At 40.7% G+C, this 1,103,360-nt stretch overlaps 11 protein-coding genes and 1 long non-coding RNA gene across 21 annotated transcripts in view; 5 read left to right on the top strand and 7 right to left on the bottom strand.

Moving 5' to 3' along the window:
- LOC140486280 (vang-like protein 1) overlaps positions 1–19,791 on the top strand; it is a 57,052-nt gene extending 37,261 nt beyond the window's left edge. For both annotated transcript variants that reach the window (XM_072585200.1, XM_072585202.1), the window contains exons 5-8: positions 1,250–1,383; positions 10,257–10,389; positions 11,848–12,082; positions 15,718–19,791. In XM_072585200.1, coding sequence (XP_072441301.1) covers positions 1,250–1,383; positions 10,257–10,389; positions 11,848–12,082; positions 15,718–15,978 — 763 coding nt within the window. In that variant the 3' untranslated portion in view covers positions 15,979–19,791. The remainder of the gene's footprint in view (positions 1–1,249; positions 1,384–10,256; positions 10,390–11,847; positions 12,083–15,717) is intronic.
- Positions 19,792–42,879: 23,088 nt separating this feature from the next.
- casq2 (calsequestrin 2) lies at positions 42,880–98,386 on the bottom strand. Its single transcript, XM_072585199.1, has 11 exons — positions 97,628–98,386; positions 97,333–97,417; positions 78,419–78,519; positions 72,334–72,445; positions 64,699–64,772; positions 54,944–55,074; positions 52,649–52,694; positions 51,855–51,909; positions 48,072–48,172; positions 47,912–47,986; positions 42,880–43,327 (listed from the first exon to the last, which is right to left on the bottom strand). Exons 1-11 carry the CDS (start codon positions 97,865–97,867, stop codon positions 43,076–43,078), a joined length of 1,272 nt encoding a protein of 423 aa, XP_072441300.1. The 5' UTR covers positions 97,868–98,386; the 3' UTR covers positions 42,880–43,075.
- A 24,933-nt stretch (positions 98,387–123,319) lies between these two features.
- On the top strand, positions 123,320–161,487 carry ccdc181 (coiled-coil domain containing 181). Its single transcript, XM_072585198.1, has 6 exons — positions 123,320–123,528; positions 146,282–146,410; positions 147,870–148,805; positions 150,574–150,720; positions 157,290–157,444; positions 158,623–161,487. The coding sequence occupies exons 1-6, from the start codon at positions 123,502–123,504 to the stop codon at positions 158,789–158,791; spliced, it is 1,563 nt and encodes a 520-aa protein (XP_072441299.1). The 5' UTR covers positions 123,320–123,501; the 3' UTR covers positions 158,792–161,487.
- A 21,004-nt stretch (positions 161,488–182,491) lies between these two features.
- blzf1 (basic leucine zipper nuclear factor 1) lies at positions 182,492–197,010 on the bottom strand. Its single transcript, XM_072585192.1, has 7 exons — positions 196,932–197,010; positions 192,121–192,196; positions 190,712–191,157; positions 189,190–189,389; positions 187,014–187,142; positions 185,202–185,421; positions 182,492–183,216 (listed from the first exon to the last, which is right to left on the bottom strand). The coding sequence occupies exons 2-7, from the start codon at positions 192,131–192,133 to the stop codon at positions 183,031–183,033; spliced, it is 1,194 nt and encodes a 397-aa protein (XP_072441293.1). The 5' UTR covers positions 192,134–192,196; positions 196,932–197,010; the 3' UTR covers positions 182,492–183,030.
- Positions 197,011–197,013: 3 nt separating this feature from the next.
- Positions 197,014–342,982, top strand: nme7 (NME/NM23 family member 7). Of its 2 annotated transcripts, XM_072585193.1 has the most exons (11): positions 197,017–197,241; positions 211,607–211,714; positions 215,578–215,744; positions 218,286–218,396; positions 224,378–224,573; positions 230,526–230,628; positions 277,320–277,384; positions 286,299–286,367; positions 297,175–297,276; positions 342,229–342,336; positions 342,749–342,982. In XM_072585193.1, exons 1-11 carry the CDS (start codon positions 197,239–197,241, stop codon positions 342,779–342,781), a joined length of 1,065 nt encoding a protein of 354 aa, XP_072441294.1. In that variant the 5' UTR covers positions 197,017–197,238; the 3' UTR covers positions 342,782–342,982. The 2 variants fall into 2 exon arrangements, with proteins under 2 accessions (XP_072441296.1, XP_072441294.1); XM_072585195.1 differs by lacking the exons at positions 342,229–342,336; positions 342,749–342,982 and adding an exon at positions 307,845–308,424 and having other exon boundaries at positions 197,014–197,241.
- On the bottom strand, positions 342,837–362,384 carry LOC140486275 (sodium/potassium-transporting ATPase subunit beta-1-like). The gene is made up of 6 exons (XM_072585196.1): positions 361,826–362,384; positions 360,166–360,294; positions 359,043–359,198; positions 350,372–350,556; positions 349,167–349,250; positions 342,837–343,956 (listed from the first exon to the last, which is right to left on the bottom strand). The coding sequence occupies exons 1-6, from the start codon at positions 361,923–361,925 to the stop codon at positions 343,693–343,695; spliced, it is 918 nt and encodes a 305-aa protein (XP_072441297.1). The 5' UTR covers positions 361,926–362,384; the 3' UTR covers positions 342,837–343,692.
- Positions 362,385–362,455: 71 nt separating this feature from the next.
- LOC140486277 (uncharacterized) lies at positions 362,456–724,101 on the top strand. The gene is made up of 7 exons (XR_011962544.1): positions 362,456–363,714; positions 384,564–384,809; positions 421,546–421,681; positions 495,617–495,669; positions 671,928–672,021; positions 712,625–714,058; positions 723,993–724,101. It is a non-coding gene; the product is annotated as an uncharacterized lncRNA (long non-coding RNA).
- On the bottom strand, positions 502,514–535,200 carry dpt (dermatopontin). The gene is made up of 4 exons (XM_072585197.1): positions 534,876–535,200; positions 522,327–522,452; positions 509,046–509,153; positions 502,514–504,706 (listed from the first exon to the last, which is right to left on the bottom strand). Exons 1-4 carry the CDS (start codon positions 535,187–535,189, stop codon positions 504,640–504,642), a joined length of 615 nt encoding a protein of 204 aa, XP_072441298.1. The 5' UTR covers positions 535,190–535,200; the 3' UTR covers positions 502,514–504,639.
- Positions 724,102–776,821: 52,720 nt separating the features above from the next.
- Positions 776,822–796,207, bottom strand: mpc2b (mitochondrial pyruvate carrier 2b). The gene is made up of 5 exons (XM_072585191.1): positions 795,916–796,207; positions 787,509–787,549; positions 783,171–783,255; positions 781,188–781,299; positions 776,822–777,038 (listed from the first exon to the last, which is right to left on the bottom strand). Exons 1-5 carry the CDS (start codon positions 796,013–796,015, stop codon positions 776,996–776,998), a joined length of 381 nt encoding a protein of 126 aa, XP_072441292.1. The 5' UTR covers positions 796,016–796,207; the 3' UTR covers positions 776,822–776,995.
- A 158-nt stretch (positions 796,208–796,365) lies between these two features.
- dcaf6 (ddb1 and cul4 associated factor 6) lies at positions 796,366–1,021,572 on the top strand. 7 transcript variants are annotated; one of them, XM_072585182.1, is made up of 21 exons: positions 796,369–796,682; positions 825,553–825,614; positions 838,850–838,942; positions 847,223–847,408; positions 851,882–851,995; positions 852,584–852,719; positions 855,864–856,081; positions 876,564–876,657; positions 901,298–901,420; positions 907,752–908,000; positions 916,484–916,666; positions 936,696–936,755; positions 941,011–941,128; positions 944,158–944,270; positions 958,651–959,026; positions 993,255–993,293; positions 999,316–999,454; positions 999,550–999,706; positions 1,015,714–1,015,802; positions 1,018,477–1,018,582; positions 1,021,101–1,021,572. In XM_072585182.1, exons 1-21 carry the CDS (start codon positions 796,595–796,597, stop codon positions 1,021,157–1,021,159), a joined length of 2,802 nt encoding a protein of 933 aa, XP_072441283.1. In that variant the 5' UTR covers positions 796,369–796,594; the 3' UTR covers positions 1,021,160–1,021,572. The 7 variants fall into 7 exon arrangements, with proteins under 7 accessions (XP_072441288.1, XP_072441286.1, XP_072441283.1 ...); XM_072585183.1 differs by lacking the exon at positions 993,255–993,293; XM_072585184.1 differs by lacking the exon at positions 916,484–916,666 and having other exon boundaries at positions 796,370–796,682.
- A 3,731-nt stretch (positions 1,021,573–1,025,303) lies between these two features.
- On the bottom strand, positions 1,025,304–1,063,925 carry gpr161b (G protein-coupled receptor 161b). 2 transcript variants are annotated; one of them, XM_072585189.1, is made up of 6 exons: positions 1,063,403–1,063,925; positions 1,048,346–1,048,748; positions 1,034,286–1,035,010; positions 1,031,579–1,031,683; positions 1,029,372–1,029,491; positions 1,025,304–1,026,487 (listed from the first exon to the last, which is right to left on the bottom strand). In XM_072585189.1, the coding sequence occupies exons 2-6, from the start codon at positions 1,048,705–1,048,707 to the stop codon at positions 1,026,216–1,026,218; spliced, it is 1,584 nt and encodes a 527-aa protein (XP_072441290.1). In that variant the 5' UTR covers positions 1,048,708–1,048,748; positions 1,063,403–1,063,925; the 3' UTR covers positions 1,025,304–1,026,215. The 2 variants fall into 2 exon arrangements, with proteins under 2 accessions (XP_072441290.1, XP_072441291.1); XM_072585190.1 differs by lacking the exon at positions 1,063,403–1,063,925 and adding an exon at positions 1,057,007–1,057,358.
- A 12,972-nt stretch (positions 1,063,926–1,076,897) lies between these two features.
- LOC140486268 (thiamine transporter 1-like) lies at positions 1,076,898–1,099,301 on the bottom strand. Its single transcript, XM_072585181.1, has 6 exons — positions 1,099,073–1,099,301; positions 1,089,621–1,090,247; positions 1,088,167–1,088,395; positions 1,085,676–1,085,865; positions 1,085,432–1,085,573; positions 1,076,898–1,079,057 (listed from the first exon to the last, which is right to left on the bottom strand). The coding sequence occupies exons 1-6, from the start codon at positions 1,099,208–1,099,210 to the stop codon at positions 1,078,899–1,078,901; spliced, it is 1,485 nt and encodes a 494-aa protein (XP_072441282.1). The 5' UTR covers positions 1,099,211–1,099,301; the 3' UTR covers positions 1,076,898–1,078,898.
- Between the last annotated feature and the right edge of the window lie 4,059 nt (positions 1,099,302–1,103,360).

Here is a 1,103,360-nt window from a genome sequence, read left to right as displayed (position 1 = left end):
TTATTTCTTTTCATGTCCCTCTTCTCAAAAAGAATGCAATGTGCTGGAACTTTACTGTCTATCAGAGCATCAGCCTATAGAACTGTGTCTGTACCTAGCACAAATTGAAAGGAACCATGATGAATTTTGGCTTTGATCTGTAGTTGAGTGAAGAGGACATCACAGTATTTCTAACTTGTTAATCCCAACTCTGCCTTTAGTACAATTAGTCATTACCATGCTTATGACCATGGGGGTGGATGATTGGTGAAACACTGGCTTTTATGGAAGTGCTTAGAAGAAACAGAATCCATCAATAGTAGTAATTGGGTTAGAAATTGAGGTAAAACTCTTGTTTGTCATCAGGACTGATAGAAAATATTGTTTAACCAAGTTGAACTCTACTACTCAAAGATTTTACTCAGACTTGCACAAAGCAGTGTGTAGTTGAAGGGTTGATTCCTAAAATGTGAATGTAAGTTGAAGTCCATTCCAGAAATTTTTATTCAGGCCTCTTAGATACAGTATGGACAGAAGAGTCAGCTTAATAGTTCCTGTTGTAATAAGTATTAAGTTACTACGTAATGCCTCAACTCTGCTTGTTCCTGAGAACTTTGAAAGTTTGTTTCAAAATATGAAGTTTACTCACTGTGTCACAAGGAACCACAGAAGTCTTTTTTTTAATTCTAAGATTTCTTCAGATGTTGCTTTTTAGCAGTCTTGCAAAAACTTTATACTATGCATTGAGCAAGTTAAATTGCTCAAGATGCTCAATCGAGTTGCCATATATTGGGTGGCACAGTGGTTAGCACTGCTGCCTCACTGCACCAGAGACCCGGGTTCAATTCCTGCCTTCACAATCCCTCCACACTCCTGTGTGGAGTTTACACATTCTCCCCGTGTCTGCGTGGGTTTCCTCCCACAAACACAATAATGTGCAAGGTTAGGTGAATTGGCCATGCTAAATTGCCCGTAGTGTTAGTAGAAGGGGTAAATGTAGGGGAATGGGTCTGGGTGGGTTGCTCTTTGGAGGGTCGGTGTGGATTTGTTGGGCCGAAGAGCCTGTTTCCACACTGTAAGTAATCTAATATAGCTCTGACACAAACAATATAAGTAAGGACAGACTACTTTAAAAAGTAAAGTTGAATATCCATTTTAGTCATGGTCCTTAATCACCGAACTGAGAGGATTGAGGTCTGAGGAAGAATTAATTGAGCTATTTCACTGTTTCATTTCTTTTATATTCAGAAATGTTATCCTGTATTTTCAGTATCCAACGAGCTGCCCTTGTCATTCTGGAGAATTACTACAAGGATTTCACTGTCCACAATCCAGCACTCTTGACTGCCGCAAAATCTCGTGCAGCCAAACATATGGCTGGACTGAAAGTCTACAATGTAGATGGTAAGTTCATACAGACACAATCCAGCAAGAATGTGACCCTCAAAAAATATATATTTTCTATCTGTCCTGTGCTCTTTTAAGTGACTTGCTAAGGGACCATAACTAAGGTTTTTAAATCTATGAAAATACATAAAACAGAATTGTGCCTATTCGATGGAATGTAGGTATCTTTGGGTAGGCCAACATTTATTGACCATCCCTGAATCAGAGCTTCAGATGAGCGAGGGTCATATTGGATATGATCATGCATAGATTAAATTTCCTCCTTTTCTCTGGAAGGAAACGACAAGATTGCATACAAACCCATAAAACTTTGTAAATGCCAAAACAATAATGCACAACTACCTAAACTGATCAAAGCCAATAAATTCAAGTCCTTAACTAGTGCAAAGTGTAGTTTCAGAAGCATGTGGTCCACCTCCGTGACACTTTTGAAAAAGATTTGATGCCATCTTTTCTCCTTTACACTAATGTTGGAATTCCAACCAGGATGGAGCCTGTAAAATCTGTCTTCCCAGCTGGAATCCCAACTCCTGTGGAACTCTTGCATATTGCCAAAAGGTCCACTACTATGGCTTTCTGGATTCATTGCAGCAAATTCCCTTCATTAAGTGAATGACAGAGAGTATTTGGTGATGGTTAAACTGTGTTGCATTTTATTCAGTGCAATGTCTAGTTATTCACTGGAATCTTGTGCTGGCAACTGGAGGGGCAGGAATTTAGATATTCTTTAGACTATTCAGCTAGAGACTCAAGTAATGTTCTGGGGAGAAAAAAAGAACTGCAGCTTCTGGAAATCAGAAACAAAATCAGAAATTGCTGGAAAATCTCAACAGGTCAAATAGAATCTGTGGAGAGAAAGCAGAGTGAACATTTCAGGTTCAGTGACTTCTTCAGAACGGGTTTGTTGCTAGGAAAAGCTTGGTAAAGGAAAAGGTGCAACCCTTCAATCTTTTGGACTCAAGATCAAGATCAGTAAATGTAGGGCCTGAGCACCTCCTTCCATGTTCTTACCCCAACCCCCATACACCATGCCTTGTCATCATATGGACTGCTGCCACTAACAATTCCATTAGCATGATTTGGAGATGCCGGTGTTGGACTGGGGTTACAATTACAAAGTTAAAAATCATACAACACCAGGTTATGGTCCAACAGGTTTAATTGGAAGCACTAGCTTTCGGAGCACTGCTCCTTCTTTAGGTGGTTGTGAAGTACACAATTGTAAGATACAGAATTTATAACAAAAGTTTGCAGGTGTGATGTAATTGAAATTATAGATTTAAAAATACCTTGATTGTTTGTTGAGTCTTTCATCTGTTTGAATACCACTTTTTTCATGAGTAAATCACAGAACTTTTTTACAGTTAACCTGAGAATGCAACTTTAAACAATTGGTGTTAGCTAGACAATATGTTGAAGGTGTTCTCTGTCTGTGCCATAATGTTTAGACTGATTCTAATCTAAAAAGTGAGATAACAGAGTCTTACATGAATCCATGCAGTTTTTGAGCAAAGTACAACCTACAACACAGACTACACAGAGAAACTTTGCCACCGCACACCTCTCGAACTCCTCAATCATCTCGTGCACCAACTCTACAGCAGGCGCCACAACCTTGAAATTCAGATGGAGTCCACACTGTCATCCTGCGCTCAGGATACAGCAGTACAATTACGCGACATTGCCAAACAGACAAGATGACAAAACTACACCATGTACATGCGCACCAAGAACAAAAAACTGGAGAAACTTGGCATTCTCACCAGTAATACCAAAGACCACCCTGGCACCACAGTTGGTAACATTATCACTGCGGGGAAGTCTATTATCAACTTATCGACCACCCCCTTCAACCGGAAGAGATTGAAGTCCTGAGCAGAGGTCTCAACTTCTGCCCCACCACCAAAATGGACCCATTGGTTCTTGCAACAGACACTGAGGAGTTCATCGACAAATGAGTCTCCGGGAATTCTTTCAAGGTGCCAGCAGTGATCCCACTGAGCCCACTGATGAACTGGAACAGTCATCACATGGATCTGTAGCGGAGTGACCAAAGAAGGTGTCAACTTGGATTCCACCAGAGGGCTGCTGCCCTGGGCTTGACATGTATGCTCAAACCATCTGGAAATATATAAATGCCAGATTCATCAGCCTTACCCACAAGGTACAGCAAAATATCACCCGTTCACAACGCAATGCTATTCAGGCTCTCAGAACCAATCACAACATTGTCATCAAACCAGCAGATAAAGGAGGAGCTATTGTCATTCAGAATAGAACAGATTACTGCAACTAAGTGTACCGACAACTGAACAACCAGGAACACTACAGGTGACTATCAGCTGATCCGACCAAAGAACACACCTGTGAATTAAACGCATTGATCAGGACTTTGGATCCATACCTTCAGAGTTCCCCCTACGTGCCCTCATCCCATGTACTTCTCGTGTAGGTGAGTTTTGCCTTCCAAAGGTACACAAGGCCAACACAACAGGAATGTGTGTTGGACCCTGTGTGAGAATCACTCCAGCTATATTGAAGGCATCTTGAAACCCATTGTACAGGGGATCCCCAGCTTCTGTCACGGCACTACGGATTTATTACAGAAACTCAGCACCCATGGACAGTCAAACCGGGAACATTCCTCATCACAATGGACGTTTCGGCACCCTACACCAGCATCCTCCACAATGATGGCATCGGGGCAACAGCCTCAGTACTCAACACCAACAACCGCCAATCTCCAAATACCGTCCTATAACTCATCCACTTTATCCTCGATCACAACGTCTTCACCTTTGACAACCAGTTCTTCATCCAGACACAGAACAGCCATGGGGACCAAATTTGCATCCCAATATACAAATTTTTTTTTAAGATTACTTAGTGTGGAAACAGGCCCTTCAGCCCAACAAGTCCACACCGACCTGCCGAAGCGCAACCCACCCATACCCCTACATTTACCCCTTCATCTAATACTACGGGCAATTTAGTATGGTCAATTCACCTGACCTGCACATCTTTGGACTGTGGGAGGAAACCAGAGCACCCAGAGGAAACCCATGCAGACACTGGGAGAATGTGCAAACTCCACACAGTCGGTCACCTTCATGCACAGGTTCGAACAAGACTTCTTCTCTACGCAGGACCTTCAACCAACATTATACACCAGGTACATTGACGACATTTTCTTCCTCTGGACCCACGGCGAGGAGTAACTGATAAAACTACATCGTGATATCAACAAGTTTCATCCCACCTTCAAACTCACCATGGACTACTCTCGACTATCTGTCTCATTCTTGGACACATGCATCTCCATCAAGGATGGACACCTCAGCACCACACACTACCGCAAACCCACAGACAACCTCACAATGCTACACTTCTCCAGCTTCCACCCAAAACATATTAAAACAACCATCCCCTTTGGACAAGGCCTCCGCATGCACCAGATCTGTTCAGATGAGGAGGAACGTGACGGGCACCTGGAAGTACTCAGGGATGCCCTCATAAGAATGGGGTACAATGCTCAACTCCTCAACCGCCAGTTCCAACTTGCCACAGCAAGAAACCGAAATGACCTCCTCAGGAGACAGACACGTGCTGCAACTGACAGGGTACCCTTCGTTGTCCAGAATTCCCAGGAGCTGAAAAACTACACCATGTTCTTCGTGACCTGCAACGCATTATCAATGAGGATGAGCACCTTGCCAAGACCTTCCCCACACCTCCACTGCTTGCCTTTAAATAACTGCCGAACTTCAAACAGATCATTGTTCGTAGCAAGCTGCCTGGCTTTCAGGACAACTCCATACAACCCTGTCATGGTAGGCGCTGCAAGATGTGTCAGAGTGTGGACATGGATACCACCATTACATGTAGGGACACCTCCCACCATGTACATGGCAGGTACTCATGTGACTCAGCCAACGTTGTCTACCTTATACGTTGCAGGCAAGGATGCCTTGAGGCACGGTACATTGGGGAAACCGAGCAAAGGCTACGGCAACAGGTGAATGAGCACCGCACAACAGTCAAAAGACAGGAGTGTTCCCTCCCAGTTGGGGAACACTTCAGCGGTTCAGGGCATTCGACCTCTGACCTTCGGGTGACCATTCTCCGAACTACGGGACAGGCAGCAGCGAAAAGTGGCCGAGCAGAGGCTGATAGCTAAGTTCCATACCCATAGGGAGGGCCTCAACTGGGACCTTGGGTTCATGTCACACTACAGGTGACCACCATTGCACTACACACACACGTGCGTGTGCATGCACTCCTATACACTGACATGGACACACGTATACACAGGCGCACACAAGACACTCGCACACACCCTTGCTGACACGCACATTTCCACATACTCACATGCACCCTGTCACAGACCTAAGAGACACTACACTGACATACACACAGATATACACTCTCTCACAGATACACTCAACCCCTCCCCAACCCAGACAGACAGAGACACACGCACACACGCACACACGCGCACACACACACACACACACACACACACACACACATACACGAGCGCGTGCACACACTAAGACCCACATGCACACATATACGTTTGTGGGGTTAATTTGTACTTGTAGACTTACATTGTACTTTGCTTAAAAACTGCATGAATTCATGTAAGACTCTTTTATCTCACTTTTTAGATTAGAATCAATCTAAACATTATACGCAAACAGAGAAAACAGGGGGCTAATATCTTCAACATATTGTCTAGCTGACACCAATTGTTACAGTTAACCTGAGAATGCAACTTTTTATATAAAAAAATGTTTTGTGATTTACACATGAAAGAAGTGAAGCTATCATGGTATTCGAACAAATAATCAAGGTATTTTTCGATGTCTAATTTCAATTACATCACACTGTAAACTTTTGCTATAAATTCTGTGTCTCACAATTGTGTACTCCACAACCACCTGATGAAGGAGTTGCGTTCGGAAAGCTAGTGCTTCCAGTTAAACTTGTTGGACTATAACCTGGTCTTGTCTGATTTTTAACTTTGTAATCCCATTAGCAGTTGTTCTTTGCCCCAGGATGACCTTTACCCACTCCTTTGTCCACCAAACTGTTTACCTATCATTTACTCCTCCCCCATCCCCTCCCCCCTTCTTTTGCATATCCACCAACCTTTTCAACCCCCAATCAGTTCTGAAGAAGAGTCCATGGACCTCAAATGTTACCACTTAATGTTACCACTGGAGACTCTCGTTTGAATTTTTACCATGGTGAAATTATAATTCAATTAAAAACCTGGAATTAAGGATTTAATCGTGACCTTACAAATCCTTATGAATTGTCACAAAAACCTATCTGTTTAACAATGTATTTTAGGGGAGGAAACTGTTGTTCTTACCTGGCCAGGGCTTTGTGACTTCAGACAAGCAACAACGTGGTTGATTCTTAATTGCCTCCTGGGCAGTCAGGGATGGGCAGTAAATGCTGGCCTATCCAGCAATGTCCATATCTCGCAAATAAATAAAGAAACATCTTCTACAAACTTAGAACCCAACCTGTGGAACCAATCTGAAGTCCATCTATGCTATTCCATTTTCATCCATATGCCAATCTAATGGCTATTGAAATGCAGTTAAATATGACAATTCTACTACTGTTGCCGACAATGCATTCCACGTCCCTACTACTTTGAGTAAAGGAACTACCTCTAACGTCTGTCCTAAATCTATAATCGCTCAAATTAAAGCTATGTCCCCTCGTGCTAGTCGTCACCATCCAAGGAAAAAGGCTTTCACTGTCCACCCTATCTACCCCTCTGATTATCTTATGTCTCAATTAAGTCACCTCTCAACCACCTTCTCTCTAATGAAAACAGCCTCCAGTCCCTCAGCCTTTCCTCATAAAACCTTCTCTCCATACCGGGCAATATCCTAGTAAATCTCCTCTGAACCCGTTTTCAAAGCTTCCACATCCTTCCTATAATGCTGCGACCAGACCTGTGTGCAATTCTCCCAAGTGTGGCCACAGCACAGCTTTGTACAGCTACAGCATGACCTCATGGCTCTGAAACACAATCCCTCTATCAATAAAAGCTAATGCACCAGATGCCTTCTGAACAACCCTATCAACGTGGGTGGCAACTTTCAAGAATCTATGTACATGGACACCGCGATCTTTCTTCTCATCTAACTACCAAGAATCTTACCATTAGCCCAGTACTGTTTATTCCGGTTGCTCCTTCCAAAGTGAATCACCTCATGCTTTTCTGCGTTAAACTCCATTTGCCACCTCTCAGCCCAGCTCTGCAGCATATGTATATGCCTCTGTAACTTGCAACATCCTTCAGCACTATCAACAACTCTACCAACCTTATTGTCATCCGCAAATTTACTAGCCCATCCTTCTATACCCTCATCCAGGTCATTTATAAAAATGACAAAATAGCAGTGGCCCCAAAATCGATCCTTGCAATACACCACTAGTAACTGAATTCCAGGATGAACATTTCCCATCAACTGAGAAAATAAGGAAATCTAATCTTCGGATTATCAATTCCAGTATGACCCTCACTCACTTGAAGCTCTGAATCAGCAATGGTCAATAAATGCTGCCCTATCCAATGAATAATTTTTTTAAAAATTTCATTTATAGAAGAAATGTTTGGACTTCCAATTTTTTTGAAAATGATTTGCTATCCTTGATCTGCTTTTGAATGTTGCTTGCCAGTCAGTTCAGTGCAACAAAATTTCTTACCAAGGGTGGAAATTCTGAAAGGCGTGAAAATACCCTCTGTCTTCTTTCAACTAGCCAATTTCTGATCCAAACCATTAAACCACTCTCAATCCTATGCCTCTCTATTTTGTGCAATAGCCTACCATGGGGAATCTTATCAAATGCCTTACTGAAATCCATATAGACCATATCTAACACTTCACCTGTTTGGTCACCTTCTCAAAGAACTCAATAAGGTTTGTGAGGCACCGCATATCCTTCACAAAACCATTTGACTATCCCTAATCAACTTATTCCTCTCTAGATGATTATAAATCCTATCTCGTATAACCTTTTCTAACACTCTATCCACAACTGAAGTAAGGCTCACTGGTCTGGAATTACCAGGGTTGTCTCTACTCCCCTTCTTGAATAAGGGGACAATAAATGCTATCCTTCAGTTTTCTGGCACTATTCCTGTAGACAATGATGACATAAAGATCAGACCAAAAGCTCTGCAGTCTCCTCCCTGGCTTCCCAGAGAAACCTACAATAAATCCCATCCGGCCCAGGGGACTTGCCTATTTTCACACCTTTCAGAATTTCCACCCTTGGTAAGAAATTTTGTTGCACTGAACTGACTGGCAAGCAACATTCAAAAGCAGATCAAGGATAGCAAATTATTTTCAAAAAAATTGGAAGTCCAAAAATTTCTTCTTTAATTGAAATTTTTAAAAAAATTATTCATTGGATAGGGCAGCATTTATTGACCATCGCTAATTCAGAGCTTCAAGTGAGTGACGGTCATACTGGAATTGATAATCCGAAGATTAGATTTCCTTATTTTCTCAGTTTCCAGTTTTGGATGCATTTTTGTGGTGAGCTGAGGTTTGACTCCTCACATGAAATAAGAAAACAAATGGGCTATCTTTCCATGAATTTATTGTTACACATTTTTCAATGATAGTCTTTCATTTTCCTCATTTAAATATTCTTTATGCATAAGAGCAGTGATTGTGATACAATTGTCAGAAACTGTGAAGAGATTTATAACAGTTTTCACAAGTGGAGCATTAAAAAAACATTAATCTGTGATTAAATATGGCCAGCATTTATTCCCCCTTCTAGTTGCACATGCAAAGGTGGTGGTGAGCTGCCTTCTTGAACCGCTGCCGTCCATGTCCTATAGACAGACCCATAACGCTGTTAGGGAGGGAATGCCAGTATTTTGAACAGCAATATTGTCCTTTATTACATTGTCCGTGGTTATATCGACTCATGGAAATTTTCTATACATGTATGAGGGAACATGATGTTTTTTTAAGAAAAAACCTATTTGTTTTGCAAGCAGAAAAGACAATTAAAATGCGAATAAACTGATGCAGGTATGCTTCATGGGTAAAATTAATTTGGCATTTACTAACTTCATTTATATATCCTGTTTACCAGCACAAAGTCTATTTTGGGAAAATGGTGCTATACTGTTCTCCCATGATATGTTGCCCTGTTTAATTTTCCATACACCATTACTCTTCAAATGCAGAAGTCATCTCACAGCAACTCATGAGGCACTCAACACTGTGTCTCCATAATACTGCTGGAGCCAGGCGTGACAGATCATTTGCTTTTTAAACTGAAACCAGTAGCAAAAGAATCCGTGTGTTGATTTACAACTGCAAAGTTACAATCTTAACTGTTTTCTAAGATATAATGTTAAAGATGACAAGTTATGTATCATGAATTATCTATAGTTGTGCAATTTATTGAAGTTTGCAACCTATTTGGTTGTTTTGACATTCTGCCAACGGCCTCAGACTACTTAGAGAAAGATATGGCAAGCAGGTTGCCTCAATCAGTGGTTGATCGCTCGTTGATGGTCTGAACAAACCATGTTTATTTTATTGGATGTCCTTCCCGTAGCTGTTAATTTTTACACCAGGTCCTGCTTGCATGCTGACATGTCTGTCTGTCCCTAGACCCCTGATATCACTACTGCCCCCACACAATAGCATAATTGCTGTCCCCTCCACGCTTTACTTCAGCTCTAAAGAATCATCTAGACTCGAAACGTTAACTTACTCTCTCTCTCTCTCTCCATAGATGCTGTCTAATCCACCGTGATCTCCAGCATTTGTTGTTTTCAGTATTTATTTTATCCTTTGCCATGTAATTACATCCAGGTCCTGGAAACAATGCAGCTGGACAGTCTCGTGCAATGATTGCTGCAGCAGCGAGAAGGCGTGATTCAAGTCACAATGAGCTGTACTACGAGGAAGCAGAGCATGATCGGAGGGTGAGGAAGCGACGTGCAAGGTAATGGTAGTATCTAAATATGTCATAAACAGGCTTGTTCAACATGGAAACACTTGGAAATGCACTTCTTTAAATTTCTGTTCTGTGTAACTTAAGAGTAGAGCTTTCCTGTTAGAGAATCAGTGGATTGAACAGATTGAATTTTGATTCAGTTTAAAGGGAATGTTAATTTTAATTTGGTCTGAATGAGTAGTATTGTGATAATGGTGTGGACAGTAAGACCTTCTGACCCAATGCAGACAAATTTGCATTAAATCTGAGGTGGGCAGGATTGGAAAGGTGTTTGGGCACATCCTTTACTGGGTACTCATCAGATCTCTTATTTTCTGCAAGGCAGGCCCAGTGACCTAAAGTATGTAATGAGTTGAATATTGATTAAATTAAAAAGGGAGAAGCATGACAATCTATATTCAGTCTACAGAAGGGACCTGGAAGATAAGATTGTGCGCAAGAGTACAGCTATGCTTAGACCATGGTAGAAATGCACAACTTGTGGCAAAATTCTTCAGGCAACTATTGCCTTCAAATTACAGAAGTTCATCAATAGAAAATTTTGGTGCTGGTCTGGAGTGAAAATGCAGGCATAATATCTTTTTGGGGCAAGATCAATCATGCCCTTTTGCAACTCTCTGGCTCAACTGAAATTGTAGTGCAGGGTAGCTTCAGCCTAATATGGTACCTGCATTCAGAATTACGGTTGTCAAAAGAAAGAGAACTGACTTGACAATTTATCTCAGCTGAATTGTGCTGTTGTTTCATGCAGTTTCACAAATTTAGCTGCCATTTGGAGTCATGTTTCTTAACATTCAACAGAGAGACTCCTGACATTGCTCAACTCAATTTGTGTTTAAAGAAGATAAAATCATCTTCTCTGGGTGTCGAAACTAAAGGTAGTAGATTTTACCCTGCCTCCATTAAACATAACTGATTTCTGCATTGGGTGGAAAGGATCGCGAGTGTGCTTTCACTCAAGTTCTTTTTGAGATTCATGAAATGGAAATTTCACCCTCCACATATTTCGTACCATTCACCTTGAGAATATGGATCATTTTGGTCATTTTATCATTACTTCTGGTTACGTTGTAACCAAGATGACCTTTTTTCAAAAATAATTGCCGGTTGTGGAAGGATTTAGAGCAGATTAATATTCAAATTAACCTGATTAAATGGCCTAAAATGTTCCAAAGCATTCTACTTCCACTGCAGTGCGTTTAGCTAAAACTATTTTGTACGTAACCTAATTATTTCATACCGTATTTGCTATTAAACAGTTCATAACTGTTTTAACCACCTGATGATTGAACCTGACATTTGGATTGTAATTTCTAATGTGACATAGTCAATTTTCATTCTGTTACTTTTCACTCCAAGGAATAAAGCATGGACGCATGCAATATTTTCACCGGAAAGTTCAGAAAATTGATCATTACTGCTTTCTGTTTGTTTTATGATTTTCAGGTTAGTGGTAGCAGTTGAAGAGGCTTTTACTCACATTAGGCGGCTTCAGGATGATGAGCAACAGAAAGCTCCTGGAGAGGTGATGGATCCTTTAAATGCAGCACAGTCCATCTTCCCTTCAATGGCGAGAGCATTACAAAAGTATCTCCGTACCACCAGACAGCAACACTACCATACCATGGAGAGCATCCTGCAACACCTGGCATTCTGTGTTACTAACAACATGACTCCAAAGGTATTTCACACTCTGTTATCTAAGGTACCACTGAAAATAATAGCTGATCCAAACAAGTCTGCAAACCCGAAAAATGTGCTTGTAATGCAAATCCCTCATCGGACTTGATAATTTTGCCAAAATGTAAATTGCTAAGACTGTATAATTTTAAATGGAGAAGCTTGCAAGCTAGACATTCATTGTTGAAACTACCCAATGGAACCTGTTAACTACCTATCAAAAATGGCTTTCCAGCTGTAACTCGACTGTATGGTGGAAGTTAATACTCAAGGTGGAAAGTCTGGTTCTTGTCTGCGACTTAGCGCAGTAAAAGGAATGAAGGAGGAAAAAAATGAAAATATGTAGAAGTAGACCTTTTGTGGATGCCCTGCTATTCATGATGATCATGGCTGAACATCTAAATCAGTCCCTCTTCCTGCTTTCTCCCCATAACCTTTTCTCCCTTTAGCTCTAAGAACTACATCAGATTCCTCTTGAAAAGAATCAATGTTTTGGTTTCAAGCACATTTTGTGGCAGAGCATTCCACAGACTCATCACTCACTGGGTGAAGAAATTTCTCCTTATTTCAGCCCTAAATGGCCTACCTTCTTAGACTGTGACCCCTGGTTACAAACTCCCCAGTCAATGGAACATCCTTTCTGCATTTATCCTGTCTAGTCCTGTTAGAATTTTATGTTTCCATGAGATTCCCCCTCATGTTTATGAACTTCAACAAATACAATCCTAATTGATCGAATCTTTTTTCATGCATCAGTCCTGCAACCCAGGAATCAGTTTGGCAAAGATTTGTTGAGCTCCTTCTATAGCTAGAACATTCTTCCTCTGAAAAGGAGATAAAAACTGCACACAATACTCCAAGTGTGGTCTTGTGAAAGTCTTGTTTAATTGCAACAAGATATCCCTGCTCCTATACTGATATCTTCTTGCTATGAAGGCTAATTATTTGTTGTCTTCACTGCATTTTGCACCTGTATGCTTACTTTCAGCGATCGGTGTACAAAGACACCCAGGTTTCATTCCATCTTCCCCTTTCCAATATATTCCCATTCAGATGATAATCTGCCTTTCTATTTTTGCCACCAACGGACACTGCCTTGGTTCAGTGATTAGCACTTCACAGCACCAGGGACCAGGTTCAGTTCCAACCTTGGGAGACTATCTGTTTGCGCAGTCTCCCTGTGTCTGCATGGATTTTCTCTAGATGCTCCGGTTTCCTTCCACAGTCCAAAAATGTACAGGTTGGATGGTTGACTGTGTTAATTGGCCCGTAGTTTCCAGAGTTATGTAGGTTAGGTGGGTTTGAGTTATGGTAAATAGAGTTATTGGGATAGGGTGGGGCTGGGTTGGTGCAGGCTTAGTGGTTCAAATGACCTCTTTTATGCACTGTAAGGATTCTATGTCAGTACACCACCCCCAATCCCACGTCTCTTAAGGTTTCACAGAGGAGATTAATATATAAAATTATCAAAAGCTTTCTGAGAGTCCAAGTGAACCACATCCCTGGCTCCCTCAGATCAACCTAATAGTTACATCCTGAGAAAGTTCCAATGGATTTGTCAGGCATAGTTTCCCTTTCAAAAATTCATGCTGACTCTGTCCGATCCTGCCTCTGTTTTCCAAGTACTGTTATTAAATCTTTTGCTATTAACTGTAGCATTTTTCATACTACCAGTGTCAGGCTAGCTATTCTATAATTCCCTGTTTTCTCTCCTACCTCCTTTTATTTAAATACTGGATTTTCAGTAGCTAAACTCCAGTCCATGGGAGCTATTCCAGAGTCTATAGCATCTTGCAAAATGATCACCAATGCATCTGGTATTTGTAGGGCCACTTAAAGTCCTAGAGATATACAGCACGGAAACAAACCCTTTAGTCCAACTCTTCCATGCCAACCTGATATCCTAAATTAACCTAGTCCCATTTGCCAGCATTTAGCCCATACCCCTCTAAACCCGTCCTATTCAAATTCCCATCCAGATGCCTTTTAAATGTTCTAATTGTACCAGCTTCCACCAGTTCCTGTGGCAGCTCATTTCATACAAACACAATCCTCTGCGTGAAAAAGTTGCCCTCGTTAAATGTCCTGCAATGTAGCATATTGGGTCCTAGGGATTAACCAGCCTTTAATCCCATCAATTTCCTGTAACATCTTTTCCCTACTTATACTGATTTACTTCAGTTATTCCCTCTCGCTGGACCCTGTGTTCCCTAACATTGTTGGTTTATTTAGGTCTCCTTTGTGAAGACAGAACCCAAAAAACATATTTAATTTGGTCTGCATCTCTTTGTTTCCATTATAACTTACCGTGCAAGCTTATCCTACTCTCTTTTCTCCCTCTTAATCAATCTCTTTATCCTCCTTTGCTGAAATCTAAACTGCTCCAAATCCTCAGGTCTGCTAGTTTTCTTTGGCCAATTTGTATGGCACTTCCTTAGATCTAATATTATCTCTAATTTCCCTACTTAGCCACAGCTAGGCCACCTTTGCTGTTTTATTTTTGTGCCAGACAGAAGTGGACAATTGTCATAGTTCCTCCAAGCGTTCTTGAACTGTTTGCTGTTACCTTTCCACTGTGGTCCCTTAAGTAATGTTCCCCAATTTAGCACAGCAAGCTTGCCCCTCATACAATCATAGTTTCTTTTATCTAGATTCAAGACCCTGGTGTCAGAATTAAAAGTGTCATCTTGATGTTACTGAAGAATTCTGTTACGTTATGGTCATTGTTCCCCAATGTCCCTTGTGCGATTAGCTTGCCAATTATTCCTTTTACAATGCCGGAAAGTCTATGATGGCCTCTTCATTGGTTGGTTCCTCAGCATATTGATACAGAAAACGATTTTGTACACATGTCAAGAACACTTTCTCTATTCGATCGCTGCTGATTTTGATTTGCCCAATCTGTATACAGATTAAAGTCATCCATAATTACAGCTGTACCATTATTGCTTGCCCCTCTAATTTCCTGTTTAGTATGTTCTTAACATTACATGGGCAGTTTGGGTGTATATACAACCTCCACTATCATTTTCTGCCCAGTAGTATTTCTACCCATACAGGTTTCACTTCACTGGAGCTAATGTCCTTCCTCACTTTTGCGGTATTTACTCATACCAGCAATGTTACACCACCTCATTTTTCTTTTGGTCTGCTCATCCCTGGTCATGCTGCAGTCATGTCTGTGTAATCCCAGCTATATGTTTATATCTGTTTGCTCATCTGAATTGTCCATTTTTATTGAAATATCTGTATATAGGGGAATTTCTCATTGAAGGTCACAATACGCAGCAATGCTCAAATATTATGTATTTAAATATATGAAACAGTTTACTTTAAAGTATTACTGGAATTAACATGCATCCACAAATTAAATTCCTAACCAAAAGCTTTAAATTAAGATTGTTTTTTATTTTTGAACCTCTATTTTAATGTTTGAATTAGATTTTTAAAGCCTAGAAAGTTACCAAAACTAAATAATTAATTGGAATTTACTTTGTGAACTATGTAAAAGTCTTTTTCAGATGTTCTACATATTGCTAATCATTCCACTTCTCCTGTGATTTATTACTTTTGTAATGAAGTTTTATTTTAGTCTGTTTTAAACTATCTCCTTCCCTCTGTGATATTCTTTTATAGGCCTTTTTGGAGCGTTATCTGAACCCAGGACCTACTCTTCAGTATGATAAGAACAGATGGTTGGCCAGTCAGTGGACATTGAGTAGCGAAGAGGCTGTGACCAATGGCTTGAAGGACGGCTTGGTTTTCACTCTGAAATGTCTTGACTTCAGCCTGATAGTGGTCGTGAAAAAAATCCCTTTCATCAAACTCTCTGAGGAGTTCATTGATCCAAAATCTCACAAGTTTGTGCTGCGTCTTCAGTCTGAGACATCAGTATAAACTCTTCATGCCAAGGACAAACATGGCAGATCAGTCAGATAATCCAACTGCACTTTGGATGGGGAAGGGTTTTATATTTTGACCATGTTTAGATTTCTTTTCCTAAATACTGGAGACCTAAACTTGTATAAATTTTCAAGAAAAGGTACTCCATCTATCATGTGCTTGCCTCTTTTACCCTAATTGGGAACTGTATCAGCCTACTTCCAGATACCAGCATTATAGCAATGGACCTCTAGAAACTGAACATTTTCTGTTTTGAGAGAAATGCACTGTCTTTCTATTTGTTTCTAGAGACTCAGTTCTTTGTATGTAGATCATCTTGCCCTCTGGAGAAAATTCTTTGGAAGCTCTGTGTGTGCGTGTGTTTCTCAAGATTTGGGCTTTCATTTGAAGAGACTGGTGACACTGGCTATCGATGGTGATTTCTAGAAAACTTTCTGCAAATGAAGATGTAGATAAATCCCATCTTTCCAGTACTAGTGTTCTAGAAAACCAGCTTTTCCCAGGCTATATGCTTGGAAGATGTGGTTCACAAATGTAGACTTGCACAGTGTAAGCATTGTTACAATATAGATAGTGTTTATCCAGTATGTGGAGTTTATGTAGATGTATTACCTTAGGCAGGTAATGTAAAGATAGGGAAGAAATTCCCCCTCACCATTCCCCCCCACCCGCCAAAAAAAACTAACACTAAATTGGAAATGGTCTTGATTATATCACCTTGAGGGCTTGGGAAGTGCTTGAATAAAGAAACACTTAAGATGTGTTTAGGACATTAGAGCACATTTGTACAGCAAAGAATGACCATTAGGTTGATTTTTTTTTTGTTTTTTTTTACTCATGCACACTAAAATCAGTAACATGTATTTCTGAAAGGTTCAGGCATGTAAAATACTCCATATTTCCATCTTGTTTAATATCCTGGGGTCTGCCCAGTAGAAACTGCATTCTTTAACTGAGGACTGTGTATCCGTTTCTTTCACATTTTTACCTCTTGTAGTGCAATGCAAAATGTGCCTTGCTGGCTCATCTATTGCCCGCAATGCACTGCACTCCCACTTAAGGAATTTTTATACAAAAATATTTGCTGTCAGAATTCTGAAAAATAATTTACTTTTTTTTACTTTTTTTAACGGTTGTGGCCTTTGAATCTTCTATTTTATTTTTTAACAGAACTTGTTTTAAGCAATTTTTTAATTGACATCTTGTAAAGAATGTTTTATCCAATCAGGAGCAGAGTACAGTATTTGTCCAATGTACATATCAGACCATGCCGAGCTATCTTCTAAATACAAACTTGGTTGCATCAGAAATATGTTTGGCTTGTTTTTACCCAAAGCTAAATCCTCTATGGCAATGAATTTACAAATTGATCTTACAGCATCATTTGATTTCTGTTGTTTAATTTCAGTGTCTTTTAATTTACATACAGGTTAATTGGTCCAGAAAAAGGTTTTTCTTCTTGATTGATGTGCCATGTCAGGACATCTTTCTCTGTCTCCTTGTTCAGTTTGCTTTAATAATTTTTAATTGCTGACTCATTGATACACCAGTGCAATGCCAAGCACACAAGACTGGTAACCTAGTAGCTTGAGGTATAAAGTTGCCTCCTTGAAAATGTTGAGGCTGCCTGTCATTTGATTGATCTAGGCCATGAATGATGCAACATGTAAAAGCTAAATACGGTCTTTTAGCTTTTAGTTTGATGTTAATTCATGCTTCTACTACCTACACAGTTGCTAAGTAGTATTGAGGTGACCATAAAGAAGTTCAAGGCAGCTTAAGTACATTTCACAATCCTAACTTGCACATAAGGAGTGAAAATGTAGGACAAAGTAAGTAGGGGGAGGGGTGTGGTGGTGCTGTGGACGGAGGAGTAGAAGTGAAGTAGAAGCTTACAAAGTTCACATAATGTCTTTTTACACGATTTGACTAGAATGTAATTACATTGAATGTGCACAGGACCAGAAGATCTCTGGAGGAGCGAGGCACAGTGACATTGAAATAGGTACAGATTGAACTTGGAGCAGAAAAATACAACTTGCCTGTCAGGTATAGCCTTAAAGGATTCTTGCATCATCTTCGGGAACAATATGACTGGAACAATATTTGCACACACAGGCTCATCAATTTTAATACATAAGTTAATTGCTAAGTCAAGAGAGTCTGTTCTGTTACAAGACAGGTGGTAAATGCATTTCCTTACGCATCATCTCTGTGATAGGATTAACTACCTCAAATTTCATGTAGCATTCCTCTAAACATACTGTTGATTAAATCAGTCTTGTACTTATCACTTGAAATGTAACCACAAAAAACAAATGCACACTTGCTAAACATTTCCTGGAAAAACACTGCGGGTCCAAAAGCTTAATTTAATAGGTTTTTTTTAAATTGTGTGCATTTCAAGTAAATAAACTTCTACTAGGGTCAGATATGTGTGATATGAGATAAAAATGCTCTAGTTCTGCTGGAAAATTGCAGGAACCACATTAACTATCTTGAGACTCTCAGGTATGTCTTAGAGCACTGAGAAATCCAGAAGAGTACAGAACAACCTTGATTATCCAAACGAGGCGAGGAGTATTTTGTTCGGATAACTGATTGTTTGGATAATGGATAACATTTTTTACAGGATGTTGAGATCTTCTTCGGATAATCCAAAATTCAGATAATTGGCATGCGGATAACTGAGGTTGTTCTGTATTTCACTCTGAAGAAACACAATCTGCTTTGGACAGTCTCTGATACCTGTGTCGCTGTTCGTTCTTTAATTTCCTGTTGCCATTCAATAAGGTTATACCTGATCTGATTTCCCATTCCGACATATCCCCAATAATCTTTCAGTCCCTGAGAATTCAAGAGTGTTACTTACTCAAACCACTGTACCATTGCCAAAGATATTCCTATGACATTCCATCTTGGGAATTAATGGGGGAAGAGGTCATAATTAAATCTTTATCGCTTTCCTGTGAAAAGAAATAAACAGAATACTTAATGGAAACACCAGCTTTAATTTGTTAAACCATAATCTCAATCTTGGTATTTCCTTGAGAATAATGCTCTTATTTTCAGTAGGTTTTTACCAGCTGTAGAAGAGGTTGACAGATTACAGAGCAAAACCATTTAAGTGTTGCATTCTGTAGCATCAAAGCAACTAGAATCTGCTGTATATACAGTTCTGTATTCTGTTTATCTGCATGGATTAGAATGTTTGTGCACTAAGAAGCTGGCCTCCTTGATTAACAGAAATATCACTGCAAATGTTTATTTGTGTTATGCAACATTGAATTTAAAATGCAACATATAAACATTATCATCATTGTAAAGCAAAAAAAATTGGAAGCAAGATCCTACAGGATTTTGACAGCCAAATTCATTGCTGTAAGATTGATTGGTAAACTCACGTGAGATTTCTAGTCTTGTGAAAGTGTTATTGAAGTGTCACTATGTAACTACTGTACACACCTAATTTTATACAGGAATTGATTTATAAATGATTTCTATTGATTATCCTTGTAACAGAGCCAAGGACTAACCACCAGCTTCTGCACCTTGTATGGAAAAGAATTTGTGAATTTTAGGGTCATTATTTGGAGTTACTGAGTTTTTAAATCTACTTCAATTGAATAGGTGCATGATAGACACTAACAATTGCGTGTGTGTATGTAGCCTTAGTAATTTATTTCTTTTTGAAATCATTCTCTAAATTTTACATTTTTGTAACAAACTGCAAAATGTTATTTCCACATCAGGTTTTGTACATGGAGTCTCCTGAGAAAATAAAGAGGAAAACTAGAGTTGACCTGATTCTGTTTGTCAGTAATGTTCTTTTATTAATTTTCTGGATATTGGCTACTTTGAGTATCACCTCACGGATACCAGCTGCAGCTTATGCCACTGGCCTTGTGATCATGTAAGGTAGTAAAAAGTTGGGCATCTGATTCAATCTGTTCATTTCATGTTAACATCAAATTTGTTAGCATATTTTAAACATACCTTTTGTTTCCTGGAATATCACCAGCTCTGCCCTTGACTTATCTGTAACCAGTACAATCTTTATTCATGTTTTTGCCACCTCCATATCTGTCTGCTGTACAATGAATATGTGTACATCAAAAGTGGAATTAATACGGTGGAGCATTAGAGTTCCAAATCATTGTGATAGAATGCTGCATTGGAGGTCTTCTCTGATACCTAAATGATCAAGTCTAAAAACACATGTTTTGGGGTATTGTCAAGGCCAGAGTAATAGGGCAAGTAAAGAAATAAAAAGTGACTAGAACACAGAAGTGTTGACATTGAAGGTTGTGATCTTTCATCATTTGGTTGTTTCAGATTTACGGCATCTATAGTAATTTGCTTTTATATATGCTCAGGTGTGCTGTGAATGGCAGAATACTGTATACCTGCCACCTGAAATCAAAGGGAATAAGAGAAGGAAAAGGAGCACAGTTTACAATTCTTATTTTTGTCTCGTGGGATGTGAATACTTGGTCAGTATTTTTTGCTCATCCCCAATTGACCAGAGGGTAGTTAATAGTCAACCACAACACTGTGGGTCTGGAGTTGCGAGAAGTTAAAATAGCAGGTTTCTTTCTCTAAAGATTTCATCAATTTGAGGAATGATGTTCGAGTGCAGAAACTACGATGGGCCTAGTATAAAGATAAGGTGCTGTTTCTCAAGGTTGCATTGACCTTTGATTGGATTAGATTACTTAGTGTGGAAACAGGCCCTTTGGCCCAACAAGTCCACACTGACCCTCCGAAGAGCAACCCACCCAGACCCATTCCACTACATTTACCCCTTCACCTAACACTATGGGCAATTTTATATGGCCAGTTCACCTGAACTGCACATCTTTGGACTGTGGGAGGAAACCGGAGCACACCTACGCAGACATGGGGAGAATGTGCAAACTCCACAAGAGTTGCCTGAAGTGGGAACTGAACCCAGCTCTTTGGCACTGTGAGGCAGCAGTGCTAACCACTCTGCCACCGTGCCGCCCTGTGACTGTAGCAGAAGAGGATTGAAAGGTTGGAGTTAGATAGAGAATTAAACTGACAAATAACTGGAAGCTCAGGGTCACGCTGACAGACTGAACAGAGATTCCACACCAAGGAAAGGAAATATTTTCTAGACATCAGCCCTACCCAGTCTCCTCAAGATCTCTAAAGTTTTAATAAGATCACCTCTCAACCTTATAAACTCCAACTGGTATGCACCTAAACTGTTAAACTTTTCTTTGTACAATTATTTCAATTAAAAAACGTCTCTCTCTCTCCCCAGGAATGAGTCTAGGATCCAAATCTATAGTGTGCAAAGTCCCTTTTCCAATTTTCAGTCAATTTCCTTTCATTTATGGCCTGGTGTCAATATGAATATTATTCATAATTAGATACCTTGTGCTATTTATTCCATAGAAGACCATGACATTCTCTTCCTGCGTCTTCTCTTTGATATTAACAATTATTGGGCCTCTCCACCTTTTTAATATTCCGATGCCTTAAGGTGGGTACCAGCTCAATTGGGCTTTTCTGTATTTCTCCTATGCTTTGATATACTTGCTCAACTTGTAATAATATAGGAAATAAAAGCTGGAGTGGACCATTTAGCCTGTTGAGCCTGATCTATGATTCAACAAGATTATGGCTCACCTGCCTAAATGCCACCACCCCACACTGTATCCACATCCCTTCATATACAATACAGGTGAAAGGTGTTTAGATATGCTCAACAACTGAGCAATTAAGACTGTTTCAAGTAGAGAACTCTAAAGATTCACAGAAATTGTCATTGCAGTCTTAAATGGACAACCATTTATTCAAAGACAGACTCCCAAGTTCTAGATTCTCCAAACAAGAAATAATTATTATCTATTCTGTATTTCACTCTGAAGAAACAAAATTTGCAATGGATAGTCTCTGATACCTGTGCTGCTCTTTGTTCTTTCTTTTCCTGTTGCCATTTAATAAGGTTACACGTGATCTGATTTCCCATTCCTACGTATCCCCAATAATATTTCAGCCGCTGAGAATTCAAGAGTGCTACTTAAACCACTGTACCATTGCCAAAGATAGTTCTAAGACATTCCACTTTGTGAATCAATGGGGAAAGAGCATCCAAGAATTTTAAAAAGCATCACCTTTCATCATTCCAAAGTCCAAGAAATAAAAGCCTAACCCTAAATCTGTCTAGCTTTCCTTTGGGACATATTAGGAACCAGCCTAGTAAAATTTTGTTGCAATCCCTCCAAAGTATTCTAATAGTCAAACATGTCAAGATTTGGTGATCCTTCCTTACTGCTGTTTCACTTCATTGTTAAGTTTCAGTATGGTTTCCACTATTACTCCCATTACTCTCTGCAGTGTCATGATCTGTAGCCCACAGCCAGTTAGTTGTATATCAGTATTTTCCTCCCTAGACTGAATAAATAATGTTTATTCACAACGAAAATATCTCCTACTTATCTCTGATCCTGGTCTACTTTGCACCCAGCCAGTGACTCTTTGCCATGCTTACGGTTTCAAAACTACCATTTGAATATTTGTTAAACTGGACAAATCGGTCTATCTTTCCTCATGTTCAAAAACCCACCATCTTGAGTAATTAATCAATTGACATGGTGGCAGAAGTTCTCAAACCTTTGACCTGTTTCAGCTTTAGAAATCATAAATTAGGCCTTTAAATCAAATCTAGAAATCAAAAGGATGATGGGTGAATTGTGGTAAATTAAAACAAAGCTGAATCCAGAGGAACGGTACTTGAGAAATATTTTGACCCTGACGTCAGATGGACAATCCAAGAGGAGCTAGATCTCTTTCATTGGACCCCTTTGTCAAGCATTTATGATGTTAAAGATCAATGGTTGAACTCTGAAGTCCAATAAAATCTTGGTCCGTTTCCTCCTGCTGTTTAAAATATAAATGGGGCATTTGACATAAATAGGAGCCAGTCAAAACACAACCACTTCACATCAGGTAAGACGTCATAATCAAAATGATTTTAAGATGCTAATAAGAGAATTACTCTAAAATTCAATCAATTCATGTTCATAGGTATCTGTTGGTACTTTTATATATGCTGTGTAAAATTGTAAAAACAAATTCTTAAACTGCAGGTGAAATTTGTAAAGTACTAAAATACATATCTGAATGGAATAAATTCTTTAAAACCTACTTTTCTCTCATATACCATGAATGATCATCAGGAAGTAATAATGAATGATCATTGACCTGAACTATTAATCCTGTATCTGTGAAGAGAGAAATAGCATTGCAGAATTTCTGACTTTATTTTTAATGAGAGAAAATGAACATCCCATTGTTGCTTTAAGATTGAGTGGTTTACAATCATCTGACACAAGGTGAAATGCTGGCTGTACAATTATTCTGATACAATAGTTGAAAGTGCCCTTTTCTATGTGGATTTTCAAGTCTGTTTTATCAATACCTTGTGCCATGAGCACTACAGCATATTTAATATCCCTGACATTCACAGAAGGGAATTCTACAATATGACTACTGTAGCCCCAATGGAAACATAAGCACTGATGACTATGAAGAAATCCAAGATATGCCAAATAATAGATTAACAAAGCAGTTACCCCATGCTAGATTCAAATAACATCAAACTATGGGAATGAAGCAAGATGATTAAAGCAATGATTGAACCTGAAATTTTATCTTTTCTAAATGCATTGATACTTTAGAGTTGTAAGGTTTCTTTGTGAAATATGCAGCTGAACAGTGTATCAAGCATCAATAATCTATCACCTGCAAACCATGTAGCCAAGGAATGGCACTCGCATTAAAAGATAAATAACATCATGCAACTTTAAGATTATTAGAGGAAAATACAAAATTATCTGGAAATAATGTTCATTTATGGCATATAAAAATTAATAAGGAAATAATGCAAGCATTCATCATTTTACAATATACACCTCACCAGCTCACATTCACAAATTATTAGCATCATTGCAATTTTGTTAATGAGAGACTAGGAGTGAACTGTGAGTTATGAAAAATGCTTTCATTTCCCAACAGATGTTAGTGGAACATATTTAAATAAAAAGACAAAAGGAAGTCCAAGCAATAAAATAATTGAATAGACTTTAATTAAACTATGACAGTACAATCGATAACAGAAACCAAATCACAAAATCAAGATTTTACCAGATATGACTGGGAGGTTGGGCATTCCACTGGAATTATGCCAAAAATTTACCCTGTGAAATTAAACCTACCACCACACAGCACCATGTCATTTACTTAGCTAAATGAATATACAATTTCAAACAAAAATTAATGCTTTTGGAAAAGTTTTAAAACAGCAAGTTGATTTCATTTTGTTAATCAAAATACTGTGCAAATTGCAACACTACACTAAGGGAAATTTATGTTCAGGTGACTGGAAAACTTAACAGAGGCAGTAAAAACTGGAAATTTATTAGATGACATTAGCAGGGTTTTCTTTTCCTCTGGGGAAGCACCTAGCCCGGAGTTTGGTGAGTCCACACAGTGAGAGGTGATAAATAAATTCAGCATAAAGAATGAAAAAAAAAACAAGGCAGTGTGTTGTTGAATTGAAGTACATTCTAGCTCAACTTCAAGATAAATTCCAGTTTATGGATTAATTCATTGTTTCAGACATGAGATACATAAAGTCTGATACATCCTAAGAAATATATAACATTAAAAAAATTAACATATATCAATGACTTTTATTCAAAACTGAACCCACATTTGTGACAAAGATGGTACTCAGAGTAGAATTTTTTTTATGAATGCACAGTTATGATTGTGGGTGGCACAGTGGTTAGCACTGCTGCCTCACAGCGCCAGAGTCCCGGGTTCAATTCCCGCCTCAGGCGACTGACTGTGTGGAGTTTGCACGTTCTCCCCGTGTCTGCGTGGGTTTCCTCCGGGTGCTCCGGTTTCCTCCCACACTCCAAAGATGTGCAGGTCAGGTGAATTGGCCATGCTAAATTGCCCGTAGTGTTAGGTAAGGGGTAGATGTAGATGTAGATGTAGGGGTATGGGTGGGTTACGCTTCGGCGGGGCGGTGTGGACTTGTTGGGCCGAATGGCCTGTTTCCACACTGTAAGTAATCTAATCTAATCTAATCTAATGATGCTCTAGAATTTGATATTGTCACAGATGCATTTTAAGTAAATCCTGAAAGTACTGCGGTTTCTGGATTGAAAATAGTATATTTTAAAATACTGGTCAGCAGTGAATATTAGGCAATGATTAATTGCAGTGAAAATGCATGTTAAATAAGTAGGAAAAAAAGTGTTTTATTATTCATTAAGGGATGTGAATATTGCTGATAATACCAACATTTGTTGTGCATTCCTAATTGCTGTCAAGAAGATGTGCTATTTTCCTTGAACCTTTACAGTCCATTTGGTGTAGGTACACATACAGAGGGAGTTTCAAGATTATGATCCAGTAATAATGAAATGTTGATTGATATGTCTCCAAATCTGAATAGTGAGAGACTTGGATGAGATCATGAGGTTGATGGTGATGTCTTCTTCTTGGTGATAGAGTACATATGTTTGGAAAGTTTTATTTATAAATGGTATACACTGGTGCTGCTGTACATTAGTATTTGAGAGAGTGGAATTTCAGGTATAAGACAGGTTGTCAATCATGCATACTGCTTTGTCTTGAATGGTGTTGAGCCTAAGTGTTGTTGTAACTCCACTCATCCAGGAAAATACAGAGTTTTCAATTAATACCTGACTTGTGCCATCTAGATGGTGTAGAATCATTAAGAAATCTGGAGATTCGACACCCACCTCACTTATGACCTGCTGTCATGGACACTGTATCTACATGACTGCTCCAGTGAAGAAACACACAAATCTTCCTTTCGGATTTAAAATGACTCCAATTATTGGAGAGTTTTTTTGCCACAGATTGCCTTGACTTCAATTTTACTCAGGTTTCCCAATTCTACATTTTGACAAATTCTTCCCTGATAGCTGGACCAGTTATTCTCATTTCACTTCTGGAATTCAATCTATTTCTATGTTTGGATAAAGGCTGTCGTGGTGGAAACAAAACTGAACATCAGTAAGCACTACTGGTGAATAAGTGCTGAAGACTGAGAGCAGACTGATCAGTCTGCAATTAGTTAAGATTTAATTTGTTTTGTATTTTGTGGACAAGACATCCCTGGGCAATTGTTCACTTTGCCAGTGATGTAAACTGCACTGGAACAGCTTGACTGGGGGCACACCTGCTTCTGGAGCATGCTTTTAGTACTACAGCTGGAATGTTATCATAGGCCATCATCAAAGCCACGTCCAGTGCCTTTAGCCATTCTCGATATTGTGTGATGTGAATCGAATATGCTGAGAACTGGCATCCGGGAAAGTGGACACCTCTCAGATAGTCAAGCACTCTACACTTCTGGGTGAGAATGATTGCAATTATTGCAGCCTTGACCTGCACTCTAATGTGCTACATTAGAGTAACAGCCTTCATTCCTGATGAAGGGCTTTTGCCTGAAACATCGATTTTCCTGCTCTTCAGATGCTGCCTGACCTGTGCTTTTCCAGCAACACTCTAGTCTAGATTTTAATGTGCTACACTCTGTTATCATTGAAGTTGGGGCTATTCGTATAGCCTCTTTTACCAGTTAGTTGTTTGATAGTCCAATGCAATTTGGAAGTGGATGTGGAAGGACATGCTCCAGGTGGTTTTACAGGGCGGATGCCCAGGGTCAACTCCCAGGTTTTGGGAGAATCCTCAAACCTGGGTATGGGGAGGCTGGCAGATTGCTGCACCCACTCCATCCATGGCTGCCTTTGGGCAAGACATAGAGGGCACCACAATGAAAGCACCAACAGTGAAGAATCTACTAGAATGGAGTCAGTGGGGAGACACAATCGAGTGGGAAGGTTGGTATGGAATATTCAAGCTAAGAAAGTATTAGATGCAGGAATCGAATGAAACAATATATCTACCCGGACATTCCTGTGACCAAGGTGACTGAGAAAATGAGACTGCAAGGAGATGTAAGGGGGCTTGAAATGGTGGAGGCTGGAAAGAGGGGGATGTGGCAAATTGAGGACAGTAGAAACTGAGAAGGCTCACAAACGAGGAAACTGTAAGAGTGTGGGATGAAGAATGAGGCTTCTCACGAGAGAGAACAGTTTTAATTCGGTTAACAAAAACAACACAACTAACTGGGATTCAAGAAAATTTGGAATAACTGGGGTAATGGATTCTTGGTAAATGAATGGAGATAGTGGATGCATTGATGGTCATCTTCCAGGATTCTACAGACTCTGGAAGAATCCCTGCAGATTGGTGGGTAGTTAATACTACTCCAATATTCAAAAAGGGAGGTAGAGAGGAACCAAACAATAACAGACCAGTAAGCCTAACATCAGTAGTGGGGAAAATTCTAGAATCCATTATCGAGGACTTTATAACTGACCATTTAGAATGCAGTGGCAGAATCAGACAGAGTCAGCATGGATTTATGAAGGGGAAATCATGCTTGACAAATCTATTGAAATTCTATGATTATGTACCTGGTAGAGTTGACAAGGAGGTGCCAGTTGATGTGGTATATTTGGACATTCAGAAAGTGTTTGACAAAGTCTCGCATGAGCAAGTTTAAAGTGCATGGAAATGGGGGAAGGTGTACTGAGATTGTGACAAAGCTGCTCCTTTAACAAGGTTATGCAGTCCATGTGTTTTTCTTCAGAAAGATTGTAAACAACATAGACTCTAAAACGTCTGGAGGTTGAAGGGTTTTGGGCCAATTTTATAATAGCTAACCGATACTGCCTCAGGCAGAGGCTTTCAAGTTTATAAACAAACACTTGTACAATGAAAAGGATGTGGCCAGTTCTCCCAGCTCAGCTTTTCTCTGGTTTGGTTTTTATTTGCAGTCATGTGGAAAAACTGCTGGACCCAGAAGCAGGTCCAGGCTTTTACTCTCTCTGACTTCTATCCTGGAAGAACTTGTGTTTGATTTTACCTTTTGTGCCAAGGGGTGTTTATGGGGATTGTTGCAAGTATTTGGAACAGCATCATTAACTTGGGATGATCTGTTGGGTTTTCAGATAGGATAAGTTATTCAGTATTCTGTTTTCTGTTGTTGTGTCATTCAGTAATTTTGTAAATAAATTCTGTTTTGTTTAAAACAAAGTGGTTTGACCAGCTGATTCTCTTCTGGCATAATCACTTTACATTTGCTTCAAACAACTAGCAAAGTTAGGGTCTGAGCTCACTTCTTGAAGTGTTTTTGAGGGGTCTGGTCTGGTCCACAACAAGATGGATAGAACGCTGGTTGACAGAGAGGAAACAAAGGGTAGGAATTAATGGGTTCTTTTCAAATTGGCAGTGGGGTGCCACAGGGCTCGGTGCTAGGACCCCAGCTATTCACAATATATATTAATGATTTAGAGGAGGAAACAAAATGTAACATCTCAAAGTTGCAGATGGCACACAGTTGGGTAGAAGGATGAATTGTGACAAGGATGGAGAGATCCTTCATCATGATTTGGATAGGTTGGGTGTGTAGACAAATCATTGGATAAATGCGAGGTTATTCACTTTGCAAGCAAAAACAAGAAGGTAGATTACTATCTGAATAGCTATGAATTGGGAGAGGGGAGTATGGAGTGGGACCTAAGTGTCCTTGTGCACCAGTCCCTGAAGGTAAGCATGCGGGTGCAACAGGCGGTAAAGAAGGCAAATAGTGTCTTGACCTTCACTGAGAGAGGTTTCGAGTCCAGGAGAAGGGATATGTTATGGCAGTTATTCAGGGCCTTGGTGAAGCCACACCTAGAATATTGTATAAAGTTTTAGTCTCCTTTTCTGAGGAAGGATGCTCATTGCTCTCGAGGGAGTGCAGCGAAGGTTTACCAGGCTAATTCCGGGGGACAGGACTGACGTATGAGGAGAGACTTGCTATGTTAGGATTGTTTTTGCTGGATTTCAGACGAGTGAGGGGGGTCGCACAGAGGCTTATAAAATTCTAATGGGTCTAGACAGGATACATGCAGAGAGGACGGAGATGAGGAGACATTTCTTCACCCACAGGTGAGCCTGTGGAATTCATTACCACAGAAACTAGTTGATGCCAAAACATTGAGCGTATTCAAGAGGCAGCCAGACATAGTACATGGGGCGAATAAGGTCAAAAGTTATGGGAAGAAAGCAGGATTAGGTTATTGACTTAGATGACCAATCATGATCATGATGAATGGCAGAGCATGCTTGAAGGGCAAAAATGGCCTCCTCCTGCTCCCAGCTTCTATGTTCCTACGTTTCTATGAATGTGGAATATCTAGCTTAAGTCTGCATATTCTCAGTAGCTGCTACATACAGAAAATGCAGTGGATGCTATTATAATGAATAATGCACAAATTGTTCAATTTAACTCTGATATTGAGATCGGAGATACTTTTTTTATTGTAACTGCCTGGTTAGAATGTCCCATCTTTCTGCTTATGCAATGGAAATGTATCACCGATCTGTGGAAAGTGTGTGCAGTTACCTGACAGAGGAATGGCTGTTGTCACATTGAAATCTGCATTTTCCATGTTTTTTGTAAATAGAAGTATAGAATACAAAAGCAAGTAATTTTAGGTAAACAGTTTGAATCCACTGTGATAATAGTTTCTAATCTGGGGGCAGAAGGATCTGAGTGCTGCGAAAAGGGTTCTGAAAAAAATTACTGTAATGGCTCCAGGGATAAAGGGCTACAGAGACATTAAGGTAAAAACAATGACTGCAGATGCTGGAAACCAGAATTTAGATTAGAGTGGTGCTGGAAAAGCACAGCAGTTCAGGCAGCACCCAAGGAGCAGTAAAATTGACGTTCTGGGCAAAAGCTGAAGGGCGGAATGGTGAGTGGTTTGGAGGAAAACTTGCAGATGGTGTCATTTCCATGCATCTGCTTCCCTAGATGGAAGTGATTGTGGGTTTGGAAGATGCTGTCTCAGGATATTTAGTGAATCTTTGGAAAGCAGTTGTCATCCAATCTTCTGAACTGTTAGAAAACAGGGTCACCTGACAGTCGTAGGAAGAGTCAGGATTATGAATGGTACTTTGTTTATAAATTGATATGTTGGCCCGAAAGTAAACTTTAATTTAGTCACAAGCTAATTTAAATATGTATGAATAATCAAATGCTTACGTGTATAGTTTTGGAGGTTGGGGTTGAATGTATTGTATGCGAGCTTAATAAGTGCTTTCTGTTCATAATGAAATGTGAAATATGAGGTGAGCTTTGATTGAGCTAATATAGTAATGACTGTTAGAATATAGGGGTGTAGGCTTGGATTAAATCCATCTAACTGTCACTTGTTAAAGTAAGTTTTAATATGCACCAGAAATACAATTAATATTATCTAATTCATTATTTCTTTTGTAAACTGAACATTTGCCATTTAAGTAAGATAACTTGGCTGGGACTTCATGCTTACTACATCATTATTCTGTGACAGCCCAAAGCCTCACTCCTGCTCTGGATGTGAATGCAGATAGAAAACTGTGACCCCAAGGATTGGTTAAAAAATGATCTGGGCTTCAATCTGGGAACTTTTCCACTGCTTGAGAATTTAAAAGTTTCATACAAGCCTCTTGACAGAGATTGGTTCTTACTCTTGGAAAAATTAAATCTGTTTAATTGATACTATTAATATTCTACTTTCCCTTATAAGGTTATGGAGCAAAGGCTATGACAGCACGGGATGAGCTCCAGTAAATTTTGAAACTCAATACAATCAAATGCTAAATCTAATCTGTGCCTTACAGGCATATGATCACCAAATAATTTATTGTGATGTTTTCTCTTCAAAGAAATATTTTCTAAATTAGGCATCTCAATACCTGTGGGAGAGGGGCAGGACAATTCACTTGCCAGCTCAGAAATGTCAAGTGGAACACTTGAGTCTGTTTGGGGGAGTTTATCTATGGTTGAAATTACATTATACAACTTTGGAGTCTCTGTCAAGTGCTCAGTTTTATTTTTAAAATTTGCACGTTTTTATTTTAGAAAACTTCATTAATCATCACTGCTAAAGAATAAAAGCAAAAAAACCTAGTTCAATAATATCAACACTCCTAACTTTCATGAGTTATCATGTGGTTTATAAGGTAACCACGCAACAATGCACATTTTAATCTTGATCCCAAGCATTTTTTGATAACTGAGTCCAAAAGCAGTGATGTAGTATTATCAGTAAAAATACATCTAACTAGGGAATAAAACAACAATTTTCTCAGAATGGATGATGGAGGTGGTAAACTGGGTATTGAGATGGTATCAGTAGGAATGACAACTGCACAGTCTCAACTTTACATTGAGGGCATCCCCGTTTATCACTACAACAACCATGCTAAATGGAATAAACTTTAAATAGATTGGGTAACTCAAGACTGGGAATCCATGAGGTACTTTGTGCTATCACGTGCAGCAGAATTGTGTTCAAGCACAATCCGAAATCTCAGGGCCTGACATATCCCTCACTCCAGCATTACCATCAAGCCAGGGGATCAGACCAGGAGCAGCATCAGGCTGGACATAAAAGTGAGATGTCAGCTTGACGAAGTTACAATTGAGGACTACGTGAGTGCAAAATGACAGACGCAGCAAGTGATGGTGCTAAGTCCTGTCACATCCAATCATGAATAGTGGTGGTCAACTAAACAACTCACTGAAAGGGGCTTCATAAATCTTCCTTTCCTTGATGATGGGGGAGAGGGGCAGCAGTCAGTGCACACGATAAGGCTGAAGCAATTGCAGCAATTTTTAGCCTAAAGTGCTGAGTGATCCATCACGCCCTCCTCCAGAAGTCCTCTGCATCACACATGCCCATCTTCAGCCAATTCCACATGATATCAATAAATGGTTGGAGACTCTGGATACACCCTGCAAAAGCTATAGGGCATGACAACATTCTGGAACAGCTGGTTTGCAATGCAGAGTAATACCAACAGCAAGAGGTTCAATTCCCATACCAGCTCATGTTACCATGAATGCTTAATTTTCTATCTTTTTTTCCCTAAGAGCTTGTAATGAAGAATCTGTATCTAGCTACCTTGTACTTAGACGATGTTATAAGTGGCAACTTGTATGCGTCTCGCTGTAGTCTTTTGAGTACATGTGACAATAAAGCTAATTCAAAATTCAGTGGACAGTAGCAGTGCTGTGTACTATCCATAAGATGCACAAGTTCAGCAAGGTTCCTCAGATAGCACCTTCTAAACCCAGAATCATTTCCATCTAGAAGGACAAGAGCAGCAGATATATAGGATGCACTACTTGCAATCCCCGCTCCAAACAGCATACCATCTAGACTTGAAAATATATCACTGCTTCTTCACTGTTGTTAAGTCTGAAATTATGGAACAAACATGTGGAATTAAAGAGTCTATTGATGACCATGAACCATTGTCGATTGTCTGAAAATGCCATATGATTCACTAATGTGCTTTAGGGAAGGAAGCTGCCATCCTTACCTGATCTGGCCTACATTGTGACTCCAGACCCACAGCAATGTGGGTGACTCTTAACTGCCTCTGGATAATTAGTCGGGGCAATAAATTCTGGCCTAGCCAGCGTTGCCCTCATCCTGTGAATGAATTTTTGAAAATGTCAAAATCCCAGAACTCCCTCTTTAAACATACTGTGGATATACCTATAGCAAATGGATTGTGGCAGTTCAAGTCAGTAGCTTGATGCTACCATTTTGGACAACAATCAGGGATGGTCAATAAATGCCTGTGACATCCACATGCCATGAATGAATAAAACATTCCCCTAAAAGAATCTGTCAATGTGAATTGTCTTGATTGATGGTGAAGAAGCTGTTGCCCTCATTGTGAGCAGCTTTAAACCAGCAGGATATTTTCAATGAAGGGAAAGTATTCACAATGAAATCTGTTTCTTTTCAACCTCAGTTAAAAGGCATCTATTCACAAATGTCCTTTGTTTCCTGTTCCAATGTTTAGCGACTTTAAAATACAACTTGCATTCCTTTGTCCCAAATTCCTTAGAATCCTTTAAAAATACCTCACTGTTATATTAGTTGACAGGTTACAAAGCAGTGTGTTAGCAACATAGTTTACATTTGTAATATTATCAATGCTTTTACTCAGAATCCGAAAACAAATCCCTGAAAGTCACCAGTAGCCATTGTCCCAAATTAAAAACAAAGTTTATTATCCTATGCATTTCATTGCAAGTTGTTAATTAGCTAATTTGTCATTAAACGCATGAGTTTGGATCACGTTTAAAATACTATCCAGGTGGAACATTATCAAATGCCTTTTGAAATTCATGTAAATTACAAACATTCAGTCAAACCTAGATAAAAATAGGTTTTCTTAGCTATTAAGTAAATGTCATGAGGCCTGGCATCATTAGTACAAACTGATTAAAAAGATTGGAATGTTTTTCCAATTAAAAATGGTCACCATGTATACCAATTAGGATTGTTTGAAAGAATAGCTGAAGTAGTTCCAGCCTCTTTACTTAATCTAATGCAGAAATTACATGGGTAAGTTAAGACTCTGGTTTCTTGAAAATAAACCAAAGACCTTTTTGACCATCTAATGTAACTAAAAAGCCTTAGGTGGCCATTTTATTTCAAGTTTAATCATGAGTGGCTGAAACAGATATAGTAATTAGGGTTGAACAATAAACACTGACTTTGCTAATGATGTTCACGTCCTATGAACAAACAAAGGAAGAAAAATAGAAAGTTAATACCTAACCTATAAGAAGTGATAACCTTTATAATCCAATATTTTCTGTATAATACAGATAAAAGAAATTAGCTGATACAGCATTGATTTTCTCCATCTGAAAAGGCATAAATAATTCTAAATAGGCAGTTGACAAGAGAACATAAAAAGAATGTCACAACGCCTGCATTCCCAGCACTGATTTAACTACATTGCTGAACTGACAGCAGGAAATCACCTGGTATCCTATGCTTATTTCTGCAAGTGTTTAGAAAGAACCAAGAATGACCTCAAACTGGGAGGTGGGCAGAGAGGGAGGTGAATGTTCTGACATTTTGGGTATCTGTCATTTGATAGAAGGGTTCAAACAGGTAATTGATACAAGGTAAACTACCAGCCCCTAGAAGTAAATTATACTAACAAGTGCTCAGGACAAGCTGCCCTTGTCAGTTGGCCATTCTCATTAGGCTTCTTCAGATAGATGATTGGCAAGGAAATATGCAGGAAGACCAAAGGAAGAGCTCTTTCGCACTTTAACTAGAGAGCAGGATGTTGTCATCACAAGCTCCTGAGATCAATTTATTCCCTGGTATAAGTAACGAAACCCTAGCTGTCAGAGGTTAAATATTTCGCCTGCCTATTTAGCTGATATATCATATCTATACTGTTACCTCTGTTACTGTTAACCTTAAATAAACTACCTTAAAATATTCAACTTTAAGATTTGTGCTGTCTGAATCCAAAATCATGCAAGTGACTACAGGCATATAGGATGGCAAATAAAATGTGGCTTTAATTGCAAAGGTGTTGGTGTACAACAGTAAGGAAAGCTTTAAGACATTTGAAAATGATGTTAAAATCGTGTAAATTTAAATATAGTTTAAAAAGTGCAATTGTTTCAGATGACAGCAGCTTAAAACCTAGGAGGCACTGATCTCTGGGACTGGGAAAGATCCATAGGTAACAATTCCTTTTTAATGCAATGAACATTTAGGATGTGGAATGCACTAGGTGGATGCAGGGTTAATAGTAGCCATTGACCAGCAACTGGAAAAATATTTGAAATAGAGAACAGGTAAGGAGATGGGAAAAAAGCAACCAGTGGCACTGACTGAATCACTCCATGAAAACATTATTCAGACATTGGTAAATGTCCTCTTTCTGAGCTATACAACTCTTTGTCCCTATTTACAAATCCAAGTATCCACGTTCTTATTTAAACACTTATCAACTCAATCTGTAACCTTCATACAATTTTGAAATGCATTTCCAGGATTGTCTGTTCTTACACCTCTGCAAATTTATACCAGTTAGATCACAGTCTCTCCATGGTGCGTCTCCCAAAATGTATCACTTCACACCTGTCAACATTGAATTGTATTTTCCATCTGTCAGCATATTTCATCATTCTGTCATCCTGAATACTGCTACTGTCATGCCACTATTTACAATGTTGCCAGGTCTTGTATCCCACTAACTTCAAATTATAATCCCTACAGATCTATTGTATATCAAAGGAAAATCTCTCAAGAACACCTTCTGGGGAATACCTACTTCTCAGAAAAGATCTGTTTGTTACTCGTCTCTGCCTCCTGTCCTTCAGGCAATTTCGTACCAATGTTATCGATGCCCCTTTCATATGAGATTGTAATGAGATACTTTATCAAATGCATTTTGAAAGTCTATATATAAACATATAAAACTATTTCACTACCTACAATCCTCTCTGTTACATCACCAAATCATTTTTAGCATTTGAGGTTAATGATGTAAGGTCAGAAAGTGAAAGGTCATCAACCCGTTAACTCTGTTTCTCTCTCCACAGGTGCTGCAAGATTTTCTGGGTTTTTCAAAATTCTCTTAACTTTTATTATTGTCAGATATGATTTGTCTTAAACAAATCCTTGTGAATGTCCTTTATCTACCTGTGTTTCTATGAGTGAGAATTTCTTTTGTCTTTGACAATTGTTTCCAGCAATTTTCCATCCTCTGATATTAGACTGATTGACCAGTAGTGACCAGATTAATCGCTGTCCTTTTTTTGAACAGCCTATAAATCTAAATTTACACAAAATACCTAGAAGAGGGTCATACAATATGATGGATGTGATTAGTTCAATTACAACAATTAAAATTAGTGTGAAATTAAAACTTCTGACTTATTTTCTTTTGTAACCTTTAAGTTCAACCACATGCTATTAGATTAGATTACTTACAGTGTGGAAACAGGCCCTTCGGCCCAACAAGTCCATACCAACCCACACCCATTCCCCTACATCTAACACTACAGGCAATTTCACATGGCCAATTCACCTAACCTGCATATTTTTGGACTGTGGGAGGAAACCCACGCAGACACAGGGAGAATGTGCAAACTCCACACAGTCTGTCACCTGAGGTGGGAATTGAACCTGGGTCTCTGGCGCTGTGAGGCAGCAGTGCGAACCACTGTGCCACTGTGCTGCTGTGCAATATGTATAATATGCCACACATCTCACAAACAACCAACTTCTTGACTGGAAATAGCTTCAAATATCAGGGATTCTTGAACTATGAGGTTGGTGTGTGCAGAATGAGGGCAACACAAAGGTCGAATGCCAAATGCAGGGAATATGCTAGGGTTGCTACACATCATTCCATGCTTACACTCACTTTAGGAGTGAACTTATGGAATCAGTATTAGAATAAAATGGTGGAATAAGTTAAAGGTTTAAGAAATGCTAAGAAGATCATGACTGGGGGCACATTTTTAAGGTGAGAGATTTTAAAAAGACATAACTGGCAATTTTTTTACACAGAGGGTGGTTCACATGTGGAATGAACTTCCTGAGGAAGTGGTGGATATAGGTGCAATTACAATGTTTAAAAGACATTTGCTTGGATACATGAATAAGAAAGGTTTGGAGAGATATGGGCCAGGAGAAGGCAGGTAGGACTAGTTTAGTTTGAGATTATGTTCGGCGTGGACTGGTTGGACCAAAGAGTCTGTTTCCACGCTGTATGACTGTATATGTTTATCTAACTTCCTTTTAGATGCATGAAGTTATACCATCCATTCCTTGTGGTAACAAATTGCACAATCTAAACTTGTAAATACGCTTTCCCTAAATCCTGTTTTATATTTATTAGTAACTGTTTTATATTTGGCTGAGTTTATTGCCACCTGAACTGCAGGGAGGACACTCACTGCCCATGTAATTGTGCTGCCCATATAGCACTGCCAAATGAAGTAGGAAGGTCTAACAAGGCACAGGGAGATCAGATGGAAGGGATGTGGCTGAGATGGGTGCTAGGATACCCTGCTGGGAGTGGGAACACTGGTGCTTTCTTTGTCATGACACTATCTAAAGTGCATTTACAGATAAAATGACTTTTAACATACCTGTATCTGGTGCCTGTTATTACATTCCAATGTTATAGGCACACTCTTGATTACTTACTTTAAAATCTGTTAAAAGTCCTGCAAATGGCCTTTTTTTTCCTGATGTGTTTCTCTACAATTATTATTCATATGGTGATAAATGTCTGAAAAGTTAAACAATTCTCAAACTAATATCTGTGCTTAGAATGTGCTGTTTAATATTTGGAGTGATTACCATTAATATTTGGATATGCTCAGTATTAATAGAAATTCATTCATTATTCATAACAGAACTATGCATAATGCAGGTAATTTATCTTGTCCAACAGTTGACTGACAAAGCAAACATCCCAGAGATTTTACAGATGCATGAGGATGAATGCCCCCTGAAATGGCCTTACAAGTTTCCAGGCTGTATACTAAAAGGCAGCTCAACACTTTCATTTCAAGGGCAATTAGGAATGATAATAAATGTTGGCCCCATGAGAAACACCCCAAGAATGATTAAAAGAAACAAACCAAGGAGAAAAAGATGGGGTGATCAAAAGGTTAGTCAAAAAATTGTCCTGTTTTAGAACGATATTAAAAGAAGTGGAGAGGCAATGCATTATAGGAAGGGAATTCCTATAATCCATTAGGCGGCATGGTGGCTCAGTGGTTAGCACTGCTGCCTCACCAGGGATCTAGGTTTGATTCTAGCCTCAGGCGACTGTCTGTATGAAGTTTGCACATTCTCTCTGTGTCAGCTTGGGTATCCTCTGGGTGTTTAAGTTTCCTCCCACAGTCTAAAGATGTGCAAATTAGGTGAATTGTCTGTGGAAAATTGCCCATAAGGTTCAGGATTGTGTAGGTTGGGTGCATTAGTTATGGGAAATATAGGGTAAGGGAATGGCCCATTTCCACACTGTAGGGATTCTATGGTAATTCCAGAGACTGGAACTTACATTACAGAGGTCAAAGCTAACAACCATAGACCAAAGAGTGGGTGTGATTAGGGAATCTCGAAGACACTATTCTGGGAATGGAGCGCTAGGGTGAGGCAGTAGTGATGTGAATGGGACAGGGGATTGGGGGTCAGGGAATTCACAAAGAAATTTAAAATATGAGATCCGTGAGGCTAGGCATAATAGCAATAGGCAATGCTGCGTGATAAGTTTTGGGCAGCAGAGCTTTGTATAAGATTTACAGATGGTAGGAGATCAGGCAGAAAGCATTGGAGCCAATGGGGAATATTTAATGGAGGCAACAGAGCTCACCCATGGCTGAGAGCCAGCAAGGCACAGTGGCACAGTGGTTAGCACTGCTGCCTCACAGCACCAGAGATCTGGGTTCAATTCCCATCTCAGGCAACTGTGTGTGTGGAGTTTGCATATTCTCCCTGTGTCTGAGTGGGTTTCCTCCCACAGTCCGAAGATGTGCAGGTTAGGTGAATTGGCCATGCTAAATTGCCTGTGGTGTTAAGTGAAGAGGGGGGTGGGTTGCTCTTTGGTGGGTCGGTGTGGACTTGTTTGGCCGAAGGGCCTGTTTCCACACTGTAAGTAGTCTAATCTAAGCATCCTGTGCCATCCCCTTTTGGAGAGGCCTGCAGTGGGCCTTCCCTGAGATCAAGAACTGGAGTTTGAAATCTTGCCAGCCAAGAGATGTCAGCTAGAGGTGTTCAGCTTTTCATTGATTGATAGAGCGACCAGAAAAAGTTGTAACTGCTGCCAACACTACACCCACCCAAGGTTGACAGGATTGCCATGGATCCAGACACAAGTGAGTGATGGCAAAATGGAATGATGACAACAAGACAGGGAATTACCAGCACCCCCCGATCCCCTCATCTCTCTTTCCCAAAGCCAGGTCCCTTCATCATTCATGCAGTGCCTTTGGATAAAGAGAATTCACCTTGCCTCCAGGAGCCCACAAGTAAACACCAAATGTTTGTTTTTTAATGATAACTGGTAATAATTTCATGGTTACTGTTACTGAGACTAGCTTTTCATTCCAGACTTATTTATTAATTGAAATAAAGTTCCACCAGCTGTCATGGTGGAATCTGAAACCATGGCCCCAGATCATTAGCTCAGTGACAATATCACAATCCTTGGCACAAATACCAGTAGTAATGTATTTGCCCACTGAGGGTCTCAATTGGTAATGGGGGAGGAAAGCCAACCACAAATTCCATGACAGTGATACAAATTCATCCACAGAGTTGACTTACCTTATGCATATTTATTTCCCTTTCTCTTTATATGTACTGATTACGCAGATACCAAAAGTATTTGAATCCATGCTGTATTTATGGGCAGACTCTTAAAGGGACATGAACAATGTTGACTGTGGCAAGGTTTGTAGCAGAATCACGTAAGAAGCTTGCCAAGATCTATCTTAATATCTGGCATAACTTGCTGCATTTTTTATGCATCTGTACAGCAGTGAGCCATGTTTCTCACTGGGTAGTGGTGAGTTGCAACTCACCTCATTAATATTCAGCTTCCTACTTTAACAAGCGAGACATCAAGAATTTTCAACATGGAAGTCAGAGCAGGTACCTGGCAACTTCAAAACAGCAACTGCTCATGGCACCTCTTTAATCCACTTGCATAATACTTAGGATGCACCCACCTGCAGAGCACACCAGCAATGTAAGTTGAAAGGCTGCAGCAGGAATTCTGTGTGTAGGGACAGGGACTCAGCTCACAGATCGGATCAGGACTGCTTGCTTGCTCTTTTAGCACTTGCTTGTTTAACGCTTACTAACATGTTCACAGCATCTGTGCCTTACCATGCGTATTGGTGCTTCAAAGGCTGTCAGTACTGCAGCCTTTAATACAGACAGGCTGCTTTCCATGGCTGTCAATAATGGCCTGTTCCACAGAGGGATAGTTTGATGGTCAGCATACTAAGGCATCAATCTACACAGCATGCGCCAGCTGCCAATGTGGCAAACATACCCAACACTTATTCAAGAAGTGAACATGTCAGAAAGTAGGTGGAGGCTCATCCTCAGTCCAGTCTTGGTAGAAGGGAATGCCATTGATGGTCAAGAGGCTTCAGCACCATCAGTCCCTGGTATGGTCTGCACACTGTCTAGGGGCTTGTCCACAACTGGTCTGGAGACAGGTCCAGCTGCAGTTTCTGGACTGGTCAACACTCAATCCTGAAGGAGAAAGTGAGGACTGCAGATGCTGGAGATCAGAGTCGAAAAGTGTAGCAGTAAAAAAGCACAGCAGGTGAGGCAGCATCCGAGGAGCAGGAGAGTCGGCATTTCGGAAACAAGCTCTTCAACAGGAATGTTGGACGGGGGAAAGGTGCTGAGAGCTCCTCGGATGCTGCCTGACCTGCTGTGTTTTTCCAGTGCCAACTTTTCGACTCAGTCCTGAAGAGCCATCATAAACATACAGGAGAATCATGTATCCATCAGGGAGCTGTAAAGTCAGGCGGGTTCGTCATCATATCTAGGGGATGTTCATTGAAGTCGGTAGGAAATCTCATGTAAACACAGTCCTGGGGATCCGTGCATTGATTGTTGAGGAACATCCAAGGACAGCCTGTAGGGGCAGTGGGAAGATCACTACCAAAAGTGATGAGGGAGTCAAAGCTGATGGGGGAAGCTGAGACTTATGCAAAGATGAAAACAGGAATGGTGATGGGGAAACTCAAGGTGTGTGAGGAGTGGTGGAACAACATTGGAGGGCATGGAAAGCTACAGAAGTGGAGTTATTGGCAGTGAGCACCATTGTGACTGGGTCAACAGCCAGGGTGGTTGGAATCAGGGTCACTTTGATGGGTGCAAGCACGTAATCCAGGTCTATTGGGCACAAGGACATTGTAAAGGCATGAATACATGAAGAATTGTTACTGATTAATAATTACTTAGCCAATACAACACCTTCACCAAAACTGTGTGCAAGCTGTGATCAGGACAGTGGTAAAGTGGAAGATAAGGTTCTTGAAGATGCAGTTCTGCTGCTTAGACCAGTCTAGAGTGGAGTCACATCCTCATGTGCTGTACAATGCATAATTGGAGAAGTCAAAGAGGCGATGTGATAGATGCTTAGGAACCGGGGGAATAGGAGCAGTCTTTCGAGGAGGAGGAGGAGGGGAGAAGGGGGCACTCATTTTGTGTGACAGAGCTCAACTGTAACAGGCTGGTTCCTGTAGATGAGATCAGGATGCAGCAGAACATCATAAACTGTAGAACAGTCATTGATCGTGATGTTAACATCTCTTTTACATTATGGGGTCGAATGGCAGCTTTTATTAATTTTGTCTGTGTTTACCTTTGGTTTCTGGAAAAAAAACATGTTTGGAATTGCCTGATTGCTTTCCTGCATGTGATGTTCCCCCACTGGGTACTGGAGGCAGGGTAGTGGTGATGTAGAGTGGTATTTAGGTGGATGTAGCTGAGGGCATGTAAGCTATCTGGTTTGGTGGGTTAAATGGTAACTAATTTGAGAGAAAGGGGCTGTATGTGTGAGGGATTGTCAGCCATGTGCTGTGAGCAATGTGGCCTTTTAAATATGACATGGCCACATGGGATGCTGGTCTTTTGCTGGAACTCTGCTGAATGGAGATTGTTCACAGAATGGCATGTAGTAAGATAGGAATAGAATCAGGTGAGTGAGATGCCACTGGGATGGGTAGGTAATTAAAAAGGGAGGTTTGGTAAGATAAAGCATATAACCTCACAAGGCCTTGCAGCAAGAAATTTTCCCAAACAAAAACTCAACAAAACTGGCACTTAACCAAAAAAATGTGACATTCCGCCAATCATGATCCAGCTGTAGTCCAACTCAATTTGCAACAATGCTTTCATTTTCGACTCTAATGATTCAAATTGTGCTTCATATTGTGCTTCACAGCTGATATTTCTGCTTGAACTTTAATCCATAATTAATCAAGAGGGAATAGCAATGCTGTCCAACATGTCTGTGTCTGATCCTAGCTGACATTTGTGGTCAGATTATTTAATATATTGCCAATGGGTTCCTGCTAAGATTCCTGCCCTCACATTTTATGGACATTGGTTTCAAGGATTAATCCCAAAATTTTTACTTTATTTACAAATATTGTCATTGCAATTGATTGCCAGGCTTTAAATATTTAATATTTCAGGTGATCATAACAATCCTGAACACTGTGTTGAATGCCTTCCTGTAACCTTTAACAGAGAAGCTCTATGGTTCATAATAAAAAAAAGATCAGTTTGTGTAAATTAAAATTTATTACAAGTATTTTTAATGAATATTAAAATGACTTAATTTAACCTTGCTTTTATTATAATGCCAACAGTATTCACTTTTGTAGAGACAGTATTTGCCAAAACAATGCTTGTGAGCTTTCCCTTATTTAGATGAAGAAGATTATCTGAAGTATAATTTAAGGTATTAGCCGTAGCTCATTAATAGCACCCTTGGCTGTGAGACTGAAGGTTCAAATTCCGCTTCAGACATTTGAGCATATAATACAGGCTGTCATTTCAATGCAGTACTGAGGGAATACTGCATTGTTGGAAGAGATGTTAAATTCAAATCCCACCTTGCTGTCTTTGGTGAATGGAACATATTATCAAGAAATAGATTATCTGAGCGTTTTGTCATTGCTGTTTTTGGAACTTTTCTGTGTTAAAATCATTGCAACATTTTCTCACATTAAAACAGGGACCACACTTAAAAGGTACTTCATTCACTGTAAGGTGCTTTCAGTTGTTCAGGGGTAATGAAGGGCTCTATATAAATGCAAGCTTGTTTCTCATAAATACAAAGATGTGGTAAGGAGAATGAGGAAAATACAGATTAAAGAAATAAACAGAGAGCAAGTTGTATAAACCAGGTACTTTTCATTTCAAATATCTGAGATTTTATCCCGGGGCTTATTTTTGCACCATGGGAATTAGCATTCATTTTCAAATACTCATCTTAAATTACAAATATATCAATTTAAGAATACCTTTAAACATGTAGAATTAGAAGATTTGTTGTTCACAGTATAGATAATTAATCTTAAACTGAAGAGTTAATCGTCATCATCATCGTCATCATTATCATCATCGTCATCATCATCGTCGTTATCATCGTCGTCGTCGTCATCGTCATCATCGTCGTCGTCATCATCATTATCATCGTCATCATCATCATTGTTATTGTTATCATCATCATCATCTTCTGTATTGACTTTTCCTGACAGAACATCATGAAGCCATTCTTCTAGTTCATCAGTTGATGGTAGATCATCATCATCTTTAATATCCATCCAGACACTGTCAGCCTATAAGATAATAGATGTGAAAAGCAGTGCTAAATCACAATCAATCAGGAAAATTATAAATTATTAACTTTCAGAAACATGCATATAAATACAGATATTATCATATATACACCTACAAACGCTACATGAAGTCCTACATTCATAGGAATGGACATGACTATGAATAAATTCATCAAGAAATCTCATTAGCAGGAAATAGAATAGTCTTCGACTAAATCAGCAAAAGTTATTCATCAGAAAGAGACTGGTTCCAATTAGGAAAAAGCAAACTCTAAAACACTTCGGAATTTTTAAGTCTACGGTCAAATTTTCCAGTGAGTGGTAATTTCGCACAGCTTGGCCCTCCAGCCATTTTTTTTTACAAAAGAAGGGAGCTCTGCATTTCTGAGAGGAGATTCAGCACAGGGTTCTTAATTCCATTTTGGTAGTTCTTTTATAATGCAAAACTATCAGTGGAAGGCAAACCATGTCAATTTTTCACAGCAGTCAGATGCTGTAATCTGAAACTTAAAGGTCTTGACAGACACTTTGACAGCAGCTGTCAAACCATAGATACATTAGATAAATAAGATGTTATGGTGCTAGGAGGGCTGGATGCCAAATGGATAGCGAGTATGGTGCCAGGCAAGTGGCGTACCCAGTGGGTAAGGTGCCAAGAAAGTAGGATGTCTGCTAAAAACGCGTAGAGAACCGGGTGAAAGGATGCCACTTGGAGTGCGGATAAGGTGTCTGGGTGCATGGTGACAAGGGTATTAGTAAATGTTTAGGATAGGTCAGGATGAGCTGGTCCTGTGGGGCATGGGCAGGGTAGGCATTGTCTCTGGGGTGTGAGTGGTTATAAATGATGTAAATATTGAGTCAGTTTACTATTTACTTAGGAGTTAGACTATGTATTTAATAATACATATTGTCCCGAGTAACTATTTCACTTAATTTCATCTGAAACATCCAAAGTCTCCAATTTTAATAAAGACCTTTTGTAGAGGTCCAAATGTAGTGGAATTGCCCAAGGAAAATACAATTTCCTTGGCGATTCCTTAAGTGAGTGCTCCAATGACATTTCACAGGGTCCCCATCCTCAACTCCATCTACGTCCACACAATGACTGACTGGCCTACAGAAAATGTACCCCAATATTCTGTTGCTGTATGAGATGCAAGTCCTTTTCTGACTTGCAGGGTACTGGATGGAGTTTTGGATGACTGATGTTATGCAGTGTGGTAGAACATCCGACAACAATTCAATCTATTTCACTTTTGGCACCCAATCATTTTGCTTCCTTTCATTGCATTGGACTTTCTTGCAGAGATTACAGAAGTTGGGACTGTTTTAAAGCACCTTCACCTTGAGAGAGATTAGTTCTTTTTTCAATTATTCATGGAACATGGGCCTTGCTGGCAAGACCAACATTTACTGCCAACACTAAGTGGTCTTGAAAAGGTGGTCATGTAACACTTTCTTAAGGCTCTTAGTCCACAGGGTGAAAGTACTCCTATATGACAGTTAGATAGGGTGGCCCAGGAATTTAATGTAACAATGAAAAAGAAACAGCGATATATTCCCACATCAAGATTCCATGTGTCTTGGAGGGGAACTTCAAAGTTCCCCTTTCGCTGTTGCCTTTGTTTCTCCAGCCAGTAGGGATGTGGCCTCAGGCAATGTTTTTTATGATCTGTGGTGAGTTTTCAGATATACATTACAGCTACATTGCAGCAATGGAGTGTTTATAAGTTAATGAAGGGGTGCCAATCAAGTGGCTTTCTTTGTTCTAATTGGGATTGAGATTTTTGAGTGCTATAGCAGCTGCACTCATCCAGCCAAGTGAAGACTATTGCATCATGCTCTTAACTTGTGCTTGATAGATGATGAAACAGCTTTGGGGAGTCAGGAGGTGAGTCAATTCCCACAGAATACCCAACTGTAGTTGTAGTATTGATGTGGCTGATCCAGTTAAGTTTATGGTCAATGGTGAACTCAGGGCATTGATGGTGGGGATTAGGCAATGGTATTGCCATTCAATGTCATGGGGAAGTGGTTAGCCTTTTAGAAGTAGTCATTGCCTGACACTTGTGTGACAGGATTTTTCATTTGTCATTTATCAGACCAAAATTGAAACCTATCTAGACCTTGACATCTACAGACATGGACTGTTCCTTTATATGAGGAATTATGAATAGAACTGAACAATGCGCAAGCACCAGCAAACATCCCCACTTTATGAAGGAGTTGAAAGTCATAAATGAAGCAGTTGAACATGTTGATCCCGGGACACTGTCCTAAGGAACTCCCGCAGTAATGTCTTAAGAGCTGAGAGGATTGGGCTCCAATAGCCATAACCATTTTCCTTTGTGTTAGGTATGAGTCAAGCTAGTGCAGAGGTCTTATCTTCACTCTGAATGACTTCAACTCTACCAGGGTTCCGTGATGCCACACTTGGTCAAATACAACATTAACGTCAAGGGCAGTCACTCTTACCTTACCTACAGAGATCACCTCTTCTGTTCATGTTTGGTTGTAATGAGATCTGGTGCTGAAAAGTCTTAGTGGAACCCAACTTCATGCATCAGGGTTTTGGAGAATAGGAGAAGGGTGATATGACAATCCGTGGACTAATAATCTAGGACCCCTGGACACAAGGTTCACATCCCACCATGGCAGATGATGAAATTTAAATTCAATAAAAATATTTTTAAAACACAGAATTAAAACAGATTCTAGCCTAAGAGTGAGCATGTAATTGCAACTGATTGTCATAACAACACATCTGGATCACTGATGTCCTTTAGGAAAGGATATCTGCTGTCCTTACCAGATCTGACCGACAAGTGAATCCAAACCCATAGCAATGTGTTTGACTCTAGACAATTAGGGATGGCAATAAATGCTAACCAAGCAATACTCACATACTATAAATTAATTAAAAAAGGAGCCATTTGATAGCATTGTCAACAGCCCTCACATCATTTTTCTGATAATTGGGATAACTCCTGTAATTAATCAGAATGGATTTGTCCTAATTCTATGGGCAAGTTTTCGGTTTCATGGCTAGATGTTAGTTTGCTGTTTGGCTGGAGGTATAGCTAGTTATAATGCTAGTTACAAATTTTCAGCACAGTATCTGGAATGTGATTCTCTTCATTATATCCAGTGTGTTTGACTGTTTCTTCACATCACCTGAAGTGAGTTGAATTGGCTGAAGACTGGTTTCTGTGCTGAAGACCTCAGGAGCAGGATCCACTGTTGATTATCCATGCAACATTCTGGCTAGTTGAAAATGCTTCAGCCTTGTCTTTGCCTACAAATGCTAGTCTCATCCATCTATCAGCATGGAACCTTCTCTTTCCATTGTTTAACTATACATCACTATTAATGATGAGGTAGCACAGAATTGCAGACTTTAGATCTGATTTGTTGGTTGTAAGTGTAGTCTATAGAAAGCTACTTTGTGGTTTATTGTGCAAGTGCTGTACCTTATTGTGGTTGCCACTTTTTTCAATTATTTTCAATTTTTAAGGTACATCTAAGGTACATCTGATAGTTTTTCATATGTTTTATAATGCTCCTCACTGAACCAGGTAATGGTTGAGTAAGGAATGATTCTGGGTCAAGAGATTACAGATTGTGGTGGGATACAGCTTTATTGTTGAGGTTGACCAACAGCACCTTATGGATGCCCAGATTTGAGATTTCTTCTAAACTGAACCTTTTTATGTTGATGGCACTGCCACACAAACTGTGTTCATTGCAAAGATGATCTTGCCTTCATAACTGCTGTGTAGTGGCCAATACCACCAGTACAGTCATGGTTAGATGCAACTGTGAAAGGCAAACTGATGAGGATCAGGTCAAGAAGATATTTCCCTTGTCTTGCCTCTCAGCACCTATCACAGGCCCAATCTAGAAGGTAAGTCCTTCAAGACCCAGCCAACCTGATCAGTCCCGATTCAGTATACATAATGGGATGAATGGTTAATCTCCTTTTGTGTTGTATTTTTTCATTAGTAGTTTTAGGAGGTGATCAATAATTAAAAATGAATCCTGGTCATTTCTTTTGCACTCACAGTCAACATCACCGATGCCTTTACTCCAAACTTTCTTGCACCCCAAAAAAAACATAGCTCTTCTTTCATTCTGGATACTTGACTTGCATTCGTCTGAAGCTTTAAGTATGCACACACATTTCCTTGCCAATCCATCCATAGTATCTAATCCTATACGTTTATGTGAATAATGAAATTGAAAAACACCATCACATAGTTACGCAATGTTTTAAAGAAATAGATATTGAGTGAATATGTAGTGATCTTTTGACAAAGGGTCAGTTAGACTCAAAACATCAGTTCTTTTCTCTCCTTACAGATGCTGCCAGATCTGCTGAGATTTTCCAGCATTTTCTCTTTTGGTATGTAGTGATATCCATCTGCAGTCACAAATGGTATGTAAAATCACAATTAAAACAAAACGTGCAGACATAAAACATGAACATGCATTCCGACAGTTCTCTAGATCATGGTAAAATATAGTTATATGAAAAAGATTACAAGAACACCAGACCAATGACTGGATTTTGCTGATACTACTTACATCAGTGACATTAACTATACCAATCTGAGGCTTGTGAAGGTCAATCTTGAAAGTTTTCTCCCAATAGGTAAACAGCTGAAATAGTCACAGAAGGAAAGTAAGATTAAATTACTACAATATAATTCCTACTTATTTGTTACTCTGTGACATGCATACTCACCAGTGGGAAGTCATCAGGGTCAATCCACACAATGCTTAGGTCTGGATTATTAGTGTTTTCTCTTGCTACCTCTTTTAAAATTGACAGAAATTCATAACCATCTGTAAAGGAATAGAAATTCCTTAGTTACCCCTAAGCATGTGACCAAGAATTACTTAGATGAACAAATATACCAGAGATATCAATTCACTTCTAGCTGCCTATGAAATACATTTTTGGTGGATTGAGGCATCAACTTTGTAAGATAGATACAATACTTGAAATAATCATCACCAATATTGGTGAATAGACATTTAATACACTCAAAAAGCACAGCAGGTCAGGCACCATCCAAGGAGCAGGAAAATCGATGTTTTGGGCTGGAGCCCTTCACCAGAAATGCCCCATTGTCTCCTATTTAATACACTTGCATGATCTCCTGCAATTTGAATCTAAAGTACTTGAATGAACACTCGAAATGTCATAACGTTCAAGGCTAATGGCCAAGTGTGAAAAGTGGAATTAATTTAGATAAATTGGTGCAGACTTAATGAGCTGAATGCTTTCTTCTATGCTGAATGACTCTTTGAATTAACACAGGAAAAGCAGAAGGCTATTCAACCTCTCAAGCCTGTTGAGTCGTTCAATTCAATCAAAGCTGATCTATTTTGCTGCATTTCACCTATTTTCCTTGATAATCTTTAATAAATATCTGACTTTTTTTTGTCTTAAGAGTTTCAAATTCCCAGCATCCTTTTTGAAGTAGATGATTGGGTACTTTATCAATATTATTCCATTGTTGAATATATTCAAAGCTGGAATAGATATACTTTTGATTTCTCTGAGAATCAAAGGACATGGGGAGTTAGCAGGAAAGAGGAGTTCAGGCATAGATCAGCCATGATCACACTGAATGATGGAGGAGACTCAAGGGACCATATGATACCTAATGCTGCTTCTGTTTCGGAGGATCTTTTATCCTCTTCATTCTTTCCTAATGTTCCTGTCCTTTCCGAATATTTTGTCGAGTGGTGTTGCTCAGTGTTTGGCACTGTTGCCTCACAGTACCAGAGATCCGATTTCGAGTCTTGCCTCGGGTAACTGTCTGTGTGGAGTTTGCACACTCTCCCAGTGTCTGCATGGGTTTCCTCCCACAACCCAAAGATGCGCAGATCAGGTGAATTCGTCATGCTAAATTGCCCATTGTATTAGGTGCATTAGTCAGGGGTAAATGTAGGGGAATGGGTCTGGGTGGGTTACTCTTTGGAGGGTTGGTGTGGACTTGTTGGGCTAAATGGCCTGTTTCCACACTATAGGGAATCTAATCTAATCTATTACTGCAACAACTACAGCTTCAATTCATTTAGTGTTTTTAACATAGCAAACATTTTATACAATACTTGCGTTAAGCCTACTATCTACATTTTATTTTTACAGATAGCAATTTCCAGTCTAATTTGAATATAAGGCCCAGATTTCCTGGAGAGACACAGCATATCCGGGTGAAAATCTGGCAATCCCTACCTGATATGGATTTACTGCAGGGCAGGTATTTAGTTGTGCCTTTTCTCATCTCATGTTATTATTTGTGCAATTTAAGCTTCCATTTTTTTGTTGAAGCACTTACTTGTTTGTTCACATATGTGAATGTGTTTTTCCTAATTCATTTTAAATGTTGTATGTGTGAAAAAATGATCATTTTTTTGATGCGAGATTCACTGGTTAATTCTTTTGTACTTGTCCACAGATGCTGTCTGACTCAATGAGTGGTCCAATACATTTTCTTACAGTTTCAGACTTCCAGAATCAACATTCTCATTTTATGTCTACAGTAGTGTGAGCTGTCCCACAAAAAAACATTTTAATAATAACTTAAAGTTTATTCAATAACACGAGGACTTCCTTTGAGCAGTGAGGGTAGGAAAATTTTAAGGTGATCCTTTGCAAAGAGGTTTATAGTTTGAAGTTTCAAATGTAAGATATCTTCCAGATATTGCCATATAAGGTTTCACCCACATTCCTCAATAATGAAACATAACTTAGTGATATGAATAGAAAAATAAATTTTTCTAAAAGAATCACTCAGTGCAAGGCAACATTCTCACAAAGGGTATATAACAATACATACAAAAAATTGGAAAATGATCCTCAACTGGTAAACTAAAAGAAAAAGAAATACTTAAGTATCACATTTCAAGATTTGTTTTCAGGAATCTCATAGGCAGACTTTTTTTTCTTGTGAGAACTCTTGCCACAACATTTGCAGGGTGTGACCTCTGCCAGCCCCTGTAGCTCATCATTTTTCAGTCGTGGATTTCAGATATTCACAGTTAGGGCAGGGCACAGCAGCTGAAGTCAAGAATACATTTTATTTTTAAATTTATTACGCAAAGGGAAATTAATTGATTACCTTCCTTCAAGGGGTGAGGTAGTTACAATTCCAAACTTCCCACAAAGCTGTATGTCATGAACACATTTGTGTTACTTGTGTCCGGTGTTGCTATGGTATTGATGGGATTACATAATGTCATCATTAGTACATCATTTGAATGTACATTCTCTCTTTGGCTTTCATGTCTGGCAGAAAGTCCCACAAGTAGCAGGAGGCTCAGGAAGACAGCTGAAGAGCTCCAAGCCAGAAATCCTGCTTCCTGCCTATCCTACATCTTCTCAAAATCAGGCAAATGTGTCAATTAATTTAAACAGATGGAATTATTTTGAAATTGGATCAACTATTGTCCACTTGAACATAATTCTCATAACATTTAAACTGTATTTAGATATTCACTTGCATTACCACAGCCTCCAGGGCTACGGGCCAAACTTTGGAAAACTGGTTAGTGTTGTCACATTTTTGTTGACTGGTGTGGACACGCAATGGGCCTCCTTCGAGCTGTAAGCAACTATGTGTCTCAGTCAGCATGATAATGTCAAATAACTACAGTTAACATGACAAGTCATTGGACTTCAAAGTGATTCACTGGGCTGAATTTTACCAGAAATTGGCTAAGTATCAATTCTGGGCAGTTTCATGGAGAGTCTTATGACAAAGTCTAGCAAATTTCTCACATTACCTTCCCAACTTCACCTCCCTAGCCATCTACCATAGCCTTATGGTACTTTGCCTTTCATATTCTCTCATTTGCCGTAAATGAAAGTGCTTGGCACTACTAGACTATCCCAGGATTCCTGGCATCAGTATCAGTGCACTAGTTGTGCGCCAGGTGAATTGTTGGCAGACTGGAGTTGCTCTGGACAGTTTGTGTTGTTTGCCCTGGACATGTTAGACAAAAGAAAATCAGTGCCCTGCTTTGAGGACAGGAACCTGAAAGGCCCTGGTGGATGAGGTGGTACACAGGAGGGCCATTTTCTTACCCCAGGACCAGCCAAGAAGACCACACCACAGGACCTTGGCCTGCCTAGTCGAAGACTACCACTCAAGTCAGTGCAGTGTCGACAATTTAGAGAAACATCAAGCAGTGCAGGATGATTAATATTAAAAAATCTAAATCTAAAGAAGGTCAATGACCTTCTCTACTCCACAAGGATAAGTGCCATCATCATCTATCTTCCACCTCACACTCACTCTGTCTCTGTTAAAGTACCTGCCTCACATATACTCTACCATTCTTCCCCAGCCCATTCTCATCCCTACCATTTACGAATCCTGCACCCCCTCTGTGCTGTACTCACCCACCCAGGGTGTGAAGTTAAACTACGGGTTTAGACAAGTGAGAAAAATAAGTGATATGTCACATGGCTTTTTTTTTGTATTATAGCTGATTCAGCCTTAATAGAATTTACCAGGGTCTTCTTCTTCAGCAAAAGCAACAATCTGGATCCCATCCATATCATCCTCCTATACAAAAGAATTACAAGTTTATGTTACTTTGTGAGAAATTTGAGGATGTTCCTGAATATCGAAAAAAAATCTTGTACATAATATGGTTGCTTTTACATCTTTAGTACATCTCAGAGTAATTTACATGCAACATATATTTGTCTAAAGTGGAGTCATTGTTGCTAGATTCACAACTGCAACAGCCAATTTGCATTCAAAATCCCACAAACAACATGGAGATAAAATCTGTTTTGGTGGAGGAATAAGTATTTGATTTTCTCTTTGCATTGTGTAGTACAGTGGGATCTTTTGTATCAGTGTAGGGTGTCCGGACTTTATGTTAAATTCCAGATTAAAGATGGTATCTGCAATAATGCATTACTCCCTCAATACTGCAATGGTGTCAGCATGGATTAAACACACAAGTTCTACAGAATGGCACGAACACTCCTTACATTATTCAGAGATAGCACTGAGTCATGTTGAAATTATAATATCATACAGTATGATACTTTTTGAGTACATTTTGTGCCTGAATTTTGCTGAGAAAGGAACCACACTCTTCAGTATCTGATTCTCCTAATCTGTGGCTTCTAATTTGTTCAGCCTAGTCATCCTCCTCCTTGGCTGTTTTATTTATTAATGATGCCTCTTGACCTACCATCTTTCTCATTGAGAAAATAAACCAAATTTATTTAAATTTAACAGTTTCCCATTCTTGCTAATAACTGAAAATGTCATTTCAGGTTTGTCTTACCCATGTCTCAAACACATCCTCTGGACGCAGTTTCCTGAGGGTTGATCTAAAAAGAGAACAAACACAGCTTAAAAATAGTTACTATGCTCCACTGTTCAAGATTTTCCAACCTACCTCTCCTTGTGTGTATTCGTAAAGGATTGACCTTATTTTGGATCATGTTTGTATGTCTTCTTGATACTGACTTGACTATTGTCTCTATCAGAAAATCTGAAATTGACCCTGATGTCCACCCAGAACTTCCCTATAAAGTCCTAGCAAGGAAGGGATAAAGTGGATGACCATCTGCATGACCACGACTATATGACAGAAATATAAACAGAAGGTAGAAGACATAGGATAGTGGTGGAGGGCTGTCTTTCAGACTGGAGGCCTGTGACCAGTGGAGTGCTACAAGGATTGAACCTGGGTCCACTGCTTGTCATCATTTATATAAATGATTAAGATGTGAACATAGGAGGGACGGTTAGTAAGTTTGCAAATGACATCAAAATTGGAGGCGCAGTGGACAGTGAAGAAGGTTACCTCAGAGTACAGCAGGATCTTGATCAGATGGACCAATGGGATCCTACCACTGCTTATGATTTTACAGTGGCACGGAGGCCCAGTGGTTAGCAGCACCAGGGACCTGGGTTCGATTTCAGCCTCAGGCGACTGTCTGTGTGGAGTTTGCATACTCTCTCCATGTCTGCGTGGGTTTCCTCCTGGTCTCCAGTTTCCTTCCACAGTTCAAGATGTAAATGTTATGTGAATTGGCCATAATAAATTGCCCATAGTGTTATGGGATGTGTAGATTAGATGTATCAGTCAGAGGAAATGTAAAGTAATAGGGTAGGGGAATGGGTCTAGGTGAGATACTCTCCGGAGGGTTGGTATGGACTTGTTGGGCCAAATGGCCTATTTCCACACTGTAGGAATTCTATTATAGTTGGAGTTTAATTTAGATAAATGTGAGGTGCTGCATTTTGGAAAGGTAAATCAGGGCTGGACTTACACTCTTAATGGTAAGGACCTGGGGAATATTGCTGAACAAAGAGACCTTGAAAGTAGAGTTACAGTTAGATAGGATAGTGAAGAAGGCAATTGGTATGCTTGCCTTTGTTGTTCAGTGCTTTGTGTATTGGAGTTGGGAGGTAATGTTGTGGCTGTACATGGCATTGGTTTGGCCACTTTTGGAATACTGCATGCAATTCTGGTCTCCCTGCTATAGGAAAGATGTTTTGAAATTTGAAAGAGTTCAGAAAAGTTTGATGTTGCCAAGGTTGGAGAGTTTGAGCTATAGGGAGAGGCTGAATAGGTGGGAGCTGTTTTCCCTGGAGGGCGGAGGCTGAGGGGTGACCTCAGAGTAAATAGACAAGGTCTTTTCCCTGGAGTGGGGGAGTCCAAAACTAGAGGGCATAGGTTTAAGGTGAGAGGGGAGAGATTTATAAGGGACCTAAGGAGCAACTTTTTCACATAGAGGGTGGTGTATACATGGAATGAGTTGCCAGAGGAAGTGGTGGAATCTGGTACAATTACAACATTTAAGAGGCATCTGCTTGGGTATATGAATAACAAGGGTTTAGAGGGATAATGGCTAAATGCTGGCAAATGGGACTAGATTTATTTAGGATATCTGATTGGCATGGATGAGTTGGACACAAGGGTCTGGTTCTATGCTGTATAACTCTATGACTCAAACTGGCCATTCAACTTCTCTGGCAGCATCCGAGGAACAGGAAAATTAACATTTCCTGGGGTCCTGCCCGAAAAGTTGAATTTCCTGATCCTCGGATGCTACCAGACCTGCTGTGCTTTTCCAGTACCAATCTAATCTCCAGCATCTGCAGTCCTCACTTTCGCCCATTCATCTTCTCTGCCATTCCAGAAGATCCTGACTGAGCCATTTGTTTTACAAATACCACATTCCTATCAACCTAATCTTAATCTTTGACTCACTGCCTAATAAGAATCTATAAACTTCTTGCTTTAAAGTATTTAATGACTCTGCCTCCCTCTCTTCTGAGGGAGAAATTTCGTAAGTCATATAATCCTCTGACAGAAAAAGCTGTCCTTACATCTGCACTAAAAGGTGGCCTCCTCTTCTAAAACAGATCCCCTCGCACTCAGTTCACAAGAAGATACATTTTTTCCATGTCCACCTTAGGACCTTATCACTTCAATCAAATCACCTCTCACTCTATTTAAAGTCCAGTGGAAACAAGGCCAACCCATCTAACCTTTCCTCCTAAGACAACCCACTTATTCCAGGTACGTACCTAATGAAATCAAATCAAAACAGCCATTGTTATCTACCTTTTATGTTCTTGAATAAATTCTACGATTTCTTCCTCTGAGTGAGGTTTATCCGGAATCGTGACTGAATCATCCATGAAAGGCTCATAAAAATCCACCTCATTCATCTTCAGTGAGAGTTTCTTTGCGACCTACCCAGAGAGTGCATCAATGAAGAAAATGATAAACATAAAAGGATAAACTTAAACAAACCCACATAATACTGTAAAGTGTATCCTGCCACAACTTTAGCATTGAAGAGTGTGGTGCTGGAAAAGCACAGCCGGTCAGGCAGCATCTGAGGAGCAAGAAAGTCAATGTTTCGTGCATAAGCCCTTCATCAAGAATGAGGCTTGTGGGCCAATGGGGCTGAGAGATAAATGGTAGGGGGGTGGGTTTGGGGGGGAACGTAGCTGGGAATGCGATAGGTAGATGAAGGAGCGGCAGAAGTGATAGGTCGGAGAGGGGGGTGGAGCAGACAGGTGGAAAGGAAGATGGACTGGTAGGACCATTCAACAGGGTGGTGCCAAGTTGGGAGGTTGGAACTGGGATAAGATGGGGAAAGGGAAATGGGGAAATCCACATTGATCCCATGAGGGACTCAAGACGGAAGATGAGGCATTCTTCCTCCAGGTGTCAGATGGTTAGGGTTTGGCGATGGAGGAGGCCCAAGACCTGCATGCCCATGGAGTGGGAGGGGGAGTTAAAGTGTTAAAGAGGTGTTGGGGTTGGTTGGTGTGGGTGTCCCAGAAATGTTCTCTGAAATGATTCGCAAGTTGCCGTCCTGTCTCTCCAATGTAGAGGAGACCACATCGGGTGCAACAGACACAGTAGATGATGTGTGTGGAAGTACAGGTGAATTTCTGTTGGATGGGGAAGGATCCTTTGGGGCCTTGAACGGAAGTGAGGTGGGGGGGGAGGTGGGGGGGGAGGTGTGGCTGCAGGTTTTGCAGTGGTGGCAGGGTAAGATGCTGGGAGGGGAGGGTGGGTTGGTGGGGGGGGACCTGACAAGGGAGTTGCGGAGGGAATGGTCTCTCTGAAACGCAGATAGTGGTGGGGAGGGAAATAGCCCCACTCCCCTCCCATTTTTCTGTCAGCCTCCTTGGCCTAAAAGCCTCATTCCTGATGAAGGGCTTATGCCCGTAACACCGACTCTCCTGCTCCTCGGTTGCTGCCTGACCGGCTGTGCATTTCCAGCACCACATTCTTTGACTCTGATCTCCAGCATCCTCCGTCCTCACTTGCTCACAATTTTAGCATGTCAATCGTAAGGATAGAAAATGACAAAATATATATTTCACAACAAACTAATATAATGCCCCAAAAAGCAATGTATTTCAAAAACAACACTAAATAAAACAAGCTTATACATGTAAGTGGAGGCAGGAATTCCTGACATAGCTACACGATACAAATTAAGCACATTGAGAAAGCAATTATAATTAAATGGTTTTCACTTATAACCACAGCTGCATTTCTGTTTTAAATGTTTCCATTTGGAAGCATGTAACGTTATTAAATTAATTAACATTCATTATGAAATGCTGAATAGATAGACATTGTTAAACAACATTATTACTACCGGCAGTACCCAGGTTGCGAAAGGGTTCTTGAGTCCGTTCACAAGTCAATTTTCACACAAGTTAAACACAATGCAGGAGAATGCAAAGCAAACATTTGTAAGTACAGGAAATGATCATTTCTAAATTGGGGACTTCTGTTACTGATTGCATCACTGTAATGGAGGGGCCATACTCTTCATGAAAGTTATTTTTAAAAATCTGACAAAACATCAAATGGCATATCTAACTGAAGTCTAATAAAGACATTAAATACTATAGATTCCAGGAATCTGACATTATCAGATCTGCTGAGGTTTCTTATTTTTGCTTTTGGACAGCAACAGTTCATGATTCTGTTATTCTCACTTTCTCTGGCCCTGTCTTTTGTCTTATGAACGTTTATCATACCCTTTGGCTATTCCCATCGATTTGTAATTGTCACATAAGGTTTCCCATCCTCTGCTCAATCACAGGCTTGATTATTTTTTCATTGTTCCAATCTTCCCATCTCATCTCCTTAAAAATGATTGTATTTCAAACTTTTTCCAGTTCAGTTGAAAAGTCATGACCTGAAGTATTAATTTTGTTTTTCTCTCCACAAGTATTGCCAATTGAATATTTTACAAATTTCACAAATCAATGTGGTTTTACTAAAGGGAATTTGTATTTGACAAATCTATTGGAATGTTCTGAGAATATAACTAATGAAGAAGATAAAGATGAAAGCTGTAATAGATGCATTTTCAAAAATAAGCATTTGATAAAGCGCCACAAAAAAGGTTAATAGGCAAGATAAAAGACCATGGATTTGATTTAATATGTTCGCAGAAACGGACGATTGGATAACAGGCAGGAAGCAGCTACAAGACATAAATAGGGCATTTTTAAAATGCCAAGTAAGAATGGTAACATACCACAAGGATTAGTGCTGGGACCTCTGCTATTTCCAATCTATGTTCATAACTTAAATGAAGAGACAGGGACTGCTGTGTCTAAATTTGCTGAAGATATAGAGCTCGTGCAAATGGAAACTATGGTGAGGACACACAAAAAGCCTAATCAATAAAGAGATGACCTGAGTAGAAACAAGATGGCAGATGGACTGTATTAAACTGATCTATGCAGTTATTCCTTTTGGTTATTTGACTAGACAGGCAGTTTTTTTAAAAAGTGTGAAACTTGTAAGTAAAAGCAAATACTGGATAAGTTGGAAATCTGAAGTAAAAACAGCAAGTGCTAGAGAAACTCAGTAGATCTGTCTAATTCTGAACAGTCATAATGAACTTGAAATGTTAACTCTGTTTCTCTTTCCATAGATGTTGCCAGACCTGCTGAGTTTCTCCAATAGTTTCTTCTTTTATTTGAAACTTTTAGGTATTTGTTAAAGATTGGTGTCTTTGTAAAGGAATGCAGAAAGTTGGCGTTCAGATACAGCAAGCAAATAGGAAAGTACATCATATATATATATGCTTTTGTTGCCAGTGAATTGAACTACTAAGATAAAGAAGGTTTGTTAAATTTGACCAGGTTTTGGTGAGACCACATCTGGAGGACCATGCCTAATTTCCATCTCCATATTTAATAAAAAACATATTTTGTTAGGACTGTGTAAGGAAGGCCAATTGATCTTCCTCTGTTTCACACCCTCTCCATCAGCTGCAACAAACAATTTTTTAAAGACACTGCTATCACATTCCAAGTGTACTACAGCAAATTATCAAGATTTGCTTCGGTAAAAGAAAGAGGGATCCCCTATGAAAACATAATAAAACATGTCATCAAACATAGTGAAGGTAATAAGTGTAAAACAGTGAGTAACTGGTATAGCATGGAGAAAAATGCAGTTCAGAATCCTACAGTCATTGAGCTGTTATAACTGAACCCACAATTATTTGTTGTCTGTTATTTTCAAGAATTGTGAGGTTTGAGGGATCTTTGAGCTTTTGATGAAGATTGTTTCCCCAGAATGCTTTTTCACCAGGTACCATTTCCTGGGGTGATGAGAGAAATTGGAAGTGAGAGAAAGAGGGAGAGAGATAGATTTTTCCAGTTCTTGCTTCAAATCCATGTTTCTTTCTCTCTGCTATGTTGCACAAAAGCAGCTATTTAAATGATAATTCAGGGCATTTACCTGAGTCTGGCTCCATTTTCTTTACAAGCCAGATAACTGGCAAGTAAACTTTTCATCTCCCAAATCATGGAAATTATCATAAAAATATGATATGTAAATTTCTTGACACTGACTCAATTGCCTGGTTACATTGTCTTTCAATAAAATGGTAATTTCAGTGCCAATGGATTAATTAATTGCACAAGGTGCTGATGAGATCACATCTGGAGTACTGTAAGCAGTTTTGCTCCCTTTATTTACAGAATAATGTGATTTCATTGGAGGCAGTTCAGAGGAGGTTCACTAGGAAGATGATCTCTGGTATGGAGGGATTGTCTTATCAGCAAAGATAAACCAGGTTGGGACTCTATTCATTGAAATTTGGAAGAATGAGGAGTGATCTCATTGAAGCATATCAGATTCTTAATGGGCTTGACAGGGTAAATGTTGAGAGGATCATTCCCCTTCATAGCATAATTGTAGAACAACTAAAGACTGAGATGATGACAAATTTCTTCTCTCAGAAGGTCGTGAGACTTTGGACCTCCTTGCCATAGAGACTTGTGAGGGCAGAGTGCTTGTTCATATTTAAAACTGAGATGGTAGGTTCTTGATCAGCAAGGGAATCAAGGGTTACTGGGAGAAGGCAAAAAAGTGGACGTGAGGATTGTTGGAGAACCATAAGCCTATTTAATAGTGGACAGGCTCAAAGGGCCAAATGGCTCACACCTGTTCCTATCTCTTATGGTCTTAAGAACTTGCATTATCTTCACTAAATTAGCCCCTGGGAAGACGGGATTGATTTATGATGAGAGGGAGAGCAAACTGGTTTGATTTTCTCTAGAATTTAGAAGTATGAGAGACAATCTCATTAAAATATACAAGATTTCAAAGAGGTTTGATAGGGTGGATGCTGGAAAATTGATCAGAGAATCTAAAATGCATGGGCACAGTCTCGTTACTCTGTTCCTAATACAATTAGTGGCAATGGTTTGCACATTACTCTTCCATCAGACTTAAGTTTGTATTTTATAACTGGATCTAATCAGAGTGATAAGTCAAAGCGTTGATTGTTTCTGGTTTAGATGAGGAGAAATTAGTTCAATCAAGGGTCATGAATCTTTGAAATGCTCCGTACCAGAAGGTCATGGATGTTGCATTGTCTGATACATTTAGGACTGGAATAGACTGGTTTTAGATCTCTCAAGGAACTAAGGGATATGAGAATTTGGCAGAAACATGAACCCTCACCCCATAAAATTCAATGCATGCTTTTCATAAAACCTTTAGAACAAGGCAACGCATGAACTTTGGATTTTTTTTCAAGTAGCTTTTATCGTAAATAATTTTCCAGGTAGTCCTTATTTACTGACAGAAATATGCAGGTAGACATTGACATTGAATGATAGAAATTGATGGACAGATTTAAAAAAACTACAGAAACACAGGGAACCAAGTTTTGATGATGAGTCATCTAGACTCACAAGGTTAGCTTGCTGTCTCTCCCCAGATGTTGCCTGACCCATTGAGATTCCCAGCAATATTTGCTTTCAGTGCAGCAACACAGTTAGTAAGAGGTTTACACAACAGCAAGATTGAGTGAATTGAACAGTAACAATGAAGCCAAACAATATTACACAACATTAAGCTTCTGTAAATGGAATATTGATTGTATTTTTCAATGTACAATCTCAGTTACATCACACTGTAAACTTTTGCTATAAATTCTGTGTCTTACAATTGTGTACTCCACAACCACCTGATGAAGGAGCAGCGCTCCGAAAGCTAGTATTTCCAATTAAACCTGTTGGACTATAACCTGGTGCTGAGTGATTTTTAACTTTATACACCCCAATCCAACACTGGCATCTCCAAATCATAACTGTTCCTAATATAATTCGTGGCAATGATCTGCATATTAGACTTAAATTTGTATTTTTTGACTAGATTTGATTAGAGTAATAAGTCAAAAGAATATGTAGATCAGTATTTAGCTACAAACTGTTTTGCCATTTGGCTTTGCTTTTTGCTGAAACAATGGTTGGCACAGTAAATTGCAATGGCATTACATCGTTTTGTTAATTATTTTTGAAAAGCACATTAAACCAAGACAAGGCATCCTAACAGCCTGTAGAGCAGCTACATAATTAGAGGCAGTAGAATTAGGAATGTAAGCACAGAAATAGGTCATTCAGCCTCATGAGCCCGGTCTATCATTCAATCAATTCATGGATAAAATGTATCTTATCGTCATCCACCCACCTTGACTCCATATCCCTTTATACCCTTGGATAGCAAAAATCTATAATTGTACTATCGTTTAAGTTTTATTTATGGGAGATTGCCAAATTTCTACAATGTTTTCTTTAAAAAAATGTTTAGTAACATCTCTCCCAAATGGCTTGATTCTGATTTTACCTCCTTGTCTATGAGTCCTGAACCAGCAGGAAAAGTCTGTCTCCATCTACCATACCAACTGCTTTCAAAATCTGAAAAATCTCAATCAAATCAGTCTCAATTATCTCTATTCCAGAAAATACAAGTCTAGTTTATGTATTGTGAAATCTCTCATTAGTATTTAATCTTTAGTGCCTTTGTAAAATTCTGAGGAATCTGTGCCCTTCCAAGGCTGATATATCCTCATAAAGGTGAGCAGGACATTTCGTACTACTCCAGATGATGTAACCATGATTTTGAATAAGTAGAAAAAGCTAAAAATCACACAACACCAAGTTATAGTCCAACAGGTTTTTGTGGAAGCACTAGCTTTCAGAGTGCTGTTCCTTCATCAGGTGGTTGTCCTTTGGAAAGCCACGCTCACCTGGGTGCATAGTGGCCTTTTTAAAATGGTACACGTGCCAGAGATGCTAGGTCTTTAGGTGGATATGCAGTAAGTGGTGAATTCTTCCGGGAGCAGCAGGGTGATAGAGTGGGGTTACAATTGGGAAAGGTGGCCACTACATAGTTGGGGTTGGTAACTAATGAAATATTAATAATAATAATTAATAATTGGTAAGACACAGTGACAGATCATGCTAGACCTCATGTAGAGAAATCCCCATGAAACTCGCCGAAATTGACATGCAGCCAGAAATAATGGAAGATTTAGCTCCATGAGTTTTTCCTTGCCATTCCACGGCATGCACAGAATCTGCATACATACATGAAGTGTTGTGGCAGAAATAACTGCATCTATTTATTTTAATCAAACTGTTCAGATATCTTATGGCTAGCCTCAACAGCATGTAGGACTTTAGTCAGAACCGCTAGACAGAGATAGGGATGTTGTCATTGTGCCACAAGACCTTTGAGTTTTTAAATTTCACAAATTGCTCATGTGATTTGAATCCACGTTCATTGGTACTTAGGTGAACCTCACAATTACAAGCCCAGTGACATTACCACAACACCAGACCTCCCCTCTTAACTAAGAAAGGGATGATAACCTTATTGGGATTGTATTATAGACCCCTGTAATAGTCAGAGGGAAATTGAGAAACAAACGTAAGGAGATCTCAGCTATCTGTAAGAATAATAGGGTGGTTATAGTAGGGGATTTTAACTTTCCAAACATAGACTAGGACTGCCATAGTGTTAAGGGTTTAAATGGAGAGGAATTTGTTAAGTGTGTATAAGAAAATTTTCTGATTCAGTATGTGGATGTACCTACTAGAGAAGGTGCAAAACTTGACTTACATTGGGGAAATAAGGCAGGGCAGGTGACTGAGGTGTCAGTGGGGGAGCACTTTGGGCCAGCGACCATAATTCTATTCATTTTCCAATAGTGATGGAAAAGGATAGAGCAGATCTAAGTTGAAGTTCTAAATTGGAGAAAGGCCAATTTTGACAGTATTAGGAAAGAACTTTCAAAAGCTGATTGGGGCAAATGTTCGCAGGTAAAGGGACGGCTGGGAAATGGGAAGCCTTCAGAAATGAAATAACAAGAATCCAGGGAAAGCATATTTCTGTTAGGGTGGAAGGAAAGGCTGGTAGGTATAGGGAATGCTGGATGACTAAAGAAATTGAGGGTTTGGTTAAGAAAAGGAAGGAAGCATATCTAAGGTATAGACAGGATAGATCGAGTGAATCCTTAGAAGAGTATAAAGGAAGTAGGAGTATACTTAAGAGGGAAATCAGGAGGGCAAAAAGGGGACATGAAGTAACTTTGGCAAATAGAATTAAGGAGAATATAAAGGGTTTTTACAAATATATTAAGGACAAAAGACTAACTAGGGAGAGAATAGGGCCCCTCAAAGATCAGCAAGGCGGCCTTTGTGTGGAGCTACAGAAAGTGGGGAGATACTAAATGAATATTTTGCATCAGTATTTACTGTGGAAAAGGATATGGAAGATATAAACTGGAGGAAATCGATGGTGACATCTTGCAAAATGTCCAGATTACAGAGGAGGAAGTGCTGGATGTCTTGAAACACATAAAGGTGGATAAATCCCCAGGACCTGATCAAGTGTACCCTAGAATTCTGTGGGAAGCTAGAGAAGTGATTGCTGGGCCTCTTGCTGAGATAGTTGTACCATTGATAGTCACAGGTGAGGTACCAGAAGACTGGAGGTTGGCTAACGTGGTGCCACTGTTTAAGAAGGGCAGTAAAGACTAGCCAGGGAACTATCAACCAGTGAGCCTGATATTGGTGGTGGCCAAGTTGTTGGAGGGAATCCTGAGGGACAGGATGTACATGTATTTGGAAAGGCAAGGACTGATTCAGGATAGTCAACATGGCTTTGTGCGTGGGAAATCATGTCTCACAAACTTGATTGAGTTTTTTGAAGAAGTAACAAAGAGGATTGATGAGGGCAGAGTGGTAGATGTGATCTGTATGGACTTCAAATAAGACGTTTGACAAGGTTCCCTGTGGGAGATTGGTTAGCAAGGTTAGGTCTTAAGGAATACGGGGAGGAGAACTAGCAATTTGGATACAGAACTGGCTCAAAGGTAGAAGACAGAGGGTGGTGGTGGAGGGTTTCTTTTCAGATTGGAGGCCTGTGACCAGTGGAGTGCTACAAGAATCAGTGCTGGGTCCTCTAATTTTTGTCATTTGCATAAATGATTTGGATGTGAGCATAAGAGGTACAGTCAGTACATTTGAGATGACACCAAAATTGGAGGTGTAGTGGACAGCGAAGAAGGTTACCTTAGATTACAACAGGATCTTGACCAGATGGGCCAATGGGCTGAGAAGTGGCAGATGGAGTTTAATTCAGATAAATGCGAGGTGCTCCATTTTGGGAAAGCAAATCTTAGCAGGACTTACACACTTAATGATAAGGTCAGAGGGAGTGTTGCTGAACAAAGAGACCTTGGAGTGCAGGTTCATAGCTGCTTGAAAGTGGAGTCACAGGTAGATAGGATAGTGAAGAAGGCATTTGGTATGCTTTCTTTTATTGGTCAGAGTATTGAGTACAGGAGTTGGGAGGTCATGTTGCGGCTATACAGGACATTGGTTAGGCCACTGTTGGAATATAGTGTGCAATTCTGGTCTCCTTCCTATCGGAAAGATGTTGTGAAACGGTTCAGAAAAGATTTACAAGGATGTTGCCAGGGTTGGAGGATTTGAGCTATAGGGAGAGGCTGAACAGGTTGGAGCTGTTTTCCCTGGAGCGTTGGAGGCTGAGGGGTGGCCTTACAGAGGTCTACAAAATTATGAGGGTCATGGATAGGATAAGTAGACATGGGGTTGGGGAGTCGAGAACTAGAGGGCATAGGTTTAAGGTGAGAGGGGAAAGATATAAAAGAGACCTAAGGGACAACTTTTTCATACAGGGGGTGGTACGTGTATGGAATAAGCTGCCAGAGGAAGTGGTGGAGGCTGGTACAATTGCAACATTTAAGAGGCATTTGGCTGGGTATATGAATAGGAAGGGTTTGGAGGGGTATGGGCTGGGTGCTGACAGGTGGGACTAGATTGGGTTGGAATATCTGGTTGGCATGGACGTGTTAGACTGAAGGGTCGGTTTCCATGCTGTACATCTCTATGACTCTATGCAGTTTACCCAGTACTCTTCCTCCCACTGACAAACCAATCTCCTAGCTAGGATGATGCTTCGCTTTCAATTTCATGAATTTTAATTCGACTTTAATTACTTACCCCTTTATTAAACGTTGCAAAGAACTTGATATAAGGGTGGAAGTGCTCTGCTGCATCTTCAAAAGCTTTGTAATCTGCATTAGAAAGAGAAGACAAAATAGAAACAAGGGTAGAAATGTAAAATAGAATACTCAGTGCATTTTAAATATGTGATTTTGTAAGAACATTTTGCAGCATCTTCAAATTTCCATGTTTGTGTTCCGAATCCCACAAGAGCAAAGGTGTAGAATAACAAAGTTTGTAAGATCCTGAACAGTTATGACTGAGACGGATATGGAAAGGATGTTTCCCTTTGTGGGTCAGTCAAGAACTTGGGTATATGGTTTTAAAATTAGGGGTTGCTGTTTTGGATACAGAGGAATGGAAATCTTTTCTTTCAGAGGTTTGCGTGACTTTTGATCTCTCTGCATAAGATAATTTTTAAGACAGATGCAAAGATAATTATTTGGTGAGAGAATCAGAGGCTATCGGGGAAATGAGAATGTGGAATTTCAGCACATGAACAGATCAACCATGATATTGTTGAAGATATGGTGGAGCTGGCTTACATGGGGCAAATCACCAAATTCATATGCTTGCATGCTTGGTGCATAAAATGGAACAGTATTTTAGCCAATTAAAAGTTATTTTTGATATCACTAAAAATGTTATGAAATGTTGTTATTTTTCCACTGGCATCACTAGAGCATCATATAAACCATCACTGTTAAAATTCCTCTCTTAGTCAGTATGGTCTTGTCCATACAATCCAGACTTAATAGATGAAATGTGTGCAATAAAAAGATGTGCTATCGTATAACCTGCAGCTGCTTGACATGTCACCAGTGAATATTTCTTTCATTTCAAGTATCTACACATTTGGATTTGGCTTCTGACTATTTCAAACTCAGACAGCCAGTCACACCAGAATCCAACATTTGTCACCCATCTCTAATTGCCCTTGAGAAGTTAATAGTTATCTGTTTCTTTGAAATTTTGCAGTCCATGAGATATCAATATTCATGTGGTACTGTTGAAAAGGGAGTTTTTGGATTTTTGACTCATCAACATTGAAGTACGAGCAATACAGTTTGAAGTCAGGATGGTTTATGGCTTGGAGGAGAACTTGCAGGTTGTGATATTTGTATTCCTCAGCTGCCCTCGTCATTCCAGGCAGTTAAACATGCAGGATTGGAAGGTGCTATCAAAGCAGGTTTGGGAGTTGCAGTTGTGCATCTTGTAAAGGGTACATGCAATGACCGCAGTGTACCAGTAATGGACTTAATAAATGCATAAAGTGGTGGATTTCAGGCTGCCTTCTCCTGAATGGTATCGTATTTTTCAAGTATTGTTGCAGCTATTCTCATCCAGACAAATGGAGAGCATGCACCATGCTCCGCACTGTGCATTTTAGGTGGTGGATATCATCAAGAGTCAGGAGATTAAGTTACAAGCTGCAGATTGTAGCTTCTGGTCATATAAGTATAATGCTGGTCAATGGAAACCCTAAGGATGTCAATAGCAGGAATTCAGCGATGGTAATGTCATTGAACTTCAAAGGGAGGTAATTAGATTCCCTCTGGTTATAGGCAGTCTTTGTCTGATAGTTGCGTGGCATGAATGTTATTTGCTACTTAGCAGCCCAGTCTGAATGTGGTCCAGATGTTGCTGCATGTGAGTACTGCTCAGTTCTGAGGTATCATGAACAATACTGAACACTTTCAAATAGCAGCAAACATCCCCACTCCTGGCCTAATGATGGAGGGAAGGTCACTGATGAGGCAACTAAAGATGCTTGAATCTGGGACCACCCTGAGAAACCCATGCAGTAATATCCTAATGCTACCAAAAACCACACCAACTTCCTTTATGCTAGGTACACATTCAACCAGTGGAGAGTTCTTTTCCCCAAATCCCACTGACGTTAACTTTTCTTAATTTCTTTGACATCAGTCTTGGTCAAAAGGCACCTTGGACAGTCACTCTCATCTCATGTATTGAATCTGACTCCTTTGCCCATATTTAGAACAAGTCTGTCATGAGATCTGGACTTGACCTAATGCCTAAACCAAAGAAATATACAGGTATAAATTATTGGTGTAACAAATTGATTAATTCTTGATTAAACGTTGCACTGAATGCAACATTTAAGATATCTGAGCTTTCTGCAGAACAGAAAATAATGATCAGGTTAATTATTCTAATTTTTATATCTGACAATTGTTTCCAACCACAAATTCTCTTATTAAATTGTCACTGTAAACCACTCCAAGTTTAAAGATATTTTAAATGCTACAATTTAACAGGCAGAGTAAGTTTATACAGCATATGTGAGGCCATTCTGAGTTTTCTTCTGTTTAGATACATTCATGATACCTTATCAATAGGCACAACATAGGCACAATTCAATTTTTAAAAATCTATTTTTTTTAACACATCAATACTTCTGTTTTTTAAAAACATAGAAATACGTAAACTGAATAATTATAGGCCAGTCGATCTGGGCATTGTGGGCAAATTACTGGAAAAAAATCAACACGTTTTAATTGATATTTAGAAAGTCATAGATGATTCAAGTACAGTCAGAATGATGCATTGTGACAAGGTCATAGAGTCATAGAGATGTATAGCATGGAAACAGATCCTTCGGTCCAATCTGTCCATGCTGACCAGATATCCTAACTCAATCTAGTCCCACCTGCCAGCACCTGGCCCATATCCCTCCAAACCCTTCCTATTCATATACCCATCCAAATGCCTCTTAAATGTTGCAATTGTACCAGCCTCCACCACATCCTCTGGCAGCTCATTCCATACACGTACCACCCTCTGCGTGAAAAAGTTGCCTCTGAGGTCTCTTTTATATCTTTCCCCTCTCACCCTAAACCTATGCCCTCTAGTTCTGGACTCCCCAACCCCAGGGAAAGACTTTGTCTATTTATCCTATCCATGCCCCTCATGATTTTATAAACCTCTATAAGGTCACCCCTCAGCCTCCGACGCTCCAGGGAAAACAGCCCCAGCCTGTTCAGTCTCTCCCTATAGCTCAAATCCTCCAACCCTGGCAACATCCTTGTAAATCTTTTCTGAATCCTTTCAAGTTTCACACCATCTTTCTGATAGGAAGGAGACCAGAATTGCACGCAATATTCCAACAGTGGCCTAACCAATGTCCTGTACAGCTGCAACATGACCTCCCAACTCCTGTACTCAATACTCTGACCAATAAAGGAAAGCATACCAAATGCCTTCTTCACTATCCTATCTACCTGCGACTCCACTTTCAAGGAGTTATGAACCTGCACTCAAAGGTCTCTTTGTTCAGCAACACTCCCTCTGACCTTATCATTAAGTGTGTAAGTCCTGCTAAGATTTGCTTTCCCAAAATGCAGCACCTCGCATTTATCTGAATTAAACTCCATCTGCCACTTCTCAGCCCACTGACCCATCTGGTCCAGATCCTGTTGTAATCGGAGGTAACCCTCTTCGCTGTCCACTACACCTCCAATTTTGGTATCATCTGCAAACTTACTAACTGTACCTCTTATGCTCACATCCAAATCATTTATGTAAATGACAAAAATTAGAGGGCCCAGTACCGATCCTTGTGGCACTCCACAGGTCACAGGCCTCCAGTCTGAAAAACAATCCTCCACCACCACCCTCTGTCTTCTACCTTTGAGTCAGTTCTGTATCCAAATGGCTAGTTCTCCCTGTATTCCATGAGATTTAACCTTGATAATCAGTCTCCCATGGGGAACCTTGTCGAACGCCTTACTGATGTCCATATAGATCAAATCTACTGCTCTGCCCTCTTCAATCTTGTTTGTTACTTCTTCAAAAAACTCAATCAAGTTTGTGAGACATGATTTCCCACGCACAAAGCCATGTTGACTATCCTGAATCAGTCCTTGCCTTTCCAAATACATGTACAACCTGTCCCTCAGGATTCCCTCCAACAACTTGCCCACCACTGAGGTCAGGCTCACCAGTCTACAGTTCCCTGGCTTGTCTTTACTGCCCTTCTTAAACAGTGGCACCACGTTAGCCACCTCCAGTCTTCTGGTACCTCACCTGTGACTATCAATGGTACAACTATACAAGAGGTACAATGCAAGAGGCCCAGCAATCACTTCTCTAGCTTCCCACAGAATTCTAGGGTACACTTGATCAGGTCCTGGGGATTTATCCACCTTTATGTGTTTCAAGACATCCAGCACTTCCTCCTCTGTAATCTGGACATTTTGCAAGATGTCACCATCGATTTCCCTCCAGTTTATATCTTCCATATCCTTTTGCACAGTAAATACTGATGCAAAATATTCATTTATTATCTCCCCCACTTTCTGTAGCTCCACACAAAGGCCGCCTTGCTGATTTTTGAGGGGCCCTATTCTCTCCCTAGTTACCCTTTTGTCCTTAATATATTTGTAAAACCCCTTTGGATTCTCCTTAATTCTATTTGCCAACACTATCTCATGTCCCCGTTTTGCCCTCCTGATTTCCCTCTTAAGTATACACCTACTTCCTTTATACTCTTCTAAGGATTCACTTGATCTATCCTGTCTATACCTTAGATATGCTTCCTTCTTTTTCTTAACCAAACCCTCAATCTCTTTAGTCATCCAGCATTCCCCATACCTACCAGGCTTCCCTTTCACCCTGACAGGAACATACTTTCCCTGGTTTCTTGTTATCTCTTTTCTGAAGGCATCCCATTTTCCAGCCGTCCCTTTACCTGCGAACATCTGCCTCCAATCAGCTTTTGAAAGTTCTTGCCCAATACCGTCAAAATTGGCCTTTCTCCAATTTAGAACTTCAACTTTTAGATCTGCTCTATCATTTTCCATCACTATTTTAAAACGAATAGAATTATGATTGCTGGCCCCAAAGTGCTCCCCCACTGACACCTCAGTCACCTGCCCTGCCTTATTTCCCAAGAGTAGATCAAGTTTTGCACCTTCTCTAATAGGTACATCCATATACTGAATCAGAAAATTGTCTCGTACGCACTTAAAAATTCCTCTCCATCTAAACCTTTAACACTATGGCAGTCCTAGTCTATGTTTGGAAAGTTAAAATCCCCTACCATAATTACCTTATTATTCTTACAGATAGCTTAGATCTCCTTACAAGTTTGTTTCTCAATTTCCCTCTGACTCTTAGGGGGTCTATAATACAATCCCAATAAGGTTATCATCCCTTTTTTATTTCTCAGTTCCACCCAAATAACTTCCCTGGATGTATTTCCGGGAATATCCTCCCTCGGCACAGCTGTGATGCTATCCCTTATCAAAAATGCTACTCCCCCTCCTCTCTTGCCTCCTTTTCCTGTAGCATTTGTATCCTGGAACATTAAGCTGCCAGTCCTGCCCATCCCTGAGCCATGTTTCCATAATTACTATGACATCCCAGTCCCATGTTCCTGACCACGCCCGGAGTTCATCTGCCTTCCCTGTTAGGCTCCTTGCATTTAAATAAATGCAATTTAATTTATTAGTCCTAACTTGTCTCTGCTTGCCCTGACTGTTTGACTCACTTCTGTTCTCAACTGTACCAGTCTCAGATTGATTTCTTTCCTCACTATCTCAATGGGTCCCACCTCCACCTCCCCCCCACTCAACCTTACTAGTTTACATCCTCCCAAGCAGTTCTAGCAAATTTCCCTGCCAGTATATTAGTCCCCTTCCAATTTAGGTGCAATCCGTCACTTCTACCCCAAAAGAGATTCCAATGATCCAAAATTGTGAATCCTTCTCCCGTACACCAGCTCCTCAGCCATGCATTCATCTGCTCTATCCTCTTATTCCTGCCCTCACTAGCTCGTAGCACTGGGAGTAATCCAGATATTACTACCCTTGAGGACCTCCTTTTTAAAATTCTGCCTAACTCTCTGTAATCTCCCTTCAGAATCTCAATCTTCTCCCTTCCTATATCGTTGGTTCCAATGTGGACAATGACCTCTTGCTCGCCCCTCTCCCCCGTGAGAACATTCTGCATCCTCTCCAAGACATCCTTGATCTTGGCACCAGGGAAACAACACATCATTCTGCTTTTTCTCTGCTGGCCACAGAAACATCTGTCTGTACCTCTGACTACAGAATTCCCTAATACAATTGATCTCTTGGAAGCCGACGTACCCCTCGTTGCATTACAGCCAGTCTCAATACCAGAAACTTGGCGGTTCATGCTATGTCCCTCTGAGAATCCATCACCCCCTACATTTTCCAAAACATATCTGTTTGAAGAGGTGATATCAGGCTAATGCAATTTAATTTTTGGAAAAGGTAACAAGCAGGTGATAGTGTACATAATGTGATCTTAAAAGGCGTTTTTACCAAGGAGTCACATGCAGACCACTCAGAAGAATAAAAGCCCATGTGATCTTAGAAAAAGTACCAAATTGGATCTGAAATGTGCCCAGGGCAAAAAGAAAGTAACCAATGTGTCTTTTCAAGATTAGAAGGTTATTTCCTGTGGTGCTCCATGGTGCTCAGTACTATGTCCTTGCTTTTTGTTTGGTATCTATTATTTGGATGTTAAATCAAGAAGTTCTCAAGGGATTAAAAAATTGGACTAGTGGTTTATAATAAAGAAGAAAATGATAGACTGCAGGAAGTATTGATGGACTGATCAGGTAGGTTAATAAATGTCAAAGTGAATTCAATCCAGAGAAGTGTAAAGTACTGTATTATGGAAGGGCAAGCAAGAAAACAAAATACACAATAAATGGGAAGACACTGAGAAGTGCAGATGAACAGTGAGACCTTGAGTGGAAGCCTACATAGGCAGAAGGCAGTAGACAAGGTTATAAAGAAGCATAGGGTATACTTTCCTTTATCAGATATGGTTATGGTGGGATGGTCGAAAACAATAGTTACACTAAAACTATGATACTACATAAAATACTTGTCATAGTAGGATCCCAGAAAGGGTGTATTTGCATCAGGGAGAGCAAGAAGAGACTTGTGATCCAAAAATGTTAACCAAGAGAAAAGTTTCAGTAGGTAGGGGTTGTCTTCTTTGGAACAGAGGATGCTGATGAAAAACTTAATTGAGATGCTTAAAATATTGAGGAGTTCATTTGAAGTGAATTCATGTTTCTGTTAAGAGAAAGCCATAGATTTAAAGTAATTAGTTGGAGAATTTGACAGGAATTGAGCAGGAGATTTTCACCCAGAGTGTGGTGACCTGGACCACTTTTAAAAATGTGTCGGCATGTAGTTGAAATGTTTTAACTCACAAACGTATGGACTGAGATGTGGAATGTGGGATTAGGTTGCATGGCTTGATTTTCTGTCAAAATGGGTAAAATATCCTGCTTTTGTGCTGTATGCCTCTCACATTCTTTCTACTGTTTTATATTATCATTTGAAGGTTTCCTGTGTTTATAAAATCTTTCACACTTACAGTTAAGTTTCCAAGCTGATGTCTTTCCATCTAAACCATTACACAACAGTTACCTTTGGCACTAATCAATGAATCTGCTACAGTTCCTTTGCTGTTTATTTGTCTCAATGTGCAGTATCTTTATATTTATTTCTATGGTCAGGCATGCATGGCATCTTAAAAGTGACTGCGTGTGAACCTTGTGCAGTCTCCTTGATGTTCAAATTACACCTGCACAGTTTAAAGGGAACACTGGAGGTGACTCACGTTCAGAAACTTCACTTTTAAAGTACCCAATCAATTTGATCACTTCATCAGTTCTTTCAAAAGAGCGAACCTCTGCCCGAGATTCAATTATTTCCACTGGATCTTCCATCACCTGTTAATGAAAGGAAAGTTCCAACATCAGTCTCATTCTTAAACATTGTCATATTTTCAGCGTAAAAAGATGTCCTTCAATACTTTTTTTCTGAACTAAATACAGCAGTGTTGGATATCACACATTCATAATACTGGCTTCTTTAACTTTAATGCTGCAACAGGTTGTCTTCTGAGAAATAGTTATTGTCATTTTGTATCTTCATAGCCTTCCCTTTGGTAGATGTTGTGAAGTAATGTAAGGATTTTCAGTCTAACTATCAATTGAACAGTCTGCAACATGAATGATGCCTTCATGTCTGTAGCCATCAGTCAACAGGATAATTAGTCCTGAAGAAAAGGCATCATCACAGGTGGAGGGAGGTCATCTGTTGGACTGCACATCCAACTTGATAGTCCTGGCTGCCTCAAGGCATACCAACCTCGCTATAGAGGCTTCAAATGTGCCTGGAGACCCATACTTCTACCATAACATAATTAAGGCTTCAGTGTGTCTATGTAACTATTATTGTAAAGAGTAGTCTTGACCATTTTCATGTGCAATAATATCATGTTCCACATCTTTCAGTCATTTTAAATCTTCGATGTGCTTTGAAACCCTACACGTGTCAAGCTTATACTGAAGGTGTTCACTTCACAGAATTAACTACTTTTTCCAGAGGAGAAAGTGAGGACTGCAGATTCTGGAGATCAGAACTGAAAATGTGTTGCTGGAAAAGCGCAGCAGGTCAGGCAGCATCCAAGGAGCGGGAGAATTGACGTTTCGGGCATCAGCCCTTCTTCAGGATTGAGGAAAGTGTGCCAAGCAGGCTAAGATAAAAGGTAGGGAGGAGGGACTTGGGGGAGGGGCGTTGGGAATGTGATAGGTGGAAGGAGGTTAAGGTGAGGGTGATAGGCCGGAGTGGGGATGGGGGTGGGGGCGGAGAGGTCAGGAAGAAGATTGCAGGTTAGGAAGGTGGTGCTGAGTTCGAGGGTTAGGACTGAGACAAGGTGGGGGGAGGGGAAATGAGGAAATTGGAGAAATCTGAGTTCATCCCTTGTGGTTGGAGGGTTCCTAGACGGAAGATGAGGCGCTCTTCCTCCAGTCGTCGTGTTGCTATGGTCTGGTGATGGAGGAGTCCAAGGATCTGCATGTCCTTGGTGGAGTGGGAGGGGGAGTTGAAGTGTTGAGCCACGGGCTGGTTGGGTTGGTTGGTGCAGGTGTCCCAGGGGTGTTCTCTGAAACGTTCCACAAGTATGCAGCCTGTCTCCCCAATATAGAGGAGGCCACATCGGGTGCCGCGGATGCAGTAAATGATGTGTGGAGGTGCAGGTGAATTTGTGGTGGATATGGAAGGATCCCTAGGGGCCTTGGAGGGAAGTAAGGGGGTAGGTGTGGGCGCAAGTTTTGCATTTCTTGCGGTTGCAGGGGAAGGTGCCAGGAGTGGAGGTTGGGTTGGTGGGGGGTGTGGACCTGACAAGGGAGTCACGGAGGGAGTGGTCTTTTCGGAACGCTGATAGGGGAAGGGAGGGAACAAAATCCCTAGTGGTGGGGTCTGTTTGGAGGTGGCAGAAATGACGATGGATGATACGATGTATATAGAGGTTGGTGGGGTGGTAGGTGAGGACCAGTGGGGTTCTGTCCTGGTGGCGATTGGAGGGGCGGGAAGTGGAGGAGATGCAGTGGAGAGCATCGTCAATCACGTCTGGGGGGAAATTGCGGTCTTTGAAGAAGGAGGCCATCTGGGTTGTTCGGTATTGGAACTGGTCCCCCTGGGAGCAGATGCAGCGGAGACGAAGGAATTGGGAATATGGGATGGCGTTTTTACAGGAGGCAGGATGGAAGGAGGTGTAGTCTAGGTAGCTGTGGGAGTCGGTCGGTTTATAGTAAATGTCCTTGTTAATTCGGTCGCCCGAGATAGAAATGGAGAGGTCTAGGAAGGGGAGGGAGGAGTCTGAGACGGTCCAGGTAAATTTGAGGTTGGGGTGGAAGGTGTTAGTAAAGTGGATGAACTGTTCAACCTCCTCGTGGGAGCATGAGGCAGCGCCGATACAGTCATCGATGTAGTGGAGGAAAAGGTGGGGGGTGGTGCCAGTGAAGCTGCGGAAGATGGACTGTTCCACATATCCTACGAAGAGGCAGGCATAGCTGGGGCCCATGCGGGTGCCCATGGCAACTCCTTTGGTTTGGAGGAGGTGGGAGGATTGGAAAGAGAAGTTGTTCAGAGTGAGGACCAATTCAGTCAGTCGAAGGAGGGTGTCAGTGGAAGGGTACTGGTTGGTACGGCGGGAAAGGAAGAAGTGGAGGGCTTTGAGTCCTTCGAGATGGGGGGATGGAGGTGTACAGGGACTGGATGTCCATGGTGAAGATAAGGCGTTGGGGACCGGGGAAGCGAAAATCATGAAGGAGGTGGAGGGCGTGGGTGGTGCCCCGAACGTAGGTGGGGTGTTCTTGGACTAAGGGGGGCAGGACAGTGTCGAGGTATGCAGAGATGAGTTCGGTGGGGCAGGAGCAGGCCGAGACAATGGGTCGGCCGGGGCAGTCAGGTTTGTGGATTTTGGGCAGGAGGTAGAAACGGGTGGTGCAGGGTTGTGGGACTATGAGGTTGGAGGCAGTGGATGGGAGATCCCCTGAGGAGATGAGGTTATGGATGGTCTGGGAGATGATGGTTTGGTGGTGGGAGGTAGGGCCATGGTCAAGGGGGCAGTAGGAGGAGGTGTCCACGAGCTGGTGTTTAGCTGGTGTAAAGATCAGTGCGCCAAACTACCACCGCACCTCCCTTGTCTGCCGGTTTGATAGTGAGGTTGGGGTTGGAACGGAGGGAGTGGAGGGCTGCACGTTCTGAGGGTGAGAGGTTGGAGTGGGTGAGAGGGGTGGAGAGGTTAAGGCGGTTAATGTCACGGCGGCAGTTGCCTATGAAGAGATCGAGGGCGGGGAAGAGGCCAGCACGGGGTGTCCACAGGGACTTTTTCCAGAGTCTACTTCATTTAACAACATTTTCTTCATTTGAATACAGAGAATTTTTTGGGTGTGCACAGTTCAGTACCCTGGTTGAGACTCCTGAGATTTATAAAAACTATAAATTCATTTAAAATGCTTAAGACTAATCTCACAACTGCATCCTCTCCTATTGTTACAAGACAAAGCAGAACAGAAAGGATAACCATTTTATACGCCATTGATCTTGTTGAAGGATTTGGAGCATAAGAGCAATAGTAGGCTATTCAGCCACTCAAGCCTGTTCCACCATTCTAAGTCATGACTGATCATCTATCTCAATCCCAGATCTCTTGATGTCAACAGTATCCAGAAATCTATCGAAGTCTGACTGAGTTCCACAGCTCTCTGAGATACAGAAATCCTAAGATTCACTACCCACTGAGTGACGAAATTCCTCATCACCTCAGTCTTAACTGGCTTGTTCATAATTCTGAGACTGTGTCCCCTATTTGTGGAACCCTGCCTCAAACTAGTGTGACATTCTTTTTGCATCTACCATCTCAAGCCCTGTAAGAATGTTACAAATGTCAATGAGATCATCTCCCATTCTTCTGAACTTCACAGAATACAATCCTAGAGAATACAGAATAAATGCACTGATTAGAGACAATAATAAATACATTTATGAGTATCATGTATGATACACCAGACATTAGAGTTCTTTTGGTAATGCTGGCCTAGCAGTTGGCTGTAAAAATTTCCCCAAAGTGTCACAGTTCCAAATTCAAGATTTTTCCTCAGCTCAATTTAAAATTTAGAGCGTTAGGATATAAGGTCATTTAGTTAACATTTGAAAGGAAAACTCTCATCTTCAGAGATGGCCGCTTTGTTATACGTTAGGCACAGGGCTATTTGCTGATCAAATGCATATTATTTAGCTGCATTCATAATTCCTCTGAGGATGAAGAGGCCCAGGTCAGCCCACATCAGGACTTGAGCTTAAAAATGTGTTGCTGGAAAAGCGCAGCAGGTCAGGCAGCATCAAAGGAGAAGGAGAATCGACGTTTCGGGCATAAGCCCTTCTTCAGGATTCCTGATGGGTGAGGGGTTATGGTGGCAGCTTGGTTAGGGAATAGAAGGGTAGAGTGCCTGGAATGCAAGGGGGGAGGAGTTTGGGGGAAGGTAATAGGACGTCTGGTAGTTTCGGGAGTACTGTGGCAGATAAGTGATGTAATATTTAGAGTTGATCAAAGGTCAGGTTGGGAAGGTGATTGGCAATGTTCATACCAGGAGGAGGTTTGTATCGGGCTGGAAAGGGTGGCAGGGTAAGTAAGGAGGAGCACATCAGGACTTGGTCAACATCTAAAATTGAGCTATTGTGTTTCAGTGAATGTTCGTGGCATTAAGTGCTAATGTTAGCTAAATTGAATGGGGAGGCCCAGTTTTCTCCAATTAACCTGTAATTCTTCATCCATACCAAGCACTTCATGATCAATGCGTTCGTGGCCACTAACCAGAAGGTGAACTGAATCAGCACTAAGTCTATAAGAGCAAGGCAAAGTTGAATATTCTATGCTGAGTTGCTCATTTCCTTAACCCTCAACTCCTCTCTTCCATAGAAGCTCAAATCAAGGGATTGATAGAATACTCACCCCTCCCTTGGATGGCTGCATATATAACAAAATTGACTAAGCTCAACTTCAATTAGAATTGAGCAGCTTATTCAATCATTGCCCCTGTCACTGGACTCAATGACTCAGAAATTCCAATTAGCATCAGAAACCCAATTTCTGACCCTGATTAGACAAATGTACATGCCTTTAGATTACTTCTACACTGGTAATTCCTGGACAGGAATTCCCTGTTCCAAAACAGGGGAGATCTGTCAAAGAATCTGTGTAACCAGCAGGGAGAAATTGTCATTGAAAGAACACCCTCCTTTGTAGCAGTCAGTATGTATGTTCTGTAATTTTAGAGTCCAACAGCGAAGTCAGCCACTCTGGCAAATACTGTGATAGGTAGATACATAAACTAGGTGTAGGGGTAGGGTGGCAGATGGTGAGAGTAGGTTGAGTTTGTCAGATAGGTGAGCAGGGTAGGGTGGCAAATGGGTGAGGGCTTATGGTGGCAGCTTGGTTAGGGAATAGAAGGGTAGAGTGCCTGGAATGCAGGGGGGAGGAGTTTGGGGGAAGGTAATAGGACGTCTGGTAGTTTCGGGAGTACTGTGGCAGATAAGCGATGTAATATTTAGAGTTGATCAAAGGTCAGGTTGGGAGGGTGATTGGCAATGTTCATACCAGGAGGAGGTTTGTATCGGGCTGGAAAGGGTGGCAGGGTAGATAAGGAGGAGCAAATCCAGTCGGGAGAGTGTCAGATGCTTTGAGTGGGGTGGGTATGGGTGCTCGATGGTGGGGTTGGGGTCAGTCCAGCAGGGGCCTAGTGCTAGGCTGGGCTGGGTTGAGGTGATATCATCGTTGGTCAGTGGTGAGCTAGGGATTCAGTTTAACAATTACTCAGGACTTGGGGTAGGCTTTTAAGCCTCTAATGTTTCCTGGGTAACTATCAAACTTACCTGAGATGGAACCCTCTGAAATCCCTGATTTTGAAGAGCTTTTTTGGAAGGTTCCAAACCCAAATAGTTTATCCATTGGAATTTTCAATTTCCTAGGCACCACCTTTGGAGTCACCAGGGATTTCAGCTGACTCAAGTCCAGTTAATACTCCTCTAATGGGTAACTGACTATCAGAATATCTGAAACAATCCTGACTCCACTCCACTACGATATAATGTGGTTATATGTACAATGCACTGATAACACTGCAATCTGAGATTCTGGACTTGTTAGCCAGCCTATGTCTTCCCTTAGTAAGTGTGTGGATGGATGTCAGGGAAAGAAAATTTGGACTCAGCTGTAGTGTTGAGTAGCTGCTAACACATGAAACATGACTAAGTGTGACCCTGCCACATATGGCACTGAAAAATAGACAAAAAAAAAACTATATCTAATTACTTGAGAAGAAGGTCCTGGTAATAACAGAGTTGGTTTTACTCACATCCAGAAGGAATGCAACAAGGACTTCAGATGATAGTTCACCATCATATTCAATCAGATGATCATCTTTAAAAATATATACGCTTCCAATTTCGATCAAACCTGTGAAAAATGGAGACATTAAGTGAAACAGAACATATTCTGGAAGCTGGATGTTATTCTGAAAGCTTTAAAATCTCACACAACATAGGGAAGAAAATCACATTTCCATGAATATTTACTGCTCAGCTTTGAGTGACTGATGCTTCAACAAGTAGTTCTACTATTGATGCAAATTGCTGTTTGACTTCAGTCCTAGTTATGATAAGCTTGCAGCTCATACAACAAAATTTGATCGTGAAACTGGGCTTCACAGTCTGAAATCTGTAAAAAGTGGTCATCATTCTTTGCAGACACTTCTAGTGGCGTCCATACATTGGCCACACACTGGAAAGAATGCTGGGATAGGCATGGCATGCATATGCTGGAAGAATCTGAAGTGTTTGGAATGTGAAGATTCCTCTCCAAGGCAGTCTTTGGTTGCTCCCCAACCCAAACAGGAGAGATGACTTGCAGATCTGCTGGGTGTGCCAATCCCACAACCTGCCACTGGCCAGTTGGCCTTCTTATTTCCTACTAACAAGGCATAGGAATCTTCACAGGCGTCAAACCACACAACTCTACAATATTCATTCTCCTCCATTTCAAGATCGGATGCTGGTATACAAGTAGAAGCATTGTCATTATATTTCCTTGTTTAGACAGTAGCAGGATGATAGGTCATGTGGACTTACCACACAAACAGAGCTTGCACTGAGTTAGGGAACCATTTTCTACACACATGTGACTGTTGGTATTCTGTGCTGGGCAGTTACTGGCTCCAGTCAGAACTAATAAAGTACAAACTCATTGTTTGCTGCAACCTAACAGAGAAGTTTTTTTTCATTCTGAAGCGGTGCACTTTGTAAAAGATCAAGTAACTCTGAACAAACTCATGAGCATAGGCTGAACACTCACCAGTGTCACTTGACTCACCTCTTCAAGAGACACTGTACCATTATAACATACAGCAACTCTAACACAGAATACCCTTCCCCATTTATTTTCAAACTTCCTCTTAAATAAAACTCCTGGTATTTGCATTGTTCCAAATACTTTATATTTAAGCAGCAAAACACTCACAGAGGCATGATACACTAAACACAACAAACAGGGATGTGGGGTTGGGGGGTTGGCGGTGCTTATAATAATAATCTGTTCAGTGTGTGTTTATTTTTCACTAGCTGTCTTTTTACTTTTAGCGTTGGATTCATTTAGTGATATGTGGAACTCTTGCATAAAGAGTGCTTAACTCTAGAGGACACACAGACAGTATCTTTCCACAGGGGCAGTATCCACACTGGCTCTGGTGAGTTGCTCTGGAGACAGTGTGCTGTCTTCAGGAAATGATGATGTGGAAGTGCTGGTGTTGGACTGGGGCGGGCAAAGTTAAAAATCACACAACACTAGGTTATAGTCCAACAGGTGTATTTGGAAGTATTAGCTTTCAGAGTGCTGCTCCTTCATCAGGTAACTCTATAGTTGTATTTTTAACTTCAAGAAGTAAGGCAGTGGTCCTGTCTTGAGGTTATGTGGTGGTTGGAAGTTCCAAAACTTGGGATGTGCTGCTAACAGCTGGTCAGGATGCCTTCACCACACAATCTTGTCAAGGATCTGGACCATGTAGGATGAGAGACCCATCTTGAACAGGACTGTGACAGGTACCCACACTGAAATAACTCCACAGAGGCTGGTATCCTGTTACCAAGTCACCCTTTATTTACATGCGGACTGTCTTTGACACTGACATAGCTCCCTCACAGCCCACTCTGAGTGAACAGAATCTCTGACACTCCTGTTTATATCTGTTAGCCAGGGCTCCTCGACTGGACCAGATTAACAGCACCCCAAATCAGGGAACTCATATTCTATGACGTCCATCAGGCTGACTTTGTTACTATCATTCCACACCTCAGTCATGGTGTAGCTTTGTGCCAGTACCTGGTCACCTTACAAAAGGAATACTTCCTGGAGTCTGTTTCCCATCTGGACAGCTGGGCTAAATTACTCTTCTTGACAATGCATTTCTTCAAGTAGCAATAAATTGAACATAGCTCATAACTTCTAATTCAACTGCATGTATGCCAACAAGTTCTGGTCATGGCGTGAAGGTATTTTGGTACATGGTCAGGAAGCTGTTGGTCTGAAAATCAAGTGACCACTCCCCTTTTATGCTTTCAATTAGCGCTTTAATGGCTGTACAAATCCTTTCACAAGACCATTGGTCGAAGGATGATAGGGTATTGTGCTGAATGTCATTCCATTTCATGTGGTCAGTAAATTCCTGCATGAGAAACTGAGGACCATTGTTGCTGACAACATGCTGAGGGCTATTGAACCTTGCAAACATTTTGTCCTGTTTCTCATAGGTAAAGTCTGCAGAAGTGAATTTCATTACTGTCACTGCTGGCTATTTAGAATGAGCATCAGCTATCAGCAGCAGCATTTAACCCTCAAAGGAGCCAGCAAAATCAATGTGGGCATGGTGCCATGGTAGTTTGTGCTATTCCCAGGGGTGTCCCCAGTGACAATGGTGGTGTGTTTCTGATTTTGACACAAGCCTGGCACAAGCTGTTTTTGTTCTTCAATTTATGCATCCAAACTTGGCCACCGAAAATAGCTCTTGGTGAGTTCTCGATGGCGCTAGGTGTACCATTGGATTGGAGGGATGATCAGTCTCATCCTCCAAAATAGACTGTCATTCTGAACCAACAACTCCCACCTACAGGATATGGATGGCATGACCTCTGGGTGGCTCCTTCTATCACCTGTCACCGTCATTGGCACAGTTTCTGACTGGGAGAAGTAGAGAATAGAAAATCATCAATCTACTATGGATTTCATTTCATTCAAGGTTGGGAGCAGTTTGGACTTGTGTTTGTGTGTCCCTCTGACTATTCATATTTTATACCATTTGAGTTTGCCAAGAGGAATAGGGCACACTCTGGCTGCCATTGAGGAAATCCCAGTATGTGGGCTGAAGATTAACTTAAGGAGATGATTGTTAGCAGAACAAAGTGGTGGCTGTATAAGTGACAATGGGCTGAGGAGAGGCAGATGGAGTTCAATTTAGATAAATGTGATGCTGCATTTTGGAAAGGCAAAGCAGGGCAGGACTTAAACATTTAATGGTAAGGTCCTGGGGAGTGTTACTGAACAAAGAGACCTTGGAGTGCAGGTTCATAGTTCCTTGAAAATGAGTCAAAGGTAGATAGGATAGTGAAGAAGGTGTTTGGTACGCTTGCCTTTATTGGTCAGTGCTCTGAATGTAGGAGTTGGGAGGTCACGTTACAACTGTACAGGACATTCGTTTGGCCAGTTTTGGAATACTGCATGTAATTCTGGTCTCCTTCTTGTAGGAAGGATGTTGTGAAACGAACAGTTTCAGGAAAGATTTGCAAGGATGTTGCCATGGTTGGAGGATTTGAGCTATAGGGAGAGGTTGAATAGTTTGTGACTACTTGCCCTGGAGTGTCGGAGGCTGAGGGTTAATCTTATTGAGGTTTATAAAATCATGAGGGCTATGGTTAGAGTAAATAAGCAAGGTCTCTTCCCTGAGGTGGGGGAGTCCAAAACTAGAAGGCATAGGTTTAAGGTGAAAGGGGAAAGATATAAAAGGGACCTAAGGGGCAACTTTTTCACACAGAGAGTGGTGCATGTAGGAATGAGCTGCCACAGGAAGTGGCGGAAGCTGGTACAATTATAGCATTTAAAAGGCAGCTGGATGGGCATAGGAATAGGAAGGGTTTAGAGGCATGCAAGCCAAATGCTCTATGACTTTATGACTAAATAGTGGTAAAGTTTCCTCACACCAAAAATGATGCCGAGGGCCTCCTTCTCCAATTGGCCAATCACATCTCTGCATTCATAAGCATATGCAAAGTGAAGACAATCGATTTCCCCTCTCCATTGGGTAGGCTGTGTACCAATTCCGTATGGCGAGGTAACTGCAATTGCAAGGGCGACCTAGGGTCAAATGAACCAAAATATCTGACTTCGGTGCCTATTAAACAGCAAGATCCATTTGCTCACAGTACAGGTTCCATTTCCAAGACCTTTGCACAGAAGATTGTGTAATAGCTTCAAAAGCGACACCAAATTTGGAATAAATTTTCCATAATAATTCAAGACCCAAGAAGGATCTTAAATGGGACCCTCCAGGACTGCCTCCATTGTCTTTGGTGCCTTGTGAAGCCCCTTACAGTCGATGATGTGCCCTAAGTATTCAGTCAAGTTCTGGAAGCAATCACACTATCCTTTTTTTTAACTTGCAACCTATGTGCTTGCAGGCATTTTAGGGTCTCCTCCAAAATCCTCAGGTTCTCTTCCTTTGTGAAGCAATGATCAAGAAATCATTAAGGTAGCATTGTAGCACTTTTAGTCCACTTCGAATTTGGTCCATAAATCTCTGAAATAAATCATGTGCTGACATGATCACAAAGGAGAGCCCTGTACAGGTAGCCTCCATTATCAAATGTAGAGCGTTCCCAGAAAAACCTTTTGTAAGTTTAAAATGATTTATATGGGAAGAAGTATCATCGCTTTTTGAAAAAGCGAAAATCCTCTTCAGGTTAGCGAAAACAGATACTAAGATAGATCTTTGGTAAAAGCGAAATTGCATAAAGTGAACGTTTGAAAAGCAGGGGGTACCTGTACCTGTATAGCAAAACAAGTCCCAATGAGTCCCAGCAGGTGTTAGTATTCATCAGCCACTGCCACCTGCTAGTGAAAGCTTCATCTTTGAGACTTTTGACACCCCACCCCTGCCAGCCCACTGAACAGATCTTCAATCAAAGGCAATGGGCATTAATCCTTGCCACAGGTTTGGACTGATCCTTAATGTTTTAAAACTGTTGCAATTGGAGTTGTCCAATCACTGGTCATTACTGGCTCAAGTACACTGGTGTCCACTACCCTCATTAGTACTGACTCTACGTTCAGATGATGATGTATGTAACAGTGCATTCTCTCAGACTTTCGAGTTGAGTATTTGAGATTAACCTGAACTTCCTTCATTTCTCAAAGTGTGGCTTTAAAAACAATGTGGTGTTTATCTACAATGTCTTGTCTCCTGGTCTCAGTCGACCAGCTTGTTCATAGTCTCCCTCAATTCAATTTTAGTTTCTGTAGCTATGAATACCCAACTCAGGCAAGGTAATTTCCTTCCACAACCATCGTGAACAAGGATGTCTAGGTCTCTCTCAGTGGAAATACTTCCAATTTCTGGCGATTCAAAAAAATGTCCTGCATTTATATATATTTTATACCAAAGTGGGTGACCTCATATTTTACCACATTATATGCCAACTTTCATATTCTTCCACATTCACCCAGCCAATCAGTGTCTCTCTGGAAACTTTTGGTGGTCTTTTTACACTTACTTTTCGACCTAATTTTGTATTGTTAGTTAACTTGCACATGTCACACTTAGTCACCTCTTCTAAGTTATATACCGTACGACTGATTGTAAATAACTGAGGCCCAAGTACTGATCCCTGCAGCAGCCTGCTAAAGTCTGTAAACCCAAAATTGACCTGCTTATTCTCACACTCTGTTTTCTGTTCAATACCTAATCTCACGATCCCTTGCATCTTCATTTTATGTTTTGTGTGGGACCTCATGGGTTTTTAAAAAATTGAAATGTATTACATCTACTGGCCCCCAACCTTTCTATTTTATTCTAATAAATTTGTCAAAACATCATTTCCATTTTATAAAGCTATGCTGATTCTGCTTAAACATATGAGGATTTTCTACATGCCCTTTTACCATATCCCTAATAAGAAAATAGATGAGGGAAGAAGGGAGGAGGCTCGAGTAAATATCACATGCACTGGTTGGATCAAATAGTCTGGCTCTGTGCAATATATCCTTTGTAATCCAATGTCAGTCTGGCTTGTATTAGCTCACTTGCACATAAATCAAAAGGTCTTAGGTCCAATCGCTCTCTCAGACTTGACATTTCGGTCTGAGGCTGAGGGAATGTCATTAGATCAAAGGTGCTGTCTCTCAGAACAGAGGTCAAGCCAAGGCTCTGTCAATGTAATCAGATGGATGTAAAGATCCCAGGGTATTATGTGAAGACAAGCTGATTGTCTGGCCAACATTTACCTCTCAAATAACACCACTAGATTCATTACATATCACATTATTGTGTTTGGCTCTTTGCTTTACTACTACATTTGCTTACATAGCAACAATTACTTAATTTCAGAAGTAATTGTTTGCTTGTGAGTATTGAAATATTATGAGAGTGGCCAAGGTGCTATAAAATGTGAATTTTTCTGTTTGTATTTTTCATCACCTGTTTTCCAGTTCTGCAGGTAGTGTATGCTGTCATGTGTATCATAAGTACCAAAATGTGCCCTGGTGTTCACTTGGTAGAGTGCCCTGCAGTGCCAAATTGGGCAACCTTGTACCTATCCTCTTGCATCGAGGTGTTTCTCAAGCCATCCCAAAAACAGGGAAATAACAGTTGTGAGCATATGAAAAGAACAGGAAATAAAAACATTTTGGTCCACCCAACATGCACTATCTAGATGTAAACCAGCCCACATGAACCATCAACTAACATAAATTTCTAGGACAGAGAAAAAGGGAAAAAGAATTCAGCCAATTTAAGAAAAGCTTTAGAAGCACCTTTCTAAGCCTGAAAAGAAATAAAGTAAATTTCAGGACATTTAAATGAACATTTAAGCAAAGTAATCTCTTCTCTTTCTATATAACCTGAAAGATACTTGACTTTCAAAAACAAATCTAGCTTTCATTTGAAAGACAAACTGTACATTCCCTGCAAACTCAATTTTATATGTTATTCCCATCACCTTACCCCCTTCTTCAGTTTGGCTATAGCTCTCAGACATTAATGTTGGAGCTTTACAATGCCTGATATAGAAGTATATTTTTTCCCATTCCTTCAATTTTATTTAATATGCATTTGATGGTAAAAAATTTGACTTCCACCATTGAGCTTGGTTGATGCACAATAGCCAAGTTGCATTTGCTACTATGGTTAATGACTCGAATGAGATTAAGAAAAAAAAAACTATGGACAATGCATAAGTAGACTTTCTGTTTTCCCAATATGGATTTCTCACATAAATCCAGAAGCAGAGCTACAGATTAGCAACAGCAAAGTCAACTTATGATACAAGAACTATACTTAATATAAGACCAAAAGACATAGGAGCAGAAATTAGGCCATTCAGTCCATCCGGTCTGCTCCACTATTCAATCATGGCTGATTTTGTTTTAACTCCATTCTCCCACTTTTGCCCTATAACCCTTGATTCCCTTGATACTCAAGAATTCATCTAACTCAGTCTTAAATGTGCTCAATGACCTGGCCTCCACAGCCTTCTGTGGCAATGATTTCCATACATTCACCACTCTCTGGTGGAAGAAGTTTCTCCTTATCTCTGTTCTAAAAGCCTTTACTCTAAGGCTGTGCCCTCAGGTTCTAGTCTCTCCTACCAAAGGAAACATCTTCTTGACATCTACTCTGTCCAGGCCATTCAGTATTCTGCTTGTTTCAATTAGATTCCCCCCCACCCCATCCTTCTAAACTCAATTGAGTATAAACCGAGAGTCCTCAAATGTTCCTCATATATTAAACTTTTCATTCTCGGGGACCATTCCCGTGAAGCTCCTCTGAGCATGCTCCAGGGCCGGTATATCCTTCCAGAGACATGTGCCCATAACTGTGCACAATATTCCACATGTAGTCTGACCAGAGCCTTATAGAACCTCAGAAGTAAATCCCTGTTTTATAATGAAGTCCTCTCAAAATCAATGCTATAATTGCATTTGATTTCCTAACTATTGACTCAATCTGCAAGTTTACCTTGAGAGAATCCTGGACTAGAACTCCCAAGTCTCTTTGCACTTCAGATTTCTGAACTTTCTCCCCATTTAGAAAATTCTTCCTACTAAAGTGCATGATCTCACACTTTCTCACATTATACTCCATCTGCCATTTCTTTTCCCACTCTCCTAACATGTCCTCCTGCAGCCTCCCTCCTACCTCAATGATACTTGTCCCTTTACCTATCTTTGTATTGTCTGCAAACTTAGCCAGAATGCCCTCAGTTCCTTCATCTAGATCGTTAATGTATAAAGTGAAAATTTGTGATCCCAACACTGAGCCTTGCAGAACACCACTTGTCACTGGCTGCCATCCTGAGAAGGACCCTTTTATCTCCATTCTCTGCTTTCTGCCAGACAGCCAAGCTTCTATCCAAGCCTCTGACAATATGTGCCCTTACTTTACTCAGTAGCCTCCTGTGCGGCACCTTGTCAAAGGCCTCCTTGAAGTCCAGGTAGATAAAATCCATTGGTTCTCCTTGGTGTAACCTGCTTGTTACTTCCTCAAAGAATTCTAGCAGATTTGTCAGGCATGCCATACTTCCCTTTTAAAACAGAGAAGTCATGTTAGCAATTTTCCAGTCCTCTGGCATCCTCCCAAATTCTAGTGATTCCTGAAAGATCACCACCTATGCCTCCACTATCTTTTCAGCTATCTCCCTTAGAACTCTGGGATGTAGTCCATCTGGTCCAGGTGGTTTATCCACCTTCAGGCCACTCCGTTTTTCTAGCATCATCTTGTTGGTGATGGCCACCATACTCAGCTCTGCCCCCACATTCTCCTGAATTTTTGGGATATTATCCATGTCTTCCACTGTGAAGACTGACACAAAGTAATTATTCAGTTCTTTAGCCATTTTCTTGTTTCCCACTACTATCTCTCCAGCATCATTTTCCAGCAGTCCAATGTCCACTTTTGCCTCTCTTTTGCCCTCTGTTAATCTAAAGAAACTCTTACAGTCTTCCTTTATATTATTTAGATACAAAAAAAACCTGCAGGTCCTGAAGTAGGGTTACACGTGTTAGGTTGTCTTCTCCACCTCCTGATTCTGCCTGGTTTGCTGCGTTCTTCCAGCTTCCTGCTTGTCTTCCTTTATATTACTGGCTAGCTTACTCTCATATTTAATCTTCTCCCTCCTTATTTCTTTTTTGTTGCCCTCTGTTGGTCTTTGTAGGCTTCCTAATCCTCTCGTTTCCCACTGCCCTTTGTCACTTTTTTGCTTTTATGCTATCCCTGAATTCCCTAGGAGCAACAGATATTGTTCTGTTAAAGCAAGATAACAATGTGTTACTACCAGTTAACCCATGTTGAAGGATATTTTCCATGTCACGTGAAAACTACTGTTATTGTTATCGCTTTTTCACACTTCTATTCTAGTTGTGCTATTTGGAAGTACATTCTGACAGCAATCTGATCACACTTCCAGTTGGAATTTTACTTAATAACAGCTATGACTTCTTAGCTTGGATCCCTGAGAGATCCATTCTTTTTACTTCTTAAAATCTTAATTTTCTATTGTGTTAAAGCCATCAGCAAATCTAGTCTTATGCAATTTTTTTAAAGGGGTAATAATGAAGAAGCAGCCTTGTGAAGCAAAGCACAAACCTACTTCAAAAATATCTGAATTTTAAAAGTGGACATAATTAGGTACAACACTCCAAGTGAATTATTATAAAGGGTAATGTCATATAAATCCATAGTTTATCCAGTAACCTTTGTTTCTAAAACAAATACAGAATGCTGGAGAAACTCAGCTCTGACAGCATCTATGGAGATTTCTGTTTATTTAACAACTGTTTCTGTTTATATTATCAGACAGAACTATTTTCTGTTAAAGTTTAATTGCATCAGAGTACTGCAGCATTGGTTGCAATAACTGTCAACTTTTGACTCTTTCAGGATTCTTCATATATGGAATTTATTGAGATTGTAAGGAGTATTAGTAGCACAAATGCAAACATCACCATCTCACAACTTTTGAAATTAAACGAATATTCCTTCAGAGAAGACAAATTGAAACAGTGAACATAATATCCTGTAGCAGATACTAGACCTTTCCTGTGCAATTTCATTGATACTTTAGGATGGAAATTATTGAAAGTATAAGCCGCTATAGCTGCAGCAAGGAAACTGATCTGAGTGAACAGGGCCAGCAATAGTACATAGCCTCAAACAATCAGACTGAAAGAATTAAAAGTGCAGGAGAGGAAAGTGTAAATTACTGTAAATTATGGTAAGCATGTTAAATCAGATATATATATTAGGGTTTGTGTGAGAAGAAAAATAAGTGGCAGAAAGTAAGATCAAGATTAAAAGGAACAGAAGGAGAAAATAACAAGAAAGGAAAAGAAAAATTGGATTAAAGGATTCTGATGAAAGTTACTGATCTGAAATATTAGTTCTGCTTGTTTCTACAACCTTTGCCTAACCAGTATTTTGTGTTCTTGTTTTTATATTGGATTTCTGAGAATTACTGAGACGAAGGTCTGTTTCCATGCTGTACATCTCTATGACTCTAAGATGTAGTCATAAGACTTTCACCTATTATTAAGCAAAATAAAATTGAATTTTAAATAAAATAAAAAATAAGTTTAAAAGGGACAAGAAAGAACAGGTTGAAAAATGTTACCTTTTTAAAAACATCTCTTATAGTGACATAAATTTTAAGGAATGATACTCCACACCTGTAGTAGCTCTTTTTCAGTGGCAGAGAGATCAATCAACTTTAGTCAGCATTTACAACGCTATTAATGGGTACTTAGACTGAAATGGACAGGATTTAATTTTTGTTGGTCAGATTAGCTCACATCTGCTGTACAAGTTGGGGACTTTCAGTCATAGAACAGTATGGCACAGAAAGGAACCATTTGACTCATTGAATCTGCACCATTTCTTTTAACAACCAATCAAGTTTGTCCCATTCTCTGAATTTTACCCATTATCTCTGCTTTTTTTTCTTCTTTTTCCTCCAAATATTCATTAAATTCCCTTTCTGAAGTCAGAATCTGTATACTTCAAATCCCAACAACTTGCTGCATTGACATGATCATCCCAATGTCACATTTGTTCGTCAGTCAATTACCCCAAACCTGTGCCCTGTTTCTTGACCTTCCAATGTGACATCTCTTCTAGGAGATACTATACAGAATTATTGTAATAAAGAATCTCAAGACTTCATATTGACAGGAAAGGAATCTGTTTAGGAGTGCATTTTGTGTACCATACAGTGAAAATGCTGCTAACTGAAAAAATACCTAATTCATCAGCATGATACTATGCATACTGTACCTGTGCTACATTTAACCAGAACATGACTGTAGCAAAAATAAACAGTATCTGACTAATTTGGGAACATTGTAAATTCAGAGGAGCATATTGGTAAACTTAAGAGGACACAGGCAAGCTGGTGGAAAAATGAACTAACCAGTGGCAGATGAAATTTAATGTACGGGAAATGTACAGTGATACATTTTGCTACGAAGCTTGAGGAAAGGTGATACAAAATGAAGATTAAAATTTCAAAGACAGTTCTGAAAAATATAGACCTGAAGCTTTATGTACATAAAATGCTGAAAGAGGGAGGGTAGCATAAGAAAGTGGTTAAAGAAAAGTACATGATTCCTTGTTTTATAAAGCATGGAATAGAAAAACAAGGAATTTATGATAAACATTTATAAAACATTGATTTGGCCTCATTACAGTACTGTGCAGTATTTTGTCTAATTCTGGGCATCACATCTCAGAAAGGCTTTAAAGAAGATGCAGGAAAGATGTGAAGAGGAACTTCGGCACAGTTGATAGATTGAAGCAGTTCTTCTCCTTAAACAAAGTTGAAAGGCTTAACAGCAATCTAGGTTTATTCAATATATCATTTCAGTTGGATGACACACTGATCTCTTGCTATAAATTTTGCAACCTATGATCCTGCTCCACTAACTACCTGAAGAAGGAGCAATGCTCCAAAAGCTTGTACTTTCAAATAAACCTGTTGGACTATAACCTGGTGTTGTGTGAATTTTAACTTTAAAGCTGAAAGGAAATTTGATGTATTTTATGAAATGATGAAGGGTCTGGAGTGAACAGAGTGAGAAAAACTATTTCCATTGTCAAAATGGTCAAGAATCAGAGATTAAAAACTCAACACATTTTGTAAAAAATGCAAAGATGATATTAGGAAATCCTTTGCACACCATTAAGTGGTCACAATTTGAAATGTCCTGCCTGAGTTTGTGCCAGGGGCAGATTCAAATTCATATTGTTCAATGTATTTGAGGCATATAGCAAGATGGTGTTTTTGAGAAGCTAACAGTGAGGTGAGCTTGAATAGCAACCTTTGCATTTCTAAACTCAGTTACTCATCTGTCTTTGTCTGAAATTGCTATTGTATTTGCATAATGCCAACAGTAAGCATTCTTAGCATCAGTGTTATTTTGATAGATAATTATGGCCCTATATAAAATCACATAATTTCTTGCAATTTCTCCTTCAAACTGGCAACAATCATGCCTAAAAGAATATCTCTGAGGCATGGACAGGATTGATACAACATACTGTTTTATAACTGATGAAATTTCTTTCATTTGGTCAACAAAGATGGTTAACTCAATAATTTTGTTGTGCATATTCTGACATCTTGAACAAGTATTGCATGGAACAATAGTAATTACTCCAATGTTGGAGTTGGCTGTTAATGTTAAAAAATGGAGCGGCGCCCAAATACTGTACTCTTATCTCAAGGTTGGCTGCCCAGAATAATTAATATATCGCATTCCGTGTCAGTGATCACCTACTTTGTCAACATCTTTTCCAAGATGCTGTACGTCAACCCTGAAGAAGATACAGTTACATTGATAATACCACAGTAACAACTCACTTTTCCTCAACTTCGGTTCATAAACACTTTCATACGTTTAAGATCAAAGTCAACATTGTTGGTTGGCTGCAATGTAAATCTCACATCAGCTAAACATATTTAACCAGGTACCTTCATCAGGTGCCTCATTAGCGGCAGCACCTAGAAAAATAATGCTTCCAAATAAACTTGTTGGACTATAACCTGGTGTTGTGTGATTTTTAACTTTGTTCACCCCAGTCCAACACTGGCACCTTCAAATCATGAGCAAACATGAAAGTTTGACTGGGTTGGTTTACAGAACATGCTAGTTTTATTTTACATATTTCAGAATTGTGCTTAAGATGGGTAGTTGTTGTCAGTTGATACAGGTTTTTTTCAAAATTGATCAGTGGAAGTAAACATTGTTATCAAATGGTTATCATGGTGAGTAATAACCTGCTGACTGATGCCCAATTTGGTTAAATTTGAACAAAAGAACTGAACTCCTGAGAATGACTATCCTTGACATCAAGGCAGCATTGGACTAAGTATAGCATTAGGGAGACCTAGCAAAACTGAAGTCAGGAAACACTGCTTATTGGTTGGAATCATGCCCAACACCAAGGAAGCTGGTTTTGGTTGCTTGAGATCAATCAGCTCAATCCCAGGACATCTCTGCAGGGTAGTTTCCTAGGTCCAGTCATCTGCTTCATCAATGCTTCTTTTTAAAATTAGGTCAGAAATGGAAATATTCACTGATGATTCACTGACTCAGTGCCATTTGCAACCCCTTGGATATTGAAGTGGCCTTGTCTAGATGCAGCAAGACCGAGATAATATTCAGGGTTGGATTGATAAATGGCAAGTTAATTTTATGCCACACAAGTGCCACACAGTGAGCATTTCCAACAACTTGACCACCTCACTATGACATTAAAGGCATTACCATCACTGAATTTCCCAGTATCAACATCTTGGGTGTTATTATTGACCAGAAACTGAACTAGACAAGCACTACGGTGGTTAAAACAGAAATTCAAGGCTAGGAACTCTTCATAAGTGATTCACCTCCTCACTCTCTAATGACTTTGCATCAAATGCAGGGCATAAGTCAAGAGTGTGATGGAATACTTTCTACTTGCTTGGCTAAGAGGAGCTCCAACAACATTCAAAAAGCTCAGAGGATCCAGAACAAAAGCAGCATGCTGGATTTGCACCCCATGAACCTTCAACATTCTCTCTCTATACCACTGACACACAGTGGCAGCAATAAACACTGAAGTAATTCACCAAAGCTTCTGTTACAGCAGCTCCCAAACATATGAACCCTCCATTTAGAAGGATAAGAGCAGCAAATGCATAGGAACACCACCTCCTGCAAGTTTCTCTCTAAGCCACAAACTAACCTGACTTGGAAATCTATAATGGTTCTTTCAGTGTTGCTGGTCAAAATCCTGAAGCTTCCTTCCTAAAAGCATGATGGATATCCCCACACCCCAAGGACTGAAGCATTTCAAAAAGGTAGCTCACTAACGCTTTCTAGAAGGTAATTAGAGCTGGGCAATAAGTGCTAGCCCACATCTCATCATTGAATTAAAAAAAAGAGGCTGAAGATGTGGAATAAAATTATCATGTTCATTTATGAGTCTAAAATGATTATCCATTATAAATTTCTGAAGTGGTAAATATAGAACTTGTTGTCAGTGCTAAGAGATTCCCAAATTGGAAAATGATTAATAGAAAGTGGCAACAGTGGTTACTACTCCAGTATTAAAGACATGGTAGAGCTGGCCATTAATAAAGTCTGAACACTGCCAAGCATTGTAGTGCTGCTCATCTGCATGCTGGTTGCCCAGAAGAATTAGATTACATTCAGGATTTGATTGCATCACATTCCTAAGGCTGCTGAAACCCATCCCATGCTGTCACAATAAATGTTTGCAGCCCTGATCCATAACCTTATAAGGGAAAGTAAACCACTGGTTCACAATTAAATATTTTTCCAAATCTTTAAATTTTCCAAAAGGCACCAATGACATAATAATGTAATAGGCCCCATTTTCCACTTCAATTACACTGCTTCTTTTTATTTCATTTGCAAGCACATTTTGCTGTCTCTGCATTTCTAAACTATTTATGGCTCTCTCCTTCTTATCTCTTGGTTCCTCTCATCAGCTCATGTTCTGGACTTAATATTGAGTTCAACATCTTCAGATTGTGAACTCAACACATTTGTTCCCTTTCTTTTACCTTTACTTGTTTCATTCTCTATCACCATCTCTTCTCTTCCCTCCCCCGACTCCAGAGGGACCACCTGTTCTTTCCAGTTTGGCAGTTTGATACACCATTTTTCGGCCATTCTCACATTCTGATCACGTAATGCTGCCCCCTCCATACCTCACGTCAGCTCGAGATGAAGAGTCATCTAGACTCGAAAAGTTAATCTGCTGTCTCTCCATGGATGATGCCTGACCCGCTGCGATTTCCAACATTTTTTGTTTTCAGTACCTCTTGTCATCTCTCTTGCCTGTCTCAGTATTAATATTCTTTCAAACCTTTCTTCTTTACATTTTGATTGTGGATGATGACAATCACCTTATTTGCCTCAACAAAATATACCACATCCCCAACTTTAACTATTGTAATGGACGTGTGACCTTTAGCACCCAGTTATGCCTTGGTCTGTACTTTGTTTTCTTCGAGGAACTTACCCTATTCTCTCTTTCTCATTTCACTTTTAAAATTGTCTTGTCCATGGTTTGCTCAGTCCCCACCCATGCTTCTCTCCAAAATATGTTCCCTCTTCTACACTTGGTATTGAACAACTAGTCATCCTCAAAGATTTCACTCCCCATTTCTATTGCCTTTGCCCTCACTCCTTTAAATTTAATGTCCTCCTTTACCTTTTACACAACTGCTCTGGTCCAGATGGTGAAAACATTTCTTCAGCTTACCATTGTTAGTTCAACAACACTTGCTTTAGTGGCACAGCTTTCATTGCAGGCCTCCATTAGAGTTACGGCTAGTTTCTTTATGGTGGTCAGAAGCCATGAATGAAAGGGCTAGCCTTGCTGCACTGAAAATTAGTGGCCTTGCTTTAATGAAGATAGTACAGAGGAGGTAATACACATGTATGATTTACGTTTATGGTCACAAAGCAGTTGCATTTTGAGGGAGTCAAATCTCTTTAAATAAAGGTGCTGAATTGACGTGGGTAGGTGTATGAAAGATTATGGGGGAAGTGGTCAGTGGCATCAGTCTCATCAAGCATTAGTGACTATTTACATGCTCTTCAATACTTTAAATAGCTGTAATTTCAACCACCAGCAGAGAAACCTCATGCTAATATGGAAATCAGCACATTCTGGCATGAAATGAGAAAATGCCATGTTGGAAGCTTATACCCATTTTAACTCCTTGAATTTCTAAAACAAAATAACTGATGATATCATAAACCTCCAAACCAAGTGGTCATATGAAAAATAAATGCTGTTTCATATAAAGTAAATTAGATAGGATTGAGGATAGTCAGGCAAATGTAAAGAGGCTTCAAGGCAATTTAGGTTAGTCAAGTGAGTGAGCAAATGTGTGGCGAATGCAATATAACATGGGTAATTCAGTAAGAGAAAAATAACAGCAGAGTATTCATTAGATGGTGATAGGTTGGGAAACATTGTTGACCATTAGGATTTGGGTGCTGTTGTACGCTGTTCACTGACAGCAAGCATGTTATTGCAGCAAACAGTTACGAAGATAAATGGTATGTTGGCCTTCACAGCAAGCTGGCTTGAGTAAAAGAGCAAAGAATTTGTATCGCTGTTATACAAGGCCTTGATGAGATCAGATGTGGTATAATGTGCAGTTCTGGTCTCCTTACCTAAAAAAAGATATATTTGCCATGGAAGGACTACAATAAAGGTTCTCCAAACTAATTCCTGGGCTGGCAGGTTTGTTCTATAAGGGGAGTTTTTGTTCACTGGGTCTGTATTGACTGGAGTTTAAAAGATTGAGAGGGGATCTTACTGAAACATACAAAATTCTGATAAGGCTGGAAAGAAAGTATGCAGGATGGCATTTCCTCTGTCCATTGGGCTTCAGAACAATGACCAAACAGCCTCAGAATATCGCACAGGCTATTTCAGACTGAGATGAAGAGAAATTTCTTCACTCAGATTTCAGTGAACTGTGGAATTCTCTGCCATAGAAGGCCATGGAGGCGAAGTCACTGAACATGTTTATGAAAGAACTAGATTTCAAGAGGCTAAAGATGTCATGGGGTATGGGGAGAGGGTGTGATAACGGCATTAAGGTAGATGATCGATTCAATTTAAGCAGACATGATGGGCCATTTAGCCTATTCTTATTTCTATTTTCTATCCTTCTATGTTTTTACTTTAATGTTAGATAATGCACCTGTGCATTAAAAATATTAAAACTTCTTTATGCAACATTAAGCATTTCGCTTAAAATACGTCCAGAATCATCGTCATGCTGTATGCTAGGGAATTAGATTAGATTTCCCACAGTGTGGAAACAGGCCTTTCGGCCCAACAAATCCACACCGACCCTCCGAAGAGAAACCCACCCAGACCCATTCCCCTACATTTACCCCTGACTAATGCACCTAACACTACAGGCAATTTAGCATGGCCAATTCACCCAACCTGCACATCTTTGGGCTGTGAGAGGAAACCGGAGCACCCGGGGGAAACCCACGCAGACACGGGGAGAATGTGCAAACTCCACACACAGTTGCCCGAGGCAGAAATTGAACCCGAGTCCCTGGCGCTGTGAGGCAGCAGTGCTAACTGCTGAGCCACCGTGCCACCCTGAATTGGTTAGTTCAGTCAGCTGAATGACTGGTTTGCAATGTGGAGTAACACCAACAAGGCAGGTTCAAATCCTGTATCTGAGGTCACCATGAAGGTCTGACCTTAACTTCACTCCTTGCCTAAGGCATGGAAACCCTCAAGTTAAACTCACTAACAGTCATCTCTCTAATGAGTGAGTGGGACTATGGTGATTTTACTTTCCAAGATAAACATAATGTTACATTGTATAATTAAAATTGTAAAGAGCAAATCCAAGGAAGTCATGCTGGCAATGCACAAAACAAAGTCAATTAATTCCAAGCATAAGGCTGGGATTGAATTTTCAGTTTATTTGCTATAAGCAGTATTTAAAGCATAATACTTTTGCTTTTGCTGGGCAGAGAAAAAGGCAAGTAAATGATCTCAATATTTAAAAAACATTTAAAAAAAAGTGGGAGTGATGATGAAAAAGTTCTCTGCCAGGAGCAAAGTGAAGGGGCTTTTGGAAAGGTTACAAATTGAGATCACAACATGCCTTCTACTCAGGAAGCATCTTGTAAATAAATACATTTGATTTGATTCAGTGTATAAGATCCTGTGCGGGTTGGTTTAGCTCAATTGGCTGGACAGTTGGCTTGTGAAGCAGTGTGATGCCAACAGTGTGGGTCCAATCTCTACACTTGGCTGAGATTACCACAAAGGACTCTCCTTCTTAAACTTACCCTTTGCCTGTGGTATGGTAGCCCTCAGGTCAAAATCACCATCAATCGTCTCTCTCTGAGAGACCAGCCTATGGTCTGGTAAGACTATGGTGACTTGATAAGATCCTGAATAGTCTTTACAAGGTAGACATAGAAAGGATGTTCACACTTGTGGGTGAGTACAGAACTAGTGGACACTGGAAATCAGGGATCACCCTTTCAGGACAGAGATGCAGAGAATTTTCTTTTCTTTCAGGGACTTGTACAAATTTGGAACGCTCTCCCTCAGAATGCAGTGGTCATAAAATACTTCTAAGACTTTTTAAAATTTTACTTTTTAATACACCTGATGGGGGTTGTGAGGGGACGAATGTGAAGTTGGGACTCCAAACAAATGAATCAGTCACGATCTTATTGAATGATGGAACTGTCTCAAAGTGGACTGGAAGTATGATAGGACTTGTCTTTTTGCATAAATATTTCATTAAACGATGCCCCCATCTTCTCTGGTTGTTATTATATTCAGCAATGTCAGCAACAGTAGTTAGTAGTCTGAGGGGTTCTCAGCTTAGGAATTGTTTTCAGGAGTTAACATGTGTCAATTAGTTTCAACAATTTACTTCTCACCCAGTTTCTTAGCCAGCTTTGCATCCTTCTTCTCATCTACAAGCCCAAATCCAATGTTCTTGTCTTGCAAGACCTGAGCTGCCAGCTGTCTCGAAAAGAGAAGGGAAACAAACATAAACTATTAGCTTTGATCTCTTGCAATTTTCAAATAAAGTTCGCATGTGCCTTTACTATGCAAAAGTGCGGAGTTGATCAAAGTCAGTCCTCGGCTGTAAACATACTGCTGGGAGTGTTTTAAGTACTTTGTCCAAGTTTAAAGAGTCCCCAACAGGATCAACCCTGAATCATGCCTTACCTCGAGAACCAATTCCGCGCGGTCAAACCGTTTCTGAGCAACTTTGTCTCCCGCAGGGACCGACGCGTGGTACAACAGGCACAGGATATCATACTTTTCCAAAATCTTTTGGTAGTTTTTCATGTCGACGTCGGCAACTCTGTCTTTTCCATCATACCGGGGGAATTCAAGTCCATCTTCTGCTCTACAGCTGATGCAAGCGACAAAGACAGCCGCCAAACAGAGCCAGACTGCATTCATTGTAAAAGTTATATTATTCACACAATACCAGACACAAAAACAAAAACAGGGGTAATAAAATTGGTTCGCTGGAAAGATTTTGCCTTCCTTCTTTAGTACTTGTTATACCTCCTGATCAGAGAAACAGGGAGAGAGAGGGAGAGGTAACAAAGTTAGAACAGTCCCTGGAGAAAGAATCGATGGAGGCAGAGCCCAGATACCTCACATACCAACCTCCTGCACCCTTACCATTACAAACTCCATTTTAAGAAGCCAGTTGTTTCCAGCTAAAAATACTCTGCACTGAAACAGCAAAGGCACGAGGCAAAGGGAGATTCGCCATCCTCATTTTGAAGGGCTTATCTGAGGAGGGGAGGGAGAGATTGACCTTTCAGATAGACACTGCAAACAGTAAAAAAAAACACCTATCCGCCTGATATTAACGTTACCTTCCATCTCTCAAAGCAACTAAAGCTGAATGCAGATTATGTTTCCATCTTGGCACGCTGACGCTGTTTGGAAAGGTTACGGGGATGAAGAGAGAATACTTCACACGCAGGCGGAGTGAATGATTGTACCATTCTGCTTTATATAGACCATTAGAACCCATACCCAGGAGGCCAGCCAGATAGTTTATTGTAGGATCTGTAACACTAGCAACCCGATCTGATTGTGTCATAGTGCACTTTTCAATGTATTCAAAAATACATTAAAGAATAATCGAACTTCTTTCTCAATTGTAAAATCAAAGTGTAATAATGTAAAATAGTTTAATCTAAATCCAGCACTCGAGCTGTAATGTTATTCAATGCGTTATGTTCCGAAGAAAACATATTTCGTGGATATATTTTAAAACGCACTGCTCGAAAAATTCCGTGGCGACAAAATAAATGCAAAGATGAATCCTAGTTTATCATTTACAAGAAGTCTGGTTTCAATTATTTCAGTGATTATTAACGGTTCATTGGCTGTACCTTATCACAATACTAACTGGTTCACAGCGCGCATCATTCTCAGGGTTTCAGCGTTATAAAGGTTGTGCAATGAGTGTTAATGATTGACAAGTCGATAAAAGAAGTCACCTCCTACCTCCCTCTGACAATCCGCAAGCATCAGTTTGATCCCTCCAATACAACTGAAGAACAGCGCCCTCCACTGAACTATAAAGCAGTAAACCCACTTTCGGAGTCAAAATGCCACATGGATGAATTGTGTATACATATACATTTTTATTCAGATTCAGAAATGCACTGTACATATGTTTCGTATCTGTGCATGTTATGCCAACAGTTTGTAAACGATTCCTCTGATTCTGTTAATAACACTGACCAAAATACTTGTGTTCTCTAAAGGATTATAATCTACATTTCATATCCACTGGTTATACATTAAGTTTTTCTCATCAGAATAGTGATGATTTTTCCTCACTGTGGGAATCTGAGGAAGTGAAAAACTACTTCTCTGTGCCACTGAACCTGATTATGTCATAACTTGTTGCTTTTCCTTAGAAAACCTGTTCATGGCTTCTTTTCCAGTCTAAAGGCTGGGGGTGCACGAGATTTGATTAATTGAGTGCACTAAAATAATTTCCTTATTTTTCTTCTTTTCAGAGTGCTAGAACTACAGCCTAGAAGAAAGTAGCTGCATTTCTGCCATCAAGACATGGCCTGGTGCACCATGTTTACACCTCTTCGTACTATCTTGAAAAATGTGATGCTGGAAAAACACAGCAGGCCAGGCAGCATCCGAAGAGCAGGAGAATCGACATTTCGGGCATAGGCCCTTCTTCAGGAACCAGCATCTGCAGTCCTCACTTTCTCCACCTCTTTGTACTATGTCGAGAGTGTGGTGCTGGAAAAGCACAGCAGGTCAGGTAGCATCCGAGGAACAGGAGAATAAGCTCTTCATCAGGAATCATAGATGTCTTTGTACTATGTGTGGTATTTTTCAAGATGACCACTACTAGCACCTTGTAGCATTTGTCACCTCTACCAGTGTGTGGTACTGGATAAGGGATGCTTGAGTCAGTTCGCAACCACCAGTTCTCCTCTGTTTTTGCTTTGTACTGGGTATATCTAGTGATTAGTGGCAAAGGGTACACCACTCTAGAAGAGGCACTATTCTTAGATAACAATAAGGTTTATTGCATTAACCAGAAGACCATAACACATAGGAGCAGAAATAGGCCATTCAGCCCATCAATTCTGCTCTGCCATTTGATGAGATCATGGCTAATCTGATAATCCTCAACACCACATTCCTGCTTTATCCTCATAACCCTGATTCCCTTATTGATTTACAGCATCTGCAGTTCTTTCGGTTTTTATTTCCCCTACTGATAATCTGACAATCTCAGTCTTGAACATACTTAACAACTTAACATCTCCAGCCCTTTGCAGTGAAGGTGTTCACAGATTGAATACCCTTGGAGAGAAGAAATTCTTTCTCATTGCTGTCTTAAGTGGGTGACTCATTATTTGATATTATGCTCTCTCACAGGGGAAACAACTTTTCCACATCTATCCTGTCAAGAATTCTATATGTTTTAATAAGTTCACCTCTCATTCTTCTAAACACCAATGAGAATGTACAAACCCAATCTAATCAAGCTCTCTTCATAACACAGTCGCTTCATGGCCAGGATGAACCTGGTGAACATTCGCTAGACTTTCTCCATGCCAATATACCTTTCCTTAGATAAGGGGTAAAAACTGTTCACAGTATCCCAGCTGTAGTGTAACAAGTGCCTTGTATAGTTTTCCCAAGACTTATTATCTTATTCAAATAGCCAAACATGCAGCATCGCTGGCCACTACAATGCTAAATTACCTGTACCTTGCAAAACCTTTACTTCAGTCAAATCATTACCTAGGAGCAAGTCAACTCCATCTATGGGAAATTTCCTAACAACTACTACCACCACTGCTCTGGACAACAATCTATAGTTTAATTGCACTTTGGACAACCAATATACTCTTCACTTATCCTGTTTACTAAAGTTCTTGCTTTCATTTCACTCTCAAGTGAAAACTAGGTCTGTCTACAGAGAAAATTGTTTGAAAAGTGATTGTGTTCCTTAATACAGTTATGAATTTAGCTGCATCATTTGAAGGAAAAGGAGTTATCTTCCATCTTCACAAAACACTTTAGATCTCTCAACTACCTTATTCACCTCTCCTGCACTCACAGCAGTGTTTACCTCCAGTCTCATAATTAGAGTCATAGAGATGTAAAGCACGGAAACAGACTCTTCGGTCCAACTCGTTCCATGCCGACCAGATATCCTAATCTAATCTAGTCCTATGTGCTAGCACTTGGCCCATTTCCCTCTAAACCCTTCCTATTCATATACCCATCCAGATGCCTTTTAAATGTTGTAATTGTACCAGTCTCCACCACTTCCTCTGGCAGCTCATTCCATATATGCACCACCCTCTGCGTGAAAAAGTTGCCCCTGAGGTCCCTTTTAAATCTTTCCCTTCACACCCTAAACTTATGCCCTCTGGTTCTGGACTCACCCATCCCAGGGAAATTATCTTTTCTATTAACCCTATACATGCCTGTCATGATTTTATAAAACTCCATAAGGCCACCCCTCAGCCTTTGACACTCCAGGGAAAACAGCCCAGCCTATTCAGTCTCTCCTTGTAGCTAAAATCCTCCAACTCCAACAAGGCAACATCCTTGTAAATCTTTTCTGAACCCTTTCAAGTTTCACCATATCCTTCCAATAGGAAGGAGACCAGAATTACATGCAATATTCCAAACTGGCCTAACCAACATCCTGTGCAGCCGAAACATGGCCTCCCAACTCCTGTACTCAATACGCTGACCAATAAAGGAAATCATTCTTCACTATCCTATCTACCTGTGATTCCACTTTCAAGGAAATATGAACCTGTACTCCAAGGTCTCTTTGTTCAGCAACACTCCCCATGACCTTACTATTTAGTGTATAAAGCTACAATTTTATCCCTAACATGTTCCTTTAGAGCTCCTTTTACAGACTCATTCTTCTGAGCCCCAGTAAATTCTATGGGTTTCCTTCACAACTTCCATATTCTGAATGAAGGTGTCCCACTTTATCACAATGGAGACACTTTCGTTTTGTTTTTCACTTCCAACCTTAGCACCTTCCTTTCTGATCAGAGATGATGATCTTGGACAGTCCCAACTGTCCTTTCTTTATCCTGTCTACGTGCCTTCATTTAACTTTTCCAACCTTCAGCCTTCTGGTGGTGATGGAAAAGAGGTCTAATATGATGAATCAGATCATAATCATCAGCTGCTTGTCTAGCAGTTGCAAATTTCTTGTCTTCAACATGGGTAACTTATTAGAAAAGATTGAGGTTTTAAACTCTTAAAATAATTTATATTTGTTCAGAGCTTTATATGTAGTTTCAACTCCTAATTCTTGTATCCAAATGTTAAAATTACTTAGCTGAATCCTTTCAGATTTAACATAGGATTGTCCAGGCTGTTTTCCTAACTAATGAAACATTTTCCCAAATGAGAGTAAATCATATGCACACAAAATAGTCTGTTTTACAGCATCATAATCCTAACAACCTCTTCCGATACCGATACATAAATTTGAAATACTCTTCCTGTTAAATGGGCAAACGTCCTGGATTTCCTTTGGCCATTTCATCTGCCCTTGATATTTTCTCAAATGACAAAGAATAACTCTACATCCTTTTCTTCAAATTTTGGCAGGCCTTTACAAACCTAAACATTTCCTACTAGATTTTAGATATAACTAGGATTAGCCCATTAATTCCCAAATCAGCATCTCACATTTTTTTAAAATCTGTATTACTTAAGCTTATTTCTGTGTTCTCTCTCTTTCTCTGACTTGTCCCTCTTTCCTTCCTCTTTCCAATTCTAATTGCAGTGTCCTAATTTCTCTTTTTTGTTTTTTCTTTCCTCTCTGGAGTTCAATTTCAAGTATTTTTAAGCTTTAGTTCCTTCTTTTTATCTCAAACTGCTTTAACTGTAACTCAATATGAACTGATTCTGATGTCTCACTATTTGGAGAACGTGGTCTCTGTTAAGCTCAAACGCTGTGCCAGTCCTTCAATTATTTCTGTCTTCTGAGTCCAGCACACCAATTAACTCAACCTCACCTTTGTAATCTCTTTTTCACGTTTGTCAGTGACAACTCTGACTGCTGAAGGCATTATCAAGAAGCATAAAACCCAAACATTATAAGAACTAGGAACAGAAGTAGACTCTGAAGTCTGCACCATCTTTCATTAAGGTCGTGTCTGATCCAACATGCCTCATATCCACCCTCCTCCCTATCCCCATGACCCTTGATTCCCCTACTGATCCAGAATTTACCTATCTCAGCCTTCAATATCCAAAAGGACCCTGCACCCACATTCTCTTCCAAAGACTCACAACTCTCAGAGAGGCAAAACCTGGTGTCATTTATCACTTACTCTAATTCCGCACTTAATTTTATGGGTTTTTTTGTTCCAATATTTTGAAACGTCCCTAAACATTACAATATCTCACTGGGGCACTGTGCTGGAACTGAAGCCCAACTCGTCCTGAAATTGTCACGTATGTAAAAATTTGTTTAAGTCACCAAACTGCCAATTTTATCAAACTGTCTAATTCTGGTTAAATAAATATGCAGACCAAATTTTTATTAGTAACAAGGCAATCATTGCTTGTTGTGATCAAATTGTTTTTAACCGACAGCAAAAAAACAAAATGAACTGTTAATTTATAATTCTGTAACATAATCACTATTCCCTTTTAAAATCCCCACACACATATAAACAGATACACAAAGAGACAAGACAAGACACAATATTATGGGTGGTGAAGGAAAAAAAAGTCAAAATTGCAGTTCTTGTACCAGTTTGGATTAAAGATGTCAATTAATTGCTTTCTTTTGGCTGCCTTCCAACTGCTTCCAATTCTTTGCTAATAATGCAAGCTTGTGGATACACCAATTCTCAACCTTTCATTCACTGAAGACTCTCTCATCCAGTGTCTTTTAAAGTGGTTTTCTCCTTTCCCTGCCAACAAGGGAATTTGTGGAGAGAACAGTTTATTGGGAAATAATGAGTGAGAATATCTACCAATACTTCTCCACACAGGAGGAATAGAGAGATTGAAACAAAAACAAATGTAATGTTTTGAATCCAGTGACTCCTCATCAGAACTTCATCAGACCAGGTCGCACTGTTTTGTGGTGTCCCAGGACAACTTCATTCAGAGATGGCTCTGCACCTCATTACTGTGGAAGAAATGATATTGAGGATGGATGAAATACCGAGGGCCTCTTTAGCAATTTCTTCATGTAGAGGCTATCTGATGGCCATTAAATATTGCTGCTGTTCCTGGGCTTGCTGGTATATGTGGTCCTCCTCAATATTTGTGGACCTTCATTGTGCATTGGTTATAGTGATGTTAATGCCCATTGTGGCTGGATTCATTGGTGATGCTTCCAATTAATCTGTGTGGGGAATATCAGAATCAAAGCAGCTCCTTAGCAATGAGAAAACTCAGGAGTTACAGCACATATAAATGGTAGCCCTTAATACAGTTAGACATGGAGGTCTCTGACAAGGTGGGCCTTACAGTGGTTTTACATGGATCTTTTAAATAACAAATCTTGTTCAGTTGCGATTTGTACATACCATGTTACCTAAATCCACTAGGAGATTATAATGCAGGTAGGATCACAGCCCACACATCACTATGAAAAAATTGCACTGCATATAAGAGTAGGTTTTGACATAATTACAGTTCAATGTGAAAGGAAAGTAATTCTGTGTTTTTGTGCAGCCTATGAGACTTTGGAATTTGTTTTGTAATTGTGGCCAGTAGGTGAGATTTTAGAGTTTCTTGTGGACACTTCTGCTTCACCAAGATTACTAAGAGTAATTTGTAATGATCAATGACATGGTCAGGTTTGCTTCTGGCCAGGATTTGTAATCTTATGCAATCTACATGGTTGGTTTACATACAGTTCACCTATATACAAATGAACTTTACATACACAATTTTGTGATTGTAGATGTTCTTGATCTGGAATCTATGGGAGCCTGATTAATGTAATTGCCCTTTGAAGGGCCCCACAAGTGGAGTGCACTTCCACAGATATAGAAAGACAAATTTACTCTACCCACTCTGGGTGCTTTGGCAGTCATTTTTCATTTTCATTGCACAGTTGAAAATCAGAAGAAAATGGAAGGTTACACAGTGCTCCAGAGAGCTACCTGTTACTTTATGTGCTCTGCTCCTTATCTTCATGTTTCTTTCTGCATTGCACTCCCTGTCAGCCCCACCAAGTTTGAGAATCTTCATGTTTCCACTCCACTCTTTTTGACTGTTCATCACCCCACTTTACTTCCTGAGCATGAAGCCTATGCCTCAGTAATGCTCAACATTTTAATGCATTCTCCCCATTAAAGCTAGAGTGTAGGGTGGTGGTGACCATTGATTGACACCCCGCAGCACCCCTGGCCCTCCCACGCTCTATTTTCTCTCACCCTTATCTGTTAAGTTGTCTTCATAGTAAGTGTTCCCTCTACATCCTTGCTGCCTCCAAATCCCAGAACAGACTTTCTCAAATTCCTCGGTACAGTATTCATCCCTCAGACTATGGTCTGAGAGTCATAGACTGAAACAGACCCTTCATTCCAAACAGTTGACCTTTAACATACAAACTCCCAGAAGTGACCATGGCCCTGTGACTAACTTGGAATGACATGTTGGCTCATGGTGGACCGGACTCCTCCTAACCTCTGCACAGCTCCGTTGCTGCCATACTGTTAATCCCTGGACTAGGTGGACTCAACCTACAAGATTGGCCATGTAACTGGAACCCTGTAATCATGATCCAGACTATAAATACACAGAACTCTTGGCCCTGATTGTACCAAGCAACCAAATAACTGCTGATGTGAGATATACATTGTATGGACTTCAACTAAATGGCCATAGCTGGATGTCTAAGGGGAGTAGTCTTTTGTCCAATCAAGGGTGACAATGGTCAGGTGGGGTATCCCATCTCACACACAATAAAGGGCAGTATCATTGGACTGAGATTAGAGATTAGATTGACGATAACCAACAATCCATCCGGGACTTCCCATATAGATGCCACGGTCCAGAAATCACAACAATGCTCCTGTTTCCTCAGGCGGCTTAGGGAATTCGACATGTCCATAAGGACCCTCTCCAACTTTTACAGATGTACCATAGAAAACATTCTATCCAGGTGCATAATGGCCTGCTCTGCCCAGGACGTAAGAAACTACAGTAAGTTGTGTGCACAGTCTAGACAATCACAGAAACCAACCTCCTATCCATGGACTCCATTTACACTTCTTGCTGCCAACATCATCAAAGAGTCCCCTCACTCTGGTAATGCTCTCTTCCAAGGGAGAAGGTATAGAAACTTGAACACATGCACCAACAGGATCAAGAACAGTTTCTTCCCTGCTGCTATCAGACTGATGAATGGACTCTCTAACTTCAAATGATGTTGTTCGAATTAGAAATGCAGTGTGGAAACAGGCCCTTCGGCCCAACAGGTCCACACCAACCCTCTGAAGAGTAACACACCCAGACCCATTCACCTGTCCTCTCTTTACCCCCGACTAATGCACCTAGCCTATACATCCCTGGACACTATGGGCAATTTGATCTTGCCTCACCCTGTCTAAGCACCCTATGATCTGTATGTCCTTGCACTTTATGATCTGCCTGTACTACTCACACACAAAGCTGTTCATTGTACTTAGGTACATATGACTACAATAAATCAAATTAAATTAAATCAACATGCACTCAGTGAAAGGTTTACAGTGCCCTCTTAGGTACAAAGGTACCTAGGTACTGATTCTCAACTACAAGTTCTTTGAAAAAAATTAGAAAAATAAAGAAATAAGAAGTATAGCATTACAGACCTTTGTCATCTTAGGCACAAAAAGTAGAAAATCATAGGAATAAATTAGAAATATAAAGAAATAAAAAGTTCAGAATATCAGTCCTTCCAACCCAGTCCATGTCAATATGTAGCCTCCAGACTGCACTGGGCTACACCTCGAGGTCCTCGAAGCCAGGATGCTGGAAGTCCACTCCAGATTCACCTCGAGGGCAGAGTCTGCATTAAGGCTGGGAGCCCTTAATGGCTTCACTCAGAGGCTCCAGAGGCCAGGAATCCACACCACCATTCCTTTAGTGTCACTGGGTCAAAATCCTGGAACTCCCTCCCTAAGGGCAACGTGGGTCAACATAGAACATGTGGATGGCTGCAGTTCAAGAAAGTAGCTCACCACAACCTTCTGAAGGGCAACAATAGACTGATAATAAATGTTGCCCCAGCCAGTAATACCCATGTCCAATGATGCTGCCCTGTACTGTCTGTGATGGGATATTCCACTTGACCATTGTCACCCTTGATTGGACAAAAGACTACTCTGCTTGGACATTCAGATATGGCCATTTGATTGAAGCCCATGCAATATATATGTCACATAACCAGATGGCACATGTTTTAGGTGTGTCATTGACATACCCTAGTGCCACTCCTCGATTGATCATTACTGGCAAACATGACTAGCTACCTACGTCTGCCTGCTAAAAGAAAAAACAAGATGAAACTACTATGAGCCGGTAAGTTCTCAATGAAGTGGCAATACTCAAAAATACAAAGCAAAGCAGAGATGGCTCTGAATCTCCAAGTAAGTGCAATGTGAGTGAGGGCTAAAAGCAAGCTATGCTCCTTGTTTTGATATAGGAGATTGGTATCTGTCTCTATGTATTAAGTGGCCTGGCAGCAGTATTGCAATTAAGATGTCAGTGAGCCCCAAAGTACAGGATTAAAGTACTGAATGCGAATATAAATTAGTCAGTGATGTGCCATCCAAGTACTAAAGGTGTAGACAGTCACTGACCATGGAGGGTACCCTGGAATGTTGGGGAGTTCTGGCTAAGATGGATGTCCAAAGAAGGGCTGCAGCCACCAGGTAACCATTCTGACTTTTAAGTTCGGAATTGGCATGAACTAGTTTCTCTCCATTATCTGGAAAAATAGCAATCTGCATATAAATGAAGCAAGATTAGGTAATATGAGATGTAAACACATCGAAATAGGCCCCTCACTGCATTTTAGCAAGATTCTTACCTAACCGTTAAAACCTTTTGCAGAAAATCGTACTTTTCCTTGTGAAGTTGATTATTTTTTAAAAATTTCTTGCTTTACATTCCTAAATGTCTCATAGACTACGTCATTTAGAGGCTGACAAAATTCAGCCCACTAAATTGGCTGCTCTTTCCACACATTTGCCTGATCAAATTAACCATCAACATCTCCTGGGTAATTGCATGTATATAACAATGCATTGAAGTTAAATATAGAAATTAGTAGGTTGAGTTTGACTACCCAATGTGCTCACAACTTTATGCACTCGTATCAAAATTCTCCCGTATACACTGCACCTGACAGTTATTTCTCTAACAAAATCATACTCTAATGTGAAAACTTATATAGATGTTAGTACAGTAAAAGATATTAGTTCTAAAGATGATGTTGTAACTGTGATCTCAAAAAATAGTACTTTTTGTTGGAACTAGATATTTCGATATTCTGACCAAAACCCTTAAGCAATTTTTTCAACTTCTGTAGATAATACAGGTCTGTAAGAAGGAGCAATTGTTTTGAAATGCCTCTAGATGGTGGTAAATGAATATCTTTTTGCACCTTACCCTGCCATTCTGTTACTGGTGAAGTAGACTGCTAATATTTAAACATTTATCTTTTAATAGTGTTCTGAAGATATTTCATTATTATTTTTGAGGATCTGCATTTAAAGGATTGTGGAAAGTCATTGATTTGAAAAGACGGAGGGGACACAAAGGGAGCACAAAAAGAACACATTGGGAGTTTTTTTAAAAGATAATTTTTTGGAAATCGCATGGGTTTGGAGTTATTTACTGGAAATCAAAAGCCTTGAATACTTCAGGAGTTATTTCTTGATTTGGTTATTGTTGGAATTGAGTAAGAGTACAGCAAAGAGATTTAAGGATTAAGATTTGTGTGAAGTCTAGTTTTTTTTCAAATTGAGTAATTGACTAAAATTAATCTTTAAACTAAGAGAAATTAAGTTTTATTTAAGCCTTAAAGCAAGACCATTCAAGATCCTTGAGAACAGCTACAGCTAGTGAAACAGCTGACTGGGTAAAGCTGTTTTTCAGCGCTTGAAATCAATTGTTTGTCAAGGAGGACATAGAGAGGACTTGTCAAGGGATTTTCAAGTGCAGAAGTAGTGCTTGGGCCCAAGCCCACCTGACGCAGGCAGTGTGAGATAAAATTAAAAAAACAAGTTGAGTATTGTATAAGATTGAAAGAAAGGCCTATAAAATTGACAGATATAGTTATAAACTTGAGGATTAGGACAATTTTCGGTGACAGCAAAAGGAGGACAAAGAAACTGATGACTGTGAAAGAGAATCAAATATGTATGCGAATTCACAAAAAACATTTAAAATGTTCCTATACACATTTCAAAAGGAAACATTCAGCTAAAACATATGTTCCATTTGCAGAGTCAGAAGAAAATATCTTGGAGAATAGAGATATGGCAGAAAAGTCAAATGATTATTTTCTGCCAGCAAATATATTACAAACAAAAGCTTTCACACATATGTACAGGCAAGAAAGCAGCTGGGAGAGTTTGGGCCCAGATTTGCTATTGGATATCACTGACACTTTGCATGCAATTATATGATCAAAGTTAAAATCACACAACACCAAGTTATAGTCCAACAGGTTTAATTGGAAGCACTAGCTTTCGGAGCAGCGTTCTGAAAGCTAGTGCTTCCAATTAAACCTGTTGGACTATAACCTGGTGTTGTGTAATTTTTAACTTTGTACACCCCAGTCCAACACCGGCATCTCCAAATCAATTATATGATTATAAAGCTTGAGTATCACCACCCTGAAATGTTAACTAACATTTCAAATGCCAACTGATCTGATGCTGAAATTTGACATCTATACTAATAATTTCTGAAAGAGTACTATTAAACCTGAACATTAGCATTGTAAGAAGATCAGTAGAAACTGCAGGGAAACTTCATAAGTAACTTCTGAAAAAGGGTCACTGGATCCAAAACATTAACTCTGCTTTCTCTCCACAGATGCTGATAGATCTGCTGCATTTCTTCAGCCATTTCTGCTGCTGTTTCATAATTAACTACTCATCCTGTTCTTCTTGGGTTTCCATGAATTCTGCTGAGGCCAGTAATTAGGAGAACATTTGGCCTTTAGCACTTATAATGGATGAAGCTGTATAAGAGAACAAAAGTTACTTTCACCTGAGCATTCAGATGATGCAATTTAATTCCTACTTTAAAATTGTCCTTATTTCTACAGACTTTTTATAGATGCTGTATTGAGAGGAGAATAGAACTACAATGGGGCAAGTTTAACTATGTAGTTCTATTATAAATGCAATCAAGGGAGATTCAAGATGGTGGTGACCCAACAAGTCTGAGTCTGTAGGGCTCTGTCTAAGACTCGGCCAAAGTGGGGCACCCGCTTCACCATACCCTTCAAATCATTTAAGATAGCTTTTGCCCAGCATAGTTAGTCATTTTACATCAAACGTGGACAGTTTGGTGCTGTTTTTAAAGTGACTAAGGGCAAAAAATTCCCACAGTTCGCTACAGACAGGGACCCCGCCCCCATCCCCTCCCGCAACAGCAGAGACGTCTGCGGCCGCTTCCGCAGGACTTACCTGCAGAGGCAAGCCTGATCTCTGGGATCAACAAACTTCAAGAGAAGATCGATGCCTATATTGAGGAGTTCAGGTCTAGGTGGGAGTTGTTCTTGGTCATGCTGCAGAAGCATGACCAAGAAGTCAAAAAACTTGAACAATGCGTTGGAGGGGCGGAGCAATGGGCTATGGCCTCAGAGACTGCTGCCGAGTTGTCAGTGGGTTGGGTCCGGGCTCTCGACCAGTGAACCTTGGAGGAGCACGTCGGCAACCTCAACAATCAGCGCCATCGAAAAAATATTCAGTTGCTGGGCCTTCCCGAATGGGAAGAGGAAGGCCAGCTTGTAGACTTTCTAGAATGATGGCTCCCACAAATATTAAAGTTGGAGTTGGGATCAGGCAAGGTGTGGGTGGAGTGGGCCCACTGGGTTGCTATACGCAGGCCCGGTTGGACCAGCGCTTCTGCCCGGTTCTATTCTGACTCCAATGTTATACAGATAAACAAATGTTCCTGGAAGCCTCCAGAGTCATGGGAAAGGATCCCCAGGCCATGATGCACAAGGGTTCCAGGATAATGTTATTTCAGGACTTCTCTCCAGCAGTGGTCAGCAAGAGGAGGGCATTCGATGAGGCGAATAGGCGTCTAAGAGACCTAAATATTCAATACTCCATGCATTACTCGGCAACACTGTGCTTCAGCCACGAAGGATCGTATATAACTTTGGATCACTGGAAAAAGCTAAAGAATTCTTGGACTCTCTTAAATAGCCTGCGGGATTTAAACTGTATGAATAATGATTTTATTTTGCTCCCCCTCACTCCCGTTTACTCTTTTTCCCTTCTTCATCTCTTTTCTACTATCTTTCCCTGGGGGTGGGAGGGGGGTCTTATTCTTTATTCTCTCTTTGGTTTCTTTTTTACAGGTCGTGTGGCTTATTCAATTTGTGTGTGTGGGGGAAAATTTGTTTTGTTCTACCTCTCTTTAGAGCGGAGTTTTCTTCTTTTGTCATTTTACTAAGTCACCTAATACTTGCTGGGATTGTAACTTTGTAGTTTTATATATTTATATTTTGTATTATGCTTCTTAAACGGACCTAGGTGTTGGTGTGGGGTTTAGTGGTGGTGGGGGAGGGGTTACTCACTTTTAACTTTGGTTTTATAGAATACTTGAATTTGTCTACTTCACTCTATAACACCTGGGCCGAGGGCAGGGTCCTAGTTAGGAGAGGTTATGGTGGGGTTATTGACAGGTAGCCATGCCCCCTGGGAGCAAGAGGGAAAGTCTCCTTTCAAATATGTTTTGCATTTTTTTTTACTTTGGAATAGATTTAAATTTTGTTGGTGTAAATGTTTTAAAGAATTTTTGCATTTGTGAATTTTCTATGGTCTTTATTCAAGGTATTTTGGGTGGGGTTCTTCCTCCGGAGGGGTCTCAGGCTTGCCTGGACGATCATGGCTAGCCATTCACTTAGGTGGTGCACCTGGAATGTCAAGGGGAGTAATTCACCAATCAAAAGGAAAACAATATTATCAAGTCTCAAACAAGAAAGGGTTGACATAGCTCTCTTACAGAAGACACATCTACTTGACAAAGAACACTTAAAGCTACAACAGGGTGGATTTGATCAAGCTTTATTCTCATCTTTTAGTTCAAAAAGTAGGGGAGCAGTCATTCTCATTTGGATAGGAATATGGAATTTTGAACCTTTATTGCCCCCCCAGTGCACCCTTTTAAATTCATAATGGAAGTGTTCTCTAAGTTGATGGCTTTTGGAGTCTGCCATACAATTATAGGAGGAGATTTTAACTGTATTATGGACCCTGAGACAGAAAGGATACCTAAGAGCACTATGGATATATCTCTTAGATCTAGACAATTGACAGATATGAATAAGGAGCTAGGGCTTGTAGGTGTGTGGAGGTGCCTTCACCCCCAGGGTAGAGTCTTTACTTTCTACTCTAACCCACACAAGTGCCATACCAGAATTGATGTGTTCTTTACTCCCTTGACCCTTTTGAATTCCATATTGTCTTGTAAAATAGGTAATATAGCTATTTCTAATCATGCTGCAGTATACATGGAAGTCAAGACTAGGGATGATGGGATAGGCCCCGACATTGGTGTATGGATTCTTTCTTATTGAAGGATAGCAAATTAATAAAATATTTTTCTCAGGAATTCAAAGCCTTTTTGGAAATTAATTCAGGTACGGCCAGTAACCCGTCAATGATGTAGGAGACCATTAAGGCTTATGCGTGAGGTTTGGTCATCTCATATTCTGCGACCCAGAAAAGACAAAAGGGAGAACAAAAGTGCCTGCTCGAGGCTCACTTAAAGGCAGCTGAGACAGCGTATGTTGATAGGCCCTCAGTACTAAGCTACAAAGGATCGCAGCCCTTAGGGCAGCCTTGAATACCACACTTACCCAAACAGCAAAGAGGGAAATATTATTCGCAAAGCAGAGATTATATGAATATGGCAACAAGCCTGGCAGGTACCTAGCATACCTTACTGTGGAAAAAAAAGGTTCCTCAAGCTATTACGTCCATTAGAGAAAGTGCTGGTACTCTGACTTGTGATCGTAAAAAGATCAATACAGCCTTTAGAAAGTTGTATTTTGAACTGTATAAATTGCAGGACTGTGAGGATAGAACTGAGAAAATGGAGACCTTCTTTAAAAACTTGGCCTTTCCGGGCTTAACCTCGGAGCAGGTGTCGATCTTGAATGCCCCCCCCGACAACCCAGGAAGTACTCAATGCAATTAGACAGCTTCAGAGCAGCAAAGCACCTGGACCAGACAGATTCCAGGTTGGGTTTTATAAAGCATTTATAGGGGTAATGGCTGGGCCACTTATAAATATGTGTAATTATTCACATAGTCAGGGCTGTCTCCCGCCTTCGTTAAGAGAAGCAAATATCTCGCTCATTCTTAAAAAGGGAAAGGCCCCAGAAGATTGCTCATCGTATAGATCAATATCCTTGCTAAATGTGGATTTAAAAATTATTTCTAAAATGTTAGCATTAAAATTGGAGAGGGTCTTACCATACATCATAATAGAGGACCAGACGTGGTTTATTAAGGGCCACAGATCAACTAATAACATTAGAAGGGTCATAAACATGATACAAGCCTGTCAACAGGGAAGAATACTGGGGTTAGTTGTCTCCTTGGATGCAGAGAAGGCATTTGATCGGGTAGAATGGTCATATCTCTTTTATATACTGGAAAGGTTCGGTGTCGGAGAGATATCTTCTAAATGGTTCTCAGTATTATACAATGACCCCAAAGCAGCTGTGATCACCAATGGTTTAGGTTCCAATAGTTTCAGTGTTGCTAGGGGCTGTCATCAGGAATGTCCTGTCTCACCATTATTATTCACACTAGTAATCGAACCCCTAGCGGAAGCTATATGAACTGACTCTAACATAGTGGCTCCGAGGGTTGGTTCAGGTCAACATAAAATTACTCTATGTGCAGATGATGTTCTCCTTTTTCTTAAGTGATCCTTTGATATCTGTGCCTTGCCTAATTCAATTAGTATGTTCTCAGGCTATAAAATCAATTTTATGAAATCGGAGGCCATGCCGTTGGGTGGTCTCGCCAGTATAACCAACTTACTAGATGGATCTTGCTTTCTTTTTCGGTGGTCACTGGAAGCTTTTCTATACTTAGGTATTTTTATCACCCCAGTATCTGGTCAGCTATATAAAGCCAATTTTGTGCACCTATTAGAGAAAATAAGGCAGGACCTTCAACACAGGGGAGATCTCCCAATATCTTGGTTAGGCAGAGTAGCCCTAGTTAAAATGAATATTCTCCCTCGTCTTCTATATCCTATGAGAATGCTCCCTCTGATGTTGCCGAGACTGGTGTTGCATAAGCTCCACAGCTGGCTTGGTTCCTTTTTCTGCAATCATAGACGGCCCCTTATCAAATTAGAAAGGTTGCAGCTTCCACAGGCAAGGGGAGGACTGGACTTTCCAGACTTTAGGAGGTATCAGTTGAGCTCTTTATTATCTTATGTAGATAATTGGGTCTCTTGTGACCCACAATCAATTTGGTTAGACATTGAGACCTCCCAAGCAAAGTGTCCCCTCGTCAATCTTTTATTTATGGATAAGATGAGAGCTATTATGGACTATTGCAAAACCCTGTTGTATTAAATACAATTAAAGTCTGGAGGATAATGCGACAAGATGAGGGTAACCTGCATAAAACCTCCCCTTATACTCCTATAGTGGGAGCATCAGGATTTCAGCCAGGGCTGACAGACGTTACATTTAAAACTTGGAAGTCCAGAAGCATCTCTTGCTAGGGGGAGCTGTTCAATGGGGAGGTTATGATGTCTTTTGAGCAGTTGCACCAGAAGTTTGGACTGCCTAACAGGGACCTTTAATGGTATTTCCAAATACAAGACTATACACAGAAGAAGACCACACTGATAGGCAATTCCTACAAATCGAATAGGGAAAGAAGAGTGCTATGGCCAATGGGGCCGCCCTCATTCAGTACTCTTTATTACTCATTATTCAATGAGATATCAAAAGACATGGAACGATTATTTAAAACATGGAACCAAGAATTGGGGTTAGAAATCTCTTTAAAAATATGGGAGGACATGTGGGAAAATGCCAGAAAGATCTCTATTTGCAATTGAACTCAAGCTATTCAATTAAAGATACTCCACAGGGCTCAAATAGTACCTGAACAACTCACAAAACTTAAGGTAGGAGCATCCCCAATGCAAAATAGAAGTTGGCACTCTCACGCATTGTCTATGGACATGCCATAAGATCCACAGGTATTGGGACAGAATATCGAATACCTTGACATAGATCTTGGGTACGGAGATCAGATTGGATCCAGTGTCTCTACTCTTGGGCTTTTCAGATTTTCCCTCCCTGGACGTGCATGGGAGGAAACTATTTTCCATTCTCTCCTTTTGTGCAAGGAAAAATATTTTAGTGAATTGGGGAGCTGAAGGCCCTCCAGGACTTTCGAACTGGCAGAGATTAATCATGGAATATATCCCCCTTATCTGGCTGTAGTAATGGTTCTGGCTGGTCCAGGGGGCCCCAGGGAGGAGGAATCCCGTATAAATACAGGTTTTATTATGACTTGATGCAAATCTATTTTGAGCAGGTACTTAGCTATTTAATTATTCTGTTGTTTATCGCTAGTAATGTATAATATCCTATTTTATGTTTTGGTTGTTTGTAGGATAGATCAGTAGTTAGTTGGGTTTTTCTCTTTTTTTTGTTACGGTTATTATTTATTTCTTTTGTTTTTTCTTATTTATTAAATTTTATGTTGGTGTTTATGCTTGTTTGTATTACTTTTGTAACTTTGTAAAAGAACTTTAAAAATTTCCTTTTTTCAATAAAAATACCTATATAAAAAAATGCAATCAATGTCCTTTGGTGACTTGATTTTGTAATTGAGGATAGAAAATAATCAAAAGTTGCTCTTCAAATGTACTTTTACTGGAAGCCCTCCAATCTGCCTGCTTCTTTCTCGCAAAACTTTCCCATGATGTTCTGTGATAATTATGCCTGGGAAACAAAAACAAAGCAAGTTCTCCATGCTTGTGTTTGAACAGCATGCTTTCAAATGTTGCCAGTATAATAAAAACTGAATAAACAAACCACACTACCATGAAGAAATGAGGATTTTAAAAGTCTTCAAGCTCATGTCACTTCCAGTTTCACCATTCCATTGAATTCATATCCTGGAGGAATCTGAGACTTGTGCAATTGCTTATTTCTCTGAATAAATTGATAACTATTATGCTTTCAGACAAGCAATTTATAACCTATTTTCATGAAAAAAACAGACGTTTTTGACTTTTTTTTATAGTACTGCTTTCGAATCAACTTAAATGTGGCACTGTCACATAGGAATCATGTTGACAATATGATTTCCATGAAAGCTAAAGACATGATGAGGCGGTGAGATATTACTTATGGTTGTTGCCTCTGAAATATCCGCAATCTATGGCAATCTAAATTTAAAATATTCCTAGGCAGGCGCATGGGCACCAGCAACACTTTTAAATGTAACAATAAAAAGAAAAGAGGAGAGAGTTTCCATTTTGTTAGCTCTTTCCTCATATTAAAATCAAAGAATCCTGGAAATGTACAGCACAGAACACTTCAGCATACAAATGAAAATATGAATTAGAAGCAGAGTAGGCCACTCTGCCTGCCCCGATCACCTTTCACCCCCTTGCTTATCATGAATCTATTGACCTCTGCCTTAAATATATTCAAGGACGCTGCTGCCACCTCATTTTGGGGAAGAGAGTTAAAAACATAAACAGCTTGTGAGAATTGTTTCCCTTTACCCCGACTTAAAGGTTAGCTCCATGTTTGAAACAGTGTTCTCTAATTTTAGTTTTGTCCACAACATCCCTTCCACACACATTCTGTCAAGACCTATTCTAAACTCCAGCGGATACAAGCCCAAACTGTTGAACTTTTCCTCATAAGACAAAAAACCTTTTCCAAGTACAAGTCTAATAAAACTTCTCTGAACTACTTATAATCATCTTAATCAATGCCTTAAATATGACCAAGAATGTAAACTACACTTCAGATGTGAACTCACCAACACACTGTATAACAGAAGCATAACCTCCCTAAGTTTGGATTCAACTCCCCTCACAAGAAATGAATGCCTAATTACTTGCTGCACTTGCATTCATGCATTAGGATCTGAAATCTTTCATGATTCAGATAATATACTTTTGTTCACTCATTTAACCTATCCATATACCACTTTGTAGCTTACTTATGTCCTCTTCATAGCATAATTTCTTGCCTATCATTGCATCATCAACAAATTTAGCAACCCAACCCTAGGTCCTTTGAAGGATGCCATTTAACCACCACACCTATGCTGCCACACAAAAGATTAATAATCGAGATAAGAAGATTTGGGCTTGGATGTATGCAGAAGTGATCAGTGGATGGGAAGCAGAGTGTATACATAAACATGAAATTATCAAATTAGCTTGAATGTATCAATTCAGGTCCAAGCCAGTCAGTGAGACAGAAATTAAGACTTTGTGGATAGAGTTTATTAACTTCTCACTCCTACATCATTTAGATCAATTACTTACAGTTCTTTGCTGGGCTGACAGTGAGCCATGAGGGTAAATGCTATAGTGAAAGCTACTTATCTATAATACTATTACTCATCTTTAATAAAATTGAAAATGAAGAGACTGAGAGTAATGTATTTAAGTTTGCTTCCATTATAAAGCTTCATAAGAAAGTAGGTTAGAAAGTAAAATTATGTTACCTTGATTTCAGAGGCAAGGACTTGTAGGGGAATGTTGTTCAAAAGGATTGGTTACCTCATTCTTCTTCTCATTTATAGAGTCATTGAATCACACCGAGTTGTACAGCACAGAAATAGAGCCTTCGGTCCAACTCATCTATGCTGATCCTAAATTAATCAGTTCCATTTGTCAGCATTTGGCCCATATCCCACTAAACCTTTTCTATTCATGCACCCATCCATGCATCTTTTAAATATTGTAATTGTACCAGTCTCCGCCACTTCCTCTGTCAGCTCATTCCATACATGAACCACCCTTTGGGTGAATGAGTTGCCCTTTAGGTCCCTTCCATGCCATTCTCTTGTCAATTTAAACCTATGCCCTCTAGTTTTGGTCTCCCCTATTCTGGAAAAAAGACCTTAGCTAAATACCCTATCTATGCCCCTCGTGATTTTATAAACACTCTAAGGTCACCCCTAAGCCTCTAATACTCTGGGAAAATAGCTCCAGCCTATTTAGCCTGTCCATACAGCTCAAATGCTCCAACCCTGGCGACATCCTTATAAATCTTTTCTGAACCCTTTCAAGTTTAACAATATCTATCCAATAGTAGAGAGACCAGAATTGAACTACATATTCCAAAAGGGGCTTAATCAATGTCCGTACATCCCAACTCCTATAGTAAATGTATTCATCAATAAAGGCAAGTACACCAAATGTCTTCTTCATTCCTTTGTCAACCTGTGACTCCATCTTCAAGCAACTGTGAATCTGCAACCCAAGGTCTGTATGTTCCGCAACACTTCCCAGGACCCTACCATTAAGTGAATAAATCTTACCCTGATTTGCCATAATAAAATGCAGTTCCTTATATTCATCTAAATTAAACTCCATCTGCCACTCTCTGGCCCACCTGCCCACCTAATCATGGTCCCAACGTACTCCGAGATAACCTTTTTCACTTTCCACTACACCACCTATTGTGGTGTGATCTGCAACTTCCGAACCATTATTTTATCAAAATAGGGGTTAGTAGCCTGCAACTCCAGAACCACATGCCGCTCTTTAACATCACTGTTGTGGTTCTCATTCTTTTGAATCATATCATGAAAAATAATCTAAATATGTTCTGTCAAGAAAATGACAAATCAAAGAACAAGCCAGAGAACTATAGACCGATAAGCCTGACCTTGGTGGTGGGCAAGTTGTTGGAGGGAATCCTGAGGGACAGGATGTACATGTATTTGGAAACGCAAGGACTGATTCAGGATAGTCAACATAGCTTTGTGCATGGGAAATCATGTCTCACAAACTTGATTGAGTTTTTTTGAAGAAGTAACAAAGATGATTGATGAGGGCAGAGCAGTAGATGTGATCAATATGGACCAGTAAGGCATTCGACAAGGTTCCCCATGGGAGACTGATTAGCAAGGTTAAATCTCATGGTATACAGGAAGAACTAGCCGTTTGGATACAGAACTGGCTCAAAGGTAGAAGACAGAGGGTGTTGGAGGGCTGTTTTTCAGACTGGAGGGCTGTTTTTCGGACTAGAGGCCTGTGACCAGTGGAGTGCCACAAGGATCGGTGCTGGGCCCTCTACTTTTTGTCATTTACATAAATGATTTGGATGCGAGCATAAGAGGTACAGTTAGTAAGTTTGCAGATGACACCAAAATTGGAGGCGTAGTGGACAGCGAAGAGGGTTACCTCCGATTACAACAGGATCTGGACCAGATGGGCCAATGGGCTGAGAAGTGGCAGATAGAGTTTAATTCAGATAAATGCGAGGTGCTGCATTTTGGGAAAGCAAATCTTAGCAGGACTTATACACTTAATGGTAAGGTCCTAGGGAGTGCTACTGAATAAAGAGACCTTGGAGTGCAGGTTCATAGCTCCTTGAAAGTGGAATCGCAGGTAGATAGGATAGTGAAGGCGGCGTTTGGTATGCTTTCCTTTATTGGTCAGAGTATTGAGTACAGGAATTGGGAGGTCATGTTGCAGCTGTACAGGACATTGGTTAGGCCACTGTTGGAATATTTCATGCAATTCTGGTCTCCTTCCTAGCGGAAAGATGTTGTGAAACTTGAAAACGTTCAGAAAAGATTTACAAGGATGTTGCCAGGGTTGGAGGATCTGAGCTATAGGGAGAGGCTGAACAGGCTGGGGTTGTTTTCCCTGGAGCGTCGGAGGTTGAGGGGTGACCTTACCGGATATGAGCCGGGTGCTGGCAGGTAGGACTAGATTGGGTTGGGATATCTGGTTGGCATGGACAGATTGGACCGAAGGATCTGTTTCCATGCTGTACATCTCTACAACTCTATGACATAAGAAATCCAATAAAATTGAGCAAGGAAAACGTTTCGAGATAGAAAGACAAATCTTCTATGTTTAATTATGTGGCTGTACCCCTGTAGAGGTTCATGAGAGCCTGCAGAGCAGCATGGAAACATTTAAAAACTTCACAAAGATGAAGGAATAAGCAGATAATCATGCTGGAAACCAAATATTTAAACAGAGATGAAGTGTTGGTATTGTTACCTTTACAGGGTTAAAGCAAGATTCATTGGGCTCTACAAGATAAGAATAGTAAAGTGAATTACCTGTTATACACTCTGGTTTGCAGGAAGAAAACTCAGCTGCATGTTGAAACAATATCGTCATTGTGAGGAAGATATGAAGGAATTAAAGATACGTCAGGTCATAAGAACAGTGAAGAATCACCAAAACAATGACAGTGAGGGAGAGGATGTGCAGGCAATTCACAAATTGAACCTCCTGCAGTTTGGTTAATCAATAGTGAAATAATAGGACGATAAGAATGTGTATTCTTATATTTAACTGAAAGACAATGAGAGGATCTAGTGGTAAGTCTGGCCAAGAATGAAATTGTGAAGTATGGGTAACTTAACACATTGTAGGGCAAGGGTAACTGTTGTCAAGGACAGAAAAAAACCTAACAAAGATACAATTCCCTATTCCTAGAACTAAACAAACAACGTGAGATTTTTCGAAATGTTTGTGCCAATCTTCGGCACAATAGTTGTCCCCCAATAGACATATTGCAAAAGCAAATAAAGATATTGTGGTCAAAAGCGTGCTGAACAGCTTTAGAGAAGCAGAGAGCAATCCTAACAAATGAATCAGTGTTTGATATCCCTGATATCACTAAATCTGTTAAAATGGTAATTGATGCTTGTGGTTTGGGTTGGATTGGGTACAGCTTTATGACAAGATGATGTATCAGTCATGGAGAAACCAGTAAAGTACTTTTTTAAGAAACTAAATCAACATTAAACGAAATATTGTACAGTAGAAAAGGAAACCCTGAGATTATTACTGATTGTTAAACATTTTAATGTTTATGTCCATCATAACCACAAATAAACATTATATACAAGGCGACATCTATATCGGCACAATTGTTTTCCGTGGTTTCAGTTACCCGTGGTTTGCTGCAGCCCAAACAAATTATAGGGAACCTACCGGAACCAGGCACCACAGGCTGCCAGAAATATAAATTTCCCATTGCAATGAATGGGTTCGCTCCTATCTGATAGAAACAGGGGAGTATATTACGGGGAACAAAGAAATGGCAGAAGAGTTGAATTGGTGGTGTCCTTCCTCATCTGTAAGGATACCAGTGAGAGAGGGTCATGTCGTTTTGTGGCTAGTTGATGTTAATGTATCCTGGTGGCTAGTTTTTTGCTTGTTTGTCCAATGTTGTGTTTGTTACAGTTCTTGCAAAGTATTTTGCAGATGACATTAGTTATGCTTCTTGTCTGTATAGGGTCTTTCAAGTTCATTAGCTGCTGTTTTAGTGTGTTGGTGGGTTTGTGGGCTAACATGATGCTAAGGAGTCTGAGTAGTCTGGCAGTCATTTCCAAGATGTCTTTGATGTAGGGGAGAGTGGCTAGGATTTCTAGATGCGAGGCACACTGAATATTTGACTTAGTATGGTGACGAAACATCTGAAAATGAATCTTCCAGCTCAGCAAGCAAACCTATATCCCGAACCTCAACCTGAGCTACGTAAATTGTCAAAACTCTCCAATGTCTTCATTTATCATCCAACAGGAAACCCTCAGCAACTCAGGTAGCAAATGTACAATGAGAAACATTGTGCCACTGAAGTCCAGTTATGCTTTATTTCTCCTGCCATTCTGTTACCTGAAGAAAGTAAAGCTATTCCATTTTCCTTTTTTATCCTTTCTGAATAGGTTAGAATTTACAATGTTTCCTTCATAGTCTTGAATTTCCTGCATTCATGTTTCAACAATCTCCACTGTGTCTGGTTTCACCTAACACATGGTTATTCTGTTTCACTATGAACATTGTGTGCATTGTTTATACAAACATTAACTATCTTCTGAAAATCCAGTTCGATAACACTAATTGAGGTATTATAAAGAAAAGTGATAGTGTGGAAATAGAGGATTTCTGAACAAGAAAACATAATCTTAAAATTAGAGTTTGTCCATCTGGGATGTGCAATATTTTTCACATAAAAATGGTATTGGAAATCTGGAATGATCTCCCAATAAATTGCGGATGCTGGATCACTTGAATTGTTCAAACTGATGTTAATAGATATTTTGGTTAGGTAAGGAAATATGAGACGACAACAACAACTTGCTAGTGTAATAAAATGGTCCAATGGTCATCAGAAGAATGGTCATCAGGCAAACTCTAACACTGGAGAAAAAGATCTGTGATAGGATGAAGGCTGGGCAGGAATGTACCATAGATCCTCTCTGTTCTTCTTACCTGTGTCCACCAACATAAAAATGCATAAATCTCTATTTCTTTTCAGGTCTGATGAAAGGTCATTAGCTGAAATTTCAGATTTATTTCTCTCCACAGATGCTGCCTGAACTCCTGAGTTTCCCAGCCTTTTTTTTGTTTTTATTTCAGATTACCAGCATCTGCAGTGTTTTGCTTTTGTAAATTTAGCAAAAAATCCAGTTAAGAAAATATTAGCATGGTTGACCTCAAACTGGCCAGAGATGGGTTTTAAGGAGCACCGTAAAGAAATAAAGGGAAATAAGTATAGGAAGGGAAGTCGGACAAAAGGCTAGGTGATATTCTGACGAGACGCTGGGTCTCCCAGTGTGTTACAATTTCAGATGGGATACCAAATGTAGTTAAAGCGTCATGATCTCATGCATTCCCCGAACAGACTGGGAAGGCTGAATGGACTCACTTCTAGTTTTTTTTTCCCGTTCCTCCCCAATCTATTCCACCCCGCTTCTTCTCAATTCACCTTATTTCACTGACAATTCATTCAGCTTTCAACTTACGTTGTTCCTGTTTTGTAAACACCATTCACGGCATCCAATAAATCAAGCAGGCGGGCAAGTGAAATCTTCCACCGCCCCGCAAACACCCTCAACCATCATACACAACTGCGCAAGCGCGCCGCGGGCCGCTACATAAAACTTGGCAACCAGTGCGTCATGAGCTGACAGTTGTCTGCGTTGCCAAGGGACTGTTGCTATGCTAACTGATGGCTCGTGCCCGGCAGCTGTTGGGGAGAGAACGGGATTTTGAACGCAGCAGTCGAGCGGCAGCCAGAGCGGGAGGCGGGCGGAGGGGTGGGTGGTCGCTGAGCGAGTAAGGGGCAGCGGATGGTGCAGCGAGGTCGCCATGCACAGGTAGGTGATCGCAACACTCCCGCCCCATACTGAAGGGTGTTCAATGCCGCTCACTGCTGACAGATCGAAATTCCAGACTCGCCATTTTCCCTGTTCTCTTTTTGATACCTTCGAATAGCCCTATTCTCAGGTGTTAGTACACAACTCCGAAGCAAGTAGGACCTGAATCTGGGCCTCCTGTTTCAAAGATAGGGATGCTACCACTGTACCTCAAGAACCCGACTCTTCTCTTTTTGGGTCTTGCACACTAAATACGCAGCAACTTCATTCAATTAACGAATAATCCAAATTATGGATTTTTTTTTAAAAAATGTACGCAAAACAAATTGGCAAACGATTGTTGGCATCTTGTGGGATTTGCATCCATTTTATGTTTATTAATTATGGGTTTATATATATTAATGGCTGCATCTGAATTCTCAAATGAGTTGACTGATTTAAAAAGAATTGAAAGTCTTCGAAGACAAATACTTGTCAACACGTTTGACGAATAAGAACCAATAACTGCGGATGCTGGAAAACAAAAACAGAAATTATTGGAAAAACTCCGCAGGTTTGGCAGCATCTATTAACGTGAAGCAGAGTTAACGTTTCGGGTGCAGTGTCTCTTTAGTCCTAAAGAAGGGTCATTGGATCTGATACATTAACTCTGCTTTCTCTCCATAGATACTGCTAGACCTGCTCAGTTTGTTCAGCAGTTTCAGTTTATCAACATATTTGATCGGACATTGCTGTGGGTTGTCATATCAAATTGTGTTATTGAGTTATAAATATCTGTTAAGTTTTAAAAAAATAATTATTTGCAAATGATAATTACATAAAACAATTCTTTTCTTTTAAGATAATCCTAAATGGTAATATTCAAATATTGTGTTTAAAACACTAATGCATGACAATGGACACACCATTTGAAAGTTAGGACATATACAGTATCCCCAATAGGGTTTTCTGACTTAGTTATCACTTTAGTATTGAGGAAATGTAGATGAAGTGTAAATCTAGCTAGATACCGCACTTCTGTTTGTAACTGTAGTTGTATGATTTTGTCTCTTTGCCTTCCCAGGTCAACATTTCTTCCTGCACAATCATTCTAGTGGGGCTGAAATTTTATTTTTAGGTTATAACATTGTTCCAACCAAGTAGAAGAACAGCATCTGAGTATCATCCCTTTTCAGCATAGTTCAGTCTTCTGATTTAAACATTAGTCACAATAATTGGTTTCCATTCCTTTTTACATATTTAATGTTCAGATTTTCTGGCCTTCAGATGTTCATGTACATAACTTAAGTGATACAACCTTTGTTCAGCACAAATTATTAATTCTTCTAAAGCTATTGTTGACAGAATCCCCTCCATGTGAAACTTGAACTGTCGACCTTTACATGTTCTCTCTTCCTTTCTTAAATTGGAGTACATTTTTAAAAGCTGAAAATGTGTTGCTGGAAAGGCGCAGCAGGTCAGGCAGCATCCAAGGAACAGGAAAATCGATGTTTCGGGCATCAGCCCTTCTTCCTGAAGAAGGGCTGATGCCCGAAACGTTGATTCTCCTGTTCCTTGGATGCTGCCTGACCTGCTGCGCTTTTCCAGCAACACATTTTCAGCTCTGATCTCCAGCATCTGCAGTCCTCACTTTCTCCTCGTACATTTTTAAAAGCAAATTACTGCGGATGCTGGAATCTGAAACCAAAAGAGAAAGCTTTGACAAAGGGTCAGTTAGACTCGAAATGTCAGCTCTTTTCTCTCCTTACAGACGCTGCCAAACCTGCTGAGATTTTCCAGCATTTTCTCTTTTGGTTACATTTTTAAAAATTGCATACACAACTGAACTTGGCATTTTTTGTGAGATGATGACTAAGTTAAGTTTTTGTTTAATTTCATATCCTTTATGGCAACCATTGTTAATAAAGAAGATTTACAAGGATGCTGCCAGGGTTGGAGGGCTTGAGCTATAAGGAGAAGCTGAATAGACTATTTTCCCTGAAGCGTTGGAAGCTGAGGGACGACCTTATAGAGGTTTATAAAATCATGAGGGGCATAGATAGGGTAAATAAACAAGGTTTTAACTCTGGGGTAGGGGAGTCCAAAACTAGATGGCATAGGTTTAAGATGAAAAGGGAAAACAACAATTTCAGACAGAGGGTGGTGCATGTATGCAATAAACTGTTATTCAAATATTTTATCAGCTTCATCTTTGAGCCGAAGTTGTGGGTTCAGAATATTGAAGAAATAATTTGGACTGATGCGTGAGTACAGTACTGAGGGAATTCTGTATTATCAGCATTGCTGTGTTTCAGTTAGATTTGAACACAGTTCCCTGTGTGTCATTCGCAATGGACAGTAAAAGTTCCAAGGTACTATTCAATGAACAGCAGGTTGATCTCCCAGTCTGGTCAATATTTGACCATCCATCAAGATCGCTAAAACATATGACCTAGATTTCCGATGGCCAGAAAGTTGTGGGAGCAACCTAGACTGGACTGTACAGAATCCCTGACACATCTGACTTTGTGGTCAATTCCCTGGAATTTGAATTTACTGATGGCAATTCCCTTGCAATTAGACCCCCAAAAAGTCCATAAAGTCAGAGAATTCAAAGATTTTTGATGTAGTTCAGCTTAATAGATACCCAGGAAAAATTAAAGGATTTAAAACATACCCTAACAATTTGGTGAGTATTAACCTGAAGTCCCCACTCACCACTGAGCCCCACAAGCACACTTCCCCAACCCTTGACACTCCCTTTGGACCCCCTAGCAGGTACCCTCTAACCAGTCTACCTCTCCCTCAACTCATAACCTAACTTCTCCATCCACTAGATCAAACCTGACCCCTTAAGAAATGACACCTTCTCCCACCTGTTCAATTCAGCACTCCACTCCTTCCTGGATCCCAGTCTCACATTTCCACCCCAATGGACCCAACAATTCCCAACCCGAACCTACCATCCTCTGCCACCACACCACCTGCTTTCCCCCTTCCTCTCAATCAACCCCTGGGCTGGTGCAAGCCTTTCTTTCCTAAACCCTGAACTGACCTGCACCCACCTGACAACTCCTTGATGGAATCAACAACTTCTCCACACCCCCATACCAATCTGTTTGCCTCCGGACATGATGACACCTACTTCCCTGCTACCTGGCCCCCTCCCTAGACCCAACACTCCTAATCTACCTGAAGCACTGATTCACTTACCTGGCACCATTGCATTCTAATCACCTGGCACTCTACCTACATCATCCATCTGGTACCTTACCTCTTACACCTGGCCACCATAGTTACATAGTTAGCCTTTGACAGAGGCCACCAACGTGGCTGGCTGTGCTGCTGGACCCTTGAATTAAGAAACATAGCAACTGTTTGCTGCAAACACGAATGTTGGTTCTAAGATTTTCTTTGCTGAATCGTAAATCCTGAAAAGTTTCATAATAGGAGGCCCCTGTCCAATAGTCTCCAGAAATAGAGTTACTGACCCTGATCGGAATATCTGGGCAATGGTTTTGTTTTATTTTTGTTTTGGAATCTTTTTACGTGAACATTTGCTCATGCATTTGCATACATTGATTATACTTTAATAATAACATATTTGTTGTGAAGCACTTTGTAAGGTCCAGGGGTTATGAAATGTGTTGTATAAATGTAGGTTCCTTCTGTCTTATTATCCCACTTAATTGGATAAAATAGGAGTGTAAATGAATGCAGATTTTTAAAACTGCAATATAGTCTCTTACATTAGTGAATGTGACAGAACTCTGGTATTGATACACTATATTAGGTACTGTAATTTATGGTTTTGAATGGACAAATAGAAGTTAAAGCTAAGTCCCCACTCAGAAACTTTTGCTGAGTACATTTTAAAATACCTGATATCCCTTCCCTGTTAACTAAACCAATTCCTCTGCTATTGTAGGAGTGAACAAATGTTAATGTTACTGTATTTTATGAAGCTTTCACTTTGTGTACACTTTGGTATAAGCATTCTGTTCGAGGTGATAGAAAATACTGACAACGTACAGTTTGACATTTTACATTGTGTACCGACTAACTTCATGCCTCTGCAACTGTAGCTATAAGAACAACTGCTACAAGACTGCATCCATGTAAAAGATATTTCAATGTTGTATTAGTTATAACAAACACAAGTGTAGACATGCAACATAATAAATTATTGTGTTTACTTCACTATAGCAACCCCAGTGTGCTTTTATTAATTACTCCAACTTTGTGCTGAATTTTGGTTTTCAAACGTAGCAAAATGTGTAAGCTGGCCATTTTCTGTGCACAATCTTTCTGTGATGTACAATCCTTTATTAAATCTTTCAATCAAAATTTCCTATTTGCATCAGTGACTAACTTGATTGAAATTAGCTGCCAGGTATGTACATAAGCAAGATGCCTGTGTAGGAAGTCAAAATGCTCCATGTCAAGATGGTTGTGTCTTGTGTATACCTTCAACCTTTCTCAGAATTATGATGATGCAATTGGTAACCACAGGAACTAGGGCATGCGATCAGGCATGAGTGTGAGGAACTATGTGACAAGATAGTTGTGGTCTGGAAATAGGTCAAAAATCGGAAGTACTTTAGAAAATAACCATATAGTTGTCAAGTCCCAGTCCCAACTCTTGTGATGAATTATCTGGCATATGGAATGGCTCTGATATTTTCCAAAGAAGGGAAATTGGTCAGATGCTCAATCATGTTTGTTGTCCTTGTTTTAAAGCACATTTATTCTAATTAGAAAATTGGGTTAGACGCTGTTATGATGCTCTCCAGCTTTATCACCCAACTTTTTCACATCCTGGGTATAAATATGAAGTTGTTTGATTGAAGACAAAATGGAACTGTACTTCTATGATAATGATAACCTATAGAAAAGGTGAAGAGGGAATAAATATTTGGGTAGGGGCAATATTTTCTGTTCATGGATAAGGCCAGCATTTATTGCCTATTCCTGTATTTTCTTAAGAAGGTGCTGGTGAGCTCCTTCTTGAACCATTGCAGTCCATGAAGAGTAGGTACATCCATAGTGCAGTTGGGAAGAGAATTGGAGAATTTTGACCTAACAGTAGGAAGAAACAGTGAAATAATTCCAAGTCAGGATGGCATGTGACTTAGGAGATGATTTGAAGGTGAGGGTGCTCCCATATATCTATTTAATATCTGGATGTTATCACTTGCAGGTATTGAAGAAGCTGTAGTGAGTAGCTGTGTAATTTGTATATGGGTATATACTGCTTCTTTGTGTTGGTTGTGAAGGATTAACTGTTGGAACTCATGTTGGGGTGCCAATTAAGTTGGCTGCTTTGTCCTAGATTATGTCAAGCTTCTTGCGTGTTGTTGAAGTTTCTTGTCATCCAGACATGTAGGGAGGATTCCATCGTACTCCTGACATGTGCCTTGCAGGTGGTGAAATGGGTTTGGGGAAGTTAGGAGGTGAGTTACTAGCTGCAGGAGTTCTAGCCTTTGATTCACTTATGGAGCCACAGTATTTATATGACTGATCCAGCTCATTTTCTGGTCTTTGAATGTCCAGGGGAAATAGATTCTCTGTGTTGGAGATGATCATGGCATGAGATGCAAATGTTACTTCTGTAGGTCTTGTTGCATATATACATGGTCTGCTGTATTCTTGCCTCTGCAAATATTTGTGCTGGACATGGTGCAAGCATCCACGAACATCCCTTCTTCTGACCTTATAATGGAAGAAATCCAATGATAAAGCAGCTCAAGATTGTTGGATCTGTGTAGTGGGAATGGTTCATCAACCAAAGAGTGGCTCTAATTTGACTATGGGAAGTTTCTGCAAAAATCCTTATGTTTACATTGTGAAACATACTTTACTGTGAGGTATTCCTTCTATCTCTCTCTTAGACTGTTCCCTACATTTCCTCAGACTGTAAGGAAACTGCATATAACGATGTTAGATCATCAATCACAGTGTGGTGGTTGTGCCACCACATCATCATGGAAGCTATTTTCAGTGTGAAGGCAATGCCTCATCTCCACAAGAACTGTGCAATTGTTACTATCATGAAGAGATACATTTGCAACAGGTAGATATATAAGAAAGAAGTCAAGTTGTTTCCTCTCTTGTTTGTTCCCTCACTACCTAATGCAGCACCAGTCTAGCAGATATGTTCTTTAAGACACAGCCAGTTCAGTTACACTGGTGCTATTAACTCATCTTCGGTGTTGTCAGCAACATCAGATTTTGTCACAAGCCTCCAGATAGTAACAAAGAAATCTTTGTCACATAAACAGGGTTAGGTTTGCCCTTGTTGCTTCTGATGCTTTTGTTGATTCTGGATAATCTATACAATTTCATCCCTTTCTTTAGCCTTTGTAGTGATTTTGATGCTGCCTGGGCCATTTCATAGGATAATTAGAGTAAACCACATTGCTGTGGATCTAGAATTACATGTGGACCACCCAGGTAAGGATAGCAGATTTCCTTCTCTAAAGGATATCTGTGAACCCAGATGGGATGGCCTCTCCCTGAATTGATCTGGTACCAGTATTCTAGTGAAAAGGATAAATAGGGTGGTCACTAGGACTTTAAACTAGTGAATCATCAGGAAGTATTATGGTAAATAAAAAGGGAAGCAGCAGGTTAACGTGTGCAAAAGGATTTAATTACATGGCAGACGATGAAAGAAGTAAAAAGGAAGGATGACTGAGGAGATGTTATTAGAGATGTTGGAATTGATAAAGAGGGTATAAAACCAACATAAGGGCACTTCACCCGAATGTTCGTAGCATTCGAAACAAGATAGATGAGTTAATGGCAAAAATTACCACAAATGAATATGATTTAGTAGCCATTACAGAGACAGTTACAGGATGGTCATGACTGGGAGTTAAATGTCCAAGGGTATCAGACTATTCGAAAGGACAGACAGGGAGGTAAGGAAGGTGGTGTATCTTTGATATTTAAGGGTGACATCAGGACAGTGATGAGAGATGAAAGTTCTATGGAGAATAAGGTTGAATTCATTTGGGTGAAAATTGGAAATTCTAAGAAGAAGAAGAAGTCACTGATAAGTGTAATCTATACGCCACCAAATAATAATGTCACATTGGGGCAGGCAATAAACAAAGAAATAGCTAAGGCCTGTAAAATTGGTACGGCAATTATCACAGGGATTTTAATCTACATGTCTAATGGTCGAACTAGGTCGGTCAGGGTAGTCAGAGGAGGAGTTTGTTGCATGCGTCCACGATAGTTTTCTTGAACAGTATGTAATGGAACCAACGAGGAAGCAAGCTATCCTAGATCTGGTCCTGTGTAATGAGACAGGAATAAGTTAGTGATCTCATAGTTAGAGATACTCTTGGAAGGAGTGATCACAGTATTGTTGAATTTAGAATACAGATGGAAAATGAAAAGATAAAATCCAACACCAAGGTCCTGTGCTAAAATGAAGGAGACTACAATAGGATGAGAGAGGAGTTGGCTAAAGTAGTCTGGAAAGCAAAGACTTTATGGTGGGACAGTTGACAAACAGTGGAGGACTTTCAAAGCAATTTTTCAAAGTGCTCAGCACAAATATATACCAGTGAAAAGGAAGGACTGTAGGAAAAGGGGTAATCTGCCGTGGATACCTAAGGAAATAAGGAAGGCATACAAAGTAGCAAAGATTAGCGGGAAACTAGAAGTTTGGGAAAACTTTAAATGTCTACAGAAAGCCATAAAAAAACTTAAAAAGAAAAATAAGATAGATTATGAGAGTAAACTAGCTCAGAATATAAAGACAGAAAGCAAAAGTTTCTATAAATATATAAAATGAAAAAGAGTGGCTAAAAGTAAACATTGGTCCTTTTGAGAATGAGAAGAGGGATTTAGTAATGGGCTATGAGGAAATGGCTGAGGCATTTAACAGGTATTTTTTGTCAAGTCTTCACAGTGGAGGACATGAATAATGTGCCAGTATTTGACAAGGAGACAAAGATGAAGACCTGAAAACAATCATTATCACAGAAAAGGTAGTGTTGGGCAGGTTAATGGAGCTAAAGGTAGACAAGTCTCCTTGCCCTGATGTAATGCATCCCAGATTACCATAAGTGATTACAGGAGAAATAGCAAATTCCCTTACAATAATGTTCCAAAATTCGCTGGACTTTGGGGCAGTTCCAGCAGATTGGAAAACAACAAATGTGACGCCACTGTTTAAAAAACTGAGCTTGACAAAAGATGGGGAATTATAGACCTTTTGCTTAACTTCTGTAGTGGGGAAAATGCTTGAATCTATTATCAAGGAAGAAATAGCAAGATATACTGATAGAAATTGTCCTGTTGGGCAGACTCAGCATGGGTTCATGAAGGTGCTTAACTAATCTATTGGAATTTCAAGAAGACATTATGAGTAGATGTGGTATATCTAGATTTACAAAAGGCATTCGACAAGATGCCACACAAAATGCTGCTGCATAAGATAAAGATGTAAGGCATTACAGGCAATGTATTAGCAAGAATAGAGGATTGATTAGCTAACAGGAATCAAAGAGTAAGGATGAATGAGTGCTTTTCTGGTTGGCGATCAATGACCAGTGGTGTGCCTCAGGGATCAGTGTTGGGATCACAATTATTCACAATTTATGTAGATGATTTGGAGTTGGGGACCACATCTAGTGTGTCAAAGTTTGCAGAAGATGAGTGGTAGAGTGAAATGTGCTGAGGACTGTGAAGGGACATAAGTAGTTTAAGTGAGTCTGGCAGATGGAATACAATGTTAATAAATGTGAACTCATCCATTTTGATAGGAATAACAGTAAAAGGGACTGTTACTTGAATGGTAAAAAATTGCAGCATGCTGCTGTGCAGAGGGACCTCGGTGTCCTTGTGCATAAAACACAGAAGGTTGACCTGCAGATGCAACATGTAATAAAGGCGGCAAATGGAGTTTTGTCCTCCGTTGCTAAAGGGATTGAGTTCAAAAGCAGGGAGGTTATGTTGCAGCTGTATAGGGTGCTGGTGAGGCCACACTTGGAGTACTGCATGCAGTTTTGGTCTCCTTGCTTGAAAATGAATGCAGTGGCACTTGAGGGGTTGTAGAGGAGGTTCACTAGGTTGATTCCGGAGTTGAGGGGGTTGGCTTATGAGGAGAGACTGAGTAGACTGGGATTATATTCATTGGAATTTAGAAGAATGAGGGTGGATCTTACAGCAACATATAAAATAATGAAGAGAATTGATAAGGTAGAAGTAAAGAGGTGGCAGGTGAAACTAGGACAAGAGAGTATTGCCTCAAAATTAGGGGGAATCAGATTTAGGACTGAATTGAGAAGGAACTTCTTCACTCAGAGGGTTGGGTACCTATGGAATTCACTGCCCAGTGAAGTAGTTGAGGCTTCCTCATTAAATGTTTTTAAAGCTAAGATAGATAATTTTTTTGAACAGTAAAGGAATTAAGGGTTATAGTGAGAGATTACAAAAAGATCAGCCATGATCGTATTGAATGGCAGAGCAGGCCTACTCCTGCTCCGAGTTCTTATGTTATTATTTACCGTCAAGAAGTATGGTGTTGGAAAAGCACAGCTGGTCAGGCAGCATCCGAGGAGAAGGAGATGCGGTGTTTCAAGCAGAAGTTCATCATCAGGAATGATTCCTGATGAAGAGCAGATGCTCAAAACATTGACTGTCCTCCTCGGCTGCTGCCTGTTCAGCTGTGCTTTTCCAGCACCACACCTTTTGACTCTGATCTCCAGCATCTGCTGCCCTCACTTTCCCCCTCTTCTTATTTACCAACAATTACTTATGGTTTCATGGTCACTATTATTCTAATTTTTGGTTTGAATTCTACAAGCCCGGTTAGCTCGACAGTTGGTTTGCAATACAGAGTAATGCCAACCGCATGTGTCCAATTCCCACACCAGTTAAGTGTACCGTAATGAACTTCCTTTCTCTGTCTGTCCCTTCGTCTGAGGTATGGTGACTCACTGGCTAAATCACCCCAGTTGATTGTCTGTCTGTATCACTCTATCTGTCGCTCTCTCTCACTCCCTCCCCCCCCAATGAGCTAGCAGCCCCATAGTTCATTAAGCAACATTTCAAAAAAATCAGTGAAGCACAATCACAGAGACCTCAAATTCAGACCCATTATAATGTAATTAAAGCTTCAAAAATCAAAACCATCATTTCAGTATCACTATCCAAATGAAATTTGTTACTACAGGTACACAATCCTTTATCCGAAATCCTTGGGATCAGTTGTTTTTCAGAATTTGGAATTTTCAGATTACAGAATAAGTTACATTTTCACAGTGAAATTTAAAAAGATTACCTACCAGCAGATGCACATATGAATAGTACAAGTGCTGAGATTGAGTGACATGGTTTAAGTGGGTGTGGAATTGGGTGACCTGTTTGCACGCCAAAATGACGTTCCACACTCCACGAAAAACATTTTGGAATTTGGAGCTTTTCGGATTTTGGAATTTTGGATTAAAGGTTGTGTACCTGTACACAACCCACTAAAGGATCATTCATGCAAATCACAATAACAACTTGAATTTATGTGACTACTTTGATTTGGAAAAAGAAAACACCACAGAAGTAGAACATTGTGCTATCTTCTTTGATGGATCCCGTGATGCAGAGCATGGGGAGGCCAGTGCTGCCACATCTTGTCAACTTCACTGTGGACCTTAATATCTATACTGGTGGATCTTTCCAGGCTGAATAGTTCTCAATTTAATATGCATCATTGCATTCAGGATGTCACTAAGGTCCTTTAAGAAAGAATGTCCTTTTCGCTCAGCAGGAGGAATGAGCACTTGACTTTTCCCAGGTAGAGAACTTTCCAATGGCACAAGGGGCTATCAAGCATGCACATAACTCTGCAGTTGCCACAAGTCCAATGAGTAGATATACTGCAAGCGCAAAGGGTTCCATTCCTTAAACATACAAACATACGTGATATGTGATCATGGATAGATTGCCATAAATCATGCTGCTCTTTCAGTAGTTCAGTAGTTATTTCAACTTATCGAAAAGACAGAGAGGTGGGCAGAGGGGGTGGGGTTGCCTTGTTAGTTAAGAACAAAATTAAATCTATGGTATTGAATGACATAGCATCGGATGATGTGGAGTCTGTGTGGGTGGAATTGAGGAACCACAAAGGCAAAAAAACCATAATTGGAGTTGTGTACAGACCTCCTAACAGTGGTCAGGACCAGGGACGCAACATGTACCGGGAAATAGAGAAGGCATGTCATAAAGGCAAGGTTACATTGATCATGGGAGACTTCAATATGCAGGTGGACTGGGTAAATAATGTTGCTAGTGGATCTAAAGAAAGGGAATTCATGAAATGCTTACAGGATGGCTTTTTGGAGCAGCTTGTCATGGAGCCCACAAGAGAGCAGGCTATTCTGGACCTAGTGCTTTGCAATGAACCAGACTCTATAAAAGATCTTAAAGTAAGGGAACCCTTAGGAAGTAGCGACCATAATATGGTAGAGTTCAGTCTGGAGTTTGAAAGGGAGAAGGCAAAATCTGATGTAATGGTGTTACAGTTGAATAAAGGTAATTATGAAGGCATGAGAGAGGAACTGACTAAAATAGACTGGAAGCAGAGGCTAACCGGGAAGACAGTAGAGCAAAAATGGCAGGAATTTGTAGGTATAATTGAGGACACTGTACAGAGGTTCATTCCCAAGAAAAGAAAGATTAACCGGGGAGGGATGAGACAACCTTGGCTGACAAAGGAAGTCAGGAAATGTATTAAAGAAAAAGAGAGATCCTATAAAGTGGCTAAGAACAGTGGGAAATCAGAAGATTGGGAAGGATATAAAAGCAAACAGAGGATAACAAAGAGTGTAATAAGAAATGAGAGGATCAAATATGAAGGTAGGCTAGCCAGTAATATTAGAAATAATAGTAAAAGTTTCTTTCAGTACATAAGAAACAAATGACAGGCAAAAGTAGACATTGGGCCACTTCAACCTGATGCAGGGAGCCTAGTGATGGGAGATAAGGAAATAGCAGGAGAACTTAACAAGTACTTTGCGTCAGTTTTCACAGTGGAAGACATGAGTAATATCCCAAAAATTAAAGGGTGTCACGGGGCTGAGTTGAGTATGGTTGCCATTACGAAAGAGATAGTGCTAGAAAAGTTAAAAAGTCTTAAAATTGATAAATCTCCTGAGGAAATAGCAGAGGCATTGGTTGAGATCTTTCAAGAGTCACTGGAGTCAGGAAAGGTCCCGGATGATTGGAAGATGGCTGTAGTAACCCCCTTGTTCAAGAAGGGATCAAGGCAAAAGATGGAAAATTATAGGCCAATCAGCTTAACCTCGGTTGTTGGTAAAATTCTAGAATCCATCATTAAGGATGAGGTTTCTAAATTCTTGGAAGAGCAGAGTCTGATTAGAACAAGTCAACATGGATTTAGTAAAGGGAGGTCATGCCTGACAAACCTGTTGGAATTTTTTGAAGAGGTAACAAGTAGGTTAGACCAGGGAAACCCAGTGGATGTGGTCTATCTAGACTTTCAAAAGGCCTTTGATAAGGTGCCACACGGGAGGCTGCTGAGCAAGGTGAGGGCCCATGGTGTTCGAGGTGAGCTGCTGGGATGGATTGAGGATTGGCTGTCTAACAGAAGGCAGAGAGTTGGGATAAAAGGTTCTTTTTCAGAATGGCAGCCGGTGACGAGCGGTGTCCCGCAGGGTTCAGTGCTGGGGCCACAGCTGTTCGCATTATATATTAATGATTTGGATGAGGGAACCGGGGGCATTCTAGCGAAGTTTGCCGATGATACGAAGTTAGGTGGACAGGCAGGTAGTACTGAGGAAGTGGGGAGGCTACAGAAGGATCTAGACAGGTTGGGAGAGTGGTCCAGGAAATGGCTGATGGAATTTAACGTGAGCAAGTGCGAGGTCTTGCACTTTGGCAAAAAGAATAAAAGCATGGACTACTTTCTAAATGGTGAGAAAATTAATAAAGCCAAAGCACAAAGGGATCTGGGAGTGCTAGTCGAGGATTCTCTAAAGGTAAACATGCAGGTTGAGTCTGTGATTAAGAAAGCGAATGCAATGTTGTCTCTTATCTCAAGAGGGTTGGAATATAAAAGCAGAGATGTACTACTAAGACTTTATAAAGCTCTGGTTAGGCCCCATTTGGAGTACTGTGTCCAGTTTTGGTCCCCACACCTCAGGAAGGACATACTGGCACTGGAACGTGTCCAGCGGAGATTCACACGGATGATCCCTGGAATGACAGGTCTAGCATATGAGGAACGGCTGAGGATACTGGGATTGTATTCGTTGGAGTTTAGAAGATTAAGGGGAGATCTAATAGAGACGTACAAAATAATACATGGCTTGGAAAAGGTGGATGCTAGGAAATTGTTTCTGTTAGGCGAGGAGACTAGGACCCGTGGACACAGCCTTAGAATTAGAGGGGGTCATTTCAGAACAGAAATGCGGAGACATTTCTTCAGCCAGAGAGTGATGGGCCTGTGGAATTCATTGCCACGGAGTGCAGTGGAAGCCGGGACGCTAAATGTCTTCAAGGCCGAGATTGATAGGTTCTTGTTGTCTAGAGGAATTAAGGGCTACGGGGAGAATGCTGGTAAGTGGAGCTGAAATGCGCATCAGCCATGATTGAATGGCGGAGTGGACTCGATGGCCTTACTTCCACTCCTATGTCTTATGGTCTTATGGTCTTATAGTTGCCATGCTATGTCAGTCAACCATTTCTGCCTCAAACCATCACATTAAACCAAAAGGTAATTGCTCAAAAATCAGGACTACTGCTGTACATCTGTATAATGACCAAACTTGGATAGCACATCTCCTAATAAGAACCATATTGCTAAAAAAAAATTAAGAAGCAATCCATTTCTAACAGAATAATTTTTGCTTAGGGATGTGTGACAAAATGAAATTTACACCGCTACAAATACTCTGGAGATGAAATTCCCTGAGGCCGTATTCATCATAGCTAGCAACTTCAACCTGGCCAACCTCAATAGGGTGCTGCCAAAATACCAACTTGTCTCCTGCCCCGCTAGAGGACCGAACATCCTTAACCACTGCTACGCAACCATCAAAGACACCTATTGCTCCATACTCTGTACCCACATTTTGGAAAATCATATCACAACACTGTTCTGCTTCTCAGCTTACAAGCAGAAGCTGAAACGTCTGAAGCAACAAAACAGCTTCTTCAAGACTTGGAATCAGTGGACTGGACTATATTCAAGAAGACTGGACAACCTAGACGGGTAGCAAGTGCAGAGGACTGAGTGCCAAAGAAATCAATCAGTGTGTTACCCAACCATAAACCTTGGATGAACCAGAAAATCCATTGCCTACTAAAGACCAGGCATGCAGCATTCAAGTTGCACGATCAGACTTATACAGAAAATCCAGATATGACCTTCGCAAATCCATCAGAGATGCCAAGAAGCAGTACCAGACCAAGTTAGAGGCCCAAACCAACGATACCGATACCTGCTGCCTGTTTTAAGGCCTACACAACATAACAGGATATTAAATGAAGCAGAGCAAGATAGTGGACAAAAACACATACTTCCCTGATGTGCTTAATACTTTCTATGCTCAGTTCACCTGCCCCAGCAGCCTGGATGCACCTGTTCCCTCTCTAACTGCTGCAGATGACAGATCAATCTTCCTGAGAGATGTCCTGAGGAAAGCAATTGGCTCAGACAGCGTCCCTGGCTGGGCACTTAGATCCTGTGAGAACCAGCTGGTGGAGGTATTTGCTGACACCCTCAACCTCTCCTTGCTACAAGCCAAAGTCCCCACCTGCTTTAAGAAGGCAACCATCATCCCAGTGCCAAAGAAAACACATGCAAAGTGCCTTAATGACTACTGCCCAGTGGCTCTTAACGTCCATAATCATGAAGTGCTTTAAGAGCCTGGTCGTGGCCCACATCAACTCTAGGCGCCCAGCCTGACTTGATCCCCTTCAATTTGCCTACCAGCAAAAAAGTACACAGCGGGCGCCATTACCCTAGCCCTACACTCATCACTGAAACATCTGGATAACAAAGAGCATCTACATCAGGCTCCTACTCATCGACCACTGCTCCGCCTTTGACACCATGATCCCATTTGGACCTAGGTCTTTGCTCTGCCCTCTGTAATTGGATTCTCAACTTCTTGACCCAAGACCACAATCAGTGAAGATAGACAACAGCACTTCTTACATAATAATCCTCAACACTGGCACTCTACAAGGATGTGATCTCAGCCCTCTCCTGTACTCTCTGTACACCCCTGAGCATGTAGCCAAATTCCAAACAAATGCCATCTGCAAGTTTGCTGACAACACCACCATGCTAGGACCGATATCAAACAACGGTTTGTCAGAATACGGAGAGGAGATAAAGGGCTTGGCGTTTATGGTACAGTGATAACAAACCCTCAATGTCAATAAAACAAAAGAACTGATCATCAACTTCAGGAACAAAGGAGGAAATGACCCTATCTACGTCAATGGAGCTGAGATGGAAAGGGTCGAGACCGTCAAGTTTTCAGGAGTGACGATAACTAGCAATCTGTCCTGGACCTCTCACATAGATTTTACAGTCAAGGAGGCACAACACGCCTCTTCTTCCTCAGGTTGTATAGGATATTCTGCATGTCCACAAGTACCCTTACCAATGTTTACAGATGCACCTTAGAAAGCATTCTATCTGGGTGCATAACGGCCTCGTATTGCAACTGCTCAGCCCAAGACTGTAAGAAACTACAGAAAGTTGTGTGCAGAGCCCAGACCTTCAGGGAAGTCAACCTCCCATTTATGGACTCCATTTACACTTCTCCTGCCGCAGAAAGACTGCCAAGATCCCAGTAATACTCTCTTTTAATGTCTTCCATCAAGCAGAAAATACAGAAGCTTGAACACACATTAACAGGTTTAATAACAGCTTCCCTGCCATTATTAGACTACTGAATAGACTCTCTATTCAAATAATATTGATATTGCTAACATTGATCTTGCTTTGCGCACTACCTCTGCAGCTATAACTATGTATGCCTTGCTCTGTCTAAGCACACAATGATTGCCTTGTTTGCTATGATTTGCCTGTTTTGTTCGCAAAACAAAACTTTCACTGTACTTACATATATGTGACTACAAATCAAACAAGGTGGTGGTGGGTAAGAGATATTGTGGGGAAGCCCTCCGTTACCTGTTGGATTATGTTTTGCAGTTCCGAATGGCCTGCTGCATCCTATACAGTACAAGTTGACAATCATGGCAAAATAGGCTTCAGTGACTACCTCAGGAAGAGAAGGAAGGGGGGAGGCTCCCAAAGTGTCATTGAGGCAGATGGGTTGTCTGTGACATTCTAATAATATTTTTTTAAAAAACCCATAGGTTACAGTTGCTCCACATTCTACCTCGTCTTAATGGATTGTCATTGTATACGTTGGTCAAAAACCTGAATTAAAATACATTTTAGTTGCAAAGCAATTATTGCCAACCAACTTCATCCGAACGTCACTTCCAATAATACATGCAGTACTAAGTGTTCACTCTTGTGGTTTCTCTTAGTACTTGCCCTCAGGATATAACTTTGACTGCCTTTGTGCTTCTGCAAGTGCTTTCTTTTAGCTATATGTGGCTAATAGAAGCCCTTTAGATCTAGTTTTGAACTGCACCACCTTGGTAGTATCCTGGGCTGACTGGCTGGTGGTCAACAGCAAAGGTACTAATGGAGTGACTTTGGAAGCAGGAATCCTGTCACCCTGACAAGGGACTGGAGGTTTTTGCACCACTGAGTTACAACTGCTGTCTGAGCATCGAGGTTTCAGCAGCAGATGAACTGAGGTTGACCAAGGTAGAAAAAATTACACAGATGGAAATATGAAGTCTGACTGATTCTGCAATTTTGTGGTTGGGAGCTCATCTCTGGGTCAAATGGTCTAAGTTTCGAGAGTTTGGAGCTGGAAAAGCATAGCAGGTCAGGCAGTATCTGAGGAGCAGGAGAATTGACTTTTCAGGCGTAAGCCCTTCATCAACACTAAGATTGCAATTTGTTTGGTTTAGCCTCTGGTTGAGCAAGGGATAGACTCAGTATCAGGGATAAATGTTTGTGCTGGCAATCAAAGTTGATAGCATCTGTCTTCCCAGTATTAGTTGGAGGAAATTTCTCTTTGTCCAGTACTAGGTGTTAAACAATCTGATAGTTTAGAGACTATGGAGGGTTAGAGTAGTGTAGCTGAGGGGAAATCAAGGTGGGTGTCATCAGCATGCATAGAAACTGCCACTTTGCTTCTGTTGAGAAATAGTAAAGTGACCAAAGATAGCTCTTTGGGGCACACCAGATATAATGGTTTAGTAAATACTTTCAAAAAAATACAAATTGTTTCCTACAACCTTTACAGTCTCTGATCATGATGCACCTTTATCTTGGAATTGTATATTAAATTAGAGCTAAATTATTTGTCCATCAATGCAGCCGTCACATTTTCTTCATTTGAACAATTAGGTCTCATTTTATTTACTCGACAAAGTCCTCACAATCAATCACTTTATATTTATTTTTCTAAGAAAACATCATCTTATTATCTACAATTTCTTGTGTGAGACTGACTTGAACAGAATGTTTTGCTCGATGTGGAAATGCGTATATTATCTGTCATTACATAAAAAACAGGGCATGCATATTGTGGCAATGCAAAATGTACATAACTATTATGTACAAAAATTTACATTATTGGGCACATAGGCATCTGGTTTCCCAGGAGCATGCTTCCAATGGAATGCCATGCTTAAAGTGATCAGAGTATCTCAATGGCGTATGAGATCTTTGTACCCTCAGGTTACTTAATATAATGTACTGATAATATAATAAGCATGCCTCTTAAAGGCACATACTGACCATGAGATATATAACAATTTTCTAATTCTAATAAATTTGATCAGTAAATAAGGTCGTTTAGACACCCCTTCTCACATCTCGAAAACTTCTGTTTATCTTGCCTTATCAGCTCAAATACCTTGCTCAGAGGTGGCTAATGCACGAAATACGCTATTGGAAGAACAGCTAGAGTATGAAAACCTGAGAGCATTAGGGATGAATGATGTAAAGGTAGCTATAATATTTGGACCTAACCAAAGTGCAGAAAATAATCTAGTCCCTGACTCTTATGTGTTCAAATGCATCTGCAAGAAACTACTTATTTCTGATTTCAAAGATAGCTGATACTTAGTTTCTAATTTAGGTTTTTTGGGTTTCTTTAGAAACATAGAAAATAAGAGCAGGAATAGGTTATTTGACCCTTTGAGTCTAATCCACATTCATTATGATAATGGCTGATGATCCAACTCAATAGCCTGTTCCTGCTTTTCTCTTTGAATTGTTTAGCCCCAGTGTTATAGGCAACTCCTTCTTGAAATCATACAATGCTTTGGCCTTGAGTGCTTTCTTTGGTAATGAATTCCATAGGCTCATCACTCAGTGAAGAAATTTTCTCCTCTTCTCAGTCCTAAAAGGTTTATCTTGTATCCTTAGACTGTGACCCCTGGTTCTGGATTTTTCTGCCATCAGGAACATACTTCCTGCATCTACCCACTTACCCATTACTCAACTTGTCCCAATCACACTGGAGCATTTCTGCATCATCCTCACAGCTCACCGTCCCACCCCAGCTTTGTGTAATCTGCAAATTTGGAGATGTTACATTTAATGCCCTCTTCTAAATCATTAATATAAATTATGACTAGCTGGTGTGAATTGTAGTGATCACCCCGATACTCCTCTAATAATTACCTGCTGTTTGAAAGAGTCCCTCTTGTTCCTATGTTTTATTTCCTACCTTCCAAACAGTTTTCTATCCATTTCAATACACTACTTCCAATCCCATTAACCTTATTTGCTAATGTATTCTGTGGGACTTTGTCAAAAGTCTTCTGATACTTCAAATAAACCAATCGACTGGGTCCCCTTTTACTAGTTACATCTTTGAGGAATTCCAGTAAAATTGTTGAGTTTGATTTCCCTTTTGTAAATCTATGCTCACTCTGTCTGATCCTGCCACTGTTTTCCAAGTTCTATGCTCTTAAAACTTCGGTAATGGACTCAAGCATTTTCCCTACTACTACTGTCAGGCTGACTAGTCTATAATTCCCAATTTTCTCTCTACCTTCCTTTTCTTAAATAGAAGGATTACATAGCCACTTTCCAATCTGTTGGAACTGTTCCAGAGTCTATAAAAACTTGGAAGATCACTGCAAATGCATTCACTACTTCTAGCGTCACTTCCTTTTGTACTCTGGGGTGTAGGTTATGAGGCCCTGGGGACTTATTGGTCTTCAATATCCTGTGACATGGGCATATTCTGCTCTTATTTCTTCTGTGCTTCTTCTGAACTTCTGTTTCGCTCAGTATCTGAATGATTTTCTTCAGAGTCGGGTCTTCCTTGAATTGTAATAAATCTGACCTAGACTGTTCAGAATTTCTTACTATAATTCCATCCGTATGAACCCTGAGTTGAAGTTACCATTTGTAGAGATCATTCATTAAGTTGACTATGGATTGCCCTGGAATTTCGTCGACCATTGTCAAAGACTTTCAGTATCTCTTCAAAAAATATCTGTTGCTTCTTCTACCTTTTAGTGAACCATAACGTCATCAACTACGTACCCAATGTGTTTAGAAGCATTTACTTTGATTCTAACTTAGTATTTAATTTGGAAGCTATTCTACACCCCAGAAATTGTTTTATTCAGGATGTCCAATTTTGTATTCTGTTTGGCCCAACATGTAAGGTGTTGAGAATGCAAGCTTCACCAACCAGCATCTTAACCCTGGCAGTGATTAGGTAACAAAAACTTCATAGTCACTGTAGAAAATTGTATATATCCCTGTAATTATCCCACGCCTTCTCTAACTACATTCTTTTTAACTTCCCCCACTTGGATGCATCTCTGACCCATAGTGCTGTGGTCAATTTTATCATCCCTACAATCCCTGTTCCTGTCCATACAAATTGCAGGACCACAGATTTATTGGAGAATTGCAAGATTTGAAACTTGTCCAATGGTACCTTTTTAGATCTCCATACCAGCTACACTCACTAAAGAACACCTCCTGTTCCTGACTATGGATTAATTTCAAAGTATCTAGACTGAACAGTATGCCTGCCCCCAGAGCAAAGTGTACAGGTAACATTTGCCTTCTCTGATGCATTGCAGCATCTAAAGTTTAACAAAGAATAATTTTGACTGTGGGATTGTATTATTTCTTAACACCTAATCTGGAGAGGAAATCTACAGTGACCTCAGCTATTGTTTGGCTTTTTAAAGTAGTCAGAAGCACAAGATTTTATCATTCTAACTCCTTGTAAACTGATGGAAAATACCTTCACAGTAGTTAACTTTCTCAGTGCAGTGATGTGTTCAGAATATCACAGTGGTGAGCTGAAATATTTGGTATTTGCCTGACCACAACAGAAAAACGAGTAAATTTTGGAAGCATATCTTCTGTTAAAATCTAGACAAAGGCTCTGTCCTCTACCTGTGTGCCAAGAATTAGATTGAAATACTGAGCTTATAAAAGATATAAGCTGCAGAAGACTTTGACGTTCAGCTCAAACTTCACTTCCTCTCTCCTATCCTCCTCATTTCAATTTCTTCCAATCATACATTGTACTTGTTTTTTTTCTTAAGCTTAGCTAAAAGACCACCACATCATAATGACTTTTAGTTTTAAATTAGGTGTTATTCATCCTCCACCACTGGAGGATTTAAGGACATAAAGTAAATCACCTTATCTATTTATAACTATAGAAACAAAGATGTAACTTTGAGAAGATTGGAATTGTCCAAGGCTATCTTATGTGACGAGTTACAGCTTTACAATTTGTTGACATTCTAGGGATTTGCCTGTCTGTAATATGTGAGTGTTTTAGTTTTATGTTTTCATTATGGAGCTAATGTAAACTAGTATCTGATATAAATTGACTATTTTGCCAGATCTTGATCACTAACAGGAAAAATGTGAAGATATAAGAGAGGGTATAGAAAAGATTGACAATAATAGTTTCAGGATGAGGGATTTATGTAGTTTTGGTAGATTAGAGAAACTCAGCTGTTCTTCTTAGGAAAAAGAATAGTGCGAGCAAATTTGATAGATGTTCAAAATGATAAATCTGACCAGAGTAGATGGGGGGAAGCGGTGGGGGGGTGAAGATTGATCCCATGGGCAAAATGGTTGAGAAACACAGTACTAATTTTAAGCTGAATGGTAAAAGAACTAAGGACATTATGAGAAACATTGACACACAGGGTCTAGGCAATGACATTAGTGCCACTGACTTTGTGTATCATTGTAGTAACAAAACATACCATTGTGAGATTCAGCCATTTCGCAGCCAACTCTCAATCTCTATCAAAGAAATCTCAAATGTTGAACTGTTTTTAAGTTCTAATTATAAATCAATTTTGCATATCTGGCATTAATATGACAAGCCATCTGTACATTTGGTGTGATGACAACTGTTTTCTAACATTTTAGAGCTTTGGTACACAATACTCTTTGTACAAATATGCTGTGCATTCATAAGATTCTTCTATTATCAAATAAATCATTTGATCGAGTGGTTACAGCACAGAAGGCAACCATTCAGCCTGTTATGTCCATGCCAACTCTCTGCAAGGTAAAGTCAGCTAGTCCCACTTCCCTGCCTTTTCCAAATAGCCTGTTATTTTTTAGTTTTAGATAACTATCTAATTCCCTTTTCAAAGCCATGATTGAACCTACCTCTACTGAAAATGTGTTGCTGGAAAAGCACAGCAGGTCAGGCAGCATCCAAGGAACAGGAGAATCGACGTTTCGGGCATAAGCCCTTCTTCTAGGAAGCCCTTTCTGAAGAAGGGCTTATGCCCGAAACGTCTATTCTCCTGTTCCTTGGATGCTGCCTGACCTGCTGTGCTTTTCCAGCAATACATTTTCAGCTCTGATCTCCAGCATCTGCAGTCCTCACTTTCTCCTTGAACCTACCTCTATCAGAGTGCATCCCTATTCTAATTATTCGCTGCGTCAAAAGAAGTTTCTGATATTGTCCTTACTTCTTTTGCCATTTGCCTTAAAATTAGTACCGTGTTTCTCAATTATTTTGCCCATGGGATCAATTCCATACCTCCCTGCCCCCCCAATCTACTCTGCTCACACTTTTCATATGGGAAATTTGCCTTTATCAGATGAGGCATAAAATTTGAGAGCAGGAAGGCTATATTGGAACGATATAAAACGTTTGTTAGGCCACAGGTAGAATATTGTGTGCAGTTCTAAACTCCACAATCACAGAAGGATGTGATTGAAATGGAGAGGATACAAAGGAGGTTTACCAGAATCTTTTCTGAACTGGAGATTTTTAATTATGGAGTTCAAAAAGACTGCTGTTTTTTTCCCTGCAGCAGAAGAGACAGAGTCATGATTGAGATGTACAAAATCATGAAGGGGACATAGATAGGGCAGGTGGAAAGGAACTTTCCCTTTTTGGTGGAGGGATCAATGACCAGTGACTTAGATTTAAGTCTTTAAATGTGCACCCAGAGGAACCGCTTCTGCAGATAATTAGCTATACATAATGTAATATGTTTTGTTGAGACTAAGGGTATGATATGCAATTTGCTGTCATGTGTACTGTACATAACTTTAGCAAGTTGGCCTATATTGGTAGACACACACCTCTCGAAACCCTCTAACTCTTAGAATAAAAATTGCGATGTTTAAGTAGTAAATCTTATTCTTACTATACTTATTTTTAAATCTTAGGAATTCCTAACAAAAATGAGTGAAGAGAACAGTGTTACTTCACAATTTGAAGAATATGAAGATGATTTTGAGAAAGATCTTGATTGGCTAATCAATGAAGAAACAAAAAATAGTGATGAAGAGCCAGAGGTAATAAATGAAAGCAGTTGTGTATACCATGCCAAATGCTTGTCTTGATACTTATGTGGCATAACCACTTTCCCAGAGGTGTAGACTTAACCTTGGTGTCAAGACATTTAATATATAAAAGTTTTTTTTTGTTAATCCAGCATAATGGAATTGACAGATGTGTTGTTGAATAAAATGAGAAATATATGATCAATTATTCTGGTTTTTCAATAAAAAAGCATTTGCAAGAATGCAAAACACAAAAGGAAATGAATGTAGTCAGACATTCCAAACCTATTTAATTGTGATCAGTTTAAAGTATTGTTTGAAGTAACATTTGTAATCATTTTTCCCATGATTAACTTTGTGTATTTCCTTAAATTTGGTAATCTCCTTTCAATTTAAAATTAGCCTAACTTTCATTTCAAGTAATAGATCTAAATACTTTGTGCATGTATAATTATAACTTTAAATGAACATTATTGTCTTGATATTCTGAGATATCATGTTTCGCCCAAAATCCAAATATGCAAACCTACATGGTGAATCCTATTTGTTGAAATTAACAAGCATCACTACTGTAATTCAGTCTTTATCAGAACCTTACGATCATGGAAATCTAACTTTTTTTAACCTATTTTTGCCATTTACTCTTTATTCCTTTCTTTCCTGCTACTTCCACCCTCTCAAACCTCACCTCCACTGCCCCTCCCAACTTCCACACTTCTACTTTATGCCTCTCCCATTGAATCTCCCTTTTCCTCTAGATCTACCTGCCCCCAGGATCTGTCTTCCCTTTCAATCTGCCGTACTGATCCAGACAGCTGATCAATCCTCTTCTGATCCCTCTCTGTTGCTCCCTCTGTCTCTATCCACTATCTTGAGTCCTATTGCCCTACCTGATTGTATGTTATCTATATTTATCCTCTCTTTCCCTAGTCCCTTTCCACTAATCCACTCCATCCTCCCTCCCTTGGCACTAATTCCCTTCTTTCTATTCTCTCTTTATCTTCTGTTTTCTTCCTCCCCCTGTCGTTCCCTCCTTTCTCTCCTTTGCTTCCCTATCTTACCTCCTTTATCCTCTTTCCTTCAGTTATAATTTACTTATGTGTCTTAATAAACTGAACATTTAAGTTATTCAGTATGCCATATTTTATTCCTTTTTTTTCTACTGTTCTTTCCCAGAATGCTTGCTTTCTCTCCTAGCCTTCTTATTACTTTGGCCATTTGGGAGATATAATGCAGGCTAGATTTCTTTTTGCCAGTGGTTATGAATAAGGGGAAAAAAATCCAAGCTACTTGCGGTAAATGTTGTTTTCTCAAGGATAGTTTATACAGCTAGCAAAGAATCTCCCATCAACACTAAAGCATAATGTCTTTTTTCTAGATAGATGGTAAATTTTAAAGCTTTCCACACTGTCATGATCCTTCTATAAAAAATATTAAGGTTTATTGAGATTAATGCTCTGATTTTCCACAGGTTTATGAAGAAAGTGAAAACATTGATGCCAAAATTAATAAAGAGCTGGATGATGAAGAAAGAGAAGAAAATAAAAATTCCATAGATGAGAAACAATCTGCAAGCTTTGTAGAAAAACCGTGTGAACGGAACAAAGATTTAATAAACCATGCAGAGATCGCTAGGGGAGAAGAAAATGTTATTGTCAATCAACCTGATCCTGTATCAGGATCAGATAGTGAGGGTTCATTTCATGAATTAAAGCAGGATGATCAGCAAGCAGAAGAGCAAACAGAGGAAGTAAAACGCTATATAGTGGAAAAGATTGAGCAAGCCAACAAGAAGTTGCAGGATGAAGATCCTATAGATCAAAATCGAGAACGCAGATTGAAGTTCAAAGACCATTTGGTTGACTTGGAGGTCCCCCCTATCCATTTACCTGAGACAGAAAAGGATAATGGAGAGGTCACAGGTCAAATGTCTGAAATGTGCATTTCAAGTGATGCTCAAAAGGTCAATGTTAATATAGGAAATAAAGGCGATGAATACAAAATCAAAGACAAAAAAGTGTTGATGGAAAAAGATGGAAAATTTGAACTAGTGAGTTTACAGGATTTTGGGAGTCAAGGTTTATTACCTCAGATTGCTGTAGCATTCAGTGAAAATGAAAGTAAACAATCTCACTGCTTCAATTCAGATAATCCTAAAGGAAACAACTTTTCAAGTAGTCAGACCAGTTTATCTCCAAATGAAATTCTTCATATTCCCAAACCACCAGATGAACCAAAGGATCGAGCAACTTCTGCAGCTAATATACAGAAGAATGGAGCTCAAAAGATACTACCTAGAAGGGTCCAATCTGCAATAATGTCTCCCAAACCATCTCCCCAATCAAACGTCTCAAAGGAAAAGGAGTTTAATTGGCGAACCCAAAAGAAAGGTCAACTTAAGACTGAGGTAAGCTTGGAATACTTAAGTTATGTAAACCAAGCTCTTTTGGAACAATTTGTTTTATTTATGTTTGTGAGGATGTGTACCATGGTCAATGAAAATATTATTTGAGGAAATAGAATATTTTGCTTTCTATGTGGTGACACAGGATTACTAATTATCCAAAAAACACAAAAGTTTACTGTACAGACTAGAACCTTTGCTGTATCTGTATCGTTCTTTACGCATGATCAATCCCAAACTACCTTATTACTTTGTTTTCAGTGTCTTGTATCTTTGTATGTCTTGCTGATGATGATAAATGTTGATTCCATTTTAACTTTAAAGAAAATGTCTATTTAATCTCTGCAGCAAAGTATTTCATGCTCCAAGAACCATCTGAAAAAGTAGAAAAAATATATAATGAAAACCAGAATGAACATGAAGGCATCTGACAGACAATCTATTTAATATACCATGAATATTAGTGTATTAGACTTTTATAAGTGACAAACAAGTTAGATCTTTGTCCTTATTTTGTAAAAAGCAAAGATTATCAAATACATATCAAGAATATGCCAACATTTATTAAAGTAAGGTGTAGAATACTAGTATACTCAAATTCAATATTGAAGGTGGTTTACACTAGAAGATTTGCAAATCACATTTATCATTAATTGACTCTTGTACTCAAAAAATCACAAATTAGATAAACATGACAAAGCTCATTCAATCAATCTTACATCATCCATCGAACATGAACCTACATTTTTCTTAAATAATTTCAGATTGTTGCCTTCATGTCCAAGAGGCCACTTGACATATGAATTACTCATTTCAGTGCACCGTTTTTTTGCAGACAGGACTAAGCTGGAAATGTCTTGTTTGATTTTTCTCCGCGTCTAGACTCGACTTCTACAGTATTGCCCAATATTTTTATCTCTGTTTTCATTTCCTGTTCTTCTAAAATCCACACAGCTATTTTCCTGATATTTCTGTTCTTTACACCAATTTCAGCTCTATTGTTATGAGATCATTGTTGTGGTTTCAAATGAGCATCAACATGACATTAGACTTTCCAAGTCATATTGATGTTATGTGCACTGAAACCAAGGTTTCTGACATCACTTCACACTGAGAATTCCAAACTTAGTATTTTGCTAAACAATTGCTAAGCAGATTTTCAACTAACTAGGATGTTATCAGTAAAATATAAAATTAACTGTTGCATTTAAAATTTAACCACTCACTGAATAGAACTCTGTGCATGAATATTCAAATGCTCCCATGTCTCTTGGCAGGGTGAAATGCAAATCCCTCTGATTCAAATCCATAGTTTAATGCAACACTATTTTATTCAAACTTACTCTTTCACCAGACTTCTGAAACTATGGAACCAATCTTCCTTACCTTCCTCTGACTTAATTTTGTTCTCACAATATAAGTTCTATAATCAACAGTCTGGTTTCAACACTATCTCTTAATTTATCCTTCTTGTTGATTGTGGTATCGGCTTCCATTATATGGCTTGGCCTTTCATATGAGGTTTCAAACTTAAAGAAGTCACTGAGCTAATGCATTTAATGTATTTTAATACAGTCTGAAAATATTATAATTTGATTAAAGTGTATTTTAGGATAGCTGTGAATATTTAAATATCTCTAAGAAATTGTCCCATGCTTTGGAATCACTATATCGGTGAGAGGAAAAATGAGAGTGGAGTTGGTCAGGTGGTTTTGTCAGTGCAGATGATGATTAACTCCTGTGCATTGGTTAAGTTTGATCTGTTGTGTAGGTGGGGGTAAGAAAAGTTGAAGAAGAGATGCGGCAGAAAGAGGAAAATAAGATGGCTTTTGGGATCTGGCTTCAAAAGAAGAAGCAGCAGCGCCAAGAAGAAAGAAGAATTCAATGTGCGAAGGAACTAGAAAGAAAGAATTGTAAGGTACTGTAGTTAGACATGCTGAACCTATTCTGAAACTTGAACTCCTAGCTCTGCATAACATATCAATTTACACTGTAACACCATCTCACTTTGATTACAATAGTTACTGTAAGCACCTTTGCATGTGAAGGGGATGGTATCCATTTTGTTTTGTCTACTTTTCTCAGTAATATTATTACATTGTTTTAATTTATTTTTAAAACTTTTATGTCTATCGTTTCTCAAAATAATTTTCATTAAGTTTTCTATTTTGTTGCAGTCTATTATAAAGCTTTGCATTATATTAAAGTAAAATCACACTGATAGCTCATACATTTTAATAAATAGCATTTATATGCGGGGTATAGCATTTTGAATGTATTATACCTTCCCCGGAGGGCTGCAGCATCAGACCTTTTAGTCTTTGGATTTTAGTCTTTAAACCATTCGATTTGCTTCACTTGACATCAAGAAACTTAATACTGCAAAGGCTATGGGCCCTGACAATGTTCTGGCAATAGTACTGAAGATTTCTGCTCCAGAACTTGCCACCCCCTAGCCAGTTATAAATTATATAGCTATAAACCAGCAACTACTTGATAATATGACAACTTGCATAGCTATGTCCATAAAGATAAAGATAATAACATGGTCAATTAGCACCCTAAGTTGTCTACTCTCTACCATCAGCAAAGCGATGGAGATGTTGTGGACAAAACTATCCAGTGGCACTTGCAATGGAATAACCTGCTCACTGATGCTCAGTTTAGATTCCACCAGGGCCACTTAATTCCTAACATCAATGACCATGTTCAATTATGGAGCTAAGAGTTGAACTCCAGAGGTGAGGTGACTCCCTTTGACAACAAGGCAGTATTTGAACAGGATCATATAGCCCTCACAAAACGTGTCAATAGGAAGGCAGCATTTGCTAATGCTGCTTTAAACTACGTGTGCACAGACAAATCATTTTTGGAGGTGGGGAGGGGCAAGGGTGAGGGGAAAGGGGTTCAGGACTGGAGACAGAAGGGGAAAATCAGGACTCAGGAATACTCCACCCTCTTCCTGGGTCATAGTCTCCCTCTGCCTCACTGTTCCCACCCGTCTGCACCTCTCCACCACTACCCCTCTGCCCCCCAACAGGCTCTCCCGCTGGCCTGCCAAGGGGTGGGGAGGAACAGGACCCAGGGGTACCAGGGACAGAACTGGAGATGGGAGCCCCAAGATACATCTGCAGGAGTTTCTCAGGGCAGTGTACAAGGCCTAACCATCTTCAATTTCTTCACTAATGGCCTTCCCTCCATTATCAGTCAGAAGTGGGGTTTTTCATTGATGACTGCACAATGCTCAGCACCATTTACAATCTCTCCAACACTGAAGGAGTCCATATGCATGTACAGCAACAGCATTCAGGCTTGGGCTGAAAAGTGGTAAGTAACATTCACCTCACACAATTGCTAAGCAATAACCATCTCCAACAAGAGATAATAAAACTATCGTCCATTGACTTTCAATTACATTACCATTACTAAATTTTCCATTGTCAAATCCTGGGGATTACCATTGCCTAGAAATTGAACTGGACAAGCCATATGGATACTGTGGTTACAAGACCAGGCCAGACCTGTTTCCTATCCATTATCTACATGAGACCAGTCAGGAGCATTTGCCTGGATGAATGAAGCTTCAACAGCACTGAAGCCTGATGCCATCCATGTGATTAATCCCCTCGTTCCCCCATTCATTACCTTGAAGATTCACTTCCTTCACAAGATTCACATTGACAGCAGTATACACCACCTACAAAGTGCACTGCAATAACACACTATAGCTACTCTGACAGCACCTTGCAAACTCACAATTTCTACCATCTACATGGGCATGTGCAGCAGATGAATGGGAATACTGTCAGCTGCAAGCTCCCCTCCCAGCCTTACACAATTCTTATTTGGAACTACATCACTATTCCTTCAGTATTGCTGGGTTAAAATCTTGAAATTCACTTCCAAACAGCACTGTTGGTGCTCCAACAACTTCAGCTGTTCCATAGGCAGATTATCATCGCTATGACATCACCGTAGGAATTGAAATCACCACAGGAAATGATATCACCAACCCAAAGAAACCCAAACATATAAATAGAAAGCAGGAATCATCAGCAGTGCTTCATCCGGAGGCTCACTGAAGATGTTACCTAGTATGGTGATGAAACGTCTGAAAATGAACCTTCCAGCTCAGCGAGCAAACATACATCCAGAACCTCAACCTGAGCTACAAATCTTCTGAAAACTCCAAACACCTATGGGCACAATACCCTAAAACTGGCCCGGAAATGGGAAACGAATGCCACTCGCGAACAGCTGTACTTCCTGCACGAATGCCTAAGATAACAGGTACTACCTAAGTGTCTTAAATACAAAGCTCCCCTTAACACCCCACTAGCCAAAAGAATAGCAGAGCAAAACAGCTGCAGAATGGGGCGGTGTATGGGACTATGTATGGGCTTAGAGAAATGATTAATGATGCCCACAACAGACTCTGTAAATACAACCAGGAAATCTTGCACCAAAAATCATTACTTACTCATGCAACAGACCATGAATGGACTGACACAGTTCAACAAGCCGTAGATATTAGACAGCGACAAACACAGAAAATGAAAAAAAACTAGACCTGCAGAGAAAAACTAGACAAACTTACACAAAGTAACAACACTGATAATACAGAAGCATGGATGAAAAACTTATCTGACCGACCCTTAACAGGCACTGAAAAAGCCATCTTAGTAACAGGATTAAATTACAACTTCCAGGATACAGGCAAGAAAGATTTCTTAGCAGCATTCGAAACAACACTGAAAGACAACCAACTCTCAGAAGTAACCCAGAAAACCATCAGACAGACAGTTGCACCAGCAGAAAAAAGGAAGGCAACACACTCAATACACAAGAAAGGAAAGAACTAGAAAAACTAAAAAAAGATTTAAAAAATTGTTATCCTACCTGTAGACAAAGGATGCTTGACAGTCATTTTAAGTCAAAGAGACTACATTGAAAAAGTGAATGCATGACTTGCAGATACCAATGCTTACCAAGACATGGCGATAGACCTGACCCCACAACTAGAGAACCGAATCACAGCCCTACTCAAAAACCTTCAGAAATCTGGAGAAATAAATAAGATCGACTTCCAAAAAAATGAAACCAGATGGATCCAACACACCACGCTTCTACAGATTACCCAAAATCCACAAACCAGGAGACCCCTTTAACCCATAGTCTCGCTACCTAGAATATCAACTTACAAATTGGCCAAGGAGCTACACTAAAGACTAAAACCCTTATTAGGAGATTCACGCCACTGCATCCACTCCACCCAAGAATTCCTGAAGACCATCAAAGACACCAAGAAAGAAGAAGATGAAATAATGGTCTCCTTTGATGTAACAGCCCTGTTCACATCAATCAACATCAACCTGGCAAAGAAAACACTGATTACACTATTAGAAGGCCCAAAGACACATACACCAAATACCAGCAACATCATCAGCAAGGACAGTCAAGTTAGTAGACCTATGCCTTACCACCCACTTCACCTTCAACAACAAAACCTACAGTCAAACCAATGGAACACCCATGGGATCTCCAATATCAGGGTTCTTAGCAGCGACAGTAATGCAGAGACTCAAAAAAATAGCTCTGCCAACCATCCAACCCAAACTTTAGGTCCACTATGTGCATGACACCTTTGTCATCACTAAACAAAACGAATTAGAGGAAACCTTCAAGACTATTAATAATACCCTTACTGGCATAAAATTCACTAAAGAAGTAGAAAACAACAACAAACTGCCATTCCTAGATGTCACACTAGAGCGAACAGCCAATGGGGAATTTCAAACCAGCGTCTACAGGAAAACAACACATACGGACCAAATATTGAACTAACAGAAGAAATCATCCCATCATCCACAAACGAAGTTGCATCAGAACATTATTCTAAGGAGCCACTGCACACTGCAGCACAGAGGAACTGCACAGAGCAGAGGAAAATTCAGTGTATTCAAAAAGAACGGGTACTCAATGAGCACAGTCCACAGATTTCTCAGCAACTAACCCAAACAAGTAGACAAAATGCATCCAGAAACCCTAGCCACTCTCCCCTACATCAAAGACATCTTGGAAATGACTGCCAGACTACTCAGACCCTTTGGCATCGTGGTCGCCCACAAACCCACCAACACACTAAAACAGCAGCTAATGAACTTGAAAGACCCTATACAGACAACAAGCAAAACTAATGTCATTTACAAAATACCGTGCAAGGACTGTAACAAACACTACATTGGACAAACAGGCAGAATACTAGCCACAAGGATACATGAACATCAACTAGCCACAAAACGACATGACCCTCTCTCACTCATGTCCTTATAAATGGATGAGAAAGGACACCACTTTGACTGGGACAATACATCCTTCCCAGGACAAGCCAAACAGAGACACACACGAAAATTCCTAGAGGCATGGCATTCCAACCGGAACTCTATCAACAAACACATTGACTTGGAACCAATTTACCATCCCTGAGAAAAAGAACAGGATAGGAAATGACATCACCACAGGAAGCAACATCACCAACCCAAAGAAATCCAAACGTATAAATAGAAAGCAAGAATCATCAGCAGTGCTTCTTCCCGAGGCTTACTGAAGTTGTTACCTAGTATGGTGATGAAATGTCAGAATGAACCTTCCGGCTCAGTGAGCAAACCTACGTCCAGAACCTCAACCTGAGCTACAAATCTTCTCAAAACTCGCTAACTTTACTCACAATGGGTGCAATGGTCAATAACTCAGCTGAGAGATAAAGGGGCAATTCTCTTCAGCAACTCACTATGACACAAAAAATAATCAATGTCATCACAACATTGTATCTCATCAATACCAATCTAATGCGCTGGAAAAAAACATTGAGAGCACAAACCAGGAGTAATAAGAAGCAAAGTGACTATTTTGGGGGTTGTTGCAGAATGGGTCCACAAGGAGAAGCATATCAAGGGGTTCAGAGGGAAAGACAAGGAGGTAGCTTTCAATGATCACCTCCGACCCTCTTCAGCCCCCCATAACTCCAGATTGGACAGATCAGGCCCATCTCCAACTCAGCAGGCAAGCCCCTCCATTTCACTAGTCAGGAAGATTGACATTTTTCTCACCTGCTGGGACCACAGTTGATCAGGTGAATGATAGGATGAGGCCCTTAATTTATCGTTTAAGTAATTAAAGGATCATTTAAAGCTCTCCTACCCAGAACAGTTTCTGAAGTCACAGGAAGGGGGTGGCTATCTCCCTGGTGCCAACATGCCCAAGCATTTGCCAGAGAGAAAAAACTGGTCACTGTGCCCAAATTAGGTCAAGTGAAATTGGGGCAATATTCATAACATTCTGGAGTATTAATTACAAGTTGATAAATAAGGTTATTTTTTAAAGGTTAACTTAATATTCACAAACTCAACATTTGCCTGTATCTGTGGTTTAGTTTTTGCCGCTGTTTACCTATTATTTACTTATCTATGCTACATAACTTTGTGATCTGCCTGTATTGCTCGCAAGACAAAGCTTTTCACTGTGCCTCGGTATACGTCACAATAAATTCAATTCAGTTCAATTCAATTATACAAACTACCTTTAAAGTTTTGTAGCTATTTATGTTTTCAATATAATGAATTAAACAAATACACTTTCTTACTATATTTTTGGACTACTGCAAAATGCATCTTCTCATCAAAATATTTCATGAATTGCCACACAAAAACTGTATTTGTGTATTTTACTTGCAATTGTTCAGACAGTTGTTGCAGTTGAGGATCCACATTAGCTAATGTTGGGCTGGATCATTACTACCTATGCCCCAGTTTATAGTATTAACTAAATTTGAATATCACAGGTATTTCCAAGTGATGGGCTATAAAATGGATTAATGTAGCTACTACACCACAACAATTACTTCTTAAATAAAACACTTCAGTTCGAGAAGAAATTTTAAAAAGATAAAAGGAGGACATTTCTTTAGTCATTTTCTGTGAAGCAGAATGCAAATCTTCTTTACTGCCAATATTACAAAAAAGTGCTGTTGAACTGTATTTTATATCTGATTCTTGCTTTGTTCTAAATGCAATGCCTTCAGCAGCTTACTGTGATGCACTAATAACTTGTAATAAAGAATGGTGGACTAAAACTTCTACTCCATAATATCCTGCTTGACAATCTTTCAAACTTGTCTGTTACTACTGGGAAAATATCAGATGGAATAGAAACACTATCATGGAAAGGAAAATCAATTTCCTGTCAGTCATGGTTAATTTTAACTCTTTCCCTTAGCTATTTGCTGAACCACCAAAACAAGATTCAGAAAAAGTATCTTAATGAGAAGGTATAGCTAAAACGGGAAGAGACAGTTTAAAACAACATATTTATATAATTATTGTACTTCTACAATTAAACTCAAACTCTCACAAAAGAAAATCTAGTGTTTTCTATATCTGCTGGGATAATTATGCCACTTTGTGAAACTGTTTATTTTTGTTTTCATAGGAACACCGAGATCCAAATGAAGCCTTCAATCTCTGGCTAAAGAAAAAACGGGAACAGCAAATTAAAGAGCAGCAAATAGAAGCCATGAGAAAAAGGGAACAGGATTACAACTCAAAAGTTCACACAAGGGAAGATTCTGAAAAAGCTTTTAAGCAGTAAGGAAATTTTAATACTAAATTCCATTTTGAGAGAAAGGATTGGTGACTAAAAGTGCGAACAAGTAAAAAGATTGGATGCCACATTCCAGCAACAGTTGTGGGTAGTACTTGAATTGACTGTATCAATTGATGGCCTTTGCAAATACCTAAAGGTTTTGGAAATAGAGTTATGGAGATGTAAAGCATGGAAACTTATCCTTTGGTCCAACTCGCCCATACTGGCCACGTGTTCTAAATTAATCTTGTCCCATTTGCCAGCACTTCCCTCCCAGTCCTTCCAATTTATATACCCATCCAGATGCCTTTTAAATATAGTAGTTGTACCAGCCTGCCCTTTTAAATCTTTCCCCTCTTACCCCAAACTTATGCCCTCTTGGTTTTGACTTCCCTACACAGGGGAAAAGACCTTGACTATTCACCCTATCCATGCTCCTCATAATTTTATAAACTACCATGAGGTCACCTCTCAACCTTTGATGCTCCAGGGAAAATAGCCCCAGCCTATTCAGCCCTTCCTCCAGCTCAAACCCCCCAACCCTGGCAACACCCTTGTAAATCTTTTTCTGAAACCTTTTCATGTTTAACAACATCTTTCCTATAGCAGGGAAACCAGAATTGAATGCAGTATTCCAAAAGTGGCAACATGGAATCCCCACCCCAGGAAAGAGATCTTGCCTATTTACCCTATCCATGCCCCTCCTGATTTTATAAGCCTCTATAAAGTCACCCTTTAGCCTCTGACACTCTAGGGAAAATAGCCCTAACCTATCAGCCTTTCCCTATAGCTCCACCCCTCCAACCCTGGCAAGACCCTTGTAAATCTTTCCTGAACCATTTCAGGTTTCACAACATCCTTCCGATAGGAAGGAGACCTGGATTACACGCCAAACTCCAAAAGTGACTGAACCAATGTCCTGTACAGCTGCAACATGCTCTCCTAACTCCTATACTCAGTGTAGTGACCAACAAAGGCAAATGTACCAAACACCTTCTTCACTACTCTACCTGCAACTTCACTTTTGAGGAGCTTATCTTTGTAATTAATTAAATCATAAAATATGAGAGGCAATACGAGGGGTGTTCGGTTTACAGGTGTAATTGTTTACTTTTAGTTTGCTTAATTCAGCAAGAATTTGATTCCGTCATTTTTCTTTCTTTCTTCTGAATCATTGCAGGTGGCTAAAAAGAAAGAAAGCTGAGAAACGGGCAGAACAATTGGCTGCAAAGGAGCGATGCAGGAAGTTTCTGATGGAAGCTAGAAAAGTTAAAAGAATGCAGACTTTACTATGCACCCTTAGTGAATCTAAATCATTTCAGTTTGACAATTATGGTTACAGGTTCTAGAAAATCATGGTTATGACATCTTCTTTTCATGTTTTAATGCCTCATTGCAGAGTTCAAATGAGCAGAAATCTTTCAATGGTTTGCAAACCAGACTTTCAGTACTATGAATACATCTGAGGAAATTTCCACAATACTATTCTAATGTGTAATTTTAACATGCTCATACATCAGTGTTAACATTTGAAAAACGTCTGAGCATTCCACAACACATGATTAGGTTGGAATAAATTATCTGCACAATCTCTAAGTTGTTAATGTTTTCTTATATGCCAGTTAAAAGATTTTTTAAAGTATTTATGTTCTTTTTGTTTTAATAGACTGAAGTATACCAGTGTTAACATTGATACTTTCCACAACAAATCACTGACAGTTGTTAAAAATAAACAAATAATTAGTGTTTGTGCGTGAAATGGTGTAGTTCTGTATATGCAAGCAATGAGTTAACTTTCACCTACTCATGTGAGTTAAACCTTTTAAACTTGGGGATATATTGTTTGACTATCAATCAGATAGCATTATTATACCTACAGCTCATTTTACAGTTAAGTTTATAAGTTTCTCTCCCCTTTGAATTTTTGCATCCTTTTTAAGTTAATATAGGTGGATGCCCAACTCTGTTTTCTGGAATTGTTAGTCAACAGTGTTTAGAAGTATCCTGCTGATTTGCTGCTTTCCATTTCGAAATTTCCCAACCTTATATACAGTTCTTCCATGATTGTCTGACTGAAATCGGGAGTTTGTGTCATCATATCCAGTCCAGGGATGCATACTAACGTGTTTCCCCTTCTTCAATTGTATGTAGTTTCTCTGGGGCTTCTGCTCTTCTGGTATAATTTTGAATGAAACTTTATTTCTGCCAAAGTTATACTAGTAAGGTGTAGCAGCTTTGAGGAAGTTCCGAGAAATACTATTTTTTTTCTTAAGTTCCTGTCTTCAGAGCTATTTACCAATAAACCTGCCTTCTTGAATGTCATAGGATTCTTTGGATTTCTTTGAATAGTGCATAATTGTTTCAGTTGTACCATGTTTAATTCAGATTCTAAATAGACAAAATTTTAATAGCAGAAGACTAATCATAATGAGAACAATACCCAATATAATTTTGTTATACAGCTTTGCGTTATCACTGAAAACTGTACAGAAAAAATTATAACAAGCATGGAATTTGACGGTTCACTTAGAAAGTTTCTTTCAAAGAGGAATTAATGATGCTTGGTCAAGGCTAATGATGTGTCAGTGTTATTGCATTGCTACTGTATCTGCATAAAATTATATGTAGGTGTTGGAGGTAAATGTCATGACTTAGAGGAAAATGTGTAGCTTGTGGACATAAAAATGTTTTCCAAGAATTCAACCAATATTTATGAATATGAAACAATGCACAAAGCTTTGTTATAAAAGAGTTTGGTTGGATGACATTATATGTCACAAGCAAATGTGTTTTTGAATTTTATGTGATATTAAAAATATTCTTAATTTTACCTATAGGCTTTCTTTTTGGTTCCAACAGTAGCTTTCTGACAAACAAACCTGAACTCATTAAAGACATCTTTGATATTTTTAGGATTGTGACTAGTAATACAAAAGTAAGCTTGTTGGGCAGGTCTTTTTGATCCCTGCCTCTCATTGGTGGAAATGAAAAGTATAGTGGAGAACCAAGATCCGTAGTCCAGTTGAGGTCAAAGGGTTGCCTTATTAAATCACAAAAAAACAAACCATTAAATGCCTGATCATGATTGACCAATCTGTGAGGAATATGAAAGGCAATTGGCCAGCTGCTTGCTCACCATACCAATTCTTATTCAGCATGGTAGCTTACTTTCTCATTTTTCTCATTATTATATTTGAGATTGGGATGGGGAGAAAGGTACCTTGAAGAAGGAATATCATTAATCATTGAGCTTTATACATAGTTAAAGCATAGAGATGCCAATATGTTCATTACCCTTACCCTTTATCTGGATGCTGTTCAGGCTGAACTGCACTCGTATGCATAAGGTAATGGTTCTGAAGTGTAAATGTTGGAGACTGTATTAAGTTCCACGTGATCTGATAATGCCATATATACTTGAGAGGAGAACGACAACATCATAGCATCTAGTGGGATAGGTGAAGGTCTATTTCCCTCCCAGTGGTCCTAGGAGCAATGTTTAACTTACTAATCTAATGTACTTAATTGCTACCATGTATTAAATTACATCTTGCTTAAAACAAGAGCCTTGCCTCTTTAAGACTTATTAGCGGATTTCCTCTACCACTGTAAACTAATTAGGCTGTCAAACGTAGTCAAGAAAAAAGGATGTTGGCAGCAAATTAGGCCAACCACAAACTGGTAATGTTGGCACATAGCAGCAGTGGGCATTATTACTCAATACCACAGGGTAACAATGAGAATTCCAATAGAACCAAGAACTAAGAATTATAGTGGACCTAGTAGCAGTTCTGGATACTCATGGCCTTTATGTTTTTAAAAACAACTTATGTAGATATTTGGCATCTTTGAAACAATAACCAGGTTAATCTTCCAATAATTGATAAGTATGACTTGAGTATTTTGGAGTTTAAGTTAAATAATTTTAGAAGGACATTCATATTTAAAAGCTTGCTTTACAGCATAAGTAATTGTCCTTTGCAATTTTTAATGTTTTTAATGTGACTAAGAATGTAGTTATTAATATTTTTGTTCATTGATTATGCTGCAGTAAAAATATTTTGTTTTAAACCATGAACCTTGTAACTTCGTTCTTTGAATAAGTACCTGGGTTTTCAGATTCCAGAGAAAATTCTAAAAACTGGTATTGACTGAGATCATAACAAAATAGAGACCAGACCTTTGTATTGTACTTTTATCGTATGGACTAATTAAGGTTTGATACGAGTTTAACAAACTTTTGCTTCTATTTTGGTTGTATCAACATTGCAAGCTAACATTTATAATCTATCACCATTTAGATTATATTAGATTACTTACAGTGTGGAAACAGGCCCTTCGGCCCAACAAGTCCACACCGACCTTCTGAAGAGCAACCCACCCAGACCCATTCCTCTACGTTTACCCCTTCACCTAACACTATAGGCAATTCAGAATGGCTGATTCACCTAACCTGTACATTTTTGGACTGTGGGAGGAAACTGGAGCACCCGGAGGAAACCCATGCAGACACGGGGAGAATGTGCAAACTTCACATAGACAGTTGCCTGAGGCGGGAATTGAACCTGGGTTTCTGGTGCTGTGAGGCAACAGTGCTAACCACTCTGCCATAAGGTGAGTCCTAGCTGAACCAGACATGACCTACTGACAGGGTGGTCCTGATATATAAAAAAAAAATTATGGTTTTTGTCCTTAGGAAGAATGATTGTTGATAAACTGTCTTTAAAGATTGTGTGAATGGCTAGCTGTTTTTATTATTGTAGGAGACCCACAGGTATTTGTTTCTGTCAATTCTCACTTATGCATTCCATATTTTAAGGAAAGTGTGATCAGTTTACTTTCTCTCTCCTTTGCTACAATGATTCCGTTTCCAAATCTCTTACTACAAATGTCATTGTTCGGTGGTGTTTGGGTTGGGGTGGGAGGGGTGCGGGGGAGGTTTCCAGGTTAAGCTACTCACAAAGGAGTACTTCATTAACTGGGAGTCAGGAAAACTTGAAATTGCTAAGGTAAAACATTCCTTGAAGATACTCGCCTCTGTGGAGTTTTTTCAGTAGCGATGAGAGAAAAGCGCACTACTGAAGAAATGTACTCGCAGCAGTTGTCTGTGAATTGTGGTATGCATTACTGGCATCATGCCATATTTGATAAGCTTGACTTGTTCAATCTCACTGTTAAAGACTGAGGCCAATGTGTGGAAAGAACCTTTTATTTTCCAGGCAAATTACATTGGGGCAGATGAAAAACAATGAGTTTATGGACCTGCAGCTTTATTGGTTAACTTTCCCTGAGGCAGTAGATACTAAAACATTTCAAAAGTTGATGTATTTAGTTAAGAAATATTACAACACCAAGTCTCCTCTAATTCTGAGATGCCATTCATTTTACTTGGCAAATTGAGATCCAGGATTTTTGGCAAGGTTAGGATGACTGGCAGAGGTATGTGACTTTTATTTAACCCTTAATGAGATGCTAAGAGACTGTTTGTTTGGTATGTGGGATCAATGATGTAACCATGCAAACCAGCTGACTAACTGAAGCCCAACAGGACTTCAACAGGCACTACAACTATCATTGGAGAATATGACAAGTGGAGCATATGATTTACAGGGTATTCCAATGGTAGTAGACTTCCACGCCAGTCCGACTGAGCTTGGGAACACCACTTGAGTGAAGGCACTTGCATAACCTCACTCAGGCCATATCCTGAATAGAGGAACTCTTGGTCATTCCACAACAAAATCCTAAAACAAAGCTAGGATTCTGTGTAATCCAAGATGGAAGATGAGAAAGATTTCTGGGTGTAACAGGCTGCTCCTTTTTTGAGGTATTGTAAGTGTTGGAAACTGAGTCCTTGAATTCCACGAGCAGCAATTACTGTTTTATATGCTGTTGCATTGTTTTGGAACTTGAGAGGAAAAGTCAAAACAACGACACTTTTAAAACAGAGGAACAGATAAAGGTAGCACATGGGCTGTGCAAAAGGGGGGGGGGAAGAGAGAGAGAGACCCACACTGCTAACTGACTTAGCAGTGAACCTGCACAGTTACTGCCTTTGCTGTTGCATTCATATATTGCTGGACATTGGAATGCATCTGGGGAAATGAACAAACAGTGAAATTCACAACTGATCTTGGGGGAACCTGCTTGGGAGAGGTCACAGCACAGGAACAGATAAGTGAATAGTTTTAAGTGTGGCCTTGTGGCCTTGCTGTAAGTCTGAACTAGTGAATAGAGTGGGTTCTTTCTTGATTATATGTTTTATTGAGATGTCTCTTGACTGAACTTAAAAATATAAGCCATAAGTATTACATTAGCCTGGAGCAGTGTTCTGTAGAGGAATAAGATGGTGCGATTTTCTGGGTCTGCAGATTGGAAGAAGCAAAAACGGCCCTTAGAAGAGTGATATTCTCTTCTTGTCGGATGTGGAAGTTTAGGGGGAGTTTACGTTTTACTGAAGATTATATCTGCAATAAATGCAGTCGGTTGCGAATCCAATCAGATCAAATGGAACAGTTGGAGTGACAGTTCGAGGCAATGAAGAATTTACAAGAGCAAGGGGGTGTGATTGATTGCAGTTACGAGAAGGGGGAAGTTGCAGATACGAGAAGGGGGAAAGTTGCAGATACGAGAAGGGGGAAAGTTGCAGATAATGTCACAGGGTTACCTCTAGGAAAGGTAAGAGAGCTAGGCAGGTAGTGCAGGAGTCTTCTGTGGCTATTCACATTTCAAACAAATATGCTATTTTGGAAAACACTGGAACCAATGACAGGAAGGGAAAAGTTTGTGATTCTGAAGGAAGAGTACAGAGAGTTAGGCAGGAATTTAAAAAGGAAGTCCTCAAGAGTAGTAATATCAAGATTACTCCCCCGTGCTATGAGCTAGTGAGGGTAGGAATGGGAGGATAGAGCAGATAAATGCATGACTGAGGAGCTGGTGTATAGCAGAAAGGTTCACATTTTTGGATCATTGGAACCTCTGCTGGGGTAGAAGTGATCTGTACAAGAAGGATAGATTGTACCTAAATTGGAAGAAAACTAATATACTGGCAGGAAGATTTGCAAGAGCCGCTTGGAAGGATTTAAACTAGTAAGGTGGGGGGTGGGGGGAGGGGGGCGGTGGAGGTGGTGGTGGTGTGGGACCCCGGGAGATAGTGAGGATAGAGACCAATCTGAGACTGGTACAGTTGAGAAAAGAAGCGACTCAAACAGTCAGGGCAGGCAGGGACAAAGCAAAGAATAAGGTAGGACTGATAAATTAAACTGCATTTATTTCAATGCAAGAGGCCAAAGAGGGAAGGCAGATGAACTCAGGATATGGTTAGGAACATGGGACTGGGATATCATAGCAGTGACAAAAACATGGCTCAGGGATGGACAGGACTGGCAGCTTAATGTTCCAGGATACAAATGCTACAGGAAGGACAGAAAGGGAGGCGAGAGAGGAGAGGGAGTGGCGTTTTTAATAAGGGACAGTATTACAGCTGTACTGAGGGAGGTTATTCCCGGAAATACATGCAAGGAAGCTATTTGGGTTGAACTGAGAAATAAGCAATGGATGATCACCTTATTGGGATTGTATTATAGACCCCTAATAGCCAGCAGGAAATTGAGAAACAAATTTGTAAAGAGATCTCAGTTATCTGTAAGAATAATAGGGTGGTTATATTAGGGGATTTTAACTTTCCAAACATAGACCGGAACTGCCATAGTGTTCAGGGTTTAGATGGAGAGGAATTTGTTAAGCATGAAGTAGAAATTTTCTGATTCAGTATGTGGATGTAGCTACTAGAGAAGGTGCAAAACTTGACCTACTCTTGGGAAATAAGGCAGGGCAGGTGACTGAAGTGTCAGTGGGGGAGCACTTTGGGGCCAGCGATCATAATTCTATTCATTTTAAAATAGTGATGGAAAAAAATAGACCAGATCTAAAAGTTGAAGTTCTAAATTGGAGAAAGGCCAATTTTGATGGTATTAGGCAAGAACTTCCAAAAGCTGATTGGGGGCAGATGTTTGCAGGTAAAGGGATGGCTGAAAAATGGGAAGCTTTCAGGAATGAGTTAATAGAGTCCAGAGACAGAATATTCCTGTTAGGGTGAAAGGAAAGGCTGGTAGGTATAGGGAATGCTGGATGACTAAAGAAATTGAGGGTTTGGTTAAGAAAAAGAAGGAAGCATAAGTTAGGTATAGACAGGATAGATTGAGAGAATCATTAGAAGAGTATAAAGGCAGTAGGAGTAAATTAAGAGAAATCGGGAAGCAAAAGGGGACATGAGATAGCTTTGGCAAATAGAGTTAAGGAGAATATAAAAGGTTTTTACAAATACGTTAAGGACAAAATGGTAACTAGGGGGAGAATAGGGCCCCTCAAAGATCAGCAAGGCGGCCTTTGTGTGGAGCAGTGGGTGATGGGGGGAGATATTAAACGAATATTTTGCATCAGTGTTTACTGTAGAAAAGGACATGGAAGATATAGAATGTAGGGAAATAGATGGTGACATCTTGAAAAATGTCCATATTAGAGAGGTCGAAGTGCTGGATGTCTTGAAATGCATAAGTGGATAAATCCCCAGGACCTGATCAGGTGTACCCTAGAACTCTGTGGGAAGCTAGGGATGTGATTGCTGGGCTTCTTGCTGAGATATTTGTGTCATCAAAAGTCATAGGTAAGGTGCTGGAAGACTGGAGATTGGCTAACATTGTGCCACTATTTAAGAAAGGTGGTAAGGACAAGCCAGGGAACTATCAACTAGTGAGCCTGACATCAAGTTGTTGGAGGGAATTCTGAGGGACAGGAAGTATATTTATTTGGAAAGGCAAGGACTGATCAGGCATAGTCAGCATGGCTTTGTGCAGGGAAATCATGCCTCACAAACTTGGTTGAATTTTTTGAAGTAACAAAGCGAATTGATGAGGGCAGAGTGGTGGATGTGATCTGTCTGGACTTCAGTAAGGCACTCAACAAGGTTTCCCATGGGAGGCTAGTTAGCAAGGTTATATCGCATGGAATTAAGGGAGAACAACCATTTGCATACAGAACTGGCTCAAAGGTAGAAGACAGAGGGTGGTGGTGGAGGGTTTTTCAGGTTGGAGGCCTGTGACCAGTGGAGTGCCACAAGGATCAGTGCTGGGTCCACTACTTTTCATCATTTATATAAATGATTTGGATGTGAACTTGAGGTATAGCTAGTAAGCTTGCAGGTGACACCAAAATTGGAGGTGTAATGGACAGCGAGGAAGGTTACCTCAGATTACAACAGGATCTTGATCAAATGAGCCAATGGGCTGAGAAGTGGCAGATGGAGTTTAATTTAAATAAATGCAAGATGTTGCATTTTGTGAAAACAAATCTTAGCAGGACTTATATACTTAATGGTAAGGTCCGAGTGAGTGTTGCGGAACAAAGAGACCTTGCAGTGCAGGTTCACAGCTCCTTTAGAGTCACATGGAGATAGGATAGCGAAAATGGTGTTTAGTCTTCTTTCCTTTATTGGTCAGAATATTGAGTAGAGTTGGGAGGTCATGTTCGGCTGTACAGGACATTGGTTTGGCCACTTTTGGAATATTGCGTGCAATTCTGGTCTCCTTCTTATTGGAAAGATGTTGTGAAACTTGAAAGGGTTCAGAAAAGATTTGCAAAGATGTTGCCAGGGTTGGAGGATTTGAAGTATAGGGAGAGGCTGAATAGGCTAGGGCTGGTTTCCCTGGAGTGTTGGAGGCTGAGGGGTGACCTTATAGTGGCCTTCTGATTTCTGGCCACAGAGGGTGGTGCATGTGTGGAATGGGCTGCCAGAGGAAGTGGTGGAGGCTAGTACAATTGCAACATTTAAAAGGCATTTAATATGTATATGAATATGGTTTAGAGAAATATGGGCCAGGTGCAGGCAGGTGGAACTAGATTGGATCGGGATATCTGGTCAGCATGGACAGGTTGGACTGAAGGGTCTTGTTTCTGTGCTGTACTTCTCGATGACTTTATGATTCAGCCAAATGGTTAAATTTTTCTTCAGGATCCAGGCAAGCAAGTCATTATAGTTGTTGCCGATATGCTGACTTGAGAGAGTCAATCTAGACCTAAACTGAGTAAGACAACTGACAGGTTGGTATCCAGGAGAGTGCATACCCTGAAAAGTCCACCTACATCTGGATTGGAACAGTTCAATTGCTTAGTAATATTGAAATCAAAACCAAAGTAAACCTTTGTTTAAATGGTCACCTGTTTCTAATGGAGATCGATAGTGGTGCAGCCGTTTTAGTGATTGTAGAACCAGTCTTTTACAGAACTCGCTCTAGACTCCAGCCCTTAAGTTTGTGCAAGGCCTCAGCTTGACTGAGAACCTGTACTGAGGTGCTTGTTAGAGATTAAGGGTATATAACTTTGGTTCTGGTCACTTAACGAGAAGCAGCAGGTGCAGTAATCACTGACTGTTGTAAAAGGCTCAGGCCCAAGCTTGATGAGCGAAATTGGTTGAGAAAGATTCACCTAAATTGGCTCATAATTTTTCATTTAAAAATGGCTGCTTGATTGAAGTCTGAATTAAATACCTGGAAGGTTTTCAGGAAGTCTTAAGGGCTATCGAAGCCACCTTGCATGTTGACCAGGAAGCAATTCCATGATTCTACAAGCTCACCCAGTGGCATTTGTCTTAAAGGACAAAAATAGAGGCAGAAATCAGAAGGCCAGTAAGTGAAGGAATCATAAAATCAGTCCAGGTTGTGGCATGGACAGCACTGGTCGTATTGATTGTGAAGCCTGTTGGGTTGGTTCACCCTTGTGGGGATTTTAAACAAATGGTAAACTGCTTTTTGTAGCTTGATTCCTAATAGAGGATTTGTACACAAAGCTGGCAGGGGCTTCTCCTTCACAAAGCTGGACGAGAGCTGGGCGTACCTTGCAATTGTGGTTATATGAGGATTCCTGGAAGCATGCTACAATTAATACCCACAAGGGTTCATGCCAATATACAAGGCTGCCATTTGGGGTATGAACAACCGGTGCAAATTTTCAGGGAACGATGGAGAACATTTTTGCTGGTCCATCCTGGTTGCAGTTTATGTGGATGATGCGCTAATAGCAGGGAAGTCAATTAAGGAATACTGAGAGAACTTGGATGTAGTCCTTAAGACATTTCTTCCAGGCAGGCATATGCCTTAGAAGGAAACAAAAAATGTATTCCATGAACCTCAAGTGACCTTGGGTTAGAGAATTGACAAGACCGGGTTACACCTGTTGGAAGATAAAGTGAGGGCGATCAAAGGCGCTCTAGCTCCCATGTCTGTACTGGAGCTTAGGTCTTGGGTTGGTGAACTATTATGGAAAGTCCATACATAACTGGACATCCGTCCTGGCATCTTTGCATCAACTTTTAAAAAGGGTCAGCCTTGGAAATGGTCACATAGCCAAGCTGTAGCTTTCAGTGATGAAGCAGCGATCATCCTCTCTCAGGTGTTGGCATACTGTGATGCCAAGTGAGATTTGGTATTGACATACAATGTGTCCCTGTATAGCATGAGTATTAGTTCATAGGTAAGTAGAAGTGGGTACTGCAGATGCTGGAGATTAGAGTCAAGATTAGAGTGGTGCTGGAAAAGCACAGCAGGTCAGGTAGCATCCAAGAAGCAGGGGAAAAAAAATTCAAAATTTCGGGAAAAGCCCTTCATCAGGAATGGTCATCATCCATCCAACAGTCTGGTAGAAGGAATGGTCCAAACTTTGAAGGCAGACTTAAAGAGGTGGGTTAGCACTGCTGCCTCAGCACCAGGGTCCCAGGTTCGACTCCAGCCTTGGGCGACTGTGCAAACTCCACACAGACATTCCCTCGATGTCTGCGTGGGTTTCCTCCCACAGTCCAAAAATGCGCAGGTCAGGTGAATTGGCTATGCTAAATTGCCCATAGTGTTAGGTGCATTAGTTAGAGGCAAAATGGATCGGTGTGGACTGCTTGGGTCGAAGGGCCTGTTTCCACGCTGTAGGGAATCTAATCTAAACAGTCTACAGCTTCACCGGACACCAAACTGTCCCAGTTTCTATTTAATTATCAGACCACCTCCCATGCAACTACAGGTATAGCTCCAGCAGAGTTACTGATTCGGAGATGACTATACACCAAGTTAAATCTGATCTTCCCAGACTTGGAGTGAGGGTGCAGGAGTGGGCAAAACAGCATCAGGAATGCCAGACACAAGACTCCACTAAGTGAGTGAGACAGCTTATTTCAGGGAACAAAGTTTGATGTAGGAACCCCATGAATGGCCCTGCATGGATAAGAGGCATAGTTGAGGTCAGGTCAAGTGATGGTTAAAGTTTGAGTAGGTGCGACAGTCGTAAACAAGCACAATGATGTGATAGCAAAATGTGCTCAGCTCCTTGACAGCCTTTCTGACTGTTCCAGAATCCATAGGTTCTCCCTCCCCATTGAAGATACTCAGAATGAGAGATCAATATGGTGGGTTTCACCACCTCAATGCTTTTGCTGCCTTAAGAAGAGAATGAAATTATTCTGCGATACAGCAGTTACAAGAGGCAATCTACTGTGCTTTACACACCACGTGAATCAGCGGCAAAGTTGAAATAACTTGACCCAGTGCTAAAACAGCCCAAGAGGAGATATGAGAAAAAGAACCTGCCTATGACCTCAAACTCTGAAAGGAAGAGATGTAGTGATTGTAATGAGGTCAGCCAAGTGGACAACAGAATAAGAGTTCCTTGATTAGGGCTGTCTGGTCCAATCAGGAAGCCTCAGCTGACAAAAAAGAACAAGCCTGCGTTACGTTAGAGCCCGGGTGTCCTTGGAGAAGGAGCACGCGGTGTCCACCAACACCCTGGAGTTGTGACTGGCCACTCGAGTGTTTCCTTCCCTTCTGTAGAAATTGGACCATTTTGTGATTGTGACTCTGTGTATGTGCAAGGACTCTCCCTGGTGCTGCTTGGGGCCTGCCTCACTGCTGCTGCCTGGGACTTGCCTTGGGGCCCCTCCCCAGGACCTCCACCACTACTGTTGCTGCTGTTGCCTCCCGAGGCCTGCCTCCGCCTTCGCTGCCTGGGACTCGCCTCGGGGCCCCTCCCCAGGACCTCCACCACCACTGCTGCTGCTGTTGCCTGAGGCCCACCTCCACCACTGCTGCCTTGGGCTCGGTTTTGGGGCTGCCTGGGACTTTCCTTGGGGACCCTCCCCAACAGGCCTGCCCCCCACTGCCGTGACTGGAGGAACTGCCTGGGACTTGCCGGAGGCCTGCCTTCCACCACTGCTGTTGCCTGAGGCCTGCCTCTACATCTGCTGCCTGGGACTCAATTTTGGGGCTGCCTGGGACTTGCCTTGGGGACCCTCCCCAACAGGTCTGCCCCACACCGCTGCGACCGAGGGCCTACCTGGGACTCGCCTGAGGCCTGCCTCCACCACCGTTGTCACCTGAGGCCAGTCTCTACCGTCACTGCCTGGGACTCGCCTTGGGTGACTGGCCTTGGGCACATCCGCAGGATTCCACCACTGCTGCTGCCAGAGGCCCACCTCCACCACTGCTGCCTGGGGCCTAACGTCCAGCAGCAGAACATGGCGAGCCCGAAGGTCGCGGGGCCCAGCCGCACCTACGCCGGGGTAGCCGCTGCCTTAGGCTCGGCTGGCCCAGCCCCGGCTGCAAACCACACCCCCTTCAGGCACCTAACTAAACGCCTGGGGGTCAAGGCCTATCCCCACCCGAACATGACCATCGAGGCCTGCAGCAAGGCCATGGCTAGTGTGGTCGGCCCACTGGCCATAGTCGCTGCGGCCCGGATGTACGGGAAGGCCGTATTTTTCCTGAGGACCGAGCAGGCGGTCCACCTGGCCGTGGAGAGGGGGCTCACTGTGGGCGGGACATATTTGCCCGTCGACCCTCTGGAGGTTACGGCCCAGAGGGTCGTGATCTCCAACGTCCCGCCCTTTATTGCCAGAGAGCTCCTTCTCCCCCACCTCACCACCTTGGGGGAGATCCGGTCGGGGATCCAACCGCTCCTGCTCGGTCTGAAGGACCGGGGAGCCCGAGCCCCGCCCCACCCCACCCCACCCAGCCACTAACCTCGGGGGGACCACCGCTGCCCGACCTCCCGCAGCCACCGTGTCTCCGGGCCCCGGAGAGGGAACTGGGCCCCTGCCCCGCCCGCCGTCACCTGATAAACCAGGGGCGGGGCAGGAAGTGACACGGCTGACCCTCCCCACCCTGGCCACGCCCCCTGCCTTCCCCCAGCCAATCGTATTCCGGGAAAGGCTGGGGGGGAGGGGCCTCAGGCCCCATGACCACCAAGGCGGGCGGGGAGGAAAAGGCCCATAAATCCCCCCCTGCCCCTCTGGGGAAGAGGGGCTGGCCCTTGGAGGGGAGAGACAGTCCTGCAGCGCGCCGGCGGCGCTGCCCCTCTCCGGGGGACGGGCCCACGGTACCCCCCGATGATCCCGCACTGCGGCCCGACCTGCCAAAACCCCCAGGAGCTACAGCAGGGCTTCCTGCTGCCTCGACTCCACTGGCCCCTGGGGTGGCCTTCAACAACCACGAGGGCCGCGGTGCGGGTGACAACAAAGGACCCTTTACTGGGTCGCCGAGCGGCGGAGGGGAGGTAGGTGTTATCCCCGCTTCTCCCTCCCCGACTGTTTTTCCGGGAGCCTTGGCCCTGGGGGATGACCTTTTCCTGGGGGATGATCTTTTCCCCGAGGAGCCAGGCGTCCCGGTGTCGGGAGAGGAGCGGGGCCCTGAGCCTCCGCCGCCCGCCGACCCGAACTCGGGGCGTTTCGGGACGGGGTGTGCCGAGGAAGGTACCGCCGGTGACCCTGGGGGTGGGGTCGCCGGGGGTTCGAGGCCAGTTGGCGGCGCCGGACCAGCCCCCATCCTCTCGGTGGGGGAGGGGTCGGCGACCGAGGGCGACCTCCCGGAGGAGGGTTCGGGATCGGTGGCGGACACCGGGGACGATGCGGACTCCGTCTGCAGTGACGTTTTTGAGTCCCAGGTGCCCCCCGCCGATCTCCCCCTCATCCCCCTCGGGGAACTCCGGGAATTTGTCGAGGAAACTCGAGGTCGCCGGGATAGAGCCCAACTGGCGCTCGACCGCTGGAGCTCTTTTGAAAAAGTGTATTGGTCGGCCCACGTTGCTCGCCAGGCGCCTGGGCTCGACGTCAACGAGCGAAAGCGAGTCAGGAACTTCCTGGGGGCACTCCTGGTGAGGGCGAGGGACTCCTGTGCTCCTCCCAGTAATTGTATTTGTTTTTACCTGTACTGGTGGTGGTTGCACAACGCTTCCGACATGGAGACGACTATAGCCAGCCTCAACATCAACGGCAGCAGGGAGTCACAGCGCAGATTCCAGACCTTCTCGGTCCTTCGGGACGGGAGGTATGCGGTGTGCTTCCTGCAAGAAACCCACACTATCCCGGGAGACGAAGCCACCTGGCTCCTGGAGTGGCGAGGGGGGGTCTACATGAGTCACCTCACCCGCAGATCTGGCGGGGTGGCTATCCTGTTGGCCCCGCATTTTCAGCCCGAGATCTTGGGGGTCAGGGAGCCAGTGCCAGGCCGTTTGCTTCACCTGACGGTTCGGCTGGGGGGCGCGGTGCTTCACTTGCTGAACGTATACGCTCCCCTGGCCGGGCCGAGGCAAGCGAGCTTCTTTCAAGAACTGTCCGCTCATCTGGCTTCCATCGACGAGAACCAATGCGTCGTCCTCGGGGGAGATTTTAACTGCGTCCTCGAGGGCAGGGACCACGGCGGTGCCCGCACTGGCTGTGCGTCGGGGAAGAGGTTGGGGGACTTGGTCAAGTCCTTCGACCTGGTGGACGTCTGGCGGAATCTCCATCCCGACTCCATCGCCTTCACCTTCGTGAGGCCTGGGGTCGGAGCGTCCAGAATCGACCGCCTGTACATTTCGCGGGCGTACGCCTCCTGTTTTCCGAAGGCCTCCACGCGGCAGGTGTCGTGCACGGACCATCACCTGGTGTGGGCGGAACTCCTTCCGTTCGGTGCCAGGCTCGGCTCCGCGTACTGGCACTTTAACAACCTGCTGCTGGAGGACGAGCGGTTCCGGGACTTGTTTCGTCGTTTCTGGGCCGGCTGGAGAAGGAAGCGGGGAAGCTTCCCCTCCCTGAGGCTATGGTGGGACGTGGGCAAGGCTCACGTCCGCGTCTTCTGTCAGGAGTACGCGAGGGGGTCGACCAAGAGGCGGAAATCCAGGATCGTGGAGTTGGAGAGGGAGATGCTCGACCTGGAGTCACGCCTCGGTCAGCCCGACGTGGACCCGGCCCTGCGCGGGGTGTACGAAGAGAAGAAGGCCGCGCTCCGGGACCTGCAGCTCGTCGGGGCTCGGGGCGCGTACGTGAGGTCGCGGATCCAGCTCCTGCAGGACCTGGACCGCGGCTCCCCCTTCTTCTACTCGCTGGAAAAAAGGCGCGGCACCCGTCAGCAGCTCCTTGTGCTGCTGGCCGACGACGGGTCCCTTGTCTCGGATCCGGAGGGCGTCAGGGCCCACGTCCGAAATTATTACACGGCTCTGTTCTCTCCGGATCCGTCCAGCGAGGACGCTCGCAGAGTTCTGTGGGAGGACCTGCCGCAGCTCAGCCCGGAGGACGCCGGAAGGCTCAACGCTCCCGTCACTTTAGAGGAGCTGACCGGCGCTCTCGAGGGGCAAAACCCAGGGGCTGGACGGGCTGACTGTGGAGTTCTTCAGGGCGTTCTGGGACGTCCTGGGGAACGACTACGCACAGGTCCTGGGGGAGTGTCTAAATGCCGGACAGCTGCCCCTTTCTTGGCACAGGGCGGTCATCGTCCTGCTGCCAAAGAAGGGGGACCTTCGTTCCTTAAAGAACTGGCGTCCGGTCTCCCTCCTCAGCACGGACTACAAAATCTTCGCCAGGGTGTTGTCTTCTCGCCTGGCTTCCGTGCTGGCCCACATGATTCACCCGGACCAGTCCTACACGGTCCCGGGCCGGAGGATACACGACAACGTCCACCTGGTCCGGGACCTGATCCATTTCTGTCGACTGGCTGGTCTGCCGAGCGCCTTCCTGTCTCTCGACCAGGAGAAGGCGTTCGACAGGGTCGATCACGAGTACCTGCTCGGGACTCTGCGGGCGTTCGGGTTCGGGACGCGTTTCGTCGCCCGGATCCGACTTTTGTACGCCGCCGCAGAGTGTCTGGTTAAAGTTAACGGGTCCCTGACGGCGCCCCTTCGCTTCGGGAGAGGAGTGCGTCAAGGCTGCCCCCTGTCCGGCCAGCTGTATTCCCTGTGCGTGGAGCCTTTCCTGCGCCTCTTGCGGAGGAGGTTGTCGGGGCTGGTTCTGCGCGGCGTGGGCACGGGGGTGGTCCTCTCGGCCTATGCCGACGACGTGCTCCTCACTTTCACTGACCCGGCTGACCTGGGGAGGATGCGCGAGTGCCAGGCCGTGTACTCGGCGGCGTCTTCCGCCAGGATCAACTGGGCCAAGTGTTCCGGACTACTGGTCGGTCCGTGGCGGGTGGACTCTCTGCCAGAGGAGTTACGGGGGTTCAGCTGGAGTACCACCCATCTCCTCTACCTGGGGGTCTACCTCAGCCCGGCTGAGGAATCCTGGCCGGCCAACTGGCAGGAGCTGGAGTCCAAAGTCTCGGCTCGCCTAGGCCGCTGGACAGGACTGCTCCGAGTGCTATCTTACAGGAGTTGAGTGCTGGTCATAAACCAGCTGGTGGCCGCCATGCTGTGGTACCGGCTGGTCACTTTGGTCCCTCCTCCTGGCTTTGTCGCTGACATCCAGAGAACGTTGGTCGACTTCTTCTGGGACAAAAAGATGCACTGGGTCGCCGCGCAGGTTCTGAGCCTCCCTATTGAGGAGGGCAGTCAGTCGCTGGTGTGCGTCCGCACCCAGGTCGCGACGTTCCGCCTTCAGACCTTGCGGCGATACCTTTACGTCGAGCCTCCTCCTAGGTGGTGCGCCCTGGCGACGTATTTTTTCCGCCAGGTGCGTAACCTCAACTACGACACGCAGCTCCTGTTCGTCGACCGTGACGGTTTGGAGGTCGCCCTCAAGGTACTGCCTGTCTTTTACCAGGACCTGATCACTGTCTGGAACATGGTCGAGTCGCGTCGCGCCTACCCTCCGGCTGGAGTAGCGGCTGTCGTCAGGGAGCCGTTGCTCAGGAATCCGCACCTCCGTACTCGCGGGTTCGAGTGGCTGTCGGAGGGGAGGGCTGTGGCGGCGAGGGCGACCAGGGTCGGGGACGTGCTGGGTGCCGGGGGCCTGGGCTGGACGCTGCCGCAGGACATAGCTAGCAGGGCAGCGGTAGACGTCCGGTACGTGGCCACCGCCATCCGACGCCTTAAAACGGCGGTGCTCGGACCCGACGTAGTGCACCGGTTGGAGGACGCTCAGGTGTGCGGTGGGATCCCGTCCGCGCTCACCCCGGCCCAGACGGAATTTCACATTGGCCCCAAGGTCCCGTACTTCCCGCGGGAGCCTGTGCCCCACAACCTGAGCCGCCTCCGGAATTTTAATTTTGTCTCTTTTTAAGGATATAAAAAGGAAGGCCCTGTATCGACTGCTGCTGCACACCGTCCACCTCTTCTCCCTCATTCACCGTCCGGACACGCCTTGGTGTGCCCATTTGCCACCGGGCGGCGGGGATCCCCAGTGGAGGGCTCTCTACGCGGGAGTCCTCCCCCTTTCTCTCAGGGATCTGGGGTGGAGGGTGCTGCACGCAGCAGTCCCCTGCAACCGCAGATTGCGGTGGTTCACGGACTCCCAGCCCAACTGCTTGTTCTGTGGCGCTGTGGAGTCCGTGGACCATGTATACATTGGGTGTGGCCGTTTGCACTCCCTTTTTGATTTTCTCAGAAACCTTCTCTGTTTCTGGCTGCACTTCAGTCCCACGCTCCTGATCTTCGGGCACCCGGTACGGAGGAGGGAGAGCAGGTCTGAGGACCTCCTCGTGGGTCTGCTCCTGGGCCTGGCCAAACTGGCCATCAACAGGTCCAGGCAGCGGGCTGTGGAGGGGGTCGTTAGGGCCGACTGCCTGCCCCTCTTCCGGGGTTACGTTAGAGCCCGGGTGTCCTTGGAGAAGGAGCACGCGGTGTCCACCGACACCCTGGAGTCGTTCAGGGAGAGGTGGGCGCCGCAGGGAGTGGAGTGGATTATTTCCCCGTCCAACTCTATTTTGATTTAGTCCCTACCCTCCCCTTCACTGTTTTGATCACACAGCATTGCCCTTTGATGTGAAGGGCACTGCTTGTCACTGGCCACTCGGGTGTTTTTTTTCATATCTTGCTGGTGGTGGAAATTGAATAAAGATTTGTGCACTTTGTGTCTTTTCACTGTGTCTCACATCTACACACACACACACACACACACACCATGGGTGCTGGGGGAAAAAATAAGCACTACCGCACTTAGGCGGTAGTGTGGGGAAGGAAAAAAAAGGAACAGGAGGTTGGAGAAGGAGCACGCGGTGTCCACCAACACCCTGGAGTTGTGACTGGCCACTCGAGTGTTTCCTTCCCTTTGGAGATATTGGCTCGGTTTGTGACTGTGACTCTGTGTATGTGCAAGGACTCTCCCTGTTGCTGCTTGGGGCCTGTCTCCCTGCTGCTGCCTGGGACTCGCCTTGGGGCCCCTCCCCAGGACCTCCTCATAAAAAAAAGAACAAGCCTGCGTTACGTTAGAGCCCGGGTGTCCTTGGAGAAGGAGCACGCGGTGTCCACCAACACCCTGGAGTTGTGACTGGCCACTCGGGTGTTTTGCCTGTCTGGAGAATTGGATCAGTGTGTGCACACGTGCAAGGACTCTCCCTATTGCTGCTTGGGGCCTGCCTCACTGTTGCTGCCTGGGACTTGCCTTGGGGCCCCTCCCCAGGACCTCCACCACTGCTGCTGTTGCCTGAGGCCCACCTCCACTGCTGCTGCCTGGAACTCAATTTTGGGGCTGCCTGGGACTTGCCTTGGGGACCCTTCCCAACAGGCCTGCCCCCACCACTGCTGCAATCAAGGAACTGCCCAGGACTTGCCAGAGGCCTGCCTCCACTGCTGCTGCTGCTGCCTGAGGCCTGCCTCCACCACCGCTGCCTGGTACTCTCCTTGGGCCCCTCCACCACCACTACTGCTACTTCTGCTGCTGCCTGGGACTCAATTTTGGGGCTGCCTGGAACTTGCCTTGGGGACCCTCCCCAACAGGTCTGCCCCCCACCGCTGCAACCGAGGGTCTACGTGGGACTCGCCTGAGGCGTGCTTCCATTGCTGCTGTTGCCTGACGCCAGTCTCCACCATCGCTGCCTGAGGCCTAACGTTTAGCAGCAGAATATGGCAAGCCCGACGGTCGCGGGTCCCAGCCACTCCTACGCCGGGGTAGCCACTGCCTTAGGCTCGGCTGTCCCAACCCCGGCTGCGACATCAACACCCTTCAGGCACCTAACTAAACGCCTGGGGGTAAAGGCCTATCCCCACCCCATATATGACCATCGAGGCCTGCAGCAAGGCCATGGCCAGTGTGGTCGGCCCACTGGCCATCGTCGCTGCGGCCCGAATGTACGGGAAGGCCGTCTTTTTCCTCAAGACCGAGCAGGCGGTCCACCTGGCTGTGGAGAGGGGGCTCACTGTGGGCGGGACCCATCTGCCATCGACCCTTTTGGAGGTTATGGCCCAGATAGTCGTGATCTCCAACGTCCCACCCTTCATTGCCAGCGAGCTCCTTCTTCCCCACCACACCACCTTGGGGGAGATCCAGTCGGGTGTCCAACCGCTCCTGCTTGGTCTTAAGGACCCTGCCCTGTACACTCCTTCCGACGCCAGGTGTTTATTTGCCTGGCCCAGGAGGAGGTCACCGAGGGCGCGTTAACTCTCCTCCACGAGGGCACAGTCTACCGCGTCTTCTGGACGGCAGAGGGCATGCAGTGCCACGAGGTGGGGCACATAAGAAAAAACTGCCCCACCCAGCCCCTACCAATAGCTGAGGGTGGCGCCACCACACCCACTCCCCCAAAGTTAACACCGCAAGCCCCGGCAGCGAGGGCTAAGCCAGAGGCTTCCAATGCCTCAGCCTCTGGCGGGGAGAGGGGTGAGAGGGCCAGATGGAAGGCACCCAAGAAGACCCAATGCACCAGGCTCGCTCATGGGAAGACCACCCTACCACCTTCCCCTACAACTAGCCCACGACCTGCCCCACCCTGGCATGACAATGCCCCTGCAACCGTGTCAGTGTCGCCCCAGCACAGGAACCCTGACCCCAAACTCATACCTGATCCTGCCCCTACTAACCCCCTACCCAATCCCCGCCCCATTGCAGAGACCCCTGGGGCTTCTACACCTGCTTCTGGCCCGGGGGCCCCTGAGCCCCTGCCACTAACCTGGGGGGAACCACCGCTGCCTCACCTCCTGCAGCAACTGTATCACTGGGCCCCAGCCCACCATCACCTGATAAACCAGGGGTGGGACAGGAAGTGACACAGCTGACCTGTCCCACCCTGGCCAAACCCACTGTCTTCCCCCAGCCAATAGTATTCCAGGAAAGGCTGGGGGCGGGACCTCAGGCCCTATGACCACCAAGGTGGGTGAGGAGGGGAAGGCCCATAAATTTTCACCCCTCCTGCTCTGGGAAAGAGGTGGTGGCCTTGGAGAGGAGTGATATCCTAGTAGCATGCTGTCCCTCTCTGGGGGCTGAGCCTATGGCATCTCTTGCCTATCCTGCACTGTGGCCTGACCTGCCCAAACCCCCAGGGGCCACAGCAGGACCTTCTGCTGCCATAACTCCTCCAGCCCCTGGGGAGGACTTTAATAACCACACAGGCTGTAGTGTGGGTGACAATGATGAACTGTCTGTTGGGTGGTGGAGGGGAGGAAGGTGTTATCCTCACTCCTCCCTCCCAGACTGTTTTTCTGGGGGCCTTGGCCCTGTGGGAGGACCTTTTCCCAAAGAAGCTGGGCATCCTGGTGTCGGGAGAGGAGTGGGGCCCTGAGCCTCTGCTGCCTGATGACCTGAACTTGGGGCATTCTGGGAAGGGGTGTGCTGAGGAAGGTACTGCTGTTGACCCTGGGAATGGGGTCACTGGGGATTGAGGCCAGTTGGTGGTGCCAGACCAGCCCCCATTCTCTCGGTGGGGAGGGGTTGGTGACTGGGACGACCTCCCGGAGGAGGGTTCGGGATCGGTGGTGGACACTGGGGACGATGCGGAATCTGTCTCCAGCGACATTTTTGAGTCCCAGGTGCCCCCCCACCCCATTCCCCCCCCCCCCCCCTTGAGGAACTCCGGGAGTTTGTTGAGGAAACTCTGAGTCGCTGGGATAGAGCCCAACTGGCGCTCGACTGCTGGAGCTCCTTTGAGAGAGTCTACTGGTCGGCCCACGCTGCTCGCCAGGTGCCTGACGTGAATGAGCGAAAGTGAGTCAGGAACTTCCTGGGGGCACTCCTGGTGAGGGCGAGGAACTCCCTCGTCCTCCCAGTAAATGTATATAGGTTTTTAACTGTACCAGTGGTGGTTGCACAATGCTTCCGACATGAAGACTACTATAGCCAGCCTCAACATCAACGGCAGCAGGGAGTCACAGCACAGATTCCAGACCCCCTCGGTCCTTCAGGACGGGAGGTATGCGGTGTGGTTGCTGCAAAAAAACCCACACTACCCCGGGAGACGGGGGGTGGTGTCTACATGAGTCCCCTCACCCCAGATCTGGCGGGGTGGCTATCTTGTTGGCCCCACATTTTCAGCCGGAGATCTTGGGGGTCAGGGAGCCTGTGCCAGGCTGTTTGCTTCACCTGATGGTTCGGCTGGGGGGGCGTGGTGCTTCACCTGGCCGGGCTGCTTCACCTGGCCGGGCTGAGGCAAGCGAGCTTCTTCGGAGAAGTGTCCGCTCATCTTGCCTCCATCGACGAGAGCCAGTGTGTCGTCCTCAGGGGAGATTTTAACTGTTTCCTCGGACAGGGACCATGGCAGTGCCTGCACCGGTTGGGGGACTTGGTCAAGTCCTTCGACCTGGTGGACGTCTGGCGGAATCTCCATCCCGACTCACCGGTAGACGTCCGGTACGTGGCCACCGCCATCAGATGCCTTAAGACGGCGGTGCTCGGACCTGACCTAGTGCACCAGTTGGAAGATGCTCAGGTGTGCGGTGGGATCCCATCCACGCTCACCCCAGCCCGGACGGAATTTCACATTGGCCCCAGGGTCCCGTACTTCCTGTGGGAGCCTGTGCCCTACAACCTGAACTGCCTCCAGAATTTTCATTTTGTCCCTTTTTAAAGGATGTAAAAAGGCGGGCCCTGTATCGACTGCTGCTGCACACCGTCCACTTCTTCTCCCTCTTTCCCCATTTGCCACCGGGCGGTGTGGATCATCAATGGAGGGCTCTCTGCGTGGGAGTCCTCCCCCTTTCTCTCAGGGAGCTGGGTTGGAGGGTGTCGCACACAGTGGTCCCCTGCAACTGCAGGTTGTGCTGGTTCACTGAATCCCAGCCCAACTGCTTGTTCTGTGGACCACGTGTATATTGGGTGTAGGCATTTGCACTCTCTTTGATTTTTTTTTCTTAAAAGCCTCCTCCTCTGCTTTTGGTTGCACTTCAGTCCCACGCTACTGATCTTTGGGCACCTGGTACAGAGGAGGGAGGGCAGGTCTGAAGACCTCGTGGGTCTGCTCCTGGGCCTGGCCAAACTGGCCATCAACAGGTCCAGTCAGCGGGCTGTGGAGGGGGTCGTTAGGGCTGACTGTCTGCCCCTCTTCCGGGGTTACGTTAGAGCCCGGGTGTCCTTGGAGAAGGAGCACGCGGTCTCCACCAACAGCCTGGAGTCGTTCAGGGAGTGGAGTGCATTATTTCCACCTCCAACTCTAGTTTGATTTAATCCCTACCCTCCCCTTCACGGTTTGATCACACAGCATTGCCCTTTGATGTGAAGGGCTGTGCTTGTCACTGGCCACTCAGGTGTTTCCTTTTTTTCCTGGTGGTGGAAATTTGAATAAAGATTTGTGCACCTAGTGTCTTTCACTGTCTCACACCTGCACACATGGGTGATGGGGAAAAAATAAACACTACTGCAGTTAGGTGGTAGTGTTGGGGGGGGGGGGGGTGGATAAAAGAGGGGAAAAAAAAACAAGGGTTTTAGACATCCTGTTCAAGAAAGGAAAAAAATAAACAAGAATGTCAGAGGTTTTGTTCGCTCTGAGGGAGCTGGACCAGTGTGTGTGCAAGGACTCTCCTTTAAAAAAAAATCCTGCATTGCCCTTTGTGAAAGACACTGCTTGTCACATGCCACTCGTGTGTTTCCATTCTTCCTCAAGGTGTAAATTTGAATAAAGATTCATGCACTGTCTTTCACTGCAGTTGGGCAGTAGTGTGGGGGGAAAAAAAAATCAAAAGAACAAGCCCACATTGCCCTTTGATGTGAACTGTTTGTCACAGGCCACTCAAGTGTTTCTTCCTGGTGGTGGAAATTTGAATAATGATTCATGAACCTTGTGTCTTTCACAGTGTCTCACACCTGCACACACAGGATGGATGCTGGGGGAAAAAATAAGCACTACTGCAGTTAGGCAGTAGTGTGGGGGTAGAAAAAAAAGACAGGAGTGTCAGACATCTGATACTGACAGCTGTCTCTGAGGAAGCTGGATCAGTGTCAAGGACTTTCCACATGTAAAAAAAAGAAAAAAAACAAACCTCAAGACATCCTGTTCACTCACAGCTGGCTCTGAGGTAGCGGGGATCAATATCAAGGACTCTCCAGGTTAAATAAAGGGTGACTTGGTTACGGGATACCGGCACTTATTGAGCTGTTTCAATTAAGATTCTGAGATTGAATGGTGTTACTTGGAATGGTTTTTTTAAAAAAAACTTTAAAGCAAATACTTTGAATAAACACCAGATTAGCCGGCCTAAGCAATCTTTCTAGACTGTAAAAGACTACTCTCTCTCATTTCCTCTTTCTTTCACTACATTCTTTTATAATTTTCCTTTGCAAGTACATGTGAAAATACTTTTTAAGATTGTGACAGTCTCTGCTACAATGGCTACCTGCATGCTTTAATAACCTGTGTGAAAAGAATTTGATTTTTCTCAATATACCTGTTAATCATTAGTCTGAGAACTTCAAGTCTTTGTTCTTTTAGTGTGTAATTCAACATTCTATTCAATTAAACTAAAGAATGGATGGACAAATTCTACAGTTGTATCAAATACAGAATGGTATATTGCTTTAAAAATTGAACACACCGACTTGTACAATACTTCATGGGTGACATAATATGGTTAATGCTGATCTAATTTGATATTTCAACTCTGCACTACATCAAGAAATAGAAAATTCTGCTTATACACTCATAAATACACATTAAAACACAAACAAGTGGCAGTACAAATACAATCATTATCATAATTGAATGAAACTTGAGGTAAAGATTCAGGCAGTTTACACAATGAGAGAATATAGTGATGAATACATCACTGTGCTTCTTAGACCAATATATAACATGCACATCTTTCTCAAAAATATATGCAATATGAAAATAAAATCTTTGAATATATAATGACTGCTTCAAATTATTGCCAGTTTTAAATAGTCAACAAGAAACAGTAGTAATTGTGTATAATCTGTTCATGCCAATGTAACCTTTTCATTAAAACTAGGTCACAACACTATTAACTCTCCCGTGCATTGGTTGCAACAATTAAAGGTGATGTTTTCATATCTAGTATATGGATGGAATCGTCCTATGCTGTCTTTTTTAGAAAGAAGCAATGATGGTGAAGTATCACAAAATGGTACATCTGTCATTCCTTTGCTGCACAGTGTAGGATCCAATATGTTTAAAACCTGCAAATACAAGGAAAAGAATTATTTAACATGCTAAGTCAACTGCTGGCAGTTGTTACTGAAGCAGTAATGACTGCAAAGTAACATTTAGTTTATTCCAATAGTCAAAGCACAAGGTAACACAAACTTGCAGTCTGCCACAGTAAATAAACAAATTGTTGTAATTTATTTCCACATTAAAAATGTCTTTGGTTAAAAAACTAAATACTTGGTTTAATTAACACTTGGATAGTTCACTGTATCTAGCTTGATATCTGCACTAAACGTAACTGATTTATGTTTTTATTATGAATCCATTGTACATTTTGCAAGAAAATTTTGGTTTCACGCTTGTCAACCAATTTTGAACTAGGTCTTCCATGAGCAGCCTAATAGGTCTCACAGTGAGAATTGATTCTAAAGAAAGGGCACTAGACTCGAAATGTCAACTGTTTTGTCTGCAAAGATGCTGCCAGACCTGCTGAGTTTTTCCAGCAATTTTTTAAAAAAAAAAGAGAATCAGGATAAATGTGTCATGTTGAAGTTGGCAAACTAACTAGTTTAACTAACAGGGAACAGTGCTGGGACATGGAACATTTACAATCTATATTAAGGACTGAGGTGAAGGGACTAATTGTATTGTATCATTAGCATATTTGGCTCCATAGAAGGTAAAAAGCACGTGGTGAGGAGTACAGATGAGTCTGCAACAGGATGTATAAATAGTTTGAGTTGGTAAAAAGCTGGCAGATGGGAATATAATGTGGGAAGATGTGAGCTTCTTCCTGGTCTTTAGCAGAAAGGACAGAGGAGCAGAATGGTATTTAAGTTGAAAGACACAGAAGGCTGCAGTACAGCAGGATCTGGGTCTCATGAATTAAAAAAAAAGGACAGCCTGCAGGGAAAGGAGATAATTAGAAAGACAAACCAAAAGAGAGTCTTTATTGAAAGTGTGAAGTGGAGTATAAGAGTAGGAAAGAGTCTTGCTAATATCATACAGGGCACTGATGAGACTGCACCTGGAGTACTATTTTTGTCCCTCTATTTAAGGGAACATTGGAGGCTGATTCCTGGAATGAAGTGGTTGTATTAAAAATTATGGATCTCCCAGTTAAGACCAAGATAAATAGAATACTTTTCTCTTAACAGGCTTATTCCGGTTTTGAATTATCTGTTATAAAAAGCAGTGGAAGCTGGATGATTATCAAACTCAGCTTTGAATATATTTAGAGCTTTGATTGACAAGTTGGTAAGGTGGGGTTTTGAATGACACACAGGAAAGTGAAGTTAGGATTTCTGTCAGATCTTCCGAAATGGCACAATAGGCTTAAATCTAATGCTCTTATTTCTCAATCTTACATGTTATGTTCCCTTTGGTGTTAAATCCAGGAAGCAGTGAAGTCAGTCTTAATCAGATAATTAAGTACTCCAAAAAAAAAGGTACTGAATAGATTGTATTAGATAACAATAAAATTAGAACATTATTAATATAGTGGGAGGAGACTCAAATGTGATAGTCAAACAACTGATTTTAATAATGACTTCTGAAGGGGTAAAATTTTCATGACTGTCAATTTGTTAATTTACATGACCACTGCAATATCCATTTCAAAGCTTATGTTAGCACATAGGAGTAAGCAATGTTACTCCTCTTGGCACTGTTTAACTTTTAATGTCGCTAATTTTTAGGACCCTAAATGTCAATGGACATCATGACATTCGTATTAACTTGAACAGTACTGCATTACCTCCTCCCAACCCCAGTATTTCTCCCCTTTCCTCATCCTCTTGTCCAGCCATTAACTGTTCTTTCCCCTCAATCCTCCTCCCTATCTCTGACCCTGGCCCCCTTCAGCCCACTCTCTCTTGTCCATCCCATCCTCCTCTAGCATCCCCTGGCCTTCTTCTCCCTCCCTATCATCCACTACCTCCACCCCTCCACCCACCCACCTCCCTCCCCCCCCCCCCCCCCCTTCCCCCCGCTCGCTTCCTGAATCATACAATACCTGTTCAGCCATCTTTTCAGCTGGTGTTTTGCAGAATTCAACCTGTTGGTTGGTCTTTTGGGCATTACTTGTGCTTAGTTTCCCAAGAAGTTGAGCATTAATAGCCTCTGCTAACTTAAGGTTGACAGAAGCAAGTTCCACAGTGGTACGTGGTTGTGCACTGGGATAATATGTTTGTTGTCGGCCCCATTGCAGAGATACCAAGAGCTCCTTGAGGAATCTGTGAAGTATAACGAAAATGAATAATTTCATACCCAGTCCTGTGTAGGACTAAGAAAAAAAGCATACAGCTTGTATAGATAAGTAATAATACTTCCCACCCTGTATCGAGAGAAAGACAGCGAAAGAATGTCCAGGATGGCCTTTCTGATCTCCCACCCCGGTGCCCGATATCCTCCCCCTGCCAATTCCCTCGTCCCAGATTCTAGTCTCCCCTACTCCACATGATTTAAAGTGGTGCGCAGCATGCATGCATTGGTGTTAGCAAATGTAGTCTGTAGAAAACGTAACTTTGTATCTTGAATGTTTTATGCAACTAAGTACTCTATAATTTATTTTGATAGAAATCACAAGCTATTGGCCTAGTGGTATTATTGCTAGTCTATTAATCCAGAAACCCAGATAATGTTTTAGGGAATTTTGGGTTCCAATCCCACTACAGCAGATGGTGGAATTTGAATGAAATTAAAAATCTGGAATTAAGAGTCTAATGGTGATCATGAAACCGTTGTCAATTATCAGAAAAACCCATCTGGTTCACCAATGTCTTTTATAGAAGGGAACTCTAATCCTGCTCTAGCCCACGTGTGATTCCAGACCCACAGCAATTTGGGTGATTCTTAATTGACCTTGCGGGAATTAGGGATGGGCAATAAATATTGGCCTAGTCAGCCTTCCAGTGTTCAAGTTTAAACATCTCTCTTTCTTTTGACTGCTGAATCAATAAATACCAATGCAGAGTGTAGAATCTACCTAACTTTAGGATTTTTCATTTAAAACCACTGTAGCAGCTTTCCAAATCTAGAGGGGAGAAAAAAAACTGCTGCATTAGGCTTATGAACTATCACCCCTGAGGAGATGTGTTATCATCACTATCTTTGCTGCTTGGATGCAATGGTAGCCAAGAGAAGGAAGAGGAGGTCATTTTAATAAGAGTGGGCCTCCTTGTCATTTCTTATTTTGGTATAACTCTTGACCCAGATTTTGCAGGAAGAACGATGGTGAGACAGTCAGTGTTCATCACTAAGGGTAAATCAGACAGCAACATCTGGGTATTGCACATGCACAATTAAAGTTCAGAAGGTAAGAAATTTGTGTCAAGTTGCCCTGTTTTCCCACAAGCTTTGCTGCACTGGTACCTTGCTGACAGATAGACATACACGAAAGGCGAGGTACTTACCCAGTAGATGCCCCCTTATACATTAGGAAACATTAGGGTCTGTCCAGCTCTCTGCACTGACCTATCACAATTACCTCTCACCTGCATCCACCTATCACCAACCCACCTACCATCCCCACATTTATGTCTCAGCCCCATGTCCCCTTCACATTCCTGATGAAAGGCTTTATGCTTGAAACGTTGATTCTCCTGCTCCTTGGCTGCTGCCTGATCTGCTGTGCTTTTCCAACACCACACGTTTTGATTCTCATCCAAGTGTAAATGCAAGTGTAAACTGTATGACTTAAGCTTCATTGTGACAAATAGTTTAGGAGTGGTTTTAATGACAGTTTGGAGCCAATATCAGTTTAAAGGTTGACAGTGTATTGCATATTAGATAAAATTTGATCTTACTGAACCAGATGGAAACATACCCATAGGATTCAACCATATCCTGACGAAATTGCTCACGCTCACTGAGAAGATCCTGTATTGCACTTTGGGTTTCCCTGACATGACGCTGCATTGATGTTCTAACATGGGCTAGTTCCTCTGTCATCACTCTGCATGGAAGGAAGGTTAAAATAAATGAATTTTGGCAATTACTTAAGAATGTATAATTTTTATGCATGACAGAAATGCCTACAATTATAAAATGAGAAAGCATAAGAAAGCCTTAACAAGGGCCAAGAATCACATTTTATATTATCTATAAAATACATGTTAAAAGAATTTAAACTGCACTTTACATTTTTTGGTAAAATTAAATTGAAACACTTAACCAACACCAAAATACTGGTTAAAATCTATTAAAAACTAGTAAGTGCACAATTTCAAATTAGCATTCAAAAATTCCTAAATTTCAGTGAAGTAAATTTTTTTTTAAGTTTTTGCACCGATGATATTCTAGTGATTTAAATTTGTCTTAGCAACTAAAACCAATGTATATAAAAGTCTAGGTTGTAGACATTTATCTGGTTTCTTTTCTATATTAGACAGAACATGCAGCACAGAATGAGCAAATCAGTCCACGCCAATATTTTTGATTTAATAAAGCCTTCTACTATCCTTCAACTAGAGTAATGCATCTAGTTCTGGGCACCACACTTTAGGGAGGATGTGCAGATATTAGAAAGATGACAGAACAGATTCACAAGTATTGTCCAAGGATGAGGAACTTCAATAATACAGAAAGATTACTGCAGGTTATTTTCCTTGAAAGTTGAAAGATTTGATGAGGCATCACATGCAGACTGAAGTAAAGTTATTGTGGGGAAGCCAGCGGAGAAAAAAAAACTGAATGAGGAGTTGAGGCCACAGCCACATCAATGGTGGCACAGTCTTGAAAAGTCAAATGGCTTACTTGTGTTCCTAAATTCTATATTCCTTTGACAGAGGCTTGTGGCAGTAAAATGAATCTTTTACTGAAAAGGAAAGATTTACATGGCTACATAGAAAAGGGAAGGGACTGGCACTAGGTGAACAATTGCACCAACGTTGATGTAACAAGCCAAACGGCTTCCTCTTGTAACCATTCTTTGTTCCCATTCTTTACCTAACTTTATAATTATAACCTGAGCTGTGTTCTCTCTAGTAATAGTTATTTCTTAAACGTATCTATACAATTCATCTTAGCTGCTCCTTGTGGTAGCATGTTTCACACAGAGAAATTGAGTTTCTTTTGAATCCCATTTTAACTTCTTGAATCTCAGGCTGCACATCTTTGTGGCAACCAGAATCCAAACGTGGTCAAGGTTACCATATTCTTTGTCTTTCAATTCTGTCTTTTTAGAAATAAATTGAGTGTTTGATTTAAATTTGCTATGGCCTTACTGTCTCAACGTTTAGATGGCAAGTGCATTTATAGTTCCAAATCAATTTGACTCTCCCTCCACATCAATTGGATTCTTATTTCCAAGTTGTATATGACCTAATTTCCTCACTGTAATGTTAAAGTCCTGGGGGTTTTCTGTACTGAAACTCATGTGCCAAATAAAAACACAGTCCCTGAGTTTGTTAATGCCTTCTTAAAGTTTATTACAATCTTCTTTACTCTAGTCTGCAACCCCACCACACTATTAGGTGAAATGTTAAAAAGTCTGAATCCCATACATAAACCGTTAATGTAAATTTTGACAAATAGTGGCCAATGTCCCAATTCTCATGGTACCCCACTTAAAACAGTCTAAATAATTAACAATCAACTCTTTCTGAAATAATTAACTGGGAATTATTTATCTGGATACCCAGGATTCCTTTGGAACTAAGAGACAGAGTCTTGTGATCTTAGAAAATATATTATTTCATTTTTTAATATGTAAACTTTGTTGCATACATTTAGAAAAAGTAATGAAACATTTAAGCAAATACAAGGGTTCAGATACAAGAATTTGCCACATACATGAAAAGGGCCTGTAGTGCAGAATGACGCTAGCATTATCTGTTATCACCACTTCACATCTGTATACAATACTAACAATAACAGTCTTCGCTATTGTTATATGTGGAAATAAGCACATAGAATTAGAAAGTGTTAGTAAATTTGTAAGCAGAAAGACATTGTCTAAAATGAACAGTCTTTTCATACAAATAGCTGTAAAAGTAGACAACCTGCTTGCAAGGAACTTGCTGCGCCATACATCACATTGTATAGTCATCCGCTCCAGCTGCTCAGAGAGTTGAGCTAGATTTTGATTCAAAGTCTCATTTTCCAGGATTAATTGATTTTTTTCACGTGCCAAGCGTTCAAAGTGATACTGAAGGTCATTGCCAACAGAAGCTACAAGTAACTTTTTGAGTTCACGATTTATCTGAAATAGATTTAAGAAGTGTGGTTATATTTAAGTTTTTTATACACATAAAATCTACCAATTACTATTAATGCTTCAGAGTTCAGCTGGATTCTACCCACTATTTGGGTATCATGCTTGAAGACTGTGAAAGGTTGGCAAGATGGCATAGAAAGGTGCAAATAATGTTTGCATTACCTTCCAGACACCATGCTATCAGCAAGAATGATGGCAGATGGCCCTCTCACCCAGAGTCGAGTTTAGTCAGTCTCTGCTGACATTTAACCAACAGTGGGAGTGAAGCATGGTTCTCAGCCAGGTAGAAAGATTACCAGATTAACTCTAGTGACTTCCTGCATGCAGACCTGACAGACAGCCTGATGCCACTTGACCTCAACAACTCCTTACTTTCCTAACTGGTCCTTCACTCCATTACCTGGTTGAAAGCATGCAGATCCATTAAAGTGACTGTCTCCTCCAGCTGTAGCCCTAGTAATGGCCACACTCCTAATAGCAATGCTGAGTTGCTAAGCTTCTGATTGGATTCCATTAACCATCATCTCCTATTTCCATTCCTGGTGCTGGGACCGCTGCTCCCATCAATAAATCCAGTCCTTTTTTTGTTACAGATTTCAATATAAATACTCATTTCATAAGAGAAAAGCAACCCTGCTGAAATGATTTGTTGATTTTCTCACTAATATTTGATGAATGCCACTTCGGTCCTCAAGTTTACTCAGTCAAAAGCACGATGTGAGAAAGTAGTGTGAAGACTTAAAATTTAAATTGAGTGCAGAAAGTTGAGAGAGTGCATAATTGTTCTTTCAGTCCATCTATAGTTTCCTTTTGCTGGAGTGTGACTGATTTTAGTGGTTATATTCAAACCACTTGAGATGATGGTTTGCATTATATTGTTTTTCTGTTAAGTAATCTGCAAGTTATTCAATCCATAACATGATGCAAATATGATATACAAACTAAAAATACTGGGAACACTCAGCAGACCGCATCTGTGCAGTGAAACAAACGTACAATAGGTCAATGATACGGATACTATCGGAATTGCTGAGTGTTTTCAGCAACTTACTTTTGTAAACATCCCATTTGTGATCACAATGTATATTTTTCCCTTCTCGACACAGCCCAAGCTCACCACACCAATTGCTTCTCTCTCATTTTGCAATTCAAATGTTTAGCTTGTTTTTTTCTGCTCACAGGTGGATACTGACGTTTAGTTTATTTCCAGCAACTTTAACTTATAGTTAACAGCCAGATGTGAACACAAGACGAGAACATGGTTTTCAAGTTACTATAAAACAACAATAACTTTTAAGTGGTCTCACCTCAGTCTGTACCCGGATTTGGTTAGCCAACCCTTCTTTATCCTGTAGGAGTTTTCTTTCTGAACTTTGAGATTTTTCAATGGAGACTTTTAGTTCTGTCAGTTCTCTCTTGAGTTCAGTAGTGTTTTCTGGCTGACTTGACAACTCACATTTATGAGAACCTGCAGAGTCATTTAACTTTGTATTCTTTGTGGGAACTTCATGAATTAAAGCAGCTTTGGGTACTAAGATTTTTATCGCTTCTACCTCAACTGCTTGGTCAGGCTGAACTGTCCCAAGCTGAAGAACACCAGGCTTAGTGACAATTTGAGAAGAACTGGATACTACATTAGCTCGTGGAATGGGATGACATTTTTTATTTACTACTGTGGTATTCTCGATAGGCTTGGCTGGTTCTTCTGTTTCCATTCCATCTCCAGGTCCACGGACAGGTTGTACTATTTGAACTAAAATGTGAGAAAGAAGAGGCTATGAATACAAAATTAACAAATTTAGCTTTGGTGGCTCATGATATTACTCTAGATAATATTGTGGTATTGGTCTATGCAAGCTACAGTGGTAATAGTCTATGCAAGGTGAAACTTTATAGATTTGAAATGCTATGGATAAGAAATCATTAGGGCCTAATATCTTCTGAGTTAGTAAGAATGCGATTAAAGATTAAAATTGTTATTTGAATCACAGTACTCTATTTCCTAAATTATACTATTTGTTTTTGAGTATCACACAGGTTAACATAGAATGCTAAGAAATATTTGAAGCAAGCAGTTTGAGTCTACAATGGAAAGACACAAGTCACCCATAAAGTGAACAGTAAAAGAATTGTTACTGACGAACTGTCCCGACCATTAAGTAACAGAATTGTAACATACTTAATACAACCATGTTGAACAGATGTTGCCCAACTCACTTTTTCCTCCTGTCACAGACTTCCTACCACTGATCTTCCAAATGCTCGGAACATTCATTCTTTCCTGCCAATTTCTTTTAGTCCACCTTCTCTCCCATTCCTCATCCTCCCTAAACCCTACTACTATTTTGAAGATAACTCTGAGCCTCAAATTAATAATGAAAGTATATTATTCAAGAAACCATGTTTGCAGCTCAATGGCTGCATCTTATGGGATTGAATTCAGGCAAACTTCTGAGTTGACTTGATTGCTCCCTGGAGTAACCAGCTCCAAAATTGGATAAACTTCAGAAAATCGTTTATGCACATAGGTTAATTTTTGTACTTTCTTGTTTGAAAGTGTTCACGCTTTGTGACCAAAAGAGCACAGTCAATGACAGGGACCATCCGCATCAATTGCAGCTGATGCGCCTACATTCTTGTGATCTCGGCAACTCGTGACTTGTATAAAAATAAATCTGATTTGGAAAGATTTAAAATTAATTATTAAATAAAATACCTTTAGTCTCCATCCTGATGACTGATGTCAACGTCCCAACAAAGTTTTGAATTTTAGTTCAGTCACTAATTTTCATCTAGAAAGAAAATAATTAGAATTACTTTGCTGAACCTGTTGCCAGGTTAGTACATATAATGGCTTATTAAATCATTCTAAGTAGTCTGAAGTGACTGCAACTATGGGACAAATAAAAAAAAACTGTATATTACATGATTCATAACTAGTCCTTGTTCATTTATAATTAAAGACATTAAATTACAGTTTTAGTTTCTAGCATTTTAGAACATAGAAAAATACAGCACAGAACAGGCCCTTTGGTCCACGATGTTGTGCAGAGGCTTAATCCTAATGTGAAATATCGTAACTTAACCTACGCACCCCTTAACTCATTGCTATCCATGTGCATGTGCTCTTTTATATCAAAATTATGCTTTGTTCTTTTATTATTTGAATAGATTAGATTATCACAATTTGTGTAAATCAGTTATATTACATTGACTTAAATCACCTCTAATTCATTGTGTACACATAACATGTCAAATGTTTGGATTGGAGAAAAGGATGAGAAACATTTGTTACATCTTTAAAAAGGATTAGTAGGATTGGATCAAATACATAAATTTTTTAAGATTGGGAGGTGATTATAAAGTTTAAAAATGTGAATGAGATCATTTGCCTATAATTAGAATAGCCTTTATTGTCACATATACTCATGTATGGAAGTACTGGAGTGCAGTGAAAAGTTTACAATATCACCCCATATGGCGCCACCCTAGATACAAAATACCCAGGTACAGATCTAAGATACAATTTACAGAAATAACAGGGAAAAGTTTCATTACTTACAATTTTTCATAATATAAATTGATGTACAGAGAGCAAAAAGCAACAACTGACTGCCTTACTCAAACATTAGTTTAGCCATAATTAGAACATTGTGCCCTCATTTGAAAAATCCTAAATTAGGGAGAATGTCAAAGCAATTAGGAGGGTACAGAAATTATGATGATACCAGAGTGTTATGAGAATTATGATTAAAGATCACAATCTGAAATGCTGATTTCTCTCTTCTCAGATGTTGCCAGATTTGATGGGAATTCCCAACATATTCTGCTTTTATTTCAGTTTTTCAACCATAAGATATAGAAACAGAAGTAGGCCAACCAGCCCATTAAGTTCTCTCTGCCATCCGATCATGGCCGATATATATCTTGATCCCATTCAACTTCTGCTTTATCATGGTATCAGAATTAAGACGCTTACATTTAAGATGACATCAGAGGAATTGTGGTGATCTTAAAATATAGGTTGAAGATCTAATGTTGTTTTTCAAAATTATGAGGTATCTTGACCAAGCAATTGGGGAGAATCTTTTCAGCTGTATAATTTGGTACTTAAGAAACATGAGTTTATCACAAACAAAATAAGTTTTTTGATTAAAAATATTGCTTAGAAATTAAATGCTTTGGTAGAAGTAGCTGTGGATATAGAATCCACCAGTTTCTTTTAAGAGGAATCAAATAAAGATGTGAAAGATGAGACTGGATAGATAGCTTTTTCAGAGAACTGGGAGAACATAATGGAATTTTAAAAAAGCTTTAATATATAGTTCCAAAATACTCAGGACTGAAAATTGTTTTATAAAAAGCAGCACAACAGAACTAGAGTCATAGAGATGTACAGTATGGAAACAGACCCTTCGGTCCAATTCGTCCATGCCGACCAGATATCCCAACCCAATCTAGTCCCACATACCATCATCTGGGCCATATCCCTTCAAACCCTTCCTATTCATATACCCATTCAAATGCCTTTTAAATGCTGTAATTGTACCAGCCTCCACCACTTCCTCTGGCAGCTCATTCCATACACATACCACCCTCTGCGTGAAAAAGTTGCCCTTAGGTCTCTTTTATATCTTTCCCCTCTCAACCTAAACCTATGCCCTCTAGTTCTCGACTCACCCACCCCAAGGAAAAGACTGTCTCTTTATGTTATCCATGCCCTTCATAACTTTGTAAACATCTATAAGGGCACCCCATAGCCTCTGATGCTCCAGGGAAAACAGCCCCAGCCTGCTCAGCCTCTCCTGATAGCTCAAATCTTCCAACCCTGGCAACAGCCTTGTAAATCTTTTCTGAACCCTTTCAAGTTTCACAACATTTTTCCGATAGGAAGGAGACCAGAATTGCATGCAATATTCCAACAGTGGCCTAACCAATGCCCTGTACAGCTGCAACATGCCCTCCCAACTCCTGTACTCAACATGCTGACCAATAAAGGAAAGCATACCAAACGCTTTCTCCACTATCCTATCTACCTGCAACTCCACTTTCAAGGAGCTATGAACCTGCACTCCAAGGTCTCTTTGTTCAGCAATATTCCCTAGCCCCTTACCATTAAATAAGTGTATAAGTCCTGCTAAGATTTGCTTTCCCAAAATGCAGCACCTTGCATTTATCTGAATTAAACTCCATCTGCCAATTGCCAGCCCATTGGCTCATTTGATCAAGATCCTGTTTATATCTGAGGTAACCTTCTTCGCTGCCCACTACATCTCCAATTTTGATGTCATCTGCAAACTTACTAACTATATCTCTTATACTCGCATCCAAATCATTTATATAAAAATGACAAAAAGCAGAGGATCCAGCACCAATCCTTGTGGCACTCCACTGGTCACAGGCCCCAGTCTGAAAAACAACCCTCCACCCTCTGTATTCTACCTTGGAGCCAGTTCTGTATCCAAATGGCTAGTTCTCCCTGTATTGCGTGAAATCTAACCTTACTAACCAGTCTCCCATGGGGAACCTTGTCGAATGCCTTACTGAAGTTCATGTAGATCACATCTACCACTCTACACTCATCAATCTTCTTTGTCATTTCTTCAAAAAGCTCAATCAAGTTTGTGAGACATGATTTCCCATTCACAAAGCCATATTGACTAACCCTAATCAGTCCTTGCCTTTCCAAATACCTGTAAATCCTGTCCCTCAGGATTCCCTCCAACAATTTGCTTGCCACTGATTTAAGGCTCACAAGTCTATAGTTCCGGGCTTGTCCTTACCACCCTTCTTGAACAGTGGCACCACATTAGCCAATCTCCAGTCTTCTGGAATCTCACCTGTGACTATCGATGATACACATATCTCAGCAAGAGGCCCAGCAATCACTTGCCTAGCTTCCCACAGAGTTCTAGGGTACACCTGATCAGGTCCAGGAATTTATGTGCTACATTGTAAAATTTAAAAAGCAGCCTAATTATTAAAGAAGAGTGGTTTTCAGCAACTTGGAGATTGTGAGGACTGCAGATGCTGGAAAGTCAGAGTCGATAAAGCTGGAAAAGTACAAAAGGTCAAGCAGCAGAAGAATCAATGTTTCGGGCAGGACCCTTAAAGACTCAAGTAAAGAGTATCTTTCAAACAATAAGTCCAGCCATCTACCCCCTAGCTTCAACTGTGTAATAGAGATATTGCGAGGACTGCTGTGGCTCAAGGAAAGGTCTGCCACCACAACTTTTTGAGGACAATTAATGTAGCTTTGCTACTCTGCCACAATTCTAAAATTAACAAAAATAAAATCATTAAAAAGTACTGTTACATCTCTCAACTGGTATAAATTATTGCAGAAGGTTACTTGAACTATTCAATCATGCTATAGGGCTGAAACATTTAGAAGAAAATATCATTTGATCTTTATAACCACATCTGATAGGAGGAGGAAATCAACCCAGCCAAAACAACTGCAATCAAGAATTTTTATTTAAATATAAAAGACTGAAGTGTTCCACAAAATGACCAATTCACATCTGCTCTTTTAAACATAGCAGCAACTATATAACAAGCTTGAAGAGTAGTGTTTTACCTTTTTAGACTATTGCATTTTTTCAGAGAACAGCTGTTGACAATGATTGTGATTATCATTTATACCTATCATTTGCTTGTCCTTGATTTACCATTTCATTTTTGCTTTTTTGTTACTTAATATTTCCTGCCTTCCACCCCCCAAAAAACTTTTTCCCTCCATTTCCACCCCTCAAACATCCTCTACTTGTTTAAAACCTGCTTCATTTCTATCTTTCCTAGTTCTAATGAAAAGTTAAAACATCAGAGATGAGCTTGCTTCTTTCACAAACGCTGTCAGAGTTAAGAATCTCTTATGTCTTAGGGGACTTGACAGGGTAGATAAGGCGTTGTTTCCTTTGTAGAAGAGTCTAGGACAAGATAGCGTAGTCTCAGCGAAAGAAGTTGCCCATTTAAGTTAGAGTTGGGGAGGAACTTGTTTTTTCTAAGGGTGAAATTATTTATCTAGAGGGTTGTCAACACTGGATCATTAAGAATATCCAAGGCTAATAAGACGGATTTCTAATTATAACGGGATTGAAGGCTGTGGGTATAAGGTAGGAAAGTGAAACTGAGGACGACTAGATCAGCCATGATCTCACTGAACGACGGAGCAGACTTCATGGGCCGAAAGAACTACTAATGTGCCTACTTTTTACGGTTTTATGGAACTTGAGTGCATCCATCATTGTCCATTTTCAATGTAAACTTCCAACATTTTATTTGCCATTGTCTGAATTTATTTTGCCAGTTGTGGACAACCCAAAAGAACAAAAAAAACTTCAAATAAGAAAGCGGATGCACCGGGGCCGAGAGACCGACACTACTCTGCAAGTGCTAACACGGCGGCGTCAGTGAAATTTCCCACCAGCTTAATTTGGATTTTACTCGAACACTGGAGCGATTGACACAACTGGACTCAAACAGGAAAAACTTTTAATAGTAGTACAAGTGCCAGACATCACTCACCCACAGTCACCATTATCTTCCTGCGTGGCTGTTTCAGCCCACCTGACAACACCGGGACGCAACTTCCGGTGACCTTTGACCCGCTCCCCAAATAACCACTTCGATATAAAAATAGAGAAATTATTGTACTTTGTCAGTCCTGTACAAACGTAGACATGAGAAATAAAATGTGTTGATCTGCTTTAAATTAAAAAAGCAAGAAGGTGGATTGACATCCTGTGCTCGAGGGCCGTTGCTATGGGCCGTTCAGCTCAACAGAACCAGCGCGAGAGGCGGACGTGGTGGCGTTGACTGAGGGTTTGTCAAGATGGTGAGAGCTGGCTCCTTGTGGACATCCTCAGATAGGGGATGTTTTCCTTAAATGTAGATGTAAACTATCCTCCAGGTGACCCCTCAGAAATCTGGCGGGTCCTCTGAGCGTTGCGCGTTTACCCTGGGCTCATTTTAATTCATTTCCTATTTGCTCGTCAAAAACAAAAGAAACTATGCGAATACAACGTTACGGCTCTTTTTCTTTTGAAGACAAAAAGGGGATTGGGAGGGAGAACAGCCATCGATTTACAGCAGCACCGTGGGAATTTACAAAAGGGTATCGACATTATATCTCCTGTTTTGGAAATGGGATGGCTTAGGTCCTTGGGAATGTTCGTTTATTTTTGCGGTTAATTTTGCTTAACCGTGTCAAGGGAAAATCATTTGTGAACTTCACGTTAATTGACACTTTGGGAGCAATCGACTTCGGTCGTTAAATGTGCATCAATTTTAAACACTTGGCAAACAGCAAAGATTCCACAACCCCTATTAAAATACCGTATTTTGAATTCTATAACAGCAGAGGTCATTTCTGCTTCATCTTCGCCTTTTTCTCCTCCAACTTACTGTGAAATGTGATATTTCATCAAAACTATAACATAGAAACAAACAATTTTGTCTTATGGACTCTGCAAGTGTGTGTTCTCAACCCATTTATCCAGTCTGTTTCCCTATCCATTTAGTTTAAAATATTTTGCTGTTTGAAATTTTTGAGAAGATTTGTAGCCCAGGTTGATGAAGTATGTAAGTTAGCTTGCTAAGCTGGAAGGTTTGTTTTCAGACATTTCGTCACCATGACTATGAGGGTCTCCGGTGAAGCGCTGGTGGTATGTCCCACCTCTCTATTTATTGGTCTTGGTTTCTTAAGGGGGGAGGGAAGGTGATGTCATTTCTGGTTCTTTTGTTCAGGGAAGGTAGATGGGATCTAAGTGGATATGTTTATTGATGGAGTTCTGATTAGAATGCCATGCCTCTATGAATTCTCATGCGTGTTTTTGTTTTGCCTGTCCTAGTATGTGCGTGTTGACCAAAGTGGTGTCCTTCTTTGTCAGTCTGTATGTATGGAAGCACAAAAGAGGAGAAGGAGAATGACAACAGACTCCCATTCCTAGCCGTGACAGTTGAACATACTGTAAACGGAGAGCTTTAAACCAGCATCTACAGAAAAACAACAAACACAGATCAAGTACTTAACTTCAGAAGCAATCATCCCAACACTCTCAAACAGAGCTGCATCAAGGCATTATTTCAATGAGCAACATCACATTGCAACATGCAAGAACTACAAACAGCAGAAGAAAAATATCCATACAACGTTTTCAAGAAAAAAGGGTACCCAATGAGCACAATCCGCCAACTCCGCAGAAACAAACCCAAACAAGTAGACACAACGCAACCAAAACCCATAGCCTTACTACTTACATCAAAGATATATCAGAAATGACTTCCAGACTACTCACAGACTCCTTGGCATCATGTTAGCCCAGAAACCTACCAACACACTTAAACAGCGACTAATAAACCAAAAGGATCCATTCAGTGCTACCAGCAAAGTGAATGTCATTTACAAAGAACTGTAAAAAAACACGACTTAGGACAAACAAGCAGAAAACCTGCCACCAGGATACATGAACACCAACTAGCCACCAAAAGACCCAGCCCACTATCACTAGTTTCCATACATACAGACAAAGAAGGACACCACTTCAACTGGGACAACTCACACATCCTAGGACAGGTGAAACAAAGACACTCACGAAAATTCTTAGAGACATTGATTCTAACCAGAACTCCATCAATAAACACATCCACTTAGATCTCATCTACCTTCCCTTGAAAAAAACAACTGGAAATGACATCACCCACCTTGAGAAACTAAGACCAATAAATAGAGAGGTGGGACATAACACTAGTGCTTCACCGGAGACTCTCATTAATGATGTCACCTAGTCATGGTGATGAAATGTCTGAAAACAAACCTTCCTGCTCAGCGAACTGACTTGCGCAAATTTTGCTGTTATTCAGAAAAGTTCTTTCCAGCAATTCAGATTTTTTCCAATAATTTTGTTCAAATTTCAAATCTTCTCACTTTCCATTCCACGCTAATCTCCTTCCTTTCTGTAATAGCCCAGTTAATGTGAGAAATGCCATGTGAACTGTGCTAGCTAAGATATAACTGTGCATGTAGATTTCAGTTGTTTATCTCTTACTTTGGATGTTTGCTATTATTTAGAGTTAACTTTGAAATCAAATATATTTGGGGATTGGCATTATCTTATCTGGATTTCCTATCAATATGACACTTTGCTTGCTTAGCAAGACTTTACAGCCTCTATGTCTCAATACTGAATTTGAGAACTTCAGAACCTGACCACAGCGTGCCCTCCATTTTTTTCTTCCACTATCCCACTCCCCCAGCCTTTCTTGTTGCCTTTGCTCTTAATAGAGAACCCATTTGCTCCTTTTCGTACATTTTTCTCTTTCATGACCATTTAACAACTGTTTGACTCTTGCACTGAGCCTCGATCCCATCTGTTCTCTTTGCCCTCTGCCTCTGTCAAAAGTATTTTAAAAAAAGACATTTGCTAACCCCTGTCAATTCTGAAGGAGAGCCATATTTGACTCAATGATAATTCTGTTGTTCTCTATCCATAGATACTGCCAGACCTGCTGGTTCACCAGCAGTGTTTGTTATAGTACACTAGATTTTGTCTCACCACTTCCTTGTATAATTGAAACATAACCTCTACTTTTGTATTCAATTCCCTTTTGCAGTAAATTGTAACATTCTGTTAGCTTGCCTAGTTATTTGTTGTACCAACATATTAGTATTTTGTGACTCACACACCATGATATCCACATCCTTCTGCAACTCTGAACTCTGTACTTTCTCACCATTTTAGGTTTTATTAGTTCTTCCTGCTAAGATGGACAATTTTACATTTTCCTACATTACACTCCATTTGTCAGATCTTTGTCCATTCACTTAATTTATCTTTTTGTACCCTCCTTATGTCCTTTTGCAAGTTACTTGTCTACTTGTTACACATAAAGCCGCATAGTATATTATTGCATCCTCACAGGAGTGACAGAAAAGTTGATTACTTGTCACAACAGTCTGCAACAGATGTGGGAGAATAATGTCCCTGGTTATGGGAGGTAGAGCAGATGTTTTGCATGATTTCATTGTCAGCTTAAAGTTGGGCTCCTCCATGCTCCTTGACACAGATAGAAGGCTGTTTGGCATGCCAATTAATGCTGCCACTATCTTGGTGTGTATGCCCATTCAACATCCTTCTGAGTGCTGTCCCATTTGAAGTTTTCATCTGACTCTGATGCAGCAATACTGTCTACAATCTTGCTTCTGAGTTGAACCCATCCTTTATCTCTGGCTTACTTGCAGCCCACACCAGTGACTCATTATGTGCTAATCCTGACTCAATATTAACTTCTAGGGTAAATTCAGTGAGTGTCAGGTGAAGCAATATGGTTTTTCATCACTTTGTGCTGTTGCTCTTTTGCTTACTCTTTGAACTGCTGTGGCACGAGTTTTTGTTTGCCTGAAAGAAAAAAAACAGAAAAGGAAGGTACTTGTGAAAGAATGGATAAGTGGGTGAACGGAGGGGTGCATGTTTACACCATCAGCATCTTTTTCCAGCCTGCCAGATATCAGAAAGAGTTGAGAAGAGGTGTAAAAGGCAGAAAGATGCTGTCATACTCGATGTTTTCGAGGACTTGCCATGACCCACAGTGTCTTCTAAATCCACAACCCGACCATCTAGAAGAATATATGCAACAGAGGCATGAGAGCACCACTGCCTGCAAGTTTCCTTCCAAGTCACACACCATTTTGTAACTATATCGCTGTTCCTTTTTTTTTGAAGCTGGGTAAAAATCTTGGACTCCCTAATAGCATTGTGGGTGTACCTAACCATCATGAACTAAGAAGGTGATTCATCATCACCTTCTGTAGGACATTTCGGGATGGACCGCAAATGCTAGCCTAGCCAGTGACACTCCCCTTCTGTGAAAAAATAAAACAATTAGGTGCAGTACTGACTGGATTTAGTGGACAGTTACTGGAACATGGAATAGGCTTTGGTTGGGAGAAAGTTACATTTCGTGCAAAGAGAAGGCTGAGTAGATTTAAGGCTGATAGTTGTGGGTGGATGCTTTGCAACAGGGGATAATGATATGAAGGGACCAATGCCTGAGAAGAGTGAACTAGTTGTAATGTCAAAAAGAATACAATAGGGAGAGTTGAATAATCAACTTTTTTTTTGTAAAAAGAGCAAGCATTAGGTCATAGATGAGTTGAGCTTGAAGGCAGGAGACAAACTAAATTAAAATGTGAGAGAATAAAGTCTGGAATAAGTAGTAAAAGTGCTAAAATTTTACATAGTTATTGGGAAAGGAGAACTGTTCCAGAGGCAACTGAGCCATTCGCCTTTGTTTTGATGACAGTGGAGGTTTGGATTAAGACGGCAGATGATGATGGGAAAGGCATTAAGGCTGTTGCTAGCAGTCAAGAAAAGTCTAAGGATATTTTTACTGCCTTGCATGGTTGTAGATTAGTAGTTATTTTTTAAAGAGGACTGTGGCAAGTAACATTTGTGCCACACGTGACAGGCATTGACCACCTCCATTAAGAGACAATTGAGCCACCACCTCTTGATGTTAGTGGCATTATCATCACTGGATCCCCTACTATCAACATCAAACTCAACTGGACTCACTATATAAATGCATTGGCTACAAGAGCAGATCAGAGGTTAGGAATAATGTGGTGAGTAACTCACCTCCTAACTCCCTAAGGCCTGCCTGCCATCTACAAGGTACGGGTTAGCACTGTGATGGACTAATTCCCATTTGCTGGGATGAGTGCTGCTCCGACAATGCTAAAGCAGCTTGACACTAGCCAGGAGAAAGCAGCTCATTTGATTGGCACTAGATCTACAAGCATCCATTCAAGCGTGAGACCCCCTCGTGCATACAGGTCCAGTGCTGGTCAGAGGAGGCAGAGGATCAACTACGGTGCTGTCTGGAATCAGCTGATTGGGCCATGTTCAAACAGTCTGCAGGTACCTTGGACGTGTATGCCACCACATACAGACTTGATCAGCAAGTGTGTGTGGAGGACTGCATACCAAGGAAGTCAATCCAGGTGTTCCCCAGCAGGAAACCCTGGATGAATCAGGATATACAGAACCTGCTAAAAACCACGCATGAGGCCTTCAGGTCAGGAGACCCACTCAAGTATAAGGAATCCAAGTATGACCTTTGCAAAGCCATTATGATAGCCAAGGACCAATACCAATCCAAACTCGAGACCCAGACAGACACCCAGCGACAATGGCAAGGACTGAATGATATCACAGGTTCTAAAATGTATTTGGTTTTGTTCCTGCTATTTCTGGTTGTTCGTTGTAGTGGCCATATATTGAATCTAGGTCTTTATGTTTGTTGATGGAGTCCGTGGATGAGTGCTATGCTTCTAGAAATTTTCTGGCTGTCCTCTGTTTGTCTTGTCCAATGATCTTTATGTTGTCTCAGTCGCATTTGTGGTCCTTGACATATGTGTGTATGGCTACTAGGGACAGCTGGTCGTGGCGTTTAGTGGCTAGTTGGTGTTTGTGGATGCAGATTGCTAGTTGTCTGCAAGTTTGTCCTATATCATATTTCTTGCAGTCTTTGCATGGAATGTTGTAAACTATATTTGTCTTGTACATGATTGATATAGGGTCTTTTATCAGGGTGAGTCTTTGAGTGTGGCTGTCAGATTATGGGCTGTCATGAATCCCAGTGGTTGGAGAGGTTTGGCTGTCAGTTCAGGTACTTTTTTTTTAATGTAAGGTAGCATTGCTAGTGAGTTAGGTTGTGGCATGTCCTCGTTGTGTTGTTTGTCTGTTAGGCATCTATGAATGAAGTTGCGGGAATAACTTGGTGAATACTCTGTAGAGGTGTTGTTCTTCCTTCCTTAGGTCAGGAGTGCTGCAGTGTATTGTAGTTCTTTTGATCAGGATCCTAATGCAGTTTCTCTTGTGTGTTCAAGTTGCTGTAGGACCTGATTGGTGTATATGTGTGGCTTTCCTGTACACTTTTTGTGGTGCATTCACCGTTCTGTGTTCTTTCTATTATCACATCCAGGAATTGAAGCTGATTGTTGGTTTCCTCCTCTCTCGTAAATCTGATCTCTGTGAGCATAGTATTGATCGTCAGGTGTGTGTTCTCGATTTTTGTTCTCTTAATGATAACAAAAGTGTCGTCCACATATCTGATCCAGAGTTTGGATTGGATTTGTGGGAGAAATGTTTGTTCCAGTCTTTGTATCACTCCTTCTGCTCTGAACCCCGAGATGGGTGAGCCCATAGGTGTTCTATTGATCTGTTCATATATTTGATTGTGAATGTGAAGTGTGTCATCAAGCATAGGTCTAGTAGGTTGAGTATGCAATTCTTGTTGATAGGTTTCCTGTTGTGTTGTCTGTTTTGCTTGCCCAGGAGGTTGGCTTTGTCTCTCTGGCTAGAGTTTTGTCAATTGAAGTGAACAGTGCCGTCACATCAAATGAGACCATTGCTTCGTCCTTGACTGTGTTTATGTTCTTGATGTTGTCTAGGAATTCCTGTGACGATTATATAGAGTGTTTGGATCCGCTGATAAGATATTTTAGTTTTTGTTGAAGTTCTTTTGCCAGTTTATTCATTGGAGTTCCAGGGAGTGCCACTATGGTTCTAAGTGGTATGTCTAGTTTATGTACTTTGGGTAGTCTGTAAAATCTAGGAGTATTGTTGCTTTCTGGTTTCATTGTTTGTAGGTCAGTCCTGGTTATTAGTTCACTTCTTTTGTAGGTTCTGTGGTTAGCTGTGATGTGGGGTCACACTCCCTCCGTAGGTGGGTGTTGATATGTGCAAGTAGTTTCTCTGCTTTCTGAATATATTCGGTCTTGTTCATGATAACATTATTCTGCCCTTGTCCACTGGTACTATGATTATGTTCTTCTCATTTTTGAGTGTTTTAGGGCTTCTCTCCCTTTGGTGTTAAGGTTGTTCATTTGTATTTTCTTTATTAGTAAAGGTACAATTTTTTTTAAATTTCAAAAATATACTTTATTCATAAAATATTTTGATGATCTGTACAATTGGTCATGCCATACATATGTAACCATTCCATTTCTTGGCATACAGAGACAGAGTAATCATTCATATATACAGGTCTGTACAATTACTATCCACATATTTAGCAGGGGGGTCAGCGGAGCCCCCTTCCTGCGTCGGACCTCTGTGCTTCGGCAGGCAGACATTACACGGTAGTCTTTCCCCACCAAGCCTTGGCGGCAGCTGTCCCAAGCTTCAACGCGTCCCTCAACATGTAGTCCTGGACCTTGAAATGTGCCAGTCTGCAACACTCAATCGAGGTCACCTCCTTCAGCTGGAAAATCAACAGGTTTCAGACCACCCAGAGAGCGTCCTTCACTGAGTTGATGATCCTCCAGGCACAGTTGATGTTCGTCTTGGTGTGTGTCCCGGGGAACAGACCGTAGAGCACAGAGTCCCGCGTCACAGCGCTGCTCTGGACGAATCTCGACAAACACCACTGCATTCCTATCCAGACTTCTTCTGCATAGGCACATTCCAGAAGGAGGTGTGTGACAGTCTCATCCCCCCGCAGCCGCTTCGAGGGCAGTGTGCATAAAGGATCTCACAGGCAGAGCCCTTCTCACCACCAGCCAAGCCATGTCTTGGTGCTTGTTGGAAAGTTCTGGTGATGAGGCATTCTGCCAAATGACTTTGACAGTCTGCTCAGGGAACCGCTCGATCAGATCTGCCCTCTCCTTTTCCTGAAGGGTCTCAAGGACACTACGTGCTGACCACTTCCTGATGGACTTGTGGTCAAAGGTGTTTTTCTTCACAAACTTCTCCACGAAGGATAGATGATAAGAACAGTCCAACTACTCGGAGCTTTCCGCAGCAGCGAGGCCAGGCCCATCCTTTGTAACACTGGGGACAGGTAGAACCTCAGTATGTAGTGACACTTGGTGTTTGCGTACCCGGGGATCCACACACATCTTGATGCAGCCACACACAAAGGTGGCCATCAGGGTAAGGGTGGCATTGGATGTATTGTTTCCCCCGTTGCCCAGATCTTTATTAGTAGAGGTACAATGGTTTGTCTGACTGCTTATTGTGCCTCTTCAGTTAGTCTGTTAGTTCTGAACGTACATTCTAGCTCAGCTAGGATGTCTGTTATTTTTGCGTCCTTGTGATTGTAGTTGAGTCACTTGGCTAGTACGACTTTTTCAATGTCTGTAAGCTGTCTGTTTTTTATCCAGATGTCTGTGATGTTGACTTTTCTGCTGTTGGTTACCTTAGTCATTTTGTCTTATAGTGGCTGTTCTCTTTCTGTATGTGGTTTTGTTCTGTCCTATAGTGATGACCTGTTTGATTGGTTATTTTTGAAACTAACGATTTTTGGTGCGCAATTTCTTGTCTGTACCTGTGTAGACTGCTCTGTGTGTCTGTAATCATAACCTGGATAATCCTGAGACCATTTTGCCTGACTATTTCCCTGGCTTGTAGGTTGTTGATTGGTGGTCTGTATCTGACACAGAGTGGTAGTATTTGATTCATTTGACATCCATGTAGGAATCGGAGTTGTTCATAGGTAGCGCTTAGGTAGTTGGCACGGGATTCCCATTTCCTTTCTTAAATGTCTGCAAATCAACTTCCCAGCTCGGTGACCATACCCACAACTATGACAGCTGGCAACCGAGCTACAAATCACCCCTCTAATCTTAAATCTGTGCCCACCCAAGGAAAAAGACCTTGGCTATTCACTCTATCTATGCCCTCCATTTTATAAACCTCTCTGAGGTCACCCTTCAGCCTCTGACGCTCCAGGAAAAAAGCCCCAGCCTATTCCGCCTCTCCTTATAACTCAAAGTCTACAGTCCTGACAATATCCTTGTAAATCTTTTCTGCACCCTCTCAAATTTAACAACATCTTTCCTGTAGAAGGGCAACCAGAATTCATTGATTGCTGTAGCAGGCTCCAGGGGCAAAATGCTTTTGCTGTTGTTTTGTATGTTCATATGTAGACACAGATTCAGATTGTAAACATTTTGAGGAGTATGACAAAGGAGAATTTGTCATTATACATATCTCAAAACTTCAACTTGTTTGTGGTTTGCTAATGCGTGAACTACTGTGTAGATTCTGTGCAATTTTCATTTAATAAAACTCTCCAGTGCCCTGGGATTTCATGTCCTTCCTGTGACCACAATCGTGTGGAATCTCCTGTCAAAAAATAAATTACTATGGATCTTTTCGTTGCTCTTACTTGTGATTTCTTGCCCAAACCATTCATGTTCTTCTCACTTTTCCCAATCTCTGCCTTTATCTTGATTTTCTCAACTATCAAAAGCTACATTTATTTTTAACTTTGAACTTATTATCACCATTGCAATATTTGTCCCTGGTTGTTGTTTCATAGAAGACCAGAAAGGACAGCATATTAAGTATTTGAATGTGGGATTTGATGAGACTTGAACTGCTTCTCATATTGGTAAATTTTACAGCTGTTTTGGTTTTGATGGTGCAGTAGTTTGTCGTGCTATGTAGCTGTTAAATTATTGAAATGTTTTTAAGTTCACATAACAAGTATGTCGCAACAATTTTGAAATTCTGTTTTAATTTATTTATAAGTTGAATAATTCAGCAAACTTTATGGTTGAAAAATTCATTGGGTGTTAGGGGAAGGATAGTGTAAGAGAGAAACATTTGAATTCAAGGCTTGAAATTCCAATATGATAGCTTTTGTACTTGTTTAGGTATAGAATCTGGCAATTGTGTTTTCAAAATTTAAATCACAGTTTAACTATATTGTCAGTCTAAATTGATACAGAATTGATACAAGCAGGTGCTTGTAAGCTCTCAGTGCAGAACAGCATTCAATCTCTCTTAAAGGTCGAGTATTCACCTTCAACTTAATAACAAGGGCGGCACGGTGGCACAGTGGTTAGCACTGCTGCCTCACAGCGCCAGAGACCCAGGTTCAATTCCCGCCTCAGGCGACTGACTGTGTGGAGTTTGCACGTTCTCCCCGTGTCTGCGTGGGTTTCCTCCGGGTGCTCCGGTTTCCTCCCACACTCCAAAGATGTGCAGGTCAGGTGAATTGGCCATGCTAAATTGCCCGTAGGTAAGGGGTAGATGTAGATGTAGGGGTATGGGTGGGTTACGCTTCGGCGGGGCGGTGTGGACTTGTTGGGCCGAAGGGCCTGTTTCCACACTGTAAGTAATCTAATCTAATCTAATCTAATCTAATCATGCCTGATGCTAACATTAAAAAGTGGCCACACTCATTGAAGATATCCCAGACAGTGTCATCACCATCCCTGCATATGGTGCCCTACTGTCAGGACAGACCGGCCAAGAGGGAGTTACTGTGGGATATTACACCATTGACTTTGGACTCCATCTAATAATCAAATGTGGGATGATTGTTGCCTACTGCTGTATGTTGGACAATGTTGAAAGAAGCCCTGAAGGTTGTAAGGGCACAGAATGTAGTCCAGGTGGGTGACTTTAATGCCCATCACTAAGTGGCTTGGCAGTACCACTACTAATCAATGGACATAATTGCTAGGCTGAGCCAAACAGAACCAGTGAGAGAACATTGATGGAAAAACCTACTTGATCTCATCCTGTCCAATCTATGTGTCATAGGTGCATCAATCCATGGTAGTATCGGTAGGAGTGACAACCACACAGTGGTTGAGGGGACACAAAGGTCCTGTTTTCATAATGAGGATATCCTCCATCATGTTTTGCACTTTGCTATGTAGGTCAGATTTTGAACAGATCTAGCAGCACAAAATTAGGCATCTACATGGACATTATTCGCAAAATAATTGTCTTCATATTCAATCTGTGATCTCACAATCTAGCATATTCTACTATTGCCATCATGTTTAGTCTTGGATACATGAAGATAGAGAAGGGCATGCTAAATGTAGCACCAGGCATAGATGAAAATGAAGTGTCAACTTGATGAAGGTGGAACACAGGGCTACTTGCAGGCCAAACAACAGAGTTGTAGAGTCATACAGCATGGAAACCAATCCTTTGGCAAAATGGTCAGCGTGGACTAGTTGGACCAAACTAAACTAGTTCCACTTGCTAGCGTTTGGCCTACGTCCCTCCAAACCTATTCATCTATCTATCCAAATGTATTTAAAAGTTGTAACTGTACCTGCATTCATCATTTACTCTGGCAGTTCATTCCATACATGAACCACTGTCTGTGTATAAAGAAAAGTCGCCCCCGTGTCCTTTTTCAAAACTTTCTTCTCTCACCTTAAAAATATACCCCCTAGGCTTGAACTCCCCCCAAACTAGGGAAAAGACCCTCACTGTTCACCTTGTTTAAGCCCCTCATGATTTTATAAACCTCTAAGGTCACCCCTCAGCCTCCTATGCTCTAAACAATAAGTTCCTAGCTGATCCAGCCTATTTTTATAACTCCATTCCTGGCACCGTCCTGGTAAATCTTTTCTGAATCCTCTCCAGTTTAATGATCTCTTTTCCTATAACAGGGTAACCAGAACTGCATACAGTACTCCAGAAGATGTCTGAACTCCAAACTCCAAGGTGTGAGCAATGAAGGCAACCATAACCACCCCATCTCCTATCACGCAAATTTCAAAGAATTATGTACCTGAACACCTAGGTTTGTCTGTCGACAGCATTACGCAGGGCTATACCATTAATTGTATAACTCTTGCCCTTGTTTGTATTACCAAAATGAAATAACTCACATTTATCCAAATTAAACTCCATCTGTTATCTCTCAGCCCATTGACCCAATTGATTAGGATCTCTTTGTAATCTGAGATAACCTTCTTCACTGTCCACTATACCACCAATTTTGGTGTCATCTGCAAACTTACTAACCGTGCTTTCTGTTTTATCATCCAAATAATTTATATAAGTGATATTTTTACGGGTGGTACGGTGGCACAGTGGTTAGCACTGCTGCCTCATAGCATCAGAGACCCGGGTTCAATTCCCGCCTCAGGTGACTGTCTGTGTGGACTTTGCACATTCTCCCCGTGTCTGCGTGGGTTTCCTCCGGGTACTCCGGTTTCCTCCCACAATCCAAAAATGTGCAGGTTAGGTGAATTGGCCATGCTAAATTGCCCGTAGTGTTAGGTGAAAGTGTAAATGTAGGGGAATGAGTCTGTGTGGGTTGCGTTTCAGAGGGTTTGTGTGGACTTGTTGGGCCGAAGGGCCTGTTTCCACACTGTAAGTAATCTAATCTAATCTAAACAAAGGATATAGCATGCTGTAGATGGGATCAACTGAAATGACAATGAATGGATCAGATCTAAGCTCTGCAGTCCTGCCAAATCCAGTCTTACATTGTGATGAAAATTAAACAACAGTTTAACAGCGGGGAGGAAGGCTTATCTATGATAAGGAACCCAGCACATCATTCAAAAAGTAAAGCTGAAGCATTTGTCTCTAGCTTCAGCCAGAGATTCTAAGTAGATAATTCATTTTAACTTTCCCTTAAGGTCCCCAGCATCGCAGAAGCCTGATTTTATCCAATTTGATTCAACCTGTGATGATGAAAGGTGTATAAAAACTATTCTCATTTTTAGAACTTGGATTATTTTAAAAGTGAGATTGATGTGTGTCTGTTCAGTGATGATTTTGTTTGCTATTTCAGCATGTTTTTATGGAACCGTGACCTAGATCCGGTGTAGGTCAGAAAGTGTGTAACTACAGACTACTGTTTGTTAATGGAATGATTTTTAAATACTTTTGGCTTTATGACAACCAATGTAAATACATTAAGTTTTTTTGAGTTCAGAAACAAGTTTTAGTAATGTGTAGAATTTAGTTTGTTTCCTTTCGTGTTGTAACCATTCCTTTTATTATAAAGAACATCTTCAGCCTTGTGTGTTTCAATGACTAACCACACATTAATCAACTGAAAATTAAATATATGATAATATAAGCCAGGTTTAATTGCGATATTACTTGTCCAGTTCTACTCTCAGCTGGGATCATAGCAGTAACAAGAGATGAATGAAAGTGCTGAATATTCCAGTGCTCTCAGAAGTGGCACATGCAAAGGAATAACCTATTCCCTCATGATCAGTTTGGGTGACTCTGCTCCTAACTTCATTACAGAGTTTGTAAAACCATGAAAAAAAAGCTGAACTCCACAGAGATAAAGTGAGAGTGACAGCCATTAACATCAAGACAGCATTTTACCAAGTGTGGGATAAAGGGGTCCATGCAAAATTAGTCAATATGAATCAGATAGAAAACTTTTCAGTGCTTCGAATCATAGGGGGTCAATCATTACAGCCTATGACATACTGCAGGAGTTCCTCCAGTTAGTGACCTGGCCCAAGCTATCTTCAGCTTTTCTTTCACTTGTGTTCATGAGCATTGCTAGCTGGTTAGCATATATTTCCTATCCCTAGTTACATTTCAGAAGGTGGCGGTGAGCTGTCTTCTTGAACCGCTGCAGTTCATGTGCTTTGGGTAGACCCATGATGCTGGTAAGTAGGGAATTCCAGGATTTTGGTTCAGCAACAGTGAAGGAATGGTGATATATTTCCAAGTCAGCATGCTGAGTGGCTTGGAGGAGAATTTTCAGGTTGTGATGTTCCCTTGTATCTGCTGCCCTTATGCTTGATCAATGACCCTCCCTCAATTATGAGGTCAGAAGTAGGTATTCTCACTGGTGGCACAATATTCAGCATGATTTGCAAGTTCTTTGATACTGAAAAAGCTCACATTCATAGACAGCAAGACCCAAACAAAATCTAGTCTATGACAGGGATCGTTGCTGAGGAGTCACATGAATACTTTGCATCTGTCTTGACAAGAGAGGATGCTGTTACCAAGGCCATAGTGACAGAGCAGAAACCTCTGTCACTAGAAGGGTTGAAAATTAATAAGGAAGAAGTCGTGGGCTCATTGAAGGAAGAGTGAGCCAGGTGTCATGAAGAGAATGGTCTGTTTGAAATGCCAAAAGAGGAAGGGAGGATATGTTTGGTTGTGGAATGGAGAATACTGATATGTTAATTGTAGAGACTGGTGGGTTGGAAGCTGAAGGGAATGGGACAATGATATTCCATCCAGCACAGTAATTCTTATAGGATCATATTTCTGATGTTAAGAGACTTTTTTTATTCAAGTTTTCTTGAGGTAAACGTTTGCTTAAAAAGTATACTGATTCACTTATATGTTCTGTTCTTGCTGTCACTTGTGGTGTTAATATTTTCTGTTTTATTATCTTCCTCTTTACCACCATTCCTGCCCCTTGCCTTTGCCCATTTTCTCTTTTAGGATCATGAAGAACAGTTTTCCTTTATAGCAGAATGGTACGATGCAAGTGCTAGCCTAATTCGGCGCTACTTGTTTTTCTTTTATCCAAAAGATGGATCTATTGAAATGGTAAGAGTTTTGTTTTGCTTTTCAACTTTTATGTTGTATAAATCTTAAATTGCATTAGGTTGAAAACAAGCCTCTGCTTTTGTTCGGTTTAGCTGGAGATAGCAGAACATTAATTAGTATCAATATGCAAGCGAATGAAATGTAGAAACAATATATCCACATAGACATAGAATTCAATATTCCATGTATTGTGGAAACCTCATTTTTAGTACCCCTATTATTTATAATTCTGATTATCTGCCAACTAGAACATTGTCTGGTCAAAATCTTATGCAAAAGATCATTTAATTTATAGATTCTCTGTATTTCATTTTTTTCTTTTATTCTATCTCAATTTCTTATTCAAATATAACAGCATTTAAATGTTTTACTTATTCATTATATTAATTCCCAAGTTTAGGAACCTGTGATTATTTGTCAATTTAATTTTCCTTTTGGGGGTCTTTAGTATGTAATGATTGAATGAGGTTCTAGCATATGTACAGAAGTCTGAAATTGAATTTTTAATAAATACTCGTTTCCTGATCACTAAACTATTGCAATGTTCCAAAGGAGTTAGTTTGTTCGAAATCAACAGTTGACTGCCTCCTGTAACTGATTTGAAAATCTGAATGTATGCTTTTTTTTTGCATTATTCTGTCTGACTGTGAGGATCACTATTGACTTAAACCATTACAGCTTACACTCTAAGTAGATACAAGGGATCTCATCAACATAAGATGAGAAACAATACATGATTTTGTTTTTAAAAAATGAAAAGCACTTGCTTTAAATAGTTTTGAGCTTCGTCGACCTGAGAATTAACAAGATTACTATGCACTTAGAATTGATACCAAACTTTTAGACCTTCATTACACTAAGGATGGAACAGATGTTCTGTGACTCTAGGGATTATAATCGCCACCTTACTCCACTAAAAATTAAGTTATCTAGCATTTTAGAACTGGAATCAATTTCTATCTTATAAATTACTTGTACATGGATGCCTAAGGTTTGAAATTACCTAGTTTCTAACCTTCTGCCTTGATTAATTTTATAGTTTAATCAAAATTTGTGTTACTTTAGTAAAACGTTTAAAAAATACTTACTACTTAAACAAAGGGTTTACTAATTTTATACAAAGATGGTCCTCTACTCAGTGAGATGAAAATGGAACAGTTTAGTACATCAGTTGAAGCTATGTTAAATTTTGCAAGGTAAAATTATCCAAAATATTGCTGCCTTAAATGTAAATGAAACCTGAGATGAGACTTCCGAGTTCTACTGTTTGATGTCACTTTAAAGTTATCCCATGAGCAATGTCTGACTATATGATCAATTAAGTATGAATTTTTCACTCACCCATTTTCTTCATAACTACAAATTTGATCTTTGATCAACTTGGTGAAATGTTGCCTTTATGTACAGATGGTGTCAGGAGCTTAATTTAGTCTGTTAAAAGGATGAATCAGATAATCCTCCATTAATCCCTAAAAATGGGATGATGCAAATAGACTTTGAAATTGGATTTTCAATACAAGTCATTGCCATTGTGTCATTAACAACTGCAAAAGATACAGTTAACTAAATCAGCATTATTGAGTTATAAAGTCATTACTGCATGAAGGCCATTTCCCATTGAAATCATGCTGGCTGTCTGGGTATCAATTCAGATTAGAGTGGTGCTGGAAAAGCACAGCAGGTCAGGCAGCGACCGAGGAGCAGGAAAATCAACGTTTCGGGCAAAAGCCCTTTGATGAAGGGCTTTTGCCCGAAACATCAATTTTCCTGCTCATCAGATGCTGCCTGACCTGCTGTGCTTTTCCAGCATCACTCTAATCTAAACTTTGGTTTCCAACATCTGCAGTCCTCAGTTCTGTCTGGGTATCAATTCAGTAAGTTCAGTTTTCCCGCTAATTGCTATAGCCCTGCAAGTATATTTCCCTGCAGTGCCTATTCAATTTTCATCTCAAATCAATTATTATCTCCCTCTACCATCCTTCTAGCAAACAAGTTCAAAATTATTATTATTTGTGTGTTTTTATTTTCAAAAGGTTTAGCATTCCCTCCCCACTTTCTTGTTTTTCTTACCCAAAACCTATATTTATGTCCCTTACTTCGTGTCCCATCATTAGTTGCAATATCAACTTTGAGCACAGAATGTCTTTTAGTTTCCTTTAATGTTGACAGATGCAACAAATAACGATTTTCACTATACATCCAAAGTACTGAGACCATTGCTATGTTGTTTAGTACTGTTATACATTTGGTGTTGGTAGACTGTCATTGCCACAATAAAAATTATCCTCAACAAAAACAGATGTTGCCAGAAAAGCTCTGCAGGTCTGGTAGCATGTGTGAACTTATCTGAGGAAGGGTCACTGGACCAGAAACATTAACTTTGATTTCTCTTCACAGATGCTGCCTGCCCTGCTGAGCTACTCCAGCAACGTCTGTTTTTGTTACTGATTTACAGCATCTGAAGTTCTTTCCGTTTTTACTAAGAAATCATCCTGTTGTGCATTATACATATAAATGTACAAATTATGAGCAGGAGTAGGTCATTTGGCCCTTGAAACTGCTCCACTGATCTGATTGTGGTCTCCACTCTGCTTTACTGCCTTCTCTTGATACCCTTTCACTCCATTGTTAATCAAGAATTTATCTACTTCTACCCTGCCTCCACTACTTTCTTGGCTAGTATCCCACAAACTCACGACCATTGGCAACAAGTCTCTGACTCTTCAGTTAATATACCTTTCCTCCAATCCTCTTGATGTTCATGACTCATTAGGAGCCTGAAACTTAATTTAAAAATAAATCTTTTATTGCTGATAAAGCTAGCATATGTTGTCCATTCTCCTTAAGGAGATGGTTTGGAGTATAATTCTTGAACTACTGAAATCCATCTGGTGCAGATATCTCTACAGTGATGTTATTAATTGCTTCAGGTTGGTCAACTTGGTCATCTCTGTGTTTGTCTATTTCTGAACCCTGTTATTTATGGTGTTGTCAGTATCACATGGACACAGTAGGCACTAGTTTTGCTTAATCATATCCATCAGAATTGCCCTCCATTCCTTGCACTAATCGATTGCTCACTTTATCTTTGGGTTCTTAGACTTGTGTGCTATGCTGAGCCAATACCTCTGAAAATTGAATGGCTATAATGTGGCAGTTGAGACCATTTCTGGAATACTGCAGTTAGCATTTTGCTACTTTTAACCTCCAAGCCAATTCATTCCCATGGGGCTGGCTGTGTTGAAACTTGGAATTGGAAGTCAGTCAAAACAGCAGAAAGATTGTGAGGAAGTAATAACATCTGTATTGTAAAAATGACAGGTGGCAGAACAAGTCTGTCTTTCAGTGTTGAGCCTGTCCAAGTTGGCTAGTGAATCTATTTTTTTTCATTGGAATGCAAATTCAACTGATTATACCAAGGTTAATTTCATCATACTCAGCATTCTGCATGTTTTGTCTACTGTGGACTTCAGCTGTTTCCAAACCAACGAAACAATACCTGGTCTGCTTTCCAAAATATTAAAACAATTCATGCATTTTGGTAACAGAGAGCCAGTCCAGATCACAAGGGAGTGTTATTGTTGCATTCCGGATCCCGCTACTGCACAAGTAGGCGTCAACTTCAATTTATTGAAAGAAAGCAGACAACTATATTCTTAAGGGAATGACTGTCGCCAGTGAATTAATGTAGGAGCTGTGGCAGGCTGGCAGCTTGTGGGAATTTTTTTTCGTAATGTGAACACTTTGTGCTCTTTTGTGGAAAGTGTTTGTAATTTTGTGTGTGATGTTATTTTAACCTTCTTTTAGGGAGTTGTTTTATTTTGTGAATAAATATGTTGATATCCAATTTTGACATTTTACAGTATGATATAAAGAACCGCCGTACCTTTCTGAAACGGACAAAATATGAACAATTGCGGCAAGAAGACTTGTTCGTTGACAGTGTAATTACTGTGTATGCTCGTCAGCTCCATTTAGTAGGCTATGGAGACCAATACACAGCTCTCAAACTGGGAAATAAGAAACAAAAGTAAGAATTTAGTTTCAAGTTATATTCAGAGTTCACACTAATGACTGAAGGTGTAATTGGATTAAATTAGTATTAAAATGCCATTCAGACACATAAGATTCACTAATTGTGAAAATCCTATCCCACAGTAATATGATGGTAGAGCTTATCAAATTTTGACTGGAGCAGTTCGTCTATAAAATGGTCACGTATTTGAATGAATCCATCATTTTGTTTTGTTTTTGTTTCCTGTGCTTGAATTGGATCAGTGTTTGCATATAGTTCAGCTGATTTTTATTGCTTTAGTCAAATTAATGTATTAGTAATTTCCTGTAAATTCAAAGAAACTCTCCCTAGCTTAGTGTTGTGAACTTTGAGTTATAAATATAAATGGCGCATTGTTTATGTACTTGAGAGAGAGAGAGACTTGGTGAAAATCTAATCCTGTTAAAGTTGAGGCATAAAGGCTGTCTTAGAATGAGCATTCAAGTTTATATAGTGAGGAAGCAGGGAGGGAAGGTGGATGTCCATAAGTTTACTTTTGTAGTTAATAGTGAACTGGTTTATTACAATCCTTCAAAGAGGCAGTAAGTTGGATATGTGCTGAAAAATGGTCATGCAATAGTCTTGGAAGTTGTAGAATCATAGAATCCCAACAGTGTGGAAACAGGCCATTCGGCTCAACAAGGCCACATGGACCCTCCGAAAAGTAACCCACCAGACCAATTCCCCATACCCAATTACTCTACCCCTCACTAATGCACCTAACCTACACATCCCTGAACACTGAGCAATTTAGCATGGTCAGTTCACCTAACCTGCACATCTTTGGACTGTGGGAGGAAACCGTAGCACCCGAACGAAACCCACGCAGACACAGGGAGAATGTGCAAACTCCATACAAGATGGTCGCCTGACGTTGAAATCAAACCCTGGTCCCTGATGCTTTGAGGCAGCAGTGCTGACCACTGAGCCACCATGCACCTTATGGAGTGAGAAATAGTTTTGCCAGCTGTCTCTGGAATTGACTATAGGTCTGTTTATGCCCATACCTTTAGGAACAGGATGAAATTTAGTGCATAGACATCTAATCTGCCCATCCCTGGGTGAGAAGATATGACCCAATGGGTTTTTCCCTATTCTCTATGGAAAAACATAACTAAACTTTTACACATATTTAAAACCCCTCTCATCTATAACGAACGGCTACGTTCACTGCCTTACAAAAGTAGAGCATTTCCTCTTCCCGCTTCCTCTTCTTCCTTTATTCACCTCCTTTTCTCTTACTGCCGTCCCATTATCTTTCTTCCTCTCGTGCTCTTGCTCTCACTCTCCTAAGGTATCCAGCACCCCGTCAAGATAGACAGCCTTTGTAAATGCACAGATGGGAGCAGGATGTAATTTGAGGAAATTTGCAGCCTAATAAGTTAGCAACAGTGAAAGAATCGAAAGGGATGCTGATGAGGTAGAGTTGGGTGCCATCAGTAACATGAAAATTAATGCTATCATTTTCATTTTATTAAATCATCGATTTTGGAGTCTTGAAGCAATGAGAATGTAATTACATGATTTGTTCGCAGAGACATTTTCCTGCTCTCCTCTTCCCAGTTCTTTTCTATTATCAATTGGTTCCTGTTTCAGATATTTTCTAATCAAGTTGTTTAGAGGTGTTCTTTCTCATTGTGGAGCAGGTGTGACTTGAACCCTGGATCTCCTGGTTCAGTGGTCGGAGCACTATCATCGTAACAGTAAAGCCCCTTGGTCCCTGTTTCTTTTCTTTTCTATCCTTTTCTTTTGCCTTTCTTTCTATTAAAACCCACCACCAAGCTTTCTAATCACCAAATCAAAGAGCTCACCTCTTAATGTTTTTAATCAGACAAGTTATGATATACCTCCGGTGGGGGTAAAAATTGAACCCGGGCCTTCTGACTCAGGGCTAGGGACTGTACCACTGTGCTGCAAGACCCTTTTGAGAAGTAAAGCATCATCCTTGTCACTAACTAAATTTACAAGCACTAGTCAACAGTTTAAAAAAATAAGGGAGCATACAAAAATAAGAACAGAATAAAATTGAAATGATGTTGGAGGGGGAATATAATGTGCCACACGCAAACATCAAATGCAAATAAAGGTATATTCTCTGCAACATGTGACCAAGCTTCCATTTCTCTCAGTTTATATTATAAAACAAAGGGTCATTACATTTTTATATTTCCAGCAATACAAATAGATTATAATACATTTTGGGTCTGTAGGCTTTGAAGAAAGAAAAGATGGATTAACTCTTCACTTTCAGCATTTATTTCTCTAAACCAGATATCATCTACCTTCTGCACATAGATCCATTTTTATTTGATTTCTTCCCTTGCGCCTGTCAGAATTGAAACGTAAAACCTAAATTTGTGGAAAACATTTTGTTACTGGCACTAGCAAAATGGCAAATTACATTTTTCCCCAATAATCTAGAATTGGGATTTCTTCTATGTTACTCACTTTAATTAAAATTCACAATGTTATAGCCTAGATATTGAACAACCTTTTTGCTCTTTATTTCTCTTCCAGGACACTAGGTATAATAAAGCCAGGTTCTGATCTTAAATTCGGAAAATTGGTTGACCGGCTGTACAGCTCAGGACTTGTAATATCCAAGGCAAAAATGATAGACCTGACAAGGTAAATAATTCACTAGTTTTTAAAATTCATGCTGTTAAGCTTTCTTGATCTGTTGAATTTCAAAACCTCCTTTGTAAAGCAACGTCTCTACATTGAGAACTGCAGCCTTATCTGGGATGGAAAAAAACATCAACAGTTTAAGTGCCACTGTTTAGCAGTCAAGGAATAGGCTGTGCTTCCTCACATCTATGGACTTGTGCTTATGACATAGCATGTCCTGCTAGTCACAAGGATGCATTCCTGGTGAACATTACAGTGATTTTTGCAACCAGTGAATGTAGCAGACTGCACATGCAAAGTTTGCAATGTTTGTGCTGTACAGTATATGATGCATGTGCAGTACATCTTTGCTCCAGAAAATATTTGTTTTTTTTTAAATCATACAAGACACCCATTACTTTCAGGGTGAAAATCAGTTCTTCTCATGTCCTATCAAATAATAACCACCTTAAGTCTGTGGCACCTGGTAATTGACCTCTCCACAAGTAGAAACAGGTCTTTCCTTTCCACTTATCAAAGCCCCTTATTAATTGCGGGGATATAAGAAAAAGCCTTTTCACCCACAGGTTGTTAGGTGTCTGCATTTCAATGCCCAGTTTAGTTGTTGAGTCAGAAACTCTGTTCATTTAAAAGGAACATAGATCTACAGCTGTTGCACTTAATTTATGAAGCTATGGATGAGATGCTGGTAACTTGGATTAGATTGGGCAACTTTGACCTCTTTCAATGAGTTTTCAATGGTTCTTTGATTTCTCTGTCATAAATCTATAAAGCTATTCCTGATGAAGGGCTTTTGCCCGAAACATCGATTTTCCTGCTCCTCGGATGCTGCCTGACCTGCTGTGCTTTTCCAGCACCACTCTAATCTAGACTCTGGTTTCCAGCATCTGCAGTCCTTGTTTTAACCATAAATCAATACTGTCTATTCCTAATTATAGTCTGGGCACTTGGAAATATGCTTAATGTCCTTAATGATTTAATTCTAGTACCTTCCCCATGACACACATCAAGCTAACTAGCATGTAGTTAACCCCCCCCCACACACACACACACACACACACACACACACACACACACAGAAGCTATTATGTATCTTCTATTAACACTTATATTCTGTCTAATAACAAACCTGCCACTTATCCCTGCTGACCTTACTTAAGTTTAAAATACTAGTCTTAGACTCATTCTTCTCCCATTTCAAACTGGATGTAAAAATCACTCATTGTGTTTGCTGTTGTCTAGAATACTTTTGATTTTGAGATCATTAATGAATCAAAGTTAAAAATCAGACAACACCAGGTTATAGTCCAACAGGGTTAATTGGAAGCACTAGCTTTCGGAGCGCTGCTCCTTCATCAGGTGGTTGTGGAGTATACAATTATAAGACACAGAATTTATAGCAAAAGTTTACAGTGTGATGTAACTGATATTATACATTGAAAAATACCTTGATTGTTTGTTAAATCTCTCATCTGTTAGAATGACCATGTTAGTTTCACTTATTATGAGAGAGAGAAAATAGAAACAACTGCTGAGGTATGTGTTAGGAAACACAGAAGCAGGGAATTCTGGCCATGATCTTGACATTTATATCCTCAAACCAGCTAGCCAATCCTGGTGTCAGGAGGAGAATGGAAGAATGTGCTGGAGTAGCAGCAGTTGCAGTGGCAAATGAGTGCCAGATTAGTGAGGGTTACATTCAGCCTGAAACATACAATCTTTCAGCACAGCAGGAAAGTTACCTGTTTTTTTGTCTCTGACCTTGGTCCTTCCATTCTGGATTAAAGAATGTTTATTACATTTACAACATCAAAGAATTAACGGACCTGCTAGTTAACATGCAAATAGTTTAATTTTACCAGTCAGGAGCAACAGTCATTTCAACTTCAGAATACCAAAGAAGATTTCAACAAAGATACGGCTCTGATTTGTCCATTCCCCAACATTGTCATGTAACTAACAATGTGGGTGAGGAAAAAAGATCCAACCTAGTCAATTACTGCACTCGTCAGTTTACTTTCAACGATGTGCAAAGTAATTCAAGGGCCATTAACAGTACTATCAAGCACCGCTTGCTCAATGTTAACCTGCTCACTGACTGTGAGTTGGGTTCTGGCATGGCAACACAGCTCGAAACCTTTTTATGTCTCTGTCTAAGCATGGACAAAAGAACTGAACTCCAAATGTGAGGTAGGAGTGACTGCCCTTGATGTCAAGGCCGCATTTGACTCAGCACGGAATCTTAGTTAAACTGGAGTTATTTGTAAATTGGGGAAATTGTTTCAATGGTTGGAGTCATACCTGGCACAAAAAGGAAGATGGTTATGGTTGTTGATGGTCAATTATCTTGGTCTCAGGGTGCCTCTGCAAGGGTTGACTTTTTTTCATCAATCATGGAACGTAGGCATCGCTGGCTGGGAGAAATTGAGGACTACAGATGCTGGAGAGTCAGAATTGATAAAGTGTGGTGCTGGAAAAAGCACAGCAGGCCAGGCAGCTTTTAAGAAGCAAGAGAGTGAATGTTTTATGCATAACCCTCCTTCAGGACTGGGAAGGGGGTTGAGAAATAAATAGGGGGAGGAGGGTGAGGCTAGGGGAAAGGTAGGTGGCATGGTGATAGGTGTGCAAAGGTGGGAGGTGATGGTGATAGGTTAGTAGGAAGTGTAGAACGGGTAGATGGGAAAGAACATGGACAGTTAAGTCAGGTCAAGAGGGTGGATTAGAGTTGAAGGGTTGGATCTGGGGTGGTGTGGTGGGGAGGGGATTTTGTGATTTCAGAGTTTTACTTGGCCAGTGTACCCAGCATCCCTTGCTATTTGGTCAAGTTAGCAATCTATCTGCCCTCCACCATATTGACAATTTCCAGTTCCTTGACCCTGACTGCCTCCTGTTCACCATGGATGTCCAATTCCTCTATACCTCCATTTCCCACCAGGATGGTCTGAGAGCTCTGGGCTTCTGCCTTGACCAGGGGCCTAAACAAACCCCATCCACCACTGCTCTCCTCTGCCTGGCCGAACTTGTTCACTCTTGATTAGATTAGATTAGATTCCTTACAGTGTGGAAACAGGCCCTTCGGCCCAACAAGTTCACACCGACCCTCCAAAGAGTAACCCATCCACACCCATTTCCCTCTGACTAATGAAGACTATGGGCAATTTGGCATAGCCAGTTCACCTGACCTGCACATCTTTGGATTGTGGGAGGAAGTTAGATCGCCAGGAGGTATGTGTACTGACAGTTGCCCGAGGCAGGAATCGAACCCAGGTCCCTGGTGCTGTGAGGCAACAGTGCTAACCACTGAGCCGCTGTGTTGTCCCACCACTGAACAATTTCTCCTTCTAATTTCAAACTTGCCACATCTACCAAGTCAAAATGGGCACCCGCTTTATGGGGTATTTGGAATGATCCTTGTTCCAGTCTTACACTGCCCCCCTTGCACTACTCTTTTCTTGATACATCGAGAACTGCTTTGGTGCTGCTTCATGCTCCCACCAGGACCTTTGAAAACTTCATTCAATTTCTACCCCTCTATAAACTTCACATCCTCCATTTCCGACACTTCACTTCCTTTCCTTGACCTCTCTTTTTTTTCTGGGAATGAAGTGTCCACTGCCATTAACTACAAAGCCACTGACTCCCATAGATACCTTCAGTACAGCTTGTCACACTCCACGTCCTGTAAGGACTCCATCTCATTCTCCCAGTTCCTTCGCTTACTTTGCATCTGTTCAAATGATGGCACCTTTCAAAACAGCACTGTTTACATGGCTTGCTTCTTCAGTGACCGTGGTTTGCCACCCACTGTGGTTGACAAGTCAAATGTGGTTGAGGGCCCTATCACCCGTGCTTCTGCCCTTGCCCCTTCCCATCACTCACACCAGTGTGATTGGGTTTCCGCTGACCTCACTTTTCATCCCACCAGCTTCTGCTATCAAATGATCATTCTCCGCCATTTCACACAACTCGGAGAATGCTGCCACCACCAAATGCATTTTGCCCTCACTCTTCCTGTCTGCATTTCATCAGGATTATTCCCTCCAAACATCCTAGTCCATTCCACAACCACCAAAATCCCCCACCACCCCAACCCTACATGGCACCTTGCTACGTAACCATAGAAAGTGCAAAATTTGCATCTTGACCTCCTCCCTGCTCTCCATTCAAGGGCCTAAACAGTTTTTAACCTGTATTTGCTGCACCCAATGTGGCCTACACTATATTGGAGAAATCAAATGCAGACTGGGTCATTGCTTTGTGGAACACCTCAGGTCTGTGTACAAGCAGGACTCTGAGCTTCCTGTAGCCAGTCATTTTATCATGAATCCTGCTTGCATGCCAACATGTCAGTTACAGCAGGCTGCAGTGATCTAATGAATCACAGCACAAACTGGAGGAACAACATTTCATTTCCAAACTTGCCACTTTGCAGCCTTCGGACTTTATTGATTCCAACACCTTTCCAATTGTGAACCATTTCTTCCCTTTCTTTTTCACTTGTTATCATGTCCTCTCTCCTGTCTCCCTTTCCCCATCCCAGTGTCTGTCCTTTCAAGTCTGGTAGGAGAGACACCATTTTTCTGTCAACCTCACATTCTAGTCACTTTATCTGAACTATTACTATCTTTTCTGCACCAGCACCCTAAATCCACTAACCGCGCCCCCCCTCCATTCCCCCAAATTATAGCATAAATTCTGTCCCCTCCACACTTTACTTCATTATCTAGATCCAAAATGTTAGCTTACTGTCTCTTCATGGATCCTGTCTGACCCACTGTGATCTCCAGAATTTGTTGTTTTCAGTACAGATTCCAGCATCTGCAGTAATTTGCTCCTAGCAATCTATCTGTAGCAGGCTGTCTTTAATTCCTTGTGAAGTGTGATGTCATGGTCCTGTGAAGTGTCATTAAATATTTTACTGTGCTAAAGGCCTGATATAAATGCAAGTTTTTGTGAGTGACATGATTCCTTTGATTTTATTTACTGATGTTGAGCAGTCTTGCCTAACGATATTCAATGTTAATTTTTTAATCAATAGCAGTCTTCAAAAAGTAAAGACAATAGACTTCACCAAAGAAATTTTTTTTTATAAGGTATTGTTCCCGTATTGCTGGAAAAGCACAGCAAGTCAGGCAGCATCTGAGGAGCAGAAGAATTGACCTTTCGGGCATAAGCGATCTTCATCAGGAATGGTCCTGTGTCCGAAACATCAATTCTTCTGTTCCTCAGATGCTGCCTGACCTGCTGTGCTTTTCCAGCAACACACTCTCGACTCTGACCTCCAGCATCTGCAGTCCTCACTTTCTCTCAGTTGTTCCTGTATTGTTGTCATTGCTGGAAAATGGGAGTTTTCAAGAAAGAAAACTGGGTGCTTAATCTAGGATAGAAGTGCGGCACAACATCGTGGGCCGAAGGGCCTGTTCTGTGCTGTATTGTTCTATGTTCTATGTTCTATGTTCTAAAGAAAGAAATGATTCATTGTGCATCATCAAAACTTCGTTCGTAATGTTGCTGCACTATTGCATAATTGCAGTTTACTAAAATGTGATAAATATGTAGTGTAAATTCAATGTGTTTGAATCCATAACATACAAAAAAGTTTCCAGTAAAACAATTTACTAGATCTTAATATTTTACTGGTAGCCATGATGTGGAGGTGCTGCTGTTGGACTGGGGTGGACAATTACAAATAACACAGAGATGAAGGAGCGTGCTCCGAAAACTTGTAGGTCCACGTAAACCTGTTTGACTGTAACCTGGTGTTGTGTGCTTTTTAACTTAGTATTTTAAGTCACGTGTCTACATTTAGTCAAACAAATTGAGATAAAATGAGCAAACAATTCACATGAGATTGTAGATTTTATCTTTGTAATGACTGGTTGAAGTTATTTAATAACTTTTCTGCTGAAACTAAATTGAATGTATCAAATTATTCAGTAGAATTGTTAAAAGGTGATAATGGGATTTTCTTTCTCTTTCAGCGATCTTCTTAGGTATTTAACTTGTGGTCCTGCTATTGCACTGGAAATTATGGGAGATGAGGCGGTTTTTTCATGGAGGAAACTAATTGGATCTCCAGATTCTGGGAGAGCAGAAAGTGAAGCCAGAATTCGGGCTCTTTATGGAATTGACAATGCCAATACTCATGGTTCTGAATGTGCTGCAACTGCAGCTCGAGTAAGCATTCTTTATATGGAATTGTGAGGTTGAGAGATAATTGTGTTCTGAGGCCAATTTATTTAGTTAATAGTCTTTAAGGGCTTAAAACCTGAATGCTTCAGTTAAAATGCTTGAAGAAATACTGATCTAGTTACTTAATGATTGAACTTGAAGAACATAGAACAAGAAAACCTATCTTGTAGTTGATCTTAATCCAAAACTTTATTTAGAAAATATTTGCTTATTGATTTGATATTTCCAATTTGAACCATTTATTCCTCCTGAAAATTGATAGGAAACTACTTAATTATATCCTTCAGTACTTAACTTTTAGACTGGAAGATGTAAAATTAATTTTTTTTAAATTGAGTCCCATCGTTACAAATCCCACTTGAGCTTACTGTTGACCATTGCAAAAAAATTTTGATAATCTGAAGGAAAGGCTGGGCCCACACTTGTATGGACTGTAGGGGTCAGGAGTTAGTAGAGTACATAACAGGTGGATTTAGCATAAGTGGGAAAATAATAAAGACTAAATTAGGGTTGCAGAGCTCACACATGAATGTGTGGAGTGTGGGAAATTAGATTGGTGAACTGCAGGAGCAGCTAGCTTTGTGGAAATAATATGGATGATAAAAGTGACCTGGCTCAGGACAGGAGTGAATGCTAAATATTCCTGGATACAATATTTTTTAGAAAAGATGGGAAAGGAAGAATGGTAACAGTATTAATGAAAGAGGAATTTGCAAAGCTGGAGAGAGAGGATGACCTAGAGAGTCCAGGACAAAATCCATTTACTAGATCTAAGAAACAAAAATAAGTACAATCAAATTGCTCCGTGTAGTTTCTAGGTTACCAAATAGTGAGAAAGATGTCGATGAACAAATTTTCAAGGAATTTTATAGAATTATAGAGTAGTTATAAAGTTGGACTTTAATTTTCTGAATATAGTCAGGAATAGTAGTAGTATAAAAGGTCTAGAGGGGGGAGAATTCTTAGAATGAGTTCAGAAAAATGTTCTACAACAGTATGTTTTCAATGAGAAAGGAGACATTTTTGGCCTAGGTATTTTAGGAATGAGGTAGGCAAAGTGAATCAAGTGCCAGTTGACCAACATTCTCAAAGCCATTAATTATTGTATTATAGATTTTGGGTTGGATATGGCAAAAGTACAATCTAAAGTAAGAATAATTAACGGGGAGAAAGCCAGTGGGGTAAGAATGGTTCTAGCACAAAAAGGTTTGAATCTAAGATTATCTCAAGAATTTGGCTCATTTTAAAGAAGAGGGAGTTCAAGCACAGCAAAGGAAAGGTAGGGCAAACAGATCCAGAGCTATCTTGGTGATAAAACAGAAAATGCATGCCTATTTATGACAGGTGTCAGTTTGTAGTACAATTGAGAAGGTTCAGAGGGAAGCTGACAAAGAAAATAAGAGAAGGAAAGAAAGAATGCAGGAGGTTTGGAAATATCCTGTGAAGATAAAACTGCTGATATTGATCATCTGCATGAGTTAATTAACTCTCTCTGGCACTATTGTCTGTCCTTCATTCCAGACTTTGGGAGTTTACCTTCCTGGAGATTTGCTCCTGCTCCCTTCTGAGAATAACTCTTGAGGGTCTTCTGGTCTCTTGCTGCCCATCTCGAACATCAATGCCACTTTTATTAATTTTGGTTCCTTCTGTCTGCTTAGTTTGTTCACTTTTCAAAGATTTATAGCTGCTCCTTTTTTTGAGGTATTAATGCTAACATCCAAATCACTTCTACAAATGATGAAAAGTAATGGACCCAGCACCGATCCTTGTGGCACTCCACTGGTCACAGGCCTCCAGTCTGAAAAACAACCCTCCACCACCACCCTCTGTCTTCAACCTTTGAGCTATTTGTGTATCCAAATGGCTAGTTCTCCCTGTATTCCATGAGATCTAACCTTGCTAACCAGTCTCCCATGGGGAACCATGTCGTACGCTTTGCTGAAGTCCATATAGATCACATCTATTGCTCTGCCCTCATCAATCTTCTTTGTTACTTCCTCAAAAAACTCAATCAAGTTTGTGAACATGATTTCCCATACACAAAGCTATGCTGACTATCCCTAATAAGCCCTTGCCTTTCCAAATACATGTACATCCTGTCCCTCAGGATTCCCTCCAACAACTTGCCCACCACTGACGTCAGGCTCACTGGTATATAGTTCCCTGGCTTGTCCTTACCACCTTTGTTAAACAGTGGCACCACATCAGTCATACATTAACTTGTGTTTTTAGCACCTTGTTGTCTCGCTAAGAGTTAGCTTGCTGGTGTAATATTAATTGACCAAGGTTATTCACTGTGTAAAAAACACTATGGAATGTTTCTAAGGGACATGGTGTGAGCCTGCATAAATAGTGTAGATTTTCATTTTCAAGCTGTTGATCCATTGGCTCTGTATTCATCAACAAAGCCTTCTGATTTTAATTCTACAGTTTAGTACTATCTATTTTTGAGGTACTAACTAGCCTTCTAAGCTTTTAGACTGGCAGAGATAAGGTGTTGCTTACAAAATGGAGGTGTGAGCCTATTGTATTTATTAAAATAAGAAAAAAAACAGATATATTAAAATGTTTAACACAGATAATGGACTTTTGCTTATGCAATCTATAAGGTCACCCCTCAGCCTCTGACGCTCAAAGGAAAATAGCCCCAGCCTATTCAGCCCCTCCCTAAAGCTCAAACCCTCCAATTCTGGCAAATTCCTTGTAAATCTTTTCTGAACCGTTTCAAGTTTCACATCCTTCCCATAGGAGGGAGACCAGAATTGCACACAATATTCCAAAAGTGGCCGAGCCAAGGTCCTGTGCAGCTGCAACATGCCCTCCTAACTCTTGTACTCAATGCTCTGACCAATAAAGGAAATCACACCAAACACCACCTTCACTATCCTGTCTACCTGCGACTCCACTTTCAGGGAACTATGAATCTGCACTCCAAGGTCTCTTTGTTCATCAACTCTCCCCAGGACCTTATCATTAACTGTGTAAGTCCTTCCCTGATTTGCCTTTTCCAAATGCAGCACCTCACATTTATCTAAATTAAACTGCATTTGCCTAATGGTCCATCTAATCAAGATCCAGTTGTGCTCTGATGTTACCTTATGTACTGTCCACTACACCTCCAATTTTGGTCTTATCTGCAAGCTTACTAGCTACACCTTCTGTGTTCACATCCAAATCATTTTACATAAATTACCTTACACAGGTTTATAAAATCATGAGGAGCATGAATAGGGTAAATAGGCAAGGTTTTTTCCCTGAGGGAGTTCATAACTTAGGGGGCATAAGTTTAGGGTGAGAGGGGAAAGATTTAAAAGGGACTTAAGGGGCAACTTTTTCACAAAGAGGGTGGTGTGTGTATGGAATGAACTGCCAGAGGAAGTGGTGGATGCTGGTACAATTACAACATTTAACAGGCATCTGGTTAGGTATATGAATATGGAGGGGTTAGAGGGACATGGGCCAATTGCTGGCAAATGGGACTAGACTAATTTGGGATATCTGGATGGCATAGACAAGTTGGACTGAGTTGTATATGTCTATGACTATAAATGCAGAACTGACAGGAATCTTTGAAAATGGTAATAAAGCAGTTAATCAAGAAGATGGGATGCTGAGATTCATAAATAGTAACATAGTTAAAAAAGCGAAAATGTTACTCCAAACCTACATAAAACACTAATTCAATACTGTGCAAATGTACGTGAAAGCTATGGAGGCAATACAAAGAGACGTGCTGGAAATTGTTTCAGGGATGTGAAATTATTATTATGTGGATGGACAGAGAAGATTGGATAGTTTTCCATGGAGCTTACAAGGCAAAATAGAGATTTTATAGAAGTGTTTAAAATCATAAAGTGTTTAGGTGAAGGAACAAAAGAGCAACTGCTTTCAATAGATGAAGGCTTTATGATTGGTACACACAATTTTAATGTGAGTGGCAAGGGAGATAACAGGATTGTTATTGGTCCATGCTAATATTATGGGGACGTGGGTTCAAATCCTACCATGGCAGCTGGTAGAATTTGAATTCAATTCAATCTCTTTTTACTCACTTATGAGATGTGGGCATCTCTGGCTGGTTAGCATTTAGTTGCCCTTGAGAAGGTGACAGTGAGCTTCCTTCTTGAACTGCTGCAGTCTTACGCTCTAAGTAGATTGGGAATTCCAGGATTTTGACCAACGATACTGAAGGAGCAGTGAAATATTACAAGTCAGGATGAAGAGTGGCTTGGTGGCGAACTTGCAAGTCGTGGTGTTCCCATGTTTGGCTGACCTTGTCCTTGTCCTTGTAGATGGTAGTGGCCGTGGGTTTGGAAGGTGCTGAATAAGGAGCTTTAGTGTATTTATGCAGAACAAATTTCTGCTACTGAGTGTTGATGGTGGAGGGAATTGATGCTTGCAGATGTGGTGCCAGTCAAGCAAGCTGGATGGTGTTGAGATTCTTGAGTGTTGTTGGAGCTGCACCCATCATACTCCTGACTTGTGCCTTGTAGATGAAGAGAAGGCTTTGGGAAGTCAGGAGGTGGGTTACTTGCTGCAGTATTCCTCGCCTCTGACCTGCTGTTGTAGCCACTGTATTTATATGGCGAGACCAGTTGAGTTTCTGATCATTGGTAACCCCCAGGATGTTGATAGTGAGGAATTGAATGATGGTAACACCATTGAATGTGAGAAGGCAGTGGTTAGATTGTGGCACTTGTGTGGCACAAATGTTACTTGCCACTTTTCAGTCCAAGCCTAGATGCTGTTCTGGTTATGGATTTATAGGCTAATCTCAATATAGTGACCACAAAACTATTGTTGGTTTGTTGTAAAAACCCATCTGGTTTATTTAATGTCCATTGGTAAAGGAAATCTTTTGGCTACATTTGACTCCAAATCCGCAACATTATGGTGGACTCTTAAGTGGCTTCTGAAATGGTCTAGAAGCCAATGAGTCCAAGGGCAATTAGGGATAGGCAGCAAATACAGGCATTACTGCCAATGCTCATTCCATGAAAGAATAAAATAAAACAAAAACGTGAAGAAAACTTGTAATCGTGACAAATGACTAGAACTTCTTATACACTGAGGGGGATGATGGATTCAGATTTTAATAGCCTTTAAAAAGGGATTTGGTAAATATTTGAGGGGAAAGAGTTGTATGGATACGTTTGAGAAAATGGGGGTTTATGGTTAACCATATTCTTTTCAAACAAATTGGCAGGGCTTTAATGGGCTGAATGGCTTTTTTCTGTTCTGCACTGGTTCTTTGCATATGAGGTTGAGATTCCCCCACATGTCCCCACCCAGTCCAGAAATATTTACCTTGAGATAGCTCTCGCTATTTATTTTCTGGAAAATCAGGTCAACAAACAGATTAACAAGGATATCCTTTTTGTGAACAACATAAGATCTTAAAATATACATTTTTGACCGGCTGTTCCATCCTTTTTTCACCAGCAAACCTTTGGCTTTATCTTTCAGAGATTGTTCCCTCCATGTGAATAAAACTAGTCATACTTGAATTTTAATCTTTCCAATTTTTATAGCTGTTTTACAGCTAATGAGTTATTAGGTCCAAAATAATAATTAATTTTTGCTTATAAGGAAACATACTATTGCCTTGATACTGACATGTACAGACCTGCAAGATTGAAAGTTCAACGCTTAGTTTGTGCTAAACGATGTCATTTCAGCTGGTATAAGGTTGAAGCTAGTACAATTACCTTCTGGAGGCAGAAGAGGCGAGTCAGGAGTTTAGAAAATAGAGCAAATTAACCACTCAGCTGTTCTTGAAGCATTTCTGAGGAGAGAAACAGATTTAGTGTTTCAGATTGATTATCTTTTGTCAGAACTTGGTTTTATTTAAAATTTCTGGAATTGACTGCACTTTGTTTCTGTATTAGAAATACAGAATGGATCTGTTCAGTTCATTTTGTATTCTTGTTTTTATAGGAACTAGAGATTTTTTTCCCATCGCTTGGTAAAGGGCTATCAAATACAGCAAAATGTATTGATTGCACCTTATGCATTATCAAACCTCATGCTATTGCTGAAGGTAAGCTTCAGATTTGTCATTGTAAAGGAAAGCATTCTTTTTTATCAGAAGTAAATTAAAATGTAGTTCATTTCTTAGAATTAACATACAAACTCTCAACCTTTAGTTTTCTTTGATCATCTTTCCATAGATTTACTTCCAATAGCTCTTTGAATATAATCATTACAGTTTCCTTAGACATTGTATGTTTGATCATTTTATGTGCATGATTTCATCAGTTTTCATTTTAGAAAACAAAGTGCTTGCATGGTATACTGTTTGCAATAAAAGTTTGTTGCTCCATTCAAATTCATTCATAATTGAATATGAAGAACAGAAGGCAAACAGGGAAGGGCAATAAATGGTAACCTAGCCAACAACACCCTCATTGCAAAACACATTTAAAAATGAAAGCTGAAATATGCTGAAAATGTGAATTAGGATAATTTAAATTAACTAAATTTAAAATAAATTTTAAATAAGACTGAAGTTACTTGTTACAAGTGAAGGATTGGAAAGAATACATATTAAGGGATAATTTTATATTATTTGTCGCAATTTTAATTTTGTACTTTAGATGAACAGATTGTTTTAAGTGGAGGGATATGTCCCTTTTTTTTTGTACATAAAAAGCATGTCTGCTTTGTGAAACTTCTACTTATGTAAGTGCCACAAAAACTGATTTAAAAAAAATATTTTTGTTTCGTGCCCTTACTGCAGAATAAAGGGCCAAGCTGTTTCACAGGGATATGATAAAACTAAATTAACATTAAGCCACACATAGATATCAAGGAACAAAATTTCTGTATCAAATTTGTGTTCCTTTTGAAATTCTAAGAGCAAATTCCTTTAATCAGATGACATCTTTTCTGTTTGTTTATATTTGCTAGATTGCTTTTCTAGTCCAAGAAATATTGCTAACGGCTATCATTTTTTAAATAGTGAGAAACAAGTTAAGAAAGAATAGAGGTTTGTGGGTCAGAAATCATCAAACTCTAGTACACAGATAAAACATGAGCTAAGTGACTAACTGAACATTAATATTACCTCAAGGGAAATAGCCTGCAAAGGAGTAATTTATTCTATGATTAGGTAAAGCTGTGGTAGAGTGTATTGAAGTATACAATTTTCTGTGCATGCATCATGGGACTGGTGCAATGACTTTGGAACATGTGCAGCACAAACTCTTTAGAATGATACTGAGTTTAAAGGTATTTTGTTTTGCGGACAGTTTGCATCGATTAGTCTTGTGAAGTATCCCAAATTATTAAAATAATTTGATTAGATTAGATTACTTACAGTGTGGAAACAGGCCCTTCGGCCCAACAAGTCCACACCGCCCCGCCGAAGTGCAACCCACCCATACCCCTACCCTTACATCTACCCCTTACCTAACACTATGGGCAATTTAGCATGGCAAATTCACCTGACCTGCACATCTTTGGACTGTGGGAGGAAACCGGAGCACCCGGAGGAAACCCACGCAGACACGGGGAGAATGTGCAAACTCCACACAGTCAGTCACCTGAGGCAGGAATTGAACCCATGTCTCTGGCGCTGTGAGGCAGCAGTGCTAACCACTGTGCCACCGTGCCGCCCTCAAGTTGTGTGATAGATAGGGGGAAAACTACTTTCTGTAGTGGGAAAGGTCTAGAATATCCCTCTTCTGTTCATCAAGAAGCACTGTGAGATAATCTTCACAGCAAGACAAGCCCACAAAAAATACAGAGAACAGCAGCTACCTTCTTTGGTCTCACAGAAACCTTCAATTCTGTTAACTGAGAGGGACATGAAAAATCCTCTGAAAATTTGGTTACCCACAGAAATTCAACAGCATCTTCTGCCTGCTGAATTGTAACATACAAATCATGATCCTCGTGAACCGAACCAACACAGACTCAATTTGAGTATAAGCAGGAATTGTGTAAGACTGTTGTCTCTCCTGTGCTCATTTCTGTATGCCGCACCATAACACTCCACTCCTCCATACAGCTGACTGCTGGAGTATTGCCTCCTCTCTGCAAAAGCAGACAACAACAATAAAATTCATCATCCTATCCACTGAGCCAGCACAGCATGTAGGCAGCTGAGGAGCATGCTGTATTGATGTCAAAGATCTCAAACCTGGCACCAAGCTTAAGAACTACAGGGCCACAATGTTACCTGCCCTCTTGTGTCTATTGTGGATATGTCAGTGTACAACTGAAATTTCAAAACTTTGAAGAAATACCACCAACAGTACAGTTGCAGAATCCTGTGAATTCAGTGGCAGGATAGGTGCTCCTAGACTTTCTCAGGCTGACACTCCCAGCATCAAGGCGCAGCATCAACGACATTGGACAGGCCCGATCATGTACATATCTGACACAAGATTCCTGAAATAAACTTTCTATTTTGAGATTTATTACAGCAAGTTATTACCAGGAGGCAGAGGAAGTGTTTCGAGTCCTCCAAAGCTTCTCTCAGAAAACACATCTTCACTGACTCAAGTGAAACTCTTGCTCAAGACTGTCCAAATTGGAGAAGAAACATCCATGAAGGTGCCATATATTTCAAGCGTCTCTGATAAATCTAACCCAGTGCAAACAGTGGAAGTAGCATGCAAAAACACCTACCAACCTGCCTCTTCAAACACCATCTGCCCAACAGTGACAGAGTATATGGATTTAGTCACTTCCACAACTTGAGAGTATGAAGAGATGAAATAGGAGCAGAAGTAGATCATTTGACCACTCATGCTCTGCAATTCTCTAAGATCATGGCTGATCATAGAGTCATAGAGATGTATAGCATGGAAACAGACCCTTCGATCCAACTCGTCCATGCCGACCAGATATCCTAACCTAATCTAGTTCCATGTACCAGTACTTGGCCCTTATCCCTCTAAACCCTTCCTATTTCTATACCCATCTAGATGCCTTTTAAATGTTGTAATTGTGCCAGTCTTCACTACTTACTCTGACAGTTCATTCCGTACACACACCATCTTCCTCATGAGAAAGTTGCCCTTTAGGTCCCTTTTTGACTTTATTCCTCCTCACCCTAAACCTATGCCTTCTAGTTCTGGACTCGCCCATCCCAGGAAAAACGTTTGAATTCCATTTTCCCATTTAATGTTTTTTGATTTCATTGCCTAAAAGATTCATCTATCTTTGACTAAAAATATTCAGTGATCTCCTTGTTCACCATCTTCAGAGGCAGAAATTTCCAAAGTCGTACAACCCTGTGAAAGAAAAAAAACCTTCTTATCTCTCGCCTAAAAAGATGTTCCTTAATTTTAAAACAATAACCCCTAGTTATCTAGGCATCTACCTTCGCTGAAGTTACCCATTACTCTTCTAAACTCCATTTGAAACAATCCAGGCCTGTCCATGCTATCCTCCAAATACAATACACTCATTCCAATCTAGTAAATGTTCTCTTAACTGTCCCCAACATATTTACACCTTCCAAGGAAATAGATGAAAAGTGCACATAGTAATTGAGATGTGGTTTCACTGCTTTCCCTAAATGACTGAAGCATAACATCCTTTTAATGTGTGATTCCTCCAATAACAAGTGTTAGTATCCCATTGGCCTTCTTGATTATGTGCTCTACCTTGCACACCAACTTTGTGACTCATGTACAGGAATACCTAAATCTGCCTGTACTTTTGGATTTCTGTAGTCATTCTACTTTGGAGTAATGTTCTGGTTTTTCATTCTTACTGCCAAAGTGAATAACTTCACCTTTTCTCACATTGTACTTCATCAGTCAGATTTTTGCCCACTTGCTCTCACCTATTTATATCTTGCTACAATCTCATGTTGTCATCAACACATTCTTTCCTATCTACCTTTTAGATCTTCTAAAAAAATTAGCTTCCATCTGATGTTACCCTTATTTAAGTAATTGACCTAAATTGTAAAATGTTGGAGCCTAAGCACAGACCCCTGTGGACTTCATGCATTCTGGCGATCAAGTAATGACTCAATGATATAAATATATTTTCTGTTTTCTACCTGGCAGCCAGGCAATTTTCCAATTTGATGCCCCTTAGAGCTTTTTTTTTGCAATAACCATTAAAGTGACACCTTGTCAAATATCTGGAAATTGATGTACAGTCAGTCTACCAGCTCCCCCTTATCTACAGTGTGTTATTTCTTCAAAGGAACCTAATAAATTAACATGGCTCCCTTTGACAAGATAATGCTGGCTGTTTACCTTGAGGTTTTCTAAATGAGCACTTAAAACATCTAATTGTTTTTAATACTTTACCCATGCAGGCATCAAGCTACCTGGCCCTATTGTTTCCTTTTTTTATGCTTCCCTCCCTTCTTGAATATTTTCTAATTTCCAGTCCAATGAAACCTTTTCCCGATTCTAGAGAATTTTGGAAAACTAACACCAAGTCTGCTCCCTCACTGGTCACCTCTTTTAAGACCCTAGTATAGAGTTCATCTGGTCCTGCAGACTTGTCAACATATGATTTTGCTTAGTACTGTTTCCCTGGTAATTATGATTTCGCTAAGTTCCTCTCTCCCTTCTACCTCTTGATTTACATGAAATAGAGGAATATCTTACATCCTCAATTATAAAGACAATACAGAAGAGGGCAATCCTCAGTCCCAAGAGACTGTCATAGAGGAAGATTGCTAAGTTACCGCATTCCACTCCATTACAGTATAATCCATCATAATCAGAGTTAGTGATGTGCAGAATGCTAAAGATTCAGCTTTCTATCCTACCAAAGAAGTTGACTCCACGTTTATACCCATTGAGCTATAAAATGTGTGTAGGAGGGAAGAGTCCAACTATGCACAGCAGGTCACACAGGCACTGACAAGCAATTTTGGTAATGCATTGGGCCAAGGAAAGCATGTGGATACAGGACCTTAACAGGAAGGATATGGTCATTCAAATGATCCTCTATTGTTTGTACAGCAGGGGTGTTCACAAAGGAAATTTGTTTGATTGAAGACCAGTCTTCCATCACTGCTTAATTGGAACCAATCCAATGAGAAATGTCTTAACAAAGGGAACTTTTGTACATCACATTGTCAAACGGCATCAGTAAGTCAAAAGAGAAAATGCTGGACAATCTCAGCAGGTCTCGCAGCATCTGTAAGGAGAGAAAAGAGCTGACATTTCGAGTCTAACTGACCCTTTGTCAAAGCTAAAAAGGCATCAATAAGTCATCGTCTTCCAAGAACTCTACCAATCATCATCCAACTTTCAACAGAATAAGATCTCCAATCAGCCTGAACTTAAGAAGTCAGAGACTTATGGGAAGATGGAGTAATGGTAAATTTAATTATCTGGAGAAATGCATATTATAAATAATATTTTAAATGCTTGAGGGTATTGGGGATACAGGGAAGTTGAATAAGTGTGTTGTAAGGGTCTGAAATTGTCAATATTGAGCACTTTGATGATGTCATATGGATCTGGTAGTAGAGCAGCTTAGGATCTACCGTCCAAGTCCTCCTACCCATCTCTGTAACAATATCAGTACTGGAAATTGTAATTAATTGATAACATGTATTTAAAAAGACAGTTTCTTGCAAGAGACTCTTGTCACTTGACTATCAAGTGATTTTTCCTCCCCACACTTGACCATATAGGCCCTGTAGCTCCTTACCATAAAAGAGGGTGGTGGCAGCAAACCTACCGTATGATGAACAATAGTGCAGACAGCCTCATATGACAATGTGGCCAACGGGGAGGACAACTGTGTGGTTCTTAACAGTTCTGTTTGACTTAACACAAATTCCCACCTAACGTTTATTTCAATTCTTTAACAATTGGTCTGATTTTCTTGGTTGTTTTGGGTGTTTGGATCCATTCTTAAAATCCATTATTTGTTCAGATATTTAACTTTTTGCTTGTGATTTATTTAAATTCTGCTTTATCCTGACTACTTTGAAGCTATTTATGAAATCTAAGTCTGAAAAATTTTCAGAGTGGTGGCTAGGCCAATTTTGTTTGCAAATAGTGTTAAAAGGTTAAAAATAAACACAGCTGTGTAAGCATTTTGCCTGTGTTATAGTTTAGGTGTAAACTTAATTTTCTGTTACATGGGCTAACTAAGTTTAATTATGAAAAAAAAAACTGCTCTTTGTGTGGTTAAAGATGAAGTGAAAATCTACCTTTGCTTTTATTTTGCCTCTTAAAGATCAGAAAGATTATGGGTGCACATTTAATAAAATCATTGGCTGGATTAAGCAGGTTTCTGTTCTTTTTCTGAGCACACAACCAACTTATCCAAATAGCTGCAGAAGTGAAACTATTGTGTGTTGGAGGAAGATAGTTTACTTGTGTGATCTGAAAAATGGAAGCTGGAAAGTTTTTAGAATAAAAAGGATGATGGAAACCTCATACGTAATGTAGGCCTTCTTAGTCAACCCTCATAATAACTTTAGTATAGTTCACCTCATGTTATAGCAACTGACCCAACAGCTTGCTTCAGTTTAAATCCTTCTCTAATTGCCCAGTGACATTGGTAGGTCTCCTGACTGAAACATTAATCCTTGCTGCTTAACTGTTCATTTAACTTGTACTATGGAGGATCACGAGATTCAAAGTGGGAGTTTCACATTGTAAGTTGAGTATTACTGAAATGCATTTACCACTTCAGATTATTTTCTCCTTGCTGATCAGCTATCCCACAATATTTTTGCTCAGTTGCATTTTGATGTTCCATGAACTTGTGGCAGTCAGCTCACCATATATGCCTCCTGATATGAACTGATAAAATGGGAGATTGTTACAAATTCACTCCATTTTAAGGTGAATTGGACTTAAGGCACATGACTAAAGTTGAGCGATAATATGCTGCATTATGGCAATAACTCTGTGAAGAATGTTTTTAGTAGTAGCTAAATAATCACTATATAATATCCAGTTGTGAGTTAGCAACTATATCATTCCAACAAACTTTCACTTCCTTGAATGGGAGCCTTTTCTATCTTTAATGGGGCTAGGCTCCAGTTTTCTTCAACAATGTTTTTCTTGCAGGATTCTAATGTCCACCTGATTAAAATCTCCCAGCTGTTGAAGAGCATTAATTTAACATGCATCTGTGGCCTAGTTGCCATTTGGTGAGTGACAAGTTTGTTGGACAATATTCTACTAGGCTACAAGGCATGATAATGCTTGAGTGACAAAACATGCTTCTGGCTCTTTTATCAAGAGTAGAAATGGTTGTCCTGAGCAATTCTTTCCACTGAGAAGAGAATATGAGTAAAATAAAATCTCCCTCCCACTTGTATTTCTTACCCTGACAACTGGAATACACGAAATTGGGCAAGGCCTTGTGACTAGTCAATTACCACTCCTCCCAAATCTCAACACAACTGCAATGCAAACCTCAATGACATCTGAAGAAGAATAGGGCTTTGGCCCATCCTCTTCCTCTGAAAAGACTGAATGAATAAGTTAGACTTTTCTCCATTTATCAGTTTGATTTTGAGCTTACTGGGATATCTAATGAAGAAAATTGGAAGTTAATGGCCACAACATTGTACAGTTACTGTAATCTTCATTTTTATGTGGTCTTTTAGTCTTGGCCTTCTACTTCTGCAAAGATTGCTGTGCTTACATTAGTGGCTAACTGAGTTGGTCAGCTGGTTTTTTTTATTCTGGATGTATGTTTGCTCGCTGAGCTGGAAGGTTCATTTTCAGACGTTTTGTCACCATATTAGGTAACATCTTCAGTGAGCCTCTGGATGAAGCCTTCTTTATTATAAACCCTTTTTTTATTCATTAACAGAAGTGGCCTCACTGGCTAAGCCAACATTTATTTTACATCCCTAATTGCTCTTGAGAAGATGGTGGTGAACCATTTGTAGTTTATGTGATAGGTAGTCCCATATTGATATTTGGTTGGAATTTCTAGGAATGTGACAAAGGCTTGAAAAAGTATTCCTTTCATGAAAAGAAACAGAATATGTTGGAAAATTGAGCAGGTCAAGCAGCATCTTTTGAAGAAAGAAACCAAGTTCACATTTTAAGCCAGTTTCTTCCATGACCTTTGAGGCTCTCCACTTTTAAATTTGTCATTTGAAGAAGTTCCAGTCTCAGAGTGCACTGATGGCATTGGTAACTGATCAGTTTTTTTTTGTAAATCTATTTATTAGCAAATTTTTTTAACTTTACAAACATATAAAATTATTGAAAAATACAATCAATAACAAATATCAGTATAATAAAAAGAAATAAAACACAAATTACCGTATAATACAAAACAAACCCTAACACTGTGCAAAGCAGCACCAGATAACTAAGATCAAAAAAAGAAAGAAAAGCAAAAAAAACATAAAGTACAGAGATTGGTGGTTTTTTAAACTGCTAAAGAAGTGCCAGATCATGTAATTCACAATAAGATTAAGACATTTTAGTGGTCAGGAGGAAGCAAATGATCTAATTGTTCAAATTAGACAGATTAGACATAATTGTCCACCACCACTCAAAATTTTGTCTGTGGATTCATTTGGCCCTGGCAATTGCATGCTGCTTCCCTGTTTGCCACATATGTAGTCCTCTATTGTAGCTGCATTAGATTGAAACCTAATTTAGGTATGTTGGTGCTGCTTCTGCAATCTTTGTGAACTAAGGTTGGTTTCCCAGCTTAATAGTAATGATGGAAAGGTGGATCTGCTGGCACATGACAGTAAAGATTGTGATTAAATTCAGTTGTGTTTTTGCTGATTTTGCGAGTTTTGAGAAGATTTGTAGCTCAGGTTGAGGTTCTGGATATAGGTTTGCTCGCTGAGCTGGAAGGTTTGTTTTCAGATGTTTCATCACCATACTAGGTAACATCTTCAGTGAGCCTCTGAATGAAGCACCAGCAGTGTAGCCCACTTTCTATTTATATGTTTGAGTTGCCTTGGGTTGGTAATGCTGTGGTGATGTCATTTCCTATGGTGATGTCATTTCCTGTTTTTTTTCTCAAAGGGCAGTAAGTGGGATCCTGTGGCTCAATATTTCAATTCCCCCTCCCACTCTGCCAAGGACATGGAGGTCCTGGGCCTCCTTCACCGCTCCTCCCTCACCACCCGATGCCTGGAGGAAGAAAGGCTCATCTTCCGCCTTGGAATACTTCAACCCCAGAGCATCAATTTGGACTTCAGCAGTTTCCTCATTTCCCCTTCCCCCACCTCACCCCAGTTCCAAACTTCCAGCTCAGCACTATCCCCGTGACTTGTCCTACCTGCCTGTCTTCTTTTCCACCTATCCACTCCACCCTCCTCTCTGACCTATGACCTTCATCCCAGCCCCATCCACCCATTGTACTCTTTGCTACCTTCCCCCACCTTCCTCCCTGACCTATCAACTTCATCCCCATCCCCACCCCCACTCACCTATTGTACTCTGTGCTACTTTTCTCTCCACCCCCACCCTCCTCTCATTTATCTCTCCACCCTTCAGGCACTCTGCCTGTATTCCTGATGAAGGGCTTTTTCCCAAAACGTCAATCTTACTGCTCCTCGGATGCTGCCTGAACTGCTGTGCTTTTCCAGCACCATCAATCTAGAATCACTCCAATAATGCAAAAATGGACCAATGCATATGTGACAGGTATATTAATAAAGTAGGTTTCTCCTCTTGGTTCACTCACCACCTGCCACACACCATGTGACAGCTATGTCTGTTAGTAGTCTGTTGATAATAGTGAGCGCCTCTTTGTGGTGAACATTGAAATATCCCACCCAGAGTATTTTTGTATTCTTACCAGTCAGATGATGGTCATCATGGAATACTGATTCAACAGCTGAGGCGTACAGGAAATTTCCTTGCCCATGTTTAACCTGATACCAGTGTTGAGAACTCTCAAGGCCAAAGTCTTTCCTGACAACATAGTGATGATCGTATGTGGAACATAGTCATACTCATGGAATCATACCTTGCAGCCCATTTCAGACTGTTGGTTAATTAGTCTGTAGGACAGCTCTCCCAATTTTGGTACAGACCTCCACTTGATAGTCAGGAAATGCATGCAGGATCAATAAGTTGAGTTTTAAAAGGTGGTACAGTTTTAAAAGGTGGTACACTGGTTTCATTCTTTTGCAACAATTGAGTGGCTTGCTAGGCTACTTCAGGCTATTAAAAAATCACCTACATTTTGATGGGTTTGGAATCACATGTAAGCGCAAGCAAATAAGGGGAACAGATTTCCTTCACTCTAGTGCTTAGTGAACCAAATTAGCTTTTATAACAATGGTTGTGGAAGGCCCATCATGAAGTAAGTGTGCAAGTTGTGATGGGGAACTACTTTCAGATGTGGCAAGGTTGGCAGCCTCGTGTGAAAGATTTGAGGATGTATCTGATAACTGATCCTTCAAGCGAACATATGGATCCAGGAAAAAGGTTTAAATGCATCCACCTTCTGAATCTGCCAGGCCCTCACTGGCAGCTTTCTAGAACATTCCCCCAGACTCATTCACTTGAGGGCAGGCACAGGTCACTTCTTTACATTTCCTAATACAGAGAGTGAAAGCATTGCCATCCTGAAGGATTCCTTCCCTGTTCCTTGAAGACAAATGGAGTTTGGAAATGGATGTAGGTTTTCTCGCTGACCTGGAAGGTTCGTTTTCAGACTAGGTAAGATCATCAGTGAGCCTCTGGATGAAGCATTGGTGGTTTTGCCCGCTTTCTATTTGTGTTTGGGTTTCCCTAAGTTGGTGATGTCATTCCCTGATCTTTTTCTCAGGGGTGGTAAATGGGATTCAAGTCAATGTGTTTGTTGATAGCGTTCCACTTGGAATGCCATGCTTCTAGGAATTCTCATTCATGTCTCTATTTGGCTTGTCCTAGGATGGATGTGTTGTCCCAGTCAAAGTGGTGTCCTTCCTCATCTGTATGTCTTTTTTTGGCACATCAATGTTCATGTATCCTGGTGGCTAGTTTTCTGCCTGTTGGTCCAATGTAGTGTTTGTTACAGTTCTTGCAAGGTATTTCGTAAATGACATTAGTTTTGCTTGTTGTCTGTAGAAGGTCTTTCAAGTTCACCAGCTGTCCAATACGTTTGATGAGGTCCACTCAGCCACATGGTGGGAATCTCTCCTGAAACTTGACTCAACCAGCACTTTGCATAACAAAAACAATAAGATTAAGACAATACCGTGATCGTTTGATGTATGTACCTCTTCCAATCATGTCATTCCTGATTCACAGATCTCCCCCACCTCCTTTTCATTTTTGTATAACACTCCTAAATACAAAATGTCATGGATATTTAGTTCCCAATTTTGGTCACCCTGCAGCCATATCTTTCTAATGCTAATACATCATATCCATTTCCCTCAATGTATACATTGAATTCCTCAATCTTGAGAATAAAACACCCATTCTGATAGAGTGCTTTTCATTCAGCTTTGTAAGCCATTATTCCCTGCCCAAATACCAGCTCATCCAGTCAGCTCCCAGCCCTGTCTACCTAGAGCATTTCAAGAGGCATCTTTGTGAGATTATAACAGGGTGGGAAGAGGTGTGAGAGGAAGCAATTGCTTAATTTCTTCAGATAAACACCAAACCTAATGGTGGCATTCAAAAAGTTTGAGACTGCAACCTCACTGATCTATGTAAAGTATCAGTCCACCTCTTTCCCTGTCTCATTTATATATGGGCTGATTTTGTTATGAGAATCAGACTTTTAAGACCTGAATCCTTCCACCTGATCCAAATCTGTCCTTTTAAACTTTCAAAATTCAGTAAATTTCAGCTACATTGGAAATAATAAAGCCTTTTAGCTGACCCTTCTAGTAAATAAATAATAGATTATTATTTTTCTTACAACATGCTACAAAATTTATTTAGCTTGTGTTATCTTTGGATATAATAATTAAAGGATAGATTTAATTCCATGCATCAGGATTGACCCATTTTAGCAGAGTTTCTTTCCTGTAATTTTCTAGTTTATCATTATAATTATGTACTTGCAGGGTCAATGGTAGTCATGGTATAGCTAATTGGACAGAAACAAGACATACCGTGCATTTGTGAAAGCAACACTATTCTCAGCTAATAGACTAATCATCACAGCATTGATCAACTAAATGTCAGGAAGATACAAATAGCTGTGCTTGATATTAAAACAATATTCAACTGAGCATGACATTAAGGAGCCATACAACACTGAGATTTAAAAAAAGTCGGTAGGTACCCTCAGTTGTTGGAATCATAACTGGCACACAGAAAATGGTCAGGTTACTGGAAGACAATTGTTGCATTCGTAGGACAGTGCCTGAAGATAGTTTGGCCCAGGCACTGCCCTGAAGAAATCCTGCTGCAATGTTTTGTGGCTAAGATGACTGGTCTCCATGGACAGTTCTCACCCTGATTCCCACTGACCTCACTTTTACTAGCACCGCTTAGTGCCACACTTGGTCAAATGTTGCTTTGATCTCATGTCTGGTTGGAACTTCAGCTTTTTATTTTCCTACGTTTGAACCAAAGTTCTGAAGAGGTCTGGAACCAAGTAGTCAGGTGGAACCCCAATTGTGCATCATTGAAATGGTTTTTGGATGATTAATGATGCTTAATAATGTTTCTGATGATATCAGCCATCACTTTGTCAATAATGGAGACTAATGGAGCAGACTTGGTTGAAGCAGCAGTTTATGAACAGGACATATCTGGGCATTTTACCACTTTGTTAGATAGATACCAGCATTCTGGCTATACTACTATAGCTTGGGTAGGAGTGTGTCGAGCTTTAGCCGAATGTTAATAGCTCTTGGACTTTGCTTTTCACTGCTCTCAGTTGTCACTTGCCTGGAGTGAGGTGAGTCGAATTGGTTGAAAGCTAGCTTCTATGATGGTGTGGACATTGGGATGAGGTTGAGATGTAACATCCTCATGGCTGAAAATGATGGTGGTACTTCAGCCTTATATTTGCACGGATGTTCTTTATTACAGGAGTACTTAATTGATGTAAACCATTCTAGACTGCCCAGTGGTAGTGAAAGGAACTATAAAAATGCATGTCTGTCTTTTTTAATTGTTAGGCAGACAAGCAGAACGCTGGAAGAACACAGCAAGCCAGGCATCATCAGAAGGTGGAGAAGTCAATGTTTTGGGTGTAACCCTTCTTCACGACTGGGGGTGGATGTAAGGGGAGCAGCAGATAAAGTTGGGGGGGGGGATGAGGGTTGGATTTGGGTGGTGAGTTAGGGATAGGTGTTTGTCCTCACCTACCACCCTACCAGATTGAGGGTAGAGGGTACAACCTGGTTGGTTGATGGGAGTAGCAAATCCAGTTGGTAGCTGGAAGGACGGGTTGATGAGCAGAATGGAAGGAAGGGAAAGGGGTTGGGAAGGGAGGTTATTTGAAATTGGAGAACTCGATGTTCGGTCCTCCAGGCGGTAGGCTGCTCAGGTGGAAGATGACGTATTATTCCTTCAATTTGCTCTCTGACCGACTGTGGCAATGGAGGAGGCCAAGGAGGGTCATGTAAGAAGGGGAATTAAAATGGGCAGTGACTGAGAGCTCAGGTCATCCCCTGCAGGCTTGGCTGAGATGCTCAGCAAAATGTGCCGAGTTTACGTTTGGTTTCCCCGATGTAGAGAAGACCACATCGGGACCACCAGATACAGTATACTAGATTGGAAGAGAGGGATGAAGGGCTTTTGCCTGAAATGTCGATTTTCCTGCTCCTCGGATGCTGCCTGACATGCTGTGCTTTTCCAGCACCACTCTAATCTGGATGCGAGGGAGGTGAACCGTTGCTTGGGGCCCTGGATAGAAGTAAGAGGGGTGGTTTGCTGACCGGTTTTACATCTTTTGCATTTGCAGGGGAAGTTACCTAGGGGTTTGCTTGGGGGGTGCAGGGAGTGGCACGAACCAAGGATTGGTGAAGGGGATAGTCCTTGCGGAAGGCAGAGAGGGATGGGGAGGGGAAGATGCTCTTGGTAGAGTCTAAATGGATTTGGCAGAACTGTTTAAGGATCGTATGCTGTATGCGGAATCTGGTAGGGTGGTAGGTGAGGACAAAGGGGACCCTGTCTTCATTGCATTTGGGGGGGCATGAGGGGGTGTAGAGCAGTGGAGCGGGGAATGGAGGAAGTATGGTGGAGGGCAGTGTCGACACACGTGTAGAATGTGATTTCACCAAAGCCAACTTAGCTCAAAGCTTTATAGAGCTAGTCATATTCATAACACCTATTAAATATAAAAGGTTTTCTAGACAAACAAGAAGAATATACCATTGACACCATGGTGAAAGAAAGATGCAAGTTTGAAACAAATGTAGTTGGCCAGTAATATTTTCAAGGTAAAAACAATGACTGCAGATGCTGAAAACCAAATACTGGATTAGTGGTGCTGGAAGAGCACAGCAGTTCAGGCAGCATCCAACGAGCAGCGAAATTGACGTTTCGGGCAAAAGCCCTTCATCAGGAATAAAGGCAGTGAGCCTGAAGCGTGGAGAGATAAGCTAGAGGAGGGTCACCCCCACCCTCCTCTAGCTTATCTCTCCACGCTTCAGGCTCACTGCCTTTATTCCTGATGAAGGGCTTTTGCCCGAAACGTCGATTTCGCTGCTCGTTGGATGCTGCCTGAACTGCTGTGCTCTTCCAGCACCACTAATCCAGTAATATTTTCAGTTGATTGAATCAGAATAGCTAATGGCAGTATGTCCAGATCTTGTAAAGTTGTGGCTTGAATCACCCATCAAAACAGTGCCCAGCATTATTTTGAAATATGCAAACTGTTCTGCCAGAAGACATTGATTTTTGTAATCAATTAGTTTCTTGCAAATTTTAGTCCACGAAGCAAAATCTTGCTCAACAGGAAACTGGCACAATGTGGTACAATCCACACATGATAAACTAATTGCTTACAATGGGTCTGACATCCTCTGCAGCAGCATTATGTATCTTTAATGTCAATAGAGTTCGTCAGAAAGTGTTTGATGTCAATGACCATCATAGTTACAGCACCACCATCAATCCCTCCCTGCGCTCTCTAAATCCTGTCACCTCCCTACCTCCACTCAACAATGTTTTGTGTTGTGATTGTAAATAGCTGTCTGATGTTGAAGAATTGTATTGCCCTTCCTATTAACCTTAGCACAGCCAAAGGCACTTTGCTAAACTGTACAGTTCAGTTACTCATTGGATGAGCGTGGTGATTCATTAAGGAGTTCTGCAACAGGTTTCTATAATTTTTTTAAAATTCTCGTAATTTTTGGTGCCTTAATTTTGCCACACCTTAATGATGTAGTACATTGTAAATCAAGCACCACTATTCTCAAAGTTGTCACAAAAGTTAAAATACTTTTTAAAAGTACACAGAAATCTCCAATTTACCTGCCTTCTAGACCCAGTTAAAAGAAAGCTTAAAACAGGTTGCTGCATTTAACAAGAACTACTATTATTACCAATAAACAGATTGTAGCTACAGGAAAGAAATAATTATGAGCTGTCAGTGTATAACTCTACTAGTTAAAAGTCTAATCCCATTATGAGCTTCCCTTATGAACGCATGCAGACAGGAAAAAAAGTCCGCAATTTAAAAAAAACAGAGGAAAAATAAATATACGTGGTCTTTATAATTTAAAATTTGAGGACCAAATTTCTGTATATATTACCTTAAAGTCAATTATCTATTTAAAATGGACAGATTAGCAACATTATTGAAATATCATACATAGGTATTCAGTATATTAACCAGTGCAGTGAAATTACTGCTCAGAGGAAATATAGCCCTGACTTTAGTGGAAAATAAATTAAGTGAGTAAAAGATATTCTAAATGAGTACATTTCGTTCTGCTAAAATGCGTATTTCGTTAATGTGAACTTGCTGTAACACGATTGATGAATTGGGGACACAGTTGCTAAAGCATGCGCATTTAAAACGTGTGTTGGCTGTAATACGATGACATCGCCAACAGTTTAAGCTCTGTTTCTAAAGCATGATTTTTTTGCAATGTGGGGTTGCACAATAATGCAACCATTGTGTTACAGAAGTTGCATGTAGTATTAAAAAGGTATGACACAGCGAAGAATGAACTAAGTTTGTGGAAATAAAAGCCTTTTAACTGGATTAGTCAAGAGGGGCTTCAGTGCAAAAAGGTCCCATCATCTATCTCATATGCAACATGTTTAAGGAGTTCTGGTACTTAACTGTTTGTGAAAATGAAAGATCATAAGATATATACGCAGAATTAGGTCAATTGACGCATTGAGTCTGCTCTACGATTTGATCATAGATGATATGTTTTTCAAACTTATTCTCTGCCTTCTCCCTGAACCCTTTATATCCTTACCAATCATAGAGAAGTACAGCATGGGTATAGACCCTTTGATCCAACTTGTCTATGCCAACCAGATATTCTAAATTAACTAGCCCTGTTTGTCAGCACTTGTCTCTAAACTCTTCCTGTTCACATACCCATCCAGATGCCTGTTAAGTGCTGTAATTGTACCAGCCTCCACCACTTCCTCTGGCAGCTCATTCCATACACGCACAACCCTCTGCATGGAAAAGTTGCCCCTTAGGTCCTTTTAGAACTTTCCTCTCTCACCCTAAACCTATGCCCTCTAGTTCTGTACTCTCCCACTCCCACCTTGTCTGTTTATTCTATCCATGCCCGTATTGATTTTATAAACCTCTACAAAATCACCCCTCAGCCTCTGACGCTCCAGGGAAAACAGCTTCAGCCTTTTCAGCCTCTTCTTAAAGCACAAACCTTCCAACCCTGGCAAATCCTTGTAAATCTTTTCTGAAAAGGAGAAAGTGAGGATTACAGATGCTGGAGATCAGAGCTGGAAAAACGCAGCAGGTCAGGCAGCATCCAAAGAGCAGGAGAATTGACGTTTCGGGCATAAGCCCTTCTTCAGGAATGAGGGAGGTGTGCCAAGCAAGCTAAGATAAAAGATAGGGAGGAAGGACTTAGGGGAGGGGCGTTGGGAATGCGATAGGTGGAAGGAGGTTAAGGTGAGGGTGATAGGCCAGAGAGGGGGTGGGGGCGGAGAGGTCGGGAAGAAGATTGCAGGTCAAGAAGGCGGTGCTGAGTCTGAGGGTTGTGACTGAGATAAGGTGGGGGCAGGGGAAATGAGGAAGCTGGAGAAATCTGCATTCATCCCTTGTGTTTGGAGGGTTACTAGACGGAATATGAGGCGCTCTTCCTCCAGACGTCGTGTTGCCATGGTCTGGCAATGGAGGAGGCCAAGGACCTGCATGACCCTGGCAGAGTGGGAGGGGGAGTTAAAGTGTTCAGCCATGGGGCGGTTGGGTTGGTTGGTATGGGTGTCCCAGAGGTGTTCTCTGAAATGTTTCACAAGTAGGTGCCCTGTCTCCCCAATGTAGAGGAGGCCACATCGGGTGCAGCGGATGCAGTAACTGATGTGTGTGGAGGTGCAGGTGAATTTGTGACAGATATGGAAGGATCCCTTGGGGCCTTGGAGGGAAGTGAAGGGGGAGGTGTGGGCGCAAGTTTTGCATTTCTTGTGGTTGCAGGGGAAGGTGCCGGGAATGGAAGTTGGGTTGGTGGGGGGTGTGGACTTGACGAGGGAGTCGCGGAGGGAGTGGTCTTTCCGGAATGCTGATAGGGGAGGGGAGGAAAATATATCCTTGGTAGTGGGGTCTATTTGGAGATGGCAGAAATGACGAAGGATGATACGATGTATCTGGAGGTTGGTGGGGTGGTAGGTGAGGTTCTGTCCTGGTGGCGTTTGGAGGGCGGGATTCAATGGCGGAGGAGCGGGAAATGGAGGAGATGCGGTGGAGAGCATCGTCAACCACGTCTGAGGGGAAATTGAGGTCTTTGAAGAAGGAAGCCATCTGGGTTGTTCGATATTGGAATTGGTCCTCCTGGGAGCAGATGCGGCGGAGGCGAAGGAATTGGGAATATGGGATGGCGTTTTTACAAGGGGCAGGGTGGGAGGAGGTGTAGTCTAGGTAGCTGTGGGAGTCGGTCTGTTTATAGTAAATGTCCGTGTTGAGTCGGTCGCCCGAGATAGAAATGGAGAGGTCTAGAAAGGGAAGGGAGGAGTCTGAGACGGTCCAGGTAAATTTGAGGTCAGGGTGGAAGGTGTTAGTAAAGTAGATGAACTGTTCAACCTCCTCGTGGGAGCACCAGGTAGCGCCGATACAGTCATCGATGTAGCGGAGGAAAAGGTGGGGGGTGGTGCGGAAGATGGACTGTTCCACATATCCGACGAAGAGGCAGTCATAGATGGGGCCCATGCGGGTGCCCATGGCTACTCCTTTGGTTTGGAGGAAGTGGGAGGATTGGAAAGAGAAGTTGTTCAGAGTGAGGACCAGTTCAGTCAGTCGAAGGAGGGTGTCAGTGGAAGGGTACTGGTTGGTACGGCGGGAAAGGAAGAAGCGGAGGACTTTGAGGCCTTCTTGATGGGTGATGGAAGTGTATAGGGACTGGATGTCCATGGTGAAGATAAGGCGTTGGGGGCTGGGGAAGCGAAAATCATGGAGGAGGTGGAGGGCGTGGGTGGAGCCCCGAACGTAGGTGGGGAGTTCTTGGAATAAGGGGGACAGGACCATGTCGAGGTATGTAGAGATGAGCTCGGTGGGGCAAGAGCAGGCTGAGACAATGGGTCGGCCGGGGCAGTCAGGTTTGTGGATTTTGGGCAGGAGGTAGAAACGGGCGGTGCGGGGTTGTGGGACTGTGAGGTTGGAGGCAGTGGATGGGAGGTCCCTTGAGGTGATGAGGTTATGGATGGTCTGGGAGATGATGGTTTGGTGGTGGGAGGTGGGGTCATGGTCAAGGGGGCAGTAGGAGGAGGTGTCTGCGAGCTGGCGTTTAGCCTCAGTAATGTGAAGATTGGTGCGCCAAGCTACCACCGCGCCTCCGTTGACTGCCGGTTTGATAGTGAGGTTGGGGTTGAAGCGGAGGGAGTGGAGGGCTGCACGTTGTGAGGATAAGAGGGGTGGAGAGGTTGAGGCAGTTAATGTCGCGGCGGCAGTTGGCTATGAAGAGATCGAGGGTGGGTAAGAGGCCAGCACGGGATGTCCAGGTGGATGGGGTGTGTTGGAGGTGGGAGAAAGGGTCGTCAGAGGGTGGGTGAGAATCCTGGTTGAAGAAGTAGGCACGGAAGCGAAGGTGGCGGAAGAATTGTTTGATGTCTCGCCGTGTGTTGAACTCGTTAATCCGGGAATGTAGGGGATGAAGGTGAGGCCTCTGCTGAGGACTGATCTTTCATCCTCAGAGAGGGGGAAGTCTGGAGGGATGGTGAAAATACGGCAGGGCTGGGAGCTAGGACCTGGGACCTGGTGTGGGGTTGGAGCCGGAAGTGGGGGTGGGGTTAGGCATGGGGGTGGAGTTAGGTGTGTGGGTGGAGTTGGTCGGAGTTGGGCGTGGGGGCGGAGATCGGCGTGGGGCAGGGATCGGCGCGGGGGCGGGGATCGGCACGGGGGCGGAGACGCATGCAGCGTGGTCATTGTGCAGGTGAGTGACGTTACTAGGGCCGAAAGTAGATATGGCGATGGCAACTCCAGGGGTGGAAGTGGTTGCGGTGATGGCAGAAACGGTGTTGTTTCCGGTGGCTGTGGACCCCGTGGAGGCCGTGAATCTGTCAGCGATGGTCTTCCAGGCGATCGTGGAGGTGGTTGTCTGGGCGGCATTTGCAGAGGCTGCATGGTCGGTGGGGGCGGAAGTGATGTCATGGTTCGCAGTGGCGGTTGCTGCAGCGGCCGTGTGGGTAATGGCGTCCGAGCGGTTCTGGAGGCCGATGGAAGATACTGGAACGGTTGAGGAACCGGAGTGTGTGGGAAAGTACATGAAGGTTTTTGGTACTTCTTCAAAGACCGCAATTTCCCCTCAGACGCGGTTAATGATGCTCTCTACCGCATCTCCTCCACTTCCCGCTCCTCCGCCCTTGAACCCCGCCCTCCAATTGCCACCAGGACAGAACCCCACTGGTCCTCACCTACCACCCCACCAACCTCCAGATACATCGTATTATCCTTCGTCATTTCCGCCACCTCCAAACAGACCCCACCACTAAGGATATATTTCCCTCCCCTCTCCTATCAGCGTTCCGGAAAGACCACTCCCTCCGCGACTCCCTCATCAGGTCCACACCCCCCACCAACCCAACTTCCACTCCCAGCACCTTCCCCTGCAACCGCAAGAAATACAAAACGTGCGCCCACATCTCCCCCTTCATTTCCCTCCAAGGCCCTCCAAGGGATCCTTCCATATCCATCACAAATTCACCTGCACCTCCACACACATCATTTACTGCATTCGCTGCACCCGGTGTGGCCTCCTCTAGATTGGGGAGACAGGCCGCCTACTTGCGGAACGTTTCAGAGAACACCTCTGGGACACCCACACCAACCAACCCAATCGCCCCGTGGCTGAACACTTTAACTCCCCTTCCCACTCCGCCAGGGACATGCAGGTTCTTGGCCTCCTCCATTGCCAGACCATGGCAACACGACGCCTGGAGGAAGAGCGCCTCATCTTCTGCCTAGGAACCCTCCAACCACAAGGGATGAATGCAGATTTCTCCAGCTTCCTCATTTCCTCTCCCCCCACCTTATCTCAGTCCCAACCCTCGGACTCAGCACCGCCCTCTTGACCTGCAATCTTCTTCCCGACCTCTCTGCCCCCACCCCCACTCCAGCCTATCACCCTCACCTTAACCTCCTTCCACCTATCGCATTCCTAACGCCCCTCCCCTAAGTCCCTCCTCCCTATCTTTTATCTTAGCCTGCTTGGCACACCTCCTCATTCCTGAAGAAGGGCTTATGCCCGAGATGTCGATTCTCCTGCTCCTTGAATGCAGCAACACATTTTTCAAATCTTTTCTGAACCCTTTCCAGTTTCACAACATCCTTCCAATAGGAGCGAGACCAAAATTGCACACACTATTCCAAAAATGGCCTAACCAACGTCCTGTAGAGCCGCAGTATGACCTCCCGACCTCTACACTCAATGCCCAATAAAGAAAAGCATACTAAACACCTTCTTTGCTATCATATCTACCTGTGACTCCAATTTCAAGGAACTATGAATCTGCACTCCAAGGTTCAGTAACAGTCCCCAGGAGCTTACCATTAAGTCCTGCCCTGACTTACCCTTCCAAAATTCAGCATCTCTCATATTAAATTAAACTCTATCTGCCTATTGGTCCATCTGATCAAGGTCCCATTACACTCCGAGGTGACCTTCTTCGCTGTCCACTACACCTCAAATTTTGGTGTCTTCTGCAAACTTACCAGCAATACCTCCTGTGGTCACATCAAAATCATTTAAACAAATGATGAAAAGCAGTGAGTCTAGCATCAATCCTTGTGGCACACCACTGGTTACATGCTACTAGTCTGAAAAGCAATCCTCCACCAACACTCTTTTGTCTTCTACCTTTGAGGCAGTTCTGTATCCAATTGGCTAGTTCTCTGTATTCCATGTGATCTAACGGGTCTACTGTGAGGAACCTTATTGAACGCTTTACTGAAGTTCACGTAGATCATGTCCACCGCTCTGCCCTTATCAATCCTCTTCAGTACTTCTTCAAAAAACTCAATCAAGTAAGTGAGACATGATTTCCCTTGCACAAAGCCATGTTGACTATCCCTAATTGGCCCTTACCTTTCCAAATACATTTAAATCCTGTCCGTCAGGATTCCCTCCAACAATTTGCCCACCACCAATGTCAGGTTCACCGGTCTATAGTTTCCTGGCTTGTCCTAGATTAGAGTAGTGCTGGAAAAGCATCTGCAGTCCTTGTTTTTACCTGGCTTGTCCTTACCATCCTTCTTAAACAGTGACACCACGTTAGCCAACATCCAGTCTTCAAGCACCTCACTTGTGACAATTGATGATCCAAGAACCTTGTATTTTAAATACACTCAATAACTTGACTTTCACAGTCCTCACCGGCAATGAGATCCACTGATTAACCACCTTCTGGCTGAAGAAGTTTCTCCTCGTCTCTGTTCTAAATGGTTATCACTTCAGTCTGAGGCTGTGCCCTCGGTTCCAAATCTTTTCTATTAGTGGAAACATCATCTTCATGTTCACTCAGATCCCCCTCATCCTTCTGAACTCCATCAAGTACAAACCCAGAGTCCTCAACCGCTCCTCAAATGACAAGCCCTTCATCTTTGCAATCATTTTTGTTAACCTTCTTTGGGTGCCCACCCCTCCCCAGTGCCAGCACGTCCATGCTTAGATATGGAGATCAAATAATGTCTGACCAGAGCCTTGTACAGCCTCAGCAGTATATGTACTCTTGTATTCTAGCCCTCTTGAAATGCATATTAACATTGCACTTGCCGTCCTAACTGCCAACCCAGCCTGCATGTTAATCTTAAAAGAATCCAGAACTTGGATATCCAATTCCCTTTGTGCTTTAGATTTCTGAAGCCTTTCCCTGTAGTCTAAGCCTCTATTCTTCCTACCAAAGTGCATAACTACATACCTTCTCACATTGTAATGCATCTGCCATTTCTTTGCCCACTCTCCTAGCCTGGCCCAAGTCCTCCTTCCCTGCTTCCTCAATACTACCTGTCCCTCTATCTATCTTTGTGTCATCTGCAAACTTAGCAACAATGCCTTCAGTTCCTCCAAATTGTTAATGTATAACCTGAATAGTGGTGGTCCCAACACAATCCCTTGTGGAACTCGAGTAGTCACTGGCTGCCATTCTCTTTATCCCTTCTCCATGCCTTTTGCGAGTCAGCCAACCCTCTATCCATTCCCTGGCCTTGGAAACGCCATTAGCCATGCGGCTGACGCAGCTACCACCCCCACGCTGAGTGATGATGTCACTTCCGCCCCCATCATGCCACAGCCACTTCCGGCCCTCACATCATCGCTGATGCCACGCTCAGTGACTTCCGCCACCCCTACTGCCATGATCACCACCACTTCCGCCTCCACCAGCGCCACTCACCTGCATTCTGCTGACACGCCCCCCACAGACCCCAGTGTCACTATCCCCACACCCCAGAACCCCGAGGGCAACATTACCCCAGCTCATGCCTCCACCCCCATTCCCCCCACCATCACCCCCATTCCCCCCACCATCACACCCATTCCAGGTACTGGCTCCGACCCCACTCCCAGCTCCACACCCACACCAGATCCCAGCTCCCGGCCCTGCCGAGTTTTCACCATCCCTCCAGACCTCCCACTCACTGAGGACGAACGATCAGTCCTCAGCAAAGGACTCACCTTCATCCCTCTCCGTCCACGCATCAATGAATTTAATACACGACGTGACATCGAACAACTCTTCCGTCGCCTCTGCCTCCGAGCTTACTTTCACAATCAGGTCTCCCGCCCACGTTCCGAGGACCCCTTCGCCCACCTCCAACACACTGCATCCACTTGGACACCCCGCGCTGGCCTATTACCTGCCCTTGACCTCTTCATTTCCAACTGCCGCCGGGACATTAACCGCCTCAACCTGTCGTCCCCCCTCCCCCACTCCAACCTCTCACCCTCACAACGCGCAGCCCTCCAATCCCTCTGCTCCAATCCCAACCTCACCATCAAGCCAGCAGATAAAGGGGGCACAGTGGTAGTCTGGCGCACTGACCTCTACACCGCGGAAGCCGAACGCCAATTCGAGGACACCTCTTCCTACTGCTCCCTCGACCATGACCCCACCCCCCATCACCAAACCATCATCTCCCAGACCATACAGAACCTCATCACCTCAGGAGATCTCCCACCCACAGCTTCCAACCTCATAGTCCGGGAACCCCGCACTGCCCGGTTCTACCTCCTTCCCAAGATCCACAAGCCTGACCACCCTGGCCGACTCATTGTCTCAGCATGCTCCTGCCCCACTGAACTCATCTCTACCTACCTTGACACTGTCCTATCCCCCCTAGTCCAGGAACTCCCCACATACGTTCGAGACACCACCCACGCCCTCCACCTCCTCCAAGACTTCCGTTTCCCCGGCCCCCAACGCCTTATCTTCACCATGGATATCCAATCCCTCTACACCTCCATTCGCTATGACCAGGGCCTCCAAGCCCTCCGTTTTTTCCTCTCCAGACGTCCCCAACAGTACCCTTCCACTGACACACTCGTTCGTTTGGCCGAACTGGTCCTCACCCTTAACAATTTCTCCTTTGAATCCTCCCACTTCCTCCAGACCAAAGGCGTAACCATGGGCACACGTATGGGCCCCAGCTATGCCTGTCTCTTTGTTGGCTATGTAGAACAGTTGATCTTCCGTAATTACACCGGCACCACTCCCCACCTCTTCCTCCGCTACATTGATGACTGCATTGGCGCCACCTCGTGCTCCCGTGAGGAGGTTGAGCAATTCATCAACTTCACCAACACATTCCACCCTGACCTTAAATTTACCTGGACTATCTCTGACCCCTCGCTCCCCTTCCTGGACCTCTCCATCTCCATTAGTGACGACCGACTTGACACTGACATTTTTTACAAACCCACTGACTCCCATAGCTACCTGGATTACACCTCTTCCCACCCTATCTCTTGCAAAAATGCCATCCCGTATTCCCAATTTCTCCGCCTCCGCCGTATCTGCTCCCAGGAGGACAAGTTCCACCATAGGACACACCAGATGGCCTCCTTCTTTAGAGACCGCAATTTCCCTTCCCACGTGGTTAAAGATGCCCTCCAACGCATCTCGTCCACAGCCCGCACCTCCCCCTCAGACCCCACCCCTCCAACTGTAACAAGGACAGAAAGCCTGGTGCTCACCTTCCACCCTACAAACCTTCGCATTAACCAAATCATCCACCGACATTTCCGCCACCTCCAAAAAGACCCCACCACCAGGGATATATTTCCCTCCCCACCCCTTTCCGCCTTCCGCAAAGACCGTTCCCTCCGTGACTACCTGGTCAGGTCCACACCCCCCTACGACCCACCCTCCCATTCTGGCACTTGCCCCTGCCACCGCAGGAACTGTAAAACCTGTGCCCACACCTCCTCCCTCACCTCTATCCAAGGCCCTAAAGGAGCCTTCCACATCCATCAAAGTTTCACCTGCACATCCACTAATATCATTTATTGTATCCGTTGCTCCCGATGTGGTCTCCTCTACATTGGGGAGACTGGGCGCCTCCTAGCAGAGCGCTTTAGGGAACATCTCCGAGACACCCGCACCAATCAACCAAACCGCCCCGTGGCCCAACATTTCAACTCCCCCTCCCACTCTGCCGAGGACATGGAGGTCCTGGGCCTCCTTCACCGCCGCTCCCTCACCACCAGACGCCTGGAGGAAGAACGCCTCATCTTCCGCCTCGGAACACTTCAACCCCAGGGCATCAATGTGGACTTCAACAGCTTCCTCATTTCCCCTTCCTCCAACTCATCCTAGTTTCAAACTTCCAGCTCAGTTACTGTCTCCTTGACTTGTCCGGACTTGTCCGACCTGCCTATCTTCTTTTCCACCTATCCACTCCACCCTCTCCTCCTTGACCTATCACCTTCATCTCCTCCCCCACTCACCCATTGTACTCTATGCTACTTTCTCCCCACCCCCACCCTCCTCTAGCTTATCTCTCCACACTTCAGGCTCACTGCCTTTATTCCTGATGAAGGGCTTTTGCCTGAAACGTCGATTTCGCTGCTCGTTGGATGCTGCCTGAACTGCTGTGCTCTTCCAGCACCACTAATCCAGTATTTGATTTTCAGCATCTGCAGTCATTGTTTTTACCCTCTATCCATGTCAGTACCTTGGCCTAAGCATTATGTCCTGTGTGGTACCTTGTCAAAGACCTTCTGGAAATCCAAATGTATCATGTGCACTGGCTCTCTTTTGTCTAACTTACTCGTTATCTGCTGAAAGAATCCTAACAGATTTGTCAAGCATGACCTCCACTTGATGAAGCTGCATAGACTCAGCTTTGTTTTACCATGCATTTCTCAGTACTCCACAATCTCATTCTTAGTAATGTATTCTTAAATTCTTACCAACAACTGAGGTCAGGCTAACCAACCTATCGTTTCATGTCTTCTGGTTCAAAGAACATAGAATGTTACAGCGCAGTACAGGCCCTTCGGCCCTCGATGTTGCGCCAATCTGTGAAATTAATCTGATGCCCATTTAACCTACACCATTCCATTATTATCCATATGTATGGCCAATGCCTATTTAAATGTCCTAACTGTCGGTGAATCTACTACTGTTGCAGGCAGGCTGTTCCACTCCCCAGCTACTCTGAGTAAAGAAACTTTCCCTGATATCTATCCTAAATCTATCACCCCTCAATTTAAAGCTATGTCCCCTTGTGTTAGCCTTCACCATTAGAGGGAAAAAGCTCTCACTCTCCACTCTATCTAACCCTCTGATTATCGTATACGTCTCAAATAAGTCACCTCTCAACATCCTTCTCTCCGATGAAAACAGCCTCTCTTCCCTCAGCTTTTCCTCATAGGACTTTCCTCCCATACCAGGCAACGTGCTAGTGAATCTCCTCTGAACCCTTTCTAAAGCTTCCACATTCTTCCTATAGAAGTGTGCCAGAACTGTACGCAAGACTCCAGGTGCGGCCTTACCAGTGTCTTGTACAGCTGAAGCGTGACCTCATGACTCTGAAACTCAATCCCTCTACCAATAAACACCAACACACCATATGCTTTCTTAACAACTCTATCAACTTGGGTGGCAATTTTCAGGGATTTATGCACCTGGACATCGAGATTTCTCTGTTCATCTACACTGCCAGGTATTTTACCATTAGCCCAGTACTCTGCATTCCTGTTACTTCTTCTGAAGTGAACTACTTCACACTTTTCCACATTAAACTCCATTTGCCACTTCTCAGCCCAGCTCTGTATCTTATCTATGCCCCTTTGTAACCCACAACATCCTTCAGCACTATCCACAACTCTGCCTACCTTAGTGTCATTTGCAAATTCACTAACCCATCCTTCTACGCCCACATCCTGATCATTTATAAAAATGACAAACAGCAGTGGCCCCAAAATAGATCGTTGTGGCACACCATTGGAAACTGAGCTCCTGGATGAATATTTCCCATCAAACACCACCCTCTGTCTTCTTTCAGCTAGCTAATTTCTGATCCAAACCCTAAGTCACCTTCAATCCCGAAACTCCATATTTTGTGCAATAGCCTACTGTGTGGAACCTTATCAAACGCCTTGCTAAAATCCTTTTACACCGCACCAACTGCTTTGCCTTCATTCACTTGTTTTGTCACCTTCTCGAAGAACTCAAGGTTAGTTAGGCACGAACTACCCTTCGCAAAACTGAGTTGACTATCCCTAATCAAATTATTCCTTTCCAAATGATTTCAATCCTGTCTACCTTTTCCAACACCTTACCCACAACCGAAGTAAGGCTCACTGGCCTATAATTACAGGAATTGTCCCGACTCACCTTCTTAAATAAGGGAACAACATTTGCTATCCTCCAGTCTTCTGCCATACTTCTGTCGACAATGATGACATAAAGATCAAAGCCAAAGGCTCTGCAGTCTCCTCCCTGGCTTCCCAGAGAATCTGAGGATAAATCTTAACTAACCCAGTGGTCTTATCTATTTTCAGATTTTCCAAAATTGCTAAAACCTCTTGTTTGTCAACCGCAATGCCAGCTAATCTAGTACCTGTATTCTCACTAACATTGCCCTTTTCTAATGTGAATACTGATGAAAAGTATTCATTAAGCACTTCCCCTTTGTCCTCAGATACCACACACATTTTGCCACTATAGTCTTTGTTGGTCCTAATCTTACTCTAGTCATTCGTTATTCCTGGTATACCTATAGAAGGCCTTAGGGTTTTCCTTGATCCTATTTGAAAACTTCTCATATCCCTTCCTGGCTCTTCTTAGTCCTCTCTTTAGATCTTTTCTGGCTAATTTATAACTCAAGCCCCCGAACTGAGCCTTCACGCCTCATCCTCACATAAGTCGTCTTCTTTCTGTTGACAAGAGCTTCAAATTCTTTAGTAAACTATGGCTCCCTCTCTCGACAACTACTTCCCTGCCTATAGGTAGATATTTATCAAGGACCTGCAGTAGCTGTTCCTTGAGTAATCTCCACAGTTCAAGTGTGTCCATCCCCCGCAGTTTCCTTCCCCATCTTATGCATCCTAAATCTTGCCTAATCACATCACTATTGCCTTTCCCCCAGTTATATCCCTTTCCCTGTAGTACATACCTATCCCGGTCCATTGCTTTTGTAAACATAACCGAATTGTGATCACTATCACCAAAGTGCTCAACTACCTCCAAATCTAACACCTGGCTGTGTTCATTCTACTAAATCCAATATGGCTTCGCCCCTTGTTGGCCTGTCTACGTACAATGTCAGAAAACCCTCCTGCACACATTGGACAAAAACTCACCCATTGAAACTACTTGAACTATAGTATTCTCAGTCAATATTGGGGAAGTTAAAGTTGCCCATATCAACTACCCTGTTGCTCACGCTCCAATCGTGATTCATCTTTGCTATCTTTTCCTCTACATCCCGGGAACAAGTCGGAAGCCTACAGAAAGCTCTCAAGAGGGTAACCTCTCCTTTCCTGTTTCTAACCTCAGCCCAAACTACCTCAGTGAATGAGCCCTCAAACATCATCTCAGCTGCTGTAATACAACCCTTGATTAATAATACCAAATCCCCATCCCCCATCATTTACCATCTTCTCTGTCCTTACTGAAACAGCTAAATCTCAGAATCTGCAACAACCATTCCTGTCCCTCCCCAGGCCATGCCTCTGAAATGGCCACAACATTGAAATCCCAGGTACCAACCCATGCTGCAAGTTCACCCACCTTATTCCAGATGCTCCTGGCATTGAAGTACACACATTTCAAACCAACATTCTGATTGTTGGTGCCCTCTTGCGACCTTGTAAACCTATCCCTGACCTCACTACCTTCAACCTTCTTTACATTGGAACTACAATTCAGGTTCCCATCCCCCTGCTACATTAGCTTTGAACCCTTCCCCTACCCTGAACAGCATTAGCAAATTTCCCCCTCTCTGGTTCAGAAGACCATCCTGTTTGTCGAAGTCCCACCTTTTCCAGAAAGAGCTCCAACTATCCAAGAATCCAAAACCCTCCCTTCTGCAACATTCCTGATGCCATGTGTTCAGCTGCACTCTCTCCCTATTCCTCACTTTACTAGCACATGGCACGGGCAACAAACCAGAGATAACAACTCTGTTTGTTCTAGCTGTAAGCTTCCACCCTAGCTCCTTGAATTTCTACCTTAGATCCCCATCTTTCTTCCTACCAATGTTGTGGTGCCTATGTGTTCCCCCTCCCCCTCAAGGATCCCAAAAATACAATCAGAAACATCACGAACCCTGGCACCTGGGAAACAACACACCAATCATGAGTCTCTCTTGTTCCCACAAAACCTTCTATCTGTCCCCCTAACTATGGAGTCCCCAATGACTAAAGCTCTGCTCCTCTTCTCCTTTCCCCTCTGAGCAACAGGGACAGACTTTGCACCAGAGACCGAACCCAGGTTCGATTCCAGCCTTGGGCAACTGTCTGTGAGGAGTTTACACATTCTCCCCGTGTCTGCGTGGGTTTCCTCCAGATGCTCCGGTTTCCTCCATCCAAAAAAGTGCAGGTTAGGTGAATTGGCCATGCCAAATTGCCTATAGTGTTCAGGGATGTGAGGTAAGTTGCATTACTCGGGTAAATATAGAGTAGGGGAATAGGTCTGGGTCGATTACTCTTCGGAGGGTCAGTGTGCACCTTTTGGATTGAAGGGCCTGTTTCCATACTGTAGGGATTCTATGTATGTATAATTCTATATATGTATATCTTTGGACTGTGGGAGGAAACTGGAGCTCCACATGAAAATCGTACAGACACTGAGAGTGTGCAAACTCCACACAGAAAGTCATCTGAGGCTAGAATTGAACCCGGAACCCTGGCAAAGTGATGCAGCAGAGCAAATCACCGAGCCATCATGCAGCCCCTTGTTGACACTAAATGGATCGCATGCTTGTTTTATGTAGTGTAACTACACAAGTTTGAGGGAGCCTAAGATCTCATTGCATACCTTCCAAAAATAATTTTGGAGCAGAAGCTACACTGCAAAAGAGCAGAAGTTTGAAGATCATGCCAACTGATCCCATATCTCCAGAAAGTTACACCAAAGTATCAAATGATCATACATATTTAATTTGCATTTACTGGGACAACCTTTCAGTTACAGTAGGCATATTAGGTTATATCAAAAGCAAGACAGTGTCAGGATTAGCTTGTGTAATATTTGAATATTTTCCCGTGTCATCGGTATAAGTCCCAATTTCTGAACAACTCACAGCAATTAAGTACTAAAAATGTGTCACCATTTCTTTATTTCAACACCACAGAATCTATTTCTGATCATCCACTTCACTTTTTCCTTTTTAGCCTATTTCCTCATTGTATTTTGCTCAGATTTCGATACTTCACTTAGCTAACAATTAATGAAAAGTTATATATATTTTAAATAGTTCTCACTAGTGTGATGTGAACTCTAAAATCCTAATTTAAATTTTTGTTTATGCCATGTGAATTAGCTGTATCTTTAGAGTCTTATTTTCTGCATTGCAGCAGATAACTTACAGATTCCCTAAACAGTAGCACAGCAATGGAAAATCACAGCACTCTTTATCTCTGGCAGCTTGGCATGCTGATCAACCAGTGACTGGAATAAGGGAACAGCTGTTGCTAGGCAATGGGAATGATGTATCCTAGCAACCGGCATACTTACAAAGGAAACATAAGGAACAGTAGCGATCTTAGACATGTGGCTGGTTCCTGAGAGACAGTTTAGTGCTTAACTGATATGAAATGAGAGATCTAAAACACTAACAAGTGGAAAATAGTGAAATAAACTATTCGTAGCTTACACCTACATAGAAGCAGCCTTGAAATGCAGTAATTTCTATGAGAAGATTGAGTTCTTTTATTTTCTGAATGTTTTGTTGCAGAAAACAATGGTGTTACTATTTAATTGTTGTTTTTCACTTTATATTAATATGGCCATAAAGAGATAGATTAAAAAATTTAGTGTTGGAAATTTGAATTAACGATAGAAAATGATGGAAGTCAGTCAATATCTGAAAGAGAAACACACAGGTGAATATTTTCAGTGGAACTATCCTACTTGAAACATTAGCCCATCTTTCAGATGGATATTGATGCACATCTCTAAGATGTTTTGATATAGTTGAAACTAGCATTGTGTTGAGGAATGGTTATGTCCTGTTGGATTCAAGAACTGTAGCAAAATCTGCAGCAGAACCACTTATACAAAGCATTACTTTACCATGTAGTCATTGAGTTATAGAAGAAGACTTTGTGACGAGGACTTTTATGTTCTGCTGTAATAGATAAAGAGATACTGAGGTCATGTCGTGTCAACACTGCCATATATGGTCTCTGTTTGAGTATCTGAGGCACGAAATTCGAGAACAGGGCGCAGTGGCTAGTTCAGGAAGAAACAGCAAGTAAATGAAAGTAATTATAAAGTAGATATAGAATGGAGCAGAAAAGTATTGCAATTTACAGAAACAAAAAGGAACAATTTTGGAAAGAGAAAGGTTGCAAACTGATTAGGTTAGACTTACACTAAAGCCGTGCAGAACTACATTACAATAATCACATTATTTTTTGGTGTGTCTGATGTAATTCCACCTGTCATTTTAATTTAGGTCAGTGTTCACACAGTTCATTCATTTTTAAATGCTTTGTAGCCAGTCATTTTCTGCTTTCAGTTTGATAGTGGTCAGGAATCAGTTAGCACAGTTTGCTGGATAGCTGGTTTGTAATGTAGAGTGACACCAGTAACATGCATTCAAAACCTGCACTGACTGAGATCACCATGAAGGACTATCCTGCTCAACCTATCCCTTTGCCTGAGGGGTGACCCTCAGTTTAAATCACCACCAGTAATCTCTGTCTAATGAGGGAACACCCTTTAAGAAGGCAAATGGAATATTGTCCTTCATTGCTAGAGGGATGGATTTTAAAAATAGTGAGGTTATGCTGCAGCTGTATAGGGTACAGGTGAGGCTACATCAGAGGATGAAAGGATTGGCTTATGAGGGGAGATGGAGTAGACTGGGAATATACTCATTGAAATTCAGAAGAATGAGGCGGGATCTTATAAAAACATACAAAATTATGAAGGGAATAGATAAGATAGAAGCAGGGAGGTTGTTTCTACTAGCGGGTGAAACTCGAAGTAGGGGGCATAGTTTCAAAATAAGGGAGTAGATCTAGGACTGAGTTGAGGAGGAGCTTTTTCACCCAAAGGGTTGCGAATCTGTATAATTCTCTGCCCAGTTGAGGCTACCTTGTTGAATATTTTAAGGCAAAGAGAGATTTTTGACCAGTAAAGGAATAAGGGTTATGGTGAGCAGCGGGTAAGTGGAGCTGAGTCTATGAAAAGATCTTATTGAATGGCAGAGTAGGCTCAATGGGTCAGATGGTAAAAACAATGACTGCAGATGCTGAAAACCAAATACTGGATTAGTGGTGCTGGAAGAGCACAGCAGTTCAGGCAGCATCCAACGAGCAGCGAAATCGATTTCGCTGCTCGTTGGATGCTGCCTGAACTGCTGTGCTCTTCCAGCACCACTAATCCAGTATTTGGTTTTCAGCATCTGCAGTCATTGTTTTTACCTTGTTGATTTTAACCCTACTGCGAATCCTCTTGCAAGGATGCCTGCCTTGAAGAAGTTTTCCTCCTCTCTCTACAACAATCTCAGGGAGTCCCTCTCCCACTGCAACTCCCAGGTCATTTCCTCTGCTCTGAAGCTCTTCACCATTGTACTCTATGCTACTCTCTCCCCACCCCCACCCTCCTCTAGCTTATCTCTCCATGCTTCAGGCTCACTGCCTTTATTCCTGATGAAGGGCTTTTGCCCGAAACGTCGATTTCGCTGCTCGTTGGATGCTGCCTGAACTGCTGTGCTCTTCCAGCACCACTAATCCAGTCAATGGGTCAGATGGCCCACTCCTGCTCATATTTCTTATGTTCTTTACTCAGAGGACTTTAATGTTCTTTAGTAATAGATAAAGAGATACTCAGGTCATGTTGCGTCCACACTGCCATATATAGTCTATTTGAATATCTGAGGAAAGGAATTCTGCTCCTATTTCTTATATTTTTTGCTCAGATGAACAGAATCAAGTCTCTGGCAACAACAAGTTATATTAATGAATTGAAATCATACAAGTTGGGCCTTATCGTAACTATGCTTTTGATTGAATTTGCTGCTTTCCATGCTGTCATGTGTATATTCCCTATTACATCACCTGATGCATGGGCTGTGATAATTCATGAGGAGCTGGAATGGTGCAAAGCATCCTGTTATGAGTGAGTAACCTGAGTCCAGAGACTTGGAAGTTCTGTCAACCTTGAAGACAGTGCCAAATTGGAGTATTGTCGGGCTGTCTTTTGCTCAGTAACTGACCAAATTGAGAGGCATGTGAAAGAAAAATGGTCATTAAGTGGTAGTGTTGGGAGACTAGTTGAAAGCCTAGTAGATATGAAAAGGGTGCAATGGATTGGGAAGAGTTTTGCAATGTAGAAATATCGAGATCAGAGTCCACATTAGGAGGGAAAATGTCACATGAAGTATTTTGAGTTGAAAATGTGATACCTTTCCATAGTAATCTTCTTGCAATGAAATTAGATTATATCTTGTACTTATGAAGAAGATATTTCATCCAAACTAATGTCAAGTTAAAAATCACACAACGCCAGGTTATAGTCCAACAGGTTTAATTGGAAGCACTAGCTTTTGGAGCGCCGCTCCAAAAGCTAGTGCTTCCAATTAAACCTGTTGGACTATAACCTGGTGGTGTGTGATTTTTAACTTTGTGCACCCCAATCCAACACCGGCATCTCCAAATCATGACTAGTGTCAAGTTACAACTGCTCTTCCTGCTGTAGGTTATCAGGTCTCATCATGATGTGTAGTATCGGAGTTAATTTGAAGAGAGAGGATTACTGTCTCTCTTGGAAGTAATTATTTGAGATTTCATGTACAATTGGATACACTTCAAATTTTCCATGCTGTGTCCCATTGCCTTGATAAGCTCACACTTGTAAAAGAAAAATGTGTACAATGCACAATTCTGGGTTTTACTTCTTGTTGACATGTTTAAAAATCAATTCAGGACCCCCTGTTCTGATCCTTGAGGATTGTTTTCAGTATATCTGTTTCACTTTTGTTTCTGAAGTATAGGTTTCTCTGGTTACCTCCCTTTGCTGATAGAATTGTTGTTGATTCAAACCAAGAGTTAAATATATAATCTAAGCTGTGATCTCAGCACATTATTAAAAGAGCACAGTCTTAAAATCTGTCTTTGCTGATTCTCAGGATTCCACTTCCTCTAAAGCTTATTTACTTTTTTATTTGAAGGTAATTGTAAGAAAACATATTTCTTACAATTAATATTACAATAATATATATAAAAATATATATTATCTGCAAGGTTTCTTTTGACTTTACTGTTCTTAGTTTAGGTAATGTCAAGGCAGCATCACAAAGGAAAGTTCCACATTCATTGTAAATTCAGTACATTGGATATGAAGACATAAATTATACCATACTCCTTTTTAAATTATGTGTGTTACCTGATTTGGTACAAGTAGTGCAATCTGCTTTGATGACTTATGAAATGAACAGCATCTATATAGTGCTCCCTTCTTAAATCCGCTCGGTTATTGCACTGTCTGCTGCCTCTAACCACCCACATCCCATTAGTCCAAAACATAACTGATTGATTAGTCCCCTGCACAGCAGCACTGCTCCTTTGTTCCCAGTTGTCCTCTGTCCTAGTATTTCCATACTATCAGGCCATCCTTTCCCACTGCGAACCCCCAATATATCTCATGCATTTTCAACTCAAAATACTTCATGTGACATTTTCCCTCCTAATGTGGACTCTGATCTCGATATTTCTACACTACAACATTCTTTCCAATCCATTGCACCCTTTTCATTTCTTGTAAGCTTTCAACTAGTCTCCCAACACTACCAAACTAAATAATGCATAAAGCATTTAATTAGTACCTTTTAAAATGTCAAATGACAATGAAACTATTTGGCCCGGTCTGGGACCCAGTCCTTAAATGAGTCGCAATCTGGCATATAGCACCAATAACTTGCAATTTATAGAACATCCTCAATCTCTTTGTGCTTCCCAGACATTTAAAAAAAAGTTACATTCAGAAAGGTGGCCAAATGCATGGTCAATGAGATGGAGAATTAAGAGTAGACAGGGGGATGGGAAATTTCAGAATGTGGTCCCTGGATGGCTGAAGGTATATAAACAGTGTTGAAATGAAGGAAATCGGAAAGTGTACAAGAGGCTGGAATCTGGAGTACTGTGAATGAAATGGTGTTGTGACAAATGGGGGCACAAGTTGAAGAACTGATAAATATTGCAGAAATAGGAAGGAGCAAGACAGCAAAAAGACTTAAAAGTGTTTTTTTTAAATTGAATTCCTACAAAATTAGAGTATGAGGAGCAGAATTTTGAGATGAGGTGGCATTTACAGAACAAGATAAATTATCTCTCCTTCCATGCTCCTGAATGATACTCACTTCTTTGTTCCACCTCAAAGTCTCTGGGTTGGTACTTCCTTTCTTCTGTTCAAACACTTCCTTGACATCCATCCTTCTTGACTTTGCTATTACTGTATCTTTGCAAACCAGTTTGCGACTTCATCTAGACTCAAAAAACACCTTTTTAAAAATTGATCATAATGAGCATTAAAAAAAATTATTTTAATTACACATTCAGTGCTTAATGTGGGTACATCAAATTCAATGTCCTTATCATATAGTTGGTCAACTTCTCAGATGACTTGCTTTACTGTATTGTAAACTTATAATTTTGGAATATATGCATTCACACAGAAAATAAATATAGGTGCATGAACAAAGTAAATATATGAGAAAGCAACTAAAACTTAGGAAGGGTCACTGGAGCCGAATGTTAACTCTGATTTCTCTCCACAGATGCTGCCAGACCTGCTGAGCGTTTCCAGCAACTTTTGTTTTGTTTCTGATTTTCAGCATCTGCAGTTATTTTGGTTTTTAAAATCTACAAATGTTTGCGATATAAAAACGTGTTTTATGTAACTGAGTGATTAAGGGAGACTGATCAGTTAGTGTTTACACCTTAGTCACTTCAATTTCACTTTATTCTAGATCGAGTTGTTCCTTAACAAATTAATATTTTTGGTTCTGATACCAGTTCAGAGAATTTGGGATAAATCAAAACTGCTTTTTGCCATTATAGTCAAACTAAAAAAGTGAGAGTCCATGTCCATCTTCAGCTGAAGTGAAGTGCAAAGGTCAGACAGCTATGAGAATGAGACAGTATGCACAGTAGAACAGTAAAATTCTGTAATTGTACTCTGTATGATGCACTTGTTTTGAGCCTCACATTCATCAAATCAGTCTCATTGGCTGTGTTTATTACTCAGCAAACTCCAAAATAATGGTGCTCATTGTTTTATTTTCTGATAATGGATATTAACACATCTAACACATGATTTTCTAATTTATACAGACAATGCATGTGAGTTATGCATTCATATCTAACCTTGGCAACAGTTCCAGGGTTTAAAAGGGAAAAAAAACCAGAAAACTGTTGTTGGTCTATTGTTAAATTGAAAACTTGTTCATGGTTTCATAAATCTGTGTAATAACTGAAAACTTGAACAAGATCTGATGTGCTGTTTCTTCACTGATGTAGAGATATGAGAATAATTCAAGTTGTTTCAAATTAATGCCAGGTCAGGGATTTTTTGACGTATTGGGCTTATTTGTGAATATTTCAACAACAAAGCAAGGAATGAGAGAATCTGGACTGACCTAAGACATAACAGCTGAAAAATCTAGAACAAAAAGGTTATTAAAACATATACTGAAAACGCTGTTCATTCAAAGCTGCATTATCAATGGGTGTAGCATGTTTCCTGAATTTCCTTCTTATAGATTTGAGATTTTGGGTCTTTATGCAAACTCATCAATTTTATTTTCTGTCTTAATGTCCTGTATATTTCTAGCATTTTCTCTTTTGGTTAAAGATTGTAAGACTTTGATTATGAAGAATTGATCCTGTGTTACAATTGGTGTACAATCGATTATGTAACCAATTGGAAAGTGAGTTTTAGGATTGTAATAGTCAGCACATAGAATATACATGATTTTGGTTAGAGTCATGGAGTCATAGAGATGTATAGCATGGAAACAGCCCCTACGGGTCCAACCCGTCCATGCCAATCAGATATCCCAACCCAATCTAGTCCCACCTGCCAGCACCCGGCCCATATCCCTCCAAACCCTTCCTATTCATATACCCATCCAAAAGCCTTTTAAATGTTGCAATTGTACCAGCCTCCACCACTTCTGGCAGCTCATTCCATACATGTACATCTTCTCTGTGAAAAAGTTGCCCCTTAGGTCTCTTTTATATCTTTCCCCTCTCACCCTAAACCTATGCCCTCTAGTTCTGCACTTCCCTACCCCAGGGACAACACTTTGTCTATTTATCCTCTCCATGCCCCTCATAATTTCATAAACCTCTATAAGGTCACTCCTCAGCTTCTGACGCTCCAGGGAAAACAGCCCCAAACTGTAGAGCCTCTCCCTATAGCTCAAATCCTCCAACTCTGACAACACCCTTGTAAATCTTTTCTGAACCCTTTCAAGTTTCACAACATCTTTCCGATAGAAAGGAGTCCAGAATTGCACACAATATTCCAACAGTGGCCTAACCAATGTCCTGTACAGCCGCAACATGACCTCCCAACTCCTGTACTCAATACTCTGACCAATAAAAGAAAGCATACCAAACGTCTTCTCCACTATCCTATCTATTTTCAAGCAGCTATGAACCTGCACTCCAAGGTCTCTTTTTTTCTCAGCAACACTCCCTGGGACCTTACTATTAAGTGTATAAGTCCTGCTAAGATTTGCTTTCCCAAAATGCAGCACCTCGCCTTTATCTGAATTAAACTCCATCTGCTACTTCTCAGTCCATTGGCCCATCTGGTCAAGATCCTGTTATAATCTGAAGTAACCTTCTTTGCTGTCCACTACACCTCCAATTTTGGTGTCATTTGCAAATTTGCTAACTATACCTCTTATGCTCACATCCAAATCATTTATGTAAATGAAGAACATTTGAAGTCATAGATTCATAGAGATGTACAGCATGGAAACAGACCCATTGGTCCAACTCGTCCATGCTGACCAGATATCTAAACTAATATAGTCCCATTTGCCAGCACTCTTTGGCTCATATCCCTCTAAACCCTTCCTAATCATATACTCATCCAGATGCATTTTAAATGCTGCAATTGTAGCAGCCTCTACCACTTCCTAAGGCAGCTCATTCCATAAACGCATCGCCCTCTGCGTGAAAAACGTTGCCCCTTCAGTCCCTTATTGTCTTGTCCCTCTGACTCTAAATCTATGCCCTGTAGTTCTGGATTCCCTCACCCCAGGGAAAAGACTTTGTCTATTTATCCTATTCATGCTCCTCATGATTTATATCACCTCTCAGCCTCCAACACTCCAGGGGAAACAGCCCTAGCATATTCAGCCTCTCCTTATAGCTCAAACCCTCCAACCCTGGCAATATCCCTGCAAATCTTTTCTGAACCGTCAAGTTTCACCACATCGAACAGGAAGGAGAACAGAATTGCACACAATATTCCAAAAGTAGCCTAACCAATGTCCTGTAAGCCGCCACATGACCTCCCAACTCCTATACTCAATGCTGTGACCAATACAGGAAAGTATGCCAAACACCTTTCTGGTAATATTCCAATTTTGTTTCCATCTATAATATTAATTTCTTCTTATACATAATGTCCCTGCAACTAGAAGATTGGTTACACAATATGTATATGTAAGTCATTGCAGTATGTTATATAGCTGACTTCCCAGAGAAGTTAGAAATGAGGAATTAATCTTTCTTCTCAGTATGTAGTGCCATCACATACAGGTTCTATTAATACTTGGTGCACTTAAAATCTGGCAGTTGAATGGCAACACATAAAGCTGCGCCTGTACATATAAAAAACTATTCAGACTTGCATTTAAAAGAATTTAGCATATTTTAGAAACTGGTTTAACAACGGAAGGATTTGAAGTGCTTCATTAAATATAAGCCTATAATAAGTTAAATCTGTCAATCCAAAAGGTGGTTTTGAGATTTAGATCATAGAATCCCTGCAGTGTGGAAACATGCCATTTGACCCAACAAGTCCACATCAACCCGCCAAAGATTATCTCACCCAGACCAATTCACCTACACTATTACTCTGTTTCCCTAACTAATGCACCTAACCTACACATCCCTGAACGCTATGGGTAATTTAGCTGGCCAATTCAGCTAACCTGCACATCTTTGGACAATGGGAGGAAACCCAGGCAGGGACAGGGAGAATGTGCAAACTACACACAGAAAGTCACCCAAGGCTGAAATAGAACCTGGGTCCCTGGCGCTGTGAAGCAGCAGCGCTAACCACTGAGCCACTGTGCCATCCAAATGGATTGTAGGGAGCTAAGCCGCATCTTGTGGGCATACATTTAATCAGGTGATTGGGAATTCCGTCAACTTTCCACCTCCTATCTAATTAAGTCCCTAGCAGGAAGGTTCATGGATGGCCTTCCCACCTGATTGAAACCCTTAAATGGGAAATGAGTGCCCACTTGAGGGTCTCATATGACAGCCAATGGGTTTACATGGATATATTTTTACAACCGTACAAATTAGGAGCAAGAGTGGATTGCTTGGTCCCTTGACCCTAGTCTGTCATGCAATAAGATCATGTCTGATCTGGTTTTAACCTCCACTGTATATTCCTGGATATCCCCATTAATCTTTCATCGCATTCCGTCCCCTTTCATCAACCTATCTCTGCCTTAAAGCTGTTTAAAGATTCTGCATCTACTGGTTTTGAGGAAGAGTGATCCAAACAATCAGAACACACGCGTACCTACACTGGATCCCCTAATGATCCCTCCACAAGTGGAAATGCCCATTTGACATCCACACCATCATGCTGGATGTTTCTAAAGTCAACATGTTACTATGACCTATCCATGTGGGAGTAAAGATTGATTCTTGTGTCCTGCGCACTTTTTGTTGAATATGCTTAAATGTTATATATAAGCCGATGTAAAATCATTTTGAATTCTTGCACTAGGCTCATTAATTTGCATAATGTTAATTACCATTCTCTTTGATACTTTCTTACTGCTCTTTTTAGTTATCTTCTACACCTTTTGTATTTCTAAGAGTATATTATTCTCACTTTTATGCCTGATTTGTCAATCTTGTTTATCCTGTAAACTCTCAATCCAGAGCAGCTCTGCCTTTGATGGATATATTAAGACCATAAGAAATAGGAGTGGAAGTAAGGCCATTCAGCCCATCAAGTCCATGGCCGATAGGCATTTCCATGCCACTTACCAGCACTTTCCCCGTATCCCTTAATTCCTTCGAGATTAAGAATTTATCAGTTTCTGCCTTGAAGACTTTTAATGTCCTGGTCTCAACTGCGCTCCGTGGCAGTGAATTCCACAGGCCCACCACTCTCTGGCTGAAGAAGTGTCTCCTCATTTCCGTTCTAAATTGACCCCCTCTAAATCTAAGGCTGTGTCCAAGAGTACTGGTATCCCCACCCTACAGAAACAATTTCCCAGCATCCACCCTTTCTAAGCCATGCATTATCTTGTAAGTTTCTATTAGATCTCTCCTCAACCTTCTGAACTCTAACGAATACAATACCAGGATCCTCAGCCGTTCATCGTATGTTAGGCCTACCATTCCAGGGATCATCCTTGTGAATCTACGCTGGACACACTCCAGTGCCAGTATGTCCTTCCTGAGGTGAGGGGCCCAAAACTGGATATGGTATTTCAAATGGGGCCTAACCAGAGCTTTATAAAGTGTCAGTAGCACATCACTGCTTTTGCATTCCAACCCTCTTAAAAATAAATGACAACACATTTGCTTTCTTAACCGCGGACTCAACCTGCAAGTCAACCTTTAGAGAATCCTATACTAGCACTCCCAGATCCCTTTGTACTTTGGTTTATGAATTTTCTCACTGTTTAAAAATAGTCCATACCTGTATTCTTTTTTTCAAAGTGCAAGACCTCGCATTTGCTTACATTGAATTTCTTGGACCATTCTCCTAAACTGTCTAAATCTTTCTGTAGCCTCCCCATCTCCTCAGAACTACCTGCCTGTCCACCTAACTTCATATCATCGGTGAACTTTGCCAGAATGCCCCCAGTCTCTTCATCCAAATCGTTTATATATAAAGTGAACAGCTGGGGCCCTAACACTGAACCCTGCAGGACACTAGTTGTCACCAGGTGCCATTCCGAAAAAGAATCTTTTATCCCAACTCTCTACCTTCTATCAGACAGCCAATCCTCAATCCATGTCAGTAGCTCACCTCAAACACCGTGGGCCCTCACCTTGCTCAGCAGCTTCCCGTGAGGCACCTTATCAAAGGCCTTTTGGAAGTTTAGGTAGATAACATCCACTGGGTTTCCCTGGTCTAACCTACTTGTTACCTCTTCAAAAAATTCTAGCAAGTTTGTCAGGCACAAGCTCCCCCTTACTAAATCCATGCTGACTTGTCCTAATCCGACCCTGCACTTCCAAGAATTTAGAAATCTCATCCTTAACGATGGATTCTAGAATTTTACCTATAACAGAGTTTAGGCTAATTTTCCATCTTTTGTCTTAATCCTTTCTTGAACAAAGGGGTTACAAGAATGATTTTCCAATCAATGGGACTTTCCCTGACTCCAGTGATTTTTGAAAGATTACAACCAGCGCCTCCGCTATTTCTTTAGTCACCTCCCTCAGAACTCTAGGATGTAGCCCATCTGGGCCAGGAGATTTATCAGTTTTAGACCTTTTAGCTTATCAAATACTTTCTCCTCTGTAATGGCCACCAATGTCAACTCTGCCCCTTGACTCTCCTTAATTGTTGGGATAATACTCATGTCTTCCACTGTGAAGACTGACACAAAGTATTGATTAAGTTCTTCAGCTATTTCCTTATCTCACATCACTAGCCTTCTTGCATCAATTTTGCCTCGTGTTTGTTTCTTATATTGAAAGAAACCTTTTATTATCATTTCTAATACTACTGACTAACTTTCCTTCATATTTGATCCTCTCCTTCCTTATTTCTCTCTTTGTTATCCTCTTTTGTTTTTCTAGTCTTCTGAATTTTCTGAATTCCCAGGGCTCTTAGCCACTTTATAGGCTCTCTCTTTTCATGTGATACATTTCCTGAGTTCCTTCATCAGCCATGGATGTCTAATTTCCCCCCCTCCACCGATAATCTTTTTTTTTCTTTGGGATAACCCTCTGTACTGTGTCCTCAATTACACCAGAAACTCCTGCCATTGTTGCTCTACTGTCTTCCAGTCTCTGTTTCCAGTCAATCTTCGTCAGTTCCTCTCTTTTGCCCCTGTAATTACCTTTATTTAACTGGAACACCATTGCATCCGATTTTTGCCTTCTCTCTTTCAAACTGCAGACTGAACTCTACCATATTCTGATCGCTGCCTCCTAATTGTTCCCAGACTTTATAAAGGATCTTAAAGTCAGGCTCGTTACATAGCACTAAGTCCAGAATAGCCTGCTCCCTTGTGGGCTCCATCACAAGCTGTTCCATAAAGCCATCCTGTAAGTGTTCCATGAATTCCCTTTTTTTTTGGATCCATCAGCAACATAATTCACCCAGCCCATTTGCATATTGAAGCCCCCATGATCACCGTGACCTTACCTTTCTGACATGCCGTATCTATTTCCTGGTTCACCTTGCGCCCCTGGTCCTGACCACTGCTGGGAGGTCTGTACATTACTCCATTTATGTTTTTTTTGCCTTTGTCATTCCTCAACTCCACCCACACAGATTCCACTTCATCTGACCCTATTCATTTAATGCTATAGATTTAATTTCGTTCTTAACTAACAGGGCCCACCTCCATGTCTTTTCGATAGGCTGTAAATCCTTGGATGTTTAATTGCCAGTCCTGAACCCCCTGCAGCCACATCTCCGTGATGCCTACCACATCATAATTATTTATGATGATTTGTGCTGTCAATTCATCTACTTTGTTTCGAATGCTTCGAGCATTCAGGTAAAGCACTTTAATGTTAATTTTCTTATCCTCATGATTTTCATCACCTCTACCTTCCTTTTTGCTTCATTCCTAGTCTGTCTTGAACTTAAATCCTGTACGCATGCTAACCTGCTGCTTATCTTTCTACTTAACTCCATACTCCCTGTTGCTTTCCCTTTCCCTTTCCCTTCTTCCTCGACTCACAAGTTTAAAGTCTAGTGACCACCCTATTTATCCTTTTTGCCATCGGTACAGATCGCCCCAGTTCCAAAACTGATGCCAATGTCTCATGAAATGGAAATCCTCTTTCCCACACCAATCTCTTAGCCATGGGTTTACTTCCCTAATTTACTTATCCCTATGCCAAATAGCTCGTGGCTCGGGCAGTAATTCAGAGATTAAGACCCTCGAGGACCTGTCCTTCAATTTCTTTCCTAGTGTTTGATATTCCCCAAACAGATCCTCCTTCCTAGCCTTGCCTATGTTGTTGTGCCAGCGTAGACCACAACAACTGGTTCCTCCCCCTCCTGCTCCAATATCCTTTCAAGCCATTCGGAGATGTCCTGCACCCTGGCACTGGGCAGGCAACATACCATGCGGGACTCCCAATCCGGCTTGCAAAGGTGACTATCTGTCCCCCTAATTATAGAATCCCCTATAACAACTACTTGTCTTTTTGCTCCCCACTCTTGAATGGCCTTCTGCACTGTAGTGCCGAGGTCAGCTGGCTCACTCTGTCCACAGCCCTTTTCCTCATCCATACAGGGAGCAAAAATCTCATACCTGTTTGACAAGGTCGAGGGCTTAAGGCTCCTCCACTCTTGAGCTCAGAATCCCCCTACCTACCTCACTTACAGTCACTTCCTGATCACTGACTGAATTTGAATTACCTAATCTGCCAGATGTGACTGCCTCCTGAAACAAAGTAACTCTTCCCCCTCCCGGATGTGCCGCAGTGTTTGAAGCTTAGATTCCAGATCAACAATTCTGATTCGGAGTTCTTCCAGTAACCAACACTTGTTGCGGATGTGGTCACTGCCGTTCACAATGGGATCAGCCAGCTCCCACATCATACAGCTACAGCACATCACCTGTCCATCCATCTCTACTTATTTAATTAATTTATACAAATTTATGAGTTAAACAATTGTTAGTACTTCTCTATGGTCTTATTCAACTAACCAATAGTAAACTTTTAAACAATCACACAAAACACAAGAAATATCAATTGAAATGCCTTACCTTTGCAACACACGAGAGTCTTTTTTTTGATTAGAAGAGGAGGGCGGGTGGGAGACACTACATGTGTCTTGGGATATATTGCTTTTACTGAGTTGAAATGTGTTTAATTTGAGCCCCTTATAAGTACAAAAAAATTCACATGGGTTAACTATTTTGACTGGCGTTTTTTTCCAAGCACTTAATGGTAGGATGATTCTTCAATCCTGTCAGCAAGTTATACCCCCAGCGTTTAGTGTGTGTTTGGAGGTTATTTCGCTTTGGGGTGGTTCTTTGCTAGTTTAAAATCACCAGTGCCCATGGTTTACAATGTAAATAATCTGAAGCATTCTTTGCAACTGAAGAATGGATGATGTGAATAATGCAGTAAGAAGAGCGTTGTTGTGAGATTGGTGCTGTAATAAGTCAGGGAGGAGAAAGTGAGGACTGCAGATGCTGGAGATCAGAGCTGAAAATGTGTTGCTGGAAAAGCACAGCAGGTCAGGCAGCATCCAAGGAACAGGAGAATCGATGTTTCGGGCATCAGCCCTTCTTCAGGAATGAGGAAAGTGTGTCCAGCAGGCTAAGATAAAAGGTAGGGAGGAGGGACTTGGGGGAGGGGCGTTGGGAATGCAATAGGTGGAGGGAGGTCAAGGTGAGGGTAATAGGCTGGAGTGGGGTAGGGGCGGAGAGGTCAGGAAGAAGATTGCAAGTTAGGAAGGCAGTGCTGAGTTCGAGGGATTTGACTGAGACAAGGTAGGGGGAGATGAAATGAGGAAACTGGAGAAATCTGAGTTCATCCCTTGTGGTTGGAGGGTTCCCAGGCGGAAGATGAGGCGCTCTTCTTCCAACCGTCGTGTCGCCATGGTCTGGCGATGGAGAAGTCCAAGGACCTGCATGTCCTTGGTGGAGTGGGAGGGGGAGTTGAAGTGTTGGGCTACGGGATGGTTGGGTTGGTTGGTCCGGGTGTCCCAGAGGTGTTCTCTGAAACGTTCCACAAGTAGGCGGCCTGTCTCCCCAATATAGAAGAGGCCACATCGGGTGCAGCGGATGCAATAGCTGATGTGTGTGGAGGTGCAGGTGAATTTGTGGCGGATATGGAAGTGTCCCTTGGGGCCTTGGAGGGAAGTAAGGGGGAGGTGTGGGCGCAAGTTTTGCATTTCTTGCGGTTGCAGGGGAAGGTGCCGGGAGTGGAGGTTGGGCTGTTTGAGAACGTGGCTGAAGAGCTTCTGTGCAGAGGAGATGACCTGGGGTGTGCAGTGAGAGAGGGACTCACTGAAATCCTTGTAGAGGGAGGAAGAGAGCTTCTTCAAGGAAGGCATCCTTGTAAGAGGATCACATCATCTATTGCATCCGCTCAAATAACAAACTTGACTTCTCACCTATCTTACACCCTACTGAGTGACGGGCAACTGGGCATGTTCTAGTGTTAACGAATGCAGTCAAATTGAAAATAATTTTCATTTCTGACCAATGACCATGTTCATACATAACCAGCTTCATAAATAATTTGTAAAATTCAGATGCTGAATCAAAGAAATAAGGCATGTCAAAAATGGTTGCTATTTAATTCAAAGAATAACTGAGGCAAGAAGACTTCAAATTTGATTCTTAGTCTGAGTTCGTTAATCTCTACTGCTTTGGCATTGGGGATATTTCAACAGTCTTGCTCATTATAGGTAGTGATGTGAAAATAAGCTGATCTGGCAAGGATTCTTGACAGTGAAGTCTACGTATGTCAACATGAGAGAGGAAAGATAAAAGAGAGAAGAGAAAAATGAACTCTCAAGATAAATGAAACTTTATTATGTAACCTTGATAACCTTCAATTGTGTTAAAGATTATATTTATACCTTCAGTACTCATGGCCGAGAAAGTATCTCCTTTGGTTCTTTGTTATCCAGCGATGACTGTGTATTAACATTAGGATAGGATGGCTTTAGGCTCAGCTGTGATGCTTTTTAACATGAAATTGCTTCTGAAGTTCTGTGTTCACGCATGAGCAATGAGCATTTGGTTGATGAACCTGTTGACTATTGTGTCCTATGAAGCAATGTGAGTCAACAATTTGAGGAGGAGATGAGAACATCACTAGATGTTGTCATTTTAAGAGCTCAATTTGCAAATGAGCCAAGTACCTAGATATTATCACATGCCTGCAGGTTCTCTGGAGATTATTCTGTATTATATATATATTGTTTTAATTGTAAATAAATTCACCAGAGGTAGTCAAGTAAGAGAAGTCCTTGTATCTTATTTGTGTCATATTTGGCTAACAAACAATGTTATTATGTTTGCAGTGTCAAAAGATTTTCTGATTAAGTAATTGTCAAATGTGCTCCTTATATGTTAATTAAATAAAATTAATTAGTAATATTTCCGTGGAATATTCTGCGAAGTTTGTCATTTATAATTTTGCAATTTTTCTAGGTCTGGCTGGAAAGATTTTAGATGCCATTGAAGAACGCGGATTTAAATTTACCGCATTTCAATTGGTAAGATGATGAATAATTTTTGTACAAAAACTGTATGTAACAGTAATTTTGTGTGCAAAATTGTACAAGCTACTCTTTAGTTGGGAGATTTTTCTGGAAATTAATGCCAGGAACTTCTGGACCTAAAGTGGTACTGAAACATTGCTTTACAAACTCAATTGTGATTTGGTGATCCTCCATATTCCTTGCTAGATTTCATCTGTTTGGATGCAGTAGGCTGTGAATGGCTATATTGAGCCAGGAGGTGCTAGCCCATATCCCCATACCATCATCCTCTGAATTTTTTTTGGTAAAGGAACGATAGAAACATAAAAGGTAGGAGCAGGAGTAGGTCATTGGTCCTTTGAGCCTACTGTGCCAGTTAGTACAATCACAGCAGAACATCCAACTATGTAGCCTCTTCCTGCTTTTCCCCCCATACCCTTTTATCCCTTTAGCCCAAAAAGTGTGAGGTGCTGCATTTTGGGAAGGCAATTCAGGACAGGACTTATACACTTAATGGTAAGGTCCTGGAGAGTGTTGCTGAACAAAGAGACCTTGAAGGGCAGGTTCATGGTTCCTTGAAAGTGGAGTCCCAGATCAAGAAGGCATATGGTATGCTTGCGTTTATTGATTGCATTGAGCATAGGAGTTGAGAGGTCATGTTGCATCTGTACAGGACATTGGTTAGGCCACTTTTGGAATACTGTATGCAATTCTGGTCTCCTTGCAATTTGTGGAACTTGAAAGGCTTCAGGAAAGATTTACAAGGATATTGCCAGGGTTGGAGGATTTGAATTACGGAGAGAGACTGAATAGGGTGGGGTTATTTTCCCTGGAGTGTCGGAGGCTGAGGGGTGACCTTATAGAGGTTTATAAAATTATGAGGGACATAGTTGGGATGAATAGCCAAGGTCTTTTCCTGGGATAGGGGAGTCCAAAACTAGAAGGCATAGGTTTAGGGTGAGAGAGGAAAGATATAAAAGGGACCTAAGGAGCAACGTTTTTAGACTGAGGGTTGTGCGTTTATGGAATGAGTTACCAGAGGAAGTGATGGAGGCTGGTACAATCACAACATTTAAAAGGCGTCTGGATGGGTATGTGAATAGGAAGGGTTTAGAGGGACATGGGCCAAATGCTGGCAAATAGGACTGGATTAATTTAGGATATTTGGTCAGCATGGACAGTTGGACCAAAGGGTCTGTTTCCATGCTGTACAGCTCTATGACAATATTGAACTCCTTATTAAAAACAATTCAATGTTTTTGACTCAGCTGCTTTCTGTCACAGAGAATGCTACAGGCTCCCCATTCTTTGGGTGAAAATGTTTCTCCTCACTTCAATCCCAAAAGGCCTACCCCATATGCCTTTCCTAAAAAAGGATTATACCCAAAATATCATCTTCTCCACCTCCACCTCCTGTTCTTCCAGCCTCCTGCTTGTCTACTTTGGATTCCAGCATTTGCAATTTTTCTGTCTCTACCCCATATCCTTGGCCTGTGACTATATTTAAATGCCATGTGATGGAAGTATCGTGGCAGCTACCTAGGAATCCAGGTTGATCGGTTTTTGTGACCATATACATATTGATAAGGTTGTGATTGTCAGAGTCATGAAAATAGAGTGTGGAGGATAGGACCTGTATTTGGGCGAAACTGGCCTTTGAAGAGAATCCCACTACACACTAATTTTGACCGTTATCCAATTTCTCATCTACATATTGCTCCTCAGTGTTGTCATTCAGAAACAGTTTCCACTTGTACATTGATGATGCCCAACTCCTACCTCATTTACCAGCTCTCATCCTGTCTCCAATGATGGTGATCTGTTGTGCTATTTGTCCAACATCCATTGTTTAAAAAGATTCCTCCAATTTAACGTTTGCAAAATTAAAGCTACTATTTCTGTAACAATCTCCATTTCCTACCCACTGATTCCATCCTCCCTCAGCTGTTTTCTGAAGATGAATGACATAATTCACAGCTTTGATGTTTTATTTGGTCCTGAGATGAACTTCCGACTATATATCTGCTTCATTGTCAAGACCAACTGTTTCTACCTTTGTACTTTCACCTGTCTTTGACCTGCCTTGGCTCTTCTGCTGAAACCCACACATATATCTTTGCTGCCTGTGGACTTGATTATTAGAATGCTCTCTTACTGACCTTCCATTTTCAACCCTTCATAAACGTAAACTCATCAAAACATTGGATGTGTTCTAATTCGCACAAAGTCTAATTTGTCTATCACACATGTCCATGCTGACGTACATTGAATTCCAGTCACACAATGTCTCAGTTTTAAAGTTTTGATCCTTGCTTTAAAATTACCTCAGAATCTCAACCTTCTAATTCCCCCGGTCTACAACCCTCTGAGATTTTTGCAATCATCCACTACTGGTTTCTTGTTCAAACCCAGTTTCAGTCAGCTGTACCATCAGCTACCTATTCAAAATTTCTAGAATTCTTTCCATAATTTCTTTACCTCTCTCTTCTCTTTTTAAGAGGTTCCCTAAAAGCTAGATCTTTCACCACCTGTCTTCTCAATATTGCTTTCTGTGGTAGATTGTCAAACTATTTGTTAATGTCTGTGTGAAAGAGATTGGGATGTTAATGACATTTCATAAATATGTATTTACTGCAATTTGGAACTGCGTTTCAGAAGTAGTTGTGGTTTACAATTGTAAATGAACAACTTGTTTTGAATAAAAACTGAAAGAACTGCAGATGCTGCTGTGAAGAAGTGTCACCAGACCTGAAACATTAACTTTGATTTCTCTTCACAGAAGCTGCCAGACCCACTGAGCTTTTCCAGCAACTTCTGGAGTTGTTTTTAATATTTGTCTCCATAACTCAGGAGCAATAGCAAAATACAGATGAGATGTTTGAAGCTCCAAATAACGTATAGGTGTCTTGACGATGGAGTAGATAAGTGGTTAAAAGCTCATTTCAGCATCGCCTAAAATGTCAAAGTTATGAACAATCTAATTGAGCTCTACTCAGTAGCCAGGGAAGAGAAATTGTGTCAGTAATTTTGGAATAGAATTTATTGAAGGAAAGACTGTTTATTAGGATTGAGTTGCAAAAAGAGAGACGAGTGTGGAGACCACGAACCTTCCTGTATTTTCCCATTTTGCTGACCCAGTGATGGATAAATGTATAACTAGTTTCCAAGCTTTGGACTCATAATTGGCATTCTTTTGCCTAAAATGCTTGTGTATATTTAGTTTATTTGTGAATGCACAGTTAATAGATACTCAAGTTCTGAAATTTTGATCTCATAAAGTCATACACCATTTAGTTGTTTTCGGCCTTTTATGGCAAAAGTACAGTTTGGATGGTAGATGGCTACTACTGAAGCACTACTAATGTAGTGTTAATGAGATCTCATAGCAAAACTAAAAGTGTGGTAAGCTCACTGATATTTTGTCCTGAAAGGTGCATGAATTTTCCTGCTGTAGTTCAATTTTTAAAGTTCTGTGTCTTTTCTCATACTGCAGTGAAAAGTTCTGCTTATTTTGTTGAAAAAATATTTTGTGTACTTGGTTTCCATATCAAAGTAACATAATTATGTTTACACATCGTTTTATTTACCGCTGCCTGAGATCTCAGAATCCGATTTTATTTATCTGATGCGTAGAGCAGAAGGAAACTAATTTAGTTTGGGAGTATGAGAGGCAGAATGCTTGATAGAGTCAGGAACAGGAGGAGAATCCAAAGTCAAATGTAGGGGCAACAGTCAATTGACATGCACAAGCAAGGATCTGGAAATTCATTAAAGGGTGAAAAGAAGTGAAAGCTATTAAGTAGTTTATGATCAATAACATGATTAATGTTTGAAATTAATAAATGTCAAGCAAGAGCTGCAGCAGGCTGGTCGTTGGAATGTTCACTTATTAATTGGAACTGGAAAATCCTTTGGGAATGAGTCACATGATCAGAATCAGGCCATTTTAGGAATAAATATATCATATTTACATAAGAATATAAGAACTAGGAGCAGGAGTAGGCCGTCTAGTCCTTCAAGCCTGCACCATCATTCAATAAGATTCATGGCTGATCTTTTCATGGCCTCAGCTCCATTACCCACTCTCCCACCATAACCCTCCATACCTTTACTGGTCAAAAAATTGTCTGTCTTAGCTTTATAACATTTACTAAGGAAGTCTCAACCACTTCATTAGGCAGAGAATTCCATAGAATCACAACCCTCTGGGTGAAGAAGTTCCTTCTCAATTCAGACCTAAATTTTCTCACCCTAAATTTGAGGATATGCCTCTTGTCCTAGTTTCACTCGCCAGTAGAAACATCCTCTCTACTTCTATCTGATCTATTCCCTTCATAATTTTCTGTCTCTATAAAATAGCCCCATTCTTCTAAATTCCCATGAATATAATCCCAGTTTACTTAGTCTCTCTCATAAGCCAACACTCTCAACTCCAGAATCAACCTTGTGAACCTAATCTGCACCCCTTCTAGTGCCAATATATCCTTTCTCAATTAAGAAGACCAAAACTGCACACAGTACTCCAGGTGTGCCTCACCAACACCCTATACAGCTACAACATAATCCAGGCAGCGAAGAAGGTTACCTCAGAGTACAACAGGATCTTGATCAGATGGGCCAATGGGCTAAAGAGTGGCAGGTGGAGTTTAATTTGGATAAATGTTAGGTACTGCATTTTGGAAAAGCAAATCAGGGCAGGAGGATTCATGAGTTTTGAGAAGATTTGTAGATCAGGTTGAGGTTTTGGATGTAGGTTTGCTTGCTGACCTGGATGGCTCATCTCCAGATGTTTCATTACCCTACTAGGTGACATCTTCAGTGGGCCTCAGGCTTCCTGCTTTCTATTTATATGTTTGGGTTTCTTTGGGTTGGTTATGACATTTCCTGTGGTGAAGTCACTCCCTGTTCCTTTTCTCAGAGGTTGGTAGATGGAGTCTAACTCGCTGTGTTTGTTGATAGAGTTCCGGTTGGAATGCCATGCTTCTAGGAATTCTCGTGTGTGTCTTTGTTGGGCTTGTCCTAGGATGGATGTGTTGTCCCAGTCGAAGTGGTGTCCTTCCTCATCCATATGTGAGGATACTAGTGAGAGATGGTCATGTCTTTTTGTGACTAGTTGGTGTTCATGTATCCTGGTGGCTAGTTTTCTGCCTGTTTGTCCAATGTAGTGTTTGTTACAGTCCTTGCATGGTATTTTGTAAGTGACATTAGTTTTGCTTGTTGTCTGTATAGGGACTTTCAAGTTCGTTAGCTGCTGTTTTAGTGTGTTGGTGGGTTTGTGGGCTACCGTGATGCTAACAGGTCCGAATAGTCTGGCATTCTTTTTGAATACATGGTAAAGGTGGTATTCCTCTGGTAAAGGTGGTATTCCTCTGCTCTGTGTAGTTCCTCTGTGCTGCAGTGTGTGTTGGCTCGTTGAAATAATGTTTTGATGCAGCTTCATTTGTGGGTGTTGGGATGACTGTATTCAAAAAGAATACTTGTCCTTACCACCTTTCTTAAATAATGGTACCAGGTTAGCCAAACTTCAGTTGTCTGGCACCTGACCTGTGACTATCGATGATACAAATATCTCACCAAGGGTACATCAATCACTTCCCTAGCTTCCCACAGAGTTCTAGGGTACACCTGATCAGATCCTGGGGATTTATCTACCTTTATGCATTTTAAGACATTCAGCACTGCCTCCTCTGTAATACGGACATTTTTCAAGATGTCATCATCTATTTCCCCAATTTTTATATTTTCCATATCCTTCTCCACAGTAATCATTGATGCAAAATACTCGGTTAGTATCTCCCCCATGTCCTGCGGCTCCACACGAAGGCTGCCTTGCTGATCTTTGAGAGGCCCTATTCTCTCCCTAGTTACCCTTTTGTTCTTAATGTATTTGTAAAAACCCCTTGGATTCTCTTTAACCCTATTTGCCAAAGCTATCTCATGTCTCCTTTTTGCCCTCCTGATTTCCTTCTTAAGTATACTCCTACTGCCTTTATACTCTTCTAAGGATTCTCTCGATCTCTCCTGTGTATACCTGACATATGCTTCCTTCTTTTTCTGAACCAAGCCCTCAATTTTTCTAGTCATCCAGCATTCCCTACACCTACCAGCCTTTCCTGTCACCCTAACAGGAATATACTGTCTCTGGATTCTCGTTATCTCATTTCTGAAGTCTTCCCATTTTCCAGTCGTCCCTTTACTTGCGAACATCTGCCCCCAGTCAGCTTTTGAGTTCTTGCCTAATACTGTCAAAATTGGCCTTTCTCCAATTTAGAACTTCAATTTTTAGATCTGGTCTATCCTTTTCCATCACTATTTTAAAAGTAATAGAATTATGGTCACTGGCCCCAAAGTGGTCCCCCACTGACACCTCAGTCACCTCCCCTGCCTTACTTCCCAAGAGTAGGTCAAGTTTTGCACCTTCTCTAGTAGGTACATTCACATACTGACTCAGAAAATTTTCTTGTACATTCTTAAATTCCTCTCCACCTAAACCCTTAACACTTTGGCAGTCCCAGTTTGGAAAGTTAAAAGCCCCTACCATAACCATCCTATTGTTCTTACAGATAACTAAGATCTCCTTACAAATTTGTTTCTAAATTTTCCTCTGACTATTAGGGGATCTATAATACAATCCCAATTAGGTGATCATCCCTTTCTTATTTCTCAGTTCCACCCAAATAATTTCCCTGGATGTATTTCCTGGAATATCCTCCCCCAGTACAGCTATAATGCTATCCCTTATCAAAAATGCCAAGCACCCTCCTCTCTTGCCTCATTTCTATCCTTTCTGTCGCATTTGTATCCAGAAACATTAAGCTGCCAATCTTGTCCATCCCTGAGGCATGTTTCTGTAATTGCTATGGTATCCTAGTTCTGTGTTCCTCACCATGCCCTGAATTCATCTGCCTTCCCTGTTTGGCCTTTTGCATTGAAATACATGCAGTTTAATTATCAGTCCTACCTTGTTCTGAACTTTGTTCCTGCCTGCCCTGACTATTTGACTTGCTTCTTTTCTCAACTGTACCAGTATGATCTCTTTCTGTAGTGTCTCCCTGCCACACACACACACCCCGCCCCGTTATGAGTTTAAACCCTCCAGAGCAGCTAGAGCAAATCTCCCTGCCAGTATATTAGTCCCCTTACAATTCAAGTACAATCCATCCTTCTTGTACAGGTCAGTTTGACCCCAGATGAGATTCCAGTGATCCGAAAATGTGAATCCTTCTCCCATATGTCAGTTCCTCAGCCACGCATTCATCTGCTCTATCCTCCTGTTCCTACCCTCTCTAGCTTGTAGCACTGGGAGTGCTCCAGATATTACTACCCTTGAGGACCTCCTTTTTAAGTTCCTGCCTAACTTTCTATATTCTCCCTTCAGAATCTCATCCTTCTCCCTTCCTATGTAATTGGTAACAATGTATACAATGACCTCATGCTGGTCCCTCTCCCCTTTGAGAACATTCTGCACTCTCTTTGAGGCATCCTGGATCCTGGCATCAGGGAGGCATGACACCATCCTGATTTTTCACATCTGGCTGCAGAAACGTCCATCTGTGTCTCTGACTCGAGAGTCCGTTAATACAATCAATCACTTGGAACATAACACACCCCTCATTACATTAGGGCCTGTCTTGATACCAGAAACTTGGCTGTTTGTACTTCATTCCCCTGAAAATCCATCATCCCCACATTTTCCAAAACAGCATACTTGTTTGAAATGAGGATAGTCACAGAAGACTCCTGTACTACCTGCTTACCTCCTCTACCTGACTGTATCTGCAGCTTTTCTCCCTTTCTATTACTGCAATCCATTGCATCCCCAAGCTCTTGTAAATTCTTCATTGCCTCTAACTATCGCTCCAACTGATCCATTCGATCTGATAAGATTTGCAACCAACAACATTTATTGCAGATATGTTCCTCAGTAACCCATAAACACTCTCAAAACTCCCACATCTGACAAGAAGAGGATATCACACTCCTTCCAATCTACAGACCCCGAAAATAGTGCTGTCTTATTGCTCTATAAAACACTGCTCCAGGCTAACTTAATACTTATGACTTGTTTTTTAAAAATTTAATCGAGACAGATCCCAATAAAAACATATAATCAAGAAAGAACCCACTCTTCTCGCTATTGCCGATTTTTGGCAAGGCTATACTTAAAGCTATTCACTTATATGTTTCTGTGCTGTGACCTCTCCCAAATAGGTTCCTCCAAGATCAGTTGTGAATTTCGCTGTTTTTGAATTTTTCCGAGACACACTCCGATGTCCAGCGATACATCAATTTAAACAGCAAAGGCAGTAACTGTGCAGAATCACTGCTCGGTCAGTTAGCAGTGTAGGCTTTTTTCTCTCTCTAAAATGAACACATAATTTATACAATTAGTATCAACTTAGACACATTCAACAAAGGAGGATAGGAAAAGGAATATCCAGCCTCTTCCAACAATATGTGCCACAATATATGTGCCACTCCTCAGCATATCCAACAGCCAGGAAATATGCTGGAAGAGATGGAAAATTGAATTTAAAAACACAGACCAGGTAGAGTACAAACTCTGGAAAAACTTCTCTTTGACCTCTTTAGATGATCAAAAGTCCAGGAGACTACTCAGGCCTTAATTAATATAATTTAATCATTTTGTCTGAGGTGATTTCCACTCCAGCCAGAAGCAAATGCAGTTCTTACTTGCATAAATTCATGGAATCTGTATTCACTGAGTAGATCTGTCATCTGTTCCTGAATCCACTATTCTACTATCTAACTTAGTCTGGCTTTATGTAATTTAAAATTATAATCTATGGTCTCTGATCAATTTTGTTCAATAAAAGTCTGTTGGAGTTCTGCACTTTTGGAAATAATGTTTTTCAAATAGATACAAAACGAACTTGGGTGATAAACATTTTTTCTCTTATTTCCACAGTTCAATCTAGACCAAGCCAATGCAGAAGAGTTCCTTGAAGTGTATAAAGGAGTTGTTTCTGAATACAATGTAAGTAGAAGTTGGTGAATGTGGTGAAAGAATATTAAAAGTACTTAAACAGGCAAAGAAAGAGGAGTGTTTCAGCAAAAACAATACAAAATGCATGAGCTTTTATTTTTGACTGAACCACAAAATGATGTTTGTACATTTCTCCAGCTTTTTTTTTCATTTCTTTTCTAAAAGACTGCATTTATGTCATTTATTTCTCAGTGATATATTATTTTAAGCCTCTGCTGAAATGGTGGAGAAAGAAATTTCAGACACTTGCACCAAGTTTTTGTGTTCTAATAATTTGGAATTGTATGGAGTGAATTGATATTATTACAAATTAACTTAGGAAAATTCCATTCTCCTACTTGGACAAACTTTACACAGGTGCCATCTTCAGCTGCAAGGTTTTGACTTGGCAGCATATAAAATAACTATTTCTTAGGTAACTTGTGAGTAGTCTTTGGCAATCATTTTACTCAGCCAGTCCCAATTTATTGGGAAATGATTGGATTCCAGTTATTTTGTAATCATGAATATTTGGATGTTTATTGCCTTATTTTATTCTTATCTATTTCTTTACCGCTATCTGCTGGCAAACAATCAAGAACATTCATAAATAGAGCATTTTCTTATATTTTCTTATATTCAAGTTAATATTAAATTGATTTAATCTACTTGATACACGATAGATTTTTTGTCATCAGTTATAATTTATTATAATTATGGATTAAAATACATGAAAAGAGGTAAAGCCACATCTTTCTTTAGAATCATTGCTTACTGCGAAAAAAAAAAACTCATTAAACTTAGCTTTCTTCAATGTGAAGAAAAAGTTGTCCTTTTTCATTATGTGGCATATTGTCTGTTATCTGTTTAAGCTAGGGCAGGTAAATGTATGGCACATTTTTTGGGAATATAATCTGATTCAGTCATCCATTCTTTTGTAACTTGAGAGTGTTGTTGTTACTGTGATTCTTTTAAACTCATGGAAGAGTATAAATATTCAGGGCAGCACTTTTCATTCGGTGCCTTATGGAAGCTTTTCATCTTGAACACATCAGGACAATTCACAAGAATACTAAGTTAAGAGGAAAACAACGGTGTGAAAGGATATTGCTGAATTTATTTGGAAATTGTACTCTGACTGGTAAAAGCATTCTAGTGAGAATGCACCTGTTCATGCTGATGGACAGTTAACTGTCATGCTTTGTTTATATTTTAAACCAGACAGGTTAACAGGTCACAGCATTACTCTGAGAACTGAACCAGCTGTCACTTATTTTGTTAAGCTGAAACAGGTGCAGTGTGTATACATGTCCGTTCTGTCTGCAAAGCACAGGGAGCTCTGTGTATTAATACTTATAGCTTGCAGTACATGCAAGTATGCCAAACTGAGACTGACTGATGACTCTAAACTGATAGTCAACGTAATTCTTCACACACTCAAGATTACACAGCAAAGTAGTTCTGATTGTGCAAATGGACACATTGGATGTGGTGTGTGTTCTGCAAGTGCTGGCTGGGGATGGTCAGTACTTTGTTTATTGTGAACAGCTGAAAGGATATGTTGTTTCGTATGATCAGCCAATCTTTGGGACATACTCAATATTGAACTAGCACTAAAATTCATATACCCCATTATTAATTTGTATGATAGACAAAATATATTTTTGGTTTGATGGCATTGTCCTGTTAGCATAGAATTCATGTTTCTACTGCACAGTAGCAGAATGAAACAGATAGCTTCACATGTTGCTCAAACCTTTGAAAGACTTTGCCTTTCTATGTTGGCTTCGGACCAATCATGAGTTTGTTTCTCACTATATTGCACAATCTGTTCAGGGTAGCCATTATCCTGCAGAATATCTTTGATACACTCTACTTTAATATCAAGCTTGCACAATTATCAAGTGGCTTGTGTCCTATTTACAAGGTTGCTGATGAAGCTAACCTTGCAGGAATTGTAGGAATCTTATTGTGTAAATTAACCAGTGAATATAGGTTCGTAGTAGACAAGAGTAGAGAACCCTGGCCAGTTTCCTAACGAGGGCATCAAGGAAATGGATCTTATTTGACTTCCATTTCAAACATGAATTTGAGTTCTGTATGGACATGTTGTGAAATTCTTAAATGTTGAACTGAATTCAGACATTGTAAATTATAATAAATATTTTACTTACATAATTAGAAACCTGCAAGGGTTAGCTATTGTTTGTTATTTCAGCAAAGGCATATTTCTCACCTCATAGAATCTAACAAAGATGCTTGAGAGAGTGAGGTCTAGTGGAGAAACCATGGCAATACCATCTATTTGGACATGCATGATGTTGTTAAAACTGCACTCAACTGCACAATTTGTTGAATTCATCCGTTAAAGAAATACTGATTCATACAATACACACAATAGTTGCAGATCAAGGTCACCATGAGTTTGAGCTTCAATGCAGATGTCGATGGCTTCTTTTAAATGGTACTTTGCTGAATAGGCCAGCAATGTCACATGAGCACATGGATTGCTATTGATACGCATGTCCTGCATGTGCTTTATAAATTTAAAGGAATCCTTAATTGTAACTGGAATCCCAGCTTAAAATTTTTTATAGCAATTCACCCAGCATTTGGCCAGCTCATGTTGTGCAAGATCAGTTATAAATAAGGAAGGACATAAAGGGACATTACTTTTGTGTGTCTCAAGCAACACATACATATGCAGATGCTGTAAAACCATGAGGATGAACCAGTGCTATATATAAGCTGCTGTTATACAAGTCTAACAAATGCTTTTTTTAAAGTTTGCGTTTGAATAAGGTTGTCCAATGAATATAAATTTAGACTCATCGTTAAGAATGGCATGCATTTTGTTGATACAGTCACACTCGTTAAGGATGACTGTACTAGTCCCTTCGTCAGGTTTACTGATATGTATGCCTGCGCATTAACTCCGTACAGACCTATTATATAGAGATGATTTGGAGTTGGGGACCACATGTAGTGTGTCAAAGTTGGCAGATGACATTAAGATGAGTGACAGCGCAAAGTGTGCAGAGGACTGTGAAACTTTGCAGAGGAACATAGGTACATTGAGTGAGTGGGCATAGGTCTAGCAGATGGAATACAATGTTAATAAATGTGAAGTCATCCATTTTGATAAAAGTAGCAGTAAAAAGGATTATTACTTGAATGGTAAAAAGGTGCAGCATGCTGCTTTGGAGAGGGACCTGGGTGTCTTTGTGCATGATTCACAGAAGGTTGATCTGTAGGTACAACAAGTAATTAGGAAAACAAATGGAATTTTGTTCTTCATTGCTAAAGGGATTGACTTTATAAGCAGGGAGGTTATGTTGCAGATGTACAAGGTGCTGGTGAGGCCACACCTGGCGTACTGTGTGCAGTTTTGGTCTCCTTACTTGAGAAAGGATGTACTGGCACTGGAGGGTGTGTAGAGGAGGTTCACTAAGTTGATTCCAGAGTTGAGGGGTTTGGCTTATGATGAGAGATCGAGTAGACTGGGATTATATTCATTGGAATTCAGAAGAATGGTGGTGGGGGGAGGAATCTTATAGAAACATAAAATATGAAGGGAATAAATAAGATAGAAGTAGAGAGGATGTTTCCTCTGGCTGGTGAAACTAGGACAAGAGGACATAGATTCAAGATTAGAGGGAGTAGATTTAGGACTGAATTGAGAAGGAATTTATTCACCCAGAGGGTTGTAAAGCTATGGAATTCCTTGCCCAGTGAAGTAGTTGACCCTACTTCAGTAAACATTTTAAAGCTAAGATAGATTTTTTTTTTGAACAATAAAGGAATTAAGGGATACGGTTAGAGCATGGGTAAGTGGACCTAAGTCCACAAAAAGATCAGCCATGATCTTACTGAATGGTGGAGCAGGCTTGAAGGGCCAGACAGCCTACTCCTGCTTCTAGTTCTTATGTATATTACCATGTACTACACAAATGTACCTCCCAGATCAGCAGTAGGTGGCAGGATCTGTGGAGCAATTTCACAAGTGGAAACGGAATGCTAAAATTTGAATACTGTAAATTCAAACTGAGAAAGTGGTTTATTCAATTCTAAACCTCTGGAATCAATCCATGCTGGTGGTCTTGCGTCACTGGTGCTGTGATGCCTGGATTTATTACATTAAATATACATCATAATACTAAAATTCACATTAGAACTATTCTGTACTACTTTTTGTCTTTGCTTCATTAGACAGCGAACCAACAGATCTATAATAAAAATGTGTACATTAGGTATGAATGTAACTTCCAGAGTAAAGATGTTTATGGATAAACACATATCAAGATGCCTTGATCCAAACCATTCTGTTATTGCGCAAACTGCAAATTAATTACTTTGCCTACATTTTCAATATTGAAATTCATATAAGAATATGAAGTTGCTGTAACAGGATATTAGTCACCTTTTGAAAATCATCAGAAAAACATTAGGGATGGTGCAATCAGGTTGAAGTCAATTTTTGATGGTATGAAAGTCATAATTACTGTCAAAAAACTTGATGTGCTGAAAACTATCTTACAAGAGAGGTGTCTCATTTCTCAAGAACTTAAGTTATGGAGATGTGATTTTTCTTAAACCACTGTCACTGATCTCTCTTCACTAGCATCACCCATCAGTATAGGACCAATATCATAGTTGGCTGCCACCACTGAGCTAACTTGCTCTTAAAGAGAAGATGCATTGTGGTAAAGGCAGAATGCTGGTACCACAATCCTCTCTTCGTCAATTGCAACAAATGCTTTCTTTTTACTTTATTAGCATGTAGCTATCACACTTCAATTAAACTGTAATTTAAGGAGTTCAAATGAGGGAGACAAAATACAATACTGAATACAAGAATTACAGATGCTGGAGATCAGAAACAGAAAACAGAAGTTGATGGTGAAATTCAGCAACATATGTAGGAAGAAAGCATTCTTCACCAGACTCAAATGTTAACTCTGCATTCCTCACATAGATGCTGCCAGACTTGCTGCGTTTCACCAGCAATTTTTGTTTTTGGGTTAAAATGCAAGGTTTTCTTGAGTGAAAGGAAGAGGAATTTTATTACCTACTGCTCTGAAACAAAATGCAATATTAAGTAGACACAAACACAAGTAATTGTAATTTAAAATTACTTTGTGTTTGTGTCTATTTAATGTTGCATTTTGTTTGAGAGCAGTAGGTAATAAAATTCCTCTCCCTTTCCCTCAAGGTAAACACTTCAGGTGATACCAAGAAATGGTTGGAGATACTGGATACTGCAAAGGCTGCAGGCCCTGACAACATCCTGGCAATAGTACTGAAGACTTGTGCTCCAGAACTTCCCACTCCCCTAGCCAAGCTGATGCAGTATAATTACAACACTGGAATCTACCCTAGAATGTGGAAAATTGCCCAAGTATGTCCTGTATATAAAAAGCAGGGCAAATCCAACCTGGTCAATTACCAACTCATCAGTTTACACTTGATCATCAGTAAAGTGACAGAAGATGTCATCAACAGTGCTATCAAACAGCACCTGCTCAGCAATAACCTACTCAGTCACACCTAGTTTGGGTTCTGCCAGGGCCGCTCAACTCCTGACCTCATTATATCCTTGGTTCACACATGGACAAAAGAGAGAAATTCCAGAGGCGAGGTGAGAGTGACAGCCTTGATATCAAGGTGACATTCGACTAAGTATGGCATCAAGTAGCACTGGCAAAAATAGAATTATTAGGAATCTGGGGGCAAATTCTCCGGTGGTTAGAGTCGTACCTGACACAGAGGAAAATGGTCATGGTTGTTGGACGTCAGTCAACTCAACTGCAGCACATCTCTGCAGAAGTTCCTCACAGTCATGTCCTAGCCCAACCATCTTCAGTTGCTTCATCAATGACCTTTCTTCCATCATAAGGTCAGAAGTGGGAATGTTTGGCGATGATTGCACTCAATGTACCATTAGCGACTCCTCAGATATTGAAGCAGTCCATGTCCAAATGCAACAAGATCTGGACAATATCCAGGCTTGAGCTGACAAGTAGCAAATAACATTCGCGTGACACAAATGCCAGGCTATGACCATCATCAACAAGAGACGATCTAACCACTGCCCCTTAACATTCAACAGTGTTACCATCACTGAATTCCCTACTACCAACATCCTGGAGGTTATCATTGACCAGAAATTCAAATGGATTCGGCACATGAACACAGTAGCTGCAAGAGCAGGTCAGAGGCTAGGAATGCTATGGCGAGTAACACACCTCCTGATGTATAAACATAATGAGTGAGCGCCTGATTTCATCCTGTAAAATTCTATGGGTGGAATCTTTAAAGGGGCCTGAGTGACATGGGCTACAGCCAGATATGTGGTAGCATCAGGTGAGATGTGTAATGAGGCTCATCCAAACTGACATGACAAGGTTTATGCTTGGCAGGAGGTGAGATGCCAATTGGCAACCATTAGTGATTTTAAACAACTTGCTAATGTCACAGTCCATTTTGTACATATCTTTTTAAACACCTTTCAAATCTATTGCAATCTGTTCTTCTTTTAGCTAGCTTTAAGTCATTGTTTATATTCTCTCTCTTTTTCTGGTTTGCCCCTCACCTTTTGCAGCATGATACACTTTTTTTCAATTCGATTTTATCTTTTACTACCTTAGTTAGCCACGAATGGTGCATCCTTCCTTTGGATTCTTTCCTACTCACTGAAGTGAACCTTTTCTGAACCTTCAATGTGCGCCACTATATTTCAACCGACCTATCCTATAACTTAATTTCACAGTTCCCTTTAGCCAGCTCTGTTTTTATACCCTCCTAATTGTATTTAAATGCTAATATCAGCTTCACCCTTCTTTCCCTCAAACTGAATAATATATTCAAACATATCATGATCTCTGCTCCTCGTGGCATCTTCACAATAAGGTAGTTAACTCATCTCATCTCACTTAACATTACCAGATCTAATAAAATCTAGTGGACACTAGAAAATGCTGATGTAAGAAACTGTCCCAAAAACACCAGGTGAAGTCATCATCTAGGCTATCATTGTTAATCTGATTAGTTCAATCTATATGTAATTAAAATCCACCATGATTAATGCCATATCCTTCTTACAAGCCCACTTTTTTTCAGTATACTCTTCGTACAATGTGATAATTACATAGCTCTTCCACAAGAAACTTCTTACATTTACTGTTTTTCATCTCCAGCAAAACTGATTCTATATACTGATTTACAGAATTAAGATCTAATGTCCTCATTAATTAGCAGAGCTACCCTTCCACTTTTGTAGTTCCCTATCCTTCCTAAATGTAATGTATCCTTGGATGTTCAGGCTATAGTCATTCTGCACTTCTGTCTGTCTAATGGCTCGCAGAACACAAATTAATTCAAATTGCACTGTAAATTAATCTTTTTTATTACAAATGTTGCAGACATTCATATATAGAGAGTCTAGTTTTGTCTTTTTACAACTTTTGTAATCTTTAGCCCAGTGCACTTTTAGATTTGTGTACTTTGTCCCTGCCTGTCACAGTCTGATAACCCTTTAACTTTTTGCAGCCTGCCTTCTGTTTGGTTCTCTGCTCAACTTATCACATCTTCCCAAACTTAATTTCTCACCCCACACTATGTAACTTAAGGCTCTCTCTGAAACCAGGGTTTTATGACTCACCAGAATATTGGTTCCAGCACAGTTCAGATGAATATTATCCAAATGGTAGAGTTCTCAGTCTCCCAAGTACAGATACCTGTCCCTCATAAACCATTTAAATGCTAATATCAGCTTCACCCATCTTTCCCTCAAACTGAATAATATATTCAAACATATCATGATCTCTGCTCCTGGTGGCATCTTCACAATAAGGTAGTTAACTCATCTCATCTCACTTAACATTACCAGATCTAATAAAATCTAGTGGGCACTAGAAAATGCTGATGTAAGAAACTGTCCCAAAAACACCAGTTGAAGTCATCATCTAGGCTATCATTGTTAATCTGATTAGTTCAATCTATATGTAATTGTTCCCACAGAGATCTTTGAGCCATGCATTTAACAATCTGTTCTTACCTACACTAATTTGCTTGTGATTCAGGTAGTAATCCTAAGATTCTTGGCTTTGAAGTTTTGCTTTTAAATTTAGCCCGAAGCCATCATGCTTCCTTAGCCATCATGCTTCCTACAACACAGGATTTGTAGAACGAGGCCAGATCTTCACTACAGAGGCTTGATACACTATGACTGGAGCAAAATGAGAACCTATTACTACTAGTAGTAAGCCACTATGAATCCATCAACAGAAACTTCCAAGCTCCCATCTTCCTTTTTATAAACTTGAGAGAAAACCTGTCTGGGGTGGCACGGTGCCTCAGTGGTTAGCACTGCTGCCTCACAGCGCTAGGGACCCAGGTTCAAATCCAGCCTCTGGTGACTATCTGTATGGAGTTTGCATATTCTACCTGTGTGGGTTTCCTCGGGGTCCTCCAGTTTCCTCCCACTCCGAAGACCTACAGGTCAGGTGAATTGGCCATGCTAAATTATCCATAGTGTTAGGTACATTAATTAGAGGGAAATGGTTCTGGGTGGGTTACTCTTCGGAGGGTCGGTGTGGACGTGTTGGGCCAAAGGGCCTGTTTCCAAACTGTAGGGAATCCAATCTAATCTTATTTGTTTTTAGGAGTCTTAGCACTTGATGCCTGTTCTCTTTAAACATATCCACTTGTGGACTGCTAGAGGTGGAAAACAGGGGAAACATCCTACAGTCTCTCTCCAATTAATTATACAGTAGTGTAGGATCTGCTTTAAAAATAAAGGCTAGGTATTTTAATATGTTCTGCTTGGATGTACTGGGGATGTGGTGGTATTGGCGTGGGATGGGGGTGGGCTGTGATGTTGGTTCAGGTTACATAAGTTGACTACATAACTGGAGTGTATTGGAGAATCAATCCCATGGCATGTGTTCACTCCCCATATGGCTGTGGTTGTTCATATAGGCCATGTCTCCTCACCATACCTCCGTGTTTATGGAGTGAACCCAAGCTATACATAACCATAACTCTAATCAAGAGCGATGCTGGTGTTCCTTTGTGGATCGTGACTCCTCCCCCATGTGAGTGCTCAAAACTCATCAGTTTATTGCTTTGCAGTGATTCTCAATTTTGTATGTGTTTTCACAACTGATTAATAGTATTTTGTAAATGTCATTATTTCATTGAACATTTTGTCCCAAATGTATGTAAATTTATTTTTCAAGGTCACCAGTATATAGGTACAGAAAAAACGAAGTTGGGGGGTTGAACAAAACAGAAGATTTTAGAAATGTTTATCAGTTTTTGCACTGATTCTTCAGTTTAGTTTTTTTTGTTGCTTATTTTCTCTAAGTAGTTAATACTACAATATCACTAACTTCATCTGTGTGAACTGAAATCACCCTGTTCTTGCCTGGGGTTTCAGGTACTCTCAATTTGGAAATAGTTATTACTAGTTACTATTGCAGATGATACGAAGATTGGTGGAGTTGTGGATAGTGAGGAGGGCTGTTGTCGGCTGCAAAGAGACTTAGATATGATGCAGAGCTGGGCTGAGGAGTGGCAGATGGAGTTCAACCCTGTCAAGTGTGAGGTTGTCCATTTTGGAAGGACAAATAAAAATGCGAAATACAGGGTTAACGGTAGGGTTTTTAGTAAGGTGGAGGAGCAGAGGGATCTTGGGGTCTATGTTCATAGATCTTTGAAAGTTGCCACTCAGGTGGATAGAGCTTATAAGAAGGCCTATGGTGTATTAGCGTTCATTATCAGAGGGATTGAATTCATGAGTCGTGAAGTGATGTTGCAGCTGTACTGGACCTTGGTTAGGCCACAGTTGGAGTACTGTGTGCAGTTCTGGTCACCTCACTTTGGAAAGATGTGGAAGTTTTGGAGAGGGTGCAGAGAAGATTTACCAGGATGTTGCCTGGAATGGAAAATAGGTCGTATGAGGATAGGTTGAGAGTGCTAGGCCTTTTCTCATTGGAAAATGGCGAAGGATGAGGGATGACTTGATAGAGGTTTTTAAGATGATCAGAGGAATAGATAGAGTAGACAGTCAGAAACTGTTTCCCCGAGTACAACAGAGTGTTACAAGGGGACATAAATTTAAGGTGAAGGGTGGAAGGTATAGGGGGGATGATAGGGGTAGGTTCTTTACCCAGAGAGTGGTGGGGGCATGGAATGCGCTGCCTGTGGGAGTGGCAGAGTCAGAATCATTGGTGACCTTTAAGCGGCAATTGGATAGGTACATGGATGGGTGCTTAAGCTAGGACAAATGTTCGGCACAACATCGTGGGCCGAAGGGCCTGTTCTCTGCTGTATTGTTCTATGTTCTATGTTCTAGTCTGATTTTAAGCCTAAAAATGACTGATCTTCAATTGGAAATTGTTTAAATTGACAATTGTTCAATTTTCCATCTAACATTTGCAACTATCTGTGAAGTAATTTGGCTGTAATATGGACGGGATTGTCACAATCTTTTCATTCATTCACTCCCGAGTTTGTTTGTTTGTTTGTTCTTTCATGAGATTTTTTTCCAAAAGACAGATTATTGGCTCATTGTCTTCCGATGTTTCGTATGATCTGTTTTCTGTGCCGTTTGTAATTATAGTGACTTGCTATTGGTTTGCATTCAGAGGGACAGGATAAAGAAGTAATTTCTAAGTTTGACTCAGCTGGAACAGGAATTAAACCCGCACTGCTGGTGTTACTTCAAACCACCTGCATCTGTCTAACTGTGTTAATCAACCCTGTAATCTCTGTTTACCTAATCCCAATACCTGTACTTTTTGTGTTTCTTTTACAGGGTATGGTAAATGAACTAATTTCAGGCCCTTGTCTTGCACTTGAATTCCAAGGAAATGACATTCAGAAAGTGTTTAGAGAATGCTGTGGACCATCAGATCCTGTAAGTCAAAAGTTATTGAATAGATTGCTGAACTTTACTATACCATAGCAAGTTTATAATATATTTTTGCCATATCATTCAATGTCATGTTTTTTAGCCTCACTATCTTGTATTTTGCATTTTTGAGGTTTACATTTCAAATGTCTGATCTTAAACAGTCATCCAGTGAGTATTCGTTTCCATATTGAAAAGCATTCATTTTATAATCATGATTGATGGTACGATCATATTCACTTTAAAATGAAAGGTAAGGCCTTGCATTTAAATTGGTATTCTTCAATCAAGCTTCAGTCCACTACAAACCCATCTGCCATGATTTTCCTTTTGCAACTGAAGAGGTCAGATTTATAAAAGTACCATACCAGTAAAGGTCAGGAGATAATAGAGTTACTTGCTGAATTGTGCCTAAAGATCATTTTAATTGGATTGTGTTTTGTATAATCTGCTTGGAGCAAGCAGATAGCGAAGGCAATTTTATGGCTTAAAAGGCTTTGATACAATGAGACTGCTATAATTTACCAATCTCACCTTTCTGAATAAGCTGTACAAAAAAAACTTACTCAGGGAACAGGGAGAGGTTAAATTGGCAGTGAGGTCACCTGTGACACTTATGTATCTCCTGGTGGCTCAGTCATTCATCAGGAAGAATGTGTAAATGTAAACTGTGAATTTAAAAGGAGCAAAGATGAACTGTTTGCCTTCTTTAAATGCAAGATAAGCAGTGTGGTAACTCAACATGTTGGAACATCTTTGTAAGACTGATTCCGCATATACAATGTTATTTAATGCAGGCATGGAGGGTCTTGACCATCAAAGAGACCTCCGCACCACCTCCTTTTGGTAAGCACATAAGCTAAAATGTAACAGGGCTTTAGATGCATCAAGTAATGCAGCAATGGAAATCCTGTACCCCAAAAGCAACCAGCCTATCAGTGGCTGGCAGTTATATATTGCAGGCAGGATCAGTAGGAACAATAACTGCTACCTGCCAGAGGCCCAACATCATCAATGAATTCCAGGGCAAAGATAAGTGAGGACAGGATATAAGGCCAGGAGTTGTTAGCAGCAGGCCCCCCTCCTTTCCCTAATTCCTCCTATCTTCCTGTTGCTGGGTCTTCGATCAGAGCATGAGTGCCTTTGTGCAAGGGACAACTACTCTGCACCGAGTCTGTTTTTAGATTTCTATAAGACCCCCACCTGCCATTAGTTGAATATCAGCAGTGATGGGTGAAGGCCTAAATACAATTGACAAAGGTCAGGAGAATATCCTTGAGCTGTCCTGCTTTATACTCATTTGGAGAAAAGTTGGAACAGTGGTGTGGTTCTGCTTTTTAATCTCCTACCTGCTGAAATCTTACCTTCAAGTGGAAAATTGTTTTGGAGCATGGAATTAAATTTGCCCATAATGTGGTGATTGGAGCTGTGCCACCTTGACACAGTGCAGAAAAAAGGTACGTTGCACCAGCTAAATATGGAGTGACACATGTTCTCAGAGATGAAAGTGAGATGTAACAGTGGGAATTGGGGCTTTGTAAAAGTTCATCGCTAGCACCTAAGCCTATGATCTCCACTGAAAAGATTGGAGGATGTCCTTCTTTTCCCTTCACGGGATTATGTGTAGTCTGTAGCCATACTATACCATCTTCAATGGTGCCACAGTTTTAATTCCATTGTTATTTCTTCCTTCTCCTATTCTGCCTGAAATATAAAGCCTTGCATGTGAATACCCCTATAAACCCTGATGTAATGGCTCCATAATACAGTGTGAGAAGCAAAAAACTTTCCCTGTTTGAAATCCTTGATAGGCATATAACAGAATCCTTTGTTAAGTATACAGTGCTTAAAGATATATTATTTTTACCAAAAATTGTATTTCAGTATTTGTGGATATTCAAAGTTTGTCAACCACTTCCTGATTTCCAAATTATGCAGGTAACATACTATTTCCTATGGCTTAATTTCTGACTGATGCAATTCTAGGGTAAATGGCAGAATTTCTGAAACAGTATCTTTGTGTCTCACTTTCAATCCATGTCATGCATGCATAATTAGGCAGCACATTTTAGAATGGTATTAAAACTCAAATAGGATGGGTACACTGGAAATCAAGTTGTACTACTCCACAAGCTGCACCAAAAATGTAAATATTTTATTTGATCAAAATTTTGGAGATTTTTTTTTATATTATTATCCAGGATAAAAGAAATATTCTCTAGAATTCTATAATAAATTTAAAAATAACTTGTTTATTGGAAACAAACATACTCTTACAGTATCTGATAAATCTGTCTAGCAACTAATCCACAATGTGGAATTAAACTACATCCCTTAAACCCAAACACTCATGCTTACATGACAGACAAGACAATTCAGCCCTGCAGAAATTAGACATCTTGCACTTCAACCTCTGAGATTAAAATATTGACAGCCATAGAATTAATGAGGTTATCAAATCTGACTTTAGATGAGAGTCAGGAAGTAATCCTGATATTTGACCTAATTGAGTTTCAACAATATTTCAATAAAGAAAGAGATATCCTGGTAGCTGGTTCTGCTTTAGTATTTTCTTCTCATTTTGGTTAGGAGAGACAGAGAGAAATTGAGGACTGCAGATGCTGGAGATCAGAGTCAAGAGTGTGTTGTTGGGAAAGCAGGTCAGGCAGCATCTGAGGAGCAGGCGAATCAATGCTTTGAGCATAAGCCCTTCATTAGGATTTTCATCAGGTTTCCTGATGAAGGGCTTATGCCCAAAATGTTGATTAGCCTGCTCCTTGTATGCTGCCTGACCTGCTGTGCTTTCCCAGCAACACACTCAATAGGAGAGACAGAGTCTGGCTTTCTCCTGCAAGCTTCTTGAGGTCTTTTCTTACACTAACACACATAGTTATACTTGAAAATTAACACGTTCAGTCCAGTGGCGTTTAGGCAAACTTCAGGACAGATGCTCTTTCAAACTAGTTTGTCCAGATATTAAAGTCATATAACCTCTTATCGCTCTGAAAGGCTTTGCTTGCCTTCTCTGCATAAAAGGTCATTTGACCTTTTTTTTAAACTAAGTGAAGCACAGCGCACTTTAATATTTTTGACTTTTCAGTTTCAAGAAGACCCTCCTCAGTCTGGAAACTATATCTTAGGTATGTGGTATGCTATCACTACTATCAATATATTACTTGTGCTGCTTTCAAATAGGAATTTACTTTAAAAGGATTAATTGTTGAACAGCAAACTTGAAGAAATAGAAATCAAGGAAGGCAGTCAGAAAAAAATAGTGGTTGCTATATATTCATTCTTTCTTGTGACCCAATTGCCTATATGTTTGTGATATTTGACGCATTTTCCTCTGGTTAGGAAATCACATGTAGCTGTGACTCCTGTTGCAACCTGCTGACCACAGATGTAATGAGTTTCTTGAGTTGAGAAATGGACAACTTCATTGTTGAGGAAAATCCAACACTTTGTCTCATTTCATTTGTTATTTGAGTCACATAGCAATTTTGCCATGAGGGTTAGCATAAAGCTTTACTTATTTGCTCCATTTCCAAAGGAAATAATGGCCATCAAGCAAATATGAATAGGAAAATCAGGTGAATGGGTCACAATTCATATTCCTTTTATCGTTGTTTTCTAAACCACCAGTACTTTTTATAGTAATATATTTGGATGAGCAGTAATCCAAATATCCAAATATGATGAGTACTTGCTTACAATATAGTTTCGTAGTATTTTAATGAAAATGTGTGTAATAGATAATGAACAAGCAATTATTTAAATTAAACCAGCACTATTCCTTGAAAAACTTTGTTTTTGATATTTATTACCCATTATTCACACATAGTATGATGTTATTATCTAGCATGTTTGCCGCATAATATTTTGTGTTTTAAGTATTCAATTGCATTTGACCTGTGTACACGGAAATACTTGAAATGAATAAGAATGACAAAAAATTGATGCTTTTTTGCACTAAACACACTGTGTTAATATTGAGAACTGTGGCTTAAGCTATGTGAAGAGAAAAAGACTGGTGAAGATTAATATAGGCGCCTTGCAGTTACATTCAGGTGAATTCATAATGGACAGCAAAGAAGTGGCAGGTCAGTTGAACAAACACTTTGGATCTGTCTTCATTAAGGAGGACACAAACAACTTTGTGGAAATGCTAGGGGACAGAGGATCAAACATGAAGGAGGAAATAAAGGAACTCCTTATTATTGGGGAAATTGGTGGGATTAAAACCTAATAAACGTTCCCGGGACCTGATGCTTCGTGTTCCAGAGTACTTAAGGAAGTGGCACTAGAAATAGTGGCTGCATTTTGGTGATCATTTTTCAGGATTCTCTAGATTCTGGAGGGGTTCCAATGGACTGGAGGGTAGCTAATCTGACCCCACTTGGTGAAAAAGGAGGGAGAGAGAAAATGGGGAGTTTAGGCCAATTAGCCTGACATCGGTTGTGGGGAAAATGCGGGAGTCAAGATTAGAGTGGTGCTGGAAAAGCACAGCAGGTCAGCATCCGAGGAGCAGGAAAATCGCAATTCTTGATGAAGGGTTCCTGCCTGAAATGTTGATTTTCCTGCTCCTCGGATGTTGCCTGACCTGCTGTGCTTTTCCAGCACCACTCTGATCTTGACTCTAATCTCCAGCATCTGCAGTCCTTACTTTCACCTGGGAAAATGCAGGAGTCAGTTATTAAGGATGTAATAACTGAGCATTTGGAAAGCAGTGACAGAATCAGGCCTAGTCAGCATGGATTCACTAAAAGGAAATCATGATTGACAAATCTTCTGGAATGTTTTGAGGATGGGACCAGTGGAGTGGTTCAGGGTGAATCAGTAGGTGTTGTGTATCTGGACTTCCAAAAGGTTCCATACAAGAGATTAGCAAGGGATATAGTATTGGAGTAATCTTTTGACATGACTGGAGAACTGTTTGGTAGACAGGAAGCAGAAAGTTGGAATAAACAGGTCCTTTTCACAGTGGCAGGCAGTGATGAGTGTGGTGCCGCAGGGTTCAGTGTTGGGACCCCAGCTGACTGCAATATCTCCAAATTTGCAGATGTCACTAAGATGAGTGGCAGCTTTGAGGAGGATGTTAAGAAGCTGCAGGATTAAATGGTCAGGCTGGCTGAGTGGGCAGGACTTGACAAATGCAATACAATGTGGGTAAATGTGAGGTTATCCGTTATGGTTGCAAAAACAGGAAGGCAGATTCTTATCTGTATAGTGGCAATTTAGCAAAAGGGTGAGGTGCAACGAGACCAAGGTGTCATGGTGGAACAGTCACTGAAAGTTGGCATGCAGGTGCAGCAGGTGATGAGGAAACCTAATGGCATGCTGGCCTTCATTGCCAGAGAATTTGAATTTTGTGGTAAGGAAATGCTGCTGCATTTATGCTGGGCCTTGGTGAGGCCACACCTTGAGTTTTGTGTGCAGTTTTTGGTCTCCTAGTCTGAGGAAAGCCATTCCTGCTGTTGAGAGAGTGCAGCAAAGTTTCACCAACTGGCTTGTACTTGCTGGAAATTAGAAGAATGGGGAGGAGTGGGAAATGTATAAACCCCTGATGGAACTGGACAGGCCACATGCAGGAAAAATATTCCTGATGCTGGGGAAGTCCAGAACTAGGAGTTACAATCTAAGAATAACAGGTAAGCCATTCAGGACTAAGATGATGAAGAATCTCTTCATTCAGAGAATTATGAACCTGTGGAACTCCCTCCCATAGGAAGCTGTTGGGAGCTAGTTCATAAGATATACTCAAGAGAGAGTTGGATGTGGCTCTTGCATCTAAAGGGGTCAAAGAATATGGAGAGAAAGCAGAATTAGGATACTGAAATTGCACGATCAGGCCTGATCGTATGGAATGGTAGTGCAGGCTCAAAGGGCCGAATGATCAATCCACCTATTTTCTATGTTTCTACGTTTTTAAACCTTGCCCAGACCTCTGCCTCGTTGCCTGCCAAAACAACTTAAATGTTTTGACAATTGTCTCATTAAAAGGCACAAGCCAGCACTTGGAGTCTATACATGCCTGTAGGCATTCAATGAATGTTGGTTGTAAAAGTCAAATATTAACTCAAATGCTTTCTTGTAACATTAAATAATTCTTGTCCTATTTTTTTTAAAAAAGAAAGCTATTATTCTAATTGATCATTTAATCTTCCTTTATTCTAAGGTGTATGTTTCACCTTCAAAAAAGATTAACAGTATGAGGCCATCTACTATGGATAGGTGGGCTTCTCTTGGCTGTAATGAAATGAAAGCCAATTGATTAACCTGGTTTCCAGTTTACACTGGTACCTTTTCATATTTTAGACCAGAAGTAAGTTTGCATTAACGAGCAAATGCTGGTACACTGGCATTGTTGTACTGTCAATTTCAGTAATGATTAAGCCTTATGCTAACCAACTCCTCAGAAGATTCTGACAGTGAAAACTGAAACAATTTTCACAGTCATAACTAAGCTCATCTGAATATACATTCCTGAGCTTTCAACCATTGGTCATGAAAGCTCAAGTGCTGACTTTATGCAAAATTTGTGGTTATTTCCAGGCAGTTTTGATACAGAACCATCCGTCAGATTGGTGTGGCTGATGCCATCAGCTGAAGCCCAAATCTTACTGTTTAAAAAACTGTCATGTTGCTTAATGAATGTGCACCTATTTCACCATGTATTTTAATATTTCTTTTTAATTCATTCAATCCTGCATTAAGTTTATACTTCACAAAAACATTGCCAGTAACTAATGCAGGTCAGAAAGTTTGCAAGTACAAAAAGGCAACGGGAAGGAAATCTAAAACTATGACAAATTTGCACCTATTGTATATTTATTTGAATGACCTCTGAATTTAACAACTGTATTGGCACATTGTTCCAACTGGAACAATTAGCCCTTGTTCTAAATGGACGTTCTATTATCTTAGATTGACAGGATTTGTATTTTCACTGGGATTCTCAAATTGTTCACTTGAACTTTCAGCATCTACAGAATCCAAGGGAAATAAAGTAAACTGTGTTACATAGTTTCTGCAGAATTTCCAGGAATTCTCTGCTGCAGTTAAAATAGACAATTGGGAGAACCCTTGTGGACATTTAAAACACAATAATGTATTTTCGTAATCATCAGATGCTAAAATCTATTCCTCTTTCTTGAAGATTTCAAACCCGCTAAACATCATTGAGGCGCTTAACAATTGCTCTTAAAGTTTTAACATCTATTTCCAGATGGCATAACCTACATTTTCATAATGGTTTCACTCCACAAATGAAGGTTAACTGAGCAAAACCCAACATGATTTTGTAGAGAACTTGACATGCGTGATTAAGTTTTTCGTTGGTGGCTACTCCTGATTTGATTATTTGCATAGATAAATGAGGCCTTAATGGGGATGCATATATAAGTAGGGACCTTAATGAAAGTTTGCTGTTTTTCCTCTATCTACGTGGCTAATTATGAGGTCATCAATGTCAAATCTATAGGGAAATGGGTGTAATCCTGCAACGTGGCCCCAAGTCTTGAGTGACTTTAAAGAATGCAAATTAAGAATTATTTGTTAATGATTTTATTTTTCATTTATTCTTTGTGACAACTGTTGGGCCACTGGCATTTTTGTCTAAACATCATTCCCCTGTACTAGTTTATTGATAGGCAAAGAAAGGTCCACCAAAAGGATGCAAGCCAAATCAACCTTCTTCTAAATCAACCATGTTCATGGAATGAGGTCATTACTAGCAATGCCAGCATTTAGAGTCATAGAGTCATAGAGGTGTACAGCAAGGAAACAGACACTTTGGCCCAACCCGTCCATGCTGATCAGATATCCCAACCAAAGCTAGTCCCATTTGCTAGCACTTGGCCCATCTCCCCCTAAACCCTTCCTATTCATATACCCATTCAGATGCCTTTTAAATGCTGTAATTGCACCAGCCTCCACCACTTCCTCTGGCAGCTCATTCCACAAACGCACCACTCTCTTTGTGAAAAAGTTGCACTTTAGATCTCTTTTATATATTTCCCCTTTCACCCTAAACTTATGTCCTCTAGTTCTAGACTTCCCTACCCCAGGGAAAAGACGTTGTCTATTCATCTTATCCATGCCCCTCATGATTTTATAAAGCTCTATATGGTCACCCCTCAGCCTCCGATGCTCCAGGGAGAACAGCTCCAGCCTATTCAGCCTCTCCCTATAGCTCAAATCCTCCAACCCTGGCAATATCCTGTAAATCTTTTCTGAACCCTTTCAAGTTTCACAACATCCTTCCGATTCTTCCTTACACCAGAATTTCACACAATGTTCCAAACGTGGCCTAACCAATGTCCTGTACAGCCACAACATGACCTCCCACCTCCTATACTCAATGCTCTGACCAATAAAAGAAAGCATACCAATCACCTTTTTCACTATATTTTTCCATCCCTACTTTCTTTGACAAGATGATGTTGTCATTTTTTGAAGTGCTGCCAACCATGAATATACTCCCATAATATTGCTAATGAAGGAATTATTAGGTTTTGACCCAATGATAGTGAAGGAATGGTAATATATTTCCAAGTCAGGATCTTGTATGACTTGGGGGGGGGGGAAACTTGCAAGTTATGGTGTTCTCACCTGCCAGCTACCTTTGTTTATCTAGGCAGTAGAGGTTGCAGGTTTGGAAAACAATATTGAAGGAGGTTGTTGCAGTTTTGCACAATGCTGTTACTGTCCACCTGGATTTAAGGTGGCTGACTTGGTTCTGATCAAGCTTTGTCTGATCAAGCAAGAATCCAGGCAAGTGGGGAGTATTACATTTCATTGATTTATGGCAAAATGATGGAAGGATTTGAAAGAATCAGATAGTCCATTACAAATAGCAGAACATTTAACCTCTGCCTCACTTCTGTAGTCAGAGTATTTATATGGTTGGTCTGGTTAAGTTTGTGGTAAATAGTGATACTAAAGGGACCAAAAACTGGCAAAATCCCAGGACTTGTGGACCTTCATCCAACATTTCTTTAAAAAGTAACTACAGAGATGGTAGGAAGAACCAGTAGGTGGGCTGGTAAGAAATTTTTTTATTTAAAGACATTTAAGTTGAACATCAACATTTATAAGCAGACTTTGGGTGGTGTGTGAGGCACAAAGGAAGTTAACTTGCAGATATAAACAGTTTAAAAGTTAAATGGCATGTTGGTCTTTATGACAAGAGATTGAATGATTAAGGAAGTTTTGCTGAAAAACACACATTTTGTCAAAGTTTTTCATCATGCACTCATCAGAACATTCAGTGCTGGTTTGATGCCAAATGTCTAGGCCATATGTCCAAAAATGGTGGATCATATAAGGCAGCATATCCCATTGGCAGTTTGCAGCAAGCAAGGTACTGACTAATTTATGCTTGCAAACTTACAGTATAATGGCCAATATTTGATGTGATTCTGTAATGGCACAACATTTTCTGAATAATCCTGAGTATGCAATGAATTATGCTGGCAACCAATTTAGTACTGTTGGTTGAGTTTACATATTTGCATGTACTAGAAGCTACATATATTAATGCACAGCGCCCTGTTCTTACCTGTCAGAAAGAGTGTATGCATACATGGTATCTGTTTCAGATTAACAAACTAGGTGATAGCCATTTGATTCATAATCCTGAATGTGTGAAGAATTGGTTCATTACTCAGAGTCAGCCCTGTCTTCTGCACTTGCATGATGGCCATTATTCAGGGTGGCATCATCCTTTTCTTTTCGTTTAATCAATTGTCACTATTCTTAAATAGCAGGAGCAAGATGTCACAGCTTTCAACTGATCTATTGGATATGGGAATGCTTAGGAATCCAGGGAGTTGAGAAGGGGATCTTGTGGGAATTGCTTTGGGACGTGGTGCTTGTTGTGTGAGTAGAATGCTTCTTCTACTGTTTAACATGTGTAACGTTGACATAGGTATAGTTGCAGGTTAATTGCAATACTAAAATGTTTTACCCACTCCAGAGAGCATCACAGTGCTGAATGAAAAATGAAAGCCAGTGTCTGCCTCTTCTAAAACATCACCATCCTCCTCCAAAAAATCCTTTTCAATCATAGAGTTAGAGATGTACAGAATGGAAACAGACCCTCTGGGTCCAAATTGTCAATGCCAACTAGATGTCCTAAATTAATCTCGTTCCATTTGCCAGTATTTAGCCTATATCTCTCTTAAACCCATCCAGATCCACTACATCCTCTGGCAGCTCATTCCATACATGCACCACCCTGTGTGAAAAAATTGCACCTTAGGTCCCTTTTAAATCTTTCCCCCCTCATCTTAAACTTAAGCCCTCTAGTTTTGGACTGCTCCATCCTCAGGAAAAGACCTTGGTTATTCACCCTAACCATGCCTCTCATGATTTTATAAACTGCTATGTAGTCACCCCTCCAACACTCCAGGGAAAATAACCCCAGCCTAATCAGCCTAATCAGCCTCACCCTGTAAAACTTGTAAATCTTTTCTGAACCATTTCAACTCTGGTGCTCAGTACTCAGCATCAACAACTGCCAATTTCCAGACACCATCTGCTTCATCCTTACCTACAGCATTTGTCATCCACAGACTTCTGCTCCCAAGAACGCTGAGCTGCTTAATGCCGTGATAATGTTTGAAGCGCTGTAACCAGCCCAATGATACACTGTGATACACCCAACACCACTTCAAGGTTACAGCCACTTGATCAGCGAATCATTGCAATTATGAAAAAATATTACCGCCGTGACAAGTTGCATGCCGTCCTGGGTGAAGACAATGCTGACAACGGACTACAGGAAATCATTAAGGCAATCACAGTCAAGGATGCTCTATTCATGGTTGCTGAATCTTGGGACCGCATCAAGCCATCAACAGTTGCAGACCGTTGGTACAATAGTTTGTGTATTGGGAGCTGTGCCAGTGAAACGGACACCCATCCAGAACAAAGCATAACCACTGACATCACCGACAATTGCAGACAGCTGGGGTTAGGAGATTTTGCAGAGACGAGACTGATGCTTGGGTGAACTGTGACACCGAAATTGGAACAGAGACACTCACCGATGATCAAATAGTCAACGTAGTCACAGACTACGTAGGGCAGCACGGTGGCACAGTGGTTAGCATTACTGCCTCACAGCGCCAGAGACCTGGGTTCAATTCCCGCCTCAGGCGACTGACTGTGTGGAGTTTGCACATTCTCCGTGTGTCTGCGTGGGTTTCCTCCGGGTGCTCCGGTTTCCTCCCGCAGTCACAAAGATGTGCAGGCCAGGTGAATTGGCCATGCTAAGTTGCCCGTAGTGTTAGGTAAGGGGTAAATGTAGGGTCGGCGGGTCGGTGTGGACTTGTTGGGCCGAAGGTTTCCACACTGTAATCTAATCTAATCTAGAGGAACAGCAGGAATGTACGAATGGTGTGGATAGCAAGGAAAATCTGATACCGGCACCACCTCCAGTCCTCGTTAATGAAGCTATTGACAGTTTGCGAATTTTCATGGAATGGTACGAAGCACAAAATGAGGTTGATGCTGTTAAATTGATGCATCCTCGTCACATGTTACTGTTCATGAAAAAAAGGAGATAGCACTTCCTCAAGCAACAGCAACGGGATAATTTATTTGGAAATAATAACCAGCCTCCATTGAATGAATTCTTTTTATTGTACAGGTACAGAAAAAGTGATCTGAGTTGTAAAATGTCATGAATTTTTAAGCAATATGCAGTGTTTGTTCAGGTTTTAGTGATCAAATGAAATAAAAATGCTGTAAGCATGCTTTTTAATGCAATTATGGGCAGTGCAGTTTCCTTTGTTTAATGTCAAATCAATTTACCGAATAATCAATTATCCGAATGAAAACCTGCCCGCCTAAGGACTTCGGATAATCGAGGTTCCCTGTAATAATATACTGTTCCAATAAAACACATTAAAATTATATGAACTTAGTTTCAAAACCATACAGCAGCTGATATTTTCGGTGCCTGTCTTCTTTTGGGGTCATTGTCTTTCTTTTTACTGTGAAGATGTTTCATATGACAAAAATACCTTTGATAGAGAGTGTTTAAATCTTTTGGGTCTCTCTCTCCCTCCCTCTCTCTCTCGATGGCAGTTACTCTCTGATTTTCAAAATGCCTGCCTTTTTTTATATCCCCAAAATTGGATTGTCTCATTGGTTCAATGTTGGCAAAACAATAAATTCAAACTCAATTGGGTTTTAGTATCCTGGGGCATAATTTAAACTGGTTAAATTCAAATTGTTGTCAAAATAGCAACCAACTCAGGTATCCATTTCATAGCCAAATGTTATATATTTTCAATTTTCCAGTATGCTCTGGGACTGTTATCTAGTCATATGACACTGGTGCTGGTAAGGTCTCAGTGCAGAACAGCATTCACTCTCTTTTAAAGGTACAGTGCACCTCTTCAAATTCATAACAATGCCTCTAGCCTACCATCACTCCACTCACAGTATTTGTATGATCTTTTAATCTCTCTGCCTACAAATTCTGTGCCTGTGTGATTCTTTTCACTTCACCTGATGAAGGAGCAGCATTCTGAAAGCTTGTGATTTCAAATAAACCTGTTGAACTATAACCTGGTATCGTGTGAGTTCTGACTTTGTCCACCCCAGTCCAACACCGGCAACTTCACCTCATTTTTGAAGGCCTCTCACTTTGCAACCTTACCTATACCTGTGAATAGCCACCCACAATCAACATTTGAAAGTTCTTGCCTAATACTGTCAAGATTTGGCCTTCCTCCTAAATAGAAATTTAACTTTTAGATCAGGTCTATCCTTTTCCATAACTGTAACTTTTCCATAATTTCTATAAGAGACTTGCTTTACATGTTGGTCCTCCACAATCCTGGGTGTCCTTTGAGCAGCAACCATGGAATCCTCTGTGGAACTGTTGAGTATAAGAAGTGGAATTTCAGCCTGGGATCTTAATTGAAACATAAACCTTGCTGCTGGTGACCTTGTCAATGCCTAAAAGGCATTAGGTTCAGCAGGCTTTACCAAAAGTATATTTTGCTGGCTCTCCAGCCAGTACGCAAGAAATCCACCTCTCCCTGCCTCAACAGAATTTTGCACCCTGTGTGGATAAAATAGATTTATGGTTGTTTGCTGTATAATTCACAATTCTGTCATCATTTATACTGCTAGTATCTGATGGGCAACAGGAAATGCACCAAAGGAAAATAGCAAAGAAGAAAAGATGTCACCTTTTGTTTCATAGTTACCAGACTCTGAGATCAGTTCATTGAAGTTCACTTCACCAAACATCCACACTTTGTCCAATTCATTGACAGTCTCCCAATCCTTTTCATAGTCTTTACTGTCACTATATTTTGGTTTATCCTTCCGTGTTTTAAGATGCAGTGGTGATGCTATAGAATACATTTCACTGTATTTTGTAACAAAATACACGTGACAATAAATAAAGCAAATATTCAAGCCTTCTTTCTGTTCAATCTTATAGGTCTTGCCTTCACTTTGTTCTCTTTCTTTAGGTACAATGCCCTGAAAAGGTGTTGATCCATGGTGGTGCTGTCTTTTGCAGATGGCTGACCAAAAATCTTTCCTCTTCATATTGCCTGTGTATCAGAAGAATTTACAGGTTGTTAATCAAGTTATTTGGCCATGCTATGAGGGCATCTATGGTGGCCACAGGTCCTGGAATAGGGCTATAATTTAGAGATTTTGGCTTAGATCAATGGGCACTACCCATTGCACCACAAAATGTCCTTCCTCACTTCAATATGAATATAGTATCATGAAATTCAAACCGAAAGTAAATTTATCTAATATTGCAATTCTACCTCTGCAATTAAAGAAAAAAAAGATAAACAATAATTCACTCTTTTACAAGTTCTTACTGTTTGTTTTGTTTGTTCCTCACATTCTTAGGTTTTCCTAGTGGCTATCCATTGAGAAATTGAATGTTGCAGAGCTTCCATGAATTGCATTTCAGATGGCATTTGTAGGTGACCTTGAGTAGCTGTGAGATTTGGGGTCTCGGTCTGCAGCATGTCAACATGAACCTTGGCTGTGAAGAATAAGCTCTGTGACACTAACAGGGCCACTGGTGGAATAAGTGGTAAAGGATTAGTCATCTTAAAATAAACAGCAGGTGCATCTCCGATGATATCTTAGCCAGATATCTTAGATATCATTGAGGTTGTGCCTCAGCATCCTAGAACCCTGATAATGCAGGAAAAAGCTGATAGTATAACAGTACAAATGATCAGTGGCCCTAAAACAGACAACCTTATGAGCTGCCATGACATCTGAGAACTGTCAGGTGAGACTCCATGACAGTAACATAATTATGTTGATTGAATTGACCACATTGTCTCTGTAGGGTGGAATAGTTGATGAGCACTGTGTGAAGCTTTGGCACCACTTGGGACTGAGCTCCTACTTGTTATGCAACATATATTTGAATTTTCAGAAGGTGTTTGATAAGGTACCACTTGTTAAGCTACTTAACAAGTTGAGCCCATGGTGTTGGAGATAATGTATTACCATGAATAGAAGATTGGCTAATTAATAGAAGATGAGTTATGATAAGGGAGCATTTTCAGGATGGCCACCTTTAGTTGGTGAACTACAGGATTTAGGGCTGGGGCCATAATTATTTGCAATATATATTAATGGCTGGGATGAGGAAAGTGAACCTACTGTAGAAAAGTTTGTGCATGACCCAATACTAGGTGGAATGCAAGTGCTGAGGGTGGCAGAGACTGGAGAGAGATATAGACAGGTTAAGCAAGTGGGCGAAATCTTGGCAGATGGAATTTAATGTGGGGAAAATGTGAAGTTTTATACTTAGCAGGAAGAACAGAAAAGCTGCAAGTTATTTAAAGGAAAAAGACTGCAGAGAGCTATTGCACAGAGGTATTGGGAGTCCTTGTGAATAAATCATAAGAAGGTAGCATACAAGTTTAGCAGGTAATAAGGATAGCAAATGAAATGTTAGCTTTTATTTCAAATGGAATAAAGTATGCAAATAGGGAGGTTTTACTAAAATTATGTAAAGGATTAGTTAGACCACAGTTGAAATACTGTGAACAGTTTTGGACTACTTATATAAGGAAAGACAGACTGGCATTGGAGGCAATACAGAGAAGGTTCACTGGGGTGACTCTAAATTTGGAAGTACTGTCTTTTGAGCAGGTTGGGCCTGTTATTTATTTGAGTTTAGAAGAATAAGAAGTGACCTGATTGAAACATACAAGATGCTTTGTGGACGTGATTGATTATTACCAGTAAGTTAATTTCCTGTTGTGGGAAAGTCTAGGACCAAGGTTATAATCTCAGAATAAGAGGCCTCCCATTTAAGACAAAGCGAAGGAAGAATTTCTTCTCTCAGAGGGTAGTGAATCTGTGGGTGATAAAGAATATTCAAGACTGAGGTCGAAAGTTTTTTTAATAAGGAAATTGAAAGTTATGAGGAAGGCAGGAAACTGGGGTTGGGGATGATCACATCAACCATGAATGGCATTGAATGGCAGAATGGACTTGATGACCTGAATAGCCTACTTCTGCTCTTATATCTTACAGCCTTACGCTCTTAAGGATACTGTCCAGGCAATAATGCCTGTACTGATCATTTTAGCTTAGTTGAGTTGAAAATTATTGGTCAGATCAAGTGATGCTGCAAAATTGGAATGCAGGCTTTCTGTCCTGCCACTGACCAAGATATCTCCACATCAATGGCCTGGACAGAGTGGCTGTTGGGAAGATGTTTCCATTGGTAGGAGAGACTAGGGGACCCTAGGGCTCAGTCTTAGAGTAAAGAGATGACGTGTTAGAATAGAGACAAGAATAAACTTTAGAAGCTGGAGAGTGTTGAATCTATGGAATACATTTCCACAGAAGGCTGTGGAGGCCATGTCATTGAATATATTTAAGATGGAGATAGATAGGTTCTTGATTGTCAAGGGGATCAAGGGTTATGGGGAGAAAGTGGAATAATGGGATTAAGAAACTTAGCCATGATTCAATGGCAGTACAGACTCGATGGGCTGAATGGCCTAATTTCTGCTCCTCTGTCTTATGGTCTATCACCCTGCCTCAATATGTAAGCCTTCATGTGAGACCAGATTTGCTTTAAGTACAAACACACAATTTAACAGTTGTTTTCTGGCATTATTTATTCAAGAACATTAATGGTTTTCATTTATAGACTTCAGAAGAAATCTTATTTGATACTAAGAAAATATGCTGGACAAATATTGGGTTTAAAAATTTATTCTTACAGAAAGAATATTCAAGGATTGACTGTTCAATGCAACAATTGTTAGTTAAAAAAAGGTGGGTGTGAAATGCGCAGTTGTCATTATAATTAACAATGTTTTATGTCATGTGAAAACAGGCATCACATGTTTGGGTGACTAAATTGTCATTTTCTAAATAATCTCCTTTAAAGTTACAAAGGCCAATTGTCTGAGAAAGTCAGTTTGTTATTCACAGTACTGCACTTGCAGCATTGTGATATTGTACTCTTCATTTCCAGTAGAGCAGCTTAATGTAATGTAAATATGTTTGAGTTGCATAGTTTCCATTTTTCCAGCTATTCTTATTAAATGTGAAGCACATTGTATCAACTGGCATTAAGTTTTTCTTAAAAATGAATTCCTAAATTCTTCAGAACAAAGTTGATTCAACAATTGTGTGCTCTGTCCTGGCTCAAAATCTTTGCATAGATACTTTGATTTTTGTTTAGAAAGTTATGTCATGATATCACCCCATTAACTGGTATTTCTGAGAAACTGTCACCAATCAAACCTGAAGCATGCCAGATAACACTAGTTTTGCTGGACAGATTGTTTGCTATAACACATGTTTAGTTAATGCGAATTCACTATAACATGATTGACAAATTGAGGACACTGTTACTAAAGTGCGAACTTTTAATGCATGTATTGGTTATAATGTGATACTGGCTCCATTAGTTTAAATGGCACTGCTATTACATGATCTTCTTATAACATGGGATTGCATAAGGACAGAATTTTCAATTTATAGCAGAACCAACTGTAGTTTAAATGCTTTGATTGATTATCTTCCGTGGTTGGAGAGCCATTTCATTTTTTAAACTTTTGGCATTGTTGACATAATCTGTTGAGTAAAATGAAGTTAATATAGTCAATGAAGGTATAAGTTCGTGCTGTGTGTTGGTTGGAATGAAGTTGACATTTTGGCCCTTTAGCATGTTTATTGCTCTAAGTAATGAGCCACAGATGATCTACAGCAATATAGTCTTCCTGTTCTGTTTTACATAATTTCTCTCCTCAAATTTATTATTTTTCTAATTATTTAATTCTTTCAAAGGTTGAAGACAGATGTAAGAAGGCTATTTAATTTGCAGCATGCAACTGTATGAGGTTTAAAATTAACAACATTTGAATGACACTAGATAGTAGCTTCCACACGCTGCATCGTATGGAGTAATTGCTAGGTACAAAATATACCGTGTGAAAGGCAGTTAACTTTATGATAGTTAGATTGTTTTTAAAAAATGTCATTATGGACCGAGATAATAAAATAGATTGAACTTTCCACGGAGTACCTCGTTCTGGATTGCCAAAGAGAAATGTTATCTGTGAAGAGCTTCCAAGCAGGATTATTAAGATATAAGCAGGTTTTGGTATTGGAACCCTGAGAGGTATACTGGTCGTATATCCATAACATTAATCTTTCATCAGACTGCTGCTCAGCCAAAACCAACAAAAAGATGCAGATGGCTAGTTACCATCCCACAGAAATTGAACGGCTCAGAGACAGCCTGCAGGTACTCACTTAGTAGTATTTGACATTTCCATGCCTCTCATAATTTTATGTACTTCTATCAAGTTGCTCATCATCCTCCAACGCTGTAGCAAAAATAATCCATGTTTGTCGAACCTTTTCGTATAGCTAATGCAATCCAATCCAGGCAATATTTAGTAAACCGCTTCTGCACCCTCACCAGAGCTTCCCCATCCTTCCTACAGTGCGGCAACCAGAACTGCACACAATACTCGAAACGTGATCTGACCGAGGTCTTGTATAATTGCAACTGACTTGTCAACTTTTAATTGAATCGAATTGAACGTATACCGAGGCACAGTGAAAAGCTTTGTCTTGCGAGCAATACAGACAGATCACATAGTTAACTAGCATAGATAGTAAATAATAGGTAAACAGCAGCAAAAACAAAAACACCGCTCTCTGTAACCGTCTCCGATCTTGAATGGTACAGTTGCCATACCAGGCAGTGATACATCTAGACAGAATGCTCTCAATGGTGCACCTATAAAAATTGGCAAGGGTATTCGCCATCGTGCCAAATTTGCTCAGCTGCCTGAGGAAGAAGAAATGTTGTTAGGCCTTTGTAACCAGTGCGTCCACATGAAGAGCCCAAGAAAGCTTGTTGTGGATGACCACTCCCAGGAGCTTGACACTCTCCACTCATTCCACCTCTGTGCTGTTAATGTGTAGGGGGGCATGAGTAACATCCTGCCGAAAGTCAATAATGAGTTCGTTGGTTTTGCTGGTATTGAGAGCTAGGTTGTTCTCAGTGCACCATTTTTCCAGGTCTTCCACCTTCCATCTGTGTCTGTTTTGTCGCCATCTGATGTTCAACCGATTATAGTGTCATCAGCGAACTTGTAAATGGCATTAGTATTTGGCGACGCAGTCATGGGTATAGAGTGAGTATTGTAGGAGGCTAGGGAGTTCCCCAGTGTGAGTGTTAGTGAGGATGAAATACTGTCCCCAGTTTTCAGTGATTGTAGCCTGTGGGTCAGGAAACTGAGGATCCAGTTGCAGAGAGGGGGGCTTAGTCCGAGATCACTAAGTTTAGTAATCAGTCTCGAGGGGATAATAGTGTTGAAGGCTGAACTGAGTTCTTGGGAGGAGAGAAGGACAGTAATATGGCATCTGACGTGGATCTATTGGTCCGATAAGCAAATTGAATTGGTCAAGAGTAGTGGGGAGGCTGGCATTGATTAATGCCATGACCAGCCTTTCAAAGCACTTCATGACCACTGAAGTTATTAGGACCACTTAGTGGTAGACATTGAGACATGCTGTATGAGCCTTCTTAGGCAGAGGGATGATGTCGGCCCTCTTGAAACAGGCAGGGACAGTGGCCTGCTGCAGAGAGAGGTTGATGATGTCCAAGAAGACCTCTGCCAGTTGATCTGTGCTTGTTCTGGGTGCATGGTCTGGTATTCCATCTGGTCCCATCACTTTCCTTGGATTCACACAAAGAAAAACTGATCTGAACTCTGATGCAGTGACCGTTGGGATAGGTTCATCAGGACTTGGCGGAATAGGTTTACCTCTCTGTCAAAATTATGCTCAAAGCGAGTATAGAAAATGTTAAGGTGATCTGGGAGGGATCTGTGCTATCTTGCACAGTCCCTTTTTAGAACTTGTGATGTCATTCAGTCCCTGCCATAGTCGCGAGGTATCTGTCTGGGTCTCTAGTTTGGATCGGTGTTGGTCTTTGGCTGTCTTAAAGGCTGTGTGAAGGTCATACTTGGATTCCTTATATTTGAGTGGGTCTCCTGATCTGAAGGCCTCACGCCTGGTGTTTAGCAGGTTCTGTATGTCCTGGTTCATGCAGGGTTTCCTATTGGGGAACACCCGGATTGACTTCCTTGGTATGCAGTCCTCCACACACTTGCTGATAAAGTCTGTGATGGTGGTGGCGTACTCGTCCAAGATACCTGTGGACTGCTTGAACATGGCCCAATCAGCCAATTCCAGATTGCACTGGAGTTGATCCTCCACCTCCTCTGACCAGCACTGGACCTGTATCCCGAGGGGGTCTCCTGCTTGAGCTTTTGTCTGTAAGCCGGGAGAAGAAACAGCATTGTGGTCAGAGTTCCCAAAACGAGGGCGGGGGATGGAGCATCCTTCACAGTGGTTCCTTCACGGTTTTATACTTAACACCCTGACCAATTAAGGCAAGTGCTCCATATGCTTTCTTTATCATGTTACCCATATGTGTTGCTACATTCAGGCAACTGTAGACTTGCACCCCAATTCCCTCTGAATATCAATGCTGCTAATGATCTGGCCATTTATAGTATATTTTGCTCTTGCATTTCACCTCCCAAATACGTCACTTAACATTTGTCCAGATTAAACTACATTAGCCATTGCTCCGCCTAACTTTGCAGTTGATCTTCATACTGCTGCATCTTTTGAAATCCTTTCTCACTATTTGCAGACTTACTAATAAGATCACCACCTTGTGATCTGTCTTTGCATCCTTTTTGGCCTCAGGTGAGGTTCCAGAGGACTGGAGAATGGCCAATATTGTTCTTTTGTTTAAGAAGGGAATTACAGGCCAATAAGCCTGATATCAGTGATGGGGAAGCTGTAGGAGAAGATTCTGAGAGATAGCATTTATTCACATTCGAAAGTGAATGGATTTATTCGTGATAGGCAGCATGGCTTTGTGTGGGGAAGGTCATGTCTCACCAACTTGATTGAGTTTTTTGAGGCGGTGACAAGAATAATTGATGAGGGAAGGCAGTGGATGTCGTCTACATGGACTTCAGTAAGGCATTTGATAAGGTACCTCATGGCAGGCTAGTACAAAAGGTAGAATCTCATGGGATCTAGAGTGTGCTGGCTAGATGGATACAGAACTGGCTTGGTCATAGAAGACAGAGAGTAGAGGTGGAAGGGTGCTGTTTGGAATGGAGATCAGTAACTAATGGTGTTCTGCAGGGATTAATGCTGGGACTTGTTATTTGTAATATATAAAAATGATCTGGAGGAAAATGTAGATAGTGTGATTAGTAAGTTTGCAGCTGACACCAAAACTGGTGGAGTTGCAGATAGCGAGGACGATTGTCAAAGGATACAGATGGATATAGATAGTTTGCAAACCTGCCCAGAGAAATGGCAGATGAAATTTAATTCATTTTGAAAGATCAAATTCGGGTGTAAATTATACCATAAATGGCAGAACTCTTCGGACCATGGAGATGCAGGGGGGTCTGGGCGTACAGGTCAACACTCCCTGAAAGTATTAACGCAGGCAAAAAAGGCAGTCAAGAAGGCATACAGCATACTTTCCTTCATCAGCCAGGGCATCGAATACAAAAGTTGGCAAGTTATGTTACAGTTGTACAAAACTTTAGTTCAGCCATATTTGGAATATTGCATGCAGTTCTGGTTGCCACACTACCAGAAGGATGTGGATGCTTTGGAGAGCGTGCAGAGAAGGTTTACCAGAATGTTGCCTGGTCTGGTTTAGTTATTAGAAACAGGCCCTTCGGCCCAACAGGTCCACACCGACCTGCCGAAGCGCAACCCACCCAGACCCATTCCCCTACAAGTAACACTATGGGCAATTTAGCATGGCTAATTCACCTAACCTGCACATTTTTGGATTGTGGGAGGAAACCGGAGCACCCGGAGGAAACCTACGCAGACAGAGGGAGAATGTGCAAACTCCACACAGAGAGTCGCCTGAGGCGGGAATTGAACCCGGGTCTCTGGCGCTGTGAGGTAGCAGTGCTAACCACTGTGCCACCATGCCATCCTTAAAGGAGAGATTCAATAAATTCAGATGATTTTCACTGGAAACACAGAGGCTGATGGACAACCTGATAGAGGTCTACAAAATTATGAGAGGCATAGATAGGATGAAATAATCAGAGGCTTTTCCCAGAGTGGAAAAGTCGGCAAGAAGACAGCACAGGTTTAAGGTGAGAGGGGGAAAGTTTTCATACAGAGGATGGTGAGGGCCTGGAATGCACTGCCAGTGGAGATGGTGGAAGCAGACACATTAGCAGCGTTAAAGGCTTATCTTGGTAGACACATGAATGTTAGGCGAACAGAGGAATAGAAGCTGTGTATTGCCAATGGGTAGCAGGTCTAAATAATGATTTAGGAATTAACACAAGCTTGGTGGGCCAACTGTTCCTGTGCTGTATTGTATTGTATTTTCATCCAAATAATTTATATAAATTATAAACAGCATAGATCCTGACACTAATCATTGCAGAACACTATTGTATGTCTCCAAGACATCAGAGGAGTAGCAGCACAGCATGCGGGCTTCTACCCAGAGTCAATCTGCTCTGTTCACTTTTACTTTTCTTTCTTCCTTCACATCCATTATTTTTCTTTTTTTATCTACGAGAAGAGTATAAAGGAAGTAGGAGTATACTTTAAAGGGAGATCAGGAGGGCAAAACGGGGACATGAGATAGCTTTGGCAAATAGAATTAAGGAGAGTCCAAAGGGTTTTTACAAATATATTAAGGACAAAAGGGTAACTAGGAAGAGAATAGGGCCCCTCAAAGATAAGCAAGGCGGCCTTTGTGTGGAGCCACAGAAAATGGGGGAGATACTAAATGAATATTTTGCATCAGTATTTACTGTGGAAAAGGATATGGAAGATATAGACTGTAGGGAAATAGATGTTGCAAAATGTCCAGATTACAGAGGATGAAGTGCTGGATGTCTTGAAACCGTTAAAGATGGAGAAATCCCCAGGACCTGATCAGATGTACCCAAGAACTCTGTGGGAAGCTAGAGAAGTGATTGCTGGGCCTCTTGCTGAGATATTTGTAACATCGATAGTCGCAGGTGAGATGCCAGAAGACTGGAGGTTGGCAAACGTGGTGCCATTGTTTAAGAAGGGCGGTAAAGACAAGTCAGGAAACTATAGACCAGTGAGCCTGACCTCGGTGGTGGGCAAGTTGTTGAAGGGAATCCTGAGGGACAGGATGTACATGTATTTGGAAAGGAGAAAGTGAGTATTGCAGATGCTGGAGATCAGAGCTGAAAAATGTGTTGCTGGAAAAGCGCAGCAGGTCAGGCAGCGTCCAAGGAGGAGGAGAATCGATGTTTCGGGCATAACCCCTTCTTCAGGAATCCTGAAGAAGGGCTTATGCCCGAAACATTGATTCTCCTGCTCCTTGGATATATTTGGAAAGGCAAGGACTGATTAGGGATAGTCAACATGGCTTTGTGCATGGAAAATCATGTCTCACAAACTTGATTGAATTTTTTGAAGAAGTAATAAAGAAGATTGATGAGGGCAGAGCAGTAGATGTGATCTATATGGACTTCAGTAAGGCGTTCAACAAGGTTCCCCATGGGAGACTGATTAGCAAGGTTAGATCTCATGGAATACAGGGAGAACTAGCCATTTGGATAGAGAACTGGCTCAAAGGTAGAAGACAGAGGGTGGTGGTGGAGGATTGTTTTTCAGACCGGAGGCCTGTGACCAATGGAGTGCCACAAGGATCGGTGCTGGGCCCTCTACTTTTTGTCATTTACATAAATGATTTGGTGGTGACCATAAGAGGTACAGTTAGTAAGTTTGCAGATGACACCAAAATTGGAGGTGTAGTGGACAGCGAAGAGGGTTACCTCAGATTACAACAGGATCTGGACCAGATGGGCCAATGGGCTGAGAAGTAGCAGTTGGAGTTTAATTCAGATAAGTGCGAGGTGCTGCATTTTGGGAAAACAAATCTTAGCAGGACTTATACACTTAATGGTAAGTCCTAGGGAGTGTTGCTAATCAAAGAGACCTTGGAGTGCAGGTTCATAGCTCCTTGAAAGTGGAGTCACAGGTAGATAGGATAGTGAAGAAGGCGTTTTTTATGTTTCCTTTATTGGTCAGAGTATTGAGTACAGGAGTTGGGAGGTCATGTTGAGGCCACTGTTGGACTTTTGCGTGCAATTCTGGTCTCCTTCCTATCAGAAAGATGTTGTGAAACTTGAAAGGGTTCAGAAAAGATTTACAAGGATGTTACCAGGGTTGGAGGATTTGAGCTACAGGGAGAGGCTGAACAGGCTGGGACTGTTTTCCCTGGAGAGTCAGAGGCTGAGGGGTGACCTTATAGAGGTTTACAAAATTATGAGGGGCATGGATAGGATAAATAGGAGTCCAGAACTAGAGGGCATAGGTTTAGGGTGAGAGGGGAAAGATATAAAAGAGACCTAAGGGGCAACTTTTTCACGCAGAGGGTGGTACGTGTATGGAATGAGCTGCCAGATGAAGTGGTGGAGGCTGGTACAATTGCAACATTTGAGAGGCATTTGGATGGGTATATGAATAGGAAAGGTTTGGAGGGATATGGGCCGGGTGCTGGCAGGTGGGACTAGATTGGGTTGGGATATCTAATCAGCATGGACAGGTTGGACCGAATGGTCTGTTTCCATGCTGTACATCTCTATGGCTCTATGACTCTACTTACCTCCTGTGGCGAGATCGAGCCAGCATGTGCTAAAGTGAGAGAATATGGAGTAACTCGAGCCAGCATGGAAGAACGAGAGAGTGAGACCAACATGGAGGAGAGGGAGCCTAGCGAAGCAGTGAAAAAGGTCGCCTGGCATCTGCAATGGTGGCGAGAGCAGGGAGCCCAAAGTTTCCCGGCATCTTGGGGAGATCGATCCAGCACGGAGAAGATCGAACCCTGCGTGGCTAAGCTCTTAAGAAGGACTGCAATGTTGAACTTTTAACTTTATTTCTTTAATTTTATGCTTTATACCAAGAAGCGCTTTATCATTGAACTTTTAACTATATTTCCGTATTTTTCTACTTTGGCCCTAAGATTTTGTACCAAGGTACCTTGATACCTAGATATCTAGGCACCTAAGGTGGCACCAGGAATGGTGACATTGCGCATTTGTAGAACAAAGAACAATACAGCACAAGAACAGGCCCTTGGGCCTTCCAAGTCTGTGCCAACACATTTCCATACTAAAACAGTCCTCATTTACAGTATCCATATCCCTCTATTCCCTTCCTATACATGTATTTGTCTAGGTGCTTCTTGAATACTGCTATTGTATCTGCTTCCACCAGTACCTCTGGCAACACATTCTATGTGCACACCACCGCTTGTGTGAAAAACTTGCGTCACACATCTCCTTTAAAGCCCACAACCCTCCCTGTACCTTGAACTTGTGTTCCCTAGTAATTGACTACTCTACCCGAAGAAAAAGCCTCATACTTTCAATTCTATTCATGCCATTTGATTTATAAACTTCTATTGGGTCACCCCTCAATCTCCTGCATTCCAATGGAAACAAACACAGTCTATCAACCTTTCTTCATAGCTAAAATCCCCCATACCGGGCAACATCCTGACAAGTCTTTTCTGTAACTTCTCCTTCTGGTAGTGTGGTAACCAGACCTGTACAGAGTATTCTAAGTGTGACCTAAATAAAGTTTTATAAGGCAGCAGCATAACTTGCCTATCCTTATACTGAATGCCCCCTGCAATGAAGGCAAGCATGTTATTGGCCTTTTTTTAAAGCTATCTTATCTACCTGGACTTCCACCTTCAGTGATTTGTGGACCTGCACACCCACATCTCTCCGCATACCTATACTCCTAAGGTTCCTGCCATTCACTGTATAATTTCCATCTGTACTTGACCTCCCAAAATGCATAACCTCATATTTGTCCCAATTAAACTCCATCTGCCATTTTTCTGCCTGTGCATTCCAACTGATCTATATCCTGCTGTATCCTCTGACAATCCTCCTCACTATCTACAACTGCACAAATCTTTGTATCATCCTCAAATTTACTAATTAGACCAGCCACATTTTCCTCCAAATCATTCATGTGGGCCACTAACAGCAGAGGTCCCACCTCTTGGGGAATAAGGCAGGGTAGTTAACTGAGTTGTCAGTGGGGAAGCACTTTGGAGCAAGTGACCTTAATCTTATGTGTTTTTAAAATAGTGGTGGAAAAGGATAGATCAGATCTAAGAGTTAAAGTTCTAAATTTTGACGGTATTAGGCAAAATTTCAGAAATTGATTGGGGGCAGATATTCACAGGTAAAGGGACAACTGGAAAGTGGGAAGCCTTCAAAGATGAGATAATAAGAGTCCAGAGACTGATTTTGCTGTGACGGGCAAGGCTGGTAGGTGTAGGGAATGCCTGATGACTGGAGAAATTGAGGTTTTGATTTTTTTTAAAAGTATATATCAAATATACACAGCCGGAATTGAGTGAATCTCTCGAACAAAGACAGTGGGAGTATACTTCAGAGGAGAATCAGGAAGACAAAAAGGGGACATGAGATAGCTTTGGCAAATAGCATTAAGGAGAATCCAAAGAGCTTCAACAAGTATATCAAGGATAAAAGAGTAATCTAGGGAGAGTATATGGTCCTTTAACGATCGGCAAGGCTACCTACTTGTGGAGCTGCAGGAGATGGGAGAAAATGCTAATGAAATATTCTGCATCAGTGTTTACTATGGAGAAGGATATGGAAGATAGAGAACTTGGAGAAATAAATAGCAACATCTTGAAAAATGTCCATGTTACAGAAGAGGAGGTACTGAATGTCTTAAAACGCATAAAGGTGGATAAGTCCCTGGGACCTGATCAACTTTACCTTAGAACTCTGTGGGAAGCTAGGGAAGTGATTGCTGGGCCTCTTGCTGAGATATTTATGTCACTGATAGCCACAGGTGAGGTGCCAGAAGACTGGAGGTTGGCTAACATGGTGCCACTATTTAAGAAAGGTGGTAAGGAAAAGCCAGTGAACTATAGACCAATGAGCCTGACATTGATGGTGGGCAAATTGTTGGAGGGAATCCTGAGGGACAGGATTAACACGTATTTGGAAAGGCAAGGACTAATTAGGGATAGGAGAAAGTGAAGACTGCAGATGCTGGAGATCAGAGTCAAAGAATGTGGTGCTGGAAAGGCACAACCAGTCAGGCAGCAACCGAGGAGCAGGAGACTTGATGTTTCGAGCATAAGCTCTTAATCAGGAGTCCACAATACTGATGAAGAGCTTATGCTCAAAATGTCAACTCTCCTGCTCCTCAGTTGCTGCCTGACTGGCTGAGCTTTTCCAGCAGGACACTTTTTGACACTAGTTATGGATAGTTAGCATGGCAATGTGCCTGGCAAATCGTGATCACTAACTTGATTGAGTTTTTTTGAAGAAGTAACGAAGAGGATTGAGGAGGGCGTGATCCATATGGACTTCAGTAAGGTGTTTGAAAAGATTTCTCATGGTAGACTACTTAACAAGGTTAGACTATATGGAATACAGGGAGAACTAGCTATTTGGATACAGAACTGGTTCTAGGTTAAAAGACAGAGAGTGATGATGGAGGGTTGCTTTTCAGATTGCAGGACTGTGACCAGCGGTATGCTAGAAGGATCAGTGCTAGCTCAACTGTTTTGTCATTTTATTAAATGATTTGAATGTGAATGTAGGAGTATGGTTAATAAGTTTTCAGATGACACTAAAATTGGAGATGTAGTGGACGGTGAGAAGTTACTTCAGAGTACAACGGGACCTTGATCAGATGGGCCAATGGGCTGAGGAGTGGCAGATGGAGTTTAATTTAAGAAATGTGAGGTGCTGCATTTTGGAAAAGCAAGTCAGGGCAGGACTTATACGCTTAATGGTAAGGTCCTGGGGAGTGTTGCTGAACAAAGAGACCTTTGAGTGCAGGTTCATAGCTCCTTGAAAGTGGAGTTGCAGCAGACGAGATAGTGAAAAAGGTCTTTGGTATGTGTGCTTTTATTGGTCAGTGCATTGAGTATGACTTGGGAGGTCATGTTGTGGCTGTACATGACATCGATTAGGTGACTTTTGGAATCCTGCGTGCACTTCTGGTCTCCCTGTCATAGGAAGGGTGTTGTGAAACTTGAAAGGGTTCACAAAAGGTTTAAGGATGTTGCCAGGGTTGAGCTAAAGGGAGGGGCTGTATAGGCTGGAGCTATTTTTCCTGGACCGTCGAAAGCTGAGGGGTAACTTCAGAAGTTTAGAAAATCATGATGGACATAGATAGGATGATTAGCCATGGTCTTTTCCCCAGGGTTCGGAAGTCAAAACTTTGAGGGCATAGGTTTAAGGTGAAAAAAGAAAGATTTAAAAGGACCTAAGGGGCAATGTTTTCATGCAGAGGATGGTGCGTGTATGGAATGAGCTGCCAGAGGAAGTGGTGGAGGCTGGTACAATTGCAACATTTAAAAGACATCTGGATGGGTATATGTATAGGAAGGGTTTAGAGGGATATAGGCCAAGTGCTGGAAATGGGACTAGATTTAGAATATCTGGTTGGCATGGACTAAAGGGTCTGTTTCCATGCTATAGGCTCTATGACTCACTGATTCCTGTAGAATAACACTAGTCACAACCCTCCATTCCAAAAAGCATCTTTCCATTGCTGCCCTCTGTCTGTTAAGATTAAGCCAGTTCTATATCCATGTTGCCAGCTTACCCCTGATACCATGTGACTTCACCTTTTGTACCAGTCTGCCATGAAGGACCTTGTCAAAGGCTATAATGAAATTTGTGTTGACAACATCAACCACTTTTCCCTCAGTCATCTTCGGTGCCTCCTCAAGAAACCCGAACAAGCTAGTGAGGCACGATCTTTCCCTTTATTAACAGTATTCTTGTATCCCTGTACTTGTGTATAAGTGACAACAAAATTGAATTCTAATTCTAATTGGTCACAGACCTCTATTCAGAAAACCACCCCACCACTCCTACCCTGTGTCTTCTTTGACCGGGCCAATTTTGAATCCAACTTGCCAACTCACCATTAAGAAATCAATTAGGCAAAAGTGAGGACTGCAGATGCTGGAAACCAGAGTTTAGATTAGAGTGGTACTGGAAAGTAAGCAAGTCAGGCAGCATCCAAGTAGCAGGAAAATTGATTTTCCTGCTCCTCGGATGCTGCCTGACCTGCTGTACTTTTCCAGCACCACTCTAATCTAAACTCACCATGGATCCATTGCAGTTTGATCTTCTGGACCAGCCTACCATGAGAGACCATGTCAAATGCTTTAGTAAAGCCAATGTAAGCAGCATCCACCACCTTACCCTCATTAATCATATTCTTCACTTCCTCAAAAAAATTCAATCATGTTTGAGAGTCAAGACTTCCCCTGCATAAAGCCAGAAGTCAATTTTTCTCCAAATGCAAGTAAACCCCTATTCCGAAAAATCTTTGTCAATCATTTCCTGATTTATTTCTGTTGCATTTAGAGTCATTGAGATGTACAGCATGGAAACAGACCCTTTGGTCCAACTAATCCATGCCGAACAGATATCCTAACCTAATCTAGTCCCATTTGCCAGCACTTGGTCCATATCCCTCTAAACCCTTCCTATTCGTATATCCATCCCAATGCCTTTTCTTGAATAATGAAACAATGTTGAGTACTCTCCAGTCTTCTAGGACCTTCCCTGTGGCTAAAGATGTTACAAAGATTTCTGTCAAGGCCCTAGCCTTGCTTTGTTACTTGAAACCAACTAGCAATCCATTCTCATATTTAAACTTATTCATTAATCTTGAGAAGATTTGTAGCTCAGGTTATAGATTAATTTGCTGAACTGGTGTGTATTTCTGCAAATGTTTTGTCGCCTTGCTAGGCAACAGTGCATCTTTGAGAAGATGTTTGTGGTCTGTCCCGTCTGGTATTTATAGTCTCTGTTTGTTGGTACGGGGTCCAGAGTTGAGAGTGTGGTGCTGGAAAAGCACAGTAGGTCAGGCAGCATCCGAGGAGCAGGAGAATCAATGCTTCAGGCATAATCCCTTCATTAGGAATTCCTGATTACGACTCTGTTCTCCAGCATCTGCAGTCCCTGCTTTCTCCTAGTATACGGGGTCCAGTTCAATGTGTCTATTGATAAGAGTGGTTGGAGTGCCAGGCTTCAAGGAGTTCTTTGGCGTGTCTCTGTTTTGCCTGAGCTAGGATGGTTACATTGTCCTAGTTGAATTTGACCTTTGTTGTCTGTGTGGTTGAAAATGAGAGAGTGCTGGTCGTGTATCGTAGTGGCAAGCTGATGTTCATGCACTTGTGTGGTCAGTTTTATTCCTGTTTATCATATGTAGTATTTTTCACTGTCTTTGCATGGTATCTTGTAGATAAGTAACCCTTATCAAAGATGCGCTGCTGATGTCACCTAGAGAGGTGACGAAACATTTGCAGAAGAACACACCTGCTCAGCGAACAAATCCTTGACTTTATTCATTAGTATATAAGGACATCTCATTGCCAGTCTTCTTGAAAGTTGCAGTGTATTACATCTATTGCATTTCTATTATCTATTCTCTGTTAGCTTCTTGACGATCCAATAAGATCAGTCAAGTAAGATTTCCCCTTTGAAATTAGTGATTATATTTTTATTTTATTGATATTCTTCTATTCCATTACTTTTCCTACTACCATGTTGGTCTACTGATCTATAATTTCTTGACATTTTCTGCCTGCTTTTTTAAATATAGGAATTACATTACCTATCTGTTTTCCTTCTTCCCTTTTCAAATATTAGAGTAATGTCTCTGCTATTTCTTCCCTAAATTCTTTTGAAATGCTTAGAAGCAGAAGCAGTAGTTTTAACTCTTTGTAAGTTGTGTTAAATAAAATTTTTATATAATTGCTAAGTCTATTCCTTCCCATACTGGTTACCAAAGGTTAATATTTGTTATTTGAGATTCAGTTTCAATAGCTTGCTGATAAAATACTTTGGACAAAGAACATGTTTAATCTGTTCATAAAAGCAGTGTTCTGTTCCTTGTCTAAAGGCTATTCCATAAATGGGTGCCTACATATACTATAAATTTGGGAGAAATTAAAATTGTGCCTAAAACTGATGTTAAATGGCAGAGTGGTTGCTATGCATTTCTCGTCTTTGCTGGTCTGAAGCCTCATTCAAATTTGATTTCTCACATCACCCCTGCTCCTCTTATTTTAGTACCTGTGTACTTTTCGTATCCCACACCTAAAGGCACCTGAAAGATAACTAGACTAGAACAGATAAACCTTCTAACCTGTGAGGAAAAAAAAGAATCAACACACAGCTGGTATGTATTTATTTGGATAACAATGCAACCAAATGTTTTATCAATATTTAGGTGAGTGCATATTCATCTGCACAGCATGTACACCTTGCTTTAATGACTATTGATTTTTTCAAAGCAATTGTAATGCAGCCGAATGTTTGTGATCTAGTGAGGCAAAATATCAAAATCAGTGTTCTTTTTCTAGTTGAAAATTCAGCTGAAAAATTATAATCCAATGCTGATGACAGCAAATATATAACTTATAAATACACAACATAAAAACAAAATGTTGTGAAACATTGAAAACTGAAACTGGATTGAGAAAAAATAATTAGCATTTCATTAGAACCTTGATTAAAGGGCATGGACCTGAAACTTTAACTCTTTCTCCCTCTCAGAGATGCAGCCTGACCTGCTGAGTATTTCCAGCATAATGTTTTATATGCTAGAAATATCCAAACTGTTTTGGAAAAAAATGAGTTTGAATAATCAGGGTAGCAAAGGTTGATAGGGCTGTAGGATTGCTTAGGAACTATTACCTGAGAGACTTGTCATTTTGAATGAATAGAAGTTAGATTATAGTCAGGTATCAACAATGTTAACAAATGTCAATTTTGGCACAGTGCATTACAAATCTTTGTTCAGAAAGATAACTTTATTTATTAATAAACAAGCTTACCTCAGCAGATATGGTACAATTTTACAATATTTTGATCTCTGCTTTATTACTGAAGCTCACCACTTTGCCCAATAGTTCAACATTGTATTGTTCTCTAAATCGGCTGTCCAAGTAATCTTTAGATGACGTATCAAATCTATAAAAGTTGGCAGTCTTCTCCACCTTTAGGAAGTATGTAATTCAATTAATATTGTTACGACATGGTGGTGAACCCTTCTGTTAATTAAACCAAACACCCAGAAAAGCTTACCTCACCTCATAATCTGTTAAAGTATGAGAGACAGAGAACTCCCAAATTCTATTATTTAAAGAAAATAATATCAATTTATTCTTTAAGTCCATAAGTGAACATTAAACAATAACTATAAACCCGCCTTTCTCTTAACTGCTAATTACCTGCCTCCAACTCTATAAACAGTACACTGTTACAATAAAACACTTATTAATATTACATCAACTTAATTTCAAAACGGTTGTCTTCGGTGTCTTTCTTTTTCCGGTTGAAGATTTCACTGGGTCGTCTTCTTTTACTGCGAATATGTTTCATGTGAAAAGGTACTTCTGATCGAGAATGTTTCCTAATTCCTTGGGTCTCTCTGGCAGTTGCTCAGTCTCCAATTTTCAAAATGTCCGCATTTTTATACCCCAACATTGAATCGTCTCATTGGTTCGATGTTGGCAAAACCATAAATTCAAACTTGATTGGGTTTTAGTATCCTGGGGCATAATTTAAACTGGTTAAATTCATTGTTATCAAAACAGCAACTAACTGAGGTATCCATTTCACTGTCAAATGTTACATATTTCCAATTTTCCAGTACACTTAGACTGCCATCTAGTCAAATCGCAGGTGCTTGTAAGCTCTCAGTGCAGAACAGCATTCAATCTCTCTTAAAGGTCGAGTATTCACCTTCAACTTAATAACAAGGGCGGCACGGTGGCACAGTGGTTAGCACTGCTGCCTCACAGTGCCAGGGACCCGGGTTCAATTCCCGACTCAGGCGACTGACTGTGTAGAGTTTGCACGTTCTCCCTGTGTCTGCGTGGGTTTCCTCCGGGTGCTCCGGCTTCCTCCCACAGTCCAAAGACGTGCAGGTCAGGTGAATTGGCCATGCTAAATTGCCCGTAGTGTTAGGTAAAGGGGTAAATGTAGGGTAATAAGTGGGTTGCGCTTCGGCGGGTCGGTGTGGACTTGTTGGGCCGAAGGGTCTGTTTCCACACTGTAAGTAATCTAAACAACATAAGGAACCAAATTTGACAACGCAGTGCAAAACTAATTACAGAATTCACAAGCTAAATGACAAGTATGAAAAAGATTCATTTTAGAATATTATTTCCAGCATGACACCTTAGTTTCCCTGTCACAATGTGCAATGCCATTTGACTAATTCCAAAATTAACATCTCTACTGCTTTAACAACGCCCTGACAACATCCTGGCAATAATCCTGAAGACTGATCCAGACCATGCTGCACCTCTAACCAATATAGTTCCAGTGCAGCTACAATACCACTACATAGAAATTTGCTGGCTATGTCCTGTACGTAAAAAGCAGAACAAATCCAGCTCAATTGCCATCCTATCAGTCTACTCTCAGCCTTTAGTAAAGTGATGGAAGAGGTCATCAAAAGTGCTATCAAGCAGCGTGAGCAATAACCTGCTCACTAATCCTCTGATTAAGAGCTTATGCTCGAACTATCTACTCTCCTGTTCCTCAGATGCTACCTGACCAGCTGTGCTTTTCCAGCACCACACTCTTCGACTGAGATCGAGGACAACAGAGCACTGAATCCTCATCTGAGACTTGATCTGTGCAGACAATGCAGCACCAGCAGAGAAAAATAGAAATAGTTGCGGGAGAACACTATTTGGCCCTTCGAGCCTGTGCCACCATTCAATATGATCATGGGCTGATAGGCAATCTCAGTATCCCATTCCTTGTTCTCCCCATACCACTTGATTCCCTTTAGCCGCAAGGGCCATGTTCAGTTCCCTCTTGAATATATCTAACAACTAGCCCGAACAGCTTTCTGTGGGAAAGAATTCCACAAGTTCACAATTCTCTAACTGAAGAAATTCTTCCTTATCTCAATCCTGAATGGCTTATCCCTTATTTTCAGACTGTGACCCCTGCACTTTTCCAGCATCAGAAACATTCTCCCTGCATCTAACATGTCCACTCAGGATTTTATATGTTTCTATGAGATTCCCTCTTCTGAATTCCTGTGAGTATAAGCCAGGTTGATCCAGTCTTTCCTAATATGTCAGTCCTGCCTTGCCAGGAATCAGTCTGGTGAACCTTTGCTGTCCCTCAAAAAGAACAATGACCTTCCTCAACCATGCACTGTGGCTTTCTCTTAACAAGCAATGCCAAAATAAATTTCTCCTTTCCGTCTTATGCTATTATTAACATATTGATGACCTCTTATCACATTTTGCATCCAGAGAAAGTCATCTTTCACAATGCTTACGATGTGGCCTCACTGAGGCCCTGTATAACTGCAGCAAAACAAACCTACTCCTAAACTTGAATCCTCTTGCTATGAAGGCTAGCATGCCATTAGCTTTCCTCATCACCTGCTGCACCTGCATGCCACCCTTCAGTGACTGTTCCACCATGACACCCAGGGTCTCAGTGCACTTCACCCTTTTCCTTAACTACCACCATTCAGATAATAATCTGCCTTCGTGTTTTTGCAACCTCATATTTATCAACATTATATTGCGTTTGTCGAGTATTTGCTCACTCAGCAAGCCTACCCAAGTCACCCCTCTGCCTCTTAACATCCTCAGAGCACACACTGCCACCCAGCTTAGTGTCATCTGCAAATTTGGAGATATTGCATTCCTTTGTCCAAATGGTAAATGTATGCTGTGAACAGCTGGGGTCCCAGCAGTGAACCCTGCAGCATTTCACTTGTCACTGCCTGCCACTGTGAAAAGGCCCTGTCCATTCCAACTCTCTGCTTCCTGCCTGCCGTCCAGTTCTGTAACCATATCAATACATTACTCCAGTACCATGAGCTTTAATTTTCCTAACTAATCTTTTGTGTGGAACCTTGTCAAAAGCAATTAGTATTAATGGATATCTTTAGTAACAAACACTCTCTTGTGCCTATAAAGGATTTAATTTGACTATCAGCATTAGGAAGACACATTTTATGGTGCAAGATGTTATCGTACTGCTATCAAGTGATACTGGTGGTTTTAATAGTTCTACATACTTGGTTCCACAATCACCAAAAGTCTGTCATTTGTCACTGAAATCAGTACCTGTAATGCAAAAAACTGCAGCTGTCACGCCTATGTTAAGTAAATATGTGTGTAACAACAGCAATCTGATTTATAATTTGAATTCAGAGTGTATCAAGCCTTTGTCCTTGGCATATCCTCCACAGTGGTGGGACCCAAATAATATATGTTAGACAGGACGAAAGGCTAAACAGTTTCCACCTTCACTGACATGGACATATTTTCAATATCTCATGACAGAACATGGTCATCTCAGAAAAGAGATGGATTAGACTAGTCTAGTTAGAATATGCTATATGCTAAGCCAACAAAGTTTAAGCTGCCACAGACATGTTCAAAATATGGATGATAGCTGTTTACCCAAAGATCTTCTGAACAGTGAAATACCCACTAAATTAGAACCTCCTGGGCTGTCACACTTGTACTACATGCATCATTGTCTACATTGGAACCAACGACATTGGAAGAGAAAAGGTTGAGACTCTGAAGGGAGATTACAGAGAGTTAGGCAGAAATTTAAAAAGGAGGTCCTCAAGGATAGTAATATCTGGATTACTCCCAGTGCTACGAGCTAATGAGGGTAGGAATAGGAGGATAGAGCAGATGAATACATAACTGAGGAGCTGGTGTATGGGAGAAGGATTCACATTTTTGGATCATCGGAATCTCTTTTGGGGTAGAAGTGACCTGTACAAGAAGTACGGATTGCACCTAAATTGGAAGGGGACTAATGTACTGGCAGGGAAATTTGCTAGAACAGCTTAAGAGGGTTTAAACTAGCAAGATGGGGGGGGTGGGACCCAGGGAGATAGTGAGGAAAGAGATTGATCTGAGACGGGTACAGCTGAGAACAGAAGAGAGTCAAACAGTCAGGGTAGGCAGGGACAAGGTAGGACTAATAAATTGAACTGCATTTATTTCAATGCAAGAGGCCTAATAGGGAAGGCAGATGAACTCGGGGCATGGTCAGGAACATGGGACTGGGATATCATAGCAATTACGGAAACATGGCTCAGAGATGGGCAGGACTGGCAGCTTAATGTTCCAGGATACAAATGCTACAGGAAGGATAGAAAGGGAGGCAAGAGAGAAGGGGTGTGGCATTTTTGATAAGGGATAGCATTACAGCTGTGCTGAGGGAGGATATTTTTGGAACTGAGAAATAAGAAAGGGATGATCACCTTATTGGGATTGTATTATAGACCCCCCAATAGTCAGAGGGAAATTGAGAAACAAACTTGTAAGGAGATCTCAGCTATCTGTAAGAATAATAGGGTAGTTATGGTAGGGGATTTTAACTTTGTAAACATCGACTGGGACTGCCATAGTGTTAAAGGTTTAGATGGAGAGGAATTTCTTAAGTGTGTACAAGACAATTTTCTGATCCAGTATGTGGATGTAGCTACTAGAAAAGGTGCAAAACCTGACCTACTCTTGGGAAATAAGGCAGGGCAGGTAACTGAGGTGTCAGTGGGGGAGCACTTTGGGGCCAGCGATCATAATTCTATTCGTTTTAAAATAGTGATGGAAAAGGATAGACCAGATCTAAAAGTTGAAGTTCTAAATTGGAGAAAGGCCAATTTTGACAGTATTAGGCAAGAACTTTCGAAAGCTGATTAGAGGCAGATGTTCGCAGGTAAAGGGATGGCTAGAAAATGGGAAGCCTTCAGAAATGAGATAACAAGAATCCAGAGAAAGTCAGGGTGAAAGGGAAGCTTGGTAGGTATAGGAATGCTGGATGACTAAAGAAATTGAGGGTTTGGTTAAGAAAAAGAAGGAAGCATATGTCAGGTATAGACAGGATAGATCGAGTGAATACTTAGAAGAGTATAAAGAAAGTAGAAGTATACTTAAGAGGGAAATCAGGAGGGCAAAACGGGGACATGAGATAGCTTTGGCAAATAGAATTAAGGAGAATCCAAAGGGTTTTTACAAATATATTAAGGACAAAAGGGTAACTAGGAAGAGAATAGGGCCCCTCAAAGACAAGCAAGGCGGCCTTTGTGTGGAGCCACAGAAAGTGGGGGAGATACTAAATGAATATTTTGCATCAGTATTTACTGTGGAAAAGGATATGAAAGATATAGACTGTAGAGAAATAGATGGTGACATCTTGAAAAATGTCCACATTACAGAGGAGGAAGTGCTGGATGTCTTGAAATGGTCAAAGGTGGATGAATCCCCAGGACCTGATCAGGTGTACCCGAGAACTCTGTGGGAAGCTAGAGAAGTGATTGCTGGGCCTCTTGCTGAGATATTTGTATCATCGATAGTCACAGGTGAGGTGCCGGAAGACTGGAGGTTGGCAAACGTGGTACCACTGTTTAAGAAGGAGACCAGAATTGCACACAATATTCCAACCGTGGCCGAACCAATGTCCTGTACAGTCGCAACATCCCAGACAAGCCAGGGAACTATAGACCAGTGAGCCTGACCTCGGTGGTGGGCAAGTTGTTGGAGGGAATCCTGAGGGACAGGATGTACATGTATTTGGAAAGGCAAGGACTGATTCGGGATAGTCAAAATGGCTTTGTGCATGGGATATCATATCTCACAAACTTGATTGAGTTTTTTGAAGAAGTAACAAAGAAGATTGATGAGGGCAGAGCAGTAGATGTGATCTATATGGACTTCAGTAAGGTGTTCGACAGGGTTCCCCTTGGGAGACTGATTAGCAAGGTTAGATCTCATGGAATACAGGAAGAACTAGCCATTTGGATACAGAACTGGCTCAAAGGTAGAAGATAGAGGGTGGTGGTGGACGGTTGTTTTTCAGACTGGAGGCCTGTGACCAGTGGAGTGCCATAAGAATCGGTGCTGGGCCCTCTACTTTTTGTTATTTACATAAATGATTTGGTGGCGAGCATAAGAGGTACAGTTAGTAAGTTTGCAGATGACACCAAAATTGGAGGTGTTGTGGACAGTGAAGAGGGTTACCTCAGATTACAACAGGATCTGGACCAGATGGACCAATGGGCTGAGAAGCGGCAGATGGAGTTTAATTCAGATAAGTGCGAGGTGTTGCATTTTGGGAAAACAAATCTTAGCAGGACTTATACACTTAAAGGTAAGGTCCTAGGGAGTGTTGCTGAACAAAGAGACCTTGGAGTGCAGGTTCATAGCTCAAGTGGAGTCACAGGTAGATAGGATAGTGAAGAACATGTTTGGTATGCTTTCCTTTATTGGTCAGAGTATTGAGTACAGGAATTGGGAGGTCATGTTGCGACTGTACAGGACATTGGTTCGGCCACGGTTGGAATATTGCGTGCAATTCTGGTCTCCTTCCTATTGGAAAGATGTTGTGAAACTTGAAAGGGTTCAGAAAAGATTTACAAGGATGTTACCAGGGTTGGAGGATCTGATCTACAGGGAGAGGCTGAACAGGCTTGGGCTGTTTTCCCTAGAGCGTCGGAGGCTGAGGGGTGACCTTATAGAGGTTTATAAAATTATGAGGGGCATAGATAGGATAAATAGACAAAGTCTTTTCCCTGGGGTTGGGGAGTCCAGAACTAGAGGGCATAGGTTTAGGGTGAGAGGGGAAAGATATAAAAGAGACCTAAGGGGCAACTTTTTCACGCAGAGGGTGGTACATGTATGGAATGAGCTGCCAGAGGATGTGGTGGAGGCTGGTACCATTGCAACATTTAAGAGGCAATTGGATGGGTATACGAATAGGAAGGGTTTTGAGGGATATGGGCCGTGTGCTGGCAGGTGAGACTAGATTGGGTTGAGATAACTGGTTGGCATGGACGGGTTGGACCGAAGGGTCTGTTTCCATGCTGTACATCTCTATGACTATATGGCCCATCGAGTCTGCTCCAATATTCAATGAGATCCTGGATGATCTGGTAATCTTCAAATCCATTTTCGTGCCTTTTCCCAATAACCCTTGATTCGCTTATGTATCTATTGCAGCGTTGAATATACTGAACCCATCCCTGCTGCAAAGAATTCAACAGATTAATTACCTCCAAGTGAAGAAATGTTTGTTGTAAATAGGAGATCCCTTATTCAACATTATGTCCTCTGGTAGCAGATTCTTCCATGACAGGAAGCAGATTCTCCAAATCTAAATTCTCAAGTCTCCTAGAAATCTTGTATGTTTCAATAAAGATAGCTCTGAGTCTTCTTAACTGCAATGTGTATAGTCGCAACCTGCTTGGTCTCTCCTCATAAGGCAATCCCTCCTTACCCAGAATCAAACTAGAGAACCTTTCCTGGGACTGCCTTCAATACCAGCATATCTTCCTTTAGATAAGGGGATCAAAAATATATTCTAGCTATGATTTGACTCGTGGCTTGTATAGTTTTGCAAGACCTCCCTGTTTTTATGCTCTATTTTCCATGAAATAAACGCCAACATTCCATTTGCCTTCCATATTACCTGCTGAACTTAGTATGCTCACTTTTTGTGATGGAGGCCTACAAGCAAGATACAAAAAGAGCAGAGATTGACAACTGGAAGCAGTCATCAACAGCTGTTACCTCTAGAAGATGTTTGGAATGGTTTTCGAAGAGGTGATGAGAAACAAAAGGCTCAACTTGCCATGAGAAAGGACCAAAGAAGAGAGAGATCAGAAATGTTTGCATTATTTCTGCCTATGTCTTTCTCTGCAACAAAGACTTCCATGTCAGAATAGGGCATTTAAGTCACACTAAGTGATGTTTAAGTATTAACCATCAGTATAAGCCATTGCTATCTTACTCAGTAGGCTTCCAGTCTGCAAATGTTATTGACTTGTCTTGTTCCTAACCTCCATGTTGTTCACTTACTGAGTATATTTAATCAATGACTCCCTCCATGAATTGACCGTTTCTACTCTTTCCTACAGGGATGGTATGTATGATTAAAATAGACCTATATGAAACAAAACTGAAAAATGTTGACTTTTTTAATTGGCATGAAAATCATATTATCAGGCATATTAACAATATATAAACAAGATAAATGTAAACATTGTTTATTTTAAAATATTGAGTACTTAAGCTTAATGCTAAATGTTTAAATTATGTAAATGAGTAGACCCCATTTTGTGTAACATGCAATTGCGCTTGTTTACTTGATGGGAGACATTGTGATAATCAAAGCTGAATCTTAATTAGGATTCAGATTAACCATGTGAATGATTTAACTTTTCACTTGTTTTATCTGATGAGTAAAAACTTCTTGTTAGTGACGATCATAGTATAGGTCATTCATTAATCACTTTTCCTCTCTCTCTCTCTCTCTCTCTCTCTTTGCATGAAAACCTGATCAGAATTTTTAGTCACCTGTTATACATTTTCCATTTAGGTATTCTCAATAACACACTTCTATTTTAAATATGTTTTTATCAAGTATAAAGGTGCATATACCTGAATCTCAGTAAGATACTCTTCCCAATAAATTCTTCAATGCTCATGTTTTATAATGTTTTTTCTCTAGTATCTTATCCCATACAGTCATTTATTGTTGATCTTGTAATACTTAATTAAACTAGTAGGTCTAAAGTAAATCAACACAATTTTGTAATATTGAATTGCACTTACAGCTTGTTTTGAAGTTGGCGTGTAGTTACTCTGCTAGCCATTTTTTGTAACGCACCTACAACTATTGTTATAGAAAATACATGTATTGATTGTAGACGACATTCAGTAGGTCTGTGGAAGAATTGGGTTTAGTGGACGAAATCCTGCAACTAATTCTTGTAGATATTTTCTAACCAACCTGTTCAGAGACTATATAAGACACCTCTGGAAAAGATGGTACTTGAACAGGAAGCTGGAGGAACACAGCAAGCCAAGCAGCATCAGGAGGTGGAGAAGTCAGTGTTTCGGGTATAACTTAAGATCTATTAGCCATCAAGTCTGCTGGGAATTTATACAGGATGGTTAAGTAAAAATTCACTTTAAAGCCAATCTTTGCGTGTTCCACTTGATAATTTGCTAAGGATAATCCATTTTTCTACTTTTTCTCTCCATGGGCTCTAAATCTATCTATCCACTCACTCCTTCTTCCTGTCCCCCACCACCCATCACCAGCATAATACCACCTTATCCTAGCTGCTGTCAGGACTTTCACTCTGTTTTCTCTGCACAGATGCTGCCAGACCTGCTCAGTCTCTGTTTTTGTGTGGTTGAAATATAAGATTAATTCATCCACCCAAATCAGCAATGAATTACCCTCCCATATGTTTCAGGGTAATACTGGAAAGCCATCCAACATGGTACAATATTAGCTGCCAGTTCATTTGTCAATCTGTTCTGCCATACAAAATGATACAGCTCCAAATGCCTGAAAGTATTTACTATATGCATATCTTATAAAAGTAGGGGCCATGAGGTATCCTTGTGCTATGCAGTAAAGGCTAAGTGTCTCTAAACCTTTCAGTCAGCAATGTTTTGCTCCTCATGTTTTCTTATCCTACATACAAAATGTTTTATAATAAATAAGAGGAAATACAGTAGATGCTGGAGGTCTTGAAACAAACAGAGGAAATACTGGAGAAACTCAGCATTCTGGCAGCATCTATGGAGAAAGAGAAACAGAGTTGATGTTTCGAGTCCAGTATGACTCTTCTTCAGAACAAAATGGATTACTATGGCTTGTAGTCTCTAATTCCATATAAATGCAATTTTGCACAAGGGTTATGCTCCGTAAGACCAGAAGGAAGCCATTGAGGTTTTTTTTTTGTGCCCTCACTTCGGTAAGGCAATTCAAAATTGCTGGCATGGTGGCTCAGTGGTTAGCACTGCTGCCTCACAGCGCCACGGACCCGGGGTCAGTTCCAGTTCCGGGTGACTGATTGTGTGTAGTTTGCACATTCTCCCTGTGTCTGCATAGGCTTTCTCTGGGTGCTCTGATTTCCTCCCATCACTCAAGATGTGCAGATTAGGTGAATTGGCTGTGCTAAATTGTCTGTAGTGATCAGGGATGCATCAGTTCGATGCATTAGGGATAAATGTAGGGGAATAGATCTGGGTGGGTTACTCTTCGGAGGGTCGATGTGGACTTGTTGGGCCGAAGGGCCTGTTTCTACACTGTAGGGATTCTAATTCTAAAGTGCTCTGGCTTCCCCGCCCTCTTCCTGCAGCCCTGAAACTTCATCTACTTCCAATATTTATATAATATCCCTGCAAAAATGCAATAATCTTTTCATGCAGTTATGATGGCAAAGCATTACATGAATCAAATAGCCACATCATGGTTTAAACTGAGTTTAATTCATTGCAAAAAGGACAGTTTGATCTGTGAATAAATAAGATGGATATGTAGGCATAGGGATGTTCTTTTAATGGGTAAGTTTAATCAACTAAATATATTTTACAACCTGTGTTGGAAAACATAATCATGGCATCAAGAAGATCGTGAGAGGTCGTGCTTATCTTGACCTGTTATTTGTTTACAGCCTAAGTGTTGTGCAGGAAATGGAAATTATTGCAATTAAGCCAAAACATGTTAACCTGTGATTAACATGTTTTTAGAATGAAGTATTTAATTGTTAACATTCCCAATGATAGACCTAGTTGATTTTGATTTTCATTCTTGATGTTTTAAAGTCAATGTCAGGCTGGCATTTGTTCCCATTCCAATTGTCCTGAGAAGGCTTTACCTTAAACCACTGCTGATGCTTAACCCAACTGAATGGCCATACTTAAGATTCAGCCACCTTGTGTGGGATTTGAATCTTGCATAGACTGTAAAAGGTCGGATGATTTCCTTTCCTAAACAATTATTTTGTATCCTTGGATTTTACAGTAATCTAATTGTTTCCAGGTCATTTTTATTGATACTTGCTTTTCCTGTAAACAGAATCATAAAATACTAAAGAGAAGAACATTCAGCCTATCATGAAAATAGTAATGATTTTCACTTTCAATTCTAACAGTAATTTTCCAGAATGATTACTTCAAGATTCCAAATATTCACAATGAAAAACATGAACAACTTGTCCACCTGAAATCAAGATACAATAAATAAAATCAATGGCTTTGATGTTATTTAGATGGTAATTCTAGAAAAAAAAACTGAAATGAAGCAAAGTAAATCATTGTGCAGGGATGGATTGTATGGTGGAGAGCTGAGAGAGACAAAGATAGCAGAGGTCTGTTTCCATGCTGTACATCTCTAACAACTCAGTGCTCCTTACTCATAGTCATATAGTACTGGACACTGGAGGGACATTAGCAAATTGGGATCAAGCAAGCATGTGCCCAATTTTCCAACTATGATAAAACAAATACAGGCAATATAAATTTACTTGATCCTGCTCATGTAGAAGTGGAGAGATGGGGAAAATGGTGCACTCCAGGTTCTTTCTGAATAAATGCATTAAGATGGGAGTAATAAGATTCTTCAGTAATTATCTTACAATCTTATAGAATTTGTAATATATGTTCAATATAGTATAGAAAAGTAAGGTGAAAGTCTCCGAGCTGGTGGAGGGTGCAATTGAAAGTCTTGCTAGTGTATTTTCTGAGGGTTGGGTGAGTTCCTCCTTAGATATAGAGGTTGTGTCAGCAATGTTGCTGTTTGAAGCCACTGGGTCTCACTCATATCTGCACAATAGAAATAATCAATTGTGAAAATGGGAAATATTGTTCAGAATAACAGTGAATTTGTACTATTGTTAATGGGAGAGCAACACTGCACTCAGTTGGCTGGATCCGAAGCTGGTGGCTTTTTCACAAGTTTGGTCACCCTCTTCCCCAGCATCTTATCCTCATAAGAAGTGGGGAGCTTAATGTCCACCATACCATAACTAATCTTTAGCCTCTTTTCCCAATTAGGAAAGATTTTTTCCAGGAATGCCAGAAAGGGTGAAGTTGAATATCATGTTAGTAGACTGAGGAGCATTTGGAGTGATGTAGGTGGTGAGGTGTCCCCTGAGTGAAGACACAAGTCAGAAAGGCTTTGTAATTTGGGAGGATGAGGTAGGTGAAAGGCATTGATAGTGTGCAATAATAAGAGTTGCAATCCATGAGAGGTGTGTGCAGAGGCAATTAGTGGTGGTAGATATGTCATTAATCTTCTGGCACTATTGGGCAATTCTTTTATCCCAAGACACTTCAGGTGATCTGGCTGACTGGTGACATTAGCTTGTTTATCAACCACACTGTCAACCAGTACTTCCAGGTAACAAAGAAACAGGCTGACAACAATGGCACTGCAGAATATGAAGGGCATTCCTGGCTTGTATAGTGCTATATGCTTTGGCTTAATTGTGGTAGTAGCAGCATAAATGTTGCAAAAAATTAGCAGCAGCAAGGACTGCAGTTGATCCTGCCATGCAGTTGCAAGAACTAGGTGTGTGAAGCCTGTTTGCACCATTTAGTGAACTTACAATCATCTACTTTTACTCAAAAGTGACATGTCATGGCAGATCACCTTCCATGAATCACACTGAAGATGGGTAAAGTTCACCGAAGATGACTCTGGCTCAGGAACTGTTGCTGCAGTAGAGAAACTACTATAATTATGCTAAAAGATGTGGTAACTGATAACTGGACTTCGATAAAATATTGGACAGTCAACATGGATTCAGTAATTAGTGTTTGACAGCCTTTTAGTCTGTTTTGAGATATAACTAGTAGAACAGCATTGGGATTTTCAGAAACCTTTTGATAAAAGGTCCCAGAGGTCAGTAAACAAATTTGTTTTTTTTGATTAAAAAGTGTAAACCCAATGGAATAGGGAGAGTAGAAATAAAAATCTATTAGTCTATGCAGACTTTTAAGTATTAAATTCAGGATATGGGAAGAGTGAGAAAATGGCATTGAGGTGAACTCAGTCTCCAGTGCCATTCAAAAGAAATGGCCTGCTCCTATATGCCATCCTTCAAGGTATAAATTGGCTTAGTTATTTGTGGGGAAACAACAGCAAGAAATACACTTTTTCAAACTAAGTCATTCCAAATGTAAAAATTGATCCATAATATGTTCATTAAGATAAAAGGTGCAATGAAGAATGAAATAATTTAGTCTTTTTCTGGGGCACCATTAATAGATTCTCAATTCAAATTTATTTAGCCTGCACACGGTGTCACCATGACTGGATTTATACTCAAAATGCAAGAATGTTTATTAGTTCAGTTCTTTAATTCAAACTTTAAAACGTTGTCACCAGTTCCTTCCTACTGGCATTATTTTTTAAATAATTGAAAAATTTCTCCCTTTTTCCTATTAATTATGCTGTGGTTTAAATTCAATGCTAATGAGTTAAAGTAGTAAATATGGCTTTTGGATCTTCATACTAGGAAATTGCTCGCCATCTACGACCTTGCAGTTTGCGTGCCCTTTTTGGCAAGAACAAAGTTCAGAATGCAGTACATTGCACTGACCTCCCCGAAGATGGAGTTCTGGAGGTGAGTAAAAAATTTTAGTTATCAAATTAGCTCTTTGAGCAAACAGTACAAGATCTACAGGGCTAGATGTAAGTGTGGCCCAGTGGTGGTTTCCCTTCCCCTAGAAGCAGCAGCAGCCTAGGATCAAGACAACCTGTAATATGTAACAACATCTAAGTGGATTAGAAAATATTTACCTATAAGTATTCCAGATGCTGTCGTGTCAGGAAGAAGATTTCTAGTTTTAGCTCATATACATGCATGGAAGTTGAGTCTGCAATGACAGCCAGTTGCTGGTTCCTTTGGGTTCAGGTGTACAGCTGACATTTAGGTCTTAATGCAAACTGACTGAGCTGTAGTTCTCAATCAAGTCACAATGATAATGACTTCAAGTATACATTATGCATATTAAAACTCAAGCTATTTATTTTAGGTGCAGTACTTTTTCAAGATCTTGGACAGTTGAAACATGGCTTGAACATCAATGGATTTCTTCATTTCAAGAAATAAATTCAAGAATATAGGTTCATGAGTTTTATTTTTTTGTTGCTTTGAATCATGTGGAGTACTGTTCTCCCAACAAGTTTACAGATGTTACATTGCATTTGCATTTTACACCATGAACACCATCCTACTGCATTGGTTTAAAATAAAGATTATGATTTTACCAGTGACTTTGGTATCTTTTATACATTAAACTTTGCAGAAAAATTTTACAACTGCATAAATATAAAATCTTCCATGAAAAATGGTTAAAACATTCACAGACACCACCGTGTGATGGCTCCAGCAAACAACTTTAATCACAATAGCTTGACAGCCCGACCCAGATCTCAACATAGATTGAAGATTAAACAGAACTAAAAGGAAGTGTAATAAAACCCATCACCCTACACTTAACATTGCCAAAAGAAAATGCAATTTCTCCTCCCTCCCCCTACACAATTCAGAGTGCAGTATATTCATACACATGGGCATAACAAGTCAAATAGAGTACCATGGCAATTTTCAGAGTATTTACAACTTGGAAAGCAAAGCTTGCTTTGAAACTGCAACATGGTTTGAAGGACCAGTGAATGCACTACAGTACTGTACACTCAAACTCACACAAGGCACAAGGCAGCAATATCTAAAGGGACAGAAACAATGACTGCTACACATTAGTGGAATTATAATTTACAATAATGGACATACCCATGGCTCAAGTAGTATCATTTACAGTAGAATAAATATGTACTACTATTGCTTTTATGTTACATACCTAAGTAAATGCAGAAAGCTAGTGTAAAGCATATAGATTAAGTGTAGGTCCCATATGTATGACAGTTTGTTCAAGACTAAATTTGAAATAAAGGGGCAAGTTCTATTTTGCAATTATCAGCTTTTGACCTCAATTTTTACTTCAAAACGTCCCTGAGAGCGGTCCTTGTCACTATATTTAATATTTTCACCATACACTTTACACTCAATGCGCACTTCCACATTCTGCGAGATATTGTGGAACTGAATAGCAACTAAAGGCTGGAGGTATTTTGGCTGTAGACGCTTGCCATAGTATGGGTAGTACTGCAAAGGAAAGCCAGCATATCCTGCCATACCAAAGTATTCCACAGATCCAATTTTATCTCTGTCTTCTTCTTTCTAAAAGAAGAAAAAAAAAGTTAATCACATTTCATACTGGAGGTGGTGCCGGTGTTGGACTGGGGTGGACTAAGTTAAAAATCAATAATCAGGTTATAGTCCAACAGGTTTATTTGGAAGTACAGTATAGCTTTCAGAGCACTGTTCCTTTATCAAGTAGCAACACTCCAAAAGCTAGTACTTCCAACTAAACCTTTTGGACTATAACCTGGTGTTGAGATTTTTAACATTTCATATAACCCAACTAAAAAGTTGAACATGGTAAGATAGGATACAAGCAAGAACTTGAGTTAATTTGTGGGAATATGGTTGCATTGAAAGTCTGGAAGTAACAAAAACACAAGTTAAGCCGAGTTAAGAGTGCAGATAGTTATTCTCTTTGTCCCCTCTTCTTGTTAGGAAATTCAGAAAAAAGCCATTTATTCCCATTCATTTGCCAGTAGTGAAATGTAGTGCAGTGCTAAATCTTCAGTCACCAGATTAAGATCCTTGACAGTCATTTTTTAAAAATAAAATGGTACTACCCTAGTTAAAGTTGTAAGATAGCCATTGCCAAAATGATTTGTTGAAATCTACAGACTGCACTTCATTTCATAAGAGTTCAATATGCTGTATTGCTACCCACAAAATTTCAGTTGTTCCCAACAGACTAATTACAGCTTTCAAAAACAAAAAGCTCCTTGCTTTGGTTCAAATTAGCTTAATAGTAGCTAAATTCAACAACCATGATAGGGTTCATGAACAGATCCCTTGAGTTCACACCACTACAAAGTATCCAGATTTGGAATTTAGTTTGTGGAATTTGTCACACAAGTGACTGTTCCAAGGTACTCACTGCAGTATCACCTCGCATAATTTTAAAACCTGCAATTTTTAAAAGCAGTAGTAACAATGCCAAGCACCACAAATGCAAAGCAAAGAACAGGCCCTTGTGAAACTGTTAGAAAACTAGTTAGTAACACAATAATCCATTTATTTAAATTCAAGAACACGACATAAGAGCTCTTATTTGATCTAAAGACCAAGCAATTCAAAAGCAAAGAAACATAGCAAAATGAGAGATTAGGACAGTTAGACTACTTTTGTCCAAACTGCCTTAGAATTCTATGGCACTTATGTATGCTTTTACTAGAGATTAACAATAAGACTGTCATTACTACAAGAGAACCTCAAAAAGCAGTATTGCTGGCTTACATAAAATGACATCTAACAAAATGGAAGACTTTGTGCACCTGTACTGTGGAGGACAAAGCATATCAAAAGGAGATGTAATCCACTTAAATCAAAGAACTGGCTCAAAGGGTAGTGGTGGAGGGTTCTTTTTCAGACTGGAGGCCTGTGACCAGTGGAGTGCCACAAGGATCAGTGCTGGTTCCTCTACTTTTTGTCACTTACATAAATGATTTGGATGCAAGCATAAGAGGTACAGTTAGTAAGTTTGCAGATGACACCAAAATTGGAGGTGTAGTGAACAGCAAAGAGGGTTACCTCAGATTACAACAGGATCTTGACCAGATGGGCCAAAGGGTCAACAAGTGGCAGATGGAGTTTAATTCAGATAAATGTGAGGTGCTGCATTTTGGGAAAACAAATCTTAGCAGGACTTATACACTTAAATGGTAAGGTCCTGGGGAGTGTTGCTGAACAAAGAGACCTTGGAGTGCAGGTTCATAACTCCTTGAAAGTGGAGTCGCAGGTAGATAGGATAGTGAAGGCAGCATTTGGTATGCTTTCCTTTTATTGGTCAGAGTATGGAGTGTCAGAGTTTGGAAGTCATGTTGCAGCTGTACAGGACATTGGTTAGGCCACGGTTGGAATATTGCGTGCAATTCTGGTCTCCTTCCTATCGGAAGGATGTTGTGAAACTTGAAAGGTTCGGAAAAGATTTACAAGGATGTTGTCAGGGTTGGAGGATTTGAGCTATAGGGAGAGGCTTAACAGGCTGGGGCTGTTTTCCCTGGAATGTCAGAGGCTGAGGTTTACAAAATCATGAGGGGCATGGAAAGGATAAACAGACAGTCTTTTCCCTGGGGTTGGGGAGTCCAGACCTAGAGGGCCTAGGTTTAGGGTCAGAGGGGAAGATATAAAAGAGACCTAAGGGGGCAACCTTTTCACGCAGAGGTTGGTACGTGATGGAAGGAGCTGCCAGAGGAAGTGGTGGAAGCTGGTACAATGGCAACATTTAGAAGGCATTTGGATGGGTACATGAATAGGAAGGGTTTGGAGGGATATGGGCCAGGTGCTCATAGATGGGACTAGACTGGGTTAGGATATCTGGTCGGCATGGACGGGTTAGACCGCAGGGTCTGTTTCTGTGCTGTACATCATTATGACACTATAAAACTTACAAATGCACATTTAAGTCAATGTTCTGAACCAGACTAGCCACACTAATAGAGCAGTTCAAAATGCAGCTCAGAGGCTAGTAGTTCTGCAACAAATAACTCACCACCTGTCTCTCAAGCATCTGTCCATCTGCAAGGCAGAAGTCAGGAGTGTGTTGGAATACTCCCCACTTGCCTGGATGAATGAAGGTCCAACAAATCAATATTTAGGATAATGAAACCTACTAAATCATTTTTCACTACTTTAAACATTCACTTCCTTCAGAGAGCAACAGGGTGTTCCATTTCACAGGATGCACTGCAATAATTCAACAAAGCTCGTTCAGTTAAAACCTTCCAAAAACTTACATAGTTTAAGAGGTCATGGCCAGATGAATGGGAACACCACCAGCTGTAGTTTCCTCTCCAAATCCCACACACCACCCTAACAAACTAGATTACTGCTTCATTGTGCATAGTTCAAAATGCTGGTCAAAACCTTAGACCATCATGGGTGCCCCTAAACCAAGGGCTGCTGAGGTTCATCACTTTTGCTAGGCAATTAGGGATGGGCAATAAAAATGCTGGCTTGGTCAGTAATGCCCTAATTCCTTGAATGAATAAAACAATTAAATATCTGGTGTTTGTAAAAAGTTCTAAGTGCTTTACAGCCAATAAAGTAACTTTGAGTTTACTACGTTACAAGAGTAACTACAATGTGATTTTGGAAATATACAATATGATTTTGAACATACGAGAGATGTTAGTAAATACAGACCATGACAAAGATGATAATTCTCCTGCTGTTCTTTGAAATACTATGGGAGCTTTCAAATCAAAACAAGCAGCAACAGATGCATACCAGAACTTCAAGAGCGTCAAGGGGCAGAAGAGTCGGTGTAGTAGTCATCACTAAGAAAAGGGGCTGGGGAAGCTGAAGGAAGGGTTTGAAGGTGGATAAGTTGCCTGAACCGGATGGACTTCGCCAGGGTTTGAAAGAGATAGAGGAGATTGTGATTGGTGATCTTTCAGTTATCACAAGTCAGAGGGTCCTAGAGTACTAGAAAGTGGTTAATGTAACACACCTGTTTAAGAAGGAGGGAAGCAGAAGACAGTTAGCCTGGTCTCAGTCATTGGTAAGATTTTAGAGACCACTGAGAATTAGATTTCAGAGTTCAGAGAAGTGCATGGTTAAAATAGGGACATGTCAACTCAGCTTCATCAAGAGGAGGTCATGCCTAACAAATTCGTTAGAATTCTTGAGGTTAGACAAAGGAAAGACAGTGGATACGATCTGTTTGAATTTCCAGAAGGTTTTGGCAGAACTGTTAAAGAACCCATGGTGTTAGGGACAAGACGCTGGCATAGAGGACTGGTTGACTGGCAGGAAGTAGAGTGGGAAAAAAGGGGTCTTTTTTCAAGATAGCAGCAAGTGACTGGTACAGTCCCACAAGGGTCAGTGTTGGGACTACAACTATTCACATTATGCATTAAAGAATTGGACTAATGGTGTTGTGTTGTCTGCAAACTTAGCAACAAAGATAGGTGGAGGGACAGGTAGTGTTGAGGAACAGGGAGGCTGCAAAATTGTTGGACAGGTCAGGAGGGAGGCTAGAAGGAATAGAATAGGGGAAAAGCAAGAAGTTATGCACTTTTGAAGGAAGCAGAGATGCCTACACTACATCATGAAAACCTTTGGAAATCTGAAACAAAGACAACTTGGGAGTGCTAGTTCTGGATTCTCTTAAGGTTAACATGCAACATGAACATTAATTTTAGGAAGGCTAGAATACAAAAGGCAGTGCTGAGGTTGTATAAGGTTGTATTTGGAATATTGTGCACAATTTTGGGACCTGTACCTAAGGACGGGATACAGAGGAGCTTGAAGAGAATGATAATGGGTTCAAAGGGCTTGTTATTGAAGTGTGATTGAGGACTCTATCTGTACACTATGGAGTTTAGATGGATGAGGAGAGATCTCATCGAAACCTTCAGAATGCAGACCAGCATAGGAGTGAATGTGGAGATGTTTCCACTAGGAGAGGCTAGGATCCAATGTCAGAGTGAAGGCACAACCCTTTAGAATGGAGGAGGAATTTCTTTAGCCAGGTGGTGAATCTTGAAACTCATACCACAGAAGGCTGTGGAGGCCAAGTCATTGTGACCATTTAAGACAGACAGATATGGGGTCAAGAGTTATTGGGTAAAGGGAGTAGAATGATGTTTTTCCAACCGTAGTCAAGTGGCAGAACAGACTCGATGAGCTGAATGGTTTAACTGATCCTTTCGCTCAAGGTTTTATAATTTCAGTTTAATGTCTGTAATCTGACAGTTCTGTCTGTAATGCACTAGCATACCAGTTTGTGTTCAAGTCTGAAAGTTGGACTTGAACCATGGCCTTGTTATTTAGAAAGGTATAGCAAACTTTTTTTTAAGATAATAAATATTTTGCTTCTCTTGCTATTTCAAGGCATCTTTTTAAAAAAGGTGATCTAATTACCAAATTTAGTAGCAAAAACCTCCAAATGCAAGATAGGTTAAAGTCCCTCATCAGGAACCTGATTAAACCAATACACCATTCAATGCTAAAACTGTTGACATGTGTTTTTTTAGACCAGACACTGGTCCAAAGCAGAAACTTCAACAGTTCAAGGAGTTAAAAAAAAATTATTCTTTCATTCAAAACAGCAACTGGTGATCCAAAGCACATTATGATATCAGAATGACCTTAAATCAATAAAACTATTTCAAAAGGAATGTCAGCTAAAGTACAGAATGATGAAATGGAATGAATGATCATAACAGTTACCAAAAGATATCCACAGATGTTCACTAATAAAATGGGAAGCTATTAGCCTCATCCTGCTTCAAAACAAAAACTCTTACCTTTGCTGTGCAATGAATTGGAAGAACAAATGGATTATAATTTGCCTGCAACTCTTCAGGAAGATCACTGTTATTCTTTGGAGGCTAAAAGGAAAGAATTCAACAACCAGTGAAACTCAATTATTTAGAAAATTAAATTTTGTGTTCCTCCAAAAACAGAGCACAAATTAGTGTTTGGGTGCTATGACACCTCTGAAGCAGGTGGGATTTCAATCAAGGCCTTCTGGCTCAGAAGTAGTACCGTAAAAGTCCCAAAAAAAAACTCTATACTTCTATAAATTGAAAGGATGAACTTTGCTATAAAAAGTAATGGTGCTGCATTGATGCATGAAATTGTTACTGAATAAATTGCCCAACTACTTCAGGAGGCTGAGATAGACAAATACAAATCTCCAAAACTTTACTGACTTACTCTGTACATTGCAACATTATTCTTTAGAACTAGCTGAAAGTGCACATTAATTGCCTATCGCCAGAGAAAATGAGGATAAGTAACAATTGCTAACCTGATCATAGACATTCACCTCAAAAATATCAAAATAAAGCACCTTTAATGATAGTTAACACCACCAAACATCATCCCTGGCTAAAAAAGATAAACGATTCAATTGCAATCCTGCATGTATCTAAATTGAGATTTATTCTGAGAGACTTATTAAAAGTCTCAACTGTAGTTGCCCTCAATCCAGATCTTTTGTTCCCTCGATTTCTTTCTGTATGCAAATCACCTGCTTTTCCATAGTCTTTAAATCTCATTTGAGGAGGTTGACCATCAGTTGAATTATTCACCTAGGGCTCATTTGGCCTTCTTACATTACAAGGCAAACGTCCAGAAATTAAGCTGGGGTGCAGGGAGTCATTGAACATTTGTCATCAGATGCTCCATTCTAGCAAGGTCTGCATTGACATAGCAGCAATAAAAATAAACCTCTTCAATAACAAGGGGCTAGAATAAAAGTGGTTAGTAATATCTTTTACAACATTGAACTGCATCATAAAATTTAATTTCTTGTATCACCAAACCAGACTGACTTTACTTTTAAAAACTTGGCACCATTGACAAGTCCAACTGATTTGCTGGCTACCACAAATATGGAACTGTATCCTAACTGACCGTTGCAGTGCTTGGTTCTTGGAATGCTGAAAATCAAGCCAAATTTGTATCTTACCCAAACATTACTAAACTAACTTTGAAGTAGTCTCACCTTGGGATAGAAGTTAATAATCCTGTTGAGCTTGGTTATAATGCAGGGTCTGCCTTCTGAATAGCCATAATTAGGATCATCCAGTCCAGAACAATTCTTAAGCCATTTGCGGTAAAATGGGCACACTTTCTTCTGTCCACTTGATCCGTCTAATGAACCTCTCTCAATATAGTCTGCTGGAGATTCTAAAGTACAGGTTATTAGATTTTAATAACAGTACTTAATTTCAAAGTCAATTCAAACAACCCAAGTATTTTACTGAAGTAAACAAAACATTTCACGAGGATATGCTATAAAAAGCGTCACTAAAGTGGAGGATAAAAATACAGATATTAGCTTTATGGACTTCCAAAGGTCATTTCATAAAATACTGTCCTAAAAGGCTCATTGAGTTGAAATCATATTATTGAACTGGTTAGAAACTTGGTTGAGTGGCAGTACCCAATGAACAGTATTGGGAAGGCATCATGTACTCAAGTATTAGTGAGACAGATTATGGAACAGAAAACCAAATTCAAATTTTCTCCTGACATACAGTTGGCCATGTTAGCAATAACATTAGAAAGAAAAAAATGATTAAGTGAATTTCAATGTAACCAATGCAAGATCATCCACTTTGGCATAAAAAGCATTGAACTTACCTAGGACAAAGAAGATCGAAAGTGACTTGGTTGTCTAGATACATTGATCAAGATTTCATGGAAATGTACAATGTGAATAGAGTATTTAAAGAACCAGAATCCAATAGTAAAACTCATTTCAATTACGCAAAACACTGGTTAGACAATAGTTGGAGTACTGAGCTGTCAGACACTCCTTTTAAAAAATGAACATCCTGGTCTTGGATTGAGTGCAATACAGGTTTACTGGAATACTCTCTAGCCTTCAATGTTTAAACGACAAGATATTACAAACTAGGGTTTTATTCCTTGGAATTTAAAATATGGCATTAAATTTGTATTAAATCAAAGTAGAATAGACAGGATAAGTACAGAAGCTCATCCCACTGGTTCACATTTAGGACTAGGAAGTACAACAGCCACTCTCAGACAACAACTCACCAGGACAAGGACCCGATACCCAGCATGGCTGGATGCAAGTGAAATACCTTGCTTTTTTTAAAGAACCAAAACTGCAGATTCTATCCAGGCCATGATGACACGTATTAAAAAAGGAGGAAACTAGAGTTTTAAATCGAAAATGATGACATATTGTAAAATAGTCTATCCATAAATTTAACGTCACCACAGCTGGATGAAATGCATGCATTATTTAAGGAAGCAAAACGCAGAAATACAGTGGCACTGGCCGATAATTTTTCAGTGTGCCTTAAGATTCCGGTGATGCCAGAGGACTGAAAATTGTTTAAAAAGGCTATAAAAATGAGCCCAACAATTAAGACTAGTCAGTTCAACTTCAGTTTGGGGACAGTTCCAGTGATAATAATTTTGGTTGGAATTAAGAGCCATGCGGACAATTATGAATTCAAGGACAGCCACAGGTTTCTTAAGGGAAAATCATGTTTAACTTGGGGCTTTCTGAAAAGATAATATTGTTGTTAAGATCATTAGAAACAGGCACAATAGGAGTAGGCCATTTGAGTCTCAATCCTGCTCCACCATTCAATAAGATAGTGGCTAATCCAATATTCCTTATGTTCACTTTACAGCCCTTTCCTCAAACTCTGGATTCTCCTACTAATCAAGGATCTATCTCAGTCTTAAATACATACAAGGACTCTGCTCCTACAGCTTTGTGGCAAGCACCACCAAATAAACCCTGAAGAAATTCCTCATCTCAGTCTGGTTTATCCTGGACAACACCCTCTGATCCTAGACTCTCCCAATGAGGAGAAACAGCCTCGGTATTTACCCTGTCAAATCGTAAGAATCCTATGTACTTCAATGAGATCACCTCTCGTTCTTCTAAATTCCAATGAGTCCTAACTGGTTTAGCTTTTGCTCAGAGGATAATCCCTCCATACTAGGGACTATAGCAGTGAATCTTCTCTGAACTGCCTCCAATGATAGATCATCTTTCCTTAAATAAATGTGGTATGTGTAAACGTCCATAAGGTGCTTCACAACAAAATTAGAATTAGAGCTCAGAATTTTTAAAAAGGCCATTAGCAACATGGATACACAACTAGCCAAGGTGACACAGAAAACAGTAACAACAAATGGGTATCTTTCAGATTGGGGGACGGCAGGGGGGCGATTGTATGGTACTCCCAGGTTTCAGTACTGTATATTATCTTTTCCACATTTGTCATAGTTATAGTTACACAGCACGGAAACAGACTGCTTGGTATCTTAAACCGATCTAGATCTAGTCCCAGTCAAAACCCTCTAAACCCTTGCTATTCATGTATCAAAGCAGATGTTTTTTAAATGCTGAAATGGTACCCACCCCACCACTTACCTTGGCAGCTCGTTCCATGCATGCACTACCCAGCAAGAAAAAAGTTGTTCAAAACCTTTTCTATTTTAATATCTTTTCTAAAGCAGGAAGACCAGAATTGAATGAAGTATTCTAAAAGTGTTCTCACTAATGTCCTGTAGGAACATAGAGTGCCATGTGACATCCCAACTCCTATACTCAATGCAATGACCAATTAAGGCAAATATGCAAAATGCCTTCTTCACCACTGTCTATCCACAACTCCTTTCAAGGAACTATGCACCTGCACCCCTAGGTTTTCATTCAGCAAGATTTTTTGTTTTAAAAAGTATTTAGGTTCCAGTATGCAAGTACAATTTCAAAGTTTGCTAAAAGAAAACTTGGAAGAATCGCAAACCAAGCTGAAGTGTGCAGATGAAGCTCATTGCCGAGTAGTGCACAGTAATGCATTTTTGGTAGGAAGAATATGGAGGAACTACAAAATAAAGTGTATACTCTAAGGGGGTGCAGGAAGAGAGATTTGGGTGTGCGCGTGCATGCATAAGTCATTAAAGGTGGCAGGTCAGTTAGAAACCATTAAAAGCATACAGTATCAAGGCTTTAATAAGGATAGTGCAAGGGGATTATTCTGAATTATTATAGTGTTCCGGGTATTGCACATTGGAGAGTGCAAAGATGTTCATAAGAATGGCTACAAGGATGAGAAGCTTCAATTATGTGCATGTATTGAAGAAGTCATTTTTACTTGAGAGAAAGCAAAGATGAAGTTTGATATAAATTTTCAAAATCATGAGTACTCCAAACAAACAAACAGTTTGTTCCTACAAAAAAGAATCAAAAACAAACAAAAGGCAGAAGAAGCAAATGTGACATTATGAAAACCTTGAGTATTTAGGGTCTGGAATGCACTGCCTTGAAGTTTGGCTAGAGACATGTTCAATTCAAGAGTTCAGAGGATGTGCTTTCTATTGAACTAATCACTTATGTGCAGAAACGCAAGAAAGAATAGAAGAATAGCACAAAGTGATGAAGCTCATCCAGACAAATGTACATAACAGGCCAAATGACATCGTTCTGCATCGTAACAACTGAAACTGAATAAGCTACCTATAGTGAATAGGAGTTTAAAAATCAAGAGTGGTTCATGAAACTGGACTACATTTAGCATTCACTTTGTGGCACCCAACCCCTTTTCAATTCAGGATATCAAAAGATATAACTAACACATTATTTTAATGAAAGACATAGTGAACATTTACTATAAAGTAAACTTCACAAATCTTTAGTCCCAGTAATAAAAGTTTACAAAGACAAGCTTCTATATTGAATCAATTTTAGTTGCTAATTCTTGATGATTGGCATAGGCAAACTATCAAACAAGCTGGACTTAACACATCAATACCTGACAGTGTACTAAACCACCAAGAAGCATGTTCAAAAAAGTTCAAATTCTTCTGCTTTTTGGTTGTAATAAATTAGTGTACAAATCATTCCACAGTATTTGATGAAAAAAAGATACTCTACGAATTGAGAATCATCATTGGTTGCTAACAGTTTCCAGTACTCCACTGTTGAGTTCAAAATAAAGAACTTGCAGATTTTACATCACAAAGATTGAACATCAATTAAATGGACTGTTAAACAGGACTACTTAATAGCACAAGGTAGATTTTAATGGCACTTTCACATTCCTGAAATGCCAATCAAATTCCTAAACTACATTCCCTTGCCCCTCAGCTAATTAGATATTAATAGATTTTTCAAATGCAAAGGTACTCAGTTTGTTTTCTTACTATTTCTTCAGTTCTATGTTCCTCTTTTTATACTTAAATAGGAAATGGATAATTCATTCACACTAAATCATTTCTTAATTTATTGAGGAATATTTTGCTCAAAGTACATATACACAGGACAGAGAAGACGAAGTACTCTAATTAACAATCACAAGTGGAGATGAAAGACGTGGCAAACACTTTGCAAAACACCTACATTCTTCTGCAAAAATAATTGAGCTTCAGGTTACCTGCCACTCCAACACCATATTCCCTGGCCATCTGTTTTAGGCTTACAGCAGTGCTCCAGCAAAGCTCAATGCAAGCTGAAAAAACAGTATCTCATTTTGCATTTGGGGCACTCTACAGCCTTCAGGACTCAATAGTGAGTTCAATACTTCAGGACCTGAGCACCTTCTCCACTGTCCTTAGCCCAACTCGTACATCTTGTCATCACTTGGGCTGCTTTCACAACCAACCCATTGTCAGCTACTAAAGATCCCCTTTAGCAACTGGACCCAAACATTCACTGCTTTCTCTCCAGATGCTGTCAGACTTGGAGTTTCTCCAGCAATTTGTTTTTCTTTGATTTCCAGCATCTGCAAGTTTTTTATTGTTTACTTGAAGCTTTTATTTGAATGCTTCAACAATCACAGAGACACACTACAGCCATTGTCTTCAAAAGAGGTCCATAAATACCAGGTACATAAACAACTCAATGTTTTAGTAGAAAGGAGCACAGCCAAACTGCAAAGTGGCCCAAGAGCCACAGACCTCAACAACTGTTGAGGAAAATTGCATAACAGAGCACTTGCTTTGTTTACTACGAAGTTGAAAGTTGGTTTAAATTAGGCCAGGAGACTAATGATTGTATTCATGATGTTTTCTGGCCACCTAATTGCTGCTCCGTAAATTACTGATACAGTTAGGATTTTAGCCTCCAACATTGCCAGGATAGGCTAATTTCCAAAAGTATACAGACTTCAACAAACATTAAAAAATACTATGCAGATGTTGTTTAAAGGAACAGACCATAGCACATCTGAAACAGATTTCAAAACCATTAGTTTTTGTTTGTGCACAAGTCACAATTTCAAAATATGCAGCTGATAAAACTTAAACACTGAGCATATGAAAATTATGATATATTTCATTAGAACATGGGCTAGGGGAATAGGCATATATGGGATACATAATGTAATACATTTTGGTAGAAACCTTGATAAACCAGTATGAGGTCAGCTGCAGTATTGTACCCAATTCAGAGTACTAAACTTTAGGAGTGATGTGATTTTTGTTTGAAAGGAATACTCAAGACCTTTTCAAGAATGTAAGCAAGGATTGAGCGATTTAAATTACATGGATAACTTCACAAAGCTGCAGTTATTTTTCTAAGAGGTCAGAGGCTAGGAATTGTGCAACAACTATCTTCTAATTCCCAAAGCTTGTCCATGATCCACACTTCCAAGTCAGGACTGTGGCTGAATACTCCACACTTGCCTGAATGAGTGCAGATCCAACAGCACTTAAGAAGCTTGACAACATCTAGCACAAAATAGTCCACTTGACTGGCCACAGATTCACTCCCTTCCCCACAAACTCAGTACAGGTTGCTATTGTCTGGAAGATGCACTGCAGAAATTCACTAAGGATCCTTAAACAAATCCATAACCACTTCCACCCAGTGTGATAAGGGCAGCAGATAAAGGAAACACCACCTGCAAGCTCCCCTCCAAGCCACTCACCATCCAGACCTGGAAATTTATCACCATTCCTTCAGTGTCATCAGGTCAAAGTCCTGGAATTCCTTACCCAATTACATTGTGAACCTAAATATGCCAAATAGACTGCAAATGTCCAAGGCAGCTGCTCACCACCATCTTCAAGATCAACTAGGATGGACAATAAATGTTGGCCCAGCCAACACTACTGAGCCAATACCACCCATATCCCAAAAAGAAATTTATAAAAGAGTTCAACAGACCAAAAAGAGACAACTGGACAGTTCTTCATAAAGTACCTAGACAGAAGGGAGAAATTGTTCTCATGATCAAAGGCTTAAGAGCAAGAGGATATGAATTTATGGTGACTGCTTAAGATGTGAAAGAACTCCTCCCTTCACCAACCTACCCCAAAGTGAGTAAAAACAGTTATTTCAAAGGTTTGGCCATTTAGGCTGTGGTAAGACACCAGTACGCTGCCAGAGATTAATCTATGGCTTTTGCAATGCAAAAGCACATTATTTGGTTGACAAAGGCTGAACAAAACTCAACAGTGACACCATGTGGGTGATTGTCAAACTACATGCTTAAGTTCATCTGGTGTGTAAATGAAGGAATAGATTAGTTAGAGATTTGTACTTCAAATTGAGGGATTTAAAAACCAACCTGTTTGGACACTAGCTGAAGTTTGAACTTGGATATTCTGCCCAAAAAGGTTTATTTGAATTGCAGACATGAAATGCCACGAGAATCCCTTCAGGTGTAAATTGAGTGCCACCTCCTCCTTCCACCAAGTAATTAACTGTTCTACTGAATTTAGTTAACAATTTTTGAATTAGTGATCATTTCAACAGTTTGAATGTATTCTGGTACATTGCATTGAGGGAGTACTACATTGTTGGCATCACTGTTCTTGCATATATGAAAGGTTAAAGCCCAACTATGATTCAGCTAAACATTCATGCACCCATTACAAAATCTAAAGGGGACATCCTTTGGCTCCATCTTAATCAAACTCTTAACACTACAACTAACTAGATATACCAGTCACTACCATTCATAAAATTTCATGTCTGCATTTCAAATAAAAATAATTTTAATTGCTTGGCTATAGAGTTCTGTTGCTATTGGGACTTAATATTTCAATTTGTTGTGGAAAATATAACATTGCTCCTCAAAAAAGGTATGAAAGGTGCAGTTTATGATGAGGTGTAGGCTGAACAACAATCTGCGTGTGTCTGCAGACTTACAAAATGTTAACAGGACCATACAGAGTAATGCAGGGAGTTCATGATGGGTGCATCCAGAACCACTGAGGATTTGGGGTCACAGTCGGAGGATTTGGGATAGACCAATTAGTATTGAGATGGGACATTTCTTCACCCAAAGAAAGGTGAGCCTGTGTAATTCATTACCAAGAAACTTGTTGATGCCAAAACATTGAATGTATTCAAGAGGCAGCTAGACATAGCACTTGGGGCAAATAGGATCAAAAAGGTACTGGTGATAAAGCAGAATTGGCTGTTGAGTTGGATAACCAGTCATGATCATGATAAATGGCGGAGCAGGCCAGAAGGGCCAAATGGTTTCCACCTGCTTTATGTTTACAAGAGGATTTCCTCTTTTCCCTTCCATTATACATTATATTGTATCCACTCATTTAATTATGCAAACTTTGCATCCTCCCAGAACTTTCATTCCTACCCAACTTTATTCCTTCAATGTTTGCCACAGTACATGCAATCCCTTAATCTAAGATATTAATATAAATCACGAATAGTTGCTACCCCAGTGATTCCTGTGATATTCCACTCATCTCCACCCTAAAATGACCTATTCATCCCAACTGTTGCCTGTTAATTAGCCAGTCCTCTATCCATGTTAGCTTATCATTGCATTTTCTTATACATTAGTTTATCGCCTTATTAAAACACCTTTTGAAAAGTATGTTATATCTACTAAGCACTGCTTTTTATCTTACACTAAAATAGAGATAATTCACAAGAAATAGCAAAAGGGAAACGCTCATTTATACTGAGAAAGGATAGACTGATTAGTTGGCACATGGTTGGTGGGAGACATTGCCACTGGGAATGCAACAGCTAAATGTCAATTGAGTTAACTGCCAAGTTTTGTTTAAATTTTAAACCAGGCAAGTTGACCGAGATTGGTCAAGACAATATCCTGAAAAAGAAAAGGAACCCGTGAAAATCACTTATTTAATTCAGTCAAAACAATCTGAGCATACCCATGTTCCTTCTGTCTACAAAGGACAGGGCCTCACGTTTTAACATATACAGGTTCCGATGCACCATAACTGATTCTGACAATCCTAAATTGGTTTTCACCATAATCATGCACTCATTTAGCAAGTCACATTTATTTGACCAATTTTCAGATTTGCAAGTGGAAAGTTTTGAGATAGCTTGATTTCTGTCCGTCTCCTGTTAAAATTACAGTTGTTACAATTGAGAATCTACAATCTGATGGGACTTTCCAGCATGTAGGGAACTTCAGAAGACTACATAACACATCCACAATTTCTGTAGCCAGTAGCCAATCTTTTTAGCAGTCTTATTAGCCTTAAGTTCCATTAGCATTCTTTTAACTTCTTTCTGTAGTGTACACTTCAAGTTCCTCCCTTCATTTTGTCTCAATTTTTAACAATTCTTAGGATGCACTGTGTCTCTTCTGCGAAGACACATATACTATATACTTATCCAAAGCTTGTGCTGTGAGCACAAGTCATGCTTACCAGAGCAATTTACCTAAACTTACCATCACAGTGCTTAAAAATAGAGTTGTCTTGCTGACTGGATTCATTGTAAAGTTCCACGAAACTCCTTAAACTGGTCACAAAGCCTTCATAAGACTCTGGGTTTGACATACTAAAGGAGATTTCGGTTTTTGCTGAATATGGTGTATGAGATAGTCCTAAGAAAATGAAATGTAAAAGTTTGAAAATATAATAAGTTATACATGTATGTTTGGTGATTAATTAGTAACATGCAAGATTACTGTATTTAGTAAATCATTATCTTTGTATCTTAATGAAATTGTAATGCAAACACTGAACTGATGAAATGATTTAACATGCCCCCTCAAACAAAAAGCATCCACCAATATTAGGAACATCCGAGCCCACAATCAGCGGATTTCCAGACCAAACGGTAATAACTGTTGCAAACAAAAGTAAACCATTTGCAATGAACTACTCAACCAGTTTGCTCCAATTCACCATGCAGTAACCCATCCATGGAAACAAATACATGGAGAGGTATTACATGATATTAAGTGACTCCCTACCCAAAATTTGTACAAAAATAATTGTTATTTGCATGCTAGAGTACAACTCTGCTTATGTACATCAAGAAAAAAGATACTTTACAAAAGCAGGTTAATGCACTAAAGCTTAACTAGCATAAGCATAATCTATCCTGCATCACATTTACTATTAAATCTAAAAAGTACAAACAGTTTACAAGTAAAACTGTACGTGGTATTTGATAATAACCAGAATATACATTTAACATGATTAAGCGAAACTACTTTGTATCAACGTCTGAATCGGAATTAATTCCTTCTAAAATAAAGATTCATTATTCAATTTACCCTTACGTATTTTTTTTAAACGTAAAATAAATATCAAAATTAAACTTCGTGGAAGAGTACGTGGGAGGTTACCGTGTATGCATACTGAAACGACCTTCAGTTGCCTGCAGCTCAGTGGCACTATGACACGCAGGCTTTTCCATTGCGCCTCATTCGGGCGAGTGGATAACAACAAATCGGGAAGCACTGAGTACGAAGTAATTTATGCTATAAAAGTCAAATTACACTTCCCCGAACAGTTACCAAACACAGCCCTGTCCGTAATGCTCAAAATTGCAAAACGTTATACCTGGAGGTGCAATTCTGTCCTGATATTTCGGTTCGAAATCACTAATAGTGAGCAGCAACACTTGAATTGTTCCGATGAAGATCCCAGCAAGGCACCCATAAAAGATCAAGTAGAACAAGAATATCTTGACTACAGGAAAAAAACAACACACAATTAGACATTACTGGTTTTATTCAAGTTGAATACCAGTAACCGTTCGGATTTTGTATTTCAAATATCTTAATCATGATATTGTTTGCCCCATATTATTAATATAATAATAATAACAGTAATAATAACAACATAATAATGTGATGCAATTTCAAAGCTTTGGGCAAAAAAGGCTGTTCTTGGGAAGGGATATGACTCAGAATGGGAGGGGTGCTTTTCCAGCAACGGGCCATGCTGATAAAATGTCCTCCAGAGTTTCAAACAGCGAGGCTCAGTTGACACTTTAGGCAAGGTCCTTCGGAAAATTTCCACCCGATGACGAAGAGGGAGTGTTCAGTCAGGGGAGGAGGAGGAGACTTTGGGCCAATAATTCATTGGTAATGAACTTACATACTCGTGATAAGATTGTGTAATGTTTATTGGTGCGGAGAAGGTTGAAAATCGATGTAAAAGCCCGACGAAATCAAACGGATTTTGTGAAACAGACGACCGCTCAAATTGGTGACTCCGCAACCATAAGCAGGAATTTTTTGTTTGCCAGTAACAAAAGCTCCTGAGATCCTGCCTGGTGGCTAAGTTTAAAAGCTAAAACTAACCAAATTGATCACGATCATGAACCTAAATGATCAGTATTTCGGAGGGACGACACCACACAGGTGAAGTTGAAATGTACACAGGGCTGTCTGGGTACATAAGATAACCACCGGTTGCTAAGAGACGCAAGAACTCGGACCATTTTCCTCGCCATTTATTTCCCTTTTCAACTCCCAACCTCCACTTCGGCCTTATTTATTCGCTCATCGCAAGGGAATTCCCCTGGATCCGATCATTTAGCAGTATTTGTTTTAAGTTTTCAGACGTAGCCAAGCGATATCAACGGGGTACACACAGTGTCGATCAAGCTCGGCGGCGTGCTGCAAAGCGCACCACCTTGAATAACCTTGGACTGCGGAAATTGTGCCTTCAAACTTCTGGTTTCCCCACACCCATGCTCTCCTTCGACACCAACACATGTCAACCCCAAAAACTGAAGCAAAGATCTCCAAACATTATAATGTAAAATATTCAGAAAACTTCTGTACCGCTCTCACAGTAGAAAACGAATGCCCCAGTCACGCACGAAGGCAACGTCCTTCACTGACATTTTTTTTTAAAAACACACACACACACCGAATCACGCACATCACATGAAGGCGGAAGCTGGTGCCATTTACCCGCTCGCTTTCTGGCACTCAGGCGCGCACCATTTTATAACCAATCTTTTGTCTCAAGATATTTCCTTTGAAAAATAAAATCGATCCGAGTCGTCCTCGCGTTTAAAAAAAAACAAACAAACGGCGAATAAAATTTCCAGATTATCCTCTCAGAACAATTCCGCAGTGTTCAATGGCGAATCGAGATGAAAAGTGGAAGGGAGTTGGGGGGGGGGAGAAGAGAGAAAGAGAGCTGATCACTTTTCTCTTACAAATAAAGAGGGAAGGGGGGGGGGTGAAAGACAACGATCACTTACACCAACTGCTACCGGTCCGGCCTAGAAATTGTTTTTTCTCGGAATCCCAGAGGAATTTCTTCCAGTCTCCATCGGCCTCCTTGGTCTTTGCCCGTGCCATGTTGTCTCGAGGAGCGGAGGGTGGTCGAAGAGTTGCTGAAACTTGGCCTCCCTTAAAGCAGGTCCTCACTCGCGGAAGCGGCGCGCGCCCTCCCGGCCGTTACTCTTCAAAAACCAAAGGACGGTTGGAAGCTGCTCACCCTCGAGGCGTCCCTCCCACAGGAGGAGGAATGGAAAGCGTGGAGGTGGTGTGCGATGGAGAGCGAGAGAGCAAGAGGCGGGGGGTGGGGGGAAGAAGGAGACTGTTGAGAGGTAGAGTGAAGCCTAAAACCTCGGTAAGATTTTTGATTGAATTTTTTTTTCCGTTTGCGGTTTTTCCCTTAAAATATATTTTTTTTATATCCCGGGCTTCTTTTAATCTCGGGTGAACAATAGCCGAGGAGGAAGGGAGAGGAGTGGGGGGAGGGGGGTGGGAAAAGAAAAAGGGTGAAGGGAAGCGGTAGTAAGGAGCTCCAGATATAAGGAGTTCCACCGAAGGTAAAGGACTCACTGACTGTGGATTTTATCGGTAGCCGCTCCGCCTTGCCCAGTTAATAAGTTATTGCAAGGCACTAGCCAATAGACCACGGGCCTCTGTTGTGACATCATACTGACACCGCCCACCCGTCGGTGTTGGGGGTGGGGAAGCCGAGAGCGCGGCTTCGGACTGCAGTACCGAGTGACACTTGAGCAAAATGCTGACTTACTGCATTCTTCACACACCAAACGTTGTGGAGAATATTTGATTTGGTGGTGGGGTGAAGAGGCATGTTCCGCATCTAGACCTGTCAGACCGTACCGCGTCGATAGGAACACAGCACCAGAACCATTCCTGTCAATTACAGTGTTTTATGGGCCAAAGAAACTGTAAATCAGTGATCCTGTCAACGCAATTCCATGCTGCTCTTCAGTGGACGAATGGAAAACAAAGACGTGATTTAAATGTCTCTTCAACACCGTCACTGACAATAGTCGGAGGGGCTTCACATAATTGTGTTACACTACACTGTGCCTCGAAAGGTTTTAAAATTTTGTTTCGGTGTCCCCTGCCCGCTTCACCTTTATACCCCTAACGAGGATAATGTAATTTCACGGCCACTTTGCTTTGATGAGCTGCTTTATAATATTCTATTTCAGCCTGAGGACAATTAATAAAGTGAATACATATCTTGCAGATCCGTGCACTGACAAACTGAAATTAAATGCTGACTTTAGTTTCCGATAATTTTAATTATCAGCGATTTCAGTGTAACTTAAAATAACCTGAAAGGGGAATATGAACCTCTCAAAACTAAAATATGAGACTTCATCGACCTCTAATTCTGTTGGACCAGCAAGCGGAACTCAGTTGAACATCAAGGATATGTTATAAAATCTCCTGTTGAGAAAGCAGGGTTTTTTAAAAAATCGTTTTGGTCTGCGGATCTCCTGCCCTTTAGTGTTTGTCCTTCAAGAACTTGCAGCCTGGAGCACGTGATTGGTGCTGCTTCCGGAAATGAGAGGGAACAAAACCCTGCCAAAAAAATAGATTCATGTTCACGTTCGACACCCGGTTCCATTGAAAGGCTGTGTAAAAAAAAACATTTATTGGACTGATAGGTCCGATTCAGTGCAGATCATTTTAATCAATCCGTTCATGAAATGTTATGACATTTTTTGGGGCAGGTGGGAACTGAACCTAGACCTTCTGGCCCAAAGATACGGATTCCGACAAGTATGTCCTTAAAGTAATATTGAAGACATCAGATTTTGCCTTCCGCGTTGCCCTTCAAGTTGTAGCTACCATAAAATATCCAATGGCGAGAAGAACGGTAAGTTACGCAGAAAGAATAGTACAGTAAAATCGTTTGAAATAGACTTCCAACTGGGGCTGCATCAGAAGAAATTGTACAGTTCTCACAGATATGCTAAACCCAAAGTTATACAGAGTTCTGTTTCCATTAAAACTGAAACAATTTGAGTTGAGCTACAAGTAATTACCAGAAGGCCTCCATATCGCAAATCAAATATAAATTTATCTCAGGGGCGAGATGCAGTGGCATTATTCTGATCTCTGGACAAAAAGATCTGGGTTCAAGTCCCATCTGCTCATGTGCTTTGTGCAAACATGTCTGAATGTATTGATTAAAAGTGAAATGTCTATAAATGCGTTCCAGGTGCTCTTGTGAGACAATATTAGTGCCTCTACCTCTGAGCTACGAAGCCCCACCTGCTACAGAGGTGTCTAATAACAGGTTGATTAGAAAATACCTACAAATGGTCAGGAGATTTTAAATCATGTAGCATCGTGATCCTATAACGTTTGTATATATTTACAAAAAGTAACAACATATGGACACATACCTCAGATGGCACAGTTATATTGCCTGAGTTTCAAAATTCCAATGGTGATGATAAAAGGAATAAAAGAACAATTACAGTGAAAACAAAAGCTTAGTTCTAATTGAATTACAAAGTTTAAGATATGGTCCATTTCGTATAGACTGTATGATTGAAAATTTCAGCATGAATTCCACTTAGTTATGTCAACACAGGTTCAGTCCTTCACCCGTTTCATATTTATTATTAACACACTGCTAATAAGATTATTAGCACACTGTTGGTACAGCATGTATTGATGGGAGTGGGTGATAAAGTGGTAAAACCAGGGCATAGCTTTCATCATTTACAAGCAACTGGAGATGGCAGTGTCTGATGTCATTGTGATTGCATTCTTGCTTTATGTCTATCCAGCTAAGTCTGATACCTGTCGTGACACGTGAAAGTAAGTCCTGTAGATTGACCTAATAATTTAAGAGGTCAAAATAAGTGAAATCTGGGTGCAAGAACATAGAGATTTGTAGAAATCAGGTTTATCTATATTGTTTGGTTAGATCTGCCAGACATGCATTGACTATTCCATACAAAAACAGACAGCATTTAATATTATAGCATTATCCTTAAATATCATGTTAAATTATACAAATGATGTGCACAATTTTCCATATGTTGTGATTGATATGCTAGAGATGCTGTGCAATTGGAAAAAAATGCAGCGTTTTTCATCAGTTGCACAAACACATCGAATAATTATAACTACAAGGGCACTGGAAGGTGAATTTTAAGTATAAAACCCATCAATTCACTGTTTTGCTCTACATTTTGCAACTACATGAGGGTATTTGCTAAATTACAAGAGTACCTCTTCTAATGGGTCTTCCTGTAGCCCTACAGTTGTCATGTTATTTTTTTAAATGATATGGATTAGGAAGAAATCAACTTAACGCTCCATTAATTTTAGCGGACAGAAGGCTATATGAGTCATGAATTAGGCTCACTGCTGCACCCAATTCTCAATATGACCTCTAGCTGTACGAAGGTTTGTGCCAGAAATGCTAAGTCAACCCTTTAACACGGTACAATATGTTATGATTAGGATTGCTTACAACACCATCTAAGAGAGTGGGCAGTTAATTATCAGGCAAATTAAACAGTTTGTATGCTATGCTTTGCAGTTTTTATTCTCCTCAAAGGTGAGTACCTTCAAAGTCCATCATTCTAACACAGCACCAAATGCTTAGATTATTTATAGGGTTCAACAGGACAGTTTGAAACGTTAACCAAACAGCAACCTGTATTTATATAGCACCTTCAATAGAGTAAAGGCACTCCAAGGCACTCCAGAGGAGCTGATAAGAAAATTTGACTTCGAGACAGCCATGTTAGGCAATGATCGAACAAATAATCAAATGTTTAAATCAAAAAGGTAGACCCTATGGAGTTGATAAGAGAAGTACAAAGCTCATGTTTAGAATTTCAGAGTATAAGACTTTGACAGCTGAAAGAACAACCTCTAGTGATGGAAAAAATAAAATTAGGAATGCAAGGAGGCCAGAATTGTAGGTTATATAATGTAGAGCGGTTTGAAGGAAGTTATAGAGTTAGGGAAGACTAAGGTCATGGAGAAATTCAAGAATAAGAAAAATAATTTTAAGATATTTAAAATAATTTTTAAATTAGGTGCCAATGTCAATCATCAAGGCCCAAAGGTTGAATGATGCTTGGTACAACTTAAGAGAGGCAGGCATCAGAGTTGAGAATACCCTCAAGTTTACAGAGGGTGGCAGATGGGAGGCCAGCCAGGCGTATGTTGTAATAATCATTTCTAAATGTAACAAAATCATGGATAAGGATTCCAGCAGCAGCCAGACTGAGGCATGGCAGAGTTGCAATGATGGAAATTGGTCATCTGAGTCATGGTGTGGCTATGTGACCAGAAGGTTGGGAACCATTTGGGTCAGCCTCACACAATGGAGTCAGTGGATAGGGAACAGAATTTGTGTAATGTGGAGAAAATTGTATTACATTTTGAACACTTGTGAAAATATTGACATCTAAGTTGGACAATCTGTTCACATATAGAGACTGTATCAGTGTTGATATTTCATATCCATTCAATATTTCCTGATTATTTTCAACAGCTTGTCTGTTCTACTTTGTCATTTAATTTTTGTGGGTTTCCCAACTAATCATCTCTTATTCTGTCATGTTCTTCCAATCCCACAAATTTAATAGCTGTCATTAAAAAATATATCCTTTTCAATGGAGTTCTTGATCTAACATTTATGATTAGAGGTACAATCAAGATGGCTTTCAACTTCATGCTTGAGAAAAATGATCAATTCTCAACACAGCCACTAGATGGCGGAACTTGCTGTAATGGGATTCTTTGTAACAATCTAGTGGGGGGTGGGGGGGTGGGGGGGTGGTGTGGAATTGCTGCAACATTTTTTTAAGATTAGAATCCCTACAGTGTGGAGATAGGCCCTTTGGCCCAACAAGTCCACACTGACCCTCCGAAGGGTAGCCCATCCAGACCCATTTCCCTACCCTGTATTTACCCTGACTAATGAACCTAACCTAGATGTCCCCGAACACGATGAGCAATTTAGCACAGCACATCTTCGGATTGTGGGAAGAAACCGGAGCAGCCAGACAAAACCCCTGCAGACACGGAGAGAATGTGCAAACTCCACACAGACAGTTGCGCAAGGTTGGAATTGAACCCGGATCACTGAGGCAGTAATGCTAACCGCTGAGCCACTGTGCTGGCCCAATTATGTCCCACAAAGAACATTTTCTTCACATAGTCATGTAGCAGTTTTTAAATACAATTATTGATTTTAGAATTATCTACAATTAAAGTAGTCTTCTCCAGAGGAAGATCATTGAAAGAAAATATTGGTGGGGAATCGAAAATTAAGTAAAATCAAATTTGCTTATTACAACACAGAGTTTGGTTGTCTCTGTTAAAATAAGAACTAATTGCCCAACCCTAGTTGCCCTAAATGAGACCTTGAGTCATAGAGATGTACAGCATGGAAACAGACCCTTTGGTCTAACCCGTCCATGCCGACCAGATATCCGACCCAATCTAGTCCCACCTGTCAGCACCTAGCCTATATCCCTCCAAACCCTTCCTATTCATATACCCATCCAAATGCCTCTTAAATGTTACAATTATACCCATCGCCAGACCATGGCAACACAACACCTCATCTTCCGCTTAGGAACCCTCCAACCACAAGGGATGAATGCGGATTTCTCCACCTTCCTCACTTCCCCTCCCCCCACATTTTCTCAGTCCTAACCCTCGGACTCAGCACCGCCTTCTTGACCTGCAATGTTCTTCCTGACCTCTCTGCCCACAACCCCTCTCCAGCCTATCACCATCACCTGAACCTCCTTTCACCTATCGCATTCCCAATGCCCCTCCCCCAAGTCCCTCCTTCCTACCTTTTATCTTAGCCTGCTTGGCACACCCTCCTCATTCCTGAAGAAGGGCTTATGCCTGAAATGTCGATTCTCCTGCTCCTTTGATGCTGCCTGACCTGCTGCGCTTTTCCAGCAACACATTTTTCAGCTCTGATCTCCAGCATCTGCAGTCCTCACTTTCTCCATGGGCAGATGACTGACATTCACAATACATTGGTGCCAAGCAGTGACCATCTTCAATATGAGTCCATAAGAAATTGTTGAGATTACATTCTAATGGAGGGAGGGAATTGCTGAGTACTGTTTACACGAGTGCTGAGGTAATGCTCATGCATTGGGAGCTGAAGAGCTGCTCGTGAGCTTGATGAAACTCTTTATATTTAACAAGTCCTTTGAGTACTGCTATTGGCACTATACCTTTGAATTACCTCCAGCCAGATGTACTTTATGCAGGCCTTATTACTCCCTACTTGGCTTCATTGCTTCCTCTCTGTCATATAGGGTCTGAAAAATAGAGGGAGGATAATCTGGGTTGTCCTCACTTACCAATGTATCTCCACAATTTTTTCCATCATTCTACTGGACAAAACATCAAAGTAGAATTGGAAGCTCATTTCAAGAGGCCTCAGGGGCTGCTCTGAAAATTGTGTATACCCTGTGAGCAATTGTCCAATCCCTGAAGCAATAACAAAAACAGCCCACCAGTCAAAAAAAAAAGAAACTTTGAGTTAAAATTGTCTAGTCTCGTCAAGAATAATGTCATAAAAGCTTGCCATCTGCCCATTTCTCACCTGGGTGATTTGCAACCTGAGTTAAAATTGGATCAATTTTGGTAATTGTCATTATAAGCTCTACCTCCACACCAAACTCTTAAAAAATCATTTGATTGGTGCATTCAGCTGTTGAGTGTTTTCCATAGAGCCAAAAGTTTTGAGGGTCCTAATTCTGCTGTCATCACTCCAATTTCTTTGGTCAACTGTCTGCAATTATGAATCATTTAAAAAAAAAGCTTTGTTTCCATTTTGAAATGCCTACCTTACCAGGTAACATTTAAAATTGTAAAGACTTTCTGTAACTTTATCTTAGTAAACCTTTGATTAAAACCATTTCTAAACTTTCATTACAGCTACAAAACAGTATTTCTTAAAATACATCTTTAAATTCAAGATGGTAACAGACATCAGTTAAAATATCAAGAATAGTTATAGTGTCATACAGCATGGAAACAGACCCTTTGGTCCAACTAGTCCAAGCTGACCATGTTCCTAAACTAAAATAGTCCACTTGCCTCTGTTTGGCCCATATCCCTCCAAACCATGCCTATTCACATCACATGTCTTTTAAACATTGTAACTATACCTGCATCCACCACTTCCTTTGACAATTCAATCTCTAAACTAACCACTTTTTGGGTAAAAACGTTGCCCCACACATCCTTTTGAAATATTTCTCCTCTCACCTTACAAATATGCCTCCGAGTTTTGAACTCCCTCACCACAGGGAAAGGACCTTTTCTATCCTTATTATCTATGCTTCCCATGATTTTATAAACTTCTACAGGTCATCCCTCAACCCCCCTATGCTCCAAGGAAAAAAGTCCCAGCCTCTCCTTATAACTCAAACCCTCCATTCCTGGCAACATCCTAGTAAATCTCTTCTGAATCCATTCTGCTTAAAAATATCCTCCTATAACAGGATAACCAGAACTGTACTCCAGAAGACGCCTCACCAACATCCTGTAGAACATCAATATGATGTCCCAACTCCTATACTCAAAGGTATGAGCAATGAAGGCAAGCACACTAAACACCTTCTTAACCACCCTGTCTTCATGTGACACAAATTTAAAAGAATTATCTACCTGAATCCCTAGGCCTCTGTTTTCTACCAGAGCCCCATTCAGGGACCTACTTTTAATTGTTTAAGTGCCGTCCTCGTTTGTTTTACCAAAATGCAATACCTTGTATTTATCCATATGAAACTCCACCTGCCATCCTTAGCCCATTGACCCAATTGGTCAAGATCCCTTTGTAATTTTAGATAATCTTCTTCAATGTCCACTATACCACAAATTTTGGTGTCATCTGCAAACTTACTAACCATGCCGTCTGTATTCTGATCCAAATCATTTATATAAATGACTAAGAAAAGGGGACCCTGTGGAATACTGCTGGTCACAGTCCTCCAGTCCAAAAACCAACTTTTCACCACACTTCTCTGTCTCTCACCATAAAGCTAATTTTGTATCCAATTTGCAAGCTCACCCTGAATCCCCTGTGATTTAACTTTACTACTTCAAATCAAATAGTGTGGTGCTGGAAAAGCACAGCCGATCAGACAGCATCCGAGAAGCAGGAGAGTCAATGTTCCGAGCATAAGCTCGTCGTCAGGAATGTGCTCCTCGGATGCTGCCTGACCACCGGTGCTTTTCCAGCACCACACTATTTGACTCTGATCTCCAGCATCTGCAATCCCTACTTTCTCCTACTTCACTAATTAGTCTACCATGCAGAACCTTATCAAAGGCTTTACAAAGTCCAAGTAAACAATGGCTATTGCTCTTTCCTCATCAATCTTTTTGGTTAATGGTATGAAGTCAGTGATTTATATTTCTAATGTATGTACTTGTTTAGGATTGACTTTGTGGATGGTTGGTTGTTAATTGTAGATATGTAAACATTTGAGGCAGCTGCTTCTCCTCCTCTGTTTGCTTCCTGGCAATCCATATCAGATTCCATATTTGCTTCTAATATTGTTTTTATGATGTTTTTGTAATACATAGTTTGTGATATAATAATGGGTAAGTGGATTTGAGGTGCAGGTTAGTTGTGAACAGGCTTAAGAGGCCAAATGGTTTACTCCCATTTCTGCACTTTTGTGATTGAATATGTTTTGTTTAAAGAACAAATGACGCACAATATCTGTGAGAAAGAATCCATTGTAAGGAACAACCCAAACTCCTCTCTTGTGAAAACCACAGATATCTTGCAGAGAGATAAAGCAAAATTCATACCATTAGTGACTGAATTCGTACAGTGACAAACATATAAAGAACCAGGCAGTCACAAGCTTTCACCCCCTTTATTTCTCTAATCCAATGTGTGTAATGAAAATTGGATAGGATAGAAAGGGAAGTAAAAGAGGAGGGGAAAGTGGCATTTTTGATGAAGGGAAAACTACTGTTGTAAGTAGAGAAAGTATTTCTGAAAAATCATCCAGTGAAAATTAATGGGTTGAAATTAGAAATAGGAATTGAATGATCACCTTGATGGGATCATTCCCCGCCAATAGTCAGAGGGAAATTGAGGAACAAATACGTAGAGAGATCTCAGATATATGTAAGAATAATAAGGTTGTGATAGTAGGTGATTTTAATTTTCCAAACATCGACTGGGACTGCCATAGTGTTAAGTGTTTGCATGGTGAAAAATTTTGTTAAATGTGTTACAGAAAAGTTTCAGTGTGTAAATCGTCCTACAGGAGAGGGAGCAAAACTTGGCCTTCTCTTGGGTAATAAGGCAAGACAAGTGAATGAAGTGATAGTAGGGAAACAGTTGGGTTTAGTGATCATAATTCTATTTGTTTTAAAATAGTTATGCAAGAGGATAAGCCTTCATTAAAGTTAAAGATTTTAACTGGAGTTTCAAAGGTATGAGACAAGAACAAGATTGGAGTCAACTGTTTGCAGGTGAAGGGACATCTGATAGGTAGGAGGTTTTCAAAATTGTGATAACAAGAGTTCAGAATCATTATGCTCCTTTTAGAGGCAGAATTAGAGAACAATGGATGAATAAAGATATGATGTGAAGCTGCTGGTGTTGGACTGGGGTGGACAAGGTTAAAAATCACACAACCCCAGGTTATAGTCCAACAGGTTTATTTGGAATCAATTGCTTTTGAAGCACTGCTTCTTCATCAGGTGGTTGTGGAGCAGAATCAGAAGACACATACTTTATAGCAACAGGACTGCAAAGTCATGTTAATGTAATATTCAACAAATTTAGCTTATGTCTTTCATCTTTTAGAATGACCATGTTAGTTTCAGTTCCTTCATATGTAAATCCCAGAACTTTTTTAAAGTTACATTTTTTTATTTCAAAAATATACTTTATTCATAAAATAATTTGGTCTATACAGTTGGTCATGCCATACATACGTAAACATTTGCATACAAAGATCAGAATTTATCATTTGTATATACAGGTCTGTATGTTTATCAATCATATATCCATATATTTAGCTGAGGCGTCAGCAGAGCCCAAAAGGCTGCTTGGGCCCCCTGTTCTTCTTAGGCAGGCAGATGTTACACGGTGGTCTTGGCGGCAGCTGCCCCAAGCTTCAGCGCGTCCCTCAACACGTAGTCCTGGACCTTGGAATGTGCCAGTCTGCAACACTTAGTCGGGGTCAGCTCCTTCAGCTGGAAGATCAACAGGTTTCGGGCCACCCAGAGAGCGTCTTTCACCGAGTTGATGATCCTCCAGGCACAGTTGATGTTCGTCTCGATGTGCATCCCGGGGAACAGACCGTAGAGCACGGAGTCCTGCGTAATGGCGCTGCTTGGGATGAACCTCGACAAACACCACTGCATTCCTCTCCAGACTTCTTTTGCATAGGCACATTCCAGAAGGAGGTGTGTGACAGTCTCATCCCCCCCACAGCCGCTTCGAGGGCAGCGTGCAGTGCAGCTGAGAGCCCGGGTGTGCATAAAGGATCTCATAGGCAGAGCCCTTCTCACCACCAGCCAAGCCATGTCTTGGTGCTTGTTGGAAAGTTCTGGCGATGAGGCATTCTGCCAAATGACTTTGACAGTCTGCTCAGGGGACCGCTCGATAGGATCCGCCCTCTCCTTTTCCAGAAGGGTCTCAAGGACACTACGTGCTGACCACTTCCTGATGGATTTGTGGTCAAAGGTGTTTTTCTTCATAAATTTCCCCACGAAGGACAGGTGATACGGAACGGTCCAACTACTCGGAGTGTTCCGTGGCAGCGAGGCCAGGCCCATCCTTCGCAACACCGGGGACAGGTAGAACTTCAGTACGTAGACTTGGTGTTTGCGTACCATGGATCCACACACAGCTTTTTGCAGCCACACACAAAGGTGGCCATCATGGGTGAGGGTGGCATTGGGTGTGTTTTTTTTCCCCCGTTTCCCAGATCTTTATACATCGAATCCCTTCGGTCCCGGTCCATCTTTGACCTCCATATAAGTTGGAAGATGGCCCGGGTGACTGCAGTGGCACAGGTTCTGGGAATAGGCCACACTTGTGCCATGTATAACAGCAATGACAGTGCCTCACACCTGATGACCAGGTTTTTTTCCCGCGATGGAGAGCGACCGTAGCTTCCATCTGCCCAGTTTCTGCCTCACTTTGCTGATACGCTCCTCCCAAGACTTGGCGCATGCCCCAGCCCCCCCGAACCAAATACCCAGCACCTTCAGGTGGTCGGTTCTGATGGTGAAGGGGATCGAGGATTGGTCGGCCCAGTTCCCGAAGAACATGGCCTCGCTCTTGCCTTGGTTTACCTTGGTCCCCAAGGCCCGTTCAAACTGGTCACATATGCACATGAGTCTGTGCACTGACAGTGGATCCGAGCAGAAAACGGCGACGTCATCCATGTACAGGGAGGCCTTAACCTGCAGGCCCCCACTGCCAGGAATATCAGGCTCGCATCCTTCCTGATGGACTCAGCAAATGGCTCTGTGCAGCACACAAACAAGGCAGGAGAGAGTGGGCAGCCCTGCCTGACTCCAGATCTGACTGGGAAGCTATCTGATTCCCACCCATTGATTGAGACTGCACTGAAAATGTTGGTGTAGAGCAGTCTGATCCAATTGCAGATTCCCTCCCTAAAGCCCATTTTGGAGAGAACATCTCTCATATACGTGTGTGATATCCTGTTAAAGGCTTTCTCCTGATCCAGGCTGATGAGGCAGGTGTCCAACCCTCTGTCCTGCACGTAGGCGATCGTATCCCTGAGTAGTGCGAGACTCTCAGCGATCTTCCTGCCCGGTACAGCACAGGTTTGGTCAGGGTGAACCACTGACCCCAGCGCAGACCTGACCTGTTTGGCGATAACCTTTGACAAAACTTTGTAATCCGCATTCAATAGTGAGATTGGTCTCCAATTTCTGAGTTCCTCCCTCTCCCCGTTCCGCTTGTAGATGAGGGTGACGATACATTTTCTCATGGATTCACTCATGGTACCTGCCCGAAGCATACTGACATACACCTCCAGCAGGTCCTGGCCAATCAAGTCCCACAGAGCAGAATAAAGCTTGACTGGTAAGCCATCGCTTCCGGGAGTTTTATTCTTTTTGAAGGACTCCAAGGCCTTGGTCAGCTCGTCCAGAGATAGCGGCTGGTCCAGCCACTCCCGTGTTCTTTCGTCTAAGATCTCCGTGATAGAGGACAGGAACGACTGGGAGGACGAGCTGTCGGTCGGCTTCGCGCCATATAGACTGGCATAGAAGGATTAGCTGATCCTCATGACGTCAGCCTGAGATGACGTTATTGAGCCATCTTCTTCCTTCAGGCTGCTGAGCACGGAGCTCTCTTTGTGCACCTTCTGGAAGAAGAAACGTGAGCACGTCTCGTCCTGCTCCATCGAGCGGACCCTGGACCGGAAGATTATCTTGGAGGCCTCCAAGGCAAAGAGCGAGGCTTGCTGGCCCCTCACCTCCTTGAGGTCCTCCGTGACATTGATCCCCATCGTCTGCAGCAGGAGCAGGTTCTGCATACTTTCCTGGAGCTGGGACAGTTTTGCCCACCTCTGTCTCGCCTCCTGAACACCTTTGAGGATGAAGAACCTCTTGATATTCCCTTTTACTGTTTCCCACCAGTGTGCTGGAGACTCAAAGAGGGGCTCCACGGTTCTCCAACCTGCGTAATCCCTCTTGAGCTCCTCAATGTTTCCCGGGGTCAACAGCTTTGTGTTCAGCTTCCACATTCCCTTACCAGTCCACTGCTCGTCCTGTAGGTAACAGTCGGCCAGCAGGAGGCAGTGGTCAGAGAAGAACATCGGCTTGACATCGGTGGATCTGACCGAGAGAGTTCGGGACACAAACAGGTAATCTATCCTTGAGCAGATAGACCCATCTGCCCGTGACCAGGTGTATCTACGCTGCGCTCCATCTGCAGGGGTGCTGAAGACGTCGTGCAGCTTGGCATCTTTTACTGTTTCCATCAGGGCTTTGGATGTGGCATCCAGTTTACTGTCCCCCCCCACCGGATCATTCATCTACATCAATGATACAGTTGAAGTCTCCAGCCAGAATGACCGGCCTGGAGGTAGCCAGCAACAGTGGAAGCTGCTGCAGGGGACAGCCAACCATTCACTCTTACCCACTGGGGCGTACATATTAATCAGTCTCAGGGGAGCATTCCTGTACATGACGTCGGTGACAAAGAGGCTCCCGCCCACCACCTCCTTAACCTCGGAGATGGTGAAGTTGCCTCCTCGCCAAAGGATACCCAGGCCAGAGGCATGGCTATCGTTGACCCCGACCAAACTGACGGCCCATGGGCCCACAAGCTCAACCATCTCCTGTAGCTGCTGAGGTGCGGTATCCCCACACTCCTGCAGAAACAGGACGTCGGCTTTAATGTTGGCCAGGAAGGCCATCGTAGAAACACATCACGTAGCCGATTTGATGCTACGCACACACACATTGATGCTGGCAATTGTTATCCCCATTTTAACAGTTTACGAGGTTACCAGTGTCCATTTGCTGCTGATCTTGCCTGTCTGGGGTAGCTGTATGCATCCCCGTGGTGACGGCAAACTGCTGGATCTTCCCAGGGCTGAGGTAGCTGTCCAGCTCCACGCTGGGGCCATTTCCCCGCTCTGGTGTCTTCGGCTCGGGTCCAGGGCCTGCACAGTCCAGTTCACTGTCCAACAGTGGGGGCTGTCACAGGACCGCTGCTCCCAGTTACCTGGAGCTCTGGGCCAGTGGGTACCTCTTGGTTCTCACCAGGTGGGGGGTGGTCTTTACCCATCCCCTCAGAGGGACCTCCTTTTCCTGTTTGGGCAATGCTGCCCTCCTTTCTCCCTGTGGCGCTCTGTCTCTTCCTCTGGTGACCACCATCCTTCCGCCCATCCTCACCGTTGGAAGAGCTGCCTGTGTCCTCATCCTGTCGGTGTCGTTTCCCCCTTTGTTGGATGGCTTTGGGGGCCTGGCGAGGTTTCCTTTTCCTGCTTTTGACAGTAATCCAATCCTCTGCCTCCTTTGTTCCCTCCTCTTCCATTTCCTCCGTCTGTCTTGAAGGAGCTTGGATCGGCTGCTACACCTCCCCACTGTCTGCCGTCTGCTCCACTACAGCCTGCCCTTCCTTCTGGGTGCCTCCAGACACTGTACCCATGCTGTTTTTGGGTACCTTGCTGGTCTTAGGCGGTCCACGGCTCGTGTTGTCTCCTCTGGCCATCTGTGCATAGGTGGCAGCCCCTCGTCTTGGGCAGGCCTTGTACATGTGGCCCACCTCTCCACACAGATTACAGTTCTTGGCCTCTTTACATTCCTTGGTTAGGTGGCCTTCCTGCTTGCAGTTTCGACAGACGGTCACCTTACAGTCTGCCGCCATGTGGCCTGACCTCCTGCAGGTTCGGCTGCTCTGCGATTGTCAGGTACCCTCTGCTTCCTCTGATGGCAAAACTGGAGGGTGGGTGGAGGATGTTCCCACTGGCATCGACCCTCAGGGTTACCTTGACCTGTTGTTTGCTGGCCCAGATCCCAAAAGGATCGACCACATCGGTGCTTTTTCCTTCGACCTGGACGTATCTTCTCAGGAAGGTCAGGACATCCGCTGCTGGGACATGGGGGTTTTATATATATGGATTGTGACAACCCGACTCATCTGCGCAGGAAGCACACACAACGGAACCGCCGACAAGATGGAGAACAGAGGTTCCCCTTCCTTCTCCTTGAAGACTTTCAGGAGCTGCTCGCAATTCTTCACGCTCCTGAAGGTCACGTCAAAATAGCCTGTCGCAGGGAAATCCTGCAGGCAGTACACGTCCGCTGCTTCAAACCCGCCACTCCAGCAAAATCTTCTTGTCAAACACCGATCGACCGGTGTACGCTCCTCCACCTTCTTCACAGTCACCCTGACTGTGTTGCGAATGCCCTGGCCTGGGCTGCGAGTGGCTGCTGAAGCCATAGCTCTGAGGTTGGCTGGTACCTGAATTGGCGTTAGGCCGAAGCCAGCATAGAGATCCACCAATGCCCCTATTTCATTAATTGTCCAAATTAATTCCTTACATTATATCCCATAAACTGGCACAAACTGACAAACAATATTTGCAATTATCCAACTCTTTGTTCATGGTAACTGTTCTTCGAACATTTGTGTCTCAGCAGATATGGAAAGAATCCTATTGCAGGGCTTTTCCTGGAAAAAACACTAGAAAGTTCACCTACCCTCAATTTCACGCTCTGACAAGCATCATTATTGAACTGTCCATTATGAGGGGTATGATTTGTGAGATTAAGGGCAGCGCACCGGGGATACATCAAGTATATGTAAGCAGGAACAAATTAAGGCTGTGGAAGAAGAAAGCACAGCATCAGAACAGAGATGAAATTAGCTTCACTTACAGCTACAAAGACTAGACATCCTAATCTTCGGAGTCTAGTTTAGAAAAGATACATAGATTATTAACGGCTGTTAGACTCAGTGAAGCATGTTTCAAGGAGTCACAGGCACATGCAATCTCTGCATTCACGTAAGTAAGAGGAAGGCCACACCCCATCATTCAGTTGTGGAAGACATGGACATGAAAAAATAAGGATGCTGTGTAATCAAAGAAACATCTTTGCATCTTCTGACACACCACCATCAGCACAGATACTGGCACTGTGGATGCTGTAATGGATCATTTGGAGGTGGACTCTGCATGTTGTGAGACATTTGGCCGTAACCAAGGACAGGACAAGGATGGCATAGGTACCAGCTTGCCATAGTGTAAGGCTGCACATGTGTTTTGCAACAGATGATGCAGATGAGGATAGGGTGCTTACAAAAGAAGGGAATAATACTTGTAATGCTTGAGCATTGCCAGATATTCACGCAAGGTCACCTTGTTGCTGTGAAGGTTCAGGCTGCTGCTATCATTACTGCAGGTCTTCAAAGCGTTTCATAGAGTGCCACAGCAGCTGTGACCTGTTCTCTCAGAGATTGCTAAGATTGGTAATGCACCACTTGTGGAGCACAAACCTGGGATTGAATCTAGGTGAAACAGCATATATACTCCCACCCTGCCACTCCAACTGTGACTTTGCCTTAGCCACAAACTCCAACTGCTAAAATGGAAGCCAAAAACCAGCCTTCTAACAGCAGAACTGCTCAGATCATCCTGCAAAGGCACCAATACTCTTCACCACTGACAGTTAACAGCTTCCAGCCTTCTTATACCCATTAAAGTGGCAGTGTATAGGAGCTCCGAGACAGGAAGGAATGCACAGAATGATCTGTTGGCATTTGTATATGATATGACAAAGCTTATTTTATGGTGGTTTTGATTTTAACATGTTCTTGTGAGAAAGCAGAGGGAGGCTAAGCTAAATGGAAGATTTGGAATGAAAGCTTGAGATACTGGAAATACTCAGCAAGTCTGGCAGCTTCTGTGGAGAGAGAAAAACAGAGTTAATATTTCAGGTCAATGACCCATTTTTAGAACTGAGGACTTTTAAAAGTATTCACTAGTACCAGGTTCACTTGAGACGGATTAGTCAGACCAGAAAAGCATTGTGTACAACAAACACAAAATAGCATATAGGTGCTGGAAATCTAAGGTATGAACAAAAAATTATTCAGCATGTCAGGCACATCTGTAGCTTGCAGGGCTTTTCCTGGAAAAAAACACCAGAAAGTTTACCTCGCCTCACCTTCACACTCTAACAAGCATCATTATTGAATTGTCCATTCTGAGGAGTGTAGTTTGTGAGATTGAGGGCAGCGCACTGGGGATATATTAAATATATGTAAGCATGTTTTAGGATGAAGAAGAATGTTTCAAGTTAATGATTTGGCATCAGAACAAGAGCAAGTAGAGATTTAAGAGCTTTTAGACAAATGTAGGAGGGAGAAGGAGGATCAAAGGTCAGGTGATAGTTGGAGGCAATAGAAAATTAACCATGTCACAGTGGCTCAATGGTTAGCCCTAATGCCACAAAGTACCAGGGACCTGGGTTCGATTCCAGCTCCAGGTGACTGTCTTTGTGGAGTTGGCACATTCACCCTGTGACTACATGGGTTTCCTCTAAGTGCTCCCATAGAGCAAGTTAGGTGGATTGGTCATGCAAAATTGCCCATAATGTTCAGGGATTAGCCATGGAAAATGCTGGGTTACAGTGGGAAGATGGTGGGGAGGGGGGCTGGGGTGGAGGCGATGCTCTTCAGAAGGTTGGTGTGGACCTGATGGGCCGAATGGCTTGCTTCCACACTGTAGGGATTCTATAGAAGCAATCCAGGATGCAACAGCTAAAAGAGTGGTAATTGGTATAGTAAATAAAAACAAAATTTGTTATTAAATGAAGCCTGAATTAATGCATAAAACAATCTGAAAGCAACATAATGGGATAATAAAAGAAACAAGCCAAAGATCAACCTAGCAAAGCAGATGAAATAAAGGAAGAAGGACAGGTGCAAAGACCAAGATGGAAGCAGAAATTATGATCTAATGTTGTTGGAACTCAGTGTTTTGTTCAGAAAGCTGAGTCAAGAGGTAATGTGCTAGTCCTTGAGCTGTATTGGAACACTGGATAGAAAGGTCAGCATCAACATTGCTTCTAAGCTGCATTGTTGTGCTCATGTTCTGCGCAATGCAATTAGCATTTGCATTCTGATTGTGGCATTCTCTTCCACTTCTAGAAGTCTCAGCCACATACAGGCCTCAGAGACCTGCACAGCCAGTAAGAAAATTAAAGGGAGGACTATATTGCCAAACAAGAGGAAGCTTGGGGTCATGCTTGCAGACAAAATGGAAGTGTTCAGCAATGCAGTCACTTGGTCTGTGTTTTAGTCTCCCCAGTATAGTAGTGAAGCGCAAGTAAATCACCATTTCACGTGCAAGGAGTGTTTTCAGTGATGTAGGCTTCTTCCACTTCTCTACCATTGTTTGTGCAGCTGGTGGTAAAGGCAAATCCCTCATGTGGCAAGGCTTACAGATATAGCACTATACAATAAATTTTGATAAGCTTTATGTCCTCTACTCCTCAGGGAAGTCCAGCATTGGTTATAAGCACATCAGTGGTCTCTTCTCACATATCTTTTTGTTGCAATATAGTTTTCATTAGACTAATGCAGCATGGTGGCTCAGTGGCTAGCACTGCTGCCTCGCAGCACCAGGAACCCAGGTTTGATTCCAGCCTTAGGTGCCTGTCTGTGTGGAGATTGCATATACTCCCCATGTCTGCGTGGGTTTCCTCCCACAGTCCAAAGGTGTGCAGGTCAGGTGAATTTGTCATGCTAAAATTGCCCATAGTGTTAGGTGTGTTAATCAGGAGTAAATATTGGATAGGGAAATGGGTCTGGGTGGGTTTCTCTTTGGAGGGTCGGTGTGGACTTTTTGGGCTGAAGGGCCTGTTTCCATACTGTAGGGAATCTAATGTGCCCAAATATAAATACGCTGTACATCTTTGTCATGATCGTCATTGGATATCTTGTTTTAATTTATTAATTGTGTGTAAAACCCAGTGTTCATTGCCCATGGCTAATTGCCTTTTAAGGTATAGCCTTACCTTCTTAAACTGCTCAGTCTATATAGTGAAGTTACTCTCAGTTTACCTCTCTTGTAGTGGTTTGGTGCAAATGGTAGACTTTCTAAACTGTTTCGGAAGGGAATGAAAAGTCAATGACATAGCTACGAGTCTGGATTTTATATAGGTTAGACCAGGTAGGGACATCAGATTTCCTTCCCTAAAAGTAATTAAGGTACCACATAATCATTACATAGTTGCATGGTCATCACTACTGCCACGCTTTTTACTCCAGATTTTATTTTATTTACTGAATTTTTAAAATTTCCCAGCTGCCAAGATGTCAGTTGATCACTTGGCTCCAGATCATGGCTATACTTAACCACAGTGCTACCACACTCCCTTGCCAACCAGCTATCACTCTCTGCTTTGACATGGTCACTAAACTACAGATGGTACTGTAGCAAACTGCCACAACACAAAGCCATCATGCCTGCTGTAAGATGGCAGAGCTAATTGAACAGCAAAGAGCCACGTGTGGTCATTACCAGCTAGTAATTCAGACAATCAAATCCTTCCGAGTTGAGGTAAATCATCAACATGTCGCATTCACACAACAATAGCAAATACTGTCAGTACAATCCTCACTATATTTTTTAGATTAGATTAGATTACTTACAGTGTGGAAACAGGCCCTTCGGCCCAACAAGTCCACACCGCCCCGCCGAAGCGCAACCCACCCATACCCCTACATCTACCCCTTACCTAACACTACAGGCAATTTAGCATGGCCAATTCACCTGACCTGCACATCTTTGGACTGTGGGAGGAAACCGGAGCACCCGGAGGAAACCCACGCAGACACGGGGAGAATGTGCAAACTCCACACAGTCAGTCGCCTGAGGCAGGAATTGAACCCAGGTCTCTGGCGCTGTGAGGCAGCAGTGCTAACCACTGTGCCACCATTTTCTTGTATCTGACAACAGAGAATTAATTGTATACAACTTTATTATAAAACACAGCATCGTTGACTTCCTTAACTCAACACTGGTCAGTGAGATGTCGATATTATAGGTATCCTACATTCTGACCAGGCAAGAACCAGGCATGATGCATAAATATTTTGGGCTAGAGTAACCTTCACAGCCACTGGGAATAAACTGCTGCAATATCGAAGAGAACCAGTTGGCGGTCCGTTTCTCTCTGAATTTCAGATTGGCTAATTGTTTCCCGATCACCCTGGATGGATATGGTCTTGTGCTGAGAACCTTACTTACCTGTTTTCCCCCACCCCCAACATCTCCCTTTTTTAACAGCTTATTTGGTCTGTACTGCCTTTGCTCATTATCATTGTCATACTAAAGGCCAAGGTGAAATGCAAACTACAGTACCAATGTCCGGGAGATCATGGCCTATGCAAAAGGACACAATCATTTAGAATGTCCCATACTACTTCTTGTGAACTTCAACCATAATGAAAAGCAACAAAAACAAGAGCCAGTAGAACTCAAACAGCAACTAACAGGAAAATAGTTTATAATGATATTTAAATATCACTGATGAGGACATTCTTCAAGCTTCTGAGCAAAGGTGAGATTAAGAGAACACATTAGCTGGACCATTGATTTCCAAAATTACAATGCTGCTCAAATCAGTATTATATGCTGGTTGTTGTCATTACCTGCCTATTTTGCTTACTTCTGATGGACACTCCCCATCCTCATTAATAAGGAGGCAAAGTGATATTAATGTGGGGCAAAGTGGCACTTACTACACTAAACAAAAGGTGCTGTGCGTCTGGATTTTGTGGTCTCTCCTTTGCAATCAGATTAGTAATAAAAAATTATATTAAAAGTCTCCTATACAGCAGCAATAGCATCTACCAATCCAGCACTAATTTCTTATTCTAGACAGGTATCAGTGCAGTGGTGACATGTTATTATATATTCGAGGTGAGAGCTAACTCTCCACAAGTTAAGATCTGCAAATTAAGGCTTTCCCTAACACATTTCTTCATGGTGTCACGCTTTGCTTTGGCTCATCAATGTGCCAGTTGTTGCATAAACTGTGTTGTATTACCTGGCATCTGCAGCTGACTGAATCTCAAAGACAAAGAGTTCTTCTGGGGAAGTCAATGAGAACAAGATCGCCATCTCTCTGCAGTATGACTTGTGTTGAGAGGGGTGTTGCTAATTCCATTGTAGATTACATCATGTAGCATTACTGGAAGAGCCTTTAGTGACGCAGTTCTACTTTAGAAGGTATGAAGGTATCTGTATGAATTTAAAAAAGCATATTAGTTCTCAGAATTCATTTTTCCAATGCAATGCTCTGCTTCTATCAATTTAATTAAAAAATTGAGTTTTCTTTGGATATGCAAGATTAATTCAAAAGTATTTCTGTTAATTGTTTACATTGTTTTCAATGCTGCCATATTTAAAGTACCTACAATTCTTTGCGTAAAACCCTTTACAGTCCAAAATGTTCCTTGTACATTGATTACATTTTAGCACAGGCAGACCACCCCTAGTGTCCACGTTTATGCTTTCTCATGTTTTACTTCAATTTCCTATCTTTTAATATGTACGCAATGGAATTTTCTGAACATTAAATGTGAATTCTCAAATGCAATTCTGTTCATCTTCACAATAAAGTAATCTAAGAAAGGGCAAATTCATGAGATGAATGACAGTTTAGAAACAATTTTTAAAAACTAGGGCAGCAATTTTACAGAAGCAGCAAAAGCCCCACTGCCAGTGTCAAAAGTTGACTCTGCTTGGGATATGGGATCCAGGACCACACTTTGCATGTAACACCAAATTATTGGCTGCTAACACAACTGCCCATCCTATTAAGGACAATGGCCTGTCCCCAGCAGCTATCTGCCCATTCACAGGGCTGGCCACTTGGCAACTTCAGCAGCGCCATCTCTCAATGTGTCTGTTACTAGAGCCACACCTGAAGAATGAGTGCCCTGCGCCCCTTGAAGTCAACTAAGTAAGGTTAGGGGCCTGCTAGAGCCAGGGAGGTAGACCGTGTCAAAGGTTGGTGTTTGCTGAGGTGAGGCTGCATTGTTGCCATTGGGTGGTTATTGCTATCTAGACCCCCACACTGCTTGCTCAATTGAGTGTTAGCAAAGAAGAATACACCCCTCTCAGAGTCCACTGGGAGAATGTCAGAATATAGCTGGCTATTCTCCCAAGAAATAGACCCAAATTATGTGAGCTAAATGACCATGAAGGCGAAATGGCCTTTAATTAGACAATTAAGTAGCTCAAATGGGATACCAGTGGGCAGCGATTCTGATTCTTTTCTTGCCGGTGGCAGAATTGCATGGTGGAAGGAGGATTTCACCACTCCCAGATGTGTTGTAGCACTATTTTGCCAAATTATCCTGCCTCCCAACCTATTATCTAGGATACATAAAATTCTGGCCAAGCATTAAAACTCTATGGGGATTTCAACAATCTCTTTTCAGAACTCTAGCAGAAGAGTCATATTCTCATCCTGCAGGTTCTAATGAGGTCTCCAATATGAATTATGGCAGGAAACTGAGGCCGCATGGTGGCTCAGTGGTTAGCTTCACAGCACCAGGGTCCCAGGTTTGATTCCAGCCTCGGGTATCTGTCTGTGTGGAGTTTGCACATTCTCCCTGTGTCTGTGTGGGTTTCCTCTGGGTGCTCTGGTTTCCTCCCACAGTCCAAAGATGTGCAGGTCAGGTGAATTGGCCATGTTAAATTGCCCATAGTGTAAGATGCATTAGTCAGAGGGAAATGGGTCTGGGAGGGGTTACTCTTCCAAGGGTCGGTGTGGTCTTGTTGGGCCGAAGGACCTGTTTCCACACTGTAGGGATCTAATTTAAAATCTAATCGAACTACTGCAGTATTTCTGAGTTCAGATATTTGTTTGTTAGGTTAATGCTTCATCTGATAAACTTTGATCTTTGCTGTTGGTGTTGAGTAGTTGATCTCATTCAGAGTAGCAGTAGGGACGTGAAAGGTCTCCTCATTGTCCTCAGTTTAGATATTCAGCAAGTATTTCCAGTTACGTCTACTATCCATTGGTGCACAGATATGAAGTAAGAACATACTCTGACAAAGTTGTGATACTTATCTTTCTTATAGCCTGCTTTTAAAAGTTACTTCTCCACAGGAAGCGGACATTGTTGGCTCAGCTATCTTTTGTTGCTCATCTCTAATTGCCCTTTCATAGGTAGTGGCAATCTGCCTCCTTCAACTGCTGCAGTCCTTGGAGTGAATGGATATCCATGATGCTGTCGGGTGACAAAGAGAGAGTGAGAGAAGACGTCCTAGAATATTTAAGGAAGTAGCTACAGGGATTTTGAATACACTGGAATAAATCTTTCAGGAATCCTTATTCTGGAAGAGTCCCAGAGAACTGGAAAATTGCCAATTTAACACCTCTATTTCGTGAGATGAAGAAGACAAAATAAAGCAGGTATAAAATAACTATAGCTCAGTCAGTTCAACATATGCAGTACTTGTAATGTATTTGGGTTTTCAAAAGGATCGGTGCTAGGTCCATTGTTGTTTATCATTTATATAAATAATTTGGATGAGAATATAGAAACCATGTAGAGTAAATTTACAGATGACAGCAAAATTGATGGTTTAGTAGACAGTGAGGAAGATTCTCAAAGATTACAAACAGATCTTGATCAATTAGATCAATGGGCCGAGGATGCTACTACTAGAGAAGGTGCAAAACTTGACCTACTCTTGGGAAATAAGGCAGGATAGGTGACTGAGGTGTCAGTGGGCGACCATAATTCTATTCGTTTTAAAATACTAATGGAAAAGGATAGACCAGATTTCAAAGTTGAAGTTCAAAAGTGGAGAAAGGCCAATTTTGACAGTATTAGGCAAGAAATTTCGAAAGATGATTGGAGGCAGGTGTTCACAGGTAAAGGGACGGCTGGAAAATGGGAAGCCTACAGAAATGTGATAACGAGAATCCAGAGAAAGTATATTCCTGTCAGGTTGAAAGGGAAGGCTGGTAGGTATAGGGAATGCTGGATGACTAAAGAAATTGAGGGTTTGGTTAAGAAAAAGAAGGAAACATATGTCCGGTATAGACAGGATAGATCGAGTGAATCCTTAGAAGAGTATAAAGAAAGTAGGAGTATACTTAAGAGGGAAATCAGGAGGGCAAAACGGGGACACGAGATAGCTTTGGCAATTAGAATTAAGGAGAATCCAAAGGATTTTTACAAATATATTAAGGACAAAGGGGTAACTAGGGAGAGAATAGGGCCCCTCAAAGATCAGCAAGGCCGGCCTTTGTGTGGAGCCACAGAAAATGGGGGAGATACTAAATGAATATTTTGCATCAGTATTTACGGTGGAAAAGGATATGGGAGATATAGACTGTAGGGAAATAGATGGCAACATCTTGCAAAATGTCCAGATTACAAAGGAGGAAGTGCTGGATGTCTTGAAATGGTTAAAGGTGGATAAATCCCCAGGACCTGATCAGGTGTACCCGAGAACTCTGTGGGAAGCTAGAGAAGTGATTGCTGGGCCTCTTGCTGAGATATTTGTATCATCGATAGTCACAGGTGAGGTGCCGGAAGACCGGAGGTTGGCAAATGTGGTGCCACTGTTTAAGAAGGGTGGTAAAGACAAGCCAGGGAACTATAGACCGGTGAGCCTGACCTCGGTGGTGGGCAAGTTGTTGGAGGGAATCCTGAGGGACAGGATGTACATGTATTTGGAAAGGCAAGGACTGACTCGGGATAGTCAACATGGCTTTGTGCGTGGGAAATCATGTCTCACAAACTTGATTGAGTTTTTTGAAGAAATAACAAAGAAGATTGTTAAGGGCAGAGCAGTAGATGTGATCTATATGGACTTCAGTAAGGTATTCGACAAGGTTCCCCACGGGAGACTGATTAGCAAGGTTAGATCTCATGGACACAGGAAGAACTAGCCATTTGGATACAGAACTGGATCAAAGGTAGAAGACAGAGGGTGGTGGTGGAAGGTTGTTTTTCAGACTGGAGGCTTGTGACCAGTGGAGTGCCACAAGGATCAGAGTTGGGCCCTTTACTTTTTTTCATTTACATAAATGATTTGGTGGCGAGCATAAGAGTTACAGTTAGTAAGTTTGCAGATGACACCAAAATTGGAGGTGTAGTGGACAATGAAGAGGGTTACCTCAGATTACAACAGGATCTGGACCAGATGGGCCAATAGGCTGAGAAGTGGCAGATGGAGTTTAATTCATATAAGTGTGAGGTGCTGCATTTTGGGTAAGCAAATCCTAGCAGGACTTATATACTTAATGGTAAGGCCCTAGAGAGTGTTGCTGAACAAAGAGACCTTGGAGTGCAGGTTCATAGCTCCTTGAAAGTGGAGTCGCAGGTAGATAGGACAGTGAAGAAGGCATTTGGTATGCTTTCCTTTATTGGTCAGAGTATTGAGTACAGGAGTTAGGAGGTCATGTAGCAACTGTACAGGACATTGGTTAGGCCACTGTTGGAATATTGCATGCAATTCTGGTCTCTTTCCTATCGGAAAGATGTTGTGAAACTTGAAAGGATTCAGAAAAGATTTACAAGGATGTTGCCAGGGTTGGAGGATCTGAGCTACGGGGAGAGGCTGAACAGGCTGAGGCTGTTTTCCCTGGAGTGTCAGAGACTGAGTGGTGACCTTATAGAGGTTTACAAAATTGTGAGGGGCATGGATAGGGTAAATAGACAAAGTCTTTTCCCAGGGGTCGGACAGTCCAGAACAAGAGGGCATAGGTTTAGGGTGAGAGGGGAAAGATATAAAAGAGACCTAAGGGGCAACTTTTTCACGCAGAGGGTTGTACGTGTATGGAATGAGTTGCCAGAGGAAGTGGTGGAGGCTGGTACAATTGCAACATTTAAGAGGCATTTGCATGGGTATATGAATAGGAAGGGTTTTTAGGAATATGGGCCGTGTGCTGGCAGGTGGGACTAGATTGGGTTGGGATATCTGGTCGGCATGGATAGGTTGGACCGAAGGGTCTGTTTCCATGCTGTACATCTCTATGACTGTATGAGTGGCAAGTGGAGTTTAATTTAGATAAATACAAGATGTTGCATTTTGGTAAAACGGACAAGGGTAGGACCTATACAGTTAATGGTCGGGCCTTGGAGAGTGTTGTAGAATAGAGACCTAGGGGTTCAGGTACATTGTTTGTTGAAAGTTGTGTCACCGTAAAGAAAGTGGTTGTTGTTCTACAGGTCATTGGTGATGTCACTTTTGGAGGACATGTACAGTTCTGGTGACCCTGCGATAGGAAGGATATTATTAAACTGAAGAAGGTGCAGAAAAGATTTACAAGGATGTTGCCAGGACTGGAGTGTTTGAGTTATAAGGAGAGAGACTTTTTGTACTGGAGTGTAGGAAGTTGAGGGGTGACCTTATAGAGGTTTATAACATCATGAGGAGCATAGATAAGGTGAATGGCAAGGTCTTTTGCCTCAGGTTGAGGAATTCAAAACTAAAGGGAATAATTTTAAGGTGAGAAGAGGAAGATTTAAGAAGGACCTGAGGAGCAGCACTTTCACAAAGGGTGATTTGTATATGAAATGAGCTGCCAGAGAAAGTGATAGATGCAGATACAGTTAGAACATAGAACAGTACAGCACAGGAACAATCCCTTCACCCATGACATTGTGCCAAACATGACCCCAAAATAAACTAATCCAAGATGGAGGACGAGAAAGATTTCTGGCTATAACAGCTGCTCCTTTTTTGAGGTAATTTAGGTGCTGGAGGTGATTTCCTCAAATTCCAGGAGCAGAAATTACATTTCATACGCTGTTGCATTGTTTTGGAACTTTGGGAAAAAAATGTCAAAACAACAGCAGGTTTAAAAGGGAGAAGAACAGCCAAAGGAAGCACATGCTGAGATCATTGCGGGAAAGAGAGAGAGAGAGAGAGAGAGAGAAAGAGAGAGAAAACCTGCACAGTTACTGCCTTTGCTGTTTGAATTCATGATTCGTTGGACATCGGAGTGCATCTGGGAAAATTAACAAACAGTTAAATTCGCAACTAATCTTGGGCGAACTGTTGGGCGAAGTTCACAGCACAGAATCAGATAAGTTAATCGTTGTTTTAAGTGTGGCCTACAGAGAATCTGCAGTAGTGAGTAGAGCGGGTTCTTTCTTGATTTAATGTTTTTGGAGATATGTCTCTTGATTAAACTTAAAATATAAGCCATACCTATTAATTTAACCTGGGGCAGTGTTTGTAGAGGAATAAGACGGCGTTAATTTCTGGGTCTGTAGATTGTGATGGATCAAAAATGGTCTTTAATAGAGTGGTATGTACTTCTTGTCAGATGTGGGAGTTTAAAGAGAGTTTAAGGGTTACTGCGGAATATATCTGCCATAAATTCTGTTGGCTGCGAACCTTATCAGCAGCATAGGTTCACGAGGTCAATTCCCAGAATGGCAGGACTATCTTACACAGAAAGATTGGAGTGACTGGGCTTGTGTACGCTTGTGTTTGGAAGGCTGACAGGGGATCTGATTGAGACGTATAAGATTATTAAAGGATTGGACACTCTGGAATCAGGAAGCATGTTTCGCTGATGGGTGAATCCCGAACCAGAGGACACAATTTAAAAATAAGGGGTAGGCCACTTCGAACAGAGTTGAGAAGAAACTTCTTCACCCAGAGAGTGGTGGGAATATGGAATGCTCTGCCCCAGAAGGCTGTGGAGGCAAAGTTTCTGAATACTTTCAAGAAAGAGTTGGATAGAGCTCTTAAGGATAGCGGAATCAAGGTTTATGGGATAAGCTACTTTTTGTCATTTACAAAATGATTTGGATGCGAGCATAAGAAGTACAGTTAGTAAGTTTGCAGATGACACCAAAATTGCAGGTGTAGTGGACAGCGAAGAAGGTTACCTCAGATTACAACAGGATCTGGACCAGATGGACCAATAGGCTGAGAAGTGGCAGATGGAGATTAATTCAGATAAATGCGAGGTGCTGCATTTTGGGAAAGCAAATCTTAGCAGCACGTATATACTTAATGGTAAGGTCCTCGGGAGTGTTGCTGAACAAAGAGACCTTGGAGTGCAGGTTCATAGCTCCTTGAAAGTGGAGTTGCAGGTAGATAGGACAGTGAAGAAGGCGTTTGGTATGCTTTCCTTTATTGGTCAGAGTATTGAGTACAGGAGTTGGGAGGTCATGTTGCGGCTGTACAGGACATTGGTTAGGTCACTGTTGGAATATTGTGTGCATTCTGGTCTCCTTCCTATCGGAAAGATGTTTTGAAACATGAAAGGATTAGAAAAGATTTACAAGGATGTTGCCAGGGTTGGAGGATCTGAGCTACAGGGAGAGGCTGAACAGGCTGGGTCTGTTTTCCCTGGAGTGTCAGAGACTGAGGGGTGACCTTATAGAGGTTTACAAAATTATGTGGGGCATGGATAGGAAAATAGACAAAGTCTTTTCCCGGGGGTCGGACAGTCCAGAACAAGAGGGCATAGGTTTAGGGTGAGAGGGGAAAGATATAAAAGAGACCTAAGGGGCAACTTTTTCACGCAGAGGGTGGTACGTGTATGGAATGAGCTGCCAGAGGATGAGGTGGAGGCTGGTATAATTGCAGTATTTAAGAGGCATTTGGATGGGTATATGAACAGGAAGGGTTTGGAGGGATATGGGCCGTGTGCTGGCAGGTGAGACTAGATTGGGTTAGGATATCTGGTCGGCATGGACGTGTTGGACCGAAGGGTCTGGTTCCATGCTCTACATCTCTATGACTCTAATCTTTTCTGCCTCATGTCCTTCTGAACGTGCATATTCATGTGCATATCTAAATGTCTATTAAACACCCCTATCCTATCTGCTTCTACCACCACCCCGTCAGCGTGTTTCAGATGTCTACTACACCGTGTAAAAAGACTTGCCCCTTACATCTCCTTTGAACTTTTCCTCCTCACCTTAAATGCATGTCCCCTAGTTTTTAAAAGACATTTTGACAGGTACATAAATAGGAAAGATTTAGAGGGATGTGGGCCAAATGCAGGCAGATGTGACTAGTTTTAGTTTGGGAAAATTGGTCAGCATGGAAAGGTCATTGTATGACTCTATGTCTCCATGTCTGCAAAATAAGATGGATAGGCTAAGTGAGTGGGGAAAATCATAGATGATAAAGTATGGGAAAATGTGAAATTATTTACTTTGGTCTGAAGAATAAAAAGACAAAATATAATGTAAAGAGTCAGACACTGCTTAATGCTGCAGTATGGTGACATCTCGGTGTTTTCATGCATGAACCATAAAACATTAGTATTAAGGTATAGCAAGAAATTAGGAAGGCAATATTCGGCTTTACATGATGGGATGAAATGTAAAAGTAGAGAAGATGATGAGACTGCCGCTGGATTATTTTGTATGGTTTCCGTTTCCTTATTTTAAGGAAGGATCTATTTGATTTGGAGGCAGTTCAATGAATGTTCACTGATTTCTGGATGAAGGAGTTTCTTTATGAGAAAGTCTGAGCTGTTTGGGCTCATGTCCATTCGAATTTAGAAGAATGAAAGGTGATCATATTGAAACATAATGTTCTGAGTAGAAAATTGTAATTAGAAGGTGGTTGATGACCGATCTTTGGATAAAGAAACCTCTCTTTCTTTGTGCTGAGAATTGTTGGTAGACAGATGCCCTTCTGTATTATTTGTTCATTTGACTCATGCAACTTTCAGAGCAGTGATTTACCTAGATCAGAGGCAGAAATCTCTGTAGAATTATGAATATACATGGCTTCTATCCAAACAATTCTAAAACTGGCAGAACACTAATAATATGACTCAGGTAGCTTTCAGAGTAGTGCTTTATCTAGATCAGAGGCAGAAATCCCAATAGAGTTGCGAATATAATGGGCCTCTAAACAAGTAATTCTCTGTGTGTTATCTAAGATATTAGAACATTAACAATAAAAGGAATTCTACCCCATATTGGTATAAGGGTTGCACTGGAGATTTCATAGGGTAGTGTTACATTTTACTTAACATTATGTAAATGAAGATGTGTCATGTATAATCTGATCTCAGTTTTAATTGGGATTACTTAATTTTCTGTTAAAATATATGTATACATTGTTTTATTGATTTATGTCTTCTGTAGAGATACAGCTCTGTTAGTAGGGAAAGTCACAAAGCACAGATGAATTCAAAAGGTTTCTCAGCTCATTGTTTCGGGTTGAAATGGCAGGGCTGAATTAGTTCCTGGTGGCTATTGACGATCCTGACTTTCACACCGAGTCATAGAACCATAGAGTAATGGAGGTTTAACAGCACGGAAATAATTATATAAAGCATTGTGTCTACACTGGTTATCAAATATCCATCTATTCTATTCTAATCCCATTTACAGCACTTGTCCCATAGTTTGAAAAATATGGCATTTCAAGTGTTCATCCAAATACTTCTTAAATGCCTTGAGGGTTCTCACCTTTATCAGCCTTTCCAGCATGTAGGTTGCCCACACCGTCTGCATGAAAAACGTTTTCCTCAAATCTCCTCTAATCTCGTGCTCCTTACCTTAAAACTGTGCTAACTGGTTCTTGAAATGTCTACTAAAGGGAAAGTTTCTTCCTCTCTACCCTGCCTATGCCTCTCAGAACTTTGTACACCTCAGTTAGATAACCCTCAGCCTTTTCTACTCTAAGGAAAATAATGTGAGCTCTTTTCATAATTGAATTGCTCCAGCACAGGCAACATCACGGTGAATCTCTTGTGCACCCTCCCTCGCACAATCATATCCTTTATATAGTGAGCAACCATCTTTAAAATGTTGTCATGATAATTATTTCAAGCAGGTCTCATTCAAAGGATAGCTTGAATAGAGAAAACATTTTGATTAGAAGCATGAGAGAATTATTGATCCTTGATGTTGTGGGTTATTTTGTCCAAATCCATATGGAGGATTAAATTAGTGACCCGAACACAACTATCATATGTAATTGAGTTTGGTGCTATATCTTTTGAATTTATATGCTGGCTTTTCATTTTATGATTTTTGAAACTTTCTAAGGGATCAATATATCTGCTTTACAACATGATCCTGAAGTGCTTAAACCTTTTTGTCGACTATATGCTATGGTCATTAAGTCCCCAATTTTATATTAATTGAAGAATATCCCTGTAATGTATTTGGAATATGTATAAAGTTCAAATGTTGAGTGCCAATGTAAAATATTGTCGTACCCAGCAGATATTATTACTGAACAAGTCAAATCCCAAACTGAATCTGGCTTGGTAGATCATATTTTGGCTTTTGTTGTGATTTAACAGAAAGTTTATTACACAAGAGAAATGAAGAAAAAATGGAATAAATCAAGCTATTTACATATAACACAAATTTACAGATTTTGGAACACACAATTATAACATAATCCCGGAAGCACCCCTTTACAGTACTCATGCCAGAGCAAATTCCTTCTCTATCATCCCTATAGGACTTAATCAAACTGTAGCTGCAACTTACATTCTTGAGAATCTGATAGCCTCTATCTGGAGTCTTTCTACAAATTACCTTAAACTTTCTCAGCTTTACAGAAACACTTCAGGGTTTAAACCAAACAATTATGGTTTTGAATTTTTACTATTTTTTAGGTAATCTGTTATTAATAATTCTAAATCAACTTCTTCCTTTCTCAGGAGCAACTGCTTTACACATCCCAGCTTCAGCTAAAATCCCTACAGAACTTCCCAAATTGAAACTTAAAGACAGCCCCTCTTCTTTCCAAGCAACAGTTGTTTCTCCTGATCAAAAGAAATCAATCCTTGACCTTTCAAACTGAAACCTAATACAGAATTATTTACCTTGTTCCAAATAAAATTCTCTGAATGTAAAAAAAAGTACACTCCGGTAAATCAGTCACACTGTTTTTTAAAAGAAATCACCAAGACTAAAGATATACTTACAAGTTAAGCATTAAGCCCCTTTAGAAACAGAGAAAATTAGTTCAAATTTAAAAATCTAAGCTTAAAAATAAATGGCATGATGGCTCAGTGGTTAGCAATGCTGCCTCACAATGCCAGAGACCAAGATTCAGTTCCATCCTCATGCAACTATCTGTGTGGACTTTCTCCCACAATGCAAAGATAGGCAGGTTAATTGGATTGCTGCTGAAAATGTGTTGCTGGAAAAGCGCAGCAGGTCAGACAGCATCCAAGGAGCAGGAGAATTGACGTTTTGGGCATGAGCCCTTCTTCAGGAATGAGGAAAGTGTGCAAGCAAGCTAAGATAAAAGGTAGGGAGGAGGGACTTGGGGGAGGGGCATTGGAAATGTGATAGGTGGAAGGAGGTTAAGGTGAGGGTGATAGGACGGAGTGGGGGTGGGGGCGGAGAGGTCAGGAAGAAGATTGCAGGTTAGGAAGGTGGTGCTAATTCGAGGGTTGGGACTGAGACAAAGTGGGGGGGAGGGGAAATGAGGAAACTGAAGAAATCTGGGTTCATCCCTTGTGGTTGGAGGGTTCCTAGGCAGAAAATGAGGTGCTCTTCCTCCAGCCGTCGTGTTGCTATGGTCTGGCGATGGAGGAGTCCAAGGACCTGCATGTCCTTGGTGGAGTGGGAGGAGGAGTTGAAGTGTTGAGCCATGGCCTGGTTGGGTTGGTTGGTGAGGGTGTCCCAGGGGTGTTCTCTGAAACGTTCCGCAAGTAGGTAGCCTGTCTCCCCAATATAGAGGAGGCCACATCGGGTGCAGCGGATGCAGTAGACTGTGCAATACTTGCCACATTTCCATCTCTAAGGGAATTTTGCAGTCAGAGCCAAGGAAATGGTAAACCGTATTATATTTGTTTTCCCTCATTGATTTATCATGTTTTTTTTTTATTTTTCATTATTTTAACAAATGCTTCCTGTGTCTATTCCGTATTTCATTAATACAATTTATAATTTACAAGCATAGTCTCAACTGTAATTTAAATTGCATAATTATGAATTTTTCACAAATTTTCGTTGTTTATACAGAGTTGGTTGTCTAAGTCAGGCTTAAAGCCTTTGATTTCAAAAGCTTTTTCTTGTTTAAGTACCCTCATAATATACAACGCTAGTTGTGTGATTGTGTCTAGGTTTGTAACTATAGTTTTCCATTATTTGAGCTTTTGATTTCAATTGATCAAACAAGGAATTCTTAAATGAGCACAAGGCATTTTCTTACATGAATGATCTTCTGTAGAATCTTTTCCCCTGAAATCAGTTCTAGAATTATATTTACAGAAGGTTGTTAAAACTTTGCCTTTTTGTCTTCCTCGCTAAATAGAGATTGTTGATGCAAGAGGATAGAAAAATTAAAAACATTTGGATCAGCAAGTGGCAAATTTTATTCAACAGTGACAGCAACTGGTGTACACTAATTGGTTTAGCAAGGGAATAAGATAACTTGGTTGACAGCTTCATTCCAGGCAGTTGGAATCTGTGTTTGTAGCAAAGGATGCTCACCTTCCCGAAAAAAACCCTTGCATGCCAAAGAGATAAATATTGCCTACATTGGCTGAATCTTACATTTTTTGATGGCTAAGTCCAAGTTGCATTGAATCTTTTGGAGTGTTATCGCTGCAAGGCATAGCAAATTCTCTCATCCTATCCTATAAAATTGGTTTATTAATTAACTACCACCAACCTATGGCACATACTATGCATACTTTCCTTCCTGTTTTACTGTGTGCCTTACCGGAAACATCTCACCACCCAGCAGATATCCCAGAATTCACTCTCCATCTTCTGCCGCAACATCTTTAAAAGCTCAATGCATTCAGGTAAACACTGTCAGTCCAGAGTTGTCCTGCATGGTTCCTGACATTTGCACCAGTTACCAGGTAGATGGGGTGTGAAATCAGTAAATCATCATGCGGGCAGTTACCTGGAGGTCTTGCTGTGTAGTGCACATTTGGGACCTATTCCAGCAGGACCAGGAGTAGAGAGGCCAAGGTACCATACCAGGTCAGACTGGTCCAAGTTTGCCACCTGGGTTAAAACCGTCGCAGCTGTCTGGAGCAATGCACAACACTCTAGGAAGAAAGGCAATGTCCTCTCCACTCCACTAGGGTAAGATCTGCTATCTTCTCTCAGATGCCTCACATTACTCTACCTCTGCTACAATCCTCACCTCCCACCAAGGCTCATGTTCAAACATTCTTAGTAATGCCTACAACATCATCCCTACTTGTTCCCTTCAACCCAAACCTCAGTACTATTAACCCTATATGTTTTTTATGCTAATCACTCAATTCCACACATGCACAGTCACAGCTATGCCACTTACTTTCACCTCCCTTAATACCTGACTCTCATTTTTGACAATGCTGTCACTTTAAAAAGGTTATTGTGTCCTGGGTTTTTTTTAAAAAGAGTTTGAAAAGGCAGAAATGCCAAACTGTCTCCTGGATGGTGCCTAAGTAAACAACTTAGGAGGGTTGTAGATATTTTTTAAAGAATTTGCAAAAATGGAAGCAGCTTGAATGGGAGTGACCAGTTCTCACAGACCAGGCTTTCTAGTTTTTGTTTTTAGCTTTAGCAGTCAGAAGCTGTTTTGTGTCCCAGAAGAGTTAGGAGCTTCAGTGAATGATTCCCAGCTGCTCCTTTCTCTGAAATCTCTCTTGATGTTGTTTCTTTCTGGATTGGAGAAGTGCACGCAAGAATTTGTGTCTGAATTTACCTTTTTGCCAAGGGGTGTGTTTATGGGATGCTACTAGATAGGAAGAGTTAATTAGTAATAGGTATTGTATCTATTATTTCATTAAGTTTTCCAAAAGCTACGTTAGTGCAAATTTCTCTTTCTTCTGTTTGTATTTTAACTACAGTGTTTAAATAAATTGTGTTTTGCTTAACGTTGAGTAGCTTGACCAATTGCATCACATCCGGAACATGCTAGATTACTTACAGTCTGGGAACAGGCCCTTCAGCCTAACAAGTCCACACTGACCTGCAACCCACCCAGACCCATTACCCTACATTACAGGCAATTTAGCATGGCCAATTCACTTAACCTGCACAATTTTGGATTGTAGGAGGAAACCAGAGCACCAAGAGGAAACCCATGCAGACATGGGGAGAATGTGCAAACTCCACACAGGGAGTCGCCTGAGGTGGGAATTGAACCCGGGCCTCTGGCGTTGTGAGGCAACAGTACTGTGCCACCGTGCCGCACATACATGCATTTCACATCTACCTTTAAAATAAGAAAAGGTAGAGTCTAGTATATTTTCTTAAAATATTTTGAAGGGGTCTGGTCTGATCCATAACACATTGCAGGAGAAAGAGAGCCCTCACATGAAGGCAGAAAGAATTGGGATGGCTGCTGTCAGCTCGTCACCGCTTATGTAGAGAGAGTTCTGACCACCCTGAGCAGGATCAGGAGTTGTATCATAGACTGCCCTTAACTTGCTGTTTAGAGATTCACTAAGTGAAGGCTATCTCCCTTGACAACTATAAAAACTTTCCTGGTGTTGTATCAGTGCTAGATAGTGAGGCAAGACAGCAGTAATAGGAGCTTCATAATCTCTGATTGAGGGCTGAAAGTGCAAAAAATGCAAGGTATGATGGTGCTGGCAGGATGCTGTGAGCAAACAGGTAGCAAACAAGCCCAGAGGTGCATCCTGATCAAGTCTATGAGCTAGATGCATGTCCATAAATGTACAATGTCCTTGCTGCAGCATAACAATGATAATTGGTGGTAGCAAAGTGAGAGTTATAGCCATTGACACGAAGTAACATCAAGGAGCCACTGCAAAACTGGAATCAATGGGTATCAGGAGGCAAACTCTCCACTAATTGGAGACATGGAGCCCAGAGTGGAGCAGCAGGCAGACTGGGGCCCAGTGCGGTTAGCCTATCACAGATGGCAGTCAGTGGCTTGCAAGCCTGATTGTGGTTAGCCCAGCATGGTGGAAAGCCAGCATGGACCGACTGAAAGCTATAGAAAGATTGTAATGTTTGTTTCTCTTTACTTCTTTTTATTTAATTTCTTTATTTTCCTTAATCATACTATAAGGAACTGTAATGTAGAACTTATGGCTTTTTCCTTTATTTCTCTATTTTTGTACCTTTAGTTCCTGAGATTTGTACCTAGCGACACTATCCTGAGGAACTCCTGCATCTCAGGAGCTCCTAAGATGGCACCATGTACACTATTCACTGTACTCCTGTATATTTGTACTTTTGAGTACGTGACAACAAAACCTAATGGTAATTCTGCTTGGCACATAGGAAAGTGGTTGCATGTGTTGGAGGTTAGTCATCTCAACTGAAGGACATCCCCTGCAGGGGTTCCTCAGGGTAGTATCCTAGGCCCAACCATCTTCACCTGCTTCATAAATGACGTTTCCTCTTCATAAAGTCAGTAGTGAGGTTTGCTAATGATTGCACAATGTTTAGCACCATTTACAACTCCACAGATACCAAAGCAGTTCATGTTCAAATACAACAAGATCTGAACAATATCCAAGCTTGGGCTGTCAGGTGCCAAGTAAACTTTTGTGTCACACAAGTACCAAGCAATGACTATCTCATCACAGCCCTTCGACATTCAATGGTATTACCATCATTGAATCCCCCCATTATCAAATCCTGGGATTTACCATTCACCAGAAACTCAACTGGACTCACCATATAAATACAGTGGTTACAAGAGCACATCAGAGGCTAAGGGTACTGCAGTGAGTAACTCACCTCCAGATTCCCAAAGCCTGTCCGCTATCTAGAAAACATTAGTCATGACTATGATGGAATACTTCCCATTTGCCTTAATGGGTGCAACTCCAACACTGAAGAAGCTTGACACCATCAGAACAAAGCAGCCCAGTTGTTTGGTACCATATCCACAAGTACCCTCCACCACTGACATTCAGTAGCAGCAGTGAGTACAATCTACAGGATGCACTGCAGAAACTTACCAAAGATCCTCAGCACCTTCCAAATGCATGACCACTCTCATTTTGAAGGAGAAGGCAGCAGATATATGGGAACACCATTATCTGCAAGTTCCCCTCCCAGCCACTCACTATCCTCACTTGGAAATACATTGTCGTCCCTTCAGTGTCGCTGAGTCAAAATCCTGGAATTCCCTACCTTACAGCATTAGGGTCTATCTACATCACTTGTAGCAGTTCAAGAAGGCTGCTTACTATCACCTTCTGAAGGGCAACTAAGGACAGACAATAAAAATGCCGGCCAACCAATGATCTGTCCCATGAGTGAATAAACAGAACAGCTTCCGGTGCAGCGACCTGTGAGTTAATCGAAAATCTGCATGATGGTTATTAGAGGTTGGCACATGTCAGATGCCAATGTCCATCGATGTGGGTGCATGTGACCGGTACACATGGAGTTTGCCCTGAGATGATTGCACCTAGTTCACAAATTGGAAGTCTTTCAGAGTGAGCGGCAAGTGGAATCTGGCAGAAGCCTGCTCTGCTTTCATGGACGAGTTTTCCTAACTTCCAGCTTATTTGGCTGAAAATGAGACAAATTGAGGTGCTACAATGCATTCTTGAGCAACAATGACTGTCAATTGGCAACTTGCCTCTACCTAGAGATAATTTCACTGTGTGCTTTTGAAAAGCTCAAAAAATGGAGTGAAACGGTCTTAACTTCAAGATGGATCTTGCTACATTTGTCACCAAATTCCACCACACATCTTGCCACATTCGACCTCACTCAAATCCCAGTAAGATTCAGCCTCAAGTCTCTTTTCTGCCATTATGAACAATTTGTCCGCATTCTTATCACTAAAATGTTTCCTTTTATAGTGAAGTGTTCTTTAACAGTGTATTCTAGTTCAGTTAATATGTTATTGGACTAGTCACCAACAGATGATGAGGTTAGAATTGAATCATAGCAATTCGTATAAACATCATTACTTTTGTGCTGACACAGGGGTAAAAGAAATCACAGAATCATAGAATTGTTACAGCATAGAAGAAGAATATTCATCCCATTGTATCAGGACTGGATCTCCAAATGAGAATTTCACCCATATTGTTCCCCCATCTTCTTCCTATAGCCCTGCACAGTCTTTATTTTCAGATAATAGTCTAATTGGCTTTCAAGTGTCTTGATTGAACCTGCCTGTACCAATTCTCAGGCAATGCATTCTAGACATTAAATCACTTGTTGTGTGAAAATAGTTTTCCTCATGTCACTTTTTTTGCTCGTTAATTTACGTCAGTGCCCTCTCATTCTTGATCCTTTCATGAGTGATAGCAGTTTTTTCCTATCTATTCTGGCATCATATCTCGTGATTTTGAAACCCTCTATCTAAGCTTTCTCTTCTGCAAGAAAAGCTGTCCTTAGAAATGATCATAACAGTTGCTATCATTTTGGTTTTGTGAAAACTCAATTGGTCAACGGATATCCTTCAAATTAGGAAACCTATCGGGAGGATATTGTGAAACTTGAAAAGGTTCAGATAAGATTTACAAAGACGTTGCCAGGATTTGAAGGTTTCAGCTATAGGGAGAGGCTGAATAGGTTGGGGTTATTTTCCACGGAGCATTAGAGACTGAGGGGTGAGTTATAGAGGTTTATAAAATCATGAGGAGCATGGATACAGTAAATAGACAAAGTCTTGTGGGGGAGTCCAGGACTAGAGGGTATAGGTTTAGGGTGATGGGGGAAAAATTTAAAAGGGACCTAAGGTCAACCTTTTCATGCAAAGGGTGGTGTGCGTATGGAATGAGATGCCAGAGGAACTGCTGGAGACTGGAACAATTATAATATTTAAAAGGCTTTGGTGTTCTGCCCTTCTTACTATTTATCTGTCTCGGCTTATTGTGGTAGGTGATATAATTTCCGCTTCTATTTCTGAGAGGTTGGTAAATGGGGTCCAAATCTATATATTTGTTAATGGAATTCCAGTTTGAATGTCACACTTCTAGGAATTCCCTTGCTTGTCTTTGTTTAACCTGTCCCAGGATGGATGTATTGTCCCAGTCGAACAGGTGTCTGTATGTATGGATACTGGTGATAGTTGATCATGTCTTTTGGTGGCTAGCTGGTGCTCATGTATCCTGGTGGCTAGCTTCCTACCCGCTAAGGCAGGTAAATAGCAAGCGGGGCAGAACAACATTGCTTCACGGAGGCTCACTGATGATGTTGACTAGCATGGTGACAAAATGTTTGAGGACAAATCTACCAGCTCAGCATGCAAATTTACAACCTGACTGCCCATAATCTCAGAATGAAATGAAGAGACACAGAGAAATCTGGATGTCCTGGCACAATAATCGCAAATTGTTCATATGCAAATACAGCAAGTAATTTAGAAAGCTAATCTTATTGTTTTTTTGTGCAAAAAAGTGAATAAAGAAGTAGAGAGGTTATGCTTCACTTAATAGTATCTTTGTCAGACCACATCTCAGGTACCATGTACAGTAATAGTCTTTCATAAAGAAGAATAGAAATGTGATATAAGCCATTCAGAGCTTTTACTTGACTAGTGCCTAGAAGACCAAGTTATCTTATGAGAGAAGGTTAGACAAATCAAGCTTGCATTCAATGGTGTTTACAAGGCAGGAGAAAACTTGATTGAAACATTCCAAGATCTTTAAGGGTTCACCAGGCTGGATGTGGAAAGGCTCTTTCTTTTTTTGGGAAACTAGGGGTCACTTTAAAAGTAAGGGGGAGATGCTTATTTAATTCAGAGCTAAGGAGAATCTGTTTCTCATAGAAGGTGATGACACTTTGGACATCTTGTCCTCAAAAGACTGTGAAATCAGTCTGAATTTTTTTAGGCAGAGATAGATTCTTGATAAACAACAGGGGAAACATTATCGGGATTAGGCAGAAACATGGAGTAGTCAGACAGCCTTGATCTTACTGAATAGTGAAGCAGGCTTGTAATAGAAAGGTAAGCACAGGCTTTGTCTTTTTTTTTCCTATCCCCCAGCCAATTTACTGCAGGCTTAAAACCTGGACAAGTTCATTCTTTGCCAACAGCTTTAAAATTAGGTGTTACAGTTACATTATAAACCTTTTTACCCTTTTGTACATAAAGTCATACAGCATGGAAGCAGACCTTTTGGTCCAACCTGTCCATGCTGAACATAATCCCAAACTAAACTACCCCCACCTACCTACTCCTGGCCTATATTCATCCAAACCTTTCATATTTATGTACCTATCCAAGTGTCTTTTAAATGTTGTAATTGTACCCTCATCCACCACTTCCGCAGGAAGTTCATTCCACAAACAAATCATCCTCCCTGTCACCTTAAAAATGTGCCCCCTCTTCTTAAAATCCCCCATCTCACATTATTTTATTGACTTCTATCAGGTCACCTCTCAATCTTCTGTGCTTCTGTGAAAAAAGTGCCTGCTTTTCTTGGCTTTATTTATAACGTAAACATTCCATACCTGGTTAATCTCTTCTGAACTGTTTCCAGCTTAATAATATCCTTCCTATAACTGGACAACCAGAACTGGGCACAGTATTCCAGAATAGGTCTCACCAAGGTCCTGTACAACTTCAACATGACTTCCCAACTCCTAAACTCAAAGGACTGAGCAATGAAGGCAAGTGTGCCAAATGCCTTTTAACCATGTTGTCTATATGTGAAGCAAACCTCAAAGAATTATGTACCTGCACCCTTAGGTCTCTCCGTTCTACAAACCCAAGGCTCTACCATTAATTGTATAAGCCCTATCCTTGTTTTTGTACAAAAATGCAATACCTCGCATTTACCCAGATTGAACACCATCTGCCATTTTTCAGCCCATTGACCCATTTAATCAAGATTCCTTTGTAATTCTAGAAAACCTCCTTCACTGTCAACAATGCCAGGAGTTTTGGTGTCATTCCGCAAGCTTACTAACCATGCCTTCTATATTCTCAATCAAGTCATTTATATGACAAACAAACAAAGAGGTTGCAGAACACTGCTGATAACAGGCCTCCAGTCTGAAAAGCAACCCTCCATCACGACTCGCTGTCTTCTGCTGTTAAGCCAATTATGTCTTCATGAATCCCATGTGACCTAACTTTACTAGTTAGTCTATCATGTGGGACCTTGTTGAAGGTTTTACTGAAATCCATATAAACAACATCTACTGCTCTGCAATCATCAATCCTTTGCCAACTTCCTCAAAAACTCAATTAAGTTTGTGAGACACTGTTTTCCTCACACAAAATTATGCCTCTCTTAATGAGCATAAATCCTATCTTTGATAATCACCTCCAACAATTTACCCCCAACCGAAGTCAGATTCACAGTTTATAGTTGTCCGGTTCCTCCTTACAAACTTTCTTAAATGAAGGTACAACATTAGCCACCCTCCAATCATCTGGCACCTCACCTGTAATTATAGATGATGCAACTATTTCTGCAAGCGGTCTCACAATTTCCTCCCTTCCCACAGTATTCTGGGATACATTAGGTCAGGTCCCGGAGACTTATCCACCTTTATATTCCCTAAGACCTCCCAAACATCCTCTTCTGTAATGTGAACGGTTTTTAAAACATCAAAATTTATTTACGATGAATTGTGGGCAAGCACAAGCAATAGATTTTTAGCTGTTTAGCAAATCAAAATTAACAATGTTAGATAATATAAGCATTTTTTTGAATTCACTAGTATTTACCTCATAATTTGTTTAAAATGCACTGTACAAAAGCTAGGAATGATCAAATAGCATTCACTTATTACTTAACTCATAGGGTTGAACTTTATCAAAAATTTGTTAAGTACCATTTTTGGAGTTTCATGGAGAGTTTCTCATGGAAAGCCCTGCTGCTCACCTCATTATGTATGCACGTCATCCCAGAAGCAACATGCTTATGCTGTCTTGCCCTCACAAACAATGGAAGTACTCACCATTACTGGATTCTTCTGGGATTTGTGCCAGTGGCATCATACTTAAATCTGAGTGGTGCACCAGGTCAAACACTGCTAACTCCAAACTATCATTCACACTGCGTTGTTTCATAATTCTAAACGATTTGGCTGAGAAAGGAAAATTGGCATCCTGTTTCACCTACAAGTATCTAAAGATCCTAGTGGGCAAAAGAGTGGAAAGGAAGGCTGTCCTCTTCCTTCAAGACTGTCAGAGGAGACCACAGCCTGGTGTGATATTGTCACCTGGGTCAAAACCACCTGGTGCAGAGGAACATCAATCAATGATTAATGACTTTTTGCACTTTGCAAGGGTAAATGCCACCATCTTCTCTCTACTACACTAACACTGCCATTCAAGAGTCTCGCAACAAGGCTTTCTGTCTACTGTTTTGACTATTGTACCTTCCCTGAAACTCATTCAAGCCACTCCACCTCCCCAAGATTATTAATCATGTCTTCCTTCTTTGCTTCCAACTCCCTCACTTACACAGAATAGATCACCAAGTTTCACCTCAAGTTTACCAATATAACCAGCTCTACCAATCACTTTAATTTCACTCAATCCCTTCCATTTTCTCATTTTCGGGAGAAAACAGACCACAATAAGACTGAGGCCCAAGACAGTTGGTGGGGTGCCTGTAATTAATCTTCTCATCCACTACAAGGAGAGAATTCAAGGATTATGATTGCTCTTGGATCATGTCTCTATGTCCTGGCACTCCTCTCCCATTACCCCACGTGAATGTATTCTTAACCTGCTCAAACATTGACTCTTATTTCACAACTCGTTCCCTGTCTTGTCTCCTGCGGGTATAAGCAGCATCCACACAGTCTCCCCCCTGAACAAATCAGTCCCTCTGGTCAACACCTTCTCCATCTCTGAAGAGGAGCAGACTCTTCAGATGCTGCACTGGCAAAGCTGTGTTCTACACGCTTGACCAGCAGACCCCTCATTGGATAAGTTAGTTAGATTAGATTGTGAGCACATTTTGCTGAACATATCGTTGATGTTTCCACAGTTGGTTGAGGAAAAAAAGACTGAAAATGTGTTGCTGGAAAGGCACAGCAGGTCAGGCAGCATCCAAGGAGCAGGAGATTCGACGTTTCGGGCATGAGCCCTTCTTCAGGAATAAGGAAAGTGTGTCCAGCAGGCTAAGATAAAAGGTAGGGAGGAGGAACTTGGGGGAGGGACTTTGGAAATGTGATAGGTGGAAGGAGGTCAAGGTGAGGGTAATAGGCCGGAGTGGGGCTGGGGGCGGAGAGGTCAGGAAGAAGATTGCAGGTTAGGAAGGCGGTGCTGAGTTCGAGGGATTTGACTGGGACAAGGTGGAGGGCTGGGGAAATGAGGAAACTGGAGAAATCTGAGTTCATCCCTTGTGGTTGGAGGGTTCCTAGGCGGAAGATGAGGCACTCTTCCTCCTGCACCTCCACACACATCATTTACTGCATCCGCTGCACCCTATGTGGCCTCCTCTATATTGGGGAGACAGACCGCCTACTTGCGGAACGTTTCAGAGAACACCTCTGGGACACCCGGACCAACCAACCCAACCACCCCGTGGCTCAACACTTCAACTTCCCCTCCCACTCCACCAAGGACATGCAGGTCCTTGGACTCCTCCATCGCCAGACCATAGCAACACGCGTCATCTTCTGCCTAGGAACCCTCCAACCACAAGGGATGAACTCAGATTTCTCCAGTTTCCTCATTTCCCCTCCACCCACCTTGTCTCAGTCAAATCCCTCGAACTCAGCACCACCTTCCTAACCTGCAGTCTTCTTCCTGACCTCTCCGCCCCCACCCCCACTCCGGCCTATCACCCTCACCTTGACCTCCTTCCACCTATCGCATTTCCAACGCCCCTCCCTCAAGTCCCTCCTCCCTACCTTTTATCTTAGCCTACTGGACACACTTTCGTCATTCCTGAAGAAGGGCTCATGCCCGAAACGTCGATTCTCCTGCTCCTTGGATGCTGCCTGACCTGCTGCGCCTTTCCAGCAACACATTTTCAGCTCTGATCTCCAGCATCTGCAGTCCTCACTTTCCCCTTGAGGAAACAAAGACCCCAAGTTGCTGGGGCTCAAAGGACTGCTGACAATCAAGGACCTGCTCAACCTCAGACAGAAAAGAATCCAATGGTCTTCACCATTAATAATTTAATTACAATGCACAAACAAATAAAAGGAGCAGCCAGCAGTTTTGTTGCAGATACGTGGGAAAGGTGATTAAAGTTTGGAGGACTCTACTAATGATATCTGCATCATTCTTCCTTTGGCATGAGATTGTCTGGCTGTCTCCAAGGACAGGCTGGCAGCTGCCATGGTGACTCAGGTCTGGCTCACTCAATCTCTGCTGGATCTGCACGCAAACCTGCACTGGGATGTTGAGGGGTTTGGGTGATGAGGGACTTCAGCCTCACTCCAAGTGTCCCTTCCTCATGGAAGGACAGAGCAGTACCTGTAGACACCCAGCTGGAGGAGGGGCCACACGCAGGACCTCAGAACTCTCCTCTCCGAACACTCCTGTGGTGCTGGGTGCCTCTCCATATTCGCCCTACCTGCCACCCTGCCGATGTTCAAGCTGAGAATAGTGAACCTGTATCTGGCCAGGACACTAGCAGCATGTCTAGGTCATCCAGCCATAAATGCCTTTCGGCGTTGCCTACCGAAAGTTTCAAGCCCAGCAAGGTTCACTATAAGACAGGCTCCCTCTAGCCTAGTTGCAAACCTGGGGACAGCACCGAGATATAATGGGAAAGAACAGGAAAATAAACATTGAGGGCACAGTGACAGCACAGGTGAGACTTGATTATAAATCAAGACTCTAAGCAGAGAGTCGAGCCATCCTTAGCATCACACACTATTCTAATTCCATCTGAACAATAGCTGTCCTTTTCATAGCACCCATACTATCCTGAGATGGTCATGATTGAATGATGGAGCATCAGATATTGTGAAGGATTCCATCAGTTTATATGCTTAACTTTTATTAAACATCAGGAAACATACAAAAAGATAAAAGCAGGTGATTCTATTTATAGTTCGGATTACACAGAGGATGCTACATTGAAGAAGCATTCAACCAACTTGAATCCATCGAACAAGGTTCACACAGAAGTCCTGTCAGTATTGCTTTGATTAACCCTGTTGCTCTGAATGTGCAGTTCATTTTGGAAGAACATCCTAATTTTCCTACTCTGTACAATGCTGTAGCGCTCACAGATCCATCACATAACTATCCTTCTGTTGTCCAGAGCATCTAAGGATTAAACAGTGTCATCTGTGCTGTACTGCAATGCATCCCTTACTGGACTGCATAAGAACCTGATGATGAGGACATAACTAATGGCCCTCATTTGTCCCAATGGAAGGTGTCACATTGCAGATACACTGGCCATAATGACATGGATATGTTATTCTGAACATCACTTCTGAACAAGTATAGTGCCACTGCCCTTCTTTCATCTGCATTTCATTTCGTGGATGATAAGTGATTGTAGGTGTCCTGCATTTTTGCTGCATCATATGGGTACCTATGGCTGGAAATATGCATTAAGAGGCAGCTGGCCTAGTCTTTCAGGCACATTTATTCTTCATCCATTCCTATGGACACTTCTAATGCAGAAGCCATAGAGATGATAGGAAATTATGTGCTAAGATCCATTAGAAATGGTTCCAAAAGCTTATGTTGACAATATCAGGGACAAAGCAATTCCTCAATAATGTGATCATTCAGCAGTCACAATCAGCACAAATGATATTTAAATAGCATCTTCAGAACATTGGGACAGGGAAGCATTCAATAGGCAGTGTAAAGTGAGTCCTCTACATGCACCTTGCGCATTGTTGAACTGATTTAGATGTGTGCTGCACAAGCCATTTGGCACATACACAAAAGATATTGTAGGTATGCTAGAAAGAATGAGAACTTATCCTCCATCCCAAACCTACATTAACCAAGAAAGGCAACATTGCGTATAGGATAATGTGATGGACATTTTATAATCTGTGGTGTGAGATAAGCAGCCTCTATACTTGTGCAGGCTCTGGAAACTATGGAAGGTGATTATGAATTGTGAAACTAAAGTGAAACTTCACAGCTCACCTGACATTACAGCCATTAGAGGGACTAATTTGTAATTTTGAATGATAAAGTCAAGATTTCTTGTGGCCAGAATTTTTGCTCATCACAGCTGGTTAATATATGATCCACATACAGAATTATGTGATAATAGATGTCTTTAATGATGTGTGAGTGCTTGGTTAATACAATTGCCCTTGAGGGGTCTCATATTGCTCAGAAGTAGATCCTACCCCTTCAGAAAACAAAAATACTTATTCTGTCCAGATGTGATGGCCATTTTCCATTTTGTCAGATCTCATTGAAGTAGTGCACTGGAAATTAAACTATTCCCAGAGTTGGCACAAACATTAAAACATTTTATCAAAGTATGCAAAGTCTGCAATTTACCTGTCTGATAGACTTGGATTAACAGAAAACACAGACCAGGTTTCGGTATTTAACAAAAAAACCACCATTTATTAAAATAAATAGATTCTAACCACAGGGAAACAAGGATGGACTGTTGACATATAACTTTACTAGTTAAATTCAAACCCATATCTAAATTCCCCTTACACACACATACACAAAGACACAGACAGACAAGAATAAAATGGTGTTATTGATGGAGAGCGAAAATTACTGGAGAACCAGTTCAATGGCACCTGTCCCCTAAAGATTTAATGGAGGAGTTCCTTTTGTTTCTTGAGTCCTATAGTTCTCTGAGTTTTTCCTCCAGGTTCTTTCATTTCTGCATAAGAGGCACAGAACAACTGATTCAGAAATTATCAAGTCTCTGATTAAGTGTTTGAAATCAATGGTTTACTGCAATTGGTGGGAAAAATCAACTAGATTTCTTTAGCTTCATGTGTTTATGGGAGAAGGAGAGAGGTACACCACCTCCCCTTCTAGATGTCTGAAATTCTCTCTGTATTATTCTTGCCCACAAGCTGTTCAGCTACCTCAGATACTACTTGAAGAGTAATCACCAGGCTTATGATTTTTGGCATTCAAAACTTGCGCCAAACACTAATCAGCTATTTTTTGCTTGCCAGATCTCACTTTGTACACACACCTCAGCTCTCAGTCTATTCACACCTTCCCTCAATGTTTACATAACAATGTAAATAAGACTTTACAATGAGTTTCAAAAACTTGCTTTTCCTCAGTTCTTTGTTATAATTCAGTCAGCAACCAAAAATAGAGTAAAATAAAATTTGTGGTCTTTACAATTTTGATTGAATGTTTATACTCTAGATGAGGATTGATGGCAACACAGGTGTGAGTTGGAGGCTCACCCTGTCAATCTAGGTAACACCCCACTACCTCCAACCTTCTTGTTTCTTGATGCCTTGCCCACCCTGTCAACATAATTGGGTTTGTTCTTCCCCACATTCCAACACAATTCATTTATTTAACTGATCATCTCCCCACTTTATCCCTGGAATCCTAGACTTGCAGATTAGTTATGCCAAACGTAGTCACACACTATCCTGCTCTCTAAGCAAGGTGACCATTAATGAACCCTTACATGTAAGTTGCTCCTTCAAGTTATTGATCCCTCAGCATCCTGGCATTCTGCCTGCAATTCCCACAATTGACTTCCCTAAAATACAGTAATGGCTCCTGACAACTCCCATAACTTTCAGTAACAGTCCCCTGGACTGACATAGCCCACCTCCCTAAACAACTTTGAAAAACATCCCTGACTAATGAATCACCAGACCCTTGACTGACCTCTTTGTAGCTCGCTCCCTGACAGACCATTACATGTTTGCATTGGACCTGCTGGAATAACTGTGGCTCACTCACTGAACTGTAATGTTATGGACCCCCCCCACCACCACCACCACAAACAAGACAGAAGTATGATGAGGCTGTAAGTTCTGTATGAGGAAATGCAGAGATGGTGTAAGCATACAAGTCAGCAAGGTGAGAAAGAATCTTGAGATGCACCCTGGTCTGATGCATGAGGTGGGTGCCTGCCCCTGCGCGCAAATTGGCATCTTAGCATAATGCAATGAAGGGTGTCAGTGCGCTCCAAAGTGCAGTAATAGTGGTGAACTGTATTCTAGGTAAGTCAGGGCTGTGCCATAACGATACGTGAGGCTGATATGTGTTTATGGATGGAGGACACTGGAAGTTGCTGCTCATCAAATGTGATCTGAGATCTTGGCAATTCCTGGCCATGATTGAGACCTAGAGGAGCAAGTGATGAGCTGGAGGATCTAATTACCTGCTTAGGCTTTCATTTTGGGATTTTTCTCCATCAGATAGGAGAATAACAAACTGCACGTAAAAGAGGCAATGTTTGATAATGATGAGTTGGTACTGTTTGCAAGTAGGTTCCTTGAGAGATTCTTATCCCACCATTAAAACCATGTGTGGAAAATTAGCATTTAGTTTCTCAAGGTTGAGAATTTCATGCTTCTGATATAGTTTACCAACTTACTTGTCCTTGTCCATGTCATTCATGGCCTGGGAAGCTTCTGCTCATTATCATAAATGAGTTCTATTTCAATATTCCTTGTTTTCAGGTACAAAAGGTTTAAGTGCAAGATAAAAATTAGAATGATTTCTGACTTCTGCCCAGCTCATAGTTGAGTGAACTTTGATGTAAGCTGTCATCATTCCCATTAAAAATAGGCAAGCAACCTCAACGAGGCATCCAATTACACAGCCAGGATCCAAATATAATACTATTGGTACTACTACCTCTGCAACACATGGCCCAGTTTTTGGTGTAAATAGAGAAAGAATACGCTTCATATTCACCTCATCTACAGTGGCCTTCAGGCTTTAAGTGAGTTTTATCAGTGGATACTTTAATTATCTGGCCTTTGCTTGAATTCAGATTTGTTTGGAAGAAACTATAACATTTGTAGACAGGACTAGCTCATCGGAGACCTCAAACAAATGGAGAACAGTAGAGAGGTGACACCATTAAAATAAGGCATTCAACTCATCATATCTGTGCTGGATCTCTGATGAAGCAATTCACCTAGAACCAATTCCCTATCTTTTTCCCATAGTCCTGAGAATTATTCCATTTCAGTTAATATTCCTTTGGAGGCCTCAGTTGATCCTGCCTCCATCAGAGTCTGATATTCCAGATGCTAATCATTTGCAATGTGAAAGGTTTTTCCTCATATCACACTTGCTTCTTTCTCCAGTTACCTTAAATTACCGCTGGTGCTCAATCCTTCCACCAATGAAAACAATTTCTCCCTATTTACTCTGTACAAGCCCCTCATGATTTTGAATACCTCAATGAAATCTGCTCCTATCTTTTCATCAATCCCATCTTCCCTATTTAACTCTATGTAACTAAACTCCTCATCCTTGGATCCATTCTTGTGAATTATTTTTTATAACCTCTTTAATGCCTTCACATTCTTCATAAAGTGTGGCATCCAGAACCGGACACAATACCACATAAACAGAACTAGTATTTTAAGAAGGTTTAACAAATATGGTTCTTCTTGATCTTGCTAGACTTCTGAAAATCACAAAAGTTACAGTCATAGCACACCACCTAACTTGCTTTATTTATTTGATGAGTTAAATTAACTATTCATTCAAATCACTTTAGTTAATTAATTTGTTTATCTAGTTTAAGTTATAAATTTAGTATAGCTTCTCATTCTGAGGTTAACTCATTTCCCAAGTTTATAAAACAAAGTTGTTGCCAACCAATCACTTACCTGTTGTCATGTGGCACTGCTCTTTTGATTTATTTTTGGTGATTCTGAATACACAACTGTTCTTGCTTTATCCCTAGTGTCCCAGCTCCTGCTCTTGGTTGCATTGAACATTTCCACAGAGCTTGTTTTTCATTGACAGGTGTGATGAGTCATAACAGCAGTGCATCTTCTTAATCTCCCAATAATCAAATAAGACTGGCACCAATGACTGTTATAGGATGAAAGAATCTTGGTTGTTGCCAAGCTAGCTTAATTTGATTGGCATAATTCATGGAGTGGTTGCTCTTTCAACTCATGAAGGGAGTAGTGCTCACAGAAAGGACCAGATTAGTGTTTGGCAGAATTATACAACAGGAAGAAGGGGCATGCATTTTCCTGCTGCTGATTATTTTCCAAAAGAAAATTACTGACAACAACAGACAATACATGAGTCATCACAGTATAATCCTTGGTGTCTCTGGAAATGTTTTAGTTATAAACGTTACTAAACTTATTAAAGTTTCTTTTGAAAAAATGGCGCATTTCAAAAACATAATGGATCTTGGGTGTTCAGATAATATTGATAAACCATTTAGCTTGTGGTTTTGACGTAATTTGAATCTCTCTGTTACTGTCTTTAAACATACTCTAGCCTACGTTTTCACTATATTTAGTGCTGGCACTTGTTGCATAAATAGAACAAATGACAATACTCAAGTGAATTATAAGTCATAAACTACTTTGATGTTGACTGACATAGCAGGATTCCCAACATTAATAGGTTGTGTGGACCAACATCACTGATTAGAATTTTGTAAGAAATAATTGACTGCTGAAAGTAGTCTTTTTCACTAATTATCAAAACATTTAGCTGACACAACACAAAGTTTAAAAAATAGACGTCACTTTTAAAACAGCTTGTTTCGTTATGGGCAGTGATGTTCAACTAAACTTTGTTGCAGATGGATGCAATTGTACAACAAATAATATGTCTATTCACTGATCCCACAAACAAGCAATGGATGTCTCAGTTGGTGCATATTAACACTTATGCTTAAATGCATTGTCCTGCAGCATTTTTTGGGTTAATATATTTAACTTCTGAAGAAGCAGCTTTCTGACTGTTTTAAATATCTCTATCTATCTTCCTTTCCTTTCCCTTTTAAGAGTCCTCTACACAATATGCAATACATTTCTTGAGCTGGACACCTAATAATTCACCGTCAGTTTGAGTCTAGGTAAAAAGTTGAACAAAATTTACATAGAATAGCACTTCTTCTAATTACTTTTCTTGCTCTCCCTGTATGTACAAGATAAAACGACCATTGTCCCATTCTCTTATCAGAGAGACCCAACTGGTGATGAATTTAACATAAGGGTTACCATACTTCAGGCAAGGGCAAAGTTGAGAAGGAAAGAACATCATGGTAATCTCAGTTCATGCAGGAATTGAATACACACTATTGCTATCACACCATATTGCAAACTAACCAGCATCTGACTGAGCTAACAATAATCACTTAAAATAGAACATCAATTCATGATGGACACCCAGCAATTTCATCAAATTTCACACATAACAGATTTGTCTCTTGCTTCACTTTACAAAATCTAATATAGCAGAAGAGGCTTTATGCATCTCAGTTAACACTCGCATCAAGCAGGCGAAAGTGAGGACTGTGGATGCTGGAGATTAAAGTCGAGAGTGTGGTGCTGGAAAAGCACAGCAGGTCAAGAAGCATCCGAGGAGCAGGAGAGTTGACATTTCAGGCAAAAGCCCTTCATCAGGTGGATCAGTTAGCTCAGTTGGCTGGAAGGCTGGCTTGTAATACAGAGTGACACCAACAATGCCGGTTCACTTCCAAGAGGGCAATGGATGTTCAAAACTTCCAAGATTGAGATCCACAGAATCCAGTTGGAAAAGGGTTTTGAAGTGGAAGTTTAGCCACAGTCCAACTGAATGACAGAGCAGGCACAAGATTCTACACCTACCCTTATGACTCCCGAGGCCTGAAGTGTCAACCCTCCTGCTCCTCAGATGCTGCCTGACCTGCTGTGCTTTTCCAGCACCACACTCGTGACTAGCATTAAGCAACCTGCAGATGTGCGTCAAAAATCACCAATTCTAATATCTAGCAAAAATTCTTCCAGGCAAACTTTGGACATGTGACATTGATCCTTGAAATTGGCCCTTTTTAAGCTCATTTTACCCCATAGTACATTCGATTGAGTCATCAAGAAGAGAGAGAAAAAGGACATAACTGATGATGACATTGAAATGGTTCAAAGTGAAAATATCTTTTAGTTGAGAACAGGAATTGCATTTTGAAACCCAGCTCTTCTGTCGATGTTTCATGCAACAATTTTTTTTACCAGCAAGAATGTACAATGTATAAACTTTATCTGTGACCTGTGTGCAAGAATACTTGAAAGTAGTTTGCCATTCACACTTCTGTTGTGCTTGAATTTCTTGCAGAACACCACTACTTATAGACTTCTAGTCAGAAAACTACCCCTCCACAATTACCCTCTGTCCTCCATGATCAAGCTAATTTTGCATCCAACTTGACATGGATCCCATGTAACATAATCTTTAGGATCAGCTTACCATGACAGACTTTGTCAAATGCTGAAGATCTTAGTGACGATCAAACTCACAATTCCTGGTTTAACAGAACCAGTGTTCTAACCAGTAAGCTACAGAGATCCTGGCAGAGGCATAAGAGATTCAGATAACAAATCCTTCTTTGCTCCAAACTTTCATGAAAACTGTTAAAAGTTCATTTGAGAATGTAACTTATGGGCGGCATGGTGGCACAGTGGTTAGCACTGCTGCCTCACAGCGCCAGAGACCCGGGTTCAATTCCCGCCTCAGGCGACTGACTGTGTGGAGTTTGCACATTCTCCCCGTGTCTGTGTGGGTTTCCTCCGGGTGCTCCGGTTTCCTCCCACAGTCCAAAAACGTGCAGGTCAGGTGAATTCGCCATCCTAAATTGTCCGTAGTGTAGGTAAGGGGTAGACGTAGGGGTATGGGTGGGTTGCGCTTCGGCGGGGCGGTGTGGACTTGTTGGGCCGAAGGGCCTGTTTCCACACTGTAGGTAATCTAATCTAAAAATAAAGTTTTGCGATTTACTTATGAAAGAAGTGAAACTAACACATTCTAACAGATGAGTGACTTAACAAACAATCAAGCTATTTTTTAATGTATAATTTCAGTTACATCACACTGTAAACTTTTGCTATAAAGTCTGTGTCTTATAATCGTGTATTCCACAACCACCTAATGAAGAAGCAGCGCTCCAAAAGCTAGTGCCTCCAATTAAATCCGTTGGACTATACCTGGTGTTGTGTGATTTTTAACTTCATGAAAACCGACGTGGATTTTAAAAAATTCTTGACCTGCATTGTTGCTCTGTAGGTAACCTCTCTTTTAGTATTTAGTAGGACACTATTTTCTGTTATGTCATTTTAAGCAAATATATGTTGGCCAGAAATGTGTTGAGAATGTAGACATTTGATCAAACTATATCACAGCAAATAATGTGGAATGACAAACCAACTCTGAATACACAAGGTAGTGTCTCTACAGCTTCTAATCTCAAATTTGTGTAGTGTTTTCACTTAACATTCAAAATGGGATATATTATGCAAGGGACTTCAATTTCCTTTTCACACCAAGGATATATATAATTCCTAATCTGGGTCTGCTGTAATTAAGAAATAATCTGAATTTTTCATGGCATGATGATTTCAGATCCGGTGATTAAGAACAGGGATATGTTTTATGTATACATTGGCTTTAAGAGAGTTTACTTTTAAGAACATTATGCTGTATGTGTGCAATGTTGTGACACTGCCTGGTAGTTCACTTGCTATGGGTCTGCAAGCTGCATACAAAGAAATCAGTTGGCTTGCTATAATATCTGCTTCATAGCTTGCAATGTGTTTGAATGTTTGAAATAAACTAACCCACAGAGATTATCAATCTCTAATGAATGATTGATTATTAGACCATTATCTTTAACATTACAGAATAAATTTTGCTTATTTATTTTGGAGTCGTGGGCCCCAAAGAGGATCTTAGAAGTAAAATAAACATTTCCACTTTCTATTACCTCAATCGCTAAGCAAACACAAATGAGGAAATAGCAAAATTCACAAACACAGGTCTGAGTCTAACAGCACCCATGAGTGATGACTAAGAATCTTACTTACCATGGCTATGAGATATTCAGTCTAGCGCGTAGATGTATTTAAACTGAGGTCAAAAATAATAGTATTTTAGAAAGAAAATGCTCATTTGTGAAAATTGTAAACAAATGTGTCACAGGTGTGTCACGAATGAACTCAACTAAGATTTTCTGATCGAATAGGTGGGGCTAAAGTCTGGCCCCTCCTTGATTGTGCTGAGCCTGCCAACACTGGTTTGCACTGGTGCACAGTATTTTTCCTTTATTTGCCTTTGGTCTTGTGTGGGAATTGAAAAAATATACTGGTAAAAATGGAAAGTTTTCCTGTACATTGCAAACTACTATATTGCGGAGACACATGGTACTTACACAGACATGTTATTGCTTTTCTTGGTTTATTTTTAGAATCAGGCTTTTTGAGTAGCCCCATTACATGGGGATATGAGTGAGAAGGAATGGCTTTGAAGGGTGGAACTAACTTTTCTGGTCATGGAAACTTGAAATGGACTGTTGGCAATAAAGATTTCCTTGACATGCTTGGTCAATGAGTCAATGAATGTGGTGCAATGTGTTTGGTTGATAAGGCTGTGACAGTTAAGTAGCCAATGTGTACTAGTTGTGAGTATGAAACTTGTAGGAATTCTTAGAATGCAAGAGTAAGGTGAAGCTATTGATGCTAGGTAAGAATCCTTAATCTTAAGCAAAGTTGCTAGAAATGTGATGTGGATGAGTTGCTTTTAAACAGCGTGAGGCTATTGGTATCATTGGTAATATGCATTTCCTGATCTTGACCACATAAGTAAAGTCATGGAATTTTAGAGTCATAATGTCATATAGATTGATAGCACAGAAAAATACCCTTCAGCCCATCAAATCTGTGCTGGTCTAAAACAACCACCTAACTATTCCAACCCCATTTTCCAACATTTGGCCCATAGTCCTGTATGCCTTGGCATTTCAAGAGCTCATGTAACCTTTCTAAAATATTATGAAGGTTTCCACCTGTACCACATTTTCAGGCAATGAGTTCCAGACTCCTTCCACCCTCTGGATGAAACACCTTTTCCTTACATGCCCTCTAAACCACCTGCCTCTTAAATTAAGTCTATATCTCTGGTCATTAATCCCTCCTCCAAGGAAAAATGTCTCTTCCTATCTACCCAATGTCCCTTATAATTTTATTCATCTCAATCATGTCTCCCCTCCATCTCCTTTGCTCCAAGGAAAACAATCACAGCCTATACAATTTATTTTCATAACTAAAATTCTACAGCCCAGGAAACATCAAGGTAAATCTCCTTTACATCCTGTCCAGAGCAAACACAACCCTTCTATAATGTAGATTCCAGAACTGCACACAATATTCTAGATGTGGCCTAAACAATGTATTATACAGTTCCTGTTCTTAAACCCTTCCTCAGTGACTGAAAGCAAGTATCCCATATCCCTTCTTCACCACATTATCTACCTGTCTGGCTGCCTTAATGAACCATGCACACCAAGGTCCCTCTGAACTTCAATGCTCCCAAGGTCCAACCATTTAGCATCTTTTCCCTTGCTTTGTTTGTCCTGCCCAAGTGCATCACTTCACAGTTACCTGGATTGAATCCCATTTGCCACTGATCAGCCCATTTATGCCCTCTTAGAATCTAAGGGTATCCTCCTCACTGTTGACCATCTGACCAATTTTCATATCATCCACGATCTTATTGATCAATTCTCCTACAATCAAGTCGAAATCATTTATATTCACTGCAAACAGTAAGGGCCCCACCACTGATGATGTTCTTGCACTGCATTCCCTGCATCTGTGGGCTTGACTCCTGGCATTGCCTACCATGGGTATCTTATTCTAATGCCTCTGCACATTTGGTCTGGAGGTCTTCCTGATCTCTGGTGAATAGATTATATTTCTACTCTGCTTCACTTTCTTAATGCTGTGTTGGCAACCCACAGTTTCTGCTATATTGAGCCATTAATGAGTGTCCCTTAGCTCCGAATTACTATTTGAATGTTCTCCAGCACCATTCTAACCGCTACGTGCCTTGCCTTTAACTCCTGCTCATGAGTACAACCACTCAACACCTAGTGCTGACTACTTATTTAAATAAACAGGCAGCATTAAATTTGTGTACTAAATATCTAGATTGAAAGCAATGGGTGGGGAGTAATATTTCCCTATCCAATTATGTCCCAATAGAATCTAAAGACACAGAAGGAATCCTTTCAGCTACTCATACACATATTGCCTCTTTAAAAGTGCTAATTATTCACTCAATAAAGTCTGGTGAATTTCGAACTAAAATTTACAACTGCAATAATGTCAGTATATAACAACTGTATCTTATGCCTTTTCTGTTTTGTCCATTTTGTCCATTCTGAGTCAAACTCCAGTTCAGTTGTTAGCTTGAGCTTGGTTTCTCCAGCTTTATGCATGTATGTGGCTGAATGTTCAGTCGCAAGTTTGAATGCAGGCGAGCAAAGAAAATTGTACGATTGGAAGATGTCACTGGTCCCTGATGGTTAAGTTTTCAAAGGAATGATGGGAGAGGGAGCCAGCAACATCACAAATCCAATGAATTGCTTATTGAGCTCCTAATAGAACTCATTAGGATGGAGGTCTTGTGCCACAATGGTAATGTCCTTATCTCTGAGCCAAGAGATTTGAATTTAATTCCCAACTGCTCAAAAGGTGTATATAATCGGTTGATTTATAAATAAATGGGCTATTGTGGTGCACTTGTAATGGCCCTACCACTGAGGCAAAGGCCCCAGGTTCAAGTCCTTCTTGCTCCAGAGGTATGCTCTGAGCCATCTGAAAAGGTTGATATAAAAAATATCTGGAACTTACGATGACCACAGTGAACATAGAATATAGAAAATACAATACAGCGCAGAACAGGCCCTTCAGCCCTCGATGTTGCGCCGACCTGTGAACTAATCTAAGCCCATACCCCAACGCTATCCCATCATCATCCATATGCTTATCCAAGGACTGTTTAAATGCCCCTAATGTGGCTGAGTTAACTACACTGGCAGGCAGGACATTCCATGCCCTTACCACTCTCTAAGTAAAGAACCTGTCTCTGACATCTGTCTTAAATCTATTACCCCTCAATTTGCAGCTGTGACCCTCCTACCAGCTGACATCATCATCCTAGGAAAAAGACTCTCACTGTCCACCCTATCTAATCCTCTGATCATGTATGTCTCTATTAAACCCCCTGTTAGCCTTCTTCTCTCCAATAAAAACAGACCCAAGTCCCTCAGCCTTTCCTCATAAGACTTTTCCTTCAGACCAGGCAACATCTTGGTAAATCTTCTCTGCACCTTTTCCAATGCTTCCACATCCTTCCTGTAATGGGGCAACCAGAACTGTACACAATATTCCAAGTGAGGCCACACTAGCGTTTTGTTGCAGCATGACATCACAGCTTCAGAACTCAATCCCTCTACCAATAAAACCTAACTCACAGTATATGCCTTCTTAACAGCACTACCGAACTGTGTAAAAACAAGGGCTGCAGATGCTGGAAACCAGATTCTAGATTAGAGTGGTGCTGGAAAAGCACAGAAGTTCAGGTAGCATCCGAGGAGCAGGAAAATCGATGTTTCGGGCAAAAACCCTTCATCAGGAATAGAGGCAGAGTGCCTGCAGGGTGGAGAGATAAATGAGAGGAGGGTGTGGGTGGGGAAAAGGTAGCATAGAGTACATAGTGAATGGGGTGGGGATGGAGGTGATAGGTCAGGGAGGAGGGTGGGGGAAGGTAGCAAAGAGTACAATGGATGAATGGGGGTGGGGATGAAGGTGATAGGTCAGAGAGGAAGGTGGAATGGATAGGTGGAAAGGAAGATAGGCAGGTAGGACAAGTCATGGGGACAATGCTGAGCTGGAAGCTTGGAGCTGGGGTGAGGTGGGGGCAGGGGAAATGAGGAAACTGGCAAAGTCCACATTGATGCCCTGGGGTTGAAGTGTTCCGTGGCGGAAGATGAAGTGTTCTTCCTTCAGGTGTTGGGTGGTGAGGAAGCAGCAGTGAAGGAGGCTCAGGACCTCCATGTCCTTGGCTGAGTGGGAGAGGGAGTTGAAATGTTGGGCCACTAGGCGATGTGGCTGATTGGTGCGGGTGGCCCAGAGATGTTCCCTAAAGCGCTGTGCTAGGAGGCATCCAGTCTCCCCAGTGTAGAAGAGACCACATCAGGAGCAACGGATACAATAAATTATAATGGTGGATGTGCAGGTAAAACGCATGAATGTGGAAGGTTCCTTTGGGGCCTTGGACGGAAGTGAGGGGGGAGGTGTGGGTGCAGGTTTTGCAATTCCTGTGGTGGCAGGGAAAGGTATCAGGAAGGGACAGTGGGTTGTTGGGGGGTATGGACCTGAACAGGTTGTCACAAAGGCAATTGTCTTTGTGGAAGGTGGATAGGGGTGGGGATGGAAATATATCTCTGGTAGTGGGGTCCGTTTGAAGGTGGCTGAAATGTTGGCAGATGATGCGATTTATGTGGAGGTTTATGAGAAAGAATGCCTCATCTTCTGCCTCAGGACCCTTCAACCCCATGGCATCAATGTGGACTTCCTCATTTACCCTACTCCCACCTTATCCCAGTTCCAACCTTCCAGCTCAGCACCATCCTCGTGACCTGTCTACCTGTCAATCTTCCTTCCCATGTATCTGCTCCAACCTCCCCTCCGACTTATCACCATTAGCCCCACTTCCATCCACCTATTTCACTCTTAACTACCTTCTCCCCAGCCCCACCACCCTCCCATTTATCTCTCCACCCCCAAGGCTCCCACCCTCAAACTTGATGAAGGGCTTTTGTCCGAAAGGTCGATTTTCCTGCTCCACGGATGCTGCCTGACCTGCTGTGCTTTTCCAGCTCCATTCTAATCTTGACTCTAATCTCCAGCATCTGCAGTACCCACCTCCGTCTGGTCTGTGAGCAGTCATGATAATCTGATGAGACTGGTTGTTTGTCGATACAGAGTTGTGGGATGATGGTTTAGGAAGATAGTAGCCACGTAACATGCAGAGACATTCTTCAGAAGAAACATTTGATGATGGCTGGGATGCACATTCGCTGAGCAAGTACTCATTCTGTTTTATGTCAGAAATTTGAGCTATCTAGTTTCCTGGTAGAGGAGAGGATAATTGGAAGTTGGATGGAAAGTAAGTGATTTAAGGCTTTAATGGGATGAAAATGTATGGAATTAAGGTAGTCATCACTCAAGGGCAAGGGTCCGAAGTTACCATTTTAGACTTGAGTATGAAATCTAAGAAATCTGAGTCTTCTTTCATTCTCACCACATTTTGTGACCAGATTTGCCATTTCTCTCACCACACCAGGGAGACAAAAATTCCACCCATAGAAAGTATACAGTGCAGCAAGACACCATCTGGCTCAAATATACATAACATGCTTTAAGCTTTACAGAAAGCAATCCTGAGCACAAGTTACATTTAAATTGTACAGTTACACATTTGTGTAATTGTTATTTATAAGTTTTGTAACATAATGCAACCAGTGTGTTTAAACATTGAAGCCTATATCTCATCTTTACATTAACATGGATGAATGATAATGTGATTAATAAGCTATGGAAGTTGATACTTTTTGACTTGGGCAAGAGCCAGTATAAACAAAGTTTACAAGAAAATGTAATGGCTATTTAAAAGTTAAAAATTAATAACTTTATTCTTTCTGCTTTCATTATAACTGTTGTACAGATCGTGTTATAAAGTAGGCTGTAAGGGTGTGCTTGGGTGGTGAGGTAGGAATAGATGAACACAGGTAGAGGGTGCAACCTGGTTGGTTGATGGGAGGAATGAATCCAGTTGGTAGCTGCAAGGAAGGGTCGGTCAGAGGAATGGAAGGCAGGGGGAGAGGAAGGGGCTGGGAAGGGAGTCAGGGGATGGGAAAGGAGGTTATTTGAAATTGGAGAACTCAATGTTGAGTGCTCTGCCCTGTAGGCTGCCAAGTGGAAGATGAGGTATTGTTCCTCCAACATGCGGTCTGAATCACTGTAGCAACGGAGGAGGCCGAGGACATCATGTCAGAAAGGGAGTGGGAAGGGGAATTAAAATAGTCGGTGACTGAGATGCTCGGCAAAATGTGCCCTGAGTTTACATTTGGTCTCCCCGATACACATCGGGAGTACCAGATACAGTAAACCAGGTTGGAGGAGAGGCAGGTGAATTTCTGTCTCACCTGAATGGAGGTGAAGGGGGTGGTGGGCTGACATGTTTTGCAAATTTTACAGTTGCAGGGAAGGCCAAATAAAAACTCAGGGCATGTTTTGCCGAGCATCTCAGCTGGGATCACAGGGGCTAACCTGATCTCCCAGCCACCGACCATGTTACCTTTTCCATTTCCTTTTCAACTTGACTATCCTTGTCCTCCTCCATTGCCACAGTGAATCAGACCGCAAATTGGAGGGACAAGTCTCATCTTCCACCTGGCAGCCTACAGCACAGAGGACTTTTTGCAGCAGAGAGCGGCGGGAACTGGACGGAAGTGAAGTCGGAACGCAGAGGCTGTTGGGAAGATGGGTGAGTGTTATTTAAGTAGGTGTGTTCTAGGCCCCAGGTCCTACACAGTAGGGCCTCCTCTAACCTAAAAAGTCCACCAACACAGGGGTCGAGGGAAGTTTCTGTTGAGAAAAGAGCAAGTCTTTGGCTCAGGAGTTTTCGACAAAGAAGTTGAGAGAAGTGATTACGCCACAGTTGAAGAGGGTGAAGACATGACTGCCAAGCTGATTCAGTGTACTGCGTGTATGATGGGGGAGGTCAGGGACTCTGGTGTAGCTGGCTCATATAACTTTGGAAAGTGTGTACACTTTCAGCTTCTGACAGGGCATATTGCAGCACTGAAGAAAGAACTAGATGACCTCAGGCTCATCCGAGAGAACGAGATCTTTCTGGACAGGACCTTCAGCGAGGTTATTACACCGAGCATACCAGAAGTGAGTAGAAGGGAGAAGATGATAAGAAAGGCAGAGATGAAACAAGCGCAACAGAGGGTTGGGATACCTGGTTGGCATGGACGGGTTGGACCGAAGGATCTGTTTCCATGACTCTATGACTCTGTGACTCTATGACCCCGGGGGAAGTACCTGTCAGGAACAGGTTGAATCTCTTGGAAACCGTAGAGACAGATGTCACTGCCAGTCTGAGAGGCGGTCAGGTCTGCCAATCAGAAATTGGCATGGAGGCAGAGCCGAGGAGTCAGACATCACATAGATCCGTGGTAATAGGGGACTCCATAGTGAGAGGGACTGAAAGGGGTTTCTGCAGCAACAGGCGGGATTTGAGGATGGTGTATTGCCTTCCTGGTGCCAGGATTAAGGACATCGCAGACAGAGTGCAGGAAATCCTCAAGGGTGAAGGTGAAGAGCCAGACGTGGTGGTTCATGTTGGCACAAATGACGTCTGGAAGAAGAGGAGGGATATTGTACAGTGGGACTTCGGAGAACTCGGAAAAGGCTGAAAAACAGGACAGAACTGAAAATGTGTTGCTGAAAAAGCGCAGCAGGTCAGGCAGCATCCAAGGAGCAGGAGAATCAATGTTTCGGGCATGAGCCCTTCTTCAGGAATGAAGAAAGTGTGAAAAACAGGACATCCAGGGTGGTTATCTCCAGTTTGCTTCCTGTTCCTTGGGCTGGAGAGGACAAGAACATGGAGATAATGGATTTGAATGTGTGGCTGGGAAGCTGGTGCAGGAAGCAAAGATTTAAATTCTTGGATCACTGGGGTATGTTTAGCGGTAAGGATAAATTATATAAGAGGGACGGGTTGCACCTTAATAGGTGGGGGACCAGCATTCTGGCAGGTAGGTTTGCCACTGCAACACAGCTGTGTTTAAACTAAATAGCGGGGGGAGGGGACAAGCTGGAAGTTTAAGAAGGAAGTTAAAGGGAAAGTTAGAACAAGAGAAGTCAAGAAAGACAATGGAATCAATGGAGCAGAAAACTCAAAAAGGGATCATGCCGTAAGTTCAAGTGAAATAGGGATTGATAGGAAGGGTGAGGGGAGTAACAAATTAAAAATATTAGATATGAATGCACGAAGCATTAGAAATAAGATGGATGAGCTTGAGGCTTATTTGGAAATTGGCAGCTACGATGTTGTGGGGATAACTGAGATGTGGCTTCAAGTGGACAGGGTCTGGGAAATGAATATTCAAGGCTATACGTGCTGTCGTAAGGACAGACTGACTGGCAGAGGGGGTGGGGTGGCCCTGTTGGTAAGGAATAATATTCAGTCCCTTGCGCGGGGGGACCTAGAATCAGGGGATGTAGAGTCAGTATGGATAGAGCTGAGAAATTCTAAGGATAGACAGACCCTAATGGGAGTTATCTACAGGACCCCAAACAGTAGCCTGGATATAGTGTGTAAGTTGAATAAAGAGTTGAAATTGGCCTGTTGCAAAGATATTACTACAGTTGTTATGGGGGATTTCAACATGCAGGTAGACTGGGAGAATCAGGATGGTACTGGACCCCAAGAAAGGGAATTTGTGGAGTGCCTCTGAGATGGATTCTTAGAACAGCTTGTGCTGGAGCCTACCAGGGAGAAAGCAACTCTGGATCTGGTGTTGTGCAACGAACTGGATTTGATCAGGGACCTCGAAGTAAAGGAGCCATTAAGAGGTAGTGACCATAATACAATAAGCTTTAATCTGCAGTTTGAAAAGGAGAGGGTAGAATCAGAAGTGACAATATTTCAGTTGAATAAAGGGAACTATGGAGCTATGAGGGAGGAGCTGGCCAAAATTCAATGGTGCAATCCTAGCAGGGATGGCAGTAGAACAACAATGGCAGGTATTTCTGGGGAAATGCAGAAGGTGCAGGATCAGTTCATTCCAAAAAGGAAGAAAGATCCTAAGGGGAGACAGGGCTGGCCCTGTCTGACGAGGGAAGTTAAGGACCAAAGGGAAAAAGTATAACATAGCAAAGATGAGTGGGAAATTGGACGACTGGGAAGCTTTTAAAGAACAACAAAGGATAACGATAAAGGAAATACGCAAAGCAAAAAATAAGGTACGAAGGTAAACTGGCCAAAAATATAAAGGAGGATAGTAAAAGTTTTTTTAGGTATGTGAAAAGAAAAAAAATGGTTAAGACTAAAATTGGGCCCTTGAAGACAGAAACGGTGAATTTATTACAGGGAACAAAGAAATGGCAGAAGAGTTGAATTGGTACTTTAGATCTGTCTTCACTGGGGAAGACATGAGCAATCTCCCAGATGTAATAGTGGCTGAAGGGAATTTATATTAGGCAGGAAATGGTGTTGGAGAGACTGTTAGGTCTGAAGGCTGATAAGTCCCTGGGGCCTGATAGTCTGCATCCCAGGGTACTGAAGGAGGTGGCTCTAGAAATTGTGGATGCATTGGTGATCATTTTCCAATGTTCTAAAGATTCATGATCAGTTCCTGTGGATTGGAGAGTGGCTAATGCTGTCCTGCTTTTTAAGAAAGGAAGGAGAGAGAAAGCACAGAATCATAGACCAGTTAGTCTGACCTCAGTGGTGGGAAAGATGCTGGAGTCAATTATAAAGAATGAAATTACGACACATCTGGATAGCGGTAACAGGATAGGTCAGAGTCAGCATGGATTTATGAAGGGGAAATCATGCTTGACTAATCTGGAATTTTTTGAGGATGTAACTCCGAAGATGGACAAGGGAGATCCAGTGGATGTAGTATACCTGGACTTTCAGAAAGCCTTTGATAAAGTCCCACATAGGAGGTTAGTGAGCAAAATTAGGGCACATGGTATTGGGGCAAAAGACTGACATGGATTGAAAATTGGTTGGCTGACAGGAAACAAAGAGTAGTGATAAACGGCTCCTTTTCGGAATGGCAGGCGGTGACCAGTGGTGTGCCGCAGGGATCAGTGCTGGGACCGCAGCTTTTTACAATGTACATTAATGATATAGATGAAGATATTAAATGTAATATTAGCAAATTTGATGACACAAAGCTGGGTGGCAGGATGAAATGTGAGGAGGATATTAGGAGAATACAGAGTGACCTGGACAGGCTAGGTGAGTAGACGGATGCATGTCAGATGTATTTTAATGTGAATAAATGTGTGGTTATCCACTTTGGTGGCAAGAACAGAAAGGCAGATTACTACGTAAATGGGGGCAAGTTAGGTAAAGGGGCAGTACAACGAGATCTAGGTGTTCTTGTACATCAGTCAATGAAAGCAAGCATGCAGGTACAGCAGGCAGTGGAGAAAGCTAATAGCATGCTGGCCTTCATAATCAGAGGAATTGAGCATAGAAGTAAAGAGGTCCTTCTGCAGTTTTACAGGGCCCTGGTGAGATCGCACCTGGAATATCGTGTGCAGTTTGGTCTCCAAATTTGAGGAAAGACATTCTGGCTATTGAGGGAATGCAGCATAGGTTCATGACGTCAATTCCCGGAATGGCGGGACTATCTTACGCTGAAAGATTGTAGCGACTCGGCTTGTATCCGCTTGAGTTTCGAAGGCTCGGTGGGGATCTAATTGAGATGTATAGATTATTAAAGGATTGGACACTCTGGAGGCAGGAAGCATGTTTCTGCTGATAGGTAAGTCCAGAACCAGAGGACACAGTTTAAAAATAAGGGGTAAGCCACATAGAATAGAGTTGAGGAGAAACTTCTTCACCCAGAGAGTGGTGGGTGTATGGAATGGTCTCCCCCAGAATGCTGTGGAGGCCAAGTCTCTGGATACTTTCAAGAAAGAGTTGGATAAAGTTCTTAAGGATAGTGGAATCAAGGGTTATGGGGATAAGGCAGGAACAGGATACTGATTGAGGATGATCAGCCATGATCATAATGAATGGTGGTGCTGGCTTGAAGGGCAGAATGGCCTACTCCTGCTTATTTGGAATTATTATTATCTATTGTCTATTGACTTAAAATTGAGTTCTCCAATTTCAAATAACCTCCTTTCCCATCCCCTGACTCCCTTCCCAGCCCCTCCCTTCCATTCCTGTGTTTGACCTTTCCTTCCAGCTACCAACTGGATTAATTCCTCACATCGACCAACCAGGTTATACCATCTATCTATGTTCACCTATCCAACCTCACCACCCAGCCATCCCCCCCTTTATCTGCAGCTCCCCTTATACCCACCCCCAGTCCTGAAGAAGGGTTATACCCGAAACGTTGACTTCTCCACCTCCTGATGCTGCCTGGTTTGCTGTGTTCTTTCAGCCTCCTGCTTGTCTACCTTGGATTCCAGAATCTGCAGTTTTTTTTTGTCTTCGATACTATAATCGCAACCAAAGAAGTCTTAAAACTCCAAGACCTAGGTCTTGGCTCCACATTCTGCAACTGCATCCTCAGCTTCCTGACCCATAGGCTGCAATCAGTGAAGATAGACAACTGCTCCTTCACAATAATCCTCAACACTGGACCCCTCCAGAAGGATGCATCCTCAGCCCCTTACTGTACTCCCTGTACACCCACAACTGTGTACCCCAATTCCAAATAAATTCCAACTACAGGTTTACTGAAGTCACCGCTGTAGTAGGACATATATCAAATAACGATGAGTTAGAATACAGGGAGGAGATAGAGGGCTTGGTGTTGCGGTGCAATGATAACAACCTCTCTCCCAATGTTGGAAATAGAAAAGAACTGATCATTGACCTCAGGAAGAAAGAAGGAGGACACAGCACTATCCAAATCAATGGAGTTGAGGTGGAGAGGGTCAAGAGTGTCAAGTTCCTAGGAGTGACAATAGTTGATAATCTGTCCTGGGCCTCCTGCATAGATGCGACGATCAAGAAGGCACAACATGGCAGCTTAGGAAATTCAGCATGTCCGTAAGGATCCTCATCAACTTTGACAGATGCACCATAGAAAGCATTCTATCCAGGTGCATAACAGCCTGGTATGGCAACAGCTCTGTCCAGGACCATAAGAAACTACAGAACGTTGTGCACACAGCCCAGACGATCATGGAAGCCAACCTGCCATCCATGGACTACACTTACACTTCTCGTTGCCACGGAAAGGCTATCAACATCAATAAAACCCATTCCACTCTGGTAATGCACTTTTCCAACCTCTTCTGTCAGACAGAAGATGTGCACCAACCGGTTCAAGAACAGCTTCTTCCCTGCTGTCATTAGACTGCTGAACAGACCTCTTCAACTTCAAATAATGTTGATCTTGTAAATGTTGATCTTACTTGGCACAAGTCCTGTGCAGCCGTAACCTTGTATGCCTCGGTCTGTCTAAGCAACCAATGATATTTATTCCTGATGAAGGGATTATGCTGAAAACGTCAATTCTCCTACTCCTTGGATGCTGCCTGACCTGCTGTACTTTTCCAGCACCACACTCTTGACTGATACTTATGTCCTTGTTTGCTATGATCGGCCAGCACTGTTCACAAAACAAAGCTTTCACTGTATTTAGGTACATGTGATTACAATAAGTCAAATTAAAGTAATACTTTATTTTGTATCAAAGGCATAAAAGAATATGGAAAGGCTCTTTGAGCTTCTACACAATTTGCATGACCATGAACACCTTTCAACTAATTCACTGTGCTGATAGATACAATAGTCATGGTAAAAACGTCAAAGAAAATAAACAATTTAACCTATCAAACAAAATTTAAAAATCCGGAAATGCTTAGCAGGCTAGACATCTTCTTTGGAGAGAAATAGGATTGACATTTCAGGTCAAGGTGGCCTTCTTCAGAACTGAAGAAGAGAAATGCAATAGCTTTTGAGCCAAGGGCAAGAGGAGGTATGAAGAAAATCAAAGGGGAAGGTTTGTGATAGGGTGGATACAGCTGAGATTAAGTAACAAAAAATGTCATAATGCAAAAGCTAGAGAGTGGTAATAGTATAATGTCCAACATTCCTTTATTTATTCACACATGGGTTAGGGACATCACTGGCTGGGTCAGCATTTATTGCCCATCGCTAGTTGCCCTTGATAAGGTGCTGTGAGCTGCATTCTTAAATTCCTGCAATCCCTATGCTGTTGGTACTATCACAATGCTGTTAGGGAGGGCATTCCAGGATTTTGATCAGCAACAGTGAAGGAACAGCTACTGAGTGGCTTGGAGTGGATGTTGCAGGTGGTGGTGGTATTCCCATGTCTCTGCTGGCCATGTCCTTCTAAATGGACATGATAGTCGGTTTGGAAGGTACAGTAGGAGCAATGTGTACTGAGTATCAGTGGTGGCTAAATGTTTGTGGATGTGGTGGCAATTAAGTGGGCCAAATGAGATGGAGTCATGCGTCTTCATTATTGATGAAGTTGCACCTATCCAGGAAATGGCAAGTGTTCCCTCAGACTCTTGATTTGTGCCTTGTAGATTGTGGAAATGCTTTGGGGAATGTGGAGGTGAGTTACTTGCTGCATGTCCTAACCTCTAACTTGGCCTTGTAGCCACTCTAGCTATGTGGCTGCTCTGGTTCAGTTTCTAGTGAGTAGTAACCCCTGGGATTCAGTGATGGTAATGACATTGAATATCAAGGAATGATGGTTAGATTCTATCTGTTGGGGATGGTTATTGCTTAGCGTTTGTGTGGTGTGAATGTTACTTGTTACTTTGCAGCCCTGGATATTGCCCAGGTCTTGCTGCATTTGGATATGGACTGTTCCAGTACCTGAGGAGTCATAAGTGATACTGAACATTGTGCAATTATTGGTGACCATCTCTACTTCTGACCTTATAATGGAGGGAATGTGATTGATGAAACAGCTAAGGATTGTTGAGTGTAGGACATTACCCGGAGCAACAGTGTGAAGTGGTTCATAGCTAATTAGTTGCTTATAATTGATCCATTAAGTTAATAGAAAACTATTGGAAGCCACATCATTATTGTCAGTCTAATTGCATTGCAGGAAAGATGTTAAGGCATGAGAAAGGGTACATAGGAGGTTTACCAGGATGTTCGCAGAAATAAGGGAGTTCAGTTGATGCAAAGTCAGAAACATTCAGAGTGTCTACTTTGATAGAGACAAACTCATGGAGGCTTTCAAGAAGATGGGAGGTTTCAACAGATTATACAGAAAAATAAGATCCCCCTTTGCCTTGGTCAATTATATATTGTATTAAATAATACCACCCCATTCTTTGCCATGATTCAGCATGAAACAGGGGAATGTAGGAGCAGTAGCAGGCCATTCAGCAATCATCTCGGTAAAAACAATGACTGCAGATGCTGGAAACCAGATCCTGGATTAGTGGTGCTGGAAGAGTAGCTTCTTGGATGCTGCCTGAACTGCTGTGCTCTTCCAGCACCCACTAATCCATTCAGCAATCATGTTTGCTCCACCATTCAAACAGATGATCAGCTAACCAGTTTCGACACATTCCCCTTACTGCTTGATGTTATTAGTATCAATTCTGTCTTCAACATGCTAAATCATTGATCTTCCCTCTTGATTAAAGTATTCCAAAGATTCTCCATCTTCTGAGTGAAGAAATTCTTTTCATCTCAGTTTAAATGAGACCTTATTCTGAGACCATGCCAGCTATTCCTAGGCTCACTAGCCAAGGAAAACATTCTACCTACATCTATCATGTCAGATTCTTTAAGAACTTTGTAAATTGCAATAAAATCGCCTGATTCTTTGGAACCATAGAGAACATAGGCTCAGTTTCTTCAATCACACCTCGAATGACAATCTACCCTACCCAGGGATTAATCTTGTGAATCTCCAGTGCACCTTCTTTAATGCAAGTACAGAAGTCTGGATTAGAGTGGTGCTGGAAAAGTACAGCAGGTCAGGCAGCATCCAAGGGGCAGGAAAATCGACATTTCGGGCAAAAGCCCTTCATCAGGAATAGAAGCAGGAAGCCTGCAGGGTGGAGAGATAAAAGTAGCATAGAGTACAATAGGTGAATGGGGGTGGGGATGGAGGTGATAGGTCAGAGAGGAGGGTGTAGTAGATAGGTGGAAAGGAAGATAGGCAGGCAGGACAGGTCATGGGGACAATGCTGAGCTGGAAGGTTGGAACTGGGGTAAGGTGGGGGGAGGGGAAATGAGGAAACTGGTGAAGTCCACATTGATGCCATGGGGTTGAAGTGTTCCGAGGCGGAAGATGAGGCTTTTAATGTTAGTACATCCTGCTTTAGATAAGAAGACCAAAACCACACAAAGATATGGTCCCACCAAAACTCCCACCAAGCCATCATAATTCCCTTGTGATAAGGAATGTACCATTTTCCTGCCAATTGCTTGCTGCAGCTGCATGTAAGCTTTTAGTGCCTCAAGCTGGTTCCTTTGGACATCAAGACTTCCATATTTCTCACCATTTAAGAATTACCCTGTCTTTCTATTTTTTCCCACCAAAATGGATATCACATTTTTTTATTCATTTGTAAAATGTGGATGTTTCTGGCATTTATTGCTCATCCTTAATAATCCTGATAAAGTTCGTGGTGAGTTGCCTTCCTGAACCACTAAAGTTCTTCTGATTATAGAACACCTACAGGGCTACTAGGAAGGAAGTTTCAGGGTTTTAACTCAGTGACAGTGAGGGAACAGTGATTTACTTTCCTGTCAGGGTGTTGAGTGGCTTGGAGGGGAACTTTCAGGAAAGTGCTGCCCTTGTCCTTCTAGGTGGTAGAATTCACAAGTTTAAAAGATACTGCAGTTCATCTTGTACGTGGTACACTGCTACCCTGTGCATTGTTGGTGGAGTGAATGAAAGTTGAACATGGCACATTGCTTTGTCTTGTCACTTAAGCTTCTTGAGTGTTGTCAGTATTACAGTGAAAAAGGCGAGTGGGAAATATTCTACCAAACTCTTGACTACTGCCTTATAGGTGTGGACATGCTTTGGAGTGAAAGGAAGTTAGTTACTCACTGCAGAATTGTGCTTGTAGCAACAGTATGATTGGTCCTGTTCAGTTTGTGGGTGTTGACAGATAACATACAAACAAAGAATAAAACATCCTTTGAGCCTGCTCCACCATTCAATAAATTCATGGCTAATCTGGTTTTAATCTCAACTCTACATCCCTGCATATCCCCAGTAATTTTTCCTCCTCTCAGTAATCAGGAATCTATCTACCTCTGCCTTAAAAATATTTAAAGGTTTTTCACACCCCTCCCTTTTGATGAAGATAATTCCAAAGACAGTTAGAATACTTAAAAGACATTTGGATAGGTACGTGAATAGGAAGCATTTAGAGGAATATAGGGCAAATGCAGGCAAATCGGAGTAACTTAATTTGGGAAACGTAGTTGGCATGGATGAGTTGGACCAAAGGATCTGTTTCCATTCTGTATGTATCTATGACTCTCAAGCCTCTTGAGAAAAAATGTTTCCTCATCTCTGTTTTAAGTGGGTGCCACCTTATTTTTAAACTATGACCCCTAGTTCATGATTCCCCCACAAGAGGAAAAGTGGTGTTGTTCGGGTATTCCACAACACACCCCTATCAATGCTCTTCTTATCTCCAAGCTCACCATTAGAAACAGCAGAAGATTCCATACAATATCAATACTAAACATTAGAATGGACGAAATAAAAGTTGAAAGAATCTGGGAATAAAATAGGTAGATGTGATTAGAATAATTTGTTCTTGTGGAAGATATACAGCAACAAAACTCTGAGTAGCTTATTTGCACAATGTCACTTCTTGTACCTTGTTTGTGTTATGTGCCTAGAAGCTGAGTGGCAGGACTTGTAGGATTGTAATGGGCTATGGAGAATGTCCTTCAGAATGATGCAGCACCATCCACAGCCAGCCACATTGTAGCTATGTAGATATATTGTGCAGTATGCAGGATTAGGTAGCCAACTAGCCATGATATTGGAATTATAGGGTTTCTTGGAGATCTACCTCTTATACAGGTATACAGTGAGAGTCAACTGCCATCTACAGTACTTGAGATTCTATTCTCCCTGGAGCCTCACTTGAAATTATTTACACTTGCACACAAAGAAGAAATACCGAGAAGACCCTGAAACATAGTTATTGTTAATAAAATCTGATGTAGGTGGGACTTCAATGTTTGTTTAAGGTTCTTTTAATATTATACTTAATAAGGTTAACACACAGAAATATATCTACATTCATGAAAGTTTATGGAGAGCTGTAATTAGAGGTCCAAGTGTTTTAATGACACAATTCTATACTGCTGGTCACAGATCAGTTGGTCACTGATGGAGTGAAAATCAGTCTCCTCATCAAATTTAGATTTCATATCCTCTAATAGTGACATGTACTTTAAAGCATCCATATAAACTGAAAGGGCATGGGTCTCTGCCATTGCTGTGTTTTCCATGGGGATACACAGATTAAGCAGCATGCACAAATAAGGCACCTGTGTCTTGAATGGTACAAGTATGCATTGCAAGCTGGGAAGTTTTGTAGACATATCTAGCAGTTGTTTATGAGGTCCCAGTGGTGTAGAAATTCATAACAGCTGCAAGTTTGACTGTCATTCTCTTCCATCAGTCATAAGGTCAGAAGTGGTGGTGTTCACTGCTGATTACACAATGTTGAACACTATGCATGACTCCTCAGGTACTGAAGCAGTCTGTGCTCATATGCAGCAAGACCTGAACAATATTTAAGTTTCAACTGATGAGTGGCATGCAACATTTATACCACCTAAGTGCCAAGCAATGACCATCTCCAATAAGAGAGAAACTAGTCACCATTACTTGACATTCAATGGGGTTGTCATCATTGAACTTGCCCCTGTCAACATTCTGGGTGTTGCTATTGACCAGAAACTGAACTTGACACGCCACTAACTGATATGGTTTTAGGAGCAAGTGGTTAATAATTCAGGGATAGGAATCCTGCAGTAAACAACTCACTTCCGTAAAATCAGTTCACCATCTACAAGGCAAGGCAACAATGTAATGGAACACATCAAACTTGCCTGAATGAGTGCAGCTTCAACAATTCAAGAAGCATGACACCATCCTGGACAAAGCAAACCACTTTATTGACACCACATTCCCTCCCTCTACCAGTGAGAACCAGTAGCAGCAGAGTGTACAAACCTCAAGATGCATTGCAGAACTTCACCAAAGTTCCTTAGATAGCAACTTCTAAACTCACATTCATGATCATATCTAAAATGACAAGGGCAGCAGATACATGAAAACATCACCACCTGCAAGTTCTCCTCAAAGCCACTCACTATCCTGACCTGGAAATATACCCCTGTTCCTTCATTTGCTGGGTCAAAATCCTGGAAATGCACCCTGCACCCCAAGGGCATTGTGGGTCTACATACAGCATTGGGACTATAGTGGTTCAAGAAGGCAGCTTACTACCACCTTCTGAAGGGCAACTAGGGATGGACAATAAATGCTGGCCCAGCTGGCGATGACTACATTCTGTGAGTGAATTGGTAAAAAGGACCTCATACAGTAACCAACCGTCTCAACTGAAAATCCTGGTCACAAACATTCTTGACCATCTCATTCAATAATATTAATTAATCCTAGAAACAGCTGTGAAGTATAATTAATGACAAACGAGCTGTAAAGGTGTAACTTAGTTCAAAAATTCACAATCATCTTCCAAAATTCTGTAGCAAGAGCTGCTCACTTCACTAAATCCTATATGCAATGCTGCCTTTCTTGGGTACTGTGGGGATTGAGGGTGATATTCTCATGCTTGCTACCACTTACAATTTCTTACTCTGTGCCAAATGGCTTGTGCAACAGATATGTGAATCATGTCAATTATGTGAAAAATCCACACAGAAGCAGCCCTCCTTGTTGGAGGCCTCCAGGTCCCAATGTTCTCAGGGCACCATAGAAATTTTATTTGTGTGGGCTGCAACTGCTGAATGATCATATTACTAATGAGCTGCTGTGTTTCTGATATAGCACACATAAGCTCATTGAAACCCTCTCCAATGGATCCATAAGCTATCATCATCCTTGTGACCACCGTACTGAGTGGCAGGAACACATAAGGAAAACAAATATTTGGAAACTCAGGAGAAGCATCAACCTCCAGCAGATGTAAAGCAACCTCTAACGTGGAGCTTCTAGATGTAGGTGCCTTCCTGATGTGGTGAAGATGCAGGAAAGCCACAGTGGCTCATCTTACATGAAATGCTGTGCAAAGAGAGGGACAGTGGTGCTATACTCTGATTAGGAGTGACAATCAGAACACCATGACATGATATCCTGGCCATCTCCAGTATGATGTCTCCAACACATCAGATTCTCGTGCAGGTTATGTCTTGGTTATGTTGTATTATAGTACAGACAGAGGATGCCGTTTAATCCTTGCATCCTTGACAACTGGAGGATGCAATAAGTGTACAGGTGATAAGGATCTTTGATTTAATTTATTGTGGTCACATGTACCTAAGTACAGTGAAAAGTTTTGTTTTACAAGCTATACAGGCACATCATAGCAACAAGGACATACAGATCATAGGGTGCTTAGACAGAGCAAGGCACACAAGTTTATAATGCACAGGAGGTGCACAAAGGCAAATTTAACATAGATTTGGAATTTGAGAGGTCTATTCAGTAGTCTTATGATAGCAGGGAAGAAGCTGTACTTGAAGTGTGTGTGTGTGTGTGTGTGTGCACATGTTCAAACTTCTGTGTCTTCTGCCTGATGGAAGAGGTTGGAAGAGAGTATTACCAAGGTCAGAGGGGTGTCGGCAGCCTTTCCGCAGCAATGAGAAGTGTAGATGGAGCCCATGGATGGTAGGATGGCTTCCATGATGGTTTGCACTGTGCACACAACAATGAGAGTCATGGCATTGCACTGAGTAGGAAAATGAGAATGTTCTTGAAAAGCAGCAGCATATTCACCATCCTACAGCACAGCAGCATTGGCCAATGCAATGCACAGGAGTTCTTTGTGAATTCTATTCAATGGAACTCAGTTATGTGAAATAATCTTTTTTTGACTGTAAAAGATTAGGCCTAATGGCATGTTTCCACACTGTAGGTTTCTATGATTTCTATGAAATGTATTCTTGCTGCAGATGCCAGCATGCACCATGTAATTCCAATTGCAAGTCCAACTTACTAGTTGATCTATTTATACTTTCCTGTAGTTAATAAATGTGAATGTTATAAATTGATGGAAACAACATCTGATGCTCCCTTTTCAGTCATGCTATGGCTTCATTTTACTGTGGGTTCTATAGAAAGAATAGCTTTTGTTCAGACAGAGTTAGAACATTAAGTGGTGCTAATGATGGCTAGTTTTTGAATCTTCATTCTTGACTTGAACCTTGTAGATGGTGCAGAGACTTTGGGTGCCATGAAGGACTTCACATCGCTCACAAGTAGAACACACTCCCTTGGAGAAAAACAAAACACTTACTATGACAATTCCAGATGTGGTAGTAGCTATTTTTCATTTTGATTGCAAAATTGGGATTTGGGATAAGGACAAAAGGCAACATAGGTAGTCCTTCATGAAGTAAGTCTTAGGCTCAGCCTGTCAATCTAGTTGATTCATCAAATCTTTATGTTCCTTTTGGCCTTCCACCCTCATCAGTCCTATTTGCTTTCATCTTCCCCATGTCCCTACCCAACTCATGTATGTAATTGCTCACTTCACCTCTGTACCCCCACAGCCCCTGGGACACACTGTAGCTATGTAAGTGATACATTGTCCTCCCATCAAAGCCAGTATGATGGTCATCATTGGTGACACCAACCACTTTGTGCCCCCCTCCCCCATACCATTTCCCACCATGTTACAGCTTGCTCTCCCATGCAGTACCATCTCCCACACTTATATGTTGAGTTGCCCTTTCACAATTATTATGATCACCAGAATGATGCCGCCAATCCCTACATTTGACTTCCCCATCCCCTATATCATCATTCTGTCCCTGAAAACCCATTTTGGCTTACAGTGAAATGATGTCCTGGACTAACCATAGCCCAGTCCCATGACAAGCTTTGAACAAAACCTCACCTCATGAATGATCAGGCCTAGGATCTCAGAATCACAATGTTGTTATGGCGCAGAGAAAGGCCATTCATCCCATTCACCCCTGACTGATTTCTGATCAGTTCCATGACTGACTCACCATTACTGCCTAGACAGGTTGTATTGGACCTACAGGACTGATTGTAATGCTCTTTAATGCCTGATCCTGACTACCCCTAGTAGCCGACTGATCATATCCAGGTCTCTAAACTGAGATCAGATGATACCCTCCACTTACTGTGCTGGTACCCTCCCCCCCAACCCCTCCCCTGAATGATGACAGTCCCTTTTGATTTGACTTTACTAAGGACTACTCCCCTTAGACTTTGAGATATGGCAATTTAGTTGAACCCTATTCAATGTATGTAGTATGTAAGCTGCTGGCACATGCTCCAATTGTGATATTGCATTAGTTACTATACCTTACACCAACATGTCTGGCTTCTTAACTGATAAATGCTGTCTGCTTTAAAAAGCAAGGCAAGGCAGGAGTACCATGAGCCTGTAGATGCTGAATGAGGCAGCAACTTTCAAAAAGGAAGGACAAGGCAGAAATGCTATTAGCATTCAAGGTGCAAAGTGAGTGAGCACTAAGGAAGCAAGCTAAAAGCCTAGAGATGGGCTCTTGCCCACTGCACTAAATGGGTACCTAGTTCAGTGCACAAATTGGCCTAGCAACAGTCTTGAAATGTAATGTGTCAGTGCACTCCAAATTGCAGTATTGAAGTGATAAACTGTCTTCTATCTGTTGAAGATGTGCCATGGTGAATATGATGAGGCTGGAGCATGTCTAATGCCAAACTCTGTGACAAAGAATGTAAGCAGTTATGCCCATGAAACATGTCCTGAACTGTCTTTGAGGAACAAGAGGCAAGCTTGAATTGTCTGGTACCAGCTTAGACTTGCATGTTGAGAATTGTGACCATTTAGTTTCTCACTATCATGTGGGGAAATAGCAAATTACATAAAACTGAGATGAGAATAGGCAATAATGAAATGTAAATGTATACAAATAGGCATCTTGCTGTTTGCTAGCGAGATTCTTGTCATCCTGTTAAAACCTTGTATAAAAATTGGACATTATTTTAGTAATGATGAAAATCTCATTTTTCTATTTTGACATTGCTGTCAGAAACTGGAAAGATTTCACCTATTATTTCTGGCAGCCATCTTAACAACTCGTTTATGTCCAATTATAAACATGTTGGCTGATAGCATGACATGTCTATACCAGGCATGAAGCGTGAAGCAATTCATTGTATTAGCATTGATGACTCAGGACGTTAGGTCAATAATCAAGGATATGCCTAGCACAGACGTAGCAAATGGCTCCAGGAGGATGGAGGAAAAGATTAGCAGTAATCTGTGAGACTACAAGAACTTTGATAGAGCAGACTAGAAATATTTTGGATTTTTATTTCAGATAGCTGGGTGCATACATTTTTCAAGACTCAATTTCATTCAACACTCAGTGAGTTGATTTTTATGTACTCAATTATATTGGTCAGGAAATGGGCAGTACAGGCCTGCCACTTGCCCAATGGTATGGAATCTTAGACTTGTCCAATTTTATTGAGTTTGATTTCAATTTCATTAGCAAGTTACTTGCTCAATTCAAGCAATCTGTTGATTGAAGACACCTAAAATTCAGACTGCTGCAGCAAAGAGATTTTACATTCCATAAAATAGAAAGTGGAAGCGACAGCAGTGAGTTTAGATAGAGACAGGTATCAGATTGATTTTTGGAGGGCAAGGAGGATAACTAATAATTCCAAAAGTCAAAAAAAATTCATGTTTAACTTCACGTTGACTACTCAATGCAAGTGCCAATGGACAACGCATGCAAAACAACTTCACACACTGATGGCTGTACTTTGTAAAGGGTTATTTCAATGTCAAAAGATGCATATTTTTATGCATAAATGAGGTATTTTGGAAACAGAACTTCAAACAACTACACCAACTACATCATATATTCAAGAGCTTAATACTCGAGACAGTTTTTAAAATGTTCCTCAAAAATGGATTGTGTTGCTCAAAAAAGCTTTGGATAAACATTCTTTGTTTAAAAGGGTAATTCACAGTCTTATGACCAATAGCTTTAAAGGGGAGGGATGTCCTGGTATAAACAGTCACTGGATGCTCAGCTGTTTGGCTGTCATGCATAAAAATTGCAGGTGTTAATTCTTTAATACTGGTCTGACATTTACATTCGTTGTTATATTTCTTCTGATATATCAAACAAATTACTTTAAAATCAAATTCAAAATCTGCATCCAAGATGTAATTTAACTTTGCATCTTTAAAATAAATTCCTGTTTAATGAGAGGAAAGAACAAATTAATTTTGTTTGAGAACTGAGAGAGCATAAAAGGTTATTCGAGTAAGAAATTGATATTCAGAGATTGAAGGTCACTCTAATTTCATGTCATTGAACTCTGCTATTTCTGGCTCCAGCGTGGGATTAAAATGCAGTTTGGATTTTTTTATTGCCTTCTCTACTTCATTTACTTATGCATTATCTGATGAGATGATAAGCAAGCAGAATGGAAGAAAAACACTTGATGGTTTTGAACATTGATCTCATCAAGCTCTCATAACTGATGGAAAGTGGAAATTGCTGGATAAAGTAACAACTATTTCCACATTCATGGCTGGATCTCACTGATCCAGATATGTTACAATGTATGGAGAATTTACTTAATATAGGCTTGCATAAGGCAAACTGAATGTAGTTCCTTGTGGTTTACAATGAGATTAATTTTATGGTTGATGCACTAAATTAACTGTAAAAGAAATAAATAGCTTGCATTTGTTAGTACCTTTCTTGACCTGCAGTGTTTAAAGCCAATGAAAAGCTTTTGAAAAATTGCTACAGTCATGTTGCATGAAAACATGGTGGCCAATTTGCACACAGCAAAATCTCCCAAACATAATGTGATAAAGACCAGAAATCTGTACAAAAAAATTATTGAAATATTTATTGGCTAAAGATAGTCAACTTGTTGAAAAATGTTTATTATTCTTCCCTGTCATTCCATGGTCTTCAGGCCCCTAGACATTTGCCATTGTCATGAAACCTATCTTGAAAGAAAATAAATTGCATTTGTCATATTCCTTGTTTCAACATCAAGACATCCCTATGTGCTTTAAAGTCAATGATATACTTTTCAAGTGTTGCCTCTTAAAATTGAAAAGTTTAACACTTTAGTTTTATATTCAAATGTGTTTTACAATTGGGTGGCTTGGTTTCCAATTTTCCATTGAGTTCCTTTGAACATTTTTGGGTAGAAATTCATTTTAGCTCAGTTTCAGACCTGAAATACACAATATTGCGTGAGTATGCATGTCAGAAATCAGTAGCTGAGGCTCACCTGAAATTTGATCTTGGTTCTGATTTCATAGTGACAGAAATTGAATGTCTAGACATAGCTCTGATGGTGAGGTGTCGGTGTTAGCCTGGGGTGGACAAAGTTAAAAATCACACAACACCACGTTATAGTCCAACTGGTTCATTTGGAAGTACAAGCTTTCAGAGTGCTGCTCCTTCGTCACATAGCTAGTGGGGCAGAATTATAGGACACAGAATTTGTGGGTGGAGAAGTGGCAGATGGAGTTCAATCCAAGCAAATGTGAGGTGATGCATTTTGGGACATCTAATTCTAGAGCGAACAATATTGTAAATGGAAGAGCCTTGGGAAAAGTTGATGAGCAGAGACATCTGGGAGTTCACGTCCATTGTGCCCTGAAGGTGGCTGCAAAGGTGGATAGAGTGGTCAAGAAGGCATATAGTATGCTTGCCTTCATCGGGTGAAGTATTGAATATAAGAACTGGCAGGCCATGTTAAAATTGTACAAGACTTTGGTTTGACCACATTTAGAAAACTGTGTACAGTTCTGGTCGCCATATTACCAAAAGGATGTGGACGCTTTGGAAAGGGTGCAGAGAAGGTTTACGAGGATGTTGCCTGGTAAGGAAGGTACTAGCTATGAAGAGAGGTTGAATAGGTTAGGATTGTTTTCATTAGGAAAAAGGAGGTTGAGGGGGGACCTGTTTGAGGTCTACAAAATCATGAAGAGTATAGATAGAGTAAATAGGGATAAGCTTTTTCCCAGGGTGAGGGAAAAGACGTCACGCATTCAAGGTGAGAAGTGAAAAGTTAAGGGGGGGTATATGTGGCAAGTACTTTCTTTACACAGAGGGTGGTTGTTGCCTGGAACGTATTGCCAGCAGAGGTAGTCGAGGCAGGCACAGTAGATTCATTTAAGGTGCACCTGGACAGATGCATGAGTAGGTGGGGAGCAGAGGGATGCAGATGCTTAGGAATTGGACGATAGGTTGAGCAAGTGGATTTGGATTGGCTCAGGCTTGGAGGGCCGAAGGGCCTGTACCTGGGCTGTAAATTGTCTTTATTCTTTGTTCTTTGTACTCATTTTCCCTGCCACAAAAAGAAAATTAAAAATAATATATACCTTTGCTCATCTTCTATCTCAAAGACACTTCCTATCGGAGAAAAAAAAGGGCAGATTCAGGTAAATTTCCTACCTGATTGTAACTGCCCACTTGTTTGGCTATTGCCAACTTAAAGGGGTCCAAATCACCCATTCTGTGTCACTAGCTGACAGTGGATCATTGCAGGAAGTATGTATTATAATGATTTTATGTTTGCAACCCATTGAAAGTTTGAGCATCCAAAGAATGTCAGTTTTTTTTAACTGTAAATATTGAGGAATACACAATGAAATAATGATAAGGTTGTTGAGTAAGTACTTACAACGGCCAGCAGTAAATGCAGAACAAATTATGTAGCTGCACTCTGTGTCATATTTACTTAGGTCATATACCTGGTAAATGATACTGTCATAGATACCTTCTCACGTCAATTGCTCTTGTAAGCAGACTGAGTTTATCCTTTCAAGGACACTAAAATGAAACAAAATACTTCAATTGCTGGAACCTGAAAAAAAAACAGGAAGCAGCAACTTACACAATTTCCATCTCCTCTAGGTGCATCTTTTACTTTTATATCATTCCATTACCACTGTACTTTTACCTTAAACCATACCGAAGGAGATGGGTGAGGGTTTCTAAGTGGAAGTCCAAATGTCTTGCAGATATTAAACGCAGGACAACGCTTACATTTCTGCTGCAGATTTTCAACCCGACAACAAGTATGATTGAAGGACTGGTTGTCAGGGAAAAAACCTTGCAACACAAAGCTGTAATTGAAAAGTACTTAGATTAAGGGAGGGTAGAAGAAATTGTGATCTAGTGTGGAGGTTATGAGTCCTCTCTGATGTGGAGGAAGAGAGGATAGTGGGAGTGTCCAAATCATAGTCCGGAAAAATGTGGGAAAAGGAGAAGGAAGAAATTGCACTTATTTGGTGCTATCAAGGAACTCAGGAATCCCAACTTGCTTTGCAAACAATGAAGTCCTTTAGAAGTGTAATCACTATTGTAGTACAAGAAATGCTGCATACAACTGAATACAGCAAGTTTACTCAAACAGCAATGTGATAAGTCAGTTAATCAGTTTTGCTTTTACTTATGTTGATTGAGGGATCAATGAGATCCTGAACATTGGTAATAACATCCTGACTCTCCTTTGAATTGGCAAAATGAAATCTTTTGCATTGCCTGAAAGGATATATCATCACTCCTGAAAGGCTACACTTCTGACAGTGCAGAACTCCTGCAGCACTGCACTGGAGTATTTGCCTTGGTTTTTTTGTGCTTGAATGCTGAAGAATTTAATGTCCCCCTCAGCATCCTGAGTGTGGTGCTGGGAGGACAAGTAATTAGGAATCCACTGCCTCTTACCTCGGTCCTGATTAAGTCTGGGGTTCGAAGGAACTGACACTGTAGAGGGTGTAAGCTTGTCATATGGGAAGTGTGACAAGCAAACATTTGCAAAGGAGTTTTCTTTTAAAGTTACAATGAGTCTCTGGACATATTTCTTCAGCCACAGGAAGTAGGCCATTAAAGAAATTCCCATGTTATGGATTAGTCGTAAACACCTCAAAAGTTTCCACAAAATGATTTACCTGTGTTTTCTCCATGAATCATTACCTTATTAGATGGAAAAGCTTTGTGCACCAAAGATTAGATAAAACTGTAGATTAGAGGTTCTTGCTCCTTATAATATGACCCAGGATGGCAAGATCAGGTTAAGTGACAAAGTACAGTGCAAAATTTCTTCAGTGGCTGATCAGGCAAAGGAAAACTATATAAATGAAAATGGAAGAAGGCTGCAACAGCTGGTTGTAATGGTTCCATGAGATGAGAAATTAGCAAATGTGACTCTTCTATTCAAGCAAGGAGAGAGACAGAGAATAGAAAACAAAGGGCTAATTAGCATAACATCTGTCATGGGGAAAATGCTAGAATCTGTTATTGAGGATAAATCAGGGCATTTAGAAACCCTTAATACAGTCAGGCAGATTTGCACATTCTCCCTGTGTCTGCATGGGTTTCCTCCCACAGTCCAAAGATGTGCAGGTTAGGTGCATTGGCCATACTAACTTGCCCATAGTGCTCAGGGATGTGCAGGCTAGATGGATTAGCCATGGGAAATGTGGGGATATTGGGTCTGGGTGGGATGTTGTTCAGAGGGTTAATGTGGACTTGATTAACTGAATGCTGGATTAGTGGTGCTGGAAGAGCACAGCAGTTCAGGCAGCATCCAACAAGCAGCGAAATCGACGTTTCGGGCAAGAGCCCTGATGAAGGGCTCTTGCCCGAACGTCGATTTCGCTGCTCGTTGGATGCTGCCTGAACTGCTGTGCTCTTCCAGCACCACTAATCCAGAATTTGGTTTCCAGCATCTGCAGTTATTGTTTTTACCTTGTTGATTAACTGAATGGCCTGTTTCCATACTATAGGGATTCTGATTCTGAATGTAAATTTATTAGCTGTTTACAGAAGGTTCTTGGGATACCTGGAATGGAGCAGTTATCTGAAGAGGAAAGATGGACAGATGGAGCCTATTACCATTGTCATTTACATGAATGAGAGGTGATCTTATTGAAATGTATAAGATCTTGAGGGGACTTGACTGGATGGATGCTGATGTTTCTCCTTTTGGGAGATACTAAAACAGTGGGTTGATGTTTAAAAACAAGTGCTCTCTCATTTAAACTTCTGTCTCAAAGTGTCATGAATCTTTACAACTCTCTACCTCAGTGAACAGTGGATAGTGTTATTGAGTTAGTTAATATTTTTAAGGAAAAGGTGGATAGATTCTTGATTCACAAGGAAGTTGAAGGTTGTTGGAGATAGGCGTGAATATGGAGTTGAAGTTACAGTCAGTTCATCCATGATCTTACTGAATAATAGAGCACACTTAAAAGGCCAAATGCCCTACTCCTGATTCTAGTTCATATGTTTGACATGTCATTAAAATCTAACCCAAACTTATAAAGCTCACATAGACAATAATGACCCTCCCAACGTCCCCACATGAAACAAATTCATACACAGGCTTCTAACAAGTCAATTTGTCAAGTCCTGTGGCAATGGAGAGTTGGCAATGGGTCAGAACAGTGAACTTGAGAGCCCCCACATGGGTGACAGGTGTATAAAAGGATTCCTGTCTTCAGACTGAGGTCTCTTTATGTAGCAATAACTGTGACAGAGCAGTTATTTCATGATACCATCTGATCAACTTGAATGGAGAAGCTCTGGAAAAGGTGCCCTAAAAATAGACTGTCCTACTTTCACCATTTTTATGGTCACAAAAAGTGAACTTAAAATTTTGCAACATAGATTGATAAAATTCTCATGGATAATTTCAAGAGTGACTGTCCACAAATAATAACTGCAATTGGATCAAGTGAGCTGTCAAGATTCCAAACAACATTGCTGTCCTTAATGATTCCTGTCTTTCTGGATAGGGGAAGCTGAAGTGGGGTGGGGGGAGGGGGAAGCTGGTGGGATGGGGTCTTGTAATGGAAACCCTGTATTGAAAAGGATGACTTGCAGTGACTTTTGTGTCCATGGAGTCGCTTTCACCATCAGGTATAGAATCTAGCATGCAGTACCAGAATTCCTCAATTATGTAACTTAAACACTAATGAACATTTACTTACAACTTAGTTGTAACCAATATGCTACCATCAATAGTGCATATCAGTGGCTCAGTGGTTAGCACTGCTGCCTCACAGCACCAGGGTCCCAGGTTCGATTCCAGCCTCGGGCAACTGTCTGTGTGGAGTTTGCACATTCTCCCCGTATCTGTGTGGGTTTCCTCTGGGTGCTCCAGTTTCCTCCCACAGTCCAAATATGTGCAGGTCAGGTGAATTGGCCATGCTAAATTGCCCATAATGTTAGGTGCATTAGGGAAATGGGTCTGGGTGGGTTACTCTTCAGAGGGTCGGTATGGACTGGTTGGGCCAAAGGGCCTGTAGGGAATCTAATAATCTAAAATCAGTGAATCTGATGAAGATATTAAGGAAAAGGTCTATTCTGACCTTCATGAAGTCCTCACTGCCATCACAAAAGAAAAAAAGACCATCATCCTAGGAACTGTAAAATCCCAATTGGCTGTTACTCTGATGTCTGAGGAGGAGCCTTTAAGGAAACTGGGTAAGAAAAGTCAATGCAAATGGTGTGCTCTAGTTAACAACATATACTCAGTATGGCCTCAGTACAACAAATGCTGTCTTCCGACCAGAAGGATAATTACAAACCAAGGTTCAAAGCATTGGTACCTCTTGCATTATATCAGAGATCTAAGTAATGATTGTTTCACTTGATCCATATGGAGAAATGATAGCTGCTGGAAAGATCATTGACTTGGGTGATTGATGAGAAACATCCACCTAGCACCAAGACAATGCAAGGCCCAAAACTCCAAGAGGAAGACAGTCCTAAAACAGCCATTTGAAGAGAAGTCTTCCAGAATAAGACAGTGCTATATTCTGGTTCTGTAGATTGAAAGAAGCAAAAATGGCCTTTCATAGAGTGGTAAGCTCTTCTTGTCGGATGTGGGTGTTTAGGGAGATTTTACGGGTTACTGAGGATTATGTCTGCAGTAAATGCCATTGGTTGTGAATCCTATCATATCGAATGGATTAGTTGGAGAGACAGTTGAGGCAATGAGGAATTTACAAGAGCAAGAGGATGTGATTGATGGATGGCAGTTATAGGAAGGGAGATAAGTCACAGATACAGTCACATAAATGGGTTAACTCCAAGAAAGGGACAAGAGGTAGGCAGTTAGTGCAGGAATCTTTTGTGGCTATCCCCATTTCAAACAAGAATGCTGTTTTGGAAAATGTAGGGGGTGATGCAATCTCAGGGGAATGTAGCACGAACAGCCAAGTTTCTGGTATTGAGACTGGCTCTAATGCATTGAGGGGTATGTCGGGTTCCAAGAGATCAATTTGTTAAGGAATTCTCTAGTCCGAGGTACAGACAGCTGTTTCTGTGGCCAGCAGTAGAGAATCAGAATGTTGTGCTGCTTCCCTAGTGCCAGGATCAAGGATATCTCAGAGAAGGTGCAGAATGTTCTCAAGGGTGAGAGGGGCCAGCAAGAGGTCATTGTCCACAATGGAACCAATGACATTGGAAGGGAAAAGGCTGAGATTCTGAAGGGAGATTACAGAGTTAGACAGGAATTTTAAAAGGAGGTCCTCAAGAGTAGTAATATCTGGATTACCCCCAGTGCTACAAGCTAGTGAGGGCAGGAATAGGAGGATAGAACAGATAAATGCATGGCTGAGGAGCTGGTATATGGGAGAAGGATTCAAATTTTTGGATCATTGGGGTAGAGTGTGTGTGTGTGTGTGTGTGTGTGTGTGTGACCCAGGGAGGTAGTGAGGAAAGAGACTGGTACAATTGAGACCAAAGGCAGTCAAACAGTCAGGGCAGGCAGGGAAATAGCAGAGAATAAGGTAGGACTGATAAATTAAACTACATTTATTTCAATGCAAGAGGCCTAACAGGGAAGGCAGATGAACTCAGGGCATGGTTCTGAACATGTTCCTGGGATATCATAGCAATTACAGAAACATGGCTCAGGGATGGACAGGACTGGCAGCTTAATGTTCCAGGATACAAATGCTACAGGAAAGACAGAAAGGGAGGCAAGAGAGGAGGGAGAGTGGCGTTTTTGATAAGGGACAGCATTACATTTGAACTGAGGGCGGATATTCTCAGAAATACATCCAGGGAAGTTATTTGGGTGGAACTGAGAAATAAGAAAGGGATGATCACCTAATTGGGATTGTATTATAGACCCACTAATAGTCAAAGGGAAATTAAGAAACAAATTTGTAAGGAGATCTCAATTATCTGTAAGACTAATAGGGAGGTTAGATCTCATGGAATACAGGGAGAACTAGTCATTTGGATGAAGAACTGGTTGAAAGGTAGAAGACAGAGGGTGGTGGTGGAGGGTTGTTTTTCAGACTGGAGGCCTGTGACTAGTGGAGTACCACAAGGATCAATGCTGGGTCCATTACTTTTCATCATTTATATAAATGTTTTGGATGTGAACATAACAGGTATAGTTAGTAAGTTTGCAGATGACACCAAAATTAAGGTGTAGTGGACAGCGAAGAAGGTTATCTCACATTACAATGGGATCTTGATCAGATGGGCCAATGGGCTGAGAAGTGGCAGATGGAGTTCAATTTACATAAATGTGAGATTTTGGGAAAGCAAATCTTAGCAGGACCTATACACTTATTTAATGGTAAGGTCCTAGGGAATGTTGCTGAACAAAGAGACCTTGGAGTGCAAGTTCATAGCTCCTTGAAAGTGGAGTCGCAGGTAGATATGATAGTGAAGGAGGTGTTTGGTATGCTTTCCTTTATTGGTCAGAGTACTGAGTACAGGAGTTGGGAGGTCATGTTGCAGCTGTACAGGACATTGGTTAAACCACTGTTGGAATATTGCGTGTAATTCTGGTCTCCTTCCTATTGTAAAGATGTTGTGAAACTTGAAAGGGTTCAGAAAAGTTGCCAGGGTTGGAGAATTTGAGTTATTGGGAGAAGTTGAATAAGCTAGGGCTGTTTTCCCTGGACCGTTGGAGGCTGAGGGGTGACCTCATAGAGGTTTATAAAATCATGAGGGGCATGGATAGGATAAATAGACAAAGTCTTTTCCCAGGGGTGGGTGAGTCTAGAACTAGAGGGCATAGGTTTAGGGTGAGAGGGGAAAGATATAAAAGAGACCTTTGGGGCAACGTTTTCATGCAGTGGGTAGTACATGTATGGAATGAGCTGCCAGAGGATGTAGTGGAGGCTAGTACAATTGCAACATTTAAAAGTCATTTGGATGGGTATATGAATAGGAAGAGTTTGGACGGATATGGGCCAGGTGCTGGCAGGTGGGACTAGATTGGGTTGGGATATCTGGTCGGCATGGACAAGTTGGACCAAAGGGCCTGTTCCATGCTGTACTTCTCTATGACTCTATGAGTCTATGCAGCTCACAACGAACTTGGAAAATTTTCACCCATCCAGCTCAATGCCAAAATAGTGTACTACACTCCATGTATATACTCTATTGCATTCAAATACTATCACCAGCAGGTCTGGTTCATTGAAACAATGTTGAAACATGAAAACTTTTAGAACAAAAACAAGCAACTTTTATTGCCTGACTAACCATCTTAAGTATCATTAGTCAAAAAGGTAATGTTCTCACAACTGACACCAATACATATCCAGAAGACTTGCGTTGGGAAGAGAAAGCCTGAGAGAGCCAAAACATGCTGACCATCATGCCACGCAAGACTTTTTTGAATCCACCAGAGACGTCTTAACAGCAAAGTCAAATAGATAAAATCCTCTTCTCTCAAAAGACGCTTTTTCTCTTCTTAAGGATGCCAATGCTATCCATCAATGTTGGAAAGAACATATTCAACAATTCCTCAAGCTGACAGTCTCCAGGCTATCTTCTCGCTGTGTGAACCATTAGTGATGGGTGAACGGCAACAAGCAAATGGATGAGAAACAAAAAAAAACTCTGCTGTCCCAGTTATATTCCAGCTGAGGAATTCAAAGTACTTTCGCTCACACCAAGATTCCACCTTGTGGATTTTGGGGACCCCACATTCGTTCCTTCCCCCCAATGAATTCTTAAGAAATGTAACAACAAGGGCCAAATGCACCACTAATGTAACAAACAGTCTGGTTCACTCTCAGTCATGACAAATGAGCAAGTGGAAATATAAGCCCAACAGAAAAATGACCTGTGTTTCAAAAGTTCAGTTTATAAGCTGCATGAAGTCCTGAGGCTGCTGTTTAAAATAACTGCACTGGATTATCATTTAACACTGGAAACATTGGCTTGGATTTACTTATGATCAGATTGTCATTTCTGCAAGGCAGACTGGAGTACATCAGAATTGCCAATGTAGCAGAGTCCATGGAAGTGGCCTGGGAAGATGAAGATTATGATGGACATTTCACCTGCTCCTGGAACCCTCCAAAAGTATCCATTTAAATGGGAGAAACTGGAGGGTTCTGCTAGAGTTAAATTACTCAGGAACAGTTAAACAATTAAAAACCTAGCTTAACTTCTGGATAACTATTAAAATGAGCCCTCCTCCACCTTACCACACACCCCATAATTACCAGATCATTTACACCTTCCAGACTCTAGCTCAACATCTCAACCCATGATCAACCTTAAACTCCATTTCCCTACAACCTCAGAAAAAGAAACAACACTTTCTGCCATGACTCGACCTGACACCCCATTGTTACCTCAGGATCCAGCATCTCCATCCACTCTGGGCTTAACATCCCATTGACAATCGACCTGACACACCCCCTTCCTCTCCACCAAGACTCCCACTCTTTCTCCCCCCTCCCCACTGGACCTAACATCTTCCCCTTTCCTCAGGACCCCAACCCCTCCCCACCCTCTCCCAACTCAAGTTTTGTTACCCTTTGCCTCCCTTGAACACAACAACATGCCTCTCCTCACTTGGTCCAATATCCCTGCCCATACTGGCCTACCCATCACAACCTACACAAACAATTAATGATTTACCTGGCACTTTATCATCCTGGCAACTTACCAAATCTGCACTCTAACTTCATACATACTGTACATACTTACCGTTTCACAGGACTATAAAATGGCTGTCTGCTGCTGAATATTTAATCATAGAATATGGCAACTACTGCCTTGAAGAAAAGGGTGTGGTTAACCTTCCCCTGACTATCCTGCACCTCAAGGACACTTGTGCATTTTTCTTTTGCTCATTCATGGAATGAGGGCATTGCTGGCTAGGTCAGCATTTATGGCCCATTCCTAATTATCCAGAGAGTAGTTAGGGGTCAACTACATTGCCATGGGGCTGGAGTCACATGTAGGCCAGACCAGGTAGGATTTTCTGCCCTAAAAGAACCAGATAGGTTTTTCTGACAGTCGACATTGGTGTCATGACATTCATCAGACCCTTAATTGTGCAATGTCATCTTTTAAAGTACATTTTGCATTTCTGGAGGACTGCAACTAGAATGCCCTGCTAGAAACGCAGAACACTTTCTCAATGTTTAAAGGTAGGTATGGAGTGACAAACTGACTATAATTGCCACTCCGCAAAAAATCCAGATCAATGTTTTTCTCATTCTAGCTCTTTTATTTTGCTACCTGTACATAGAGAGGATTTTATGTTATCAATGGGGTCCTCAAAGTTGGGATTCATTGCGCATCATAACCTCGTACTGTGTAGGGCATAATCACCTGGATTAATGTTTCCTGAATGGTACAGTTAGTGACTGTTAAGCAGGATTGAAGTAAGGATGGAGTGGTTTTATGCTTTAGTGGTAGTGTCCCTACCTCCGGGCCAGAAGATCTGAATTCAATTCCCACTTGCCTCAGAGTGGTGTCGCTGTATGTCCAAACAGGTTGATTGAACGTCATTGTTGATGGTCCTTGTGATTCACTGGTAGGATCCTGACTTCTGGGCCAGGTTCAAGTCCCATTTGCCTCGGAGGTGTGTCACCACAGAGCCAAACAGGTTGATTGAAAATCGTCCCAAGAACAGGCAGCCTCTTGAAGCTGGAAGCCGTTAGAAGGCCCTACAGTACAGAATAAACTGTGGCTGTCTTTAAAGGGTGCAGGAGCAACAGTTTCTTAGATACACCATTCTCCAACTTGTTAAACTTCAAGCAAAAAAAAATCGGTAGCCAAACCAATTTTGTGAAAAAACTGAAACAAAAACAGAAATTGGTAGAAATACTCAAATGGTCTGGCAACATCTGTCAAGAGAAACCAGAGCTAATGTTTCAGGTCTTGTGATCCTTTTTCAGAACAGATGTGGGTCATTTCTTGACTCTGCTTTGTCTCCATGGATGCTGCCAGATCTGATAAATTTTTCTGGCAATTTATGTTTTAATTTCCAGCATCCACAGGTCTTTGTTTTTTAGTTTGTATTATGGAAAACCTCCCCTTCAAATGGTAGCTGTGGCCTCAACTGTGATCAGTCTTGCAGGTAATATCTTCAAGGTCTGTCTGAAGGGTTGGCTCTTCAAATCTGCTACCGGGACGCCTCCTCCAGGCAGCTGGCCTATTACTGGACATATGGGGCCTCCGATTGACCTTTAATTCCCATCAATTAGCTACATGTGACTTGCAGGGAGGTAGCTCTGTTACTCCCATCCTCTCTCCATGAAAACGTCCTGGAAGCAGTTAGTGCTCACAAATTATCAAGCCTACCCTCTCTGTGCTTACCATCATCAAGGGCTAAAACTCCTGCCTGTTGTTTGCGTCAATGAAATAGTATTCAGTAAAATATCTTGTGCCCTTAAAGTGGAGATTTATCAAAATTGAACATTATTATTGAATGTGGATTCTTCCTTAATATTTTGTTAGTCAAAAGTTAAACCATATTTGTTACCTATCTTGCATTATTTTCCTAAATACAAGAATAAATTAAATAATTTTCAATTACCAATCTTTAAAAGGAGAAGTTCTAACTTTATGATAAAAATTATAGAAAGATTTGATTGGAAAATTGTAAATACTGCTTTGTCAGAAGTTCACAGTAAATAAATTATTCAGCAGTTACATCAATGACAGTGACTCATATATTATTAAAAAGAGTTGTATTTCAGGCAATTGAAACAAAAACGCTTTATCGCTCCTGTGCTGCAAACAATAGATAAGGAGTGGTGTCAGAAGTTATTTTCTTCTAACAGACTGTGCTGTATGTTATCTGTAAGCTTGTGGAAGTCACCACCTACATAGTATCAACAATGTGATCCAATTTTGGAAGGCATGCACTATAAATATAAAACTCATTCACGGCTCACATTTTGTCCCCTGGAATTATATCAATAAGTTAATGACAGTTGGGACCTTTTAGGTTTCTGACAACGCATGAAAAAAGCCAACCATTACCTCTTTGAAACAAAATCTAAGACAGTATCTACTAGATGATGTCAGATTGCGTTGCTTCAATGGTAACATTGTTTATATAAGATCTGAAATTGTGCCAAGTATAAGGCTTTACTTTGATTTCACTAAAGAGGCAAAGATTGGTTCTGACAGGAATAATAGTGACATTTGTAAAGGGAAATTTCAGTTGCACAATGGCTGAATTCTGGCCTTTATTTGACGCTGTGAAGTAACTTTGACTATCATACGATAGTTTAAAATGAGTGATAGTGGATCAGAAGCTCATTTTACACCTGTCCTGCTTTTTATTTCCATTGACTTCAGTGTCCCCAGTTGGCTATCCCATGACATACTTTGTCGCCAGTAGCTTTCTCCTGAAACTATCACGTAGCATCAATATTTAACCTATCTCATGGGTCAACTTCATTTCCCACTTTAAATGCTGATCACTTGGTCAGTGGCATTAAAATCAGGACTGGCGAGTAAAATTTACCAGGCCTCCGATGCCCCAAACCAATCTGCTCTTATTACTTTCCTTCTATACAAAGTATCAGTTCACTAACATATAAATTCCATTTGATTTACCTTTAGATGTCTTGCTATATACACCTCATGTAATTTTTTTTAATGCAAAGGCCGACACAAATAAAGAAGGGAGGGAGAATTATAATAGTGTAGGGCCTGGTGCCAAGCAATGCCAACTTCAGTTTGCCACATTTTTGACTGAACCTTAAATCAGTCTGAGTGACATGAAGCTATTCAGAGTGATGTCTGCTATGAAGCCTAATGCGACCTCTTGCTGTATGGCACCAAATTCACCTCAGTAACCAACTATCCCACCTGTGTGGCATCTGTCACATCCAATTCTGGCTCCAACTTACATTGTGCCTTTCCCAGAACAATTTCATACTCAGTGGATATCCCAGAATTCACCAGCATGCCGTGTGCCAGGACCATCTTTGAAAGCCAGTTGTGCACTCAGGCAAGCACTGTCAGTTGGGAGCTGCCTTACACAGTTCCTGACATTTGCCTCAGATATAGCAGACAGGAAGAAACCAGTGCCCCCTTTTATGAACAGGATCCTGAAGAGAGACATCCTCTTTACCAAGTGCCATCCTGGTCTGGATATGGAACCCGGGTTAAAGCAAACTCTCCTGTTTGGAGGAATGCACAACAGTGTAGGAAGAAGGTCAATGACCTTCTCACCTCAACCAGTTTGGCAAAGCAGAAATTAAAGTCAACCTGATATCTAGGATTGAGGGGGCAAAGCTTAAAAAGGCGTTGTAAGGTAGGGGTGCTGTGAATGTCCAGATATGGTTAGAGAGAGTGAATGCTGTGACAGCCAGCAAATAGACTAGAGATGCTTTCTATTCCAGACCTTGAGTTGGCTGTGTGTCCCTGAATGTACACTGTCCTTGCTGCAACATTACAATGATAGCTGCTGGTGCAGCCTGAAGTGCAGCTTTGATGTGCAGAAGCATCCTGTAAGTGAATCAGAGATATAGCATGAGAGGTTTTAGAGGCTGGCACATTTTGAATTAAAATGTCCCAAGACTTGGTGTCTACATGTGCCAATTTCCCTGAATCATGCCCTGAGAAGTTGGTATCCAACATGAAGGTTCTTTTGAGCAAGGCGTGAACTGAGGTGCCTGCCCTGATTTCCATGACAAGTTTACGTGACACCTAGCTTATTGGGTAAAATGGAAATCTGTATGTTAAGATGAATTGGATGATCAATAAGGTGTTTAACAAGCAATAATCTCCCCTATTTTGCAACTCACTACACCCCAGTGAGAAACTCATCATGTCACTGGTCAGAGGTATAGAAGATGAAGTGCAGTGCTCCCATGTCATGATCAGCCTCACTGAACATCTTGTCTGATTCTGCCACAAAATGTGCCATAGCCCAGATTGATTAGACCTTTCTTAGAATCTGTCCCAAGATGAGAACAGATTCAGGAAAACATTTAAAGAAAGACCAATCATTTATCTATAGAAAGCTAGTTGAAAAATGATGCTAGTGTCTTAAAAAATTCATAAATTTGATGATAATCCAGAGGTAGAGTGGAAGGATGATAGGGAGGGAAGAAATTGAGCTGACAACAGCTGCAAAGTGCAGAAGAAGTTTAGACTTGATACAATTTCTGATTTCAAAAGAATAAATTTAATTAGAATTTTACTTCCAGGTTTTGTGTCTCCTATGTGTAACAATGGGTATGGTAGGCCGTGATCAACCTGACTCTTTAAAGAGTTCATTCAAAGATGATACTGGAGGATATAAGTGGTTATGTAAAGAAATAGTGAAATTGAAAGATGGACTATGGACGGTTGAAAGTCGTGGCCTATTTCAACAGGGCATTGTTTAGTGTTTTGTTAGCTGCAGTGAGAAGCTGCGAAAAGCTTGTCATCCTCCACAAGAGGAGCATATTGAGGTGGTAGATGAGATCAACAGCAGGGACATGCTGACCCAATCATGAATTCAATGCAGGAAATGTTTTAAAGACTTAACCACATCAGGTGAGGTGAGTACAGCCACAAATTTACCTACATCCTCTAATACACACTATCTTTCCTTTCACTCTCACCCTGTCAAATAAACGCTCCAAATACCGATTTAGGTTTCAGAGCATTTTCTATGCATTTTTAAAAATTTCATTCAAAGTTGGTTGTTGCTCATTGAGCCAGCATTCATTGCCCAACATTATTTGTCCTTGAGAAGACAGTGGTGATGTATCTTCTTTAACCGCTATAGTCCATTTGGTGATGTGCGGTCATAATGCTGTTAGGGTGCAATACCAATATTTTGACCCAGCAACCAGCAAAGGAATATGACATTGTTCCAAGTCAGAATGGCCAGTGGCCTGGAGTGGAACTTGTAGCTGGTGTTATTTCCATCTTTCTGCTGCTCTTGACCTTCTAGATGGTGTCTAAGCAGCCTTGATAAATTTCTGTAGTGTATCTTGTAGATGGTTCACATTGTTGCTACTGTGCATTGGTGGCTAAGGGAATGACTGTTCAAGGTGGTGGATGTGGTGCCAATCAAGTGGGTTGGTCTGTTCTGGATGGTGTCAAATGTTTTGACTGTTGATGGACCTGTACTTATTCAGGCAAATGGGGAGTATTCCATCACACTCCTGACTTGTTGGTGGATAGACTTTGTGGAGACAGGGGATGTGCTACCTGATGCTGAATTTCTAGCCTCTAAGTTGCTCTTGTGGCCACAATATTGATATTATTAGCCTGATTTAGTTTCTAATCAATGGTAAGCACCAGTATGTTGATAGTCTGGCAATGCTGTTAATTGTCAATGGGCAATAATTAAATTTTCTCTTGTTGGAGAAGGATATTCCTTGGCACTTGGGATACAGTCCTGTGTTCGTGTATGAGGGCCCATGTGATTTAATAAAGGCCATATTCTTGACTTCTTAAATTGTCTCAGAGCTAGCAGATAACAAAATTGCTCTTTCTTCTACTTGATAAAAGCTTGTAATTGCTACTACATTAGAAATTGGGTAGCTTCATTTTAATTGGAAAGAAATACAACTCTTGCTAAAAATAACACAATTTTTGCAACTGGGAAGGTTCAAAAAGAGGAGATAATTCATTCTCACTCACCTGGTTGTAGCATGAGACAAAGACTCCAGTGGCAGCATCAAACTCATCTGAGTCCTGTTTAAGCTCTGCTGACAAGGAAGTAGCAGGAGATCATGAAAAAAACAATAACTTTTAATTAAGAACAGAAAGTGCTGGAGAAACATAGCAGGTCTAGCAATATCTGTGAAGAGAGAGACAGAATTAACATTTCGAGACTCATGACTTTTCTTCAGAACTCAAGTGTTGGGACTGGAAACATTAATTCTTTTTCTCTGGTCACAAATGATGGCAGACCTGTTGAGTTTCTCTAGCACATTTTGTTTTTATTTGAGATTGCCAGCATCCACAATGTTTTGCTTTTCATAACAATGGATTGCTGGGTGAAAAGTAGTGAACTATGTAGCAATTTTTAAATCCAACAGTAGAAAATTAACAATTTAATCTTTAAAGAAGCTCAAAATTAAAGTAAAAATTTGAATCTCTCCCCGCTTTTCATGTAATAGAAAATTAGTAAGCTTCCCCTTCTTTCTAATCTTCTTTTACTGTAGAAATATCTCTCTTTAAAGGTATTTTTGTTGTTAGAAAATATTTATAATAAACTCGGGGAAAAATTGATCTCAGTTAATTACACAATATGTGATGTATTGGTTTGGCTATCAATTGTATGATAGGCCAAGTTTTATTCCACGGCAATCAATGGGATTAAGTATTGAGCACAAAGTAAATTAGGCAGATAATCTATTACCATACATTTTGAGACATAACCTATGACAAATTTCTAGATTTCTAACTCTGATCTCATTGATTTGATGTTAATTATTGTCATGATAGTTTATATAGTCATTTTGCAATCTCTCAAACTTTGACTTGAAATCACTCATTTCTTTTGATTATTAGTTTAAATTGATCTGATTGCATAATTTTCTTTATAATGTTCACAATTTTCTGAAGCAGGCCTGTTCTCAATCACCATAAAAATGAAAACAAAAGCATCAACAGAGAGGGGGCAGTATTTGGAAAGAGTGTGCGTTAATTTTATTTTTCTGTCTACAGTCCTGCATTTATTTGCAATGTTACTATACATTACACAAGAGAAAGCTATTTCCAATGATAAGCTGGTGAAGGAATAGTAAATGAGAACTTAATTCAAGTATTATTTCCATGATAGCAAATTCTATTTAAGATGATGCATTGTTACCATTATTCAGAAGGAAAAAATAAATCAAAATATTCTGCATTGTAACTTGTTTGCAGAGGTGTACAATTGTGAGTAAATTTTGAAATTTACTGGTAGGTGAAAAAGAAGGATAGGAAAACAGTAGAATGCTTAAATTAAAATAACACCGTGATTGAGAAGAATAAATGAGAGTTTTCCTGTTTACATGCTATACATGTCAAAAGCTTGGCTGTTTTTAAAAACATTCGTATTGTATTTAATGACAAATCAATTTGTACACTCAATGAGTTAAATAACATTCCTGAATCAACTGGCTGATAATCAGATCACTGACCTCCTGATTAGTTTATAATTAAGGCTTTTCACATGAAAAAGTAAGCAAGTTGATAATTACTTTTTAGCCGTCTCAATTAAAAACTAATCCCAATTAATTAGGAGAAAGTGACGACTGCAGATGCTGGAGTACCAGAGTTGAAAAATGTGGTGCTGGAAAAATACAGCAGGCCAGGCAGCATCTGAGGAGCGGGAGAATCGATGTTTCGGGCATAAGCCCTTCTTCAGGAATGAGGCTGGTGTGCCAAGCGGGCTGAGATAAAAGGTTGGGGGGATGGAATTTGGGGGAGGGGCGCTGGGAATACGATAGGTGGAAGGAAGTGAGGGTGATAGACCGGAGAGGGGGCGGGGTCAGAGAGGTCGAGAAGAAGATTGCAGGTCAAGAGGGTGGTGCTGAATCCGAGGGTTGGGACTGAGATAAGGTGGGGGGAGGTGAAATAAGGAAGCTAGAGAAACCTACATTCATCCCATGTGGTTGGAGGGTTCCTAGGCAGAAGATGAGGCGCTCTTCCTCCAGGTGTTGTGTGGCCAGGGTCTGGCGATGGAGGAGGCCAAGGACCTGCCTGTCATTGGCGGAGTGGGAGGGGGAGCTAAAGTGTTCAGCCACAGAGCGGTTGGGTTGGTTGGTGCGGGTGTCCCAGAGGTGTTCCCCGAAATGTTCCACAAGTAGGTGTCCTGTCTCCCCAGTGTAGAGGAGACCACATTGGGTGCAGCCCTCACAATAAATGATGTGTGTGGAGGTGCAGGTGGATTTGTGTTGGATATAGAAGGATCCATTGGGGCCTTGGAGGGAGGTGAGGGGGGAGATGTGGGCGCAAGTTTTGCATTTCTTGCGGTTGCAGGGGAAGGTGCCGGGAGTGGAGGTTGGGTTGGTGGGGGGTGTGGACCTGACGAGGGAGTCGCGGAGGGAGTGGTCTCTCCTGAATGCAGATAGGGGTGGAGAGGGAAATATATCCCTGGTGGTGGGGTCTGTCTGGAGGAGGCAGAAATGACGGAGGATGATATGATGTATCTGGAGGTTGGTGGGGGTGGAAGGTGAGGACCAGTGGGGTTCTGTCCTGGTGGCGATTGGAGGGTGGGGGTTCAAGGGCTGAGGTGCAGGAAGTGGAGGAGATGTGGTGGAGAGCGTCATCGACCACGTTGGAGGGGAAATTGCAGTCTTTGAAGAAGGAGGCCATTTGAGTTGTTCGGTAGTGGAATTGGTCCTTCTGGGAGCAGATGTGGCAGAGGCGGAGGAATTGGGAATATGGGATGGCGTTTTTACAGGGGACAGGGTGGGAGGAGGTGTAATCTAGTTTTTCGGTAGTGGAATTGGTCCTCTTGGGAACTTTCCAACCACATGGAATGAATGTAGATTTCTCCAGCTTCCTCATTTCCCCTCCCCCCACCTTAGCTCAGTCCCAACCCTCGGATTCAACACCGCCATCTTGACCTGCAATCTTCTTCTCGACCTCTCTGCCCCCACCCCCTCTCCAGCCTATCACCCTCACCCTCACCTCCTTCCATCTATCGTATTCCCAGCGCCCCACCCCCAAATTCCCTCCCCCCTACCTTTTATCTCAGCCCGCTTGGCACACCAGCCTCATTCCTGAAGAAGGGCTTATGCCCGAAATGTCGATTCTCCTGCTCCTCGGATGCAGCCTGGTCTGCTGTGTTTTTCCAGCACCACCATTTTCAACTCTAATCCCAATTAATGCCAGTTTCATGTGATAAGTTGTTTTCGCTCAACATCAGTTTCTGAGTTTTAGTTATCTTTACTTTTCAGTGAAGTCTACCATCCTAGTCAAGGAAATGCTCTTTGACTTGAGACTTTAACTCGCTGAATTCAGAAAAATAGTGTGAACATAACAGATGAGTGAAAGAATGCTGTTTGCTAAAATATCTATCTGTAGTCCCAAATTTGCCAGAGAAATGCCTGAGAAAAATAAGTTTGAGCATTAATCTGATTTGAAAAATGTGTTGCTGGAAAAGCGCAGCAGGTCAGGCAGCATCCAAGGAGCAGGAGAATCTATGTTTCGGGCATAAGCCCTTCTTCAGGAATGAGGAGGGTGTTCCAAGCAGGCTAAGATAAAAGGTAGGGAGGAGGGACTTGGGGGAGGGGTGTTGGGAATGTGATAGGTGGAAGGAGGTGAGGATGAGGGTGATAGGCCGGAGAGGGGGTTGGGGCGGAGAGGTCAGGAAGAAGATTGCAGGCATGAAGGCGGTGCTGAGTCTGAGGGTTGGGACTGAGATAAGGTTGGGGGAGGGGAAATGAGGAAGCTGGAGAAATCTGCATTCATCCCTTGTGGTTGGAGGGTTCCTAGGCGGAAGATGAGGCGCTCTTCCTCCAGGCGTCATGTTGCCATGGTCTAGCGATGGAGGAGGCCAAGGACCTGCATGTCCTTGGTGGAGTGGGAGGGGGAGTTGAAGTGTTGAGCTACGGGGTGGTTGGGTTGGTTGGTGCGGGTGTCCCAGAGGTGTTCTCTGAAACGTTCCGCAAGTAGGCGGCCTGTCTCCCCAATGTAGAGGCGACCACATCGGGTGCAGCGGATGCAGTAAATGATGTGTGTGGAGGTGCAGGTGAATTTGTGATGGATATGGAAGGATCCCTTGGGGTTTTGGAGGGAAGTGAGGGGGGATGTGTGGGTGCAAGTTTTGCATTTTTTGCGGTTGCAGGGGAAGGTGTCGGGAGTGGAGATTAGGTTGGTGGGGGGTTGTGGACCTGACGAGGGAGTGGTGGAGGGAGTGGTCTTTCCGGAATGCTGATAGGGGAGGGGAGGGAAATATATCCTTGGTGGTGGGGTCTGTTTGGAGGTGGTGGAAATGACGAAGGATGATATGATGTATCTGGAGGTTGGTGGGGTGATTGGTGAGGACCAGTGGGGTTCTGTCCTGGTGGCAATTGGAGGGGTGGGGTTCAAGAGCGGAGGAGTGGGAAGTGGAGGAGATGCAGTGGAGAGCATCGTCAACCACGTCTGAGGGGAAATTGCGGTCTTTAAAGAAGGAGGCCATCTGGGTTGTTTGGTGTTGGAATTGGTCCTCCTGGGAGCAGATGCGGCGGAGACGAAGGAATTGGGAATATGAGGTGGCGTTTTTACAGGATTTGTCAAACATTAAGGTTATAAATTGAACTTGATCTAAAGAAAAGTCATCAAAAATATGTTTTGAAAAGATAGAAAAATGAAATTAAGTAAATTATGTAATGAGAAGAGATTAAAAGATTAATAGAAAGATTAGTATAATTTGATTCTTAATATTCGCTTGAGTTAGTCACTTAGTAAAGGGGATGCGCAGTATAAATTCCAAATCAGAATGGGATAGTGGAGTGACCTAAGGTGTTCTTAACACAGAATTGTAAAAAGAGATGTTAAGTGAAATGACATAAAGTGTTCTTAAAACAGAACTGTAAAAAGAGAAGTGTTAAGATAATGTGAACTAAAAGTCATGCTGAAGTCATTAATTTAAAATATGGAAGTTTAGCATAATGCAAACAACAGCCATTTCCCACTTAATTATTAAAGTATTAAATCTAATTAATTGATCACAGTGATTGCAAGCTTCAAAGAATTCAGGAAAGTAATAGAAAACAAAACTAAGTATTGCAAACACTGGAAATATGGAATAAAAACAAAGTTGGAAAATGCTCAGAACATTGACTACATAAACAGAAATAATGCACAAAATGTTGAAAGGTCAGACATGGGGTTAATACATTAGATGGCTGTTTGTCAAGCTAAATCCTTCTCCAACCTGTCCATTTCTGTCTTTAGCTGAAGCTGGAAAGTGGGCGAGAACCAAGACACTTGAAGTTGGCTGCAGATTTAAATATGAAATTAAGATTGCTACCATCATTATCGTGTAGCTTTTAACAATTTAATGCTGCCAAGCTGGGTTTTCTGAGTTGTGGGAAACAACAGTTTTCTGAAGATGAGAATTGTGGGTTCAATGTCTTCACACTTATCCCCTGAATGATCAAGGGCCTGCCTGGGGAGTCTCCATGATTGATATTCAGAGGCATGGAGAGGAAAGCCGGGAAGTGGCCTCTAAAGGCCTTTGCCTCCCTTTGCCCCTAGTTCTTTGAAACCTCTCTGCCCATGACCCACAATCTGTGACAGAAAGGTAAAAATCACTTACATTCTCACCACTGGATCCCTTGAGGAGTAGGCCTCAACTGATAGTCTTTAGGTTCCAGAGATTACCAGCCTCTGTTTGCACAGCAGTTCCTGGCAACTGAGGATAGTAGTGTGAAGGCCTGTGGTAGCCCAAGAAACTTGCTCATACTCACTCGATATCTTAATGAGCCAATTGGTGAATGATTTGTCATGCTATCTCAGCAGTGAAGGTGATATGTCAGTTGCCATCAAACATGCTTGCCCCTTTTTCTAGTGTGGAATTTTCACTTCCCTGCTGTGGTGAAGGTAATTAGGAAAAAGGTGAGAATGAAAACTATCAGATTCTTGACATCAAGAAAGTATTTCCCAATTTTTTGTTTAAGCCTTAAATAGCAACTTTAGAATCTCACCCTTGCGCAGTGACTACTTTATTTCCATGTGTTTGCGCCAAGAATCTAGATAACATAAATTACCATCAAGTAACCCAGAGTAGGTACTTGGTAATTGTGGTTATTGAATATTGGTCCCTCTCAGGATCCAACTGTTTCTTAACAACAATGTCACTGCAAGCTCCATAGACACCATCCTCCTCAACCTTTTGCCTTCGTTAAGCTGCCAACCACACCACGTTGTCATGCCTACTAACAGAGCGACTCAGACACCACTTCAGAGCTTTGATAATTTACTTTGTACCTCAGAGCTGCCTAGAACTTGCATAGTTCTGCTAAATTGCTTTGAAAGGTCAAACATTCATCTCATATATCTGCACAGATTGTTTTCACACTCCTGTCAACCCACTACCTTATGGCTCTTAGTTTGCTTTCTTAGTACACACTGACTGACTTTAGCAGTGAATTATGGACTGCCAGCCTCTGTGTGGGTCACATTGTTTTTGTAGTGCACAGAGTCTTTAGTGCTCAGTTACAGACTGCCAGTCTTTGTGACTTGCATTGCTTTTGAGCAAAGAGAGAGAGGCATACATCTGTGATGTTGTGAGCACCTGAAAAATCAAGGGAATGGACATATATGTGGCATTGTGCCATGTCAACCATCAAATCAGAATCATGTGCCAGCAGCTTATGTAGAAAACCCATCAATTGTGTTTCCAGCAAATGGCCATGTGCAAAAGTCAAAAGGGAGCAGTCCTCAGTGGAAGGAAGAGGGACTACAGTCAGTCAAGAGGCTCATCCAAGTCCAGTCCAGTGAGGTGGCCATACTCAGTCAGCTGCTTAGGGTTCTACCAGACTCCAGGCATCCATGTCCTTGCAGTCTATGAATTGGGCCAAGGTCAATTGCAACCAGCCCCACTACCATAGGTAAGTCAAATCCCACTGCTATGGGACACCACTGTGACACATGGGCCAGGGTTAGTTCGAGCTGTGCTGCCAAGTCAATCTGGGGTTTGGCAATATTAGTCAGGAACTTATCAGGAGGTACTCTGTAGAGTCCTGGAAGAAACAGCCAACTCCAGTATAGGTGTTATGAGTCATTGAATTGCATTTCTGGGTGAATGGTAATAGTGACAGGACTCAATTGTGGAAAGCAGGATTGGACCTCAATGTGAATATTTAGGGAGATTGAGAATCTCAGAGAGGGGTCTTTAAACAGGTCAAATTAACTCTGACTTTACATGAAGAAGCCAAAAAAAGCATGAGAATGTCCAAAGTCATGGGCACCATGTGTAAAATGGTCACACCAATAGTGATGGGCAAAAGTGAGGACTGCAGATGCTGGAGATTAGAATCAAGAGTGTAGCGCTGGAAAAGCACTGCAGGTCAGACAGCATCTGAGGAGCAGGAGAATCGACGTTTTGGGCTAAAGCCCTTCATCAGGAATGTGATGAAGGGCTTTTGCCTGAAACATTGATTCTCCTGCTCCTCAGATGTTGCCTGACCTGCTGTGTCTTTCCAGCATCACTCTCTCGACACCAATAGTGATGTGAAGTGACTCACAGAAAAGGCAGGGGAGTTGTTGGGCCACAAGGACAGCAACAGAAAAGGGAACATAAATGATGGAGCTTGCAATTCATTCTTCTGAAACAAGGGTGGAATATTGCCAAATTAGATTGACAGTCAACTGAGCAAGATCTACAAAGTGGGTGAAATAAGCTCATGTTCCTTTCTCCAGGACTGGAGTAAAGCTCTTGGAATTGAAAGCCCTACTAAGAGCAGTTGCAGTCATCATACCTCTGCTGATTCACCTATCCTGGTTTTGATTTGTACTTCATCTGCAGGTCAATCATTGTCTAGGGATACATATTAAAAATTACGGCCTCAAGCAATCATGATTATTAAATTATGCAAGTAATTGCCTCATTGGCCCATTAACTAAGTAACTGTAATGAGAACAAGACATTTAAAAGCAGAACCAGAAGTTCCCATTTTACAAATACATTCCATAGAAAGCACTGGAAGCCAACACTTTGCAGCTGCTAGATTCACACATTAAGATGTAAATATGCAAGGACATTGTCTGTGATGTGGAAGGGAGCATTTTCTTTTGGGGGAATCTTATCAACTTGGCTTACTCGCCAAATTTCCCTTCCAAAATAGCACAAAAGCTTTGGTTGTGAAACATGCAATTTGGTAAGGTCACATACATTAGAGCTTCTTACAATGAACTCTTTGGGAAGTCTCCATGCCACATTGTGTGGGGACATAATGTTGTGATGGATGGGAGGGTTCTGCAGTTTCTTCAATATAATTGTGTTATCCTTCCAACATTCTCTAAAGGATTATCGACACACAGATCATGGAGAATGCCATAGCTGGAATCACGAGCCCAATAGCAACAGTAACCTGCTGCACAGTCTCCAGAAGAGATACATTGAAGATACACTAGGAAGACAGGGAGAATGGACAACACCCTGGATCTACAAAACTCACTGTCATTTCCTTCAACAGTATTATCCCCAAACTGTGTCATTTGCTACAGTAGAACTTGTGTTCGGAAGGATAGTGTGGTAATCATACCTTGATAACAGCAGCCTGAATTCTTTTCAAGGAAAAACCATGGACATGTGCGGCATCTCCTAATTATTGGCTTTTAAATGCATCCAGGAAGTTTGAGAAGCCAATTTATCCAGAGCACAGCCTTTCATAACCTTCCCTCATGACATGACGAGTCAATCAGAGGGATACCTGACCATCTCTGGCTTTCCTCAGTTGTAGGGCACTATCAATTGCACCCATATTGCTTTGAGATAGCCTTCTCATTAACCTGGAGAGTTTGTCAACTGGAGAAGTTTCCACTCCATAAATACTCAAAGTATATGTGATCATCAATGGCAAATTCTGCAGTGCTGGGTCAGAAATCCCAGGAGACCAGAGAGGGTGTCCTACATCATTGTAGCATACTGTGCTTTCCACAACTGAAGCAACATAAAGCTGGGTGATATCCTGGATCGCACAGGGAATGTGAGATCAACAACAATCTTCTGAGGATGAAGATGGGAGTGAGGATGTTGACCAGGAAGGGTCTTCACGAAAACATGACAGAGCAATGCATCATTGAGCTTAAGAGACCACAGATAATCTCAGTGAAACCTGTTTCCAGGGTGAATTAGCTTGGTTTGGACATGGTTTAATTGTTTAGCATTCTAGTAGAGATCTGACAAGTAGCTCCTGTTTACTGCAAAGATCATGTAGTTCTTGTTATTTTTACAGTCCTTAAATGTTTGAGTTGTTGTGATTGTATCTATGTGATTGTATACTTGATATTTTCAGGTGATCCCACATTAAAGTATCTACTCATAACATGTCTTAAAGGATCTTGTGACACATTGGTACTGTCCCTATCTCTGAGCCAGGAGACCTGGAATCAAGTTGCACCTGTCCCGTAGATGTGTCATAATGTTTTTGAACAGAGTGGTTCACTAATACATATCAGTGTGTCCTCAAAGGCTCAGTGGTAGTATTCTTGTTCGAGATTCAAATCCGACCTGATCCAGAGGTATACAATAAAATCTCTGAAAAAATGGGTTTAAAAAATATTCCTGTATGTTTTACTGGTGGTTAGAGGAAAAAGCAACAATCAGTATTAATATCAATTGGTCTAAGGTTAAGTAGCAAATAAGAAATCCGTCAGCATGTCATATCTTTGTTTTGTGTAAGGGCATCTCTCATGATAGCCAGAAAGTTGAGAGGAATTATGAGAAATCTCTTTTCATGCTTACAACTTTGTTTGAAATACATGTAGACTACTAAGTTGCCCTGAAATGCTGGAGCATCCTCTAAGACAGTTTTGAACCTGCGACAGACAGCACTTTGTGCAGCTTTCCCTAGCAGACCAGTACAAAGTGGAGTGGAGATGTGTGTTGTCTATTGTATGTCTCCCAGCCCTGAACAGCAGTGCACTCTCTTGATAAACAAAGCACAATTTATTTTTTCTTTATTGGGATGTGGGTAGCCGTAGCAAAGTTGGCATTTATTGCCCATCCCTAATTGCCCTTGAACTGGATGGCTAGGAGCATTTCAGAAGGCAATTAAGTGTCAACCACATTGCTATTAGTCTCAAGTCACATGTAAGCCAGACCAGCTAAAGATGGCAGATTTCCCTTCCCTAAAGGACATTAATGAACCAAAATATTTTCAACAACAATTGATTATTGTTGTCATGGTTAAATTAACAAGACCAGCTTCAGATATTTCAGAGTTTTAACAAAATGATTTTGATTCTACAATAGCCATTGTGGAATTTGAATCCACAATCTTAATTAATAAGAAATAGTCCTGGGCCTCTGGACTACTGGTCCAATTACATTATCAGTATGCCATCATTTCTCCAAAATGAATCTTTCCCAGTACAACTGTGTGGAATTATCTCTGACTCTGCACTGTCATTCACAGAATGGGTGTGCGGAATGATGTGTGCAGACCAGGCCCGAACACATTCCCTACACATTTTGTCCACCCTTATTGTTGTCCACATTAAAATGCAACATCATAACTGTGATCTTCAATGTCATAGTTTAAGGATCCCTGATGTTTGATGCTACCTGCAGTCAAGGAAATGGTTGCTTGTAGAGATGTTCAATGCGTGATCATTGAAACTTCTTTCATCCATGTCCAAAGAGGCTTCTCATCTCTCGCATGCATATGACCTAAGCAGGTCCAGCAGTGATAATTATACTACTTCAGACAATTGAACACTGCAAGTAAACATATATCTACAAAAATGAAAGCTTATTTGCAATGATATGTGACCAATGCAACCTTTGTGCCTTCAGTAATTTTTTTCTTCCTCTGCCTTCTGTTATGTGCGATTTCGATGTCTGCACTGGCATGAAGGGAGGCTGTACTCTTGTTGTCCCTGTTGACTTGGAAAGCCTGGGTGCTTGTTCCCTTGTGCCTTTGGGCCTAGACGTTTCAGGCCTGCTGAGAGTCTCCTGCCCAAATTTAGGGCCATCCTCTTTTCCTTGAAATGCTGCAGGCTTTGGGATTACTGGAGTGAAGGAGGGGCTGAGCATCTTTGGGGTATTCAGAGAAGGAGTTTCTGAGGATCCTGTTGTCACTCCTCCCTCCTAACACCATATAGTTTCTCTGGGAGAATAAGGCACCCAGAATGAGGTCAAGACCCCTCATTCTTCTCTTGTCTTACTGTTGATGCTGAGCACCTATAGCTGGAGCAATGGAATGGAGATCCATGCACACATCCAGCAGACGTTGAGTAGTTCTCTATGGCGGTTGTAAACTTGTCCATAGCTACAGCCAGACATACTCATGTCAGAGTCTGCATGGCACTCTTAATGTTGAAGAACTCCTCCAATCATCGACCCAGGTCACAAAATGCATCTGACAAAACTGCCCGTAGTTCCCATGCCTGTCCGTACATTTTGATGAAGTCATTAGTGATTGAGAACAGGGCTCAGCTTCTTTCTGGGGAAGAGCAAGTGCCTGGTCTCTGGCAATCCTGAGTTTCAAAGACCTAGGATATTCCTTCCTTGACCTGCTGTTGATGGGACACTGATATACTCACTAGGTTGTGTTCAAAATCTAATCTTGAAGGAGTATCCAAAGAGGTGTAAACTTTTGAGCTGGAGAAAGGTGTTGCTGAAGGCCTTGCTAGCAACTATTCTGAGGTTACAGTGGTTTTCAGCAGTAAAGTGGAGCTGGAGGTCTCTGGTTCTGGTCTTTTTACAGAGATTAATTGAGTGCAGTTCGTGCCTCCATCAGAGAACCGGAGCAATTAATTTTTCAGGTGTAAAAGCTTACTTAGATTAATAATGAGTTAGAACAATCAGGATGTGGAACAGACACAGCCAGTGGGAGACTTGATAGGCCTGGTGTTTCTTCTCTTTCTGGGCCACTTATCTGTCCAGTTACTCTCTCCCAATCTGCCTCTTGCCATATAGCCCTCAAAGCTTCCACTGAGTTACAGTTTTGATCTAATACAATAATGCAGCTCAGAAGGGGAGTTCAGTCTGTGCTAGTTCTGTCAAACAGAAATTCCATCAATTCTACCACAACTGCAATGCCACCTATTTTTCCTTATTTCATTCCACAGCAGCTGCACGGTGGCACAGTGGTTAGCACTGCTGTCTCACAGCACTGAAGTCCCAGGTTTGATTCCAGCCTCTGGTGACTGTCTGTGTGGAGTTTGCACATTCTCCTTGTGTCTGCATGGGTTTCCTCCGGGTGCTCTGGTTTCCTCCCACAATCCAAAGATGTGCAGGTTAGGTGAATTGGCCATGTTAAATTTACTGTAGTGTTAGATGCATTAATCAGAGAGAGATTGGTCTGCAGAGGGTCGATGTGAACTGGTTGGGCCGAAGAGCCTGTTTCCACACTGTAGGGAATCTACTCTAAAAACTATTTATCCAGTCTCCTTTTGAAGACTAAATTGGATCTGTATCCACTTCGCTATCAGCGAGGAAGTGAATTCAAGTTCTTTTTCCAATGAATTTAAATAAAGTAAAGTGTGGACCCATCTGACTATTGATCCTTCAGTCATGGTTAACAGTTTCTATTTATTCTATATAATCTCTTCTGAATTTTATAAATATCCATCAAATTGAATTAGACTTCTTGGCTGTAAGGAGAATAAACTCAGTTTCTTTGTGATCTCTCACCCTTGGAGCCATTCTTTTAAATTTCTTCTGACCCTGCTACGTCCGTCTGGTGCCCAAAGTTGGAAAGCACAGTCACAGTGGAGACAAACTCTTGTTTTATATAGTTTTCGCAAAGCCTCTTTGCTTTCGTACCAGATGCCTCTATTTATCAAGCCCATTGATAGCTTAGTTTTCAATATATGATACACTTTACAATCATAACTTTGTCATGCGATTGTACACAACTTGAAACTAACAACATGGGTTCAATTTCTGCACCAGCTGAGGTTACCATAAAGGGCTCTCCTTCTCAATCCGTCCTGTGAGACATGGGAACCCTCAGGTTAACCATCACCAGTCATCTTCCTCTAATGAGAGAGCAGCCCAATGATCTAGTAAAGCTTTACCTTTACCTTACACAACTTAGTTGTTTATAATACGCAATCAAAACTGCTTCATTGAACCAATTACATATGAACACGTTTTTTTATCAGGCACCCTTCTTGAGATTTTTTTGAGAACTACCTAATATTCTTCAGTGCTACTCTTCCATTCTCAATAACTCATTTATTAGGTGATGAAATCTTAATACCTTCTGCATCTGAGTTAACATTTGGAGTACTTGGACTCTCATAGAAGCAGAATTAGAAGAATTCATTGATATCCATTTAACACAAGGAAATCTTTGAGAATGCTAGAGAAACTTAGCAGGTCTGGCAGCATCTGTGGAGAGAACAAGGGTTAAAGATTAGATTAGATTAGATTACTTACAGTGTGGAAACAGGCCCTTCGGCCCAACAAGTCCACACCGTCCCGCCGAAGCGCAACCCACCCATACCCCTACATCTACCCCTTACCTAACACTACGGGCAATTTAGCATGGCCAATTCACCTGACCTGCACATCTTTGGAGTGTGGGAGGAAACCGGAGCACCCGGAGGAAACCCACGCAGACACGGGGAGAATGTGCAAACTCCACACAGAGAGTCGCCAGAGGCGGGAATTGAACCCAGGTCTCTGGCGCTGTGAGGCAGCAGTGCTAACCACTGTGCTACCGTGCCGCCCAAAAGTTAAAGTTTTGAATTAGATATGAATCTTCTTCAGTTTCTCTTCTTCGAGTCATAGAGTCATAGAGATGTACAGCATAGGAACAGACCCTTCGGTCCAACCTATTCATGCCAACCAGATATCCCAACCCAATCTAGTCCCACCTGCTAGCGCCCAGCTCATATCCCTCCAAACCCTTTGTATTCACATACCCATCCAAATGCCGTTTAAATGTTGCAATTGCACCAGCCACCACCACTTCTTCTGGCAGCTCATTCCATACACGTTCCACCCTCTTCGTGAAAAAGTTTCCGCTCTCACCCTAAACCTATGCCCTCCAGTTCTGGACTCCCCCACCCCAGGGAAAGAACTTTGTCTATTTATTCTATCCATGCCCCTCATAATTTTGTAAACATCTACAAGGTCACCCCCTCAACCTCCGACGTTCTCGGGAAAACAGCCCCAGCCTGTTCAGCCTCTCCCTTTAGCTCAAATCCTCTAACCCTGGCAACATCCTTGTAAATCTTTTCTGAACCTTTCAAGTTTCACAACATCTTTCCGATAGGAAGGAGACCAGAATTGCACGCAGTGTTCCAACAGTGGCCTAACCAATGTCCTGTACAGTCGCAACATGACCTCCCAACTCCTGTACTCAATACTCTGACCAGTAAAGGAAAGCTTACCAAATGCCTTCTTCACTATCCTATCTACCTGCGACTCCACTTTCAAGGAGCTATGAACCTGCACTCCAAGGTCTCTTTGTTCAGCAACACTCCCTAGGACCTTACCATTAAGTGTATAAGTCCTGCTAAGATTTGCTTTACCAAAATGCAGCATCTTGCATTTATCTGAATTAAACTCCACCTGCCACTTCTCAGCCCATTGGCCAATCTGATCAAGATCCTGTTGTAATCTGAGGTAACCTTCTTCACTGTCCACTACCCCTCCAATTTTGGTATCATCTGCAAACTTACTAACTATACCTCTTATGCTCGCATTCAAATCATTTATATAAATGACGAAAAGTAGTGGACCCAGCACCAATCCTTGTGGCACTCCACTGGTCACAGGCCTCCAGTCTGAAAAACAATCCTCCACCACCACCCTCTGTCTTCTACCTTTGAGCCAGTTCTGTATCCAAATGGCTAGTTTTCCCTGTATTCCATGAGATCTAACTTTGCTAACCAGTCTCCCATGAAGAACCTTGTCGAACGCCTTACTGAAGTCCATATAGATCACGTCCACTGCTCTGCCCTCATCAATCCTCTTTGTTACTTCTTCAAAAAACTCAATCAAGTTTGTGAGATATGATTTCCCACACACAAAGCCATGTTTACTATCCCTAATCAGTCCTTGCCTTTCCAAATACGTGTACATCCTGTCCCACAGGATTCCCTTCAGCACTTGCCCACCACTGACATCAGGTTCACTGGTCTATATTCCCTGGCTTGTCCTGACCACCCTTCTTAAACAGTGCCACCATGTTGGCCAACCTCCAGTCTTCTGGCTCCTGACCTGTGACTATCGATGATACAAATATCTCGCTAAGATGCCCAGCAATCACTTCCCTAGCTTCCTGCAGAGTTCTAGGTATACCTGATCTGGTCCTGGGGATTTATCCACTTTTATGCATTTCAAGGCATCTAGCACTTCCTCCTCTGTAATATGGACAATTTTCAAGAAGTCACCATCTATTTCCCTACATTCTACATCTTCCATATCCTTTTCCACAGTAAATACTGATGCAAAATACTTGTTTTGTATCTCCCCCATTTTCTGCGGCTCCACACAAAGGCCACCTTGTTGATCTTTGAGGGGCCCTATTCTCTCCGTAGTTACCCTTTTGTCTTTAATGTATTTGTACAAACCCTTTGGATTCTTCTTAATTCTATTTGCCAAAGCTATCTCATGTCCTCTTTTTGTTCTCCTAATTTCCCTCTTAAGTATACTCCTACAGCCTTTATACTCTTCTAAGGATTCATTCGATCTATCCTGTCTTTACCTGACATATGCCTCCTTTTTCTTAACTAAACCCTCAATTTCTTTAGTCATCCAGCATTCCCTATACCTACCGTCCTTTCCTTTCACCCTAACAGGAATATACTTTCTCTGGATTCTCGTTATCTCATTTCTGAAGGCTTGCCATTTTCCAGCCATCCCTTTATCTGTGAACATCTGCCCCAATCAGCTTCTGAAAGTTCTTGCCTATTGCCATCAAAATTGGCTTTTCTCCAATTTACTTCTTCATCATTCTCTAAGTTTGTTTCAGATTTCTAGCAGTTGCAAGCCTTTGACTTTATACATGGAAAATATTAATTCCTTTGGCATCACATTATTTAAGTTGACACAGGACAATAGGTGTAACTTAATAACTAAATTTATTTTTAAAATAACTATTAGACACTTAAGCTATCAATTTAAACATACTTCTGCAAGTTGGTTAGGCTGCAGACAATATGTTTCCTTCATCATGCACATCTTAACCTAGCAGTACTGTACATGGGCTACATACATGCATTTGTTGGGGAAGAACATCTCTAAATTTTTCACTGATGCAAACCTAATTTTGCTACATGCAGCACAGTGGGTAGCACTGCTGTCTCACAGTGCCAGGGATCCGGATTCAATTCCAGCCTTGGGTGACTGTTTGTGTGGAGTGTTCATGTTCTCCCCATGTTTGCATGGGTTTCTGCTGGGTGCTCCAGTTTCCTCCCACAGCCCAAAGATATGCAGGTTAGGTGGATTGGCCATGCTAAATTGCCCATAGTGGCCAGGGATGTGCAGGTTAGGTGGGCTAGCCATGGAAAATGTAGTATTAAAGGGATAAGAGGGTGGGTCTGGGTGGGATGCTCTTCACTGAATCAGTGCAGACTTAATGGGCTTAATGGCTTCTTTCTGGACTGTAGTGATTCTAATTTAACCTAATTAGTTTGGAGCTCGTGGTGTCTCGGCCCGATCTCTCAGCAGTATACAGCAGTGTCTCAGCCTGATCTCTCGGCAGATCATGGTGGTATCTTGGCCCAATCTCTCAATGGTTTGTGGCAGCCTTTTGTTATGAATAGGTGCTCCTACGCATGCTCTGGACACACTGAGGGAAGATCAGGGAGGTGACAGCTTCAGCAGGAGCAGTAATGATGGAATTACAGTCCAACATGGGAAAAGCAAGTAGTAAGGGAGGTCCCCTGATAACTGCAGCAATGGCATCAAGAAGAGGCAGCTGAGGTGTTGCAGAAAGCAAGATAAGCAGATGACCCATCAAAGACTGCTGGACATTTAACTTAATTCCTTTATTTTTCTAGTTTAACTTCAGAAGGACTTTAGTGTGAACTATATCCTTATTTATTTATTTTTCTATTTATTCTATGAAGTTAATGCTCAACTTTTTAACTCAGTTCTCTTACCACTTTGTACTTAAGTCTTTGTACCTCGGTACTTTGTACCTAAGATGGCGCTGTGTGTGGCAACATTATATACTTTTCATTGTCCTTCTTTACTTCAGTACATGTGATAATAAAATTTAAATCTGAATCTAAATCTCAAGTGAAATCTGCATTTTATACGGTGTTGTTGCTAGCTTTGAACAAGTTTTTTCAATCTTTACATTGAAAGGGCCAACTAATACTGGATCCTCATTAACTGCATAAGCTGGGCCATTTGTATTGGGAGAACATAAATTTAGTTTGCAAATTCAATTAATCCTAAATATTCAGGAGTATAAGTTTTTCAGAAGGACAAGAAGAAAGGGAAGGATGGTAATGTAGCTTTGTTAGCAAAGCTTATAATAAGATCAATAGATTAAATGATCTTGATTCTCATAAGTGGAAATAAGGAATAATAATTGGAAAAAAAACTATTCTGAGTAATCTGTAGTGTCCATTACAGCAACTGTACAATAACATACAGAATTAATCATAAACATAACATAAGCAGTACTGTACATTAATCATGGGTGACTTAAATCTTCATGTGGATTGGGACAAGCAAATTGAGAGAGTTAGCTACAAGAAACAATTCATAGAATGTATTTTGGATAGTTTACTGGAACAAAATGTTGTGGAACCTACCAGGGATCAGGTTAATTTGGGTCTGGTAATGTGCACCAAGGCAGATTTAATAAATGATCTCAGAGTAAAAATTCCTCTCGAGAACAGTGACCATAATATGCTAGAATTTATCATTCAGTTCATTAGGGAGAAACCTGAGCCAAGAAACAACTGTGCTAACCTTAAATAAGGCTAATTACATAGGGCTGAAAGCAATGTCCACTCTCAGCTTAGCAGCTCCAAGGATCCACACACACTGATTGGTGTGCCAATGCTGTTCACAATGTTGACGTACGGTTTCAGAAGTTGCTGCCACACATGAACCTCGGAGGTCTGTGCAGAAGAAAAAACATTTAGTGGAACCCTGGACAAGGGCAGTATTGTCTGGAGTGAACTGGGAAGGCAATTCAACAAATAAGATGGTTGAGGAAAAATGGTAAATATTTTAAAAAACAATTCATGACTTATAGGAAAGATATATCCAAGTGAAAAAGAAGGATTTTAAGTAGGGGATAAACTGACCATGGTCATTCAGGGAATTTAAGGACAGTATCAAATTAAAGGACCATGTGTGGCAAACAGATTAGAAAAGTTTCAAAAGCCAATTTAAAAAACTACAAAAACAAAGAGGGAGAAAATAAACTATTTGGTTAAACTAGCAAATAATATAGAAACAGTAAGAGCTTCTCTCAATACATTAAAAGGAAGAGAGGAACCAAAGTGAACATTGACTCCTTGGAGCATGGGACTGGGCAAATAATAATGGGGAACCAAGAAAAAGCAGAGGAATTGTATAAGTACAGTCTTCACAATTGAAGACACTAATAACATTCCAAAAGTACTAATTCATCAAGGGCAACATGAGGGAGAGAATAAATGCAACAACCATTGCTACAGATAAAGTGCTAGAGAAACTAAAGGCTGATAAACCCCCTAGAACTGATATGTTTCTTCCTAAGAAATTATTTGCAGATAGAACATAATGTGAGAAATTGTAAGATTATGCAGTTTGGCAGGAAGAATATTTTTTTAAATGGTGAAAGACTGCAAAAAGCTGTGGCACAGAGGAATTTGGGTATCCTTGTGGATGAATCACAGAAATATAGCATCCAAGTTCAGCAGATAATAAGAAAGCCAAATAGAATACTGACCTTTATTTCAAATGGAATCTAAAAGAGAGGTGTATTTGTAAAAGGAACTAGTCAGACCACACCTAAAATGCTGTGAACAGTTTTAGTCACCTTTGCTAAGGGAAAATACGCTGGATTTTGGAAGCAGATCAGAGAAGGTTCGCAAGATTTATTCCAGGTTTGGAGGGATTTTCTTATGAGGAGAGGTTGAGTAGATTGGGGTTGTATGCATTGCTCAGATACTGTGAAGTTGCTTCCCTTTGTTGGAAAGGCTAAGACCAGAGGGTATAGTGTCAGAATAAGGGGTCACCCATTTAATACAGAGCTGGGACATTAAGAGCATTCAAGGCTAAGATAGACAAGATTTTAATCAGTAAGGGAATCACAGATTATGAGGAAAATATAGGAAAGTATGATTTATTAAATCAGCCTTGATTTCATGGAATGAGAGCAGAATCAATGGGTACAATGGCCTACTTCTATTCCTATATTTTATGGTCCATTTACTGCAACCCTGATGTCATTCACAGATATAAATTTAAGAATTGACAATGTGGGTTACAGTCTTAAGATAGAGATTGTACGTTTATTGTCAAGGAATGCGTCATCTTGTTGATTTCAAGTTTTGTTGGCTACCAGTTAGTTGAGTATTCCATTCCAGGCAGGTTTAAAACTATTTTCTCTCTTTTGTGGCTTCCTTTTCTGCGCAACTCTTTTCAGTCACTTCCTTCCCCCTTCTTGCGGTCTCTATAAGAGCATAAAAACCATAAGACATAGGAGTGGAAGTAAGGCCATTCAGCCCATTGTGTCCACTCCACCATTTAATCATGGCATTTCAACTCCACTTCCCCGCACTCTCCCTGTAGCCCTTAATTCCTTGCGAGATCAAAAATTTATCCATCTCTACCTTGAATACATTTAACGTCCTGGCCGCCACTGCGCTCCATGGCAATGAATTCCACAGGCCTACCATTTTCTGGCTGAAGAAGTGTCTCCTCATTTCAGTTCTAAATTGACCCCCTCTAATTCAAAGGCTGTGCCCACAGGTCTGAGTCCCTTGCCTAACAGAAACAACTTCATAGCGTATACCCTTTCGAAGCCATGCATTATCTTGTAAGTTTTTATTAGATCCCCCTCAACCTTCTAAACTCTAATGAATGCAATCCTAAGATCCTCAACCATTCATCATATGTTAGGCCTACCATTCTAGGGATAATTTGTGTGAATCTCCGATGCACACACTCCAGTGCTATTATGTCCTTCCTGAGGTGTGAGGCCCAAAATTGGTCACAGTATTCTAAATGGGGCCTATAGAGAGTCTCAGAAGCACATTACCACTTTTAAATTCCAACGCTGTTGAGATAAATGACAACATTACATTCACTTTCTTAATCACGGACTCAACCTGCAAGTTAACCTTTAGAGACAGGGAGGTGGGCAGGTGAGGTGGGTTTGCCTTGTTAGTTAAGAATGAAATTAAATCTATGGCACTGAATGTCATGGGTGAGATAATAGAACATAGAACATAGAACATAGAACAATACAGCACAGAACAGGCCCTTCGGCCCACGATGTTGTGCCGAACTTCTATCCTAGATTAAGCACCCATCCATGTACCTATCCAAATGCCGCTTAAAGGTCGCCAATGAATCTGACTCTACCACTCCCACGGGCAGCGCATTCCATGCCCCCACCACTCTCTGGGTGAAGAACCCACCCCTGACATCTCCCCTATACCTTCCACCCTTCACCTTAAATTTATGTCCCCTTGTAACACTCTGTTGTACCCGGGGAAAAAGTTTCTGACTGTCTACTCTATCTATTCCTCTGATCATCTTATAAACCTCTATCAAGTCACCCCTCATCCTTCGCCGTTCCAACGAGAAAAGGCCGAGAACTCTCAACCTATCCTCGTATGACCTACTCTCCATTCCAGGCAACATCCTGGTAAATCTTCTCTGCACCCTCTCCAAAGCTTCCACATCTTTCCTAAAGTGAGGCGACCAGAACTGCACACAGTACTCCAAATGTGGCCTAACCAAAGTCCTGTACAGCTGCAACATCACCTCACGACTCTTGAATTCAATCCCTCTGCTAATGAACGATAATACTCCATAGGCCTTCTTACAAACTCTATCCACCTGAGTGGCAACCTTCAAAGATCTATGTACATAGACCCCAAGATCCCTCTGTTCCTCCACCTGACCAAGAACCCTACCATTAACCCTGTATTCCGCATTCTTATTTGTTCTTCCAAAATGGACAACTTCACACTTGGCAGGGTTGAACTCCATCTGCCACTCCTCAGCCCAGCTCTGCATCATATCTAAGTCCCTCTGCAGCCGACAACAGCCCTCCTCACTGTCCACAACTCCACCTATCTTTGTATCATCTGCAAATTTACTGACCCACCCTTCGACTCCCTCATCTAAGTCATTAATAAAAATTACAAACAGCAGAGGACCCAGAACTGATCCCTGCGGAACTCCACTTGTAACTGGACTCCATGCTGAATATTTACCATCTACCACCACTCTCTGACTTCGACCGGTTAGCCAGTTTTCTATCCAATTGGCCAAATTTCCCTCTATCCCATGCCTCCTGACTTTCCGCATAAGCCTACCATGGGGAACCTTATCAAATGCCTTACTAAAATCCATGTACACTACATCCACTGCTCTACCCTCATCCACATGCTTGGTCACCTCCTCGAAGAATTCAATAAGACTTGTAAGGCAAGACCTACCCTTCACAAATCCGTGCTGGCTGTCCCTAATCAAGCAGTGCCGTTCCAGATACTCGTAAATCCTATCCCTCAGTACCCTTTCCATTACTTTGCCTACCACAGAAGTAAGACTAACTGGCCTGTAATTCCCGGGGTTATCCCTATTCCCTTTTTTGAACAGGGGCACAACATTCGCTACTCTCCAGTCCCCTGGTACCACCCCCGTTGCCAGTGAAGACGAGAAGATCATTGCCAACGGTACTGCAATTTCCTCTCTTGCTTCCCACATAATCCTAGGATATATCCCGTCAGGCCCGGGGGACTTGTCTATCCTCAAGTTGTTCAAAATGTCCAACACATCTTCCTTCCTAACAGATATCTCTTCTAGCTTATCAGTCCGTTTCACACTCTCCTCTTCAACAATACAGTCCCTCTCGTTCGTAAATACTGAAGAGAAGTACTTGTTCAAGACCTCTCCTATCTCTTCCGACTCAATACACAGTCTCCCACCACTGTCCTTGATCGGACCTACCCTCGTTCTCGTCATTCTCAGGTTTCTCACATACGCATAGAATGCCTTGGGGTTATCCTTGATCCTATCCGCCAGGGATTTTTCATGCCCTCTCTTAGCTCTCCTAATCCCTTTCTTCAGGTCCCTTCTGGCTATCCTGTATCCCTCCACTGCTCTGTCTGAACCTTGTTTCCTCAACCTTATGTAAGCCTCCTTCTTCCTCTTTACTAGACATTCAACCTCCCTCGTCAACCAAGGCTCCCTCACACGACCATTTCTTTCCTGCCTGATCGGTACATACATATCAAGGACACGTCGTATCTGCTCCTTGAAAAAGTCCCACATTTCCACCACATCCTTCCCTGACAGCCTATGCTCCCAACGTATGCTCCTCAAATCCTGTCTTACAGCATCGTAATTTCCCTTCCCCCAATTGTAAAAACTTCCTTGTTGTGTGCACCTATCCCTCTCCATAACCAAGGTGAAAGTGACAGAATTGTGGTCGCCATCACCAAAATGTTCACCCACTAACAAGCCCACCACTTGTCCCGGTTCGTTACCGAGTACCAAATCCAATATGGCCTCCCCTCTGGTTGGACAATCTACATACTGCGTTAGAAAAGCTTCCTGGACACACTGCACAAACACCGCCCCATCCAATCTACTTGATCTAAAGAGCTTCCAATCAATATTTGGGAAGTTGAAGTCGCCCATGACTACGACCCTGTGGCTTCTGCACCTTTCCAAAATCTGTTTCCCAATCTGTTTCTCCACATCTTTGCTGCTATTGGGGGGCCTATAATAAACACCCAACAAGGTGACTGCACCTTTCCTATTTCTGACTTCAGCCCATACTACCTCCAGAGGCAGATCTCCCTCAAACTTCCTTTCTGCAGCCGTTATACCATTTCTAATTAGCAATGCCACCCCCCCTCCTTTTTTACCACCCTCCCTAATCTTACTGAAACATCTGTAACCAGGAACCTCCAACAGCCATTCCTGTCCCTCATCTATCCATGTTTCCGTGATGGCTACAACATCGTAGTCCCAGGTACCGATCCATGCCTTAAGTTCACCCACCTTATTTCTGATACTCCTTGCATTGAAGTATACGCACTTGAGCCCATCTCTGTGTCCGTAAGTAGTCCCTGTCAGTGCTACCTTCTCCACAGCCTCCCTACAGTCTTGGACATCCTGACACACAGCTAGCTTACTTGCTGGACTACAAGTCCGGATCCCATCCCCCTGCCAAATTAGTTTAAACCCCCCCGAAGAGTGCTAGCAAACCTACCCCCCAGGATATTGGTGCCCTTCTGGTTCAGGTGCAACCCGTCCTGTTTATACAGGTCCCACCTTCCCCAGAATGCAGTCCAATTGTCCAAATATCTGAAGCCCTCCCTCCTACACCATCCTTGCAGCCACGTGTTCAACTGCACTCTCTCCCTATTCTTTGCCTCTCTGTCACGTGGCACCGGCAACAACCCAGAGATGACGACTCTGTCTGTCCTAGCTTTTAGCTTCCAGCCTAACTCCTTGAGCTCTTGAATGACCTCCCCGCCCCTCTTCCTACCTATGTCGTTGGTGCCAATGTGTACCACGACTTCTGGCTGCACACCCTCCCCCTTAAGGATTCTGAAGACACGGTCCGAGACATCTCGGACCCTAGCACCCGGGAGGCAACAAACCATCCGAGAGTCTCGCCCATGTCCACAGAACCGCCTGTCCGTCCCTCTAACTAGAGAGTCCCCTATAACTAGCGCTCTCTTCTTCTCCCCCTTTCCCTTCTGAATCTCAGAGCCACAGACCCCTTCACTGCAGCTTACACCTGCAAGGCTGTCCCCCCCAACAGTTTCCAAATGTGGAGTCTGTGTGGTGGATTTGAGGAATGACAAAGGCAAAAAAGCCATAATGGAAGTTATGTACAGACCTCCTAACAGTGATCAGAACCAGCAGCACAAGATGTACCGGGAAATAGATAGGGCATGTCAGAAAACAAGGTTACGGTGATCGCAGGTAGGGGGAACATCAATATGCAGGTGGACTGGATGAATAATGTTGCCGGTGGAACCAAAGAAAGGGAATTTCTTTCAGATCCCTTTGTACTTTGGCTTTATGAATTTTCTCACCGTTTAGACAATAGTCCATGCCTGTATTATTTTCTTCAAAATGCAAGACCTTGCATTTGCTCATGTTGAATTTCATCAGCCATTTCCTGGACCACTCTCCTAAACTGTCTAAACTTTTCTCAGCTTCCCCACCTACTCAGTACTACCTGATGTCTGCCTAATTTTTTCCCCAGTCAAACTTCGCCAAAATGTCCCCAGTCCCTTCATCCAGATCATTAATATATAATGTGAACAGTTGTGGCCCCAACACTGAATCCTGCAGGACACCACTTGTCACTGGCTGCCATTCTGAAAAGGAACCTTTTATCCCAAATCTCTGCACTCTGACAAACAGCCAATCCTCAATCCATGCCAGTAGCTCACCTCGAACAGCTCGGGCCCTCACCTTACTCAGCAGCCTCCTGTGAAGCACCTTATCAAATGTCTTTTGGAAGTCTAGATAGATAACATCCACTGGGTTTCCCTGGTCTAACCTACTTGTTACCTCTTCAAAGAAATCTAACAGGTTTGTCAGACATGACCATCCCCTCCCCCCCCCCCCCGAGTAAACCAATGCTGACTTGTTCTAATCTGACTGCACTTTCAAGAATTTAGAAATTTCATCCTTAACGATGGATTCTAGAATTTTACCAACAACTGAGGTTAGGCTAATCGGCCTATAATTTTCCATCTCTTGGCTTGCTCCTTTCTTGAACAAGGGGATTTCAATCATCTGGGACTTTCCCTGACTCCAGTGACTTTTGAAAGATTATAACCAATGCCTCCACTATTTCCTCAGCCAGCTCCCTCAGAACTCTAGGATGTAGCTGTCAGAGCCTGGAGATTTATCAATTTTTAGACCTTTTAGCTTTTCTAACGCTTTTTCTTTTCTAATAGCTACCATACTTAACTCTGCCCCCTGACTCTCCTTAATTGTTAGGATATTAATCCTGTCTTCCATTATGAAGACTGACACAAAATAGTTTATCAGCTATTTCCTTATCTCCCAGCACTAGCCTTCCTGCATCAGTTTGGAGCGGCCCAGTTTCTACTTTTGCCTCTTGTTTGTTTCTCATGTATTGAAAGAAACCTTTACTGTCATTTCTAATATTATTGGTTAGCTTACCTTCATATTTGATCCTCTGCTTTCTTATTTCTCTCTTTGTTATCCTCTGTTTGTTTTTGTAGTATTCCCAATCTTCTGATTTCCCAGTGCTCTTGGCCACTTTATAGGCTGCCTCTTTTTCTGACTTCCTTTGTCAGCCTTGACTGTCTAATTCCAACACCACCCCCCCACCCCCACCAGATAATCTTTATTTTCTTTGGGATGAACCTCTGTACTGTGTCCTCAATTACACTCAGAAACTCCTGCCATTGTTGCTCTACTGGCTTCCCCACTAAACTCTGCTTCCAGTCGATTTTCATCAGTTCCCCTTTCATGCCCCTGTTATTACCTTTCTTTAACTGTAATCCCATTACATCGAATTTTGCTTTCTCTCTTTCAAACTGCTAACTGAACTCTACCATGATCACTCCTCCTAAGTGTTCCCTCACCTTAGGATCTTTTATAAAGTCTGGCTCATTACATAGCACTAAGCCCAGAATAGCCTGCTCCCTTGTGGGCTCCAACACAAGCTATTCCAAAAAGCTATCCTGTAAGGATTCCATGAATTCTCTTTCTTTGGATCCACTGGCAACATTATTCACTTAGTCTTCCTGCATATTGAAGTCCCTCCCCCGTCAATCACCATAACCTTGGCTTTCTGACCTGCCCTATCTAGATCTTGTGCCTCTGGTCCTGACCATGGTTAGGAGGTCTGTACATAACTTCCATTATGGATTTTTTGCCTTTGTCATTCCTTAACTCCACCCACACAGACTCCACATCATCTGACCCTATGTCATTCAGTGCCATAGATTTAATTTCACTCTTAACTAACAAGGCAACCCTGCCTCCTCTGTCCACCTCCCTGTCTTTTCGATAAGTTGTAAATCCTTGAATGTTTAACTGCCAGTCCTGACCCCCTGCAATCACGTCTCTGTGATGCCTACCACATCATAATCTTTCATGAAGCCTCCTCTTTCTCCACCTCTTTGCAGTCTCCTCCTTTCACAATCACTACTCACAGCCTCTTCCATTTTGCAATCACTACTCACAGCCTCTTCCATTTCACAATATCACTTGCAGCTGCCTCTGTGTTGATTCTCTTCAAACACTTCCTCTTTCCACCAGCTATTGCAGCCTCCACCACCCACCCGCCATTGAAGCCTCCTGCTTTCCTATTCACCTAACTAACCCTTTGAAGCCTCTTTCTTCAAGCTCCTTCCCCAGTCCTTGCAGTCTTTTCCTACAATTCCTGCACAACTTTCTGCTTCCTTCCTCCACTGCCAACCCCATATCATAGTCAGTGGCACCACCTAGATTTGGCTGACAGCGATCCCAAGGCTCTGATACCAACTTGAAAGCACTGAGATTCAGATCCATGCTTAGCAACACTCAAGGCCTGCAGCCACACTTAGAAATCTCCCTTGAGGCTGGAGCCACAGTGGCAATCCTGATGCACTGGAGCCATTCTTGACAAACCCTGAGACTTGGTACCACATCCAGCAACCTTCACAGCCTGGTCCTGTGTCTGAAATCTCCATGATATGGCCCCGTGCTCAGTAACCTCTGTGGCCTGGTGCCACATTTGTTAAGTGTGAGGCCTAGTCCTGCTCATGAGTGAATTTGCTCGCAGTCATTGTGGGAAAGAAACAGTATGTTTGGTGGATTGGTGGAACAGCTCCTCACAGATGCTGTCTGTCTCATGGACAGAAATGACTTTATTCTGATTGGTCACTGAGGGAGGCAATGCTTGCTGAATCCAAACCCCCTGAAGGCATTGGGCCCTATAATTATCACCATATTGGCCCCTTCTTCTGAAGCCAGTGAGCAAGTGGCCATACACATGACAAACATTTACACATTGTGTGTATTTCTTAAAAAACTTAGGAAGTAATTTGCAATTTGCACACACTTACTAAAATATAGTTACTACATCATCCAGGATAATTTGCAGGCCTTTCATGAATACTGGAGGAAGAATGCAAGCAGCCTACTCAGACTGAAACTAGCAATTTTTATTGGTCATGAAACTTAACTGAAAGCCTTTGCTAGTGAGTACTATTTTGTAATTTTATCAAGTATTCACTTGTCAACAGTATTCTCTGAAATAAATGCAGTGTCACAAGGTACACATTTTCTTCTAATTTTAATCAATTTAGATTAAGCAGCGTCAAGATACCAGCTTGGTATTTTTCTGTGCAGCAAGAGATGCAATTTCTAGTGGCCTGTTTTCATTACTTGAAATGAGTCACCTGATTTATAGCTTTTCTTTTCCCAATCAATATAATTATTTAGAAAACAATATACAACCTGAATGTAAGTATTGCTTTTCTATATATTTTCTGGAAATGTAATGAAGCTAAAAATCATAAGTGTTTTGCATGGAAGATCTTTCACAATAATATTTTTATGACAAGGTATTATTGTGTAATCATTTTTAGTGGTTAATGAACATGCAATTTTTTTTTCAAAACATTAAACTTCTATGATTCATCAAGAGGCAGCAAATTAGCTTACATTCTTTCAATCAAATTATTTCTGCAAATAATTAATGCTGAGAGTTGATGTATATCAATAAGCTGGAAAGGTTTGTGTACTGTATTCAATTATAAAATCAAATCAGAAGTTCGATTCAGTGATTAGATATTTGGATTTGAAACTGAATGTGGGAATGTTTACTGTTAATGTGGCCGTGGAGTCTGGGTTGGTGCCTCAACTTTTCACATTTGTTTATTAATGGCACAGAGGATGGGATAGAGACATATCCAAGTTTTCTGAAGGCACAAAGATTTACAAACTTTGTAAAAGCATAGTTAGAACTATAAGATTACAAAGACATATTTGCCAATTTAGTGATTGGGAACATTATAGCAATCTGCCAAATATGATTGGAGAACTGGTATGGGAGGGAAGACATCAGATTTCTGAGGGATTGGGAACAGTTCTAGGTAAGTGGAATCTATACAAGCTGGATAGGTCATAACTTAACAGGACTGGCACTGATATCCTTGCAGGGAGATTTTCTAGTGCTGTTGGGGTGGGTTTAAATTAGCTTGTCGTGGGGATGGTCAGCTGAGGGGTAACCCAAATTGAAAGGAAGTAAAGTCAGGAACAGGAAGTTGAAAACTTGCTAGGGAGATTAGGAGACAGGAGAAACAAAGCCAATAATTGAATATGCTTCATAAGAAGAATAATGTTGAAAAGATAAAGCTTAGGGGAGCCTAATGGAATATATGCAGGATTTGTAACAAGGTAGACAAGCCCCAGAACCGCGCATAGGCTACAAGTACCCAGAAAGTGAATGGGAAGAAGCCCTGGAACAGCAGCAGGCAGCAAGTCCCAGGTAGAGACTGGCGTGGGAGAGGCAGTCCTTGAACTTACCTTCAAGCAGCTGAGTGTTTGTATGGAGTGGGTGGGTGGAACAGAGCAGGGTCTGGAGTCTGGCGTGAGTGGTCAAACCACGTGCGGAGGCCCTATGCTGAGCTGCTACAATGTAATGTTTATTTAACATTTTTTGCCTGATTGAAATGTCAATCCTTTTAACGATGCCTTATTTCTAACTTAGTTTTTAAACTCTGTAAAGTAATGCAATTACTTTTTGTTCCTCTTTTGTATCCATATTTGTAACTTGGTACTTATACCTAAGATAGCACCATAAGAGGCAGACATTGTAAAGGCTTTTCACTGTATGTCTACAATGGAGTACACATGACAATAAAGAATATTCTATTCTATTCCATTCTGTTCTATTCTAAAGGCACAAGTAGGATACTACTGATATGATCTATTTGCCATTCTAGGAACATGGCAGCATAATGATCAGGACTGGGAACTGAATATTCAAGGATCTTCAACATTTAGGAAGGACAGATAAGCAGCTAAATAATAAGGGAGGATCTCAGATCAGAAGAATAATGTATTGAATTTTTATGGGTGGAACTAAAAAAAAGCAAGGGCAGCAAACATTGATTAGAGCTATTTATAGGCCACCAAATAGTATGGTAGTGTGGGTATAGTATTAATCAGGAGATGAGAGAAGTATGTGGCATGGGCAACACAGTGATTGTGGGTGATTTCAATCTGCATAAGGACCATTTGAGCACTGAAGCTGTGGAGGATAACTTTATGAAATTGAGGATAGCTTTCCAGAGCAGTTTGTTAAAGAACCAATCAGAGAGAATGCTATTTAGGTCTAGTAATATGTACTGAATAAAGGCTAATTAACACCCTGTGTTACTGATTATGTCTAGTGATGTTAATCCAGTTCTCTCACGCTGTCAGTCAATAATCCCTCTTCCCCACAGTGGCCTGGGTTACTGTCTGTATTTCTATTGATGTTAACAATTAACAATCTTGTTATGATTTGGAGATGCCGGTGTTGGACTGGGGTGTACAAAGTTAAAAATCACACAACACCAGGTTATAGTCCAACAGGTTTAATTGGAAGCACACTAGCTTTTGGAGCGACACTCCTTCATCAGGTGATAGTGGAGGCTCGATCGTAACACAGAATTTATAGCAAAAATTTACGGTGTAATGTAACTGAAATTATACATTGAAAAATTGATTGTCTGTTCAGCCTTTCATCTGTTAGAATACAGTGATAGTTTCACTTCTTTCATGTGTAAATCACAAAACCTTTTTTTTAAAGTTGCATTCTCGGGTTAGCTGTTAACGGTGATTAGCTAGACAATATGTTGAAGGTGTTGGCCCCCTGTGTTCTCTGTCTATGCCTTGATGTTTAGATTGATGCTAATCTAAAAAGTGAGATAACAGAGTTTTACATAAATTCATGCAGATTTTGAGCTCAGAGCTACATGAATGCATGCAGTTTTTGAGCAAAGTACAATGTAACTCTGCAAGTACAAATTCACCCCACAAAATATATGTGTGCATGTGGGTCTTTGTCTGTCTGTGTATGTGTGTCTGCCTGGGGTGGGGGTTGTGAGTGTGAGAAAGTGTGTGTGTGTAGTGAGTGCAGAGTGTCTTAAGTCTGTGAGGGAGTGCATGTGTGAGTGTGGGAGTGTGTGTGTCTATAAGGGTGTGTGTGGGTGTCTGTGTGCCCGTATGTGTGTACCTGTGTCCGTGTGTATGTGAGGTTCAGTACCCATAGGGAGGGCCTCAACCGGGACCTTGGGTTCATGTCACATTACAATGATCACCATTGCACTACACACACTAACAGATATTCCTACACACACATGTGGACAACAGGTACACACAGACACGCACACAGACACCCACACACACCCTTATAGACACACACACTCCCACACTCACACATGCACCCCCTCACAGACTTAAGACACTCTGCACTCACTACACACACACACTTTCTCACACTCACAACCCCCACCCCAGGCAGACACACACACAGACAAAGACCCACTTGCACACATATATTTCGTGGGGTGAATTTGTACTTGCAGAGTTACATTGTACTTTGCTCAAAAACTGCATGCATTCATGTAGAGCTCTGAGGTCAAAACCTGCATGAATTTATGTAAAACTCTGTTATCTCACTTTTTAGATTAGCATCAATCTAAACATCATGGCATACTCAGAGAACACAGGGGGCCAACACCTTCAACATATTGTCTAGCTATCACCATTAACAGCTAACCCAAGAATGCAGCTTTAAAAAAAGGTTTTGTGATTTACACATGAAAGAAGTGAAACTATCACTGTATTCTAACAGATGAAAGGCTGAACAGACAATCAATTTTCAATATATAATTTCAGTTACATCACACCGTAAATTTTTGCTATAAATTCTGTATTACGATCGAGCCTCCACTATCACCTGATGAAGGAGCGTTGCTCTGAAAGCTAGTGTGCTTCCAATTAAACCTGTTGGACTATAACCTGGTATTGTGTGATTTTCAATCTTGTTATAAAAGTCACGATTTGGAGACGCCGGTGTTGGACTGGAGTGTACAAAGTTAAAAATCACACAACACCAGGTTATAGTCCAACAGGTTTAACTGGAAGCACAAGCTTTTGGAGCACCGCTCCTTCATCAGGTGGTTTTGGAGTACACAATTGTAAGACGCAGAATTTATAGTAAAAGTTTACAGTGTGATGTAACTGATATTATTCATTGAAAAATACCGTGATTGTTTTTTAAGTCTCTCATCCGTTAGAATGACCTTGTTAGTTTGAGTTCTTTCATGTGTAAATCGCAAAACTTTTTTTTTAAAGTTACATTCTCAGGTGAACTTTAACAATTGGTGTCAGCCCAGATAATGTGTTGAAGGTATTAGCCTTCTGTGTGCTGCTGTCTGTGCCATGATGTTTAGACTGATGCTAATCTAAAAAGTGAATTAACAGAATCTTACATAAGTTTTTGAGCAAAGTACATATGTAGCTCTGCAAATACAAATTCACCCCACAAACATATATGTGCATGCATGTTTGTGTGTGTGTGGTGGGGGGTTGTGAGTGTCTGTGAGACAGACTGTGTATGTATGTGTGTGAGTGTAAAGGGGTCTAAGTCTGTGACAGGGTGCACATGTGAGTGTGGGAGTGTGTGTGTGTGTCTGTGGGTGTGTGAGTGTGCGTGTGCGTGTGTGTGTTAGTGCAATGGGGTCACCTGTAATGTGACATGAACCCAAGGTCTCGGTTAAGGCCATCCCTGTGGGTACCGTACTTGGCTATCAGCCTATGCCTGGCCACTTTTCACTGCTGCCTATCCCGAAGTCCACCTTGGAGGATGGTCACCCGAAGGTCCGAGGTCGAATGTCCTGGACTGCTGAAGTGTTCTCCAACTGGGAGCGTACACTCCTGTCTGTTGATTGTTGTCCAAATTACCAAGATAGTGGCCAAGAGTATTGTTAGGAGTGTTTGATTTAGTAATAGTGGAGATGCGACAATAATCTTTATTGTTCACAGGCCACTGCAGAGGATTCTTTCTTGTAGCAAGGTCACTACAAAAATGACTCCTCCACTTTAAAAACTAAAAGCGTACAGAGGTGAAGGAATTAAGTGGCTTGGCAATGTTTCAAACATTTTCTCAGAAACTAGTAGCTTCAATAATTTTCTTAACGTCTCAAGGCCTTAATGAAACTCAATATTTTTCCATGAATTAAAAAGACACACATAGTAAACTGTGGTTTGTGCAGTGACAACAATAGCATATCACATGTTTGCTAACTTGTTTGTATTTGATTTATTGAAATTAAATATAGTCATTTTGGTGGAGCGGGGGGAAGGGGGAGGTGGAGGAGGGGGATTGTGTTGGAGGAATGGGGGGAGTCTGACACATCAAATGCAAAAGGTGACTTACCCACTATCCTGTCCTCACCTCCATTACAATTTTCTGGTATTCACGGACGCAGAGTCAGGTACTTTCTGAGTCTAACCGAGTGTACTTTCAAAAGTAAAAGGTCAATCCCAGAGGCTTCCGTATGAACACAGAGCATGTATGATGTTGTGGATAGCATATTTTGTCACTGGGCATACCAGCAGTATTTAGACTTTTCATTATGACAGTTACAACAATCATGTAGGAAAGTGATTTTATGAATGTTGCTATTCCTGCATCGTGAACACTGCAGAGATATGTATAATTGAGTCAATAAGAATGTACCATCTTCTGGACCACATGTTAGCAGCTAATGATGTACTCAGTCAGAAATCTTATAATCTCTGGTAATGGAGCTTGGTTGTGCACATGCTATTGATGCTTGTTGTGCTTTTGTGTGAGAGGAATTTTAAAGCACCAGCTGATATGAATATGAAGTCAGTGGAACAGCAGCACCATCCACTTGCAGTCGGCATGATGGATCCAAAGCCATCCAGAGTTGCAGAAAACATTTTGGACCACCATTGTTCCTTAGTTTTCATTTTAAAATATATATTTTTTTAGGCCCAAAGATTTGAATATCATTTGTACAATTGAGGTCTCAGCACATATCGCCATGAGGCGCCATATTTATCCAATTAGAATACTGAACATTATATTTACTCTCTATCTCCTGCCTTGCAGCCAAATTCCAAATCTGATCAATAACTTGCATCTAATTCCATAGGCAATTGGATTTCTAAAATTGATTTGGAGCCCAAATTGCATATTTTAGCAGCCTCTCGCCAAAGCAGGTGGGTTTGTTGCTGGCTTGCTTCAAGTTTGAACCAGCTAGGAATTGAGTTTCTAACTCATGTTACCATTCTGGTTCTTAATACACATTTTCAACTTAGAGCTGGGTAACCAATAATTGGATGCTGTTTCTGATTTATCCTCAAGGTTTTGCGTGCCCTCAGTCCTGTGTGGCAGACTTTCTGTTTTGTATAAATAAAATTGCAGTTTTTACTAAAATGATTATTTCTGTGAAAGATTCTTGCTGTGATTTCATACCAGCTCACAGAGACATAACCCACTGACTCCTGAAACAGGTGAGTAATTACTGTAAACTGTGAAAAAGCAAAACAGGAACCATGTGGTGCAAGTGAAGGATTTTGCACTGTTAAGCAGAAAACATACAATTATTACATTTTGGAGATTAGGGCATCTTAAAAGCTAAGGTGCATATTAGGAAGTTTCTTACTTATTTCTACTGTAAGTAATAAAGTGACTTGAGCTTAGCATGCTCTATAGAAGCAATAATTCAAATGTGAGTTACTTTCTGATATCTAATACTGTCATGATAAAATAGCACATCATGGAGAATATTGATATATTTTCTGCTTACAATCCAGCAATGGAAGCTTCAGTTCATTGTTCTTGACTGGTCTTTCACAAAACTGTCCTTTTGTATCCATAACTAACTGGTATATAGGAATTGGCACAAAGTAAGGGATATTTTTATTCAAGTCTTCTAATTTCATATTTCTGCATGAATAAGTAAATTCTTTACTACATGGGGGACAATATCACATTTGATATTTGTGTATGACATCTTACAACACCAATACATTTCAGTAGAGTCCAAATAGTGGTCAGCTTGTCTATTAATATTATTAAAACTAATTTCTTGATTGTGGCAATTTCATTCTAAGTTTGAGAAGAATAATATGACAAAATTCTAAACATTGCTGATTGAGAAAATGAGAATATGATATATTTTCCATTATTTTTAATTGTTATGCAGACAGTTTAGATGGTAAGGAATGGAAATCTTCTTCAGCTTTGGCAGACGGCCATCAGATTATTTCATTATATATTATAGTCAGAGTTTAATTTTCTGGTAACAAAGGTTTGATGAGGAGCAAGAGAGAGTAAAGATGAATGGCTGGTGAGCGATGCTAGGAGTGTTCAGAGTTGATTTTACCTGTGACAGAAGTCATTACAATGAAAGTCACATGAGATGGTCATCTTGAGAGGTTAGTCATAAATAGGGGTAGGTGAGGTCATGAACAGATTGAAGATAAAGATGAGCATAGATCAATGACATCACAGGTGGGAAGACGGAGATTGAAAATAGCAGGATGACAGGTATTTAGTACAAAAGTTGGAATAGGAACAGATGAAAGATAACTTGGAGATAAATTAGGAGACTGTAGTTGCTGTCGTTCAAAGTTTTTTAAAGTAGAAGTAATAGTGTAAAGACAATGAGTTCCCAGAGGAGTTGGAGACACTTGGATCTGAGGGCTATATTGACATCAAAGCAATTTCTTGTGGATATTAGAAGGTATAAAAGGATAGTGAGGCTTCAGTAGGAGCAGTAAAACAGAGACAGCATGTACACTGCCTATTTTTGTGATATTGGCAAACTGGATATATAGCATCAAAATCACTACATAGCAATAAATTCATTCTAGATCAGGGCTTAGTCAATGGGTGAATGGATATTTTGTGAGGAAATAAGGATTGGGGAAATTATTATTAACCTATTGGCAGAGTTCAAAGGTTCTGAACTGAATGACAGAAAGTTGGTAGGATTAGTCCCCAGTAACTCCACAGGGTGGGAAACTTGTCAATAGAAGAAGCAGTCAGCTGGGTTACTGCTCACAAGGAAGGACTAGATGGATTCTTGAAGAACGTTTTGACAAATAGTGAGAGGTGGAGAGAGCAGCTTGGTTTAGTAAGTTCAGGCTTGACCTGAGTGCAAAGTAGAAAAATAGAAGGAGGGAGGGTAGAAAGAAGGTAGAAAGGAAGCAGTAGACCATTAAATTTGATGTATTAGGGAAAATGTTAGTATCTATTATAAAGAATGTGATAACAGATCATTTAGAAAAAGATTAAAAATGGGCAAAATCAATATGCGTTTATGAAAATGCAATTACGTTTGACAAATGTTTTGGAGATTTTTGAGGATGTTACTTGTACAATAGGTAAAGGAGAACCAATGCATGTGATACATTTAGATTTTCAGAAGGCTTTTGATAAGGCCCACACAGGAAATCAGCAAAATAGAGCACACGGGATTGAGGGAAGGTACCACTATGGATTGAGAATTTGTTAATCCCAGACTTGTTACAGTACAGAAAGATTGTTCTGCTCATTCTTCAAATAAGCATCATTACCTAGTGGCAATCTTCTGTTTCTTCCCTTTTATCCCTATACACTATATCTATCCAAATAACCTTCCCTCTTGAATGCCTCCAATAAATCTACCTCCACCACATTTCCAGGCAGCATATTTCATATCCTATTTATTTACTGTGTGATAAATGTTTCCTCACTTCACCCTTGATACTTTTGCAAATCACATTAAATCAATGCTGTCTCATTGTGACTGGAACAGCTTCTCCCTATTCACTTTACTCATACGTGAGGAATAAGACACTGATCAGGGAGAAGGTAGGGCCGATCATGGATAGCGGAGGGAACTTCTGTGTGCAGTCTGAGCAGATACGGGCAGCCCTAAATGAGTTTTTTGCTTTGGTTCCAATGAAAGGGACCTTGTTGTGAATGAAAACTTTGAGGAACTGGGATACAGGCTTAACCAGATCAAGATTGATGAAGTTGATGCGCTGGAAATTTTGGAAAACATTAAGATTGATAAGTCCCCAGGGCCAGATTTATCCAAGGCTGCTCCAGGAAGAGAGAAAGGAGGTTGCTGAGCCACTGACGAGGATCTTTGCCTCCTCACTCTCCACGGGAGTTGTACCGGAGGATTGGAAGGAGACAAGTGTTGTTCCTCTTTTCAAGAAGGGCAACAGGGAAATCCCTGGCAATTACAGATCAGTCAGTCTTACGGCTGTGGTCAGCAAAGTTTTGGAAAGAATTCTGAGGGATAGGATTTATGACTATTTGGCAAAGCATAGTGTGATTAAAGACAGTCAGCATGGCTTTGTGAAGAGCAGGTCATGCCTCACAAATCCTATTGAGTTCTTTGAGGAGGTGACAAGACAGGTTGCCGAAGGTCGAGCAGTGCATAGGGCGTATATGGACTTCAGTAAGTCATTTGATAAGGTTCCCCATGGTAGGCTCATTCATAAAGTCAGGAAGTATGGGATACAGGGGGATTTGGCTATCTGGATTCAGAACTGGCTGGCTGACAGAAGACAGAGAGTGGTTGTAGATGGAAAGTATTCTGCCTGGAGGTCAGTGATGAGTGGGGTCCTGCAGAGCTCTGTTCTTGGGCCTCTGCTCTTTGTAGTTTTTATAAATGACTTGGATGAGGAGGTTGAGGGGTAGGTTAGTAAATTTGCAGATGACACAAAGGTTGGAGGTGCCGCTGATAGCATCAGGCTGCAGCGTGACATAGACAGGATGCAGAGCTGGGCTGAGAAATGGCAGATGGAGTTCAACCTGGATAAATGCGAAGTGATGCATTTTGGAAGGTCGAACTCAAATGCTGAATATAGGATTAAAGACAGGATTCTTGGCAGTGTGGAGGAATCTAGGTGTGCGAGTACGTAGATCCCTCAAAGTTGTCACCCAAGTGGATAGGGTTGTTAAGAAAGCATATGGTGTTTTGTCTTTCATTAACAGGGGGATCGAGTTTAAGAGTTGCAAAGTTTTGCTACAGCTCTACAAGTTCCACACTTGGAATATTGTGTCCAGTTCTGGTCACCCTATGATAGGAAAGATACAGAGACTTTGGAGAGGGTGCAAAGAAGGTTTACCAGGATATTGCCTGGACTGGAGGGCTTGCCTTATGAAAAAAGGTTGAATAAGCTCAGACTTTTCTGTCTGGAGAGAAGGAGGAAGAGAGGAGACCTGATTGAGGTGTACAAGATAATGAGAGGAGTAGATAGAGTCAATAGCTAGAGACATTTTCCTAGGGTAGGATTGACTGATAGGAGGGGTCATAGTTTTAAGATATTAGGAGAAAGGTACAGAGGAGACGTCAGAGGTTGTGAATGCATGGAATGCATTGCCAGCGGTGGTGGTGGAAGCAAAGTCATTAGGGACATTTAAGTGACTGCTGGACATACACATGAATAGCAGTGAGTTGAGGGGTGTGCAGGTTAAATTATTATATTTTACATTAGGATTAAACTTCGGCACAATATTGTGGGCCTAAGGGCCTGTTCTGTGCTGTACTTTTCTATGTTCTATGTTTATCCAGCCTACTCATGATTTTGTAAATCTCTATCAAATCTCCTTTCAGCCTTCTTCTCTCCAAGTAGAACAGTCACAATTTCTTTAAACTATCCTCATAAACAGAGTCTCATTCCTAGAACCATTCATGTAAGTTGCATCTGCACTGTCTCCAATGCATCTCATTCCTATAATGTGGCACCCACAACTGCACCCAATGCTTCAGTTCAGGTTTAAATAGTGTCTTGCTCTTGTACTCTATGCCCTATTAATAAAGCCAAAGTCGTGCATGATTTATTAACTGTTCTCTCTATCTCTTTTGCTACCTTCAATGATTTATGCATAAATCTCTACATCTGCACTCCCTTTAGAATTGTAGACCCTGCTTTATATTATCTTCCAAGGTTCATCCTACTAAAGAGCATCATCTTATACTTCTTTGGATTGAAATTCATTCGCCACTAATCTGTCTATTCCACCAATTTGTCAATGTCCTTTAGAAGTTTCACATTGTCCTCCTCACAGTTTATAATCCATACAAATTTAGTGTCATCTGCCATCTTTGAAATTGTCCCCTGAACACCAAGATCCAGATCGTCCAAATGGGTGGCATGGTGTTTTGTGTGGCATAGTGGCTCAGTAGTTAGCACTGCTGCCTCGTGCCAGGGACCTGGGTTCAATTCCATCCTCACGCAACTTCCTGTGGGGAGTTTGCATATTCTCCCTGTGTCTGTGTGGGTTACCTCTGGATGCTCTGCTTTCCTTCCACATTGCAAACATGTGCAGGTCAAGTGGATTATGCATGGGAAGTGTGGGGCTACAAGTCTAGGGTGGGTCTGGGCGGGATTCTATTCAGAAGGTCAGTGTGGACTCAATGGGCCACATGACCTGTTTCCACACTGTGGAGATTCTATGATTATTAATATAAATCAGGAAAAGCAAAAGACCCAATACTGACTCCTGGAAAACTCCACTACAAACCTTCCCCCAGCTCAAAAGATATCCATTGACTAGTACTCTATGTTTCCTATCACTCAGCTAATTTTATATCCATGTTGTTACTGCCTTTTTTATACCATGACTTCTAGCTTTGCTCATAAGTCTGTTGTGTGGCACCACATCAAATACCATCCAGAAATCCATGATTACTATATCAACAGACTTACCTTTATCAAGCCTTTCTATTACCTTTCCAAAAAAACTCCAGTGAGTTAGATAAACATGGGTTTCCCTTTGGAGGTTCAGGCCAACACTTCCTAATCAATCCACCTTATTCCATGTGACTAATAATTATATTCCAAGTAATTGTTTCTAGAAGTTTCCCTCTCACCAAAAGCTAAACTGACTGGTCTGTAATTGCTGGGGTTATAAGACGGACATAGATAGAAAGTAGAGAGTTGGGACAAAATCAATCTCAAACCGACAGGCTCTTATTATTGGTGTACCATATGGATCAGTGCTAGGTTCACATCTGTTCACAAATTACATAAATGATTTAGATGTGGGAATAATTTGTAATATTTCCAAATGTACTGATGACACCAAACTGTGTGGGCAGATAAGCTATGAGGAGAATATACAAGGCTTCAAGAGGACTTGAGCAGTCTAAGTGAAGTGATCAGTCATGGTCTAAAATGGGGGGCAGGCTCAATAGGTTGAATGGTTTATGCTCCTAAGACTGAGCAGTAGAGATGTGCTGGGGTGGGAAATGGAGGCGAAATAGCTAAGAGCAGAAAAATAACAGTGGCATAACTGGTGACAAGATTTTTCTGAATAATATGAGCAGTGTTTTTATCATTTCAATGAAAATTTGACATTTAAATGAATTTGAAGTCATCACTTGCTGTACCAGAACTTCAGCATTGCCAAGCTACCAGCTGCCTTGGTCTCAGAAGTGGATGCTATCCATGACTGCTGGCATCTGATTGGCTGGTAGTCTCCACACAACAGGATATCACTATTCCGAGAAGTGAGAAGCATGGTGGCTAATTACTGAGTGACAAGATCCTGAGGGGTTTCTCTTTTGGACAGTGGGGGTGTCTCCTGCTGTATGCTACCTGCCACCATGTTTTAAAAAGCAAATAGGAAAGCCTTGGCCTAGATATCACTTGATTTCACATTTGTTGGTCCCTTTCATCAGTTTTTGATGATTTGGAAGTAACTGATATATGGATATTTGCCCTTTCATTTTGGATTTGGCGTACCTGAGAAATTGTTCATCTTATTGTGTGGATACCAATGACATAGCTGCATTTGGATAACATGGTTGGAGAGAGGGACAGGATACCTAGTTCTGCACAAGTTGTGCCTCATCACTTACTTCCCAACTTTCACTTATTAACCAGAATAAGAAGGGATAATCTAGAGCACAGTCAGTGCTGCTGTGAACATGGGGTTGTACAAGCTTTGCTTAGCATTAAAGGATGTCAGTCATATTGTAGTTAAGAGACAAATTAATGTCATGTGTCAGCTCAGAGGTCCATGCCTGCATTTCTAAAGACATTTTGTCACATATTTTGTTGGCATAAAGGTAACATTATTGGAAATTGAGAAATATATTAAATTGCTGCAGAGCTGATTAGAACTTAATACAAGTTGACTTTTTTCTCTTTAAAATTTATCATTAGGTAGCTGACAGCTTCAAGTATAACACTGTAGTTGGTTCCAACTAATTTACAGTCCAAAATGCCTTCAGCAATGTAACATCCTCAAAAATTAATAACTGCTATGTTCTAGGGTGGAATTTAGATTATAATGAGGCAGGATATTTAACAACATAAGATTTTCTCTGAAAATTCAGTGTATGTATGTGAAAAATGGACTCATATTCTGGTTTTATACAAATTAAACAAGTGTTGTGTTTTCTTCTTAGGCAGTTTTCCAGAACTAAGCATGAAGTTCTCCACTCTCTTTCTGAAATGGCCGGTAAGTCTAAATCATGATCTGCAGAATCTTCCGTTTTGTGGGGAGGGTGCTACTTGAAGAACCATACAGTTTAGAGTATTGTGTGGTCTCGTGGAGGACTCTGCCTCACCACTATGTGTTAATGACAAAATTCTTCAATGTCATTTGAATGAAACTTCTCTATTTTGGTTGGCCAGAAGCTGTGACCTTCCATGAATTGACAGGTATGTTTGAACTGTTCACAGGTACTTGAGGACAACCCTAAAGCATTTCTGTTGCCCCTGTGTGCTTCCTGACACAACAGAGCTTAGTTTGGAACAGTTGCTTTGGGCGTTTAGTGTCAGATAGGAATGACATATCTTGCCAGGGGTAGGTGATTTTTTGGTGATGAGTATATCCACACTGGGACTGTTGGCTTGGGAGAGGACACTGCTGTTGGATGACGACTGGATTTGGAGAATCTTATGAAAGCACTGTCGATAGTATTTCTCCAATGCATTAAGGTGCCTCCTGCAGGTTGTCCAAGTTTCCAAAGCATATAGAATTGTGAAGGGCACTAACATCCAACATTCCAGTAAGCAATTTGATCCCTGGGACTACACCATACAGGTCTGGTTGAAGCAAATTTTGGACCCTGGCTTGTGTTTGGTTACTTTTGGTTATCATGCTGCTAAAGATCCTAAAATTGGCTTAATAGTTTTGGCCAGAAAGAAAAAATCAACTAAAATTGCTCATTATCAGTTGATTTGATGGAAAGCTCAAATAAGATCAAGCTTGGCTGTAATGTTACATTGATTGATGAGGTTCACATAGTAAAATGGAGTAACAAAAAACTGCTAGTGCTCATGATTTCAGTTTGGTTATTCCTGTAATCACCAGGCCACAGAATGATTGCCATATGTTGACTTTTTTTTATCTTACTAAATGAAAATGATTTATTAAAATTGAAAATGCTAAAAACATTCAGTGCGTCAGGCAACACGTATAAAACTGAATAGACAGGTTAATAGTTTCAGCTATGGCATTTGTTTTCTTTTATCCTTCTAAGCTATTAAAACCTTTGCCAAATTTTCTTCCTTTACATCTCCCTGCAGCCTTTTCTCCACCCTTTCAACTCTTCACATAATGGCATATGAACTTCATTTTTGATTTCTCTCATTAACAATCTTCTGTTTTCCACTTAAGCAACTTGTGAGTCATTCTAGCAATCCACCTTGGGCGGCACAGTGGTATAGTGGTTAACACTGCTGCCTCACAGCGCCAGAGACCTGGGTTCAGTTCCCTGCCTCAGGTGACTGACTGTATGGAGTTTGCACATTCTCCCTGTGTCTGCGTGGGTTTCCTCCCACAGTCCAAAAATGTGCAGGTTACGTGAATTGGCTATGCTAAATTGCCTGTAGCGTTAGGCAAAGGGGTAAATGTAGGAAAATGGGTCTGGGTGGGTTGTGCTTCAGCGGGTCCGTGTGGACTTGTTGGGCCAAAGGGCCTTTTCCCACACTTAAGTAATCTATTCTAATCTAAGATTGTACTGTTTCATTACCCTAAACAAGGCAAATGGTTAAACTTGGTCTTTGAAGTGCCTGTTGTTAGGGGCTGTATGTCCACTTGAAAATGAGCCTTGGTATTCTTGGGAATGTGTACAGGACACCATTGGATAAAGATGACAATGCAAGCAGGAATGTAATGGTATGAGTGAGTTTGTAAGGCTGATTTGGAACCATACTGCTATTTTTCAACAACAATTCCAGCCAATGTTCTGTTTTAACCTTGTACAACGAGAGTCCAGAGAAAGTATATTCCTATTAGGGTGAAAGGAAAGGCTGGTAGGTATAGGGAATGCTGGATGACTAAAGAAATTGAGAATTTGGTTAATAAAAAGAAGGAAGCATATGTCAGGTAAAGACAGGATAGAACGAGTGAATCCTTCGAGTATAAAGTCAGTAGGAGTATACTTAAGAGAGAAATTAGGAGAGCAAAAGGGGACACGAGATAACTTTGGCAAATAGAGTTAAGGAGAATCCAAAGAGATTTTACAAATACATTAAGGACAAAAGGGTAACTAAGGAGAGAATAACGCCCCTCAAAGATCAGCAAGGCGAGCTTTGAGTGGAGCCGCAGAAAATGGGGAGATACTAAATGAGTATTTTGCATCAGTATTTACTGTGGAAAAGGACATGGGAGATATAGAATGTAGGAAAATAGATGGTGACATCTTGAAAAATATCCATATTACAGAGGAGGAAGTGCTGGATGTCTTGAAACGCATAAAACTGGATAAATACCCAGAACCTGATCAGGTGTACCCTAGAACTCTGTGGGAAGCTAGGGAAGTGATTGCTGGGCCTCTTACTGAGGTACTTGTATCATCAATATTTACAGTTGAGGTCATTTACAGTCATCAATCACAGTTGAGGTGCTGGAAGATTGGAAGTTGGCTAACGTGGCGCCACTGTTTAAGAAGGGTGGTAAGAACAAGCCAGGGAACTATAGATCAGTGAGCCTGACATCGGTGGTGGGCAAGTTGTTGGCGGGAATCCTAAGTGACAGAATGTACATGTATTTGGAAAGGCAAGGACTGATTAGGGATAGTCAACATGGCTTTGTGCACGGGAAATCATGTCTCACAAACTTGATTGAGATTTTTTAAGTAATAAAGAGGATTGATGAGTGCAGAGCACTGGACATGATCTATATGGACTTCAGTAAGGTGTTCAACAAGGTTCCCCATGGAAACTGGTTAGCAAGATTAGATCTCATGGAATACAGGGAGAACTAGCCATTTGGACACAGAACCGGTTCAAAGATAGTAGACAGAGTGTGGTTGTGGAGGGTTGTTTTTCAGACTAGAGCCCTGTGACCAGTGGAGTGCCACAAGGATCGTTGCTGGGTCCACTACTTTTCATCATTTATATAAATGATTTGGATGTGAGCTTAAGAGGTATAGTTAGTAAGTTTGCTGATTACACCAAAATTGGAGGTGAAGTGGACAGCGAAGAAGGTTACCTCAGATAACAATGAGATCTTGACCAGATGGGCCAATGGGCTGAGAAGTGGGAGACGGAGTTTAATTTAGATAAATGTAACGTGCTGCATTTTGGGAAAGCAAATCTTAGCAGGATTTATACACTTAATGATTAGATCCTAGGGAGTGTTGCTGAACAAAGAGACCTTGGATTGCAGGTTCATAGCTCCTTGAAAGTGGAATCGCAGGTAGATAGAATAGTGAAGAAAGTGTTTGGTATGCTTTCCTTTATTGGTCAAAGTATGAGGCCATGTTGTGGCTGTACAAGACATTGGTTAGGCCACTTTTGGAATATTGCGTGTAATTCTGGTTTCCTTCCTATCGGAAAGGTGTTGTAAAACTTGAAAGTGTTCAGAAAAGATTTACAAGGATGTTGTCAGGGTTGGCGGATTTGAGCTATAGGGAGAGTTTGAACATGCTGGGGCTGTTTTCCCTGGACCGTCAGAGGCTGAAGGGTGACCTTATAGAGGTTTATAAAATTATGAGGGGCATGGATAGGATAAATAGACAAAGTCTTTTCCTTGGGGTGGGTGAGTCCAGAACCAGAATGCATAAGTTTAGGGTGAGAGGGGAAAGATATAAAAGAGATCTAAGAGGCAACTTTTTCACGCACAGGGTGGTATGTGTATGAAATGAGCTGCCAGAGGGAGTGATGGAGTCTAGTACAATTGCAACATTTAAAAGGCATCTGGATGGGTATATGAATAGGAAGGGTTTGGAGGGATATGGGCCAGGTACTGGCAAGTTGGACTAGATTGGGTTGGGATATCTGGTCGGCATGGATGAGTTGGACCGAAGGGTCTGTTTCCATGTTGTACATCTCTATGACTCTATAACTGAAAATAATGTTTAACACCATGAAGGATTCTCGTACCACTCTATTTAAAAGGATAATGTAATGCTTGCAGGTTAATTGCTGAGTTATGTCTTTGTTTGGCCCTTGGTGCAATTTTAAATATCTTAGAACATATTCTACACTTACTAAATTTAAGCAGGATTTTCTAGGTACAAGTTTGGCTGGATGTGCAGTACATTAATGCCTTTTAAAATATTGTGCTCAAAACATGACTTCAAGATATGCATGACAGGGTACACTTGCCTCTTACATGAACATGACTGCAAAATGAAAGCAAACCGATACAAAATAGAATCAACTGCCTGAAGAAAGAGTAGGAGGAGGAGGAGCAAAGTACTTAGCGGGCGGCCATATCCAAAGAGGATCTTCAGGGAGCAATTTGCAGAGTTTAACTTCAGCAACAATGAGTGCATAAGATGTGTTCAGTTTACAAAAGATGTTATAACAGAAATCAATGTACTTCTGCAGCCATGACTGTATCCTTAAAATAGATGAACTGCATAATTGTCTGCAGCTGTGAAACTGATGGTAGTTCTAATTTTCATGCCTCTTGTTCAGACTGCTATTGGAGATATAAACAACACCATGTAGTTTTCAGTGCACTGTGCTATAGGGTAATGAATCAATGAAAAACACATTCATCAGCTTTCCTCTTGCACAGACTAGCGGGAGGAGCATGCACAATATTTTTGGCAAATTACATGTTCAGATTGTTCACAAATGATATCAGTAACCCCACTGCCACTAACAATCCTTAATCAGCTCCCTGTAAAACTGACTGCCACAAAACTTGAAATAAACAGAACTAAGCCAGAGCTCTCAAAACCAATGGACCAGACCTAGGCGCTGCAGTCCTGCCAAATCCATTCATGGGTGATGGTGAATGATTGAATAACTAAAAGGAAGGTGAGACTTCACAAATATCAGAATCCTTAAAAATGGCAGAACATAACCAATCAGTGAAAATGACAAGGCATTCAATGACATTTCCAATGCTTAATCACCCATCATCAACATCTTAGGTGTTTCCATTGACCAGAAACTGAACTGAGCCAGCTATTAAGCATTGTGGACACAATAGCAAATCAGAGTTTAGGAATTCTATAGTGAGTAGTTCATCTAATTGCTCAATGACTATCAACTATACACAAGGTATAAATCAAGAGTGTGATGAAATACTTTCCATGTGCCTGGAAGGTTGGAGCTGCAACAACACTCAAGGAGATTGACACCATCTAGGACAATGCTGCTCTCGTAATTAGTATTCCTGTGTAGTATCTTCACTGTTCACTCCCTTCACCAGAAATGCACAGCACCAGTAACTCCCAAGGCTCCTTTAGTAACATATTCCATGCATGCGAGCTCTGACATCTCGAAGAACAAGTGCAGGAGATGCATGGGAATATCATCACCTACAACTTCCAGATCAAAATACACCACATCATCCTGCTTTGGAGCAATACTGCTGTACCCTCAAAATCATGGAAATCCACTCCCCAAACGCATTCCACCCCCAGCCCCCACCCCACCTCACACCCACCCAAATGGACTGCAGCAGTTCAGAAAGGTAGCTCACAATCACTTTCTTGAGAACAGTTAGGAATGGGCAATGAATGCTGGCCTAGCTAGTGACACCCACATCCTGAAAATAATTTTAAAAATTACATTATCCTGTTTCCTGATGAAGAGCTTATGTCCAAAATGTCAATTCTCCTGCTCCTCGGATGCTGCCTGACCTGCTGTGCTTTTCCAGCATCACATTCTCGACCATGTTTCTGATAACATAATTGGTTCTATCACAAAAATATAGCCTGTCACCAAAAGCAAATCTAAAGATTGCTATTAACTTTTTAAATTGGGTAACGCATACAGAATTAATAACCATTGTGCTCATCCTTGGTGCCTGTCTTCTGCGTGACTTCAGTTTCCTCATGGTTCAGTGATCACAGCAGACTGTGAAAGGCTGCAGACTTTCACTGGGGAAGATTGCTTGTCGTATTATTGCATAGATTTCAGACCAGGTAGATAGTGTACCTTTCAGACAGATGACATTGCGACATGTGATGTTCCTATCTAAAGGTAGGTACAAAGGAAGCATCACCTTGAATAAAGGTTATTGTAGTTAGAGTAGCAGTAATAAGCCCAAACCCCAGACTATGTGTACGTCTGAGATCTTATAATGGTGGAGATAATTAATGTTAATAAATTTTAAGGCATTTGGCTCAAGAAGAACCCAGCCTTCATGGTACATGTTACAAGGACTAACATAAAGGGAAGAGTCAGACTATATCATACTGGTTGAAGTGTTTTATCCAGAAACTACATCACTGCTAACTTTGGAGGATGACTTTGAGCAGCTCTAGGTCTAGAGAGCCTGGTGTCCGTGCATCCTCTGGGCTGCAGACTACTTTGCAACTTTTTCAATGTTTTTCCTCACACTTGTTTTTGATTTTTTAAAAGGCATGATTGCTGTTCCAATACATTTGAAAAGTGTCTTATGGTTTACTTTCTAGACCAAAGGAATTTTTATCCATACCATCAGTTTGGGAGAAATATAGACAGTTAAACAATTTTGCCTGTTTTTGTGTTGTTTTCTGTTATTGTCTCCTGTAGATAATGCTGACTGCATGCTGTCATTGTGGTGCTTCAGTTTGGGAGCATAGTAATTTTGGGACCTTAGTTAATGACTTCAGACTTGAGCTGAAATGAGTGTGGTATCATTTGGTGGTAATGCTTTGCGTAATTCTAATGCTCATAAGAAGATATTTAATTTGATCAAATAACTGTTTCCAATGGTTGGCGACTTGTTGTCTATTCAAGCAGATGAGTGTAATTACTTAGCAAAAAATTTATTTCAGAACCCACCCAAGTAATGAATGCATAGTTAACAGACTAATGTAATAATGAATGGGTCATCATGAGACGTTGAATAACCTATCATAATTAATGTTCTTTTACTGAGAAAAGAATGAATATACACTAAGACACAAATACCTTTAATTTTATTTAATTAAGCAAAATCAAGCCAACTTCAGGAACTATAGGATATATATGAACTACAGCCAAGAATAGGCTTTAACATAGTTGTAATCTTCTCATTCATTCAAACATTCACTTAAATGGAAATACTAGATGAGTAACTACTATATATATTTGCTTTAGCTGGACGCTGCATATAATTGAGGGAATGCATGTGGCATAATTGTTTGCATCTTGTTGGGAATTCTAAAATGTCAGAATTAGAAATCTATCGGAGTTGAATTTCTCAACAACCTCCTCTGCAGACTAAAGGGCAGCAGGACTCATGTATCCATGCTTAAAGCCCTAGATCCCATTCTAGAATGCTTGATTGAAAGACAGACAGGATAGAATTCTCACAGACAATTTACTTGGCTTACGGGATGGGGAAAAGCTCCACTCAGTCATCAGAAAATGTCTCTCAGTGGTGTGGAAACCCCCCCCAAAAAAAATCCACTCCATTTTCTGTCTCTGCTGTGATGTCCAGTTGAAATTCTGGCTTTACCTCCAATTGTGATTTAAGACCACTGAGTTTATTAAGCAAGGCTTAAACCAACTATGCAAAACCTTTGATTAAAAATATGCTTGTGTGAAACAAGTTACTAAATAAAGTATCCATATAGACAATACCAATATTACTGTAATTTTTCCCATTTTAAAAGCTGGATATTTTTCATTCCTATTATAATCTTGTATGATATTGTAAAACAATGAAGTTAGGATAAAAAATTTGTAGACATTTATTTTGCCTATTATGTTGTTCCAGAGATTAATTTAATTTTTCGGATTAACTGTCCTTAAAATCATTGAAGTAAAATTCTATGCAAATGTGTCATTGTGTTCATTGCTAACAACATACATTGCTCATATAGAGATTTGGATTCTGTGCCATCATCTAGGGTTTACTTGTGGTATTTGGACCAGGCTTCCTGCATCAAATAGTTGGATCGTTCAATTGAAAGGGAAGATTTTTGTTTCACGGAGGAAGTAGACTCTCACGGTCCAATCTAAACCCTGGCTATAAGCAATAGCAGTTTTCCATTAGATTATTTTTGGACAATGCAGTTTTCATGCATCATTATCAAGGCTGCGTATTGAAGGCCAAGGTTATGTATTGTAGATGTGTATTTGAGTTTGTTTTGATTTAACTTTGTGGTACTGAGGAGGAATGACCAAGCTTCCATAAACTTTTTTCTCAGAAGATATGCAATCTTTAAATGTACATAACATTGCTTAAAATCTAGAATTATAACATATTGAACAGATTACACTTAGTTTGCAGTTGAACACCATTAATTGAATGTTTTCATGCAGACAGTTTATTAACGTAATAAATTTCTGGTTTCAACTAGAAACTGATAATCATAATGGCCTATTAAGCAAAGCAAACTTTGATTCTTGAGTCATTAAAATGGCAGATCTTAGTAAGAGGAGAGAGCTTCCTGCATTCACCTAGCTGCACTTTATGGTCTTGCTGCAATGAATATCAAAAACTTGGGTGGTTTAGACTGCATGGTTATACAATGCTAAAATCACACAACACCAGGTTATAGTCCAACAGGTTTAATTGGAAGCACTAGCTTTCGGAGCGCTGCACTTTCATCAGATGCTCCTTCATCAGGAGCAGCGCTCTAAAAGCTTGTGCTTCCAATTAAATCTGTTGGACTATAACCTGGTGCTGTGTGATTTTTAACTTTGTACACCCCAGTCCAACGCCGACATCTCAAATCATGTTTGTACAATAACCTTCCCAATTTGTTTCCAATTATACTATAGGGGAGAATTATGTGGATTCCTTTTCAGATATGTCTTCTAAACTCCTGTATTCTCCAATATTCATTGTGCCTTCAACCCAGTATTGACAAAAATAATCTCCTGTGCATTTTCCAGTTAAAGATTGTCATGTTCTAACAAGAATCACATCTCAACCTTGTTCATACCAGAAATTATTACGATGGTTCTTCTCATACATGCTGCACCTTATATTTTAAATAAACTATATATAGTTTACAGAGCAGTTTTTTTTTTAACAGAGACATCACAGCTAAAAAGATATTTGTTCTGGAGTTGGTTTTAAGCATTCAACTTATGATTCCTACAGGTTATCAAAATCACAGTCAAAATTTGTCATCCTGCAGATTACATATTTCCACTGACGGTCCCTGAAATTAAATGTAAATAGTAAATAAACAGAATTTATTAAAGTAAAAGAATATTTATGTATAACAGACGAGAATCATATACACTAAATATTGACTAACATCAGTATTTAGGCAATTAATAGTTCAGAATTAATTCATTCACTCTGCTTTTCCCACACTCTGAATGCCAGAAATATTATGAATTTGCCTCCAACCACATGGAACGTTGATAACTGAAGATGAACCTGTTCAGTGTAGAACTGAAAATTCCGTAACTAATGGAATGGTGCTGGGGAGATACAACACCTATATGATGTGCATACTAATATCAAGCTTATCACCTATGTTGGTATGTTCAAAGAAATCATTTACAAGAAACTCTGAGACTATTGCAGTCTCAGCGTGAACGTTGCAATTTTAACACTTTTTCAGGAGGTTATATAATGGGTCCAGTATCTTAAATGATTTGGGACGGTAAACAGCAATGCAGTACAAGTGTATCCAAAATGGGAGGCCGAGTTCTGAGTTTATTTTTGGTTAACTTGTGAAGAAAGTGAGGTGTATTATTTTACTATATATCCCTTATTCGAGAGGAGCAAATAAGCCAAAGATCCTGAGCACATGTTTATCCTCTCTGGTAAAAGAGGTGACAAGTGTTACGGACCAGACCAAACCCCTCAAAATATGTTAAGAAGATAGCCTAGACCATATCTTTATCTTATTTTAAAGGTAAGTGTAAGACATTGCATTCCAGGTGCAAATCGTTTGGTCAAACTACTCGACTATAAGCAAAACACACTTTATTTTTACACTACTGTTAAAATACAGACAAAAGAAGAATTGGCTTAACTGTAACTCTATCAAAATGTGTAACAAAATAATATATATATTAACTGCTGCTAATTAACTGTTCCAGTATTGTGATATCCAATAAACATCCTTGGCAAAGGCAAAGCCAGTAAAATAAATAGTCTCACATGCAATTCTAGTAGCAGATGGAGACGCTATAACAGAGAGAGCTTCCATATCCAGCTTCATGACCCCAGCAACTACAAAAAGGTAGAACTAAACATCCTGGTTCTGTGGGATCTTGACCACACCCATTCAGGCTGTTTCTACTGTTCTAATTTATAAAAAAACTCTAAGGCCTCACAAGATATTTATTTTATTGGCTTTCAGCAAGCCACTCATTGCCTCTGTCTCAACCTCTCTTCATTAAAAAAAACCTCTTAAAGTTATATTATCATCACACAAGGAGCAGAAATAATTGGGCAATTCTGCCTTGCAGAGATGCTCACTGCCTCTTGCCATCTTGTCAATTAAGTGCTGTGTGTAAAGATTTATTGCAGACTTTCTTGACTCACTAGCAATTAAAAGCTGTAAGCGGTCATTTAGGGGTCTTAACTTGCCATCTTTCCAATTAACTGCCTACATGGCAGACAAGAAAAGTGGCTTGTTCCTGCCTAGTTTACCAGGATGAGTGCCTGTCAGGTTGAGGAGTAAGAGGTGACTGTGATCAAAAGGCAAAAATTGCAGAGAATTTGCATTTTTGTGGGTACATTAGCTAAGATTGATATGTAAATCTCCAGAGCTCTGAATATCTGTTTTTGCATTTCAGTTAAGAAGACTGTGGTATGTGGATCTGATCAGTTAAAGGTTCTGAATGAATGATACTTTTGTTTCATCAAACAGTTAAGAGTACTTGGAGGGCAATGAAGCACTTTATGATGTGCATGACTAAAATATCTCTGCAGTGTTCAGACAGAAATTATGTTTTGTGGTTGAATCCTTGTCCCATGCAATTCTTTACTGAAAACAAAGGTGTCTATTCTCCAAGTTGAAAAGTAACATCAATGACCTGTTGGTGTATGAGCTGCTGTGTTGTAGCTCCAATTATGTCGTACAGTGAAGCCTGACAGATGTGGTGGCATGGTGGCTTAGTGGTTAGCACTGCTACCTTACAGTGCCAATGACCTGGGTTCGATTCTGGCCTTGGGCAACTGTCTGGGTGAACTTTGCACATTCTCCCTGTGTCTATGTGGGTTTGCTCTGGTTTCCTTCCACAATCCAAAGATATGCAGATCATGTGAATTGACTGTGCTAAATTGTTCATAGTGTTCAGGTATGTATTAGTTAGGGATGAATGTAGAGTAATAGCGTAAGGGAATGGGTATGGGAAGGATACTCTTTGGAGGGTCAGTGTTGACATTTTGGGCCAAATGGCCTCTTCCCACTCTGTGGGGATTCTATGACATGCAAGATGCAGTCGCACTGTGGTGAAAGAATGCAACATTGCTAGCTCTGATTCACTATAACAAATTTATTGCTCAAGCAACATCTGATGGAGATGCATGGTATCCAATATGTGTGTGGCAAAATTCCTCTCAGTGACAGAATTCCAATTTTTCATGTAGTTATTAGTGAGAGTTGGCATTTAGTAAACACTAACACTTAGTTGAGCAGAGTGCAGCAGATAATTAATGCTCTTGCAGCATCACGTCTGCAAGAGTCTCAGTCCAGGCTGCCATTGTTAGTTCAAATGGCTTCTTTTTCCATTCCTAAGAAGTAGTACATCCCTTCTGTCCTGAACATCTTCTAGGGGGGTCATCATTTCTGGAGTGTCTTTTTCACTCTGTGTATGTCTCTACCTCTCATGCTCGCTTTATGTCTGTGTCTCTTATCCTGTCATGCTCACTATAATGTGTGTATTTGTGTGTGTCTCACTCTCTCTTTCTCTCTCACTTGCTTGCTCACTCTGTCACCCACTCTGAATGTGTGTTTGTGTTGGGAGGAGCACGGGTGTGCGCACCATTCTTCCTTGATTGCTTTGTACTTGTCTTTTTTGTGCTGTCATTGTTCCTGAGTGTATTATTCTGTCATGCTCTCACACTCGCTTGCCTCTATGTCTGCGTGTCTCTCACTCTCTTTTGCTCACTGTGTATGTCTGAGTGTGTCTCTCTCACATGCTCTTTCTTGCTTGTTTGCTCACCCTTTGTGTTTGAGTTTGTTCTCATGTTTCATTGCTGTGTATGTACATCTCCCTCACTTTGTCACTCAATTCTGTGGTCACTTCCATTGCAAATCTCAGGTGCCTCAAGCTGAGGTGGGGGTGTGGACTGGGAAAGCCCATAATGGTCAGGGATTCTGTAGAAGGACCTCCCTCCTCTCTTTGAGTAATGATTCCTGACTCTATAGCCTCTGCTCCAGATATCTGTCATGACAGACTCATAGGTAATGCAAGCATAGCCGACATACTTTTTGCAGCCTTCATGTGGGCAAGACATCAAACCTTCCTCTGTCCTCACTCTATGCAACAACACACCCTGCCATATCTAATAATTGATCACACTTCCAAAAACATTCCACAGTGCTTCTACTCATTTCATAATTGCAGAAGCTAAGTCAAAAACACCTCACCTAAAAGATTGATGATTGTCTGTTTAAATTGACACAGTGAGAAAGATAGGGTATCTCATGCACATTGAATTGTAAGTGATTAGTGAAGCCATTCATTGAAGCTGTGTGGTACACATTTCAAACACATTCATCAAATCAGCCAGAACAACTATGCTACATCAAAAATCTCCAATGCAGACACAGCATCATACCTGACATGAGGTGTCAAACAAAGACACTTGAAGTAGCCAGCAGCATGTCATGGCCAATTTTTGGCATCAGAGGTTCTGCAACTCCGACACCAATGGTATTGTCAAGTGTACTTTCGTGTCCTAATGATTTTACTCCCTTGTCCTTCAGAAGGTGAGGGGAAAGACATTTATCTTGCCAGTTACATAGACTGAGCGATACTGAATTAGCTGTTGTACATAGTGCTGGATTTTCAGTTTCATACAGGCCAATGGGATGAAACATCAGGGGAGCTGATGTAATACTATCCATTTTGCTCCATTGCCTGAAAGTAGCATCTACTCCAAGGATTCATCCTGGGCTATGGTTCCACAGTATACAAAATTCATTACTTTGGCAAGGTTACTGTCAACTGCGTGATGCATGAACCCAAATCATGAATACCAATTGCTTATTTTGTTATGGGAAATATAAGAGAGCATAATCAGACTCTCTCCTAACCTTCACTCATGCTTATTTTCTTGATGTTAGATATTGACCAAGGTCATGGAGCTCGACTGATTTCTCCCTTTAATAGCTGACAAAATATTGAACTTTTGTGGCACTTCTGGTGCCATGAGTCAAATCAGCTGATTCAGCATTGACTAGAAAATGAATGTGTGAGAGTAGAAACTCGACAGGTAAAAGATCTACAAAGTAATTTCTCCTGTTTCTCCAGAGCTTTTGTCAATCAATCAATTAGGAGTACATTATGGAAATATCTTGTAATACCAACCTATGGAAAGCACTAAAGGTAGTGCCAGCTCCTCTGATGAAATACCCATAATTCTGAATCACCAAATGTCCCTCTTCTTCATAGTGTTCAGGAAAATCAGTAGTCAGCCTTCAAAGCATACAAAGAAATTGGTTAATCCAACAACAGCATCAACAACTTATTTGACAGAATGAAACATCCAAAGGCACTCTGCAGGAGTATTACAATCAAAATGTGACATTGAGCCACACAAAGCAATAGTAGGTCCGATGACAAAACATTCAGTCAAAGAAGTAGATTTTTAAGCTATGTCTTAAAGGAGGCAAACAAGCAGAGAGGTATAGGATGCAAAACTCAGAGCATAGGGTTTAGGCAATTTAAGGCACAGCCTTAAGGCACAGTAATGAAGAAATTATGATTTGGAATGCACACAAGGCCAGAATTAGAATATAACAAATATCTTGGAGATTTGTGGGTATTTGTAGAAATTTCAGAGATATGGAGATTGAGATAGTTCATAGTTGGAAAAAGTAGACAAGCAAATGAATACTGTTCAGGAGAATCAAATAAAGCAAAACAAAAGCCTCAGATGAGCAGCAACACCTGATCCAAGCTGCCAAGATTATCAAATGCAGTCATGTTCTCAGTGAGGAAGTTAGCTTTGTGGCTAAAAAATAAGTTTTAGCACAGTTTCTGGTTTCATCTCACTACTATGAAATTTTTAAAAATCTGGTCAATATGATACCAATCAAAATGGGGGACAGGTTTATTCAGCCTTCTGTTTTCTTGAGATGTTTTACATAAATATGATGATCTTAATTTTGTCCATTTGATCTGAAGGCACTTGCAAACTTCAGTATCTGAAAAAAATCTTTGATTTTAATGGAGAAAATATCTATATAATGGTAGTCAGTTGTGCTTTTTTTAATGCATTATTTTAAAGATATAATTTTTCTCCATATATGGAGAGTAATCATAAGTTGAATTTGAAGGCATTCAGGGAGGCAGTGGAGTTGTGGATCTATCAATAGGCTCATAATCCAAAGGCCCATGCTAATGTTCTAGGACATAGGTTTGAGAACTATCATGGCAGATGATGAAACTTGAATTCAGTAAAAAATCTAGAATTAAAAATTATTCTAATGGTGACCATGTAACCATTGTCAACCTTTGTAAAAATATCTGGCTCATGAATAACCTAATGATGTCCATAGGACTCCCAACCCACAATAACTTCCCTCTGAAATGGCATCAAGCCATTCAATTTATCAAAACTGTTACAAGGTCAAAAAATGGAATGAAACTGGAAAGATCACCTGGCATTGACCTAGGCAACAGAAATTATAACAGCAATACACAGCTCATTCAACCCTGCAAAGTCTTCCTTACCCCAAAATCTAGAGGCTACTGCCAAAATTGGGAGAGCTGCTCAGCCCCACCTCCCCAAACAAGTCATGCAGCAGCATACCTTACAATGCCACAGTCACCACAATCACACAAGAGCAGAACAAACAAACCAGGGGTGGCAGCACAGTGACAGTTAGGAAGGTGTTGACCAGGGAGTCCTCAACATTGACTCCTGACCCCATGAAATCTCAGACGACAGGTCAAGCATAGAGTCATAGAGTCATAGAAATATACAACATGGAATCAGACCCTTCAGTTCAACCCGTCCATGCTGACCAGATATCCCAACCCAATCTAGCCCCACCTGCCAGCACCCGGCCCATTTCCCTCCAAATCCTTCTTTTTCATATACCCATCCAAATGTCTTTTAAGTGTTGCAATTGTACCAGCCTCTACCACTTCGTCTGGCAGCTCATTCCATACAAGTACCACCCTCTGCATGAAAACGTTGCCCCTTAGGTCTATTTAATATCTTTCCCCTCTCACCTTAAATCTATGCCATCTCGTTCTGGACTCCCCGACCCAGGGAAAAGACTTTGTCTATTTATCCTATCCCCTCATGATTTTGTAAACCTCTATAAGGTCACCCCTTAGCCTCTGATGCTCCAGGGAAAGCAACGCCAGCCTGTTCAGCCACTCCCTATAACTCAAATCCTCCAACCCTAGAAACATCCTTGTAAATCTTTTCTGAACCTTTTCAAGTTTCGCAACATCTTTCCAATAGGAAGGAAATCAGAATTGCAGGCAGTATTCCAACAGTGGCCTAACCAATGTCCTGTACAGCCGCAACATGACCTCCCAACCCCTGTACTCAATACTCTGACTGATAAAGGAAAGCATACCAAACACCTTCTTCACTATCCGAGCTACCTGTGACTCCACTTTCAAGGAACTATGAACCTGCACTCCAAGGTCTCTTTGTTCAGCAAAACTCCTTCAGACCTTACCATTAAGTATATAAGTCCTGCTATAATTTGCTTTACCAAAATGCAGCACCTCACATTTATCTGAATTAAACTCCATCTGCCACTTCTCAGCCCATTGGCCCATCTGGTCAAGATCTCATTGTAATCTGAGGTAACCTTCTTAGCTGTCCACAACACCTCCAATTTTGGTGTCATCTACAAACTTAGTAACGATGCCTCTTATGCTCACATCCAAATAATTTATATAAATGACGAAAAGTAGTGGACCCAGCACCGATCCTTGTGGCACTCCACTGGTCACAGGCTTCCAGTCTGAAAAACAACCTTCCACCACCACCCTCTGTCGTCTACCTTTGAGCCAGTTCTGTATCCAAATGGCCAGTTCTCCCTGTATTCTCTAAGATGTAACCTTGCTAACTCGACTCCCATGGGGAACCTTGTCAAATGTCTTACTGAAGTCCATATAGATCACATCTACTGCTCTGTCCTCACCAATCCTCTTTGTTACTTCTTCAAAAAACTCAATCAAGTTTGTGAGACATGACTTCCCATGCATAAAACCATGTTGACTATCCCTAATCAGTCCTTGCCTTTCCAAATATATATACATCCTATCCCTTAGGATTCCCTCCAACAACTTGCCCACCACCGTCATCAGGCTCACTGGTCTATAATTCCCTGGCTTGTCCTTACCACCCTTCTTAAACAGTGGCACCACGTTACCCAACCTCCAGTCTTCCGGCACCTCACCTGTGACTATTGATTATACAAATATTTCAGTAAGCGGTCCAGCAATCACTTCCCTAGCTTCCCACAGAGTTCTAGGGTACACCTGATCAGGTCCTGGGGATTTGTCCACCTTTATGCGTTTCAAGACATCCAGCACCTCCTCCTCTGCAAGATGGACATTTTTCAAGACGTCACCATCTATTTCCCTACATTCTATCTTCCATGTCCTTTTCCACAGTAAATACTGATGCAAAATACTCATTTAATATCTCCCCATTTTCTGCAGCTCCACATAAAGGCCACCTTGCTGATCTTTGAGGGGCCCTATTCTCTCCCCAGTTACTCTTTTGTCCTTAATGTATTTGTAAAAACCTTTTGGATTCTCCTCAATTCCATTTGCCAAAGCTATCTCATGTCCACTTTTTGCCCTCCTGATTTCTCTCTTAAGTATACTCCTACTGTCTTTATACTCTTCTAAGGATTAACTTGATCTATCCTGTCTATACCTGACATACGCCTCCTTCTTTTTCTTAACCAGGCCCTCAATTTCTTTAGTCATCCAGCATTCCCTATACCTACCAGCCTTTCCTTTCACCCTAACAAGAATATACTTTCACTGGATTCTTGTTACCACATTTCTGAAGTCTTCCCATTTTCCAGCCATCTCTTAAAACTGCAAACACCAGCCCCCAATCAGCTTTTGAATGTTCTTGCCTAGTACAGTCAAAATTGGCCTTTCTCCAATTTAGAACTTCAACTTTTAGATCTGGTCTATCCTTTTCCATCACTATTTTAAAATGAATGGAATTATGGTCACTGGCCCCAAAGTGCTCTCCCACTGACAACTCAGTCACCTGCCCTGCTTTATTTCCCAATAGTAGGTCGAGTTTTGCACCTTCTCTAGTCCGTACATCCACATACTAAATCAGAAAGTTTTCTTGTACACACTTAACAGATTTCTCTCCATCTAAACGCTTAACACTATGGCAGTCCCAGTCTATGTTTGGAAAGTTAAAATCGCCTACCATAACTACCCTATTATTCTTACAGGTAGCTGAGATCTCCTTACAAATTGGTTTCTCAATTTCCCTTTGACTATTAGGGGGTCTATAATACAATCCCAATAAGGCGATCATCCCTTTCTTATTTCTCAGTTCCACCCAAATAACTTCCCTGAATGTATTTCTGGGAATATCCTCCCTCAGTACAACTGTAATGCTATCCCTCATAAAAAATGCCACTCCCCCTCCTCTCTTACCTCCCTTACTATCCTTCTTGTAGCATTTGTATCCTGGAACATTAAGCTGCCAGTCCTGTCCAATCCTGAGCCATGTTTCTATAATTGCTATGATATCCCAGCTCCATGTTCCTAACCATGCTCTGAGCTCGTCTGCCTTCCCATTTAGGCCTCTTGCATTGAAATAAATGCAGTTTAATTTATTAGTCCTACCTTATCCTTGCTTGCCCTGACTGTTTGACTCGCTTCTGTTCTCAACTGTACCAGTCTCAGATTGATCTCTTTCCTCACTATCTCCCTGGGTCCCTTACTAGTTTAAATCCTCCTGAGCAGCTCAGCAAATCTCCTTGCCAGTATATTAATCCCCTTCCAATTTAGGTGCATTCTGTCCTTCTTGTACATGTCACTTCTAGCCCAAAAGAGATTCCAATGATCCAAAATGTGAATCCTTCTCCCATACACCAGCTCCTCAGCCATGCATTCATCTGCTCTATCCTTCTATTCTTGCCCTCACTAGCTTGTAGCACCGAGAGTAATCCAAATAATTCTACTCTTGAGGACGTCCTTTTTAAATTCCTGCCTAACTCTCTGTATTCTCCTTTCAGAATCTCAACTTTTTCCCTTCCTATGTTATTGGTCAAGTGTGGACAATGACCTCTTGCTGGCCCCTCTCCCCCTTGAGAACATTCTGCACCCTGTCTGAGACATCCTTGATCCTGGCATGAGGGAAGCAGCACACCATTCTAATTTTTCACTGCTAGCCACAGAAGCGTCTGTCTGTACCTCAGACTGGAGAATTCCCGAACACAATTGAACTCTTGGAACCCGGCGTACCCCTCATTGCATTAGAGCCAGTCTCAATACCAGAAACTTGGCTGTTCTTGCTACATTCCTCTGTGAATCGATCACCCACTACATGTTCCACAATAGCATACATGTTTGAAATGGGGATAGCCACAGAAGACCCCTGCACTAACTGCCTACCTCTCTTACCTTTCCTGGAGTTAACCCATCTATGTGACTGTATCTTTGACTTTTCCCACTTACTATAACTGCCATCCATCACATACTGTTGTTGTTGCAAATTCCTCATTGCCTCTAATTGTCTCTCCAACCGATCCATTCAATATGATAGGATTCACAACCAACAGCATTTATTGCAGATATAATCTTCAGTAACCGGTAAACTCTCCTTAAACTTCCACATCTGACAAGAAGCACATATCACTCTCCTAAAGGCCATTTTTGCTCCTTCACAATCTACAGATCCAGAAAATAACACCGTCTTATTCCTCTATAAAACACTGCTCCAGGTTAGATTAATAGTTATGGTTTATGTTTTAAGTTTAATCAAGGGACATGTCTCAAAAAACACTACTGTAGACTTTCTGTAGGTCACACTTAAAACTTATCTGTTTCTGTGCTGTGACTTCACCCAAACAGTTCCTCCAAGATCAGTTGTGAATTTCACTGTTTGTTAACTTTCCCAGATGCTGTCCAATGTCCAGCGATACATGAATTCAAACAGCAAAGGCAGTAACTGTGCAGGTTCACTGTAGTGTCAGTTTCTTTCTCTCTCTCCTGCACTGACCTCACCATGTGCTTCCTTTGTCTGTACCTCTTCCTTTTTAAAACTGCTGTTGTTTTGACTTCTTTTTCCCAAAGTTCCAAAACAATGCAACAGCGTATGAAACAGTAATTGCTGCTCCTGGAATTCAAGGAAATCACCTCCAACACCTAAAATACCACAAAAAAGGAGCAGCTGTTACAGCTAGAAGATTTTCCCGTCCTCCATCTTGGATTACCCTGACTTTTGGTCAAAGAAACCTGCAAGACTACCATCTACTGCCTTGCCTTGACTGATAAATACCACTTTATGGAAGCATTCGGGTTGGCATAGGCATGGAATGTCCTCTTGGTACTGTTCTTTAATGTTCATCACCAAGACTGGTTCCACTACTGAGTGAGCTGGATGAGTCCTAAAGGACATTGCTGGTAGACTGTCTGTGGGAAGTAATGAGAGAGATAATGCTGGACCAGGTCCTAATTTTGTCAGTCTATCAGATGTAGATGCACCTGTCTATGACAGTATTATTAGGAGTGGGCCTCTGCAGAGCCCTTGTCGAAACAAGTCCCATCCTCACTTTGAGGATATCCTTCATCATAGTGTGTAGAGCTAAATGCAACAAACTGTCAGTATGTCTAACAGCTCAGAAAAAAATCTAAAAGGGACAGGATCCATCAGCAGCAGTAGGATTATACTCAAAGCACAATCTGCAACGACATGATCCAGCATAGCCTTTACTCTACAATTACCATCAAGCAGAAGATCAGACCTGGTTCAGTGTAGAGTGTAGGAGGCCATGCCAGACGCTGCACCAGGTATACCTAAAAATGAAGTGTCAACCTGGTGAAGCCACAAATCAGGACTACTTGCATGCCAAATCAAAAGTACTATGCAATTTACAATGATTCCACAATCAGTGAATCAGATCTAAGTTTGCAGTCCTGCCATATCCAGTTGCAAATGATATTGGATAATTAAACAACTCATTCAAGGAAAAAGATCTATAAATATTCTCATCCTCAACAATGGAAAAGCTCAGCAAAAGGCAAAACTGAAGCATTTGTATCCATCTTTATTCAGAAGTGCTCAATGATTGTCTGCCACCAGAAGTCCCCAGTGACAGTGAAGGAACAGCAATATATTTCCAAGTCAGGATAGTGAATTGCTTGGAGAGAAACTTGCAGGTGTTGGTGTTCCCAGGTATCTGCTGCCCTTGTCCTTCTAGATGAAAATGGTCATGGGTTTGGAAGGTGCTGTCTTTGGTGAGTTTCTGCAGTGCAGCTTGTAAATAGTCCACACTGCTGATACTGAATGTCAGAGGTGGAGGGAATGGATGCTTATGGATGTGGTGTTAATCAAGAGAGCTGCTTTGTCTTGGATTCTGTCAAGTTTCTTAAGTGTTGTTGAACCTGCACCCATCCAGGCAAGTGGGGAATATTCCATAGTGCTTCTGACTTGTGTCTGTAGATGTGGGACAGGCTTTGGGGAATCAGGAGGTGTGTTACTTGCCAGAGTATTCCCAACCTTTAACCTGCTCTTGTAGCCACTGTGTTATGTTGTGAGGGGTGGGGTTAGCAACATTTAGACCATAAGAGATAGGAACAGAAATTAGGCTATTTGGCCCATCAAATCTGCCCTGCCATTCAATCATGGCTGATAGGTTGAGAATACAATCAAAATGATTCGTAAACTGCCAACTGGCATATTACTACCATAATGTCACTCATTGATATTTTTCTTTTTTATAATGCATATACACATCGAGATTTTGACTATGGCTTTGATACGATTTGCTTGTACTTTACATAAGTGACAGCTTACGGTGCAAATGTTGATAATTGGTCCAGATGTATGGATACCTCCCACTACAAGGGCTGGGATGCATTATTTCACCTCACAATGAATTTTAAATCAATTATTTAAGGTTCCTTTGACTATTTGATTTTATTACAGCACCCCCTTTAAAGGGGCGTCACTAGTAATTTTGTACATTATGTCAATTTTTTTTGGTCATTCAAGTATCAATGGCTGTATCATTTGACTGAAGGCTAGCTTTTTAATCAGCATGTTCAGATAAGTTATACTTTTTATGTCAACCATGTTCAGGCACACACCTGGAGTAGATGGGTCTTGAACTCATGTTCCCTGGCCCAGAATGATTTGTCATTCAGTTGGAGAAGTGGCATGGATCCCTGTGAACTCAAAAGATTGAAAAGAAAGCTCCCCCACTCACCTGTTTCACATAGAGCTGCAAAGTATTGCTTCAGCTAGCAAGTAACATTTCATAGTATGGTCAGGTGGCAGATTGATTCACAACTCCTCCAGGTGCATTGAGGTGACAGATCCTGAGCAGGTGAACACCCATAAATTGACTCTGAAAGGTTCCTGTGTAGTCAGTACTGGAGGGTTCAACTGGGTTGACTCATGGAATTTCCACTGGCACTACAATTCACAGATTTCTGCAAAGACAGCAGCTTGTTTGGCATATCACATGGCAGTTCATCAATTACAAATTTTCTTCATTGTACTAAGCTCGACCAAAGGCTGTCACGTTGGTACAATTTGAAGAATCAAGCATTCCTTTTTGTGGTGACTCCTGTGAGGCCTCCAATAATATATAAGTTCTCATTTTCTTTAGGTTAAGTCCTCAGCTAATTTCCAGAATAAAACTTGACAGAGTGTTAATGATGCCTTGATAAAGTATCCCAGAAAGTGACCTGATATGCATCAAAAGGTCTCTTCAACTTCTATGTAGACAGAGTAACTTCACTGTCAACCAAAGCTCAGTTGGTATCACTTTTGCATACAATAAAATGACTTTAGCTTCTAGGCTTGAAACAATTTAATTAATTTGATACCTCAACTCAATTCTGAAGATTGAACAATCACTTATTTGAAGTACTCCATAAGTAATGCACAGATTCTCAGCCTTAATTCTTGTGCTCAAGTCCTAGGGTGACAGTGAAAGCCACAGTCGTCTTCTCGCATGCAAAAGTGACACCAACTGAGCTTTGGTTGACAGTGAAGTTACTCTGTCTACCTAGAGCTTGACGAGACCTTTTAATGCATATCAGGTCACTTTCTGGGATACTTTATCAAGGCATCATTAATACTCTGTCAAGTTTTATTCTGGAAATTAGCTGAGGACTTTACCTAAAGAAAATGGGAACTTATTATACATTATTGGAGGCCTCATAGGAGTCACCAAGAAAAGGAATGCTTGATTCTTCAAATTGTACCAATGTGATAGCCTTTGGTGGAGCTTAGTACAGTGAAGAAAATTTGTAATTTCTTTAAAATGTCAGTGAAATCTATACATGTTTTTATGATAGTTTGAAACTGATTTTAAGAGCTTACATTAATTGTAAAGTGATAAAATGCTATTCTTTTGGATAATAAGTACTGGTCATGTAACATGGCAACACTTGACCTGAAAGCAGTACCAACCAGAAGGAATTTAAGATCAACTGATATGCAACTGAAGGACACAAAGGAGAGCTGCAGACACAAAGGGTGGTGGGGAAAGATGAATGTAGTCAGTACACAAATATAGACAAATAGAGAAAGCAGGCAGAGATAGAAAGATGTACAAACTGGATCTTTCTAAGCAAGATAAACAAATCTCTCTTGGGAAGATAATTTTTTTTCTGTTTGGAAGTAAAAGAGATGCCAGCAATGCAAGAACTGTCTCGCAAACTCCCAAACCTGGGAAGCTGAGTAAATTGCCTAGAGAACAGTACTCAAAATATGCAGGTGGTGGAGACTGGGTAGGGAGAGTGACCTTCTCTGGCTGGGTGCTTCCATGATTTCAGGTATTTGAGGTGCTTTCAAGGGATGAATTTAGAGTGCAGTACAAATACAAATTTGTTTCATCAATTATTAAATTGAAATTTCCCTTTTTAATTTAAATATCATTTGCCTCTGAATTAATGTTTAATTTGTATTAGTTCTGATTCATATGAAAATCAAAGCTACAAAAAGCATCTTATGGGCACTCAGTAAATATTGGTTTATGATTTCCTTTTGGGAATTCTGATAAAATGGATTGAATCATAGGCATCAGCAACTAGCCTCAAAATTGCTCAACAGGCATCATGTTATTGCATCGACTGAGCAGCTTTCATCATTTCCACAAGTGCTTACTAATCCATTGTAAGATAGTTTTTGCTCCAACAGACTGTTTTTAAAATTGGAATGTTAAAACAAAGATCAGGCTGTCTGACCTTGAATACTGGAGCACAGACTGTACAGCTAACTAATATAGAGTAATGATTGCAACTAATGTGTAAACTTATAATACTGAAGGACATGTCAAAATTCTTTGCTGTTCAGTTTAGATTAACCTTTCTGATGGTAACAATGGATGGTATTTTCTCATTTTTAATTAAAATGATTTGTCAAGTGAGATTCATAGTGCCCAGTCTACCATAGCTTGGAGCAACTTTTCTCATGCAAACTTCTGCTCTTTGATTAAATCTAATTGATTAATTAATTAGTTTTTATTTTAATTTAATATTGTCATTAATTATAGAACTGGACTGTTAGGTACCTTTCTCAGAGAATTGTGCAGCCTGAGAAGTGAAAGTGCTCACCTGTACCAGGACCTTCCAGATTTCACATCTCTGGCACTATATTTAACATCCAGCTGCACAACACATCAACTGCTGCAAGCCAGGAACAACACTGCACTGCTCATGCCTCTACATTCAGGCATGCCCCCAGACAAGAGGAACTTCACAGACAGGGACCTGCACATCTTGATGGACACAGTCGTGAAGAGAAGGGTAGCATTTACGTCAGTGGATTGAAGTGGCCTGTGAGTTGATGAGAGAGTGGGAATGATGATGTGGCGAGGTTGGTGGAGGCATGGTACATTGGTGAGACCAAGCAGATGCTACGACAACAGATGAATGGACACCGTGCAACAGACAGGGCTGTTCCCTCCCAGGTGAGGACCACTTCAGCAGTCAGAGACATTGGGTGACCATCCTCCAAGGCAGACTTCAGGATACGTAACAACGCAAAGTGGCCAAGCAGAGGCTATTAGCCAAGTTCGGTACCCATGAGGATGGCCTCAACTGGGATCTTGTGTTCATGTCACAATACAGGTGACCCCCCGACACTACACACATACACACACACACACAACACACAGTTACATACACATTCACACAGACCCTCTCTCATACACATGATCTCTCTCTCTCATGCACATGCACATACACCCCCCACACTTACACCCCCACACACACCCTCTCACAGGCTTATACTTCATCACACTCACACACACTCTACCAAGCCCACATGCACGCAAACACACACTCTCTCACATGCACACATTCACATGCACGCACTCATACTCTCTCCAAAACAAACACACACAGTCTCTCTCTCTCTCTCTCCCTCACATGCGCGCGCACGCACACACACACACACACACACACATATAAGTCTATAGGGTGAATTGCATTAGCAGAAACATTCCATTTTGTTCAAAAAGCACACAATCTGCAGGCAGTCAATGCAAGCAGTCAATCTATATAACATTTTATAAATTCCTACTTTGGAAATAGAACCTGTCTGATGCAAGATTATCAAACAGACATACTTTAACCTCACACCTTTAATGCATTGTATGAGCTGAGATGTCACCATTTTTTATACAATCTTAGGTTATCTCAAGAATGTGACTTAAAAGAAGTTCTTTGTTTTACATATTAATGAACCACAATCTGCAAACCATTCTAATGAAAGACTTAACAGCAATCCTGTTTGTTTAATATCTTTTGCTCTAAATTCTGTGTCTTATGATCCTGTTTTCACAGCTACCTGGTGAAGGAGCAGCACTCCAAAAGTTGGTGCTTCCAAATAAACCTACAACCTAGCATTGTGTGAGTTTTAAGTTTGTCCACTCCAGTCCATCACTGGCACCTCTACATCAGAACAAACAGTTAATTCCTTCTTAAGCACAGAAACCTGACAAGTGTTGCATTTTAATCTGAGTTTGTCAGTCAGGTTAACTGGGGACTTTGGATATTTTAATAAACCTTCCCACATTCTGGGAAGACGACTCTGGGAATAGTGAGATTTAATTTACAGTGGACTGCCCCAGTGAGTCATGACAATGAAAGTATGAAACATAGGCTTTAAAACATCAAACAATGAGAATACCATTTGGTTGGTGCTTATTAACTGGAAAGAAAACGAGCCAGCTATTTTGATTTTAATTAAAAGAGGAATTTCAATCAAAGCTACACCATTCGTTATTCTGACAAATTATAGCACTTTGATTATTCTTGGTTTCTATTGGGTCACAAAGACAACAATTAGATAGGATTATGTTTTTTGCTTCTGTACCAGTAAATCCCAGTAACAGGAGGCGTGGCTGGTTTTTGCCTTATATATTCTTAAGGTGTTAAATCACTGGTCTGGCTAAGAGAGAATCAAGCCTAAGTATTTCAGAATGCTTATTTCATAAAATGTGTTTATCAGGGGAACTAAATCAGTTCATCAATCATGGAAATTGGGTTGCTAACCAACAATATTCGAGAAATTGTATAGATGCTAATATGAGGAAAGTATTATGCTCTAGTTCATGTCTACATAGGTAATGTAGCCTCATCACATCTAGCCTTCAGATTCAAATAAAACGTTTAATCAATTGGAGGAATGTTGCCACCATCCAAAGAATCTCACAGTAAAAATTGATCCTTGTTGCAAGATAAAATAAAACCTAAATTTAAGGATCCACATTCTGCAGTTAAAGACACCCGAAATACCCCAACCTGCAATTAATTCCATCCATTTTCTGGTGTTGCTGGTGATAGCTGATAAATAAAAAAGGTGATAAATCCCTTATATATGTTGAATCTTGGTTTTAGGCATCCTTATTGCCTAAATAGCATGCCAATTCATAGTCATACTTATTAAAAATACATTTTAACATGGTTCTATCCAGCCAGGAGGAGTTGGAATGTTTTTCTAAGTTGTAGGGTGCTCATCAGTCTCCACTCTCTCCTCCCTCTCTTCCCCCTTTAAAAAATAATTGCGTTTGTGTAACAACTTATCAACTCTCCTAGAATGCTCAAGAGCCTTTCACAATCAATTAGTTTCCAAGTGCAGTCCTTTGCTGTGCAGGAAAATACAAATGATATTTTGAAACACAATGAGATTAATGACCTGTTAGTCTGTTTTTCTTTGTGTTCATTGAGGCAGAAAGGCTGGCCAGAACAACAGGAGAATTCCCTGCTGTTCACCAAAGAGTATTACGAAATCCTTAACATCCTTAACAGTGATGACAACAACAGGATTAATATCTTATGGAGGACATGTAGAAACATGAAATCATATACATAGCTAAAGTCACCAGTGTATTAAAACAAATGCAAAAAATGATTTGTTTGGAAACTTTAATTAAATAAAGACTCCTAACTAACCAGCAGCCATATGGACATCTTCTGCTGTATCTGCAGCAGTAGAACTGCCATTCTCGATCCAGAACAGCCTCAAAGTATCGGCTTTGTATTCCAGCTACGATACCATTGTTTGAGCAAGTGTGATACCTAAAAATAAATGAATAAAGAATGCTTATCATTTTTATAGCATTACTTAGAGTAAGTAGTTAAGTAGGCAGATTATTTCGCCCTCAGTTTAAGAGCACTTTTGTTACCATCATATTCAGTTTATAATTGCATCACATTCACATAAGGTGAATAAAATTTCACAAGTTGTCTGAATCATCTGCATTATAGTATCGAATGAAAATGAATCAACTTGACAACTATCACATAGGATAATTCAGGTTTAAACTGTAATTTTCTTAATCTAATTAATAGATTAAGAGTGCGTACAGGAGAGTTTTCTAGTTTTTCCCAAGTACACAGGATTGCCTTAGTGCAGTGAATGTCAGAAAATCTGTATGAGTAATGTGCACACCTGGATATGCCTGATTGTTTTTACTTATTTGAACTTAAAGAGGAAAACTTGGATTTTTCTTCATGTTTGGTAAAAAGAATTACATTTTTTTAAAAACTTATAGCTCAGAAAAAATTGATAGAAATTTTATACATATGGATTTTCAGGAGCATTTGATAACATGCAATGTAAGTGACTTGTCAAAAAGTAAGGATTTATGATGCTAATAAGATTATAGGAAAGTTGTTAAAGGCATGGCTATTATGCAGAAGCATTCACTAGATTTGTACAAAAATCACATTATAAGAAAATCTACAAAAAATTAAGCAAAAGCACAGGACTAAATGGATTCTCAGTCTGTGAAAGATTTTGAGAGGGTAAATAAAGAGTGAAACTTTGGGTTTTTTGATGATTGATGACTGATTTCACAGGGGTCTATTATCACAGGGGGTGGCTTCCATTTTATACATGATTGACAACTATAATTGGATTTGGACCCTTGTTGTGGAATTTTGATTTCCAATGTTTATCACACTTGAACGAAGCAGTGGATTTTGTAAAGATTTAGTGGAGAGAAAGAATATAAATATGGTAAATGTGTTTTTAAGAATGAGAGTCTTTTTTTGAAATGGTGAAGATTGCAATATACTTATTTTATTTCATAAAAGTTTATTTTTATCTCAGTTATTCACAGATCCCGATGTGCCCCTGGTAGATTGTAGGTGTGTTAGCATGTTGAGGTGGGCAAATTATTGGAGAGGATTCTGAGAGACAGAATTTATGATTATTTGGAAAACCATAGTTTGATTAAGGATAATAGCATGGCTTTGTGATGGGAAAGGCCATGCCTCACAAAGCTTATTGAATTATTTGAGGATGTGACAAAATACATTGATGAAGATGGAGCAGTGGATGTGGTGTACATGGATTTTAGCATAGTAGGCTCATTCAGAAGGTAAGAAGCCATGGGATACAGAGAAACCTGGCTGTCTGGATACAGAATTGGCTGGCCCATAGAAGATAGAGGGTGGTGGTAGATGGAAGGTATTCAGCCTGGAGATTGGTGGTTTTCCACAGGGGTCGGTTCTGGGACCATTGCTCTTTGTGATTTTTATAAATGACTTGGATAAGAAAGTGGAAGGGTGGGTTAGTAAGTTTGCTGGTGACATGAAGGTTTCATGGAGTTGTGGATAGCGGGGAGGGCTATTGTAGGTTGCAACAGGACATTTATTGGATGCAAAACTAGACTGATAAGTGGCAGATGGATTTCAACCTGGAAAAATGCAAACGTCGAATTTGTACGCAGAATACATGCAAGATTCTTGGCAGTCTGGCGGAACAGAGGGATCTTGGGTCCATATCCATAAATCCCTCAAAGTTGTCTCCCAAGTTGATACGGTTGTTAAGAAGGTGTACGGTGTGTTGGCTTTCATTAGCAGAGGGATTGAGGTTAACGGTAGTGAGGTTATGCAGCAGCTCTACAGAGCCCTGATTAGACCACAGTTGGAATATTGTGTTCAGTTCTGGTCAGCTCATTATAGGAAAGATGTGGAAGCTTTAGAGAGGGTGCACAGGAGATTTACCAGAATTTGACTGGAGGGCATGTCTTATGAAGAAAGGTTAAGGGACTGTGGGTTTTCCTCATTGGAGTGAAGAAAGATGAGAGGTGGCTTGATAGATGTGTACAAGATGATGAGAGGCATAGATCGAGTGAATAGCCAGAGACTTTTTCCCAGGGTGGAAATATCTATCATGAGTGGCCATAATTTTAAGGTGATTGGATGAAAGTTTAGGGGAGATGTCAGAGGTAGGCTCTTTACACAGAGAGTGGTGGATGCATGGAATACACTGCCAGTAGTGTTACTAGAGTCAGATACATTAGGGACATTTAAGTGACTTTTGGATAGGCACATGGAAGATAGTACAATGTTGGGTATATAGGTTAGTCTGATCTTAGAATAAGATAAAAAAATCAGCACAACTTTGAGGGCTGAAGGGCTTTTACTGTGCTGTACTGTCCAATGTTCTATGTTTATAGGACAGATGGTAGCTGGTTGGTGGCATTTGTTGGCATGTAGGATTTGAGTAGCTGTGAAATGGGAGTTTGGGGAGGGGGTATAGAGTGGCATGGATTGTATGAGGGGCTATGGGTAACATTAGGGATCATAGGATGGGATTTGGCATATGAGCCAGAATAGAGTAGTTAGAGGGACATGAGGTGACATAAGAGGTGTGAGATGTCATTTGTTAACATGCTTTGCAATGGGAACTGTGTGTCAGAAAGAGGGCTGTGAGGTATGGGGCTGGAGGATTATTTTTTGTTCCACTAGATTTTAAAAAAAAATCATCCACACAGTGTTGCTGTCCAGATTGTGGCCAATAGGCCAGATGACATCAGAAGCTAACAGCCTCTCCCCTGGTCTGGGGTCACCCAGCCCATGCTTCAGAATGAAAATCCAACCTCCCAGGATAGGATTTCTTGGGGGGTGCACTTAGAGCTGGGACAATCTCCATTCCTGCTCTCTTGACCTGGGTGTGAAAATCAAGGCTGCTATGTTTCTTTTGATTATTATCTTCTGCTCTTCTATGACTATATGGCCAGGTTTCTGTTCTTGAATATCTGAAACAAGGAAGTCAGAATGGTAGCATTGTGATGAAAGTTGGGGGGTACACTGGGAATGAGCTAGGAAGAAGTATATTATTACATCATCTTTAGCTTGTAATTGTGAGATGAGGAGGAAGTGGGATATGAGAAGATCATCATAGAATCCCTATAGTGTAGAAACAGACCCTTCGGCCTGACAAGTCCACACCAACTCTCCAAAGAGAATCTCACCCAAACCCATTCCTCTATGATTGTCCCTGACTAACACACCTAACCTATACATCCCTAAACACTATGGGAAATTTACCATGGCCAGTTCACCTAAACATCTTTGGATGGGAGGAAACCGGACTCGGAGGAAACCCACACAGACACGGGGAGAATGTGCAAACTCCAAACAGACAGTCACCCGAGGCTGGAATTGAACCCGGGTCCGTGGCACAGCGAGGCAGCAGTGTTAACCACTGAGCCACCGTGCCGCCCCTCAAGATGAATTATGTATGAGAGAAATTATCAACTTAAATACTTTCAGCCACTACCGTTGGTCTTGTCCTCAGCAATGACCCCTTCAGGCAACAACTGCCTCCTCCATCAGCGTGAGGACATACTGCCATGCCTGTTCATCACCAGGTAGGTCCTGCTGCCACCTTCTCCTGCAAGAGAGTCAGAACTGGATGATATGCCTTTCATGAATGTATAGTTTGCAGGGTGGAAGGTATGAGATATGAGTGTGAGGCTTGGGTGAATCTATTAATGCTATGTATGAGTTGTGATTAGGGATTGTGGTAGGTGAATGATGGGGTTGTAGTGCAGTGAGCAGTTCGAGAGATTAGCGCTACAGTTGGTAGAATTTGAAGATGCATTCAATATGTGTGACTGTTCATAATTCTTGAACTGTTTATCACATTGCATCCAGGGCTTCTGGCATTGACCAAAGGTCAACTGTTTGCACTGCTTTCTTTTAGGTTGTCTGCAGGAATCCTAGTCACCTGTGGACAGATGGCACCTCTCCTTCTCTTCACTTTCAGAGTCAATGCCTCCAGTGCAGCACTAAAAATCTTGGAGCATGCTTTCTGGCAAGTTGCTTCAGTTTTACCCACTGCTTTCTGCCAGAGTACTTTTCCCTTTAATAGAGCAAGCTACCTTTTATTCATGTAAGCCTCTTTTTCTGTTTGAGCTTGGAGTCACCCAACCATGCACTTGGCACTAGAGACGTGCTACAATCGTTTATATTAGCAAGCAGCACAAGGTTTGTGTGCTCTCTACGTCAGAAGAGACAGGCACAAGATAATGATGCATCAAAATCTTTGTACCCGCTTGTGGGATTATTGAATTTTGCAACGTTTATGTGTTGCAATGTTGAAGTGGACTTGTTCAAACTCTGGTGCACTTACCACTGCCAGCAGCCTGATTTACACCACTCTATTTGACAGTTAGCAGTTTTCAGCCCTCTTGCAAAGACAAGAGGAAAGGTATGTTTGGTTTCTTGTTGCAAGTCCATTAATGGTGTGTTTATATTGCAGAATATTTCCACTGGCTGTGGGCTCTGTGTCAATTTTAGAGGTCACAGATTACAGTACTTTATGATGATGCCTTGATATATTGTTTTTCATGCCATTCTATTTTCACATTCCCAGGTATTTGCTTTAAGCAAACCCTGAAAACATTTCAGTCATGTAAAGCTTAGAACACCATGCTTGAATAAGGTCCCTCAATTATTATATGTTGGATATTTAAATAATTGAAATGTCACTGTTCTGCACTCATCTGTTGTTAATTGATTAAAAACAAATGATTTGATCTTATTATCTTTCCTGCTCACATTGGTGCAACAACTGAAAATATTCCAAGGTAAAGGATTGTCACATATTTAGACAGCTCATATATCTTAGCATCTTAGCCATTGCTGGAGAAACTTAGCAGGTCTGGCAGCTCTTGCGGAGAGAAAATAGAGTCAATGTTTCAGGTCCAGTGGCCCTTCTTCAGTTACCCTACTTAGGATGTAGCTTGTTTAACTCTGTTCTTATTGGCAATGAATTTGAAAAATATATCTGATTCTGTGATTGTCTAGCTCTTCGATCTTTAAAAAATTCTCTCAGTTTCTCGCATGCATCCAGCTAAAGATACTCATGTTTGCACATCTCAAACCGTATCTCCAACCTTTTTGTTTTCCTCTGTGCTTTAATTATAATACTTTCTTCTCTTTCTTTCTTGTCTCTCAGTCTTTTCTTCTACTTCTGTTTCTCCCTTACCTCCACATTATGAATGTTATAATTTGAGTTAGGGCTATTTGGTGTTGTGAAAGGGGTGAAAATCTGATGAGAGGAATGTAAACAATGAGTTACACAGATTGCAACATGCTAAGAAGCCATCCCTAATTGCTGAGGGAGCAGTTGAGTCAACCACCTTTCTGTTGGTCAGGAGTCACATATAAGCCAGTCCAGATGAGGATGGCAGTTCCTTCCCTAAAAGGCGTTGTGATCCAATGGGATTTTTGGACAATTGCCAATGACTTCATGGTCATCGGCAGACTCTTAATTCTAGATTCTTACTGAATTCAAATTCCACCAAACACCATGGCAGGATTTGAACCCAGATCCCCCTGATATTAACTGGGTTTCTAGATTAATCATTTAGCCATGATACATTGGGCCATCAACTCCCCAGTTTTAAAAGGTCACAGGCTTTGGTTATGACTCTGGAGGGGCAGGCACCCCAGAGAATAACCAATAGCCACAACTGTGAGCGAGTAATAGGTTCAGAGGGCTGTCCATGAGCTCAGGCACTCACTCTCACATTGAGGCCACCTCTGTGGCCTGCTTATGAACATGGTCAATGTGGATTGCCTGTAATGTTGATTGAAAATTCTAGTCAGGCACAAAGGTTCTTGAATGGATATTGTGTATAACAATAATGAGCAGATCTGACCCTGACTGCTCTCATTCAAAATAGCTCAGGGTCAGAATTCTGGTAGTACATCAGTTCAGAGGTTGAGTGCTGTCAAATTACACACCACTCCCCTCCTATATTGACCCTGAAATGGTTTAAAATTTAAGCCCTAGTGTGGAAAGTGGTATTGAAAGAGAGCAAGCAAAGAAAACCAAGGAAAGGTGGTGAGATGGAAGCTGAGACTACAAATGTGGATACAAGGGTTCGTATGGGAGAACAAATTTAGAAAAGAAAATCCATTTCTCTTTGCTTCTCTCTTTAGTTTGATTTTACTCTCAATATTAATGTCATTTTATTATTGTAATAGTACCTCCAGACAACTAAAATAAATATTTAAACCAAGTGGCAAGGAATGATTAGGAATACTCAGCATGGTTTTGTGTGAGAGAAATTGTGTCTCTCAAGCCTGATTGATAAGGGTAGAATGGTAGACTTTGTTTACTTGGACTTTAGTAAAGCCTTTTCCAAGGTTCTGCATGGTAGACTAATTAACAAAGTTAGATCACATGAGATTCAGAGTGAGCTTGCCAGTTGGTAGAGGGTTGTTTTTCAGACTGGAGGCCTGTTAGCAGCAGTGTTCTGCAGGAATCGGTGCTGGGTCCACTTCCATTTGTCATTTATATAAATGTATTAGGTAAGAATATAGAAGGCATTGTTAGTAAGTTTGTGGAAGACAGCAAAATTGGTGAATGGTTAAAAAAAGGTTACCTAAGATTGCAGAGAGTTTTTGATCATCTGGGCCAATGGACTGAGGAGTGGCTGATGGAGTTTAATTTGGATAAATGCGAGGTATTGCACTTTGGTAAAACAAACAAGGGCAGGAATATACAATTAAAAGTAGGGCCTTAGTGTTGTAGAAGAGAGAGAGCTAGGGGTTCAGGTACATAATTCTTTGAAGTTTGCATCACATACAGAGAGGGCCGTGTAGAAGATGTTTCGTATGCTTGCCTTTATTGCTCAAACCTCTGAGTATAGGAGCCAAGATTAGAGTGGTGCTGGAAAAGTACAACAGGTCAGGCAGCATCTGAGGAGCAGGAAAATCGACATTTCGAGCAGGAGCCCTTCATCAGGATTCACCATTCCTGATGAAGGGGTCCTGCCCGAAACGTCAATTTTCCTGATTCTCGGATGCTGCCTGACCTGCTGTGCTTTTCCAGCACCACTCTAATCTTAACGCTAATCTCCAGCATCTGCAGTCCTCACTTTCACCTTTGAGTATAGGAGTTAGGACATCATGTTGTGGTTGTACAAGACTTTGGTGAGGCTTCTTCTGGAATCCAGTTCTGGTTATAAGAAGTGTATTATTAAGCTGGAGAGGGTTTAGAAAAGATTGAGGGGTGACCTTATAGAGGTTTACAAAATCACAAAGGGTATAAATGAGGTAAATGGCAGGTGTCTTTTCCCTATAGTGGGAGATTTCAAGACAAGGGGACATATTTTTAAGGTGAGAGGAGAAAGATTTTAAAAAGACATGAGGCAACCTTTTTTGCACAGAGAGGGATTTGTATTGGAATAAACTTCCAGAGGAAGTGGTGGATACGGGTACAGTTACAATGTTTAAACAGCATTTGGGTAAGTACATGAATAGAATTGTTTGGGAGAGACATGGGCCAAGTGCAGGTAGGTGAGTGTAGTTTAGTTTGGGATTATTGTTAGCATGGACTGGTTGGAACGAAGAGTCTGTTTCCATGCTGTATGACTCTCTGACTCTATTTTCAAATAAATATCATTCAAAAACTGTTTAATTTATTTTGCTCACTAATCTGTTTACTTTTAATTTTAATATCCCAACTTAATTTTATGCGATCTTTATCCAATTAACTGTTTTCTGCGGAGTATTTTCTTTTGTGTGTGCCTCATGGTCTCCACAAGCCATTCTGGAGGTGAAAATATTATCTAAATAGCTTTGACTTCAATTGGCAAAAATCCATCTCAAAAGGGCTGTTTTATTAAACAAATAAAATTATCTAAACATTAGTGTGATTTTCAACATAACCACAGTGACTGACGCCATTGTCAATCCAGGAAAGACAGAAACTTAGTCAATCTAATCTGTGACTAGCAATTTGGTGGTAAGTAGAACAGAACATAATGTGAAACAGATTTATCTTTTTCTTTTAGCCTTGCTGCTGGTTTCTCATTTTCCACTAGTTTGCATTCCTAGGCTTTTGCATTCCAATTTGTAATATTTTTACGAGAAATACATGAGAAACAATCACGAAATGTGGGGGTTTTAAATAAGTGATTTGTTAACTGATTACAAAGGTACTGAAAATTCTGAGAGAAGTTTTGTACAGATTTCAATTACAGGGATGTTTACAATTTATGGTTTTGTGGGAAGTGGCATTTGTCCAAGTAAAAATAACATAAGCATGGGTGTTTCATGTAGTCATTGTTGGCAATTACATTATATGCTAATACCAACTGGCATTCATCAACTGTTGAAGTCTGTTGTTCTTAAGGTGGTTTCTTAGTATCCAGTTCTGTGCTGTGAACACTTTCTATATCAGCAAAAAAACTGGTAACATTGTATTTTCCTGCCATGGAATAAATAACCAAAATGGGAAGCACGTCTTTTGCCAAGCAAGTAAAATTATTGGACATGAGACAAAATACTATACAGTGTGGATTTTAAGACTGATTTTGTCTACAATACCAAGCTGGCAAAGCTATTGATTTATAGGTAGACAACAATGAATATTCTGAATTGACTCTCTGGAACAATGGAACCAATGGAGCCAGAAGAGGAGACTCTGGTGAGAATGTGCCATTTATTGTATATGAAAACATAGGCTTGAATGAAGTTTCAATAAATGGAAAGCCCATGGGATTTGTGAGTGGAAGTGAGTTATCACAGTGCCAATGAAGATGTGAAATGGAGTTTCAGCCACAGAATGGGAGGAGTAATGACAGAGCTGGGCAATATTTCAGCACTGGAATGAAGTAGATTTTGTAAGAAACTGAGTTAGATTAGGAAACTGATTTCATATCAAGCAGGAGATTACATTACATTTCTTAGGTCATGATTCGGAGGTGCCGGTGTTGGACTGCGTGTACAAAATTAAAAATCACACAAAACCAGGTTATAGTCCAGTAGGTTAATTTGGAAGCACTAGCTTTGAGAGTGCTGCTCCTTCATCAGGTGATTGTCAACCACCTGATGAAGGAGCAGGCTCCAAAAGCTTGTATTTCCAGATAAACCTGATGAGCCATAACCTGGTGTTGTGTGATTTTTAACTTTCTTAGGTCAGTTTGAGATGGCCGACGTAGAGGTGGATGGAATTGAAGCTAAAAACATGAAAATAAATGGGCCTCAACTAGAATAGCTTTTTACTTATTCACAAATTGAGACAGTGACAACAATGATTGAATCAATGAATGAGGCAGAGATATAGATCTGGACACAGTTGAAGGCTGACCAAGCTTCCAGATGTCATTTGAGTGATAGAATGTAGTTGATAAATATTGGCCTGGAATTTGATTTGAGTTTCTGAGATGGATTCCTCAAAAACAATACGAATTTCTTCAACTTGTTTTTCCAAATGATATGCAAAAGATTGAATACTACTAGAACAATTAATGAGGTCAAAAGCAGAATCACAACACCTAAACTGTTTACATCTGTACAAATTTTAGACATCAAAAATCACCCATTCTTTTAAGATGTACAGTATACCATATTGCATTTCTGGGGAGAGGTTGCAAACATTGGTGTATCAATGCATGGCATAAGGATGCTACTATTATCTCTGTGACCTTCCAGACATTAGGGTGAATGTTATGGTCTCTTGGCAGTACATTTGAAAGGCCCGGTCTAGGGGTACATGTACAATAGAGAGGGATGTCAGCCAGTCCACAGCATTCCCCTACATTCAAACCTGTGTAACAAACAAAGGTGGAGGGTAAAGGCCTGTTCAGTGAAAGGAAAACTTCTTTGTCATTAGGACAACACCCCCAAGTTAGTTAACCCCATTTATCTTACCCACACTCCCCCCAACCCCACCAAACTCTCTAACCCACTCTCCCAGCTCCCTGTCTTTTCTGAGGTCTCCTGGTCGTACTACATCAGGATTCCTAGGAACTATCCATTGTCCCAACAATGAATTCTGCTGTCTTCTATTGTTACTAATACTGTAGACCCACGAGCCAATCAGATTGGTTGGCAGTATCGTAGGGTGGGACTTCCTGTCCCTGAGGGACAGAAGTCCCATCTTTACCCTATTAAAGTCACCCTGGTGTGTTATCACTCTATGCCAATCAGATTTCTGGTCAGTGAACTATTGATGGGTAATTAGCTGGTTGTGGGAGGAGGGGGGAATCCATTTCCCCCTTTGAATCTATCCTAGTGAGTTTATTTGTTCAGGCTGTGAAGATTGCCATATACACTTCACAACAGGGACCTGGAGTGCTCTCATCTATCTCCTAAACTTGTGGTTTAGACACAAGTCACCTACACTCGTGTGTAATGGGGTTGGAGGAACCTTGGGGGTAGAGTGGGAATTGATGGAATGAAAGAGAACAGTAAGAAAATATGAAGATAGAGAAGAAAACTGAACATTGTAACATGAATAATCTGGATTTTGCTTTTATTAAAGGTTATTACTATCCTACTTAGATTGAGAACTAATGAAACTTCAACTCACTTTTCCAGACCATTTCATCCAAGCACTGATTGTGCCACAGTTTTGTGCATGCTTCACAAATTAACATCATAAAATGGAGGCAAATGATCAAAAACAAGCAGTGCTTTGAAATAAATATTCAAATATATAAAGTTAATTTGGCTTCTGAATTTGTTCATTAATTGATTAAATCGGTCTCATTAAGGTGGTAGTCATAATCAGGGTTAGATCTGGATCATCATGCAGAATGTAGGATTTTCAAAGATAGGAATTCTGCTGGTCTGCATCAGGTAGGATCACAGTGGTGTTGGGGTAAAGTTGGTGGAAGCCAAATTCCCAGCTCTCTCAGAATGTTCCCAAGGAATTTTATCAACAGTGGGACCAACTTTGGACCGCCACAATCACTTTATTGAGGCCATTCGACCGTCTGTCAGCATTTTACTTCCAGAATTTCATCATCTTTTCATAAGCTGTAGGCATTACAGGCAAGGTCCGCAATTGTTGCTCATCAACCTCGTTGCTGTGGTTTTTGAGACTGATGTCGGCTAGACTGGGCAAGGACAACAGATTTCCTTCCCTAAAGGACATTAGAATGAAAGTGGCCCTCCATTGGCCTTATAGAACCTACTGCTGCACAAACCAGGTACTTAAAGGAAATCTTTAATGCAATACAATGAATTAACAGTAAGATGAGACAATCATACCTCATCAAAACCTCCAAGTGAAAAAAGGACTGTAATAGCACAAGATTGCAAAATACATATAAAATTTATACAATGCAGCAGAGTACCAATCTCCATCTTCCTTCTGTAGACTTTACGTTTTTAGATAAAATAGTTATGTATTTGTGACTTTAAATGTAGAAATGTAGCACAAAAATGTGAATAATAAAACATGGACTGACTTTTCAGGTTCATCTCTTTCTCACTGAGTTTCTTAGTGGCTTTCTGAATTGCTTTCTGCAACTGTAATTCTGTCTGTTACTTAATATTTCTTTAGAATCTTCCTCATTCTTTCTATTATTTTCCTCACGTTTGTGAGTATAAAATCTTTTCTTTCTTCTTGCCCGCTTTGGCTTTCATCGTTATTCAGCCAAATAAATGTATACAAAGAATGATGGTCCAATATTCAAAAAGGCATTCCCAAGATACAGAATCACAATATCCATCTTTGCCCCTTCAGTGTACAAGCCAGTCATCAAACAGTATTCAAGGCTGAATGCATCTAAGAAAATCAATTTGGCTCCACTCATGATTATCAACCAGGCTAGCTTTTGAAGAGTCCATGGCAGAGTAAGTTGTGGTCAGGGTAGGAACAGTACAAGGTGAAAATGAATGAGAAAGAAAAGGAAAAACACATAAGGACTGATCATATATACCACATTTTAGCCTAGTTAATATTTAAACCATTGAAAGTGTCCATAAATGTGAAATCACTCATTAAAAAAGGAAAATTCCTTAAATGTTGAGGTTGGAAAGGACGAATATACTTCAAAATTTCTAGTATTGCAGACACTGATATGTTATGTAAGTTGTACTTAATCTACTTGCATAGCAATAAAGGATATTATATTCTAACATTGGATCGCAGGGTAGGAAGAAATCTGTTAGTACATGCAAGCGTAGGACACACAACTCTAGCAATAAGATTGGATTTACATTGTATTTTGAAAGAATATTTAGTCACAGGAAATTCAAAGCTGACGTGTTATCTGTTTCTCATTTGAAGTTTATCAGTTATATTCAGTAGAATAACTGGCCTGCATTCCTATTCATACACAACAGTCTGAGAACTATTTGATCATTTTAAAGCATAGCTTAATAAACACAACAGCAAAAATTAACAGAGGTTTTGTAGAAGAAAGCAATATATTAACAATACACCTTGTGACCTACCATTCAAGTCCAGCTCGTTGAATGTCATCCCACCAGCATTCTGTCACCTCTCCCATTTCCTGAGGCGTTGGCATGCATTCGAAACTCCAGACTCTGTCAGAACCTTCTGATTTGTCATAGTAACTTTGTATTGAGACCAAAGCTTCCCCTGGATAACACTGGAAGTTAAAACCTTGCCTATAACGATTGACCCATTGCACATCAGACGGCGGATAATTCTGACCATGAACAACAATGATCAGGACTATAAGCAAGTGAGCATATTTGGGACGCATTTCTGCAGTCAGGATGCACTGGCTCAGACTTTGCTGCATCCACCATTTTATATGGGATGTAACATTTGGCTAACAGATGTTTCCAAGCTTGAATCCAGAAACATTTATGATCTGACATTAAAATATGCAGCATGTTTTAAATCTAATATCCAGACTGTGGAACTGTTGATATTATTTTTAAGGTGGACTAAGCATTTTCATATTCTGTAATGAAGACAAAAATATTCTTATACATATTCCTAAAGAGAACTTTAAAACAACTTAATCACCAGAAACATTTAACCTCTTCATGTAAGTACTATGAGCGGTATGGAAAATATTACCATTTCACAGGAATTACCCTGTTATCCTACAGTCATGAATAACCATTTGACAGTTTAGAAAAGGATCACAGATCCAATCTAAAAGACTTACAATTATTTACTGAATGTCCCTGCATCTACCAACCTCTGGGATAGTGAATTGCATGGATTCATGACTGTTTCACAGACTTAATTTCTCCTCATTGCTGATTAAGTTTGCTAACCCTTATACTAAAACTATGACCTCTCATTCAAAATTGCCCCACAAAATGAAACATCATCCCTACATCTACTTTAGCATGTTTAGCATTTTTCATTATTAATATAAATAATTTGGATATGAATATAGGAAGTATGGCAAGTTATGTTTGCAGATGTCACAAAAATAGGTAGTGTAGTGAATGGTGAAGAAGATTATCTCAGAGTACAATGGAACCTTGACCCCTCAAGGGTCATAATCTCCGGATTACTGCCCGAGCCACGTGCCAATTGGCATTGGGACAAGAAAATTAGGCAAGTAAACACGTGGCTAAGGGATTGGTGTGGGAAAAAGGGATTCCACTTCATGGGGCATTGGCATCAGTTTTGGAACAGGGGGGATCTGTACCGTTGAGACGGTCTCCACCTGAACCGATCAGGTACCAATGTTCTAGCGAAGAGGATAAATAGGGTGGTCAGTAGGACTTTAAACTTCTGAGTTGGGGGGGGAAGGGAAAGTGAAAGTGACAGGGAGTATGGCGTTAAATGGAAAGATAAGCAGCAGGATAGCACGTGTCCAGGCGGATTTAAAATTGAGACAGAATGGGAATGCAGAAAAAAGCAAGGATAACTTAGGACATCATATGACTTCCAATATCTCTAATAATAAGAAAGTTAGCATTAAGGCACTTTATCTGAATGCTCGTAGCATTCATAACAAAGCAGATGAACTAATGGCACAGATCATAGTGAATGATTATGATGTGGTAGGCATCACAGAGACTTGGTTACAGGGGCGTCAGGACTGGCAGTTAAACCTCCAAGGATTTTTAACTTATCGAAAAGACAGGGAGGTCGGCAGAGGGGGTGGGGTTGCCTTGTTAGTTAAGAACAAAATTAAATCTATGGCACTGAATGACATAGCGTCAGATGATGTAGAGTCTGTGTGGGTGGAATTGAGGAACCACAAAGGCAATAAAACCATAACTGAAGTTGTGTACAGACCTCCTAACAGTGGTCAGGACCAGGGATGCAACATGTACCGGGAAATAGAGAAGGCATGTCAGAAAGGCAAGGTCACAGTGATCATGGGAGACTTCAATATGCAGATGGACTGGGTAAATAATGTTGCCAGTGGATCCAAAGAAAGGGAATTCATGGAATGCTTACAGGATAGCTTTTTGGAACAGCTTGTCATGGAGCCCACAAGGGAGCAGGCTATTCTGGACCTAGTGCTTTGCAATGAACCAGACTTTATAAAAGATCTTAAAGTAAGGGAACCCTTAGGAAGCAGCGATCATAATATGGTAGAGTTCAGTCTGGAGTTTGAAAGAGAGAAGGCAAAATCGGATGTAATGGTGTTACAGTTAAATAAAGGTAATTATGAGGGCATGAGAGAGGAACTGACAAAAATAGACTGGAAGCAGAGGCTCACGGGGAAGACAGTAGAGCAAAAATGGCAGGAGTTTGTGGGTATAATTGAGGACACTGTACAGAGGTTCATTCCCAAGAAAAGAAAGATTATCCAGGGAGGGATTGGACAGCCATGGCTGACAAAGGAAGTCAGGAAATGTATTAAAGAAAAAGAGAGATCCTATAAAGTGGTCAAGAGCAGTGGGAAATCAGAAGATTGCGAAGGCTACAAAAACAAACAGAGGATAACAAAGAGAGTAATAAGAAAGGAGAGGATCAAATATGAAGGTAGACTAGCCAGTAATATTAGAAATGACAGTAAAAGTTTATTTCAATACATAATAAACAAACAACAGGCAAAAGTAGACATTGGGCCACTTCAAACTGATGCTGGAAGCCTAGTGATGGGAGATAAGGAAATAGCAGGAGAACTTAACAAATACTTTGCGTCGGTTTTCACAGTGGAAGACATGAGTAATATCCCAACAATTAAAGGGAGTCAGGGGGCTCAGTTAAGTATTACAAAAGAGATAGTGCTAGAAAAGCTAAAAAGTCTTAAAATTGATAAATCTCCTGGCCCCGATGGGATACATCCTAGAGTTCTGAGAGAGGTGGCTGAGGAAATAGCGGAGGCATTGGTTGAGATCTTTCAAGAGTCACTGGAGTCAGGGAAAGTCCCAGATGATTGGAAGATCGCTGTTGTAACCCCATTGTTCAAGAAAGGATAAAGACAAAAGATGGAAAATTATAGGCCAATAAGCCTAACCTCGGTTGTTGGTAAAATTCTAGAATCCATCATTAAGGATGAGGTTCCTAAATTCTTAGAAGAGCAGAGTCTGATTAGAACAAGTCAACATGGATTTAGTAAGGGGAGGTCATGCCTGACAAACTTGTTGGTATTCTTTGAAGAGGTGACAAGTAGGTTAGACCAGGGAAACCCAGTGGATGTGGTCTATCTAGACTTCCAAAAGGCCTTTGATAAGGTGCCACACGGGAGGCTGCTGAGCAAGGTGAGGGCCCATGGTGTTCGAGGTGAGCGACTGGGATGGATTGAGGATTGGCTGTCTGACAGAAGGCAGAGAGTTGGGATAAAAGGTTCTTTTTCAGAATGGCAGCCGGTAACGAGCGGTGTCCCGCAGGGTTCAGTGTTGGGGCCACAGCTGTTCGAATTATATATTAATGATCTGGGTGAAGGGACTAGGGGCATTCTAGCGAAGTTTGCAGATGATACGAAGTTAGGTGGACAGGCAGGTAGTACTGAGGAAGTGGGGAGGCTGCAGAAGGATCTAGACAGTTTGGTAGAGTGGTCCAGGAAATGGCTGATGGAATTCAACGTGAACAAATGCGAGGTCTTGCACTTTGGCAAAAAGAATAAAAGCACAGACTACTTTCTAAACGGTGAGAAAATTTGTAAAGCCAAAGTACAAAGGGATCTGGGAGTGCTAGTCGAGGATTCTGTAAAGGTCAATATGCAGTTTGAGTCCGTGATTAAGAAAGCGAATGCAATGTTGTCACTTATCTCAAGAGGGTTGGAATATAAAAGCAACATTGTGCTACTGAGACTTTATAAAGCTCTGGTTAGGCCCCATTTGGAGTACTGTGTCCAGTTTTGGTCCCCACACCTCAGGAAGGACATATTGGCATTGGAACGTGTCCAGCGGAGATTCACACAGATGATCCCTGGAATGGTAGGTCTAACATATGAGGAACGGCTGAGGATCCTGGGATTGTATTCATTGGAGTTTAGAAGATTAAGGGGAGACTTAATAGAGACGTACAAGATAATACATGGCTTGGAAAGCGTGGACGCTAGGAAATTGTTTCCGTTAGGTGAGGAGACTAGGACCCGTGGACACAGCCTTAGAATTAGAGGGGGGGTAAATTCAGTACAGAAATGCGGAGACATTTTTTCAGCCAGAGAGTGGTGGGCCTGTGGAATTCATTGCCGCAGAGTGCAGTGGAGGCCAGGACGCTAAATATCTTCAAGGCAGAAATTGATAGATTCTTGTTGTCTCGAGGAATTAAGGGCTACGGGGAGAATGCGGGTAAGTGGAGTTGAAATGCCCATCAGCCATGATTGAATGGCGGACTGGACCCGATGGGCCCAATGGCCTTACTTCCACTCCTATGTCTTGTGGTCTTATGGTCTTAGATGGGCCAATGGGCCAAGGAGTGGCAGATGGAGTTTAATCTAGATAAATGTGAAGTGTTGCATTTTGGTAAGGCAAATCAAGGCAGGACTTATATATCTAATGGTGGCGCCTTGGGAGTTTTGCTGAACAAAAAGACCTAGGGGTGCAGGTTCGTAGTTCCTTGGAAGTGCAGTCATACATAGACAGGAAGGCAAAGAAGGTGCTTGGCACACTTGCCTTCATTGGTCAGTGCATTGAGTATAGGAGTTGGTACGTCATATTGCAGTTGTACAGGACATTCACTAGGTCACTTTTAGAATACTGCGTACAATTCTAGTCACCCTGCGATAGGAAGAATGTTGTTAAATTTGAGAGGATACAGAAAAGATTTACAAAGACATTGCCAGGACAGAGGGGTTTGAGGTATAGGGAGAGGCTGAATAGGCTGAGACTATTTTTCCTGGATTGCTGGAGGCTGAGGGGTAACCTTACAGAGATTTATTTCTTAGGGCAAGGAAGTCCAAAACTAGACAGTATAGGTTTAAAGTGAGAGGAGAAAGTTTTAAAAAGGACCTGATGGCTAACTTTTTCATGTAGTGGGTGGTGCATGTATGTCGAACTGCCAGAGGAATTGGTGGAGGCAAGTACAGTGACAACATTTAAAAGGCATCTGGATGGGTAAATGAATAAGAAGGGTTCAGAGGGATATGGACCAAATGCTGACAAATGGTACTAGGTCAGATTGGGATATCCAGACAATGTGGATGAGTTGGATTGAAGGGTCTGTTTTCATGCTGTATGACTCTATCTTATATACTACAATTAAATCTTCTCTCATTCTTCTAAACTCCAGAGAGTATATGCCTAAACTGCTCAATCTGTCCTAATTAGACAAATCTCACATGTCTGGAGAAAGTGAGGACTGCAGCTAATGGCGAGTCAGAGTCAAAAGTTGTTGTGCTGGAAAAGCACCGCAGGTCAGACAGCATCTGAAGAGCAGAAGAGTCGACGTTTCAGACACAAGCCCTTCACCAGGAATAAAAAAATCTAGTGAATCACACCTGAACTGTCTCCAATGCAATTATATCCCTCCTCAATTATATCCCCAAAACTGTATGCAATACTCCAAATGTGGCCTCACTTATGACTTATACAGCTGCAACAATAAGTCCCCACTTTTATACTCCTTTCCTTTTGCAATGCCAAAATTCCATTGCCTTCATTATTATTTATTGTACCAAAGTACCAAGGACACCAGATCACTCTGCACCAAAGAAATCTGAAATTTCTTTCCACATTGATAATACATTGCCTTGTATTCTTCTGACTAAACTGGATAACTTCACACTTAACCACCTTAAACCTCATTTACCAAATAATGGTCCATTCACGTAACCTACCATATCCACTAATACATTCCTTATTTCTATATTGGAACCGATTGTCCCACCTATTTTAGCACCATCTACAAATTTAGCTACAGTACCCTCTTTGCTTGCATCCAAGTCAGAAATGTCATAGAGTCATAGAGATTTACAGCACAGAAACAGACCCTTCGGTCCAACCCGTCCATGCTGACCAGATATCCCAACCCAATCTAGTCCCATCTGCCAGCACCTGGCCCATGTCCCTCCAAACCCTTCCTATTCATACATTCATCTAAATGCCTCTACAAGGTCAACCCAATGCCTCTGACTCTCCAGGGAAAACAGCCCCAGCCTGTTCAGCCTCTCCCTATAACTCAAATCCTCCAATGCCGGCAACATCCTTGTAACTCTTTTCTGAACCCTTTCAAGTTTCACAACATCTTTCCGATAGGAAGGCGACCAGAATTGCACGCAATATTCCAACAGTGGCCTAACCAATGTCCTGTACAGCCGCAACATGACCTGCCAACTCCTGTACTCAATACTCTGACCGATAAAGAAAAGCATACCAAATGCCTTCCTCACTATCCTATCGACTAGCGACTCCACTTTCAAGGAGCTATGAACCTGCACTCTAAAGTTTCTTTGTTCAGTAACACTCCCTAGGACCTTACCATTAAGTGTATACGTGCTGCTAAGATTTTCTTTCCCAAAATGCAGCATCTTGCAATTATCTGAATTAAACTCCTTCTGCCACTTCTCAGCCCATTGGCCCATCTGGTCCAGATCCTGTTGTAATCTGAGGTAACCTTCTTTGCTGTCCACTACACATCCAACTTTAGTTCATCTGCAAACTTACTAACTATATCACTCATGCTCTCATCCAAATCATTCGGATAAATGACGAAAAGTAGTAGGCCCAGTACCGATCTTTACCTCCAGTCTGAAAAACAAACCTCCACCACCACCCTCTGTCTTCTACCTTTGAGCCAGTTCTGTATCCAGATGGCTAGTTCTCCCTGTATTCCATGAGATCTACCCTTGCTCTCCAGTCTCCTATGGATAACCTTGTCAAACACCTCACTGAAGTCCATATCGATCACATCTACTGCTCTGCCCTCATCAATCCTCTTTGTTACTTCTTCAAAAAACTCAATCAAGTTTGTGAGACATGATTTTTCAAGCACAAAGCCATGTTGACTATCCCTAATCAGTCCTTGCCTTTCCAAATACATGTACATTCTGTCCCTCAGGATTCCCTCCAACAACCTGCCCACCACCGACGTCGAGCTCACTGGTCTATAGTTCACTGGCTTGTCCTTACCACCCTTCTTAAACAGTGGCACCACTTTGGCTAACCTCCAGTCTTACGACACCTCACCTGTGACTATCGATGATGCAAACATCTCAGTAAGAGGCCCAGCAGTCACTTCCCTAGCTTCCCACAGAGTTCTAGGGTACACCAGATCAGGTCTTGGTGAGTTATCCACCTTGGTGCATTTCAAGACATCCAGCACTTCCTCCTCTGTAATCTGGACATTTTGCAAGATGTCACCATCTATTTCCCTACATTCTATATCTTCCATGTCCTTTTCCACAGTAAATACTGATGCAAAATATTCGTTTAGTATCTTCCCCATTTTCTGCGGCTCCAAACAAAGGCCGCCTTGCTGATCTTTGAGGGGCCCTATTCTCTTCCTAGTTACCCTTTTGTCCTTAATGTATTCGTGAAACCCCTTTGGATTCTCCCTAATTCTATTTGCCAGAGCTATCCCATGTCCCCTTTTTGACCTCCTGATTGCCCTCTTAAGTATATTCCTACTGCCTTTATACTCTTCTGAGGATTCACTCGATCTATCCTGTCTTTACCTGGCATATGCTTCCTTCTTTTTCTTAATCAAACCCTCAATTTCTTGAGTCATCCATCATTCCCTGTACCTACCGGCCTTTCCTTTCACCCTAACAGGAACATACTTTCACTGGATTCTCGTTGTCTCATTTCTGAAAGCTTCCCATTTTCCAGCCATCAGTTTACCTGCGAACATTTGCCCCCAATCAGCTTTTGAAAGTTCTTGCCTAATACTGTCAAAATTGGCTTTTCTCCAATTTAGAACTTCAACTTTTAGATCTGGTCTATCCTTTTCCATCACTATTTTAAAATGAATAGAATTATGGTCACTGGCCCCAAAGTGCTACCCCACTGACACCTCAGTCACCTGCCCTGCCTTATTTCCCAAGAGTAGGTCACGTTTTGCACCTTCTCCAGTAGGTACATCCACATACTGAATCAGAAAGTTTTCTTGTACACATTTAACAAATTCTTCTCCATCTAAACCCTTAAGACTACGGCTGTCCCAGTCAATGTTTGGAAAGTTAAAATCCCCGACCATAACCACCCTATTATTCTTACAGATAGCTGAGATCTCCTTACAAATTTGTTTCTCAATTTCCCCCTGACTATTTGGGGGTCTATAATACAATCCCAGTAAAGTGATCATCCCTTTCTTATTTCTCAGTTCTACCCAAATAACTTCCCTGAATGTATTTCCAGGAATATCCTCCCTCAGTACAGTTGTAATGCTATCCCTTATCAAAAATACCACTCCCCCTCCTTTCTTGTCTCCCTTTCTATCCTTGCTGTAGCATTTGTATCCTGGAACATTAAGTTGCCAGTCCTGCCCATCCCTGAGCCATGTTTCCGTAATTGCTATGATATCCCAGCCCCATGTTCCTAACCATGCCCTGAGTTCATCTGCCTTTCCTGTTAGGCCTCTTGCATTGAAATAAATGCAGTTTAATTTATTAGTCCTACCTTGTCCTTGTCAGCCCTGACTCTTTGACTCACTTCTGTTCTCAACTGTACCAGTCTCAGATTGATCTCTTTCCTCACTATTTCCCTGGGTCCCACCCCACCTCCTTACTAGTTTAAATCCTCCTGAGCAGCTCTAGCAAATTTCTCTGCCAGTACATTAGTCCCGTTCCAATTTAGGTGCAATCCATTCTTCTTGTACAGGTCACTTCTAGCCCAAAAGAGATTCCAATGATCCAAAAATGTAAATCCTTCTCCCGTACAGCAGCTCCTCAGCCATGTATTCATCTGCTCTATCCTCTTATTCCTGCCCTCACTAGCTCGTATCACAGAGAGTAATCCAGAGGATCTCCTTTTAAAATTCCTACCTAACTCTCTGTAATCTTTTCCCTTCCCAAGTCGTTGGTTCCAGTGTGGACAATGACCTCTTGCAGGCTCCTCTCTCCCTTGAGAACATTCTACACCCTGTCTGAGACATCCTTGATCCTGGCACCAGGGAAGCAACACACCATTTTGATTTTTCACTGCTGGCCACAGAAACATCTGTCTGTACCTCGGACTAGGTAGTCCCCTAACACAGCTGATCTCTTGGAACTAATGTACGCCTCATTGCATTAGAGACAGTCTCAATACCAGAAATTTGGCTGTTCATGCTACGTTCCCCTGAGAATCCATCACCCCCTACATTTTCCAAAACTGCATACTTGTTTGAAATGGGGATAGCCACAGAAGACTCCGGCACTAACTGCCTACCTCTCTTACCTTTCCTGAATTTAACTCATCTGCGACTTTTCCCCCTTCCTGTAACTGGCATCCATCGCATACCATTGCTGTTGCAAATTCCTCATTGCCTCTAACTGTGTCTCCAACTGATCCATTCGATCTGACAGGATTCGCAACCAGCAACATTTATTGCAGACATAATCCACGGTAACCCGTAAGCTCTCCTTAAACATCCACATCTGACAAGAAGTGAATATCACTCCACCAAAGGCCACTTTTGCTCCTTCACAATCTGCAGATCCAGAAAATAACACTGTCTTATTCCTCTACAAAACACTGCTCCAGGTTAAAACTATTCACTTATTTGTTTCTGTGCTGTGACTTCACCTAAACAGTTCCTCCAAGATCAGTTGTGAATTTCACTGCTTGTTGATTTTCCCAGATGCACTCCAATGTCCAGTGATACATGAATTCAAACAGCAAAGGCAGTAACTGTGCAGGTTCACTGTGGTGTTAGTTTCTTTCTCTTTCTCTGTCCTGAACTGACCTCACCATGTGCTTCTTTTGTCTGTACATCTCCCTTTTTAAAACTGCTGTTGTTTTTTACTTTCTTTTTCCAAAGTTCCAAAACGATGCAACAGTGAATGAAACAGTAATTGCTGCTCCTGGAATTCGAGGAAGTCACCTCCAACACCTAAAATACCTCAAAAAAGGAGCAGCTGTTACAGCCAGAAATTTTTCCTGTCCTCCATCTTGGATTACCCAGAATCCTCTTAATTAAATGGATTGCAAATAGTTGGGGCCCAAGGACTGAACCCTGCGTCAACCCACTATCTACAACTTGCCAACTAGAAAAGCCCCATTTATTTTAATTATCTGCTTTCTGTTGGTTAGCCAATCCTCCATCCAAGCTAATAAATTTCCCTTAATCTCATCCCAACTTGTCTATTAAACTTTTGTTCAGCATTTTATAAAATGCCTTCTGTAAGTCCAGATATGTTAAATCTACAGGAACCCCATTATTCATTTCGCTTGATACATTTTCAAACAACTCGAGCAAATTCAGAAAATCAGGATAAATCTGATCAATTGTGCTTTGACATTTCAAATGTCCTATTGCAACTTCCTTAATAATGGATTTGAATAATTTCCCAATGATACATATTAAACTAATTGGTCTGTAATTTCCTACACTCTGCCTCTCTCCCTTTTGAATAAGTGCATTATATTAGCATTTTTCTAAATCAGTGGAAACTTCTTTTCTCTTGTGGGATGTCAGAATTACTGTGGACTAGGCCAGTCCACTCAAAACATTCTAAAGCAGGCAACCAGACCATAACTTTGCAATTTGTTTAGGTAAGTGTACAGTGAAAATTACCCAGACTACGTTAGCTAGGTTGTCTACCAGGTTTTATAACAGACAAAACGTATTTACAAAATTACACAATGAAACACAAAGAACAGAATAAAGAACACTTACACAACTCAATCTATCCAAGCTAGACTTAATGAATACACACAACAGTCCCAATAAAACAGTAAAAATGGAACAAATGCCAACAGGTTGAAGTTAGAAGGGCAGAAGGAGAGAGAGTTTAGCAGCCTATTTCCACACAGCTGAACTCCTAACTAGTTCTGGACTGAACTACTCAGCTAGAGAGCTGACCACTCCCCTTTCATTATACAGATCACAGAATATGACCACATTGGCCTGAGGTCTCATCTGTTTACATATATACAAGAGGCCTCTCAACATCCTTTTCCATCTCTGTACCAAACTAGTCACCTCAGAGCCGGGAGGTTTTTATAACCCCTCTGACAAAAACCAAGGACACAGTATCCTTGAGAAAAGGAACAGTTTTTAGAAAAAAGGGTCCAGCTTTGTGACAGAATTTATTGCCCATCCCTACTTACCCTGGAGAGGATATTGGTGAGCTGCCTTCTTGAATCATTGCAGTCCAACAATGGTTGACTTTCAATGCTCTTATGGAGGGAATTCCAGGATTTTGACCCAGGGATGGTGAAGGAATGGCTATATATTTTCCGAGTTAGGATGGTGAATGGTTTGGAGTGAACTTGCAAGTACTGGTGTTCTCATATCTGCTGCCCTGTCCTTCTAGATGGAAATAGTCATGGGTTTGGAAACTGTTTTCTGAGAATCTTTAGTGAATTTGTACAGTACATCTTGTAGATAGTACACACTGCTGCTACTGACTATTAGTTGTGGAGGGAGTGGATACTTGTGGATGTGCTGCCAATCACATAGCCTTCTTTGTCCTAGATAGTGTCAAGCTTCTTGAGTGTTGTTCTTGAAACTGCACTCATCCAGACAAGTGGGGAGCATTCCATCACACTCTTGGCTTGTGCCTTGTAGACAGTGGATAGGCTTTGGTGAATCAGGTGGTGAGTTATTTGCTGCATCATTCCTTTCTGTAGCCACTGCATTTATATGGTGGTTCAGTTAAGTTTCTGGTCAATGATAACCCCCAGGATGTTGATGGTGGTGATGGTAAGACCATTGAATGTCAAGAGATAGTGATAGGATTGTCTCTTATTGAAGATGGTCATTTGCTGGCATTTGTGTGGTACAAATGTTACTATTTGTCAGCCCAAGCCGATATTATCCAGGATTTGTTGAATTTGAACATGGACAATTTCAGTATCTAAGGAGTTGTGAATGGTGCGGATCATTGTGCAAGCATCAGCAAACATCCTCTCTACTGACCTTATGATTATCGGGAAGTCTTGATGAAGGAGCTGAAGATGATTTGACCTAGGACACTAACATGAGGAGCTCCTGCAGAGATGTTCTGGAGCTGAGATGACTGACCTTTAACAACCCCCACAATCTTCCTATGGGCCAGGTATGACTTCAACTAGCAGAGAGTTTTTCCCTGATTCCCATTGATTCCAGATTTGTTAGGGTTCCTTGATGCCACACTCAGTCAAATGTGGCCTTGATGTTAAAGCCTGTCACTCTCACCTCACCTCTGTCATGAGGTCAGGAGATGAGTGACCCTGGCAGAACTCAAACTGGGCATCACTGAGCTGGTTATTGCTGAGTAGGTGATGCTTGATAGTACTGTTGATGCCACCTTCCATCACTTTACTAATGATCAAGGGTTAACTGATAGGGTGGTAATTGGTCAGGTTGGATTTGACCTGCTTTATATGTATTGGATAATTTTCCACATTGTCGGGTGGATGCCAATGTTGAAATTGTACCAAAAGGATTCGCAATAGCTGGAGGACAAGTCTTCAATACTATTGCCAGAATGTTGTCTGGGCCCATAGCCTTTGCAGTATCCAATGTCTCTAACCATTTCTTGATATCACATGGAGTGAATCAAATTGACTGAAGCCTAGTATCTTTAATGCTGGGGACCACTGGAGAAGGCTGAGATGGATCATCCATTTGGCATTTTGGCTGAAGATTGCTGCAAATACATTAGCCTTGTCTTTTGCACTAATGTGCTGGGTTCTTCCATCATTACAGGTAGGGATATTTGTGAAGCCTCCTTCTCCAGTGAGTTGTTAAATTGTTCACCCCTCTTCATTACTACATTGCAGAGCTTAGAACTAATCTGTTGGTTAGAGGATCACTTAGCTCTATCACTTGCTGCTTATACTATTTGTCACACAGTAGTCCTGTTTGGTAACTTCACCACGTTGACATCTCATTTTTAGGTTAGCCTGGTATTGCTCCTGCATGCCCTTCTACACTCTCCATTGCACCAGGTTTGACTTCTTGGCTTGATGTCATTGATTGGATGGGGGATATGCTGGGCCATGATGTTGCATATTGTGTTGTAATATGATTCTGTTGCTGTTGATGGCCCACAATCCCTCATGGATGCCCGGTCATTAGTTGCTAGATCTGCTTGAAGACTTCCATTTTGCACAGTGTTAGTGCCACATAACATGATGGATGGTATTCTCAATGTGATGGCAAGACTTCATCTCCACAAGGACCATGCGGTGGTTGCTCTTGCTGATACTGTCAAGGGCAGATGCAACTGTAGCTGGCAGATTGGTGAGGATGAGGTCAAGCATGTTTTCCTTCTTGTTGATTTATTTGTTAATTTGATTAATCAATTATACATATATTGAAATCACCCATGCTTATTGTTTTACCTTTCTTACAAACCCACTGTATTTCCAGGTTTACACAGCACCCCACTTCGGTACTATTGTTTTTTTGGGATGTATTGATCACTGCCACGGGAGATTCTTTCCCTTGCTTTTTCTTATTTCTATTCAGGCTTATTTTACATCTTGAAGTCTAGTGCCTATAGTATTTCTTGTCACATCACTTATTTATTCCCTTACTAATAAAGCTATAACATTTTGTCTTCCTTTTAGCCTATCCTTCCAAACATTCAGTATTCTTATACCTTCAATTATCAAACCTGATCTCCCTGCAATCACATCTCAGTATTTGCCACCAAATCATACCCATTCATCTCAATTTGACCTGTTACTTCATTAATTTTATTCTAAATGCTTCGTACATTCCGATACAAGTTTGTTCTATTACCAGTTTCCAAACTCTTATACGATTCCCTTGGTGCTATATGACATTCTGTTTTTTCCTTTTATTATCTGGTAAAATTATCTAAAATTCAATCTGTATCACATGTAATTAGAGTGGGAAAGTATAAAATTCCTTGGTCCAGTAATTAATGGACACATCAACCCAAAACAAGCAATTTCGATTCATCAAAGTTCAGAGATATATGTTAGTGTCCTATTGCTCTCCTTTCAAATGCTGAAACATTGCATACTGGAATAATTTTTATTTAAAATGTAAGCACTTCAGATATAGTATTACCAAACCCAAAGTGTATTAAGGGATTGTCTACATCTTTGTCAGTTTTGTATTACTTCAATCAATTCAATATTCAGGGTTAGCATGACTAAATTTTGCTAAATGCAATTTTAAAAGCTCCAAAATTTCTGAGTCCCGAAGCACAGGCTTATGTTTGTGACGGAATAACAATTATCTCTGCCATATCCTAGGTGAATTCACAGTATGCATAATGTAATGGGAGGACATGAATTAATTGCCCTTCTACTGTTGAATTGCTCAGCCAAATGCTGTGAAAGCAACAGTGACTGCAGCTGAAGCATTTTTCATGATTGTGGAGTTCAGAACTAGGGGGACTTTGTCTCAGAATAAGGGCTCTGATTACTAAGCAAAATTGGTCCTGGGAAATAAGGAGATATTAATGACTTAGATTTTGCCATCAGTGGCAAAAGAATGATGCCCATTCTGGCCTCAGTAGAAGCTTCCACAAAAATCCAGCAGATGTCAGAGACTGGAATTTCTCCTCTGACATTCATTTCAACTTGGCATTTTGGAAAGATGATTTGTGATGTTCAACTACAGGGAAGACAGCAGAAAAGTTGATAAATCAGTGGAAAATTGTTTACATACAGCAAAGCAAGGAGTAAATCATATTTTCATGTAGGACACAGACTGCAGTACAACTAATTCTTGGCGATCCTAATGTATTGGCTTCCTGTTTGCTATAGGGAGAAAATGAGCACTGCAGATGCTGGAAATCAGAGTCGAGAGTGTGGTGCTGAAAAAGCACAGCCAGTCAGGCAGCATCGAGAATCAGAAGAATTGACATTTCGAGTATAAGCTGTTCATCCTGATGAAGATCTTATGCTCAAAACATCGATTCTCCTGCTCCTCAGATGCTGACCAGCTGTGCTTTTCCAGTACCACACTCTCTATTCTTCCTGTTTGCTATACACCACCTTGCCCCAAACATTTGTGACGACTTCATTCATACCAGCACTTTTGGACCCAGAGGCCAGTGAAACAATAAGGATGTTTGACCATGGTGGTCAATAGAATTGTAGCATCCCTACAGTACAGATGGAGACCACCCAGCCCATCGAGTCTGTACTAACTTTCCAAAGTTTGCTCAAAAGCTTTATTTTTTCTTTTACTCCCACTTCATCTTAATGTTGTCAAAGGTCCTGCAGCTGTGGTGGAGGAAGCCTGCTCAGCAGTGGAGCCCAGCAACACTGAGCGTTTGGTCAGGCTACCTCAGGAGCACTTTCCTTTGATTTGATTTGAATTGAATCATTGTTGTCACATGTATCTAAGTACAGTGAAAAGCTTTGTTTTGCAAGCAGTACAGTCAGATCGCAGCAAACAAGGACATACAGGTCACAGAGTGCTTAGACAGAGACATACAAGGTTTACGAATTTTCTGATTCAATATGTGGATGTACCTACCAGAGAAGGTGCAATACTTCTTGGGAAATAAGGCAGTGCAGGTGACTGAAGTGTCAGTGGAGGACACTTTAGGGCCAGTGACCATAATTCTATTAGTTTTAAAGTGGCAATGGAAAAGGACAGACCAGATCTAAAAGTTGAAGTTCTAAATTGGAGGAAGGCTAATTTTGACGGTATTAGCAAGAACTTTCAAAAGCAGATTTGGGGCAGATGTTCGTAGGTAAAGGGGCAGCTGGAAAATGGGAAGCCTTCTAAAATGAGATAACGAGAGTCAAGAGACAGTATATTCCTGTTAGGGTGAAAGGAAAGGCCGGTAGGTATAGGGAATGCTGGATGACTCAAGAAATTGAGGGTTTAGTTAAGAAAAAGAAGGAAGCACATGTCAGGTATAGACAGGATAGATTGAGAGAATCATTAGAAGAGTATAAAGGTAGTAGGAGTATATTTAAGATGGAAATCAGAAGGGCAAAAAGGGGACGAGATAGCTTTGGCAAATAGAATTAAGGAGAATCCAAAGGGTTTTTACATTAGGGACAAAAGGGTAACTAGGGAGAGAATAGGGCCCCTCAAAGGTCAACAAGACAGCCTTTGTGTGGAGGTGCAGGAGATGGGGGTGATACTAAATGAGAATTTTGCATCGGTGTTTACTGTGGAAAAGGACACAGAAGGTATAGAATGTAGGGAAAAAGATGATGACATCTTGAAAAATGTCCAGATTACAGAGGAGGAAGTGCTGGATGTCTTGAAATGCAAAGAAATGGATAAATCCCCAGGACCTGATCAGGTGTACCCTAAACTTCTGTGGGAAGCTAGGGAAGTGAATGCTGGTGCTCTCACTGAGATATTTGTATCATCGATAGTCACAGGTGCCGGAAGACTGGAGGTTGTCTAATGTGGTGCCACTGTTAGGTGACTGAAGTGTCAGTGGAGGACACTTTGGGGCCAGTGACCTTAATTCTAGAACTTTAGAACTTTAGAAAGCTGATTGGAGGCAGATGTTCGCAGGTAAAGGGACGGCTGGAAAATGGAAAGCCTTCAGAAATGAGATAACAAGAATCCAGAGAAAGTATATTCTGTCAGGGTGAAAGGGAAGGCTGGTAGGTATAGGGAATGCTGGATAACTAAAGAAATTGAGGGTTTGGTTAAGAAAAAGAAGGAAGCTTATGTCAGGTATAGACAGGATAGATCGAGTGAATCCTTAGAAGAGTATAAAGGAAGTAGGAGTATTCTTAAGAGGGCAATCAGGAGGGCAAACGGGGACATGAGATAGCTTTGGCAAATAGAATTAAGGAGAATCCAAAGGGTTTTTACAAATATATTAAGGACAAAAGAGTAACTAGGGAGAGAATAGGGCCCCTCAAAGATCAGCAAGGCGGCCTTTGTGTGGAGCCACAGAAAATGGGGGAGATACTAAATGAATATTTTGCATCAGTATTTACTGTGAAAAAGGATATGGAAGATATAGACTGTAGGGAAATAGATAGTGACATCTTGCAAAATGTCCAGATTACAGAGGAGGAAGTGCTGGATGTCTTGAAACGGTTAAAAGTGGATAAATCCCCAGGACCTGATCAGGTGTACCCAAGAACTCTGTGGGAAGCTAGAGAAATGATTGCTGGGCCTCTTGCTGAGATATGTGTATCTTTGATAGTCACAGGTGAGGTGCCGGAAGACTGGAGGTTGGCAAACGTGGTGCCACTGCTTAAGAAGGGATAAAGACAAGCCAGGGAACTATAGGCCGGTGTGTCTGACCTCGGTGCTGGGCAAGTTGTTGGAGGGAATCCTGAGGGACAGGATGTACATGTATTTGGAAAGGCAAGGACTGATTAGGGATAGTCAATATAGCTTTGTGCGTGGGAAGTCATGTCACATAAACTTGATTGAGTTTTTTGAAGAAGTAACAAAGAAGATTGATGAGGGCAGAGCAGTAGATGTGATCTATATGGACTTCAGTAAGGCATTCGACAAGGTTCCCCATGGGAGACTGGTTAGCAAGGTTAGATCTTAGAGAATACAGGGAGAACTGGCCATTTGGATACAGAACTGGTTCAAAGGTAGAAGACAGAGGGTGATGGCAGAGAATTGTTTTTCAGACCAGAGGCTTGTGACCAATGCCACAAGGATCGGTGCTGGGTCCACTACTTTTCATCATTTACGTAAATGATTTGGATGTGAGCATAAGAGGTATAGTTAGTAAGTTTGCAGATGACACCAAAATTGGAGGTGTAGTGGAGAGCAAAGAACGTTACCTCAGATTACAATGGGATCTTGATCAAATGGGTCAATGGGCTGAGAAGTGGCAGATGGAGTTTAATTTTGATAAATGTGAGGTGCTGCATTTTGGGAAAGCAAATCTTAAAGCACTTATACACCTAATGTAAGGTCCTCAGGAGTGTTGCTGAACAACGAGACCTTGGAGTGCAGATTTATAGCTCCTTGAATGTGGAGTCGCAAGGAGATAGGATAGTGAAGAAGGCGTTTGGTATGTTTTCCTTTATTGGTCAGAATACTGAATATAGGAGTTGGGAGGTCATGTTGAGGCTGTACAGTATATGGGTTAGGCCACTTTTGGAATATTTCTTGCAATTCTGGTCTCCTTACTATAAGAAGGATATTGTGAAACTTGAAAGGGTTCAGAAACGATTTACAAGGATGTTGCCACGGTTGAGGATTTGAGCTATAGGGTGAGGATGAATAGCCTGGGGCTGTTTTCCCTGGAGCATCGGAGGTTGAGGAGTGACGTTATAGAGGTTTATAAAATCATAAGGGCATGGATAGGATAAATAGACAGTCTATTCTCTGGGGTGGGGAGTCCAGAACTAGAGGGCATAGGTTTAGGGTGAGGGGGGAAAGATATAAAAGAAACATAAGAGACAACTTTTTCACACAGAGGGTGGTACGTCTATGGAATGAGCTGCCAGAGGAAGTGATGAAGGCTAGTATGATTGCAACATTTAAAAGGCATCTATGAATAGGAAGAGTTTGGAGGGATATGGGCCGGGTCCTGGCAGGTGGGACTAGATTGGGTTGGAATATCTGGTCGGTATGCATAAGTTGGACTGAAAAGTCTGTTTCCATGCTGTACATCTCTATGACTCTATGACTCTGTGACTGCACAGAGGGTATACGAAGTAAGGTCAATATTAACAAAATCAACATTATTTGAAGTTAGAGAGGTCTATGCAGCAGGGAAGAAGCAGTTCTTGAACCTGTTGGTGCTTGTGGTCAAGGTTCTGTATCTTCTACCTGACAGAAGTGTTGGAAGATAACATTATCGGGTTGGGAGGGGTCTTTGGTGATGTTGGCAGCCTTTCCACAGTGTGGGACAGTGTATGTGGAGTCCATGGATGGGAGGTTGGCTTCCATGATGGTCTGTGCTGTGCACACAAGTTTCTGTAGTTTCCTATGGTCCTGGGCAGAACAGTTGACATACCAGGCCATTATGTACCTGGATAGAATGATTTCCATGGTGCATCTGTAAAAGTTGGTGAGGATCCTTATGGTGAAAAAGGGATTGCTTCTGAGGGCCCTAATGACTGATGGCTGGGGCAATGCAATGCAGGCACGTACATGTATCCAACAGAGCCTGATGGTGCTGGATCTGGTTCCCCATTGCAACTGCCCATTCCATGAAGGTAGCCAGACATTTGCATTCTTAAGGCAGCTGAGTCCCAGTGATATAGCTGCACTCCTGCACCTTCTAGAGTATGAGGGTCATTGCCTCTCACATAGCTCTCTGTCACTCCTGTTCCTCCCTGTGCATGTCAATGAAGCCCCTGATTACTAACACCACAGGCTCCTATTTTGCCTGGGGCTGACCAGGAGGTTGTTATCTGACAGTCCTCCAAGTACCAACTGCCTGGGTGTTTCTTCCTCATCTAACTGTGAAGCTGTTGCACCGAGGTACTCACCAGTGCATGCTCCCAAACTGCGGAGTCAGTACCTTGGCTGGTGGGAGATGAAAAAGTAGCCTTGCTAATGCTTCTTTTGATGCTTCAGTACCCTCATCCTCAGAAAGCTGGCAGAGCAGGCTATGAATAGCCCAGCAGTACCTGAAAGACACAATAGAGAGAGGTCATCAGGCTAGTGGTTGGAAGTGAAATGCAATGAATGAAACTGACAGTAGGGTGAGAGCTGCAGTGGAATGAAGAGCATTGCTTACTCATTGGTGGAACATGCATGTCTTAGTTCTGATCTACTCCTGCAAGGGCCAGGATTTTCTCCTCCTGGGAGAAATTGTCAAAAGGAGTAAATTACAGGCTCCTCCAAAGATGTGCATTTTAGATGAATTGGCCATGCTAAATGCAGGATTACAGAAATAGGGTAGAGGCTGGATCTGGTTGGGATATTGTTTGGACGGTCAGTGAAGACTTGATGGACCAAATGGCCTCTTTACGCACAGGTAGGGATTCTATGATTCTTCTATAATTCTAGGTGGGTGAGGAGCCTAATGTTGGGCACACCTCCACTCATCTGGGCCTTTTCTGCTCTATTGTGGGCTATCTTCTCCTGGATTGAGAGACACGTAGGAATTGAATGAAATGGAAATGAGCTGGCACAACTGTTAGTGTTTAGATTAGATTAGATTACTTACAGTGTGGAAACAGGCCCTTCGGCCCAACATGTCCACACCGCCCCACCGAAGCGTACCCACCCATACCCCTACATCTACATCGACCCCTTACCTAACACTACGGGCAATTTAGCATGGCCAATTCACCTGACCTGCACATCTTTGGACTGTGGGAGGAAACCGGAGCACCCGGAGGAAACCCACGCAGACACAGGGAGAACGTGCAACCTCCACACAGTCAGTCACCTGAGGCGGGAATTGAACCCGGGTCTCCGGTGCTGTGAGGCAGCAGTGCTAACCACTGTGCCACCGTGTTAGTGCAAGTGGTACAAATGTGGACAGAGGGCTCCAGGTGAATGAGTAACAGTATGGAGGCTGTGCAGTGTTTGGTAAAAACCATGTGGGAGGTTGGAGTGTAATGTGAATGAGTGAGGGAAGATGCTGCATGCAATAGTGAGATTGGTAGAACATGAGCGTTGTTGTGAGGTAGGTGCAGTAGCAAGTTTGGTGAGAGTGAGGTAGCAGAGATAAGAGTGTGGTACTGGCAGAGCACACAGCATCATTGATATCACGTGGCTGTTCATTGGCTGTTCCTCCATGCCATGGAAACTGACCCAGGTGGCAACCTCAGACCAAGCTGTCAGGATCTGGTGGCATGACCTTCCCTGCTGGAGACCCTCCTTAGTACCACCCTGTGTCACTATTGGAGAACCAAACACAACACCTTCTAACTGAACATCTGTCAACAAGCAGGCCAGCTTCAGAATGCCAGTGCTCATCTGAGTGAACAGTGGTCTTTTAAAGGTGATGCAGATTCAGCGATGCTAGTCTTTTAGTGAATATTGACTGAGTGCCAAGATGTTTCAAGATTGGCACATGATAAGATGGAACTAGAATTTGACAAGAGTGACAACATAGGGCACGTTGGGTAATTATTGAAATTAGTTTGGTAAGATACAGTGACAATGTTTGCTAGGTCTCACAATGAAAATCCCACCAAAAACCTCAACCACTTTTCACAGATAAAGAAACATACAATTCAGCCCACAGCCTCTGCGTTAACTTACAACTTTCACCTGACTTCTCACTTTGTCAATATGTCTCCATCATCTTGAAGCTTTTTGTGATTCTGTTCACCGTGTGATTATCCTTACTTTGCAATCAGCGAATCTTAATATTGTACTACCATGCATAAATCTAAATAATCTTCATACTTACAGAATAAAAAATGGATCTAGTACTGACCCTTCAAGTGCACCTCTTACAACCCCATTCCCAACTAAATAAAACACTTAGTGTGCTTTGCTGTCAATAGTTTTACATTTCCTTATATATCCATAATCAAATTTGCATGGGTTGCATAATTTTTAGACACTTTATCGAATGCCTCCTGAAAATTAACAGCATTTCCTTATTCCATAAATCAGTCAATTGGTCAAAAACTGTCTTAAATTTGTCAAGGTCATTTGTTGTAACAAATCCAACCTGGCCATATCTAAGTACAGTACTCACAAATTTGATCTAGTTTTTCCAGTTCTCATTTACTTTGCATGCAAACAAATGTTTATGTAGCTTTTTCAGTTGAGGTATGACCTTGCTAGCTCCATAGGTGAGTTTCCATGAGTAAACTGGCTGGAAATGTTTTCTCCCACAATGCAAAAAAAAATTGATTAGAAAATTTAAGGAAGGAAAAAAATGTCTCGTAATGTTATAACTGTCTTGTGCATGTATCTGTTTCTGTGTGTGAGGAAAACATACAAGGTCACATAATAGATTCAAATGCCTATTTGATCACATTTTTCTATAATGCTAATTAAAAAACCAAACTCTGAGGCATTACATGCATGGATTTGTTTTCCTTCTTTACGCTTTTCTTCTTCTGAGAGGATTGATTATGATGCTACTGTAAGGGCACTATTTGCCTTCCAATGGCTTACGTAAACAACAATATTGTATATGTAAACGCAAAAATTGAGTGTTAGCTTATTGAAGGAGATCGTCACAGTTGAGCCCAATCTGACTCTTCTCCGAGTCTGCATGTGTACATTTTCTAGAAAGGTTACTGAATAAGCAATATCTTTAAGTTGCACCTGAACATCAGGTAATAATAAAAAAAGAATATGTCATAATACTATTTTTTCAATAAAGGTATAGCAATTGTATGGGTCTAGATCAGAGTGGTGCTGGAAAAGCACAGCGGGTCAGGCAGCATCTGAGGAGCAGGAAAATCGATGTTTCGGGCAAAAGCAGGATGTTTCATTCCTGATGAAGGGCTTTTGCCCAAAACGTCGATTTTCCTGTTCCTCAAATGCTGCCTGACCTGCTGTGCTTTTCCAGCACCACTCTAATCTAAACTCTGATTTCCAGCATCTGCAGTCCTCACTTTTGCATAGCAATTGTATGAGTCCAGCTGTAGCTCTTTTTGCCTATTTTTAATAATTTGCATATAACAATAAGAAGAGGACTGTTCTCAAAAAGAGCTGAAAAATGTTAAAAAGAAATTGTGTTTAATTATCATACATTCAATTGTTGGACAATCCACTGTAGATTAAACTAATAATTGCTGCAATCTGATTTAAACATTGCAGTATTAAAAAATGCATTTCTAACATTCCCTTTTCAAATCACCTCAGTCCAGTTTCACTGTTTATAGCACTGAGGCTGCTCTAATCACTTATGGCACTTTATATGACAGCTGTGAGTCAAGATCACTTACTGACTTCTCTGCATCCTTTCTAATGTTCAATCTCTTCTATATTCTTTATCTTCTATAATTCTTCTATTATCTCCTGGGTAAAGTTGTTACTTGTTCCTGTCATACTCAAGACATTGGGATCAATACATATGCAGCAATGTAGATTTTCCACTTCTGCACAATTGCCTCCAGCATCTATCTTTGCACTATTCTTTTGTCTTGATACCTTCTGCTTCTAGAAAAATTTATTGGGTTGGATATTCCTTGTTGCATTTGAATTGTTCTTAGCACCCACTGGTATTATATTACCAAGATATGATCTCGTTGTTTTTAGTGAGCTTTCTTTATTTTCCTGATGAGCTCAAGGCAGAAATTTAGCAGGCCACCACTGAGGGATGTGGGGAGAGGGAAAGCGAAGAGAGTTTGCAAGGTAGTGTGCAGAGGAAAGAATCTCTAACCAAGATACAGTTGACAGAAAGATCAAAACAGCCATTCTGTGCAAGTATACATGTAAATCAATATAGTTCCAGTCCATGTAAATCTGAGAGCGATGCATCTACAGAGGACAGAGGCCCTTATTTTAAGGACGCTTCAGTTAAAGTGATACTGTTTATACGCAGCAACAAAAGACTCCTAAAGGGGCAGAATGGTGGCTCAGTGGTTAGCACTGCTGCCCCCATAGTGCCAGGGACCCAGGTTCAATTCCAGCCTTGGACGACTGTCTGTGTGGAATTTGCACATCCTCCCCGTGTCTGCGTGCATTTCCTCCACGTGCTCCAGTTTCCTCCCACAGTTCAAAGATATGCAGGTTAAGTGGATTGGCCATGCAAAATTGCCTACATGATCCAGAAATGTGCAGGCTAGCTAGATTGGTTATGGGAAATGCAGGGTTACAGGGATAGGGTAGGGAGGTGGTTCTGGGTGGGATGCTGTTCAGACAGTCAGTATGAAAATGATGGGCCAAATGTCCTGCTTCCACAGTGTAGAGATTCTGTGATTCTATGACTAATCCCTGCAGGTCATGGAAATGAGTAGCCACATCACCTCACTTTAGAAGTGTATTTTGAAAATTGGGTTGTCATGCCTGTGATGTGACACAGCTTGCATTCATTCTCTCTACTTTTATTTTAAAGAGGAAAATGCCCAACAGTAACTACTCAATCACCCATGTTTTTTGTGGTGCAGTCATTAGCCAAGTTTCCTCCATAGCGAGAAAAGTATTTGGCCAGGATCAAAAGGCAACATGAGTCAGAGTCAAGAGGAGCTACGGAGTTCTTAAACAGCGGGAATGTTTTGAAATTTGCTATGAATGATACATTTCTACTTCTAACAGGATAATGTGGAATGATTTAGAGCAAAATGGTGGCTACTTATGTAAAGTAATGTCTCCAAAAGCAGCCTTGGAAAAAGCCTGTGGAGAACTGCTCAAAGGCAGCAACTGATTGATTTGCTTCCTTGGTACTTGGAGGTACTTACTTGTTGATCATTTCCAACTCAAGTAAAACTATGAAATATTGTCAAAAAGGGACCAGGATGACAGGGCTCATTAGATATTGGGCTCAGAATTAAGCCAACTGAAGTTTTCCATTTTGTGCCATGCTAAGAGCTAGCACAATTCAGTCATTGTTTTGTGATGGAAGTAAAGCCTTCTCAAATATTATCAAGGGAACAAAACAAAGTGCCCTACTCTGAGCTACAGATAGGGTGCCTTGGGTAGCAGTGAGCAGCAATTAGAGGCCATATATATTGATGGTTTATTCAGGTAATTTCAATTCTCCTCCTCAAAAATTCACAACAGGAGGTAATTTAATAGAAACTACTTGGACCCTCAAACCCTTAATACAATGTGAAAAAAGCCACATTGTAAAATGCTTAGATCTACGCTAAAGATGCTTGAATTGTATTTAAGTACAGTCAAAAAAGACTAAGGAAGTTTTAAGTAAACTAACATGTTTGAACAAAATAATATTTTTATGCATTATTAAAACTTTACCTTTTTTTCTTATTAGGCTCACTATCTATATAATTCTTAGGTGTCCCATTGCCAAGGTATTACCTATTGTTTGTGGCTACAGAAGAATAACAAGAAAAACGTCCTTGCAACAAACCACACCAGCTGCATGGATAATTTCCCAGAAGTTTTCCTCAGTCGTGAACAGGACTGGTCATGAGTAATATGTAAACTGGATTGAAAAATGATCCTTTTCTTCATTCACATAGTGTCAAATATTAACTGTGCAAAAATATGCTAATTGGAATGCAAAATAATATCCCCTAAGTTATCAGATTCTGTAAACAAACACAATTAGTTAATTTATCTGTGCTATGGTGCATTTTTGTTATGAATCAGATCAAGACTGCTTAAGCTCATTTCACAACCAGCAGCCAGAGACAAGTAAAATTAGACTGGATTGAAACTAAATTCCCAAGGTGAAAGGAAAGTTACAGAACAACCATACTATTCACTTCCCACATAACTGCTTTTTTAAAAAAAAATTCATCTCGTCTTCAGTCTGATTGAAGTAGTTAGTGTATATAGTGTCTTCAATTCTATGTTCATAAGGGCTTTTGTCCGAAATGTCAATTTCGCTGCTCGTTGGATGCTGCCTGAACTGCTGTGCTCTTCCAGCACCACTAATCCAGTCTATGTTCATAGTCTAGTGAAATAAATTGCAATATCAATTTCAGTATTGTCAAAACAGGACTATAGAAATGGAGTATTCTTTTGGGAAAAAAAATCAGGAGTAGAACTCTGTGGACTTCAGTTAGTTTCACTGTAAACCCTGGAGAAACATAAATGCCATTCACATCATACATCCAGAGTTTCCAATGAATTTCTTTCAAAGTTACAACAGGAGACCAGGAACATCCTACAGAAATCCTCTCCATAAAAATTTCAAATCCCCCCATGCTCTCACCTCCTCTTAATTTCAGTAATGTCTTTCATCTCTACCACTGAGAACTCTGACTCTTGTGCCCCCCCCCTTCCCCCCACCAAGTTTCTTCACACCACTTTCAGCTGTCTGGACCTTAAGCATGGAAATAATACTGATTACTAACCAAATAAAAATGTCAATGCAAAAATACAGCTGCCTCTGCTGAGCAGTCTTGTGAATCATCTTACTCCTGCTAAATAAATTTAAGCTTAACATTGTCCAACAGCAAATTCCACTAGCTTTAAACAAGATTGTGTTAACAACACAGGGAAGGAATATAACTCTTAAGTCTTACCTTAAATCTAGTTTCTGAAGTATTAAAATGTTAGCACAATAATGCGAACAAAAGAATACTTTCATTCCCCAAGTAATCTCTCTTCCTCATCTGAGTATAAGCTAGTTTACCATGAATGGAGATGAGTACAATTAGTCAGCATCCCTCTTGGCATCCAGCATGACAGAGAATGAGTAGAGCTGACAGAGAACACAACAAGGTGGTCAAAGACCAAGTAGCAGGAGGGTGATAAAGTCTCTGAAGAAGGCCATAAATCAGGTTGTTCGGCCAGCAACTCTCTGAGCTGAGCTTTAGTGAGTGATAGAATTTGTTGATCGGCACACAATGATGGAAAGTGCATTGAACACTGTGTGAGGCTGGTGGTGCAATGGGTGGAAATCAACATTTAAAGATGTATTTACTGACCTTGACCATTTATGTGAGGTCATTGGACTTTTTGCAGCCCTGAATTAAGGTCCTCATGGCTAGACTCCAGGCATTGACCATCACTGCTATCTGCTCTCACTGCCTATGCTTAATTTGTCCTCTGTGGCCTTGATCCCTGTGGGCAGACAATCTCTCTCCTCCTGACCATCAAAGCATGCAAAGCAACATAAGAAAACCTTTGAAGCATGCTTTCTGTCTTGTCTGTATGCTACCTGCATGGGAATAAAAGGGCACAGTTTTATTATGCACTACAATACCTACATCAGTTTTTGGGACCTGCCTAATTTTGTGGCCTTTATATTTAGGAAGAATAGGAATTATAGATGCTTATTAGAGGCAAGAATACTGCTAAATATATCAGTTAAAGGACATATGGAAATAATTTCCTACTGGTATATTATCAAAAGAGAACTCTTCTATGTGCAGTACAAATGGACATCTGAGTGTACTTGATGGAATGCAGAAATCTAGCATTAATATATATCAATTCAATCCTCTTTAACCATAGGGGATCAGGGACATGTGATTTGTTGAAAACATGATGCAATACCAATTTTGCATCAGATTCAATTTTTATGGGAACTTGGACACAAAACAAATTTACCTTGCCAGCGCTAAGATGTTCTTGTTTCCCAAAGTCAGTTTTGTAGAAGCTAACTTGATTCAATGCCAATGTTCATTTAAAGTATTCACAGTTAACTAAAGAACCAAACTGCAGCTAGTTCAATTCAATAAAAAATAGTAGACTCCACAGACACTGGAATCAAGCTGGATGTATCCAACCAGTATCACTCAGGACACTGAACATTCTTTGAAAACCGCATGAAAATGTCTATGGCAGGAGAAATCATGATTGTTCCATCCTTCCATGATCATTTTAAAAATAATGGACCAGACTTTACATAGTTTAGCTCAGTGGAAGACAGCAAATAGCATTAAATACAGGAAACTAGACATTTAAAGAAACAGAAAAACTTTGAAAATACAGAAAATTGCAGCTCATTCACCTCAACAGGAACTGAGATTCACACACATAGATCAGTGGTAGCCTAATGATGGAAATATGTTGTTGACAAAGGAGAAGAACAGATTGTTAGGGTACCCAAAGCAAAAGACAATGGGAGTACGACTGGTGCTAGATAGATAGAGTGCTAATGTTAGATAGTGTGCTAATGGTAGATTTTTTTAAATTTCAAAAATATACTTTATTCATAAAATATTTTGATGATCTGTACAATTGGTCATGCCATACATACATAAACATTCCATTTCTTGGCATACAGAGACAGAGTAATCATTCATATATACAGGTCTCCTAATGGTAGATAGTGTGCTCGTGGTAGATAGTATGCTAATGGTAGAGCAGGGAGCTGGTTTGGAGGTAGTGGTCAGGTTGCCTTTCTCCTCTTTAAAGTTGTATTAAGGAAAGGAAAGATTTCTAGCTGTTTTGAAAAAATAAACATGAGTAATTTCCTACTTGGTTTAAATTTAGAATAAGAATACTTTTACTAGGATTTACAAGGATTTTGCCAGAATTGGGAGAGGCTGAATAGGCCGGGTCTGTTTTCCCTGGAGTGACAGAGGCTGAGGGGTGACCTTATAGGGCATGGACAGCGTAAATAGACAAGGTCTTTTCGCTGGAGTGGGGAAGTCCAGAACTAGAGGGCATAGGTTTAGGGTGAGAGGGGCAAGATTTAATAGGGACCTAAGGGGCAACTTTTTCATGCAGAGAGTGGTGCATGTATGGAATGAGCTGCCAGAGGAAATGGTGGAGGCTGGTACAATTGCAACATTTAAAAGGCATCTGGATGAATAAGAAGTGTTTAGAAGGGCAAATGAGACTAGATTTATTTAGGATATCTGGTCGGCATGGACAAGTTAGACCGAAGGGTCTGTTTTCAAATTGTACATCTCTATGACTCTATAATGGCCTGGCAGGAGAGCTCAGTCCCATGTGTATGTGGGAAGACTGAGATGCTCCTGGCAGTCTGGATGACCACATCTGCATGAAGTGCCAATGGTTTCAGTTAGAGCGCCAGTTAGAGGCACAACACACCAAGAGTTACATGGGTAGCGTGTTTCTAAATGTGGTCACCCCACAACTTGAGGAAAGACAATCAGAGAAGTAGTGTGTGACCACCATTCGAAAGAAGGGAGGCAGGCAGTCCAGAGCTCAGTAATAGAGAGTGGGGGAATAAAGAGAGGAAGACTGTTATAGAAGGAGACTCAGAAGTGAGGAGTATAGACAAGCATTCCTATAGCCACTGATGTAACTCCAGAAAGATGTGTTGCCTCCCTTGGGCCAAGTCAAAAATGCCACTGAATGCTGCAGGGCATTGTGAAGGGGAGGTGAACAGTTAGGGATCATGGCTTACATCAGGGCCAATGACATAGTTAGAAAAAGGAATAAGGTTCTGCAACAAGAATGTAGAGAGGGGTGGGTAACAGATTGGAAAGCAAGGCCTCAAATGTTGTACTCCTTGGATTACTCCAGGTGCCACATGCTAGTAAGTGAATATTCAGATATAACAGATTAATGCTTGGCTGGAGAATTGGTTTGAAAGGGAGGGCTTTAAATTTCTAGATCACTGTATCCATTTCACAAGGAAGATAGAACCTTCCATATCCAAGTGGTTGTACCTCTACCAGAATGGAGGAATATCCCTTACAAGGGTGGGGTAGGGGTGGTGGGGAGGATTATGAGTGCTGTTAGCAGGAGGTTTAAATTAACTTGGCGTGGGGACAGCTGATGGAGTGGAGGTGCAGTCGGAGATGATGCACAGGTAAGTGTAGAGGGAAAACCAAATCAATCTGAAAGGCAGAGAATATATAGTCAGGTAAAGGCACAAAGCTGGTTGTTTTAATGCAAGGAGTCTTGCAAGTAAGGCAGATGAGTTGAGGTTGTTGATTAACATAGTGGAATTTAATATCATTGCAATTAAGGAGACATAATGAGGGAGGAGCAGAATATTCTGGGGTACAGAATCTTCAGGGAAGAAAGGGGGGGCTGTAAAAAAGGAGTTGGTGTCTCACTATTGATCAAGGAGTAAATACTGCAGTAAGAATTAATGGTATCTTAGAAGGTCTCAAAACTTAGGTCATATGAGTCAAACTTAAAAACGAAAAGGGGGCAATCAATTTGCTGGGGTGTAGTATAACCACCCCCCCCCCCCCAACAGTCAGAGAGAGTTAGAAGGTCAGATATGTGAGCAAATCCCAGAGAAATGCAAAAATAATATAATAGTAGTACAGGATTTCAACTTCCCTAATGTTACCTGGGATAGACAAAGTGAGAAAAGCTTAGAAAGAACAAAAATCTTAAAATGTATCCAATGTAAGCAAGCATGTAGAAAATCTCACAATTCACAAGGCAGTTTTGGACATAAATTTAGCTGAGTCCTTTCATCAGAACATAAGAAACAGGAGCAGGAGTAGGCTGTTCAGCCCCTCAGACATGCTATACATTGAACAAGATCATGACTAATCTGCCCTGGACAAGCCATTTTCAAATAGGAATCCACAGCAGTTTCTTTGAGGACTGAGAATTGAAAATTGATCCATTGACACTAACATTGAATAAATGAGCTCATTATCTAAAATGGTTTTGCTTTAAATTCTCAATGTTATCCTGACAACCTTAAGTTTAAAATGGAAAGTCCACCTGAATGACTTGGTGAAGATTATTTAAATTAAACTTAAATGTAGAACAGCAAAGCTTGGATTGTAAATCTCTTTTGAACATAACAGGGTGGGAGTGGTTTCTTTATAGTTTATCATTTTTCTTTTATAATCACTCATTGTAATTTGAGGAAAATAATTAAATGCTCCATTTTAAAAGAACATGTTCTTTTCCTATCTCTGCCCAAAAAAAGCCCACACAGGAGTGTTAGACAGACTCAACAGATCATGTTCTACATTTGTCACATAGGAAAACGAGGAGAGTGAGTTGGAAACAATTCTTTTGATATTGGCTCCCTGTGTGGAATTGTTTGTCTTTTGCTTGGTACCTCCATAAATAGCATCACTCTAATTATAACTTAATGTGTGGAAGATTGAAGTAGCTCATTTGACCACTGTGTAGCGCAGGATGTTGACAGTTCACAATCTGTAATAGTCTATTTTTCAACTCAATTTTTCATTCCTTTTTCCTTGAGGAACTGAGTCATGCTACAATATGAAGATGTAGAAACAGATGTCCTGCAGAACCTTGCTCAAGAACCTTGCTTCATCGCATATTGAGCATCTGCTGACACCTGTCCATCACAAATAAATGTAACTTTTTCCATTAACTTACATATTTCACTCAGCTGTGATAAGGAAAGAAACTTTGGCTGCTTCTTCTTATCTCTTGCCAAGTCAGAGATCAATTGTAGGAAGTGTGTTCTTGCCTGGTTGAGGGAAGCTAATTCACATCTAGGACTTTGTGATCAGTTTAGCCATCAAACAATGCATTAATTGTTATACCATGAATCTTCACAGTGACTCAATACAATGTAAAGATCTTCTTGTTACCTTGCTGTCACCATCCTCTTTCCTGGCTAAGAACTCCAGGACCTGCTTGGTGCTTGATAGAGGAAAATCACATGCTGGTATAACAAGAAGAGTTTCTTGGCCTGAACAATATGTAGCTTGTTGTACAGTAGCAACTAGATTCAAGTTACATTTGTATGATCAACATTGTTGCTGAGAAATGAAGGATACCTCAATGTTAGGTCTGACACTTTGAGATCCTCCAATGAGTCCATGTAATGTCATTACATTGTATGGTTCTTAATGCACCCCTCAGTATTAAACTTTGCACTTTATACTACATGAACCATCAAGGGAGCTAAAGGTTTGTGGCAATTGGAGAAAATCCAAAACTATCTTCTCACATGAGAACAATAAAACTTTTTTTTTGGGAGAGAATTATTCCAACCAAGTGGAGGCAGATTTATGTGTATGTATCATGTTGGATCCCTTCAAATTTACATTTCTTCGGATCTTGATATTATCCTGTCCTCTTCTTAGTTTCTGAGAGGTGATCAGTGAATCTCCTCAGATCTATTTGGTAACAAAAATATTCAAGAGGCCAAACAGACAAGTTTTAACATTCAGTTCTGGATTTCCCTGCCAGGACATCTGTTCCCAACTTTTTTGTAACATGTCAGGTCACCAAGGCAAGTGCACAATGGCAAGAGCCTTTTCAGTAAAGCTAACAGATAGTAAGATTGAAGAACTTCAGCCGTGGCCAGGTAAAAGATTGGCCTTCAACCACTTCTTTCTGTCAGCAATATCACTGCTTGACAGGTGACTGTCAGCATTCTTGGAAGGCATTCCACTCTACTAGCACATCTCTCACCTTTAGCTGCCCTTCCTTTCTGCTGGCCTCCCTGTGAGACATGGAAGTGATTCATGCGACCTCTGCTGAGAGTCAAGAACAGTCCTGACCATCATCAACAACTCCAGTAGCAACAGTGCCAGCTGCCTTCTTCTCAGCCATATGCCCATTCACAGGGCAGATGGATGGGCAACAAGATCCAGTGGGAAACATAGAAACATAGAAAATAGGTGCAGGAGTAGGCCATTTGGTCCATTGAGCCTGCACCAACATTCGATATGATAACGGGCTGATCATGCAATCTCAGTATCCCATTCTTGCCCTCTCCCCATACCCATTGATCCCTTTAGCCGCAAGGGCTACTTCCAGCTTCCTCTTGAAAATATCTAATGAACTGACCCCAAAAACTTCCTGTGAGAGACAATTCCACAGATTCACAACTCTCTGAGTGAAGAAATTCTTCCTCATCTCAGTCCTGAATGGTTTGTCCCATGTTTTTAGATTTAGGGAGCTTAAACTCCTGAACATGGATGACAGGCAGAGGGAGCAGCTCCCTTTACATGTCCGAGTGCCTCAGGAGATTCAGGCTCTCACGGCATGAGCTTCTGGAGGAAGACAGTTAAACAGATGAGAATGTGTCACCAATAATTTTTAGAGTCATAGAGTCATAGAGATGTACAGCATGAAACAGACCCTTCGGTCCAACCCGTCCATGTCGACCAGATATCCTAACCCAATCTAGTCCCAACTGCCAGCACCTGGCCCATATCCCCCCAAACCCTTCCTATTCATATACCCATCCAAATGCCTCTTAAATGTTGCAATTGTACCAGCTCCACCACATCCTCTGGCAGCTCATTCCATACACGTACCACCCTCTGCATGAAAATGTTGCTCCTTAGGTCTCTTTTATATCTTTCCCCTCTCACCTTCCACCTATGCCCTCTAGTTCTGGACTCCCCAACCCCAGGGAAAATACTTTGTCTATTTATCCTATCCATGCCCCTCATAATTTTGTAAACCTCTATAAGGTCACCCCTCAGCCTCCAACGCTCCAGGGAAAACAGCCCCAGCCTGTTCAGCCTCTCCCTGTAGATCAGATCCTCCAACCTTGGCAACATCCTTGTAAATCTTTTCTGAACCCTTTCAAGTTTCACAACATCTTTCTGATAGGAAGGGAACCAGAATTGCACGCAATATTCCAACAGTGGCCTAACCAATGTCCTGTACAGCTGCAACATGACCTCCCAACTCCTGTACTCAATACTCTGACCAATAAAGGAAAGCGTACCAAACGCCTTCTTCACTGTCCTATCTACCTGCGACTCCACTTTCAAGGAGCTATGAACCTGCACTCCATGGTGTCTTTGTTCAGCAACACTCCCTAGGACCTTACCATTTAAGTGTATAAGTCCTGCTAAGATTTGCTTTCCCAAAATGCAGCACCTCGCATTTATCGGAATTAAACTCCATCTGCCACTTCTCAGCCCATTGGCCCATCTGGTCCAGATCCTTTTGTAATCTGAGGTAACCCTCTTCGCTGTCCACTACACCTCCAATTTTGGTGTCATCTGCAAACTTACTAACTGTACCTCTTATGCTCGCCACCAAATCATTTATGTAAATGACAAAAGATAGAGGGCCCAGCACCGATCCTTGTGGCACTCCACTGGTCACAGGCCTCCAGTCTGAAAAACAACCCTCCACCACCACCCTCTATCCTCTACCTTTGATGCAGTTCTCTATCCAAATGGCTAGTTCTCCCTGTATTCCATGAGATCCAACCTTGCTAATCAGTCTCCCATGGGGAACCTTGTCGAACGCCTTACTGAAGTCCATATAGATCACATCTACTGCTCTGCCCTCATCAATCTTCTTTGTTACTTCTTCAAAAAACTCAATCAAGTTTGTGAGACATGATTTCCCATGCACAAAGCCATGTTGACTATCCTGAATCAGTCCTTGCCTTTCCAAATACATGTACATCCTGTCCCTCAGGATTCCCTCCAACAACTTGCCCACCACCAAGATCAGGCTCTCCCGTCTATAGTTCCCTGGCTTGCCCTTACCACCCTTCTTAAACAATGGCACCACGTTTGCCAATCTCCAGTCTTCCGGCACATCACTTGTGACTATCGATGATACAAATATCTCAGCAAGAGGCCCAGCAATCACTTCTCTAGCTTCCCACAAAGTTCTCGGGTACACCTGATCAGGTCCTGGGGATTTATCCACTTTTAACCGTTTCAAGACATCCAGCTCTTCCTCCTCTGTAATCTGGACATTTTGCAAGATGTCACCATCTGTTTCCCTACAGGTTATATCTTCCATATCCTTTTCCACAGAAAATACTGATGCAAAATATTCATTTAGTATCTCCCCCATTTTCTGTGGCTCCACACAAAGGCCGCCTTGCTGATCTTTGATGGGTCCTATTCTCCCCCTGGTTACCCTTTTGTCCTTAATACATTTGTAAAAACCCTTTGGATTTTCCTTAATTCTATTTGCCAAAGCTATCTCATGTCCCCATTTTGCCCTCCACATTTTCCTCTTAAGTATACTCCTACTTTCTTTATACTCTTCTAAGGATTCACTCGATCTATCCTGTCTATACCTAACATATGCCTCCTTCTTTTTCTTAACCAAACCCCCAATTTCTTTAGTCATCCAGCATTCACTATTCCTACCAGCCTTCCCTTTCACCCTGACAGGAATATACTTTCTCTGGATTCTTGTTATCTCATTTCTGAAGGCTTCCCATTTTCCAGCAGTCCCTTTACCTGCGAACATCTGCCTCCAATCAGCTTTCGAATGTTCTTGCCTAATACCGTCAAAATTGGCCTTTCTCCAATTTAGAACTTCAACTTTTAGATCTGGTCATGAGAAGAGGGGAGGGTACCATTTTTGGAGGGTCACCATTAGGTATGATGCAAGACAGTTACAAGAGGAGGGTGAGTGTGAGTGTTGACTATTCAGATGTGTATGTGAAGTGCCTGGAGAGAGAGAAATGTGGGCAGCTGCAAGGTGTATTGAACTGAGGATGTCTATATAAGACAAGTCTGGGAAGTCAGATTGTTGGGATTGGTGTTTGGAATGTCACTTATCCTAACCATCTTCCTGCTGTGCTATATCATTTTGGTGAAACATCTTCAGGAGGAAATCACAGTGCTGCTGATGCCATATTTACTTGGTTGGAAAGGTGATCCTCTTCCTCACATTCTTGGGACATTTATAACACTTCAGTTCTTTTAATAACAGTAAAGAGTGAAAGGCCTGGGGAGGTCTTCTCTCCAAACATACGGTTGTTGTAACCCCAAAACTTCAAATGATGTGAGTCCCAGTATTCCATGCTGGGGTTCCTTTAATTAGAAAGTGTTGGTTTGTTAAATGCAGTGTATTACCATGCCTGCTGTCTGGTTGGCAAATTCAGAGGCAGTATGCTAATGTTGTGCTTTTGGGAAAAAGCCTTGGCAAAGCTCATCAATTGAGGAATTGGATTCCCAAGCTGCCAATGATCCCACTGTTTCAGCAGCATGTAAGTGCAAAAGGTTCTGCTTTTATGTTTAGGTTGACTGAACATGGTCATTTAAAAGAAATGCAAGCTTTTCAAGAGAGATTGCAAAACATCTTTGATTAATCAACATGAATTTGCAATTACTGTCACTTCTTGGCTTGTGTAAACTTCTGACTATCAGATTTTCCATTACACCCTGGAGCACGAAACATGTTTTCCATCACCCTGCAGCTGCTGGATGATAACTAGCAAAATTCTACCAATTAATAATAACACGTGACTTCACATAAAAGCATACCTTTTGCAACCATGAAATTCCACTAGATTTAATAACTTACCATTCCTCTCTGTTGTGCAAAACTTCGCATCCAAGTATAATACTTACATGTAAAATCCTGAGCACAACATAGTCCAAATTCCAAATGTGTCAACAAAAATCATTTCATTGAATTCTTTGTTTGTGTGGAGCTTTTTCTGACATTGGCTAGATTGAATTATAAAGCCATGGGTCCTAAAACTTCATGGATAAAACATTGGAGTCAGAATTGAAGCCTCTGAGATTGGCATCTCTGAACAGGAGGGAAAAAAGCTCCATTCTCAAATCAGAGACGTATTTTGGAGCAAGTGCCTTAAAATTGGCAATCTGGAAAATGTCCATGAAACAACAACTTTTATTATGTCATGTGTCTGTTAGGGAAATGATCATTCCCCTTCAGTAATTCTTCATTTTTTTTGGCTGTGTAGCAGTCAATCTAACAATAACAAGGGATAATTTCCCTTGCTAATCATTTATGGTAGAAGTGATTGCTAATTAAAAGCTATATAATGTCAGGAGAAAACGTATTTATTCTGACAAAAGATCATTGACCTGCAATGTTAACTGTTTTTCTCTCTCCACAGATGCTGCCAGGTCTGCTGAGTATTTTCAGCAATTTTTGTTTTCATTTCATATTCCAAGCTCTAATAGGATTTGACTCTGACTGATAGAGATGCTGCCATGAAAAATGCACCAGGGATCAGTTCCTCTAAAGCTATTGTTTAAATTGTAAAATAAACGAGAATACTCTGAATATAGTCATTCATGGGGCATCAATCAGTGTCCATTTACCAACTGACCAGTACCTTGTTATTGTGCAGTGTAAATTGTCAACCCACTTAAAATTTGATGTTCTTGTGTCTGACATGGTGAGTGCATGGTGAAAGCTTCAAAAGCATATCTGTTTCTCAGCAATACTCAATCTCTATATTGACAACTGATGTCTTGAAAATGCCAATCATTTAACTTAGAGCAGAACCACACAGGATGGGAGAAAATTGTTTGGAATATTTATCTTTACGTCAGTTCTGATGTTTGTAGGATAAACAAAGAAAACAGCATGCTGGATGTGTGCTGCTCCTTTAGAGGAAAGATACCATGACTTTTCTGGCTGGGAACAATTCCCCTACAGCCGAACTCTCCTCATCGAATCTTCTGCTATGTATATAGGTCGACAGAAACAGAAACAGAGCCATATACGGGGTACTTGAGAAGCCTGCCACTTGGCTATGAGCAATGTGGCTTTTCAGCTGTGACTGGAAACTGACAGGTAGAGATCCCAAGACCAAATCACACCATTCAGGCAGAGAGGAATGGGTAACCTACAATCACTGTAAGAACTTGCTCTTTGGATATTTGTGATGTTGAACTAAGGCAAAAAATATGAGGATCACTTAGTTGTAATTCCTGTGCAAATATGTTCAGGAATTTGCAGCACTATTAATTCTGTTGTATCTCTTCAAAAGAAAGAGGAGTGGATATCCAGCCTTGCTGAGGTGTATGCTGTAACCTTAACTGATCACTTGAGCATGACCTGCAGTTCTTAGTATGGCACAGCAAATGTGAGCTACATGGGTAAACCAGGAACATCAGTGAGAAAATGCTTAGGGTATTAAAGCATTGTTTTAGAACCATGAATCAATCTGGGTGAACCATAAATATGATCTAGATGAATATTGCTCATGACTGTGTTAAGCTGCTGATATTTTCTTATTGAACAGCTCAGCGATGTTATGGCACACCTCTGGAGCAGGTGGGACTTGAACCCAGGACTCCTGGTCAGAAGGAGGAGCTTGTAGAACAGAACTGCTTTAGGTAGAAGGCTCACTGAAATTGAATCATTGAATGAGAGTAAGGATGATGGAGTGCAGGTTTAGGACTTTTATGGCTTTGTGGTAGTGTCCCTACCTTTGAGCCTGGGTTTAAGTCCCACCTGCACCAGAGGTATGCAATAACATCCCCGATTAGGTTGATATGGAAAAAACAATGGTGTGCAGCAGCAAACAGATCATTGCACATATTGGCTTGGATACTATTGCTTTCTTTCAGATAGATTTGAATTCTCAGAACTGACTATTTATTTTTCTGAGACAAATCCAGTGGAGTAAAGCCAGTGGATCCACTTTCATTTATCTGTCGAGGTAGAAATCTCCCTGTTACAGATCCATCTGATTTAACAGTATCTGAGGCAATCACCCTGATTACCCCTCATCCTCTCTCTGAATTTCAAGTTTTGGTTAATATTATTGAGGAAAACTTTATTGTCAATACTAATCATAATTTTGTTCTTTTCTATTTATAATCTATATTCCTTCATTTTACCATCATGTTTCAAACAGAAGTGATGCTCCAGATTTATCTAAGTTAAATTGTTTTATACAATCTGTAGGCTCTTCCCCTCAATCACCTTCATTCAAGATGACAATAGCACATTAATTCCACCAGTCTCTGCAACGGCCTTAGTGCTTTTTTAATTCTGCAACATCTCCAGGACACCAATGTTTCCTTTGTGCTGTATGATTTAAAAAGTAAGAGACTGTCCAGTCCCAGGCACTTGATTTGAAATAACGTACAACTTACTATCAAGAAAATGTCTCCTGTAAAGCTGGCTAATACAGCTGAGAATCTTCTGGAATGACCAGAAACTAAGACAGAACCCAGACTGAGTCCCAGATTTATCCCTATCAGAATTCAAAATCTCTAACAAGGTTCTTGGTGTAGTGGAGGAGGTGAGATTCCAGAGAGGTACAGACAGACATTTCTGTGGCTAGCAGAGAAAAAGCAGAATGGTGTGTTGTTTCCCTGGTGCCAGGATCAAGGCTGTCTCAGAGAGGGTGCAGAATGTTCTCACGGGGGAGAGGGGCCAGCAGGAGGTCATTATCCACATTGGAACCAACCACATTGGAAGGGAAAAGGTTGAGACTCTGAAGGGAGATTACAGAAAGTTTTGTAGAAATTTAAAAAGGAGGTCCTCAAGGGTAGTAATATCTCGATTACTCCCAGTGCTACGAGCTAGTGAGGGAAGGAATAGGAGGATAGAGCAGATGAATGCATGGCACAAGAGCTGGTGTATGGGAGCAGGATTCACATTTTTGGATCATTGGAATCTCTTTTGGGGTAGAAGTGACCTGTACAAGAAGGACGGATTGCACCTAAATTGGAACGGGACTAATATACCGGCAGGGAAATTTGCTAGAACTGCTTGGGAGGATTTAAACTAGTAAGATGGGGAGTGGGTCCCAGGGAGATAGTGAGGAAAGAGATCAATCTGAGACGGCTACAGCTGAGATCAGAAGTGAGTCAAACAGTCAGGGCAGGCAAGGACAAGGTAGGACTAATAAATTAAACTGCATTTATTTCAATGCAAGGGGCCTAACAGGGAAGACAGATGAACTCTGGGCATGGTTAGGAACATGGGACTGGGATATCTTAGCAATTACGGAAACATGGTTCAAGGATGGGCAGGACAGGCAGCTTAATGTTCCAGGATACAAATGCTACAGGAAGGATCCATCTGATTTAACAGCATCTGAGGCAATCACCCTGATTACCCCTCTTCCTCTCTCCGAATTGGGAGTCCATTTCAAGTTTTGGTTAATATTATTGAGGAAAACTTTATTGTCAATACTAATCATAATTTTGTCCTTTTCTATTTATAATCACTATTCCTTCATTTTACCATCATGTTTCAAACAGAAGTGATGCTCCAGATTTATCTAAGTTAAATTGTTTTATACAATCTGTAGGCTCTTCCCCTCAATCACCTTCATTCAAGATGACAATAGCACATTAATTCCACCAGGGAGGCAAAAGAGGAGGGGGAGTGGCATTTTTGATAAGGGATAGAATTACAGCTGTGCTAAGGGAGGATATTACCAGAAATACATCCAGGGAAGTTATTTGGGTGGAACTGAGAAACAAGAAAGGAATGATCACCCTATTGGGATTGTATTATAGACTCCAATAGTCAGAAGGAAATTGAGCAACAAACTTGTAAGGAGATCTCAGCTATCTGTAAGAATTACAGGGTAGTTATGGTAGGAGATTTTAACTTTCCAAACATCAACTGGGGCTGCCATAGTGTTAAAGGTTTAGATGGAGAGGAATTTTCTGATTCAGTATGTGGATGTAGCTACTAGAGAAGGTGCAAAACTTGACCTACTCTTGGGAAATAAGGCAGGGCAGGTGACTGAGGTGTCAGAGGGGGAGCACTTTGGGGCCAGCAATCATAATTCTATTCGTTTTAAAATAGTGATGGAAAAGGATAGACCAGATCTAAAAGTTGAAGTTCTAAATTGGAGAAAGGCCAATTTTGACGGTATTAGGCAAGAACATTCGAAAGCTGATTGGAGGCAGATGTTCGCAGGTAAAGGGACTGCTGGAAAATGGGAAGCCTTCAGAAATGAGATAACAAGAATCCAGAGAAAGTATATTCCTGTCAGGGTGAAAGGGAAGGCTGGTAGGAATAGTGAATGCTGGATGACTAAAGAAATTGGGGGTTTGGTTAAGAAAAAGAAGGAAGCATATGTCAGGTGTAGACAAGATTGATCGAGTGAATACTTAGAAGAGTATAAAGAAAGTAGGAGTATACTTAAGAGGGAAATGTGGAGGGCAAAATGGGGACATGAGATAGCTTTGGCAAATAGAATTAAGGAAAATCCAAAGGGTTTTTACAAATATATTAAGGACAAAAGGATAACTAGGGAGAGAATAGGGCCCCTCAAAGATCAGCGGCCTTTGTGTGGAGCTACAGAAAATGGGGGAGATACTAAATGAATATTTTGCATCAATATTTACCTTGGAAAAGGATATGGAAGATATAGACTGTCAGGAAATAGATGGTGACATCTTGCAAAATGTCCAGATTACAGAGGAGGAAGAGCTGGATGTCTTGAAACAGTTAAAGGTGGATACATCCCCCAGGACCTGATCAGGTGTACCCGAGAACTTTGTGGGAAGCTAGAGAAGTGATTTCTGGGCCTCTTGCTGAGATATTTGTATCATCGATAGTCACAGGTGATGTGCCAGAAGACTGGAGATTGGCAAACGTGGTGCCATTGTTTAAGAAGGGTGGTAAGGGCAAGCCAGGGAACTATAGACGGGAGAGCCTGACCTTGGTGGTGAGCAAGTTGTTGGAGGGAATCCTGAGGGACAGGATGTACATGTATTTGGAAAGGCAAGGACTGATTCAGGATAGTCAACATGGCTTTGTGCATGGGAAATCATGTCTCACAAACTTGATTGAGTTTTTTGAAGATGTAACAAAGAAGATTGATGAGGGCAGAGCAGTAGATGTGATCTATATGGACTTCAGTAAGGCGTTCGACAAGGTTCCCCATGGGAGACTGATTAGCAAGGTTGGATCTCATGGAATACAGGGAGAACTAGCCATTTGGATAGAGAACTGCATCAAAGGTAGAGGATAGAGGGTGGTGGTGGAGGGTTGTTTTTCAGACTGGAGGCCTGTGACCAGTGGAGTGCCACAAGGATCGGTGCTGGGCCCTCTACTTTTTGTCATTTACATAAATGATTTGGTGGCGAGCATAAGAGGTACAGTTAGTAAGTTTGCAGATGACACCAAAATTGGAGGTGTAGTGGACAGCGAAGAGGGTTACCTCAGATTACAAAAGGATCTGGACCAGATGGGCCAATGGGCTGAGAAGTGGCAGATGGAGTTTAATTCCGATAAATGCGAGGTGCTGCATTTTGGGAAAGCAAATCTTAGCAGGACTTATACACTTAATGGTAAGGTCCTAGGGAGTGTTGCTGAACAAAGACACCATGGAGTGCAGGTTCATAGCTCCTTGAAAGTGGAGTCGCAGGTAGATAGGACAGTGAAGAAGGCGTTTGGTACGCTTTCCTTTATTGGTCAGAGTATTGAGTACAGGAGTTGGGAGGTCATGTTGCAGCTGTACAGGACATTGGTTAGGCCACTGTTGGAATATTGCGTGCAATTCTGGTTCCCTTCCTATCAGAAAGATGTTGTGAAACTTGAAAGGGTTCAGAAAAGATTTACAAGGATGTTGCCAGGGTTGAAGGATCTGAGCTACAGGGATTGGCTGAACAGGCTGGGGCAGTTTTTGCTGGAGCGTCAGAGGCTGAGGGGTGGCCTTATAGAGGTTTACAAAATTATGAGGGGCATAGATAGGATAAGTAGACAAAGTATTTTCCCTGGGGTTGGGGAGTCCAGAACTAGAGGGCATAGGTGGAAGGTGAGAGGGGAAAGATATAAAAGAGACCTAAGGGGCAACATTTTCATGCAGAGGGTGGTATGTATATGGAATGAGCTGCCAGAGGATGTGGTGGAGCTGGTACAATTGCAACATTTAAGAGCCATTTGGATGGGTATATGAATAGAAAGGGTTTGGAGGGATATGGTCCGGGCGCTGGCAGGTGGGACTAGATTGGGTTAGGATATCTGGTCGGCATGGACGGATTGAACCGAAGGGTCTGTTTCCATGCTGTATATCTCTATGACTCTATGACTCTAAATCACTATTCCAACGGCCAGGTCTTTCTTTAAAATGCAACATGACGGTCTGCACAGATGTACCTGGAAATCAGCTGACCTGACAAGTGATGGACAGTTTGGGGCTAGTGCTGAGATCATGGTCTGATGCCTGAAAATTTGGTCTGTCCGCTACCCTTTTAAAATGGAGCTTTTGTTTTTTTTTGTGGTGATATGTGGGGCCTAATACCTTTCTGAAGTATCAGGCTTTATGCTGACCCTGCAAACTTTATATAAATCAGATGTTTTAACTAGTCATGTATGAGAAATACATCGATATATTGCACTCTGTCAATCTCCAGGATCCATGTTCAATACTCATACACCACACCTTTCAGCTCAAAAATATCTTACCCTTTCAGGAATGCTTCCTTTTCTATTTTTAAATGAGCAATAGAATAGGTAAGTCCACAATTTGTGCACTGAGGAGAATTTCCTGCATCTTTTCCAAATACACTGAGACATCACAAAGGGCCATCTCATTCAAAAAAGAGCACTCTCTTAACACCGCACTGAAAAGCCACTTTATATTCTGGCCACATCTCTGGGAGACTTCTGTATGCATTCTTAATCAAAGTCAAGTTTACACTTCAGCCTTAGCTAACTTTTGTTTCAGTACATTTGATCCTATGGTTTTACTGATAAGATTTTGTTCCCCTCATGTACCACGAATAATCTATCCCTCTAAATTCAACAACTGCTATGAAGTGTGAATGCATACTCAAATAGGACTGCTGAAATGAATATGTATATCAATGGCTAACTCTGACATAGCTCCATCAGTGCCAAGATGGAGTCTCCATTGCTGAACTTGATGTGAGTTTATTGTTATCAGACACAGTACCTATTGTAGGAGCAGCATTTTACGATGCCACATATCATTGTGTAGGATTTCTCTTCAAAATTATTTGTTGATTTACATAAATATTTTGTGATACCTATGTATTCCTTACTTATTGTACCTGCACCTGACAATTGAAACTGGCTGTTAGGTAGCAATTCATCAGCTGAACAGCTCAACTTTCAAGGCATCTAACCACTTCTAGTACTGGGCACCCTTAGGCCCACTGTTTTGAAGTCCGTAGTGTTTGTAATGCCACTGCTTAGCTTGAGGAAATGTTTGTTCCTTCACAGGTGAGATGGAGATGGTTTAAAATAATCGATATGAAAATCTACCAATTTAAACTTGGTTGAAATGGCACCTGACTCCCCTCATTCGTTAAACGTGGGTCATAAAATCATTTTCAGATGAGAAAATGCAAGCATTACAAGATTCTATGTGTCCAGTATCCTTTTCTAGCAAAAGTCACAGTCAGTCGATTATTCCCAATGTGGTGCAGGGATTTAACATTGACATCAGGGGTTGTAAAGTTCTGTCCAGATTGTCTGAATGTACCAATTGTGTCCTGGTACATTGCCAACAAAGGTCCTTACCATGTCCATCTATATTAAAAACATAAGGGGAATTTTGTAACTCATCTGAATGGCTCTGCTCCTGCTGTACAGTATTTGTAATCTGTTGGTTTTGACAGTTTCTTACAAAAACACCAGAAATAGGAGTGAGAAGTCCACGTGGCCTGTTCCCTCTCACCATACAATAATGCCTGCTGTCAGGTTTCAACTCCACCTTCCTGCCCCATTTCCAATGTAAATACTAAATGTAAATCAGGGTCACATGGGTTACATGAAAAAATAACAGCATTTTAATTACTACCTGAATGGAATGTCCCGTTCAGCAGGGACAACAGGTTTTAAATACATTTTAAACCATTTGAAGAAAACAGTTTTAAATCCCATCAATGGCCTCTCGGCCCTGAGCTTAGCTGGCCTGCATCAGCACCCACTCCACCATATCTTGATTTATAAAATGTCTACTCTCGTTTTCCAATCTCTCAACAGCCTGCTTTTCTCTACATCTTTAAATTCCTCCAACCTTCTTGAATGTCTGTACATTTCTGAATGTGGCCTCGCCTAGCACTAATTTTCATTACCCTATTGTTCCAGTCCACACCTTTCAATGCTTAGGTATTAACCTCTGAAATTCTGTCAGAGATTTGTCTGCCTTTCTCTCCACCTTTGAGAATCTTAAAACCTTTACCAAACTTTTAGTTATCTGTTCTATTATTTCCTTTGGTTGGACATGAAACATTGTTTCTTGCATAGCACTCTTGTGAGGTGCCTTGAACATTTTAGTATGTTAAAGGTGCTCTCTAAGTTCAAGTTGTCGTTACTGAGGGAAGGAAAAGCAGGAAAGCTCTCTCAGGCCTTACAATCTCTGTCATCCCAAGCATAACATCATTATATATTCAAAAGTAAAAAGTAGGACACATGAAAGTGTGGGAATGCAGTGTTTCTGGATAACTGATTTGTTGAGCAACCAGTGGCATAAGCCTGGGGAGGGGTGGTGAATGTAAGTAATCATGTGATTACATCCTCTGGAATATGTCCAGCTAGAGTTAACAACCCTTTAATTGTTGAAAGCAGCAGTTATGCACCACATACTTTGTTTCAAAGACATTTTTGCCTCATTTCCTTTTCTAAAAAATCTGAACCAAGAGTTTATCTCCCTCAAAATACTAAGCAGATTCCTTTATTCCATTATAATCTTGCTGTGCAATCCATAATTGTGAGCCCTTTCTCTAGTTAAAAGGATTGTTTGTTTTCATTTGTGCACTGAGTTCTGACAACAGACATTCTCAGCTAGAAGCTGGACTTTAAAGTAACAAAATATGTATGATTAGAACCACAAGCAAGAAGACACACAGAGAAAGGAGGGAAGCCTAAACAAAGCAGCTGATTAATGAGTATTTCCAATCTTTAAATTCTAAGTAAGATCTTTAGTTTGTGTTTAGGTCTCCAATCTTTTTTCTCTGTCTTCCTTAAAAATAGCTTCTTATTGTTTAAGAATGATATTGGTGCATAAAATTAATTACACTACTATGTAAGAAGTCGGAAATCTTCAAGTTTAAAGAGCAAGGATACAAGAGTGATTAATTAATAACGTAAATACATGTGATAGAGATGGCAAGTCAGGTGATATGTTGCAGCTGCAGCATGTGGCAGCTGTTTGACACCAAGACCATAGAGACTGAACACATCTAAAGCAAATGTTTACAGCGCAAGCAAATTTGGTTGAGGAGCTGGAATCTGGGCTGAAGACATTGCACCACATCAGGGAGTGAGAAAGTTATCTGATCACTTTTTGCTTTAGAAGGCAGTCACAGGTAATTCAAACCTGGTCTGTGATTGAGGACAGGAGGGTATGATTACAGAAGAGGTAGTGTAACGACCCAAGGTGTACCTCTTCAGTACCCTCACTCCCTGCAAGTGTCAAACAGTTGTTGCCAAGAGCAGGAACTGCAGGAACGGTGGGTGAACTGACCATGATACTATGGTGCAAGAAATCATTGAAGAGGGAGCGGGGACTAAGGAACATAGTGTAGTGTCCTCCACTATACTATGTTCCTTAGGGGAATAGATACTATTCTCTGCAGCAGTGGACATGAAGGCTGCATTATCTGCCCACTGCCAGGGTTAAAGACTTAATCTCTGAGCTGAGGAGGAACTTGAATGGGACAGAAGGAATCCCACTGTCATTGTCCACATTCATACCAACAAAAATGGAAAGAAGTTTCTGCTGGAAGGTTCTGAAAGTTAGAAGCTAAACTAAAAAGCAGAAGCTGAAAGGTAAGCTCAGGATAATTAACTAAGCTGTAGGAAAACTGGCACAGAGTAAACAAAGTCGAGGAGTTAACTGCATGGCTCAATGCTTGATTTGGTGGAATTGGTTTCAGTTCATTCGGAACTGGCACTAGTACTTGGGTAGGAAGGAGCTGTTCTGGTCAGACAGACTTCATTTGAATTGTGCTAACACCAACACCTGGTGAATTGAATAAGCAGGGCTGTAGAGAGGGATTTAAGACAAATATAAAAGGAGAGTGATTACGAAAAAGGAATAAAGGTCTTACAAGGCAAAAAGATATGAAAGCATTGCAAAGCAGCTACTTAGACAATGAAATCCAGAGTGGGACAGGAAGGAACAGGGTGTATGAACATAAAAAACAAAAGTAGGGTTAAAGAGGAAAAAATGGCAAAATTAATGGTATTGACTTAAATTCATGTATTATCCAGAACAAATTAAATGAATTAATGGAATAAATAGAGATTCATGGCATGATCTTACAGCTACTACAGAGAAATGATTGTAAGGATCATATTCAGGCATATGTGAAATTTTCAAATGACAGACAGGAAAGTAAGGTGGAGTAGCTTTGTTAGTATGAGATGGAGTAAGTACGATAGTAAAAATGATGTTGGATCAAATGATTTTGAATCCATATGAGTGGAAATAACAAATAACAAGGGTACTCCCACATTGATAGATGTAATCAATAGGCTCCCTTATAGTGGCTATGCAGTAGGACAGAAAATCAATCAGAAAATACTGAGAGCATGTGAAATAGACAGTACATTAATCATCAGGACTTCAATCTTCATGTAAGTACAGATTAGATGGGTTGTGTGATTAGCCATTCAGTAGAGTTTAAATAGAAAAGCAGGGGCAGAAAGAGAAAATTAACCAGTTGAGGTTAGGGGAGGAATGATAAGGCATTAGAAAGATTAACTGTTTGGACATGGGGAATTATCCAATTAGAACAGATAGTTAATTGATAAAGCAGTAGAAGGGAGTGAGATTAACTTGTTAGAATAGGCATTGATTAATTAGAGAAAGAGCTAACTGGTTAAAGTAGCTGTAGGGTAGAAAGAATAACTGAGTCGAACAGACAGTTAACTGATTGAGAGTGGGGTTAGAATAACAGAGACTAAGTCAGTCTGTGGTGGAAAATTCCAAGGTTCAATACATTTTTGGGTCATTCCCTGCATCTAGTCTGCCAAGCCCTGTTAGAATTTTATAAGTTTCAATCAGATCCCCATCATCTTTCTAAACTCTAGTCAATGCAGGCCCATTTGAACCAATCTCTTCTCATAAAACAGCACTGTCACCCCTAATATCAGTCTAATGAACATTTGCTGGAGTCCCTTTATGGCAAGTTCTTGGGTAGGGAAATCAAAACTGCATACAATACTCCAGGTGCAGTCTCATCAAAGCCATGTATAACTACAGTAATTCATCCCTTCTCCTGAACTCTTACAATGAAGGCTAATCTACCATTTGCCTTAATTGCTTACTGGACCTACCTGTCTCTATTCATTGATGAGTGGCTCAGTGGCTAGCACTGCTCAAAGTGCATGGACCCTGGTTCAATTACAGCCTAGGGTGCCTGTCTGTGTGGAGTTTGCACATTCTCCCTGAGTCTGCTTGGGATTTACTCTGGGTGCTCTAGATTTCTCCCACAGCCCAAAGAAGGTTTGAGTTATAAAGAAAAGCTGAATAGGCTGGGACCTTTTTCATTGGAGCGTAGGTGGTTGAGAGGCGACCTTACAGATGTTTATAAAATAATGAGGACTTATAAATAGTGTTAATGGTAGTTGGCTTTTCTCTAAGATTGAGGCTTTCAAGAATGCGGTGTTCATTTTTAAGATGAGAGGAGAAGGATTTAAAAAAGACACAAGGGGAAATTGTTTTACACAGAGGTGGTTCACTTGAGGAAGTGGTGAATATGGATACAATTACCATGTTTAAAAGACATTTGGGTAAGTACAGGAATGGGAAAGGTTTGACGGATATGGGCCAGGAGGAGGCAGGTGTGACATGTTTAGTTTGGGATTATGTTCAGCATGGACTGAGGGGTCTGTTTCCATGCTGTCTGACTCTAGATTGTGAAAATAAAATTTCAGAGGTAGCCACAAGGAAGAACACAAAGTGTATTCAAAGCAGTCTCCTAGAATAATATACTGTGAATCATGCCAAGGAGCAGGCTATTTTGGATCTGGTCATCAAAAATTAAGTGAGTTTAACAAATGATCTCAAGGTAAAAGATCCCCTAGGGAACAACCATATCATTCACTTTGAGAGTGAGAAATTTGGGTTGGAAACAAATGTGCTTTACCTAAATAAGGATAATTACATAGGAATGAGGGCAGAGTTAGCTGGAGCGGACAGAGGAATGAGTTAAGCAGGAAAGACAGTATACAAATAGCACACTTTTGAGAAAACGGTTCATGACTCACACGAAATATATATCCCAGTGAGGAATGATTCTGGGCAGGGATAAACCAACCATGGATAACCAAGGAAGTTAAGGAGAGTGTCAAATTGTAAGAAAAAGTAAATAATATAACAAAGATTTCTGTAAACCAGTGAATTAGGCATGTTTTTTATAAAGGAATGAATGTCAGTAATGAGGGTAAACTAGAAGGTAATATAGGAGAAAGTGAGAACTGCAGATGATGGAGATTCAGAGTCGAAAAATGTGAAACTGGAAAAGTATAACAGGTTAGGCAGATCTGATGAGCAGGACCTCGAATGCTGCCTGACCTACTGTGCTTTTCCCACTCCACACTTTTTGACTTAGAAAGTAATATAGAAGTGTAAAGAAATCTGTTATTTAAATATTTAAAAGGAAGAGAGCAGCCAACCTGAACCTAAGTCCCTTAGAGAATGAGGCTGGGGAAATAATAATGGGGAATCAGGAAATGGCAGAGAAATTGAAAAAATGCTTTGCATCAGCCTTCATTACAGAGGACAATAAGAGTTTTCCAAATATTAAATAATCAAGGGGCAAAAGGAGAGGAAATAAATATGCTGCTCCTGAAGAAAATATAGTAGGGGCACTAATGGGGCTAAAGGCCATAAGGTCCCCTGGATCTGATGGGTTATCCTATGATGTTCAAGGAAGTAACTACACAGATAGAGTATGCACTGGTAGTAATCTTCCAAGAATCTTTGATTCTTGGAGAGTCCCAGAAGACTGGAAATCTGCCAATGTAACACCCTTGCTCAAAAAGAGTGGGAGACATAGGTAACTATATGACAGTTAGCTTAAAATCTACCACTGGGAAAATGTTGGACTCTATTACAAAGAATGTAATAGGGTTAGAAATACAGTTTGGGCTATGTCACGCAGATGGCCACTTCGTCACTATTTTTATGAAAGGAGAGAACTCCTTATTTGTGACTGGAGGTTCTGTTTGGGACTCCTTCAGAAATGAGGAGCCATTTTTCCAATTTGACAGTTCTCCCGTAATACAGAACTGTCAGGGAAAGGCAAACCACGTCCATTTTTATAGCAGTTAGCTGCCGTATTCTGAAATTTAAAGGTGTGGAATCACTGACAAGACACTTTGATACCTGCTGTTAAGTGACTAGAACATGAGGTTAGGGTGCTGGGGTTAGCAGACTGCCAGATGGATGAGGTAGTATGGAGCCAAGTAAGTAAGCTACCAGCTGCATATGGTGCCAGGTAAGAAGTGTATCAGTTCAGTGAGGGGAAGGGTGCAAGGTGGGTAAGGTGAAAGATGAAAGGTAATTGATGCTGTGTTTATGGTAGGTCAGTGTAGGTGAGAGGAATTGGGCCAGGTCATATGGGAGAGTGGCTGTCAGGTTGGGTGTGGGGTAAGGCTGTAGGGCAAGTGGGAGGGGTTTCACTCCTTGGGGGTAGAGGAGGTACAAGGCAGAGCAGAGCCAGAGTCAGGGAGGAGAGGAGATATTTCTGGAGATGGGGGTGTGAGTTGGTGGGCATATTATTGGGTCAGGTGCTGGGGTTATGGGTAGCAGGTCTGGAGTGGAGATAAAGGAATGTCAGCTCCTGGGATGGGAGTGAATTAGGGGGGAGAGTTGATCTTGAGTAAGGACAGGAGGGTCCCATCTGGAACAGGTGAAGATGGTTTGACTCCAGGAGAGTGAAGTCAGGAGTGGTTCGATCCAAAGCAGTTAAAGAGAAGTTGTGGCCAGAGTTTATAAATTAAGAAAACCAAAGTTGTTCATCTCCTTTTAGTGAGGCCAGAAGGAAAAAGAATTCCTTTTCAAAGTCACATAAGGGAAGTCCAGGCCCTTTTTGCCTGGGCTCCACCTTATCGCCTGCTGTTATTGATTTTTGCATTTTAACAGAATGTTACTTTGCCAGTCAGAAAAGTTCAGGGGATAATAAAGTGTGCTTTATTTTCAGTGAGATTTTGGATGCTGTAAGGATTTCTACTTCACTCTGGATGATGTTTATATAGTTACTGCAGTTGAATTCTAATCAGGCATCCTTTTGTTGAAAAATCAATCAAGAATCTGCTCACAAAACCATTCCTATTTCAGCCTAGATTGTATCTTCTTTCTTCTCCATTTATTGAAAGTGAAGTGCCATGTCAATCATCAGAATATCAATACCATTGTCATTTTTCATTCATCTTGTCACAAAAAAGAAATCAAGCATACCGTGCACCTGATATTTACACCGTCACTGTGACAAATGGAAAGAAATGAATACAATAAATTTCTGGAAAGTATTATTTTGATATTTCGACAGAAACACTGCTGCTTTTGTTTATAGAAAGCTGATGGCAGTTTCCAAAATCAACATAATAAAGATTTAATTGGCCTCAAATTTTTTGTCTGTGTGATACTTTAGATTATTTATAGTGTTTCTTTCAGCCAATATATCATCTCAGTGGCAGTAGATGACATTACCATTCTCCAAAATCACTGTACTGATCTGTAGAATCAAAACTGTTGACTTATATACAAATACAAAACAATAGTCTGGCATGTTAATTACAGCTGAAGCTGAGAATCCTAAAAGGAATGTGTACTAAAGAGGTATTGCTGTCCCCTTGAATGAGGGGAAAGGAGCATAAGAGTAATATAGATGAGGAACTAAAATCACAGTTTATCAAACTTTATTTCTAAACTGCCCTGCCTCATGTTCTCATTGCAACTATTTGATTTCAGAGCAACAACCTTATTCTCATATTTTCTTGATTTCCATCTTGTAGCAGTGTGTACTATCTACAAGATGCACTGCAGAAATTCACCAAAGATCTTTAGGCAGCACCTTCCAAACCCACGTCCACTGCCTTCTAGAAAGACAAGGGCAGCATGTACTTGGGAACACTACCACCTACCAGACCCCTCCAAGCCACTCACTACCCTGACTTATAAATATACCGGCATTCCTTCACAGTCGTTGTGTCAAAATCCTGGAATTCCCTCCCTACAGGCATTGTGGGTCAACCTACAGCAAGTGGACTGCAGCGATTCAAGAAGGTAGCTCACCACCACCTTCTCAAGGGCAAATAGAGATGGGCTTCTATGCTGCCCAGCCAGCGACTCCCAAGTCCCACAAATGAATAAAAAAAAAACTTTCTTGCCACCTGGCATTTATCTCTACTCAATCTTTTCTGTCTTGAAATTGTGCAACTTCCTCTATTTTATTTCACTTTTTTTGTTCACTTATGGGATATGGGTGTCATTGGCTTGATCAATATTTATTCCCTGCTCCTTGTTCCCATTGAGAAGGTGGTGATGAGCTGCCTTCTTGAACTGCTGCTGTCTATGTGCAGTATGTAGCCCCACAGTGTCATTAAGGAGGGAATTCCAGGATGCAGACTCAACAGCACTAAAGGAACAGCAATATATTTCCAAATCAGAATGGTGATTGGCTCGGAAAGAAACATACAGATGATGGTGTTCCTGTGTAACTGCTGATCTTGTCCTTTGAGATGAAAGCAGTTATGAGTTCAGAAGGTGCTGTCTAAGGGGCTTTGGTGAATTTCTGCAATGCATCTTGTAGGTAGAACAAACTACAGCTGCTGAGTGTTGGTAGTGGAGGGAGTGGATGCTTGTGGATGTAGTACGAATCAATTGGGCTGTTTCGTCCTGGATGGTATCAAACTCATTGAGTGTTGTTGGAGCTGCACTTATTTAGACAACTAGGGAGTATTCCATCATACTCCTGATGGTGGACAAGCTCTGGGGAGTCAGGAAGTGAGTTACTTGCTGCAGAATTCCTAGCCTCTGACCTGCTCTCCTATATATACAAAAATAATAATAGTAATTTATTGTTACATATAATTATGAAAACACATGTGTAAGTCATAAGCTGGTGCCATTTCAACTGCATAAATTATAAAAAGAAATAAGTTATACAAAGTTAGAATAAATTTCACCACCAAACTCCACAGCCATTGAAGCTGTCCCTGAGGCTGCACCACCAAGGAGGCAGCACACTGATGCAGCCCCCGCCACCGCTGTCCGGACCCAGGACATCACCTCTGCCAAAGCTGCCTCATTGTTGCTGATACTCCAGCTGCCACCATCATAGCCAGGTGACTGTGCCAACTCCCAAGAACCAAGCCATTTCAACTTCCAAGAACCAATTGATTGTCCAACTTAACTCCCAAGAACCAAGGGGTCATTCTCTCCACTGCTATTGCAGACACCACCAAAACATCAGAGGAAAAGAACCAACACCAACTCATCGATTGCTGGAACAGTTACTCAAGCTGTGACCATCATGGCCATGAGAATTGGACCAGATCTGCCGCTGAAGCAATCCCTGCAACCTGTCTCCACCACTGCAGCCACAGAAAGAAGTTAAATTTGATTCAAAAATTAAATGAAGAAAATAAAATTTGAAAAATAAGAATGTGGTCGGTTTTGCAAGAAGGAGTAGATGGACTGGGAGGCCAACACCTTCTACCCTGCCATCTTCACCATCTTGACACCATATGTATTGGTGAGTCTGTTTCAGTTTCTGGTTCATGGTAATTTCCCGGATGTTGATAGTGGGGAATTCAATGATGGTAATGCCATTGATGGTAATGTCAAAGTTTGATGATTAAATTGTATCTTTTTGAAAATAGTCATTCACCGACATTTATATGACATAAAAGCTCCTGGCTACTTTTCAGCCCAAGTCTGGATTTTGTCCAGTTCTTGGACATGGACTACATCAGTATTTGAGGAACTACGAATGGTGCTAAACATTGTGCAATCACCCATGAACATCTCACTTCTGACGTTATGATTGAGAGATCACTTTGAAACAGCTGATGATGGTTCTACATAGTCACTCCCATTGTGATGTCCTGGAGCTGGGATGACTAACCTCCTATAAACACAACCATTTACTTTGTGCCAGGTATGATGCCAATCAGCAAAGAGGTTTCCTGCTGATACCCATTGACTTAATTTTTCTCAGATACCTTGATGCCACATTTGGTTTAATGCAAGGACAATCACCCTCACCTCACCTCTAGAATTCAGCTCTTTTGAACCAAGGCTGTAATGAGTTCAGGAGCCGAGTGGCCCTGATGGAACCCAAACTAGGCATCACTGAGCAGGTGCTGCTTGATAGCACTGTTGATAACACATTCATCACTTTACTGATGATCAAAGTAGACTGGCAGTCTGACAATTAGCCACATTTTTGTGTAGAAAACGCACCCAAACAATTTCCCACATTCTCAGGTAGATGCCAGTGTTGTAACTATACTGGAAGAGCTTTGCTAGGGGAACTGCAAATTCTGGAGCACAAGTCTTCAGTGTTATTGCAGAATGTTATCAGGGTCCATAGTCTTTGCAACAGCCAATGTCTTCAACCATTTCATAATATAACGTGGAGTGAAACAGATTGGCTGAAGACTGGCAACTGGAATGCTGGGGATCACTAGAGGAGACTGAGATGAATCATTCTACTAGGCACTTCAGGCTGCAAATTGCTGTGAATATTTCAGCCTCATCTTTTGCTCTGGGTGCTGGACTCTCTGATCATTGAGGATAGGAATATTGTGGAGCCTCTTCCTTCAATGAGTTGTTCAATTGTTCACCATCATTCATGAATGGATGTCACAGAACTGCAAATCTGATCTGATCTGATCTGACAGTTCTGCCTGTCACTTGCTGTTTGACATGCAAGTAGTCTTATTTGGGAGCTTCACCACTTGACACCCCAGGTGTGTTCAATGTTGATCCTGGCCTGCCCTCCTGCACTTTCCATTGAACCAGAGTTGATCCCCTGGCTTGATGGTAATGGTTGACTGGAGGATATGCCTGGCTGTGAGGTTTCAGGTTATGTGGGCATATGATTTTTTTTGTTTGCAGATGGCACACAATGTCTCATGGATGCCTATCCTTGAATTGCTAGATCTGTTGGAAGGGAACTTGAGGGATTGGAAGCCCTGCCTCTAGCTATTAATACTCCTTGGAACATTAAATAGCTGCAGGCAGCTGGTATCAGTGAAGACATGTTCATTGAATTTTCAGGCATTAGGGTGGAAATCACCATTTGAAAATTCATATCATACACAAGATTTTGGGTCTCGTGTTAGTCCTGTCTTAAAGTTTTAAATTTTATTCAGATATTAATTTATGTCAATGATATGCAAGGCATGCTGCTGAGAGGATATTAATCCTAACTTTTTTCCTGTTAAATAGGAGCAATAAAGGCTTACAGCAGCCATTATAAATCCTGGCGTCAGACAATTAAATTTCTTACTTTTCACATCAATGTTTATAATTTTAATTATATTGTTTATACAGATAAAAATACCATTTCTTTCTCATTCATATCTACTCAGTGATCTTCAGTATGGATTAAATCCGGTTATTATTTGTGAATCACATATGACATAGAGATTATTCTTCAACTTTTGTTCTCATCACAAATCCTGTTTTCATGAATTATAGCCCTTTGGGACCTAAATAGACATCAAAACTACAGGAAACTATCATTTTCATCAGGCTTGTGTGACAGCTTTAGCCACATGTAAATACATCAACACAGAAGTCAACCAAAAATGTCAGCTAAGTTGGTCCCAAGTCAACTATTTATAGGGTCACTACACGGAACCACAAAAACATTCCAACTGCAACCAAAATGAAAGACGTGAATTGGCAATCCTAAGGTTGGATTTCTAAATATACTGGAGTGATTACAATGAAGGAACTCAGTTCAAATCATGGCAAAGATAATCATTGGTACATTTCATGTTTGTGTTCCTGAACAAACTGAAAAAGAGTGTAATTACGTTTGAGGGTTGAGCTCCTGGTAGATTTAGGGAGGCCAGGATTTTAGGTAGAAGAGACAAAGTGCACTAAAATGCTCCTTGCAACTTTCATTGCCTATCTAAGTTGCTTTTCAGAGAGGCTTAATGGTCGAACTTCATGACCTGATCAGCAAGTCCATCTCAAGCATAAGTACTGAAGGCAAAGTACTCAGCAAAAGTGTGGCCATTGCAGCTCAGTAGGCCATGAATTGCCCAGATAATATTGGTCATCTGTCCCCACCACATTAGCTTCATTTCCGTTCTAGGCGTCACAGAATGAAGTTTGTGTAGTTTACAGGAAGCCTGGAATTTTCTCTGTGATACCCAGTTCATAAAAACAAGCTTTGGCTGACATGGAAGTTGTGAAAGTTCATTCAGAGAATTGCTGAGACACAGTGTGGGTTCAACATACTCAAAATGCCATATCTACATGTAAAATACAACATGTGTGTAGAGAGGGTTTTAGGTCTAAAATCATGTCACTCTCAGCATTGTAGGTATGATTTGTTCATCAACAAATTGGCTAAATGGCTACTTAGTTTACGAGCAATGGAATTCATGTGAGCTATTAAAAATGTAGAAGAGGAAGAAAAAATCGCAAGTAGAATCAAAACTGGCTGGGAAAGTGAACTATATGGAGGAGGCAGAGATGCTTCCATGTGATTTAGGCAGGTTAACTGAGTGAACAAATGCATGGCAGATGAAGTATAATTTGGATAAATCCGCATTGGTGGCAAAGCAGGCAGGCAGATTATTATCTGAATGGTGATAGATTGGGAAAAGGAGACGTGCAACAAAACCTAGGTGTCCTTGTACACCAATCACTGAAAATAATCATGCAGGTGCAGGAGGTGGTAAAGAAAGCAAATGGTATGTTGGGCTGCATAGCGAGAGGATTAAGTACTGGAACAGGGATGTTGTGCTGCAAGTAATGCAAGGCCTTCGTGAGACTACACCTGGATAATTGAGTACAGTTTTGGTTTCCTTATCTGAGGAGAGATTTTCTGGCTATGGAGTGAGTAAAAAAAGTTTAACCAGACAGACCTTGGGATGGCAGGATTGACGTATGAAGACATTGGATCAGTTAGTGCTATATTCACTGGAGTTCAGAAGAATGAGGGTATATCTTATAGAAACTTGTAAAATTCTAAGGACCAGACAGAGTAAGTGAAGGAAGAATGTTACCAATGACAGATAGTCTAGAAACAGAGGTCACAGTTGAAAGGTGTTGGGTAGGCCATTTAGGACTGAGATGAGGAGAAATATCTTTGCCCAGAGAGTGGCGAACCTTGGAATTCTCTGCCATGGAAAGTGGTTGAGGCCAAAATATTTGAATGTTTTCAAGAAAGAGTGAGGTATAGTTCTTCGGGCTAAAGGATCATAACCTTTCATGTGGTACTTTATCAAATGCCTTCTGGAAATCTAAAATCACTCCATTTTCACTTTTCCTCTATCAACTCTGCTTGTTATGTTCTCAAAGATAACTAGCAAATTTGTCAAACAAAGTTTCCATTTCACAAAGCTACGTTGACCCTGTTTGATTCTGTAAAACCTTTCAAAATGTACTGTTATTTCTTCCTTAATAATGGTCTCTAGCATTTTCCCAACAACAGATGTTAGACTGACTAGTTTATGGTATCCTACTTCCTGTCTCCCTGAACAGGAGTGACACATCAACAATTTTCCATTTGGTTGGAATCTAGAATCCAATGAGTTCTGAAATATTTTAACAAATGACTCCACCATCTGTGTATCCACTTCCTTTAAAAACATTGGGTGCAGGCCATCAAGTCCTGCCAACTTGTTTGCCTTCAGTCCCATTATTTTGCCAAAAGTTTGTCCTTTAAAATAGAGACTGTGAGAAGATATTTCCTCCCATTAGCACCTTGCTTATTTATTATCTTTGCGATGTTTATAGTATCTTCTACTGTGAATATTGGGTCAAAAGATCTAGCATTCCCCCGTTCCCTGTCAGTAATTCTACTGTTGCATTCTTCAATGGTCCCAGTCTTACTTTAGCTACTCTCTTTCTTTTTATATACTCATGAAAGCTTTTTGCTGTTTATTGATATGGGGATGAAATATCTCTGTGAAGACCAGTGTCCTGTCACCAAGCTACCTTTTATTTAAACATGCACAGTACATGATACTGATCCAGCTAGCTCAGAGTTGGCTGCTAGAGTGAACAGAACCCCTGACACTCCTGTTTATTTCTGTCAGTCAGGACTCCCTGGCAGGTTAACAGCGCCAATCAGGAAACTCATATTCTGTTAGATCCACCTGGCTGACCTCATTCCATTCAGTACAGGGGAGAGAGTGGAAGTATGGCATTGAGTTAAGGGATCTCCCATGATCGTATTGAATAGCAGAGCAGGCTGAAAGGGCCAAATGGCTTAGACCTGCTCCCTTATTTTATGTATCTATGATTTTAATGTTTCTTGCCAATTTATTTTCATAGTCAATTTTATCCTTCTTTGTTAGCCCTTTAGTTATCTCCCAGTTAGCTATCTGCCCTATATTACAATAGAGACTAAACATCAAAGCTACTTCATTCACTTTTAAGCACCTTATAGGATCCTGAGCTTATGAATATTGTTGGATAACCAAATATCTATTTCTTGAAATGATGTGAACTGTAGTCTTTAGCACTTCAATGGTTGCACTAGAAAGATGCCATCACTCTGTGGAAATGTAAGGATACTTTATTTATCTTGTTTTGGTGGTTTGATGTCCATGATGTGAGAGAGAATAGGAATTACAAAATAAAAATCTTTGTAGCAAATTAAAATCCAGAACATGCAACATACTAAATCCACAACAGTAGTTCTAGTAATCTCCAAAGGCAACGTTTAACGCAACAAGGCTTACACACAGAACCTGAAGAAGTGCGTACAAGGGGTAGATTTTAATGAGTGAAGTGACACACAGTATGTGGAAAAAAATATACCCAGAACATATCCTGCTGTTGAAGAGGATGTTTGTAAAGGTAAGCAATATATGCGTTGTTGAGGCTATGGATTCAGCTAGCCTAGTCAGAGTAGAGACCACGTCAATGGGAGTTTTATTTCCATCAGGCATTGACTCTCTCCTGAGATCTATAAAATTGATCCATACCTCAGGGACTTTGTGCATTGTGAATAGAACATGTCAGTACCCATCATGGTTACAAGATGTCAGCAATGTTCTTTTGGCTAAAGAGTCCCAGCCGTGGTGCTGTAGCCTTCTAACCTGTGTGTGTCAAGTTGCGCAGTGCTAGCTCGTGCATTTGTATGAAGTCACGAATTGCTAACACCATGGGGTCCTTTGGTGCCTGAAGCTGGACAGGTGCCTGGTCTCTGGTAGTCCTCCAAGTGCCAGAGACTTTGGGCGTTTTTTTCCTCAACCAGCTGCAGAGGGTTTGCTCACCAGGAGGTGCTCCTGACTCTAATCTAGCTAACCGTCCTGCCGATGTGTCAGTATCTGAGCTGATGGGCAGTGCAAGATGTAGACTTGCTGGTACTTCCTCAGAAGCCCGTGCTGTCTTCCTCAGATATTCTTGTGTTGAGGTACCATCTGCTTGATCATGGATGTCAACATCTAATTGGTACCTGCAGGAGACAAAAGAGAAAATGCATCATGGCCAATGGGGTAAAAGTTACAGAGTTCTAATAATATATTGACAGTGGAGGTAATAGGAGAGTAGTACAACAATGAATAATGCTTCTTACCTGTTTGCTAGATCGTGGACATTTCAGCATTTCCACAGAACCAGATTATCCCCTCCTGGTAAGGATCAAGATCCTCTCCTCGTAGGGGATGAGAGGTTGAATGTCAGACACCCTACTACCTATCCCAGCTTGTTATTTTCTCCTGTAATGCGAAAAAAGGGAGAAACTGAGTAAGTGCCAGAGTCCTTTGTCATGTCCTCACCATGAAAGTGGATGAGACAGCTGTTGGTGCTCGTACTGATGGGTAAAAGTGAGGTTTAGTGAGAGACTTAATGAGTACACAGCACAGAAGCCATGAAAGGTTGGCAAGTTAGGGTGGTTAAGGTGGGAGACAGCGACTGAGGGTATATGTTGCCGGCAATAGTGAAGGTGGTAGACCACAAGTCTTGGTGGGAAGGTGTGTGCAGGAAGAAACTGTGTGAATGAGAGGTAACAGAGAAAAGATGGTGGCACTCACCCTGGTGAACTGGAGAAGGTCTGGGAACTTTCTTGGCACTACAAGGCATTTCAACAAACCATGGAAACTGCATTGACCTGGGTGACAATCGTGGCCCAGGCTGACAGGGTCTAGTAGGAGCAAATTATTGCAGATGCTGGAATCTGTACTGAAACAAAAAGTTCTGGAGATCACAGCAGGTCAGGCAGCATTCGTAGTAAGAGAGCAAGCTAATGTTTCAAGTCTGGATAACTCTTCATCAGAGCTGATGTGGTGTGGAGGGGGCAGCAGTTATGCTATATGTGGGGGAGTGGGTGAGGTGGTGTAGTGCTGGGGGAGAAAGGGTGCTGCTAGTGCAGATTAAATTATTGGAATGTGAGAATGGCAGAACAATGGTGTGTCTAACTGCCAGACTGGAAAGAACAGACGGTCCCATTGGGATTGTGGGGGGAGTGGGAAGAGGACCCAGAATGTAAAGCTAAAAGAAAGGGAAGAAAACAGGAGTGAGTTCATAATCTGATGATGTTGAACTCAGGCAGAGAAGATTGTAAAGTATCTGGTCTGGTTCCTCCAGTTTGCATTGTGTATTGCTGGAGTCTTGTAGCATGCCAAGGACAGGCAAGTGAGCAATCAAGCAGGATGCTGTCTTAAAATGACTGGCTACAGGGAGGTCGGAGTCATGCTTGCACACAGCCTGGAGGTGTTCCACAAAGTGGACCTTCTGATTGGTGTTGGATAAAAACGGATTCAATTTGCAATTGGAGAAAAACAGCTTTATTTCTTCATTAAGCTTCCAATTTCTGAGCAAAATATTTCCTTTAAGAAATATTGTGTAAATAAAGTGCTTCTTTATTACTGGACAAGCAGTTCACTCCCACAACTTCAACCAATTCTGTAAAGTAAAACAGATAGATTTCTAATGTATGCAGCTCATTCATTAACTTACACACAATGAAGGACTGATCTCTATTGCACAGTGTCATCACAAAGAGCAAAGTGAATAACTTATCTATTTATTGCCAAATGTTAACTTGTTGTGCCTTTAAAGTTAGCTTTCTAAGTTGTTCTGGTTTTTAACATTGGTTTGATCTGCTTTTTATGAGGGGCATGAATAGAATAAATAGACAAAGTCTTTTTCCTGGGTGGGGGAGTCCAGAACTAGAGGGCATACGTTTAGGGTGAGAGGTGAAAGATATAAAAGGGACCTAAGGGGCAACCTTTTCACGCAGAGGGTGATACGTGTATGGAATGAGCTGCCAGAGGAAGTGGTGGAGGCTGGTACAATTGCAACATTTTAAAGGCATTTGGATGGGTATATGAATAGGAAGGGTTTGGAGGGATATGGGCCAGGTGCTGGCAGGTGGGACTAGGTTGGGTTGGGCTATCTGGTCGGCATGGACGGGTTGGACCGAGGGTCTGTTTCCATGCTGTACATCTCTATGACTCTAAGAGGCACATTGGATTTGAAATGTTAACTCTCACAAAAATGTTGCCAGATCTGAGTTTCTCCAGCACTTTCTGTTTTGTATTTTATATTCATCCTTGTGTTTGCCAATAAAACACAGATCCAGGTGATGTCACATAACTCCTTTAAGCAAATTTTGAACTGAAGTTTTCTTAAAGCAAAAGGTCAAAAAATAGGGCATAATCTTCTGCATGAAAGGTAACATTGAGTTTTCATTGGTGAAAAATAGAACAAAATGTAAGTAAACTTGATTTATTACCTACCAGCTTCAGGATTACCAACAGAATTATTTAAACCTTCAGGTTGCCTGATGGCTCAGTGGAGTACATAATGCAGATCCAAACAGAGTCTGAGATCCGCAGATCCAAACCTTGCAGTTACCTGATTGAAACAAAACTTGGCTAAATAAGATATAATGAGTTATATGACAACGAGTTACCTTAAAATCACATCATGCTTCATACTATAAGTGAGATTTTTTTCCCAGTGGGCGATAACTTGTGTTCTTTTCATTCAAACAACTCTTTAAAAAGTGCTTAATGTTGTTTCGCAGACAACAATGTAGAAGTATAAAATACTAATAATACAATTATATTCTACAATGGAAATAAATGGAAAAAATTGATTCAGGACAGCAACCTTATATAAATAACCTTGATCAATTTACTTTCCCATCCCTGTGTTGTGCATTTGCAAATCATCTGGGATTAAACCTTGTCATCCTCCAAAATATGCATGATTTCAGCATTCCAGAACAATCTGAAGAATTATTGACTGTTTAGAGTACATTAACCAGAGGTTATATCGGCTGTTATATAGTACACTGGTGAAATGTCTTTAAATATTAATAGACTAAATGAGCTACAGTTACTATGGAACTGTTCACTTTCCATCTCAAACTTACACATGAGAAATGGATTTTCCAATTTCCCCATTTAAACCAGCATTAGCTTTCAAAAGAAATCTAGCACTCCATTAACTCTTTAATTGCCCTTTTAGAGAAAGAGAAATTATGAACTTGTGCATCTGTACTTGATCGCAAATGTATCACAGCCAGTGAAATACTTTTGAAAGTGTAATCACTTAAAATGTAGGGTAAGCAAGGACAGCATGAGTTAAATAGCCAGATGATTTGGTTTTGTTGCCAAGGGTGGGTGATTATATTAGTCATGACTCTGGAAAAACCCCTCTGCACAATATCAGTGATTTCAGATCTTTAATGTTCACCTGAAGGGTAGAGTTTTGGGCTAGCATACCATCTGAAAAATGAAACCCACCTGCTAAAGGAAGGATATTGTGAAACTTGAAAGGGTTCAGAAAAGGTTTACAAGGACATTGCCAGGGTTGGAGGTTTTGAGCTATAGAGAGAAGCTGAATAGGCAGGGGCTATTTAGAGTCGGAGGCTGAGGGGTTGACTTAAAGGTTATAAAATCATGAAGGGCAGAGATAGGGTGAATAGCCAGGGTAGGGGAGTCCAAAATTATAGGACAAAGGTTTAGGGTGAGAGGGAAAGATGAAAAAAGGATCTAAGGGGCAACTTTTTCATGCAGAGGTGGTGCATATTTGGAATGAGCTGCCAGAGGAAGTGGCAGAGGCTGATACAATTACAACATTTAAAAGGCGTCTGGATGAGTATAAGGGTTTAGAGGAATATAGGCCAAATGCTGGAAAATGGGACTAGATTAATTTAGGGTATCTGGTTGGCATGCAGAAGTTGGACTGAAAGGTCTGTTTCCATGCCGTTTTACTCTATGAATGTATGATCTCCTCACCCTGTTGTGTAGCACTCAATCAATACTGTGGTTAAGGGTCTCAATGCATTATATGTTCAATTTCCAGATAAGATCTTCAGACTCAGAAAAGGAAGTATCACTATTGAGTCAAGCCTACCTGCTCCCTCTCAGTTTGAACTGATCCCAAATTTGATGAAATGAATGTAATGATTACTCTAGTCACTGTACTGTGTTCTGCCTGTAAATCATAGTGAAGTTCCAAAATGATGGAAGCATGTAGGGCTGATTTTTAACTCTTAAAAAACAGGTTGAATCCAGTGAATGTGAAACAGGAGCTCAAACCATCTCCATCACTGTGTAATGGAGATGAGAAGAGAACTGAGCAATTATTCTGTTTGTAGGAGGGGTGTGGTCACTTAAATATTATCATGGGACCACCTGACTTCATTTTAACAGTCATTGCCAGTTGGATTTCCCAAGTTTGGAAATAAAGCATGTGAAAAGAGACAAGAACGGCTAACTCCATGTTGGGTAGCACAGTGACTCAGCGGTTAGCACTGCGCCTCACAGCGCCAGGGACTCAAGTTCAATTCCAACCTCAGGCGACTATCTGCATGGAGTTTGCACATTCTCTCCTGTCTGCATGAGTTTCCTCTGGGTGCTCTAGTTTCCTCCCACAGTCCAAAGTTGTGCAGGTTAGGTGAGTTGGCCATGCTAAATTGCCCATAGTATTCAGGGGTGTGAAGGTTAGGTGCATAAGTCATGAGTAAATATAGGATAATAGGGTCTGGGTGGGTTAGTCTTCAGAGGGTTCGTTTGGACTTGTTGGGCTGAAGGGCCTTTTTCCACACTGTAGGGATCCTATAAAAATAATTCTATAAGAGACCTTACAGCATGCTTGTGGGCCAAGAGAAACAGGAATGTGTCCTCCAAAGCTGTCCACTTCAGCATTTTGTTTGCTGTTCCCCTTTCACACTCAACTAATATTGCCATACTACCCTGGATCACAATTAGAATACCCATGCCACTGACTAAACAATGGAATAACAACCCCAACCCGATGATGGGAATATCCTGATCCCTAACCAAAACAACAGAGCCACACACATTATCTTAACCCTATACTCCCAATGATATCCACCTATTCTCCCCAATCACAGCCTAGTGCTGTAACTTTCCCACACAACAGGCCCCTCTCCTGCTAATTAAGTTGCCTGTGAGATAAACAAAATAACAATCATAGAAGCCCTGCAGCTCAATTGCATGTAACTATTTTTCTCAATCACGACCCAAAACCAATATGGAATGTGCCAAGACTGAATTCCAGACCATGGACGCAGTCGCCCATGTCAGAGTAATCTAAACTTGTTTCAAAAGTTGAAGGAATGTAAATAAATGAACATTTTACATTCGAGGTATAAGGGAACCAAGGGAAAGTATAAATCAGCACAAATAATGTGTTGGTTAGGCAGAACTTGATATATGCAGTAATTGTCCAGGAACTGAAGTCTACAGAGAGTGAGAGATGGTAGGTTGGCCTTGAAGCAAGTCAATCTTAAAGGGCTGGGAGTGAATCATGTCAGGATGGATTTGAGAAATGAAGGTATTGTTAAAGTTCTTGTGGCTATGACTGTGTAGGTTGGAGTGGTACAAAATGAGGGTAGTCCATCCATGCTAGACAATGGAACTGAAGTACTGGAGGAGGAACAATGTGGTCATACTTACCAAAGGTTGGGAAAGGAGAGAGGATAGGAAACACCATTATCATCACTTTTAACTGGTGTGCATTCAGGTATTTTCCTGTTGTGCTTCAAATCCTTTCAACAGCACTGCTACTTCACAGCACCAGGGTTCCAGGTTTGATTCCAGCCTCAGGTGACTGTCTGTGTGGAGTTTGCATATTCTCCCTGTGTCTGCGTGGGTTTCTTCTGGGTGCCCCGGTTTTCTCCCACAGTCCAAAGATATACAGGTCAGGTGAATTGGCCATGCTAAATTGCCCCATAGTGTTAGGTCAGTTGGTCAGAGGGGAATGGGTCTGAGTGGGTTACTCTTTGGAGGGTCGGTGTGGACTGGTTGGGCCGAAGGGCCTGTTTCCACACTGTAGGGAATCTAGTCTAATCAGGATCAATTTGGGATCTCCGAGTGATGCATCTGATTGGTAGTTTTAAATATGGAACATCATCTGATTGACATGCTGCTCAACAAATGGTGTCTGGAAACAGCTGCTGCCCACTTTCATGATGGCATTTCTGCTGGGCCTTCCATGACTTATTTAAAATATGGACTATTGTACATTTTCTGAAAGATTACTATCTAAAACCATTGCAACATGCTGGTGATTGCAATTGAATCACACACCATCCTATAACATTCTATGACACCTTCATAGAAATGCTTGTAGAAAAGACACATTCTCTACCCGAATGCTGGCAACAAAATGCTGGCTCACTTCATGAGGAGTGCAAGAAACAGGCTAACTGAAGTGTTGTGATGTTAAGTCACCTCAAACTGAAAGACATGTATTGGCACTCTCTCTCCTTCTTACTGGTTCATATCTACAAGCTTGCCATATCAGATGATGCATGCCTCTACCTTTTCCAAAAGCAGTCCTCAATGGATTGCCAGGTCGTGTAAAGTGCAGCATGTTGCTTCGATGATGGAGACTGTGCCCCATCCTTGCCAGGCTGCTGAGTTTTTGTTTCCAGAGCCTTAAGCAAGCTCGTTGATCATCCTGGAGGATTTGATTATACCTTTACTGCTCAGGCTTGTTGGGGTTGCAGGTGGATGTCATCAGGCATGTCTGCATTTCTCTCCATACAGCTCGGCATTTGTGTTTCTGCAGGAGTTAAACAGAGAAAATGGTTAGCTGTCACAGGATGCCATGACAACTGTTTGTAAACTTGGTGCTGATTTGTACAATATTGTTCTGGGGTTCTATTGACAAACCTCCCAGATGCTCTTCCCTGTTTTAATGGTTATACTCAATAAACCACAATCTCAGAGTGCGAACATTTTTACTGAAGGCAATAAAAGAGGAGGCAATGTGTTGTTTAGCACCAGAAAAATAGGATCCTGGTAATCTGTTTTCTGCAATTATATGCTGTGTATTAGCTCATGAAAGAGATGTCCTCTGTAGCACCTCGGAACATGACAATGGCAGAGAAGGCAATGATGTCTTAGACTGCAATTGGCAAGGCAATTGCCATTTGGGTGATCAAATAACAGATTTTATTGTAGGAGACCACCCAAATATATGACAATTTGCTTTGAGAAGTGTAGCCTGTTCCTTGGATCCAGGAATGTGTCAGTTGGTTAATGCCTTCCACAAGCAAATACCTTCAACTATCTTCCAAAGGACCAACTGTTCCTACTTCAGGCAGCTCAGCTGCTGCCACTCCTCTGCCTTCATCCAAATAAAATAGCAAGAATGTCACCTATCATGAGTGCTGAATACTTTGTTGGAAATACATGCAGCAAAATAAAACGAAAAAGAGAATCAAGTTCAAATATACTTTGGAAATCTTAAAGGCACAAGAGAACAGATACTTGTGATCTGAGGGCCCATGTAAATATTGTTTCTAGTAACTCTCAGAAACCAGTTCTGCTGGTTTTTACTTAGTTTGTGATACTGGGCAGCACTTCCCATGTTTGAGTGTTAATATTGCATTGGAGTCCTAAGTACATCACAGGACCTAGATTTGCATATTTGTAAAGAGGGAACTGCCTCCTTCTTGTGAGTGTCCAATATAAAAGTAAAACTAATATAGCAGGAAGCATAAACTAAGTAACAACATTCAATAATTTCTTCCAGCTTCTCTTAACTGTGGTCTACCCTGTGTCAACCAAGAGTGTATTGGGAGAGTTAAAATCCAATCATTGTTTACTATCTTCTTTTCAACTCTAAGCCAACTGTCTACTCTTCACTAATGATATGACTCAGCATTAATGGTCCATATTTCAAGCTGCAACCAAAATCCTGTCAGTGCTTCATCGGGAATGCTGCTGATACGAACTATCATCACAATTATAGCATGCAATGGGAGTTGTTGCCTAGTGACTAAATACGTCACAGCCTGTTTGTGCCTGCATCCTTCATAAGTTGTGAGTCTGCCACACAAGTGATAGCATCAACAGTCATCATCAAGCATGAGAGAGACCATACAATTCTTTATGAGTGCAGTTGCAAAGATCAATTATATGAGGTGTGCCTCTCAAAGAGAACAGTCCCTTTTAAGGAGATGTTAAATATGCCCAATGACTGCAGGTCATCTCGCTCCTGCACTCCTCATCTTATTTATCATAATCCATGTGACTTCTCCCAAATGGTCAATTTACATGCCTGAAATTAATTAGTAACTATCAGGGTGTGATCGCAGAGAGCATCACAACTGAAGACAATCAGACTGTTGTACAGTTGCACTTTCCAACCAGAACCACGTGACCTGCTTTACTGATGGTTAGTTGAGTTGGGATAACATGGAATCTCAAATTTCATTTCCAGTTTGTACTGAAGTAAATGTTTTCACAGCACAATAATAATATAATCTTGAAAACTCAACAAAATAAGCAAATGTAGATAAACAACCAATATTTGCACACTGGTGTAAATCTGCATTTAGTCTTTTTAAAATCAGAAAGGAAAAGAATGCTATACAATTTGCACTGCCAACATGCATGGTCTAATGATACTGGTGACCAGTCTTTTATATTAAATATCAATTGGGGATATGCTTGGTTTTTACTTGAGCTTGGTAAACCCAGTGGCTGTGCTATTATACTACCATCCCAAAAGTTATGAATTTATATTTGGCCATAACAATTTATGAAATATTGCATGGTAATTTTCCTTATTTGTGGATTTGCACAAATGTTTCCAGGTTATTTTAGAAACACAAACAAAACCAATTACTCAGCAAGATACACAACTTCTGTAGAGAAAAACAGCTAAGATTTCAGGTTGAAATGAAGAAAACGTATCAAGTTTTTTAGACATGTAAATGATGCACTCCTGTTGCCATTAGATCCTGAAATGAGTCTTGAAACCAAACCATGTGATCCCAAGGTAGAGACACTACCAGTGTGCCATAAGACCCTTACATTCAAGGTTGCTGGTGACTCTTAATCAGATTATCAGAAAAAATGACATTTCGGGCAAAAGCCCTTCATTAGGAATAGAGGCAGAGTGCCTGAAGAGTGGAGAGATGAGGGTGGGGGTGGGGACAAAGTAGCATAGAGTACAATAGGTGAGTGGGGGGTGGGGATGAAGGTGATAGGTCAGGGAGGAGGATGGGGGAAGGTAGCAAAGAGTACAATGGGTGAATGGGGGTGGAATGAAAGTTTTAGGTCAGAGAGGAGGGTGGAGTGGATAGGTGAAAAGGAAGATAGGCAGGTAGGACAAGTCATGGGGACAGTGCTGAGCTGGAAGTTTGGAACTGGGGTGAGGTGGGGGAAGGGGAAATGAGGAAACTGGTGAAGTCCACATTGATGCCCTGGAGTTGAAGTGTTCCGAGGTGGAAGATGAGGCGTTCTTCCTCCAGGCGTCGGGTGGTGAGGGAGCGGCGGTGAAGGAGGCCCAGGATCTCTATGTCCTCGGCTGAGTGGGAGGGGGAGTTGAAATGTTGGGCCATAGGGCGGTGTGGTTGATTGGTGCGGGTGTCCCAGAGATGTTCCCTAAAGTGCTCTGCTAGGAGGCGTCCAGTCTCCCCAATGTAGAGGAGACCGCATTGGGAGCAACAGATACAATAAATGATACTGGTGGATGTGCAGGTAAAACTTTGATGGATGTGGAAGGCTCCTTTGGGGCCTTGGATGGAGGTGAGGGAGGCGGTGTGGGCACAGGTTTTGCAATTACTGCGGTGGCAGGGGAAGGTGCCAGGACGGGAGGGTGGGTTGTTGGGGGGGCCTGGACCTGACCAGGTAGTCACGGAGGGAATAGTCTTTGCGGAAGGCGGAAAGGGGTGGGGAGTTAAAAAATCCCAGGTGGTGGGGTCCGTTTGGAGGTGGCGGAAATGTCGAAGGATGATTTGGTTTATGCGAAGGTTGGTAGGGTGGAAGGTGAGCACCGGGACGGTCTGTCTTTGTTACGGTTGGAGGGGTGGAGTCTGAGGGCAGTGGTGCGGGATGTGGACGAGATGCGTTGGAGGGCATCTTTAACCACGTGGGAAGGGAAATTGCGGTCTCTAAAGAAGGAGGCCATCTGGTGTGTTCTGTGGTGGAACTGGTCCTCCTGGGAGCAGATACGGCGGAGGCGGAGGAATTGGGAATACGGGATTTTTGCAGGAGGTAGGGTGGGAAGAGATGTAATCCAGGTAGCTGTGGGAGACAGTGGGTTTGTAAAAAATGTCGGTGTCAAGTTGGTTGTCATTAATGGAGATGGAGAGGTCCAGGAAGGGGAGGGAGGTGTCAGAGATGGTCCAGCTAAATTTAAGGTCAGGGTGGAATGTGTTGGTGAAGTTGATGAATTGCTCAACCTCCTCACGGGAGCACGAGGTGGCACCGATGCAGTCATCAATGTAGCGGAGGAAAAGGTGGGGAGTGGTGCCAACAGCCAACAATCCAGACTCATTCATGCTCAGTGCAAGGTGTGTCCTGCCTTACTTGCAGATGTAGGCCATAGTGGTAAATGATTTAGTGTTGGTAACTCTAGGAGTCCTCAACTTTGAGTCTGGAAGATGAAAAATATAAAAAAGATCAAGAAAGTCTCCAATTAAACAGATTAAGCCAGATATTTAACAACATAAATTTGCATTTAAATAGCACCTGGTGCATAATAAAAATCCCCCAAATATTTCATAGAAGTATCATAAATACAGTTTAACACTGAACAACATAAGGGTTTAATAGGATACATGGCCAAAATCTGATCCAAGAGATAGGTTCTAAAGACACCATTGAAGGAGGAGACAGAGGTGGTGAAATAGAGTCATAGAGTCATAGAGATGTACAGCACAAAATCAGACACTTCAGTCCAACCCGTCCATGCCAACCAGATATCCCAACCCAATCTAGTCCCACCTGCCAGCACCCGGCCCATATCCCTCCAAACCCTTCCTATACATATACCCATCCAAATGCCTTTTAAATTTTGCAATTGTACTAGCCTCCACTACTTCCTCTAGCAGCTCATTCCATACATGTACCACCCTCTAAGTGAAAATGTTGCCCCTTAGGTCTCTTTTATATCTTTCCCCTCTCACCCTCTAGTTCTGGACTCCCCCATACCAGGGAAAAGACTTTGTCTATTTATCCTATCCATGCCTCTCATGATTTTGTAAACACTATAAGGTCACCCCTCAGCCTCTGACGCTCCAGGGAAAACAGCCCTAGCCTGTTCAGCCCCTCCCTATAGCTCAAATCCTCCAACCCTGGCAACATCCTTGTAAGTCTTTTCTGAACCCTTTCAAGTTACACAACTACCTTCCAATAGGAAGAAGACCAGAATTGCATGCAATATTCCAACAATGGCCTAGTCAATGTCCTGTACAGCCGCAACATGACCTCCCAACTCCTGTACTCAATACTCTGACCAATAAAGGAAAGCATACCAAACGCCTTCTTCACTATCCTATCTACCTGCGACTCCACTTTGAAGGAGCTATCAACCTGCACTCCAAGGTCTCTTTGTTTAGCAACATTCCCTAGAACCTTACCATCAAGTGTATACGTCCTGCTAAGATTTGCTTTCCCAAAATGCAGCACCATGCATTTATCTGAATTAAACTCCATCTGCCACTTCTCAGTCCATTGGCCCATCTGGTCAAGATCCCATTGTAATCTGAGGTAACATTCTTCGCTGTCCACTACACCTCCAATTTTGGTGTCATCTGCAAACTTACTAACTATACCTGTTACGTTCATGTCCAAATCATTTATATAAATGATGAAAAGTAGTGGACCCAGCACTGATTCTTGTGGCACTCCACTGGTCACAGGGCCTCTCCAGTCTGAAATACAACTCCCCACCATTACCCTCTGTCTTCTACTTTTGAGCCAGTTCTGTATCCAAATGGCTAGTTCTCCCTGTATTCCATGAGATCTAACCTTGCTAACCAGTCTCCCATGGGGAACCTTGTCAAATGCCTTACTGAAGTCCATATAGATCACATCTACTGCTCTGCCCTCATCAATCCTCTTTATTTTTTTTCTTCAAAAAACTCAATCAACCTTATGAGACATGATTTCGCTTGCACAAAGCCATGTTGACTATCCCTAATCAATCCTTGCCTTTTCAAATACATGTTCATCCTGTCCCTCAAGACTCCCTCCAATAACTTGCCTACCACTGACATCAGGCTCACTGGTCTGTAGTTCCCTGGCTTGTCCTTACTACCTCTCTTAAACAGTGGCACCACATTAGCCAACCTCCAGTCTTCCGGCACCTCACCTGTGACCATTGATGATACAAATATCTCAGTAAGTGGCTCAGCAATCACTTCCCTAGCTTCCCACAGAGTTTTAGGGTACACCTAATTAAGTCCTGGGGATTTATCCACTTCTTTGCATTTCAAGACATCCAGCACTTCCTCCTCTGTAATATGAACATTTTTCAAGATGTCACCACCTATTTCCCTACATTCTATATCTTCCATGTCCTTTTCCACAGTAAATAATGATGCAAAATATTCGTTTAGTATCTCCCCCATTTTCTGCGGCTCCAAACAAAGGCCACCTTGCTGATCTTTGACGGGCCCTATTCTCTTCCTAGTTACCCTTTTGTCCTTAATGTATTTGTAAAAACCCTTTGGATTCTCCTTAACTCTATTTGCCAAAGCTATCCCGTGTCCCCTTTTTGGCCTCCTGATTTCCCTTTTAAGTATACTCCTACTGCCTTTGTACTTTTCTGAGGATTCACTTGATCTATCCTGTCTATACCTTATGTATGCTCCCTTCCTTTTTTTAACCAAACCCTCAATTTCTTTAGTCATCCAGCATTCTCTGTACCTACCAGCCTTTCCTTTCACCCTAACAGAAATATACTTTCTCTGGACTCTCGTTCTCTCTTTTTTTTAGATTAGATTCCCTACAGTATGGAAACAGGGCCTTTGGTCGAACAAGTCCACACCGACCCTCCGAAGAGTAACCCACCCAGACCCATTCCCCTATATTTGCCCCTAACTAATGCACCTAACACTATGGGCAATTTAGCATGGCCAATTCACCTGACCTGCACATCTTTGGATTGTGGGAGGAAACTGGAGTACCCGGAGGAAACCCACGCAGACATGGGGAGAATGTGCAAACTCCACACAGACAGTCGCACGAGGCTGGAATCGAACCCGGGTCCCTGGTGCTGTGATGCAGCAGTGCTAACCACTGAGCTACCATATCACCCTTTTTTCTGAAGGCTGCCCATTTTCCAGCCGTTCCTTTACCTGCGAACATTAGGGAAAACGTTCTAGAGTTTAAGGTCTAGAAACTGAAGACGCATCCACTATTGGTGGAGCAATTAAAGTCAAAATTGGAGGTGTGCTGATATCCTGAATAGTTCTTGACTTGGATAAACCTCTGGAAATAACTAATGAGAGCTGCTGAAGGAATATGAAATTTTGGGAAAGAAAGCAAACTAATATTAAAACAACTAGAAGAAAAAAAGGAGTAGGAATTGTGGCAATTTTTCAGATTGGTGGGAAATGGGATAAAGGTGATATTCTGCAATTCGGGGACAATTTGTTTGGAAATAATTTAGATTTAGGTCCAAGAGAAATAGTATCAAAATTTGCAGATGGTATGAAGATAGGAAGTCTAGTCAATTATTTAGAAGATCAAACATATAGATCAGCAAACAGGCTAAGAAATAACATATGGAATTCAATGCCAATGAGGAGAGATGAAAATTTCAGTTTGAAGGAAATAAATGACAATGTAGGTTTGTGCTGCGAGATAGCAGAAGGATTTGGGCTCAAAAGAAAACATGAAAAAACACTGAATAAATGTAAGCTTTTATAAATTCACTAGCCTTAAAATGCTTCAAGCTCAATGAACATACTTTAAATGGATTCACTGTTGTACTGTACAAGATGCAACAGCCAAATTACACACAGTAAATTCCAAAAATATCCATGGGACATTGAGCAGACAATCTGTTTTAATCGTTGGTTGAAATTAATGTTGTTCAAGACATCATTCCTTTTCTTCAAATAAAACCACAGGAACATTTATATCACCCTGAGAATGCAGATACAGTGTCATCTATAAGATAGCACCTCCAACAGTACAGTGCTGCATCCAGAGTGCCATCCTGGTTTGTATGTTCCAACTTGTACCTCCTGACTCAAAGATAAGCATTCTATCTACTAACAAATGTACAAGAATTAAAGAAGACACACCTTTGTTGTGAGTCTGTGGATTTCATTTATGTAGGTTTTGGTTAAAGCAAAACCTGAGTCACAATCAAGTTTAGACTTGATCGGCAAATGATAGAAAAGAGGATGAAAAGTCTTGGGAACAGAGCAGATAAAGGTGATTAAAGCTCTTTGTTGAAGTGAAGGGTAAATGTTGACATGGGATGATTGGAGTGAATTCCCTGTTGCCATTTTATGTGTTTCTCTGTTGATTTCAGAATGATATCCACATTCTTAGCTGGGTTCTCAGTTATCAGTGTTATTTAAGATTGGTTTACGTCGCTGGTACTATTTAAACAATAGAAACACTGATATTTAAAATTCCTTGATAAAATGCCTTGATCTAACAAGATAGCAAGAGAAAGCTACTGAAACCTCACAATTCAATACTGGTCTTTTCTTCACATAAAAACTCTTGTATCCTATTAAGTATCTGAATGTATAAATAAGATGAAATACTAGCTAATGAGGGAACGCTAAGGTTATTTCACTTGATTGGGGAAGACTAATAAAACTTAAGAATCTTCTTAACACTACATCAAGTTCTGATAAGTTGAATAAGACGATTTCCTCTGATTTGTGGAGCTATTTGTAGTAATCAATTAATTATAAATTGTCCCTAATAGAGTGGGATAATAGGTAAGGACAAAGTTTTTGTGCAGAGTTGCTTGAACTGTCAAAATAAAACATCTGACGAAAGAGAAGATATCATATTACAAGGAAAGATCTCTAAATGAAATTAATATGCAATTACTCCAGCAGAGAGTCAAAAGAGCTGCAGTGTGCTGAATGGTCTCTACTTAGAATGAATATTTCTGTTTTTTAAATGTATAATTTAAAAAGTAACCAATTAAATGTTTACCCTGCATTTTCTTGAACAAGTTAAATACCTCAGTCTCAGTTCCTTCAATTGGGAGTTTCTAAGTTTGCCAGGAAATAAGTAACAACATAGATGGCTGTATTTTGGTATATGGTAAGGACTGACAGGTAATATATTCTCAGCCAGCCTCACAGAGGGGAAGCATAAATATATTTCAATATTCATGGCGTGGTACCTTGTTTCCTTAGATTGTTAATTGTCATAAGGTCATATCTTTCAGCTGTTGCAATTTAAATTACTAAAAATATCTGAATGTAAACAGAAATACTCAAAGGTAAAAATTTTTAATAAAATCAGCTCAAATATCTTGGTTTCTATGAGTGAGAAATGTGAAATGGTTACACCCAAGAAATAAAAATTCAATTAATAAATTCATTTGTGGATAACAAATTATTACCACTAAATCTGTGAATCAATTCCAAGGATAACAAGCCAAGTGCAACAGTTAGGCACTGTGTTGGCATATTGTTTATAATTGTTACTGCTGTGATAACTGTCAGTCACAAGTAGTTAATTTATATGAAGTTCAAGAACATACAGTTCAGAATCAATTTAGTTCCATACGGTTTACCCAAAGTGATTTTTACTGCAAATTTAGATTGATTTAATTCTGAATTGAATAATATGCAAACTATGTGAAATGTATAACTGGCAACTATTAAAATAAAATTGTCACCAAGAAATCCAGTAAAGGATTGAGAAGAAACATGTTTGCCAAAATTGTGAAACTCACTACCATAGGGAATGGTTAATGTGAATTGTATAGATGTATTCAAGAGGAAGCTGAACAAGCATTTGAGAGAGAAGTGGTGGAGGGTCATGATGATAGATTTAAATGGGAGGAGGCTCAAATAAACACTGGTATAGACTGGTTGGGCCAAATGCCTTGTCTTTATGTTGTAAATGTAGTCCATGTTCACATTTTTTGCTACATTCTATATCGTAAAATCCACAAAACAACTGTTCCAGTGGCATCACAAAATACTATGTGATTTGTAAATTCAATTAACTGCTTCCATAGTCTGCCCAAAGGACAGACTGTCCTCCTGGTGTTTACTGGCACACCAGCATTAAGTGAATGAAAGCCAAACTTCATCACATTCCACAAGATCAGTTAAATGGAATAATTTGAACATTCTCTCTATGTGAAAGTGCTTAGACTCTTGATCCCACAAAACGATGTAGTTTTGCATTTAAAATAATGAAAAAAAACTTGTGACTAGTAGTATAGACAGAATTTTAACAGACTTTAATTACTTGTATAATGATTAACAAACAGCTTCAACTTATTAATGCCAGAAAATCTGTACTATTAAACACAAGATATCTTATTATGCTTTCAACTTAGTAAGAATTTAAGTAGTGCACATATTGTAAATATTTCTCAGTAAAATTAATTTAAGTGAAAGTACTACCTATGAAAGATGTACTAACTATTCTTTGCGCTAATAATTTTGGATTTACAACATGTTTGATCTGATCCTGAACACTTATGTCCACTTGAAATTTGCATAATCTTTCAACTTTGATTCTGCAAATTACCAGCCTAACTTAAATGCTGTTCATGACAGTATACTTGTATACAGAAGAGACAATAGAATTTTTTAAAATATAAAGAAACTTACCTCTGTTTTGTAAAGGTTTAGAAAGAAACAGTTAAACACTATTGCAAAAATGTAAAGTACAGTAGTTGTTAAGTACAATGACAGCCAATGATAAGTAAGGGATTTCTAATGTTACTATGCCTCTCCATTTCAATAAGTCAAGCAAACATTTTATTTTAAAACATGTTCACAGTTTCACTCGAAACCTGAATGTACACAAACACATCTTCAATATCACTGTAAATGTCACAGGAAGTCTCTTCTCCCCAAGGTAAGTTTTTAGAACAGAGTATTCCAAGTATTCGTATCACATTTACATTACAGCATTGCACCAGAGGCAGTCCTGACTGATGGTTGCATAACAGAGATTCTACTGAAGATGAGGGTTTCCACTCACATAACTAGAGGTGCAGTACTGTAGAAGGTGAATGTACGTCTCTGATCATGTTAGCTATTACAGGCTGCTCAATTTTCTATCTGTGAGGGGACTTATCTTTCTGTCTAACTGTACTGGTCATCTGCAGGTTGTTTGTATTGTAAATGTAGGCAGCATCTGAGGAGCAAGAGAATTGATGTTTCTGGTATAAGTCGTTCATCAGGAATGAGGCTTGTGGGCCAGTGGAGGGGGGGGGAGCGCTGAGAGGCAAATGGGAAGGGGGGGTGTGGCTAGGGGGAGGTAGCTGAGAATGCAATAGGTAGATGAAGGTGGGGGAGAAGGTGATATGTCCAAGAGGAGGATGAAGTGGATAGATGAGAAAGATGATGAACAGGTCAAGAGGGCGGTACCGAGTTGAAGGCTTGGAACTGGGATATGGTAGGGGAGGGGAAATGAGGAAACTGGTGAAATCCACATTAATCCCATGTGATTGCAGGGTCCCAAGGCAGAAGATGAAGTGTTCTTCCTCCAGGCATCAGGTGGTTAGGATTAGTTGATGAAGGAGGCCCAGGACCTGCATGTCTTTGGTGGAGTGGAAGAGGGAGTTGAAGTGTCCAACCCACAGGGCAGTGGTGATGTGTCAGTCTGTCTATGGCACCATGCTCATTATTTACACTCTAAAGTGAATCATAGAATCCTAACAGTGAAGATAGATGTCATTTGGCCAAGTGAACCTGCACCTACCTTCCAAAGAGCATCCCGCCCTATCCTTGTAACCTCACATTTTACTGTAGGAGACTGAAGTCTGCAGATGCTGGAGCTCAGAGTCGAGAGTGTGTTGCTGGAAAAGCACAACAGGTCAGGCACCATCCTTCATTCCTGATGAAGGGCTCTGGCCTGAAACATCAATTTTCCTGCTCCCTGGATGCTGCCTGACCTGCTACGCTTTTCCAGCAACACACTCTCAACTCACATTTTACTGTAGTTAACCCACATAGCCTGCAAACTACAGGTCAATTTTAGCTGGCCAATGCATCTAACCTGCACCTTCCCTCACATGGGGAGAATGTGCAGACTCCACACAGTCTGATTCCACAAACATGAACAGGGTCAGTAATGGAAGACAACAATGGACACGAGTAGTAGAATCAATCAGCTAATTTCATCTATTGCACAAACTCTTCCTATTCCAGGGTACTCTGAGGTAGACTGGGAACTTTTCAGAACCAACAGTGATGGGCTTAAAGCCATTAATGAATTTGCATAATAAACAGTGAGAAATAAGCTTTCTAGAATGGCTTTGATACAATTTCAGCATCAACCTTGCATAGGTAGTAAATTGCTCAGCTCTATTTACAAGGTTGCCAAAAGGGCCAGTCTAATAGTGCAAGGAAGTAGAAAAAGGGGCATTTGAAGAGTTTGAAACTCCTCTACTCCCAGCAACTTTTTTTTCCTCTCTCTCGTTGCTACATGGGCCCACTCAGTAAGTGGGCTCCACTGATGGCTCAGCTAAATATCTGCATAGTAAAGGTACAGACCTGTATATACAAATGATTAAGTCCTATCTCTGTGTAAAGAAATGGAATGTTTATGTATGTATGGCACCGCCAATTGTACAGATCATCAAAATATTTTATGAATAAAGTATATTTTTGAAATAAAAAAAAACATGGACCTCTCAGGTCTGTATATTGCAGCAACTTCCAGAGGAGATGGTAATGTGTCACCATGTCAGTCGGTGTAAGTGGCACTTCCCAGTGGCTGCACGGCTGAGAGGGAACGCTGATTCCCAGCTATCCCACCACCAATCAGTATCCACCAAAGACACTAAATCATGTGTGGCAGCATGTTGTGCTTCTTATAGTTTTCTATTTGTTAGCCTATGCAACATATTCTAAAATGATTCAGGTTCATATTGAGTTAATTAGCATGAAATTTATTGACAACTAACTATATACATTAATATGACATCTCAGATTTACATGTACAGCCTAGGTTATATGCTTACTTAGATTATTCATACCACACAGTTGACTGTGGACTGACTCACAGTCTGTTAGCAAGCAGACAAACTGCTGATTGATTGAATGAACAGAGATTATGATGGAGATCTTTATTACAAGAGCATTATGTAATCTGATATCGTCTAGCTGTCTAAAATGATTTCTGAAGAAGGGTCAGTGGACCCAAAATGTTAATTCTGATTTCTCTCCACAGATGCTGCCAGACCTGCTGAGATTTTCCAGCATTTTCTTTTTTGTTTGTGTTTGTCTTAAAGGTATGGTGGTTTTCTGAGATTTGTACACTAATGTAACACTCATGAAACAAAACACCACTTATTTCCATCTAAGCTAAGTAGCCATCCTCCTTTTTAAGTCTGACAAAAAGGTTGAATCATTTAATTCCCACTTCTGTTGGTCCAAGTAAATGACTATTTCATTTTTTAACAGGTAATTTGTGTTTATACCAGCTACAAAGGGAAATATGAGGAAGAATGTGTCTAGTGTAATGAATCCAAATTTCCAAACTGCTTTCTACCTCTACTTGCCACATTTGTCCCCCAATCCTCCAACAAAACGTCACCGATGTTTTTTAGAGAGACTTGTATTTATTTTCCTTGCTTTAATTTTCTCACATTTCTGATTCACAAAAGAAGGCTTGTGTTTCCAAATGGCCACAGGGCTGGGACTGTGTGAATCTCATTGAAAATTGTGGTCCTGGTGATTGTCTCAGGATATTAGCATCTCTGGAACAAAGCACTGGCGGAGGACGTAATAGGGAATGCGCTCACCACCAATTAATGATCCATTAAGAACATTTATGAGCTTGTTAAGGGACCAAGACCTTTGCAGACGCAATTTTTAAAGCTTGTTTTGGCAAACCTACCAGTCTGATACACATTAGTGGAGCTAAAGAAAAACTCCTCTTGTGACAGTGAAAGTTATCAGGCCAGCTGGTGATTTGCACAGTACTTTAGTTTGGCCCAGACCAATCCTTTCCACCATTTATCCTCCATGGCTTTCTAATGCAAACAATGTAAAGTGACCAACATAAACAGTCCCACATTTTGGCAGCAGTGCCATGAATGTAGTACCTGCTACTAGCAAACGCCTTGAGCATCAAAATATCGCCTGAAGTGGTGTGTTTTTCAACTTCACTGAAGGTACTGCATCACTGCTGTCAAAAGCTATCGAAAGTAGCATGATGAGTAAATTAAGTTTATTGTCCCATCTAGAAGTCACCAATGCTTTCTGCATACTTTGCAAAAACAGCCTCCATTTCCCATTCAGACCAGGTACAGCAGCAAAAAAATGAAAAATGGACATTTTCAAACTATTTCACATTTGCAAACCAGTGAGTGTGCAAATATATTTGTGTTTAAAATCAGTGTGGGGTGGGGTTTGGATAAAGTAGATGGGGAAGACCTGTTCCTGTTTGTATATGTATCAAGAATGAGAGGGCACAGTTTAAAGTGATTTATAAAACCAGCAAATATTATGTGAGAGCAAACTTTATCACATGATGAGTGATTCAGCTCCAAAATGCATTGTCTGGAAGTGTGGTGGAGGCAGGTTTAGTTGAGGCATTCAAGAGGGCAATTGATGTTTATTTGGATAGAAACAATGTGCAATGGTAAAGGAAAAGAACAGCAGAATGGTCTTAAGTGATGACGCTTATTTAGAACCTGGTGCAGACATGATGGGCCAAATGGCCTCCTTCTGCACTGCAACAATTCTGTGATTCTGTGAAGTCAGTGTTTCAATTATGTCCATCAACATAAATGTTGGATTACAGAGTTTTGGCAGCTGCCACAATCAGAACTAATCTGTTCCTATTCAATACAAACTGCAGTTCTACTAATATGAAACTAAAACCTTTTGTTTGCACTGTTTAGTCTGCTTAAAATATGAAACCATAAACATCCCTATAATAAAAGAGACATTTAGCAAATGCAAACTAAATCCATTTTCTGAACAAACAGATATTGTGATACTTACCATGACACTAAGAATAGATGAGATTTTATATGGTTATAGTCTGTTTGGTATCAACTTTAATAAGATTAAACCTTGAATGAATCTAATGATATCCCTTTATAAATCATCTTCTTTGGTTGTCAGATAAACTGACAGATGCTGTAGTTTAATATTAGCTCCATTGGATCAAATCCTTTGTAAAATCAGAAGCATAGACTTCCATTTAAGTTCAGGGTTTTTTAATATAAGATATTTGGCTCATCCTCAATTAGTCCAAGCATCTACCTGTGATAGGTGCATGTTTTCTATCATCTCATTCCTATTGCTTCACCAGTATTCAGTTACAAATGTAAAAGTTAGAACTTAATTTGCAAAATTGCCTTCTGAAATTAGATATAAGTAGGGATTCATATTGTTTTCTGATATTTAATTGATACATGCACTGCCTAATACTGAATTGAAAAGGAATCTGAAAGGTTTGAAACAGCTTTGAAACACAGCCCACATAGATACAAAGAAAATAGGAACTGAAGTAGGCTATTCGGCCCTTTAAGCCTAACATTCCACCATTCAATATGATCATGATTGATCATCCAACTCAATACCTTGTTCCCACTTTCTTTCCATACCCTTTGATCCCTTTTTCCCTAAGAACTATGTCTAACTGCTTCTTGAAAAAGTGTTTGGCCCCAAACACTTTCTGTGGCAAGAATTACACAAGCTCACCACTATCTCAGGGATGATAATTATGACCTAAGGACCATAACTTCAACTGTGCAGCACATATGTGCACTTAGGTGTCTAAAGCTTCAGCATGATTGGCCAGAAATGGAATGTTCATGATACTAGTAATGGTCCTTCCATAGGTATACAGGCCACTTGCCTGAAAAGGGGGTTGGGACCTTTGCACACGTAAGTTTGGAGCATGATATCTATTTAAGATTCACTTTGTAAAATTGATTATGAATCACCATGTGATGAGCTCCAATCAACATCTGCTGAATTTGGCCGCCAAGCTAAGACTAAACGATATCTGATATATGGAAAGAAATGATTAGACTTATACTTTTCAGCCTGGAAAGGAGGTTCCTGAAAGCTGATCTTATAGAGATTTGTATAGCATTTTAAATGTTTGGAGAAAGCTAATCTACAATTTAACTTTAAATTATATTGTGCAAATTGAATCAGGATTCAATCTATTAATCAATAACTTGGAACTGAGATCAGGAATGTCTCATAAAATGATCAAGATGTGAAATAATTTTAAGAGTACTACAGACAAACAAAAACCCTACAATCAGTGAAGAAGAAATTGGATATTATTATGACCTTTCAGGCAGATGAAATAAGAATCTCCAAATAATTTGACTTACCATATTAATTTGATTAATAGTCAATCTTATGTATAAATTGTCCCCGGTCTTTTGCCAAAATATCCAAGCTCTTTGCATTTATTACCCATCTGCAGACACTGTCAGACCTGTCCTTTTTAAATCTACTCATTCAAAAGCAGCTAATCATCTCCTTGAGTATATGAACACTAAACACATACTATCAGAGTTGGTCTCACTGGTGTGTGCCGCTTTCTCTCCAACTCTACCCTCCAATATGACAACAGTCATCAAGAAGAAATAGCAGATAAACAATCCAGTTCAAACTTGATATGATTAATTTTCAAAGCAGGCAAATGATTAGAGTCATAGAGTCATAACCATGGAAACAGGGCCTGCGGCCCAACTCATCCGTGTTGACCAGGTATTACCAGGCTCATATTATTTCTGACTTGCCTTGCTGTTTAACACAAACACAAAACCAGGAAGCTTGTCATGGTTGTCAGCTGGCCTCAGTCAAGTCAAGGAGGGTAGCCTTCTGTTAATGGGCCCTTGCACAGTAAGTCAATGGCAACATGTGGTGTTGGAAAAGCACAGTAGGTCAGGCAGCATCCAAGAAACAGGAGAATCGACATTTTGGGCATAAGCCCTTCATCAGGAATGATCTCTAGCATCTGCAGTCCTTGCATTCTCCAAGTCAATGACAGCCTCTGATACAAATACAAAGGCTTGGACATGGTCAGTCAAGCACTCAGACAGACAGAGTCAGGATGTTCTCACAAATTCATACAATTGAGGAGGTGGTAGTAATGCCATTAGATTAAAATCCAGGCTATTGTTCTGAAGACATGAGTTTGAATCTCACTATAGCCAATAATTTGAATTAAATAAAAAGCTAGTCTAATGGCAACCATGTAACCACTGTCAATTGTAAAACCCAACTGGTTCATTAATGTCCTTCAGGGAAGAAAATCTATCTTCCTTGCGTAATGTAGTCTAATGTGCCACCAGACACACAGTAGTGTGATTGAATCTGGGCAATTGGAGGGGCCTAGCCAGTGATGGCAATATCCCATAAATGAATCAAAACATTAGTGTAAGTGTGAGGTGTTGAATGTTGGGCAGCCTGACCAGGTGACTCATCCATCCTCAGCATGTCTAGCATTTCCATCACATTCTGGCTTTCAATTTTCACCCCATATTTTACCTGCATTATCTCCACTTTTACCAATATTTTGTCAGATTCCTTTCCCTTAATAAACACTGGTATAAAGAACTACATCCTAACCTTAACTTGGGCATCTAAACACATATCACAATCTCTGTTCATAATATAATCTATTCTACCACTTCTTATTTATGTCAGTAAACATGGCTTTAGAATGGTATGTTGCCTTTCTGATGCCAGGGTTAGTGATGCATCCTTTTGGGGGATGGTGAACAGCCAGAGATCATGTCCATAATGGTACCAACGACTTGTAGGTGTTAAGAGGACTGAGCTCTTGAAAGTAGATTTTAGGGAGTTAGGGAGTTAGGAAGGAATTTTAAAATTGTACAGCAGCTGGAGAATTCAAGATATCAGATTAGCGAATGCTCTCTACACAGCTTAGGCAAAAGAATCAAACATTGCACATTTCAAAGTCAGCTCTGACGTTGGATCAGGTTTATGAAGAAAGTGTCTTCCTCCATCAAGATCATTGTTTTTATGAGTAAAATTTCAATAATAAAAACATCCTTTGGCTCCTTTTCCTGGATGCATGGTTAGCAGAAACAGTCCCCAGACAGACAACTCTGTGGCCAGCCGATGGACTGTTATAAAAAATTAGATAATGAGATGACAGGAGAAAGTGGATTCCAACCAACTGAAACTTTTACTCATGTATAAGTCAGCCCTTTTCTTTTTGGCTAAACAAACTTGACTTTTGCATGAAAATATATGAGTCTGACTTGAAGGTGGACTTGATAAAATGTCTAGTTGTAAGATGGTGAGGTATCTATATTGTGGGCGATAGACTAATAGATTCCTGTACTGTTAATACTTTCTTGCCTTTGTTGCAGTACTTTTAAAAGGAACAAATAAAGCAATGATCCGTTTGTAAAAAAGTCTGTTTTACAGATACATACGTCATTAAAAATGAAGACATTGATTAATCATTTATGCCTTTTGGATAAGTTACATTATATTTGACAAACAAAATGAACCAGCAATCTAAAAAATTTCTGAATTTGAGATGATACATTAGTAAAGAGCCTGTTTATTACCATGGGTCTGTAGCTCAGCATTGCAAATAATTACCTCTTTTGTCCTTGCTGGAAAGGCAGGATCTAATATCTTTGTGGTACAAATTATTCTGTTGGGAAGTTCACCATTCATTATTTAAAGCTTGTTAACTTCTTTTAATATTGTTGCCATAAAGAGGTGGCATTGTGATCAGCCAGTGAATATTTATTCCACATGCAGACCCAATACCCTGTATTTAATTGCCATATAGTTAGAGAAGTACATTTTTATGCAGCAATCTGTTATGATTTGAATACAGGAAGTGAAAGGAAAATGGTACCATATTCAATAATACATTTCAAAAGGAAACTGAATACTCAAAAAGTGAAAATTTGTTGTCATACAAAGTAAAAGCAGAGGAGTGAAACCAACTGGATGATTCTGGCATAAGCATGCTGGGCTAACTGGTCCACTTCATTGTTATATCAATTTACATTTGGTACATTTTATTAGCATCAGCATTGGCGGTCACTCAGAGACAAAAATAACTCTCTTCCACTCTCAGGGTGAGTCCGCAGACAGCTGTACAGTCCAATGCAGCTTCCGGAGATTCTGCCATACTTGGGCAAAAGGTGGTCGTGGGAAAGGGTGAGTGGGGCATTGGTGTGGCAGCACACTTCTTTCGAAGTTTTCGCCTGGCTTCCGCCTTTTCCTGATGGCAAGGCTCAAGATGCTCAATGTCTTCCCAGATGCTCCTCATCCACTTTGGGCGGTTCTCAGGTGCCTGTGGGAATGCTGTACTTCACTAGTGAGGCCTTGAAGGTATCCCTGAAGTTCTTTTTCTGTCCACCTGCAGCTCATTTCCTGTTTTGGAGCTGGGAGTAGAGTACCTGTTTGGGGAGTCTCATGTTGGTCATGCAGACGGTGTACCCAGCCCATCATAGCTGATCAAGGGTGGTCAGTACCCCAACGCTGGGGATGTTGATCCATTGTTATATTTTATATCCAACAGCTGTCTGATCTGTATTTTTTAAGTAATAGGAATCTGATCTTGTTGTCTTTTAAGCTAAAATGTGTAATAAGAAAAATTGACTGAAATGCTCAGCAGGTCAAGCAGCATCTATTGAGAGATTCGGAGTTAACACTTTAATGGATGGCCTTTCATCAGAACGGAAGAAATATAAAATGTAAACTTTTTTAAGCAGGTGGAAGGAGGAAGGGCAGAAAGAGCAAAAGGAAAGTGCGCTGTAACAATTCTGTGATTCTGTTTGGAATCTGAGAATGTTAAACAATATTGCAGGGTGCAAATGTCAAAGAGAATGCAAATTGATATAGTAAAGAAACAAAGGCTGTGTCCAAATGAATTGCAATGTTAAAATCATCTGAATGCAAAATGATGGGATAATGAAAGAAACAAGACCAAAATCAATCTACCAAAACAAAGGGGAAGATAAAAGGGAAGAAGCAAAAGTGTAAAGGACAAGATGGAAGCAGACTTTATGGTCTAAAGTTGGTGAATTCAACGTTCAGTCCAAGAAGCTGTAGAGTGCAGAGAGAAAAGGCAGAGTGTTTGGGCTTCACTGGAGCACTGTAGCAGGCCATAGTAGGAAAGATTAGCATGAAAGAAAATTCAAGTCAAGAGAGAACAGGATAACAATGCTGCAATCAAGAAGCACTTCTAGCTCATAGTTTGTTCTGTTTGGATTGCGTCAGATTGAAATTAAAAGGAATAGGAAGAAAATTCTCCACTGGCTAAAGTCATACCCGAGCACAAAAGGAAGATGTTTGCTGCTGTAAGGAGTCAATTATCTAAGCCAGAGGACATTGCTGAGGTTTCTTTAGATAGGTCAGACCCAACTGTCTTCACTGCTTCATCTCTCACCTTTCATAAGATCAGAAATGCACCTGAGTACAGACGATGTGCAATGTTTCACAATGTTCAGTTCTATTTGCAATTCATTAAATATTGAAGCAGCCTGTGCCTGCAAGAATGGAATAACATAGGGATAGGCTGACAGGTGGAAAGCAACCTAAGTGGAAGACAAAGACCATCTCCAACAAAACAGAGTATATTCAGCTCCTTTAGCATTCAATGGCATTAATCGTCTTGAATTACTTGTCATCAAAATCCTGAGAGTCACCATTGGTACAAAAACACAGTGTCTACAATAGCAGGTCAGAGACAAACAACTTTGTGATGAGTAACTCATCCATTCATAGAATCCCTACAGAAAGAGGCCAGTTAGCCCATTGAGTCTATACCAACCCCCTGAAAAGCATCCCACCCAGACACACCCCAAAACTCCCACAGGGAAGTTTCAAACCATGGTTAATCCACCTAATCTGCACATCTTTGGACTGTGGGAAGAAACAAAGCACCCAGAGGAAACCTACACAGACACAGGGAGAAAATGCAAACTCTACAGTCTCCAAAGGCTGGAAATGAACCCGAGGTTTTGGTGCTGTGAGGCAGCAGTGCTAACTATTGTGCCACTGTGCAACCCTTAATAACTGTCCAACATCTGCAAAGCACAAGTCAGGAGCATGATGGAATATTGTCTATTTGCCTGAATTAGTGTTGCTCCAACAACATTAAAGAAATATTACACTATCTTAAACAAAGCAGTCCATTTTATTGGCACTTCACAAGCTATCTTAAGTAGAGTGCACAGTGGCAGTAGTGTATATCATCTACAAAGTATACTGCAGCAGCTCACCAAGACTCGTTTGATCATATTTTCCAATGCATGATCTCTATCATGTAGACAAACAAGAGCTGCAGGATAGTAAAACAGCAGCATCTACAAGATTTCTCTCAAATTACAATCCATACTGATTAGATATTTACTATCACTTGATCAAAATCCTGGAACTCAATCCTTAACATGTGTGTGCGTTTACACCAGAAAGATTGCCATGGATCAAGAAGGCACCACCTTCTTATTGGCAGTTAAGGATATATGTTAAATTCTGGCTTGTCTGAATTGCCCTAACCTATGTACAAGTGAAACATGAAAGAAACAGACAGCTACCAATTTAGTTACAGCTTTGGTTCAAGCTTGGAAACCTGCTCTGGATTCCAGAAATGAGGTGAGGGTGACTACCTTTGCTTTCAAGGCAGAATTTAGCAGAGTATGGCATCAAGAGGCCGTGGAAAAACTGAAATCAGTGGGAATCAAAGGAAAGTTTTCCACTGGTTGGAGTCATGTCTAGCACAAAGGAATGTGGATGTGGTTATAGGAAATTAATCATCTCAGTTCCAGGATAGCATTCTCTGCAGGAATCCCTCAGGGTAGCATCCTAGGCCTTCAACTACTACATCAATGACCTTCCTTCCCTCTAAGGTCAGAATTAAGTTGATCGCTGATGCTTATATAATGTTTTGTTCCATTTTCAAGTTTTTAGATAATTAACTCCATATCTGTGTGCAGCATGACCCAAACAACAATCAGGCTTAGGCTGAAAGGTGGCATATTAAATTCACAACATGAAAATGCCAGACAATGACCATCTTCAATATGACAAAGCCTGCAGAGTCCTGATTTATAATAAAGAGCATGACAATTGGTGAATTCACTAGCAAAATGCTAGGTATCACCATTAAGAAGAAGTCCATTGGATCAGATACATAAATTCCATAGTTAATAGTGAGGTCAAAGGCTGAGTATACTACAACAAGTGGCTCACTTCTGGAATCCCAAAGCCTACTTATACGATACAGGGTGAGTGCAATGTTCTGCACTTGCTTCAATGACTACCGCAGCATCAACACTCAAGAGACTAGATATCATCTATTACAAAGCAATTCACCTGATCATTGCTCTATTTATGAGATTGAACATCTATATCCTTCACCACCAACGTACTATCTATAAATTAACTTGACCTTTTATTAAGGGAATGAAAATCTAAGTGCAAAATAATTTGAAGGTTTGAAATTACATACTTGCAAAACCAAAAAACAAAACAAAAACCAAAGTAATCTCTGAAGTACGCATTGTTATAATCATGAACTTGACCATATTTACAACCCTGGCTAGGGAACAGTAACTTTTATTTTTAAAGTCATCAAAGTACGTGATCCAAGGATTCATTAAGAGCATAAAAGCACAAGATTTCATGGTTTAAACAAACAACAATAAACTTTACTATTCAAGGCTGGAACACTAAAACGATCTGCAATGCAAAGAAGGCAGCTCACCACCAGCTTTTCAAGGACACTGGGAATGGGCAATAAATGCTGGTCCATCACTGATTAGAGTGCATTTGAATTTTTTTTATTATTCATAGGAGGAGAGCATCATTCTCTGGGCCAGCATTTATTGCCCATTTGTGAGTCTGGAATCGCAGGTAAGAATAGCAGTTACATTCCCTAAAGGACATTAATGAACCAGATGAGTTCTGTTTTCCTGACAATCAGTTCATGGTCATCTTTAGACTCAGATTTCCAGATTTTTATTGAATTCAAATTCCACCATGGCAGGATTTGAACCAGGGTCCCCAGAACATTACCTAAGTTTCTGGGTTAACAATCCAGGGATATACCACAAGGCCGTCACCTTCCTAATTACTGATGTTCCTCTTATTATTTTTGCCTGTCATGTGTCCTGGGCAGTTCTGTCAGAGATACTGGATCCCGATCTACCCAATGAGTGGCTGTAAATGGCACTTCTCCCCGAGGAGAAAGTGAGGACTGCAGATGCTGGACATTCCTGATGAAGGGTTTATGCCTGAAACGTCAATTGTCCTGCTCCTCAGATGCTGCCTGATCTGCTGTGCTTTTCCAGCATCACACTTCTCCCCTGAGCAAAGACTTTTGAAGCCTGCCGCCAACCAAGACAAAAACAGAAGAAATGTGAGCCTGGTACTTTGGCTGATGGGACAAAGAGCAAAAATAAGCAACACAATAAGTGGCTGCATTGTGCACAGTGGCTTAGTGGTTAGCATAGCTGCCTCACAACGCCAGGGACCCGGCTTCGATTCCACCCTCAGATGACTGAGTGGAGTTAGCACATTCTCCCTGTGTCTGCATGCATTTCCTCCAGGTGCTCTGATTTTCTCCCACAGTCCAAAGATATGTAGGTTAGGTGGATTAGCCATGGGAAATGCAGGGTTGCATGGATAGGGTATGGAGTGGGTGGGAGTGGGTCTGGGTGAGATACTCTTCAGAGGGTCAGTGTGGACTCAATTGGCTAATTGCCTGCTTCCACACTTTAGGGATTCTCTGATTCTATGAAGGAATGAAAAGCAGGGATGCTGTCAGCATCCAGGTAGTCTCATGGTGAATGTGCACTATGACAGCGAGCAAAGGGCCTGGAAATGTGGTTTGACCCAGTACATGAGCTGGGTATGTATCTCTAAGCACACACTGTCCTTGCTGCAGCATTACAATGATAGTTGCTGCATCCTGATGTGCAGCACTGAAGTCCATAAGCATCCTGTAAGTGGACTGGAAATAAACTATGAAAGTGCTTAGATGCTGACATATATTGGATGCCAATGTCCATGGATCTGGGGTATATGTGGCCAGTGCCTGCTAAGTATGCCCTGAAGTGTTTGTGCCCCGTGTCCAACATGGAGATCCTTTGGAACTAGCAGTGAGCTGATGTTGAGATTGTTTGGCATGTTTGGTAAGATAGGAAGCTGAATATTAATAAGGTGAGTTGGCCATTAACAAGATGTTTAATAAGCAGTAATTCCCTTAATTAGCAACTCACCATTGCCTCATGAGAATCTCAGCTTGCCACTTGTGAAAAGCATAAAAGATGGAACAAGATGTTCCCAATGTTATAATAGACCTCGCCAGATTTCTCACGCCATTCTGTCACATATTTCAACATAGCCCACATCACTCAAACCCTACAAGATTCCACCAGAGTCAGTATGCATGAAAGAGTGGGAAAGCAAGGGTAACATGCATTTGGACAGGCAAGGACTGATTAGGGATAGTCAGCATGGCTTTGTGCATGAGAAATGTCTCACAAACTCGATTAAGTTTTTTGAAGAAGTAACAAAAAGAATTGATGAGGGCAGAGCAGTAGACATGATCTATATGGACTTCAGTAAGGCGTTCGTCAAAGTTCCTCATGGGAGACTGGTTAACAAGGTTAGATCTCATGGAATACAGAGAGAACTAGCCATTTGGATACAAAACTAGTTCGAAGGTAGGAGACAGAGGGTGGTGGTGGAGGATTACTTTTCAGACAGGATGCCTGTAACCAGTGGAGTGCCACAAGGATCGGTGTTGGGTCCAATTCTTTCCATCATTTATATAAATGATTTGGCTGTGAACATAGGAGGTACTGTTAGTAGGTTTGCAAATGACACCAAAATTGGACGTGTAGTGGACAGTGAAGAAGGTTACCTCAGAGTACAATGGGATATTGATCAGATGGGCAATGGGCTGAGGAGTGGCAGATGGAATTTAATTTAGATAAATGCAATGTGCTGCATTTTGAAAAAGCAAATCAGAGCAGGGTCTATACACTTAATGGTAAGATCCCAGGGGGTGCTGCTGAACAAAGAGATCTTGGAGTGCAGGTTCATAGTTCCTTGAAGGTAGAGTCGCAGGTAGATAGAATAGTAAAGAAGGCGTTTGGTATGCTTTCTCTTATTGGTCAGAGTATTGGGAGGTCATGTTGCGGCTGTACAGGACATTGGTTAGGCCAGTTTTGAAATATTGCGTGCAATTCTGGTCTCCTGCCTATTGGAAGGATGTTGTGAAACTTGAAAGGGTTCAGAAAAGATTTACATGGATGTTGCCAGGGTTGGAGGATTTGACCTATAGGGAGAGGTTGAATAGGCTGGGGCTGTTTTCCCTGGAGCTGAAGGGTGACCTTAGCTTATACAGTCATGAGGGGCATGGATAAGATAAATAGACAAAGTCTTTTCCCTGGCATGGGAGAGTCCAGACCTAGACAGCATAGGTTGAGAGTGAGAGGGGCAAGATATAAAAGGGATCTAAGGGGCAACTTTTTCACGCAGCGGGTGGTGGATGTATGGAATGAACTGCCAGACGAAATGGTGGAGGCTGGTACAGTTACAGCATTTAAAAGGCATTTGGATGGGTATATGAATAGGAAGGGTTTGGAGAGATATGGACCAAATGCTGGCAAATGAGACTAGATTAGGTTAGGATATCTGGTCGGCATGGTCGAGTTGGACTAATAATCTGTCTGGCCCTGTTAGAATTTTGTACAATGAAAATAGATCAATGAAAATAAATCAAGATGCTGTACATCTCTATAACTCTAATTAACTGAGTGAGAGGGAGATGGGCAGTATGAGGCAATGTGGCAGTGTGTGATAAAGTGGGTATGTGTGACAGGGTAAGTGAGAATGTAAATGAGTGACTGAATATGAGGAAGCATGGATGTCAGCAAGAGAATCTGTGTGTAACATACTGAGAGATGAGAGTGAGAGTATGGGTGAGTGTGAAAGAAAGACAAGAATTTGAGTAGGTGACCGAGTGTCATATGACTGCAATATCTGTGCACAAACTGTCCCCACTACTCAGCCCTATATCATCACCCCACACACAAACAGACTCATGCACACAATCTCTCACATAAACACATACAATCTCTCATACAAACACACACATAAAATCCTTTAGGGAGAGGCTGAATACGCTGAGGCTATTTTCCATGTAATGTCGGAGGCTGAGGGTGACCTTATAAAGGTTTACAAAATCTTGAGGGGCATGGATAAGGTCAATAGCCAAATCTTTTCCCAGGGTGGGGGAGTCCTAAACTAGAGGGCATAGGTTTAAGATGATAGAGAAAGATTTAAAAGGGACCAGAGGGGCAACTTTTTCACACAGAGGGTGGTGCATGTACGGAATGAGTTGCCAGAGGAGGTGGTGGAGGCTGGTACATTGACAACATTTAAAAAGAGTCTAAATGGGTACGTTAATAGGAAGGGTTTAGATATGCGCCAAATGCTGGCAAATGGGACTAGATTAATTTCGGATCTGGTCGGCATGGACAGGTTGGATGGAACAGTTTGTTTCCATGATATACAATTCTATGACAAGAACTCTCTCAAACACAGACACACACACTCCTCTGACTTGTGTTTCTAACAACTTTCAATCCTCCAAACAGGATCACAGGAGGAAAACGTTGGGGGAGTTGGAGGCAGAAATAATGTTTTGTAAATAAAGCATCCTGCAGTGATTTGTTTGTCTTAGATTATTGACAGAAGATGAGATCTAGACTGATACCAAGGATGGTAGGACTGTGCCATGGAAAATGATTGGTTGGACTGGGCCTGTATTCATGAGAGTTTAGAAGGATGAAAGGGGATCTATTTTCATTGTACAAAATTCTAACAGGGCCAGACAGATTATATACAGGGAGGATGTTTACTCTAGTTGGAGAGTCTAAAACCAGGGAACATATTCTCAGGATATGGAATAGGCCATTTCAGACTGAGATAGGGAAACAAATCTTCACAAAAGGTAGTGAACCTGTGGAATTTTCCACACAGAAGAGGTATGGGGAGTAAACAGGAATATGACATTGCGATAGAGGATAGGTGGTTAGCACTGCTGCCTCACAGCGCCAGAGACCCGAGTTCAATTCCCGGCTCAGGCGACTGTGTGGAGTTTGCATGTTCTCCCCATGTCTGTGTGGGTTTCCTCTGGGTGCTCCGGTTTCCTCCCACAGTCCAAAAATGTGCAGGTTAGGTGAATTGACCATGCTAAATTGCCATTAGTGTTAGGTGAAGGGGTAAATGTAGGGGAATGGGTCTGGGTGGGTTGCGCTTCAGTAGGTCGGTGTGGACTTGTTGGGCCGAAGGGCCTGTTTCCACACTGTAAGTAATCTAAATCTAAATCTAAATCATATTGAAAGGTAGAGCTGGTTTGAAGAGCCAAATGGCCTGTTCCTGCTTTGAGTTTCTATAACAGGACAAAACAACTTTTCCTGGAGAAGTTCTGAAACCTGAAAGTCAAATAACATTGAAGGACTTTTTTCTAGTTTTCATGTTTCTTTAAATATTGTGCTGCATAATTTAATAATGTTTTCATTAAACTATGTACAAAGTATTTATTGACAATACTGATATATATGTATAATGCAGTAATTTTTAGGATTTAATTGTTAATGGACAGTCATATCAAATCCACAATGACCAATGTAAACGGAGCAACATCAGAATGTACCACTTGCAAATGTATTTCTACGTTTAAAAGTTTCTTCAGCGTCAAAGCTGAAGGCAGATTTTTTCGTACAAAGAGACTAGAAATACGAAGCAAGACAGCCCGCATGGAAAATATCATTTGGCAAGGCAAGCAATCAGCTGAATAAATGTTGCTGACATGACCTTCAGGAGAGCAACAGGGAAGTTGTTCAGAAGTTAATGCTGTCAGCTGCATTTTCAGAGCCGAATACGTACAAACGGCAGGTATGTCCTGCCTCAGTGTGTGGACAATACCCCTGACTAAATTCTAAGCACGTTGTAAGCATCCTACAATTCATGCCCGAACATACGTTGAAAATAAGCCTGAAGCCTGTAATTCTGCCGTTTGTATTTACGGAGTAACATATTATACTAGGCCTTAAGATTGTAAATCAGTCATGGAAGTGTCCACATTTTTAAATCTGATTAGAGTAACAGTTTTGACTTTCAGAAAGAGCGAATAATATCTTTAGGGGGATAAATAATGAAGGTAGTATAGTTCATAATGTCACAGCACTGCCGTGGGAATGACTGGTACTGGGGTTTGTGCGGAGTAATTCTGACCTCCGAGACAATTGCTAAACAATTTTTGAGACACTGCTTTGATTCGAAACCAAATCTTGAAGTTGCTCTCGTTCACCGTTTCCCCCTCCCTTGCGCATGTGCCTGCTTTTCCTATTTAGTTTCAAAATCCACTGATTACATCTTATTCCGTGGACAGTCGGCATTTCCCAATCAGCAGGTTCATGGCCTGAAGCCCAGCTTCTATGAGAAATTGATACAGATTTAAACAGTTTGCAAATAACCATAACCATACATTGAAGGCGGTAGAATGGGTTATCGAATAAAAACATATATCGGGGTAATGATTCCCAGAAATTCCCCACGGCCCCTATCAATCCCCGGGTTTTTCGGGAAGCAGGCCTGCATGATCTGGCCTCAAGTAGGAATATTTCAAAATCCAGACTGCTGCAGTTAAGCAGGAGTGGGCTGTTTAAGAAAAAGTTCTTCACATTTTTTTCCTACGACCTGGGTATATCTGCATAATACGGGCTGTTAGAGTAAAAAAAAAGCACAAGCTGCAAATTCATCCCCCTCCCTCCAGCCTAGAAAAGGAATCCCTCTGGCAAGAGCAGAACAGCAACATCTCACTTTTGACTAGTAACAAGAACTTTATTCAACCTTGGCTCCGCCGAGGCTCAAATAAAATAAAACGCTCTGGGGCATAATAAACTGCGTTTAAGCCTCCGTGATCTCTAAGGCAACAATATCGCAAATGAAGTGAGCGTCGTAAAGTCATTTATTTATCAAATAAATATGTCTATTGATATTTAAAAACTGATATTTCATTCCTGAATGCACGGAATCGTTTCAAAAGCGGAAGGCAAAAGCCAGTGGATTTTCTGGACCGAATTCAGTGAGACTTGGCGAATACATGATGTGGCTGCCCCGACAGCACCGTGCCGGATTAGTAGAGGTCATGCATACCTTAGGCAAACACTTCCCCCACAGCCTGCCCTCAATTCCATGCACAACCTTTCCCGTGAATGCTGTAACCACATTGGCAGCTCCAGACTGTACTGGAGAGTACGTGGGTTTCTACAGAATCCGGTCTTGTGACGGAAAACAGCAAATCGGAAAAAAAGGCAAATGAGCTCTTAGTTGCACTGGAATAGATAAGACTTTTTTTTCTGATCACGACTTCTAGGCTTTTACTTTAACTGCTATTACCATTGAGAAAGATTTTTCCATTACATTTTTCATGTGTTTTTTTTCCGAAATAAATCACTACCTTTTAGGACATTTGACGATCGACAATAAATGCTGACTTGTATCAACCACGCTCCTATCTCGAAAAATGCCTTCCCACTTCTTAAATCCCAAGTTTTCATGTTTGAACAACTACTTTATTCTCTCTCGTTAGGCTAGACTGAACCACAAACGTTTTTTTTATCTGAACAAACAGGTAAATGATTTTCTCCCAGGGAATATTATTAAAATGGCCTTTTAACAGACACTAGAAAGCTGCACTTGTCATACTAGTTTCTATCCTTCAGATGACCTTCAGTCACAGCTTCTTCCAGGTACTTTGAACTGGGTTTGAATCTTATGTGTAGCAAAACGATTGCATAAAACAACCTCTGACCACTTTAGTATTTAACACAATACTGGCTTGGAAGCATAACAAAAAACAGCTCAACTGTCCATGCCAGAAATCTGAAACAAAATCAACAGAAAATGGTGGAATATGGTGTGACCACTTTTGAAAAATTCCTTCTTCTGCCCAGAGATGGAATCTGACATACTGCGAGTTTTCAGAACATTTTTGTTTTACTCTCTGGCACCTATTTAGTGCATTTAAACTACGAAACATTAACCAACTGAGGAAGGTGAATTGGCTCTCTTACTGATTTTTTTAGTGTGCAGTTTTAACATTTCTCTTAAAAAATATAGTTAACTGGATCAATATGAAGGAGCCCAATACCAAGGTTTCCTCAAGTGAATGAAAGAGAATTTTATTACCAACTAACCCTGGGGGAAAAAAATTAAAATGACATCAAACATGCAAACACAAGTACTTAGAAACTTTAATAGAGAGAGATTCTCTGGTATGGGCAAGAAGAATAAAGGCTACATAATTTAAAGTCCAGAAGATGTTACATTTATAACTTGAGGCCGCAGTGTTCAATGTTGTCTGTATCATCAGAGGCAATGTTTGTAGATATCTTGAGTTCTCAGTTACTTCCCCAATTTACTTTTTCACTAGTCGCTGTCTTTGAGATGATGAGAAATAAACAAGGGAAGACTCTTTCAGCTCTTGTCGTAACAAATTTGTTTTTCCTTTTTTCTTCTGCTGCTCAGAAACAGTTGCTAAAATAGAATAATAGAATCCCAACAGTGCACATAGTGGCCAATCAGCCCAACAAAGTCAACACTAACCCTCCAAAGAGCATCACCCTCACCTTATCCCCAAAACCCCACATATCCCATTGCTAATCCACCTAGCCTGCATAACACTGTCAATACGGAGCAATTTAGCTCAGCCAGTCCACCTAACACACACATTTTTTGACTGGGGTTCATTTATGTATTCCCTCGACTGGTATATTGCCTTTTCAAGAATCGGTAGACAGCCTATCATGTTTATTCTATGCCATGTAGCAGGCAAACTGAAATACATAAATTGAAACAAGTGATGCCAATTTCTTGATGCTTGACTTATTTGACTTGTTTCAGTGACTTTAGAGAAAATGGTCATTTCTGTTCAAATGGTTTTGTTTATTTCACATTGGTATCCTGAACTTGCCTCGATCTGTAGTCAGGTGATTGCTGCAGCCATTTTATGTCAAAACTTGTCACTTTTAAACCATTTTTAGTACATGAAATTCTCAGGTATTAAGTTTTGATAATGCAAGTTCAATCTTTATAGTCTACTTTTTGCCAATATCATCACACCCAATGGCAGGCATCCATTGATAAATTCCCAAATGGAAGACAAGTATTCATTTAGATTCATTTACCATCCCTTTTCAGAACATTTGCTGAAGTGAAGAAGGAAGCAGTTTGTGCCCAGGGTAGCTTTTCTAGGGGAGCAGTGTTCAAAGTGCTGTAGCTCTGCTTTCTCCTCGGAACACGTATATTCTGTCTTTTCACAAAATGATCCAATTCTCTTTTGAATGATTTAACTTACCAAGGCTTATTCTAGATTCTATATATTGGCACATTTATGTATTTCATATTTCCTCTCTTCTCAAAGCCTCTGCACAACCTCACATTGACTAAGCAGTATGAGATACATTGTGGTCCCCAGATTCTAACATTATTGATTAGCCACCAGTTCAGCATTGTTTTAACATTTAGTTGGTGCTTAACAGATGATTAACAAAATTTGTTTGGTAAGGAATGGGTTGTCATTTCTAACGCCCTGTGGTATTGGAGGTTGTGAGTAAATAAATAAATGCATAACTAATCTGAAATTTGGTGGCAAACATCAGCATTAATAATGCAAAATTTGCATAATTGTATTGTTTTATTAATTTCTGTGTTCTTCTAGATCCCAAAATGCTGATTGCACTGTGCAAAAGGTGAAAATTGGAAGAGGCAATTTTAGGTGAATGGACTTTCCTCTTTGAAGGCAAATATTTAACCTCTACTTACCACTCAACACCTGACAAAAAAATCTTAAAACTTGGTGGGTAAGGAATTGTAGCCATTAAGCCACATTTTGCTGTGTTGCCACACTCTGGAAAACTACCTTTCAACAGCGTCATAATTACATATTCTACAAGCAAAAAAAAGTGCCATGTTTTCAGAACAATGACACTTCTATTCCTTTGTGTTTGCTTCATTTGCTGACTTGCGTGTGAAAGATTTCTGGAAATCAGCATTTTTAAAAATGCCAACATTACAAAAAGCATGCTCCAGCTAGATTGGATATACTGAAAAGATTGAGCTTTACTTTATTATATACATCGAGAGCAGTGGTTCTCATATTTTTGGTCAATGATCCTCTTAAATCAATAATTAATCATGAACACCTCAATCTAGATTATACTGTGTCAATGTCATGCAACGAGTTTCTTGTATGGAATCAGGTATTTACTAACAGATATCTGAAATGGATGTGCCTGCTTTTCACTGTCTATTCTTGATGTGTTTTTTGACAATGACAGTAATGAATCATTCTCAATTCTAGAAGGCAAACTTAGATTCTACTTGTCTCTCTTTCAGCTTAATTACTACCTCTCTCAAATGAAGATGAATTCATCTTGGTACCTGTAAGTTTAGCCAGTGATCTTCATGATACTCGCAGCAGTTTTCTATATGTGCTTCTCTTTGCTTTGGACATGGGAGGCACTTCACTCCCATTTGGCTTCAAGTCCATTTCTTGCCAGTGTCTATTTGCATACTTTCGAACACAACAACCCTTTAAACATAGGACCTTGAATGGTGATCCATGTTGCTCATATATAAGCCTTTTTCAATTCCATATGCATTTTCACATTAATTCTTAGACTCCCAGAACGTATTTATGTATTCTTTATGAATGCAGATTAAGAACCACTATTTCAGGTCAGAAAAGAGACAATAAATAAAATGTCAACCTCTTTCTCCCTAGGCAGTGATGATGAGGTCTAAAGCAGAGACCAAATGTCTCTCCTCAGAGGAAATACAAAATTCAAGCACATGGAATACTGTAAATTGAGGATGGCAAGTACAGCCTGTATTATGTTTATTAGCTAGGAATATAAATTGTCAAAATGAAGATGAAAAGGAGACCTTTAGGGTGACCCTCTCTCCTGCTGAGGGAAATGCTTAGTTCTTACACAGTGCTTAGAAATTGCAGTTTTTCTCTCCCTGAACTTCTCCTCTTGGTTAACTATAATATTATATGCATTAATATTCCTGTGATATATTTCCCAATGGTGTTTGCTTTACTTAATTTGTTCAGCCATGGGACCTGCTCATTGCCAAACCTGATGCAAAAGGGCATTGGGTTCTTAAGAGAAATAAGGCCTTTGCTATCACACTTATGTGTTATAAAGTTGCTTCATATTTAACTTTTCTTGGAGGACTTACATTTTGAAGGATTGTGGAAAATGGATTGTTTTCAAGTTCTATGGAAATACCTGGAGTGAATTCATTGAAAGAGATCATTGGTTGGTCACTGTGGGCTTGGGAATTTGTTTAGACAAGGCTTCCAGGAAATTCATAAAACCGGTGATAATTTTTGCTTTGCTGTAGACCCTTGGAGAATGTGTTCGAACAATGACTAGGTGGACACTGCCTTGGTGTTTGGGATTAGTTGAAGAAGGGGCCTGTGTGGAGGGGTTATTTAGATCTGAAAAACTCTCTTGTTGAGTTCAGAGTGAAACCTATTTTGCATTTTTGAAAGAGCGATTGAAAGCATTCATCAACATTATACATCCTGAGCAAGCTGTGTCTACCTAGACTCCTGAGATTATAATGCACGATTAGTAACTTGACCACACATGTCAGAACATCAGAATAACAGATCTTGGAACATTTTCTTTTTTTTGTCTTCAAGAATAATTCTAATCGCCAGTTTTTGAGTAGACCTCCACAGAGAGATATCTGTGTTTTTTTTTAACTCTTTTCCTGAAGTGTGTGTGTGTGTGTGAGAGAGAGAGAGGGAGAGAGGTCTAGGCTATTTAGAGGGATAATTATCTGTATTTCCATATCACAACCTGTGTACATTAACCAGTTGTTGATCTTCCTTTGAACCTTATTTTGAATGAACGTAATAATGTAGTGAACAATTACATTATTAAAGAAACCTGGTTTATAGATCATTTTATTTGAAACTTGACTTAAATGAGGTATTTAATGGGCCACCTTGGTAACTGGGAGAAGTATTTTTCCTTCATGTTGTGATCTGTGAAACTAGAGCAACAGTGCACTCCTTCAGCCTGTTGTAGTAAATTAATCTGTTCAATTGAATGTGGGATTTTTGCCGTTTATGTGGTTCATGCAGGAACATGTCCTTACCCACCAATGGATTTAACCAAGTTTCAAATCTCAATCTTCCACTAGTCTTTTATACTTCAATTTTATCTTAGTCCTGCTTAAATCATTTTCAAATGACCACCTTACTCTACAGGCAGGACAGGCAGATTAACCAATGCTTTTACCACACCACCAGGAGACTTGGGAGATTGATTTGATCTTTGAATTATGTTCTGTCATTTTTCTTGGCTGTCTCGGATCATCTGTCTACTATAGGAATATATATGGTACTGATACCCCAAAGCCTTTTTCTATCACTAAAGCAGCAGCATATTAGGATTCTTCGCCATTGATATCCACCACTGTAAACCGCATCCCAAATTTACAGAAAGTCTGAGGATCACTCACGGTTAGCAGTCCATAAATGCACAAGTGCAAAAGAGGTGCACCAAATTGAAGAGAAATTATGGCAGCGTCCACACTGTGGGATGGTGAAGTCTGAAGCCCTGCAAAATATTTAGGAAAATTTGAATTGTTGTGGGATTGATTACATCTGCCAACCTCCCAAAAGGCATAGATCCTCTGAGCTTTGAACGGAATTGTCATCATAAGTCTTCCAAAATTGCCAGCAAATCTGAGGCGGGTGGGTGGAAGTGACAATGCCTCCTCCTCCTCAAAGATCTCCTCTCCATGAGATATTTTACCTTTATTTATTGTTGCCTGTCGAACTTGGAAGTTGACTGGACGGTTCTAATACAAAGATGTATATCCTGATAGTCATATAGACACTTTGATGAAATGAGGTGTGGGACGATTAAAAGGAAGGTTTAAGAAATTAATGAAAATGCAGTAATATGGAAATGTCAATGCAGAAGATAGTTTTACATAACCTTAATACAAAATGCAAGTCATGGAGAATTTTTTGTTTTAAAAATTGCTTTCCATATATAACCTTATGTCTCCTGAGGCACTGAGTCATGCTGGATTACTGCACCACAGAAATCTTCCATTCTGTCTTATCTCATCAAAGCAGTTATTTTTCACAATGTGAGCTCAGACAGAGTATTGATAAACTGCATGAACTGGGGGAAATGTTTCTGCTTTTCTTTCTGAAACAAAACATATAAATGCTTCAAGGAAGTTAATGTACTCTGTTCAAAAGTCAGTATTTATTTACATGAAGAAATATCTCATACTTTACCTACTCTCAGATCCATAAAATAATTGCAGGCATAAATTTACACTTGCTCATAGTGGTTAGTGGTTCCTGATAGTGAGCACCAGACATGAATGTAATTTGTTCCAGATTCACTTGTTCCAGCCTAGCCAACTAGGAATATTGGGTGAGAATCAACAATGCTCTGTCTTCTGGCTTTGAAAATGATTCTTTGACAACTTTTGTGCACCAAGCATTCATAATATTTCTGAGGAAGGAAACAACTGGAAAGCAGATGAGGTTTTTGTCCCGTTTGTGAAGTGTTATGAACAGATGGCAAATGCACTAGATATTTGCATTTGAACAAACATTCTAATCAGTTGGTAAAATTGCTATATGTGTAGACTGAAGGTTTGTGTGAAGATGTAATCTGCAAATATTTCTGTTTATTCAAATATCATTGTTAGTACCTTGTTTACTAAACTTAAGTTACATGATATTCTGTTTTATGCTATGTAAGCATAAGTCCTTGCAGCAATGGTAAATTATATGTATAATTGTTGTTGATAAAACAAGTTTTCTCAGTATTTTATAACTTTATAATATCCCAATCCAGGTAAACTTCTTTAACTGATGGGGCATATGTACACTATCAAACATCCATATTTATACGTATGCACATCGGCAAACATATCTTATCAATTTTTGCTATTCTAAATTCTAAATGATCCAAATGATTTTATTAAAATTGAAATAGCCTGATTCAATTTATCGCACTGTAATTAATTACTCTGCCCTCATTAGAAGCACTGCAGTATCAGCACTGGGTGTAATTACAACATGACAAGATCAGGTAGGAAGTTACCACTATAAATGTTGACAGATGAATTTATAAAAGAAGCACATAAAATAGGACAGAAGGTATGACTTTTAACTGATGAAATATACCTAATTATTTCCACATCTAATTCCAACGCCTCAAATCTACACTTGATTTTAGACTACATGTTCAGCTTATATGAGAAGCCTATTAAAATCCTACATTTGCGTACACTCCATGTCAACAGTTCAGTTATAAGTTGTGATGTCCTAAATTATGATGGGAAGTGTCATCGTAAGCCCATCATTCCATCATTATACAGTACTTGGGAAAAGGTGTGATTTATGCAATGAGATATTCATTCAGATAATTTTTATCACAGATATGGGAAAAAAATTATCACAAAAACATTAAAATAAGGCCATTATGTGCAGCTTTAAAACTTGTGTTAATGTCTGCGCATGTTTGACCAAATATCTCTGCCTTCCAAATTCAGGACTTCATTTGGCCTTGAAACCCATTTGCAGTGCCACGGGAGATTGATATGTCCATGGGCACGAATACATATTTACACATGTATGTATATAATATGCTTATAATATATGAACACACACATATACATACTATAAATTGTCAACAGAAATCAATGTTCACTCTATAATAAAGAACCTAATAAATAAACTAACGTTTGTAAGATGCTTGATTTTGTTGCAATACAGAGACACGAAAGAAGTTGTCAATTGTCAAACAAATAGGGCTGAAACTTATAAGACCTGAATGATGTGGACTTTGGGAAGAAATCTTAGAGAATTGTGTAAGAAGTCCAGTGAGGCCTTTCTTGATGTTGGGAACAACTAATTGCATTTTCCAACAGAATTCCAGATGTCGAAACAAGATACTCACTAGTGAGAGGCCTATTAATGGGGATTATTACTTATTACGATCATCATTAATTTCAAATTCAGCTCTTTAATACACAGCTTCCTATTCTACCACAGAACAAATAAAAAACTAGACACCAATGATTCCCAACATGAAAATCTCAGCAGGAACCTAGCAATTTCAATTAGCGGCTTATCCTCTGGACTACTATCTTGGAGACCCGGCACCAACATCTTTTGGCATATTCCTGGTCAATGACCACCTTGTGCTTATCTGGATGCTTGCAGCTTTGCTGTTTGGCCTTTCTGTATTTTTCCCCCGAATCCAAATGTTCGTAGGACTGCTGTATTGCTTTGCTATTTAACACTGAGACAAAGCCATGGTTAAGACTGCACTGACCCGGGTAGCAGCCTCAGTCCAGGCTGGCAGGATTTGGAGTTGCAGCCTTCTCTTTCAGTTCTCAGGGAAGGGACTAGTCCACCTCTGCACTACCGTGGTCCACGAGGACATTGAAATTGAAATTGCCAGTCTCCCTTATTTGCCATGCTATCTGGGAGTGTGTACTGCAAGACAGCTTCAAGAGTGTCAGTGTTTGTCCAAGGCTTGGCCTCCTCCATTGCCAAAACAAACCACAGCGCCTATTGGAGGAACAAAACCTTATCTTCCACCTGGGCACCCTACAGCCCGGAGGACTCAACATTGAGTTCTCCAATTTCAAATAACCTCTTTCCCCATCCCAACTCCCTTCACTGCCCCTCTCCCTCATTGCCACTGCTCCCTGCTACCAACCAGACTCATTCTTCCCATTGACCAACTAGGTCATACCCTCTACCTGTCTTCACCTATCCCCACTTCATTACCCAGCCTCTGCCTCCCCCTTTATGTGCAGCTCCTCCCACCCCCACCCCCAGATAACACCTGAAACAGGACATCTACACCTCCTGATGCTGCCTGGCTTGCTGTGTTCTCCAGCCTCTTGCCTATCTACAGTGTTTGTCCAAGGGCATAGCAGCATTTGAAGTTTGGCGCCAACATCAGGGGATATAGGTTCAGGATATTTGGCCAGTGGTGAGTCTTCAGGCTGTGGTGAGTGGGAGAATCCAACTAACACCAGACAAAAGGAACGCCATCGGAGTGGGGTTGATGGTTAATGACGCAAGTTTAGATGATAGCGCAAGAAAACTCACCATGCCTTATGGAGAGAAATCCTCTTTGGTACACAATGAATATGACACTTTGCCAAAATATTGTAACATTCAGCCCATAAATGAAAAAAGAACAATAACATTCAGATAAAAAATGCAAATAGTTGTAAAAACAAAGTTGCATTTTTGACTTCACTTCAGCTTTGATGAAGAGTCATCTAAACGCAAAATGTTAGTTTGCTTTCTCTGCATGGATGCTCTCTGACCCACTGTGATCTCCAGGATTTGTTGTTTTCAGTACAGATTCCATCATCTGCAGTAATTTGTTCCTATGTTCTTGCATTCGTGAGTGCCTTTCTCATCCTCAGGATGCCCCTAATTGCATCATAGTCAAGTCAGTACGTTTGAGGCATATTCACTTTTATAATATAGCACATATATGTAATAATGGAAAACAGAATATGTCACAGAGAAATAAAACCTTCAACAAACCCAGAGAATGCTGGAGAAATTCAGCAGGTCTGGCAGCATCTGTGGGGAGTGAAACAGTTAACATTTCTTGATCAATCTGACTTCTTCAGAACTTAAAATCTTTGTGTAAATATTGCCCTTATGATGAAAGGCTACATTAATGAATAAGTACTGATTGTTATATATACAAACTAGTGAGCTGCGAGTGAAAAACAGCTTACTTCTAAGGAGAGTATTTTTAAATGGTTTGAAGAGGAACCTAGAAAGCATGGAACATTTGAAGATTAGGAGAGAGTATGGAACTCCTGAAATGTACTGAATTATTTTATGTTTTACATGGTGTATTGCAACAGTTCTTTTCATGCACAATTGTGAACAATCTCATTACAGTGCATTCATTAGCAATACCAAAAAGGATAAGTGTGATCATGTGCCTATAACCAGCTATCTCCAATTGGCAAGGAAATCCCAATGCTTATGACTGAATTCCAATGTGTACCATTCACCACAGAAGCAACTATCATCACCCAGTCTTGAATGAGGTTGCTCAGCACAAACATCATGCTCATGAAGCCTTGCAGCCATTATCCACTTCTGAGACACACAAATATGTCACAAACCAAAATTGCTGGAGTTGGAGTGCTGTTGTTTGGGTTTCTCACCACTACATCAGCAATCCATCAGCCAATCCTGTTGCTCAAAGTGGTTTCTTAGAGGGTTACCTACTCAAACTACCAATGTAGAGTTAGCAGAATTGGTCAGGCTCTATAACCCTAACCCTTTTTAGTTTTGATGGGGAAGTATGTGAACACTCTCCATTTACCAACGTAAGGAAATAAGATTTAAGATGGCTTCCACACTGCATGAAGGAATTGGCAAAAACGCAACAATCCATGCCTTGTGGCATGGTGTAATTTATCAGAATAATCAACTGGCATCTCTACAGCAGCTATCTCTATAGATTTGCTTTGCTTTTCTCTAGCTAACCATTTGGAATAGAATATCCTTTATTGTCATGTGTACTCCCATGCAGAAGTACAGGAGGACAGTGAAAAGCTTCTTTATAATGGCTGCCTCTAATGGCACCATCTTAGGTACAAGTACTTAGGTACAAACCTTGGATACAGAAGAGGAATAAAAGGAAAAGTAGTAACATTACTTAGTGTCTAAAAAGAAGTCAGAAATAAGATCGTTATAATATAGTTAAAGAATTGACATTACAGTCTGGTAAAGAATTTCAGATCATTTGCGTGCTAAGTGATTCAATTTCTTGCAGTTCGAGAACTGTGTGATAAGTAGCGAAACAGTGGTCACAACTCCTTAAGTTTTAAGATAGCTACGAATAAGGATAAATCAGGACCTTGTGGCAAGGTACTAAACTGGGGGAAGGCAAATTATGTCAGTTTTAGGCAGGAGCTAGGGAGTATTAATTGGGAGGAGCTATTATCAGGAAATTCCAAGTTTGACATCTGGGAATTGTTTATAGACCAGCTGACAAGAGTTCAAAACTGACATGTTTCAATAAGGAGGAAGGACAAGGAAGGCAAGGTAAGGGGTCGTTGGATAACAAGGAAGGTTGTGAATTTATTCAAAAGGAAAACAGAAGCATATGTTAGGTATAGGAAGCTAAAATCAGACGGGGCTTTTCAGGACTACAAAGAAAGCAGGAAAGAATTCAAGAAGAAATTCGGAGAGCAAGAAGGGGCCATGAAATGATCTTGACAAGTAGGGTTGAAGAGAATCCCAAGGCATTCAATACAAACATTAAAAATAAGAGGATAATTAGGGAGAAGGTAGGGCCACTCCAGATAAAGGAGGGAACTTGGCAGTAGATGTGGGTGAGATCCTAAATGAGTATTTTGCATCATTCACTTCGGAGAAGGGCATGGAAATAGTGAGATTAGTGTGGAATGTGCTAATATGCTATGGTATTTTGAGATCAAGAAAGAAGTGGCGTTTGGTATCTTGAAGAATATTAAGGTGGATAAGTCCCCAGGGCCCAATGGTATCTACCCTACATTGTTGAGAGAGGCAAGAAGAGAGACTGCTGGGGCCTTGACCAAGATCTTCATATCCTAGTTGGCTACTGGAGACGTCTTGGAGGACTGACAAGAGCTAATGTTGTTCTTCTGTTCAAGAAGGGATATAGGGATAATCCAAGAAACTAGACCAGTGAGTCTCCCATTGGTGATTGGGTAGCTATTGGAGAGAATTCTTACGATTTATGTGCATTAGCATGGTCTAATTCAAGACAATTAGCATGGCTTTGTGCAGGTAGGTCATATCTTACTAAATTGAATGAATTTTTCAAAGAGATGATAACGCGATCGATGGGTTTGGAGCAGTGAATGTTGTCTATATGAATTTTAGTAAGGCTTTCAACAACTTGCCTTATGGTAGGCTCATCCAGACAATTAAGATGCAAGGGATCCATGGTGACTTGGCCGCATGGATTCTGAATTGATTTGCCCATAGAAAACAGAGGGCAGTGGAGGATGGGTGTTTTTTAAGCTGAAGGTCTGTGCTTAGTAGTGTTCTGCAGGCATCCATAGTGGGACCTCTGCTGTTTGTGATATATATAAATGACTTGGATGAAAATGGAGATGGTGTGTTAGTAAGTTTGCAGATGATACAAAGATCAGTGGAGTTGTGGATAGTGTAGAAGGTTGTCAAAGGATACAGCGGGCTATATATCATTTGCAGATGTGGATGAAGAAATGGCAGATGGAGTTTAATTCAGGTAAATATGAGATGCTGCACTTTGGAGGATTATATATTCAGGAAAAGTATACAGTTTATGGCAGGACCCTGAACAGCATTGATTTACAGAGGGATCATGTGGTTCAAGTCCATAGCTCCCTGAAAGTGGCCATGCAAGTAAATAGGGTGGTAAAGAAGGTCTATGGCATGCTTGCCTTTATTGGTTGGGGAATTGAGTACAAGAGTCAGAATGTCATGTTGCAGTTTTATATGATTTTGGTCAGGCCACACTTAGAGTATTGTGATTAATTCTGGTTGCCACATTACAGGAAGGATATGGAGGCTTTGGAGAGGGTGCAGAAGAGGTTTACCAGGATGCTGCCTGGCTTAGAGGGTATAAGCTGTAAGGAGAGGCTAGAAAAACTCAGGTAGTTTTCTCTGGAGTGGCGGAGGCTGAGGGGAGACCTGTTAGAAGTTCAAAAGGTTATGAGATGCATAGGTAAGGTTGATGGTCAGAATCTTTTACCCAGAACTGGAATGTCTAACACTCGGCAACATGCATTTAGGGTGAGAGGGGGAAAGTTCAAAGGAGGCGTAAGGGGTAAGTTTTTTACACAGAGAGTGGTAGAAGACTGGAACATGCTGCCAGTGGTGGTGGTGGAGGCAGGTACGATAGGGACATTTACAAGACTTTTAGATAAGCACGTGAATATGCAAGTAATGGAGGGATATGGACCAAGGGCAAGTAGAAGGGATTAGTTTAAATTGGTGTCATGTTCGGCACAAACTGTGGGCTGAAGGGCCCATTCCTATGCTGAATTGTTCTATGGTCTTTGTTCTAAATGAAAGGTAACTTGTGTGATTTACCCACAACAGTTGCTTGACATACTTCCTTTTCTCCTACAATATTTATGTCCTGTCTTCTCAACTGGATTTTGTAGTGGTGCAGTGATAATGTCCCTACCATCTGAGCTAGGAGGCCTGAGTTCAAGTCCCACCTTTTGCAGAGGTGTCATAACATCTCTAAATACATTGATTAGAAAATGCCTATTAAGCTGTATATGGTGATAATGTGGCTGAGGAGTCAAAGGATGAGGGGTACAGTCTCTCAGGGAGTATATACCAACTAGTTCAGGTTTTAACCCCTCTTAGACTTCAGCAGCTTCCTCTTTGAAGGTCTTGTGCCATCCCACCACTGGTTTCAAATCCCATCTGCTCTGGATGTTAAAATTCAACCGTAAAATTGATTGAAAATAATTACTAAGATGAATGAATAAGAAATACAGAAATGTCTTAAAAGTATTTTGATCTCAGCATGATTCACAAAAAGGTTTGGAAACTCGAAGAATCTGCAGTCCTTTTGAACAACAAGCTTGTCGATTACATTGCAGTAATTCAGTGTGATGAAGGCGAAACCTCTTTAGTTCATGCTCTGTCCATCTGTCGTCACCTCAGCCATTGTGATCTTGTTAATCTTTTCAAACTAAACACAGAGTCATGGAGATGTGCAGCATGGAAACAGACCCTTCAATCCAACTTGTCCATGCCAGCCAGAGATCCTAAATTAATCTAGTCCTATTTGGCACATTCCTATTCATGTACCAATCCAGATGCTTTTAAATATTGTAATCGTACCAGCCTCCACCACTTCCTCTGGCAGCTCATTCCATACACGCATCATTCTCTCTGTGAAAAAGTTGACCTTTAATTCCCTTTTAAATGCTTTCCCTCTTACTTTAAATCTATGTCCCCTAGTTTTGGACTCCCCTACCTGGGGAAAAGACCTTGACTATTTACCCTACTCATACTCCATTTGATTTTATAAACCTCTACGAGGTCACCCCTTAGTCTCTGATACTCCAGAGAAAATAGCCCCAGTTTATTCAACCTCTCCCTGTAGCTCAAACCCTTCAACCCTGGCAATATCCGTGTCAACCTTCTCTGACCCCTTTCAAGTTTCACAAGATCTTCCCTATAGCAAAGAGACCAGAATTGAACACAGTATTCCAAAAGTGGCCTAAACAACCACAACATGACCTTCCAACGCCTGCACTCAATGCACTGACCAATAAAGGCAAGCATACCAAACAACTTCTTCATCATCCTGTCTACCTGTAACTCCACTTTCAAGGAGCTATGAACTTGCACTCCAATGTCCCTTTGTTTGGCAACACTCCCCAGGACCTTACCATTAATGCCCTGTTATGCCTTTCCAAAGTGTAGCATCTCACATTTATCAAGAATAAACTCTATGTGCCACTCCTTGGCCCATTGACCCATCTGATATCTTTGTACTCTGAGGTAACCTTCTTTGCTGTCCACAATGCTATCAATTTTGGTATCATCTGCAAATTTATTAACCGTATCTCCTATATTCATATCTAAATCATTGATATGAATGATGAAACGCAGTGGGCCCAGCACCAATCCTTGCAGCACACTGTTGGTCACAGGTCTACACTCCACACTGGTTATTCCTTATCACCTTTCTTAAATAATGGCACCACATTAGCCAGCCTCCGGTCTTACGGCACCTCACGCAAGGCTGTTGATGATAACAAATATCTCAGCAAGGGGCCCAACAATTTCTTCTCCAACTTCCCATAAAGTTCTGGGTACATTTAATTAGGTCCTTGGGATTTATCTACCTTTATGCATCTTTAAAGACCTCCAGCACCTTTTCTTCTGTAAATGAATATCTTCAGGACATTATTATTTATTTCCCCAGGTTCGCTAACTTCCATGCCCTTCTCCACAGTAAGTACTGATGTGAAGTATTTGTTTAGTATCTCACCCATCTTTAGTGGTTCTACACGTAAATGCCTTTGTTGATCTTTCAGGGGCCCTACCTCCTTAATTACTCTTTTGCTCTTAATGTAATTGTGGAATTTCTTTGGATTCACCTTAAGCTTATTCATCAAAATTATCTCATGTCCTTTTTTTTGCCCTCCCGATTTCCCACTTATGGATGCTCCTACTGACCTTATACTCCTCTAAGGATTCACTTGATTGCAGCTGTTTATATCTGACATATGCCTCCCTTTTATTCATCAGAGCCTCAATTTCTCTAGTCATTCAGCATTCCCTACACCTCCCAGCCTCACCCTTCTTACCAATGGGAACATACTCTCTCTGAACTCTCAGTACCTCACTTTTGAATGCTTTACACTTTCCAACCATCCTTTTAGCTACAAACAGCCTTCCTGAATCCACTTTTTAAAGTTGCTGCCTAATACCATCAAAATTGGTCTTATTCCAACTTAGAACTTTAACTTTTAGAGCAGGTCTATCCTTTTTCATAACTATTTTAAAACTAATAGAATTATGATCACTTGCCCCAAAGAGCTCCCCCACTGATCCCTCAGTCACTTGCCATTGTTATTTCCCAATAGAAGGTTAAGTATTGCTCCTTGTTCAGTAGGCATATTTACTTTGTGAATAAGAAAATTTTCTTGTGTGCATTTAACCTCTCCATCTAAGCCCTTAACACAATGGCAGCCCCAGTCTATGTTTGGAAAGTTAAAATCCTCTATTATTACAACCTTATTTTTCTTACAGATATCTGAGATATCCTTACCAAAACGTTTCTGAATTTCCTTTTGACTATTCAGGGCCTACATTACAATCCAAATAAGGTGATCATCTCTGTCTTATTTCTCAGTTCTACCATGTAACGTCATTGGACATTCTCCCAGAACTTCCTTCCTAAGTTCAACCATAATGTTAGCCCTAACCAAAAATGTCACACCCAATCCTCTCTTGCCTCCCTTTCTTTCCTTCTTACAGCATCTATACCCTGGAACATTAAGATGCCAGTCCTGCTCCGCCTTGAGCCACATTTCTGTAATAACTATGACAAACTATGTTTCCATACCCTAAGTTCATCTGCCTTATCTGTCAGGCCTCTTGCATTGAAATAAATGCAGTTTAATTTATCAGTCTTACCTCATTAATGCCTGTCTTGACTATTTTACTTGCTCCCCTTATCTACTGAACTAGCCTCAGACATCTCTTTTCTGAATATATTTTTGCCCCCTCACCTACTGCATTAGATTAAGGCGTCCTGGGTGGCACAAGCAAATTTCCCTGACAGGATATTGGTCCTCTTCCAATTCAAGTGCAACCCATCCTTCTTATAGATGTCACTTCTACCCAAGATGAGATCCTAAAGGTCCAAAAATGTGAATTCTTGCACCTTTAGCCATGCATTCATCTGCCCTCTCATTCTGTTCCCACTCTCACTAGCACATGGTACCAGGAGTAATCCAGATATGACTACCCTCAAGGATCTATTTTTCCAAGTGAATCAGTCACTCTGTACTTCTTAAACATCATTGGGAACTTCCAAACACAGCTGAACACCAAGGCTAGCCAATGTAGGATATCTCAACATTGGAACTGGGTAGCAAAGATCACTGAACTGATTTTCCAGTTTTTTTTCTCTACCTCTGCAAATAACATGTTTTCAATTTTTTTTGTTGATGTGTATTTATAAGGGGGAATTTGTAAGAGGAGTAGAGTTTTGTTAATAGTTTTATAGGCTTACATCTGTTTGTCTATAGCTATAGTCTAATTACTTATGCAATAAGTATTTTTATTATAAAAACCTTGTCCATGCTTTCTATCAGCTGTGGTTTGAGGGTCAGGGACATTGGGTACTGTGTGTGGAGTGTCACAATACCCTGAATGTCAACCCTCTGTAATTCATATACATACACACCCCAGTCTGCCTGGATACCAACATTTCTCAGTCTCTTATCACTAAAGAAACTTATACCATTTCTGGAATATATTTTTGTGACTGATTATTTTTGCTGTCTGTTGCTGTCTATCAACCAAGCGAAAATCCATGCTACTATACTATCCTCAATCTCATAAGCCCTAGTTTTGTGGAAAAATAGATAAAAGGAGACAGAAGAACATCAGGGTTTATGTGTGCATAGATCTTTGAAAGTGACAGCACATTTTGAGAAAGCATTTTGCAAAGCATTTGTGATCATAGAGGGATTTGGTACAATACTACTTACCATGCAGTAAAAATATGACATCCACTGGTTCACCTTTATGTATCCTGATAGTTACAGCTTCAGATAACAGATTCGTCAAACATAATTTGCCTTCTTATGTTGACTTGCAGAATCAATTAAGTTATAGTGTTGCCTTTATCACTGTTTAGTTCCATTCTGCCCTGGTTCTAATCCTTCCCATGGAATTGAAGTTAAGCTCACTTCTAATTCATTGGGTTCTTCAAAGTTTAGAACATAGAACATAGAACATTACAGCGCAGTACAGGCCCTTCGGCCTCGATGTTGCACCGACCTTTTGTTGCATCATTTATATGATTATGGCTTTTTTAATTCATTCACGGGATGTGGGTGTCACTGGCTAGGGTAGTATTTATTGCCAATCCCTAGTTGCGCAGAAGGCAGTGAAGAATCAACCACATTGCTGTCAAATTGGAGTCACATGTAAGCCAGATTGGGTAAGAATGGCAGTTTCCTTCCCTAAAGAACATTAGTGAACCAGATAGTTTTTCTAACAATGGTTTCATGGTCATCATTTGATTCTTAATTCCAGACTTTTTTTGTTGAATTCAATTTCCATCATAATTCCTGGGTCTCTTGGTCTCATAGAACCTTAATAGAAATTGAATGCATTGTCCTGCTTTCTCCCTAAATCCATAAATACTTTATTTAACTCCTTCATGAAAATATAAATTCTTTTAGCCGCAATCGCTTTTTAAGACAGAATTAGTGAGGACACTTTTGGATATACTGTACAGTTCTGGTCGCTCTGCTATAAGAAGGACATTGTTAAATTGCAGAGAGTTCAGAAAAGATTTACCAGGTTGTTGTTGAGACTGGTGGATTTGAGTTATAGGGAGAGGTTGGATAGGGTAGGACATTTTTCATTGGAACATAGAGGTTTGAGGGGTGACCTTATAGAGATTTATAAAATCATGAGGGGCATAGATAAGGTGAATAGCAAAGGTTTTTTCCCTAGGGTGGGGGGAGTTCAAAACAAGGGGGCATATTTTTAATGTGAGAGGAGAAAGATTTGAAAGGGACATGAGGGGCAACTTTTTCACACAAAGGGTGGTCCCTATGTTAGATGAACTGCCAGGGGAATGATTGATGCAGATAGGGTTACAACATTTAACAGACATTTGAACAATACATGAATAGGAAATGTTAGGAGAAAGTGAGGACTGCAGATGCTGGAGATCAGAGTCGAGAGTGTGGTGCTGAAAAGCATAGCGGGTCAGGCAGCATCCGAGGAGCAGGAGAGTCGATGTTTCGGGCATAAGTCCTTCATTATATCTGAAACACCAATTCTTCTGGTCCTTGGATGCTGCCTGACCTGCTGTGCTTTTCCAGCACCACAATCTCAAATAGAAAAGGTTGCCAAACGCAGGCAAGTGGGACTAGTTTAGTTTAAACTTTGTTGGCATGGACAAGTTGGACCAAAGGGTCCACTTCCATGCTGTATGACTCTATGATTCTAATTCAATAGGCTCACCACTCTCGGGGTGAAGAAAATTCTCTTAATCACATCCAAAATGGTCTACCTAGTTTCCTTGGACTGTAATCTCTGGTGCTGGATTCCCTGGTTACTGGAAACATCCTTTCTGCCTTTACCCTAGCAAGTCCTGTTAAAATTTTATAAGTTTCTATGAGATAACCTCTTCCCCCACAATTCTTCTAAGCTTCAGTGAATATAGTCCAACAGAGCCAGTCTGTCTTCATTTAAGTCAATCCTACCATCCCAGGCATCAGCCCGGTAAACCTTTTGTTGCACTCTTTCATAGCCACAAGATCCTTCCTGCGATAGGAGACCAGAACTGCATACAAGACCATGTACAACTGCAGAAAGACATCCCTACTCCTGTACATGAATTTTCTTGCTATAATGGACAACATACCATTTGCCTTCTTCACAGCCTGCTGCGCTGCCATGCTTTCAGTGACTGATGTACAAGGATACCCAGGCGGTGTTGCAACTTCCCCTTTACTAATTAATTGCCATTCCAGTGATAATCTGCAGTCCTGCTTTTTCTCCCAAATTGGGTAATCTCACATTTATTTACATAAAACTTCATTGAGCATACATTTGCTCTGCAAACCTCCTCCTCTATTTTTCTCATAAGCCTATTTACACAAATAGTGTAATCACAACCTTTTTACTTCCCAAAGCCAACCAAATGGATTTTCTCCTTACTCCAGTAAAAAAGTTATTTCCCAACATTCAATTGTTCTCTAATCTGTTCTGCAAACACATCTTCCTATGTTTTCTTGGCTATCTTTTCGGTATTCTAGAACTGGATTTTACTGGATACCATATTCTCCTGGCCAGTATGTTAGTCAGGAGGCTGCTGACAAGGTGTTCTCAGCCCTGCAGTCATTTAGGCCTGAGGGTTAGTTCAGGCCAAGACATTCACACTCATCTGAGGAGGACGGTTCACTTTATAAAGCTGCCATTCCTGAAGAAGGGCTCATGCCCGAAATGTCGATTCTCCTGCTCCTTGGATGCTGCCTGACCTGCTGCGCTTTTCCAGCAACACATTTTCAGCTGCCAACCAATCAAATTGACTGGTAACTCTGTAGTCCCAGAAACACCAGTTTTAAAAGTGGCCACTGACTGGTAGACCCCATTGAGGGATGTGACAGTGCAGTGCCAGATATGAGACGCCAGTGAGCAAGTTCAATGGGGCATGATCTTGAGTCAGGCACAGGGGATTTTCAAAAGAATTTCACCATTAATTTGCCTTCCAACAGCTTACTTAAGTTTTTTTTTAGAAAACAACTGGGCTGCCTAATTCATTTTGTTCAGTCATAGGATGTGGGTATCACTGCCTTAGGCCAACATTTATTTCCCATGCCTAATTGCTCTTGAGTGGCTTGCTTGACTATTTCAGAAGACAGTTAAAAATCAACAATAATACTGTGGGTCTGGAGTTACCTATAGACCAGACCAGGTAAGGACAGCAGACTTCCATCCCAAAAGGTGGATTTTAATGACAATCAACAGTGGTTATATGTTCGTCATTATGTTTACTTTTAATTCCAGATACAAATTTCAATATCTGGCATGGAGGGGGGATTTCAAACCCACATCCCCAGAGTATTTTCCAGGGCTCTAAATGACTAGCCCAATGGCATAATTACTATGCCACCACCTTACTTCCTCAGCTGCCCTCTCTGGCGAATAAAATGATGACAGGGTTGGAATGAAGCTCTGGCCATGTAAAGGCCTCAATATGCCACAAGGGTGAATGGACTGCCTGATGTTTTCCAGGACTGCAATAAATGGGAGACAGATTGAAGGTGGATGGAAAGACCACACACTGCATTTATGACTTTTCTTCTGCCTTCATGCACACATGAAGGGAACTGTAAAATCCCAGCCCTTGAATATTAGTAGCCAGTTTTGAACATTTTTAAGCCACATTTCTGTTCTTGCCATTACATTGCATCCCACACAGCTAATTGTGCTTGTGGCTCATCAGTGTTAATCACCAAATCATGTGTGTTCACAAACGTACATTGTAAATCTGTATTAGCATATGGTCCTTTCTATTTTGCTGTTAAATATGGCACTGTTCATTTGTTTAGTATGATCTAATACTCTCACTCCTTTCTGCACCTTAATACTTCTTTCTACTTCTATATTCTGCGTTCTCATTCCCCTTGCAACATTCCAAAGTATACTGTAAAATTTTGGGAATTATGAATGATCAAAACCAATGCATTCACTACCCATATAGCTATCTATTTTAAATCAATGTCAGGATGCAGACCTTTGGATTTGGGAATTTGTTGCTTTTAAGACTTCATTGGGTGTTTGAGGCAATTTGAAATGCTAACAATAAGGTTCCACTGACATCAAATTAGATGAAACTTGTTAACTGTTTGAGGTATTGCTTGAGATAGAAATGTTGGAAGGAACATTGAGAACTCACAGCTGTTCTTCACAAGCTGTTATGTGAACATTTGTCCATCTAAACAGGCAAATGTTTAAAAATAGTTAACAGCTAACAACTCATCAGGATAATTGAATGATGATGACAATTTGTATTTGTACAGCACTTTTTACCTAGAGAAAAGTCCCAGAGTATTGAACGGATACCAAAATGAAATGCATGTACTAAGCAAAACAAATAAATAGTTTTACATTTGTTCACAGGATATGGCATTCCAGTTACATCAACATTTATTGCTCATTCCCAATTGCCTTTAAGAAGGTGGTGCTGAATGCAGAGTTCTGAAGATGGGAGTGGGGTGGCCGGGGGGCGCAAAGTCAGGGTTTAAACAGAAGGATAAGTATCTTAAATGCCAGTTCCTGATATTTGCCCCAGACATGGCAGAGAAAGAAAAAATTGGTATCCCACTTTGTGGGCTGGGAGCTGGGATTCCTAGTGGATGGGTGATGCAGAGATGTGACCTCCATTGACCTCAAGAAAGCCAATGGAGGATTGACTCTAGACCACACCAGCCAGGCCTGGGTTTGCTATCTGAATCAGTGCAGTCTCAGTGGCTGGAGGAATGCATAGCAACATAGCTAGCCAAAGTGCCACCATCTTCTCTCCAATGGCTCACAGTCTCTTTGTCTCTGCTATTGCACCCACACCACAGCTTGGTTCTACTGTTCTATATTCCCTTACTCGCTATAACCCTACCCAGTCCCTGACACCACTAAATCTCCATGTCCACTGCCCTGCCTATTCACTCACTCAGGACACCTCCCCACCTACACTAACAATAACAGCTGTGTCAAGCACCTTCATCTCCCTGAATAGAAGTGTAGAAAATAGGAACAGGATAGGTCATTTGGCCCTTTTAATATGCTCCACCGTTCAATATGATCATGGCTGATCATCCAAATCAGTACTTTGTTCCTGTTTTCTCCCCATACCCTTCAATCCCTTTATCCCTAAGAATAATATCCATCTTGGAACTCCATCTTGGAAACATTCAATATTTTGTTCTTGGCCACTTTCTACGGCAGAGAATTCCACAGACTCACCACTCTCTGGATGAAGAAGTAGCTCTATTACCTACCTCTCTCTGATTCCTTGAAGGAATCAGCCCACAGCGGGGCAGAAAGTATCAAGACAAGCGGTGAGCCATCTGATATCCTCTTCTGAGAAGAGGATCCTGACTCTGAATGCCCCAAGTAGCTGAATGACCAGTTCCAAGCCACTGAACAGGAATCAGAGGCTGCTCTGGATTGATTGTGAGTATAAGGCTAGAGTTAATGGTGTCATGGGTTAGAATGTGTGACAGCGAGTGAGGGAAAGTAGTGCAACCAATACTGAAAGTGATAAAGCAAGAGCCTTGGTGGAAGATGGTTACAGTAGCTGTGATAGTGTGAGGTACGAGAGAGATGTTGATACTTATGCTTGAGAAGTGGAGGTCATTGACCCTTTTCCTACATTGCTGGGCATCCAGATAGCTGAGACAGCCTTAACCCAGATGGCAACTCAGACCAGGCTGTCATGCTTTGCTTTCATGGCCTTCTGTGCAAGTCCTATGGGAACAGAACATCCCACATATACACCACCCCACTCAGTAGGATCCCCGACTGGAAAGTGGAGTGCCAACTTTCCCCTACCTGCCATGATCAGGGCAAATGTCAGAAATCATGCAGGGCGGCTCTGGACTAAATTGCCAGTTTATTTGCAGTATATCCTTTAAGTGACAAGTTGTTCCAGAAAGAGTGGGTTGGACAATGAAACTGGAATCAGTTGTGAGGGAACAATGAGGTGAGATTAGTAAGATACAGCAAAAAAACTTCTGATCTTGCAGCAGGAATTCCAATCCCTCCAAAAAGCTTCACCCAAGTTGCACTTAGTCAAAAAAAGTATAAGATTCAATGCAATGTGTTTAAAATTTGACATTGGGCTTAGGTCCAGCGCCTTTCAACTCAAATACGTTCCCAAAATGCCAGACTGCTGCAATGTATTCATACCTGGGTTATATGAAACTACACACTAATACATTCTGCTTCTCATTTCTGTGCAACAATCAATGACTTAAAAGCTGCTTTATTGGTTCTAGTATTGTCTTCCAACTAATTTGATTGGTTCTTGCAGTCTTTCAACCTGAGCTGCTTGGTTAGCATTGACAACTTTAACCCCAGTGACAACAGCGAGGCTGGGACTTCCCAGAGTCTCAGCAATGGATTGAAAGATGCTGCAGAAGAAAGAGGAAGTGTTGGGCGGAATCTAAAAGCATCAATGGGGCTGTTGTGCCTGTTGTCCACCCACTTCCGGTGGCATTTTACCAGTGACAGAAAAGGTGCTAGACACTTCCCCCATCCAGATGCCAATTAAGCTAACGTGGTGCCTCTATTTAAATAAGATTTTAAGGAAAAGCCAGGGAACTATTGACTGGTGAGCCTGATGTCAGTGGTGGGCAAGTTGTTGGAGGGAATCCTGAGAGACAGGATTTACGTGTATTTGGAAAGGCAAGTATCAATTAGGGATAGTCAGGATGGCTTTGTGTATGGGAAATTATGTCTCACTAACTTGATTGAGCTTTTTTGAAGAAGCAACAAAGAGGATTGATGAGGGCAGAGCAGTGGACGTGACCTATATGGGCTTCAATAAGGCATTTAACAAGGTTCCTCATGGTAAACAGCTTAGCAAGGTTAGATCACATGGAATACAGGGTGAAATACTCATTTGGATACAGAACTGGCTCAAAGGTGGAAGACAGAGGGTGGTGGTGGAGGGTTGGTTTTCAGACTGGTTGCCTGTGACCAGTGGTGTGCCACAAGGATCGCTGCTGGGTCCATTGCTTTTTGTCATTTATATAAATGATTTGGATGTGAACATAGGAGGTATAGTTAGTAAGTTTGCAGATGACACCAAAATTAGAGGTATAGTGGACAGAGATGAAGGTTACCTCAGAGTGCAATGGGATCTTGATCAGATGGGCCAATGGGCGAGGAGTGGCAGTTGGGGTTCCATTTAGATAAATATGAGGTGCTGCATTTTGGAAAGGCAAATCAGGGCAGGACTTATACACTTAATGGTGAGGTCCTGGGGAGTGTCGCTGAAAAAAGTGACCTTGGAGTTCAGGTTCATAGTTCCCTGAAAGTGAAGTCACAGGTAGATAGGATAGTGAAGATGTTTTGAATGCTTTTCTTTATGGTCAGAGCATTGAGTATAGTAGCTAAAAAGTCATGTTACAGCTGTCCAGGACATTGGTTAAGGCCACTTTTAGAATATTGTGTGCAATTCTCATCTCCCTCAAATGAAACTTGAAAGAGTTCAGAAAAGATTTACAAGCATGTTGCCATAGTTGGAGGTTTTTTTTGTACAGACCCTTCAGGCCTCGATGTTGCACCAACTTGTCATACTAATCTGAAGCCCATCTAACCTACATATTCCATGTACATCCATATGCTTGTCCAATGATGACTTAAATGTACTTAAAGTTGGAGAATCTACTACCATTGCAGGCAAAGCATTCCATTCCCTTACTACTCTCTGAGTAAAGAAACTACCTCTGACATCTGTCCTATATCTATCACCCCTCAATTTAAAGCTAGGCCCCCTCGTGCTCACCGTCACCATTCTTAGAAAAAGGCTCTCCCTGTCCACCCTATCTAACCCTCTGATTATCTTATATGTCTCTATTAAGTCACCTCTCAACCTTCTTCTCTCTAACGAAAAAAGCCTCAAGTCCCTCAGCCTTTCCTCGTAAGACCTTCCCTCCATACCAATCAACATCCTAGTAAGTCTCCTCTGCACCCTTTCCAAAGCTTCCACATCCTTCTTATAATGCGGTGACCAGAACTGTACACAATACTCCAAGTGCGGCTGCACTAGAGTTTTGTACAGCTGTTTTGTACAACCTCATGGTTCCAGAACTCGATCCCTCTATTAATAAAAGCTAAAACACTGTATGCCTTCTTAACAACCCTGTCAAACTGGGTGGCAACTTTCAAGGATCTGTGTACCTGGACACCGAGATCTCTCTGCTCATCTACACTACCAAGAATCTTACCGTTAGCCCAGTACTTTGCATTCCGGTTACTCCAACCAAAGTGAATCACCTCACACTTGTCCGCATTAAATTCCATTTGCCACCCCTCAGCCCAGCTCTGCAGCTTATCTATGTCTCTCTGTAACGTATAACATCCTTCATCACTATCCACAACTCCACCTACCTTAGTGTCGTCTGCAAATTTACTAACCCACCCTTCTACGCCTTCATCCAGGTCGTTTATAAAAATGATGAACAGCAGTGGATTCAACACCGACGCTTGCGGTACACCACTGGTAACTGGACTCCAGGATGAACATTTCCCATCAACCACCACCCTCTGTCTTCTTTCAGCAAGCCAATTACTGATCCAAACTGCTGTATCTCCCACAATTCCATTCCTCCGCATTTTGTACAATAGCCTACTGTGGGGAACCTTATCGAATGCCTTGCTGAAATCCATATACACATCAACCAGTTTACTCTCATCTACCTGTTTGGTCACCTTCTCAAAGAACTCAATAAGGTTTGTGAGGCACGATCTGCCCTTCACAAAACCATGCTGACTATCCCTAACCAAATTATTCTTTTCTAGATGATTATAAATCCTATCTCATATAACCTAGTGTTTGAGCTAGAGGGAGTGGCTGAATAAGCTGGGGTTGTTTTCCCTGGAGTGTCAGAGGCTGAGGTCTATAGAGGTTTATATTATCATGAGGAGCACGGAGAGAGTAAATAGACAAGGTCTTTTTGCAGGGATGCAGGAGTCCATAACTAGAGGGCATAGGTTCGGGGTGAGAGGGGAAAGATTTGAAAGGGACCTAAGGGGCAATTTTCTCACGCAAAGGGGTGGTGCGTGTATGAAATGAGCTGTCAGAGGAAGTGTGGAGGCTAGTACAATTACAACATTTAAAAGGCATCTGGATGTGTTTATGCATAGGAAGAGTTTAGAGGGATATGGGGCAAGTCTGGCAAATGGGACTAGATTAATGTAGGATATCTGGTTGGCATGTGAAGGGTCAGTTTCAATGCTGTACATTTCTGTTTGACTCTAATACCCTTGGGTGGCCAACTGACTCATTTTTTTCTCACTACTGCTGGCATCTTAGTAAATCTGCTTCCACCTGAATGGAAATCTAACCTGAATTGCTGGCACTATTCTGAATCAGATGTTAGCCATCTAACCAAATAAGCTAGCTGGCTGCCTACAAATCTGGGAAGAAATTGAAACAATTGACAAGCTCTCAGAAGCAGTATACACTAAGGAAGTGGGAGCTCTCTTGGAACAATGGCAATTGTTGAGCCAGGAGGCCTAGGTTCAAGTCCAACCTGCTCTGGAAGTGTGCAATAACTTCTCTAAACAGGGAATTTAGAAAGTATCTACATTCAGGATATCTTGAACACATGTATGTGATCTGAAAGAAATCATAAAGGCAAAGGAGGAAAATCAACCAAAATAAACATTTGTAGAGTGTAAGTGTGAGTGTAGAATGGAATTTGTCAATGTAGATTAGAGTGAAGTGATAAGGAGAACTCAAAATTACAAAGCTGACCTGTGGTTTTCGTTTGGGCAACTTAAGAAGTAGCAATGTTGTCTTACAATAGTATAACTTGGAAGGGCATCATAATGTTCATTTGCCTTCACTGTGCATGGCATCATGCTGTTTCTAACTGCATTTGTGCAAAATATGTAACATTCTTCCTTCTAGTAATGCTGTCACTCAAGTCTTTGTCAGGATAGCCAGACAAGCAGAAGGGCAAGCCAAGGTACAAGAATGCATTGGCTACAATTGATTTATTGGCCTCGAGATCTTGAAGAATAGAAAATAGCAAAGTAAAAGATGTTCCGATTCAAGGTTAATATGTTGTACATTGTACAACATTACCAATAATTGAAACATTATGCAGGACACTGACACTCATTCAAGAGTACAACATGTCCCGTGAGTACATTTGCAACTGCTGAGCCCACATACTCAATTGCCACATATTTCTTTTTTAGGTTTGAGCCAGTTTTTCCCAGCTAGCTCCCGCAGCACAATACTACTTCAAGAAATGTGAATTGAGAGATATATGCACACCACAAGATACAGAGAAAACACAAGATGAGTCTCAGCACATAAGATAAAATGGTCAGTAGTATTGGCTGCAAGGCATCAAGTGATTGTGGGGCCAAGTTCCAATCTGGTAATTGACTGCTGCATTGCCTCATAATTCTGAATACCTCTGGCCTCCAGAAAAGAATGCTGTATGGCAGCAAATTTTTACAAGGGCTGGTCTCCACATAAAAACTCTTTTTTTGAAAATGTTCAACTGAGTCTACGACACTGATTTGAAGAATCATAAAGGACCTGTTGTCCCATAGCAGTCGACCATGGAGCAAGGCTCAAATATAAATGTTATCTCCAGAAAAGGTTCCAATAACCATGTCATTAATTGAGTGTAGGCAAGAGTGACACAAATGATTACACAATTGTTATGTGAAGACTCTGGGTCCAAATTCCAGGAATAACAACAGCTTGTGTTTATACAGTATAGTAATGTAATAAAATGTGCCCAGGAGTGTTGTAAAACTATTTTTGATGCCAAGATGAAGAAATAAGCTTTATGTGGATTAAAGAAGGCAAGTAAGAGGACATTTCAAACTTAGTTCTGAAACAAACAAAACCAGAAATTGCTGGAAAAACTCAGCAGGTCTGACAACATCTGTGAAGAAAAAGCAGAGCTAACATTTTGAGTACAGTGACCTTCAGAACCATTCTGAAGACAGGTCACTGGACTTGAAACATACACTCTGATTTATCTTCCCAGATGCTGCCAGACCTGCTGAGTTGCTCCAGCAATTTCTATTTTTGTTTGTCTCGGGTCTCCTGCATTTGCAATTCTTTGTTCTATTTTAACGAAGCATAAGTCCTTGAGAGCTGAAAATGTGTTGCTGGAAAAGCGCAGCAGGTCAGGCAGCATCCAAGGAACAGGAGAATGGACGTTTCGGGCATAAGCCCTTCTTCAGGAATGAGGAAAGTGTGTCCAACAAGGCTAAGATAAAAGGTAGGGAAGAGGGACTTGGGGGAGGGGCGTTGGAAATGCGATAGGTGGAAGGAGGTCAAGGTGAGGGTGATAGGCTGGAGTGGGGTGGGGGCGGAGAGGTCAGGAAGAAGATTGCAGGTTAGGAAGGCGGTGCTGAGTTCAAGGGATTTGACTGAGACAAGGTGGGGGGAGGGGAAATGAGGAAACTGGAGAAATCTGAGTTCATCCCTTGTGGTTGGAGGGTTCCTAGGCGGAAGATGAGGCACTCTTCCTCCAACCGTCGTGTTGCTATGGTCTGGCGATGGAGGAGTCCAAGGACCTGCATATCCTTGGTCGAGTGGGAGGGGGAGTTGAAGTGTTGAGCTAAGGGGTGGTTGGGTTGGTTGGTCCGGGTGTCCCAGAGGTGTTCTCTGAAACGTTCCGCAAGTAGGCGGCCTGTCTCCCCAATATAGAGGAGGCCACATCGGGTGCAGCGGGTGCAATAGATGATGTGTGTGGAGGTGCAGGTGAATTTGTGGCGGATATAGAAGTATCCCTTGGGGCCTTGGAGGGAAGTAAGGGGGGAGGTGTGGGTGCAAGTTTTGCATTTCTTGTGGTTGCAGGGGAAGGTGCCGGGAGTGGAGGTTGGGTTGGTGGGGGGTATGGACCTGATGAGGGAGTCACAGAGGGAGTGGTCTTTTTGGAACGCTGATAGGGGAGGGAAGGGAAATATATCCCTGGTGGTGGGGTCCGTTTGGAGGTGGTGGAAATGACGGCGGATGATACGCTGTACATGGAGGTTGGTGGGGTGGTAGGTGAGGACCAGTGGGGTTCTGTCCTGGTGGCGGTTGGAGGGGCGGGGCTCAAGGGCGGAGGAGCGGCAAGTGGAAGAGATGCGGTGGAGGGCATCGTCGACCACATCTGGGGGGATATTGCGGTCCTTGAAGAAGGAGGCCATCTGGGTTGTACGGTTTTGGAATTGGTCCTCCTGGGAGCAGATGCGGCGGAGACGAAGGAATTGGGAATATGGGATGGCATTTTTACAGGGGGCAGGGTGGGAGGAGCTGTAGTCTAGGTAGCTGTGGGAGTCGGTCGGTTTATAATAAATGTCCGTGTTGATTCGGTCGCCAGAGATAAAAATGGAAAGGTCTAGGAAGGGGAGGGAGGAGTCTGAGACGGTCCAGGTGAATTTGAGGTCGGGGTGGAAGGTGTTGGTAAAGTGGATGAACTATTCAACCTCCTCGTGGCACAGTGGCTCAGTGTTTAGCACTGCTGCCTCACAGCACCAGGGACCCAAGTGCGATTCCGGCCTCGGGCAGACTGTGTGTGGCATTTGCACATTCTCCCTGTGTCTGTGTGGGTTTTCTCTGGGTGTTCTGGTTTCCTCCCGCAATCCAAAGATTTGCAGGTTAGGTGAATTCGCCATAGTGTTCAGTGATGTATAGGTTAGGTGCATTGGTCAGGGATAAATATAAAGTAATAAGGTAGGGGAATACGTCTGGGTGGGTTACTCTTCAAAGGGTCAGTGTGGACTTGTTGAGCCAAATAGCCTGTTTCCACACTGTAGGGATTCTATGACTGTTGCAAACAGCCTTGTTCAACCTCAGAAAGTTGTTAGAAATAATGATGGAGTAAGTCTTTATGGAAAAGTGTTTACAGCAGGAACTGAAAACAGTGTCTTCAATCATCCCAATGCTTATTTGAATGAAATTTCTGCACATTTGTGACTGAATTTTGCATAAAATATCTGATAATTTAGAGGCAGTGGAGGAATGGAACAAGATGCTACAGCAAAGAGACATTAGCATGGATGTGGAAATGAAAAATTTCCACATGACATCACTGAGAGAAAACATGTAGGTGAGAAATAAGGACAGAGGATAAGTCCTTGACACCAGAGATAATGGTGCAGAGGAGGGAAGAAAAATCATTGTAGATAATTGTGTTTGCGTGGGTTTCCTCCCACAGTCCAAAGATGTGCAGGTTAGGTGAATTGGCCATGCTAAATTGCCCGTAGTGTTAGGTGAAAGGGTAAATGTAGGGGAATGGGTCTGGGTGGGTTGCTCTTCGGCGGGTCGGTGTGGACTTGTTGGCCTGAAAGGCCTGTTTCCACACTGTAGGGAATCTAATCTAATCTAATAATTCTTTGACTCAGCTATTTTCCATGCTCTGCAGTGTTAAATACCAAATGCTAAAAGTTGGTTAGTCATAGTCCAGGCATATACTTTTCTAGTCAGAGTTTTATTTTCACTCACACTCAAAAACTTCAATTACTTATTCACTGTATTTATACATCCAGTCAAGTGCTCATCCAATTACATGTTAATTAACATATAACCATCATCTATTCCCAAGTTCTACTGATGTCAGGCATCCTTACCAGACTTTATCAGATGATAGCAGCTTCTTCTCTTAACTTTTATCAATTAATAAATTAATATATAACAAATAATGATGAAAATGATACAAAATGAAAATAAATAAAATGACCACATATTATATATCCATACATTTTCTTCGTGTCTGTTGGATTTCCAAATATCCTTTGTCAGGGATTTCTAATAGTTTCTTAGAACTTGCTTCCTTCTTCCTAAAGCAATCAGATAGCTGACTACTGCTTTCCATCAACTTTAAATTGTAGATTTCTTTATTTTTCAGTTCTTGTTTTAAATCTGCAATATTGATCCTTTTTTTAATCATTCATGCATTTTGTAGGTACGTATTGTGAATGTAACACTCATTGGATATTGCTGCTGAATCTGTTTTTACAGTTTTTCCCTACATTTCTGCTCAGAAAAATGCCAAATCTACCACCTCAACAAGAACAAGAATTTCTGCTGCTAATGTTTTTTTTACTACTGTTCTGATATTTCTAGCTTCCTAGATTAAAGGACATTTAAATCCCTCTCCAAAAAAAGAATCCCTCCTACACTTAAGAATTCAACACAGGAATTTATACAAAAAGGATTGCTAAAAACAATAAATTTCACATTTCTTGCATTTCCCAATGATGGAAATTTCAAAATTCAATGCTCTATTTTTAATTTTTTAAATATTTTATTCACCCAAATAATATCTTTCACCTTCAGATTTTTCTTGGTCCTCCCCAATTCTATGACCTCAAAGCTGGTGCCTGGACGTGGTTGGATCCCAGCTAATCAGCTGTCCAATGACTAAAAGCTGTACAAAAGTACAAAGGTATGGGGAAAAGCAGAGTGGTGCTCATTTAATGTGCAAGTGCAGGCATGATGGGCTGAATGATCTCCTTCTGCACCTTAACACTTGTGTGAATCTGTGAATTGGCCTTCCTAATTCCTCCATTTCAGTTTTGGAAGTTATTTCATCTTTTTGTGAGGACCTGCTTGGACTAACTGCAATGGAAATAATATTCCTACATTGGATTGCTAAAGTAAAGTGATGCTTGATTCATTGTGATTCCAATCCAATGTACTCAAAAGCAACCTTAAAGATTGTACCCAAACAGTCTGATGGACCATTATTATTTTTCTATATTTGCCAACAACCTTCCCAGGCCTCTAAAATCTGTAAGTGTCTGCCTTTTATAATAAATCATACATCCAGGATTGAAACTGGTCTTCAATCTTTCAAGGCTCACCAACCTCTCTCTGAGTCTCTGGCTTTCTGTCTGCATGCAATGCAGTCACATATTCTGAAAAAGAAAAGCTAATTGTAGTGCCTTCACAAGCTGGGTGCTCATCACATTTTACTGATGGAACGTTAGGATTTCTAGAAAACTGGTATGAAATGTATCTTTTGACCACCCCAGCAAAGCCCATGCTCAAGAAAATGATAATTTACAGTTTGGTGGATTTGCTAAACCTTTATTAATCATTTTGCTGTCACTGATTACTTGTTCCTACTTTATATTTACCCAGTCATTGCTCATCCTTTAACTAATACAAAACCATTATATGTTCCCAAATTCCATTTGGTCTCAGGCATCCCTGCCAGACTGTATTAGATGATACAAGTGTGACATTAGATTTAGTCTTCTTAATTCAGAAAGTTGGCTGCCAAACCAATACTACACTTAGGCCTCTGCATAAGTGACAGCAGATGTCCCTACATCTCAGAAACTCCCCAGGACCCAAACCACTGGAACTGATGAAGACACTACTGCCATACATAAAGGTGTTCTTGATCATGGCAAACCCAGTTCCATGAGGAATTATGTTAAGACTGGTCTACAAGATAGATCATTCACTACTATTACTTGAAATATGAGGAACTAGCATATATTGCATAAGGAACATTGCTTGCATGCTTTGAAACTTGATTTTAAAATGTCTCAGTTAATTATTTAGTTACTCTATTGTACTTATCATGAAAGCAGGCAATAGTGCTCTGAATGGAAGGGCTGAATGGACAGGTGAAGGGGCAAAAGGAATAAGATGAAGATTGTTCTGTATGTTATTTATAGGGTATGTTGTATATTGTTCTGATGGGGTTAATGTCCATATTCCATTGGCTCCACCCATTGCTGCCACATACAGACTGTGGGTGAAGACAAGGGATCTTATTCTAGCTTTCAGAGTAGTTCTCATATGTATTGGCTCCAGAAGGACCTGGTAATTGTGCATGAACAAATGTAGTTGTACTTATTGCTGTAATGCAATAACATACTTGTTATCGAAGTATAGTGTCATTTCTGTAAATATTTTACCATGGTCTACCATCTTCACTAATCAAGTGATAAGCTCAAGGCAAAATAGAGACAATGGAGGATCATAAGCAACAAACTTACAGGAACAACCCTTATCCAGTACTATTTTGCAGCAGAGATTGCAAACAATGCAAGGTACTAGGAGCGGTCACCTGGAAAACAATCACAGAGGTATTTGAAGTGGTGTGAATCTTAAACTTGCTCATTTAGTTTGTATTGTGGTGGGAATATTTTTCAGTTGAAGGTAACACTGCAATCTTCATTCTTTCATTGATTGTATTACTGTTATTGTTGCCAAATACATTTTTATTTCAGTTTCATGCGGATTCTGAACTGCTTTGGTGAGTTAAATGTATCAAGCATTTAACAGCTATACTGGCTTTGCCTGTATTGTCTGCTGTGAAAAATCCAAACATTTGCAGTATTATGTTAGCATTCCAAGTATTCAAGCTTTGCAAATCAAATAATGTGCCACTTAAGGCATAGCATCTGAGGGCTACAGCCATGTCAAGCTGTACCCCAGGGAGGAATTAACATCTTCAGGGAAGGAGAGTTACAATCAGGTAATAAGGGAACATCAGCTCACTTTAACTCTCTCTTGGTCGGGGAAGACAAATACTTTTATTTCTTTAAGCACACTGCTAAATATATCACGTCAATTAAGATATGGTCAGTTAGACCAAATGAAGCTTTCAATTACAAGGGACGGATTTTATTACCTACTAGCTCCAAGAAAGAAAACTTGCATTCAACATTGGTAATACATTTTAAAAGGGAAGAGCATCTGGGACAGGCAGAGAAAATAAATGTTCTGCAGTTTAAAAGCCCTTAGAGTCCTCACAATGTTACATTTTTCAACTGAGACCACGTTATAGAGTCACTTAGCCCTTGTTGTACTAAACCCTTTCTATTTATATAGCCTTCTAGATGCCTTTTCAATGTTGTAATTGTACCAACCTCCACCATTCCCTCTGGCATCTTGTTCCATCCTCTTTTAATGGTTGATGTGTATCCTCAGCATCAGTAGAATCCATATGATTCTTTGAGTTTCCTGTGAATGGTCATTTTCCCAATTTACTGTTTCCACTGAGTGTTGTCTTCTGCGATGACGAGATAATTAGAGAGAAAAAGAGTACCAGTTGTTCTTGTCACAAGAGCATTTTTCCAACTCTTTGCCCTCCAGCTAGAAAACAGCTGGTGAAACATAGCTCAGTGTGTATTCCTGTATCTTTCTCCATTGTCTTTCCAAACTGTGTAGCTGGCAGGCGAGCCTTTCCTCTCTCAATATGTGAAATTATCGTACAAATGTGAATTAAAACAGGAAATGCAAATTTCTTGATGATGATTCAATTCCTTGATTTTGATCAATTGAGATGAAAAGGATAATTTCAGTGCAAACAGTTTTGTTTATAGCTCATGGGTCACACACAGCTTGCTGCAATTTCCGATCAGGTGATCAATTCAGCCATTTTTGCAACATGCTTCTGTTTGAAAAACCATTTTAGTCCATGAAAAATCTCAGGAATAATAATCACAAGATAAAAGCTTACATTATGTCGTGGTAAATAAAGACTGTTAAAAAAATAGATTCGGAAAAGGAGAGGATGAAAGGTAAGCAAATTGGAAGGAATATATAACATTACGTCTTTAGGCTGCTTGAGAATTACAATGTTTCAGAGTGTCAAAAAGTGTGGAGGAATGAGGAAGCACAGAAACAAAAACAGAAATTGCTGAAAAATCTCAGCAGGTCTGGCAGCATCTATGGAGAGAAATCAGAGTTAAGGTCTCAGAGCTAGTGACCATTCTTCAGAAATTATGGCAGCTAGGAAAAGGGTTTTTTCTTATGCAGAAGATGGGGAGGGGGAAGGAGTAATCAATAGGTGGAGATAGAGAGAGAAGAACAGTTGGACAGACAAAGTAATGGAGGAAGCACAGAATATTGGTATCAGGAGGATTTGGACAGGCTTAATGAATGGGCAAAAATATAATGCAGCTGCAATATAATGTGGAAAAAAATGAGGTTATCCACTTTGGTGGGAGAAACAGATGTGCAGAGTATTGTTAAAATAAAAGAGATTGGAAAGTATAAATGTATAAATTACTGAAGGCTGACATGCAGGTGCAGCAAGCAATTAGGAAGGCTCATGACATTTTCAAGTTTACTGCAAGAGGATTTGAATACAGGAACAGTAAGGTCTTGCTGCAACTGTAAAGTAGCTTCCTGAAGAAGGGCTTATGCCCAAAACGTCGATTCTCCTGCTCCTTGGATGCTGCCCGGCCTGCTGTGTTTTTCCAGCACCACATTTTTCAATTCTGGTGCTCCAGCATCTGCAGTCCTCCCTTTCTCCTGTAAAGGAGCTTGCACTTGGTTAGCTTGCAACTGGAATATTGTGTACAGTTTTGGTCTCTTAATCTCGGGATAGATATTATTGCCGAGAGCAATAAATGGAGAGCAAAGAAGGTTCAGAGTGTGTTGCTGGAAAAGCAAAGCAGGTCAGGCAGCATCCGAGGAGCAAGAGAATCAACGTTTCGGGCCAGAGCCCTTCATCAGGAATGAGCTCTGGCCCAAAACATCAATTCTCCTGCTTCTCGGATGCTGCCTGACCTGCTGTGCTTTTCTAGCAACATACCCTCGACTCTGATCTTCAGCATCTGCAGACCTCACTTTCTCCTAGCAAAGAAGGTTCATCAGACTTGCTACTATGCTGGCAGTAATGCCCTTTAAGAGACCTTGGGTTAAAAAAAGTCTAAATTCTTATAATTTTTAAGAATGGGAGGTAATCACATTAAAAGTTAAAAACTACATAAAAAGATAGGAAGCGTAGGTGCAGGTAAGATGTCTCCACAGCTGGGGAGTAACTTAAAAATAAAGGAATGCTCCAAGAAGAGGAGAATCTTTCTTACTCAGAGGGTTGTGAAACTTTGGAATTCTCTACCACAGAGGTATTTAAGCATGTTTAAGGTTGTGTTTGATATATTTTAGATTACCAATGGCATACAGGGTTATGGAGATGGCGTAGGTAAAAGGCATTGCAGTGTTCATTAGGCCATGATTGTATTGAATGGCAGAGCGTGCTTGATGGTTTAATGGCCTACTCCTGTTCCTAAGAGTATCCCTTTGATGTAGTTTCACATCCAAAGCTAAATCATAAATTCAAATCGTATTGAATAAAATGATAATCCTGAAATCACTTTGAAGTGACACAATAATCACAAATTTGCTCCACACCAGAAAGAAATAAAATAAATTCTGGATAGGAATCCTGCTATTATGACTTTACAGAAGTCATGCAGGAATTAAACCTTTTGTTCCACTCCATTTTGGTAAAAAAAAGGAGAGAATATCAGCGAAAATGTTAAATGGATGGTAGAAAATAGTGACATGGGATGGTAGTACATAAAATGGAAGTGTCAAATTAATAAAGCAGTTAATAAAGTAAGTGGGATCCTGAGCTTTTTAAAATGGAAACATTGAGCACAAAAGACAGGAGATTATGCCAGATAGTATTTTTGAGTATTGTGGCCAAGTCTGGGCAACATACTTTAGGAAGGAAATTAATGCTTTATGTACCGAACATATTTACCAGATTTTCAAAATTCATTCACAGGATGTGGGTATCACTGGCTGAGCCAGTATTTATTGCCAGTCTCTAGTTGCCCAGAGGACAGTGCAGTGGGTCTGGAATCACATGTTATCCAGACCAGGCAAATTGCCCTCCCTAAAGGATATTATTGAACCAGATGGGTTTCATCATTAAACCCTTAATACCCAACTTTTTAATTAAATCAAAATTCCACTATCTGTCATGGTAGAATTTGAACCCAGATCATTATCAGAGTCTCTGGATTAAAAGTCTAGCAATGACACCACTAGGTTATTCATCCTGTATTGGTTCTAATGATGAGGGATTACAGATACAGGATTACAAAACAGACTAAAGAAACTGTGTTGTTCTCCTTAGAGAGAGAAGTTTGAAAGAAGATTTGATAGACTGCTTAAAATCATGAGGGATTTAGATGCAGTTAATAAAGAAAATTGTTCCACTGACTGAAGGGTTTATAACCTGAATGCAAAGATTTAATGTGATTGGCAATAGAACCGGGGACAACATAAGGAAAAATGTATTCAAATAATGAGTGTTTAGGATTTGGAATGCACTGCCTAATGGCTTGGCATATATACATTCAATGGCACCCTTAAGGATTTGGATAAATATTTGAATAAGAAAACATTCGGGGAAATGACAAAGAGTGGAGGCGATGACCACCTGGATTGCTGTTCAAAAGAAACAGTGCAGATTTAATGGATTGAATGGTTACCTCTGTGCTGTATCATTATAAGGACCCCTATTTGTAAATATAGTATTTTAAATATTTTCAACTGCCACATTGATAGGGAGGGCAGCCAGGGAGTTTATTGAGCAGGTCTGTGTGTGTGTGTTTGATTGTAAAGAGCCAACATTGCTGAAGAGCTGTCAGATATTGCAATGGAGTGGGACATCTTGAAGAATGTTTGAGTATTTCAGGGCAGTAAATCGGATATTACTGGATAGGTTGGCTGGTTGCTGCTCTACTTAGCTGTGCAATAAAAAAAAATAGCTCATGGATATCACCCTCTGACCTTTTACCTGTCTAAAATCCAGAGTCTCATGGATTCCTGCTTCCAGGAGTGACAAGTGGAAATACAGAAAAAGTGAACCCCCTGCCTAAAAAGATTACTGCGACCAATCCACCTCCTGAGACTCACTTGTGTGAAAATAATGTGAACAACATTAAGGGTAGATTGAGATTCAATTTGAGAGTTTAAAAGAAAATTACCTCCCTCCTTACCCATACTTGGGGATTAAAATTCCTTCCAATAAATTTTGTGAACGGTTGTATTGATTTAATATTAGACATTATGAATCATAGCCAACTTTACTATGATTTTTACAGCAGTTTTGAAGGTTAAGACTTTTTATTTATAATAGCTTGATTTAGTGACTGCTCTGTAAAGCATATACTGATTGTACTAGAACAAGAAGGAGATAGGAAATTTGCAACATTCTTCAACACCAGCAATCTCTCAAATAAACTGATTGGAATTATATTTTCTGAAGGAAGCTTCTGTTATTCAGTGATGCCTTGTTGTGTGAAATGGAGTGGGAAACTAAGGGATATCTGCAGATATTAAATTCTGCTGTCAGGTAAGCAATTTGATATGGTCCTACAGTACATTTAAATGAAAATGTCAGAGTTATTAATTGTCAATAACTATATAAATGTTAAGTTTAATCTTGAAGATGTGGTGGCTGGATCTAGAAATTGTTTATTTATAAATGGCACCACTGTTAACTCTTATCTGTTCTGCATCCCAGTGATGTAGTGCACTTGAAGTGATGGGCTTTTACCTTCAGCAGGTTATTAAGACCTGATGAGATTATACTTAAGAACTAAAAATGATCCATGTAGTCCTGAAAGATTGAATAGACATCAATTACTAATCCAAGAACCGATATATATGTTATAATCGCAGGCACTGCTGTGTCCAGGCTATTCTTGAACAGTTTGGTTACAAAGTAAGACATGCTGCAAGTGGCCCCAATAAAATGGAGACAGATCTTTATACCATCATATCACATGTAATGAGATGCTAATGATATCATGAGCATGTCACTTGGAAGTAAATTACATACTAGCTGTGTGATAACAGAACATTTCATGTAGTTAATCATTTTATATTGATGATATATATGTCTTTCCTTCATAATATGATGTGTTCCAAATGTTTTAAGTTTTATCAATGTACTTGTATTGCAAACACACTGTTTGGAGTGCAGTGTGCAAATATTGGTATTCCGATAACCAATATCTAGGAATCCAGGCACACCCAAGAAGGATTTTCTTTTGTAAAACTATGACAGAACAGTAAAACAATGGTACATTGGGTGATCACAGCTTTACATTAATATCTAATTACCATTCACCACAGCTAGCCTCTAGCTTTATGAATAATATATGCTTCATGCCAAGTTGTATTATGAACTTTGTAAAAATCAAAATATTGCACTTGGATGGAACCTGAAACAAAAATAGAAGAAGCTAAAACCACTGAAGGTGAAATGGTATTTGCAGAATGTTATGGACCAGACCAAAGCCCCTCTTAAGAAGATAGCCTAGACCCTAGGGTTTTCTTATTTTAAAGGTAAATGTAAGGCATTGTGTGCCGGATACAATTTGATTGGGCAAACTACTCGACTTCAAGCAAAATACACTATTATTACACCATAATTAAAATACAGACAAAATAAAACTAAAAGAAATGGCTTAACTGCAACTCTATCAAAATGCTTAACAAAATAATAGATATATTAACTACTACTAATTAGCTATTTCAATATAACAACATTCCATAGACACACCCTTAGTAAAGGCAAATTCAGTAAAATAGATTGTCTCACATGCAATTCCAGCAGCAGAAAGAGAACCCCAGCTTTTAGCTGTAACAGAGACAGGTATAAGAGCTTCCACATCCAGCTTCAAGATCCCAGCAACTACAGAAAGCTAAAACTAAATTTCTTGGAACTTAGCTCCACCCATTCAGGCGGCTTCTATTGTTCCAACCCATTAAAAAAAATCCATGGCCTCTCAAGCTGCTTCCATTATTGGCTTTGAGTAGACTGCCCGCCTAAAAACCCAAGATAAAATACACCTCTCACAGCTACAGTATCGTCACAGGGGAGAGTAGGTTATTTATGTGTGTTATATACTCATCTTCAGAACTGACAGATAAGAAACAGGCTGGCATATTATAAAATACAGAAAAAGGAGATAAATGTATTGAAAAACATATATGACATAATCTTCCAAGCACTAAAGGATGTGGGCATTGGTGAGCAAGTTAAGAGAATTGCATAACATTAGCAGTGAGTGGTCTCCTGACATCAAGAGCAAATGTTCCATTTTTCAACCAAGTGTTGAACAGAAAGATGAAATTCTCATTAGTAAGTGGCCAGAGACCTATTTACAGACATTAACATGCACTTGCAATAACATGCTCATTATTATTTCATTTTACCCATGGATATGCAAGTTCCCATTCTCCCACCTGCCATACATTGAGGAGATTACTGAGATACAGGCTACTCGACTAGGTGTGATTGAGGTTCACAAGGAAGAGGTATTAGAAATCCTGCAGAGTGTGAAAATAGATAAGTCCCCAGGGCTGGATGGGATTTGTCGTAGGATCCTCTGGGAAGCCAGGGAGGAGATTGCCGAGCCTTTGGCATTGATCTTTAAATCATCATTGTCTACAGGAATAGTGCAGAAGACTGGAGGATAGCAAATGTGGTTCCCCTGTTCAAGAAGGGGAGTAGAGACAATCCTGGTAATTATTGACCAGTGAGCCTTACTTCAGTTGTTGGTAAAGTGTTGGAAAAGGTTATAAGAGATAGGATTTATAATCATCTAGAAAAGAATAATTTGATTAGGGATACTCAGCACGGTTTTGTGAAGGGTAGGTCGTACCTCACAACCTTATTGTATTCTTTGAGAAGGTGACCAAACAGGTAGATGAGAGTAAACCAGTTGATGTGGTATATATGGATTTCAGCAAGGCATTCGATAAGGTTCCCCACAGTAGGCTATTGTACAAAATGTGGAGGAACGGGATTGTGGGAGATATAGCAGTTTGGATCAGTAATTGGCTTGCTGAAAGAAGACAGACGGTGGTGGTTGATGGGAAATGTTCATCCTGGAGTCCAGTTACCAGTGGTGTACCGCAAGGGTCGGTGTTGGGTCCATTGCTGTTCATCATTTTTATAAACGACCTGGATGAAGGCGTAGAAGGGTGGATTAGTAAATTTGTAGACGACACTAAGGTCGGTGGAGTTGTGGATAGTGATGAAGGATGTTATACGTTACAGAGAGACATAGATAAGCTGCAGAGCTGGGCTGAGAGGTGGCAAATGGAGTTTAATGCGGACAAGTGTGAGGTGATTCACTTTGGTTGGAGTAACCGGAATGTAAAGTACTGGGCTAACGGTAAGATTCTTGGTAGTGTAGATGAGCAGAGAGATCTCGGTGTCCAGGTACACAGATCCTTGAAAGTTGCCACCCAGTTTGATAGGGTTGTTAAGAAGGCATACAGTGTTTTAGCTTTTATTAATAGAGGGATCGAGTTCTGGAACCATGAGCTTGTACAAAACAGCTGCACAAAACTCTAGTGCGGCCGCACTTGGAATATTGTGTACAGTTCTGGTCACCGCATTATAAGAAGGATGTGGAAGCTTTGGAAAGGGTGCAGAGGAGACTTACTAGGATGTTGCCTGGTATGGAGGGAAGGTCTTACGAGGAAAGGCTGAGGGACTTGAGGCTGTTTTCGTTAGAGAGAAGAAGGTTGAGAGGTGACTTAATAGAGACATATAAGATAATCAGAGGGTTAGATAGGGTGGACAGGGAGAGCCTTTTTCTAAGAATGGTGACGGTGAGCACGAGGGGGCATAGCTTTAAATTGAGGGGTGATAGATATAGGATAGATGTCAGAGGTAGTTTCTTTACTCAGAGAGTAGTAAGGGTATGGAATGCTTTGCCTGCAACGGTGGTAGATTCTCCAACTTTAAGTACATTTAAGTCGTCATTGGACAAGCATATGGATGTGCATGGAATAGTGTAGGTTAGATGGGCTTCAGATTGGTATGACAGGTTGGCGCAACATCGAGGGCCAAAGGACCTGTACTGCGCTGTAATGTTCTATGTTCTATGTTCTATGACAATTCCTGATGTAAAAGTCAGAATGGTTGTTGGAGACTGTAACTCATGTCTTTGTCTTCCAGCACTCCATCTTGGACACTATGCACCATGCTCCCAGGGAACATCTATGAGCAGTAATTGTTAATGCCTCCTATTCACCAGGGCCTCCAGCTCCCCATCACCAAAGTGGGGAGTCAGTATTCCTCTCCTGGATGTGTGGGGTAATTGACAGGTACTATGCAGAACAGCATGGGCTGCGAGCATGCTAACCCGGATGTAATGCTGATCTTTAAACATGGCACCAGTGCCAGGAATTCCAAAAGATCCTGCCTATGCCCAATACATTCTCCTATGGCAAGTGGGAGAAAACCACAAACAGGTCACCATTAACCAATCAGTGCATCAGTGATGAGGCAATCCTGTGAGGACAGTGTAAGAAAACTAGCTCACAGAGAGAAATCCTCTGTGAGACTTGCCAAAATTGACATAACCAGTTTCTGACAAAATTCAGCCCATAATCACAGAGAACTAGCATGTACTGTGCTCAGTGTGATCTACACCACAAAGACATGTATAATGTATGAGAACATGCTGTATCAGAAGAACAGTTACCACAGAATTACAAAATAATGTACTGGAACAAAAATGTCATTGAAACAAAAGCATATTTCTCTGCAAGAAAGCATTTTTGTATATATGTGTAACCTATTTTTTCTTCAGTCTAGCAGTCAGGATAAAGTATTCATGAATCATCGCTGCTGTTAATAACATAGATGTGAAATAAATAATCTAAAATAACAGTTTTTTTTAAAAAGCAACTTCCAGTTTTCGCAGCAATTTTAATAAAGTTCTTCCTTCATTTGTAGAATCATTCATTGTAAATAAAAATGGGCTAACTCCCACCAGTGAATTGTCTTTGTAGATTCATAGGTGCCAAACGTATTGTGACTCAGCACAGCTCAACATCAAGTAACTAAAGACTTTGAAAGCATTTAATTGAATTAGAAGAATAGAAGGGCTCAAGTAAAGCTCAACCTTCTTGCAAAATTGCTCTCAAAAGATCAAAGACTTGGGTTTCACAAGAAAGGAAAATAAATACTGTAGTGCCATTGGAAAACACAGACAGGAGAAAAATAATTCTCAATGTAATCTATAGCTTCTCTCCTGAAGAAAACATATTTCACTTTACATTTTGATTACTTTGTTCATAGTTTGTATTTTATAACATTTATTTCTTTCATTAATCATGTAAATGATTTAAGACCAACTTAAATTTAAGACCTTCTGACCTATATAAAACCCACAAAAGTACCAATAAAATTAAAACCGTTCCAAAAATTTGTAGGCAAAAAATTCTAATCACAGAATACACATTCTCATTCTCTATAGAATTGTTCATCTGATCATAGTATACTCCTAATCGTTTTTCTTTTGACCATATGTCAGTGTTTTTCTTAATGCATGCACTATTTTGTTCACTGATTTTTTTTCAAAGTCTAAAATACAACAGGTTTTACAACAACCAGTTTTCCATGACTGTAGCACCAACTTATAGGCCTCACATTTAAACTCAGCAATGCCCATAATTTCAGAGCTGTTTTTGGTATCAAAATGCAACCCAGAGACCTCGAAAATACCTCTTGCTGAGCATCATAATGATGCTATTGTATATTACATGAGCATATATCTGAAATCTGCAGAATAGTCAGATTTTTATTGCCATTTTTTGACCACTTGCTTTTTTTTCCCTGCAGCTAACACTGTCTTAAACTTGCACCACTGAGCGTACTTTCAAAAGCTAGGAGGGACCTCAATGGGATTTTTAAAGAGATTGCCAACAAACTGCAGGTGGGTGACTATTTGATTTGTGATGGCTCCATTTGAATTTGCAAAAGTGCATGGTCTTTTGAGAAGTTGTTTACATTTACTGCAGGGAGTGGTGCTGCATGTGGTTATGACTTCAGAGGTACACAATTTGCATTCGGTCTTAGTTGCTGTAGTTACAATTCCCCTTGGGCTGCAAAATGAGGGCGAGAGCAGCAAGGCAGCAAAGAAAAAGAAAATCTGTTCACTGGTGGAGGATAAGGAGGGGAAATAAACTTTTGTGATTGCTGACATGATTACTTCATGGCTGCATTTGCTGACACCAGTACATGCAGGCTATACGCTGCTTTAGGTCATGTATGTGTGCACGAACAGTTACAGGGGAGACCGCCCACGAGAGATCAGGACTTGGTTTGTGGGAGTATAGGGTTGAGATCAGAAAGGGGCTGGGGTGGTGTGCTAGGGGGAGGGAGAGATCAACACATGGAAAGAAAATGATCAGGACCCAGGGTGAAGAATGGGACTGGGGGTGGGAGATGGAGTAAGACCTGGGAAAAAGAAAGATCATGACCTGGGAAGGGGTAAAAGTACAAAAACAAAAGGGTACAACAGAAACTTTGGAAAAAAAGAATACAAGCATGGACTACTTTCTAAACGGTGAGAAAATTCATAAAGCCAAAGTACAAAGGGATCTGGGAGTGCTAGTCGAGGATTCTCTAAAGGTAAACATGCAGGTTGAATCCGTGATTAAGAATGCGAATGCAATGTTGTCACTTATCTCAAGAGGGTTGGAATATAAAAGCAGCGATGTGCTACTGAGACTTTATAAAGCTCTGGTTAGGCCCCATTTGGAGTACTGTGTCCAGTTTTGGGCCCCACACCTCAGGAGGGACATACTGGCACTGGAGCATGTCCAGCGGAGATTCACAGGGATGATCCCTGGAATGGTAGGTCTAACATACAAGGAACAGCTGAAGATCCTGGGATTGTACTCATTGGAGTTTAGAAGGTTAAGGGGAGATCTAATAGAAAATTACAAGATAATAAATGGCTTGGAAAGGGTGGACGCTAAGAAATTGTTTCCGTTAGGTGAGGAGACTAGGACCCGTGGGCACAGCCTTAGAATTAGAGGGGGTCAATTCAGAACAGAAATGCGGAGACATTTCTTCAGCCAGAGAGTGGTGGGTCTGTGGAATTCATTGCCGCGGAGTGCAATGGAGGCTGGGACGCTAAATGTCTTCAAGCCAGAGATTGATAAATTCTTGATGTCACAAGGAATTAAGGGCTACGGGGAGAATGCGGATAAGTGGAGTTGAAATGCCCATCAGCCATGATTAAATGGCGGAGTGGACTCGATGGGCCAAATGGCCTTGTTTCCACTCCTGTGTCCTATGGTCTTATGGTCTTATATTACATCTTCTGTGGTCTGAGCTCTGCCATTGGCTACAAGCTGCTCTAATTATAATGATCACCATCTTCTCCAACAACAAAAAGACACACGTTCATGACTGATCCCTTTAAGAGCTGTGTTGCTTTAAGAACTGCACATACTCATGAGTCAAGGACCAGGAGGAAACTACATGACCAAAAACTATGCTCTGTGCAGTTGAAGCATTTAAGGAAGGTAGTGTACTAGTATGGGGTAGTATAAGAGGTAATTTTGTTGGACAAGTAAACCAGAGCCACAGGTTAATGTTTTGAGGATACGGGTTCAAATCCCACCATGGCCTGATGGTGAAATTTGAATTCAATAAAAATCTGGAATTAAAAGTTGATCTGATGGGGACTATGCAACCACTCTTAATGGTTAAACCCTTCAAGTTCACTGCTGTCCTTCAGAAAGGTAAGATATCATCCCCACCTGGTCTGCTTACAGACACACAGCAATGTGGTTGACTCTTAATTGCCCTCTGAGCAATAAATGCTGATCTAGCCAGCAATTCCAGTCTCCACTGAACAAATATCTAATAAGTAAACTGTAACTGTAGTAAGTTCAATAAACCTGTATGCAATTTTCAAGTAAACTGAATCCTCTGTGTGACGTACCAATGACCAAAGAAATGCAACAGGTCGTCACTTTTAAATGTTGCTGCCGATGGTCATTCATTAATGCATTATTCAATATTCATTATTCTTGTCCTGCACACAATAGATTTGGTTATTATGATTGAATTACTGACTTGTGAGTGTAAGGCTTGCAGCAGTGACATGAAAATATGAATCATCAAGATTGGCCAGAGGTAAGAGTTGACAATTTGGTGTTTCAAGCAGTGAATAAATATAAGGTTTAGTTTTAAGGATATGACATTTTAGGCTGAGTTCACTGACCTGGTCCACTTCTGTGAGATCTTTAAACTACTTCAGCATTACATCAAGTTCTCACAGCAACACTGTTCACATTGACCTCCTTGTTTATCTATTCCTATTGAATCAAAAGCACTTGTCTGTGCAAAAGCAACCTTTCTCCTCCTGTCAACCTCCTGCGTCAGGGCCTCAAGTGCTGCATCAGTGCTGCCCAATCTCTGTAATTTTCACTCTCATGACTAACAGTATCACCAGCAGCCAGAATGCACCTTTCCTGTAGAAGATGGAGTCTAGCCCTAATGGCTGCTAGTTTTGCACAAACTCAGGCTCCCTTCTGAGTTGTTCAGTGATTCAACAGCACATAGACTCACATAGTCATAGAAATGGACAACTCGGAAATAGACCCTTTAGTCCAACCCATCCATACCGACCAGATATCCCAACTCAATCTAGTCAAACTTGCCAGCACCCGCCCCATATCCCTCCAAAAACTTCCTATTCATATACCCATCCAGATGCCTTTTAAATGTTGCAATTGTAATAGCCTCCACCATTTCCTCTGGCAGCTCATTCCATACACGTACCACCCTTTGTGTGAAAAGGTTGCCCCTTAGGTCTCTTTTATATCTTTCCCCAGTCACCCTAAACCTATGCCCTCTAGTTCTGGACTCCCCCACCCCAGGAAAGAAACTGTGTCTATTTATCCTATCCATGCCCATCATGATTTTATAAACCTGTATAAGGTCACCCCTCAGTCTCCAATGCTCCAGAGAAAACAGACCCAGCCTATTCAACCTCTCCCTATAGCTCAAATCCTCCAACCCTGGCAACATCCTTGTAAATCTTTTCTGAACCCTTTCAAGTTTCATAACATCCTTCCAATAGGAAGGAGACCAGAATTACACGCAATATTCCAAAAGTGGTCTAACCAATGTCCGCAACATGACCTCCCAACTCCTTTACTCAATACTCTGACCAATAAAGGAAATCATACCAAACGCCTTCTTCACTATCCTATCTACCCGCGACTCCACTTTCAAGGAGCTATGAGCCTGCACTCCAAGGTCTCTTTGTTCAGCGACACTCCCTAGGACCTTACCATTAAGTGTTTAAGTCCTGCTAAGATTTGCTTTCCCAAAATGCAGCACCTCGCATTTATCTAAATTAAACTCCATCTGTCACTTCTCAGCCCATTTGCTCATCTGATCAAGATCCCATTGTAATCTGAGGTAACCCTCTTCGCTGTCCACTACACCTCCAATTTTGGTGTAATCTGCAAACTCATTAACTATATCTCTTATGCTCACATCCAAATCATTTATATAAATGACGAAGTGTAGTGGACCCAGTACCAATCCTTGTGGCACTCCACTGGTCACAGACCTCCAGTCTGAAAACAACCCTCCACCATCACCCTTCTACTTTTGAGCCAGTTCTCTATCCAAATGGCTAGTTCTCCCTATATTCCATGAGATCTAACCTTGCTAACCAGCCTCCCATGGGGAACCTTGTCGAACACCTTACTAAAGTCCATATAGATCACGTCCACTACTCTGCCCTCATCAATCCTCTTTTTTACTTCTTCAAAAAACTCAATCAAGTTTGTGAGACATGATTTCCCACTCACAAAGCCATGTTGACTATCCCTAATCAGTCCGTGCCTTTCCAAATACATGTTCATCCTGTCCCTCAGGATTCCCTCCAATAATTTGCCCATCACTGACATCAGGCTCACTGGTCTATAGTTCCCTGGCTTGTCTTTACCGCCCTTCTTAAACAGTGGCACCACGTTTACCAACCCCCAGACTTCCGGCACCTCACCTGTGACTATCGATGCAAGAGGCCCAGCAATCACTTCCCTAGCTTCCCACAGAGTTGTAGGGTACACCTGATCAGATCATGGGGACTTATCTACTTTTATGTGTTTCAAGACATCCAGCACTTCCTCCTCTGTAGTGTGGACATTTTTCAAGATGTCACCATCTATTTCCCTACATTCTATATCGTCCATGATCTTTTCCACAGTAAACACTGATGCAAAATACTCGTTTAGTATCTCCCCCATCTCCTGTGGCTCCTGCACAAAGGCCGCCTTGTTGATTGTTGAGGGGCCCTGTTCTCTCCCTGGTTACCCTTTTGTCCTTAATGTATTTGTAAAAACCCTTTGGGTTTTGCACCTTCTTCAGTAGGTACATCCACATATTGAATCAGAAAATTTTCCTTTACACACTTAACAAATTCCTCTCCATCTAAACCCTTAACATTATGGCAGTCCCAGTCTATGTTTGGACAGTTAAAATCCCCGACCATAACCACCCTATTATTCTTACAGATAACTGAGATCCCCTTACAAATTTGTTTCTCAACTTCCCTCTGACTATTAGGGGGGGTCTATAATACAATCCCAATAAAGTGATCATCCCTTTCTTTTTTGTCAGTTCAACCCAAACAACGTCTCTGAATGTATTTTCAGGAATATCCTCCCTCAGCACAGCTGAAATGTTATCCCTTATCAAAAACGCCACTCCCCCTCCTCTCTTGCCTCCCAATCTATCCTTCCTATAGCATTTGTATCCTGGAACATTAAGCTGCCAGTCCTGCCCATCCCTGAGCCATGTTTCTGTAATTGCTATGATATTCCAGTCCCATGTTCCTAACCATGCCTTGAGTTCATCTGCCTTCCCTGTTAAGTCTCTTGCATTGAAATAAATACAGTTTAATTTATCAGTCCTACCTTGTTCTCTGCTTTGTCCCTGCCTGGCCTAACTGTTTGACTTGCTTCTTTTCTCAACTGTACCAGTCTCAGTTTAATCTCTTTCCTCACGCTCTTCCTGGGTGTGTCCACCTCCCCCCCCCCCCCACCCACCCCCCCCGCACTTTACTAACCCTTTCAAGCAGCTCTAGCAAATCTGCCTGCCATCTTGTACAGGTCACTTCTACCCCAGAAGAAATTCCAATGATCCAAAAATGTGAATCCTTCTCCCATACACCAGCTCCTCAGCCATGTATTCATCAGCTCTATCCTCCTATTCCTGCCCTCACTAGCTGTCAGCACTAGGACTAAACCAGATATCACTACTCTCGAGGACATCCTTTTTAAATTCCTGCCTAACTCTCTATACTCTCCCTTCAAAATCTGCTGGTCCCACTCCCCCTTGAGAACATTCTGCACCTTCTCTAAGACATCCTTGATCCTGGCACCAGGGAAGCAACACACCATTCTAATTTGTCGCTGCTGGCCACAAAAACATCTATCAGTGCCTCGGACTACAGAATGCCTTCACACAATTGATCTCTTGGAACTCGACATACCCCTCATTGCATTAGAGCTAGTCTCAATACCAGAAAGTTGGCTGTTCATGCTACATTCCCCTGAGAATGCATCACCCCCTACATTTTCCAAAACAGCAAGAAATGGGGATAGCCACAGAAGACTCCTGCAGTACCTGCTGACCTCTCTTACCTTTCCAGGAGTTAACCCATCTATGTGACGGTACCTGGAACTTTTCTCCCTTCCTGTAACTGCCATCCATCACACCCCCTTGCTCCCCATTCCTCATTGCCTCTAACTGTCTCTCCAACTGATCCATTCAATCTGATATGATTCGCAACCAACTACATGTATTGAAGATATAATCCTCAGTAACATGTAAGCTCTCCTTAAACTTCCACATCTGACAAGAAGAGCATGTCACTCTACTAAAGGCCATTTTTGCTTCTTTCAATGTACAGACCCAGAAAATTCACTGTCTTATTTCTCTACAAAACACTGCTCCAGGCTAACTTAATACTTATGGCTTATATTTTAAAGTTTAATCAAGAGCACATGTTGATGCTGGGCTGCATACTACTTGTCATGTAAATTAGCAAGCAGCATGAAGTTTACCTTCTGCCTCCATACTTTGAACAGTCACAATTAATTATTCATTGTTATACTCATGGCTGTTTTGAGGGACTATCAATTTTCTTTGCACAATATATTTATAGACCACTAAAAGGCCCAACAGAATCAACATGTTATTGCCCAGCTGTCAATAAATGCTCACTAATCAAATGAAAACAGAACCTTCTGAATTTTAAGAGAATGCTGAAGAAACTTAACAGGTCTGACAGCATCTGTGGAGAGAGAAATAGAGTCCGGTATAACTGATCTTCAGAATTGAAGAAGTTTGATTCACTTCAAAGTTGTAGTACGTGCGGTACTTTGCTTTTATTCTGAATTTTAGTATAAATTACCTTTCTCAATATATTTGCAAAATTCCACATAATACAGCAGAATGTAAGAAGATATAACATAATATGTCACATTCCAACACCTTGAGAACTTCAAAATAGTCACTTTTCTCAATATGTTTGGAAAAGTACCTCAGTTTATATGTTGTCATACATTGGCTACATTGACTACAACATTCTGGCCAAGATCTGGCCACTAGTCTGGATGCACTTGTCTCAAATTGGTCTATACTACTTAAGTGGGCTTCATGCGAAGTCACCAATCAGAGAACAGTAACAGATGTATATTAATCATTGAATAGCACTGCAAAATTACCAACATCCCTATCCTAATGGTGTGTTTAGGAGCAGAAAAGTTCCATAATCAAGGTTTCCTCATGTCTTATACAGGTACATTATCTTTGGGACTTTTATGAAGTGGATTAGACTCCTACTCTTCAGCGCACATTCACCACGTGAATAACGAACCTCACATCCTCTGTGTTCTGTTTTCAGAGTTTGCTCAGATAACTGTGCTGTTCACTTGTAATCCTCCTTGTGTTAATTGTACAATCCCTTACCCCAGGAGTCAAAAAGAGTTCACAACAATGAAGTGGCAATTCAATCCAAAACAACCATAAAGGTGTGATGTCCAGTTTTAGCTGAGATAATTTGTTCATTGTGGGTGTTGCTGGCTGGCCAGCATTTATTGCATCTCTAATTTCCCTGGACCTGAATGACTTGGTAGGGCTCTTCAGAGGCAGATAAGCATCAACAACATAGCTGTGGGTCTGGAGTCACATATATGCCAGACTTCCTTCCCTAAAGGACATTAGTGAACCAGATGGTATTTTATAATAATCTATAATGGTTTCAGCTTTTTATTTCCCAGTTGCATTCAGATTTCACCATCTGCCATGATGGAATTAAAACCAATCTCCCCAGAGGATTACGTAAGAGTCCTGGGTTACTAGCCCGGTAATGGTACCACTACGTCACCATATCTCATAAATTTGAAATAAATTGAAGTTGAACATATAAAGGAACTTGCATAATAAGATTTTCAGGATATTCCAACCTCACATTTTCTTTTTGTCCCATTATTATAAGCATTTAAAAGAATATCCATAAGGAAAGAAACACATTAATATAAGAGTCCATACACTTTATGAAACTGTTGTGACATCTTGGCATCTGAATGGAATGTTAATCAAATCACTAGAAAGATAAAAGAATATTGCCCAGATGATTTCTCAGAAGGCAGTTTGCCAGCCATGTGCTGCTCCCAAGTCACTAAGCCAATGGCTTTACAATACTACTTTAGCCAATCATAGGATCAAGATCTTTCTACATATACCTTAACAAGGTATGTTCTGTCACCTTGAGTATGAAAGGACTCTGTTAAATAGTTACAAAAGTAAGTATATAATGATGATTGTGATTACGACTGGTCAAAGTACTTTAGTTCTATGCAGTTAAATTAAAAAGTCTGAATCTAAAAGCTATACGTTAAAATATTTCTTATCTATTAGATTAGCATAAGACAAAGTATGATTGAATAATTTGTGTATTAGGTATAGAGGAGACTGTTCACCTAATAGAAAATATCCAAGCTCTAATAACTAAAATCTCTGAACATATTATGAATTGGTTGTCATTGCAGACAGTCCATGTACAAAAACTGTTCCTTCTTGTCTAACCTCATGTGGAACTTCTATAGTTGAAGTTTCTGCATAAAATTCTGAAAGTTAATGTTCGCCAAGTAGGCTGTTAAAATCTGTCTTCAATTCCACTGCTTCACAGAGTTGCGTCTTTAGGTTGTTTTTCTTAGCAGGTGAGCAGTACATCTGCTGGAAGGAAACAGGTTCCTATTCTAAATCCTTTGGTACAGATTCCAATGGTGTAAGAACAAATTACTGTTCTTAAAAATAACAAGTAAGTCCAATTGCAATATCAACCTCAGTCCTGTATGGGAAGTCATAATACTCCCAAGCAGGTCATAATTATTTTTAAGAATAGCTTGTTGATATGATGCACAGACAGTTGGATTTCAGATACTTTTGGTTCTTTGTTTTGAAAAGAATTCCTGGGCCCCACAAAGAAGCTCTCAACATCCCTTGTTTCACAGTTCTTAACCCCTTCACACTTACATCATTCATGGTATGTGAAATAACTCCATAGTGGCCAGTATCTTATCACCAAGTCATCCTTTATTTACATGTGGAGGGTCCTTGACACTGTTCCAGTTCCCTCAGAGTCTGTTCTCAGAGTGAACAGAACCCCAGACACTCCTGTTTATATCTGTCAGCCAGGGCTCCCTGGTTGGACCAGATTAACAGCCCCAATCAGGGAATTCAGATTCTGTGAGCTCCACCTGGCTGACCTCATTACTATCACTACAGCAAGCACGCTTAAGAAGGTGATGATGGTCAGCCTCCTTATTTAACTGCTATAATCCATGTGATAAAGGTATTGAAACAGTGCTATTAAAAAAGGGTTCTACAATTTTAATTGATGACAGTGAAGGTGCGGTGACATAGTTCCAAATCAAGATAGTGTGTGTTTTGGAAGAGAGTGTGCATAAGATGGTGTTGTTGTGGACCAGGCCAGACCTCCTCAATATATCTTAAGAAGGTAGCCCAGACACAGCTTTTCTACTTGATTTAGATTAGATTACCTACAGTGTGGAAACAGGCCCTTTGGCCTAACAAGTCCACACCAACCCTCCGAAGAGTAACCCACCCAGACCCATTTCCCTCTGACTAATTCACCTAACACTATGGGCAATTTAGCTTGGCCAATTCACCTGACCTGCACATTGAGTCTGCAAACCCACGCAGACACGGAGAGAATGTACAAACTCCACACAGTCGCTCAAGGCTGGAATCGAACCTGAGACCCTGTGAGACAGCAGTGTTAACCACTGAGCCTCTGTACCACCCTAGATGTAAGGTAGATACCCCAGAAATGATGCAGTTGGTTTAAAGTAGTGATGGAAAAGGCTAGACCAGATCTAAAAGTTGAAATTCTAACTTGGAGAAAGGCCAATTTTGACGGTATTAGGCAAGAACTTTCAAAAGCTGATTGGAGGCAGATGTTCGCAGGTAAAGGGACAGCTGAAAAATGGGAAGCCTTCAGAAATGAGATAACAAGAATCCAGAGAAAGTATATTCCTGTCAGGGTGAAAGGGAAGACTGGTAGGTATACGCAATGCTGAATGACTAACGAAATTGAGGGTTTGGTTAAGAAAAAGATGGAAGCATATGACAGGTATAGACAGGAGAGATTGAGTGAATCCTTAGAAGAGTATAAAGAAAGTAGCAGTGTACTTAAGAGGGAAATCAGGAGAGCAAAACGGGGACATGAAATAGCTTTGGCAAATAGAATTAAGGAGATTCCAAAGGGTTTTTACAAATATATTAAGGACAAAAGGGTAACCAGGGAGAGAAAAGGGTCCCTCAAAGATCAGCAAGGCAGCCTTTGTGTGGATCCTCAGAATGTGGGGGAGATACTAAATGAATATTTTGCATCAGTATTTACTGTGGAAAAGGATATGGAAGATATAGACTAGGGAAATAGATGGTGACATCTTGAAAAATGTCCAGATTACAGAGGAGGAAGTGCTGGATGTCTTGAAACAGTTAAAAGTGAATTAATCCCCAGGACCTGGGGTGTACCCGAGAACTCTGTGGGAAGCTAGAGAAGTGATTGCTGGGCCTCTTGCTGAGATATTTGTATCATTGATAATCACAGGTGAGGTGCTGGAAGACTGGAGGTTGGCAAATGTGGTGCCACTGTTTAAGAAGGGCGGTAAAGACAAGCCAGGGAACTATAGACCGGTGAGCCTGACCTCAGTGGTGGCCAAGTTGTTGGAGGGAATCCAAAAGGACAGGATGTACATGTATTTGGAAAGGCAAGGACTGATTCGGGATAATCTAAGTGGCTTTGTGCATGGGAAATCATGTCTCACAAACTTGATTTAGTTTTTTGAAGAAGTAACAAAGAAGATTGATGAGGGCAGAGCAGTAGATGTGATCTATATGGACTTCAGTAAGGTGTTCGACAAGGTTCCCCACGGGAGACTGATTAGCAAGGTTAGATCTCATGGAATACAGGGAGAACTAGCCATTTAGATAGAGAACTGGCTCAAAGGTAGAAGACATGGGGTGGTGGTGGAGGGTTGTTTTTCAGACTGGAGGCCTGTGACCAGTGGAGTGCCACAAGGATCAGTGTTGGGCCCTCTACTTTTTGTCATTTACATAAATGATTTGGATGCGAGCATAAGAGGTACAGTTAGTAAGTTTGCAGATGACACCAAAATTGGAGGTGTAGTGGACAGCGAAGAGGGTTACCTCAGATTACAACAGGATCTGGACCAGATGGGCCAATGGGCTGAGAAGTGGCAGATGGAGATAAATTAAGATAAATGCGAGGTGCTGCATTTTGGGAAAGCAAATATTAGCAGGACTTAAATACTTAATGGTAAGGACCTAGGGAGTGTTGCTGAACAAAGAGACCTTGGAGTGCAAGTTCATAGCTCCTTGCAAGTAGAGTCGCAGGTAGATAGGATAGCGAAGAAGGCGTTTGGTATGCTTTCCTTTATTGGTCAGAGTATTGAGTACAGGAGTTGGGAGGTCATGTTGCGGCTGTACAGGACATTGGTTAGGCCATTGTTGGAATTTTGCGTGCAATTCTGGTCTCCTTCCCGTCGGAAAGATGTTGTGAAACTTGAAAGGGTTCAGAAAAGATTTACAAGGATGTTGCCAGGGTTGGAGGATCTGAGCTACAGGGAGAGGCTGAACAGGCTGGGGATGTTTTCCCTGGAGTGTCAGAGGCTGAAGGGTGACCTTATAGAGGCTTACAAAATTATGAGGGATAGGATAAATCGACAAAGTCTTTTCCATGGATTCGGGGAGTCCAGAACGAGAGGGCATAGGTTTAGGGTGAGAGGGGAAAGATATAAAAGAGACCTCGGGGCAATTTTTTCACACAGAGGGTGGTACGTATATGGAATGAGCTGCCAGAGGATGTGGTGGAGGCTGGTACAATTGCAACATTTAAGAGGCATTTGGATGGGTATATGAATAGGAAGGGTTTGGAGGGATATGGGCCGGTTGCTGGCAGGTGGGACTAGATTGGGTTGGGATATCTGGTCGGCATGGACGGGTTGGACCTCAGGGTCTGTTTCCATGCTGTACACCTCTATGACTCTGTGATTCTATGGTCAAACCACTTGACTTCAATTAAAACTGAATTTATTTACACACCACCAAATGAAACACAAACTAAAGAAAACAGAATTTAGAATAACAACAATTTAAAAACCCAACTGACATGATATCCTCCACAACTTAACAACTGTTCCAATTTCCTGCAACAATCCCATAAACACACTGCTTGTCAAAAAAATATTCAAACACAGGTTCTTATATGAGATGTCAGAGAGGCAGGATCAGCCAGGGATCATTTGCTGAAGCACTGAACCTCTTTCCACTGCAGCTGTTTCTGTCGGTCCCCAGCTAAAAACTAAACCAAAACTAGAAAAAGCCATGATCTGGGAGAACTGGCTGCTCTCCTTTCGTTGTACAACTGTTTAAAAAAAAACCTTGAAAGCCTTTTCCCTGATTGTTGCCTTAGGCAGTATCTGTTAGGTCCCTAATCCCAGACAAATCAGAACCTCTGCCTTTTACAACCCCTCTTGAAAAAAAACAAGGACAATATAATCTTGTTAAAGGAGCAGCATTGTCACAATGTTCCCGTGTATCTGTTGCCTTTTTGGCATAGAGATTCCACTTCTGGAAAATGCTGTTAAAGGGATTTTGGTGAGGTTTTTCACACATTCTGCATTTGGTATACATTGCTGCCACTGTGTGCCAGTGGTGAAGATAGTGAATGCATAACAAAGTGGATGTGGTGCCAGTCAAGCATGCCGCTTTATCCTGGATGGCGCTAGCCTCTTCATGGTTGTTGGAGGTGGGCTCATCCAGGAGTGAAGATTTTTCCATCGTACTCCCAAATTGCGCATTTGGAAACAGAATATAAGTTATTTGCTACAGAATTCCCAACTTCTGAGCTGCTCTTAAACTACAGTGTATGTGTAGCTGATCCAGTTCAGCCTCTGGTCAGCAAAAACTGCAAAACACTGCTGCAGATTAAAAATGTCTGCATTCCATGCCAGTGCATTCCCAGTAGAATTAGGGAAAGTTACAGTTGAGGATTTAAGTACTCTGTCCTCAAACAGTTGAAAGAGTGTGTGAGGCACCCTTCAAATTAGAATTTACCCAAAAACCAGAAAACCCGAAATTCTATAAGGGGTGGTCACCAGCTTTCAGCTGAAAACTAAGCACAATGAAATGGATAGAGTGATGGCAGATAGATTAAAATTGGAGCAGTGGAAATTAGAATTTCAAGTAAAAGGAAATAAGCAAGAAAGCGAGAGAGAAATGGGAAAGAGAGGGAAGAACAAATCGGGAAGAGAGTGAATTTTTGCAAGAATGGCAGGAACATTAGATCAAACTAAGACAACTTGGCCTGAGGAGCAGGAATTGTGTCCATGAAGGCATCACTGGTTTCGGCTTGAGGGAAGAAATACCTTGGTTTGCACACATAACTCCTAAAGTTGACAGAGTAGAAGCTTTAATTATTTCTTTGGAGTGAGTGGCACAACAGTTAAAATGGGCAGTCCAGCATTTATCCTTATTTCTGCTTCTTACTACTTTCAGGAAAAGCTTACTAGGCTTATTTCGTTTTGCCTGAGGTAAGTGTCATTAATACAAGGCAGTAAAAAAGGCTATTCTTATGTGCATACTTGTTCATGCCAGAGGCATACCACAAAAATTCTACACCCTCAGGAAACAAACCAGTCACCTGAAATTTGAAAGCATTAAACAGCCTGCGTATAGCCAGTGGTACTTAAGTCAGAAGTAACTTATAAAAATCTCCATGAACTAATTCTCCTTGAGAAATTTAAAAATTCCATCTCTCTCTCAATAAGTAATAGTAAATGACTGGGTCCAGGCAGGCAGCCAAATTGGCTGATGATTATAAACTGATCCACAAACTCCAGTTCCTGAAGAAATCCTTCCCTAGTCACCCCCACATAAAGGGGTAGTAGTGACGAGAGTGATAGGAAGGTGTGTATCCATTAGAGAAAAGGAAATGCTGGGAACCCTTCTTCTTGGAAGGATGATTCCTCACTCAGATGAAAGGTGAGGCCAAGAAGCCTGTCTGTTTTAATTGCTGAAGGTAGGTGTGCCAGGGCCAGCTACTGGAAACCATGGGGATTTACTGGGACATACACACACCCCGTGCTCAGACTGTCAGACACCAAAGGCTGTGGTTCTGGCTGCAGATGCAAATCACTGTAAATGCACTCGTAAGAGTGCAAAGAACAAAGAACAGGAGAACACAGGAAAAGACTCTTCGGCCTGCCAAGTCTGTGTCAAACATGATACCTTTCAAAACTAAAAAATCTTTTGCTTGTATGCAGTCTGTATCCCTTTATACCCTGCCTACTCATATATCTGTCAAGATGCATCTTAAATGTTGTTATTATCTCCACCTCCACCATCAGATCTGGCAGCACATTTCAGGCACTTATCACTCGTGATGTAAAAACACTTGCCTCCCACACCTCCTTTAAACTTACCCCCTTTTACCTTAAACCAATATCCCCTAGTAACTAACATTTCTATCCTGGGAAAAAGGTTCCAACAATCCTTTCCATACACGCATCTCATAATTTTGTAACCTTCCCTCAGGTTCTTCCTAATCCTTCAAAATTCATGTGAAAATAAACTAAATCTGTCCAATCTCTCCTCATAGCTAATACCCTCCAAACCAGGCAACATAATAGTAAACCATTTCAGTATCCTCTCCAAAGCCTCAACATCCTTCTGGTAGTATGCCGACAAGATCTGCACACAGTATTCCAAATGTGGCCTAACTAAATACTATACAGATGCAACATGACTTGCCAATTTTTATACTTCATGCCAGATTCATGAAGATAAGCATGCCATATATCTTCATGACCACCTTATCCACTTGTGTGCCACTTTCAGGAAACTATGGACATGTATACCTAGATCCCTCTGTATGTTGATGGGGTTCTGCCATTTACTACATGCTTTCCTCCTACATTATATGTTCCAAAATGCATAATCTCATGGTTGATGTTAAATAAATCCCAGAGAGTTACAGGGATTTTGTTTCTAAAGGAACAGTGGCCACATTTCCACAGGGACAAGGTGAGCAAGGCTGTAGTGATGCTGAGGGATTCTAGGAATTAATGCAATGACCATAGCCAACTCCTACACGATACCCTGGCCGAAAGATCTATTCCTTTATTCCTTTTTTTTATCCATTTAAGGGATGATGTTGTTGCTATCTCTGCATCATTTTTTACCCATCCCTAATTATCCAGAGGGAAGTTAAGAGTCAAATACATTTCGTGGGTCTGAAGTCACATATAGGCCTGACCAGGTAAGGATGGTGGTTACCTTCTCTAAAGGACATTAGTGAACAAGATGGGACAATGGATTCATGGTTATCATTAGACTCTTAATTCCAGATTTTTAAATTGAATTTGAATTCCACCAAATGCCGTAGTAAGATTCAAACCCAGATCCCCAGAACATTTCCTGGATGTCTGTATTAACAGTCCAGCGATAATACCATTAGGCCATTGCCTCCCCCAATTTCTGTTCGTATTTCCTGTTCCTATTTCTTTTCATCTTAAGTAGCAATACAATTCTTCAATCACATAGCAAAATGGGAAATCATGAGATTCTTGGGGATATGTGGATCACAGGTCAGAATCATGAAGCACTGTGGACATTTTGTGTCTTTTGAAAGTGAACTGATTAAAAACAAAAATGGCTGTAGATATAAAATAAGTAGCTGTTCGGAGAGAAAAGGAGAGAGAGACCCTAAGAATGTGCAGGCCTTCAAAAAGGGGAAAGAGGCAAGTCAAAACAAAAGTGGCTTGTGACTACTAACAAGTAGTTGATGACTGCTGCTCAACAGTAAGCCAACCCTTTGAACTATGTCCCAAACTGCAGACACATTTTGTGTCTTTTCGTTTGAAGAGTACACAAAGACAGGCATTAAAAAAAAGTTTTAACTCAACTAGAAGAGGCCAGTTGGACCACAAATACTTGTTCATACCAGCCTTGATTCAAGAATTATGAAGGTCACTGTCAAAGAGCTATGCTCTTAGCCACCCCTGTATTGCAGGTAAAAATCTATTACTCTGAGGGTGGCCAACCACTTTAAAAGGGAAACAAGGCAACAAAACACTCTCTTTCCTACTCTGAATACTGGAATTCAATCATGGTCGAAAGGAATCAGAAAGATAGAATCTCAACTAATCTTCAGAACAAAGGGTCATTATATTACCAATGTGAACTCTAAAAGTAACCTGAGCTGGAAAAGTCACCATACTCGACTATTTGCTCTTTGTTAATAATTAGAAGACTAATCAATATTTTATATGAAAATCTTTTATCCTTTTTGTCTCATCTCTGATGTTTGATCTGCTTGAGTTACTGATCATTCTGACATTTAGTAAATTAATAAATTCATACTTTGTTAACTCAGTAAAACCTGAAGTTAAATTAGTTCCTTTTAAAACACAAATTCATTTGTTCTGAGGGAAAGGTATCCACAAGGTATGGATCTTTTTTAATCTTGTCGCATCCAGAGGATGGGTGAATAAAGAAAGGGAGCCAGTTCATTGCTCCTCTTCCAGGATCTTAGCAGTTTGAATTATACCACCTGGAATCATAACGAATTAGGGAACCTCAACTGGGATCTGGTCACCATCCTTAAGCATTGTCACTTCTTAACTTATGATGGGGGGAAGGCAAATGATGAAGCAGCTAAAGATGTTTCAGACTCGGATAGTTTGTTGAGGAATTCCTGCAGTGATCACTAATTTCCTCCTTCAGCCATTTAGTACTGCAGGAAGCCACTCCTTCAAACCTCAGGCAGCATCCTGCTTCCACCTTAATTCCTGGTCTCACCTTCTAACTACCGAGTGCTTCCTTCAGGTACAGGCAGAAACTAACAGGATTCATTCAGATGAAACATAGGATTTAAGATCCCTCTTTCCATTACAATCATGTTTACACATTTCACAAAGATCATGAAATTTAATAACTTTAAATACATTCCCAACCTCTGCAAAAGTAGTACTCAAAAGTACAGCATTGCAGCAGTCACTGTGCACCGGCTGTGCTTATTACAAGGAACATTTAAGAAACAGAAAGGGATCAGTGAATTTAAGCAGTAACTAAAGCTGACCTCGAGTATGTCCCATAATTAAATTTACCATCCAGGAAGGAGCAAAGATCACAAACAATTTGCAGAGTTTACTACTGTTTTATAATACTTTGTCCTTTGAATGTTCTTGATTTGACCTTGTTGATTTTGTTTCCTTTATTGTGTACAAGGGCATTAGTTTAATAGTTTTGAAAACTCTCTTTCTTCAATTACAAGTGAGTTCCTTTGGTGTGAAGAAAATAAAGAATTGAAACTAGTGATAATAACGCTTCTGGGAATTTTGATTGCACCATAAGAGGTCAAATCCAATAAACTTATTCATCTGTCCCCAGGGACAGAGTTTGGGAGGATAGTTTTACTGAGTATAAATAATCTCCATTGCTTAAAATTTCAATTTGTAATACTTATGGTCAAATACTTTACAGCTCAAGTAGAATCTGAATGGGTTGAGCTTGATACCTATCTGTCTAAACCTGACAGTATTGACACTGCATTTAGAAATACAGGCATTTGGCCAAACATGTTCATTCCAGTGCTTATGCTTTACTGGAACCTCCTCTCAACCTACTTACTCTAACCCCATTTACAAATATCAGTTCTTAAATAGCTCTATGATTGTTACCTCAGCTACTCCCATGGAAGTATATCCACATTCTAATCACTCTATGAATAAAAAGCTTTCCTCTGAACTTCCTATTTATTTATTCATGACAATCTTAGCTTTATGGTCTGCAATACAAATCTTGCCTACAAGTAGAAATGTCTTCCCAATATTTACTTCTTCAAACTCTTTAAGAGGTTGGTTCCTGTTGTATATTTTAGATGGGTACCTGAACAAATTTAAAATCTGAGTTTGAAAAAATGGCCATGTGGGGCAGCAGCCTTTGAGGCTACCTGTACTTTATAAAAGTTTTATATTGCCCTAGGCTGTTTGCAGATCAATTTAATACGCTCATCTCAGAATTTAACTCGTAAATGTAACACCCTACATCACCATAGCAACCCTGAATATTGGAGTACACATGGCCAGGTTTTTTTAGAACGTAAATTACTAAAGATTATGTTGGAATTATGAATCCAGGTCTTTTAGGAACATAGGAATAGGGGCAGGCCTTTCATCCCCTTGAATCTGTTCTACCATTCAATGAGATCATGTCTGATCTGTGGCCTAACTCCATGTAAAGCAAGCTTTGTTTTAACCAGCATCTTATGAACCAGCACTCTAGATAAACTGGCAAAAATTATATACCTCAGGTACTGCAATGTTTACTATATTATTCTGTTCAATTGATAGAGTTTTTAATAATGTATTCACCTCAATGTAAATATACTTCTTGTTCAATTGAATGGCCACACAAAATATCAACAGTTGATTTAATTTTGAGTCAATTTCTCCTCAAAAATCATGATCTGCCATGATGTCCAAGTAGTCAGTTGAGTGTGAGTGATAAGGCTTTGTGACAGTAAGTTCTATTTAAGGCTAAGTTACATTATTATTTAAGTGATTTATGCTGCAAGTAATGTATAACAATTATGTGAGTATTATATTTCTATTAAATTGCGTGCATCCTTACGTGGATTATGTTGACGTCTTGATTATTTAGAATAACTAATCAATTGGCACATTCCTGTCCCATGGGTGCCAGATAATAAAAAGTTTATTGTACCTGCCTTTGGCCTGTATTCCTTAATCCTGTTTCTTAACAAAGATTAATCTATCTTGGATCTAAAATTAACAACTGATCCAATACCCACTGCTGTTCTAAACATCTGGAAAGTCATTAGAATGTCCTCATCTAACATTGATAAAATGGTGGAGGGTGTATCTTATACCCATGTTACCTTCAATAGGAAACCCAGAAATAATGAGCCAAATGGAAACTCACTGCAGCAGTTCCAGTATAATTTACCTCTCATGTCTGCTAGTATTGTATAGCTGTTATTAACTCAGCAAGTCGACCTTAAACCTATTTATATAATATTTCTTTCTCTGCTATTTTAACTGAGAATTAACCCAGTTAAAATAAATGGATCAACATGTACATTAAAGTTGCAGATAGAGGAATATCATAAAAACACACTAAATGTTTCTCCCTTGATATCAGTAACAATAATTTCTGCATTTCAAAATGAAGGTCTCAGATGTGGTCGGTGGAAATAGAACCTTGTATTGAGCCATACAGAACAAGATAATTTCTTTTTCTATCTCCTCTCTGTATGCCCTGTCAGTGGGATACCATGCTAATTAATTATTAGGATCCTCTGGCTGGTATTGCAACATTGGCAGAAGTCGTGTCTAGCCTGAAATGCCTTCACTTTGTGTCTCCTTGCATATTTGAATAGGTAGCAGCAGTATCAGTACAAGTTTTAATTTCAAATTAGCTCATTCTTTATTTAATCTGAATTATTAGGGGGCTCCTTTTATATCCTACATCAAGAATACCCATTTCAATTGGGTAACTAAAGTTGTCATGCACTAGGAAGTATTTTGTAGGTCATTGAAAGGACACAGTACTATTAATGTAAATATACTTGAGTAATTTCTTAACTTATTTCTCAGCTATTTTCTATGCTGACACAGCCATATATCACTTGATCTAAATCACGTTTTGACTACCTACTTTTATTGAGGAACAAAGATCACAATATTTTCCCAAAATGAACCTCCTTATCTATATGTTGGAAAGAAAAGGAGGACTATTGGCAGGATGCCAGGGACGTTGAACTTCAAGAGTGATGTTTTGTATCCACCTGCTGGCACAAGCAGGTGCAAAGTGCATACTTCACCCAATGGGTCTCCTTTTCCCAAAATGCAGCATATTTTTAACTGATAGATTTACTAGTCAAAAACTGTTCTTTTAGTGGGTTTTGAGAAGATTTGTAGCTCAGATTGAGGTTCTTGATATAGGTTTGCTCACTGTGGATCCTATTTACCATTCCCTGAGAAAAAGAACAGAAAATGACATCACCACAGGAAATGATGTCACCAACCCAAGGAATCCTAAACACATAAATAAAAAGTGGGCTATATCACCAGTGCTTCATCCGGAGGCTCACTGATGATATTACCTAGTATGGTGATGAAATGTCTGAAACCGAACCTTCCAGCACAGAATGCAAACCTACATCCAGCCATGTTCTTTGCCTGTGCACTTTTTAATTTCTCATTAATATGAAAGCAAACTTCAAACCTGAAACTCATCGCACACAGGGGTCTACAATGTGCCAGGGATGGTCAGTGCACACCTGTGAGTACAAGGAGATTAGGGTCATTGCACTAAGTTAAACATTAGGGTCATTAGGACCTAGACATTTACAAGAGAGCAGGGGACTGTCCAACATTACATCCTTGAGCCCAATAACAGGCAATCCACCTGACATGGTCAGACAGATAGAATTAGTGAAATAAATCTTTCTAGACTCCTGTTGGACACTTGACCAATTTGACTACCTAGCTACCATACAGGAAGGGGAACCTAGTGTCTGGAGTGTGCAGCCTGTGCAAACAGTGGGTTAGGAAGGGGTCATGAGCGGGGAGGGAGTGGTAACAATTACAATTGGGTAAAGGGGAGAGTGCAGGAAGTTGAGAAGGAAAACTGCCAGTGACCAGGTGAGGGATAGCCTGCACAAGGAAGGCTCAAGGCCTGTCCCTTTGAGTCACACAAAACCTAAAATACAGTTATTGCTCATCTCTTCTGACCAGTGTCTTTTCATAATGGGGAAATTGTCACTGTTCTGTGACCTGGCACATAAATTAATATTTTTGATCAGGTCTTAAGTATATCATTGAACATGATCTCCCTGTCTTCTTGCAGTTGGGCCATTTCCTTGTTTAAAAAGCTGAAGCAGATTATAATTGCTCTATTTTGGAAAAGCAGCAAAATAAGAGGGGATGTAATTAATTGGCCCTAATTTCTCCTCCCCAATGCCCAGATCCTGTCAGGCAGAAACAGTTAAAATTGAGGCCTCTAGCTTTCACTTTATTTGAAGTTGAACCAAATAAAGAATTTTGCTCTTTCTGTTTATATTTGCCTGGAAGAATTCTAGCCCAGATGATCTTCACAAAAGATAGCTTTAACAGTTCATTGTCAATCCAGACCAATTGGACAGCCATAACTCCTTTGCGAACTAATTTTCAGTGAGATTATTTCAATTCATTCCACATTATATCCAAAAGCTTGAGATGTTCCCTATTTACAGAATTTATCTGTTCTGCAATTGTTGAATTATTTGATTAAATTATTTAATTAAAATCGAAAAATTTATTCTGATTTAAGGCAGAATCAGATTGCACATCTCACCATTCAAACATTGCAGAATATGTAGAGTTAACAGAAATGATGAGTAATTATTTATATTTCATAAGACTGAGGGAACCATTCTAAAAATGCACGACACATCAGTAATTTTTGCTCAGTTTGTTGAAAGGTGTGTTGTTCATGTTGCACACCACCATGACTTTCGTATAGACTGCAAACAGAGTCCTGACGTGAAAGTAAAGCCCTTCTTTGATATGTATTATCTCCAAGCAACAGAGGTCTCCTGTGTTGCAACTTGACGTCACCTCGTACCATCTGTCCTTACACCTGAGTGGCTAGATTCTGATTAAATTTCAAGGTCTGCAGTGAGTTGCACATTCCATCATTACTCCATGGATACGTGTGAGGGAGGCTGTCATAGCTGTAATCTATCCCTGGCCTACAACAGACTGCTAATTATTGATAGCTCAACGGACTTTTATTGTCTGTGTAATTATTTTAAAATGTAATTTTGTGTTTGATTGGCTTATTGTTACATTCAGTGCAGTACTTTCTGATTTTTTAAAAAGTATTGCACTCAATATTTTGACTGTTATAATTTAAATTAAAAGACACAAAATGCCATTGTAGTAGACATAGCTAAATAGTATTACATTATCCTGAAATTTGAAACCATTTTTTACATGTCCCCCAATTTTTTCCTTTTTCTCTCATTGAGCTCCTGGCTCATCCTGGATTATAATTATGTAGATATGGAGGGAAACACTGCAGTATTTCTCCCAAAGGGATCATTCCTCTTGCATGAGTCGAAACAGTGAGAGTTGACATTGCAAGAACAAATTTAGATGACCTTTCTGAGGCAATGCTAAAAACCTAGTGCAGTTAAACCAGAAATGAAAATCTCCTGGAACTACAGACTAAGATGACGCACATACATTGACAGTCAATCAACAAGAGCAATCGATTTGAATAAAGCTCTGGATCTATTTCTGAACATTCCACTCTATTTTTGATATTTCTTACTACAGTTTATTAATCCTTGGTGTACCTTAAAAATGCTTAGCTTGCTTTGCCTCACATCTCAGGCCCCATACGCACACACAAGAACAGTGAGTCATACATCATGCTGTGTTGCAGAGAATGATGAGCCATAATGTCAGGAGCAGAAACAGATCCACACGTTAACTGTTTCCAGTTCTGCAGTGATTGTATTACTGAAAAAAATGTACAACATAGGGTGAATATACTGAGAGTTTCAACATTTTAATCTGCTATAGTTTTTGACACAAATTGATCAGATAATTGGAGGTTTAGATACGTGCTGACTGGTGCACAGTGTCCGTGATATTTTTATCAGCTCTGTTATGTCAGAGACAATAATCATCATTTACAATCAACTTGGAAAAGTATTTGAGAAGAAAAAAAAACTTAGCAGAATGCAGAGAAGAGTGGAAATAAGTAATTATCTCCAATTGAAGATTTGACCAGTGTGATATGATGGACTAAGTAAATTATTTCAATGCTACAGATTATTTGGGGGAGGTTTAATCATTGTTTGGCTGGATGAACTATTTGCAGATAGATAGATGAACATACTAAATAAAAACAAAACGGATTCCCCCACCACCAACCTGCAACATCTCCATTTCTCATTTTATTAGACACAGATATGTGCAACTGAGTATCCCCATTTCAAAAGGCAATTTCTCCATCATAATACATTATGATCAACATAAAAATGCAACATCAGTTTCAACTTCCTTCATCTGACTTAACACCTGGCTTCTTTCATAGACTTAAACAATGTTAAAAAGGAAAAAAAATTGGAAGCCCAAACAGTATATTCCAAAGAATTAAATGAAGAATTGGAGTGAGGAGAAATAAATTGTTCTTTCAAAGGCAGTTTTAAAAGCAAAAACTGCAAGTAGGTTTACTTGTGTCTTCAACATTAAAATGTTCACATTTGACATCAATGCTTTTGTAGATCAGGGTGAGATAACATTTGAAAAATTAAAGATCCTATCCTTGATAAAATTAAGAAGGGTTACTGGGCAGTTAGGTGTGGAGGTCTATGTGAAAACCAGAAAAATAAAATTGCAGAACAGCTGACAAAACATCACAAGTAGAAATTGAGGTCTATCGAAACAGAAAAATTAAAATTGAACAACGAAGACAAGCTAATTCATAACTTTGATGAGGAAGAGATGGATTTTTTTCACCTCTTTCAAGTAGTTAATACAGCAATTAAAGAAGCAGGTTTAACTATGGACACTTGTTGTAGAAAAGGCTGGCAGGGAAAGCTCATGGGGTTTATCACTCTTCCTGAAGATTATGAGGCAGCAAAGATTATGAGGCAGCAAAAAGAATTATTTTCAATGTTTACCAGCTAGTGCCAGAGAAAAATACTATCGAAGTTTCCATACCTTCAAGAAACAAGTTGATCAGACAGATCATAAATTTGAAGCAACTCATCAGTGAGTATGAGAGCTTAAATGGAGGCCACTTATGAAAGCCTTTATGAGGCGATTCTTCTAGTGCAGTTCTAAAACGTAATACCTTTTACAATCAGACATGTCTAAGTGCAGTGGGGTTGCAAGGCCCAGAAAACCAGCAATTCTGGCTGACAACTATGAGTTAACACAGAATCATAAATGTAGGCAGGCTGGGGTCTGGAAACTTTCACACACCAGAGAGAGATAAAGGTGAGATAAATACTTCTGGGATAAGCTGGAAATCAAATAAAAGGCAGGCAGAGAAACAGAACTGCCCCTGACTATTAAGAGAAGGATACTGGACAAGAGAAAGAACAGACTAAGTAAAACAAATAAAATGGGGATGTTAAAAGAACAGATCGCCAGGTGGAAATGTAATGTTGTGGCAATAACAGAGAATTGGATGGAGGAAGGGAATAATATTAATTATTATTAACATTACAAAGGTACAAGGTGTTCAGAAGAGATAGAAAAAGAAAGAAAGGAGGGAAAGTAGCAGTATTGGTTGAGAGCATTGAATTGTTTGAGAAAGAGGATATCTTAGAAAGCTCAAGGACAGAGTCATTATGGTGACAGGTACAGTAAAAGAGTGGTATAAAAGCTCCATATAGTCCATAGACCACAAACCAATTGGTTGGATCTAGAGGAACAAATCTGCAGGAAAGTTACAGAGAAAACCAGCATTATAGAGTAGTTATAATTAAGGACTTCAATTATGCAGATATAAACTGAAATGCTGGTATTATAACAAGCAGTGAAGAGCAAGTATTCAGGTTGTGTTCAGGTGTAATTCTGGCACCAGTAATTGTGAAATTCAACAAGAAGGGATGCAGTATTGGTTCTTGGACATGACATGGATCATGATCGAGAATGACAATGGTCAATCCCAGAGTAAGAAAACTTAGTTGGTAGAGAGTCAACTACATTGTGCAAGAAGGGAACTGGACAGGGTACATTGGAATGAGGCGTTGGCAGAAACAAATGTAACTGAGCACAGTTACCTTCAGGAAGGAGATGGTTCAGGTACAGTGAAGGTATATTCCCACAAAAGGGAAAAGCAAACAAATCCAGAGTTTCCTAGATGACAATGGAGATAGAAATTAAGAGAAAGAAGTATGCTTATGGCATATGTCAGTAGGAAATAAAAGAGATAACCAAGAGGAATACACAAGGTTAAGAGGGGACGCGTAAAAGCATGTTAGAGAAGCAACAGAAAATTTAAAGATAAGTCTGGCAGCCAACAGAAAGGAGAATCCCAAAGTCTTCTAAATAGTAAATGAGGGTAAAAGGAGGAATGGGGCTGAATAAGGACAGAAAAAGGTGATTTATAAATGGAGACGGGGGTTGGTGGGGGGGTGGGGGGGTTGGCGGGGAGGTGCAGGGAAAGGTGTTAAACAGTACTTTGCATCTCTCTTTAGTAGGTGCTATCCAGACCTTGATGGTAGCAAAAGAAAGTCAGTCTATAAAATGGTTCAAAGTTGATAAGGAAATGTGTTGGAAAAATGTTTGGTATTTAAAGTTGACAAGGTACCAGGACCAAATGAAATGCATGATATTGAAGAAATGTGAATGCAAATTGTAGGGACACTGGTCATAGTGTCCTCCCTTAGATTCAGTGGAGGTACCAGAAGACAAAACAATTGCAAATATCATGCTTTTATTCAAAAAAGGTATTAAGAATAAGCCCAACAATTACATAGCACACAGTTTAATTTCAGTAGTAAGGAAGTTACTGGAAACAATTAATTGGTTAAAATTAGTAGTCACATAGAAAAGGGTAGGTTGGTTAGGAAGAGCCATCATGGATTTCTAAAGGCGGAATGATGTTTGACTAACTTGCTGAATTTTGTGAAGAATTAATAAAAAGAATCGATGAAGGTAATGCTATTGATGAAGTGCACATAAATTCTCAAAAGGTGCTTAAAAGTTATAGCTCATGGAGTAAAAGGGACAACAGAAACATGGATACAAAATTAAGTGAGTAATAAGAAACAGAAAACAATTGTCAATGGAGGAAGATTGGTGCTGGACGTCCACTCGATCTTTGCTTTCTCTGATACATGTTAATGATCTAGAGCAATATTTCCCAACCTTTTCAGTATCAAGGTACACTTCATTGAAACATATAAATCCAAGTCACTCCTATGTTTTTCAGTTGAATTGACTGCTCATAAAAATCACATTTCCTTACATTTAGCTGTGCCATAGTAGGAATGGAGACAACAAGTGAGCAGTGATGCCCCCTGCAGCCTTTTCATTTCCTGCCTGCCATCATCCAATCGCCTTTCACAATACATACCCATCTCACAGAGGTCACTGTATAGCCCAGTCACACAGAGACGAACATTGGTTACCAGCAGCAGCAACTGACCTCCACCCTATAGGGCTCAGGTGAGGCAATGAGCCAACCCATCTTCCCGGAATCAGTTCCAACAAAGCTGCAGCTCCCACACTCACCAGGCTAGGAGAAAGAAAGTATGAAACCTCACCTGGTGGAGGACCTGCATGAGAGCGTAACAGAAAGTAGAAAACCACCTGGTGGCTGTAATGATCTAGAAAAAGTGGTACTGCTACAGGTAGGGGGAAAATGCACTCCTAAAACAAAAGAAATAGGGAAGACAATATTCCCCACAGCAGACACTTGTGGTAGAGACCACCAAGGGCATACCAGTAAGGTTTGAAACAGAATTACTCATTGGGAGATCAAGGAAACAAAACCTCAATTAGTCTAATCGGGGTTGATGAAAAGTTCCATAAAAGTGAAGTGCACGATACAGGACCACACAGCTTGCAGAAGGCAAAATTCAGATTACCACCTACTAACATCTTAGAAATCAAATTTAGGAAAATATCTGAATCCTGTAAGGGAACATAAACACAGAAGAATAGTACAGCCCAGGGAACAAGTCTAGCTGTTGTTCCCAAAGCAGGTTTTTAACCCAGTTTAGAATGAAGAAAGTACAAAATGTAAGTCTTCTTCCCAATTTTCTGAACTGTTATTTCATACTGACCTGTAATGGAATTTTCACCACAAACAGGAAGAAAGAATGTTGAAGTGTGATATAGCTACACCCAAAAAGTAATTTAAAATCTTTATGACAGCCAATCAAGAGTGTTGGATAAAGGGAATCAGTTCACCCCTCCTCACCTGGTTGCAACAAATTTGTTCGTGAAAGAATTTTCCTCAAATTCTCGCTATAATTCACAATGAATTCTTCATCATGGATTTGTCTAATTGGAGGCAAGAATGAGCACCACTTCAGGCAGATGATTATAGAGCATGCGCCCCACTTTAAACAAAGGCTCCTTGCTTACAGCTAATTTCTCATTTCTCTCTGCTAAAAATGTTTGCTGAGAGTTTTTGACTTAATGTACACATGGTAAAGTCAGACAGAGAACATCTTGATTTTTGCAGCAGGAGACACTACCATCTAACATGGTGTGCAAATGGAGGCACAGCTTCCTTGACATCATTGAAAAGCGGTGATTTAATTACAGACATAGACGGACATATTAGGTAGTGGCAGATATTTGGAATCTGTAAGAAGAGTTGATCCCTGTTGGAGCTGTTGCTGTGAAAGTTTTAGACTTTAACACCTTCTAGGGTGACAGTGGATAAAAACCAAGGTTATTCACTTGGCTGCATGTATATGCCTAAGGCAGGTGCTAGATGTGATGTTTGCCAGTGCTGCTGGTTATGTCTATTTCCCTGTTACTGTAGCCATAGTCAGTAGGCATTTGGATTTGCATCTCCAGCTGTCTTCACATAGATATAGCTAACATCACTGCATGCTAGTTAATGTTTCAGTTTTCCACCAGTCCATGGTCCCCAACCTTTCCCTAATTGCCAGCAGACTCAAGAGATGGATGTTAGCAGAACAAAACAATATGCTCTTCAACTTTGGCTGGTGTCCCTCATGTCAAACCCAAAGAACTACATGGCAACAGTCATGTAACCACCAGATGTGTCACTGAGCAAGCTATTAGCATGGCTAAGCTGCACTTCAGGTTCCTGACAGATTTGGAAGTATCCCATGGTATTCATCAGTAAGGCCCTCTGCAATGATCATGATATGTTGTATTGTAAACACTGTTGCACAGGAACAGACTTTAGCACTGGAGAAGAAATGAGATCTCATCATATATTAGCTGATGATCATTTCAATGAAGAGAAGAAAGGAAATGAAGTTGAGGATTCGGATGAGAATGAAGATGGTATGCATTTATTACTCAGATGAAATGTTTAGTTACTTACTCATACTGGGCAATAGAAAATATAAATTTCCTCTTTGCGACCATACCCCCATGCCCATACTCTCCTAAAGCATTCGTGTAAGCAAATATACAGAATGAATCTCAGTAGTTCATATCTTTCCATATATTCATCAACTGAAAAGAGCCAGTCTATCCACCTCTGAATATCAGACACACAGAAGTACCATTCATGCCACTTCCAATAAGATAGTGGACCAGGTCTCCTGAGCCTGTGGCTTGCCTGCTCTGTCTGCTTTTCTTTTAATTTCCTTCTCTCGTTTGTCTTTATCTATTCTTGTACTTATCTCATGGAAAGAACTCAGTCACGGCAGCGGCATCAGCGACAGTGACTGAACTGAGTGAACTCGAGCGGGCCTAACGTGATATCATGGCGGCAGTGTCGAAGGTGAGTCTGGGTTCCTGTCCAGTGCAGATTCATGGAGAGGGCAGTGGATGTGAGTTTGGACTGAAGAGTCTATTTCCGTACTGTATGATTCTTTGACTCTATCAGCAGGAAACTGTATCCATTGATGGTGTTCAGGGAACAATTTCAGAAAAGAACAATGTGTGAATCTGTTGAGGTTTAATAACGATGGCCTCACTGAAATCTCACTTGCTTCAGACACAAATGCACTCTCAAAGCATGGTGAGGACTAACTTGTCTATAACTTTGAAGATGAATTTGATTATGAATGTTTATCTGTCTGGCTCCTTTAAAGCTGGTGCTAGAGATATTTACAGCATCTCACAATTTGCCATCCATTATTGCTTTTGGGAGGTCACTGACAATCTCTGCTGAATTGAGTTAATTACATGTCTCTTGCCAGAGAGAATCAGGCAGAGCAAATGTGTGACTTTGCAAGAGTTGCCGGCTTCTCTGGGAGGCGGAGTGCCATTTACTGCATGCCTCCTGCTTTGCAGACACCACACGTCAACATGCGGTTGTACAGCAACTGACAGGGATTTCACATCAAGATCCAGCTGGTGTGCAACCTAGATCCAATGTATTGTGCAAATTAATGCCTCAAATCCTGGCAATGGCCATGTGCCTTTCTTCCACAGCAATCTGTGAACTGAAGCCACTGCAACAAACGTAGTCCAAGTTCCATTTACTTTCTCCATGCATTTTGCATTTTCATTGAAAATATTCATTGACCTTTTTTCTCAAAGCTTATCATGAATTATGCTTGGAGTCATGTCTGTAAACAATAGTACATTTTGGAAAAAGTAACAAGACAAGGGATTACTCAATGAATGGCAGGTTACCAGGAAGCTCAAAGGAACAGAACAATCTTGGGATCCTAGTCCACAAATCCCTGAAAGCAACAGGACAGGCTAAAAGGTTAATGACTAAGGCACACAGGACACATGTCTTTATGTTGTTAAAAATCACACAACACCAGGTTATAATCCAACAGATTCATTTGTAAGCACCAGCTTTCAAAGCGCTGCCCCTTCATCAGGTGCTTGTGGGGCAGGACCATAATAAATTTTGGGTCTTATAGTCTTGCTCCTCAATCACCTGAAGAAGAAGAGCACTTCAAAAGCTAATGCCCCCAAATAAACCTGTTGGACTATAACCTGGTGTTGTGTGAATTTTAACTTTGTCCATCCCAGTCTAACACCAGCACCTCCAAGTCACCTTTATCAGTTGTGGCATAGATTTTAAGACCAGGGAGGTTATGTTGCAGCTGTACAGATGTAGATGGGAGTAATGTGTGCAGTTCTGATTACCACACTATAGGAAGGATGTTACCAATGGACACAGAAGAGATTCACCAAGATGTGGAGCATTTTAGTTATGAAGAGAGGCTGGATTGGCTTTTTTTCATTAAAGTGGAGAAGGCTGAGAGGGGACCTGATTGAGAATTATGAGGGGCATTGACAGGGTGGATAGGAAGCAACTGTTGCCTTTGGTTGAAGGGTCAATAATGAGGGGCTAGAATTTTAAGATGAAGGGCAGGAGGTTTAGAGGATTTGAGGAAATCTAGGCTTTTACCCAGATGGTGATGGGAATCTGGAATGCACTGCTTGGAAGGGCAGTAGAGGCAGGAAACCTCACAACCTTTAAAAAGTATAAGGAAGAGCTCTTGAAATGTCATTATATTCAAGGCTATGGGCCCAGTGCTGGAAAGTAGGATTAGTGTGGATAGGTTGGTACAGACTCAATGGGCTGTGCTGTATGACTGTTATGAATCTGCAATTCCTGCTCTACTAAGGCATGATTTATAAAAACACAAATACAAACCTCTCCTTGTTTTTGTGATGATCTTAAATTTATGCTCTCTATTTAAGATCATAACATTAAGGAAAAGTGGACCATTAAGCCCATTGAGTCTGCTCAGCCATTTGATCAGGTAAAAGCTGACCTGACAACTCTTAAGGAGGAGAAAGTGAGGACTGCAGATGCTGGAGATCAGATCGATTCTGATAATTCTCAACTCCAATTTCTTGCATATTCCCCATAACCTTTTATTCCCTTATTGATTTGTCCATGCGCAGGTGTTAGAAACAATTTTTCCCTCTTTGTTTATCAAATAACACATCATTTTGAATCCTTTATCAGAATACATCTTAAATTCTTTGTTCCAATGAAAATGGTTTTGATTTATTTCATTTTTCATGTAACTATAAACTACTACCTGTGATATTAGCTTTGTAAATCCCTTCTCTATGGTCTTAACATTAGTCCAAACTAAAGGTCGCTAATTGGATATAGTAATAGAACTGGAACCTATCTAATATTTTTATAGGCTTAAACTGCCTGTTTAATTTCATGCTATTTCTAAAACTCAGAATTCCAGATTATTTTGTTTAAATATTTTTCTAAATAGTCATGTCTGTTTTCTTATTTACCTCTTTTAAAGTTTTGCTATTTGGTATGTACTCAAACTATATTATTGCATTTTTTTCTGGATTAGCTTTCACCTTCTATGTCCCAATAAGAATTCTCTTCACAGTTAACCAATCTATACATAAATCCTGCTGTACACAAACATTGTGATTCTCTCCTCTACACCTAATTTCAGAACATCTTTACCATCCTGAAGGGCAATGCTCCTTGGAAATATTTATTTATATCCCCTCAGGTCTGAAAAACATCCATTAACCATGAGTATCTGTTTTCCACACTTTAATCAACATTCTATCTACGCTGCCACAGTTCCATTAATGTTGTGTGAGTCAATTTTATCAACAACAGCTCTTGAAAATCCAGATCCGAAGGATCTATAGAATTTCCTTTATCTGAACCCTTTATTATTTCCTGAAAGTAATTTGTCAACTATGACTAGTTTTATACAAATCCATTCTGTCTATCCTTAATTAGTTAATGTATTTCTTGGTGTGAATTTATTTGATTTCTTTTTATGCCCTCTACAAGTTTATCCGTTACTGATATTAGGCTGAAAACAACAAATGCTGGAGATGACAGTGGGTCAGGTATCCATGGAGAGACAGCAAGCTAACATTTCGAGTCTAGATGACTCTTCACCAGAGCTGAAGTGAAGTGTAGAGGGAACAATGTGTATGCAATAGTATTGGGGGGAAATGGTGTGGGGATAGTGGGTGTAGAGTGCTGGTGGATAAAAGGTGTTGATAGTTCAGATTAATTAGTTAGCTCTTCTATAATCTGTTTTCTCTCTTTTTGAAGAGAGTTGTTGCGTTGATATACTTGAATTCTCCAGTGCATAACTTAAATCCAAAGTTGTTTACAAAATTGTGTGTCAGAACCTCCGTTATGTCATCTCTACCTCTTGGAGCATTCAAGGATGAATGGTCATCAGAGCTCAGTGACTTTCCTGCTTCCTTATCTCATGTTATACTAGCTAATTGCCTGACCTAATTCTCACATGGAGTCACAATGGAGCTATAGTTTGTTATCTCATGGAGTAGTTACAATGTGTGTTATGTGTTTAAGAGTGAAATCAGAATCCCCGCCTTCAACAAATGCTGAGTAGAGGATGTTGCTTTCTACAGAGAGGTTAGCGAGTCATTGAAGGTTCCTCCTATATTTCTCCTACAAGCTGAGTGAAATGTAACTTCAGTTAGGGACTTTTATTTACTCACATCCTCACAGTCGGGTGGTCTATGTGAGATGGGGGTAGAATGAGGAAGCAAACAAGCATCTTTATGATATGCAATGGAAGTAAAGCCATTGAAGTGGGTAAAGGACACATTATCCATGAAATGTATTTGGCAAATCCTTTTTTTGTTTCGACAACAAAAAAGCTGGAAGTGCTGTACATCATTTCATTACCATGACACCATGCACACGCAAATGACAATGCCTTTCAGGTTATGTCATTGCACAATATGTTTGCAATCAAACAAATAAGGTTTGCCAGTTTTCCTGGGGAGCATGGATTTGATTTTCCTTCCCTTGACAGTTGGAAATGCCGTCTGATCATTTGTTTATGGCACTAGTCTGCTGAGGTTTCCTCTTGGGTTCACCATTTGCTGTCCAGTGTGTGTTTGAATTAGTTTCAGCATTCTGATGGCTTTGCTGCAAGTAGACAGGAAAAGATTCTATCAGTATACAGGTCATGATTGGGGTGAAAGAAAAAGAAAGCGGTTAGAGAGATTAACCATGCCTACTTCTCTCCATTTTAATTCAGCATGGTGCAGCTCCAGGTGGGCCATTGAGGATAAATACAAAACACTGCAGATGTTGGAAACTTTCTATCCAAACAGAAACTGCTGGATATATCCAACAGGTCTGTCAATAATGTGCAGAGAGTTAATATTTAAGAGTGATGACCCAAAATGTTTTTTTCCCTCCATTACAAATGCTTCCAGAACATCTGGGTATGTCTAACCTTTTATGTTTTAATTATCGTAAAGAGGAATTTTTTTAATGGGAAGATAAGTCTGATCATGTTCAATGGTTTTGAGATGGTAGATGTTACCCCTTCTTTCCCCAAACAATTCCCTGGCGCTGTGAGGCAGCAGTGCTAACCACTGAGCCACCGTGTCGCCCATTCTGTCTTTGCAGAAAGACAGAATAGTGCAGCACTGAAGGAGCCTATTTTGTTTGTATCACTTCTTCAACAAGCATCAAAACCTAGTGCCATTAGCTTACTTTCTCCCATTCCTAGCACATTGGTCCTATTCAAGTAACTAGTCAATGCCCTCTTGAATGTCTCAATTGACCCTGCCTCCAACATATATTCAGGCAGTGCATTTCACGACTTAAACCACTCATTGTTTGAAAACATATTATTGTCACATCATATTTGCAAATCATTTTAATTCTGTAGCTTCTTGTTTTTAATCTCTTTACAAATGGGAACAGTTTCTCCCTGTCTACTCTATCCATAATCTTACTCTGTTACCATCTTGAGTCCACTGGAAGAGTGGCAGATTGAATTACAGTACCTGGTGCAGTTTGAACCAGTTTCTAACACAATTGACTTAATAATGCAGTCTGTTTTTTTGTTGATAGGAATTGAACCTTGAACCTTTTTGTGAAATGCCTGAAGGATACAACAGCTCCCTCCCATCTTTGAAATCATGTTGGCAAAACAAAGTCCATTGACTTCCTGGTTAGATTTGGATCATATATTTTATACAATAACATGATTGTTATATGCGATGAATGAATGCTCAATCAAACATTTTTGTAGTCATATTTTGTCCAACTAATATTTACAGCTCTTGAAAATGCTAGTTCATAGCCATTGTCACAGTTTTGTCTGCTAGAGAAGCTAAATGCCTTGCTTAAGATTTTTTTATAGCTCTACTCTACCCCTGACAGGCTTGATGCCAGCTGGGCTATAGTGTGACTGCGCCTGCAGATTTATGTCTCTAGAGAGACAGCCTTGAATTTTTTGTTAAAAGGGTGCCAGGAAATCACAGAGGTGGGCATCACTCGAGGCTTATCCTGTCACAATAAAAAACACTTGGTTTGACGCAAATTATGTTGTACACGACCCCACAATCTGTGACGGTGCTATGACTTTAAAAGGCATATTTTGACCTTTTTTTCATGAATAAAGATTGAGACAGAGGTAATGAACAGTCTACTCAAAAACAATGAAGTAAACAGATTGTGGCCTTGGGGTTTTTTTACATTGAAGCAACAGAAGCAACCTGAATGATTAGAGTCAAGCTCTCAAAGAATCAGGATTTTGAGGAGAAGCAAATTACTGCAGTTTCTGGAACCTGTACTGAAAACAATAAATGCTGGAAATCACAGCAGGTCACACAGCATCCATAGAGAGAGATCTAGCTAATGTTTCAAGTCTTCATCAGTGTTAGCTTTCAACAGTTGCTGGGTTCCTAAAGCTGGATGTGGAAGTTTGTTTTCCTCTTTCTTTACAGCTAAAAGCTGGGGTTTTACTTCTATTGCTAGAATTGCATATGAAGCAATGTATTTTACTGACTTTGCATTTGCCAAGTGTGTGCTTTGGTGATATTACCGTATTGGAACAATTAATAAGGAGGTTTATTATTTTGTTAAGCATTTCGATAGAGTTACAGTTAAGCCAATTGTTTTCTTTTCTTTTTATTTTGTCTGCTTTTTAATCACAGTGTATGGATAAAGTTTGTTTTGCTTCAGGCCTGTTTGTTTTACCAATCAAATTGCATCCGGAACACAACGTCTGGCACTTACCTTTAAAATAAGAAAAAGTTAGGGTTTAGGCTATCTCCTAGACAAGTTTTGTGGGGGTTTGGTCTGGTCCATAATAAGTCCAGCTGATAACAAAAATGTGGGGAATTATCTTGTTGTCAGCAATTATTATAGACACATGCTGCAATTGGGGTGGCGGGGTGGCATGGTGGCTCAGTGGTGCCTCACAGTGCCAGGGACCGGGGTTTGAATTCACCCTCAGGTGACTGCCTGTATATAGTTTGCACATTCTCCTCGTGTCTGCATGGGTTTCCTTCATGTGGTGTAGTGGAGGTGTAGTGGACAGTGAAGAGGGTTACCTCAGATTATAACAGGATCTGGTCCATTGGGCCAATGGGCTGAGAAGTGGCAGATTGAGTTTAATTCAGATAAATGCGAGGTGCTGCATTTTGGGAAAGCAAATCTTAGCAGGACTTAAACACTTAATAGTAAGGTCCTAGGGAGTGTTGCTGAACAAAGAGACCTTGGAGTGCAGGTTCATAAGTGCTCCTTGAAAGTGGAGTCGCAGGTAGATAGGATAGTGAAGAAGGCGTTTGGTATGCTTTCCTTTATTGGTCAGAGTATTGAATACAGGAGTAGGGAGGTCATGTTGCGGCTGTACAGGACATTGGTTAGGCCACTGTTGGAATATTGCGTGCCATTCTGGTCTCCTTCCTATCGAAAGGATGTTGTGAAACTTGAAAGGATTCAGAAAAGATTTACAAGGATGTTGCCAGGGTTGGAGGATTTGAGCTACAGGGAGAGGCTGAACAGGCTGGGGCTGTTTTCCTTGGAGTATCGGAGGCTGAGGGGTGACCTTATAGAGGTTTACAAAATTATGAGGAGCATAGATAGGATAAATAGCCAAAGTCTTTTCCCTGGTATGGGGGAGTCCAGAACTAGAGGGTATAGGTTTAGGGTGAGAGGGGAAAGATATAAAAGAGACCTAAGGGGCAACCTTTTCACGCAGAGGGTGGTACGTGCATGGAATGAGCTGCCAGAGGATGTGGTGGAGGCTGGTACGATTGCAACATTTAAGAGGCATTTGGATGGATATATGAATAGGAAGGGTTTGGAGGGATATGGGCTGGGTGCTGGCAGATGGGACTAGATTGGGTTAGGATATCCGGTTGGCATGGCCGGGTTGGACCGAAAGGTCTGTTTCCATGCTGTATATCTCTGTGACTCTATGTGCTCAAGTTTCCTCCCACAGTCCAAAGATGTGCAGAGTAGGCGGATTGGTTGTGCTAAGTCTTCCATAGTGACCCGGGATGTGCAGGCTTGGTGGATTAGGTGTGGGAATTGCAGGGGTAGAGAGGGTAGGCCTGAGTGGAATGCTGTTCAAAATGCTGGTGTGGACTCGATGGGCTGAATGGCCTGCTTTCACATTGTAGTGAATCTATAATCTGATCAACGATCTCAATAATTTTATTTTAGAATACATATCAGTGAGCAACTAATTTACCAAAGTTAATTATTCTTTATTTGGGCCAAGGAATCACACCATTCTTTGCTTTATTGCAAAACAAAGTTCTCTGCAAGTATTCTCCATGCTATTTAAAATTACTATAGCAGGCTAATGACACTAGCAGTTTATTATATGTTGTAAAGTAAAGTCTAATAATTTGTACTAGTAGATAGTGTTCTGCATGTTTAATTAAGACAATTAAGATTGTATTTCCCTTCTTGAGTCTGCCCAGCATAGCCACAAAGAATGAAGTCAGTTCAGACAGTAAAATTACCTTGATACCTAGTCTAGATTTCTCTTTCTCTACTCTTGATTTGATTGCCATAATTGAGGTAACTTTACAGACATGGCTTTGCAGCAGGCAATACATTACCAGAATACTTACATTTCCACTGGTGCATACCAGGAAACTCCAGGCCTGCCTAAGCGCCACAATAATTACTTCATCATGTGAATGGTACTTGCTCAACTTTGTTCTGGTCAAGCCTGATGCTCAGTAAAATTGTAAAACAGAATATGATAGATTAGAGTGGTGCTGGAAAAGCACAGCAGATCAGGCAGCATCCGAGGAGTAGGAAAATCGACGTCTCAGGCAAAAGGGCTTTTGCCTGAAACGTCGATTTTCCAGCTCTTCGGATGCTGCCTGAACTGCTGTGCTTTTCTAGCACCACTCTAATCTAGAATCTGGTTTCCAGCATCTGCAGTCCTTGTTTTCTGGGATATTTGAAGGCATCACTCCACATCAAGCAGAGGGTGTAATGAACAGCCAGGCCTCCCTGAACAACCATTGCCTATGCCATTGGGGTCACCCTGCACCACATTCTAGTCATTTCAACAAACCAACCCCCACTGAAGACGCATCAACTCAAAAGAACCACAAGTAAACTTTATGCCACTTATCCTCATAGTTTAACCCTTTAAGCTCCAAGATAATTCTGGTTAATCCCTGTAAGCTTTAGTTTAATTCTCATTCACCTTCCAAGGCAAATGTATCTTTCCTGAGGTTTGATGCCTGAAATTGAACATAGTTCTCCAAATGGAAGTCTTAAGATACAAATCCAGAATTACCTTTGTATTTCAACACTGTTAAAATACAACCTGTCATTCCATTAGAACTTCTAATTGTTTTTGTATAATTCATAAAACTTTCATAAGCTTTTTAATAATTTCTATACATAGAGTCATAGTGATGTGCAGCACGGAAACAGACTCTTCGGTCCAATTCATCCATGCTGACCAGATATCCTAAATAAATTTCATTACATTTGCCAGCATTTGGCCCATATCCCTCTAAATCTTTCCTATTGTGTACCGATTCAAGTGTTTTTTAAATGTTGTAACTATGCCAGCCTCCACCACTTCCTCAGGCAGCTCATTCCATACATGTACCACTTTTGCATGAAAAAGTTGACCTTAAGTCCCTTTTAAATCTTTCACCTCTTACCTTAAACCTGTGTCCTCTAGTTTTGGATTCCCCCACCCTGAGGAAAAGACCTTGTCGAGGTTAGCTTCACATATTTCTCCTCTCCAGCTCCCAGTCTTCCACCGTTAAGAGAATATTACAATTTTTCTTTCTCAGATTCAAAATGGGTTAACCTCACATTTCCCCACAATGAACTCTATCTGCTATAAGTCTATTTACTTACGTAATCTGTATGGGTTCCTTTGACTTCTTATCTCATTCCTGCAACTTTCTCCTCCAAACCTAAAAGTTATCTAAATGTACGTTTTTGGATTCCTTCATTCAAATCATTCATATAACTGGAGAAAATCCAAAGACCTAATACAGATCTTTGGAAAATACCACTTGCCACACCTTGCCAAACAGAGATTTCTTTATTTGATCACGAGAGTGGGAACAAGATTGGACTGTGATGCAACTCTCTCCATGATCACACCATCTGCCAGTGTACATTGTTAAAGATACGGGACTTTGTTAAGATTGTGGGAGTCTAGGCAGCCAGCTGGAGAGTCCTCAAGAGACCTGTGCAGAGTCTTGCAGGATGGGCTCACTAAATCGAACATTATTCAAACATTGATTTGAAATTAAGACTCCCAGAACAGGGTTTGTGCCCAGTGATACCTGCTGGCCAATAGAGGCCAGCAGCTCGTGCGTTCAGCAATGTCACAGAGATGGCCATGGTTGCTGTTGAAATAACACCCAGGATCATAAAAACCACTAAAGTAAGGCAAATGGTTTGTGGGAAGCAGCAGGTCACAGTTAGACTCATTTCAGAATAAAGGTATACAGAAGGTTATCAGTGGAAAACCAGTTTGATGTGTCCAATCCCTTGATCAGGAATTATTGCCTTCCTTGAGGGACTCACACTTCTCCAAGAGAACAAACTACTCACACGGCTGACCTGATTGGCAGACCACATGTTGACTGCCTGCTTGCATTTGGGTTAATCCTAATGGCAGCACACTGGGTCCATAGGTTGACAGTAAAGAGTCTCAACTGGCAATGGGGCAGGGAAATTGACAATGGGCCTTTCTGTCCATAACTTAAGTCAGGTGGAGACATGTGGAAAGTACAGTTTGAATAAATCACCACCACCCCACCCTCCCCCACCCATTCAGTGCACTTCCCATTTCCAAGCTTGCCATCTCTGGGAACAGAAGATTCCTCTATATAAACATATGTGTAGGAAATGGGCACTTGAGTGAGGCACCAGAGAAATTACAGCATACATAGAACAATACCCCAACATGAGTTACACCTGCTGTAGAAAGGGGAGAAACAAATTTTAAGAAGCTCTTGTATGTTTTATCCCTTTTGTTTCTGGGCTATTCAATTTTGATGTTTTTATTGCAGTTAAAAAGAAGTTTTTGTCATCTACCATGATATTTGCTTGTTTTTTACATTAACATTGTAAAGAGTGATTCAGCACTTTCTAGGTTGCAATAGGAGGCAGCACAGAAACATAATTAAGGTATGAGTTGAGGTGATTTAGCTCAAGGTCATATATTCCATATATAGAACAATGCTGTCTACAATATTTACTTTTATACTTTGGTTTTATCCCTGACCTCGTTCAAATATGATTCATTTTTCATTTGTTCCAATATATCTCAGTAACTTCAGTTAAATGATACTAAAAGTGACAGAATCAAATTCTCACCTTCTTTGGCCTATATATGGTGACTTTGCAGAATCTGATTCTTTTACCTCAGTAAAGACACTAGTATGCTGAAACAACATCTGTTTCAAGTTTTGCTAAACTTTAAATAAATTTCAAAGCTCCAGCCAAAACTACAGAAGCAAGCATATCATGGGGACACTGTTTGAAACATCATTTGTGACTCAATTTGGGAATCTAGTGACGCCGTCCCTTTGACATTTATTTTACCGGGGAGCAATGCATGTTAGAATATCAACTTGGTAGAATAAATTTAAAAGAAATACTTTTATTTTCAAAAGGACGTTTTGAAACTTCAGAGATGAACAGCTTATATAACAAGGTACAACACTGTCGCTTAGAAACAAATGATGTTTTATTAATAGAAGCTACGGTTGGTCACAAGATACACAGCTGCATTGCAGATGACATCAGTCAGGTGTGGAATGCTTGCAGGATTCAAACCACACACATGAAGGAGATGAGGGCAATGTGCTCAGGTCCACCAAATGTTGCATACGACTCAGCAATAACTTGAATAGTTTAAGAGAAAGCTTTATTTATTAAATGTTGCATTTTATTTAAATATTTCAATGAATTTATACCAATATGAGGAATTCAGTAATATACGCATTGGTCAATCTGGAAAAAAATATGAAAATTTAGCTCCTTGTTCAGCATTTCAGACCATGTAATAACCCCCATGATTGAAACTGACAATATGCTCTATACTTGTATTTCATCCATCTTTACTTCAGAATTTATTTTTAAAAAATTCATTCGTGGGATGTGGGTATCAGTTGCTGGGCCAGAATTTATTTCCCATTCCTAAATGTATTGCTAAGATGAGTTAAGAATCAATCACCTTGGTATGGGTCTGTAGATTAGATATCATATTTGGGGCAGCAGGGTCCCAGGTTGACTGTACATTCTCCCAGTGTCTGTGTGGTTTCCTCCGGGTGCTCCGGTTTCCTCCCACAGTCCAAACATGTGCAGGTCAGGTGAATTGGCCATGCTAAATTGCCCATAGTGTTAGGTGCCTTAGTCAAAGGGAAATGGGTCTGGGTGGGTTACTCTTTGGAGGGTTGGTGTCGACTGGTTGGGCCAAAGGGCCTGTTTCCACACTGTAGGGAATCTAATCTTTTCTTCCCTAAAATACGTTAGTGAACCAGATTGGTTTTTTTCAACAATGGTTTTATGGTCATCATTAATCTATTAATTCTAGATTTTTAAAAATTGAATTCACATTCCATCATCTGTAATGATGGAATATAAACCCAGGTCCCCAGAAATTACCCGGTTCTCTGGATTGAGAGTCTACAATAATATGACTAGGTCATCATCTCTCCCCAACTTTAACCCCACAACAAAGGTACTCATCTTGGTAAATATTTTCATGCATCATGTCACTGAAACATTAGCCTAAACAGACTCAACACAAATGATCTTTTGTTAATTCATTACCAATTGTTAAGTAAAACCAATACTTAATTAACTGAATGTGTTTCTTTTCATTTGCTTTACCTTAGCTTAATCACTAAATTATGCTTTTTGTTGTTTGGTGAACTGAGGGCTTTAAATATTGGAATTCATAATAAGGGTGGTGCTTTCTTTCCTCTCCACAGACGGCTGGCAAGTAGTGCATTATCAACTAGATATTGAGCCCTTTTGGATTTGGAAGTTATAACCTATTGATGTGATTGTGAAGAGGATACTCAATTTTATGTACAGGTCGGTGATTGGGCATAATGATGTTGAATCGAGGAGAGGGCTCTAACAATTGAACCATTCAAGAATCTTCAGGCCTACACATTTTATGCTTAGTCTAACCAGGGCAGTATGGTGGCTCAGTGGTTAACATTGCTACCTAACAGCACCTGGGACCCTGGTTTGATTCCATCCTTGAGTGACTCACTTGCACGTCATCCCAATGTCTGTGTGGATTTGCTCCAGTTTACTCCCACAATCCAAAGATGTACAGGTAAGGTGCATTGGCCATGGGAAATGCAGGGTTACAGGGATAGAATAGAAGGTTAGTTCTAGGTGGGCTGCTCTTTGGAGGGTTGGTGTTGACTTGATGGGCTGAATGGCCTGCTTCCACTCTATATGGGAAGATACATCCATTGTCTGCATCTTAATACCATTAAATCTGATCTCTCAAACTGCTGATGTTTCAAAAAATGCGATGGTTAAGTTCATCCAGTGCCACCAATAAACCATCACCATTTACCAGGTTACAGAAGTTGACAGCCTCTGCAGTTCGTCTCACAGGAAGGGCTTCTCCTGTTTTAAGAATTCTGTTGCCATTGGAAACCATGGAGCAGCTCACCTCATTTAAACCATAATGTGTAGATTGGATTGAGGTTGCAATAAAACCAGGAAATGGTTTCATAAAATAAACTGGAGTGGCAGATTAGGGACTCTCCTTTAGAAAAATAGCCTCATTGCTATGAAGCTGGCTTTAAGCACAATTGTTTTCTCAGTAATTCTCTCTGAAGCATTGTCTAATTCATTTTGTAAGCAATTTGCTGATTGTTACATTTCAATGACACATGTTTAGATTTTAATACCTTGCCATCAAAACCCCAGAAATTTAAATTTGATTTTTGATTACTACAAAGTATTTAATTTAGGTGACAGTTTTCTGGTAGATCCATATGCTAACCAGGGACATTGCAAAAACATCAGTTCAGCCCAAGACGCATTAGACTAGAAATTATTCAGGGGTTGAGTAACTGTTTGTTATCATATTATTCAAACTTTGGACTCAGATCATTATTTGAACATTAATTGCCCGTGATTTTTATCTGTACGTATCTTTCTCTACAAGTAGGTTTTCCATGGAAGTCAAGAAATCAGTTATGATGCAAAATTATTAATCAGAAGAATTGGTTTTACTACCTATGGGGAGACAGGGAACGAGGCGGTGCTGTGGCAGCATCAACATAATGAAACTAGAAAACCTGGACAAGACCTAATTATCAACTCTATTCTGTTTGACCCTGACAGATTGGCAGGTTGACCAGCTATTGAGCAAGAAGACCTATAGCTGGGGACAGGTGAGGATGGCCCCTGGAAATCAGCTGAGATTGCAGGGTCTTGAGAAATTCAGCCTGTCAGCATTGAATGCAAATCAAGCTCCCCACCACACTGTGAGAACTTGATTCAAATATCAAAATTAGTTCAGACGAAGGATTACTGGAACTGAAATGTTACCTGTGCTTTCTCTCCACAGATGTTGCCAGACCTGATGAGTTTCTCCAGCAATATCTGTTTTTGTTTCAAAGTTATTTGTTCTGCCTCTTGAGAGTAGAATATGAGCAAGTCTCACAACCAACCACTATAAAAACTGGAGTATAAGTGACACGTTACCTTTGTGTCATGCAGTTTTTAATTTTTAACCTATTCCTCACAATCCTCACCTGCTTCTCATTCATGGAGTGCTTAAACTTTGCAACACCATTTTACTCACATGCACTTTGACTCCAATTCTCTCACTTAGATGCTGCCTGACCTGATTCATATTCTAGCATTTTCTCCATTTAAATCAGAGTATACACTGAATTATCCTATGTACCTTTTACAGACCAATAATATCCACGTCTTCCTCTCCTGACTAGGCTAGTTATTTCCATGCTATGCAGCATCATTCTATATTTCTGCTCTTCCCTTTCTCCAGTCAACTCAGTTCCTTCCACTTTCTCTCCTTTCCACAGCTACAGGATTATCTTTCTCCTCTTCCCATGCAAATGTACTTTTTCAAATTATTTTCCCAGTCCATTCCTCATAAAAGTATATTTTATTCTCTCTTTTCGCATCCATCCCTCACGCAACTTCTGTTATCTTTATTAAGTTTCTCCTCTTTTGTAGCAGCCATCAATCTTAAATTTCTTTCTCTAAAATCACTCCCAAGAGTGATGGAAATAGTAAGGACTGCAGATGATGGAAATCAGAGTCAATAAAATGTGAAGCTGGAAAAACACAGCAGGTCAGACAGCATCGGAGGAGCAGGAAAGTCAATGCTTCGCGTCAGGTCTTTTCATCAGTCCTGACCCAAAACATTGACTTTCTTGTTCCTTTCTTGCTCCTGTCTGACCTGCTTTATTTTTCCAACTTCACATTTTATCGAGGATAATTCTATCCCTCATCTTATTTTGCTCTCAACAGAATCCCACACCATCTCTATTTAATTAGCTTGAAGAGAGCCTTGTTCCCTGTTTCTCCCCTCCTCAACAATACTTAACTGTTTAGTTTTCTTTCTCCCTGTTCTCTATTGCTGAAATAAAAATGTGTATTTGTTTATTAAAGGTGATTTTCATTAAATATATAATGTATATCGAAGACTGCTTAAAGGCATAAAAACCCCAATTTCTTCATGCAAAGGCTGGAAGAAAAATGCCCTAGCAATTGTTATATACTTTGGAGGTTGACATCAACACAAGGTCTTAAATTTCAGTGGGCCATTTCCCCTGGCTTCCAAATATATTAGTGTTAAAGATGTTCAGAGACGAGTGGGATATTATACTTTATGTGGAAGGGAGGAGGTGATTACTGGAACTGGGTTTATCGACTTATTATGAACTTTTGTATTACCTTATGCATTTTACTTTTATAATGAGTACACTAACTTGCAGAAGAAAGTTATTTTATCCAGAATGAGCTTGGATAGAATTTTGTTGATGGAAAATAAACAATTAAAAACTGAAATGGAGAGAATTTTTTGTGCCAAATGGTTGATAACTAACAATAAAATATCAATAAAAGGAAAACGGTAATAAAAATAACCAAGATGCCCATTAGAAAGTGGAAAAGCATAACCGGCGAGAAGGGGAGGCAGGTGGGGAAGGACAAACTGAATCACGTATTATAATATAGACAGCAATCATGTCAGACATAAGATGTCTTGTTCTTAGTTTTAAGGTTTTTCTATTGCTTGGAACACAATCTCTTCATCCTTTACTTGTATAGACAAAATACATTTGAGGGTTTGCTAATAGTTACATCAAAGACTGTTGGCAAGTAAACTTATGAAATTGGAACCATGCCAGCAAGCCAACAGCAAAGACCTTAACCAGATAAAGGAGATAAGGCTGTGACTGATATGTGGTTAGAGTGGACACCTGCCAAATGGAACAAACCATGTTCTCCAAAACCTGTCAATAAAGAAGGAAAAATTCTTTTTGCCAATTCTTGAGCTCTAAACACAAGGTTGCCAACATTGGTTGGACTGATTCTAGGAGGACTTTTTCATATGACCACAAGCCTCCAAACATCTCACCATTCAAAAAGCTTTTCACTTCATCTCCAAACTTTTTACAATCAAAAATGTAAGATCCATAAAGAGAATTAAATGAATGCAATTTCATTAATGCTGCTATGATTTGCCTCTTAGGATTGCTCACATCAGTATCAAAGAGCTTAATCCAGAAGACTCCAGGGCAATCCTGATGGGTTGTAAACATATGAGCTCAGTTTTCCCCTCCCTGAAGGTGGCAAGAAGAGCAAATAGAGTCATAGAGATGTACAGCATGGAAACAAACCTTTCAGTTCAACCTGTCCAAGCCGACCAGATATCCCAACCTAATCTAGTCCCACCTTCCAGCACCCGGCCCATATCCCTCCAAACCCTTCCTATTCATATACCCATCCAAATGCCTCTTAACTGTTGCAATTGTACCAGCCTCCACCACATCCTCTGGCAGCTCATTCCATGCACGTACCACCCTCTGCGTGAAAAAGTTGCCCCTTCGGTCTCTTTTATATCTTTCCCCTCTCACCCTAAACCTATGCCCTCTAGTTCTGGACTCCCTGACCCCACGGAAAAGACTTTGGCTATTTATCCTATCTATGTCCCTCATAATTTTGTAAACCTCTATAAGGTCACCCCTCAGCCTCCAATGCTCCAGAGAAAACAGCCCCAGCCTGTTCAGCCTCTCCATGTAGCTCAGATCCTCCAACCCTGGCAACATCCTTGTAAATCTTTTCTGAACCCTTTCAAGTTTCACAACATCCTTCTGATAGGAAGGAGACCAGAATTGCATGCAATATTCCAACAATGGCCTAACCAATGTCCTGTACAGCCACAACATGACCTCCCAACTCCTGTACTCAATACTCTGACCAACAAAGGAAAGCATACCAAACACCTTCTTCACTATCCTATCTACCTGCGACTCTACTTTCAAAGAGCTATGAACCTGCACTCCAAAGTCTCTTTGTTCAGCAACACTCCCTAGGACCTTACCATTAAGTGTATAAGTCCTGCTAAGATTTGCTTTCCCAAAATGCAGCATCTTGCATTTATCTGAATTAAACTCCATGGCCCTGATGAGACACTTGCCCTACCTTGCCATCTCAGTAATTAAGTGCTCGACTTGAAGGTTCATTGGATACATTTCCTCGTGATTCCCCTGAAAAATAAAGGATTACCTATCATCACTGGATCCTCTGTTGTCTAGGCTACAACATGAATCTCTAGGATCTAGAAACTGCTGCTGTCAGATTGGCCAGCAGCTTCTGGAGAGGTTGAGCTTTGATGTTGAGGCCTGTGGTTGGCTGAGAGGCCTGAAGGCTTGCTGTCAACAAGCTAATTGGAGCTCAATCTGGCTAGTTCTCTTGTTGGTGAAGGCAATGACTTAGTCACCACTGAACATGCCAGGCCCAGATAATGGCTGCAAAAAGTAAAACCTTGGTCTAAGTTACAAATAGGCAGATTATCCCTCTAACCCTGTGATCAAATCTTATTTACTTATTTTTTTGCTGAGCATTCTTTGCAGCTATTGGCAGAACTAATAGAAGGGAGTCTCTTTTCAACACTGGATACTTTTCATTTCCAAATAGGACTAAAAGATACGCGGTAACAATTTTCAAGAGGCAATACTCTTTATGCAAAGATATTTATTGAACTTTTTATTATGTGAAAGAGCAAGAAAAGTGGAAATTGTGCTCAAGTGATACATGATTATAGTTCAATAGAATTAATATTGCTAGGTCATGTGCTTGTAAAGAGGGGAAGTATGTTTTCCTTTACATTTATGAGATTGAGAAATGACCTTAAATATCCTATAGTGCAGAAGTTCGAAGGTCACCTAAACTTTATGCTCGTTGCTACCAACCATCTTTGGTAGAAACTGCATAAGTATCGCCATCAGCTGGGGAGGATAGGAACTGGGAGAGTGATAGAGAAGTATAGCATAGAAACAGACCCTTCAGTCAAACTGGTCCATGCCGATCAGATATCCTCAATTAATCCCATTCAGTAGCCCAGTCAGGTAGGTGAGGGAGTCACTCAAATATAGAGATTGGCATCTGATTTTACTTGATGTTATTTCAACTCTAGTCGGACAAATTGAGTCTAATGCAGATCAGGCCTAGAGAAGCCAGTAGAAGCCAACATAAATAAATGATTTTCATTGTCTGGAGATGTTGGTGGAACAGAAGAGCTCTGTAGGTTTTGCAAGGAGTTTTTGAGCCACAGGCTTCTTTTCTCATTTCCAGAGCCTCAATCACCAGCCCAACGCTAAATTTATAATGAGGACTACTGTCATGCAATATACTGTTCTTATCTTCCAGTCTCTTTAATTTCTGTATTGTTGAGGTGGTATAGCAATGAGGACTGAGGTTACATGTTGATAAGTCACGGCAACCACATCATCTACCCTGTCACTTGCATGGTGAATCCACACACAAGTTAAATCAGGACTATGTTCTCTGAACTGGCTCAGCAACTATGGATGGCAACAAATATAAATAGCTATTATTGCTCCAACAGTTTAATGGCTGCAGAAAAGATTAAAACTTATGGAAAGCAGGTCAGCACAAAGAATCTGAGTTAACATTTCAGGTTGAGATGATCTTTTGGGCCCTTATCTTGACCTGAAACATCAATTGATAACTGTTTCCTCTCTCCAGTTGCTGTCACCCTGCAAAGTAATTCCAGCATTTTGTATTCTATTTTAGCTTCCCCAGTAACCTCTTTCCTGATTAATAAACTGCCAGAGTACTGGACAATGTGAAAAATTGCACAGATATGCCCTATTCACACAAATTAGGACAATTCTAACCCAGCCAATTACCAACTTATCAATCTATTCCCGTCATCAGAAAATTGATGAAAAAATTGTCAACACTGCTATCAAGTGGCTGTCACCTGTTTACCAAAGTCAAGCTGGGGGGGTTTCCACTCCAGACCTTACTGAACCAGAGTTCCATTCATGGAAATGGGCTGAATTTCTGAAGCAACTCTAGAATGACTGTCCTTGACATCAAGGCAGCATTTGAACAAATGTAATAGCAAGGAACTTAGCTGACTGGAGAAAATCTGACTACAGCAGATGGAATCATATCTAGCAACAATGATATTTTGAATTTTCCTTCTCTCTGAAACACAAGCAGTATCTCCCACTTGCAATTGGCTTCATATTTCTGAGGAACTTAAATATGTATCTATTCATAGATAAATAGACAGGCAATCACATCTCCTATTGAGATAATTACTTCATCCTGTTCAATCCATATTGGGAGCTCTTTATGATGCTCTGTCCATGCTTCTATATGAAGGGATTACTATATAATTACTTTTCTGCCATTTTTCTAAGTGGTTAAATCTTCGTTCCATGTCAATGACACATTGTATCCTGCATGTTTATTTTAACATTTAATAATAAAACTATTCCTTCAGATATTATAATCCAAATATTTATTGGACAATCAGAATTGGCTAGGAACGTGACACATATGCCTTGCCAAATGTAAGTGCAGGAATTTAGTATAGACATTTTCTTACATTTCTTGCCAGTTAACTGCTTAAAATGAAATTTATTAAAACAATCAATTTGAAAGGGTTCAGAAAAGATTTACAAGGATGTTGCAGGATTGGAGGATCTGAGCTACAGGGAGAGGCTGAACAGGCTGGGGATGTTTTCCCTGGAGCATTGGAGGCTGAGAGGTGACCCTATAGAGGTTTAGAAAATCATGAGGGGCATAGATAGGACAAATAGACAAAGTCTTTTCCCTGGGGTGGGGAGGTCCAGAACTAGAGGGCATAGGTTTAGGGTGACAGGGGAATAATTTAAAAGGGACGTAAGGGGCAACGTTTTCACGTAGAGGGTGGTGCGTGTATGGAATGAGCTGCCAGAGAAAGTGATGGAGGCTGATACAATTACAACATTTAAAAGGCATCTGGATGGGTATATGAATAGAGTCATAGAGTGATAGAGATGTACAGCATGGAAACAGACCCTTCGGTCCAACTCATCCATGCCGACCAGATATCCCAACCCAATCTACTCCCACCTGCCAGCACCCGGCCCATATCCCTCCAAACCCTTCCTATTCATATACCCATCCAGATGCCTCTTAAATGTTGCAATTGTACCAGCCTCCACCATATCCTCTGGCAGCTCATTCCATACACGTATCACCCTCTGCATGAGAAAGTTGCCCCTTAGGTCTTTTTTATACCTTTCCCCCCTCATCCTAAACCTATGCCCTCGAGGTCTGGACTCTCCAACTCCAGGGAAAAGACTTTGTCGATTTATCCTATCCATGCCCCTCATACTTTTGTAGACCTCTATAAGGTCACCCCTCCGCCTCTGATGCTCCAGAGAAAACAGCCCCAGCCTGTTCATCCTCTCCCTATAGCTCAAATCCTCCAACCCTGGCAACATCCTTGTAAATCTTTTCTGAACCCTTTCAAGTTTCACAACATCTTTCCAACAGGAAGGAGACCAGAATTGCATGCAATATTCTAACAGTGGCCTAACCAATGTCCTGTACAGCTACAACATGACCTCCCAACTCCAGTACTCAATACTCTGACCAATAAAGGAAAGCATACCAAATGCCTTCTTCACTATCCTATCTACCTGCGACTCTACTTGCAAGGAGCTATGAACCTGCACTCCAAGGTCTCTTTGTTCAGCAACACTCCCTAGGACCTTGCCATTAAGTGTATAAGTCCTGCTAAGATTTGCTTTCCCAAAATGCAGCGCCTTGCATTTATCTGAATTAAACTCCATCTGCCACTTCTCAGCCCATTGGCCCATTTGGTCCAGATCCTGTTGTAATCTGAGGTAATCCTCTCGGTGAAAATGTGTTGCTGGAAAAGCACTTTTCCAGCAACACATTTTCGGCTCTGATCTCCATCATCTGCAGTCTTCACTTAATCCTCTTCACTGTCCACTACACCTCCAATTTTGGTGTCATCTGCAAACTTACTAACTGTACGTCTTATGCTCACATCCAAATCATTTTTGTAAATGACAAAAGGTAGTGGACCCAGCACTGATCCTTGTGGCACTCCACTGGTCACAGGCCTCCAGTCTGAAAAACAACCCTCCACCACCACCCTCTGTCTTCTACCTTTGAGCCAGTTCTGTATCCAAATGGCTAGTTCACTCTGCATTCCATGAGATCTAACCATCAGTCTCCCATGGGGAACCTTGTTGAACGCCTTACTGAAGTCCTATAGATCACATCTACTGCTCTGCCCTCATCAATCTTCTTTGATACTTCTTCAAAAAACTCAATCAAGTTTGTGAGACATGATTTCCCAAGCACAAAGCCATGTTGACTATCCCTAATCAGTCCTTGCCTTTCCAAATACATGTACATCCTGTCCCTCAGGATTCCCTCCAACAACTTGGCCACCACTAAGGTCAGGCTCACCGGTCTATAGTTCCCTGGCTTGTCTTTACCACCCTTCTTAAACAGTGGCACCACGTTTGCCAACCTCCAGTCTTCCAGCACCTCACCTGTGACGATCGATGATACAAATATCTCAGTAAGAGGTCCAGCAATCACTTCTCTAGCTTTCCACAGAGTTCTAGGGTACACCTGATCAGATCATGGGGATTTATCCACCTTTCAGGGGGATATGGGCCAAGGGCTGGCAAATGGGACTAGATTAGGTTAGGATATTTGTTTGACATGGACGAGTTGGACCGAAGAGTCTGTTTCTGTGCTGTACATCTCTATGATTAAGATTTGGTGACTGGTAAATCTTGCCTAATCCATTTCTTGGAAATTATTTTTATGGAATAGATAGGACAGATTCCCCTAGACTTTCCCCTGGAGTCTGGATTTGTGCAGATTTCATGAAGTAAAATGATTTCTTAGCGATTACTACTTCAAATCTTGCACAAACATTTCAAAGTGAAAATGTTAATCCGTTTCAGATGCTCAGAAGAGATACTGTTGGCAATCTGCATAAATAAATGAGTATTAGCATAATATTGGAAATGAGCAGTGCAAAACTTAAACCTGAAGAGGAGACAAAAATAATAACCTCATATATCATTTTTTCAAAAATCAAGAACAATATATACCATTACTTTTTATAGGTTTGTGAGGTTAATTGCCAGAATTCCAACATAAAAGTTGACAAATCTTTGACATGGTATGAATGGTGGGTTGTTGAGTAAGGTTAAATCTCTTCGGATCCAGAGAGAGCTAGCCAATTGGATACAAAATTAATTGAAGATGGAAGACAGAGGGTGGTGGTAGATAGTTATTTTTCAGACTGGAAGCCTGTGACCAGTGATGTGCCACAGGGGTCAGTGCTGGGTCCTCTATTATTCATCATTTATATAAATGATTTGAATGAGAATTTAGGATGTATGGTTGGTAAGTTTGTGGATTACACCAAGATTGGTGGTATAGTGGACAATCAAGAACATTATCTGGGAATACAGCAAGATCTTGATCTACTAGGCCAGTGAGCTGAGAAGTGGCAGATGGGATTTAATTTAGGTAAATGCAAGGTGTTGCATTTTGGTAGGTCAAACCAGGGCAGGATTTACACAGTCAATGGTAGGGTCCTGGGTAATGTTATAGAATAAAGCAATCTAAGGGTACAGGTTCATAGCTCTTTGAAAGTAAAGTCAGAGGTAGACAGGGTGGATGAAGGATGCTTCTGGCATGCTTGCTTTCATCAGTCAGAGCATTGAGTATAGGAGTTAGGACCTCTTGTTGCAGCTATACAAGATGTTGGTGAGACCACATTTGGAGTACTGCTTTCAGTTCTGCTTGTCCTGCTATACAAAGATTTTCATTAAACTAGAAAGAGTGCAGAAAGCATTTACTAGGATTCTACTTAGACTGGAAGGTTTAACTTATAAGGAGAGGCTGGACATGCTATGACTTTTCTCCCTTGTAGCTTCGGAGACTGAGGGGTGACCATATAGAGGTTTATAAAATCATGAGATGCATAGATAAGATTGATAGTCAACAGCTTTTCCCTATGGGAGGGAAGTCTAAAACTAGAAGGCATAGGATTTAAGGTGAGAGGGGAAAGATACAGAAAGATCCAGAGGGTCAGTTTTTTCACAATTGGCAGTGAGTGTCTCAATTAGGCTGCCAGAGGTAGTGGTGGAGGCAAGTTCAATTTTGCCATTTAAGGATTATTTGGACAAGAACATGGGTGGGATAGATATGGAGGAATATGGACCAAACACAGGCAAATGGGCCTAGATTAATTGTGAAAACTGGACAGTGTGGACAAATTGATTTGAAGGGTCTGTTTCTGTGCTGTAAATCTCTCTGACTCTATAAAATCCTGCACCCCAACTTTGTGAAAAACATTCAGCCCCAAGCCTGCCTAAAGCCCAATCTGCTACATGCAAATGGAATCAAGGTGTCAAAGCTTATCCCAATTCAAGATATTTTCTCACTCCAAGCAATTTCTACCACTATATAAGAGACAATAAAAATGACAGGGAGATACCTCTTGGGAGGATACTGTGAGGAAGATGTGTGTACTATTACTCTAGTTGATCTAATTTTTCAACTTATTGACATCTTGAGTTCTGAATATTCAATCATGACTTTTGCTATTACTTTTACTCAGTTCTACAAGGAGAAGTGCCTTTTTCTAAAATTAACTCAGTGCTTGGGATTTTTCAGCTGGGCCAGCATTTATTGGCCATTCTTAGTTTCCCTTGAGAAGTTGATGGTGAGCGGCCTTTTTGAACTGCTGTCATCCATTTGGTTTAGGTAGACTATGAGGAAGTGAATCCCAGGATTGTGACCCAAAGACACTGGAGATATCTTCCATTGCAATCCCTTTACTTACATGCCATCGAGGAAGATGATGAGGATGAGGACATGGAAAAAGTTAAGTTGGAAATTCTTTGAATCACAAGAATAATTTTCTTTCCTATGTGCTATGATACCAATCATCAGGAAGTAGACCAAGAAGGTGTTACTTGTACTTGTCTGACAGTAGATGCATTGCTGGCTGCTGGGGAAATATGTCCACAACTGAATAACCACCATTCATTCCTAAAAGCAGAGTGGAAATGCTGAAGGTCGGTGGCAGAGATTAATCTCCTGGATATTACCATGTGTCTCATTGGAGAAAATCATCGAGCCATGAAAAAAAAAGTTTTTTGTTTCATTTTCTCTGAACATTTCTCTTTACCAGACATAAAAGTATTAATAATTGGAGAAAAAAAGATTGGTTTGGCTATCAGTAAAGCATCATCCAATATTTTTATGTCTGGCAAAGGCAAATGTTCAAAGAAACTTATTTTAAAAATACAATTTTTTATATGTCCCCAGTGGATTACTGGTAATTGATCTTCAATTCCTGAAGGCTGCAGGCCAATTCTGGAGGGTTGGCAACTCTGCAATTGGCATAGGAAGGCAGTGCTACTCAAAGATCAGTGCGATAGCCAATTAATTGCTGAGGCATGATGCAGCCTCCAAAATTACATGTACTGTAATTCATAGTTGGCCACCCTTGTCAATGGAGGTCACTACATAATTTATTTTTATCTCCATATTTCAGAGGTAGCATCAAATTGATCTTGCCACTTAAGTTCAATATCACCATGGTCAGTTGCTCTCCAGTGTATCAAGTAAGATCAATGATGCTATACAGAACAATTCATATCTTTCCTAATGAAACTAGACCAACAAAGAGCAGAACAGTGAGATTTCTGGGTGGCATGGTGGCTCAGTGGTTATCATTGTTGCCTTACAGTGCCAGGGTCCTGGATTCGATTTCACTTTTGGGTGACTGTCTGTGTGGAGTTTGCACGTTCTCCCTCTGTCTGCATTGGCTTCCTTCCTATATCATCCCACATTCAAAAGATATGCAGGTTAGGTAGATTGGCCATGCTAAGTTGTTCATTGTGTCCAGGGATGTATAGGCTAGGTGGATTAGCCATGGAAAATGTAGGAATAGGATAGGGAATTAGGTCTGGGAGACATGCTCTTTTGAGTGTGGACTTGATGGGACAAATGGCCTGTAGGGATTCTATGATCTACCCAGTCCTGCAGACTGACAGTTCTGACAGACCCAATAAACATAAGTGGTACTTAAAACTCCATATAACCTTCATCTTTAGGAAAATAATAATAATGTTCAGATAGTGTATGAGGCTAATTATCTTAACCTTGATATTCAGGAAGCTATTATGAGGTTGTTCTTCCCTTATCAGTTCCAGGTAAAAATATCAGCATCTATTATCCAAGAAGTGGCAATCACAGTCCAATTGCCATTCCATTCCAATGATTTTTTTTTTGTTGAGAGAGCTCCACATTTCTGATGCAAGATTCCAATCATGGTTCCTTCAGCAATGAGAAATGACTCTTAACTCCAACTGTGTCTTCATGGTGCAAGATAATAAGAGCAAAACAAACCATGTTCCCTTCTTCTCTTTGCCACCTTCTGTGATTTAAATGTCCCACAGCACAAAGAGCCACGTTATGGCTCCTGTAAAAGGGTAGGAAAGAAAAGTAAGTTTGGGGTTAGAATGCCAGGGTGCCAGGTAAGTTATGGAGTTTTGTGGGTAGGTCAGGAATGGCGGGGAATATTGGATCAGGTGGGGAGTGCTGGGGCAGAAAGTAGGAAGTCATGAACAGCAGCTGAGTGCTGTTAGCTTCAGGAAGAGAGTTGGATGTTTGGAGGGGCTGGGGGGAAGAGAGTACTGGTATCATCTCCAACAGCAGAGATGCATTGGTCCCAAGTGATGGAAGAAGAATGTAGAGTCAGAGTGCCTAGACGTGGGGTGGGAGAACACAACTGTCGATGCAGAGTCCAGGGCTATAAGTGGTCAGGGAGTTGTAATTAGGGATGTGTGTGGTCAATTAGGGGTCAATTTACTGGTTATCCAGAGGTTAGACCAGCTTTTCATTCTCTGACATTTCTGGGCTATCTATTAACTTCACTACAGTAGAACTCTCTGAATTCTCTGACTTAACTGGATACTTTCAGAGAGTTTCAAGCACAGGGGAGTTTCATTGGAATTTTCAATTTAGTAGGCAATCCCTCAGAATCTGTTACGTCAGGGATTCCATGGGGTTTTGAGGAGCAATTCCTATCTACACTGCAGAAACATCGATCTGGCTATCAGAAAATCCAGGAGCAAAACTGCTATTCTGAGGCTGACCTCCATAGTTAACATATTCTGGATTAGTGGTGCTGGAAGAGCACAGCAGTTCAGGCAGCATCCAAGTAGCTTCGAAATCGACGTTTCGGGCAAAAGCCCTTCATCAGGATTCCTGATTAAGGGCTTTTGCCCGAAACATCGATTTCGAAGCTACTTGGATGCTGCCTGAACTGCTGTGCTCTTCCAGCACCACTAATCCAGAATCTGGTTTCCAGCATCTGCAGTCATTGTTTTTACTCCATAGTTAACATATCCCAGTCATCTGGGATACATGGGTTAAAGTGTGGGTAGGTAGGTGATATTCCTACTCCATCATGAACGTGTCAACGGGAAAGAAACACAGCTAAAACTGGTTCCCATGTCTCAAAATCTAAACTCCCCAATTTGTTCGGGCCTCTTGTAAACTTAAGTCATTCAGTACAGATTTGTACTCACTATTAATAGTAAATGCCAAAAGTCATGCAACTACTTTAAGTAATTTATTAACTGGTCACAAATTTAAAATGAGAAGTTAGTTTAGTTACAGATTAGGCTAAGCCTCTGCATATTCTTATTTAGTTTATATTTTAAGTTTGGTTTTCAGAATTTAAAAGAATTGACTGCCTCTTCCTGAGGCTGAAGTAATATTTTGCGGCTGAATTGTTAAGGGACAGCTTATTTTGTTTGCTGCTGGTTTCTTCTCAGATACAGAAGGTGACACTGCAACCTTAGCTCACAAATCAGCGAGTTAATATTTCAATACTCTCTCTTGTGTCAAGAAACTGAAACCTGATCACTTAAGTTTCCTGTAGATATCATCCTCGATGAAGGATTACAAGGTGACTGACATGGTTCAATTGGCTGGTGTCACTGCTGCATAACAAGTAACGTATGCGCTGTCACAAACAACAAGGCCTCAACTGTGAACTGAAGGTCTATTGCTGCATGAACAGAATGTCGTTTTCAATGCAGCTACTTTACACATTAATCTCGTGGAGCAAATGGTTTATTTAATAGGTAACTGCAATAAAGTAGGACACTTTCTATTGCTGCCCAAAATAAATGTTGGCAGTAAAAGGTTAAAGTTCATGAAGTTTGTGCTCTTGAATCTCTGGAGACTATTATTCCCAAATAATAAATGTCTGTCTTAAAGGCCTAGCTGATTGTCAGCTTTAATCTACTTGCTTCTCTATCAATAACATGTCTTGTTCAGAATGTCTGATTTTAGAACTTTATTTTGTAGAACATCAGAATGTAATGTTAGACCATTAATTCCTCTTACAAATACAAGACATCTCTCATATCATCAGAGGTGAAAGTGTTGATTCACAAACTGAAACAAATAGTTTGATTGGTTAGTTTTAAAGTTAATATTTCAGGGAAAATTCAGGAACAGCTTTCAGTTAATGCACTATATAGTGAAATAGACTGAAACAAACATGATGCCATCGTGTTTATTTGTTTTGAATGGATACCACATTTTGACGTGATGTCTGATGATCTATTTCAGCTCAATGAGGAAGGATTGGAAGTAACAGACAATGGCTGGATTATATTGCCACTGATGTTAACTATGGAAGCACCATGTACTGAACAGCATGTAACATATAGATGTAATCTATGCATAATATATGTGAATTAATTACATGATAACAAAGTTCAGTTATTTTGTTACCAATGCCACCTTCAACACCATTTGTCACAGTCCGCATAGGAAAATCTTTAAGGAATTAGCACCACCTAATGCTTAAATTATACATGACAACTTGAGTAATAGAATGTACTCACTGTAGAACATGATGTGTGCAACAACCCATTTCCACTCCCAAAACATATCATGCTTTTGCACATACTCAATTTGCAAGTCAACCTCACTTTTCAACAACTGTACATTATACTCCTATAAGCAGGCAGCCTCAATTTCTTGCCTCACAAGTTCATGTTTTGCTTGCCTTATAAGTGAGCAGAAGGTTAAACAGGCTGTGTTGTCAAGATGTGTAGGGGTTTAAAACATGCCGACATAAAGCAAGACTCACATGAGAAACAAAGAAGAGGAACTATTCATCCAACAGAGAGAATGGGGAAAAAAGGGAATCTGCCCTGAAGGTGGATTAAGACAAAATGTGTATAGTACAGGGACAAGCCACATGCCCAATGTTGGCTTTCTGCCCACGCATTCATCATTAGACAGAGGCAAAAACATGACTGGTCATTATATCAAATTGGTAACATGGATGAAATACCCATTAGGTTTGACATGCCTTGCAACCAAACTGTGGTTTGAACACTTGAATTAAAATGACAGGACAGGAGAGACAAGATCCATGGTGATGCCAGCCAATGCTGTTTTACAACAAGTTCCTGGGGGAGATTCCCCAAATTATTATGGTTTCAGGTGGGCTACCCTGAATTGTCATGCTCTTGGGTGAGGAGAGCGAACTGAGCTGCCTCCTTTAGACACACATCCTCTCAGTTGTTCATAACAATCTTACTTTGAAAAGGATACTTTCTCTTGTGGATGCTTTTCTCCCATACCAATTTTTTTTAAAAAACAGAAGCCAATTTATCCAGGCTTTTTTGAGCTACTGAAAGGGTGAGATTATTACTTACTAGGAGAAAGTGAGGACTGCAGGTGTAGGAGAAGCAGAGTCGACTTTTTGACTCTTGAGTTTATTAGTTACTAAGTGTGGGAAGAAATGTTAATAAAACACACATGCACATAGATTAGAAATGAGAGGAGAGCCCAAGAAAGGTAAAAGTTAAAAAAGATATATGATCAGTTTCTAAATTGCACGAAGGGTAGACAATATGATGTTACAGCTAGCACTGACATTGGTTAAAACCTGTAACACTGACATTGGTAGATGAGCAGTTACTTTTAAGATATTTGTCTTTGCACAGCAATTGAAAGGTTTTTATCCTTTTGACTATTTCCTTTTGATTGTTGACTTGCTTGTGTTCTGGCTTCCAGTAAAAATAGAATTTCCTTCCTTTTCACAAAATATGGGTATGACTGGTATTTTCTCAGTGGCGATCCTCATAGCATACACTTTGCCCACTAGCATACACAGACCAGTATTGAAACTGGCTGTTAACTCCTGTTCTTGTTGTCTGTATGGATTGCATTCTTTTCTCCCATGACAAGAGCTGACAAAAGATTACAGTTCAGTGTACAGTGCATTTCTCTGTATGATGTATTTCTCTTTGAAGCTTCCTTGACGCCAATTCCAGGGTCTCCCTTGACACTGAAGATAATCCACATAGATCTTCCAGACAGTTACTGAATTACATTGTTCAGAATTTGCATTCTCAGTCAATATTTTGCTATATCTAATCTTTGGAAAAGAAAACACAGGCAATTGAAAGTTCAATAAGTGTTTAAGTTATTCATGGTTATGATCTGTCATCATGACATTTCCCCTGCACCAACAACGGAAATGAGAGTGAGATGGCCTAAGGAGAAAACCTGCGATGCTGTGGTTTATAGGAGCTGGTGGATGTGGGTACAATCAAAGTGACCACATTTGCAGCAAATGTCAACTGCTCAAGGAGCTTATGCTCAAGAGTTAATTAACTAGATTCTGAGCTGAGGACCATTGTGACACATCATGAAAATGTAGAGCTACCCAGACACTGTTTCAAGTGACAGTCACATCTTTTAGATTAATTATATCAAATTTAGTCAGTGGCCAAGAACAGGAGGGTGTGATGTGAGTGAGGCAGATATTGAGATCCAGAATTTAGTTTTGACAGAGCCTGAGCAGAGCCCTTGTTTGTAGTACAGGGTTGTAAGTACAGGGTTTCCTGCTCCCAGTGTGCGTAAAGGGACAGAGTGCAGGAAGGATAAGCCACAGCACCATGATCCAGAGTGGTGTTCAAGTGGGGGTTTGAAGAAAAGCAAAGTAATAATAGGAGTTAGCATAGATAGGGAATGAGCATTGTTTTCTGCAATAAAGGCAGAGAGGCCGGAAGGCTGTGTTACTCACCTGGTGCCAAGGTTCAGCGCACGTCTTCTGGCATGGAGAGGAGCTTGGACTGGGATTAGAAGGATCCAGTTGTTTTGGTCCACACAGGTACCAGTGCCATGGGTAAGATTCAGATAGAGGTCTGCTGAACAATTATTGACAGCTCAGGGCTAAAGTTTGAAAAAGAAACAGAACTACAAAATTAATAATCTCAGGATTACTTCCTGACCCATGTGCAGACTAGTTGAGGTTAGAGAGGTAAATGTGTGGTTCGAAGATTGGTGTGGGAACATTGGGTTCTGATTCATGGGACAATAGAACCAATACTGGGGAAAGAAGAGATCTGAACCATTGGAATTGATTTCCTTTGAATCATGCTGGGATCAACATCCTGATGATTCATATAACTAAGTGTTGTAGTTAGGGCTTTAAATTAATTAGGTGGTTCAGGATTGGGGAAATTTTCAACTGAAGGGAAATTTAAACAGTTAAAAAGAAACAGGGTGGTGAAGAGGTGAATGATAATCAAAGTATGACAGGAAGGGGCAGAAAATACATCAAGGAGAATGCAGGAGAAGGTAGAACCTGAATAAATAAAAATGGTTAAAAAGTCAAAACTTAAAGATCTTTATTTAAATGCATGTAGCATTTGTTACAAGATAGCTACATTAATGGCCCAAATAGAAAGAAATCAACTGGAAACAAAAAATGCTGGAAATCACAACAGTATAGACAAAAAAATCTGCAAATGCTGGAATCCAAAGTAGAGAGGCAGGAGGCTGGAAGAACAAGCCAGGCAGCATCAGGAGGTGGAGAAGTTGTCATTTCGGGTGTATCCCTTCTATAGGACTGGAGGTGGGTGTGGGGGCAGCTGCAGGTAAAGGGGGTGGCAGAGGCAGAATGGTGAAGTGGGGATAGGTGAAAACAGATAGAGAGTATGACCTGGTTGGTCAATGCGAGGAATGAATCTGGTAGGTGGAAGGGAGGGGGAAGGGCTGGAAAGGGAGCCAAGGGAAGGGAAGGGAGGTTATTTGAAATTGGAGAACTCAATGCTGAGTCCTCCGGAAATCATAGCAGGTCAGGCAGCATCCGTAGAGAGAGAGAGCAACTTAATGTTTCGAGTCTAGATGACTCTTCATCAGAATTGATATGGAACGAATGTGACTTCACAGCTTTTACTGACATTTGTCTCTAGAGTGACAACTACTATGAATTCAGTTTTCAAGGATATTTGATGTTCAAGAAGAATAGACAAAATAAAAAGGGGATAGGGTAGTTTTGTTAATAAAGAAAGATGTCAGAGCAGTCATGAGCACCAATACAGATGATAATAGATCATAACTATGAATAAATTTGCACGGAAATAAGGAATAGCAAAGTCAAGAAGAAATGGGTATTAGTTGCCCATAGGCCCACAGAGTTATGTCATTATTTGAAATATAATTGAGGAATGTAAAAAGAGCACTACAATTGTCGTGGATAATTTTAATCTGGATATTATCTGGACAAATGGGCAAGGGTAACACAGAAGACAAATCTGTAGAGTATCAGAGATTGCTTCTTAGAGCAGCATGTTGCACAACCTACAGTCTTTTTTTTGATCTAGTAATGCATATTGAGCATAAGAGATTGCATAATTAAGAATCCTCCAAGATTGTGATCAAAATATGGTCAAATTTCAAATTTAGTTTGAGAGCGAGCAAGCTGGGTCACAAACCAATGTCCTCAATTTAGACAATAGAGAGTTGTCTAAAGCTGTCTGGAAAAATAGATTAAGGGAAAGATCAGTGATCAGCTGTGGCAGACATTCAAGCAGTTATTTCATAATGCTCAGCAAAATTTATTCAACCATGAACCACCTTATGATTAACAAAGGCAGTCGAGGAGAGTATCTAATCAAAAACCAAGGCCTTCAAATGGATGAAATCTAATTTTATACCATAGGATTGGGATTTGATTAGGAACCTGCAGCAGCTGACTAAAAACCTAATGAAGAAAGAGTATCTTGATTATGAACATAAATTGGCTATAAATATACTGCTACAGGTATCAAGAAAAGAGTAGCTAGAGTAAGTGTGAGCCCTTAGAGGATAAAGCTGATCATTTAAACCAATATTTTGCATATGTCTTCACAGTAGAGGACACTATAAGTGTCTCAAAAGTGACAGATAAGCTCGGTGCTAATGGGAGGCAAGATCTTGAAACAGTTTCAAGAGGGGCAATGTATTTGACAAACAAAGGGATTAAAAATAGACAAGTTGCCAGGTGCTGATGGCCTCCCTCCATGGGGTTTTAAAGCATGTGCCTGCAGAGATAGGGGATGTTTTCGTTGGAATATTCCAGAACTCATTGAATACAAGTGAGTTTCAGCAGATGAGAAAGCTGTTATTGTACGCACCTAAAGGTGGAGATTTCCTTTGTGTAAGCAAAGGAATTTGCCAAAATTCCTTCAATAAATACATGTCTATAAAGTAGGCTCGATCTGAGAGTGAGGCACCAGTCACTCAATTTTCTTTTCTCTAGTCAATGCAGAGCTTTGTGGGGCAATCTGGCTTGGTCGTGAGCACAACTAGAGAACTTTAGTTACTGCTGCCAGGCTCTGTCAGTAGGTGCTTCAACATGTGTTTCCTTTCCCCTAAACCTGAGACATCTTTTCTGGGCTGAGCCAATAGGACTGTTGGCTTATGAGACTGGTCTCTCTCACAACCGCATCACATAAAACTAGTGTGGTGTAGCCTGGAATGTCTCTGTAGATGGCCATGAATGCAGTTCTGCACTTAGTTGGGCGGCTGTAAAGTTGAAATTTGCTAGTGTTTCAGTTTTGGTCAGCCAGGTGGAAGGAGGTTAATATGGGCCTCACACACACCTCCTTCCAATTCATCACTACTACAAGCTTTGTTCTGTAATAGGACAGACCATTTCCTACTTGTCCTATTCTGATGATGGTATTGCCTTATTGTGGCGGTATGATAGAACCTTTGCTTTAATCCCCAACTGAGGTCTCGATCAGATGATTCACTTCCCAAACTTCTTGGCTACTCTGTACAGGGACCTGCACCAGAACTTTACGAGTTTGTTTTGCGATTCTCTCACTCTGCTATGCAGTCGAGCATGGCAAATGGAACAAGATTAATCTAGACATGGATGAGTTGAACTGAAAGGTCTGTTTCTGTGCTGCATAACTTATAACTCCCACAATTTTTGTCATGATACTCTCCAGATGCACACAGCACAGGGGAATAGGCATGAATGCTCCTTCAGACCCTCTCACCACACCTTGTACTCTCTAGTAAGAAGGCCATGCTTTTTCCCAGCAGGAAATCTTGGCTGACTCCAATATTCTACACTGCAGTATAGGCTTGTTGAGCTCACTCAGTGGAAATGTGGCCACCCTGACTTTGGATACAAAATCCCAGTAATTCCCAGGGATTTGTTTAACCTCTCCACATTCTCAGGAGTGCCTTTAAAGAGATATGTAGCTGCAGTCAGAGTCATAGCCTGGCCTTTTGTGCTGTCTGATTGACTCCCACTGAACACATAAGTCACATGTATCCCAATAAATCCCACTTGTATCTTCCCATTGCCTTCAGATATCAAAACGTGAACTGTTGGTTGACTGACCCTGTCCAAGCCCCTGGCCTGGTATTGCAGGATGCCCTTGATTTACTGTGCTGGGATTAAAGCTATCTCCTTTTACCTGATTGAGGCCTGCTGGCAATCATGACTAGCTTTGTGTCTGCACTAAAAGGTACAACAATACAGCACCATAAGCTTGGTACCTCTGGCTGAGGTGGAAAAACGCAAAAGGCAAGAAGAGGCAATGCAAGGCAGGAATGCTGCCATAATCCAGTTAGGCTTAGAGTTAGTGAATGCTATAGCACAGACTGGAGATATGATCTGGTCCAGTCCATAAGTTAGGCGTATGTTCCTCAGGATACAGTTGTTTCTGCAGCCTGAGGTGCAGCATTGAATCACTGAGGTGTCCTGTACATGGGCTAGAGATGTGTCATGGATTCTTAGAGCTGGATGTAGATGCCTGTGGACATGGGGTACATGTGATCAGTGCCTGTGGAGTGTGCCGTTAGATACAGCAGGCAGCAAGCTGAATCCACCAGGTACCCGCTCTCATGTCTATATCAAGATTTCTCAGCATCTAGTTTGTTCAGAGCATTTGGTAAGAGAGAAAGCTGCATATTAATGAAGTGAGATCTGCCGTTAATAGGGTGTTTAACAAATAATAATCTCTGTAATAGGCAACTTACCTTTGCCTAACTAGAAACTTACCTCCATTCCCAGCAAATGCATAAAAGATGTAACATATTGCTCCCAATGTTGAGATAGATCTTAGCTGAGCTGGCATCTGGCCTAGCACCCATGGAGATAAATCAGGGTTAACATTTCAGGCCCAGTGACCCTTCTGACCTGCTGAGTTTTTTCCAGCAATTTCTGTTTTAGTTCGATTTCCAGCATCCACAGTTCTTACAGTTTTTTGAGATGGTTCTTGATGGACCTCTTGTGCAATTCTGCCACAAATCTCACCATAGCCCACATCATTCAGATCTCTATAGGATTCCACCCTAACCCTTTATGAATACTATAATACAAAAATTTAACCTGGGGCTAAAAATGCAGATAGGACCTTGGAAAACAGACTCTAATCTGCCAACTTCTGCACTTAACTGCAAAGCATTAAGGTGCATGTGAACAACCCTCTCGGGAAAAGGAAGGTATCAATTTTAATATGCTAATCAATGAATTACTGTAAATTAACAGTTGTTCCTGCTGTTTTGCTATTGGAGCACAGATTTCTTGGGTTCCAGGAATTCATCTATGAAAGTGAAATGTGGAAACTCAATGACAATTGAAGTGTTTGAAGAATTGACAGAAAAAAACATCAATAGGTGTTGCGAATGCGTAATTGCTTTCTGGTCTAATTGTGTGAAAAGCTTTGTTGCAGTATTTCTGCTTCACAGTTTTGGGGGTTTATACATCTGATCCATAGCTGGGATCTCCGATCTATTAGATGAACACATGTGACTTATGTTGGACCTCAGATGAAGCCAAGATGAGAATCAACAGCAGAAATCTGCAGCAGTTGACTAAAAATCAAATGAAGAAAGAGAATCTTGATTATGAACATAAATTGGCAACAAATATAAAAACAAGTAGCAAGAGCTTCTACAGGTGTAGAGAGAGAAAAAAGAGTAGCTCGAGTAAGTGTGAGCCCTTGGGGGGGGGATAAAGCTGATAATTTAAACCAATATTTTGCGTATCTCTTCACAATGGAGGACACTATAAGTTTCTCAAAAGTGATAGATAAGCTCGGTGCTAATGGAAGGAAAGATCTTGAAACAGTTTCTATCTTGAGGGACAAAGCAGGAGCAACAACAGCCATTCCCTTTACAAATAGGCAGCTCCATAAGAGAGTAGCAGGAGGTGGAGCTTAAAGAAGGCTGTAAACACAACATGGGTTCTGCTGGTGGTGGATAACCTTCCTTGCAATGTTAGTTCATTACAGAGGAGGCACATGATGTCATATCTGGTGGTGCCAGTCATTTGTAGTTTACTGGAGCAGCTGCCAACTGAACCTGGTGGTCATACTTTAGCACTGGTTGTCAACATCTTTGCCTGTAGCTCCTTCCAGAGCTCTGGCCAAAAAATCGTGACTGATTTTGCAAACAGGCAGCATGTTTTCCAGGGCAGGCAATTATGTCAGATTAACACCAATGATACTAGTCATAGTAAGTGGAAAATCGAGTTTGTTGTTCTGACTAGCTTTCCACAGGTGCAAGATGTCATTAACTCCTCACAAATGGCAATTAGAACCATAGACACCCAGGAGTATTCATCGACTGGAGCGACTTCCACATCTTCAATGTGCAGTCAGTGTGTAACTACAAGATGTTTATTCAGCTGTATGCAGGATCCCCAGGGAGCTGCCAAGATGCTTTATGGGTTGTGGGCATTTCTTACCCTTGAACAAGTGGCTTGCTAGGCTATTTAAGTGGCCTTTAAGAGTAAACCACACTACTGTAGGTCTGGAGTCACATGAAGGCCAGACAGGCTATAGATAATAGATTTATTTCCGAAAGGGCATTAGTGAACTAAATGTTTCTTTTGACTATTAACAATGGTTTCAATAATTATTGGGGCAAGCTTTTAATTCCAATTTAAACTCCACCAGCTGCAGCAGTCAGAATTGAACCAGTGTCCTTAGAGCATTAACCAGGGTCTGTGGATTACTTGTCCAATGACATTACCACTACACCAGCTTCTTTCCAATCATGACAATGCATTGAGGATGGGAGAGAATGTCAGTGTTAAATGAATGATTGGGAATGTGAGCAAATGCTTAGACAGAGAGGAGTGATTGTGAAGACCGATGTCTTGAATCATACTTGAGAAGGCAGACTGAGGATGCTAAGGTGATACACGACCCAGGATGTGAGTGAATGTGCCACTGTACTCAAGTTGCCTGCCCTGCGTTAGGTCATTAAACTGCTTTCAGCATTGAATCCAAGAGCATGCAATCATGGCCTAGCTGCTGACTAATGCAATGGAATACAATACTAATGCAAGAATTGTATTAGTAATATGTTAGCGTGATCAAATGTGATGATGTGTGATTTCAATTCCAGCATTGAAAAGGACACTCTGCACTGGGAAGTTGATGGAGTTTGTAGTCAGCAGCATAACAAGGAATTGGCAGAATGGAGTCCAGACATTCAAATGCAGTACCTCATTGGAATAATGCCTCCCTGTTGTGTTACTGAGGTATGTGTGATTGCACAGGGAAATATTCTATCTGTCAGTTAACACAAGTGTGACTGGAAGTAGGAGAGGAAGTCAGCAGCTAGGCCATGGTGGCATGCTCTTGGATTCAATGCTGCACTTACTTCTAGGTTTCCTACCTCCCAACTCTGATTCCTAGGCTCTCGACTGTTTAAAATCCAGCTTTTTGATGTTCACTCAATTATTGAAGAAACCTCAATAGTATTAAGAAGCAATTCTTTTCAGCTGTGTTTTGGTCGTGGTAAAAGTCAATGCTAATCACATACTTCTGCGAGACAGCCATTCTATTCTCTAACGTCCCTGAAACAGAGGGCAGCACAGAGAGAGGAAGTCACAGATGGAGAGAATGGTAAACAGATAACATCGTTGCCTCATTCTAGGATAAGTTAACACAAGGATTCATTGTGGTAATTTTGTCAAAAACACTATTTATACAATTCGATTCTTTTCCTGCCAAATGTCCATGTAAGTCAGGAGAAGCCACAAGGAAAGTCATCCCCTTTGTTTGATTTTGTTTTAAGGAAAGCAAGTTGAATTTTGAAAACAAACAAAGCCTCTTCAGGAGAGTAAAGTAGGATGGTGGGTAGAGGCAAGTGGTGAGGGAGCAATCTGGTTGAGGATAAAGGATACCTTTTCAGTAGTGGGGGCAGTTGGGGGATTAAAGGGCAAAGTGACTGACAATGGAGCAATACAGATGAAATGATACAGGAAGTTTTCCCAAAGCAAAATACTGCAGATGCTGTAAATCTGAAGTTAATGAAAGAGAAAATGCTAGAAATATTCAAGGTTATACAGCAACTGTAGGAGAGAGAGGCAGAGCTAAACAATGGAATTTGAGGATATATTGTGTGCCCACAGCTGCCCCAAATGGCCTACTTTTGGGAAGGCTAACTATTTTACATGCTAAATAGTCACTTAATGTGCAGTGGCACATATTCCCTGGGGTTTCATACCAGAGAGCCATAGAGCATGGAAACAGATCCTTCTGCCTAGCCACTCCATGCCAATCATGTTCCCAAACGAAACAAGTCCCACTTGCCTGCGTTTGGCCCATATCCTTCTGAACCTTTCCTATTCATGTACTTTTACATAGAGTCATACAGCATGGAAACTGATTCTTGGGGTGGAAATCCCATTCTTGTGAGCTGCCTACCAAAGTGAGGGTGGTTTTTGTGCTCAGCAGCTGAGGTGGTGGTTGCTGCTGGTAGTGAGTCCAGCAGAGGATACAAGGATGTATTTATTTAAACACATTAATTTAGACTCTATCTACCTTCCCTTGAAAAAAAGAACCAGGAATGACATCACCCACCTTAAGAAATCAAAACAGAGAGGTGGGATATACCACCAACACTTCAGCAGAGACTCTCACTGATGATGTTACCTAATATGATGATGAAATGTCTGAAAACAAACCTTCAAGCTCAGCAAGCTAACTTACAGATTTATAAACAACCTGAGCTACAAACCTTCTCAAAATTTGCTTAGAGAGATCATATTCCACACTTTACTGTGTGCATTACCTGAGATCTCAGTGCTTCTTCTGAAAATATGCAGATTTATCTAATTCTTAGAATGTTAATAAGTGCAGGTTTTCAAAGTTGAATTGTTAACAAGTAATTCAACTTTGTGTACAGGCAAAATAAAACAGAGTTTATATCATCGGTTAATTGATGACAATTCAACTCTCCTAGGAATATCCTCAGTGCCTATCCTAGATGAGATATACCGAATTTAACTAAATGATGTGCTGCTCATACATATTGTGTGCTGTGGGAATGAAGTTCCTTTTAATTGACACGGAGCATACAGGCCAGTAGATGACAGCCTGGGGAAGCTGCCATGATGTAAACACCAATGCTCTCTCAACCTTCTTTGCTTTAGGAAATGTCACGTAAGTGTTTGTGTTACACAGAGAGCTTTGGCAACCTTCCTAATGCTTTAGTATACAGTGAATGTGAGATGATACCTGCTGTATCTTAAAAGGAGCCTGCAGCATAAAAGTTAAAGACCACAATGACCTTCCAGTGTGAGAGTTAATGATATGCCTCAGATCAAAGTTTGTGTTTTTGCTGCATCAGGTGACATAGCTTAATGTCAATCACTGTAGTGAAGCAAAGTCACCTTGCTCCTGAGTAGGAATAATGTAAGAGGGGCACTCCCTGGATACATTCTTTGGCTAGGCTTTATGTGTAGTGCCCTTCTTTTCCTTACCCTTTTTCTCTACTTCTACTTCTCTACATTGTCTTCCTCATTGCTCTCCTTCATCCTCCCACTCCAAAGGCAAGCCTAATTGAAGCTACTCAAGTCTGCAGCCAGACTATTTCTTCCACAACAAACAATACTACTGCATGTCAAGCCAAGCCTGTATCCAGATTAAGTAAGCTGCATAGAATGATGCTGCATACTAAAATATAAACAACCAGAAATTAAGGCGCAGCCTGAAATGATAAGCCAACAATTTAACTAAATACTCCTTGACCCATTGATTAGCAAAGTCGATCAAGGATTCATAGTGGTGAGGGTGTTGGAGGGTGGTCACTTTCGTTCTTTTGAAGGCGGAGCAACGAAGGGGACTCGTGCCTGACCACCAATCCCATGGCCCATGGCGCAGCACTTCAGAAGAACTGTAAGGTTGAACACTATTTCTTTGTTTCTTCATTTCTCAGAGTTTATATTCTATGTTTTGGTTTATTTTTCTGTGTTTAAAGATGGCACTGGAGAGTGGTGAGACTATCCAAAACTTTTCACTGTATTTTGTAAAACAAAACAATAAATAAATCAAGCAAATCAAATATTAGAGAGGGGATAACATAGAGTCACACAGTCACATAGCATGGAAACAGACTTCAGTCCAACCAATCCATGGCGACCATAATCCCAAACTAAACTAGTTCCACCTGCCTGCATTGCCCCCATCCCTCCAAGCATTTCTTATTCATGTACTTATCTAAATGTATTTTAAACACTGTTAAGAAAGTTCATTCCACACATGAACCACACTGTGTAAAAAAATTGACCCTCATGTCTTTTTTAAACCTTTCTCCTCTCACCTTAAAAAGTGCCCCAAAGTCTTGAAATCCCCTGTTCTAGGGAAAAGACAACTGCCATTCATCTTCTCAATACCCCTCGTGATTTTATAAACATCTATAAGGTCACCCCTCAACCTCCTGCACTTCAGTGAAAAAAGTACCAGTCTCTCCTTATAACTCAAAACCTCATTCCCAGCAACATCCTGGTAAATCTCTTCTGAACCCTCTGTGGTCTAAGAATGATATCTTCCCTCTAACAAGAAGATCAGAGCAAGACATAGTACTCCAGAAGAGGCCTCACCAAACTCCTAGCAGTTAGTACTATATCTCAGCACATAGCAAATGGTGATTGAAAATCTAGAAGGAGCCCCTCCAAAGTCCTAACCTACCAAACATATTCTTGACTATTAAAGTTGCTGACTTGTTTTCTTGCCACTAGCACTTTGCCGATTCAGTGGGTGACCCATTTCTGGTCTAATGGATTCCTTCCTCCTGCCTATCAAGTAGGAGTTTAGTGCATAGGTTAATATCCCTTTGCTAAACTAAATAAGCTCATAAATTTGCTGCATAGAAACTGTATTTAAAATCAAACAGTATGGAATCAAGGGATACATTCGAATAGTGCACAGCTATACGTTAATAAAAAACTGACATAGTGTTGCATACAGTATTTAGAATAGGACATTCATGTAACTGCTGCTCATCCTCAATCACGTTGTCAAACATATATTTATATAGAACCTTCCACAACCTTAAGTCCTGAGAAAGTGTTTTAGAGCTGATAATGTACTTTATGAATTATGGTCACTAAATCAAATAAATCAAATATTAGTGAAATGCAACTACCGATTTGTGCACTGCAAATGCCTAGAAACAGCACTGATCAGATAATTTAGCTTTATATCTTGAAAGATAAGTATTAACCAGATACCAGGGGATAACTTGTCTTCTACAAAGTATTCTTACTCCAATTCAGTAAAGTGCTAGAAAAACCCAGTAGATCTGGCAGTATCAGAGGAGAGAGAAACAGAGTTAATTCATTTTAACTCAAATAATTTATAGACACAGAAAATAGGAGCAGATGTAGGGCATTTGCCCTTTGAGCTGCTCCTCCATTCAATATGATCATAGCTGATCATCCAACTCAGTTTTTTGTTCCTGCTTTCTCCCCAGACTCTCAGATCCCTGTAGACCTAAGAACTGTATCTAACTTCACCTTGAAAACACAATGTTCTTTTCTCAACCACTCTCTGTGGCAGAGAGTTCCACAGACTCATGACTCTCTGGATGAGGAAATTTCTCATCAGACCTGTATTGTCCTTAAACTCTGACTTGTGGTTCTGGACTACTTGGTCATTAGGAAGATCTTTCCTGTAATTACCTTGTTTAGTCCTGTTAGAATCTTACAAGGTTGTATGAGACCTACTGTTTTACTTCTAAACTCCAGTGAATACAGTCCTAACTAATCATGTGTCAATCCTGCTATGTCAGGAATCAGTCTGATAGACCTAAGTTGCACTTCATCCATAGCCAGAACATCCAGGTAAGGAGAGCAAAATAGTGCACAATACTCCAGCTGTGATTGCACTAAGACCTTGTGCAAGTGCAGCTAGGCATCCTTGTTCCTGTACTTCAATCCTCTCACTCTTCACTGCTTGTTGCACCCGCATGCTTCCTTTCATCAGTTAGTGTAAAAGGACACACAAGTCCCATAGCACCTCCTAATCTATCACAATCAGCTAATAATCCACCTTTCTGTATTTGCTACCAAAGCAGATGGCCTCACATGTATCCACATCATTACTCACCTGTCATGCACTTACACACTCACTCAACTTGCCCAAATCACACTGAAGCATCTCTATATCCTCCTCAAAGTTGACCCTATACCTAGATTGGTGTTGTCTGCAAACTTGCAGATATTAGATTTAGTTCCCTCATTTAAATCATTCATACATATTATGCATAGATGGGATCCAAGCACTACCCCAAGCCCATGTGCTTTAACTTTACGTGCTAACCTTAGATGTGGGACATTATCGAAATCCTTCTAAACGTCCACGTAAATTATATCCCCTGGCTCTCTCTTATCATGTCTACAGTTACATCCTTGAAAATTACCAGGGGATTTGTCAAGCATGATTTGCCTTTCATAAAGCCATGCTGACTCTGTCTAATGCTATCCTTTATGAAGTGTTAGGAGAGGCACCGCAAGTGCCATAGGTGAAAGTGAGTACTGCAGATGTTGAAGATCAGAGTCAAGATTAGAGTGGTGCTGGAAAAGCACAGCAGGTCAGGCAGCATCCAAGAAGCAGAAAAATCGACGTTTCAGTTCCTGATGAAGGGCTTTTCCAATACCACACTAATCTTGAACTCAAGTGCCATAACCTGCAAGGCAACAGACCAAATGCTGGGAAGTGGGATTAGGCTGGGTGACACATTTTCTGGATTAGTGGTGCTGGAAGAGCACAGCAGTTCAGGCAGCATCCAATGAGCAGCGAAATCGACGTTTCGGGCAAAAGCCCTTCATCAGGATTCCTGATGAAGGGCTTTTGCCCGAAACGTCGATTTCGCTGCTCGTTGGATGCTGCCTGAACTGCTGTGCTCTTCCAGCATCACTAATCCAGAATTTGGTTTCCAGCATCTGCAGTTATTGTTTTTACCTGGGTGACACATTTGGCCAGTGTAGACATGATGGGCCAAGTAACCTTCTGTATTGCAAACCTCCTATGAGTAATCTTTCAAGTCCAATATGACTCTTTTTCAGAATTGAAGAGACATAGAAATGTGGTGGATTTTCACTGTTCAAACAAAATGAGGAGGCTCAGATGGAATGGAAGAGGGAGGGATAGTATAGAGAGCAGGGGAGCTAAGTATCAAAGGGTCGGTAATTATAGTAGTAAGGCAATGAAACATTGGTTCAGAATAGGTGTTAATAGCAAAATAAAGGTTAGCTCTGTCTCAAAATTTTAAAACATGATACAGAATGGTACTTGGAGCAAGAAAATCAAAATGGAGGTCAAATGGTTGGAAGTTTTTCAAACTCCAGAGGGCTGTAAAATATCTAAACAAAAGGTGAGGTGGAGTTCCTTCAGCTTTTGTTGGTCTTTCCTGGAACTTTGCAAAAGGGTAAGGAAATAAACTTCAGTATGAGAGCAAGGTAGTGAAATGAAATTGCAAATAGCTGGAAATGAGTGAAGGTGCTCTGCAAAGGATCACTTGGTCTGTGTTTGCATCCTCATTGTCAAGGAGATTGCAACCTTCTCATTCAGAGATGCCTGAACTCCCAGCTGAGCCACACCCAGTGCTAGTGCCAAGATTGTCTTTGACTATACTTTCCAATGCCCTTTCTGACAACACATTTACAACAGTTTTCTGTTTTTCTCACATAATATTAATTTGCTGATATATATTATATTCATTACTTTTCCAATCATTTGAATTGTACAGTGACAGCCAAAGGGCTGAAATCATTTCTTCCATTTGACATTTAATTTGTAGGAAATTCATGTAAACTCTAAATGTTGATTATTAGGCATTTACAGTAAAATTACAGAACAAATATTTCTCATCTGTACTGCAGATTGTCTTTATAATACGATGGTTAAAACTCTGTTTGAGAAACTTGGGAGGTGTTACACCAAGGTCTGCGTTATAAACTCTGTAACTTTGTGTTAATGCTGTATAATTGTTTCACTGGAACACATTTTTAAACTATTACTGTGAAAAATTCACTGAAGATACAATATGTGACGTAAACACAATTGTTACTCTTCTTCTTTCACTCAATTCTTTTGAAATTTTGATACTGCAAATATTAATATTTAAACTAAAACAGACCTCCTATGCACAAGCCAACACAATCTACCAGAAATGAACTTTAAACTCAATTGTATATTGTATAGGTGAGCACAATAAGAAAGTAGGGTGGGACATTTTCTTGTAAACAACTTGCAAATATTTTGTTCTATTTCTTAAAGGCACTTTGGAATCCTAAATTGTAATCAAACTATGAATTACTGATCAAAACATTTTATTCAGAGTGAAATGGTGTAAGGAATTGGATTAGCCTTTGGATTATCATCCTGTGATCACAAAACCCAAGGTGCTCGACCACATGCAACTAATGTGTCCGATGTGTTTCATTACTCAAAGCTACATCTTGCAGTGTGTAGAATATATCAGCGAAAGTAACACGCAGAGATTCCCAGCACAGGGCTGACACTTACATAGGATCAAAAATTGTCAGTGCCTGTTCTTTATCGTTACATATGGACCAAAATCCTGTTGACCCAAGTACTGCCTGCAGTTCAGTATAAATTCATAGTGATAACTTGCTTGCAGCCCTTGATCAACATTAACTTTCACTGCTGCTCAGAAAACCAGGACTGGGATTTCTCTCATTTTAATTCCTTTGTACTTGTCACCTCTTGAAGCAATGTGCCTGACGCAAGTGATTCCTGGGAAAACAAACCTCTTTCCCCCCGCCAGCTCCTTCACACTGTTGTGTTATTGCTCACGTTAATGCTCAAATCATTAGGTTTTACTGTTAAAAATGGGATCATAGTTTGCTCTTACTAATGTCCATAATTTGAGAGTCTTACTTGATAATACAATTTGGTTACAAGAATGGTTTCGCAATACTTTAAAATATAATTTCAGAATGCAATTGTTATAAAGCAATGATTGAAGACTGATAGGTTGAATTCTCATAGCTGTGGGGCAAGTACAAGAAGAAAAATTACAGAATTAATAAATGCAAAGCTCTTTGTGTTTTGTCTATGTCTGTCTTGGCTGTCTCCTGAATGTGTCTTGTTTTGTCCCAGTTTGTTAATCTCTTTCTTGGCTGCATTTCACACTTTTGCATCTTACACCGCCATCGTCTGTATCCTGGATGCTTTTCCTTTTGTCTCAGTTCATGGATTCTATATGTCACTCCTTCAGTTCGCATTGTATCCCAATCCAATCTCTTCAGAACTGTCTGCTGGCTTCATTCCTACCCTGTCCAGTTTGTCTTACTGTTCTGTTCTCAATATGTCAAAAGCATTGATAATGTGCTGCCTGCTTATTGAAAAATGTCATCCTGACAGCAGACTGGAATAAACAAGAAATCAAGTCTTATTCAAGAAAGCAATAACTTCAGAACAGTGAAAGGGAAGAACTGGAAAAGGAAAGAAAAACGACTTTGGTATTTTATCAATTTGAAACTGAATAACACAGTCATATATTTTCTGGACTTGTGGAATAGAATCTAATTTTCCTTCATTTTAAATTAGAGTTCATTAATTGTGTCATTAAAATAAATATTAACATTAATGTTGTTACTAAAATCAAAAAGCCCTCAGTGATATAAACCATTGCCATTTTAGAGGAGGCCTGAAAGACTGATGGAACAAAAGTAACTGGAAAATATTTTTGTGACATGCAGCTATACCTGTTTTTGCCAGCTGAAGCAAGAAACAACCTTTAATACTTTGACAGAGACAACAATACTGCCAGATGTGTTCAAATTGCTGAGAATGCAGTTTTCTTGTATTGCTATCCTTATGCTCTGATGCCTTCAAGTTATGATTTAATCTGATGACTGCACCATAGACACCCTTATATTTAGCAGAAGATTAAGTGGGATTAGAGTTTTGGCAAAGTCTAATGCATTTTATGCATTTTTATTTTGGAAAGAGTATTTCAGTCCTGTTTGTCTCACTTCCTTTCCTTAAGGCATTGGGCCAACTTTCATTTATACCATCAATGGTTAAGATCTGGTGCTGACATGCCACCAGAGCAGATAGAAAAGAATCATAGAATCTCTACACTGTAGAAACAGGTCATTCTACCAAATCTGCACATCCATGGACTCTGGGAGGAAACCCGTGCAGACATGGGGAGAATGTGCAAACTCTATATAGACAATTTCCCGAGGATGGAATCAAACTCAGGTCCCTGGTGCCATGAGGCTGTTGTACTAACCATGGACCACCATGCTGCTCCAAGATGGGGCAGGTTTTTGAGATCTGTAATTAGGAAATTCCTGATGTTGAGAGAAAGAAGTTCAATTTTTTAATTAAGTCGTGAATGGTGAGACAAGATTCTCACTAGTGATGAGAGGGCTATTTGGAGGCATTTGCATGCATTAACATCCTCAATAATGTTATCTCACCTTACTTAGATGCAGTTTCTCATTGTCCCATTGCTGCATAGAAACTGAGCAATTACCAATGTGGAAGTCAGAGTGGTCACCTAAAATTTCCTGCTCCCTGCTTGCTCCATCAGCCCTCTGTCTTGGATGCCAGTCCACCAGCATCTCAGGACACATTCCTGATTTTCCCCTCAAGCTTTAAATGGTGATTTCAGAGTCTTGCAATTGAGTGGTATCTACTTTATTTCCATACATTATCATTTCATTAAACCTCCCCTCCCCACCACCACCACACCCCCCCCCCCCAACCATCTCACCTTATTTATAGGCCACTGACAATTCTCCACATCGCCATTGAGAACCTAAATGGTGCAAATTTCTGATGTAAATCAAAGCAGGGAACGGATGGCTGCGCCTCACCAAATGCTTGTCCCCGCCATCATCCAACTACTTCCTTACAACAAGGACACTGCCTGCTCCATGGATACTGTAATTCCTCATCCAAGCAAGTAGGAATCAGCAAACTACCAATCACTTTACATTATCAAGCCTGCTCTTGGACAAACTCAAACAACACTTCAGCCCTTCAACACTATATAACGGAGCTCAGGTACACCTATGACTTGCATGTTTCGTCGAGGTTTCCCTTGTATGCTGGGATAAGCATACATCTACACAGGATGCCTTTACGCTCACATGAACACATGTATTTTAGCTTGTTTTCTTGGTGCACAATCACTGATATCAGCACCAACTCAGCTTGTATTGCTCTCTTAGCGCAAAGGCAAAGGCAGGCCACTTGTGATAGTAGAGTGGACGTGTCCCTATGTGACACTGTGTTATGTAAATGTTACACCTGCAGCATGTGCCAGCAGTTTACATGGCAAGCACATAGCCATTTACTTGAAGTACATGTAATGTGTGAAAGTCAAAGCATAGCAGACTATTATGGATCAAAGGGGAACTTCAGTCAGTCAATGGGTATCCTAATATTGGCCTGACTTAGGGTTTTACAGTAGGTGCTAGTAACCTGGACCTTAATCTCTGGGGTTCCACAGTACTCATGTCGGGGGTAGGGGGGTGCCACTGTGCACAGGTTGGAGGTGGGAAGCCTGGGCCAAGAGCGGCACTGGGGCCTGTGATATCTATCTTTGCCCTGACCATCACAGTTAGTCAAGGGACTTGTCAAATTTCACTGCAGGGGTTTGGCCACAGTCTATCAGTCTCTTAGTCCTACTGGAGCCCAGGGGTCTATGTCTTTGCAGTCCAGGATTTGGGTCAAAGTCAGTCCTGCAGCTCAAGTGCAAGCAAGCGCAAGGTTATAGATAGGTCTGTCAGGGTGTTATTAAGACATTAATCTGGCAGCAGTGAGCCAGATTTTCCTGCAAAAAGGCAAAAGCTGAATTGTGTTTGTTGAAAGTGGTTGTTAGTGGACTTGCATGAGCAGAGGGTGTGGTGAAGTTTTCCTATTGAGTGATGAGGAAATGCAGAGGTCAGGAAGGGTTAGTGATTTGTGAGGATGAGGTGAGTTTGTGCTCGTTGACTTGGGCATACAATTCTGAAAGTTGCAGTCCATGACCATGGTGAGAGGCATGTGCAATGAGTGCTGGTCCTGTGAGTGTGAGATAGCAGAGAGAAGATGGTGGCAATTACCCTGGCAGAGTTCAGAATATTATTGACCCTCTTACTACATTAGATATACTTTTCCCATGGGCCACTATAGTTTCCCCGGCTGCACTTTGTGTCCAGGCTCACTGGATCTGGTTGTATGGTCTCCTGTGATTGTCATCTGGTGAAAAGACTGCCTGATTCTCCACCAACACCTTGACGTAAAAATGTTAAAATTGATAAATTATATTTGGCAAATGAAATCAAGGAGCAGATGAACTATGAACTCATCAAACCAAGGCAACTTTGAGGAATTCAGTCGTCTTTTCCTGTTTCGATGTTCATTGGAAACAAAGCCATTCTAGAAACTGATCCCGTTCTCACTGTGTTTTTTAAATTCACTTACAGGATGAGGGCATCACTGGCTAGGCAAGCATTTATTGCCCATCCCTAATTGCCCAGAGGGCAGTTTAAGAGTCAACCACATTGTTATGGCTCTGGAGTCACATGTATTTTCTGAATTTTATTTGAGAAAATCAGGCACTGAATAATTTTATGTTCATAATTTGAATAGTAAAGTACAGTAATAAAGTACATTATTTTATGCATATTAACTTCAATTTTGTTTTAAGTGGTTTTACATCAGAGCTCTGACTTCTGACAAGATTTTTGAATTAATTTGTACTGAACGCTCATTGGGTCAAACATACTTTCATTGAGCAGCTGTTGCTGACATCTCTTCAAACAGTGCCAAGGTTTTTGTGTTTATTCGGGCAAACTACAATCTTTCTCCAGAAGGATATTTCCAGAACGTTCTTGACAGGAAACTGCACAGGAGGCTGCAAAATAAGATGAAAGCTCATGGTATTTGGGGCAAGGTACTTGCATGGAGAGAGGATTGGCTGATTGACAGAAGGCAAAGAATGGTTGATAAAGGGGTCTTTTCAGAATGGCAGCCAGTAATTAGTGGACTTCCACAGGCATCAGTGTTGGGACCACAACTATTCACTTTACGTATATACAATCTGACAAAGGAACTGAGGGCATTGTTGCTAAGTTTGCAGATGACATAAAGATAGATGGAGGGGTAAGTAAGGTTGACGAAGTCGGGATGCTGCAGAAAAGCCTTGGATAGGCTAAGAGAGTTGGCAAAGAAATGGCAGATGGAATATAATATGGGTAAGTATGAGGTTATGCACTTAGGAAGAATGGAGGCATAGACTATTTTCTAAATGGGGCAAGGCTTTGAAAATCTGAAGCACAAAGGGGCTCGGGAGTCCTAGGTCAGGATTATTTTAAAGTTAACATGCAGATTCTGCTGGCAGTTAGAAAGGCAAATACTATGTTTCAAGAGGACAAGGCTACAAGAGCAGAGATATACCACTGAGGTTGTGTAAAGTCCTGGTCAGACCACACTTGGAATACTATGAGCAGTTTTGGGTCCCATATCTAAAGAAGGCTGCGTTGGCATTGAAGGGGGTCCAGAAAAGGTTTACAAGAATGATCCTAGGCATTAAAGGCTTGTCATATGAGGAGCAACTGAAGATTCTGGGTCTGTAGTTGATGGAGTTTAGAAGGATAACAGGAGCTCTGATTAAAACTGAGATGTCTGGATAGAGTGGGCATGGAGAAAATGTTTCTATTAGTAGGAGAGACTTTGACCTGAGGGCACAGCCTCAGAGTGAAGGGATAATCCTTTACAACTGAAATGAGGAGGAATTTCTTCAGTCAGAGAGTAATAAATCTATGGAACTCATTACCACAGAGTGCTGTGAACTCCAAGGCATTGAGTGCATTTAAGATAGATATGGATAGGTTCTTGATTGGTAAGGAGATCAAGCATTACAGAGAGAAAGAAGGAGAATGGGTTTGAGAAACATATCAGCCACAGTCAAATGGTGGAACTGATCCGATGGGCCGAATGGGCAAATCTGCTCCTATGTCTTATGGCTTTATGCTCTTCAGCTGAAGTTACAGCAATTGATGGAGAGCCTTTGACAAAATTCCTGGCTTGCAGCATTTTAATTCTTTCTTCCTTTATTTGTTTTAAAGAACAATAAATATTTGAGTTCTCTGTTACCAATTTAAACAGGATGTGCAACATACGTTTGGCAAAGTTATAGTGTACAATGGCAGAAAGTTGATACCTAACTACCTCATGACCTAACTATTCACCAATCACCCATTTGTTTGATGATAAGTAAGTCCATGTATTAGATTTAACATTTAACAATGAGAGGTGCAACTCACAAAAATAAAAAGCATTTCATAAAGTGACGGAAGAAATAATCAACAAGAAAACCAAGTCAGGGAACTGTGTGAAATATGGCAGATCTTTTTTGTAGTGTAATTTTGGGATCCATCCAAGCAACATATTGAAACAAAAGAACATTATAAATTAATTTCAGCATTGTACCAAATGCTGCTGACTAAACTGTTCACCAGTCGCTCATTTCAGTAATCTTTAGAGAAACTGAATTAGAGTTTTAATTCTCGTCATGAAAATCAAGGAGCCGTTCATTAATATGCTTTCACAATGAGAATACTTCAGTTGCATATATAGGTATATACATATACACACTTAATCAGACTGCAGAAGTTTTATTACAGATATAAAAAGATTATAAGAGGAAAATGCCAGGCATTGATATGGAATGTAAAACTTGGAAGATCTGAATAACCTTGCTCTCAGCATGTTGTAAATAGTTACAAATATCTAGGTTTGCCTATTTGAAAGAGGAACTTTAATTGAATGTGCTGCAGTGGGAATGGACATCATAAATAATCTTGTGACCCAGACAACTTCATTCGTAAGCCTACAGAAAAACTTTATTATTTAAAACTAAATTAAACCTCACTATTGATCCATAGTGCATTGCAATACATCCAACAACATTGACCTTACCACCAGTTCCAGATACAATAAATTCTCACACTCAAGTTGGCATCAACGGATGTGTGGAACCATCAGCCAAGTACTTCTCCAAAGGTAGAAACAGGGATATTAGGAAGACATGTTTTTTTCCTCTTGAGGATTTAAGCTTTGAGGATTATAGAAAGATTGAGTTATTTCAAGATCTATGGATATTGAATTTGTTTCTTTAAAAGCCACTTTGGGCATCAGAATACCTTTTTACAGGGCACTTCTTGGAAACCATATTGTTTCAGACAGTTACTGGTCTTGTTTGTTGGAGGTCACCTGCCTAAAATTTATGATTGCATGCCCTATCGAAGCAGTTCTGTGACTTCTTAGTGGTGCGTCAGGCATTACTTCTGGCTAAGGTGAATGTGGGAAGGCTTTTAGCGTGCTTGCCTTCATTACTGAGAACTTTGAGTATAGGCTCTGAGATGTCATGTTGAGGTTGTACAGAATGTTGGTGAGGCCTCTTCTCGAGTATTGTGTACAGTTCTGGACTCATTGCTATAGGAAAGATATTATTAAAGGGTTCAGAAAAGGTTTACCAGGATGTTGCTGGGACTGAAGGATTTGAGTTCTAAGGAGAAGCTGGATAGTCTAGAACTTCTTTCACTGGAGCATAGGAGGTTGGGGGTGACCTTATTGAAGTTTTTAAAATCATGAGGGGCATAGATTAGGTGAATAGCAAAGGTTTTGTTTTCCCGAGGACGGGTGAGTTCAAAACTAGGGGGCATATTTTTAAGGTGCAAGGAGAAAGATTTAAAAGGGACCTGAGGGACAATGTTTTCACACAGAGGGTGTTCGTGTATGGAATGAACTAGCATTGGAAGTAGATGCAAGTGCATTTACAACATTTAAAAGGCATTTGGACAGGTACATGAATAGGAAAAGTTCTGAAGGTTATGAGCCAAATGCAGGCAAGTGGGACTAGTTTAATTTGGGAAACTTGTTTGGATGGATGGATTGGACCGAAGGGTCTATTTCCGTGCTGTATGATTCTTTCAGAGAGATGCTTTAGGAAATTTCTTGCTGGATAGGACTTTCTGAGAAAAGTGACCTCCTCCCTCCTTGTCGAACATCCCAAATCCACACTCACTGCTCGCTTGTCTCTCATAGGTGCTGCGCCTCTGGGTTTGCAACAAAAGCTCCCGTACCTTTGGCAGTCCTTACTTGGACAGTTCATTAATTCATAATTCTTCTGTGTGGATGCAAGAAAATACCCTGTAAAGTACAGCAACTCACCTATGAATAGCAGCAATTTGCAATAGCAGAAAAATGTTGAAAGCATGTCCCACCAACTTCACCCTTTTACATAGCACTAGATGGACAGACATAGCCTCATACAGTGGAACACACGTTGAACTCAGTGATTAGCATACCTGTTCACTGGGCCCATGCATCGAAAATGTGCATCAAATCAGCCTGAGTGACCATTTAATCTCACAATCATAACCACATTGAAACCTCCCAGTGTGCACATAGCACACCCATGCTAGTGCCCTTCCCAGCATGGAGTGCCATGCAGTCTGCACTGCAAGTTATAGTGAAACTTCCCAAATCCCCACTGACACGAGGAGACAGCAATGGAGCAGAAATAACAAGTCCAATAGTCAATTAAGATGCAGAAAGAGATAAAGGAAGAGAGACAAAGAGAACCACTCAAAAAGAGGAAACAAGAAAATTGTAATATCATTTGAATGTCCACGCAGTCAGATATATACACAGACATACACACACCCTTACAGACACACACACTCCCACACTCTCACATGCATCCTCTCAGAGACTTAGACCACTCCCACACTCATGCACACACATATATACTCTCTCTCACAGACACTCACAACCCCCCACCCCTGACACGCACACACACTCCCACACTCACACATGCACCCCCTCACAGACTTAAGACACTCTTCACTCACATATACACACATAAACACTCTCTCTCAAACTCACAACCCCCCAACCCAGACAGACATACACACAGACATAAAGACCCACATGCACACATATACATACACGTTTGTGGTGTGAATATGTATTTGCAGAGTTACTTTGTACTTTGCTCAAAAACTGCATGAATTCATGTAAAACTCTCTTATCTCACATATTAGATTAGAATCAATCTAAATATCATGGCACAGACAGAGAACACAGGGGGCTAACACCAACATATTGTCTAGCTAACACCAATTGTTACAGTTAACCTGAGAATGCAACTTTTAAAAAGAATGTTTTGTGATTTACACATGAAAAAAGTGAAACTATCATGACATTCGAACAAATGAAAGATTCAACAAACAATCAAGGTATATTTCAATGTATAATTTCAGTTACATCACACTGTAAACTTTTGCTATAAATTCTATGCCTTACAACTATGTATTCCACAACCACCTGATGAAGGAGCGGCGCTCCGAAAGCTAGTGCTTTCAATTATAACGTGGTGTTGTGTGATTTTTAGCTTTGTACACCCCAGTTCCAACACCGGCATCTCCAAATCATGCAGTCAACACTGCTGTACACTTGATTATTTTTTTACCCATTTCACCATTTAATCTTTTTGGTTACTGGATAGATAGTCTGACCCTTAACTTCATACCTAAGGTGCTGCAGTATTAATTGTACCTTCCTTGTGATTATATTTTCTCATTAAAGGAAGATAAGTTTGAGCATGTTAAACTATTTGTTGAATTTTATGTTCACATTGGTTATTGTTGAGATCGACTGCAGTTGACTGCATATTCAAGGTAAATAAATGGTGCCCTCTAGTGGTTAACAGGCAACATTGGTGTATCAAGTCTTGCAATTACGTTGTGCTTTTACTGCTCATCGGATGCTGCCTGAACTGCTGTGCTCTTCCAGCACCACTCTAATCCAGAATCTGGTTTCCAGCATCTGCAGTCATTGTTTTTACCCAGCTCAAAGCATTGACATTTGAAGCATAGAGAAATTTGAAAAATTACTATTTGAAACTGACTGCAGTTCAAATAGCAAATTATTTATATTGGTGTCAATGTAACAAAATTTTGAACAAAGTGTTTAAATAACATCTTTAAATGCCCAAGGAATACATTGTAGTCAGATGAAGGGTATACACCTGAAATATTTACCAGTCTTTTCTCATTAGAATTGTTGATGGGTCTGTTGCATTAATGCCAGTAAGTTATGTTAGCCAATCATTTCAGTACTTGCAACTTTTCTTCTACAGTTTTGATCACTGCTGCTTCTCTTTCACTAATGCCAGTCTTGAAGACAGTTCCCCTTTCTGTTCTTTTCTTTGTCGTGACTATTAACAGTTTTCAGAACATAATCTTTCTTTGCAGCAGCTTCTTCTACCACTGATTCATTCACAAGGATTCCAGCTGGAATTTCACCCTCTATCCATTGTATATACTTATGAATAACAATACATTGTGATATATAATTCTCTTCCATCTACTGCTCTTTGCTTTTCATTCTATTTGCCCTGTTCACCATGCATCATTGCACATAAATATTCTATCCAGCATTTTTTTATTCAGTCAGAGATGGACGGGTTGGTCCGAAGGGTCTGTTTCCATGCTATATCACTTAAGTGGGAGTTACCAGATGGACCAGCAATTACTGCCGATCGACACTTAGCCTTGAGAAGGCAATGAGCTATCATTTTGAACTGTTGTCTATTTGTGTAGGTGCACCCACAATGCCATATGGGAGAAATTCTGGGATTTTGACACCGGCAACACTGAAGGAATACCAATATATTTCTAAGTCAAGATGATGAATGCCTTGGAGGGGTGTTGAATGCCTTGGAGGGGTGTTATTCCCAAATATTTGGTGCCCTTGTCCTTTGAGGCATTGTAAGTTGTGGGTTTAGATAACACCATTTCAGGAACCTTGATGAATTTCTACACCGCAATAGTTGATGGTACACACTGTTGCTAATGTGTATTTGTGATGGAAGGAATGGATGCTTGTGGATGTGGTACAAATCAAGTGAGTGCTTTGACCTGGATGGTGTCAAGTTACTGAAGTATTGTTGGAGCAGCACTCATCCAGGCAAGTGGAGAATACTCAAACACACTCTTGTTTTGTGCCTTGTTGATGGTGGACAGGTTTTGGGAAGTTGGGAGATGAGTTTCTCATTGCAGGATTCCTAGCATCTGACTTGCTTGTGTAGCCCCAGTATTTATATAGCTGGGCTAGTTCAGTTTCTGGTCAATGGTAACCCACAGGATGTTGATAGTGGGGGAATTCAGTAATAGTTATGCCATTGAATGTCAAGAGACATTAGTTAAATTCTCTCTTGTTGGAGATGGCCATTGTTTAGTACTTGTGAATGTTATTTGCCCCTCGTTAGCTCAAACCTGGATATTGGCCTAATCTTTATGCATTTGAACATGAATTGTTTCAATCTCTGAGATGTCATGCATGTTGCTGATCATTGTGTAACATATAACCTTATGATGGAGGCAAGGTTATTGAAGCAGCTGAAGATGGTTGGACCAAGGGCATCACCGTGAGGAACTCCTGCAGATTCTGGAGCATAAATCAGTCAAACTATATCAAAGCTGTCCCTGTTGTCAGTTCCATTCAATCCTTTATTTTGTCTGATAATTGAATGAATCAGCTAAACAAGCAAGATCACATTCCAGCTAATCTACCAGTCATCACTTCCTCCTCATCACTTCCTCCTCATCACTTCCTCCTCATCACTTCCCTTTGACCATAAGTTTCCTAACTTCATTCCAATCAAACTCTCTGTTTGCAGGATTTTCGCTTTGTCAAAACAACTTCAATAAGAGTACCAACTTTGTCCCTCCTAGTTCTCTTCTCCAATTAATTCCAACATGAATGAATTCCAGGCCTGACATTGCTGACCAGTTCTCCAGCTGCCATACTGGTGTTACTGTCTGAGGAGAGATAGTTTAGATATCTGCACATAGCTATGACAGAGGGTTTCTATTTTGGCCTGTTTCTGGGTATAGGTTGATCTACTTCACATTTCAATAATTTACTTTTCAGTTAAAATTGCTTTGTTTTTATTTCATTGTTCCTATTTCTTTTATTTTGTTTCTTTTTACCTTTGGTGGATAATTTTCATTGTCCCAATACATTCGATATGGCTTTACTCTTATCCTGCTTGTTCAACGCCTCTCTGGGATGGCTTTTTTATATTATCTGCCAGTTTCTACTTTTTCAGTAAGCAATTTGAAAGCCAATGTGCTCAATTAACATGCTTTCCCTGATGTTTTAAATTACCAATTTTTTCCTGTTGGTGTAATCTATGTTTCTTTGTTTGTCTTTCAGTGTCTGTAATGGTCACAAGTGTACAATCTGAGCAGAAAAATGGAGGATTTTTTCAGTAGCATATCAGTAGAAGTGTTTAATTATTCAATTTTGTGCAATGAAATTAAAAATAACATTTAAGTAAAAATTATAAATGCTCACAAAAAGCAATGAGCATATAAACACAGCATTTACTTTTCAATTGTTTGCTTGTGGCTCCACGGTTTGAATTTTCTGGCACCCTCAGATATCCCAATCCATTCAAAGATGGGATTGGTGGGCTGTACAGATTGAAATTACAAATTTCACAGGTAGTGATCGATAGCAATGTTTATTATATAACTCAAAATGTAATATCAAAATGTAATCTCCAAGCAGAGGCAAAGTCAGATAAGCTTAAATGCATACATCTAATTACACATTGTTGATTTCCTGGGATAGCAGAAATGGGTGCCAATGCCCACTCCATTTGTAAGTGACACTCACTACCCTAACGGAAAACATAATCTTAAATACACTTAATATGCAGAGAACCCTGCTTCATCTTTTGAGCAAAGTGACTAAGTATGAAGATTTCAAGTCTTTAGGATAAATCATTTTGCACAGAAGTGGAGCTTTTGATAATCTCTCTAAGTCAATGAAAGTCTCCTCACCTCCATCCAAGGCACCAAAGGATCCTTCCACATCCGGCAGCGATTTTCCTGCACATCCAAATACCTCATCTCCTGTGTCCATTGCTTTTGATGTGGTCTCCTCTAATTTGGGGAGTCAGGACACCAATTCATGGAACATTTCAGAGAACATCTCTAGGGCACACTCTCAAAACAACACCACCGCCCTGTGACCAACCACTTCAATGTCCTCCTCCCACTGTGCCAAGGACATGCAAGTCCTCTTCCACTGCCAATTCCTAGCTACCTGATGCCTGGAGGAAGAATGCCTCATCTTCCACCTTGGGACCCTCCAACCACATAGTATCAATGTCAATTTCACCAGTTTCCTCATCTCTTCTCCACCCACCTCATTCCAGCTCCAACCCTTCAACTTTGTGCTGTCCTCTTTAACTGTCCTTCATGTCCATCTTCCATCCCACTTATCCGCTCCACTCTTGGCTTTGACCTATCACCATCACTCCCCACTTACGTCTACATATCACCTTCCAAGCTACACCCCCCCCAAATGTTTTGTTTGAATGAGCCTTCATAGGTTAATTAACTCTGACCTTTTTATTCGGTCTATTTTGAAGACACATAGTAAGCGATACTTAAGCCATTTTCCCTGCCATTAGCAGGTGAAATGTTTGCAATAGTGTGCAAAATCTGGTTCAGCTTTTAAATGTATTTCATCCTTGTCACACACACCACGGTAGATAAATGCCCTGCAAAGCAGGATCTTGATTCTGGCCTGGGGTGAGGAGGGAGGGGGTCCACTGGAGGGGGAAGTGGAGTCAAGATGTTTCCTTCTATACTGAAAGCAGATTAGAGAAAGTGTATGAATCTTGACTGAGATCCAAGAAATAATTCTGAGGGAGTCCTGTATACACAACTGGAGGAAACCATTGACTTTGCTTGGTTGACATCTTTATGACATAATAACAAGTTATTTTTGTGTGGTCTCTTTTGTTAATGTCTCCATGTTTACTGACCCATGAATCACAGATGTGAAATTCTTGTAGCTCATGTTATTGACAAGTTAATGGTTTGATTAGTTGACTCTTTTGTAGGATTATAACAACAACATTTTTGTCTTCAAAAGTTATGAATTAATGTTTTTTTTCTAAGCAGGTTTATGCATATTTCCAATCCTATATGGTTCATTCGTTCTGGATATAGTGTATACTCTAACTCTATACACCATAACATATACCCTCATAGCACTCTAGACCTACAGACTGCAGCAGTTCAAAAAGGCAGCTAACATCTACCTTCTCAAAGGCAGTTAGCGATGGGCAATATATTCTCCTTTGCCAGTGACATCCACAGTGCATGAGTAAAGAAAGTATTGTGTGAATCGATAGGGAAGGGCCATGGAGATTATGAGGGGCCATTGCGGTGCATGGGGCATGTATTGACGTACAGTGGGGTTCATTGGGTCATGACGGGACATGATTAAGATGTTTAGAATCTATCTTTAAAAGGTTCCTGAATCAAAATGATGTGCCCAAGACTTATTTAGGAATTGTATGTGTGTTCAATCCTGTTCATGACTTCTCTGAGATTTGTCAATCACATGCCATGGAGAAGCTGGCCCAATTTAACGAAAGTTGTGGTGTTTAGGAGATTCTCCCTCATACTGGCTAATAGAATTGGCTAGATTAGGAGTGCAGGGTGTGGGCATGCAACCTGAATCTTTACCTTTAGTGTGAATTGGGGACGCAGGTCATCATGGCAGGGATCTCAGAATCAGGCCCAACCTGCCATTTTTAAATGGCTTCAGATTCTGTGAAAATCCAAGCCAAAATCTAAAAGTCCCACAGCTGTACAGCCTGTGCTCTAAAAGAGTATTCTGCAAATCTCACCAGATCGATCAGAGTCTGTTCATTTAAGCCCTGTATTGATTAGACTTCTTGTTTTCGACTTTTAATAGGTAAGAGATTTAGCAACGTAGAATGCCCATATGTACCAGCAAATATTAAAGACCAACTGGCTCAATACCCTACAGACAATCCAGTAGACTATAAAATTAAGAGGAAAGTTATATTGCATAGTTATTATTATTATCTTTGACATTGTGCTTGCAAGTGGGTGGCACAGTGGTTAGCACTGCTGCATCACAGCGCCAGGGACCCAGGTTCAATTCCCGCCTCAAGCAACTGTCTGTGTGGAGTTTGCACATTCTCCCCATGTCTGCGTGGGTTTCCTCTGGCTGCTCTGGTTTCCTTCCACAATCCAAGGATGTGCAGGTTAATTGGCCATGCTAAATTGCCGGTATTAGGTGCATTAGTCAGGAGTAAATGTCGGGGAATGGGTCTGGGTGGGTTGCTCTTCAGAGGGTCAGTGTGGACTTGTTGGGCCGAAGGGCCTGTTTCCACATTGTAGGAAATCTAATCTAGTTCCATATGTTGCAAATTAGAATACAAAAAGTAATCAGTTTTCCTGTGGTGTCGGAGTTGATGATGTTACAGTCTTCATTTGTCTTAATACATTATTTCACATGATTCAGTGTTATGGAGACAATATAAGAAACTCAGTTGGACTAGAAACTATGCAGTTTCTCTTCTTAGGGTAAGGCATTTACTTTTTACAACCCAGAGTCGTATCTAACACAAAGGTAGATGGGATCATTAATCTCAGATCCTGGACATTGCTGCAGGAGTTTATCATGGCAGTGTCCCAGTCCCAACCACTCTCAACTGCTTCATCATTGACATGCTCTGCGTTGTCTGGTCAGAAATGAGTATGTTTGTGTTGTAATTGTTTGTGCTACCTAGGTGCAACATAAATGAGGTACTATATGTGGATTCCATTTACTTGAAGATCTCTTGTTGGTTTATTTACAGCTCAAACTAATATATGCAGTACAGTGTATGTTCTACACACATCATTCGCCTGGCAGGTTGTAATGAAGAGTGGCTGTGGCCTCTTGTCACATGATATCTTGCATCTTGGCCCATTTGCAAGTAAAGTTCTTAAAGCAACAAAATAACATCCCATTTTTTCCCCAAAGATAAATGCAGTCTCATGCATTGAACATGAAAGCCTATCAGCATTGAATAATGACAAAATTAGTTTTACATGATAAGGGTTGTAAAATTCACAAGTGTAATTATGAGGTTTGCAAAATTTACGAATACTGAAGTCTATAAATCAACGTATTGTTTTAGTGGTTTTACAACTCTTCCTGATCTCATTATGGTGTAACTTTCCGAAGATGTGAACTTTGCTCTTTTCCATTCCTGATTTGCAGATAACACATTATCAGTGTGTTAATTGTTGTATTGACATTTTATCAAACCATCATCATCTGATTATGCTTTCTCTTTAAAAAAGTTTATTGAACTGGTGGAGCTGTCTCATGTTTCTCTACAAGGTTGCACTATTAGATATAATGACTTTTTAAATCTAGGCTCATTGCTCACTTTGGAAATCTCTTCAGATAATCAAATTCATATCGTGTATCGTATGACTCTGGCCTTCTCACCATGTGTAGTTAAGGTAGTTTTGTACTTGCAGAGTTAATCTTTGATAAATATCACTCCTATCATAGCTTTTCAAATCCTGACTGAACTGACTTTCCCAGTTTCTTGAACTGTGGAGTCAATTTTCCAACTTATTTATGAGTTACTGGAATGAGCTTTTCACAAATAGATAAGATGCTTCCTTTGGTGGGAGAATCTAAAACTCATGATCACCTTTTAAAAATTAGGAGTCACCCATTTAAGATAGAGATAAGGAGCATTTTTACTCTCAGAGAATTGTGAATCTTTGGGATTCTCTTTCTTGAATGGTGGTGGAGCCACAATGTTTAAATATTTATAAGTCAGACAGAAAAAAAGATTCTACATAGACAACAAGGTGAAAGGTATGCCCTGTACACAAAAAGCTGGTCAAATGCAACCCAGCCAATAACTGCATCATGAATCCATTCTCAATAATCAGTGAAGTGATGGAATGTTTCATTAACTTTGCAATCAAGCAGCAACTACTCAGCATTACCTGCACACTGACACCTAGTTTGGATTGCACCAGGGTCACTCGGTTCCTGACCTCATTACAGCCTTAGTTCAAACATGGATATTAGAGCTGAATTCCAGAGGTAAACTGAGAGTGACTGGCCTTGAAAATTAGGCCCCATTTGACCAAGTGTGGCATCAAGAAATCCAAGCAAAAGCAGCATATTTAATCGGCACTAAATTGAGGAATATTGTCTGCTGCCACTACCAGTGTTCAGTAGGAGCAGTGCATACTATCAGATGCACTACAGAAATTTCCCCATGATCCTGAGAAACCATCTTCCAAACTCAGTCCACTAATGTCTAGAGAAGCAAGGGCAAATAATAAATAGGAACAGCACAACCTGCAAGATCCCCAAAAAGCCTCTTGTCATTGTTACTTTGAAGTATATCGGCATTCCTTCAGGGTCGCTGGGTCAAAATCCTGGCGCCACCACCCCCCCCCCCCCCCCCCCCCCCCTCACCCCCCATAGCAGCATTGTAGGTCTACCTAAAACAAATGGACAGCAGCTGTTCAAAGAAGCCATCATCTCAAGGGTAACTGGCAATGGACAAAAATGTATGAATAAAAGTAGTATCTAAATATCAGGCTATAACCTTCTTTGAGCATGTTCCCTTTTACAGATGTTCGTTTAACTTGCATTTTGTTTCCTGCTTTCTGTGTCCCTCTTTTCTTTAATGGAAATATTACATTGGATATTTTTTAGTGTGCTTGTATCTTTGCAGAACCAGCACATTTTGAAAGATTGAAATCATCTTTGCAGCCATTTCTTTTGAGATTACATGTTGGCCATCTCCAGCAAAATGAATTTCCTTTGATATTTAATGGAGTTACCACCGTTGAATCATCTCCTCGCCATCTCCAGCATCAACATTACAGGGGCCACTGGTGATTGAAATCTGACCAGGCATATAACTAATATGGCTTAAAAGAGGACTAGAGTCAGCAGGTGACTCACTTCCTCAAACACTTTCCTCCATATTTAAAATGTCTCAGGAGCCTGATGGAGTACACTCTTGCTTGATGGGCAAAGCTGCAAAAATGTTCACAAAACTCAACCCATCAGGTCAATGTAAGCTACTTGATCAGCATCCCAGCCATTATCTTAATTATTTAACCCCTCCAACACAAATGTGGCAGCATTATATCCCATTTAAAAGATACCCTGAAGTGTATCTTCTGAATCCAAATCACCACCATTTACCATTAGAAGGATAGCAGGTGTAATGACCTATAGGTTCAATTCTATATAATACGCCATCCTGATTTAGAATTGTATCACTGGGTCAAAGTCCTGAAACTCTTTTCCTTGCAGCACTGAGGGTGTATGTTTACTAAAAGTACTGGAGCAGTTTGAGAAGGTTACTCACTGTCATCTCAAGGTTGATTAGGAAATGGGCAGTAAGTGCTGGCCTTGCCAGTGATAGCCACATTTTGTGATTGTATAACAACAAAATCTTTGCTGGGTGCTTTGATTGGTTTCACTGAGAGAATTCTATTTATTACATGTGGAAAAAACCAACTCTACCAATCAGACCTCAACACAGTCAAGGACTTCCTACAAAGTTAAAAGCATGTTTGTTATTTCTGTCCAGTACCACAAAGAACTCAACCTACATCAGTGTGACGTTAGACTAATTCAAACTGGTTTAGACATTTAACTTAATGCTACGTTGCAACTTGCTTTAACTCAGCAACTAGTTAACAAGATATAATTATTCTCAGTGCCTCTCTGTCTGCTATTTTGATCAATATTGCTATATTGCAATAATCTTTAAGTGTAGCTGTCAAACTTTAACTAGATCACTTGTAAATTACCCATGTTACGGTCCGTTATGAAAATCTCTCAGACCTCCTAAAATGCTTTTTTTTCTGGTGAACAATATTTACAACAATTTTCAGTGTTTGTGCCATAATCTAAATTTAAAATCAAATTGCTTCCCTTTTTAATTAAATGCTTAAAAAATGTTTCAATTACCCTTATATTCAGTCTGAAGTAACGTTTTGTCAAATAATTACAACTTTCACTAAACAGATACATTATACCTGCCCTAGCTTAAATGGCAGCTGTTTCCAAGAGGGAGAGGCAGTTCTGGGAAATTACATCAGATGATTGACATCTTTAAAGCTGTTATTGTCAACTCTCTCCACTCTGATTAATCACAAAACAGTCTCTGTCTAAATGAGCTCATATTGATACATATGCTTCTTTAATAATATGAAATGCCTTTTAATTGAAACATTTCAAAATGATTCAGAGAGAATTATGTTCAGGGACCCTATTTAGGTTAGCAAACTGACTCGTATAAATATAGAAATTTCTTCTGGGTTGTAATTATTTTAAGGAAGTACTGCAGCTAATGTGCTTTGAGAGCACTCTGTGGTTACCATGCTTTGGTCTGTTTCTCATGATTCTTCAGGTCATGAGGTGTCTACATTTGTTTCCTTAACAAACTGCTGTGTCTAGTCAATTGCTTCTGATTAGAGTCTCTAGCATCTCTAGTTTGTCGTTATCCTTGAGCAAGACTCTCTCACTCTGTTTCATTAACTGTAAATTCTTTAGTTACACTTAGATATATGTGTCACTGAATACTTCTCACAGTGATCCCAAAACTTAGTTCCCTCTTCCTTCTGAAATGCTTGCCTTGTGGAACAATAGACTGTCTCACAGTCCCTGGAGTAATGTTCTTTTTTTGGATTCCTTGTGCACACGCACAAGATACTCCTGTTGTGTTGTTTATTTAATTGCATGGTCCTTTAATTGTTTTATGAACCATGCAGAAGTGGTAACTTTAAGGGGCCAACTGATAGGCAGTCTAAGTGAGAACATTTCAGACTGCTGCACAACTTGATGAGATGATTGCTGCTAATCCTGAGACCCTTCCCCAATACTGTCAAATCCAAGCCTTACACCCAGTTTGGTACATCAGTGTCTTGAAAATATGACTTTCCATAACTCTTGTTCTTTTAAAAATCCCAACTCACCATGAGCAACAGGCTTTGGTGCTTCACTCCTGTTCCATTACCTGCACAGCTCTCTCTCTGCTGCTTTCAGAAAAGCATCATCATATACTAAGCAGTAATTTCATGGAGATGAGTATGTCTTCTATTCATTTTTGGTAAACCCTTGAAACCATTTTATAAACACACTTGAGACTTTGAGGATTGTGAGTACTGAGAGCTATTTCTGAGATGTTAAGTTGGCTGAAGAAGTTTAAAGAAGCTTCAGCAGAAATCAGAAGTTTCATGGGGATTTGGTCATATTTATGAGCAGAATAAATAAAACCACCCATAAACCTCTTTTTAAACATCAAGCCTGGACTTACAACACATTTCAATGTGTAAGCTACCACTGTCTCCAGTTTACCCATTATCAGCCATTTGTTACCTGGGCATGCTTGCCTTAAATGGTCTAAGTGTTAAAATTAATCAGTAAATAAATTATGGGACAACGCTGTGAAATTTATTGATATTATAGAAGTATAGAAAGGCTACAGCACAGAAAAATACCATTTGATCCATTCAATATGTGCTGGATCTTTGCAAGAACAATTTAGTTATTACCCCCACCATGTCTCTGCAGTCCTGCAAATTCTTTCTCTTCTTGCCAAATTCCTTTTCTTTCATAAGAACACTTTCCTAACTTTTTCAGGTTTTGTGATTCACAAGTTATTTGCTAGGAAATTCTACAAAATACACAAACTCAAAATTCACAAATGTCCCCCTCAAATATTGTGAGGCAAAATATCAAGTCAAAATTCACGTAGTTTGGGATAGTCTAAGGCTCTAAAATGAAAAAGCATCAGAATGAGTGACAGACAGTTCAATTAACATATCTAGTTATCTTATGTGAAATATGTTTCAACTTTATGACATAAATTTCAGCTGAGGGAAATTGTCGATCAGTAATATTTTAGGAAATGTAGACAGCAACAGCCACTTTGTGCAAACATTGAATGATATTCTCTTGGTATAATCTATTGGCTAAACTATGTCATAGAGCCATGGAGATGTGCAACACAGAAGGTGACCCTTCGGTCCAAATCATCCATGCCAACCAGATATCCTAAGTTAATCTATTCCCATTTGCCAGACTTTGGCTCCTTCCCTCTAAACTCTTCCTATTCATGTACCCATCCAGATGTCTTTTAAATGTTTTAAATGTACTAGCCTCCACCACCTTCTCTGTCAGTTCCTCTCTTCTGATGTTTAATTTTCATAATAACACCTTTAACACTGCAAAAAGATTATTGTGGCATCTACAGGAGTAACAGTTGCAGTGATGCTGTAGCTGAGTTTCACTGAAATAGTACATGGTAAATTCACAGATTTCTTATTGGGGTGGCTCAAAGGTTAGCACTGTTGCCTCACAGCACCAGGGACCCAGGTTTGATCCCTGCCTTGGGTGACTGTCTGTGTGTGGAGATTGCACATTCCCCCGGTGCCTGTCTGGGTTTCCTCCAGGTGCTCGGGTTTCCTCCCACAACTCAAACATGTGCAGGTCAGGTGAATCAGCTATGCTAAATTGCCCATAGATTTAGGTGCACGAGTCAGGGGTAAATATATAGTAGGGGAATAGGTCGGTGTGGTTTACTCTTCTGAGGGACAGTGTGGACTTGTTGGGTCCAAAATCCTGTTTCCATACTGTAGGGAGACTAATCTAATCTTATGGTGCACAAAGAGGCCATTTAGCTCATCATTGTCTGCACCATTTTGCAAATGAACGTTGTGACTTCATGATACATGTAACACCAGAACAATTAAAACATTTGCGATCCTCAGCAGTAAGCCAAATAAAGTTAAATTATATCTAGCATATTTGCAAAAAGTGGTTTCTTCTTGAACAAGCCGGGGCGTGAAGGAGGCATTTGGTACGCTTGCCTTCATTGGTCAGTGCATTGAATATAGGAGCTGAGAGGTTATATTGTGGCTGTACAGGGCATTGGTTAGGCCACTTTTGGAATGCAGCGTCCAATTCTGGTCCTCTAGTATAGGAAAGATGTTGTGAAACTTGGAAGGATTCAGGAAAGATTTACAAGGATGTTTCCAGGGTTGGAGGGTTTCAGCTATCGAGAGAAGCTGAATTGGCCGGGGCCATTTTCCCTGAAGTGTCGGAGGTTAAGGAGTAACCTTACAGAAGTTTATAAAGTCATGAAGGGCATAGGATGAATAGTCAAGTTCTTTTCCCTGGGGTAGGGGAGTCCACAACTAGAGGTCATAGGTTAAATGTGAGAGGGGAAAGGTAGAAAAGGGCCCTAAGGGGCAAGTTTTTTATGCAGAAGGTGATACATGTATGGAATGAGCTGCCAGAGGATGTAGTGGAGGCTGGTACAATGACAACTTTGAAAAGAGATCTGGCTGGGTATATGAATGAGAAGGATTTAAAGGGATATGGGCTAAATGCTCGCAAATGGAACCAGATTAATTTAGAATGTCTGATCAGCATGTACAAGTTGGACTGAAGCATGTACAAGGTGGGTCTGTTTCCATGCTGTACATCTCTATGACTCTACCTTCATTCATTTATTTTGTCAAATAGAAATCCTATCCTTAATACTATCACAGAAAACACATATTGCTGTGTTCCACAACTTACAGAAAATCTTTTAATATGAAGGTTCACTTATGGTCTATTTAACTGCAACTTGTTGCATGATCAGACATGTTTTGGGAGGTAGTGTGGGTCATAAACAAAATATACATCAATGCAAAAGCAAAATAATGCAGATGTTGGAAATATGAAATAGATCGAAGAAATCCTGGAAATGCTCAACAGTTTCTGAAACAAGGTCATTGACCTGAACATTCACATTGTTTTTTTCCTCCATGAAAATGTTTTCATTGTTTTAGTTTTATGTCTGTACCTGTACTTGTTATTTACTATGGAGAGTGCATTTGAGAAATTAAGTACCTGTAATAACCAATACTCCTGTAGATGGCACATGTGACCTATCTTCAATTCCTTACCCAACTGCAAAGTAGTACCAGCATTTTCTGTTAATATTGAGTGTATACAGAATCATAACAGTGGCAGAAGTGGGTACGGCAGATGCTGGAGATTAGAGTCAAGATTAGAGTGATGCTGCAAAAGCACAGCAGGTCAGGCAGCATCCAAGGAGCAGGAAAATTGACGTTTTGGGCAAAAGCCCTTCATAAGGAATGAGGCAGGGAGCCTCAAGGGTGGAGAGATAAATGGGAGGGGGGGGGGAGCTGGGGAGAAGGTAGCTGAGAGTGCAATAGGTGGATGGAGGTGAGGTGAGGGTGACAGGTTGGAGAGGAGGGTGGAGCAGATAGTTAGGAAGGAAGATTGACAGGTGGGACAGGTCATGAGGTTAGTGCTGAGCTGGAGGGTTGGAACTGGGGTAAGGTGGGGAGGGGAATTGAGGAAACTGGTGAAGCCCATGTTGATGCCATGGAGTTGGAGAGTCATGAGGCATAAGACGAGGCATTCTACCTCCAGGCGTTGGAGGTGAGGGGGTCGTAGTGGAAGAGGCCCAGGTTCTGCATGTCCTCGGCAGAGTGGGAGACTCTCTACATTGGAGAGACTAGATGCCTTCTTGCAAAGTGCTTTAGGGAACATCTCCAGGATACCCAGACCAATCAACACCCACTGCCTTGTGGCTGAACATTGCAACCCCCCTCCCACTCTGCTGAGGACATGCACGTCTTGGGCCTCCTTCACTGGCTTCACCAGTTTCCTCATTTCCCCTCCCCCCACCTTACCCCAGTTCCAACGTTCCAGCTCAGCACCACTCTCATGAGCTGTCCAACCTGTCAATCCTTCTTCCCACCTATCCGCTCCACCCTCCTCTCGGACCTATCACCCTCACCCCCACCTCCATCCCCCTATTGCACTCTCAGCTACCTTCTCCCCCACCCCACCCCTCTCCCATTTATTTCTCCACCCCCAAGGCTCCCAGCATCATTCCTGATGAAGGGCTTTGCCCAAAATGTCGATTTTCTTGCTCCTTGGATACTGCCTGACCTGCTGTGCTTTTCCAGCACCACTTTAATCTTGAGTACCATAATAGTGTTGATTTAACTAATCTGTTCATAATTAAAGGAGATAAGTCAATAATGCACTAGAGATATGAGCAACCAGAACAATTAAAGCCTAACCAACTGCAAATCTCTAATTAGGTGTGAAGAAATCGATTGAGTTTCTTGAAATAATGAGCTAGAATGCATTGAGCAATCATCAAGAACAGCGTAAAGATACTGTGCATGTGCAGAATAAAGCTTAAAACTGAGACTTAATTCAACAGCTCTGGGCTTTCATTCTGTGAAACACACCACAAAACTATTTGAGATTGAAGTGCTTGTTGAAAACTCAAGGCACTATTTCATTTGATGTAGCCTAGTGTTAGTCTTACTTTGGCTATAATTAACCAGGGAATGGAAATTGGTTGACTTGGATTTGTTGTGGGTCTTGGGAACAGGTCATACAAACAGGCAATTTTCCATATTGTTGGATTGATGCCAATGTTATACCTGGCTCAGCTAGCTGGGGGAGTAGCTAATTCTGAAACACTTCTTTAGTATTATTGTGAGGGCAGTAGCTGTTTCTTGATATTACATGGAGTGAACTGAATTGACTGAAGAATAGTTGGAAACCTCCAGAGCAGGCAAAATGGATTATCCAGTCCACACTACTGGCTGAGAATGCCAGCAAATGCTTCAGCCTTGTCTTTTGCACTGATGTGTTAGGCTCCTATTGAGAGTAGTTATATTCTATGGGGTCTCCTCTTCCTGCTGGTTGTTTAATTGTCCACCACCATTCATGATTTTATGTTAAAAAACTGCAAAACTTTTCTTTGATGCATTGAGAGATTGTTTAGCTCTAACAATTGCATGCTACTTTTGCTTTCTTGCGTGCTAATGGTCCTATGCTGTTGACACATTCTAACCCTAATGTTGCTGATCCTAATATGCCAAGTTAGGTATAGTGCTTTGGACTAAAGTGATGAAAATGTATGGAGAGAGAATGGGAACAAGTATAGTTAGTTGTGCTATAACATGTCTTTCTTCCATGCCAGTTGGCTTTAACATGATTGAAGAATTTGGACCATTATTTGTAGAATGCACACTTTCTTTACCTGTACCAGCTGTAACACGATTCCGGCCCTATTAGTTTAAATGGTATGGCTATTGTTCGATTTTCTTATAATACAAAATCACATGAGAATGGAATTATGGCATTATATCAGAACCAATTGTACTAAGTTGGGTGATCAGCCATAATTGTATTGAATGGCAGAGCAGGATGGAAGGGCTGAATGGCATATTCTCACTCCTATTTCCTACATTTCTATGGTTTCAGCACAGTTCATTGATCCCTTGGGTAATAAAGTGAAGGTTATGCTGCGCCATGAACCTACAGATTGTAGTTGAATACAATTCTGCTGCTCATGACCCACAGCACCTCTTGGATATCTAGTTATTAAGTTCCGAGACCTGTTCTGAATCTACCCCACTCAGCATGATGCTGGTGTCATACATGACAATGAACAGTATCTTCATTATGAATATGAGACTTTATCTTCAGAAGGATTGTCCAAAGTTACTTCTATCAATATTGCCATGGATAGATGCATTGTGAAAGATAGATTAGCAAGAACAAGGCTTTATAGGTTTTCTTCTCACTATCTGTCCCTGTCTTGCAGAAACACTCTCTGAACCTGACCAGCTTGGTCAATAATGGTGCTATGAAGTCGAAGAGTGTGGTGCTGGAAAAGCACAGCTGGTCAGGCATCATCCGAAGAGCAGGAGAATTGACATTTCGAGCGTAAAGTCTTCATCAGAAATGAGGCTTGTGGCCCAAGATGGCTGAGAGATAAATGAGGGGGTGGGGGAAGGTAGATGGGAATGTAAATAGATCGATGAAGGTTGGTGTGAAGATGATCGGTCAGAAAGGAGGATGGAGTGAATATGTGGGAAGGAAGATGGACAGGTAGGACAAATCATGAGGGTGGTACCAAGTTGGAAGGTTGGATCTGGAATAAGGTGGGGAGAGGGAAAATGAGGAAACTAGTGAAATCCACATTGATCCCGTGTGGTTGGCGTTCTTCCTCCAGGTGTCGGTTGGTTAGGATTTGGCGGTGGAGGATGCGCAGGACTTGCATGTCCTTGGCAGTGTGGGAGGGGGAGTTAAAGTGTTTGGCCTCTAGATGGTGGGGTTGTTTAGTGAGTGTGACCAAGAGATGTTCTCTGAAATGTTCCAAGTGATCTACAGAGCCACCTTTGGTGATGAACATTAATATGCTCCACTCAGAGCACATTCTGTGCCTTAACCATCCTCAGTATTTTGTTCAGTAGGTCTTCAATGTGCAGGAGTAGTGATCAATTAGCTGAGGGAGGCCAGGAGGATGTAACCAGCAAGAGGATTCCTTGAGAATGTTTGACCTGATGCCATTTGTCTACATTGGATCTATCTTGAGGACTCCCAAGGCACTCTCTGCATATTGGATGTTGTCAATCTGCCACCTCAGCTGACTCTGTCCTGCCAATGTATGGTGATGTTTGATACAACGTCATGACTCTTGGAATTATACCTTACAATGTCAGACTGTTGCTTCATTAGTTTATGGCACAGCTCTCACAATGTTGGCACAGGCCCCAAGGTGTTGTGTGGGTGTTGTTTCTGGTGCTTAGATTGATGCCACATGTTCTGCCACATTTTCAAGATTTCCTTGGTGGTTTGGTAGATACAATGAATAGTTTGTTGGGACATGTCAAAGGGTAGTTAAAGAGTTAATCAGCTTGCTGTAGGTCTAGAGTCACAAATAGGCCAGACCAGATAAAGATTTTCCTTTCCTCATGGACAAATGTGAACTTTGAAAGTGGATTGATAGGGTGATATTGGCCAGAATACATTGCCCCGCTTTTTGTGGATAGGACTTCTCCGGGCAACTTTCCACATTGTCAGGTAGATGGCAATGTTATTGCTGAAGTGGAACAACATAGTTAAGAGCACAACTAGGGCACATGGACAAGTTTTCAGTTCTTTAGTTAAATTGTTAATGCCCACAGTTTTTGCTATATCTAACACTTTCAGCTATTTCTAGATATCAACTGGAGGTTATTATAATTAATTTAGGATTATGGGCTTCACTGGCTGGGCCAATATTTATTGCCAATCTCAACTTGCCCTTGATGGTAGTGGGCAGCCTTCTTACACTGTTGCAGTGTGTTTAATGTACATATACCCACAATGTTGTGGTGAAGGGTGTTCCAGAATTTCAACTCAGAGACAGTGAATGAATGATGATATATTTTGAACTGAGGTGGGGAAGAGACTTGAAGGGGAACTTGCAAGTAATACTGTTTCTACGAATTCACTACTTTTGCCCATCTAAATTGTAGCTTTTGACAAGGCTTTGCATAGTCAACTGGTCAAAAAGAGGGAGTACACAATGAATGGTAGGACTTTATGAAATAGAGGGACCTTGGTTACACATGTCCACAGGTCCATGAAAACAACAGGTCAAGTAGCTAGTGTGGTTAGGAAGGCATATGGGATATTTCCCTTTATTAGTCAATGTATTGAATAAAAGAGCAGAGTTTACAATGGAGCTGTACTAGACATATTTTAGGTCACAGCTGGAGTGACGTGCGCAGTTTTGGTCACCACACAAAAGAAAAAGTATGATTTCACAACAGAGAATGTACAGGAGGTTCTCCAGATCATTGCCTGGGCTGCAAACATTTCAGCTACAAACAGAGACCAGATAGGCTGGAGTTCTTTTCCTCAGAGCAGAGAAGGCTGAAGGGATCCTGACTGAGGAATACAAAATTATGAAGGTCATAGATAGGGTAGATAAAATAAACTTTTTCCTCTACATAAAGCAATCAATGCTAGAGGGCATAATGTTAAGAATAAGAGGTTCAGAGGGAATTTAAGGAAGATTTTGTATTTTCCCTTTAGTAGCAAACTTAAATACATGTCCTCTGATTATTCACGGACAGACCAGCAGAACTAATGTGTATGTTTCAAAACTAATTATAATTCCAAACACCTCCAAATAATTGCTTAGACTGTGTCCTTCTAGTGAGAAGAATGTTAATGTTTCTGAAATAAAGCCCTACATTCTTGGATTCACTAAGTGAATCGTGTCAGCATTTATTCTTGCCTGAAGTACTGGCAGCATTATTCTGACAAAGACTTTTATATATTCTTTTCTGACACTCCGGTTCTTTCTTTTCTTTTTTTTTGCAGTAGTGCTTATTTTTCCCCAGCACCAGTGTGTGTGTGCAGGTGTGAGACACAGTGAAAGACACAAGGTGTGCAAATGTTTATTTAATTTCCACCACCAGGAAGAGAGGAAATACCGAGTGGCCAGTGACAATCACTGCCCTTCACATCAAAGGGCAATGCTGCGTGATCACAGTGCAGGGGAGGGCAGGGCAGGGATTAAAGCAAAATAAAATTGGAGGGGAAATTAATACACTCCACTCCCTGTGGTGCCCACCTCTCCCTGAAAAGTTCAAGGGTGTTGGTGGACACCGTGTGCTCCTTCACCAGAGATATCTGGGCTCTAACATAACGTGGAAGAAGGGCAGGCAATCGACAAAGACTTTTATATGACCAATATTACCTTTTGTTTTATGAGGAACGTCTACCTATAAAATCAAGGATCTTGTGTTCCTTTATGAACTTACCTTCTTTCTTTTCAAGAGATTAAATGGCTCAAGCTATCGAGAAAGCACACCTATAGGTCATTAACAATTAACATGGTAAGTAAAGGTTTGTTTTGAATTTTGTCAATTGAAATGTTAAACAGAATTAGATACTGTAATAAGCACACAATTTCAGCAGCCACGTGTGATCGTACAGCAGTGAAAATTGTAATTAGATTACTTAGTGTGGAAACAGGCCCTTCGGCCCAACAATTCCACGCCGACCCACTGAAGCACAACCCACCCAGACCCATTCCCCACACCTAACACTACAGGCAATTTAGCATGGCCAATTCACCTAACCTGCACATTTTTGGATTGTGGGAGGAAACCGGAGTACCCGGAGGAAACCCACACAGACATGGGGAGAATGACTGTGTGGAATTGCACAGTCACATGAGGCAGGAATTGTACCCGGGTCACTGGCGCTGTGAGGCAGCAGTGCTAACCACTGTGCCGCCCATTGTTGAAGCATTGATTTCAGTTTACCTGTCGTGACTTCAATCCAAGCCATGGGTCTGTCTCTTTAAAATTAATGCTGAAGGAAAACCAAGAAGCAGCTGTTAATCCTTGCTAGATGAGTAAGTAGCCATGCAGCTTCTTGCCTTAAGAGGGGGATGGGAACCAAAATTGTAGTTAGAGTACAGAAAAGGTTGAGAGTAGGGAGGTCTGAAATCAAGTTTCAGGGATGCAAGATGGCACCAGCAAGCAAGAAATTGGTTTGAAGTGTGTCTACTTCAATGCCAGGAACATCTGGAATAAGGTGGGTGAACTTGCAGCATGGGTTGGTACCTGGGACTTCGATGTTGTGGCCATTTCGGAGACAAGGATAGAACAGGGACAGGAATGGTTGTTGCAGGTGCCAGGATTTAGATGTTTCAGTAAGAACAAAGAAGATAGTAAAAGAGGGGGAGGTGTGGCATCGTTGGTCAAGGACAGTATTACAGTTGCAGAAAGGATGTTTGGGGACTCATCAACTGAGGTAGAATGGGCGGAGGTTAGAAACAGGAAAAGGAGAGGTCATCCTGTTGGGAGTTTTCTATTGGCCTTCGAATAGTTCTAGAGATGAAGAGGAAAGGATAGCAAAGATGATTCTCGATAGGAGTGAGAGAGACAGGGTAGTTGTCATGGGGGACTTCAACTTTCCAAATATTGACTGGGAACACTATAGTACGAGTACTATAGATGGGTCAGTTTTTGTCCAGTGTGTGCAGGAGGGCTTCCTGACACAGTATGTAGACAGGCCAATAAGGGGCGAAGCCACTTTAGATTTGGTACTGGGTAATGAGTCCGGCCAGGTGTTAGACTTGGACGTAAGTGAGCACTTTGGTGATAGTGATCACAATTCTGTTATGTTTACTTTAGTGAGAGAAAGGGATAGGTGCGTACCACTGGACAAGAGTTACAGCTGGGGGAAAGGCAATTACGATGCAATTAGGCAAGATTTAGGAAGCATAGGATGGAGAAGGAAACTGCAGGGGGTGGGCACATTAGAAATGTGGAGATTATTCAAGGAAAAGCTCCTGTGTGTCCTAGATAAGTATGTACCTGTCAGTCAGGGAGGAAGCTGTAGAGCGCGAGAGCCGTGGTTTACGAATTAAGTGGAACCTGTCTTCAAGATGAAGAAGAATGCTTATGTTAGGATGAGATGTGAAGACTCAGTTAGGGTGCTTGAAGGTTACAAGGTAGCCAGGAAAGACCTAAAGAGAGAGCTCAGAAGAGCCAGGAGGAGACGTGAGAAGTTGTTGGTGGATAGGATCAGGGTAAACCCTAAGGTTTTCTGTAGGTATTTAAGGATTGAAAGAATGCCGAGAGTAAGATTAGGGCCAATCAAGGATAGTAGTGGGAGGTTGTGTGTGGAGTCAGGGGAGATAGGGGAAGCACTAAATGAATATTTTTCGACAGTATTCACTCTAGAAAACGACAATGTTGTCGAGGAGATTACTGAGATACAGGCTACTAGACTAGGTGGGATTGAGGTTCACAAGGAAGAGGTATTAGAAATCCTGCAGAGTGTGAAAATTGATAAGTCCCCGGGCCGGATAGGATTTATCCTAGGATCCTCTGGGAAGCCAGGGAGGAGATTGCCGAGCCTTTGTCATTGATCTTTATTCCTGTGGACAATGACGATTTAGTGCCAGAAGACTGGAGGTTAGCAAATGTGGTTCCCCTGTTCAAGGAGAGTAGAGACAACCCTGGTAATTGTAGACCAGTGAGCCTTACTTCAGCTGTTGATAAAGCGTTGGAAAAGGTTATAAAAGATAGGATTTATAATCATCTAGAAAAGAATAATTTGATTAGGGATAGTCAGCATGGTTTTGAGAAGGGTAGGTCGTGCCTCACAAACTTTATTGAGTTCTTTGAGAAGGTGACCAAATAGGTAGATGAGAGTAAACCGGTTGATGTGGTGTATATAGATTTCAGCAAGGTGTTCGATAAGGTTCCCCACAGTAGGCTATTGTACAAAATGCGGAGGAATGGGATTGTGGGAGATATAGCAGTTTGGATCATTAATTGGCTTGCTGAAAGAAGACAAAAGGTGGTGTTGATGGGAAATGTTCATCCTGGAGTCCAGTTACTAGTGGTGTACCACAAGGGTCGGTGTTGGGTCCATTGCTGTTCGTCATTTTTATAAACGACCTGGATGATCATGGAAGGGTGGGTTAGTAAATTTGCAGATTATACTAAGGTCGGTGGAGTTGTGGATAGTGACGAAGGATGTTGTAGGTTACAGAGAGACATAGAGAAGCTGCAGAGCTGGGCTGAGAGGTGGCAAATGGAGTTTAATGTGGACAAGTGTGAGGTGATTCACTTTGGTCGGAGTAACCGGAATGCAAAGTACTGGGCTAATGGTAAGATTCTTGGTAGTGTAGATGAGCAGAGAGTTCTCGGTGTCCAGGTACACAGATCCAGGTTGACAGGGTTGTTAAGAAGGCATACAGTAATAGAGGGATCGAGTTCCAGAACCATGAGGTTATGCTGCAGCTGTACAAAACTCTGGTGCGGCCGCACTTGGAGTATTGTGTACAGTTCTGCTCACCGCATTATAAGAAGGATGTGGAAGCTTTGGAAAGGTTGCAGAGGAGATTTACTAGGATTTTGCCCAATATGGAGGGAAGGTCTTACGAGGAAAGGCTGAGGGACTTGAGGCTGTTTTCGTTGGAGAGAAGAAGGTTGAGAGGTCACTTAATAGAGACATATAAGATAATCAGAGGGTTAGATGGGGTGGACAGGGAGAGCCTTTTTCCAAGTATGGTGATGGCAAGCACGAGGGGTGATACCTTTAAATTGAGGAGTGATAGATATAGGACAGATGTCAGAGGTAGTTTCTTTACTCAGAGAGTAGTAAGGGAATGGAATGCTTTGCCTGCAACGGTAGTAGATTCGCCAACTTTAAGTACACTCAAGTCATCATTGGGCAAGCATATGGACGTACATGGAATAGTGTAGGTTAGATGGGCTTCAGATTGGTATGACAGGTCAGCGCAACATCGAGGGCCAAAGGACCTGTACTGTGCTGTAATGTTCTATGTTCAGTGGTAGTGTCCATACTGCTGAGGCAGGAGGCCCAGGTTCAAGTCCTACCTGCTCTAGGGATGATTAATAACATCTCTGTAAAGATGGATTAGAAAATACCTATAAACTTCAGCACGTAGGACTCTTGCGATACAATGACCATGTGCATCTGGGCTTGAGTCCCATTTGCCAGAGGGGTGTGTATTAATATGTCTGAACAGATTAAAAATTTTTATCTGACTTCATCTCATACTGGTAAATTTCAGAACTGTTCAGTATGGAGTGCAATAAGATTTGCCACATTTCTAATAGTATTTTATGATTTTGATGGAGAATAGTCTAATTTTAGAGTTCTGGGGAAATTGGAGAGCCCCTAGTTCCTGATATAATTCCCAGTCAGACGCTATAAAAAAGTGTGAGGAATAGTGCATATCAGAAGGCCCGAAGTAATTTAAAAGTAGAGCAGGCCAACCAAAAAAACGGTGATGCTGGAGTGCGCAGAGACTAATGAGAGGTAGAACTCTGTGGCAGTTTAATTGTCAGATTATAGACCAATGAAAGAAGTAAACACACTTGTTTTCACTGATCACACAAATAACCAGTTTCAAACATGGCAGATAATTTTGGCCAGGCAATATGGTATTTCTTAGTTAGATAGAGAAAGGATGTACAAATATAATCAAAACAAATGCACAAGCAGCCAGACTTTGTACTATAATGCAAAAATGTGATTAAAACATGCCATTGGAGCTAACAGGAGGCTTGATTAGTTTTTTTAATCTCACGAACTGATATTAAACAGGTTGATGGAAGTAGAATATTTTAAGACTAGTTCTCAGACACCAAAGAAAAGTACAGTATGTATCACTGTAAAATTTATTGGGAGATGAAGAACATATTTACAAACATATGTAACAGTCTCCACTATAAAACCTTTGAGGCCAGTTAATATATTATCGGTCACCTTGAGTCATTTACAAGGCACATTGAAAATAAAGACAAGATGTTTCCTTGGCATTTTGTAGGTTACTGGAGTTTACTCAGGATGTTTGTCCTCAGACTTTAAACTGTAGTTGTACCTGAGGACATAAAAAAGAATAAGTAAATTTTGAAAGGAAAATTAAATGTTAGCATTTAGTATGAAATAAAAAAGATCAGTAGTATTAGATACCATCCTTCTTTAGTATGGTGCTGCTATATAAAAAATGTCAATGCCTGTAAAATATATGATCATGAAGGAATTGGAGAGCCTCTGACCTCAACAGAAGATAAGAAAATAAAAACCAAAAATACTGTAGATGCTGGAAATCAGAAACCAAAAACAGAAATTGCAGGAAAACCTTAGGAGGTCTGGCAGTATCTGTGGAGAGAAATCAGGGTTAACGTTTTGGGTCCAGTGACCCTTTTTCAGAACTGATGATAGCTAGAAAAATGGTGTTTTCTGTGCAGATAATTGGGTGTAGGGGAAGGGGAGGTAAGGAGTAAATGATAGCGGGAAAATAGAGCCCAAACGAGACAGAAGAACAGTTGGACAAAGAAAGGAATGGTTAACAATCAGCCGAGGAGAATGAATAGCTATCAATCAGGACATATAAGTGGCAAACAATGGGTTCTGTGTAATAGCAGACCAAATGACAACAAGGCCTAGTGTGGGGAGGTTGGGGTTAGGACATAGGAGAAAAATTGCATCAAGCACTAAAATTGTTGAATTCCATATTGAGTCCAGATGGCTAGTGCTTTCCCAAGTGGAAAATGAGGTGCTGTTTTTCCACCTTATGCTGAATGTCGCTGGAGCACTGCAGCAAGCCTGAGGCAGAGATGTTGGCCAGGTATCACATTGGTTTGTTGAAGAAGCAGGCAATTGGAAGCTCAGGGTCTTTTTAGTGGACAGAACATAGATGTTCTGTGAAGCAGTCACCCAGTCTACACTTGGTTCCGCCAAATGTAGAGATGACCTCATTGTGAGCAGCAGGTACAGTTGACTAGATTGAGTGAAGCACAGGAAGGTGTATTTGAGCCCTTGGATACGGAGGATGGAAGAAGTAAACAGATAGGTGTTATACCTATTATGATTGCAGGGGAAGGTGCCATGGGGTGGTGGGAGGAATGGTGTTGGGAGTGAAGGAGGAGTGGACCAGGATGTCCAGGAGGGAACAGTCCTTGCGAAAGGTTGACAAGGGAGATGAAGGGAAAATGTCTGGTGGTTGCATCCTGCTGGAAACGATGGCTCATGATCCTTTGGGTGTGGATGCTGATGGGATGGTGGGTAAGGACAAAAGGGGACCCTATTATTATAGTGTGAGGAAAGAGAGGAAGTGCGAGCCGAAGTGCAGGAGATCGGAATTCAGCTAAGGGCCCTGGGGAATCCTCGGTTTGCCTTGTCAAGCTTGGCATAATCAGAACAGATATGGAGAAGACAGGAGAACGGGGAGAATAAAATATAGTCTTTACAGGAAGCAGGAGGTGAGGATGTATAGTCAAGGTAACAGCAGGCATTGGTGGTTTGTAGTGGTTATTGGTGATGTTAATCCCCAGAAATGGAAACAGAAATATCAAGGAACAGAAGGGAAGAATCAGAGATGGACCAGGTGAAGGTGAGAGCAGGGTGAAATTGTTAGTGAAATTGATATAATTTTCCAATTCTGGATGAGAGGGGGAAGCAGTACTGTTGATATCGTCAAGGAATGTTCCACGTACTCCACAAAGAAACAGGCATAACTGGGGCCCTGTTATATCTAAAGATATTATTCTGTTTGATCAAATATAGCGAATTGCATGAACTTAATATTTCTGAATCTAACACTCAGGATACATCCACGTGAAAATGAAAAATCAGAAACAGGTTTGAATCTCAGGGTCTGGATAGCATGGATAGAGATTGGCTAACAGTTGGCACTCCTCAGTATATTAGAACTTTCAGTTAATACTTTTAAACTTGGTGCAAACAGACAATAAAATAGCTGTTGCACATGTGACTGTTGGCATTTCAGCTACAGACAGCTAAGTCTCAAGAAAATACATAATCAAATATGACATTCACAGCTCTCTTATGCATTTGTACCACTCTTACTTAAGGCTGGACAAACACAAAAAACTTTGAATTTTCAGCCAGCTAGTCTGTCTGTTTCATCCTGGACAAAATGGAACATTGAACCCAATGGGTGCCAGATAGAAGGGAATCGTCCAGTGGCTGTTTTGTTCTATCAAAAATGGCAATTCCAATAATTTCCCATCATCCATAACACCAAGACTTTTTTTGTCCATTTGTGCTGTCTCTATATGCAGGTGTTGGAGATTTTTTTTTAAAAGGGGGCCTAGAGTTTTAACTGGTAGTTATATGTTAACAGCTCATTTTTGTTTCCCCGTGGTTAAAATCTACTTATTTGTAAATCAATAGTTATTCTTGACAAGTACAGAAATAGAGTCAGAGTCACAGAGGTGCACAGCATGGAAACAGTACCCTTCGGTCTAACCCGTCCATGCCGACCAGCTATCCTAAGCTTAGCTAGTCCCAATTGCCAGCACTTGGATCATATCCCTCTTAACCCTTCCTATTCATATACCCACCCAGACTGCAAATACTGTAACTGTACCAGCCTGCACCACCATGCCATATATGCATCACCTTCTGTGTGATAAAGTTGCCCCTTAGATCCATTTTATATCTTTTCCCTCTCAACCTGAACCTAGCCCTTTAGTTCTGGACTCCCCCACCCCAGAGAAAAGACCCTGTCTATTTATTCAATCCATGCCCTTCATGATTTTATAAATCTCTGAAGGGCACCCCTCAGCCTCTGATCCTCCAGGGAAAAGTGCCCTACCCTATACGTCAAACCCGCCAACATCCTTGTAAATCTTTTCTGAACCCTTTCAAGTTTCACAACATCCTTCCTATAGGAAGGAGACCAGAACTGCATGCAATATTCCAAAAAGTAGCCTAACCAATGTCCTGTACAGGTGCAACATGACCTTCCAATTCCTATACTCAATGCTCTGACCAATAAACGCATACATACCAAGCGCCTTCTTCACTATCCTATCTACCTTTAACTCCACTTTCAAGGAAGTATGAACATGCACGTGGGGATTTATCCACTTTTATAGGTTTCAGACATTCAGCACCTCCTCCTCTGTAATATTGGTGGACGTGCAGGTAAAACTTTGATGGATGTGGAAGGCTCCTTTAGGGCCTTGGATGGAGGTGAGGGAGGAGGTGTGGGCGCAGGTTTTGCAATTCCTGCGGTGGCAGGGGAAGGTGCCAGGATGGGAGGGTGGGTTGAAGGGGGGCAATACCTAAGTATTGCACCTTCTCTAGTGGGTACATCCACATACTGAAGCAGAAAATTTTCTTGTACACATTTAAATTCCTCTCCATCTAAACCCTTAACACGATGGCAGTCTCAGTCGATACTTGGAAAGTTAAAATCCCCTATCATAATCGCCCTATTCTCCTCACAGATAACGGAAATCTCCTTACAAATTTATTTTTCAATTTCCTGCTGACTATTAGGGGATCTATAAATCTGGTCTGTATTTTCTGTTAGCCTGAATCTGAGTCGATCAGACAGATAAACTGAGGGGCTGGGAATATTTTGATAAAATCTTTAACTTTTTTTGACGGTTCTGGAAATGTGGAGGCTTGATTTCCAGCATTTTAGCCTTGTGAGGTGTGACAGTGAACTGAAATCATTGGAGTAGAGGAGTGAGGTAACCCCAACTAGAGTCCAAAAGGAGTTAGGGCTGAGGCAACTATAGACTCTGAAGACATCATATATTGATGGAAAGAGAAGGAAAAAGGTTCAAGTCAGAGGAATAAAAGGTTGGAAGAGATCCAGAAATGGGGTGCAGTAAGGCTATGAAGAGACTGATGCCCAATAACAGGAACAGTTTGAAAGGATTAAGAGACCCACAGATAATGCAGCAATCAAATTTGGAATTTCTGGATGTCAATAAGAAATGTGTTACCACAGTTGGCAAAGATGTTCAGGATTGAAGCTTCTGACTACAATTTGAGCCTTTCAGAAAGTAAACAAAATTGAGGGAAAACGAATATTTCACACTTATTGAAAATTTAACTCAGGAATCTCTAAAGGAACTTTATACAGGCAGGTTTAACTTAATACTTAAACAGTCACTGAAAGTAAAAAGTAATTAACTTCAGAACTTAACATTGCTCGTGTGTAAACCACGAAAGAAAGAAAACAAGTTTTTCTGTGGTAGTTACTTACTTTGCAATGCGGATTAGCTGTATAGCACCCGCACAGCCCAAAAAGAAATTTACAGCAAACAAACTCCAATTCTTCGGAATAATCACAAGGGAATATCTGGACCAAATCAAACCTGTTATAAAGAAAGGTTGTTAATCTGTATTGTTCGAGAATCGAGATATGCAAAATCAACCACAGAAAATAGAATTGGAAGAAGTTCATTCAGCTGATGTTGGTCTCTTAAACCATCTGTTTAATGGGCTGGATTTTGCAGTCACCAGTGAAGGATTCTGCACTGTCCTCATGAAAGCTTTACTACAGATTTACCAAGCTCTAGAATGTAGATTTTGTGTTTCCAATGTGATTTTGAATCATAGAATTTTTACGCCACAGAAAGAGGCATCATGTCTGCACTAGTTCTATTACCTAATGCCAATCTTCACCTTTTTGTCATATCCTTGTATTCCATTTCTATTTAATAATCATTCAATGCCCTCTTGAATGCCTCAACTGAACCTGCCTTTTCCATATTTCCAAGCAGCGCATTCCGTTCACTAACTACTCACTGTGTGAAATAGCTTTTTCTCTCATAAAGCTTGCTTTGTTTGCACTTTAAATTTGGGTACCATCAGCAACAGTACAGGCCGCACACAGATTAATTGGAATGAAATATTCTCAGGTAACAAAGCAGGAAGTAAAAGCAGTTACTGTCATTGACATTTTTATTAACGTATAGGGGGTGCAATAAAGACTTACATACATGTGGAATTAAACAACAGGGAAACCTTAAAAAGTAATGTATTTAAAGGATCATACAATTTCTAAATGTTTGAGGGGATGACATTTCACACTTCTAAAATTACTTTTTCAGAGCCAAAAGTAGGTTTAGCAGCAAGATGACTTGGTTTTTAAGTGGTATACTGTTATCCTGCTTAAAAAAGCTAACCACTTAATTTGGTCTCAGCATTAAAGGTTGAGCATACAAGGTTGAAATTCATATTAATTCATCCATTCTATGTTGCTTACATCTCTGAAAACAGCAATAATACATGCTTTGGAGCAGCTGAGTACCACCTATAGTATTTTCTGGTTTTCAGTGTTAGTTGTGCACATGCAGATACTAAAAAAGGTTGCTGTCAATTTTATATAGTACTGACAGCAATGTGACAGTTTTGCCATTATGACAACTGCCTGTTTGGGGCTATTCTCTTGATCAAATCATATATTTATTGCCCGACTGATAAAAAGAAAGAAAATAAAATTCCAGAATCCACTGTCCACTTTGATTAGCAGTTTGGCCTCTCAGGATGACTTAAAAAACTGTGTTGACTCAAAGGATGCTCACTATTAGATCTCACATCTCAGTCTCCGGCTTTCACCTGGATATACATCTCATTGTGCTAGATACGTTTCTGTCATGTTTGTCCTCGGAACACTCTTATGGCATCAGTCTCTTGTAGAGAAAGTGCACGAACAGTGAAGAATCTGGTACTGCTGATATAAGTTTAATTGTTATTTGTGCCTTAAACCTGTGGTTTAATGCAGTCAACAAACACTAATAGGAGCTATAATGAAAACATTTTGGTTTGTAAATTATTACTTAAATCATCAAGTTCAATTAATAGTAATATTATTTTTGTTCTAATGTGCTTAGAAATGCAAATTGATTGGTTTTGGAGCAGACACGATCTTGTAAAAATATTTATAATTGAGACAGTTTGAAAGTAAAACATATTTATATTAAGCAGCAAAGTGCTGCCAAGTTAAAGAACAACCATGGCCTAATTAGACAAAAGATCAACTTATATTTCTCTTTGTTATCCACAATTCTGTGCTGGTGCTTCCCTGAAAAGAATCAGGGTGGTTAAAGAGTAGAAAGGGAGAAGACGGATTACTATTTATTGTGCTGCAAAATTGCTAAGCATCAGAAACCTGATATTAAGAGTGAATAAAGCATAAACTAGAATACATTACAGACAATATTTTAAATAGAGTTTACAATACCTGTAGCACAAAGGACCCCTGACTGAGCTGGACTAAGTTTGTTTGCAGGCCTGGCCAAGTCAGCTAATCCTGCAGTGACTAAACTCTGTACAAAAATAAAAATGACATGAAATAAACTGTTTCAATGAAAAATACCACATATGCACTTACTCTGCTCTGAAATACATTTTTTCCCCCAACTTCAATGTCAATTTTATGGGTTCAAAACCTAACACCATTTCTGAGCAATGTTTTATTGGCCTTAGCAAGGTTAGCTATAAGGGACTATAACTGGCCACTATCGTGGCCTCTAATAGGGTTGCTGTTGTTCTCGGTTGAACTTACTGCAGACACACATTTTGGTTCAATTTTGCAGCCTGTTTATAAAAATAATATCCCAGTCTTCTTTTTTCTTGCACTTATAATCATATTTCAACCATAATGTTATTACATATTGCAGAATCTACAGATGAAGAATTTCACCTGATGTTTATGAGGAGAATTATAGAAAAAGTTTTATATGCAGACTGCAGAATATAGATATAAAGGATACTTCCTCTGGTATCAAGGATGGAAAAACATAGAATTCAAGTGCACCTTTGCCACACATGGAACAGTGGAAATTTAGAACTCATTGTCAGTTTTTCTGTGGTAATCTCAGAAGAGTAACCCACCCAGACCTATTCCCCTATTAGTCTACATTTACCCCACACTAATGCACCTAACCTATCCATCCCTGAAAACTATGGGCAATTTAGCACGGTCAATTCACGCAACCTGCACATCTTTGGATTGTGGGAGAAACCGGAGCACCCGGAGGAAACCCACACAGACACAGGGAGAATGTGCAAACTCCACACAAACAGTTGCCCAAGGCAGGAATCAAACTCGGGTCCCTAGCAGAGTGAGGCAAGTGCTAATCACTGAGCCACCGTGCTGCCCCTATGTCCTCACCAATGCCCTGTACAGTTGCAGTAAGAGATCCTTGTTCCTAAACTTAAATCCTCTCGCTTTAGAGGCCAACATGCAATTTGCTTACTTTATGGCTACTTGCACTTGCCTTTTTTTTCCAGCACCAGATGCTTGAGGACACCCAGGTCCCATTGAACATTTGCTTCTCTCAACTTATAGCCATTCAAGTAATAATCTGCCTTTTTATTGACCAAAGTGGAGAACCTGATTTATTAACATTATATGGTATCTGTCATGTACTTGTCCATTCACTCAGCCTGTATCTCTGCATCCTCCTCATAGCTTAGCCTTCCACCTTTGTGTCACTGCAAATTTTGAGACATTTCCTCTAGATCCCTCATCTAAATAATTGTGAATAGCTAGGGCTGTCAAACCAGTCCCTACTAGTCACTGCTCGCTATTCAGAAAAACACCTATTTATTCCTGCTCTTTGCTTCTTGTATTCTCATCAATTTTCTATCCATCTCCATAGTCTCCCCCAGTCCTATGTGCTTTAAAATTATACATGAATTTCTTGTGGGACTTTGGTGAAAGCTATCTGAAAGCCAAAAAACCATATCCACTAGATTCGTTGATCAACTGTACTGGTTACATCCTTAAAGAATTCCAGTCAGTCAATTTGTCAAGCATAAATTCCCTTTCGTAAATCCATGCTGACTGTGTCTGTGTCTGATTCTACTACTGTTTTCTAAATGCTCTGCTATTAAATCCTTCATAATGGACTCTAGCATCTTCTCCACTACTTACGTCAGACTCACTCATCTATAATTTCATTTGCTCTCTACACCTCTTTTTAAATAACGGCATTACATTAGCTACCCTCCAACCCATAGGAACTGTTCCAAACTCTAAAGATTCTTGGAAGATGACCACTGGTACATCCACTGTTTCCTTAAGTACTCTGGGATGTAGATTATCAGGCTCTGAGGATTTATCAGCAGTCAATACCTCCAATTTCTCCAACATCATTTTTCTACTATTACAGATTTGCTTCAGTTTCTCCCTATCACGGAGCCTTGTGTTCCCCATCATTTATCGTACATGATTCATATAATCCTTTGAGAAGACCAAAGTGAAGGATGATTTGAGTTTGTCAACCATTTCCTTGTTCCCCATTTCTGACTATAAGGGACCATTGATCTTTTTCTCCTTACAATCAGTTAAATGTTTCCCACAGGTTATTCTCATACTCTATTTTCTCCTTCATAAATAATCCTTTGGTCTTCCTTTGCTGACTTCTAATCTGTCCACAAACCTCAGGTCTATTGTTTCTTTCTTGCCAACTTAAACGTCTCTTTTTTGCATTTATTGTTATCTCTAACTTTCCTCATGAACTATGATTTGGCCAAAGTTCTCTTTGCATTTTGTGCCAGACAGGAATAAATAAATTTTGTAATTCATTCATTTGCTCTTTGAATGTTTGCTTTGCCTGTCCACTGTCCACTAACATTCCCTGATCCATCATCGATAACTCACACCATTGTAGTTTCCATTATTAAGATTCAGGAGCTTGGTCTCAGAATTAACTATGTCACTCTCCATTAAGATGGAGAATTCTAGCACATTGTGGACGCATCAAGGTGTCTCTCATAACGACATCACCAATTGTTCTTTTCTCATTACATAATACTCAGTCCAAGATAGTCTGTTCTCTAGTTGGGTGATTAATGTATTGATTCAGAAAAACCATCCCATATACACTTGAGGAATATTTCCTCCACAGTATTGTTATTCACCCAATCTAGATGTATATTAATGTCAACTATAATTACAAATGTTCCTTTACTGCATTATCTCTGATTTCCTGTTTAATGCCATTCCTAACATCATCACTATAACTTGGTGGTCTATATACCACACACCCACTAACGTTTTTTGGCCCTTGGTATGTTTCAATCTACCCACATAGACTCTACATTGTCTGTGCTAATACCTTACCTTTCCTCTTCATTGTGTTTATATCCTCTTTAACCAGTAATGCAAATACACAAGCTTTTCCTTTTCAAGTGTCCTTTCTAACTACTGAATACTCCTAGATGTTCAATTCCTATTCCTGATCACCCTGCAGTCATGTATCTGTAATCTGAACTATATAATACCCACACTACGATTCTATGATTTAGATCTATTTGCATGATTAATTCATCTACTTTAATTTTGAATGCTCCTTGCACTCAGACAAAAGGCCTTAAGCTTTTAAACACTCCTTGTCATTTAGAGACAGTGCCTGCACTTCCATCAGTTCAGGACTGTTTTTGGCAGCACTTTTAATTACCGTAAACAAAAGACGCGATCAGTGTTGGACACATGTCTTTGATGTAATGTTTCTGTCGGGACCTCAAAATCTCCTATTGATAATCTGATTTTTGGATAATCTGTATTCTGCTTTTAGTACGTCATCCCTTTTTTAACCAATGTGTGCCAATAGCACTAGCGGTTTTCTGATGCGAAAGCCACAAATCTCTGGTATCACCATGTAAACCTTCCTGCACCCTCTTCAGAGCCTCTATCCTTTCTGTAACAGAGCTGTGTACATTGTGAAAGATGTGGGATAACCGCAAGGTCCAGCATAACAAATTTCTTGCATCCACATTATTATAGTAATCATTCATTCTGTAATCAGAATGAAGGCAACTGAGCACTTTTCTTGTCTAGTTAATGAAGCCCTAATATCATTACAATTAAAATTTTTTTAAAAAGTGTCCTGCAATTAGTTCCTGTAATAAATTGAATCCCCTTCGAGGCACCAATTGAGTTTAATTAGCATATCTTTGAAGTAAGAAGTCAGTTGCACAAATGTTTTACACAAGAGCTGGAACAGATACAAACGCATCCGATGAGTACTATTAGTCACCAACACAATACTTACTGTAGTTATGAATAACTATATTTCCATTGCCATTTAAAATTGTGTTGCAGACATTGATTACGTACACAATCCAATAAAATGACAGTTTTTTTTCTGGTTAATGCTCAACTGAGTAACAAAAGTGCTTAAAAAGAGGATATCTGTTTAATGCCAACCAGCAAGTAAAGTTTGCTGTTGGTCAGACTTGTGATTATTCAGTACCTAGTCACAAATAACACAAGGAGTGATAAATTCAACAATTCCAAAATTCTGATCAAGTGTTTACTTGATCATTTTTTTTTCAAAGTACAAGGGAAATAAAAGTCTTTTCAAATTAAGTAAATCAACATCATATACTTTGTCAGAATTTTAACATAATTTACAAAATGGGCATCATCAATTTTGCCATTCTGGACCACTATCCACTAACAATTGCACAATTTAGACCTATATTGTTGAGTAATGCATTTCAGGATCAGTAATAATATCTGATTTACTAAATCTGAGTTTACTGTAATATACAGTAATGATATACTTACCCATTTCATAATTGGTGCCCAGAAAAACACTGTGCGAGGACCTAGAAAACAAAATGGGAGGAGGTAAAGATTTCTATTTTCAGGATGCAATTTACTAAAATACGTTACTCGCTTGACTAAAAGCATAGTAAGGATACCAGAGACAGGAAGTAGTAAAAGGCCAGTTAAGGCACATTAAACAGTTAAATTAAGATTTTACTTTATTATCCATTGTGGAAGGCGAAAGACTTAAATGGCTGCTAGGGATGGACTAAATTGAAAAATATACACACTGTCATTCTATGGACATAGGTTTGCTCGCTGAGCTAGAAGGTTCGTTTTCAGATGTTTCGTTACAATACTCAGTAACATCAGCAAGCCTCCCATTGAAGCACTGGTGGCACGGCTCACTTTCTATTTATGTTTAGGTTTGCTCGGGGCAGTGACGTCATTTCCTGTGGTGATATCATTTCCTGTTATTTTTCATAGGAGATCCATGAGAAAAACAGGATCTGAGAAAACATCAGGAAATGACATCACCACAGGAGATGACATCACCAACCCAAGAAAGCCTAAATGCAAATAGAAAGCGGGCCATGCCACCAGTGCTTCATCTGGAGGCTTGTTCATGATGTTACCTATTATGGTGACGAAATGTCTGAAAACGAACTTTCTAGCTCAGCAAGCAAACGTACATCCAGAACCTCAACCCGAGCTGCAAATCTTCTCAAAACTCGCTAACCTTAATTTCATGATATAGAGGCGCTGGTGTTGGACTGGGGTGGACAAGATCAGAAGGCACACAACATCAGGTTATAGACCAACAGGTATATTTGAAATCACAAGCTTTCAGAGTGCTTCTCCTTTATCAGGTGAAGTGGACTTGTAAACTCGTGGGTTTAAATAAACCTGTGGTGTCATGACTTCTGACCTTAAATTTCAGAGCAATAAAGATCCAGGGAGGCACTTTTTTTTTAAAAGAGGAAACATATTTGGGAGTTTAAGAGGAACTTAAAAAGGAAAATTCAGGTCGAAATAAGATATTTATTTGGAACATACCTTGGAGAGAACATTTTCAGGCATTTATTTATCTACCATTCATTTATCATTTACCTACTGTACCATTACTAGATTAATTATACAATAGCAAAATGTAATTCAAAAAAGAAAAGCTAAAAGGCTCAACACCTTGACAAAAATCTTGTATTATCAAGATCAGAAGTGAGCTAGTTGGCCATTTGGGTCCACTCCATCATTTCACTGGAAGCATGACTGATCTGATAACCTTCAACTACATTTGCTTGCCTTTTCCCAATAACTATTTCCATACGGATCAAAAATCTCTCTAAATCAGCTTGCTTTGAATATACTTAGTAACCCAGCCTCTATAGCCCTCTGTTGTAAATAAAATTCCACAAAATCACTATCCCCAAAAAGAAGAAATTCCTTCTCATCTTCCCAGTCTTCTTTGAATAATCCAACCAGAAGTGTTATGGGTCAAGTGCAGGCAAATGGAACTGGATTAATTTAGGATGTCTGATCGACATGGATAAGTTGGACCAAAGGATCTATTTCTGTCTGTACACCTCTATGACTCAAAGAAACAAAAGCTATGAGGACACACCTTTCATTTGAAAGATCAAAATTGTTAGTCAAAGTAATTAAACATTACATTATAAAAACAGCCAGTGCAATAAAGATAGCATAAAACAGTGAAATACTGTGAATGTTACAAAATCTGAAACATAAAATCAGTAATCAGGCACATCTATGAAAGTGGAACAAAGCAATTGCTTTGGGTCTGTCGGCCGACATCAGAAGTGAGGATGGGTCATCAACTAAAAACATTAATCCTGTTTCTCTCTCCATTGGTACTGTGTGCCTCACAATGGAAAGAATTTGATTTTTATTAAAAATTTATTAGATCATGAAAAATAGGAACAGGGAGTAAACTACTTGGCCCCTTGAGCCTGCTTTGCAATTCAATAGGATCATGTCTGATCTGACATGCTTCATGTCCAACTTCCTGCAGCTTTCTGTGGCAAGAAGTTTCAAACACTCTGAACCCTTAAAGGAGAAATTCCGTTTCATCTCATTCTTAAATTGGGGTCCCTTAATTCGGAGACCATGCCTCTGGCCTTCGACTCTCCCATGACAGTTTTTTAAAACTATACAAACATACAAACAGTTAACATTAAACAATAAACAGCAGTTTACGATAAACAATGTACAGGGGAAAGGAGTGGCAAAGCCAACCTCTAAACCACACTACAACTAATTTGCAGGGAAATGCAGACGAACCCCAAATCCCATCCCAACTTATCAAACAGGAAACACTAGACAGAAACACATACAAAACAGTCCAATCAACAGAATAACAAAACAATGCATATTCCTTTCAGTATTTATCCTGCGTAGCCCCTTAAGAAGCCTGTTAATTTCAATGACATTACCCCTCATTCTTCTAAAATTCTGATGAGACCCAACCTGTTTAACGTTTGCTCATATGTCAATCCCTCCATACCAGGGATCATCCCATTGAACCTTCTCTGAACTAATTAATGTTAGTTGTGTTAAGAAATTTAGTTGGAATACAAGGCACAACCTTAAAGCTTTTCTTGGAATAAGATCAATTGTAAGTGATGGCTCTCCAAATACAATGACAATCCTAAAAGGATGTGTAAATGTTTATGTAGTTGTGAGCTTCTTTAGTCTTTCAGTAATCAATGGATGCCAATCACCAGATTTATTGACTTGGGGGGTCCCTTCTTTACAACTAGATAATTAGCTAAACTACATCACCCCATGGAACAACAAAATTAACTAATGAGTTATTTAGACATATGAACTAGCAGGTTGCTAGTTCCTGCAACCTACAGACGTTAAATGATGCTGCCGCAGAGTTGGTCTCAGCACCCTAAGAGGAGTAGGGTAGAATTTGGTGCTGATAACACCCATTTATGGGATAAGACAGCAGCCAACATCAGCTTATACTAGGGGTAAAGTCTTTGATAGTATACCCATTACCAGGGTAATACAGCATTCTTCAAAAGAGAGTTTGGACAGAATCAGCAATTGCAACCAACTGCTCTCTCCAAACCTTTGTAACATTGCTGCTCATTATTAGAATCTAATAAAAAGCTTTCTAAGCAAACTTGGAGTTGGCTAAGGCTATCCTTTCTCCACTTTCTACTTGATGCACTGTATGGCGCATTAGCAAACAACAAAGCAGTATAGATCAAAGCCTTAATGTAAAATGGACAGCATTACTGTCTTCTGCTTGATTCCATTCTATGTCTAGACTGATCAGAATGTGGTAGTTGGATCCAAAGCAAATTGCAGATCTGTTCTTTAGGAACTAGATCAAATAACATATGCTGTCAGGTCAGATGAATCGAACTGCTGGGGCTATGGTTTGGAGGAGCCAGGGCACAGGTTAAAAACTGGGAGGATTGTATAGAGGATGTCAAGCAGTAAGGGAGCAACATTCCTTTTATGTTGTAGGCAAGAACCGGTTTTTCTGGTTTAAGTTGCTCTTTGGGGGAAGATGAATCAGAGACAAGGAGGGGGGGGAAAGAGAGAAGGTCAGAGAGCGAGAGCGAGCAAAAGAGTGATGTACCCAATATCTCACTTATACTGATGGTACCTTGGTGTCCATACCTTAAGCATCACTAACACATCATATACAAACATCAAGTTCCATTAAGTGCAGAGTTCTACCTGTTCCCATTGGATGTGAAGGTTGCTTCTGACCTCGTTGCTGAAAAATGTCCACTCAGTTGAACTTTGCCATACCACATCTGTCCCCCACTGGAAACATTTCATGAGAGAATACTTTGACCATAAATTCATCAGGCAGCAGTCTGTACATAGAGTCATAGAGCTGCACAGCATGGAAACTGACCCTTCGATCAAACTCATCCATGCCAACCAGATATCTAGCATAATCTAGATCTCATTTGCCAGCACTTGGCCCATATCCTTTCAAAGCTGAAAATGTGTTGCTGGAAAAGTGCAGGTCAGGCAGCATCCAAGGAACAGGAGAATCGACATTTCAGGCATCAACCCTTTGATGCCCAAAACGTCGATTCTCCTGCTCCTTGGATGCTGTTTGACCTGCTGCGCTTTTCCAGCAACACATTTTTAGCTCTGATCTCCAGCATCTGCAGTCCTCACCATATCCTTTCAAACCCTTCCTATTCATATCGATCCAAATGCATTTGAAATGCTATAATTATACCAGCCTCCACCACTTCCTTTGGCAGCTCATTCCATACATGTACCACCCTCTGCCTGAAAAGGTTTCCCTTTGGGTCCCTTTTCAAAATCTTATCCCTCTCAACCTAAACTTATACCCTCTAGTTCTGGACTCCCCCACCCCAGGGGGAATACTTTGTCTATTTATCCTATCCGTGCCCCTCATCATTTTATAAACCTCTATAAAGTTCACTCCCAGTCTCTGATGCTCCAGGGAAAACAGCCCCCCTATTCAGCCTCTCCCTTTAGCTCAAATCCTCCAATCATGGCAACACCCTTGTAAATCTTTTCTGAACCGTTTCAAGTTTCACAACATCCTTCCAATAGGAAGGAGACCAGAATTGCACAAAATGTCACCAAGGCTCTCCAGGAAAAGGAGACAATAAATCCTGCAGGCTCATTCCCTGAGCAGACTGTGAAAGTCAGATAACAGAATGCCTCAGGATGAGAACTTTCAAACTAGCTGAGTAGTGGGGAAAAAAGGCATTCCCTAACAAATCCTTCATGCACTCCTGGAACCTTGGCACCACTATATGGTGCCCTCGAATCCCTTTACCAACCACCGTCTTAAAATGTACCTTGCAAAGAAGTCTAAAACAGACATGCAGTGGTTCTGGTCATGGTTTGTTTCAAGCAGCAACTAAAAGCAGGACTCTGTGCTCTGTAAACTGTTCCCACAGACTAACAATGAGATAAACATCAATTTGAGCCAAAAGACAACCGATCTCCGAAAAACACTCCTTAAAACTGCAGGGAACCCGTTAGTATTCCTCTTCCAAGATCCAGCCATGACTGAGTGGTGCAGACTCACACATTCCAAAATCCAGGAATTTCTTCTGGAGTATGCACTACAGCTTGCTCAATGAAGAAAAAGAACAGTCTATGGTAGGGCTTATGCCAGAAATGTAGATTCTCCTGCTCCTCGGAAGCTGCCTGACCTGCTGCGCTTTTCCAGTACCACACTCTTGACTCCAGTCTATGGTAGGGACCTGGTACCAGATTTTAGGAAGTCGTGCAAACCCCTTGGGCTGTGTGCACTGGAGAATGTTTAGCATGAAATGAAAAATGTACATTTTAAATATAAATTGAATGGAAATGAGGCACCTTGTAGCACAAGAAACTATATATTTCAATTACATGCACGACTGTTGAGTAAGACAAAAGTTGGGTTTGGCCGAGACATCCTCTTCCATGGTGAAATAGACACTAGCTCACTGTAGAATCACAGTAAACCACTCAGGCCCTTATACCAGTGTTGGCTACGAACAAAATATCTATGTCTGGATGTAGGTTTGCTCGATGAGCTGGAAGGTTCGTTTTCAGACGTTTTGTCACTATACTAGGTAACATCTTCAGTGAGCTTCTGAATGAAGCACTGGTGGTGTAGCCCGCTTTCTATTTATATGTTTGAGTTTCCTTGGGCTTGTGGTGTCATTTTCTGTGGTGACATCATTTTCTGTTCTTTTTCTTAAATGGGATCCAAGTCAATGTGTTTGTTGATAGAGTTCTGGTTGGAATGCTATGCTTCTAGGAATTCTCTGTTTAGCTTGTCCTAGGATGGATATGTTGTCCCAGTCAAAGTGGTGTCTGTCCTCATCCTTATGTAAGGATACTAGTGAGAGTGGGTCATGTTGTTTTGTCATCCATTTCTCTGTCTTTATTCCACAACTTTTTGGTAAATATTTATCAACATTTCCTCCACTAGCTTATAAAAAGGTTTTTCACACCACAATGCAGTGTCCTAATAATCATCCATGTAAAGGAGTTCTTCTTACTTCTGCTGTTCTTATGGGGATAACTAAAAGGTCATGGCCTTTAGTTACCAGCCTGCCAGTTTGAGAAACATTTTTGTGAAAACTTTAAATGGCTGTTAGACATCTTAAGCACCATTGTCATAATGAAAGGCTTCACATTATCCAGCTTGTAAATAAATAACAATTATCTTCCAAAATGCAATCATTGTCAAGCTCTTTCTCAACCTGTCCTAATATTTCAGTAAAAGCTACCCAAGATTCTAGCTATTGTCTAACCAATGATTTGCAAATGATTAGCATGACCACTTGGTTCTTCTGTTCAATGTCCTCCTACTTTTAAAGGTGTATCAGAACTCAAAAGTCTTTCTGCACTTTTAAAAGTCTTACCATACGTATTTTGTCTCCACAGTAAAATTTAATCTGATATTTGCTTGCCTAAATTCCTCTAAAGTTGTTTACATTGTTACGTAACTTCATACTTTTGGAGGTATCTGCAAATTGTTGTATTGTGACCTCTATACTGAAATCCAAATCAAATGTATGTTTAAACAATGATTCAAATATCAACCTGGAGTACATATCTCTTTACATCCTTTCTGTCCAAATAAAGTCCATATGTTGGCACACATATAGTAAACTTAAAAATCAAGAAATACTTGGCATTGGGATTAGGCAAGTTGGAAAGGAAATTTAAAAATTGCATCCAATTGGAAGAAATATTTGTACAATATTATCAGGTATATAGCCAAACAAATTGAAAAATAACATTAGAAAAGCTTCAAAGATATCTGGATGACCTGGAGCAAATGGACAAGCCAATGATGATTTCTGATAAACCCTGGAAAACAACTATGTGCTCTTCTCCAAAAGAAACAAGCCAAAGGAAGAGGATACGAGGATTGAGCTGCTATCAAAACCAGCAGAGAGCAGTGATTCCCTGGACAAATCTTCCAGAGGATTACGGCTTCAGCATCAGAACATAACTGCCAGAATATCAGTCACTCTAGGCCTGTTACAAGCTCCCTGAGGAAAGAAGCATAAATGCAACCCCATAACTTTCCTCAGACTATACACAGTTTACATCCATTTAATCCTGGAGTACAAATAGACAAGCCAGTTATAAATTAAAATACTTCACACATCCAGAGCTAAGCATTAAGGGCAGCACATCCATGCTTTATCTACTCAACCTGAGAACAGCTGTGGCATCCAAATAATGCAATTGACAGAAGGGGATAGATTAAAAGAAAAATAGCAGGGGGTTGGCACTAGGGAAAGAGTGCAAGAATCTGTGGGAATGGTGATGTTGCTTCAGTGTGTAAAGTTCAATGGGCTATTTTGTAAGATTTTGTTCTGGGCTTCAGGGAATTGTTTTCTTTCAGCTTGTTGGAAGATTGGCTGGTGGATTCTGTTATTTTATCTTTAAGCATTTTTGCTGAACACAATGCTCGAATTCATTTTCCTAAAAGATGGATTCCGAACCTGCTCCTAAAAGTATTCCAAACAAATTTGTAAACTTGCACACTTTTGACACCAATTACCATTAAGCACTTGTTAACTGTATACTGGGTCGAAGGTCAGCACCTAAGTACACATGCAAATTAATCTTCTATTTACAAAGAAGGCTGAAACGACAGAGCCTTGCTGCTACCGCTGAAGTGATGTGTACAGTCATCTCCTTGGAGATGTGGAAAAAAAGTTTATATTGTGTACGCTTGTTTTTTTTTGAAAATCATACCTGAAAATGTAAAATCTACAATTGCTTTAGCTTTTACAAACAAATGATCCGACATGGGACACCAAACTATATTACCTTCATCAATCCGAGCAATGAACTTTATTTCTAAAAGTAAAGTTTCAAGGTCAAAACACAAGCAATAACATTCCGAAAAGAACCAAGTGATTACCGGCATAAATTTGCTAGATGCCCATATTTACCAATCTGTGCTACAGGAATTATTTTATTTTCACCCCATCTGAATGACACGCCTACATTTATAGCTGTACACGAAAATGCCAGGACTTGATTCACAGGAATAAACCGGTGAAACGAGTGAACTCATTTCTACAACCAGTTTACTGGAAAGGTGAACTGTGAAGGGTAGCCCATTTCCTGTCTCCTACGAGAACCAAACAATCATTTATTTCAGTGACAGCAGATGTCTGGTCCCCGACCGACCGGTGACAAACAGCTGTGCGTCAAAAAAAGTAGTATATTAAAAAAAAAGAAAAATTATGTAATCTTTGAGCAGCATTCCCCACCTTTAGCAGCAACAGTATTCACTCCTCACACACTCACACAGTGCCACCAGCCACAGGCCAGCACCGACCCTGCTTCCTAAGACACTTCTCACAAGCATGAGTCCAGCCAGTACGTCTGCCCATGCCGGTCGCAGCAGCAAGACACGGCCGTTTACCTGCTGGGTGATCATAAAACGGCTTCATCTTGGGAGGGAGCATTAACCCGATTTTGTCCAACATTCGGTGATAGCTCGCTCTCAGGCCCGTTACCGCCATATTCCTGTCGAGTCTTCTAACCGGCAACAGGTCAGTAAACACGATAGAAACGGAGTGTCCGTTCAGACGGCAGCAAGTCGCTCCAGAAAATTCACGGCCCGCTTCGACCTCTAACTTTGCGCGGCCTAAAGCTGATGGCACGACAGCCGGCTCTCCCCGGCCCACATCGCAGTGAAACCCAGCCCCCTCATCTTCACCAACCAGTGACAGTTCGCAGGGCGCCCAGCCCCCACTTTACACAGATGTGATTGGTTACTGGGGAAACGGCGGCGGTTCGTGACGTCAGCACGCCGGGCGGAAACGCGGGTCCGGTCCTGCCTCCACGTCCCCCCCTCCCCCTCCCCCTCCTCCGTGGCCGTTTGAACGGGGTCTCGCGATGTTTCCACGGCTGACAGACGGCCATTCGCCCATCGCCAACATGACGGTCACCACCACAATAATAACAACGATGTGAAAAAGGAGCCGTTTGGCTCGGGCGGTGTTTAATGGTGTCTCTGGCTACCTTGTTGTCTCGTCGGGTGGGTAATGATGGACTCCCGCAGTGGTTGATATTATTTGTGTAACTGGAGGAGCGGCAGGATGTCACGTCCCACTAACCTGGTGTGGGATGTGAGGAAACGCTCGCTGGGGTTGGAGGATCCTCGCTTAATTCGCTTGTCCTATTTAGGTAAGAAGTGGCGGACTGCCTGCTGAGCTCCAGCTGAACCACCTTCCTGACACCAGTCCCAGCCCTGTCCCCTGTTTCTACCTCTTTTACTAAACACAGCGTGTGTTTTTCTTTTTCCCAAAAAAAATAGTGCGTATTGTTTTTTTAAAAAAATCATTAGCCCAAATTACGTTTCCATTTTTGAGGTAGAAATCTTCTCAGCAAGTACATTTTTTTTGAAAAGCATTTGCGTTTTATTCCTGTGGGTTACAAACGCCTTGGTGGCTAGATGAATATTTCCCCCTTGTGTCAAATGTACTTCTCCGACAACAACTTATGATTTAATATCAGAGGAGACAAAAGATGTCCTAAGGATATAAAATTGTGAAAACATGATATAATTGACAACAGGATGTACGTAACGCTGAATGGACGTTGTGGTTCTGTAGTAAGGAAAATAGAGTTTTAGTTTCGCCCTCACCGCATACCTCAGTTGAATACTTTCACGAAAGTTTTGTTTTCAACTTGCCTCACGGACTTAATATTCTTTTCAGTTGTAAATATAAATTGAAGAGAAAATAAATCGGGTTTATATAGACCACCAAGAGCTGTTGCTAAGATATTGACGTAATAATAGGCAGATGACAGTGTTTCCGAAATGAAACATTTTCAAAAACAATCTCCCAGGTTAAGGCAATCCTGAATCGTTGGTATGTCCCAAATTGTATATTTAGAAATGTAACTAAGTTCTGGCAGTGAAGCTCATTCAGCATTTGGATGTTTTTATCGTGTACTTGTGCCCATTTTTCAAGTTAGAAAGCGAGCTCTGCAGATGCTAGAAATCAAAGTCGAAAAGGGTGGCGCTGGAAAAGCACAGCAAGTCAGGCAAACATCACAGCCCTTCATATGTCCGAAACGTCAATTCTCTTGCTCCTCGGATGCTGCCTGACCTGCTGTGCTTTACCAAGCGCCACACTTTTCGACCCATTTTTCAAGTTGGGATTAGAGTGGTGCTGGAAAAGCACAGCAGGTCGGACAGCATCCGAGGAGCAGGAAAATCAACGTTTCGGGCAAAAGCCCTTCAAATGAGGCATGATTGTTTGCCCTTTCTTGGTCATTTTAAACTGATCATTCCTTCAACATCTTTGTATCTTATGATTAGCATGTTAGTGTGTACAAGTTCATTGATTTAGTCAACATTCAAAAATATTTTTATGTGGATCTTCATTGTATTTGAAGATTAAAAACAATATTGAATAATTGTGAAAAACTTCATTCAACTATAAATTTAGTTGCAGTTTTTTTGTCAAGTAAATCAGGTCAGTCAGCAAGTTCTGTATATTTAATTTATAAATGGTGAGGTTTCAAATTAATTCGACATCTACTTGTGAGCTGCAAGCCAGTAGGTAATTACATAAGACCAAAAGACATAGAGCAGAAATTAGGCCATTCAGCCTGTCGAATCTGCTCCGCCATTCAATCATGGCTGATAAGTTTCTCAACCCCATTTTTCCACTTTCTCCCAGTAACCTTTGATCCTCTTGATACTCTAGAACTTATCTATCTCAATGTTAAACATACTCAACGACGTGGTCTCCACAACTTTCTGTGGCAATGAATTCCAGAGATTCACCACTCTCTGGCTGAAGAAGTTTCTCCTTATCTCTATTCTAAAAGGTCTTCCCTTTACTCCTAGGCTGTGTCCTAGGGTCCATTGCCTCACTATCATTGTTGCCGTTGCCATTGTCAAGTTATTGATGAATCTCCGTGTGACTGAACAGGCTTGATTGTCAATCTGCAGATCTGTGAGCATATGGGGTAAGGTGTCCCCAAAGTAGTGGGATCCTGAGTGCAGGATTTGCTTTGCTCCTTTTCAGTCTCGTATCATTAAGATGTTGTGTATCAAAGGTCATTCAGTGTGGTGTAGTTTGATGGACAATTGGTTGTCCATTTGAACAATGGTAACATGCTTAGGCTAGGCTAGGCAAAGGTCGAACCCCTTTGATAAGTAAACCAAAACACCAGCCCCAATCTGTTATGACAGGAGTAGAGGTTCCCTTCGAATAATTAAACCTGAAACACCCAGAGAAGCTCGCCTTGCCCCTCATGATCTGTTAAAAGTGTGGTTAAATGAAAGGAATCTCTAAAAGGCCCTTTATAAGTAACAATTTGTTTATTTAACCACAACAATAAACAAATTAGCAGAATTATTGACAAACTGAACAACTCCCCGCCCCAACTACTAAGTATTCCCACTGAACTAAATTCTAATGGTATGCTGTTTCAATAAACACAAGTCCCACTTATATAATTACAAATAATAAGAAAGCAATAAATGAAAACTTAGTCTCTCAAAGTTCACAGATTAAGTATTGGTGCTGTTACCAGTAGTAGGATACCCCTTCAAAGAATGTCTTCTGGAATGCTCTGCCTTCTGTCTCTCCAGTCTTTCTTTAGCTGATCCTGCTGTCAGGGATGTTTCCTCTGTAATTTCTTCTGTTCTGAACACCTTTCCCTTCTGGAGTCAGAAGTATTATCTAAGAGTACCCTTGATGATCTATTAATTTCTTTACAATCGGATTAGTTCTAGGTGGTCAAAAATATCAGATTTAAATTTGGTACATTTTTAGTATCTAAGGCCTTGGTTTAAATTAATTGGCTGATTCAAGCTAATTGCCAAAACATCAAAACATGTCTAGGTTGCCAACCACAGCCAATTGATACATATGATTCAATTTCAGAGCTGCCTGTGCATCTACAGCCGCTTGCAGGCATTTTTTGTTTAATATCCAAGCTTTGAAAAGCACATCACACACCCCCTCCCCCCGACACCCCAGTACAATTTTTACAATCAAATTCTGACATTCTGCCTTCCAGTTCACAAGTATTTTACTAAACTTCGTAACACCTCCCACCCCAAGAACAAAAATGAGCCATAATTATTAAAAGATGGCTTTTTTAAAAGTCTTAACAGCAATATCACAAAATACATAGATCAGTAATCTAAAGTTACACATCTCATACTAATCCTGCACACATATATAACATTGGACCATTCCAGTTCTATCTTAACTACAAATTTTCTTTTAAGTCTGCAATAACATTTTTATAACTCACAACATGTACAACCTGTAATTTAGAAGCTTGTAACATAAGACTCCAATGAAAAGTCTCATTTTTTTATCTTTAAATCATTCCAAAATGATGAGAGGGTTGTGGTCCATGTACACAACCATGTCTGACACATTGTTCGTAACAACATCAAAATCATGTAAGGCTAGTACCAAACTCAGTAACTTTATTTTTAATAGTGGAGTATTTTCTCTGATGGATATTGAGCTTTGTGGAAAAATAACCAATTGGCCTTTCAATTTCGCCATCATCCCTCTGTACCAACACAGCTCCAGCCCATACATCACTGGCGTCGATCACAACTTTAAAGGGTTTAAAGAAATTTGGTGTGGTTAAAACTGGTACAGTGGTTAGCATGGCTTTTTAATTTTCAATTGCCTCCTGGCATTATGTCCACTGAAATTTCAAGTTCTTCTTTAGCAAATCCATCAGTGGTGCCAACAAGTGACTAAACTTTGTTACAAACTTCCAGTAGAATCTGCTCCGTTCCAAAAATCAAAGCACCTCTTTCTTCAAGGATGGTCTTGGAAGTTCTTCGACGGTCTTCATCTTCACGATCCTCGGGATTATTCTTCCATGTCTGTTGTTGTGTCCCCAGAACACCACTTCTGCTTTTGCAAATTCAGTTTTTACTAAATTTATAGCCAGATTTGCTTCTGGTAGTTTTTCAAAGAGCTCTGACAAATGCACCATGTGATCTTTCCATGAATGGCGAAAGATCACTTAGTCATCTATATAAATGGCATTATTAGTCAATCCTGCCACAACTCTGATTATAAATCTTTGAAATGTGGTTGGTGTGTTTTTCATTCCAAAGGGCATGACTTTAAATTGATATAGCCCATTTGGTGCTACAAATGCAGAAACATCTTTCACTCTCTCTGACAAAGGTACTTGCCAGTAACCATGCAGTAAGTTCAACTTTGATGTAAGTGGCATGCCCAGCTTTTTCCACACAGTCCTCCAGCCATGGAATTGAGTATGTGTCCGATTTAGGTACGGCATTGACCTTCCAATAATCCATACAGAATCATTGAGTACCCGCAGGCTTCAGAACCAACATGACCGGTGAACCCCACTCGCTTTGACTTGGCTTGATAATGTCTTCTTGGAGCATTGCTTCCACTTCCTTCTATACTTGTGCTGCTTTCAGAGGATGAGGCCTGTAGGGGTGGTGTTTTATCAGAACAGCATTCCCTACATCAATCTCATGCACTATAGTTTTAGTCCTCCCATTTTATTTCTACATAGGTCCTCATATCATTGCAACAAGTCTTTCAATTCAGTTCTCTTGTCCTGAGACAGATAGCTTCCTTTCCTATCCTAGGAGAAAATGAGGGCTGCAGATGCTGGAGATCAGAGCTTAAAAATGTGTTGCTGGAAAAGCGCAGCAGGTCAGGCAGCATCAAAGGAACAGAAGAATCAACGTTTTGCGCATAAGCCCTTCTTCAGGAATGAGGAGGATGTGCCAAGCAGGCTAAGATAAAAGTTAGGGAGGAGGGACTTGGGGGAGGGGCGTTGGGAATACAATAGGTGGAAGGAGGTTAAGGTGAGGGTGATAGGCCGGAAAGGTCGGGAAGAAGATTGCAGGTCATGAAGGCGGTTCCTATCCTATCCCATTCTCTTAGGCCCTTCTTATTCCTCAATTTACTCTGAGGCATATCATTAGTCAACTTACTCTGAGGTACATCAACATCCAAATCTTCTAGATTTGATTCCTCACTCTGAGTGGCAGTAACTGATACCTGTTTCTCTGGTTCCCTTTCTGTATCATAATACTGATTCAGCATGTTCACATGACATACCTGATAATTTTTTTTACCTATCTGGTACCTTTTACCAGATAATTCACTTGACTTAACTTCTTCTCAATCTGATAGGGACCACTAAATCTTGCTTTGAAGGGGTATCCTACTACTGGTAACAGCACCAATACTTAATCCCCTTGGGCAAAGGTGCAAATTTTAGCTTTCTTATCTGCCTCTTGCTTCATTGTGTGCTGTGGAGATAGTGAGGACTGCTGATGCTGGAAAGTCAGAGTTGATAAAATGTGGAGTTGGAAAAAGCATAGCAGGTCAAGTGGTAACAGGAACAGGAGGTTCGATGTTTCAGGACTGGGGAGAGGCAAGGGAGTTTGAGAAATAGAGAGAGGGACATGGGGAAAGGTAGGTGAATGCAAGTAGAGGTGATTGAGATTGGTCATTGGGGAAAAGGTGGAGCGGATAGGTGGAAAGGAAAAAGGTTACGTCAGGTCAAGGGGGTGGGTTGGAGAGGAAGAGTGGGCCTGGGATGATGTGGGGAGATTTGGAAGCTGGTGAATTACTATGTTGAGGACATAAGGTTGTAAGCTCCCAAGGGGGAAGATGAGGTGTTATTCTTCCAGTTTGCATGTGGCGTTATTTTGACTGGAGGAGGCCCAGGATGGGCATGTCATGGGGAGTGAGAGGGGGAGGTGAAGTGGTTAGCAACTGGGAGGTGGGGTGGTTTGGAGTATGCCCCTTCCCATTACTCACAACAGCGTGATCGGGTCCCCCTTGTTCTCACTTTTCATCTCACCAACCTCCATGTTCAAAGGATCATGCTCCACTATTTCAAACAACTCCAGCTGAACGCCACCACCAAACACATCTTCCCCTCACTCCCCCATCTGCATTTTGCAGGGATTGTTTTGTTGGGTTCTTTTCCTGAGGTTTCACACACGATGCAATACGTACACACCATCTTTTGCAAACAGTTAGAGTTTATTAAAGCTCGTACAAGGTAGGTGAACCCTCTGATACTCTTCACAGGCGTGCGAAGTCGAGATAGAAGAGAGACCTTGAACAAAGAAAATACATCTCCTTTATACAGGTCAGTTGGTAATGTTTATAGATACTCTGGCCACTCTCCCACAGTCACATGCCACTCAAGAAAACCCAGTCACTCCCTCACAGTCACATGTTACCCCAGGTAAATGGCAGGATGAGATTACCCTCAGAGATAATGTAAATGTAAATGCCCTAATCCTGGGGAACCATTAAGCAAACGATTTCCTGACTCAGTGACTCACCAAGACCATGCAGGTGCGATATACCTACCTTCAGGGGATGGCTGGAAAGCATTTCTGAATGAAAGAGATTGAATGATAGTTTAATTTGATAATAGTAGGGGGAATAGCAGCAAATGACTCTCTAATTGGAGTGGGGGTCATTCACATTCTTGCATGAATGTTGTCCCCACCCACTTCTAGAATGTTCACTCAGTGCAGTTTAACTCTTTAATATTACATTAATGTCCAGAGAGATATTCCAATTTAATATTTTAACATTATCTTCCACCGTTTTACCATTCCATGATAACCACCTAGATGACACTACCAGCTTTCATAAGACCCTGACAGCCAGTATTTAAGCAAGTTATTGATACATAACCTGCAATGATTATAACAACAAAAACTACTAGTACACGCTGTAAATAGAATTTGCAGAATTCTCCCACGTAAGGAAAAAAGTTCACCAGTAAAGATCTTATATCCACAGTCCTTACTGACCACTCCACTCCCTCCAACTTGAGTGGAAACAAGCCAGTTATTTCAAAATCTCCTTCAGTAAATGCCAACCTGAAAACAAAATTCAGTCTGTCCTTCTGTATCACTCCACGGAGAAATCGGAATTCTTTGATAAGGGCAGTTAAATACTTAACAAAACTGATGGGACTTTCATCCACACGAGATGCTTCGAATGGAAGATACAGGCACATCTGAGCATGCAGCACCAGGCTAGGTGAACTCCGCATTCTTTGCTGCTTCTGCTGTTAAATGTAACAAAACCAACTGGCTGTTTCGATGATAGCTTGATCAGTGAACTTTCATATACCTTAAATGATTGAAAGAGAAGACAAAGCTCACATGGTCCGTAGGAAGGCTGCTGACAAAAAGCATACTCTTCACCATTGTTAGTTTCTTCATGTTTTGTGCTCATGACTGGGGAGCTGATTGAGTCCATTGGATCAGGTTGTGGAGGAACAGGCAATGATCTGAAGGTGTGCCTTACCTATGAATGGAGACACTCGAGAGACGATGTTAGCTGCTGAAACTATCTTTGCATTTCCTCTCTTGTAGCTTCCTTGCCAAGGTAGTTATCAGTATGAAGACAGTCACACATTTAATTACACTAAATTGTGTCTGTCTTTCACCATTCTCAGTCAACTGTTACTCTATTCACTATTTATGACATTATCAAGTTTTATACAATCCATAAACATCTAAATTGTACTGCCTAAACAATTCAATCATTTATGCACAGCAATCAGTGGTCCTAAAATCAAACCCTCAGGGGACCCCATTCAGGTTATTCAAAAATTATTTTCCTTTAACAAATTAATACTTGGCTGATGTGAAAGTTGTCAGGAAAAGAATTTTAAAAATCTGGAACAGCAAGAAAACAACAAAATGTTTCCTGCACTTTAGCCATTGAAGAGGCAGTTTCAGTTCAGATTTAAAAGTGAAACATTCGTGGGAAGCAAATGCAGAATATATTAAAATATGTTCTCCAAATGAAACTTCCCATATAAAACAGTCAGAATTACAGTGATAACTTTGACAGAGATCAACATTCCTTAAATTTGCAATATGAAGGGGGCCAGTGAAGCCTTAACAATATTTGAAAGAACTGAAACAGCTCAGCCTCAAGTTTTAATAGTCTCTACAGTCTTAACAAATGCATTCTTCTTTTTACGAACACTCTGCATTTAAAAAAACAGCAAAGATATTACAATACAATACCTCATCTGGCTAAAGCATGACCACTGTTGTTTTTTTTAAAACCGGCATTGTAGAATTTCAAACAAATCAGGGGCTCAAAGCACTCAGTCAACTTGATTTTAAGGTTACAAATTTGATAATTTAAAAAATGACAATGTTGTATAACATTAATGTAAAAACAAAATCTACCCTATTACATAGTCCACAAAACACATTGAATTGAGATCCTGATTCAAATAAGACAAAACAGTTACCTAAAAGAATTTTGTGAATCAGTATTTTAACAAACCAAAATAGTTAAATATCAAGCACTCTCAGCATGGCACAATTTACATCGAAACTGCCTTTTTCGACCCAAGTATTAGTACAACCTTAATTTCAGCATTTCTCTTTTTTTTTGGGAAGTGCCTCTGGTCAGAATTCTTCCCGTTTTAAGGCGGGTGAAAAACATGCACATTTGAGACCCTCACCTTAGTTCACCTGGTGATGATACATGAAATGGAAAACGAGGAGTCAAAAAGATGGAGGAGGTGGCTCTAAACGATCCACACTAGAGTCGGACAAAAATAAATCATGCCTACAGACTCCCAGACCACCTTGGCACAGAAAAAAAACACAAGCATTAGTCCAAGATTTCCAAAGCTCCACAAACCCATAGTACCAGCCGTGCACACATGAAAAGATCAATAAAACATCCTCATCTTGGTGAAACCGGGCCGAGGAATGCCGCCCCACCACTGGACAAGACCACAAAGGAAAGAAAGACCAGCTATACCCTCTTGATGAAATCATACCCATAAAAATAATAGCCTCACAGCAGACCAAATGGCACTCCAGTCCATGCTACTCCCCCAGAAGAAGGACTCACAGAGTCTAGCCCACAGCACACAAACCCAAACAAAGCTTCCCTGGCAGTCAATATACTTTACTGTCAGGACCCAAAGGGAACAGCTCCACTTTCTCCCCCTTTTCCCGGTGACGCCATGCTGTCCCGAAAGTACTTCTAAGGGGAGGTGTGGGGGATGAAGGCAACAATTCCAAGAAGTACCCAAATTCTAAGTTTTTTTTCCAGCACCTCAAACCTTGTGTCTGTAGAGGATTTAACTCCTTTCTTACTTTACTTCTCATGGGGTCTCTAACCCAGATTTAACCCTTTTAAAATCTAGCTTCATGCAAAGTGACTCCGTGTGCGAGTTACCTCAAAGAGTCCCAGGAGTTGAGGGGTTGACTGAGTGTTAAATTTTAGAGAGAGAGATCAAGGTGAAGCTTACCTTGTGGACCCATCTATTTCAAGCAACCAACACTCAGACAATCGCTTATTCAGTCTACCTGGAAGCTCCGTGTGTGTTAGAATCCTACCACTGCCACCATATGTTAGGTTCGTTTCCTGAGGTTTCACACACTAAATTCTACAAACAGTTAAAATTTATTAAAGCTTGTACAGGCTAGGTGACCCCTCTGATACTCTTCGCAGACTTGCAAAGTCGAGACAGAAGAGAGACTGCGCACAAAACAAATCTCCTTTATATACAGGTCAGTTGGTAATGCTTACAAATACTCTGGCCACTCCCCCACAGTCACATGCCACTCAAGACAACCCAGTCACTCCCTCACAATCACATGTTACCCCAGGTACAATGGTAAGATGAAATCACTCTCCAGATAATGTAAAAGTAAATGCCCTAATCCTGGGGAATTAATAGGCAAACGATTTCCTGACTCAGTTATTCACCAAGACCATGCAGGTGCAACATACCACGCTTCAGGGGATGACTAGAAAGCATTTCTGAATGGAAGAGATTGAATGAGAATAGTAGCAAATGACTGTCTAAATGGAATGGGGGTCATTCACATTCTTACATGAATGTCGTCCCCACCCACTTGCAGAATGTTCATTCACAGAGTCATAGAGATGTACAGCATCGAAACAGACCCTTCAGTCCAACTCGTCCATGCCAACTAGATATCCTAACCCAATCTAGTCCTATCTGCCAGCATGCAGCCCATATCCTTGTAAACCCTTCCTATTCATATACCCATGCCTTTTAAATGTTACAATTGTACTAGCATCCACTGCTTCCTCTGGCAGCCCATTCCACATATGCACCACCTTGTGCCTGAAAAGGTTGCCCCTTAGGTCACTTTTATATCTTTCCCCGCTTACCTGAAACCTACGCCCTCAAATTCTGGCCTCCCCCCCCCCCCCCCCCTCCCCCCCATCTCAGGGATAAAACCTTGTCTATTTACCCTGTCCATGCCCCTTATGATTTTATAAACCTCTGAGGGTCACCCCTTAGTCTCCAACACTCCAGGGAAAACAGCCCCAGCCTATTCAATCTCTCCCTATCGCTCTAATCCTCCAACCCTGGCAACATCCGTGTAAATCTTTTCTGAATCCTTTCAACTTTTTATATTAATGTCCAGAGGGATATTCCAATTTAATATTTTAACATTAAGTTCCCTCTATGATACCGAAGTCCATTCATCGACCACTAACACCACCCCCTTCCCATGTTGCCACAGAAGGTGTAACATTTACCTCTTCTTGTCCTCCCTGCTCACCATCCAAGGGCCTAAACAGTTGTTTTTCCCAGGTGAAGCAGCAGTTCACCTGTACCTCTTCCAATCTTGTGTATTGTTTTTGCTGCACACAATGTGGCCTATTCTACATTGGTCACCAGTTTGTATTTGGTTTCTCCACTTTGCAGAACATCTCTGGTCTGTGCGAAAGCATGACCCTGAACTTCCCATGGCTGGTCATTTTAACAGAGCATCCTGCTCATATGCCCATGTGTCTGTCCTTTGTGTGCTGCAGGGCTCAACTGAATCATAGCACAAACTGGAGGAACAACATCTCATCTTCAGACTCGACACTTTACAGCTTTCTGGACTTAATATTGAGGTCAACGCCTTCAAACTGTGTACCAATTCCTATTCCTTCCCTTTATTTTAGCTTTAGTTATTACATTCTCTGTCACCATGTCCTCTCACCAATCTCCTCGCCTCCCACTGCAGTAGAACTGTCTGTTTTTTTTTCTAGCCTGGCAGTTAGACACACCATTGTTCTGCTATTATTACATTCCAATCACTTAATCTGAACGATCAACTTCCTTTCTCTCCAGCACTCCAACCCCCCATCTCCCATTATTCCTGCCCCCTCCACGCTTTGACTCTTTATCAGAGCTAAAGCATCTAGACTCAATGTTAGTTTGCTTTCTCTCCATGGATGCTGCTTGACTTGCTGTGATCTCCAGCATTTTTTGTTTTCAGTAGAGGCAAAAGGTAATTAGTGCAGAAAGGCATCATGTTGCTGTGCAGGCTTGATGAGATGAAGGGCCTGTTCCTGTCCTGTATTATTGTTTGTTCTATTGTGTTATTCTGGCCATAGAAAAGATTACTCTTCATGGCTTACCATAGTCTTTGGATTGCTACACATGAATTACTGTGGTCTTGGGGAGGTTGCCTTTGGGATGAGAAAGATGGATAGGTTAGTCATATCAGCAAGGATTATTTAGCTTTCAACTGTACATCAGCTCTGAATCCAACATAGTTTTGACATTCTTAATTCTTTAAAATGCATCTTTGAGACTTAAAGTAGGCAAACGCCTTTGCAAAAGTCTATCTTGCCATAGTGATCTGGGGTTATGCAAGTTCTGATTTAGCAAAGATGAGAAAACAAAAAAATGTCTTTGTGCAAATGGTCAGTATTAATAATCTCAGACTGCACCCTGTGTGCTGGCTTCAGTGTATTTCTCTCACCCTTCACAAAGTCAAAGCTTCAATTTATTAATAAGTAACATCCTACTTTCAAAGAGGATATATTCACTTTTGTGCAGTCTTCCAAGTCAGCTACAATTCAGATTTAAGGATATTGCAAGGTACTTAAGTTTATTGTCTCTGATCTATGTATTGATCTCACTTGGCACGAATAAGAATTTCTTTCAGTTTTAAATTGGTCTTCATCAAATTAAATGTATACAAGACCAGGTGTTCAAAGTTTGGGAGAAGATTTGTAGCTCGGGTGCTCGTTGTTGTGGTTCTGTTCGCCGAGCTGGGAATTTGTCTTGCAAACGTTTCGTCCCCTGTCTAGGTGACATCCTCAGTGCTTGGGAGCCTCCTGTGAAGCGCTTCTGTGCTGTTTCCTCCGGCATTTATAGTGGCCTGTCTCTGCCGCTTCCGGTTGTCAGTTCGAGCTGTCCGCTGTAGTGGCCGGTATATTGGGTCCAGGTCGATGTGTTTGTTGATAGAGTCTGTGGATGAGTGCCATGCCTCTAGGAATTCCCTGGCTGTTCTCTGTTTGGCTTGCCCTATAATGGTAGTGTTGTTCCAGTCGAATTCATGTTGCTTGTCGTCTGTGTGTGTGGCTACTAAGGATAGCTGGTCGTGTCGTTTCGTGGCTAGTTGGTGTTCGTGTATACGGATCATTAACTGTCTTCCTGTTTGTCCGATGTAGTGTTTTGTGCAGTCCTTGCATGGGATTTTGTACACTACATTAGTTTTGCTCATGTTGGGTATTGGGTCCTTTGTTCTGGTGAGTTGTCTGAGTGTGGCTGTTGGTTTGTGTGCTGTTATGAGTCCTAGTGGTCGCAGTAGTCTGGCTGTCAGTTCAGAAATGCTCCTGATGTATGGTAGTGTGGCTAGTCCTTTGGGTTGCGGCATGTCCTCGTTCCGTTGTCTCTCCCTTGGGCATCTGTTGATGAAATTGCGAGGGTATCCGTTTTTGGTGAATACTTTGTATAGGTGTTCCTCTTCCTCTTTTTGTAGTTCTGGTGTGCTGCAGTGTGTTGTGGCCCTTTTGAATAGTGTCCTGATTCAACTTTGTTTGTGTGTGTTGGGGTGGTTGCTTTCATAGTTTAGGACTTGGTCTGTGTGTGTGGCTTTCCTGTAAACCTTTGTGGTGATTTCTCCGTTCGGTGTTCTCTGTACCATCACATCTAGGAATGGGAGTTGGTTGTCCTTTTCTTCCTCTCTAGTGAGTCGGATTCCTGTGAGTGTGGCGTTAATGATCTGGTGTGTGTTCTCTATTTCTGTGTTTTTAATTATTACAAAGGTGTCATCCACGTATCTGACCCAGAGTTTGGGTTGAATTTGTGGTAAGACTGTTAGTTCTAACCTTTGCAATACTGCTTCTGCTATGAGTCCAGAGATCGGTGAGCCCATGGGTGGTCCGTTGATTTGTTCGTATATTTGGTTGTTGAATGTGAAGTGTGCTGTGAGGCACAAGTCCAGTAGTTTAAGTATGCCGTCTTTGTTGATAGGTTCAATGTCCTGTTGTCTGTTCTGTCTGTCCAGCAGGTTGGCTATTGTTTCTTTGGCTAGTGTTTTGTCGATGGAGGTGAACAGTGCCGTTACATCAAATGAGACCATAGTTTCTTCCTTGTCTATGTGTATATTTATAATGATGGTATCGACCAGGTATCGCACTTTGAGAAGAACGTGAAGGTTGTAGAATGCAGAAAATAAATCAAACTGTTTCCAGTGTTAGGGTACTTGAATTATAATATTGATTGAAAATGGTGCACTGTGTATTCATGAAAAAAAATTCCAGAAGATTGTGGGATGCTCCTTTCTGGAGTATGTTTTTGGTTTAGTTAGTCAAATGTTTCGTTTCTCAGATGGAAGGATATGGGGAGTAGGCTTGAAAGTGGATTTGAGGCAGGAGATCAGCATAACCATATTGAAAGGAAGAGTAGACTGGAGTCCCTATGACATACACCTGCTGCTTCTCCATGAGTAGTTCTTCCAAATTTCTACGCTTTGCATAAACAATCATAATGCTTTCTCACTCTCCTCCTGAAAGGATTGCTTCCCATTTTTAAGCTGTGTTCCTTTGTCTGAAATTTGCCGACAACCCAATGTGAAGTTTTTTTCCCAGTAATTTGTTTTCTTCCATACATTTGTTTACTTCTGGAATCAAACTTTGGAACAAAGTTTTTTAAATTCGTGTAATTGTTAGAGGCATGACACTACATTTAGAAGCTAGCATATTATAGTATTGCTGCAACTGAAAACCCAAGAATTTGTAATGCAATCCAAAATGATGATGAGATGGATTATCTAAATTTAGAAATGGAGTGATGAGATGCCAGTGTATTTCATGAAGGTTAAATATAGGATGCAAGTATTTTGAAAAAAATAGTTTGACAAGCAGATATGTAGAAATGCTATAGCAAAGAATTATTAAAAATGATGAACTCTATATTGTTAAGTGTATTTCAGGTTTACCAATGTCATTCACAGTTCACTTCCTATTTATCATTTGTGAACTGCACACTATAATATTTATTATGTGGACTTGCCTCATTGCAATTTATTAAAAATATTTTTTTGTTTTGCAATTCAATTATTGCAATCTTAAGAACTACCTACAGATCTACTTGCTGTTGTGGTTCTGTTCATCGAATTTGACTGGGACAACACTACCATTATAGGGCAAGCCAAACAGAGAACAGCCAGGGAATTCCTAGAGGCATGGCACTCATCCACAGACTCTATCAACAAACACACCGACCTGGACCCAATATACCGGTCACTACAGCGGACAGCTCGAACTGACAACCGGAAGCGGCAGAGACAGGCCACTATAAATGCCGGAGGAAACAGCACAGAAGCGCTCCACAGGAGGCTCCCAAGCACTGAGGATATCACCTAGACAGGGGACGAAACGTTTGCAAGACAAATTCCCAGCACGGCGAACAGAACCACAACAACGAGCACCCGAGCTACAAATCTTCTACCAAACTTTGAAGATCTACTTGCCTTTCGTAAGGATACATTTACGGTTATGTAAGTTTGTGTTCTAAAATTTAGTATCGCAAGTTGGACTTTGTCATTGAAAAGACTAAATCACAAGGATTAAGGATAGCAATATGTTAAATTATTCAGCTAAATCCTTGTGATAGATATATCCAGTAAGTGGGGTGCTTTTAATTAAGAGTGCAAAATAAAAAGGTAAGTCCCCTGGGCCAGATGTGATTTATCCTATGATTCTCTGGGAAGCTAGGGAGGAGATTACAGAGCCTTTAGCTTTAATCTTTATGTCATCATTATCTACTGGAATAGTGTCAGAAGGTTAGAGGGTAACAAATGTTCCCTTGTTCAAAAAGGGGAGTAGACATAACCCTGTTAATTATAGACGAGTGAGACTTACTTCAGTTGTGGGTCAGTATTGGAAAGGATTATAAGAGACAGAATTTATCATCTAGAAAGGAATAATTTGATTAGGGATAGTCAACATAGTTTTGTGAAGGGTAGATCGTGCCTTACAAACCTTTTTATTGAGTTATTTGAGAAGGTGACTAAACAGGTAGATGAGGGTAAAGCAGCTGTGTATGGATTTCAATAAAGCACTTGATAAGGTTCCCCACAAGAGGCTATTGCAGAAACTTTGGAGGCATGGGATTGAGGTTGATTTAGCAGTTTGGATCAGAAATTGACTAGCTGAAAGAAGACAGAGGGTGGTAGTTGATGACAAAAGTTCATCCTGGCATTCAGTTGCAAGTGATTTGCCCGAAATGTCAATTTTCCTGCTCCTCAGATGCTGCCTGACCTGCAGTGCTTTCCCAGCACCACTCGAATCTTGATTCAGTTACTAGTGGTGTATCGCAAGGATCTGTTTTTGGGCCACTGCTATTTTGTCATTTTTATAAATGAACTGGCTGAGGGCGTAGAAGGATGGGTTAGTAAATGTGTGGTTGGTAGAGTTGTGGACTGTGCCAAAGGATATTGCAGGTTACAGAGGGACATAGATAAGCTGCAGAGCTGGCTGGAGAGGTGCAAATGGAATTTAATGCAGAAAAGTGTGAAGTGATTTACTTTGGAAGGACTAACAGGAATATGGAGTATTGGGCTAATGATAAGATTTTTGGTAGTGTGGATGAGCAGAGATATTTCGGTGTCCATGTACAAAGGTCCCTGAAAGTTGCCGCCCAGGTTGATAGGGTTGTGAAGAAGGCGTATAGTGTGTTAGCTTTTATTGGTAGAGAGATTGAGTTTCGGAGTCATGAGGTCATGTTGCAGATGTACAAAACTCTGGTGTAGCAGGAATTGGTGTATGCAACATTTGGGAGTATTGCATACAGTTCTGGTCGCTGTATTATAGGAAGGATGTGGAAGCATTGAAAAGAGTTCAGAGGATATTTACCAGGGTGTTGTCTGATGTGGAGGGAAGGTCTTATGATGAAAGGCTGATGGACTTGAGGCTGTTTTCATTCTAGAGAAGAAATTTGAGAGGTGACTTACAGAGACATACAAGATGATCAGAGGATTAGATAGGGGTGGACAGTGAGAGCCTTTTTCCTCAGATGCTGATGGCTAGCACAAGGGGACATATCTATCACCCCTCAATTTAAAGCTATAGGACAGATGTCAGGGGTAGGTTCTTTACTCAGAGTAACAAGGGCGTGGAATGTCCTGTCTGCAAAAGTAGAAGCCTCGCCAACTTTAAGGGCATTTAAATGGTCATTGGATAAACATGGTCATTGGATGATAATGGAATAGTGTGGGTTAGATGGGCTTCAGATTGGTTTCATAGGTTGGCACAACTTCTAGGACCGAAGGGCCTGTACTGCGCTGTTATGTTCTATGCAGTGTAAGTTTAGCAAATGAACATTGGAATTTCAACAAAAACACAAGGTGCTGGAAAAACTCAGCAAGTCTGGTAGCATCACTAGAGAGGGAAACAGTTAACATTTTGAGTCCGGTCACCCTTTGCCTTTTGCTCTTGTGCTTCCTCTCGCATGCGCTCTCTCTATGCAGATGTTGCCAGGCTTACTAAATTTTTACATCATTGTGTTTTTGTTTCTGATTTCCAGCATCTGTAATTCTTTGTGTTTGTAACATTGGATTTTCAATGTATCTGGATTACTCTTTACGCTTTCAAATGCATGTTTCTTCCAGCTTTTTCTTTTTTCTCTCTGAGAGTTAACTTCCTTTTACTTGTGCTTTCACCATAAGCGTTTCTTTGTATTATACCCTCATCACTCACTTTACACTTTTTCTCTGTTTGTTGACATTCTGTTTTTATCTCTTTCTTTTTGTCCCTAACTATGGGCTGTGAGAGAGAGAGCATCATTGTGACTCATATCAGTGAATTATACAAGAGGCAGTTTGTGTGGGATTGGATAGCATGCAGAAGCAGTAGTAGTAGCTGGTCTTGCTGAGTATATTGATGATGGCCATGTTCCAAGTTGTGATGGAAAAGACTGCCAGTGCCTTGGAAGGCTAAGGGGTTATATGATTAAAGCCTTCAAAACATAATTGTTGGATGTTCCAGGGTTTAAATGTTTCAAAAGGAATGGGGGGGAAGGTAAAAGAGGTGGAAGAGTAATCAGGGATTAGCTGCAGAAATGGAAATGGAAATGGTCGAGGAGGGTTTGTCTACACAGTCAGAATGGGTGGTAGTCAGAAACAGGAATGTAGCAGTCACTTTATTGGGAGTTTTCTACAAGCCCCCCATACCCAATAGCAACAGAGACATGGAGGATCAGATTGGGAGGCAGATTTTGGGAGTGTGTAGATGTAATAGGGTTGTTGTCATGGGTGACTTTAACTTCATTAATATTGATTGGAACCTACTTAGTTCAAATAGTTTTGATCTACACAACAACACAGATTGGCCGAGCAGAGGCTGATGGCTAAGTTCAGTACCCATGAGGATGGCCTTAACAGGAACCTTGGGTTCATGTCACACTACAGGTGACCCCACTACATTTGTGTACATAGGCACTCACATACACAGTCACATACTCTCACCCCACTCCCCACACTGACACATATGCACACATCCTCTCACAGGCTTATACTCTCACTCTCACTCTCTCTCGCACACACACGTTACCAAGCATGCACATATGCAAAAACACACTCACATGCACACACTCACACACTCTCTCATGCAGGCAGGCACACATATAAATCTATGGAGTCAATTTGTATTTGAAGAATTCTATTTGCAGATACATTTTATTTTGCTCAAAAAGGGTACAATCTGCAGACAGTCAATCCATGTAATATTTTATAAATTCCACTTTGGAAATAGAATCAGTCTGACTTAAGACTGGGATACAGACAGACTCTAACCTCACACCTTTAATGCATTATCTGAGCTGAGATGTCACCTTTTTAATAAAATCTTAAGTTATCTCGAGAATGTGACTTAAAAGAAGTTCTGGGATTTACATATTAATGAGCCGAAACCTATAGTCCATTCTAAAAGATGAAAGACTTAACAGCAATATAGGTTTGTTTAATATATCATTTTCAGTTGCATGACACTGTAATCCTTTGCTATAAATTCTGTGTCTTATTGTCCTGCTCCACAGCTACCAGATGAAGGAGCAGCACTCCAAAAGCTAGTGCTTCCAAATAAACCTGTTGGACTATAACCTGGTGTTGTGTGACTTTTAGTTTAGATGGACTGAAAGGAAGGGTTTCTGACGTAATATGTAGATATGCCGACTAGAGGGGAGGCCATATTGAATTTGGTGCTTGGCAACGAACGATTCCAGGTGTCGGATCTCTTGGTGGGAGAGAATTTGGGTGATAGTGATCACAACTCCATGACCTTTACTATAGTCTTGAAGAGGGATAGGAACAGTTGGTATGGGAAAGTGTTTAATTGAGGGAGGGGGAATTACAATGCTATTAGGCAGGAATTGGAGCACCTAAATTAGGAACAGATGTTTTCTGGGAAATACACAACAGAAATGTGGAAGTTATTTAGGAAGCATCTGCTGATAGTGCTGGATAGATTTGTCCCACTGAGCAAGGAAGGTCTGGTAGGGTGAAGGAACCTTGAGTGACAAGGGATGTGGAACATCTAGTCAAGACAAAGAAGGAAGCTTACTTAAGATTAAGGAGGCAAGGATCAGACACGGATTTAGAGGTTGACAAGGTAGCCAGGAAGGAACTGAAGAATGGACTTAGACCTCGAAGGGGGCATGACAAATCTTTAGCAGGTAGGATTAAGGAAAACCCTAAGGCATTCTTCATTTAAGTGATGAACAAGAGGATGGCCAGAGTGAGGGTAGTGCTGATCAGGGATAATGGAGGAAACTTGCATCTGGAGTTGGAGGAAAATGGGGGAGTGGGGGGGGGGGGGGGGGTATCTTCAATGAACACTTTGCTTCAATATTTACTGCTGATGTTAGGTTCTTTTTTCTTGAGATTCTTACACACTTGATGCAACTGCAATATACCAGTTTCTGTGAACAACCAAAATTTATTAAGCAAGTATAAACTTTTAAAGGAACGCTTAACACCCTTCAATATGCTTGCAAAGCCGTGTTAAGAGATCTCCCTGAACAAAGGGACCAGTTCTGCCTTTTATACAAGATTTCACATCACAGTCAGTAATGCCAACACGACAACCCCAAACCACTCCCCCCATAGTCACATGCCACTCAAGACACAAAGTTTCTGGAAATAGTTAAATCACTACAATGTGCTGTAGATCATTCCTTAATGGCAAGATCTGGTTTAAATCATTTTTTGTAACTGCAGGGTTTGGTCAGAATTTTAACTGCAATTAGCGAGTTTGGGGAAGATAGTAGGCATAAATATAAAGCGGGCCGTAGCACCAGTGCTTCACTAGAGACTCACTGATGATGTTGTTTAGTATGGTAACGAAACATCTGAAAATGAATCTTCCAGGTCAGCGAGCAAACTTGCATCCTTTAACCACAGTGTTCTTACTGATTCTGAATACACAAGATGACAATGTAAATTTGCTCTGAATAGCAGGAGATGACAATGTAATTTTTTTTTTACATTCTACCTGCAAGACAGAGTAATATAGCACCCTACCCCTGGGACTACTAAGTTCTTACAGGTCAGCAGAACAAATTAACCCCTTAACATTTCATTCTTTCCTTTTTATGATAACCAACTAAAAGGCACTCGCAGCTTATTCATAAGAAACTGACAGCCAGTACTTAAGCAAGTTATTGACACACACAACATACAATGACTAGAACAACAAACATTACTATTCCATGCAGTAGATAGGATCGTCTCACGTGGGAAAAAAATATTCACCAGTACAGTTCTTAAATCCACAGTCCCAAGTGACCACTCCACCCTCTCCAAGTTGAGTAGAAACGAGCCAGTTAACCAAAATCTCCTTCAGTAAATGCCAACCTGAAAACAAAGTTCAGTCTGTCCTTCTGCATCACCCCACGGAGAAATCTGAATTCTTCGATAAGGGCAGTTAAATACTTAACAAAACTGATGAGACTTCCATCCGTCCGGAGATGCTTCAGATGGAAGATACTGGCGGATCTGAGCATGCAGCAGCAGGCGAGGTGAACGCAGCATTCTTTGCTGCTTCTGCTTCCACTCTGTTGTTTAATGTAACAAAAGCAACTGGCTGTTTTGATGATAGCTTGACCGGTGAACCTTCATATCCCTTAAATGATCAAAAGAGAAGGTAAAGCTCACGTTTGATATCCGTAGGAAGGTCTCTGACAGAAAGTTTACACAACCTCCTCTTCACCGTTGTTAGTTTCTTCACTTTTCGTGCTCGTGACTGGGGAGCTGATTGAATCCGTTGGATCAGGTTGTGGAGGGGTGGGTAATGGTCCGAAGGCGTGCTCTACCTGTGAATGGAGAAACTCGAGAGACGATGTTAGCTATTTAAAGTATCTTTGCATTTCCTCTCTCATTCCTTCCTTGCCAAGGTGGTTAGCAGTATGAAGACAGTCACACATTTAATTACACTAAATTGTGTCTGTTTATTTCAACATTCTCAGTCAACGGTTACTCTGTTCACTATTTATGACATTATCAAGTTTTATGCAATCCATAAACATCTAACTTGTACTGTCTAAACAATTCAATCATTTATGCACAGCAATCAGTGGTCCTAAAATCAAACCCTCGGGGGGGCCCCATTCAGGTTATTCAAAAATTATTTTCCTTTAACAAATTAATACTTGGCTAATGTGTAAACTGCCAGAAAAAGTATTTCACAGTTCCTAATTTCTAACTAAGTTTTTCTTTAACTTATGTTACTATTTCTTCACTAGCAGTATTCATATATAGATTTTTCCTTGAAGTTCTTTTTTGCTGCTGTATCTACTAGTCAATCTTTAAACAGTCCTGCCAACTGAGAATCATTCAAATGGAACCGATAGCCCATTACTGGACTCATTGCATTGTGTCCCATCTGAAATTACAGTAAGCACTATATCAATAAATTTCTTGTGTCATCTCACACACAAAGATCTCTAATTCTAAAATGTTTGACATAATTGACAGAAATAATATGTTTTACACAGAATATGAAATCAATACACAAATATTTCAAGTTTTTTTGTTACCAAGTACTAATAGCTAATAGTATTGTGTAAATTTATAGAAAATGGAAATGAGTAGCCACTTAACAAAACAAAGCAACGCATGAATATTTACAAAACAGCTGCAATTTAAATTGACATGTGTGAACTGAAACTTAAAATGATAATATAAACAGAATAAAATTAAATATTCCTAGGTATTATTAGCATTGGTAACAAAGTATCAGGTATACACACTTGGCCAACTGGAGTGATCCAGAGGCCTTATGACAGAGTGGAAACACCCATGCGTCTTTCATATTTGTTTTTGTGGGTCAGGGGCGTCCCCTGTAAACACTGTACAGTGACAGTGTCTGGTATGCTTGTTGTTTTTGAGGCAGGTGATCATTTTAGTGCACAGAGGGCAGCACATTTGATTGTGGCCAATTGCTTGGGGAGGAGGATGGCTTTGAGAAGATTTTGGACCTTTTAGTGAGTTCTGAATAGGTGTCTCTGAGGAGGTCAGAAATCCACATTGTGATCATAGCTGGTCATCAGGGTCATTATTTTGAAACATTATTGGCAGACCAGACATGTCAGAACGTACCTCTGTTTTTGTTCTCACATGATAGTCTGGCTTGGCGTTTCAATCCTGATTCCTTATTTTGCCTCTCCTTTGTCAATTTTTCCTATTTTTCTTTCTACTCCTATCATAATTGTGACACTGACTGTTCAGCACCTCCCAAGACTTAGGGTTTCCATCATTATCACACACTCTTTGACGTGCATTATTCTCCCAGCTCGCCTTTTTAGGTTTGTCCGTAATTTTGCTCAGCAGACTTTCTCCATGAGGATATTAAAGTTTTTTCCATTTAGTCCTGTATTACGTTTCCAAATTGCCGCGTCTGCTTTTAAACATTTATCTATGTCCCAAATTCCTGTTGTGGAATTTCATTTCCAAATTTTTTATTTAAACATCCTGACAGGCGCCTGAACCATTCCTCATTTTGGGGGTCATCCTGACATAACCAGTGCAAAGGGATTCCGACACCCAACTTATCCAACATTTGTCCCATTTTTAAAGTCTCGACTTCTTAACTTTATATATTGGTCCAGTGTCCTCAGTATCCACACACACTTCAGGGTCCTGACCTTCACATGGGGGAGTTCCCCTCTGAACAACTGGTCTAACGTTGAGACAGACACAGTAATTATCTTCTATCTTATGTACAATGCTCCAGAGCCTCAAACCTCACTATTAGAGGATTCTACCCTCCGAATTTGAAGGGGGGCTCTAACCTCCTTTCCAGTAAACTTATAGTTCTGAAAGAGGACCTGTTGGGGTGCAAGTGCATAATTACCTCAGACGTTCCATCACTACAGAGTCCCAGAGAACGAGGGGTTGACTGACTGGTAGATTAAGGAGAACGATCAAGGTAAGTCTTACCTCGTGGGCCCAACTGTCTCTCATAACTGGCACTCAGACGATCACTTATTCGGTCCGCCTAGAAGCTCTGTATATGTTGGAATGCTACCAAATGTTAGTTCTTTTTTTCTTCTTGAGAGTCTTACACACTCGATGCAACTGCAATACGCCAGTTTCTGTGAACAGCCAAAATTTATTCAGCAAGTACAAGCTTCTGGAGGAACCCTTAACACTGTTTGCTATGCTTGTGAAGCTGTGTCAAGAGATCTCCCTGAACAAAGGGACCAGTTCTTCCTTTTATACAAGATTTTACATCACAGTCAACAATGCCCACAAGACCACCTCCAGCCACTCCTCCATAGTCACATGCCACTCAAGACACACTGTAGTGATTTGGTTATTTCCAGAAACACATTTGCTGTAAATCATACCTTAATGGCAAGATCTGGTGTAAATAGTTTTATTTTAATTGCAGGGTGTGGTCAGAATTTTAATTGTAATGCTCTATTGATTCTGAATAGCAGGAGATGACACTGTAAATTTTCTTACATTCTACCTGCAAGACAGAGAAACATACCACCCTACCCCTGGGACATCTAAATTTTTACAGGTCAGCAGAGCAAATTAACCCTTTAACATCTCACTGAGCAGAAACTTGATGTTTCTGAGGACGATGTGAAACAGACTGACATGCTAGAACAGGTTGCTGTTAAGAAGGAGGACGTGCTGAAAACTTTGAAAAACATAAAGATAGATAAATCCCCTGGGGCAGACAGGATATACCCTAGCTTACTACAGATAGGGAGGGAAGAGTTTTGGTGATGATCTTTGTGTCCTTGGCATCCACTCTAGTAGTGCCAGATGATAGGAGAATGGCAAATGTTTTCCCTTGTTCAAGAAAGGGAATAGGGATAATCCTGGGAATTACAGACCAGTCAGTCTTTCTTGAGTGTTGGGTAAAGTATTGGAGAGGATTCTGAGAGACAGGATTTATGATTACTTGGAAAACCATAGTTTGATTAGAGATAGTCAGCATGGCTTTGAGGGGCAAGTCATGCCTCACAAACTTATTGAATTCTTTAAGGATGTGACAAAACACGTTGATGAAGGCAGAGCAATGGATGTGGTGTATGTGGATTTTAGCAGAGTATTTGATAGAGTTCCCCATGGTAGGCTCATTCAAAAAGTAAGAAGGAATGGGATAGAAGGAAACCTGCCTATCTGGATACAGAATTGGCTGGTCCATTGGTGTTCCGCAGGGATCAGTTCTGGAACCTCTGCTCTGTGATTTTTATAAATGATTTAGATGAGGAAATGGAAGAGTGGGTTAGTAAGGTTGGTGGAGTTGTGGACAGTGCGGAGGGCTGTCGTAGGTTGCAACGAGGCATTGACAATACAGAACTGGGCTGAGAAGTGGCAGATGGTGTTCAACCTCAAAGTGTGAAATGATTCACTTTGGAAGGTCAAATTTGAATACAGAATACAGGGGTAAAGGCAGGATTCTTGGCCGCAAGAGGAGCAGAGGGATCTTTCAGTCAATTTCCATAGATCCCTCAAAGTTGCCATCCAGTTTGATAGGGTTGTTAAGAAGGTGTATTGTATGTTGGCTTTAACTAGCAGGGGGGGTTGAGCTTAAGAGTTGCAAGGTTAAGCTGCAGCTCTATAGAGCCCTGGTTAGACTGTGCTTGCAATATTGTGTTCAGTTCTGGTTGTCTCATTATAGAAAAGATGTGAAAGCTTTAGAGAGAGTGCAGAGGAAATTTACCAGGATGTTACCTTGCCTGGAAGGCATGTCTTATGAAGAAAGGCTGAGGGAGCTAGGGTTTTTCTCAGAGTGAAGAAGGGTGAGAGGTGTTGTGATAAGAGGTGTACAAGATGTTGAGAGACATATATAGAGTGGATAGCTAGAGACCTTTTCGTAGGGCGGAAATGTCTCTCACGAAGGGGCATAATTTTGAGGTGATTGGAGGAAGGTTTAGGGGAGATGTAAGAGGTCTGTTCTTTACACAGAAAGTGGTGGGTCCATGGAATGCACTGCAGGCAATGGTAGTAGAGTCAGATACATTAGGGACATTTAAGTGAGTCTTGAGTAGGCACATGTTAGTTAATACAATGAAGGGTATGTAGGTTAGTCTGATCTTAGAGTAGGATAAAAGACTGGCACAACGTCAAGGGTTGAAGGGTCATACTGTTCTATTATCTGTAACATGAAAAGACAGAGTGGATAAATTATTTCCATTGTTTGGAGATTCGAGAATTGGGGGCGTAGCCTAAGTTAGGGCCTACCATTTCGGAAGATGTTAGGAAGCACTTCTAACATGCTTAATTTGGTGGAGATTTGGAACTGTTTTCCACAAAAAGCAGTTGGTGCTAGATCAGATGTTAATTTTAAATCTGAAATAGGTGCGTTTTTGTTCAGCAAAAGTGTAAAGGGAAATGGGCCAAATGTGTCGGCCACAGATCAGCCATAATCCCGTTGAATGGGTTCGAGATTGAATCGCCTAGTCCTGCCCTTCTGTTCCCGTGATATTGCCATATTCTGGAGGTGGTCCCCATGTGTTGTGCTTTCCAGTTGACTACAAGGGTATCTTACAGGATCAGCCTCCATTTGAATGCTCATGATATGCAGTGAACTCTATCTACCCCATTCTTAGAATCTGTGACCTTCTCTCTGTTCTTTGATTGCTCATCTGGCATTTTCATGTTTGGATCAAAATGTCAGCAGTACCAAAGTAATTGTTACTCCTGGTTACACACGCGCCACAGATCCTCTGACTTTATTCACCAATCATGGCTGCTCGCTGAAGCAGAATTAATTTGTGTGAAAATTCAGATTCCTGTTCCAAATAGATTTTGAGTTTCATCATAACTGTTTCAGTACACAGACAATCTCCAACGTTATTTCTCCTTGTTTTCAGGGATTAGCTGATATGTTTAAAAAAGTTTAACTACTTTGAATAACCAGGAGCATAGAATTATTATTTTCTTGTTTTTGATAAAAAGTTAACCGATAATTTGAATAAACAATACAAATTATAATGGAGATTTAATGGCATAGAAATATAAATTACCAGAATCTCAAGTAGATGACTCAAAAATGAGGAGGGGTTGAACTTGAAGATGGAGAAAAAGCATTTTAAAATTGACAGCAAGATCATAACACATTTAATTTTAGTATTTCACTATCGTAGTCTCATCAGTACTTGCTGTTGGTTTTGCCGTTTGTTCATGCATTTTTGAAATTTCTGCACCTTTTGTCAAAGCAAGTCCATTCTCTTGCATGGTGTGGTGATAAAAATTGAGTTCAGTGCATTGTAAAACCTTAGTGTGACTTCTGGAAACTTTAGTCTGTGTCCATAACCTAATATTCCACTAAATTTTTATTTCTTTTTTGCATTCTCCAGATATTGGAAGTGATGTATTTTTATCATTCCTGAATTCCAGAGACTCTGTCTACTATTTTGGTTCCATTAACGGTATAACTAATGATTTGTCCCAGATACTTTGGCATGCTTCAGTCAATTTTTCACTTTTCTTACCCTTAAGTCTTTTTTAAGTGTTTACAGACCACTATGGAATTGATCTGCATGGAGAGGATTGGTCTCACAGCTAAGGTGTTTTGTGCAAGTCAAGTGTAAAATTGCTCCGAAGTTATATTCTAGGGGAAAGGGATTTTATCCTCCTTCCCTCCTCTGAAAGTGATTTTTTTCCCTTTGGTAGCTTTGAAATAATTTTAAAACTTGTCCAACATTTTTGTGACTAGTAACTTTTAATATTGAGTGAAATATTGAATAGCAAACACTATCTTTTATGTGTACAGTGAGCAATAGAGATAAGTAAAGTGGGCGTACATTGATCGGACAAACTCTCCTTACTTCGGTCTTTATAGACACCTCCCTTTGGTTAATGTCAGTTCTTTTCATTATTTCTGCCACGCTGTTCTGCTGATACTTGACCAGGGCATGTTATTACCAAGTATACTGTAGTGCAGTTTCATATTTCAAACATTTCCCCATGTTGTTCACTTTGGCATACAAACAACCAATTGGATTTGAAATTTTATTACTAAAGCAGTTGCTGTGGTATTTCACATGCATTGGAGTGAAAAATAATCCTTTGTTTTTGAATATTCATCCATGGTACAGGACATAGAACATGGAACAGTACAGCACTGAAATGGGCTCTTTGGCCCACCGTTTCTGGGCTGAACATGCTAACATTCTAAATCTATTCTGTTTTCCTGTTAGGCTGTTTCACTCTATTCCTCGCTTGTTTGTGTGTCTGTCAAGTGTTGCTATTGTATCTGCTTCTACTAGCTTCCCCAGCAGCATGTTCCAGGCACCTAACACCCGCTGTGTGTAAAAAAAAAGTTTTGCATACCTCCTTTAAACCCCCACCCCCAACGCCTTACCTTAAACCTGTGCCCTCTAGATTTGGCATTTCCACCCATCCATGTTTCTTATAATTTTATATATTTCTCTTAGGTCACCGCTTGGCCCCTGTCACTCGAGCAAAATCGGTCTAAATTTGTCCAACCTCTCCTTATCTAAGGCACTCCAAACCAGGCAATATCTTGGTAAACCTCTTTTGCATGATTCAACTTTGGTTAAAATTAGATCAAATGGCATACCAGTCAACGTAATCAAAGCAAGCTATCAATCATCGGGCTCCTAGGTTCCCAAAGGCACACTGTCAGCTTTGCAGACAAACTGACACTTTAATCAGCATCCTACACAAAACGTGCAAAACATTCAGAGTCAGAGTTATACAGCACAGAAACAGACTCTTCAGTCCAACTTGTCCATGCTGACCAGATATCCTAAATAGATTGCCAGCATTTGACTCCTATCCCTCTAAACCCTTCCTATTCATACACCCATCCTGATGTCTTTTAAATGTTGTAATTGTACCAGCCTCCACCACTTCTTCTGGTAGTTCATTCCATATACACACACCACCTTTTGTGTGAAAAAATGCCCCTTAGCTCCCTTTTATTAAATCTTTCCCCCCTCACCTTAAACCTATGCCCTCTAGTTTGGACTCATTTATCCTGGGGGAAAAATACCTTGACTATTCACCCTATCCATGCCCTTCATAATTTTATAAACTTCTGTAAGGTCACTTCTCAGCCTCAGACACTCCAGGGAAGATAGCCCCAGCCTATTCAACCTCTCCCTATAGCTCAAATCTGACCAAGAAAGGCAAGCATATGGGCGGCACAGTGGTTAGCACTGCTGCCTCTCAGCGCCAGAGACCCGGGTTCAATTCCCGCCTCAGGCGACTGACTGTGTGGAGTTTGCACATTCTCCCAGTGTCTGCGTGGGTTTCCTCCAGGTGCTCCGGTTTCCACCCACAGTCACAAAGATGTGCAGGTCAGGTGAATTGCCCCTAGTGTTAGGTAAGGGGTAAATGTAGGGGTATGGGTGGGTTCTGCTTCGGTGGGGCGGTGTGGACTTGTTGGGCCAAAGAGCCTGTTTCCACACTGTAAATCTTTTCTGAAACCTTTCAAGTTTCACAATATCCTTCCTATAGAAGGGAGACCAGAACAGTATTCCAAAAGTGACCTAGCCAACATCCAGTACAGCCACAACATGACCTCCCATCTTCTATGCCTTTATTGGTCAATGCATTGAGTATAGATTTACAAGGATGTTGCCAGGGTTGGAGGATTTTATTAGATTAGATTACTTAGTGTGGAAACAGGCCCTTCGGCCCTCGGGATCTTCTTCGGATAATTGATATTCGGATAATTGAGGTTCCTCTATATACATATACTTTACATTCTCTTCTTGTCTTCTACCACTCCTGGGAAAAATCGTTCAGCTTACTGAAATCTTCCTTGGAATAATTGATGGCCCTTTACTGACCCATCAGGACATTTTCCGAAAGATGTTTCAATCTATTTTTCCTGCTCTAGGTACTTGGGGGTGGGGGGGGGAGAAGTGGCTTAATTTTCTTTCTCCATCGCAAGTGATTTAGCTGCCAGTCTGAAATTCCAACTCAGTCCTATAGAAGATGATTGCTTCACATCTGTTTTGAAGTATGATAATCAAGGAAATTAGTTTTCAAAAACCTTAACATTTGTCAAATGCAATTCATGGTTGTGTTGTTATCAGCCTTCCATTTGTAATTTTAATGGTAAGATAATCAGAAGATTATTGAAACAATATTTGCTGTTTTCATGTTCAATTCCACTACTGTTGGCAGAATGAGTAGATTTATCCTAATGTTGTTTTCTTGATTTTTCTCAAAATTTCAAATTTTGCCCATTGTACATCATGGATAACTTTTTTGCTTTGATTTTTGCCCTTTATAAAGGAAGAAGAGAATTCATCCAAAGATTAAAACTTGAAGCTAAATTGAGTGTACATGATGGTTGTGTGAGTATACAATTACATTCTTTTTATGTAAAATTGTTTTAATGGACAAAAAAGTATAATTTTTTAAAAACTATAACTGAATGTAAAGCTGCTTACTACTGTGTATACTCAAGTAAAAGTCGACCCCCCCCCACCTCCCCCAATTTTTGGCCAAAAACTCTGGGAATTTCTCCATATCTCATGTAAAAGTTGACCCTAGTTCTTCACAGATAACGAATCAACATTTGTGAGTCAAGGTATTGCCCTGTACGTAACTGTTACGATGAGGAAGTGAATTTTTTAATTCCGTTTTGTCATATGTTTTGATGTACAATTCACACCAATATTAGGCCTCTGATTTCTTAGGTTCGTTATCGAACAAGCAGTATAATTAGTATAATTAGTGTGATACAAGGTTTATCACACCATTTGCTTCTCTATAATTACTGTACAGCTGTTGACAATTTCTCATGACTGCAATGATCGGTGAGACAGTATGAGAGTTAAGTGTCTGATATCTTCTTTTATCAGAAATGAAAACTTAAAATGTTAGTTTTAAAAAAAAAAGTAGAGAAGAGAAAACTGAGGGAAATGGAAGAATTTGGCACAAAAATTTAGGATGCATCAGGTCAACCTCTGAGTCCAGATTAGCTGAGCTCCATTTCCCTGTAGCACTCTTGTAATTACTGTAATTGTTGTTGTTTCTTCTTTATTCGTTTAGAGATCAATTGGGCATCTGCTAATGATATGGTATTTTGGACTGTAGCATGAATTTCAACCTCTTAAAAGTAGTGTCCATGTAACAGTCAACCTCGTAAATTTAATCTTAAAAAATAGTCTAAAAATTTGACTTTTACATGATTATATATGGTATATCAAATTATTAACTTATGAAAAATGGAATGGTTTTCATTTTAATCAAGTTAAAAATATTTGCAACAGTGGTTAGCACTGCTGTCACAGCAGTAGGGACCCAGGTTCAATTCCATCCTCTGGCAACTATTTGGATAGAGTTTGCATGTTATCCCCGTGTCTGTGTAGGTTTCCACTGGGCTATTGCCTATAGTGTTCAAGGATGTATAGGATAAGTGCTTTAGTTGTGGGAAATGTAGGGTTACATACAGTCTGCAGCAGGCTTGTGACAGAAATGTTGACATGGGAGCATGTTGTGTTGAAATCATAAGCAACTGGAAGTTGAATCATTTTTACAGGCAGACCCTAGGCACTCAACAAAGTGTCACCCAGTTTGCCTTTCATCTCCCCAGTTTATAGGGAACCACATTGTGAACAGTGAATATAGTAGGCTAGATTGAATGAAGTATATGTAAATCACTGCTTCACGTGGAGGATATGTCTTGGACCTTGGATGGTGAATAGGGAGGAGGTAAAGGGGGCAGGTATTGTATCTTCTGTGATTGCATGGGAAGGTGCTGTGGGAGTGGAGAAGGTGAGGACCAGGAAATCCCAGAGGGAACAATCCCTGCAGAAGGCTGACATGGGAGGGGAAGGGAATATGTATTTGGTGGTGGCATCCCACTGGAGGTGGTGGAAATAGCGGCTAATGATCCTTTGGTTGTCGATGCAGATGAGGTGGAAAGTGAGGACCAGGAATACCCTCTAGTTGGGACAGAAGAGAAGAGGTGAGAGTTGAAGTGTGGGAAATCGGCAAGACTTGGCTGAGGGGCATTTCAACCATGGTGGTAAAATCAGGACTTGTCTCAGCACCCCTGTGGAAGGTGGCATCATCAGAACAGATGCAATGGAGAAACAGGAGAAAGGAGTTGAATCCTCACAGGAAACAGGATGTAAGGATGTCTGTGAATCACAGAAGCTTAGTTTGCAGGTACAATTCGTAATTTGGAAAGGTAACAATGTTATGGTTTAACACAAGGGGTACTGAATGCAAGAATAGTAAGGTTATGTTTCAGTCATACAGGTTATTGGTGAGACTGCATTTGGAGTACTATGTATATTACTGGTTACCATATTTATGGAAGAATGTTAATAATAAGAATTAGTTCCGAGCAGGTTTACTCAACAAATGCTTAGAATGAACAGGTTGCCTATGAGGGAAGGCTAGATAAGCAAGGACTGTATCCTCCAGAGTTTAGAAGAGTTGGAGGTGACTTAGTGGTAATGTAGAAGTTCCTGCGAGGACTTGACCAGGTGAATGCAGAAAGGATGTCTCCTCTTGCAGGAGAATATGGAAGTAAGGGATCATAGGTTAAAATAAGGTATTACCCATTTAAGACAGAAGTGAGGAAACATTTTTGTCTAAGGGTTAAGAGTCTTTGAAATTCCCTTCCTCAAAAGGTAGTGGATGTGGAATCTTTAAAGATTTTTAAAGCAGAGTTAGGTAAATTCTTGATTCCAAGTGATGAAAGATTACGAGGCGTTTGTTGGAATATAGAACCGAGGTTAAAATCTAATCAGCCATGAACTTTGGATAAGAGATTGAATGGCAAAGCAGGCACAAAGGGCTGAATGGAAAAGGCTGGTTCCTTATTTATATGTTGTTACATTAATTGTCCTTTGGGCGAAAAGCAATTGTCTTCGTTATGAGCCTTTATTCATTTGCTCAGTTGAAAAAAATCAAATGTAAAGTAATATTTCAGATTTATGAATTAGGCACAGTGGTTAGCACTGCTGCCTCACAGCGCCAGAGACCTGGGTTCAATTCCCGCCTCAGGCGACTCTCTGTGTGGAGTTTGCACATTCTCCCCGTGTCTGCGTGGGTTTCCTCCGGGTGCTCTGGTTTCCTCCCATACTCCAAAGATGTGCAGGTCAGGTGAATTGGCCATGCTACATTGCCCGTAGTGTTAGGTAAGGGGTAGATGTAGGGGTATGGGTGGGTTGCGCTTCGGTGGGGCGGTGTGGACTTGTTGGGCCGAAGGGCCTGTTTCCACACTGTAAGTAATCTAATCTAAAAAAAACCCGTACAGTGTGGAAACAGGCGCTTTGGCCCAACAAGTCCACACTGACCCTCTGAAGAGTAACCCACCCAGACCCATATCCCTCTCCTATACTTGCCCCTGACTAATACACCTAACCTACACATTCCTATGGGCAATTTAGCATGGCCAATTCACCTAACCTGCATATATTTGGATTGTGGGAGGAAAGCGGAGCACCCGGAGAAAGCCCACACAGACACAGGGAGAATGTGCAAACTCCACACAGACAGACAGTCGCCAGAGACTGGAATCGAACCTGGGTCCCTGGTGCTGTGAGGCAGCAGTGCCACCCCTTTTTCTCTGTTTCCTACTTTATGTTCAATAATGCACCAAACAACTCCACCACCCTATGGCCAACCACTTCAACTCCCTCTCCCATTCCCACAAGGCCACCTCCACTGCCAAATCAAAGCCACCTGCCAACTGGAGGAAGAGCACTTTATCTTCTGCCTTGGGACCCTACAACCACATGGCATCGACATTGACTTCACTAGTTTCCAAATCTCTCCTTCCCCCACCTCATCCCAGATCCACCCCTCCAACTCAGCACAGCCTTAACCTGAACTGATCTGTCCTACCTATTCATCTTTCCCACCTATCTACTCCAACCTCCCCACCAACCTATCACAATTATCCCCGACCTGCATCCACCTACCTACATCCCCCAGCCCCACCCCCACCCTTCTATTTATCTCTCAGCTCCTTCCCCATTCAAATTCCTGATGAAGGGCTCATGCCCGAAACATCAATTCTCCTGCTCTTTGAATGCTGCCTGACCTTGTATGCTTTTCCAGCACCAGGCATTTCGACTCTGACTCTCCAGCATCTGCAGCTCTTTCTCTTAACTTCTCAAATACTACTATTTAAGGCTGAAAAGTTAGAGGTTTTAATCTGTCCTCAAATATCCAGTTACTGATACCAGGGATTAGGATGGTAAAACTCTTCCCTGCATTTATCCGACCTTCCTTGAGTTTTGATGACCAGAACAGAACATAGTATTCAAGATATAGTATGGATACTGTATAGTTGGATTATCATTTTCTATAATTCCAGCAGCCAAACATTTCCACGTAATTTAAAAGTTATTTTCTGCTGGTGTGTTGCATATTCCACGGAATACAGCACAGAAACCGGCAATTTGAGCCACCCAGACAATGCTATACTCACATTCCAGTTGAATCTCTTCCCATCTTCTCTCGTCTAAATCTAACTTTGTAGTTCTCTATTCTTTTCTCCCTCATCTATTTGTGTAAACTCTCTTTGAGTGCATCTGTCATAATGGTGGTTCCTTGCAGATGAGGATGACTCTCTTCCACCGTCAGGGTGAGTCCACAGGTGGCTACACAGACCAATGCATCTACCACACACTCTGTGTTATGCTTGGGGCAGGTGGTGGTTGTAGGGTGGGGCATTGGTGTGGCAGCGCACTCCTTTTGCCTGGCTTCCAAATCAAGTCGCGAGGTGTTCGGCAGCTTCCTGGATGCTGCTCCAACACTTTGGACAGTCTTGGCCCAGTAATTTCCAGGTGTCTGTGGAAATGCTGTACTTCACCAACGAGGCCTTGAGACTATCACTAAAGTGCTTCCTCTGTCTACCTGGGCCTGCTGTTTCGAAGCTGGTAGTTGACCACCTGCTTGGGGAGTCTTGTTTTGGTCATGTATACAACGTGTCCAGTCCATTGTAGCAGATGACGGATGGTCAGTGCCTTGCTGATGGGGCTGTTGGCCTGGTCAAGAATGCTGGTGTTGGCTCATCTTTCTTCCCAGCATATTCACAGGATCTTGTGTAGATAGTGTTGATAGTACTGCTCCAGATCCTTGAGATGTCTACAGTAAGAAAGTCCATGTCTCATCCATAAAGGAAGATTGGAACCACTATAGCTCTGTAAACTATGATCATGCTGTCAGATCTGATGTTGTTGTTCTCAAACACCCATTTCCTCAAGTGGTTGAAGGTTGCGCTAGCACACTGGAAGTGATGCTGGATCTCTTTGTTAAACGCTGCTTTGGACAACAGACACTTCTGAGGTATTGGAAGTGGTCAAGATTCTCTAATGCCTCTTCACATCTTGACTTGGTCATTTCTCCCTGGTCCAAGCCCTGCCCACCTAAGTTCTTGATTCCTCTGACGCTTTACTCCAGTTTTGGAATTTTCAGTTTGCAGGCTCCAGCCACTGCCTCTTCACCATGGATGTGCAATTTCTTTACATCAATATGTTGTCTGGGCTCCTCCATCAGTACATTGTCAGGGCTCTCTGCTTATTGCTGGAGCAAAGGCCCAAACTGTCCCCACCTACTACCACATCTCCACCACTTGGCCGAGCTTGTCCTCACCCTGATCAACTTCTCTTTTAACTCCTCTCATTTTCTTCAGTTCAGATAGTGGGCCATGGGTACCTGCATGGGGCCCATTTATGCCTGTCTCTTCAGAGGTCAAAGGAGATCATTTCTCCTCCTTGGTCTGGTCCTATCCTGGCCCTCCACCCACAACTCTTTCTCCAATATATTGATTATGTCATCTTGTCTGGAATTGAAAACTTGAAAAAGTTCATGGACTTCGCTTCAAATTTCTATTCTGCCCTCACTTTCACCTGGTGTATCTCTGACTCCTCCCTTCCCTTCCTCGACATCTGTGTTTTGATTTCCTGAGATAGACTGGCCACTAATATCCAGTATAAACTCACCAACTCCCACAGCTACTTGGACTATACATCTTTGTGCCCTGTTTCCTGTAAAGATGCCATTCCATTTTCCCAGTTCCTTATCTCCGTCGTAAATATTCTGATAAGGCCAACATTGACAAGGGAGCCTCCGAAATATACTTCTCCTTCCTCAACTGAGGACTCCACAACACCATTGTTGACAGGGCCCTCAACCGGGTCTGACCCATCTCCCGCAGTTCTGCCTTCACTTCCTCTCCTCCCTCCCTCCAACAATGAGGGAGGTTCCCCTTGTCCTTACCTACCATCCCACCAGCATTAACATCCAAAAGATCATCAGCTGCCATTTCTGCCACCTTCAGTGAGATGCGACTACCAGACACACATTCCCCTCCCATCCGTTATCCATCTTCTGTGGGGACCGTTTCCTCAGGGACACCCTGGTCCATTCTTCCTTGACTTTCAATACCATCCCCATAGCCCCACAGCACTTTCCTCTGGAATCGCCAAAGATGTAACATCTGTCCATTTACCACCTCTGTTTCCAATAATGCCTTCCAGATATAGCAGGACTTTACCTGCACTTCACACAATCTAGTCTACAGCATTCCCTGCTCACAATATGGTCTCCTCTACTTTGGGGATACAAGTATAGACAGGGTGACTGCTTTTCAGAACATCTACATTCTGCCTGTAAAAAAGACCAAGTTTCTAGTTACCTTCCACTTCAACACACACCACCCTGTTCTTTGGCCACCATCTCTCTCTCCGGCTTGCTGCAGTGTTCCAGCGAAGCTCAGCACAAGCTGGAAGAACACCTCATTTTCCACTTGGGCATCCTGCAGCTTTCCTGACTCCATATCGAGTTCAATAATTTTACGGCCTGAACACTCCCATGTCCTAGCCCCGACCTCACATACTAGGCCTTGTCGTCTCACAGTCTGCTATTACACCCTACCTATTGTAAGTCATAACAGTCTCCATTAACAGCTATTCACCACCTAGTCAGATTGTTATCCAACTGTTCTGTTCTCTCTCTCTCTCTCTCTCTCTCTCTCTCTCTCTCTCTCTCTCTCTCTCTCTCTCTCTCTCTCTCTCTCTCTCTCTTTGGGCTCTAGTCCTTACCCCCTCCCCTACCCTATGTTCTGAATTTAAACTGACCTTTTCCTAGCTACCATCAGTTCTGAGAAAAGGTCACTGGACCTGAAGCGTTAACTTTGATTTCTCATCACAATTGCTGCCAGACCTGCTGAGTTTTTCTTGAAACACTGTTTTTGTTTCTGACTTACAGCATCCACAGTTCTTTCTGATTTTATTCTCTAATGCCTCCCTGTGGACCTTGATCAGGAGTGTACTGCACAATGCCAGGTCAGATTGATGGAGGACCTTTATATTGCAGATGTTCAGGGTGAGACCCGTGCTCTCATTTGCCTCCATAAACGTGCTGATGATGGTCTGGAGTATATCCTCTGAGATTGCACAAGCATTACCTGCATATTGCAGGTTGGCATGACTTTGGCTTTGGCCTGAAGGTGGTGGAAGTTGAATAAGTTCTGGAAATTAGCTCTACTCCAGCAGGGAGCTTGTCGGCAGCAAGGTGAGGCCATGCAGCGAGGCAGATCAAGAACACAGTTGGGGTGGCGATGCAGCCCTGTTTGACACCGAACGGACAATGGGTTGTCAGTGAAGCTATTTGTCATTACCAAGACTTCCATGTCGTTGTGGAGCAGGCAAAGGATGGTGACAAACTTCACGATGCAGCCAAAGCGGAAATAGGTGCTCCATCAAACTTTTCGATTGATGGTGTCAACGGTCATTGTAAGGTCGAAGAAAGCCATGTACACAAGTAAGTTCTTTTCTCTGCATTTGCCCTGCTGCTATTGCGTGATGAAAATCATGTCTGTTGTGCCCCTCCGTGGCTGAAAGCCATACTACAACTGCAGAAAGAGTTCCTCAGCTATAGGGAGGAGACAGTTGAGGAGCACCTTGACAATTACTTTTCCAACGGCCTATAGCAAAGAGATTTCCCTGTAGTTACCACAGTTGGACTTGTTTCCTTTTTTTGAAAAGACTCATGACTATGGCCTCTTGGAGCTCTACCAGAATGCTCTCCACCTTCCAGATAAAGCAGGCAAAGGTGTGTTGCTGCAGCAGGATCTCTTTGCCATTTCACTCACATACCTAAGCAGGGATACCATCTGCTCCAGCAGCCTTGTTGTTCTTAAGCTGGTGGTCGGCCTTCTGTACTTTGTGCAAGGCTGGGGAATTGCTGACCTCTTGATGTGTAATATCTGTGGTATGTGTTCAAGGACGCTTGGATCAATGACAAAGTCCTGGATGCGGAGGTCTCTGAAGTGCACGCACATGTGTACGCACACACATGCACACACGTACACACACACCCCTAGCATTTTCTGATGACTTCTTTATAGGGGTCACTCCATCCTTAGTGGGATGGGACCTTGGGTGTTTGATCAGTATGTGGTCTTGACAGCACAGAAGAAACCATACGTGTCATGGTTGTTGGCCATTCATTGCGCCTCCAGTGCTTTCTCCGAGCACCAACTGTTCTTTATGTCATGTGTTTCAGACCTCTACCTTCAGTCGCCAATAGGCCTGCATTTTATCTTCCACGTGTGGTTGTTGTTTTACACTCCGATATGCTATGCACTTACGACTTAACAGTTCCTGAATCTCATGATCATTCTCATCAAACCAGTCTGTGAATCTTGGCTGAGTGGCCGACCAAGTTTTCGCAGGCATTGATGATGTTGGTCTTAAGGGCTGACCAGAGACTGTTGGGATCCCACGACTCGGTGTTGCCAAGGGTCGCTAGGTTTGTGGAGAGGATTGTATAAGGCTATTTTTTTCGTGGTCTTTAAATGTCTCAATGTTAAACTTTTTGTGTCATCGCTTCTGTTGTCTCTGTTGCAGCCGGGCTATATTTATGATGATCCCGTCTTCTGTCATGGCAAGGGTGATTTTAACGCTTTACCGATCCCTCTGTCTGATGATATAGTCAAGGTGGTGCCAATGTTTGGAGTGCAGGTGCTGTCACATTGTCGTTTATTTATCCCTTTGGCAGACCAGTGTGTTGGTGATGAGGTTATGTTCACTGCATTTAGTCAGTAGAAGGGTGCTGTTGGAATTTTGCTTTCTGACTCATTCTTTCCTGATTACCGACCTTCAGGTGATGTACTTTTGCCAAATCTGATGTTGAAGTCGCTGAGGATGATAAGTTTGTTCATTGCGGGATTCAAAAGAGCGATCGGTCAAGGCTGCAATAGAATTTCTCCTTGTCCTCGGATGCTGGATCGAGTGTCGGTGAATGTGCGCTGTGACATAGTAGGTCTGAGCAAGGGTAAATCGGAATGTCATGAGGCATTCACTTACTCCATGGCAGGGTGGTGGGGGGCTCTTCGAATTGGTCCACCAGCTCGTTTTTGATAACGAAGCGTCTATACTATTCACTTCAACCACTTCTAGTGATGATGAGTTCAACTTTCTCATTACTCTTTAGATCAGGAAATTGCTTCTAAATTCTGTATTTGTCGTCTTCATGACAAGTTATTTGGTGGCCTCTAGTTCTGTTCTCTCCCACGAGAGGAAACGTTCTGGCTCTATTGGCTCTGTTAAAGCCCTATGCATTCCATTTTTATGTCACGTTCAGCCGCCTTCAAATGAAATGATATCTAAGCTGTTCATCCTTTCCTTCTAAATATTCTCTGCACCATTTCCAGTCATGTGAGAGACTTTTCTATGATTTGGTAGCTGGAACTGTATGCTGTACTCTGTTGTATAGAAAATCTTTCACACATGTTTAGCATAATTTCCCTTTTTTAATCCTATCCACCTCAAAATAAAGCTTTATGCTTTTTTTGTAGTCTTGATAATCCTTGGAACAACTTTGTGATTGGTGTATTTGTACTTCATGATCCATTAGTTCATGTTTGTTCTTCTGTTATTAGCCATTCAAAATCTCTGTTTTACGTTTTCCAACTATAACCAGAGGATCCAAGGCTTGTTGCAGGCCACCGTGACATGTTTGACTGCATGTTTCGGGTTATGTAATACCTGGATTGTTTTGATGTGTATCCTGACCAGCCAATCAATTTTGTGATTGATGAACCCATTCTATATGCTGTCCCTGAGTGTATATTGACCTCTAACCATGCACTCACTAAACATTACTCATTAGTTCAGTTCGAACATAGAACAATACAACGCAGAACAGGTTGGCCCTCGATGTTATGCCGACCTGTGAACTAATCTAAGCTCACCCCCCTACACTATCCAAAAATCATCCATGTGCTTATCCAAGGATTGTCTAAATGCCCCTAATGTGGCTGAGGTAACTTACATTGGCAGGCAGGGCATTCCACGCCCTTACCACTCTGAGTAAAGAACCAGCCTCTGACATCTGTCTTAAATCTATCACCTCTCAATTTGTAGTTTTATGCCCACTTTTACAAGCTGACGTCATCATTCTAGGAAAAAGATTTTCACTGTCCACCCTATCTAATCCTCTGATCATCTTGTATGTCTCTATCAAATCCCCTCTTAGCCTTCTTCTTTCCAATGAGTGCAGACCCAAGTCTCTCAGCCTTTCCACATAAGACCTTCCCTCCAGACCAGGCAACATCTTGGTAAATCTCCTCTGCACCTTTTCCAATGCTTCCACATCTTTCCTGTAGTGGGGCAACCAGAACTGTACACAATATTCCAAGTGTGGCCACACTAGCGTTTTGTACAGTTGCAGCATGACATTACGGCTCCGGAACTCAATCCCTCTACCAGTAAAACCGAACACACCGTATGCCTTCTTAACAGCACTATCAAACTGGGTAGCAACTTTCAGCGATCTATGTACATGGACGCCAAGATACCTCTGGACATCCACACCACCAAGAATCTTTCCATTGACCCAGTATGCTGTCTTCCTGTTATTCTTCCCAAAGTGGATCACTTCACATTTATCTGCATTGAACTCCGTTTCCCACCTCTCAGCCCAATCCTGCAGTTTATCCAAGTCCTCCTGCAACATTCTTCCACACTGTCCACTGTTAGTATCATCTGCAAACTTACTAATCCATCCACCTATGCCTGCGTTTATAAAAGTGACAAATAGCAGTGGTTTCAAAACAAATCCTTGTGGCATACCACTAGTAACCGGACTCCAGGCTTAATATCTTCCATCAACTACTGCTCGCTGCCTTCTTACAGAAAGCCAGTTTTCTAATCCAAACTGCTAAATCACCCTCAATCCCATGCCTCTGCATTTTCTCCAACAGCCTATCATGTGGATATTATCAAAGGCTTTACTGAAGTCCACATCCACATGCTTGGTCACCATCTCAAAAAAAACTCAGTGAGATTTGTGAGACATGACCTGCCCTTGATGAAACTATGTTGACTATCCAGTTGGCTTGATGGTTGGTTTATGATGCAGGGTGTCACCAACAGCATGGGTTCAATTCCTGCACCGGCTGCGATTACCATGAAGGGTTTTCCTTCTCAATCTCTCCCCTAGCCCTGAGGCATGGTGACCTTTAGATTGTACTACCATCAGTTGTCTTTAGTTTGGTACTAGCACCTTTTTACCCATGACCTGTTAACTCCTTCATCTTACCTTGAATCTCCCATCCCTGAATTGTACCTCATGGTCCTAATCTTAGACCATATCCAACAAAATAGTGAGAAACATAGTCACATTCAACAAATGTTTATTGTAATCATTCACTCAATTTTTGAAGCGAATAGGCTGCTGATCAATTGCCCTGAAGATGCCTTGGGAATGTAGGGGAGTTTGATGGTAAGATGGTTTGAATGACAGTGAAGCAAGTGTAATAGTAAAAATTCAGAGCTTGAGAAGGTATTTCAAAGAGAAATGGTAGGGATGGTGTTGAAATGTGCTGGATAGGTAAAGAAGTAATGGCCACCATAGGCATGAGTTTAGAGGAGGACTAACTGCAGTGTAGGTGACCAGAAAGAGAAGAGAGGTGAGTGCTTGCAACTGACATTAAAATGTAGCATTAGCCCTGAACATTCCTTTACTTTTGCTCTACAACCAGCCTTGGGAGAGGCTTTGCAGTAAGGTTACAATGAGTAGTTGAAAGTGAGGACTGCAGATGCTGGAGATCAGAGTTGAAAAATGTGGTGCTGGAAAAGCACAGCAGGTCAGTCAGCATCCGAGGAGCAGGAGGGTCGACATTTCAGGCATTAACCCTTCATCGTGGCAGGGGGCTGAGAGATAAAAAGGAGGGTGGGGTGGGGAGAAGGTAGCTGGGAAGGCGATAGGTAGATGCAGGTTGGGGGGGGGATGATAGTGATAAGTTGGAGAGAAAGGTGGAGTGGATTAATGGGAAGGAAGAAGGACAGGAGGGCAATTCAAGAGGATGGTGTCGAGTTGGAGGGTTGGATCTGGGATAAGGTGGGGAAAGGGGAGTTAAGAAACTGGTGAAGTCGACATTGATGCCGTGTCCAAGGCCTGAAAGGATCCTTCCACATCTGGCAGAGATTTTCCTGCACATCTAAACACCTCATCTATTGTGTCCATTGCACTCGATGTGGTCTTTGCTACATTGGGGAGACAGGTGCCAACAGGTGGAACATTTCAGGGGAAATCTCTGGAACATGCACCTAATAACCCCACTGCCCTGTGGCCGACCACTTCACCTCCATCTCCCACTCTGCAAAGGACATATAAGTCGTGGGCCGCCTCCACTGCGAAATCCAAGCCACCTGGCAACTGGAGGAAGAACACCTCGACTTCTGGCTTGGTACCCTTCAACCACACAGCATCAACATCGACTTCGCCAGTTTCATAATCTCCTCTTCCCCACCTCATCCCAGATCCAACCCTCCAACTTGGCACTCCCCCTCTTGAACTGTCCTACCTGTCCATCTTCCTTCCCACCTATTTGTTCCACCCTCCTCTCCACACTATCACTATCACCCCCACCTGCATCTACCTATCACCTTCCCAGCTACCACCTCCCCCACTCCATTCTCCTATTTATCTCACTGTGTTGTGATGAAGGGCTTGTGCCTGAAACGTCAACTCTCCTGCTCCTTGGATGTTGTCTGACCTGCTGTGCTTTTCCAGAACCACATTTTTCGACTCCATAACCAGCCACTCATTTCCCTGAAGAAATAAAGGGCTGAAAAGAGCAGAAAAATATGCAATTTGAAACAGAGTTAGGATGTAAAGCAGAAAAGGAGAGAGGCTGAAGGATACAATAGCATACAGTCAATAGTAGAGAGACTATATTTTTAACCAGCAGTGTGATACAACATAGAAAGTCAAATTATTCAAAGCTACTTCAATATCAGCAATACCTTTATGATTGTAATATTTGCAAATATATGAAATATTTAAACATGTTTTCAGTGCTTGCTTTTGCTACTTTTGGTGAGCAGTCACTCCTTTCTGTGTGTTTATTTTTTCCAGTTCAATTTGCTGCTTTAATTTTCCAACTTAATCTATTTGATCCAATTTTTAAATATTCATCATCTATATATGAATATGTTTCTTTTCAGAAGACCTGTGGATGAATTGATTCTATCGAGGGCTTAACTGCATTTCTCTAAAAGTGTAGGAACTATTATTTAAGTGTTTTTTTTTTGTTCCATATTTGCAACAGGTAAACACAATTTGCTGGAATGATACAGGAGAATATATTTTATCAGGATCCGATGACACCAATCTAGTGATAACCAATCCATATAGTAGAAAGGTAAATAAAGTGATTACGTTGCAATTTCTGTCATACATAATCAAATATTCAAGTATTGCTGAGAAAAGATACATTTCATCACAGCTTTTCACCTGTGCCATCAGAACGGCTTTCAAGAAATTTTATGAAAAGTAAACAATATTTTATGCAGAATGAAAGGTGGTATTGAGTGTTGAGCGAGTGAGCTTTGATCATTAGAGTTTGTGTCAAGAAGAACATACCAGTTAAAAATGATTGACAGTTATACCAAGCTTGGTTTAACATCTTGATGGGATATGCTATTTGATGCAATCTGGCAGTGTCTGGGGCATATGATCAACATGCCAAACATTACACCAGCACTGAAATACTTATGCCACCTTACTAATATGTGTGATAGGCAGATTGTCTCTTTGGCTTGAGGGCAGAAACCGGTTAGGTGCAAGCATCGCTACTGCAAGTAGCTGAATGAAGCAGCTAGCTTTACCTGCTGCTAACTTGTTTGTGATTTCTAGGCTAATCTGAAGTAGATTGGGCACATTTTGCGTCCGAAAATGATGGCCTTTGGCCCGTTCCTGAATTTGGGCAAATGCAATGAGAACTTATCAGGGTAGTCTTTATCTGGCATGTCAAAATCATCCTGTGCAAGATGAAAATTTTGGACAAGATGTGTCTTTTTTCAGCGTCATTCAAGTTCTGTACCACAAAATGGTTAGATATGAATTTGTGTGTATAAAATAATGCACAGTGAAACATCGATTATGTTCAATTCTTTCTATTTAAAAAGGTGGAGAAAACCTTATCTTTGTGCCAAAGAGAGGCTTTGTTTCTCCTGCAGCTGTCGCCTAACGCTTGTAAGGAAATTATCTAGTTTTTTTTCTGAAATGCACTATTCAGAGCACATGCACTTTCCAAAGTTGCAAGATGGCACAATTTAATTCTGCCCAGTAACAGAAGAGAAGCTTTTTAGACCACAATAGAAAGGAATAGGAGAAGGCCATTTGGTCCTCGAGCCTATTCTACCATTCAATAGTATCATAGCTGATCTGACATTCCTCACATCTGCTTTCCTGCTTTTTCCCTGTAACCCTGATTTCCCCCATTTTTTCAAGTATCTATCTATCTGAGCCTTAGATATACACAAGGACTCTGCTCCCATACCTCTGTGGCAAAGAATTCCAAAGTCACTTAACCCTTGGAGAAAAATAATTTGGTCCTCGTTTAGTGTTAAATTGGAGCCCTTTATTCTGAGACTATGCCCTATGGTCCTCAACACTCCCATGAGGGGAAATTTCCTCTCAGTTTTGACCCTGTCATGCTCCTTAAAAATTCTATATGTTTCAATGTGATCACCTCTCATTCTTCTAAACTCCAATGACTAGAATTCCAATCTGTTTAATCTTTGCTCATAAGGCAAACCCTTCAGGGATTAACCTTGTGAACCTTCTCTGAACTGCCACCAATGAAATGATATCTTTCCTCACAGGGATTGGTTCTGGGTCCAAATCAATACATGACTTGGGTGAGAATACATGATTTGGCTTGGTTCTTAACTTTGTGGATGACATGAAAATTGGTGGCATAGTGGACCGTAATAAAGTTTTTCTAAGATTACAGAGGGATCTTGACCAAATGGGTCAATGGCAGATGGAGTTCAATCTGAATAAATGCAAGGTATTGCATTTTGGTATAATAAACAAGGTAGGGTTTAAACAATTAATGGGAGAGCCTTGGGTTGTGTTATAGAACAGAGGGACCTAGGGGTGCAGGTACATAATTTTGTAAAGTTTGCATCACACACAGACAGGATGGTTAAAAAGGTGTTTGGCATGCTTGCCTTCATTGCTCAGTCTTTTGGGCGTAATGTTGAGGTTGTACAGGACTTTGGTGAGGCCTCTTCTGCAATACTATGTCTATTTCTGGTTGCCAGAATATTATAAAGCTGGAGAGGGTTCAGAAGAGATTTACCAGAACATGGACGGCACAGTGGTTCAGTGGTTAGCACTGCTGCCTCACAGCACCAGGATCCCAGGTTCGATTCCAGCCTCGGGTGACTGCCTATGTGGAGTTTACACATTCTCCCTGTGTCTGTGTGGGTTTCCTCTGGATGCTCCAGTTTCCTCCCACAGTTGAAAGATGTGCAGGTCAGGTGAATTGGCCATATTAAATTGCCCATAGTGTTAGGTACATTCGTCAGAGGGAAATGGGTTGGTGTGGACTGGTTGGGCCGAAGGGCCTGTTTCCACATTGTAAGGAATCTTAAAACATTGCTGGGTTTGGAAGGTTTGAGTTATAAAGAAAGGCTAGGACTTTTTCACTGGAGCGTAGGAGGTTGACAGGTGATCAGATAGAAGTTTATAAAATAATGAGAGGAATAGATAGAGCTGATGGTAGTTGACTTTTCCCTAATTTGGAGAATTTCATGATTAGGAGGCACATTTTTGTGGTGAGAGGAGGGAGATTTTAAAAAGATGAAGCAAATTTTTTACACAGAGGGTGGTTTGTGTGTGGAATGAATTTCCTGGAAGTGGTGAATGGGAGGTACAATTACAACATTTAAAAGACATTTGGATGGATACATGATTAGGAAAGATTTGGCAGGTTATGGGCCAGGAGGAGGCAGGTATGACATGTTTAGTTTGGAATTATGTTCGGCATGGACTGAGCAGTCTGTTTCCATGCTGTCTGACTGTATAAAAGGGGCCCAAAACACAGCACTCCAGATGCTCAGTTTCTTGTGCAGAAACGGTAAGACTTCCTACAATTATACTTCAACCCCCTTGAAATAAGGGCCAACGTTCCATTATCCTTTCTGATTACCTGCTGCACCTGGGTGATAGCTTTCTATGATTCATATACAAGTACCCCCAAGTCCCTTTCGTATTAAACCTTTCTGTAGTTTCTATCTATCTATCTAAATAATAATCTGCGGATTCATTTCACTTCCAAAATGAACAACTTTGTGTTTTCCCACATTATACAGTTGGTTCTGATAATTCGATAGTTCCGTTCTCATGCAATCTCACATTATAAGAAAATCACGCAATGGCTGCATCATTTAAACTAATGGACCGGAATCACGTTATAGCCAATACAGATAAAGAAAGCTCGCATTCTCCAAATAACTGTCTAAATTCTGAATCTCGTTAAAGCCAATTCATGTTGAAGAAATATGGGTAATAGCAGAACCGACTGTGATGGCAATTGCCAACTTTTTGTCTGCTTTAACTTGACTTCACTATCTCTGTAGACTATCCCTCCAACAACACTCCTTTCCACCTATTTTAGTATTTTCTGCAAATTTGACTATAGTACATTAACTTCCTTCCTCCAGGCCGTGAATATATATTGTAAACAATTGAGGTCTCAACACTGATTACTATGGAACTCCACTGATCATGCGTTACCAACCAGAAAAAGAACTCCTTATCCCCAATTGCTGTTTCTTGTCCATGAGCCAATTCTTTATCCATGCCAATGTACTTGCACTGTGGGCTCTTATGACTTAACCTTTTGTGAGCTGGCTTGTCAAATGCCTTCTGGAAGTCCAAATGCAACACATCTATTGGTTTCCCTCTGGCCACTCTGGTTGAGACTTCCTCAAAAAAGCTCTATTAGCCTGACTCAATTTCCCTATCATGAAACCATGTTGACTCTGCTTGATTACATTATGCTTTTCCAAAAGTTTCAAAGAAGGGTCACTGGAGCTGAAATGTTAACTCTGCTTTCTTTCCACAGATGTTGCTAGACCTACTGAGTTTTTCTAACAATTTCTGATTTTGTTTCTGATTTCTTGCATCCACAATCTTTGCTTTTTTTCATGATTTTCCAACTGGGGTGGCACAGTGGCTCAGTGGTTAGCACTGCTGCCTCAAGCACCAGGGTCCCAGGTTCAATTCCAGCCTCGGGTGACTGTCTGTGTGGAGTTTGCACATTCTCCCTGTGTTTGCACATTCTCCCGGTTTCCTCCGGGTGCTCCGGTTTTCTCCCATAGTCCAAAAATGTGCAGGTTAGGTGAATTGGCCATGCTAAATTACCCGTAAAGTTAGGTGCATTAGTTAGGGGGTAGAGGGTCGGTATGGACTGGTTGGGCCGAAGGGCCTGTTTCCACACTGTAGGGAATCTGATTAAACATTCTGCTATTACTTCCTTAATTGATTCCAATACTTTTCAAACAATAGATGTTAAGCTAATCAGCCTATGCTTACCTGCTTTTTGCGCTCCCCCCCCCCCCCCCCCCCCCCAATTTGAGTAGGGGTGTCATATTAACAGTTTTCTGATCCTCTGGTGCTTCTCCAGAATCCAATTATTTTAGGAAAATTACAGCCAATGCAGCCACTGTCTCTGTAGCTACCACTTAGGATCCTCAGATGCAAGCCATTAGAGCTAGGGGAAGTTGCCTGTCTTTAGCCCCATTAGGTATCTAATACTATACTGATGGTAATGGTCTTTTAGTATCACTTAAATGTTTGAAGGATCTTCCCACTCTGTAAAGACTGATAGAAAATATCTGCTATTTTCTTGTTCTCCAAAACTATTGCTTCAGATTCATTTACTAAGGGGCCTATGTCCACTTTGACCTGAGTTCGTTTCCTGGTAACCATCTTTTCCATCCCACCTGTCTCTCTGAAAGGTCAAATATTCTTGAATGTAAAGTCCCTAGTTTTGATTTTGCAACCATATTTCTGGAATGGCTATGAGATTTAATTGATTTTTCTAAGTTTGCCCATTAGTTTTTCTACCTTCTTTTGAGTGCTTTGTGGATTAAGATAGAAAGCTTCTAAGTTTATTTGATTTATCTTTTCCATTTTATACATTTAAATAAGTTCTTATATTCCCCTTTAATTTGCCCGCATAGTTTATTTTCCCTGTCTTTATTATCTTTTTAGTCCTCCTTTGATGGATTTGGAATTTATCCCAGTCTTTGGGACTATCACTGACCTTGGCCTCCTTTTTTATGCTCTTTCATTCAACTTGATACTTTCCTTAATTTCCTTGGTTTCCATGGTTGGTTTATCCCTCTTTACCAAGAATGTATTTCTGCTGAGAGTCATGAATTACCTCCTTAAATGCCTACCACTGTCTGCTTACTGTTACTCCTGCTAATCTATCCACCCAGTTTGCTTTAGTTAAGTCTATCTTCGTGTCATTGTAATACCTTTTATTTCAGTTCAACACAGTTGTTTCTGACCCAAGTTTCTCACTCTTGAACTGAATATTAAATTCTGTCATGTTATGATCACTAATTCCTAAGGCATCTTTTCCTTAAAAATCATTTATTAAACCTGCCTCATTACTGATTACCAAATCCAAGATAGCCTGCTCCCTGCTTGTCTCCATGACCTATTGCTCTAGAAAACAATAATATTCTACTTTGAGTTTGTTGTTGTAGTTACACTTTCAAACTTGATTAACTGAAGCCATATGTTATCCATATTTATTGCTCTAATCATTTTACATGCTCCTATTATTTGTTAATTTATAACCTTTCCAACAGAATGGCTACTGTTTGGCTATATGTACACTACACAATAACTTCTTTCCCTTGCTGTTTTCCACCTCCATCCAAATGGATACTGCATCATGTGATCATAGATCATCTCTCACAACTGTCCTTTTCTTGATCTACATTTCCTTTAACTTTGAAAATTGCCCTGCAGTACTTATTCACCATTGCGACTAGCTTTTTGCTGACAGCTAGCTTTGCCAAGCTAAATATGTCCCAATGTTTTCCCTTATCTCTGATAAGAACAAGAAGCAAGATTAGCAATTCAAGTCCTTGACCTTGCTCAGCCATTTAATATGATTGTGGCTAATCTCATCTTGGATTCAACTCCACTTTCATGCCCAATCTCCATCACCCTTCAACCCATTACTAATTAAAAATCTAAATGCTCCTTAAATTTACTCAACAACCTAGCATCCACCCTACTCTGATGTAGGAAATTCCACAGGTTCGTGACCTTTTGAGAAGTAATTTCCTCTCGTCTCCATTTAAAATCTGCTATCCTTTATGCTAAAGCTATGACTTCTCACTCTAGATTGCATCAAAGCATTCGGACATTTCTCTCCATGATAGAACAGCTCTTGATAGGAACCTTTTAAGGCCAGATAGGCAAAAATGCAAAATTATGATTCCTTGTGAAGTTTCATGAGATTTGTTGAGTCATATTATTAATGGCAGCATTACTGAGAAATCCATGGCGTTTGTCTTGATCACTGTTGTTATTTAGTGTGCACCATTGCTGTGTTAATTCTGGGTGTTGGAAATAAGTTGTCCATATGCTGCAGGTTGAATTACTGTTCCAACATTGTGTTGAAAAGTTTTTTTTGTTTCAAAACTGAGCAGTCTTGTTTGTGGCTTTATTCTCTTTTGCTATTCTCATCCTCTTTCTGCTCCTAATAAGCTTGTAACTCAATTTGGTAATTTTTATCAGGATCAATTATATAAAGTTGGTCGCCTGGTCTGAGATCATAAAATAATTTGGGAGTTTTGCTGCCTACTAACTCCTAGAACTTAGGCTAAGTTCTAACAGCACAGAGAAATCTGTTTTTGGAACTTAATTCACTGCTCCCTACATGGATTCCAGCAAGTTCAGTTGCCTTCCCTGCAGGACATCTGCAGATCAGCATTTCTAAAAGAACACTTGTTTTTATCTATCATGGCATGGCTTAGAAGAGCAGGAAGTCTATGTTGGTACTGTACAAAACTTTGCTTATACCACAGCTGGAGTAGCGAGTGCAGCTCTGATCACCACACTAAAGGAAGGAAGTGATTAATGCAGAGAGGATTCACCAGGATGTATTCTGAGATGGAGCACTTTAGCTATGAAGAGAGGCTAGATATGCTTGTGTGTTTTTCTATAGAGCAGAGAATGTTGAGGAGGATTCAGCTGTATAAGGTTGAGGGGCATGGACAGGGTTGATAGAAAGCAGCTGCTTCTCTTACTTGAAGGATCAATAACAAGGGGTCATAGTATTAGAAGGGAATTGAGGAGAGAACTTTCCACCCAAAGGGTGGTGTGAATCTGAAATGCACTGCCTAGCATTTGAAGCGGGAAACCTCACAACTTTATTAAAAGTACTTGAATGAGCACTTGAAATGTAACATTCAAGGCTATGGGTCAAGTGCTGGGAAGTGGGACTCATTTTAGAGTAGTTTCATTGGTGCAGATTTGATGGGTTGAAAGGCCTCTTTCAAGATTCTATGATTGAATGTCTGCCCTGTTTCTGCCTCTTTCTCCAACTAGTTGATTCCTAGAACTGTTTTTCAGTGACCTCTGAATTGTCCTGAGTGACTTATTAAAAACCGTGATATAAGACTCTTCCCTGTTGCTGGGCAGAAAGAAGTGTTGCCACCTAACAGCTTTAGAACCTGTATGTTGCTTTTCAAAGAGTACTTCAGCTTGTATAGTAGTAATGATTTAATTAGAGGATTTCATCTCCTGCTGTTTGGCTTAGGCACTAGATGGATTGAACAGTGCTCTCAGTTATGTGATACAGCATCCCAAATTACCCAAAAGAACTACGACTGCTGTAAATCAGAGACAAAAATAGAATTGCTGGAAAAACTCAGCAAGTTTAGCAGCATCTGTGGAGAGAAGTAAGGATCAGTCGACCTGAAACTTAGAGTTAACATTTCAGGTCGACTGATCCTTATTTGTCTCTACAGATGCTGCTAGACCTGGTGAGCTTTTCCAGCAATTTCTATTTTTGTCCTGGACCAGCCTTTTGTCTTTTTGAATCTTTTTCTGATTAATGTGGCATGTCCCTGGATCCAAATCTAGCTACTTGCAATGAAATTTCAAAATCATATTGAACTGAAAGAACTGAACATATGAAAATAGTTGCAGACTTGTGACACAGTAATAATGTCCTTATTCCTGGATGGAGAGGCCCTGGTTGAAGTCGCACCTGCTCCAAAGATGTATAATAACATATCTGAACAGGTTGATTTGAAAAATCTGTAAAAGTTGCAAGTAAGTATTGAAGAGGATTGTTTTATTGTTATCACATTTTGCTGTTGGACATTGGTAAACAAAAATCAATATGAAAGTTCTAGATTATTATTTTATGTAATGCCAAGGGATATTTAATGCTATTGAAGTTAAGTGGTTTGAGGAATTTTGTTCTGTAGTAGGATCCATTAATACATTATATTTTGTACAATACAGAGAATAGCAGGATAAATAAGCTAGTCCTGTGATGCAGTCTCTTTACATTTGCCTAAAGAAAATTTTATTTTAAGTTATTGAATGGAAACTGAGTTTCTCTTTTTTTTTCAAACAAATCTGTTTTCAGATTCTATCAACCATTCGCTCAGGCCATCGTGCAAACATTTTTAGTGCAAAATTTCTTCCACACACCAATGACAAGCAAATTATTTCCTGCTCGGGAGATGGTGTCATATTTTATACAGACACAGAGCGAGATGCAGAATCAAATAGACAAAGCCAGTTTAACTGCCACTATGGAACAGCTTATGAGGTAATATTGGTGATAATATTGATATTATGGGTGAAGAACAACCAAATATGAGTGCTTGATTTGAATAATCTTTGATTTTCAGAAAGGTTCATGTTTGATGCATGTGTCTATCAGTTATTTTTGTGAGCTAAAGTAAAAATTTGCAAGTTAATACTCTCAGATGCACAATGAATACAATAATTGATGTGTCCTGAACAAAAGTAGTGAGAGCTCTGAAGGGATAGTGAAACTTTGAAGTAATGCCTTGGATCATTAAATGTTTTCTTGCCCTTCTAAATGATTAACCAAGCCTGGAATCATCTGACAATCTGTGTGAATTACAGTCTTGCTGTTGACCACTCTTCCTCCACACACACCCCAAAATTCATTGAGTATTGTTCACGAAATCTATAGTCCTGCTGGGTGCAATTCTTTCTGGAGGATTTTGGTATCATTTTGCTTTTCTACCTGTTGGGTAATAAAATCCTGACCACAAATGGATAATTGCTCACGATAGAGTCCAAGCATAATTACCCTTGGTGTGTGCTTAAGGTACAAAAAGTCGACTAGTGTTCACTATTATTTGTTTCCAATCTCAGTGGAAAGGCTAATAATTTGTGCTGGAACCAAATGAAAATTTGTAAGCTTAGTACAATCCCCAGCAATTTGATCCTGATTTGGTCCTGCATAAGTAGAAAAGAACAAATTGTACTCCTGATCTTAATGTTTAGTATGAATATTTTACTTTTTCAAACTAAAGTAAAACCCCTTGTTCACAGACATGACTATGAAAATATATCTTGTGCAGCAACCATGCTCAAACCTTTTGAGTTATTACTCCTTTGGTGTTTGGGCTTTGTTAGTAAGAAATTCACTGAGCAAATGAAGGGTTTGAAGCAAACAAAAACAAATTGCTGGAGAAACCCCACTGATCTGACAGTATATATGGAGAGAAAACAGAGTTAACATTTCAAGTCTAGCTTTCAAGTTATAAAAGTTTCTGTTTTTGTTAATTTCATATTTCCAGTATTGGCAGCCCTATTCATTAAGGGCTTGACAGGTGTTGTGATTTTACTTAGTTAACTGGTTTGGTTTATTGCGTCTGTGTCTGCTCTTTGAAACAACTATTGAATTCAATTTGAAGAATAGTTATCAAATCTGTTTCCACCATCCTTTCAGACAATGCATTGCAGATGATAAAGACGTTTTTTATATAATAAAAGATATCTCCTCACCTCTGGCTCTTGTGATGCTGCAATAGTATGAATTTACTGAAATAATTAAATACAACTTAAACTCATTACTGTCAGATGGCTGTCTGTGTATGCAGTTAAATACATAATGGGTTACTGTGATTCCATTTCTAATCACTTGTAATTTGGCGGTAAACGATTTGTTTTAATTACACTCAAAATAGAAACTTGCTTGAAGAATAATTAACTTAATATAATGCTAAATTTATGAAGGACAGTTGGGTTATGCAGCTACACTATAGATGATATGATGCTATTAAGGTTAATTTCTTTACTGAAAATCAATGTTCAATGCTTTAGAAAACGCTCAGTTACAGTTTTATCAAAACGTAGAGTTTAAAATTCATATTGAAAAATACAGCATTAAAGATCACATACCATAATTTTGATTGATATTGTTTTTGCAAGAATAGGGTTCTTTATAGAGTCATAGAGAAGTATAGCATGGAAACAGCCCCTTTGGTCCAATCCGTCCATGCCACCCAGACATCCCAACCCAATCTAGTCCCACCTGCCAGCACCTGGCCCATATCCCTCCAAACCCTTCCTATTCATATACCTATCCAAATGCCTTTTCAAGATTGCACTTGTACCAGCCTCCACCACTTCTTCTGGCAGCTCATTCCATACCCGTACCACCCTCTGTGTGAAAACGTTGCCCCTTAGGTCTCTTTTATATCTTTCCCCTCTCACCCTAAACCTATGCCCTCTAGTTCTGGACTCCCCAACCCCAGGGAAAAGACTGCCTATTTACCCTATCCATATCCCTCATAATTTTGTAAACCTCTATAAGGTCACCTCTGGGTCTCCAGGGAAAACAGCCCCAGCCTGTTCAGCCTCTCCCTATAGCTCAAATCCTCCAACCCTGGCAACATCTTTGTAAATCTTTTCTGAACCCTCTCAAGCTTCACAACATCTTTCTGATAGGGAGGAGACCAGAATTGCAGGCAGTATTCCAACAGTGGCCTAACCAATGTCCTGTACAGCTGCCACATGACCTCCCAACTCCTGTACTCAATACTCTGACCAATAAAGAAAAGCATACCAATGCCTTCTTCACTATCCTATCTACTTGCGACTCCACTTTCAAGGAGCTATGAACCTGCACTCCAAGGTCTCTTTGTTCAGCAACACACCCTAGGACCTCACCATTAAATGTAGAAGTCCTGCTAAGATTTGCTTTCCCAAAATGCAGCACCTGACATTTATCTGAATTAAACTCCATCTGCCACTTCTCAGCCCATTGGCCCACCTGATCAAGATCCTGTTGTAATCTGAGGTAACCTCCTTTGCTCTCCACTACACCTCCAATTTTGGTGTCATCTGCAAACTTACCAATTTGTTTTTCTTTGCTCTATTTAGCTGCACCTAAAGTGATGCCCTAATGCCCTAATTGAGACAATAAAAAGATCACTTATCTTAGCACTGGTATCACTACGTGCTGAATGGAAGTGATGTAGGTTGACTTTTTATGGCAACCTGTGGAAAATAACCTCATCTTTTGTATGCTTTGTCACAGGCTGATCCTTTTACAAGGTTATGTTGTCCTTAATTTTTTTTCAGAGAGGTTTTTAATGACTCAAGCTTCCAACATGCCTGAAGTTTGAATGGTTCATTGGGGCCCTTTTGTTTATACCTAACAGATAATGCTTCAGGCAGAAAGCTTTCAAGTCTTTCTTAAAAATAACTGATATAATGAAGGGGACATGGCCCAGCTGTTTGCTGGGCAGGTCAGTTCAATTCTTGAGTTAGTTGAGATAGGGCCACAGTTGAAATTGGATGCTCTCCCCCTCTTTCTGCCCTTCTGACTTTGTAACCTGAAAGCTTTTCGTGTCAATTTTGCTTTTTGCACTAGGGGGTCTGTTTATTGGGATTGTTACAACTGTTTTGGAACTGCTGCCTTAAGTCAGAATAGCATGTCTGGTTTGGATAGGATAAATTATTTGGGTATTCTATTTTCAGTTCATTGTGTTTCATTCCATAATTTTGTAAATAAATTCTGTTTGTTTAAAACTCGGCTGTCTGACCAGCTAACTTACTCTGGGAATATCCACTTTATACTTACCTGAAACAAATAGTAAAGTTACGGTCTGGGCTACCTGCTTAAAAATGTTTTGAGCGGTCAGGCTCTATGACTCTATATTTGGCTCAAAGTGTCTGTGTCAGCTATTTTTAAAAGTTATTCATTTGAAAAATAATTAGAATTTGTTTCCACCATCCTTTCAGAAAGTTCATTGCAGATTGCAACAGATTGTTACATTAAAAATGGTTCTCCTTTGAAAGTGTAGATGTTTCTGTTCATAACAATGTTGAATACACACAGTCTTTGTGCAATATTCCTAAATCCATTGCAAAATGGAACCATATTGCATCCAGGCATTTAACATTTTTTAGATTTTAGATGATGTATACATTTTAAATTCTGTAGATAGCACCCATGTCATCAATAAAAACCATCCAAATTTGTAATCTTGGAATGTCTCATGCCCCAGTTAGTAGCTGCAATGTCTTGTGTGGATTACTTTTTAAACACATTAGTGGAAAGTCGGTGATATTCACTACCCAAGACATTGAGTAATTCACATAGTGTGGGGTTGGTGTCATGTGTACATTAACAATGGTAAGATCTCTTCCCTGCAGGATGTTAATAAACCAACTAAGTTTTTACATCTACCTAACAGTTTTCCAAGTCACTGTTGCCTGTGCTAGCTCACAAATTCCCAAATTTATTGCATTAAATTTTACAACCTGTAATTTGAGTTCATGATCCCTGGATTGCTTTAGCTGTAACATAGTCATTAGGTTTCTATATGCAAGTAAACTGAGTCCCTGTAGACCTGTTCAATTTGGTATTGAATTAGCTCATCTCTACTAGCGTTGAAGTAGGACTACTACATTTCAGTTAAGAAATTGCATGGAGAGGAAAAGTTCACATTTGTGAGTGCTAATCGGTACCCTTAAACGAAATTGATCTTGAATACGAATTATTTCAATATCCTAGAAGTCTGCCTAGCTACCAATTATAGAAATTTCCTGTTATTAAATTTCATTGATTACAGTGGAAGGGTAAAGATCATGGACTGCCAATCTGTGGTGATAGTTTAATACTGGGCAGCAGACTAAAAATCTACCCCTTGTGTCCTTGCTAGCATTTGAAGCACAGCTATTTGAAATCCTATTTTTCTCCTCCCTTTTTTCTCAAAGATATTACAAAATAATTTGACATCTTTTTGTTGTTCAGATCATGACAGTACCAAACGATCCTTACACCTTTCTATCATGCGGTGAAGATGGTACCGTAAGGTGGTTTGATGTTAGAATGAAGACAAATTGTACAAAAGAAGATTGCAAAGATGTGAGTTTAAGAAATATTTAAATACACACTTTAAGCGATCCTAATGTAATGGTACTTTTAATAGTCTGTTTTGGCAGATTAGTTTAAGATGCTGTTGAAAGATTTCTTGTAAAGGCCTATCTTTATTATTATTCTTTTGAATCATAAATGATACAGTATGATACATTATTTCTAAGTTGGGTTTTTGAGTGTGGTAAACTGAGAGATTAAGATGAATTTGATCTCATTGCAAGCTGGATAAGATTGCACCTATATTTTAGATAAAATAACAAGGACTTGTAAATAAATCATACATATCTGTTTGTCTTGGAGGGGTAGGAGAGGAGAGGAAGGGAGTTTATTCTGGATTGTTTCTTAGAGTTCCACTTATTTTTGGTAGTAGTCTTCTTTGCATTAGAGGTTTGATTTTGAATGCTTGCTACCAAATAATCACAATGAAATAAAACTTACAAATTCCAAATGTGAAAATATTGTATATCAACATTACTTAAAAAAAATCAACTGAGATGTCAATTTCCTGATAAGAAATGTATATCTTTACTTCGAGAGAACAATTTCCTTAAAGTTTCAAACTTTCTTTCAAAACAGGACATTTTAATAAACTGTCGGCGTGCTGCTACTTCAATTGCTATCTGCCCCTTGATGCCGTTCTACCTGTCTGTTGGCTGCTCAGATAGCTCTGTAAGAATCTATGATCGAAGGATGCTTGGCACAAGAGCGACAGGTATTTTTTACTTTCACTTTGCCGTCCAAAATACAAGAAACCTTAAATTAATTAAACTGAAATTATAGTTTTTATTGCAAGTTAATATTGTTTAAATCTATAACGGTCTTTTGGACAGTTTCAGTGGGAACATGTACATGTAGTGAATCTAAAATCTAATTATTGATGAAGGATGGAGGTTATGAAGTGTAGTGTGTTGCAACTAAGAACAGGTTAAAGGAAAAAAAACACAGGTCTGTCTTTCAGTCAATCTAGAAGCCTTAATTGCTACCAGTTCCAGAAGTTCAGTATTGCAATTTGATCCTGCTCCTGGGTAATTAACACTTAGCAGTGCTCTGATTTTGTTTTAAATCTGCAGACTGATAGATTTATTATACTGTCCTGTTTTTGAAAGTTGCTAATTAAAGGCTGTTCTAGTTTTTTAAATGCTTCATTCGTGGCCCAATTCACATTATTTAATGTTCAGATTTTTTCTTACCACATGTGCCAAACAAACTAAATACCGAGAATTCTTGACATTGAAATCAGAGTAGCTGCCTGTTGACTTCAGTTTGCTGAGGTGGTGAAGGCTGGCACAATTACAATATTTCAAAGGCATTTGGATGGGTATATGAATGGGAAGTGTGTAGAGGGATATGAGCCAAATACTGGCAAATGGAACTAGTTTTATTTAGGATATCTGGTTGGAATGGATGAGTTAGACTGAAGGGTCTGTTTCTGTGCTGTACATCTCCATGACTCTAAGAGATACTCATTGCACATTTAAAGTTATGATTGCTTCTGAACTAGAACATAAGAACTAGGAGCGGGAGTTTGCAATTCAGCCCCGTGTGCCTCTTCTGCTATTCAAAATGATCATGGCTGATCTCACCTTAATTTCAACTGCATTTTCCTGCCTACACATCATAATCCTTCAACTGGTTACTAATTAAAAGTTTTGCCTACCCCTCTCAAATTTTCTGAATGGCATTCTATGGGATAGTGAATTCCACAGGTTTACAAAATGTTAAGAGAAGTAATTTCTCTGCTGATCTCTCTTTTAATTTGCTACCCCTTATCCTAACACTGACCTCTCATTCTGGATTGTTTCCTCTTGTGGGACAGTCTTTCTACTTTTACTTTGTCAATTCTCTTTAGCACCTTATTTACCTCGGTTCCATCTTATCTCAATTTTCTAAACCTCAGAGTGTATAAGCCTAAACTACTTAATCTCTTTTCATAAGGCAAACCCCTCACCTCTGGATTCAATCTAACGAATCTCCTCTTAACTGCCTCTAGTGCATCTACCTTCCAACTGAAGTAAGTGGATCAAAACTATATGCAGTACTCCATGTGTGGTTTCACTAATACCTTGTACAATTGCAGCAACACTTCCCTACTTGTATACTCAGTTCCTTTAGCAAGAAATATCAAAATTCCATTTGCCTTTGCTATTACCTGCTGTACCTGCATACTAGTTTCCTAGCGCGATTCATGCACAAGAACACCCAGATCCCTGTGCAACAAAGCACTCTGAAGTGTTACTCCATTTTAATAAGTTACCTTTCCATTCTTTTGACCAAAATAAATAGACTCACCTATCCAGGTTAAACTCCCATCTCTCAATTTTTTGCCCATTCAGGCCAATCAGAGAGTCCTGGCTGACATATAAACAGGAGATTCAGAGAGTCACCTGATTCTAGGGACTGTTTCTTAGCTGGAAAAGCACAGCAGGCCAGGCAGCATCCGAGGAACAGAAGAATCTATGTTTCTGGCAAAAATCCTTCATCAGGAAACTTCTTCAGGGCTTTTTCCCAAAATGTCGATTTAGCCCATAGAGTCCACAACAACTATTGAAGAGCATCCCACCTCTGTACCCTATCCCTGTACCCCTGCATTTCCCATGAAAAACCCACCTAACTTGCACATCTTTGAACTGTGGAGGAAACAGGACACGTGGAGGAAACCAGACATGTGGAGGAAACTCACGCAGACATTGGGAGAATATACAAACTCCCTACAGTTGCTCGAGGATGGAATTGAACCTGGTCCCTGGTGCTGTGAGGCAGCAGTGCTAACTACTGAGCCTCTGTGCTGACCTAATAAAAAAGATAATTGACTTCCTTCCTATATATCAGACGTTTCTCCAAATAGCTGAAATTGCACTGACCCAGGTGGCATCCTCAGAACAAGCCAGCATCATCTGGTGTTGTGCCCTCCATTACCCACCCTGAGGGGAAGGGTTTGTCTCCCATCTCAACATTCTCTCCAGCATGACTTCCAGGACCCTAACCACAAAGCAGAGCACTAATTTCTCCCTTTCTGCCATGCCTGAGACAAATATCAAGAACTATGCAGGCCAACTTTAGACTGACCGTGCTTGTCCCAGAGCACAATGGGCTTTTAAAGTTTAGATTAGAGTGGTGCTGGAAAAGCACAGCAGGTCAGGCAGCATCCGAGGAGCAGGAAAATCGATGTTTCGGGCAAAAGCCCTTCATCAGGAAAAGAGGCAGGATGCCTGCAGAGTGGAGAGATAAATGAGGGTGGGGAGAAAGTAGCATAGAGTACAATAGGTGAATGGGGGTGGGGATGAAGGTGATAGGTCAGAAAGGAGGGTGGAATGGATAGGTGGAAAGGAAGATAGGCAGGTAGGATAGGTCATGAGGGCGGTGGTGAGCTGTTTTTACCTGGGCTTTTAAAGTTGGCATGGGCATAAGGGATGCCAGCCTTTTTGTGGATATCTAATGATTGGTGAGTTGTGCTATTAAATGCATGTGGTAAAATGGGGCTAGAATTGGATGTGAAGGATGCCATAGGGGCAGGGTAGGTAGTTAATGAGGCAAGTTTGGAAATGTGCAATGACAAATTTTGCTGGGCCTCTCAGCAAGAATGCCTCCAAATTGCACAACAACAACAACAAAGTAAGGTTCAGCACAGTACATATGAATAGATAGGTAAATAGTAGACGCAGGACCACAAATAATGGATGAATTAGAGACCATAACAGTCTCTAAAAATGCAGTATATATGTTAAAAAAAATGAACAGAGCATAGCAAAAAGAAACAGGACAAAGTGGACAGCTCTTTTATTAAGCAAAGGAATGTAGCAAAACATCTACCTTCTGTGCTATAAATTTCAACTGTTTATCTTTTTTGTTTTTGCAGGTAGTTATAATACTCGATCAACTACTGGAATGTGTGCAAGATTTTTACCACCACATCTTACTAATAAATCTTGTCGAGTTACATCTCTCTGCTACAGTAATGATGGACAAGAAATTCTTGTTAGTTATTCCTCAGACTACATTTATCTTTTTGACCCAAATGATGATCAGGGTCGAGAACTTAAACTCCCTTCATCAGATGAGAGAAGAGAACCAGAGGTAGGCAATTTCCTAGCATTTAATGAGGAGACTGATATTGTGCTGTAACAGTTGATATGCATGTTAATTAGAAGTTGATTCCAAGTGCATATTTTTGCAAACTGAAGGAAAAGACTTTGAAGCAGACATTCTAATCAGTTTTTACAGTGAATGTCTTAAAATGTGAAATATTACTGTGGCATTCATTCACTAACTGAGAGTTTGAATTTCCTTTTACAAGTTTTCAGTCGAATACTGTGTATGATTATAGTCTGCTTATTTACTTGGATGGCAGACAATGCAAAGAGTGTTCACTTGGGATGAAATGGTTGTTTTATGAGACAAGGTTGAGTGAGTTGGGGACTGTACTCCTAGAGTTTAGAATAATGAAACATGCAAAATTGTGAGGAGCTTGATAGTGGATAATGAGGATGTTTCCTCTTATCGGGGTATGTGGAACTTGAAGACACTTTTTCAAAGTGAGGACTTTCTTGTTTAAGACAGCTGAAGAGGAATTTCTTTTCTCAGAATCATTAAGTTTAGAGTTCTCTTCCCCAGTGAACTTTCTAGGCTGCTTCATTGAATATGTTTAATTAAGGTTGTTATTTTTGATGTACAAGGAAGTTGAAGCCATGATCAGATCAGCTATGATCTTCTTAGATAACAGAGTAAGCTCGAGAGTTGCATGATCTCTTGTTGTTCTTATTTCTTGTGTTCCTTGTGTTTGTATGGGTTGTCTTCTGGAGCCACTGCAGTTTGTGTGATGAAGGTACTTCCTGATGGTTACCAGCTTGAAAGTTGCAGGATTTTGATTCAATCACAATAAAATAATCTTGCTGCTCTTCCTCATGAGGATGGAGTGTGATTTGGAGATGAAGTAGGTGGTGCAGGTGTTCCAATGTGGCTGCTGCCCTTAACCTTCTAAACCTAAAAGATTTGGAAATGTTGAAGAAGTTTTGGCGTATTACTGCAGTGCTTTGTGTAAATTGTGTACAGTGCTATTACTACAAGTAGTGAATACCTAAAGTGGTGGATAGGTCACTGATTAAGCAATCTGCTTTGTCCTGGATCGTGTCAAGTTTTGAGACCACTCTTGGAGCTGTACTAATCTGGGCATGTGTAGCCTATTGCATTTACTTCTGACTTTCCTTGTTAAGTGGTGAATAGGCTTTGAGGAATGGGGAGGCCAGTCACTCATTGCAGAATTCTCAGCTTTTATCTGTGCCTGCAGTTAGCATTTAAGTGCTGTTTCAGTTAAGAAAACATTCAGAATGATTAACTACGATTGAGCATTTCCTGTAATCATTCCTGTTTGCACACTTTAAAGTGTCTTTAAAGATACCTGTTTCTTCTGGACTCGAGGCATCTATGGTGGTACTTTAAAAGTTAATGGAAGTAATTTAAACAATTAACTTTAAACAGATTACAATATCATGCTATTAGTAGGAAATAGTTCTGTACATATTTTAAAAGTTTTTTTACGTCATTCTGCCATTTAAATTGGGATTTGCAGTGATTCAAATTACTTTGTTTTAATTTTGATCAATTTGAGCTGAAAAGTCTATTTAATGACGCTTACTTAATATACTTCAAAATAAAGTAACTAAGACTTCCAAAACAAAAACATTGCTGCCCAGCACCACTAGCTCATCACAACCTTTGCACTTTGTTACGACAAGGGGCAAACCCTCCTGCTTAACTTAAGCCAGCAACACAGAAAAGATTTTATCCTGTGCAGTAATCTGTGAGAATTCGAGAGGCCAAGAACTATTTAAAGTAAAAATTAACAACTTTATTTCTTAAAGTATAACCAGGGAATAACTAACTAACAGTTATTTACAACTCCTTCTTATACTTTCCCCTTTACAATACTAGTCCGGGTTCTATCAGAACCCTGATTTGAGATTTACAAAACAAAACTTGTTATCTCAAACCAGGCAGCATTTGGTTCTTCTCTATGTTCCTGTCTTTTATCCTCCTTGGGGATTCTGCTTCACGGGTTACTGATCAATCAATTAAGAGAGCTATTTTTGGGGCAGTTTTTACATACTGGTAGCTTGGCAGTTCTCCTCCCAACTGTTCAGTTTTCCCTAGTCTTATACCCCCAAAGCATTAGATTGTGTCATTGGTTTTTAAGATTGTCAATATACTCCATTCAACTTGATTGGAGGTTGGTATTTTGGGGTATAATTTAAACTAGTTGAATTTAAATTTGTTTATATCTCCAGGCGACCAGCTAATCGAGTTGTTTGACCAAATGTTACTTTTTTGTTCAGAACACTTTGTGTTGTCAGGTTGTTCTACTAGCTAATAACTTTCTTAAAGGTGCAATACACCCACATCTTCATGACACCTCCCCCCTTAAGAAAAAATTAACCATCATAATGAAAAGACGGCTTCATTTTTTTTTCTTTTTTAATACATTACCCTAACATACAGATTACATTTTTATGACCCTCAATATGTATGATTTTTAAATTATAAGTCTATAACGTAAGACTCCAACAAAATAGTCTCAGTCTCAGTCTTGGCTTTAAAGCATTCTAAGAATGTAAACTGATTGTGACCCTTGTACACCACTGTCTCCGATGCATTGTTCGTGACAGATAGATTAAAATGTTGTAAGGCCAGTAGAAAACTCAATAGTTCTTTTTTGATTGTGGAGTATTTCCTCTGGTGGATGTTGATCTTCTTCGGAAATTAACTAATTAGCAGTTCAATCCCATCCTATCTTCCTGTTGGAGCTGTACTCCAATGTCACTAGCATCGATGGTGACTTAAAAAGTTTTGAAACATTTCGTTTAGCTAAAACGAGTTTGGTGGTTAATATGGCGTTCAAATAGTCAAATGCTTCCTGGCGTGGTTCTGTCCACCGAAACTTTGTGTTCTTCTTCAGCATATCGGTTAACAGTGCCACAACACTGCTGCAGCTGGAACAAACTTCTGATAGAATCCACTGAGTCCTAAGAATTGAAGCACTATTTCTTCGGGGTCGGTTGTGGAATTCCTCAATGGCCTTCGTCTTTGTGTTCTATGGGGTCAATCTTCCATGACCGATGTTATGTCCCAGGAGCGTCACCTCTGCTTTCGCAAATTTAGTTTTATTTAAGTTTATCACCAGCTTTGCTTCTCGTGGTCATTCATAGAACTCTGCTAACTGTACCATGTGATCTTTCCAGAATGTATTAAAGATCACTATGTCGTCCAAATAAACTGCACAGTTATTAACCCAGCCACAACTCTGTTCATGAGTCTTTGGAATGTGGTGGGTGTGTTCTTCATTCCAAAGGGCATCACTTTAAACTCATCTAGCCCATTTGGGGTTACAAACGCAGAGATTTCTTTTGCCATCTCTAATGAAGGTACCTGCCAGTAGCAATGCATAAGTCCAACTTGGTGACATAACTGGCTTGTCCGACACTCTCAGTACAGTCCTCCAATCTAGGAATTGGATATGAGTCCAATTTTGTAACAGCATTGACCTCCCGATAATCCATGCAGAATCGTTAAGTCCCATTTGGTTTGGAACTAAGACGATCGATGAATTCCACTCGCTCTGGCTTGTTTCAAAGATGTCCTCACCAAGTATGGTCTCCACTTCCATCTGGACCTATCTGGGCTTTGAAAGGATTAAGCCAATAGGGGTGTTGTTTTATTGGAGCAGTATTACCTACGTCTACTTCATGTACAATAGCATTAGTCCTCCCCATCTGATTCTTATGTATGACCTTATACTGCAGTAACAATCTTTCAACTGAGTTCTGTGTTCCTGAGACAGCTTACTAACCTATTCCACTCCTTGAGGAATTCTTCATTGTTTCATAATCTATTTTGAGGCACATCAAAATTCATGTCATCTTGATTTGATTCCACACTCTGCGGGGCAGTAACTACCACCTGTTTCTCCAGTTCTTTCTCTCTAGTATAATATGGTTTCAAAATGTTCATGTGACAGACCCGATACATTTTTTTTCCTATCTAGCATCTTTACTAAATAGTTCACCTAACTCAACTTTTGATAGGTGACACTAATACCTGGCTTTGAAGGGATCTCCTAGCACTGATAACAGTACTAACACATCATCCCCTCAGAAAAGTGTCCAAGTCTCAGAGCTTTTATCTACCACCTGCTGCATTCTACACTATGCCCTCTTTAGGTGCTGTTTGGCTACTTCACCTACTCTATTCAATTTCTCCCTCACCTCCGATATATAATCTAAGTGTGAGATCTCTGACTTTGGTCCTGTCAATTTTTTCTTTAATTAATTTCAAAGGGCCTCTCGCTTTAGGCCTGAATATTAACTCAAAGGGAGTGAACTGAGTAAATTCGTTTGGGACATCTCTAATGGCAAACAATACGAATGGGATACCTTTATCCCAATCATTCGGGTAGTCCTAACAAGGTCTTCAAGGTCTGATGCCATCTTACTAAAGCTCCCTGGGATTCCAGATGATACACACTGCATTTAAAGTGCTGTATGCATAAGCTATCCTTAACCTCCTTAAACAGCCTAGCAGTAAAATTTGACCTTTGGTCCAACTGAATCTCTCTGGGTAGCCCAGACCATGTGAAGAAAGTTACTAGCTCCTCTACCACCTTTTTTGCCTTGATACTCTGTAATGGAATTTCCTCTGGAAATCTGGTCGACATATCCATATGGTTAACAAGTACTGGTTCCCACTTTTCGTTCTTGGGAGGGGCCCTACACAATCAACGGGTGGCATGGTGGCACAGTGGTTAGGACTGTTGCCTCACTGTGCCAGAGCTGGGTTCAATTCCCACCTCGGGCAACTGTCTGTGTGGAGTTTGCACATTTTCCCCGTGTCTGTGTGAGTTTCCTCCGGGTGCTCCGGTTTCCTCCTACGGTCCAAAGATGTGCAGGTTAGGTGATTTGGCCGTGCTAAATTGCCCATAATGAAAGGTGAAGGGGTAAATGTAGGGGAATGAGTCTGGGTGGGTTGCTCTTCGGAGGTTCGGTGTGGACTTGTTGGGCCGAAGGGCCTGTTTCCATTCTGTTAGTAACCTAATCTACAATCAATTATAACCCACATGAAAGGTTCTTCAAATGCAGGAATTGGCGACCAAGATACTGGTTTTATTACTGTCTGTGGCTTACCTACCATTTGGCACGTATGGCAAAAGTTAATCACATCCTTGTGTATTCCAGGACAATAAAAATGTTTTTGTACCTTAGCCTGAGTCTTTCGTATCTCTAGGTTACCTTCTACAGGTACTTCATGCGCTCCCTGTCGTACCTCCTGTTTGTATGCTACTGGCAACACAATCTGGTGCATTTCAGCCCACTTCTTCTCTGCACTAACTTGCTGTGGTCTCCATTTCCGTCTTATTCTCTGAATATTCCGGAATATTCTCTGCATTCTTTTTGGAGTACACATCCATATATATATCTTTTATTGTCTTGTCTTGTTGTTGCAAGTCGCTTAGTCTTTCAAAACTAAACACTTCTGTCTCACTCTCTGCCTATTCAGGTTTTTCCTGCACAGTTACGACAAAAAGGGCATCTGCTAACTGAACTCCTTCAGCTTTCTCTTTACTTTTCACTTTGTACTGTGACTTATGATCTAGTGGGATCTGGTTACCATACAGTCTGGAAAAATATTAGGATATTTCTGTTTTAACTCCTCAGTTTCTTGATCTTCCTTGGGCTTATCCACAACAAGGGGTGTCACTTCCACCTTGGATCCTGTCAAATCATTCCCAAGAATAAACTGAATTCCTGGAACTGACACTCTGACAATCACTCCCACTGTAACTCGCCCAGTCTTAAGTTGGCATTCCAACCTGATCTTACATAGGGGAATGCTAAATTTCTGTCCATTTATCCCACAAATTACCACACTCTCGGGTAGCAGATCAGAAAGAGTGCATATTCGCTCATCCTTTATTATCAGTGACGGTGGTTAGATCCTGTGTCTCTCAAAATTATAACTTCTTGTCCTTCTCCCCTTGTTCTTTCTGAGTAAACTTTACCCACAGAGGTGAATTCGTTGTAGAGATCAGGTACTAACTCAATACCTTGGCTGTGCACTCCCTGCAGCTCCTTGGTTCTTCTTAGGGTCTCTTTACTACCTTCACTAATGCCACTGGCTTAGCTTTTTTTACCACATCTTTTCCCACAGTTCCTTTCTTTAATGATCAGCACTGTGATTTGACGTGTCCCACCTGGGAGTGAAAACACCTTTTCCCTGTGCCCTTCTGAAACCAAGGGCACTGTAATTTTCTGTGACCCACTCCATTACGTTGAAAACACTCGAGGCCTTTCACCACCTGTCCACCCTCTCAGGCTTTATCCTGTTGTTCGACGAAATGTTACTTTTTTTTTCAGAACACTTGGCGCTGTCAGGTAGTTTTACTAGCTAATAACTTGCTTAATGGTACAGTGCACCCACATCTTCGAAGGAACTTGTTGACATACAATTGAGTTTGAATAGCAACAGAAACACTACCCCCAAAAAAGGCACAACTTTGAGTGCAATTTGCATCTTTTTCACCACTTTTAAATTCATCAACTATGCAATTGAAGTTGAATTTCCATTTTCCTTGTGTTGGGAGTTCTGGAGATTTCAAAGATCTGGATATCTGTCTGTTTACAATTACAAGTATCTGTTCCAACTCAAATCCACCCTTTTTTTTGGATCAAACTAAATCACATTTGGGTTGGTAACTCAATATTGCCTTCAGGACTATAGAAACATTGTTTGTTTCCACTGAGGTTTCTTTATGTGTCGTTACAGAATATCATTTACTGTATGATGAAGTGAGGTATTTCAGACTGAATTGCATTGATGTTAAAATGTTATTTAGTTATATTGGAACTGTACTCAACACACCAAAACTGGTTGCAAAATAGACCTCTAACAGAGTTCCCTTGGCGACTTTTGCAAGGTCATACACTAAGTCAGCTGTCCTTGCAAAATGCCTAGCCTGTGTTTGCCAAGGTGAATTCATTTCCAAGCACAACGCCAACAGCATGTGATTACTGGTTCAGATTCTGTTTTTAGAACAGCTTCAGAAATATTGCAAGTGCATCTTTTAAAAGCCTGACATAATTATTTTGTTTTTATAGAAGTCTCTTAAGTTTCCATGATAGTGCATGTTATAATCTTTTCAAAATTTTAATGTTATTGATTTTGTAGGAACTGACTTGCTACTAAGAAATGCCCAACCTCATACCACAAATGTGTGCATGTTTTATGGTATATATTTTCTCGATTAAATTTTAAATATTTCTATCCATTTCTTAAAAGCTAGCAAGCCATTGTGCCACTATCCAATTCCTAATTTTTAAAAATGCCAATTTATTTTATAACTCTTATCAGTCATTAGAACTTTCTCTGATAAATGCAAATGAACAAATAAAGGATAGATTATTTTTGATCAAGCTGTTCAGGCATGTTATGACACATCTCTGGATCAGGTCGGTCTTGAACTCAAACCCCCTTGCAAGAAGTGGGAACACTACTGCTGTGCCATGAGTCCTTTAAGTGAAGCTCGTGTGCATGAATGAAACTTTGCCTTCCAAATTAGCCATACAGGAAATATCCTCACACTTGTTATATACCATTAATCAATCTTTTTTATTCAGTAGTGAGATATGGGCATCACTGGCTATGCTACTATTTATTGCCCATCCCTAGTTTCTCTTGAGAAAGTGGTGATGAGCTACCTTCTTGAACTCTTCATTTAGTGTAGATACACCCAAAAATGCTGTTTGGAAGGGAATACCAAGATTTTGATCCCACAGTAGTAGGAGTGAATATGTACTTCCATGTCAGAATAGTGTGATGTTGGCAGGGGGACTATGCAGGTGATGGTGCTCCCATGTGTATGTGACCCTGTCCTTTTTAGGAGATACCTATTTTGGAGAGTGCTGTCTATGAAACCTGAAATATGAAATTATGCATTACAGTGCACAATGGTGCCCCTGTGCATCACTCTTCAGTGGTAGTGGGAGTGAATGTTGAGTGTTTTAGATGGAGTGCCAGCTGAGCAGGCTGTTTGTCCTGGAAGGTGTTGAACTTCTTGACTGTTGGAGCTGCACTCATTCAGACAACTTGCTGCAGCAAAGCAGGTATAAATAGCCAGATGAAAGTTAGTTTTCATTTTCCTAGTTTTATACAAGTTTGAAAATGATATGTAGTTTCTTTTCTCTCTCTCTCTCTCTCTCTCTCTCTCTCTCTCTCTCTCTCTCTCTCTCGTACATTGGGAATTTAACTCCCAAAAGCCAATGGCATTGAGTAAAATGTATCAATGTTTTTTTCTTCAAAATGTTTGAACTCTATGCCATCCAGTTCCCATTTTAAGCAAAATGGAGGTGCCTTGTACCAATGGTTTCCTAAAGTTGTGTTTGTCATTTAAATATTAGAATTAAACTGTATATCTCTGATTTAATGTCTATTTTAAATTTTACCCGTTGGCCACGTTTCAGAGGATGTAGGAAATCTGCTACCAAGAGGAGGCAAGGATTGCTGGAAGTGAGACATGTAAATGTCTTTCAAGTTCCTTTGCACCTTCATGCTCGAGCCAACTTGCATGTCTTCTCCTTCAACCAACCCTCCCAACAACTTTAATTGAACGGTCTTTGGTCAAGCATTCGCAGTTAGTTGTGATTCAAAATGGGAGACCCCCAAATGTTTACACTGTCAGATGAGGCAGGATGAGCTGTCTCCCTTTCTTAATTCAGCCCCTGTCTTGTTTGGTTGCAACAGGTTGATTTTTAACAAGGATACCTTGCTTCTGGATACTTTTCTCCTCCAATTCAAATATATTTATGTTTTAAGAGCTTTCTTGAGTTAATGAAACAGCAGTTTATTAGTTAATAAATATGATAAATGTGATATACATGCACAGATTATAAATGTGAATTGAGTAAAAAGATATCCGTTAAAAAGATGTAGGAATCAATCTCTTGGTTTGATGGTAAATGTTACAGATGTTAAGTTGGATGATACTGATAATAAAAGGCAGTGAAACAATTGAATTTGAGGTTATTGGCTCTGCAAATTAGTTGACTGGCTTTTAATCTTGTTTCCTTTTCAATGGTAACTCCACCAGCTTACTAGGCTTCCTGTTTTCAAAGTAAGAGTCTTTCTCTATCTGTAGTGCAAGGGTAGGTGATTCTGCTACAGATGTGGCCTTCGCAGCGCATTTGCTAATTAGCCCGCTAATTCAAACCGACCAAAGGTTTTTCATCCTTTTTTTGTATATAAAGAAAAAACTCTCATATCTGTAGTTTGGGACATAAACCAGAGGCGCCTCATTATTTCAGTACCCATAAAAGATCACAGACGAATTTGATTTGAATAAGATTTCCCTATTGAAGGGTTTATTTTGAAGTTTGAGTTAGCACATTTTCATGTGTCACTTTCCATGGTTTCTCTGTGGGGCTTTGTCAGACAATAACTAGATCTACACCTGCAAGATCTTGTGGCTGTATGACTTTTCAAAATATGTTGTGATTAAAAGTTCAATACGTCCATAAGGAATTAAAGGTTATAATCCACTGTCGTGATTAAATTGAACAATGCTTACAAGCTAGGAACTCCCATAACCTTACTCTTCTGACTGATCTCTTTCTCCCACCACGTTATACAGTGGATTACTTCCTGAAGTATCTCAATCATTTTTACAATCAGTTTATTGATTGACCCACAATTTATTTTCTTCCTCTTCATTATTTTTCTTTTCTCAACTATCTTCCTTTCCCAACATGCATGTGATTACAACAAGAAACTAGGAAAGCTAATAGAAAGTTGTTGTTTATTGTAAGGATCGTACTAAGGAGAACAGTGAATTGTGAGGACGAATGACTTCTGAAGGACATTGAGAAGTTGGCCAAATGGGCAGGCAGTTGGCAGATGAATTTCAATACAGAGAAATGTTAAGTAATGCAATTTGGTTGAAAAAACATGGAGGGACAATATAGGCTCAATGATACAACTTTGATGACACAGAAGGAGGGACTTTGGGGTTATGAAGGCTTATAGGATTCTTTGGTTTATAAATAGAGGCATAGAGTAAAAAAAATCAAGGAAGTGGTGCTATGCCTGTACAAGTCATTGCTCAGACCACATTGGAGTACTGTTTGATCCTGGGAACCTTTTTTTAAGGAAGGATGCTAAGTCCTGGAATGATACCAGGAATGAGGGATTTTAGATACATGGAAAGAATGTAGAAATTGGGCTTGCTGTCCTTGGGCCAGAGAAGATTAAGAGCTGACCTTACTGAGGTGTTTGAGATTTTGAGCAATTTTGTTAGGGTAAAGGAGGATATTCCATAGGTGGCATACTAGTAACTAGGGGTCACAATTTTAAGATTGTTAACAAGAGATCTGGACTGTGATGAGGAGTTACTACTTTACTCAGTGTTGTTAGTGTTTGGAATGTGCTGCCTGAGAGAGTGGGGGAGGCAGATTCCATAAGAGGTTTCACAAGAGAGCTGGATATATATTTGAAAGTGATAAATTTTAGAGGGCTGAGGAGGTAGGGCTGGAGAATAGTATTCATGGGTAGCTTTTTCTTATGCAGACATGATGGATTGAATGATCTTCTTCTGTACTGTAAAATTCTATTCTGTCCATAGGTAGGGAGGTTGTGTTTCAATTATTCAGGACGTTGGTGAGACTCCATGTGGCGTACAGTATATCATATTGTTCAGCTTACTGAGAGAAGGATGCAAATATGTTGGACACAGTTTAGAGAAGTTTTACCAGATTTAATACCAAGAAAAGGTAGGTTGTCTTATGAGGAAAGGTTATGCAGGCCAGGCTTGTATCCATTGGAATTTAGAAAGTAAGTTTAAGAGGCGACTTGATTGAAACACACAAAATCCTGAGTGGTCTTGACCAAATATATGTGGAAAGCTTATTCCCTCTTCTCGGAGGATCTAGAGCCAGGGATCACCTTTTAAAAAAATGTAAGGAAGTGATGAGGATTTTTTTTTCTCAAATGGTCATGATTCTTTGAAATTCTCTTCTTCAAAAGACCAGTGTAAGCAGTGCTTTTGAATGCTCTGAAGGCAGAGGTCAGCAAGAGAATGAAAGGTTCCTGGGGTAGATGGAATATAGAATAATTGGGTCAGCCATGATTGTAAACCAGGCTCGAGGGCCCAGTCATTGATTTCTTTCAATTCATATGTTTGCATACCACAGAACTTTGATTTGCTCAACTGGCTAGCTGTGGCTAGGAAACCAACAAAAGTTTTTGATGAAGTCCTGTTATTAAATATTACAGGCCCTAAGAAAGACTTCAAGACTCCCCTCTTTAATCCACTCAGCTGGTAGCAACAAAGATTGACAATCCTTTTTAGCATCACAATTAAAATGCACTAATCAAATTAAGCAGCCAATTACATGAGTTCCTTGTGTGAAAGGGAGAGAAAACTTTAATAATTACTGATCCTGAGCTGAATAATAAAATGTATCATCAAACACACAAACAAGGTCTAAATGTTAATAAGGAGTGTGTGTCTGGTATAAAAGGAAAGGCAAGAATTTGCAGCCTCAAAAAAAAATCCCTTGAAACATTTGGCTTTTAACCTGGGAACACTGAACATCAATGGATTCTCCTCCATGTGAATTCATTCAGCTACGTGAGGTTTGAGTAGGGGATGTTTCAATGCATCTACTATTGTTCTTCCAGATGGCGTATTTGGATGATATTGTTCAAACAGCCTTAGTGAATTACTGCCAGTGCAACCTTTAGATGGTTCACAGATCTACCATGAAAAGGAGTGAATGTTTGAGGTGGTGGATGTTGTGCCAATCATGAGCTTTTTTTATTCATTCATAGGATTTGGGTGTCACTGGCTGGGCCAGCATTTATTGCCCATCCTTAGTTGCCCTTGAAGCTGGTGATGAGATGCCTTCTGCTGCATTTCATTTAGTACCACAGAATCCCTACAGTTTGGAAGCAGGCCATTCAACCCATCAAGTCCACACCGACCCTCCTGAAGAGCATCCCACCCAGATCCAAACCCTTACCCTATTCCTGTAAAACCTCCATTTCCCATGACTAATCACCAAAGTACCTGGTGAAAATCCATGCAGACACAGGAAATGTGCAGACTTCACCCAGGCAGTTCCAAGGGCGGAATTGAATCCGTGTTCCTAGTGCTGTGAGGCAGTAGTGCTGACCACTGTGCTGCCCCTGCACCCTGCTTCCAGAGCTTATTGTAGACCTGCATTCATTCATGCAAGTGCCATGTAAGACAATAAAACGTAGAAGGAGAAGTAAGCCATTCAAAGCATTGCATCTACTCGGCCTTTCAATGAGATCATGGCTGATTTGATAATTCTCTTCTTGACGTCCCTGCCTTTTCCCAATTACCCTTGATTCACTACTGATTACATAGCTTCCTGTTTCAGCCTTGAATATACTTAATGACACAGCCTCCAGACCCTCTGCGACAAAGAATTCTATAGATCCATCTGAGAGAAGAAAGTCATCCTCATCTCTGTCTTAAATAGACAACTTCTTATTCTGAGATAACGCCTTTTGGTTTTAGATTCTACCGCAAGGGACACAATCTTTGTGACATTGGCCCATCCATCTTCAGCTGCTTCATCAATGAACTTCCTTCCATGATAAGGTTAGAAGAGGACTATATAATCTTCAGTAACAATTGGGACTCCTATGATCTGAATCAGTCAATCTGAATCTGAACAATATCCTGGCGTGGGCTGATAGGTGGCAAGGTGACATTTATGACACACAGCAATAACCATTTTCAACAAAACTAAATCTAACTATTGCCCTTTGCTATTAAATGGTATCGCCATCACTGAATCCCCAACTAACAATATCCTAGAGACTACCATTGACCAGAAACTGAACTGGACATGTCATGTAAATACTGTGGCTACAAGAGCAAATCAGACGCTAGGAATCTTGCAGTGACTAATTCATCTTCTGACTCCCTGTAGCCTGTCTCCATCTATAAGTTGTTAGTGTGATGGAATATTTCCCAATTACGTGGATGATTGCAATTTCAATAGCTCTCAAGAAGCTTGACATGATCCAGGACAAAGCAGCCTGCTTAATTGGCACCACATCCACAGCATTCCAACCCTTCCTAAATGCTCAGTAGCAGCGGTATGCGCCATATATGAGACGCACTGCAGAAATTCACCAAGTCACGTTAGCACCTTCCAAACCCTTAACTGCTGCTATCTAAAAAGGCAAGGACAGCTGAAACAAGTCCCCGCCAAGCTACTCATCAACCTGACTTGGGAATATATTGTCATTCCTTCAGTATTAATAGGTCAAAATCCTGGAACTCCTACCTAATGACATGATGGATGTATCCACACCAACCAGGTTGCAGTGGTTCAAGAAGGCAGTTCACCATCACCTTCTCAATGGCAAATAGGGATTGGCAATGAATACTCGTCCGGCTAGGGATGCCTACATCCCACGAGTGAAGAAAAATCTTTTCTGCATTTATTGTCAAGCCGCTTAAGAGCCTTTTATGCTTCAGTACGGTCACATAATTCTTCTGAACTCCCATGACTACAGTCCCAATCTACCTAACATCTCCTCATGTAACAGTCCCTTCATACATGGGATCAACCTTGTGAACCTTCTGTAGACAGCCTCTAATATCAGTATATATTTTCTTAGGAAGAATAACTAGGGAAAGATTAAGGTCCATAAGGCCCAAAATGGAAATTTGTACGAGGAGCAGGGTATGTTTCTAAATGAATAGTTTGATATAGTGTTCACGAGTGAGAGGGACAATTTGGGTGTAGCAATCTGGGAGAACAACTGTGATATACTTTAAAGAAATTAGCATAGAAAGAGAGGAGATTCTGAATGGTCTGACAGGCTTGAAAGTAGTTAAATTCCAGGGTTTATTGAAATGTATTCCAGGCTGTTGAGTAAGGCAAAAGAAAATACTAAGGGTCCTGGCAATAATTTTCAATTCTTCTCTGTCGTGGGGAGAGGTGCCAGATGACCGGACGACAGCCAGTGCAGGGCTGTTATTCAAGAAGCAAACAAGGGATAAACCAGGAAACTACAACTAGTCAATCTATAATCAGTGATGGGGAAACTTTCAGACACAATTCTGAGGACTGAATTAATCTGCACTCTGAGAGATAGGGATTTATCATGAACAGTCAACACGGTTTTCTTAAGGGTGGTCACGTCTGACCAATTTGATTGAATTTTTCAAGGTGGTGATCAGGTGTCTAAATGAGGGCAATGCTTTTGATGTAGTCTACTTGGACTTTAGCAAGGTTTTTGATAAAGTTCTGCATGAGAGACTGAGAGCAAAGGTAAGAGTCTGTAGGATCCAAGGAAATTTGGCTAAACTGTATCCAGAATTGGCTAAGTGGCAATAAACACAGTGTAATGGTCAAGAGGTCTTTTCGTGCCTGGAAGCTTGTGTCCAGTGGGGCCCCAAATGTTGGGATCCTTGCTGTTTATTGGATATGATTTGGATTGAAATGAAGGGTGGTTGGTCAGTAAGTTTGTATATGATCTAAACATTGTTAAAGTGGTAACTAGTGAGGGGGATAGCCTTCAATTACAGGAGGGTGTAGGCAGGCTGGTCAAATGGGCTTTTTAGTGGCAAATGGTTGGTGTGAAGACATATGGGAGACTTGCATTTCTTGGCCAAGGCACAGCCCAAGCACAGGGAGGTTATGCTGAAATTGTATAAAAGGTTGGTATGCTAATGATTGAGCATTGTGTGGGGTTCTGCAATCCTTATTTTAGATGAGGATGCAGAGGATATTTACCAGGATAATCCAAAGAGGTGGAGATTTTTAGTGTTACGTAGAGGGATCAAATATGCTGGAGCAGAAGATATTGTGGGGAGACCGGATTGAGATGTATAAATTTATGTGGAACATAGATTGGGTAGACAGAAAGAAACTTTTTTTCCTTGGTTGAGGATCATCGATTTAAGGCAATGTGCAGGATGTTTAGAGGGGATATGAGGAAATTCTTTTTCAACTGAGGTAATGGGAATCTGCCACTCAATGACTGTAAGGGTGGTGGAGGTTGAAGTCCTTGTACCATTTAGGAAGCATTTAGATGTGTACTTGTGATGCAAAGGCATTCAAAGCTTTGGGTCAAGTGGTGGAAAATGGGATTTGAATATTTTAGGTGACTGTTTAGCGCAGACTCGTGCAGATTTTATGGGCCAACGAGCCTTTTTCCGTGCTGTAGATCTCAATGACTATAACTCTATTAGGGACCCAGAACTGTTCAGTCTTCTGGATGATCTGACTAGTTCCTTGTAGAATTTTAACAAGACCTCCCTATTTTTATACTCCATTCCATTTGAAATAAAGGCAAGCATTTCATTTGCCTTCCCTATATGATTGCTGAATTTGATGATTTATTTTTGTTTGTGATTTATGCACGAGAGCTCCCAGATCCCTCTGTGCTGTGGCTGTCGGTAATTTCTTTCCATTTTGATAACATTCAGCTCCAATATTCACTTGCCAAAGTATGTAAGCCCCAAGTTTCCCACGTTATATTTCATCTGCCAAGTTTTTTTGCCTAATCACGGAACCTGTCTACGACTTTCTGTGGACTTTTCCATCCTTGCTACTTTCCTTTCCACCTATTATGGTGACATCTGCAAACTTAGATATATTATATTCACTTTCCTTAGTTATTAAAATATATTGTAAAAAGAAATTTTGTCCCCAGCACTGATCCCTGTGGTATTCTACTGGTTACAAGTTTCCGTCCTTAAAATGACCCCTTTTCTCCCAACTGTCTACCTTCCTAAGGTTTTTGTGAATATTCAACCATAACAAGCATGTAGAAATAGACCCCATATACAAACACTGCAGAAAAAAAACAGAAATGACAATGCCCACCTTAACAGACCAGATCCTACAAATAGGCGAAATTAAGGACTGCAGATGCTGGAGATTAGAGTCAAGATCGTGGTGCTGGAAAAGCACAGCAGGTCAGACAGTGTCCAAGGAGCAGGGGAATCAACGCTTCGGGCCAAAGTCCTTCATCAGGATTTCCTGATGAAAGGCTTTGGCCTAAAATATAGACTCTCCTGCTCCTTGGATGCTGCCTGACCTGCTGTGCTTTTCCAGCACTATGCTCTCAGATTATATAAATATCAAGCAGAGTAGAACAACACTGCTTCATGGAAGTCACACTGATGTTAACTAGCATAGTGATGAAACATCTGTATGACAACCCACCAGCATGGAGCAAACCAACCACCACATCACTGCTTTCCATTAGTTAAACTAATCCCCTATCCATGCAATATACTTCCTCTAACACCAAAGGCGATGAAATAGCCTGATATATGGTACCTTATCAAATGCCTTGATGGACAGGATTTGGGGGAGTCAGGAGATGTTGTAGTGTAGAATTCATAGCATCTGAGCTGCTCTTATAGCCCTAGTGTTTTTATTGCAATTCTAATTCAATTTCTGTTCAAAGTGGTATCTGATACCAAATCACGTCAAGAGAAAATTGTAAGAATCTATTTTGTTGATATGGTCATTGCCTGTGTGTGGTATTTGCCACTTATCAGCTGAGGCCTGGAAGTGGTTAGGTATTGCAGCCTGTGCATGCAGACTTCTTAAGATGTTTGAGAGTTGTGAATGGTATTGAGGTTTCCACAGTTATCAGAGAATAACTCTACTTCTGACTGTATAATAGAGGGGAGGTCATTGATAAAGGAACTGAGGATGGTTGGGTCTAACACACTATCCTGAGGCGCTTGGGTTCATGTGGTGCAGTGGTAGTGTCTGTGTCTCTGAGCCAGGAGACCAGGGTTCAAGGCCTGTATGCTCCAAAGGTTGTAATATCACATCTGAACAGGTTGAATAATAATCTGTCCTGAGAAACTTGGGGCTCTAGTGGGCACAGTGAAAGTGTCCCTATCTCTAGAACAGATACCTAGGTTCAAATAACACCTGATGCAGAGCTGTGTCATAATATGTCTGAACAGGTTGATTAAAATATCTATCCTGAGTGACTTCTGGAGTGATCTCTCTGCTACAGGAAGGATAGAAAGGGAGGCAAGAGAGGACGGGGAGTGGCATTTTTGATAAGGGATAGCATTACAGCTGTGCTGAGGGAGCATATTCCTGGAAATACATCCAGGGAAATTACTTGGGTGGAAGTGAGAAATAAGAAAGGGATGATCACCTTATTGGGATTGTATTATAGTCCCCCGAATAGTCAGAGGGAAATTGAGAAACAAACTTTGTAAGGAGAGCTCAGCTATCTTTAAGAATACTAGGGTGATTATGGTGGGGGATTTTAACTTTTCAAACATAGACTGGGACTGCCATAGTCTTAAGGATTTAGATGGAGAGGAATTTGTTAAGTGTGCACAAGACAATTTTCTGATTCAGAATGTGGATATACCTACTAGAGAAGGTGCAAAACTTGACCTACTCTTGGGAAATAAGGCAGGGCAGGTGACTGAGGTGTCAGTGGGGGAGCACTTTGGGGCCAGCGACCATAATTCTATTAGATTTAAAATAATGATGGAAAAGGTTAGTGTGGACTTGTTGGGCCGAAGGGCCTGTTTCCACACTGTAAGTAATCTAAAAAAAAAAAATCCCCAGGACCTGATCAGGTGTTCCCGAGAACTCTGTGGGAAGCTAGGGAAGTGATTGCTGGGCCTCTTGCTGAGATATTTGTATCATCGATAGTCACAGGTGAGGTGCCGGAAAACTGGAGGTTGGCTAACGTGGTGCCACTGTTTTAAGAAGGGTGGTAAGGACAAGCCAGGGAACTATAGACCAATGACCCTGATGTCGGTGGTGAGCAAGTTGTTGGAGAGAATCCTGAGGAACGGGATGTACATGTATTTGGAAAGGCAAGGACTGATTAGGGATAGTCAATATAGCTTTGTGCGTGGGAAATTATGATTCATAAACTTGAGTTTTTCGGAGAAATAACAAAGAGGATTGATGAGGGTAGAGCAGTAGATGTGATCTATGTGGACTTCAGTAAGGTGTTCGACAAGGTTCCCCATAGGACACTGATTAGCAAGGTTAGATCTCATGGAATACAGGGAGAACTAGCCATTTGGATACAGAACTGGCTCAAAGGTAGAAGACAGAGGGTGGTGGTGGAGGGTTGTTTTTCAGACTGGAGGCCTGTGACCAGTGGAGTGCCACAAGGATCGGTGCTGGGTCCTCTACCTTTTGTCATTTACATAAATGATTTGGATGCGAGCATAAGAGGTACAGTTAGTAAGTTTGCAGATGACACCAAAATTGGAGGTGTAGTGGACAGCGAAGAGGGTTACCTCAGATTATAACAGGATCTTGACTAGATGGGCCAATGAGCTGCGAAGTGGCAGATGGAGTTTAATTCAGATAAAGGCGAGGTGCTGCATTTTGGGACAGCAAATCTTAGCAGGACTTGTACATCTAATGGTAAGGTCCTAGGGAATGTTGCTTAACAAAGAGACCTTTGAGTGCAGATTCATAGCTCCTTGAAAGTGAGTCGCAGGTAGATAGGACAGTGAAGAAGGCGTTTGGTATGCTTTCCTTTATGGTCAGAGTATTGAGTACAGGAGTTAGGAGGTCATGTTGCAGCTGTACAGGACATTGGTTAGGCCACTGTTGGAATATAGCGTGCAATTCTGGTCTCCTTCCTATCGTTAAGGTGTTGTGAAACTTGTAAATCCTTTCTGAACCCTTTCAAGGGTACTGCCAGGGTTGGAGAATGTGAGCTATAGGGAGAGGCTGAACAGGCTGAGGCTGTTTTCTCTGGAGCGTCGGATGCTGAGGGGTGACCTTATCGAGCTCTACAAAATTATGAGGGGTATGGATAGGGTAAATAGGCAGTCTTTTCCCTGGGGTCGGGGAGTCCAGAACTAGAGGGCATAGGTTTGGGGTGAAAGGGGAAAGATATAAAAGAGACCTAAGGGGCAACACTTTCACACAGAGGGTGGTATGTGTATGGAATGAGCTGCCAGAGGAAGTGGTGGAGGTTGGTACAATTGCAACATTTAAGAGGCATTTGGATGGGTACATGAATAGGAAGGGTTTGGAGGGATATGGGCTGGGTGCTGGCAGGTGGGACTAGATTGGGTTGGGATATCTGGTCAGCATGGACGGGTTGGACCGAAGGGTCTGTTTCTGTTTCCATGCTGTAGATCTCTATGACTCTATGACTGAGATGATTGACCTTCAACACCCACAACATCTTGCCTGTGCTTAGAGAAAATTTTCCTGATTCCCATTGACACCTGTTTTACCAGCACTGTTTGATGTCACATACTAGTGAAATGCTGCATTAATATCACAACAATCATTCTCCCCTCCCTTTTGTAGTTCAGCTCTTTCTTTAATGTTTAGACCGAGGTCATTCAGCTTCTAACTTCATTATCCCCCTGGCAGAACCTAAATTGAGCTTCAATCTGCAAGCAATTGCTGACTAATTGCCACTTGATTGCTTTGCTGATGACCCCTTTCATCATTTGTTATCAAGAGAAGACCCAAGAGGGTAGTAATTAGCTGAGTTAGATTTGTCTTGCGTTTCTTGGACATGACATATCTGGATATTTTTTCACATTGCCAAGTAGATGCCATTTTTATAGTTGTACTGGAGAGTTTGGCAAGGAGCAAAGTTAATTCTGGAACATAATCTTTAGTGTACTACCAGAATTTTGTCAAAACCACACCCTTGCAGTGTCCAGTGCTTTCAACCATTTCTTGATTTTTGTGTGTAGTGAACAGAGATGCCTGAAGACTTGTATCTCTGATGCTGGGGCATTCAGGACAAGGCAGAAGTGGATTGTGCTGTCAACATTTTTGATTAAAGATAGTTGCATATTCAGCTATTGTCTTTATTGATGTTCCAGACTTCCATTGAAGTTGGGGATATTTATGTTGCCCCATCCTCCTGATATTTGCTTCATTGTCCACCATTATTCACTCTTAGATGTAGTAGGATGGAAAAGTTTAGAACTCATTCATTAGTAGTGAAATCACTTAGCTCGATTTTGTAGCATTCTGCTCCTTGTGTTTGGAAATGATAATAGTCTTGTGATATAAGTTCACACCTCAAATTTAAGGATGTATGATGCTGCTGCTGGTGTGTCCTCCTGCCCTCTTGAATCAGAACTGATCCCCTGGCTTGATGATGATGGTAGGAGGTATATACTGGACCATGAGATTACAACTTGTAGTTGAGTACATTTTTACTGGTGGTGATGTCACAGTCTTGAGAATTCCCAGTTATGATTTGCTGAATTTATTTGCACTCTGTTCCACTCAGAGCAGATTAGCACGAACAGTGCAAGTTTCATCCCTGACCCTGATTTGGTAGTTTTTGTTGGTTAACCTCCTTGCCTTGCCCCATGCATGTTTGTGCTCCACAAGTTGATTAGCCACTTTTCTGTCTCTTGTCCAGAGATTGCCAGTAACGTCCCATGGACGATGGTGAATTACAGTTTACCAGTTATTTATATTTCAAAACATTTGAATGGAGCTTCTTTTCTCACACATTCAATGTATTTCATCCTCAGATCAGACAGCCGCCTGTCAAACGTCTGAGACTTCGAGGGGATTGGTCTGATACTGGACCAAGGGCTAGACCAGAAAGTGAGCGAGAACGAGATGGTAAGAACCTCTTACACTAGGCGTAACTAGATTATCTTTAATGATAAAAGGTTTGATTTCTAGAGCGAACAGTGTGTGTAGATTGGACATATAGAAAGCAAAAGGGCTTGGATTTAATTTAAATGTTATAGGTTTTCTTGATCATAGCTTTAAGTTCATGGTATAGAATGGCAAAACTTGAATGGACTTAAGATAGTACTTGCAATTAGATGCTGTTCAGGTAAAAGTGTTATGTTCTTTTGCTTTGTTCAAATAGTTCTAAATATTTTATAAATCTTGAAATGATGTTTCCGATGCACTCCCACATATTAAGGTGGTATCTAATAACTCTCAGCAAAGACCTTTCATAATGTGAAAGAAAGTCTATTTGAGAAGGACGTATTATCCATGGCCAAATAAGGATGTCAAGATGGTACTAATTTGAAAGAAATGTGTAAATGTGTAACAATGTTGGCATGAGGTCTGGGCAGACTTCAAGAACCAGTGAATTTTTTTTAAAATTCACTTGTGGGACGAGGGCATCGCTGGCTGGTCCAGCATTTATTGTGTATCACTAATTGCCCTGGAAAAGGTGCTTTTGAACCCCTGTAGTCCATGTGCTACAAATACACCAACAATGCCATTCAAGAGGGAATTCCAGGATTTTGACCCTATGATAACGAAGGAATGGCAATATATATGGGCGGCACGGTGGCACAGTGGTTAGCACTGCTGCCTCACAGTGCCGGGGATCTGGGTTCAATTCCCACCACAGGCAACTGTCTGTGTGGTGTTTGCACATTCTCCTCGTGTCTGCTTGGGTTTCCTCCAGGTGCTCCAGTTTCCTCCCACTGTCCAAAAAATGTGCAGGTTAGGTGAATTGGCCATGCTAAACTGCTCGTAGTGTTAGGTGAAGGGGTAAAAGTAGGGGAATGGGTGGGTTGCTCTTTGGAGGGTCAGTGTGGACTTGTTGGGCCGAAGGGCCTGTTTCTGCACTGTAAGTAATCTAATCTAATAATGTCTAAGTCAGGCATGCTGAGTGGCTTGAAGGGGAACTTGCAGGTGGTGATGTTCCCATGTCTCTTCTAGATGGAAATGATTGTGGGTTTGGAAGGTGCTGACTAAGGACCTTTGAATTTTTACAGATCGTATACACTGCTGCTACTGAATGTTAGTGCAGGTGTGAAAAGGTGTTTGTGTATACGTTTCAAACCAAGTGGGTTGTTTTGTCTCGGAAGGTGTTAAGTTGCTTGAATGTTGTTGGAGCTGCACTCAGTCAGATAAATGGGGAGTATTCCATCACACTTCCGACATGTGCCTTATAGATGGCAGACAGGCTTTGGAGAGTCAAGAGATGAGCTATTCAAGGCAGGATTCCTCGCCATTGTACTTATGTAGCTAGTCCAGTTGAATTTCTGGTATCTGCTGGATGTAGATATTGGGGGATTTAGTAATGGTAATGCCATTGAATGTCAAGGGGCAGTGGTTAGATTGCCTCTTATTGGAGATGGCCTGGCATTTGTGTGGTGCAAATATTATTTGCTACTTTTCATCCTAAACCTGAATATTGTCCAGATCTTGTTGCATTTGAACATATACTGCTTCAGTATCTGAGGATGAGCAAATGGTGCTGAACATTGTGCAACCATCGACAATCATTCCCACTTCTGACATTATGATTCAGGGAAGGTCATTGATGAAGCAGCTGACAATGGTTGGGTCTAGACACTGCCCTGAGAAACTCATGCACAGAACTCCTGGAGCTGAGATGACTGACTTCCAATAACTGCAACCATTCTATGTGCCAGGTATGACTTGAACCAACAGAGTTTACCCCTGATTCCCATTGATTCCAGTTTTGCTAGTCTCCTTGATGCCAAACTTGGTCAAATGCTGCCTTGATGTCAATGGCTATTACTGTCACCTCATCTCTGGAATTCAACTTTTTAGTCCATGTTTGAGCGAAGGCTTTTATTACTTAAGGCGTGGTCCTGACTGAACCCCAACTGAGTGCATTTTTAGGATAACTTAAAAAAAACTTGAGGCAGAAAACCGAGTTAGAGGAAAAAGCCAGCTAATAGGATGAAAAGAGACAGGAAGATTTCTTCAAGCATTTGAATAAGAAATGAGAAACTCAAGCTTGTGCTTTTTCTCAACACCAGTGGTCCCTGTCTCTTTCAATGTCGAGGCTTCAATGAGACACAATTCCTTGGCACATCCACTTTTCAAAGCTGAATTGATTGCTCATAATCATGACATTTACTTGCAATTACAATGGTTAAAGCCTTACAAGAGAGCTTTGCATAATGGAGCATGCACAAGCTAAATAAGGGTCAAAAGCCTTAATGTTTAAAATTTACTGGCAAAAATACAGTCTTCGTCTCCGAGCACAGAAGTCTTCAAAATTTGCTTAATTGTTTCTAGCTATCATGAACAATGGATCTAAGCAAACACAGCAGAGAGAAATTTGTAATTAACCAGGTTAGTGGGAAACCTGGGAATGTCAGTGTGCACAGAGCCTTTCATCTGCAGATTGCTGGGGGGTTAGGGGTGCAGGTGATATTGATGAGAGGACCACCTGCAACTCTTGCTCCAATGACATGCTTTCCATCTCCCTCCCTTCCCCCCCCCCCCTGCCGTTATTTCTAATGTATGCCAGGATTGAAAATGCTACCTCATAAATTGTTGTCACAAACAGCAAGAGTACAGAAATGTCATGGTCAGAGATCAGATATTTATGTACAGCAGATAGCCAAAATGCATATGAAGGCACCATTCCAAAGTTTGGCTTCATTGTGTGATCTATCCGTGCCTATATATATTTCTCTTTTACTTTTAATGTCAGCTTTTGTGATGTTTCAAAACATAGTGAACTAAAAGGATCTGTATCCAGTACTAGTCTTCCACATCTGTTGATGGGAGGTAGAATTTGAACATTTCTTGCACTGGTGTGAGGTGTCTGAGTATGAAGTTGTGCATCTTGACAGCTGAATCTGTTGCTGATGAAGCTAGTGGATACAGTTCAAGTGAAGCCCTGCCAATGTCTCTTGCCGAAGGCCCAGTTTTGACCTGAAACCTTGAAGTTTATCTGTATTAGAATCATCTCATTATCCCCCTGCATTTTATCACTTAGGTGACTGAAAAGATCTGTCAGACTGCCATCTTAGCCCACCAGTAATCTGTGGAATTCATTGCCACAGAGGGCTGTGGAGATCAAGTCATTGAGCATCTGTCAGACAGAGGTAGATCCTTGATGAGGAAGAAGATCATATGTTAGAGGAGAATAGGGTTGTGAAACATATCAACATAATAACATGATCAAATCGTGGAGCAGATTCAATGGAGTGAATGGCCTGATTTCTGCTCCTATATCTTATGGTCTCATCATTAGATAGCACTTCTTTAAAATGCATTGTTCAAAATTCTGTTGATTCTCTTGGGAACTCATGAACAAAGGAGGCAATCTTTCTTTGCGATAGTTGTCACACCTGTGCGTGTAACAATCAACTTTGATACTCAGCCCCTATTTCTACAAAAACAATGGTGAACAAACATGATTTCAATGGCTGTAATTTTGTGTAATTTTCACGGCTTGCTCTAGTACTGCAGTAACTTTGGTTGCATTGTTTTGGCTACAGAAGCTTTGCAGTGGCAAGTGTAGTGGGTGATTGGAACGTACGGATTTTGCTGTTTCATCTTACTGACAAATTGCTTGACTTTCCCCATCATGGAGGTTACTTTGTCAGTACAAATGTGCCAACTTGTGGTCCGGATAAGTTTATTTTGCCTCAAGTTGGCATCTGTTACCTGAAATATTTGTTCACCAGTCGCATGACTCAATAGCTCCTCACAAATGCAAAATATCTGCAGAATGAAGGTCCTATCAACATGCAGAATGTTGGCCAGTGGGTAACAGTTACCTCATGTATTGGTGGGCTCATCAATTTGCAAAGCAAACTTTCTACTCGTAACTAACTTTTCTTGCAGCACCTTGTCAATAATAGCTGACATGTTGTCAATTTGCTATTTACCTGTGTAATTAAAGAGTGGCATTTTATTGATCTCTTTTGCAGCATCAGTCCCTCACATCAAAACCTCAATTTTCTTTATGAGCAGGCGTGATTAAGGCTTCAGCTAATGAAATGGGTTTTTTTGGCTACAAGCTCAGCCACCAGGTAACTAGTCTGTTGAGGTTTATCTGATACTGCACACACTTCATCAGACGATGAGTCTGCTTGCTATTTTGTTCTCTCACGCTTTTGAAATATTCTGTGTGTTTATTTGCAAAATACAAGTATCTTGACTGTAAATGTTGACTTAACTTAGTTGGTGCTATCTTTCTACAGATGAGATATTCAGGATAGGCACAAGTGGCATATCCTATCCATGAAAATCCAAAAGCCATGAGCTCTCAAACTATGTCTGAACAGTTCTTGTTTTTTCTGATTTGTGTTCAGATGTTTAGTTGACTAAATTAGCAGAAAAGATACCTCTTTTCACAAGAAACCTATCCATTTCTTACATAAGTGGTATAAGTTTTTAAAGAGAAAGATCCAAATGTAATCATTTTAAAATATGTGTTAGCAGTGGAAACATGTCCAGACAGGCAGGCCAAATCAACAGCCATCCCAACTGTGTGCTTCTTTACTGAGCATACGCAGTTTCTTCTAACAGGTTTGGTTTTGTGCGCATGTAGGATGCAAAGCAGTGCTGCTCCTGAGATTTTTGCAGCACACTACTCACCTTGCTGTGGCACACCAGTTGAAAACTTCTGCTCCAGACACAGTGTGACTGATATTTGCTGGAAAACAAAGCATTATTGGAGGCTTTGAATGCTTATTTTGTGGCTGACTTCCCAATTATCTTCCCAACGATAATTGAAAGTCAAGATGTGATCAAGAGGGATGAACTAAAAGCATTCACCATCACAAGGGAATAGCTGCTAAGAAAACTAATGGGCTTAAAGGTTGATAAGTCTCCTGGACAAGAAGGCCAGCATTCTAAGATCTTAAAAGAAGTGGTGGCAGAGATATTAGATGTATTGATTATAAACTTCCAGTATTTCTTAAATCTGGAACTGTCCCAGCTGATTGGAAAATGGCAAAGGCACCTTTTATTTGAGAAAAGAGGAACGCAGAGAGCAGGAAACTATTTGATCATAGACTAATATCTGTCACAGGGAAAGTCGCAGAATCATTATTAAGGAGGGTATAGCAGGATACTTTGCAAATCACAATTTGATCAGGCAGAACAAACATGGCTTTTTTAGTAGGAAATTGTGTTTAACTAATCAAATTGAGATATTTTTGATGAAATAACATGCACAGAGAAAAAGCAGAGCCAGTGGATGTTGTGCAGTTGAATTTCCAAAAAGGCATTTGATGTATCTGCTGCACAAGCTGTGCATTTGATATAAGATATTAAGAGTCACAGTCACACAGCATGGAACTTGTCTGCACCGACCAGATATCCTAAATTGATCTAGTCCCATTTGCCAACATTTGACCCAAATCCCTCAACTCTTCCTATTGATTAACCCCATCCAGATGCCTTTTTAAATCTTGTAATTGTACCCACCTCCACCACTTGCTTGGAGAGCTTATTCCATATGCACAACACCCTCTATGAAAAGGTTACCCCTTGTATTGTAAGTGTAAAGGATTGATTAGGTAACAAGAAGCAGAGATTTAAGGTACATGAATTGGGTTAACAAGCTATCATTAATGAAGTGCCACAGGGGTCATTGAGTCCTCAACTGATAATCTATCTCACTGATTTTGATGATGCTGAATGTATCATAGCTTAATTTGTCAAAAATGCCAATACGTGCAGATAAGTAATTTGACTCGAAGAGGTGGAGAGTGTGCAAAGAGGTATAAACTGATTAAGTAAGTAGGCGGAAATTTGGGCAGATGGAATATGTAGGTAAATGGGAACTTTCCCTTTTGGAAGGAAACATAGAAAAAGCAGTATACTATTTAAATGGAAAGAGATTGAAGTGCTCGGTATCAAGGGATCTAAGTGTCCTGGTATTTGAAGCATATAAGAGTTACGTACGAGTGATTAAGAAGGGAGCTGGAATATTGTCATTTGTAACAAAGGGTGTAGAATGTAAAAGTTGGGCACCTTTCCTATAGTTCAGTGATACACCAGGAATGGAATTACATTTCCAGGTCAGGATGGTGACTGGGTAGGATGTGATCTTTGAAGTTCCCCTGTGTCTGATACACTTGTCCTTTTAGATGTAGTGACTGCCACCTCATCAATGATCTTGCCTCCATCGTAAGGTCAGAAGTGGAAATGTTTGATGATAATTCCACAATGCTCCACACCATTTGCAACATCTCAGATACTGAAGTCCATGTGTGTGCAGCAGAACTTGGCCAACATTCAGACTTGTGCTAATAAATGACAAGTAATATTTGTGACACACACAAGGTGTAAAATCTGTGCTCACACCTCTCCCCTCACCTCCATCCAAAAGGAGATTTTCCTGCATGTCCACCCACCTTATTTACTGAGACCATTGCTCTCGATACAGTCTCTATACCGGGGAGACAGAAGGCCAACTCGCAGTGCAGTTCAGGGTACATCTCTGGGACACACTCACCAAACAGCCCCACTGTCCTGTGGCTAACCACTTCAACTCCCCTTCCCACTTCCCCAAGGACAAGTCCTGTGCCTCATCCACAGCCAAATCAAATTTCCCCTCCCCTACCCCAATCTCATCCGAGGTCCAACCCTCTACTCGGCACCACTCTCTCAACCTGTCCATCTTCATTCCCGTCTATCCATTCCACCCTCCCCACTGACCTATCATGATTACCTCCCACCTGCATACACCTATTACCTTCTCACCTGCCTTTCCCTCAGCCCCACCCCCATCCCCCTAAATATCTTTCAGCCTTCTTCCCCTCCACCTTCGTGAAGGGCTTATACCTGAAAGATTCACCCTCCCGCTCCTCAGATGCTGCCTGACCTGATGTACTTTTCCAGTGCCACACTTTTCAACTTGGAGGACAGGAAAAATTTCTGGCTGTAACACCTGCTTCTATTTTAAGGTATTTGAGGTGCTAGAGGTGATTTCCTCGAATTGCAGGAGCAACAATTACTGTTTTGTTTGCTGTTGCATAGTTGTGGAACTTTGGAGGAAAACAAAAGTCAAAACAACAGCACTTTTAAAAGGGAGAGGAACAAACAAAGGCAGCACATGGTGAAGTCAGTACAGGAGAGAGCAGAGAAAGAGACACACACACACACACATTGCGAAATGACAGGGCAGTGAACCTGCGCAGTTACTGCCTTTGCTGTTGTATTCATGCATCACTGGACATTGGAGTGCATCTAGGAAAATTAACAAACAGTGAAATTCACAATTGATCTTGGAGGAACCTGTTTGGGAGAGGTCACTGCACAGAAACAGATAAGTGGATGTTTTAAGCATGGCCTGACAATAAATCTGCAGTAGTGCGTAGAGTGGGGTTGTTCTTGATATGTTTTGTGGGGTTGTTCTTGATATATTGAGATATGTCTCTTGATTAAACGCAAAATATAAGCCATAAGTATGAAGTTAACCTGAAGCAGTGTTTTGTAGAGGAATAAGACAATGCTACTTTCTGGGTCTGTCGATTGAAAGAAGCAAAAATAGCCTTTCATAGAGTGATATGCTCCTCTTGTCGGATGTGGGAGTTTAGCGAGAGTTTACGGATTACTGAGAATTATATCTGCAATAAATGCTGTTGGTTGCGAATCCTATCAGATCAAATGGATCGGTTGGAGAGACAGAGGGAATGAGGAATTTACAAGAGGAAGGGGATGTGATGGATGGCAGTTATAGGAAGGGCGAAAAGTTGCAGACAGAGTCACATATATGGGTTAATTCCAGGAAAAGTGTGAGAGGTAGGCAGGTAGTGCAGGAGTTTTCTGTGGCTATCCCCATTTCAAACAAGTATTCTGTTTTGGAAAATGTGGGGTGTGATGGATTCACAGGGGAATGTAGCACAAACAGCCAAGTTTCTGATATTGAGACTGGCTGTAATGCAATGAGGGGTACATTGGGTTCCAAAAGATTGATTGTGTTAGGGGACTCTCTCGTCCGAGGTACAGACAGATGTTTCTGTGGCCAGCAATGAAAACCAGAATGGTGTGTTGTTTCCCTGGGTGCCAGGATCAAGGATGTCTCAGAGAGGGTGCAGAATGTTCTCAAGGGGAAGAGGGCCCAGCAGGAGGTCATTGTCCACACTGGAACCAATGACACAGGGAGGGAAAAGGATGACATTCTGAAGGGAGAATATAGAGAGCTAGGCAGGAATTTAAAAAGAAGGTCCTCGAGAGTAGTAATATCTGGATTACTCCTGGTGCTAGAGGAGACCACATGTAGAGGAGACCACATCGGGAGCAACGGATACAATAAATGATATTGGTGGATGTGCAGGTGAAACTTTGATGGATGTGGAAGGCTCCTTTAGGGCCTTGGATAGAGGTGAGGGCGGAGGTTTTACAGTTCCTGCGGTGGCAGGGGCAAGTGCCAGAATGGGAGGGTGGGTCGTAGGGGGGTGTGGACCTGACCAGGTAGTCACGGAGGGAACGGTCTTTGCGGAAGGCGGAAAGGGGTGGGGAGGGAAATATATCCCTGGTGGTGGGTTTTTTTGGAGGTGGCGGAAATGTCGGTGGATGATTTGGTTGATGCGAAGGTTTGTAAGGTGGAAGGTGAGCACCAGGGGCGTTCTGTCCTTGTTATGGTTGGAGGGGTGGGGTCTGAGGGCGGAGGTGCGGGATGTGGACGAGATGCGTTGGAATATTGCATGCAGTTATGGCCTCCTTCCTGTTGGAAGGGTGTTGTGAAACTTGAAAGGGTTCAGAAAAGATTCACAAGCATGTTTCCAGGGTTGGAGGATTTGAGGGTGAGGGGACAAAGATATAAAAGGGATCTAAAGGGCAACTTTTTCACGCACAGAGTGGTACATGTATGGAATGATCTGCCAGAGCAAGTGGTGGAGACTATTACAATTGCAATGTTTAAAAGGCACCTGGATGGGTATATGAATAGGAAGAGTTTAGAGGGATATGGGCCAGGTGCTGGCAGGTGGGACTAGATTGGGTTGGGATATCTGGTCGGCATGGATGAGTTGGACCGAAGGGTCTGTTTCTGTGCTGTACGTCTCTATGACTCTATCTGCAGTCCTCACTTTCTGCTTGTTTCCATTAGTGTTTAAAAGAATAAGACGTGACTTAATTGAAACAGTAGATCCTGACGGTCCATGACAGCGTAGGTATAGAGATGGGTGAATCTAGAAATCAGGGGTCATTTATTTATAATTGAAGAAGAAAAATATTTTCTCAGGATTGAGTTATTGGATCTCTGTTCCTGAAGCTATTGTGGCAACAGAGGCCTTTAAATATTTTTAAGGCATTGATAGATACGTTGAGTACTTTTGAGGCTTAGGTAGATTCGTAGATTCTTGTTAAGCAAGGGGGTCAGAGCTTGTCAAGGTTAGGCTTGAATGTGGATTAGAAGTTACAATCAGATCAACCATGGTCTTATTGAATGGTGGAGCAGGCTTGAGGGGCTAATGGCCTACTCCTGCTCCTAATTCACATATTCCTACATATCCCAGCAATGCCTATGTCCCAAGATTGAATATATATTTTAAAACATCCACCATCTATAAAGTTAAAGTCAGAAATGCAGTTAGTTACTCTCTCCAAGGACATTTTTACAACAATTGACAATGGTTATGTGGTCTCCATTAGGTTATGCTTTTATTCCAGATTTTTGATTGTACTCAAATTTTATCATCTGTCTTGGTTTTCTTTGAACTCTTTTTCTCTCAGAACATTAGCGAGGGATTCTGAATTATGATCCCGTGGCATTATCACTGACTCCCAGTGCCGCTTGATAGCAGTTATATTTTTCATCATTGGATGATTGAGGGTAGACTAGGACAGTTACTGACCGGAGTGAATTTGAACTGCTTTTTGTAGAAAGGACAGACTTGGCAATTTTCCACATACTCAGTAGATGCCTGTGTTATAACAGCACTGGAACATTTTGATCACCAAAGCAGCCAGTTTTAGAGCATATCTCTTCAATACTAGAGCTAGGATGCTGTAGGGTCTATTGTGACCAGTGCAGTATTATTTCTCATCAGCAAGCCGGAGATGGGTGAGGTCGTCGATGAATATTTCTCCTGTATTTACCATGGAGAAATATATGAAAAATTGCAAACTTGGGGAAGTTAACGGTGATATCTTGGGGGCAGTCCCTACCGTAATAGAGGTGGTATTAGAATGTGCGACTGTGGATAAATCTCCTGGTCCTGATCAGATATATCTGAGAGCATTGCAAGAGGCTAGAGAGAAAATTATAGGTGCCCTGACTGATGTTTTTGCATTGTCATTCGTCATGGGTGAGGTCCTGGAAGACTGGAGGGTATCAATTGTTGTTCTCTTATTTGAGAGAGGCTGCAAAGAAGAACCTGGGAATGTCAAACCAGTAAGCCTAACATCTTTGGTAGGTAAGCTACTTGAGAAGATTTTGAGAGATAAGATATGCGTGCATTTGGAAAGACAGGGTTTGATTAGGAGTAGTCAGCTTTGTTTTGTATGTGGGAGATCATCTCTCACAAATTTGTTAGTGTTCCTTGAAGTGACCAGGAAGATTGACGAGGGCAGGGTGGGAGACATAGTCTGTGGATTTCAGTAAGGCCTTTGATAAAGTTCCAAATAGTAGGCTGCTCTCGAAGGTTAGATCACATGGGATCCAGGGGGAGCTGGTAAATTGGATACACAATTGTCTTGGTGGTAGGAAGTGGAAGGTAATAGTGGAACGATGCTTGTTGGACTAGAGGCCTATGACCAGTGGAGTGCCTCAAGGGTCGCTGCTGTGCCCCATTGCTGTTTGTTACCTGTATCATTGATTTGGATGAGAATGTACAGGGCATGATTAGTAAGTTTGCAGATGACACTAAAAGAGGCACTATCGTGGACAGAGGGGAAGGATATCTGAAATTGCAGCAGGAATTCAATCAGCTGGGGATGGGTCAAGAAAAGCAAATGGAATTTAATATAATACATATGAGGTCTTGCATTTTGGAAAGTTAAACCAAGGTAAGAGTTTTATGGTGAAGGCAGCTTTTGGCACACTGGCCTTCATCAGTCAGGGCATTGAGTATAGAAATTGGGAAGTTAAGTTGCAGTTGTACACGATGTTGGTGAGGCTGCACTTGGAGTATTGTGTTCAGTTTTGGTCACCTTGCTGTCAGAAGGATGTTATTAAACTGTAAAGTGTGTAGAAGAAATTTACAAGGATATTGCTGGGATTCAATGGCCTGAGTTATAGGGAGAGGTTGGACAAGCTAGGATTTTTTTCTTTAGAGCTATCTTATAGAAGCATATAAAATCATGAAAGGCCTGGGCTAGGATGAAAGCACTCAGTCTTTTCCCAGGGTTGGAGAATCAAGGACAAGGGAGTATCAGTTTATGGTTAAAAAAGAAAGAATAAAAGGCAACCTGAGGGGGCAACTTTATTTTACAGAGAGTGTGGTACACCTATGGAATGAGTTGCCGGCAGAAATGGTTGAGGCGGGTACATTGACAACGTTTCAAAGGCATTTGGACAAACACAGATCGGAAAGATTTAGAAAGATATGGGCCAAGTGCAGGGAAATGGGGTTAGCATTGATGCACATTTTGGTCAGCATGGACCACTATGGACTCTGACTGTAATTGCAGTGAATCAAGTTAGTTGAAGACTAACATCTGTGATGTAAGAGAAGAAGGCTGAGGTAAATCATTCCCTCCCCACTTCTGACTGAGGGTAATTGCAAATGTTTCAGCTTTGTCTTGTGTACTGACATGCCAGACAGTTCCATTATTGCACGTAAGGATGTTTGCGGAGTCTCCTCATGTTAATTATTAAATTACACCTCCCCTTTATCATTCATGACTGGATATGGCAGACTGCAGTGCCTGAATTTGATCTGTTGACTGAGATCATTTAGCTCTATGTTTAAATGCTGCATCTGTTTTGCATGATGAGGTGGTGCTGGAGTTGGGCTGGGGTGGACCAAGTTAAAAATAATGACAGCAGGTTATCGTCCAACAGGTTTATAAATTCCTACTTTGGAAATAGAACCAGTCTGATTCAAGATTGGAATGCAGGCAGACTCCAACCTCACACCTTTAATACACTGTCTGTCTGAGCTGAGATGTCACTTTTTCCTATAAAACCTTAAGTTATCTCAGGAATGTGACTTGAAAGAAGTTCTGGGATTTACATAAGGAATTGAAACCTGCAACCCATTTGAAAAGATGAAAGACTTAACAGCAATCTAGGTTTGTTCAATATATTGTATCAGTTTCATGATACTAAGATTTCGTGCTATAAATTCTATGTATTATAATCCTGCCCCACTAGCTACCTGACAAGGGAGCATGCTCGAAAGCTGGTACTTCCAGATAATCCTGTTGGACCATAACCTGGTGTTATGTGAGTTTTAATTCTGTTTATCATGTTAGTAATTCTGTATTGTAGCTTCACTGGGTTGGTACTGGATTTTAGGTATGTACTTTGGCATTTTAGACATCTTACACTCCTGATTAAACTAGGTTTGGTCCCCTGCCTTGTGGTAATGTTGGAATGAAAGATATACCCAAGTGTTGAGGCTGCGTATTGTGGTTGAATATAATTCTGCTGCTGCTTGGATTAGATTCTGGGAGTATACTCATGAATAGGGATAACAGCACTCCTCGGATGAAGATGTTAAACTGGGGGAAGACGAGCTACAACAACATTAGGCAGGAACTGGATAATGATGATTGGAGATGGCTGTTTGAGGGTAAATCACATTGGATATAGGAGTGTTTCAAACGTCAGTTGGTAAAAGTTCAGGTGAGAATGAACGATAAGTATGGCAAGTTAGGTAAATCTTGGATGATCAGGGATGTTATGACCTTGGTCAAAAAGAAACAGTGTGTAAGGTCTAGGAGGATGGGAACTGATGAAGCTCCTGAAGTATATAAGGAAGTAGGAAAGAACTTAAAACAAGGAATACATCGGGCTAAAAGGGGTCATGAAAAGTCATGAGTAAGCAGGATTAAGAAGAATCTCAAGGCTATCTATACATATAGAAGTAGCATGGGGGTAGCCAGGGAAAGGGTTGGCCCACTCAAGGACAAAGGAGGGAATCTATGTATGGAGCCATTTGAGGTAGATGAGGTCCTAAACTAATACTTTGTTTTGGTATTCTCCAACCAGAATGAATTAAAGGAAGATGATGACCTTGGAAGGGAGTGTTGAGTTTCTAAGCCAAGTTGCTGTTAAAAAGGAAGTGGTGTTGTGTGTTTTAAAAGGCATTAAGTAGCTAAGTCCCTTAGTCCTGATGGGATCTAACCCAGAGTATTGAGGGAGGTAAGAGAACAAATTGCTGGAGCGTTGGCAGACATCTTTGTATCCTCTTTGGCCACCGGTGACATCCCAGAGGACTGGAGAATAGTCATCATTGTCCCATTATTTAAGAAGGGTAACAGGAAATTACTGACATTTACAGGCCTGTGAGTCTTAAGTCAATGGTCAGGAAATTATTGGAAAAGATTCTCGGGGACAGAATCTATGTATTTGGAAGCAAATGGACATATTTGCAATCAACATCATGGTTTTATGCAGGGGAAGTCGTGTCTAATTAACTTGATAGAGTTATTTGAAGAGGTGACGATGATGACTGATAGAGGAAAAGTGGTTAGTCTCTACGTGGACTTCAGTAAAGCCTTTGACAAAGTCCCTCAATGACAGACTGGTAAAAAGGTGAAATCACATGGTATCAGGTGAGTTGGCAAGATGGTTACAGAACTGGCTTAGTCACAGGAGACAGAGGGTAATGGTGGAAGGATGTTTCTCAGAATGGAGGTTTGTGACTAGTGGTGTTCTACAGAGATCAGTGTTGGGACCTCTACTGTTTGTGGCCTACATAAATGATTCGGAGGAAAACATAGCTAGTCTAATTAGTAAGTTTGTAGATGATTCAGAGATTGGTGGAGTTGCAGTTAGTGAGGAAGATTGTCAGAAGATACAGTAGGATCCAGATTAATTGGTAGCATGGGCAGAAAATAATGGCAGATGGAGTTTAATCCAGACAAATGTGAGGTGATGCATTTTGGAAGGTCAAGTACAACTGGAAACTATACAGTTAATGGCAGAACTCTTAGGAGTATTGATATGCATAGGGATCTGGGTATATAGGTCCACAGATCACTGAAGGTGGCAGTGCACAGATAGGTTAGTAAAAAAGGCTTATGGCATGTTTGCTTTCATTGAAAGGGGAATTGAGTATAAAGGAAAGACAAGTCATGCCGCAGCTTTGTAGAACTTTAGTTAGGCCACACTTGGAGTACTATGTACAATTCTGGTCATCACACTACCAGAAGGATGCGGAAGCTTTGGAGAGGATACAGAAAAGGTTTACCAGGATGTTGCCTGTTGGGATTTTAGCAATGTTGAAAGGTTAGCTACACTGGGTTTGTCGTCACTGGAATGCTGGAGGTTGAGGAGCAACCTGATACAATTTCATAAGATTGTGAATGGCATGGATAGAATGAAAAGTGAGAGGCTTTTTCCTATGGTGGAAGGATCAACTTCTAGGGATACAAGTTTAAGGTGTGAAAGGAGGGGCGGGGTTTAAAAGAGATGTGCGAGGCAAAAGTTTCAGGATGGGTGGTGAGTGCCTGGAGCGCTTTGCCAGAGGAGGCGGTGAAAACAAACACAACAGCAGCATTCAAGAAACACCTGGCCTAATACATGAATAAGAAGGGAATCGAGGGATACATATCCTGGAAGGGAAGACACTTTTGGTATGGAAGGGCAAAATATATTGGCACAGGCTTGGAGGGCCGAAGGGGCTATTCCTGTGCTATAGTGTTCTTTGTTCTTTGCATTTTGCTTCATAGATGCCAAATTTTAAACTTATCAATCTGATCTGAATCTATCCCATTTTACACAGTGGTAGTAACATACAACGCAATGTAAGATGTCCTCTACTGTGAAAATGGACATTGCCTCATGTAAAGCAAGTCTTTAACATCAATACAAGGAACCTTATAAATTGGCTCCCAGAAGTCACATGACTTTCATTACAAATTTAGCTGGTGTTGGAACCAGACTGTACTTATCTTGAAAAGCAATTGTGAGACCCTTTGAAAATCTAGGAATATTTCCAAAGGTATATGGAAACTCATTGACAATGGCTTCAGTGGAATTTTTAATAGCTCTTTGTATCTCACCAAAAGCCTGACAATTAGAACAAATTCAAACTAATGGCTTGGACATTTTAAAAAATTAATTCACTGTGTGTAAAAGGTGATGTATGAATCTGTTTCAGACCTGGGCCATCCAGTATCTGATACGGAAATATGATTTGTATTTTTAAAGTATTGAACTATATAAATCTCTGGCTGTGAGCAATCATTAGGGCCGAGTAGAGAACTTTGAATGCCAACAGGGAGGTAGAGGATTCAAGGCTGCTGTCATTATGAGCTGCAATTTGCAGTACCATAAAAGTGAAACAAGAGAGCCTTTATTCACTTCCAGGTTTGTTCTGCACACTCCACCTATGGGATTGACATCCATTTACTTAACCATGGAAGAAATTGCAACTATTGAATATGACTTCATTTTCAACCCATTACTTTACAAAGAGAATCTTCAAGCAAGCCAGGCCTGTAAGAATTAGAAACTGATCTCATATTCATCTTCATACATAATATCTGTCATTATTTACACCAAATCTTTGTAACTGTATTTTAACTAATAACTTATTGCTGAACTAACTTGAGAGTAAACTTTTATCTTATTTGAAACATAAAACTCGTGCTGCTATGTTGTTTATTCATTCATGGGATGAGATAGTCATTAGCTGGGCCAGCATTTTTTTGCCTATCCTTGTTTGCTCCTGAGAAGCTCGTCAAACTGCCTTTTTAAAGCACTGTAGTGCAATTTGTGCATGTATACGCACAATACTATGAGCAACTTTGATGGAACAAAGAATTTTCCAACTCAGAATATTGAGTGGCTTGACAGGGAACTTGCAGAAGGTGGTGTTCCCAAGTACCTGGTACATTTGTCAATCTAAATTGTGGCTTTGGAAGATGCTAACTTATTAGCCTTGGTGAATTTATGCAGTGCATTTTGTAGATATGCTGATTCTATAGAGCATAGAGTGAGTGAATGTACATAATGTCAATCAAGTGGACTACTTTGTTGTGGATGCTGTCAAACTAACATTATTGGAGCTGCACTCGTCCAAGCAAATGAGTATTCCATCACACTCTTTACGCTTGTGCCTTGTAGGTGGGCAGGCTTTGGGGAGTCGGGATGCAAATTATTCATGGCAGGATTCCTAGTCTGATTCGCTCTTGTCAGCGCAATATTTACATGGTTAGTCCAGTTCAGTTTTTGATCAATGATAACTCCCACAATGTTAGTGGCAGATTCAACGATGGCAATGTCTTTTAATGTCAATGTGAGATGGTTCGATTCTCTATAGTGAAAGTGCTCATTCCCTGACACTTGTGGCAAGTAACATTCATGCCACACTTTTCAGCTCAAGAACAGTATATAGTCCTGGTCTTGCTGCATTTGAATATGGTCGCCTTCAGCATCTGAGGATTCATGACTGGTGCCGAGCATTGTACAATTATCAGTGATTCCCACTTTTGATTTAATTATGGGAGGAAGGTCATTCATGAAACAGCTGAAAGTTGTCAGGTGAAGGACACAAATCGAACTCCTGCAGAGATGCCTGCAGCTGAATGTCTAATTTCCAACGACCACAGCCATCATCATCTTGGTTCACATCCTTCCTGCTGCAATGGAATGTTTACTCTAATTCCCATTGACTCCATTTTTGCTCACTATTTTTAAATTGGAGCACTTGGAAATAAAAGTAGCTTTCACAAATTCATTGCTCATGGGCATTGCCAGGTGTGTGCCATGATACGACTGCTGGTGAAATAGAGCACTACATCTGCAGCAGACAGGTTGGTGAGGGCGAGGTAGTGCAGTGTTTCGAAGCAGGTCAGGCAGTATTCAAGGAGCAGGAAAATCTGACAGTTCCGTAGGCAGGTACTGAGGAAGATGTGGCTGTGGTAACAAGTCTGCTTGAGGATGTGACTGAAGAGCTTCAGGGTAGTGGAGAGAACTTGGAGTACATTGAGAGAGGGACTCACTGAGATCTTTGTAGAGAGAGGAGGAGAATTTCCTCAAGGTGGGCATTCTTGGAAGAGGCTTCGCAGTAAGGTTGAAATCAATTAGGAGACAGTGAGGTCTGCAGATGCTGGAGATCAGAGTTGAGAGTGTGTTGCTGGAAAAGCACAGCAGGTCAGACAGCATTCAAGGAGCAGGAAAAAGGAGCAGTCGTGTTTCCGAGTGTTGATAAGCCTGAAGGTGTCCTATTATAGCAGGTTTGTCTTGAGTGAGCTGGGCATTACTTTGTAGGGAAATGTGAAAGATAGTTAAGAAAACAGAGATTCAGAAGAAGAGTTAGACACCTAAAATGTTGACTTTGTACACACAGGTGCTGTCTCACTTTGCTGTACTTTTTCAGTCCTATCGTATTTTTTCATATTTCCAATACTCTTTATCTGTTATACTTCTTAAAGTGCAAATATACCAGCTGTGTATGTGTATCCACGAGAGTCAAAATGCTAGCTTCTTTTAGAAACCTTGTTTTTAATTTGACAAGAAAGTTAATCAAACGTTGCACTGCTAATGTGGAACTGGTTTACAGCAGTCTTTAGTATTGTTGATGCTTGCTTTTTAACTGATAATGAATGTATTCTGCATTAACAAGCTATATTTAGTGATACACATTTTAGGTCTCTAAATTAGAGTGCATTCTGTGCCTTTGCTTTCTGTACCATCTGTGCAGTGTTCGATTTGGAGAATTACTAATCCATTAGCTGGGGAAGGACTGTAGATGGTAGGAAATCATTAAGAGACTTCTTGACTGGATCCAAGTAACTTCATAAGTTCCAAAGTCAATATGGGGTCTGTCAGAATCACTTTCTTTCAACTACATATTTGCTTCCATTCCTAGTTGGTCTGCCCCACCTATGGGATGGGACATAGCAACATTCTCAGCTAGAATCAGAGGTTCCTTGGATATTAATGCATAGCCATCAGGCTTTTATTGGATTTGTCTGTGGGGCAACTGTCCCTATTTTGATAGAAGTTAAAATAAGGAAATCTTTGCAGGGTCAACTGGATTAGTTGTGCCTTTGTTTGTATGACCATAAGACATAGGAGTGGAAGCAAGGCTATTCGGCCCATTGAGTCCACTCTACCATGTAATCATGGCTGAAGGGCATTTCAATTCCACTTACCTGTACTCTCCCTGTAGCTCTTAATTCCTTGCGAGATCAAGAATTTATCAATCTGTGCCTTGAAGATACTCAACGTCCCGGCCTTCACTCCATTCTGTGACAGGCCCACCACTCTCTGGCTGAAGAACTGTTTCCTCATTTCCATTCTAAATTGACCCCCCTCTAATTTTAAGGCTGTGCCCATGGGTCCTAGTCTCCCTGCCTAACGGAAACAACCTCCCAGCATCCACCCTTTCTAAGCCATGCATTATCTTGTAAGTTTCTATTAGATCTCCCCTCTACCTTCTGAATTCTTAATGAATACAATCCCAGGATCCTCAGCCAATCACCTGTTAGACCTACCATTCCAGGGATCATCTGTGTGAATCTCCGCTGGACATACACCAATGCCAGTATGACCTTCCTGAGGTGTGGGGCCCAAAATTGGACACTATTCTTAATGGAACCTAACTAGAGCTTTATAAATTCTCAGAACCATGTCGCTGCTTTTATATTCCAACCCTGTTGAGATAAATGAAAACATTACATTTGCTTTCTTAATCACAGACTCAACCTGCAAATCAACCTTTAGAGAATCCTGGACTAGCACTCCCACATCCCTTTGTACTTTGGCTTTATGAATTTTCTCACCTGTTTAAAAAAAATAGTCTATGCCTGTATTCTTTTTTCCAAAGTGCAAGACCTCACACTTGCTCACATTGAATTTCATCAACCATTTCCTGGACCACTCTCCTAAACTGTCTAAATCTTTCTGCAGCCTTCCACCACCTCGGTATTACCTGCCTGTCTGCCCAACTTCGTATTATTGGTGATCTTTGCCAGAGTGCCTCCAGTCCCTTCATCCAGATCATTAATATATAAAGTGAACAGCTGCGACCCCAACACTGAACCCTGCGGGATCCCACTTGTCACCAGCTGCCATTCTGTTATCTCAACTCTCTGCCTTATATCCAGCCACTGGGTTGATATAGGGTGGGCTATCCTGTTTTAATCTTGCCTGTCTTTGCTGCAAAGGTTTTGGAGCGTCATGGTGGCTCAGTGGCTAGCACTACTGCCTCACAGTGCTAGGGACCTGGATTCGATTCTGGCCTTGCGAAGTTATCAGTGTGGAGTTTGCCCATTCTCCCTGTATCTGCGTGGGTTTCCTCTGGATGCTGCAGTTTCCTCCCACATTCCAGAAAGATGTACAGGTCACGTGAATTTGCTATACTAAATTGCCCATAGTGTTAAGTGCATTATTCAGGGGTAAATGTCAGGAAATGAGTCTGGGTGGGTCACTCTTCGGAAGGTCAGTGTGGACTTGTTAGGCCAAAGGGCCTGTTTCCATGCTGTAGGGAATCAAATTACATCAACATTATGGGTCAAACTAGTTAAAGTAGATTTTCTTCTGTGAAGGACAATAATCTGGTAGTTTCATGGTCAATACTACTGAAACTAATGTTTTATTCCAGATTAATTTGATTTTAATTTAAATTGACCCAGGGATTTGTCTTTCATGCATTATTGCCATTGAGCTACTGTTCTGTCAGGTCCAGCAGTTGAGTATTTGTTCATGGTATCATAACAGTTGCTTTGTGAATACTTCAGAGAATCATAAAGCCAATGTAGGGATTAAAAAGTGAAATTTAAATTTGGAGAATGTGATTTGCAGATTGAAAACTGCAGATAGAATGAACTTAAATTCTTCCAGTAACTAATGACAACTAATTTAAATTCCACTAACTACTAATAGTAATATAGCTAGTTACAGCCAGACAACTAGATTGGGTTGGGATATCTGATCGGCATGGACGGGTTGGACCAAAGGGTCTGTTTCTATGCTGTACCTCTCTGACTCTAAGTCATAGATTCCTGCAACATGGAAACAGGCCCTTTGGTCCAACTTGTGCATGTTGACCAGGTTTCCTAAACTGAACTAGTCGCATTTGCCTGTGTTGATCCATATCCCTTTCAAGATTTCCTATCCATGTACCTGTCCAAATATCTTTTAGCTATCATAATTGTGCCTGCCTCCACCACTTCCTCTAGTAGCTTGTTCCATATACACACCTCAGGTCCCTTTTAAGTCTTTTCCCTGCCTTCTTAAAACTGTGCCCTCTAGTTGTGGATTCACCCACCCTGGGAAAACTACCCTGGCGATTCATCTTATCTATCTACATCTTCTAGAAGGTCACACCTCTGCCTCCTAAACTCCAGGGGAAAATAAATTCCAGCTTATCCAGCCAGTCCTTATAACTCAAACTTTCTAGTCTTAGTAAGATCATTGTAATTTTGTTTTGCATTACTTCTCATTTAATAGCATCCTTCCTATTTCAGGGCAACCGGAATTCTGTGTAGTACTCTAAACGATATCTTCCCAGTGGCTTGAGAGTTGGAATGTGGAGGTGCCAGTGTTGGACTGGAGTGGATGAAGATAGAAGTCACATAACACCAGGTTACAGTCCAACAGTTTATTTGAAATAACAAGCTTTCAGAGTGCTGCTCCTTTATCAGGTGAAGTGGAGGGAAGCACACAGGCTCAGAATTTATAGGTGAAGAGATAACTGAGATGATTCCAGGTAATTAAGAGTATCAAAAGATAGAACAACTGGTGTTAAGTGGAGTATCAACTGGCTGAATAATAAGTCTTTGCAGGTGGTCAGAAGTGTCAGTGTGAGTAAAGTGTCAACAGCTGAATAGCAAGTGAAGGGATAACCTATGATCAAATTAATTAAAGCTGAGAGATAATTACAAAAAATCAAAAATAAGACGATGCTAGAAGATGTCTCTTATTTTTGATTTTTTTTCTAATTATCTCTCTGCTTTAATTGATTGGATCATAGATCATCCCTTCATTTGCTGTTCAGGGATATGGGGCAAACACCGGCAAATAGGACTAGTTCAGTTTCGGAAACTTAGTCAACTTGCACGAGTTGGACCAAAGAACCTGTTTCAGTGTTGTATGACTCTATGACTTGTCAGCCAATCAACAGCCTTATCACTTGTAGTATTTTGACACTTTACTCACATCAGTTAACACTTTTGATTACCTGCAAAGACTTCTTATTCAGCCTGTCAACACTTCACTCACACCAGTTGTACTATCTTTTGACACTTTTAATTACCTGGAATTAACTTGCAATTATCTCTTTGCCTGTAAATTCTGTGACTGCGCGTTTCCCTTCGTCACCTGATGAAGGCACAACACTCTGAAAGCTTGTAAATTCAAATAAACCTGTTGGAGTGTAATCTAGTGTCGCATGACTTCTAACTTTGATAGCTATAATATGACATCCCAACTTGATTACTGTGCTCTGACTGACGAAGACAAGCTTGCCAAACACTACCTTCACCCCCTGTCAACCTGTGACTGAACTTTCAAAGAACCATACACCTGTGCCCTTAGGTGTCTCTGATCGACAATCCTCCCAGGGTCCTACCATTAACTGTGTAAGTCCTGACCTGCTTTGACTGACCAAAATGCAACACCTTGCATTTATGTGAATTAAACTCAAGCTGACATTGCTCAGCCCACTAGCCCAGTTCATCAAGATCCTGTTGTACTTGAGATAACCTTCATCATTTTCCACTATAACACCAATTTTGGTGTCATCTACAAGCTACTGACCATGCTTCCTATATTCTCATTCAAATCATTTATATAACTAACAAACAGTGGACCCAGCATCAATCTTTGTTGCACACCGTTGGTCACAGGCCTCCAGTCTGAACATCAACTCTCTACCAACACCCTTTGTCTCCTACTTTAAAGCAAATTTTGTATCAAATTGGCTAGCTCTTTCTGGATCCCATATGATCTAGCATTACTAATCAGTCTACCAATTAGAACCTTGTCAAGGCCTTGCCAAAGTATCCATCTTCTTGGTCACCTCTTCAAAAAACTCAAATTTGTGAGACATGACTTCCCATGCACAAAGCTATACTGACAATCCCTAATCAGCTCTTGCCTCTCCAAATGCATGTAGATCCTGTCTCTCAGAATCAAGAATTTACCCACTACTGGCATTAGGCTCACTTGTCAATAGTTCCCTGCATTTGCCTTGCAGCCTTTCTTAAATAATAGCACAACATGAGCCACCCTTCAGCCTTCTGGCAACTCAGCTGTGCCTGTTGATGATATAAATATCTCCACTAGGGACCCCGCAGTTGCTTCCCTGGCTTCCCATAATGTCCTGAGATACATTTGATCAGTTCCTGGGGTTTTAAGACCTTCAGCACATGCTCTTCTGTAATGTGGATTTTTTTTTTCAAGACATCACTATTTATTTCCCTGAGTTTCCTAGCCTCCATGTCTTCCTCCATGATAAGTACTGACAAGAAATATTCATTTAGGATCTCACCCATCTTTCCTGACTGAGGTATTCCCATGCAGAATTGTAGACTTTCTAAGCTCCCTGGTATTTCAAAAAGACAAAGACTTGAACATATTCTTTTGTTCGGAGGAAGCAAGTCTTCGCATTTGAATGTGTTGCTTCTAGCCTATGTTAATAAGCCACATTATGAGCTTGGTCGATTATCTTAAATTGGCCAATACATTGCCATGGAGAACCTTGAAAGTCAACTTGCAAACCAGTCAGCACCTTTTTCTCCTGTAAGTAAAAATTGTTTGAAATTTGGCATTCTTGCATTTACCCTGATGAATGCAAGATAGTGTGTTTTAGCAATACATCTCTCTTTTCAGCCATATAAGAGTTCTGTAGTACCAAGCAATATTTTGTAAACCATAATATATTTCCTATGTATGGAGCCCAATACTATGCATGCAACCTTAACTGAATCCAGTTAATGTTTTATAGGGGTGCATCATTGCATCATGGCTTTTACTGTTCGATACCTCTACCTTTAATAACTTAAGAATGTGCACTCCAAATTCCTTTTGGTTTTCACAGTATTACATTTACTTTCATTTGTATTACAATCAGTTTTTTTTTGTAACCAGCTTCACATCCACTGATCTTAAGTTCTATTTACCACTGTTTATTACGTTTTGCATTTTATTATCATCTGTTTGTAGCTTGCCAATCTATAAAGAATTAACAATGTGCCCTATTTTGATATTATCTGCAACTTTTGACACTATCTAGCCCTGTGTCTTAATCGTCAATACTTAACAAATTAACATAAGTAATTCTAGAACTAATCATTATGGGACTCTGCTATTCAGTTCTGACACTTTGGAAAAATTAAACTTAATTCCAACTCTTTATTATATTTTTCTTCTGAACAATGTTTCATTTACTTGACTATCCTCTCCTTAAATCTATGAACATTAACTATATCTAAGAATCTCCTGTATTAGATATACCTGATGTCCACATACATTAGATCTATTGCACTTCCAATTGTATGCCATATTGTTTACCACCTCCGAGAATACTAAATAGCTTATGTAACATGGTAATCCTTTTAGAAATTACATATTGTCCATAGCTATAGCTTCCCGTCTGTTTGAAAGAATAATTTTCTTTGAGCATTCCTGTTCCAACATTTTCTTCTGATGTTTCTGTACCTTTTGGTTAGTTATCTGTATTTTCTCTCTAAGTTCTTCCCTGTTTCTCAGCTTCTGAAGCTATTGCCCTAGAGACTCCTTCTGTCATCTTCCTATTCAGCACCTAATTTCCATTTATCAAATTCCTGTAGTTTAAGTCTGCTCTCGTCAAATGGTGTTACAACCTTAATCCATGATACCCTTGACTTAAGAAATCTGTATATTTGCAAAACAAGGTCCCTTTTTATGTTTACTATGTTTATCACTTTACCATGAGTTTATTTCCTTTCTTTTAAAAATATGACTTCATTTAATTTACAATTTACTTCATCTAATTTACATTTACAAGTGTTGCCAATCTATTAATCTACCTCGTATTTTTATGGTCTTTGACATAATTTGCTATACCTCCTTATCTTGCATTCCTTCAATTCCCAACAGCAGATCATTTATGCGTATAGTAAGTAAGATATTTTAATTACATAGCTTATTTAACTTTCAAAATGAATTGGAGAAAAAGGAAAGGGTTGAATTAACTGGTTACATGCTAGAGTTGCCCCATGCACTGTTGGTCCAGTGACCTCCTGTGGTATATGTCATGATGACCTAAATTTTCGAATCATGAAAATATCGTGTAGTAGTGATACACATCAGTGAATAGTTGTAAAGATATTACCAGTGCTGTAGTTTGCCAGAGCGAATCAAATTCACCTGATTTTCAGTCTTCAATATTTAGATACAGAATACCAACAGTTATTTAGAGAATATCTTTTAACTAACGTTTCTTTAATCTTTCAGGCGAACAAAGTCCAAATGTATCACTAATGCAGCGCATGTCAGACATGTTGTCCAGGTGGTTTGAAGAAGCCAGTGAAAATGCACAAGGAAATTTGAGAGGAAGGGGAAGATCCCGATCCCGAGGTGTGTCACCATGGTCTCAGACCTAATATGACAAGATTATGTAATACTAAAATCCTCCATATATATATATATATATAAAATATCTTGGTAAATTGTATTTTTAATTAACTGCTTACTATTACAACATGCTTTATCATTTTATTCAAGTACTTTCTTTGTTTGAAAAGTTGTAACATTACAAATTTAAACAAAAATCCACAAAGGTTATTTGCAATTATGCAACATAGTGTTTTGCTCAACATTGGGGAAAGAAGATTGTTGTGTTGAATTTTGTGAGGAAGAGCAAGGAATTCGAAACAAAGCAACTATTGAGTAAAGAATGGAAAGGAGAGAAAACATAACAAACATGATTCCAGCAGTGAGTGGATATACAAAAAGGGAATGTACTTTGTTTTTCCTAGGTGGATTGTTTATTATTTAAAATAGTGACTCTGTGAGCTTTCATATTTGAAGAAAGGCAAAGAACGGTGCACTTCAGGCCTAAATAAAATATTAAAAGTTAACTTTCTGGATTTCCCTAGGCTTATTTCACACAGCAATGCAGTAGTAGGTTGAGAACATGAGCCTAAGAGGTCATGATGTAGTGATAGTGTAAGATCACATGGCTGAGAAGACCTAGAGAGAGATCCTGTGGAGGAGACATTCGAAATTTGTTCTTGCTGTATGTGTGTAATTTCTGCAACAATAGTGCATGCAAAAAGAACCTATCACAGTCATTGAAAAAACATTCAGCTCCACTATCACTCCAACCAGAAGCCAAAACATGGTGGTAGCAGGTGACAACTAAAGGCAGTAAAGAACAGTCCAACAGTAGCAAGCTTTGAAAAAAGGATACAAATGTAGGGCCCTACAGAATGAAATAGAACAGGGGAAAATATCAAACTCACTAGGGAGTACCCATTGCAATCCTGATTCCTGAAGTAGAAAACGACAGCAGAGCTTCGAGCAGCCATCATTTCAGGACTCCACAGGAACATGTCACCACTTCTACTCCTAACTGCAGAAGGCTCACGTGGAAGGAATTGTTTTGCCCAGCTTTGAACAGCCTCAGAATTAAACAAATCAGATTTTTTAAAATTCATGTGTACGTTACTGATTGGGCCAGCATTTATCAGCTGTTCCTAAAATCCCAGAGGGCAATTAAGGATCAGCTACACTGCTGTAGATCTAGAGTCACATGTATACAAGACCAAATGAGGATGGCAGTTCCCTTTCCTAGTGAACCAGATAGGCTTTTCCAGCTATCAGTAATGTCATAATTAGAATTTTAATTCCAAATTTTTATTGAATTCTAATTCCACCACTTGCCATAGCGGGATTTGAACCTGAATCCCCGGAAAATTGCCTATGTCTCGGGATTAATCATCTAGCAATAATACCACTAGGCCATTACTTCCCCTTAAATACACTCAGAGCCTTTGCTGACCAGAGGTAGATGAGATTTCATCATATTACAGCAAAACGCTGAATGCCTTCAATTTGTATTTTAATATTTGTAAAACCTTTTGAATGAGCTATAATAAACAAAGGTAGAGACCAGAGGAGTGCATCAATTCCTTTATCAATTACCTAGATTGCTAGGTATTTATGCATATGGTCCTCAAAAGGTGAACTAATATGGGACCACAAAGAATGATACAAGGAATTGTTGGGTTTATTGTAATTAAAGGGGGATTTAATACTAAGGGGACAGTATTGTTTGCAAGGCAGTCCAAAATCTGGAAGCAAAGTCGCATGGTAGTTTGCAGAGAATCAAAGGCTTCACAGAGAAAACCCATGATCTAAAACAAAACAAAAAAAAACAAAATATTGATTAGGCCACTGTTGGACTATTGCGTGCAATTTTGGTCTCCTTCTTATCCAAAAGATGTTGTGAAACTTGAAAGGGTTCAGAAAAGATTTACAAAGATGTTGCCAGGGTTGGAGGATTTGAGCTATAGGGAGAGGTTGAATAGACTAGGGCTATTTTCCCTGGAGCGTCAGAGGCTGAGGGGTGACCTTATAGAGGTTTTATAAAATCATGAGGGCACAGATAAGATAAATAGACAAAGTCTTTTCCCTGGGGTGGGGGAGTCCAGAACTAGAGGGCATAGGTTTAGGGTGAGAGGGGAAAGATGTAAAAGAGACCTGAGGGGCACCTTTTTCATGCAGAAGGTGGTATGTGTATGGAATGAGAGCTGTCAGAGGAAGTGGTGGAAACTAGTACAATTGGAACATTTTAAAAGGCATCTGGATGGGTACATGAATTGGAATGTTTTGGAGGGATACGAGCCAGGTGCTGGCAGGTGGGACTAGATTGAGTTGGGATATCTGGTCGGCATGGGCGAGTTGGTCCGAAGGATCGGTTTCCATGCTATAAATCTCTATGACTCTAAATCTGTGCAATTCATAGACTCAAAAGCATAAATCACATCAAAGCAGAAGTGCCTTTTTAAAAAGTATTTCACATACAGCAGAAACAAATCACATGACTGCCAGAGAGGGAAGTTGAATGTTACAATTATGGTAAACCTGGTCTATTAAAACAGTTGCATGTCCAAAACAGCTCTCAATTGAAGTGATAGCAATAGGGAGAATTGCAGCCACAGAAGCTAGATATCCTATGAAAGAACAATGATCCAGCAAATATTGGTTGATAAATCTTGATGTAGACTTTAAACCGAAATCCTGGCTGGACTTGGTGTACTGTACGATAAACTAAAATAATTAAAACCGATCAACTGAAAACCTGGAATTGTCTATTAAGGCCTGAACATGAGAGAGATGGCTGTGAAGGACAACTCTAAAGTTAAAGGTCAGAGTCTGACAATATTATAATATAAAAACCAAGAAATAACTGCACCACATTGCATTTTTACAAAAACAATAATCTTCACTTTCCAGTAGGAAGGCATGGTCAAAATTTGAACTTAATTTACAGGATTAAGATGTTAAGATTAAAAGTATTCCTTTATTGGTCAGAGCATTGAGTGTAGGAGTTGGGAGGTCATGTTGTGGCTGTACAGCACATTGTTAGAGCATTTTTAGAATATTGTGTGCAGTTCTGGTCTCCCTCCTATCGGAACAATTTTGTGAAACTTGAAAGGGTTCAGAAAAGATTCACAAGGATGTTGCCAGGGTGGAGGATTTGAGCTATAGGGAGAGGCTGAGTAGAGTGGGGCTATTTTCCCTGGAGCATCGGAGGCTGAGGGGTGACCTTTATAGAGGTTTATAAAATTATGAGGGGCATGGATAGGATAAATAGACTAGGTATTTTCCCTCGGACGGGAGCATCCAGAACTAGATAGCGTAGGTTTAAGATGAGAGGAGAAAAATTTTAAAAGGGACTTTTTCACACAAAGGGTGGTGCGTACATGGAATGAGCTGCCAGAGGAAGTGGTGGAGGCATATGCAGTTACAACATTTAAAAGGCATTTGGATGGGTACATGAATAGGAAGGGTTTAGGGGGCTATGGGCTAAGTGCTGACAAATCGGACTAGGTTAGGTTAAGATATCTGGTCGGTTTGGACGAGATGGACTGAAGGTTCTGTTTCTGTGCTGTACATCTTTGACTCTATGACTCTAAAACAGAACTTAGGAAAGAATTTTATAAATTATTTTTGTTTATGAACCAGAAATCCAGTTTATGAATTTTGTCAATCCTTTTGGCTATTGCTTCCACAGACTACTAGACTGCATCTATTCAACTGATGGTATTTCTGGTGGCATTGTACCTGACAAAGAATCTCAATTTGCAAACTAGCAGTTTGGAGAATTTGCCATAGAGTATGGATTCATTAATGTGATACGTTCATTTCGTTACTTGACAGTAAATGCGGAAAAAAGCCAAAAGTGGTGTCAGAATTGTAAAGAACTTCTGAAGAAAAATTATTATATTAGTTTGGTTCCTTTGAATTATAGATCATCACCATTGTAAAATAGATCATACTGTACATAGCTCTTGGTTTGCTTCAGTATGGCAATGTGTTTCATAATGCACATGGTGTTTGTATGCATGTAAATACCAACTTAGCCAATCGTTTGTTGAAAGTTTGGGAGAAGATTTGTAACTCGGGTGCTCGTTGTTGTGGTTCTGTTCGCCGAGCTGGGAATTTGTCTTGCAAACGTTTCGTCCCCTGTCTGGGTGACATCCTCAGTGCTTGGGAGCCTCCTGTGAAGCGCTTCTGTGCTGTTTCCTCCGGCATTTAAAATGGCCTGCCTCTGCCGCTTCCGGTTGTCAGTTCGAGCTGTCCGCTGTAGTGGCCGCTGTAGAGTACTCATCCACAGACTCTATCAACAAACACATCGACCTGGACCCAATATACCAGCCACTACAGCGGACAGCTCAAACTGACAACCGGAAGCAGCAGAGACAGGCCATTATAAATGCCGGAGGAAACAGCACAGAAGCGCTTCACAGGAGGTTCCCAAGCACTGAGGCTGTCACCCAGACAGGGGACGAAACGTTTGCAAGACAAATTCCCAGCTCGGCGAACAGAATCACAACAAGTTTGTTGAAGTTATGGGGTTGGAGGATGAATTGGTTATGGTAGTTGACAGTGATACTGACACAGACTTGGATTAACCTTTTGCTCGTATCAAATTTACCAGTTGTAATTGATGCATTAATAGATCTTCATATTCCCAAAGACTCATAGTGCATTTTCAAAAGTCTTTGACAAATACCTGAACATAAGAAAAGCTAGCTACTGCCACATATCACCAGAGTTCTCTCATTGTAAATTCTAGCATTTATGGCGAAGATACATTAATTGGCTCTACGAAGAGGACATTAGTAACTTGCTTGATGTTGTCATGGACTACAGAATGGGAGAACCCCTAAGAGCAATGTGAAAGGAAACTAAGGTGGAACAGTTAAGGATGTCGGTAACTTTGATAACCCCTAGAAAATAGATGTCTGCCTGTTACTTGCCATAAATATCGCAAGCACCATTGCCCCTGATGAGGCTCAGTCATTTGATACTATGTTCATATAGCATGTAGTTGAGGGTAGGGCAGTTGACGTGGTATACATGGACTTCAGTAAAGCCTTTGATAAGGTTTCCACATGGTAGGCTGATAGAGAAAATGCAAAGGCATGGAATTGAGGGTGATTTAGCAGTTTGGATTAGAGATGGAAAATATTCAGTCTGGAGTTCAGTTACGAGTGGTGTGCCACAAGAATCTGTTTTGGGACCAATGCTGTTTGTCATTTTTTCAATGACTTGGACGCAGGCATAGGTGGATGGATTAGTAAATTTGCAGACGACGCTAAAGTTGGTGGAGTAGTGGACAGTTTGGAAGAATGTTACAGGTTGCAGGGGGACTTGGATAAACTGCAGAATTGGGCTGAGAGGTGGCAAATGGAGTTCAATGCAGCTAAATGTGAGGTGTTGCACTTTGGGAAGAATAACAGGAAGGCAGAATACTGGGTCAATGGAAAGATTCTTGGTAGTGTGGATGTGCAGAGGGATCTTGGTGTCCATGTACATAGATCCCTGAAAGTTGCCACCCAGGAAGATAGTGCTGTGAAGAAGGCATACAGCATGTTAGGTTTCATTGGTAGAGGGATCGAGTTCCAGAACCGCAGTGTCATGCTGCAACTATACAAAACGCTGGTGCGGCCACACTTGGAATATTGTGTACAGTTCTGGTCGCCCCATTACAGGAAGGATGTGGAAGCATTGGAAAAGGTGCAGAGGAGATTTACCAGGATGTTGCCTGGTCTGGAGGGAAGGTCTTAGGAGGAAAGGCTGAGAGACTTGGGTCTGTTCTCATTGGAAAGAAGAAGGCTAAGGGGGGATTTGATAGAGACACACAAGATGATCAGAACATTAGATAGGGTAGACAGTGAAAGACGTTTTCCTAGGATGATGAAGTCAGTTTGTACGAGAGGGCATAACTACAAATTGAGAGGTGATAGATTTAAGATAGATGTCCGAGGAAAGTTCTTTACGCAGAGAGTGGTAAGGGCGTGGAATGCCCTACCTGCTAATGCAGTCAACTCAGCCACATTAGGGAGATTTAAACAATGCTTAGATAAGCACATGGATGACTTTGGGATAGTGTAGGGGCATGAGCTGAGAATAGTTCACATGTCGGCTCAACATCAAGGGTTGAAGGGCCTGTTCTGCGCTGTATTGTTCTATGTTCTATGTTCTAAACCTTGTATGAGAAGTGATCATTTCCAAATGGTTGTTTTTCTCTTCCTCTCTGAAATATCAATGTAATAAATTCCCAAAGTTTTTTTTTGTAGATTTACGATAAATTTTCTTACTTTAATGACAAACACAGTGCTGGAAAAAAATCAGAGAGAATTTTGACAGTGCTCTGGCTATTCTCTCATGGCAGGAAACACTGGTGGATCAGAAGCATTAGATTCAACTACACCAACTGCTCAAGAAGAAACTGGAGTTGGAACAATGGAGGTTGATCCTCCAGCTGTTCAGCTGCCTCAGTCCTCAAATTGCTCCACTGTTTCAGCTCAAGTTCCATCAACATCCTCCTCGACCACTGACGCCTCTTCCACTTCTGTCCTCTCTTCACCTGATGGTGAACACAAGCGTGCCCCTCAGTCAAGTGACAATCCTCCACAATCAGGTAAGATGATACAAAGCTGTATATCAATTTTTAAATAAAAAGCTTATTTTTCCAACACCTTGTTTCATGAAATTCAGGTCTGAGTTAGATTGGCTTCCTTCTTGCTACAACCCAAAAATGAAATGCCTAATAACAATGAAAGTGAAGATGTTCTGATATTTCAAGAGCATTGGCTTCATGTTCATTATGCATGAATGTCTTCCAAATTTTGTTTCCTTGGCACATATTGAAGTGGAAAGGTGTCCTGAGAATTTAATGGGAAATATGCTGAGCCGTGAAATACTGAAACTATTTGTTGTGTAAGTGTATAGGTATAGAGTAAATTTAAACAAACTAAAAGGAGCTCCTGCATTCTAGTGATGTGAAAGTATAGAAATTTCACATTGATAATCTACTATTGTTTTGTAAATAGTACAATAAAAGAGATGTTGTGATTTATAAGTTGTGTATATTACTCCAGCATATCCAATCAATGGTGGAATAATTTATTTGTGACGTCATGTCTGATGCCCAGTTTACTTTCAAATATTTATAACAGAAAATTAAGAAGAAAATTTGGGAAGAATAATTAAAAAATTTTTTTGTGATCAGGAATAAAACAGGAATTTGACAGTGATACTAATGCTCTGCTGAAGTTAAATTCAGTACTTTGTCAGTGTGGACTTGTTGGGCCATATGGCCTGTTTGCACACTGTCGGATTCTATGAACTTTCATGGAAGAAAAGCTTTAAAGCTATTCCCTAATCTGATTCAAGGCCTGCTGTAGTATGCTATCCATTGTCCAATGTAAGCGTGTTGCAACATTACTTAATATTTCTAAACTCAAAATGCTAAAATTATTATTTTTAAGAATGAAACGTGAATGCTGAACTGCAAGTTGATTTGATTTTTGTTGCAATAATTTAACTATTTTTCAAGCCTATTTTCCCAACGCTTTATTTTCTGTTAGCTTGGAATTTGTATAATGCTTTTGTTGGCATGGGGCACAGATAATCATTTTCCATGATGCAGATTATTTTTGGCATTGTGTGTCTGTGAACTGTACAGAGTATGTCAACTAACTAGCTTATTTTAATCACCGAAATATGTGTTGTGTGTGTATACTAGGTGTGTTTTGTCCCATACAGTGTACGTACGATGTTTTCTAATTCCTCATTACGTATTTCTAACTATGTAATGAGGGTTTTCAAAAAAACTTTGTTGCAGCAAATACAAGTAACTATTACCTCATTGTGTCGAATTAGTACAATCGAAAGTACCAACTGGAATGAGTATGGCACTTGTCTGAACCCCCTCCTCTCCATAATTTATTAAATGTATCTGTCGTCATTTGAGTGCAGAAAGTTGGCTGGATGTATCACTTTGAAATTTTCTACAACAAAACAAAAACAGAACAAACTACAGAAAAGTTAGCTAATCATAATGAATGAGTCATCAAAACCTGCATTCTGTAAAACTTCTCTTGGAACCTAAACCTGTTGAAGACACCTGAACACCAATGTTGTAAATACAAAAGAAGTTAGGTGAATAGAAATAATTCACTATGGTTTTGGAATCTGGTTACTTCTCAATGTCACTTCTCAATTACCAGCAAGGTGAAGAAAGGAGTCATCAATAAAAGTATTTCCAAAGCTGTGGAAACTGCAAATGCATTAGCCATGGATTTAAATTCAGATATACCTATAAACTTGGAAATGTAATTCCATTATGTAAAAAAGGGGAAGAAAAACAACCGGAACTTCCAACTGTCAGATTAACAATTGAATTGGTTATTGATATCTATGATTAGAGTCAGAGTAACTAAGCAATTTGACAGCTCTGACTCCAGGAAAGAGCATGGATTTTTGAAGGTTATGTCATATATCACTAGTTTAGTTAGTAACTTCAAAAACTAGAATGGTATTCTCTCTGGAATCTTAGTCTATTTGTGAGGTTTTACTTGGGTGATTATTACCAAAATGGAGAATCTGTGTAATTTTATTCAGAAACATTTTTGGTTTACTGGTAATCTAGAGACTTAGGTTAATAAACACATTTTAAAATTCAAATCCCGTGTGGTGAATTTAAATTTAATTAATTAAATAAAACTAAAATAAAAATCTAGTATCAATAATGGTGACTACAAAACTACTGGAATTTCATTTAAAAACCCATCTTGATTCACTAATGCCCTTGGGAAGAAAATTAACCATCCTTGCCTCATTTGGCCTATGACTCCAGATCCAAAGAAATGGATAACTCTTAGCTGGTTATTTTACGGAACAGTTATGTTCTTTCAAGAGCAGCAATGATATACTTGTCAACCATATCCTGTGACAAAATAACTAAAAGTAGGAGGTAATCTTGCAACACCGACCATGGCTTCGTTTGGAGATAGAATGCTGAGAAAAGAAGAGTTTTCTGATTTTAGGGGAGGTAAGAATTGAATAAACAATCCCTTTCTTGAAAGAAATGGGAGCCAAGCACATTCATGCTAAAGACCAAGCTGAAACATTTGCATCCGTCATCAGCCAGAGGTGCTGAGTGGATGATTCATCTCTACCTCATTCTGAGGCCCCCAGCATTACTGATGCTTGTCTTTAACAAATCCAGTTTCTCCACATGCTAACAAGAAATAGCTGAAGATGCCCTGACAGCATTCTGGCTGTTATGCTGAAGATTTGTGCTCTAGAGCCAAGCTGTTCCAGTACAATTACAACACCAGCATTTATCTGATGGGTATGACTTGTCCAAAAAACAATGTCACTTCTCAATTACCAGCAAGGTGAAGAAAGGAGTCATCAGCTGTATTACCAAACAGCACTTACATAGGTACAACCTGCTCACTGATGCTCATTTTAGGATTTGCAAGGCTACTTGACTCCTAACTTTATTAAAGCCTTGGTTCAAACTTGGATAGAAGATCAGACTTCAGAGATGAGGTGAGATTGACAGCCCTTGACTTCAAGGCAGCCTTCGACAGGATGCAACATCAAACAGCCCCAGTGAAATTGTAGTTGCAGCGAATCAAGAGGAAGTCTCCAGTGTTTAGAGTAAAGCCACACACAAAAGAAGTTAACTGTGGTTATTGGAACTGAACCATCTCTGCTGCAGAAGTTCTTCAGGGTAGTATCTAGGCTTCATCAATGACCTTTTCTCCATCTTAGAGTCAGAAATGAGGAGGATGGCTGATTACTGCACAGTGGTCAGCAACATGTGTGACCCCTTGCGTACTGAAGCAGTCCATGTCCAAACGCAGCAGGATCTGGACAACATCCAGACCTGACTGATAAGTGACATTCAAATTACACTAGTGCAAGGCATCTCAGTCAGCTCAAACAAGAAAGAGAATCTAAGTGCCATCTCTTGATATTGAATGACATTGCCATTGCTGAATCCCCCAATATCAACATCCTGCAGGCTACTATTGACCAGAAACTAAGATGGTAGCCATATAAATACTGTGGTTGAAAGAGCACATCCGAAACTGGGAATTCTTCAGTGATTAACTTGCTCACAGTCTCTCAAATGTTTGTCCTCCATCCATAAGGCACAAGACAGGAATATGATGGACAATACTTGCCGAGATGAATGCAGCATCAACAACACTCATCCATGTAATTGGTACCCTAACCACCACTTTCAATGTTCATTTCCTTCACAACTAATGTAGAGTGAGACCACCAAGAATGATCATCAAGATGAACTGCAATAATACACTAAAGCTTCTTCGACAGCACCTTCCAACCCACGATCTCCACAACATTTCAGGCTAAGGACAGCTGATGTATGGGCCGAGCACAATCTGCAAATTCCTATTCAAGTTACATTTTTTCTGATTTTGAAATATATTACATTTCCTTCACTATCACTTGATAAAAATCCTGAAATCCTGATCTAAACAACACTGAGTGTTCCTATGCCCAAACACCTACCGTGTTTCAAGAGGCAGTTCACTTCCTCCTGCAGGGCATTTAAGGATGGGTGATAAAATGGCCACATTCTGTACATACGCAGAAAAGATGCCAGTAGGGAGTGATGTACTGTTTGTGCACATGCCCATTGCTCCATCTACTGGTGGTCTCTAAATACATTCTTTACAGAAGAGCTCTCAGTTTTTGCACACTATTTATATTAATGACTTGAATGAAAGAGTAAACTTGTTTATCCAAGTCAAAGTTCTAATAAATTAGAAGCTGGAATGAGTTATATGGATGGTAGCAAAATTGCAAAAGTTTTAAACCAGTCAACCTGATGGGTAAACTTATAACATGAAGCACAAATTCAGGTTGAAGATAGACAACTTAGCACATTTTCTTAACCGTGGGAGGCTAGGAACTGGGGTAGAATCTAGTACACAAATCACTGACAGTTGTTGTTTCACTTTGAGTTCTGAGCGTTCAAGTAGTGCTTAGCTGTACAATTCCTTTGTGAAATTCCATCTGCAATAATAATTTTAGGCATTAGTGCATCAGGAAAGATGTATTAGGCTTGGAAGGAAAGTAATGTAGATTTACCAGAGTAATGCCAATTGTTACAACACAGGTAAACCCTCCTGCTTAATTTAAACTAGCAACACAGAAGAGATTTATCCCATGCAGTAATCTGTGAAAATCCAAGAGGCCAAGAACTATTTAAAGTGAAAATGAACAACTTTATTTCTTAAAGGATAACAGAAAATAATTAATACACAACTATTTACAACTCCTTCCTCTAACCTATCTCTTACTTTCTCTTCTATAATACTAGTCTGATAAAACTCTCGATTAAGATTTACCGAAAAAAAATCAAATTTCAAAATCAGCCAGCGGTCGAATCTTCTCTTTAGATCTACCTCTGTAGATTTGCCCTCCAGGTCGGTGTTGATGTTTTTCTCTGTGCAAACTCCTTCTCTAGTCAGGTACTAAGAGTTCTGACTAGCAGCCTACACATGTTGGTCTTTTGGCAGTTCTCTCCCAAAGGTTAAATTTTTCCTAGTCTTATATCTCCAAAACATCAGATTGTGTCATTGGCTTTTAATATTGTCAATATACCAAATTCAAACTTGATTGGAGTTTGGTATTTTTTGGGGGTATAATTTAAACTGATTGGCCTAATTCAAATTTGTTTTTGCCTCCAGACAACCAGATACTCTTGCTGCTGGACCGCATGTTACAGTGTATCTTATTCAGAATACTTGGTGCTGTCAGGTAGTTCTGCTAGTTTTTAACTGTCTTAAAGATACAGTACACCTACATCTTCATAACACAATCCTCAAAAGTGTCAAAATCCGATTGTATATCCTACATAATACAACACAAGTGTAGGCCACTTGACCCAACCAGTCCAGGCCCATGTTTATACTCCACTTGAGCCTTCTCCCAACTTTCCTGATCTAATCCTGTCATTGTAACCCTATTTTCCTACTCACGCATATGTTTTCCCCTTAAATATGTCTATTATTCACTTCAAATATTCCTTGTGGTAATGATTTCCTCATTCTCACCACTCTGGGTGAAAAAGTTTCTTCTGAATTTCCTGTTGGAATACTTAGTGGCTGTCTTTTATTGATGTCATCTGGTTGTGCTGTTCCTGACAAGGGGAAGCATTTTCTGTTTTAAAGATCTTTACAAGGTAATCTCTCATTTCCCTTTTTTCAAGAAAAGTGTGTCAAATCATTCATCCCTACCTGAAATGCATGCCTTAGTATTTCTGATATCATCCTTGCACAACTTCTCTGCACCCTCTCGTGTCTCTATATCCTTTTTTAAAATATGATGGCCAGAACTGCAAGAACTTCTCTAACCCAAGTTTAACAGAGGTTAGCTTAATTTCCTTATTTTGCAGTCTATCCCTAATAAAGCCAAGTTTTTATTTTGTTCGCCATGTCCTTATCAGCCTGAGCCACAACTTGTGGCGATTTGTATATTTGTACATCAAATCTCTTTCTCTGTCCCAACCATACTCTCCCTTCCATGCAATAAGTCACCTTCTTAATGTTGCTCCTTTTTTGTACTAATGGGTGTGATTTTGCATTTTTGTGACTGTGTGGGGCTTCGTGTGTTAAGTGGCAACAAATGTCTTCACTGCTGAGATAACTTGAACCTTTTGCAATGCCAGTCTGCTTGTTAAGAGCTGGTAGCTAGAGCTTAGATGAGTTTCTTGACCTGTGGCAGGCTCAACACTGATCTCTCCAGTTGACAGAGGCTGCAAGTGATATTTAAATATTTCTTTCCGCTCTCTTTTGCTACTGTTGTATTATCCTGTTGCTCCCTAAATTGTTCTAATCCTATCCCTTTCATTCCCCTTCATTTGATGCGCTAAAAACACTTTATTGTTTTGTTATGTCATAGAGGACGGTTTGTTTGTATGTGGTTTGTATTCCCTTTAGACAGTAAAATTGATAAATGATCTGTTTAGAGAACTGAAGTTATTTTTTAAAATTAGTAGTTAATCATATTTATCCTAACTTCTATAGAGCAACAGTACAGGAAGGAAAAATCTTAAAATTAGAATCGGGACAGTTAGTAGTGAAACTAAAAAGCAGCATTCATTTAAATGTTGAATTCTTCCAGTAAAAGTTGTGCCTGCTTGGCCAAATTTAAGTTCAAAAACCAGGATCAAGAGATATGAGTAAATAGTATTGAACAAACGTATTTAAATGGAATTGAGATATATTTTGGCTATGATTTAATTGAATGGAAGAGAGGCTTTAGGAGTTTATTTCCCCTCCCCAACAAGAACCCGAACAATCAATCTAAGCAGATTTCCCTGAGATATGACAGTGCTTTTTCCTTTCCATGCTGTCTGAAATGTCCTTTTCAGATGGGACATTAACAACAAAAATGACAGCATACGTACCCTGCCTCAGATTATTACTAAACAACATAGGGAGATATTTGAATAAGTGACCAAAAATAGGTCAAAGTGCTAGATTTCAGGCAATATTGTATAACTGGAGTATTTTTTGAATTTAGGGCCTAAGTAGCTTTCAGTAGTGAAATAAATAAAAATTTTGATTGCATTAGAGATCAGAATTGGTGAATAACAAAAACTTGGAGATTTTTGAGCCAGAGGAAGTTATAGAATTCAAGAAGGTTAGCTTCTGAAAAGATTCAAAAACAAAGATGAATTTTAAAATTGAAGTGTTACGTGTCTAGGAGCCATTGTAACACATCAAATACAGATGAGAAGTGTGGATTCCTTTTTAATCAACTTGTACAAACATGCTATGACACACCTGTGGAGCAGGTGCAACTTGAATTCATGCTTCCTGCTCAGAAGTAGGGGTACTACCACTGTGCTACAACAGCCCCATTGAGAAGTGTGGATCGAATTAAATGATATGGAATACAGGTAGTATAATTTTGGATGTGTTCAAGCTTGCGAGGAGAATCCTGACTGGGAAATCATTGTAATAGTTGAGACTTGTGGTAATAAAGTTGTAGATGATCTGAAGTAGGGAAGATTTTGGCACTGGTACAGAGATGGAATTAGGTGGCCTTGGTGATAAAATGGGTATGGGATTGCATTGTCAGATGGTGCACTGCTGTTATAAGCCATCTAGTTCTGGTTCAGCCTCAGCCATTGGTTAGGAACAGAGATGGGAAATTTCTGCTCTTCTAATACTAAATCCCAGTCAAGCTAATCAAAATATGAGGCAGCGTATTGGTTGAAAGAAGTGACTGTAATATAGAACTAATTGGCATCAGAATGCATGTAGAGTCCTTTTATCCAAAAAAAATTAATCGTTAATATCAGGAAGTGTGACCACTGATATTTGATTGAATTCCTGTTTGAGAATAATTCATTAATTTCATACTAGACATCACTGGGCTCATTAAACTCAGTTGGCTAGATGACTAAAGTTTGATGCAAAATGTAGCCAACAGCACATGTCTAATCCTCGTACCAGTTGAGAGAGTTCATGGAAGCCTGCCTCCCCACCTTACCCTATGCTTTAAAATGGATACTCCGAGGCAATACATAACCGATTGTCTCTCTAATGGGGAGAGATGTCTGTGGTTCCTTACATACATATTAGACCACCTGGTATCTAAGTAGTTCATTCTCTGGCTTAAATCTATCTTCTGTAAAGTCATGTGTCTAATTTCTGGCCATAATTTTGTCAACATTTATATATGAAATTGCCCTGAGATTGGCAGTTAGAAATAATACCCAAACAAGAAATGCAAATAAGGAAGGCAACATTATGTGAAATCTGCTAGTTACTAGAAATTTGTTCCTCTTTCTGCAGGTCAATCCCCTACTATGTGCATATTGGCTGGAAATCTGGTTAAATTGTTATTTGACAGCATGCATGTTACTGTTTTCCTAAATCATAGACCATCACTTTTACTCACTTTTGCTCACTTTAGAGGGGACAGTGGTGATCTTTCTGATCTTTTGTCTTTTGATTATAAATGTTTAAATATCAATGAACTTCTATTTTCCTTATTTTTGACACTTTCTTGCATCTGACTTTCCTTTTTGCTTTTGTCATTAACTATTTCTGTCTGTGTCAGAATTAAGAGCTCAGTCCAGTCGACCATCTGGGGTAAGTTTAGTCAGTAAACGTCTACAGCAACTGAGACTTTTGAAGGCAGAACAACAGAAACAGCAAGATCTGGCAAAGAAGTCTTCTTCATCACAGCCTGCCTCTGACCATTTCACCCATGAAGGCTCCTCAATGAATCCTAATATTTCAGGTTGCTGTTTGCTTTAAACTCTATCCTAGAAACTAGATATGGTTTTTCCATTTATTAATTTTGCTCCATACATACAAGTTAATTAAGGTGGTTCTATAGAATTGCCAATGTGCTGAACCTTTTAATAATATATTAACCAAAAATGGACAAATCTGGAAGTTATCAGTAGCTCCTAGATAACAAGCATGTTGCATTTTTACAAACCTAAAATGTACCAGTGTTATTATGTTGCAAGTAAGTTCAAATTTCCATATTTCTTAAACATTGTACAATGAAATTATTCGTACCACCTAGTAACAAGTAAAAAATATTTTTTCTATGATTTTATTTTAAATTGTTAAGCTATTGGTAATGGGTTGAAACGAAATCAGCATTTTGGAGTGATGACATTACAAGGATAAGGGTTTTTGGTAAATGGGTAGATTTACTGTTGGGACTATAAATACTGGAGTCAATATAAATAGTTAACAACTTGTAAGATTTTAATGCTCAGAAATTCCACTTTCTTTATCTAAACTATATGACCTCTTGTACTTAGTCTGCTTTCCAATGTATAACACTAGGAAAGTGATAAAACAATTGAATATTTAAATAATATAGTGAAACATTTTCAACATAAAATTTATCCCAATGTAGAGAATTTGGATGCATTAGCATCTGTTGACGAAAGATTCTTTGACATTATTATGTCAAATTTACATGTAGTGTTCTGTTTAATTTCCAGATAGGAGTACTACAAAGTGAAAGATGAACATTCCAGGAGTGGTATGAGGGAGGTTTAAATGAGTTTAACGGCTGGGTCTCAATAACTTATTGCGAGCATATGCTAACTCCCTAAAGTAAATGGCCAGTGATATCAGGAAGTAGCTGTCCACCTATTAAAATAGGCCAAAGCAGGGCACTGTCATCTTCATGGGGGATCAGTCCCTGGCACGAGATACATGAAGGGGTTTCCAATTCAGGATGGCAGTTGGAGCCACAAGGCCATCTACATGATGAGCCCACAGGACCACCCACAGGAATTCTGGAGGCACTTCAGAACCAAAGAAAACTCAAACAGGATGTAAAATATGTGCCTTCCTGGGCCTCCTGAAGCCCCTGGTTGCTCTTCCCATTAAGAGTTTTCTGACAGGGAACTGCACCCTTGCTTAGGCCTTAGGTTAAAATATCAGCATGAAGAGTGGATAAGTGCCCTGCTGTATTTTAACTCTTCTGCACAGATAAAAACTAAATTAATTCTATATTGATGTAAATCTGGAATGAAAGTAATAGTAAAGCAAACCCATGTAAATATGGCTCTGCCATATCTTCTAAAGTGTATCAGAGTTGGTGATCTAATGTTCTGGTCCATTGCGCTCACTATCATTCAAACAATCCTTTAGCTGATTTTGAGCACATGTCTGACCACTTTGGGTCAATAAGCTTGTTTTGGTTAGCAGGTTAGTATGCAGCTGACCTACAGTCTTTACATGTACAGTATTCTCTTGTTCTCTGAAGTGGATAGAAACAAAGCTGACATTTTAATAATGTCTTGTACCTTCTCAAATAATCTACAGGCAGTGAATTATTGTTGAAGTACAGTAGCTGTTGCAATGTACATGGCCCAGTTCGCACCGTAATATAATTGAAGATTGTGCTCTGAAATGTGTCTTGAGTAAACATTCTTCTGATTTAGATGAAACTTCTATCTTTGAAACCGACTGACCTGGAATGCGTACATACCTATCTGTTCTATAGGGATGTTCCAATTTGAGAAGGACATTGAACTTCCCCTTTACTCTGATTAATTTAATTGCAAAAGCTTTATTTGAAGTCTTTTTTTTGTCAGCTAGATAGCCAAAGTAGTGATGTAGACAAAGGAAAATTTCTCTTTTGATTCTGCAACGATACTGGACATGATGACATTACCCTTCTACACATTAGAAAGAGATCTATACTGGTGTGTAGTGCAGTACTGAGGGATATTTTATATTTGCTCAGAAGCTCCTCTCATCTGATCAGATGGATGTTAAGGATAATAAAATGTAGCACATAGAACAGTACAGCGCAGAACAGGCCCTTTGGCCCTCGATGTTGGTCTGACCTTTTATCCTACTCTAAGATCGAACTAACCTACATGCCATTCATTTTACTATCATCCATGTGCCCATCCAAGAGTCACTTAAATGTCCCTAATATATCTCACGATACTACCACTGCTGGCATGCATTCCACCCACCCACCACTCTGTGAAGAATCGACCTCTGACATCTTCCCACATCTTCCTCCAATTACCTTAAAAATTTGCCCCTTTGTGATAGCCATTTCTGCGCTGGGAAAAAGTCTCTGACTATTCACTCTATCTATACCTCCCATCATCATATACACCTTTATCAAGTTGCCTGTCACCCTTCTTCGCTCCAATGAAAAAAGCCTTAGCTCCCTCAACCTTTCTTCATAAGACGTGCCCTCCAATCCAGATAGCATCCTGGAAAATCTCCTCTGTATCCTCTCTAAAGCTTCCACATCCTTTCCCCAGTGAGGCATCTAGAACTGAATACAACATTCGAAGTGTGGTCTAACTAGGGTATTATAGAGCTGCAATATAACCTCGCGGCTCTTATACTCAATCCCTCACCCCATACACCTTCTTAACAACCTTGTCAACTTGGGTGGCAACTTTGAGGGGTCTATGAATCCCTTTGTTCCTCCACACTGCCAAGAATCCTGCCTTTAACCCTGTATTCTGCATTCATCTTCAACCTTCCAAAAGTAATCACTTCACACTTTTCTAGGTTGAATTCCATCTGCCACTTCTCAGCCCAGTTCTGTGTCCTGTCAATGTCCTGTTGCAACCTACATCAAACTTCCACACTATCCACCACTCCACCAACCAACAGCAAACTTACTAACCCACCCTTCCACTTCCTCCTCCAAGTCATTTATAACAACATAAAGAGCAGAGGTCCCAGAACGGATTCTCTGCAGAATGCCACTGGTCACTGAGCTCCAGGCTAAATACTTTCCATCTACTACCACCATCTGTCTTCAACGGGCCAGCCAATTCTGTGTCCAGCCAGACAGGTTTCCCTGTATCCTATGCCTCCTTACTTTCTGAATGAGCCTACCATGGGGAACCTTATCAAGCGTCTTGCTAAAATCCATGAACATCACATCCACTGTTCGACCACTGTTTTATCACATCCTTGAAAGAATTCACTAAGGCTTGTGAGGCATGACCTGCCCATCACAAAACTATGCTGGCGATCTCCCATCAAACTATGGTTTTCCATGTAATCATAAATCCTGTCTCTCAGAATCCTCTCCAATAATTTTCCCATCACAGACGTAAAGCTAACTGACCTATAATTCCCTGGGTTATCCCTATTCCTGTTGTTAAATGAGGAAATAACGTTTGCCACCCTCCAATCATCTGGCACTACTCCAGTGGACAATGAGGATCATTGCAAAAATCTTCGCCAAAGGTGCAGCAATTTCTTCCCTCGCTTCCTATAGTAACCTTGGGTATATCCCATCTGGCCCAGGGGACTTGTCTATCCTTTTGTGTTTCAAAGTTTTCAGCTCATCCTCCTTATTAACATCAACCTGTTGAAACATATGTCACGGTCCCTCTCAGCCGTGAATACTAAAGCATTCATTAAAGACCTTCCCTACCTCCTCTGACTCCAGGCACAAGTTCCCTCTACTATCCCTGATTGGTCCTATCCTTACTCTGGCCATCCTCTTGTCCTCATATGCCTTATGGTTTTCATTCATCCTCCCCGCTAAAGCTTTGTTGTGCCCCCTTCTAGCTGTCCTAAGTCCATTCTTCTGACTACCTTGTAACCCTCTTGAGCCCTGTCTGATCATTGCCGCCTCAACCTTAAGTAAACTTACTTCTTCCCCTTGATTAGATGTTCCACATCCCTTGTCACCCAAGATTCCTTCACCCCACCGTCCCTTCCTTGCTCAGTGGGACATACCTATCCAGCAGTATTAGCAAGTGCTCCCTAAACAGCCTCCACATTTCTGTCATGCATTTTCTTGAGAATATCTGTTCATAATTTAGGCACCCCAGTTCCTGCCTAATAGCATTGTAATTCACCTTCCCTCAATTAAATATTTTTCCATACCATCTGCTCCTATCCCTGTCCATGAAGGTCAGGAGGCTGCGATCACTATGACTGAAATGCTCTCCCACTGAGAGATCTGATACCCGCCCTGGTTCATTGCCTAGCACCAATCCAATATGGCCTCCCCTCTAGTTAGCCTATCTACATATTGAATCAGGATTCCTTTTTGGATGCACCTGACAAAATCTGCTCCATTAAAAATATCAGAACTAAGGAGGTTCCAGTCAATATTAGGGAAGTTGAGTCACCGATGACAACAACCCTGTTACTTCTGCACCTTTCCAGAATCTGCCTCCCATTCTGCTCCTCCATGTCTCTGTTGATATTGTGGGGCCTGTAGAAAACTCCTAATAAAGTGACTGCTCCTTTTGTGTTTCTGACTTCCACTTATACGGATTCTGTAGATAAAACTCTCCTTGTTGACCTCCCTTTCTGCTGCTGTAGTATTCTCCCCGATTAACAATGCCATTCCTCCACATTCCTGATACTACTTGCGTTAAAATAGACACACTTCAACCCATCACACTGGCTACAACTTTGCTGTATCAACTGTCTATCCCTCCTCACAGACTCTCTGTACGCCGTATCTGGCTGTTCACGAGCTATTCCATTCTCTGATCCATAACTCCAGTTCCCATCCCTCTGCCAAACTAGTTCAAACCCTCCCAAAGAGCTCTAGTACACGTCCCACCCAGGATATTGGTGCCTCTCCCATTCAGGTGCAACCCCTCCTTCTTGTACAGGTCCCACTTCCCCCAGAAGGTATCCCAATGATCCACATATCTGATGCTCTCTCTCCTAAACCTACCCTGCAGCAACATGTTCATCTGCACTCGCTCTCTGTTCTTAGCCTCACCAGCCCGTGGCACCAGTAGCAATCCTGAGATTACTACTCTGCTCGTCCTGCCTTTTAGCTTCTAGCCTAACTCCCTGTGTTCTCTTTTTCAGGTCATCCCTTTCCTATCTAGGTCATTGGTACCAATGTGTACCACGACCTCTGGCTGCTCTTCCTCCCCCTTAAGAATTCTGTAGACTCAATCTGAGACATCCCTGACCCTGGCACTTGGGAGGCAACATACCACCCAGGAGTCCCAATCACGAGCACAGAGTCTCCTGTCTGTTCCTCTCATTCACCAGCTGATTAATAAAGAGCTTGAGAACTGAAATCAGAAGATTATACTTTGGAAAACCTTTGGCTGTTACCTGAGATATTTTACCTCATCGTATCATAATATGGATGCTGCAGGTGAATTTCATGATCTTGGGCTGGAGCAACACTCAGCTGGGGAGATTTCATCCAATAGTGCCCCTTTGCTGGAAAGGGAAAGTCAGTCAGGGATTGGCTTCTGATTGCTATCCATGGAAGCGTAAAGTATTTGGTTGAATGGGATATTATCAGTTTGTAATGCCTGACACAAATGTATGTACGTAACCTTCATTATCTAACCTCACAGCTATAAGCTAAGTTGAAGAATAGTCAGCCTAAGTAAAGGCACTGGTGAGCAATTGGGCCTCATGGACGACTTTTATAAGTTGGTGGCTTTCAGGGAACATGGAAAAGGGGACATAAAAGTTTTGAATCACTGTATTCCACTTTATTATGATACTTTATTCAGAAAACTTTTGGCTGAGGACTTAGGCTAGGAATCTTTGCACACAGTTATAAACCAGGTACCTGCGAAATAAAATTTGCTATTGGTACCAGGTTGCTCAATCAGGATATAAGAGGTAGCTAACCTTGGTCAAATTATGAACTAACTAAGGAATAAGACTAAGGAATACTGTAGTAAGGGTTTTGAGAACCACAGTTTGAAACTGAAGTCGAGATGTTAGGTAATTGGCAAATGTTTTTCATGCAATTTAAATAAGCAATCCATCTTATCATCATTGCACCAATTTTTGAAAAATTGCTGATAAATTTGAATTATTTGAACTACTATACATATTCGAGTAATAGTGAAAATGTTGACCCCAAATAGTATAAACAAGATACTCTGTTATTATGATTATAATATCAGGGAAATTATATCATCAATACTATTAGATTATCTAGACTTTTAGTCGTAATATTCTCTGGTAGAACATTCTGTATTCCATCTTGTAAAAATACTTGACCTGAGTGATGAGAACACTAGCAAAACAATAGGTGCTACTAATAGTGTTCTAAGTTGGGAGCTGTTTCCACCAGTCCTGCCCTCATTTTATTTTCTTGATATTATGGCTTTATCTGCCAATTATTTTCTATTGTGTACTGTTACAATCCTAGCTGCTGACATCCCTGGCCAAGTCTGATCCCTGACTGAAGTCTGGCTTAATAGATCATTTTGTTTGTTGTTTTTAACAAGGTCATCTTTAATTAATACACAAGCTCCCAATACTGCTGTTCCAGTTTAACAATAAAACAAGTCTATTATACGGAAGAAACAGAATAAACAAAGGTATTTGCATTCAGAAATAGCACAAATTTAAAGATTTAAAAATTCATGGTTCAGTTCCATTAATCCCAACAGAACACCTTTACAGTACTCTCACCAGAGAGAAATTCCCTTCTCTGTCTCTCAAATAGGGTTTATTTTCACAAATATTTCACTTATTAAAACTGAACTTCCTCCTCGAATCTTCATGTAACTGAGGTTATTCTTTCTTGGCTTCAAATAACTCCTTTCAGATTGAAGGTTCCAGACATGAAGTTTTGATTTAAAAACTAGGCTGTTTTGTTTGAAGTAAGCTATGTTTAAACAGTTCTAAGCCATCACGTTTTGTTGACCAACTGGTTTTTATCCAGCTTAAGCCAAGTCTTCTGCAAAACTGTCAAACTAAAACCTGAAAGCTTTCTTTTTCAAGTTACTAGCATTTGCTCTATTCAAAAGAAAAAGAAATCTATCTCTAACCTTCTAAACTGAATGCATTATGCAGAACAGTTTACTTTGGGACAGCTTTTACCATCAAACAATGAAAACAAATTCACATTAGTCCTCAAGAACTATCTCTCTCTGTTGTTTTTAAAAATAAATCCCCATGGCTATCAGAAATGCTTACAAGCTGATAAATAAACCCAGTCAGAGATGCAAACAAAACCCTGCATGCCAGTAGTTCAAATCCCAACTCTAAAGCATATGCATGAGTGTGATGGAATATAAGCCCATGTGTGTATGAGAGAGGTCCATGTGAGTATGTAAGAGTGTGTGTGTGTGTGAGAGTGTGTATAGTGTAGTGGGCTCACCTGTAGTGTGACAAGAACCTAAGGTCCTAGTTGAGGCTATCCTCATGGGTACCGAACTTGGCATCAGCCTCTGCAATCTAGGTTTGTTCAGTATTTTGCATCAGTGTATTACACTATGTTCCTTTGCTATAAATTGTGTGTTCTATGATCCTACTCCATTAGCTACCTGATGAAGGAGCAGTGTTCCGAAAGCTTGTACTTCCAAATAAACCTGTTGGACTATAACCTTGTGTTGTGATATTTAACTTTGTCCACCCCAGTCCAACACCCGCACCTCCATATCATGGTTACTTGTATAAGTCATCCCCTTTTTGTCAAAAATTGTGGTCTAAAGTACTGGACTTTTACACGAGTGATTACAAAACTTACCTGGGCCATTGTCTTAACTTTGTCAAGTGATGGCCTCCATCCTATAAACGCTGTTGTTATCTCTGAATTGGTCTGAATGCCAAAGAATCTAAATCCATTCCTCTTGTTATGCCTATATTCATAAGCGGCAACAAACTTAACTTTGTGTCCTTCTATTTAATTTGACACTCTTCATGTGGTTATAAGATTACCGGACTACACCTTCAATGTAATCCTAGTTTACAAATACCTTTCAGTTTGTAATTTATCCTGCTGTTTTCTTCATTCATGTGATTCCCTATACCACCACTTAATCACTGTGCTGTGGTACTGCTCAAGGTTATGTTCAATGAATGATAAATTCCTTCAAGCTTAATTTTAGACCAATTCCATCATGTGTATGCTGCCTGTGAGGCTGAACTGCTGATCTGTTCATCTCTATACTGGGTCTTAGCGTTCTACTGTGTTCTTACTGTGAATGATCTTCACTATCACTTACTCTTCTTATTACTGCTCTAAAATGAAAACAAGATGTTGTTTGCAAGTGGTGTGTAATGTTTGAAATGTGTGTAATAGAGAAATCTGAGAGGAAGCCTTAGACAGATGCACTGCAGGTACCATTTTCATATTGAAAATCTGATTTCTTAATTAATGGACCTACTCAATTGCTCTTTCACAGAGCAAACCAATTAAGATTCCAACATCTCAAGGCATCTGGCTAGGGAGAAAGCACTGGATACTCTGGGTAGTGTTTCAGCATCAGCAGGAACATAGTCAATTGCCCCTTGCACTTGACCCTCCAAAGAAGTAAATCATGGAGTGGCATAAGATGTCCCTATGCTGCTCTTAAACCTAATAACAAAGTAGTGCAGCTGATGGTGAGTGAAATGCTGAACGGGTTACTGATTTTAAAGTAGTGAAACCTTCTCTCAGAGGCATTGTTTTAACTGCAGCCTCTCGTTTGGCATAAATGGAGCTGTTCAGACTGAAGCCTTCACATATTGTAAGGATCGCTGAAGAGGGGGAATGATAGCGTAGTGATATTATTGCAAAATTATTATTGAGAAACTCATGTAATGTTGTGGGGACTCTGGTTCAAATCCCAGCATGGTAGGTGGTGGAATTTTAGTTCAATTCATAATTGGAATTAAGAGTTTAATGACCATGAAACCACTGCCAATTGTCAGAAAGTTCACATGTCTATCAGGGAAGGAAATATAGCATCCTTATTTGCTCTGGTCTCTATGTGACTCCAGACACCAACATGTGCAGTTGATTCTCACCGGCCCTCTGAAATGGTCCAGCAAGTCACTTGACATCTGGCATCAACCACTGGAAACAAGAACAGCAAAAGAAAAGCCCTGTTGACCCTGCAAAATCTTCCCTGCTACCAGTTAGGGCTGGTGCCTACATTAGTAGAGCTATTTCACAGATTAGTCGAGCAACATAATCACAGAATCATACTTTACAGTCAGTGTCTTAGATATCATACCTAGATATGTCTTGGGCCACTGGCAGGACAGGCCAAGGAAAGGTTGCAGCACAGTGCTATACAGTTGGGAGGGAGTTGCCCCAATGTTGCCCTCAACATTGACTCTGGACAAGGAAACCTCCTAATTCCAATGTACTGTCTTCACTCAGCTGATGACCCTGTACTCCTCCATGTTGAACCACATTTGGAGGACGCAATGTGGAGTGCAAGGGTCGACAACTTGTGCTGCAGAACTGGCCATACCTTTAAGCAAGACTTAGTGTTGTGCAATGAGACAGATAAGGGAGCTTAAGGTGAAGGCACACTTCGGAAGCAGTGGCCATAATATAATAGAATTTACCCTGCAATTTGAGAGGGAGAAGGTGGAATCAGATGTAATGGTATTATAGTTGAATAAAGGCAAACGCAGAGGCATGAGGGAGGAGCTGAACAGAATTGACTAGGAGAGGAGCCTTGCAGGAAAGACAGTGAAACTGAATAGTTTCTGGGAGTAATCTGGGAGATATAGCAAAAATTCATCCCAAGGAAAAGGAAGCATACGAAAGGGAGGATGAGGCAACCAAGGCTGACCACGTAAGTCAAGCACAGCATAAAAGCAAAAGAGAACACAAATAATGTGGCAAAGGGGAGTGGGATGCCAGAGGATTGGGAAACCTACAAAAACCAGCTGAGAACATTGAAGAAAGAAATATGGAGGGAGTAGATTTTTTTAAAAATGCAAGAGTTTCTTTATCTATATAAAGGGCAAAAGAAAGGCAAGAGTGGACACTAGACCACTGGAAAGTGACACTGAAAATGTAGTAATGGGGAACAAAGAAATGGCTGAGGAACTAAACAAGTACTTTGCATCAGTCTTCATGGTGGAAGACACGTAATATCCCAACACTTCAAGTGAGTCGAGAGGCAGAGATGAGTATGGTGGCCATCACCAAGGTTGCTAGGAAAACTGAAAACTCTGAAAGTGGATAAATCATCTGGACTAGATGGGCTACATTCCACAGTTCTGAAGGAGATAGCAGAAGAGATAGTGGAAGCTTATGTAGTAATCCTCCAGGAATCAGTGGAGTCAGAGAGGGTTCCGGTGAACTGGAAAATTTATAATGTAACCCTCCCCATATATGAAGGAAGTCAGGAAAAAGACAAGAAATTGTCGGTCGATTAGCCTGACCTCCGTCGTTTGGAAGATTTTGGAGTCAGTGGTGAAGGAAGAGATCTCTGAATACTTGGAAATACATGGTAAAATAGGGCAAAGTCAGCATGGTTTCATCAAGGTTAGGTCATGCCTGATAAATCTGTTAGAATTCTTTGAGGAGATAATGAGTAGGTTAGACCATGGAGAGCCAATGGACATTATCTATCTGGACTTCCAGAAGGCTTTGATAAGGTGCTGCGCAGAAGGCTACGAGGCAATGTACTAGCATGGACAGAAGATCAGCTGTCTGGCAGAAGGAAACTGGTGACTAGTGGTGTTCCACAAGGGTCAGTGTTGGGACCACAATTTTTCACTTTATACATTAATGATCTGGATGTAGGAACTGAGGGCATTCTGGCTAGGTTTGCAGGTGGTACAAAGATAGGTGGAGGGGCAGGTAATATTGAGGAGAAGGGGAGGCTGCAGAAAGACTTTGGGTTAGGAGAGTGGGCAAGGAAGTGGCAGATGAAATACAATGCCATACAGTTTGGTAGGAAGAATAGAGGAATGGACAATTTTCTAAATGGGGAGAAAATTCATAAATCTGAAGTGCAAATGGACAAGGGAGTCCTAGTCTAGGTTTCTCTTCAGGTAAACTTGCAGGTTGAGTCAGTAGTTAGGAAGGCAAATATAATGTTGTCATTCGTCTTGCGAGGACTGGAATATAAAAGCAGGGACATACTTCTGAAGCTTTATAAGGCTCTGGTCAGACCACATTTAGAGTATTATGGGCAGTTTTGGGTCCGAACCTCAGGAAGGATGTATTGGCCCTGGAGCTGGTCCAGAGGAGGTTCATGAGAATGATCCAAGAATGAAAGGCTTAATATGAGGATCAAAGCTAAAAATCACACAACAGGTTTTATTTGAAAGCACTAGCTTTCAAGGCACTGCTCATGAGGAACGTGGGACTATACTCAACGGAGTTTAGCAGGATGGGTTGGGATTTGATTGAAACTTACAGAATACAGAGTGGGCATTGGGAATATGTTTCCTTTGTCAGGGCACAGCATTAGAGTAAAGGGATGACCCTTTAGAATGGAGATAAGGAAAAACTTCTTTAGTGAGAGAATGGTGAATCTGTGGAGGCCAGATCATTGAGTATATTTAAAACAGAGATAGATAAGTTCTTGATTGCCAAGAGGATCAAAGTTTACAGAGAGAAAGCAGGAAAATAGGATTGAAAAACCTATCTGTCATGATTGAATTGTGGAGCAGATGCAATGGGTTGAATGGTTTAATTTCTGCTCCTATGTCTTATGGTCTTATGACTGAATCATGAACAAAAGAATTGAGTTCCAAAGATGAAGTGAGAGTCACAGCCCTTGATATCAAGGCCACATTTAACTGAGCGTGGCATCAAGGAGCCATGGGATGATTTTTCACTGGTTGGAGTCATACCTTGCACATAGGAAGATGGCTGTGGTTGTGGGTGGTCAGTTGTCTTCACTCCAGGACATCTCTATAGGATTTTCTTGGTAGTATCCTAGATTAGATTACTAACAGTGTAGAAACAGGCCCTTTGTCCCAACAAGTCCACACTGACCCGCTGAAGCGCAACCCACCCAGACCCATTTCCTTACATTTACCCCTTCACCTAACACTACGGGCAATTTAGCATGGCCAATTCACCTAACCTGCACATCTTTGGACTGTGGGAGGAAACCAGAACACCTGGAGGAAACCCATGCAGACACGGGGAGAATATGCAAACTCCACACAGTCAGTCACCTGAGGCAGGAATTGAACCCAGTTCTCTGGCGCTGTGAGGCAGCAGTGCTAACCACTAGGCCAAACCATCTTCAGCTGCTACAACAATGGCCTTCCTCCAGCATAAAGTCACAAATAGAGATGTTCACTGATTGCGCAATGTTCAATATTATTCGTGATTCATCAGATAATGAAGCAGTCCATGTCCAAATGCAGCAAGACCTGTTGGCAATATCCAGTCTTGGATTGAAATGTGGCATTTAACATTTGCACCACACAAATGCCAAGCAATGACCATCCCCAATCAGAGAATCTAAATACAGCCCTGTGACATTCAGCAGCTGTACCATCACTGAATCCTCAGCTATCAATATCCTGGGATTACAGTTGACTAGAAACTGACCTGGACTCTTTCCTATGAACACAGTGGCTATAAGAACAGGTCAGGAGTTAGGAATCCTGCAGCGTGCAACTCAGCTCTTGACTCCCCAAAGCCTGTCCACAAACTACAAGCCATTAGCCAGGAGTGATACTCCTCACTTGCTTGGACAAATACATGTTCAATAATTCTCAAGAAGCTTGACATTATCTAAGATACAGCACCCAGCTTAATCGATACCACTTCCATAAGCGTTCAATCACTACCACTTAGAGCAGCAGTGTATATCATTGAGAATATGCGGAAATTCACCAAACATCCTTAGAAGGTACCTTCCAAATGCATGACCACTTCCATCCAGAGCCAGGATAGCTCAGACCACACTTGGACTATTGTGTTCAGTTCTGATTGCCTCATTATTGGAAAGATGTGGAACTTTTAGAAAGGATGCAGAGGAGACTTACCCAGATGCTGTCTGGAATGGAGGCCATGCCTTATAAAGAAAGATTAAGGGAGCTAGGCCTTTTCTCATTGGAGCAAAGAAGGATGAGAGGTGACTTGATGGAGGTGTACAAGATGATGATGGGCATAGGTAGAGTGGACAGCCAGAGACTTTTTCCCATGGCTGAAATGTCTATTATGAGGAGGCATAATTTTAAAGTAATTGGAGGAAGGTTTTAGGGAAATGTCAGAAGTCACTTCTTTATACAGAGAGTGGTGGGTGTGTGCACTGCACTGCCAGCAGTATAGTAGGGGACATTAGGGACATTTAAGTGACTCTTGGATTGCCACATGGATGATAGTACAATGAAGGGTATGTAATTTGGTTTGAGGATAAAAGGTTGGCACAATATTGAGGGCCGAAGGGCCTGTACCATGCTGGACTGTTCTACGTTCTATGACAAAGGCACCAGCTACCTGGGGATACCACCTGCAAGTTCCCTTCCAGGCCACTCAACAGCCTGACTTGGAAAGAAATTGTAGTTCCTTCACTGTCTACCTCCCTCCCCCACTCCAACCTCTCACCCTCACAATGCGCAGCCCTCCAATCCTGACCTCACCATCAAGCGAGCAGATAAAGGGAGCGCAGTGGTAGTCTGGCGCACTGACCTCTACACCGCTGAAGCCAAACGCCAACTGGAGGATACCTCTTCCTACTGCTCCCTCGACCATGACCCCATCCCCCATCACCAAACCGTCATCTCCCAGACCATACAGAACCTCATCACCTCAGGAGATCTCCCACCCATAGCTTCCAACCTCATAGTCCGGGAACCCTGCACTGCCCGGTTCTACCTCCTTCCCAAGATCCACAAGCCTGACCATCCTGGCTGACCCATTGTGTCAGCATGCTCCTGCCCCACTGACCTCATTTCTACCTACCTCGACACTGTCCTATCCCCCCTAGTCCAGGAACTCCCCACATACATTTTGAGACACCACCCACGCCCTCCACCTCCTCCAAGACTTCCATTTCCCCGGCCCCCAACGCCTCATCTTCACCATGGATACGCAATCCCTCTACACCTCCATCCGCCATGACCAGGGCCTCCAAGCCCTCCGTTTTTCCTCTCCCGACATCCCCAACAGTACCCTTCCATTGACACTCTCATTCGTTTGGCCAAACTGGTCCTCACCCTTAACAATTTCTCCTTCGAATCCTCCCACTTCCGCCAGACCAAAGGGGTAGCCATGGGCACACGTATGAGCCCCAGCTATTCCTGTCTCTTTGTTGGCTACATAGAGCAGTTGATCTTCTGTAATTACACCGGCACCACTCCCCACCTCTTCCTCCATTACGTTGATGACTGCATTGGCGCCACCTCGTGCTCCTGCAAGGAGGTTGAGCAATTCATCAACTTCACCAACACATTCCACCCTGACCTTAAATTTACCTCGACCATCTCTGACACCTCCCTCCCCTTCCTGGACCTCTCTATCTCCATTAATGATGACTGACTTGACACTGACATTTTTCACAAACCCACCGACTCTCTCAGCCACCTGGATTACACCTCTTCCCACCCTACCTCTTGCAAAAATGCCATCCCATATTCCCAATTCCTCCGCCTCTGCCATATCTGCTCCCAGGAGGACCAGTTCCACCACAGAACACACCAGATGGCTTCCTTCTTTAGAGACCACAATTTCCCTTCCCACATGGTTATAGATGCCCTCCAACGCATCTCGTCCACATCCCGCACCTCCGCCCTCAGACCCCACCCCTCCAACTGTAACAAGGACAGAACGCCCTGGTGCTCACTTTCCACCCTACCAACCTTCACATAAACCAAATCATCTGCCGACATTTCCACCACCTCCAAACGGACCCCACCACCAGGGATATATTTCCCTCCCCACCCCTTTCCGCCTTCCGCAAAGACTGTTCCCTCCGTAACTACCTGGTCAGGTCCACTCCCCCCTACAAACCACCCTCCCATCCTGGCACCCTCCCCTGCCACCGCAGGAATTGCAAAACCTGCGCCCACACCACCTCCCTCACCTCCATCCAAGTCCCTAAAGGAGCCTTCCACATCCATCGAAGTTTTACCTGCACATCCACCAATATCATTTATTGTATCCGTTGCTCCCGATGCGGTCTCCTCTACGTTGGGGAGACTGGACGCCTCCTAGCAGAGCGCTTTAGGGAACATCTCCGGGACACCCGCACCAATTAACCACACCACCCTGTGGCCCAACATTGCAACTCCCCCTCCCACTCTGCTGAGGACATGGAGGTCCTGGGCCTCCTTCACTGCCGCTCCCTCACTACCAGATGCCTGGAGGAAGAATGCCTCATCTTTCTCCTTGGAACACTTCAACCCTAGGGCATCAATGTGGACTTCAACAGTTTCCTCATTTCCCCTTCCCCCACCTCACCCCAGTTCCAAACTTCCAGCTCAGCACTGTACCATGACTTGTCCTACCTGCCTATCTTCTTTTTCACCTATCCACTCCACCCTCCTCCTTGACCTATCACCTTCATCGCCTCCCTCACTCACCTATTGTACTCTATGCTACTTTCTCCCCACCCCCACCCTCCTCTAGCTTATCTCTCCACCCTTCAGGCTCTCTGCCTTTCTCCTGATGAAGGGCTTTTGCCCGAAACGTCGGTTTTTCTGCTCCTCGGATGCTGCCTGAACTGCTGTGCTCTTCCAGCACCACTAATCCAGAATCTAGTTTCCAGCATCTGCAGTCATTGTTTTTACCTAGTTCTTTCACTGTCGCTTAGTCAAAATCCTGAAATTCTCTCCCTAATGCCATCATAGGTCTATGCGTGGACTGGGCAGTGTGGTGGCACAGTGATGAGCACTGCTGCCTCTCAATACCAGGCACCCAAGTTCGGTTCCAGCTTTGGGTGACTGTGTGGAATTTGCACGTTCTCCCTGTGTGTGTGTGTGTGTGTAGATTTCCGCCCAGTGTTATGGTTTCTTTCCACAGTCCAAAAAGTGCACCTTTGTGAATTGGCTGTGGTAAATTGCCCCATATTGTCCAGGGATGTGAACGCCAAATAGATTAGCTATGGTGAGTGAGGGGTCTGGGTGGAATGCTCTTCAGAAGGTTGGTGGAGACTCAATGGGTCAAACAGCCCTTTTCTGCACTATAGGGATTTTGTTCTATCAAGTAACTCACCACTACCTTCTCGCCTTATCCATTAGGTTGATTCCAGAGATGAGGGGTTTACCTTATGAACGGAGATTGAGCAGTTTAGGCCAATCCTCTGTGGAGTTCAGAAGAATGAGAGTAGAATATTGAGGTCCTTAAGAAGCTAAAGTGAATTAACAATGTAAATGTATATAGGATATTTCATCACATGGGACAATGTAGTATGAGAGTTCGTAGTTTTAGGTTAAGGGGTAGCAGTTGAGGAGAAATTATTTCTGTGTTGTGAATCTGTGGAATGCATTACCTCAGAATGCGATGGATGCCAGGACACTGAATAAATTTTAAGGCGAAGATAGATTTTTAATTAGTAATAGGTTGAAGAGTTATAGATGACAGACAGGAAAGTGAAGCTAAAGCTAAGACGAGATTAGCTGTGATAGTGTTCAATAGTGGAGGAATATCAAGGGGCTGGTTTCTCTACTCCTTCTGGTTCTTGCGTTCTCAAGGGCAACGAGGGACAGGTAATGATGCCTATGTCTCAGAAGTGACTTTTAAAAAAATCCTCTCCCTTTCCACTCACCTTCTCTAACCCACTAACCCAGACATAGCATGGAACTCTAGGCTGTTAGGACAGTCAATGTGCAAAACCGCTTCAAATGATGTTTTTAACTCTGAATTGGCTTCATCCCTCAGCCAAAGGGTTTTCCTGCTGCACTCCCAGCTGATGCTGGGATAACCAGAAGGGGCTAGAATCGAATTAAGATCCCAACCTGGCATCAATTTCCACAATTTGCTTGCCCACAAGTCCATCTCGAAGAGTTTGAGAAAGTTCCACTGCATATCCAAAAGTGATTTAGTTTGAAATAATTGTACAACTTTATTTGGAGTGAATCTAGTATGCTTTACTTTGGACTTACTTCAATCTAATTTGCTTTATCTGTTATGCTCAAGTATTATAAATTTAAATTGTTGATTTAAAAATTGTACCTTGATGTAATTTTGCAGGTGTAGTCATCAGTCTACAAAATGACTGGAGTGAGGTGGGATGGTGGGGTGGGGAGGCCAACGTTTGTTATCAAGTACACAAGCCCAGACTGCACGTTCAGAATGATGAGAAACAATTTCATGTCTGCCTGAAACTTGTGGAGCACTTGTTTGTTCAGACCTAGATTCCAACCAACTATTGAGCAACATTTTAGTCCATTGCCAGATTGGAAAACCTTCCTCTTGGTTTAGGCATCATTTTCATTAAGTGTGAAATCAGTACAAAGTGAAACTGTTTTGCTCATGATATGCTTGTAGTTTCACATCATCCTAAAACTGTTTTCCTGGTTTGCATTCTGCAGAGTTTACAGTTTTGGTTATTAAAATTTAGTCTTGAAATGGAATTATTACTAGCAAGGCAAGCCTGTGATTTCTTGCCTCTCACTATTTGGCTTTATTCAACCGAGTGTCTTTTTAGGTCAATTCAAGAGTTACAATAGTCAGCAACGTTAGTGGGGGCGTCAAGCATGAACCAGAAAAATAGCAGCTTTCCTTCCTTAAAGGATATTAGTGAACCAGATTCTTATAAACATTTGATAGCTTCATGGTTTTTTAAATTGATTTTTAGGTGACTTCAAACTGGGATAATTTAACCCTTGTATTTTAACTCTAATTCCCTGGATTATAAATCCAGGGCACAAAACTATACTTTTGTGGTTTCATTGGAAATTCCTAGCAAGAGAGATTACACTATAATTTTACAGGCCTAGAATATCTTATTAATAGAGGGTAATAGGTATCTAACAATTTACGCATCTGCAATGTACATTCAAGTAAAATGAGGTATATAAAACCGCTGAAATTGTGGTAATCATTGGAACAGACGCATACTATTTTTTTAACAGCTTAACTACTTAATAATCAATGTTAATGAAAGGATTAACAAAAATTTAGTTTCACAGAGCTAATTTATCGACTAGGCGTGTAAGAAGTCATATCATTAGTGCTGGACTAGAGAGAGTCTCACAAACAAATTAAGAATTTAACTCAGTCTTAGTTTTTGCTTGAAGATCTCATCCAATCTTTGGGATAGGGTACCTGCCAGTAACTGGGAAACTTTGGTTTTCTTTTGTTTCTGTTTCAACTGCCAGATGAAAAGACCTGTAGTATGCAAGAATAGGGGATTGCCAAGGATAGTTCTCAGCAATTGAGAACATGGTAGGCCTGGGAATTGGGATATTTAATTTGATAATTTGCTGTGAGAGTCTGAAGTAAAATGATTTTAGTTGTTAGAAGAAAAGGTAGAGGTGAACCAAATTGTTTTATCTATATACACCAGAATGTATGTTCTATCATTTTTTTAATATAGCAAAAGATTAAAATAATCATATAGCCTCAAATTTAGTTTATCAGGAGTTTAGATCATTTTGACTGGAGTCAATTTTAAACAAAAGATTTATCAAAATACAGAAAAGAATTGACATATATGCAATCATAGCGGAAGTCAATGCAACCTTTATGGTGAGCAGACTCTTAAGGTGCTTCAGTCCTAATCTTTAGAATCTTTTTTAAAATTCCTATCTTAAATCTCTCATCACCTTTTGTAAATGGTGCAGCAATGTGGCTCAGTGGTTAGCACTGCTGCTTCACAGCACCAGGGTCTCAGATTTGATTCCAGCCTCAGGCAACTGTCTGTGTGGAGTTTGCACATTCTTCCTGTGTCTGCGTGGGTTTTCTCCGGTTGCTCCAGTTTCCTCCCACAGTCACAAAGATGTGCAGGTTAGGTGAATTGGCTGTGCTAAATTGACCAAAGTGTTAGGTGCATTAGTCAGAGGGAAATGGGTCTGAGTGGGTTGTTCTTCGGAAGGTTGGTGTGGACTGCACTGTTTCCACACTGCAGGGAATCTAATCTAATCTTTTAACAAATCATTTGCCTTCCACTGTGTCAAGCAGATGTCCATTCTTCATATTTGAATCCAGGTGGTGTGATGATACTATGGCTATAAGAGGCGTGTTTTGTTAATTTTAAGTTTTTTATTTATGCTGAAAGGTTGAGACAGAGGTGATGGACTGTCCTCTCAAAGCCGATAGCGAGGCCTTAGAGTTTTTAAAAATTGGAACAATAGAAGCAGCTATTGAATGGGTGGGAGTCAAGCTCCCACAGAACTAGGATTTTTTTTTAGTTTTAGTTTTTTGCAATTACTGGGTGTTGAAGCTGGATGTGGAAGTTCGTATTCCTCGCTCTGTTACAGCTAAAAGCTGTGTTTTTCTTCCTCCTACTAGAATTGCATATGAGACCATTACTTTGTTGAATTTGCATTTGCCAAACATGTGTTTAAAGGATGTTACTATATTGCAACAGTAATTAATTTATATATTATCTTGTTAAGCATTTTGATAGAGGAATGCAATGCCTTACACTTAAAATTAAAAAAAAGTTTGGGCCTAGAATATCTTCCTAATAAATTTTGAGTGGGTTTGGTCGGTCCATAACAGGTGGCAACAATCCTGTCCCCATTTACACATTTTTCATTGGCATAACTAGATATCATTAAGGAGCAAAAATCCAATACATTTTTCTTCCTCTCTCCTGTCAGTCATTTTTGATTAGTTATAATGCAGTTAGATGTGCTAGCTGAGCTTGTAACTTAGGTTTCTACTTGGAAGCAGGTTAAATGCAAAATATTCACAGTCGTAAAGCAGCTATTTACATCAAATAGTAGAATCATTTGAAAACTGAAATTTATTGCCCTCGTTGTGAAATTAATTGTTTTACATCTGAGAAAACAAGTAGTTTTGTTGATTCATTGTTCTTGCTTACATTAATTATGTTTTAAGCATGAAACCTGCCATATCTCACCAGCTTGCAAAAGTTGTTATTTTTAAGCAAAGGTATTCACAGATTTATGGCTTTTTTTTTGCTTTGGGGAAAGATGATCACAAAAGTGCAATTTAATTTTTAAGTTAAATCTAATTTTTGTTTCAGATTCCCCTTCTTCTGTGGTAAACAAACAGCTTGGATCCATGTCACTTGATGAGCAACAGGGTGCGTGCAGTAAGAGATATGTGTACAAGCACATATTTCTTCTTTAACTCCTCCATGATTTCATCTATTGTCTGAAGAATTTTATTTCCTTCCTTTTTGTTACTAATTTACGAGTTTCAATTGTGGCAAATTTCTGTCACGCTAAACCATTTTATTTAAATGGACATAGAATAAATTTCCCCTTTCAAAATCTTGATTTATTTTTACTTGCTGTCTCATTCAGATATTCTGATATAATTAGACTTTGCTTTAAAATCTATGTAGCATTTGCAATCTATATTCCTTCTTATACTTCACTTCTTAAATCTTTTAAAACGTAAGTTTATAATTCAAATTTTTGCACATGGTTTTGGTATTATCCCCTAGATTAGTTGTAAATTGAATCTGACACAAAGTGATCTACTCTCTGTTGACCTACTTATGGGTCTTAACTGCAACGTTAAGGGTACCTGACCACATCAATGTGATCAGTCCAATGTGTTTTTGGTTAACCAATTAATGCTCATCTTAATGATAACAAATAAAAACTTCATTCTTTTTGATGAAACTATTTTCCAACTGCAAAACAGGGGCCAATAATGTGCTGGCTATTTAATGTAAATCAGCCACTTGTTTTTAAAAAAAAACTTCCTTTTGTTCTATAAAAAACATTTTACTACACTGAAACTTTCTCTCAGCAGACTCTGGGTCTCATTGAAAGTTGGAATCTTGATATATGTATCTTACTAAACATAATATTTTAAAAATATTATCGGTCCAATACTGTAGAAATTGCCCCAATGTACTTTGCATAAGCAAAATCTGACACAAATCAACATCAAGCCAAAAAGGCATATTTTAGGAAGGATAACTTAAAGGTTAGTAAGAGTAGTTTCTTTTTAAAATTGGGTTATTAAAGTAATTTATAATATGGTATATGGGTCTTAGTGCTGATGAGTTGCCAGGTACGTAAGTCAGAAGTTCCAATGACTGGTGGACGCTGGAGAGTAACTTGTCCTTTTGACTGCAATATGGACACCATATTGACCATTTTCAACCGGCCTGTACTTGCAAAACTTAGAATATAACAACTGGCATTAGATGCAATTCTGCTACTGGACTGTGCTTCCTAAATAAGCTTGATTGTGTTAAGAATTACACTGGCAACCAACTTAAAGTTATCAGTCAGGTTCACGGTGTGATATATTTGTGTGCTGTGGCGATAATGTTTATTTATACACGAACTCCTGTCCATTGCAGACAAAATGAATATGTCCATGGATTGCAAATTTTTCAATGAGGAACAGATGCTGGATAACACAAATCTCTGCTGCATTTCCATCCTAATGCCCTGACAGTACGAGTGAATTTATCTGATTTGAAGTTAATCAGTTGACTAAGACTAATGATTAATAGTTCCTGCTGCATTTCAATGTCAACCAATCAGCATCCTCTGCTCATGATTGCATAAATTGTTGTTCCATTTTTGAATTTGGCCTTCTATGCAAGATAAAGTTATTTTGATTTCTTATCTTTATAGCAGTGTTTAAGGTTTTAAATAAGGCCTTGAAGAGGCAAAGAGGTGTAGAAAGGAAATTCCAGAGTTCGAAGCCAAGCTTCATGGTATAGTCAGTGATGATGGGTCACAGGAATTTTAGGCTGCACCAAGAACCTAGAGTAGAAGAATGTAGAATTTCCAGAGACTTGTGAACCTTGAGATGTCTATGTAGGAAGCAAGGGATGAGGCCATGAAGGAATTTGAAAACAGCAGAAATAAATTTGCAAATGAGGCATTAGAAAACAGCCATTTTAGATCATGAACTCAGGGCTGATTATATATAACATATGTCTGTGAGAGACTAAATTGATGCAAGGTGTAAAACAGGAAACAAAAGTACCAGTAAGCATGGGTCAGTTCAAGTAAGGAATAGGAGGCATGAAAGCATTGAAGTAGCTAAAATAAAAAGAAAAGCAGAACAAACTACTGCTAATTAGTATTGATAAACAGTGTGCGATATTTCTGGTGTGTAATCTTTTATCAGAACCAAAGCTTTAATGTTAGATGTTGACTGACTTGCAGTGCATTTCCTGCATATCTTAATTTTCAGTTTGAATTTCTGGTTTCCAATGTTTGTGTATTTGATTTGCTTTAATACCTATTTAAAATTCTGAATTATCAATGTTGTATTTCAAGATTTTATTAAAAATATTTTTTCATCTGATGTGTCTGTGACTTGAGTAAATTCAAACAAAAGTAGATTTGAAGTGATCTTAACTTGCACGTTAAGAAGCATTGAGTTTAAGTTTAATACCAAAACTGGTGGTTTTGGATCAGGTTAGAATGTTAAGTTTCAAACCACATTCCCACTTCCAGCTTTAAGTAGGATGGCACAAAGGAAGTTTGTTCTCAGGAGGTGGGTTGTTTTTAAAAATCTTTTAAGGACCTTTATGCTTTCACTTATACACATTCGCCAGGTTTCCTGGACCTCCAGAAACACTCCAAGTGAAAAGAAATGTAAAGGGGCTGGATCAGTACATTGAATCATTTTCAACAATGTCTGCAGGTCAGGATGAGTAGGAGCATTTCCTCATGGTCCCCATGGATCTTACTCTGTAAACATCCCCTATCACACAACCCCAGATCTGCATTGACCAGTCCATTATCTATCGGTGTCTCTGACCACCCCCATTGCCTCTGATCATCTTCAACGACAGCATCCTGCAACCCTGTTGACTACACACTGTCCATCTCCTTCCCCTCCTTATGCCCCCACTACCAGTACTTACTCCATGATTATCACTTCCTTTAAATTTCGGTTATCTGTCAGTTTCACTTTTTGTACGAAAAGCCTAAGGAAGAAAAGGCGTCATGGCAGTTTGAGATGCTTGCACTTGGTTTCAAACCATAACTAATCAATACAACCACCCCTCCCCCACCAAAAAAAAGTGCACTGATTTTCCATCTAAGTATCAACTCAGTTAAATTGTTATCCGAAAAGTATGTTTTCTTGATTTAATAGAGACTCACATTTTTAATTCGGTCAACTGTCTTTATATCTGTACAAGTATAATTCTAAAATCACGGCAGTCCCATACAACAGCTCCTCTTTCTTTTATCCCACCTGTCCCATCCTGCAGCGTACTGTAAGAAGCAACCAGTGTTTCAATTTCCACTTCTTGCCTTCTTTTCCTTCTTTCTTTGAGTCTTTACCCCAAAAGAGACAATTTTAATGTAATTGCCAATTGAGTTAGGAGTTTTCTTTTGCAAATGGGGCAGCATTTTATTATCTGGAATGCACTGGCATGATGGAACAAATGGCTTCCTGCTGTGCTATGTCATCACGTAATTCTGTGTTGCTGCTTACAGAAAAGTAGGTTTCTTTGGGGCTAATATGTATGGCCACTAAGTTGGGAAAATTTAGTTTCCAGAGCAAGTACTGGCTTGGTGGATAACCTGTTAACAGTGCCAGGAGCCTGGACATGTATGAATTAAGTTTTATTTATTTGAAATTTTGTATTTAGAATAAGTATTTTAGTTATTTTCTTTTCTGAAGACTGTGTCAGTATGCTGCTTCCTAGCTACAGTGAGTGATCAAAAAAACTGCTTTTTCTTGGAGAGGGCCCATCTAATATTTAAATTTAATTTTGTATTTAGATACCTGACTTCAGATGATTCTCATAATTCTGCTAATGTCTTGCCAGCAATTATAACTGTGGGTTCCTTCTCCAAATCCTGGAGAAACTTGCGCAGTCTTTCAAAGAACTTGTCACTTCAATAAGCAATAAATATTTCTCAATATTTAAATTTAAATGATATATTGTTTGCATCAGCACAAAACAAATCCTTTCTGTATTTGATACTTTCGCTTAATTTCACATTTTTCTTTGTAAGAATGTACTATTGAGGAATATGGAGAAATTAAAACTGAATTAGTAAATAGGTTTTTCTATTCAACAAGCAACTAAATTAAATCTTTGAACCTTTAATAAATTTGACATTTATCATGTAAATATTTTTCAATATGTGACAGGGGTTCTTAACTTCTGTTTCCTGGTTTAATTCCTGAAATATTTTTGAAAAAGGTTTTTGAATTCTCACTGTTCAAAATGTTGAAACCATTCATTAATTTGATTTCTGGAATTATAAATTTGACCTACAGTTTAGATGGGGGAGAGAAGGGTTAGGAGGTATTTTATCTTTCTTTCGCCATAATAGAATTTTAATGAGTCCTCATAATTTGAGCTTTGCTAATGTGAACTTTACATGTTTTCGCAGGTAGTGGTAATGATAATTCCAACATTAAAACAGTGGGTGCTGAACCAGTTCTTAGTTTGCACTATAGTACAGAGGGAACCACTACTAGCACAATCAAGCTGGACTTCACTGATGAATGGTAAATATATTACTGATCCAGCTAGCTTAGTATAAGTTTGTTAATTTTCCATTTTTATGTTTATGCTTATCATATTGTTTACATTCCTGTTTCTGCTTATGCTGAAAAATTGCAGTGTTTTGAATGGATACTTACATGTGAGAGAAGTTATTAAAGATGCTTAGAGAGGTTATTAAAATTTCCAGAACAAGTAATAGGAAAGCGAGTCTGAAAAGGGTTAGGGATCTTAATTTCAGGCACAATCGGCAAGAGAACAACTATGAGAAAGGTGATGGTCAATGCAGAACTGAGTGTGTTGTACTTAAATGTGTGCAGTGTACAAAACAAGATAAATGAGCTTGTAACAGATTGAAATTAGTGGGTATAGTTCTGTGGGTATCACAGAGTCTTGAATGAGAACTAAGTGTACAAAGATACACTTCCTATGGAAAGGAGAGATAGGTGGGCAGAGGGCACAGGGTTGCTTTATTAATAAGAAATGAAATTAAATGAACAGCAACAAATGATGTAGGTCAGAAGATGTAGAATGTGCGTGGGTAAATTTGAGGAACCACAAAGGGAATAAAAGACTTTGATGGAAGTTAATGTGCAGGCCACCGAGCAGTTGTTAGGATATGGGGTAGAAAATAAATCAAGAGATAGCAAAGGTATGTAAGAAATAATCATGGGGAACTTCAGTATGCAGATGGACAGGGAAAATCAGGTTGGTAGCAGATCCTGAGAGAAGGGATTTATGGAATGTCCATGAGATGGTTTTTTGGAGCAGCTTGTGATACAGCCCACTAGAGAACAGAGAATTCTGCATTTGGTGATGTATATTGAGGCAGATTTGATTAGGGAACTTAAAGTAAAGGTAATATGATAGAAGTCATCCTGCAGTTTGAGAGGTTGAAGCTTAAATTCGATGGAATAGTGATACAATTGAATAAAGGCAATTGTAAAGAAATGAGGGAGGAGCTAACCAGAGTTGATTGGAAGGTGAACCTAACAAGGTTCTGAAGGTGGATAAATCACTCAGAAAGGCTGGGCTACACTTCAAGGTTTGGAAGGAGATAGCTGAGGAGATTGTGGAAGTATTGGTATTTGAGGAATCACTGGGTCTAGAGGACTGGAAAATGGCAAATGTAATACCCCCGCTTAAGAAGGGAGAGAGGCAGAAGATGGGAAATTATAGCCTGGTTGGCCTGACCTTGGTCCTTGATAAGACTTTACAGCCTGTTATTAAGGATGAGATTGTGGAAATGCATGGTTAAGAAAAATGGCTGAGTCAGCGTGGCTTTGTCAAAAGGATGTCATGCCTGACAAATCTATTAGCATTCTTTGAGGAGCCAGGAGACATGATTTATTTGTATTTACAGTAGGCCTTTGGCAAGGTGCCGCACAAGAGGCTGCTGATGAAGGTAAGAGTCAACAGTGTTAGGGACAAGGTACTGGCATGGGTAGAGGATTGGTTGATTAACAGAAGACAGCGAATTGGGATAAAGGGATCTTTTTCAGGATAGTGGCTGGTGACTTCGTAGAGTTTAGTTGTGGTCAGCTTTGGCACCATGACTATTCACATTTTACATTAACAGTCTGGACAAAGGAACTGGGGGCATTTTGCTAATTTTGCAGATGACAAAGATAGGTGATTAGACAGGTAATGTTAGAAGGTTGCTGAAAGACTTGGACAGGCTAGGATAGTGAGCAAAGAAGTGGCAGATAGAACACAGTTTGGACAAGTTTGAGATCATGCACTTTGGTAGAAAGAATAGAGATGTCGACTATTCTCTAAATAGAGAAAGGCTTCAGAAATCTGAAGCACAAGGAATTTGAGACTCCTAGTTCAGGATTATTTTAAAGTTAACATGCAGGTTTATCTGGCAGTTAGGAAGGCAAATGCAATATTAACTTTCATTTCAAGAGGGCTAGCATACAAGAGCTGTACTGCTGAGGCTATATAAAGCTCTGGTCAGACCATATTTGGAATATTGTAAGCAGATTTGGGCTCTCTACCTAAGGAAGAATGTGCTGTCCTTCAAAGGGGTCCAGAGGAGGTTTACAAGAATGATTTGGGGATGAAGATCTTGTCTTCATGAGAACTCTGGGTCTGTACTCAATGGAGTTTAGAAGAATGGGAGTATATTAGTGAAACCTACAGAATACCAAGAGGATTGGATAGAGTGGATGTGGAAAAGATCTTTCCACTATTAGGAGAGACTGGAACCTGAGGGTACAGCCACACAGTGAAGAGATGACCCTATAGAACTGAGATGAGGAGCAATCTCTTTAGTTAAATTGTGGTACATCTGTGCAACTCATTGCTACAGAAGGTTGTGGAGGCCAAGTCATTGAGTGTAAGAGGATTAAAGATCACATGGAGAATGGGGTTGAAAAACATATTGAATAGCAGATTGAATAGCAGAGCACACTCAATAGGCTGAATGGCCTAGTTTTGCTCCCATATCTTATGCTCATATTGTGTTTAAAATGAATATCCACCAATTTATTTTTAAAGGTTTGGTTGTTTTCTCATAGTCTGAAAATTTTGATTACTTCTATCGACTTGATATAGTATCTGGAGGGTCTGGAAGTTTATTATGCATTGATATTCTCTGTAGCACATAATTAAAGCATTGAAACTCTTTAAATCTGCTGTTGATGCATAAACGGTAAAATCTATAAGAAACAAAAAACAGCAAAAACCAAATAAAATAAAAACCGAAAGAACTGCAGATTCTGTAAATCAGAAACAAAAACAGAAAGTCCTGGAAAAGCTCAGCAAGTCTGGCAGGATCTGTGGAGAGAAATCAGAGTTAACATTTCCGGTCCAGTGACTGAGGAAGGATCACTGGATCCAAAATGTTAATTCTGATTTCTCTCCCCAGATGCTGCCAGACCTGCTGAGTTTTTCCAACAATTTATATTTTTGTACAACAAAAAGTGAAACTGCAGAATAGTTAACCCAGTGACTGCTGGAGTCCTCCTTGCTGTAGTCTGAATATTAGTTTGTTGGTCTGTTTTGACAGCTCCTTTTATTAAAATACTAGGAACAGTTCAGCTTCAACTTCAAGGGGAACTGGAATTCAAAGCAAGCGAAGTAATCAGGACGAATCACAAATGCAAATCCCTGGAGTGCCTTCAGAAGAGATAACTGATTCAAGTAAGATTTGCTGCCTCTGAATTATCTATTTAGATATTGAAATCTATGAAAAATGAATTCTGATTGGTTAATTTAAACTTGAGACAAGGAAAACAATCCTTTTACCCATCTATCTTTTGTGCATTCAATGCTATTGTATTATGTGAAATTACTTGTTTATGATAAGATACATAAATAGAAGATGTGAACTATACATAAGTTAGCTAGAATCTATATACTTATTTTCGATGGGCATTACATAATCATAGAGCATGAAATTGAGCACAATAGCACCTGTAGTTTGGGTGTAGCTGACAACCTTCAGAGGTATGCAGAGCTGGCAGTCAATCAGTCGTTGAGTTGACCAAATGCTGCTATTTTGGAATTTTACATACCAAATAAGGCCCTCTTCTAACCTTGCATTTTTGAACACACATTAAGCAACTTGAAGGACTACTCTACCACCAGCACTATTTGGGCAGTATGGTGGCTCAGCCATTAGCACTGCTGCCTCACAGCGTCAGGGACCCATATTAGATTCCAGCATTGGGTGACTGTCTGTCTTTGCATATTCACCCCGTGTCTGCATGGGCTTCCTCCCACAGTCCAAAGATGTCCAGGTTCGTTGAATTGGCCATGGAAAATACAGGGATAGGGTAGAGGAATGGGTCTAGGTGCGATACTCTTCAGAGGGTTGGTGTGAACTCTATGGGCCAAATTGCCTGCTTCCACACTTGCAGAGACTCAGTGATTCTATAAAAGGATGATCATTGGCTTGATTTTTTTTCTTGTTCTTGTTGTTTGTACAGTTCCACAAATGTTTGGTGTTTTCCACAGTTGTTTCAATTTGCAAATGTCTACAGAAACTAAACTAATTATAACTGGCTTTTAGGCCTCTGCACAGCTATTCCCAAAAATGGGTTGCCTAAACTGGGCTTAATCTTGACATTGAATACGACCGAAAGACACTGTAAAAACCTGGACTAGTTGCTAGAAGGGTGAAACTGAGGCACTTAAAGAGCTGTCTACATGTTGGTGCATACAGAGAAACTGTTTGCAGGAGTGTTAAATACTGTGCATACCTTTGTACACTGATACTTAGAGCCATGGTAGCAGCACCTTGAGCTACTATGGCAGCATACAAAGATTAAATGACAGCAGACTGAGCTTCTATTGCTGCAGTGTTCATGGAAGCTGAGAGAACCTTCATTCATTGCTAAAATCAAGATCAGTTCAATAAGTGTAACCATGGTGAAAGGAAAAGACCTAAGCAGTACTCAGGGTTCCGTGCTATCTTAGGGCTGAACTGATTTGTGCATTTTGCAATTGAACATTGACTTACCCAGTGCACCAAGCATTTTATTGTTTGTATTCATCAGTCCTCTACAATGACTAAATCCCTTACAACAGAACTTGTGTGCTCTTACCCTCTGCGAAGTTGACATCTGCGCTCTCCATAACATGTGCCTTGCCTGCAATGTATTTATACCTGGTGTCCCAATACATCATATCCTGTCTCTGTTATCCTCCAAAACCCATTGTCTGGTGGCTTTGTATGTAAATCAGGTTAACTGTATTTTTATTGTGTGCTGCCATCTAGACATTACACTAAAACTACAGAAGCTAGTGGCATAGCTGGTAACAGATAGGATTTGAAACTGAATTTAATGACTTTGATCACTCGTGAGATCTTGTACCTCTGATGTCACTGAACCCAGGTCCTTGGGGCTAGACAAAAAGCATCGAGTTGACCACCTCCCCTTCCATGCATAGATGGATGCCCAGCTAGGTGTCACACAGGCAGAGACACAGATGGACACACACCTGCACAGAGAGACACATTCACACCCCTAATTCTCCTACTACATTTTAACAGTATGATTAGAGACACTCCTGGCTGCATGTAAGTACAGGATATATCACCTTTCCAATTCACTCCTCAAACTTTTTAGTTCAGCATCAGGGATTCTGAGTCTGTTCCAACCCAAGTTGTGCCATGCTTCACTTTCTTCAGAAGTTCCATTATCAAATTGCTCTTCCATAGGTCCAGTTTAAGATTTCCCTTCAGAGTAGTTCTATATCCAGAATATTAGATCTATTGACAAAGATGCACAAAGAGCAGGATAGCGGACAAAGACATATCCTTCTCTGATGTGCTGAATGCTTTCTGTACTTGGTTTGAGCAGAATACCAGTGGCATGGTGTCACCTACCCCAACTGTCCCAGATGAACCTGTCCTCTCCATCACTGCTGCAGATGTCAGATTGGCTCTCCTGGGAGTCAACCCAAGGAAATCAAAGGGGCTCAAATGAAATCCCCAGCCATACAATTACATCCTGTGTGGACCAGTTGGCAGAGGTATTCACTGACATCTTCAACCTCTCCCTCCTACAACCAGAAGTCCCCACCTGCTTCAAGAAGATCACCATCATCCCAGTACTTAAGAAAGCACATGCAAAACGCATTATTGACTACTACCCAGTGCATCTGACCTCCATAATCATGAAGTGCTTCAAGTGACTGGTCATGGCCCAAATCAACTGTAAACTTCCAGCCTGCCTCAATCCCTGCAATTTGCCTATCGACAGAACAGGTCCACAGCAGACACCATTTCCCTAGCCTTGCACTCATCCCTGGAACATCTGGACAACATGGACACCTGTGTCAGACTCCTGATGATCAACTACAGCTCTGCATTAAACACACTATCCCCTCCATTCTGATTTCAAAACTCCAAGACCAAGGTATTGGCTCTGCCCTCTGCAACTGGATCCTCAACTTCCTGACCCAAAGACCGGGATCAGTGATAACCCTCAACACTGGAGTGCGCCAAGGATGCATTCTCACCCTTCCTGTACACCCATGACTGTACCCAAATTCTAAACAAATGCCGTCTACAAGTTTGCTGACAACACCACTGTGGTAGGACAGATATCAAACAACAATTAATCAGAATACGGAAAGAAGATAGAGGGTGACATGGTGCAATGATGGCAACCTCTCTCGATGCTGGCAAAACAAACGAACTGATCATTGACCAGAAAGAAAGGAGGAGAGCATGCCCCAATTTACATTAACAGAGTAGAGAGCGATAAGTTCCTCAGAGTGACAATAACTTACAGCATGTCCTGGACCTCCCACATAGGTGCAACAGTCATCCTCCCAGGCAGCTCAGGAAATTTGGCATGTTCATAACAACCTTAAATGAATTTTATAGATAAACCATAGAAAGCATACCGCCTGGGTGCACAGAAGCCTGGTACTGCTTTGCCCAAGACTGTAAGAAACTACAGAAGATTGTGTGCACAGACCACACCATCACATAAGCCAGTCTCCTATCCATAGACTTCATTTACACCTCTCCTTGCAGTGGAAAGCTGCCAACATCATCAAAGATCAACATCATCCTCCTCTGGTAATTCTCTCCTACAACCTCTTCCATCAGGCATAAGATACAAAAGCTTGAACACGGATCAACAATTTTCAGAACAGCTTCTCCTCTGCTGTTATTAGACTGCTGAATGGACTCCCTAACTTTAAATAATGTTGATCTTGTTAATATGGATCTGTGCAGTGTATGCTGTATGCTTCATTCTAAGTTTTTTTCAGCTGCATGTCCCAGACTATGATCTGTCTGTACTACTCACAAACAGAACCTTTCACTGTGTTTAGGTGCATGTGACAGTAAATCAAATCAAATCAAGATTCTGTGCTGTTCTGTCACTTTGGTTTTTGTTTCAGATTTCCAGCATTTTGTAGAATCCCTACAGTGTAGAATGAGGCCATTCAGCTGATCAATTCTGCCCTGACCCTCCAAAGAGCATCCCACCCAAGTCCACCCCATTCCCATATCCTGCATGGGGTTTTCAACCATGGCTAACCCATGTAATTGCACATTCATGGACAATACAAGGCGATTTTTAGCACGGCCAATCCACCTATCTAACTTGCACATCTTTGGGCTGTGGGAGGAAACCAGAGCGTCTGGAGAAACCCAAGCAGACATGGGGAGAACATGCAAACTCCACACACACATCTGCCCAAGGCTGGAAACAAACCAAGGTCCGTGACGCTGTGAGACAGTGCTAACCATTTTGCCACCATGTCGTGATTTGGTGATTTTCTTTAATTTATGTTATTGAAAATTGGATGTTTTAGTATACATTATACCATGTTACCTATTAAGCTTATTAGTAAATTTGATCATAAAAATAATCTTTGTCACACTTAATTTTACACGTTTAAATTATCTACAACCAAAAAGTGAAATTTTTATATAAATTACCTAGAATTAATAATATTTCATGGATAAATTTTAAGTTATGTACATGCATATAGCATAAATAAGAAGGAAAGTTTCACCATAAGTACATTGAACATTTAGCTGTTCCCTCATTAAAGATAGATAACTGGCGCTGATTTAATCTGAGTGTCTCCATGCTCGAGGGGAGGAGAGAAGTTGACCAGGACTGTCCTTCATGGTAAACTCAGCCATTGTGGGAATTGAACCCACATTGGTTTTGCACTGCATTGCAAATCAGCTGTTCAGCCAACTACTGAGTTAACTGACCACCACCACCACCGCCACCACATAATTAAGAGTGATCACCAATGTAAATATTAATGCATGTCATGTACAAGAATTTACTTTATCAATCTTTTGTTCTGAAATTTATACTGGAATGTACAGGAGAACTGAGGAATAGTTATTTCAGCATAAAAATCAATAGCTCTTTTCTTTATTGAAACCTGAAGGGCACATTCATTTCTTAATGAAGATCAAAATCACAGTTGCCAGTTCCAGTAATTGAAAGTTTCAAAGCCAGCTCTTCCATGTTGTGCAATGAATCACTGTTTCTCAAATTAGATTAGGTTCAAGCCACACCAGCAGCAGCCACAATTCACCACCACCTTTAAGCAATTGCAAGTCTGTGTTAAGCTGTACAAATGGTGCTAATCACTCACAATGTTTGCCTCCTACTGATGTGTACTGCCAAAGCGAAATATTGATTGGGTAAAGAAACAATATAAATAAGCAGGCAGAACAAAATTTGCATAATGCATGTATTGCAATAATTGTACATTTACCTTGTCACAATGTGGAAGAGTTGGCTTTGAAATGATTAGGCGGCACACTAAAATTATGTAAGAAAAGATGAGAAAAATTAGAGATGCCTTGTATCTGCAGGAGTGCAGGGTGGCCCTTGAGACATAGTCAAAAAACGATAGGAACAGAAGACCTTGGAAGTCAGGGTTAGGATCTGAGACCGATGGTCTGCATGTTGTGCTGTAAGAAGTTCAGTGCCCTCATGAGTGATCAAAGTCAGTGAATGCATACTGAAATGCCATATCCTGTCAACTACATTAATAGCTATGTGCACTGCTTAAATTGCCACACTTCTTAACTTGTCTATCAGCAAACTGTCATTTAGGTCTCGTGCCCAACATTTATTTATATGCTTCACTGAAGCCTCATGTGGTTAACCCTACTGCAAACTTTGTACCTACCTATCGCAGCATGTGCAAACTGTTGTTAGTCAAGACAACGTCAGCAGCCAAACAGGTTACTCAGCACTCAATGACACAGTTCCAACTCTCTTGCAAAAGCAGGCTGCACACTGCTTGTTGCTGCAGAAGCTTACTGGCTGCCCTGCACATCCCAATCCCCTTGAAGCCAAAGGTACTGGCCATTATTAGGATGCCCACCTGTTGAGGCCATAGCCACCAGTAGGGCTGAAAACCTTAAGATGATAGTAACCTCAAACTTGATCATATTTCTCAATTCCAATTTGCTCCCCTTTATCTCAGTTAACTTTTGACTTACGAGGTGAAATTGATGTATGTACCCAAACCTTGCCCTACATTGCTCTTGACATGTAGTGTAGGAACTAGAAGAAGAAAGGCAAACAGTGATAATGAATATTTAATACCAATAGTTGATTTTGCGTACTCTGATGGCAGCTGAGATATTCACACAATCTATTTTAGGGGACCTGCGTGTATTGAGACACAGGATGTTAGTGGACAGGAGACAAAGATAGTACGGGTATCAACTTTGTACCTGCATTGTACCTGGGGTAATGTGTCTGAGAGTGGCTGGGGGTTGTCTTGAGTGAGCATCTGTAAGCATTGCCAGCTGACCTGTATAAAGGAGATGTATTTTCTTTGTTCAGGGTCTCTCTTCTGACTTGACTTCACACACCTAGGGAGGTCACCTAGCTTGTACAAGCTTTATTAAACTTTAACTGTTTGCAGAAGTTGGTGTGCGCCAATTGCATCTCGTGTGCAAAACCCCAAGAAAAGAACTTAATAGTTGCCAGCCAGACTACTGTCACCCATGCCAAGATGGTGTAATCTGCAGGCAGCCTTCTAGGTCTAGAGCTTTGGTGGTTCCAGAGGTGTAGATATGTCCACCATGGAAACAGACCCTTTGGTCCAACTACCTCATGATGACCAGATATTAATCTAGTCCTATTTGCCAGCATTTGGCCCATATTCCTCTAAACCCTTCCTATTCTTGTACCCATCCAGATGCCTTTTAAATGTTGTAATTGTACCAGTGTCCCCCACTTCCTCTGGCAGTCCGTTCCAATACCGCACCATCCTCTGTGTCAAAATGTTGCCCCTTAGGTACCTTTTAAATCTTTACCCTCTCATCTTAAACCTATGCCCTCTAATTTTGGACTCCACACACCAGGGAAAAGACCTGGACTATTCACCATATCCATGCCCCTAATGATTTTATAAACCTCTATATAAAATAGTTCCAGCCTATTCAACCTCTCCATAAAGTTCTTCAAGGTCATCAGCATTCTCCATCACGGTGAAGTCAATGACCTTCCAACAGCCATACTTCTGACTTCAAAATGGTGTGATTTGATTTGGTGATTTGATTTGGAATGAATATTTTTGTGGTAGCTCTTCTGTTTGTATCATGGCCAAACAGATGATGTCAGAATTGCAACTGTAAGAAGTTAGGATGTGGAATGGATGGTGATGGGAGAACTGGGTTCACTAGTTGCTGATTTTGCACTCCGACGGGTTCTTCACAGACAGCCTGCCCAGAAGGGATCTGTCTAGGTTGCCACTGCCGCCACTCAAAGTTCCAGCTCCTCGCTGTACACCTGGTGACCAGGACTATCCTTTCACAGTGGTGGGTTACACACTGTGCTTGGGGCCACTATAATCTGCTGAGTACAGCAGGGCTTTTCCAGCATGATCCAGGCAGTGTACACATTTTTTGAAAATATCAGTAATCTGTTTTGGCATATTTCTTGTGGCATCATGACTTCTGTTCTATACATACTGTGATAAATGCTAACACTCCATTAACTTTTCTAATAGTTTGCTGCATCTCTATATTAGCCTTCAGTGACTTGACTTTTTGCATCGACACTTTCCCAATCGCTCACAATACAAGACATACTTTGCACATCTATCCCTCCAACCAAAATGGATAACCTCACATTTTTCCACATTTGTATTCCATTTGCCAAGTTCTTACTCACTTGCTAAGCCTGTTGAAATCCTCTTGAAACCACTTTACATCTTCCTCACAATTTACACTCCCACTTAGATTTGTATAGTCTCTGAATTTGATGCCTAAATACTGATCCTTGCAGGAGCCCACCAGTCACAGTCTCCTTATTTGATAGTTATTTATTCTGTCGGTTGGACAAACCTTAATCCACACCAGTTAATGTCTGTTATCCTATGTGCTTCAATTTTGCTAACTTTTATGGACTAGGCCAGATCACTCAAAACATTCTTAAACAGCCAGCCCCAGACCATAACTGCAATTTGTTTCGGTAAGTGTACAATGAAAATTACCCAGAGTGAGGTAACTACTAGATTTTAGAACAGTCAAAAAAAATATTCACAAAATTACACAATGGAACACAAAGAACAGAATAAAGAACCCCTGCAGAACGGTGGCTCACAGCACCAGGGTTCCAGGTTCGATTCCAGCCTTGGGCGATTGTCTGTGTGGAGTTTGCACATTCTCCCCGTGTCTGAGTGGGTTTCCTCCGGGTGCTCCGGTTTCCTCGCACAGTTCAAAGATGTGCAGGTCAGGTGAATTGGCCATGTTAAATTGCCCGTAGGTTAGGTGCGTTAGTCAGAGGGAAATGAGTCTGGGTGGGTTAATCTTCGGAGGGTCAATGTGGGCTTTAATTGTTTCTCTCTCGTATGATTCTTCTTTCAGTTCTGAAGAAAAGTCATATCAGACCCAATGTTAACACTGTTTCTGTCTCCACAGATGCTGTTAGACCTACTGAATTTTTCCAGCACTTTGTTTCTAATTCCCTTCAATTCCTTGTTCTCTCTTGTTACTTGGATCTCTAATTCTTGAAGATTTCTGGTATCTTCCTCTGTGAAAACAGACAAACAGTAAACATTTAGTTTCTCCACCATCTTTGTCTTCCTCAATATAAATTCTCCTGATTTTGCCTGTAATTGACCCATGTTTATCTTATCCAAATCCAATTTCAATCTATTTTTATAAGATTTTGCTAGATTACATTCATTTTCTATTTTACCTTTCATTATCAGTTTCTTGGACTTCCTTTACTGTATACCTAAAACTTCCCAATCATTGTATGTATTATTATTTCTAGCAACTTTATAAACCTTATCTTTTATCTTTAGATTTTAGATTTAGAGATTCTCCATGTTTTAGATTCCCTGCAATGTGGAATCAGACCCTTCGGCCGAACAAGACCACACCCACCCTCCGAAGAGTAACCCAACCAGACCCATTTCCCTCTGACTAATGCACCTAACACTATGGGTAATTTAGCATGACCAAGTCACCTGACCTGCACATCTTTGGACGGTGGGAGGAAACCGGAGCACCCGGAGGAAACCCACGCAGATTCTGGGACAGTGTGCAAACTCCACACAGACAGTCACCTGAGGCAGGAATCAAACTCGAATCCCTGGTACTGTGAGGCAACAGTGCTAACCACTGAGCCACCATGCCACCCCCGGTATTGTATTATTAATTTATATTAATCTTATACAATCAATGCAGTTGACTCACTTTTAAGATTTTGCACCTTGAAGAAATGTACAGTCGCTGTAAGCCATATAATATGTTTTTAAAGACCTCCATTACCTGTGTAAAAGTTAGGCTTTTTGAAGTATTTTTCTTAACCAGCTCAGCCAATTTTTGCCTCATTCTCTTGTAATTTTCATTACTCAAGTTTAACACCTTTGAATCAGATTGAACCATCTCACTTTTAAACATAACGGAAACTTCTACCATATTTAGCCCCCCCATCCCTAAAGGTCCTTTTAGATCTACTGCTCAAGAAAACAATCCCTAACGCATTCCAGAAATTTAGCCTCTACACATTTTGTGTTAAATTGGTTTACCTCGTTGATATGGAGATTGAGCTCACCCATGATTACTGTTTGCGCATGCTTCAAGTTTCTCATCTCACGATCCATCCCATGACCCATGTTGCAACTGCTATTTAGTAGCCCATAAATTACTCCAACCAATGTCTGTAACCACTTGCTATTTCTGAATTCCACCCAAAGAGATTCCACTCATTCTTCTGATGAGATCTTCCCTTCTCAATGTACTGATCCTATTTCATATTATCAACGCAATTCCACCTCCCTTTCCTTTTTGATTGTTATTTGTAAATGCCAAATATTCCTGTCTATTTAGTTCCATTCTGGTCACCATGTTTCTGTAATTAGATCATACCCACATATCTCTCTCTGTGCCTTAAGATTATTTACCTTGTTGTGAATACTTTGTGCGTTCAGGTAGAATGCCCTTAACTTTGACTTTTTGACATAATTTGCATTCTTGATGCTTGGCTTTGTTTCTGCAGTCTTCTGTTCTCCCAGGTATCCTTTTTACTTCCTGGTAGCAAGGTTACTTTCTTCTAACCTATGATCTATGATTATTTGAGTTAATCCCCTCAGGTTCTCATTGCTCTGTCATGGCTACTTAAACCCATCTAACTGCAATAGCAAATCTCTGTGCAAGGATATCAATTCTAATCCTCACCAATTTGTAGTCCCCTTGAGAACTAGTCCGAATGCCTCAGAAATCGGTTGCCAGATATAGAGTAGGGGAAAGTGAGGACTGCAGATGCTGGAGATCAGAGCTGAAAAATGTGTTGCTGGAAAAGCGCAGCAGGTCAGGCAGCATCCAAGGAGCAGGAGAAGAAGGGCTTATGCCCGAAACATCGATTGTCCTGATATAGATTAGGGGATAATGAAATGGGGTAGATCATCTGATATAAACCAAAACACCAGGAATGGCTATGGCAAAAGCAACCCTGTCATTCCTGAAAAGACCACCTTCCTAACATGTTTGTGTTTGTGCAAGAATTGCAAGAGTATAGTGGTACTTATGGAATCCTATCTAATAGGCAATGTCCCAAACACCATCCTCACGATTCATGCCCCGAGGTTATTGTACGAATGATTGCTCAATGTTTGACTCTGCATTCAACCTATTCAAGTACTTCAGCAGTCTGTGTCTGTATGTACAAATTGGACAAAATCTGGGCAAGTAATACTTGCACCACGTAAGTGTCAGGCAATGACCATTATTATCAATGAATGAGAACCTAGCCATCGCTCTTTGATGTTCAGTGGCATTACTGTTGCTGAATATCCCTCCATCAATATCTTTGGGATTCCATTACCCAGAAGCCAAACCGGACCAACTATCTAAGTACCTTGGCTCCAATAGTAGATCAGAGACTAGGAGTTCTGCAGTGAGCAACTCACTTGCTGTCTCGCCAAAACCTGTCCACCATCTACAAGATAGGAGCAAGTTGTGTGTGAATTATTCCCACTTGCATGTCCACAATCACTCGAAAAGCTTAACACCATTCTCGACAAAGCATCCTGCTTGATTGATACCTTATCCAACACCTTCAACAGTTGTTCTCTTTAACAACACAGAGTGGCATCAGTATATACCATCTAAAGATGTATGCAACAATACACCAAGGCTCATTCAACAGAATGTGCAACAGACCTGGGACTTCTATTATCCAAAAGAACAAAGGCAGCAGATAATTGGAAATATGACAACCTGCAAGTTCCCCTCCAAGCCTCTGAATTGGAATTATATCTCTGTTCCTTCATTGTCACTGTGCACCTTGAGGATGGCAGCACTTTAAACAGATGTTTCACCACCATCTACTCCAGTATAACTATGAATAGGCAGTAAATGCTGCTGCTGACCCAACAATGTCCACATCCATGAATGTTCTGAAAAGAGATTTGTGGCATGGACATAGCTTTGTTAAGATTTCAGGCTATGTGCTCACTCTAGGAGAAAGTGAGGACTGCAGATGCTGGAGATCAGAGCTGAAAATGTGTTGCTGGAAAAGCGCAGCAGGTCAGGCAGCATCCAAGGAGCAGGAGAATCGACGTTTCGGGCATGAGCCCTTCTTCAGGAATGAGGAAAGTGTGTCCAGCAGGCTAAGATAAAAGGTAGGGAGGAGGGACTTGGGGGAGGGGCATTGGGAATGCGATAGGTGGAAGGAGGTTAAGGTGAGGGTGATAGGCCGGAGTGGGGGTGGGGCGGAGAGGTCAGGAAGAAGATTGCAGGTTAGGAAGGTGGTGCTGAGTTCAAGGGTTGGGACTGAGACGAGGTGGGTGGAGGGGAAATGAGGAAACTGGAGAAATCTGAACTCATTCCTTGTAGTTGGAGGTTCCTAGGCGGAAGATGAGGCGCTCTTCCTTCAGGCGTTGTGTTGCTATGATCTGGCGATGGAGGAGTCCAAGGACCTGCATGTCCTTGGTGGTGTGGGAGGGGGAGTTGAAGTGTTGAGCCACGGGGTGGTTGGGTTGGTTGGTCCGGGTGTCCCAGAGGTGTTCTCTGAAACGTTCTACAAGTAGGCGGCCTGTCTCCCCAATATAGAGGAGGCCACATCGGGTGCAGCAGATGCAGTAAATGATGTGTGTGGAGGTGCAGGTGAATTTGTGACGGATATGGAAGGATCCCTTGGGGCCTTGGAGGGAAGTAAGGGGGGGGAGGTGTGGGTGCAAGTTTTGCATTTCTTGCGGTTGCAGGGGAAGGTGCCGGGAGTGGAGGTTGGGTTGGTGGGGGGTGTGAACCTGACGAGGAAGTCAGAGGGAGTGGTCTTTTTGGAACGCTGATAGGGCAGGGGAGGGAAATATATCCCTGGTGGTGGGGTCCGTTTGGAGGTGGCGGAAATGACGACGGATGATACGATGTATATGGAGGTTGACGGGGTGGTAGATGAGGACCAGTGGGGTTCTGTCTTGGTGGCGATTGGAGGGGCGGGGCCCAAGGGTGGAGGAGCGGGAAGTGGAGGAGATGCGGTGGAGAGCATCGTCGACCACGTCTGGGGGGAAATTGCGGTCTTTGAAGAAGGAGGCCATCTGGGTTGTTCGGTATTGGAACTGGTCCTCCTGGGAGCAGATGCGGCAGAGACGAAGGAATTGAGAATATGGGATGGCGTTTTTACAGGGGGCAGGGTGGGAGGAGGTGTAGTCTAGGTAGCTGTAGGAGTCGGTCGGTGTATAGTAAATGTTGATTCGGTCGCCCGAGATAGAAATGGAGAGGTCTAGGAAGGGAAGGGAGGAGTCTGAGATGGTTCAGGTAAATTTGAGGTCGGGGTGGAAGGTATTAATAAAGTGCATGAACTGTTGATCCACGAGGAGGTTGAACAGTTCATCCACTTTACTAACACCTTCCACCCCGATCTCAAATTTACCTGGACCGTCTCAGACTCCTCCCTCCCCTTCCTAGACCTCTCCATTTCTATCTCGGGCGACCGAATCAACACGGACATCTTCCACCTAGGAACCCTCCAACCACAAGGGATGAACTCAGATTTCTCCAGTTTCCTCATTTCCCCTCCCCCCACCTAGTCCCAGTCCCAACCCTCGAATTTAGCACCACCTTCCTAATCTGCAATCTTCTTCCTGACCTCTCCGCCCCACCCCCACTCTGGCCTATCACCCTCACCTTAACTTCCTTCCACCTATCGCATTTCCAATGCCCCTCCCCCAAGTCCCTCCTCCCTACCTTTTATCTTAGCCTGCTGGACACACGTTCCTCATTCCTGAAGAAGGGCTCATGCCCGAAACATCGATTCTTCTGCTCCTTGGATGCTGCTTGACCTGCTGCGCTTTTCCAGCAACACATTTTCAGCTATGTGCTCACTCTGCCTGCTTTTCTTTGAAAGTAGAGAATTAGCTGTAAAAGCAAAATACTGCCAATACTGGAGTTCTGAAATAAAATCAAATTGCTGGAGAAATTCAGCAGGTCTGGAAGCATCTGTGGAGAGAGAAACAGTTCACATTTCAAAGCCTGGGATTCTTCTTTGGAATAGTTAGCTCTTTTGGCGTAGACAATGTAAGTCACCTCTCATGTAGTTGTGAATTGCAAATATCTCCAAGCTTCAATCCGAGAAGGAATCAAATGTATGAAAGTTCACCTCCCAGTCACCTTCACAGCTGTTGAGAACCTGATATTTGTTCACTCTAAGGTTGCAGTTGTAGTTGCAGCAGATAGGTAATTTTAGTGAGCATGTCCTGAAGTGTTGTCATGTCTTTCATGGCTCCTTTTTGAGGTATAGATAGGAGAATTTATCATTGAACATCTTGGAGAGAGAGGGTATCCTGCTGAGACTCATTCTTCACATGCTCCTTGTGCAATAGCTTATCCTACTCTGTATGACATCTGTTTGTTGTCCTCTCAGTTGTGCTGATATCTACTTGTGCATTAATGACTGGGGATAAGTCATTTGTGCTGTAATGTCACAAAACAATCCTCAGTACCTGCCTGTCACTTCCTGAAAACCTTTGCAACTTGCAACATTTGTATGAACTGCCATTTGAGTTCTTGCAGCAGATTAAGGAATTGAGCGTCACAAACCTATATGTAGTTGATGGTCCATTTTGATAGTGCTGATATGGAGGCAATTCCCATTGCTAAATGCGTATTCAGCTGTGCAAGTTTGGGATAATATTTGTCAGTGTGTTGAGCTCCAAAATGGAGCCACTTGTGTCAAATCACCAAAATATATGTGCACCATGGATGCCATTTTGCAGCTCCAATGATACTTGCAGTATGTGAGAACTTGCCTTGTTAGCACCCATGTGTTCAAATATCATAATCCAGGAGAAAATGTGGGAATAGCATGTTCTTCAATAAACTAATGTCCAAAACAACAAATGCAAAATAATTCTGAACAGTACTAATTCTGTTAATTAAACTTGCTGTCTGTGATTTTGATTGGTGATTAACTCTTCGATTAGTGGATAAAATGCTCTTTAAAATGTAATTCAATATTAAAGTTCAGATTTAGCTTATTCACGAATTGATCCTGTTAACTTTAATTTTAATTGTTCTGATTTGACTTGTTTCTTTGTCTGTCTTGTTTTCTTACAGATGTTTCAGCAACTGAATCACCAGAACAGTCAGGTAAACGAGTATGCAAGGTGAGACATGTGGAAGTGGATGAAACCAAAAGAGAAGAAAGTACATTGAAAGAGAGTAAGGACAAGTCAGTAGATTCTAGCTGCCAGTCTGCCTCATCAGGCACAGATGGGGGAAGCTTACAACAGCAAGAAGAAACACCTTGCCAAAGTACAGAAAGTAATGAGAACTGCAACAGAATTACTGAATCCTTGCAACAATCTGAACCTGCAAGATTGAGTAATCAGGCTGAGTCTACTAGAATATCTTCCAGTCGGGAAACCGATGACAGTGATGATGATCCCATCTTAGTTCCATCTTCAAGATTTAGATCAACTCCAGGACATAGGTAAGATATGTTCCGCTTTAAGCTGGATGCTAATGCTATTATCTCACAGAATTGTTTATGGATTGTTTATTTGAAACAGTAGTTTGGGCTGCCTTTAAGATTAATACAATTCAAAAATTGATTTTAATTGAGAATAAATGACCAAACTTCAAAAAATTTTTCTCTTATGGTTTTCACTATTATGAGTCAAGTTTGTCTGTGCTTAAACTAAATTGGTGGAGTTTCCATTTTGGTTGCAACAGCATTGCTTGCAAATTTGCATTACTTTGCTCAATTGAATATTGGAACAGCACAGGAGGCAGCTGTTTGGCACCTCGAATGTGCCAGTTCTCTGCAAGAGCAGTTCATCCTGCTTCCCTGCTTAATCACTTAGTCCCTACCATTTTTCTCCTCATTAGATAATGTTCCAATACCCTTGTGAAAGTCATGATTGAATTTTCCTCCATCATTATTCTAGAGCAGATCCAAACATATCAACTTGTAAGGTTCAGTCCTGATGAAGGGCTTTTCCTACTCCTCAGATGCTGCCTGACCTGTTGTGTTTTTCCAGCACCACTCTAATCTAGACTCTGATTTCCAGCATCTGCGGTCCTCACTTTTGCCAACTTGTAAGGAGCTTTTTTTCTTATGTAGCCATTGGTTCTTTGCCATTTACCTTAAATTGATGCAGTCTGGTTTTGATCCTTCCACTAATAGGAATAATGCTTCCCTTTCTAATCTTCCAAACCCCTCAATATTTTGAACTACCCTTTTTCAAAAGACAATAGTCCCAACTTCTCTAACCAGTCCTCATAGATTATTCCTCAACGCTGAAGTCATTTTCAAAAATCTTTTCTGCACCCTTTCATAGTCTTCACATTGTTTTGAATGCTGAAAGTTTTGAATTAGACAAAATACTCCATTTGAGACTGAACCAGTTCTGTTAAGGTTTACCATAATGTTGTTTTTATATTTGATGCCTTTATCTGTGTGTCAGGTTCCTGTATGTCTTAACATTTTTTTCCAAATTGCCATGCTGCATTCACTATTTTTTTGCACTTAACTACCCAGGTCTCTCTGTCCTTCCACTTCGATTAAAATGCCTTTGTTCTGTTTGCTTTCTTTGTGCTAAAATATATCACATTACATATCTCTGTATTATATTTCATTTACCACGTGTCTACCCTTTCCACCACCTTAACCATGTCCACTTGAAGACTACCTTTGTCCTCCTCAAAATTCACAATATACCCAACTTTTGCATCTTGTGTACTCAACTCTGTAAATTACTATATACTATGAGAAGTGATGGTCCCTGGAATACCCCATCATATCTTTCTCCAGTCTGGAAAATAGCTGTTTCCTGCCAATCAGCCAACTTCATATCCATGCTTCCACTGTCTCACTTACTCTATGGATTTAACTTTGCTGATAAGCTTGTCATATGCTTCTTTATCAATAGATACTTGGAAGTTCATGTACATTTCTTCAACCTCATTATCCTGATCAAATCATTCTACCTCATCAAAAAGATCTTAAGCAATGTAGTTAAAGTTTCACTAATCCATCCTAGCTTTCTTGATTAATCTACATTTGTCCAATTGAATGCTAGTTTTACTTGAGATTATCACTGCTGAAAGTTTTCCCACCACTCACATTAAACTGACAGGCCCATAATTGCTGGGCCTTCTGTTGCACCCTTTCCTTTTGAATAATGTGTAAATAATCTTTACAAATCTTCAATTTTCTGGCATCATCCTGTATTAACTGACACTAGAAGATTGTAACAAGTGCCTCTATGATTTCCACTTTTTTACTTTGCTCAGTATCCTTGGAAGTATTTAATCTGGTCTCTGCAGCTTATTTAAGCCAGCCTTTGAAATTCCTCCTCTTAGTTTTTTGGCTCATCTTGTGTTTCAGTTAGCTTGTTTTTTGCTGACTTTGGCAGTGTTGGCTTTCTTGAAGACAGATACAAAAAAACTGATTTGGTATGTCAGCCTAGCCATCATTGAAGACGATGAGTTAATTTTCACATTATCTGCCATTCTCTTCAAATTATGCTGTTTGGCCTCTTTCTATTTTTTCCTTCCCCTCTTTTTGTAGCGGCCAGATTCTCATTTGTGTTATCATCCTGACATTTGTGTTATGCATTCCTTTTCTGCTCCATTTTAATTTCTATCACTTTTGGTATCCATGGAGTGCTGACTTTCTTTGTGCTCCCTTTCTCCTTGTTTGAAATGTATCATATCTGTACCCAGCCATCTGTTTAAAGGCATCAGACTGCTGCATTACAATTCTGCAGCACAATCTTTGATTCCAATTTGCTTTGGCTGGATCCTTTCTCATCCCATTTGAAAATGGCCCTGTTCCAATTACAATGATTGTCACTCAGAATTGCCCTTTGCTCTTTCCCATAGTCAACCTGAACCTTGTGAAGCAATTGTTATTTAATAATAGTATCCTTTAACTCACCTCATTCCTTAGAACTAAATCCTTTATGACTCCTTCCACATTAGAAGCATTCAGGTCTAGAAAATTTCCTTGAACACACTTCAGAAATCTCTCCTTTATCTGGACTGTGTGTCAATACTGCAAAGACCTTGCAATCCAAAAATATTTATTTCTCTAGTCCTGCGAATTTATTGAACCTCTATTTTGAGGTCTCCATTATTACCGTAACATTCTATTCCCTACCTGGCATCCTATGTCTGAACATCATCGGACTCAGTAAGACATTCCATGCACACTCATACATGTACAGTAAACTCAATTTAGGCTTCGTTGCATTCTTTTTTTTTCTGACCTCCCCAAATGCCTTATTTGTGCTAGTAATAATATTTAGTATAATCTCTTCCTGTTTTTTGATAGCCTTGTTACCTCCTAGTTGTCAGACCCTTGCCAAGTTGGTTTAAACCCACTTTAACAGCACTAATAAACTGCCTCACATGGAGCTACTAAATTCTGAATAATTTAAAACCCTTTGTCTTTGAATATTCGACATAAAACTGAATAAATGGCATAACTAACATTTTTATCGATCAATATTAGTAAGGAATAGGCCTAATTTGAAAGGTCATTTAATATATTTTTCTTATTAATATTAATACCAAAGTAGCCACAATTCTGAAGGTTAATTCTGAAGAGTATGAAAAGTAGAGAAAGAAAACTTGTAGGATCAGTAAGCCTGAGAATGCAATCCTATAGTATATGAAAAACCTCAGGTAAATATCAAAGAAAATTCATAAGATTATCAAGGAAAAATGACAGCTTGCATTTATATGACAACTTGCAATATACAGAGAAGACTGAAAACCTTACTTGGTTACATTTTCAACAAGTAAGGAAGGCACTCAAAATGCGTATCTCCAGAATACGGTGTTAACTCCACTTTATTATAATTGCACAGATCTTCCTTGAGGCTGTTTCCTGCTGATTGATGCTTTGAAGCTTAAAAACTCAAAATAATACACATATTTTTAAATAAGAACTTCCATCTCACTGAAGGGACTTCAGGCCAATTCACAGCCAACAACCTGGTCTGAAAACTCAGGTCACTTTTTGACATCTGTGACAGATATCACTGAGGTGACTGAGACAATCCGCAACATTTTAAAGAAAAAGTTTCATTGTCCTTATTTCCCCATTTTAGCAGACCGTTTTAAGAGAATTCCAGGATCAGGAAAGAAAATAGCTGAAAATGTAGTGAAAACATTACGCCACATTTAACAGTTAAGGTACTTTGTTCAATTCAGTCTGTTTGGTCCACAGGTTCAGTTGCCATTTATTTTATGTACTCGATCGGTATTGTTCAGTCTCACTTGCCAGGTTTGCTGGAAATATCCTGGTGCTACAAAGCCTGCAGGGGTCACTACAAATGTAGCATTGTTGCATCCGACCTTGTAACCACAAAATGTCGGCTGCTGACTTCACTGGGAATTGCGACCAACTATTTAAGAAGCATAATTTAATCCTATTGCCTTAATATTTTTCTGATGATTTTGTATATATATACTCCAAGGCCAATATATCTCCTTTATGTGATCCCCGTAACTAATACAATATTCCAAATGTAGTCTAATCAGATTCATTTAGAACTGTAAAAAAAACTTGCACTTCTTTGTAATTCCACCTGTGAGATGTTGGCTAACATTCCATGTACTTATTTAATTGCTTTCTGTATCGGTCTGCTATTCTTTTACTGATTCCTATTCGTTGACCACTAACTCTGCCAATGTGACATTTAGAAAATATTCTGATTTAGCTTTCTTAGCTCCAAAGTGCATTACTTTTGAACTTACCTAGAATTCAGCTAACGCAGCTCCTCCAATTACCATCGTAGCCCTGTGTACTGTTTCTATTCAAATAATAATCTAATTCCCTTGTGAATACCTTCGTTGCACCTGCTTCTTTGGGGTAATTTGCCAGTGTTTTGCTGGCTATTCTCATCTGTAGTGCATCTGCAATGTTCTGCAACATCCCCAGTGCTGCCTTATTCAGTGTTCTCAACAAACTCTAGGTACAACACTATTCTTCTATTAATAAATAATAAAAAACTGAACTCAAGAACAGAGTCCTGGAGGATATTCCCTACTCATTCCATACATCCATCATCCCTGCTGTCTCCTAACATCTAATTACTTCCTGATGAACATCAGAAGCTTGTTTCCAATAGAGTCATAGAGATATACAGCATGGAAACAGACCCGTCATTCCAACTTGTCCAGGCAGAGCAGATATCCTAAATAAATTGCCAGCATTTGACCCCTATTCCTTTAAACCCAGCCCACCATGAGGAACCTTGTCAAATGTTTTACTGGAGTCCATATAGATCACGTCCACCACTCTTCCCTCCTCAATCCTTTTTGTTACTTCTTCAAAAAAACTCAATTAATTTAGTGAGACACATTTTTCCACGTGCACAGCCATGTTCACTATTCCTGATCAGTCCTTGTCTTTCCAAATATATGGAAATCCTGACCCTCCGGATTCCCTCCAACACTTGTCCACCACTGACGTCAAGATCACCAGTCTATAGTTCCTTGGCTTTTCCTTACAACTTTTCTTAAATAGTGACACCATATTAGCCAACCGCCAGTCTTCTGGCACCTCATCTGTGGCTATCAGTGATACAAATATCGGTGCAAGGGGACCAGCAGTCACTTCCCTAACTTCCCACAGAGTTCTTGTGTATACCTGATCAGGTCCTGGGTATTTATCCACCTTGATGGGTTTTAAGACATCCAGCACTTCCTCCTCTGTAATAGGGGCGTTTTTCAAGATGTCACTAATTATTTCCCCATCTTTTATATATTCCATATCCTGTTCCACAGTAAACACTGATGCAAAATACTTGTTTAGTATGTCCCCCCTCTCCTGCGGTTCCACACATAGGCAGCCTTGCTGTCTCCCTAATTACCCTTTTGTCCTTAATGTACTTGTAGAATCCCTTTGGATTCTCCTTTACCCTATTTGCCAAAGCTATCTCATGTCTATTTTTTGCCCTCCTGATCGGGAATATACTGCTATTGCCTTTATACACTTGTCGGGGATTTACTCGATCTCTGCTGTCTATACATATTGGTTCCTCCTTGTTCTTGACCAAAACCTCAACTTCTCTAGTCATCCAGCATTCCCTACACCTATTAGCCTTGCCCTTCACCCTAACGGGAACATACAGTCTCTGGACTTTCGTTATCTCATTTTTGAAAGCTTCCCATTTTCCATTTTCCATCTCATTACCTGCAAACATCCACCCCCAACTAACTTTTGAAAGTTTTTGCCTAATACTGTCAAAATTGACCTTACTCCAATTTAACCTTTAACTTTTAGATCCAGTTAGCCCATTTCAATCATTATTTTAAAACTAATAGAATTATGGTTGTTGGTGCTCCAACAGCCAGTGCTCCCCCATTGGCATTTCAGACACCTGCCCTGCCTTATTTCCCGAAGTCGATCAAATTTTGCACATCCAAATACTGAATTAGAAAATTTTCTTGTGTCTGATGAAGGAGCAACACTCTGAAAGCTTGTATTTTCAAATAAACCTGTTGGACTGTAACCTGGTGTTGTGTGATTTTCAACTTCGTCCACTCCAGATCAACACTGGCACCTCCACATCATTGTTCCTGCCTGATCTGCTTGTTTGACTTGCTCCTTTTCCCACCTATACCAGTCTGGAACTGATCTCTTTCCTTACCATTTCCCTGAGTGTCAACTAACCTCCAGCCCCCACCAACCCAGTTTAAATCCTCCTGAGCAGTTTTAGGAATTCTCCCCACCAGTTTATTGGTCCCCTTCCACTTCAGGTGTAATCCATCCTTCTTATACAGGTCACTTCTATGCCAGAAGGGATTCCAATGATCCAAAAATGTGAATCCTTCTCCCCTGCACCAACTCCTCAGCCACCCATTCATTTCCTCTATCTTCCTATTCCTACCCTTATGAAGTTCATGGCACCAGGAACTAGATATTGCTACCATCAAGGACCTTCTTTTAACTTCCTGCCTAACTTCCTAACTTCCAAATTCTCCTCAGAATCTCGTCCTTTTCTTGTCCTATATTGTTAGTTCCAATGTGTACAATGACCCCCTGCTGGTCCCTCTCCCCTTTGAGAATGCTTTTCACCCCATATGAGATATCCTTGATCCTGGCACCAGGGAAGCAACTCACCATTCTGATGTCTTGCTGTCATCTGCAGAAACCTCTGTCTGTGCCTTTAACTAGAGAGTCCCCTGTCACAATTGATTGTTTGGAACCTGACGTACCCCTTGTTACATTAGAGCCAGTCTCGGTATCAGAAATCTGGCTGTCAGTGCTACATTCCACTGAGAGTCCATCACCCCTTACATTTCCAAGATGTGGAAGTGCCGGTGTTGGACTGGGGTGGGACAAGGTCAAAAGTCATTTGAAACCATGTCAAAATCCAACAGGTTTATTTGAAATCACTAACTTTCATTCACCTGACAAAGGGGCAATGCTTTACGATTTTAAATAAACCTGTTGGATTTTAGGGGTGGCACAGTGGCTCAGTGGTTAGCACTGCTGTCTCACAGCACCATGGACCTGGGTTCAATTCCCGCCTTGGGCAACTGTCTGTGTGGAGTTTGCACATTCTCCTCGTGTTTGCGTGGGTTTCCTCTGGGTGCTCCAGTTTCCTCCCGCAGTCCAAAGATGTGCAGGTTAGGTGAACTGGCTATATTAAATTGCCCGTAGTACTAGGTGCATTAGTCAGGGGTAAATGTAGGGGAATGGTACTGAGTGGGTTTCTCTTTGGAGGGTCGGTGTGGACTTGTTGGGCTGAAGGGCCTGTTTCCACACTGTAGGGAATCTAATCTAATCAAATCTAATAACCTGGTGTTGTGTAACTTTTGACCTATGTTTTCTAAAACAGCATACTTGTTTGAGATGGGGATAGCCACAGGAGACTCCTGCGTGACTTGCCTCCCTCTCCTACTTTTCCTGAAGGTCACCATCTACCCAACTCTATCTTCAGTTTATCTCCCTTCCTGCAATTGCCATCCATCACACCCCCTAGCTCCTGTAAATTCCTCATTGTCTCTAACTGCCACTCCAGCCAATCCATGTGATCTGATAGGATTGTCAACCAAGCACACTTTCTGTAGACAAAATCTTCGGTAACATGAAACTGTCCCTAATCTCCCACATCCGACAGGAAGAGCACATAACTAAAGGCCATTTTTGCATGGTAACAATCTATAACTCAGAAAACAGCATAGTCTTACTGCTCTTAAAAAAAAAGCACTGTCCAGGCTAGTTTAGTACCAATGTTTTATATTTTTAAAGTTTAATCAGGAGACAGATCTCAATAAAACATACAATCAAAAAGAAAGTCACTTAGCTGCTCCCGTGCTGTAAACTTTCCTACATAGGTTTCTTCAAGGTCAGCTGTGAGTTTCACTGTTTGTTAATTTTTATCTTTGACAAAACTCCAATGTCCAGGATACGTGAAAGCAAACACCGCAGATTCACCGCTAGGTCAGATATCAGTGCAGGTTTATTTCTCTGTTTGATTCACTGGCCATGTGGTCACTGTCTTTGTCTGTCTTCCTCCTTTTTAAAGTACCATTTTGATCATTTTTTTCCGAAAGTTCCAAAATCATGCAACAGCTTATAAAACAGTAATTACTGCACCTAGAATTCGAGGAAATCCGCTCCAACACTGAAAATACTTCAAAAAGAGCAGCTCTTACAACCACAATTTTTTCCAGTATTCCATCATGGATTACCCAGAATTTGATGCAAGTTTACTTTTGCTAACTACTTGGCACAGCACCAAGTAACTTCTGAATGTCCATTAAAACAACCTACATAGATACTCCTTTTTATTTAAAACGTCAGTTATGTTAGACGTGACTTTGCATAAAATGGTGATGGCTGTATCTGATCAGTTCAGTTATCCTTTAATTGTGTACTTCACTCTTGTGGTATAACTAATAAATCACTGAGTTTAGTCGTAGAGTCATATAGTATGGAAACAGACCTTTTGGTCCAACCTGTCCATGCCAATCATCATCCCAATCTGACTTAATTCTCTTTAGCAGCACTTTGCCCATTTCCCTTTAAACCCTTCCTTTGCCTAAACCCATCCAGATGCTTTTTAAATGTTGCAATTGCACCCGCCTTCACCACTTCCTCTTTCAGCTCAATCCGTATGCGCAGCACCCGCTGTGTGAAAAAGTTAGTCCCGAGTTCCTTTTAAATCTTTCCTCTCTCACCTTAAACCTATGTCCTCTAGTTTCTGACTTCTCCACTCTAGAAAAAGGACCTTTGCTATTCACCATATCCATGCCGTTCATGATTTCATAAACCTTTATAAGATCACCCCTCAGTGCTGCAGGGAAAAGAGCCCCATCATATTCAGCCCTTCCCTATAGCTGAAACCCTCCCATCCTAGCAATATTCTTGTAAATCTTTTATACGTTCATTAGGTACAGGAGCAGAATTGGACCTTTTGGCCCATTAAGTCTGCTCCGCCATTCAATTATAACTGATATGCTCCTCACACCTATTTTTCTGCCTTCTCCCCAAACCCTTCAACCCATTACCAATTAAAAATCTGTCTACCTCCTTAAATTTACTCACTGTCCCAGTATCCATCACACTTTGAGGTAGCAAATTCCACAGATTTGCAATCCTTTGGGAGAAGTAGTTTCTCCTCAACTCCATTTTAAATTTGCTACCCCTTATTCTAGGGCTATGGCCTCTCATTTAGAATGCCCCAGAAGAGGAAGCATCTGCTCCACATCTATTTTGTTCATACCCTTTAACATCTTGAATACCTCAATTTGATCTTCCCTCATTCTTCTAAATTCCAGAGAGTATCGGACTAAACTGTTAAATCTCTCTTCATATGACAATCCCCTCATCGGTGGGATCAATCTAGCTCTGAACTGCCTCCAATGCCACTAAATCTTTCTTCAAATAAGGGGGCCAAAACTGCGCACAATGTTCCAGGAGCGGTCTCACCAATGTCTTGTGTAGTTGAAACAGTATTTCCTTACCTTTTATATTCTATTCCTTCAGCTAAAAAAGCCAACATTCCATTCGCTTTCTTTATTATCTGCTGTAAGGACATGCTAGTTTTCTGTGACTCATGAAGGAGCACACCCAGATCCCTCTGCACTAGAGCACCCCAAAGTCTCTCCCCATTTAGATAATAGGTCACCTTCCCATTTCTTTTGACCAAAATGTATGACCTCACACTTATCCACGTTAAACTCCAAATTTCACAGTTTGGCCCATTCTTCTAACCTATATCCATTTGCAAAGTTCTTATTTCCTCATTGCAGTTTACCATTCCGCCCATTTTTTGTGTCATCCACAAATTTGGCAATACAGCCTTCTATCCTTGTATCTAAGTTATTAGTGTACATTGTAAATAGCTGGGGTCCAAGGACTGAACCTTATGGCACCCCAGTAGTTACATCTTGTCATCCAGAAAAATAAAACATTTATCCCAACTCTGTCTTCTGTCTGTCAGCCAGTCATTATCCAAGCTAATAAATTACCCCAACCCCATATGATCCAACCTTGTGAATTAACTTTTTCTACGGCACTTAATCAAATGCCTTCCAGAAGTCCAGATATATTGTGTCTACTGGATCTCTGTTATCCACTTCTTTCCTGCACCCTTTCAAGTTTAATACATCTTCTCTATAGAAGGGTGACCAGAATTGTAAGCAGTATTCTAAAAGTGGCATCACCAATGCCATGTACAGTCACAATATGATCCCCCAACTCCTATACTTAATGTTCTGACCAATGAAGACAAATATACTAAATGCCACCTTCACCTCCCTGTCTACCTGTGACTCAATTTTCAAGAAGATATGTACCTGTACCCCTAGGTCTCTTTGTTTCGCAACACTCCCCAGAACCCTACAATTAACTGCATAAATCCTGCCCTGGTTTGTCTTACCAAAATTATTGAATAGACAAAAACAATGCCCAGTACAGTTGATTAGTTTCAGCTGGAGTGATGAAAATCAACCTGGATTTCTGCTTGGACTACATTTCAATGGCTTCTGCAAGAATTATGCAGATGTGGAAACAAAAACTATCTCACCTGCAGTGAAATAACTACTGACAGCTACTGTAAAAGATCACATTCCTTGAGGGTCCGTAGGATTTTACTTCAACACAGAATCCTAACAAAAAGTGTAAACATTACAAAGGTCTTTTTTTTAATGAAATGTAATTTACGTCTTTTTCTCTTCATAATAATTGAGGAAATGGTTATACCAGGGAATATTGAGACCCCAAGAACTGACGCAAAGAACACCCCGAATTCTGAACAAGACAAACGACATAGTACCACCTTGTGCCCACAACCTAAGTCAACTACAGTTTTAAATATTATACATCTGATTATACATCTGATTATATTTTAAAAGTATGCTGACCATTTGAATATCCAGTGAAAGCACAATAATGTACAATAGAGGTAGTGATCCTACCTCTGGACCAGGAAGCCCAGATTTCAAGTCCCACCTGCTCCAGAGGTATATCAAAATATCTCTGGACAGGTTGATTAGGAAATATATATATATAAAGTAGACTGTTAATAGTCAAATAATCTGAGCTAAGAGCATAACCTTTATTTTCCACACATTATGAATTCACCACACATCACGTTACCCTGATATTTTAGAATACTAATCAAACTGTCTGAATCATTTTATCTTAAATATATGTTACTCATTGTTGTGGATCTGTTCACCAAGCTGGGAATTTGTGTTGCAGACGTTTTGTCCCCCTGTCTAGGTGACATCCTCAGTGCTTGGGAGCCTCCTGTGAAGCGCTTCTGTGATCTTTCCTCTGGCATTTGTAGTGGTTTGGATCTGCCGCTTCCGGTTGTCAGTTCCAGCTGTCCGTTGCAGTGGCCGGTCTATTGGGTCCAGGTCGATGTGCTTATTGATTGAATCTGTGGATGAGTGCCATGCCTCTAGGAATTCCCTGGCTGTTCTCTGTTTGGCTTGTCCTATAATAGTAGTGTTGTACCAGTCGAATTCATGTTATTTGTCATCTGCGTGTGTGGGCACTAAGGATAGCTGGTCGTGTTGTTTCGTGGCTAGTTGGTGTTCATGAAAACCAACTAGCCACGAAATGACACGACCAGCTATCCTTAATGCCCACACACGCAGATGACAAATAACATGAATTCGACTGGTACAACACTACTATTATAGGACAAGCCAAACAGAGAACAGCCAGGGAATTCCTAGAGGCATGGCACTCATCCACAGATTCAATCAATAAGCACATCGACCTGGACCTAATATACCGGCCACTGCAACGGACAGCTGGAACTGACAACCGGAAGCGGCAGATCCAAACCACTACAAATGCCAGAGGAAAGATCACAGAAGCGCTTCACAGGAGGCTCCCAAGCACTGAGGATGTCACCTAGACAGGGGACGAAACGTCTGCAATACAAATTCCCAGCTCGGCGAACAGAACCACAACAACGAGCACCCGAGCTACAAATCTTTTCACAAGTATGTTACTTAACTTGTGTTGAAATCCTTAATTTCAAAGGACAACTCAAAACTCTAACATGATGGTAGCCGCCCTCACTAAAGTAATTCTAATCTTCTTGACTGGATGTAATATATATATTCCTTTAAATTGCATCTCTCTACATTAAGAAATTGATATTTACTAAATTTTTGTGATTTTTCTGTTATTGTCCATTTCTGTTATCCATTTGACGGTGCGTATTTCTTAGTGGACAACAGTCACTAAATTAAATCTGCAAACATAATGGAAATATTTATAAATTGAGCTTAATTTAGAGGGTGGAGTAGCTCAAGTAACTCTAAGCAAGTTATGGTTGATCTAACTTTGAGCAGATCAGCTTGCCAATTAAAACTAATTTTATTTTTGGAAATATTATGATTGATGATCTGAGTTTTGCAAAGAGTTGACGTTCTTTTCTTTATTTCCTGAAAATACATTTAAACCCATATTAAATTTTTAAAAAATAATATGGACGATGGGTTCTAAATGAAATGATTTTGGGATGGAGTCATTTCTTCAATGTTTGTAGTGTCTGTGCACCAAAAGTGCAAAATAATACTTTTGTTTCAGGTGTATGTAACTGAAATTAGAATTGTGTGCTCATGTGCCTGAAGAGGATTCTCTTTATTGCAGTAATGCAGTTCTGCGAGAACTCCGTGTTCTCTCAGTATTTGCAACACCTTTTTAATAACTAACCCCAGGCTTGTGTTTCAATGGTGCACATTATTTCCTTTCCTCCACCCCACACAAAGTAGAAAACATGGCAATCCTCCTAGGGGAGAAATCAGGAAACTGTCTCTTAAAGAAATTTTAAATATATTACAAGGTAAGTTGAATTATTCTTTCCTTTCCATGCTTTTTAAAAATTCACTTGCCCTGCATTTTGCCATTTTATGCAGTCATGTGGAAAATATTTTATCCATTATGCAATTTTTGCAGCTTTTGCTTTTATTCTTGAATGACTTTTCAGCCTGGTTGTTAGTACGTTATAATGGTTAGGTACAAAGATATCAAGATGCTTTCTCTATTTTCCCCAATGGGTCTGCCTGCCCCATGGAGAAATAATATATTTTGGATGATTTGTATTTGGATCCAAATTCTGTTGGATTCAATATCTCCCAACTTTACTAACTTATATTCTAAATTTTAATTCTACAATGGTTGTTATAATTGTCTTTATAGACATTAATGAAAGTATACCTGATGTTTGTACTGCTTTGAAATTTGTTGTGATTTGAAATCTTAAAATACTTCTTCAGGACAGCATATGGCATTAATCTTTTGAATTGTTATTCTTTAATTCCAACAGCACGAATTCTAACCACAGCAGACCAAAGAGCACATGAAGAATCCTAGCGCTTTCAAAACACTGGCAATAGTGTCATTTGTTATTTTCTAATCCCAGAGTAGGGAAATGAAGCTCCTCAGGCATTCACTCCATTTGAATTGTACCAGTAGTTTGTATCTTAGTGCTTGCATGAGCCATCAACACCATGCTTATAGTATAAAGCAGGAAAAAGTGAGGACTGCAGATGCTGGAGATCAGAGCTGAAAATGTGTTGCTGGAAAAGCGCAGCAGGTCAGGCAGCATCCAAGGAGCAGGAGAATTGACGTTTCAGGCATAAGCCCTTCTTCAGGAATGAGGAAGGGCTTATGCCCGAAACGTCGATTCTCCTGTTCCTTGGATGCTGCCTGACCTGCTGCGCTTTTCCAGCAACACATTTTCAGCTATAGTATAAAGCAGTTTTGTGCTCCTTTTCCAAAAAGGGATATTCTTACATTAGACATGGGTTGGAGAAGGTTCACTAGATTACTTCTTCATCCCAGGAATCATTTATGGTCTACACTCATTGGAGTTCAGAACAATTTCTGAGACAACTTGAGAGCCTAGTTGCTAAGAGGATGTTATTGATCTAGAACCAGGGCATCTCCCGTTCAAAACATACAGGAAGAGGGATTTCCATTTTTTCAACATTAAATACTCTTCAAAATTCTCTGCCTCAGAGAGCTGTGGAAGCTGAGTCATTCAAGGCTGAGTTTATTGGAATTTAAAAGAATGAAGGGGAGTCTTATAGAAACATATAAAATTATGAAAGGAAATGATAAGACAGAAAAAGAGAGGTTGGTTCCACTGTGGGTGAAACTAGAACAAGGAGGCATAGTCTCCAAATAAAGGGGAGGAGATTTAGGACAAGGTTGAGGAGGAACGTCTTCACTCAAAGTGTTGTGAATCTGTGGAATCGCCTGCCCAGTGAAGCAGACTGTCTCATCGATTTTTTTTTGTTAAGACAAAGACCGATTTTTAACAGTAAAGGAATTAAGAGTTATGGTGTGTGTGTGGCTAAGTGGAACTGAGTCCATGAACAGATCAGCTGTGATCATATTGAATGATTAAGCAGGCTCGACAGGCCAAATTGCCTGTTCCTACTCCTATTTCTTATGCGTTAAACGGATCTTGGTTATATAGGAGAGTTGAGGATTATGGGATAGACAGGAAAGTCAATTGGGCCACTAACAAATCAACCATAAATGCATTGAATGGTGGAATAGGCTGAAGGGCTTGACTGGCGTACTCCTATTTCTAATGTTCGTATGTACCCTGATGCAATACAATGCAGCCACCTGCACTCATGCAGAGGAGAGGGATGCATATCACTAGGTTTATATTTCCCAGAATTTAAATGGTCATGGGTTGTTTCAAAGTTTTCAAGGTATTGGAGGACCTGACGGGGCTGCTTACGTGAAAATATTTATGCTCTTTAAGAAGTCTAGGACTAAGAGCATTATTTAAATATTAGAGCCAGGTCTTCCAGGATTGAAGTTAAGAAAGACTTATTTCTACATACACAGTTGGTTTGGAACACTCTTAATGGCAATAGATTGTTGTAATTTTTAGGAATGCGATTGAGATATCTTTGCTAACAAGGTGCATTAAGGGATATGGGTAGGTACGTGCAGTTGGGTCACAAATTAACCATGACTAAATAGCAGAACAGGTTTAGGATGCTCAATGGCCTACTCCTCTTCCTATACACTATTTTTGATTGTGTTTTAGTGCTCATTCCTTCACAACTAAAGAATTTAATTCTATATTTGCAACCCCTAGAGATTTAGCTGAAAATTTACAATTTTGATTTGGCCTATTTGTAGCTTTAGCTTTCTGTACATATCAGTCTAGAAAATAAAGTATAACTGGCCAACGGTTTCAAAACCCTGATGCAGTTCTCAAAAATTAACAACTCAAGATTGATAACTACCAGTAAAAACAAGTAACAATATACACACAGGTATGGGCCGTTGAATATCTCCAAAATAAGTTTGTGGCTGATCTCCATAATGTCTGCTTGATGACCTTTGCTCCATATTGTAATAAAACAGAAATTTGTCAGTCTCTGATTAAAAATTTACAGTTGATCAGTCATCAATTTTTATTTGCAGAAGAGTTCCAAACTTCCTCTGACACTTAGCATGTAGCCATATTTCCTAATTAAAGTTCAGTAAAATGTAACTCTGATTTTTATTCTGTGACTGCCCCCACCCCCCCAACCATAGGCTCTCCAACCAGCAGAGGTAATTTATTTCCATTTTATCTATCTATTGTTGTAATATCTTGAAAATCATCCCATATTCTGCTAAGTTCCAGGAGTACCACCCTAGTTTGGGAAATGATTCCTTGTAATATAATTTTTGGAGTCCAGATATTATTCTGATAATCTGCACTATATTCCCTGCAAGGCCAATCTATCCTTCCTCAGTAAAAAAAAAATAGAAAATGCTGAGAAATACAGAGTCTGCCAGCATGTGTGGAGAGAGAAATGAAGTTAATATTTTTCAAGTCTAATGTAGCTGTTCTTCACAACTTTCTAAGGTAAGGTTCCCCGAACTGCTTCAGAATTCCAGATTGGTTGAATTAAGATTTTGTATAGCTGAAGCATGACTTCCAGCACATTGCTTTCCAGCGCTGTAAAGGACAGCGTTTCATTAGCTTCTTTGATTGTCTGTTTATGTCATTTTAATAATCTGTACATCTGGGTCCAATTTTTATTTGTTTGCAGTGACTATTAGATTTACACCATTTAGAAAATTCCCTATCCTTTTTAAGTTCAAAGTGGATGACCTCACATTTGCTTTGATTGAAATCAATTTGCAATAGTTTTTTCGATTCATTTAATTTTCCCACCCCTTGTAATTTTTTTGCTTCTGTCTCACTGCTTGCATCACTGCCTGCCTATCTTTGTCATTGGCAAATTGGAGCATATGGCTTTCTAGCCCATCATCGAAGTCATTCATAACAAAAATAATGGGAACCCCAACACAGGCCATTCTAATGCACTGCAATTCACATCCTCACAATCAGAATACCTGCTTATTATTCCTGCTCTTTACCTCCTTTCACGCAGACAATTTCCATACCAAATCAACAACTTGCCTTCTATTTTTGCTTATGGTCTCTTATGAGGGATCTTATCAAATATCATCTGAAAGTCCAAAGAAATAATATTCATTGAAATTCTGCTGTCTAAATCTTAATTCACGTTTTCTTAAAAAAAACCTATCTACTGTTTACAAATACCCTCTCAAAAGCTGAAAATTTGTCAAGATATACTTAACTGTAGACTAACATTTTCAAACAAAACAAGTATTAGCCTATCTAGTCTATAATTGTCTGGTTTCTCATTGCCACATTTCTTAAATAAGGTCAGGATGGAAATGTTAGCATGGGAGTAAGATGATTTATTGAAATGGCAAGCAACTCAGACAGTGACCTGCTATAGTGTTCCAATGAAGTTCAATGCAAGCTGGAAGAATCGAGCCACATTTTCCACTTAGGCTCTTTAAAAGCTCTAGGAGTCAATATTGAATTAATCAATTTCAAAGCAAGGCCTCTGTCCTCCATTTTGATTAAGCCGTCAATCCCAAAAGCAGTGTCTCATTTGCACTTCATTGTCTTTGCTCTTAGTAGTGTGTGTCCATTTTCTCTTTCTCCCACCTTTTACACCTATTTTATGTCTCTATCTCTCCTTTGCAACCCCTTTGTATTTTAACATGGGCATAGTCACCATCTGTTCCACTCATTCCTCCTCTGTCAACAGAATGAAAATCATAATTTTGCAGCTCTGAAGAGGTCATATCAGACTTGGAATGTTGATTATATCTTTCCCCATTGATGATACCAGACCTGATAAGTTTCTCTAGCACTTTCTGGTTTATTCTACAAAAGCTCTCTCTTTCCAGATCAATTTCACTGAAACAGTGGACCCTAATTAATTCTATGTCCTTTCATATACATTTTTTAAAATGACTGGCAATGACTACTGGCTCAGTGAATAAAAGAATAAATTCTGCAAGGCAGAAAGAGAACACAATGGATACTAAGGGGAGTTCAATGCCTTCCATTGCTGATACTAACCTTTGTCATCAAATGTGGTTTGCTAGCCTGTCCAATGAACTGTCCAAGTCCTAAAGAACATATCTGCCAGACAGGCAGCTGAGAGCACCAATGTGAGGGAAAACTGACCTAATCCCCACCAAATGTACCGGTCATAGATGCATCTGATGGCATTGGTAATAAGTGACAACAATGACAATCCCATTTTCAAATTCAGGATATTTTACATTATTATCTGGCACCATGTGCTAAATTGGAGAAATTCTGAATCAGTCTAGGAACTCTGAGCTGGGCATCCAAGAGGCACTAAAAGCATTCGGCAGCAGCAAATTTTTATTTCGCGATAATCTATAACCTTGATGTTGGCATTATCTCTTACTCTATGATTGCAATTAACCAATCAACTCTGGTTTAACCAGTAATGTGGTAGAGCATTTCGGGAGCAGTACCAAGGATATCTAAAAATTAATTGTGAATCTGGTAAAGCCATAACAAGGGGATGTGTTGCATGCTGAGCCATTGAAATGGCATTTTCTTGATGGCTAAGCTATCCTGTACCCAACAGATAAGATCAATTCTCAACTATCCTGCCAGATTTACAACAGTGTTAGATTATTGAACAACTAATGGAAGGCAGATGCTCAGTGGTCATCCTTATCCCAAATGAAGCTGGAGCTTAACTCAAAAGACAAGTTGAAACATTTGTGGCCATTTTCAGCCAGAAGTGCTTAATGAATGATCCATCATTACTTCTCCAATGAGACCTCCACTATCACAGCTGATCTTCTGTTAGTTCAATTAATTCCATGTGATACCAAAAATTGATGGAACAGATTGGATATAGCAGAGGTTATGGGCCCTGAGAAGAAGCTTAGATTAGATTACTTACAGTGTGGAAACAGGCTCTTTGGCCCAACAAGTCCACATTGCACTGTCGAAGCGCAACCCACCCATACCCCTACATTTACCCCTTACCTAACATTACGGGCAATTTAGCATGGCCAATTCGCCTGACCTGCACATCTTTGGACTGTGGGAGGAAACCGGAGCACCCGGAGGAAACCCACGCAGACACGGGGAGAACGTGCAAGCTCCACACAGTCAGTCACCTGAGGCGGGAAATGAACCCGGGTCTCTGGCGCTGTGAGGCAGCAGTGCTAACCACTGTGCCACCGTGCCGCCCACTAAGCTGTCTCTCTAATGCTGAAGATATGCTCCAGAACCACATGTGCCTCTAACCAGGCTGTTGCACTAAACTCCAACACTAACATTTATCTGGTAAATTTGAAAAATTTCTGAAAGTATCCTGCCCATGAAAAGGACAGTTTCAAACATCCAATTTAACTTGCAAGTTTTCCACAAAGTCAGGTACCATCCAGAATTGGAAATCTATATCGGCTTCTTCATTGCATCTAAATCCTAGAACTTGCTATCAGATGGCACTGTGGGGGTGCCTACATAGGAACATGGAACAGGAATACTCTTTCTTGTTCTGCCATTTAATACGATCATGCTGACTGAATGCTTCAATGCCTTTTGACCACATTACCCTCAATCCTTTTACGTCATTGGTAATCAGAAATCTATCAAACTCTGCCTTAAACATGCTCCCAAAGATAGAGCTTCCACAGCCTTCTGGGATAGAGAATTCCCAAGATTTGCAACCCTCTGAGTGGAAAAAAGAACCCCCTCCCCCCCCCCCCCCCTTCATATCTCAATTTTAACTGCCACCTCCTCCCCACATCCCACCCCCCCCCCCCCTTATTTTTAAATTGCCTCTCCTAGTTCAAATCTCCCAACCAAAAGCATCTTTCTTCTATCTACTCTGCCTGTTCCTTTAAATATCTTCATTCCTGATGAAGGGCTTATGCCTGAAACATTGATTTTCCTGCTCCTCGGATGCTGCGTGACCTGCTGTCCTTTTCCAGTGCCGCGTTTTTCGACTCTGATCTCTTGCATCTGCAGTCCTCATTTTCTCCTTTAAATCTCTTGTGGGTTTCAATGAGAGCACCTGTCATTCTTGAAAACTCTACAGAATACAGGCCAAGTTTCCCCAGTCTCTCTTCCTAGCATCCCAGGAGCAGGTCTGGTGAACTTTTATTGTGCTCCCTTTCCTGAAGTTATGAGATCAACACTGCACATAGTACTTCAGGTAGTGTCTAACCAAACATCTAGATGTGTTTTAATCAGCCTGTTTAGAGACATTATTACACACCTCTGGAACAGGGATGCAGAGGACTCCCAACCAAGCTTCTATACAATTTAAACAAGATTTTACTACTACTACTGTTCTCAAATCTTCTTGCAATGTTTCATTGGCATGCAGTTAGTTTACTGCATCTGTATGTTAGCATTCTGTGACTTATTAACAGGGACACCTAGTTCCTTTTTTATATCCACATTTTCTACTCTCTCTCAGTTTGAGATATTCTGCACATTTGTTCCTCCTACCAAGTGGGCAAACTCACATTTTGAAACATTTATTTCATGTATCATGTCCTTCTTCATTCACTAAGCTGGTCTAAATCTCCTTCAATCACTTTACATCTCCCTCACAACGTTTATCCCCAATTAGCTTTGTGTCATCCATACTTCTGGCAATATCGTATTTGGTTTGTACATCTGAATGAATGATAAATATTGTGAACGTCTGGAGGCCAAGTACCGATTCTTGCAATATAGGCTACTCGTCACAGCCTGCCAATACAAGAGTACCCTATTTATTCCTACTCTGTTTTCTGCCTGATAGCCAATCCTAAATAAAGTGTATCACTTCCTCCCCCAAGTGCCATGTAAACCACATGGACTGAAATGAATCACCATCACCTTGTCACTTGTAATTAAGGATGGGAATAAATACTGGCCTCCCTAGCAATATTAATATTCTGAGGTTGACATTTTAAAACAAAAATTGGGCAAGCTGATACTCGTCTTTCCTTTAATCAACTGCACTGGCTGTTTGATACTTTCACTCCCCAAAAGTTTTGTTTAGTAATAGTATTAGTGTCTCTTTGCTCCATTAAAATGGTGCTCCCAGAATCCCTGCCCTTACCCTCCGTTCCATTCTCACTTCCTTCCTCATTGCATCCCCTGTTCATTACCAGATATCTTCCTATTTCAGTTGCTTGAGTCTGGATGTCAAACACAGGATTCTCTTCTTTGTTTCTTTCAGATCCTTAGGTTTAGACAGTGGATTTGAATTGGTACAGGCTTGGAGGGCTCAAGGGCCTGGTCCTGGGCTGTAAATTTTCTTTGTTTCTTTGTTTTTCTCTCAGCGTTGCTAAGAATATTAATTGCAGGTAATAAAGCCCGTGTATGCTTAGGCCAGAAATCCTTTACTCCAAAGTTCTTGCTTCTAGGACACAGTGGACACTATTCATGACATTAACACTGGCAGTAATATTGAGTGCAAAAAAAACAGTCCAGTGTATTAGTTCTCAGGTGGAGCAGATTGGGGTCTGGGAAAGTGTTTATGGAGTTAGAGAGAAGCAGTTTGGTCTGTACTGATTTTTTTGCCAGTACAGACTGACATCTAAAATATGCAAATTAGCATGCAAAGCTATTCTTTCTGTAAATCCCTTTGCACTCTGTGGACAATCTATCTTGAATGAAAGCATGTGAGTTCAGGTTATTTTACCTGGAGGAGTAAAATTTAAAGTTTCTATTCTTCTTAGCTTTTTGGTCAGTTCGAAGTTTAGGTAGTTCCACTGCTGACCAAATATTTAATCTTTCGTCTGATACCAAAGCTGCTGTTCATTGGCTTTCTGTTCAGCATGCAGTATGTAAGACCCCTTATAACAACTAGAGGAAGTGCAAAGGATATTCATTTGTCATGCAAATTATCATCATTCTCATTTCTTCCAGAATTCTTAACTTTTCTAATAGTAAGCAATTTTTTGGAAAATGCCTCAGCATGATAATAACTTTACTCATCTTGAAAAGGAGTCTAAACCTTTGGACTTGGGAGGAACAGAATTGAGCTCCCAGTCAATGGACAGGATAGACAGTTAAGAAGCTGATGTATAAATTGGTCTAAATCAACAAAGTTCTCTGGAAGGACTTTATATTTGCATTGACATTTTACAGACCATCAAGCTACAAAGCAGCATGCTGTTGATACTCTTAATTGGGATCGCAGTCTTCCGACCTAGGCAACGCTCCAGGTAAGGTTTCCAGAGCTCCTAGTTAGAGGAAAATCAGTCTTTAGGAAACAGACTGCAGAGATATTAAAACTTTTGCCATATTCCCCAAAACACAAGCAGAACTAAGTATATTTGGTGCTCTACATGTGACTGCTTAGGAAATGCCTTCATAGGTGATTGAACATCATGTCCATGTCAAAGGACATTTCTTTAGGGAGCAATAATATTCTATATAACTAGATTCAATAATCTTGAATTGATTAACTATCTGATTAAAAACTCTGAATAAGTTCAGAGTGTGAAAAGGATATTCAGTCCATTGAAATACCCCAATGTAATATCTCTATCCTAACTCTGCTGCCAGCTCAAAACCAGTGCATTATGTACATTTGTTGAGTTTCTCTACTATTATAAACTTTCAAGATTGCAGTGTACTAAGAATACGTAAGATAGAACTGCAGACTGTTGTTACCTTCCAGTTTACAGATTGTAATTCAGCCCTAACATCACTTGACTTCATCCTTGTCACAGCTCATCTGCTGCTGTAATTCTCATTTCTAGATTGCACTATTCCAATGCACTCCTCACTGGTTCCCTCACAGTACCCTCTGTCATCTAAAACTCTTGCTCGTGTCTTAACACAGGAAATCCTCTTTCCCATCCTCTTTCCCATCCTTTGCTTACTGATTGACTCCCTTGATTTTGGAATTGTATCCTTGCTTGCAAATCTTTCCATGGCTTCACTCTTCCCCATGTGCATGATCTCCACCTCCACAATTCTCTGACCTATGTCTTTCTCTAATTCGGGCCTCTTCTGCACTTCAATTCAATTGCCCCAGCATTGGTGTGCCTTTAGTTGTCTAAGATCCAGGCTCTGAACATGCCCACCTCACTTTTTTACCTCTGCAGGTCATTCCCATATATTAAGATGCTTCCAAAAACGAGATCTTTGAGAAACATTTGGTCGTCTGTCCTAATGGCCCAAATGTTTTGATGGCCACATAACCGCTTCTGAAGCATAGATAGGTGTTGTATATAGGCATCCTATGGAATCCCTGTGATGTACTCCAAAGGAATTTCCCTGTAAGTTAAAGATTCTGCTGGACAATTCCCTTTTGCCCAATACTGTCCGAAAGAATCCTTTTTAAATTGGGGAGTTCTGGGGGTGTTGCTGAAGATAAATAATCAGTTACTTGTGACAAGTTAGGCTATTAAATAAAAAGTCCAACTCCAGGCTAAGTATTAAATGGAAGCCCCAGCTTGCCTAAAATGTACCTAACTATTCTGTCCAAGACCCTTATACCCCACAGATCCTGAACCAACCTGACCCTCCTGTCTGCCAGGACCCAGTGCAAGCTCATCCCACTTTGGGCCAAACCTGACTCATTGTCGACATAACATAGCCTCAACCCTTTCCTAGGAGCTCTTCAGCCCCTGATCCCTCCTAGGACCTGACTTCCACTCTCCTCCACTTCTTCCCACCCACTTCTATCCTCACCAGCAAGCACGAAATCCCATTGCTTCAGACTTGGCACAGACCCATCTCTCCACCAGCACCCAACCTTCACAGTGTCATTGCCAGATTCAACACTCGGCAACCCCATCCCTGCCTCCCAACCAATTATCTCCTGTCTTGTCCTACTCCAAAAACTCCACTATTTTCCTGGCTTCCTTGTTACCCTAATGGATTGACACTTATCCCCTTTCCCTTGGCATCTTATCTTCCTGGGCACCCTAGCTTCACACTTACCTTACATATTTGCCCTTTGACAGCAGCTGTCCAAGTAGCTATGATGCTGCACCTATACTTTTCAGCATATGGCAACTGACTGCTTTGACAAAGGGAACATACTTTGCCTTAAACACGGAATGCTAGAGAAACTTGGCAGGTATGGTAGCATCTGTGGAGAGCACAACACAGTTAAAGTTTCTTCAGATCTGAAGAAGTTATACCGGACTCAAAACATGAGCCCGGTTTCTCTCTCCAAAGATACTACCAGACCTACTGAGTTTCTCCAGCATGCTCTGTTTGTTTCAGGTTTCTAGCATCCGCAGCATTTTGCCTTTATTCATAATTTGCCTTTGCCTTGCTATTTTATCCAGTGAGGGACCTATCAGAGTAGAAGTGCAGCTCTGTATTTCTGAACGAGTCGTAATCAGAATCTACTTTCAGAATGCAGAACTTTTGTTTTGTGTTTGAAAAAGAAGAAACTGAGTGACAATCTGCATGAGTTTGCTGTTTCTGCTTCTTGGTAAATCCAGCACAATATCCTCTTGGGTGGTTCAGTGTACTTTATTTTGTAATGTTCCTGTGAAGCGCCTTGGGACATTTCATGACGTAGAAGATACCATGTTGTTCTTGTTGATGATCATTTCACCTGTGAATGAATAATAATTTAACAAAGTCTGCTACTGAGTGTTGAGGAAGTCTGTTTCAGGTTTTCTTTCAGTTTAGTTGATCATTAGCGGTAATCAGAAAGTTGCTTTTTCAGCTCTGCATTTATATATCTCTATTAGTTGATCCAAAACTCAAACACTACTTTTTTTCTATTCTAGGTGTGGAATTATCTGACATTTGGCCTATTGACAATCTTCAAAGGACTCAAAAAGTTTATTTTAAACTCAAAGTGCAAGAATGAATCTTGAAGAGAATATAGCTAAAGTAAATGTTGGTTCCTTGGAGTCATAGACAGGATAAGTTATCATCTGGAATGAGGAAATGGGACAGCTGTAGAACAGATATTTTACATCTGTGTTCACAGTTGGAGACAAATTACATACCAAATATAGAGGGTAACTAAGAAGTTAAGTGTAAAATATGCAAACAAAGTATCATCAGAGACAAAAATATTAGAGAAAGTTAAGGGAGTAAAAACTTGCAAATCCAGGATTTATCTACATTCAAACCCCCATTCTACAATTCTAAAAGAGACGGCTACAGAGAAATCAGATACACTAGTTACTATTTTCTTATATTTCCGAGATTCTACAATGGTCGGGATTGGAAGTTAGGAAATTGAACCTTGCTACTCAAAGGGGGGCGGGGGAAGAAAAAATTAGATAACTATAAGTTAGTAAATCTGACATCGATTGTCAGGAAAGTACTGAAATCTATTATTGTGGAATATTAACAATGCACTCAGAACGCACTGAGTAAGATCAAATGATGTCAGCAGGACTTTTAAAAATTGTATTTGATGAGTTTATAGAGATTTCTTTGAGCAAGTAACAAGAAGGGCAGATAAAGAGAGGGCCAGTAGATGTAGCAAACCTGAATTTCCCAAAAGGTGTTACGCATTCAAAAAGTTGTTACATAGAAATACGACAAGGGTTCATTGATCTGGGGATATGTTAGCATGGCTGGAGGATTGGATAATGGAGCAAAACAGGGTGTAGTGAGAAATGGGGCAGGCTGTAAGTAGTGGAGCGCTGCAGGAGTCTCAACACTTTACAATTAATATTAATAACTTCAAGCCCAGGAGTAACAAATCCATGTTTGCTGACGATACAAATATAGGCAGGAATATACTGTACATACTTTTGTAAATGTTGAATTTTTTGGACTATTTTTAAGGTTAAATTTTCAGGGTCAAATATTATATGAATACTACTTTTGAGTGGCCTAAATTCATGCTATAGTCCAAAATATTGTACCTTTAGCAGAAGCCCAGTTAATCTCTAAGCAAATTAAGAAAACAATCACAACGGATTATGGTAATTACAGGATAAAGATAATGACACAAAAATGAATTAGTAAACTTTCATTTATACATACAAAAACTGTATTAGAAATATAATATGGTTTTAAGTTACAATAATATGGTACATCTTAAACTAAACATGTCAAATACAAACTAGGAGAAAGTGAGGACTGCAAATGCTGGGAATCAGAGCTTAAAAATGTGTTGCTGGAAAAGTGCAGCAGGTCAGGAGAAGGGCTTATGCCCGAAACGTCGATTCTCCTTCTCCTTTGATGCTGCCTGACCTGCTGCGCTTTTCCAGCAACACATTTTTAAGCTAATGTCAAATACAAAAGTTGATTAAAATCCTGCAAAATCACACTGTTCAACATCTTCAGTACCAAATAAAGCTTCATAATCATGATGAAGAATGATGTCATCGTATGGAGTCATGTCTTCTCGTGAATTTTGTGCATTATCCAGCACTTGCCTTAAAATCTAAAATTCTATCCTCCTTTGATTCACTTTGTGCGTGGATTCGGAAGGCTTCATGAATAACACGTTTTCCATTTTGACAATTTTCAAGTACCCACTCAGCAACTTTTTTCTCCAATTATGGCCACTTGCTAGGTTTACCTCTGTTGGCACACTTTCATTTTGGCATTGTCTGAAATTGGTTTGATATCTTTCTCCAGTTTCTCATGAGTTTCTCCAAAACACACAATTCTTTTGCTGTTGCACAGTTAGTTGACTTCTCTGCAGCTTTAATAACTTTCATTTTAAATACCGCTATATAATTTTTGTTTTTTCTGGAGGGCATTTTTACAAAATGATGAAGAATTTACAAAATCTCAACTAGGTATGTGTATTCCATGAGTGCTGTAGGGAACTGACTTCAGCTGAGCTACACACAAAGGGAGGTTGTCACCTGACTCTGACCTGATGCGTTTTAAACTTTTACACCAAATTGGTGTAAATTGTACCAAAACACATCATAGCATGAAAAAAAATTCCTCATCGTAACATTTATGTACAGGATAATACCTTGACTCTCAAATGTTGATCTGTTATTTGTGAAGAACCAGGGCTGACTTTTACACCAGATATACGAAAAATCCCATATTTTTTGACCAAAAATAGGGGGTCGATTTTTACATGAGATCAACCTTTACTCAAGTATACACAGGGGGAGCGGGATAATGAAAGGCTGCAAAGAGATGTAAATCAAGTTAAAATGAGTGTATAACAAAATGACAGATTGAGAGAAACTGTGAGGTTATTGACTTTGGTAGTAAGAATAAAACAATATTTTTTTTTAAAAACTGTGAACATTTTCAGTGTTAGTACAGAGAACTTTGGACGTTCCTGTGGGTGGAACGCTCAAAATAGCATGCAGAAAAAGAGAATTGGCAAAGCAAATTCTAGGTTGACTTTTATGGCAAGACTTTTGGTATACAGGAATAAAGACAGCTTTCTACAGTTGTATAGCAGTTTTCTGTGGCCACAACCGGAATACTCCCCATACACCATTTTATGTTTTGATTTTTCTGTGTACATTGAACTTGCCCCATGCAGTTTTGTGCGTTCTGAAATGCACACTTGGCTCATTAGTGACTGCCTTCAGTTTTTGTCTTTTTCTCACAGATTTCATGCCTGACAAATTTGTTAGAATATTTTGATTGGATTAGATTACTTACGGTGTGGAAACAGGCTCTTTGGCCCAACAAGTCCACACCGACCCTCCGAAGAGCAACCCACCCAGACCCATTCCCCTACATTTACCCCTTCACCTAACATTACGGGCAACTTAGCATGGCCAATTCACCTAACCTGCACATTCTTTGGATTGTGGGAGGAAACCAGAGCACCTGGAGGAAACCCACGCAGACATGGGGAGAATGTGCAAACTCCACACTGATAGTTGCCTGAGGCGGGAATTCAACCCGGGTCTCTAGCACTGTGAAGCAGCAGTGCTAATCACTGTGCCACCGTGCTGCCCCCACGCTGGAGAAAGTAATGAACAGTGGATCCAAATAATAATGAACAGGGAACCAGGAAGATTTCAATAAATACTTAGACTCTGTCTATGTTTGGATGTAGGGGGTTGGTTAGCTCAGTTAGCTGGTGTGCAATGCGAAGTGATGCCAACAGCACACATTCAATTTCCATACTGACTGAGGTTTCCATGAAAGATTCTCCTTCTCAAATTCTCTGAGATGTAGTGACTTTCAGGTTAAACTCTCTAAAGAGAGAGCAGCCCTGTGATCCTCAGGGACTATGATGACTTTACCTTTATTTGGATATATTGGGATTTTCAGAATGCATGCCTTGTAAAACACGTGAAGATAAGAACCCATGGTTTTGGAGACAATATGGATAGAGGATTGCCCAGACAGTTGGGAGAAAGGGGGAATTTTAAGTATGGAAACTGTAACTAGTGGAGTGCCACAAGGATCGGTGGTGAGAGCAACGTATATATTAATGAATTGAATGAGGAAAGTGAACGTACTAAAGCCACTTCTGCAAATAACACAAAAATAGTTTGGAAGGCCAATGGTGAGTCAACAGAGGGATGTGGGTGGCTAAGTGAGTGGGAAGAAACTTGGAAGATGGAAATAAAAATGTTGGAAGATGGGAGGCTATACATTTTGAAAAGAAGAATACAGGAGCTATAAAAGACTAAAGAATGCTATAGGATGGAGAGATTTGGGACTCTTCATGGATAATTCTCAAAAACTAGCATATAGGTCAGCAGCAAGTAACAGAAATAGCAAATGGCATATTGGCCTTTCTTTCAAAGGGAATGCAGTATAAAAAATAGGAAGGTCTTGCACAAGTTGTGCAAGACACTAGTCAGACAATAACTAGAATACTGTGAGCAGTTTTGCACCCATTATCTAAGGGAAGCCTTTATGGGACTGGAGGCTGTCCAAAGAAAGCTCACTCAGCTGACCCTGCACCTGAAGGGACTGTCTTTTGAGGCTACGTTGAGGAGGTTGGGTTTGTACTTATTGGAGTTTAGAAGAAAGAGAGGTGCCCTAATTGAAGCTCTCAAGATTTTAGGGGACTTGACAGGTCAGATGCAGAAAGGTTGTTGCTCCTTGTAGGAATGTTTAGGACCAGAGGCCACAATCTCAAAATAAGTGATCATAAGACAGAAATGAGGAGGAATTTCTACCTTGAGAGGGTAGTGAATCTGTGAAATTCTTTGCAGAGAGCTGTAGAGGTTAGGTCAGTATTTTTAAAGCTGATATAGATTTTTAATTAATAACAAAAACCAGCAATATGGGGAAAAGGAAATAAGAAAGTGGGTTTGAGGATGATCAGATCAGCCGTGATCACACTGAATGGCAGAGCAGGCTTAATGGGCTGAATGTCCTACTTCTGCTCCTAAGTCATGTGCTTTAATGCTATCACTGTCTGTCAATAGAGACACAGTTGAGCTGAAATCGTTTGTAGCTTTTGAAACCCATAATGGCTACTGCTGACACAATAAAAACTTTGTATAAGGAACCACGTAGCCTGAAACCAGTTGAAAGGAGAGATATCTCATTGCTATTTCAATGCAGAGAACCTATCAATTATTGGAGGTATAAGATGAAGAGATGTTTTTGAATTTTCTGATTTACAATCAAAATTGTCTGATTGTAAATCACAGCGCAAAATATAACAGAAAAAGATGACTGGAATTTTAAAATATTTTAATGCTGTATAGTATTTTTAACAATTGGAAAAGTACTGTTATGCATGACAGCCTAACACAGTTATGGTTAACATAACAGTCAACTTGCCTTTGCAGAACTCAGGTCTTCGAGTTCCTGCATTAAACATTATTGTAATGCAGCAATATAATATTTGATTTATTGTAGTCACATGTACCTAACTACAATGAAAAGCTTTGTTTTGCGAGCAGTACATGCCAATCATAGCAAACAAGAGCATACAGATCACAGAATGCTTAGAATGAGGCGTACAAGGTGACAACTGCACTGGAGGCACGCAAAGCAAGATCAACATTATTTGAAGTTAGAGAGATCCATTCAGCTGTCCAGCTTCTGTATCTTTGTGTTCAAGCTTCAGTATCATCTGCCTGATGGAAGAGCTTGGAAGAAAGTATTACCGGGTGAGAAGGGTCTTTGATGTTGGCAACCTTTCCGTGGCAAAGAGAAGTATAAATGGAGTGCATAGTTGGGAGGTTGGCTTCCATGATGGTCTGAGCTGCACACACAACTTTCTGTAGTTTCTTATGGTCCTGGGCAGAGCAATTGCCGTACTAGCCCATTATGCACCCAGATAGTATGTTTTCTGTGGTGCATCTGTAAATGTTGGTGAGGGTCCTTTTGGACATGCCAAAGTTCCTGAGTCTCCAGATGAAGAGATGTTGGCGCGTCTTCTTGACTGTTGCATCTACATGGGAAGTCCAGGACAGATTGTCGGTTATTGTGACTTGATGTTCTCGAACCCCTGCACCTCAGCTCCGCCGATGTAGATGGAGGCGTGGCCTCTTTTCTCCATGCAGGTTTTTTTTATTTTGCTGACAGTGAGATTGTTATCATTGCACCATGTCATCATGCCCTTTCTCTCCTCACTGTATTCTGATTCATCGTTATTTAATATCTGTCCTACCATGGTAGTGTCGTCAGCAAACTTGTAGATGGTGTTTGTTTGGAATTTGGCTAGATTCATGGGTGTACAGGCAGTACAGTAGGGGGCTGAGAATACATCTTTGTGGGAGACCAGTGTAGAGGGTTATCGTAGAGCAGGTGGTGTTGTTGGTCTTCACTGATTCCAGTCTGTGGATCAGGAAGCTGAGGATCTAGTTGCAGAGGGCAGAGCTGAGACCAAAGTCTTGGAATTTTGAGATTAGTCTGGAGGGGATCATGGTGTTGAAGGCAGAACTGTAGTTGATGAGTAGGAGCCTGACATAGGTGAGAGTGATATTTGAAGTTGTCAATAAGTTACACACTTGCCTTTTGAATATTCCAACTCTGTAGCAGGCACCTGCAGTGATCACAAATTCTGTCAAGGCAATGCATTTTTTTTAGGTTCACAAGAGAAGATTCCAGGGAGGGAAGAAAAGTGGTAAAGCAGGAGCTACATGCTTAAACTATTGCAGCTTGCAAATCAGAATAAATTGAGAGGAGGATTGAACTGAGATGTGAGAAGGAGTATAATTCATCTTCAACCTCACTTTAGCCTTAGTTGTGGTTGCTCCAATAATATCCATCATCATTTGTTTGTCAAGATGAGAATATACAACCAGTTAGGTGATACTGCCTGAAGTTCTCTATCATCATTCCTGCAAGAGATGTGTGAATGTATGTATTGTGGTCTGTTTTAGTGGTGTACCCGTTATACTTAACTTGCTTGCAGTATGTGCAAATGGATCAGGAATGTTTAACTGCGCTAACTGTGTGAGGGTGAGGTGAAGCTATGAATATGAAGTATGAGTTGTGATTAATACTGAAGTGATTAAAGGGGTATTGATGAAATGAACAGTGAGAGTCTAGTGGTGTAATTGATGAGTTATAGCATTTGAAGTTGCATCCACTGACCACCATTGTACATATGAAGTCATTGAACTTCTTGCCACATTCATGACATCAATTATGAAGGATATCTGCTCCCATTGCCTTTTTAATGTCTACCTGCCTGGAGAGCATCTCTTCTCTTGTCCTGAATCTGCACCAAGCACTCCAGTACTGCATTGGAGAACTTTGGTGTATGTATATTATTGTGTTGTATGATGAGCTATTCCCAGGTCAAACTCATTCTCTTGCTCCACTCAGAATAACACCCTATTTTTAAGACATGCAGGTTGCCTTCAAGTAGTGCAGGCTAGCCTGAACTCCTCTAAACTTTTCACAATTTGGCAGTTCAGCTCACACATGCAGCTACTCAATAGTGTGCGTATTGTTGGTTGAATACTGTAATCATAATGATTCCTTTGATCACGTATTGTAAAATACTTGTTAGAGTATGGGATGTATTGTCTGGAAATGTAGGGGCAGTTAAAGCTGAGACTTTCAAGACAGCATTGGATGATTATTTGGATAGAAATTATGTGCAAGGGTATGGGGATAAAGCAGGAGATTGGTACTAGGTAATGTTGCTCGTGTGATCAGCTAGTGCAGACATGATGAGTTGAATGGTCTCCTCCACCATAGCAATTTTATGATTATAGGTTTTAATGGCAAATGTGGATTCAGAAACGGAGAGCATCACTTTTTAAAATAAATTGGCAGTGTTAAAAATTAATTTACAGTCTTTGCATATGCCTGTCTTTGCAGTGTAGTCTAAAACTTGATGGACCAACATATTGAATAGTATTATTGTGCCACAAGATGTTACTCTCCCTTAAATATTTTCTGTTTTATGTTCCTTAAGAGAAATGTCCATTTTTCCAAAACAAAGCTTGCATTAATGCAAACTTCCAAATTTTCTGTTTCAGTCCAGTGACTGAGTGGTAGAATAGAAGGCTTTGCCCTGTCCTACCATTGCAGTCTCTACCCTCATCCTTCAGTGCTACTATTCTTGACACTGATCAATTTTACATTCCAACATTGGCAAGTTCCCTCAGCCCTTGGGTGCTATTCTGTGAAGGTCTCTTGACTCAAACTTTCCACTGCCTCTTCTAATCTCTTTGTTAGCTTGTTGTCTATTTTCTTTCCAGTAATCTGTGCTATGCCATGGAGTAGTATTTATGCTATAGCCTGTCTATAAAAGATTATGCTCTACATTTTTTTTGACAGTACCCAGTTTGCAATTTTTCTTTACCATATTCTAAAAGAAGGCAGGAAAGCAGTGCTGGAGGGAGCAGATACAAACACCAGATTATTCAGAATCATAAAATGTGTAATGCAACTAAGGATATTCAAATTCTTCAGCTTACATATTGAACAGTAAAATCATTATGGTTTATTGATATTGTCTAAACTAAACGTCCATTCCATTTCCTGCACTGCTGTTTTCATCCATTCCCTAACTGAACTACAATATTGTCCCTGGCCTTCACCTTCCATCTCAGTTGCTTTCACATTTAATGGAACATTTTCTGCCACCACCGACAACATGATCTCATTCTTTCAACTTGAGCCACTCCTCAATTACTCCCAAAACCTCTCCCTTACTCCAGGACTACCCCATGCAAGTTCAGAAAGTGAAAACCTGCCCTTCTATGTCCTCCTTTCCTATAGTGTATAATTCCAAAATGTCTTCAAGCAATTTATTCATAGTTCTTTCAATTCAATACCCTGTATTGATGTGGTCTTTTGCACATGGGAGACTGAACATAAATTGGATCATTTTTTTAGACAACTTTGTTCAGATTTGTAAACGTGACCTGAAGATTGCAGTTGCCTGTAATCTTATTTCTCTGCTCCACTCTCATTGTGGCATCTCTGTCCTCGACCTCCTAAACTGTGCTAATGATTCCAAACAGAAGTTTGTGGGACAGCAGCTCATCTCTCCTTTCTGCATCAGCAGAGTTCTGCAAATTCAAATCATGATCTTTAACCCTTTTTTTTTCAAATGGCAGTTGTAATGATTCTACTATTTTGTAATTATATCTGCTCCAGATCCATCTCTTGTCTCTTGACATTTTACCATTTCTTGCCTTTCACCATCCTTTTGTCATTTAATCTCATGTCTTCAATATTCTCACAGGCCTTTCCTTTTTGCTCTTTTCCACCACTACCTTTTTTTCTGCTTAAAATCTTATTCATTTTTTGATGAAAGATCATTGACCTGAAATTTTGACTCTTTCTTTCTCCACAGATGCTGCCTGATCTGCTGAATATTTCTGGCATTTTCTATTTTATTTGAGTAATTTTAAATCACACTCATTTTTCTTTCAATAATTGTAGCACACTGATCATTTTCAAATGCAATGCAATGGACATAAGGTGCACATTCTTATTTTGGAAATGTATTTCAGCCTTGAAAATCTGACCAGTTTAAACGTATGTGAAATTGGTGTATGCAAAATATTTTCTAATACAGTGCTGTCTATTGCAAACAACCCATATCCTAACTGTCATGAACATGAACATTGATATAAAAAAGCCTAATTTTACTAGTTTTCAAGTTATGAGTACCAGTAACAACTTGTTCAAAACAAAACAAAAATGCATGTCCACTGCATTGATTACGTTGTTTTTGGTTTGTTTCAGATTTGCTGAAATATCTTGGCAGGATTTCCTGTTTTGAAATTATCCAAAAATATCTTTATTCTGTGTCTATGTACTGTCAATAAAATTAAACAGTATGTTTAGAATAGTCTTTAAACATAACTTATTGAGTAGTATAAACTAGAAAGAAAAGGTAGCCAAATGCCACTTGCAATATACCTTTATAAAACCTGAGCATAGGCTACCATTTTGAAATACAAGACAAACCAATCATGAAGTAAATTTGTATCCTCTCTTGCACCCTGTAAGAGCGTTGGATGAGCAAAGATTCACTTACAATCGTACTTTATTTAAAATGAATTCATTTAATTCACTTTTTTGAATTTAATATCCTTGTACCTGCCAAATTGAAAAACTTTTACATTTTCTGAGTTCACAGAATTTTTTGTTCAAACCAAACTTCTGAATTGTTCATCAAAATTGATTTGATTTCATAATATCACCAGGCTATTACCAGATAGTTATATGAATTAAGAAATAACGTGAGTCGGCTGCAGAGTTGTCTGCCAGATGATTTCATATCTACAATGTACAATAATTTAGACTCAAATAAATGGACCAGCATTATCACTTTAGACTTGAACTTTTTAAAATTTGTCTACTCGTGTAAAAAGAAAATGTGCACTGGTTATTATAATAAAATTTAATATATTAATGGGTGCCATAAAATTAGCACCATTCTTTAAGGAGCTTACCTGAAATGTTTCTTTCCAATGATATTAACAAGAATCTGGGAATGTGACATCAGCTTTATGACACCAAAGGCTGCTCATGTATAACCTGAGCCCTTATTCTTTTTCTCCTTAATAGATTTACTTTCAGAGGAATGGCAGTGGGTGATAGAATGAGGTAATTCTATCTACTTAACAGTACTGAAGATTGGATTTTAACAGTTCAAATCATGTTTTTTCTCATATAACCCATGATTGCTCTTGAAGAGACAGTGCTCCTTCTATTTCCTGCCTATGTGTAATGAAGGTGAGGAAAGGTGGTGCAAACAAACCTAACCTGTTTGACTACTACTTGTGATCATTTACGATTTTGTAAAGCCTTCAAAGTCAGGTACTAAAGATTTATGGGAATAATTTACTCTTGGCAATTTTAGCAAGTGAGCACATGATGCCTTTTTCCATGGGCTACTGTATGTATGTCACTGTTGAAATTGTATATCAGGAGTGTCATGAAGTACATTTAGCAATTGCTGTTATTATCAACAGTATCCTCTACTCTATGATCTAGAGCTTCTACCTGAATCTCCACACTAATATTCTGAAGTCTCAATTTAATTACAAGTTTAGAATACCAGGGTGGCATTTTAAACCAAACTTTTCTTTTCTCTGTGACCTTTATAGAATTACAAAAATAACCAGATTTATGTAATTATGTTGACAGAGAATTTAGCTGAGATTAGTTTGACCTTTTTAACTTAACCCTTAAATTATCAGAATAATAAAATATTTAGTGTTATTTTGTTCTGGCAACATTTAAATCCTAGATTCAAGGAAGTAACAATCCAAAAATCAGTTTGAAGGAGAATGTAAAATTAAATTGGCGACCTAAAAGAAGTCAGCGTAACATTTGTGAATAAAATGGAGATGTTTATCAAAATAATCACCCATCTTTTAAATATTTCTAATGTAGAAAATACTGAACAGGAAATCCATTTATGGCCACGAATATCTTTTAGATGTAGGCTATTTTTGGGCAGAGACAAAATTTCTCAACTTTGGATAATTTGATCTGCATATAAACTCCTCTTATCCATTTCCTTTCAATTTCTCTGACCCCTTTCCCTTTCTTTCTTCCACACTAACTCATGACCCAAACACACATACGATAACTCCCTGACCACAAAAGCAAATATTACAATGGCTGTTTGATTGACGTTTCAGAGGACTGCTAATGGTCCTAGAACTGTATTCCAGCAACAGTCATTGCAAAATATTTTATTTTTAACATTTGCACATCATGCTCAGAATAGGGCTGGCTTTGATGCATTTTTGAATCATTCCAATCTGTTAGTTTTTTTTAACGTGCTGTTTGATAAATAAATGACATCAAAACCTAGTAGGCTTTTGTACAACAATAACTTGAATAGGAGAGCTGGGCTTCTCTGCTGATTTCACCCCTACCCTACTCTTTGCTTTGGCTTAACTTCCACAAAATGCTATTTCACAAAGTCATTTAGACAATTTTCACTTTATACGTACTCCATGTCAGCAAATGTAATTATTTTTGAGGATCCACTGCAAAATGTTTGTGAATGACAGTTCAGGACCGGGCTCTGTTCAGCTGGGACCCTTTTGGTTAGAAGTCATCTGACACCTGTCGTATCATCACAAGAGAAACCAGTGTCAGAAGCCTGAAATGTAGAGTAAAGCAACTGATTGTCTTCAGGTCTGAAGTAGTGATGTAGAGTGAGCATAATTTAATCACTCTTGACTGATCACCTCTTGGTCTGGATGTGCTTGAAGTTGGTTGGGAAAGGGAGAGGAAGGGGAAGGAATACAGTCTCTTCAAACTTGAATGATAAATTTGTTTATCAGTGTTGTCCATTTTAACCCACTGCCTGTTGCATAGCTTCATTCCCCTAATAGCATGTGTTTTTTGTGGTATAATGTTTATTTATGTAATTCTGATATTTTTTTTTTATTAACCAGTGAATTGATTTTTTAAAAAATGATACTAATTCCCCCTTGGATTAAGATTGCATGAAGTGGTTTATTAGACCAAAGTGAAGTTTACTGGTCATTTGGTTGTTTAATCAGAATGCAGTTGTACTGGCAGGCTTCTTGAGTTTCTTATTAAATATTAAACCTTGCTGGTAGCACATTTCTTATTGAAAATATAAAATCAAGGCATTGTTCTTTGTGAAAATATAATCAATATAGTGCCATCTTTAAGCAGTAATTGTTTAGTTGAAGATGGTATGCAAAATTAGTTGCGGAAGAGGCAGAGATGGAGGAAACTTTGCTCTGTCTGAAGCTTGGATTAATGATTTGTTTTTAAAAGTCTCTCAGTATAAACCTGCATTTATATTTTAACACAAGTCTTACTATTGTGGTATTTAGCTGCATTGAAATTTGAATAGCTTGATTCCTCAAAGGAGTTAGACTTAATATATTGTCTCCCTCTTAGCCTTGTAGCAATGTTCCCCAAGTCTGTGTAACTTGAACTGATTGCTGACATATAATACACTATATCTTGTTGATAGTTTAATAAGACTATCAAGTGATTTTCCTATCCATGTGGGACAAATCAGGCCCTGTAGATCCCGAACAGGAAAAAGGATGATGGCAGCAAATCTACCAGATATATCCTTTTAAGTTGTGGTGAAGATCCCTCATACAATGATCCATAATAATTACCCACCTTCCATTAAGTTTAAAACCACAACAATCAAGGAAAACATTAATTCCTAGACACCACAGTATTTAAATTGGCATAAGAGGACAGGCATAAGTTAGCACAAACATTTTTTTTCTGCCAGTGTAACTGACACACAAACATGGCCACTAAACACACCTTCCAGGTGTGGGCGGCATGCGGTTCAGTGGTTAGCACTGCTGCCTCACAATACCAGGGACCCAAGTTTGATTCCAAGTGACTCTGTGTGGAGTTTGCATGTTCTCCTCATGTCTACATGAGTTTCTACTGGGTGCTCCGGTTTCCTCCCATAAGTCATATTACAGTCCCAAAATGTGCAGGTTCGGTGGCGTGGCCATGCTAAAATTGTCTGTAGTATTCAGGAATGTGTAGGCTAGATGGATTGGCCATAGTAAATGTGGGGTTATTGCAATAGATTAGGGGGGCTAGGTCTGGGTGGGATGCTCTTCAGAGTGTCATTGTAGTCTTGATGGACTGAATGGCCTGCCTCCACACTGTAGGAATTCTATCTGGTTGAGGTCACAGGTAACATAATTCCATATTCACAAAGCAATCTATTTTACTGCATCCCAGATTTTAATCTCCGATTTAAAGTAAGCAGTTCACTCAGCATTCATTATGGTACACTCCATTGTATTTTTCCCATATAGTAATTACTGAATATTTCCAGCTTTAAACTGGAGATTGCAAATTATTTTTCAAGTGATTCATAATCTCAATGTTCTTATCCAGTTAGCTGTGTTGGTGACAGATTTAAAACTGGTCTCTCTCCTGTGCAGCATCCTTTTTCCATGCCTTCAATGCATTTCATGCCACATGCATCTTCTTTCACTCTCTCTCCCACCCACCAACTATTCTCCCCTACCTTGCTACATCCTCTTTCCAATCCTGTCTCTCCTACACCATCTTGAGGCCCTCCTCTCCCTCCTCAACTCTCCTGCTCCCAAAGCCTTTCTCTCTTATCCACCCATGTCACCTTGTAGCCTCACCCCTCCCCTTTCCACCGCACCATGCCAGCTTTCTATTTCCCCTCCAAACTCTTTTGCAACTCCTACATCACCTCAACCACCCTCTTTCTCCCTGATTCCTGCCCCTGCAGCCTTCCACACCCCTTGCACTTTCCCTCCCAATACCTCTCTCGGCCTCTTCCTCACTCCCATCAATTTTTTTCTTTTATGTTTTGTCCTACAATGTAGCTGCTCACAAGGTGCCTAGAAACTGCTCCCACCAGAAACTTCCCTCCTTTGTTATTTCTTATGTCCCTCTAAACTCATTCTTCATCTTGATCTTCTGAACCAAGATCATTTCTCACTATTGAACTATTTTACTGAGTTATGCCATCTTCTTTATCTTTCTTACTATCCTTTTGAAATGTCAGATATGTTTTGAATATTCAGTTTCTAAACTTAGTAACCTTGCAACCATTTCTTTCTTAATGGGTATAAAATTATAAAGAGTTATTTCAGTTTATGCATAAATTTATCTATGTTCTTATGAATGTAGTGTGCATTCAAATAGTCTTGAATTCTGTCCCTTTACCATTTTTCCTCTCCTGACCCTATAGTATCTCTTATGTTTGTCCGTGTTCACCTCTGTCACACTTAGATTATTATCGCTCCTATCACAATACTGTTTTATCCCTCCTCTCTAACAGTCTAAGTTTGCCCTTACCTGAACCCACTCCCATCCCAGTCATTTTGTTTAAAGCTCCATGTACAGCATTATTCAATTTGCACCAGCCTGAGAGATTCAGGTCAATCTCTTCTCATTGCAACAGCTCCTCATCAAGGATAGTATTATATTCAAATCCTTGAAACTTTTTTTAAGCAATAAACATTTTAAGAGGAATAACTGCTGCCTGAAGGATAAGCAGTTCCAGAAATGTATAGCAAACCATGTTTCAAAAATTTGGAGGTTATTTGTTAAATATGGGATGAAAATAACATAGTCTGCGAGTTGATAAATGTTTTTGAAGGGCATTTTCATTTTAAAATAGCTATGGCATTTCAATATTAACTTACTCTTCAATTCCTGTGCATTTTAAATGCTATTAAAGCTTGTATTATATTACTTGTTTTCAGTGCTGAGAAGGAGGTGTACACTTATATATAACTGGGGTACCTTAGAACATTTGCCATGCTGCCTCCAATACAAAGTGGCACTACCAAAAATAAAGTCACCCATCAAATTTATAAGAAACTAATCATGACCAGAAATGCAGAAATCTCAATAGCTATATTGTGTTTCTAATCTTTACTGATGATATGATCCTGAAATTGCTTGTGCTTTCAGTTTTTCACCATTAACACCTTTAACAGAAGCATTCTTATTTTGATTCAAATATTTCTAGATTCAAACCCAAGTTGAGCATATTAAGTTAAGCAGATACTTCAAGGAGACAATATGCCATCAGCTGCCATCTTTCAGATAAAGTCAATGTAAAATTTGCCATGGTATTGCTTGTGAAACTACAGGGACATTCTGATATCCTGGCAACATTTACTTCTGAACCAACCCCACTACAGTAATAAAAATAGTAAATAAAATAGTAAAGTGAGATAATGAATATTTCATTGTTTGTAGAACACTGCTCTGTGAAAATTCACTTGCAGTGTTTCTCTCTGATAATGGTTAGGTTCAGCATTATCTATTTGCCAGAAAATGATCTGTAATATACTTAAGCATTCTATAAGTGCAAATTCATTTTTCTTACCAGCTTGAAGAGGTATTATTTTCAAACTTAGAAATGTTCAGTGTTTTTTGTTATTTTTATATGAGCTAATAACTAACATTTACACACACAATGAAGAACTAAAATCAGTGGCAAATGAATGGACTCAACTAGCAGTGTTGTTAATTTTCCTTGTGCATAGTTTTCAACTTTGGGGAATCCTCACATTGTAATTTTGTCATTTTAAAGTTTGAGACATTTCATTCCTTTCTCCTAAAATAATTTTATTTCCGATGAGTTACTGGATTTGGTTATTTTAAAGGCAGAACCAAATGTTTGCTTCCTCTGAGCTCATCAGGAAAACCAGAAGATGGGGCTACCAAGCCTGTGGCATGAGATTATACCATTGAATGGATGGCATCCTATTCTACTATTCTGTTCTTTACGTTGGAGCAGTGCTGCTATCTAAATATAGCAGAATGTGGACTGCCCCTGAACAGTGAAGGCATATCTTTTTGGATTGACCTTGTGACCCAAATATTGATGAGCCATAACAGCTGTCACTGCAAAGAATATGGAGAACTCCTTCGAGATCTCTTCCGTGCCCCTTTTCTTTATTTGTACTGTTAAAGGCACAATAAAGAATCAAGCTGTTGCTGCATCAAGTAATTCTTTTTGAAATTGACTGTCCTTGACAGTTAAGACAGACCAAGACTGCAATCTTCTTTAAGATTTTTTAGTGGAACAGCTAATTAACATTTTTTTCTCCTTTGTTTTAAACTTTTGTACTGAATTACTACGCATGAAATTTAGACGTACTGCAGCTGCCCGTATTCAGGAGTTATTCAGAAGGAGAAAAGAAAAGAAGGAAATGGAGGAGCTAGAGACTCAAAACATAAGAAAACCTACATTAAAAATGGTATACAAAGGCCACCGTAACTCAAGGACAATGGTAAATAAATCTTGTAAAACTGTCTTTATTTAAAAAATTAAAAAGCATTTTTGCTGTTGGAATACACAATGATAATTAACTGTCTTTGGGTTCAGATCAAAGAAGCCAACTTCTGGGGTAGTTATTATGTAATTAGTGGCTCAGACTGCGGCCATATATTCATCTGGGATCGGCAAACAGCTGAATTACTGATGCTGTTGGAAGCTGACAACCATGTGGTGAACTGTCTACAGCCTCATCCTTTTGATCCAAGTAAGTAGTATCTCATCTGAAAAAAAGAATGTTTTCTTTGCATTTTGGAGTGGAAATTGTGAACGACCAATTCTGCTAAAGTATTAACATGGAAATATTAGAATGCATGGTTAGAAGCTAAATGTATCACAAGGTGAAGCACTAAATTATGATGACACAACCTACTCTGTCAGTTTTAAGCCGGGCAACAATGTAGTCATCAGTGCATTTAAATTAAACTTTAGCTTCATGTAGCATTGCTGTTAAACTTGTGCAGTTTAAATGGGGTGTTCATCTCTGACCTGACTTTGAACTGGCTTTAAGACTCCCTTCTTCTGATAGTCTTGCTTTGAGGCTCAGGACCTGACTCAAAATTTACTAAATTCACTTTATAACTGTAATATTAAGGTAGTAAGGGGAATTGGTTTGCATAAATTCATGTTTGGCCTCCATTCCCAAATGAGGGAGGAAAAACAATAGTTAAAGTTTCTATTTTTGTCACTAACCAGTTAACTCTGCAAAATAGTTTGGACTGTGTTTGAGGATAAAGGTGAACTGTATTACCAAAGACCTGGACAACATTTGCTGTCCTGGTCACTTAAGTAGATTTATTAGAGGCCAAGTCCTCTTGTAGAGCTGTTGTTCTTTATCATACATTCCACTGTGGGGGGGTGGGGAGGTCAAGAGAAAATTTTAAAAATACAAACACAATGAATGATGTGTTATAATGTTTCTTTTCTCAGAAAAATATGTATGTTCATCTTTATTCCTGTCTTGTGATTTACATCTTAAAACCTCTGCTTGTAAGCTGTATTTGTATGAAACGTACTTAAATTGTTTTGATTCAGTGGCAAAAATGAAAAGTGCAAGCAACACACTCTATAGTTGAAAATAAGAAGCCAATGGGAACCTTTTGAATCTAGAGCAGAGCCTAAAGTTTATCTCCAAAAAGTTTAAAACCTTGTATCATCCTGCTTAACTGTTGTTTGTTTGAAAGGATTTTCTTGTTTGCTCTCAATTTTGATTCAGAAGATACTACTATCTGAAATTTCCCCAACCCCGCTACTCCAATTTTTGTCAAAAAGTATCTTCAAAGTTTTGTCATCCTTTCTAAACTCTCTTCTTTCTCTTCATCTTTTGCTCACCTTTCTCTTTGCTCTCTTCAAATTTCTAATGTCTCCTGTGATGTAGTTGGTAGCACAATGCATTAAAAGGTAATCATCCCACACCAAAGAAGTGAAAATATAACCTTGGCTAGTACTTCAATACCTCACTCTAAGAGTGTTGCACTGTTAAGAGATACTGTCATTCAGATTAGGCATTATTTCTGATAACTCAGGTGGATCTTGAAAAAAAAGGTCTCAGCAATATCTCAGAGAAGATCAGAAGAGTTATTTCAGATATCTTGGCAAACATTTATCCTCAACTAACATTATTAAACCAACTTATCTTGTTCATTAGGCCCTGGTGAAGGCCAGAATGGCTGCTGTGTTTGCTACATTGTAACAGTGCTTATACTTCAAAATGTAATGAATCACTTATAAAATTCCTGAAGATCTTGAAGTTGTGAAAAGTTCTATATAAATGCAATTCTTTGTTTTTCACCTTATGCATGTCTTCGCTTATTTTCTCATGCCTGCTATCCATTGGGCTTTTCAAAAAGTCTCAAATAGTTTGAAAAAGTAGAGCAACATCGATGCTTCTTACAATTAAGGAAAGAGGGAACGGATAATAGCATTTTGTAAAGCACTTTGTAGTGTTTACCAGATATTATTTCATGCCAATTATGCTCAAAACATTATCTATTTTAGAAACAGATAGTTGTGAAATCTGAATTTCTTATCAATAATCACCATTTCTCATAGAAGTTAGGCTTCAAATAAGACAGGCAAAATATTTGGTTACAAAGCAAATACTTGAGTTCAACGGCATTTGAACATCTGGCATGGAAATAAGTTAGACAAGAATCTGGGGATGATGCCAGTTGTGCTAAATACACAGTCCTTTAACTAATGTGAGGGTTCAATATCATGGTACTTTGGTGACTCAAATATACTTCTGTGCACTGATGATAGGTAGGAGGAGGAAAATATATATTCTCTGACATTGTCTCATCATGCTGAGTTCTAAAGAATGGTATCATTACCCTCTGTGGGTTCTGTTGCCAACTTTAAATGCAAATTCATATAGTCATATACATGACAGAAAAGGACCCTTTGGTCCAACTCATCTGGACCACTGGATATCCTAAACTAATCTCGTCCCATTCGCCAGCATTTGGTTCATATCCCCCTAAACTCTTCCTATTAATATACCCATCCAGATGCCTTTTAAATGTTGTGATTGTACCAGCCTTCACCACCACTTCTGGCAGCTCATTCCATAAACATACCACCTTCTGCATGAATAAATTGCCCCTCAGGTCCCTTTTAAATCTCTCCCCTTTCATCTTAAACCTACGCCCTCAAGTTTTAGACTCCTATACCCTGGGAAAAAGACTTTGGTTATTCACCCTGTCCATGTGTGTCATGATTTTATAAACCTCTATAATGTCACCCTTATATAACCTCAATTATGAAGTTATTGTAGATTATCAAGTTCTGTTCCAACGACACGTAAATAGGGAATATTTAATGTTTATGATGCCATTTGAGTGCTACATAAGAAATATTCTGTTCAAAGTGGTAGCCCAGCCTGATTGGTTGAAATATTAAATCTTATTTTGTGGAATAATGGATACAATGAACAAAACCAATTTTATCCCTCTTTTACAACAATATAAAGTCACCGGAGAGGCTGTAACTCCTCTAGCTGTGAACCAACAGAAGGTTAATGGTGGTAATCAAAGGCAATAATCTGGCGGGTATCAGTTGCATACCCTGCCTACCTGTCATCCTGATCACTGATGCTTCCATCTCTGGATAGGATTTCCACCTGGGTACAGGGAACCTGAACATCATTTCAGTCCACCTGATACAACAACAGGTTAGAACTTGGAACACTCGTTGAAACACAGCACTTCCATCTACAAAACACAGGTAAGTCTTCCAGTGGATAGACAACACCTTAGTGATTTGGTGTTTCAACAAGTGGGGGGACACTTAGTCCTAAATTTTGTGCCAAACTGCCCTGGAGTTAATGTAGTGATCCATATTGTCTTGCCCCAATTAAGCAACAATATAAAGCACAAAACTTTCTCAGTCGCAGGACAATCCTACCTTATGATTAGATGCATTTTTCTGTAATTCAAAATAAATGGATCACCCACCCAGTCTTTTTATAAATACACAGCTATCCAAAATTTCAGGATCCTCATAATAGATTACATTTTTCAGTGCCATTCAATGTCCCTCAAATGTCCTGCTTTCTTGCTGCTATTCAAGGCTTGACTCCCAATTAGATAAACCTGCAGTTTGCCTTTGTGTTTCTTTTGGCATCGTCTATTAGGCTTATCCAGGCACACAGTATTGGCTCATTATGAGTAACAACTCCATCCTCCTCTCTCACTGACATTCCCACCCAGTGCACCTGTGTGGTCTAATCTTGGCAGTCCTCTTCTGATCAACTCAAACTTATCACTCACCTCTTTCTGTGCATTATGCTAACAGGTCAAGTGTCACTACCCCTGTCAGCATCTCCCTCCAAAACATTCAATCACTTGCAAACATGATCCTTTATATCCATGAAATTATTGTGGCTGATTGAATTGACATAATTTCCCCTTCCCACCCCTACTTATCACCCCCTGCCCTGACCAAATCACCTTGGTTCATTTGATCTTGCTGCTCTAGCACTTTGTCTTCTTGTAGCATCTTGCCTTGTTGCACTCTTCTCACCTCTGTTTAAAAGTCATTGTTGTTGACTGCCCTCCCCATGTATGATAAATATGTTCTGTCTAGAATATCTATACTATTTTCCTCTCTCAGCCTTTGCACCAAATAGCCTTGCATCTTCAGGGTCATTTCAACCCTCATCACAACTAATTGTGTTTTCTCTACTCCGAATTAAATGTCTTCTTATCCTCCCCAAATCTTTTCTTCTATGCAAACTCTCCAAGCCAGATTGGTGGCCACACACTTGACCTCATTGTCTTGTGATTCTTATTTAATCAATTACAGATAAGACCATCTTTGATCACTTCTTCATGCTATCTAACAACTAAACCCTCCTCTAAACTCTAAACCCAACTGCTTCTGTTAGCTGGGTTCTTTGTATGGGGAAGTAATCATACTTATTAGAGCTTGGTCTTCTAAACTGGTCAGTGCTTTGGCTTAGAAGAATATGATTGCAAGGGAAGCTGGTAAGGGGATGCACAGGGTAGGAGCCCAGGAGAGTCAGCTTTTGCAATTGTCCAACAAGTTTGAGGTTCTTTCTGTTTGGACAGTAGGAAGGATGACCATGGCACAGTGGTACAGGAAGCCATTCAACAGGGGTGAGTAAGAAGCCTCTATTCCTAATGAAGGGCTTTTGCCCGAAATGTCGATTTTCCTGCTGCCTGACCTGTGCTTTTCAGCACCACTCTAATCTAGACTCTGGTTTAATCAGACAGACAAGGGTAGATTTTTTTTTAAACAATGTTCTCGGGATCGTTTTTTGGAATAGTATGTTCTGGAGCTAACCAAAGACCAGACTATACTAGACGTGGTATTGTGTAATGGGGTAGGATTAATTATTGAAGGTGCCCTTAAGTAACAGTGACCATAATATCAATGAATATTATGTTCAGTTTGAGGGATAGTGGAGTGGGTCCAAAACATTTGAAAATTTAAGTAATGAAATTGAGACATTGAAAGCAAAGCTGACAAAAATTAATTTGCAAATTAATTTAAAAATAGGCCAATAGAGATGTCGTGGCAGACATTTGAGGGAATATTTTAGAATGCACAGAGAATACATACATTCCAATGAGTGAGGAAAATTAGTAGGGACAGATCCAATACCTGTGATTAACTAAAAAGGCTAAAGATAGTATCAAATTGAAAGAAAAACATCATTGCTTTTTCAGCACCACTCTAATCTCGACTCTGGTTTACAGCATCTGCAGTCCTTGTTTTTACCTAGGGATGAATAAAAAGGCATGTAGTAGTGGTAGTATGGGACTGTATACTCATGGGATTGACAGTTTTCTTTGCATCAAAGACTGAGAGTCCAAATGGCTATTTTGCTTGCCTAATAGTTCTGCTCAGGGCTGGAGAGAAAGTGGGAGGGGAAGGATCCTATCATTGTGGTTCATGCAGTTGCTAATGACATGGACAGGACAAAGGAGGAGGTTCTGCACACTCATGAAGAGCTAAGCACCAAATTAAGAAGCAGAGCCTCAAAGGTCATAATCTCTGCATTATCACCTGAGCCACATAGGCTTGGGACAAATTGGATTAGACAGATGATTGCATGATTCAAACATGGTGTGAGAGAGTAGGCTTCACTTCATGGCACCCTGGTAGCAGTACTAGGAAAAGAAGGGTCTGTATTGTTCAGATTGTACTGATGCTCCACCTGAAGCATACTGAGGCTGGTGTTCCTGCCAACTGCATAAAGAGGAAAGTAGAGGATTTTAAATGAAATAGTGGAGGCCAAGGGATCAAATTCAGTAAGACATGGTGAATCAAGAGCTGAGGAGAAAGTGAGGACTGCAGATGCTGGAGATCAGAGCTGAAAATGTGTTGCTGGAAAAGCACAGCAGGTCAGGCAGCATCCAAGGAGCAGGAGAATTGATGTTTCGGGCATGTGCCCTTCAAATGCTCAAGAGCTGAGTCAAGGCAAAAGAGAAATAGTTATTGATATGGAAAAAGATAAACAGACAAGAAGGGATAGTTATTACCAATCTGAGAGTCAACCGACAGATAGGGCTAGAATTTATTTTTAAAAAGGTAAAAGAATAAAACTACAGGCTCTGTATCAGTGCACATAGCATTCAAAGTAATATAGATAAACTGAGAGTGTAAATAGAAATGAATTAGTATGATCTACCAACAGGTATAACTGCAGGATGATATGGATTAAAACCTGAATCTTGAAGGATGCAGACATTTGGGAATGACAGAAACTAGGAAGAAGTGGAGAGATAGCTGTGTTATGTAATTATGTTTTTAGCATAATAGAGAGGGATGATCAAAGTTTGGAAACAGTGGTGTGGGAATAGTTTGGGTATAAATAAGAAATGATAAAGACAACACTTGTGGGAGTATTGTACAGACTATAATGGTCACCACACAGTAGGATGGAGAATAAAAGAAGAAATAATGAGAGCTTTTCAGATAACCATATGGAGTTTTAATCTACATATAGACAGGGAAAATCAGACAGACAAGGGTAGATTTTGTTGTAGCAATGTTCTCGGGATTGTTTTTTGGAATAGTATGTTCTGGCGCTAACCAAAGAGCAAACTATACTAGACATGGTATTGTGTAATGGGATAGGATTAATTATTGACCTAATATTGAAGGTGCCCATAAGTAACAGTGACCATAATATCAATGAATATTATGTTCGGTTTGAGGGATAGTGCAGTGGGTCCAAAACATTTGAAAATTTAAGTAATGAAATTGAGACATTGAAAGCAAAGCTGACAAAAATTAATTTGCAAATTAATTTAAAAATAGGCCAATAGAGATGTCGTGGCAGACATTTGAGGCAAAATTTTGGAATGCACAGAGAATACATAACATTCCAATGAGTGAGGAAAATTAGTAGGGACAGATCCAATACCTGTGATTAACTAAAAAGGCTAAAGATAGTATCAAATTGAAAGAAAAACATAATTGCACAAAGGAAGGTGACAGATCAGAAGGTTGCACAGAACTTAAAAAAAACCAAAGAATGACTGAAAAACTAATAAGCGGGGAGAGAAAAAGAGAGTATGGAACAAAATTAACCAGAAATATAAAAACAGTTGTAAGAGTTTCTACACATATTAAAAGAAGGAAAAAGTTAACAAATTAAGTGTTGATCCTGTAAAAAGTGATACTGGAAGATTAAAAATGAAAATAAGGAAAACCACATTAATTGAACAGGTATTTTGCATTGGTCTTCACTGTAAAGAATATAAGTGACATCCAAAAGGCAGGAATAAATCTGAAATTGCAAGCGGGGGAGGAATTAAGAAAAAAACAACACCAGAGAAGTAGTACTGAATAGATTGTTGGAGCTGTGGGCTACAAGCACCTGCATCCTGCTGGGGGTCATCCTTAATCTGTCTTGGAATGATAGCTTCTATCATCAAAAACATTGCAGCAGGCCACTTCAGTAATATTGAACTAATCAGGCAGATTTAACAAAGTTTATCGAAAAATAAATTATGGTTGACCCATCTTTTGGTGTCCTTTGACAAAGAAATATGTAGATAAAGGGGAAAGCTGAATGTACTGCACTTGGATTTCCAGAAGGCATTTAATAAGGTGCCACGTCAAAGTTATTCCAGAGAGTAACATCTTGGGGTGACATCTTGGCTTGAATAGAGGATTAGTTAGCTAACAGGAAGCAGAGTGTAGGCATAAATGGGTCTTTCTTAGATTCTTAAGAATGTAGTGTGCCACAGTAACTGGTGCTGCAACCTCAACTGTTTAAAATTTGTATCAATGACCTGGATGAACAGATGGAAGGTATGATGCTAAATTTGCAGATCATGTTGTGGAGGTGCTGGTGTTGCACTGAGGTGGACAAAGTTAAAAATCACACAACACCAAATTATAGTCAAGCAAGTTTATTTGGAAGTACAAGCTTTTGGAGCGCTGCTCCTTTGTCAGGTAGCTAACTATGCAATATAACCTAGTGTTGTGTGATTTTTAAATTTGCTGATGACGTAGAGAGGAAGGAAAGCTAGCTGTGGAATGTAGATAAAGAGGCTACAGTAAAATACGAATAGGTTAAGTGAGGGACAAAACTGTGGAAAATGGACTGTAATTTTGGGAACAACTGAAATTGTTCCTTTTGGCAGGAACAGTAAAACAGCATATTGTCTAAATGAGAATCAGGGAGATCTTTGAGTCCTCATGCATGAATCACAAATGGTTAGTGTCCAGGTACCATAAGTAATTAGGAAAGCTATAAAATATTATCATTATCCTTCGGGAAATTAAATACAACGTTAGGAAGATTATGAAACCACATTGGAATACTGTGTATAGTACTGCTTACCTTATTTAAGGAAGGATTTAATTGCGTTGGAGGCAGTTTAGCAATGATTTACCATTTAGGAGGCAAAAACATGATCAAGGACTTTGGAGAGGAAAGGGAGGTTAGAGGTAGAAATGGTAGTTTGCATTGATTGTGGGTCAAGGGTTTAGTGTTTTGAGAAGATGGGCAATAACAACAGATTTTAAAAAGGACAACACCTGAAGAGGTAATTGCAATAGCATTTTCCCCTTCATCCTTCTCAAACTGTCTGCAACCTTTGACACTGTTGATTAGACTGTTAGTCTGACTTCCAGCAATTTTTACTGTCATCCAACAAGGTGGGCCGGTGTCACCTGATTTCCCCTCCTTTTCCTCTCCAAAAATGTTTGACCATGTTGTCGCCATCCATCTCCATCTTTCCTGGAATTATGTGGTTGATTCCCTCCAATAAAGTTTCCACTTGCATTGGAGTACCAAAAAAGTTCACAACTGAAATAGCTTAAAACTGTCACAGCAATCCATGTGTTATAAAGTTGAAGATGTGTACTGTACTTTTAAGAGAGAGTAAATGCTGTTGTGAACTGAGATTACAAGCATCTGTGTATATGACTAGATGGCAAAATTGAAAATATGTAACAATTGGCTGTGAAATGGATACCTGAGTTTTGGTTGCTGTTTTGACAACAATTCAAATTTAATCAATCAGATTAAATTATGCCCCAGGATACTAAAACCAATTGCATTTGAATTTATTGTTTTGCCAACACTGAACCAATGAGACAATCAGATGTTGGAGGGGCATAAAATGCAGACATTTTGAAAATTGGCCAAAAAGCAACTGCTGTCAAGACAGAAATGCATGGAGAGCTAACATCTTGTTCTCAAGGGAATTAGGAAACACTCAATCAAACACTCAATCAGTATGAAACATACTGGCAATAAAAATAAAGACGACACAGAAAGATCCTTAGCCGGAAGAAGAAACATACAAAAGAAGACAGTGGCTGTGTGGTTTTGAAATTAAGTTGATATAATTTTAACAAGTGTCTTATTGGAACAGTATATTATTATAAAGTTGGATGCAGATAGTCAGCAGTTAAGAGAAGGGGGGTTTAGAGTTGTGAATAGTTGTTTAATGTTCACTTCTAGAGTTTAAAAAATTGTTATTTTCTTTAAATAATGGAATTTGGGAGTTCTATGTCACTCCTATTTTAACAGACTACGAGGCGAGGCGAGCTTTTCTGGGTGTTTGGCTCAATTAACAGAGGGATTCACCTCTGTGTCATAACATGTGCGATTGTTATGATGGTACACTTTCCCCTCATCCTCCTTGAACTGTCTGTAGTCTTTGACACTGTTGATCACACTATCTTCCTCCAACACTTTTTCTACTATCATTCACCTGAGTGGAGCTACTGTTAGCCGGTTCCATTTTTATCATTCTAATTGTAATCACAGACTCATCTTTGATTGGCTCCTCTTCCTACATCTGCACTGGTACCCATGGTGTCTGCCTCCTATTTGTCATCTACTTTAACAACAATTACAGCAGCCTAATGACACTGAAACCGCAGCTGTAGTGGCAGGACCTTCGTCTTATAGATTGGTCTCTTTAGTCATCAGCAAACATGTACGATGTGAAGTTACCCATTCCCAACAGATCCAATTTACTGCATGTCCACCATCAGTGTAGGTCAGCTGACAACGGTTCCTCAGGGACATAATCTGCAAATGTGGAATTAGTTTCGATGTGTGCACTCTTGATGTCCACCTCTGCTTCACCATCACTTTTCTTGATGTCTTCACTTCTTTTGTTAAATTATCTGACATGCAATATTGAGTAAGCAAAAATTTCCTCCAATTAAATATTGAGAAAACTGAAGCCTTCTGCTCAGTCATTACTCCAAATTCTGTAGCCACCAACTTCATCCCTGTCCTTGGCAACAGTCTGGAATTAAGCCAATCTGTTTCAGCCTTGCTGCCATATTTGACAGCGAGTTTCTGGCTACATATTTGCGTCATCGCTAAAACTACCTTATTTTCACCTAATGTCACGCAACTTTGCCCTGATTCAGTATCTGCTGCTGAACCTTCCATTCATCTCTTGATTTGACTATTCCAGTCCTGTTCCTGCTGAAAGGCCTTTGCCCGAAACGTTGATTTTACTGATCCTTGGATGCTGCCTAAACTGCTACGCTTGACAATTTATACTGTCTTCTGGTCAAGCAACCTTATGATTTTCAAATTCTTATCCTTGTTTTCAGTTCCCACCATGGTCTTTCTCTTCCATGTCCCTATAATCTGTTCCAGCCTCTGAAGCATTGGAGACACTTGCACTTTTCTAACTCTGCACTTTTATGCATTCCTGACTATAATTACTCAATAATTAGTTACCATTTCTTCAGTTGGCTAGGCTTCAAGCTCTGGAATTCCCTCTGTACGACCCTCCACCCCTTTATCTCACTTTCATTCTTAAAGACATTCCTTAAACATCTCTCTTTTACCAAGCCTTTAGTCTTTGGTCCTCTGATCTCCTTATGTGGTTCAGCGTCATACCTTGTTTGATAAAACTCTTGTGAAGCACCTTGAGATGTTTTATTGTTTTAAAGGTGCTACATAAGTTTTGTTTCTGTAAAATATGGTGCACACTTATTGCGATATTTGATTCACTACTTTTATGTATATTTACTATGTAAGAGCTCTGTTGAGATTTCTGTATTATACTTAGTTAAGTCAAATAAGTCAAAAGGTCTTTATGATTGTACGCAGCTTCCCATAATGAATTGATGTTTCATTCATTGATGTAGGAGCAAATTACTGCAGATGCTGGAAACTGTACTGAAAGGAACAAATGCTGGAGATCACAGCGGGTAGACGGCATCCATGGAGAGAGAGCAAGCTAACATTTCGAGTGTAGATGATTTGAAATGGCAGCTCTGATGAAGAGTCGTTTAGACTCAACATGAGCATGCTCTCTGTCCATGGATGCTGTCTGATTCACTGAACTCCACCATTTGTTGTTTCCAGTTGCTACAATGTTTTCCTTCAGTTTCTCTATCTACAAAGTGTTCTTATAAATATTTGAAAAAAAGCTAGATCACAAATTTCAAAAAGCTTTTTTTTCAGTTAGACTTTATTTTGAAAAGTTGTCCTTCCTGCCTAAAAGCACTTCTTCAAATGTACCTCTTTGACCAAATTTTTAATCATCTACCCTGATATTTCCTTGTGCAGAATGGTATTAATTTCTTCATAGTTATTTCCATCAAAAGTTACAATATAAATACAGGTGATATTATTGTTAGCACAGTAGACAGTAATAAGGCAGGGCTATTTTGAGTAGCAGAAATCCATGGCTAGTGAGTGCTCTAGTTTCTCTGGCCTCAAGTTGTGGGAAATTTTTCTGAGACTAATGAAGAAAGGAAGGAGAATCTGAATGGTACTAAAACATTTTGGACAAAAGGGAACTTGATGATTTGGAGAGCGAGAGAAACTGGAGATGTAATTGTTCTTCTATCTGCTATATCATTATGTTTCTGGAAAGCAAGTATGGAGTAAAAAGTACAACTTGTATGGGTTAATTATAAAGATAATCTGTTCAGGTACTGACTGATTGTTTTCCATACAAAAATATGCTATTAGAAATTATTTAGTGTTATTGACAGGTCTATATTGATTTATTGTGAACATATCCCTCTGAAATATTCATAGTCTGATGTGTTGTCTTCTGACATTTTGCATCCAAACTTTTCTTTGCACATTAGAGGCCTGGCTACATGAGGCTTAGCTACCCTAAAACTGTTGAGCTTTTGATAGTTTTCTAGTTTGGCATTTAAGTAATTTCTTGGTGGTACAGACATTAACATTGCTAAAATGAGGCATTCCTGATGAAGAGCTTAGGCCCAAAACATTGATTCTCCTGCTCCTCGGATGCTGTCTGACGTGTTGTGCTTTTTCAGCACCACACGCTCGACTCTGATCTCCAGCATCTACAGTCCTCACGTTCTCCTAAAGTGAGGCACAATTGGTTGTCATATTGTCTGACTGCAGTCAGTTAAATTGATATGTTATTTAACTGTCCACATAGTCACTGAAACCCCTACTTGTGTGGTAGCAGAATGTCTTTTTGGCTTCATGGCAGCAACCTGTTACTGGAGAATACCACTCATGTTTACTACAAAGTGGCAGAACAAGACAGCATGTTTTGACAATTGTTCTAATTTTGAGATGCCTTCTCCTTCCAGGGCAATCTGAAAGAAGTTGGACATGCTTCAGGGTCAAAAGTGTTGGCCTTGGGGTCTGTCTTTGAATTTGTGGGGTATTTTTATATTTATGCAAATATATTAAATATTGTAGAATTTGTAGGAAAAACGTTACTAAGTAAATTTTTTGGACGTTTTTCTGTATTAAAGGCAGTATAATAATGAAAGGAACTGTTAGAGGCATGTTACATTACAATAGGGAGTGTTGCATTTCATTGATGACTTATAGAGCCTTTGTTATTGAACTGACATATCTGATCCTGGAGTCATCCTGAAGTGAGTAAATTGGTTGTTCTTTTGAAGGCCTGTATACTTATGAACATGGACTAAGAAATTAACATAGTTGGTCAGATTCAGTATTTATGACTCCGCAGCAATCCATGTTTAAATGCAACTAGATCTAGACAACATCCAGCTTGGGTGAAAAGTGGCAAGTGACATTCAGACCACATAAATGCTGGGCAATGACCATCCCCAATAAGAGATGATCTAATCACCAACCCTTGACATTCAATGGCATTACCATCACTGGAGCTTCCACTGTCAATGTCCTGGGGGTTACCATTAACCAGAAACTGAACTCAACTTGCATATAAATACAATGGATAGAAGTGCAGGTCAGAGGCTAGGAATACTGCAGCGAGTAATTCACCTCTTGACTTTCCAAAGCACGTCCATCATCTACAAGGACAGGTCAGAACATTGATGAATACCACTTGCCTGACTGAGTGCAGATGCAACAATACTGAAAAAAACTTGACACCGTCCAGGACAAAGCAGTCGGCCTGACTGACACCATATCCACAAGCATCCACTCCCTTCACCACTGACACTCAGAAACAGCAGGGTATACTATCTGCAAGATGCACTGCAGAAATTCACCAAGGATCTTTAGACAGTTTTTCCAAACCTACTTCCATCTTGAAGGACTAGGGCAGCAGGTACATCGGAACATCACCACCTGCAAGTTCTGCTCCAAGCCACACTATATCCTGACTTGGAAATATACTGCCATTCCTTCACTGTCGTCAAAATCCTGGAATTCTCCCCCCAACAGCAATTCCCTACAATACAGCACATGGAGTGCAGCAGTTCAAGGAGATAGCTCATCACCACCTTCTCAAGGACAACTAGGAATGGGCAATAACTGCTAGCTGGCCAGTGATGCCTATGTCTGAGTAATGTTTTTTTAAAAATCTGCATAAAACAATAAACTGTTATCAATAAGGGTTATTTTGATTGTCATTGGTTTGTTGAACTGATAATGTATTACCCTTTACAAGCAAACCCTTCCCTTAAATGCCCTGAAACTTTTCAACATTAAACAATTCTTTCCATCAAATTTGCTTTTGCTTCGGTTTACTTATAAAACTACAGACAATTGGAGATTAAATTGGGAGAGCTAATTTAGGCATGGTGGCTCAGTGGTTAGCACTGCAGCCTCACAACACCAGGGACCTGGGTTCTATTCCAGCCTCGGGTGATTGTCTGTGTGGAGTTTGCACATCCTCCCCGGGGTTTGTATGGGTTTCCTCCGGATGCTCCGGTTTCCTCCCACAGTCCAAAGATGTGCAGGTTTGGTGAATTGGCCATGCTAAATTGCCCATACTGTCCAGGGATGTGTCAGTTAGGAGTAAGTATAGAGTAAAAGGGTAGGGGAATAATAGGTTTTGGTGAGATATTCTTCAGCGGGTTGGTGTGGACTTGTTGGGCCGAAGAGCCTGTTTCCACACTGTAGGGATTCTGTAGTGATTCTAAAAGCTCTCCGTAGCTACGAAGTTGCACAGGTGCAAAAGCATTTTCACAAGCTTTACAATTCATTCAATTTTCCACAATAAGCACAAAATCATAATAATTACCAAAGGGCAGTTGTCAGCAGTTATTCATTTTGAAACATTGGCCTTTACCTTCAGTTTGTGATTAAAGACTTGTCTACAGTCATCTTGGTGATGAAGTTTTACAGTTCAATTTTTAAACACTCTTCCCAGAGTAGCACTGTGCCATATTTGGTTTAAAAAAACCCATCTCTAATTATCTGATTTATCAGTAATTACCAAACTGCTTATCCACAGTAATACTTTAAACTTGGTTCATGTCGTTGTCATTCGGAGGTTACCAGATTCAGGCTTCCTTGTTAACTTTGTGGAGTCCTTCACAAAACTCAAAACAAAGGTTATACATTGATCTGGTACTGCCCTGCAATTTATCTATCAACAGTAGCCACTTAATGGTATTAATATGCCCTTGTACACATTTCAAAGCTACTTGGTAAGGCAGAACAAGTTTATAAGGCTCTTGCAGCTGAGTGGTACTTGTCCTACCTCAGATTTAGAAGGGTTATGTTCAAATCCCACCTGCTCCAAAAGTTTGCCATTAACATATCTGTACAGGTTGATTAGGTTTTTCACCTGACTCTTGCCAAATTTTATGGCTGCACCTAGGGAAGGTGACGGCGTAGTGGTATTATTGCTGAAATTTGACCCAGAGTGTTCTAGCGACCAGGGTTCAAATCCCACAATGACATGATGGGATTTGAATTCAATAAAAGTCTGGAATTAAGAATCTGATGATGACTGTGAAACCATTACTGTCGGAAAACCAATCTGGTTCACTAATGTCCTTAAGGGAAGGAAACTGTCAACCTTACCTTGTCTGGCCTGCATATGACTCCGGACTCTCAGCAATGTGGTTGACTGTTAACTTCCTAACTGCACTCTGGGTAATTAGGAATGGGCAATAAATGCTGACCCAGCCAGTGATGCCCTCCTTCCATGAATGAGTAAAAAAAAATAAATCATCCCAACCAGATGCATCACAGCTTGATATGACAACTGTTGTGCCCAAGATAGCAAGAAATTACAAACAGTTGTGCATGCAAGCCCAGTCTATCATGAAAATAACTTTCCTTCCATTGACTCCATCTATGCTTCCTGCTGCCTGAGACAGCAGCCAACATAATCAAAGACCCCTCCCACCCTGGTTATTCTCTTCCACCCTCTTCCATTGGGCAGGAGATACAAAGGTTTGAAAACACTTAGCAACAGATTTAAGAACAGCTTCTTTCCCACTGTTATCAGACTTATGAATGGACCTCTAATATGAGAGTTGATCTTTTTCTGTAGTTGTAACACTATATTCTGCATTCTGTTTGATTACCTTGGTGTACTTAAGTAAAGTTTGATTAGTCTGGTTAGCACACAAAACAATACTTTTCACTATATCTTTATACATGTGACAATAATAAATCAAATCAAAAAAAGTATTGCCTTTTTACTGGTTAAAAGGCTAACAGCCTACTTGAAGTTATCCACTCTTTACTGATTCTTTTTAATCACCAGGTATTTTCATGGCCTGAGCTTTTTCCATCACTTCTGAACACATCATTACTTGCACGAAACTTTACATAACATCACCTGAATTTATCCAACATCTATTGCAGCAATGATGTGCACAGAACACAAATTTCAGTCCATATATCTAAAGATATGACTACTAAGCTCTAACAATGCTATAATAAAATAAACTCAATACAAAGCAATAACAAAAGTCTACACTGATGTTGACTGAAGAAACTCCAGTCCATAACTCATTTTCGTAATTTTGTTAGTGGTCTGAGTTTGCGTTGGTATATAATTATTACTTCTGTTTTCATAGTTTTGGCATCTTCTGGTATTGATTATGATGTCAAGATCTGGACACCCTTAGAAGGAATACCAACTTTTGACAGAAAACTTGCAGAAGAGGTATGCAATCAGTTTGGGTAAGGTTTGATTACATAAAAGTTTAAGATGTATACTATTTTAGAATGGGTATAGCTCTTTCTAAGAACAGGCTGTCAAGTAAATTAGGCCATTATCATACGTTCACAGCTATGAAACATTCCTGTCTTTATGGGTACAGAAGTTAGCTATCAGTTTCTGCTCAGTGATTCTGTGTTGTGTATCTTGAAGATCAACTCTGGGTACACTTACCTGAATGTCCTTGACCACTGAAGTGTTCCCCAACTGGGAGTGAACATTCCTGTCTGGCCTCAACTGTGATCTTGGGTTCATGTCGTGCTACATGTTACCCCCACCACACTTCTATATCTGTAAAATCTTCCTTACTATCCTGTTTTTACACCGTCACATTGATAAATTGTTATGATCTTTCTTCCTTTAAGTATTCCAAAACTGTACAAACTAATTATTACTTTGGTTAGGTCCTCAGCATGCAGCTCTTATACCTAATATATTCTTCCAGCCATTTAGTTTATCTCCACCTTATTTTTAATTTTTAAAAAATTATCTCTCTGCCTCATTTAATCACATTTTAGGTCATCCTCTTGATTGTTATTCAGCTGTTGATATTTTACTCATACCGTCTAACACTCTAGATCACCTGCAGAGACTTCTTATTCGACACACCACTCAAAATAGTTGTATGATCTTTTGATCTCTCAGCCTATAAATCCTGTGTCTTTGTGCTCTTCTGTCTCACTACACCTGATAAGGGGCTGTGCTACAAATGCTTGTGATTTCAAATAAACCCATTGTACTACAACCTGGTGTCATGTGACTTCTGACTTTGTACTTTTAGAATGACCAGTCTCCATCCAGTGGCAGACATTGGTCAGCACAGGTACATGCTAGTCAAGAGTCTAGTTCTGGAAAGGTACAGCAGGTCAGGCAACATCCGATAAGCAGGAGAATCGACATTTCGGGCATAACGATTCCTGATGAAGGGCTTATGCCCGAAATGTCGATTCTCGTGCTCATTGGATGGCCTGACCTGCTGTGCATTTTCAGCACTACACTCTCGACTCTGATCTCCAGCATCTGCAGTCCTCACTTACAGGTGCATGCTAGCCAAGACCATCTGCACTGACCAGGTTTGGCCACTAGATGGAACCTACCACTTCAGAATGTGAGGCGGGGCAGCGAGCAGCTGAAGAACAGATCTAGGGCTAACGGGTTTAAAAAAAGAACGTGGCATGTCATCCCCAAAGTTAGCCATTAAAACTTTGAAAAAGCCTGACATTTCAAGTGAATATCATAGGATTCCTATTAATTAGTGTTAAAATGCTATGCATTTCAATTATTCTTCAAAAAAAATGGTGAACTGTTGCACAACAATAGAGCACAGCAGAAGAAAAATTAATATAATTTGCTGTATCTAACTTCTATCTTCTAGTTGCCTGTAGATGTGGGGGCACAGGGTACAATCTCTGCAGCGGAATGAGGAGGGCTGAAGTTCTATGGGAGCTAGCCCTTGGTCCTTATTATAATGTAACAAATGTGACTTGAAAACCTAGTTATGAAGAGTTGGGTAATGTCAAGCTATTGTTGCTAGCATCAAATTCAAAAGATTGGGAATAAGATTGAGTCATTGATGTAGAAGGCTGGAACTCTGGAATAGACTTTTAAGAGTGATGGTGATCAAATGGTGTTTTAAATGCAGGGTCAGGAAGAGTTCTACTCAACTAAGGTACTTTAATGCAAGCAATTATTAAGAAGGTTGCTCCCGAATGTAAAGTTGCTGGCTGCTGCAGGGTATGTCAGTCTTAGTGAGAGTTAGACTTCTGCATATGCAGGTCAGAGGCCTAACACATGCTTTAGGCATAGGCAAGGAACCCTTCATGTTGATCCCAACCAAAACTGTCAGGCAGTTCACTTCCAAATATAGGCATACTTCCTACTCCTCATGTAGAGCCTTGTAAGACTTCTTTTAAGAGAAATGGGTGCTGTGTTGTCCAAGTTCTAAGCCATTTGTATGATAGAGGCTTTATAAAAAGCATACATTCACCTGTTTTCCCTTCGTTAAGAAAGCTGCAGCTCCATGCAGGTCTGATTGAGTTGATATCAGTCTGTTCTGTTATGGGCTGAAGTGTAGCATTTGACCTTTTGTTTTCATTTGGAAGATTGCTTGATGTTGTCAGTCCATAAAGTTACATTACATTCCCTTCTTTTTTCTGTTCTGGTATGCATTCAAAGTGTGGTGTTTAAATTAGCCATTGCTGCCACAAGTTGCCATGTCAAAATTGATAAATCTCCCAAAATGTCACTCTAGCAAGGGTTTTCATTCCCTTCAACTTTGTTACCAACAAAACTTCACTTGCTGTGATTCCAGCAGATTTTGCCAATTTCTCAAGACTTACTTTATGAAGAAAAATGGGGCTTTCTTTATTAGTTTTGCTATCATTGCCACAGTTAATCTTCACAAATGATTTTGTCATTTAATTTGAATGAAGCTGTAATGTTTAAAATCATAAACTTGAAAGAAAAACTCCACTTGTAGTCTAAGAGAATTTGTGTTTGCAAGCTGTTTTGTATTGATGGAAGTTTGTTATGTGCTAGTTTATACAAAAATGACCAGCTCAACGATTAGAGGATCTTATGACAAAATGGCAATAACATTGATTTTTCCTTTGCACATCAGGTGATAAGCCGCAATGAGTTGATGTTGGAGGAGACTAGGAACACCATCACGGTTCCAGCATCATTCATGCTAAGAATGCTGGCTTCACTCAATCACATTAGAACAGGTAGGACAGAGTTCTATATTTCACAGCATGTTAATAATGTACTTTTCAAATGAGTTTTGCTCCAAAACTTAGTTAAAAAATGCTGCCTTAACCTAAAAACTGGAGCTTATATAAATTAAACCAACTTAGTAGTAGGTTGATTTTGGTGTCAATAGCCTCTGCGAGCATTATCTGATTCATTGTCTCAGAAGGCATTATATAGTTGCATGCCACAATAGTGATGCAGTCTCAGTTCATCCATCATGTGCCTTGGAACTTCATAACGCCACTCTAATGGAATCCTTAGCCATAATATTGTAGAAGTTCCATGAATTGAGGGCATTAAGAAAGATTTTTACCTGGGGACCCGAATCTGCATTCCAGGTTCAGTCAATGTTTGCACATGATTATACTGTAAATGGTGAATTGAACTAATTTGACTGGCATTACCTGGAAAGTTCAGCGTGCCTTTACCATAATGCTTAAACATCTCTCCAGCTGGGTAACCAAAAACCTTTGTTGGTGCTTTAGAGTAATTGTGGGGTTAATTTGTCTTGCCTTAGCATCTAAAGATACAAAAATGTTAGAAGTTTTTGAAGAAGAGAAAATTATTCAAAGTTATTAAAGATGGAAGTTGAGAGATTAAATCACAACGTTCTTTGAAGTAAATAAAGTAGTGCTCTAAATATGTTTCTCTATTTGGCTTCCTTAATTTGTACTTAACTACATGAAGTTAATTAAGTTAAAGATCACACAACACCAGGTATAGTCGAACAGGTTTATTTGGAAGCACTAGCTTTCAGAGTGCTGCTCCTTCTTTAGCTGGCTGTGGAGTATAAGATCGTAAGACATAAAATTTATGGCAAAAGCAGAAGTTAATTAAGCCTGGGAACATGATTTGAATTTTCTTTATTTTTCATTAACACATGTACTGGTCACACACATTGCATTACTACACTTGTAACTGTTAATTTCCAGGAGAGTAACACTCCATATTCTCACCATCTATATGGATGCACTTTGCTAGCCACTCACAATTTAATGTTCAAAATTTTATCTGACTTCAGCTTGTTGTATGACTGAAAATTGCATAAGCGTCAAGTTATCATTTGTTATGTGGATGTTCTGACTAGTTGTTCATCGACTCCAGGCTTATGATAGGATGTTGCAGAGGTTAATTATTCAGTTGTAATCACCATCCTTAATGGTCAGAAACAGCCAGGTCCATCACGTTAGTCAACTGATTGTCATTTTTCAGGAATTGCCTTAACATTAATCTGCTGCTTTGGTATGATTCCTCTACCAATCAAATTTCACTGACAATTCCATTACTGAAGCAAAGAGCAGTTTTCTGAAGGCTCTTCCTGACTGCCTGTGTCATTGTGCCACTCAGTGGTCAGAGTACTAGTTCATGCTATCGATACTGGTACAAGTTTGATGATGAGTTAGTGAAGTTTCTTATCTTTTGGTTTTGTATCTGAGGAGTTGTAAAGTAGGTGTTCTATTATAACAAATAAAGTGCTATATTGACTTTACACTGAATGTTTACATCCAAAAAATTCAAGTTTGTAGTTTGAAGTGCCTAAGTTGCATGGTTTGATATATTTTCTTTCAATATCTGAAATTTCAGACAGCATAAATGGCTTCATAATATTTTCCATTGAGTGGAACATAAATGCTGCCGTGGACCGGCTGGGCTGCATGGACTGTTTCTATGCTGTATGTTCTATGTAATTGTGCAGATAAAGTCACATTACAGTAAGTGGAAAATGGGGCCTTGAAGCAGTCTTTTGGGAGATCAGCTCATTTGCTCATATCATTCACATATTTTTCACTTTCTTCATTAGAATTCACATCTTCAGTCCCAGGACAGAGCTATATTATCTTGAAACTGAACTGTCTGGGGCTTTGAATATTTTGGTTGTACTGTGAGGGGAATAAAGCTGCTCTGGTACATTTGCTAACAATTAAAAATGTAATTGAGATATGGCTTAGCCTTGTCGTCATTGAATGGTACATAGATTTGGGGCCTTTTTTTTGATTTGGGGTGGAGTGGGGGCGTGGAAAGGAAGTAGTTATGGGCATTTTCAACCCAGTACACCACTCAGAATGTTCCTAAGTGCTAACCTGACATTTACTTCTACAAGAAGCCATGTTGTGGTATGCTCAAAGCCTCTTCTAAAGTAGTTTCATTAATTTACTTGTTTGTTTTAACCTGGCCTCCCTTTCAATTAGAGGTACCCAAAATTAAAAGTTTTTACTTCCTTGTATTCATTTTCTGACAATTTGCAGAAGAGCTACCTTATTGAAGTAGCTTCAAATATGAAAATCAATTCAAGATGGTGGTTCCACAGGCAACAAAATGATCAAAATGGAAACACTCTTACACAGCATTTTTTGAAACTAAATAGAACCATGCCAGTTCTGTAAACATTGCTTTTTGAAGTACATTGAATGAGTATACGAAAATATAAATCTTCAATTCTGATGGAGGTTTAAAACATTGTATTGTTAATCTATCATACCATCTGTTGCACAGATCGATTGGAAGGCGACCGATCCGAAGGCTCTGGTCAAGAGAATGAAGATGATGAATAATTATTTGTCTGGCTTCAAGAACAAACAGCATCAAGAAATTTGTATAACACAAAATCCAGTATATTTTCCCTACAAAGCCTTAGTGTTATTTTAGTTCCTTTTTTTTCTGGAAAAAATACTTTAATATAAAAATTTCTTGGTGCAAAATGTGTGCATGAATTAGTATGAGGAAGGTGGGAAAGAATAAGCAAGTTCCTTTTAATTATTATGTTTCATGGATGAGATGCTTGGAGGTTTCAAGTGCAATATATTCTCTAGTGTGCAAACATATGTGCTTGGATCAGTGATATGAGCATAGAGATTTACCAAACACTAGAAAAGGAGGGTCAAGATGAAACCTTTCTAAAATCTGCTGTTGTGCATGTACACTGAGGGGAAAAATTCATTAAAACTTTTGGTTGTTTGAAAATAAATCTCTTTATTAAATATGTAAGTTAGCTCACTGAGCTTGAAGGTCTGTTTTCAGACGTTTCATCACCATACTAGGTAGCTATTTTTGAGAACTGAGACTCTCATGATGTTATCTGTTTTATTATTAAGCAAAGATTGATAAAACCACTGTAATATAAAGCTTTCAAAGCTTAATTTTATTGAATCATGAAAACTTTACTTTTTGGACTTCCAAAAATGGTCTAAAAATTTTAAACTACATCTCAAAAGTTCATTATTGCACAAACATTGTCAATTAATTTTAGAGCATAAACTCCTCCTCCTCTATCATCCCCTAACCTCACATCCCAGGACTTGTCACGCATGAATTGCTTTCAGCACAGCCAATCCATGTTCATATGCTCATAGCCCCCATTCTCAACTAACTAGCTTCTCTCCTTCCCTGGCTTACTATCAACAATCCCTTTAACATTACATAATTTCTCTCACTTGGCTCTATCTCCAGCTAGTTGCTCACCCCTCCCCTCACTGCACCCTTCAGCATAAATATCACCTTTTCCTAGCTTCTATCAGAGTTCTGAAAAAGGGTCATCGTTTTGAAACCTTAACTCGGTTTCTCTTTCCACAGATATTGCCAGACCTGCTGAGTTTCTCCAGCAATTTGTTTGCATTTGCATTAAATTTGATAAGATGTAGTAAATCAAAGAGTAGAGACAAAGTAAAACATAAAGGTATTAATGAGAAAAATGATAAACGAACCATAAGAGGGAGAGCAAAAAGCTATGAGTAAGACTAGATGTGGAAAACAAAATAACGGTGCTCTCTCTGATAGTTCATTCTGTTTTAACTGCTTTGTACAGTGTACTTATTTCCCATTTGCACAATTGATAACCATTATTTGACATGGCTGCAGAATAACATGAATAGAAATCCAAATCTTGAAGGGTAGAGGTGGTTTAGGGAGGATAGGAATTGGAGGGATGGCATTGTTAGTTCATGATGGTATCAGCGCAATAGAAAGACAAGTTCAGGGAACCAGGATGTGGGAACAGTTTTAGTCGTGCTGAGAAATGATAAAGCAAGAGGTCGCTTGTGGGAGTAGTACACAATACCCTTAACAATAACTACACAATAAGATAGTGTGTAAATGAATAAATAATAAGAGCTTGTCAGAAAAGTACAGCAATGATGGGAATGTTCATTTTAATATAGACTGGAAAAGTCAGCTGGATAAAGGAAGCCTAGATGAGTTCAAGTTTGAATTTCCTAGAACAGCATGTCCCAGAGCATACCACAGAGCAGATTATAATAAACCTAATATTGTGCAACAGGATAGAATTCTGATGAAAGTTTAGTCACTTTTGGGTGGAGTGAATTTAAGATGTTTTAAAATTTAAGAAAGAGTAATTATGGGAGCATGAAAGCAAAACTGGCTGAAGTGAATTAAGGAATTAGTTTAAGTAGGTCAACAGAGAAGTGGCAGACACTTAAAGGGATATTTCTGAATGCACATTCCAATAATATGAAAAATTCCAAGGGATTGACCAAAATCTGTGGTTAACTAGAAAGGTTACCACAACAATGTGGTCAACTCTTAACTGCCTTCTGGGATGAGCAATAAATGCTGACCTTATCAGCAACACTCATTCCCATGAATGAATTTTAAAAACTTAGAGAAAAACACAATTTTGCAAAGATAGATGGCATATCAGAAGACTGGACAGAATAAAAAGAAATAATTAAAGGAGAGAAAAAATAGAGTATGAGAGAAAGCTATTTAGCAATATAGAAATAAACTGCTTCAATAATATATATTTTCTTTTTGAAGTGAGCATTGCTCCAATAGAAAGAGGCCGGAGAAGTGATCATTGAAAATAGATATAGCAGGTGAATTGAACAATTATTTTGTATTAGTCCGCTCTGTAGAGGGCATAAATAACATCCCAGAACCAGTGATAAATCAGGAAATGGGAGAGAGGAAGAACTGCTGGAAATCACTATCACCAGAGAAGGGATACTGAGTAAATTGATAGAATTGTGAACCAACAGGCGTTGGATCCTGATGGACTTTATCTTTAGGGTCTTAAAAGAAGTGGTCAGTGACAGTTTTAATTTCCTGAATTTCCCAAAATTTTGGGAAAGTCCCATTTAGATTGTATGATAACAAGTCTGGCCCATATTCAAAAGTGGAGATAGTAATCAGGAAACTACAGGCCAGCCAGCTTAATATGATATAGGGTAAATTATTAAAGATACAATTAGAAGTTGTAATGGTGCACACTTTTTGTATTTTTGTCAAAGGGAAATCATGTTTAATCAATCTGTTGAAGTTCTATGTGCAAGTAACATGTACTGTGGAAGAAGAAGAACTACTTAGATATCCAGAAGGTATTTGATAAATTGTTCCATCAAAGGTGACAGCTACAAGTGAAATCTCAGGGCGCATAGGCTAGCATGGACAGAAGATTGCTAGTTAACTGGAAGCAGAGAGTTGGTATAAATGCTTTGTTTCCAGGTTGGTAAAAATGTAATCAGTGGTGGACTACTGGGCTGAGTGCTGGAACTTGATAAATGACTTGGATAAAGGGGCAGAAGGCATGGTTACCAGATTTTCTGATGACACAAAGATAGGTAGAAAAGTTGTGAACAGGAAAAAGGTTGACCACAAAGGGATGTAGATAGGTTGGGACAGAGAAAATGGGAAAATATCTATTTTTGGCAGGAAGAATTAAAAAATGCATATTCTCCAAATGGTGAGATTGCAGTGCGATCCGGGTGTCCTAGTGCATTATTGCAAATGCTAGTATGCAACTACAGCAAATAATTAGGAAAGCTGTTAATGTTATTTCTCATGAGGGGAATTGAATATGCTTCAGCCACACAGAGCACTGTTCAGACCACACCTGGAGGTCAGTGTGCAGTATTGTTCAACTTAGTTAAGAAAGGAGATACATGTTCTTGAAGGGTGTACCAGACAGATACCTGGAATGTTGGATGAGTTGTTTTGAGGTAAAGTTGGACAAGCCATGGAAGTTAGAAGAATGAGGCGATTGACTGAAAGTTGCAAGACCCTAAAGGAATTCTAGGGTAATTATGGAGAGTATTTTGCCTCCTATCTAGAACTAGGGTCACAAGATTAAAAATAAGGAACTGCCCACTTTTTTTAAAAAAATGTGACTTTTTTTTCCTAAGGGTCATGAATTCCTGGAACTGTCTTCCTGAAAATGTAGTGGAAGCGATGTCCTTGAATAGGTGGATAGATTCTTGTTGAGCAGAATGATCAAAGGTTGTTGAGATAAGTGGAATATAGATTTAAGATTACAACCTACCATTCATTGAACATCAGAGCAGCTTTGGACCAACTGACCCTTTCTTTTCATTTTTGTTTACAATAATTTTGCAATTCTCAACTCCTTATCCCATAAAACATCTTCAATAATATCACCATTCCCTGTTGGCAGGTGGACTCCAGGTGAGGCCATCAAGTAGAAGTTGTTCAGGGAAAGAAAGGAAAGACTGACCTGATAATTCTCCTCCCAGTTGCTAATCTGCAGCCAGATGAAAGTCCTGTTTCAAGCCAATTAACACTCCTCACAGCATTAAATACCCGTGGCACTATGATTACAGGGAGGTAGGTATTCCCCACTAATTCTTAGGTGGCAAATCCTAAATTCTGTCCCGTGCTCCGTGGTTATATGACGACTCAGATATTAAATTTTAAACCATTGTGGAAATAAAAAGTCAGACATTGATGTAACTTTTCAGGTTTATTTTAATACAAAAAAGTGGTAATAACATCTGCAAACTGTTTTGACTGATTAAATTCTTTGACATATTTTAGTTTGAAGCACATAACCCATATCATTTAATTGTCTAAAACATGTAAAGAATCAAATATCACGACTTAGAAACAAGTAAACACTTGCCTGTGAGTACCTGCAAAAGTACAAGGGCACATTTACTATAATTTAAATGGTGTAACTCTTAATCAGTCAGCTATATAATGGTTTGGCTTCTGCTCCATTTCTATTGGTTCTAACCTTTCCATGGGCATCCAAAACCTTCTGTTTTTAAAAAAGAAACTAATAATTAAAACATTACCAACTGGAAATGAACTAACATTTGAAGAGGATTTAGAAACCCAAAACAGCAACAAGTTTGCTGAACCAGAACTTTTCCTTTATAACCAATTGTGTAGCTGAAAGTTCAGATATGGTTTTTAAAATATGACATTACAGATGGACATTTTATTGCATTTACTCTTAATCCTAATGTTGCTGCTGCCACAGCCTTGTTATTAAACACCAGCAGCTATGGTTGGAAGTGAGGAACAAATCTTTAGTGGTTTTCTGCTTTCTAGAATTAGTAAATCCCAACATTCTTAAAAACCTCTTTTGAAGAACTGAATTCTGTATGTTAAACCAAATTATAGAAATAAGTACATTTGAATGTACATGGATGTCAAATCTGTAAACTTGTTTCTTTGGCTTCCTTCAAATTTTGTTTCTACTTACTCAAGTTCCTCTCCAATCACTTTTTAGAATATTGGAATAATTATACAGTAAGTGAAAGCATAGTAACAGCCACTTAACATTTAATTCACCATGTCAGATGGCTGAGGCTTAAGGTTGTGTCCTTTCTATATTGCAAGTATGTTTCAAACCTCTCAAGCACTATCTTGCTCTGTGCCGTCATGAACAATTCCTTCATCAATACTCTCCAGCCGTAATCTCTGCCCTGCAGAGACTTTGTTTCCTTTACTGGTACCTCCAGGTACAGTTTTAATAATCGTAAACAAATCTCCAGGTAAACCACTCTCTCCAAAAAGGCTCATTTTGGCATCTGTCTCAATAGCTTTGGCCAAACTGGCAGCAAAGTTATCCAGCGTTTTATGAACATCTGCTTTGATTTGCAGGACTGAAGAGCGATCAGCTTCCTCTGCAAAAGAACAATCTTGAATTAAAAGCATTTCTACCCCTTTTCTATATAATCTGAACATTTATTTATGTGTATCTTTAGTTTTCTCTGGTGATCAATTCCTTGGTGTGACATTTTTCAAACAGCAGGCTAACCACACTGAATAAGCTTTCCCCAAGTGTAATGGAAAAGATTTGCCCAGTTCTCAAAATTGAACCTGTTAATTTGATCATTCAGTATAGGCCCTATTATCAGCAAGCCAGGGATCTTAATGCTGGCAAGTGACACATTACTTTTCAGTCTTCATAATCCTAACCACAGCAGGTCAGGCAGCATCCAAGGAGCAGGAGAATTGACGTTTCGGGCATGAGCCCTCCTTCAGGAATGCCCGAAACGTTGATTCTCCTGGTGCTAGGATGCTGCCTGACCTGCTGCACTTTTCCAGCAACACATTTTTAGCTCTGATCTCCAGCATCTGCAGTCCTCACTTTCTGCTATAATCCTAACCACCACAAACAAACAAATCTCAACAATGGTTATAAAGGTGTGGGACACAATATACACTATCAAGTAATGTAAGCAGTTGACAGAAGATCTAGCTGAAAGCAAGTATGCAACTCATCCAACCTATGTATTACATTTGCTGTCCATGCAAAGTAGTTTAATTAGAATTGAATGTATTTGTATGATTGGGGCAGCATCAATGACCATACTTCAGTTAAATGAGTGGCACTGCACATTCTCTCGTAAATTGCATTATGCCATCATTGGTGAGTTCAAGTCATCCTTTCTTTGCCTTTCACGATTAAGAAATAGGAGAAGTAGACCATGTAGCTCCCTCAGCTCGCTCTACTATTCATCATTTTTGACCTCGAGTTCACTGTTTACATCACAATTTATAGTTCCTAGTGTCAAAGCTTTCTCACCTTGAATGCACTCAGGAACTGAGGAATGAATACAGTGAACAATCTCCTTATCTGAAGATAGATATACTTTCAGTTAAAGAGCCTAAAAACTTAACATACTACTCCAGGTTTGGTCTTCGCAACAGGTCCAACTGTGGTAAGAATTCTTTATTCTTCAATTCCAACACCCTTACAATAAAAGGTGAATATGCCACTTACATTCTCAAGTCCTCCTGTACATGTATGCTAGTTTTCTGCTGCTTGGGAGGAAACATCCAGATCTCTCAAAACCATGCATGAGACAGGAAAGCACTCAGTATACCAGCATCATTGGTAATAAATTGAGCAACCAGCTAAGGGAGCCATAAAAGGCACAGAAATACACCTGTCGCTAGGAAACAGAATTGTACCCACTAAGTTACAGCTTATCGACTCAAAACTGACCATCTGTGAATTTCTGAGACTATCAGTAGCAGCAGAATTGTAGATTTTTCTAATTAGACTATTCAACGATGTACTGCACAGGTCTGGAGCAGGTAGGATTCAAACCTAGGCCTCCTGCGTCAGTGGTAGGAGAACTGTATTCAACCGCAATCTGTAACTTCTTGACCTGATATGATCTGATCTACCAGTATCAAGTTAGGGATCAAACTTGGTTTAATGAAGAGTGCAGGAGGGTATAGCTAAAATGAGGTGTCAATCTCTGGAAGCTGTACAACATGCAGATTATCTACATGCTAAACAGTGGAGGCAACGTGTGACAGACAGAGCTAAGAGGTGTTGCAACCAGATTCTGCAGTGCTGGATAATTAAACAGGTAACAGGAGCAGAAGACTCCACAAATATCTCCATTCTAAATAATGGAGAAGTCAAGCACATTAGTGCAAAAGACAAGTGCAGCTATCTTTGTTAAGATGTACTAAATGAAAGATCCACCTCAGTCTCCTACTGAGGTCCCGGTATCATAGGTGCAAAGCTTCAGCCAATTCAATTCACTCCATGTGTTATCAAGAAACAGATGAAGGCAGTGGATACTTCAAAATCTATGGGCCCAGACAACACACCCACAGCAGCACAGAAGACTTGTTCTCCAGTATTAGTTAGGCGTCTATGCATCCAGTAATACTACAACATTGCACCACTGATCAGAATTTTAAAAAAAGACGATGGTGTGGTGTTCTAAGGTCAATCATCTCAGTTGCATGAAATCACAGCAAGAGTTCCTCCGGGTACTGTCCTAGGGTCAGCTGCTTCAACAATGGCTTTCCCTCCATCATAGGATCAGAAGTGAAGACATTAGCTGATAATTGCACATTGTCTAGCACATGACTTATTAGATACTAGAGCAGTCACTGCCCGTTTATATCAAGACCTAAACAACATCTAAGCAAGTGACTTGTAACATTCATGCTATACAAATACCAGGCAATTACTATCCCCAAGAAAATCTAACCATATTCTCTTGGCATTCAATGATATTACTATTTTACAATTACTATTTTAAAATTCTTACAATTTTAAAGTCATGAAAGAGAAAGGAGTGAAGTAGACAGAGATTGATTTAAGGTAGTTTAAAGAAGTCCAGCCCAAATAGGTATAGTCCATGCTTTGAAATGAACGTGGACCAAAATAAAGCACTATTAATACAAATAACTGTAATGCACCAATAATTCTACATAAACTACTTTTACACTTTTAGGGGAAAAAAAAAGTATGAAATGCAGATACGCTAAAGTATCACATTTTAAAAATGAAAATTAAGCTCATTTATCCTGGTTTATAAATGTATTTTTTTAATATTATGGGACATTGTGAAATATATTAGAATAACAAAGTATTGCTGAGGACATGCACTACAATTTCTGTTTGTGTATCACATACACCAAAAGGGAAACAAGAAACAAAGGAAAATGTATGTAATAAAATTACCAGAGCAGTACTAAATACATAAAAAGCAAAAAAAAAGTATTTAGTTTACTAAAAAAAAATTTTATACATACCTTTTGGTTCTGAAAGTTCATCTATTGTCACAGAACTCCACCTTCGACTGGAACAATAGTTGTGGTGCGAATAATGAGTGCCCTCTGAATTGAAATCTTCCAATAGCATGACGTCAGTACCTAAAATACATTGAATATAGGCAAGAACAGCAGGATTTTGTGACATTGAATATCAGTGATGCTTTCAGTGAACAATTTTTCTAGAACAGTTTAATAACTTGACCAATAAATTGCAAGATCCTTTAGGTTTAGCTAGAAAAGATTCCACAAACAGCAATAAGAATAAATTATTAATCTGCTGACTAACGGAAGGCTGCATACAGCATACTTGATTTTATTCAAAGCACTGATACAACAGCAAGGAGATTTTGATGGAACTGTATGCAACATTAATCCATAGGTGGAAGAGTGCAGTTTTATTGGAAGGATGTGATTGCACTAGACGGGGTGAAGAAGAGATTCACCAGGCTGTTGCCTGGGTCAGAGCCTGAGCGATTCAGCTATTGAGAGAGACTACATAGGAAAACAACCCAGCTTTAGAGCAGAGAAGTGGACAGAATTCTGAAGGTAGAGAGGGATAAGGTTTCTTCCTTTGCCTAGGGGTCAATAACCAGATGGTTTTAAAAAAGTAAGAATGAGATTTAGAGAAAACCTTTTTTTCAATCAACAGGATTGTGGGTATCTAGAACTCACTGCTTAAAATTCTGGTAGAAGCAGGGATCCTCAAACCATTTAAGAATTATTTAGATAAACACTTGAAACATCAGTGTACAGGCTATGTGCTGGAAAATGGAATTAGATAAAATGGATGTTTGATGACTGACGTGGCCACAATATGCCAAAGGGCCTCTTTCTGTGCTGTAAAACTGTGACTCCAAGTGGACAAGGAACTCTTTTGGTAGAATATGACGGTCCAGCTTAATGACTGTATCAGGCAAGCCGGGACAGGAGATTAGCACACCAAAACAACTACATGTCTGAAAATGCTTCACATCCTCCTGCCTGCCTAGATTAAATGCTGCCATCTTGGACGACGACAAGATTAATGAACATATGGTTCTCTGATTCAGTCATAAAATTATGAACTGTTTTTTACAGGAGCTTGAAGAAATGCAGTATCTCTACATCGGTTTGGGCTGAATTTTAAAAACAAAAGCTGCACCCCAGCCTGTTTTTATAAGCAATGCTTCAAAACACTAAGACTTACTAAATTAAAGGGGAAAAGCAGGTTTGGTCTCTATTTCGCACTAGGTAGACTCTGCAGCAACAGAACTGCATGTAGAAGCCATGACAGAAGGAAAAGGAAAGTCAGAGATAAAAATCAAATGAAACACTTACTCATGAATGATTTCCAGTGAAAATTCAAAGCAGGCATAAGAAAATGATAGAGAATAGATCACCTTTCTCTCTCTCGTGAGATGAGATTGAGAATAGAATAAAAATAAAAGGACTCAGTGAGAAAACTGCATTCAAAATAAGTTCAACGCTCTACAGTTTTCATTCATTGGTTTAACAGTAGTTTGACTTGTGTCCCAAATTAGCAGCAAATCAAGTTAGTGCTAACCTTTTGTGGCACTTTAAGTTTTCCAGGCTTTGCATTGAGATGTAGGTCATTTACTTATAAATTACATAGCCACATATTGGTGCACAAAATATTCCATCACCATTTCAGGTGTGAAAACTCAAATGAGGAAGTATAATATATTATATATTTACACATGGTTTTGGTAGCTCCAAAATTTTTTTGCATATTTTTAATTATTTCTGCAACACAAAAATAACCACCTGATGTATGGATCACTTTGTACACAATAAAATGAAGTAAGACTCTTCACAAGAGCATTATAAAGCAAAACATATGACACTGAGCCACAGACGGTATAAAGAGGGCATGTGAACAAAGGCTCGGTCAAAGAGTAGATTTTAAAAGGAATTTATTTGAGGAAAAGTAGAGCTAGGGAGAGGGTTAGGAATGGAACTCCAGTACAAAAGGGTCAGGCAACTGAGCGGATGGCAATCAGTGATGCTCCAAAGGGATGCACAGATATCCCAGTGGAGCTGGAATAGATTACAACCATAGGAAGGACAGGACTATGAAAAACTTTGAAAATAACAATTTTGAAATGAGCTTTAAAGTTGTAATAGAAGTTGATATATAAATGCCTATGTATAGTATCAGCTGTTAATAAAACAGCCAGGACAATTACCTGAATCCTGAGAAAAGCTAAATCCTGTATCCCCAGTACTACTGCTCTGTCCTAGAGACTGTCCACCAGCCATCATGGCTGCGAGATGAGGAGACAACCCCAAATCTGTCCAAGCAATAAAGAAAATGTAATGTTCAATTTATTTTTTTCATGAACTGCATTCAAAAACAAGATTTTACAACAAAATATTTAATTTATGCAGTCATTTGCAATCATTTACATGAATAATTGTACCAGTATTTGATCATTGCAAAATACAGAAATGAATCAGCACTTGCATAACCCTTTTCCAAGGCCACACACTAAGTAATACACTATAATAACCACGACTTGCCAAACTCCACCTCAGAATTTTATTATGTAAAATAAGCCACTGAAACATTTTATTTAGAAATAGATGGCTGCCTCCACATTGTCAAGGCCATAAGCAGAAGACAGTGTGTCAGGTTTTCCTCATTTTTGTTTGCACAATATAAATGTTGAGACATGCAAAGTGAACTTGCACTTTTTAAAGGCAATGATAGAAAAGAGGGTGGGCGATGGCAAAGAGGCCGCGGAGACCAGTGAAATGGAAGTCAGTCCCTCAGTGGGAATAAAGGTGAATCTAATCCAAATTGTGTCAATGGATATGTTCTCCCAGCCAGCTTAAACAGACCATGCTTTCCAGTAGGGTTACAAGCACTCAGCTGAAATGTGCATGGATCAGACGATCCCTCGTGTTGACAATAACAGGGTGACAGCCTCAACCCTCACACAGACATGATCACCTCCCTGTACAGTCAGAGCACCTGTGTGTTCTGTCTTCCCTCTGCACCCAAGCCCCCAATCTCTTTCTTCAATAAGCAGGGTCAACCCAACACTTCAAGTCCACAGTTCTCAGGAGAGACTGGTTAAGAATGAGAAGTGGTGAATGCTTCTCTCAGTAATGCTCCACTTTATGATCCCATTTCATCAATTTTTTCCCTTTATTAATTCATGATAACGTGAGCATTGCTGACAAGGTCAACATTTGTTGCCGAACCCTGATGATCCCTGAATTGAACAGCTTGTTTGGCCATTTAAGAGACCAGTAAAGAGTCAACCACACTGCTATAGAGCTAGAGTCACAACGAGGACACACTAGGCAAGGATGTGTGTTTACAACCATCATTAATAATCTAACAGTCACAAAGACTGAATTTCAATTCCAGACTTTATTCAATGATAATTCAGCCAGCTGCCCTGATGTGATTTGAACTCATGAATCCATACCTGGGCTCCAGATTACTAGTCCAGTGACATTTCCATTATCCTACCATCTTCCTCCTCCAGCTCCAACTGACTCACTGCTGCACAGCCACCTCAATCCAATTGTTCCACCCTTGGCTTAATGTGTGGGCCCAAAGTTTCCAAGGGGCTCCCTATAAAGGTGCTTTCATGTTTAAATTGGCTGTATTCATAAATCAGTGAATATCTGGGCTGACGTTCCCTGTTCTGATGAAGGAACAGCAGCTAGAAACCAACATGCCTGGCTAGTGCTGCTAGTCTGTCCACCCTCCCCTCTTCATCCACCCAGTCATCCAGCTAAAACAATAGCCCCTTGAGTTCATACCATCTGGACATCCTAGTCTTGTGTCCTTCCCTCCCTAAACAAATTGGGTTAGACTAAGGGGCAAAAGAAAGCCATGTTACTGATGACACTGGGGCTACATTGTGTCCTACATGTAAAATGCAGCATTAGTGTTTACGGCAGCACATCCATCACCAAGACATTGAACTACTTAACAACAAGCTGTTGGAAAACACCCGCTAGATATAGACCAACCCCTCAGGAATTTCCTACAGGTGAGACTGGCAGGTCATTGCCCACATTTCACTTGAGCAAGTTTGTTGACTATGAATAGCGGATTCCACTCTGTTTCCCACAAATGAATATTGGTTTGTGGTGCAGAAACAGCTGCCACAGCACCAGAATACATTAACCAGAGGATTCATATTCAGAAGACACAGCAAAGCACTCTCATGAATGTTGAATTAAAATTTTATAAGCTGGTGCAGCAGAAATATAGACCTGCAGATATATTGCCAAATCATTGTAAAACCATCACAATATCACGAGCCTACAACAAGCTCAAACAGATGTTTATCCCTTGCTCTTGCCAATTACAACATCAGCATATAAACAAATTGTCAGCCTTTCAGCTCCCCTTCTCAACTGCTGCCTTTGCAGTAAGCATCAGCATTCCTCTTAGCTGCAAGTCAAGATCAGAACACACGGCAAAAAGATTTCTCCCAACTAATCATAATTTAGGTATGTTATTTGTTCCACTCTGCTTTTTAGTAACCTTAGATGACCCCTGAAATAATGGGAACAGAAAGACTATATAGATTATAACACCCAAAAAGCTCGACATAATTCAATTAGTATTTCAGGAACCTATTTACCAATGCTCATCAGATCTAGATCAAGGCTGGTGAATTTTAATTACAAGATGATTCACATAAAACTGATGAAGCGGATTCTTATAGACTTATGAAAACAATATTTTATTTAAAAGAAATAAGAGAACATTTTAAACTCATCAAATCTCTGCCGATACTGGTTCTCCAGTGTCAGTGCCAACCAAAATCTGTTGAACGCAGCAAGTGAGAAAAAGGCAATAAACACATAATTTCATGATGCAGTCATCAGAGCAAAAGCTTTACCCACTCCCTTTCCCTCTGTTACCTGTGATGCGATTGGAGATGCTGAATAATCTGGAAGTCCTCTGACGTTGAATAAATGAATCCCTGTAGTATCTGTCACCAAAGCACATCCCCAGAAGCTCTCTGCGTACTGTTTTATTCCATAGTCCATAGATAAGTGGATGACAAATTGCACTAGTAAAGGATAGCCATATTACGAGCGTCTCCACTCCTGGAGAGACACTACCTTTTCCATGAAGTGCTTCAGTACTAATCACTACCATATAGGGGCCCCATGTGACAACAAAAGCACCAATCACAATCAGGATTGTTGTCAGGGCTTTGCACTGATTGGCTGAATAAACAATGTTATTAACAGTGTTCCTTCTGCTCCCTGATGAAGAGGTAGAGGAGTTGGAATTTTTTCGCTCATCCTTTTTGGATTCTTCCTGCACAACTATAATCGTTCCACAATGGATTTTACGGGCTTTAAGCCTAGCCACACGAAATATAAAACCATAGCAAATGACCATTGCTAGAAATGGCAATAATGCACACCAAATCTGCCAAAAGGCAGTATATCCTAACTCTTTGTCCCATGCAGCCAAACAGATCCACTTGAAATGGTCAAACTCAAATGTGGACCAGCCAAAGAGAGGAGGAAGACATCCAATCAATGAGTGCAGCCACACATATGCAATCACAACAACAGCACGGTTCCCAGTTATTTTCATAGGATATACCATTGGGTAAACAACAGCATAGTACCTGCAGGAAAAAAAAAAGAAAATTACTGGACAAGAAAATGTCAGTCGTACCTAGCAACTCAAATGTCAAGGCTATCATCTTTGCTATTTGTCCTAGTTAATAAACTAAAATCCCACAAAACTTCAGCAAACATACTCAAGTTGAAGTTAATGAGGTAGTAACAATGGAAACACCAATTTCAATTTAGTCCAAGAATTTAACTTAATAAAGAACAAAGAAAATTTACAGCCGAGAAACAAGCCCTTCAGCCCTCCAAGTCTGAGCAGATCCAAATCCACTGTCTAAACCGGTCGCCCAGTTCCTAAGCATCTGTAACCCTCTGCTCCCCACCTACTCATGCATCTGTCCAGACGCATCTTAAATGAATCTACCATGCCTGCCTCTACCACCCCGTTGGCAATGCATTCCAGACACCTACCACCCTCTGTGTGAAGTACATGCCGCATGTACCCCCCCTTAAACTTTTCACCTCTCACCTTGAAAACGTGACCTCTCGTTACTGAATCCTTCACCCTGGGGAAAACTTATCTCTATCCACCCTGTCTATACCCTTCATGATTTTGTAGACCTCGATCAGGTCCCCCCTCAATCTCCTTTTATCTAATGAAAAATAACTTCATCAGTTTATTCTCCACAACAAACAAAAAATGGTCTGGTTATGAAGCAAACAGAAGTTGTGAGGTTGGAAATAAGTTACAAGGAGCAATTTTCCCCTTTCGAGAGGTAGCAAGTAAGGTGGTGAGAAGGATACATTATTGCAGTTATTAGTCCTGGAGAGATACTCCGTGTTCCTGTTCCTCAGTAGGTATGCCTGGGCAAAGGGATTCATGGGTGGCATCCTCAACTAGCCATGAATTAACTCTATCAGTGGTCAGCTAACAATCACTACAAAGCCACAAGCTCAACACAAGCCTTCCTGGCTGGTAAAACAAGTGACTGCCTTCCCAATGAGGGATCCAGGTGACCTTCCTACTGGAGGGGATTCTCCATTTGCCCCAAACTGGGGAGAATTAGAGTTAGGAAAGGATGGCAGAGGGAGAACCATTGAAAACCACCTCTCTGCACTTGCCTCCACCTTGTTTCCCCATGACAATCAATCATTTACCTGGCTGCTGGTGCAGATCAACCCTGGCCTGAAAGATGCACGGTGTTAGCTTTTTTCATCCTTAGCCTGCTGAATCTGGTCACAACTTCAAGATTTAGCATTTGCACAAAATAATATGATAATCCTGAGGGTATGATGTGACACTCATTGCTCTGCTACATGCTGTATCATAGACACCAGAAGCCAACATACAGCAAAATCAATGGTTCCTTTACTATTCAATTATCATGGTTTGAAACTTATTAAAAGGTTCTTCTTCAATGAGCTACAACTGTTAAACTGCGATCCAACTAATAATTACTAATCAACTAATGTGTATCTGGTCCAAGAAAAAAGTTTTTAATTCTCATGTCTGCATTATTATGGACTGAATTCAACTAAATTTTTGTAACTTTGTTTCCCCCAAGTGTTTGCTCATGATATTTCAGCTTCTACCTGAACCCCAGTGTGTATCAATCTTCAACTGGCTCTCACACGTTTAATAAAAGGAATGAGAGTTCAGTAGATTTTATTTCCTGGTTTACTGAGAGAATTCTTAAATATCATTAGTCGTTTGGACAGCTCGATAACATTGAGAATCCTCAATAAACAACATGATAATCAACTGTCTGCCAACGATGTTGCCAGGATTGGAGGGTTTGAGCTACATGGTGAGGCTGAATAGGCTGGGGCTCTTTTCCCTGGAGCATCAGAGGCTGAGGGGTGACCTTATAGAGGTTTATAAAATCATGAGGGGCATGGACAAGGCACATAGACAAGGTCTTCTCCCTGGGGTCAGGGAGTCCAGAACTAGAGGGCATAGATTTAGGGTGAGGGGGGAAAAGACTTAAAAGAGGCCTAAGCAGCGTTTTCTCGCAGAGGGTGGTGGGTGAATGGAATGTGCTGCCAGAGGAAGTGGTGGAGGCTGGTACAACATTTCAAAGGCATCTGGGTGGGTATATGATAGGAAGAGTTTAGAGGGATACAGGCCAAGTACTGGTAAAATGGGACTAGATTAATTTAGGATATCTGGTCAGCATGGACAAGTTAGACAGAAGGTCGGTTTCTGTACATCTCTAGAACTCTCTGTAACAAAAACTCTGACCACAAATTGCTGCTCAGTCTCTTAAAGCAGCTTTCCTCAACATCAGCATTAGTTGTCTTTGTTTGGTCACTGACCTCAAAATCCAGGCCATATCATTTTACCAGCAAACACTGAGGCAGCACAGACCAGCAAGGAAAGCATTTTGCTCATGTTTCATTGAAAATAAGACAGGAAATAAAACTAACTCCTTGATCTCATGTACAAACAATTGAAGCAGCAGTGGATAGCAGCTTTGAGAGAAACAGCTTGAATCCTCCAGACCATGGTTTGGAGATTCCTTTTGTTGACACAAGAAAGGAGATGGAGAGAGATCAGTGGTAGATCCTCATCGCTCAACGTCCTCTTCACATCTCTAACTATGTAGGAAAGTCTATCATATCAGGGCAATTACAACATAGCTGGTAACATGCAATAAACTAAATCCTGGTTAAAACAACTGCCTCTTCTCTTTAGGCTCTTTGACCCCATTAGATCAAGCAAGCCTTGTAGACACCTACCCTAAGAGGACAATGACAGCAGATTTACACTGTGACAGTATAGCAGCCTCATACACCAAAGTAGTCAACGGTAAGAACTGTTCATACGACATGGGGAGCCATCTAAAATGATCTGTTCCATTTTTTACAGGCACGCCTTTAAGAATGGTGCAGATGGCCAAGAGCAGGAAAACGATCAGGGACAGGGAACCTAATTGATTTTTTTCCACCGTTCTAGCACTACTATTACCCCATCTCAATTGAAATTAATGAATGCACCACAGATGAGTGACTGAACTGGTCTCCTCTGTAGAGATCACATACTCATTGTTTCGAATCAGCAAGTCAGAGGCGTGTTGAATTCCTTTTAGATTGCTAGTCACTTCTAATGGGAAGCATTAAAAGGGTGAACTGATCTTATATTTCACGAATACTTCCTTCAAAAAGGTATGAATATTTTGTAATCGCAGCCACTGCGTATACAGTTAGAAGGAAATCACTTGAAACTTTTTGCTTAATCTTTGGAGGTGATCAAACACATTGTAGGAAATCAAAATGACTTGAAACACTTTGCCGATTACTCCAAACATACATATGTGATCAGACAAACTCACATGCACACAAGGAAACATGTAGAGACAAAGAAACCTCAGCTACTCTAGTCAAGCACCTACATGAAAAACACTGATCTAAGGTTACATTTACATTCATGTTACTGGTTTGCTCCTTTCACTCAATGCTGTTTATTTTATTCACTTTGTTTTCCATTCCCAATCAATCAATCTTAGCTTCTCTTTTCACAATTACTTTAAGAGTTACCCAAGAATGCATGTGTGTCCTGCATTTCTTTTATATGTTCACTCTAGGGTTAGGGATGTCACTGACTGACCCAGCAGTTTTTGCCCATCCCTCGCTGTCCTGAAGCAGCTGGTGGTGCGCTCCCTTCTCGAACCGCTGTAATCCATGTGCTTTAGGTAGACCCACAAATCTCTTAGAGAGGGAATTCTGGGATTTTTATCCAACAACGGTGAAGGTAATATATTTCCAAGCTGGGATGATGAACGGCTTGGATGAGAACGTGCAGCTTGGGATGTTTCCATGTATCTGCTGCTCTTGTCCTTCTGGATTGAAGTGGTCGTGGGTGTTGGAAGGTGCTGTCTAAGGATCTTTGGTGAATTTCTGTAGCGTATCTTGTAGATAGTTCACACTGCTGTTACTGAGCTTTTGTGCTTAAGTGCTTACATGCTTTCCCTTGACATTATCTCAGATGACATAATCTCATGACATCAGCTTCGAGTTCACCACCACCTATATTAGCTACTGTGCGAGAGGTTGCTAGTCTGATAACCAGTCAGAAATGAGCCATACTCTCCTGCAGTCGAACTTGAGAAATACTGAGTCATCTTTAGCTGCAGCACAAGTTCCCTGGCCTCGATAGCCTTCTTTGGCCTTTCCATTCACTGCCTTAGTCTAAATGAGACAAGTCAGAACTTTGGCATCTTTCAGTCTCCCAGTTAAGCTTCTGACCATTTGTACCTTGTGTCACAACAGCTGCTTCTACCTCCAGTCCGGTTTCAGCCCATCTGCAGACAATTACTCCAACACTGGTGTGCCATCTTTCAGCCTCAAGTTCAGCTTATCCAAACCATTGCTACCCTTACCCCACCTTCCATCAAGTTGCATTCACCTAACCGCTTTTCTACGTTTACATCCAAGCACCAACCCTACAAATTTAGAATTGGAGTCACACACTACAGAAACAGGCCCTTCGGCTCACCACGTCTCAGGCGGCACGGTGGCACAGTGGTTAGCACTGCTGCCTCACAGCGCCTGAGACCCGGGTTCAATTCCCGCCTCAGGCGACTGACTGTGTGGAGTTTGCACGTTCTCCCCGTGTCTGCGTGGGTTTCCTCCGGGTGCTCCGGTTTCCTCCCACAGTCCAAAGATGTGCAGGCCAGGTGAATTGGCCATGCTAAATTGCCCATAGTGTTAGGTAAGGGGTAAATGTAGATGTAGGGGTATGGGTGGGTTACGCTTCGGCGGGGCGGTGTGGACTTGTTGGGCCGAAGGGCCTGTTTCCACACTGTAAGTAATCTAATATCTAAAAAAAAAAAAAAAAAAATCTAATCTAATATCTAATATCTAATATACCAACCAACACACACCAAACTACAGGGTGATGGGTGCTGCAGATGTTGGAGACTTAAGTCAAGATTAGAGTGGTACTGGAAAAGCACAGCAGGTCAGGCAGTATCCAAGGAGCAGGAAAATCGATGTTTCGGGCAAAAGTCCTTCTCCTTCACACCAAACTGCAGTAATCCCATGAACCTGCACTTGGCCATAGCTATTATGTCCTGACATTTTAAGTGCTCATCCAAATGCTTCTTCAATGTTGACAGAGTACCTGTCTCCATCACCCCCTCAGGCAGCATGTTCCATATTCCTACCTCTCTGTGGGTAAAAATGTTTTCCTTCAGATCTTCCCTAAACCACTTGCCCTCTGGTCTTAGAACAAGTCTGACATGGGGACTGGATTCTCACAATCTTGTATACCTCAACAGCCTCCTCTGCTCCAAGGAAAAAAAACCCAGCCTATTCAGTCTCTCATCATAATGGAGACCTATCATCCCAGACAACATCCTGGTGATTCGCCTCTGCACCCTCTCTAGTGCAATCATGTCCTTCCAATAGTGTGACGACCAGGACTGTATACAGTATTCCATCCACAGCCTAATCAATATTTATAACGTTGTAACAACAACACTTCCTTGCTTTTATATTCTACACCCCTGCTAATGAAGCCAAGCACCCAGTATGCCTTCTTCACCATCTTGTCTACCTGTGCTGACACCTTCAGGGATCTATGGATTTGTACACCAAGGTCCCTTTGTTGCTCAGTACTCCCTAGGAACTGCAGTCATTGCGTATCTCTTTCCATGACTAAAGCTCCCACAATGCATCCGATTAAATCTCATCTGCCATTACTCTGCCCAATTTACTAGTTGATCAACAATAGACTGAAACCATCCCCCTTACTATCAACATCAATAATATTCATGTCATCTGAAAGCTTACTAATTATAACTTCTACATTCACATCCAAGTCATTAACATATATAAACAAACAGCAGACATCCCAGTACCAACCCCCATTCTCTACTGCTGGTCACAGTTTCCAATCACAAAAACAATCCTCTACCATCATCCTTTGCCTCCTATCGGGAAGCCAATTTTAGATCCAGTTTGCTAACTTGCCTTAGATCCCATGGGCTTTTACCTTTGGACTGTTCTTCTATGTGAGGCCTTTACAAAGGCCTAACTGAATTTCATGTCAACCACAAACTGCACAAGTCTCACCAATATATTTAGTTTCCTCTTCAAAAAACTCAATAAAATTAGTCATAGACAGGAACTCCCCTTAAAACTGTGCTAACAATCCCTGCCTTCACAATTTCTTACCAATAGTTTCCCTACCACTGATGTTAAACTAACTTATCCTTAATGTAGGAGAGTACAAAACTAAAGGGCACAGACTTAGGGTGAGAGGGGAAAGACTGAAAAGGAACCTAAGGAGAAACCTTTTCATGCAGAGGGTGGTGCGTGTATGGAATGAGCTGCCAGAGGAATCGGGGAGACTAGTACAATTACAATATTTAAAAGGCATCGAGATGGGTATATGAATAGGAAGGGTTGAGGGGGATATGGGCCAAATACTGGCAAACAGGACTAGACTAATTTAAGATATCTGGTCAGCATGGACGAACTGGACCGAAGGATCTGTTTCCATGCTGTACATCTCTATGACTAATTCCCTGGCCTATTCTTGCTGCCCTCCTTGAACAAAAAGAACCACATTTGCTATCTTCCAGTCGTCAGGCACTTCACCTGTGACGCCAGCAAAATATTAAATATGTTTGCAGGGCCCCAGCAATTTCCTCCCTTGCCTCCTATAGCAGCCTGGGATATAGCTCATCAGGCCTGTATTCACTAAACATCTAACACCTCTACCTGATTAATCTTAACATATTCTAAAACCTCACAATCCTAACCACAAATGTGAATATAAATGAGAAATATTCATTAAAGACCTCACCATGTTCAATGGCTCCATATGCAAGCTGTCCCTTTGGCCTCTAATAGGTCCTACACTCTCCCAATAATCCTCTTACTCTTAATATACTTATAAAAAGCCTTGGGGTTTTCCACAATCTTATCGGCCAAAGATCTATCATGACCCCTCTCTGCCTCCTAACTTTTTTAAAGTAACCTCTTACACTCTCTATAGTCTTTTATTAAATGGACTCATTTTTATGGAACGTGAGCGTCATTGGCCAGCCAGCATTTATTGACCGTCCCTCGTTGCCCTTGAGACAGTGTCGGTGAGCTACCTTCTTGAACTGCTGCAGTCTACCTGCTGTATATTGACACATAATGCCTTTAGGGAGGGAACTCCTGGATTTTGACCCAGCAACAGCGAAGGAACAACAATATACTTCCAAATCAGGATAGTGAGTGGCTTGGAGGGGAACTTGAAGGTGGTGGTGTTCCCATGTTTCTACTACCAGTGTCCTTCTAGATGGAAGTAGTCATGGGTTTGGATGGTGCTGTCTGAAGATTTTTGGTGTATCTTGTAGATACATCTTGTAGATAATACACGCTGCTGCTACTGAGCACCGGTGGTGGAGGGAGTGGATGCTTGTGAATGTAGTGCCAATCAAGTTGGTTGCTTTGTCCCAAAAGCTATCAAGTTTCTTGAGTGTTGTTGGAGCTGCACCTATCCAGGCAAAGTAGAGGGTGTTCCCTCACAGCCTGACTGGTGCCTGTAGATGATGGACAGACTTTGGGGTGGAAGGAGATGGATTACTTACCACAGTATTCCAAGACTCTGACCTGCTTCTGTAGCCACTGTGTTTATGTAGCAAGTTCAGTTGAGTTTCTGGGCAATATTAACCCCCCAGGATGTTGAGAGTGGGGGATTCAGTGATGGTAACACCACCGAATGTAATGGGATAATGATTAGATGGAGTCTTACCGGTGACGTCATAAGCCTGGTATTTGTGTGCTGCAAATGTTACTTCCCACTTATCAGCCCAAGCCTGGATATTGTCCAGATCTTGTTGCTTTTGAACATGGACTGCTTCAATGTCTTAGGAAGAGTGAATAATGCTGAACATAGGCAAACATGCTCACATCTGACCTTATGATGAAGTAGCTGAAGATGGTTGGGCCTAGGACACTGCCCTAAGCAACTCTTACAGAGATGTCTTGGAACGGAGATGACTGACATCCAAAAACCATGACCATCTTATGTTCCAGGTATGACTCCAACCATTCATACCCACTGATTCCACTTTTTGTAGGACTCCTAAATGACACTTGGTTAAATACAGCCTTGCTGGCAAGGGCGGTCATTCTCACCTCACCTCTGGAAATCAGCTCTTTTGTCCATGTTTGAACCCAGGCTGTGATGAGGACAGGAGCGGAGTGACCCTGGTGGAACCCAAACTGGGAGTCACTGAGCAGGTGCTCCTTGATAGCATTGTTGATGATACCTTCCTTCAGTTTGCTGATCGAAAGTGGATGCCTGTGGTGGTAATTAGCCAGGTTGGATTTGTCCTGATTTTTATGTACAGGACCTACCTGGACAATTTTATATTTTCATGAAATTGCCAGTGTTGTAACTAGCAGAACAGCTTGGCTAGGAGAGCAGCAAGTTCTGGAGCACAAGACTTCAGTACTATTGCCAGAATGAGGGCTCACAGACTCTATAGTACCCAGTACCTCCAACCATGTGATTTCATGTGGAGTGGATCAAATTGGCTGAAGACTGATATCTGTAATGTTGCGTATCTCTGGAGGAGGCAGGGATGGACCATCCACTCGGCACTTTTGGCTGAACATCAGTACAAACGTCAGTACTACCTTATCTTTTGCACTAATGTGCTGGGCTCTTCCATCATAGAGGAAGGGGCTGTTTGTGCAGCCTCCTCCTCCAGTGAGTTGCTTGGTTTTTCACCACCAATCACAACTGGATGTGGCAGAGCTTCAATCTGATTCGTTGGTTGTGGGATCACTTAACTCTATCACTTGTTGCTTATGCTGTCTGGCAAGCAACTAGTCCAGTTTTGGGAGCTTCACCCTCCCCCCATTTTTAGGTATGCTTGGTGCTGCTCCTGACATGCCATCCTGCACTATCCACTGAAGCAAGGTTAATCCCTGACTTGATGGTAATGGTTGAACAAGTTTACAGATGGAGCTGGGGGACAATTCTGCTGCTGTTGACTGTCCACAAAACCTCGTGGATGTCATATTTTAAGTTGCAAGATCTGTTTGAAGTCTGTCCCATTTAGCACAGTGATAGTGCTGATGGAGGTTATTCTCAATGTAAAGGTTGGAGTTCATCTCCACAGGTTATGCTTTCAACAAGCTAAACCCCACACTCTGCAAATTCTTTCCTAAATCTTTGCAAACTTGAACAAAAGACCCTTCTTAAAATTCGTGTTGTTGACCAAAATTTCAGCCCCAGTCCATTTTTCCTTAAAGCTCTGGAGCATCTCAAATGTATTGTTCAACATCCGAGGTGTTTTCACAATTAGATCATTGGAAATTCAAGAAAAGGGCAGGGTAGGTCATCCAGCCTTTCAAGGCTGTAGTGTCATCCAGCCTTTCAAGGCTGTAGTGCCACCCAACAAGATGCTGATGATCCTCAACATCAACTCCATTTTCCCACACCATCACATTCAATTCCCTTAGCATTCAAAAAAAAACTCTGATCAACATCTTACCTGAACATGCTTAAACATGAGAATCACATGTTTCTTGATTCAGAGTTCTAAAGAATAGCAGTCCTTTGAGAGTAAATAATTTTTTCTCATTTGAGATTTTTCAAACTCTTTTTCTCCCTTTTCATGTTATCCCTAGTAAATTGTGACCATCTAATTGTTAGCCTGAACTGTGGCTGATATGCTGCAAACTTTCCCCTCACTCAGTTCAAACCCCTTGATAGGCAATTATGATGCGATTAGACAAAATATAAAATGGGGAAGGAAACTGCAGGATATGGGCACAATTGAAATGTGCAGCTTATTTGAGGAAGAGCTGCTGCAGATCCTTGATAAGTATGGACCTGTCAGGCAGGCAGGAAGTGGCCGAGTAAGGGAGCCATGATTTAATACGGAAGTTGAATCTCGTAAAGAGGAAGAAGGTGGTTTATGTTAGGATGATACGTGAAGGCTCAGTTAGGGCACTTGAGAGCTCCAAGTTAGCCAGGAAAGACTTAAAGAGACAGCCAAGGAGAGACAGAAAGGGACATGAGAAGTCATTGGTGGATGGGATCAAGGATAAACCCAAGGCATATCAGGAATAAAAGAATGAGTAGAGCAAGATTAGGGCCAATCCAGGATAGTAGTGGGACGTTGTGCGTGGAGTCCAAGGAGATAGGGGAGGCGCTAAATGAATATTTTTTGTCAGTATTCATACTGGAAAAAGACAATGTTACTGAGAATACGGAGACATGGCTACTAGACTAGATGGGATTGAGGTTCACATGGAGGTGGTGTTAGCAATTCTGGAAAGTGAAAATAGATTAGTACCCTGGCATGATGGGATTTTTCTCAGGATTCTCTGGGAAGCTAGGGAGGAGATTGCTGAGCCTTTGGCTTTGATCTTTATGTAGTGAGCCTTACTTCAATTGTGGGTAAAGTGTTGGAAAAGGTTATAAGAGATGAGATTTATAATCTAGAGAGGAATAAGTTGATTAGAGATAGTCAACATGGTTTTGTGAAGGGCAGATCATGCCTAACAAACTTTATTGAGTTAGTTGAGAAGGTGACCAAACAGATGGATGAGAGTAAAGTGTTGGATGTGGTATATTTGGATTTCAGTAAGGCATTTGATAAGGGTCCCCATGGTACGCTATCGCACAAAATACAGAGGCCTGGGATTGAGGGTGATTTAGTGGTTTGGATCAGAAATTGGCTAGCTGAAAGAAGATAGAGGGTGGTGGTTGATGGGAAAGGTTCATCCTGGAGTTCAGTTACTATTGATGTACCGCAAGGATCAGTTTTGGGTCCACTGCTGTTTGTTATGTTTATAAATGACCTAGATGAGGGTTTAAAAGAATGGGTTAATAAAGTTGTGGATGACACTAAGGTCATGGAATTGTGGATAGTGCTTAAGGATGTTGCAGTTTACAGAGGGACAAGAATAAGTTGTAGAGCTGGGCTGAGAGATGGCAAATGGAGTTTAATGCAGAAAATTGTGAGGTGATTCACTTTGGAAGGAGCAACAGGAACAAAGCGTACTGGGCTAAATGGTAAGACTCTTGGTAATGTAGATGAGCAGAGAGATCTCGGTGTCCTTGTACATAGATCCCTGAAAGTTATCACCTAGGTTGTTAGGGTTGTTAAGGCAGCTTATGGTGCATTTTACTGGTAGAAGGATTGAGCTTTAGAGCTACAAGGTCATGCTGCAGCTGTACAAAACTCTGATGTGGCCGCATGTGGAGTATGGTGTACAGTTCTGGTCACCACATTATTGGAAGGATGTGGACACATTGGAAAGGGTGCGCAAGACATTTACCAGGATGTTGCCTGGTATAGAGGGAAGGTTTTACGAGGAAAGGCTGAGGAACTCGAAGCTGTTTTCGTTAGAGAGAAGAAGGTTGAGAGGTGACTTAATAGAGACATATAAGATTTGTGAGAAGACTTATAGCTTGGATGCTCGTTGTTGTGGTCCTGTTCGCCAAGCTGGGAATTTTTGTTGCAGATGTTTCGTCCCCCTGTCCAGGTGACATCCTCAGTGCTTGGGAGCCTCCTGTGAAGCGCTTCTGTGATCTTTCCTCCGGCATTTGTAGTGGTTTGGGTCTGCCACTTCCGGTTGTCAGTTCCAGCTGTCCATTGCAGTGGTCGGTATATTGGATCCAGGTCGATGTGCTTATTGATTGAATCTGTGGAGGAGTGCCATGTCTCTAGGAATTCCCTGGCTGTTCTCTGTTTGGTTTGTACTATAATAGTAGTGTTGTCCCAGTCAAATTCATGTTACTTGTTATCTGCGTGTGTGGCTACTAAGGATAGCTGGTCGTGTCGTTTCGTGGCTAGTTGGTGTTCATGGATGCGGATTGTTAGCTGTCTTCCTGTTTGTCCTATGTAGTGTTTTGTGCAGTCCTTGCATGGGACTTTGTATACTACATTGGTTTTGCTCATGCTGGGTATTGGGTCCTTTCTTCTGGTGAGTTGTTGTCTGAGAGTGGCTGTTGGTTTGTGTGCTGTTATGAGTCCTAGTGGTCGTAGTAGTCTGGCTGTCAGTTCAGAAATGCTTTTGATGTGTGGTAGTGTGGCTATTCGCCAAAAACGGATACCCCCGCAATTTCATCAACAGATGCCTAAGGGAAAGACAACGGAACGAGGACATGCCGCAACCCAAAGGACTAGCCACACTACCACACATCAGGAACATTTCCGAACTGACAGCCAGACTACTGCGACCACTAGGACTCATAACAGCACACAAACCAACAGCCACGCTCAGACAACAACTCACCAGAACGAAGTACCCAATACCCAGCATGAGCAAAACCAATGTAGTGTACAAAGTCCCATGCAAGGACTGCACAAAACACTACATAGGACAAACAGGAAGACAGTTAACAATCCGTATACACGAACACCAACTAGCCACGAAACGACACGACCAGCTATCCTTAGTAGCCACACACGCAGATGCCAAGCAAAATGAATTTGACTGGGACAACAATACTATTATAAGTCAAGCCAAACAGAGAACAGCCAGGGAATTCCTAGAGACATGGCACTCCTCCACAGATTCAATCAATAAGCATATCGACCTGGACCCAATATGCCGACCACTGCAATGGACAGCTGAAACTGACAACCGGAAGCGGCAGATTCAAACCACTACAAATGGCGGAGGAAAGATCACAGAAGCACTTCACAGGAGGCTCCCAAGCACTGAGGATGTCACCTAGACAGGGGATGAAACGTCTGCAACACAAATTCCCAACTCGGTGAACAGAACCACAACAGACATATAAGATAATCAGAGGGTTAGATAGGGTGGACAGGGAGAGCCTTTTTCCAAGAATGGTGACGGTGAGCACAAAGGGGCATAGCTTTAAATTGAGGGGTGATAGAGATAGGACAGTTGTCAGAGAGTAGCAAGGGCATAGAATGCACTGCCTGCAACAGTCGTAGTATACTCACCAACTTTAAGGGCATTTAAATAGTCATCGGATAAACATATGGATGAAAATGGAATAGGGTAGGTTAGATAGGCTTCAGATTGGTTCCACAGATCGGTGCAAGATCAAGGCCTGAACGGGCCTATACTGCACTGTAATGTGCAATGTACTATATTTTATTACGTCTGAATCACTGCAAATGATAATCCAACCAATACTGCAATCCATATCTGTACACAATCTCAGTAAAATTTAGCAATACCCAAAAAAAAAGTGTAACAGGAGTGATGAAAATGTGGTGCACCAGACATGGTTTCAGGGTATAAATGAAATGCACACATTATTTGTGCAAATACCTGAAAGCTTTTCAACGAGTATATTATTCATTTATAACAAACTTGCTTCTATTACATTACTCAATTAAATCCTTTCTGTTTCTCCAATATAAAAGACACAAAGAAACAAGTCTTACCGATCTATTGCAATGACTCCAAGTGTCATCATACTGGCGGAGCTGATAAGCATGTACAGCAGGGCTGTGAAGTTGCACCACACCACCCCAAACATCCATTCTCGCTTGATGGAGCTTGCGATAACAAAAGGAAGCACCAGAATAGATAGCAGAAAATTTGAAAGTGTCAGACTGAAGACAAACTTATTGCTTGGTGTCAAGAGGTAAGATTTCTTGTAAAGAGTTATGACAATCACCAGGTTTCCCAAACAGATCAACACAGCAATGACAATGATAGCAACTGATTCTGCAATTATGACTCCACCATCTTCTTGTGAAGTGCTGTGTCCCACACTTCTATTGGCACTGGTGTTATAGTTCATTGTGAAGCTGTGGAACAGTGAGGCGATGGCATGCTTGAATGCTGAAGCAGAAATAAAAGACAATTAATTATGTGGAACACAAAATACCGATACACTGAGGTAACATTATCTGTTGAAATCAAAAATAAGAGAAATGCGATCACATTTAAGAAATATTGGGAAAAAAAAATCCAAGCCCTGCAGCGATGGTTTTCAGAAGGAGGGCTGGAGCAAATTATGAAACTGGTACTCACAGGTCGCTAACTATGGGACAATTAAGGACCCACTTAGGGCAAGGTGGCTAAAGGGCTCGTGTAGCACAGTGGAAGCACCCATACCTCTGGGCCAGAAGATCTGAGGTAGAGTCCCACCTGCTCCAGAGGCATTTCAATCTGATTAGAAAATATCGAGACAGTGCCAAGAGATTCCAAGCATCAGACTAGCCCCTCCCTTTTATCTGCAGCAAGTGAGAGAGCACCTCCTGGCAATGAACTAGAAAAGCAGGACACCCCTCATCTCACTGACCACCCCCCCCACCCCCCCCCCCCCACCCCACCCCACCCACAATGAGGCACATGAAGCCTGGATCATGACTCTACCTGCTATTTCTCTACCTGCTTTAACAGTGTCTCCTGCTTCCAATGGGACTGCTATCTATTCATTGTACTGGAGCCCTCAGTCTGTATCTTCTGCCTCTTAGAAGATTTCACTTTTATTTTTCTTTCACAGGATGCATGTTCCTGGCAAGGCCACCATTTAGAACACAGAACACCACAGTGCAGTACAGGCCCTTCTGCCCTCGATGTTGCGCCGACCTGTGAAACCAATCTGAAGCCCATCTAACCTACACTATTCCATCCTCATCCATATGCCTATCCAATGACCATGTAAATGCCCTTAAAGTTGGTGAGTCTACTACTATTACAGGCAGTGTGTTCAATGCCCCTACTACTCTCTGAGTAAAGAAACTACCTCTGACATTTGTTCTATATCTATCACCCATCAACTTATGTCCCCTCATGCTAGCCATCTGAGGAAAATGGCTCTCACTGTCCATCCTATATAGCCCTCTAATTATATGTTGCAATTAAGTCGCCTCTCAACCTTATTCACTCTAACGAAAACAACCCCGGGTCCCTCAGCCTTTCCTCGAGAGACCTATCCTCCATATCAGGCAACATCCCAGTAAATCTCCTCTGAACCCCTGCCAAAGCTTCCACACCCTTCTTATAATGCGGTGACCATAACTGTATGCAATACTCCCAAGTGCGGCTGCAAAAGAGTTTTGTACAGCTGCAGCATGACCTCATGGTTCCAAAATGCAATCCCTCTACCAATAAAAGTTAACACACCATAGGCCTTCTTAACAAGCTGGGTGGCAATTTTCAAGGAACTATGTACCTACACACCAAGATCTCTCTGCTCATCTACACGACCAAGAATCTTACAATTACCCAGTACTCTGCATTCCTGTTATTCCTTCCAAAGTGAATCACCTCACACTTTTTCACATTAAACTCCATTTGCCATCTCTCAGCCCAGCTCTACAGTTTATTTATGTCCCTTTGTAACCTACAATATCCTTTGTCACTATCCACAACTCTATAGACCTTGGTGTCATCCACAAATTTACTAACTCTACGCCCTCATCTGAATAATTTATAAAAATGACAAATAGCAGTGGACCCAAAACTGATCCTTGCGATCCACTAGTAACGGAACTTCAAGATGAATATTTCCCATCAACCACTATGGAAGTTGCTCTAGCAACTATGTAGTTAACTTAGTGTTGTAATGCATGCACAGGATCATATTAGAGCGCTCCAGTAACAGATAATGGTAGGTAGTGCACTGTGATAGGTGAGTTAAATCACTGATAGATGAGCTAATGCTGAAGACAATGGTGGTGTAACGTGATATGTTAAGTGTAATGTAGTGAATCAGTGCGGCAGACGATGATTAGGTTAGAGACAAAGCAAGCCAGTATGATTGGTTATGCTAATGCTATCAGAGAAGTGGGGGAGCTAGAACTGTACAAACTACAGAAAGACAAAGGACTGGTGGGTAAACAGGAAAAATACCTTCTGATTGCCACAGCTTTTTCTTAAATTTCATGAAGGATTTTCTGCATCTCCTGGTAATTTTCACAGAGTATTGGGTGATTTTTCCCCACCACCACCCTCTGTCTTCTTTCAGCTAGCCAATTTCTGACTCAAACCACTAAATCACCCTCAATCCCATGCCTCCATATTTTGTGCAATAGCCGGCCGAAGGAAACCTTATCAAATGCCTTACTGAAATCCATATAGACCACATCCAACACTCTACCCTCATCCACCTGTTTGATCAATTTCTCAAAGAACTCTAAATTTTGTGAGGCACGACTTAGCCTTCACAAAACCATGTTGACTATCCCTATTCAACTTATTCCTTTCTAGATTATAAATCCTCTCTTCTAACCTTTTCCAACACTTTACCTACAACCGAAGTAAAGCTCACTGGTCTGTTACCAGAGTTATCACTACTCCCCTTCTTGAACAAGGGAACATTTGCTATCCTCCAGTCTTCTGGCACTATTCTTGTAGACAATGACGAAAGCCAAAGGCTCTGCAATCTTCTCTCTGGCTTCGCAGACAATCCTAGATTAAATCCCATCTGGACCAGCGGACTTCTATTTTCACATTTTCCAGAATTGCTAACACCTCCTCGTGAACCTCAATCCCATCTAGTCTAGTAGCCTGTTTCTTAGTATTCTCCTCGACAAATTGTCTTTTTCTAATGTGAAACTGACAAAAAGTATTCATTTAGTGCTTCCTCCATCTCCTCAGACTCCACGCACAACTTCCCACTACTATCCTTGATTGGCAGTAACCTTTCTCACGTCATTTGTTTATTCCTGATATAGTTACAGAAAGCCTTAGAGTTTTCCTTGATCCTATTCACCAATGATTTCTCATGACCCCTCCTGGCTCCTCTTAGCTCTCTCTTTAGGTCTTTTCTAATTGATTTGTAACATTCAAGTGCCCTAACTGAGCCAACACATGTCACCCTAACAGAAGCCTTCTTCTTCCTTTTGACAAGAGATTCAACTTTCTTAATAAAGCACTGCTCCCGTGCTCAACACTTCCTCCTTGTTTGATCGGTACATACTTATCAAGTATCCGCAGTCGCTGTTCCTTGAAAAAGGTCCATATTTCAACTCCCCTGCAGTTTCCTCCCCCATCCAATGAATCCTAAATCCTGCTTAATTGCATCGTATTTGCCTTTCCCCCAGCTATAACTCTTTCCTGCGATATATGCCTATCCCTTTTCATCACTAAAAGTAAACATAACCAAATCGTGGTCACTATCACCAAAGTGCTCATTGACCTCCAAGTCTAACACCTGGCCGAGTTCATTCACCAGTACCAAATCTAATGTGGCCTTGCCCCTTGTTGGCCTATCTACATACTGTGTCAGGAAACCCTCCTGCACACACTGAACAAAAAAAAAAATGACCCCCCTAAAGTACTTGAACTACCGTGTTTCCATCAATATTTGGAAAGTTAAAGACGCCCATAACAACTACCCTGTCACTTTCCCTCCTATTGAGGATCATCTTTGCTATCCTTTCCACCACATCTCTGGAACTTTTCAGAGGCCTATAGAAAACTCCCAAAAGGGTAACCTCTCCTTTCCTGTTTCTAACCTCAGCCCAACTACCTCAGTAGACGAGTCGTCAAACATCCTTTCTACAACGGTAATACTGTCCTTGACCAACAATGCCAAATCCATCACCATCCCCCACACACACCCCAACCCTTGCACCATTTTCTCTGTTCTTACTGAAACATCTGAATCCCGGAACCTGCAATAACAATTTCTCTCCCTGCTCTATCCATGTCTCTGAAACGGCCACAACATTGAAACCCCAGATACCAACCTATGCTGCAGGTTCACCCATCATATTCCAGATGATCCTGGTGTTGAAGTAGACACACTTCATATAACTTGTTTGCCGGTGCCCTCTTACAACCCTGAAACCTTATTTCGGACCTCACTACCCTCAACCTCCTGTATACTCTAACTACAATTTAGGTTCCCATCCTCCGACTGGTTTCAAGATTTATTGTTCATCCTGAATTCCCCCCGAGAATGTGATGGTTAGTCACCTTCTTGAAGCCTGCAACCCTTCTGGGTTGAGTCACTCACAGTTCTATTTGGTTGGAAGTTCCAGGGTTTTGGTGCACTTGTGATATTAAAGAGTTAATTTGCTCTGCTGACCTGCAGGAAATTGGGTGTCCTGAGACTAGGGTGGGATACCTGACTTACAGGTAAATGTTAAGAAATTCCATTATCATCTCTTATTATCCAGAGCCATTTACATGGCCATTTCCTTGCCACTCACAGCCATTTACATAGTCATCTCCTACTATTTACATTTTCATCCCCTATTCAGAAATCACTAAGAACATTACAGTTGGAATTTGACTACTCCCCGTAGTTAAAAAATAAATTTACAATCGATTTGACCATCAAGGGATGATTTACATTATTGTTTCTGGAGACAGTCAGGTCACTGCGTTGTGTCTTGAGTAGCAAGTGACTGGGGGGGGGGGGGGGAGGAAAGAATGGCTGGGGGCTGTCTTGTGGGCATTACTAACTGTGATATAAAGATTTTGTATAAAAGGTCTATTTCCTTTGTTTTGGGAGAGCTTTGACATGACTCCGCAAGCCCTGCAAGGTGCGTGTTTAAAGTTCCTCCAGAAAGTTTGTACTGTACTGTGCTGTCCTTAATAAAATTTTGGTTGTTTACAGAAGTTGGCGCGTTGCAGTTGCATCAAATGTGTAAGAACCTTAGGCAAAAGAAATGAACACAATGACAGTGAAGGAACAGTGACAGAATTCCAACCCTACTTGTTTCTATATCTGTCACTACAAATAAAACTCCACAACCCATTGAATCGTCAATTTTTTGTCAGTACAGAAAGCAGCCATTAAAGCTGAGTTGGTACCAGCTCCTGAAAGAGCTACCCAGCTAGAACCATCTCTGTAACCCTCTAAACTTAAATCACTTTCAAATCCACATCCAGCTCTCTTGTGGAATCTGCCTCCACCATTCTCACAGGCAGCACATTCCAAATCCTAACAACTCGGAGTCACAAAGTTTCTCTTCAACTCACTTCTAGTTCTCTTGCTGACAACCTTGAAACTGTGACCCCTACATACCACAACACTGTCAATGTTTTTTATTGATGAGTGGAAGCAGGCCATTCGGCCCATTAAGTCTGCACTGACGATCTAAACAGCATCCCAGCTAGACCCAATGCTCTCTCCCTATAACCCTGTATTTCCCATGGCTGATCCACCTAACCTACACAGCCCTGGACATAATGGGCAATTTAGCATGGCCAATCCATCTAACCTGCACATCTTTGGACTGAGAGGGGAAACTGGTGCACTCAGAGGAAACCCATGTAAGACAGTTGCCCGAGACTGGAATTAAACCTGGGCTCCTGGTGCTGTGACGCAGCAGTGCTAACCACTGAGCCACCCCATGCTGCCAAAACTAAGCATTTACTCAACCGTTCATTGTAATATTTCTGCAACTATTGGATTTGCTGAACCATATCATCACCTCCACCTTTGTTGCCAGAGTCCTCACTAAGATATTACCCTCTCTCAACCTACTCATCCTCTGATCTGGACATAATTTGCTTCCCTTAAGATGGGAGGCACGGTGGCTCAGTGGCTAGCACTGCTGCCTCACAGAACCAGGGTCCCAGGTTCGTTTCCAGCCTTGGGTGACTGTCTGTGTGGAGTTTGCACATTCTCCCCGTGTCTGTGTGGGTTTCCTCCAGGTGCTCCAGTTTCCTCCCACAGTCCAAAGATGTGCAGGTCAGGTCAATTGGCCATGCTAAATTGCCCATGATAGGTGCATCAGTAGGGGAATGGGTTACTCTTCGGAGGGTCAGTGTGGACGTGTTGGGCCGAAGGGCCTGTTTCCAATCTGTAGGTAATCTAATCTAATCAATGGGATTCAAATTGGAATAGACATAGTGGACGAATGGGTTAGTCAGCCATCATTAAAATTGCTCTGGGCTACAGAATGCATGACTGGGTTCTGCTCGTCTGTTTTTGCGAATTCTAGGATTACAGTGAAATTTATACTGGACTTTTAACCCAGAAACAGGAATCTGAATCCAGCCACAGGAACTGGGGACTCTAAATTAATAAATAAATCTTGAACTAGAAGAGATAGTATCAGCAGCAGTATTTCAGTCTTAGAGATGTCTTTCGGAAACCTGAAATCATTAACTGTAAAGATTATTATAATAACCTTTTTATTTCTTGGTTTGATTGTTTCACTTCTACAGCCTCTGTTGTAATTCTCAGCTCTTAACATGGGAAGATTCTCATGATGGTCCAAACCTGGTAGTAATGAGGCCTTTACATGCCTGCCATGGCAAGAACTGACAGGTTTGTTGCCTTTAAGAAAAATGTTAATTTCAGCGAAGGCTGTATCGGCCTAATTCATGTCAACTCCATGAAAATGACCCAGTCAATGTTGGGCAGGTGATGCCAATGGTCAGTATTGCTGTTTTTAAAAAGGGACCAATTTCAATACCTGTAAAAGCCCTAGGTATTTAATCATAAATGGAATTTAAACATGATTTGGCAATTTATAACATTTTGACTTTAAATAATGACTATTTAGTCACCTTGGCATTCAATGTGCCTGAGACAGAAGTCAACTTGTGCTTTATAGTCCTTCTCAATGTTTGCAAACTTTGACAGCATTGATCACACTACCCTCCTTCAACAGATTGCCACCATCATTCAGCTGGATGGAACGGTGTTCACCTGGCTGCATTCAGATCTGTTCAGCAGGAAGTACAGCATCACCTAAATGGCTTCTCTTCCGGCTCTCATAATTCTAGTGTTCTCTGTGTTCCAATAAAATCAAGTCATGGCCAACTCTATTAATCATTTGCATTTTGTTGCAGAAGTTCAGTTCATCACTTACACTTAAAAGTGGGAGGCCTTCAAAATTTAGAGGAGAATCTAGAGGCAGTAAGTTCCCATTAGTGTGAAGGGCAATGCTGGATGACTAGAAACATTGAGGGTCTGGTCACAAAAAGGACGGAGGCAGATAGCAGATATAGACCACTGGGATCGAGTGAATCCCTTGAGGAGTATAAGGGCAATAGGACGATACTCAAGAGCAAAAAGGGGACACGAGTTAGCTTTGGTAAATGGCCTCTCCTTATTGCTAAAGAGACCCTACAAATACATTAAGGGCAAAAGGGTAACTAGGGAAAAATTAGGGCCGCTTAAGGATCAACAAGGCCATCTGTATGCAGGAGTGCAGGAAATGACTGAGATACTAAACGAGTATTTTGCGTCGGTATTTACAGTGGATAAGGATATAGAAGAGAGAGACTTGGAGAAATAAAATGGTGATATCTTGAAAAATATCCACAGTAATGAAGTGGTCGTGCTGGACACCTTAAAACACAAAGATGAATAAATCCGCACGTCATGTTGCAGCTGTATGCAACATTGGTACTTTTTGAATCCTGTATTCAGTTCTGGACTCCTTAGTATAGAAAGTTGTTGCGAAACTTGAAAGGGTGCAGAAAGCATTTACAAAGAGGCTGCTGGAGTTGGAGGGTTTGAGCTAAACAGAGAGGCTGAATCGGCTGAGGCCATTTTCCTGAGTGTTGGAGGCTGAGTTGTGACCTTACAGAGGTTTATAAAATAATAAAAGGCGTGGATAGAATGAATACCCCACGATCTTTTATCCAGAGTAAGAGTGTCCAAAACTAAAGGGCATATGTTTAGGTAAGGGAGAGAAAGGTTTAAAAGGGACCCAAGGGGCAATTATTTCACAGGGTGTCGTGTACCTGGAATGAGCTGCCAGAGGAAATGGTGGAGACTGTTGCATTTTAAATGCTGTAATTGTATCTGGATGGGTATTTGAATAGGAAGAGTTTAGAGGGATATGAGCCAAATACTGGAAAATTATTAGATTAATTTAGGATACCTGGTCAGCATGGACAAGTTGGACTGAAGGATCTGCTTCTGTGCTGTACAAACCTACGACTCTATGTCTTTAGTTTTAGGAATACATAAGTGCAGAATATTAAGCTGAGACACAGGTTACAAAAAAAGGATTCAAATACACCTCAAACTAATGGCACTTAAAAAAGGTAGCCTGTGGGAAAACTGACATAGACAGAATGGCACAAATTGCCTTCTTCTACTATAAAAATTGTGGTTCTGTTCATTTTAAAACAGAGTTGGAAATCTTCTAATGAAGCCAGAACAATGTACCTACCTCTGGCCCAAGAGGTCAGGTTCAAGCCCCAGCATCTGGCACAGCAATTGAGAAGGCTGTTTGAAATGATAATGGAGCTAGAGTCGTAACCATGGATGCAGGTTTGCTTGCTGAGCTGGAAGGTTCATTTTCAGACGTTTCGTCACCATACTAGGTAACATCTTCAGGTGAGCCTCCGGACGAAGCACTGGTGGTGTAGCTCTCTTTCTATTGGTTTCCTTGGGTTGGTGCTGTCATTTCCTGTGGTGATGTCATTTTTCCTATGATGTCATTCCATATTCTCTCTCGCAGGGTGGTAAATGGGATCCACGTCAATATGTTTATTGATAGAGTTCTGGTTGGAATGTCATGCTTCTAGGAATTCTCTTACATATCTCTGTTTGGCTTATCCTAGGTTGGATGAGCTGTCCCAGTGGAAGTGGTGTCCCTTCTTCATCTGTATGTAAGGATACTAGTGTGAGAGGGTCATCTCTTTTGTGCATAGTTGATGTTCATGTATCCTGGTGACTAGTTTTCTGTGTTTGTCCAATGCAGTCCTTGCAAAGTATTTTGTAAATGACATTAGTTTTGATTGTTGTCTGTATAAGGTCTTTCAAATTCATCATGGTACCCAATGAACACAATCTGCCGATTTCTCAGCAACAAACCCAAACAAGCAGACAAAACACATCCAGAAACCCTAGCCACTCTCCCCTACATCAAAGACATCACTGAAATGACTGCCAGATTATTCAGACTCCTTGGCATCATGGTCGCCCACAAACCCACCAATACACTAAAAGAGCAGTTAATGAACTTGAAAGATCCTATACAGAAAATGAACAAAACTAACGTCATTTACAAAATACCACAAGAACTGTAACAAAAACTGCATTGGACAAAACAGGCAGAAAACTAGCCACCAGGATACATGAACACCAACTAGCCACAAAAAGACATGACCCACCCTCACCAGTATCCTTACATACGGAGAGGAAGGACACCACTTCGATTGGGACAACTAGGACAAGCCAAACAGAGACACACATGAGAATTCCTAGAAGCATGGCATTCCAACCGATATTCTAACAACTAACACATTGATTTGGATCCCATTTACACCCTGGGAAAAAAAAAGGAAATTACATTCCCAACCCTTCCTGTGATGTATCTTGTCAGCATGGATGGGTTGTACCGAATGGTCTGTTTTCATTATGTACATTTCTATGACTCTATAAATGACATCACCAACCCAAGGAAACCCAAATGCATAAATAGAAAGTGGGCTACACCACCAGTGCTTCATCTAGAAGCTCACTGAAGATGTTACCTAGTATGGTGATAAAACGTCTGAAAATGAACCTTCCAGCTCAGCAAGTAAACCTACAGCCAGAACCCAAACCTGAGCTACAAATCTTCTCAAAAATGGAGTCTTAACAGTATTAGTAATAACTTATTCATTTGCATTGTAGAATCAGAGTTGTGTTGAAGATAAAATAGTTTTTACACATTTGTTTATATAAGCCCAAACCCTACCAACATTGCAACAGAAGATAGTTCAGGGTGGAGCCTTGGTGAGAAAGTGCTGTTTACTTTATTTATACTTTTTTCAACAGAATAGGGTATTTCAATTCAGATTTAATTAGGGAAATGTAACTGGAAGACTTGCTCTAGTTTGCAACCAGTACAAGAAATCTACAGCAGGTCTTGTACAATCTTGTGGTACAGTACAAGATTATGAGACGCAGAGGTAAAGTGGATAGCCACACACTTTTTCCCAGGGTGGAAATGGCTATCACAAGAGGGCAGAATTTTCAGGTGACTGAGAAACGTTTAGAGGTAGGTTCTTCACACAGTGTGGTGTGCGTGTGGGATGCAATGCCAGCAGTAGTAGAAGACTTGGATACATTAGGGACATTTAAGCAACTCTGGGATAAGCACATGAAAGATAGTAAAATGGAGGGCATGTAGGTTAGTCTGATCTTAGAGTAGGATAAAAGGTCGGCACAACATCGAAGGCCGAAGGGGCTGTACTGTTCTATGTTCTAAATCAATCAGCTGAAATAGTGACTTTGGAAACTGTTATACTGAATCAACAGAGTGGGGGAAAAAGCAGTCTTTTTTATGTCCATTGGATGCAGCCTGAACTGCTGTGCTCTTCCAGCACCACTAATCCAGTAACTGAACAATCCAGTCAGGAGATCTTTCAAGAAAGCTGGAGGATTGCTCTTCCACAAACTAAATGAAAGATGCCCATCCACTTGGCACCTTAGTGAACAGTTGGACTGTTATACAAATTAAATTCCAGAGGTTTACAGCATACCTTTTGGGTTGGTTTCAGCAAAAGTTAGTGAATCTTCAAGATTTCACAAGATCAAAGAAGATTTTTTTAAAAGGTTATCTCAAAAGCAGAACTGTTCATAGCAGTTTTTAGACACTATTGTGTTAACTTAGTGGTGTTGGCTTTATATCTCTATTTACACAATAAAAGTTGCTTTTTGTTGAAGAGAGAGTGAATCTTCTGGCATAGTTATGTTAGTTGCTGGGTGATCACACATCTTTAATTCTTTATGATCCCTAGAGTTGTGACAGTTACCTCTTGGCAGCATCATCTGAAAACACAATTAGTTTTCCCATGCTTGGTGACTAGACCAGGCCTCACCGCCACTCCTCTCCACTATTACTAAATTATCAGGTTGTATTTTACATCCTGCACTAGATGAACAAGCATTTCCTCCAATTAACTACTAAGAATGGATGTAGGTTGCCTCGCTGAGCTGGAAGGTTCGTTTTCGGACAGTTCGTCACCATACTAGGTAACATCTTCAGTGTGCCTCTGGGTGAAGCACTGGTGGTCATACCGGTTTTTTATTTATGTGTTTGGGTTTCCTTGGGTTGGTGATGTCATTTCCTGTGGTGATGTTATTTCCTGTTCTTTTTCTCAGGGTGTGGTATTCTTCTCAAAATTTACTAACTACTGGAAAATTTGAAGGCAAGTTTACAGCCACTCTTTTAGTGCCTGTTCCAAAGTCCATTCCTTAGCCTGTTCCAAAATCCACTCCATGTCTTTCCTTGGCAAGCAGTAAGGCCTTCAACAAGGTTCCACATGATAGACTGATTAGTAAGGTTAGATCACAAGGGATCCGGGGTAGCTAGCCAACTAGAGACAGAATTGGCTTAACAGTGAAAGACAAAGGATGGTGGTAGAGGGTTGTTGTTCAGACTGGAGGCCTGTGACCAGTCCAAGGATGGGTGCTGGGTTCATTGTTGTTTATGATTTGGATGAGAATATCGGAGACATGGCTAGTAAGTTTGAAGATGACACCAAAACTGGTGGCATAGTGGACGGTGCAGAAGATTATCCAAGAGTACAAGATTAGATTAGATTCCCTATAGTATGGAAACAGGTCCTTTGGCCCAACAAGTCCACACCGACCCTCTGAAGAGTAACCCACCCAGACCCATTCCCCATATTTATCCCTGACTAATGCACCTAACACTATGGGAAAGTTAGAAAATTCACCTGATCTGCAGCTTTTTGGATTATGGGAGGAAACCGGAGCGCCGGAGAAAGTGCAAACCCCACACAGCCGTCCAAGGGCGGATTCAAACCGGAGTCCCTCACGCTGTGAGGCAGCAGTGCTAACCACTGAGCCACCGTGCCACTCTTCTGGGACCTGGATCCAGTGGGACAGGGACCAACAGATCGAGTTTAATACAAATAAATCTGAGGTTTGCATTTTGATAAGAGAAACCAGGGTAGGACTTACAGTTATTGGTAGGACCCTGGGGAGTGTTGTCAAACAGGGAAAGCAAGGGGTGCAGATGCATCGTTCCTTCAAAGTGGCATCACAGATAGACAAGATGGTGAAGACGACATTTGGCGCATTGCCTTCATTGGTCACAGCACAGGAATTGGAATACAATACAGCTGTACAAGGCATTAGTAAAGCCCCATCTGAAGTACTCCACATAATTCTGGTCAACCTACTGTAGGGAGAGTGTTAGTAAACTGGAAAAGGTGTAAAAAAAATGTATAAGGATGTCACCGAGATGGAGCATTTGAGTTATAAAGAGAGGCTAGGACGTTTTTATCCTCTGGAGATTAGGAGGCTGAGGGTTGACCTCAGAGGTTTATAAAGTCATGAGGGGTATAGATAAGGTGAATAGTCAGTCTTTTCCCCAGAGCAGGCGAGTACAAAACTAGAGGACATAGGTTTAAAAAGGGACCTGCGGGACACAGAGGGTGGTGCACTATATGGAACAAACTTCCAGAGGAAGTGGTAAAGGAGAGTACAATTACAACATTTTAAAAAACATTTGGACAGATACATCAATAGGAAAAGTTTAGATATAGGTCAAATGCAGACAAATGGGACTAATTCTGTTCAGGAAACCTAGTCAGCACCAGAAACCTAGTCAACTTGGGCTAAAGGGTCTGTTTCTATGCTGCCAAGTCTCAGCTAACACTGATCTGTTCAGAGCCTCGGTGTCACAAGTGCCCTCAAGATAGGCTTTCAGCCATATCTACATATCATTAAAGAATTTCATTTTTCAGCTCCATATCATATGACTTTGCTCTAATTCTGCTGCTGAAATATTCATTCATGACTTTTTCCCTTCTACACCTGATTATTCCAACAAACAACTGGCCAGTTGTTTACTCTCCATAAAGTTGAGATCATCTGTCACACAGCAGCTCCCACCCTTTAGTCACACTCAGCCCCAGTCACCTCCATGCTCACTGACCTACTTCGGTTTTTGGTTAAGCAAGACCTCAATTTTAACATTCGTTATCAGTTTCAAACTCATCATGGCCACTTCCAATTCTAACTCTGCACCTTCCACCAGCCCTACAATATGGTCTTATTCATGTAATTTGGCCCTCCAGAACATTTTCAACAGCATTCCTGACTGCCTTGAACTTCTTGGGGCCTAAACGCTGGTATTTCTTCCACATAAACCCCTTTGCCTCTCTTTCTTACTTTAAAATCCCTTAAATCCAATTGCTTGGAGCCCGTCTTTAACCAGCTGCTTTATCCCGTCGTAGTTAGTTCAAACTCTAATGCTGTTATGGGCAGCACGGTGGCACAGTGGTTAGCACTGCTGCCTCAACACCAGAGACCTGGGTTCAATTCCCACCTCAGGTGACTGACTGTGTGGAGGTTGCACGTTCTCTCCGTGTCTGTGTGGGTTTTCTCCGGGTGCTCTGGTTTCCTCCCATAATCCAAAGATGCGCAGGTTAGGTGAATTGGCTATGCTAAATTACCCGTAGTGTTAGGTGAAGGGGAATGGGTGTGGGTGGGTTGCGTTTTGGTGTGGACTTGTTGGGCTGAAGGGAGTGCTTCCACACTGTAAGTAATATAATCTAATCCAAAACAATCATAATATCTCTTCCCTTTGGCTGAATATTATTGTCTGTCTGGTCAATGTTGTGAAGCACTTTGGAATATTTCACCATGTCAAAATGGTATATCAATGCAGGTCATCAGAATTATTTCAATTCCAACTTTTACTTTTTGTGACTATTTTAAGAGCTTATACAGACGAATTCCAGGATTTTTCTTTTCAACATATACAGGTCGCTAACACTTTACATTTGGCTTTAAGCATTCACAACTACTCACAATTATTCTGGGAATGTGAATAAGTTTTTTTTGTTAAATGAGTGATGGGGGCGGGGGGGGGGGGGGTGGATGTCAAAACGAGTTGGGGACTAAGATGAGAAACGAGATATTCAGGTGTAATTTCTTTCTACACTCAAGAAAAGGCAAGGTTAAATGGGTACTTTACAGTCGCACAGAATGGTAGGATTTATCCTAATGCTAGTTTTTCAAAATAGTTTTGGTCTTTAACGATAAAACTGTCTTCTATTTCGGAGGTAAAGGCCCGAGCATACTTCACGAATTGATGCCAACCACCTCTATCCAACCCCCGCCTGCCCCAAAAATCAAAACGGAGTAATTGCGGATCTTCCTTCTAGCAGCGAGACATCCGCCCTTCCAACCCTTCACTTTCTTTAAAATGGTCAATAAACGCGTTTCTTTTTGCTACGAATTGCTATATGTAAACGCGACAACAGCGCTTTGCTCTTCACAAGCAACGACCCCTCCCCAATGCATCGAGTTCACTCTGATTCCCCTCTGCAACCCTCTTGGTAAAAATAAAGAAAAGCCGAATCCATAAATCGTCTTTGTATTTAGCTTAACTCCAGAAGTGCTGCGAATTGTAGTCCTTTCGAAGAAGTTTTAAGAAATAACAGTTAACAGAGGCAGTTTCAGTTTTCAGTCTCCAAGCCACATACCCTCGCGACTGAAACAACCAGCAGTTTCCTTTGTCTCTACTCAAAGGAACTTCAGAGCTTTCACTTTTTCCTTTTCATCCCCAAGTAAAATTTTCATCAACGTCACGTCTCACCTTCTGTACGGACTCAATTCATTTATCCGTTTCCAGGTTTGTTCATGTCTTCTCTAAGGCTTTTTCCTTCCTCCCTCTTGCTCGCTCCCCCTCCCAAAATCCTACGCTGCACAAAGCAGCAGCGATGGTGATGCTGGTGGTGGTGTGTGCAATGGCGCCGGGCTGAGAGACTATCCCAGCTCACGCTGTGGGTGGTCTACCACTCCAACACACTGGAGAGGGACAAGCTGTCAACATACAACCAACAAACTTTCCACTGCTACCCGGGAACCGGCTCAACAAACCAATCGGCCACCCTGACCTCCCTTTAGATATCAACTTAAAACACATTTCAATATTTTTTTTGGTTTAAATTTGTTAAATATCGAGCCGCCCCGTTAATCCCTCTAAATATTCTAGGCAGGTGGCAGTGAAATATAAGATTTCAAAAACTCCTATTTTCCACTCAGTTTTGCTCGACCGCTCTCTGTCCACTTCACGACTAACAAAAGGCACTCATTCAGCACCCAGTGAGATCAAACATTCCCGCAAGTTTCCACACTTCCTTCCCGTATTCCCAGGTACACCAATCACAACAGGGAACCTCCGTAAGTTATGCTACTATGGCGGATCTTTATTCACATTTCTACATCCCCCTTTTGTCATTTCCCCACCGCAACCTGTCAAGGGGAATCTCCCTCTTCGTCCTCACCACAATAAGTCATAATTAACGTCCCATTTCAGTTACTGAATTGCTGGTTTAAAGAAGGATGCAAAGAACACTACGTATGTTTTTTTTTATTGGGACTTAGGCATTTCCAGTGCTGAACTGACTTCTTAAACTGCTGAAGTCCACATGCTCTGGGTTGACCTATAACAACATTGAGGTGCAAAGTTAAAAATCACATAATTGCCCTTTGATGTGAAGGGCAGTGTTTGTCACTGGCCACTCGGGTGTCTTTCCTATCTTCCTGGTGGTGGAAATTGAATAAAGATTCGTGCACTTTGTGTCTTTTCACTGTGTCTCACACCTGCACACACACACACCATGGGTGCTGGGGAATAAAAATAAGCACTACCGCACTTAGGCGGTAGTGTGGGGGTTAAATATATTAAAAAAAATAAAAGAAGAAAAAAAAAAGAAAAAAGAAAAAAATCACATAATTGCCCTTTGATGTGAAGGGCAGTGTTTGTCACTGGCCACTCGGGTGTTTTCCTATCTTCCTGGTGGTGGAAATTGAATAAAGATTCGTGCACCTTGTGTCTTTCACTGTGTCTCACACCTGCACACACACCATGGGTGCTGGGGAAAAAATAAGCACTACCACAGTTAGGCGTGGGGGTTTTAAACAAAAATAAAAAATAAAAAAGCTTCATTTGATGTGAAGGGCAGTGCTTGTCACTGCCCACTCGGGTGTTTTCCCCCCTTTTAGAGATTGGATCAGTGTGTGCACATGTGCAAGGACTCTCCCCTGTTTAAAAAAAAATCACATAACACCAGGTTATAGTCCAACAGGTTTAATTGGAAGCACTAGCTTTAGGAGCACCACTCTTTCATCAGGTGACAACCACCTGATGAAGGAGCGGCATTCCGAAAGCTAGTGTGCTTCCAAAAACAGTTGGGCTATAACCTGGTGTTGTGTGATTTTTAACTTTGTACACCTCAGTCCAACACCAGCATCTCCAAATCCTGAACATTGAGGTAGGGGAATTCCGGCATTTTAACCCAACGATAGTGAAGGAGAGTCAATATATTTCCAAGTCAGGATGATGAGTGGCTTGGAGGGAAACTTGTAGATGACAGTATGTCCATGTATCTGCTGCTCTTATCCTTCTGGGTGTAAGTGGTTGTGGTGGCTTGGAAAGTTTTACCTTAGGATCTTTGGCGGATTTCTGTATTGCGTTTTGTAGGTAGTACACACTGCTACTGGGTGTAGAGAGATTGGATGTGGTGCCAATCAAGCAGACTACTTTGTCCTTGATCTGTTAAGCTTCTTAAATGTTGTAAGAACAATATTCATCCAGGCAAGTGGGGAATACTCCATTACACTTCATACTTGTAGATAGTCACTCATTGGCTTGCCCTACCCTCTGACCTATGGTAACCCCCAGGATGTTTATTGTATGGGATGCAATGATGGTAGTTCCATTGTATTTCAAAGAGACATTGTCTCTTATGGAGGGTGGTCTTTGCCTAGCATTTGTGATGGGAATGTTACTTTTCAATTTTAGCCCTAACCTGGATATTGTCCATGTCTTGTTGCAGTTGAACATGGATTGATCAGTATCGGAGTAGTGAACGGTGCCAAACATTGTGCAATCACTTGTGAACATCCCCACTTGTGAACATCTCCACTTGTGATCTTAAGATGGAGGGAAGGACATTAATGAAGCATCTCCAACAACCACAACCATCTTCATATGTTCCAGGTCTGGCTCTAACCAGTGGAGAGTCTGCCCTGAGTTCCATTGATCCCATTTTTGCAAGGGCTCTTCAATGCCACACTCAGCCAAATGCAGCCTTGATGTTAAGGGCTGTGACTTTCAGCTCACTTCTGGAATTTAGCACTTTTGTCCATGTTTGAACCAAGGTTGTAATGAGGTCAGGAGCTGAGTGGCCCTGGCAGAACCCAAACTGGGTATTGCTGGATTGGACTTGTGCTGCTTTTTTGGGCAACTTAGCACATTGTAGATGCCAATGTTGAAGCTGTTCTGGAACAGTTTGGCTCAGTTCCACATAGAACAAGAAACAGTCCAGCATAGAAAAACGACCTTCAGTCAACTATGTCTGTGCTGACCACGATGCAATTTTAAATTAATCCAGTATTCCTTTATTGCCTGTCTGTTTGTGTGGTTAATTAAATGCCTCTTTTATGTTGCTATTGTATGTATTTTTACCATATCCTCTGACAGCACATTCCAGGTGCCTACCACCCTCTGCGTAAAAACGTTTGCCTCATACATCTCCTTTAAACTTTCCTCTTCTCACCTTAAATCTATGCCCTGAAGTATTTGACATTTCCACCCTTGGGAAAAAGACTCAAACTATCCAATCTATCAACCTCTGACACTCTAGTGAAAACAGCCCAAGTTTGTACAATTTCTCCTTCAAGCTAATACACTCCAAACAAGACAACATCCTGGTAAACCTTTTTTGCACCCTCTCCAAAGCCTCCATTCCCTTCCTATAGTGTGGGTGACCTTAACTGTGCATAGTACTCCAAATGTAATCTAACTGAAGTTTTTTTTGCTGCAATGAGTTGCCAATCTTTATACTCAATGCCCCAAGTATGCTGTATGCCTTCTTTATGACCTTATCCACTTGTGTTGCTATTTACAGGGAGCCATGGATTTGCAAACCATGATTCCTCTGTATATCAATGCTCTTGAGGTTGTTACTATTTACTGTATACTTTCCTCTTGCATTTAATGTCTGAAAATGCATTATCTCATACTTATCCAGGGTACACACCATCTGCTATTTCTCTGCTCAACTTTTCAACCGATCGGTTTCTTTCTGTATCCTCTGCCAACCTTCCTCACTGTCCAAAATGCTACAAATTTTCATGTCATCTGCAAACTTAATCAGAACAACTACATTTTCATCCATTTATACATGTTACAAACAATAGAGATTCCAGTTCTGATCCTTATGGATAACCACTGGTCACATAACTCCAATCAGAAAATCTCCCCTACACAACTACCTCTGTCTTTTATGACCAAACGGATTTTGTATCCACTTACCAATTCCATGTGACTTAATGTTCTAGACCAGCTCATCATGAGGGACTTGTCAAATGTTTTAATAACATTCATATAGACGACATCCATTGCCCTACTCTCAATTATCTGTCACTTCCTCAAAAATCAATGAAGTTTGAGAGGCAAAACTTTCCCCTGCATAGGGCTACGCATCTTAGTGATACAAAGCAAAGAACCGTGGATGCTGAAGATCTGAAGCAAAAATAAATAGCTAACTAAATTCAGTCGATTAGGCAGTATCCTTAGAGAGAAAGCAGAATTAACATTTCAAGTCCAGTGAACTTTCTTCAGAAATGAACTTGCTGGACATGAAATATTAACTCTGTTTCTCTTCACGGATGCTGCTAGACCTGCTGAGTTTTTCCAGCAATTTCCAGTTTTAAGCCTTCAGTTTTATTCAAGAAAGCACCAGCACTTTGTCAAAGGTATTAAAGAATTGACAATCAAAGCTGGACTTTTTCAATCATCCACAACCTGTGGTTGAATAAAAGCATCTGAATCTCAAATTCCAGTACTTCACATCACTTTTAATCTGAAAGTAGGTGGACGAACAGCACCTCATTTTCCCCTTGCAGACTCTGCAGCCTTCAAGACTCATCATGGAGTTCAATAGTTTTAGGGGCTAAACATGTCCTTGTCCCAACCCCCAGGCTTTGCTGTTATGTGCTGCTACCATAAACAATCCATGGTCAGCCACTAAAGGTTGAATTTTCCATCAGGCTGACCTTTACCCATTCCTTTGTCTGGCCAACTGTTAATTGCTCTCTGGGCTCCATCCTCACTTGTTGTTAATTTCTCCCCCTGCCCCATCTTCAGCACATATACCAACCTTTTCCTAATCACAATCAAGAATGAAATGGAACAGGGGACCAAGACAGCTTCGAAATAGCATTAGGTGCTGTTGATGGACAGAAAAGTTGAATGTGGATCTCAGGATGGGGGTGGGAATAGCTGTCATAGAACTATTGTATGCCAAGGAGATACCTGTAATACTGAGTGGATTCAAATTTTGAACAACGGAGTTTCAGTTGGAATCCACATGGAATAAGGTGGATCTACAGTTACAGAGGAAGGTGGTGGAGCTGTTAAAATTATTTTAAGTAAATGCTTTTTCAAGACTCAGAAGGAAATAGAAAGCAATGAAGGTGAACAAGCTAAACAACTAAATGAAGATCTAGGAGAGAATAACATAATTTCTTCAAAATGGGTGGATCTGGAAGAGACCGGGCAGTGAAATAAATACACAAATAAAAGCAAAATACTGCAGATGCTGAAAATCTGTTTCAAGTTCAAAGTTGGAACTTGAGTTCAGAAGAATCTCTGGGTTTAAGGTGTTAACTGTTCCTCTATCTAGAGACTGCCAGATCTGCTGAGTTTTTTTCAGTAGTCTTATACATACAAAAAATATATATGCTTGCCACACCATTTCAGATGACAGCTAACAGTCAACCAGAATACCTTGGGTCTAGAATGACATGTAGGCTAGAATACAATGGCATATTTCCTTCTCTAAAGAATGACCCTAAAATACTGATGATAGGTTTTTAATTTTGTATTTGTTTAATTGCAGTCCCATGAGTTAGTCTCTGCTGCCATACTTTCCACGATAATCTTGCTATAGATATTCAGCTCAATCTTAGATGGGATAAGATCACTTTAACAGAATAGCAGAAAGCTTCTGCATTCAGTGCAATTATATTTCAGATTGCAGTTTGAGTTCATTTCCTATCTAAAACCTTCAAATTATGAAAAACCAAATTGAGAAACTTTTATAAAATTTTAACCAATGGATTACTTAATCAGTCCTAGCACATTAGCTAAAACATTAACTTGAATTTGCAACTGTTCTTTTTCAAGTGATTTAAAGTAATTAGGTTTTAAAAGTATTGATTTAAAGTTGTGCTCAGGATTAGACAACACCAAGGCATTACTGCTTTTTCAAAGGCAAAGTGAATTTGGTTTTAAAACTATTTCAAACATGTAATTGTTAAAAAAAAGTCAAAATGTACAATCTTTGTTTCAAAGCATTTTAATATTTAAACATTCATTTAATGTGCAATGTTTTAACTACAAAAATACAAATATTTCAAAATATTTCAACTGGCCCATTGAACGTGAGTATAAATCTCAGGGGTAAAAAGCAAGAATTCTATAATTCCTAAGCATTATAACTGCATTAAGTATGTTAAACATAAATAAACATTCTAAGCACTGTGCATTCTTTAAAAGTTGACATCAGATGAAACCTTGTGTATAGTTAACGTTTACCACTTATTTTGATAATATATATTTAAGCAACGCAAAATACAATTACACAAAATTAATAAAATTGTCAAAATTTGCACCTCTCCCAAAGTGCTACAATTTTTCCATTTAAAATAACATGTTCTACCTGCACAATCTTATAATGTACTAACCCCATGGCTCTCTTAATTCATCAATACCTCACCATCTTTTAATTAAATAATTCTCACATCCCTTGCTTTTCCTCCGTACAAAATAGAATTTGCATTGTTGCACAAAAGGGAGAAGGTAAAATTTCACGATACTATTTATTTTACAAAAAGAAAGACAAACAATAGGTTTAATCACAAAACGATTTAACTGTTTGATACACATCGGTTTCATTAGTGCAAAGCAAATTTGGTTCAAGCAGATATTTCTGTATGGGCTAAAGATTGTACTGCAGTTTATGTTATGTTAATACATAAACTTGTATGAGTGACATGAACCTCTTATCACAAACCCGTTTGACTGTCTTATCATAAAGTTTTTTTTAAATTGCAGCAGAATACTCCTTTCAAATTGAAAGGCTGTCAACACTGAATTATAGAATCTCTATTGCATGGAGACAGGCCATTTGACCTATCGAGTCCATACTGACCCTCCAAGTCGCATCCTACCCAATCCCAGTAACCCTTCATTTCCCACATCTAATCCACCTAGCTTGTCCATTCCTGGACACAATTTAGCATGCTGAATCTGCCCAACCTGGACATTTTTGGACTGTGGGAGGAAACTCTCACAGACATGGTGAGAATGTGCAAACTCCATGCAGACAGTCACCTGAGGGTGGAATCAAACCTGGATCCCAAGCACTGGTGAGACAGCAGTGCTAACCACTGAGCCACCAGGCCACCCCCACCAGGGTGTGTGTTATTGGTCTCCTAAACCTAATACTGTGTTTCTTTTAAACATCCTTCTCAAAGCTGATTAAGTTTCATTTCTCTGTTCATAACACATGGAATGCATATAGATTTGGGAGAGAAAGAGTTTTTTATTTCCTCATGGAAAAAGACAGAATCTGCTTATAGAACATAGAAAAATACAGCGCAGTACAGGCCCTTTGGCCCTCAATGTTGCATCGATCCAAGCCCACCTAACCCACACTAGCCCACTATCCTCCATATACCTATCCAATGCCTGTTTAAATGCGCATAAAGAGGGAGAGTCCACCACTGCTACTGGCAGGGCATTCCATGAACTCACGACTCGCTGAGTAAAGAAAATCCTATACCTACCACCCCTTAATTTAAAGCTATGCCCCCTCGTAATAGCTGACTCCATATGTGGACAAAGGTTCTCATGGCCGACCCTATCTAAACCCCTAATCATCTTGTACACCTCTATCAAGTCACCCCTAAACCTTCTTTTCTCCAATGAAAACAGCCCCAAGTGCCTCAGCCTTTCCTCATATGATCGTCCTACCATACCAGGCAACATCCTGGTAAACCTCCTCTGCACCCGTTCCAGTGCCTCCACATCCTTCCTATAGTATGGCGACCAAAACTGCACACAATACTCCAGATGCGGCCGCACCAGAGTCTTATACAACTGCAACATGACCTCAGGACTCCGGAACTCAATTCCTCTACCAATAAATGCCAGTACGCCATATGCCTTCTTCACCGCACTATTTACCTGGGTGGCAACTTTCAGAGATCTGTGTACATGGACACCAAGATCCCTCTGCTCATCCACACTACCAAGTATCCGACCATTAGCCCAGTACCCCATCTTTTTGTTACTCATACCAAATCACCTCACACTTACCAACATTGAACTCCATTTGCCACCTTTCTGCCCAGCTCTGCAGCTTATCTATATCCCGCTGTAACCTAACATATCCTTCCTCACTGTCAACAACTCCACCGACTTTCGTATCATCTGCAAACTTGCTCACCCAAACTTCTAGCCCCTCCTCCAGGTCATTTATAAAAATGACAAATAGCAATGGTCCCAAAACAGATCCTTGCGGAACACCGATAGTAACTGCACTCCAAGATGAACCTTTACCATCAACTACTACCCTCTGTCTTCTTCCAGCCAGCCAATTCCTAATCCAAACCTCCAACTCACCCTCAATGCCATACCTCCGTATTTTTTGCAGTCGCCTACCATGGGGAACCTTATCAAACGCCTTACTAAAATCCATATACACCACATCTACCGCTTTACCCTCGTTCACCTCCTTAGTCACCTTATCAAAGAATTCAAATAGGTTTCTGAGGCACGATCTGCCCTTCACAAAACCATGCTGACTATCCTTGATCACATTATTCCTATCCAGATGTTCACAAATCCTATCCCTTACAATTCTCTCTAAGACTTTGCCCACAACAGAAGTGAGGCTCACCGGCCTATAGTTACTCGGGTTATCCCTACTCCCCTTCTTGAACAAGGGAACCACATTTGCTATCCTCAAGTCTTCTGGCACAATTCCTGTAGACAATGAGGACATAAAAATCAAGGCCAATGGCTCTGCAATCTCCTCCCTTGCTTCCCAGAGAATCCTAGGATAAATGCCATCAGGCCCAGGGGACTTATCTATTTTCACCCTTTCCAGAATTTCCAACACCTCTTCCCTACATACCTCAAAGCCATCCATTCTAATTAATTGTGACTCAGTATTCACATCGGCAACAATGTCCTGTTCCTGAGTGAATACTGACGAAAAGTATTCATTCAGTGTCTCCCCAATCTCTTCAGCCTCCACACGCAACTTCCCACTACTATCCTTGACTGGACCTATTCCTACCATAGTCATTCTTTTATTCCTGACATACCTATAGAAAGCCTTTGGGTTTTCCCTAATCCTACCAACTAAGGACTTTTCATGTCCCCTCTTTGCTGCTCTTAGCTCTCTCTTCAGACCCTTCCTGGCTACCTTATAACTCTCAATCGCCCCAATTGAACCTTCACGCCTCATCTTTACATAAGCCGCCCTCTTCCCTTTAACAAGGGATTACAATTCTTTATTAAACCACGGCTCCCTCACGGGACCCTTTCCTCCCTGCCTGACAGGTACATACTTATCAAGGACACTCAATAGTTGCTCCTTGAACAAGCTCCACATATCAATTGTGCCCTTGCCTTGAAGCCTACTTTTCCAAGCCACGCATCCTAAGTCGTGCCTCACCGCATCATAATTTCCCTGCCCCCAGCTATAACTCTTGCCCTGCAGTGCACACTTATCCCTCTCCATCACTAGAGTAAAAGTTACCGAATTGTGGTCACTGTCCCCAAAGTGCTCACCTACCTCCAATTCTAACACCTGGCCTGGTTCGTTACCCAGAACCAAATCCAGTATGGCCTCACCTCTTGTGGGCCTGTCTACATATTGTGTCAGGAAACCCTCCTGCACACATTGGACAAACACCGAACCATCTAACGAACTCGAGCTATAGCTTTCCCAGTCAATATCAGGAAAGTTAAAGCCCCCATAACAACCACACTATTACTTTCACTCTTCTCCTGAATCATCCTCATAATCCTTTCTTCTACGTCTCTAGGACTATTAGGAGTCCTGTAGAAAACTCCTAACAGGGTGACCTCACCTTTCCTATTCCTAACCTCAGCCCAAACTACCTCAGATGGCAAGTCTTCATCCATCGTCCTTTCCACCACTGTAATACTATCTTTGACAAGCAATCCCCCTCTTTAACCCCACCTCTGACCCTACTAAAACATTTAAACCCTGGTACCTGCAACAGCCAATCCTGTCTCTGTTCTACCCATGTCTCCGTAATAGCCACAACATCAAAATCCCAGGTACCAACCCACGCTGCAAGTTCACCTACCTTATTTCGTATACTTCTTGCATTGAAGTATACACACTTCAAGCCACTTTCCTGTTTACGAAGCACCCTCCTTTGAGATTGATGCCATGTTCCTAACCTCCCTACACTCCAGGTCCTGCACCCTAAAGCTACAGGCTAGGTTCCCATGCCCCTGCAGAGTTAGTTTAACCCCCCCCCCCCCCCCCCCCCCCCCCCACCCCCCACCACAAGAGCACTAGCAAACCTCCCCCAAATGATACTGGTGCCCCTCAGGTTCAGGTGTAGACCATCCTGTTTATAGAGGTCCCACCTTCCCGAGAAAGAACCCCAGTTATCCAGATACCGGAATCCCTCCCTCCTGCACCATCCCTGTAGCCACGCATTTAACCGTTCTCTCTCCCTATTCCTCGACTCTCTATCACGTGGCACGGTTAACAAACCAGAGACAACTCTTTGTTCTAACTCTGAGCTTCCAACCTAGCTCCCTGAAAGCCTGTCTAACATCCTCAGCCCTCCTCCTACCTATGTCGTTGGTGCCAATGTGGACCACGACTTCGGGCTGCTCCCCCTCCCCCTTAAGGACCCGGAAAACACGATCAGAGACGTCACGTACCCTTGCACCTGGGAGGCAACATACCAAACGTGAGTCTCTCTCGTCCCCACAAAACTGCCTATCTGTGCCCCGAACTATCGAGTCCCCAGTAACTATTGCTCTGCTCTTCTCCTTCTGAGCAACGGGGACAGGCTCCGTGCCAGAGGCCTGAACCCCATTGCTTACCCCTGGTAAGTACTTCCCCCCCCACAAGTATCCAAAACTGTATACTTGTTCTTGAGGGGAACGGCCGCAGGGGGTCCCTGCACTGGCTGCTTCCTCCCAGTCCCCCTCACTGTCACCCATCTGTCTGCAATCTTTGGAGTTAGTACTTCCCTAAAGCTCCGATCTATGACCCCCTCAGCCTCCCGAATGATCCTGAGTTCATCCAACTCCAGCTCCCTAACACAGTCTTGGAGGAGGTGGAGATGGGTGCACTTCCTGCAAGTGTAATCAGCAGGGACGACCATGGCATCCCTCACCTCAAACATGTTGCAAGAGGAACATTGCACTGCCTTCACTGCCATCCCTCGAAAAGTAACCTTTTAAAAAAAAACAAACTAGGTCTAAAGAATAGAACAAGCAAAATGCAGCACTTACCTACTTACCATAGCAGGTCTTATTATTAGGTTAGAGGAGGGCGGCGGGTGGGAGACACTACCTCTGTAGTGCCTCGGGTTCCTCTCCTGCGCGCTTATTCTTTAAAGGATTTCTCATTGTGGCAAATAATCTTAATTTTGTCCTGATCTCGTGAAGGTCTCTATTCTTTTATGAATTACAATTAATTCAAAATGAACCCTTATCAATAGTGTTCCATGAATATTTGGGACAGTTACTATGCAACAGGGTTTTACTTTATTAACTGGCTTTTGAGTACATCAGCTGAGTTTTCTGAGAGATTTACAATCTCATTCCAAGTCAGAATTAGCACGAATATAAATTAGATATCTATCCAATACCTATTAGATTAAACTCAAAAATGCAAACTAGGCACCTGTTTAATATTGGCAAATAAATTACATCTTTCCTAGCCATATAACATAAACCATTCCAACAACAAACCTCTAGCAAAATGGCAGAAAGATCCAAGAACAAAAAACTCTGAAGCATGTATGTGATATGATTACCTAATGCTCTGTTTGAGATAGTGAACTTTACTGAAATTTAATCTTATATTATGCTTTCTTCATTGATTTTGCCACTAATTAGATTAGTTTTATTGGGAAAATGTGGGGAATTGCCCTTCAGATTGCCGATGATTGCTCAAAATAGCTCATCTCTGAACAGTGTTAAGTTTAGTTGATACTTAATCAAGAAATAGGTCAAACTCTTGTCTTCTCCCATTTCTAAATTTTCCTTCCACAATCAATCAAAAAAGAAAAGTACTTCTGAAAGACTGGCAATTCATTCCAAAGCTTCTAAACAATGATAAAAGGTACACAACATTACCAGTATAATATTTACACTTAATGGCATAAATAATAAACAGCAACTTTAAAAAAGGAGAGTGCGTCACAACTCTTCAAGTCTCAGACAATCACTTCATCATAAGGCATATTCCATCATGTTCACTACTATCTGTATTTGTCACATCATCTCAATTAAATTACACATGGCATTAAAATCAACAATATTTTCTAACAGTACCTAAAACTAACTTGTAACAAGCTAACAAAAAAGGCTAATTGAGAGAAAAATTCTTCATTTCACTTCAATAGCTAGTGTTATTTATTTTAAGGTTTTATGGTGTCACTGCAGTTATGTTCAAATATGATAGCACTCCTTCAAAGAACTACAAAATTAATTCCAATGCCCCACTTCCTTCTTTTACAAGTCTCTTCATTGGGCCTTGCCTGTTCTATTGTACAATACTACTACAGCCAAGCAGATTGTTGTACCACTAATAAAATTATAGCTACTGATATGGGTAATCTTATGTAATTCAATTTTGCAGTTGTCCTTCTTTATCAAGTGTGCATTTTAGTTTCACTATATTTCCATACCACCACATACCATAGATATATATTGGTTTTCAAAATATCAAAACAAAATTTCTGTCTATAGACATGCTAAAAGGATAACACAAATTTGCTATCCATTATTAAGGTGCTGGTAGCTATAAATAGTTGGACTCATCAGCTGAAGTGAAAACATCAGTGCAGTTCGATGCTAAGGTTATAACCAGAGTTCTTCAATATAATGCTTTTTCCCTCCACTGTTTTTTAATGTAATCGTCTTGTATTCAATAGTGTACTGATGCATATAATTGGAATAGTACAGAGAATACCAATCTTTTAATCCTTATGACTGTAACTTCCAAAATGGCCACATATTTGCTTCTAAGTACACAAAGCATGAAATGCACACATGTAATCCAGTCTTACCTTTTGTCATTTGAGAAAAATTAAATCAGGTTTAGTGGGAAAAATTAAAATATGACAAGAACATTAATGAGGAATCACAATTTATCAAGGATGTGGAGTGCAAGAAGAAAATCAGTTGGCCCCAGTCAACATTACTCAGATTTAGTATCTGATTTAACAGAGGAGGTGAAAGTGCCTAAATCGGGACTAATTATCAGAAAAATTAGTATGAAGTTTCCATAAATGTCTGCAGCCTGGATTTTAATTTATCCAGAGACAGACAGGAAACAAACAGTCTCCGCTCTGTCATCAAAACTTCCAATTTCAGCAGAAGCCCTGCTTGGGCAGAAACAGACTGTCTGCTGTAATTCTGGTGAAATTAAAGTTCAGGAACATGAGCTGTTTCAAGGAAATCTCTGGTTAATGACAACAAAAAAATTTTTTAAACTGGAAAAATTGAATGGGTCTGTTAGTATCAGTGGAAAGAAACAGAGTTAACATTGAAACCAAAATTTTTCTTCAGATACTGCACTCCACGGTGTTCTTCTGCTGCCTTTGTCTCCATGCCCATTTCAATGCACAAGAGTTTTCTCCCTGTCTCATAGACCCCTTCGCCCACCACCAAGACTGTCCCTCCAGCATTTTACCGACACTCTGCTGTTATGAACTGTCGATGTACCTTGGTTGCTTAAATTTGTCTGCCACCACCCCCCCCCCCCCCACCCCACCACACCCAACTTATCCATTTAAACCTATATCCCCCTGAACTGACCGCACTGTGCACTCAAATCCAATCCTGACTTTGTAATCAAGCATGCAAACACTTTGCATGTCCATCCCCCATCAGGAAGGTCTCTGCTTCTTCCTGGAAAAAAAAGCCTGAACCACCCCTAACCAGCATTACCCTCCTGCGTCCAATCGAGCTTGTCCTCATTTTGAATAACCTCTGCTTTTATCTGTCCAACTTGCTTCAAATCAAAATAGTGGCCATGGGTACCTGCATGGGCCCCAATTGTGCCTTTCTCTTTGTGGGATAGGTGGAACATTCCTTGTTCCAGTCCTATTCCAGCTCCCACCTGCAACTCTTTCTCCAGTGTATTGATGACATAATCAGTGCTGCTTCCCTCTCTTCATGGAATTGGAAAAAATGAATGAATTTCACTTCCAACTCACTCCCCTTCACCTGATCGATTTCTGACTCCTCCCTTCCCTTCTTTGACATCAGTTTCCAATCTGGGGATAAGCTAACAATATCCATTAGGAAGTCATCAACTCCCACAGTTACCTTAACAAAATCTCCTCACACTCTGCTTCCAGTAAAGACTGATTCCGCTCTCCGAGTTCCTCTGTCCCAATGATGCCAACTTTGGCATCAAAATGTTCACCTTCTTCAACTGAGGATTCCCCATCAATGTGGTTGACAGGACCCTCAGTTGTATCCGATCCATCTCCTGCATTTCTACCCTCACCCCCTCGCTTTCCTCCCACAGGAACATCCAAACAGCATACACATCCAAAAGATCATTAGCCTTCATTTCCGCCACCGCTAGCCTGATGCCATCAGTAGACCCACATTCATTTTCCCTATCTTAATCAGCTTTCTGCAGGAACTGTTCCCTCCAGGACACCTTGGTCCACTCATCCTGCACTTGCAGAAGTTTCAATGCCTGCCTGTTTACTTCCTCCCATGGACCCAGACTCACCTTCCAGGTGAAAGAGCAATTTAGTTACACTTCATTCAGTCAAGTCTACTGTATTTGCTACTCACAATGTGTTCTCTTCTACATGGAGGAGATGAAATGCAGACTGGGCAACTATTTTGCAGAATACCTACGTTCTATCCACAAAAATGACCCTAAGCTTCTGGTTGCCTGTTATTTCAACACACTACTATGCTCTCTGGCCAACATCTTTGTCTCAGGCTTGCTGCAGTGCTCCAGTGATACTCAGTAGAATCTGTAAGAACAGCACCTTATTGTACATTGGTGGACCTGATCTTCTGGACTCAATATTGAGATTAATAATTTTAGGGCTTGAGTATCTTCTCCATATTCCTACCCCAACAACCAATCCATTGTCAGCTACTAAATGGTCCTGATGAGCCAGTGTTTCTCCTAAGCTGACCATTACCTATTCCTTTGTCTGTCTCCCTCTCTCTGAGCTCCTTCTCCATCTAACCTTTTTCCCCTCCATCTCCTTCTCCGCCATTCCAACATCAGCATATATGTCAATTAATTTCTAGCTTCAATCAGTTTTGAAGAAGGGTCACTTGACCCAAAAAGTTAACTCTACTTTCTCACCACAGATGCTGCCAGACAACTGAGTTTTTCCAGTAATTTGTGTTTGTTCATAGTTTCTCCAGCCTTTCTTGTTTATTTTCCAGCTTCCACAGTATATTGCTTTCTCTGGTTAAGGATCTAGTGCAGAAATAAACAAATCGTTTGACTCCAGTTAATGTAGTAACTGAACAAATATGAAACGGCCCATTTCAAAATGGGTCTTTAGTTAGTCTTATTGCAAGCATGATTTCCAAAGAGGTGCAGGTTAAGTGGAGTGGCTATGCTAAATTGCCCATGGTGTTGAGCAGGTGAGTTGGAATGGGAAATTTGGGGTTACAGGGTTAAAGCGGGTGAGAGAGCGGTGTCTAGGTGATACACTCTTTGGAGGATTGGTGTGACTCAATAGGCCAAATGGCCTGCTTCCATGCTGTAGGCATTGTATGATTCAATGATGCCTGTTCAAGATATCTTTGATGTCACTTCGTTCCTGCAGTTCAAACAACCAGAGACGTTTTCATGTGGTCTTGGATTTTCTCTGTATTTCTTCACAATGTTATATACACCAAAGATCAGGAACAACAGAGCAACTACACCAAAGTAAACTGAATATGCCAGAAACTGGAAAAAGAAGAAAAATATTTTAGAAACTGCTTGTAACAAACAATAACTCAACCAGGAAAAGATACTTGTTTGCAAGAATTCTCCCAATCTGTGGTCTCAAGTACTCATAGTTTCTGCTGAGGATATTTTACTAACATTGCAAAAAAAAAGCTAAACTGGTAAAGTATCCTATTTAAATATTAACAAACTCTTCTACATCCACCTAGTCATCACTCCTCACAAATGATCAGTTTTACATGTAAAAAGGTTGTTCTCTGCCAATGTATTCAATTTAAACAGACAAAGTTAATTTCCTGGTAATGCCTTGAGTGATTAAACTGCATCATGAAGCTCAAGCAATTAAAAGGGAAATAGCAACTTGTATACAAAATTGGCTAAGGGACAAAAAAAAAGGTATCCAGTCACCCAACTACAATAGAGTATCATGAGGGACAAGATGAGGATTTCTGCTCTTTTTGACATGTGTTTATGACTCAAACTTGGCAGTATGTGGTATAATTTTGATATCTGGAGATGTAAAAAAAAATCTGGAAATGTAACAAAGAGAGGATTTTTTAAAAATTAATTCATGGAACGTGGGTGTTCCCAGCTAGGTCGGCATTTATTGCTAATTTCCCTGAATGGCTGCTGTCCATGGAGAAGGTATATCCACAATGCTGTGAGGAACTTCTGAAATTTTGACCAGCAACAGTTCTAGGTCAGAATGGTTTCGAATAGAACATGCATATGGTGGTGTTTCTTTGCATCTGCTGTTCTTCCAAGCATTAGGGGTCACAGGGATGGAACATGTTGGTGGAGGACCCTTGGTGAGTTAGCACATTGCATCTTGAGCTTGCACGTGCTGCTGTCAGTGTACATAGTGGTGATGGGAATGAATTCTAGAGCTGGTGAATGGGTTACAGATGAATTCAGCTGTTTTGTCTTGAATCATGCTAAAACTGCTCAGTGTTATTGGAACTGCACTGATCCAGTAAAGTGATGCTGGGAACAGGCTCAGAAGGCCAAGATGGAATCATCGGCACAGTACTCTAGCTTAAGGCGACTATAAAAGTTTCAGCCATGTCTTTTGCAGGGATATTTTGGGCTCCCAGTCATTGTGGAGGGGATATTTGTGAAATCACCTCATCCAGTGAATTGTTTAATCACCATTCATGACTGAATATGCAGCACTTAGACCTGATCGATTAATTGTGGAATTACTTAGCTCTGTCCTCGCATGTTGCATTGGCTAATTAGCAACTTTGGGGAAAAAAGTCAAAACAATGGCACTTTTAAAAAGGGAGGAAGACAGACAAAAGACAGCAAGTAGCAAGTGCATCATCAGTGAGGGAGAGAAAGAGAAAGAAAAAACCTGCACTGCTAATTGACGCAGCAGTGACTGCCTTTGTTGTTTGAGTTCACGTATCTCTGGACAAAGGAGTGCATCTAGGAAAAATTAACAGACAGCAAAATTCACAGCTAACCTTGGAGGAACCTGTGTGAGTGAGCTCACAGCACAGGAACAGATAAGTGTATAGTTTTTAACGTGTAACCTTGCTGTAAGTCTACAGTAGTGAGTAGATTGGGTCCTTTCTTGATTATATGTTTAATTGAAATCTGTCTCGATTAAATTTTAAAAATACAAGCCACAAGTGCTAAGTTAGCCTGGAGCACTTTTTTTAAGAGCAAAAAGACTGTGCTACTTTCTGGGTCTGTAGATTGTGAAGGAGCAACGATGGCCTTTAGTAGAGTGATACACTCTTCCTGTTGGATGTGGGAGTTTAGGGAGAGTTTCCATGTTACTGATGATTATGTCTGCAGGAAGTGCTTTGGTTGAGAATCCTATCAGATCGCATAAATCGGTTGAAGCAGCAGTTAGAGGCAATAAGGAATTTACAGGAGCTAGGGGGTGTGATACATGGCAGTTATAGGAAGGGAGAAAAACCACAGATACATTCAGGAAGATGGGTTAACTCCAGGAAAGGTAGGAGTGGTAGGCAGGTAGCACAGGACCATTTCAAACAAGTATGCTGTTTTGGAAAATGGAGGGGGTGACGGACCTCTCAGGGGAATGTAGCACAAACAGCTAAGTTTCTGGTGTCGAGACAAGCTCTAATGTAATGAAGGGTATGTCAGTTCCATGCGATAGATTGTGATAAGGGACTCTTTAGTCAGAGGCACAGACAGACGCCTCTGCAGCCAGCAGTAAGAAATCAGAATGGTATGTTGCCTCCCTGGTGCCAGGATCAATGATGTCTCAGAGAGGGTACAGAATGTTGTCAAAGGAGAGGGGGACCAGCAGGAGGTCATTGTACACATTGGAACTAATGACATAGGAAGGGAAAAGGATGAGATTTCGAAGGGAGTATAAAGAAAGTTAGGCAGGAATTTAAAAAGGGGGTCCTCGAGGGTAATAATATCTGGATTACTCCCAGTGGCACAAACTAGTGAGATTAGGAATAAGTTATAATCTATAAATATATTAAGGACAAAAGAGTAACTAGGGAGAGAATAGGGCCCCTCAAAGATCAGTAAGGCAGCCTATATGTGGAGCAGCAGATGGGGGAGATACTAAATGAGTATTTTGCATCAGTGCTTACTGTGGAGAAGGACATGGAAGATATAGAATGTGGGGAAATAGATTGTTGTAGGGAAACATGTGGTGATATCTTGGAAAAATGTCCTTATTACAGAGGAGGTTGTGATGGATGTCTTGAAATGCATAAACGTGGATAAATCCCCAGGACCTGATCAGGTGTATCTTAAAACTCTGTGGGAAGCTAGGGAAGTCATTGCTGGCCCCCTTGCTGAGATATTCGATTCACCAACAATCACAGGAGAGGTGCCGGAAGACTGGAGGTTGGCTAACATGGTGTCACTATTTAAGAAAGGTGGTAAGGAAAAGCCAGGGAATTATAGACCATTGAACCAGACATTGGTGTGGGCAAGTTGTTGGAGGGAATTCTGAGGGACAGGATTTACATGTATTTAGAAAGGCAAGGACTGATTAGGGATAGTCAACATGGCTTTGTGCGTGGGAAATCATGTCTCACAAACTTGATTGAGTTTTTTTTTGAAGAAGTAACAAAGAGGATTGATGAGAGCAGAGTGGTGGACGTGATCCATATGGACCTCAGTAAGGCATTCAACAAGATTCCTCATGGGAGACTGATTAGCAAGGTTAGATCTCATGGAATACAGGGAGAACTAGCCATCTGGATGTAGAACTAGCTCAAAGGTAGAAGACAGAGGGTGGTGTTGGAGGATTGTTTTTCAAACTGGAGGCCTGTGACCAGTGGTATGCCACAAAGACCAGTGCTGGGTCCACTGCTTTTAGTCATTTATATAAATGATAAGAATGTGAATATATGAGGTACAGTAGGTAAGTCTGCAGATGACACCAAAATTGGAGGTGTACTGGACAGCGAAAAAGATTACTCAGAGTACAATAGAGCCTTGATCAGATGGGCTAATGGACTGAAGAGTGGCAGATAGAGTTTAACTTAGTTAAATGTGAGGTGCTGCATTTTGGAAAAGCAAATCTTAGCAGGACTTATACACTTAATGGTAAGGTCCTGTGGAGTGTTGCTGAACAAAGAAACCTTGGAGTGCAGGTTCATAGTTCCTTGAAAATGGAATCGCAGGTAGATAGGATAGTGAAGGTGGTGTTTGAGATGCTTTCCTTTATTGGTCATTGCATAGAGTATAGGAGTTGGGAGGTCATGTTGCAGCTGTACAGGACATTGGTGAGGCCACTTTTGGAACATTGCGTGCAATTCTGTCTCCTTCCTATCGGAAGGATGTTGTGAAACTTGAAAGGGTTCAGAAAAGATTTACAAGGATGTTGCCAGGGTTGGAGGGTTTGAGCTATAGGGAGGGGCTGAACAGGCTAGGGCTGTTTTCCCTGGAGCATCGGAGACGGAGGGGGTGACTTTATATAGGTTTATAAAATCATGAGGGGCATGGATATGATAAATAGACAAGGTCTCTTCCCTGGGGTGGGGCAGTCCTGAAATAGAGGTCATAGGTTTATGGTCAAAATGGGAAAGATATAAAAGGGACCTAAGAGGCAATCTTTTCACGCAAAAGGTGGTGTGTGTATGGAATGAGCTGCCAGAACAAGTGGTGGAGGCTGGTACAATTACAGCATTTAAAATGCATCTGGATGGGTATATGAATAGAAAGGATTTGGAGGGATATGGGCAATGTGCTGGTAAATGGGACTAGATTAGTTTAGGATATCTGGTCAGCATGGACAAGTTGGACTGAAGGGTCTGTTTCCGTGCTGTACATCTCTATGTCTCTCATCCTGCAGTGAAGCTTAACCAGAGTTTTTTAAGGTATTTTTAAGGTATGCCTTGTGCTTCTACTGCAGTGTCCTTCTGCACTTTTCATTGAACTAGGGTTGAACTAGAGTTTGTGGTAAAATTCTGAACCATGAAATTACAGATGATGGTTTAAAACACTTCTACTGTTGCTGATGTCCTTCATTGATACCCAGTTTTGAATTGTTAGATCTGTACAAAATCTATTCTGTTGAGCATGACAGTCGTGCCACACAATGCAACGTAAGGTATCCCCTCATTGTGAAGAGAGATTTCATCTCCACAACGACTGTTCAGTGGTCATTCCTACTGAAACTATCTTAAACGGACATTCCTATTATGCTGCTCTTGGTGATGGGCATTGAAGCCCTCCAGCAAGAGCATATTCTGCACTCTTGCCACACTCGATATTTCCTCCAATGATATTCATAAATGAAGTACTAATTCATGAACTGAGGGGATGGCCATTAGGTGGTAATCAGCAGGAGGCTTCCTTGCCCATGCTTTATCAGATGATTCTAGATCTTAAAGTTTCAACATTGAAGACTCCCACCACAACTCTTTACCAAATTATACTATTGTTTCACTACATCTGGTGGATCTTTCCTTACAACGAATCAGAGCATTCTCGAAGTTGTTGGTGGTTGTGTCAGGGACAATGTCATATGCTAAGAATCATATCTTGAAGACAATGTCAGACTGTTGTTTGACTAGTCTGGAGGACTCTTCTAATTTTGTCACAGACCTCCAAATGTTCATAGGATTGTTCTGATAAGGTGGGTGAACCAGACCTTTTAAGAGAGTTAAATGTTAGCAGTGACAGCACCCAGTGTCCTCAATAAGACACAATGTGACATGTGCTCCAGCTACTGGAGTAGCTGGTTGCCTGGAAATAACAAAACAGATTCAAATTAGGCCAATCAGTTTAAATTATACCCCAAAAAAATACCAAGTTCCAATATAGTTTGAACTGAGTATATTGATAATCTTAAAAGCCAAAGACACAATCCAATGCTGTGGGTATAAGACTGGGAAAACATTGAACAGTTGGGAGGAGAACTGCCAAGCCCCAACATGTAAACAGACTGCCTGAAAAATAGCTCTCTTAAAAGTACCTTTACTGATCAGTAACCTGTGACTCAGAATTTCTTAAAGTATAACAAAGAATAAAGTTGTTAATTTTTACTTTAACTAGTTCTTCGCCTATCGAATTTTCACAGATGACTGCAAGGGATAAAACTTGTGTCGCTGGTTTTAAATTAAGCAGGAGGGTTTACCTCGTGTCGGAACAGGAGGTCAGAATATCAAGGCCGAGTTTGCCATTACTTTTTCTGGCGCCTAAACCAATGCTGGGCTGTCCATCCAGTTTCTTTTTTTTTAAGAATAGACTTTATAACAATTAGATATAACTGAATGGCTTGCTAGGTCATATTTCCCATTAGATAAGTTTTAATTCCAGACTTCATTTTATTGAATTCAAATTTCACCATCTGCTATGATGGGATTCAAACCTATAACATTAGTCTAGAACTCTCGATTATTAGGCCAATGACATGATATCTTCCTGATGTCTAATGGTGTAGTGGTAAGCAGATTGGTGAATTGAGCAGACAGATGGCAGATAAAGGGAAGACAAAAACCAAGATCTAACACTGCACATAACAGACCTTTAAGATTGGCTGACCAAGTCAAGGAGGCCATTTTAAAGAAATCCCATTTTAAAGATTCCTTGGCTTTAGAAGTGCAGGCCAAGTGCACAATGAAGTTAAATGTTTGTACAACACTCAGCTCCTCTAATGATGCAGCGTGCCTTGGAAGAATGTCAACAGCTTGGATGAAGCGTAGAAAAAATTTAGTGGAATGGCATCTAAGATGAAACATTTCAGATGTAGAAATTAGAGGAGTGAGTCTCTTCTATTTATGGGGGTTAGATTTATGTTGTCTATTTTCTGCACAAATTAAATAGACTATTTAACGTAACCATGAATGCTCAACCCTTGATGCCCTTTCATCTGCTCTTCTAGCTAAAACTTAATGAAGTGGTTATCACAGTAGCTGACACCTTACCTGTCCAAATATGTCCAAATTCAGCAGACTGGATTCCACCACAATCAAAGTCAACAGCGTCTGAAGAACTAAGGCGACAAATGTATTCACACCAAACACCAAAGCATACAGTTCCACACTGAGATTTGCAGCAATCTTAAATCTTTTAAAAAGAAAAGCAATTAATACTCAGTTTTCTTAAAAATGCAAGAAAATTCAATTTTCAATCAATCATACTTTTGAACAAGAAAAAAACTCTACTCACGTTGCTACAGTAATAAGCATCATGTAAATAATTCTGAAAACAATATAACAGACGTAGCACACCCAGATGTTATGGAGTGTGTCCATCAGGAACACCGAAACAGCAACAACAAGAGAAAAGACCAAGAGTGCAACTTCACTCCAGATGGACGATATTTTTACATAACCAACAACAAATGCTGCCACAGCACCTAAACATAAACCAAAAGAGAGAACATTAAAATAAAGTTGTTATAAATTCTTCATATTCTTCAGTCAGCCTGTATTTAAAGCAATGAATCATTTAATACTTGCTGTAACTGTATCTGGCAATGACAATGTGTAAATCAAAATTTATGATTATTAAAACAAATCTATTTAAGTACTCTGGTCGCAAGAGAATAAACAAATAAGGGAAGCATGTAAAGACATTGCAATGCATTAACCTTTTCTATGTCCTGTAGCATTTCAGCTTTAGTGATAGGGACAATCATTAGATCATACTTTCACATTGCCTTAAATATACTTTCACATTGCCAACAATCAGTTAGAATGTTGAGATTTGGTTCCTCTGGATTATGCGCTGAAAGAGCTGAGATACCTCCTTTATCCTTTTCCCAATTTCACATATCCATTCGTTCACCTTGTAAAGGTTATTATAGGTTCTGCTTTTGCCACTGTCTCTCGTGGGACATCAAGAACCTTACCAAATCTCCACCTAAAAATAATTCCCTAACTTATCCCTTTTGTACTTTTGGCAACTATTAGCAGAGGTCCTACTGATTTATACAGCACAGAAGATGTCCTTCTATCCATCCAGTATGTTAGTCTCTTCCAAAGATAGGTTTTCCAAGGATTAAGGACAATTAACCCTCATCTTATCACTCAAAACTACGCTTGGCTGTTTTCCTAAAGTTATTCGACTTTCTGTAACTAGCAGCTGCCCACATTAAACTGTTGGCTTAATATTTTTTTAAAAACCAAACGTTCCCTGAATGAAACTGTTGTAAGTCAAAACAGTTCAGTATCTTCCAGTTTTATACACAGTCTATAAAAAAAACCCCAACATCCAATTAATTTTCCTTCCAATAGAAGAAAACATGTGTTATTCAAATCTCCATCTTCTCTTTAGTTCCCAAGTTCTCTGCTTCATGTTTTACCATGGTGTAAGTTCCTTTTATTTTAAAAGTTCCTTTATTTTAAAATTCATCACTTTCCTTTTCCAAACTTGAAATTTAATTTGACTTCCTTATGGGCACCCTACTAACTAGTCTACATCCTCCTGAAAATGACATACAGTTCTTAGTGAACTCTGACAGCAGTTTTAAAATAATGTATATATAAACCAGAATATGTAAAATGCATGTTATTTATGTTAAGATCAATTGTGCCAACACTGATTGGCATGTTTAAGTTAATGCTGTAAAACATCCACAAACTTTTTTTTTTGTCCTTCATATTGTCTTTCAAAAATAATCAATGGCTAGTATCCACATGGAGTCTAGATAGCATTCTAATCAAATTCCTTTTGAAAATCTAAAGATATCCTCTCCATCATTCCTATTTGTCAGACATGATTCCCTTTTCACATTCTTGTAGGCTGTCCTCAATTAGCTCTCATTCCAGCTACAGATTTAAATTTTAACCCAATATTAATATTTTTAGAATCTTATCCATGACTAACATTAGACTGGTCTAGTTACCCAATACTGTCAAAATGATTGGTTTGTTCCATTCTCTTTCTCTGAGTGCATCATTAATACAGATAAATGAACCACCAGGATCCAGTGCTCTAGGCAAGAGTTACAAGAACAGAGTTAGGTAATATTGATGGCATAGGGGTTAGATGGATGGATGGATAGATAAGTTAGCTAGCGGTGAGAAGGTAGATAGAAAAGGTAAACAAGGTACACCATCTTGAAATGCTGCACACTTGCTGGACCAACAGATCATGTGTCTTTGTACAGTTGTAACGATCTTTGATCTTTCATATCATCTGAACATACAAACAGAATTCAATGCATTTTACACTTGAATTTACTATTTTTATCCATGTCGAACTTTCTTAAACGATATAGATATTCCCATACTACCTTTACCTGAAGACTTTGTATCCTCAAACTTTCGCCAGTGAAAACTTAGACAGTGAACTCACGCTGTATCATCATTCATTAATGTCTGCTTTCATCTCTGATCTTCTCTTTGGAATTATTAAAATTCATTACTGTTTCTCTTTCTCTTCCTTCCCAATCTATCTTTATACCTTCTTAGCCTATGTTATCGTTTTTGCTTTGTTGCTATAACACTTCTTTGCATTAGATATCATCACATACCTTGAGTTTTGAGCAGGAGTTTGAATGAGGCTTTGTTTTGTCAGTAACTGCCCAGTTTTTTTCTGTTAGTTTTTCTCAAAAATATGTCAACTCCCTTGTCAAACTAAAACATTCATACCTTGTGGCAATTTACATGCAAACTCAACTGCTTTTATTGGGAAATTATGAATGTGAGCATACCCAAAAGCGCAGATGCTGCTTCCACTATTCCATTGTAAATCTGGGAACTCTGGAAAGGACGTATTCGCTCCCACAAGACTTGAATATAATTCACTGTCTGAAAGTAGCCACAAGTTGACAATGCCCACCATGCTGACCAGCAGAGTAGTGGCCAGGAAGAATAACACTGCAGAAAAGTCTTCCATAACATTACAAGAACAATGCATATTCTTTTGAAAGGCTTTTTATTCTGAAAAACAAAACAGAACTTAAAAATACATCTAGATGTTTAAACAGGTTTCATAAAAAACAATATGCAATATTTTTCCCAAGGAACTGCTTTTTATATATGTAAAGTGGTTTTAGTACAGCAATATTCTCATTAGAAAGACACTCTACAATCATTGATTGAACATTGCTGTGACATTTCAGCTGATTTGGAAGCATGCTGCAAAAGGTTATGTTTACCCATTACTTTAAAAGCAAAGCAACATTGGCACATTAATATGCTGGAAAGGACGTATCACGGCACGGTGGCTCAGTGGTTAGCACTGTTGCCTCAGTGTCAGAGACCCTTGTTTAATTCCAGCTTCAGACAATTGTCTGTGTGGAGTCTGCACATTCTCCCAGTGTCTGCGTGGGTTTCCCCCGGGTGCTCTGGTTTCCTCCCACAATCCAAAGACCTTACACAAGTTAGGTGAACTGGCCAAGCTAAATTGCCCAGAGTGTTCAGGGATGTGTAGTTTAGGTGCATTAGTCAGGGGGAAATGTAGAGTCATAGGGGAATGGATCTGGGTGAGTTACTCTTCGGAGGGTTGATGTGGACTGGTTGGGCCAAAGGGCCTGTTTCCAACTGTAGGGATTCTATGATTCAACACCACTCATGCTGTAACACAGGTCTAATCCTTCTCCTTTACACCTGACTGCTAACAAAGAGAAAGTATGAGAAGAGAAAAAGAGGGAGAAAAAGGCAGGGCAAGGAGGAAGAAAAAGCAGAAGAGAAAACAAGTTAACAGATAGGAAAATGTTGTCGATCACACTTCACTACCACCCCTTGCAAGGATTCCAAGGATATCTGGCCCTAGAAGTTTAAGTAAACCATTGTGATTTATTGAAATCTGCTTTTTCTTCTTTACAGTTTCTGTCAAAGTCCTGTGCGACTATCACAAAGCCAGAGTACAAAAATGTCTTATAACATGTAGAGAAAGAATAACAGCAGCACAAAGAACTTATTAATTATTCAGGGCATATTACCTTTTACATAACTATACCTACCCCTGTACTCTAAGTAAAGTGGGAACATAGATTTGCCTGTGAATGCAGCAGTTTTTGCTATACTCAAGAAAAGAAATACGGAGGGAATTGAAAATCTAAGATCACACTAGATGCTCACCCAAAACATCACATTTCTGATTTCAGAAGCAGAAAGGAAGGAAAACCACATTAACAAAAGTAAAACATTTTAAACACATTACCATAATTTCATTGGTGTATGAGCTGCTATCCATTGGTTCTGGCAGATGGTCATTTAACATACTGTTAGCATTATCAAGGCCACAGTTTAGTGGTGTCGTTGATGCTGATTCAAGTTCTTCTTCTTCTGACATTGAGCCGTCATGTTTGATTTTGAATCCATTATAGTCTGCTTTCACTCTGTGAAAGAACATGCTCTTCTGTGGCATTGGAAGAAACACTGATGTAGTAAAACCAATTGCTACACAAACCAAAGAAATAACATTGAGGTGGAAGAGGGACACCTCAGCAAACGAGACCAGGATTTGAGCAGTAATCGATCCTACTGTGTACCCTACCAAAGTGGCACAGCGACAGTATCCAGTTACTTTTTGGTACATGTTAAAGTCCACTACAGAGTAGATATAGGAGTAATAAGCCACCTCTGATGCAGTTACCATTCCATAGAAGAATTCGAGAAACTTCATTGCCAGTAGTCCTTGGGCATACAACAGCATCAACCAGGTAACGATCAAAGCTGCACCTTGTAAAACGATGATGGGCTTGTATCGGAGGTAATCGGTAGCCAGAAAGATGGGAAACAAAAGCACGACGTAGGAGTAAGTCCAAACTGGAAAAATCTCATTCACCTATTTAGAAAATAGAAGCCCAACAGGTTGAAGACAGGAGATTAATTTCTAATTTTCAATTATCAATCTCGCAAAAGGCAAAACATACTTTGTCAGGTTTTTACAACTATGTTTGTAAATACTATAGCTACAATAGACACTAAACGATAAGGAACAAAAATTAAAATTAAAACCTGTAAAACAGCATTTTTATTTCCTCCTGAATGTAACTCATCCAGAAAAAGCTCAATATTATGTAAATTATAACTACTCTTCTAATCCAATCATCCTAAATTTTCTCCCACTGTACCCTGAAAATACTAAATTATGCTGCAGTAGTATACAAAAACTAGCAAGCAATTATCTCACTTCAAGTGGCATTGCTTGACAAGAACATAAACAGTGAGAGTCCAGCCAGTCAATATGACATGTACATGAAGCACCACTCACTGGAATACACTGGAATCTCACCCCATCTAAGATCCACACACATATTTCAAGTTGGGGGTTAGGGTGACGGTCAGGAACAGAAACTTTGGTTGATTCTTCCTGACCTGTTCCTTGCCCTCACAGAAGAGAGGTATATGGCATTTGTGCTCATGGAATGCTATCCCAGCTGACATTAGCTAACAGCATGGCTCATACTGTACTGTTCATATTCATCCTCGTGTGGCAGTGAAGGACAAAAATAACTTATTTCACTTCCTATAATGATGTGCAACCAGCCCTTCAGATTTCATCAGTAACTATTCGCAAATTAGCCTCTTGCAGCTTGTTAAAATTGTGCAGAACTCCTAGTCTTTTTTTTAAGAAAATGCACAATTCCATTACAAGAGTGCAGGGATCAAAAAAACACAGAGCTCCAGGTGACACCACCAAAGTGTGCTACAGTATATATTGGGGTCTCACAGAAGGACTGAGCAGTACATCATTAGTGACTGGCACCAAATTCTATACATTATGGTCAAGAACAACTTTATTTTATTTGAAAAAGAACACACAAGTCCCAAATTTTAAACTTTTTGCAACACAAAGAAATGGTCTATGTTCACCTCAGACCAATCAACACATGGTTGACCAAGATCAAACCAAGCCAAGAATAAACTTTTTTAAAAACAATGATAGACAAGTTTCTGTGAGAGCTCATGTCACAATCAATCCGATCAAGCTGATGCAACCTTTGTATTCTCAGTGCAATTTCACAGTATATCACTGTTAGACTATTTTACAAACAAATGGCATCCTGTTTTTTAAATTTTTGAGCACAGAAGATATTTACAAAACTTGGGCTGGAAAGCAGGTAAGTGGAATTAATTGAACAGTTCCTTCTGTAGTGATGTTGCAGAAAATTTCAGATTAAGGTCATAATTTATTAAAATGTATTATTTTCCTCTTTTGAACCCATTGTGATGTTCAATGGATAACCTATCAATTTGAATTAATTCAAGCTTCATACGTGAATGAAGTAAAAAGTGATATTAGTTAACTTGCTGGAATATTTTTTTGAAGAGGCAACAGAAAGGATCAATGAGGTAATGCGGTTGATGTGGAGTACATGGATTTCCAGAAGAGGCAGTACCATGCAACAGACTTCTAAGGAAAGTTATAGGTCATGGTATAAAAGGGACAGTAGCAACAGAGAAACAACATTTGCTGATTAATAGGATACAGGGTGTAACAGGATATTTTTTGGCTCAAGTGAAGTTCATGATGGAGCTCTCCAGGGGTCAGTATTGGTCCCTTGCTTTTCCAGATACATATTTATGATCTGGTTGTCACTGCGCAAGGGATAATTTCAAAGTAACACTAAAGGTGGAAAAACTGTAATCTGCAAGGAGGATGGTGTGGAACTCCAAAAGGACATTGACAAGTTGGTGGAGTGGATGGTTGTGTGTCAGATGAGGTTCAATGCAAAGCAATGAGAGACAATGCACTTTGGTAGCAAGAACATTGAAAGACAACATCAAATAGGGGTACAATTCTAAAAGGGGGTTCAGGAGCAGAGGGACCTGGGTGTATATGTGCATAGATCATTGCAGATAGTAAGACAGGTGGAAAGAGTAGATGGTAATGTTTACATTGTACCCCTGTTAATAAAGCTGAAGACAGAGTACAAGAGCAAGGCGATGCTGGATTTGTACAAGCTACGTGTTAGTCCTCGCTAGAGTATTGTGCACAGTTGTGGGGGTCGCATTATAGGAAAGATGCCAACGCATTGGAAAGAAGCGATTTACAAGTATGGTTCAAGGAAAAAGAAGTTGGATAATGGGGATAGATTGGAGTAGTTGGGATTATTCTTCTCAGAGGGTAGATAGCCATGAGAATATTAGATAGAGGTTTTCAGAATCATGAGCAGGGTGAACAGAGTAAATAGGGAGAAGCTGTACCTGCTCATAAGAGAAAGAAGAATGAGAGGGCATAGATTTAAAATAATATACAAAAGACGCAAGGGCAATGAGAGAAAAAAAGCTTTTTCCACAGAGGTGAGTAGCAGTTGGAATATGAAATGCACCGTCTGGAATTGTGGAGGAGGCAGGTTCAATTGGTGTTTTCAGGACAGCATTGAATGATTATTTGGATAGAAATTATGTGCAACTATATAGGGAAATGGTAAGAGATTGGCATGAGCTAATTGCTCATTTAAAGAGCCAGTACAGGCATGACAGGCCAAATGCTCTCCTGCAACATAACAATTCAGTGGTTCAATTGGTTAATGATACAATTGTGCAAAGTCATGGCAGAAAACTGGAACAAGTCACTGCAAAGAAATAAACTATGAAACTTCTGGAAGCAGGTTTGCTCGCTGAGCTGGAAGGTTCATTATCAGATGTTTCATCACTATTCTAGGTAACATCTTCAGTGAGCCGCCGGACAAAGCACTGCTGATATTTCCTGCTTTATATGTTTGGGTTTCTTTGGGTTGGTGATGTAATTTCCTGTGGTGATGTCATTTCCTGTTCTTTTTTTTTCAGGGGGGTGGTTGGTGGTGGTAAATGGGGTCCAAGTCAATGTGTTTGTTGATATGGTTCCAGTTGGAATGCCATGCTTCTAGGAATTCTCGTGCGTGTCTCTGTTTGGCTTGCCTTAGGATGGATGAGTTATCCTAGTCGAAGTAGTGTCCTTCCTTATCTGTATGTAAGGATACTAGTGAGAGAGGGTCATGTCGTTTTGTGGCTAGTTGATGTTCATGTATCCTGGTGGCTAGCTTCCTGCCTGTTTGTCCAATGTGGTGTTTGTTACAGTCCTTGCACGGTATTTTATAAATGACATTAGTTTTGCTTGTTGTCTGTATAGTTTCAAGTTCATTAGCTGCTGTCTTAGAGTGATGGTGGTTTTGTGGGCGACCATGATGCCAAAGGGTCCGAGTAGTCTGGCAGTCATTTCCAAGATGTCTTTGATGTAGGGGAGAGTGGCTAGGGTTTCTAGACGCGTTTTGTCTGCTTGTTTGGGTTCTCTCTCTCTCTCACTAGTATCCTTAAATATAGATGAGGAAGGACACCACCTCGACTGGAACAACACATCCATCCTAGGACAAGCTAAACAGAGATATGCACGAGAATTCCTACAAGCATGGCGTTCCAACTGGAACTCTATCAACAAACACGTTGACTTGGACCCCATTTACCACTCAGAGAAAAAGTACAGGAAATGATATCACCAACCCAAAGAAACCCAAACATATAAATATAAAGCAGGAAACATCAGCAGTGCTTCATCCGGAGGCTCACTGAAGATGTTACCTAGAATGGTGACGAAACGTCTGAAAATGAACCTTCCAGCTCAGCGAACAAACCTACATCCAGAATCTCAACTTGAGCTACAAATCTTCTCAAAACTCACAATGAAACTTTCTTTAAAACTTGAAATTAGATTGACTCAGGATAATATGACTCTATGATTCTACTATCCAACATGAATTAAAACCTGTATTCATTGACAGTAGCATGCCATCTAAATACTTCACTCATGTTTCTGTCCTGGTCAACCCATTGTCCCTGCCTGTTCCTGCCCCACAGAACTAATGTTCTCAACTCCGTCCTCTTCCCTTTGATTCAGGAACTTCCCCCCTACGTTCAGGACACAACCCATACCCTCCACCTTTTCCAAGACTTTCAATTCCCTAGCCCCCCCCTCCACCAATATCTCACCTTCAACATGGACATTCGGTCTCTCTACACTTATATCCCCCATGAGGGGGGCACATAAGCCCTTTCTTTGTTCCTCTCCTGCAGGCCCAACCAGTACCCCTCCACAGACACACTCATTCGCTTAGCAGAACTGGTCTTTACCTTCAATTTTTCTTTTGACTCCTGCCACTTCCTACAAACGAAAGGGGTAGCTATGGGCACCCACATGGGTCCAAGCTATGCTTGCCTCTTTGTAGGATATGTGGAACAGTCCATCTTCCGCAGCCACAGCACAACCACCACTCACCATTTCATCCACTACTCTGATTGGCATTGCCTTATGCTCCATTGAGGAACTCTAACAGTTCATTAACTTCACCCACACCTTCCGCCCCAATCTCAAATTCACCTGGACCATCTCTGATACCTCTCTCCTCTTCCTGGACCTCTGTCTCAAACCCCAGCAACCGACTTAGCACCGAGATCCATTTCAAACCCACCAACTCCCACAGCTACCCCGACTACACTTTCTTTCACTCACCGTCCTACAAAAAAAAAATGCAATCCCATACTCCCAATTTCTCTGCCATATCTGCTTCCCGGATGAGGGATTCCACTCCAGGTCTTCCCAAATATTTTCCTACATCAAGGACCCTAATTTCCCCTCTCCTGTGAATAATAATGCTCTCAATCATATCCTCTCCATTTCCTGTACTGCTGCCTTGAAGCCCCCTCCTCCCAACCACAATAATGATAAAGTCCCCCTGGTCCTCACCTACCACCCCATCAATCTCCAAATCCGCCATTTTCTCCACCTGCAGTTGAACCCCACCACCAAAAGGATATTTCTCCCCACCCCTATCTGCTTTCTATAGGGACTGTTCACTACATGACTCCCTCGTCAGTTTCACACTCCCCATCAACCACTCCTCCACACCCAGCACCTTTCCTGCAACTGCAGGAAGTACAACACCTCCACCTCCCCTCTGTCCAAGGCCCCAGTCAGTCAATCATTCCAAATCCAGCAGAGATTCACCTACACTTCTTCTAACCCGGTCTATTACATCCGTTGCTCCCGATGTGTTCTCCTTTCCATCGGAGCGACCAAAAGCAGATGTTCGAGAAGGATCTGCATTCTGTACGCTCCTATCAACACCACCTTCCAGTTGCCAGGCATTTCAACCCCCCCTACCACTTCCCTGGTAACTTGTCCATCCTGGGCCTCCTCCACTCTCAAAATGAGGCCTCATGCAAACCAGAGGAAAAACACCTTATATTCCGCCTCGGGAACTTACAGCCCATTGGCCTGAACATGAGAGTTCATCAGCTTTAGCATCTCCCCACCCCCCACCTCATCCCATGTCCAGCCCTCCCTCTCCTCCCCAACCTCCTTGATCTAACCTAACTGTCTATCTTCCTTCTTACCTATCCACTCCACCCTTCCCACTGACCAATCACAATAACCCCTACCCGCATCCACTTATCACCATCCTACCTACCTTCCCCCAGTCCCAACCCTTCCTTCTATTTACTTCTGAGCTCCCTTCCCCCTCCAGAATCCTGGAGAAGGGTCCTGATCCATAACGTCAACTTCCCTCCTCCTCTGATGCTGTCTGATCTGCTGTGCTCTTCTAGCTCCACAGTTTATTGTCTTTTGGCTTCTGGCATCTGCAGTCCTTATTGTCTCCACTGTATCTCCCAGATTGGCCAGAACTATAGAAAGTTCACAAAACCATTTTAAAGGTACAAAAGCAGAGTTCACCTGCAGACTCCTCTCTTGGAACTGCTCTTGGAATTGTCTGAGGCCTTCTCCTCCAGAGCTAACCATCCAGAGAGAGTGAGTGACAGAGAGCGAGAGAGACAGCGCGAGCGCGAGCGAGAGAGACAGACAGAGAGAAAGCAGCTTCGCAGATCCAGAGACAGAGCCACTGGGAGAGCAACTGAGTAAATTTATGAGAAACTTGGAAAGTATTGTAAATTTAAGGGGCTAAGTAGAATTAGGGATAATATGTTTAATATTAAAGATGACAATAATTTTGTTCCTAATAAACTGGGAATGTTTTGCTTTGGTACAACTTGTATTCATTTTGATTTGACTGCCTTGATATCGTGGGACACCTGGGAAAATTCATTCATAACGTTCTGGTCGGAATTGTCTTCAACTTGTTCAAAGGAACCAGACAACACACTGATTAAGGAAAACTAATCAAATTGTCAGAACTACTTACCATTTCAATTTTAAAACGCCTTCTATCCAGTTTTTTGGACTACAATTGCACAATGCGTAACATGAGAGAAATACTCTTTTAAAAAAAAGTGGGCAAAGTTACGCAAATGGTTAATGATGAGGTGAACAGTGGAAATTGAGAAGGTGCCAAATGGTATTGTGCTCCATAGTGTGCACCAATAGATTTGAGACTGAAACAAATGCATTGGCTGGAATGCTGAGTACTTGCCCATGAACTGTATACTCAAACAGCTCACAGTGATCGTGTTCGTGCATTTCACAGAATCTCACAATTGGTACAGCACAGGAGGTGGCTATATAGCAAATTGTGCCTGTAGTGGCTTTCTAAGCAAGTCACTCAGAGCCATTCCCTCACATTCTCTCTTTTCAAGTAGTAGCCTCATTCCTCTTTGAATGCTTCAATTGACTCTGCCTCCACTCTCACAAGCAGTGCATTCCATACCTTAACCACTCATATGAAAATTATTTTCTCATGTTCCTGTTTCTTTTGCTAATTATTCATTCTCGATCTTTTCATGAATGGGAAATTTCTCCCCATACAACTTATCGAGGCTCATGTTTATTTTAAATACTCTCAGATCTCCTTTCAGCCTTCTCTCCTCCAATGTATCTTCATAACTGAAGTTGCTCACTGTACTCTCTCCAACATGTTCAGATCCTTCATAAAGTGTAGCATTCCAAGGTGGATGCTGTAATCCAGCTGAGGCTGAACTAAAAAGTCTAAGCCAAATTCAACTCATTTCAACCTTGCTCTTGTTCTCTACACCCCTATTAATAAAGATGCATTGTACATTTTACTAAATCACACTGTCCTGTCACCTTTGATTATGTATGCACATATACGTGCAATTCTCTCTGCTCCTGCCCATCCTTTAAAATAGTACCCTTTATTTTGTATTGTCTCTCCATGTTCTCCCTTCCAAAACATCTCACTTCATTTCTCCACAATGAACTTCATCTGTCAGTCGTCTATGTCCTTTTGAAGTTCTATCCATCTCTCAGTTCTATCAATTTGTCTGAATTATTGTGAAATGCATCCCCACCAAATTTAAACTAATAGATCTGTTGTTGCTGGAGGAATATTTACACCTTTTTTTGAACAAGAGTGCAATTTTTCCATTTCTCTAGCCTTCTGATGCCACCCAGGTCTAAGGAAGACTGGAAGCTTTGGGAATGCCTCTGCAATTTGTCCTGAAATGCATTGCATCCTGTCCTGGTGCTCCAGTGAGTTTCTAAACAGCACAATAAGTGAAATTGCCAGAGTCTCCTTGGACATATTTTGAAAAAAACAAAGTTATTCTGTCTCTCTTATTTATCTCTCAATCCCAGTTTTCCTAATCTTTATTTAGTTTTTCTGTACATCACAAAATCTAATTTATTTTCCTTGAGGTCCTGGTTACAACTGTGTCTCGCAGGTAAGGCTCCTTTGTCCTGATGTTTGAGTAGCCAAGTTTCAGACACGATGGTTCAATTTCACACAACACCAGGTTATAGTCCAACAGGTTTATTTGGAAGCACTAATTTTCAAAGTGCTGTTCCTTCATTAGGTAGTTGTGGAGTATAAAATCTAAAGAAAGTACTCCGAAAACTAGTGCTTCCAAATTACCCTGTTGGACTATAACCTGGTGTTCTGAGATTTTTAACTTTGTACATCCCAGTCCAACACCGGCACCTCCAAATCATGACAAAGTTCTAAGATGTGGATGGAGGTCAGCAACAGCAAGCAGTTACCTGTGACCACAAGACCCAGGCTAAAGTGACACTAGCACTCACTTTGAGGCATAAAGATAGCATCTATTTCAATTGCTTAAACTGAAATGAGACTCAAACTTAAAAACACTGTCCAAACCCAGGAAGTCAGGAACAGTAGCATGGTCAGGGGTACGCACGTAAAGGAGAGAGAGCTGCTCAGCACTTCTAGCATTTTCTGTTGACGCATCTCAGACTTTCAGCATCCATGGTATTTTACCATTTGTAAATGACTCTTTTAAATACCCTCCTTTCATCGGAGGCCGACAGTCGCGACGCGCGGTGAGAAACAAATCGGAAAACGCGAGGATGTTAAATCTGAAGTCAGTGAAATCTAATTTGTTTTTGCTGTCTCATGGCGCTGACCTTGGTGGCGACAATCCAGAGACAGAGACAATGTGAACAACTCCACACCACACAGCACTCTCTGCGGAATAGACAACTCGGTCAGAGACTCGACAACACAGCAGTGAACCGCCAAAGTTGTCGGAAACACAAACACTTAAACAAAACATCGCCCAACAGAAATGAACAGGATACGCTTGTCCTTTTTTTTCTAAAGGTGACCTGCTGCAGCTGGCACCACACTGCGCAATCTTGAATAATGCTTGCTCCTTTACAAACGGGAATTCGCTTCTACAAAGTCATGCCCATTGTCAGATTTCCAAAGGGTGAGGGGGGGGTGGGAACCGCGGCGGTGCTTGGATGGGTCACACTTTTACCTGCTGCTCCGTCAGGTTTTTGTCAGGTCCCATCAGGTAAGGGGTGAGGAAAGGTTCAGAGGGCCGGACATTGGAGAAGAAGCCGCAGACACAGAGCAGTGCAGTGGGGTAAAGCCAGTTGCTGCCGACGCTCTCCATAGCCACGCGCCGCCAGCGGTTACAACTGCCGGCTCCGTCCACTCACGCGCTCCTGCTCCAAGTTCCAACCCCAACCGCCCACACCATCGAACGCTCCAACAGCAACGCAACAACCCGGGGGTGCGGCTTGACGTCATCAAACAGCGACGGGCTGCTGGAATCTTGCCCTACTGGTAATGGAGGGCGCTGACATATTCCGTACGCGCCCTTAGCTTCGAATATTGTTCGAATAAACGCCTTCCCTTCCTCTCGGAGTGAGGAGCTTGGTTGGAGAAGATTGGCAGTGGGTCTGCAAGAGGGAGCGTAGACACTCTGGGCCGAGGAGTCTTTTGGGATTAAATTTCACTCCGTGTTTCAAAATCTTTAATTTTGTATAAATCGTTTTGGTTTATTGTTTAAAAAATCTGAAAAATTGTTTGCATGTTTCAGTGAGAGACCGTCTTGTTAAATCAAAATACATTCTATCAGTTTGCTATAACTTTTTTTCAGTCATAGCATCAACTGGGATCGTAACAATGTAGGAGCAAATTATTGCAGATGCTAGAATCTGAACTGAAAACAAAAAGTGCTGGAGATCACATCGGGTAGGCAGCATTCATTGCAGATAAAGCAACCTAATGTTTCGATTCTAGTGACTCTTCATCGGAGCTAAAGACTTTTATGACCTAGTGTGATCGCCAGCATTTTTTTTCAGTTGGGATCACAACAATGCCTATCCTAATTGCCCTGGAGAAGGTGGTTGTGAGTTGTGGTGCATCAACAATGCTGTTAGAGTTGGAGCTCCAGAATTTTGACCTAACAATGGTAAAGTAACAAGCTACTTTGTAAAGCATGTAGATACTCAAGCCCCAGTCCTCTTCCAATCATCATGAAAGTAGAAGATTTGTTCAAATTACTCAGAAAGGCCCCAGCTTCTTCCTTAAAGTGCTGAATGGATTATACCTTCAAATAATGATGATCTTGATTGTGCACTGCTTGTACAGTTGTAACCTGTATGCCTCGCTCTGTCTGAGCACCCCATGATCTGTATGTGCTTGTTTGCTACAATTTGTCTTCACTGCTCACAAAACAAAGCTCTTCACTACTTAGGTACATGAGACTACAATAAGTCAAATCGAATCAAATCTCATCCTCAAGGATGGGAACTCTCAGATTTGCGTTGAGAGTGTGTTGCTGGATAAGCACAACAGGTCAGACAGCATCCGAGAAGCATGAAAATCGATGTTTCGGACCAGAGCCCTTCATCAAGAATGAAGCTGGGAGCCACTGGGGTGGAGACATAAATGGGAGGGGGGTGGGGCTGGGGAGAAGGTAGCTGAAAGTATTTTCCATAAACAAACCTCAGAAACTTACATAAACTCTCAGCTACCTTCTCCCCAGCCCCACCCCCTCCCATTTATCTCTCCATTCCTGAGGCTCCCAGCCTCATTCCTGATGAAGGGCTCTGGTCCGAAATATCAATTTTCCTGCTCCTCGGATGCTGCCTGACCTGTTGCACTTTTCCAGCAACACACTCTCAACTCTGATCTCCAGCATCTGCAGACCTCACTGTCTCCTAATCTCAGATTTGCACCTGGCAAGGGCTGCAGAAATGGAAGCTGAATTAATATTTCAGGATCCATGGTGACCTGCAGCCAGAATAAGAGAAGTTAACATAGGAACATAGAATCAGGAACAGGCCATTCAGTCCCTTGTGCTTTTTTCACCATTCAGTGAGACCCTGGCTAACCTGTGGCCTAAGTCCATGTACCTGCCCTTAGCCCATATCTTTTAAGACCTTTGCTTAACAAAAATATATCTATCTCAGATTTAACATTAACAACTGATCCAGCATCCACTGCTGTTTGTGGAAGTGATTTCCAAGTTTCTAATAGCTTTGTTGGTAAAAGCTCTTCCCAAAATCTCTCCTGAATGATCTGGCCGTAATTTTCAGACTATGTCCCGAGATCTGGAATCACCAGAGTGGAAATAATTTACAGGCAAAGGATAAATGAGAATAGTAATCTACCTTCCAATTCTTTGTTTCTTTCTGCAAGGAGAGAGAGGGAGAATGTTATAGATGCATAGGGATATACAGCATGGAAACAGACCCTTCGGTCCAACTCATCCATGCCGACCAGATATCCCAACCCAATCTAGTCCCACCTGCCAGCACCCAGCCCACATCTCTCCAAACCCTTCATATTCATATACCCATCCAGATGCCTTTTAAATGTTGCAATTGTACTAGCCTCCACCACTTCCTCTGGCAGCTCATTCCAAGCAGGTATATACTTTTATCGGGAGGTTTTCAACTGTTTACATACAAACTATCCATCTACTCAGAAGCCAATCAGAAAGTTGTTGCCATGTTGACAATCCTGGTTGAAAATAAGTCAACAGGCTGTCTCCGTACAAAGCCACTCCTGAACATACACACACACTGCTGATGAGTTCAGCAATCCTTCCCCACTAGTTAAGTGAGGAACCTGTGGAAAAACAATTCAAAATGATTTCCAGTGACCTGTTTTAAGACTGCAATATTTCCTTCCATAGTTTCCTTGATTTAATGAAATATTCTTTTCTCATTTTGGTTCAGAATCCAAAAGTAAAAAGATGAAATTTTACAATGGTAATATATTTCCAAGATTGAGAGTTGTTTGGAGTGAAACAGGTGATCATGATCCTATGTTTCTATTGCCCTTGTCTTTCTAGATGGTATTGTGAAGCACCTGTCTGATTTTTCATTTTCACAAGTATTTGCTCAGCTTTGGGCAAATAGTGGTTTTGCTGATTGAGGAAATCTGTTTCTGTATCAGTCATTATTATGAGATGCTTCAATGATATCTTAATTTGCAGTTTCTTTCTCAACATGTTCCAGAGATATTGCTAAATACAATTTTAAAGAAAGAAACTGGACCCACAAAATATAACATCTGTTGTAGACACAACACTAGTGTTTACACAAGTGCTGGATAATCATTACAATGTATTAGTTATATCAAGGACACAGCATGGTTTCAGGAAAAACGCATAATTAACTTTATTAGTGATTTCCTCTAAACTTAGTGTTTCAAGAAACGTCTCTGGATTTTATATAATTAGATTTCTGGGATAGCTGTGAAATCAGTTTAGGGACAAAAAAAGATTCTATTGCATTCTTTGGAAAATTAGTGGAATAGACTTGGGGTAGATTGACATTGTAAAAGTTGGGAGAGGTTATTAAGAGAGAAATGCCCATGACCACAGGTTTGATTTGAGCAACTCATTACTTGTAATGGGCCTTTTACTTTCGAAGGCGTCATTGTTATAATTACAATTTGCGAGTTATCTTAGATTCTCTAAGGTATAACAATGTTAATCACTCAAATTACATTAAGTTTATGCCGATGCTAAATGCACAATGATATAGCCCAGAGTGTAACAGTTGTATTCCTTTCTGTATATAGATAGAGTCTTCTTGAAGGCAAGTACGAGCAGCCCCTGCATTTGAACAGGTTCCATTTTTGAGTGTGTTGCAAGTCAGCGCACAATGTAGGACAATATAAAGTGACTGTTTGTATGTCTTCATTTGGTGGATCTTTAAAATTACACCTCTGTATGAGATTATGTTCTTAAGTACGAGCATTTGTATGTTGGATGTTCATAAATTGGAGACCTCCTGTACTTTGCAATGAGGATAGAATGAATTATTAAGCTTCTTTATTTCATAACATTGATGCTCAATTCATGCTCAATTCAATTAATAACATTTGTCTTTTTTGGACCATTGCAAAAGTAATCGCCTTCTTCAATGGGTTACTGTCTGTGTGGAGTTTGCGCGTTCTCCCCACATCTGCATGGGTTTCCTCCGGGTGCTCCGGTTTCCTCCCGCAATCCAAAGATGTGCAGGTTAGGTGAATTGGCCATGCTAAACTGTCCATAGTGTTAGGTACATTAGTCAGGGTAAATGAGTCTGGGTGGTTGCTGTTTGGAGGGTCAGTGTGGACTTGTTGGGCTGAAGGGCCTGTTTCCACACTATGGGGAATCTAATCTAAGAGACACTGACACAACAGTAAAGTTACCGGACACTCAGGTTAATACTTTGAGGACATATGGTCAAACCTCAATAGGATAGCTGCTGGAATTCAAATTCAATCAATAAAATCTGGAAATAAAATGGAATTGTTCT

The sequence above is a fragment of the Chiloscyllium punctatum genome, chromosome 15 (assembly GCF_047496795.1).
Source record: "Chiloscyllium punctatum isolate Juve2018m chromosome 15, sChiPun1.3, whole genome shotgun sequence".
NCBI lineage: Eukaryota > Metazoa > Chordata > Chondrichthyes > Orectolobiformes > Hemiscylliidae > Chiloscyllium > Chiloscyllium punctatum.
Note: the sequence above shows the minus strand (reverse complement) of the source record. Positions and strands in the feature narration are given on the sequence as shown.

Excerpts from the sequence above, each read along its gene's own strand:
- nme7 (XM_072585193.1), top strand. Across the intron at positions 218,397-224,377 it reads AAAATGATAGACCTGACAAG|CGATCTTCTTAGGTATTTAA; the intron begins GTAAATAATTCA and ends TTTCTCTTTCAG. Across the intron at positions 297,277-342,228 it reads GCTGTGGACCATCAGATCCT|GAAATTGCTCGCCATCTACG; the intron begins GTAAGTCAAAAG and ends TCTTCATACTAG.
- LOC140486275 (XM_072585196.1), bottom strand. The coding sequence starts at position 361,925 with ATGGCACGGGCAAAGACCAAGGAGGCCGATGGAGACTGGAAGAAATTC. Across the intron at positions 360,295-361,825 it reads CCGGACCGGTAGCAGTTGGT|TCAAGATATTCTTGTTCTAC; the intron begins GTAAGTGATCGT and ends TTTTTCCTGTAG. Across the intron at positions 343,957-349,166 it reads CAATTCATTGCACAGCAAAG|AAAGAAGAAGACAGAGATAA; the intron begins GTAAGAGTTTTT and ends TTCTTCTTTTAG.
- LOC140486268 (XM_072585181.1), bottom strand. The coding sequence starts at position 1,099,210 with ATGGAGAGCGTCGGCAGCAACTGGCTTTACCCCACTGCACTGCTCTGT. Across the intron at positions 1,088,396-1,089,620 it reads CATACACCAATGAAATTATG|AATAAAAAGCCTTTCAAAAG; the intron begins GTAATGTGTTTA and ends TTTGTTTTTCAG. Across the intron at positions 1,085,866-1,088,166 it reads AGCAGCATCTGCGCTTTTGG|GTGCTGTGGCAGCATTTGTT; the intron begins GTATGCTCACAT and ends GTTTATGTTTAG.
- dpt (XM_072585197.1), bottom strand. The coding sequence starts at position 535,189 with ATGCAGCAAAGTCTGAGCCAGTGCATCCTGACTGCAGAAATGCGTCCC. Across the intron at positions 509,154-522,326 it reads AGATGTCCATATGGCTGCTG|GCTGACTACTGATTTTCCTG; the intron begins GTTAGTTAGGAG and ends TATGCTTTGAAG. Across the intron at positions 504,707-509,045 it reads ACCTTTAGTGCTTTCCATAG|GGACCGTCAGTGGAAATATG; the intron begins GTTGGTATTACA and ends ATTTAATTTCAG.
- ccdc181 (XM_072585198.1), top strand. The coding sequence starts at position 123,502 with ATGGTGCAGCGAGGTCGCCATGCACAG. Across the intron at positions 123,529-146,281 it reads AGCGAGGTCGCCATGCACAG|GAATTCCTAACAAAAATGAG; the intron begins GTAGGTGATCGC and ends TTTAAATCTTAG. Across the intron at positions 150,721-157,289 it reads TAGAAAGAAAGAATTGTAAG|GAACACCGAGATCCAAATGA; the intron begins GTACTGTAGTTA and ends TTGTTTTCATAG.
- blzf1 (XM_072585192.1), bottom strand. Across the intron at positions 187,143-189,189 it reads AGCAAGTTCCTTGCAAGCAG|AGTGATGACAGAGGAACTAG; the intron begins GTTGTCTACTTT and ends CCTTCCATGCAG. Across the intron at positions 185,422-187,013 it reads GATATGGTTGAATCCTATGG|ATTCCTCAAGGAGCTCTTGG; the intron begins GTATGTTTCCAT and ends TATACTTCACAG.
- casq2 (XM_072585199.1), bottom strand. The coding sequence starts at position 97,867 with ATGAATGCAGTCTGGCTCTGTTTGGCGGCTGTCTTTGTCGCTTGCATC. Across the intron at positions 72,446-78,418 it reads TTGTTGCATTCCTTCTGGAT|GTGATGGAAGATCCAGTGGA; the intron begins GTGAGTAAAACC and ends TTTCATTAACAG. Across the intron at positions 48,173-51,854 it reads TGCTGAAGAAGAAGACCCTG|ATGGTTATGAATTTCTGTCA; the intron begins GTAAATTCTATT and ends ATTCCTTTACAG.
- dcaf6 (XM_072585182.1), top strand. The coding sequence starts at position 796,595 with ATGTCACGTCCCACTAACCTGGTGTGGGATGTGAGGAAACGCTCGCTG. Across the intron at positions 916,667-936,695 it reads AATGAATCCTAATATTTCAG|ATTCCCCTTCTTCTGTGGTA; the intron begins GTTGCTGTTTGC and ends TTTTTGTTTCAG. Across the intron at positions 1,018,583-1,021,100 it reads ACTCAATCACATTAGAACAG|ATCGATTGGAAGGCGACCGA; the intron begins GTAGGACAGAGT and ends TCTGTTGCACAG.
- gpr161b (XM_072585189.1), bottom strand. The coding sequence starts at position 1,048,707 with ATGAACTATAACACCAGTGCCAATAGAAGTGTGGGACACAGCACTTCA. Across the intron at positions 1,035,011-1,048,345 it reads GGAGTCATTGCAATAGATCG|GTACTATGCTGTTGTTTACC; the intron begins GTAAGACTTGTT and ends TTTTTCCTGCAG. Across the intron at positions 1,029,492-1,031,578 it reads TAGCTTTTCTCAGGATTCAG|GTACTGACGTCATGCTATTG; the intron begins GTAATTGTCCTG and ends AATGTATTTTAG.
- mpc2b (XM_072585191.1), bottom strand. The coding sequence starts at position 796,015 with ATGGCGGTAACGGGCCTGAGAGCGAGCTATCACCGAATGTTGGACAAA. Across the intron at positions 783,256-787,508 it reads GGGCACCAATTATGAAATGG|AGTTTAGTCACTGCAGGATT; the intron begins GTAAGTATATCA and ends ATTTTTGTACAG. Across the intron at positions 777,039-781,187 it reads CAGCTAATCCGCATTGCAAA|GTACAACTACAGTTTAAAGT; the intron begins GTAAGTAACTAC and ends TTATGTCCTCAG.